This window comes from Triturus cristatus, chromosome 10, assembly GCF_964204655.1.
Source record: "Triturus cristatus chromosome 10, aTriCri1.1, whole genome shotgun sequence".
NCBI classification, from domain to species: domain Eukaryota; kingdom Metazoa; phylum Chordata; class Amphibia; order Caudata; family Salamandridae; genus Triturus; species Triturus cristatus.
Window position 1 is genome coordinate 402,037,403 of NC_140593.1, and position 1,153,433 is coordinate 403,190,835.

General features: G+C 46.4%; 1 protein-coding gene and 1 long non-coding RNA gene across 2 annotated transcripts; one reads left to right on the forward strand and one right to left on the reverse strand.

The window, feature by feature from the left end:
• Nucleotides 1-300,227: 300,227 nt before the first annotated feature.
• Nucleotides 300,228-313,600, reverse strand: LOC146789517 (uncharacterized). The gene is made up of 3 exons (XM_085630105.1): nucleotides 313,358-313,600; nucleotides 305,874-305,933; nucleotides 300,228-300,820 (listed from the first exon to the last, which is right to left on the reverse strand). Exons 1-3 carry the CDS (start codon nucleotides 313,590-313,592, stop codon nucleotides 300,435-300,437), a joined length of 681 nt encoding a protein of 226 aa, XP_085486231.1. The 5' UTR covers nucleotides 313,593-313,600; the 3' UTR covers nucleotides 300,228-300,434.
• A 751,712-nt stretch (nucleotides 313,601-1,065,312) lies between these two features.
• Nucleotides 1,065,313-1,068,513, forward strand: LOC146789518 (uncharacterized). The gene is made up of 5 exons (XR_014970111.1): nucleotides 1,065,313-1,065,375; nucleotides 1,066,758-1,066,871; nucleotides 1,067,658-1,067,829; nucleotides 1,067,911-1,068,022; nucleotides 1,068,381-1,068,513. It is a non-coding gene; the product is annotated as an uncharacterized LOC146789518 (long non-coding RNA).
• The last annotated feature ends 84,920 nt before the right edge of the window (nucleotides 1,068,514-1,153,433 follow it).

Consider the following 1,153,433-nt stretch of genomic DNA (forward strand, 5'->3'; position numbering starts at 1 on the left):
CGACAACATAGTTAAGATCACAAAGTTTGCACTCAATAAAAGGAAACACACAGAGATGCCCCCTCGTCCTACTAGCGCCACAGATGAGCAACCTCTAACACAGCCTAAAATAAGCTCTCAGCAGGCCCTCTATGCCATCTGGGCAAACAAAGTTACAATCTGAGTTTGGAATTCCCTCATATCACTAGGTTTTATTGGTGAATTAAAGTGCGCAGTGCAAAGAGATAGTAAACTTTAACCAATATAGTTTTAGTATCGTACAGGTCACAGCTCTAAAAAACACTTGCCCCAACAACCTTTTGTCTATCATACCACATTGAGCGTACAAAGATGAAAACTGAATATACAACACTGGGCCTAACGTCTGATTTACAAAATATGAATGCGAAATTTAGTTCTCTAAGTAGAGGAGCTGGCAAAGAGGGATGATCCAACGTTTGTGCTGCTTAGCATAGGCAGTACAAAAGAATAAAACATGTTCTTCATTTTCAATTATCGGACATCCCATAGGGCATAAATTATTGCTGGGCATGGCAGAGTTTTTATACCAAGTGCCAGTAACGTCAGCCAGCTGGAGAATTCCAGGTCTGAACTTAATAAACAAACATCTCACCAAAGGGACACTCGTATAGTCCATAAAATCTTCAAAGTAGGTATCACACTTGGTAGATAAATAAAGATCAGAAAAACTACCGACCAGAACAAGGGAAATTCTTTAGCAAAAAACAATGTTCCAATAATATGATTTAACAACTTCCTAGGTGTCCTTAGGCATGGAGGAAGGATTTTGCCAGTATTCAGAAAGGCCAAGCTTGGACAGCCAGGTTTTATTATGGGATACCCAGGGTATCGTAAGTGCCAGGCGATTGTCAACGATCTCCCTGACATAGTCTCTATATGGGGCCAGTCGCTCATTTGCCCAGAGTTTGGTCCAGTATAAGATAGGTTTGAGTCGGCTTTGTTAGCGAGGTATCTGAGGTTTAAGTCAAACCTCAGAGAAAGTGACGGAGTGCTTTTTGGTAATCTAAGAAGTGATTTAATAAAAGTGTTTTCACCAAAATCTAACTGATCAAGATTACAATAACCCCAAAGGTCAGCTCCGTATGGAACTGCACCACAAGCTTCAACCTTATAAGTTCCTACCGCTGGGGAAATTGGATAAGAAGCTGGCTTGTTAATGAATCTTAATATGAGCCAATCTCTAACACCCAGATGATCAAATTCGTCAACCCTTTCTATTTTTACACCCTCCAGAGCCAGGATCCCCCTACCTTTTGTGTGGTGGCTAAATACCACGAACTTGGTTTTATCACTAGTTAGCTCTCAACCATAGTCTTTGCAAAATATATTGAATCTCCCCAACAGGGCGTTCAAGCTAGATAAGGTTTTTAGAAAGTAGGAAAGTATCGTCTGCAAACAGAAGACACAGCACTTAGGTCCCGACCACTTTGGGGGAATCGTTTTGGCAGTTTGCTTTGTAAGGAATACACTCATCAATAAAAAGTAAGAACAATGTAGGGGCCAGTACACACCCTCGGCAAACACCACACTGATTAGGAATATTAGTGGTTATTTTGCCTCCAAGTCCTAGCCAATTTCCCTGAATAAAGGTGTTTGATCAAAGACAATAAATCGTGTGAACCCAAATTTTTCCAAGGACCTCCCATAGTTTTCTCCTGGGGACAAGGTCAAATGCTGCCCGTAGGTCGACAAAAGCTGCAAATAGCGACCCCTGATCAAAGCCAACCGACTTCCACTTAATTGTCAGAAAGCGGAGAACCTGATCCACTGTGTTAATTCCAGACATGAACGATGTGTGCCAGGGCATTATTTGAACGTATCCAGTCCCAAAGCAGTTTGCTGTCAATTGCTTGCACATTATAATACGTATAATTTCAGCCGTGAACTGGGTTGGTAAGGGGAATAAACAACTGAAGGACGTCTGGGGGTTAGAGGGAATGAAAAATGTATTTGTGGTCAAATTCGCATTAGGAAACACTCAAACGTTTCAATACCTTCAGATATGAGCTATTCTCTGGGGGAACAGACCACTCTTAGCTGTTGAGAATAGGATAATAATGGAACCATTGTTAGTAAAAGCTGTGTTAAGGACATATAACATATTAGTCAGTTATAGTCAGTAATGGTCAATAATATGCTGAATGGGCAGGTAGGACTTAAGGCCAAATGGGAATCTGGTCTGGCCAAGTTAAACAATCAGGCATGGGAGGAAGGCCCTACATGTCCCAGGGAATTGGCAATTAGATCAGGGTTCCAAAAGGTTCAATTAAGAATTTTGCACCACATCTACTACTCTTGGTCTAGACTATAAAGCTTTTGGGAGAACTCCTGGTGAAAAATGTCAAAGGATATGTGGATAGGTTGGTTAACTTTCCCATATCATTTGGCAAGATCCCATACTTTTTAATTGTTTTATGATGTGGTGAGCAACGTGGCTACGTTTTTAAATTCCCCTGAAGTGATAGGGTTCAACACAATCCTTTTAGGAATATTAGATGAAAGCTCCCCCCGGTTGTAATACCTTAAGATTTTTAGGGTCATGGTGTAAGGGTACTATGACTCCTTGGCCGTTGTGCTAAAAGAACAAGACAAAGCACTGCCCATAGTGTCTGCACCCATACTGATTCAAGGCAAACCCATAGCACACTTGCATTCAGAGACCTTGCAAGGCACATTTGGGGTCCCCGCTTATGCACTTATGTTCAATCTACCTAGACTGAACCCCATAATGGAAATGGAAGCCCAAACTCACAAAGGAGGGATGGGGGTTTGCAATACGAAAGAAGGATACCAGATACCCTTGTCTAGTTTCTCATAAAATAATCTCAGTATGGAACTTCATGGTGAAGAGACATTGTAGATAAATTCTCCTGATTTCTTGTATCTTATAAGCTGCGACAAGGAATAAGTTTGATAGAGGTGCAAAGGAGACTAAGTACCCTATCCGTCAAAGTAAAGGTCTGTCCGCCTCAATTAGAGTTGGGCGGACCTTAAGTATGTCAACGGCGAACACTACTCTGTCTCTGCTGTCAACAGAGTGAGAGCTGCCAGAGGTTTTTGCCCTTTGTCCGCCGCCCTATTTAGAATGGGCAAACAAATGGCAAGTTTTCCTGGTGGTAAGGGACAGTGAAAACTGCAAAATGTCCCCCACACCATAGGAGAAAACGTCCATGGTGTGGGGTTCATTTCATTTTTCAAGCCGACATCTCTAAATTATCTGGAATGGCAGACATCTCTAAATTCGGTGGGAGGAGCACATGCTGGTAGTAAAATACTCCGCTATGATGATGGTGCATACTCCGTCTGCCAAACTCGAAACAAGGCCCTTAGGTATTTTTTCCTCCACACAACTGACTGTAATAGTAACTACTCGATTGCGTACTTAGAACTCGAAAATAAATTGCAGATCAACTGTGGGAAAACCAAATTAATGTGTTTTGAATGCACTGACCCAAAATTCAATGGGACTTTGGGCACAAAAGGAGAACACTGCCAAGCCGGTGATATACCGATCGCCGCATTACGAGTTTATCGCCGGGCCGGCAGTGTGCCGGTGGCAGTCTTGAGGTACCTGGATGCTTCGGCTTACACAGTGAGCCTGAAGGCAATGCAGCCACACTGCAGCAACTGCACTGTCATGCGCGCACTGTTGCCAGGCACCCTGTTGTTTATTGCATGGAGTGCACGCATGATAGCGCAGGCATAGGAGGGCACAACATGTGACTCAGCCACAATGCCCAATGAGAAAAAGCACCCAGGGGTCCTGTTTGGAGACCCTTCCCAGGTTTTCCGCCAACCTTTTCATGGCGGGGTCCCCACTATGAAAAGGTTGATGGAATTCCATCTCGTTATTGGCATGGCAGTGCCGGCATCGGCACCGCCTCCAATTCCCTCTGCATTCGCCACTGCCGCAGGATCCAGGATCCTGGCAGTGGCAGCGGACTTGTGGCAGTTCGACCTCAATGTTCGTAATCTTTGAGTTTCCGATACTACGGCGGTCCCCGGATCGTCAGAATTAGAATCAGCCCTATTGTTTTGTTGACTGTCTCTCTGCAGAAAAGCATACTCTAAAGGCAATACTTAAAGATGATTGGACTCGAAGTGATAAACACCAAGTATTATATGAACATTACATAGCAACGTTGATGCTAGATAACAAACTTCAACATGATATGAACTTACAAAAATTACCAGATCAGAAAGGAGCCTATTAGTGAAACAGACACTCTAAACTAATAATTTGTTTATGGGACATAAAACAATTATTAGCATATAAAAACTATACTTACACAGCAGCAATATACACAAAGAAGTGACAACCTTACTTAAGTTTTAATATCACTACAGATGTTAAAAAATAATCTTGCTTACAATTTAGACTCTTTTGCGTGATATCATAGCTTGTGCAGGATTGTAACTAAGGAGAACACCCTTTGTTAGTTTTGAAACTCATTGAGTGATACTATGGAGAACATACCCTCTTGTGTTCAAGTTTGCTTTATCTACAGCGAAAATATATGAAACTGAAACTGATTTACCGACTTGGAGATATAAGATCTGTTAATGAGACAATTTTTTTTTCAACGGAATCTCTCCAAAAAGATATGGTCAGGTTACTTTTATTGAACATGGTATTTTGAAATTTACTTACTAACAAGAGCCACTAGTGTCATACTCGACTGCTAGCTTTGGTTCGACCATCGTCACACTGCGGGCCCATCCGCAGTATTACAAATGTGGCCTTCTGACCGCCACAGGACTGCTGTGTCTGCCGAGGATCCAGGATCCTGCAGTGGTCATGCAGCGGACAGGAAAAACAATATGCTGGCGGTGCTGCTGCGGCACGGTCAAGCAGATTATGAGTTGGCTTTTCACTGATACTTCACATGGCGGTGAGCCCTCTATGAAAAGGGTGGCAGAGAGGCTACCAGGGGGGTCCTGACAAGGCCCCATGTCACTCTGGAGCTTGGGGGTGCATGCAGGGGGACACATGTTCTGCCACCCTGGATTTGCACCCCCAGTTCCTGCTTTGTGTGGTATGCATGCCACACTGTGCAGGAACATGCAGTCGGTGCTCTCACGGCAGCGGTCTGCATGTTAGGCTTCCATGAGCCTAACAGACCACCACTGTCATACCATCCCTGCAATGCCCACCCACAATGAATTACAATCATAACCCGGCCGCTGGGCGCACCATGCCCTTGGTGGTTCTCCAACGAACGGCACGGTGGCGGCGCACCTGGAAGACTGACAAAGTCATGAATAGGCCGTAAGTCAAGAGTGAACCTTTCTAATGGCCAAAGAAAACTCAAAAGCTGCGAAATTTACCTCAAGTGTACCATTCCTGCATTTTTTAATCAATCATGCCCTTATTAGAGTAATTTTTACGAGGTGAATTGACTGCTGTGGCTTACACTAATTTCCAGAATTGCTCAAACCAGAATTGCTCAGACAGCGAATCTACTTTTCCTTATCCAAAGAGGAATGAAACTCACCACACATAAATCAATTGGTTGGTGTGATGGAAATGTTGCTGTCATTTGAAATGAGCCATTAAGAGAATGGGGGTGACCCTGTGTCCCTCAGAACCTGGGTATTCATATGACAATCTGCAGATGGTTCTGTCGGATAAAGAAATTACTTTGTAAACCAATAACTAATATATTAAAAAGAACAAACAGAGAGAATATTTCATAGTTCAAATAATTAATGTATTATTCTTTGGATATGCCTGTCACAATAATCTTTTCTTATCAACAGATAAACAAGATGAGATAGAGAAGTGACTTTTCGTGAATATGTGACCAGGTGACAAGGTGATGTCATATGTGAAGAATATGAAAAACAGGGCAAGACATACAATTATGCATTAAAACAATCTCTGTCCCATTTCACTTTTACATTCCTTCATAACCACCATAGTACAAATCCTATGTTAATTACAGGGGCTTGATAATGTAGGACATGATTTTGGTATAGAGCATTGACGTTTCGACCCAAGGTGTGCGTAACAGAACCAACTTTATGGCAGGTCTTCTTCAGGACAGTAAAAACAGAGAAGGACAGCCTACATGGGGCGCAGTAATGGAAAATCATTTAGGTGTGTTCCAAGGACAGGTGGTTTTAATGTACAGGCAAAGGATTTGTGAATAAGGTGGTCAAAATGACCTACCAAGTGTGGTTGTTCTTATTCCCACTTATGAGGTCTCAAAATGCAGTAATCACGTCAAAATTCACCATCTGTTTGAACTCTGCAACAAGGGAATTATGGGTCAAGGATTTATGGCTTCCAAAAGGTTACACATTGCATGTGGCTAAACATGGCCTCAAGGTAGTCCCCGTGGAAGACCGCCGCTGCAAAATGCATGCGTCTTACCTGTTTGCTAAGCACTGTATGTGGGACCCAAAGGGGCTATTCAGTTTGTTATTCAGATACACCATCCAAATGATCTATATGATCTATAAGTTAAATGATATAGAGAAATATTAATTACTAGATTAAAAAAACACCACTGAGTGCAGCACGCTTGTCAACTGTGTTCTATGTGTGCTTACACAAGATTTTTACTGTGAAAACCACCACTTCAAATAGTGCGTGTCTTACATGTTTATTAGGCACTGTATGCGGGACCCAGAGGGGCCATTCAGTGAATTATTCAGATACACCATCCGTTGATATCTAGATAAAAGCAGTTGCTTCAGTAAGTAATAGTTTTTAACGAAAGGGAAAAGATTTTTAAAAAGAAGCAAACGCCAGCGCAGTGGGGCACTCAGGCATCTTACCTTCTTGAGCACTCAATGAATGACACCGCAGAAGGCGTGCAATCAAAATGAAAGGAACTTGAACATGTGTCAATCTGCACTTTTGGCTAATTGACAACGTCAATCTGAGCCAGGCATGCACGTCAAAGGGTGTAATGATGTAAACTCAGCGTTGTCAGGGCTGGTTTCATTTGCACATATAGGATACGGCCAGTAATAGGCAACGCCAGTCAGTGCAAGGCGTGAATGCCGAAGGGCGTCATGATGTTCAATCTATATTGGCAAGGGAACCCTCTGTTTCAATGGGATAACATGTTTATGCAGCGATGTAATTGGACAAATTGCATGCGAATTTCTAACTCAACCACGGTGGCTCTATATCTCATCTTACTCTTTGAGATTTTCAAAATAACTGCCAATCCATTCATTTCTTTTCTCAGTATTGATGAACAGTTATATCTAAGTGTTTTTGATACATACATTACAATTGCTGAGTTGGTGAACCAAAAACAGAGTTTTATATAAACATTTCGGCAAGCTGGCAGATATTCAAACATTGATGAACTGGATAAGTAACAAGAATACGTAGTACAGTCAGCTTCTACACAATTTCATATCGGGCTTAAGTACAAAGTAATCCTTATTATTGGTGTGGTTCTTACTTTTAAATAAACCCTTGAGACCCCGTTGTCTTCATAATTAAACTTCATATGAGACATTTGTATGTGGTACGGTCCACTTTTAACCCGTACTAGGCTTGGATACAAAGTCATTCATATTAGTGGTGTGGCTCTATGAAACTTGATATGGAGAACTCACCCTCAATGTAAATATCGGCAAATAAGCTCCACGAATTTTGAAGTTAGAAACACATCCTTATATGTTTATACATGTTAGCATAATTCATCATTTTGATCAGAATATAAGGTCAAGCGCTAAGGCATGCGTTCTTCCTGGTGCATTGTTTCCCACGGCACCAAAGATATTTCCACTAGTCCTGGGGTCCACATTCCTCACCATTTAAGGTGTGAATATTTTTCTTCCAATTACAGTCGTCAATGTGAGGTAGAAGCCATTATTTGTAGTAAACAGAGTAGCCCTCAGAACACCAGCAAAGAGATCTGAAGTCCATTTTTCAGGGCTTGGATAAAATAAAAAATAAAAAATACTGTGAACAAAAATATTGAATCAAGAATATCGTAATGGCAAAAAATCTAGTGAACGGAAATACTGAAGGTAAGAATATCGATATAAATGTTGTACTTAATACTGTTGTAAAAAATATTGTTCTCAAAGTTATCGTTGAAAATAATATCATTTTTATGGTTATTTTATTATTTTTTGTTTTATTTAATTAGTGTTGTATGTTAATTTATATGTTAATTTTTTGTTTCTAATTCATTTAATACAATTGTTAAATATTTAATAAAAAAATATTATTAATTAGAGTAGTTTTTTTATTTTTAAAAGTCTATAGTTTAATTATGTCATAGGAGCGGGATGTTGGGTTTATAGGGGAAAAGGGTGGGTGGTTTTTAATGTATTTGTGTATTTACCTTTTTGTAAGATCTTCTGGATGAGTGTTAACATTACATTTTTGTAATTTAAATTTAATATTTTTTAACTTATGAGAAAACATTTGCTGAAATTGTATGAGTTGACTTTTAATTCTTTCCCACAAAAATCCCTCACTCTTAGTCAACAGCTATACTTATAAACTGCATCGAGCCCACCAACTCACACTAGATGGAGTGGGGGAGGATCCAGTGATGAAGCATGCCGCAAGTGGTAACTGTGAGTGAGGATCTTACAAAAATATCTAAGATATGTCCCAATCTCACTAATTTATCTGGGTGTAGATCCCATAATTATCTTAAGATAGGTTAGGAAAACACTGATCTTTTGGAATAAAGGGATCACAACAGAAAAGGTTAACCCTCCTTTGTGGAGTTACTTGTCAGAATTTGGGAGGCTGAGGGTTCCCCTTTCACAGTTCTCACTATATAGTCATATATGTTTTTTAATGGTTTAGAAATCATCATTTTGCACTTTTTTAATGAAATAATTTTGGTTTGCGGAAAACCAATATTGATATTTTTAATTTACTTAAATTTTTTGGGTTTTCTGGAGTGTTCCAGAACCCCCCCCCCCCCCCCCCCCCCCACAGTTTTTTACCGTTCCTTATGACTTTGGAATATTTCGCTGGATTTACATTGGACTTTTTCATCTTTGTGCTTTTTTGACCATCTTTTTTTTCAATCTTCCAGCAACATAACTAGATAGTGCTGTTGTGACTGTGTCCATCACCAATACTGATTAGCTCATATTGCTTCCAGTAGTGCCCGCTTCCTTCTGGATGTGGAGGATCATTCATCCAGGTGGCGATGGCCTTCATTCCACTGTGGAAGTTGGTTCTAGTGATTGTGGGTTCGTTGGTGATGGAGTGGATCAGCTGGGTGTCTTTGGCATAGTTTGTGCGTGGCTTCTGACGATGTCTGCGAGCGGGGCCATGTAAACGTTACGAGGTTGGGGCTCAGGGAGGATCCATGGGGCACTCTGCAGCTGGACTCCATAGATTCTGAGAGGAATAGGGGTCGTCTGACTCGATGTGTCCAGCAGGTGAGGAAGGAGTGGATCCAGTCCAGTGCCTTGTCGCGGATACCAGGGTCATGGAGTATCGTGATTAGAGTGTGGTGGGAGACGGTGTCAAAAGCGACCAGGAGGTCCAGTAGGATGAGGGCTGTGGTCTCGCATTGGTCGAGGAGGGAGTGGATGTCATCGGTGGTGGTGAGGAGTGTGGTCTCCGTGCTGTGGTTGCTTCAGAAGCTGAATTGTGAGGTGTCCAGGATGTGGTTTACTTTGATGAACTCGGAGAGTTGGGCGTTGATGGCCTTCTCATTGACCTTGGCTGAGAAGGGGAGGAGGGAGATGGGTCTGAAGTTCTTGAGGTCTGTCGGGTTTGAGGACAGCTTCTTCAGCAGAGCGTTGATCTTGGCATGTTTCCCCTCATCGGGGAAGGTAGCGGTTTTGTTGGAGCAGTTGATGGTGCAGCGAATCAGGGGCCAATGGCAGCATGGAAGATGTGGTACAGGCAAGGATCCAGAGGGGTTTATGAGTGGATGCTCTTCATGGTTTTGTGCGTGTCCTCTGTTGTGAGCAGTGTCCAGTTGAGCATGGTGTGATGGGGTGTGGCATGATTGCGTGTGGTGGTGGCGGGCATTGTGGCAGGGTCTACAGCATTGAAGCTGTCGTAGATCTGCCTGATCTTCCGGTGGAAGAAGGTGCTGAGTTTGTTGCAGAGGTCTTGGGAGGGTGGGACGTCTGTGGTCTCACTGTTGGGCTTGGCAAACTCCTTGACAATGGTGAAGTATTCTTTGTTGTTGTGTGCGTTGGCATTGATTCTGACTTGGAAAGCTGTTTTCTTTGTGTTTTTGAGAAGGAGGTGGTTGCGTCGACAGCAGATTTGAAGGTTGCGTGGATTTCAAGGGTTTTGTTGTTCCTCCATCTATTCTCAAGTCATCAGTTTGTCTGGGAGACAGAGAAAAACACTTTGTGAGACGTGCACTTCCACTGTAGACTTGCTTATGGTTGGAAGACTCCACAAGACCCTGATGACCTAGCAGCCTTGAGCAAAATGCACACTGCACATGCAGTATGCCAAAAATGTGCAGCATACAGTTTTCACTATACATGCCAGCCTGCATACATGCTTTATATGCCCATTGGCCACTTCAATAATGATGCCCGTGCCTGAGGGAGAGCCACCAGTCTAAGATGGATAGTAAGCAAAACGATATTTACCGATGAAAAGTAAGTAAGTAAGTAAGTAAGTAAATAAGTAAAAGGCTTATAATGCGCACAAATGCCGAGGCTTCTTGGTGCTGGAGATAGCAAGAGGTGCAGAAGTCAGGGGGTGCTTGGTCGCTACTGGAACCGCTAGGTGCCTAAGAGGTATGAATCCCTGCCTGTGCTGCACCTGGCAGGGTGGTGTACATGTGGCTGCCTCTTTCTGATAGGGTGTTTAAGGCTTTTTCCTTCTGGACAGGAAAGTTGGTATCATAGTTATTTCCAATTCCCAGTGGAACTATATATTTATTTCAGTGCGAAAAGAAGGTGCACTATTTAGGTAGGTTAAAAAATTGTTTAATTTCATATATTTTCTTCACATTATTGAACGTTTTACAGGTTACATAGTGGAGAGTAACTACCATATAAATTCTATGCAATTTTGTCCAGCTTAGGTGCAGCTAATGGGTGCAAGTGTTTACAAAATGTGTGTGATTTTAATGCCCCATAGCTGTGTAGAGGTATTGAACACATTATACATGTTTGCAATCAAGAGTAACTCTGTGTGCAAGTGACAGGTAACTTGTATTCATCAAAGTCTACACAATGATTTGGTCCTGCAGAAAAAGATTCCTACAGGAGAAAGATTCTATGTAGTACATACTTTTGCAAGCAGCCTAGATGCAAAAAGAACAATTGATAGACAGAATGCAGAACAATGTCATACATTCACCCCAGTACAGAGATCTGGGCCTAAATTCATAGTTTTTTTGCTTACCATGCCATTCCAGTTTGTACCCAGCCATATGCAAATCAGTCCTGACCCTGCTCCCAATGGGATCAGTACAGCCCGAACTGCCAGGCCAGATCCTCCCTGGACTGGACAAGCATCCTAGGACTGGTTTCAGGGTCTAATAAGTTATTAGATAGCATTGCGTCACCCTGATAATCTTTACATAACATGGAAGAGTGAGTGCAGCAGGTACTAACCTATATACACATGCTTATTTTGCTATCTGTAAAGTTTTCAACACAGTATGAAGGGTGCAGGTAGTATGCACTTTAGCACATTCAGATCTCAGCTATTTTTTAGCAAAGTGTGTCTGTTTTGACAACTGCTGCATAAAATGTACACTGTTTTTACTATATTGCTTTGAATACTCTGTGGTGTATTTCATTATTTGCAAACAGTGTGGTACAGAGTAAACTGTCTCCATAGAGTAAACAGTGTTAAAATTACCCATTTTTCTACTTAAATCCACTCATTTTCTCAGTGTAGGTTCAGTGGCCATCAGGGGTTTGATACAGGTAAAGACTGTCCATAATAGGACATTAGTTATGTAACAGAGCTGGAGTATCTGGAGGAACTTGGTCTTATGTGAACAGTTGGATCGAAATTGAACATGGTGTGCAGGATACATTACCCTTTCATCTGTAGTTCATAGTCAACAGGAACTCGGCTACCCCAGAGCAATGTGAACAAAAGAAGTTTGGACGATGTCATCAGTGCCGTCATTAGTGACGTCATACATGAGGTCATAAGCAGTACATGGCAGGGGCGCAAGTTATAGTTAGTGCTGCTAACTATAACTGCTGAATTAATGTGTTTTTTAAAGTTTAAAACATTAATGTTGTCACTGAGAAATTCACCTATGACGTTATTTTAACCTTTGTTTTTTCAGTGATTTTCTAAGGTTAAAAAAAAAAATCCAGATCCTTTTATCATACCTAAGTATAACATTACTGTAACCTTTGCTTTTTCAGTGAATTTCTATTTCAAACGTTAATTATTTTTGTGAGTGTATGTGTATGGTAGAATGACTATATAAAATATGTTGTGTTCCAGAATTATTTTAGTAATTTTGTTTTTATTGGAACGAAACGGGATGTGGGTCACAGTTTGAAAAATCTTTGGAAAATCTGTGAGTAGTAAAAAGATATATATTCAATAGAAACTGTTTATTTGGTCAGATATTATAACTCTGATCTCAAGACATGTCACAGCAATCTTTTTTTGATGTGTCATTACTCTCGTGAGAGGATCGCGAGAAGCACGAGGTTGTAAAGTCCTACATTTCATTGTTGTCTATTGTATATGCTTCTTTATCATGTTTTTATTATTATTTAATGCTAATCTATAATAGAGTAGTGAATAATAGATGATTACGTGTACCATAAACCCCCTTTAGTTGTCTTTCTAAAGCTTTTATTTTAGCTTGATTATTGACATTCACAACCTCTGCTTTATTTTTTATGTGTTCCCTTATGGTTGTTTTAACCACTTAATACCACTTGTATTGTAGTAATATGCACTCTTTTCTCTCCTGGTACAATCGAGCTGCAGAGACTCTCGCAAGATTGGGGAAAGACCACATGGTAGGGTCACTCAATAAATTTACATGTGACTCTCGAGAAAATCTCGCAGGATCGTCCCAAAATTTTAAACTCTGCTATTAGAAAAGCTCATACTGTTTATCAACTAACTGCGCACCGTACAAACAGCAGTTGGTCAGAACTTAGCCTACATTTCTTACTGCAAAAAAGCTAACAACTACATTTATAATTGTGTCACCCTATAATTTTTTCTCTCCTCATATTGCTACCGAAGCTTACTCATTCTGCTGAGCGCTCCTCTTGAGACTGAGATCTCCATACTGCTCCATGGTTCACCTCTGGATTTTGGGACACAGCTGCATTCACTGGGCTAGAGAATATGCCATTAATTGTGGCATTGACAAGAATCTTGGATTTCGAAACGTGGCATAACTTGGATTGGTCATACAGGAATGAAGTGTCATCAATTATTACCAATGGGTGAGAGCATTTTGAATTATGAGCATTCTGCCTGATGATAGTGCGCTGCAGTGGGAATGACCTAGGCACATTCACAGTTGGTGCACTTGAAATCCAAATGAAGGAGACCTTTTCACAATTGATGTCTCTCTTTCCTCACACTCTGAAATGGCCAAAGGTTTTTAGTCCTAAGATTGAGAAATCCCAGAAGCATGTCAATTAAACAGCTTATTCATTTCTTTGTGACCTGGCATGGGCTCTATATATTATAACAACATCCGGTTTGATATGCCAGATGTCTATCAGCAAGATGGAGTGCAATCACTGCAGAAGGGAACAGGATCTTCCTTTATAACATCAAGGAATGTATTCACTTCTATCTGTATCTGAACATTACACACTATAAATAGAAAGGCTCTTGTCAGAGCCACCCAATTGCAATAATATGTGATAATTTCATAGTATAAATCCCTTTTAAAAAAAAATACTGACACCTCCAAGAGTATCATGGGAGCACACAAAAGGCTTCTTTCATTCGTATATTTCTCCGGCTCTTGCAAGCGTCTCACGAGATCAAACATTCAAAATATATTTAATACATAACAGCTCTGTATCATCAGTATTAGACTGTGCAAACACTCAAGTCTCTGTACTGTATCCTTTCTCTTGAGAAAGATTTTTGATAACCCACTACATGTTCTTTTTTTTATAAAATCATACAAGAGTCTCACAAGACCATAAAATGTTTTTTTGGGGGGGGGGTTTACACATTTCTTAATTACAAAACGTATGCTTTATTCTCCCCACTAGTAGCTTGTGGGTAGAAAGTGGCCTCGCCAATGATACCTTTTCACATTATGACAGGAGTGCATAGTGGGGAGCAAGGAAAGACTGAGCTCTTCGGTAACACCTCTACCCAGGGCTACAAGTGTGTATGGTAGGGTGTGGGGAGATACAGTCTCTCCAGTAACACCTTGCATCAAGATTATATATACCCCACTACTGTTTGTTATGATCCTGCAAGTGTCTCACAAAATGATAAACTTTTTTAGAGGAAGAATTTACACTCTTATTCATTAAAGTACTTATGCCTTATAACCCCCATTAGTAGTGTGGGAAGAAAGGAGACTCTTCAATTAGACCTTTTCACAGTATGACAACAGTGCATAGTAGAGTGTAAAGAAACACTGCAATCTCACTGACACCTCTCCACAGTCTAACAACTGTGTACAGTAGCGTACTGGGAGAGTATGCACTCTCCGCTGACATCTTCCATGAAGCTAACAAGTGTGTAGAGTAGGGTGTAAAAACACACTGCCTCTCCACTCACATGTTTACACACGCTCAGCAGTATGCATAGAAGGGTGGGGAAGGTACATACCTCACATGTAAGACCTTACTATTCCATAGCAAGTATAACAAGAACTGGCCTCTCCACTGAGACCTCCCCTCAGAAAAATAACCATATATATTAGGGATACGCAGTGGTGTCTGGGAATGGAGGTTCCTGCCTGCTAACACATCTTACTAGAGTCAAGAGGTGTCTGTAGTAGGCTCCCCATGCTGATAGGTATGCATACTAAACTATAGGTAGGAAGTGCCCTGTTTGCTGACACATCTCTCTTGCATGATAAGTCTGCTTAGTAGTGTTTAGTAGTAGCAGCGCCTCAAGAACCTCATGGGTGTTTTGCAGCGGTTTATAAATATTGATTGATTGGGGAGAGACTTGCCTCTCTCCTGTGAGCTGTGTCTTTGGTGATGGGTGTAAAAATTAGGGGATGAAAAGAGGCTTACCTTTCTTGCCACAGCTCTCCCCAAGATGACATATGTAAAAGTAAGGTGTGGTGATGAAGTGACCTCTATGCTGAGAAGTCTATCTTGCATACAACTATAGGGACTATGATATGGAAACACTTTTTTTACACTCATCAGTAGGCTCCATGGTCTCCCCCCTTTGTAGGTTGAGCAAAGGGTCAGCACATGCGCTGCTCTGCGAGGCATGCTTTAGTCTCTCTTAGGTGTTGGAATACTCCCAGCACTTTTTAATTGGTTGTTTGGTCTGCCTTCACACATTCCAGTGCTTTCTTTGGTTAAAAGTGTACATTTGTCCCACCTCCTGGCTGTTTTGTTAACAACCTGGTTACTGGCTCTGCAACCTGGATCCTTTCATTAGTGTCCATATGTTTTGTTTATGTGCACTACTCTTTCTTTTCACCCTCTCCTCGCAGCTCACTATTCATTTTTTAAGGCACGGAGAGCACCTATGCGAAAGCTTGAACCCTGATTCTCAGTTCCAAAGTCGGTAGCTCTACGTCTTATGCACATTCTGTCGGCATAAGGGTCAGCATTTTTTTGGCCTTTTATCTACATTTCCTGATGCACCCTCCCAGCACACCTACCCCCAACCCTTTTCCACCTTTTGTTCCAATTTGAGACAATGCTCACTGCCACAGTTCTGCGCTGTTTTCATTGCAGCTGTGCAGTGTTTTGAAAGTGAGCAAGAATGGAAGATGGAACGGCATTTTCCATGTGTTGGAGCTTTAGTTGGAGGGAAGGAGAGCCTGAGATGGGGATCAAAGGCCGTGAACCCATTCTCATGCTTGTGTTAATTTCCACCAGCTTTTCTTCTCCTTCTCACCAACAAAAGACTGCAAGCCCCTTCGGGTCGTTCCCACATTTCGTTCTGAAGAGCGATAAGATAAGATCATTTTATTGCACAGTTAATTAAAACTTACAATTTAAGATACACAGCTTTAAAAGAGATACATGTCAAAGGTAAAAAATTATTGTCAGGAGTTAAAAATTATGAAGTTCGTGTTGATAATTTACATTTTTGTTATTGTTCGTTAGAGCTGTGGCCCATAAATTATGCTCAAGGCAATGTCACTCTGTTACTCAGTTTCCTCATTTTGTGTCTCCTTAATTCTCTCCGCCACTGCGTCAAAGTATTTTGTAAATCTGCAGTTTAATTGGGTCTCCTGCGGATTAAAACATAATTTGACTGCATGTCTACAGGTTCTGATGCCCTTCTGGTTCCATATTGCGCGTAATAGGGATCTCCTTTTGTCTATTAAGATTGGGCAGATACATATTATGTGGATTAGATCTTCAGGTCCTGCACTGCAGAGACGGCAAGTTTTCTCTTCCTGATTCCTTTTCCATGGGGCCAGGTGAGGGAGAATTGGTAGTATACCAAGTCGCAGTTTTAAAAATTTCTCTTTAATCTTCTGTTTGAACCCGTGGTCCATATACGCTTGGGTCTTTAATGTTTTATAATCATTTAGGACTGTCCATCCGTGTGCCCTTTTTGCTAGGGTTTCTTTATCCTCTAATAACGATGTTATTTTTGTAACCTTTGTTACTAGTTTTTAAAAACTTTTGTGATCTACTGGGGAGTTCCAGAGGTCAGACAGTTCGAGTGCTTCTAATGATTCAATCAGATACTTCCTTGCGTGTGATCGTTCTCGTCGCTGCAGCTCAATCCAAAGGTGGGCATTTAAGGTGCCTTGCTCTGCATTTCTAATCTTATGCCAGCATTTTATGAAGCTGCCCCTTCTTTCCACTGTCTGTTTTTGAACCCCGAACTCCAAACGGATTTGGGCAGGAGATACACAATTGGGTAGCTGAAAGATGGATCTATAAATTTTGCTGATCACTCTGTCATGGGTAAGAGCATCTTTTCCGAGAGTGGATTCACTCCCGTATGTTAGCGTCGGTTGAAGGCGAGCTCTCAATACTTGTAGAAGCGGGTCAAGCGTATAGTCTGGCAGTATATTCTTCAAGGGGATCATCGCAAGACAAATCATGGTGTCTTTTCGTTGTAACGTTTCTAATTGCAGTTTGGACGAGCCTCTGCTGTCTACTAGGACTCCCAGGTATTTATAGCACGCTACATGGTCCAGTTTATGCCCGTCCAGGTACCAGCAATTTTTCCTGGCCTTCTTATAATTCACAGCCATAGTTTTTGTTTTCTTTAGGTTGATTTTTAATCCATTACGCTGTGAAAATATGCTGGTAGTGTTTAGAAGTTGCTGAAGGCCAATTGGAGTTCGACTTATTAGAACCAGGTCATCAGCATAGAGGAGGTTGGACAGCGTGATGTCCCCCAACCGTGGGGCGTGCGATTTGGTGCTGTCCAGTTCCCCTGGTAGATCTGCCAGGAAAAGATTAAACAAAGTAGGGGCAAGGTCGCACCCTTGCTTCAGTCCTTTAGAGGTGTTGATTCGCCTGGAGAGGTGCGTCCCATCTCCTAGTTTAACTTTAACCCAGGTGTTGGTGTGAAGTAAGATTAGCTGCTTCAGGAGGGGCTTCGGTATCCCCCATTTATCAAGCTTTCCCCAAAGTTTGCCCCGGTCCACATGGTCGAAGGCTGAGCTGTAATCAATAAAACATAGAAACAGCGAATTCTTTCCTACTTTGGCCGCGTCTGCCAGCAGAGTTAGTGCCATAACATTGGCGGTAGTTCCTTGTCCTCTGCAGAACCCTGTTTGATTTGCCGGGATTATGTGCTTTGACGCTGCCCAAGATGTCAATTCGTCCAGCAGAATGCCAGCATAATACTTTGCTTCTATATCAAGTAGAGTGATCAACCGATAACTGCAAGGATCACTCCTATCTCCCTGCTTATAAATTGGGCTTATGGTCGATCCTTGCCAGGATTCTGGGCAGGTTTCTAATTCTTGTATACCCACAAAGAGTGGTACTAGTGTGTTGCTCCAGAATTCGATGTCCAGTTTAAATATCATCGGTGGGATGCCATTTGGGCCTGGAGCTCCTTCCATTTTCCCCTTCTTTATTTGACTTTTTATCCGATCCGCTGTTATGTTGATTTTGTTCTCTATATTGCTTATTAATGTGCTATTGTTCTTTACCCCATCAGTCTTTTTTTGGTCGTGTTTTCCCGTTGTGCTTTCCTTGGTATTCCTGGACCCTTTTTCAATCTTTCCTATTGCATTATCCTTCTGATTGTTATCTGTTTCTTGTATTGTGATTGTGCAGGTAGTCAGCCCAAACTGCCTCTGATATGTAGGAGATTATTCCTTGATGGCCTGGCCGCTGCAAGCTGTGAATTGTTTGCCAAAATTTAGCACTGTTTTTTAGTTTCGAATCATACTTTATTTTTGCCCAGAGTTCATCATTCACCTGTCTTTTGATTTCCCAAGTTGCCTTTCTTAGGCTTGTTTTTAAGCCGCGTAGAGCGTCTTGCAAAGTCCCTTTTTTAGGCTGTATACGGAGTTGGTTTAAAGTTTGCTTTATATTCCGTTTAATTCTTTTTATCTCCAGCGTGTTTGTCTTACTCAATACAGACTTAGGAATTTTGCTTTTGACTGACCTTGGTTTTGTTGCATATTTGGTCCCCAGAGTCTTTGTATACCACTCCCAGGCCTCTATTGGGTTTACAGCCAAATTGCCCTTATGGATAAGCTCCTTCGCGTTTAAACTCAGTTCTTCGATGTTATTTTGTTTATAACTTATGCGTTTAAAATCTGATGTATATTCGGATCTAGCGCATGCCCTGACTTCCGTGGGGTTCTCTCTGGTTATACTTAGAACGATTTCTTGTGGCAAATGGTCACTTTGATCACTAACACCCAACTTAAATGATTTGATGATGTCGAATAGGGGGAGAGTTGCAAATGCGTAGTCTAGGTGGGAGGAAATTGCTGCCGAGTGGTAGGTTGATGCTGGAGGAGTATCTTCTTTATACCGGCCGTTCAATGCCCTTAAGTTTAATTGCTCTAATTCTTTTAACAATTGGTTCGAGTAATTGGTTTGTTTAGTTGGAAGTGGTTGTGCCTGAGTTGGTATTCCCCAGGCTCTGTTGAGTTTGTGTACCAAATCATCATCCATTGCAGTTCCAAAAAGAAAGAGGTTAAAGTCTCCTGCCAAGATTACATTTTCAGCTTCCCCATCATCCATAATTCTTCCTGTCTCTTTGACCAGCTCTCTTGCACCTTTCCGTCTATGCTTCGGATGTATATAAGAGTTAACTATTACCAGGCGATAGACCGGCTTTCTGGTGTTAATTGTTATCTCAGTCGCCTGTATAACGTTAGGAGCTATAGTTTTGATCTTTTTTCCTTCATTGATCCTACTATGAGGATTGAGGCAAAAATCATTAATCCGCCTGAGCTATGGCCAAAGGGTGAGGTCCTGGTAGCTGGGACGATTTGCATCATGTAGCCTTCGAGGGCTATCTCAGCTTCTTCCCAGGTTTCTTGAAGTAGTATCAAGTCAAATGTCCTTAAGTATTTTAGTGTTTCATGACCATTCAATTTGTCAGTCAAGCCATTGAAATTCCAAATACATACTCTAAGGTTATTCAATGTTGTATGTGTTGAAGGCTGCACAGGGGGTCCTTGTCATTGCCCACCTCTGTTTGTTATTGTTCACTGTATTGTGTCCAGATTAGGAGCTGTAGATGTCATTATTACCGTTTTAGTGTTTAAGGACCTTCCTTGGCGGCCTGGCGACTGGCTAAGGGCTCCTTTTAGAATTGATGTAGCTTTGAGCGGGTGTTCTTTTTCGCTCTCCCTTAAAAACGGTGTTGGGTAGGCTGGTCTTATTCCCCATTGAGCAAATTTGTTAAGTTCTCCTAAAATCCGGTCGACCAGATCATTTGACGCACATGTTGTCTTTGTCGTTTCAGGTTTGGACTGGTCGAGTGCAGGTTGGAATTCAATTTGAAGTAAGTCAGTTGTGGTAATGCCTTCTAGACCCTTGATAGATGTAATTAATTTGATTATGTTTCCTCTATTCAAGGTGTCCATTCTGCCCCTAGATTTGTACTCTGGAGCGAATATTAGTATATCTGTCTTATTTGTTATAGTGTCTCTAGATACTCGGGCTGCAATTTGTTCAAGATGATTAGCCCCGGTGGAGGGTTGGTCATTGATGTTATCAGTTTTGGCTGAGGTTGCCCTTATTTTGAGTTGTTCTGATTCCTGCTCCAGGGCCGACTGTTTCACATTTTGTAGCGTGGCCCTTGGCCAGCTATCAGTGTGACTCCTTGCTATGCTGCATGAGTCAGACTCTATTTCGAATCTTTCCTGCTGATGTAAGCGTTGTGCCTTTATAACATTCTCATGCCCAAGGTGTTCTATTGCTGTCTCTAATAGTTCAGTTGATCTCGGGATTTTGAGATTGGTGGGGGTCCTTATGGTTGACAGTTTTTTGCCCAATGGCGGGGTCTGCTCGGCCTGATTTAAACGTCCCGCCGTCTCTTCTTGTTCCTCTTGGCAATTGAATTCCACTGTTTGCCCCTCCTGTTCATGGGCCATGGCTATCATTTTCCTGTTCCTACCCTTCCTTTTTTGTTTCCGGCGGGTTCTTGAGTTTGTAGGCACCTCTGTTGTGGCTATTTCTTGAGGTGAAAGGTTTGGGAGTGCTGATAAGCATAGTATTCCGCCTTCTTCATTGTTAATTAGTAAGCTGCTTTCAATTAATGTCGTAAGATTATTAGCGGTGTGTATATCCACTACTGTAAATGTTGGCGTTTTTTCTGATTCCGGTATTTTTTGTTCATATAATGGTGGGTTTTCTATCTTCCCAGGCTCCAATGGAGTTGGTAGACCTTCTAGGTTTCCGTTGTTTGTGAAAATTGCTGCTCCCAGATGTTTTTAGAATGCAAATTTCGTGTAGATTTTTGGTTGATAAGAGTATGGAGTTTTCCTAGCTGGTTCACCATCAATAGTTATGAGATCTTCGGTTCTTTCTCTTTTCGCTCCTTTTATTAGTTTACTTGGTTTTATTAAATTGCATGGGTCCACTGCGATTTCTAAGTTGTTATCTTTGGTGGCATCCTTGCAGGAGAACCAAAAGCAGCCCATATCATCGCCGATTTCATGGGTGGAGTTGGTATCGTTCGAGTTATCCTTTCCCTTAGTGGTCCTTATTTTACAGAGGTCTTTATCTGTGGGTGATAAAGTGGCTCCAACATCTCTTGTAGCCCCCTTTTTTCGTTTTGATACTGGTTTTGTAATGGTCCTTCTTACTTTTCCAGACCTCATGCTGACCCGGAAGCAGCTTAGCTGGATAGTTAGGTAGCTGGTATCTAATAGCTGCTTGCTAATTGCTAATAGTAAGTTTTTGACTCACAAAGCCACACGACTTGGGTAAGTGAGGACACTGGGGTCGTTGGGGGCCAGCAGAACCAACCAAGCCGAGGAGGGGAGGGTCGGCAACTGCCGCCTGACAGCTATCTCAACCTACTGCCCAGTCCTCAGTCCTCAGTCCCTCTGCTTACTCTGCTTATTCCTCTCCTCTCGACGATGTCACTTGGCCTGCACTGACTGGGTCTGCACTGGGTCTGTACCGGACTGCTGCAGACACAGACGCGGGCGCTGCTCCACTCCTAGCTCCCCCGGGTCACCCCCACACGAGCCTCTGGGCAACAGGAGCTACTGGGGCTCCCGCGACTCCTTAATCCCTGCTAGGTAGTTTTTTGGGGTTCCCCACCGACCAGCTCCGTATGCACCGTATGCTCCGTGTTTACCGTATGCTCCGTGCACTGCCGACCTCCCCCGGCTCTCCGACTTACCGAATAGTCCCGAGTAGTCCTGGCTTGCAGCACCGCGACTCCACGGCTCCTGGTGGTATTATTCTCCTTGCTCTGCGGCTTTCCTGGGGGTAGTATTTCCCCCTGCTGCGGAGTTGTTGTTGTTCTCCCAGCGCTTGGTTCAGCGCTCGGTGCTCACGGCTGCACACAGCTCGCAGCTCGCAGCCCGCCTCCTCTGGTCTCTGGTCTCCTCTGCCCCTCACGAACGGCTAGGCGGACTGCAAAACGTGGACTGGAATCCTCGATCCGAAGCATCCGAACAGGGAGGTTTCCGAATAATCCGTTCTGAAGAGCGGGTGTGCTGGCCTATTTTTTATTATGTAGTGGTCCAAGGAAACTTTGTTAGCACGTGGGAGATGAGAGAGGGGAGGAGCAAATTGAAGCCAGTGAACACAGCCTGGAGGAAAGGGTATGTGAGCAGTGTGCTACGGGTTCATAAGATCAGGTGAATGTTTCACTTTTGTATAATTTTTATATGCTGTATCTCGTGCTTTTGCTTTTTTTTACTCTGATTAGCTGAACATCACTTAGCGCTGCTTTATAATTAGCTGTTGCTGCAGCACTTCTTTCCACTTTATGAAATATTTCCTTTTACACTGTGTTATATTTTGTTGTATTTATTAAGGCATTAGGATTTGTATGTGCTCATTTTCAGACGGAGGCTATGTTATTGATGTAGTGTCTAAGTTCTTTCATGAAATGAAGGAGGAGTTAGCATAGGGGACGAAGAGTTCAAATAGAAAACACACACCCTGCAAAGTTTCTCTGGCAGAATAGGAATGCTCTGAGGTCACACAGCTGCTTCTTCTGCATTTTTATTTGCAAACGTTTGAGAACCTTAGGTTTTTTAAGTGTTTTGGGAGCATGTGCGTACTTTGAAACATATGTTTGTTTTTTTGCTTATAAAGTAGAAGCGCAATGCATTTTAAGCAAATGCAGTGTGCTTCTACCTTTTATGCCAAAAAGTAAATAGGTTGTTAAAGCATTCACACGCCCTTTTTACAGTAAATATTAAAGTTTGCTTCAATGATGTAAATACTGACTGGTTATATTTGCAAAACTTTTGGGTTCAGTATGTTTCCATTTTCTGCTGGATGCTATATTATTGATGTGGTGACCCAGTTTTTTTAAAAATATTGTAGCTAAAGGGTGTGTAATCATGGGAGCGGAATACTTGAAATTAAAAACACCTGTCTTGCGAAGTGTTTGCACCAGTATGGGAAGGATGCTTTTCTATTTACACTTCTCTATATTTAGCTGAAGCTAAATATTGTGAAGCGATTTCAACTCCTATGTTTTTACCCCACTTCTTTTAATGTTAAACCATTACAACATAGGATCAGTTTGGAAATGCTCAGAACTTTTCTGGTGAAAAGCGTCAAAATTATATACTAAACAATTGGACTGAAGGGGAAAAAACCTTCTGGCAGTGTTTTTGAAGTAGTCTGCTTTGAGTGATTGAAGTAAATTAGCATTTCTAAAAGATAGTAATCACAGATGCAAACTGCATTTGCATATGTTATCAACAGGTTGATCTACAGTTAATTGCTATAAATGCCAGGATGTTAACCCACCTACAGAGACAGGACTCTGGCACCAAAGATTCAAAGTCGAATGCAGTAACTATTTCACCACATCTGCTTTTTTTCTTGTGTAGCCTTTAATTTTAAAAATATAACAAACACTTTCTTGGCAATATAAAGCCAAGTTGCAACTAAGGTGTAGGCATGTTTATCCTCTCAAAAGTACTTTATCATTTCACTTTGTTCTATGTCAGCACCACGGTTTCCGTGTTGAACTTTTGCATGACAACTTAATGCTTTCTGGGAACTGCTTTAATTGAGCTGCTTGGATGAACTAATTTTAGAAAAAAAATAAAAGGATTTATAACCAAAAAGCCAAGGGCTACAAAGTATAGTGTTTTGTACATTTGCACTGAGTTAGCAACGATATAGTATTTACATAGCTGCTAAATGACCCAGGCCATGTTGGTCATTTCCTGCAACTCATGACCCATTAGTTAATCAGCACTTTAAAGTCTGCATTTTTTAACACTTTTTCCAGTGTTAAAAGAGAAATTCCAAATCTCAAAGTGAAATTTACCACTGGCTAAAAAGACAGACATAGACATGTAGGTCTCACAAGACATTAGCCTTCTGACGGTCATGTAGTTGGCTGCATAGTAAGTAGGTTGAGTCCCTACTTCATTGAAGTATGTATAATATACAGGGAGTGGAGCAAAATTCTGCCTTTCTGGATTTTCCTCAGATCGTGTAGTCCAGCTTTTTAATCCATTTTCTGTAGAGATTTACGTTTACTTAATACACATTCTATTCAGATTGTGTAAACTCAGCTGTTCATCATTTCCAGGTCAATTAACTGATTACTCTTCAGTTGGATGGTACCATTCACTGCTGCTCTACAACATAGCTTAAAGACATTGCCAAAGTCAATAGCTCTGGCTAAACACTTTTAAAGTCCCAAAAGCAAGACCTATTAGCTATGCCAATGCCTTTGCTTTATTTATCTACTGGATTTTGATTCATGTAGCACTTCTTTTCCAGTCCTTTAGCCACCTTAGCTTCCCAAAGATTCTTCAGTTTCCTTGTATAGATTAGCAGGCTAGGTGGCAAGAATGTTTCAGCAAAACACCATATCTATAAATTACAGTTCACAAAGCCTAGCTCATGCAGTTAGTTTGTGCTGCTGAACTGCACAACTGTTCAGTTACTCCCACATCCTTCCAACCTGAAAACACTGTGCTTCAAGAGGTAGTTATTTCTAAACAGCACAATAATCCTACTTGTGTTAACAAGGCTCTTTTTTGCTACTGATGTGAGCAGATAATGATTTCTTCAAAGACAATTTTCATTTTGCTCCTAAAAAAAGACAAAATAATAAAAAAGATAAAAGTTACATACTCATCAATAATTCCTAAAAGTGATACATAATTATATTGTCTAACCTTTAATACATTTTCTTACCCACAATCACATATTTATATCTAGTGCACCTGTAACTTGTTTTTCCTTTCTCTTGAAAAATACCACACCCTCAGCCAGTATTGTTTCATATTTTTGCAATTAAATTATAACATGCCATGAACTACGCTTCCATTACAGTTTCTGATGTAACACAATCATCTTGACACACCTCTGCTAACACTCACTCACAGTGTTTCACTCTACAAATAGCAATATCTCCACTCAAACATTTCATAGAGCAAAAATATATGTAAAATGAGGTTCATAAGACCAGAAAAGCTTATATTATTACATTCTTTATTTTAAAATTTAAGAAACACTGCTTCATTCACTTAAAAGTATACACTGTTGAAACACTATGTTTTTTTAACACATTCTGCAAACCATGCTCACAACTATTTACATTGTAATGTATACCTCTGAAAGGCTATTTGAACACATCTACACCTCTCCAAACAGCTTTTCACTCTGTAAACATAGTATAGAATAAGTTACCAACATAAGAACACTTATGACACTTCACAACATAGTTATTAAAAATATTATTAAATACCTGAAGTTGGAGTTGTTTCTTAAATGCAGGTGAAAACACCAGTCTCTTTGGGCGCCAAATTAAGTCACATTGGCTGAGCACAACTCAAAGGGACTTCCTTCTCCTCCAAAGCACCAAGGTCAAACTGAGCTATTTATGGTTCTGCAGCCAATCACACCACATCATTTCCTCAACCATGTAATAAGAATGGTAATTATTGGTTGAGATTTGGCAACCCTTTTTTTTTACTTCCTCCAATATGATTTTGTGAGACTCACGCAGGATTGTAAAAATCCTCACGGCAGACCCATTAATTTTCCATGCATGTCTTGTGAGATGCTCAAGTGATCGCAAAACAGCTCACTGCAGGCTCAGCAATTTTCCATCTGGGTCTTGCAAGTGTCTTGCAGGATCTCATAAGCCTCATGCAGCAAGCCTCACTCCCTGAAGCTTGCACTCTCCTCTCACAAAACTCTTGCGGGATTGCAACACAATTGTAGGGAAATAGTATATGGGAAGCACTAGCTTCTCCACTGGGAACCCTCTGTTGGATAATGTGTGTGCATATTGGAGTATGAGGAGGGACTACCCTCTACATTCAAACCTCTCTCTCAAATAATAACTATGCATAATAGATCATGTGCAGGGACTGGTCTGTCCGCTAAGACCCCTCTCTTGCATAACAGGTGTATATAGTAAAGTGAAAGGACTGGCTTCTCCTTTGAGACCTCTCTCTCAGATAACAGATGTGCAGCATAGTAGTGAGTGAGGAGGGATTGGCCTCTCTTTTCAGACCTCTCTCTCAGATGATGGGTGTGTGTAGTAGGGTGTGTAGATGGAAAAACCCTCCTTTGAGACCTCTGTCTCAGATGACAGGTGTCCATAGTAGTGAGTGGGGAGGGCCTGGCCTCTCCTTTGAGACCACTCTCTCATATAGTGGGTGTGTAGACTGCGCCGGATGAGGCCACTTGAGCATACTTGGGAGGGATCTGTGTCTGCACAATGTATTGCGGAGTGCTGGGGGGATCGGGGTCGGAGCGGGAAGTGTACATAGCGGGGGACATGGAGTTCAGGCCCTCTGCGATTATTGCTGATGTCTTTTTCATTGCTTTGGGTTCGGTGGGTTTAGACCTTGGGCTGCCTAATGGCTACATGTAACAGGGGTTTGTGCGGGCACGCTGACAGAGGGGGGGTGGGGGTAGAGAGGGAGGCAGGGGATGGGGTTAGGGTAGTAAAAGTTGAAGAATGGTTTCTCCTGATATGTGCATTGCCGGTTGGGCATCATACACGATGTTACTGTGTGTACCCGTGAATTATTGATGAGACGGTTGGAAAAATCAATTAAAATACTTTAACAAAAAAAAAAAAAATAGTGGGTGTGTGTAGTAGGTTGTTGGACTATAGACTGGGCTCTCTCTCAAATGACTGGTGTATGTAATACGGTGTATGCATGGATAGGCCTCTCCTTTGACACCTCTTTATCAGATGACAGGTGTGCATAGTAGGGGGTGTGCATGGACTGGCCTTTCCTTTAAGACCTCTCTCACAAATGATGGGTGTGCATAGTAGGGTGTGTGCATGGACCAGCTTCTCCTGTCAGACCTCTCCTTCAGATGACGGGTGTGCGTAGTAGGGTGTGTGGAAAGAGACTGGCCTCTTTACTAAGACCTCTCACTCAAATGACAGTTGTGTGTAGTAGTGAGTGAGGAGGGGCTGCCCTTTTCTCTCAGGGCTCTCTCTATTATGACAGATGTGCATGTTAGGGTGCATACACAGATTGGCCTCTCCTCTCAGACCTCTCTCTCAGATGACAGGAGGTGTGCATAAGGGTGTGTGAAGAGAGGCTAGCCTCTAGACTAAAACCGCTCTCTCGTATGATGGGTGTGCATAGTAGTAAATGGAGAGGGACTGCCCTTTCCTCTAGACCTCTCTCTGACATGAAGGGTGTGCATAGCAGGGTATATACACAGAGTGACCTCTCCTGTAATGATGGATGTGCATAGTAGTGAGTGGAGAAGTACTTCCTTTTCAACTCAGACCTCTCTCTGAGATGACAAGTGTGCTTAGTAGTGAATGGAGAGGGACTGCCCTTTCCTCTCAGACCTCTTTCTGACATGACGGGTGTGCATATTAAGGTGTGTACATAGACTAGCCTCTCCTACCAGATTGGTCTCTCCACTGAGACATCTGTCTCAGATGACGGGTGTGAGTAGTAGGGTATGTTTAGGGACTGGCCTCTCATTTTATACCCCTCTCTCAGATGACAGGCGTGTATAGTAGTGTGTGGGGAGGGACTGCACTCTCCTGTCAGACCCTTCTCTCAGATGGCCCTGTGTGTATGGTAGGGTGTATGGATAGAGATTGGCCTCTCTGATGAGACCTCTCTCTCAGATGAGGGGTGTGCATAGTAGAGTGCAGGGAGGACTATCCTCTTCTTTCAGGCCTCTGTCTCAGATGACAGGTTTGCATAGTAAGGTTTGTAGAGCAACTGGCCTCTCTACTGAGACTGCTCCCTGCAATGATTGGTGTGCATAGGAGTGTGCAGAGATGGACTATCCCCTCCTTTCAGACCTCTCTCGCAGATGACGGGTATATGTAGTAGTGTGTGGGGAGGGACTGGCCTCTCTGTTAACACCTCTCTCTCAGATGACAGGTGTGCATAGCAGGGTGTGTGGATGGATTGGCCCTTCTTTTAAGAGCTCTGTCTTAGATGACTGGTGTGTGTAGTAGTGTGTGGAGAATGACAGGCCTGTTCTTTCAGACCTCTCTCTTCGATGACAGGTGTGTGTAGTAGTGTGTGGGGAAAGACTTGCCTCTTTTGCCAGACCTATCTCTCAGATGACAGTTGTGCATAGAAGGTTGTTTTGAGAGAGACTGGCCTCTGTGCTGACATCTGTTTCTCAGCTAACAGGGGGGTGTTCTAGTGAGTGAAGGGGTTCTGTCCTCCCTGCTACTCCCCTTTCTCTGATAATAAGTGTCCAGAGTAGAATGTGGGAAGAGACTCTACTCTACTTACAACTCTTAATTAGCTAATGGGCGTGAGTAGTAGATTCTAATAAACACCATCTCCACTAATACTTCTCCCTACAGTAGCAAGGATGCATACTATAGTCTATTTCAAGACCGCCTGCTCCTTTCTACTTTTCATGATCCCGTGAGAGTCTCACCGGACTGTAAAAATCTTTTCTTTTAAAGAATTAACCTTCTAATCATCACAGACCTTTTCTTACATACTCCCTCTCAAAAACAAGGATCACAATAGGCATTCCTGCTAATAGAGTGTATTGAGAACTTTTCTACTCCTTTTTAGTATTCATGATCCCGCTAGAGTACCGCAAGATCGTAAAAATGAGTTCAAAACAATATACATTTAGTATCTTCACAGTAGGTATCCCTAATTCACCTCCTCTCTAAATCTTGGTTGACAGCATGCCTTTCTGCTGTCCCCTTATATAGCTTTTTTACTTCATTTCCACAACACCTCCAATTTTTCATGGTAAACAGTAATGGCAGCCATTTAATTTCTAACATCTCAATAGCCAGCCAATCAGAGCACTCAAGGGACTCGTGAGGAGCCTCTTGCTCCTGCAAGAGCGTGAAGGCTCATGGGAAAACGGGCCTCTCGACCAATCGCAGGACTCCATTTTTCATTTTGCGCACTTTCAGGACATTCATTGACTCTTGTGAGCCCAACTACCAAAATATACAATTATTTTTCATAGTTAATTTCTCAAAAACTACTGAACAGATTTATACCAAATTACATAAAGCACAATCTGAGGACCAAGATCTAGCTTCCTGCTGAAATTGGTTTAATTCCATTGAGCTGTTTTCGCTGTAGCCCTGCCTAAAGAAGTCTATGGAAAATGCATGGGGAATTAACATTTTGGGGCCCCTTTTTTCTTGGCCCCCACCTGATGGATCACCCCAAAACATTCCATGCACAAACTAGTTACAAAATGGAATCATTTTAGAACATTTTGTGCAGATTTGTCAAACGGTGCCAAAGATATTAGCAAAACAAAAAACGCTTATCCTATTGAACAGATGACCTAACTATAACTACCCAGCGGCAACTGCCACTGCTATATCTATCTATAAAGGGAGACTTAAACTGACTTGTACCCCCCGAGGTAACTGCACAGGAGTGGGGTTCACCAGCCACCAAGGATTGGGGCATCACTTGATGTCTGAGAGGCCCCTCACTGTATGAGCACTAATGAAGGACTTCAACTCCCAGCATGCAGCGGCCTAGGAAGTGGAGTGCGAGATGTCCTGCAACCTCAGAAGGAGAGGAGGGGCAAGTTATCACCTGACTGGGAGTGGCCACAGCAACAGCTATATTCCTCCAGACCACCAGGACATTGTTTTAACCTTTGAAACGGGCACTGATTAAGCTAATTAAGCGAAACGCGTCTGCCAGGCGTTTCAAGGTTGTTGCACACAGAGCGCCTAAAATCATTAAAGTCAGATTGAAGCCTATCCCGGAGCTGTCTCGTACTTTGTCCTTACCTGGAGGAAGCCTGGTGAATGTATATATATATATATATATATATATATATATATGCTTCACAAACGACCAAGATTACCGAAGTCCGTAGCCCATAGACGGGTGGCGAGTCAAACCGGGCAGGTCTCCCGATATATAAATCACGCACAATAATCTTCTTCAAAGAAGGACTCGCACTCAGGACAAAACCAAAGTTTTATTCACCAAGGTAACGCGTTTCGACAGCCAAACTGTCTTGATCACACAAAGTAATACACATTTCTAATGAATCTATATAGGTGCAGATACAAAAGAAGGACTAGTGTTTGTCAAATGATAGTGGCAAACACGGCGGCCATTTCTAAATGTCAGACATATATATCTCTCTGACATATATCAACTCTCCTAGTGTTATGATGTATCTTCTCTATTATTATGATAGACACAGTTGCAAGATTCATATGTTATTTCTCATGTATAACCTCATATTGGCACATGAACATGTTCAAATCATATCGTATATCGTCTGCAATCTAAACACGTGATACGCACACAAGAGCAATGTGAATACAATGCTACCAACATTTGATAAAGTTATTGAAACCATACAATAAGCAATAGTGCCTCCGAATTACTGGCGCGTGACGTGGACATTGAACATGGATATGTTCTGTGTTGCTCTAAGAAACAGCCAATAGTAATATATTTGAGGATCATAATATCTCAAAACATATTTAAGCAATAGTGCTATAATGATCATGATATACATCCAATAATATTGCATGCTGCATCACAGAACTGACTTTATAGCGGCATAGTGCCCCTGTGATAGACTGTATGTATCATTCAACTGTAAATGTACAGTTCAAGAACTTAAAAAATGTGCCTGTCATCTTAATAACTTGCTGTGTCTTAACAACACACTATATAGGGGAGATTAGTACACTGTTTGTTCAGCCGACAGCAATACATTTATCTAGCATCCTTTAACAGATTCATGAAACACAGAAAGAAAGTGAAATATACAATATAACTATTTTAGAAAAATAGAAAGATAATCTTATCTGGGGATGGACCCATAAGACGGGAAGGAAAAGGGTAGGGTGGCCGGAACGGATGAGACAGTCCGCAACTGGGGTAACCCTTCCTTTCTTCCTGTATGAAAAAAATATTAATAAAGAAAATTGTTTAAAATCTAATGGCAACAACTATTAAAGCATAGTTTGTACCTGTAATAAAATTAATACATCAGTAAGAATACATGCAGTTACGACAGGTTATCATCTATCCCAGGCTTAATCACAACGTAAATGAGTACTTAGTTCTTCATCTAGGTTGTGACCCTTCGGGTACTTAGTTTCAAGTTCAATTATCCACCTGGATTCTCTTTTGCGTAAAAATAAAGTTCTGTTACCTCCTCTGGGGCGGATATGAACTTGTTCCAATACAAAGTAGCTAAGTAGCACTCTATTAGACAGATGGAACAGCTCAAAGTGTCTGGCAATGGGATAATGAATATCGTTTTCATTTATGGCTCGCATATGTTCTAGCACTCTCTTTTTAGCCATAAACGTTGTACTGCCCACATACCACATTTGACAAGGACATACCAAGACATATACACAGTATGTGGAACTACATGTTAAGAATTGATTGATATTCTTAGGAGAGCTATGACCAGGAATTGGCACAATTTTTTTCATGCAGCTGTTACGGCAGGCTTTACAATGCCCACAAGGATAAAAACCTTTAAGATTCTGTTCACTTGTAGGTTTGCTAGATGTTATATCATTATGTATTAGGATGTCTCTGATGTTACGACCTTTTCTATAAGTTATTTTAGGTCTGCGCTCCAAAGTTTGGCCAATGATAGAGTCACTGGTCAATATATCCCATTTGTCAGCCAGTATTTTACGTATCTGATTGGAGTTCCCATTATAGGTAAGAATAATTCTACCTGTTTCCTGAGAGGTATTGGTTTTTTCAGTATTTAATTGCACCTGGGGATCCAATATTTGGGTACGGTCAATTAGATCTACTCTCTTGATGGCTCTTTGGATTACCCACTCAGGGTAACCCCTGTCTCTGAATCTTTGGGTCATGATCTCTTTTTCTTTTGTGAATGCAGTGATGGTACTGCAATTTCTTCGCGCTCTAAGCAACTCCCCAAAGGGGATACTCCATTTGAGGGTATCAGGGTGGCCGCTGAGAGCGTGGAGAAGAGTATTGCCGGTTGTAGTTTTCCTAAATAAACTGGTTTGCAGTGTATTTACATGGGGTGTTATAAGTAGATCCAAAAATTCAACAGAGTGTCTGCTCATATTGCTCGTGAGGGCAATATTTTTGTTATTAGTATTAAGTTTGTCTATGAATTCAATGGCTAATTCCTCGGTATCTGACCAAATAAGAAAAAGGTCATCAATATACCGAAGCCAAAGTTTGACTTTGGTGAAATAGGGATGGAGTGTAATATCCTGTCTGATGTCCTCCTCCCACTTGCCCAAAAAGAGATTAGCAAAACTAGGGGCAAAACATGTACCCATAGCAGTACCCCTAATTTGCTTATAAAGAGTACCATTGAACATAAAAATATTGTTGGTAAGACAGAGTGACATCATCTCTAATAGCATATTTGTATGTTCAAGATATTCAATGGGTCTCGCTTTCAAATAGTGATGACACGACTTGACGCCTTCAGTCTGATCTATGATAGTGTAGAGTGAATTGACATCTAACGTTATCATAAGGTCATTGGGTTCCCAGGTGACGTCTTGGAGTTTAACCATAAAATCAGTAGTGTCTTTTACATGAGAAGGGAGTTCCATGACATACTCCCGTAAAAAATTATCCACGTATTTGGATACATTCTCTAGGGCACTCCCTATTGAAGAAACAATAGGCCTACCAGGTGGTACTGTAGGGTGTTTGTGGATTTTTGGCAAAAGATATAGAATGGACAGTTTTGGATAATCGCGTTTTAAAAAGCAGTATTCTTCCCAAGTTATGTAGCCTTTTTCTTCCCATTCTTTAAGTTTATCCCAAATGTCACAAATGCTAACATTGTACATATCCATGTTGGCTTTCATGTAAAAGTGATGGTCATTTAGTTGTCCAATATATACTGGTCTTTTTCCCAAAGGACGATATTTCCTCCTTTGTCCGCCGGGCGGATGACGATGTTAGTGTCATTAGCCAGTGTTTTCAATAGATCTTTTTGTTTACCTGATAGGTTGAACTGAGCATTATTATTCGTTTTATGTTTCAGCTGACCATCACAACCTAGATGAAGAACTAAGTACTCATTTACGTTGTGATTAAGCCTGGGATAGATGATAACCTGTCGTAACTGCATGTATTCTTACTGATGTATTAATTTTATTACAGGTACAAACTATGCTTTAATAGTTGTTGCCATTAGATTTTAAACAATTTTCTTTATTAATATTTTTTTCATACAGGAAGAAAGGAAGGGTTACCCCAGTTGCGGACTGTCTCATCCGTTCCGGCCACCCTACCCTTTTCTTCCCCGTCTTATGGGTCCATCCCCAGATAAGATTATCTTTCTATTTTTCTAAAATTGTTATATTGTATATTTCACTTTCTTTCTGTGTTTCATGAATCTGTTAAAGGATGCTAGATAAATGTATTGCTGTCGGCTGAACAAACAATGTACTAATCTCCCCTATATAGTGTGTTGTTAAGACACAGCAAGTTATTAAGATGACAGGCACATTTTTTAAGTTCTTGAACTGTACATTTACAGTTGAATGATACATACAGTCTATCACAGGGGCACTATGCCGCTATAAAGTCAGTTCTGTGATGCAGCACGCAATATTATTGGATGTATATCATGATCATTATAGCACTATTGCTTAAATATGTTTTGAGATATTATGATCCTCAAATATATTACTATTGGCTGTTTCTTAGAGCAACACAGAACATATCCATGTTCAATGTCCACGTCACACGGCAGTAATTCGGAGGCACTATTGCTTATTGTATGGTTTCAATAACTTTATCAAATGTTGGTAGCATTGTATTCACATTGCTCTTGTGTGCGTATCACGTGTTTAGATTGCAGACGATATGATTTGAACATGTTCATGTGCCAATATGAGGTTATACATGAGAAATAACATATAAATCTTGCAACTGTGTCTATCATAATAATAGAGAAGATACATCATAACACTAGGAGAGTTGATATATGTCAGAGAGATATATATGTCTGACATTTAGAAATGGCCGCCGTGTTTGCCACTATCATTTGACAAACATTAGTCCTTCTTTTGTATCTGCACCTATATAGATTCATTAGAAATGTGTATTACTTTGTGTGATCAAGACAGTTTGGCTGTCGAAACGCGTTACCTTGGTGAATAAACTTTTGGTTTTGTCCTGAATGCGAGTCCTTCTTTGAAGAAGATTATTGTGCGTGATTTAAATATCGGGAGACCTGCCCGGTTTGACTCGCCACCTGTCTATGGGCCACGGACTTCGGTAATCTTGGTCGTTTGTGAAGCATATATATATATATATATATATATATATACATATACATTCACCAGGCTTCCTCCAGGTAAGGACAAAGTACGAGACAGCTCCGGGATAGGCTTCAATCTGACTTTAATGATTTTAGGCGCTCTGTGTGCAACAACCTTGAAACGCCTGGCAGGCGCGTTTCGCTTAATTAGCTTCATCAGTGCCCGTTTCAAACGTTAAAACAATGTCCTGGGGGTCTGGAGGAATTTAGCTGTTGCTGTGGCCACTCCCAGTCAGGTAATTACTTGCCCCTCCTCTCCTTCTGAGGTTGCAGGACATCTCGCACTCCACTTCCTAGGCCGCTGCATGCTGGGAGTTGAAGTCCTTCATTAGTGCTCATACAGTGAGGGGCCTCTCAGACATCAAGTGATGCCCCAATCCTTGTTGGCTGGTGAACCCCACTCCTGTGCAGTTACCTCGGGGGGTACAAGTCAGTTTAAGTCTCCCTTTATAGATAGATTTAGCCCAGTGGCAGTTGCCGCTGGGTAGTTATAGTTAGGTCATCTGTTCAATAGGATAAGCGTTTTTTGTTTTGCTAATATCTTTGGCACCGTTTGACAAATCTGCACAATATGTTCTAAAATGATTCCATTTTGTAACTAGTTTGTGCATGGAATGTTTTGGGGTGATCCATCAGGTGGGGGCCAAGAAAAAAGGGGCCCCAAAATTCCCCATGCATTTTCCATAGACTTCTTTAGGCAGCGCTACAGCAAAAACAGCTCAATGGAATTACACCAAATTCAGCAGGAAGCTAGATCTTGGTCCTCAGATTGTGCTTTATGTAATTTGGTATAAATCTGTTCAGTAGTTTTTGAGAAATTAACTATGAAAAATAATTGTATATTTTGGTAGTTGGGCTCACAAGAGTCAACGAATGTCCTGAAAGTGCGCAAAATGAAAAATTGAGTCCTGTGATTGGTCGAGATGCCCGTTTTCCCATGAGCCTTCACGCTCTTGCTGGAGCAAGAGGTTCCCACGAGTCCCTTGAGTGCTCTGATTGGCTGGCTATTGAGATGTTAGAAATTAAATGGCTGCCATTACTGTTTACCATGAAAAATTGGAGGTGTTGTGGAAATGAAGTAAAAAAGCTATATAAGGGGACAGCAGAAAGGCATGCTATCAACCAAGATTTAGAGAGGAGGTGAATTAGGGATACCTACTGTGAAGATACTAAATGTAGATTGTTTTGAACTAATTTTTACGATCTTGCGGTACTCTAGCGGGATCATGAATACTAAAAAGGAGTAGAAAAGTTCTCAATACACTCTATTAGCAGGAATGCCTATTGTGATCCTTGTTTTTGAGAGGGAGTATGTAAGAAAAGGTCTGTGATGATTAGAAGGTTAATTCTTTAAAAGAAAAGATTTTTACAGTCCGGTGAGACTCTCACAGGATCATGAAAAGTAGAAAGGAGGAGGCGGTCTTTGAATACACTATAGTATGCATCCTTGCTACTGTAGGGAGAAGTATTAGTGGAGATGGTGTTTATTAGAATCTACTACTCACACCCATTAGCTAATTAAGCGTTGTAAGTAGAGTAGAGTCTCTTCCCACATTCTACTCTGGACACCTATTATCAGAGAAAGGGGAGTAGCAGGGAGGACAGAACCCCTTCACTCACTAGAACACCCCCCTGTTAGCTGAGAAACAGATGTCAGCACAGAGGCCAGTCTCTCTCAAAACAACCTTCTATGCACAACTGTCATCTGAGAGATAGGTCTGGCAAAAGAGGCAAGTCTTTCCCCACACACTACTACACACACCTGTCATCGAAGAGAGAGGTCTGAAAGAACAGGCCTGTCATTCTCCACACACTACTACACACACCAGTCATCTAAGACAGAGCTCTTAAAAGAAGGGCCAATCCATCCACACACCCTGCTATGCACACCTGTCATCTGAGAGAGAGGTGTTAACAGAGAGGCCAGTCCCTCCCCACACACTACTACATATACCCGTCATCTGCGAGAGAGGTCTGAAAGGAGGGGATAGTCCATCTCTGCACACTCCTATGCACACCAATCATTGCAGGGAGCAGTCTCAGTAGAGAGGCCAGTTGCTCTACAAACCTTACTATGCAAACCTGTCATCTGAGACAGAGGCCTGAAAGAAGAGGATAGTCCTCCCTGCACTCTACTATGCACACCCCTCATCTGAGAGAGAGGTCTCATCAGAGAGGCCAATCTCTATCCATACACCCTACCATACACACAGGGCCATCTGAGAGAAGGGTCTGACAGGAGAGTGCAGTCCCTCCCCACACACTACTATACACGCCTGTCATCTGAGAGAGGGGTATAAAATGAGAGGCCAGTCCCTAAACATACCCTACTACTCACACCCGTCATCTGAGACAGATGTCTCAGTGGAGAGACCAATCTGGTAGGAGAGGCTAGTCTATGTACACACCTTAATATGCACACCCGTCATGTCAGAAAGAGGTCTGAGAGGAAAGGGCAGTCCCTCTCCATTCACTACTAAGCACACTTGTCATCTCAGAGAGAGGTCTGAGTTGAAAAGGAAGTACTTCTCCACTCACTACTATGCACATCCATCATTACAGGAGAGGTCACTCTGGGTATATACCCTGCTATGCACACCCTTCATGTCAGAGAGAGGTCTAGAGGAAAGGGCAGTCCCTCTCCATTTACTACTATGCACACCCATCATACGAGAGAGCGGTTTTAGTCTAGAGGCTAGCCTCTCTTCACACACCCTTATGCACACCTCCTGTCATCTGAGAGAGAGGTCTGAGAGGAGAGGCCAATCTGTGTATGCACCCTAATATGCACATCTGTCATAATAGAGAGAGCCCTGAGAGAAAAGGGCAGCCCCTCCTCACTCACTACTACACACAACTGTCATTTGAGTGAGAGGTCTTAGTAAAGAGGCCAGTCTCTTTCCACACACCCTACTACGCACACCCGTCATCTGAAGGAGAGGTCTGACAGGAGAAGCTGGTCCATGCACACACCCTACTATGCACACCCATCATTTGTGAGAGAGGTCTTAAAGGAAAGGCCAGTCCATGCACACCCCCTACTAGGCAAGTCTGGTACTCCATCTCGCCCTTCGCAGAGTCAATGACTCCAACACCGCCCCGTCTCCTCCCGAATTTAGTGGCGGGTCTTGGTAAATCCAGTACCCTGGAAACTCGCAGAAGTCTGCAACAGCAGATGCCAGCAGAACCAGGTCCAACTTAACGATGCGGGGGCCTCCGAAGCGCGCTTCTGGCATGCGCGCAAAATATCACCAAAAAGCCCCTCCGAAGAATATATATATATAATATATAGAGGGACATTATCTGATCTAACTAGAACTTACGCTCTTTAGCGCACCCGCAATACACTGCTTGTGATCTAATTTATTTATTATATCACTCATGACATGGTCGGTGACATCAGTAATAATATTTCAAATGACATCACTGATGACACCATGCAGTGATTGTGAGTGTTTTCTAAATGTTTATGATTGTTTAAACATATATAGTAAGCTACTCCAAAAGTTAAGTTAGTATACTTTGTGTACTACCAATGAGTGATACTAATTCTAACAGATAATATGTGAGTGGCTGCGTTACTTTGTGCATCTATGTGTGAGTGGGTGTCTGAGTGACTGTATGGGCATGTGTGTGGATGTATGGGTGTCTATGTGGGTGTGTAAGTAGTGGTATGGGTGAGTGAGTGGCTATGTAAGTAGCTGTATGGGTGAGTGAGGAGCTGTGTGATTGGTGTCTTGGTGAGTAAGTAAATGTGTGATGGGCTGTATGAGTGAGTGGGTGTGTGAGTGGCTGTATGGGTGGGTAAGTGGGTGTGTGAGTGGCTGTATGGGTGATTGAGTGGCTATGTGAGTGGCTGTCACAGAGTGACTAGGTGTACAAGTGCCTATATGGGTGAGTGAGTGGTCAATTGAGTTGATGTGTGAGTAGCTGTATTAGAGAGCGAGTGTCTGTGTGAGTAGCTCTATGGGTGAGTGAGCAGTTGTGTGAGTGGTTGTATAGGTGTGTGAATGGGCATGTAAGTGGTTGTATGGGTGAGTGAGTGGATGTGTTGAGAGGCTGAATGGGTGAGTGAGTGGGTGTGAGAGTGGCTGTGTGAGTGAATAAATGGGTGTTTGAGAAGCTGTATTGGTGAGTAAATGGGTGTGTGCATAGCTGTATGGGTGAGTGAGTGGTTGTGTGAGTGGCTGTATTGATGAGTGAGTGGGTGTATGAAAGGTTGTATGGGGTATGTGTAGTTCTGTGGATGATATAATCAGTGATGTCATTTGAGATTTCATCAGTGGTGTCACTGACCATGTCATAAGGGATGTAATATGTGGGGTAATAAGCAGCGCATTGCGGGGCATAAGGTATAATTAGTTCAGGTAACTATAACTGGTAAATTTCTATGGTTTTGTACGTGTGAAATGTGAGCCCAACTATAACATTCCTTTAACCTTTTCTAAGTGAATTTCTAAGTTTTTTCAAAAAATTCTATTCTCTTACTTTAACACCCTGTAACTTTTGGTTTCTTCAGTAAATTTTTATCATTTTTTATCCATGTAACCTTTGATTTCTTCAGTAAATTTTGAAGGTTTATTAATTTTATTTCCTAACTGTAAACTTTGAGAGAGGGTGTCTGAGTGACTGTATAGGTCCGTGAGTGGGTGTGCGAGTGGCTGCATGGGTCTGTGACTGGATGTGTGACTGTCTGTATGCATATAGAAGGGGGGGTGAGTAGTTGTCAGGGTGTGTGAGAGGCTGTTTGGGTGACTGAGTGGGTGTGTGAGTCACTGTGTTGGTGTATGAGTGAGTTTGTGAGAGGCTGTATGGGTCTGAGGGTGGATGGGTGAGTGGCTGTATGGGTCTGTGAATGGGTGTGTGAGTGGCTCTACTGATCTGTAAGTGGTTGTGTGAGTGGCTGTGTGGTTGTGTGAGTGTTTTTCTGGGTGTGTGAGTGGCTGTATGGGACTGTGAGTCAGTGTGTGGATAGTTATGTGGGTGTGTGAGTATCTGTATGTATCTGTGAGTGGGTATGTGAGTAGGTTTATGGGTATGTGAGTGGGTGTGCAAGTTACTGGGTGTATGAGTGGCTGTATAGGTCTGTGAATTGTTGTGAGAGTGGCTGAATGGGTCTGTGAGTGGGTGTCTGAGTATCTGTGTGGGTGTGTCAGTATATGTGTGAGTGACTGCATCAGAACAGAACCTCACCTGCCCCTTTATCCAAAAAGAGTCCACAGTTTTGCACAAAATGTCTACCCAACTGATGTACTTTCTACTAGAAAGTTCTAGTTCGTTAGGTAAATGCCTACTGATTCTTCTACTCTACAGCTGAATATTGCCATGAGGAATGGTCTCCAGCAATGTTGTGTGCATTTAATTTCAGCATTGTTATTGTTCCATGTGCGCTTTCATCCAGAAATCTGTAATAACATGAATCCTCCTACAGAGAAGGCAACAAGACTACAAAGAGGTAAATCTCTAACAAACAAGGGCCTTCCTCTTAATTATATGAAGTAAGTGCTTATTTGTTTGGTGGGGATGTCCTCATATTCCTGTGCATCAAGAACGTGTCAAGAAAGCGTCACCAAAATCAACGGGAAACGTTCTTGGGGCCTCTGATTAAGCTGTCCATCATCCTGGCAAAAGACAGGATACATGCGATGAGGGTAGGTGATCCACTGCGGTCCCCCTCTGGACATGACACCACATTCTGAGTTGTCTTAGTGATTCACCGTACTGGTAGAGGGGACATTCCCGAAAGAGGGAGGTCATCGAACAGCACTACTGGAGAGTCTTGTTGTAGTGTTTTTCTCTGGTAGTTAGCTATTAGCTGTACCATTGAGTGTAGATATATTTAATGTTCATATATTAGATCCTGAAGAATTGCCACGGTATTGAGCACGGTATTGGACGAGAAACATGTTGACCTCTTGAGATGAGCATAGCTTCAACTGAACCCTCACGACAGGGGAGCTGCCACTCTACATGTTTTTAACAAGGTGGATTACCAACCTGAATAAAAATATTATTTGGAATATCTAACCTTTTTTAATGCACTCACTGCACTTCACTGTATCTACACTTGCATGGGCCACACACCCCCACTTCATCATATGGCAAAGGAACAAAAGAAATCCGAAAAAAAGCCCCTTCGTGGGTGCCCGTTGGGTATTGCACCGCCGACCAGATGAGGAGCAGGTCCATATGATGAAGCATGACACCTAGCTTGCTGGATGTGTGAGGACCCTAGTTCCACCACAGCGGGATCCCCTCCGAATCCCCCTTTCTCCTAGCATCTCCCCCACCACCACCACCTCCTTGTTGGTGGATGGTCCCTTTACTTCTAATAAACTAGGCACCACAACTAGAGGAACAGCATCCACATTTGCTGAAAAAAAAGACAGGACTTCCTTTGCATACTACTAAGGTGGATGTGGCGGGGCCACATGGGCAGAGTTTCCATGTGAATTGCACATTTGCATGCTTGTAGTAGTTTAAAGGGAGAACCATGGACTCTGCTCTCACCAGGAAAGGCCAAGAAATAACCCAATCATCACAATCACTACGGATTGCTCTCCAATTGATGAAGAATGCATTCACCTTCACCAAGGGTTTCAGATTGTTTTTCAATGAGGATTTGCTGTTGCTTTGCCTTCGCCAAGCCCAGGAAATTAGGATCATTTGTTCTTCAGAGAAGTGGAGCTTCAAGTGGGGCACCTGCTATGTTTATATTTGCAAGTGCTTCCCGTTGAGGTTTAATTTCTGTGAAATGAGCATCAGGGCCAGAACAGAATCTCATCTGCCTGTTTATCCAACAAAAGTCCACAGTTTTGCAGAAAAAGGGGCTGCAAGGGGAACCTAATGCCCCCAAGGTCCTTATCGGCTCCCCACCTCCAGCAGGAGTCGGCATTACTCCTGCAAGCTTGACAGCCAGCAGGAAAACAGATGAAAAGTCCACTCCCACTGAGCAGGAGTGGTTTTCCTGCTCCCACCCGCTTGGAGCTGACTTACTGTTTGCTCTCGCTCGGCAGGAGCTGTCAAAGCTCCCGCCAAGCGAGAGCAAACATCTGTGTCCCGGGGGTGGGCTTCAACACCTCACCAGGGGTAAGCACTATATAAATCCAATTACAATTCAATACAATCTGTGTGAGAATATATGCACTATGTGGATCAGTTGTTACAACATTAAATCACATAAAAATGTGCTTTCAAATGTTTTATTGTTTAAACATTTACTTTGATGCTCTACAGTTTTTGAGTTTATATATGCGTTCTTCATTAGCTGCGAGACAGACACAATCCTGTTGCTGCTCGTCCCTCATCCCCTAAGAAATTCAAGGGCCAGTGATTGCCAGTTTGGAGGTGCCTCAGACCCATACTCAAATAATGTCCTTTACATTACTGGATTCTGGAATTATCTGGGCCTCAATTCCCTACAGAGATTAGAAGAAACTCTTGTGGTCATAAATTTGCCTTTCAGGATTTCCATTACATCTGCCAGTCCACTCTTTTTCTGTTTTCTGTACAGGTCACACACCCGCACGAATAAGAGAAAGAATATGGTACAAATATTTTTTGTAATATGGTTGCCATCTAAGAGTCAGGCAAGCTCTGCCCTTTCTTAATTGGTATGTGATCTGCAGTGATTTATACCAGGGTAATTAGGGTTCTGTATCCATGCCATTGCTAGTGTTCAATGTGCAGATAATTTCTTATTAAAGTGAGAAAAGTATGTGTTTCCTTAACTACCTATAGGTTTGAACAAAGATAAGAATTTGCTTTAAAATTAATAATCTGTAGAAGAAAACACAATCAATGATATATTTCTGTACATAGAAAAAAAATATGAATCTACCTCATTCGACAGAGCTTTGTGAAAAAATAGACCTACTGTCCATACACCGGGATCTTCTGTGAATGATCACAACTGAATCTTCAATACTATGAAACAATCCACTGAATTTGCTTTTCAGAACAGAAAAACACTAACATTAATAGTGTTCCATTGAGCTTCTGAGAATGCAAGAAAGCAAATGCACAAAAAGAAAAAGAGAAATCAAAATGTGTACATTTTACTCCACGTTTCATTGTACTTTTGGAAAAATAGCATTGTAATTATTTGAAGTATTGCTCCTAGACCCAAGAAAGGAGTAATCCAAAAATCCATGTTGTCCATTGCATTTGTTAGAAGTGTTCATATAATACAGATCCAACCGCACAGATTTAGGAAACTTTATGTAGGTTAGGCAATTACAGGCTGAGATGTGCAGGTGACTTACACAGAAGGACATTACATAAGAAATAGGATACATATTTCCAAAACAGTGCTGAAGTGTCAACAGTGGGTGCACAATATTAGAGAGCCGTGAGGAGCCATCCATATCTCATACAGAGCCTTAGTCTATATATGCAGAAGGGTCAGGGCAGGAGAGTGATATTATAAAGAGGGAAGGTGGATGGAGAAAAAGATGGGCTAGTGTTGATTGATCCCTTGGGGAGATCGTTTGACAGGCAGGAGGCAAATGAGGAAAAGACCTCCTTATCTTGTTTTCCTTGCCTTGAAGGATCTCCATTATCACCAGGATTTAGTGGGGGGTGGTGCAGTTGCAATCAGGGGATGTCAGTGTTTGGCCTGGCAAATCATGTTTTTGATGTGAATGTAATAGTAAATGATATCAAAGGAATTCAAATGTAATAACTGCCAATAAGGCAAGCCTGTGAAATTCATTGAGTGCAGGGGCTGATGTGATCAAATCACTGCTCGGTTAATTAGCAGGGTTGAAGGTGGAGCCCAAGAGGCTAGTGAGCTGGACATTGTTCTTGACAATATGTGATAAGGCATAAGCATAACAAAGCAGCTACATTTGTGAGCAGAGGAAAGGTTTGATCTCATGAAGAGGAACAATTTGGAACCCAGTCGTCTTTGTTTTTTCTTTCAATCCCTTATGAAGAAGAGGCACACATTGATGTTGACATTTGTCAGGGTGGATGAAAAGCCATTAAGCAGCATGGAATCCAGCCATTCATTGATCATTTGCTGGTCTGTGCCCTTGTATATACATTTTAACTCCAAAGTCATAGGATTAAGATACAATGCAGATTGGATAGTGTCAAGTTAGTGTCTGAGTAATAGTTGTTAGCTGCTGAGGACACCTTATGGCTCAGTTGTTTGTCATTGGAATTCTAGTGCAGGGTGACAAGTTTGACCATGAAGAGCTAGAGGCTACAAGTTGACCATGAAGATCTAGATGTTCCAAGTAGAGATGAGACAGACAGAAATTACACATTGAGGGGCTTCATACTTGAAATTGAAACAGGGAGATTTGGAAGGGTTCATGTACATATACTCATGTTTACTGGGAAAAATAAGAAAGAACAGTGAAAGACTGTCTTGAATGTGTTCATGTAGGTGGAGACACTGCTGCTAAGAGGTCAGTGGGGGGAGCAAATTGGAGCCAAGCGACTTCTGTATTGCAGCTGCGGGACAGATCTGATTGAAGGCATGAGTAACATTCTGCTGGGCTATGTGATCCTGACGTTGCAATGTCACAACACTGTTGCAAACCATAGTGAGAATTATTAGGTGGTATTGGAACAGAAATTGGTGAAGTCATCTGAGTCCAAGTGGGGTTTTAGGAGCAGAGGGAGGACAAGAACAATTTTGAAAATGGATCAGAGGATGCTATTGTACAGAGAAGAGCTCATAATGCAAGGTAGAGAGCATTGGCAGATGTGGTTAATATGTTAAGAAAAGAGGGTAGAATGCTAATGATAAAGGTTATGTCTAGGGGTGTGCGAAATTCGTGTAATTTGACCTTGCGTAATTATGCAAAAATTCAGCATAATTATGGGAAATTATGTATACTTAACTGAAATGAGAATCCAACATTTTGCTTTATATTTTAACGAGAAATGTGTCCTTGCATCAATGTTGCAGCGAGGTAGCATTTAACAAAAGCATTGCAAACAACAGCCTTTTGTATATTGTTGTCCTCGGGCAATCACAGTTAATTTATACTGCTAAAGGTGCGTTTTGCTGTAAATATTTACCACAAAGTGCATAACTATGTGAAGTGGCATAAGTTTGGAAGTTTTGCATAACATGTGTAAAGCGCAATTACCAAAATAATGCGAATTACACCCAGGCTTCGGTGTGTCCTCGGAGGATTGTAGAATACTAAGGAGAATTGGAGAATACTAATGAGGTCATTGATTGATGAGGATTTGTAACAAGTGGTTGGGTTACAGCAAGAAGAATGCCAGGTGTTTCCACAATCCAGTTTGGATGAAAGGATGTCTTGGGTCACCTTTTTTTAACTTCCATAGTGAAAAATCTTAAAGTTTTCAATGTAAGAAAGAAAGTGGCAGCAACCTTTAGCTATAGATAATATATAAATATTAATTAAAGTTGGACACAGTGAGGAAGTTCAGGAGACACCGCAGGGGAGTTCACAATATTGTGAGCCAAAAGGTGGGGAGCCAACTGCTTGCCTTCCATTGGTTGAATAAGATAACATCCAGCAGAAGGCACAACCCACCACCCAAATATCAGGCAAACTGAAGAATGGAGTGGAAGACTGTTTGAAGGGTGCTGACATATTCAGGAGGATAACCAGAGTCCAAAAAAAGCCTGCTGTCACCTACAGCGGCTGCTCAAACAGATTCCATGTCATGTATTTCACAAAACTGAGCAGGACCCAGCAAAGAATGATTTTCCAAGAAAAGTCTAATTTGGTAATTTACATAAGATTCTAACATTTTTGATATGACAGGACGAGGTGAGAAAGGCCTGAATTTAGTACTGAAAGATCAACTGTGGGATATTTTGGGAAGGCCAATTACCATATCCTGTTTTCAGGAAAATGGATCAGAGGCATATTCCATGGGTTTATCTAGAGAAAAAAAATCATTTTCTCATATGAATTAGTGAAAGCATGGTGTCAAGATCGAAAGGAACAAAATAAGATGGAATGGAGGCAGAGTAAATACTTCTAAAAGAAAGAGAATCTCCTATACAAGAGCCACAAAGTTTAGAAATTAAACAATCTCTGTCTTTAATTGTGAAAAAGAACATCAGTTTTGAAAAAGTTTGTAATAAAAGCAGGGACTGTTGGGTGGGGGTGCAGACCTTATATAGTACTAAAAATTATTAAAAGAATGTTATATCTCAGGTCAGTGACGTGCCTTGTCAGTCCAGCTTTGGAAGTATGTCTGGCTTGGTAGGAGCTAGAAAAGGAGCAACATCAGTTCCAATCAGGCCTTTTAAAGATTTCAGATATTTGTTATAGCAAGATTCATTAGAGTGCAAGGTGAAAGAATAAATCTGAGTGAAGGAAATGTGTCTGTTGTATGCAGCCACTAGAAAAGGTATTCTGAAGTGTAGTTAGGGCCCAAAGAGAGCAGAGCAGCTGGGAATAGTGTCGATTCCAATGGAGAGACCGGAGTCAAGGACTCGAATACATTAGGGCCAGATTCTGTAAGAGCCCAGACGTAATTTTTGTTATGCTGGCATTATCCCACATAATCTTCTGAATTTTCCTTAGCAGCAATGACAGATAAAGTCTGAGTTTACGCCGTACACCATGTCACGTAAACAAGATTGCCTATCCGCTAAAATCCTGTTGCGGGTGAATAGAAACAATGCAATCAACACAGATAGGTGCACCAGTTGTTTAATATGATCAATGCTAAAACTTATTCAAAAATGTATTCCAAATTGATTTTTTTTGCAGGGTGGACGTTTGGGTAATTTATTTTCTTAGCATAAAATGCATCAATTTTAAAAGCTTTTTTGTTCTTTACAGGTGAAATGCTATAGGGAACGAGAATACTGTACATACAGTATCAAAATGCTCTACCTGTCCTAATTCTCCTCCCTGATGTTTGTTCAGCCCTTAGGGCCTGATTTAGAATTTAGCGGGACTACCGTTGTCACTCTGCAGCAGTGTTTTTAGGTACTCCATCAAGCTAATGGAATCCCGTCCAACCTATTTAGTTGTATGCAGGCTGAATCTCCGTTCGCGTTGAAAGAGTATTTACCGTCGCGCATCATTGCCGATGTGGCGGAAACCTATGCTGGCGAATAGTACTCCATCACTGTCAGGGTGGCGGGGATGCGCCAAGCCTATTTAGATTTCACAGTTGTGCTGACGGTGTCCTAGCAGAGGTTGGATGGATGCTAGCCCCACACATTTGATGTGTTTTGGCTAATTGTTAACACCTGCATACCACACTATAAAAATACTTCATTTCAGACCATGATTCTTTGCCATTACACTGCGGCACAACATTTAGAATCTGAACTTTTGTCAGTTAAATCAGAGGTCTTGTTTTGTTTTCTCTGTTTCTTCTCCCTTTTTCCTTTTATTTATTTTCTTCTGGGCTATATAATTTATTTCAATTCTGCTAATATAGATAATGACCGGGAAGAAAAAAAACATTTTACAGAGGGAGAATTGTCAGTCATGATGGATGAAATTAATAGAGCACAGACACAATTGTTTGGAGCCCAAGTACAAAATACAACCATATCTGAGAAAAGGCAAATGTTGGCCAGAATAGCTGACAGAGTGAATGCGGTAGCTAACAACCAAACCACACAAGATGATGGACAGAATGTTGCACATTGGCAAAACATTCACCCCCAGGATTCCTAGGATGCGTGTTTCCAGTCCAGGGAGGACCTGGCTTGGCAGTTCGGGCTGGACTGTTCCCATGAGACACAGGGTCAAGACTGATTTGCATATGGCTGGGTTCAAACTGGAATGGCATGGTGAGCAAAAAAACGATGGATTTAGGCCCAGATCTCTGTACTGAGGTGAATGTATGACATTGTTCTGCATTCTGTCCATCAACTGTTGCTTTTGCATTTGTCACCCCGAGTGGGACGGGTATGCCCAGACGTGGGCCCCGTGCTCTCCATGCCACTGGAATCAAGCTATCCTGGCTGAAGAGGGGTGAAACCCCGAAACCGGTCCTAGGATGCTTGGTACCAGTCCAGGGAGGACCTGGCTTGGCAGTTCGGACTGGACTGTTCCCATGAGGCACAGGGTCAAGACTGATTTGCATATGGCTGGGTTCAAACTGGAATGGCATGGTGAGCAAAAAAACGATGGATTTAGGCCCAGATCTCTGAACTGGGGTGAATGTATGACATTGCTCTGCATTCTGTCCATCAACTGTTGTTTTTGCAGTAGCTAACAACCAGCACACACAGGAGGAAATTGAGAAGGGATGCAGGGGAGAGTGCATTCATTGCCTTCCAAGCATCAGCAGAAGGCCAAGAGGACAGCTGGTGGGTCTCCCAGGCCCCCTTACAACCTTTTCCCTAGTAGGAAAATGCCTTGCAGATTCTACATCTGAAGGCTTGACAGGTGGAGTGGAGACTGGTAGGTTATACTATTGAATGTGTCACTAAACCTAAATGTCCTTTAAACTTTTCATTTATCTGTTGCTAATGTGTTGTGCACCTTTTGCAAACATAGAAACCTATATATATTTGTATCTTTCTATTTTTAAGTCTTGTTTGTGTGTTTCAGTGTATTATCTTTTATTTAGGATTACAGGTTTCAACCTCCATTACATTTCCCATGATGTAAAGGTCCTTGTAAATGTTTTTACACCAAATAACATATTTATATATGTGTCTGATATAGTGAAAGTCTGTTTTTTTTTTTACTACATATTTTAACGAGTTATGTTTAACTTTCAATGTTGCAAGTGTTGTTCATATATAATTGAAATGACTACAACTACCATGATGACTTGTTTTGGTCTTTAGAGTGCAGAGGTGGGAACACGAATTCCTTAAGTGGGCGGCGAGTGAAAGTGTGATTAAGCTACGAATGGCGCATAGGTACCAGAAAGAGACGATGTTGGAAGTGGCGCGAGCCTGGGAGGCGCTAGTTGAAGCAATGCACGGGTCTGGCGGAGACCAAGAAGATGAGCCGTCCCACCACTAGATAACGGGTAGTAGAAGGCGCAGGGGAAAACGCAGGGACTGCAAATACAGTCGAAGGAGAGAGCACGGGGTAGCAAGGGGGGAGAGGCCGAGCAACAGCAAAGGCGCATAGTGGGCATATACCTATAGGTCAGGACACATTGAGATTGACAACTGCTGGGGGAGCACACTGGTGGGGAGGGTAGGGATGGGGGGAAGGGATAGTAGTTTTGGTGTTGGGGAAAGCTAGGGGAAGTAGATATTAGGGGGTGCTGAAGGACAAGAGTTTGCGGAGGGTAGGTAACGAGAGTATGGGTAATAATGTAAACTCTTGTGGTTGCACAATATGACAACTATGTATGGGTGAAGGGAAGGGCAAATTATATCTGTGTATTGAATGCAACAAATGTGAGGAAGAAGATGTTGAGATGGAAATGGCAAATAATAAAAAATGTTATTAAAAAAAAAAAATGACTTGTTTTGGTCTTGTTAAAATAAGATTGCCATGTTATCCTGCTCGGTCTCTCTTTTCTACAACATTTGAACATATGTTAAAGTGTAATGTATTTATCAATCAATCTCCCATGCTTAGTTTTGAAATGCTTTAAGGTTTACATGTCCATATTTTCCCATCATTGTTATGCCACAGATTTGATGCCATGTGTTTTACAAAGCAAAGTTTGGTGACTTCAAAATTGCGAGGTATGTAAATTTGTTTTCTGAATATAAGTGTTTTTTTAATTTCACTCTGCAATATTTATATGATGACTAATGCTATACATCATTCTAGGTTGTGTAACAGTCAGATGTTTAACGTGCTTGGCCTTGGAATGGTTTATTTCACATTTCTCCTCTCCATGTGTGGATTTGAATGTTTGATATAATTCATGTACCCTTTCTAATTAATTATTTCTTTTAATTTCAGGACATCTTTTTACATGCTTTTCTGATTTCCTTCTGTGTGTTATTTAAACTATTTATTTTATTGAATATAATGCCACTGGAATGTACAATCCTTTTAGGTTGCTACATTTTTAGCTTCAAACACATTTGATGTATAATCCAGACTTTTAATAATTTATTTTTTCATTCATAATAGATGGTGTGCTACAAGAACTACTTTCTACAATGATGAGACACATCAACAGCTTTATACGCTTACCACAAAAAGACGTTTTTGCCAAAGTAAAGGGAGATTAGTATGCTTTGGCTTGGCTGCCACATATGGTTAGAGTAATGTAAGCAGCACATATTGTCTTGGTATCAACATTTAACAGAAAACAAGTCTAATGCAATCTTCAAAACTTCCATTCAATCACTGTGCAAGTTGTCTTTCTACAAGATATGTACACAAAAAGTCTGTGTGTCTTTCAGTGGATCAACTATGTTCCCTTTGTACTTCCCAACAGCAGCGTATAACAGCAAATGCCACAACTTTGAAATGTGCAAATAAAGATTGAATGGTAAAGGAACCTAAAGCAGAAACAAAAAAAACCTTTAAAATACATTATAAAATAGACACATTACCAATGAGCTATTTTGAGGACATATTTTCCTAGGGCAATCAAAGATAAACAATATAAATGAACACAGGAGTCAATGTGTAAAATCCAATCAACAAACAGCTTTGCCCTGGATTTTCCTTAACTTGCCCTTTATACAAAATGTCCAGCACAATGAAGATGATAGTGGTGAAGAGGAAGGAATTGACATGCGTCAAGATGTTATTGACTACTCCTTCACATGAGCGTGAGTATATATTTACAGTTTAAAAAAAATCATTTGTTAAATCCAACTTAACATGTTTTTTCTAAAACTGTAAATATATACTACTATCATATGAAGGGGTAGTCAATCAATCAATAAAAACTTTATTCAATCTACTTAAGTGACATCGATCATAAAAGCATACAAACTTAAAAAGACAATTTGGGCATCTTTTGTAAAATTAATATAAACAATTAAAAAGACGAAACCATAACAATTTCATTTGAGTAGACATCAAAATCTAATGGGTACATTACTAGGCCATACAGCGATCCGTACCCAGCCCTCTGCCAGTTTGATTACTAAAAACATGAATAGCCAATTTAAAAAAAGTATAGTATCTAGACATATACATTTAAAAATGACAATACGTTTGTCTGTGTTATTAAGATCCACAATGTGAATGGGATAAGTAATTTTCCAATTAACAATGAAAGCTCTAAAAATTGGGATAATTTAAGAACTAGCACACTTCCTCCTTACAAGAGACGTCTTCTACGCATACAAGCCCACAGAAAGGATGTTACACAGAAACAGACATAGGGATCACAAAGCTTCTTCATGAAAAATAATGCAATTCGACATTGGGTAAAATTATGCCGCCTTAAAAGGGGAAGAATAAATCTGGATATCTGGTCCTTGTAATATTTACAAAAGAAGAAGAGATGAAGGTCAGATTGCAGTACAAATTGTCACAGGGACACTGTTCCAAGTCGCTGAAAGAGTATTTTCTGGCTGAAAAGCCCAGCGTCACGGGTATTAAATTGGCAAGGAATCTTAAAAGAATAAATCTGTGCTGTAAATTTTTTATGCCCTTCAGATACACAAATTCACCTTCAGTTATGGGCGATAACTGATGGTAGAGTTTTGCTACTGTTTTTGTTTGTTGAGTAGTCAATAACATCTTTTGACGTAAGTCAATTCCTTCCTCTTCAACACTATCATCTACATTTGGTTTTTCAACATCCTCACCTGGTGGCTTTTCATAGTCTCCCTCCTCTGGGATGTATGGGAAGTTCCGTTGCAGGGCTATGTTGTGCAACATGCATCAGGCCACAGTGATTTGACACACCTTATCAGGTGAGTAGAGGAGGACTCCACCACTCTTATCCAGGCAGTGAAAGCTGGCCATTAGGAGTCCAAAGCCCGCTCCACTGACCTCCATGTTCTTCCATGGGCCTCATTAAAGTGGACTTCACCTGATGTTGTTGGATTCCTCAGTGGTGCCAACAACCATGGCCGGTTAGTATAAGCTGAGTCGCCTATATGACAAAAATAAATAAACTACCACAAAATTACTGTTGTAGTTAAACTTGAAATTAACCAAACAACATATATTGACAGATTGTACTTACCAACAAGCCAGGCCTTCTCAGGTCTAGGTTGTGACATTTGCAGAGGCATGCTGCTGTTCTGTAGTACAAAGGAATCATGGGCTGATTCGGGGAAATACACACAGACACTTGTGGTGTACAAATCAGTTAAGCAGACAACTTGCACATTGATTGGATGGAAGGGCTTCTGATTCCGGTTGATTTGTTCTATGGGATGTGGTGGCACTAAGGCAATATGTGTGCCATTATTGCTCCAACCACATGTGGTATGTAACCCAAAGCATACAATTCTCCCTTCACATTTGCCAAATCCTCATGCTGTAGAAACTGGATGAAGCTGTTGATGTGGCACATCATTGAAGAAAGAACTTCTCTTAGCATACCACTGAATATTGATTGTGACATTTCACCAGAAACTGCCACAGTGTATTGGAATGATCCTATGCCCCCAAAATAAAGTATTGCCATGAGTTTGACAATTGGTGTAATAGATGTGGGATTTCTGTTTGGAGGCAGAAGACCTTGTTCCAGCTGATGACATAAATCCACTACAGCCTATTCAATCTAAAGTTTTTGATAATATCCTATTCTTCCATGGTGGCAAGGTCTGAAACGGTCGGAACACTTGCGGATGTAATCTCCTCACTCTCCCTAGCTTTACATGTCTGCAATAAAAAAACTGTCAATATATAAAAAAAAAATTTAAAGTTTCTTTTTTAATAGAACACACATTTTGGGCTTTATTATGAGGTTGGCGGTCCCCCCGCCGTAGGACAGTGCCCACCCACTCCAGCAGCCCATGACGTTGGCAGTGTAAAAACCACTGTATTACTAGTTGACCAGGGGGCCAGCTGTGTGAACACGGGGATCAGGCAGTGGTGGTGAGTATGTTTCACAAATATGTTGATGCCTTTGTGTGCATTTCGACTGCAGATATGTCAGATGCACACATATGCTAGATATATGTAGAATAATACCTTATACCCATTACTAGGGTTCAGGCAATGGGTATGTTGTTCAAAACTGACTCACTTGAACATAATCGCAAACAGGGTCAAACCTCGGGGTGAGGATCCTGCTGTCAACGGGGGACCTGGAGAAAGGGTTCCACATCGGAAACTGCCTGGAAGAAGAAGATAGGGGCGAGTATGCACCCCAAATCCTTCATCAACACCACCTTGAAGCAGGTGGTAGGACCGCTGCGGTCCTCCCGCGGAACAGGTAACTCATGATACAGATGGCGTGCAGCTCCCCTGTACTGCTCTATGTCGGCTGCCTTTCCCCAACCACAACAAAGGCGGTCTGCTGGCGGTCTCGGCAGTCCAGCATTGGTCTTCCCAAATCTGATCCGCCCAAACTCGTAATTCGGTGGTTAGACAGCCGAGCTCACCGTTCTGAGACCGCCGATATGGCAGTCCACGGGACCACCAAACTCGTAATAAGGCCCTTCATGTTTTGCTACAAATATACGTGGTTTCTTAACATAATTTAACACAACATCTAATATTGACATTTATTTTAAAAAAGAAATACATTTTACCTGTCTATTGATTAAGAATAGAATAATGTGTAAATAATAAATTTTAAATGCATTAATCACACAATCTTTTTTATTTTTTCTAACTAAAATGCCATCAATGGAAGTGTAAACAACACTGCACTACTATCACATTTATCCACAGTAACACTCTACATATAAATGTTTATTTTAAAATTAATGAGTGACATTAGCATTTCGTATATGTAAACAGACTAGCCACCATTTTGAGGGGTGATGACGTACTAAACATTCATAAACACACTTTCTAAAATGGCGGGTGTCTGACCTCACAGTCAGGACATTTGAAATTAGATGGCCACAGTGGAAGTTGACCCGGTAGTGGGTGCGAAACACCACAACAGACATTGCCATAAGCTAATATGTGTGAATGTAATGTACAATAGCTAATGGCTATATCCGTCTCCGTTGACAATCGCGTACGTCATGTACATGTACACTACATTTTGAAAAAAGCTCACTTGCCTCTTAACACTGCAGCCAACAAGACTTCCTCTACTTTTACTGCTGTTGCAGACCTCTTGGAGCCATAATGCCAGGAAGAGCAGGTGACAGGGCCCCAGCCTTCTCACCAGAAGAGTTGGAGTTGCTGGCAACAGAGGTCCTGTCCCTCTACAGCCAGCTATATGGCTCACCAGAGTAACAAGCACATGATTAAAATGTATTAGTAAATCTGTTTTTATTTTAACATAGCTTAGTATGTCCCTTTGAGTTCCTGAGTGAAGTGTAGTGATTGAAGTGAAGTTTCATTTCTTTTTACATTACATAGATCAATGATGGAGTGAATGTTTAAGCACTTCATGATTAGAGCAAACAACAACATTTGTGTGTGTTGTGTGTTTTAAGCCCTATGTCTTATTCGGGGTGTATTTAGAGATATATCTATGTATATGAATGTATCTGGTGGAACTCCCTCCCTCTCCACCTCAGACAGAGGCCATCACTCCCTAAGTTCTTGAAGGACCTCAAGACATGACTCTTTGACGGAGCTCTGTGAACTTCAGGGAGCTGCGCGCCCACCTCCCACCCCCCTCAGCACCTTGAGACCCTCTCGGTGAGTAGCTGCACTTCACAAAGCCTTGAGTGATTGATTGATTGATTGAAATGTAGAAATGTTACATAATGTGAAAAATTATATTTTATTTTCATCTGTACATATATATCTTTTTGTACACACCAAACACAAATAATGGTTGCTATATGTATTATCCCACAAATCACTCAGCCTAGATCAGGTGTCTCCAACCAGTTGATTGGGAGTAACCAGTAGCTGCCAGACAGCTTCAGAGTAGCTTACAGCCTTGAGTTCAACTTCAAATAAGCACAAGCTCATATTTTCATTTCAAAGTTAAGGGAAGGCTTTGTTCTTTTGAAATCATGATCTGTCAGGCTGCAGATAGTAGGGCCTGACAATGAGCAGTCACAGAGGTGAACAGCTGAAGCACTGTGGTTTGTGCATCTTAAAAATAGTTCCTTGCCAACTCAAAATAGAAGTTGTGAACCAAATGATGCTTCAGAATGCTTATAAATGGATGAAAAATAAATTGGAGAAGTACCTTAATTATTGATTTTACACATCATTCTAATTTTCTCCCATTTCACAGTGTTGCATTTTCAAACAGCATGCTCCCAGTGCGCAGTATACACTGTGGCAAAAGTATATAGGAAATATCCAGCCCCTTTTGTTTTTAATTGAGAGAAATTTGAAGTGCAGAAAAATGTTCCATGATATGAAGTGTTTGATATAATTTTTTATCTGACTTTTAATATTTTAAAATTATGAAGAGCATACAATTGTATGTTTGTGTCATTCATGTAATGGTGCCACACATGGCAAAAGGTATGTCCTGTGCTGCAAGTACATATGACACAGGCTCTCAGCGACCCATACAAATATATCCCCTTCATACACACAGATGTTTATGCTTCCCCAAAGACCACACTCTCACGACACACATGGCAGCCCCTTCATGGTGCCCTTAGTCATAGTATTTAGTTCATAACATAGTATCTGCCACTATGGACATTAGGCTTCAAGTCAATGTATGTGTGCATGGGGGTGTCTAGTTACAATGCACAAGTTATTTAGCCTTCAGTAGTTCACAATGATTTTGACTAATCAGAAGTAGCTCTCACTGCAGAAAATGTTGAAGACCCTGGCTTAGATGATGTGACTTGCCTGGATTAGTTAAGTTAGGGCATGAGAAGGAATAAGGGTACTCAACAGGTTACTACAAATGTGCTTTGATTTATTTTATTAGAATGAAAAAACAAAATGTTGTGTTCTAACTTTTGACCAATGTTTGTGGTTATTTTCTGGAAAGTGTGTTACATCAATACAGACAAACAAAAAGTCACAAAATAAATTTTCTTTCATTCATTTTGTATATCCATACAGGTCAACAGCCATCAAAAGAAGACAATTAGCAATTAGCCCGATTTTATTTAACATATACTTGAGCCCACTAATCCAAATGATCAAATCTTATGGAATTGTAGTGACGAATTATGCAGATGATACACAACTCATTTTCTCACTGGAAGGGAATCAATCAGTATAACTTGACAGGTTCTATGAGTGTATGCAAAGAACTGCAAGCTGGTTCAGAGACAACTTCCTACAGTTCAACGGAGATAAGACAGAAATTCTATATTGTACAGCAAATAACGTTCCTCGCCCACTCGCGACCACTAATTCCATCTAAGACAGTGCGCAATCTGGGGGTGATGTTTGATGATAACCTAAGTCTAGATACCCGTGAATAAAACAGTTGGAACCTGTTTTTCTCTTATTAACAGTGGTGGTTTCTCCATTTGGGCGTTGCCCCACTAATAATTATTGCGCATTTCAAGAGCGCGCTGCTTTAAATTATTAATACAATTTCAACTTTCAATGTTGAAATTGTATTAATAATTTAAAGCGGCACGCTCCGTCACGTGGCGGCGTCACGTCACCATCACGTGACAACCAGCCTGGCCTGCACTGTCAAGTGAATCAGCATTGAAGCTGCAAGCATAAACATTGCAATGCAATATTATAACAGTGCGACTGCCCACTGTACATGGCACAGTGCATACTGCGCAAATTGGGTTTGGCCGGCTGCCTTTTTGCGGCCAGGAACCCAACATGCGCACAGTGGCCTTTACAAAGCAAGCACAAGGTGACTGGGGGTTTGCCCAAAACCACAGACCCCAGTGGTTACAAAATGAGCGACGAGTTTGCCTGCTCACTCCAATCCTGAAGCTGCTCTCTTCAGAGAGCAGCTCTCCTCTGAAGAGAGCAGCGTCAGGATTGGCTGCTGCTGATGTATGTAGTACCTGCGCGGTTGCCAGTCTAGTCTCTGAGCAGCAGAGGGATGATTGACTTGGCACCGTGGGGGTGGGAGGGTCCGCTCGGCACGCCCAGCTTCCATCGTAGCAATGCCCAATCACTGTAATGGCTTACTGTTAAGCCATGAAGTGATTGGTCATTCTGCTGTTGCTGGGCAAATTGGGCCAGCCAGTCACCCTTCCTCCTCCTCTGCACAAGAGCTCGTGTAGTCAACTGACTGGACTCAAAGTCGAGATCGTTCGAGAATAGACAGTGACTATGACTGTCAGTGACTAGTGATGAGTAGAAGAGTGTGAGCAGCAAGGTTTGTGTAAGATTTAGTATATATATTGTCAATATAATATTGTTCAGTCCCTCTATGTTAAGTTAAGTGGTGCATTAGAATACTGTGTGTGTTTCACTATTTGTATGACCCCAAGGCTCTTGACTCCTATGGTGCTTCTTCTGAGTCTGATCTGCGTTGACACAAGTCTGTGTTGCTTTAATGGTTAATGCTGCAGCTACGCAGATCAAGTGCTTTTCTTTATCTTTCATTGCAAAATGTTTGTCATCATGCAGTTTTTCCTTATCAAATGAACCTCCATTACTGTGCCACCAGGAAAATGAATGTTAAGAGGTGAAGCAATAGGCCTTAATTAATTTGTACGTTGTTCGAGTCAGTGTATTCCGACATTTTGTTATCCGTCCAGGTGCATCCAGGTTCACCACTCAGGATGTTGACACGGTCCTGGAGCAAGTACAAATGTGCACATGGGTGGGACAGGTTATTGAGGTGAGGTAACGGATGGTAACATTTGCAATGAATGAGTCATGACTGGGCCTAGCCATGCACCTGACTGACTTAAACATCCATGAGTGACCATTAAGCTTCAAAATTAAATGAGCACACAAAACCTGCCTCTGCGTAAATAAACCGCTTCAAGAAGGCCTCACCTCAAAATAAAACACCAACCCCCTAGGGACCCTCCAAAAAGCAAAAGCATACTCCGGCCCTAGCGCTATCCCAAGAGTCCAGTGCAAGCCTCCTCCGAGACAATGGCATGCGTCTTTCACAGCACATGATGGAAGGCATTCTGAGGGCTTTCTGGCATCCTCCTCAAAGCCCCAGGCTTGACAGTGACACAGACAGTTATTTAATTTATCATGAATATATTGCTTTTATTTTCATGTGAAAATTCCACCGTGCCTACTACTGTCCGGAGCTAGTCGCTGGAAAGGTTCACCGTCCTTCTTACCATGTCGGGAGGACACACAGAACCCTCCTTTCTTGCACCGCAACACTTTCTCCTCTCCCAGTGTGACTGGCCATGCTGGGACGCATGAAGATGTAAGTTTTCTTAAGTAGCTACTTCTACTCAGACGGAGGAGTTATGCAAATGACAGCCGACTTAACTACTTTCATCCCAAGTAATCCCTCGTTGTGCTTGACTGTTGTGCCGCTTAGCTTGTATAAATCGGAGTGGAGTTCATAAAACTCTACATTTAAGATGCCGAAATTTGCCCAGTTTCATCCAGGCCTGCTGCTCTGGGGTTCCAGGATTTGGTCCAAGAGGAGAGATTCCACGCCAGATAAACGAGTCTCAGTCTCCTTGGCAGTGCACGTTTGTGTGTGCACACGCTCATGCATGTGTGTGTGTGCTTGTCCACCATTTTAGAGATCCTGGCCTGAACCCGGTCCTCTCTGACTACACTAGACAGAGAAGAACAATCTCACATCAGTGCTGCCGGTCTGGGCTCGCTGTGGAATATTTAGGGGCCCAGGATGCCCAGTTGATAGCAAGCAAGCAGAGCCAGTCCCATCTCGCACTTTATGGGGGCAATATGCCTCCTCTTGGGGTGAGTGTGTGAATCCTCATTGACCCGCATGATATCTATTAGTAATATGGATCTGCAGTCCAAAAGTATGGTGCTTGCCAAATGATTTATGAGTTTCACTGCCTGTTTTGCTATCTGTGCTGTGATTCACTGTTGCACATTCATGTATACGTGTTCACTTACCTTGATATACTTTGCTCACTTGGGTAGGTACTTGATATGCCCCTCGTCAGGGAAGCAAGCAGGACACTGGCAATCGCTTTCAACACCTTGTCTGGGGTACTAAGTGCTATATAAATGCAATGTCATTTAATTTCACAAAAAATGGAATTGCAATTCTAAGTCTGTTATGAAGCTCTGTGGTTGTACCGAATAAGCAGCTACCTATGTTATCTATTTATTAATGTAATAAGGGCACTTTGACAATTGCGTTATTAACCTTCCTGCTTTCTCAAATTTGCTTGAAAATGCACCGTTTGTCCACTCTTTTTTTCAAAATTGTCTCTGGGGGAGAACCCCCCCGCACCCCTCGTAGGTTGGTTGGGCTCGCTCGCTATGCTCGCTCACTGCGGTGGAGTATGACAATAATTTTACGCCGCACCACTTTCAAATGTCACCAGCCGCCACTGCTCATTAGAGCATTACGAAAATACTTCCTATGCTACCAACTTCAGCTAGAGCACTGGCGGTGAGAAGCGCTATCCTGAGTCGGTTAGACTACTGTAACGCTCTGCTGCTGGGTGCTCCGAATTCTTTGATAAAGAAGCTTCAAAGAATCCAGATAATAGCTGTCAAGTTAGCTCAAAAGAGAAAGCGTAGGGCATCTGCTTCTTTGTCCCTTAAAGACCTTCGCTGGCTGCCAATCATGCAAAGAATACAGTTTAAATCCCTCTGCATCGTTTTCAAGGCATTACATGGTATGGGACCTAGGTCACTACAGAGTAAATTTACCTGGTATACCCTGACCTAAAGCCTTCGTTCATCAGCAGCCAAGCTGGTGAACATACCCAGATTCAGAAAGACCAGGCTCAGAGGCAGAGCATTTAGCTCAGTAGCTGTGCGGCTATGGAATGAACTCCAGGCCGATCTTAGACAAATAGAAGATCTTCATTTTAGAAAAATGCTCAAAACTTAGCTCTGTACAACAATTCAGACAACTGTAGATTTTTTGCTATATGACCTTCATCCTCAAGCCATCTGCGGCCTAGTTAAATTTTTGAGCAAAGTCAAAAAAATGCTAAGAGCTGTCACTCCACCGGACATCTCTGGAACTTAAAATTCCATTATTAGATCCCTCCGTATTATAATGTATTAATGCATGAAGCCCTGCCCTACTCATAATAATGTTGGGTGCCACTAAAAGTGCAATTCATCATCTGAAGGCTTAAAATGTGTCCTCAGGGCTTTATGCTATTATCTTAGGAAGACCAGGGTAAAACTGTTTCTATGCGGAACCCTTAAGGGTCAACGCACCAGCACTTAAAACTGTCCTAATATGGGAAGAAATGGTTGACAGTGTTTCCAAATGCACTAATTTACCCAGAGCTCATCTTACTATAGTGACTGAAAACATTTGGGGTAACACATTGACCGAAGTCTGTCTGAACTATTTGTAATAATGAAGAAGTTGTCATTTCGATGGACTTATAATTATGGCACGGCAGCATTTACTACCTTTTTATTTATTAATCATTGCTTTGCGAGATGCATTTTTAAATTTTATGTTATTATTTAACTGAATATTTTATAACCTCCTGGCCACTAGACCTAAGTTGGTGCTTCCTTTTCCACTTAAATGTTTTTATAAATATATTTTGTGCTGGTTTTTATCACAAACTTGCAATGGCTTTCATTAGCTGCGCATGAATAAAATAAACTTGAAACACCACACCCACAAGAATCACCACATCCACAAGTACCACAACCACACCAACCACCTCAACAGCACACTCATCCAAACACACACCTACATGAAAAACAACATCCACCAAACACACACAAACACCTGACCAACATACACCTGCCAAGAAACACACACCCAAATGTACAAAACATACACTAGACCCACATGCAACTGCACAACAGACACACACACACCTCACCCACTCCAGCTCCCTCTGCCTTTAAAACCCAGTTCTTTCCCACCCTCCTACCCTTTATCCTAGTTCTGCTAGTATTTCTGCTCTGACCTTCACCCCTTCCAAATGCAAAACCACCCCTCCCAAACACAAACCAACCCGTCCAAAACCCAAACCCACCCCTCACATACCTACCCTTCCCACACCTCCCAAATGCAAACCCACCGCTCCCAAACCCACCACTTCCAAGAGCAATCATTGAAGTGCCTGTTCTGTGCCCACTAGATGCCCCTTCCTGAAGAGTTTCCCGTTGGCAGTTTTCTAGGAGGCAAGTTTGATGCTACAGCACAATAGTGCAGCTCATGAGCTTTTTGATAAAGTTCCATCATGACAGAAGTATCTCATTTGGGGCCATATGTAGGTAATTTCTATTTACCGATTCCTAAATACCGAATTTTACCGATTCGGTATTTAAGAATTGGTGAATAGAATGTAGGTAAAAAATCGGTCAATTTTACCGATTCGGTAATATTCGTTATTACCGATTCGGTATTTACCGAATCGGTAATAGGGGGAGCATATTTAAGGGTGACTGGGTGTCACATTGACACCCTGTTGCACCCCTGAATCGTGCATGTGTGCACATGTGGCGCACATACATGCCCTAAGGGCATGTATGTCTGCCACATGGCACTTTTAAAAAAGCACAAAATTGCTTTTGAAAAGGTATTCGGTATTTACCATCAACTTGTAGTTGGTGGTAAATAACGAATCCTTAAACCAAAAATGCACTCACATGAGTGCTCCCTACATAGGATTTAAGGATTCGGTAATTTACCGATTCTGTATTTTACCGATTTCTTAAAATACCGAATCGGTAAATTACCGAATCCTTCAATCCAGCCTCCTACATCTCAAAGGGCTGAATACCGGTCGGTAACGGAAAATTTACCGATTTTCGGCCGTTACCGACCGGTATTAGCCGAACTACATATGGCCCTTGGTGAATAAACCAATATTTCCATTTCACCAAGTTTGCCCCTTAATTAATTATCAATTGTTTGGTTCCTAGAAATGTTTATGACTAAAATGTGAAGTACAAATATTTATGTAACATTATGGCAGGAAACACAACAGACTTTTTTACGGTCTACTTTGTGAAGTGCATACATTGCTTAAAATTGTATGTGATGGTCATTTAAATTTAGGTACAAGGATTCATCATGATAATAGACACTTGCACCAACAAATAGTCGTTTGTTTTTAAAGTGTTAATACAGGTGGGTTGGGGGAGGAGCCTAGCGCGCACCCAAGATGGCCGCGTAGGTGCGAGGCTCCCGAGGACCTCCGCGACCTCCTGCATAAATCCTGACCGAATCCTGTCCTAGATGAGGGGACTGTGTTTGTGAACCCGAACTGAGGTGACGCCCGTTTTCCGTTTTCAATTCGGACTTCGGACACCGGCGGGAGCACCGATTAAGGTTTGCGGCCTTCTCCACACCGGCCCCCCGTACTGGAGTTGTGGGGCGATCCGGCGACAAAGTGAATAACAGCGGCGGGCAAGGCTGGGCGACTCGCGCACCCCGCACTTTCACTTTCGCTTTTGCGCCCTCCTTGCTGCCAGGCGAGGTAGGGTCGCGAAGCGGTGTGCGGTGGTGTGGCCTCGTTGGGGTGCCCTGCTGGCCCGCCGGCTGTGGTCCGTCCTGCGGAGCGGTGGTCGCCCCCCCCCAGAGCCCTTGAACGGGATTGTCTACCCCCTTTTTGAGGAGATTGGCTCGATTTGGGGACCGCGACTATGGCCACAAAACAAGATGGCGACCGGGCCAAGGTGAAGTCGACCCGTCGTGGCGCGGCCCATCAATCCAACAACATGGATCGCTACACCCTCCAGAAGGGGTCTCCAGAGGCGCTGCGTAGGTCCCCTACGGGCCCGACTGATGCTCCTGCTCTGCCCACGGACCTGACCCTCCGAGACGTCATGGGCGCCATCGCCGAGATGAAGGCCTCGGTGGACCAGCGCTTTGACACTCTGGCGCAGAAGATCGACTCGGTCCTCGTGGACGTGGGCCTCGTGAGAGCCGATCTGTCAAAAACAAATGACCGGGTCGATTCTTTGGCCCACTCTACCACGGGCCTCACATCTGACGTGGCGGCCCTCCAACAGGAGGTGCGCAGGCTTGGCCAGGCGAGCGCCCTGATGCATCGTCGACTGGAGGATTCCGAGGGTCGGGCCCGGAGAAACAACGTCCGCATTATCGGGGTGCCGGAAGGACGCGAGGCAGAGGCAGCGGATCTGTTTGTGGAGGACTTGGTCCTCACCCATCTCCAGCCTCGGGGGCTGAGTAAATTCTTTGCAGTGGAACGTGCCCACAGGGTCCCCGGGGGTAGGCCTAAGGCCGGAGCCCCTCCGAGGCCTCTCATCGCCCGGATTTTCAATTTTCGGGACAGGGACGCTATCCTGCAGACTTCCAGGCTACAAGGGCCGGTCAGACTTGATAATATGGATATAAATTTCTATCCTGACTTTACTCCGGCGGTCCAAAAGCAGAGATTGAGCTTTCTCGGTGTCAAACGTCGCCTACGGGACCTGAATCTCAAATATGCGATGCTTTTTCCGGCTAAGCTGAGGGTGGAGGTGGATGGCCGCACGCACTTTTTTGATCGTCCCGAAGCGGCCGGGGACTGGCTGGACACTTTGCCCGGAGATCGGGGCCGGGGGGGGGGGGGGAGCGGTTGGTGGGGAGGGCCCGCCGGATCAGGACTAAGGGACTAATGGTAGGCCTTGCTCTGGACTGTGTTATTGTCACCATTGACTGTTAGGGTAAGTTCCCCTCCTGTGGAGGTCGTGTGGGGTCTCTTGGGGGATCTCCCTCCTCCTCTGGGGGACTAGTTAGTTTTCTTTCTATGGGGCGACAGGCACACTGCACTTTGGGGGGGCTGTTTGGGCTCATGCAGGGGTGCAGGGTGGGGGGAGTTCTGTTGGGATGGGTGGGTTGGGGTGGGGTGTGGTTCGTTTCTACCGCAAGGCAAACCCTTCATTGTATTGGTGTTTTTGAGATGCTCTCGGGGGGACAAATGATGGCTTCTGTATGTGATGGGGGGTAGGGACCTGACTTTGTTGTCCTGGAACGTTAACGGACTGGGTGATAGGATTAAGCGGGGTGTGGTCCTGCAATATCTGAAACGGATTTCGCCTGATGTGGTCTTTTTGCAGGAGACGCACCTCATTGGTAACTCCTTTTGTGCCATGAATCGGCGTGGCTATCGTTTGGTGGCCCACTCGGGCTTCACATCAGGCTCACGAGGGGTGGGCATTATGGTCAAGACCTCGCTCCCGCTAGAAATAGACGAGGTGCGCCATGATGAGAGGGGACGCTACACTGTCTTGGTGGGGAGAATGGAGGGCAAAGTAGTCGTCTTTGTCTCAGTGTACGTCCCACCGGGGTTACAGTCCACCACCTTTGCGGACCTGGGACGCCTCCTGCTTGACCTTCCGGGGGGGCTTCTGGTGGTTGGGGGGGACTTCAATGCGGTGGCCTCTGGGACTATGGATCGCTATCCCCCTCGGGACCTCCCCCGGGCACAAGCGTGGCTGTCTGGCCTTTTGGACACACTGGGATTGGTGGACTGTTGGCGTCTAAAGCATCCCACTCAGCTGCAATACACCTTCCATTCGGGGGCCCATGGTAGCCTTTCGCGGCTTGATCATGTCCTTGTCCCTGCGGCCTATGCCGGGAGAGTGGGGGAGGTGCGCCATCTGGCGCGGGGTATCTCGGATCATTCCCCACTCCTGTTGCACTTTGATGTCTTCCCGAGGGGGGAGGGCAGGGTAGCTCCAATCAATGCCTGGTACCTGCGCGACCCCACTATTCGTGCGGACTTGATTAAATCCTTGCAACGGTATTTTGAGGAGAATGTGGGGTCTGTCCCGTCGGCCATCTCCCTGTGGGAGGCTTTCAAGACAGTGCTTAGAGGGGAGGCCCTCTCCTTTATTTCCCATGCCCGGAGGCGCGCACAGGAGGAGGTGACCCGGGTGGAGGCCGAAATTACTGAACTGGAGGGTGATCTGGGGAGTGGGGTGACTGACGCTGCGCTGCACGTTCTACACCTTAAGCAGGCGGCCTATAGGTCCCTCGTCACGGAGGCGGCCAGGGGCCTCAGCAGAGAGCAACAGGGGCGATTGTATGATGTGGGTGATAAGGCTGGCAAGTTGATTGCGTGGTTGGATAAGAAGGAGAGAGCTAGTCGTGTGGTCCCGCTGATTGAGAGAATGGATGGTATACGTGTTACTGAGCCGGAAGGCATTGTCTCTTGCTTCGCAGATTATTTCCGCGAGGTATATTCCCCGGTTTCTCCCTGCCCGGAGGAGGATTCCCATGCCCTGCTGCGTGACATCGCGCTGCCCTCCCTCTCAATGGAGGACAGGGAGTTGATGGATGCCGCCCCTACCTCGGACGAAATTGCCCTCGCCATCCGCTCGGTCGCTTCTGGCAAGGCCATGGGCCCGAACGGCATTCCTATCGAGTTGTATAAACTGCGACCGGATGTACTGGCACCCCACCCCCGCGCAATGTTCCTTGCGGCCCACTCGCGGGGCTCCCTCCCGCCGGACCAGCGTCTGGCTACCATCGTGGTTATCCACAAGGAGGGGAGCCCGCGAGACCGGGTCACATCCTACCGGCCTATCTCGCTCTTGAACGCGGAGCCTAAAATCCTCGCCAAGGTGCTCGCCAACCGGCTGGTCGGCGTGGTGGGCGATTTGGTCCACCAAGACCAGTCCGGCTTTATTCCCCATCGCAATACGGCCCTTAATCTGCGGCGCTTGCATGGGGTGCTCGCGCGTGTTCCGTTCGTGCGGGAGCCGGCCATCTTGGCGTCCTTGGACGCCACCATGGCGTTCGACACGCTCGAATGGCCCTACATCTGGGCGATGCTGTCGAAATTTGGATTTGGCCCGGGATTCATCAGTTGGGTCAAATTGTTGCACTCGGACCCATTGGCACAGGTGGTGGTGAATGGTCGAGTCTCGGCCCCATTCGTGCTGGGACGGGGCACGCGACAGGGTTGTCCCCTGTCGCCGCTCCTTTTTGCACTGGCCTTGGAACCCCTGGCGGAGTGGCTGCGGTGGCACCCTTCTATCCGTGGTCTCCGTTGGACCCCCGAGTATGAGGACCGCGTGTCCCTCTACGCTGACGATATCCTTTTGTACTTAGCCTCCCCGCGCAAGTCACTGATTGTCCTGGTCGATGTTTTGCGCTCCTTTGGCCGTAATTCAGGCCTTGTCATCAACTGGGCTAAATCCTGTGTCTATGTGCTTTCCGGGGAGGCTCCTGTCCTCCCTCGGGGCTGTCCGATCCAGATTGCCTCGCAGGGATTTCGATACCTGGGGGTCTATATTACGCTGGACCCGGTGGCCCGCTACGAGCGAAATTTGCTTCCCCCCCTCCAGCGCTTGAAGGAGGACGTCGCGCGCTGGCGGCGCTTGCCGCTTTCGCCGCTCGGCCGGGCGGCATTGTTCAAGATGATGTCACTGCCGCGCTTTCTGTACGCTCTCCAGAACACTATGGACTTGGTCCCGGCGCGCTACTTCCGTGAGGTGGAAAGCTTACAGCGCCGTCTGTTTTGGGACGGGAGGCCGCGTATAGCTCTGGCAAAATTGACGCTCCCGTGGTACGACGGAGGGATTGCCCTCCCGGATATTAAGCGGTATTACTGGGCCTCCCAGTTAGCTGCAATTAATCACGGTTTCTATGGGCCCGCCCTAAACCCGGCATTTGAAATGGACAAAATGCTCCTGCCCGGTGGCGACTACAACCGAGCGCTCTACACTAGCGTGCCCGATTCCCGCTTGACGGGACCCACGCGTGTCATGGTGCGAGTATGGCACGCGGCTAATGCAGCTATGGGATGGAAGGACCGTTTGACCCGAGCATCACCGTTGTATGCGTCGGAGAGGCTGGGCTCTTTGTGGACCTCGAAGGGCTTTGAGAGGTGGGACATGATAGGCATCAGTACAGTGGGAGATCTCTGGACGAGGGGAGGATTCAAAACATTCGAGACGCTGCAGGCGGAGTTTCAGCTGCAGGGCAGTGAATACTTTCGCTACCTGCAGGTCCGTCACGCACTGGGTTCCGTCTTCCCAGACGTGGCCTCCATCCCGGAGTCCTCCCCCCTGGAGGATAGAGTGCTAGATGGCCACGTTCCGGACAGCACGATCTCCCTCATTTACAAGAAATTGATAAATGACCGCTCGGGCTTACTGACTGGCCTCCGCGAGGCTTGGGTTGCCGATGGGCTGGAGTTGGACGACGAGGACTGGATTTCCGCGGTGGCCTCTCCGAAGGAGGTGGCCATCCCGGCTCGCCTTCGCTTCGTCCAGCTTAAGATACTCCACTGGGTGTATATGACGGGGCCAAGGCTTCTGCGTATGGGCTATGCCGAGGATGGATTGTGTAAGCGTGGGTGTGGTGCTTTGGCGACTTTTTTGCACATTCTGTGGGAATGTCCGAGGGTGGAGCGATTCTGGCGTGGTGTGCATGAGGTCCTGCGAGCGGTTACGCATGTCGCGCTGTTGCCTGAAGCGAGGAGATGCTTGCTGAATGTGTGGGAACCGACCGATTACTCGGTTCCGCAGACGCGATGGGTGACTCTGGGATATATGATAGCTAAACGTGACATTGCTCAACTGTGGGGATCCCAGAGGCCCCCGGCGGTGTCGGCCTGGAAAGAACACATGGATTGGTGCATGTTCCGAGAAAAGGTGGTGTATGTGGCGCGGGGTAAGCCTGGGGCATGGGTGAAGATATGGGGCCCCTGGAACGCCTACCGCGGGGGTATTTGCGAGCCGCCGTTGTTGCCTCCCACTTCACCAGCTCCATCCCCCTAGTTGACCCCCTCCCTTAGCCCCGGGCACATTGTTCTCCCAGTCCCGGATCTGTTTCCCTTCCCCTCTCTGGATTTCTTTGGATGGTTGGGGTCCCCCACTGGAGGAGCACGTGTCGTCATTTTCGATCGCGGGTTGCCTTGCGGGTGTGGTTTTATGTTGTTGTGTTGTATAAAACGAAACCGTATTGTGGGCTCAGAGTCATGTGGCCCACGTTGTTGATACCTCCTGCTTTATCGTCTCTGCAAAGTCGGGTGCCTTATTGTATGTATGTCATTTGCTTCTGTCACTTTAGCGGCCGGCCGGAAGGTTGTAGGCCCATACCTGTATATATTTGAGATTGCAATAAACGGTTTCAACAAAAAAAAAAAAAAAAAAAAAAAAAATACAGGTGGGTTTATTTCAACTTGATAAGTGATAAGAGTAAACACATACGCATTACACCTTAAAAACTTTTGGGACAGTTGAAATATGATAAAACACAGAAATTACACTAGACAAGTGGACATTTTACATGGATTAATGTGTTAACTGATTGAAATTTGGGGCTGACATTGATTGTAAAGATATTCAAAAAGCAAATATTACACCTTGTCTAGTGCAATTTCCACATTATGTTACATTTCACTTCAATTTAGAAAAACAATGTAATCATACAGGTGTGTTTCTTAAAATGTCTTAAACGTCAACATTACACACATATGCATGGCACTTTGTTATTGCTTGAAAGAGAGATTTAAAAATGCACGAATCCAGTGCAAATGCTAGCAGACAAGCCAACAGGTAACCGAGGACCTTACCGTTGATTCTGGTCACAACAGGATTGATCTGCTTTGTGGTCGAACAGCAAAGGCAGGACTTGGAAGATCGGTTCCATGGTGGAAAAGTAAGTGTGAAAGTGAGAAAAGGTGAGTTTCTACTTTATATCCCTTATAATCCACCAACTCAGATGTGGAGGATTTGCCTCCACAGTCACGTCAGCAGTAAAGAACATAGTTATTGGCCCGGCAGACAAACTGTCTCTCTGCCCTCCGACAGCCGCTTTTGCCTTTGGCGCCGTCGAAGCAGGTGAAAATACCTGGTGGAGTCGGCGGCACTCCAACGGTCTTTCATCCATCGACCCGCCAGCATCTAAATGGAGCAGGCGGGCCACCTAGTAGGCAGATGGGGAATCCAATGGAAAAGCAATGGCTGGACCATTACCGCCATGACCCAAATCAGGCCATTAGCCTTTTTGGATTTGGATTCTGGACGGAAAGCAGTACTCATCCTTTGTCTTGAAACTCTGCTGCATCAAACAGCCTTGTAATTTTTACTTTTGGGGATAAATCAAGTAAGATCACTTTAGCACTTTGCACAATGTTTTTGTTAAGGGAGAGGGGGCACCCCTTTTTTGTTTAATTTATATTCCCTTTTTTCAAATTTTGGGGCCCATTACGATGGCGGTCGGAAAACCACTCCAACCGCCATGGTCGCGGAAAACCATGCGCCGGTACCGCGGCAAAACCGGCGGTCCGATTAGGACCAACTGCCCCAAAAAACCCGACCCCGGCGGAAAGAGCCAAACAAAAAACACCTGTAGCGGGTGGAGAGGGTCAAAAGTCGTCCGCGGCGAACGGATTCTCTGCGGAAACACACCAACCCGCCGCCACGATAGCAGAGACACCGCCCGGAAAATTTGGATATCCCTGATGTGCATGCGGTACGTTCCGCTGTTTCTGATTGCCGCAGTCGCAAACAGTGATGAATGGGTGATACGGCGGAAGGGCTGTAGCATAGACACCGCAGCGGACGCTCCGTGAATAAAATGGCAGACAACATGAAAACTCACAACATGGCCACCAAGTGCACACAGCAAACTAGTCCTGCTCCAAAAAACACCTAACACATCCCAAAGACACACATCCATGGCAAATCAGAAAACTACAAATCCCAGGACAACCCACACAACACACCTGACAGCAATAACCCACTTTGACATGCCCATATAGCTGAGTATAAAACCAGCCCCTTTCCTGGCCACAATCCTTTGCAATACTCCAAAACTGAAGGGCCCAACACCACAGCTGAAAGGAGAGGCAAATCATCACTGCACAGCACACAGACATCACCACCACCAACACCACTTCCACACCTGCACCTCTAACCCCTTTGCACATCACACACCATAAACATCACCACCACAACCACCACTCCCACACCTGCACCTCTAACCCCTTGGCACATCACACACCATGGCACCACAGAAAATGCCAACATTGACAGACAGTGAGTTTAAGGTTATGGTAGATGAGATAATCATAGTTAAACCACAAATGTGGGTAAGGATAGTTAATAAGGTCAATGCAGTAGGAACCACCCCGCGCAACAAACAGGAAATCCAAAAGCGGTGGCATGGCCTGAAGACTGTTGTGAAGAAGAAGAGGAGCAAGAACCGTGAGCTGACACAGCTGACTGGCGGTGTCCCACTAAAAACATTCACTTCATGGGAGGAGAAGGTGCTTGCCATACTGAACCCAGAGACTCTCTCAGGGATAGCCGGGAGAGTGCAGGTTGGTAAGTACATACAAATGTACACCATCACACTGCTATGTACTGTCTTGCACAACTACAAAGCTACACCTCCTAGGCCCAAGTCCATTAGTCTCCACCACAATACCCAACACAGGTCTCACAGATGTAAATTCACTCCATCTGAATCACCCCAAAGCAACACAACATTTACAGGGTGGCAAGTGTCCAGGCAAAATCACCACAACTCCCACCATGTTCCCCTGTTCCCCCCCCCCCCCCGGCAGGATGGAGCACTCCCTCCCACCCAGATTCCTTTGGCAGCCATTGTATGGTTCCCCCCTCACGTAACAGGTGGGTAACCATTTTCCCATGGAGGGCAGTTTGGGGGTGGGTGGCCTGCACTACAACTCCAACCATGCACCCTTGTCCCACCTCTGAGCAGGATGGAGTACTCCCTCCCACCCAGATGCATGTGTCAGCCATTGTATCTCACCAACAAAACTCACAGGTAGCCATTTACCAAGGTTGTTCTGTCTGGGGGTGGGAGGCATGTACCACTGCTCCCACCATGCACCCCTGTCCCACCCCTGAGCAGGAAGGAGCACTCCCTCCCACCCAGATGCTTGTGGCAGCCATTGTATCTCACCAACAAAACTCACAGGAATGTAGCCATTTACCAAGGTTGTTCCATCTGGGGGTGGGAGACCTGCACCACCACTCCCACCATGCACCCCTGTCCCACCGCTGAGCAGGATGGAGCACTCCCTCCCACCCAGATGCATGTGGCAGCCATTGTATCTCACCAACAAAACACAGAAGGTAGGTAGCCATTTAACAAGGTTGTTCTGTCTGGGGGTGGGAGGCCTGCACCACTACTCCCACCATGCACCCCAGTCCCACCCCTGAGCAGGATGGAGCACTCCCTCCCACCCAGATGCAAGTGGCAGCCATTGTATGGTTCCCCCTCACCTAACAGGTAGGTAGCCATCTTCCCAGGGAGGGCTGTTTGGGAGTGGGAGGCCTGCACTACAACTCCCACCATGCACCCCTGTCCCATCCCTGAGCAGGATGGAGCACTCCCTCCCACCCAGATGCATGTGGCAGTCATTGTATTTCAACAACAAAACTCACAGGTAGGCAGCCATTTACCAAGGTTGTTCTGAATGCGGGTGGGAGGCCTGTGCCCTCACTCCACCTCAATCCCTGTCCCATCCCTGAGCAGGATGGAGCACCCCCTCCCACCCAGATGCATGTGGCAGCCACAGTATTTCACCAACAAAACTCACAGGTAGATGCCCATTTACCAAGGTTGTTCAGTCTGGGAGTGGGAGGCCTACACCACCACTCCCACCATTTACCCCTGTCCCACCCCTGAGCAGGATGGAGCACTCCCTCCCACCCAGATGCATGTGGCAGCCATTGTATGGTTCCTTCTCACCTAACAGGTAGGTAGCCATCTTCCCAGGGAGGGCAGTTTGGGGGTGGGAGGCATACACTACAACTCCCACCATGCACCCCTGTCCAGACCCTGAGCAGTATGGAGCAGTCCCTCCCACCCAGATGCATGTGAAAGTCATTGTATCTCACCAACAAAACTCACAGGTAGGTAGCCATTTACCAAGGTTGTTCTGTCTGGGGGTGGGAGGCCTGCACCACCACTCCCACCATGTACCCCTGTCCCACCCCTGAGCAGGATGGAGCACTCCCTCCCACCCAGATGCATGTGGCAGCCATTGTATGGTTCCCCCTCACCTAAGAGGTAGGTAGCCATTTACCAGGGTTGTTCTGTCTGGGGGTGGGAGGCCTGCACCACCACTCCCACCATGCACCCCTGTCCCACCCTCAAGCAAGATGGAACACCCCCTCCCACTCAGATGCATGTGGCAACCATTGTATCTAACCAACAAAACTCACAGGTAGGTAGCCATTTACCAAGGTTGTTCCATCTGGGAGTGGGAGGCCTGCACCACCACTCCCACCATGCACCCCTGTCCCACCCCTGAGCAGGATGGAGCACTTCCTCCCACCCAGATGCATGTGGCAGCCATTGTATCTCACCAACAAAACTCACAGGTAGGTAGCCATTTAACAAGGTTGTTCTGTCTGGGGGTGGGAGGCTTGCACCACTACTCCCACCATGCATCCCAGTCCCACCCCTGAGCAGGATGGAGCACTCCCTCCCACCCAGATGCATGTGGCAGCCATTTTAGGTTCCCCCTCACCTAACAAGTAGGTACCATCTTCCCAGGGAGGGCAGTTTGGGGGTGGGAGGCATACACTACAACTACCACCATGCACCCCTGTCTGGACCCTGAGCAGGATGGAGCAGTCCCTCCCACCCAGATGCATGTGAAAGCCATTGTATCTCACCAACAAAACTCACAGGTAGGTAGCCATTTACCAATGTTGTTCTGTCTGGGTGTGGGAGGCCTGCACCACCACTCCCACCATGCACCCCTGTCACACCCCTGAGCAGGATGGAGCACTCCCTCCCACCCAGATGCATGTGGCAGCCTTTGTATGGTTCCCCTCTTACCTAACAGGTAGGTAGCCATTTACCACGGTTGTTCTGTCTGGGGGTGGGAGACCTGCACCACCACTCCCACCATGCACCCCTGTCCCACCCTCAAGCAGGATGGAGCACCCCCTCCCACCCAGATGCATGTGGCAGCCATTGTAGCTCACCAACAAAACTCACAGGTAGGTAGCCATTTACCGAGGTTGTTCTGTCTGGGGGTGGGAGGCCTGCACCACCACTCCCACCATGTATCCCTGTCCCACCCCTGAGCAGGATGGAGCACTCCCTCCCACCCAGATGCATGTGGCAGCCATTGTATCTCACCAACAAACCTCACAGGTAGGTAGCCATTTAACAAGGTTGTTCTGTCTGGGGGTGGGAGGCCTGCACCACTACTCCCACCATGCACCCCTGTCCCACCCCTGAGCAGGATGGAGCACTCCCTCCCACCCAGATGCATGTGGCAGCCATTTTAGGTTCCCCCTCACCTAACAGGTAGGTACCATCTTCCCAGGGAGGGCAGTTTGGGGGTGGGAGGCATACACTACAACTACCACCATGCACCCCTGTCCAGACCCTGAGCAGGATGGAGCAGTCCCTCCCACCCAGATGCATGTGAAAGCCATTGTATCTCACCAACAAAACTCACAGGTAGGTAGCCATTTACCAAGGTTGTTCTGTCTGAGTGCGGGAGGCCTGCACCACCACTCCCACCATGCACCCCTGTCCCACCCCTGAGCAGGATGGAGCACTCCCTCCCACCCAGATGCATGTGGCAGCCATTGTATGGTTCCCCTCTCACCTAACAGGAAGGTAGCCATTTACCAGGGTTTTTCTCTCTGGGGGTGGGAGACCTGCACCACCACTCCCACCATGCACCCCTGTCCCACCCTCAAGCAGGATGGAGCACCCCCTCCCACCCAGATGCATGTGGCAGCCATTGTATCTCACCAACAAAACTCCCAGGTAGGTAGCCATTTACCGAGGTTGTTATGTCTAGGGGTGGGAGGCCTGCACCTCCACTCCCACCATGTACCTCTGTCCCACCCCTGAGCAGGATGGAGCACTCCCTCCCACCCAGATGCATTTGGCAGCCATTGTATGGTTCTCCCTCACCTAACAGGAAGGTAGCCATCTTCCCAGGGAGGGCAGTTTGGGGGTGGGAGGCCTACACTACAACTCCCACCTTGCACCCCTGCCCCACCCCTGAGCAGGATGGAGCAATCCCTCATACCCAGATGCATGTGGCAGCCATTGTATCTCACCAACAAAACTCACAGTTAGGTAGCCATTTACCAAGGTTGTTCTGTCTGGGGGTGTGAGTCCTGTTCCACCACTCCCACCTTGCACCCCTGTCTCACTCCTGAGCAGGATGGAGCACTCCCTCCCACCCAGATGCATGTGGCAGCCATTGTATGATTCCCCCTCACCTAACTGGTAGGTAGCCATCTTCCCAGGGAGGGCTGTTTGGGGGTGGAAGGCCTGCACCTCAACTCCCACCATGCACCTCCGTCCCACCCGAGCAGGATGGAGCATTCCCTCCCACCTAGATGCATGTGGCAGCCATTGTATCTTACCAACAAAACTCACAGGTAGGTAACCATTTACCAAGGTTGTTCTGTCTGTGGGTGGGAGGCCTGCACCACCACTCCCACCATGCACCCCTGTCCCATCCCTATGCAGGATGGAGCACTTCCTCCCACCCAGAAGCATGTGTTAGCCATTGCATTGTACACCTTCACCTAACAGGTAGGTAGCCATCTTATTCTCTTTTGTTCCACCCCTGAGCAGAATATAGCCCTCCACCACACACACAGAGAGATGTGTCACAAATTCCACCCAATTGTCAGATCCGAACAGGTAAGTAGATAGTGCATGCACCCAGCTATTCCTCCCAAAAAGCATGTTGCCATATGACAAGACCAGCACTCTCAACACACCAAAATTCACAGAGATCCTAGTGCCACTTACAGTGTGCAGCCAGCCAAGCGAATGAAACTGTCACAGCAACCAAAGTGTGACTCACCAATTCACATGTTGATGAAAGTTGCTGCACATCAATGCACAGCACCGAATGCCATGTGTAAGTGCCATGGGTCCATGGCATCAATTACCATATGAGTACAAAGAAAGCATGGGCGGCAATATAAATTGAGGTTTGCACATGGCATGACAAAGGGATGCATGAGATAACAATTGCCAGTCCATGCTCAGCTGTAACCTCTGCCAGGCAGAGTGATCAACAAAGATGCTTCACATTAAATTGTTGTGGCGCTAGTCGTCAGATGACAAGATGTCCTTGTAATCACAAAATATGCATGTTGCGCATTGCATGTATTGACATCTCACACCATGTACAAGCAATGCATGTCCTGCCACATCAAGTCAGGATGCACAGTAGTGTGCAGACAAACAATGTGACAACTAGTAAATGGTGTTGTGTATGAACAGTGAATAAGGTACATCAAACACCACACTAGAGGGGTGCACCTCAATGACCATCTCCCCTCTGTCCCACAGGTCACTAAGAACTGACTGCAGAGGACGACAACAGCAACCTGCTGAGCCAGTCTCCCCCCCTGCAACATGGACTCTCGGATGTTGACTCCCTGGATTGTTTGGATGGCGGCCCATCTGGTGTGCCAGGGCGCAACAGGTCCCAGGACCCCATTGTCCCCCCACCACATCTGCTGCAACAACAACATCTCTTCAGCCTCCTGCTGTAACGGCCTGTGCGTCCTCAACAAGCACCACCACCAGTGCTGCCTGCAATACCCTCCCAGCACAAAAGAATTACCACCCCACACCACCAACTAAGGAGTGCAGGGAGAGTATGCGGGTGTCTACAGTGGTGAGGCAACAGGTCCATGGCAGCAGGACAGGTGGAAGGACAAGGGTCAGACATAGACAACCGGACACTGGGACTGACGCCCTGGACAACATCAACAGAGTCATTGGGGCCTATGAACAGGCCTAGGGACGAACCGGCCGGACCGAGGAAGATTCACGTGAGCTCCTCCTGCTGATGAGGTCCATGGACACCGCATGGGACAAATTGAGGACCTCTTGGGCCAGCTAGTGGCGGTACTGAGGGACAGGCCTGCGCCACAACCAAAGCCTCCACCTCACTCTGGTGGGCTGCAGGATGACAGTTCATCATCCTCCCCTGCAGCCACAGAGAGGGGTGAGTCCTCAGACCCCACTGGCCCCGTAGCAGAAGGCCCCCCGCAAAATGAGCAAGGGGCCGTCCAAAGAAATCCCTGGGAGTAACCCGTGGCAAAGCACCTGCCAAACGCCAGTCACGGAGCCAGCCATGATGCCCTCACTCTTCAACACTGCATTGACTTTCTGGACTGTCCTTACCCACACTGCCTTGTGAATGGCATCTGTCTGTTGGACTGGGTCACCACATCGATGTGGTGACTACTTGATTGTCGCATGTACCATAACTGACAACTCACTGCATCAATAATCACCTTATTGTAAATATTCACCCACCCTCACATGTCCCCATTGTAAATAAACACTACTCACACACACATGTTGTTGTGTCAGCTCAGTGTTTATTCCAGGTATTGCAGTCTTCACCATGATTACACTGTACTTGGAGTATGAAATGTGTGTTGGCAAGGAGAGGCTGAAGGGACCTAGGAAAACAGAACAGAACAATATTCACTAGTCAGATGTTGGCATCACAGCCATCACTCAGCACTTGTCATCAAGGTACTCAATTCTGCACACATTACAATGAGCGACAGTGCTGACATGAACACCATGTAGATGTAAAAACGGCTCTCCCAGAAACATTGTCAGCCACCATTGAGTCAACAACCGGCTGCAGTAACAAAGCTGACACACACCTTGCCAACAACAGCGACATCATCACACAATGGGTCCATTGTACATTGTCACTCACCTTCAAGTGAAGTAGCGGTTGATGAGCTGTTGCCACAGGTCAACACCTTCCTCCTCTCCACTATCCTGATCACTGGACATAGGTTGGTTAGCAGATGGGGGCCTCGGCTGCTCATCACCATCCAGGAGCAGGGGGATCTCCTTGCGCAAGGCAAGGTTGTGGAGCATGCAGCATGCTACAACGATCTGGCACACCTTTTGTGGCGAGTACATGAGGGCACCTCCAGTCTTGTCCAGGCAGCGAAATCGTGACTTGAGGGGACCAAAAGTCCGCTCCACCACACGACAGGTCCTCCCATGGGCATTGTTGTAGCGGACTTCGGTGTCTGGGGATTGCGCAGTGGGCTCAGCAACCAAGGACGGGTGGGATATGCAGAGTCACATAGGTGTGAGATAAACAGACCTACTTTGTAAAACAACTTTGGCAGAGGACAGCATGCCACACACACAGCACACTAATTGACTCTACATACTCAGCCACAATCCATGCCCGCTCAGGAAGCAGATTAGCCATCAGCTGGGGCACGATGCTGTTCTGCATGATGTATGAGTCGTAGGCCGAGCTTGGAAATTTGGCACACACGTGCGAGATGATCATATCCACCTGGCACACCACTTGCACATTGATGGAATGGAAATGTTTCTGATTCCTGTAGACGTGCTCACATGCCTGTGGTGGAACCTGCCCGATATGTGTGCAATCAATGGCACCAATAACATGGGGGATGTGCCCAAGGGCAATAAAGTCACCCTTAACATCTGCCAACTCATGTCTCCTGGGGAAATGTATATATCTGTCTTTGTATATCATCATGGCGGATAAGACATCCCGTAGCACCATGCTGAACATCGGTTGTTACATCCCACCTGCGCTGGCCACTGTGTTCTGGAATGATCGAGTCGCAAAAAATGCAAGGCCGCCATCACCTTCGTTGTTGTGGTGAAAGCACCCGGATATGTCCTGCGAGGCTGCAGGTGGGGCTCCAACATAGCACATAGGGTTTGTAGGGTGGCTCTATCCAGACGTAATTTCCGGATGATCTCCTCATTCTCCATGTCTGCCAGCACTGTGTAGGGACGATGCAGATTTGGTCTCCTCCTAGTTGAGATAAAAGGGGACACATGTCAATGCAATACACCATGAGATGTGTACCACATCTTACATTTTGACTGACAGAACGCCAACAAGGACTGTCATCACAGTCGAGTTGCAGACCACCTTACATGTAGTGACACCTTCAGCTATACACACAGCAAATACCTACAAAACAATATCTGACTATAAGAATGCACAAAGATATATGGCCACATCTAGCATGATCAGCCCTGAGAGTATTTCAAACAACATATGTGTGAAACTGCAACACCACTGTCTCATACCTAGCTGCTGTACCTGTCACACCTTCAGCAGTAAGTTGCACAGGGCACACATCGACAACACAATGAGCACAGTCTGTGCGTAAACTACAAGTGTGTGCCTGAGCCAAGAAAAGTAGACAGTCCAATATGCACATTGTTCATTAACAAATACATCACTGGGATTTTATCTGCCCTTTCACACATTGACATGTGTACCTATTGGAAAGTCCATCACAACTCTGCTCTGTGTACATGCCCATCAAAATCACAAGTGACGTGAGTGAGTACATGCCAATGTACTAAATCACATATACAAACATGGCATGTGTAGTCAGCAGTGGTCTAAATGTCAAAATGGCATTGTGTGCACAATGATGTGCCATTAATCATGTGGCCACTGTGCACTGTTGATAACTGGCCATTGGCCATTGACACAGCATGATGTGTCCATAGGTGCTGTCAAACAAAGTGCTCCGCCATCCAAATCACGGTCACTCATTGCAATGTATGGCACCCAAATCGCGGTAGCTACCGCCTGGCACCAGCGGTGTGTCACCGCCAATGCCAAAGCCACACTCGGGGTACTGATAGCATATGAGTCTTGCAAAATGGCGGTTGGCATGTACGCCATACAAATCACAGCCACTCATTGTAGTGTATGGCACCCAAATTGTGGTAGTTACCACCTGGCACCAGCGGTGTGTCACCCTCATGAACCATGCCCTTATAGCCAATGGGAACCGCAATTGCGGAAGCCTAATGCAATTTTGAAAATAATGGTAGGCGTGCTCCGCCACCGCGGGGCAGGTCATTGGATGCAATTCAAAGATGCACCACCGCGGTAGCGCACGCCTGGTCCCTGCGGTGTGTCACCGCCATGGACCATGCCCTTACAGCCAATGGGAACCGCAATTGCGGTAGCCTAATGCAATTTTGAAAATCGCGGTAGGTGTGCTCCGCCACCGCGGGGCTGGTCATTGGATGCAATTAAAAGATGCACCACCACGGTAGCGCCCGCTTGGCCCCTGTGGTGTGTCACCACCATGGACCATACCCTTACAGCCAATGGGAACCGCAATCGCGGTAGCCTAATGCAATTTTTAAAATTGCGGTAAGCGTGCTCCACCACCACAGAGCCGGTCATTGGATGCATTTGAAAAAGGCTGACCTGGAACACCAATTGCAGCAGCTTAGAACCACAGAAACTACCCCAGGGGGCTATATATGTGTGGGAGAGAGCCTCACATTTCCACAGCTTCCAGTGCCTGTTGCCTGAGACTCCTCACCTGCCGCTGCTGCCTCCAGGGACTGCTGCCTGCCACCACCCCTCAACACCAACTGTAGCAGCTGCTGTCACCTGGCCACAGTGATGGCGAGGACTGAGAAGATCCGGGTCAGTCCCTTCACCAGCGAGGAACTGGTGGTCCTGGTGGACGAGGTGCTCACACACTATCCAAGGCTATATGGCACCCTAAATGTTGTGGTAAGTCTTCAACAGTGTGAGTGAGAGTGCAGGGGGGCACACATGAAGTTGAGCTGCTGCAGTATGTGCCTGAGAGTGTGGGGTTTTGTCATGCACTGCCTAGCATGCTTTCTCCAGGGGGAAGGGATGTGTAGCCTATGTCACACATTTCCCTGCCGGCACATCAAGGTTTGAGGGACATGTATTGTCTTGGCAGCCATACAGTGACACAGCAAGTCGGTAATGCAGGAATCAGGACAGGGATTGCTTCTGTGAATGACTGTGTGGGCGCCTGTTGTCCCTCTCAGTGTGAGCCCACCTGGCCTGCACAGTCACCCCCCAATCTGACAAGGACACCACTGAATGTACAGAGTGTGACATGTGTCTTATTTTCCTTACTCTCCATCAATGAGCCGTCTCAGTCCTGTAGATTGCACACGACCGGCCTTGTGAGAAGGGTGTGGGTTTGTGAGATCATGTCCCTTAATGTGACATCCATGACACAGTGAGCCATTCACAGGGCAAGGACATTGAGGGCTGCGCAGTGTTGGACACAATGAGTCTACCCCCAAACATATGTTGATATGTAATGTATGTCTTGCTCTACTTAAAAATGGACTGTAGATGTGGGAAGACTACACATGGCTTTATGTGCTGGCATCCTGCATGTGTATTAGATGGGCAGGTGCTGTGTTCTCCCATGCTGATGTACCATGTGAGATGCCTTCTTTTCTCTGTGAGACATATCTGTGGATTTGTGATGTCAGTATCATGCTACTGTACTGAGGGATATTGGTACATAACACTGTGTCACTGATGTTTTCCCCCTCTTGTCTCCCATGCATGCAGCTCAAAGTACACCAGCTCAAGGGCGTGTGGAGGGCCATTGCATGCAAGGTGCAGACTCTGGGTGTCTCCAACCGATGGCGCAGCCAATGTCACAAGAGGTGGGATGACATCTGCCGGCTGAGCAAGAACGTGGCCAAGATGACACTGGGGCTGATCCCTCGGACTGGCAGGTTGGCACGGCACAGCATGACACCACTAATGGCCCACATCTTGGCCGTGACACAGCCTGAGCTGGATGCACGTTTGAAGGAGCATCAACAGCAAGCTAGGAGTGAGTACTCTTGGAAGGGTGACTTTGGCTGTGAGTGGCTGCATGTGTACACAGCCTGAGCCAGCGCTGGGCTATGGGATGTTGGTAGTGTGATGCACTGGCTTGTAAGTGGCCTCTGTGCTGGGTGCAGCTGTCATGCAGTTCCCCTACCTGTACTTCCTTATGTAATTCGACTACTGGGCATTTACATTGCAATATGAGTCATGGGCTTCAGGTATCGTCTGCTTTGGGTTAGTCTGGTAAATCACATGGAAGGGTACGGCAGTGTGCCTGTTCTAAGCGTGCTTTCATCAATGGGTGCATTGCCTGACCTCAGATTTGTGGAGCTTGGACATCTGACGCAAATGTGCAACAGTAGTTGTGCCCCAAAGTACAACATGGTGGATGGAGGAGCTCATGGCCATTGTGGACTGTTATTTTGGAGTCTGTATCTGAGTTGTCCCCTTCTGCTCCATCCAGATATGACAGTGGAAACATGTTGTGGGGTTCATCCTTGCCCCCTATCAGGGCCCTAGGTGTGCTCAGAGCTATTTGTGTGTCTGCTTAAATGGACCCACCGGCAGGATATTGTGCTGTGTGGTCATCACATGGCTCACTTATGCCTGGTGTGCTTGTTGACACGCACTGTTTGAGTAAAAAATTGAGGTTGCACAATGTCATTGCACAAGGTGGTGTGCAACATGTAGATTTCATCATCTTCAGTGATGGTTTGTTTGCATATGTTTGCTCTATTGATGCCAATGAACTGACCCTACATCTCTCTCTCATGCAGCATCTCACGTGGGCACGGAAGAACAGGGGATGGACATCAGTGGTGAGGCATCAAGCACATCAGCTGCAGTCGAGCACAGTGACACAGATGTGACCAGTGCCTCGGAGGGGGACAGGAGTTTGCTGGAGGAATCACAGCCAGAGACGCAAAGCTCTATGTCATCTGACGACGGCGGTGACGCATCTTTGTTGGCGGGCACAGGGAACGGGGACTCTGCCTCCTTGTCCACCACCCAGCGTACAGTGCCCACCCTCCCAGCTACTTCCACTAGTGCTGCCCCTGTTCGCACCAGTAAGCAGCAGAGTGTCCTTCATCCCAGGCACCGCTGCCCCAGCCCCTGTCCCCCCTGCTGCCATCAGTGCTGAGTCTGTGGACCTATTGTGCCAACTGTGTGTGGGCCAGACAGCTCTCCTCAATGCCTTCATAGACCACGACAAAAAGTTGGCACAGGTGGTTGCTTTCATGGAGGGCATACATTCAGACGTGGGTGGGCTACATCGGACTGTCCAGTCTTTGTCCTCCGCAGTGATGGCAGCCCTTCAACTGGCACAATCTCGGAGTCCAGATCCAGTCCCGTTGTCCACCCCCCTGCCAGTGGCCACATCTGACGATAGTGCCCATGCACAACAGACATCAAGGTCAAGATACAGCACACGCAGCACACAGCAACAACAGCCCAAGCAGTCCAGGACACAGACACCATCCCCACAGAAAACTAAAGCCACCCCAGAAGGCAAAGACAAAAGCCCATCCAGTAACACCAAGAGCCACAAAGCCAAAAAGCAGACCTCAGGGTCACATGCCACAGAGGCATCCCCAGCTAAGGACTCTCCTGTCCCAAAAGCGTCTTGCAGAGACAAGCAGATAGTTTCCGTGCCCACTGGGAAGGTGGTGCCTGCTAAGAGTGCACATAAGAAGAGCTCCAAGGCAGATTCACCCACAACCTCGACTCGCACACCAAGCCCAGTGAAGCGGGGGAAGGAGGGTACTGTAGGAGGAACACCTGGTAAACAGGGGATGGAGGTTCTAAGGCAAGGCCAGGCCAAGCGAACTGAAGGGTCCAGCATGTCCCCAGAGGGTAGGCCACCGTCTGCACCTGATGCAGCTTTGGTGGTGAGTGTGGCTATTGTGTCCACACCACTTCTCATTAATCCCAATACAGGGAAGGCATTTCGAGTTCACAAGAAGTGGAAAGGCACCCCTCCACAATCTCCCACCCACACTGTGTCTCACAGCAGCATTACTCCACCTCCATGTGCCACTACACCACCTGGTCCAAGCAGCCCTCCAGCTTCCCAAGCCACTGATGCCTCTACCTCAGCTGAGCCTCTCTCTCCCCGGGCCAGGCCTCCAACTGTCCCCGACACACAGCCAGCTCCCAGTCCGACTGACAGCCAAGTCTGAGTGGTAGTCCCCCTCACACACCTGTCTCTCCTACAGCGGTGCCTGTACTGCCCATTCTTACCCCCTGACTGTGTTGCTGACCATGGCAGGGTACAGTCGCACACATTCCCTGTGCAGCTTCTCATAGGCTCACTCTGCACTTTGTGCTGGATACTGGCCTTGTTGTTCACTGCTGGTTAACACTTGCCTGTGCAGCTTCTCATGGACTAACTCTGCACATTGGACTGGCCACTGCCCTTGTTGTTCACTGCTGGTTACCCCTTGCCTGTGCAGCTTCTCATGGGCTCACTCTGCCCTTTGTGCTGGCCACTGGCCTTGTTGTTCACTCCTGTTTGTCCGTTGCCTCTGTAGCTTCTCATGGACTAACTCTGCACATTTGACTGGCCACTGGCCTTGTTGTTCACTCCTGTTTGCCCCTTGCCTGTGCAGCTTCTCATGGACTCACTCTTCACATTGGACTGGCCGCTGGCCTTGTTGTTCACTCCTGTTTCCCTCTTGCCTGTGCCGCTTCTCATGTAACTACTATGCACTTTGTGCTGGCCACTGGCCTTGTTGTTCACTGCTGGTTACCCCTTGCCTGTGCAGCTTCTCATGTAACTACTCTGCACTTTGTGCTGGCCACTGGCCTTGGTGTTCACTCCTGTTTGCCCCTTGCCTGTGCAGCTTCTCACGGACTAAGTCTGCACATTGGACTGGCCACTTGCCTTGTTGTTCACTTCTGTTTGCCCCTTGCCTGTACAGCTTCTCATGGACTCACTGTGCAGATTGGACTAGCCACTGGCCTTGTTGTTCACTCCTGTTTGCCCCTTGCCTGTGCAGCTTCTCATGGACTAACTCTGCACATTGGACTGGCCTTGTTGTTCACTCCTGTTTGCCCCTTGCCTGTGCAGCTTCTCATGGACTCACTCTGTACATTGGACTGGCCACTGGCCTTGTTGTTCATTCCTGTTTGCCCCTTGCCTGTGCAGTTTCTCATGTAACTACTCTGCGCTTTGTGCTGGCCACTGGCCTTGTTGTTGTCTAATATTGGTGCCTATCTGTGCAATATGTGAATAAAGAGAGTTGCTCCTGTTGTCTGTTTTGTCAGTGTCCTTACTGATTAAAGTTTTTTCTGTGTGTGTATGGTTTACTGTGCCACATGCTGTGTATGCCACTTAAACATTGCCAATGGCTTGTTTCACTTTTTCTAGTTTTTACAGGGGTGACAGGGACTGCAGTTCTTCCTGACTCTGATACGTGTTGGTGCAATGATGGTGGTTTTATTTGAAATACTGTTGTCATTATCATACTTTGTTCATGTTAGCTATATTGTACACATGTCTGGCTTGGAGGCACTGCCTGTAGAGAGTGGGAATCTATCCACAGGATTGCAGACAGGCTGGCCAGGGTCATCATGTATGTGTGACCTTACTTTATCTGTTCCTCAGCAGTGTAGCTGTAGTCATCTTGGGATGGTCAGTCATCCTAGTCACATGGGTTACTTTCAATGTGTGCACTTGGGTGGTCTAGAAGTGTGCAGTGTGAAGGGGTGGATTTGACAGGCGTGTTGATGTGTGTGTGCTCCTGCAATGTCAACTACACACGTGTCACCCAGTAGTAGAGTGCCTGTTGTGTGATTGTTCAGCCCTGTGCTTGTGATTGTGTGCACATGTGTGTTTTATGTTGTGCACTGTGCAGTGTGTTGTTGTGTCCTTGCAGATCTGGCTGACTCCTACTTGTTGTTATTGGCAATTGTGACTATGCAGAGTATGTGACTGGCAAGTCAGTGTGGTGTTTTGTTGATCATCCATGTGTCTTGATGCTGTTTGTGGTCACTGTGCATACCTGTTCAATCACACTGACATTGTGGGTGTGTTTTCTCATGCATTGCTGTCACATGGGGCTTTATTGCCTCCAGTATGGCATATGGGATGTGGTGTCATACCATCCCCTATCTGTGCTTCAGATGCCTAGCCATTGTGAGTCTGCACTTCATCTATTTGTGTATGGTACATTCCTGCCATGTCCACTACTGACGTACACACCACTGCACTTTCATGTCAGCTGTCCCCTTGGGTTGCCTGTGTGTGTGCCTCCCCATCACTTCATTTTTTTATACTGTACTTTGTGGTACAGATCTTTGCGCAGGAGCAATGTGCCACTCAGGACATTTTGCCACATGGTTATATGTGATTCTCTTGTACTGTTTAGCAGTCATGGTTGTTCATATGCAGTTCAACTGTTTGTGCTGCACAGTACTCTGGTCAGGTTGTTTCCCCTTTGGTGTCCCAAACGTGTGCATCTGTGGGTGTTGGGTTAGGTGTATGTTTGCTGAGGTACTGCTCCACTTCTTGAGTGTGGTGTTGTCTGTGTGCTGTTTTGGTTGTTGTTGTGGGTGTTCATGGTGTGTCACTCATATCTGTGTGTGACTGGTATGTATGGTGTGCACACACTGCTTGGTGTGCATGCAGTGATGTGGGTGTATGTTGCCTTGTCCTTGCCTGGTGTGCATCCCCTGATGTCCTGCTCTGTTTGCAATGTGATTTATTGGCATGTGCATCTGTTGTGGGTTTGATGTGGCTGTGTGCGGTGTTTGGGCTGTGTTGTCTCTTGCATCTGACAGATGCTCTGTGTGTGGTGTACTATTTGCATGTCAGTGTGTGTGTTTTGTTGGTGTGGTGTGTTTCATTCAGATGTGTTATGCCGGTGTGGTGTGCTTTACCTGTGTGTCTGTCACATGAACTAGGATCTATTCTAGTTCCTGTGTTAGATGTATTCTTGGTGTTTTCTCCTCTCATATTTGAGCTGTCTCTTGTCATTCTTGTGCACGTACAGGCATGTGGTACACTATGACACCATGTTGACTTGATGGGTGGTGTGGTATGTCTGTCTGTGTGTCATTGTAGGCCCATTTCTCCCAGTTTGTGTCCATGATTGTTTTGTGATGGTGCACTTCTTTTCTGTGTTGTGGTATGTTGTCTGTGCATTGTTCCTGACTGATGGGGTTGTGCACTCCTGTGCTGTCTGTGCTCCCATTGCCTTTCCACAGTTTTGCTGCACAAGTCATGTCTGGTCTTGTTGTGGTTCTGTGTGTTTTTGTTGCGTTATGTGTTTGGCTGTTGTTTTTGTGCAGACATTGGTTCTGGCATCCCTGTGTGTGTGTGATGTTTGTGGCTACCACACAGGGAGTGTGATTGTTTGTCTGTGTAATGACTGGACATTGTTGACACCCTTCTGTGTGTCTAACACTGGTGTTGTGTGCTGCAGGTGTGATGGGGGATGTGTGCAGATTCCTACATGTGTTTGACAGTCATGGAGTGTTGCAATGGGCCCTGTGTTGTGCTGATGACATACTCCTGTCAAGTAGCTGGATACAGAGATGTTGCTGTTCACAGTTTGACTTCATACCCTTCCTTTCATCCATGTGCCTATACATGGGTTGCCTTGCTGTCTCCCTGAGTTGTTGCACTGAGGTGACTGTGGTTTGACTTCACTCACTGTGCCAGCCATGTTTGATTTGATGGGCTGAGGGTGTTCTTATATGTTTCATGTCTTGCATGTGATGTACACATGTTTGGTATTTAGATCCTTGTCCTTCAATTTGTGTGCACCTCACTTTAGCTTTCCTATACGTTGTACTCCATTGCTGCTGGCATGTCGTCTGTGTACTGGGCTGTGTGTCAGTGTGGGTTATGTCTGTGTGACTTGGCATGCTGTGTGTCCAGTGGAGTGTTGTTCATTATCTGTGTGTGTGTTCATTTTGTGCTTCGACTCAGTTTTCTAGCCATGTGTGTGGTGTTGTTGTGGTGTGTGGGTTGCCCTGGGCCTGTGCTTCTGTGCTGTGTGTTCCTCTGCAGCCACACCTGCTGGGGCTGTCTCCCTAGTTGTTTGGTGTGTGGTGTAGGGTGTTGGTTCACTTTGCTTGTTTTTGGGCATGGGGGAGCACAGGAGGGGCACATGGCATGTCCCTTCATGTTTGAGGGGGGCCTAGTGTGTGGAGGCGTGGCCCCATGACCTTTGTTCACTGCCCATGCCTGGCGCAGGCCCTGCCTTCTGCCCTGCGCTCTGCATTGTGCGCATGTTTTCTTGCGTCTTCACCGCTGCGGAGATGTGACCGGGACATTACATCAATATCGCGGTCGATGGGTGTCCTGGATGCGGAGGGGTGATTTGGTGACAGGTAGGACATGTGTGGGTACACTTGTGGATGTGTTCCTGTCCCCACCAGGGTGTCTGGTGTGGACAGGAACCCTATATCAGCCCATGAGTTGCGTTATTGCGTACCTGCGGTATCGTCTGCGATGGTCCATGAGTTGCTGGTAATGTATCAGATACAGCACCGGGAAGACGTATAGAGCTGGTTCCATTGCGGTCGGCATCGGGTGGAAGGGACCGGGACTCTGGTTTCGCGCTCCGCTGTCGAGCTTCTGCCGTCTCTGGTTGGGGGTTTCTCCGCTGCGGTGCGAAAGGATGTTTGGGGCATCCTGATTTGTACAGCGGACAGGACGTCAATCCGCACGGCGGTAAGTCTCCATTGGCTTCCACCGCCGTGGTGGCGGGCGCACTTTGATGGCGGTTCACAAAGCACCGCGGCGGATGGGAAATGGATTATGTTTGGCCATACTAATATGGCGGCCGTGAGGACCGCTGCTGGCGTGAGAAAAAATATATAAGGAACGGGGTGGATCGTATAGCATCCAGCTAGACAGGGTCAATATTAAGATTCACAAAAGAGAAAAAAGCTAGCTGGACATTCAACCACTATCAATCACTGCAAGACCAAACTGTTAAATATAATGATCCAATGATTTAATCATATTAATATTTAAATATTTTTGTTATCTCCACAAAAAGATTTTTGGTGTTGGATTAGGAACAACAATGCACACTTCTCATTATTTACAAAACATATACAAAACATATTATATTTCATCTACAATTAGATATAAATGAATTTAGACAAAAATCCACATTACACAGAAAAAAACATCCAATGACTGTTCAACATTGACATGTAATCACAAATATATACAAATATACACTGCTACTAGTCGTAAGCAGAGATCAACAACAGCTGCCCAAAGCCTATGGTTCAGGGCAACCACCCAACGGGGATATATTTTATAAGCAACCTATTTTGAATTAATTTCTTAAGTTGCTGCATTATTTCAAACACATAGTCCCCTGTTGGTGAACAAGGTGCCAACGCGTTTCGAAGCCCTTTTAATCAGGGGCTTCTCCTCAGGGCCGTGACTGGAATTCTTTGAGTTCGAAGCTCTTTAGATAAATGAAGGATTGTTGTTCATTTTAACCTCTTCGCTGTGGCGCAAATTCCGCCGCAGCGCTGCCGCAGTGCTGGACATTCCATTCCTGGGCGTGGTCATGACATCTCCCGGCCGTCGTCCGCACACGCCCATCGTGACTCATGACGGCCGGGAGACGTCATGCGCATGGAAGAGGATAAATGTGATTTTTTGGACAATGCACAACCTGCATTGCAGATCGATTACTTGTGCATTGTGCCTTCATATTCCTATTAGTTGGCGAGTGGTTTTCTTTACAATGACCTCCATCATATAAACCAGGTTGAAAGGCGGAAACAGACGATGATTAACAATCGATTTAATCTTTGTTTTCAATTTTAACACTCCTAATGGTGCTCTCAAAACGGGCTTTGTCAGTAACAACACTGGTGAATTCTCTTTCAGGAAGCATTTTCTGCCACCGCCAGCATCGCGGTGGTGCCTCTGACCGCCATGCTAATAGCTAATAGACCCCTTTGTTTGGTAGTTACTGGAGGACTTGGAGTTTGAACTCAGGGGTGTAGGCAGGCCAAAGTGGGATTGGATAGATAATTTAAGAGCAATGGGCATTTTGAGATATTGGAGGACTGGGGCTATACATATTTCCTCCTTTTCCTTGTTTTTGTTTTTACATTTTGTCTGGATCTGTCATTCTACTGAGGTGTTTTACTGTGTCTGGCCTAGTCTGTTGTAGGCCATTGATTCCATGTGTATGTACTTTTCACATTCTCACTTTTGATAGGCTAGATGTATTTTTATTTAAGAGGCTTGAATTCATGTCAAATGTAGGTTATTTTCTGTCTACATGTGCCTTTTGTGTCTAGGACTGGGGGTGGCTCCAGGACTCAGAGGCCAGGCCTATGTAGCCAAACATTTTCCTTTGCTTTCTGCCACATTCTCTCCTGTGTGCTTGCTCACCATTTTGTGTGTTCGTTTCTGTATGTTTAGGCTGGATGATTATTGCATTTCTTTGCAACGTTTAAAAGCTTTTCTTGGGCTGTCTATAATTGGGGAATATTTAAATTGTATTGTAATCTTTTCTGGCACGGTCCATGTTGCTCTTCTGTTATTATATTTTTTTCTGGTTTGATTTCATGGACGTTATTGGTGTTGCTTTATTAGTGGCATGTAAAGTCCCACCTCTGGGACCACTTACACTTTGGGTATATATTTGAGCAATTCTCTCCCTGCAATACGGCAACTTGTAGTTGGTGGAGGAAGAGATTCAAGCCAGGGTATGTCAACCATGTTCCATTTGTTCATCAAGCCTCCTTCTTTGATTATCATGTAGATGACCACCACTTTGTGGAGCCAGTCTGGATGACTGATTATAAATCATTGTATACCACTTTTAAGAGCCTTTTGCCAGGAACACTGATTGTCATGGCCTTTAAGAAGCCCATGTTATTTTGTCCATTTTTATATTTTTATACATATGTATTTCATGTTTTTTTATTCTGTTATTGTTAAATATAACAGTATCATGCACCAGATGCACCAGATGTCTTGCAGTATTAGTTAGAAAGTTAACAAGCAGTGTACCTCCAGTATAAACGAAGGCAAAGGTAGAGATCAATCATATAGCAAAATGCATCAGAATAAGATTTTAATTTTGAAAGTTCGTATTTTGATAAATCAACATTTAGCATTATAACATTATAATATTACAATATTATAATGTGTTTACAAAAAGCAGATAAAAGTTGAACTGAAATCAACAGTGTTAGGATCAATGGATGGAGGGGATTGTTTTGTGATGCAATTTAAAGGGGCGGGGGGACTAGAGCAAAGTGCACAGCTGCATTGTGGAGCAATGTGATTCTGCCAAAGTGCCAAAAGCATCAAGAGGTATCTCTTGCTGGTTTGAGGAAGGGTGGGGGGGCACCATATCATGTTACAGAGTTCCATTTTATCCTGAAGTCGGTACACAATCTGTTCATAAGACGCCGCCTTACACATTTTGGCCAGCCACTCATCCTAGGTAGGTAGTTGTGGTGATCTCCAGTGCCGCAATATGCAGAGCTTAGTAGTGGTTACAGCTGTAATCTACATTTGTGGACTGTGATATCGGTGAGGCTGTGTGTGTCGTGTAGCATGACCAATGTTCTTGGTAATGGAAAGGACAGCACTAAAAAAATGGTAAATGTGTGTCGGGTAGCATGACCAATGCTCTTGGTAATGGAAAGGACAGCACTGAAAAAAGGCTAAATGTGGATCTGTTTTGGGACCGAAGTAGTGAGATGGTAGGGAAGTCGTGAAATATAGGAGTTGTGCCACATTTGATTTGGTTACATCTCCAACATTGCAAATGGTGAAGGAGACATGAAGCTGCCAATTTCTGGGGAGTCCAGTATCAACCCTGTATCGATTTAAAGAGAGGGCATTTCACCCTGGCTTCACGTGCCCCCCTTGTCCAGGTCTTCCATTACTGTTGTCCATTCTTGGTCTGTGTACCTTACTTGCAAATTACTCTGCCATTTAGTACATAGTTGGGTCATCAGGGGGTGTAAGTATAAGTGTTGGACTAGCACATTGTAAAATCCTGACATAACTCTTCAGAATGATCCCCAATGTTTCAGGTACTGCTGGATTGGGAACTTTACGACCTTCACGGTCTGGGGCCTAGAGCTCTGTGGGGGCAGTATTTCACCTGCATATACTTCCAGCTCTGGCATCAGGGCAACTAGAAATCTTCCCCAGGGCATCAAATGATTTCATGCCCCCTGCAGATAAGACTTCGTCTAGTATCATAATGCTCACTGCTTTCCACTCCCTCCACATTATTGGTCTCCCTCCAACCAGGATGCCTGCATAAGTCCAGCGGGGGGCCTATAAGTGTAACTGTGGATTACCTTCTAAATGTTTGTGTGTGTGATTCCAAACCCTCACCATGTTCTGGATAATGGGGCTGGATGTTAATGCCGAAGGCGTTTTATGTCGATAAGGAGTCCTAAGCCTGGACCATTCAAGCAATGTCTTGTTCTAAAAGAACCCAGGAGGGGAGGTTAGTCACCCTTAGCTACATGTACAATATACGTGCCAGATACAGTGCAGTGTAGAAGTGCTCGATGCGAAGCAGAGGAAGTTCACCAACAGAGGGCAAAAGAGCAGCGACCCACCACTTTAAATCACCTTCATTCATCTTAGGTTTAATTAGCATAGTGTAGAGGCCAGGCCTTTGTAGCCTAGGAGAAGGGGTGTGGCGTCACATAATTCTTTACGGCAATGATGCTGTGTAATTGAAGTGCGGATGATGCCTTTTTAACGGCCAGCCTGAGATGCGTACTGTACATCTCTGTAGTTAGGCTTTAAGGAAGAATGGAGGAGTGCAACAATCGCAACCCCCTAGTGTCCAGGTGCCGCTCGCTGCTGCTGACTTTGCCCTTGGAGTCTGTTCTTGTCCTGTTGTTGCTCACTTACCGAGGGGTGGGCTGCGCTGCCTGAGGAGGGGCCGTTGTGAAGCTTGAGAGGCCGGGACTGCGAGGACCAGGGTGCTGCCTGCCTGCCTAACTTCGCACACCTGGAGACTCTTCCCGGCCCTGCCCCCACTGCCTATATTACTCCTCGCGGCCCCCGCTTCGCGGGTGGCGCTCGCTGCTGCTGACTTTGCCCTTGGAGTCTGTTCTTGTCCTGTTGTCGCTCACTTACCGAGGGGTGGGCTGCGCTGCCTGAGGAGGGGCCGTTGTGAAGCTTGAGAGGCCGGGACTGCGAGGACCAGGGTGCTGCCTGCCTGCCTAACTTCGCACACCTGGAGACTCTTCCCGGCCCCGCCCCCACTGCCTATATTACTCCTCGCGGCCCCCGCTTCGCGGGGGCCGCTCGCTGCTGCTGACTTTGCCCTTGGAGTCTGTTCTTGTCCTGTTGTTGCTCACTTACCGAGGGGTGGGCTGCGCTGCCTGAGGAGGGGCCGTTGTGAAGCTTGAGAGGCCGGGACTGCGAGGACCAGGGTGCTGCCTGCCTGCCTAACTTCGCACACCTGGAGACTCTTCCCGGCCCCACCCCCACTGCCTATATTACTCCTCGCGGCCCTCGGTTCGCGGGAGCCGCTCGCTGCTGCTGACTTTGCCCTTGGAGTCTGTTCTTGTCCTGTTGTTGCTCACTTACCGAGGGGTGGGCTGCGCTGCCTGAGGAGGGGCCGTTGTGAAGCTTGAGAGGCCGGGACTGCAAGGACCAGGGTGCTGCCTGCCTGCCTGCCTAACTTCGCACACCTGGAGACTCTTCCCGGCCCCACCCTCCTCTTCGTTCCCTCCCCCGAGATATCTATTCCACCCCACCGCGCCAGCAGTTCGCGCCCGGGGCGAAGAGCGGGCCGTTTGTGGCTGTTCGTGGACGAGCGTGGACGGGACGGGCTTCCCCTCTGATATTACTCATTCTGGACACTCATTTATATGGTACCCGCCACCCTGTATCCTGCTCATGTGTGCCACCTGATAGGTTGTCTACTGTCGGTTGCGTAGTTACATTCTTCTAGTTACTGCTTATTAATTATTCTGTAAAGTTTGTAGATCATTGAGCTATTTGTTGTTTCAAGGTTCACGGTTATTTTACATATCATTCTCCCTGCTCCTGGTCTATCTTCTCCTAAAGATGGCCTCTCTAAGATCAGGTAGAAAGATCATGCAGGGAAACTCGGGGGGTTGTATCTCTGGGACCCTAGATAATTTCATCACCAGAGCTGCCCGGGTCCTTGAACAGGAAATCTCTCTAACTGAAAAGCGCTTGTCACTAGAAAGATCAGCCAAAAGATCGTCACTTGCCAATATTATGCTAGCCACATCTCCCGACTGTAGGATGATACTATTGAGCCTGGACTACTGAATCCCTCTATACGTAACTCACTAGATGATGTTCCCGGTATTGTTGATATTACTGAAGGTACTGAACTACATGTAACTCCCCATGTAATCCCCACCCCTTTTCCCTCCGAGAAGCCTTGGTTAGTTATCCCGTCATTGGTAAACAAGCATAAGCCGGCCGTTAGGAAAAGGAAATTAGTGGGAGCGCCACCTAGAAGTAAACGCAGTAAAGTCTCTCACAAATCCCAGCTAGCAAAGGCTTGTCCCGATTTTCCTTCAGATTTACCTTCTGCTGCTGAGAGTCCTTTATGTTCCCCTTGCCCTGAAACACTATCTAAGTCTAATTCCCAGCTCATTTGCCCTCTTGAACCCATAGAACAATTGCTCAAGTCCTTTTTTTTACCTCTTCATGAGAGAATGAAGAAACTTTCTACCACCATAGGGAAATTAGAGAGTTTGGTCCTAACAAATACGTCGCATCTGGAGAAAATAATCATGTCCCGTGCTGACCCTAAGATCCAATCTAATTCAGATGCTTCTGTTCAAATGGGTCTAGCTCCAACTATCTCTACTCTCATGGTTGAAGACCCCCTCCCCCCACCAAACCACAACGAACTGACTGCGGTAGCAAATCATATATCTACCACCGCTGTCCCGTCCTCCCTACAAGCCAGCAATTATGCTGCTAGTAAAAGCAAGGACAATTATGCCTCTAGACAGCCATTCTCCTTGGGTGAAGACTCGTCTTCAAATCTTCCTTGTATAAATCTTCCTGAAGAGTCTATACCCTATACTGTTATCTTGATAGGTGTCCCTAGGCTTGCCCAGGAAAAGTTTGAGTCACACACCGAGTTGAAGAATAAAGTAACACACTGGCTAAATAATAACAGACCATTACCACCAAGAACCAGTGCAGAAATTTTGACTGTGCGTAGGGTGGGATGGGTGGGTGTCAGGGCAAAAAATGTGGAGGGTGATTGTGTTATTATCAACTTTCGAAATCCTAAGGTGGTGAGCCATATTTGTTCTTTGTCCAGCACTTTGGGTGCTTCTGGTATTTGTTCTGTGGACCTTTCTTATTTCTATCCTTGTGGCTCTCGCACTATACCGAGTTTATCATCCACTAGATGGGAAAGGGTGACTAGGGGTTATAGATTTTCGCCAAGATTACCACCCCACCTCCCTTTGTTTAATCATTTTGCACCCTTAAATTCTTTGGAGGAGGTTGTTTGACTTCCGATTTCCTCAACCCTTATGGACTACGCGTACTCGAACCCAGTGGGCCACGTTAGCTGCCCTAGAGCGGGGCAGGAAGACTGGGGTGGGCACGGGGGGGGGCCCTTGGGGTTTGGATGCTTCCCATACCACCTCCGTTAGTATTTCTCCCAATACACTCTGCAGTAATACCGCCCGCTTATCTCCAGACTTGGATTGCTTGAATATACCCCAAGTCACTGACTCTGTAACTTCCAATCTTCTCCAGCTAGACTTGGTCACCCCCAGCTTACCTGACCCTGTGTGTAGGGATGACGGTCTTACTGAATCCCCTTATGTTGTCCTGGACTCTTCACTTAAGATAGCCCTTGGAATATCGCTGGCCTAAAGGGACGAACATCCTCAGAAGATTGGATAGACTTCATAGATAACTATGATATCTTACTATTCCAAGAGAGTTGGGCCCCAGAACCGATATTTCGGGAAGGCTTTCTTAATTTTTTTAAACCAGCGAAGAAGGGCACTAAGGGCAGAGCTTCTGGGGGCTTAGTAATCTGGGTCAAGCAATCCATCAGTTATACACCAGTGGAAATTCTTGTTAATAACCCCGATCTGTTGGGAATTAAGCTATCAAAGGTGAAACATCGGGAAATTATTGTTATTAACATTTATGCTCAAGGCCTTCCCGGTGGGAGAAGTCCGGTAATTATAGAGGAGATGGATACCTATCTTGACCTTATTGGGAGGGATAAATTTATACTTATTGGGGGGGATCTAAATTGCACATTCGAACCCCTGTTAAGTGAAGGTGAGGATTTGGGGTTTGAGGAGGATGCTGTGTGGAACATTCCATCCCTGTCATTAACTAATATCAAAAAGGCCACTGAAGCGTCCTTACATTGGGCAGGGTTGTGTTTGGAGTGGGGCTTGAGAGCGGCCAATGGTCGTACGATATCCGACAAGGCTGGTAAACCCACATTTGATAATGGGGCTAGCCGAAGTAGAATAGACTACTTTCTGGTTAAATTGGAGTATTGGTCGCTCTTGGAGGACATGGCCGTTATCGACCGTCCCGAGAGTGACCATAACCCCCTGTCCTTAAGCATAAAATTCCCTGATGGACATGATAGATTCCATGTAGCCCCGTGTATTACCGCTGAGGCTTTCTTAACCAACGATAGAAGAAGGGTGAAATGGAGTAGGGTCCTGGAGGACCCCTCCATACTAATTGGCATATCATTAGAAGTGTCATCTACTTTGATCGCCATAGCGAACATATCCTCGAGTGAGGACGGCATCCATCGGATAACCGACTTACACGAGCAGTGTTTCCATAAATTAAAAACCCATCTTACTTTACCACCCAAGACAGGAAAATTGAAAACTCCTAGTCATACTAGGAATTGGTATAATAAAAAATGCAGGGAAGCCCACAGTGAGTTAATCAAAGCCATAAAGTCTCGGGTGTCCACTGACATCAAAATGGCTCGCCAGCGGTACAAAAAGACTCAGTGGGAGGCGAAGAGAGAATGGGACGAAGCCCATTGGTCCAACCTGCTTGAGGCCTGTCAAACGTCCAATCAGACCAAGTTTTGGGAAGTTGTGAAATGGGGTAGAAACCCGGATTCCCAAACACCTGCAAATCATGTATCCGCAGAAGCATGGGTGGATTTTTACTCAACCCAGTTTAGGGACCCAGACTCGAAACCTCCTGATGAGCAAGGGATATACGTACCAGTGTCGCTCTCCCCCAGTCACCCTTTGGTCTTCACGAATGACGATGCCAAGATTGCACTTTATTCGGTCCAAGCTGGGAAAGCCCCTGGGATGGACTGTATCCCAGCAGATCTATTCAAAATCGATCCCCCTCTTTGGATTCCCTATGTTACCCAGCTTGCTAATGCTATTGTTAAGGGGGCTAGGATCCCTGAGTCTTGGATGGGGGCGGAAATTCTTCCAATCTTCAAAAAAGGGGACCGCTCGGCCCCCGGAAATTATCGCCCCATCAGTCTCATTGATTCCCTCCAAAAAATAGTTGCTAGGATGGTTCTCACCAGGGTTCAGGGGTGGATGGAATCGGAGAGTATTCTCTCTCCGATGCAGGGTGGCTTCAGGTCAGGCACCAGCACCATCGACCAGGTCTTCAGATTTATTCTGATATACTGGAAGGTGGTGCTGTTGGGCGGCGGGTCTATCTACGCCGCCTTTGTGGACCTGAAGTCCGCCTTTGGTCTGGTGCCCAGGGCAAAACTGTGGGCAGTCCTGGGCACCTTAGGCATTCCGCAAGAACTCCTTGAGCTCTTGGTGAGACTACACGAGGGCAATTTTGCGAGAGTGAGGTGGGAGGTCAAGGGCAGGTGACAGACAGTTTCCCCGTTACACGGGGTGTCCGACAGGGGTGTGTTTTAGCACCGACCCTTTTTTTACTATTTATTGACCAGGTGGTGAAGTTTTTTGCGGATACCCCTACTGATGCACCAATTTTGGGCGGGACTAAATTTCCCTTGCTCATCTTTGCAGATGATACATTAATCTTATCCAAGACGCGTAAGGGCCTACAAACGGCCTTACATAAATTCGAGGATTTTTGTAAACTTAATGATCTGCAAATTAATGTGAGCAAGACTAAATTCATGGTCTTTTCAAAAAACCGCCCAACAAAGAGTTATGTAAGTATGAATGGAGTGGGCCTGGAACAGGTGGAGGTTATGACATATTTAGGAGTATCCCTGGACTCCCGGTTAAGCTGGAAGCCCCAGATCGACATTCTCCATCTAAAATTTGCACGCCTCATGGGCTGTCTGATCCAGGAGCAAAAAATGTCTCTTACTAAAAGGGTCACGCCAGCACTTAAAATCTATGACGCAAAAATCAGTTCGGCTATTTTGTATGGGGCTGACCTGTGGGGTTTTTTGAATCTATCTCCCCTGGTAACAGTCCAAAACAAATTTTTGCGCCACCTGATAGGACTGCCACAATCCACTCCAATAAAACCTCTTTTGTTGGATATGGGTTGTAAATCAATTAAATACCTGGCACGGTACCAGCTGGTTGCGTTATGGAGACGGATCTGGAAATCTCCGGATCTAAGTCTCTTTGCTACCGAACTTGCGGAAGTAAGAACAATCCTGGGTTCTAGAAATATTCCTTGGTTCCGTGAAGTGAAACAAATTCTGGATGAAATGGGTCTTATCCATTTGTGGGACTCTCCGGGGAGCTCTGTTTTCCCTCCCAAGCAGGCCTTTAAGTCACTATATTGGGCATCAGTTAGATTACAATCCGTTGTGTGCTCAAACGGTGCCTCCCTCACTGGTAGATTTTTGGTGCATAAACTAGATCCCTGTTTAGAGAACTATTGGGATGTGATCACCAAGACTCTGGATAAAAAATTATACCACCAGTTTAGAGTAGGCTGTTTACCAGTAAGGTCTTTCTCTAAAAAATGGGTTGGTAACTTGAATGAGTATTGCCCATGGTGTGTTGACCAAAAAGAGAGTGTTGGTCACTTCTTCTTTGCCTGTCCTGCCTATTATGCACCAAGGAATAAATGGATTAGGCCCATCTTTCAACGGATGAACATTTGAGGAAGTACAGAGGCATTGTGGGCTTTAAGAACCAACACCACAGAACTGGTTGTAATAGGGGTAGCAAAGTACCTAGGGTGGGCCTGGGCTATTAGAGCCAGATATTTTTAAGTATCCCGGTTCCCTCTTTCTTTTAAATATGGGTTTTATTCATTCATACTGTGTCTTTAAATACTGTTTAATCCTCTTTTAAAAATGTGTTTTTTGCTAAATTTTAAAAAGATGTTTTAGATAATAGTTTGTCTGACTGTTTAATTGTAATATTTTATGTATTTGTCTTTTATGATTCAAATATCGAAATAAAGACGTATGAAACTGAAACAGTAGAGAGTTGTGTGAACCTGCCCTTCCAATCACGAAGCTTGTCTTATGCTCTTTCCTGTAGTAAACAGTATTAAAGCAGCATCGGGATTAGTTGAAATACTTCTGTGGTGCGCAGCAATTTCACGCACAATGGAGCAAAACAGCGCAGGGGGCTGTCCTGCATGCTCGTTCCTGGAGTCGGAGTTCCAAATGGATGCAGAATGGTAAGGAAATGCAAGCTGTCCTTACTGTTCTTTAATCTGCGCTGCAGTTGGACCCTGAGTAGGTGTGGAGGTCTCGGCTCTCTCTGCCTGTTACTTCCTGTGATCAGATTATAGTTGTTCAAAGTCGCAGTGCGTTAATATTGTTTTGCAGCTAGAAACAAGTGTGTTCATGTTTTTTGTGAGAGACAATATGCGTAACGGATATTTGCCTTCATAATATCTGTCACTAATTAAATTGTCAGATGGGTATGATTGAAAGCGTACTTGCAAAGGCTAATGTATACATTATTTCTTCAAAAACGAAATTATTTTCTAAATAAGTTATAAAAGATGCATATGTTCATGGGGGCTGTTGATTGCTGATGGCATTTGCTACATTTTACTTAATGTAATTTATTCATTCGTTTCAACCCCAAAATGGTAATTCCTGGGATTTTTATAAACTTGAAAGGACAAGAGAGTTCTCTAATTCAATACCTTTTTGCTGTATTTGGATGACAGACTGGCTCTAATGAGGTGAAATCTATGCAAATCAGTATTAATATGTACAATTGACAAATAATGAAGTAATACTATTAAATGTGCGACATTACATCATATAAATTCCCTTTTCCTGCCACATAATTTGGTCCTCCCCTGTCACATAATTCAGTGGCCCCGCATATATAATGTAAAACATGCAATATATTCGATCTTAGATCTCCAGTTTTTCCTAACTGCAAGATTTGTTAGTCCACACCAAAGACTCTGCCTGGCCACACTGAGGTCCGCAGCCACAAGGGGGTAGTTGCGAACAGTGTAGGAGTTGCAGTGGCATTGGCCATAGGTAGTGAGGGGCATTATGCATCCCGACTGTGGTGTTTTTTAATAGAACAAAGCAGATGGTAGAGGGGGCCCATTTTCCTTGTTAGACCGAGGGATAATGGCACCCTTGCTATGCCACTAGATAGCCACCGCAATCTTTTATTCAGTCACTCTTACTTGCTTCTTGCAAGTCAAGAATATTTTTTACTCCCACCACTTTCAAATTTTACTAGCCACTACTGATGCAGATTATTCCTAGTCTAACGCTTCTCTTGAGAGCAATCCATTTGGAGTAATTTAATTATGGTTTCATATTTCCCTAGATAAAAGACTTGATGTTTTTGTATATGGACCGTAGCATAGGATTTGGGTTTTTGATTAGGATAGACAGCATTCCAAAGACATATGTGAAGAATGAGGCCACACCATTTTGAGAGCTTGGGAATGTCCCCACATCAATAAATTGAGGTGTTTCCACTTCATGTAATCGGTGCTGGTCTTGGCAACTAGCGGGACTAGTTTGTCGGAGATCATCGCCTCTTGGCCCCTATAGATGAGTATACCCAGGAATTTGAGTCTTTGTTGTTTCCACTGAATTGGGTATTCCACACTGTCTACCTTATTCATGGAGCAAAACATGGTTGAGGCCTAACTCTTATCCCAGTTAATTTTATATCCCAAAACAACAGAAAAGGATGATATTAGGGACATCAAGGCCAGGAATGTTATGTATTTCATGTTATATGTATTTGTGCTTGTGGCTGCATTTAGTAGTCTCTAATATAAGTCTGTTGTTTTTAGTTAAATACACAATTGTTGCTTGCTCTGATTCTCATACGGGCTCCATGGGCCCCGTAGGGACTTCCAGTATTTTTATTTAATTTAATAGATTTTTTCCTTTCCCACTTCCTCCTATAGGGGCTTCATGTGCCCTTGAGGGGAACAAGGAATTTATTTATTAACTGAATTAATTTTTGTCTGTCCCTTGACTCCCCTAGGAGACCCATTGGGCCCTTGAGTGACACCAGGAATTTAGTGTGCTATTTTCCTGAATTTAAGGAGCGTCAAGTCTGACAAAAAAAATAGTTTGCATGTTTGTATATCATTATGTTATGACTATGAAGATGATGATGTATTTTAATATATTGAATAGAATGGCCAATTCTCACTGTTTTCTTTCTCATGTTTATTGTCTGCAGGTGCACAAGACGATACAGAGATGGAGAATAGTCTGTGAGTTTGCTGACACCATAATCCAGAGACCTCTCTTGTAAGTGCTAGTGCTTGTGCTGCTTACCAGCAATAGAGGAAATAAACAAGTTGGTCACAAAGAAGGAGGATCTTGCCAAGAAAGTGGCCAATGAGATTTCGTCAGGAAGTTTAGCTTGCTGCAGAACCGGATGTTGTCACTGCTCTTCCATTGGTAACATTGTATTCACGATCTCCTTCCAGGAAAATAAACTGCACATTCCCAATCTTCTCCAAGAGCCAGATGTACAACCCGTTTTTAGGTCTCGCTGAGCCCAGCGCATGCGCTGGCTCGAAGAGACATTTTGTATGTGGGCTCCAAAAAGTGCTACCAGGCCAGCCTAGAGGTACAGTGCATGTGCGCGGGCGCGCGCGCCGCGCTTACTTTCACTTTCGCGGCCGCACGGCCGCTTTGCTGCGCAGACCCAGCCTCCTCTGCCGGCACACCCACAACTGGCAACATTACTTTTATACAGCGCTTCGAAGCCTGAACTGGTCTAGCGCTTGTTTTACTTGTGAAGAGTTTTGTAAGGCGCTGCGTGTTGCCCATTGTACTTCGGAGCGCTAATTGCTGAACATGGCACACGCGAATCTCATTTACTACTGGCAAATGCAGCATTGCACAGAAGAATGTCATTTTGCTGCATAGCGGTGGAGGCTGAGTGTGCAATCGCCTTAACTGCACGCGGTCATTATTGTGCAGGGACACTGGGACCTAAGTGTGCGTGCACGGATGCCGGTGGATTGGCAGCTGGTTGTCGGCAAGTACTACCCGGTACAGGGACAACCAAACCTGATTGTGCACTGGTGTTTTATACATTGGCACTGTGACTGATGCTCGTGCACACAGACCTGCATGCCACCACCCGAATGTGCACATGTAGAGCTGATGACGCAATGTCCAGACAGCATCACTTTTACATAACTGTATATTTAATCGTTTGCTTTCTGGTGTGAAATGTAAGTATCACTTATCCATAGGACTGTCCCCAGTGTACTCAGTGCCCTGTATGGTATTTAAGCATTTTTTTTGCATAGGACTGTCGCCTAAATACTTAATGCCCTGTACAGTATTTCCGTTTGTTTACACGGAGCAGCAAATGTTACGCCAGGCGTGTTGTATTTTACGTATTTGGCTAATTCACAACTGCGTGGTGCGTTGTCTGTGAGTGCATGTTCGACAGCATTGCTTTTTAATTTACTCGTAGATTAGTTCTTCGTGCACGTGTCAACCAGATTTGTCTCCAGGTGTGTTTCTTTGTGTGAGTATTAACACTGCGGGTCTGATACCCGTTGTGAGGCCTGAAGTGCTTACGTAATAGCTACTAATATTAGCTAACACCCTAGTGTCACCCTGAACGACGAAAGGTGAGTCGGTCACCTTCTGAGATAGTTTTTGTTTAGTTTTACAACTGTCATAGGTGATGGACTTGGTGCTCCCTCAAAAGGCAACTATTGTGTGTTTTATGGCATGTTGTGACAGCCAAGCTTTTCCGCTCACCTCAAAAAATGCCTCAAAGTGAGCAAAACCCCCATACTTTTTAATAACTATAGCTACAATACTTAATACACGGAAGGGCTGGCTCTTTTTCTTCATGCTCCCACATTTTGGCAGGTAAGGTAACCAAGACAGTGTGAGCCAACGTTATTTGTCCACGATCACACATACCGTACAGGGAGAAGCTAGGATTGTAAATCAGGCCGCGTGGTTCCAGAGAAGCCTCTAGATTGCATTACCAACCAGAAACCGCGGACAGCCCCTACTAGTGAAGGAACGTTGACCGGCCCAATGAAAAAAACAGATTTCATATAATAGCAACAACAAAACAAGCATTTGCAATGCATTAGGTCTCGCATTTACGCGAGTTTGAGTTATTGACATTGGAAATAACAATGCCTATTGGCATTGTCATTTACAATGCCAATAGCTTTAACTCGTGTAACTGCGAGACCTATTGCATTGCAAATGCTTGTTGCATATGCAAACAGGTTTGTGAACCCGTTTGTGAATGCAAAAACATATTGCGCCATGTACAAATCCTACTTAGCGAGTCGCAATTGTTTTGGTGGTAATGCATTTGCAAATGGGAAGGGGTCCCCAGGGGACCCCTTCCCCTTTGCAAATGCATGCAAAATATGTTTTAAAGGTCAGGCAGTGGTCCCTGAGACCACTGCCTGCCCTTATAAAATGAAACCAAAATTTTCATTTTTTTTTTTTAAATGCATCCCGTTTTCCTTTAAGGAAAACGGGATGCATTTAAAAAAAAAAAAGCTGCTTTATTAACAAGCATTGGCATAGCCAATAGGTCTCACCCATGGGACCTTATAAGTGTTTAGCCATGCAACACTTGATGTTGTTGCACCAAGGATATTGTGCTGGATAACTAAACACTTGTAAGGTCCCAAAGGCGAGACCTATTGGCTATGCCATGCTTGTTGATACATACCACCATCCAGTTTTAAAGTCTTCTTAGAGTTTCTCATTGCTCAAATGGGTTCAATTACTGTTATATATATATATGTTTCCCTCATATTCATTGCTTGAGTTTTGCTCGCAAAAAAGTGTCACTCTTAGGTGCTGATTCCGATCCGGTTCGGAAAGCACTCCGACCGAGCCGGATCCGAAGTCTTTTCCGACCGAGCCAGAGTCCTGCAGTCCGACCGAGCGAGTACGATGCGGCCGTATGCTGCCGGACTCGGTTCGGTCGGACTCCCATAGAAGTCAATGGGAGCTGGTCGTACGACTCGTACATGGGCTCCCATTGACTGAATGGGTACCTCTCGCGCAAGGGCACCCCCTACAGTGGGTACGTGTCGGTGCCATCTGCACCGTACATGCCTGTGTTGGGGGAACCCTTGGGTCTCCCCCTGTGTCCGAGTCGTAGGGCTGCGGGTGACAGGGGGTCCGACACGGACCCCCAAAGGCAACCACCCGGACGTTTTGCGAGCCGGACACTCCGGCTCACACAGGCCGTCCGACGCGTGCATCGTACTGACTCTGGCGTAAATCGCATCCATTGCACGCCACGGTTAGCTTACGACCGAGACGTACGGAGCGGTTCGGACCCGGAAACGACTCGGTCGGTGAATTTCACGTAGCTCGCATCGTACTTGCTCGCTTGTACAGCTGTACGAGTCGGGCAGAAAACACGCATATGGCTCGTAGTTTTTCCGGTCGGATCGCGTTCGGTGCCCTTCCGACCCGGATCGGAATCGGCCCCATAGTTGTTGAAATGTCACTTATAATTACACTTTAAATATGAAAATGTCACACATAGCAGTCTGAAACCTTGGCAGTTATGGGTATCACAAACAAACGCTCACAGCACGTACATCAGGCTGGGGTACAAAGGCATGCAGCAAGGTTACAATGACATTCTGCAGGAGTACACAGCAGGTACTAACCTGCTCTGTTGCGCCTGTGTTGCAAGTCCCTCCAGAACAGCTCCTGATAGCACCGGTTCTTCCTAAGCAGTAAGGAGCTGAGCAGTGAGGAACTCAGTGGCTGCAGATCGGGACCCATTGTGCTGCTCTGCCCAGGCCTAGCTCTAAAGAAGACTGGCGTTCATTGTCCGGATGCGGGCGCCCACTGTTGTATCGGCTGGTAGATTAGTGCCGGTGACATCACTGAGAGGGCCGTGCATCACAGTGCGACTGAGCCTGCCCCCCCCCCGGAAGTGGGAGGAGTGAAGGAAGTCTAGAAACTGCGCGTTGAGAACTGAGGAGCCTCCTCTCTGGTGCACGCGCATCTCACTCTGAATTGAGTTGCCGGTAGAAAGGCCTGGTGCGACAGATGAGAGCGCCAGGGGTTGATAACTGCCTAGAATGGGCGCACATGAGATTCTCCTCATTAACAAAAACCCAGCGGGAGGGATGGATTTGTGTCGACAGAAGAGGCAGCGGTGCATCCAGTGGCAAACTGCTGCGCATACAGAGGGAGGGAGGGTGCACGCAGAGAAATCCATGGTCGGGTATCAGAGTGGAAAAGGCGAGGGAGAAATGAGGGCGGCGCAGGGGGAGATGAGCGGAAGAGAAGCAGAGCTCAGCCTGAACAGTGAGAGGCAGCGTAGAGGTGAGGCGAGTTTAGAGGTTGGGAGGAAAGGCAGGCTTGAAGAGGCACGGGCTGGGAGACAGTGAGATGAAACAAAAAACAGACGTAATTAAAGAGCGAAAGATGGGAATGAAAGCGCACAGATGAGGAAAGAGCCCACAGCTAAAAGTGTAACAGCAGCTGGTTTCAAGAGAGAGAGCCGTGCACGAGGGAATGACTAATGCAGCTGTTTTCAAGCACACTCGTGCTTGTGGCACCATCCGCCTTTGCCGGAGCCAGCAACAGCCAATTAACATGCGCGCGCTGCCTGCTCTCGCAAGGTGGATGCCGCCACAAGCACGAGTGTGTGCTTGAAAATGAGCAGAGTGACAGCTAAAGGCGAGACCTAAAAACGGCACGGCATCGCATAATTCCCGTGGAAAAGTATATAATCAAGACTTGCACTACTGTGAAGAGTTAGCTCTGGAAGACCCGTCAAAACATTCGGAATGCAGTATTATGTACGTGCTTTAAAAATATTTCTGTACAGACACACACCTTGAGAGAATGAGGAAACAAAAAGGATCGCCCCCCCTTACCCAGACAGATTCCAGGCAGTTCTGCAAGCCCGGGCTCGGTTACGGGGCGGCGCAGCAAGCAGTGACGTATGCAGGAGTTATGACGACAGCTTATGACCAAAGGCCAGAGGGCAGCACCGTATGTGTGTACATACACACAAAATAAGAAAATCGCTGTTAATGTAACTAGACAGCTTAAAGACAGAACAAGGTCAGACATAAAAGAGGGCTGGCACCATTACACAGAGATTTTTGGGTAAAATTGAGCCATGTCGCAATCAATTCCGATAGGCGTTTAGAGGTGCAAAGACTCCAGAAGCATTTAATTGCTCACTGCAGGGTCAATTTAATGCACCGGTTTCTAAATTTGATGTCAAAGCCGCATTTTTACTTGTTTTGTCCACACGGTGGCTGACACGCTGCGACTACGAATGAACAATCAAGAACACATCGAGGGCGAGCAACTGCCCTACAGTGGGTAACTGCAACGTTGCACTCCTGATCAAAATAAGGGTGGAGCCAATTTCCATGCCCAACTCCACGTTAAGAAGTTAAACACGTGTTCATGTACTTAGCGAGAAAAATAATTGTTGTGCCAAAAGTTTTATATTACTCAGATTTACTTAAGTATTTAAAGCTTTTTTTGTTAAGCCTTTTCCAAATCATTTCCTCTGCTAGATCAGACATCAACTACGTTTGGGTGAAAGGATTAATCAGAAGTATAAGAGAGGTCCAATATTGTAGACTTAAGAGAAAAACAAGCAGAGATAAAGCCAATAGGTCACGTCTTTGCGAGAGCTATTGACTTTGTCAATGTCTTTGACTCATATTTTACAACAGTATGGCTGCTGGGCAGCATGGTTAAAGTGTTAAAAATCGATGGCCGTGCTATAGCACTTTAAAAAAAAAACCTTGTCCAATAATCAGGTATATTTATTCTACTTTTCACAATTCAGGTTCAAAGTTTGGTAACTTGAAACATGGCTATTATCTCTCATGTACCACAACGTAAAAAAAAAGCGTGCCACCGGCAGATCAAACCATGCTCTAAAACTGTCCGCCCACTCTCGGTGTTTCATCCCCACTTTGCCTCACTTCACAAAACCTCAAGAGCAATTGAGCCATGAGGATAGAAATGCCTGAGCACAGCATTTTTAACAGGCGCACAAAATACTTGTGTGTGTTCATCTAGAAAAGCGGACCCGTGTAGCGCTTTGTATGCAGGTACACGAGCCTTCAGCACCACAGTGTTTACAAAGTCAGGGCATTTGCATTTATTAAAGCGCGAAACTAATTATCTTAAAAAGTTCCATAAAAGCGGGCCAGACCACTGCTCATCTTTATATAAGTACTGATAAATGGGCCGAAGCACTGATTCTGTGCTTTACTCCAGCTATCAATGGTTGGAATCAAGTCACATTGGCAAAAGCATCACTACATATAATACAAGAAAATGTGACCAAGCGTCACTTAAGCAGTTGTAAAAAATAAGCAAACAGATACCAACCTTAAGTAGACTAACAGCCACTGCATGTGAGCACAGAAGAAATTGAAACCTGGAATGGGCACAAAAAAAACAGAAAAAAAGAACAAAGGTAGGCGTGTTTCCCTTACATCGCTACAGGCGCCCTTTTTCTTTTCCTATGGCGGGTGGTGGCGGGCAACATGGACAAGGGGAGGGAGAGTGAGAGGAATGGGCAGTGGGACAGTTAAAAAACAAGGGCTAAACCACAAGCGCGGCTCCGCGACCGCAAAAGTTAATTGTTGTGAGAGAGAGGGAGAGCAAGAGGTGAGCCCACGAGTGGTGCGTGCGTGTGTGCGCAGTCTGCTCATTTTCAAGCACTGCACTCGTGCTTGTGGCGCCCCCCTGCTCGCTCCCAGAAGGTGGATGCCTCCACAGGCACAAGTGTGTGCTTGAAAATGAGCAGAGTGACGGCTAAACGCCCTCCTGCGCAGTGCATGCGCGCTGCGTAGGCGAGGGCGAGACCTAAAAAGCAGTCCCAGACATGGTGGTCTGCTGAGCCCAGCAGGTCACCATCCCTGGGGGGGGCTGGTATTTACAATGGGCTTGCAAATTGCAAGAGGCTCATTAAAATTAATGAGCCTCACAATTTGCGACCCGATTGGGAATCGCAAAACAGTGTAAACACACTTTTGTACATTTCATTTAGCGCCTCGCAATGTGCGGCAAATTGCGAGGCGCTAAATGAAAGGGTCATACATCTGGCCCCAAGTCCCTATCAGATTATCCTGACGTGGATTGGACCCTCGAGCTCTGTCATGGGAGACAAGAGAAAAGGAAGGCACCAGAAGTGGGGAAGATGAACCAATGAGTGTAGATCACTTCTAATCAACCAGCTGTCTGTAACGTAACACTAACAAAACCTGCTTCTATCTTTTTAAGACTTTATTTGGGTGATATTAGGGGGAACTCAGGGAGGATTTTTAGTCTCTCAAAGGCTTCAGCACTTGCGCAGGGCCTCCAATCATGGCCCAGGTGAGACCGTTACCTTTTGAAGACGTTTTAAATTCTATAGGCTGAACGTACCCAGGCAAATGCCAAACTCCTTAATGGCTGTGTGGTCACGGTAGCTCTGCTCCATTACCTCGCCGATACCCGCACTGACAGAAGAAGCTGAAGCGGTTTCTACCGCACATCGCTCAATCAATAATGCCCCGGTTACTTACCGGTAACCTTCATTACTCTGAGTATAGTCTTCCTCGCCACATGACTAACAAAGTGAGCTTCAGCTCCACACCAGAACCCTCCAAAGCAAAAAGTCCCTTCCCAATATGGCTGACCCATTACACCCTGACCTCTATAAGAGGCAGGCCAGCCCAACCCATCAGCCTGAAACTACCAAGCATAAACATGAAGCCGATAGCCAGACAGGCAGGGAGGGATGGGAACTCATGTGGCGAGGAAGACTATACTTGGAGTAATGAAGGTTACCGGTAAGTAACCGGGGCATTACCTCCTCGTTAGTCTTCCTCGCCACATGACTAACAAAGTGAGCACTTCACGGAAACTTACAAGAAACCAATGGACCAGGACGGGACCCCCACGGAAGAGGGCAAAATCCAACAGGCCAGCAAGTAGAAGAACCACCCAAGAGAGAGGCAACCACGAGCAGCAAGAACCAGCTCGGGACAGAACGAGAACCAACCGGACCCCAAAGACACGAAGTGCCTACAGAAAACGTGCCCCAACCAAAAGAACAAGGGAGGACAGAGAAGGCACGGCACCAGACCACACGGAGCCAAAAGGCAACCGTAAACAGGCCCTCAAACAGAAAGCAGCAAGCCGATCCAAAACGCCAAGACCGATCAAAGGACAGCCCAAAGCGAGAGGGGAGCAAAACCCAAACAGCCCATGAGCCACCGGAGCCCCATAGGAATCGAAGAAACAGAGGGCAACCACACCACAGTGACCCAACAAAAAAGACCACAGCAGCAAGAGACCCAGTCCGACCGAAGCCCCTCCACACGCACGGTGGACCACCAACAGCGAGAGAGTCGAACCACCCCTAAACCAAAGACCGAAGAAAACAAAAGCCACCAGATCCGGCGGCAATCAGGGGCAGAAGCAAAAGGAACCAGAGGGAACCCAGACCGGCAGGAGCCGCAAGAACAGACGGAGGCACAGAAAAGGAAACCAGCACCCTACTCGAACAACAAAAATGAAGGGCATCCAAGCCCCACCAGCAAGGAGAGGCAGGTGGGACACGAACCACAGCTACCCAAAGGATCCCCGGATGGGAGCGTGACAGCAACGAGAGAGCCCAGGCCGATGCAAGGCAAAACAGACCCCGGGGGGGCACAGGAAACCACAGCAAAGCGACCCCGTCATCAAGGGCACCGAAGAGGACCAGGACCAAGGCCGCGCCCCAAACAGGAAGGTGAACACCCACCAGGGGACCCATGCACAAGAAAGCACAACGGACCCGGAAGGAAGGGGAATGCAGAACGAAAGAGCAAGACAGCCCAGCGCAGAGGACAAGCAAAATGCCCCCGCAATGCCCCACACGCAACAAATGAGCCGCCGAGGCGAGCACCCAGGAGGCAAAACCAACAAACCTCGGGACACAAACTCATGACCCTAGGAGGAAGAGCCTGCTAACCGAACCACTAGGTCACAGTTACTCATACCAACAACCAGGACCAACCCAGCCAAATAACGGAGATCCGACAGGGACTGGAGTGAACACAGGGGCAAGGCCGCAGGCAGCAAGCCAACAAAGGTGAGAAAGACCGAAGAGCCGGGCGGAACAAGCCCGAGAATGGCCACACCCCCAGGGATAAAACCAGAGCTGGAAGGACCCAGTACCCCCACCAGGGACAAAGAAGAACAGGATCCAATCCGCACAGGGAGCGTCGTGACCCGACCGGGGAAGAGAGCCGGGAAAACCAGCAGCCCCGGACAACCACAAGCATAGCGTGAGCAAAAAGCCCCAAGGGGCAATAAAAAACCGTGGCAGGATACGAAACCCCAGAACCGAGTGAGCCAGCGCCCACAGAGGCACAACACGGACCACTGAGCAAACCCAGAGCCACAATCCGCAGAAGCAGAATCGGGGAGCACCCAGGCGAGCTCCACCAACAGGACAAACAAGCCCAGGCGCGAAGCTGGGAGCCCGAACAAGAAGGCAGGAAAAGCCAGAAACCAGGACACAGACAGAGAGTGACCGAGGCAAGAGCCACAAGAAGCCCCCGCGAGGCAGGGGCAAAAACAAGCCAGGAAACGGCCAACAGAAGGCAGACGAGAAACTGCCAAAAAATGGAACAACCGACCCAACATAGACCCAAGCACGCCCCATAGGTGGAGAGGACGCCAACACCCGGGAAGGGGAGACCAGAACACAAAGACCACCGGCCACACAGGCAGACAGGGCGGAAGGGGAGCCATTTTTAGAGTTAGGGGACACCCGGATCTGAACCAGTGACACCTTGATCTGCAGTCAAATGCTCCACCGGAAGGGACACCCACGGGAACAGGCGAAATCGGGAAACCCCACAGAGCACCGGGACCAACCAGATGGGGAGGACGCCCAACGGACAGATCAGGCAAGCACCGACAGCCACCCAGGCACAAGGAGCCCAAAACCGACCCTACCGAAGGACATCATCAGGGTAGACAACCCAGACATGAACAGCCGGGGGGCCACACAAAACTAGACGAAGGGGGACAGCTACCCAAGGTAGGAGATCAGCCACAGAGCCACAGCACGTGGGACCAGACCCATTCAGCCAGGAATGCAGGAAACCAGTGGCAAGGAGCGCACTGATGACGGACAGAAAGCAGAACAACGAAATACATCCACCCCAGCACAAGAGAACTGGGACCAAATCCACTGGACACTTTTGCACACCATGCCATTCCAGCGAGGAACAGTAAAAATACCACCAGGTAGCACCTGCCACAACTTGTGCATGGGAGCGTGTGGGGAATACAACACCGCACACAACTGGCAAACTGGCATCACCAGAGCCCTCGGAAGGAGTCAGTAGAAGTGAACACGCACCACTTGTACCAGCTGAGAACCGTGATCACACAATGAGGAGGAGGGCGCAAGGGACGCCCACCGGGCCATGGAGCAGGAGGGGACACCACCGCCGTGGCCCATGGAAGACACTCCAAACTGCAACAACAGGAGCAGAAGCCAAAAGACCACCCGGAGACCAGAGAAGCAGCCCGAGAAGGAAGAACAGGATCAAACAGAGGACCGCCCCCATCAGACATGCAGGCGCCCAGAGCCCCCAAAAACCCCGAAGGCCACACCAACCAGGACCGACCAGGTACAACAGTGGAGAGCAGGCGGGGACAGGAGTACACAGGAAGGAAGGACCACCGGACCAAAACCCGGAAGTGAAGCCTGGTAAAGGGAAACACACACCCCACCGGGCCAAAGGCCCAAGAATGCGTGAACAACTAGCACATACAAGGCAAAACACACAGCCCAACAATAGGAACCGAGAACCACTATGTCTACAGCACCTGGTACACCCAGGCGGTCTGCCATCCAGGCACCAACCAGCCCCGAGCACGCTTGACGCCTGAGAACAGACGAGAGCAGGAGCCTACAGGGTGGAATGGCCGCAGGGCCACGGCAGAAAGACAGACCGCCCAGAAGGGCCCAACACCGTGTCAAGTAGTGCATGTAATACGGCATCAAACCTGGGAAGCCGACGAGCACGAACACCCAGAAGGAATCTGGGCACCGAAAAACAGAAGACCACAGAAACCCAAAGGCCCACAAGCAACACCCACAGACTAAAGAAACGCTGAGTGGCGCCAAGAGAAGAGCCCGAGAACCAAGAACACAGGCCTCCACAGCGGAAGGCAGAGAGAGGACACCCCAACAATGACCTACCAAATTGGGAGAATAAGTGAAGCGCACAGAGACACGGAACGTCAAGCGCTGGAACTGAGACTGGAACCCAGTCTCACAGCGACAAGGACACCCAACGCAGTCATCACTTAACAAATGAACGAGGCTCTGTCACTGTAAAGAGTGCAGTTAACCACTTCCGTCTACCAGCGCCAAACAGCGCGAACTGGATCCGAAGGCAACAAAGCGCTTTACACCAGCCCAGGGAGATGCAGTGAGATGCCCAGAAGCACAAGATGACGAGCGACACAACACAATGAACAAAAAGCCTGGAGAGAAAGGAGGAATGAACATAGAACACTCACCAGAGGAAGCGTTCCTGCCGTCCAGCACAGGGCCACAACGACCCTTAAAAGCAACGTAATCGTGGGGCCCCTGCACACCACCACTGCAGCCGCAAATAAGGCAGTCCGGCTGCTGGACCCGCCTCACCTGATGGAAACAGCCCCGAGTGAAGTGCACAGACACGGAAGCCGGGGGAGCTAGGACCCGCCCCTCGGAGGCGGACCAGCAAGGAACGGCCGCTGCCAATGGCCGGACCAGGAGGAGAAGTCAGCAGCCCGGCCCCATCCCACGGAGGCCTCGGGAAATGGCACCCGCCGCGATGCAGAACCCGGCGAAACTCCCGAGCAGACTCCGGAGCGCCGAGGAATGCACCTGCCCCTACACCCAAAGGTAAGCTGTGGAGACAGGGACACGGGGGCGCGGACGCGAAAATTGAGGTGCGCCGCCGCCAACAGGAGGACGGCATGCAAGGGAAAACTCCCCAGGTGACGCCCGGGCCGTAAGTTACAAAGGCTTGCTTGCATCTAAATACAGGGAACCGTATGGCAGTTTAGCTCAGGGAAAGTGCTGGGCTTCCAAGCCTGACAACAGGCAGCAACCCAGCCCGCCAGACTCCAACCGAGAAGGGCCGAGGGGATCAAGAGATGCCAGGGAGAGAAACCCTGAGGGGCAGGCAGGGGCGTCAGACACCCAATCATGCGCCCAACCACAGCAAAGGCGGCAGTAGAAGATAGCACATAATGCCATGTAGAATACCAGGAAGCCCCGCAAGGCATGAAATGCAGGGAAGGGTATGAAGCAAACGCCCACCCGGAGAAGAAGCGAGTCCCAAAGGAAGCTCACAGCCACCCGGGATATGAAAGCACACCCCGCCGGAGCCCGTCAGCCGTCCCACTCGGCGACAGCAGGGCCCAAATAATAAAGCCCGCTAAAGTAGGGCAGAAAGCAAGGAATGGAGGGGGTGCAGGGCAGAACACCCAAGAGCCCGCAAGCACCGGGAGCTCGTTAGAGCAGAGCTGTGAACCCAAAGGGTCAGTGCGAGGGCCAGAAGGCAGGGGAACCAGAGAGCGAGCCCGCTGGAGCAAGGCCTCCCCCCAGGGCACTGGGACCTGCTGGAGCAGGACCTCAGCCCAACTTACCTGATCAGACGCTCTAGAGAATCTGCAGCTCAGAACTAAAAAAACAGGCTGATGGGTTGGGCTGGCCCGCCTCTTATAGACGTCAGGGTGTAATGGATCGGCCATATTGGGAAGGGATGGGAGGCATGGGAGGCTGACTTTTTGCTTTGGAGGGTTCTGGTGTGGAGCTGAAGCTCACTTTGTTAGTCATGTGGTGAGGAAGACTAACGAGGAGGTAATGTACCACTAACTCCGAGTCTGAACCCCGTAGCGCATGCGCTTAAAACTCCAAATGCTTCTCACACCCAGAGACGTTTTAATGCATGGGCCAAGTGGGCTCTGGCCCCAGGCCCCAGCCTTTCAGGGGGCCCCCTGGCAGTCATCTCCATTCTCCAGACTTTTGCCCTCATGACCTTGCAAATTTCTTAAACAGATTGTTTTAAATACTGTTTTCCTTTACTTTATTTTTTATGTAGCTGGTGTGTGAGAGTCTAGTAGAGCCATTTTGCAGAGAAATTTTGTGTTTATGTTTCATGCAATATACATAAAAAAAGTTTCTTTTATATCAAACAAGGCCTAACATATAAGAAATGGGAGGGCATCACAGGGATTATTTGCAGTAATATTGGTGAGCTGCTGGTGTGGTACAATATTTAAAACACACATAACTATCCCTGAATATTGGCTGTAAACACATTTAGGGCCTTATTTATGAGAAGTGATGTATCGCTGTGTGAAAACAGGGATGCGTCAATTCTTAGTGCGCCCTCCTTGCGACATGATGGATGCATCATAGTTACTGTATGACGCATCATGTCGCAAGGAGTTACAGATACGTCAGTATTTCTGACGTATCTGGAAGCGCAACAGTGATGCATTGCTGGGGTGTGTTTGAAAATAGATACAAATCCAGCGATGTGTCTTTTCACATGGGACAGCCCCACGTGAAAGAGAATGCATCAGTCTTACACCTGCCGTGAGGCAGGGGTAAGATATTGACGCAATGGGGTCCAAGAAGCGGCGCACTGAGTTCTCATAGATTTCAATGCGCCACTTCTGCAAGGCTTCTTGCGGGGTAACACCCACCCTGCATACATTATACCTGGCGCAGGTATAATGCGGTGCAGGGGTTTACAAAGTGACGCATCTGCCTAGATGCGTTACTTTGTAAATAGTGTGCAACATGCACATTTTTTACGCTGCCGGTGCGTCACAAAAAGTGACAGTAGGAGGAAAACATTCATGAAAGACCCATCAGTTATTAAAAAGCCAGGTTTTTAAGTTCTTCCTGAAAGAGAGTAGGTCTGTGGTTAGTCTCAGAAACTCAGGGAGTCTTTTCCACAATTTTGCGCCTAGAAAGGCGAGGAATCTGCCTCCAGTGCAGGCATGGCATATTTTAGGCACGATGGCCAGGTTGGCATTGGAAGATCTTAGGGGTCTAGATGTTGTGTAGCGATTAGCGCGCTTATTTAGTTAGCTGGCTCTTAAGCCATGGAAAGCTTTAAAGAAGATGGTCATCGCTATGAAGTCGATCTGTTCTTTATGCGGAGCCAGTGTAGAGACTTAAGAATAGGGGTCATACTAGATCTGGGTTTAGGTCTCAGGATGGCTCTGGCTGCCGCATTTTGTACCACTTGTAGGCGCTGGATTATGGATTTGGGAAGACCGAGGTACAAGCTGATGACATAGTCAAGCTTTGATGTAATCAGAGCCTGCTCCACAATCTTTCTACTCTCAAGCGGTAACAGTGGCAGGAATTTTGTTGGCATCCGGAGCATGCCAAAGCAAGCGCAAGTTTTTGACTTTCTCCTTTTCTGCGGGCGGGGGTGGCTGATCTTTTTGTCACCAAGAGCGTTTCTGGATTACCAAAGAAAACAACTTCAGTTTTGTCAGGATTGCACTTCAGCTGATTGATCTTAAGCCAGTTAAAAACCTTTGTGAGGAAAGTCCTAATCATTGTTGTGAGAAAGTGGCTCTGTATATACTGTTCCCTAATAGGTACAGGGTGTACAGAGTCCACAGTCCCCCAGAGGCTGATAGAGGTCAAAGTTAGGTATGACCTTACTCTCAAAAGTGGTAGCTTGGTCGAGCAGTAAGGCAGTACCAGAGGACAGTGTAAAGCATTTATTGTACACACTCAGTCAGCAAATGGTTTCACACACTCAATAACTGAACTCTAGGCCAATGGTTTATATATATAAAATATATACTTGTTTTATTTTTAGAACCACAAAGGGGGTAAAAATATACTTTCTCAGAATGAGAGGTTGAATATAAATACTTTTGTCTTGAGCAATAAATTTGTGTAAACAGTCACAGTTGGTTGCAATAAACAATCCTATTTTCTAAACATAACAATGCATTGAGCTCAATGGTAAATTCAGGTTATTTGTAATAAATTACTTTTCAGATTACTTTTGGAATTCCAGGTCTGGGTCCTAGATCCAGCCTTGGGTCAGTATTCAGAATCAAGTGATGAAAGTCGACTTAATAACTGTAATGATTTTTAAATAATATTTAGCTATTTCAAAAGTTAGCACTTAGAAAATATTTCAAAGAAAACATTCAATGGATCTCTATGGCAAGAAATTCAAATTGCAGGTAGAGTACTTTATCGTTACTTTAGTAATCCAGGACCGGGTACCTAGACCCAGGACTGGGGTCCTTATCAAAAACAGGTAAGTAATTTCGTTTGCAGAAATGGTACGATTTAAAAGAATATTTCAAATTTGCAAAAATAGACACTTGGAAGAAATTTCACAGAAAAGCAGACAATGGTTTCCTGTGGGAGAAAAATGAGTTAGAGGTAAGTATAGTTGTGAACACTTTTCAGGGTCAGGGCTGGGCACCAAGATCCAGCACTGGGAGCTCACCTAGGAGCAGGTGAGTAAATTCGTTTTTGTCACTTGGCTGATTTTTGGTGAATATTTGCAGTTGAAGAAAAAGCCAGTCAATGTTACCCTATGAGGAAAATGAAGTTAGCGGTTTAAGGGTAAGTACTCGACTGGCAGAGTTGAAATTCCGGGCATGGACTCAGGGGTCCCCCAGTGTCAGGTAGGTACAGTTGGTTCACCCTCAGCGGTTTCAGGACGGCCGGGTGCAGAGAGAGTTAGGCCCAATGTTATCCTATGAGGGATAGGGGGGCCTTGGTTGGTGGCTGCTAACTAGCAGGCCACGCGGCTGTGGGAGCTGGGCTCCTGGTCACTTACTCAGGGCAAGTGGGGAAGTAGATTAGTGTAGAGAGTGCACTGCCAGGGCCACTCGGGCGGCTGGGTGCAGGGTGCTTTTGAGCCTTCGGGCGCTCAATGGAAATCAATGGGAATGTTCCGGTTGGGAAAAAGGCTGCAGGCTCGGGGACGAGAATGTTTCAGGTGCCACCACCACTTCGAGAGGTAAGTTGGGTAGTTGTAGGTTAGGTGGGTTCCCCGGGATTGGGCACAGGGGGCCGCAGGGCGCCGGGTGCAGGGGTGCCTTTTGACGTCGGGAATCTTACCCTCTGGTTGATCGCGGTTGGGGTGGCACTCGGTTCTGAGGCTGCAGGCTTCTTCCGGGATTTCGAGGGGGGTCCTTGGGTTCCGGACTCGGGGTCACAGTCGCCGTGGGGTCGTCCTCAGGGTCTTTGTCCACTCCGGCACTGGCCAGGCTCGGCTGGTGCAGAGTGTGTTGGGTCCGCGGTTCCGGGCTGCTGCCAGGGGTTAAAAATAGGTTTCTTGAGTAGAGCCTCTACTCATGGGTGTCCCAGGGGCTTAGAGCCAAAAGGTAGCCAGGTCCTCCGGGGTTGGTGAGGTTGCTGGCCACGAGAGATGCCGCGCTGGTGCAGGTTCGAGAGTCGACAGGCCGGTAGGGCTGGGGCCAAAGCAATTGGTGTCTTCTTCTCTTTTTAGCAGCTGCAGGGCAGGTCCTTGTTCTTCTTGCTCTTCTTGTAGTTTTCTATCTGGAATCTGAGGAAGGAAGGTTCAGGGTGCCCCTAAATACTAGATTTAGGGGCGTTACATGTAGGTGAAGGCCAGGGACCAATGGGTCCTGGTCCTGGGGTGGGTACACCCCCTATCCTGCCTCTCTCCTGTGGGAGGGGGGCAGTAGCCTAATCCTGATAGGGTAGGGCCTCCCATCTTCAAGATGGCGAGAGCCCGGAGATGTGCTTCACCTCGCCTCCCCCACCTGAGGGGTGGGGTGGGCAGGCTGGCACATCCCCTGTCCTTGTATGGGGTTTCCGGCCAAGCTTCCCGCCAGAGTGGGGGGTTGCAGTGGCATGGGGAAACTCCAAATGGCGGCCTGCCTTTGAAGCTTCCCTTTGCTCATCCTGGGGGAGGAAATTTCTCACCTCACCCAGGATGTGCATTGTTGCAGGCCCGGGAGAGCAGGGGCTCTCCCACCCAGGGGTCCAGCAACGTGTCTGCTGTGTGGCAGCCTGGGCAGCCTCAGAGCAGACGTGGATTGTAAGTTAGCTGTAAGGGGGCATCTCTAAGATGCCCTTTGGGGTGCTTAGTACATTAAATCCTACACTGGCATCAGTGTGGGTTCAATGTGCTGAGAAGTTTGATACCAAACTTCCCAGGCTTCAGTGTTGCCAATATGGTGCTGTGGAGCTTGTGTTTGTCAAGCTCTCAGCACCATGTACTCTTAAATGACAGCACTGCACTTACAGTGCCCAGGAATGGACCCGGGTACTGTAGGGGCACAGGGCTCCTGCTCCTGTGCCCACACCATAGGCGTAATGCACCCAGCTAGAGGGGTGGCTGACATATGCCTTGGCAGTGTAGGTGATGGGCATGATACACCGTGATGTGTGCCATGTCGACTCTTTGTTTTGTCCTGCACCCAGACACTCAGCCTGCAAGGGCAGTGTGTGTGTAAGGGTACAGGGCCTCTGAGGGTGGCACAATGAGTGCTGCAGCCCTTAGAGGCCTTCCCTGGCCACAAGGCCCTGGGTACCTAGGGTACCATTTACTAGGGGCTGACATGTGGCTAGGGTTTGCCAATTTGGAGTTTGTGTGGTTTAAGGAAGAAACATAGGCCCTGGGCACCTGATTGGCAGGAACCCAGGGTACACTCAATCGAAGTACATTCAGCAATTTAGCAAAAAGTGGGGGCATACCATGCAAGAAAGATGGCACTTTCTCACAATTGCCCGTCAAAGTTGGTTCCTTTTTCACATGTAAAACTCAGCTGAGTGTCATCAGCACAGGAAACTATTTTGACGCCCTCTTCCTCTACCAGAAACTCAAGGGGGGATAGATATATATTAAAAAGGGTAGGACTGAGAATGGAGCCCTGAGAGACACCTACATTCATGGCCGGAACCGGGGATAAGAAAGGGGGGAGCCAGATGTCCTGAGATCTATTTGCCAAGAAGGATGACATCCATGTTAAGGCGGTCCCACCGGAATGGGACTCAGGAAGGAGCTTCCCATCTTCAATGTGTTTTTGGAGGGCCTTGTTTACATGCTGCTCTAATACTTTGGAGAGAGCAGGAAGAAGGGAGATTGGCCTGTAGTTGTCAGGGTCCGTCAGTTTGGCGTTAGCCTTTTTTATCAGTATAAGAATCTTAGCATTCTTCCATAATTTCAGCATGTTCCCTGAGGAGAGGGAAGCATTAAAGAGCTGGTTTACCATGGGGTTCATGGTGGGAGCTAATAGGTTCAGGATATTCGCTGGACATGGGTCGATAGGAGAGCCAGACTTAATGCTTTGGAGAAGGGTCAGTGATTCTTCAAGCTGAAACTCAGGGAAAGCTAGTAAAGATGGAGGATCCAAGAGGTGAAATTTGTTATTAGAACTAAGGTAGAAGGTCAGTTCTTCCTCTGAGATGTTAGTGAATGCTTGTTTGATCACGAGAGAGCTTTTTGTGGAAGAATTGAGCTATTTGCTTAGACCATTCTTCTGTGCATGGCCCTTCCTTTGTCCCGGCTTTCGGGGCGGTAAAGGATTTAACTATGCTAAAGATTTCCTTACTCTTATTTTGGGCATTTTCTATCTTGGTTTGAAAGAAGTTTTTCTTGGCTGCCTTCACGAGAATGTAATGAGCTTTTAAGGTGTCTTTATACACCTTCCTGTCCTAAGGTGCATAGGATTTACGCCATTTCCGTTCCATTTTTCTACAATTGTTTTTGCTACATCTAAGGGAACCGTAAAACAATGGAGCTGGTGGGGCCCACCTCTTTGAGGAGTGGGAAACCACCGATACCGCTGCACCGATGTTGGTTCGGAGCCATGAATCTATTGAGAGGGCGTCCGAGTCGGGGCAGCCAGACAGCTCCGGTGAGGAATAACTGAGGGCGTCTGCTAACATTGGGATGGATATTTTATGGAATGTCCTGTAATTAGGGACCCTCTGCCCTGCGTTAGCCCGAGGGGCAGTGGCAGAGTTGGGAATGATGAATTTTAATAGGTGGTGGTCAGACCAGGTAATGAGAAGAAGTAAGCTTACTGATCTGTCAAAGTTGTGAAAAATGTGGTCGAGGGTATGGACCTTCTCATGGGTGGCTGAAGAAATACATGGAAACATGTTGCAGGCCTGCAGCGTCTCCAATAAGGGAGATTGTTTGAGGGTCTTTTCTATTATCCATTTGTATATTGAGATCTCCCACAACAAGGCAGTTGTTGTATTTTAAGGCCAGGGAGGTGGTGGATGTATTAAGCGTAGTAATAAAATTTCCAATTGCACTGGGAGGTCTGTAAATCAGAAAACCAGCTATGCTATGATGGGGGGATAAGGTTGAGCGGAAGCCTAAGGACTCTGCGCCCTCAATGTTTTCCATCGGGATGGGAGAGCAGTCTAGTTTTTTATTGTAAATTATGGGGACACCGCCCCCCTTCCCACTCGGTCGTTCCCTCCTAAGGATTTTATAACCCGTAGGGATGGCGGAGGTGATAGTAGGGTTGGTGGCTTCAGACAGCCAGGTCTCAGTGAGAAATAAGAGATAAGGCTGCTCATCTAAAAGTAGGTCATAAATGTGTGGTTCATGCATTTGCATGGAGCGACAATTTAAAAGTGTGGCCTTTAAGTCCTCTGTTTTCTTATTGTTTTTACACTTATTATTGCGTGGGAGGATCTTGGGTACACGTTTCCTTGGCTGGAGGAGACCAGTTGCACTTATTGCGTTGAAAGTCTACCTCCAAGCTCAGATCAGCCGCTGTACACTGACATAATGGTAGCCGCCTAAGGCTAAGCGGTTTTTCCCTAATGTATTATAGTGGAAGAAACTCACTGGGGGGGAACTGGGCAGCATGGCTGGCGCCGGACGCCTCCAGGATGCTGACGGGCGTCTGTGTGCATCGGGAAAATTTAGGCTAATGCCTATGATGCAAACTGGATCGCTAATGCAGCGGAGGAAGCGGAAACTGTGACGGCGGAAGTGAGGGGCCCAATAGTAGCCCCAGCCCTCCGCTCAATCGGTGTATCAGCCGCGGCGGACAAGGACTGGAGGAAAAGCGAGATGCGAATCGGAGCAGCTAAGGAGGTGTAGGCAAGCAGAATCAAGTAAAGTGCAAGTGCGCATAGGTAGGAGAAATTGTTAAAAAGCACAGAGTAATTCAGCCACATATATACAAGTTAAAAAGTATTAAAAACCTAGTAGCAGGGCAGGGAACACTAAATCCTACCGCTGTCAGCTGCGCGCATCTGTTTACATCGGGGAAAATATAGCCTAATGCCCATGATGCAAACTAGATCGCTAACGCAGCTGAGGAAGCGGAAACTGCGTGGGAAACAGGGGCTCAATTTGTATAATAAATTCAAAGCTGTTCTGCACAGGGGCCCCCAAAATATGTTTGGCCCAGGGCCCCCAAAATCCTTAAGATGTCTCTGCTCACACCCACACTACTGCGTGTGATGCACTCTTTCCCGAAACCCCGTCCACCTGTTGAAAAAGATTTATCAACAGATTGATTCCTGGTAAACGTAGTGAATGCACCCCTTCTTTCTCTACCCCATAGCTTTCTGTACGTCAAACCAGTTAGTAGTGTTGAGAAAACAGCTCAAGAACCACCTGTTTCACTAACGCTCAAAATATGAACAGAGTGTAGAACATCACATACATAAAGCTCTTAGGTTTAGGGTTAAGCGCTAGATAAACATATAGCATGTATAATAAACAGCTTATAAAGATAGATTTGTTATCTGCTAACGTCAAACAACTGTACTGGTAACATCACAATAAACCCAAGAACCAAAACTCCATGTACTGAAGAGTATGGTACAGGAGGAGTCGGGCACAGCACACAAATAATGGTACTGGAAACACATGGGATTAGAGCACATTTGTAGGACTCGTTCATGCGGTGTTTCCATAAAATACATGTCTTCACACCTGCCGATTTTAGAAAAATGTCACCTAAACAGATAATTAAATGAAGCCAAGATTGATAAAGATATCTCAGTGAGGTTAGCTATTAAGCATTGCAACTGTGACATCTACGGCAAAAAATATCCACACAGGCCCTGCAACCTTGATTTGGTGGCGGCAGTACGGGGCTTCCAGTGGCAACAGTATGGGGCTTCCAGAGTGACAGGACATAAAAACACAACACGCATATCTGCAGAGCGAACATGCACCACAACTCTTGGTATTATTCACGGACATTTGTTGTTTAATCTGTTATCAACATGAGCAGGATGAAAGGCCGAGCAGGCCTACTGGAACTCAAAACTCGGATGCTGGGGTCAACCGTAGTCTGCAGCGTTGTATTCACTAGTCTACTGAGCAAATCAGAACACAACTGTGATTTTTGAAAGCATGGCACATGTGAGATGTAAACACGTGCTTTCTGATGTTTCTTACATTCCTTATGAGGGGAAAGGGGGAGGCATTGCTTCCCTTGCTTGTATAGGTAGGTACCGCCCTGGGTTTTGGTGAATACCATTTCAATGCTTCCAGTTATTTCACGGAACACAGGCTTGCACTGGCGTCCCTTGTCCCTCTGCAGAACCCTGTCCACGGAGTGATATCTGGTAATGGAGACAGTAGTGCGCTGTAGTCTTTCACACTGTGCACTCCTCCCCCCTATAACCAGTGTGTACACTAAATAAAATGGCGCACAGCACAGACTGACTGTCAGCACTGTGGTGGATTTTGCAATATTTGCGCTGTAAAATCTTCACGATGCAGTGTACTGCATTTCGCTTTTTAACCACCCTCTCCCTCCTGCAATTTGTATATAAACTCCTTGCCTAATTAACAGCCCTGCCAATGCCCCAATGTAATATTTTAGTCAGCAGTCATTTTAAGTAGCATAACACTAGAGGAAGGCACCCATAAACTGGAGTATAATGAGATGACCTATTTAAACGCGCGTTCATGTAGAATAGTCAACAAGCATTGACATAGCCAATAGGTCTCGCTTTTGGGACCTTATAAGTGTTTAGCCATGCAGCACATTATCCTGGGTGCTGTGCCATTAGGGATTGAAGGACTGTACAATTGTTACACACTGGGTCGTGCAGTTCGATTCAGGAATACATCCTTGCCTCAGGAAACATTTATGGGAAGGCCAGGTCTGATAGACAGAGGTGGGCGAGAAAGGTGGGACAGTGAGAGGGACTGAGTTTTGGAAAACTAAAAGGTGAAATGAGGCCGCAGTGGTGTAGCAGAGGAGCCTACTACACTTGTATGGGGGAGAGGAGGGGTGCACACCCTTCTGTCACTAAAACAGTTTAGCCTAAGGCCTAATAAATCTCCAAGATACACGAGTCTTGGGGGCCCTCGTCCCACTCTGCAGGAAGCCCATTATTTTGCATGACACCACTGCAGAGGGGTTGTGGGGGGAGGTGAGTCAGAAAGCTGGGGGAAGGCAAGTTTGAGAAGTTTATGACATAGACAGGCAGGTGGGTGAGCCAGAAGAGAGAGAGGACATCACAGTGAAAGATGTGTGGGAGAGCAGTAAAAGAGACTTAACAAAGTGAAGGAAACAAGTGGGGAGATAGAAAGAGGGAAGGGAAGCCACAGGGATAAGTGGGAGTGAGAGAAATGTGGAAGAAGCAGCTGTATAATTAGAGGGAGAAACAGCTGACAGAGGAACAAAGCTTGGAGCGAGGGGAAGAGGTGTTGTGGAGCAAGCTGCACAGCAACTCATACAAAAGTGAGGCAGATAGACTGGGAGTTACGGTGGGGAGAAAGCTGTAAGCGAGAAGGGAGGTTGGTGGTTCGATCACACATATAAACAATGAGCGGCAGGTGTACAACGCATCTAAGGCAAGATACGGAGTTTCAAGGATCCAGGTATCTTGCCAAGAGCCTCATGCTGGGACTTGCAGGCCACACTAATAACCTAAAAACTAATAACAAGAAAAGTTAAAAAACAAGTCCCAGAAAAAGAAAACAGATGGCCTGGCCACCCTCATTATGACAGTGGGTATATTGGGAAGGCAAGTGGTCGTAGGGGATAAAAAGTGAGACAGAGACGGGTGGGAGAAAACCTCGCGCTTACAGTTAAAAAAACAAAAAAACAAGCCCTGGAGTTGTGTGCGCGCGCGCTAGAAGCAAGGGGGAGGAGGGGGGCCTGCGCGATATACTTGCGGGAGGCCGGGAGCGATAACTGCAACCATATGGCGGCGCTCGCTCCCATAAGTAAATCAACTCACGTGCACGCGTTGCCACTGACGGCAATGGAACGCGTGCACGTGTTTGGCTGAAAAGCCATGTCGATTAAAACAAGCATTTGCAATGCATTAGGTCTCGCATTTACGCGAGTTTGAGCTATTGACATTGCAAATAACAATGCCTATTGGCATTGTCATTTACAATGCCAATAGCTTTAACTCGTGTAACTGCGAGACCTATTGCATTGCAAATGCTTGTTGTAAATGGAAGAATAAAAAGCTGACGTGGCCACTAGACAGCTCAAACTGGAACATTGAAATTGCCCATCGATTTTCTCAGTAACAGCATTAATTTGTGAGTTATTTTAATGGCAATATCTGGTGGGCAGGATATTGGGTGGTAATGTAGCTTACTGGGTTAAGGCGCCGATTGCTGACATCTGTGTGTATGCAGCGGGTCTAAAGCGGTAAGATAATACTTCTGGTTAATGTGCCTGTTGTGGAGCACTGTGCATAACTGCATGTTATATACTTAAAGAGGTCTTCTTCTGTCTTCAGTTGTCCCCTTTCTCCCACCTTGGCTCGGCTTCCCCATCATTAAGGGTGATTATCATCAGCTGCCATGGCAGGGGAATGGAAGGGTGTGGCAGGGTTTAGGAACAGGGACTGGTGGACTCTTCAGCTAGGGAGATCAATCTATATAAAAAAGTACAACCATTAAACAAGCGAAAAAGAGGAAGAGGGGTTGAGGCCGAGTTAGATAAACAAAGGGGGCCACCTGGTGCCAATGTCTCTGAGTGGGCCTCCATGGCGCGGCTAACACACACTGTAATTTGCACATAAAAAAAGAGACAAAGCCGAACAAAACAAAACTAAAGTGCACTCACCAGTTGGTTTTAAACATAACGTGGAGTGGAATGAAAACAGAGTATTGCTTCAGCCAACAACAAACAAACTTGCGGAGCACAGAAACAAAAAGACACTGGCGGAAAGCAGCTGATAGTGATAGATAGCCCTGTAGCTGGGGGGAGGAGGAGGGAACATGAGAGGATGAGAAACATCAAAGACGCCGACAATCTTAAAACACGTCAGAAAAAAAAAATAAAACATATAAAGGCTATCACAGCACTATGTTGGAAATATTATTGGATGCTCTCTCTATACATGCTCATTGAGGAAGGGACCTTTCTGGGAACAGCTCTGCACAGGCAGAAACTGCAACCACAAACCAGATAAAAACATAGGCTGTAAAACTGACCCTGTGCAGGTATGATGGTAGATATCCTGAAGACAAACAGGAAGTTACTGGCACGGAATGAAAACAGGCGAGGGATAAACGATCAGTTGCTAAGCGGGCACAGACTGCAGTGCAAAGTAGCAATATCAGAGTAAATTTTATCACTGGGGCGAGCATTGATGCAAACCCGTACGCAAATCCACATCACCGTTTCCTCACTCTCCTTTCTACTTTTTTTAATACTGGAAATAAAACAAGATCCAAAAGTTAATTTCAATCCATGCAGATACAATGTAGAAGAGAGGCCGTAAATGGAGGAAGTTTGGACGTATTCAGGGATTCAGTACTGTTTGAGAATAAACGGAGTGCATCAAACAACATGGGTGGGGTATTTGCGGTTGGGAACGTTAGTGAGCAGCAACACAACGGAGACAGGGAGGGAGTTAAAAGCACGTGAGAGACGGAGGGACTAGTGACTGACGTAAACAACGAGCAAAGTGTGGTGGATTGGACTGCCTTGGGAAAATGCGATAATATACGTTGTCCATACCACCGCAAACCTCTAGCAGACGTGTGCGCGTGCACACAACCAAAGCTTCCAGCCAGGATTTAACGGTGCAGGCATTTGTAAAAAGTGTTCAATGTGAATAATAAGTGCGCGATAAAGTGAGCGCTCTCCCACAGCCGAGACAGTGTTCATGCCTGCCGCATCACCACATGGTTTGCTCCAGAAACAAGTAGGTGCGAACGTTACCATTAAAGTGAAAGTAATCATGTCGCGGGCGCTTTGATGTTCGCAGTGGCCGCGCGGCTCACTGAGAACATCAAAGCGCCCGCGACATGTACACACAGGCTGCCAAATGGTGCGCGCGCCCGGCGCACATGCACTGTAGTTGGGGGCCTGAAAAGTACTTGTTTGCACTTCCAGATCCCCGTTTTCTATAGCTCTCGCCAGAGCAGCGCTAAAGCGCTGGCTCTAGCGAGACCTAAAAAGCATGGCTTAGGGTTTAGACAGAGTAGTACCACCGGAGGACAGTTTACCTGTTTGCTAGCGCTAGAGTAGTTGAAATTCGGACCACATATTAGCAAGCACATAATGACACATGCCAGATCACCTGAGGGGAAGTAGAGGTGTTAAAAGCGAGAAGGGACTGTGAATGACACAGAGCAGTTAACATCAATGGTGAAAGTTGTGCGGGTATACATTGTGGAAAGGCAAGATATTAACAAGGAGTGACATTGAACAAATGCTTTTAGGATGATTTTAAAACTGCCGTTAATAGACACGGGGATACGAGTGCACGTAAGAGTTTTGGCATTCTGCTAGAACAGAGAGTAGAGGGATTAGGAGCAGACAAGCAAGATCGGACGTTCTTATTTTACATATGCGTAAAATAGGGATAACAAGGAGGTTAATGTCTTAATTGATTACTATAGATAGGAAACATAGGCGCAGTAGCGAATAATCACATTTCAAAGCTTAATTAACCGGAATATAAAAAACAGATTTGTTCTCAGTTTATGCATTGCATTATAAGTGTTTCATTGAACTTATGGGTTGTAAACAATTTTCTCTTTTAGATACCCCTGATGAAGGGTTGTCCCGAAATGCATTGGGTGTTTTAAATAAATCGTGGCATGTGAAAACATTTGATTCTCCTGTGGTTTTGTGGAAAACCTTGGATGGACAAGAGAATGAGTAAAATGAATTGAAGAAACAAGGGTGAAAAAAATGAAAAAATTAAGTGAAAAGTGGATTAACTGAAGAATCGTATACGAATTTGATTTATTGGATTCATTTGTTGGTAAGGGCAGTGCTGCTTGGAAGGGAACCACGCGGTTCCCTCGTGTCTGTACCCATAAACTCCGCCATGCTGCGGTTGTTGGTGTATTTGCAGAACTCCGAACTCCAACTGGAATGCGGAGTGCCACAACTAAGTCTGGAAGGTGAACTCCGCTCCGCTCACGGACATTGTGGAGTTTTCCTCACAACGCATTACACGGAGCTCGCAGAGTTCATAAAAACTCCACTTCGTGTTGCGGAGAGGAGTTTTTTTCCTCGCTCGCGTTGTTTGATGTCAAGTTGGGGAGCGCAAGCGAGGAAAATCCACTTTTTCCAAGTTCACGGTCGTCAACATCAAGTGGACAAGCGTGGAAAATCAACCTCCTGGTGATATTTCTCAACGCGGTCGGTCAGATTTCTCATTGCGAGTGGTTGCGTATGCTCGCAACCGCTCGCGTTGAGAAACCACCCGCTTGCGTTGAGAAAACTGCCGCTCAAGTAAAAATCTACTCTGGGTCAGAAAAGAAGCAGCACCCTCTTGCCCTGTGCATGATGCCATTCACGATGATTGCACAGTGCAGACAAGCACCTGGCACTGACAATCACCGTGAACTGCAGTTATCTAAAGAAACTCTGCCGTACTCAGAGCTCAGCGTAGTGCGGCAGAGTTTTTTGTGAACTTCATGCGGAACTCTGCAAACTCCGCCCAGGGTTAGTCAAAGCTCAGCAAACTACTGCCCACCCCTACTCCACTCTCTGACTCCTCGCACAACATGCTTTCCTTAACTCTCAAATACTGTTATATTTTCTTCTTCCACAGGCCTTTAATTCTACATGTAACATTCATGGTGGAGCTGCTCTGAATCAGCTCCGTTCCCAAGATGAACAATGACAGAATAATAAAGTTGCACCTGTGGAATATAGTATCTTTACTTTCATCAAAATATTTTTGAACTGTGTGTGTCCTCCCTGCTTTGCATTCTAGCTGAGGACTAACTTATGGGTCTGTGGTCTACTAAAGACTGTGAGTAGCTTAACTATACTTTCAATTTCCTTCCACAACAGATTTGCCATACTCATGGAGTTGCTGAATGCTTTGTTTTCCCTAATTATCTTTCCCAAGTTGTGCCTTCTATTGCATCATTATCTAGTTTTACCTTTGAAAGAACTCACACTTTGTGGGACAGATGTGATGTATGTGACACTAAAGTGTTGCAGGGGGGGCAACAAAACAATTATAAATTTGCTCACCCCATACCCCTTACCCTTACAAGAAGGGGGCATCATAGTGCAGAAAATACATTATCTGAGTAGTTGCCTCACAATCATCAAAGGCTCCAGGAGGTATCCTCGGTGATTCGCACCTCCAGAGCTTCTGAGAAGGATTAGAGACAGATGCAAAAAAACTGGAGGAAGATGTGACAATATCAGAAAAATGTCTCTAGTTGTTTACACATAATCTATTAAAGGAGACTGAGTCGACCTCCTTGAGTCTTTGATGATTGTGAGATGACCACATGGACCCCAGGGTAAAACACTGACAAATATTAGGGTGTCTGCTTTATGCTATCCTGAGGAAGACCCGAATTGATGATTGAGAAAATATCAACAATATATGAATTTGCCTGTACTGCTTAACTGTATTGGGAGGAAGTGAACAGATTCATGTACCTTCCCAACAGAAATACATTTATACATTGTGCAGCCAGCCCTATCTACTGTGACTTATTATCTTTTATTGTACTTTTTTCATGATCATCTGCACCCCACCCAAGCACGTTTGAGAACTTTTAACTGTCATTGAGCAGGGAGCACCCGGTTTGAGCAATATTGCTTATGAAATTATGTAACCTTTTGTAAGTTAACACATACTAGAGATGGAACAACATTTTTTTACGTATGCGTCATTTAATGTATCTATATTCGTTTTGTACCATGATAAGCACAGGTTCAGATGAACACTAACTAGCCCCACCATTGAGTGTTGAGTAGTACAAAAAAGGCAAGCGCTGTCATGTCCTATTCTGAAACAATATTCTGTGCGGTCAAGCTCGAACGCCCCCTATGAGAGCTAGTGCTGCCCCATGCCTCTACAATGACTGGGGCAGGGGAGCAACAAAAATAAAACCAAGCTGTGAGAAAGTCATCCTTTTGGCCCTGATCACCCCCTTTTTTAGATTGGTACTGTTAGTAACTGACTCTGATTGTGCCCTGCGCTCTGCTTGCAGGACCCAGGGCCATTGCTCTGCTTTGAAGGCATATGGTGGTTAGCTGTAATTAAAATTGGCAATGACAGACCCCTGTAAGTCCCTAGTATATAATAAGGCAAGGGGGATTCAAACTCCCTATAAGTCTCTAGTATATAGTAGGGCAAAGAAGTTTAAAATCCCAGTAGAGTTCCTGCACTGAAGTGTGCACTGCTGTGTTGCCTGCTGTCATTTTAAATGCAAAAGAAACAATTGATGGACGGAATGCTGGACAATGCCAACATTCACCCCCCGTCACAAGGATCTGGGTTTAATCCATCATTCCTTTGCTCACCACATCACCTCAGTTTGGACCCAGCCATATGCAAATCAGTCTTGACCTTGTTCCTTGTGGGAACAGTCCAGCCCGAGCTGCCAAGCCAGGTCCTTCCTGGACTGGAAAAAGGCATCCTGGGACCGGTTTCAGGGCATCACCCTTCATCAGCCAGGCTAGCTTTAATCCAGTGCTGTAGTGAGCAGGGACCCACGTCTGGGCATACCCTTCCCACTTAGGGCGACATATGCAAAAGAAACAATTGAGGGACGGAATGCTAGACAATGCAAACTTTCACCCCCGGTCATTTTAAAGGCAGCCCTGCTTTGCAGACTGTCTTTAAAATTAAATTATATACAATTCGACTTTGGAATTAAAGGTACTTCCAAAGTAGTAATCTATGTTATTGTTACATAAACGTCACCCCTAAGGTCTCTCTTAGGGGCCTCAGGGGTAGGGTGCCATATAACTATAAGCAGAGACATTATAAAAGATGTTTTATAAGCCCTGGTGAGGGAAAAACTGCCAATTTCGTTTATTTCACTTTGTTGATAGTGAGCGCCATAGGTTAACATTGGAATATTTTTTTAAAGTATAAATATTGACAGGAGTGAGATAAATATAATTTAAAGGATCCAGATGTTACTTATGATAAATCCAACAACTTTCCACTGTTAGATTTATAATAACTATAACAGATAAGAAGGTATTAAACTTTCTTTCTGTAAGCCAAAACCCAGCCTTCCAGCTGCCCTCTTCTGATTAGCTAACCTCTGACAGGCTGAGCCAGGCTGTCTTAATGAGGTGGGAAGTATCTTGCCTGAGAGACAAAGAATTTCCTGTGAGAGGAGAACTGCAGCTGCAGAAGCTACAGGCAGAAAAGGGCGTGGAGTGGCCAAACTGGTCGTCAAGGGAAGAATGACACTTTAGGCCAGCAAAGGCTCACCTTCAAGAAGGATTAAGGGGTGGACTCCCTGCAAGCTACAGGTTAACTGAGCCTACCTACATCATCTCCACCAAGCAGTCCCCATCCTGGAATGTGTACAGTGGACTTTTAAGGATGTAGCCAGGTGCATTATGGGAATTGTAGTCCCAACATCCCAAGGACCATCTCAGAGATTCTAGACCCCTGTATTAGTGTTGTGAACACTTTGAAACCTAAAGGAGACCTTCTGGAAGCAGATCTAGAAGTATGGTGAAGTCTGGGAACTTTTTGGTAAAAATCTTCACAAGGTGACAGATTCGACATCAAGAGTCAAGCCAGCCACCTTCGACCGCGACCCAGCCTGAATTTCAGGTTCATCTTGCTTAAAGCTCCGGAGCTCCAGACTTCCAGGATTTGACCGGGGCCTCGTAAAAACCTAGCCGATGATGGTGACGCAAATCTGGCCTAAAAAGAAGCCTCTCTCGATGTCGAGAGAAAAAGCTCCAGAAAAACAACTAAGTGCAAAGGTAACATTTTGACCGAGGCCTCCCGCTTAGTGTATCCAACCAGGGCTCCGTCGTAGTCTGCCTCAAAATTTGACTTTGTCCCGGTCAAACACGATCAGATGTTCCAATTTGGCCATAAATGTTTTAAGCACTAGAACATGTTTATTCTTTAAAAATTCATATCACTGATTCCCTACATTTATTTTTTTATAGTTTTGGTGTCTATTTGTTCTTAATCTATTTTTATAAATTGATTTTGGATTTCTATTGTGTGTTGTGTCTTATTTATTAAATATATTGGTACCCACCTGTCTCCTAAGTTACACCTTCCTGCTTGTTGCCAGCTACCAAGGGTTAAGCAAGGGAATAATTTACTTAGACCATAATTGACCCTTTTATTGTGTTTGTGGCCGTACTACTTATTGCTACTAATAGTCCACTTTCCAAGACAAGCCGGGGGAAAATAATGAAAAAGAAAACCGCAGGGAAAGTACACAAATGTTTAAGTAAATTTTGGAAAAATGGTAGAGGTGGGGAAGAAAATGGTCAACGTGGACTGAGATACACAGGGAAATGTTGGGAAACACTGGAGAAGAAGTAGGTTGAAGGCAGGAGCGCCACACTTTAATTAAAATTTCTGTTTGTGTGCATCATGCATCACATGCCTTAAGGCTACATTTTTAGCCTAAAATGCAGGTTTGCTTCATTTTTGTACACCAGGCACCATTATCGAATATTGCGTAATAACACATCATTTTGGATCATTTTGTGTAATTTCTGATAAGGAAAATTGATGGATTATGATCACTTCCAACTATAAACTTGATTCTATTGATATGTTTTCTTGTAGAACTATTGCACAGAATCACGTTTGGGGATAAAGTGAGTCTGACCATCGTAAAGGCCGTTGGGCTTGGCAGGATAGCGCATTGCCTTCTTGATCCGTTCTTCTTTCAGGACTTTTTGGAATTCAGCGAACTATTGTCTAGCTTCATGTACAGATGCTGTAAAATCTAGAACCAGTGAGATCTTGGCTCCCCAGGATAACCCGTTCACATTCACACTTTTCACTATTTGCATTGTGATTATCCCCAAAATATCTTTTGCTCTGCAGTAATGATTACGTTTTGACACATATAAAGTAGGGGTGTGCAAAATGAGCGTAATTTGCTTTTGCATAATTATGCACAATTTTGAGTAAATTATGTGAAATGCAAATCTGCCTGTCCCTTACACCGATTTATAATGCAAAGATGCGTTTTGTGGGGATAAATAGGACAAAAAACACAGTGAATAGGTGCTTGTGTTCTGCTTCTGTCAGTTCGTATTATTATCTGCAACTGCAAACGGCATGTCATTTCGCGAAGTTATATAAGGACGTAATTTCAATGATTTTGGTTAACAAGCAGAACACAAAATTCCTGAAATTAAGCAAAATACGAAAGCATCATTTAAATGTCACCTCATCCTAACAGAAATATGAAACATATCCAGTATATCTTAAAGAACACTATGGGCCTTTTCAGAATCAAATGTGTTAACTAATGCTGTACACCCTTAAGAGAAAGCCTCACATTTGACTTCCTTTTCGGACATAGAACACTGTTAAATTGTAATGTACGTGCCGGTTCCCTTTGTGTTACTGGATCGCCCCGTCACGTGCGATTTGTAACACAGATTCATGGTGGGAGCAGTAGTACAAGAAATAAAACAAGTTTTACAATAATCTGCTGTATGGAAAAATGTTATGTAAACAAATCTGAGAGTTACTATTTTACATAACATTGTGAATTAAAATTGCGGCAAATATCACGTTCAAGTCATGCTGATATTTTTACATACCTCTTTTTCGGAGTCTTTTAACTTTTTGGCCAATCCTATTTTTGTTTCTTCTTTCTTATTCTGCAGCTGTTTAGAAAATCACAACAGAGCTCATTAATAGAACATTCACATATATAATATAATCATTTATTTAAATGGTGTGTTTGTTGTGAAGAGGGCGTAGTGGAAGGAGATTAAGTCATTCGCTTTGAAAGAAACATAGAAAAACCATTATTGCCAAAATACGACAACGTTTTTTTAGATTTATTTATGCAAACACTTGTGGGTTTCTTCAAAACATCCCCGGGCATCTCACCAAAAATTATGCATTTGAAAGGTTTTCAACCAAAGCAGTCTGGATACTTTGATCTGTTGTGCTGCAAAGAAGTCTTTTATGGTACAAAATATATGAATAGGATCGCAGTGACAGGCTCTTTATTTCTCGAGCCCTTTGTATTTCAAACACTGCTTGGATTAAGTGCTGCCCAGTCAAACAGTTTAAGAGCAACAATCACTAGGTGGTTTTAATCTCATAGCAATCATCGATGGTCTCAGATACAGTTGAAAACGAATCCAAATGTTGTTCACCACAAAACTGTCTTCACATGATTGATAAATGATTGTGTTGAAGATATGAATAACAGCAGCGAGTGCTCGAGTTAGGGAACCAAACATTTCACACACCCAAGAAATAAGCTAAAGGAAGTCAACCTACTGCACAGTTATAGTGTTACATATAGCAGAATTTTGAAAAAAACCCCATTAAAGTCGCTGCTTTAGTCATTACACTTTATCATAAGGGCATTTAGATCCGTATGCTCGTTTCGAAAGGGAGCTGTGTTGTGTCTTCAATAGCGCCATGAAACTTCGCTATAAGCGTGCTTTTCAATAATAAATAACGTTACACGGTAGGAACGTTTTAGGAGCTAAATATCTTCTGTTACGTGGATAGTCTCCAGCCATGTGTAGTATAATTGAAAGTACATGGCTTTAATGTGAATTTCCCGTTTGGATTTTTTTAACTCAACAATTTTCTGATGGCCTTTGTTTATTTTTGTTTAACTGTTATTACTGTCTTTACACCACCATTATGTGTGGGTCTAAAGTCTAACAACTCCCTATTCCCTGTCAGCCCTGGAGAAAGCTACATTGGAGTGGATCTTTAATGCTAATTTTCTTCTTACAGAGTCTCTTGAGCATCCACGGATACTCTAGCCCATGCCTGAGACTGAATGGGCAGTCGTGCGTGGGGGGCAAGGGAGGAACATGCAGGTACGCACCGCCCATAGGGCTGAAAGGGCTTCAGCCCCTTCCCCCCAGTCCCCCCACCTGTCGTGTGTCTCAGCCCGGCCTGCTACAGCTCGAGCTGCTGTGTGCTCAACAGGGGATTGTCTGGAGTCTTATCTCCGGCACACCCAAGTTTTTCACAGGTCTTTAAAGACCATTTGCAAATTTACATACCTTTGTAAACTGGTTAACAAGGCTTCATTTTTTTCTGGTTCCAGTACACCCTGGCCCCCCCTCTGCCTATTCCTTACATTTGTATTTAACTTTTACTGCCATAGTGTGAGAATGCATTTCATGAAAAGGAAGGGTGGTGGGTCGGGGGAGGGGAGAAGAGGACTCTAATTTAAAAAAAAAAGACTTACCTTTAACGGTCGGCCAGATACCATCTCCCCCCCATCCTCTTCCTCTTCCTGTCCCGGCTAGCAGCAAGAAGCAACCAGGCACACCGGATCCCCTGAGCAAATCACAATGCTGCAATGCAGTATTGTGATTGGTCTGAGCACAGTGGATCGGCGCTCAGACTGGAACAGGGAGCCTGTGCATGTTCCTCACCAGGCTGTGTAATGCAGCCTGGTAGGAACATGCTAAGTACACATGAATTGTTGGTTGACCCAAGAGGGCCAGCCAAACAGTTCATGCGCTCTTAGGGAGTGCACACCACTACTCCCCTGCTCTGGCCAGCCCCACCTGCCCCACCACTGACTTCAATAGGAAAAATAAAATAACAATACGTTATTATTATTTTATTTTTCCTTTTGAGCAGCGGGTCGACGTTCATCAGCCTTAGGGGAGGAGCCACCACTGCTGCACTCATGTGACACTTTACTCATCTGTCCCCCTCACTGCTCACTCTGCAATCTCACTCAAACAAACCCATCACTAACCATACATTCATTTGTCCCACTCTGCACTTACATCCGCACCCAAATTCATATGGTCACCTCACTCACCCTGCAGTCACTCCTCTCACGCTACTCTAACACTGTTGCATCGCTCACCGTGCACTCACATGGGCACTCCTATCACCCACACAGTGCAGATGGTTAATGTGCCTGCTACAAAGAACGTGTACCATGCAGATCACAGAACTGAGTGTGAGTAAACTACGAGTAGCCCTATAAAAAAATGAAAGGGGCTTTAGAGAGATGAGGTGCATTTTTAGGTCTCGCCTGGCGTAAGACTGCGCAGACATGCGCAGTCTCCCTGGCGAGATTTAGCGTTAACAGGTATTTTCTATACGGGGCATTAAGCCCCGTCCCTCTTTTCCATTGGCTGGCGTCACCGTTTATGGTAAACGGTGGCCAGCCATTGGAAAAGAGGTGTTGGTGACGTATGTGCTTGGCTTTCTGAACCGACCCACTTGGACTGCCTCGCCTGCTTTGCGTTCGTTCGTCGCAAAAGGTTTCTTAAGGAACCCTTTAACAGGCAAGGCCGTCCAAGTGGCTCGGCTGAAAAAGCCAAGCAAATACGTGATGGCGTGCGCTTGTTTTTATTCAAGCTCCGGATTTCCCACTCGGCTCTGCGCCAGTGTCTGGACGAGGGCTTCAAGGCCACATCACTCCTTCAGTGTGATTTTTTGCCTGCTCGGTCCTGTTCCGAAGCACTGGGAACAACTTGCAGCAGCAGGACTCGAGAGAGGAAAGGGGCGCCCAGAAGCTCCTCCGCCTCGCGGGATGGAAAAGAGCGCGGGCGCCCCCGTTCTTCCACCAGACAGCCCAATAAACTGGCACCCTGGAGACCGGAGCCGCCTGTACGGAGGAGGAAGGGGTTGGGAAAGGTAAGGGGGCGGGGCTGGGAGGGGGTGAAGAAGTGGGACTCACGAGGTGGAAGAGGAAAACAGTTCTGTCCTCTCCCATTACAAGATTCTTCCACAAGACCATCCCGTCCTTCTTTCGAGCTTTCATAGACTTCTTAAAAAGTCATGATGTTACATCCATTTGCAATCTCTGCCTTAAGCTGGCGTCCTATTCAAAGCTAAAGGGTTTGTTCCCAGCGATGCGTGTCCGTTCATCGCCTCTACATACACCCTTGGAGAAAGGCACTTTAAACAAAGTCGATGAATAAGTGGTGCATGAACCACAGAGGGAGACGGGGCGTAATGTCTCGGAGGTCAGTGACGCTCTGGCCCATCCTCGCATTCAGCAGAGAGGCCCATCATTTTGTTTTCCGTCGCTGCAGCATAGTTTGGTAGGGAGGGTCTGGGCTTTAGACTAACCAACAATCCCGCTGGGTACCAAACATTAGATAAGAAGCAGGGCAGGAGGGGCATTTAAGGAGCAGTAGGAAGGGAGAGCAGGGCGATTCTGAGCAGCCCGGCCCAGGAGGGAGAGGCATGCAGGGAGCTGAGGGCAGGAACCCGGCCTTTGGGCTGAGGATGGGGAGTAGCTGATTACTGGTCTTGAGGATGCAGAGAGCCGGTGAGTCAGATGGATCGAGAGGCAAGGGAGTAGCTGACACCCTGAGGGAACCAGTAGGGAAGCTCAGTGAGATATACACCTGCATAGATTTTCCATAGAAAAGCCATTTTTTTCATAATAACCATGATGCTGATCGACGAATAGGGTCAAAACATTCCAATAAAGGTACATTGATTTGGGTTTTTCAAGGTAAGTTTAGTGCAGATCTGTCAAGCAGGGCCAAGAAATAGGGGAAAGGGGTCCCAAAAGTGCCACACCCTTTTTAATTCTATGGGGCTCTTTATTCCTCTATACAGTAAACTAATTACACCAAATTTGCCATGAAGGCTGAACTTTACTCAAGGAACTGCCTTTGGTTGGTTTTAGGTAAATCCGTTCAATAGTGTTACAGAAATTAGCGTTTAAAAGGGTGATTGGTTGGGTATGAAGAGGTTGCATTTAAGCAATATCTGACTGTTAATTCATGGATCCTCTGTGGATTTGTGAATCCAGTTCAAAACCTAAATCACCCCATTAGACTAAGGTTCTTTTTCTCCCATCGACCACTGCGGATTCGCATATCCGGCTCCATTTGCAAATTGCCACATTCTAATTGGCTGCTTATCACAGAAGCATTTCTCTTAAGACTGCTATCACCCAACTCAGTGCAGTTAGCACCCTGTTGAGAAAACCTTAAACAACAAGCATTGGCATAGCCAATAGGTCTTGTTTTTGGTAGGCAAGGGGAGATTAAGTGATTTGCCCAGAATCACAGGATGTTGTGGGGATGCCGAGACTCCAACCTAGTTCCCAGCTCCAAAGGCCGCTCTGACCCTTAGACCACATCCTCTCCTTATAGATTGTTTGTTTTCTGTGCCAAAAGTTGGTTTTGTGTTTGTGTCTCTCATAGACAGCTTCTATCCTTTATTTGTTTTTAAATGGCACTACTTACTAGTTTATCATGTGTTTTGCATTGCAATGCAATAGGTCTGGCATTTACGAGACTTTCAACTATTGGCATTGTAAATGACTAGGCCTTTTATTTATGTTTTAAAAACGACTCCTGGGGATTGTAAACATCAAGGGGCCTTCATGTCAAGCTCAAAGACCTCATAATAAATCAGGTCTTATCTCCGGGAAACTCATATCTTAGCTGCCCTCTAGGCAGGGACAGGAAGGCAGGATTACAGTTCCAGCACGAGACAAGCATTTGCAATGCAATGGGCCTCGCATTTACGCGAGTTTAAACTATTGGCATTGTAAATAACAATGCCTTTTATTTCTCTTTTAAAAACAAAAATAAAAGGCATTGCCATTTGCAATGTTAATAGCTCAAACTCTTGTAAATGCGAGACCTATTGCATTTTTAATGCTTGTTGGAGAGTGGTAGTGAGGGAATTCATGGAAAAGGTTGAAATGGGTGAGGGGCGCCATAAAAGACTGTTGCACCGTGCACGACCAGCGCTAGGGCCAGCCCTGGATGGGAATCTCAGCCCCCGCCAAATCTCAGGTCTAACTGCGCCCCTGGGAACAAGTCAAGTTGACAGGAAACATCTCAGTGTACACGGTGGCTGACAGAGAAACAAAGGGTATTATGAGGAGAAATGATAGATGTTAGAGGTCGTGATGTGGGTAGGAGACTATCGTGGGCACTAGGAGGCAAAGAAGAAGACATGGTAGTGAGACATCAGAGAGATGTAGGGTCGGATAAGGAAACGTAAAAGCCAAAGGGGAATTATCAGAGCTGCAGACCAGGAGGGTGAGGAAAATAAAAAGGGAGGCTCATTGGGAAGATATGACTCAATTAACATGTGTAGATGAGTTACAGTGTACTGTTTTACTTCAAAGAGAAGGTTTTGGAGCAAATGAATCATGAGGAGGTGGGTGGATGCCAAGATACTATATGAGCAATGTTGTTAACGCAAAACAGACCAAATGCAGTTAATGAAGAAGAATGAAAGCATCCGATACAAGAAGATAGTGTAATGATCCAGTGATTCAAGATGTTGAAATGATTACTGTTTATTGTCCACCTTTTTGTGGACCCTGTTTTTGCTGGTTTTAGGAGTCTGTAAACTGTGACATTGGCACTCAGTGCCATGGTGCAGATGCTTTGGCCTTAAACTGATACTTTCAAAATTGGTTTCACCCAATTAGTTTATTTATGTTCCTGTAAGGCTGTGGTAGAGGGTGATAAAATGTGACCACTGGCTTGGAAGTTAAACTGCATATGTGGGCTGAGTGTATTTACACCGCCCACATATGACAAAAATGTGTAGCTGCTAGGAGCACCATTGTGCTCTGGCAGAGTTGCAGTTTAAGCACTGAAGTGACAAATGGAAAGAAAAAGTGCCTTTGCCATGCAAAAAAGCATTTTTTAAAATATATATTACTAGTCACTCGTAAAGTGTGCTTTGCATGTCCACAGAGTTGAGGTCCTAATATATACCAAAGAACAGGTCTCGGCTGTAAAAAGCTGAGCTAATGACTTTGCCAATACTTGTTTGCAGTGCCATTACCTAATAATGTCAAGATGGCCACCAATGGGTCAGGACACATTCAAAGGCATGTGCATGCACACACAGCTATTTGGGATGGGTTTTCTATTAAAGAAAAGCCATTGCAAGATAGCTGCAGATACATAGCATGCGCTGTGATGTATGCGTGGACCTGCACTGTGATACTTACAGGACCATGATGCCAGTACACAATGGCTGCCAATGCACAAGCATGTGTGTGTATTCCTAGTGGCCTCTGGAGGTTAAATGAGATCTCACATATTTATTTGGGTGCAGAGACAGAATATCGATGTTGAAATATCAAATTGCATTAATATTGAGTCAGGAATATCAATGGTGTAAACTATTGAGGTAAGTTTTTTCTTAGTTAAAAATATCAGACTTTATGTAATGCAAAAATATCGATTTTGTAAATTTCAATGTGAAAAATATTGTTGTAAATTATATCGATTTTTTTCATTAATGCTAGTATATTATTATTATTTATTTATTGTATGGTTTATAGATTTTAAAATATATGTTAAAAAGTTTGTTTTCTTTTTTTTAATTTAGAATTAAGAGCGGGAAGTTGACTTTATAGAAGATAAGTGAGGGGAGTAATTTAAAAATTTAGGATTAAAATTTAAATATTTTTAAAATTTTGTTATGTTTTAGGAGCGGGATGTTGGGTTTATAGGGAACAAGGGTGGGGACTAATTTAAAATGTAGGATTAAAATGCAAATATCTTTTCAATTTTTGTTAAATTTTAGGAGCGGGATATTGGATGTTTAGGGGATAAGGGTGGGGAGTCATTTAAAAATGTTTTTTTAAATATATTTGTAAAATATTTCAAATATTTACTTGTGGGATGTTGTATTTATAGGAGATACGTATGTGGAGTATTTACATTCCTTTTCTCAAAATAGAAATATTTTGAAAAATATGTAAAGTTTTTGTAGTGGGTTGTGTTTATAGTGAATTAGGGTGGGGAGTACTTTGAAAATATTATTTGTAAATTCTGGAAAATATTTTGAATTTTTTGAGAGAACTTAGTAGTGTGATGTTGATTTTATTCGGGATAAGGGTAGGGAGTAGTTTTTAAATGTTGTTTAAAATAAAAAATTTTGTTAAAAGTAGAAATTGAAAATATAAAAAAAAATTGCATTTGAAAATGTATGTTAAAAAAAATCTAAATATTGAGGTCATATTTATGTTTGAATACATTTTTCTACATTTTTTGTAATTTATTTACAAAAAAGTAATTTGTAGAAAAAAATTAATTTTGTCATTAAAACATTTATTATAAAGATAAATCTGATTTAAAAACAATTATTTTATTGATTATAATTTTAGAGTTATAATAATTATTTCATATATTTTATTCTCCAGCACTTTCTTTGAGTTTTTTTAGTTTTGTAGTTTAAATAGTAATTTATTATGTTCTATTATCCAGCACTTTCTCTGAGTTTATTTTGTTTTGGGGTTGGAATAGTAATTTAATTACGTTTATTAACCAGCACTTTCCCTGAGTATTGTTGGTTTTGGAGTTGGAATAGTAATTTAATTAGGTTTATTATCCAGAACTTTCCCTGACTTATGTTGGTTTTGGAGTTGGAATAGTAATTTAATTAGGTTTATTATCCAGCACTTTCCCTGAGTTTTGTTGGTTTTGGAATAGTAATTTAATTAGTTTTATTATCCAGCACTTTTCCTGAGTTTTGTTGGTTTTGGAGCTGGATTAGTAATTTAATTAGATTTATTATCCAGCATTTTCCCTGAGTTTGTTGGTTTTGGAGTTGGAATAGTAATTTAATTAGGTTTGTTATCCAGCACTTTCCCGGAGTTTAATTTGTTTTCGAGATTGGAACAGTAATTTCATTTGCTTTATTATCCAGTACCTTCCCTGAGTTTTGTTGGTTTTAGAGTTAGGCATAGTAAATGTTTATTTTGTATTTGTTATTTTTTTATTTTATTTTATACTACATTTAAATAAGAAAGGAGATGTATGTAAGTTATTCTGGTAAACATTTTTATTGGTTACACATTTTGTTTATTTTACAGTTTATTTATTCTCACTTTTTTTAACAATATTAAAAACATTATCCAGGTATTTTGATTTTGTTCAAAATTTATTACAAAGTATAATTTATTGTTAATATACATTTTTCATGTAGAATTGGAAAATGAACAATATTTTTAACATACATTTGTTTTTAAACATAATTGATTTTTTTTACTTTTTTAAACTATAGTCATGTAATGGTAAAGTGAATATATATTTATAGTTTATTTATTGTAAATAATTTAAATTTCATTGTTTATTTTTTTTACAAAAAGTAACCATTTGTATTTATTTTTTTAAACAGTTTTTTAATACATTTTATATAATTTTATTTTTAATACAATTATATAATATGTATTTTACATATCTTTTGTATATTTTAACCATTGCCCTGGGAAATGGGACCGCCCGCTAAGGGTGCGGCGGTCCCGCATGGGCAATTAGGATGCACCCGCCACACTGGCGGGCGCATCCCACATTTTTTGCATTGTGGCGGGCGGTGCTGAAAATGCATGTTGTGCATTGGTATGCACAACGTGACAGCGCGGTGCCTGCCACCTTGTGAATGCCAATGTAGGGGGTACCATGGGTACCCCAAAAGTGCAACCCCCACCCCCCACCCCCCGGGGCTCCGCAACGGGCCCCCAAAGTAAACTCTGCATGCCTTTCCATGGTGGAGTCTCCGCCATGGAAAGGCATTCCAACGCACACATCATAATATGGATGGCGGTGCCTGCAAGGCACTGCCACCATATTATGGGCCTTGTCCGCCTGGTAGGCGATTGTGACGATTGCCTGCCGGCGGAAAAGAGGCAGACAGTCTTTCTGTTCGCCGCGGTACCTCCGCCATGCTAATGTGACGGGGTAAATGGCTGTCCATCGGGGAGTTTTGGCGGGCGGATTGCCACCGCCGGTCAGGCGGTGGCGATCTGCCCGCCATGGTAATAGGCCCCTTAGTTTAGGGCTGATATTTGTTCGGGATTGCTCTAGTCTGAGCTCTTGATAGCTTTGTTCTTTTTAATAGCTTCTATAAGTTTATGTTGGGTTGGTTGTCCTCTTCCATTTGTGGCTTGGAAGGCATTGTGCCATCCTTCCACTGCATTGTTTGTTTTTGCTTTTTGAGCTACAGTACTGTCATATACGTTTCACCAAGGTATTTGGAATTTGGGTTGCCTATGGTGCCCTGACCTATGTAATTTTCCCACCCAAGTATCTTCGAGGTAGTCTAGGAAGGAAGTTAGTTTAGTTTCATTTAACTGATATGAGGGGCTTTCAAGAAGTAGGTTGTAATGGTTTGTTACTTCAGTTGTTGGTACGTCGGCCAGGGCTATTAATTTATTTATTTGGTAGGTGAAGTTGCTATTTGTGGTGTAATCTATACTTAAAGTAGATTTTTTTAGGTGCCTCCAGATACTTTGATTAAAGTGGTAGTAGCAACCTTGTATTGTAGTGTGTGGGTATAATTTTAAATTTGATTGAATCATTGATTGTTCAAAATCAATGATGATTTTTTGCGGAAAGTAGTTGTTGGTGTATTGTTTTAATATTGTTAGGAGCTCTATGTATGTGGTGTTCTGTTTATTAGGGAGTAGTGCGTAGATGAAGGGTATGTTAGTATCTTCATATTCGCAGTGGATTGTGTATAATTGAAAAAATGCTTGGGGCAAACATTGAATGTGTCATCCATCATCCACGTTTTGCAGGTTTTAAGTTTTTGTAAGTTGGTAATTGTTGCAAATATGAGAATCCGTATTTCATGACTTTTGTCATCATGGAGAAGCCATTTTTCATCTTTGTGAGTGATGGTATATTCAGGTAATATTTGTGTTTCAGCAAAAGTTTGAGGGGTGTGTGGTGTTTGAGCTGTAGCTCTTTCAGTTCAAGAAATTAATCTCTTCAGAGTGGGAATAGACGATAATTGTCCTGTAACATGCTCAGGTACCCTAGTTAACACATTTTTAAGTATTTGGGTACTTGTTTTTTGTGAGCTGGTACTTGCCTCTCTTATTGTACAAGAACATCTCTAACCTCAATTCCAGTTACATTGGGGGTATGGTTATGTTCTTTGACATTTACTACATTGGTTTCTATTGTAGTGGCTCTACCATAACAAGAGTTAGAGTAATATTTACTGCATTTTCAATGTGTTTTGTTTCCACTCATTTTCTCTTGGGTATAAGTGAATCCCATGTAGCAGAGTAGTTTCCCCTTTTGCGAAGTAATGAATCTTGCTCCCTCTGCCATTTTTGGTTAATCTGTGAATATATGTATATATATTTATTAATTATACGATTTTGAACAATAAACATTTTGTATATTGAATATGTTTGAAAAAAACGTACATGTATTTTGATTTTATTTTCTTGATGGATTTTCTTCTGATTGTTGATGTTTATCCATTTGTTTTTTTCTGTTATTGTTATTAAAGTGTTACATTTTATTGTGTTCTTTTATTTATTTAGCTTCTAATTTTATTTAGTTTATAAAACAAAATACTATTTTTTGTTGATTTTTTTGGAGGATTTTGCTGTAGGTTGTAATTTGTAGAAGCTGGCAAGAGAAACGTATTTGTTAGTTATATTTGCTTTTTAATTTATTAAAATGTTGTCAATTAGTTTGTTGTATTTGTTGGTTAATTTATATACTTACATTTTTTCGAAAATACTGCTTTTGTCACTGTTTTCAAAGTTAATTCTTGCTTTGTGGTTTTAAGGTAGACTTTTATTGAAGTGCAATCTGTGAAATATAAAATAGAAGGTTATAGTTTTAGTTTATTTGTTTAGCTTTTTTAGTCTATTTCTTTTGTCGAAGAAATAAAAATACTTACTGAATGCATTTGGTGAAGTTTCTTTCGTTGATATTGTTTTTTGTAGGATTTTGTAGAAGCTGTTAGGAGAAAAGTATTTGTTAGCAATAATTTGTTTTTTATTAAAATTATCATTTTTTTTAATAGCTAGGTCTAATTGTTGGTTATTTTATATACTTACTTAGCATTATCATTTTCTATTATCCTGATTTTGTATTTTTTTTCAAATGTAATCTTTCTTTTGGGGTCTTTGGGTGGAGTTGTTGTGAATTATAATCAGTGAAAAATAAAACATTGCATTATAATTTTAGTTAATTTGATTAGTTATATTATTATGGGCCATTAGGATGGCGGACGGAAAACCACCCCGACCGCCATGATAGTGCAAATCAACCGCACGCCGGTACCGCGGAAAAACTGGAGGTACAATTAGGATCAACCGCCCAAAAAAAACGACCTCGGTGGAACGAGGCAAAGAAAAAACGCCCGTAGAGGGCAGAGAAGGCTAAAACCCGACCGCGGCGGTCACATTCGCAGCAGAAAATCACCATACCGCCGCAATCACAGCGGAGAAACTGCGCGGAAAATTAGGATATCCCCGATGTGACCGCGGTACATTCCGCTGTCCAAAACTGCCCTTGAGACCTTATTATCCTTTGAACGTGAGGAGCTAGAAATGACAAAGCCAATAGTCAGAGCTAATTATGCCCTGATTAGTTCCCCTGGTCCTGAACCATATCTGATTGTTGTTAATGCCCAATACCATCGGTATCTCCTAATCAGATTTAGGTTTAACCTGGCGCACTTTTCTCTGGCCTTTTTTAAAACCTGGTGCCCTGTGGATCGTGCAGAACCCTGCAAATGTGATAATTGTTCGAGACAGGATACTCTACACTTTTTTATGTTCTGTAGTTTTTACAAGGATTGCAGGAGGAAGTTTTTGCTCCCGATATTGAGGGAGCTGGGTTTTAGACAGGTTAGGCCAGCTCTTGTATATTTACAGCAATTAAGTACCCCACGAATTATGTTTCACGTCGCAAGCTTCTTGGTCGCTGCTATGCGTATTAGGAAAAAACTTGTTTTCCCATTGGAGGTTTTAAATTAGATCATTTTTTAACATTTAACGTACAATTTTTATATTTGTAGTTTTTACACTATTTATATTTGAATATGGAATAGGTCATATTATGATCGGTACTCATTGCATGCACTGTGTGTATTACTCAAAGTTTTTTAATTGTGTTTGTTAGGATTGTATATGTGTCTTTTATGATATTAATTTATCGAATAAAGGAATTTTGACCGACTGACTGACATTCCGCTGTTTCCGACCGCCGCAGTCAGCAACAGTGATGAATGGGAGAGCCAGCGGAAGAGCTGCAGCAAAGCCACTGCTGCGGACGCTCTGTGACAAATATGGTGGTTGACAGAAAAAACTCACAACAAGGCCACAAAGTGCACACAGCAAACTAGACATGCACCCAAAAACACATAACACACCCCAATGACACAACCACATGGCAACTACCAAAATACAAATCCCAGGACAACCCACACAACACACCTGACAGCAATACCCCATTTGGACACACCCACATAGCTGAGTATAAAACAATCCTCTTCCCTGGCCACAATCCTTTGCAATACTCCACAACTGAAGGGCCCAACACCAGAACACAAAGGAGAGGCAAACCAACACACCATTACTACTTACACCACACACAGCACCTCCACCACTTCCACACCTGCACCTCTAACCGCTCCGCACATCACCACCACCCCCACCACTTACACCCCTGCAACACAGAAAATGCCCAAATTCACAGAGAATGAGTTGACAGTAATGGTGGATGAGATAATAAGAGTAGAACCACGAGTATTTGGTACCCTGGTCCAACAGACACCATTAGTCACAAGAGCACAAATGGGGGCAAGGATAGTCGATAAGGTCAATACAGTAGGGACCACCCCAAGAACAAAAAAGGAAATCATGAAGCGGTGGCATGACTTGAAGAGGGTTGTGAAAGAAAAGAGGAGCAAGAAGCGTGATCTGGCTCAGGGGACTGGAGGTTGCCCTCCCATTCCACCAAAAACATTCACTGCATGGGAAGAGAAGGTGCTTGCCATACTGCATCCAGAGAGTCTCACAGGAATACCCCGGGGAGTGCAGGCTGGTAAGTACAAACAAATGTACACCATTAGACTGCTATGTACTGACTTGCATAACTACAAAGCTACACCTCCTAGGCCCAATTCCATCCATCAGCACCACAATACCCAACACAGGTCTCACAGATGTTACTTACACTCCATCTGAATCACTCCAAAGGGAGCCAGCAACATTCCCAGGGTTGCATGTGTACAGGCAGCCAGCACCACAACTCCCACCAGGCCCCCTTATTCCACAGCTCAGCTAGATGGAGTTCTCCCCCCCAGCCAGAAACACGTGGCAGCCATCACATTACCCTCATCAAACTAACAGGTAGGTAGCCATCTTAACAGGGAGGGGTGTCTGTGCGTGGGAGGCCAGCCCTACAACTCCCAACAGGCCCCCATGTCCCACAGTTCAGAAACATGGAACACACACCCCCAGCCAGAAGCATGTGGCAGCCATTGTATCACAACAACCAAACTTACAGGTAGGTAGCCATCTTCCCAGGAAGGGGTGTCTGGGGGTGGGAGGCCTGCAACACAACTCCCACCATGCCTCCTGTCCCACAACTGATCAGGATGGAGCACTACACACCCACCCAGAAGCAGTTGGAAGCCATTAAATGGTTCACACTCACCTAACAGGTAGGTAGCCATCTTCCCAGGGACGGGTGTTTGTGGGTGGGAAGCCTGCCCAACAACTCACACCAGGCCCTCTTGTTTCCAAGCCCATCAAGATGGAGCACTCCCTCCCATCCAGCTGCACGTGTCAGTCATTTGCACTGTCCACTACAAACGAACAGGAAGTCAGACATATTATGCTTTCTTGTCCCAGCCCTGAGCAGGATGGAAGTCTACACCACACACACACAGAGATGTGTCACAAATCCAACCCAAATGTGAAAACATCACAGGTAAGTAGCCAGTACATGCACCCAGCCATTCCTCACAAAAGCATGGTGCCATATGACAACATCAGCCCTCTCATCGCACAAATATACACACAAATACCATTGCCACTCACAGTGTGCAGACAGCTAAGCAAATTAGACTGTCGCAGCAACCAAAGTGTGACACACCAATTAACATGCTGAAGAAAGTCTGTGCACAATCATGCACAGCACTGAATGCCATGTGTAAGTGCCATGGGGCCAGAGCACTAAGGACCATATGAAAACCAAGAAAGCATGGTTGGTGTTACAAATTCAGATATGCACATGACATGACAAAGGTATGCATGAGATGACAATGACCAGTGCATGCCCAGATGTAACTTCTGCCAGGGCAGAGTAATCAACAAAGAAGCTTCACAGAAAATGTTTTTTGCGCTAGTCCCTAGATGGCAACATGTCCCTGTAATCACAAAATATGCACGTGGGGCATGGTATATTTTGATACCTCACACCATGGACAAGTAATGCATGTACCTCAACATCATCTCTAGAGGCACAGAAGTGCGCATACAAACAATGTGATGATTAGTCAACTGTGTGGTGCACAAACAGTGAATAATACACAGCTAACACAAAGCTTGTGGTGTGCAAAACAATGACCATTTCCCATATGACCCACAGGTGACCAAGAACTGACGGCAGAGGACAACACCAGCAACCTGCAGAGCCAGTCTCCCCCCCCTTCCCGGAACATGGACTCTCTGATGTTGACTCCCGGGATTCAGAGGACCAGGAGCTCGGAGCCGGCCCATCTGGTGTGCCAGGACGCAACAGGTCCCAGGACAACATCGTCCCCCCTGCCACATCTGCAGCAACACCAACCTCACTGCAGACCCGTGCTGTTATGGCCTGTGCGTCCTCTGCCACCGCCACCACTACCACCAGTGCTGCCTGCAACACTCTCCCTGTCCCAGAGGATGAGCACCCCACCCCACCAACAGAGGAGGGCAGGGAGAGGATGTGGGTGCCTACAGTGGTGAGGCAACAGGTCCGTGGCAGCAGGGCAGGTAGGAGGGGCAGCGCAGTGTCACTCACAGACAACCAGAACCTGGGACCCAGGCCTGGGTAACATAAACAGAGTAATTGGGGCCTATGAACAGGCCCAGGGATGAATGGGCCGGTCAGAAGAAGTTTTCCGCAAGCTCATCTTGCTGATGAGGTCCATCGACACCCGCATTGGCCAAATTGTGGACCTCTTGGGCCAGCAAGTGGCGGTACTGAGGGACAGGCCTGCGCCACAAACAACACCTCCACCTCCCCCTGGTGGGCTGCAGGATGACAGCTCAACATCCTCCCCTGCGGCCACAGAGAGGGGTAAGTTCTCAGTCAGACCCCACTGGCCCTATAGCAGAGGCCCCCCCCCGCCAAGCGACGAAGGGGCCGTCCCAAGAAATCCCTGGGAGTCTCCCGTGGCAAAGCACCTACCAAAAGTTAGTCAGTCAAAAAAGGCCATGCTGACAACCCACTTCACTACTGCATTGACTTTTTGGACTGTCCTTCCCCAGACTGCCTTGTGAATGACATCTGTCACATCAATGTGGTGACTACTCGATCCTCTCTCATTTACCATAACTGTCAACTCACTGCTTCACTAATCACCTCAATGTAAATGTCCCCCTCACATGTCACCATTGTAAATAAATACTCCATACACACATGTTGTTGTTTCTGCTCCGTCTTTATTCAAGGATGTACAGTCTTCACCATTATTACAATGTACCAGGAGTATGGAATGTATGTAGGCAAGGAGAGGCTGAAGGGACCTAGGAACATAACAGAACAAGATTCACTAGTCTGGGTGTGGCATCACAGACATCACACAACACTTACCATCAAGCTAATCCAACATGCACACATCACAATGAGCAACAAGTGCCAACATACACATCCTGTAGATGTTCCAAACTACCCTGTCCCAGAAACATTGTCAGCCACCACTCAGTCACCAACCGGCTGCAGTCACAAAGCTCACGTACACCTTCACAACAACAGCAACCTCATCAGACAATGGGTCCATTGTACATTGTCACTCACCTTCAAGTGAAGGAGCGGTTGATGAGCTGTTGACGCAGGTCAACACCTTCCTCCTCTCCACTGTCCTCGTCACTGGACGTGGGTTGGTTTGCAGGCGGGGTCCTTGGCTGCTCATCATAATCCAGGATCAGGGGGATCTCCTTGCGAATGGCTACGTTGTGGAGCATGCAGCATGCCACTACAATCTGACACACCTTCCTGGGCGAGTACATCAGTGCACCCCCGGTTCTTGTCCAGGCAGCGAAATCGTGACTTCAGGAGACCAAAAGTACGCTCCACCACACGACGTGTCCTCCCATGGGCATCATTGTAGCGGACATCAGCTGGTGTCCTGGGATTCCGCAGTGGGCTCAGCAACCAAAGACGGTTGGGATATGCAGAGTCACCTAGGTGTGAGGATCACAGAGAAACCTTGTAATGTTACTGTGGCAGCTGACAGCATGTCACATACACAGCATGCTATTTGACTATGCATACTCACCCACAATCCATGCACGCTCAGGAAGCAGATTGGCCATCAGCTGTGGTATAATGCTGTTACGCATGATGTATGAGTCATGGGCTGAGCCTGGAAATTTGGCACACATGTGCGAAATCATCATATCAATCTTGCACATTTATAGAGTGGAAATGTTTACGATTCCTATAGATGTGCTCACGTGCCTGTGGTGGAACAAGCCCAACATGTGTGCAATCAATGGCACCAACAACATGGGGGATGTGTCCAAGGGCATAAAAACCCCTCCCTTCACAGCCGCCAATTCAGGCCCCCTGGGGATATAGATATATCTGTCCTTGTAGATCATCATAGCGGACAGGACATCACGCAGCACCATGCTGAACATCGGTTGCGTCATCCCACCTGCGCTGGACACTGTGTGCTGGAATGACCCAGTGGCAAAAAAATGCAGGGCCGCCATCACCTTAGATGTTGAATATGTTCGGTGAGGCTGCAGGTGGGGCTCCAACATAGCACATAGGTTCTGTAGGGTGGCTCTATCGAGATAAAATTTCTGGATTATCTCCTCATTCTCCATGTCTGCCAGCACTGTGAAGGGACAATAAAGATTGGGTCTCCTCCTAGTTGAGATGAAAGTGGACACATGTCAATGCAATACACCATGAGATGTGCACAACATCTTACGTTTTGACCGACACAACGTTAATAAGGACTGTCATCACAATTGAGTCACAGAGCAGCTTACATGTAGGGACACCTTCAGCTACACTACTCTTACACTTGTCCCCTTTCACACAGCAAGTACCTCCGAAACAACATCTGACTATGAGAATGCACATAGGGATATGGCCACATCTTGCATGCGCACGCATGAGAGTATTTAATCCAGCATATGTTTAAAACTGCAACACTACTGTCTCATACCTAGCTGCTGTACCTGACACACCTTCAGGCGTAAGTTGAACATGGCACACATCAACTACCCAATGAGCACAGGCTGAGTGTAAACAACACGTGTGTGCATGATCCAAGAAAAGAAGATATTCAAATATGCACATTGTTCCAGAAGACATTCATCACTGTGAGTTTCACAGCACTTTCACACATTGACATGTGTGCACATTGGAGAGCCCATAACAACACTGTTCTGTGTACATGCCATCATGTTAATATATGGCACCCAAATCGCGGTAGCTACCGCCTAGCACTAGCGGTGTGTCACTTCCAATGCCTAAGACACACTTGCGGTAGTAATAGGGATATGAGCATTGCCAAATGGTGGTTGGCATGCTCCACACCCCAAATCACGGTCACTCATGTCAATGTATGGCACCCAAATCGTGGTAGCTACCGCCTGGCACCAGCGGTGTGTCACCGCCATGGAACATGCCCTTACAGCCAATGGGAACCGCAATCGCGGTAGCCTAATGCAAGTTTGAAAATCGCGGTAGGCGTGCTCCGCCACCGCAGGGCCGGTCATTCGATGCAATTGAAAGATGCACCACCGCGGTAGCAGCTTAGAACCACAGAAACTCCCCCAGGGGGCTATATATGTGTGGGAGTGTGGGAGAGAGCCTCATATTTCCACAGCTTCCAGGGACTGCTGCCTGCCACCCCTCAACACTAACTGATCCTGCCTCCAGGGACTGTTGTCTGCCACCCCTCAACACCAACTGTTGCAGCTGCTGTCACCTGGTCACAGTGATGGCGAGGACTGAGAAGATCTGGGCCAGTCCCCTCACCAGCGAGGAGCTGGAGGTCCTGGTGGATGAGGTGCTCACACAGTTTCTAAGGCTATATGGTGCCCCAAATGTCGTTGTAAGTCTTCAACAGTATGAGTGAGAGTGCAGGGGGGGCACACATGAAGTTGAGCTGCTGCAGTATGTGCCTGAGAATGTGGGGTTTTGTCATGCACTGCCTAGCATGCTTTCTCCAGGGGGAAGAGGTGTGTAGCCTATGTCACACGTTTCCCTGCCTGCACCTCAATATTTGAGGGACATGTATTGTCTTGTCAGCCAAACAGTGACGCAGCAAGTTGGTAATGCAGGAGTCAGGACAGTGATTTATTGTGTGAATGGCTGTGTGGGTCCCTGTTGTCCTTCTCAGAGTGAGCCCACCTGGCCTGCACAGTCTGCCCAATCTGACAAGGAAACATCACTGAATGTACAGAGTGTGACATGTGTCTTATTTTCCTTACTCTCCATCAAAGAGCCATCTCAGCCCTGTAGATTGCACACGACAGGCCTTGTGAGAAGGGTGTGGGTTTGTGAGATCATGTCCCTCAATGTGACATCCATGACACAGTGAGCTATTCACAGGGAAAGGACATTGAGGGCTGCGCAGTGTTGGACACAGTGAGTCTACCCCCAAACATATGTTGATATGTAATGTATGTCTTGCTCTACTTAAAAATGGACTGTAGATGTGGGCAGACTACACATGGCTTTATGTGCTGGCATCCTGCATGTGTATGAGATGGACAGGTGCTGTGTTCACCCTCACACCTGCATGCATTTACGGGTGGTTTTCCCATGCTCATGTACCATGTGAGATGCATTCTTGTCTCTGTGAGACATATCTGTGGATTTGTGATGAGTCAATATCATGCTACTGCACTGAGAGATATTGGTACATATCACTGTGACACTGATGTTTCCCCCCTCTTGTCTCCCATGCCTGCAGCTCAAAGTACACCAGCGTAAGGCCGTGTGGAGGGCCATTGCATACAAGGTGCGGGCTCTGGGTGTCTCCAACTGACGGCACACCCACTGTCACAACAGGTGGGATGACATCTGCCGGCTGAACAAGAACGTGGGCTGATCCCTCGGACTGGCAGGTTGGCGCGGTGCAGCGTGACACCACTAATGGCCTGCATCGTGGCTGTGACACAGCCTGAGCTGGATGCACATTTTCAGGAGCATCAACAGCAATCTAGGGGTAAGTATTCTGGGAAGGGTGCCTTTGATTGTGAGTGGCTGCATGTGTACACAGCCTGGGCCAGTGCTGGGCTATGTGATGTTGGTAGTGTGATGCAGTGGCTTGTAAGTGGCCTCTGTGCTGAGTGCAGCTGTCATGCATTTGCCCTACCTGTACTTCCTAATGTAATTTGATTACTGGGCCTTTACATTGTATTCTGAGTCGGGGCTTCCGGTTCCGTCTGCATTGGGGTAGTCTGGTAAATCACATGGAAACGAACGGCAGTGTGCCTGTTCTGAGTGTGCTTTAATCAATGCGTGCATTGCCTGACCTCAGATATGTGAGGCTTGGACATGTTATGTTATGTTATGTTAGGGTAGCTTATATAGCGCATGGCTACCCCAGCAACGGGGCATCCCAGCGCTTGCAGACGAGCCAGATACGCAACAACCAGGCCAGGGAAAGAAAACCACAGAGAACCGGGCCTAGAGAGTGGTAAATAGCCAAGTCTTAATTCTCTTTCTGAAAGACAAGTGATTTGTGATAACACGAGCTTCATGCGGGATTGTGTTCCACAATTTCGGGGCCAAATATCTGAAGGATCGTCCTCCTGCTCTGCTTCTCCGAATCTTAGGAATGTGGGCTAGAAACAGATCTGCAGAACGGAGAGCCCGAGTGGGGATATAAAGAGCACTTAGGTTTTGCAGAATTTTGGGGCCCGAGGAATGAAGAATTTTATGAATAAGGCAAAGTGCCTTGAATTGAATGCGCTGCTTTGCAGGCAGCCAATGCAGACGATGAAGGATGGGGGAGATGTGACAATTTTTGGGCAAACCGAACAGCCTACGTGCGGCCGCATTCTGAGCTCTTTGAAGTCTGTAAATCGTAGATTGATTGGAGCCCAGCATAAGGACATTGCAGTAGTCAATGTTCGACAGCACCATGGCCTGAATAATCATCTGGCGGACTTGGGGTTCGAAAAAACCCCAAATGGGTCTCAAAGACCGTAGACGGCCGTAGCACATGCCTGCCACCTTTTTGGCGTGGGAATCAAGATCTAGTCGGTTATCGACCATAATACCCAAGTTTTTAACTTCCTTCTTAGGGGTAGGTGCAGGGCCCAATGCGGGCGGCCACCACTGATCGTCCCATTTTTGAATCTCCTTTCCAACCAGTAGTACCTCCATCTTGGATGAATTAAGCTGGAGACGATTTTCAGTCATCCACTTTGCAATGTCAGATAGATCTTCCTGGAATTTAATTTTGTCAGCATTGGTATCACTGGAGAAGGAGAAGATAAACTGTGTGTCGTCCGCATAAGATGTTAATTTGATGTTACGAGCTCTGGCCAATATGGCCAGGGGGCGGACGTACACATTAAATAAAGTGGGGCTAAGTGCGGACCCCTGGGGAACGCCACAACACAGCGGAAACCTTCCTGATTTATACGGAGGAGCATGGACCTGGAAGGAGCGGTCCGTCAAAAATGAGACGAACCACTCTAGGGCTCCATCTCGGACCCCGATCTCCCACAGTCTTCTTAAGAGGATCTCATGGGAGACCGTATCGAATGCTGCACTCAGGTCCAATAGGACCAGTGCCGCTGTACCACCTTGGTCCTGTACCTCCCTCAGTTGTTCTGTAACGGCTAATAAGGCCGATTCTGTACTATGATTTGCCCGAAAACCGTTTTGGGAGTCGTATAAGATTCCATTGACCTCTAGATAGTTAATCAGAATGGAATTTACATGAGATTCCGCTATCTTGGATAGATAAGGTAGCAGGGATATTGGTCGGAAATTTTCCGGCTTGGAGGGATCCAAAGTGGGTTTTTTTAATAGAGGGACGTCCTTAGCATGCTTCCAAGATCTAGGTATTGTAGATGAGTCCAGGGTTTTATTGATCAGATTCTGACCCTCTAGCAGAATGGGATCCTTATGAAGTCGCGCCATTTCGGGTTTTACAGGATCCTCAGGGGATCCAGATTTAATTTTTACGGTCAACCTATCCATCTGGTACGCTGAAATAGGGGGGAGGATGCAGAGAGAATGTGGAAGATCTTGTAGGGTCTCGAGCATGATTGAATCGGGGCTTGCGTCAGTCGAGGAAAAGGACTTATAAATATCCTTAACTTTATTTATAAATAAGGTGGCAATCTCATTACAGTGAGCATTGGAGGTAATCGTATTACTGGGGCCTTCTGGTAGCTTAGTCATGTCTTTCACCATAGAAAATATGGTTTTAGATTGATTCGCTCTTGACAGGATTATGTCAGTGTAATATCTAGCCTTAGCGTTTTTTATTAGTTTATGATACATTTTGGTTGCAGACCTGAATTTAATTTTGGCTTGGGAGTCATAGGATTTTCTCCAGGCGCATTCAAGCAGCTTGCATTGCTTTTTTTGTTCAGCAAGTGTCTCTGAATACCAGAGATGAGGTTGTCCACGTTTGGACTTGGACAGTGTCACGGGAATCAGTTGGTTAAGAGATTTATTAATCCATTCTCTGTATGCGGCATCTGCTTCCTCCAGATTCACCGACCAGACAGGGCACGTGGTTTTCAGGTTGTCTACAAACAGACTGCGGTCTAGTTTGTGCCATGGGCGCCTTGGGATAGGAGGAGGGGACTGTCTTTTAAAATTATCAGCTACCTTGATGGAAATATGAACCAAATAATGGTCCGACCAGCTGAGAGGACTTGGGAGGAAGGCGATAATGGCCGAAATGTTTGAGAACACTGGGTCCAATAAGTGTCCTGCTGTATGGGAGGGCCCTTTAACAAGCTGTGTGAGTTGGCATGCTTCTAAATCATCTAGGAGACCTCTCACCGTGGGGGTATCACTGCATTCAAAATGAAGGTTTAAGTCTCCCAATAGGCTAAAGTTCGCGGAATTCAGAGTCATAGTGGAGACAGTAGCAACCAGAGATTCCCGAAAGGAATTTACAGGGCCGGGAGGGCGATAAATCAGAAGCCCTGTTAGAGTGAAGGTGTCCATGATCTTGATCTTGAAAAGAGAGCTCTCACAGTCCGCAATATTGGCCGGGGAGAGCGAGCAAGAGAAAAAGGATTTAAAAATCACTGCTAGAGCCCCCCCTCTCTTTACAGGTCTGTTCTGGATTTGTATAAAGTATCCTGGTGGGAGGGACAAGGTCGGAATGGCTAAAGTATCTTTAGTTAGCCATGTCTCCGTAAGAAACAATATGTCAGGGGTCTGGTCAGCTAGAAGGTCGTAAATATCCTCATAGTGACTGACCAGGGACCTACAGTTCAAACTAAACACCTTAAGGTGTGTTAACTTGTCAGGGGGTAAGGAGGTCTCAGTAGTCGCGAAGCCACAGTGAGGGCATTGCACCATAGGAGAACCAGGGTGAAAGAGGTGGGGCGTGCAGACTGATTGAGCCCGATAGGAGAGAAGCCCCTCCCGTGTATATGTTGGCATATTACAAGTAGAAGCACAGGGGGACTGGCAGCATACAGCGGACTTGGCGCAGACGGGCACAGACGAGCTTGCTATTGGCACGCCTTCGGCGCGCCGTCGGCGCGCCGCTGCGCGCGTCTGCGCCCTTAGTCAGGTTAAATAGCGAGGGGGGCGTGTGAGGCGTGCGCAGCTGGAACGCTAACCGGCAATGTCCGGTACAGCCGGAAGTGAGTACTAGCCCCGACGACCCTCCGCTCAATCGGCACCAGCCGTGACGGAACGGGGTCAGGGGCAGCTAAACAGGCGAGGCAGCAGTTAACAGAGGTACAAACAATATGAGGTATTTAAAACGATGTGCAAATATAGTCTTTGTGAAACATGTGCAAACAGGCAAAGTTAAAAGTTCATGAGCAGGAGCAACAATTTTAAAAGAATGCTTTCCGCAGCTAGACTGACCGGAAAAGATATAACACCTAGCAGTGGTCTCGAATACTAAGCAACGCTGCGCGCGTCCGCGCCCTCAGTCAGGTTAAATAGCGAGGGGGGCGTGTGAGGCGTGCGCAGCTGAAACGCTAACCTGCAATGTCCGGTACAGCCGGAAGTGAGTACTAGCCCCGACGACCCTCCGCTCAATCTGCACTAGCCGTGACGGAACGGGGTCAGGGGCAGCTAAACAGGCGAGGCAGCAGTTAACAGAGGTACAAACAATATGAGGTATTTAAAACGATGTGCAAATATAGTCTTTGTGAAACATGTGCAAACAGGCAATGTTAAAAGTTCATGAGCAGGAGCAACAATTTTAAAAGAATGCTTTCCGCAGCTAGACTGACCGGAAAAGATATAACACCTAGCAGTGGTCTCGAATACTAAGCAACGCTGCGCGCGTCCGCGCCCTCAGTCAGGTTAAATAGCGAGGGGGGCGTGTGAGGCGTGCGCAGCTGGAACGCTAACCTGCAATGTCCGGTACAGCCGGAAGTGAGTACTAGCCCCGACGACCATCCACTCAATCGGCACCAGCCGTGACGGAACGGGGTCAGGGGTAGCTAAACAGGCGAGGCAGCAGTTAACAGAGGTACAAACAATATGAGGTATTTAAAACGATCTGCAAATATAGTCTTTGTGAAACATGTGCAAACAGGCAAAGTTAAAAGTTCATGAGCAGGAGCAACAATTTTAAAAGAATGCTTTCCGCAGCTAGACTGACCGGAAAAGATATAACACCTAGCAGTGGTCTCGAATACTAAGCAACGCTGACGCCAATGTGCAACAGTAGTTGTGCCCCAAAGTACAACATGGTGGATGGAATGCGCTCATGGCCATTGTGGACTGTTATGTTGGAGTCTGTATCTGTATTGTCCCTTTCTGCTCCATCCAGATATGGCAGTGGCAACATGTTGTGGGGTTCATCCTTGTCCCCTATCAGGGCCCTAGGTGTGCTCAGAGCTATTTGTGCGTCTGCTTGAACGGAGCCACTGGCAGGATATTGTTCTGTGTGGTCATCAAATGGCTCACTTATGCCTGGTTTGCTTGTTGACATGCTCTATTCGAGTAAAAAATTGAGGTTGCACAATGTTATTGCACAGGATGGTGTGCAACATGTAGATTTCATCATCTTCAGTGATGCTTTGCTTGCATATGTTTGTTCTGTTGATGCCAATGAGCTGACCATCCATCTCTCTCTCATGCAGCATCTCCCGTGGACACGGAAGAACAGGGGATGGACACCAGTGGCGAGGCATCAAGCACATCAGCTGCACACGAGCACAGTGACACAGATGTGACCAGCGCCTCGGAGGGGGACAGGATTCTACTGGAGGAATAACAGCCAGAGACGCAAAGCTCTACGTCAACTGACGATGGCGGTGACGCATCTTTGTTGGCGGGCACAGGGAATGGGGACTCTGCCTCCTCGTCCACCACACAGCGTACAGTGCCCACCCTCCCAGCTACTTTCACTAGTGCTACCTGTGTTCGCACCAGTAAGAAGGGAAGAGTGTTCTTCATCCCAGGCACCGCTGCCCCAGCCCCTGTCCCCCCTGCTGCCATTATTGCTGAGTCTGTGGACCTTTTGCACCAGCTGTGTGTTGGCCAGACAGCTTTCCTCAATGCCTTCATAGACCACGACAAAAAGTTGGCACAGGTGGTTGCTTTCATGGAGGGAATACATTCAGACGTGGGTGGGCTACAGCTGACTGTCCAGGCTTTGTCCTCAGCAGTGATGGCAGCCCTTCAACTGACACAATCTCCAAGTCCAGATCCAGTCCCTTTGTGCACCCCCTGCCAGTGGCCACATCTGACGATAGTGACCACGCACAACAGACATCAAGGTCAAGATACAGCACACGCAGCACACAGCAGCAGCAGCCCAAGCGGTCCAGGGCACAGACACCATCCCCACAGAAAACTAAAGCCACCCCAGAGTGCAAAGACAAAAGCCCATTCAGCAACACCAAGTGCCACAAAGTCAAGAAGCAGACCTCAGGGTCACATGCCTCGGAGGCATCCCCAGCCAAGAACTCTCCTGTCCCAAAAGCGTCTTGCAAAGACAAGCAGACAGTTTCCGTGCCCACTGAGAAGGGGGTGTCTGCTAAGAGTACACATAAGAAGAGCTCCAAGGCAGATTCATCCACAACCTCGACTCCCATCCAGAGCCCAGTGAAGCAGGGGAAGGAGGGCACTGTAGAGGGAACACCTGGTAAACAGGGGATGGAGGTGCAAAGGCAAGGCCAGGCCAAGTGAACTGCAGGATCCAGCATGTCACCAGAGGGTGGGCCACCGTCTGCACCTGATGCAGCTTTGGTTGTGAGTGTGCCTGTTTTGTCCACATCACTTCCCATTAATCCCAAGACAGGGAAGCCATTTTGATTCCCCAAGACGTGGAAAGGCACCCCTCTTCCACCCACACTGTGTCTCACAGCAGCATGACTCCACCTCCACGTGCCACTGCACCACCTGTTCCAAGCAGCCCTGCGGCTTCACAAGCCGCTGATGCCTCTACCTCAGCTGGGCCTCTCTCTCCCCGGTCAAGGACTCCAACTGTCCCTAACAGACAGCCAGCTCCCAGTCCAACTGACAGCCAAGTCTGAGTGGTAGTCACCCTCACACACCTATCTCTTCCACAGCAGTGCCTGTACTGCACATTCTTACCCCCTGGCTGTGTTGCTGACCATGGCAGGGTACAGTCGCACCCATTCCCTGTGCAGCTTCTCATATAAGTACTCTGCCCTTTGGACAGGCCACTGGCCTTGTTGTTCACTGCTGTTTGCCCCTTGCCTGTGCAACTTCTCATGTAACTACTCTGTAATTTGTCCTGTCCATGGCCTTGCTGTTGTCTAATATTGGTGCCTATCTGTGCAATATGTGAATAAAGACAGTTGCTCCTGTTGTCTGTTTTGTCAGTGTCCTTATTGATTAAAGTTTTTTCTGTGTGTGTATGGTTTACTGTGCCACAAGCTCTGTATGCCACTTAAACATTGCTAATGGCTTGTCTCACTTTTTCTAGTTTTTACAGGGGTGACAGGGACTTCAGTTCTTCCTGACTTTGATGCTCGTGGGTGCAATGATGGTGGTTTTATTTGACATACTGTTGTCATTATCATACTTTGTTCATGTTAGCTATATTGTACATGTCAGGTTTGGAGACACTGCCAGCAGACATTGGGATTCTATCCACAGGATTGCAGGCAGGCTGGCCAGGGTCATCATGTATGTGTGATCTTACTTTATGTGTTCCTCAGCAGTGTAGGTTTATAGTCATCTTGTGATGGTCAGTCATCCTAGTCACATGAGCTACTTTCAATGTGTACACTTAGGTGGTCAAGAAGTGTGCAGTGTGAAGGGATGGACTTGTCGGGAGTGTTGATGTGTGTGTGCTCATGAAACGTCAACTACACATGTGTCACCTAGGAGTAGAGAGCCTATTTGTGTGATTGTTCAGCTCTGTGATTGTGATTGTGTGCACATGTGTGTTGTATGTTGTGCACTGTGCAGTGTGTTGTTTTGTCCTTGCAGTTCAGGCTGACTACTACCATCTGCTGTGCTTCAGATGCCTAGCCATTGTGAGTCTGCACTCCATCTATTTGTGTATGGTACACTCCTGTCATGTTCACTACTGACGTACACACCACTTCACTTTTATGTCAGCTGTCCACTTGGTTGCCTGTGTGTGTGCCTCCCCATCACTTCATTTTTGACACTGTGCTTTGTGGTGAAGATCTTTGCGCAGGAGCAATGTGCCACTCAGGACATTTTCCCACATGGTTATATGTGATTCTCTTGTACTGTTTAGCAGTCATGGTTGTTCATATGCAGTTCAACTGTTTGTGCTGCACAGGCCTCTGGTCAGGTTGTTTCCACTTTGGTGTCCCAGACTTGTGCATCTGTGGGTGTTGGGTTAGGTGTATGTGTGTTTGCTGAGGTACTGCTTCACTTCCTGGTCAGGTTGTTTCCACTTTGGTGTCCCAGACTTGTGCATCTGTGGGTGTTGGGTTAGGTGTATGTGTGTTTGCTGAGGTACCGCTTCACTTCCTGAGTGTGATGTTGTCAGTGTGCTGCTTTATTGTTGTGGGTGTTCATGGTGTGTCACTCATATCTGAGTGGGACTGGTATGTTTGGTGTTTGGTGTGCACACACTGCTTGGTGTGCATGCAGTGCTGTGGGTGTATGTTGCCTTGTCCTTGCCTGGTGTGCATCCCCTGATGTCCTGCTGTGTTTGCAATGTGATTTATTGGCACGTGCATCTGTTGTGTGTTTGATGTGGCTGTGTGCAGTGTTTGGGCTGTGTTGTCTGTTGCAGCTGACAGATGCTGTGTGTGTGGTGTTCTATTTGCATGTCACTGTGTGTGTTTTGTTGGTGTGGTGTGTTTCATTCAGATGTGTGTTGCCAGTGTGGTGTGCCTTACTTGTGTGTCTGTCACATGAACTTAGGTCTATTCTAGTTCCTGTGCTTGTGTTAGGTGCGTCCTTGGTGTTTTCTCCTCTCATATTCGAGCTGTCTCTTGTCATTCTTGTGCATGTTCAGGCATGTGGTACACTATGACACCATGTTGACTTGATGGGTGGTGTGGTATGTCTGTCTGTGTGTCACTGTAGGGCCATTCCTCCCAGTTTGTGTCCATGATTGTTTTGTGATGGTACACTTCTTGTCTGTGTTGTGGTATGTTGTCTGTGCATTGTTCCTGACTGATGGGGTTGTGCACTCCTGTTCTGTCTGTGCTCCCATTGGTCATGTCTGGTCTTGTTGTGGTTCTGTGTGTGTTTTTGTTGTGTTATGTGTTTGGCTGTTGTTTTTGTGCAGACCTTGTTCTGGCATCCCTGTGTGTGTATTGTTTGTGGATACCCCCCCCCTCCGGGGAGTGTGATTGTTTGTCTGTTTAATGACTGGACATTGTTGACACCCTTCTGTGTGTCTGACACCGGTGTTGTGTGCTGCAGGTGTGATGGGGTATGTTTGTAGATTCCTACATGTGTTTCGACAGTCATGGAGTGTGTCAATGGGCCCTGTGTGTGCTGCTGACATACTCCTGTCAAGTAGTTGTATACATATGTGTTGCTGTTCACTGTTTGACTTCAGGGCCTTCCTTTCATCCCTGTGCCTATACATGGGTTGCCTTGCTGTCTCCCTGAGTTGTTGCACTGAGGTGACTGTGGTTTGAGTACACTCACTGTGCCAGCCATGTGTAATTTGATGGGCTGAGGGTGTTCTTATATGTTTCTTTTCTTGCATGTGATGTATACATGCTTGGTAGTTAGCTCCTTGGCCTTCAATTTGTGTGCACCTCACTAGCTTTCCTATATGTTATACTCCAATCTTGCTGGCATGTGGTCTGTGTATGTGGCTGTGTGTCAGTGTGGGATATGTCTGAGTGACTTGGCAGGCTGTGTGTCCAGTGGATTGTAGTTCATTATCTGTGTGTGTGTTCATTTTGTGCTTGGACTCAGCTTTCTTGCCATGTGTGTGCTGTTGTTGTGGTGTGTGGGTTGCCCTGGCCCTGTGCTTCTGTGCTGTGTGTTCCTCTGCAGCCATACCTGCTGAGGCTATCTCCCTAGTTGTTTGGTGTGTGGTGCAGGGTGTGGGTTCACCTGGCTTGTTTTAATGCAGGGGAGAGCACAGGAGGGGCACAAGAGGGGAACATGGCATGTCCCTTCATGTTTGAGGGGGGAGCCTAGTGTGTGGAGGATGGAGGTGTGGCCCTATGATCTTTGTTCACTGCCCAGGCCCTGCCGTCTGCTCTGCCTTCTGCATTGTGCTCATGTTTTCCCGCGTCGTCACCGCTGCGGTGACGTGACCGGGACATTGCATCAATATCGTGGTAGATGGGTGACCTGGATGCGAAGGGGTGATTTGGTGACAGGTAGAACATGTGTGGGTACACTTGTGGATGTGTTCCTGTCCCCACCAGGGTGTCTGGTGTGGACAGGAACCCTGTATCAGCCCATGATTTGTGTGTTGTGGATGTGCGCGGAGTTGTGTAATTGCGTACCTGCGTCGTCGTCCGCGACGATGCATGAGTTGGTGGTAATGTATCAGATACAGCACCGGGAAGACGTGTAGAGCTGGTTCCATTGCGGTCAGGACTGGGTGGAAGGAGCCGGGATTCTGGTTTCGCGCTCCGCTGTCGAGCTTCTGCCGTCTCTGGTTGGGCGGTTTCTCCACTGCGGTGCGACTGGCTGTTTGGGGCATCCTGATTTGTACAGCGGATGGGACGTCATTCCGCACGGCGGTGAGTCTCGATTGGCTCCCACCGCCGCAGTGGCGGGCACACTTTGATGGCGGTTCGCGTCGCACCGCGGCGGACGGGAAATGGGCTATGATCGGCCATTGTGGGAGGGCGGGTTTGATAAACAGGCGAGGAGGCTGTATATATCTCCTGAGTTGCGGCCGCTCCCCAGCATCCTCTGGCGGACACCACCAGTCCTCGCACCACCACTCGTCCGGCTCCCCGTCTTCTCCTTCCCGGACATCCTCGTTCCTTGACTCTCCTTCGGTCATCTGCGTAGAGGGTCCGTCTTCTTCCTTCCGATTTCCCGACAGTGTTCCTGCTGCCTTCGCGGCACCGGGCTGAGACGCCTCCTTTTCGATTTCTCCTGCTTTCATTGGGCTTCGGACAGAGTTTCCGGGGTTATCCCCACCCACTTCCGGGTCCCCCTCGACGTCTCGCTGTGGAGAGACAGGATAGGGGCATGGTTTTTGTGGTCCTCCGTAGTCCTGCACCTCCCAAACGTTGAAAGGAGTTTGTGTTCTAAGGGGAAAGTCCTCCCACGGTGACACACCAGTGAGTCCCTCCTGCAATCTCTCACAGCCATACTAATATGGCATCCGTGAGGACCGCTGCTGGCGTGCGGAAAAAAGCATTTTCCGCCTCTGCCAGCACCGAGGTGGTGCCTCCGCCCGCCATGCTAATAGACCCCTAAGTGTTTATTTTTATTTATTTGTAATTAAATAAATATACTTGCTCTTTTTAGTTGATGGAGTGTCCTTGGCAGATGTTCTGGTTTTGTCGATTTTTGCAGAAGCTATTAAAAATAAAAGAACATTTGTTAGCTATGTTTTGCCATTTTATTCAATGTAGTTCTTCTAAATAATTTACATTAGTAGTTGGTGAAGCCATATACTTACTTTGTGTTATATTTTATTGTTGTGTATGTGAATCGTTTTGTTGAATTTTCTAGATGCAATTTTAGTGATGTTGAATCTGTTATATATAAAGGAAATTATGTAATAGTTTACAAGTTTTTAAAATGTATTTAGTTACAAAGTTTTGTGCTTACCTTTATTGCGGGATGTTTGGAATAGTTTTTGGTGTAGTTGTTTTTCGTTTTGTCGTCTCTCTGTCAAAGGTTTGCTCTTCCTCTGTGGTCGTCCATCATACGGTAAATGTTATATTAATTATTTGATTGTTTTTATAGTGTTTGTTTAATTAGTTAGAGTTTTATATCGGTTTGTGTTAGTGTGTTTTAAATTTATTAGTAGAGATAGCTTTTTTGAATTTTTTAGCTGTTACCTTGTAATTTATTTAATGCTTATTATGTTTATTCATTGTTTGTTTCTATTTTGTTTATTGTTGTTATTTAATTTTATACGTAGATAAATGTTTTATATTTTAAATATTGTATATATTTATGTTTAGTTTCGTTACTTTTGATATATTTTTCATGTTATATTGTTTGTTTAATAATTTGTTTTTCTATATTTAATTTATTTGTTTAAATTAATGGACTCTGACAGAAATAAAAAGCTACTAATGCTATTAAGGTACGATGTCGAGCCAGGCTGGAAAATATGTATAGTAAGGCATTATGGGAACTGTGGTTGAAAGGATAGACCACATGACCACTGGGATGCAAGAATATAACTTACCTGTGAACAAGGCGCTGGGCGCCGAAACGAGTAAGGTATTTAAGAGTTGTTTGCTGCCACGTTTTGGGACACAATAAAGATGTCAGCCTTGCTATGACCCCAAAGCTGTGGGCTCTCCTCTTCTTTCGTGTTTAACTGACAGGATTCTCCATTCCTGGTTAATAAGAGGCCGCCCTGCAGACTTTGGGGCCCGGGCAAAGTGGAGGAACGTTTGTGGTATATATATATTTATATATATATATATATATTATCTACTGGCGGTCGCCAGTAGATAGTTATAGTTAGGACCTATTTTCCATAGGAAATCCACAACATTCTATTCCCAATAAGTCTGGCGCCGATTGATGAATCCTCGCGAAATTTTCCAAACTTTTGGCCAGCTCCGTCCGCTCCTACCCTGAAAGTTTCGTGGTGATTCGTAAAGCAAGAGCCGAGAAAAAAGGGGGGTCCCCAAAATGCGTTTTCCCCATGCAATTTCCCATAGGATCTGTTGTCGCAGCTACAGCCCAAACCGCTGAACGGAATGACACCAAATTTGGCAAAGAGGTAGTCCTCAGTTCAGACTCGTGCCTTTTGCATAAATGGTGTGAATCTGTTCATTAGTTCTTGAGAAAATTAGGGTAAAAAAGTTAGTGATATCTCTGGCCGGGGAGGATCCGCGGACCCTACCCGCACTGTAAGCGCACCCTCCCTGAATCGAGCGCGCACCCTCCCGATCGCGCGCTGAATGCTAATTGGCTGTCAAGTGTCTGTCTACATTCGAAACCAGGAACTGTTGGCGGCCATTTTCTGCCTCGGTAGAAGCGAGGCTGAAGAAGCAAGGGGAATAAGTGTGTAAAACATATAAAGGGGGCAGAGTGGAAATACTTTGACCCTCTAGAGGTGCTTAGGGGGTCCCAGAAGGACCCCCTGGGGCCCCATTTAAAAAAAAGAAAAACGGCGAAATGCGCGCAGGGTGCGCGCATCCTATCGCGTTTGGTGCACGGATCATCTCGCTTTGGGTGCGCGGATCCAAGGAAAAAAAAATTGAAAAAAGACAAGAAATAATTGGTTGTATGACAACTTTCTACACTGAAAGGTAGGGTGTATATTTCTGTTTTTTAAATGCATGATTCTTATTGGTTAACAAAAACTGATTGTAAGGAACATTATATATGATAAGCGTAGAGATCGAGAACGGTGCGCATAGGGTGCGCGGATCCAAAAACATGGAAAAAAATATATAAAATAAAGTGTTGAACATATAGTTAAAGAAATATTTTTAAAATTGTAAAAACATATGTTTGAAAACCCAATAAAAACAAATCAGTGATGTCATCAGTGATGTCATTTGAGATGTCTTCAGTGATGTCATCAGTGATGTCACTGACCATGTCATGAGTGATGTACTATGTGACGTCATCAGCAGTGCATTGCGGGGGCGCGAGTTATAGTTAGCTGAACTAACTATAACAGGGGAATTTCTAGGGTTTTGTATGAGGGAAATGTCCAGCTAACTATAATAACGCCCCTGAAACCTATGTTTTTTTTTAGTGAAAATATATATGTGAATATATATATATATATATATATATATATCACAACCTGGTATGTGTCGTTTACTGGCCTGAGAGCGCACGTATCATTGAACTTTGGATATATATATATATATATATATATATATTTACTCCGACTCTCTTGAACAAGAGAAAATAGGGTCGCACTCCGCAATGGTTCAGTTGTATTCTCATTTATTTTAGCCCATATTATGATTTAGGCAATCAATCCAAATTAAATCGACGCGTTTTGGTCTTGCCTCAAGACCTTGGTCACGATATTGTGGCTCAGTTTACTCACTCATTAAGTAACGTTTTTACATCCAATGCCGTGGCCAAACATATCGAAAAATATCACACCAACAATTGGAAATTGCTAAAATTCTTTGGGATTGAATCAATACCATTGTCGATCAGAGGTGGTAATAGAGAAAAAATTCTACGACAAAAAGAATCTCGTTATATTATTAAACTCAGAACATTAACACCGCATGGACTCAATCAAAGTGAGGAAATATACAGCCATCTCTGAATCACTCTGACTTTTATAGGTTCCAGCCTTCAAACTGCCTTAACATACCAAAAATATCTAAACTTTTAAAACTTTTAATTTTTGCATGTCTTTTGGGATCCGAGTGTAGCCTTCTACTGCTTTGAACAAAAATTATGAATGTATCATTTTAAGAGATGTAGATTTGTTCATGGTTTCCTGAATTGTGGAACCGTTTGATTAATATGTGTGCCAAATTGCTTTTCTTCAAGAGATTCAGACATGTTTAAAATTAATGAATATCACACCCCACTGGAGGGGTTCCAATTCACATAACAACAATTGGCAACACGAACTTTTTGATTAACTACTTTATTTAAAGTGAACTTTGTTATTGTGGCATTAGGGTTTGCAGATTTGGTTTACTGAGTGCAAAAAAGCATCACTTATTTGTATATGAAGTGAAATGATGCTGAAAATGGCAAGAGTTGATGTTATTTGATATTGGGAACTGCATTTCCCACAATGCACTTTTAATCACATGACAGGAAGTGCCCTTGAATTTTTTTTTTTTTTTTTTTTGTAAAAACGTTACTTAATGAGTGAGTAAACTGAGCCACAATATCGTGACCAAGGTCTTGAGGCAAGACCGAAACGCGTCGATTTAATTTGGATTGATTGCCTAAATCATAATATGGGCTAAAATAAATGAGAATACAACTGAACCATTGCGGAGTGCGACCCTATTTTCTCTTGTTCAAGAGAGTCGGAGTAATTGTTAACGGTCTGGCTCGACCGTAGGATACCGCACTGGTGTGCAGCACCAACTGTTTCTGACGAAGCGAGCCACTCATGTTGGATATATATATATATATAGATATACATTATCTACTGGCGGTCGCCAGTAGATAGTTATAGTTAGGACCGAGTTCCCATAGGAAATCTGAAAATTCTATTTTGAATAACTTTGGCGCCGGTTGACTAATCCTCGCGAAATTTTCAAAACTAATGGGGTGCTCCGCTCAGCTCCTACCCTGAAAGTCTCGGGGTGATTCGTCAAGCGGGGGCTGAGAAAAAAAGGGGGGTCCCAAAACACGTTTTCCCCATGCATTTTCCCATAGGACCTTTAGTCGAAGGTACAGCCCGAACGGCTGAACAAATTACTTGAAATTTGGCAAACAGGTAGTCCTCAGGTCAGGCATGTGCCTTTTGCATATATGGTGTCAATCTGTTCAGTAGTTCCTGAGAAAATTGCAGTTAAAAGTACATAAATATCTATATGCGCGCACCGTGCGCGCACGGTGCCGTGCGCAAGCGTAATTCTGATTGGTGGTTAGATGTCAGTCAACATTCGAATCGGTCGAAATCAGGAAGTGTCGGACGCCATTTTGTGTGTGGCAGTGAAAAAGAAAGGTGGAGAACGTGAAAAGGGGGCAGGGTAGAGAGTGCCTGATCCCCTAGCCTTTGTCATGGGGTCCCTGAAGGACCCCGAAGGGTGAAAAAAACATTTTATTTTTTTTCAAAAAGTGGCGGGCTGCACGCACGGTGCGCGCACTGTGCGCGCACGGTGAAAAACCCTTTAATAAAAAAAAACATTTTAAATTGTTTATAGAAGATATTAACTATGCTGTTCAACTTTATCCAAATTCAAAATAAAAGAGCTGAGCCATTCCATATTAAAGGATACAGTCAATCTATAACTATATACATAGGTAGTTTATTGTAAAATAAATATATAAAAAATATAATAATACATACATAAATTAGCATTTAAAAAACCTTACAAATTCACTAAAAAAAGCATAGGTTTCACACACGTTATAGTTAGGAATTAGCATTTAAAAAACCTTCAAATTCACTGAAAAAAACATAGGTTTCACACATGTTATAGTTAGCTGGACATTTCACTCGTAAAAAACCAGTGAAATTCCCCCGTTATAGATAGTTCAGAAAACTATAACTCGCGCGACCGCAATCCACTGCTGATGACGTCGCGTATTACATTACTCATGACACGGTCAGTGACATCACTGATGACATCACTGATGACATCTCAAATGACATCACTGATGACATCACTGATGACATCATCCAGTGAATATGTGTCTTTCTGAAAAAAAAATATTTGTTATATATGTATATCTAAAGGTTAATGGAAGAATAAATGGGTAAATAAGTGTCTAAATGGATGGTTTTTTTTTGTAAAATTAATTGTATAACTGACTTTTTAACAGTATCTTAGTGAATACAGTGATGTAATATGCGACGTCATCAGCAGTGGATAGCGGTCGCGCGAGTTATAGTTAGCTGAACTAACTATAACGGGGGAATTTCACTGGTTTTTTATGAGTGAAATGTCCAGCTAACTATAACATGTGTGAAACCTATGGTTTTTTCAGTGAATATATATATATACATATATATATATCCTTAGTTCACAGCTCATATACCGCAATATTTTCTCGGTTCAAGCAGGTGCGGACCACAGGTCGGTGCTTCAATATCTTGGTTTAATAGTCGGCCATTATGTGTTTTGGTCCAGCCGGGCCTTGATCACATGTATTGTGAAATCCTTGGTCCTTCTATTATGTTGATTGTTTTGACAGGTAGCGCGACCCAATGAAATCAAGTGTTATCATAAGGCCAAATGTGGCGAGTAGTTACTGATACAGAAGAAGGCCAGGCGGCTGAAACGTGTTTGTCAGTTTTTCTTTTTCCCGAGGGTCATGGAAAATTAAATTCTTGAAAATATAAAGGAGCCCGAGTTTGCAGCGTTGTTCTTTGAACTGTTGGTATATATATATATATGTATATATATATATATATGTATATATTATCTACTGGCGGTCGCCAGTAGATAGTTATAGTTACAACCTAGTTACAACCTAGTTACAACCTAGTTTCCATAGGAAATCTCAAAATTCTATTTTGAATAACTTTGGCGCAGGTTGACGAATCCTCGCGAAATTTTCAAAACAAATGGGGCTCTCCATTCAGCTCCTACCCTGAAAGTCTCGGGGTGATTCGTCAAGCAGGGGCCGAGAAAAAGGGGGGTCCCAAAACGCGTTTTCCCAAAGCATTTTTCCGTAGGACCTTTAGTTGCAGCTACAGCCCGAACGGCTGAACAGAATTACGTGAAATTTGGCAGAGAGGTAGCCATAAGGTCAAGGAAGTGCCTTTTGCTGGTGTAAATCTGTTCAGTATTTCCTGAGAAAATAGCATTTAAAAGCATTCCAATATCTATACGCGCGCACCGTGCGCGCACGGTGTGCGCACCCTGCCGTGCGCGAGCGCAATTCTGATTGGTTGTTCGATGTCGGTAAACATTCGAATCGGTCGAAACCAGGAAGTGTCGGCCGCCATTTTGTCTCTCGCAGTCTGAGGGGGTGAAAAAAAAAGGTGGAGAACGTGAAAAGGGGGCAGACTGGACAGTTCCTGACCCCCTAGCCTTGGTCAGGGGGTCACAGAAGGACCCCCAAGGGAGAAGAAAACAATGTTTTTTTTTTTCTTTTTAAATCGCATGGCACGCACTGCGATCCATGGGTGCTCGGTGCGTGAAGCGCACCGAACGCCCCCACAGCGCGCGCACGGTGCGCGAAGCGCACGGTGCGCGCTCGGTGAAAAACCTGAAAAAAAAAATAATAATAAAATCGTGGGCGCACGGTGCGCGCACGGTGAAAAACCTGAAAAAAAATAAATAATAAATACATAACTTAGCATTTAAAAAACCGTACAAATTCACTGAAAAAACCATAGGTTTCACACACGTTATAGTTATGAATTAGCATTTAAAAAACCTTGCAAATTCACTTAAAAAACCATAGGTTTCACACATGTTATAGTTAGCTGGACATTTCACTCGTAAAAAACCAATGACATTCCCCCGTTATAGTTAGTGCAGGCAACTATAACTCACGCGACCGCAATCCTCTGCTGATGACGTCAGATGTTACATCACTGATGACATATGTGTCTTTATGAAAAATAAATATTTGTAATATATGTATAGCTAAAGATTAATGGAAGAAGACATGGGTAAATAAGTGTCTAAATACAGTGATGTAATATCTGACGTCATCAGCAGAGGATTGCGGTTGCGTGAGTTATAGTAGGGGGAACCATGGGTACCCCCCAAGTGCAGCCCCCCAATCCCCCGGGAACCCACAACAGGGCCCCCAAAGCAATTCCCGCATGCCTTTCCATGGCGGAGTCTCCACCATGGAAAGGCATAACACCGCCCACATCATAATATGGCACCGCCACCATATTGTAGGCCTTTTCCGCCCGGTAGGCAATCGTGATGATTGCCTACCGGCGGAAAAGCGGCAGACAGTCTTTCCGTCCGCCGCTGTCCGCCCCCATGATAATGTGGCGGGGGTAAAAGGCAGTCCGGCGGGGTGTTTTGGCGGGTGGATCGCCACCGTCGGTCGGGTGGTGGCAATCCGCTCGCCATACTAATAGGGCGCTTTATATTTTTTCTCATTTGGGCAGAATATTCCCCAATCCTCTGAGCAGATATACTTTTAATGTGAATGCAAAACAAGGTGGCATTTGAACTCTCAAAGCCAGAGACATTAACCACAGGACCACATGTACCTCACCATGCCATCCTTCAGATGCTGACTATTCCATGTTAGAAACAGGGACATAGAGTTCTAACAGCGAAATGCCGAAATGTGACAGAATGTAGAAAGCAAACACCAATAACACATTTCAAATTTCACAACATTGTACATCAATACTACAGTCTGTCAGCCTATATTTCATTGCATGTGAAACAGAAGCAAATTGGCTGCTCCTGAGAAGAAAGTACCCAAGGTTACTCCTTCGTACACCTTGGGTGCTGGCAGTTTCACTCAGCCGTTTGGTGGCAAAACTTTCCTGACCCCGCTCCTTTATGGGCACCGTCCTCGCCAGCCTTTCTTGCGGCACCCAACCCTACTGGGTTGGATGTTCTGAAATGACAACAGGGTGCACCCATCATTCATTTTGTTAATTGTGAGGCTAGTATGGTTTGATCAATCTCTTGTACTCACTATTGGAGGGAAAGCTCAGCTACCTCTTTCAATCAGAGTACAGATTCTGCAGTTCTTGCTGCAATTGAACAAACTTGGATTTATATAACCATATCCAGTCTCTTGGAAAATACCTACATCGAAGGATGTTGACAGGAAGCGATTGAGTTGGGTGTAAAAAACAACGGCACAGGAATAAACCACAAGATCGTCACTCCATGAATCCTGTCAAGATTATTCTTTTGTTATTAATCACATTACATTGAAGGGGCAGCCTTCTTTGGGTCAGCCTGCCTGCCGTTTTGTAACCACAGTAGAGCACCATTTCAAACTCAGGCTCGCATTTGAGTCCGGACTAAAAAATTAAATCAATCAATTGATGAAACTGTCCTTTTCAAGCACGACTCATCACCCATGAGGATATGCAGGCATTGGGCTGAGGGTCTAAGTTGAAGAGCCAGGTCTTGAGTCCCTTCCTGAAGTCTGCTAATGAGGGTGATGTTTGAAGGTGGAGGGGAAGGGTGTTCCAGGATTTGGCGGCGAGGTGGTAGAAGGATCGACCTCCGGTGCTGTAGCTGCGGATGCACAGTGTCTGTGCGAGGGTGAGGTGAGCAAAGTGGAGGTTTCTGGATGGTTGGTTGAAGTTCAGGCAGTGGTTCATGTATGTCGGTCCTTGGTCGTGGAGGGCTTTGTAGGCATGGGTCAGGAGCTTGAAGTCTGGGCTTTCTTCACTGAAAAAAAATTAAACCTCTCCTTTTTAAAATGAAAAGTGTACATACCCATGTGGACACGTAACCCATGATTATCAATTTGGAATCAGTGTTTAAACTATACGCCATGTTGGCGCAATGATTGCTATTTATCCTAATACATTTTCTATATTCGAATTAATGGGACTTATAGAACTGAAGTACTACTCATTGACAAGCCATAATAAGCATTGCCAGAACCTACAGTCGGCTGTATTCCTGATCAGCACTTTCACAGAGAAGCGTAGAGAAAATTATTTATTTTTGTTTGATCTGTGTGACTAAGCAGATATTACACCTTTAGAAGTCAATCCTGAGCCCAGATTGAGGTCTGCTGCATTCGTATCTACTAGAGGACATTTACATCTAGATACTCAAGAGTATGCAACTTTGAGCGGGTTCCTGACGAAGGCCTAGCCGAAACGCGTGTCTACAAACCGCCTGTTTTGAAAGATTATCCTGATTTAATCCAGAGAATGTATAATCAAGAAAAAGTTATGTACTCCAACAAATGTATATTTCAATGAATTGTAGTTGATGACATTATCATCTGTATACATTTATATCATGGATCTCTTGGAAGAAAATATTTGTGGATACCAATATTATTTAGTCATTGTTAGTATCAGGTATATTTATATATATTTAATTAAATAAAACAAATCTATTTTTGTATCATAAAAAATATATAAGAATATTAAAGAAATTCACAATTTATATGTTTTCTTTATTGATGTATGTATTTATTGTTGTTGTATTGTTACCAAACTTTTGTTGAGTCTGGAGTCAACATATTAATGACACTGCACCCGGTGTTTTCTATATTTTTCTAACTCAGGAGCTTGAAGTGACATCTGTTCTGGATGGGGAGCCAGTGGAGCTCTCTCAAGTCTGGAAGATATGGTCCCTCAAGACAGGTTGAGGATCAGTATCGCTGCTGGGTTCTGGATCATCTAGGGTCTTCTCATGAGTTCTCCGGAGGTGCCTGCAATAGAGTGTGTTGCCGTAGTCCAGACTGCTGGTGATGAGGGCCTGCGTCACTGTTTTTCCTCGTGCTGTTGGGTAGCCACTTGAAGATTCTGCAGGGCATGCAAAGCGAGTGGAAGCAGGCTGAGGCGACAGTGTTGACTTGTCATTTCATGGAGAATTCGCTGTCAAGGATGATGCTGAGGTAGCAGGCGTGATCTTTCGGAGTGAGGATGGGTTCAAGTTCCGATTGCTACCAGGAGTCGTTCCAGAGGGAGGTGTGGCTGCCGAAAATCAGCACTTTGGTTTTGTCCACGCTGAGCTTCCGGCACTTGTCTCTCATCCCATCCAGGCTGAAACGTTCTTCATGCATTTGTGAAAGTTGGTTTTTGTCATAGTGGGGTCCGCTGAGAGTGAGAAGAAAAGCTGGGTGTCATCAGCGTAGGAGATGATGTTGATGTCTTGGGTTCTGATGATATCTGCTAGCGGCATCATGTAGATGTTGAGGAGGTTGGGACTGATGGATGAGCCTTGCGGGATGCCGCAAATGGTGTGCTTAGACTGTGAGATGAAAGGGAGGGAGACATATCCTGTGTGCGCCCCTTGAGGAAGGATGCCATCCATCTAAGAGTGTGGTCCTTGATGCCAATCTGGTGCAGATAGTTGATTAGTGTGTGGTGGGAGACGGTGTCGAAGGCAGCGGAGAGGTCGAGAAGGATCAGGGCCGCTGCTTCTACTCTGTTGAGAGTACGGGTGTTTGTCCAGGCATTCAGGGCTGTCTTGGTGCTGTTGTTGGCTCTGAATTCAGATTGGGAGGGGTCTAAAAGATTGTTCCTCTCCAGGTGTTTGGTGAGTTGGAGGTGGAGGTTGATGGCCATCTCCAGGAGTTTGGCAGAAAACAGGATCAGCGAGACGGGCGATATGTCTGGAGGTAGTTGGGGTCTGTGGAGGGTTTCTTGAGGAGGAGTGGACCTCTGAGTGTTTCCAGGAGTCCAGGAAGGTGGCTGTGGAGATGGAGAAGTTGAGGATGGTGGTGAGCTGGAGGCTGATATCGTTGCTTCTGAGGTTGAAGAGTTGATGGGTGCATCTGAGTGACTGGAGTTTATTAAGACCTTGGTGTGCACTGTGTTGAGTTGTTCACATGTGATGAGCAGGTGGTGGCAGCTGTCTTCGCGGGAGTGGGGGGCAGCGGAAATGTTGCTAAAGTAAAACAAAACAAAAAAGCAACGCTTTCTCTTTTTAATGTGTGATAATTCTGTAAACTTTTGAACAGGAAATTAGTATATTGGAAGGGTACAACTCAGAAAACAATAAGACTAAAATACTCATGGGTGGGACAGATACAATGATATATAGAAACGCCATTGAATCAAGAGCAGAGTCATGAGATAGGCAACAAAGTCATTCAATCAATGGAAAAAGGATGATCCAAAGTCCAGTCTAAGTGCATGTAGTGTTTTGGAAAAACAGTTCTCCAACAAACAGCCAGGCAAGACTTAAAGATGTGGCATGCAATACATTTAAAATAGTGTGCCCTCAAAGTGAGTGAATGTCTAAAAGCTGTTTCCTCTTAGTAGGTTTAAGCTACATTAACCTACATTAGGCTTCATCAGGGAAAATGCTAGTAAAATATTTCAAGTTACTTTCAATTTATTTTCAAAAGCTAGTTTAATGGTGAAATCCAATTTTGATAACATTAGTGGAAAATTAACTCTATGAAAAAGTACTTTGGAGTGCTTGATCCAAAACTGGCTTAGAACCAGTTTTTCCACTCATCTCACCTCCAAAGGCCAATACACATTCTTGGCTAGAATTAACAACCATGCCTCATAGAAGACAGTAGCCTGGCCTCTTGACCCTAGAAGACAGGGTTATTGTCAACCACTGGTAACTGAAAAAGGATTAGCCATCTGGAAGATGAAAAGGAACCGCAGACAGAACATAGGACAGCTTCAAACAATCTCTTTTTACATGGAAATGGTAAAGGATCGGTTAACATTCATTCTCAGGGCCTTCCTAGTCTTACTGGCTCCCGTTCCAGCAGGGGATAAAACCAGTTCTTGACTCGGACAGAGTAACAAGCCTCATCTCAATAGGAGAGTGGTTTAGGGAGAGTAAGAGACCCTTCTGATGGAAGAAGAGTTAGCAAATTTGAATTTAAGGCTTCTGAGACATTTACAGTAAAGCAAAACGGAAGAGCTACAAAAGGAAGCAAGCAGGGAGCAAGAAACTACACAGGATTGGGTAGGACAATTCACTGATCTCTGGCTAGTTACCGGAATCTCACTTCACCACATCCTCCCATGAACATTCATGCATCTGTGAAGACTGAGCAATGGTTGGCAGCAGCGAGGTGGGGATCTGCTGGGCGGCTGCAAGTGCTTCAATGCAATTACTATGCTGTTGAATGTTGTTGAGAAACCTAATAAAATGATACTACAAAAAAAGACTAGGCCATCGTGGAAAAAGAAGACTCATGCGCTCTTCGCTCCTGCTGCCACCCAAGGCCTGCAAGTGCTCTCCAGGTATCAGGGCAAGATCTCCTGGTTGTAGTCTGCAATAACGAGTAGGGAATATTGTGATATCTTAATATTGTAGCCAAAATATCAAGGGACAAAACATTGAAAGGTAAGTGCATATAAAGAAGCATATTTTTACTATTCTGAACTCCACATATATGTACCTTGCAGAAAAAGATATATTGTCAAGTTACATACGAGTGGCGTTAGATATAGAAAATTTATACGCATTTACCTTTTGATTTTTTGTCCTTAATATTTTGGCTACAATATTAAGGTATAATGATATTTCGTTCTCTATATTCCAGACCCATACTGACCTCCCATTTGCCTGGTCCAGGCACATAAAAAGTAGTAGGACTCCTAACTCCCAAAAGGCTCTGCGGACCACAGAGGACTAGGCCGAGCAAGAGGCCTAGCTGAAGGAAGACCTGGTAGCTAGAAGGAAAGAAAATATTTTTTTAACATCTGGAGGCCTTGACAAGATACTGAGACTTTCCCAGAGAAGTTGCAACCAAGGCAAGCAACCAAAACAGGTTTGTCCCTCAGGTAGTTTCATCCATGCTAAAAATCGTTGGTAAAGGTAATCAGCACTATAGAGTTGGGGTGGGAGAAGTTGCACTATGCGGAATTATGCAGATTTGTATAAAAACTCCAGGAATTCTGCGTAGTTCTGCTCCGCCCTAGTTTGCGAAACGGTCCAGCCTCCAGCTTTTTTTAATATTGTAGTCGAGACTGCACTGCACTGAACCCTTGGCAGCTGGGAAGGTAGGCTGGCTCGAGCTTTCCCCAACGGTTGGTAGGCAGGTCCTGGGGGATCGAGCCCTTCCACGTGCAGCAGCGGTGGACAGGTACCTCAGGCTAAACAAGCTTGGCCTTCTGCACATGCAACAGAAGGTGAACATGCCATACCCCTGTCACCCCCGCAACAAATACATTAATTAACCCTTTGTTGCACCGCCTCCTGCTTTCCAAGTCATGCGGGTACACGAGCCGTGCCCTTACCTTCTGTGTCCCAGAGGGGCTTTCAGTGGCTGGGTCCAGTGCACAGGGAGGTATGGGTTTGGAGTGCTTTAGGTCAGTCCGCTCATGCCACAGCTTCAGGGGCTGCCAGCCCTGCTCAGCTGCAATCCTGCTCGCCTCCTCTCCACAAACATTGCATGACTGGTTGCTGCAGGAGAGGTCTACTCGGTGTTGCCAGTCCAACGCTACGCCGGCTGTACTGGAGCACTTGTGAGCAGCATCTGTCTGGGTGAGACGACCAGATGAAGCGTGGGCACTAGGTTGACTGAGAGCTCGCTGATCAGGAAACATAAAAGGAAGTTAATTTTCACTTTCCCAGACACAAGAAGAAGGCGCCATGGGAAATGTAGCCCGGATGAGGATTACGTGCGCCTACGCATGCACACAGATGGAGAGCAGCAGGCCAGGAGCCCAGTTTAATTGGATTGGTTGGTGCGGCGGTGTCTTGGTGGGTGGCAAACTCCGCTCCATGAGCGAAGGGCGAAGTTTTTTGCCTGAACTCGGTGTTCCAAGCAGAGCAGAGTTCACCGCCCACCCTTACTGTAGAGCCCTTTCTGCTACTGCTTCCTGCCTTGCCCAGCTGGGGTATTTTGAGAACCAAAAAAGGTACTAAGTCCGAAGGCAAAACCTTAGAACCGGGTGAGATGGCAAACTTTTCTCGACGGCAAAACAACCTATGTTACTATGAAATCCAGCTTTACCCACTCTGAGCTTTTAGTGCCAAAGCCAAAGACTTCATCATTAGGTCATCGTTGTATTAGATGTCAAGTAACTCTCACCAGCTTAGCTTTGGACTTTGCCTCACTGGAACATTTTGACATCCAAAAAGAAAACTGAGAGCTATTTTTTTAGACTATGGTGCGTAGCCCTATGTCCATCATAGTAGTGGGTGGCATTTCCTCCACAACCGTGGGTGGTCTACCACCCACCATATTTTGAGATCTCGGTGGCCCTGTGGAGATCTTTGTACCTTCAGAAAAGCCACCTTCAAGGTGGCTCTTCTGATCGCACTCAAAGTTTGGTGAGTGGCCACCATGTTTCAAGCACCCACTCATCAAACTTTTTTGTTTTTTATAAATCAAGCTGCCAAAGCCAAAAAATAAATGAGCTTGGCGCCCTGGGAGTTTTCTTCTAGGAATTGAGGATACTTTTTCAACTTTTTCAGTTTGGGACTGCCAGGGTAAAGTACATCAGACCATCCATTCCAAATAGGGCAGACAGTCTGATGCACATACAGTTAACTCAAAATAGAGTGGACAGACTGTTAGTTTGGTGGCAGAGTACCGTGTATGCCAAACTCAAAATCATGCCCTAACTCAATCAGCAAAAACATTAGGCAGGACAACCCGCTTGGTGTCCCTGATCTCTGCTTTATATGATCAGCCTGCAATTGTGCTCCCGGTCAACAGCAGCTGATATTTCTCAATGGTGCTTTAGTTTTCTAGGTGCTTATTACTTTAAAACAAAAACAAAACAAACCATCACACCTCTGGTTCCACTTATGCAATTTTAATAATGTTGGTATCTATTTGCTTAATAAAAAAACTTTGCTTCTAAATTGTTTGCAGAATTTTATTATGTTGTTTTCTTGACTCACATTTTTCATACTGCTTGAACTTTAGAAGCATTTGTTTGCAGAATTGTCAACTGCTTGTGCAATAGCTATCGGGGTTGAGCAGAAGTTTGTTGAGACTTGTGTTAAGAAGTAATCACATTATGTACATTAAATTGACAAGAGTTCCCCCTCCCCAAATAAATAACCCACTAAAGAACAGGTGGCCAAAACATACCACTGAATCAAGCAGATGCTGTCCACACGGAGGAGTTGTGAGACAGAGTGAGTAGTCACACATTGCAACAACATAATTTCACCAACGGCAATAAAAGGAAAGATTATTGATCCTTGCTTATCTGGAAGACCAGAGATGTGGAATGAAGAAAAAGTTTGAGGGTTTCACACTGATGGTCGGGTATGGACAGTGACATAGAAATGGTGGTGAAATATTGTGGAATATTCCAATTGAGTGATAAAGCATACAAGATAAATGTGCACATGTACAAGACCAGTGTGCAACCACTGACAACTCTGAGCTTTAGTATAAGCAACGGTGCAAGGTTGTTGTTGTTGTGATCAAGGGATCTTAGGGCAGAATATTGAAAAGTGCTGCTGTTAGGGTATTACCATTCTAAGCGACTTTAAGTGGAAATTGTTGATAAGGTAACAAGGCGTCGGATACTTGAGATTTTGGAGCAAATATTCCATGAAGAAGGCTATCATGAAGAGGGAGGAAAGTGAGGACAATAATTATGATGCATAGGAATGTAGATGTGGTTGATATTAATGGCTTAAATATGAGTTCCACCAAACCCGTGGTGGCAGTCCCTGGACACCCGGACTGCCGGTCCATCTGCCATATTACGACTACGGCAATGGGACCACCACAGGACCACTGCTACTGCCGGGATCCTTGATCCTGCGATAGTAGTGCAGCAGTCAGAGGCCATAACATGCTGTGGTGCAGCTGCTGCAGCACCAGGCATGTTACTAGCTTCCTCACTGCCCTCCTTTTCATGGCAGTGAGCCTGCTATGAAATGAGTGGCAGTGAGGAAAGTAAAGGGGCCCTCTGTGCACGGGGTGCATGCAGGGGGGCACATGGTTTTCCCCCTATCTGTATGCACCCCCATGTTCCTGCATGGAACAAAATGCACAACATTGTATATTTCAGTCCATGCAGGAACGTGCTTTGGTGTTCCCATTGCAGAGCCTTTCTAAGCCTCACTGTTTGGGACAGCCAAAGCACCGCCCGCCAGACCAGGAGCAAAAACCTAATCTGGCGGGCAGTCGTTGGACGGCTTTGGTGGTGTGGCAGTGTAATAATGGGGCCCTAAGTATGTAAACGAGTATGGGTAAATAGCAGGCCAGTTTACATTCTTCAATAAATCTACTTTAATATACACTGGGTATGATTATTCACACATCCTGCAAAATAAAATACAACAACCGAAAATTTGCCACACTGGTCTACCAACATGCCCAGATCAAACAGATCTCCCACTGGTCTACCAACATGCCCCACTGGTCTACCAACATGCCCAGATCAAACAGATCAAACAGATCAAACAGATCCCCAAGAGAGGACCTGAAGTCCTACACAGGAAGTCATCTAAGATGGTGGTGGAGGGGTTAGATTCTCTTTCACATAGCTCCAAAGACTCTGGGGAATTTTGAGAATCCCTTTTGGGTACACACCCATCTTGCTGCCATCCATCTACCCCTATTGCAGCCAGCAGCATGGCAAGGACTTATGGAGGAAGATTGATGCCATTTGTTGGGAAACTTGGAAGGCTTTGTGGACCTGCGTAAAATGGAGGCACACAGTGCTACAGGCTGCAGGAAGAAGATCTCTTGGGTTTTCCACGGACATTGTGCTGGTGGTACCTAGCGCCCTTGCTCTCTCAATAACTGATGTGTCTTCATTGCTGCACTCTGTGATGATTGGGCAGGCAGGGCTGTAAATGCTGATGCAGAAGGGTCTCTTGTGTGCCCGTTGTTCATTAATGTGCAATTGCTTTCTATGGTTGCACAAGATTTACCAGTCTCAACAGCCATCTTGATAAATTATGGCCATATAATCCAACAAGTATGGTTAATGGTATCAGGAAGAGAGAGGAGCGTGAAGAGATTAAGGCTGCAGTCGGAGACTCACATTAGGTATGTAAAATGAGCCTAATAGTTAAGAGAAATGAGTCAGTCGTTTTAAGCGAGGGTGGATTACGAGTTGAATTGGGGGATTAAAGAATGCCATTTGTTCTGAGGGTTGTTTAACACGTTGGTCACATTTTATTTTAATAATAAATGTGGTAGTCAGGAGAGAGAGTGGGAGGGATAGTGATGTTTTGAGGTTTGGGAGCACTTTGGGCTTCAATGTATTAGAGATAGAAGGTGAGGGGGAACGAGGGCAGATGGATTAACACAGGAATGTTTTGTTTGGTTTAAGTATTGTTTGTCGGCAGTGAATGGATGGCTGAGATGTGCTTTTTATGTTACAGAGACCCCTGATGAAGAGCCCGTGAGGCTCGAAATGCATTGGGCAGAAGTAATGAGTCATCTTTGCTGCAACGTTTTATCCTGAAGTTTATTTTAACGTGTTACTGTGAAATGCCTAATGAGCACTCAGTGGACATATGAAAAAATGAAATAAAGAAACAGGATTGAATTTCGCTGTCTCTACAGTGGTTTATGAAGTTCGGAAGAGCGATGGAACAATACATTATATAAGTACAATGTCTAAGATGGTCTTAAAAATGGCGTAAATAGTTAACTTCTAAAAGAGAGTTTAAATTTGAGGGAAGTTTCCCACATAGCAGTGCGACATCAGGGTGCGCTAGTCTGTCCCCTATTTTCTTGCTCAGCATAACTGTGACCGGGGCGGTTCACAGAAGTTGTCTGCACGCATCTACACATGTGAATTGTTTGGATAATGAGCTACAAAAGAACACCATAAGGGAAGGTGTGCATTCCTACCAAGTATCTTTTTTCATATAATCCATGTCCTCATTTCTGTGCCATGCTAAGTAATCAGAAACGTGTCACCTAAGCGAATAGATCTTGGATACAGAAAAGCGAAACGTTTTTGAGAAGCTTCACGTAGGCCAGACTTTGCGAGAGACTGCTTAGAGAATCTCAGTCTCTTGAGGAGTTTTCACAGGATCCAGTCCATGAGTATTTGCAGCAGCAAAAGACAAGTAACAACAACTGTGAGTATTATTAAAGTCTTTTAGATAATACAACTATGCATCCATGTCAACGGCTAGAAACTGAAATACAAGTGAACGTTGGAAAAGGACAAGCATCTTAGTGGTGTTTATGGAAGAACCTGTACTGAATCAGTGAGCTACAGCATAGAAAGATTCTGTGTTGCAACAGGTAAGTTACAAGATAAAAGGAAACTATGTTCAAACAAGGAGTTAGAACTGTAAACATGAATGCCCATATTTATGTAGAAGTCATACAAGCAGCACAGCAAGTAAACTTTCTGCGTTGCGTGAAAGAGAGAGAGCAGATTAGCACCATATTAACTAAGATGTGGTGTCATTCTGCTTGCTCCCTGCGAATCAATGACATAATATTGATGCTAACAATATCGATTCACAAAAATATTGGATAATAAATATTGTTCACAAAAATATCGCTTTCCTATACTTAACTAATAAAAACAAAGATATCGATAACCAAAATATCGCTGTTATAAGTACATTTTTTTTTATGACACATTTTATTGCTTTTATGGGTAAGCTTAAAGAACATTGTTAACAAAACTATCAGGAACAAAAATATTGTAACCATTAAATAAGAATATACATTGTCAAAAATATCATAACACGCAATATCAACTACATTAATATAGCCAAAAATAAATCATTTTAATTACAAAACATAAAAATAACAACATTTTGGTGCCGATTCCGATCCTGTAAAACCCGGGTACAAATGGTCGTAAGGAGCGTTTTCTCCGTCCGACTCGTACCCGGGAAAAACACCTTACAAACTCGCAAGTACGATTTGCACAGAAATACCATTTCCGTACGAGTCGTACAAAAGACCGAACGGCAAAAAAATACATACAAATCTGAATCTGGACGGCGCATACGCGACATCCAGACGGAGTCAGGCAGCGTTTTACGGACCAGCAAGTACGATTCGTGCCTACGTCACTCCGCACGTAGCATTTTTTACGGGAGCCAAAAACTGCCAGGAAAATGAGGACGACGCGAAGAAGGAGCACTGGTACGCGACGGACAGCGATGGACCCCAACCTACGCGTCATCCCAGCCCTCATAGCCTACGACCCCGTGTTCAGAAACCGACGCAGATGCCGCAGAAGGTCAGAACAACCCCCAGGGGCAAAGGGGGGGGATTCAAGGGGCAGGAAACATAACCCACACCCCACAAAAAACAAATATATTCTGCACATTAATTACCTACATGGTCTGGTCACTTCGGGGGGCGTGTCCACCAATCCCACGTCCCGCCACAACGGAAGTGGACGCGTACCCGTCACCACCACAATGGTGGTACGGGACGTACCCACGCCCCTCAGAGCGTGGGTACGGTCTGTACCACCATTGCAGTGGTGATGTAGGGGTACGCGTGTACAGACCGTACCCACGCCCCCAGAGCGTGGGTACGGTCCGTACACTCGTACCCCTACATCACCACTACAATGGTGGTACAGCCCGTACCCACGCCCCCCCAGAGCGTGGGTACGGGCCATACCACGCATACCCCTATGTCACCGCCACAATGGTGGTACGGCCCGTACCCATGCCCCCCAGAGCGTGGGTACAGGCCGTACCACGCGTACCCCTACGTCAGCGCCACAATGGTGGTACGGCCCGTACCCACGCTCTGGGGGTCGTGGGTACAGGCCGTACCACGCGTGCCCCTACGTCACAGCCACAATGGTGGTACTGCCCGTACCCACGCTCTGGGGGGCGTGGGTACGGGCCATACAACGCGTACCCCTACATCACCGCCACAATGGTGGTACGGCCCGTACCCACGCCCCCCAGAGCGTGGGTACGGGCCGTACCACGCATACCTCTATGTCACCGCCACTATGGTGGTACGGCCCGTACCCACGCCCCCAGAGCATGGGTACGGGCCGTACCACGCATACCCCTACGGCACCGCCAAAATGGTGGTACGGCCCGTACCCACGCCCCCAGAGCATGGGTACAGGCCGTACCACGTGTACCCCTACGTCACCGTCACAATGGTGGTACGGCCCCTACCCACGCCCCCCAGAGCGTGGGTACGGGCCGTACCACGCATACCCCTACGTCACCGCCACTATGGTGGTACGGCCCGTACCCACGCCCCCAGAGCATGGGTACGGGCCGTACCACGTGTACCCCTACGGCACCGCCACAATGGTGGTACGGCCCGTACCCACGCCCCCGGAGCATGGGTTCGGGCCGTACCACGCGTACCCCTACGCACCGCCATAATGGTGGTACGGCCCGTACCCATGCCCCCAGAGCATGGGTACGGGCCGTACCACCCATACCCCTACAGCCCCATTACATGATGGATACAAGGCATACACATGCCACGGATGTAGGTGCACAGCTTGGTGCAGCACATCATCTGTAAATTGGGGGTGGTGTATGCTCAGGACAGCAGTGTACCACAGCAAGGGCGCAGTGGGTGGGTGGGTGGGTGCAGAGGAATACCAGCAGTGGACAGGAACATGGGGATGGGTGCAGAGGACTCCCAGCAGTGGACAGAGACATGGGGGTGGGTGCAGAGGACTCCCAGCAGTGGACAGAGACATGGGGTGGGTGCAGAGGACTCCCAGCAGTGGACAGAGACATGGGGGTGGGTGCAGAGGAATACCAGCAGTGGACAGGGACATGTGAGGGGTGGGTGCCCATCACTCCCAGCAGTGGACAGAGACATGGGGGTGGGTGCAGAGGAATACCAGCAGTGGACACAGACATGGGGGTGGGTGCAGAGGACTCCCAGCAGTGGACAGAGACATGGGGGTGGGTGCAGAGGACTCCCAGCAGTGGACAGAGACATGGGGGTGGGTGCATATCAACTCCAGCAGTGGACAGAGACATGGGGGTGGGTGCAGAGGACTCCCAGCAGTGGACAGAGACATGGGGGTGGGTGCAGAGGAATACCAGCAGTGGACAGGGACATGTGAGGGGTGGGTGTCCATCACTCCCAGCAGTGGACAGATACATGGGGGTGGGTGCAGAGGACTCCCAGCAGTGGACAGATACATGGGGGTGGGTGCAGAGGACTCCCAGCAGTGGACAGAGACATGGGGGTGGGTGCATATCAACTCCAGCAGTGCACAGAGACATGGGGGTGGGTGCAGAGGACTCCCAGCTGCGGACAGAGACATGGGGGTGGGTACAGAGGACTCCCAGCAGTGGACAGAGACATGGGGGTGGGTGCAGAGGAATACCAGCAGTGGACAGGGACATGTGAGGGGTGGGTGCCCATCACTCCCAGCAGTGGACAGAGACATGGGGGTGGGTGCATAGGACTCCCAGCAGTGGACAGAGACATGGGGGTGGGTGCATATCAACTCCAGCAGTGGACAGAGACATGGGGGTGGGTGCAGAGGACTCCCAGCAGTGGACAGAGACATGGGGGTGGGTGCAGAGGAATACCAGCAGTGGACAGGGACATGTGAGGGGTGGGTGCCCATCACTCCCAGCAGTGGACAGAGACATGGGGGTGGGTGTTAGACCCGGCCCTCGTAACATAGTCAGACCTGACCCCTGCACCTCACACCAGCCCCGAGCCCCTGGCCTGGCCGATCCTTCCCACCAGAACACACACACCCGACCCGGACTTCCCCCGTCCGTAGGCCTTCCCCCCTTCGGCCACCCCGGGCCCGCGTGCCCACTTCATGCACCAAGATGGCCGCCCGGCCCCAGCGCGACCCTAGCCTACAGGCGCCACTCCGGCTGGAGGACATCGCGCTCCCCTTGGGATGAGAAAGGGAGGAGCAGTTTCCATCACACCTCTGCGCTTCCCTGGGAAGGTGGGTTTCGATCGACCCGCCGGCCTCCCCGAGGGCTGGCTCCACGCCTGCTGGGTGTCTGGGGCTCCTCCCGACCCGGCCCTGAAAGGATCAAAGGACAATGGCAGGAAACCCCCAACAAGCGACCCCCAGGTGACAAGACCCCTGCCTGCACAGACTCCGGACATCAAAGGGGAGTCGCCCTATAACAAGGGGTGCCCTGGGACTGTCCGGCAGATTCGCCTTGGAAACACCTGAGCCCTGCTGAGTGACTCGCTGCTCCCTGAAGATCGTAAGACCTCCGAACCTGTGCTTGAGCCCTGCTGAGTGACTCGCGGCTCCCTGAAGATCGTAAGACCTCCGAACCTGTGCTTGAGCCCTGCTGAGTGACTCGCGGCTCCCTGAAGATCGTAAGACCTCCGAACTTGTGCTTGAGCCCTGCTGAGTGACTCGCGGCTCCCTGAAGATCGTAAGACCTCCGAACTTGTACTCGAGCCTGCTGAGTATCTCGCAGCGCCCCCAGACTCCCTTGGTCCCGCCAGACCCCACGACGACAAGCGCATCCCCCAGCTCGAGGATTGTGAGCTGTGCGCCGGATACGCTCCTGCATTTGATCCATTCCCCCAAAGACTGTCCCGCTACCTCCTAACCCCCCTCCAAGACTTTGTGAGCCCGCGCTCTACTTGTATATATATTGCCTTGCTGATCATAAAGATCTTACCACTCCGACCTGATAAAGATTTGTTCTTAAGAACTCTCGGTGTGGTGTCTCTTTGTCGTGTGGTGCCGAGTGTACGATCCTAGATACGAGATTCCTCCCCTGAGGAGTCTCCCGCCAGTGCCCGGCTACGATACCTCGAGGGTTGGTCTCAGGACAGTCAGGGCCCCACTCCGGGCCCCTCTGAGGTCGCCTTCTAACAGTGGGTGCAGAGGAATACCAGCAGTGGACACAGACATGGGGGTGGGTGCATATCAACTCCAGCAGTGGACAGAGACATGGGGGTGGGTGCAGAGGACTCCCAGCAGTGGACAGAGACATGGGGGTGGGTGCATATTAGCTCCAGCAGTGCACAGAGACATGGGGGTGGGTGCAGAGGACTCCCAGCCGCGGACAGAGACATGGGGGTGGGTACAGAGGACTCCCAGCAGTGGACAGAGACATGGGGGTGGGTGCAGAGGAATACCAGCAGTGGACAGGGACATGTGAGGGGTGGGTGCCCATCACTCCCAGCAGTGGACAGAGACATGGGGGTGGGTGCAGAGGACTCCCAGCAGTGGACAGAGACATGGGGGTGGGTGCATATCAACTCCAGCAGTGGACAGAGACATGGGGGTGGGTGCAGAGGACTCCCAGCAGTGGACAGAGACATGGGGGTGGGTGCAGAGGAATACCAGCAGTGGACAGGGACATGTGAGGGGTGGGTGCCCATCACTCCCAGCAGTGGACAGAGACATGGGGGTGGGTGCAGAGGAATACCAGCAGTGGACACAGACATGGGGGTGGGTGCAGAGGACTCCCAGCAGTGGACAGAGACATGGGGGTGGGTGCAGAGGACTCCCAGCAGTGGACAGAGACATGGGGGTGGGTGCAGAGGACTCCCAGCAGTGGACAGAGACATGGGGGTGGGTGCATATCAACTCCAGCAGTGGACAGAGACATGGGGGTGGGTGCAGAGGACTCCCAGCAGTGGACAGAGACATGGGGGTGGGTGCAGAGGAATACCAGCAGTGGACAGGGACATGTGAGGGGTGGGTGCCCATCACTCCCAGCAGTGGACAGAGACATGGGGGTGGGTGCAGAGGACTCCCAGCAGTGGACACAGACATGGGGGTGGGTGCATAACAACTCCAGCAGTGGACAGAGACATGGGGGTGGGTGCAGAGGACTCCCAGCAGTGGACAGAGACATGGGGTGGGTGCATAGGAATACCAGCAGTGGACAGGGACATGTGAGGGGTGGGTGCCCATCACTCCCAGCAGTGGACGGAGACATGGGGGTGGGTGCAGAGGAATACCAGCAGTGGTCACAGACAGGGGGATGGGTGCAGAGGGCTCCCAGCAGTGGACAGAGACATGGGGGTGGGTGCAGAGGACTCCCAGCAGTGGACAGAGACATGGGGGTGGGTGCATATCAACTCCAGCAGTGGACAGAGACATGGGGGTGGGTGCAGAGGACTCCCAGCAGTGGACAGAGACATGGGGGGGGGTGTACATCATTATCAGATGACCACAACTCCATGGGTGTATGTACGCATCCCTAACTTTGGACAATAATGATAGTGACATAACAACACATCACTGACAGCAGTGTCCCACTCCCAGGAGGATGGATGTCTTTCCCCCACTGCATGACACACCACATGTGGGTGTGAGGACAAATAACACATGCATACCCACCCCTGGCAGATGCAGCACAATACACTCACTGAGATCATGCCACAAGACTGTATAGTCATGTCACTGCTTAGTAAACTAAGAGAGCCAAAGAGAACACACACTGTCACGCACATCCCAGGACTGATAGGAATGTTCAGGTGCTGGGCCAGCCACCAAGATGTTGTCTGTCATGGAAGGAATAGGGTGGAATTCCCACAGATACAATGGCCACAATTATGAGTCAGGTGTTCAAATACCCAGCAGAACAAGTACCATATGTGTACTAGGCTGGGATTACACACATGCATTGTGCGGAAAAGGGACAATTTCACCATGAAGCAATGGCAAAATACTCTATACACAAGTACAGTGAGTACCAAGGATGGCACAGACGATGCAGCCGGAGACATTGCTGATCAGGCATGGCCAGAGTTGAAGGGATCCATCACCAACAAAGGAAATGTAGACACAGGGCAACACAACAATTGTGCAACCCTCTGCAGGGGAGATGTCAGGTGCCACAGAGGAAGGAACACTCCTAGGGACAATGTCTCCAAACACAAAGAGCAGACACGACCAAAGATTCTTTGCAGAGACCTTGTAAGGGCACGCAGATACCAGGTTCCACCCCATGAGATGCAGACTACAACATGTCCATGAAACAACACATTCCCACAACCCCAACTCCTGGAGCCTCAGCATCAACATCAATACATGAAATGGAAGACCTTTCAAAACGGAAAACAAAATGCTTTATTCAGCATGAAAAAATAAGATGTAGTAAAGAACACTATGTACAAAGGCCAATGGCCAGTCCAGATATGAAGTCCTTGGGGGGGACACATGGCCACGCGTCTCCCCTAGCTTGCCTGCACATACTAAACCTCTGGTTCAGCGACTGGGGGGGGCATCATATGGGGAAGGACCAGGCACCGCAGGGACAGGATGGGGAAGGGTAGGTGTGGTGGGTGCAGGGACGGACGACTCCACCACAGGGGGTGGGGCAGTGCCAAAGGTGGAGGTGAGCTCGGCGCTGCACACTTCTGCCAGTTCTTCAAGCGTCTCCCCTGCACCCGGAGAAACAACAGGCCCCAAGGAGGGGGGGGGGTGTCGGAGGGATGGGTTGCAGTGCTACTGGGGGAGGTGGTGGACAGGCTGGGGGACTTAACTCCCCTACCCGTGGAGTGCCTTGACCGTTTCCGGCCAGGTGAACTAGTGGGGCTGAGGCCCAGCCCAGCAAAGTAGGCCTCCTTCTCCGAATCTGGGGCAGGGGAGCCAAGGGGAGTGACATCGGAGGGACTGGGGAGTGAGTCATGTGGACGAGGACTGTGGCTGCGTGCCTGCCTGTGTGCCCCAGACCCAGTGGGTGTGCCTGCTTCCCCCTGAGTGTGCGTGTCAGGAGGTGTGCGCTTGCCCTTACGTGGTGGTGTGCTGCTTGTGTCTGGTGGGGTGCGTGTGTGTGGATGTCTTGGTGTGCTTGGGACAGGCATGGGTGTGGGACTTGTGGATGGGGCAGGGGTAGGGGGGGAGGCAGCGCTGCAGATGACTCACTACTGCCGTCAGTGACGAGTCCAGGGACCTCAGCAACATCCGTTGGTCAGACATCGCTGATGACATGCCCTCCATGTACGACACCATCTGGGTCAGCAGTCTGGTGTGGCCATGGAGGACAGTCAGGATCGATGTCTGCCCAACTTGCAACTGCCGCTGAATGTCCACAGACTCGGCAGTGAGGGTAGCAGGGGGGACAGGGGCAGGGGGTGCGGTGCCTGGCACGAAGGGGACACGGTGTGGCCTAGCACGGACAGAAGGGACCCGAGCAAGTGGGAGGGCGGTGATGGAAATGGAGGGGGCGGCGAGAGATGTACTGCTGCTTTCAGCTGTGGGAGCAGCCTCCGCCCCCTCTGAGAGCTCAGCCTCGGACCCGTCTGCCTCGTAGTCTGTGTTGGTACTGGGCAGGTCCTCCGCCTCACTCCCCTCACCCTCCGTGCCACTAGATTCCACTGACTCCTCAGCAGTGGTGGCACCACTGCTCGATCCCTCCTCCACGTTCGTGCCGGTGTCTCCCTCGGTGTCCTTCGATGATGCTGTGGGCAAGGTCAAGAGACAAGAAAAAATCAGTCACCTGTATACATCTGACACATGAGTCCAAATTAAATAGGCAACAGTGCATATCAGGAAAGGCATCATGAGTAACATCTAGGATACTCCCCACATATGTAAGCCCTGCACTCCCCAGTTGGTTGACCCACCATGCGACTTGGAAACAATGAAAATTAGGACACAACAGCAAATAACTTGAAATCACAAGATCATGAGAAGCTAGTGTCTGGGATCAGTTGAGCACGGCAAGACTATGAAGGCATGCCACCTCTTGTTCACTGTGAACCAAACAGTATTGTCGCACCCAAGGCCAAATACCACATGCCAATGCAGAAGGTGTCCCCACACTCAGAGACCTGTGAGTACTTTTGACACCCCAAAGAAATACATTGTGACTCCTGGAGAATCACAACCCTTTACACAATGGACATGTCTAGAATGTGTGAATGTGGCACTCTGTGAACACAACACACATGTGTCTGTATAGCAGAAGTCACACAAGGAGGTGCACACCAAACTACATGTACACAGTCATTGTCTGAGCTGCCAGACTCATTCAAATCAGCCACTGTTAGGCTGAAATGGCGTATCAGTAAGTACATATACATGGCACCACGGTGGTCTGGATGACTTGACACTCGTAAGTTGGTATCAGTAACAACCAAGGACTAACCCAAATGCTACCACACTGTGGGAACATGTATATGTATGAACTCCAAACAAGTTTTGTTCAAACTGTGCCTTACTTTAAAATGTGCCAGCGTGTCCCTGGAAAGTGTAAAGGTGGTGTCTTGTGCACTTCCTTGGGAGACATCTGTCATGCAGGCACATCATTGTCCTTCACAACAAAACAACAAGGTCAAGCATATGAAACATTGAGACATGTTGATAGGTGTAATGAGTGCCAATGGACAATTTCTCTGAGTAACAACTTGAATAATGTCATTTGTCACATGGCTATCTGTCACCTGATCACACAGTTGGCTACACATATGGCCTACTGACTGTCATCTGGAGTGGCACACATGTCCACACCCAGGACAATGCATAAGCTAATGGGCCTGCAATTGTTTAGCAAAAATGCCTAGCTGTACTGTGGGTTCCCCCTCATGGCAAGCCAGAATGTACCCACAGATGTCAGCACACAAAGTCACAACTGTGTAGCATCTGAACCACACACAGGTGCAAAAAATGTACAAGCAGGATTCATGGTTGTCAAAAACTGACACAGGCTATGAAGCACGAACATTAAGCACTGGTCAACATCACGGGGGCACTGCACGATGACTTTCTGTACTGTGAATCATCACACACAAGTCAGAACTGGCAATGAAACATCAGGGTTGAACATGCACGCCCCTCCCGCACACACCCACCCATACCTGAGTCAATGTGACTGATACCGATCAAGAAGTGACACCTCTTATTCAGGGTTACAATAACTGTGCTTGAAAACTAGCTTCATTAACACAACATCACCTTGTAGGGCTGCCAAAACATATTGCTCACAAACAAACATCAACAGATTGTTGTGAATAGCCACACAGGCACTGGACAGTGTGAGTATGCACAAGCAAACTGGTGTATCCCTGTCCAGTGGACAAATGTATCACACATGTGAAAAATACTACCTAGGGCAGGGAACAATGCCACAGAGGCAGAGCCATGCTGAACCCACAGTGAATGTGCACAGTGTTGGATGACACACATGAGTAGGAGGGCAGGCTGTGTCAGGGGACTGTAGTGGGCACACTGCTCCATGGTCCTGGAATGAGCTGACTGTTACAGGAGCAACCGTCCCGGCACTATGCATATATCCCACTCATGCACATCATGTCTGAGGCCTCAACATTGGTAATGCATGCTGAAAGTCTATTCATTTGAACCCTCACACTCCTATGTTGAGACTCAGCATCAGTGCCAACAATTATGCATCCCCAAATGACTGAACAGGACAGGGCACAGGCAGACCACCCCCACACATGATGCTGAAAGCAGTGTGCACCTTGATAAACTGGCAGCCTAGATGACCATGTGCAATAGTGATAACACACAGACCAGGTAACACATGTCAAGGAGGGGAACGGAGGAAGAACAGCACAGGTTGACTTGGGGGAACAGGATATGCACTGCACATATATAGCCTGGCAGTGTATCCAGGCGACTGAGCAGCTACAAAAGCTGGCGACACACAACAAACACACATGTACCTACCCCCTTCCTGCTGCTGTAACTCCTGTATCCGCCTATCCAGGTCAGGGAAGACCACCGCCAGGACACGCTTCATCTGGTGGGTCAGGCGCCGATGCCCGCCATGCTTGCGAGGAGCCTCCTCCTTGAGCATGAACCGGGCGATCCTCCGGGTCCAGCACCGGATGTCCTGACATCTCTTCCTCACTTGTGGCAGGTGCCGACTGCGACCCTCCACCGATTGCACGGCCTTGACGGCATCCTTCCAGATCTTCCCCTTGTGGTAGGCGGTTACCTGTGTGGAAGACAAAGTGGGACAACATCACTACACGTGCACCATGTCACAGAGACACACATTTGAACATCTTTGATTTGTTGTACAGGGCATAGTATGCTGGCAAGTAATAGCACCTTAGTCATAGGGACTTTTTCCACTGGGGACGTACCAATGCACTACATGGCAGAGTAAGTACACAGGTGGCATGAGGGGTGCGAAACAATCCCTGATCATGGCACACACTGTGCATCCCAAGCAACACGAGGCTGATGGACAGCACTGCAAAGCAGTCACATGCCCCAGGCCACCGACGAAACCTCAGCAGAGTACACAGACACACACAGGCACACATCAATCACCTGCCATTGGCAACAGCGGATGCAAACCTCACTCTGCACATGTGCCACTTGCCAGGGGGGGTCACAGGTGTGGGGCTAGATCAGCAAGTCAGACACACAGCACGGCTTACTTCACACATCAGATGGATTGAGCAGTTGCCTCCTCCATGCAGCTGTGGTGCAACACTCCACATAGACACTCACCCACATGACAAGAAACATTCACACACATCAATGTCCAGGGGGCGTACACATCATTTGGACACTCTCACCACTCTCAACACAGCTCCACTCAACTCTCACACACATCTGTGGGTGCAGTCACCTGTCGCACCGGGGCGACTACTGAATCACCGCAGGACAATAGAACAAGAATGCCCAAGAGGATTAGGCTGGCTGAATGTGCCATGCACTATGCAGTGAATGTCACAGTAAGCACAATGCAAGTGAGGAGTAATGTCATGTAATGTAATGTAATGTAATAGAATCTTATAAAGCGCACTGCAACTCGACGAGCATCCTGGCGCTAAAAGAGGGAAAGCAGGGAATTAGAGACAAATATAGAGATATTAAATTTTTAGGAAAGAGCCAAGTTTTAAAAGTAAACGAGAGACCCTAAGATCATTCAGCTGGCGCAACCCCAGGGGGAAGAATAAAGGACTCAGATGTGGAGTGCACACATGAACTACATCAAGCCCTGCATGAGAGACATAAGCCATCCACCCCCCATGGGACCCACTCCAACCAACATTGCATGTCTGTCACACCTGGACACAATGCCAGAAGTGACAGACACAATAAAGGTGCACAGGCAAAGGTAGTGGAGTCAGCACTCACCTGCTCCCCTGGTCGACCATACAGCATGGGGTACCGTGGGAGGATCACATCGAGCAGGGCCTCGTTCTCCTCCAGGGTGAAAGGTTGGGCCCTCGCCACAGTCCTTGACATGGTGCCAGAGGGAGACAAAACAGCAGCAGTGGTATCGACTGACATGTTGCGCAGGCAAGTGCCCTCTCATGGGTTCTGCCTGCCTTATATCTGCCTTGCTGGCCTATTTCATTTACAGGAGTACAGAGTGATTGATCAGACTCATTTGCATCCTACGTTTCCTCCAATCCCTTTAAACATACACCAGTGACAGCCTTAGCATCTTTCGATTTTGCAGCATCATGTCAAGTCAACAACCACTTTGCAACAATGTATAATGTGGCCAACTGCTTTTTCCAGACCACATAATGTAAAATTTTGAACTTGAAACTCGGTATCCATGACAACCAGCATGCATTTAGGCCCTAATACTTGTCCCTCATGTGTCCCCATTGTAATTCTTAAATCCCCACACAGGTACGGTGTGTTTCACACGTACCGCTAGGGCACCATCACTACAGTGATACGGGCCGTACTCACACGTGTACGGCCCGTACACGCCTGAGTACGTGCCTATCACTATAGTTGGGGGTACCGTAGGCCCTAGTGATACGGCACGTACTCACGCGTGTACGGCCCGTACACGCGTGAGTACGTGCCTATCACTATAGTTGGGGGTACGGTAGGGCCTAGTGATACGTCACGTACTCACGCGTGTACGGGCCGTACACGCGTGAGTACGTGTCTATCACTATAGTTGTGTTACTGTAGGTCCGAGTGATAGGCCCGTACTCACGCGTGTACGGCCCGTACACGTGTGAGTACGTGCCGTATCACTAGGGCCTACGGTACCCCCAACTATAGTGATAGGCACATACTCACGCGTGTACGGGCCGTACACGTGTGAGTACGTGCCTATCACTATAGTTGGGGGTACCGTAGGGCCTAGTGAGACGGCACGTACTCACGCGTGTACGGGCCGTACACGCGTGAGTACGTGCCTATCACTATAGTTGTGTTACTGTAGGTCCGAGTGATAGGCACGTACTCGCGTGTGTACGGCACGTACACGTGTGAGTATGTGCCGTATCACTAGGGCCTACGGTACCCCCAACTATAGTGATAGGCACGTACTCACGCGTGTACGGGTCGTACACGCGTGAGTACGTGCCGTATCACTCGGACCTACAGTAACACAACTATAGTGATAGGCACGTACTCACGCGTGTACGGGCCGTACACGCGTGAGTACGTGCCTATTACTCGGACCTACTGTAACACAACTATAGTGATAGGCACGTACTCACGCATGTACGGGCCATACACGCGTGAGTACGTGCCTATCACTAGAGTTGGGGGTACCGTAGGCCCTAGTGATACGGCACGTACTCACGCGTGTATGGCCCGTACACGCGTGAGTACGTGCCTATCACTATAGTTGGGGGTACCGTAGGGCCTAGTGATACGGCACGTACTCACGCGTGTACAGGCCGTACACGCATGAGTACGTGCCTATCAATATAGTTGTGTTACTGTAGGTCCGAGTGATAGGCACATACTCACGCGTGTACGGCCCGTACACGCGTGAGTACGTGCCATATCACTAGGGCCTACGGTACCCCCAACTAGAGTGATAGGCACGTACTCACGCGTGTACGGGCCGTACACGCGTGAGTACGTGCTGTATCACTCGGACCTACAGTAACACAACTATAGTGATAGGCACGTACTCACACGTGTACGGGTCGTACACGCGTGAGTACGTGCCTATCACTCGGACCTACAGTAACACAACTATAGTGATAGGCACGTACTCACGCGTGTACGGGCCGAACACGCGTGAGTACGTGCCTATCACTATAGTTGGGGGTACCGTAGGCCCTAGTGATACGGCACGTACTCATGCGTGTACGGCCCGTACACGCGTGAGTACGTGCCTATCACTATAGTTGGGGGTACTGTAGGCCCTAGTGATACGGCACGTACTCACGCGTGTACGGGCCGTACACGCGTGAGTACGTGCCTATCACTCGGACCTACAGTAACACAACTATAGTGATAGGCATGTACTCACGCGTGTACGGCAGGTACTCACGCGTGAGTACGGCCCGTACACATGCCCTCAGAGCGTGTGTACTGTGTTTCAGAGCTTACACTGGTGATAGGAGGCGCACACGAAAGGAATGGAGGTGTCAGACTCGCACAAGGCTGGACATCAAGTCATTGTCAGTGCAGTCCTTCATGTGCAGGGCCTAGGTGTGTCAGGCAGTGATGTGGCACATGTCTCCTCATGTTGTGGCACAATAGATGTGTGATGAGCTGTTTACACATGTCATGTGTGATGGGGCACTACGTGGCACACTTCCCTTTCACACTTTGCACATGTGTGCATGTAGGACACACGTGTCAAGCACTGCATCACTTGTATGGCACAGTCAGCAACACCCGCAACTGTCCCCTGATGCCAGGTACACGGATAATTACACCTGACATGTGACTACCAGCGTGCCACGATGTGACTATGTCATGTGTGTGTCATGTGTTCCCATGAGCTTGCCGTTGGTGTTCCGTCAACTCCATCTGCTGTTGCAGCATCCAACATGTGTCTGTGTGCATATGTGCATGACACACATATACGCACACCATGCCACATGTGGACTCACACGTTACATGTGTCATGATGGTTCGAAGATGACTTCCTGACATGAGGCAATATCTGCGTTCTCTCAAGTCTGTGTCATCAGTTTTTGACATGTACCCTTTCATGGACATGTGTGTTATCTGTCCTTTTTCAGATGAAATGTGACCTGTGCGTCTAGACTCCCGTCAGTTGTCTGTATGAGATGACATCCTTCAAATGCTGATATGTGGATGTCTGTCACTCATGTAATGTGTCTGGCTTGTCACTTACACTGGCTCACAGCTATTTTAATGGCATGTCACGTCAACATTGCCATGCAACTATTGTGGCTGGCTCTTCGTAGGAGTATCACCTGGCTGGCCTACGTGTCCTGGATGTATTGCACAGCCCAGACTCTGTATTAAGCAGATGTGTATTAGCTGTTGAACATGTGCTCACCTCAGTGACATTGGTGTGGTAATGTACTCACTCTTCGTTATTCCTTCCAAATCTCTGCAGGGCACCGCCTCTCCCCAGATGAATGCCAGACCTGGATGCCGTGCGTGAACATGACTGCATACGCAGATACCTCTTCTCGCAAGAGTTGATAGATGACTTGACCCGCCGGCTTGCACCACACTTCCAACCACAACACAGGTATCCTACAGCTCTGACCCCCAAGATGAAGGTGATGGCAGCCCTACATTTTTTTTGCAACCGGCACGTTTCAATTGACCATAGCTGATGTTGGTGGCATGTCCCAGACTATGTTCAGCCATGTCCTGCATGAAGTTTTAGAAGCCATGTTGGTGGACCTGGAGGAATTCATCCATTTTCCCACTCGTGAGCAGTTGACAGGTGTCAAGGGTGAGTTCTATGACCTGGGAGGGATGCCTCATGTAATTGGGGCCATTGATGGGACACATGTGGCTTTGGTACCACCACAGGCACAGGAGGCAGCCTATAGAAACAGAAAACATTATCACTCCATTAATGCCCTTGTGGTGTGTCTTGCTAACATGCTGATTTCCCATGTCTGTTCCCTTTTTCCAGGGTCCACACACGATGCATACATCATGAGGCGTAGCAGGGTGCCAGAAATGATGCTGCAGCTGCACGCGGAATGAGCATGTCTTGTTGGTGGGTATACTCTGTTAGTCCTGTGTTTAGCGCTATCTTTGTATCTTACGACATCTCCTGACCCACTTCTTCACATGATGTTTCCATGTAGGGGACTCTGGCTATCCCAACATGCCATGGCTGATGACGCCTCTCCGCAACCCCAGAACAGCCGCAGAACACCGGTACAACGACACCCAAGGGCAGACAAGGCGCGTCTTTGAGAGGACGTTTGGACTCCTGAAGAGTAGATTCCGGTGCTTCCACAAGACCGGCGGCGTCCTCCCATATGCCCCGGTGAAGGTCTGCAAAATCTTCATAGTGTGCTGCATGCTGCACAACATGGCAGTGGAGAAGGCCGTGCCACTCATACTTGATCCGGATGAGCAGGATTATCCACCCGTGGAGGATGAAGGGCTTGGGCACGGAGCAAGTGAGGATGAGGATGAGGATGAGGGTGAGGAGGAGGACATCCGGAGTCAGCTTATCCGCAACGTCTTCTCATGATGGTGAGTCCCTGTGTCTGAGTGTGCACGCTTTGAGCCTTGTGTGGCATGTGTTGCAATGTGTGTGTCCAGCTGACTGTGTGCTAAGTGACTTGGAGGTGTGTTCTGATGTGTCATTCAAGTGATGATGTCATTCCACACATTTTAGCTGGGACACTAAATTTATTAAGAGCATGGTGACAACATAATTCCTGTAGAGTACATGTACATGTCTGCGGATTACTAGCTCTTCGCTGACTTGTTGTGTGTCTGTCCTCCCCAGGTTCTTGCGGCTGTTGTCTGCTCATGTCATCATTGCCCTCCTGCTATTCCTCATGAGTATTGCAACGTGTGCTGGATTAGAGTTACATGCACAGACATGGTGAAGAGTCATTTTGGGTAAGGAGTGCAGCAAGGAATTTTGTGGGTGGTACGTGTTTGTGATATGTGGGGACTGCTCCTGTGCATGTAGTGTTACCATGCATACATGTCGACTCACCATGGGCCACATGACGTGTTGCATGGCTCCCATGAATTGATAGTCACCCTTCCTGACAGTCATCTGTAATGGTTTGTGGAGTCTGATGAAGGCATCAATGTGTGTATAACGTCCCTCAGGAACATACGGGATGCTAATGGTGGACATAGTGTGGGACATCCCCATATGAGGCTCAATGGGGAATTGCAGACTCTCCGTGTGCAGCAAGGGTGTTAGGCTCAACCCCTTCACTTGTGTGCCAGCTCAGTAGGATTTACCACATCTGTGTGTTGAAGGGGGTGTCCAGTGTAGGTCACACATGGTCATCCAAATGACCTGTGAGTCTGTTCCAATTGATGGATTTCCCTTAGTGTGAGGCTGAGTAATAAAGGTGTTCGTCACACTCCAAGGTGCCTCATCTCTGTCAATGCAGGTCTCTTGCCACTTTGCATGCGGCATATCTGGCATAGATGTGGAAGATTATGCATAGGAGTCCATGTGTAGTTTAGCAACATGCATGCAGTTGCTTATGGATTAGGCTCCCTATTGGGCATGAAGTACATGGTCGTGTATGTGTTTTTTGGCATGTTGGTCCACACAATGGGCCATCAACAGCTGCTGAGGGTGTGTCTCCTGTGCGCAGGTCGGCCTTCAGTTTCCTGATCCGGTGTCATGCTTCTTTGGTGATTGTGCATGCATTGTCTCTGGGTGTGCCATGTGACACTGGACACTCCTTACTTTACACACACGCCTGTTGCAGTTGTCCTTCTGACATCCTAGTCTTTGTGTGCAAATTCTGGCATTTTGCAAGGAGATGCCACCTGCTGCTGCGGCCCCTGCAGCAAGGGCCCACAGAGTATCCAGATTTGGCAACACACACGCCTCCAAGATGCTCCTCACTTCCTCCCTCCACCCATTCATTTGGCTGTCCTCAGCTTGTCTAAGCCACTGTTGCCGCCACGCGGTGCCAAAGGCTGAACCATCAGCACATGCAAGGTGCATATTGCACCACCATCCTGTCCCTGCATAACCCACATCACACTACAGTCTGATGTAGCAGCCATACTCCGAGCTATGTCCATCCGCACATCTAATGCCTGCTGTCAGACATACCCTGAGCACACACACGACACCTTTGCATGCTGAGTGTGCAACTCCAACTGCCTACACTGTGCTGCCCCGCCTTAAAGGCCCTGTCACACCAACCAGGTCACGTCCCTTATACTCCTCACCGGCTCTGTAGCCCAGCAAGGGCATGGGAGTGGGACTCAAGGCTTCACCATGTAGTATGGTGTCTTCGTCTGGGACATGGCACAGGTATCATCTCTCAGCATGTCAATCTACAGAGTGTCCAGGACCCCCCTCTCCACCATCACATGCGCACAGCACCTCATCATCAGCTCGTATGCCATTGACAGCCAGGTGCTCCTCACTCTCAACAAAGACACAGACATTGGCAGTTCCATCATTCAAGTATGCATGAGATCCATTGATGAATGGCTGAACACGAGCCACCTGAGGCTGGACTTGTACAGGACTGAGGTGATCATCTGAGGATTGTCCCCTTCCAGCTGGGTCAAGTGCTTGTGTCCCACCTTCAAGAGCCCTGCACAAGCACCCAGTGGCCACACACACAAGATGGTGTGCATCATGTTTGGCTCGCTCACATTTGCCATGCTAGTCCACGGCATCTGTACCTCATGCTGCAATGCCCTCTGCATTATGCACATGATCCACAGATAGATCCACTCTAAGAAAATACAGACCATCCCCCAGGTCCATGACAACATCCGTGTCAAATAGTGCCCTGCCCTCTACGGAGCAAGTACATCCAAACTCCCAGGTAACTTGTCCACATCCAGGGTGCATCTGCATACCTCAGCTTCAACACCCTGCGCCCCAGCCACCTCACCGTCCACCATAGATAGCTGCAATGGATCACTGTCTGCTGCAAGATGACCTCCACACTCCCCACCCACACTCAGGAGGCAGTCCACAACCCCGACCCCAAACCAACCTTGTACGTCTGTCATCTCCGTGCATCCAACCTTGCCCTGGCCACCGTTCTTCACATCCACCATACTCCAGCATACAGGACATTGTTCTCCCACCTGGCCACACATACCTGGGACTCCCTCCCCGGGAACCTCCCCATGAGCCATGACCTCTACGCCTTGATAATAATCTCCCAAATAGGTCTGTCCGCACAGTTTAGCAAGCACCCCCTCAGCAGCCAGAGGCCATCACAGGTGAGTGTTGTGCTCCATGCCTACATTGAATGATACCATGTGACGCATGTGTGTCCTGTACCAGACTCTGATCCCAGGGTATGGATGGCTGGAGTTAGTTCAACACTCAGGCATAGTTTGACATTTCCACACACATATGTCGTTGAATAATGCAAAATGACAGGAATGTCTCATGACCAAAGTAATATATTTATTTGCGGTGGGGTACGTGTTTTGGTAGATGAAATTAGGTGCTCTACCGGGGGAATAGAATCCAAAGTTCACAGGGGGAAATGGCATCCTTGGCATTGGAAGTCATCAGAGTCCAGGGCACAGTGTTGGTCATCATTGGTCAGACTGTGACCAGCAAGTCCATGTGGCAGAGAATGTCATTGGATGAGGTGCTGCTGTTGCGCCAGAGGGCCAGGTGCCATGCCAGGTGACCTGGGAGATGTGGATGGTTCGCTGACTCTCATGGTCTTTTCCGTGGACGACCCACCTTCCTCCGGGGACCCTCAGATGCAGGCCTTGACGATGCTTGGGACGCTCTGTCAGACGAATCCTCCTCCTCCTCCTCCTCCTCCTCCCTCTCTGTGTCTGGTGCTGGTCTACGCCTGGTGGCACAGGGAGGGTTGCCCATGCTTTTGGCGATTTGACGGAGGGATTGGCTCATCTCTCTGTGCACCGCCAGGAGCTCAGCCAGTCTTGCCTCCATCCGTCCTTGGTGTTGTTGATGACTGGCATGATGCTCGACCTGCAGGTTCTTTATCTCTGCATCTCTGAGAGTCTCGACACGACCTGGTTGATGCCTCTGGTGTCACGCCGGTATGAGTCCAGGATGTTGCGTATGTGTGACATACCGGTGTCCTGAGCTGGCTGGTCAGGTTCGCGCCTCCGCCTGCCTCCACTCCCACCACCCCTGCCCACTTGAGCCTGGCCTGCCCTTGGGGGCACATCGGGTCTACGGGACCCCTGAGGGATGGCATTTGCAGGGTTGCCTGCCTCCTCCTGGGTGCCCGGAGAACCTTGTCCCTCCTGGTCAGACTGGCTCTGTTGTTCAGTGTGAGCAGGGCTCCTGGGTGTGTCCTGGGATGTGGCAGGAATGAGGGGGGTGGTTGGCACAGATGTACCTGACGCAGGTGCTGCAGGGGCTTGGGCACCAGAGGGTCCAGGTTGGTCGGGGTCATCCACGGAGTGGTGAGAGTCGTCGCTGCCGGTGGGATCATCTTCACGCGGAGCCTGGGACTGTGATTCTTCCCGCCCAGTGTTGGGGGGAGATCGATAACGTTGCCCTGTGTGTGAGAGAGAGACAATGTTAATGGTGTTTCATGCGACATCTATGTTTCATACATATTCAAGTTGACACAGTTCCTCCAGGTAGTTGGTTGTGCCTAGCATTCCTCTCAATGTCCACTTGGGGATGGGTATGTTGCGGGGGACAGATTGGGATGTTCTCCTGAGTGTTTGACCTGTAGATTGTTGGCTCTGATGCTTATTTGGCTATGGATTGGTCTTGTTGTGTCACATGTCCATTGTGGGAGTGAATAAATCCGTTGCCTGCCCCGGGGGTGTGTGCTTGTGTTAGGGGGGGGGGGTTGTGACCGGGCCTGCTGTTGTGTGTAGTGTGAGTTGTCATTGGGTCTCCCAGGTGATGTGTCTGTCCCCTCATGGTGCATGCTGGTATGACAGTGAGTGTGAGTTCCTGTGCTAGATAACTGTGCTTGTGGAGTTGGTGTTTGAGTGTACAGTGGTCCCAGGAGGGCCTTGTGCTGCATACAGCAGGGCCAATTGTGTCAGCTACCTTGTCAGTACTTTGCCAGTCCCTGTGCATTGTGCATGGGTATGTACCTATGCCATATGGGCTGAGGGCATTGGTGTCTGCGTCTCATTTTCACAATGTGTTGTTTGGGGCCCACCCTCCCAGCCTCCCGGACATCCAGCCTTGTGCTTGTGGTTGTTGTAGCCTTGGACATGGCCTTGCCTAGATTGGTGAAGGGTGCATGGAGACGTTAGTGGCATGAGCGTGGTTTTTGAGTGAGGTTGTGTGCGGTGAGTGCTTGGGGGAAGTTGCGTGCATTTGGTGTATATGTGGTGTGGACCCCATTGCCCCCATGTTACGTAAATTGTTTGTGTACTCACCAGGCTCTGCGACTCCTTCGACTCCGTGTACTCCCACCGGCGGTAGCAGGGCCATCACCTTCTCCTCCCAGGGATGGTAGTGTACGGGTCTGCGGAGCGGCCCATCTGCAGTGATGTTACTCTGGGCATATTCTTCGTTCATTTTCCTCTTGACCGCCCTGCGCAGATCGTACCACCTGGCTTGGCATTCATGCCTGGTCCTTCGGATGGGCGCAACAGCATTCACCTTATCGACAATCCTCTGCCACATGGCAGATTTTTCAGCTATGCTGGTCTGTCTGACCAATGTTCCAAACAGCTGTGGCTCGACTCTGATGACTTCGTTGACAAGGAGGTCCAGCTCCGCCGTTGTGAACTTTGGATTCTTGTCTGTGGGCATGGTGTGGGGTGTGGGTGTGGATGTGGATGGTTGTGGGTGTGTGGGTGTGAATGTGACGGTGTCAGGAACTATGTGAACGCCATGACTCTAAGTAATCACTCTCTGAAAAGACATCGAGTCATCGTTAAGCCATCTCTTTGCAACTGTTGGTCTGCTGTTCCTTGTAGGTCGACCGTTACAAGATGGCTGCCTAGTTTACCCCAGTATTGAAGGGAGTTGGAAGTCTCGCGGGAAGTGAGATTTTGCGAAGAACGTTCCACTGCGCACTTCAATTCGCCTAAGTTTGAGAGAGGTTGTGTTTGCGGAAGGCTCTCAGTTATTCCAGTCAGAGCGTCTGTCTTGTACCTTCGTGTGTCACCACGCGGAAGGAACTCTTGTCCCAGACCTACACTCATGAAGTGGGAGGTCGTGAATGAGCACGTCAAAAGAAGAGCGTTTCCAGTCAGAGAAATCTGTTAGCCCTTCTCGAGTCAGAAAGGGTAGCATAATCCAGATACACAGATTATCATCGAGCTACTGAGAACAAGATATCTCGTGTCTCCTTTACTCCGGTAGGCTTACCGTCGAGAGAAGGAGACCGAAGTTTGTCAGCCAACCAGTTGTCACAAGAAGCAAGTAAGCACTAGACTGTTGTTGCAGCGCATGCCTCGTTCTTGACTGAAAGTACTTACGCCTGCAGCACGGAATTCCTTGCCTCCCTTGCGCTTTCCCTATTCTTTCCTTACTGTTTTCCTTCCCTGTCCCTTTTTGCGCGATTTCAAGCCGTGAAGCAGAGCTACAGTGGAGCAGGGATAATCCTTCAAAAGCTAAAGCTCTCCTGAACTAAACTTTCATCTTTTGGACTACACCAAGCATTATCAGAAGGAGGTAACGATAGGAAGATCAGAGAATAGGTAAGAGAGAGGGAAGAGAAGGAAGTATACTGTAAGCAGAGAGCATAAAGATTTAGAATAGGATCACTTAACCTGTATTTATCCCTCTGTGCATTAGGTCATCCACTTAATCTAATCAGAAGTGGACCTCTGATCATAAGAAGAGAAGCAAAACTCCTGCAGACACCTGGTAGGCAAAGGGGGGGGAAGGAAATAAACTGGAACCGTAGTGATTAGGGGGGTAAGTTGAGGCATTAAGTTGAAATGATGTTCCCATCTGTGCATTAGGAATCCTCCGGAAATCGTCACCTGACTGAGGAGGGAGTCCAGGCCAGCACGAGTGTCTCTTCTCTGTCCCAATCCCCTTTCCCCCCATCTGGAGCAGCTGCTCATACGCAGTGTGTTCCGGAGAAGGGGCAAGGGGAGCTAGCATCATTCTGCCTCCGTGAAGATATTGGTGCCGCAGTCTTGACAGTTTGAAGTGCCCTAAAAGAGTGTTCTTCACCCGGGTAGAATGGCGGAGGGGTTTAGTTTAAAAGCTTTGGGAGAAATGTTGGAGGGAATTCAGAGAGATCTAGGGGTCCTGAAGGATGAGAATAAGACCTTAAGACAAGATGTAGTAATGTCTAGACAGAAAACAATTCAATTAGCTCAGAGAGTTAGTGAAATTTCTGCCGGGGCGTCACCTGCTCAAAAACTTTCAAGTAGTTCACTCCCACATCAAGACCCTCACACAGTAGCTCAGGTGGTCCATTCGGTTTCTCCCATTATTCCTTTAGCTCCCCCAGAAAGATACAGTGGAGATCCCCAAAAGGCCCAACTCTTCCTCACTCAGTGTTCTTTACACTTCATGTGTCGAGCAAATCTCTTTCCTGATGCTCAGTCACGGGTTGCGTTTATCTTATCCTACCTGGGAGGGGATGCAGCAAATTGGGCCATGCCCTTAGTTGCCCGAGATGACCCCTTTTTGTATAATTTGGACAATTTTAAAGCAGAATTCCTTAGGATTTTTGATAGACGTAGAGTGTCCCAGGCTACGGACAATGAATTATTAGAATTGCGCCAAGGGAATAGGGATTTAATCACCTATCTAACACAATTCAATAAATTATTAGTAGAGACTAATTGGCCTGAGGAGAAAAGAGCAGCCTTATTTTATCGGGGGTTGAGGGATGATATAAAAGACACCTTGGCACAGATTCCCAATCGACCCACCAACTACTCTGAATTAGTGGATTTGGTTTTAGAGATCGACTTTAGAAGTTCCGAGAGAAGAGGAGAAAAGAAGACCAAGGATTTTCGTTGGAGTTTCCCACGATTCGAGCGAACAAGAGCAGAAGTTGGCAAATCTCCGGGTGGAGGTGCAGAAAGTGAACCAATGCAGATTGGGTCAATTCGTGGGCCCCTCAGCAAAGAAGAGAAAGAACAGAGGTGGTTAAAGAAACTGTGTATGTACTGTGGAGGAGCGGGGCATTTTGTGAGAGAGTGCCCAAAAAGGCCTAAGCTGTCCAATTCGGGAAACTTGTAAAACCATCTGTAGGCAGAGTCGCTCAGGTGGTGAAAGAGGTAGATTCGGCTCCAAAGATTCATCATATCATGAACACCTTGCAGACTCAGACCCCGCATTTGATTTTATCAATGGTTCTTAAGTTTCGAGAAAAGGAGATTACTGGTGTGGCCATTATGATTGATTCTGGAGCCACGGGCAACTTCTGTGATATCAAGTACGCAAATGCGATGGGGATTCAGGCAATTCGCAAGGAATGTAAAGAATCAGTTCGAGCAGTCGATGGAACTAATCTCTCTTCTGGCCCAATTACCCATCACACAGAAGAATTGGAATTAATTCAATCCAATGGTCACCGTGAGACCATTCATTTCAACTTGATTGATGCTCCACAATTTCAGATCATTTTGGGGCTTCCTTGGCTCTCCTTGCATAATCCTACAATCAATTGGGAGGATCGCATTGTGGAGATGGACTCGTCATTCTGTACGGAACACTGTTTCATTGATCCTACTTCTGCCTTGGAGCCTTCTTTATCCACTTTGTTATCGTTTGGTGGAGGAGCTATCGGAGTGGTCAACACCTCGAAGATTCCAATAGAATACCAAGAATTCCAAGAAATTTTCAGTGAGCAAGAGGCAGAGAGGCTCCCACCACACCGTCCCTATGACTGCACCATTGACCTGGAACCAGGGGCCATGCTACCATGTAGTCGGATTTATGCCTTGACTGAAGCCGAGAACAGCTATCTAAAAGAATACCTGGACCGTTACCTGGCTAATGGATTTATCAGACCTTCCCAGTCCCCAGTGTCATCCCCACTTTTTTTCATTCCTAAGAAGGAGGGATCACTGAGGACATGTATTGACTATCGAGCAATCAATCGGGTCACGGTTAAGAACCGTTATCCTCTGCCCTTAATTTCGGACCTTTTAGATCAGCTGAAAGACGCCAAGATCTTCACTAAATTGGACCTTCGTGGTGCTTACCATCTTATTCGCATGAAGAAAGGTCACGAATGGAAGACTGCTTTCAGGACCAAGTATGGGCTCTTTGAGTACCAAGTGATGCCATTTGGTTTATGTAATGCCCCGGCGGCCTTTCAGCACTTTATAAATGACATCATGAATGATTTGGTGGATCGAATTGCTGTAGTGTATTTGGATGACATCTTGATTTATTCTAAGGATCCTCAGGAACATCCTCAGCATGTCAAAACAGTTCTTGAAAGACTACATAAGCACAAACTATATGTAAAACTGGAAAAGTGTGCTTTCAGCGTACAGACTGTGGAATTCTTGGGATTTGTGCTGTCTCCTGGAGGCATTACAATGGAGAAGAAAAAGGTGCAAGCAGTTGCCGATTGGCCTTCCCCCAAAGATATCAAGGAGATTCAACGATTTCTGGGATTCGCTAATTTCTATCGACGATTTATCCAGGGATTTTCTCAGAAAATCATTCCAATTACCAGACTACTCAAGAAAGGAGTGAAGTTCCAGTGGTCAGAAGAGGCTGAACAAGCTTTTCGTTTCCTCAAAAACAGCTTTACTACTGTGCCTATTTTACTCCATGCGGATCCCACTGAACCCTTCTTTGTGGAAGCCGATGCTTCAGATCAAGCAGTTGGGGGGGTCTTGTCCCAACGCCACAAATCAACTGGACAGTTACATCCAGTGGCATATCACTCTCGAAAATTAAATCCTGCTGAGATTAACTATACCATTGCCGAACAAGAACTGTTAGCAGTAAAGGATGCGTTTGGGGAATGGAGGCATCATCTACTGGGGGCGAGACACACTATAACCGTGTATACTGATCATAAAAATCTCCAATTCCTCAAATCTGCAAGAACCTTAACTCCGCGTCAGCTGCGTTGGTCCTTGTACTTCGCAGACTTTGACTTTGTGATTACTTATCGACCTGGAAACAAGAATGGTAAGGCAGATGCCTTGTCCAGGATTCAAACAGAAAGTTCTGAACATTCTGTTACTCCGCAGCCTATTATTCCAGCATCTAAATTTGTGTGCACCTTATCTCTGGCTGAGTTCAAAGAAGAAGTCGGGAAACAGATGTCTGCAGCAGAAATGGCGGAGTGGGTTAGCCAAGAAGAAGGCAGAATCATCAAGGATTCGTTACCGTATCGAAAGGGAGCGCTGTATCTACCAACTACGAAAATTCAAGAACTAGTGTTGAAAGACTGCCATGACCATCCACTAGCAGGCCATAAGGGAATCTCGAAGACTATTGACCTAATTCAGAGATATTTTTGGTGGCCCAACATGAATTCTCAGATCAAAGAGTATGTGGCAGCCTGTGAACTCTGTGCCAGGGGAAAGTCAAATAGGCAGGCTCCTCAAGGGTATTTGCAACCCCTACCCACACCCAATCAACCTTGGCATACTATTACAATGGATTTGATTACCGACCTTCCTTTGAGTAAGGGGTATAACACAGTATTGGTGGTGGTCGACACCTTTACCAAGATGAGTCATTTCATACCTGTAAAAGGGGTTCCTTCAGCTGCCGAGTTAGCCAGACTCATTCGGGAAAACATAGTGAGGATTCATGGTGTCCCAAAGATTGTTATTTCCGACAGAGGTCCCCAATTTGTGTCCCACTTTTGGAAGGCATTTTTGAAAGGATTGGGAGTGGAAGTCAGACATTCTACCAGTTATCACCCCGAAACAGATGGCCAGACGGAGAGGGTGAATCAAGAGTTGGAACAGTATTTACGTCTGTTCCTTCTGGATCGGGGTGGCCAGTGGTCAGAAATGTTATGGATGGCGGAGTTTGCACATAATAATGCAAAAAATGTTTCCACAGGATATTCTCCCTTCTTCCTAAACTATGGGCAGCACCCAAATCCTTTCTGTAGTCAAGGAGATTTTAGGGTTCCAGCAGTCAACAATTTATTGTCAGATTTAAATTCAGCTCGTAAGTCAGCAGAGTCCAATTTATTGAAGGCTAAGGAGGGATACAAGAGACAGGCAGATAAGCACAGGCGAAAGGCACCCCAGTATCAAGTAGGAGATTCCGTATGGTTGTCCTCACAACATCTTAGACTGAAGGGAAATAGAAAATTTCAGCCTCGTTTCATAGGCCCATTTCCAATTGAACAAATACTGGGTCCAGTCACTGTCAAACTGAAATTACCTACTCAGTTAAAGATCCACCCCGTGTTCCATGTGTCCCTTTTGAAGAAAACAGTTCCTAATCTCCGATTACAGAAACCTCCACCCCCTCTGATGTTGGGCGAACATGTAGAGTATGAAGTAAAAGGGGTTCTGGATTCAAAGAAGAGTAGGGGAAAGTTATGGTACTTGATTGACTGGAAAGGTTATGGACCCGAAGAAAGGTCTTGGGAACTAGCTGAGAATGTTCATGCTCCCAAACTGATAAGATGATTCCATATGCAGCATCCTCTAAAACCGAGACCGATGGATCGGTCCTTGAGAGGGGGTACTGTCAGGAACTATGTGAACGCCATGACTCTAAGTAATCACTCTCTGAAAAGACATCGAGTCATCGTTAAGCCATCTCTTTGCAACTGTTGGTCTGCTGTTCCTTGTAGGTCGACTGTTACAAGATGGCCGCCTAGTTTACCCCAGTATTGAAGGGAGTTGGAAGTCTCGCGGGAAGTGAGATTTCGCGCGCCGTGGAAGAACGTTCCACTGCGCACTTCAATTCGCCTAAGTCTGAGAGAGGTTGTGTTTGCGGAAGGCTCTCAGTTATTCCAGTCAGAGCGTCTGTCTTGTACCTTCGTGTGTCACCACGCGGAAGGAACTCTTGTCCCAGACCTACACTCATGAAGTGGGAGGTCATGAATGAGCACGTCAAAAGAAGAGCGTTTCCAGTCAGAGAAATCTGTTAGCCCTTCTCGAGTCAGAAAGGGTAGCAGAATCCAGATACACAGATTATCATCGAGCTACTGAGAACAAGATATCTCGTGTCTCCTTTACTCCGGTAGGCTTACCGTCGAGAGAAGGAGACCGAAGTTTGTCAGCCAACCAGTTGTCACAAGAAGCAAGTAAGCACTAGACTGTTGTTGCAGCGCATGCCTCGTTCTTGACTGAAAGTACTTACGCCTGCAGCACGGAATTCCTTGCCTCCCTTGCGCTTTCCCTATTCTTTCCTTACTGTTTTCCTTCCCTGTCCCTTTTTGCGCGATTTCAAGCCGTGAAGCAGAGCTACAGTGGAGCAGGGATAATCCTTCAAAAGCTAAAGCTCTCCTGAACTAAACTTTCATCTTTTGGACTACACCAAGCATTATCAGAAGGAGGTAACGATAGGAAGATCAGAGAATGGGTAAGAGAGAGGGAAGAGAAGGAAGTATACTGTAAGCAGAGAGCATAGAGATTTAGAATAGGATCACTTAACCTGTATTTATCCCTCTGTGCATTAGGTCATCCACTTAATCTAATCAGAAGTGGACCTCTGATCATAAGAAGAGAAGCAAAACTCCTGCAGACACCTGGTAGGCAAAGGGGGGGAAGGAAATAAACTGGAACCGTAGTGATTAGGGGGTAAGTTGAGGCATTAAGTTGAAATGATGTTCCCATCTGTGCATTAGGAATCCTCCGGAAATCGTCACCTGACTGAGGAGGGAGTCCAGGCCAGCACGAGTGTCTCTTCTCTGTCCCAATCCCCTTTCCCCCCATCTGGAGCAGCTGCTCATACGCAGTGTGTTCCGGAGAAGGGGCAAGGGGAGCTAGCATCATTCTGCCTCCGTGAAGATATTGGTGCCGCAGTCTTGACAGACGGTGTGTGTGTGAATGTGAAGAGGGGGATGTTTGTGAAGGAGGTTGTGTGAAGGTGTGTGAGAGAAGGTGTAGTGAAGGTATGAGTAATGTAGAGTTGTTTCTCTGTGGGGTCTGGCAGCAGTGGGTCTGTTGCAAAGGCTCATGGGTTGTGTGTGTGGGCCCTTTTTATTGGTCCATTTTTGGGTGTGGCTGTGTTTGAATTTTGGTGGGTGTGTTATAAGAGGTGGTTGTTATTTAGGGCCTCTGTTTGCCTGTTTGGATGTGCCAGGTCAGTCATTGAGATGTATTTTGTCATGTAGATGTGTTTTGTGGTGTTGTGCGAGTCGAATTGACCCTCCTTGTGCTGTTTTACAGTGTCCTGGTTCTGTAAGAGTCTTTTTCGCGTAGGTACGATCTGTACATACGCGTTGCTGGGTGAGGGTGCTGGGGTACGGTGTTGGAGTGCGCCGCATACATGCGGTGGGGGTACGGTGCGTACACGTGTGGCCCTGGGGTACGGCACGTACATGCGGAGGTACGGCGCGTACATGGGGGGTAAGGCGTGTACATGCGGTGGGGGTACAGTGCGTACACGTGCGGGCCTGGAGTATGGCGCGTACATGCAGAGGTACGGCGCGTACATGCGGGGGGGTAAGGCGCGTACATGGGGGGAGGTATGGCGCGTACAGGTGCGGGCCTGGGGTATGGCGCATACATGCGGAGGTACGGCGCATACATGCGGGGGTACGGCGCGTACATGGGGGGAAGGCACGTACATGGGGGTACGGCGCGTACAGGTGCGGGACTGGGGTACAGTGCGGACAGGGGGGGTAAGGCACGTACATGGGGGTATGGCACGTACATGGGGGGTACGGCGCGTACAGTTGCGGGGCTGGGGTACAGTGTGGACAGGGTGGTGTACGGTGCTGACATATTTGGGGGTGGGGGGGCTGTACGGCTCGTACACGGGCATAAGTTTACCCGTGTACATGTGTGCTACTGCGTTGGCTCCGTACAGGCCATTTTACGTGCGATTGTGTATTCGGACGGACGGTCGGGATCGTACTTGCGCGCTCGGACTTGTGTTTTACGATTTGCACGTAAAAATGTCAGGCTCACTCTCGTACACTTTTCCCGACGATATTCGGACGTAAAAACTTTCCGACGCACTCTCGTACACTTTTCCCGACGCTATTCGTAGTTATTTTTCACGTACGAATCGTACTTGCCCGTTTGTACGGTACTTGTACGACTCATACGTAAAAAAATACGGATAGGGGTCGTACGCAAATTATTTTTGAAGGATCGGAATCGGCACCTTTATGTTAATCAAAAATTAAAAATAAACATAAAATATAAATAAATATTCTAACAACATTATAACAATGTTAAATTACTTAAATAAATATAAATTATCCCCCGAAAACTTTTTAATACATCAAAATATTAATAGATAAATATATTTCCAACAAGTACCATTACATTAAACAAAAATGATTATACATAGATACCTAAATAATACATCCAAATTAAAACAAAGGGATCAAAATAAACACTAATTAGCGTTCACCAAAAAAGGCAATAACTGGGAAAAAACATTTAAACTAAAAAAACACTAACCAATAAAAGAAATTGTAAACCAAATTAACCAATACAATTATGCAATCAATTAAACTAACAAATAGGCACCCAAAATGTGACTATAATTGCTCCAAAAACTACAAAAGCTACAAGACGACGATACTTTGCTGGATTTTTCAAACACAATCTGAAAACAGAAGTGGAAAAATATATACAACTACCTTCCAAAATAAGTAAAATATTTATTTATACTAAGTTGTAAATTAATGTATAAAAAGTAAAGCGACAAATAACTATAAACCACTCTACCACTTATATGTCTTTAACTATAGGCTAGAGATACTACAAAGAAATTACTACAACATTGAGAATCTACTAAAAAGCATGGCAAGTAAATCAAAATAATACTAAATACCAACTCACCCTAAAATGGTAAAAATACAATTAAATTCCCTCAGACCCCACTAATGACCAACACATTTTAAAAACAAATACAACTAAAGTAGTTTTTTCCCAATAGAAAAGGAGCCACCTGGCCCATACTACAACACCCCCAATTGAAAACCTGAAAATAAAGACTGCAAATTCCAATAGGGACACATATGTAAAAGTAAAATAGGAAAGAGGTAACATAATTATGTATGCCAATAATATATGTATTATACATTTTAAACATTACATTCTTTGAATTATAACACTATTTTCCAGACATAATGACAGAAAGAGCAAGATAGATCACGTCACACAAAGGGAAACAATTACTCTCTCACCGGGGCTACTACATTTACAGCCAAGAAAGTACATGTACGGAAACTATCAATTGGAAAAGTACTAAATATTACTCTAAAGCTATGGGAGGCCCACTAAAAAAGAGAACATTTTTATTAATGTAAGGCCCCTGTAACTTTTTGACCACATAAGGTATCCATGCCAAATTTGCGTCCTTTTCTTCCAACATCATGGGGATTTTAAAGCCACCCGGGGTTTGTTAATTCCCTTGGAGGGGACCCAGAAATTAGCCAAAATACATCAATTTTTTTTGTTGTTGTGAAAAATGGGAAAAAAGTGCTGCAGAAGAAAGCGTCTGTTTTTTTCCCTGCAATTGGTATCCCAAATGGTTTGTGGTGCAGTAATCACCATCTTCCCAGTTTTCAGGGACTTTTGTCAGAAAACCAAAACTTTTTACACAGTTTTGGCATTTTACTGGGACATAGACTATTTTTGCTATTTTGTGTGCTTTCAACCTCCTTCCAGTTAATGGAAGAAATGGGTATGAAAGCAATAATGTATCCTGGAAACCTAAACATTTCAGAAAAGTAGACAAAATTCTAAATTCATCGAGGGGTCATTTGTGTAGATCCTTCAAGGTTTTTTTATAGAAACTGGGAGGCCCATTCGGATGTAGGGCGGATTGCCTCTGCCCGCATTGCGGAGACGATCCGCCCTACATCCTTCCCCGCCCGTCACCCGTTTACCCCCGCCACATTAGTATGGCGTGGGGTACCGTGGCAGATGGGAAGACCGCCTGCCGCTTTTCCGGAAAAGGGTTTAATATGGTGGCGGTGTCTGCTAGACACCGCCATCTATATTAGCATGGGTGCGGAAACATGCCTTTCCGTGGCGGCCACGGAAAGGCATGCGGAATTCTCTTCTGGGGGCTCGTTGCGGGCCCCCAGGGTATTGGGGTTTGGAGGGTGCACAGAGGGGGTACCTATGGTACCACCCTGCATTGTTATGGACATGGTGGCAGGCACCTCGCGGTGCCTGTCACCTTGTGCATGACAATGCATGCAGTGCATTCCCAGCATTGTGGCGGGGGGTGCTCACAGCACTGCCCGCCACAATGCTGGGAATGGAGGATGCCACCGCCACGGTGGCGGTGGCATCCTAATCGCCGATGCGGGACCGCCGCACCATTGGCGGCCGATCCCAGCACCGCTAGGGTGGCGAGCGGACGGAAGTCCGCCCGCCATACTAATGTGCCTTTAACAGTTGAAAATAGGAAAAATTTAAAATGAGTTGAAAAAATTTGCCATTTGTGACAACGTTTTCACTTGTAACGTCTTCTAAGTATGACAGATTTTTTAAAGCAATATACCGTTACATCCGTTGGACCATTCTGGTTGTGGGTATATATAGGACTTGTAGGTTCACCAAGAACCTGACCAACCCAGAGCCAATAACTTAGCAGCGTCTTGCAATCGTTTTTTATTGTGTACCGGGTATATAGCAATTCATTTGGGAACATATTAACAGTGAAAAATTGGTATGAAAGACACCTATGTATTTCTGAAATGGGAACAAAATATAGAGTTTGGAAACAGTAGCTATTTGCACTTCTCCGAAATTGTGGGTTCCCATACTAGCATGTGAATTATAGGACCTTTTTTCAATGTGACTTCTTTGTTACACAGTCTTTCATTTGGAAGACAGAAATGCATTGAAACTCAATAGGTAATAACAGTTGCACTACAATTCTGTGTTGCCCTAAGTCTCTCGATAAACATGGTACGTCATTTGTGTGGGTAGTAGGCCTGTGAGGTAAATTCCGTTCTGCTTGCGGAATTTGTGGAATTTGGGTAATTTCGCGTTCCGTGGCGAACGCGAAATTGCCCAAAATTCTGCATTCCGAGGCTTCGCGGAATTTTTCGCTTGTTCGCGTTCTCAAAATGCGTGTTCGGCGCGATATTTCCCCGGAGTACGCAAACAGCGTTCGCAAACAGGAAAAAAGCATCGCGAACAAGCAATTCCGCGTGTGTGCGGAATTTCTGTGAGTTCGCGGAGATTTGTTACCGTTATGCGGAGCTTTGTGTAGCGCGACTACGCAAATTTTGCCCACCCCTAGTGGGTAGGTCTACTGCCCACTAAAGGAAACGGCCCAAAATGCAAAGTTGACAAATCACATTTTTACAGTGAAAACTCACCCTTTTTTTGCAAAATGCCTAGCTGTAGATTTCCAACCCTAGCTCTGCGGGCACCTAGGTAAATCTAGAAAACCTATAATTTTTTTAAATCTCGACACCCAGGGGAATCTAGGATGGGGTGACTTGTCTGGCTCTCACCAAGTTCTGTTACCCAGAATCCCTTGCAAACTTCAAACTTTGTAACAAAAAAACACATTTTCCTCACATTTCTAGGATGGAAAGTTCTTGAATCTGTGTGGATCCTCAAAATTCCACCCCCCGCATTCCCCAAAGTCTTCCAATAAAAAAGGTACTGCACTTGTGTGAGTAGGCCTAGTGCCCGCGGCAGGAAATGCTCCAAAACACAACGTAAACACACGACATTTTTACAGTGAAAACTGAAAAAAAAATTGCAAAGTGTCTAGCTGTAGATTTTTAACCCTAGCTCTCCCGGCACCTAGGGAAACCTAGAAAACCTATACATTTTTGAAAAAAAGACACCCAGGGTGTTGGACAGGCCACACGAAGGGCTCGCTCCCTCCCCGCATGACAGGGCCCCAGCCCCCACCGGCTCCCCCGGCCGGGTCAAGCCGCCATCTTGGGCCCTGCACCACGAGGCCGCGTGGCCTCCACCCGACCCTAACCCTGGGCCTGGCCGGCCCCGACATCCCGGCACCACCATCCACCCAGGAGGTGAGCGGACCACTTGGCAGGTCGATGGGAGAACGAAGCGTCAAGGACTCTTCCTCCGCCAGGTGCCGATCGCCTCCAGCTCCCCCAGGCGCTGGCTCCACCCCCTGCTGGGTGTCTGGACACCTTCATCCCGGGCCCTCCGACCTCCAAGCGCGAGGGTCCGGACATCAAAGGGCGCCTGCCCTATAACTGGGGCAGCTCCGGAGCAGGAAGGCAGTTGTATCCTGGAGTCGAGAGACACCGAGAGAACTCAGCCTTGACGGACTACTGGCGCTGCCGTAGCCCTATCTTGCGAACTATCGTCCTGCCTGCTGGCGCTGCCGCGGCCTTCTGCAACATCCATCCTCGTCGGGACCTGCTGGCGCTGCCGCGGCCCGTTGTATCGACCATCCTCACCGGGACCTGCTGGCGCTGCCGCGGCCCGTTGTAACGACCATCCTCACCGGGACCTGCTGGCGCTGCCGCGGACCGTGTACCGACCATCTCTACCGGGGCCTGCTGGCGCTGCCGCGGCCCGTACCAGCTAAACCACCAAGCTCGAGGATTGTGAGCTAATCATCATTTCATCCGAACTACCAGACTGGTAAACAGACTGTCCCGCTACCCTTTCCCTATCCTGAGAGACCTAAGTCGAGGGGACCTCTGAGTCCAGACCTCCTTGTACTATTTCATCGTACCTTAAGAAGTGCATATAAAGAACGTTAAATCTTCTCCTTGTGTGGTGTCTGTCTGTGGGGGGGGGAAGTTATTTATCTGTACGATCGCTGGAGACGGCTCTCCCCGGAGACCTCTCCCCTTGTCCTCGGCCGACCCTCCCGGTCCATCTAACATTGGTGGCCAGCGGCGCGATCCGAATCAACGCGTAATCGTACAGAGAGTAGCTCACCCCACGACAAAACCACGATGTCAGCCAAAGATAGCGGTTCCACTGGAAGATTCCAAATGGATAAGTTGGAAGAATACAGCCACCGCGAACTAAAAGAATTCTGCATGGAACTAGGCATTGCTACCACCGGCCTGAGTACAAAAGATGATTTGAAGCGCGCCCTTGAGTCGTGGACAGAAACTGGGATCGCCGGGCCCTCCGACCGAAACAGTGTCGCACCAGAGGGGAACGCCACGGCTCCCGAGGAGCGGGGAACGGGCCTCTCGCAGGAGGAGATCCAGGAAAGAGAAAGAACCAGATTACACGAGTTGGAAATGGCACGACTCAAGATGGACGGTGAACTCAAGTTAGCCGAGCAGAAACTAAATCTAGAGCATATGCGGCTCCGAGAAGAACGAGAAGAAAAGCAGAGACAGAGAGAGCTTGAGGAAAAGAGAATAACACTCGAACACGAGCGCAAACTGGCGGAAATAGAACTTCGGAAACAGAATAAAGAACCGGGGGTGCCTGAGCGACCGCACACCCCGGGGCCAACCGAGAAAAAAGTCCACATCCCCAAGGATGTTGTCCGAGAGTATGTCCGAGAAGACGACATACAACAGTGGTTCAAAGCCTACGAGATCGCCATGACCTCCCACCGGATCGACCGGAGTGATTGGGGAGCCGGACTATGGGGGATGTTCGTCAACGAAGGTCGCGATGCCCTGCTGCAGCTCCCAGATCACCAAATGTCGTCCTACGACCACATGAAGGCTGCCCTCCTCACCCGCTACGGCCTCACACCCGAGATGTACCGCCAGAGGTTCAGAGATTGCACCCGGATCCCGGGTACAACTTGGGTGGAGTACGTTAACTATTTCAGCCGAGCCTTCGAGGGTTGGATCAAGGGGAGCCATGTCACGACCTACGAACAACTCTTTAACCTTATGGTATGGGAGCACCTGTCGAACAACTGTTTCGTCGAGCTCAGGCAGCACCTCCTCGACAGTAAATTGACTGACCCCCGGCAGCTCGCCGCCGAAGCTGACCGATGGGAAAGCACCCGAGTGGGCCGGAGAGGGCCACACGAGCAGAACCGAAGCAACCAAGGCCAGCACCGTCCTCGAGGAGGAGGAGGCCAGGGCCGAGGGAGAGACACCATCCCGGCAACGCCCGTGGCCAGCACCCCGCCCCCGGCCGGCCGGGGCAACCCCCCGATGCGTCCTGGGTTCCGAGCCAACGTCACGTGCCACCGATGCCAGCGAGTCGGCCACTACGCCAATGACCCGGCAGAACCAAACACCAAGGCCCCGCCAGGTAGCTGCCGCCGCCCTGGGGGAAGAATGACTATCAGAGGAACAGGAAGAATATGAGCCGGCCCGGCCAGAGTGGGAACCGGCCGCCATGGTTCTAGCGTGCCTCGGGGGAAAAGACATGGTCCCGCGGGCTCCCCTACCCGCCAACACCCGGAAATACGGTCAGTGGGTGACCATTAATGGGCGTCGGGCCGAGGCCTTACGTGACACGGGCGCCAGTGTGACGGCCGTCCGCTGTCACCTGGTGAAGCCCGAGCAGATCCTGCCGAACATTCTCTGCCCCGTCCGCTCAGCCGACAATTCCGAAAGTCTGTGTCAAATGGCCTGCGTCCCATTCGAATGGGGAGGGGTCTCCGGCCTGTTGAAGGTGGCGGTCCGGGATGATGCCCCCGTGGACTGCCTCCTGGGGAATGACCTCGAGAGTTCCCCGTGGGCCACCGTCGAGAGAAGAGAGCACCTGGGGATGCTGGGCCTCCCGGACTGGGCCTGCATAACCACCCGGTCCATGGCCGCCCGTGCTGTCCCCCGATCAGAAGAACCGGAATGGCCAGCACCTCCACCCCCGGTCGCCCCAGTAGAGGACAACGACGAGGCCAACCCCCCAGAACCAACGGCCGAAGGAGTCGCGCAACCCCAGGACCTTCCCGGCCTGGCTCAGTGGCGTCAAGAAGGGGGGCCCACCCAAGAACAGTTCCGCCAGGAGCAAAAGACCTGCCCCGCCCTCGAGGGACTCCGACAGCAAGCCAGCGCCCAGAGCGCAGGGGACGCCACCGGAACTCATTGGGTCTATTGGGATAACGACCTGCTATACAGCGAACAGAGAATCGCGGAGCTAGGGGCCGGTCGGGTGCTGGTGGTACCTCTCCGCTTCAGAGACTTCCTACTCAACCTGGCCCACGATGTCCCCCTGGCTGGACACCTGGGCCAGGACAAGACTTACAGTCGCCTAGTGACCCACTTTTTCTGGCCGAAAATGAGGAACGACGTCCTGAACCACTGCCGGTCCTGCCCCACGTGCCAAGCCAGCGGGAAGAGTGGCCGTAAGCTGAAAGCCCCTCTGCAACCCTTCCCTGTGGTCACCACCCCGTTCGAGAGGGTAGGAATAGACATTGTGGGGCCCCTGGACCCCCGCACGGCACAAGGACACAGGTTCATCCTGGTACTGGTGGACCACGCCACCCGCTACCCCGAGGCGGTGCCCCTACGAACCGTGACAGCTCCGGTGGTTGGCCGGGCCCTAATGGGGATCTTCTCCCGGGTGGGCTTCCCCCGGGAAGTCGTCAGCGACCGAGGCACGAACTTCATCTCCAAATACATGAAGTCCCTCTGGCAACAATGCGGGGTCACCTACAGATTCACGACCCCCTATCACCCCCAAGGGAACGGACTAGTGGAGCGTTTCAACCGCACTCTCAAGGGGATGATTGGGGGATTGGAAGAGCCCCTCCGTCGCCAGTGGGATGTACTACTCCCGTGCCTCCTCTTCGCCTACCGAGAAGTTCCCCAGAAGTCCCTCGGCTTTAGCCCTTTCGAACTCCTGTACGGGCACCCTGTGCGAGGGCCCCTCAGCCTAGTCAGGGAAGGTTGGGAGTTGGCCCCCCTAAAGACCCCTCCAGACGTCTTCAAATACCTCCTGGCCCTACGCAATCAGACACGGCGCTTCAGGGAGATGGCCAAGGCGAACCTCGAGGCCAGCCAGGAAGACATGAAGAGATGGTATGATCACAATGCCCCCTCCGTCGAGTTCGAGCCTGGTCAACAAGTGTGGGTGATGTCCCCCACCGAACCATGTGCCTTGCAAGATAAGTGGACGGGGCCCTTCAAGGTGGTCGAGCGCAAAAGCCCCGTCACTTACCTCATCGACATGGGGACCTCCCGGAACCCCCTTCGGGTCCTCCACACCAACAGACTCAAACCACACTTTGTGCGCTCAGAACTCAGCCTCCTGATGGCTACGGACAGTGGGGCAGAGGAAGACTCCGAACCCCTCCCGGATCTCCTGAAGACTCAGGAGAATGACGGTTCCGTGGACGGGGTCCGGCTCTCCGATGCCCTCACCCCGGAGCAACGCCAGGGCTGCCGGAACCTCCTGCTGCGGTTCGCTACCCTGTTCTCCCTCACCCCCGGGGTCACCCCTTGGTGTTTGCACGACGTGGACACCGGGGACAGTCCCCCTATCCGACACCGGGCCTACCGCGTACCAGATCGGGTACGGGCCTGCATACAAGAGGAAGTGGCCAAAATGCTCACGATCGGGGTCATCGAGCCCTCGGACAGTCCCTGGGCCAGTCCGGTTGTATTAGTCCCCAAGGCCGCTGCCCCCGGCACCACACCTGAACTGAGATTCTGCGTCGACTACCGGGGCTTGAACGCTGTCACCCGGACCGACGCTCATCCTATCCCCCGAGCGGACGAATTGATCGACCGGCTGGGGGCCGCCCGCTACCTCAGTATCTTCGACCTAACAGCGGGCTACTGGCAGATCGGTCTCACACCCCGGGCTCAGGAACGGTCAGCCTTCTCTACCCCCGATGGCCACTACCAATTCAGGGTCATGCCCTTCGGCATGAAGAACGCCCCCGCCACGTTTCAACGCCTTGTGAACCAGGTCCTGGCGGGGCTCGAAGAGTTCAGCGCTGCCTACCTGGACGATATCGCTGTATACAGCCGCCACTGGTCCGACCACCTCCTCCACCTCCAAGAAGTCCTACAGGCCCTCCAGCGGGCCGGACTCACAATTAAGGCCGGCAAATGCCAAATTGGCCAAGGGTCCGTGACCTACCTTGGGCACCAAGTGGGAAGCGGGCTGGTGGCCCCGCTGCAACTTAAGATTGCTGCCATCCAGTCCTGGCAGCCCCCCGTCACCCAGACCGAGGTCCGAGCCTTCTTAGGGCTCACCGGCTACTACCGGCGGTTCGTGAAGGACTACGGCAGCATCGTGGGGCCCCTCACGGGTCTCACGTCCAAAAACCAACCAAAGCGGATTAACTGGACCCCCGATTGTCAAGCGGCCTTCGAGAAGCTGAAGGCCGCCCTGTGCACCGCCCCTGTGCTCCAGGCCCCCGATTACGGTCGGGAATTCGTGGTGCAGACAGACGCCTCCGACCACGGCATCGGAGCGGTTCTTTCCCAATTGAACCCCGAAGGTCATGACCAGCCGGTGGCCTTCATCAGTCGACGTCTCCTGGCCCGAGAACAGCGCTGGAGCACCATCGAGAGGGAGGCCTTCGCAGTGGTGTGGGCCCTCAAAAAGCTCCGGCCCTATCTCTTCGGTACCCACTTCCGGGTACAAACCGACCATCGACCCCTGCAGTGGCTGATGCAGATGCGGGGGGAGAACCCAAAACTATTGCGCTGGTCCATTTCCCTGCAGGGAATGGACTTCACCGTGGAGCACCGACCGGGCCAAGACCACGCCAACGCAGATGGCCTGTCACGCTTTTTCCGCCTCGACGAGGAGAGTCCCCAAGAAGATGGGTGACTCTCCCCGCCTTCAGCTGGGGGGGACGCATGTTGGACAGGCCACACGAAGGGCTCGCTCCCTCCCCGCATGACAGGGCCCCAGCCCCCACTGGCTCCCCCGGCCGGGTCAAGCCGCCATCTTGGGCCCTGCACCACGAGGCCGCGTGGCCTCCACCCGACCCTAACCCTGGGCCTGGCCGGCCCCGACATCCCGGCACCACCATCCACCCAGGAGGTGAGCGGACCACTTGGCAGGTCGATGGGAGAACGAAGCGTCAAGGACTCTTCCCCCGCCAGGTGCCGATCGCCTCCAGCTCCCCCAGGCGCTGGCTCCACCCCCTGCTGGGTGTCTGGACACCTTCATCCCAGGCCCTCCGACCTCCAAGCGCGAGGGTCCGGACATCAAAGGGCGCCTGCCCTATAACTGGGGCAGCTCCGGAGCAGGAAGGCAGTTGTATCCTGGAGTCGAGAGACACCGAGAGAACTCAGCCTTGACGGACTACTGGCGCTGCCGTAGCCCTATCTTGCGAACTATCGTCCTGCCTGCTGGCGCTGCCGCGGCCTTCTGCAACATCCATCCTCGTCGGGACCTGCTGGCGCTGCCGCGGCCCGTTGTATCGACCATCCTCACCGGGACCTGCTGGCGCTGCCGCGGCCCGTTGTAACGACCATCCTCACCGGGACCTGCTGGCGCTGCCGCGGACCGTGTACCGACCATGTCTACCGGGGCCTGCTGGCGCTGCCGCGGCCCGTACCAGCTAAACCACCAAGCTCGAGGATTGTGAGCTAATCATCATTTCATCCGAACTACCAGACTGGTAAACAGACTGTCCCGCTACCCTTTCCCTATCCTGAGAGACCTAAGTCGAGGGGACCTCTGAGTCCAGACCTCCTTGTACTATTTCATCGTACCTTAAGAAGTGCATATAAAGAACGTTAAATCTTCTCCTTGTGTGGTGTCTGTCTGTGGGGGGGGGAAGTTATTTATCTGTACGATCGCTGGAGACGGCTCTCCCCGGAGACCTCTCCCCTTGTCCTCGGCCGACCCTCCCGGTCCGTCTAACACAGGGTAATCCAGGATGGGGTGACTTGTCTGGCTCTCACCAGGTTCTGTTACCCAGAATCCCTTGCAAACCGCAATGTTTGTGAAAAAAACAGATTTTCCTCACATTTCTGTGATGGAAGGTTCTGGAACGTGCGTGGATCCACAAAAATCCACCCCTCCTGCATTCCCCAAAGTCTTCCGATAAAAATGGTACCTCACTTGTGTGGGTGGGTCAAGTACCTGCGTAAGGCAGAGGCCCAAAATGTATTGTGGAGACTTCAAAATTCAAAATTACTTATCATACTTATCATAAAACAACATGGTTTTGCAGGGGGGTGGGGAACCTGGGTTCAGCCGCCATCTTGGGAAACCTACCAAACCCACACATTTCTGAAAACAAAACACCCTGGGAAGTCCAGTGAGGTATGGCTTGCGTGGTTCCCCCAAACTTTCCCTACCCAGAATCCCCTGCAAACCTCAAATTTATCTGAAAAAAATCACATTTTCCTCACTTTTCTCACTAGAACCAGGTGAGAGCCAGACAAGTCACCCCATCCTGGATTTCCCTGGGTGTCTAGTTTTCAAATATGTATAGGTTTCCCTAGGTACCGGCAGAGCCAGGGTTCAAATTCTACAGCTAGGCACTTTGCAAAAAAAGGGTCAGTTTTCACTGTAAAAATGTGGTGTCCACGTTGCGTTTTGGTCCATTTCCTGTTGCGGGTAGTAGGCCTGCCCAAACAAAGTGAGGTACCATTTTTATCTGGAGACTTTGGGGAATGCTGGGTGGGTGGAAGTTTGTGGATGTGTGCAGATTTCACAACTTTCCATCACAGAAATGCGAGAAAATATTTTGTTGTTTTTTTACAAAGTTTGAGGTTTGCAAGGGATTCTGGATAACAGAACCTAGTGAGAGCCACACAAGTGACCACATCCTGGATTCCCCTGTAGTATAGGTGTGCTAGGTTTCCTTAGGTTCTGGCTATGCTAGGACCTAAAATCCACATGTAGGCACATTCCAAAGAAAAGTTCGTGCCCAGTGGGCTTTCCGTCGCACTGGGAAGGGGGGAATTGGGGGCTATCGCCCGATATGCCCCGAAGAGGGGCAGAAAGACTGTGGCTATTTTTGTGGGGGTGGTGCTATTGGGGTGCCCATTCTGGGCAGCCCCCACCCCTACGTATAAAAAAGCAAGCATAATCGCTGGTGCCTAGTGGGCTCTCTGCCCCACATCCTGGATTACCCTGGGTGTCTAGTTTTCAAATATGTATAGGTTTGCTAGGTTTCCCTATGTGCCGGCATAGCCAGGGTTCAAAATCTACAGCTAGGCACTTTGCAAAAAAAGGGTCAGTTTTCACAGTAAAAATGTGGTGTCCACTTTGCGTTTTGGGCCATTTCCGGTTGCGGGTAGTAGGCCTGCCCAAACAAGTGAGTTACCATTTTTATCAGGAGACTTTGGGGAATGCTGGGTGGGTGGAAGTTTGTGGATGTGGATTTCACAACTTTCCATCACAGAAATGCGAGAAAATATTTTGTTGTTTTTTTACAAAGTTTGAGGTTTGCAAGGGATTCTGGATAACAGAACCTAGTGAGAGCCACACAAGTCACCACATCCTGGATTCCCCTGTAGTATAGGTTTGCTAGGTTTCCTTGGGTGCTGGCTACGCTAGGACCTAAAATCCACAGGTAGGCACATTCCCCCAAAAACGTCAGTGCCTAGTGGGCTTTCCGTTGTACTGGAGAGGGAAATTGGGGGCTATCGCCCGATATGCCCCGGAGGGAGGCAGAAAGACTGTGGCTATTTTGGGGGAGGGAGTGGTGCTATTGGGATGCCCATTCTGGTCAGCCCCCACCCCTACATATAAAAAAAGCCAGCAAAATTGCTAGTGCCTAGTGGGCTCTCTGCCCCCTGGGGGGCAGATCAGGGGTTACTGCCCCATTTGCCTACTGGGGTGGCAGAAATACTGTGGAATTTTTTGGGGGTGGGGGCATTGGCATAGCCATTCTGTGCAGCCCTCACCCCTGAATGTTGAAATAAATGTATCCCTGGTGTCTAGTGGGCCTTCTGCGTCGAGGGGGCAGATAAGGGGCTAAGGCCCTTGCCCAAGGGGCACCTCCCCCCTCCTTGGTGACTAGTGGAGGGATCCCTGCTTTGGGATCACCCTCCAGGTGCGATCCCCAAGCAGGGATCCACTAGGGAAGGGTTCCACTGACAAGGGGAGATTCTCCCCTTTCCAATGATACCTCTCCCAAGTGTTTTGGTGCTCAGGAGGCTGAGATAGCCTCACGAGCAACAAACCATTGAAACTGAAGCTAAGGGGTCGATAAGGATGGCGGTCGGAAAATCTCCCTGACCGCCATGGTAGCGGGAAAATACCACCCGCAAGAACTGCAAAACACACATGATGATGGACGGAATGTTGCACATTGGCAAAACATTCACCCCCAGTCACAGATCTGGGTTTAATCCATCGTTAGTTTGCTCACCATGCCACCCCAGTTCAGACATGGCCAATGCAAATCTGTCTTGACCCTGTGCCTCATGGGAACAGTCCAGCCCGAACTGCCAAGCCATGTCTTCCCTGGACCGGAATCAAGCATCCTAGAACCGGTTTTGGGATTTCACCCCTATTCAGCCAGGATAGCTTGACTCCAGTGGCATAGTGAGCACGGGACCCATGTCTGGACATACCCTTCCCACATAGGGCAAACAGCAAAACACACAAGATGATGGACGGAATGTTGCACATTTGCAAAACATTCACCCCCGTCAGAGATCTGGGTTTAATCCATCGTTATTTTCCTCACCACGCCACCCCAGTTCAGACATGGCCAATGCAAATCTGTCTTGACCCTGTGCCTCATGGGAACAGTCCAGCCCGAACTGCCAAGCCATGTCTTCCCTGGACCAGAATCAAGCATCCTAGGACCGGTTTCGGGGTTTCACCCCTCTTCAGCCAGGATAGCTTGACTCCAGTAGCGTAGTGAGCACGGGACCCACGACTGGGCATACCCTTCCCACATAGGGCGAACAGCAAAACACACAAGATGATGGACGGAATGTTGCACATTGGCAAAACATTCACCCTCAGTCACAGATCTGGGTTTAATCCATCGTTATTTTGCTCACCACGCCACCCCAGTTCAGACATGGCCAATGCAAATGAGTCTTGACCCTGTGCCTCATGGGAACAGTCCAGCCCGAACTGCCAAGCCATGTCTTCCCTGGACCGGAATCAAGCATTCTAGGACCGGTTTCGGGGTTTCACCCCTCTTCAGCCAGGATAGCTTGACTCCAGTGGCATGGAGAGCACGGGACCCACGTCTGGGCATACCCTTCCCACTCGGGGTGACAAATGCAAAAACAACAGTTGATGGACAGAATGTAGAACAATGTCATACATTCACCACAGTACAGAAATCTGGGCCTAAATCCATCGTTTTTTTGTTCACCATGCCGTTCGAGTTTGAACCCAGCCATATGCAAATCAGTCTTGACCCTGTGCCTCATGGGAACAGTCCAGCCCGAACTGGCACCTGAGTGCCTGCCACCTGGTACAGGGACATGGTACCCCCCCAGTGCACCCACACACCCCCAACACATTGGGGGCCGGCAAAGGGCCCCCGGAGACATTCTCCACATGTGTTTCCATGGCAGTTCCACTGCTGTGGAAAGGCTGGCTACCGCCGGCATCATAATCGTGCCGGCAATGCTTGGCCCTGATCCGCAACTATTGTAGCGGTCCAGCTCCGCCCGCCAGGTAAGCGGGCAGACTAAGACCGGTGGAAAAGTGGTGGGCGGAAAATCACACCGCGGCGGTCACAACCGCAATGCTAATCGGACTGGCGGTTTTCCATGTTTCGATGGGTGGCTAACATCCGCCCCCCATTCTAATAGACCCCTAAGTTTCAGTTATATTTTCAATGTAATGATGACAGTGCGCCATGTGCGCGATCGTCATTGCATTGAAAACAAGAAACAGGCCTCAGGAGATTTGGGAAGCTCTTCCCCACCTCTCGAGGCTCCCCCCAAAAAAGAAAATCCCTCTGCTTTTTGCAGCAGAGGGATTTAGTGCGTCTGTGCACATGACGGTATGGTTCCATCATGAGCACAGGAGCACTGATGTTCATGACGGAACCATTCCATCACGAGCACAGGAAGGGTTAAGGGGCTGAATCCTTCATTTCCCTGCGTTGCAACACTCCTTGCTCCTGCTGGTGTGTCATGCTCGTGTAGGTGTCTTTTGCTCCTGCGTTGTGTACTTTTGCTTCCTGCTGGTGCTCTTTTTCTGGTTGGCGCTTCCTGTTCCAGTTTGGATTCCTTGAAGCTTTCTACTCCCGTTGGAATTCTTCACTCTTTATTACCGTGTCTGCCCTTGTTTGTGGGTTTTTCTTCCTTCCAGTTCTTGGAGATTCCACCCTCATCAGAGGTTTTTCCCTAAAGGGTTTTTTCCTCTTGGGACCCCTTCTGGAAGGCACAGTCTGCTCTGGCTTGTCACTGTCGGCAGCACTGTGGCTACTGGAAAGGTTCGCCCTTACCTCGTACAGACCAGGACCTGCAAGAACCTATTTCAGGAACCTCTCCAAAACACCAAAACTGGTAAGAAAAGTTAAAATCGTGGTAGAATGCAATGCTCAAAAACTCGTTCTAATCCTGATACCATGGATCTTCCTCAAGTATCACCTCCTAAAGGATCAATAGAAGCGTCACAGGTGCTAATGCAGACTGTTCAACAGCAAGCCCAAGAATTACAACAATTACATGAGGAAAATGTAGCCTTGCGCCAGGTGTTAGGGGCTGCAACGTCTGATGTGCCCATAGACTCTACCACCACTCCTCATTATTCTGGAGATCCGAATAAGTTGAAAGAATTTCTGGATTCTTTAACAGTGTTTTTTCCTTTCCATCCAACCCAGTTTGCATTGGATAGAACTAAGGTGGGGTATCTAGTTTGCGCCTGTTTGGTCCTGCATTGGCATGGGCAACACCCCTGGTAGCCACAGAAGATCCTAGTTTGTCAAATTATATATCCTTTCGTGCTGCCTTTCAACAAATGTTTGAAAGACCCGGTTTGCAGACCTCAGCAGAAGAGGCCCTGTGAAATATTCAACGGGAGAACCAGGATGTCCTGCAATATACATACGTTTCAGACAACTGGCTGCCGAGAACTCTTGGGTGGAACAAACATTAGTCACGCTTTGTTGCAGAGGTCTGCGAGAAGAAAGTAAAGATGAATTGGTGCATTCGCCTAGCGCAGAATCTATGACTGAGTTAATGGATTTAGCATTGTTAGTTGAACATCATCTCAATGAACGTAGATTGGAGAGATGAAAATCACGTGTCCAGCAACATACAGGAATGACTCGCCCTAGTGCTTGCAGAACACAAGACCCGGTACCAGAAACACTTCCTTCAACAGGATAAGAACCAATGCAAATAAGTCTGACCAGAGGACCACTGTCTGAGGCCAAACGAGACTACAGAAGAAAACAAGGACCATGCCTATATTGTGGTGCTTCAGGTCATATGATTTGTAATTGTCCAACCCGTCCATCGAGGCAGTCGGGAAACACCAGATCCCGTCCTCTATAAGAAGGGAGAAGACAGGATGGTCCGGAATAACTTCAATCTGCACTTTGAAAGAAACCTAAGATTGTCTTTTTCTCCTACCTATGTTTCTACAGGTACCTAATGGTACAAAAGAAAGTGTATTGGCACTGTTAGACTGTGGTGGCAGCGGAATGTATTTGGATGAAAGACACAGAGAGACAAATATGCCATATTCCAAAGGAGACCCCGGAACAAGTACATTCAGTGGATAGAACTCCTCTTGTTTCCAGACCAGTCAAAGAAATGATGCTGTCACTACAGCTGACTTTTGGAAGACACTAAGAGGACTTGTTCTTTGACCTGATTGCCTAACCCAATCACATCATGATTTTAGGAATACTCTGGCTGATCAGACACAATCCTTACATCAACTGGGTATTAGTAACTAGAACTATTTCCTTATTGTTACATTTTTGCCAACAGTTCTTTCATCCAACTGAGGAATACTGGTCCCCAAAAGAGATGCCTATGGTGAGAAAAGATGTGTGTTACTCTGTTAATACAGTCCAAGGTGTATCTAGTCACTATCAGTTATATGCGGATCCTCTTTAGAAACCGAAGACCATGATACTGCCTCCTCATAGGGAGTTTGATTATGTTATTCCTCAAGAATCAGGTGCAACAGTGCCTTTTGCAAGAGTATACTCTCTCACGGAATCTGAGAAAAAGACCCTTAGACAATACCACGAAGAGTGGTTTTATCACTCGGTCCTCATCACCTGCTGGGGCACTCCTCTTCTTCGTGCCAAGGAAGACTAAAGACCTACAGCCATGCATAGACTTCAGGGGTCTGAATAAGGTCACTATAAAGGATCGCTATCCGTTGCCCTTGATTAAGGACATCTTGAAGTCCTTTAGAGGGGCACAAGTATTTACTAAATTAGACCTTCGGGCGCTTATCATCTTCTTCTAATTAAACAAGGTGATGAGTGGAAAACTGCATTCAGGATGCCCTTGGGCCATTTTGAGTATCGAATCATGCCCTTTGGATTGACCAATGCCCCTTCCATATTTCAAAGATCCATGGATAACGTGTTCTCGGAGCTCTTAAACCAGATTGTTGTGATGTATTTAGATGACATTCTGGTTTATTCTGCTGCTCCTACGTTGCATTACGCACACGTTGCTCAAGTCCTGGAAAGACTACGTCAAATCAGTCTTTTCTCTAAACCTGAAAAGTGTGAGTTTGACAAATCTGAGGTGGAATATTTGGGTTGCCGGGTCAACAAGACAGTAATTGCCATGGATCTACAAAAGGTGAAGATATTTGAGATTGGCCATCACCCTCAACCATCAAAGAAACCCAATGTTTCCTAGGTTTGACAAATTTCTATCGCCAATTTATAGATAAATTTGCTCACCGAACAAGCTACATCTCCCAAACCGAAAAAGAAGGAAAATCTCACACAAGGATTCAAATGGACCAAAGCCGCTGAAAGAGCCTTTTAGTCTTTGAAACAGGTATTCACTCAAGCACCTGTTTTGCGTCATCTGGATACTATGAGGATGTATATTGTAGAAACAAACACTTCAGACAGAGCAGTAGGTGCTGTGATCCTCCAACAAAAAGAAGATGATAGGCTAGAACACCCTGTTTTTAATTTTGCACACATCTTGCCAGACTCAGAGAGAAACTACTCTGTTCTTGAGTGAGAGCTATTAGCCATGCAGTTGGGCTGTTGTGAATGGTGACAGATCCTAATGGGTACCAAGTAGCCATTCGAAATCAGAACTGATCATAGGAATCCACAATTTCTTCATAGTTTAGTGTCAGAATAGTCGTCAGGCTCGGTGGGCATGCTGCTTAGCCAATACGACATTACCATTACTTATATATCAGGATCTCAGAACAGTCTGGCAGATGCCTTGTCCTGTCGTTATCCAGAAGGTCCAATGCTCCCACAACACAACATAATTGAGCCACAATGAATCATTGGCACGGTTCAATCATTCCTAGATAGAGTCCAGTCAGAGCGTACATACCTAAACCAAGAAGAGTGGAAGAAGATGAATGACCAGGTTAAGTGACATGATGACAGATAAAATTACTATGGTAGGGCATTATTCTTTCCAACCCAAAGGGTACAACTTGAAGCCTTAGAGATGTGCCATGATTCTCCCGTTGCTGGTCATTGTGGTTTTAAAAATACTCTAGAGTTTTTACTTCGCTCTTTTTGGTGGCAATCAATAAGAAAGGATATGGAGAGCTATGTATCCTCCTGTCCTGTCTGTGCCCAAGCCAAGACACCTCACACTAAACCTGTGGGGTTACTCCAGCCCTTACCTCTCCCACTGGCACCATGGCATACCTTATCCACTGATTTAATTTCCTCTCTACCTCATTCTGCAGGTAACCATGTCATTATGGTGACAGTAGACTCCTTCTCCAAAATGGCACATTTCCCTGCTTTAAGATAACCAACTACAGCAAAAGAACTGGGAAAAATCTTCATACAGAAGATTTATCACCTTCATGGCTTTCCAGGGATCATTGTCTCCAACCGAGGCCCTCAGTATATATCTCGGTTTTGGAAACACTTCTGCAAGTCCCCTCACATTGAAGTAGCTTTATCCTCGGGGTGAAAATCCCCATACAAATGGTCAAAGTGAATGCTTAAATCAGGGGCTGGAACAATACCTCCGTTGCTTTTGCAACTCTACCCAAAGCAATTGGTCCTCATATGTTCCTTTTAGCAGAATATTCCTATAACAACACAGTCCATAGTGCCTCCAAGTCTACCCCATTTTTCTGCTTATATGGTTACCATCCTAGCACCTTTCTGTCAGTTTTACAAGACACTGCTTCAGTTCCAGCAGCTGCCTCTTTTATCCAAGATCTCTGAGTGGTCAGACAAAAAGTGCATATTTATCTTCAGGCAGCCCAAAAAGAAAAGAAAGACTCAGCTGACGTCCTTTGACGTCAGTCTCCATTATTATTTTGAAAAACAGGGGGCCCCTACTAAACAAATATACTTGCCATGCGTAGGGAAAATATAGCTTTTGTGTAAGAGAAACTATGGCAAGCTTCTACATACAAAAAAAGACTCATATGTTCTAGGTGTGAATACAAATCAACTATACAAAATTGTGCAAATCAACCACTACAACTATAAAGAAATATTTTCATTTTATTTATTTTTTAATTTTTTTATTTATTTTTATTGTTACAATCAAAATTTAGCATAATTTGTTCCGTAGACATACAGTAAAAGTGCATTTCAGCATTGAGTATTACTACATCCTTGCGTTTAGCCATTGGCGAGACAACCATAGCATACAATAGCATTGCGTACTTTAATCATATACATCCCCCCCGGACACCTCCCCGACTGCATCCTGGGAGGTTCACAGATGTATCCCCGAAATGCATTCCAGACCCCCCACACTTTATACCATTTATGCGGACAACCTCGATTAGTGTATATTGTTTTTTCAGTTAGCATGGCTGCGTCCATGTCTTTACACCAAGCTTTGATCGTCGGTAGCTTCTCCGAACCCCATCTTTGCGCAATGTTCCCCTTAGCCACCATTATTCTTAGTGTAACCCATTCCTGTGCCTGACGCGTGAGATCATTCGGGTCCCAAATATTTAACAGTCAACTCTTGGGCTCCGGCATAAGTGATTCCCCCTCCACTTGAGATATTGTCCTCATAACCCTGATCCAGTAGTCCACAATTCTGGGACATTCCCATAATGTGTGAAAAAAGGTCCCTTCTTCCCCACAGTGCCTCAAGCAATACGGATTGGAAGCTTTCCCTATTCTGCAGAGGGTGACTCTAGTATAGTAAGTGCGGTGCAATATTTTAAGCTGTACCAACCTAAGCCTCGAGGATATGTCCACCTCCCGCGGGGATGCCGTTGCGTCCTGCCAGTCGGTATCTTCAAGTTCCCCGACGTCTCGGGACCATTTTCCCCTAAGTGCCGTGGTGGGATCTGGTAAGTTGTTGACTAGCTTTCGGTAGGTAAAAGAAGTGGTTCACCTTTGCATATGGTCTGTAAGTAATCAATCTTCTAAGGGGGTGGCCTCCGGGACTCCTGTACCTGTCGGTAGGGCGGCCTGCAGTGCGTGTTTTACCTGTAGGTAGGGGAATATTTCCGAGGGTGCCAGGTCATATTGTTCTTTAAGGCGTTCGAATGTGATTATTTCCCCTTTGCTCCACATGTCGCCCACTGTGGAGCTGCCAATCGCGCCCCATTAAGCAAACCCCTTACTGTTCTTGAGTCGTCCCAACCATTTGGTATCCCACAGTGGAGTAAGTTGGGTTATGACTCCTCGCCAGCCTAATTTAGCATGTGCCTTATGCCATTGAGTGATTGTGTGCTTTGTAGGTCCAAGCAAAGAAGGGGGTCATTTCTCGATGTACAGCGCTGACATCATACCCTCTGCCCCTAATTCGTGTCTATCGGCTTTAAAGGCGGGATCTGTTTGCGGGGCATGTATCCACTGATTGATAATCTTTAATTGTGCTGCCCAATAGTACAACTGTATATTTGGGAGCGCTATTCCCCCGTCATACCACCCTTTTACCAATTTGCCCTGCGCAATTGGCGCTGGTTTGTTTCCCCACAGTAAGCTGGAAACCTGTGCCTCTACCGCTTTGAAGTAGCTTGGGGGTACCATGAATGGTGCATTCTCCAGTGCGTACAGGAATTGAGGAAGCGCCATCATTTTAAAAAGCGCCGCCTTTCCTAGGAGTGTCAACGGCAGTGTTCCCCAGTGTAGCACATCTTGTTTAAGACGCTCTAGAGAAGGCCTGAGATTACAGTTATAGAATTCATCCGAGCATGCATTAATATACAGTCCCAAATATTTAAATGTGCCATCTGCAACCTTTAGTAGGCAATCCTTGGGGAGCTGAGGTGGTCGTCCACACAATATATATTGAACAGATTTGGACCAATTTATGGTGTACCCAGATGCTCAACCAAAAAGCCCACATATATTGAGGAGCGCCTCAATAGAGCGACTGAGAGAGGCCATATATAGTAGCACATCATCCTCGTATAGGGAGAAGCGGTCCTCCCACTCCACCGTCCATCTAAGTCCACGAATCATCGGCTCCCATTTGATCCAAGCCGCCAGCGGCTCCAGTACAAGAGCAAACAGCAGCGGTGACAGCGGGCAGCCTTAACGTGTGCCACGTGAGAGTGGAAAGTCCCTGGAAATATGACCATTAGCCGTTACATGTGCCACCGGGTTAGTGTATAGCAAGTGTATCCACGCACAAAATTTGGGGCCAAAGCCTAAATGAGTAAGCACTGCAAAAAGGAAGGGCCACTCCACCATATCGAACGCCATACGAGCGTCCAGGGAAAGGATAACTGCAGGCTCTTGCAAATACGGTATGCGGGCCATCACTCCATGTAGGCGTCGTAAGTTCAATGCCGTATTTCTGCCCGGCATGAAGCCAGACTGGTCTGGATGTATCAGCTCTCTAGGTGTGGCGTAAGGTGTTGCTAGGATTTTTGCCTCTGCATTGATTAAAGATATGGGACGGTACGAGGTACACTCCTCGGGGGACTACTCAGGATTTGTGATCGCCACTATAGTGACTACCCGCTGATCTAATGGGAGCTCCTCATTTTGTAGGCTATCATGATACATGTTTAGAATGTGTGGGGCCAGTGTTTCAGCTGTTTTTTTGTATATTTCTACAGGTATACCGTTAGGCCCCATTGCCTTCCCAGATTGCAGCGATCTGATTGCTAGTTGCAGCTCTGCAATCGTAAGATCAGCCTCAAGCTCAAGGGCCATTTCTGGTGCGAGTTTGGGCATGGTGATATCTCTAATATAGAAGAGCGCCTCCTCCCTGGTCATAACGGATGTCGATGTGTAAACTTGGTGGAAATGTTGCGCCAGTGTGTGCACTATTGTGCGTGGGTCGGTTACTACTCGGCTATCAAGCGTACGAAGCCGTGCAATACTCTTCTTTCCTACATCACGCTTATCAAGCCATGCCAGAAGTTTCTGGCCTTATCGCCGGTTTCATAAATCTTGTGCTGCGTTGCTGTCATGCATGACCTAACCATGTCTTTGAGATATTCCCTGTGTTCTTGTTGTTTGAGGGACAGCTGTTGTGTTGCAGCTGGGGAGGGGTCGCGGGTGCATTGGGCTTCCGCCTCATGTAGCGCAAGCTCTAGTGTATTCAGTTCCTGTTGTTTATCACGCCTGTAACCGGTGATAGCGGCAATGACTTGACCTCTGAGCACTGTCTTGTAGGCTTCCCAAAGAATGGTAGGGGAGCTGACTGAGGACATATTTTCCTGAAAGTAAGTATGGGTGGTAGTGGTGATAGCCTTCTTGACTTTAGGGATTTGCAGATAACCAGGATATATAGGGTAGATACGCTGCCGTATCTTGTGGCTGCTTGTGCATGTTAAGAGCACTGGAGAGTGATTCGAAATGCCTCTTGGTCTAATTTCTACGGGCGCCACGTTTCTTAGACACTTAGCTGAGGTGAAAAAATAATCGATCCTAGAGAGACTATTGTGGACCCCAGAATGAAAAGTGAATTGTCATGTGTCGGGGTGCTAGTATCTCCATGCGTCAGTAAGCCCCAGCGCCTCTATAAAGCTCCTGGTCTGGGAGACACCACTTGCACGTGGCCTGGTGGGGTATCAATCTAGGGTCCCATCAATGGTATCATTAAAGTCTCCCCCAATCAGTAATTCCCCCTCTGGCAGATCAAGTAGAAAATCACTAAGCGCTGGGAGCGTTACCGCGTGGAGGAATGTAAACCGACACAATATTGATAGGCCTCCCTTCCCATTGACCAGATATTGCCGCAAAACATCCGTATTTATCTGTTTTCGTATGATGTATTATTAGCTGCGACTGTTTTCTGATTAGAATTCCTACCCCTCTTGAGCCGGAGGTGAACTCCGAGTGTGCAATCATTGTGAACCCCCATCGATCCAGAGCCCTGCAAGCATTACCAGTGAGATGCGTCTCCTGCAAGAGAGCCACCGTCGGAGTTCACCTTTTTAAACAATGTAAGACCAAGCCCTGTTTTATTTTGTCTCCCAAACCGTGTACGTTCCATATTACCAGCGTGAGTGGGGCCACCTGCGACATAGGATGCGTCAGAGGCCCCGAGACGGACGGGCTATGCGCTGTCATTTCTGTCATCATGGGGAAGTATTGTCATAGCATCGTAGCCATCGTGCACTTCTTGGCGTAAGCCCGGGACCCTGTATGTCTTGTGTTTGGAACAGATGCAGTCTACTTGTGTCGTGTGCAACAATACAAATCCTAACTTGAACACCCTTAACTGAACCCTACCCCACCCACCTCCCTGCTATTTTCATTTTATTAATTTTATACTTTTTTTTAGAAAAATTCATAAATTGATTAATTATTCATAAAATACTTTTTTTCTCTTTCTTCATATGTTTTTTGGGATATACAGAAAGGAATATATTCATATACATATAGACTTATAGCTAATAACAGAGACAGTTGTATGGCTTTCCAATCAGGATATGCAATGATGGTTACTAGTATGTATTAACATATCTGAAGGATGATGATTTGATGATGGCAAGCGGCAGAATAGAAAACTACGCGCGTTTCGGCACTGCTGCCTTCATCAGGAACACCGTCTATGCACATACATTGATGAAGCACACCTTAGGCTGTCCTATTATTAGTCAGATCTTCATAAATCGTGATTAGAGTCAATATTGTTCTTATACACAAATAAAGGAACTTTTTGTTTTCTCACGCTTTTGATAGGCGTGGTACCAATTCCACCCTGTAGAACAACTCTACCGGACCGCAGTTAAATTACAAGCACTCATCCGGGTATATATAATGGAAACAAGATGTGGATAACTGATAAAGATTCCTCGCAACTTGATTGCAACTACTGCAGTGTTGAATCAATATACACAGCAGCAGAAGGAAAACATGCCTCACGTATTGGCGAGGCATATATCCGACTTCTGCAGGGAATTGGTCGCGTATAAACCGTCGACGTTGCTACTACGCAAACTACGCCCAGGGTTAGAGGATACACTGCGACCCACCAGTGGCTGCCTGAAGAGAATGCACATCCACAGCCCCTGTCACTCCAAAGCCAGACAGTCAATCCACAACCCAGCAGAAGCACACAGGATGGCTAAGCAAGAAAATACCTACTTTAAAAAAGTGGTATTTTCAAACTCAGAACATTAAAACCATCTTTACTAAAAGATGCTTCTACCATCTGAGTTCAGGCATGCTAAACTCCTTTCTCTATCTTGTCCCAATGGGAAGATATACTCATAAAATGTTACAGAGTATTCCCCATTCTATCCTCCGAGATGGATAGCCTTCCAACTGTGAACAACAAATTACACTGTAGTTCACTATCAGGACATGTCTCACACAACAGTACATGTCCTACCTTTCAAATACACAGCACCCTGCCCATAGGGGTAGCGTGGGCCTACCATATGGGTGACTCACATGTACTAAATGGGAAGGTTAGGGCTTGGCAAGTAGATGCATGGCAGTAAAAACTGTGCGCAGACTCTGCAGTGGCAGTTCTGAGAATCCTTTGAAAGGCTGCTCATGTGGGTGGCACAATTAGTGCTGCAGGCCCACTAGCAGCATTTGATTTACAAGTCCTGGCACTCTCAGTGCACTTTACTAGAGACTTACCAGTAAATCAAATATGTTCAATCATGGAAACACCAATCCATAATCAATTTACAATAGGAGCACTTGCACTTTACCACTGAATAGCAGGGAGAAAGTGCGCTGCAACACCAAACCAGCAAAAACAGAGTAAAAACCGGGAGGTCAGAAAGCAAAAATACAGGGAAAACACGCCAAAAGATGGCAGGTCTAACACGGGTACATTCTGTGATGCTTATCTTGAGTTGGACACACTGCAGCTCCACGTGGCCAGACAGGCGAAAAGGAGAAGAACTAGTCATTGATCAGTTTTTGGAGCAAGGGTGCACCAAAGGGTTGTATCATTTTCTCATGACATAGGAGCATGGCGGCAGTGCCATCCCCATTTGGCTGTGTGACGGCACATCCATTACAGAGCAGATCAAATAAAATCTGTGTCCTGACATGCGGGAACAGGACCAGCAGTAAGTTTCCAAAAATGCTTCCAATCAAGGAGTGCATAGAAGGTGGAAGAAGACCTTCTGGAAGGTGCAAACCAAACTGGAGCCAATTGTCTTAAAAAGTATGCTACAGCCGCAGTATTGGAAATGTAAAAAAAAAAAAACAGTGCACAAGCTCCCCAAAATGGTTTCGGAAATTGGTGTGGAGTAACAACTATCTCAGAGGAAGCCCTTGGAACTTGAAGATCAAACAACTTCCTGGAAGATGTTAAGGCCACGTCTTTCTGAACCAAAGAGGCTTTCACTCTGCTTTAAACATCAAAATTCAAATTAGAAACATTAATCAAAGGCCAACTGTCACAACCCTAACTGTACGGGCAGGTGGAAACCGCACTTGTGCACAACCGGTCACGACCGCAGAAACTTTCACCAGATAGGCGATTCCCGGTCTCATCCCACAGCAGCATTGATTGTTCAATATCAAATAGCTACCATTGCAAAGCAATCAGAATGCCGGACGAATCACAGCAGCTGGAGAACCCTTCAGAAAAAACACAAGTTTACCTTGGATGCCTCACATGCATCGTGGAGTGCAACCTCCCTGCAAACTAGAGAATGACCAAAAGTATTTTCGTAGTCTGTACCGCTAAGAAAAATCTCAGTGTCAGCATTCTTACATCTGTATGTGAAAGGCAAGGTCCATGACTCGTGCACCAACCCATCTCCTAGCTCTTCATATCTGCCCATGTAAGGGTGTTGTAAGCAGTACTTAAAGTGAAACATAGAGATTGAAGAGAAATAAACCCATGTATTAACCAATCTACTGATGAAATTTCTGCAACAGTGAATGGCAATTTTTCAACCTTTTCAATGTGCAACATAGGGTATGTCGAGTCTTTCCTAGTGGTCTCTTCCTTAGTTAGATTGTATAGTAAAAACAAGCTACTGGCATTTAGGTGATTCCAAGGGATGCAACCAGTACGTAACATCTGAAGAGTCCAACTAAGTAGCATAATAGACCTACGCGACAATTTCCCATGTTGCAAAGAGGACACATTACTCTGTGTGATGTCAACAGCAGATGACACAATGTTACCTAGAATATATCCTAGTAGAAAAGGTGGTCATACCATTGTCTACTACAGCCAGAGCCTTTTTCATATTTGCTCTGTCAATCTCACGTAGTCTTTCAGCAGCTTCCTGCTGTGAAACTTTCCACACTTCATTGTATATTGCATCCAGAAAGTGCTTTTGACATATTTTTCGAGGACCTAGTAAAAAATACTCTAGACTCATGTCATCAGAAAGAAGGGACAAGTTCTGATTCACCTACAACAACATTGAATGTTTTAGCCATTCTAGGCACAGCTTTCCAAGGCGGTATGTTGTTAACACTCCTGCGTGTTGTGTCTGCAAGTAATGTGGGTCTGGCCTCCTTTTGTGTTGTCAAGAAAACATGCCTGGCATCCGTTAATGTCTAACAACCATACTAACCATCCCTCTTGATCAGAACATGAAGAATTGTATATCCCATTGCTAAGCATGCTATCTAATGTTTCCTCTGTGTAATTTGTGTTCTGTTGCGAATTCTCAAAATGTGCAAATGTGGTACGGTTTGGTGTATTGAAATCCTTTATCTTGAGTAGGCCGAGACAGGACAATTGCTGTATAGTTTTTATTCAGGAAAATAAGTTGGTGTGGTATAAGACATGCTCTCAATAAAGCCTGGTTCACCTGAACCTGCCAATCGTTTGTCCCCATATAGATTTTAAAGCAATAGTGTCTCTCTAAAAGTCATACCTTTGTGTAAACAATTGGAAAATAAAAGATGCTGAATAAATCCACATTGTATCAGTGAGCATAATTGTCTTCACTGGAGAAGGTGTTAATTTTTAATAATACGGCTCTAGGTCTGCTGAATTGTGACCAGAAAAATATGCAAATGTCTTTGCAAATGTTTTTAAACTACACTGTGGTGATGGAGGCAGTGTTCCCATTGTGTATAATGGTGAAAACAGAACATTTTATCATAATTAGATGTACCACCATTCATTTTCTCACTATTGAAAACACATTAATGCTCTTAATCAGCAAGCATTTTATATACTGTGTGAATATCCCAATCATCAGAGATGGTTCAAGGAGTTATAATATAATTCAAAGATATACAAAATACATAAGGTAATTGTAAAGTTTCAGTTGGTCCAAATATATCATATGATATACCTTATCTCAAACAATTCCATTGGGAACCGAAACAGCTGAAATGTTCACCAGGGAAAGATCTCTTCGCACTTTTTGTGATGAAGAATTGGGTTTCAAAACCTTATTTACCAGTTCAACAGTAGAGCATTCTGCGAGATAGTATACGTTCAGAAGCAAGGAAAAGACTGCCACAAACCCAATCCAATGGAAGAGAAAAAGTAAATGTATATCCATGGAAAAAGTATGTCTTTTAAAGCCAAATGTAAAATTCACGTGGTCTCAGGGTCTGATGAATCTGAAGAGAAATCATCAAAGTGGACAAAGTAGCCAGATACTGTTTGTAGAAAGTTGGGAGGCTCGTGTAGCTATGTAGAGCTGGTAGATGACTCTAATGGCAGAACATTGCGGAAGACACCGTCATGGTCTGCTTGCAGATTTGAAACCTGTGTTTCCGTACATGATGATTGTATGACATTTGTTGATGTAATAGGAAGAAGTGATACTTCAGTGGCAGCTGTCTCGAGCTGGGGAGAAGAAGCTTCATTATCTGTCAAAGCTTGTGTAACAGGACTTCCTGTAGGGTAGTGAGAGGAGGCAGGTAACTACTCACGAGCCCTCAAGACCTACTATGTAGAACCGTCCACATTAAGCAGTTTGATGAGGTCAATAGACAAAAAATCTCTTGTGTTTGCTACCAGCAAGGGACAGAAAACGTGCAGTTCTGGTACCTTCAAAGGCTAGGACAGGAACAGGCGCTCTGTAGGATGGCCCGAATTCATTCTTATCCACAATGTTCTCCTGGACCAGATCACTGATCTTTGGAATCCAACCAGAAGTTGTGGTGCTTCCTTCACTTCAACTGTGGTGGAACATTTTTCTTGGATGTTGCTCCGAGCTTCTCTAAACTTGTTCAGGTCCTGTAAAATATCCAAACAATCACTAATATCAAAAAGTGTTTCCGCCGCCACTGTACTGGGACTGTCAAGGTCTGGAACTCACATCTCACCCCCAAACAGTATCTCAGAGGGAATCCGACCACCTAAGGCTTTTCTAGGCAGATTATTTAAGGCTTTCGGGGCCCCACACAGGTGATGAACGACTGTGCAACCTTGAAACTAGTACTGTGGCTGTTAAATACCCTGTAAAGACTACTTTAAGTCCCAGTTCTTCCTCTCCACTGCTGCGTTTCCCTCAGGATGATAAGGGGAGAAGTACTGCACAGCTACACACAGTTTTTCCATGGTGTCTCTGTAAGCCCTGGAAGCAGACGCCAGACCATGGCCCAAATGGAATGTGGACACTGCGCATGTCCCGATAAAGACTTGCAAGTCCTTTATAACAGTTCGAGCATCAGCCAATCACTGTGGCCATACCCATATGAATAGAGAGCAGGAATCCACTGCTACCATGATGCACTTGTAAGACCAGTCTGAGTGTAGCAGTCTGCAGTGGTCCAAACAGACACAAGCCAGAGGCTAGTCAGAGATCAATAGAGGATTCTGTGGTGGGTGGGCTATGGTGGAAACTTTCATTTGCTGGCAGATGATACATTTGAGGACAAAGTCCTTGGTCCGTTTGTATAGACCTGGCCATCAATAGCGTTGCTGTAATAGTGAAATTATAGCTGCCACCCCTGCATGAACAGATGCTAGACCCTCATGGGCTACTAAGATCAGTCCTAACTTGCGATCTTAATCAGGTATTACTCTATCCCCCACTTCGGAAATATGAGCAAATGGAATGTTATGCACACCTAAATGGTAGGAGTATTTAGTTGTAAAGCCATTCCGCAAGAGGGTTCCATCACACTCAGCATTGACAGCCGTCATGACGTCTCCATCTATCCTTGTACTAGAACAAGTTGCAGCGACTGTAGCAGTTTGCACTGTTGCTTTTGCGGTTTTGTCAGCCATTGAATTCCCTGCAACGTGAATACCTACAACCTGATAACTCAAAGTGCAAATCACATGAGTCCATGGCAAACAAGCTTTTAGTTTGGCCACTTATACCCAAAGCATCTGGCGCTTTATTATGAACCCTTTGGAATCTCTGAATCCATTCTGGCTTCAGTGGTGTAAGTGCTCACTGTAAGACTGGACACAATAATTCAAATCAGACACAATTAGTGTTGGGAATCCAGGATCCAGATTTTCAAGTGCCAGAATTAGAGTTTCAGTTCAGCCAGATATGCAGTGCAATCACCAAGTGACTGTGCATAAGTTTTATGATGTTGGAATTCTCCAACTGGCAATCTACCCTTTACTGCTACAGAAGCAGTAGAGTATTGGTGCTTTGGCCCTATTGCAGGCTGAGCAGAACCATCGGTGTTGATTCTGTAATTATACTGATCTAGAGGCAAGACTTAATTGGGCAGAGGATATTTGTGTTCATATTGGAGATATGCTTGTGTTGTAGAGTCAAATATGTAATCTACATCTGTTGCTGTGAGTGGGTTGGTCCATTGAATCCATTGCCGGTGTAAAGCTTTCGAATTTGAAAGGCTGGCCTTTGTTACAGCCTCTATAGGCGGAAATGAAATCACGACAATTATTCGTTTTCTTTGAGCCAATGATCATTCTTTCACTACAGCAGTCTGTACTGTCGGTGTAAAACGCATTTCCGCATTTGTATATAAATGTGATTTATATGCAATAGGTAAACTGTCTCCTTCATTGATTGTGACATAGATGTACCCTGATGTACTCGCAATTATGCGGATCACCAGATTTATGTGTTAACATGTGTGTGTAAGTGTTTGGAAGCTAACATGTCCGCTTGTACTGAATGCAAAATTTGTGTGTGTTCAGCTGTCCAATGTGAACTTGAAAAGTCTGGACGAATAAAGTCATAGAACGGTCTTACCAGTTCTGCATAATCTGATAAGTAAGTTCTGCCAAAATTCAGGAGCCCCAATATTGATTGGAGCTTCTTCAGTGTGGCTGTAACAGCACACACTTCTCTAGGAAATGTGTCGCAAGGCTTCTGCCATCACTTGACAGCTCGTATCCCAAGAATGGGACTCTGAGATAAGCAATTTTTGATTTTCCTAAATTAAATACGTAGCCCATGTGAGCAAATCCCCAAACTACTCCAGCTAAGTGAGTTGACAGGTCATCGGTCAAGAATATGTCATCGACATAGGGCAATGCCAGATCATCAAAGTCTTGTAACAGTTCCGTTACATGTGGTGAAAACAGCCCTGGGCTATTCTTATACCCTTGTGGCAATTGACAGAACTGTTTTTGAGAAACAAGAGCACAGAATGCGGTCAAGTACATGCTTTTAGGCACAATATTTTGGCAGAAAAATCCATTTGATATGTCTAATGCTGTTTTGTATTTTTTATGCACTTAATTGTTCGTTAGTGTAGTGCTATGTATGTTTTGTAAAGCGAATGTGCGTGTAGCAGTATACAAGTGTCTGTAATTAAGACCAAATGATACAAATGGTCAGGTTTCGTTACTGGAAATAAAGGATTATTTATTGGTGAGGTGCAACTTTCTATTACACGTTGGTATCCAAGTTATGTGAGTATTTCTCTCTCTTGTTTTTTAGCCTCATGTTTGATGGGATATTGTAATTGCGGTTGTGGCCTTGACCTCACAGGTATGATGTGATAAGGGGATTCGTCATCCCAACCCTCATGGTTGTGGTATAACGCCAGAGCTTGCTCTAAAGCCCACTCCTTGGCGTGTGTATGTTTAACTTAATCTGGAACAAGGTCGCAAAAGGCAAGCAAAATTACATTTTGTCTGTTGGGGCAATCCATAACAAACTCCGGAAGCCAATGCTTTTCAACCAAGCGAATGTCATAGCCAAAGTTCTCCCAAAAGAGAGCATTTGTGGTACGTGGTATATCCCCCTCCATTTGGAGTTTTAATTCATATAAATGACTAGGGACACTCAGTCTCCAGTAGGGTGTTTTCACCTGGACACAGTCACTCTTTGCTACTGCCGCCTGACACGCCATAAGATTCTGAAAAACTACGGTGACTTCTGCTGCACTGTCCAGCATGGTCGGAGCCCACTCCCCATTCATAAGCAGCGTCCTCAATATCCGTGGCATATTTGACTTTGATGCCATCTACCTTCTTCTTTATGAATTGAGGCTTGGACTGTGTAGGTTTGCCTTCCTTTTTTATTATGAAGTCAGAAGAGCATTGTGAGTCCTTCTTCGGTTTCACGTACTCCTCTGATCTGTGCTCTGATCGTCCTCTTCTCTCCGAGCACTTTTTTTATGACTCCTGAAAGTAACTAGAGCGATGTGTATCAGTATCCTAATACCTAGCAGGCTTTTTCATTGTATCATGGTTGCATAGATTGTAGTGCTTATCTGAGGACTCCTGTCGAGGAGATCCACTCTGTGTTTTAGTCTTTACTTTATTTTTCTTACATTCCTATTTCTTCTTAGAAGACTCTGGAACCTGCTTCATGTTCTCCTTTTCAGGATTACCCTTAGCTTGTGGTTTACTAGGTCTGGCTCCCAAATTATCTCCATATATTGTCGCATAGGTTTCCTCAATATCTTAGGGTAGTTCTTGCTCCTGGTTTCCCAGAGCAACCTGCGAGAGTCACTGGTGTATAGCCAACCCTGCGGCTTCTCCTTTTATATTGCTTAGTATGATTGAGGGTATGGTGGCAAAATTGTCCATAATTTTCATCCCCAAATCCAGGACAGGGGCTGCCCATACTCATTCTGAATCTGTTAAAGCACCTCTGGCAAAGTAGCTAATGAGGGTGTACCGTGTGTTCTGGTATATACTGCAGCAAAGAATGTGCCCCAAGTGGAGCAGTCTTCCATGGGGAAACCATCTCCATTGGCAAGCATATCATGAGAATTCAATGTTTTTCTTGGGGTCCCGTGTGGGAAAATACTGCTTCAAGATGATTTGTTTTTTGAGCAATTCAGAACAGAATCTCTTCCCGTCTGATGGGAACCTTACCCATGACTGCATTGATGGTCACTGGGCTAATTCCAAGCATTGACAATTGTGGTTGTGCAGCTTGACTAGCCCTTGTTGGGTTTATGGTCATTGTTCACATCACATATAGTGACAAGAATTTATAAATTCTGACCAGACCTGTGTACAGTGTACGTAGCTCTGCTGCTCTCAGATTTGCAATATCTGGGTAGGGTGTGTAACCGGCTAAGACTGGCCATGTTGCTCCCTATTTCCTGTATCCTTCGTGGGCCTATACCACAAAGGTGACGTTTCCTTCCATAAGGGGGAGCCCATGTTGTTGTAAAAAGCTTGAACAACCTAGAGCCAATACATAGGGGTTCCCTAGTCAGCCAAGGAGGATTTTCTTTAACACTACAAACGTCTCCAGTAAGTTGGTGGTTAGGAGCTTTGGGCACACATAAGAAAACATCTTGAGCAATCCATTATATAAGAACCCAAGCTAGAACGTTGACTGGGCCATGTCATACGGTTCATAATTTCTCAGTAAAACTGTGCGTTTGTTGGACAACATAAACTTCAAAACTGCACAAGACTGTGTCCACGCACACCATCAGGATATGCTGACCTGAGTCCTGCTAGCTCACAGTCCACCATCTGTACCACTAACCTTGCAAGTTAACAGGTTGAATGTGCAACCTCAGAACATGACAACCCTGACTACATAAAGAAATCATGGAAACGGATCTAGATCCCTTTCGTTTGGTAACTCATGCATACCCAAAGAGATCCACAAGATATACACAACATGGCGTTTCAATATTTATTGAAGCAATGTGATTCTTGTGTAAAATATGTGTGCTGCAATTATTAACAGAAGGAAACATAGCAAAGTAATCAGCATCATGAGAATGGTTAAGAAAATGAACAATTCAACCATTGTGCTGTTACATAGATGATATGCTTGCATATGAGTACTGTTATATTTTGTGCTCCTATCTAGTGCTACCTATCCTAGGGTGCCTAGGGAGGGTGAATCTGCCAGAATCCCTGTAGGGCAGTGGTTCCCAATCTTTTTAGACCAGTGGCTCCCATGGCTCCCCATTAAGTTACTTTTTGAGGGGGGGGGGGTAAGCCCGGCCTCGGGAGACTTCAATTTTTCTCCCTGAAAATGATTGAGATGAAGCAGATGAAGGTATTATAATCGTAGATGTCATCCTATTAGTCGTAGTGTCTGAAAGGGAGGGTAGGTTAGATAGATTGATAGATGGATTTGTGCTCGGCATGGGAATTACAAAGATTTTGTTTGATCATTTACATGTGTTTTTCTGTTGGATTCGGTGAGTCTGACATTTGTATTTGTACATTTGAAAAGTCCTTCTAACAGCCTGTGATAGCTGCTGTGGCGCTATCCACGACTCTGTGTGGAGGGACAATCAAATGCCGCAGGAATAGTGGGACAGCAAGGCGGGCACTCCAAAGTGTGATTTATCTAGACGCGGAGATACCAGTAAGTGGCATGTACAGTGTTCGTCATCTCATGCATCAGTGCAAGACGCGCAATGCCCATTGGGCTCAAAGGGCTTCAGCCTGCCCCCCCATCATGTGTGGTAGCCTGGGCTGAGAAAGCTTTCCGGGCAAACACACAGCCACACCCGAGTACTTCACAGGTCTTTAAAAGACCATTTGCTTTTTAATTAGGCTTAGTTGTGTTTTCACCCCTTCTTAGAGCCCCTGCATCTACACTCTTCCTATTGCTGAAAGAATTAACCCCCCCACCCACCCAAATTTTTGCACCACACCAAAATTTGGCTCTAGTTGCACCTCTGATCAGTGCACACTGTTGATTCCAGGCAAACAGTGTTAGATAACGAGAAATATGTCAAGTACAGATCGCCCGTGGAGCCCCAGAGCGTAAACAGCTCCGCTTTCAAAGTGAAGATAACTTATCCCTGGATGCTCAAAAAGTAAAACTACGGTACTGCGGTACGCTCTATTAGTTATGAGGCATATTTTAAGACCGGCTGCACTGATTGGCTGGAGTTGAGCCATCACTACGTGCTGACGGGAAGTGTAGTTAATGCATTATGTTTGAAGGAGGCACAGCAATATTCCATTCCTTACTTGGGCAAATCACTTAATATCCCCGTGCCTTCGGGTCGAGTTCGCTCTATATAAAATAAAGGCATTTATACTCTGCCTTCCACTGAATTCTAGCACATGTGTGCACCCTCAAGCTTCCTTATTTCTGTTATTGAAGCAAAGGTTCAGTGTCCTATGTTGCACTTTTACCCTACAAGCATTTGTCACTGGGATTTGGATGACCTCGTTGGACGAGTAACTCATGCCTTTTGACATAAAAATTACCCCAGCTAAAAGCTTAAACTGAGCAGCTCTTCCCGCTAGCGAAGGCATCGAAGCAACTACTTTACAGCTGTGGAGAATGTGGCTATGTTCACAGGCTGATTTAGTTTCTTACTTACACTGATGCCTTTGCCAAGGGGCATTTGGCAAGGGTGAGGGTGTCCCTTTCAACTGGCGCTGTGAGAGGAGGGAGCACCTGTGCTTTGCCACCACTGCTGTGGTATCTGCCGTACTGCAGGTTGTCTCCGCAAGTGTATGAGCAGCTTCTATGCATGTGGCCTTGTTGGATGAGCAGATGACTGGGTGAATTTCCTAGTCCTGGAATTCAGAGTATGTTTACCGGCTCCAGGCACTAAGTCCTTTCCTGTGGTCTTATTATGAGTTTTGATTTGCTGGCGTCTCAGAACTGTTGCTGCGCCATTTCATTTCATTCATGCACGCACCTCAATATCTCCTTCAAAGCACTGAATTCCCATTAGTGCTCGCGGCGCCCCAGGCTAGTTTTGATGGCACACCAGGGTGCCGCTGCGCACAGATTGGGAACCACTGCTATAGGGTGATCTAACTCCCCCGATAACTGTGGGTACGTATCATCAGAAAGTCCATCTTGGTGGAGAGCTGGGCATCATCCCTCACTTGAAGTAAACAAGAATCAGCTGGGCTGTAATTCTGTCATGGGGCGACCTCAGCAGTGTCAGCAAAATGCTCCGCTGTCTAACAAAGGAGTGATGTTGTTTATGTAATAAACTTTACTCTTGTAATCGTGCTGAAGCCCCAGTCAGGCCGCTACTGTTGATTCTTTCGTGATAGCTCTGTCGCAGAGCGGACCATAACAAGCAATAGCATTTTGCGCAGTGAACTTAGCCCTTGTGCAAAATGCTCAAAGCACTTGATAATATGCCTACAAAGAAGTGTAAATGTAAGCAAAGCCATTTCAGAGAACAGTGTCCTGCACAGGCACGCAAGCAAATATGTGTCAAATGCCAGCTTTCAAGAAAAGATGGTAACTTTGAATTGTGAGCATGTAAAATTGTGGTGTACTTAATCGGGCCTAATGTGACCACATGACTTCAGTACACACAATTTGTCCGGAAACACGAGGGTGTTGAGCAGCCCCAGGTGGCGAAGCTTCTGTTTAATCACCATGAATGAACCCCGGCATCACTGCACCTCCACCGTGTAATCCAGATATATGTTTACTGTCCCTTTATCAGCCCTCTATGGGTCCTTGGTTCTAGCAACCTGTAGTATATTGTCAGTATCTCAGTAGTTAAATAAACATGCTACCAATGGACTGAGCAGGGTCTCTGTGGGCACTCCCAATTGAGAAAAAGGTAGCACGACACCGTCCAGTACTACGGTCAATAGCCAGTCCTCGAAGAAAAGTTCCAGACTGTGCCGCTCCACTCCCCGAAAAGGCCCACAATGAGAGCCTTATTGTGGCGTAATTGACCTTTCACGTCTCTTGCTTTCACACGCAGGGTGGATACATCACTCTGTAGAGCCTTCAAGTGGGACTGCATTTTCAACACCGAGGGACGCATCACGTTGGTGCCTCCTTTGGGGTGTCTTAGCTTCACCATGCCTTAGGAGTCTCTGTAGGAAGAGGTGCAGATGTGCGTCTAGCAGAGCATCCTCTCAGGAGACCTCCATTTGCCCCCAGACAGTGGAGAGGGGGCAGGACCCCGCACAGGACCCAGGTATCCCCTTCAACACATTCTGTCGACCTTGCAGCGTAATGCAGCTGATGGCCACACAAAGTGGGAGACGTTGTTTTCTTCTTTGAGGCCAATGAGGCTGACAATACAGGCAGGCCCAGTCACACTGTAGCTGTCGGAGAGAGGGTATTTCCGCCTCACTCAACTCCCCGTCAGTATAGGAGGAGGGGGGCACTCCTGGGACTGACGGTGACCTGGACTCACCAGCGTTCGCTGTGCGAACCCCTCATCTCCGGCCTCAGGATCACAAAAGTCGGCAGCACCCAGCAAGCCACCACAGTCATCTGTGGTTAACCAGTATCAGTGAAACCCCGCTGGTCACGGTTGTGGCTCAAAGAATGCAGGAGGGAAAGAATCAGGCCCCATCCAGACTAGGGGTCTACAAGAAGGTTTAAGATGTATTCAGGCAGGTGGTCATCGCGAAGTTTCTCATAGTGCGACTGTCGTAGTCACCATCTTGGCAACACCTCTCTGAATGCATGCATCATAAGCACTACTCTGTCGGATGACAGATGGAACGGAAAGCCAATGTTGAGATTTGTAGAGAAACTCCACAATAGCAGTGCCTGTTTCAGCTGACTTGTGACTTGAACTTTGTTATCTCACAAGCCTTCCATTGCCACCATTGATTATTCAGTTCTTGTTGATAGGGTCTCAACTGGAGCCGGTGGAGGGGTATGAGGCATAGGCAAGCTGACATCAGGCCCAGAAGAGATTTATACTGGCTGGCCATAACTGACTGCTAGGCAAAGAAGGTCTTTGCCATAGGCTGAAGCATAATCGCTCTGACCTCTGAGGGAAATGCCTTTGCCAAGTGCATGTCCAGTATTGTAACAAAGATTTTAAGTTTTGTCACTGGTTCCATAAAGGACTTTCTAATCTTTATTGCCAGTTCTAGCCTCTGAAACAGATTGACGCAGGAGGCTATGGAAGGCTTTGCCTCTTCCTTTGATGGGGCTTGATGAGCCAGTCATCCAAAAACAGGTATACTTGGTGACCATGTCGTTTAAAGAAAGCAGCAACTAGCGCTAAGCACTGGATGAAAATCTGTTGTGCTGATTTGAAGACAAAAGGCAGCACCTTGAATAGATTGTGCTGCCCACCCACTGAAAATCAGAAGCACTTCTTGTGTTTCTGGTGTTTGGGGATGTGGAAACACGCATCCTGAAGATCCAAGGAGGTTAGGTAATCCTCTTTGTGAATCATTAGGAGGAGTTCTTGGAGCATTACCATGCAAAAAGACAGGGTTTTTTTCAAGAAATTGTCCAGCTCTCTGACGCCTCCAATATCCGGTTTTCATTTTAATATTATAAATTCTGGAGTAAACTACCTGTTTTTTCGGAGACCTTGGGACTGTATCTATGGTTCCTTTTAGAAGGAGGAGGAGAATTTCCTATTGTATTTCACTGCCGATGTTACTTACTGAGTGGGCAGACGTGTGGTTTCTGTACAAATTCCAGCTTATATCCCAAGTCTACAATCTGCTGTACCATTTTGTTCGATGTTATGGACTCCATTGCAGGGGCATAAGGGGATATTCTTCTCTGACCTGCTGAGAAGGAGATGGTAGGGGCAGCATCTATGAAAAGTCAAGCTCACTTTTGGTTGTCTTGGAAGTGCGATTAAGAGGAGCTCCACTTCAGTCCTGAAGATCTGCCATATCTTTGCCTTTGGTTCCTGCTGAATGTATACCCATGGTCAAATCTGAACCATAATAGGGGATAATATGGTCAACTCCAGCAGCCATATTGATTGAAACTTCCCCTGTATGCCTAGGATCTTCATAAGAAGTGGCTGGGCCAGGACGTCAATACTGCAGAACTCAAAGGTCTTTCACAATGTCTGTATATGCTTTAATGTTTCGCAGGGCATTGTCCAAGTGTTTACATACAAGGTTGGTCTGTCAAATGGCATATGAAGGACCTTAGCTTGCACCTCTGGATGGAAAGCTGAAGCTCAATGCCATCCTTGCCGCCTTAAAACCAATGTTTGTGCCAACTGGCAGAAGCATGCATTAGATACATTCATTGTCGCATCAGATTGATAACGCATTTGTAGTCTTGAATGATTTTGACGCTACTGAACTAACTATCTGGCCCAAATTATCTATCCGCTAGCTTTCTTTGTCAGGAGGTTCCAATGATGGCATGACTGGCTTCTTAGGTTTGTGTAAGGTTGCAGACACGTTTACAAAGTCTGGCTCTGGATGTCCAGTAAGGTAAGCTTGGGCCAAATCTGGGGCCCTGTACTTCTTTACCAAATGGGGTACCACTTTTGTAACCGTAGTTGGCATCTTCAACAATTTTAGGTCATATGACCATACAAGATCCAGTATGAGTATGGACATTTAAAGTTAGAAAAGGGACATCGCGGCTTCACCAAAGCCATCAAATGATTAAGGGCCATATGTAGAAAGCAAAATTGCGATCGCAAACGCCGAAATTTGCCGAATTTCGGCGTTTGCGATCGCAATTTTGCTAAGTGGTATGTAGGAAGGCAAATCTGCGTACAAAAAAAGGAATCGCTAAATTTGCGATTCCTTATTTTGCAATTGCATTTAAGGAATCGCAAATTTTGCGATTCCTTAAATGCAATGTAAGAAGCACCAAAAAAGTGCAATTTGGCCTTAAGGAATCGCAAATTACCACCAACTACAGGTTGGTGGTAATTTGCGATTTCTTTCAAAAATGCATATTTTTGCATTTTTCAAAGTGGCATGTGGTGCACACACATGTCCTTAGGGCATGTATGTGTGCCACATGTGCACCCATGCTCATTTCAGGGGTGCAACTGCGTGTCGTTTTGACACCCTGGCACACTTGAAATTGCATTCTCAATTTGCGATTCTCTAATTGAGAATCGCAAATTGAGAATGTCTTCCCATTCATTCCTATGGGCGTTCTACCTACATATGGCCCTAAATGTCTTAGCTACCCTCACCATCAGAGTATGAATGCAGACTATGTTGTCCAGACACGATTCTGGTTCAACAGGCGATTTATCACCTTCCTTGGGTAAGATATAGTCATCCCATTTATCATTGCCTCTCTCATTTCATTGTGGAAGTTCACCTTCTTCTTCGAAATCTGAACACACCGGGTCTGTTTAGTCTTTGTCCCCTAAGTCCTTAGGTGTTAGTAGGGACAGTGGGTGTGTGACAGCTGTGGGATGTCCCTTCGGTAGAATAAGAGGTGAAGGAGATTGAAGAGGTGGAGGAGGAGTAGGTGGCAGAGACACTGGCAGAATTGGCATGCTTGGGGCCGAGGACAAGACAGGTGTAGGCTGCCTGTCAGAATGTTGAGGAAGCAATCTATCAAAGAAGTTCATTATCTGCTGCAAAGTTTTCAAAAAATCAATAGGCATCTGCATCACCTCTAGTTCATGCTAGCAACAACTAGGACCATACAGCTGAGGAGGGGTGTCAGCTACTAAGGTCTGTGACTGTTCCTCAAGTCTTGGTAGGCTTCCTCTCCAACTCATAATCTAGAATCTATGTGGATAGGTTTGCTGTTACCTTCATAGGTGGAAACGTAACTGGTGTTGCAAAATCTGTCATCAAAGAGGTAGTACACATCCATTCTGGGTGTGCCGTTGATGACGAAGGAGAGTTTGTCATCGATGGGACCATCATCTACTAGATCATCGTTAATGGTAGAAGGAGAGGCATAATCTTTGATGATGTTTTTGTTGACTATGGTCTTGTTGCTAAAGAAACTGTTGTCGTCAAGAAGGATTGGTCGTTCAAGCCCCTCACTTGGCCAGTGACGGACTTGAACACTGAAAATATTGATGGTCGTTGTAGCTTATAGGAACGTCTTCTATACTCCTTCTTTTTCTCCAGCACAACCACCCATAGAGTGTCGAGTTCTGTCTTCACGCAAGACATCTCATCATCAGCATGAGATCTGAACAATGAGTTCCCTGACAAAGTGAGGTTCAAGATCCAGTGTTGAGCTCCAGGCTTCAGCGCTGTAGTCTGAGCCAGGATGGGAGGTGTAAGCCAAACCAAGATAATATCTGTGAGAAGCTAGGATGGATGTATCTGCTGAAGCACTGATTATCTAGCTGGATACCTTCATACCCTTGCTGATGATTTCTTGGAAATCTTGATGTCTGTCTCTGGGGAGGTCCTCCATGAACTGTTGTAGAGTGTCCCAGTATTTTCAAAGAAGGGCAAATGCACTTGCTCACTTCATAGTCACAGCGGTAACCTGATCTGGTGGCCTGTATTTTTTCTGTAGGTCATAATGGCTGTGGTAGCAGGCAAGCTAATATTCAATATGTTGGCACCCCCAATAAGAACCTCCTGGAATGTATGAATAACATCTACAGGAGACAATGTAGCAAAGTGGAGACCAGAAGACATGGGCATGTGATGTGACCTTAACAACATCGATCAGTATGGAGTATCCCATCGTTATATTGAGCATGACAAACTGGGAGATCTTGATTGGTAATGATGATGGTGAAATCTTGGCCTTCATCTAGCCCTGGAGCGAGGTCTGGTAGGATGTGATCTAGATCTAGAGTGCCTAGATGGAGGTGCCACTGGTGCATGTGACTGTGGTAGTGGAGAAGGCATAGCTGGAGGACTTGCTGGCGGAATTGCAGCTCGATTTACTGGTTGTGGAGGAGGGGAAGTAGACTCCGCAGGCACCTGTTGAGGTGGTGTAGATGGCTTTTGACGTGGGGTATGAAGACTGAAGAAGCCGGTCTACATGGAGAGTAGGCTTTGTAGTATTTGGAATCCAATTCTGATGGGACTCCACGAGATTACGTTGGTGAAAGCTATTCCAAAGTATTCTTCTCTTCGGTGAAATGGTGTCTCAAAGTTGAACCATGTTGCAACGTGGAATTTCTTCTTGTCAACTGCTATCTTGTTGTCGAAGTTCCTCTCAATGCCAACAGTCTCCTCTTGCTCTTTGTCATTCGTGTGTGTCCTCAAAATCAAACCACCCTTCGACGGTAAGCAAGTAGGTGCTGTTTCTCTTCTTGATGTCGATGTCATTGATGTCGAATGAGGAAGTCATGTTTCACCAGATCTTCTCCTTTTGGATCTCCCCCTGCCAAGGTTCTTAGAGGGTGAGATAAGAGCACTGGTAGATGGAGCAGCCTCTCCTCTCCCCTAAGATGTCTCTCCAGCCAGGAAATATTGCATCTGTCTCTGCTCCTCTTTGCTATCCATGCAGGTGAATTTTCTCTCTCTCTCTCTTAAAATGCCTGGAGAGGGTCTTGCAGTGGCATGTCTTGGAATTATGTGAATCTGGCAAACAAAGGATAAAGAGCCTGTGCTGGCCTGTTTTTGCTATTTTCCTACCACGTTCTGGGCATGTTGCAAAAAAGGATTGAATTTAGAGGTAAAATAGAAATATTTCCTGTCAGGAAAGTATCCAAAAATACTCTCCACATTAAAGGACATTGAGTAAACCACTTTAAAAATGGTTTCAGAGAAACTTATCAGTGAAAAAGGGTAAAAAAGGCAGAGCTCTGCTCCATGATCCTGTCGGCACCTGCCATACATGATGGGAAACTGGAGGTCAAGCTGCCTGTCATTCACTTTAAAAGAGAGCAGAAAAAAGGTTTATAAAGGATGTTTTTAACATGTCAAGTAAAGTGCCCTTTTTAAATGGCGAAGATACTACAAAAATGCGACTTTCAGAGAAGTGCTCCAGGGTCCCCACACATGGGTGGGAATATTCATTGCTTATGATTATCACTCTAGATCCCCTGAGAGCGAATGTTTGCTGTTGTAGAGAACTGCCCTTATGTGGCTATGGAATATGTTGCCATTTAAAAAGATTAGAGATAGGAAGCCATGTTTTGAATTGTGCCTATTTTGGATGACTTCAGCTATAGGTAAGAAGGAGATATAAAGGCAATTTTGGGCAATATGCAAGGAAGTTAAAGTGAGTGCTGATCTTAAAACATACAAGGCAAAGTCACAACTAGTGGAAAGTAGAGGGAAACTTCAGCATTTGTTTTTTGTTGGAGATTAGGTGCACATTAAGGAACCCTTTTAAAGGGAAAAGTGGTTGTCTAAGTTTTGAGATCCATGTGAAAGCTTAGGAGGTTAGAGGTAAAATGATGAGGATTCTGGGAGGGCAGGAATCATGGAATGGTAGTTAACATGGAGGAAAAAAGAAGGTGGAGTACTGTGCACGCATGAAAATGGCAGTGCAGCATCTGAAAAGAAGGATGAGCTCAAGAAAAGGCACCCAGGACACCATCATGAAAGTGGCTACCTTTACAAAAGTGATCTCTGGCATAGTTGTCTCACCCGGAGGTGCCACTTGGCTGAAAGTTAATTGTTTTTTGTAATATACCATTATACCATTTTTTATATTTCTTTCCTTTGAGACTGGCACTCTGTAGTGTTTTATTTTCGATCTTATTTTGGCAGGTTATATGGTGTCCTCTCTGTATTTTCCACCATGGAAAACTACTCATGCATAGAACACTCAGCAAAGAGGTATCACATTGTCATTGTCAGCGAACTGGGCCCACCATTAGGTTGCTGTTTCAGGTTGTCTGTGTCTGTTTATACATTAGACAGTTTAAAACATTAACTTTTGATCATTACCAATTCCATCTCGACACAATTTCTAATAGAAAAAGTGCTGAGTAATGGTCACTATGTATTGGAGGTCACTGTTTTAATCAGAGGGAAAACCTGCCGCACAACTGATTTAAAAAAAATAATGAAATTTGAAGGAGGAAATAGATAATCAGACCCAAAGTATGTTTTTAGAGTAGCCCTTATGAATAGATCTTCCTGGACTTACTCTAAATGTTACATATAGTTAACAGGAAAGGAAAATCTAGTGATGCGCACTGAAAGTAGAAATTTCAAGACACATTTGGAATGTAACTGTCAAAGGAAAAACATTGACAGATGAATGGCCTGCAGGTATTGAGACACTTTGTCCCGCTACATATGGCCAGAAGCAAGTGTGGAGACTAATAGCATGAGCAAAGGTAGGGCTTATCGAGCAGTATTTATGTATATGATCAGTTCCTCTACCACTACCTCTAGGAAGCAGCATGTAGGCAAAAATGAAAAGAGCCTACAACTTGATTTAATACTGGCCGATTACTGGAATGCAACCCTGAGAATTGTTCTGATTTTATATTGACATGAGTAATTCAACCCTGAGACTTGGGTGCTGGTATTATTAAGGGGATTTACATAGAGTTGTTCCACATCAAAGAGTCACAAGATCAACTTTCAGGTACTTTTCCATTCTTCAAACAAGCATTAGCAATGCCAGTAGGCCTGGCTTATAACTGAAAGTGCCTCTTTTGTGATTAGTGAGTTAAGCCACTCAATAACTCTTAATACATGCACTCATGCTATCTTCCACTCATCCTTTCACTCATAGACTCATTCCTCCATCCACGGACTCAATATTTAATTCATCCATTTACACCTAAACACATACACACGCACATGCATACACATAGAGGCTCAGCAAGCATATATAACATAAAAAAATTAAAAAAATGCCGCTGCCTAAACGTGGTTGGCATATGCTTACAGTAAGAAAGTAAACAATTAAGCATAGCAGTGGGTGGCCATCGTGGAAGGTTATTTTTTATGCTGTATCATTGTTGTTACCTTTAGAAGCAATATGCTGGCCATCACAGAAGAGTAAAACAATAATACACAGTACCATTCCAAAATGGCTGTCCAGTAAACAGCTCACTCAGCGGCCACCCTGAAATGGTGATGTGCATGGTAGTATATGTCTATTGTATCAATCAAATATGGTCAACATGTTGTTTGTAAGTGTTGAGAACATCATGAAATGTTATAACAATGATACAGCATGGACAGTACTATTCAAAGATGGCTGCCTGGTTTAGTAGCAGAGGCAGATCCAGCGCACTGCAGATGAAATTAACTGTAAGCATGTCACAGCAGCACTATCTGAAGAACTGGCAGGCGCTTTTAAAATGTTAAAGGTGATCTATAAAAAAAGAAAATGGAGCCCCACCAACTCTGGCACTGAAGCTTACTAATCTTTGAACGAGTATACAATTTATCACGCAAAATGCAGTCACTTTCAGGAGAACAGGACCTATGGCTAAAGTGGGCTGAACCACTGCCCTATGAAATGTGTAGTCATGGGTGGAAGACAAATGTTGAACAGACCAATGGCTGAAGAAGGCTGGTCCAAAGACCCCCGATGTATGTATGTATTTTTCTATGCTTTTTTTTTACGCTTCCTTGCAGAGAGTTACAACTATCAGGCCAGACCTAAAAAGTAGATTAACACACACACGCACGCAAGCACACACACACACACACACTCAAACACACACACACACACGCACACACACAGCTGAATACTACAGCTACAATTACAAATATGCGCAAAATGACAGTTGGCTGAACAATTTAAAAGCCATTGTGAGAGGGCTTAAGAGGGATTCATACAGTGCAAATCTTCAACAATGAGGGCTTGCCAGAGGAGAGTAACCAATACCAGAAACCTTGCCTGTAAAAGTAATCTGTACTATTCACACATTAACATACCTTTCTACAAGCTTAACCACTGTGCAATAACAATCCACCCTTACAGTGCTATTGCCTGTAACGTATATTTTTCCCAATCAGTAAGTGAGCCATTCCGAGTTTGGATTAACAATGTATCAATAATTACAGACTCCACAGGGGTCTGTGATTCTGAGTTCCACGTATACCATGCAATTGCATGTTTTTTCTCCCGAAACAGAGAATGACCACAGGGATTGGTGTTTCAAGTACAATTCCCACAGACTCTTCTCAAATTATGGGCTTTTTTCCCCACGTTTCTCCATGTTTTTTTTCTGTTGAAATGTCCAGGGGAATAAATAAAGAACCCTGGTTGTCCCATAAAATGTGTAATTCCTGGTTACCCACTCATTCAGTAATTACTTATAAAGAGGTTCTAAATGTTCTATCCTAGCTAGACATGAGGCTGAATTGCACAGGGTGGAACTCGTTAGAATATGGATATTGCTATTTGCAGCTAATGCAATAGTGATAGTAAAGACAGGCAGTGCTCCCCAAAGATTATACCTAAAGAATGAATGTCAAAAAATCCAAAGTGATGTAACTATGCACCTTGAAATGAAAAAGCGATATGCCTTGAGTTAAGGCAAGGTAAGCAAAGTCAATGTCTATGACTATCTAGAAGTCAGGATTTCTACTATATGTCCTGGAAAACGCAGAACAAAAGGATAACCCATGGACCATTTCAAACTAAATTTCGGTCATTGGAAGGAGAACTTCAAAATTAAAACATCAATAAGAGTTTATAAGACCAAATCTACTGTGAAGGCAATTTAAGGAAAAGCATGGGAACACAGGCTTTCAATTCCATAGTAATATCATGAAAATAAACACATAAAGAGTTTTATGAAACCTGCAGGAAGTCACCAATTTTGATATTTGAAAGTTCACTGGGAGCAGGGTGCTAGTTTTTTTTAATAATAGTTCAGAATTGAGACTAACTCTTAATTGGATAAACATATGGACTAAAAAGAAACCTTTGAACACATCTCCCTTTTTGGAGGAATTATTATATTCATCTAGACTCATTCGAATTCAGTTGTTCCAAATCCTAAACTGACTAAGTAGTAATGACTGATAGAATCGTCTACAGGACGCAATTTGCAGTCCTAAAGACCCAGATTTGAGGTATGTAAAATGCATGCGGGCCATATTAGTATTTCGACTGTAATTACTATGGAGTTGTATCTTGAACCATGCTTGCTAGATAATGACTAAATCAAGTAGTGTGTAGAGAAACTGAACAAAATGTTAAAATAAGAACGTATCCAAATCCAATATATTGAGAGCTATGATCACCTTTTATTCTTCTGGCCTTGGTCTGAAAAGTAAGACCATATTTATTAATTCTTTTGATTGGGAGAGAATTTCTTTTTTTAATTATGTAAGAGGTTCACTATAGCTCCTAACCTCAATACATACACATGGCAGATTATGTTTCGAAAGCTTTCTTAGCTGGACCTTAAGAATAAGGAACTATATAATAAGTGCTACTGCCTGCACTTCTGGGCCAGAACAGTGGTTAATTAACCATGCTTTCAATGATGGGCCTCATCTACAGAAAGGGTCAATAATGAATGGGGAAAATAACAGCCATATATACCGGCAGGTAAATTCAATTAGGTTATTAGCATTTCGTGGAGGTGCAGCAATAATAAAAACAAGCATTGCCATAGCATATAGGTCTCGCCTTTGGGGCCTTATAAGTGTTTAGAGAGAGCTATTGGCTTTGTTAACGTTTTTAATATGTGTTGCAAAGCATTGTGAATGTTGTGCAGCATGTTTAAAAGTTATAAGTTATAATTAAAAAAGTGTTATAAATATTTGTCACCTTTATATAAGCTAGAAAACATTATATAAAACTGAAGTATCCTAATAAAAACCGGAATTAACACCAAAAATGTGTTCTAGTTTTTTTGTTTATGCAAGGAAGGGAGCAGTGGGGGGAGGGGGAGTGGAGGTGTAGGGATGGAGGGGGTGGGGCGAGGGGCAGTGGAGGTGGAGGGAGGGGGTGAGTGAGGGATGTGGAGGGAGTGAGGGGGGAGTGAAGGTGGGAGAGTGGAGGTGGAGGGAGTGGCGGTGGAGGGAGGTGGGAGTTTAAGTGGAGGGAGGGGGAGAGGAGGTGCAGGGAGGGAGAAGGGAGTGGAGGTGGAGATGGGAGTGGAGGTGGAGGGAAGGGAAAGGGGAGTGGAGGTGGAGGGGGTAGAGGAAGAAGGGAGTGGAGGTGGGACTGGAGTGAGGCGGAGAGGAGTTGTATGAAGGGAGAGGGGAGTAGAGGTGCAGAGAGGTGGGAGTAGAGGTGCAGGGAGGGGGTAGAGGGGGTGGTGGAGGGAGGTGGGAGTGGAGGTGCAGGGAGGGGAAGTGGAGCTGGGGGGAGGGCAGAGAGGGGGTGGAGGGAGAGAGGGGGGAGTGGAGATGGAGGGGGAGTGGAGGTGGAGGGATGGGGGGAGTGGAGGTGGGAGTGGTGGTGGAGGTAGAGGAGGGAGTGGAGGTAGGGAGGTGGGAGTGGAGGTGGAGAGAGGGGCGGAGTGGAGGTGGAGGGAGAGAGGGGGAGTGGAGGTGGAGGAAGAGAGGGGGAGTGGAGGGAGGAGTGGAGGAGCAGGAGGGTTGGAGGAGCAGGGGGAATGGAAACTAGTATCACCAAGCATGCTGGGTTAAATCATGTTTATAATGGATAACTTGTTCCTGGCACATTATAATGGTACTGTTGTCTGCCTGTCTGACCAAAAGATCCCTTTAATTAGGTTTTGCCTCCTGATCTAAGTGCGAGACCACAGTCTTCAGCTTTAGGATGCTTAAAGATCTACTGAGCGCATTTGAGGGCTTTACCTTGATGACGTGTGCTACTTTATTTGGGGAGAACAGGGCTGCCCTTAGGGCATACATTGCCTCATTCTTCAGCAATGGTGTCAGTGGCATAATGGACAGAGACACCAAGGCGTAGACTCACACCAAATAGTTGGGTGAGAACAGGTACCAGTGCTACCAAACGTGGCCTCTTCTTGGGAGGAGGCCTCCGTACCTTAGGACCATGTTTGAGAGGGGCACTCATGTGAATGGTGAAATTGAGTGTCTGGCGCAAGAGAGAGGTCGTGCTCTGAACAGCCTTCATCTCCTGGGCATTTGGTGCCACTTTCTTGGTCATCAAAACTTAAAGTTGAAAACGACTATAAGGTAGTGGAACGAGTTTCGTGACCAGATACTTAAACCATGCCTGGGGCAGTGAGAATGACCTCAGGAATGAAAGGTGGACCACTAAGTGACGAACCTTCTCTGATTATAAAAAAGGTTTTTATATTTAAGCCTGCTTTTCGAGGCATCTATAGTTGCACTCTGACTGTGTCTAAAGATGAATTGTAAAGCCTCCTGAAAGTTATGGATGCTGTTAACACAGGTCTTGCAGGAATTTCATATAGCTGGTAACAGACAGAGCAGATGTGTGCATACATGACTTCCCCAAACAGATGATGAAGAGATTATGTGGGTACACATCTGCAAACAGCTTTTGGGAAGGCACGTATTGCCTAAAACTAGAGCTTTGCCAAATGGGCGGGTTACCCAACTTCTGGGAAGATGAAATAAGAGGGTGAGAAAAGAGTAAAAAGAGAAAAATAAGAGATGTGTGACAGCAGGTTCCACAGTTACACTTGGTGAGTATTGATTTTGGGTTTCACTAATCTAATGTAACTTTTTGTGACCGGAGACTTAGCAGTTGTCCAGTCTTGCACACAGAGCCATTGAAACAGAGGGGCAGACTTAGCAATGTTGCTACCTCTTAACAGGGGCCTCAAAAAATATTTGTAAACATATAAGTTCCTTATGTAGAACCAAGTGCAATCCCATATTGTAACACTGGTCATAGGGAAAATGGCTGAGAAATTATAACGACTAGTGAGTAAATGCTATCAAATGCTTGGGGTAGTTTCAAAGTCTCTGCAGTCTTCGGTAACTTTCATAATTCTAGCTGTTTATTTAGTCCATGTCAATAAAATATCTCTGTTAACGATACAGCACTGGCTGGATATTAGGTTTACAGTGCTTAATTTTTTAGTATCATGCTGTAAGCTTTTATCGTTGGACGTCGCTACCCCGGTGCCTAAAGGGAGTATTCAACTGAAGTGCAACTGTATTGTAAGACTGGGACATCAGCGATAAATGACAGCACCAGAACAGGATACTGTTACTGTTAACTGCCCCAGAACCCCCCCAAAAAAACATTCCCCACACTGTGCAATGAGTGATCAACCAGACCTTGATATCTGCTGAGCTCCCAGACACCCTGTAGCATGCTGAACTCTCGGGCACCCTGATATCTTCTGAGCTCCCAGACACCCTGATATCTACTAGGCTCCCAAACATGCTGAGATGCTGAGCTCCCAGGAGCCCTGGCATGTTTAGCTCCCAGACACCCAGAATCTCTCAGCTCCAAGACACCACAACATGCTGAGCTCCCAGACACCCTGACACTCTGATATTCTAGACACCCTGTCATGCTGACCTCCCGTTACCCTGACATGTTCAGCTCCCAGACACCCTACCATGCTGAGCATCCAGACACCCTGATATCTGTGGAGCTACCTGACACCCTGCTGTTTGCTAACAGGAAGAGTTCACACAAAGGTGTGGGTAAATTCAGTAAAACTCTTTCCACCCCACGGCCCTTCGCTACATCACGCATAATAAACAGAATTGTTACAGGGTCATTCCTGGTAACCTTTTATGAGCAGGCCTAATGTTTGTTCTGTAGAGTACAGGAATTCGTGTTATACAAATCTGTTATACTTGTTTTATGAATCCCAGAATAATGAAGGGTTGACTGGGCCCTGTTGATCTCCGGTAATATACGCATTGTGCACACATATCTACAGCACGTGCATTAATCCTCCGATCTATTGTTCGAGCTGTGGCTGACTTGTGTTCCCATCTCATATCAGCAAAAACCTCTTCCATCATGAATCCGCCTGCCGGAGCCCTTAGGAGTGCCCCGGGGGGGGGGGCGACACGCAGGATGAAAGGAGTGGACCCTGGCAGGTGGCCGAGCTCTAGACGTGTCCAACCCTGAACAACCCGCCTTCTCTCCCCCCCCACCCCCTTCACATCTGCACCCATGGGCTACCCTTTGGGCAGTCTGAGGAAGTGTCCCGAATGTAAACACCAATTACAAACTCTACAAATCTATCGACGTGCGAGGATTTCTAAAGCCCCCTCGGCGCACCTGGGGCGTCGCTGCACTATACAATAATTTGTGTGAAACACGAACACAGACACACACCTAATCTATTGAAAGTTACAGACAGCACGCAATAAGATTCACAGCTGGAACATTTAATTTAAGAAAACATTACGAAAATACAGTTCAATTAACCCCTTACATGCTCATGACGGAACGATTCCGTCATGAGCATCGGTTGAGCTGTGCTCATGACGGAACCGTTCCGTCATGGCCCCGCCCGCGCTCGAACCCTTCAGCACCGCGGGGGAATCCGCGCAGCGCTGAAGGGGTTAAATGAATTACACAAGCGTGTGACCAGAAGCAGGATACGTGCAAAAACATAAACATCACAGTCTGAACTGGGCGGACACACTGGAGTTACCCCCTTATCTGCAGCCCTGTATTGGCACCAAGCGTGCACGCATTTTTTGTTTAATCTAAGGCCCGAATCATGGGGTATCCTCAAAAATCTGGCAGGCCCCCTCCTCTCTCCCCTCCCCCTGCAGCAGGGGGAGGGGAGAGAGGAGGGGGCCTGCCAGATTCCCTTACGGGAGCAATAAGGCGCGATAATTGATAACATATGGTGCCAGCTGCTCGCTCCAGCAAGGTAATCGCCAAACGTGCACGCGTTGCCATTGAAGGCAATGGAACGCATGCACGTTTTTGAGCGAAAAAGGGAACCGATGGTTAAACGTCTCTTTCCTATGCAACGCATGTGCGCGGCGTAGGCGAGACCTAAATAGAGTTGCAATGGAGAGGCAGAAGATGCCCCTCACCAGAAGACCTGAAGGGAGCAGTGGATCAGTTACACCATCCTAATAGAGAGGTGTTTGTCCTGTTGTGCGATGGAGTGCCTGCTTTGTTCCTGCTGAAAGAAACAAGACTTAGCAAAGCCAAACGATTTCAGCAATGAAACTGATTGACTTTTTCAATGCTTTTTTTTCTTAGATAGGTGCGTTGAATGTGTGTGCATCAATGCCAGCCATTTTCAAATGAGTTTGTTTACAGATAATAAATGCCTTCAAAGATGGCCACCCTGGATGTGCACACATCCATGGTAGCCAACTTTGAATGCATTTCTAATACTTGAACGAACCCATTCAAAGATGGCCATGGTGGATGCGCACATGCACGGCAATATCTTTGATTAGATTTGATGATATATTACATACCCATATCTAGGTGCCTGCCATGCAGTCGTGCACATGTGAACTCACAATCAGCCATTTTGAAATGAGTAAAAATTATTTTAAGATGGATGCCCGCCAATAACAAAGCGAGCAAAAAAATATGAAAAAAGGAAAATAAAGTTATAGAGGAATGGTGGAAGTGAGAGACAAGTGGGAGATGCTAGTGAGAGGTGAGAAGCAACAAAGTGGCGGGTGAGGGAAATATTGTTTAAAAAACAAGAGGGATGGGGTGGGGGATGGCAACAAACACATAGGAAGAAAGCTGCTCAAGAAGTAACAGTGAGACCGAGGACAAGATACCATGGAGACAAGGGGAAGCAATAAGGAGACTGAGGGGCGGGTGCAAAGTCAAGGGGAAGCAGCTCACGGAACAACACATGCACTTTCATGAAGTTCACAGAGGAGAAGATAAAAGTAGTTAAGTGCATGCTAGCAACATCAGCAGTGGAAGGGTACAAGTTAACCAATAAGAATGCTGTCAAAGCTAAATGCTCCTGAGTAAGACAAAAACAAGAATAGGAAAGAAAGCCGTTGCAGTAAGAGGAGACAACTTAGATAAACAACAAAGTCATCAGATGACTTCAAGGGGCTGACTCAATGTGCACTCTGTGTATGATGGAAACAATAGGCCTGGCCAAACAAACGCTAAAGCAGTCTGTAGCCGAGCTCTATAAATGCTCTCCCAAAACAAGTGTACTGGATCCACCCCCTGCTTCCATGATGGGGAAAACACCTTCACCAACTTCACATGAACAAGCAAATAAAGGGATCACTCTTAACAGAATCTTTTTATGAGAACTTCCCTGAAATGTCAGTTATTTGCCTCAAAGAATGCTTACAGGACAAGAAAATAAATTACCTGCCTGTAAATGTGGTTCTCCAGTATTGGCATCTTTCATAAATTCAAATGCTTGAATCAATCCCCATCGTCGAAATGGGAGTCTCACAGTAAAATTAGAAAGTACAATGTTAAACATAGCCTAGAAAGGCTGTAGAACCATATCTTTGACAACGTATCCCTATCTTTTAAAAGAACCAAACTTCAACCAATGGTGCTGCAGCACCCTCTAGAACACTCCCCTCAGGGGCTTCCTTCCCTCAGATTTTTGAGCACTAGTGTGAACATGAAATAGCATCAATGATAAGGAGGGTGGGTCACATGCGAATCTATGAAGCATTATATACGATATATATATCGTCTTCTCTTTTTCCTCCATGTAACTAATACTTTAGGATCAGAAACAGTAGCACTGTCTTTTAAGATTTGCTAATCTGTTATTTTAATATATTAAGAGCTGTTTTTTTTTTCTCTTCATTTACAGGAGGGAAGGAAGGAGCCCAACCACCAACGAGCACTATCACGGGCATCCTGCCCTTTCCCCCGCTCTTTCACTTTACATGGATGAAGTTCACTTTCTTGGGGTATTGTTATTTGTAACATGTACACTGATGTCAATGTTTTCAGCGGACATCCTGTCTCAATTGGGTATTGGCTTATTGGCACTTGCCATTATTTGTCTTTACGATGTACGGAATATTTCTGTTTTTTCAAATATCTCATGATTATGCCTGCACATTTGCAATGTTCCTACATGTTGGTTCAGCACTCTTGGACATTGAGCACAGGTGATATTTATATTTATTGGCTTTTACACTATTGCCCACATGAGTATACATAGTGACTCTAGACGTATTTACGCTGATTTTGTCCTGTATACTCTTGATTGTGTTGCCATTACAAGATGTCTGTCATGTTGGCTACAGGATCAGTGTAACACAGTATGTTGTCCCTCTTTACTCTTCAACCCAGAAAACTTTATTTACTGTTCACGCACTGTTGTTTCCTTACGTGATCAAGACTCCGTAACTTTCTTGGGGTAATGTTAATTGAAACATGTACACTGATGTCAATGTTTTTAGCGGACATCCTGTCTCTATTGGGCTTACTGGCACTTGCCATTATGTGTTTACGATGTACGGAATATTTCTGTTTTTTCCAATTATCTCAGGATCATGCCTGCACATCTGCAATGTTCCAACATGTTGGTGCAGCACTCTTGGACATTTCCTGTTTATTGATCACAGGTTATATTTATATTTATTCGCTATTACACCTTTGCCCACATGAGTATACGCAGTGACTCTGGACGTAATCACGCTGATTTTGTCCTGTATACCCATGATTGTGTTGCCATTGTAAGATGTCTGCCATGTTGGCTATACGATCAGTGTAACATATTATGTTGTCCCTCCTTACTTTTCACCCCAAAAACTTTATCTACTGTTCACGCACTTCTGCTTCCTTACGTGATCAAGACTCTGCAACGAGTTGAAACGCGTTGTGAGGAATAAACACCTCTTTCGGCACAATCCCGGATTTTGTCTTTTCTTGGTGACTGAGAGCGCATTTACTGGATCTTTGTGGGGACATTTACGAGCCGGCGTGCTCCGCCGGCGTATGCGCCACCTCATTTGGGTCGAGCAGTCCAGAAGGAGCGGAATTTGGTTACATATATATATATTAAATTAAATATTTGACTGTCAGGACACGGAACCCACTGTGGGGAAGTAATTTTCACTGCACAGCAACTACAACTCCCAGAACTCACCTGTTATTACCCACCGGAGGGCAATCAAGCATGATTATATAAAGATGGAGTGTTTTGCGCGCAGCGCTATCCGTGACTTTCAGTTTTCCCTCGGATGAAGGAGCAGCAGCTCCGAAACGCGTCAGGGATGTTTTTTTTTATTTATTTTTTTATAACAAACTTTATTGATGACTGTAGCAAATTTGAAATGTATCAGTCAGTCAACAGTGACAGTCTTTTACTTTTATATGAATAACATTACAGATATGACTTATAGTGGCAATGGGCGGCATTTCGTAAACGATGAAATCGAAGGCGTCAGGGGTGTTAAAGTGTTGGAATGCCAATGTCGGTTTGGAAATAAAGCGTTCAATGTGAACTGTCCTTTGTGGAGTGGCGTCTTCGAACTCAGGGCAATGTTTGAAACATATATATATATATATATATAATTTTTTTTTTTATTATTATTTTTTTTTTGTCCTCCTGTTTCGGGATGCTGCCTCCAAGCTGCCAGAACGCCAGTGGTGCTCGTTTTGCAGAGTTTGTTTTGCAGCGCTGCACCGTGCGCTGTGAATTTATTCAAAACTTCGGTTTCTTGTCCAAAGTTTCAAAGAAACCGCAGCACTCCAGTGCTGGTATGTTCAATGTTTCTTCATTTCCTGGAAGAAGCATCTACACGTTTCGCTGCTCATGCACCTTGGTCACGATGTAGATCATTGCATTCTTTGAGTTTTTGCACTACAAATCACATGATTAACGTTGCATACACATAGAGGAAGGACTGCAGCACTCTTAGTTTTTTGCCCGCCATCTTTAAACATGTCAATACCACACATAGAGTAATTTTAATACTATATCATATTTCTCCTGGTGTTACAAACGTTTACTAGTTCAAATTGATTACTCTTTCAATTAGTTTCTAAACAATATTGTCAGAATCATGCCTTATTTGATTCTACCCAAGTGGGCTTAATATTTCTTCCCAATGCAAACTTAACCCCTTTGCTGCTAGGCCTTTCCCCCCCTGTGCTAAGCCTTTTTTTATGGCTATTTGGGGTAGTTCACGCTTAGACCCCTTTATCTTTTTGACCTCATAAGGTATCCATGCCAAAATTGCGTCCTTTTCTTCCAACGTCATGGGGATTTTAAAGGTACCCAGGGTTTGTTGATTCCCCTGGAGGAGACCCAGAAATTAGCCAAAATACAGCGACATTTCTTTGGGGGGGGGGGGGAATGGAGAAAAACTGCTGCAGAAGAAAGTGTCTGTTTAATTCCCTGCAAAAGGTATCAACAAATGCTTTGGGGTACTGAAATAACCATCTTCCCAGCTTTCAGGAACTGACTGACTTTTGTCAGAAAACCAAAAGTTTTTACACAGTTTTGGCATTTTACTGGGACATAGCCTATTTTTGCTATTTTTTGTGCTTTCAACCTCCTTCCAGTTAATGGTAGAAATGGGTATGAAAGCAATAATGGATCCTGGAAAGCTATACATTTCCGAATCGTAGACAAAATTCTGAATTCAGGAAGTGGTCATTTATGTAGATCCTTCAGGGTGTTTTTTATAGAAACTAACACTTGAAATATGAAAAATTGAAAATAAGTTGAAAAAACTGCCATTTGTGCCAACTTTTTCACCTGTAACTTGTTCTAAGTATGACAGATTTTTTAAAGAAATATACTGTTACAATTGCTGGACCCTTGCGGTTGTGGGCTTGTAGTTTCACCAAGAACCAAAGGAACCCAAGGAACCAAGCCAATAACTGGCTTGTAGGTTCACCAAGAACCCAAGGAACCCACAGCCAACAACTGAGCAACGTCTTGCAATGGTTTTTATTGTGTACCGGGTATTTAGCAATTCATATCAAAATAAAAACAGTGAAAAAAATATAGGGGCATATCAACAACAACCGGCGATAATTATCGCTGAGCGCACTTAGCGCTCGGATAATTATCGCCGGCTAGCGCCGATTTTTATCGCTGAGATAGCGTGCTATTAGCAACGCTTATCTCATCAGCGATAAAATTCCTAGCGCTAACTGGCTAACGTGAGATTATCGCTGGAAACCCAGCGATAATCTCACATTAGCTAGTTGATAGGGACTCACAAACGTAGCCATGATATCCACCTTCCATAGGATATCATGGCTAAGTCAGTCCGGAAGCAGGCGTAAGGAAAGTAGCGATAACAGAGGTTATCGCTACTTTTCCTGACGCTATGCTTCATAGCGTTAGGCTTGCTGATAGGAGAAATGTCGCTTAGCGACATTTCTCCTGTCATGCCAGGTCAGGAAAGCCCACTTTGGATCTCATTAGAGATGCAAAGTTGGGTGTTAGGAATCCTGACGCTAACGCAAGGTTTCACGCGTTAGTGTGACCTTGCTGATTAGGCGATTAAATTATCGCAGCTTTTCGGCCGAAAACGGCCGCAAAAGCAGCGATAATTTTATTGCGCCTGCTTGTTGATATGCCCCATAGAGAGTTTAGAAACAGTAGTTATTTGCACATCTCCGAAATTGTGGGTACCCATAGTAGCATGTGAATTATAGGACATTTTTCAAAGTGACTTCTTTTTTACACATTGTCTTACATTTAGAAGACAGAAATGCATCAAAAGTCAATAGGTAATAACAGTTGCTCTACAATTCTGTGTTCCCCTAAGTCTCCCGATAAAAATGGTACCTCACTTATGTGGGTAGGCCGAGCGCCAGCAACAGGAAACGGACAAAAAAGCAATGTGGACACTCCACATTTTTACAGTGAAAACAGACTCTTTTTTTTGCAAAGTGGCTAGCTGTGGATTTTGAACCCTAGATCAGCCGGCACCTATGGAACCCTAACAAACCTATACATTTTTTTAAACTAGACACTCAGGGGAATCCAGGATGGGGTGACTTGTGTGGCTCTTACCAGGTTCTGTTACCCAGAATCCCTTGCAAACCTCAAACTTTGTAAAAAATAAAATACACATTTTCCCCACATTTCTGTGATGGGAAGTTCTGGAATTTGCGTGGGTCCACAAACTTCCATCCACCCTGCATTCTCCAAAGTCTCCTGATAAAAATGGTACCTCACTCGTGTGGGTGGGTCAAGTACCCGCAACAGGCAAGGGCCCAAAACGTATTGTGGAGACTTCAAAATTACCTATCATAAAACAACCTGTTTTTGCAGGGGGGGCACCTGGGTTTTTGGCCCCGGGTTCAGCGGCCATCTAGGGAAACCTACCAAACCCACACATTTCTGAAAACTAGACACCCTGGGGAGTCCAGTGAGGTATGGCTTGTGTAGATCCCTCAATGTTTCCCTACTCAGAATCCCCTGAAAACCTCAACTTTAGCTGAACAAAATATTTTTTCCACACAGTTTTGTGTTGGATTACTGTGCCAGCACAAATATCTTACCACCCAGCGTTCCCCTTGCTCTCCTAAGTAAAATGGTGGGGACAAAAACATATGGATTAAGGGTATAGCACTGCAAATTGTAAGTGCTACATTTAAAAAAAAATACGTTTTTAGCTGATTCTGCATTGGACAGCCACACAAGTGAGGTATGATTCTACTCCGGAGACCGCTAGGTGTTGGGACATTTGTGCCGGCAAAGTGATCCCACACAAAAATGTCAGGAAAAAGTAATTTTTTCAGCTAAGTTTGAGGTTTGATGGGATCCTGGGTAGGAAAACGTTGGGGGATCCAGGCAAGCCATACCAAACTGGACTCCCCAGGGTGTCTAGTTTTCAGATATGTGTGGGTTTGGTAGGTTACCCTAGATGGCCGCGAGCCCGGGTCCAAGAAACCAGGTGCCCCCCTCTAAAATCAGGTAGTATTATGATAGGTAATTTTGAAGTCTCCACACTACGATTTGGGCCATCTATGCCTACCCACACAAGTGAGGTACCATTTTTATCGGGAGACCTGAGGGAATGCTAGGTGGTAGGTAATTTGTGTCAGCCAAGTGCTCCCACAACTTTCCCACACAGAAAAGTGAGAACATTTGATTTTTTTCAGCTAAATTTGAGGTTTGCAGGGGATTCTGGTTAGGAAAACGTTGGGGGGTCCACGCAATACATACCTCACTGGACTCCCCAGCGTGTCTAGTTTTCAGAAATGTGTGGGTTTGGTAGGTTTCCCTAGATGGCAATGACAATAAGGTTCCTCCCTGAGCACTCAGAATTGTAAATAAAGAGTCCAACAGTAATAAAGTCTCTTATTGTACTTTTGTTCCACTTTTTATTCAGGTACTCAGCGTCCAATATTCAACAGTACATTTTCATTCATTATACAGCTTCCACAGATGTTGATATATGACCAATCTATTTACAGCCAACACATGTTTCGTTGTGTGTATTTACACACAGTGACTTCTTCAGGGCTGTAATTTCAAATATAAGATGTTACCATCAATATTCCTACTTTGGAGACATAGTGACCATAAACACCCTTGTGTCATGCAACAAAGTCTCCATCACCAAAGAAATAACTCACAGTGTAAAAAACATAGTTCCCAGCAGAACCATCTTCCTTGTCCCGTAAGAAGCAAGGAAAAGACTATGAGAGAAAAAAGGGCAGTAGAATTGAAAACTAGGAGAAAGAGGGGGAAAAATATATATCCATTATTGTACGTTGAGGAAAAAAAAAACACTGCCAGCACCCGTGATCAAAGATGGGTACATGCAGCGAAAATATAAGAAAAATAGGGTGTTAAGGGAATTAGAAAGGCTAGAGATAGACGGATTCATATATAATAGTAACCTGACTCTGTGACAAGTTCAAATCCACAATCCATTTGATCCACAAACCACCAGTAATACCTTGCACACTAGTAGCCTGTAAGTACAAATAAAACAAAATTTTAATCTTTCAGGTTGGCGGTAATAGTCAATAACTAAACTAGATAATCCAATAGAAACAATCACCTTATAGGCCCCTCTTTGGAGCATTCCAGGTAAATTTTGAAGTACCAATTGATTCAGATATCTCCAAACGTATTAACGTGAAAAGCTATAGTGAATGAAAAGAAAAAAAACAAGAGCTTGCCATCAGCACTAGGTATTTTATGGTATATAACACAGGTCATAAAAGTTAGTTTAAAATCCCCAGTCCAAAGGTCGACCGCGCTCACCTCAAGCCTCATGTCAGACACTCACTGGGTGCATCCAAAGTAAATAGGATGATCACTTGTTACGTGTGGAGAATAGAAACCACGAGTCCATGATCTAAAAAAGGAGAGAGTAGCACCCTTCAGTAAAATATGTATGCGCACATGGCTCTATAAGTGTTGCCTATTCATGATATGCCGTGTAGTCCCATACATCTATATTCTCCGCCTAGTAGTGTGAAAATACTAAGCAATGGCCTGCACGCCTAAGTAAGCATGCCGGTAGACCCAATCTGGTCTATCCCACGAAGAAAATTACGCTCACATTAGATACAGTAAAAATCCCCTATATTGTATAAGTCAAAAATAGTAGGAAGCACGCCCCAAATAAGCGTGTCGGTAGTCCCATTCTTGATTGTAACCCAAAAGGAAAATGAGCTCACATTCGAAATAGTGAAAATCGCGTATACCGTATCCTAGATCGAATCATGCTGATAACCAAAAAGTATACGCACATATTTAAGCTCTACATACAAGATTTAGAGTGCCAGGCCATGTAACAGCACAAAATTCAACAGGCACAGTCAATACTCTATACGCAATAATTACGCATTTACTTGGCACCCAAATCTGTTATGTACTTACAGTATTAGTGAAAAATCCCGATCCGGAAAGTACTCTGTTCGGCGTGCACCATGGGCACCATGTTTGAATCTGAATAAATACACCATATCCAGGCACATGATCATTCCTCCATGCGAAAAAACGAGTCCGCCGTCGGTGATAAAAAATCAAGGCCAGAAACAACCTCCAAAATACTTCTAAAAACTATATATAATTCCAATAATGTATGCGGATCGAGTTATCCATCATAATAATCAATATTGAATAAAGCTCATCTAGAGCGGACCAGAGTCAAACAAGGAGTCACCTATTTTAAGATCAAACAGGTGAAAGACAGTGGCGCAACAAAACTTGAGGGGGCCCCCCTGCAGGGTGCATAGAGGGGGTCCCTCCGGACTCAATCTGGAGCTCTCTGGACGAACTGCATTGCTGAGGGGGCCCCTGGAGGTTGGTGCCTCCCCCACACTGCAGGGACTGCGGGGCCCTGTGTTATGCCACTGGTGAAAGATCACAAGATGGCCACTGAGCCCAGGGCCAAAAACCCAGGTGCCCCACCTTGCAAAACTAGGTCGTTTTGTGATAGGTAATTTTGATGTCTCCACAATACGTTTCGTGCCCTTGCCTGTCGCGGGTACTTGACCCATCCACACAAGTGAGGTACCACTTTTATCAGGAGACTTTGGAGAATGCGGATGGGTGCAAGTTTTTGTACCCACGCAGATTCCAGAACTTTTCATCACAGAAATGTGGGGAATGTTTTTTTTTTTTGTGGTTTGCAAGGGATTCTGGGTAACAGAACCTGGTGAGAGCCACACTAGTCACCCCATCCTGGATTCCCCTGGGATGGCTAGATTAAAAAAATCTATAGGTTTGTTAGGTACTCCTAGGTTCTGGCAGAGCTAGGGTTCAGAATCTACAGCTAGGCACTTTGCAAAAAAAGAGTCAGTTATCACTGTAAAAATGTAGTGTGTCCACGTTGCGTTTTGAGCTGTTTTCTGTCATGAGTAGTAGGCCTGCCCAAACAAGTGAGGTACCATTTTTATTGGGAGACTTTGGGGAATGCTGGGTGGATGGAAATTTGTGGATCTCTGCAGATTCTAGAACTTTCCATCACAGAAATGTGAGGAGAATGTGTGTTTTTTTTACGTTTTGAGGTTTGCAAGGGATTCTGGGTAATAGAACCTAGTGAGAGCCACTCAAGTCACAACATCCTGGAATTCCCTGGGTGTCTAGTCTTCAAAAATGTATAGGTTTGATGGTTTCCATAGGTTCCAGCTGAGCTAGGGTCCAAAATCCACAGCTAGGCACATTGCCAAAAAAGGGTCAGTTTTCATTGGAAAGATGTGATGTGTCCACGTTGCGTTTTGGGCCATTTCCTGTTGCTGGCACTAGGCCTAGCCACACAAGTTGGGTACCATTTTTGTCGGGAGTCTTCGGGGAATGCTTGGTTAGTGGAAGTGTGTTGCCCCCTTAGATTGCAGAACTTTCCATCACAGAAATGTGAGGAAAATGTGTTTTTTTACAACTAAGTTTGAGATTTGCAAGGGATTCTGGGTAACAGAACCTGGTGAGAGGCACACAAGTCACCCCATCATGGATTTCCCTTAGTGTCTAGTTTTCAAAAATATACAGGTTTACTATGTTTCCCCAGGTGCCGGCTGAGCTAGGACTGAAAATCCACAGGTAGGCACATTAAAAAAAAAAGTCAGTGCCTAGTGGGCTTTTTGCCAACTTGGGGAGGGGGGGAATCGGGGCCTATTGCCCGATATGCCCCCAAGGGGGGCAGAAAGACTGTGGCTATTTTTTTTTGGGAGGGGGGTGGGGGCATTGCCCCCAAATGCCTCATGGGGGGGGGCAGAAAGTCTTTTGCCTTTTTTTTGGGGGGTGGGGTAGAGTGGAGGCATTGGCATGCCCATTCTGGATAGCCCCCACCGCTGGCCTATAAAAAAATAATCCCTGTTGTCTAAAGTGCTTTCTGCCCCCCTGGGGGGGGGACGATTGGGGGCTACTGTCCCCATCTGCCCCCCAAGGGGCATAAAGACTGTCTCTGGCAAAATGTAATGGGGGGAGCAAAGGCCCTTGCCCAAGGGGTCGCACCACCCTCCCCCCTCCCTGGTGGCTAGTAGGTGGATCCCTGCTTGGGTATTGCCCTCCTGGGGCGGTCCCCAAGCAGGGATACAGTAGGGAAGGGTACCATTGGAAAGGGGTTATTCTCCCCTTCCCAACAACACCTCACCCAAGTGTTTTGGTGCTCGGGGGGCTGAGATAGCCACACGAGCACCGAAACATTGAAACTGAAACTGAGTTTCAGTTTTGTTTTCAATGAAATGACAACAGCGCGCCATGCGCACGATCGTCATTACATTGAAAATAAAAAACAGGCCTCAGGAGATTGAGGAAGCTCTTCCCCCATCTCCCAAGGCAGCCCCCAAGAAAAGGAAATCCCTCTGCTGTTTGCAGCAGACGGATTTAGTGTGCCTGTGCACATGAAGGAATGGTTCCGTCATGAGCACAGGAGCACTGGTGTTAATGACTGAACCATTTTGTCATAAGCACCGAAAGGGTTAATTATTCAAACCTTCATAATTCAAGTGATAGTTATTGCATCATCATTATTCATGATCATGAGCCACATAGTTCTGCCCAGGGGGGCAATTCGTTTTTTTTATTGACTGACAGACTCAAAGTGTTTCTCAAAGAGCTATTTGGGGTTTCTCCTCCAATAAAGCATCCTCCTCCTCTCTGGAGGTTAAATGCAGTACTCTCACAGTTAATGAAAAGCCTATCCAAACTCATTCATAAGGCAGAAATTACATTTCTTTCTTGGAAAATGGTACTTTTATTAGAGCTAACATTGGCAAGAAGAGTAAGCAAAACGAAAATTCATTCCGAAGGTACCATCAGAATTTTATTCAAATACACCGATTGTTTTGAAAACATTCTTTACAGATCTAAAAAATTTAGCAGAAAGTACATTAAATTCTTTAGATGTTAAAAGATGTTTGAAGTTTTAACTACACAGAACAAAGTAGTTTCATAAGTCATACCACCTACTAGTGTCATACAGAGCTCCCAGGAAAGGGGTCCCCCTTTCCAAGCAAAGCATAGCATGTTGGATATCTCCAGCTATACATTTCTGTCATCAAATTGTAGGAAGACCATTGCAGAGTAACGTAAGAGCACATTCTGTGAGAAGTGTGTCTACTTCCACAGCTTTGTTCACTGGTGTGTCTATACAGGACATTTGCAGAGCAGCAACATAGAAGAGTAGACACACATTTATGCAGCACTACTGCTCAGATTCTGCAGTGCTCAGTGATGCTGTAGTGGGACAAGCAGTATAATACCATCTATTCCAGTAAAGGTGAGGCCTCGTTATTATTTCTATCCCATCACCCGCTATTATTTTGTGTATGTTTATAATTACACCACTGCTCCTTCCTCATCATTGTGTTGGTATTTGATGTGTAGCTCTGATGGACTATGTGCTACACCAAATGGCCCATCATCATTAAAGTCATCCTCATCAAGAAGATAACTAGGGGGTAGTGATGATATCTTACTTGGAGAAGTATGTTCTGGAACTAACGAAATTGAGAGTTTTTCCATTTCTACCCCTCTTTATTCTTTCATCTATGATGTTGTAGATGATGTCGTCAATGATGTCCTCATAGGTTTTGTCATTGATGGTACTGTTTGTTTAGTCGTTGAAGATGTTACACTTAATGCCATGGGCACGACTTTTACAGTCAACGACATTGTCGCCATCGACTGACTGTAGTTGTTGGCAAACTGATGGTAATTACAGTCATTATTGGCAATGTAGCCAATGTCATTGACGACGAGATTGCCAAATGTGTGCTTATGGACAATTTCTCCGTCGACCGTGCTGAAGGTATTTTGAATTTCAACAGTACCTGAGTAGGTGCTGTGGTAGGTTTAAATTACAACATTTCAGATTTTTCTGAGGAAAATTAATGTTTCTTGTACTTATGAGAATGCTTGTCAGATGGATTTCACTCTTTTGAAAACTCATGGTGTGTCTTTTTCATAGTCTTTTTTGGAGGTTCTTGAGGCAGTTGACCTTGTGGCCTCTCACTCAACTGAAGCTTATTAGTAGGTTGTAGAAGAATCCTCACTATCTTCCTCATACACATGGTTGTCTTTGACTTTTAGCTGTTGAAGTCATAATACCAATCTCCCTTCTCTGTCTTTTAAGGTTTTGGAGGAAAATGTACAGAATATTTTACAATCCTTTACCTTGTGAGATAGGTAGAGACAGTATATGCAATTCTTACGCTGGTCTTCTAAATGTAGTCTCTTTTTCCCACAGGCTCCACATGGCCTAAAAAGTCCCTTTCTATTCAAGTCTGATATTGCAAGCAGTCAGATTTCACCAGCAGGTGTTAGGCTGTTGATAGTACAGACTGTACTATTGGTAATCCTTCTTTATTTTAGCAGCACTCAAGAGAGACTCCCATCACATAACATGTGGGAAGCAAACCTCTGAGGGGAGTATTTTAGAGGGTGCTGCAACCTGATTAGTTGAGTTTGGTTCTTTTAAAAGATAGGGATATGTTGCTTAAGTGAAGGTACTATAGGCTTATTGGGCAATATCTAACATTGTACTGCTTTCTAATGTTACAGTGGGACTCTCATTTTGATAAAGGGGAATGCTTCAAGCATGCAAATCTATGAAGGATCCAATACTGGACAGCAAATAGTTTCCCTCCTCTCTAGATGGAACTATATTTATTTTTTTAGTTTAATCCTTTTTAAGGGCTTAAAGAAGTATCAGAACACTGAAGAACACAACAATTACCACATGTTTAAAACAAGAAGGACAACCAGCATAGACTTCATTGGATAGTACAGGTACACAATCTGGACGTTGCATTCATTTTACCAGTAATGCAGATGAATACTTTTCTTTTTCTAGCTCAGTTTTTGCTTTTTCTAAACCTGCAGAGAGCTACAAGATAAAAAAGAAAAAGACGGGGCATTAGTTTTTGCAATTATTTCAACAGTAATGTATGCATGTCAAAAACTGAAATCAAGCTATACAGACAATGCCATAAGCAAGGACTAGTAAAATTATTCATATTGACCAGGAATCAGCTGAGCGGCATGTTTATCGTACAATGTTTTATCTTATGCTGGAGGACACTTCTTGTATTTGTCAAAAAAAGTGATCAAAGAGTTTAATACAAAAGTACTGGCTACACATGTTGTGAATCGCTAAGTCATTATGAGAATCTCACAGCTGTAGCACCTGTTGGAAATTGTTTTATCTCAGCACATAAGACCATGAAGAGCCACTCAAAGATAATTAATTTGCAGAAAGAGTGAATTGAAAAATAGGGCGAGAAATTTACACCAAAATAAGTTTTGAGATTCCTACCTCAAATACAAACAGTAAAATGAACTTTACTGATAACCACAATGACTTCAGACTACAAGACAAATAGTGTGTTCACAGGAGAAACAGAAGAGACAAATCCAGCTGATCTTTTGAGCTTTTAGGAGTATGCTAACTGTGAGCTCATGCTAATGTGTCACATGCCACAATAAGTATGTGTCGTCATTTTATGATTAACACAAACAAGATTGTGTAACAAATGAACTGGTAACTTACAAAGTGCACAAATCACAAAGGAATAGCAGCGTAGCAACTGCTCAAAGTCTCTGGTTTCTAAACCATGTGATGGAGCTAATATGCAAGCTGACCTGTATGAAAACTTAGATTTATTATAATGCATCTTTGAGTAACAAAACATGTGCTATCAAATCACTTCAAGAACTATGATAGCAACAGCAATACCACAATCCCTTTCAGATGTAACTTTAAATCATTTTATTCTACATATCTGCTATACCTGTACTGTATTTCAAGAACAGTGAATAGGATTGCATTCACTGTTATAATACTGCAGCCAGCTGTTGCTGGAAACACATGGACACTAATAACAAAAGATCAGAAAAACTGAAATTATTTTGATTTTTTTTTGTTTCAAAACAAACCATTGTACACAAAACCAATGAGCTAAGTTTACTCACTAGCTTTTTACCAAGTTCAAAGAGAGATCACTGATTGTAACCACCTAGATCCAATGGCAATGAATGAATAGTTTATGATCAACGTTAGATAAGGTCTACTGAGTATGAAATACATAACATTGTTGACTGTAGTTGAAGGCACAATCTGATTAAGTATAGTAAAGTACTGAAAATCCCTTTCTCTGTGGAATGTGTTCATTACAGAGAAAACACACTGAATGACGTGACGGTCTGAGGCCACAATATGCTGTCATTGCCACTGTGGAATTGCCAAGCATATTACACGTTTCCTCACCACCAGAGTTTTCATGGCAGTGAGCCCGCCATGAAAAGTGTGGCAGTGAGGAAACTAAGGGGATCCTACAGGGTCCTCTGTTGCCTCTGGGCCAAAGGATGCATGCAGGGGGACACATTTCCTGCACGGCAAAGACTTCACAGTCCATGCCATGCAGAAATGTGCTTTGGCAGTCCTATTGCGGTGCCTTTCTAGCAGGCACACCGTGGGTCCACCAAAGCACCGCCCACCTGAACAAGAATGTACCAGTATTCTGGCTGGCAGTGTGCAGACGACTTTGGCGGTGTGTGAGCGGGGCACTGGTGTGGTGGCCTGCTCCCACACTGCCAAACTCCTAATAAGGCCAAAGAGGCTAAAAATGAGTAGAGAGAGCTGAATTTTATGGCTAACTTATTATCACGTGATTAAAAACTGCGGAACTGTGCAATGAAGAACTCCAGTGTTAGAAAAATATGTTCCTGCCCACTGATAAGGCACCTAGAGGTAGGGAGATATTGGTGAGGGCAACTACATCCCATTGATACCTAATGTCCACCCTATTTAAATTCACGTCTGCTGGTCCATCATACAAGGGGCAAGACTACACCTTGCCTGTGTTAGTATAGCCAAACGTGGTCCTCGAGATGTGTTTGGACAAAATATTGATTTAAAAATATCAGTAGTCAGAAATATTGAAAAATAAATATCGTGAGACACAAATACTGTGATGCACAAAAATCATTGACAAGAATATCGTTTTTTGAGGTAAGTTATATAATTCTAATTTAATCAATGTTTGTAATATATATCTTTTTCAATAATATAGTGGATCAAATTATTGTTTTTTAAATTATTTGAATTTTGTTTAGTTGATATATTAAATTATGTGTTACCATTGTTTATATAAAGGTTATTATTTAAATATAGATTGTAATATTTAGTTTTTTTATAGCAATGTATAGTGTTGTAGCAGGTCGTTGGGTTTATAGAGGGATAGGGTGGGAAGTTAATTAGTTCTTAATAATTATGAATGATTTAATACATGTTATTTCATTATATGATTAATATTTATTATGTAAATTATCTAATATTGATTTAGTTTCGTTATATGTCATTTATGAGCTGTTATGTTTAAGGGGAATAAGGTGGGAAGTTAAGTAATAATTAAGAGTTAATTATTATTTGTTAATTAATAATTTAATTGATTTAACTTATTTATTTTACTTATATTTTAGTTGAGGGCTGCTAGGGTTGTAGAGCTACAGGCTGGGAAGGCAATTAATAATTAATGAATTATTATTAGTAAATTAATTATTTAATTGAAATGTAAATATTTAAATTATGGAATATTTTTTATTTTAATTACATTTTAGTTGTGGTATGCTAGGTTTGTAGGAGTCTTGGCTGGAAAGTTAATTAAGTAATATTTAATTACCAATCATTTATTAATTGATAATGAATTATTTAATGATTTTAAATATGTAAATTATGGAATATGTTATGTTATAAATATTTCAATAGCGTATGAATACCTGGAAGTGTCTTGGAGCTACCTCTGCTAAAGAAGCTACTCAAACTTTTTAAAGTTATATCTTTGGTGTAGGCTGCTTGGTCTGTAGGGATTTAGGGTGGGAATTTAATTAATTAAAAAATGAATAACAATTATTTATTAATTGATAATTATTTTATTGCATTGTAATTATGTAAAATGATTTAAAAAAATTACATATATATTTGTTTATGTTAATTAATAATTTCTATACTAAGAGTTTAACATTTTTTCTACATTTATGGTGTTACTTATATATATATGTAATGTGCTTGAAGTGACTTACTGTTGTGCTGTTTGGAGTGGGAACAGCAAATCTCACCCCTCCAAATCCAACGCTTTCCCTACTGTTTCACTGACTGGAGTGGAAATAGTAAACTTCACCCCTCCGAAATCCAAAGTTTTCCGTACTGTTGCTGAGACTTTAGTGGTAATAGTATATTTTACCCTCCTAAACGCCAACACTTTCCTAACTGTTGGCTGACTGGAACGGGAATAGTAAATTTCAACCCTTCGGAATCCACCGCTTTCCCTGCTGTTGCACAGGCTGGAGTGGGGATACAAAATGTTACCCCTCCACAGTCCAACCCTTTCCCTACTGTTGCACTGTGTGGAGTGGGAACAGTAAATTTTGGCCCACTGAAATCCAACGCTTTCCCTTCTGTTGCTGAGACTGGAGCGGGAATAGAATATTTTACCCTTCTAAACTCCAACATTGTCCATACTGTTGGCTGACTGGAATGGGACTAGGAAATTTCAACCCTTTGAAATCCAGCGCTTTCCCTACTGTTGCACACCCTGGAGTGGAGGTACAAATTTTACCCCTCCAAAGTCCAACACTTTCCCTACTGTTGTGCTATTTTGTATTGAAACAGTACATTTCACTGCTAGGTAATCAAATGCATTCCCAACTGTTGCTCAAACTGGATTGAGAATAGTACATTTTATCCCTCCAAAGTCTAACAATGTCCCTTCTGTTGCGCTTACTGGAGTGGTAATAGTACATTTCACACCTCCGAAATCTAACGCTGTCCTTACTGTTGTGCAGATTGGAGTGTCAATAATAAACCTTACGTCTCCTAAGTCCAACGCTTCCCCAATAGTTACACTCTTTAGAGTGGGAATAGTAAATATTATTTCTACATAAACGCTTTCCCTACTGTTGAAAAGACTGTTGTGGAAATAGTAAATTGTACCCCTCCGAAGCCCAATACTTTCTCTAACGTTGCATAAACTAGAGTGGGAATAGAATATTTAATATTTTCAGACTTCAATAATTTTCATAATGCTGGTTAAATAGAGTTTATAGCATCACATTGTTTTATTTTTTCACATTTTTTTTAATTTGGAATTTATTTTAATGTTTAAAATATTTTTTGTAAATGTGTTTTTTGTATTTTTGTATTTTTCATATTTTATTTATTGTTTAGATTAATTTATTTTTTCTTATTCCATTTTTTATATTTGTTATGGTGTTACTGTGTATGTATGTATGTTATATTTAAACAAGTTACTTACCTTTGGTAACTGTCAACTGTCGCCGCTCAATCTCCACGCATGTAGGTGGAGCATAGACAGGTTTGGGTGGCGGACCCTCCCTTGCTGCTGTGACAGAAGATACTCTGACAACCTGATTAGAGGACCAATGGCCATGCTCAACAGCTCGGGATACCAAACCCTCCAAGCCCAGTCCGGAGCCACAAGGATGACTTGGGCCCAGTTGTTTCTGATATTCTTGAAAACTCTGGACAGGAGTGGTATGGGTGGTAAGGCATACAGGAGGCCTGAGCTCCACTCGAGATGAAAAGCACCTCCGAGCTAGAGACACCTTGGAAACTCCAGCATGCAGAACTGCTGACATTGCACGTTCTTTGCGGTGGCGAACAGATGTAACCAAGGCTCTTCCTACTGCTGAAAGAGAACTTACAACACTTCTGGATGGAGATGTCACTCATGATACACTAAGCATCTTCGGCTGAGTTCATCTGCCCTGGCGTTCAGAAGAGCTCGCCAGATGTTAAACCATCAGGGATATGCCCTGATGTTCCAGGCACATTCAGAGACGCAGGGCCTCTTGACAAAGGGGCCCATAACCCCACCCCGCCAGGTTTGTTGCATTAGCACATGGCCATGGTGTCCATGAACACCTGTACTAGCCTGCCCTTGGTGGAGGGTAGAAAGGCTTACAATGCCAGCCGGATCGCCCAGAGCTCAAGAAGGTTGATGTGGAGTCTGAATTCCGAAGAGACCAGAGGGCTTTTTTTCTCCACCTCTCTGTCACAAGTAAGGGTGGCAGGAAACTCTGCTCCGCCTGCGGAATTCACTGAGCTTTTGTCACTCCGCAGTCTGCTTGGAGGGTCAGAGTTTGGCAAAAACTCTGACTATGCCACATAGACGAGTTGAACGGCACCCACCACTACCAGACACCTCAGCTCTCACCGAATTAGCAGCCGGCGTACTCCAGCACTGACTTCTCCATCACAAGGATACGCAGAGGAGGGGCATCTGAGTCAACACTATAGAGAGCGAGGCTGCATGCTAGCAGCAGCAGTGTTCACCAGCTCCTGTGCGTGGCCGTGTCCCTGATTGAGGGGCCATGAGCTATGGTGCCAGATCAACAGCTGCCTAGCTGGGAGTTCCTGTGCGGGCTTTGGAGTGATGTGACCTGCAGTGATGGGGTGACCAGGGGCAGCCTAAATAGTGCACTGGGGCCTGCCTGACTCATGCTGACAGCAGGCGGAGAGTCACAGGGGCTGTAGGCAGCCGGGAAGGACTCTGCCTGGCGTGGGAACACCGCAGTGCTGGAGATCCAGACACAACAAGTTCAAACAATGTTGCCTTGCAGGTGAGTGACCCACCTCATAATTTACTTTGCAATGCCATCGCAGTGGTTAGGCTGACCATGGGCAAGCAACAGAGAGAAAGTGAACTGAGGGCAGAAGGGAGGGCAGCTTGTGTAAGCACGCGCTAAGGAAAGAAAACAACGACTAGGTAGTAGACCTTCTTAGGAGAGAAAAATGTTTTAACCAGTGGGTTCATTGTAACGGATGCACAAAGAAAAAGGGGAGAGTTCGGTTTAATTTTGACGAGGAGCAAAGGGCAACTAGAATTCACACAAACAGGGGAAGAGTAAGCACGTTAGGCCAGAGAATGAAATTACCAAAAACATGTTCATTTTGTGATTCCTCAAAAATGATATCTCACTTCAATGTCTTTTGTTTTAGTGTTTGTGCATCACTGTTGTACGAAATGATGCCGAGGTGGCTGTTTGGGCTGTTATGTTTACAGGGAGCACGACACAGACATTTCCACACATCTGTCACGTCATGTTTGATTTTAAAAAGAATATGCGAGGCAGAATGGGGATATGAAAGCTGTTGACATGTTATTTGCACTGGGAAACGTGCTCTCAATATCTAACAGTGTTGATTTGAATCCCAGGTTCAGTACTTCTGTTGAGCGCCACTCAAACATGTTCCTTTGTTAGAATGTGTCTGAAATCATATAGGAAGCAGCGTCCATAATACATATCTGGAAACTTTAACGTCTAGACCAACAAGTTACTTACCTTCAGTAAGGATATATCTGTAAGAAACATTAGTTAGTGATAGATTCCTTACCTTAGAATTACCCCCAGGTGTCAGACTGGATCCGGATGTTTTCGTCAGCAGTACCCCTGCACGTCGGAAGGTGGCGTTGTGCTGCTCCGCGCCCGTCGTTGGCGTCTTGGTCACCGAGAAAACATCGCGGCAGCTACTTAGACGCCGCCCTTGCATGCTGACGTCAGTTCTGTACAAGACTTTCCGTGCCAGGAACGCAAAGCCATGCAAGATACTGACCACTGGTGCATTGAAACTAGGGCCCTGAAAGGGATGACCTTAACCCTAGAAATCAGTTCGCAGAACAGGGAGGATGGGTGGGGCGGTAAGGAATCTATCGCTAACTAATGTTTCTTACAGATAAATCGTTACCGAAGGTAAGTAACTTGTTCATCTGAAAGAAACACGTAGTGATAGTTTCCTTACCTTAGAATAGATACCCAGCAATACCAACCCCAGTGGTGGGTCTGCGAACCAAGATCACAACAGAAAGTCCCGGAGAACAGAACGGCCAAAGAAGCTGATTCTCCGGACTTGGCTGTCCAGGCAATAGTGCTTAATAAAAGTGTGCAGCGAGGCCCATGTAGCTGCCTGACAGATGTCTTGTAAGTGGACACCACGTCACAGTGCCGTAGTGGCAGCCGTCGCCCTGGTGGAATGGGCGCGCAGCCCCACCGGAGGCTCCTTTTTAGCCAGAGAATAATAGGCTTTAATACACAAGATGACCCATCGGAAGATAGTCCGCTTGTGTATGGCCTGACCTTTCTTGGTGCCAGCATAGCCAACAAAGAGCTGGTCATCCACCCAGAACTGTTGTGTGCGATTCAGGTAAAATGAGAGCGCACATTTTGGGTCCAGACGGTGGAGCCTCTCTTCCTCTCTGGAAGGATGCTGAGGCGGAAAGAAGGTGGGCAAAGTGATGGTCTGCCCGATGTGAAAGGCAGTGACAACCTTTGGCAGAAAGGAAGGACGTGTTCTGAGCACAACCTTGTCCGGATGGACAGATAGAAAAGGAGGTTTACAAGAAAGAGCCTGGAGCTCACTCACTCTCCTGGCAGAGGTGATGGCAACCAGGAAAGCAGTCTTCAAAGTCAGCAGACGAAGAGGACAGTTGTGAAGAGGCTCACAGGGAGCGCACATTAAATATGTAAGAACCAGGTTCAAGTCCCACTGTGGCATTACGAAAGGAATAGGAGAGAAAAGATGAGTAATGTCTTTGAAGAATCTATTTACAACAGGGGACTTGAAAAGAGAGGGCTGATCAGGGAGCCTGAGAAAGGCTGAAATAGCAGAAAGGTAGCCCTTGATAGTTACCAGAGCAAAGCCCTGCTGGGCCAAAGAAAGAAGGAACTGAAGAACTTCTGAGAGAGGGGCAGAAAGGGGATCCACAGCCTTGCTGTGCACCATGCCACAACCATGCTCCACCTGCAAGCGTATACCAACTCAGTTGAGGGATGCCTGGCTGCCGGAATGACATCCGGACACTGAGGCAGCACTTGTGCGACCGTATCCCACACAGAGTGGGAATAACGGCCCAAGAGGCATGCGGTGTTCACAGACAGCAGCCCTGAACTGACGGAAGAATAAATCTTCTTCCCAAACTGTTCCAGTCTCTTGGATTCCTGTCTGGGGGTGCGGTAGGGAATGCGCTCTGGGACGTGGAGGCTTGGACAACCAAGCTCTCAGGGGTGGGGTGTTGGGACAGGAAAAGGGGGTCACCCGGGGCCTTGCGATGGCATCGGGCCATGTTCCTATCCACAGGAGCCCCTGTGTTGGGCCTGGACCAGGTGCCCAAAAGAACATCAGAAAGTGTATCATTAAAAGGCAGCAGTGGCTCCGCAGAGGTAGCTGCCGGCTGAAGCACTTCTGTCAGGTTAGTCCTGACGGCCACTGTAGGGAGTTGGAGGTGGAGAGCCTCGGCCGCCCTACGCAACACCACTGCGTAACTTGCACCCTCTTCCGTAGCCACGGTAGGAGGAGTTAGCATGCCAAGGTCATGAGAGGTGCCAAGACCACTGCCACCCCCCAGCTCCTCTGCCCAGTCCTGGTCATACTCACATTGAGCTGTGAGAGGGTCCTCAGACCCCTCCCAGTCCTCCCCTTCCTCTGAAGGTTGATGTACAGGTCAAAAATAAGGAGGTTGGACATAGGGGTAGAAAGGCCACATCGTCTACGTGTCACGGGGTCGACGTCGGTGAAGGTGTCACAAGGTCAACCGGCGTCGACCGGGATCCAGGCCTGGATCCCTGGGGGCCCTGCGGCACCGGGGCTGGAGCTGACAGCAATGCCGGAGCCGCTGTCAGTAAAGGGCAAGGACCCCCAGTCAGACCCCCGGGACTTGAAGGCGCGCCGGCAGGGCCCGACAGCCCAAAGAGGCGGGCCAAGGCTGACAGAAATTCCTGCAGCTGGGCCGGAATCGCCGACGGACCCGGGAAGGGCGGGTAGGCTGATGGCGACTGCGTAGGCTCCTCCGGAGCCACGGAGGAGGCACCACCCTCAGCCGCGTCGTGCGAGGGGAAGTTGGAGAACGATGACGCTTCTTTGACTTCTTGTGATGCTTCGCCTTACCTGACCCCGAGTGCGAAGACTTCGGTCCCGACGAACGATGGTGATGGCTCCGTGACCGGTCCCTTGACGTCCCACGGGACCAGGACCTTGAGCGGCGCAGAGCTGACTGCCAGACTTCAAGCAACTTTCGGGACCGCTCCCGCAAAGTCTTAGGCGCCATGGCCCAGCAGTCAGGGCACGACTTGGGGTCGTGGTTGCGCTCCAGGCTGTAGAGACACACGCGGTGGTTGTCCTTCACCGACATCATGCGATGAGAGTCCCCGCAAGACTTGAAGCCGGGCATCCCTATGGCACCAGGAGTCGAACGACACAAAAAACAGAGACAAAAAGTCCTCGAAAAACTCAGTCAAAAAAATGACTGCGGGTACCGCTCTCTTTGGATCTGCGCTTGCTGGCGCGGAAAAATAACTGATGTCAGCGCGCAAGGGCGGCATCTAAGTAGTTGCAGCGACGTCATCTCGGCGACTACGACGCCAACGACGGACACGGAGCAGCACGACGCCACCTTCCCACGCACAGGGATACTGCTGATGAAAACTTTCCGGATCCAGTCTGACGCCTGGGGGTAATTCTAAGGTAAGGAATCTATCACTACGTGTTTCTTTCAGATCATTGTTTTTTGTGAGACTGTAATGTAAGGCCCTGATTGATAGATAGTCCAATTTGCGCAGGGGTTAGCATTACGAAAGGAGAATTATTCACAGGGTTGGGCCAGTGGAGCTCCTCAGAATTTAACAGAGTTTTTATGCAACTCCGCGGAATTCCACATAGTGCAACTTCACGAGCTCCGCCCACTCCTAGTCACAAGCAGAGTACATGAGGCCATGAGTCCCAGCAACCTCGGAGTAAATCTCACCAAATCCAGCATAGAGGCTAAAACATCTGTGTCAAAGCCTGAATATCCTGGACTCGCCGTTTGGGAGGATAGGCTAGAAACTGCACCATGTCCAGGACAGCTATGATGAAAGGGAGCATCAGAGCATGAAGTCAGGTGTGACTTTTGCAATGTTGATTGTGAACCCCAGAAAATGCAGGTGGTCCACTGTAGTCTGGGGGTGATAGACAACAGTCTGGAGTGTGCTCGCTTTCAAAAGCCAGTCATAGAGGTAGATTAGGACTGGCACCCCTGATCTCCGCAGATGAGCTGCAACCACCACCATCACCTTGGTGAACTCCCAAAGGGTGCTGGTAAGACTGAAATGGAGCATGTTGGGGTGGTGGACTAGCCTGACCTCTGGCTGCCTGATCCATAATGTCTGTGGGTACCGCATCCTTGTCCACACAGAAGCAACAGGCAGACTGGGGTAGGTGAGGGACCATGGAAAGGCCCAAGGACCTGGCTGTAGATCTGCTGTCCTTGAGGCACTTCAGAGCTGAGTCCTCCTTGTCTCCGAAGAGACGGGAGCCATCAAAGGGCATGTTCATAAGTGATGTTTGGACGTCCCCTGAAGTGTTCTCAGCCAGGCATGGCGTTGCAAAGTCACCGTTGATGAAATTAGTCTGCCTAGCGAGTCGATGGTATCCAGTCCAAATCTGACTGTCAACTTAGCTGCATTCCCCACGTCAGCAGCAGCTTGGGAACGTTTGGTCTGGGCCTCCTCCAGAACCATGACAGCACCTGTGCAATCGAATCCCATAAAGCATGGGAGTAACAGCCCAAAATGCACGCTGTGTTCAAATACCATGGTGCCAGGCTGGTGGAAGAATATTTATAGGTGTCCAGCCTCTTGGATTCCCTATCTGGTGGGGTGGCAGGGAATGTGCAGGATTTACACAGAAGAGAAGTTTGGTCCTCCAAGCTTTTCGGGGTAGGGTGTTGAGTGAGGAAGTTGGGCTGCCCTGTGGTGCGGCGGTGGTGGCGGGCAACCACCGCAAAATGTCCGCAGCCAGATATATATCTATAATTTTGGGGGTAAATTTCTCAAAACCTACTGGATGGATTTGAACCAAATAACAGAAAGTACAATCTGCTTAACAACATCTACCTTCCTGCAAATTTGGTGTAATTCCGTCCAGCGGTTTGGGCTTTAGGTCCGACAATGCATTCCTATGGGAATTAACATTACAAACATACACTTTTTTCGCACCCCTATTGCTCGGGCCCCACTGCACAGATCACTCCCAAACTTTCCATGACACACAGAACCTATTTAGACACTTTATTAGGAAAATGTATATATTTACATCCTCAGAAAACACTCTTAGACACAGCCTGATTCAGAGTGTGACGGACAAGTGTGCACTCCATCAGGGCAACAGAGTAAAGTACTCTGTCATCCTGATTGGAGTCCCCGTCAGCCAAATTTTGAGAGGTCCGCCAATCCAGCGAACATCTCTAGCATTGGCAGGAACAACAGTCACAGTGGTTCCAGTCTACTCATTGTAAGTTTGACATTTGGCTCCGAAAACATGATGGAGTCGCTGAGAAAACGTACAAACTTTTTTTTTATTTTACTAAACAAAAACTCAAAGTAGGAATTTGCTTTGGAAAATAAAAAAATCGATGCCTCGCTCACCCTGGGAGTGTTCTCCCATGACAAGGGAGGTATTTTCACTGCCCGTCATCGCAAGACTTAGAAAATCGACAGCAGTAAGACTAAGTCCACTGGAGTCAGATTTTTGTGATCTCAGGGCGCAGAGTATAAACTGGAAATTTGTTTTTTAAACACAGACTGGGAGTGAAGCCTAGGCTGGAAGAGTTTCAGACTACAGGAGGCTCTACCAAGGCAGACCTCTTTAAAAGATAGACATAATATCTCATCAGTAACGTCTTGTTGAACAAGCAAAGCCTTCAGAAGAGCACAATGACTGGAAAGAATAATCTCTGACAGCGTGAGCCTATGAACCTGAATAATCAGTCTGTTAGGGCGTTAGTGGTTTCACAGAATCACAGGTGTTTCTCTCTGCAGTTGACTCACAATGTTCCCTGGATGTTCACCAAGGTAGCTTACAAGTTGCAAAGTCATATATTTTTTAACCCCAATGGGAGCAAAAATGCCGGAATTTAAAACTTTGTTCCATGGGAGCTCCAGGTATACACCAGAACCATCTCTCTCTCCCTTTATCTGCAACCCCCCTTCTTCCAAAGGTCAGTTGTTCGGGTCAGTCTCTCTTCTGATATTGAGGATTAACCTCAGGGGGAAGAGGTAGAAGATATTGCTTCTGCAGAAGTCCTGGGAATTCAGGTGAGTGCCATAGGTGTGACAATTTTGGAGGGCAATGACTGACAGTTTCAGAGCTGGGATACTAGGACCAGCTTTAGTAACCCATTGTAATTGGTAGCATATTCATTACAGTGGTTGTAGACAATGAAACCAGGTTACCACAGGATGTACCTTTAAGAAGCATTACGTCAGTGTTAGCAAAGAAGGTTGTGTCTCACAGAGAAGTCAACTTCACAACTGCATAAGTAACACGTGGAATGTGTGTAGGGCAGCCTATAAATTCTCCATATTTGTTACCTCCACATCAATTTGCATCTTGAGCAGCTCAAAAAAGACCCTAAACAGTTAGAAAACACAATCTGTAGTGAACTATTTGCTCTCTCTAAGTTAGTCAAGCATATGAAGAATGTTTTCAAGAAACGGGAAATCAAGTAGAAACTGAAGAAACAGTAGTTAATGCAGAAGGAAAATATCAAAAAGACTTTCGACCAGAGCAAGATGTTCAGACTATGAAGCCTGTGAAACTCAAGGCTCAAGGCTCTTCCAGATAAGTGGTCTGACCCTCACTCATACAATCATGTGGGAGGTCATTTAAGGTCAACTACACATTGATTTAAACACACTTAGGCAACCACATTGGCATTTTGTATGGATTGTGTGCTGTGCCTTGAAAATATGCCACATAATTGCTTTTTAAGGAAATTAAATATTAAACCCACTGACCCAGGGAATTTAAACATGTCTCCTGGAATTGGCTACAATCCTCAAGACACAGTTCACTTGTGCCCTTCAGGAGCATCCTGAACAGTTTGACATAGCTAAAAGTATAGGCATTTTCTCTGAGGGATTAATCCACAAGACAAATGTTTTTGACATCTAAAAACACAAAAAAGGCTAGATTGTTGGTTTTCTTAGTAGACCTACAATCAACTTTAAATTCACTTGAGTTTAATTGTTACCTTAGAGGATCATTCTGGAAACTTTTGTAGCATGAAATACATTTAAAAAAATTAAAGGAAAGTGCCATAGCTAGTGAGGCTACTTACAGTACATACAGTATGAACCTCCTCTTTCTGTCCTTAAGACTCCTCCCTATTGTGCAACTTATCATTATGGATCAGGATTCTCGAGGAAAAGCATCACCTTTGTCTGCATGCTGTACTGCATCAACCACCCTTCCAATGTTTACATATTTTTGGGAAAGTCAAGTAAATTCAGTGAAGTACAGCAATCACCGTCATGTTTTAATTTTTTGGGACTTTTTAAAATTATTTTTTTCTAGATGTCCTGAAGTTTGGACAAGGGGACACAGAGCAGGCATTGTGGGGATAAGGGATAAAAGGGCAGTTGACATTTTGGGATGGTGGAGACCTGGGTTTATAGTTTCTCATTTTCCTTGTGTTTTTATCCAGATTGCAAATATACTGTTGTGCTTTACTGGTTGGGGTCTCATCTGCAGCAGGCATTGAAGTTGTTTTCACGCTCTCACTGCTGGTATATGAGGGATAATTTAGGGGGCTGTCGATTCATGACAAATTGTTGTATGCATTTGCCTGCTGGTGACATGGGGGTAGGGTGGTTCCTGGAGTTCAGGCCCATGTTTCCAGAAATGTTATTTTCTTCTCAGCCACATTCTTCTCCATGTGCTTACCCTCTATTGCATGTGTGATGGTTAAATAATATGCATTTTCTTCAATGACTAACCATTTTGACTGGACTAACTGTTGCCTAACACTGTTTGTGTTTGGGGCTACCCTAAAATTTATTTAAAACAGTTTTTCGGTAAGTTTCTATGGGGCAGATTTATGAAGAGTGACGCATCGCTGCCGCACCGCAGCGATGCGTCAATAAACTTGCGGCACCACTGCGACAACGCAAGTCAAAAGACATGCGCCATATCAACAAGGCGTCGGAGCGTGGCGCAACGTGGTAACCTGCATCAGAAAAAATGACGCAGGTGTCGCAAAGGTGCCGCAAGTCAATCCGACGCAACCACGTGAAAAGTCACGCAAGGATGCCTTACGACACGCAACGCCATTCTGAAGAGACTGCGTGGACGCACACTGCGTGAAGCGAGAATAATCGACCCGGAAAGCGACGCAAATCTGCTGAAACACATAACTCAGAACAGAGGAGCCAAAAATGGAAGCTGAAGGTGACACCAGCACCCAGGACCCACACGCAAACCCTGGCAGCAGAAGTCCTGATGGCCAGGCTGAACCAGTGGCCAAACGCAAGCGGAAGTCAAACTTCAGCAATGAAGAGAACGAAATCCTGGTGACGGAGGTCACCAACCACCAGCACCAGCTGTTTGTCAACTCCAAGCTGCCCATTTCAAAAAAAGAGGCAATCTGGCAGCGAATAGTCACAAAAATCAACTGTGTGGGACAGGCGAAGCGGACCGTGCTGGACTGCAAAAAAGGTGGCATGATTACAAGCGGCGCACCAAAGAAAAACTTGCTGCAAACCGCAAGGCCGCACTACAAACCGGAGGAGGCAGCCCAGCACATCAGGAGTCACTTGATGACTTGGAGGAGCGGGTGGCACGAGTCATCCCAGAGGAGATAGTGAGTGGAATCTCTGGACAGGACAGTGCCGCAAGAGAAACAGAACAGCAGACAACTGGTAAGTAACAAAAAATTCACAATAGCAATGAAGGGGTCATGTTGGGCATAGCAGATAGAAATTTCACCGTGCCGTAGTCTGACGTCTGCATATTGTTGACCACATATTACTCCACAAGTACAAACCTCCACAATGTCAGTCCCACACATATGTCAATCACACATTTCTAATGTCAGAAATGCACCACCATGTCCATATCTGATTGAGCACACATACTGGACATCATTTATGTAGGGACTTGCACCACCGGCATCTCACCTTTATGAATATCCAAAGTGAAGATCTTGCAGTGCAAGGAGTACATAAAAGATGTGCACAAGGTCATGCATATGCATACTTGCGTTATGTAGCCAATAAGGTGCAAACATGTGCTACATCTTGCCTGTATGGCCTTGAGGTGTGGGCAGGTTTTGAACTGTGGGTGGAGGACGTGTGCAGCGGGGTCATACAGTGAAAGTGTAGGCGTAGTGCTGTGGCCCAGGGAGTCCATGATAACCGAATAGATGGCCACAACACCTTTGGGATGTGTATCAATGATGGTGGTGCTGTATGCTGGGCATGTTGAACAAGTGACACACACAATGAGGGTTGGTCCACGTCAATATGGTGGTGTGGCTGAAGTTCAATACGTCTACTGTGGAGGAGATGTGCCTGTCAACGTCTTGAGCAATGTTGCTTGGTGTTGGCAATAGCTCTCTCAGTCTGATGGCAGATATTTCACCAAGTAGCCAATGGTGTCCTGGTCACGGGTGTTGTGCATGTGGAACCAGAGTTCCTGAAGTAGGAAAGTGTGGGGGGGAGCCTGGTGTGCAAGGACGTTTACAATGGCATTGTTGAAAGGGTGCACATGTCCCGGGTGGCCTGCAAATGAAGGGGGCAAAGTGAATGTTGCCTTGCCGGGTCTGGCCGTGTTAACGTGATTAGCACCATGGTTAATGCTGGGTCATTTAAGTGCATGTCCATTGTAAGTGTTCACCTTCCTTGTAGGATATGGCAATGCCTCATCTTTGATGGATGTGGTGGACCCTGTGGGAATGAAGTAGCTGTCAATTATGTTGATGGTGATTACAGGTCCACAATGAACGTTGGTGTATGTGTATGTGAAGCAGGTGACATATGAAGAGTCAACAGCAAGGTTGGGTGACATCTCTGTAGTGGGCATGTGTACTGCCAGCAGTGTTTTGAGGATGTATGTGATCTGGTTGTGTGTAGTGGTGTTTTGCTGGGTGGCACACGGCACTGGTGTCCTGATGTATAACAAGGTCCGTCCTGAGATTACACTTGTGCAGGGGCCAAGATAAGCATATTGTAATGCAAGATGGCAGGGGTGGTTGCGTACAGGGTGGATGTCGAGGTGGGTGGCCATGTTCCAGCAGAGGAGTGTAGATGAGGAATTGTCCGAGCTGGTGTGTGTGGTCCTGGGCCAAATGACTGCATATGATTTTAGCCATAGCTACCCTCCCTCATGCTAGATGTACATTACAACACAGTCATCACATTTCAATGTCAATACCAAGTAACCACAGCCTTGCATTTGCCTTCACATGACATGTGATATCAGTGCATTGTGATGCAACAAATGGGAGTTCCATCCATCAAAGCATATGTAAATATTTCCTTCCTGACATAGCAATGTAAGCATAGTATTCTTGAGAAAGAATTATCAATATTGTGATTCATGTTGAGAGAAAAAAGGGACAATAGTCGCTTCTCTATGTGGTCACAAGCTAAACAGGATGCCGTCACTGGCCTGTAAAATTGTAAATCGTGTGTTTTCTGGGGTCAAACATTGCTATCTGTGCGTCGAGTGTGGGGTCCAATTGAAAATATGGGGCTATGGTGGACAGAAAATAGACATATGGTGCCACTTGGGGGCAAGAAATTAATTGTTACACATTGTATTATTTGTGGCGACAAATATACCACAGGCCGACATATTGGGGCTATTCATGACAAAATTGTGTCTGTCGGGGGCAATCCATAACAATAGTGTATTGTATGCACCAAATGTGCTATCTACTGTTAGTGGGGTGGGTCTGAGATGGATCACAGTTACCTTGCGTCATGTGTAACAACTGTCCCTTTGAGGGTTGCAATCACTTCAGTAGATACAGTAATTCACAACGCTATCCTAGCCAGCTCTCAATACACAGTTGTAACATGAGACCCATTGGTATGCATCATAACTGTAAGAAATGAATAGTATGCCATGCAACAAAAGACATCTTGTGTAAGTTCATAACAGGTCTGCATGATGCACAGGGCTGCACAGCATCTGGCACTGACAAATTATGTAGGGGGCACTGGACAGCTGTCTAGAGAACTAATGCAGAAAATACACTGGAGGGGGCATGGATGTGGGGGGGTTGTAAGTGTGTGCCTTACATCACATCACAAATGAAAATGTGTGACAAGGCCTGGCCATGTGTAAACTGTGCACCTGGGACTATGAGTCTGCCTCAAGGGACAGGAACCAGCCTTGCTCCCTCACCTAAGTCAATCACAGGGCTGCAATGTGGTCTTGTGATTGATCATGCGCGCAGGGACAGTGCGTTCTGACAGGGGCTTGATGGGTGGCCATGTACTCAATGCAAGCTTTAATGCTGTCTGCATTGTGAACATGGAAGTGCACATGAATGTCTGTGCCAGACTGAGAGGACAAATGACCAGACATTGTGCACTTCATTAGGCATACTACTGAGTCATGGGCCGAAATCTGACTCAAGCAGACCCAATCTCCCTCACACACAGAAAGGAAATGTAGCAACAGTACTTAGATATTTGACCATCATGGTAGTTGCTTCACTGTTTAGCACCACTCAAAATCATGGACCAAAATCTCAATATCCATAAAGGATATTCCCCCATTGGGTTTCCTGCACCCACAGGCATTACCCCTGCTCACTACCATGTCATGGCCATCCTACACTACACATCACACCCTGCACTCCCTTGGACATCCACACAGTGGTGATACCTGATGCACATTGATAATGTCGGTTAATCAGACAGCAGGATCCTCTGCTAGGTGGACTTACCCAGGCCTGGGTTGAGCATGTCCTGCAAAGACAGCTGGCCAAGGACACAATGACGGGGATGCTACATGCATCCCTCATGTTTGTAACTTGAGTGCCAATGATTCATACGTGAGATTCAGCTCAGGGTCAAAACCCTCCACAGCGTCGGGCCATCGACCCATCCTGTGGCCTAGGGTGCAGATATGCGTTGAACACCATTGCCAATATACCTTGTGTAGCTCAGTGCACTGTTGGGCCATGGTATGCAATGTCTCACACCATCGGTAGTTACCCCTGAGAACAGGTAACATTCACAAATGCATGGGGTTACAGGGTGTCTTCACACACAAGTCTGAAGCATGCCACCATGCAACCATGCTGGCTCCAACAACAGGTACAGGTGACCACCAATGCCTCAATTACCAACAACAGAGCCCACCAAATAGACAGCACCTCCGTAGCCCAGGTTGACTCACTAATAGCAGGCCAGCAATGGCACCATGAGCCATGAAGCCATTGTTGCCTACATGGGTTTGTATGCCATTGTGTAGTACGATTGCCCAATTAGATGTGATGCACAATGGTCGTGCCCATCCAACTGCATGTACTCAGTGGTGTATCCTCATACTTAAGCAGTTTCCCTTGCTTCCTGCATTTGCAAGGCATTTGGCGGGGTGTGTGAGAGTAGGATCTGGTTCACATGGGTACCCCCACTTTTTGCTGGTGTCACACTCTCTCCCCAACCTTAGTCTGGCTGTGTCCCTGATAATCAGGACCAATGCCTAGCTGCGTCCTCTCGCCCCCACGATATGCAATACTATGTACCTAGGGCATAGGTACCTCACAGGCATACCAAGGTCTGAAGCATGTATGATCCCACCCCTGGGAACCATTGACAAATGGCCACACATGTAGGCTACTGCAGTCTGGCTAAGGGTGTGCTTGCACCTCTCATTGTGGTATAGTCTACCTATATAACTACTATTTGACTGACGCATATAAACCTATACGCCACTCCTATGGCAGGACTTGACAATCCTGAAGGTAGAGTGCGTGGTGTAATGTAAGAGGGTGCCCAAGTGTGAGATGAGCCTTCATGCAGCTTGTGGGAATACATCCGTACGGCTGTCATGTGATACAGCCATACCATATACACTTAAGTGCATTATTACCTTGTGGTAAATGCCAACTTTGGAATGTGTGCCTCGAAACATGTTGGGTGTTGTCAACCGCATTGGAATTCTTCTCCCCCTCAAGTACTGTCTGTGGGGGTAGCATTCCACCATTCGAGAGGGAGAGACATGGTCACACTGGGTAAACCTGGTCGGACCTCCCTGAGCCCTGGCATCATAAAACGTAATTCCCAGACACAGACACGGGTCTGCCCTACTCCTGCTGACCAAAAGTCCTGCAGGGGATGGCTGGACAATAGCTTCATTTTGAGGGGAGGAGTGTCCACATCGCCAGACAGGCAGGTGTGTATTGTATCTGAGCGGGACCACTCTCGGGTGCATTGAAGTCCTGGTGTGGGTGCACGTTTGCTGACCATGTGCATAGGCCACTTTTGAACGCTTGCAGGGTTTAACTGCCCCTGCACTTGCATGAAACAGGACTAAGGAAATGTTTGTAACCACCCCTCACTCAAACACCACATATAGGTGGGTCATTACAGTAAGTCCATCCCCTAAAACCACTATAAGTATAGGAATCCTGTCACTAGGACTTGAGATTACCCTTGATGAAAATAGGTTCCATATATCTCCTGTACCTTGGAATTTCTATCACAACTAGAATTCAGAATAAAGACCCCTTGTGGTCAAGGAGTGACTCCCCAGCTCGTCTGCCACCCCAAAAACAAAATAACTGTCTGCTTTGCTGAAGCTCCTGCCAGATGCAAAAGTCAGTGCATCACCAGAGGTGGAATTCCAGACTTCCCCAAGGCTACCCTGAGTCCACAGCAAAGCTGAGGCCCGTGGGTGATGTGAAGCAGTGACCCCTGGACCCCGTCATCTTTTGCAGCAACAGCAACTTCCTGATCCTCCTCGAAGATGTGGTTTGGGCTCCCACTAGCCCCAGCCGTGAGCACCACCTGCAACAAAAGTTGCTGGCCTCCACTCCACGAGGGACCTGTGTGCCAGCTGAAAGTGCGCCTGCTCCATGCACCTTTGCAAACACTAGCCTGTTGGTTAGCAGGTGGCCACAAAGGCAATTCCTCTTCTACTTGGCCTTTCCTGGTTGCCCCAGATGTGCCCTGACTTACCCTTGCTGGGTGAGTCCCTCAGATCTTGCAGGTCTGCACTGCAGTCCCTCCTCTAAATTCCATTGAGTTGCCGGTGACAAGGCTTGTTGGGTTCTCACTCGCCACAAAAAATGCAGCAACCAACAGACTTCGGGGCACATCTCGAATTGCGCACGTGGACTTCTTCAATGCCTCAAGGACATCGCGGATGAAGAGTCAAGACACACATCAACTCACATGAAGCACAACACATAAGTGGTCAGTGTTCCATCTTGTCCTAGGTCACGGGCAAGTGACCAACACTCTGTCCACTATGCTTTCTGGTTCCTTACATCATAGAACCAGGTTTGGATCTCGCAAGACATGTCTCCTCTTCACGGCAGATGAAGTACTTAGCAGCCTCACATTGAAATGGATGCAACAAGCCAACACCAAAAGACACTTGTGCACCCTGATTCCCTGGGTGGGCAAACGCAAGTACCCTGGTGGCCATGTGTGTGCGAGTCCCAGAATATCTGAACTCAAAAAGGCTTTGTTCCGGACTTGACCAGAAGACCCCCTAATCTTCAAATTTACAAACACGACATTGCACATTGAAGATTATGTGAACCTGTGGTTGTGGTCTCACACTGCATACAGTCCCCATGTGTCCCATATGTCACTCTGTTGGGTGGTCCCTTGGGCTCCCAGAGATTATACAGGTTGTGTCTAGTGCAGATGTGATTGAAATATCAATGTATTGGTATATGTATTGGAACTCCCCTAGGGCCAAAACGTGTAATACTGATCTCGCTGGTGATTGTTATCCTGCAACTTAAGTATTTTCACCTCTAGGCCCATAAATAGACTAGAGGGGTGTGCGTAAACCTAAATACATATATTAGAAACATATCCCTGGTGCGTTATTCCTTCCATGTGGAAATTCCAGACATCATACACTGGTTAAAAAATCCTGCTGCACAGTCCTTCTGAAATTCCCATTAAGTCTTCTCTCCATACCTACCACTAGGATAGCTTTCAACAAAGGCTTTCTTCATACTATCATCAGAAGGTGTCTTTCGGAATGGTACAAGCTGCACAGTTCAACTAGTGGACAGCATATATCAGGCCACCGTCTCACCGGGGAACCTTGCAGATTTGATGCCCTGTGAGGTACTGGGCACAGGCTAATACATGTAGCATTATAACCAATGTTAGCTTAATATCCCACATTGTAGGTTGACTCACAGGCCAAGTTACACACAGTTGATGCAAGATTAATTCTCGCTGAATATATTTAGCATTTGCCTATAATCTTTTTACAACTACACTCATTGCTTGCCAATGGTGTGATTAGTAATGATATCGTTGCATGATTCCTGGCAGTCTTTATTGAGGACAACAGCAAATCTTGCCACGTCACACTGTATTGTAAGAGCTGGAGGAACAGTGTGTCCTTAGTGGGTGATAGGCTGACACAAACACAACTCATGCTAACTAGTGTGTGTCGTAGATGGCACACATGGTCCGTAATGTAACAGGAATGTGCAGGGACACATCTCATTTGTTTGTGTTTTGAAAGGAGGACAACACACTTGAATCACATACAAATTTACACTTGCAGTGTTGGCATGAAATGTCAGCTACCACTAATAGTAAGTTTACAATTGTGGTGTAAGTACACAGGTCAGCATCAATGCATATCGATCAACAGCCAGACTAATGTAATGATAAGTGGTGCTTAGTCCATTCAAGTGGCTCTGAGTATGAAGAATATGTGTGCCTAAGGACAGAGATCGCTAGAATGTGCCACAAAGATCACCTTGGAAAAGACACATGTGATGCCTCACACAAAACAGCTAGACAATACAACATGCAAACAGCACTAACAGATTTGCATCTTACTTTTACAGATAATGCTGCTTCCACATCACAACAGGTGGATGACAGCAATCAGTTGGACGACATTGAAGACAACCCTCTCTCCATAGACAATGGCACACTTGAGGAGCCCATTGAAACTCTGCACTCACCTACACCACCTCCAGAGCCTGACAACCGTGGGCTTGCTGATCAAGTGGAAAACCCAGCCCCACCAGATCCTGCACCCCCAAACATAAGCACAGAGTGGGAGGACACCCAGCGTGAATTTCAACAAACTGCTGTCTCTCTACAGCGTGACCTCCTCAATGAGGTACACGTTGGTGTGTTGAGCATGGGTGGCACACTGCAAACAATCCTACAAAGCCTAAATCCAGAGTTGGTGAACATCAGCCCTGAGCAAGGCAGCTCAAACCAAACACCGGGGATTGCACAATCGCTGGCAAACATTTCGAACATTATGAGCCAGAGGCATGTGCAAATAACAACACAAAGTGCCACCAGGGATGTAGCCCAGCACCTCCAAAGTATTGATAACCAAATGAGAGAGATGCACCAACGTCAGGAACAATACATGTCAACACTCACAGCATTTCATGCAGAGTTGCTGACGGTGACTAAAAATCAGCAACTGATGCTGAATGCTCTAACGGTGAGATTTATGTCACCTGAACATGTGTTCCCACACACATCCACTGCCACAGCTGGTGGTAGCAGTGGGACAACATGGCCAGCACTAAACCCAGAAACCAACACACACACTGAAGACTCCGAGGATGAATTTGCAACACATGTACAGAGGAAGACATCCCAATAAATTACTGTAACTCACAGTTGTCGGATGACAACCACCAACCATTCACTGCTATGAGAACAATGTCCGCCACACAAGAGTCTCCAGATAAATATAAAAACTGTGTCATACAACATGTTTTTGTATTACAAAATCTGAATTAAGAAACATTGTGACTATAACAATGTATGAAAATAAAACCAACTTCAAAAATAAGATATCTTGTTCACAACACCCTCAAACATGTCAACTACTGTTGTTTCCACACTTGATTGTCAAGGACAATGGGCCCTTGTGTCCGGTTGGTACCACTCAACATTACCAGTGTGTTTAATGTATGATTGCTAATCCAGACACACGTAGAATAGTGCATAAGTACAAGCTCAAGGTTTGTAAGCATGAGTAATTAGATGGGAAAAGACATACTGTCACATGTAGCAATTATTGAATGTCACTCATCAATGTGCTGCACCGCATCACCACAGTCCCCTCCCTAACACAGAAACCCCACACATAGTCAAAGTACCATCTGCAATCCTGTGCTCTCCCCTGTGCTGGTGCTGAGCCCTCTGCCATGTTCCGGTGTATGCACCCTAGCAGCATGCCTGCGTCATGGTGGGTGAATATTTTGGGCATGAATGTACACCTCTACACACACAATTTATCCCTGAAGGCTTACATCTGAAATGACTGCATGCTGTACACTGCAGCAAAAATTCAACATCACAAAAACTTGGATTCTGTCAAAGCATGGTCATCAATGTGCCACTAACTGCCACACCTAGTGAGGCATAGCATGCGGATGCATTAGCAGGAATAGGAATCCTTGGAACGCTTGAATGCTGTCTCCTTACACTGTTTAGAGTTGTGAACACCAACAGTAACCCGCATGGTACACAACTTTCACAAATACAGCTCATCTACAAAAGTATGGAGTGTAAACTGCAGGATTGGATGAGGTACGTATTTTGACCCTGGTCCCATGTGAACTTTGTGCTGCTTTCGACAGGGTGTCCAAACAGATCTCACTGCTAAGGTTCGAGTAGGCAGACAAAGTGGCCATTGCAATGGACTGGTTCACCTTTGGAGAGGAGCTTCCATGTTAAGAATCCCCCTATCATCTCCATGCCTCACACTAATGAAGAGGGTGTGCCACAGGGGTCAGCTCTGACCCCAACACATCTTGATGCAGTCCTCCAACTGTCACCTGCGCTGTCCATGTGGTGAGAGTTCACAGTAGTGGCACATGCCGATGATATGCACTTGCAAGTTACACTTTGCAATGACTGTGTGCAGGATGTACCCAATTTCGTGATTAAATCAGCAGATGTTGCAGGGTGGATGACTGCAAAGTGCCTCTAGCTCCATGCCAGCAAGTCAGAGGTGTTGCTGGTGATGAAAGATCATAAGCTGTGGAGTGAATGCTGGTGGCCTTCTAAATTTGTGTGTGCACTCACACATAAGCAGGTGCTGAAAGACATGTGTGTCAGTGGAGACTCGGCTGGCATCCTCCAGGCTTAGACTAACAAAGTGGCAGGAATGTGCCTTGGTATATTAAGGGGGTTCAGACTGCTGTTGGTAGTCATTGTTGTCAAGCCATACATTACTCAGGTTATTGTCCATGAATCTATTTTCCAACAAAACCTATTACTGCACCTTTCTGTAGCTGGGGACCAACAATTCTGAGATTGTGAGACTGGCCAGGGTCACAAACACAGCTGCCAGGACTCAAATAGATCCCCATAGAACCAGCTCCAATGTCAGCCCCAGTTCTTGCCATCATTGGCTTGCGTCAGCCAGAGTAGTGAGTACAAGGCTCTCAGATTTGCGTATAACATATTCAAATCATCCCCTCCTGGCATCTTGCCCCACATGCTGTCACAATACACCACCACTTGCAAAATCAGAGCAAAAGGTCAACAGCTAGTGGTTGTCGCATGGGTAAGGAGGGTGTGAGCTTTAGTGTGCAACTCCTTCACAATAGCAGCTCAAGTCTTGAACTTATTCACTACACACATTAACATCATGGAGTATACTCTGGGCTGTTGTGAGGTTTTCAAGATTCACCTCTTCACTTACATCCGGGACTCCTACTGTCACCGGCCACCTGTTGTGTTTCCTACAAGTGCGGGGAGGGACCTTTGCTGGGGAAGGTGTGTGCAACATGAGACATCTACACAGTACAAAACTTAAGCAAGTCTCCACACAGTGGATGGTTGAATCTCTGTCAAAATGGGGCTGAGAAAAGCTCTGCCAGTGTGTCACAAAAACACACTTCCTGGCTGCAAACTATGATTTCGAGACAGCACATCACCATTGATGACGTTGTGTCTAACAATATTGTTGTCCTGCCCCAACTAAATGGCCAGAAATTTTAACCACGTTACTTCATACAACATCCATAAGTCGTAAATACGTCTGTATACAGACAGTGTGTTGTACAGTCATATGAGCTAGCCACTTGTAACACAATGACCACTTGCACATGAACATGGTGTAGCTATTACAACACAGAGGGATCAGATGTGTGGTGAGTAAATTCCGTACATCTGTGTCAGATAAAAGCTGTATTTCACATACATATGTCAACATGGTACCCAGCAGAGACAGAATATTGCTAAATGTTCATGCAGAGGTTGGCAGAAAACTCATGCTTAGAATCCAAAAACGTATGTATGTGTCAGACCAATATTGGCTACCAACAAAAGCAAAGCACAGGTGTTCCATGAACATGTACATCTAGTCAGACATGTAGCACAAACCGACCTGAATGTACTAATATGATGCACTCAAACAGGAACCGGTGGTCACAGTCCATGTGCCCAACAACTCACACATACCACATATGAAATGCGGAATGACATAGAATATAGTCCAATGTATGTTAAGCAAGGTTTATAAAATAAGAATGGTGATCAATATTCACATTACAGAACACACTAACTTATCTAAACAACTAATCTAAAAAGCAAAACCTATCTAAACTAACTAATCTTACACTAACAAACTTAACTCTATTAACCTAACCTAAACTATGATCACGCAGACAAGTAGACATCATCCCCCCACCCCCCCTTAAGACATCAATGCACAATAGACATACACATACTTAAACTACACATTTACTAACTATAACACCATACTAAAACAAATATATATATTTTTTTCAATTTTTTTTTTTTTTTCCATAAACATTAACACACATAACATTACCCCCCACCCCTAAAAGTATTTAAAAAACCCCTATGATAAAAACCTTAAAACTACATCTACATCTAAAAACCTATCTCAACTAACTATGCCTACATATTCTACAATCACTAACAAAATGATACTTACAAAATAATAATATTAACAAACACAATAACTGTAAACCATATTTCAATTAGCCCCTAGATTTGGCTAATCAAATATTCCAGTCTCTGGTGGACCGTGTCCAATTTCTCCTCCAACTTCTCAATTTTCCTGTCCATGGAATCAAGTCTGGACATCAGGGTGTCCATTGCCTGGTCCGGTATGGCCTGTGGAGCAGACGATCCAGAGGCTGCTCCACTGGGGACAACAGCGGCTGATGAGGTCGATGGGGCCACGGGAGTGGGAGGATGCTGTTGTGGCTGCATGCCATCCCTTGAGGCGGGGTCGGTGGTCCACGTGTCGGTAGCCCGCTGCTTCTCATACTGGCGGGAGGTCCAGCGGAAGCCCTTTGCCACGGAGAGGATGTGTAGATATCGGGCCTTCCTTATGCGGAAAGCCCGCTCATCCTCTGCATTCATGTTATCTGTATGAAAAGGTGGACATGTGTCAGTTCAACAGAACATGCCGGACATTAAATCATAGGAAATGCATGCTGTCAGGTGTAATGTAAAACACATTTGGGCAAATCATCTTTTCCATTTGTTGCCCACACACACCAATACATAAGTACTGATTTAGCTCGGCACATACTGTGCAGTCAACTGAATGTCATGGTTGCATGGTAATCCTTGGCACACTTGACATAGTAACTAATTAATGATGAGCCATATGAATTTAAGAACCAGTCAACAGGCATCACGACATGTGATCATTTCCCCACAAAAATGACATCTGGCTCGCCTTGTATCAGGCATGGAGTCATGTGGACATGAATCTGCAATGGACGCTAGGTTCTGACAGTGTCACAGTTTGTCATGGAAGAAGAACTCCTTCCCTTGCATATTTACCACTAGCCCGTTCATTTCACACTCCAACAGAGGAATGCACTGAAGTGGCAATTGCATATTGGAACACAGAGATGTGCTTGCTGTCTACACACCAAGGAGACTCATAATTCATAACAATACTAACATTGGATGGCATGCAGCATGCCATGTAGTACTAGCAGGGTGCAATTAACGTCAGCTTGGCGTTCAGAGCATACATGCTACAAGCACTTACATGTAGCCCATGGTTTTTGTGGGTATTGTCCAATCCCCAAAACACAGTAACAAATCTACCATATCTTGCAGCAACTCAGTCATCATGACAAAGGATCAAGGATGCGTAACAGCATCATGACATAAGTCTTATGTTGTCATGAATGTGAATATAACATTATCAGACAGGATGTGCCACACTTGTGTGTTGAAATACGTTCGTAGTGTCACCTACCCTGTGCACTAAAGCACGTCACAGCAATGTCAACATCATCCCTTATCTGTTCCATGGGAAAAAAGGGACAATCAAGTACTACAGTTCCAAGGGTCACATCAGAAGGACACATGACTAGCTGTTGAAGTGTGTGGACTGCAGAAATGCTCACCTGCAGTCCATGCATTAACTGCCAATGCAACCATGCTGGGCCGGGTCATCCTGGCCATCGGCCATCTCATTGATTGTGCCATACACATCCAATCATCTGTGGGACACACATTGTAAGTCCTGTACCAACATTAATTGTGAAAGTGGGTCTGTGATACGTCTAGACATGAGATGAGGCTGTCAGCAAAATAATCAAATAGGAGGCAGATTCCTGTCCCACAAACAAATGGCTGTGGACTACAAATTTCTAAAAGCCACCCTAGGCTTGAAATATTCCGTGTGGAATTCCATGAGGACTAACCACGCATGGGCTCCCATCTGTTGTGTTACACGTAGGAAAAGTCAATGCATGGACACTACACCCGCTTTGGTACACATATATTGACATCATCCTGGAAAATGATTGGATTGAATAAGCCTTTTCACTACATTATGGAAGACATGCATACTTGACACATAGCTTTGCTCTTATTCTGTGCATATGGTACATAGTGTCATCTATACTCCGTTGTAGGAATATTGCATACCTATCCAAGGTGGGTGGGTCCACGAGCACAATGGAACCACATGAGAAATGTGATGACCGACAGATTGAATGCCAAATACATGACTCACAGACATATTGATGTGCAGCTTGCAAGGCATATCCACAGGAACTTTCCATACATTACAAATTGACCTTTTCATTGACCCAGCACAAGGCGAAACGCATTCAAATACACCATATGCTATACACAGTACGCAAACACCCCATCCAACTCGTGGACACAATCCATACATCTTCCACGGATGTTGCCTTCCTGGGGGAGACATGTCTGAAGGCCTCCTCCATGCCCGACGTTGCCATAGCCATTCTGGACGGCTACAAGAACACTGGCAGGGACCGCAACAATGGAGTAGGAGGTGGGCTTGGCATTGTCATGGTCAACCACAAAACCCTCTGGGCCTCACACATCAATGACCACACCCTCAGCACCGCCAAACTCATGCACTTGAAGAGCCACACATACCACAACCCCATTCTCAGAGGAACCCTCGTCTACAGAACCCCTGGACCCTGGCCTCAATTCTGTGACACCATTGCCAATTGGTTCTGCACGCATGACTACATCCTCCTGGTACACCTGAACCTCCACCTCAAGAACCACAAACACAACAACTCCTCCACCCTGGTAGTCAACCTCGGACTCAGTCAGCTCGTCAAAACGCACACCCACTCCGCCAGACGCACGCTTGACCAAGATCCTCGGCTACCTCCCATGTCCCTTTCAGCCACACCACCAAACTGGACTGGCCATTGGTGCATCCACTACACCTTCAAGACAAATCACCACACCCCAACACATTCAACACATCACATGCAGCAGCCAGATCAAAGACAACAATGAACAGCTTGACAACACCCTTGCCCAGTGCCCACACGCCAACCCAAACTACACTGACTGCGCAACATGCAAATGCAGGCAATTGATCAATGACTGCCACAACACTGTCACCCCGATCACAGAACTCTCCAACAGACACATTGGCAAGAAGGCTGCCTGGTTCACTGTGGACATACGGCCCTCCATACACACATGCCAGAAAGTACATAAAACATTGCACCCCAAACAGACACCAGACAGTATGTGGGCCACAAGAACGGCATCCTCAGACACCATCACCTCATCTGAACTGCTACAAGGGCCACCACCAAGGACTGCATAGACAACAGCGCCCCCAAGAACAATGAGATATTCAACATCATTAAGGTACCCTCCAACCCTGGCTCCAACACCAATGACATCCCACAACTGCAAGACCTGTGATACACCCTTGCCACACTCTTCCATTGCAATATTGCAGACATCCACAACAGCTACCACAACCCGTACACCTTGACAGGCACCAACACCTCAGACACCCCGGCCACCATCCACACTGACCCCCCTGCACACCTGGAGCAATGTGAAGGACAACATCAAAATGAGGTACACCATCCACTCCATCTCACCGTCTGACACATTTGCGCACCACATGTGCAGCAAAGCTAGCCCCACCATTGCAACCCATCTCCTCAAGGCCATCAACATCTCCTTAGAGAGTGCGAGCTTCCCAGCAAATTTTGATGCACGCCGAGATCAACGCCTCACTCCAGGAATCCAAGGTGGGTGCAAGAGGCCTCAAGAACTTCCAGACAATTTCCCTGCTCCCATTCCTGCTAAAGGGCATGCACAAGATTGCAAACAAACAACTGACCGGCTACCTCGAGGAGTACACCATCCTGGACCTGTCACACTCCGACATCTGCAGGAATCCCAGTATTGACAATGGCCTCATTGCCAACACCAATGGCATCTGGACCCCGATGTACAATGATGAAAGTGCGCCACACATCCGCCATGAGCTCTCAGCCGCCTTCAACAATGTCTGTCAACGCACCCTACGCACATGCCTCAAACACGCAGGAATCCAAAGCAAGGCTCTGGAGTGGACCACCTCCTTCCTCTCTGGCAGCAGCCAGAGCCTCCGCCTACCCTCATTCTGCTCCCAAGCCTCAAAGATCATCAGCGGCAGAACACAAAGATCATCCCTCTGCACAACATTGTTCATCATCTCCATGGGCACGCTTGCACACGTTGCACAACTGCACCACCTCCACATCATCTCCTACGCTGACAACACACAGCTGATCCTTTCCCTCACCAAGGACAACCTCAACACCAAAACCAACATCCACAAAGGAATGACTGCCGTTGACGAGTGGATGACGAACAAATGACTGAAGCCAAACTCACCCAAGACGGGGGTCCTCTTCTTTGGATCCACCCCCTCAGCCAGGGACAACTCCTGGTGGACAACTACACTGAGAGCAGCACCGGCAGACACCAACCATGCAAGCAACCTGGGGGTCAACCTCGAATCAACACTCACCATGACCAGGCAGGTCAACGTCGTCTCATCCGCCAGCTACAACACCTTCCGCATGCTCAGCAAGATGTACAAGTGGATCCCCACTGCAACCAGTAGAAGCTTCACCCTTGGCCTCGTCTGCATCAGGCTGCACCATTGACATGTAGACAATGTGGGAGCCACTGCCAAACTCCGTAAACGTCCGCAACACATACAGAACGCTTCTGCACACCTTGTGCACAACTCCTCTTGCCACAGCCACATCACACCCCATCTGGGATCCCTGTATTGGCTCACCGTCAACAAGAGGATCGCCTGCAAGCTTCTCACCCATGCACACAGAGCACTCCCCCACACCGGTCAAACATACCTCAACAGGATAATCACCGTCTACTACCAGAATTGCCAGTGCCCTTTCAGTGACCTTGCCCTTGCCACTGTCCCCCACATCCAAAGACCTACCAGCGGCAGGAGTTTGTACTGCCAACATGCCGCAAAGACCTGGAACACCCTCCTACAGCTGAGCCTGGTCCTCCTTGCCTTCATGAGGGCACTCAAGAACAGGCTGTTCGATCAATAGCAGCACACCTCCCCCCGCGCATTGAGACCCTCACGTGTGAGTAGAGCAATTTACAAAAGTAATGATTGATTGATTGATTAATAAGTCTGACTGCCATTCCTATGGCTCATCCATATACAAATGTTTTGGGGCTAGGGATGTTGATGGTAATTGCACTGACAATGTTTCCATAGCATGATACATTGGCTAATTAATGCAAGGATGACATTAAACTGTCACTACAATATACTTGAACTTCTCCGAATTGTTCACGGACGTGAAGGTTCAAATGTCATTCAGATGCTGTTTCATTAACTTGGCTTTGGCTACTCCAGTCCCAGTGGCAATGGCCACTCCATTTTGCCTTGTGGATAGTGGCAAGGAGTGTCAGACAGTGTTGTGGCTTCTGATCTGTCCACACATGTCCACACGTAGTACAACGGTCACAACATGTTACATCATGTAGTTTGGAATTAGGATGCAAAAGATAAGTTCTGACTGCAGCAGGAAGTTGTGATTGTATCATAGTTGCACTCATACACAGTTTTGCTTCCATCCTCGCACTTGATACACAACAAATTATATGAACATGGATACTCACTGGTGGCATTTGGGTCTTCAAAGCTGTCGACCTCCCCCTGTGTATATGGCCGTGGGCCACCTACAAGAAGAGTAACAGAAGTACAAATTGGTATAGAATCACATCATATGTACATGTCAATTTAGACCAAAACATTATTTAGCGTGACACATGCATGGAAATAACAGGACGTGTCACTCCTTTTACATTGAGTGCAGCCATATTTTTCCTAACACACATGGACAGTGGAAACACTGGATTGCTTCCACATCAATGTTCACACATGTGTGCCATCCCTGTGATTTCGCACATGCATCTACAGATTCAACACACATGCCCTTATGCAGACACTGTTGCTGACTGCTGTACGGATTGCTGTTTCAAAAACGTGTTTATGCACACGCACATGTGTAAGCATTTATTAGCCACAGACACTGACAACGCTTCTTCGACTCTCAACATTCCCACAGCATGTTAAGCTCTATCATGTTCACTGATTGCACACTGATATGATCTTGCAGATGACTGTTGCATAGTGGCTCACACATGACTAGGGTTACATTTGGCTGCCTGCTTCACACTCCGTTCGGGATGCTGATTCACCTGAAGTGCATCCACCATGACGTATACAGCATTCAAGGTGTACATCCATGATACATTCAAGCGAACATGTAGTTTGATGCATGTACACACTGCAGATGCACAGTATCGGACCATCAGCCAAAGCCATCTTTACCCAGCAACAAGCCCAAACTCAATCATTGGACATGCCTCTACACAATCCATCAGCTCAAACTTGGATCACTTTGTATGGACTGTACCAGTGGCAAATCTACACGCTATGCAAATTACACAGCCAGCAACACCCATGGACAGTAATCCAGACTACAATGCACCCTGGCGTACACCACCAAGTACACGCACACTACGTACACACAAAACTACACCAACTCTGGATCATGACATGCATCGCCATCAAAGTGTCCACCCTTTGAAGACTAGCCATGGAGATCTGTATCATCCGCAAAAAGACTAGCAACAGATGGAGCGTTACTCACAGGAATCATGGTAAACGCTACCTTTCCATCCCAAGTTAGCAGATGACTCACCAATCAATCATCCCATTTAATGTAGGCCTGGGCGAAGCACTACGCTACGCTCGCGTAGTTTGCGAAGTTCGCGCTACTTCGCGCTACGCGAACTGCACGTAGCACAGTGCGAACACGCGTAGCGTAGTGTTGCGTAGTGCTGCGGTCATTTTTTGCTTGCTCGCGGTCCTCAACGTCAAGTTGGCGACCGCGAGCAAGCAAAATGACATCCTGGCGAGACTTTTTCCTTGTTCGCGATCGCGAGCATGGAAAATAAACCTCCCGGCGAGATTCCCAACGCGAGAAGGTCAGGTTTCTCATTGCGAGGGGTCACGTATGCTCGCGACCGCTCGCGATGAGAAACTACCAGTTCGCGTTGAGAAAGCTGCAGCTCGAGTAAAAATCTACTCGAGCAGCAGAAAACTACAGCTCGCACTGTGCAAGATGCCATTTTCAATGATTGCACAGTGCCGGTTGCTTGTCCGCACTGTGCAATCATTGAAAACAACATCTTGCACAGTGCGAACATGTTACTTCGCAGTTCGCGAAGTGCTACACGTAGCTCGCGTAGTGCGAACTTCACTTTGCGTAGCTTCGCGAAGTGCTACTTCGCGAACTACGCCCACCCTTAATTTAATGATTAGTCTACAACAACTGTCTGGTGTGTGCACATGCCATTGCACTCAATAGGTACATCTACATCACAAAGTGAAGCACAAGCCATAGCACGCTCAACATCAAACGACTAAGTGCACAGATCCAGGTCAGAACAAGGACAACACCCCTGTGGGAACCTCGTCCAAATACCTACATGCCCCTGAGGTGTGTACACAACCCACATCACATACATCATTGCCCAACATGCATTCGCATACATGTTCCACAGACTTGTGACATAGCTCAACTCACATCTTGACTACAGACATGCCAACAGGTTAGCAAAATTCATTGACAAGCTTGTAGACATCACACAGTAGCAACTGGCCACAAGGCACAGCCACAAGGACGGTGGCAACATCAACACATCCACCACACCAAGACCACATACCCCAATGGCCTGACCGTTCTGACGTACACCTCCTGTCTACCATACAGCTGCATCCATATGAAACAATTAGCACCCCACACAGAAATTACAGATTCTTGACAACTAACAACTATAATGAGCCACAAACCAAAATGCCAACAACACCTTGCACTACACAAGCTTGGTTCTCAATGGACCACACAGATGGTTATCGTAATGTCTAGATGATTTTGCTACAGTCTCCAACACAGACACACAGCAGCACAGGAAGTCAACACGGATCGCATACAGACCACATCATTAGTGAGACACATGCAGACACCATTTTGCAACGATGAAGGACGGGGACGCTAAGACACCATAAATCCCCTTGATAAGGATCCAAAGCAAGGACACCATCTCAACAATCCACACACACATCAAGATTTTACAAGGGCAAATGACTCACCCAATCAATCCTCAGCAACTCCAGAAATGCTACACTAAGAATGCACTTCACGAGTTACATTGGCAGAGCTAGCATTGTGCATGCGGACATGTCCCCCTCACAGGATCACTACAACAAGCGCTGCTCATATTTCCACACAGATGTCATGTGCCTCCAGGATCATTGACATTTTCAGACACAGGTCAATGTAAACATATATCTTCATGCAAAACCTGCTACCCCTCCATCTCATCTTTGACAACATTGAGCACCACAGACAGCGCATCTACCATGATACTCATCCTTTGATGATCACAAATGTACCCCTGTCACCAACCTCTCCTACCAATCTGGCACACACGTCACTCCAGCATTCAGCGTTTACAATGAAGCTGGGTGTGTAATAGTAAACTTATGCACCTTAAGTGGACTAGCACATGCTTACGACCCACATGCAATGAGCTGACAACAAACATCCTGCGCAGACCACACCGTGCACCTCTCCTTTTCAAATGTATGTAACAGACTCTGCAACTGCAGCTGGATTGCGACCCTCACATGTGAGTAGGCTAATCCTGATGATGATGCCTGCTTGATTCATCTATTGATGCCGCATGCTTACATACGCAACCAGAGTCATGTATATGGTGACATATGCACAGGGTATGGACTGAAATACAAGATAGTGCAGGAATGATGCAACCCCAGACCTTTGTCTGCACCACACTGTTTGAAATTCCTAGCAATGGAAAACAACATTGACATTTTAAATATTCCTTGTTCCAACAGTACTTCACTATATTCTACATCCTGGTGGTGCTGATTCATGCTTAACATTGACAATGAACTGCAAATCCAGCAAGCGTGTTTTACCATGCACTTGTGAATATGCAAAATTTGCACTACGTTTTTAAAAGGCTTGCTATGTTGCATGTTGTTAGATGTGGATGTTCACACACAACACCCATAGCCACTGATGCATGGCCAGACTTACAGAGTGGCAATTAACTGGGAAACCATCTGGATGGCACTCCACCCTAAGGCTGGCCTACTGTGTCTCGAAAAAGGGACTATTTAATCATTTCATTTGTCATTGCTCAATGCATGCTGCATTTGATTACACACATTGGAGGAGAGAATCATGACATTAGTGACCTTGGGGTGTGTTGGACCTGTCAGCCCTAGGGTGGTCCCCCCTTCTATTTGTGATCGTGCCTAATTGTTGTCCACCATAATTTTTGTGTTGGAGTAGGTCTCCGGGCGCCTTTTCATTGCCAATCAGTGTTAAGGTGCAGGTGCTCCCTTCTCCCAAGATGGCTGCCACAGACCCCTGCTACTGCAGAGTGGTCTTTCATAGTAGCACCCTAGCTGCCAGGAGCTGGCTGGGACCCCACAACAATGTTGCGACACCAGCCCGCCTTTTGTCCCATGGGTAGAATGGGGAAGCTCATGGAATGTGCTGGAACCTTCTAGGAGGGAGGTGGCGTTTTACTTTAGCCGCCTTGGCTAGAGGTCACCTGACCTAGGGCTACTTAAGTGAGGAAGGGTACTTTTTGTGGTGAGTTGGCCAGTGGGGTACAGCAGAGCTGGAGAATCCACGCAGGAGTGTAGGCGGTTGGGCCTAGCCAGGGACTTATGCCTCTGAGAGTGACAGGATTTAGGTGCTGCCTCTTAAGTGAGTGAGGGACCCTGTGAAACCCTCTGATCTTGCACAGCAGTAGTAGGACCAAAAGAACCTCTGCCCAGCCTGACTAGGAAGGACCTAGTCGTTAACTCCATCCCTACCCCCCTGTAACAGAACCCCCTTAAGGGCGCCAGAGCCATCTGCGCCAACAAGACTTCATCTAACACCTGAGAACAGTAACTGAATGCTGAGACTGCATGTCCTGACTGACCCCCGAAACCCTATGCAAAGCAGATTGAAGAACCACCGGGGATCGACCAGGTACTAGCGCTGTGACCCCTGCGCTCCCTGACCTGGCCTGGGTCCCTCGGCAGCGTGCTCCGCTGAGCGCGGAGCTCCCCTCCTTAATTTCAGCCCCCCCCCCTGTGGCGTGGAAGCAAGCGCGCTCACCGCAGCGGGCGGAAGGCCGGAAGTAGTGCCCTTCAGTGTCACGAGGCCCGTGGAGAAGCCCGGGGACCCGTTGCTGCCGTCGCAGCTGTGCAAGAAGGTGGGCCAGGCCGAGGACCATTGCCCACATCGCCAATGGAGCGGACGCCATCCAACGTCAAGAGCAAGGTAAGCCCGGATGCTGTGATTGACGCCGGTGCGCCCCCTGATGTTTGGGAGCCGCAACACACCCTGAGCCCGGGTTTCCTCTCCGTGGGAGTCCCCCTGGTCACCACGACTGAGAGACCCCGCCAAGGGATCCTTTCCTTGTGCCCCCCGTGACTGTACTGAAGCGTGGTGCCCTACAAACTGCACCGGAGCCCGAGAGACTTGCTCCGCAAGTCCGGTGCGCTCCCTGCTACTGGCTCCGTGTGTAGAGATTCACTGTTACTGCTTACGAGTAGCACTATGCTCTTCATGTTCCGTTCTGAAGTGCTGTATGTCATTGCTTACGAGTTGCACTCTGTTATTCATGTTCCGTTCTGAAGTATTCCTTGCTAATGATTCCGAATGGCGCTTGGTTTTAAATGCTCCAGTCTGAAGTATTCCTTGCAAATGATGATGATAGGGCTCTGTTTCAAATGCTCAGTTATGACAAATGCATGGCTATTGATTACGAGCAGCGCTCTGTGTTAAATGCTCCGTTCCAAAGTGTTCCCTGTTGGCAACTACGAGCAGCGCTCTGGTCTAGATGCCCCGTTCTGAAGTAGTCATTGCCAGTTAATCACGAGTAGCACTCTGTGGAAATCGGCGCTGTTCTGAGGTATTCACCGCTCAGCGCGTAAAGCGCGGGAATCGCCACTGAGGTGCTACAGATAACCAAAGTAGCGGTGTGCCCACGAGTTCTGCCCTGGGTCCCTGCACGCCCTAGGAGTGGCGCTACAGTCCCCAAACCCTACCCTGAGAAGTGAGATACACTAGGGTGGCCTAGAGCCTTTAGAAACCTACTGGTGCATGAGGTGCTGGTGAATATGGGGCGGGTGAATCCACTGCTAATCTAAGTGAAGCTTGCATTGATATCTGAGGAACTGCATTTACATCTCATGAATTGCATTTATATCGCATGAACTTCATTTACATCTCATGAATTGCATTTATATCACATGAACTGCATTTGTCTCGAACTACTTGGATAAACTTGAATTATTTGCATGAACCTTTACAGTGTGGCGTACCTTATTGTGTGTGTTCCCCATTCCATGCGAGGTGCGTGTTGTATGGTTGCTTTACACACAGGCCTTTGGGTGCCCAGCCGCTCGTGTCACGTTACCGCCCTTAGGGACTGGAGACCCCGGTTTCCTACAGGGTGCATGAAGGTGTCCCTTCATGAACAGACACTACTGCCCCACGACGCAGGCAGCCATGTACATGTTAGCAAGTCTGCCTGCACCTGCACATGGTGGCAGTTTGTGTACCAGCACAGGGCTTGGCACCGTGATTACACATCATGGGGCTGATTTATGTTTGACTTGCGCCTCATTGACGCCACCGTTGCGTCACTTTTGTGATGCAGCAGCGGCGCAAATCCTGCGCCATGGTGCGGGGTATTTACAACGTGACGCATCTGGGAGATGCGTCACGTTGTAAAGCCCTGCGCCACATGTAGGCGTTCCAGGGCAGGTGTGGCCGTTCCGGCGCAGGAACGCCTCCTAAAAGTGGCTGAGTGAAATAGACAAGATTTCACTCAGTCACTTTTCCAGCCATGCTGCGTCACATCCCTGCGCCTGCTTGAAGCAGGCGTAAGGATTGACGCAGCATTTTAGGGATAGGGGCACCCAGAGCCTTGCTGGAGCTGCGTCGCGGTTGCACAGCAACTCCAGCAATGCACCATCCATACGACGGCAGATGCGTCACGCATCTGCCCATCCGAGTGCCACGGTGCGCCGCATCATGAATGCGGCGCATCAATGGTGGCGCACAAGTGGGCAGATGCGTGGCAACTCCTCTGGTGCATCTCTGCTGATTAGCAGAGATGCGCCAGACGTCATGAATCTGCCCCTTTGTATCCAAATCATCCTCCCCCTTGTTCACAGCATGACTATGAAAAATCAATTTATTTAACTGGTGCATGTGTCTGTGTGAATAGAGAAAATTTCAATGTCAACATCATATATATTTGGGCCGATTGATGTTTCCTGGCGCATCCCTGCAAATCAGCAAGGATGCGCCAGGAGAGATGGGTCACACAAGTTTACCCTTGCGCCACCCATGATGCGCAGCATTTTCAATGCAGCGCATCATGGCGCAGGAATAAACAGATGCGTGACGCATTCGATGGCGTAAGGTTGCCGCAGTGCTTAAGTTGTGTTGCAAGCGCAACCCAACTCCAGCACTGTTCCAACCAGCCCAGCCCTAACATGGTCTGTCAAGCCTTACGCCTGCTTCAAGCAGGTGCAGGGTTTTGATGCCTCATTGTCGGAAAAGTGAGTCAGTCACATATTATAGATTTGACTTTTCCGAGGGTTATTTCCGCCGTTACACCCACCCTGCGCTACATTAAACATGACGCAGGTTTAATGTAGCGCAGAGCTTTACAGCGTGACACATCTCCATTGATGCGTCACGATGTGAATATGGCGCAAACTGGCGCAGGGTTTACACCACCGCTGCGTCACAAAAGTGACGCTACGGCGGCATCAAAGGGGCACAAGTCCCTCATACATCTGCCCCATGGTTTCCAACATATGTGTCTGTGGCCACAGAACAGTCTTTTGTATTGCATGCGCTCATATGTACATCCATACAGACCATTGCAACGCCAATTGATTGGTCATACGATTTGTGCAGAGGGAGATATGGCATAGATTAGCACCTCTGAAGAGAATATATGAGTGACAAGAAACATTGACTTACCAACTGGACCACCAACTTCCAGGCCAAGATGATCGAGCAGGTCAGCCTCCCTGCTGATGACGTCCTGCCAGCGGTGCTTTATCTGGTGGGTTGTCCGCTGGATCTGGAATAGACGCCCCAGATGTTGCTGCACAGTGGTCCACCGGCGCTTGCGCCCTGCTGTGTCATACCCCTGACTGACCCTGCCCCCCATGCTGATCATCCGGGGCAGGTAGTGGAATATTAGCCATATCATCCCGCCAAACTGTCGATCGGTCAAATTTCGAGACCTTCCAGACATGATTTAGGATGACGTAAAGGAAACTTAATAAATTTGACAAAGGAAACTTATTTAAGATTGACCTAATAAGTACAATAAAATAACCAACCCCTATATAAAGCCTTAAAACTAACTACCCCAATCGACAAACACCCCACAATACTAATGTTACAGACACACACAAGACTCACAAATCACTAAAGACATAAAAACACACCGCAAAAGACACAGGGGACAGACAAAAGACACTTTGAAAGGCAAATCAGGACACCACAGACTCCAAACAACTCCACCAGCAAGCACACACCGAAAGCAAGTAAGGGAAAGTGAAAGTAACTGTGCACTTCCTGGTTTGGGAGGTTCTGGAATCATTGCATCATTTCCTGCTTCGATGCGACACGTTTTTACGTTTTGCGTCACGCTTCCGTTGATGCGTAGATTGTCACTTATTGCATTTAGGCTCAGGTATGCATGCGTGACGCTTATTTGTTTTGCGTGTTGCATCATGAATTAATAATTACGAAGTGTGACGTAAATCACAGTACGTCGCGCATTATTGGGATGCTACTCGTTTGTATGCATTTGCGAGACTTTCCTGTAGAAGCGATACTTTACGTGTAAAAGCGTCACTTTTCATGTTGTAATTGCTGCAGGATGTAAAAATTATCCACGCTTTGCTACTTGCGACACTTTACATTGAGATGCAACACTCTTCTATTGTGTGAGTGACTCAATCATGACTTGCCACTGTATAGATGTGTATGTGTGAGGGCAGAACTACCAGGAACTGTAGCATCGTAGCAGCATTTGCATTTTGCACTCCTGAATGCGCAGGTGTGCCACGTATTCACAGAAATATGTTGCATATCCATGCTTCACCCTGCACTGGTGCAACAACTTGAGGCATGCAGTGGGCCAGGACCCTTGGAGCCTGGTGCATGGATGCGTACGTCACCAGATATTATCTGTGTGCATGCATTATCCCCTTGAAATTAGTGTTGTGGACTGCAGCACAGATATGGAGCGGGATAAGGCACGGCGTACATACAAAGTGGTAAATGTACAATCCCATTACGCCATATTTAGCGCACCGTTACATCACTTTTGTGATGCAGTGGCGGGGCGAAGACAGTGCCATGCTTTTGGCTATTTACAATGTGACACATCTAGTGAGATGTGTCACGTTGTTGAGTCCTGCGCAAGATGTTGGTGATCCTGGCAGGGGGGGTGGGGGGGGGGGTGGCCTTCCAGTGCAGGAACGCCTCAGACAAGTGGCTGAGTGACATGTACAATATTACACTCAGTCACTTTGACGTCCATGCAGCATCAAAAGCCTGCGCCTTCTTGAAGCATGTATAAGTATTAATGCAGCATGTTTGCGATAGGGCCAAGATCATACTTGCTGGACCTACGTTTCATTTGCAACGCTACTCCAGCAATGCACCGCATTTGCACAGGGGGATGCGACACGCATCTGCACATCCATGCGCAACGGTGCACCACATTGTACATGCGGCACATCTGTGTTTGCGCACGGGTGGGCAGATGGCTCGATGCTTCTGGTGCATCCCTGTTGATTGACAGAGATGCACAGGAAGTCCGTAATCTTGCACGGAATGTCTCCTTTTTTGCAAATGATTACGCCACCTCCAGGGTGGTTTAGTATTCAGTTGCATCTCCATGCTTTCACTCATTTGGTCAATCTGGATATGTATCTTGTTCCATGTGTGTTGTGTGTCAACTACCACCGCAACGTACATGGCACTCATAATCTCCGCTAAGTGCTGTGTGTAAAGTGTTTGGGGCAGAATTACAAGCCCCTTGCGTCACTTTTGCACCGTCCTTGCATCACTTTTGTGACGCAGCGGCTGCGTAAAAGTTGCTGCCCATTAACAACGTGACGCATCTAGGGAGATGCGTCACGTTGTGAAGCCCTGCGCCACATTACACCTGCGTCAGGTTTAATGTGTACAGGGTGGGCGTTCTGTCGCAGGAAGCCCCGTATAAGTGACCCAGTGAAATCTACAAGATTTCAATGAGTCACTTTTACATCCATGCTGCGTCAACACCCTGCGCCTGCTTGAAGCAGGCGTTAGTATTGATGCAGCATGTTAGGCATATGGCGGCCCTGGGCATTGCTGGAGTTGCGTCGTGCTTGCGACACGACTCCAGCAATACGTGATTTTTCCGTCAACAGATGCGTCAGAATTTCTGACGCATCTGTCAATCCTTGCGCCATGGTTCGCCGTGCATCCATGGTGAGGCAAGGATTTGGCAAGTAGGTGCAGGGAAAGTGACGCATCTCTACAGATGCGTCACTTTCTTGTAAATCTGCCCCTATGTATTTGGAAGGAGATGTGAAGTCACACAGGGTGGGTTTCCCGCTCCCTGTACATGTGGATGGTCCCCATGCACCACCAGTCCGTCAGACAAAGTGATGTTCTGGTGGCACAGGGGGCTTGTCATTGTAACCCATGTTGTTGTTCGAGGGATGTTTCACATATGGTACATGTGTGTCACCTGTGTCGACATGTTGCCTTATTGCATGTTGACTTGTGTGGCTTCTTCTCACCAACGTTTCCTTCTGTAAGATGATATGTGTGTATATTCGGAGTGAATAAGGATTGATCTGTGAGTGGTACTTCCAACTTGCACAGCAGCTGACTGACATTACATCACACATTGTTGCCAGTGCCTGCATGTCATTGCTTGAGCTGTGACTCTGCTCAGACATGTATGTATTTTTCTTATCCACGGCGGAAATGCTGCATCACTTTTCACATGTCCATATGTGAGACATCAGCATCCCAAGGAGCTTTTGCACAAGTTTTTCCATGCGTGATATTTGTGGCCACTTTCAGCAGCTATGCTTGTCAGGACCACCACACACACATAGCTTACTCAGGGTGCAAGTGTGCATGATTCACTGCATGCCATCTATTCATGCAAAAGAAGGTTGCACACGACTATGAAACATGTTTTTGATAGGATGTTGCTTTCCTGTGCTATGGCAGTGCCACAGCTTGTCACAACCAAGGTCCTTCCACTGCCATGCAGCAGCAGTTTGATGTACATCTGCACATGTATATATCTATGAATTGAACTTGAACGTTAATGGACACATACTTGAGGATGCAACTTGAAATTGTGTAATGTTCTTTATTGTACATTTTACTGACTTCAATTTTCTACATCATGAGAAAAATTGAGTCACTATGTGTGATCGACGTCGTATCCCTGCTGCTGTGTGGTGGATGTCTTGCACTTGGGGTTGCACATGTTCATCATCATCCACCTGTCCAGGCTGCTGGTCCTCCTCCTCCCAGGGCACATTAGTTTTGACACATATGTTGTGGAGTATCGCAAATGTAAGTATTATTTTGCAAACAGTTTCTGGTGAATATAGTAGCCTTCCACCTGATACGTCAAGGCAACGGAACCTTGACTTCAGGATTCCGAAGCTGCGTTCAATAATGTTTCTTGTCCGGCAATGGGCATGGTTGTATGCCTTCTGTTGGTCAGTGCTTGGATTTCCAAATGGTGTCATAACCCAACTCTGGACTCCATATCCTTGATCAGCTGTAATTGGGAGGTAATAGATACGTGTTACTTTAGGCTGACATCAGTATACATGGCATGTGTCCTATGTCTACCTGCGCAAACTTTGAAACTACTCAAGTCCATGTTTATGGTGTTCCTGTGTGTGGTGGGTAGACGGTGTGTGGCCTTGACTGCTCTGATGTGTGCACGCTACGCGGGGGGATGGGCAGTTGCTTTTTGCAACTCATATCATGTAGCAGACAATTGTACAGGGCTCATGCAGAACATGGGTGATTGTTTGCCGGACACTGTGAAACAGGGGCAGAGGGCCCTGCCCTTCAAGGACTCTGGCAAATTGTGCTGTACCTTCATATTCCAACAGGCATCCTCCCAGGGGTACTCAAAACAGCATGCCGTGGTTGGATGGGGGGCTTGACAGGGCCAAACCTTGATGTCCCATATGCACGTGACATCGCAGTATCCATGTGTGAGGTATTAGTTCACTGTGGGACCAGGGGCGACTGTCTGTTTGGCAGACAAAGGGTATGACTGATATTGTGGATTGGTCTAAGGATGGCGTGCTCCTTCCCTTTGCTGACCTACCTGAGCAATGTGGCCCCTGAACAGGTCAGTTTATCAGATGGTGCACCAATACATGCTTACGGTGTGTAATTGCTATGTGCACGTGTATACACATTGTTGCACATTCTAATAGTATTACTTAGCTATTTACATGCATTTCGTACTGCACCTTTCAATGGTTAATTTGAGTTAGATGCCATGGGGCACATTCATGAGGTTTTGCCATAGGGAAGCGCAGCAGGCCTTCCTGCAGCGCTTCCCTACGGCAATTTAAAAGGGCAGGGATGCGCCGTATCTATAACATGAGGCGAATTCCTGTCCTTTTTCCCTGCGCAGGCGCACAATGGGCTGCCTGCGCCAACGCAGGCACCTCTGCACCATGGTGCTAGGGTGGCTGCGTTGCGGGGATGAATATTGTTGTACAGGAAGGGTAACCTTTCTGTTCAACAATAATCACATGAGGTTTTTTCACTTTCTATCTGTGCTGCAGAAGGCAGCACAAATAGAAAAAGCACAAACGAGGAGAAATAAAGAAATTTCTCCCCGTGTTGTTTTTTTTTAAACAAATTATTGATCTGTTTTTGCATATACAGGACCATTGAAGTACAGTATGCATGAAACACAATACTTTTACATATGAACTAACGATATAGCATATATATCCGAGGCAACCTTACACGTCGTGCCACATAGTTGGCAATGCCGACCAAATAAAACATACGAGAGCTTGATAGTACCTCAGTCAAGCACATTACTTTGTATCCAACCATGCCCCTGCGCTACGTTCCCAATATTCAAGATTCGATATCTATGGGGGCTCTGCCTCCCAAACAACCCTCCAACTCCCTACCCACCCCAACCCTCCCAATTAACCCAACACTTGCCACGATTTTCAGTCTGAGGGTCACAGATCCTTGACCTCGGGATGGGAATGGGAGTGGGCGGACCCAGACTTCAAGTGCGGAGTCGGGGAAGGATAGAGGCCGAATACATCGGCCAGAGTGGGGACTGTGATGGTTCCGGACAGGCATAACAGAGGGGGGGAAGGCTTGTATCATCACCCACCAGGATATGGCCTCAGTCAGACAGGAGATTACAACCCTCAGCCCCACTGGACTGGCTCCAGCTACTACCAGACTCAACCGTTGGCATACACCCTGTTTCACGCTGGGGTCCTCCGTGGACTGTGCCCCGCAGCCTCATCACATTCCTCCACCTCACCCTTAAATAGCTCAGTCAGATGTGCCCATTCTAGAGATATGGGACACTTTCGCAGCCCTCGACTCTCTTCACGGTGCAACGCTTCTCACTCCACCACTGACCCCCTCAATACCTCCTCCCCCCACACCTCCACCCGCGGCAGGGCTCACGACTTCCACCGCTGGGTTTTCAGGCGCTTTGCCAGCATTAATGGCAGATTGGCAAAGCGACGCAACTGTTTTGCCTTCAGGGGGAGCGGCAGCAGTGACAATGGGCAAGCTTCTGCTGTGTCCCAGGAGGGGCGTTCAGTAATTATATTTAATACGTGCATTATCCTATCCCAGTATCAAGATATTTCTCCCCGTTGCGCCTCCCTTCTGCCTCCCCTGGGGAGGCGTAGGCTTTTGGCGCTGCCTCAGATTTCCGATTTCTCGAATATCAGAGGCAGTGTCAAAAGGGCATGGATGTTGCTGGTAACGTCCCCAGCAACACCCATTGGACGCCCCTTTTACGCGGAACACTGCGTTGAAGGGACTGATATTTATGATGCAACATTAAGCCGAAAAAAGTGGCTCAGTGCTGCCTGATTAATATCACGCTGGCTTCTGCGCCACGGAACGTCACAAAAAGTTGCGTTCCGATGGTGCTAGGGGCCTCATTAATGAGGCCCCATGTGTGCATATGTTGTCAGTGTGACTTGGTGATCAACAAAGTTTGATGTGTGATATTTCCATGCATTCCTATCAGGTGTCCCTTGGCCCTTTACGTTATGCTGCTATTTGGGTCTGCAGGTTTGTCCAATATGTAGTGTGGTTATAGTGTATATGTGGCAATGCATTTCCACATTGATGCTTTGCATCATTTGGACCTACGGGCATGTCATGTGGATGTAATGTGGCATTGTAGAAGCAGCTGTTGCATAATATATTTTGATATACATTTATTGGTGCTTACCTACAAGAAGTCCGTTGCCATATTGCCCATTTTCAAAACGTTGATTGATTATGCTGTTTCTGAAAATGTAGGCGTCATGCACACTGCCAGGGTATTTCGCCAGGACATTGAGAAATTGTCCCCGATGGTCCACAATGGCCTGGACATTGATTGAGTGTGTGTGTTTTCGGTTGCGGTAAAGGTGTTCCGTAGCTGCAGGTGGTACGAGCTGTACATGCGTGCAGTCCATTGCTCCAAGCACATGAGGGAATCCAGCAATAGCATAGAATCCTTCTTTGATGTCCATCTGCAGCTGCTGTGTGTTGGGAAAATGTATATACTGTGGGGAGAGCTGGAGAATGGCATCCAGGACCGTAGGGAGGAAGCCGGAGTAAGATGACTGCGACACTCCAGCCACTTGTGCAGCTGTTGTTTGGAACGATCCAGAGGCCAACATGTGCAATACCGCCAGTAGCTTTGTCAGGGGTGGGATGTTGTTACCCCTTTCAGTTGGTGCCTGTAGCTGTGGTGAGATCTGCCGCAACAGATTTAGTATGGACGCTTTCCTGATCCGATACAGTTTGATGACTTGTTCGTCCCGGAGTCCAATGAGGGTGGTCCTTGGACGGAAGATGCGCTCCTTTCTCCTGAGCTGCCTTTGTGGTAATGGTGGAGGCTGCGGTAGTGGGATTGGTGGTGGTGGTCTTTGTGCAACTCCCAGCTGGAGGATTAGCAGGTCCATTTTGCTTGATATGCTTCCAAATTGCTATGTGGCACTTTAAATCAAGTTCTGGTGAACTTGCGTCGTTATTTGCGCGTGGGTTTATGGGGCGCAGGTTTTCTGACGCATTCACGCATTTGCGTGACGCATTACGTAGATGCGTCGACGCAGGGAAATGACATAAATATGCCTGCGTCAGTAATACGTTGCTTTTTGTTTGGGAACGCCTACCTTGCATATATTAAAAGTGACGCGACGCAGCCGTTTCTGACTCAAATTAATTCCGTCGCATCTTGGATTACGTGACGCATATCCGTAGATGCGTCACAATATAAATTTTGCGTAAAAAAAAAACTGCCGCAGCGTCACATAAGTGACGCAACGGCGGTGTTAAAGTGGCGCAAGCCCAACATAAATCTGCCCCACAGTTGCTGTTTTTTTTTTTTTATCTTGAATGGTTTTATTACATTTTTGTTGTTGCTTTACTGGGGCTGCAGACCAGTTGATGAGCCCAAGGAATATATGCATGCAATCCTTTCTTGTGATGTGGAAAGTGTTTGTTGGTGGGGAGGGGTTTCTCCAGCCAGTCAGGGCAGGCAGCCATCTTATCTTTGTCCTCTATGTCTCCTACTTGTTTGCCATGTGCTTGTGCACCATTTTGTAAAACCAAAATATGCCTCAAACGTGGCCATTTTATCTCTCCTCTCCATGTCTTCCACCTGACACAGCCTTGTTCTCCTTCATCATTTTGTGAAAGCAGTATGTGCTTCATAGGTGGACATCTTGTCTTTGTTCTCCATGACTTCAGCCTTCCCAAGCTTTGTGTACATCCATTCTTTTGTGAGACCAGTGTGTGTCTTATAGGCAGTCATCTTGTCTTTCTTCTACATGTCTTTATCCTAGCCAAGTAATGTGCTCATTGACCATTTTGTGAAGCCAGTGTGTGCGATCATGGATTACTAACAATTTCATGCAACTTTACTATATCTAGCCGCAGATTCCTTAGGCATTAGACTGGATCCAGAAGATTTTTCCTGAGCAGTACCCCTGCTTGCCGGTAGGGGGCGTCAAAGCCATCAATCAGCTCTGCATGCATCGGCGTCCGTGCTGGAAGTGACATCCGCAGCACCTATATAGGCGCCACCGAGGTGAGCTGACATCAGTTACTTTTCACTACTTTCCATACCCGAAACGTGGAGCCATGAAGAACACTGACACTGGTGTGAATAAACCAGGGCCCTGACCCTAGAAATCTGTCGGCAGAGCAGGGAGGATGGATGGGTCGGTAAGAAATAGGCGGCTAGATATAGTCTCTACCACATAAGGCATTATCAAACGTAAGTGGAGGAGAGGATGTGGCCTAACGGGCCAGGGCGGTCAATCTCAAATCTGGGGAACTGGGTTTGAGTCTTGGGAATGATGCTCAACATCCTGTGACTCTGGGCAAATCACTTAATCTCCCTATGCCTACCAAAAATGAGTGTGTCCTTCTGTAACGTAACTGGTGCTCATTTAGAGCACTCTGATACCTTCGGGTCAAGTTCGCGCTATGTAAAACTCCGGAAGAAGAAGAAGTAACTTGTTCATCTGATTGAGACTTCTAGCCGCAGATTCCTAACCTTTAAATAGATGCCCAGGCAATACCATCCCCAGAGGTGGGTTTGCTGAACAATTTCACACAAGGAAGTTCTGCAGGACCAAATTGGTGAAGTGCCCATGCCTACAGACCTGACTGTCCAGACAGTAATGTTTGGTGAATGTGTGCATGGAAGCCCATGCAGCTACCTGGCAGATGTCCAGGACTGGAACGCCATGTGCTAACGCAATGGTCGCAGATTTAGCTCTGGTGGAATGAGCTCACAAGCCTTCAGGAGGTGGCATCTTGGCCAGTGCATATCAGATTTTGATGCAGAGCATGACCCAGCAAGAGATGGTTTGCTTCTGCACCGCCAGACCTTTCTTTGCACCAACATACCCCACGAAGAGATGGTTGTCCACCCAGAACTCTCATGTTCGTTCAAAGTAGAACAACAATGTTCTTTTTGGGTACAAACGGTGGAGTCGCTCCTCTTTTTAGAGGGGTGTAGAGGAGCATAAAAGGTGGGCAGGTTGATGGACTGCCCTACATGAAATGGAGTCACAACTTTTGGCAAAAAAGGAGGCCCTTGTGCAAAGCCCCACTTTGCCAAGATAAACTGAGAGGTTAAGTGGCTTAGATAATAAGGGCTGCAGCACACTCACAATACGGGCATATGTAATTACCATCAGGAGGGCTGTTCTTAGTGTGAGAAGCCTGAGGGGGCAGTTGTGGAGAGGTTCGAAAGGAGCACACATCAAAATAGTGAGAACCAAATTAAGGTCCCACTGAGGCATAATGAATGCCGAAGGGGGAAAGAGGATCACGAGACCTTTCAAAAACCTATGTACAATAGGGGATTTAAAGAAGGAGGGTTGGTCAGGCAGCCGCAAGAAAGCAGACAAGGCAGAAAGATTTCCGATAATGGTGCACAGAGCAGAGCCCTGCTGGGCAAGGGAAAGACTAAAGAGCAAGACTTCATACACGGGAGCACAAAGGGGATAATGTTTTTTTCTGCACACCATGCCACAGTTTCTCCACCAGCAGGCATATGCTGTCTTTGAAGTACTGGGAATTTAAAGCCCAGCGGTGCAGGGGAACACACCCTAAGACTTCGGGTTCTTTCCTGTTTCAGACCTACAGAAACACAGAGTCTTCTGGGTGAAGTCAGAGATCAGTTTATTGGCTGCAGACCAATTACAGGTATCCGAGAAGTACAACAGCATGTATGTTCTCAGGAGACTGCTTAACATTACAGAAACGGGTTTCTCCTTAAATACAAAATATCATGCTTCAGGCACACACTCCTTGTTTTACGATATGGTCATCTTACATGTATTCATTTCAAACGAAAAGGCAGAGTCATGATGACCATCCCACATTCCAGTTAGGCCAGCCCACAATTATTTACCCAGCAAGGCTCAGATCCCACATCAGATATCAATAGGCCCCAATAAACACGAACATCTCCTGTTTGGAAAACAAGCCATAAAGCAGGAAGAGTCAGGTGCGAAAGAGATTAGCTGGAGGCTTGTGTGGGATGAAAAGGCTTTATGGTGTGTCAAACCCTGATGCTAATCACAGGTGGCCGTAGGACGGGGAGCTCGTGAGACCGGACTGACCTGGGGCAGCGGAGCCAAGCTGCCCAGGTCACAGAGAAGTCAAAGGAAGGCACATATGTTCAAAAGGCCCGTATTTGCTTCATAATATGTAGCCTATGTGAGGGCAACCATAAGATGGCTACCGATGGAACCCACGAAGTTACTGTATCATATCGTATACATAGTGCATTTATAGCTAAAACGTTATACGAAGCACTTGTACATACCGCATGAACCATTCGCGGTTCGTAAATATCGGGATAGACTGGGGTAGGGCCCTGCCTCCTACGCGGTCCCAAATTCTAAAGTACCACAGACCCTCCTTTTGCCCTTACATAGGCAATAACTATACTCACATCAGTCCGAGTCTAGGTCAATATTCACGAAGTCATGGAGATGTTGCTGTAGCATCATCCTATTACTTAGCTCGTCCCTCGATACAGGTTTCCTTACACATAATGTAGCACAGAGGCCACATATCGCGGGAGCACACTGTATGCACAGACAGAACAGGAAAAGGATGGCTAAGATCATTCCAACGACCATCAGAACCTTCCAACCCCAGGCAGATATCAGTTCCCAGAACCACCCCACCAGTGACCAATCTCCTTTATCCACGTGTATGGATTCAGCTATTTTATGCAGTATGGAGATGGCCTGATAAACTGTTGGATCGTTATCTGGTATGAAAATGCAACAGCTAGATTGGATAACCTTACATACCCCACTGCGGTCTGCAAGTAGACGTCTAGAACCATGCGGTTCTGCAAAGTCATGAGGCGATCCGCTTGGAGCTCAGCTGTCAAATTACCAAGGGCACCAGCCGTAACATTAACAGTGGATTCAACCACACGAGTCAGTTGTCTCAGGTTCCTACTATTGACCATCGGTCCCCAAAACGGCAGGAAACCCAAAAAGAAGTCTCCCGCTTCCTGACCGGCAGTATCCTCCTTACTAATCACGCCTCTCACAACTCTGGTCTTGTGATAGTCAGAGGCAGCAGTAAATGTTGGCGGTAGCAAGTTTGCAATATAACATGTGCCCAATAAGTCAGGGGGCAACCATGTATATGCTCGGTCATTGCAGACAAAATATGTACCCTTGGCAGCCAAAAACGCAGGGGAAAACTGCGATGGAAAAGTGTACGTTTCAGTACAGTCACTTCTCCCCAGTTGAGCTCTAGGATTCTGACCATTACCTTGCAAACAGAACCGGCCTATGTGGGGCACGACCCAAACTGGGGATGAAATTTTCCGCTGCCTTTCGCCCAGACTAATACTATACCCCGTCGCGTTCCACCCTACATAAGCTCTCAATTCCTCCTTGGGAATAGATGAGTATGCGTCGATATCTCTGCTCATATCGGCAACTCCTTTCAATAAAGCTTTATTATTTGTGCTAGGTCTGATGGAACGCGGTTGTCGCAGGGAATAGGCATCTAGTGCAAAGAGAAACATGGTCTGGAATGCCCATGACGATCCATTGTAACTAAACGGCAGCACTAGATAAGGAATACCCTTGTTAATGGTATGTGGTATTAAACCACACACCCAGCAATTGGTTGTATTCATGACTAGTTGGTGCTGGTGCAGGAGCTGAATAAACGAGTTGTTTACAAACTCTGATCGTCTGGCTTGTTCATGTTCAGGCAGAGGGTGAAAAGAGTGTGAGGAGACAGTAGGAGGAGGTATAGGCTGTACAGTGGGTGCAATGGGCTCTTGAGAGGAGAAGAATACAAATCCTACGGTAAACACTATCATACTACATAGTATAAACAGACATAAAAATACAAAACGTTTGCTCTTCATTATTTTACACATTCTTGCTTTAAAGTTCATTTCCTCAGCGTGTCTCTCCATCTTGAAAAACTCCATCCTCTAACCGTGCCGCTCGCGGCGGGTGAGTATCTTCTGCTAAGGAGTACGCCTGTCGGTCCAGGGAACGCCCTAGACCAACCAGAACCGTTGACCTAACGTCTTAGGCCTCTACCCCAAAGTCTTGGCACCGCGACCCTGCGGCTGAACCCGGATGGTGGTTCGAAAAACAAAAATCAAGAAAAGTCCTTCAGATGGGAGAGCTATGATATCAAAAACAAAAAGGTGAGGAAAAAGAATATTTATTTGTCCATAGGCCTTGATCTCAAGTTATAGCGGAAACGGCCAGGTACTGTCTGATCTTGAAACAAGAGTTCAGGCTCTGTGGTGTCCAATCGAATTGACGGTGGCACAGCTTCTTGCAAAATGTCGTCACTCTGTTGTGCTGAAGTTGTGCCTCTTACGCGTGCATCACTGAATGGTACAAAACGAGGTACAGTGTCTGTTTCAGAGTCAGCGATACCCTCCTGGACCCACTGGTCATATGGTAGAGGCAAAGGGATCCTTTTGATGTGGGCGCCGTGAATCCAGTTCTTCTTCCCCTTTACTCGAACAGCTGATCTTGTAGACAGAAGTACGAGGTGAGGGCCAATCCAACGGGGCTCATCGTTGCTCTTTCGCTGGAAGTTCTTGATGAGCACCCACGTGCCAGGGTCAATAGGGTGTCCTGGAGCTTCAGAGGCCTGGGGAGAGTATCATGCACCTGTTGGTGTAAAACACGCAATTTAGCCGTCAATTCATACAAGTAATCAAGCAGTACTGGATGTTCGATTTCGCTGAATTTTGTCGGTCTTGGCACACCCCATATATTGGCCGGGCGGCCAAAAATAATCTCATATGGGCTAAATCCCACTCGTGAGTGTACGGTCATTCTGGTGGACAGGAGCGCTAGAGGCAGAGCGTCAGGCCATTTAAAACCGGAGCTCGCCTGGATTTTGGCCAGCTTGAGTTTTAGAGCGCCGTTGTAGCGCTCTACTAATCCAGCTGATTGGGGGTGATTTGCAGCGTGGAACTTCTGCTTAATCCCTAATCCCTCACACACATTCTTCATCACTCGACCCACAAATTCACTCCCATTATCACTCCACATCATTCTTGGCATTCCAAACCTAGGAAAAAATTCCTTCACAAGGGCTTTGGCTGTGGATAAAGCAGTGTTGTCTTTTAGGGGATATGCTTCTATCCATTTTGAAAAAGCGCAAACAACAACCAATACATATTTCAAGTTGTTTCACCTTTCCATGTGGATAAAATCTAGCTGCAAAACTTCAAATGGATATGATGGAGGCGCAAAATGACTAGCTGGAGTTGGGGTTCCCCTACCAGGGTTGTATTTCAAACATACCATACAATTCTTGACCACATTCTCTGCACACTTGGGAATTCCAACATTCTGCCATACTGGGGCCAACAACTTACAGATTCCTTTCATACTGATATGTGCCATTCCATGTGCCATAGTAACCACTGGAAGCACATATGCATCAGGTAATAACCATCGCCGATGTTCTGACAAATCAATCCAACAACCATTCTCATCCAATTTACCCGTACTTTCTCTCCACTTGCTCAACTCTTTCTCTGTGGCTTCAGCTTGAAGGGACTTCACACTCTATTGTGTTTTCACACATTCCAACATCACCAACCCATCTTGCAGGGCCTGCAACATACATTCGAGTCTTCACATCTTTTGCTGTTTCTTTCGCGATTTCATCAGCAAACGCATTACCACGACCGACATCATCAGTGATTTTCTTGTGCGCACTGCATTTCATAATCGCAACTTGTAACGATAGGGTCAGTGACTCAAGGAAATCATTCACCAACTTGCCATTCTGAATTTTAGCTCCATGCGAAGTCAGGAACCCACGTTCCTTCCATAGGCGCCCAAAACTATGAGCCACGCCAAAGGCGTACTGGCTATCCGTATATATGTTCACTTTCATTCCTTCAGACAACACGCATGCTCTTGTAAGGGCAATTAATTCTGCTGCTTGGGCCGAATTATGTGGCACACGTGCAGTTTCAACAATTGTATGCAAAGTCGTGATAGCATATGCAGCAGTCGTATCGCCATTCGGAAGCTTGAAACATGAACCATCCACCCATAAGGTACCATCACACTCAGTCAGGGGAGTATCTTTAAGATCCACTTTCCCCTTCGTCTCTTCTTCTGTTCTGAACAGACAATCATTTTGCTCAATCTCATCTAGGTCTGCTGGAATTGGCAATAATGTAGCTGGATTCAACGTGTTGCATCTCTTTATGTGTATATGATTTGCTAACAGTGTCAACTAATATCCGGATAATCGCGCACTAGTTAAGTGCTGTGTCTTGGTCCTGTTTAACAATGTGTCCACAGCGTGTGGAACCATAACAATCAATGTATTATCCATTACTAGTCCAGCAGACTGTCGAATAGACATAGCTGCGGCGGCTGTAGCTCTCAGACAACTTGCCAATGCCCTCGCTACCGGGTCCAAGGTTGACGAAAAATATGCGCATGGACGCGGTCTGTCGCCAAAAGGCTGTGTCAACACTGATAATGCGCAACCATCTTTTTCATGAACATACAATGTAAAAGGCTTGCTGTAGTCAGGGGTACCCAACACAGGAGCTGAACACAATGCATTACGCAATTCCAAAAAACTTTTCTGACACTCTTCAGACCATGGGATAGGATTCGGTGTGTCTTTACATGTTAATGCTAACAAAGGTTTTGCCAGCAAAGAGAAATTTGGTATCCAGTGCCTACAGTATGAAGTGATGCCCAAGAAAGCACGCACTTCTAGGCACACTCAATTGTGCAATGGCTTGAATTCTTTCTGGGGTCAGTTTCCTTCCCTCCTTCGATAAGAGATGACCTAAGTAGGTCACTTCTTGTCGACAATATTGCATCTTTGAGAGAGACACTTTGTGATGAAAGGCAGACAAATGACGCAACAATGACAATGTAGCTTCTTTACAAATGTTTTCAGTATCCGCAGCGATTAGTAAATCGTCAACGTACTGAATGAGGGTAGCACCACTAGGTAAAACAAGTGCATCAAGCTGCGCTTTTAAAGCTTGGCTGTATATTGATGGACTTTCACAGTAGCCCTGTGGAGCGCGTTTAAAGCGGAAGCTGCGACCTCCTAAACTGAAGCCAAAAATGTCTCTGCTCTCTGGAATCATTGTTAACAAGGCAGTTATATCAGGGACAACTGGAAACTGTGGCACAACAATCTTATTTACCTCTCTAAGATCAATCACAAATCTATAAACAGGTGGCTGTGAAGGGTCCGTTCGTTTTAAGACAGGTAAAATAGGACTATTGCAAACATTGCCTCTTGTCTCTTCAATTACACCCTTTTTAATCAAATCGCTGACAATTGCTAACAACGCTTTCTGACCTTCATTGGAAATCTTATACTGGGGAATGCGTGGCAATCTGACATTGGCTTTTAAAGTGACCACGTATGGCGGTATTTCCAAAAGACCCACATCATTGGGACCAGTAGCCCAAAGGACATCCGGAAGGGATGACAATTCAGGTGGCATTGCATTCTTAGACAAATACATTGGGGAAATCACTTTCTTACCTAATGTAAGTTGTACTCCTGAGGGAGAACAATATAGCGTCGCATGCAATCTTTTTAGCAAATCTAATCCTAGCAGATTTTCACCACAACCTGTCGTTAGGATGAGGGGTGCTTTTAGCTCACAAGGTCCAACAGAAAGTGACATAGGACTAGAAATCGGGTTCCTAACTGGGGCGCCAGAAAAACCTACTGAAACATTCATTTCGCCAGACAAAGGTGCGCCAGGGAGTTTTGAATGCATGATTGAACTCTTTGCAGCACCAGTATCCAGCAGAAAGGGCTCCGTTACATTTGCTGTAGTCACCTTAACATACGGTCCATTCTGATCCACTGGCACTGAAACAACTCCCTCTCTCTGTCTACGGCTGTCCTAGTAATCATTATCTTCTACATTGTCGTCTTCTGCATAATAATCATTATTGTAGTACTGAGCCGTATTACCAGTTGCATTGGCTTGCTGATCAAAGCTATTTATCATATTTTGAGGCGGAAGAGGACGCGCGTTCTGGGGAGCATTTCCACGCCCCCTACCTCTAGGAGCTTGTTGACCACCTCTGCCTCTTGCGCCATACGCATTACTAGTACGCTGCATTAATTTAGGACAACTATACTTAAAATGACCTTCCTCTCGAGACGCGCGAGCGCGCGAATCAAGATGGCCGCCACCCGGTGAGCTCCTCCGCGTTTTCGCCCGTTTTTCCACATAAAACGACGAATGTCTGTCAAAATTTTATTTTAAAGGAGGTCGCTGCTAACATTACAGGCTTACCAGCATTGTGAAGCGGTTTCAGGCCGTTTTCATCGTGGGAAGTCGTGTTTCTGGCTCCCTGGTTCCTGCTCCGAGCTCTGCATTGAGGGTCTGCCTGGTTAGTCTGTCAGGGGGGCGGAGCATACTTCAGGAAAGGGCCTGGCTTGGGCCTAGCCACACCCCTAGTCCAGTTTAGCTGCTGCACCAGTATTTTGGAGGATTGCTTTGCTTCTTTTCGCTTTTTTTACTCATAATCTATTCTTTTTTATTCAGATTTTATTATTTTTTCTCAAAAATGGATAATAAAAATAAAAGAAAACAGCAGATTTCACCGCCCCCAATAAAATCAAAGGTGGTGGAGTCATCTGAACCCTCGCTTTCTTTAATTTTGGAGGAAATTCAGGCTCTTCGTGCTAATACAGAAACTATTGCGTCTGAAATAAAAAATGTACGAAAGGAAATGGCGAGTATGTCGATGAAAATCTCAGACAACTCAATTAAAATACAAGACAATAAAGTTAAAGTCGACGCTTTTACTCCACTTGTGGCGAAAATATCACCTCTGTGCTCACAACTTTTGGACATGGAAAATCGCAATAGACAATACAACCTTCGCATATTTAATTTACCAGAAGAGGTTGAGGGATCTAACTGTCGACTATACTTAGAGAACTTACTTCCTGGTCTTTTAAATGTCAAATTTCCAGAAAAATTTGAAATCGATAAAGCTCATAGAATTCCTTCACGTCGCAATCCTCAACATAGCAAGCCTAGACAAATGATATTTAAAGTTCTCCGTCACCATCATTTGGTTCTGATCAGAAAAGCAGCTAGAGAAATTCCTTCATTGTTAGTCAATGGTCACAAAATCTTTATTCATCAAGATTTTGCCAAGGAAACTGTTGCAACACGTAAGGGATTTACTGATCTTCGTCCACGATTGAGAAGCCTTGGATACCAATATGGCCTTTTTGACCCTTCAACTATGCGCATTTGGAAAGATAATTTTTCAAAATCCTTTCAGCGTCCTGAAGATCTACGACAATATCTGGATCAGCAAGTACAGCAAACTATGGACACTCAGGGTCCTACCACTTGATTCTTTCATGTATGATCTTCTTTGACAGATTTATATAACTCATAATATTCTGGGCTCCAGCGGTTTCTGGCCATGCTTGTAGAGTGTGTGTGCGTCCCAATCTTCATATTTATGTGTTTTGTTTGTCTTTTTTGCTATGTTTTATTTCTTCCATTCCCTTTTGTGTGTTTTAGAGCTACTTTCTCCTACCACTTGATTCTTTCATGTATGATCTTCTTTGACAGATTTATATAACTCATAATATTCTGGGCTCCAGCGGTTTCTGGCCATGCTTGTAGAGCGTGTGTGCGTCCCAATCTTCATATTTATGTGTTTTGTTTGTCTTTTTTGCTATGTTTTATTTCTTCCATTCCCTTTTGTGTGTTTTAGAGCTACTTTCTTCTTAACATTTGTGTCTTTTTCTGACCTTCTTCTTTCTAACCCTTCTCTCTTTTTATTTTGTCATGGCTAATATTAAAGTAGTGTCACTGAATGTTAAAGGTTTACGCCATCCTGTGAAACGTACAAAAATTTTGGATTATTTGGGTAGTTGCAAAGCTGATTTTTGTTTTTTACAAGAAACTCATATAGATGATAAAATTTTAAACTATATGAAGAAAAAATGGGTTGCTAATATTGTTTCTTCTCCTGCTAATGGCAAGAAAAATGGTGTAGCTATATTATGTGCGAAAAAAGCACATTGCCAAGTTTTGAGCAAAATTACAGATACGGATGGGAGATATTTAATTGTTAAGGTTAAAGTTCATGATTCTATCTTATTTTTATTAAATGTTTATGGCCCTACTGCAGATGACCCTGTTTTTTGGGCTACTCTTTCAACGGAGGTTGTAAAAATTGGTAATGTACCTTTAATTGTTGCAGGTGATTTTAATGTCATATCTGATCCTTTATTAGATAGAATATCTCGTACTAAATTCCACCCCCCTAAGGTTTATTTTGCTTTTAAATTATTTCTTCAAACCACTAAGTTAGTTGATATTTGGCGTTTGCACTTCCCTACAGAAAAATGTTTTACTTTTTTTTCTAACCCACATAATTCTCATTCTAGGATCGATTATATATTAGTTTCGAAACAGCTGATCAACTGTGTTAGTAACCCCAGGATTGGCAACATTGATGTCTCTGACCATGCTATGGTTTCTTGTATTTTAAATTTAAATTCAACCTTTACTAACCAGCCTAGATGGAGAATGAATTCTGGTATAGCTCTCAATGAACTTAATAAACCAAAACTCCTCTCTGCCATTCATGATTTTTTTCAATTTAACCCTAAAGGTACTACTTCATTGGTTAATAGATGGGATGCTTTTAAAGCTTATATTAGAGGGGTTACTATTTCTATTATGGCTCACGAAAATAAGACCTTTAATGCAAATATTAAAAAGCTAGAAAAGCAAATAGCGGAATATGAACGACTTTTTATCTCGTCTAATGACCCTCAATATAGAAGTAAGTTGCAAAAGCTTCGATATGAATTTAATACAATTCTTAGTAATAGAGCTGGTGTTCAGATTTCTAAGGCCAAAGCTAAATTTAGTTTTAATGCAAACAGATCTGGAAGATTGTTAGCGAATTACTTACGTATCAAAAAGGATAAAACTCAAATTACTTCTATTCATGGATCCAATGGTAAAATTGCTTTATCTCATAAAGATATTGTGAATGAATTTTTGGATTTTTACTCTAAGTTATATGATAAACCTGAGTTTCATAATGAATCTTTAGTTGATTCTTTTTTATCTTCATGTGGTCTAACTAAAATTTCTCCATCAGATAAAATGGGGCTTGACTCTCCAATTACTAAGGAGGAAATTTTAACCGCTATAAAATCTCTTAAAAAAAATAAATCTCCGGGTCCTGATGGTATCCCGGCGGAGTTTTATAAAGAGTTTCAATCCCATCTTTTACCCTTATTATTTCAACTTTTCACAACATTTGGCTCTACGGGAATTACTTCAGGATTCTTTACTGAAGCTTTAATTATCGTTCTTCCCAAACCTGATAAAGACCCCACCCTTGTATCTAATTATCGCCCTATCTCTTTAATTAATCAAGACTGTAAATTATATGCCAAAATATTAGCCACACGATTATCCCCTGTACTAGACTCTATTATACATTCGGATCAATCTGGTTTTATGAAGAATAGACACTCTGCAAATAATACAAGAACTTTATTTCATGTCATTGAACAGGGTCTTACGTTAACTACTCCTTCAGGAATTATGGCTTTGGATGCTGAAAAAGCCTTTGATAAATTGCATTGGCAATTTTTATTCCATGCTTTATCATCTTTTAACTTTGGCGATAATTTTATTCGTATGATTTCAGCTCTATATTGTTCTCCTACTGCTCGTCTATTAATGGCCAAATTTCAAATCAATTTTCCCTTTTTAGAGGTACTAGACAAGGATGTCCCCTTTCCCCGCTACTGTTTTTAATTGGAATTGAACCTTTCCTTACATCTATAAGAAAATGTGATAACATTAAAGGAATTATTATTAATGAGATTATTATTAAAACTTTAGCGTATGCTGATGATGTACTTTTATTTATTAGTGACCCCTTATCCTCATTTCCTTCTTTATTAGAGATTATAACAAAATATTCTATGGTGTCTGGCTATAAACTAAACACTAATAAAACTGAATTTTTCCCTTTAAACATTTATTGTACTCCTGATATGATACCTATGAATGAAATTGTTTGGCAAAAGACTAAATTAAAATATCTTGGTATTTTATTTTCCTCATCTATAAAATCTACAATGACTTTAAACTGTAATTTTGTCTTAGATTATATTAAAGATAAAACGTCTAAATGGGCATCGCTGCATCTCTCATGGTGGGGTAGACTGGAATCTATTAAATGAATATTGCTCCAAAAATATTTTATACTCTTTCCATGATTCCCACTCAGTTCCCATTAAAATTTTATAAAGATATTGATAAACTTCTCTCCAAATTTCTTTGGAATAACAAATCACCTCGCATTAGTTATAAAAAATTAAAAATGTCTAAATGTAATGCTGGATTTGGTATTCCAGATTTTTTTCTTTATCACAAAGCTTTTATTTTAAAACAAAGTGCCATATGGTTTAGTCATTTCCCTTTACATAATCCACCTTCTTGGCTCCTAATTGAAAAATCTATGGTGAAGCCGTTCCCATTACCAACGCTGTTAACTATGTCTAACACCTCCTCAGTTTTTCATAAATCTATCGTTCTCAAATCCACTAAAATGGTTTTTAATGATTTAGATTCTATTTTTCTATACCCCATGTATAACACTGTTGAATTATCATTATGGTATAGCAATATCATTAAACTAAATAGGAACATTAGATTTTGGTTTTCGTGGATCAAAGCGGGTATTTTTTATCTTAAAGACATTTATTCCAACAATACCTTTATACCGTTTGAGGATCTACAAACAAGGTTTGGTTTAACCCAATCTGATCGTATTAAATATGAATATTTAATTAATTCAATTTTAGATTCCTTTCCGCAAGCTATTTCGACTAGTGTTACAGCTGATCTTTCTGTGTATATCCAAACTATATCGCTGAAAGCTAATGGTGTTTCCATTTTATATAAAAAATTATCTAACACGTTAGGAAGTAACATAACGATGATTGCAACCTTCTGGAATAATGAACTTTCACTTACATTGTCTAATGATTCATGGGAAATTATATGGATTAGAAGTATTTCTGGTTGGTTACCTGTCTCACTTTATCAAACCAATTCCTATATTTTATTTAATTCTTTATGGACTCCATTACGTTTATTCCAGGCTAAACTCCTTCAGTCTGACACTTGTTGGCATTGTAAATTGCATCCTGGTTCGTTACGACATATGCTTTTTGATTGCCCTTTAATTGCAAAATTCTGGACAGAAGTTTGGGATTTTATTAAGAAATTGTTAAATATACATGAAGACTTATCATATAAAATGTTAATTTGCAAATCAGTTACATTATCACAATCTCTAAGTTCTCTTGAATGTAGGCTTTTTGATTTTTTGATTTCTGCTGCGTTAAAATCTATTACCTTTTGTTGGAAAGATGTTTCTAAGTTATCAGTTCATGCTTGGTGGTCTTGGGTTATCTTTACAAGAAGAGGTGCTCAATTATCTTTGTCTGGGGTTAATCATAATCCTATTTCCTATCACTCTTTTTGGATTCCTGTTGATTTATATTTTGCATCTTAGGGGTATGTTTATGTATTGTAATGCTTTTTACGATTTTTATACTATTTAATATGTCATAGTAGCTCTATTTATTGCTTACTCAATAATTTGTTATTAGATGTTTCCCTTCCCCCCCTCCTTTTAAGTTTATAAGAATATGACCACTTTCTTTTCTATTGGAATGAATTTGATAATTTTTGTATGTCTATGTTGTTGCTGTTCATTATAAAATTTCAATAAAATATTTTGAACTTAAAAAAAAAATGACCTTCCTCTCTGCAGTATGAACATTGATTGGGACCTACAGGGCTGCGTGGTTGATAATACCCATTCATTTGCTGGTTATTCTGAAATTGTTGGGGCTGCTGATAGATACCTTGGGTTTGCCTATAATTATTCTGTCCTCCACGTGGCGGATAAGCCTGCTGCAAGAGGACCTTTGTTTTCAGTTCTTTCGTTTTCTTATCTGTTCTATCCTTCTCATCTTTGTCTCTATTTTCATAATACTGTGCAGTAGCCAGTATTTGCGCTGAAGAGGAAACAGCCCAAGAATTTTCTGAATCTTTTAATTTCTTACACAACTCGGGAAGTAGATTCTGCACAAATTTATCAACAAATAACCGTTGGCCACCTTCAGTACTCATGTCTTGACCACTGTGGTCGATAAACGTTTCTTCAAACCTGGTAAAGAAATCGGACACTGTCTCATCTTTCTTCTGCTTGCATGCGGACAGTTTATCCCAATTTACGCGCATCGTGGGCATTATAGTCTTCATGTATGTAATAATTCTACCAGGGAGTTCTGCTACCAAAGGGTCAGGTTTCGCGCCACCAACTTGGCCAGCATCTGCAGCAATGATATTAGCCCATGTGTTACCCAATTCTGCAGCGTGATCTACATTACGAATGGATACCCACAAAGGCTGTGGAACCACATTCCCAAACAACATATCTATGTCAGCCAGATTCATTACACACGATTCTGCAGTTTGTGATAACTCCTTATAATATCCTGTAGGGTATTTACGGGGGTCAGGCAATGTCTGCTTAAGTGCTAACACCTCAAATCGCTTCCAAGGGACATGCACCCAAACACGCTGAAAATATGGCTGAACAGGTGGGTTAGCAGCCAAATCACCAGGTCTCCAAACTGGAGGAACCTCACGCATTGGATATTGGCGTGCTTTTACCTTCTTCCCCACAGGGAAATCCTGCTCAAACAACGATTGCTGGCAATCATCATTTCTGAAGGACAGTAAAATCGCAACTGCTTTATCTACATTGGGACCCACAATTGTACCTGCTTCAAAATCAAATCGCACTCGACACAATTCCTGCGGGATTGTGTTTGAACCATGATCCTCCAATTCCTCATAGAGGCATTCACACATTTTGTCAAAGACATATCTCTGTTTTGGGGCATCCCATTGGTGAAAAACGTTAACAACTGATTCCACATTATAGAGTGAAGGGAAACCAATCCACCTACGCGCCAGATGATCTAACACCTCTTTCTCGTCAGGACCAGGTAACTGACTACCCAATTGTTTACGTTGTAAACCAGGAGTCACACTAGATGACCCAAAGAGAGGCGACATTAAACTAGTAACTACATTAGCTAGTCGTTGTCGTGCTGAAGGAGAAGTTGAGGCGAAAACGGGGGGATAGACAGAGGGAAGAAAAAGGGAGTCAGATACAGGTACCGGGGTAGTGCAAGAAGGAGCGCCAGGGGAGGCAGCTGATGTGCTAGGCAAAGTCGCAGGAAGCGCGGGGGCAACAGGTAACACAACTGGCGGCCCTTGAGAGGGCTGTACTGTAGGGTTAGGAGCCAGCTGAGGAGGAGCTGGCGGCTGTGGGAAGGCTTGCGGCATATTTACTGGGGGCTGCACATTTACAAGCTGTGGAGGTGCTGTGGCATTTTGCACATACGGGGGTGGCGAACTTAGCAAATGGGACATTAAGGAATCTTTCTCTTTCTCTTTTGTCTCATCTTGCACAAGGGGTGACAAAACAGGGTAACATTTATCGATCCCTAGTTTGCGCTGTCTATGTAGTTGTTCATTTATTTGTTCCTCCTCATTATCTTTAAATTGCACAGCTGCTTGCATCATTGACATACCTCTTTCTCTCTTATTCCTTTTTGCTAGCTTAATTTCCTTCTGTTTGGCTTCCTTTCGCCATAGGCGGAAAGAATCAAACATCGCCGGCCGGGCTTTCTTTTTAAACAATTTCACTTCCAAATTATCTAAGATATCTGTATCGAAACTACCATTTTGGGGCCATTTTAAAACACCGTCCTTTCTGGTGTATCGGATCCATACTTCATTATATGCAATGGGGCCCACACCATGTTTTATATAAAGCTCATAAGTTGGAGTTCCAATTGGAGGAACCGGACATGAATCCTCTAACTGGAAATCCCTTCCACAACCCAAACAAAACAATCTTCCATATACACTCGCACCAGGCATCTTCGCTCACTAGTCTAGTTTCAAACTTCAAAGGACTATCGATTACGATAGTCACGTGAATACACGAGTCCTCTGGCTTTGGGACTTGCAAGCTCCAAATCGAAATGATCCCGAAGGATACCAAAAATCCAGAAGGATACCAAACAAACTGGGAGACGCTCCACCTATACTTAACTGAATATCGATGATCAATGGCGTCACCAGAAGACTCTCTCGATTGTTTCGCTCTACCAAAATCGTCAAGGGTCCAAAACAGGGCGATTAATCAGGGCAGCAGTCCTTCGTAGCCGTCGGGACACGGAGAACCTCGCAGAAAAGACTTTCGGACCACGTCGACATGCAGGGGTCGATGAAGTGGCGGCCTTCCTCCGGAATTTCCACACGAAGCTCCTCACGAACCTCTGGCTTGGACTGGTACTGCTGAAATCGTCCCGAGTTGGGCACCAACTGAAGTACTGGGAATTTAAAGCCCAGCGGTGCAGGGGAACACACCTTAAGACTTCGGGTTCTTTCCTGTTTCAGACCTACAGAAACACAGAGTCTTCTGGGTGAAGTCAGAGATCAGTTTATTGGCTGCAGACCAATTACAGGTATCCGAGAAGTACAACAGCATGTATGTTCTCAGGAGACTGCTTAACATTACAGAAACGGGCTTCTCCTTAAATACAAAATATCATGCTTCAGGCACACATTCCTTGTTTTACGATATGGTCATCTTACATGTATTCATTTCAAACGGAAAGGCAGAGTCATGATGACCATCCCACATTTCAGTTAGGCCAGCCCACAATTATTTACCCAGCAAGGCTCAGATCCCACATCAGATATCAATAGGCCCCAATAAACACGAACATCTCCTGTTTGGAAAACAAGCCATAAAGCAGGAAGAGTCAGGTGCGAAAGAGATTAGCTGGAGGCTTGTGTGGGATGAAAAGGGTTTATGGTGTGTCAAACCCTGATGCTAATCACAGGTGGCCGTAGGACGGGGAGCTCGGGAGACCGGACTGACCTGGGGCAGCGGAGCCAAGCTGCCCAGGTCACAGAGAAGTCAAAGGAAGGCACATGTGTTCAAAAGGCCCGTATTTGCTTCATAATATGTAGCCTATGTGAGGGCAACCATAAGATGGCTACCGATGAAACCCACGAAGTTACTGTATCATATCGTATACATAGTGCATTTATAGCTAAAACGTTATACGAAGCACTTGTACATACCGCATGAACCATTCGCGGTTCGTAAATACAGGGATAGACAGGGGTAGGGCCCTGCCTCCTACGCGGTCCCAAATTCTAAAGTACCACATCTTAGTGGAGGGAAACCTGGGGACTAGAATGACATTACAGACTTTGGGAAGAAGGTCAAAAGCTGCCAACTGCCATTGCTCAATTTCCACGCAAGAAAGTGGAGAGAAGACAGGTTAGAGTGGAGGACCATCCCCGCTGCTGCGATAGAAGGTTATCCCGAAGGGGCAGCCTGATCGGAGAATCGATGACCATGCTCAGAAGCTCCAGATGCCTGACTCTCCGTGCCCAGTCCAGAGCTAAAAGAATGGCTTGGGCCCGGTCGTTCCTGATCTTCCTTAGAACCTGTATAGGAGTGGTATGGGTAGAAAGGTGTACAGGAGGCCTGAGCTCCACTCAAGAAGCAAGCGCCAGCTTGGAAACTCCAGCGTGCAAAACTGATGAAATTGCGTGTTCTCGACTGAGTCAAACAGATCTAACTAAGGCTGTCACCACCGCTGGAAGAGACCTTGCGCCACACCTCTAGATCGAGATGCCATTTGTGATCTGCTAGGCATCGACAGCTGAGTTTGTCTGCCATGGCATTCAGTGAACCTGCCAGGTGTTGAACCACAGAGGATATGGCGTGCTGTTCCAGCCATGTTCAGAGACGCAGGGCTTCTTGACAGATGGTCCACAAACCCACCCGCCCTGTTTGTTGCAGTACCACATGGCGGTGGTGTTGTTCGTGAACACCTGTACCAGCATGCCTTTGATGGAGGGTAGAAAGGCTTTCAATGCCAGTTGGATTGCACGTAGCTCCTGCAAATTGATGTGGAGTTCGGTTTTCGCCAAAGACCAGAGTTGTCTGATCTCCACCTCTCCCAGATGGCCGCCCGATCCCAGGAGTGGTGCATCTGTCACTACTGTGAGATCTGGTTGGGGACGGGAAACCCAATTGCGGTTCATGAGCCACCACTGCAGATCTTTCGTAGTTCCCTCTGAGATCTGGGCCATGTCGGAGAGATTCCCCTGATGCTGTGCCCATTTAAACTTCAAGTCCCACTGCCTTTACCTGCATATGCCATCGGGCATGTGTCACAACCAGGATGTAGGAGGCCATGAGTCCCAGCAGCTTCAAAATCTGCCTCACCGAAATCCAGGATAGAGGCTGAAATATTGGTATCAAAGTGTGAATATCCTAGACTCGTCGCTCAGGAGGATAAGCCCGAAACTGCGCTTTGTCGAGAACAGCCCAGATGAAAGGGAGCGTCTGAGAGGGAGTAAGGTGTGACTCTGGCACTTTGATAGTGAACCCCAGTGAGTGCATGAGGTTCGACGTAGTCTGGAGGTGGGAGACCACAACCTAGGGCAAGCCTGCCTTCACACGCAATGGCAGCGGGCAATTATCCTATTTACAGGAGCCCCTCTGTTGGGTTTGGACCAGGTCCTGAAGAGGATGCCAGTGATGGCATCATTGAATGGGAGTGGGAGTTCAGATGTGGAAACTCCTGGCTGTAGCACCTCTATCAAGATGTTGGTCTTGATTGCCACATGAAAGCCTGTGTAACGTCCGGACAAAAGTAAGTGAGTGGGATGAAAGGTAAGTGAAAGTTTTCAATTATTTTGATCAAGTCAACATATTTTAAAAAACTGCTTTGCTGACTTGCAAAAGTACGTGGTGGAAATCAAGTTGACAAAAACCCAATGTCTTTCACAAGCAGCTGCCAGGCATTTCAACAAAATGTTACCAAAGGATTCCCCCTAAGGGGCCAGCACAAGAAAGTCCAGGGTCCCAAACAGTCAGTCTGAGCAGCATCCACGGCACTTACTCCCCAAAAAGGTCTTCGAAATTAAGGAAAGTGTGATGGGATCAATCAACAATTTGAGAGGAAAAAAAAGGGACAGTAACCAAGGAATGATAGGATTGTTCAGATATTGTAATGAAGATCTTCAAGCAGCAGTGTGGCTATTCTGGACTTTAGGGCATCCATTGACCCAGTGGGACCAGGGACGAAAGAATGGGTTAAAGCTAGACCCTGAAATCCTAGATACGCCCTCAGAAAACACTCACAGACGAGGGTGTACTCCATCAGGGCAACAGAGTTAAGTACCCTGTCATCCTTGCGGAGTCCCCGTCAGCCAAATTCGGAGAGTCCCACCAGCCCAGCGAACATCTCTTGCATTGGTAGGAACCACTGTCACAGTGGTTCCAGTCAATGCATTGTAAGTTTGACATATGGCTCAGAAAACATGATGGAGTCGCTTAGCAAACTTACAAACTTTTTTTTCATTTTACTAAACAAAAACTCAAAGTTGGATTTTGCTTTGGAAAATAAAAAAATCGATGCCTCCCCCACCATGGGAGTTTTCTCCCATAACAAGGGAGGTATTTTGCCGTTTTCACTTCCCGTCATCGCAAGGCTTGGAAAATCGTCAGCAGTAAGGGTAAATGCACAGGACTCAGGACTCACAGGACTCAGATTTTTGTGGTCTCAGGGCAGAGAGTATAAACTGGAAATGTATTTTCCAAACTCAGACTGGGAGTGAAGCCTAGGCTGGAAGAGTTGCAGGAGGCTCTACCAAGGCAGTCCTCTTTAAAAGCTAGATAGAATATCTCATCAGTAACGTCTTGTTGATAAAAGCAAAGCCTTTGGAAGAGCATAATAACTGGAAAGAATAATCTCTCACAGTGTGAATCTATGAATCCTAATCAGTCTGTTAGGACGTTAGTGGTTTCATAGAATCACAGGAGTTTCTTTCTGCAGTTGACTCACAATGTTCCGGATGTTCACCAAGGTAGCTTACACGTTGCAGTCATATTTTTCTGAATCCCAATGGGAGCAAAAATGCAGGAATTTAAAACTTTGTGCCTGACATGGTGCGTGAGTTGAAAGCCTAACAAAACTAGCAATCATCAGTAATAGCACAAATACCTGTTTGGGCCCTAGGGGCGTACCAAACCATATACCAAAAAAGTGGTATAAGTGTGAACCTATGAACCCTAATCAGTCTGTTAGGACGTTAGTGGTTTCATAGAATCACAGGAGTTTCTTTCTGCAGTTGACTCACAATGTTCCGGATGTTCACCAAGGTAGCTTACACGTTGCAGTCATATTTTTCTGAATCCCAATGGGAGCAAAAATGCAGGAATTTAAAACTTTGTGCCTGACATGGTGCGTGACTTGAAAGCCTAACAAAACCTCCACTGTTGCAACTGTCAGAGGTGAAGATGCCATTTGTCTCATACCCCGGTCTGCTTTTGCTGTATATTGCCAGTTTTCATCTCTATTTTCCAATTAGGCAGATGCCATGTATGCTGCTATGTACTTTATTAAAGAACACTTATTCAAATACATGATTACAATGAAAGTACAAGTTGATCAGTGACAGCAACAAGAACCGCCCTACACGGTAGGTGATTTAGTCTGGTTGGCTACCACAATTCTTTACTTAGAAGGATCGTAAAAACTCCAACCCTGTTATGTAGGTCCCTACCCAATTTCATAAATTATTCATCCTGTAACCATAAAACACACCTTGCCCCACAATTACCAAATCCATCCTGTCTTTAATGTGTCTCTTCTCAAACCCTATCGATCAGGTCCTCATACTGAATCACCTCCCCTGTGATGGTTGCTAACCATATTTAATAAGAAGTCAATAACATTTTGGACTCTAAATAAGATGAGGGGAAATAGTATTATCTCATTGATTCAAAAGATTAACACCAGGAAGACAGGTCCTCTTAACCAACTGCACACGTCCATGCCCCCTGTCTGGTACCACCTTTCATGCTCAGCATCCAGATAAATCACATCCAGTTAGTTGGCCTTTAGGGGGAGAACTGTCATACCCAGTATGCCTGTGCTGCATGTTCCCTGTTGTCATCACTTTTTTCCCCAATTAGGCAGGTGCCATGTGCTCTGCAATATACTTTGTTTTGCATGATCTGCTGAGTTTTTCCAAATGTTCTGCCACATGGATTTAGCCCTTCAGACCATGGTTATTATTATTTTTTATTAATTTAATGCATGCTTGCCAGGAGTCTGGATACACAACTATATGTATTATTTAAGTAGCTTTTCAATGACTGATGTCTAACTAGTGCCTAATATACCAAAAACAATTATTGTAAACATAGGTATATTATTGCTATGAGGATTAACTTGAATTGCCAAGTTTGTCTTCTTTATTAGTTTTTACCTGCGAGTGGAGCCTAAGATGGAGATGGAGAGAGGTGTGTGAATTAGCTCCCACAGCAGTCCAGAGACCTCTCTGCTAAGTAGAACTGTTCATGTTGATCAACAAGAAGTGAACACTTAGGCAGAAGAGACAGGCACCTCATAAGAAAGGGACCTGGGAGGGGAAGAAGTCTGTTGCTACCACCGGCATCAAACTCCCTTTATTTTTCCTCTAAGGTTTATGACACAGAGTACCTGCAGCACCCTCTCTGGGCTGAAATATTATTGGAGGATCATCCCTGGATCAACAATAGTACCACTACCACCAGAAGCAAAGCAAATGTTTTTCAGAGCTGCAGTGAATGCCTTCATGGCTGAGACCAGTGAAATCGGTGAGACTGAAATGGAATTGTTCCATCAAACTTAATCTTCCCCAAAAAATACAACAGGAGTTAGATGCAAAGAAAGAAGTAGAGCTTGCTACACAGCAGGATGCTGTGGCTGCTTTTAATTCAGACAATCATATGTAGTTGGTTTCCTGTAGGGATAAACTAATTAGCAACAATGATCCAATGACTTTTCAATTGCCATTGTGAATGCTATTTCAATCAGCGATAACAAGTCAATACTTTGTTTATTATGCCCTCATCTCCTCATCCTCCACTGAGTATCTATACACTTTGTATGTCAGTATATTAAAATATTTCACACTAACACATATCTACAGGACGTATTTGCACAAATTAGAAAAACATTTACACAAAAATCCTGGCAACAAAAGTTTCTTTACACATGTCCAAGTTTCCTCAAGTAACTTATATTGTACACGTAAGAGATAGTCCATAATATAAAGTGGTAGGAGGGATCAAAGTCCTTTTGTCACCCTTCAAGTCACCACTTTATGCACAGTCCCTTGTTCAAAGCTGTACTTCTCCGTCTCATGGTGTCATGGTAGATGTGTCAGTATGAAATATTTTATATAGGTATACAAGATATCGCAACAAGGAGCAATGGGTCTTGGGCTCCCCTCTTTAAACCGATTTGGCAGACTGAGTTTGTGTGCTCTAGGTCTGCTTCCTTGGAACTGGTTTGGATCGGTTCCTTTCAGGGTGCTGGCCAGCCACCTTCCAGGCCTGGCCTTTTTCTGCCATTATGTTCTGCCCAGCAAGACAGTCTCCGAGTGGAATGCCCACCACAGAAGTACAAAGAGGTGTGAGCGGGCTGCAACCACCTATTTATGAATCCCCCTCACAGAGATCAGGAAGAGAGACAAGAATCTGTGCTCTTCCCCATACAACAGACACTGCAGACCTCTCCACGAACAACCCTGCCTTCTCTTAACAGGAGCTGTTGTCAGAGTCATTTACAGTCCAATGTATCAAGAAGGACCATGACAGTTCCAAAGAAAGTCTATCTCCTCTTTTCTCCTTGTAGTGTCTGGTGTTCCCTCTTCCCAGCTAGGAGATGCAATAGACATATCATTTCTAGGAAAAAGCAACCTCTACACCATAATGTAATGAGTTCAAGCCTGTGGGATTCAAAAGGGGACCCGCAAGCCTGTATTACTTGTGAACAGCACACTATCAGTCTTAGAACAGGCTCACATTTACAACCCATGGGATGTTAGCATTCAGGGTTTCAGCTTCATCGAGAACAGTGGAACTTAAGATGAATTGGGCCTATAAGGGTGAATTCATATCTTATAAGTAGAAAGTCGATTACTATAATTCATTAAATATGTTATGCTGCTGCCACTACATTCCACAAATGAAACCTGAGATAAGGACAGAAATCCACTCTCACTACGAAGCCGGGATTGGTGTGCCCCTATCTGTTCAGAACAAGTTCCAGAACTGATCATTGTCAACAACTGGTCCTAGGTGAAAGTATGCAAATGGGATTAGTGAATGGCATGACTAAAAGATCAAAAATCATAATCACAGGTATGCGCAGCTCAGACAGGCAGGGTAAGGGTCACCACTGTACATCATACAGGTGACATTTCCATCCCAACACAGCCCTGCCACTCAATAGTGTACTCATTACCAGCAGCAACCTCAGATTGGAACAAGGAAAAGTGGGATTCAACGGTCACCCCAAAGGATCCAAGAAGCCTACCTCAACGGAGATCACTTGAGACTGCATCTTCAAAAAAATATATACAACCCACTATTAAGGTTAAGTTCCTCGAGTATTCAACAAACCAATGAAACAATCAGTTTGTCCATTATACAATGGAAACTTGCCAAAATGGCATTGTATAATGTATTTGTCAACTGCTGCTGTGCAACAGCTGCACTATCTAGTGCTATGATTGGCTGCTGACGCAATGAATGAGTGCTGTGCTATCCATCCATGCCCCTACAGATATGTGGACCAGTTGTCAAGCTGCAGACTACATGTGCATCACTGCACACTGGGTCTTCTTCAAGGGGTTAGGCAAAGGCTAGCCACTGGTGCTATTATTACTTATGCTTTCTGAGGCATTCATTGACATGCAACAGTTTCAATATTCTCCAAGGAGAAAGCACACATTGCTTCCAACATCTTAGAAGAATTCTGTACTAACCCAGAGGTCTCAGAACTGGATTTGTTACCACTGAAAATGGTAGTAATATTGTCAAAGCTATGGCATATGGAGGATACTTCAAAGTATATGTTTAGTTCACTGCACCAACCTAATTGTGCAGGATTTCCGAAAAAAAAAGCATAGTAGTCCACAACATACTGGTTACCTGTCACGTTATTTGCACACATTTCATTAATTCCTTCAAGCTCAGAAGCAGTTGACGATCATTCAGAATGCGAACAGAGTCTCTGTGAAAGCCTTTGTACAGGAGATACCAATCCCTTGGAACGCTGCCTTGTACATGCTGCAATGCCGGTTTGAGCAGTGCAGGTCTATAAATAATTATGTGCTACAAAGGAAAGGGGCAAAAACTTCCAAAGCCATGACAGTGGGGGTTGACAATTGAGGCTAATACATTACATGATCAAAATGCAAGGTCTTTTGACATTTTTGACACATGAATTCAGAAAGGAAGACATGTCTCAAGCCATCTCACTGTTTTATTTGCTGCAGGACCATTTGTGTGAGGTTGTTGAAATATATACAAATATCAACGAAGAAGTAGGTGGTTTAGTCAACTGTGTAATCCTTCCTCTGAATACAAATATCAGGCTGCAATAAGGGATAGTATTCTCTGAAGAGTACATCTATGCTACTATACCGGATCTATGGTACAAGTAAGGGCTATCTACTTTATTATGCCAGGGCCTTATATATAACTATTCATTGTTTAAATTGTTGTACTAATATTGCTCACATTTTGGGAGATTCAGACATGGCCTGATGTCTTAGTTTGCTGGTGCATGAGTAGTTTAATAGTTCAACCCTTGACTTACAACAGCGGTCTCCAACTCCACGCCTTGTTCTTCTTCAGGTCGACTGGATCTTTGCCACCGTTTTAGAATGGAGCATAAATCAATATTAAATTTCACACTACTTTTTATGTTCAGAGACTAATAAGAGTTTAGATGCATTTAGAATGCTTTATTTATCTTTTTAAGTTTAGTGGTTTGAGTTTTAATCTCTTTATTCAAGTTCAAATTAGTTAAATCTGTTTACAGATCCTAATACATCCTCACCTATCAGAACCCATGAAGTGTCTTTAGAAAAGAGTGAAAATTTTAAGGAGCCTTTAGAAATAGCATTCAGAAATTAGGTGAACCTCTCATGAAGAGTAGTTCTGGAAAACTCGTCCTAGTCTTCGCTCAATCAGGAGTAAGTCACAGCAGTAGCTTTAGTCTGAAAGCAAATTTAAAAGGCACCATCTGCAGTAGCTCACAGTGTAAAGAGGCAGGAGCTTAGTCACGGAGCAATTAGCCTGGACCAGTCTGATCAGCATAGAGCTCTGAGCGTGTATCTAAGGAAAGGGTGGTGGAAGAGATTTTGAAGTCCTCTAACTAGGAACATGTATAAGAAAAACAAAAAATATGCATCCATCTTCTTCGGTGCTATGTCATCTTCAACCAATGGTGGAAGGATCATCCGATGGTCTTTTGCATCCTTCTTCATTCCCACGGTAATATACGAGAACGGCTAACATTATCTGCAAACGGCATACTAAGTTGCAATTGCCTATGTACATTCGTTTTCACATTGAGTTCCCACGAGAACCTTGCAGCTTACTCTATTAGCTATTCAGAACTCCACAGCATGACAATGAACTACTCGAAAGCAAAAACATTCTAGTTGCAACTTCTACATATTTGCACCATTGGCTTCACATTTCTCTGCACATACTTTGTGTTTGAATATACTGTTAATTATTCATCATTAAGAACAAGTGGCAACTAAAATCTATCCAAGAGCAATGAGAACATGTAGCTTAGGAAGCACAAAAAACATTTATCTGAATCAGCACATTATATGAGGATGACATGTTTTCTAAGGCTAACGTGAATTATTTATTTAATACTGCACCGAGCTACATTCTGCTAAACGCGTATTTATTTAAGATCGTTAAAATAAAGGAAATACAGAGAATAGAGAATGAATGATGCATAGCTTAACTTGACAAAGAAATTACAATAGAAATGGATGCTTACTACAAAAAGAAAATCAGGCTAAACATCTTACATGTTAATAATATGCACATTTAGAGAAATGCAAAACAAGGTGGTATGCTGTTCCTACTGTGTATTACAGGTCAATGTGTGTGTAGAGAGCACAGGGCTGCTCACTCAGGCAGGATAAGATTTCCTTCTTTCAGAAAAAGACCCTCAAACACCCAGCCAGCTAGATGTCTTGCTTCATCATTGGGTCTGCTCCTTATCGGGTCGGTGCTGCAATACCCGATCGGCACCCATGATGGGGCCTTCTTGAGGGAGATCTTTTTTGTTTATGCCATTGGATGCAGTGCGTGTGAGGGCCCTAGAGTGTTGATGTATAAATGTGAAACGAGTGGGGCTAAAACAGGAAATAGTGGTCCACCCAAAACAACTTTAATGAATGTGGTCACTATCCTGATTAAAAACAATGATGCGCGCACACCTGCTCTAAGGTTGTAGGGTTATGCGCTAGAAAATTAGGCCAACATGTTTCTTGCCTTAGGTCAATGTTGACGGCAATTCTTCAGGACTGATGTGAGATCTATCAACACTTTTTGGTGGTGGTCTGTTATAGTGAAACAATTAATGACCACCCATACAGCAACCTAAAAAGTGGTACCTGTAGATCTACAACATTACCTGTAAAAAGAAAGGTTCATAAAAGTTAATGAGTCATTAATCAATAGTCTACAATTCAACAATGATGGTGCAGCACTGCAATTAAAAAGTGTGCAAAATGCATGCTTCACACTCAAGTGTCTGTGACCATGTGTAAGGTGATTTAAAATTTATTTAGTAACAGTAGCAGTCAAAAACACAATGTGCCCGGGGCACGCAACCAAACTCACCCAGTTCGGGTCAGCAATTTGTAACAATATGTACCGGCAGGTGTGGACACTGTAAGGTGCAGTGTCCTAATGGATGAAGAGATTAAAAAAGGAATAGAAAGTCAGTACGCAGGTAAAGTTGACTGCAGGCAGTTACTAGTCAATGGTTGAAAACAACAATAAAGGACCGGGTTGGTGTAGGTCCCCTTGCAGCAAATCATAGCCATGATTCTGAGTCACTGTGCTACCTGGGTGTTGTCGGTAAGAGAATCCACTAGGGTCTCCCTGCAGCACGTCCCAAGGATCCACTCGGCATCCAAGCTGGGATGCCAAGTAGGTCAATGCTGCACGCCGCCGGTCCTCCCCCGGGATCGCCACCAGGCAACAGACTCAGGGTAATTTACATATAGAGCTGGCGTTATTAAAGCGTGCCCTTCAGCCAGGCGGCACATTCAAGTCACATCCTCTCACTCTCCTGCTAACCATAGCAGTAATCATTCTCCGGGGGGCCGTCTTCCGGACCTGAGCAGGGTCGGAGTTATGAGGAACCTACCAAGTGGCAAAATCGGGCGTGTACTCCAATATACCGTAAAGTTTAGGGTACTGTCACCGGAGGCCTCAAGCAAGGTTACCGCACCCCAGATGTAATGCCTGTACGTCTGTTACTCACGTTTTGAAATCTGTCTGTCTGCGGTCCACCTACCCCTCACTCTGCCAGTCTCGGGAGGTGTCAGTTCACATCAGTATTCAACTGATATACCTCCGTTCGGCTAGTAGTGGGCGCGGACTTCCGTTTGCAAACGTGAGGGAGAGACGCTAGAGCGCCAACCCGGAATCCAAGGGTGCCATGTTGGGATTTCCGCCATGTGAATAGGTCACTGTTTACCATATGGAAAGGTTTGGGCTAATGTTTAAGGCAGTGAGCTTATTAAAAAATATCATCCGAGTCAGTGTTGAACTCAAATTAGACAAGGATGTCTGAATGTCTAGTAGTACCTGGAGAAGAGACATATGCGTGTATGGAAAACTCCCTCTTTGGTAACTGGAAATGAGCATGATGTTAAGATGTGTGGAGACATGCGCATTTGCTCAGTTGTTAAGATGCTGATTATCTCAATCAAATACCTAGTGTGGCAGATCAATAACGTAATGGTAGCTCTAGTTAGACAAGGGGGGGGGGGGCATGTTCCACTGTTCACAAGAGATTACATCTAGTGGTATATCCTATCCCACCACTGTCTATCTGTCCCTAGAAGGCAGTTATGTAGGGGAATGTATATGAGTGTTGTAGCCCAGATGGGTCTAGTGGATTATATCCTCCACCGTTGACTTTTAACCCAAACACAGTGGGTCTCAAAAGGAGAATGGAAGCGGCACAATTGGATGTCCTCATTCAAACCATCCTTGTCTGAGGAAAGCCTCAGAATCCATCTTTGTTCTATACGGAACAGCGTGTTCTTGTTCATGCCAGGGTGTGCTTCCAGCACGACCCACCTGAGGGAATCAGGTGAGTGTTTATGGTGCTCGAAATGTGTAGTCATTTTGGTATTGGTTTTATGACACCTGAAGTTACTCCTGTGTTCTGTAATCCGGGTTTTCACGGTTCGTTCTCATGGTCATTCCTACATATAGGAGTCTGCACGGACAGGTCAGTACATAGATACTATTAGTTGTGTTACAATTGGTGTGTTTCTTGAGAATCCATTTGACCCCGTTGGTGAACGTTATCTCTTTCGTAGCTTTGGTGAAGGGGCAAACCGAACATGACCCGCAAGAGTAATGTCCCACTACGGGTGGTAAATCCCCTAATCTCCTTTATACATTGGTCTGTTCAGTTTTGGGTCTGGTATGTATGAGCATATCTTTCAGATTGCTTGTGCGTTTCAACGCGAATCTAGGTACAGGGAGATCAAGCGTTCCTGTGTTCAAAATACCCCAGTGTTTTCTGATGATGTTTCTCACTCGGTTGGAGTCAGGGGTGAAGGTGGTCACACAAGTAATTGAGTTGTCAGGTTCTCTTTGTTTGTTTTCTAGCAGACTTTCCCGGTTGCTATTTCTGGCCCTTTTGCGAGAGAGTGAAACAGTGCGTTGAGGATAATCTCTCTGTCGTAGGTCTTTTGCTAATGTGTCGCACTCCTTTAAGTAGTCTGTCAATGAACTACACTTCCTTCTAATCCGGAGGAACTGTCCGAATGGTAGATTTTGGTTTAAGGCTCTTGGATGATGGCTACTGAATAGCAGCAAACTGTTCTTATCAGTTGGTTTGCAATAGAGTGTGGTAGTGATAAGACCTCTCTCTAGTCTTACCAGCAGATCTAGGAAGGGTATGCTGGTTTCTGAGATGGTGCTCGTCAATTTCAAAAAGGGGTTTAAAGAAATGCACATTATAGTTTTTCTGTTTCTTTAAGCATACTCGTGTTAATGTTTTACAAGCTAGCTGCATTATTCAAGCTAGATTTTCTTGCTTTATCAAGGTTAAGTAAGCTGATGAAGCAATGTCAATTCCTTCAGAAATTATGAAAAAAAATGAATAAATCAAATTATCTGACTGACTGAGCAGAGCTCAAGGTGACTCCATTCACACACGACGTGCAGTAGAAATCTGAAATATGGTGGCCCAGGGGGGGAAAGGTGTAGGCTGTGATTTGCTCTGATTTCCTGAGTTTTGGATCTTTTATAATGATGTAAATAGGCTACTCTTGTGATCATGTTAAAGCTTTCTGTGCATGAGTAACACTCTACTGCTCACTAGGTCTACCAGTTCTACGACAGGGATGATTCAATAATGTAAATCTATTAAAGATCCAATATTTGAGAATTATATACCCTTCATGCTTTTGAGATCTACAACATATCGCAGATGAAAATACCCAATACCTAGTAATTGCCGGGCACAATCACAAGCCAGGTCCACCTTGGATGAGGGCAAGGTGTACTGCATGGAAAGTGGAATTTAGGCCAAATCAATTACCAAGAGCAAGCTGGACACATTATTAGGCTGTGCCCTGCATGGTCACGGGGAAAGTGGCCTGGGCATAAAGAATAGCACAAAATCACAATGGATGGTTTCAGTTCCTTCAAGGAAAGGGGTTTACAGCAGGCAGGTAAGCTGTAAAAATAGGGAATGCCTCCATAGGATAGGTGAGTGTGCAGAGAGGAGAGAGAGTACTCCTTTGTATGTTACGTGGTGCCCTCACACACCCTTGCGAGTGTATAGCATCATCATTGGGCAAGGTTACTCCTCGTGGGGGTGGTGCTGCAGTCCCTCACGGGCCCTGTTAGGGGCTCTCTGGCGGAGATCTTTTTAGGAGTTGCCGCATTTGTGTCTGAGGGTATGTGGGTTGGGGAGTGATAGTGAGTGAAAGTTAAAATGAGCCAGGAGGCCCTAGTTAATTTATTCAGAGGACCCCTGGTTCAGAGTAAAAAATCCACGGGGATGGAGATGCACTATAGTGCCATTTGGAGAGGGGAAACAAGACCAAATAGAATCCCACTTCTCTCAACCCGTGTAGTGTGTGACTGAAGTGATTTTTAGAAGAGGGTCGACATGTTTCGCGCTATAAAGTGGTCCCTAGTGGATCCCAGAGCGCTTCATCAGGACCATATAGAAAATAGAGAAACGGGAATCAAGACAAGGCAACCTATATTCCCGTATATATCCTAAATCAGGTTAGTTTGACAATTATTGTTTAAGGACACGTTATTGTACGTAAATCCTGTACACAACCTAAAAGGAGACAAAAATGGGGGGGGGGGGGAGAGAAAAAAAACAAGAAAAAGAAAGCATAGTAACATATCAATTGTATATGGTACTCATAGGCAAGAATGGAATCACATGTGCACATTATGTGCCCAGGTGCCAGGTGCATGAAACATACAACGGACGTGTGCACGCCTCTTTATCCATGCATCTCAATAGTGGTGCTGTAGGTGGCCCTACACAAAGGTGAAACGGAGCGGTGGTGAACAACATGTCCTACCGTCAACAAGGAAACTCATGGGGTATAGTACCACCGCGATGTAAAAATGGCAAAAGAGATGGTGCGGTTGGTTAATATCCAGAATCACTGCAAATAGTGCATATATGTGATGGGGGATGCAATGCCAAGTGGACGTGCCAAAAGTAAATGGTGGTCGAGGTGGATGTGGATGACAGCCAATCATTGGGATTTAATGTCATATCACTAAAAGGGGACCCCGACCTGTAAGGGTGGCGGTACGTCAGGGAATATGCTGGTAATGACGCCTCCCCTAGCAGGAGTAGAAGTGGGAGATGCACACGCTGGGTGGAAGACATGTAAAAAGTGCGACTGCAACGCATCTCAAAAGGTGGAGGGATACTGTAAGCACCCCTAGGTGTTATATACATGCCATACCAAATATAACGTAAAGGCGAAGAAAAGGGAGAGAGCCTACCCTCCCTGGATCGAAGAAGGGCTCCGTCTGCAGTACCGCGGAGTGAGGCTAAATATTCAAAAAAAGGGGGATGTGAAAAAGAAACATTAGCGATGCCGTCAGAAAGTGCTTTCTGGAGCGATGCGGTCAGAGGGAGGGGAGTTACTTACTAGAATTCCTGCCTCTCGTCACGGGAGACCTACCCGTACTGCCGGTGACATTACTGACAGGAAAGGTGCTGGATTACATACCGTTGCCAGGTGGATCGCAGGCAGCGGGTGATGGCGTCATCCCGCTGCGTGTAGGGGAGAAGCAATCAACTCTGCGGAAAATGAAGCGGCCATATTGGAATGGTCATAGGGGTAAAGAGCTGGGAGAAGAGCAATACAGAATAACTGTATCGCAGTGCTTGTCCACAGAGGGATAAAGCAGTAATCAATGAGTAACTAAAATAAATACTCCTAGAGTATGATAGATCAAGGATAATAATACCCTCTTTCTGAAAATACTGTCATATAGTCAACATCCTAAATGCTGTAAAAGATGTGACAAGTCACGGGATCGGCTGGTAGTAAAAGTGGAGCAGATGTCGCTTTTCTGAGTGTAAGGTGGTCACAAGAAAGGGGGGGAAAACTCCCCAACTGAGGTGTGCTGAGGGTAGTGTCACGGAGAACGAAAATTCATCTTCTCTACCAAATCAGCTCCTAAGTGATTCTTAGAAGCCAGCACATACCAAAGACTAAAAGGGGGGGTGGGGGGGGGGGTTGTCTTCTCAACCACGTCATTGTGGGGTTCGATCGTAGTTGATAGAGAGATGTCTTATGATAACAGGGTCAGGTACCGAAAACACAACTGTATACAGGTATCACTAGAAGTATAGTGTAATGTTATACATTCTTACTCTGGAGTGGTATACGGGAGATGACCGGGCTGGTGATGTTCGCGTGGTCTGCTGTATTCAGAGTAAAAAGGTGGAGAACCAAGAGTGGTTCCTAGTGTGGTATATAACAAGTTGTACTAGGATGTATTTACATGGTGCAGCATTAATGAGATAGGTCGACCCAGGGTATATCATCATTGAGTCCACATTTATTACTTCTGAGTTTGAACACCCATCGTTGTTCCTGTTTAAATAGTGTAGAGGCTGTCCAATGCGGATTGGATTCTATGATAGTCCATCGCAAGCTTTCTGGAGGATGATTCATTTCCAGGAAATGGCTTTGCAATCTCGTTGCCGTGCGTTTGCAACGGATAGTACTCTTGTGCTCCCCAATCCGGACCTTCACTGGTCTGGCTGTCATGCCAGTGTATTGTAAACCGCAGGGACAGGTAATCAAATACACGCAATTCTTCGTATTACAATTAGTGTGACGTGTCTGCTTCCAGAGTCTGGGGAGTCCCAGGTCAAGTTCCTTGGTCGCACTTGTCTGGGGACATGCTGCACATGAACCACATGGGTAAACACCTACTACTGGTGGTAAGTTCCATAGTGTGGGTTGAGTCCGGACAGTGTTCTTCGGGCGTGTATGCACTAACATATCTCTAAGATTCTGTGTTCTCTTGAAAGCAAAGAGAGGTTTGGGACCTGGTCGAAACTCCCCGGTTTCAAGGATCTTCCAATTTTTTTTAATGATTTTCTGGATCTTATTAGAATTGGGAGTGTAAGATGTCACGCAGGTTAGTATATCTGTGGTAGTTTTTTCTTTTGTTTCCAGTAGAGCTTCTCTGTGGTTGTTCCTAGCTCGTTTGCGGGCCTGTCTCACGATTCTTTTGGGATATTCTCTCTTTATCAAATTCTCAGTTAGAGTATCTGCCTCTTTTTCGAATTCTGTGATGGTATTACAGTTACGTCGTAGGCGGAGGAACTGGCCCACCGGTAAGTTGTTTCTTAAGGACTTAGGGTGATGACTTTGGAACAAAAGGAGACTATTCCTGTCAGTCGGTTTTTTGTAATTAGTGGTCATGAGAGATCCGTCTTTAATGCATATCAGGAGATCGAGAAATGGAATGCACTCAGATGACAGAGTACGTACAAATTGTAGGAATGGGTTTAAGATGTTAATCCAGGTGAAGAAAGCTCGACATATCTCTTCGTCCCCTTTCCAGAAGATGATGATATCGTCGATATACCTTCGCCATAATAGAATATTGTTCGTGCATGGATTGGTATCTGTCAAGATATGTTCCTCTTCAAAATTCGCCATGTACAGACAGGCCAGACTCGGCGCGAAGGTGCTCCCCATGCTGGTGCCCTGTACTTGATGGTAAAGCTTGTCCTCGAAGGCAAAGTAGTTCTCTTTCAGTGCTATTGTCGCACAATCGCAGATGAAGGTGACAGGTGTCATGGAGGGCCATGGATTAATGTTACGCAGAACCTTATCCAAGACTGCAAGTGTGGCATCTTGGGGAATGTTCGTATATAGAGCTTCCACGTCTCAGGTGACCAAAAGGGTTATAGACTCTGGTGCTCCAAATTGTTCAATTAGGTTAAGAACTTCCGTTGTGTCTCTCAGGTACGTGGGGGTCTTGATTACCAACGGGTGTAGGAACACATCGCAGAATTTACTCAAGGGTTCCAGTAGGGAATCAATCCCGGACACTATAGGCCTTCCAGGTGGAGGGGTGATCCCCTTGTGAATTTTCGGTAGGCAGTAGAAATACGGGGTGCGGGGGTTCTTATTCATAAGGAATGAAGCCTCATCCTCAGTTATCCACCCTTCTGCCTCTGCTTCCAATGTCAATTGCTGTATCGTGGTTGAGAGACGTGTAGTAGGATCTTCCTCAATGGGTTCGTAATACCTAGTGTTCGACAATTGTCGTAGGCATTCAGCATCATAGGTAATCTTATCCTGAATGACAATGGCACCTCCTTTGACCGCGGGTTTCAGAATAATGGTGCCATCCTCTGTCAAATTTTTAAGAAGTAGTCTTTCGTCTTTTGAAAGATTATTGAAGGGGCGAGTTGTGGTAATGTTCCCTACCTCTTTCAAGACGGCTTGTTCAAAAGTCAGTACCTCATTTAAAGTCATTGCTGAGGTGGGGGTGAACCTAGATTTATTCTTGAGACCTGAGCCGACAGGTGGAGTCTCGGGTGTGTCTTGAAAGAAAGCTCTTAGGCGGACTTTACGAAAAAATTGATGGAGTTCTTGATGTAGGATAAAGTCGTCTTCCTTAGGTGTTGGGACAAATCCTAAACCTTTCTCCAAAAGTCTATCCTCACCTTCAGTCATAGGTCTGGAGGATAGGTTCACCACTAGGGTCTTGCTGTCTTGCTTCGTAGGACCATCGGTTCTGGATCCTGCCAATGGACGGTCTTGGTTCCTCCTCTTCTTTTGCCACTTCCTCTGCCCCTCCCTCTGTTGAAAAAAGGGGGGTTCGCATACTGTTGGTCTTTCCCCCCCCCTCCCCCCATTTTTGTCTCCTTTTAGGTTGTGTACAGGATTTACATACAATAACGTGTCCTTAGACAATAATTGTCAAACTAACCTGATTTAGGATATATACGGGAATATAGGTTGCCTTGTCCTGATTCCCGTTTCTCTGTTTTCTATATGGTCCTGATGAAGCGCTCTGGGATCCACTAGGGACCACTTTATAGCGCGAAACATGTCGACCCTCTTCTAAAAATCACTTCAGTCACACACTACACGGGTTGAGAGAAGTGGGATTCTATTTGGTCTTGTTTCCCCTCTCCAAATGGCACTATAGTGCATCTCCATCCCCGTGGATGTTTTACTCTGAACCAGGGGTCCTCTGAATAAATTAACTAGGGCCTCCTGGCTCATTTTAACTTTCACTCACTATCACTCCCCAACCCACATAACCTCAGACACAAATGCGGCAACTCCTAAAAAGATCTCCGCCAGAGAGCCCCTAACAGGGCCCGTGAGGGACTGCAGCGCCACCCCCACGAGGAGCAACCTTGCCCAATAATGATGCTATACACTCGCAAGGGTGTGTGAGGGCACCACGTAACATACAAAGGATTACTCTCTCTCCTCTCTGCACACTCACCTATCCTATGGAGGCATTCCCTATTTTTACAGCTTACCTGCCTGCTGTACACCCCTTTCTCTGAAGGAACTGAAACCATCCATTGTGATTTTGTACTAATCTTAGGAGCATTGGTTCAGGACCTCTTTCTAATTAGCTCCTTGTCCCCCTTCTGTTTTTTGATTTGACATAAAGAATAGCAGACAGCAACACCCTGCACCTAGAGTACTCTGGGAATGTCCATGTAGAGGGGTCTGGGTGAAGGGATGTCCTGTGCCCGCAGCCCGGTGGGAATTTCTGAAGGCCTGTGCTATAGGTTAAAATTGAGCGCTCAAACTAACCTAATTTACAGTCCTCGCGGGCCCAAGAACATCTTCAGTTCTTTGGTGACCCGTTGGCTTCTTATGCCCTCAAATTTTACTATTTTTTTCTTGAATAATTACATTTCCACCATGACAACTAGAAAGACTTCACAAGTCCAAAGTTACACAAAGTCACTGGTCCCAACCACAATGCTGATCACACTCTTGATCATATATTCACCAATATTAAATTGATGAGGATTGATTCTAGTGAACCCCTTCTAGGGTCCTACCACTTTCTAATGCAATGTTCTGTTACATTTGATGTTAGTCTCTCAACTCTCTCTAACCCAGCATGATCTAAATTTAGAGCTTGGGAAAGATTTAACTGCAGGGGTTGAACTAACCATCTACAGTTACCAGATATAAAATACTCAGAAGGTATCAACATGGCAGTCGCCCAGTTTGACACCGCCGTTACTGAGATGTTAAGTATTATAGCCCCCCTGAAACTTCTAAACTAGCAAAGCAGACAGAAGCAGCAAAGTGATACACTCATGATTTACAGGAAAGCAAACACGAGTGGAAACGCCTTGAACACTGCTGGCATCACACTAAGTTAGAATCGGATTAAGCTGCCTGCAAACAGTGGGGTAACGAAAGATTAGGGGCCCCCCCTGCCACGTACACGGAGGAGCCCCCACTGCCGGTTTTATCCGGAATTCTTGGGCCTGATTATCGTGCTGAGGGGGCCCCCTGCAGCTCGAGGGCCCCCCCGCACTGCGGGGGCTGCGGGGGCCTGTGTTACACCCCTGCCTGCAAATCTCAATTCAATGTTGATCACAAAAAGATCTGCTCAGACACCTTGCCTCCTGCATTGAGCTAAACAAACATACATCAACAGAAATCTTTAAAATTGTTAAAGAATTAGCCATCCATCTGCTTCTGCTCAGATGATTATGCGGTTTATCATTTGATCCTCACTGTCAACTTATTTTAAAGAGGAAATAGAAAAGCTATTCTAAATCTGATATTCAACCCACTCTCGAGTGTCTCCAAATCAATTTAGATGAGCCTTTTCTTAACTTTGACAGAAGTCTATCTTTGTTTGATGCAATTACCATCGAACATGTCATGCAAGGTATCATATCCAGTCCCCCCGAAGATTCTTTCCCTTACCATAGCGAAATTACTCGTGAAATGCGTCCATACACTGCTCTGCAACCATGTTGAAAACTTTCAGCTCCTCCACCTTTACCAGCACTGAATCAGCTCTAACCCACATAGTTGATGACGCCTTGAGATCCCTTGATCAAAATTTCCCATCTTCTGATCCTGCTTGACTTGTCGTCAGCATTTGACACTATTAAACATGAAAACCTGATAGCTATTCTTCAATACAGGATGGGATTATCGGGCCCTGTCTTAAATTGGTTTGCTTCTTTCTTACATAACCGTACCCAAAGAATCAAAGTTAACCAATCACTTGCGGCCAATACCCCGGTCACGATTGGAGTACCTCAAGGTTCTGCACTCTCTCCCACACTCTTCAACCTTTTTATGGAACCTCTTTCCAATATTCTGAACGAATCCAACATTCAATACCAAATGTATGCTGATGACGTGCATCTTTGTCCAAAGATCTCCTCTCCTGAAGATATAAAAACTCTTAATGATGCGCTTTGGAAAAGACAACAGTGGCTAACACATAATTATCTGTTGCTAAACTCCCTGAAAACAGAATTCCTTCTGATTTACCCCCGCAACCACTTGGCTCCTACCCAAGATTGTATCAAACAACTCTCTGATCTCAACTGCTCCCCGCATGTTGTTGACTCTGCTAGATCTTTAGGCATCACCCTGGACAAACACCTAAACATGCAAGCTCGCATTAGTGCCACTGTTAGGGGTGCCAATCATCAGCTCAATACCTTAAAGAAAGTCAAGCTATTCTTGCCTCCGGAGGACTTCCAGACAGCTGTCCAATCCCTAGTTATCTCACGCTTGGAATATGGGTTGGTAACACTTGCAGGCCTTCCGAAAGTGAGTCTGGCTCCGCTTAAAACCACCCTTAACGTTTCGGCCAGACTCATCACGGGTTCTAGAAAACATGACCACATCACCCAACACTTAATTTAGCTTAACTGGCTATCCATTGAAGCAAGGATTTGCTTCAAGATTGCTTGCCTAACTCACAAAGCGATTCACTACAACACCCCCATCTACATAACAAAAAAAAGTTTAGTGTGGCCGAAGACTTCAGCCATCTTAAAAATGCCCACAGTCAGTAGGGTTAGCCCCGGGAAACTTCACCCTATAGGTTAGGGCATCACCAAGTGTCATTCCCAACCACTAGCTCGTGTCAGGCATTAATGTGGCATCACCAGGCACCCACTTCAGAATATTCTGGGAACTGTGAAAGATCAGAAGAGGACTGAACCTGCTGTCTGAGGCCTGGGAACAGCCTAGAAGGCTGGACCTGCTCTTCCTCTTGTACTCAGGACAAATAGGTGGACTTCAAGGATACTTAGGCTGACCTCCTGTTCAAGCTACAGGGACACAATAAGCTACAAGAGGCTGTTTACTGCAACAGCCCAGATGACCAGTGGCAAATGTACCTGGACAGGACTCTCCTTTTGTCTTCTGCCCGCCACCCTATGAGTCTCTAAGAGTCTTCCCTGAGGTCCTGGGGGTGGGAGGGGGGGGGCTGGAGCGGCTTTAGATTTACCCTCCTATAGTGGATTGGGACTTCAATCAACCAATCAATCAAATGTATTCAGCTGGTAAACCAGCCATTAAAGCACAAGTTATAAAACATACAATTAAATACAATTTTGTTACTGAAAACATCTATATACACATACAAAATAAATACTAAAAAGATACAATGCACAATTATAGAGACCAGAAGAATGGTCCTCGGCCATACACAGGGCACACCCGCAAAATGTAACATTCTTTTTGTGTATAAAGCTAGCCCATGCCTCTGCCTAGTGACTAAAGCACTTTTAATAAAGTTAAACACTGCATATAAAATTTGAGGGATATCTAATTTCTGCAGAAGAACAAGGGCTGTCTTATAATGTCTACAGTTAGCAGCGAGGAGTACTTGGACCAGAAAGCGCTTCCTGTGTGTACTGTATAAAGAACAGAACAACAAAGTGCAGAGTGCTTTGTTTTGTTTCATAATCATAATGACAATTCAGGAGGTTGGGAAACCAAGTACCCAGAATGGGGGATGCTACAAGGAAATGAATAATATTAAAACATGACCTGGTGAGATAACACCTATTGATGGAGCAAGGACTTGTTTACGTGAGACTAGCTCGGACTTAATTCACTCATTTTAATTTATTAACATGAATTATTAATTGTGTTTTGAGATTAATCCTTGCACATCACATTCACATAAATAAGACAGAGAAGCTTGCCTATGTGTTGTCTAACCAGTAATACGGATAGTGGACTAAAAGCGCGGCTCTAACAGGGAAAACTTTACTGCGCATGCGTCTACGTAATATGACGTTTAACAGCTTTGGAGGGAATCTCTCGCGCATGAGCTGAATGCATTAACATGGCATCTTCGAGACCCACATGCATGGCACCTGCTTTGCTATTTAGAAAACGCTTTATTTACTAAGAGCTAATGCAGGGAAAGTACTAATAAATAAAGGAAAATAGAGTAGAGATAGGTGGTATACAGTGAAATAATTTATTTCTTGAATTAATATTTTCTCTTTTGACCTTTTGTTAGTTGGTATTTTGGGCCTTCTTGCCATTACCCGAGTGATTGAGTGAAAGCCTTCTGCGCATGTGTGACCACTACTTTCCCTGGAAGAATGATCCCATGATTGAACCACATCCAAGGCCACCGATCGGCTAAACCCTGAGAACCCAGATGTCAGAAGGGCAGTGACTGAAGTCATATGAACATTATTGATAAAAATATTTTACATGTGAATAAACTCGAATGGGAATAAAGTAAAATGTATATTAATAAGGGGAAGGGTTTGGGAACAAAGAAAAGTGCTATGCCATTATGGTGTGATGACCAAACGCTCCTTGCCTGTAGATTGCAACTTTAGGGGGTGGTACATGAACCCCAAAAAGGTATAATTAAGGTAGTTTAGTTAGTTGGTGTGTGTGATCCCGAACTAATGCTGAGAGGGGAGATGCTGTCAGAGTTATCAATGAATGCTGATGCTGGGAGATGCTGAAGAAGATTCAAATAGAGAATTACCTATCTAATGCAATTGATTAGAAGAAGATCGCAGAAGAATCTCGAGGAGGAAGAGAGTGTCAGAGAGGGGTGCGATGTGCTCGGCTGTCTAGAGAGGTTCACTGTCCTGTCCTGACTCCTGTCCTGAAGTCTTTGTCCCTGATCTTTCCCGGGGACCCTTACCAGTCCTTTGGCCAGGGGGTTGGTCTTCACACCATCTGTGGTAATTATAAATTTCGTACATTTCCTGATGCACTGCTGTCTCTATCCTCTCCTTTCTGATCAACGTCAATCTATTGAATTTGTGAGAGTATTTCAATTGATTGAATCTTCCTCCCTAATGATTGATGGTGTCCGTGGTGTATTTGAATGGTTCACTCACATTTAAATTTTAGATAAAGGTTTTGAAAACTTCCTGAGTTTGTGTTTATTATTATAGATTAATTATTTGCAAGAGAGGTTATGTGCATCGTCACCATCAACTAGTTCCAACTAATTTGGTTCATCGACCAAATGGAAAGAACTTATTGATCAGTGATAATAATTAGGAAGAAATACGAATTACTGCAGTATTGATCAATTCATGAAATAAACAAACTTCCCCCCAGTGGCTAACCAGGTGAATTTGAGTGTATGTGTGATTTATGGGCCCAGGTGAATATATGATATTGGAGTATCTGTTGTTGGTGCGCCGCTGGATCCGTTTTCTGGTAGCAGAGGATGGTTATTATTGACTAGTTTGGTAATGAGTATTGATTATCGATTATTGATTTATGTTTTAACAAATCCGTTCGCATTGCGTTTTATGTTGTCTGGAAACACAGGTACAGTGATACCTGGAACTCCCGGGAAGGAATAGCGGGTGGTAAATGGAAGCCACACTGCTTTGAGGTTACTCGTCTGTTGGAATAGCACTGGGAAGCTATGCAGGGCTGGCAATGTTAAAATAGGGACTATTCCTTATAAAAGTGAGAGTAATTGAAAGCAGAGAGTTCACTGGTGAAACTTTGGTGTTATATCACCTAGAAAGAGTAACACTGAAGGAGTAGCAGGTTCTTCCAAGCTAGAGTGACGGCAAAAGAGTTCGCTGGTGAAACTTTGGTCTTATGTAACCTAGAAAGAGTAACACTGAAGGAGTAGCAGGTTCTTCCGAGCTAGAGTGACAGCAAAAGAGTTCGCTGGTGAAACTTTGGTCTTATGTATCCTAGAAAGGGTAACACTGAAGGAGTAGCAGGTTCTTCTGAGCTTGAGGGAAGAGTAACCGGAAGCTCTTATTCAATGACGAGTAAGCGGAATGTGTTACTTGCAGTGAGCAAAATAAATCTATCCTTTATTTAGTGGAACAGGCAGAGACGCAAATGTTTTATGTCGTTACTAACGAAGAAATGTAATGAAAAGTATTGAGAAAAGTTATCGCATTACCTTGTGAAGGGAGGGTCAGTCGCCGGAGTTAGACTAACGTCACAGTGTGCCGCGCTGGGATTGGTGGAAACAGCGGGCGTGTGTGAAAAACGCAGATTTTAAAGGAGGGGTCAGTAATAAGGAGTGATACTGACGTAACAAGAGGCCGCGCCGGGATTAGTCCAACCAAGAGCTTGAGCCCAAGTTTGATTGGTTGGGAAAATAGAAGCTACTTTAGGATTGGACAAAGGAAAAATTGTATGCGAAATTGGGAAAAGGCTATTGTAGGGAATCGCCCGGATAGAAGATTTTTAGGATTTGCAGAACACAATTTTATACATCGATACTTACCTAAAATGTATAGAGAAGAGAGAAAATGGTCATTAATACAAATAATTAAGAATTTCTTTAAGAAAGACAAGCCCGTATTGACTAGAGAGGGGATTCCTATCCCTCCACAAAAAACACCTGCTTCATTTATGATGATGGTGAGAGGTTATCATACCTGTTTATGGTTGGAGAATTGGGTAAATTACACCACAGGTGATGGAGTGTTAGCTTTCCCAGAATATGGTACATTCAATGGGAGAGTTCTTCAGAATTTGAGAATGAGAATGAATGATTTAGAACCAAGACCTAGATTAACTCAGTATGAGGCTTTAGAAGAATGGGAGACTGAGTCATATGAGAGAGAGAAGCGCGGAAGAGGGAGAATGAAGGGATTTTTTCCAAGATATATGAATGGATCACGAGAAGATCAGATGAAACAATGGAGAAGAGCTATGGTATCAGTAGGGTTATATCCAGTGTTGATGGCTGACGAACAGACAGGAAGCAAGTGTAAAGAGAAAACAAAGCACATGAATGTGACCTGGTATGGTGAATCAGAGGCTGAATTTTTAGAGATATTTTAATTACAAACCCTCCCCCATATCAGGAATGACTTAATAGAGTAGTCACTCCAAGTGCCCTAGTATTAGGAACTCCTTTAGTTCCACACATTTTGCATGATAATTCAATAAATAGAGTACTCCAAGAAAAGGAAATTGAGGCTCTGAACAAAAATAGAGAAGAATTGATACAGAAAATAAATCAACTGAATTTGCCTGCAGATGCCCTGACCGTACCTGTAACTATAGGTCCTGTTATACCATTATTCGGGAATAAAGCAAATGTTCAAAATTTATCAAACTGTACCTGCCCCAACGAGCAACCCCAGGACAGAAAAAATAATAACGGAAGATCAAGACAGTGAGTGCAGTTCAGTCATTTCATTAATGGATCTCCCTATAGGAGAGCCAGTAATTGGAACTCCAAAAAGAAGTTCATCTGATCATGGGAGGGAAAGAGGGACAGTGGCACCTCCAATAACTAAAAGAAGAACAGCGCTTACCCCAGAAGATTTGGAAAGGTGGTCACAGGGAATAGAAAGACGTAGTTCCGTCCCAAAGATTTTAGACATTTATAAATTGAAAGTGGAGTTAGAGGAAATGATTGCTGGAAATGCGGGATTAGGGAGATTGAATGATTACAATGAAGAAGAATTGTTGTTTGTATGTAGGAGTATTACGCGCAATGTAAAGGTGTATCATGAAAAATTGATGGAAATGGCTGCAGAAATTGGAGTAGACATAGGGAAGTCTAAGCCCTATCGAGTGGAATTCACAGACAAGGATTTGGAAAACATGAATGTGTTGGGTAGAAAATTACAAGTAAATGAGCTAATGAACATTTTGCAGAAGTGGAGAGATATGGACAAGTGGAAAGCTAGGAGGACAAAAAACAGAAGGAGGAAGCAAAGGCTGGGGAAGCGTCAACATCTGCTTTCTTATTGAAAGACACAGAAAAGGTAGAGAGGTTGTGTCCCATGAGAGAGGTACCTGGTGGGGGATATGTTCATGTCCCATGGAGCAGACAGAATATTTTGTCATTTACAAATGATTTACCGAAATCGAGAGAGAAACCTATGGAGTGGTACAAGCGGGTTGAGAGGTTTGTGAAGGTTTCAAAGGTTTTGTTGAAGGACCTGGATGGTTTGTTTGACATTGTGGTACCTGCAGATTTGTGGACAGAGTGTAAAAGCACAGTTGATTGGCCAAGTGAGGAGTATCCAAGAAATGCTTAAGCAGGAGCACCCTCAGATGAAGTGATGAAAAAGTATCACCAAGTGATTACTTTCTTAAAAGGGAAAATTCCCCCAAAAGAGACAGATTGGGTAAAGATAGACAGGACAACTCAAGAATCAAATGAATCTGTACATGCCTATTATGAGAAGCTGTTACAGGTGTTCAAGCAGTACAGCGGTTTTGAGAATATTGGTGATAAGGACATGGGACATTTTGTGTATCGATTTTTGTATGGATTGAAACTAGAGATTAGTCGGATGATTCAGCAGCATATGCTTTGCTGGCAAAGCAAAAGCATTGATGATATTTTAAAGTACGCCAAATATTGTGGCAAGGATATTGAGGCCAGACTTAAAAAGTTAAAAGAGAAAATGATGTGGGCACAAGTGAAATTGGCATAACAGCAGGAATTACAATTAAATGCAGAGACTGACAAAGAGTTGGACCAGAGTGATCAGGGAATGAATGGTGGTAAACTGAGAGACGAATGAATAGAGAGGATGCGAAAAAGAAGATTCCATGTCACGGACGCGGAAAGCTTGGACATTGGAGAAATGAGTGTAAGAATATTCAGAATAATAATGGGCCAAATCAAAATGTAAACACACAGACGCAGACTGAAAGGGTTGTGAATCAGCCACAGCAGGTAGTCAATCCACAGTATCAGGTACCTCCAGCTCCTATGCCAAACTTTGTGAACCCTCAAAAACACAGTACAGACGCCGGATTTCCAGGAGGAAGTGGTAAGAAAAGTTATCTGATTTCACAATATGTTTTGAAAAGTAATGACAGTGAAATAGATGATTGTCGGTGCCTGAGAGGGGAGGAAGAGGAGTGCGTACTTAGCGCATCCTTGCCGGTAGATCAGTCAGGTCCATTTATTGATGGGAAAATGGAAGGTAATGATATCACTTTTCTATCAGATACTGGTGCTACCCGTTCTACTGTGAGAACAGAAGACATCCCAAACCTACCCCTCTCCAGAGCCAGCATCCAAGTCGTTGGTGTTTCAACCCAACAAATTAAAACCCCACTTACAAGGCCAATGGAGGTGCATATTGGTAATTTCAAAGATATGCATCAATTTATTGTTTGTGATTCCAGACTTGTAAATTTATTAGGTAGAGACCTGCTGTGCAAAATGAATTGCACAATCTATTGCACACGGATGGTGTTGCTTTTCAAACCCCTGATGAAGATCTTATCTATAAAGTCATGTTTGCCAAACAAGGTACCGAAGTAAATTAATTGTTTTCTTTGATGACCCCAAATGAATTACCAGAAGAATTGAGAACCACAGTGAACCCAGAAGTATGGGATTTTACAGGAAAAGAAATTGGATTAATGGCAAACGTAGATCCAGTAAAAGTGACAGTGAAAGTAGGTGCAGTTTATCCAAACACTAGACAATACAAGCTGAGTCGAGAAGTAAAAGCAGGAGTTGCTTTAGAAATTAAGCGGATGATTGAACAAGGCATTTTAAAGGAAATAATGAGCAGTCCTTGTAATTCGCCTATAATAGGACTTAAAAAGCCTAGTGGAAAGTACAGAGTAGTCCAGGATTTGAGAAAAATAAATAGAATTGTGGTGCCTTGTTGTCCAGTAGTGCCAAATCCTGCAGTGATTTTATATCAAATACCCTGGAATGCAGGCTGGTTTACAGTAATTGATTTATGCCAAGCTTTTGTCTCTATTCTTTTGCATCCAGATAGTCATTATCTCTTTGCCTTTAAGTTTGACGACCGTGTCTTGGCATGGTGCCGAGTTCCTCAAGGGTATACTGAGAGCCCCTCAATCTTTAACCAGATCCTGAAAAAGTGTCTGGAAACACTAGTCATGCCCCGAAAGTCAGTCCTGGTGCAATATATTGATGACCTGCTGGTCGCATCAAGGACTCGCGAAGACTGTATCACTGACTCAATTGCATTATTAAACCATTTGGCAGAAGGAGGACACAAAGTATCTCCTGAAAAATTGCAGTTTTGTAAACAAGGAGTAAAATACTTAGGCCACACCTTAGAATGTGGAGTCAGAAAAGTAACTACAGAAAGAATAAAATAATAAAAACAAATGTCATTGCCTCACACTCAAAGAGAAATGAGAATGTTTCTGGGAGTAGTTGGATATTGTAGACAGTGGATTATGGGATTTCCTTGTTGGCAAAACCATTCATCCAAATGACCCGAAAATGTGCAAATGACCCAATTGTTTGGACTGATGAATGTGTTGAAGCATTTATGAGATTACGAGACTGTCTGTGTGAGGCCCCTGCTTTAGGCATGACTGACTACATAAAAGAATTTGCATTGTTCTGTTGTGAAAGAGAAAATTGTGCACTTTCAGTTTTGACTCAAAGGCATGGATTGAGCAGACACCCTGTAGCTTATTTTTCTGCTACTTTAGACCCTCTAGCTTCAGCTCTACCTGGCTGCTTAAAGGCAGTTGCTGCTACTTGTATGAGCTTAGAACAAAGTGAACCTATTGTAATGGGACACACAGTCAAAGTTTTCATCCCACAGTCAGCTGAGATTCTTCTAAGCAGAACTCGAACTCAGCACCTTACTCCCAGTCAGATGACTAAATACGAAAGAGTGATTCTGGGAGCAGAAAACGTGACAGTAGTCAGATGTACAGTATTAAACCCTGCAACTCTACTGCCAGATCCCTTTCTGATTGCTTAGATATAACAGAGCTGTGTAAAAAGCCCCAACCTCACATTAAGGAAGAGCCCCTGAAAGACCCAGATCACGAGCTATGGCTCTTGTCTGAGAATTGAGGGAGGAGAACTTAATGCTGCTTATGCAGTTTGCAAAATTTCAGGTGTAATTGAAGCATCCCATTTACCTGGAGTAAAGTCTGCACAAGTAGCTGAATTGATGACTTTGATTAAAGCATACAAATTTGGGAGAAATTTGAGGATAACCATATTTACTGACAGTCAATATGGTTTCGGGATTGTGCACAACTATTGCCAGATTCTGCTGCAAAGGTGATTTCTGACTTCTTCAGGATCTCCAATAAGAAATGGGAAAATTGTGAAAGAACTATTGGAAGCAATTCAGTTGCCAAAAGAAGTAGCAGTGGTCAAGTGTGCTGCTCACCAGTCAGGAAATTACTATGTGACGGCCAGTAACCAATATGCTGACCACATTGCTAAATATTATGCAAAATTGAAACAAGTGAAAACAGATGCCAACTTATGTTTTTCTCAGCTCCAGAAACATGGGAAGAGGTGAGGCAGTTACAGGATGAGGTAGAGGTGAGCGAGAAGGAAATCTGGTTAAGGGCAGGTTGCACCAGAAGAGCATAAGATGAGGTATGGCTATACGCCTTCTGCGCTTGTGTGACTGCTACTTCCCTTGGAAGAATGATACCATGATTGGACCAAATCCAAGGCCACCGATTGGCTAAATCATGGGAACCTAGATGTCAGAAGTGCAGTGACTGAAGTCATATGAACATTATTGATAAAAATGTTTCAAATGTGAATAAACTCGGGTGGGAAAAAAGTTAAATGCATATTAATAAGGGGATGGGTTTGGGAGCAAAGAAAAGTGCTATGCCATCATGGTGTGATGACCAAACGCTCCTTGCCTGTTCAATCAGAATTCGTATTTTTACGAGATTGCAAGTTTGGGGTGGTACATGAATCCCAAAAAGGTATAATTAAGGGAGTTTAGTTAGTTGGTGTGTGTGATCCCGAACGAATGCTGAGAGGGGAGATGCTGTCAGAGCTATCGATGAATGCTGATGCTGGGAGATGCTGAAGAAGATTGAAATAGAGAATTACCTATCTAATGCAATTGATTAGAAGAAGATCGCGGAAGAATCTCGAGGAGGAAGAGAGTGTCAGAGAGGGGTGCGACATGTTTGGCGGTCTAGAGAGGTTCCCTGTCCTGTCCTAACTCCTATCCTGAAGACTTTGCCCCTGATCTTTCCCGGGGACCCTTACCAGCCCTTTGGCCAGGGAGTTGGTCTTCACACCATCTGTGGTAATTACAAATTTCGTATATTTCCTGATGAACTGCTGTCTCTATCCTCTCCTTTCTGAGCAACGTCAATCTATTGAATTTGTGAGAGTATTTGAATTGATTGAATCTTCCTCCCTCATGATTGATGGTGTCCGTGGTGTATTTGAATGGTTTACTCACATTTAAATTTTAGATAAAGGTTTTGAAAACTTCCTGAGTTTGTGTTTATTATTATAGATTAATTATTTGCAAGAGAGGTTATGTGCATCGTCACCATCAACTAGTTCCAACTATTTTGGTTCATCAACCAAATGGAAAGAACTTATTGATCAGTGATAATAATTAGGAAGAATTATTAATTACTGCAGTACTGATCAATTCATGAAATAAACAAACTTCCCACCCAGTGGCTAACCAGGTGAATTTGAGTGTATGTGTGATTGATGGGCCCAGGTAAATATATATGGTATTGGAGTATCTGTTGTTGGTGCGCCGCTGGATCACTATCCCTCTTATTTTGTATCAGAGGCAAGTAGTACTCCAGACCTACTGAAGGATTTAATAGATACATAGTTTAAAACTGTGTGTGGTTGATAAAAATCCCTCAGGTGGCTCTCTTCTTTTCATTTAGAGAAATATTCTTTAACCAATAATTTAGTACCACCTGTGATACTGTCAGGATTTATAAAATACTCAAAGTGTCAAAGATTTAACATACCTCAGCCAGGAGATTGACCCAACATTACCCAAACAGAGACAATCTCGGATCGCCTCCCTGGTGATACTGGCTTCTGGTATTATCCAAATCCTTAGCTAGAGGAGTAAGGGACTGAGTTTAATTCTGCCGTCTAAAAAATGTACATCAAGCTTCAGATGACATTCAAAAGTGGACATGGATTGTGCTACAGACATCAATCTATACAAAAACGTATTTTCCAATTTCTGAAGCTTGTCCTCATTTTTTAAGCCCCACACCCCTTCTCCATAGGAGGCAATCGCAACACATTTAGTATTGTAAATTGCGATAAGTTCCTTCAGTGGTTTGTGGACCAATTTTCTTGCAAAATGAAATAAAGAATCAATATATCTCTCAAACTGTAGTGTGCATAATCTAAATAGGCATTCACGCCTCATCCGTCAATCAAACTCAATCCCTAAATATGTCAAGTTTTTTCACTTTGACAATCTTGGTACACCCTAATTGGAATTTCATAGATTTGGTACCTTAAGGCCACACAATCATAATAAAAGATGTATTAAGATTTGCTTTCAAGCCTAACAAATCCACAAAAATGTTAAACCCAACCAGGAGAATTTGCGGCCTGCTGGCCGTTCTTGCAGTCAGCATAGCGTCATCTGCATAAAGCAGAACTAGGATTGAGGTATCCTTTTTCTGGGGCATGTCTTTCCCTACATAATTTAAGGATCCCTCTAGGCCATTGATATAAATTAAAAAGAGTAGGGGGGCCATCACACAGCCTTGACGTACACCTATCCTGGACCCAGTGTGCGGTGAAAGCTTCCCATTTATCCCATAACATATTTTCACCAACATGTCTGAAAGCATCCTGTACAACAGGTTAATCAGTGATTTGTCAAACTCTTGTTTTTCCATAATAGACCACAATATGGGATGGTTTACCATGTCAATTATACTAGGGAGTTCCATAGATGCAAGATGTATGGATCCCCCTTAGCACTGACAGATATACCTAGAATAAGCTAGAGGTTTAGGCATTGCTCAATAGTGCCAAAACCTTTACAGAACCCATATTGCGCCCTAGAGAGTATCTGCTTCTCCTCTAACCAGGCCTCCAATTTGCAGGCAATAACTCTATCCAAGATCTTACATGATCGGTCTAGTAAGGAGATTAGGAGGTGACAACTGGGTAACTTTTTATTCCCTTTGGAACCACCACTGCCTCCTTCCAGGATGGGATTAGATTGGGACTTAAAGGACTATAATCAGAAGGTAAAATCTTTGTGGAGGACGAACCTGGTTAGCTTATCAGACCAGCGCTCCATCACGCTCAGTGCCACATTGCGCTTAGGCCCTGTTCTGCCATGATCATTGACTGTTATTGGCATTTGTGATTCTTGGCATTATTCCTACTTAAAACTTTATAAATTATTATCTCAGTTTCCTCCTATGGGATATTTGTCATTTAGTGCGATCTTGTTTATTAAAATGTACTCTATGTTTGTAACTTGATTTGGGATTTTTATTGTTTTGCATTTTTACTTTATTACTTTTTTAGTACTGCATAACATGCTGCCTCTACATTAGGCCTGTCTTCTTATTGCCGTAGCTACCAGTGGGTTGAGGTCAGGTTAACTTAGTGACTTTAACAGTTCACTCCAACAAGGACTACGATTATTACTTGAGGTAGGCCCTCACCTCTCCTCAACTAATAACCAAGGGCCAGATGTACGACGGTTTTTAGCGTGTGCACACGGGTTTTAGACCCATTGGCGCACGCTAAAAACCTTGGGCCCATGTACAAAACCTATTTTAATCAGTTAGCGACTGCTGCGACTCGCTAAATAGCGACTCATTTGGCATAAGGCATGTATGAATGTTTTGCAATTGCGGTCTCAAAACACTCGCAAATTACCACCTACTTCAATCGCAAATGGAAAGGGGTCCCCAGGGGACCCCTTCCTCTTTGCAAATGCATGCAAAAATATTTTTTAAGGGAAGGCAGTTGTCCCAGGGACCACTGCCTGCCCTTAAAAACTGAAACGAAAATGTTTCATTTTAATTATTTTAAATGCATCCCGTTTTCCTTTAAGGAAAACGGGCTGCATTTTTTAAAAAACTGCTTTATTTAAAAGCCGTCTCAGACATGGTGGTCAGCTGCGCCCAGCAGGCCACCATCCCTGAGAGGGCCAGCCATTCCCAATGAGGTCGCAAAATGCTAGTGCCTCATTAATATTAATGAGCCTCGCATTTTGCGACCCCATTGGGAATCGCAACCAGTGTTTCTGACACTGTAGTGCATAGTAAATTGCGACTCGCAATAGAGTGCAAATTGTGAGTCGCAATTTACTATGGTCGTACATCTGGCCCAAGATGTGTTTTTGCAGTATCAATCAGAAATATAAGTTAAAATGAAAAATCTCATTGTAATCTCACATCAAAATTGACTTTTATTTTTCAAATTGACCTTAGGTTTTTGATTGGCCAATTTTTTTTATTTCCCAAAATGTAATTCTTATCTTCTGGCTTTTTGTGCTTGTGATTTTTGAGAGAATGGAAGTGGATCTGAGTAACACTGACAGCCTCAACATGACAGACATGAAGAAGCTGCGCATCCCACCTAGGTGTGATGACTGTCACCAGTCAGGGCATAAAAAGTGGGACTCTAGCTTTCCCAAGAAACCACCCTCAGGTTGGCACTCCAAAGGGGTGGCCAATGTGGCTTTGGGGGGATGCTGTCCCCAGGAGGAGAGGGCAGAGCATGCCCTAATGTCCCTTAGTTGGGAGGTGGACCCAAAGGTAAGTTGATGGTCCCAGAGGGTGGGAGTCATCACTTCCTGTGCCAGCAAGAACGTGGTGGTGGAAAAACTGTTCTCTCCAGAGCTGTATCTGCCAGGACAGGAATGTACAGTAACCCAGGCCCATGGGCAGGACTTTTTCTGCCCTATGGCCTAGTATCCCTGGAATAGGGGATGGGGTCAGTGGTCCACAGGAGGGTTAGTGTCAGTCACCGGATGCCCACTGATGGATTCTTGGCAATGAGCTTCCACCATTGAGAAAAGAACAAGTTACATTTGGTAATGCCTTATCTGGTAGAGATTATCTAGCCGCAGATTCCTTACCTTAAAATATTTCCCAGGCATCAGACTGGATCAGGAAACTTTTCACATGCAGTGACCCAGCAAGCTATTAGGTGGTGTCATTCGGCTACTTGTGACGTTGGTGTCGTCCACGCTGCAAATGACGTGCACGGTGCCTATATAGGTGATACCCCAGTGCACTGATGTCAGTTTCTTTTTGTGCCTCTCCAAGCCAGAAGCGCGGAGCCATGAGGAACACTGACCATTGGTGTGCGAAGTTAGGGCCCTCAAAAGGGTTAACCCTTTACATTATAAACTGTTCGCAGAGCGGGGAGGATGAGAGGGTCGGTAAGAAATCTGCGGCTAGATAAAGTCTATACCAGATAAGGCATTACCGAAGGTAAGTAACTTGTTGATCTGATAGACTTCTAGCCGCAGATTCCTTACCTCAGTATAGATACCAAAACAATAATCCCCAGAAGTGGGCACTGCAATATGATTAGACAAAAAAAATCTGTAGGACCAAACTGGCAAAGTGACCATCATGCCGGACCTAACTGTCCCAGCAGTGGTATTTCATAAACGTGTGTAAGGAAGCCCACCTTGCTGCCTCACACATATCCAGCACACGAACTCCGTGAGCTAACGCAGTGGTCGTAGCCTTGGCTTTGGTACAGTGAACATGCAAACCCACCCAGGGTTGCTATATGGCCAATGTGTAGCAGATTTTGATGCACTGCACTATCCAATACGAGATTTTCCGCTTCATCCTTCCCTTTCCTTTCTTGGACCCGACATACCCCAAGAAGAGTTGAATGTCCACCCAGAACTCACGAGTACGATCAAGGTAGAACGACAAAGCTCTTTTTGGGTCCAGCCGGTGGAGTCTCTCCTCTTCTTTAGAGGGATAAGGCAGGGCGTATAAGGTAGGCCTACGTGGAAAGGAGTTACAACTTTTGGTAAAAAGAATGCTCAAGTCCGAATGACCAGTTTGTTTGGGTAGAAGGTAAGGTATGGAGGATTTGCTGACAGCGCCTATAACTCACTGAACCTCGTGGCAGATGTTGTCACCACTAGAAAGGCTGTTTTGATGGTGAGAAGTCTGAGTGGACAGTTGTGGAGTGGCTCAAAGGGAGCGCACATCAGAAATGTAAGAACCAGATTCAGATCCCATTGGGGTATAATAAAAGGCGCTGGTGGGAATATGTGTTGGAGAACTTTCAGGAACCCATTTACAATAGGGGATTTGAAAAGGGATGACTGGCCTGGCAACCACAGCAATGCCGAAATGACAGAAACAAACTTTTTTTTTCAAAACAAATTTTATTTAATCTCTACAATCCTGTTGTCCAGTGGACTACATCTTTACTTGTGGGTATATACACATAGTGTCATATCATATAATTATATCATTGCAACTTTACAACAATTCAACCCCAATGCACCATATCAGTGGCATAGAATATGTCTAGATAGAGACCATTGTCAAGTGATCGTGTCTCACAATGCGTATCACATCTGTGCATCATATGTCTGAATTTCAGAGTCAATTGAATCTGACAACGTTAACTGCTGTGGTAAGGTGAGACCTCGGTAATCCGCCCATCTCAGCCAGATTTTAGAGTGTTTCTGTAGGCAACGGCATTCCAGGAAAACTGGTATCTCTAGCCCCATGCAGAAGTCCAGTCCGTTTTTACATGCCCTGACAGTGGGGGGTATTACGGATTTCCATAGCCTAGCTATGTCTCGTTTAGCGAGGGTGATGCCGAGCCATAGGAGATGACGTTTGTACCTGTTGCAGCCATTCTAATCCGTTATATGAAGCATTGTGAGTCTAGGGGATTTGGAAAGTTCCCACTCAAGGATTTCCGTTGGACCCGCCAGTAAATCGGACCAGAACCTATCCAAGGCTATGCATGACCAGACTGTGCAAGAATGTAACCTCGCTGTTCTGGAATCGTAAGCATATTGGTGAGTCAATCAAGCCGGCTCTCCATAATCTATGGCATTTATAATACACCCTATGAAGGTACTTAAATTGGATGAGTCATAGGTGTGAGGAGATGGCGGCTCCACGGGGGACTCCAAAGCCTCAGTCCAATCATCCATCTCTATGGGGCCTATGTCCGTTTGCCAAGTATCTTTAAGTGCCTCAAGTGTTGTGGCGCTGTTTCTAATGAGGGATTGGTAGATTTTGGAAAACTTATGTTCACCTAGGTCCCCCATTAGGAGTTTGCCCTCCAGCGGACTGAATAATTCTGGGAGTGACTCCAGCTTGTGGGGTGATAGCATGACGGAGCTACAGGTACTTATAAAACTGGGAGTTGTGCATGGAGAATTCGTCTTGTAGGTCCTGAAGTGATTTAAGAATGGTGCCGCGCATGACATCCCCAACAGTAGAGATTCCTATATTGTCCTATACGCGGAAGCCCTGAAGCTCTGTGAGCTGGGGCAATAATTTGTTGAGGCATAACGGTGTTTCACGGGTGATATACCCTCACCTACCCATTCTTCGGAGAGATTGCCGTCAGGAAAGAATTACCACTCTGGTGGCAGGTGGCAAGGAGTGGAGATTCGATCTGCTGTATAGATAGAATGTAAGGGCCAGATCATTCCTTATCCAGCGTTCCACTGCATAGGCCGGATCTCTGCTGGAGCCATATCACCAGTCATTTAATATCTGAAGGTGTGATGCCGAGTAGTAGGCCTGCACATCAGCGGCCACAATCCCACCGCAGTACGTTGACTGGAAGCAGGTACGAAGTGCAACCCGGGATGCGCCCCCTCCCCATAGAAATTGCCCCAACAGAGTTAATGTGCAGGAACCAGGATGATGGGATTGGATGTGGGTGATTCTGCAAATGGTATAGTAATTGAGGGAGGGATACCATCTTGAAAATCGCAGTCCTCCCATATAGACATAATGGTAGTCATGCCCAGAGTTGCATGCTGGTTCGCACCCTCTCGGTGACTGCCCCTAGATTCCGATCCCATGAGGTCTTGGAGTTCTCTGACAAAAATACACCTAGGTATAGCAGCCCCTCCGTGGCTTGTGTCAAGTCCTTGGTCCAGTTATTGCATCATAGGGTGCCCCGTAATGGCCAGACGATTGACTTCCAGGGATTCATATAAATACCCGATATTTCCACAGAAATTTGCATTATCTGCAGGATTTTATAGCCAGTTTTATGTGGATCTGTAAGGAAGAATAGTATATCATCTGCGTATAGTGCTATACGATCTGAGATATCTATTGTCCATTCAAGGCCACTGATCAGCGCATCTTTTCGGACCCATATGGCTAAAGGCTCAATGGCCAGTGCAGAGAGGAGGGGCGACAGGGGGCAACCCTGCCGCATCCCGCGCCCGAAGGGGAAGGGAGACGGTGTACTATTTGCGACTCGAACTGCAGCAGCCAAATCGGTATATAGGAGCTTGATATATGCTATGAACTGTGGACCAAAGTTATAGCATGGTAAAAGAGCGAATAAGTAGGTCCAGCTAATGGAATCAAAGGCTTTATCCATGTCTGCCAATAACAGGGCAGCAGGTCTGTCTAGGCGGTCTACTGCAGTTATCGCGTTGCAAGCTCGTCTGATATTATGGCCGGTGGAGCAGTGAGGCATAAAACCCACTTGATCTAAGTGGACTATTTCTGACATGTGTGGTATTAGTCTGTTCGCAAGAATTTTGGCAAGTATTTTCACCTCAATATTTAGAAGAGATATCAGGCGGGAAGAGGTTTAATATTCAGGTGGCCTACCGGGTTTAGGAAACACCACTATTTCAGTGTGTTGCTAATCTGGTGGCAGCCACGCTATTTCAGTTGTCTTCTGAATTGGGTTGAGAAGATGGAGACCTAATTGGGCTATGAACGCATTGTAGAATTTGCTGGGGTAGCCATTGGGGCTGGGGGCCCAGCCCGTCCGCAACTCAGATACAGATATTGTTAATTCTTCTAATGTAATGGGCAAATCTAAAAATTCCCTTACATAGAACACTAAAGTGGTAGGCGGGGGTGGCCCCCCTACGCCACAAGCCACACCCGACTAGTCCGGTCGCTTCCGTGAGCGCAGGACGACACCCCCACCCCTATTGGGCAACCTCCTTCTGCTGCACCCCCGTCCCGATGGACGATACCCCAACGGGGGGACGTTGATCTCAAGCCAGCTCCCTGGTGGGCCGGGGGAAGACTCACTGTATACCGCTATGTCTTTCACCGCTGCAGGGATGTGTCCCGCCGGACCCAACACGGGAGGTCCCCACGTTACAGATGCTTCAATTCTGAGCGGTTTGTCCCCACTTCCAAAGGGTGTGAGCAGGTCTCTCGCGCACAGCCAAAGCAAGAGTGGTTTTTGGCAGTAAGGAACAGATGCTAGTTTACAGGCCACTTGCCTAGCTCCGCACACTGCCCCAGTTTTATGCTTTCAACACCAGAGACTGTATTATAGCACACGTGGAGGCAGCGCGAACCAACGGTGTTCCTTAAAAGTCCTACGTAATAATGTCTGTTGATGTAGGCACTGTTTCCCCTAGAGTAGTAGATTTAGTCTGGGACTCCCAGTGAACCCCACCCGATGTGGGCGCACCCGGTGTTGTTGCCCACCTCAATTGGGGTCCAGATCCACAGCGGCAGGTCTCGCTCACCGCGTGCCCCAAGGCCCAGTCACAAGTGGACGTCCCAGCCTGTCTGAGGCCTCCACGCGCTGCTGCAATGAGTCCTCCCTCGGAGTCCCTCTCACCTTCGATCTGTGACTGTAGTTGTTCTCTGGTCTCTAGTCTCCCAGTCCGACACCGTCTCTTGGCCTGCCACAACTCGTGTCCGCACTCTGGCCAAGCTCTAAATCACAGCTTGCATTTACCCTGTGACCACGCCCGGGCCGCCAATCACAGGCACTGTCTCTCTTGCTGTATTAGGCTCTGGGGTACCGACGCAGCGCCACACAAAGCATTGATAAGCCCACCTTCGTTGCTGCAGCTCCTGCAGGAACAATGTATTATGTTTTGGCAGCTGCTAACTCCGTTTCAGCCAGATTATGCGTCGGGCTGGCAGAGCAGGTCTAAAGTACATCCATCATGTTGGACCACTTGGCCACGCCCCAGAAACATAAACGTTTACTGTGCCCAAAGCAGAGCCCAGCTGGGCCAGGGAAAAAACAAACTGAAGAACCTGGGAAAGGGGTGTAGATAGAGGATCAACATGCCAATCTGTGCACCATGCCACAAACTTGCACCAACATCAGGCGTATACTGTCTTGGTGGAGGGACATAACATTGCAGACTTTGGACGGAAGGTCAAAAGCTGGCAACAGTTGCGGTTCTATCTCCACGCATGAAGGCAAGGTGTTTTCAGGTTCAAGTGCAGAAACCTGCCCTGTTGATGTGAAAGAAGATCTTCCCAAAGAAGCAGCCTGATTGGAAGACTGATGTTCATGCTCAACAGCTTGGATAGCAGTTTCCCATTCTCCAATCTGGAGCCACAAGAATGACTTCGGCCCGGTCATTCCTGATCTGCTTGAGAACTCTTGGCAAGAGTGGAATTGGCGGAAAGGCGTGCAGAAGGCTGGAACTCCACTCAAGAACAAAAGCATCTCAGAGAGAGCTATCTTTGAAACTCCAGTGTGTGAAACTGCTGATATTGTTTGTTCTTGGCTGTGGCAAACAGATCTAACCAAGACTCTCCCAACTCTTGAAAGAGACCTCTGCCAACTTCAGATGAAGACGCCATTTGCGATCCGTGAGGCATCAACAACTGAGTTTGTATGCTATGGCATTCACGGAGCCCGCAAGGTGTTGAACCACTATGGATATACTGTGGTGTTCCAGCCACGTTCAGAGGTGCAGTACCTCTTGACAAAGGGTCCACGACCACCCCCCACCCTCATTGTTGCAGTACCACATGGTGGTGGTGTTGTCTGTGAACACCTGTACCCAACTTCCCCTGACTCATGGAAGAAAGGCTTTCAATTCCAAGCAGATCGCACGAAGCTTCAACAAGTTGATATGATTCCACCACCGAAGAGTCCTCTGAGCTCCACCTCTCCCAGATGGCTGCCCCAGTCCTGGAGTGGTGCATCTGTCACTACAGTCAGCTCTGGTTGGGGAAGGGAGACGGGTCTGCCGCTGACCCTTTCGCAGTTCATCAGCCACCACTGGTCTTTTGCAGTTCCCTCTGAGTGCAGGACTCTGTCAGAGAAATTCCACTGATGCAGCGCCCACTGGAACTTCAGGTTCCACTGCATAGCCAACATATGGACAAGCGTCACACGCAGGATGCAGAAGGCCATGAGGCCCAGCAGACTCAGAGTCAGTCTCACGAAAATCCAGGATAGAGGATTAAACATCAATATCATTGCCTGTATACCATGGACTCGCTGCTCTACACGACAGGCCCAAAACTGCACTGTGTCCAGAACAGCTCCAATGAAGGGGAGCATCTGAGAAGGAGTCCGGTGTGACTTTGGCACATTGATAATGAACCCCAGCGAGTGCATGAGGTCCACTGTAGCCCAGATGTGGGAGACGACTGCCTGTGGTAAGCTTGCCTTTAAAAACCAATCGTCGAGATAAGGGAACACTGGCATCTCTGATCTCCGCAGATGTGCTGCAACCACCAACATCTCCGTGGTGAATACCCGAGGGGCACTGTTAAGGTCAAAGGGGAACACAGCAAACTGGAAGCATTCTTTTCCCACTGTGTACCGCAGGTAACGTCTGTGGGCAGGCAGGACAGGAATATAAAAATATGCATCCTGCAAGTCCAGTGCTACTATCCAGTCACCTGGGCCCAGGACACAAAGAAATTGAGTGAGCGTGACCATTCTAAATGTATCCTTCTTGAGGAAGAGATTGAGATGGCACAGGTCTAAAATAGGACGGAGGCCTCCATCCTTCTTTAGCACCAGAAAATAGCAAGAATAGCAACCATGAAGTACTTCTGATGTCAGTACCCTCTATATGGCTCCCTTCACTAAGAAAGCCAACACTTCTTGACAGATTAATGAGAGATGACCCTCTGTCAGCCTGTCATAAGTGGATGGCATGGGTGCAGTAGTGGTCACAAAGAGCAGGTAATAACCTCTTTGGACAATCTACAACACCCAATGGTCCAATGTTACGCATATGTAATTGATACGCGTCCAAAGCGCAGAGATACTCCTCGGAGTCGATTCTGGCGCTATACAAAACCAAAAATAAATAAATTACTGATCTCCAGTAGTGCACGTGATGGTAGATCCTGCCCTCCACTGGATGCCCATGGTGGTTGGAGGGCAAACTAAAGGGGTTTGGAGGCTGGAGGTGCCGGGGGTGGTGGACTGGCCCAACATCTAACTACCTGTCCCACATAGTCTATGGGAACCACATCCTCTGCCACAAGAAGGTTGGGAAACTTGTTGGCTATGGAGGCTGGGAGGGTAGAGGCACAGTTGAAAACCCCCATCCATGGACACAAAAGGGGCGGAAGGTGGACCTGGGTTGGTGAGAGGCCATGGAAAGGCCTAACGACTTAGCTGTAGCTCTGCTGTCCTTAAAGTGCTACAGCGCTGAGTCTGCCTTTTCTTCAAACAAATGGAAGCCATCAAAGGGCATGTCCATGAGCGAGGTCTGAACATCCCCTGAAAAGTTAATAGTTCTTAACCAGGTGTGGCACCTAAGGGTCACCGACGATGAGATCTCTCTGCCCAGAGAGTCTGTCGTGTCCAGCCCACATTGTATGGAAAACTCGGCGGCATCGCTCCCGTCAGCAATTGCTTGAGAGAGTATAGCTCGTGCATCCTCCGAGACTATAGGCAGCACTTGCGCAACCAAGTCCCAGATAGTATGGGAGTATTGGCCCAAGAGGCATGCAGTATTCACCGACCGCAGTGCTAGACTGGAAGCAAAGAACATAATTTTTCCAAAGTTATCCAGCCTCTTGGATTCCCTATCCAGTGGGGTGGTAGGCAATGTGCTGAGATTGACTTTGGAGGTAGAAGCCTGGACCACCCAGCTCTCAGGGGTGGGGTGCTGGGGGAGGAAACTCGGGTCTCCTGGGGCGAGGCAAGGGGGAGGGCAATTGTCCTGTGTGCAGGAGCCCCAGTGAAGGGCTTGGTCTAGGCCCCAAGCAGGACATTGGTGAGGGATTCATTGAAATGGAGAAGTGGTTCAGATGGGGTGATTACCTTATGAAGCACCTCCGTAAAGATATTCCTATTGACTGCCAATGAGGGCAACTGAACGTCCAAGACCTCAACTGGCCTCCTCACCACCATAGCGAACAAAGCACCGTCCTCCATAGCCACAGTAGGGGGAAGAGACCAGTCCAGTGTCTGGTGAGGTTTCCAGCCCAGTGGCATCTGTGAGATCTTCATACTAAGTATCCTCTTGGTCTTCTAAGGGCTGGTAACCATAAGGGTCCTCAGAACCTCCCACTAATCAACATATCCAGACCTATCGAAAGAAGGCACTGGCTCTGACATGAGGGGGTCTGCCCATGGTCGGCACTAGAAACGGCATCAGACGACACCCATCCGGCTCTGTGCCACCGATGGGCATTGGTGATGTCGCACTGGAGTGGGCGCTGGGGAAGGTCGAGGCCGCTAAATCTGCACAGCTCCAAGTCTGTCACTGGACACCACACGGAGTTGAACGATGCCACATACCAGTACGCAGGTGTACTGCTCATCAAAGGTTTCCGAATCCAGTCTGTCACTTGGGTAATATTATAAGGTAAGGGATCTGCAGCTATAAGTCTCTATCAGATAAGCTGGGTACGGCGGTCGCCGAGGGCGCTCCAAGAAGACAGAACTCTGGAGGTAATGCTTCCAAACAGAGAGTACAGTGGCCAAATGGACATTAAGAGGTTGGAGGTGGAGGCCGTCAACAGTGGGAGGACAAATAGGTCAGGGGTTACCTGCTTTGAGAGACAGCACACCAATATAGACCTTGGTAAGTCTCCTCCTGACCTGAAGGTGCTGCTTGTGCTTTGATAGAGAGAGAGGACAGGAGACCTACCCTAGTCAGACCCTGACATGACAGAGTGTGTCTCCCTTGATGGGGGCTGTGGTTCTCCCCTGGAAGTCCTGGACTGCGAGGCACTTGTTCAGCCTCAGAGTACAGACAATGGGCTGAAAAACCAGTCTCAGGGTATCACCAATGAGATGGCAGGAGTGAGAGTGGAAGAGGGTGTCCATCACTTGAGGGTGTAGCTCCTACTCTGAGAAACGTAATAGGCGGAGAAACTTCAGGAGCAAGTGGGGGCTCCTTGCCAGCCCAAGGCCGGAAGGGAGGCCTGCCAAGACCTCTGATTTGACCCTCCAACTTGGCACTGCATGTCTAGGGGCCTGGCTCTTGACTCTGACAACTATCAGTGGCCGTTGCTGGCTATTTGTCTTGTGGACAGAGTTTTCCCTGGTTTGGAGCAGATGTCTGACCGAGGGGTCAGAATGGGTCACATCACCTTGTTGACCATGGTAGTACTGTCTGCCTGCTGGGGTGCATTGTTGACAAAGATAAGGATAGGAGTTTCACAGATAGGGGCCTGTAGATGAGGGGAAGGGTTCCCCCTGGTCCAGTACATTGGCCCCAGAGGATGGTGACAGAGGAGTACAGATAGGTTCAGAGAGACAGAGAACAAACAAGTGCCACTACAGGAGAGGCAGTTTGTCCATGTTCCATCACCTAAGCAGTGATAGTCTACTCTAGATTTTTGTCGGTGGGGGGGGAGTTCTGTTGGACATTTCCCCTTTCGGCAAGGTTATCTTAATTTTTGTGTCTTTTTAATGAACCCAATTTTTGCTGGTTATAGAAATCTGTGCACTTCATCCCTGCTAACCATTGGTAAAGTCCTAGTGCTCCTCCTTTCATCATGATCAAACTTACATACCAAGGAGGAAATATCACCCTTTATCCCCTACCAGCATTACAACACCATGTTTACAATGACGTCACTCTCTTACACAACATGCTATTTGACCTCTTCAAAAGCTAGCTAATGCAAACTATCTACAAAGCATTTTCATCCCTACTACCTCAGATTACCAGGATAGATTACACAAACCTCAGGACTTGCAAAAAAAACAGAAATAAGGGTACTATCAGTGCCGGCTTAAGGGCAGTGCAACTGGTGCTGTTGCACTGGTTGCTGATCTCAGGGGGCGCTGCATTCTAAAATATCTTATGGGTTTAAATGTGCCTGCTCCAGAGTTCTTTGTGTGCCTAGAATTTTTAAAGCAATTATAAACATGTCAAGATAACTCTGGTGAATACTGTACCTTCTAGAGAGCTACGAGTTTTGTCTAACAGCAGTTTTGACTCATCATAAAATAGTGCAGGGGAGTAGTGCAGATGCTTAATGTGCCTGCTGCAAATAACGAGTAACATGCAGGTCACAAAATTGTATTGTATGTCAATACCTCAGTGGGTTACTGCTTTTTTCACAGAGATACTTTTACACTTGCAGTTCATAAGTTACAATCATTCTGATATAGCACAGTGAGCTATGAACTGGCATCAAAGAGCTGCATCCAAACTGCATGGCATAGGTTTAGAACCTTATGTTTTTCCCCCAGTATTTCGCTATCCTGACATTGCTAAAAAGGGTTGTTTAGGTAAAAATTAATTCGTTTTAGGAAAGCCAACGCCAAGCGCTGTGTTACTTCAGATCAAGCACTCCTAAAATATACTGCCTATCAATATGGGTGACACATGACTCCTACACCATGTAGTCCTCATTGGTTAATCTAACGTTTCCTATAAATTAATTCACAGGCCTGTCTGATTCATTATCTCTGTATAATGAGTGTGGGATGTAAAGTGCTGTGACACCCTCCATTGGTTTGAGTAGTGCTATAAAGGAAATTAAATATACGTAAGACAGTGAGAGAGGTGATATGGAGATATCAATCAATCAATTAATCAGGGCTTATAAAGCGCGCTACTCACCCGCTAGGGTCTCAAGGCGCTAGGGGGAGGGGGGTGGTAGGCAGCTCTGGATCAGTCGAAGAGCAAGGTCTTGAGGTTCTTCCTGAAGATGTGCAGGTTGGGGGATCGTCTGATGTTGAACGGGAGTTTGTTCCAGGCTTTGGCTGCAAGGTAGGAGAAGGCCCTTCCTCCTGTTCTGCTTCTGCTGATGCGGGGTGTCTCTGCTAGGGCGAGGTCTGCCGATCGAAGAGTTCTTTTGGGTGCGTGGAAACTGACTCTAACGTTGAGGTATTTGGGTCTGATGCTGTGGAGGGATTTGTAGGAGTGGGTGAGAAGCTTGTAGGTTATTCTCTTCTCGACTGGGAGCCAGTGAAGGTCTCGAAGGTGTTGTGTCATGCGTTCATGCTGTAGGGTCAGAGGACGAGCCTGGCCGCTGCGTTCTGGATGGTTTGGAGCGTGTGTAGCAGGGTCCTGTTTATGCCGGCGTAGAGGGTGTTTCCGTAGTCCAGTCTGCTGGTTATGAGTATGTGGTTGATGGTTTTTCTGTGTTCAGGGGGGATCCATTTGAAGGCCTTTCGGAGGATGCGGAGGCAGTTGAAGCTGGTGGAGGCAACGGCATTGATCTGGCGTGTCATGGTGAGGGAGGAGTCAAGGATGATTCCGAGGTTCTGGGCGTGGTCTGTCGGGTGGGAGGGTCCCCGAGGGCGGAGGGCCACCACGTGTTGTCCCAGGCGGAGGTCGAAGGTCCCAGGATGAGGACCTCAGTCTTCTCCGTGTTGAGCTTCCGGCAGCTTTCTTTCATCCGTGTCGGGCCGTCCTTCATTCCTTCCTGGAAACCGAGCCTGGTGTTTTTGGGATCCTTCGTGAGGGAGAGGACGAGATGGGCGTCATCGGCATAAGATACTATGTTGAGCCCATGCTCTCTGACGATAGCGGCAAGGGGGGCCGCCTGGGAGGGTGGCAGGCGAGGAATCCAGAGCGAAGGATGCCATTGAGCGCGCCAACAAAGATTGTCGCACCGGGCACCACCAGCACTAAAACCAGCCCTGGGTACTATCATGTAAATGGTATAAAACACTGCGGGTAATGCAGGAATTGATATAAGGCACTGGGCCTTGCTGATGGCAGTATTCTGTACCCAGGACACACAAAGCATTATTAAAATACAATATACATGTTCTATTGCTGGCAATAGTAATACTGGCTCGCAGATACATAATGGCATCAATAATGGCATGGCCAATGACATTACTGATGATACAGACCATAGCTATTAAGGACTTAACCGACTATGTGAAGTCAGACACCTGAACAGGATAAGAAGCTCATTGTTTGTATCTTATTCAGCATCCAAAACCGCTGCCTGTTTCCACAATATGGTGGCACATGCCCGATTGTTCATAATAAAAAAGAATTACACATAAGAAGTAACTGCAGATTACTGTGATAGACGTAGTTTTCTTGCAAGTATAGACCCATGACAATTTATAGATATTGGAATGTTATATGTCACAAAATAAAAACCCTACCAAAGAGTGAACTACGTGTTATATTGTAAATTGGTAACATCATTTTAACATCAATATTATTTAAAAATCTTACAACAGTAGAGCAAGGCAGTGGACCGTAGATAGCTGCACCTCTCCCGTGTTCCAGTGAAAATAAGTATCAACAGTTCAATTCATAACAGTATGAATTCACTATAAGCACTTGCTGCCAAGGTGCAACCTTTTGGTCAAAACATAGAATGATACAAATAGATGTGCATCGCAATCAATATTTGCATATGAAAAAGGCCTGTTCAAATTCCAGAATATTTCAGTTTTTTACTTTTAGTCCTTAGGTTACAAACTGAACGTCAAATGTTACAGTGAAAACAGCCAACGCATTTCGTCCATATAAATAGATTTCTTCAAGGCTGTAATACAATAGATACAAACAATATATAAATCTAAATATACTGACAGAATGTGAACAAAGACATCCAACAAGCACATAAACAACACCTAACTGCACAAAAAACGGCAATACAAATGACATATTCGGCAAGGACAGGAAATAGCTGCCGAAAGTGATTTGTAACTAGAAGTTACAAACATTAAAAACAACATACATTCTAAAAACTAATGTACAGAAGATGCAGTTTGTCTTAAAAGAGAATCAGCACATTACCAATAACCACTTAATAATAAAGAGACTTTCAGAAACCTATGACACAAGCTTATTGATCATCAACTTATCATAATTTATCATGCATGATGCATTTCTTATTACATCAAAGTAAATGTCAGCAGTGAAATGGTAAGAAAAAATGTGCATCCTATTTATTTTGCCGTTCAATGAGTCATTATCAATAGCAACAATAAAGTAATGTGGAGGGAAGGAAAATCATTAAGACTCGTCGTCATATATTCATATTATAGGCTGTCCTACCTGTGTCCCACAAGATGGCAAAAAAAGGAAACCTAAGTGCCTAAGGGGACATCGCATTATGCCTAAAAAGGCAGTAAGATATACATAAACCAATACATATCATATTCTATGAGAATATCTAATCCTCTAGAATAAGTAAATCTATCACCATCCACTCGCAAAACTGTACATTAGTCTTTTAGAATGTATGCTGTTTTTAATGTTTGTGACTTTTCTAGTTACAAATCACTATTGGCAGCTATATCCTGTCCTTGGGGAATATGTCATTTGTATTGCCGTGTTTTGTGCAATTATGTGTTGTTTATGTGCTTGTTGTATGTCTTTGTTCACATTGTGTCAGTATATTTAGATTTATATATTGTTTGTATCTATTGTATTACAGCCCTGAAGAAGTCCATTAATATTGGCGAAACGCGTTGGCTGTCTTCGCTGCAACATTTGACGTCCGGTTTTTAACAGAGAATAAAGTGAAGAACTGACATATTCTGGAATGTGAATGGATCTTTTTGCATATGAAAATATTAATTGCGGTGAACCTCTATTTGTATAATTATATTATTTTAAAATGTATCCAAGAGAAGCATCCACTTTTTCATGTTTTTGCTCTGCCTTCAAAATTTAACTGTTTTATATTGTTTAGAACAAGATATTACATCCCAAAAATGCATTCTATCTTGCTGTTCACCTGTGCTAGGCTTTTTTCCTGTCTTAGCTCCACCACCACACATCCTGTTTGCAGCCCCTTGTGCTGCAACACAGCCAGACACCAGTACCTTGACAACTATAGCAGTTTTCCTTCGCATTCCCTCTGTGATAGCATTAAAGCATTGTTCTGTAACACTGCACTGGTAGAGGCTGGCATGGGATTTCTCGCCAGTGCCTGCGCAATTAGTAGCAATTTAAATCGACTGCTCAGAGTGTGATAAGGTCTACAAATGAGCAATATATTATATCCCCTTCTAGAATGGTAACTCAAATTACCACCGATGTCTTAATCCGCTGCAGGGTACAAAAGAAAAATATAATAAACGTAATGGGACTTGTAGCTTTTCAAAATGCATTCACAGATTCATTTAACCCAACTGTTCACGGACTTTGAAACCTAGTGAGGAGGCCATGGTCCGAGGGCAATGAAGGAAAACGGGTTCCGGTGCCACTCTACCTGCTGTACTAATGACATAGATGTTCCCCTGCATGACGGCATAACAACGTTTCAACTGGTAAAATAACACAAGAATAAAACAATTAACAGAACAAACCATTTCAGATCACAGAGAGCAGTTAGTGGTGTTTTTGTTGTTGGCGGAGTGAGCAAGGTCAACAGTGGTAGGAGGTCGTTTGAAAAAAATAGTTTAGTCACTGTGATGTGTTGCATATCACTTTCACATGTTTGTGAAACAGAAAAAAACTATTTGTTACAGTTTGTCACTCAAGCGTCTTCGCCACTGTTATAAATACAAGAGAGTGTAGCCGAGAGTAAGTAAAAATAGGAAATGTAAATGGGATGCGCTAAACATCTAATAACAGCTTTGCCCTTTGTTCCATGCCTTAGGAGCGCTGGGGTTGTACACTGAACTGAGATGAGAAAGTCATCAGTGTGCTTTGGAAGGTCATTATTTAACGTCAAACATCAGAGTACCTTCTCAATGGTCTTCTGGTCCATTTCGATTTTCTCTTTCATATGTCTCACGTCCATTTCTGAAAGCAGAACAAAAGAAAAGCAGAGCATGAAATGGCGGGCCTCCCCTCGTGCATTCATGTGGGGCGCGCGGGTCAGCCGCAGAGCACGGCGGAATGCGCAGTGGATGGGAGTCCGGGCCAGGCTGCGACCTTCACGGCCGCCCTTGGCATTCAAGGCCCTCACCCCGCTGTTAAGCCGGCTGGTCAGGTCCAGACGGAGACCTAAGTTCAACATTCAAGTGTGGTATAGAGTGACCACGGCTTTTCAACAATGCCATCGCTGGCCATTCTCACTGTTAGTCACAGCCAATACAAAGTGCTTTAGCAGGTGGCTCTTTATGGCTAAAAAACATATTGTACTCGTCGATGAGGCTCACCAATGAATCAAATGACATCCTGTCAGTAGGGCTATCGCTCGAGGTCAGGTTCGTTTATTTTCGTATTTAAGAACCACGGGCATAGCACTTTGTAGCACAGAATAACACACCATAGCTTGTGGTTTGGATGTCCTGTGACCCTAGTCCAGTTTCTAAAACATACTATAATATGGTGTGATTTCACAACTGTTGTGACAAAAAAAAAACATGTTGTAGAATTTAAAGAACCAGTAAATACACCCGAAATCCCATGCGACAGAAACACAGGTACTTCACATGAGAGTAACGGCAGTTTTTAGCAATCAAAGAACTTATGCATATGGTTTTGCTCAAGGTACAACGCCAAACTGTCTTGAGCAAATCCTCAAGCTAAAAGCAAAAAGCAACATACCATTTCATTCATAATTAGTTCCTGAGCTGCAGCTAATCTGTCCACAGGTTTCATGTCCAGCAGTCCGTTTCCTACCCTATGCTGATACATCTTCAAGTATTACTCCCTGTCTTCTCAGAGAACAATACTTCTTGCTCTACTGACTAATGAACACCTCGAACCAGATAATGGAAGTCTAACTTCTGTAATACTTACTGTGCAGGGACATATTTTCCACCTGCACATTCTAAAGGGGGCATACTCATTTGCATATGGGTGGGACTCCATACAAACGAGAGACTGCATTTGCCTTACGCTATGGGCCTAATTATGAGCCTTGCGACCCAAGGACCGCCAGACTCGTGCCGGCACAGCGGTGGCGGTCTACCGAGCGCCGCACCGGCAGTCTGATCATTCCATTACAACTTTGGCAGTTGGACTGCCATTGTACTGTCACAACTGCCATGGAAACGCCGTTCCCTTCCCTGGCAGTGGCACATCGGTCAGGGGCTCAGCAATATGCTGGTGGTGCCACTACGTCACCACCATGCATATTACGAGTTTCAGGACCGCCAGCGGTGTCATGGAGGTCTTTATTCCATGAAAAGGCTGGTGGTCTTGAAACAAAGAGGAGACCTGTTGCCCATGTGCATTGGGATGCATGCATGGGCGCACAATACCTACCCTCCTGTGAGCATGTACCCCAGTTCCTGCACAGCATGGACTTTAAAGTCCATGCCGTGCAGAAACTGTTTTTGATGTTCCCATTGCGATGCCCATTGTCAGAGGCACTGCCGTGGGACTGCCAAAAAAACCAGCCAGACATGAGGAAACTCGTAATCTGGTGGGTGGTGCACATACTGGCTTGGCAGTGCGGGTGCGGGCTGCCAGCGTGGTGGTCCTCTCCCGCACCGTCAAACTCATAATCAGGCCCTATGCACCTTACAGAAGTAGGCATAGGGGCAAACAGGTCTCTGGAGGCGCACAAATTGGACACCACCTAGTAAATGGCACATAGCTAGTATGCACCTGAGGGGAGTCATTTGTGAGAGGAAATGGGAGGTCACAGGGATGCCCACATATACCTTCATAAATGGGGTTACAGCTCAAACTGCACATCTTGTGGGGGGGGCGGGGGGGGGGGGGGACGAGGCTATTCAGTTTCAAAAGTCATTTCAGATCACCTGCGGCGAAAGGCAAAAGGCAACTTGAAACCAATATCCCATCTTTCACTGATGTGCTCCCCCATAGCAGGTGTAACTTCTCTAACTTCAAGAGTGTACTGGGGACAGCGGCGTTTTTTTGTAATTAGGCGCTGCCACATCGGTCTTCTCTCGGCACACCCAGAATGAGAGCATTCATTCGATTACTGTAATATGGCATTCAATGCATCCTGGTAGCAGTAATGCACCTAAACCATAGGAGAGCTACCAAGGATAAACTCATAGTGAAACAACACTGACAACAAAAGGGATGTGTAGTCACTCGTTTATGTACAAATGCAACTTTCTCTCATTCTGCTGTCTGCACTTGTAACTTCAAACAAAACATCAATCATCATGTGTTTCAATGATGGTATAATAAGGGCATCAATAATGACATTAATCATGTTGACACAAGTTGCTAAGTATATGACATTTCAGAACTATTTCATTTCAGAAACACAGTTATATAAAATGGAAGTACACTTTCATAAGAAAAAGTGCATCGACAGCATAGAATACAAACCAAATATCTTAAAGTGACTTTAATGTATTTATTATAAGAATGGTTTTATCACATCGACCTACAATAACACATCTTTAAGATGTCAAACCCCTATGCCCTGTTACAAAACTATATGCCCCGTTAACATTTATACTGACAAAGTTTTGTTCAATTATCTATTCACTTCATCTGTGACTCAGTGGATTTTCTGAATCGTTTAAGCTCTCATATATAAAACCATAGGTTATGTAACTCACTCTCTTATTCACACTTCATGATAGGAGAGAAAGTACAAGATGCCCCATTACAATCTCAAAAGAACATTCACTAAAAATTTCGCAGTACCCAGAGGTTTATGTACGGTTTTACTTGCAAGCAATCTCGTGATAAACGATTTTACCCTTTGCTGTGTTTTTTGTAAATTTCATATTTGTGGTAGGATCATTGAATTTAACAATAAACATTAGTGCCGATGCACTTTAGAAAACCTTTATAGTTTGATATTTGTTCACTGCATCACTAGATCTGTAAAGCGTGAAGCATTCTACGTAATGGTTGTGTAGGAGGGAACACCACAATCTGCATCACTTTTACAGTAGGTGCACCACTTTTTTTAATTATGTACATTGAATTGATGTTATTTGCAACTGACGGACCAAACGCAAACCACCTCATTACTCCTGGAATTTGGGTTGGATTTAAAAAAACAAAACTGAATGGTGGTACCACATACACGACTATCAATCATTTGCTTATATTTTGAAGTAATGTGTGAAGTCTCCAGAGCATGCCTTGTGGTTCCCTACAAAGACACACGGGAGTGACGGGACAAACACAGGAAGGCTGCACTCTTACAGTGTGAGAGTACATGCTATCTTTCATGTTGACACACCATTAAACCAGATTTTCTTCGACTTCAAATTGAACTGTTACGGTTCTTTAGGAAAATACGCCTACAGGCATTTTTTCATGACAAAGCATATACCCCCTCTTAAGCCTTCACAGCATTTCGTCCACCATCTACCTTCTCTCCTCCACAACACAATATACCTGCAGAGATCCTGACATTAGAAAAACAAGTACTCAAAGACATTTTTGCCCAGGAACAATCACGGAGATACCCTCACACTCCCTGAGAAAACTGCTCTACATGAACTGAAACAGATTGATAATCTAATTATCAAACCTGCTGATAAAGGTGGAGGTATTGTTCTCCAGCAGACTGACACATACACCCAGGAAATACTTAGACAACTATCGAGACCTGACTATTATCGTAAACTTTCATCAGACCCCACTAAGGAGATTCAAAAACTAATTCTTGACATTACTGAGGAAGGTTCAACTCAAGTTTTCCTAACCAAAAATGAATTCCTGTACCTTAACACAAAATCGCCCCGTACACCTGTGATATACACTCTACCAAAAATACACAAAAATGCCACGACACCACCTGGGCGGCCCATCGTATCTGGATGTGGCTCAATTCTTGAGCCATTAGGCAGATACACTGATCACTTTATCAAAGACGTTGTACCAAACACCCTTTGATCCCCATCAATGCCTCCTTTGTACTCTTGACATGGAATCTTTGTACACGAACATCCCCCAAGACGAAGGAATTGATGTTATCGAGTTGATCCTTAATTCCAGACCCCAACCGCACCCAGTCCCCACCTCCTTTCTTCTCTATTTACTGAAAATATGCCTCACTCGTAATTTTTTCCTTTTCAATGGTAACTTCTGCCAGCAGGTCAAGGGTACGAGTATGGGCGCAGTTTTCGCTCCAAATTTTGCCATACTGTATATGGACTGGCTCGAGACACAGAGAATACTATCCCCCCTCAATCCGTTCAGAACAAATATTCTGGAATGGAAACGCTATATAGATGATATCTTCCGCATTTGGAGTGGCACAGATGATAATCTACTGGAATTTAAGGACTGGTTCAACACACATTGCAATGGCCTGAACTTTACCATGACCAGAAGAAAACAGGAGATCGCTTTCCTTGATTTGATGATTATAGCACATAACGGAACCCTCTACACTACACTATACCGCAAACCAACTGAGACAAACACACTATTGTCATATAGCAGTCATCACCCGAGAGCATTACGGGACTCTCTTCCATACTCACAATTCCTCCGCATACGTCGCAACTGCCAACGTAAGGAGGATTACTTCTTGGAAGCCAGAATCTTGTCGAAAAAATTGACAACCAGAGTCTACCCACACAGACTTGTGAAAACAGCCCTGAAACGTGCCTGGTATTGCCCTAGGGATACTCTTCTGAGCCCTAAAGAAAGCACCATGGTGACAAATTGGTATGTGTGACAACATTCTCTCCTGTCTCCAACTCAGTTTGGAAATGTATCCTCAAACACTGGCCCACACTCAATGCAGGTAGCCTTAACTTTGAACGCCCCCTATTTGTCTTCAAAAAGAGCAAACGTATAAAAGATCATCTAGTAAGGGCAGGCATCTCAAGCACTAAAAACAATCCCACACTAAGAGAGGTCTGGGGTTTACCGCCAGTAGTAGGCCATTTCAAATGTGGTGGATGTAGCGTTAGTCTTCTGACTGCGGACACTAAGAAATTTGTGCATGAGAATATTGACGTCACTCTATCTAACTTTTCAAACTGTAACACTGTCATTGTTATATGTGAAACTTTTTGCCCATGTAATCTAATTTATGTTGGTCAAACGACACAAAAGATCAGGATTCGGATATGCCAACACAGAAGCCGGATACGATGTAGAACACCTAATGCACCCCTCGTTGAACATTTTTCAGCCCTCAACCACACCGAAGATGAAATGAGGTGGCAGGTGATAACAGTAGTCCATCAACCCTCAAGAAATACTAACATTGCAGGCATTCTTAACAAAGAGGAGTTAAAATGGATTATACGAACAGACAGTCTCCATACAGGACTTAATGGCCATGAGGACTGGTCCAACCTGCTCTAATCAAACCAGACATACTACGTCCCTTTGCTCCTTGCACAATTTGAACTTTGACTCTGCACTGACTCTCCTCTCTGGTTTTACATACTTCTTACCCGCTTATTGCATCTGTTCATTGACAACAAAATTGTAATTTTTGCTAAATGATTAACTATATGTGTGCCTTTTTGATTATATGGGTTTGCTAATCCTTTCCCTCTCACTCCGCTACCTTGCCATTTATCATTTTTAACCGGGATTCCCTTTCCCGCTTCTTTTACCCCTTCCTCGTAATTGACTTAATTTTACTGCTTTGCTTGTATACCTTCACCATACTTGCGCGTAGCTACCCTTATTGGTAATGGCCCTATGACCCCTTCTGCTACCACATACTGTTGTGCTCTGTACATGAAGACACTGGTATCTATGTTGTAAGTTTCTAAGTCTTCTTTATTGGTTCCAGTTCCAAACAGTATCAGTCTTAGTTCAGCCATGTACCAGCTCCTACACCAGCCCCACCAGGAGCAGCCTGCCTAGCTGCTCAGTCCATCTCCAACTGTCACCACTCATCCACAAAGGCACCCAGGCATTCCATTCATCACAATCACACCAACATTCCGTTACCATCTCTCACTCTGGCTGAGCAGCTAGGAGGACCTAGGCTGATTATATGTAAATATAAAACTTAGGATATAACACATACCTTCTGCACTCCCCACTCCCCCACTCTCTCTGCCCCTTCATCTCTCCCAGTGTGCCTGCACCCCGTGCCTTTCAGGTTCCTCCAGCCATCCATGCCCAATTCTGGGCTTGACTCCCTTCCAAGATGGCCGCCCTGCTGTTCATCACCTGCCTCTACCATCGGCACACACCCTCCCTCCCTTCGTCACTTCCGCTCGCCGGTTATTCCTTAAGAGTCCCACCGCTTGTGCTCTCATCCATACACCCTGTCCCAGTCTGATCGCACGACTGCTGCGGCATATCCCTGCATGTAATCATGGCATTCTGAAAGCTATACAACTTCAGGTAAGCGGTTCATGCGCTCAACTAAATAGACCCCTGATCTGGGCGCTGTTCCATGCAATTTAGTGCGTCCCCTAACTCAGCCCTTTCTTCTTTCCAGACCTTCATCACGTATTCCGGTTTGGTGATTACCAGACCTCCGCCCATTATCGCGTTCCGCAGCGTTTTTTGGATCACGCGTTCAACAGGTTTCCGGACGGGAATCTCACATTGATCTACTGTCCCTCACAGAGGTCCAGGCTTCCCCCTTGCCTACTATTCTGGTAAGAAATACACCGCCCGACATAGCGCCATGCACAGCGCTTCTTCTTTTCTTGGCACCTCCTCCTTAACTTCTCAACCCCTTCATTCTAGATTCATTGCTCGACTAACTACGCAGCTCTTCCATTCCTATGGATACCTTTACGGATCTACTCTCCCTGACCGAGTCAGTGTGTTTTCCTTACTGGTTAGTAATAACATCTTGGTACCTCTGCACCACTCCTCCATCACCTCTATTTAGAAAAGACCCCTCATTTGGTTGTCCTCCTACCCCTCCCTTGCTATACTGGTAACGGCCCTCTATCTCTCCTCTTAGTATGTAGCCTCACTATTAATGTGCACTGTTCTCTGTCCTTGGTATACTGATTCAGGTTCAGGTCTTCCCCTCACTGTATGTAGCTTATCCATTGTCAACGTGCACTGCTCACCATCACTTTCCTTGTTCGCTCCCGCGGCATTATCTGATTTATCCTACTAATAATTTAATATCATACTATTTCCGTTTTCTCCTCCATCCCTTTCTCCTTTAAACCCCACCCTCCTTTCCCTCTATTCTAATTTTACATTTTACCCTTAACTGATTATTTTAACTCTCCCTTCCTTCTCCCTCTTCCCCTTCCCTTTCACTTATCCAGGCAACTTTCCAGGCATCTGTTCTATCAGTTAGTCCTGATGAGATCCCAATATTTTTACAGGGATTGAAACGTCGTTGACATATACATCTTCAACTCTATACCAAAATTTGTATCTGATTGTGGAGTATGAGATGTAATACTGATTGTGACTTTTTGCTTATTTATATGCACACTTATTGAAAAGTCACCTTTTTAAGTCACTTGCCTCTGGTAAGGAAATCGGCTGATTTCCCTCTCCCCTGTCACGGTTTGCTCACTCACTCTTCTTGTATCTTTTGCGTTCAATTTAATTGTTTATTAAATCTTATTTTTCCATTGATATATTTATACTTTCCAATTTTTATTACTAAAATTGTGATATTGCTTCTTATCAAATTGCATAGGACCTTTGTTTTCCTTAGCATATCTTTCATGTTGAAGCAGTATCTTGGCACTCTAGCTCGGGCAAGTAAACCCATGAAGTGCTAAGGGGTTTGCCCTACTTACTCAATGCTGGGTCAATTGTTGAATGTTCTGGCATTGACGCCGTCAAATCTCGCCATTCTGTTTTTAAAGACTAATAGCTAAACATATTTTATACTGGCGCCAAGATGATGATCACTTTGGCACAAAGGTTTGGGGCGTCCTTTAGATCTAGTTTTATGAGGAACAAAAGTAGAAACGGTGGTCTGTGGACTACAACTGCATCTTTAAACACTAGCTGATACAACGTATGCATTTAGAAGACAGTGGGACCAATTTACAAAGCCATTTTTGATCATAAAAGTACTTTTATCAAGAAAGAGTGAGTTTACTTCAGCCGCGCATTCAGAAAAGATAATCTTACAGGGGCAGGTCCAGTCACTTCAGTGTAATTATACCATTCACAGGCGTAAATTATACAGGTGGAGGATTTGCAGATCAAGGCATGGGTTGCTTTGTAAGTTTGTGAACACCCACAACCAACTATCTTTGCGAGCATTCACAGACTCCTCTTAGGCCTTTTCCAGTTCTGAAAATGACCAGTCAGGAGCTGGAGTATATCCCTTTGCTGCGCATTAAGGGGAACAGAATACCCAGAAGCTTGTTGGTAAGGAAGGGATAAGAGTTTTTACAAATATTTCACCTATACAGAAAAAAAGAAAACAAAGACAACTGTTCAACAGTGCTTGCCTTTTCCCAAGTGCAAAATTGTACTATGGGTAGAATGTCATATTGAAGAAACGCTAAACACAAAATAGCCACACGATGTTCCCAGGAATGTGGCTGGAAACCTGCAGCTTACGCACCTTGCAGTAATAGTATTGGAATGTTTTGTGAATGCCACAAAAACGTAAAAGTAAATTCAAGCATCAGAGAAAATCTCTGAATGTACATGCATTGTTTTTGTGACTGGGCCATCTTGTATTTAACATCAAAATGGTTAATAACTGTATGTTATACAAACAGGACTGTAATGTTAAGGTAATGAGGGCGCATATAAATATCTAGAACAATATCACATAGTTAACGCTGTAAGTGCTCATTTAAGACAAATTCTCTCCCACAGTTTTAAGCAAGCTAGTGTCCTAAATCGATGAAAAGCTGGATGATTTTACCACCTTACATAGTGGTAAATGGTTGTTTGTCACATAACTTTAAAGGCATGTGCTGCTTGTGGATGGAAATATAGCAGCATTTGTCGACACATTTAAAGTAAGCAACAAAACACAACACAATAAATTAACACCACAATTAAAATATAACAGGGCATAACACAACAAAACAGTCAAAACAAAACATCCAAATTACAACCCAAATACACATTGAAAAATGGAGCACAAAAGCAAAGCAACATAAGAACACCGGAACACATCATAATACAAGTAAATGCCATACAACAAATATGCAAGAACATTCTTGTCACATTTTACCATTGTGTGAGAAACTGGGTTTTTGAGTGAGGGGGATGAAAACCCTTCTCAAGCAACAACCACAATCGTTGTCAGGGTGAACCACAAAAGTCACAAAACAAATCTGTACTTAAACCTCTAGTAGCTACGCACGCAAGCAGTCAGGCTTAACCTAGAGACACTGTGTTAATGTTATATATGCAAAATCCCAAATAGATTTAGAAAAATAGAAACAGCTTTAATAACTAAATGATACCAAAATGACAAAATTCCAATCAGTAGACTCAGAGATATGCAATTTTAAAGGTTTAAATAAAAATAGTGCCAAGAAGCAGAAAGGGGTAACTGTGGGTATCTGGTCGTGCTAGACCGGTACAAAGTACAAGTTCAGGCCAAGCGTGATGGAGTGCGGGTGGGATGCAGAGACCAGGATAGCCCCGGTGAAAATGTTACCTTCTTAAAGTCTGGTGCTCAGAGTTCAAATCTTCAGGAGTTTACAGGAGGAGCTCCACTGATGCCAGCCAATGGTCCAGGACCTGGGGAGGCACCTCTTGTGGATCAGGAACTCACTCCAGCAGAGGCCAGGAGGGCTCAAGCAGGTCGAGTTGCAGGTCCAGTTGAAGCAGATCAGCTTGGTAATTGCAGGGAGACCTCAGGAGGTTGTTGTGCCCTTTGCAGTTTGGAACAGGATGTCAGTCAACTGGCCCTTGGAGTCACTCTGGTAATCCTGTTCCTGGGTTCAGGGAGATGGGCCTTTCTTCTTCAAGCAGGAAGGTAGGCATCAAGCAGCAGGGTCGTTCTCAAAAGAACAAAACAGGCCTCAAGCAGTAGGACAGTCCCCTGGTAGAAGCAGGATAGTCCTATGAGAAACAAGACAGTCCTCAAGCAACAGGACAGTCCTTGGAGTGTCAGGCTGTCCTGTATTCTTCCACAGGTCCAGGAGTGTACTGAAGAGTAGGTCAGAGGGTCCACACTATATACACCAAGTGCCAGCTTTGAAGTGGAAAAAACTCCTGGAATTTTCCCCCTACAGATGGTTCTGGAATTTCCTTCCTTCCGCCTGGGTCTAAGATGTCTGGGGTGACAAAAGACTGGTGTCAAGTTCTTTGGGAGTGTGCTGAGGCAGCTCCATTGAAATGTGAGACAGGGAACAGTTCTGTCCCTCTCCCAGGTAGACCCAGATCCTTTTGCTCAGTGTCTGGGCCCAAAACACAATCCTGATTGGGAGCAATTAACAGGACCAGACAGCTGGAAACGCCTAGAAGGCCTTCGAATGTTTAGGGCAGGAAAATGCCAACTTTCTAAAAGTACTAACAACAATAGGGGTTAAACCCAAAGGACCGGGGCCAGGTAGGGCTATTCAAAATTCAAAAGATAACACAAGCACCTGGCTCCGTACAAACCTACACTCCTACTATTTATGGAGTAACGGGCAGACTATTCTTTTATCTGTCCGAGTAGAATTTTTATTAAATAGTCTTTGAATTGATCCAAAACAATTTTTTCAAAAAGACTGAAAACGAAACACATTTCACAAATTGACACAGAAACCATCACATATAAATGACACAATTCACAGTCATGTTCAATTTGTTTTTGACTGTGAATTGTGTCATTTATATATGATGGTTTCTGTGTCAATTTGAGAAATATGTGTTTCTTTTTCAGCCTTTTTGAAAAAATTGTTTTGGATTAATTCAAAGACTATTTAATAAAAATTCTACTCGGACAGATAAAAGAATAGTCTGCCCGTTACTCCATAAATAGTAGGAGTGTAGGTTTGTACGGAGCCAGGTGCTTGTGTTGTGTTTTGAACTTTCTAAAAGTGGCATTTTCAAAATTGTAATCTAAAGTTCGACTTTACCATTAAAGAGGATTTTAAATTACATTTCATTTGAGTCCAAACAGGACATTACTACCTGCTCCGAATCAAATGTTAGCACTTATTAAATGTAATAAGGTAACCCAATGTTATCCAATGGGAGAGGTGGACCTTACAGTAGAGAAAAACAAATTTAGAGTTTTTCACTACCAGCAGATGTGAAACTTAAAACTACATGCCCAAAGGTTTAAATTCAATGCACCCTCCCATATGGGCTGTTTAAGGCCTACTTTTGGAGTGGCTTATATGTATTAAAAAAGAAGGGTTTAAGCCTGGCAAACGTTTTGTTATGTTCCATATAGGTACCCGGGTAATATCATAAACCTTCACCTACATTATCTCCCTTATACTACACAGTAATGAGCCTTTAGGATTGAACCTTTACCTAGTTCTAGTCCTTGGCGCAGAAGGAGGGTTTTTCCTGAACAATAGCGTCCTATAACTTCATCAATGGATGCATACAGTATGAATGAATATTCATGAGGGTTCTTGGAAACCAGGCAGGGGCTATACCACCATATCTACGTACAAGGTTCATCTCATACGTCATCCTCAAATTCAACAATGGCTAATACAAGAAACAAGGGACAAAGAAAGCCTTGATACTTTTTATATAAATACAGCACATCTTGCTAGGGTTAGTAGAGAGAACCGAGACTTGCAGGCCGACACACTGACCAGAGACGCTGAGGGTCCTGCATGCAGACGCTCCAGCTGACAGTGGTCTAACACATCCCTTTTGGGGTGTCAAATTCGAGACCAGGACGGGGTCCCACACTCTCTCACTTCAGGTAATGGTGTTCAACTAAATCCTAGAGGGATTCTTGGCTTCACACCTACTCACATGCTAGGTACACTTAGGTACATCTAGATAGGCATCGTAGGAGTACGCGCACTTTTATCTTACATTTTATATTCATGTATGTATTCATGATTATTGCAAGATGGTAGAGCTTTACTATCCTTTTATCTTCACTGTACTGCTAATCATATATATCTGCTACTTTCTAACGGTTGTTGCAGTACATCTTTTTTACACTAAAAGAACAACTGTGCAATAAATTCTTATTGTAACACGCCCAACTGTTTCTTCTGTGTAACTCTCTGAGACCGAATAAGTGAGCACGAGTGACTGAGCGAAAAGTAGTACATTGTTTCCACGATCCTGGGGGATCAGGGTTGTCATGTTCTGAGGTTGCCAGAAACGATTCTCTCCCCGATAAGAGGAGATTCTAGTGGCACTGTGAGCAAGCGAAATCGGAAAGGCTAACATTCTCGGTGGGGTGCTCAGAGTCAGTCTGCCACCAATCCCACTGTTTATGTTATCCAAATGCGCAGGTCCGGTATGGGTAATATAGGAACTACACGACATGGCGCCCAACGTGGGACGCCATGTCGTGTAGTTCCTATATTATCCATACAGGACCTGCACGTGGATAACATTCTTAGTGGGGGTGCTCAGAATCAATCTGCCAACAATCCCACAGTTTATGTTATCCAAACACGCAGGTCCTGTATGGGTAATATAGGAACTACACAACAGTTTATTTTGCCAGGTCGAATATGCATGAGGCATGCTTTAAAGGGCTACTTAATGGGTGGTACAATAAGTGCTGCAGGCTCCTTGTAGCATTTAATTTATAGGAGTTTTTCACTACCAGCACATGTAAAACTTAAAACTTCAGATCCAAAGGTTTAAATATAATGCACCCTCCTTTATGGGCTGTTTAAGGGCAACTTTAGGAGTGGCTTATATGTATTAAAAATGAAGGCTTAGACCTGGCAAATGTTTATTTTGCCAGGTCGAATAGGCTTATGGCATGCTTTAAAGGGCTACTTAAATGAGTGGCACAATAAGTGCTGCTGGCTTCTAGTAGCATTTAATTTATAGGCTATGGGTACATATAGTACCATTGTTCTAGGGACCTGTAAGTAAATTTAATTTAAATGGGTGTAAGCCAATTTTAACATGTTTTAAGGAGTGAGCACTAGTAACTTAGCACTGGTTAGCAGTGGTAAAGTGCACAGAGTCCAAAAAGCCAACAACAAACGTTTCAGAAAACAGTAATGGTAAAGGCAAAAGGTTTGGGGTTCGCCCTGCAGAGAGAGCCAAGTCCAACACACCGCCAGAAACCTGCTTTCATAATTTAGTAGAAAATGGTGCTTGCACCAATCTCTGCCCTATTTTACCACCAATTACATGGAATAGCAGCATTCAATACAGCTTTGTCATCCAGCTCAATGTGGGCGAAAACTGACTGGGGTTAGCATAACTTATAATAGTGTGCAAGATGGCATTGTTTTCACTATCTTGCTAATAGTATGAAAAGCAGAAATATGTTTACCTGGATTTCTTTGCACATTGTAAGAGTTTATGTATTTATGTATGTGCTTGTTAGTTCAATAGTATGAATTAGACTTTAGACTAGGCCCCATCACCCAAACTTGTTCTACCTGATTAAGAGCCAGGTTCAGCCAGTGATCCTAACATCTACTGGCATAATCCCTGCCTCTACCTATGCTAGTGGGCTGGCAGGCATCCACCATGTCTGAGTCAGTTTGAGGTGCCTGCTGTCCAGTTCAGATGTTGTCAACCAGGGAAGGATGGTGGAAAAGGGGTGGCGGATTATTCCATCAGCTTAAAGTTGGTGGTAAATATTTTGATACTCTCTGTGACTCACAAGGAGCACTGGAGATTGCTCTGGCAGCCTGCTGCACATGTACAGCAGGTTCTGTGGGCCACAGTGGACACCCCAAGTGTGGAAGAATAGGACAAGTGTCCATGTTACACTTGTTCCCAGGAGGCATGAGTTATCTTCCTCTGGGTGTGTATTTACCTCATCCCAGAATTTCTCATGCCTAAAGTGGATATGATATTTACTTTAGGTCAACAGCCTCAATATATACTAGTTGGCACTAATTAGGCTTTCTGTGATATAGGAAAAAGAACATGAAGCTGATGTGGAGGAGGCCTATCCGTGGCTTATAAGGAGCTGATGAGTACCTGGGAAACTGTCGGCCTTTAAAAACAGGTCCGTGGCCCTACACTCATAGCTGGCCATACTTTGGACCTCATTTTCTCCCCAGACGGTCTCATTTCTGTTGGGGAAACTAGACCCCTTTGCTGGACCGATCACTCACTGATCATTTTCTACCTGCATGTGGGTAAGAACGGTTCCCCTGGAAAGACAGTTGTACACTCAGTAGAAAGCAGCGCATGATACAAACTCTCAGAAATTCAAACCCTTAGCTAACAAAGCACACTTCTTTCTGGTAGAGTCTATAGAAGTGAACTATCAAAAATTTGAAAGACAAATCTTAAAAACCTTAGATGAAATTGTACCCCTGACTACGTCAAATCCCCGAAGGAAGGTATGAGCCCCATGGTACGATCTTAGTCGAAAAGAAACCAAACTAAATGTAGACAAATGGAGGGGAAATGGAGGTTCCACTATCTTAAGGAAGATAAGATCAATCTAAAAGCTGCATTAAATGAATATAAAAATAAGTTAAGAAAAGCGAAAACTAACTGCTACTGCGAGAGGATCACTGCAGCCCCTAAATAAGCAAAAAAAATTATGAAATACTTAAAGATTTCACTAATCCATCCCGTTTTAAGTGAGAAATAACACCCTTGTAGAAACTATGTGATGATCTGTCAGAATACTTTGAAAACAAGATCAAAACACTTTTAGATGGGATTTATAAACCTACTCTATTAAAACACTCTATTTTACACACCAATAGTCCCACTCAATCTGGGCCGCCTCTCCTTTCAGATTTTACTTCCGCGACATTGACTAGGCTGGATCCTATCTCTGTTGGGGCTTTTAAAACTTTGTATCAGGGTCTCCGTTGAACCCTTTTCCATCAAAGCAATGGCTAAAATGGGAAGATGAACTGGCAGGCCCTATCCTACAACTTTGTATCCATTACCTGGAAAAAGAGAATGTGTCAGACTGTTGGAAAAAAGCTATAGTTAAGCCACTACTGAAAAAAAGCCATGTCTGACCCTTCAGACCTAGCTAATTTCAGACATATCTCCCTTCGTCCCTTTCCAATAAAATTTTTAGGACACCATGTAAGTTCAACGCTGTCGCAATTTGGTTTTCATCCTGGTCATGGAACTAAGACTGCCCTGATTTGCGCTACTGATGAAATACGGAGGATAACAGACAATGGACAATCTTGATACTGGTCCTCCTGGATCTGTCAGCTGCGTTTGACACGGTGGACCACCACACTCTTCTGTCCAGGATTACGGCAGTGGGTGTGGGGGGCCCGATGTTGAACTGGTTAAAATCCTATCTGTTAGGCCACTGTCAGGCGGTATCTCCCCCCCTTTTCTATCCAAATTTAGAATGACATCAAATGGCATTCCCCAGGGCTCTTCCCTTAGCCCTATTTTATTCAATATTGATATCAAACCCCTCATTTCTCTTATTAAGTGCCATAAGATGAAGCTGATTAATTATGCAGATGATACGGGCCCTTAAGAAGCTATTCCCTCTGCTCGACCTGCCAGCCAGAACACAGATCTGCAGAGGTATAATACTAAGTAGGCTGGACCACTGCAATGCTCTTTTATTAGGTGCTCCCAGCTATTTATTAAAGAAGCTGGAATGCATCCAGATAATTACAGTAAAGTTAACACTGAACAGACCTCGACACCCTTCTGCCACAAAGGCTCTGGAAGACCTCCACTAGCTGCCCATCAAACAGAGGATCATTTTTAAATCTCTTTGTATTGTACATAAGGCACTACACAACAAAGAACCAAAACCCTTACAAGCCAAACTAATAAAATATACTCCTCGCAGACACCTCCAATCGGCCACTGGCAAGTATGTCCAAGAAGTCAGATTAAAAAAAGTCCGACAAGGAGGTCGTGCTTTTACCACAAATGCAGCTCAGATGTGGAACAAATTACCAGCTCCATTAAGATCTCACTCTGACTTATTAAAATTCAGAAGATCACTGAAAACCTGGATGTTTCCTCATTAATAGCCAGTTTTAGCTTCAGATCTCCATCGGTTGTTTTTCTTACATAGTGTTAATAGCTAGCACCAGGATACCATTCTTGGTCATAGTACGCTTTCTAAGTACTACCTACAATACAATATAATGTGCTCTTCCACCCAGGTGACTCCTAAATAGGAAAGCAAAAACACGAGTGAATGTGGAAGGAAGATGGTGACACCGTGGTGGAGAACAGCTCAAATCAGAGGTTCAATTTCAAATGATTCAGATGAAAGTTGTCAAAGTGGAGTAGAGTATTTGTAAAGCGTATCTCAAGGTTCAACACAATACTTGGGAATAGATCCTGAGAAGTCGAAATGGATTCCATCACTAAAGCTGGTACCTTCTGTCCCAAACACTGTCCAGCCACACATTTGTCAACTCCACAAGATGAAGAGAGAACTGACCAATGCAGGAAAGGGAAATAGGACAAATGAAGGACCATGGAATCTTCTGTGATTCTAATGACTTGACTCGCTCCTATCCCAAATAATAGGGTTAATTATTGATGCATACTACAATATTAAATATTACTGTAGTACTGATATTATTAGTCTTCTGTTATCTGGGACTTTTTCCTCAACAATTCCTGTAACTGTAATTAAAATCCAAATTGAGCAATCATATCAAGATTACTCTGTGGTTCAATCTCACAGTGCTACAGAAATATATACCTGTAGGTTTGGTGAATGTTCATGAAAAATTACCTTCAAACTTTAGCCCAACACGTGTTTTGGCAAATGGATGACGGCAAAGATAAAGCATTTAACATTAATGCAATATTGAGCAACTAGATATGTCATGATGTTGTCTTTTAACTGTGTGTTACCACCTACAAGAAACAATCTGGTCACCAATTGCACTATAATCCTAAAGTTTTCCCTTGAAGAAAGCTTATACAGTATTTACACCACTGTTTTCAGCAGTGCCACTCAAAGGAATAATGGGACCGTTTCCCACAAATCCCATATCTCAACACTGTAAACACATTTTGTAAAGTTCAATTTTAGGTTTTCATAATTTGTGTGTTTTTTTAGTTAGGCTAGGTGGCTCCACACACAGTAAGACCCAAATCTAGATCCTTATCTAAGGACACACCAAAACATAGAGAAAAGTTAAAAACTTCAGATGTCAGAAGATTAGGTGCAGAAATAATCACATCCAAGTGTGGGGCAAATCAGGAAAAAATCAACCTTATCCAGTTACAAGGCAACTTGGGAGTAAGCACTCTTTGACTGAAGCCAGCTTGGAGAGTGGCAAGCAGGAACTCAGAGCATAGAGTTTAATTTTGATGACAAGCAGGTATCTGCCACTTCTTGGCTCCCTTAATTGGTCTTACTTCCTCAACTACAGTGCTCCAGCTGGAACTTGAAATGCAGAAGTCTCTACCACGTCTCCCTCTTGGACAGCGCAATCCTAGCGAGGATTGTCACAGTATTACTGTAAGTCTGTTTATATATGTCTGTAAAAAGTAGTCCATCTTTCAATGTTATCTGTAACTGGTCCATGTATTGTACGTCTCGAGGCTGAACTTCAGGTGTTTACTGTCTGCCTCCAATGCGTTTTGAAGCCATCTAACCCTTCTGAATTGACTCTCAAATAAAATAAAAAAAACACTGTTTAGTAGTAAATGTAATCATTGGAAATGCCAATAAAATGATTAATTAAAACATGCTGTCTAAATCGTTTTCATATAGTTAATACGTGTTAATATATATCTATAGATAGATAGATAACAGCTGAGTTGATAGCTTTCTTCTCAAATGGCTCGACAAACAGTTTATATTTGCACATATACAAGTTTTTTTTTCCATATAAAATAGTTATGGGTGGTGGCGCTAGAGAGCAGGAGTGCAAAATGGTCGCATTGTGGTGAGGCTTTTGCAGTCAGGGCCGAATATCCACCATAATCTGCTGAATATAGCCTCACATAGAGCTCAGATTCTTCTGGACCTGGCAAAGGTAAAAGATCCTCTATAATGACAAGCCCCTATTAGCATGGCCAAACAAATACGAGCAGAGAACGATCACCAGCGCTCAACGGGCCACAAGCTCTTCAAGATATCAACCCTGAGCCTATAAGCAAAAGGGGGTTGAGCTGCCTGGCCCAGGCTGTCGGAGAGGTACCCAGACGCAGTTGCGCCATAGCCCACAGTGGCGGGCAGAACTGAGGGAGCTGAATGTGGGCGAGGTAGCCAGCGCAGGGGTGACCTGGCGAGTGCACTTGGGGGAGCCCACGCAGGTGGAGGCAGTGTTGTTCTGTGCTGGTTTCGAGCCAGACAGCTGCTCTGCCAGGTGCCACGAGCAGGGCATCCCTGAAGTGGTGGAGCCTGCAGGTGAACTGACGGATGCGGCTCAACAACGCTGGTGACAGACCATGAGAGGCCCCCCTGACCTCTGTCCAACAAGCACCATAGTAACTCACCTGGTGGGTGCAAACTGGAAGACCCTACCATAATCATGGACGCTTTAGCCCGGCCACCTTCAGCGGTCCATGGGGACTGGTGAGACCGCCTTGTGTCTCCCCATTGTACTGTACAGCACGGAGACAGTACGGGGGAAGGCGGGGTAGAGATCTTGCTCGAGGAGCTCAGAGTGAAACACAGCTGCACAATGAAGGATATTGCATGAAAAAAATCCTGAAACTCGGGCCACACCTGGGAAACACTAATGCGGAGTCTCCCTTTGGCACACAATAGGACACTGCAAACTGAGCCGGCAAAGTTCTAGGGCTGCATGTGAAGGGCCTCCCCTCCTTGTCACTCAGTAAGACATCGGGCTTCTGGGTAACTGGTTACAGTGAATGATCAGGCAGTCCAACGAGCATACCAGTAGCAACCCCCCATGCCCAGATACGATCGACTGCAGATGGCGAGACCAACTAATGCCACCTCACTTGTTTTCATTGTGGGTTCAAGCCCTCATTACAAATGCACAGTGGGAGTTCAACCTGTGAGATTAAAAGTGTCAACAAGAAATCAGTAGCACCCTGCAGCCTAATAAGGCGACAATTCCAACTGGAGCCCGGAAGAAAAGATACTCCCAAAACAAGCATACGTAGCACCAATGAATCATTGGAGGCCATTAGTTACCACTGCAACTACGGTAGAATCATGAAAATCACCATAAACCTCACAGATTTGGAACAAAATGCCAATGCGGAATGGCCTCCCTGCTGGGACTACCCTGCAGGCATTGCAGAACACTCACCACTTCATTATGGGAAAAACGGATGCCTGCCAATCCAAACTACTATGTAATGCAAAAGTGGCTCAAAGGGGCCTGGTGGCTGTGATCGCTCCATGGACCACATCTTACCACATAAAGAGGGTGGGGAAAATGTGCACCTCCTTCTTCAGGCGATGCAGGACAGCCTACGATCCATCGACTTCAAAATGGACACCCTCAATACCTGCATGGACACCATAGCACGAAAAATAACTGACCCGCATGATGGATGCCTGAAGGAAACAGAGCAGAGGATCTCTCAAATGGAAGGTGGCATAAAGTAGGACAGAGCTACTATCTGCACCATGGAAAAAGTCCTCCAATTATTGCGGCCAAAAATGAAGATTTAGAGACCCACTCTCACCGAACCAATCTCTGCATCCTTGGAGTACCAGAATCGCCAACTCATGGAAAATGGAGGATTATATAGAGTGCATGCTGACTACACTGTTTGGTTCTGAGGCATACTCAAAACTACTGATAGTGGAGAGATCACACAGGGCCTGGGGAGCGAGGCCCATCATAGCATGCCTTCTCAGTTTCTCCAACAGGAATACAGCACTCCAGCTGGCGCAAGAGCAGCGTGAACCGTCAGTCAAAGGACATTGCTTATCACTCTTCCTAGATTTTACAATTGCTGTACAAGAAGCGCTATGGAAATATCCACAGATCCAACAACATTTTATCAAAGATAAAATCCAATATACTAGACTCTATCCAGCCTGGCTAAATATCACAAGCGGAGGGAAACAGTGCGTCTTCCAAAGCCAGCAACAGAAGGCAGACTAGTTTATGAAATACAACAGAGGGAGCCACAAGAGAAAAGAGCAGAATGACACATCATCTCAATGGTCCACACACAATGATTTGGACTGAACGATAGACCGCACCAAACCCATAAAAGCGTCATTAGAAATCATTGCAGCCTACCAAATCCTACTGAAAATCCCGCCTCAGCTTGGTAGAGATGGGACACACCTGATTGGATCCCTGTTGAGTATAAATTGACTTCTTTTTCGATCCGAATAACATGGGCTATTGCAAACCCCCTCATGTTATAAAGAGAGTGGGTATTTGAGCCAGCCCACTGGCTACCCCTCTCGGGTTTCACCCCAAGGTTTACTTTCTTAAGGCAGATATTGAACATTTCAATTGCATGTTTCTATTTTGGTTTCCAGTTATGGATGGGAGTGGCTGATGCCCTTTAGCACCAGTGTGGGGGAGAGAAAGTTGGGGTCAGTCCTCAGGTTCACAACATGACTCACAGACAACACATATAACAGCTGTTTCACCAGATTGAAAACTCCCCTCGCTGGGCAACCATGTACAACTTCCCATCCAGGCCTGCAAACACTATTCTTATAGACCTCCATGAGCACAGATAGAGCTGAACTTGGCTGTCTCAAGTGGAATGTGAGAGACCTTATTAACCCACCATAAGGCTTGCCAGATCCTTGCATTTCTCAACAGACATCACATTCATATAGCCCTGCTACAAAAAAAAAATCTGAACCCTAAGACACCACTTCACTTTGCTGGGTGCTGGCCAGACCAAGGAATGACTTCCTCCTTCTCCTGTCATTATACTAATCAAAACGGTTACCAATGTTCACCTTCACCTTCACAGCTCCATAACTGATGATCAAGGCAGACTTGCCCTGCTCTGTGCCGACTGGGACTCACATGGATCACAAGAGTGAACTGCTATTGTCCCAATATAGAGGACCCTGACTTCTACACCACCCTTTGGGACACGATTGCCAGCACTCACCTGCAGTCACTGAAATGGGGTGGGGATTTTAATAGTATTCTTAATGGAACCCTGGACAGACACCCAACAGCCCCCAGGTCCAACATATGGACGCAAGACAGAGAGCAAAAGCTTATAGATGCATGGAGACACTAACATCCTTTAGATAAGGAAGGCACATTTTACTCATCTATCCATAACATGTGTTCCAGAATAGACTTTTGGCTGATCACTTAAATGACCAACAGGGTGGTCTAGATGAGACACCTGGCTCACACTCTCTAAGAATACTCACCTGTATTAATAATACACCGCCTGTCAGACCCTATATGATTCGAGGGACAATGGCAGCTCAACCCGGAACTCTTGATGGACCAGGTGTTCTATGAGGAGGTGCGTTGGGTATTCTAGAGTACTTCAGGCATAACTTTGGCATGGTGGAGCATTCAAGGCTACACTAAGAGGACCTTGCATAGCAAAGCAGTATGGGTTACATAAAACACTTCAGCAACAACTTGACAGGTTAGAATGCAAAGTTAAAACCCTGGAGGATTAACTAAGGGCCCCAAACCTAAAGAAGCACTGGCAAAGATCTGCCCCTCAATTTCAGTTTACAATGGCTTAGCGGAGAAAGAATGTAATTTTATGGGCAAATATGGCAAAGCCCACTCCTTTTGTGAAGGTGAAACACCAAGGAAATCACTAGCGTTCATGTTGAAATGCCCCATGACTGCAAATGATATCTTGGGGATTGAAGACGAAGCAGGCAAAATATCGATCACATAATAGCAGTGTTTACTGGATATAATGCTTATTTATACTCCTCACAACGCCCTACCTCCCCCACACAAGAGGCAGACTATCTTGAACACACTCCCATAGCATGGCTAGGAGACAAATGGAGAACTTTTCTTGTGAAGCTAGTCGAACACAATGAAATCCGGGCTGCAATAATGAGCCTGCAGACTGGTAGGGCCTCCGTGGCCCAATGGCTTCCTGGCTGAATTCTAAAAGAGATACATAGGTATACTAAACCAGTATTTACTGGACATATATGAAGAAGCCCACATATGGAAAATACTACTACCGTCCATGGGAAGAAGTATCCATAACAACTTTACTGAAACCAGGGAAGCCCCCTCTTCAATGTGAATCCTACAGCCAACTTTCCCTGACCAAATGAGGCACCAACATTTTAGTCAACCTTGGTGCCAATTGCCTTACCTTGCTACTACCTGAATTGCTCCAAGCAGACCAGTCTGGACTCATCCCCGTCCGCCCCCACATCACACAACTTACGCACTCTGTTCGCACTACTCCAAGACCTGAACACTAGTATTCCCATCATGGCTGTCTTCATAGACTAGACACTTCAAAGGCATTTGATTCCCTGAAATGGTGATACCTGTTCACGGTCCTTGCTCACAGGGTACAGGCCAGTACCTTTCTTGACCGGATCAGGCTACTATATCCCGCCACAACATCTTGCTTGCAAAGTAACAACGTCACTACCCCGCCCTTACCTTAGCCCGGGGCACTCCCCAGGGGTGCCAACTATCTCTGATACTTTTTGCTCTTGCTCTTGAACCCCTTTCAGCAAAACTTATACAACACTAAAGTGTCTAACCATTGTTATCACAACCAACACAAACTTATATCCCTATATGCCAGAGGTCTTCAAACTTTTTTACTCTGAGCCCCCCCTAAGCAAAATGCTTTGAGGTCGGGCCCCCCTCCAAAACTTTATGGCAAGGATTGGGGGAGTGGAAGGGACATGGCTGCGTGTAGGAAGCGGGGCTTATGAGATTATTTCAGGAATACTTTTTCTATAGCTTATGAACCGCACCAAATATGAGATTTATAAAACAGCAAATAAATCAAATAAAAACAGATATCCCAAACAAACTGCTCCCCATAATTGGGGTGTTGTGAGCCCCTCATACTCTTTGACCCCAATGCAACTATACCTGCTGCACTAATAATAACTGCTGTCCTGAGTAGCAGGCTATCTCCTCTGCCTCTTTTACCTCTTCCCCACCAAGACGGATCATCACCTCTGTCCTAATGCTTGAAAGGACAATAAGCTCTGATGCCCCTTTTTTTAAAGGTAGACAGTCATAATTGTGATGCAGTGGGCCCCCCAAATCCCTGGGCCCCAGTCCCGCTGCATCTGCTCCTTTATGATAACCAGCAGTGACCACTTACACACTTGGCAGCAGTACCAGCTTCACTAATTAATGTCCCTTTAAAAAAAACAAAAACACTTATATTGTCCCCTTCTTTGGGGTATCTCTCTGAAGAAGTGGTCTCTGGCCATTTGTAAACATAAAAATGAGTCCGCATACAGTGCTCCCTATTCTGGGCCTTCTCTTTGACAATATCTATGAATCTCACTCCTTTCCTCTGTCTCCTAGACCATTACTGTGAGGCACCAGGGATCGAGAGGAATAGGGCTATGGATCTGAATGCAACCCTGCTGGCCTTCTACCTGCCACCCCATGGACTCAGCTTTCACAAAAAAACTGCCCCTGTATGGTTAATACTGACTTTGAGATGCCTCTGCCTGAAATCGAAGTGTGGGGTGGTAGTGCTGTAGCAGGGTGCATCAGCCTTATAAAAATGGTTATACTGCCCAAATTGCCATATCTCTTCAGTAACATGCCTCTCATGCTTAACAAAGCCTTTTCCCAAACATTAAAACTGATATTCCTAGTATGGGCGGGTAAGCAAGCAAGAGCGACCTGGGACCAATCAATCAATCAATCAGGTTTTGTGTAAAGGGCGACTACTCACCAATTAGGGTCTCAAGGTGCTGAGTGGGGTGGTGTGTGGTGGGTGGTTAGGGTGGATCTGCAGTTCAGTTGAAGTGCCAGGTCTTGAGGTCCTTCCTGAATTGAGGCAGCAACAGTGGTTGCCTGAGATGAAGAGGCAGGGAGCAGGGACACGCTTATACTTCTGTACCATTTTGGTGGGTTTGAAGCACCACATCAAGAATTATACCATTTGAGTGCCCAGGTCAACTTTGCACCCTGCTTGCATCATGCCACCCTGTATGTAGCACATGTGGCAGTTGCGGCGGATCGAGCCAGTCCAACTCCGCTTACCTTACTAATAGTAAAACCTACTATACAACTCCCCGATAAATATTCTACAGCGGCCTGCACTGTAAAGGTCTGGGAGGGAATACAGAAGCGAACCGCACATAATATCATGTAATCACCACAGTGCTCACCGCTCTTAACAGCGACACAGGAACCTAAAGCATGGATAGAATTCTGTAGATTGGGACTTACATAAAAGGGTGATCTATAAAAAAATGAGATATTCCTGACACTCGCAGTTTTTGGCAGCCCACCTAGCTCTTAGATATATTCTAATAATTCTTGATTGAGCAAGTCGTCTAACTGACCCTGGATTACCTTTCGAGCCGTAGTCCCTCCCAGCATTAGATACACTATGTATCAATACTTCCACTAAACATTTATTAACATATTTATACCGAGCTATGTTTGAGGACCTTCTGAAAAACAGCAGTCAGCAAAGATAGGCTAAGGCTGAAATGGGAATGGAAATCTCCCAGAATGATTGAAAATGCTGCTGTACACAAACGAGCATGAAATCTTCCAGCAATAGACTGAAGATTTTTCATTTTAAATTTGGACTCCGGGCATATTACACTGATTCGGTCTCCGAGCAGATTCCAACTTTCTAATGTGTTGTATACCAGAGGCGAACGTCTTACACCAGGTGTGGTCTTGCCCGTGTGGTACTGGCCTATTGGAATCAGATAATTACCACATTGAAGATAATGCTTATTTGTCATATCCCACTGGATTCCAAAGTGGCCCTGCTTGGCTGCACTGAGAAAACCACTATGACCCATAAAAAACTACTCACACTGGCATTACTGCTGGCCAAGCATTTAGTAATTTGCTACTGGGGAACGGGCCGCTGCCCGAAATTTAAACAATGGTTACAAGCAATGACCTACTGTAATGAACAACTCAATATGTATATAGAACTACTCCCCCCGCCTCCCAACCCAGAGATATATGGGACCCATTTAAACTGTACCTAATACGATCTCAGATAGAAGATGAGGACATGCCTGAGATACTGGCCTGTCTGTCACCCCTTTGGAGGGATCTTGAGAGACATGACGGGGGCAATCAGTGAGTGTCAATGGATTGTTGGGAGGTAAGGATGGGTGGAAACCTAGGAACGCCCTATTGCAGCCATTACACTGAACTTAATATTCAGAATTGGTAACCTTGGTGAGAATTAAGATACTTAGTGGGGAAATAGTCCCATGGGGAATACTAATATGTACCTGTGGGTTTACTGTTTTGCATTACCTTTCCATGATTATCGCAGATTTGGCACTATGCTGTCAGAATGCAATGATGTTTTATTTAGCTTTGTACGTTGTAGTTACATATAATGTAGTTTATCATTGCATGAAATCAATCAATCAATAAATAATTAAAAATAGTTATGCATGAATGTACCTTTTGCACATTCTGTGATAAACTCATTTGTAACCCAATGTGGGTGTGTTATGGTCTTAAGAAAGCAAAACACACAAGATGATGGACGGAATGTTGCACATTGGCAAAACATTCACCCATAGTCACAGATCTGGGTTTAATCCATCATTATTTTGCTCATCACGCCATCCCAGTTCAGACATGGCCATATGCAAATCAGTCTTGACCCTGATCCTCATGAGAACAGTCCAGCCCGAACTGCCAAGCCATGTCTTCCCTGGACCAGAATCAAGCATCCTGGGACCGGTTTCGGGGTTTCACCCCTCTTTAGCCAGGATAGCTTGACTCCAGTGGCGTAGTGAACACGGGACCCACGTCTGGGCATACCCTTCCCACATAGGGCGAACAGCAAAACACACAAGAGGATGGACGGAATGTTGCACATTGGGAAAACATTCACCCCCAGTCACAGATCTGGGTTTAATCCATCGTTATTTTGCTCACCACGCCACCCCAGTTCAGACATGGCCATATGCAAATCAGTCTTGACCCTGTGCCTAATGGGAACAGTCCAGCCCGAACTGCCAAGCCATGTCTTCCCTGGACCGGAATCAAGCATCCTAGGACCGGTTTCGGGGTTTCACCCCTCTTCAGCCAGGATAGCTTGACTCCAGTGGCGTAGTGAGCACGGGACCCACGTCTGGGCATACCCTTCCCACATAGGGCGAACAGCAAAACACACAAGATGATGGACAGAATGTTGCACATTGGCAAAACATTCCCCTCCAGTCACAGATCTGGGTTTAATCCATCGTTAATTTGCTCACCACGCCACCCCAGTTCAGACATGGCCATATGCAAATCAGTCTTGACCCTGTGCCTCATGGGAACAGTCCAGCCCGAACTGCCAAGCCATGTCTTCCCTGGACCGGAATCAAGCATCCTAGGACCGGTTTCGGGGTTTCACCCCTCTTCAGCCAGGATAGCTTGACTCCAGTGGCGTAGTGAGCATGGGACCCACGTCGGGGCTTACCCTTCCCACACAGGGCGAACAGCAAAACACACAAGATGATGGACGGAATGTTGCACATTGGCAAAACATTCCGGACGGCAATATTAAAGTTAACTTTAATGCAGAAATAGTCACCCCGCAATATGCAACAGAGGGATAACATGACATGTTAAATAGATCACACATGTTGCGTCTTTCTAAAAACATCCCAACATTACTAGACGTAACTACAGAAGACATCCTGGGGTCGAATTTAAACTCCTGGCAAACAGCAAGAATTTAAGAGAATCCACTATACTAATGATGAAACGTTTCCCAATAGCAGCAGAGATTTTGTCCAAAAATTCTATCTTCGAAGGCTGGAGCATTTCAATTATGAAATTAGATCACACCCAATTATACGCATTTACTAAAGGATCAAGGAGAGCCATCTAGACAACAAAATCGCCCAAACAGCATTATGAGAGTGGCAGAGCACTCAAAATGTAACTTGCGGTACAAAAAGTTGCACCTTTCACTTCACAATACTATACTAATAGATCCGGTCCACTAAGGAGAGTAGCTCTGGAGTCTGAAGTGAAACAACCAAGGAATAGACTGTTGCTGGTTGTTGTGTACCCTTTGGAGTGAAACTTGAAACTATTCCTAGCGTGAGCGGACAATTATTCGAGAAAAGCTTAAGGGACTTCAAAACATAAATATAATATCATGGAACGTGACTGGGCTGTCCAAATTGCTTAAGTCTCAATCCACAAAATCACTTATAAAGAACACAGACTTATTATGCTTTTAGGAGACCTGGTCAACAAATCCCATAACAATCCCCAGATTCTAAGAAGTCCATAAAGCTGCAACAAAAAAATAACATTTTCGTTAGACCATCAGGTGGCCTTTTAATATATGCAAGCATGGGCCTAGCATTGAATTTAAGGAAGGTTGATGCATTTGATGAAAGGATTCAACTTGCCACCCTGGAAAGACTTAAAATAAATGAGCAGTCAACAAAAATATTAATAGCCAATGTCTACTTCAACTGTTTTGAGTCGGGACGAGCTGCAAGATTGACTCAACTGAGCGGGTCCTTAAAATCCATGCTCGGTGAATATTCGAAGTAGGAAGCCATACTATGTGGCGACTTTAACTAGCAACATTTGGGATGGCACTGATGGGGTCCACTTTGTTGGGCCATGATAAAAACCTGCTATATTCCCTTCTTGCAAATTACAATCTTAAATCCATCCAGCACATATTATAAGCAAAGCCCTCGGTTCCAAAATTTCAAAATAGTTTAAAAGGAATAAGCACCTTTGACTATGTGTTTGTCACGGACTTCGTCTTAAAGGCCTTAGAGATATTTGAAATAACCATTCACAACAAGAGTGACCACCTCCCCCTGCGTACCACCATAAATGCAAGTATCAGCAAACGAAAAGAGCTGAAGGCAGTGGGTGATTCACTTGGAGATGAGAGTTGGCAGTTAACCAGGAGAGTGAAATGGTGCTTTGTTTGTCTGCAAAAATGAATTTCTAGGAAACTAACAAGAGGCTTACATCTTAAGAATCAAACTGATAAACATCTCCTGGAAAATTAGGACAAAATCAACATGAAATCCACCAGGCACTTTTAATAGTCAACGAATACTCAACGGCCCCAACAGATGCCTATAGAGCCTCCACCCAAAAAAGGCCTTACAATCTTAAACTGGAAAATCCCAGAAAGTAAATGGAACGTAAGGAATTCTTCAAAAATGGTACCAACAATCAGCCAAAGCAGAACAAAAGACAAGTTAAATAAACAACAAACATCTAAAACATGAACAAATGGATAAAGAGGAGATACCCTACTAGGCAAACAAAATCAACCTGACTTATGGATGTACATCAGACAGAACATATACCCATAACTAGACAAAGTCAATACCACTGATGAATATCAGTGGACACTACAAGTAAAAAACCTATCCACAGACATTATGGCAGGTAAGGAGGAAACTGGCCTGCTAGGCACCATACTGGAATCTCCAAACTTAGAGGTGTCATTAATCACTGAAGGATTATGTAAAATCCTAAGGAAAATCATACCTTCCAGTGCTCCTGGCTCTAATGGCATTCCAACACAGCTCATTAAAGATGATACTGACCTGTGGTTAGCAATGTTACTGCCACTGTAACAATCCTGCCTATCTTCTCAGCTGGTCAGACAGAGTTGGAGTGGTTTGATTCTACATCCTATATTTAAGATGGGCGAGAAACAGGATCATCAAATTATTGTTTCATCACCCTCCTGGACATCGAAGCAAAGGCATATGCGTCCACTCCCCTGAAAGAACTGGAGCACTGGGTTGAGGCAAACGAAAGAATCCCACTTTATCAGACCGGATTTAGAGTAAAATCATCAATTTTCGATAACATAGTGGCCCTCTCCTATTAAATCTATCAAGCCACCATTCAGAGACAACCCCCCACTTTGTGTGTTTTGTTGACTATTGTTAGAAATGGCCCTTTTTGCAGGGTTATCCCTAAACCTTTTGCTTTTTCTTCCTATTTTTTCCTGACCTGTTTGTGTTGGTTTTAGGACTCTGGGCACTTTACCTGCTAATCAGTGCTAAAGTGCATATGGTCTCTGTGTAAACTGTGTTATGGATTGGTGTTTCCATGATTGGCCTATTTGATTTATGTGTCAGTCCCTAGTAGAGTGACAGGTCCTGTAAATCAAATGCTGTTGGTGGACTGCAGCACTGGATTGTGCCACCGATGCAAACAGCCCGTTAAGTGTAACTCTGGCCTGCCATTGCAGGGCCTGTGTGCAGCCTAGGGCTGCCATGTCACCTTGGCAAGTGCACACACTTGCCAACCCGTAAACATTCCCTTTTCTACGTGTGAGTCGCCCCTAAGGTAGGCCCAAGGTACCCCCCTGGCAGGGTGCATTGTATGTGAAAGGTAGGACATGCCCTGGGTGTGTGGCATGTCCTGACAGTGAATTACAGCCTACTTCGTCTTTCACTATTGCAAGGCTACCTGTTCCCCATAGGCCAGAGTGGGCAGTTTGATTACAACATTCTATAATCCTAACTGACCCAGGATACATGGTAGAAATTCGAGTTTAGTATGTGTGAACTCAGAATGATAAAATATGTCTTTTAGTGAAGATGGTTGTAACATTCTGTGTTGCACGATGCACCGCCCTCATCCCGCACCGCAGCCTTGGCCTACCGATGCCAGTGCCATCGACTCCAGTTTGTCAGCCGACGACAGCGCTCCAGCAACGACGACGCCGCTGCTGCACCGTGACCTGCCAGCACCGTGACGAGCACCGCCTTCATCTCACACCGCTACCTTGGTCTCACCGACGAAGGCCTTCTGATGCCGCCACCGAGCCGCTTCTCGCACCACGACCTCAGTGCACCGCACGCTGCACCGCTGCACTTCGCACCGCAGAACTTGATGCCTGCCGATGCCAGCGCTCCTGATTCCATCAGAGAGGAGATCGACCTGCAACGTGTGTGACAACGAGAGGTCATCGACAACCTGCATTTCTGAAAGGTACTGTTCACGGGTCTTTCCGACACCGTAGTTGGCCCGCGACGCTGTGGTCAGCCAGAACTGTTTGGATTTGTTTGCTCACGACGCCGTGATAGCTCCGGGTAGAGCTATCGACATCAAGTAACTGTTTTTCAAGGATACTGTGATAACTGAAGATTTTTTAAGTACTGTACTGTGTATTTTTATTGTTTTGTTCTTGTCTTAAGTATATAAAAATATTGGATATTTTTCTAAACTGGTGTGGTGTCCGTTTGTAGGGCTTAAACTGTATTACTGTTGTTTATATGCAAATGCTTTGCACACTGCCTCTAAGATAAGCATGACTGCTCGTGCCAAGCTACCAAGGGGGTGAGCAGGGGTTATTTTAGGAGTGTAACTCCCCTACCCTGACTAGGAAGAAGGGTCCCTATTTGGGCAAAGGTGCAAGCCCTTGCCAACTAGAGACCCCCATTTCTAACAACTATACTACAGTGTTTGATTCAGTTGACCGGAACATCTTGTGAAACAAACTCAGAGGGTGGGGTATTCCAAATGCTCTACCACAAGCAATTATATCATTATACATCACCACCTGGGTTAGGGTTAAGTTATCGCAGACCCTGGTAATGGGACAAATTTATACAAATAATGGTGTGTGTGCTTGCACCCTTGTTATTTAATCTCTACACTGCTCATATGGGTCCCACCCTGAAGACTAACCTAATACCGCCAAAAATTGGAGCCCACAAAGTTACTATTCTATAACATGCAGATGATATCAGCCTGTTGGATCATTCTAAATTAGGGATCCAGAAAGCACTAAACACCCTTCACAAGTATAATATGGTCAACAACATGGTCGCCAATTGTTCCAAGACTAAAGTAGTAATCTTTGGTAGGCCTCAACAGAAAACGAGTCATGTTTGGAGTCTGGGACCACTTAAGATCAAACGTGCTGAATCATACAACTACATAGGAGTTTGGCTATTGTCAAAGAGGAAAGCTAAAGAACACCTGAGGCACTTAGAGACAAAGGCGGAATCTGTGATCTTTAGAATGTGCCAACTAAATAATTCTCTTGAAAGCCCCTCCACCAAGACAATAAGACGGGTTATTGGCGCAACACTCCTCCCGATGATTCACTATGGCCACAAACCCTCTCCTGGTCAACTTGTCAAAGTCTTGGAAAAATATCAGCTCAAGGCCTATAAAATGTTTTTAAGACTAGCCTCATGTATTTGCCGGAGCCTGATCATGCTGGAATTTTGGCTAGAGGGTCAAGCCTGGGCCAGCCTGACAGCGTTTGTAAAGTATTACTATAGGATCATGAAAGCCCCCTAACTCGCTGAAAGCTGTCCTTCAGATCATATTCGAGGCGGGAAAAAATCCATGGTCAATCTACCTTCAAAGAACAATTATTTATCTCCTAATCGATGAAATGGAGTTAAAAAGGCTCCACCTCTCACATGTAGAACTAAAAACAATTGTAAAAAAGAAGACGAGGATACTTTTGAAAACAAGTGACCTCGGAAAACTTAAGGACTTTTGGCCATTATGGGCCCTGGAAAAATCATATGTTGACACAAAAAGGCAGTGATACCTCCTCTGCCCACTCTGTAAAACCTGCCTTAAACAAATAATAGTGTGATGGGACTACAGATAAAAGAACTGAATCCTAAATGGACCTCTCTTTCCAAAATTGCAAGTTGCAGACTTTACACCTATAATTATGAGTCTTTTAGCCATCTTCTTCGTTGCTGCCTGGCACTTTTGCAATTACAATGTACTTTGTTAAAACCTCTGGGGATTATTCATGAGCACATTGCGTGACGCACCGGTGGCTTTACCTGCTGCATGAAATTCACAAGCACGCGTAAAGCCACCCTGCGTGGCTTTACCTGTGCTCGTAAATATCGCCCCATTTCACGCAACACGTTGCGTGTTTGGGGCATGACATGGGTGTTCCCACGCAACACCCATGTCCACTGATCTGTCAGAATGCTACAGGTGGCGTAGCGAGGTGCAACGAGGAGAAATGTTTTCTTTTCTCCTCGTTTTTTCCTCTTTCAATGCGTGCTCCATTCTACAGCATGCATTGAAAGAGGATATCACCTCAAGTGATTGTTTTTGTGCAGGTAGGTGCCCCTTCCTGCACAAAAACAATCTCCCCACGACTCAGGCATCCTTGCACCATGGCAGCAGTTTATACACCAGTATAGGGAAAGGCACAGAGATGCAACTTGTTGCTGTAAATATGTTGCATCCCTGTGCCTTGATACTAACGCAGCGTGGCGCAGCAAATTAACTTGCGGCACCACTGCATTAGTTTCTAATAAATAAGCCCCTCTGTATTATGTGCATGGGATTCACACCTGCAAGGATGCAAGGAACTTGGTGTTCTCTATCACCAAGCCCAGCGAGTTGACCAAATTTGGTAAATTTATCAGCCTCATACAAAAACATCTAAAATAGGTAAATAAGGTTTGACAGGCTGCAAGTGTAGAATGGATAACATTAGGACTAGACCGACTATCCTGTCATCCGGTGGGGATCGAGGCTGTACAAGTACAGTGGGTGTAGTATGTTTTCTTTGGGATGGATAACCTACATGTAGGCTCTCTCTGGGCAGAGATGATTCAAAGGTTGCCGAATGATGATACCAGCTGTTAGGCTACTATGCATGGAATGGGTGATGCTTAGATGTTCAATTAGTCTACTATATTTACCCTCGGAGAGGTATTAATTTTGCTAGATACTTTCCTTACACTTTATTCGCCGCAGTAGCACTTTATTATCTATAAACACGCCGCTAATATTATAGACTGTATTTTACAAATAATTATGTAATTTACGGTAAACTGTGGAATTACAAGGTTGAAATTAATGTTGCTAACAAATAATGGCGGAGTTCAACATGAAGCATTTCTCTATTTTAGTTGATTGTATAAATTGTTTTATTATTTGACCATGCAGAATTGTCGGCCTAATTGTATTTTAATATATTGCTTTCCAGTAGTCAAAATATGGTATAAGTTTTTAACTAATCATACAATAAAGAAATAGTAACCTGCAGTGAAAGTTAATGATGATCAACAGACACGTAAAATACCAAAAAGATAGACTGCAAAAAAAGTCCGAATAATGTTTCTTTCAAAACCACAAAGCACTGCTACATAGAAAGAAGAGCGTTGAAATAAAACCAAAAACATAGAAAATACAAAAGACCATTTTAAATGTAGCTGTTATAAGACAAATGTCATATCTTTATATTTAATATTTACAAGACCTCAAAATTTTGTGAGCATCTGCCTTCTTATATTATTGTTCGCCGTGTATGGTAGGGCATTTTAAAACAAGCCCCGACAATATACCAAACATGTCACTTTTCTACATATCACCAGAGACTTGTTTGTCAATAAATATTTTTCACTGCTCTAAAGAAGTAATGAATTTTAGAATTTTTAAAGTGTTAATGTTGTTTTTATTCGTCGTGCATCTGTAAACAAATAAGAAATGAAAAAATAAATCACTTGTATTTGCAGCCCTATATTCAGAGTATAACAGTGCAGTAGCATATTGCGTGAATAAAGTTCTACCCACAATTCATTTAGCTATGTTCAGGCATAAAACCATTTACCTAATGCACGGGTTTCCTTTCTTTTCATTGCCAGTTGGTCTTCCAGGCTCACAATGCTATTCTTCATGATTTTAATTTTCTCTTTGAATTTTGTATTTTCGTCTAGCATTAGATCTTTTTCTAGGTCATATTGCGGTTCATAAATAATCTGAAAGATTAAACCCAACCGTTATTGAAAAGCTATGAACAAAAGTGGCACGTATGCCAAGTAGGCACATCATTTTACACAGCACAGCGATCATATAATTTCCTATATATTTAAAATATGAATAGAACGCGGGAAGGGGGTATCCAAAGGAGGGAGCAGCAAGAAAGGCGGCAGTACACTATACACAAAGGCCATAACACATTGAGACATTTTTGACAGGGATAATACATATCACACCGTTTGTGTAGGCCCTCGTCTTTCAGGTCAAGTTATTATGGAAACTGTGCTGGGGGGAGCAGCTGCGGCCTATCTACCCACTTTTCCCTCTGTTTGTTAAGAAATGGCTGTCCGTAACTAAGCAGGCGAGGGAGGTTGAGGATGGTCAGCACCAGGGGGTTGCAAAGTGCATGGCTGAGGAGGGGGTGTGCGGCCATTGTGCCATTTTTCAGTGACAGTACTGCCGGTGCCATGAGGAGCACATCACACGTCAAAAGAGGTGAAGTTTCCAGGCTGGAAGCCGCATGGTGTCCATCAGGCTCTCTGATACCAGCACAGTTGGCTTTCTCCTTCCAGCCGCAGCCACCCGGAGGCAATTCATATTCTGAACATTAAAATGGCTTTGCATGCCTGTCACATAGAGACTGTGCCGAAGTTTAATACTATTGAACACACCACTACAAATCTCTATGCAAACAGCGATTAACTTGTAATGCGATTTCAGGATAACGTCCAACAAAAGACTTTCACGTTACAGCGTTAGTAAAGCAAGCTAATTTTAATTTGTTGTATGTTCCTTCTCCTTTCGGCTCTTTAACTCATCATATTAGACAAAACTCTTTCTCCTCATCTATTGAATTTATTAGCAACAAATAATTTTGGAAGCCAACAAAAGTTGTGTTCCCCCAACGTACAATAGCTGTTATTAACCGTATATAATTTGTATCTTTTTAATTTAGCATGTTCTATTTATTTACGTTCAAGGAAAAATAAATATAGTTTCTTCACTATGAGAGACTCGTTAATAAATCATGGATTCCGATTTTAATTACAATTAGGAAGATACTTGCAATCAAAGTAATGATCTATGATATTTAAAAAAAAGATTTTCAAAAGCCACGAGCAAATATATTTTGAAAAAATGCAGCTGTTCTACAAGTAGGGCCTTGATTTATACTAATATGAAATTCATCAGAGCGAATACTATTTTGAGAAAATGTATACTTTCTACACATGCTAGACTATTTTATTGGGCCTTAGCACTTATAGAATTATTTTAACAGCTACAAACTGCAGATGATTTAAAAAGGGGCAGGTTTGAAATATGGCAAAATCTTCTCTTAGCATTGCTCCTTCAATTGCTACACATTTCTTGGGGTCCACAAACAATTGCAGCAGTACTCCATAGGGGCTACGAAAGTGTTAGTTTTAGACGACTAGTAAAAAACATAACATTTATTATTGGCTAATTCCATCAGATGGAAATTTGCATATTCAGAAATATGGCGCACTGTGCATTTGCATCATATTTGTCCCTCAGAGAATGCCAATCCGCTTACACCCTGATTAAAAAAGCAGTGGCAAAGCCAATAGGCCTGACTTTGGCTGACAGCCTTCTGGCAATTGTTATTTTGGTTTGCATTGGTTTTTGAAAAAAATGTATTGTTTGGGAATACGGTGGGCCCTCATCAAGCTAAAAAAAAACAGGCAAAAAAGTTTTTGGGGTCTAGGCAAAATCACACATTACCGTGTACACAGGTCCCACATCTGGGCATATCCACCCACTTGGGCCGACACATTGAAGTATAAAAAAAAATGATGGATGGAATGCTTGAATTGATCTCAGCCACTGGTAATCACTTGGGGCCACATCCTAGTCCATCACTATTTTGCACACCATGCCACCTCAATTTGATGGGGATGGGTGTGTCCAGACGTGGATCCCATGCATAATGTGTCATGGGAACCAAGTTATTCCTGGCTGATGAGCCCTAATCAGGGCAAAACTGGTCCTAGGTTGCTTGTGTTCCGGGTCAGGGATGACCTGGCATGTCACTTTGGGCTGTACTGTTCCTATTGAAGAAGGGTCGAGACTGATGTGCAAAAAAACAATGGACTTGGATGCGGCCCAAGTAATTAACATTAGCTGAGATTAATTCAAGCTTTCTATCTATCACTTTTCTATGGACTTTAGTGAAGTACCAGCAGTCAGAAAAGCAAAACAGTCCAAAAGGAATTTACAACAGCACTGGCAGGAGACATGATCGGATAAAGATGGAATGTGCATCAGTAGCGTTCTGGGATCACATCAGGCTCTAAACACAAATGAAACATTAAGATATTAATAAAGTAAAAACAAAAACACTGACCCTGAAAGAAACTAGCTTGTATTTGGATGAGCTCTTTGTGAGAGATCAAACTGCAGTCACTCAAAGTGAAGTGAACAAGTGGCCTAAGTAGGCTGACCCAGTGCCCCATGCTATATGCTGTAGTGGGCGGAAGCAACATGTGAATGACACAACAGGCCAATGGATGAAGAGAGGTGGCTGAAAGCACCTAAATGTATATCATACATATTCTGGTGTATTCATAAATGCCATTTGTGAGGGAAACATCCTGAAAATGATGAAGCTGTAAATCATTAAAATTAATTTTCCTTAAAGGTCAAGTTACTTACCTTCAGTAATGGCTTATCTGGTAGAGACTCTATGTAGCCACAGATTCCTTATCTTAAAATTATCCCCAAGTGTCGGATTGGATCCGGAATTTTTTTGTGAGCAGTACCCCTGTGCGCCAGTAGGTGGTGTCATTCAGCTGTGCATGGTGTCGTTTGTGCCAGAAGTGACCTGCGTGGTGCCAATATAGGCACAACCCCAGCGTGGTGACGTCAGTTTCTTTTCGCAACTTTCCATGCCAGAAGTGTGGAGTCATGTAGAGTACTGACCCATGGTGTGTGAAACTAGGGCCCTGAAAGGAGAGCAGCCCTGAATCTAAAAATCAGTTTGCAGAGCGAGGAGACTGGGTGAGACGGTAAGGAATCTGTGGCTAGAGGTAAGTAACTTATTCATCTGATGGAGACTTCTAGCTGCAGATTCCTTAGATGGGTCTGCAAAACAAATTCACACTAGAAAGTCTTGCAGAACCAAATGGGCAAAGTGCCCGTCTCTATTGACCTGACTGTCCAGGTATTAGTACTTGGTAAAAGTGTGCAGAGACGCCCACATTGCTGCCTGGCAGATGCCCAGGACTGGAACTCTGCACGCTAATGCAGTGGTTGCAGTCTTGGCTCTGGTGTAATGAGTACACAAGCCCTCAAGAGGTTGCTTCTTGGCCAGCGCAAAATAGATTTTGATACAGAGCACGATCCTTCATGAGATGATTCATTTCTGTACTACCTTCCCTTCTTGTGCTCCAACATACCCCATGAAGAGTTGGTCATCCATCCAGACCTCTTTTGTGCTGTCAAGGTAGAATGCAACACTCTTTTTGGGTCCAGTCGGTGAAGTTGCTCCTCTTCTTTAGAGGGATAATGCAGAGTATATATGTAAGCAGGGTGATAGGCTGGCCTACATGGAACAGGGTCACCACCTTCGGTAAGAAGGACACTCAAGTCCGAAGGGCCAGCTTGTCCGGGTAGAATGTGACATGAGGAAGGTTTGCCAATAGTATCTGTCAATAACGAACACTCCTGGCATTATTACTGGCACATGAAAGTCTGTCCTAATAGTAAGTAGTCTGATTAGACAGTTATGGAGCGGTCCAAAGGGAGCGCACATCAGAAAGCTAAGAACCAGGTTGAGGTGCCACTGAGGTACAATGAAGAGGCCTCGGGTAAACATATGTAGAAGACCTTTCAGAGAACTATTTACAATAAAGGACTTGAAAAAAGAAAGTTGATCTGGGACTCACAGGAATGCTGGTATGACAGACAAATAACTCTTCAATGTGCCCAACGTAGATCGCTGGTGGACCAAGGTGAGAATAAACAAGAGAACTTGTGAAAGAGTAGCCGTATACGGGGTCAGCCTATTTTTCTGCACACCATGCCACAAACTTGCACCAATGGCAGGCGTACACCGTCTTGGTGGAGGGACACCTGGCTGCCATAATGACATTGCAGACTTCAGGTGGAAGGTCATAGGCTGTCAACTATTGCTGCTCATTCTCCATGCATGAAGGTGTAGCATTGACAGGTTTGGGTGCAGGACCCTCCCCTGCTTCTGCGACAGAAGATCGTCCCGAAGAGGCAGCCTGATTGGAGGACTGATGGACATGCTCAACAGCATGGGAAACCAGACTCTCCGTACCCAATTTGGAGTCACAAGAATGACTTTAGGCCAGCCATTCCTGATCTTTTTGAGAACTCTGGGCAGGAGTGGTTTTGGTGGAAAGGCATACAGGAGGCCTAAGCTCCACTTGAGACAAAAGTGTCGTTGAGCAAGAGCTGCCTTGGAAACTCCAGTGCGCATAACTGCTGCCATTGTGCATTTTTTGGCAGTGGTGAACAGATCTAACCAAGGCTCTCCCCACTCTTGGAAGAGGCCTTGCACAACCTCCAGATGGAGACACTACTCTTGATGCGTTAGACATTGATGGCTGAGTTAATCCTCCCTGGTGTTCAGAAAGCCCGCCAGGTGTTGACCACCAGGGAAATGCCCTGACGTTCCAACCATGTCCAGAGAAGGAGGGCCTCTTGACTGAGGGTCCATGACCCCATCCCGCCCTGTTTGTTGCAGTACAACATATTTTTGGTGTTGCCCATGAACACCTGCACTAGCCTCCCCTTGATGGATGGTAGAAAGGCTTTCAATGGCAATCTGATCGCTCGCAGCTCCAAAAGGTTGATAAGGAGTCTGGATTCCACTGGAGGCCAGAAGCCTCTGATCTCCACTTCTCCCAGATGGCCTCCCCAGCCCAGGAGTGATGCGTCTGTCACTACAGTTAGAGCTGGTTGGGAAGGGTGAGGGGATTGTTCCCATGGGCAACAGGGTCAAGACTGATTTGCATATGGCTGGTCTAAACTGGAATTGCATGGCATGCAAAAAAAAATGGATTTAACCCAATTCTGTGACTATTGGTGAATGTTTGATTAAATAAGCATTACGTCCAACATCTGTTCTTTTTGCTTTTGTCACCCTAAGTGGGAAGGAGATACCCAGAAGGGGGTCCTGTGCTCGCTACACCTTCAGATTCAAGCTAGCCTGGCTGATTAGGGATGTTACCCCGAAACTGGTCCCAGAATGCTTGTTTCTGGTCCAGGGAGGACCTGGCCTGGCAGTCCGGGCTGGAATGTTCCCATGCCATGCAGGCCACGCCCCCTTTCTCCACTACTCTGCAAACACGCCTCCTGGTGCACTCTTGGTTGGGGGATGAAATCCCCTTCCCTCTTGAGGATCCTTAGGGGCCAACTAGCCCACCTGTTACCTCCAGTAAGCCCCTCATAGTGGGAGTGCAGAGGGGTGGTCGGAAGCCACTCCCCTTTTCCCACCACTCTGCAAACGCACTTGTCAGCACACTGCTGGTGGGGCTATGAGGTCCCTTTACGTCCTGAGGGCCTCAGGACTAAAGTGGCAGGACTAAAGTGGACTTCATCCCTTGAGTAGCAGTGTACCAGGAGGCATGTTTGCAGAGTGGAGAAAGGGAGTGTGGCCCCTGACCACCTCTCAGCAATCCAGCTGTGTGGGGCTTACTAGAGGTAACAGTAGGGCTAGTTGGCCCCCAGGGACCAAGGGCACTTCATCCCCCAACTGAGAGCACACCAAGAGGAGCGTTTGCAGAGTGGTGGAGAAAAGGGCGTGGCCTGCGACTACCTCTCAGCAATCCCACTGTGATATCATCAGTGATGTCATTTGAGATGTCATCAATGATGTCATCGGTGATGCCACTGACTATGTCATGAGTGATGTAATATGTGACGTCATCAGCAGTGCAATGTGGGGGTGCGAGTTATAGTTCGCTCAGCTAACTATAATGGCTGAATTTCTCTGGTTTTGTATGAGTGAAATGTCAGCCTAACTATAACGTCTTTGTAACCTTTGTTTTTTTACGTGAATTTCTAAGGTTTTTAAAATGCTAATTCCTAACTATAATTTCCCTGAAACCTGTGTTTTTTTGATAGATAGATAGATAGATAGATAGATAGATAGATAGATAGATAGATAGATAGATAGATAGATAGATAGATAGATAGATAGATAGATAGATAGATAGATAGATAGATAGATAGATAGATAGATAGATAGATAGATAGATAGATAGATAGATAGATAGATAGATAGATAGATAGATAGATAGATAGATATTACCTAGTGGAGGTTGCCGGTAGGAGGCTATAATTTGGTCTGCTTTTCCATAGAGAGAGTGTTTATTGGTTTGCTAATAATTTTGGCCCCGTTTGACAAATCTTTACAAAACTTTACAAAAAAAAGTGCATCCACCTCTGCTCCTTCTTGGAAGGTTTCGGGTCATCCATCAAGCAGGGGCCGAGAAAAAAGAGGGGCCCGAAATGCAAAATCCCCATGCATTTTTCATAGACTTCTTTGGACAAGCCTTCAGCAAAAACTGCTGAATGGAATGACACCAAATCTGATAGGAAGCTAGATCTTTTTGTGATTTGGTGTAAATCAGTTCAGCAGTTTTTGAAATATTAAGGCTAACAAATAATTGCATATCTGGACAGTTGGTGTCAACCTGAACAATATGTTTGGCAGCCATTACAAGATTCAGGGACTTGGTCCCTGTGCCTGATAATGAATAAAAAATATATTTAAGGGTCATGGTGAGCACACCCAGACACCAACAGGCATGGAGGTACCCCCCCTCCTTTATTGGCTGGCCACAACATGAACAATATGCTGTGGGAGCATTTACAGGACTCTGGGACATGGTCCACATTGAAATGCATTGTGGGGAATGGCTGGTTTTCAGGGCCTCAAAAAGAAGCATGTATACAGGGTGATAACAGATTTTATTAACAATATTAATCATAGTTGGTGGTACCATACTCATTTTAGGAATTGAGGTGTGTTCTAAGGTGATGTTAACCTGTGGAAAATGCTGACCCTCTGCTAAGAATTCATGAAACATGTTTGAGAGATAATTGTTTCTCTCATGATTTTCTTATAGAGGTTATGGAAGGTCCCCAAGATGTTAAAATTAGAACATATTTTCTGTAAATTTACACTATCTTACTCACCCATGTGAAAATTAAGTCTGACATTCTCAGTAAAACATGTAATTCCAGCAGCAGCAGCAGGTTTCAGTTGATTCCCCCTGAGTTCTACTGCAGCCTCCCAGACAGTGTTGTCATATTTTGAGACATGTCCTAAGCCCAAAGCCGTCAAAGTAATAGCACAATGCAGACCAGTGTCAACCCAAAAAGCAGACCAAAGCTCCAACTCTCAAATAACACATAAATAGCCTTCAGGAAACATGGTCCTTTCTGAGTCGATACACAAAGCTGACATGAATATATAAGTCTAAGGGCCAAGATGCCATAATGATGCAATGTGTTAGTCGTGCAATCTATTCACAGTGCATTTTACCTCTTTATGCGCAGTGTCTTTTCAATGTATGTAGATCGCAAGGTAGATAAACCGCTGGTCCCATTAGCATGGCGGTGACGACCGCAGCAGTGAGATTTTCCGCTCGCCACTTTTCCGCCGGTAGCAGTCCGCACTCTTGCCTGGCGTGCGGAGCTGGACCGCTGAAATGGGGCCGGTGCAGGGCCAGGCTCCGCCGGCATGATTATGATGCTGGCGGTAGCCAGCCTTTCCGCGGCGGTGGAACCGCCATGGAAAGGCACGCGGAGAATGTCTCCGGTGGCCCATTGTGGGCCCCCAATGTGTTTGGGAGGGTGTGGGTGCAATGGGTACATGTCCCTGTACCAGGTGGCAGGCACTGTGCAGTGCAGGGATATGCTGGACATGCCTTTTTGGACATCGCGGTGGTGCTGCTAACAGCAGCAACCACTGCAATGTTAAAAGCCGCGATCGTACAGCCGCAGTCGAATTTCGACTGCGGAGCATACTAATTGGACCGGCGGTTATGCCGCTGTCCTAGCGGGCGGTATTTTTCCGCTACCATGGCGGTCGGAGTGCTTTTCCGACTGCCATCCTAATAGACCCCATAGTTGTAAAAAATATTGTTTTTATAAAAAAAATACATTTACTTAACATATATTACGTATCAAAAACATTACGAATTAAAAATATTATAATTTTAACTTGAAAAAACATAATGATATAAAATAAATTATAAAAAACTAAACAAAAAAATTCCACGAATAAAACATATAGTATAACCACTCCAATTTATAAAACAGTACAAAAAAATGTAAGCCAGGAAAAGTAGAAATTACTATTCCCACTACAATAAATGCAACAGTAGGGAAAGCGTTGAATTGCACAGGAGTAAAATTTGCTCTTCCCACTCCACTCAGTGCAACAGTAGAGAAAGTGTTGGATTGCAGAGAGTTCAAATTGACTATTCTCTTTTTTTTGTGTCGGGGAGGAGCAAGATGGCGGATTGACGCTGTCTTTTGAGAAACCTGCACCGCGATGTGGCTGCTGAGAAGTTTGTGATTCCTGTGCTTTCACTATTTCACCAAATGTGAGAGTAACGCCACTGCTAATGCTAACGGAGCTAACGCTGTGAGAAAGGGAAAGCACCGACAACGGGAAACCGGAAAGCTGAACATTGGAGTGTGGTGGGAGCTTACCTGCTAAGCCGAACTCACCTTACGAGAAACGAGAAAATTCAGGGTCGACTCGACTCGATTGGACTTACCTGAAGGCGGCCCCGCTAACAGCTTACAGCGCCAGATGCAGATGCTGGCAAAGATCGGAATGAGCTGTACGCCTCGCTTGCTGCTCACTTACAAGGCAGCTCGCCTTGCAGCTCGGCGCATCTCGAGCTGCATTAACTTAGGGTTAGCTATGCGGGTACGGGCATCCCCTTTGCTGCTTGAGATGGCCCCACAGAAGAACCCAGCTAGAGGGACTCGTGCTACGAGTCGTTTGCTGGTGAGTGTGGAGATGCGGGGGGTGTAAACAGGAAGCAAGGAAGGTTGATGCTGCTGGGACAGAGAACGTGAAACAAGCGGCGAACCTAGGGAAGCCGGTCCAGTGTTACCTGCAGTCAAAGAAGTCAGCTGAGCTGCTAGAAGCAGAAAACGACGCAGATTCAATAACTAGTAATAAGTTAGTTGAAATAATCACCAACTCAATCAGTTTGGAGCAAGCAAACAATGATAGCACCTATGGGGGTTTTAGTCAAGAAGCGGCGCATCAGAAGGCTTTTGGGGGCTTGGAACTGATAATGCCTACTGTGATTGAAGTCGACCTAGGGGGGGGCAGAGAACTTGGATAGTGTTGACGCACGGGGAATATTAAGGGGGACCGAGAACGACAACTTAGAGCATCCCAGTGCGAAAGGCGAATCAATGATAATAATTAAGCCTGCAGAGCTACAGAAAGCAATTCTACCTTTAAATGTTGTAATAAATGGGCACACTACCGCAACTAACCAGTACGGTGATGAGTTGGAGAAGGCGTTTGGTGAGGCGAACTGTTGCAGCACGCTATCTGTAGAGCATACAGCTTTGGAGCATTCCATCTTAGCTGTGGATTCTGAAGAGGCAGTTCGTACTGCTGCTTTAGCTAAGATTGCGACTGTCATAGCAGCTGCAGCTCCCACAACGGCCAACCGCTTGGGACATTACTGTGGTGTAATTCGAGGCGAGGGAGACCATGAAAATCAGGTCTCTGATGACGGTGGTGCAGGGCAGCAACTCTACACAAATATAAGGGCAGAGCAAACGGTCTCCCCGGTATTATTAGTAAAAAAAAAGAAGAAAGATACAAATAGGAGTCAGAGCTTATCCAGCGTTGGGTCTGCCAGTAGGAAAAAGGCACAAATTAAGGGACTGCCTGCTAACAGCCCAATGCGGACATGGGTTCAATCAAAAGGAGGGATAAAAACTGTTATGTCAAGGCTATCTGATGTAGGGGTGATGGATAAAGCTATAGATGTCATCAGTGTTGCTGAGTCTGGTGTGACAGTAGGAGGAGTAAGTTGTTCAGAAAATGACCTGGATTCAGAGCCCTGCACAACACCTGAGAGAGATGGAGACTCAGGCCAAAATGAACCACTCACGGTACCTGGTTCACACGGCTCCCGTGGCTCACTTCAGTTGCCTTACTTATCAAGTCTGGGGGAGGACTTGCAAAAAAGACTTTCCGAGGAAAACGATACCTCAATACTCTCCCTGATATTACAAGCCTTAAAAGAACAGAGGGAAGAGACAAGAGAGCTTTTCGCCCAGATTAGGGCAGATAATCTCAGTATCCAACTATCCCTGAAGGAAGTAACAGGGAAAGTTGATGATATGACCGACGAGATAACAGAGCTACAGCAGAGAGTGGTCACTACTGAGGAGGTCATTGCCAAAGTGGTAAACTTAACACAGCAACATGATGATCAGATAGCAAGCTTGGAACTCAAACTTGAAGAGTTGGAAAATAGGCAAAGGAGGCAAAACCTAAAATTATTTGGTATTCCTGAAGGGCAAGAGGGCTCAGACTCTAGAACATTCATCGTGCAAGTGATGCAGAAGGCCTTTCCGGATCTGGTGGACTGGGATTGCCAGATCCAGAGGGCTCACAGACCCCCACTGGTGCAACGCCGAAAGGATGATCACTATTCAAGGCCGTTTTTGATATATTTTGGGAACTATTTGTTGAGACAAGCAGTCTCTTTAAAAGTGAGCCCGCGAACACCGATAGCCGCTGGGTCTTACTCGATCTTTTTTCGCTCTGACTTCTGCAAGGCAACCATGGACAGGCATAGGCGCTTGAGACAGTTAATTGATCCCCTAGAAGCTACAGGGGCGCAAGATTTTTTACAGGAACCAGCCCGCCTGATGATCATCAGGAACGGTCAAACGCTCTCTTTTACATCTGAACTTGAGGCTAAGGAAGTATTATTAAAATGGCAGAAAGAGGGAACTGTTTAAGACCGAGGTGCCAATTCCGATCCTGGAAAAACCGGGTACGAACCGTCGGTCGGAGCGTTTTCTCCGTCCGACTCGTACCCAGTTGTAAAACTTTACAAACATGCAAGTACGATTCGCACGGAAACACCATTTCCGTACGAGTCGTACAAAACACCGATTGACGAAAATATACATACAAATGTGATCCGGGAAAGCGCCGACGTGATGTCGGGACGCTGTCAGGCAGCGTTTCACGAACCAGGAAGTACGATTCGAACCGACAGCAGTCCGGACGGCAATATTTCTACGGCACCCAAAAAGTGCCAGAAAAGCGAAGTACGCTGCGAAACGAGCCGATTAGGGGGCCCGCTACGCGCCGTACCCCCCCAGCCCCCGTGAGTACGCGCCGTACCCCCCCAGCCCCCGTGAGTATGCGCCGTACCCCCCCAGCCCCCGTGAGTACGCGCCGACCCCCCCGTGTATGTACACCCGTGTACATACGAGTCAAACCCCCCCGTGTATGTACACCCGTGTATGTACGAGTCGAACCCCCCGTGTATGTAACCCATGTACGTACGAGTCGTACCCCCACCCGTGTATGTACACCCGTGTACGTACGAGTCGAACCCCCCCGTGTATGTACACCCGTGTACGTACGAGTCGTACCCCCACCCGTGTATGTGTGGTGCGTACCCCCATGCGAATCGTACTTGGCAGTTTGTACGGCACTTGTACGATTCGTACGGTAAAAAGACCGGATACGAGTCGTACGGGGAAATTTTTTCCAGGATCGGAATCGGCACCCGAGTAGGGACTAATGTTAAGGCTTCAAATTGGTTAAAAAGGATGGGCCCTCTTTCTCTCACCCGTGGCTCTTTATCTTAATCATCTTTTTTTGTGCTAAATTGCTTTTCTTTTTTCTTATTTTTTTCTGTCGTTCTGATTGATGAAAACTTCTTAGTGAGCTATCCTCTCTGGTTAATTGAATTTTGGGGATTGAGATTACTTGGTGGCCATTGTGGATGCAGGTTTCCAGTTTTGCTGCCACATCATCGGCAGCAGTAAGAAGGGGATGATTCCTCCTTTAGAATACAGGTGGGGGTAGGAAGTTCGGGGTGAAGGTGGTGGAGGGGGGTGTGAAAAAGTAGAAAAAGTCAACACTATTGAAGGGATAAAAGAAAAAAGTAAATACACATCTAAGAGGGAAAGAAAGCAGCAAGGTAATCAAAAGCTAATGGAGGTAGATAACAGAAAAGGCAGGGAAGAAGTAATATTGGGATGGCAATGATAAAGTGCTTAGCTTGGAATGTGGCTGGTCTCAACAGCAAGATTTAGAGGCAGCTAGTAGTGGAAGAACTAAAAATGTATAACCCTCAGATTGTTATGTTGTCAGAAACACATCTTTCTTACAAAGATAGAGGCTTCCTGAGACATTTAGGTTTTGAGGTGATAGTTAGTTCGGCGCAAACTGTGTCTATTTGGGGTGTAGCTATCTTAAGGAGCAAAAGATTTGGAGTGGAAATTTGTAGGACATCGTCCGATAATGGGGGTAGATGGGCTATCGCTCAAGTGAAAATAACTGGTAAAAAATATGTTTTTTGCTCACTATATGGCCCTAATACAGACGATCCTACTATAATAGAGGCAGTGACTCTGGAATTATTAAATTGGGAGGGGGAGCGGTTGGTGATGGGGGATTTTAATTGTATAATGGATTATGGAGTAGATACTACATGGAGGGGGGCTTATCAAAGGATGCGGAAGACACGGGCAGCCATATGGGAGCGGGGGCGCTTGCAGATAATTAAGGATGTTTGGAGGACTCTTTATCCCAATATAGCAGGTTATACATACTACTCTGCCCCTCACAAGCTTTATTCAAGAATTGATATGGGTTGGGCATCAGATAACATCTTATGGTCAAGTAGCATGGAAATATGCCCGAGGGTCACGTCAGACCACAATCCTGTTCTTCTTACATTTAAGATCTCCCCTGAATATAAAAGTCCCCGATCTTTCTCCTTTCCCAGATATCTGCTGACAGATGAAGAATTTGTGACTCAGACTAGGGCACATCTTAAGGAGTTTTTTTTAAACAAAACATAGGGACAGTCTCTCCCATAGTAGTATGGGATACATTTAAAACAATAACTAGAGGATGTGCGCAGCAATTTATTTTGAGACAAAACAAAGAGCAGAAAACTAAAATGGAAGCTACTATATCAGCTATACAGCAGATAGAAAATGAGCACATCGAGGCAGTCACTAGAGGTCTTCAAAATGTAGATGAGTTGGGGTACAACCAAGTGGATCTTAGATCAGCACTGAAAAAAACATTCAGGGAGAGGAGTATAGCGAAACTAAATAAGTATCGTCTGGCGCAGTATGAGTCTGGGGAGAAAATAGGTAAGATCTTAGCATTTAGAGTAGGAGATGACAGGGCCAAGACAATTATAAAGAAGATTAAGGGGATTGACAATAAATTATACGAACGCCCAAATCAAATATTGGAACAATTTGTGGCTTACTATCAAGTCCTATATACTCCGGAACATCAGCCTAAGCAAGACAAAATATTTAATTACATACAAGATATATCCTTGTTAAGTATGGAGAATGAAACATCAAATTTTTTAGCTAGAGATATAACAATGGAAGAAATAAAATTAGCAATTACCTCCCTTCCATCGTGTAAAGCAGCGGGAGATGATACCATTCCCTTGTAATTTTATAAGCGGTTTATGGAGGAACTTTTGATACCACTCAGTCAGGTTATAAGATTTATTGGTGAAGAGGGCAGGGCTCCTGACTCATGGAAAACAACGCAAATACATTTTTTTCTAAAAAAAAGTAAACCGGCAGAGGAGTGTGGGTCGTATCATCGGCCGATCTCGCTCATCAACGCCGACGCACATTTTTTTGCAAAGATCCTTACGAACCGTCTATCTCCCGTGCTACCTAGCTTGGTGTCGCCTTACCAGCATGGCTTCATCCAAGGGAGAGACACAACTGCACATGTGAACATGGCTGTCTCTGCTTTTGATGCAGCAAAAACACAGTCGACCCCACTCGGTATGATATTGTTGAATGCTGAGAAAGCATTCAACCGAGTGGGGTGGGACTTTTTGAGGGCCACACTCGTCGCCTTTGGCATCAAAGGGCAATATCTTACGTGGATAAAAGCTTTATATGACAAACCTAGCGCCAAGATAATGTATGCGGGTTTACAATCAATCGCTTTTCCGATTCTTCGGTGCACCCGGCAAGGGTGCCCCCTATCGCCACTTTTATTTGCTCTTTATATAGAGTCTTTTGTCTCGACCCTTCAAAATCAGCAGCAATTTGTCCCTATATGCTTGGGGACAATTCTCTTAAAGTCACAGCATACGCTGATGATATAGCGGTGTTCTCAACGGACCCGGGGGGGCTATACAAGTGATTACAGATGAAGCGCGAGAGTTCGGTTTTATATCTGGGTACAAACTGAATATCAATAAAACTCAGATCCTGCTGAATTATAAATCTGTGCTCCCAACACAGGGGTGTGTTCGACTGACACATATTTGGGAATCAAGATGGTGGCACAGATCGAAAGAATAATCCCTTTATATTACGAGACCCTGCTGAAAGAGACGGCTAAATCACTTAAGAGCTGGCACAGGCTACCTATTGGTATTATTGGGCGTATAAACATTGTAAAAATGAAGATCTTGTCAACATTTTTGCATTTGTTTAGATCTATCCCGTTGCGATTGACCATGTCTTTTTTTAAACGATTAGATGGGATTTTTGGCAGTTTCATCTGGGGCTATAAAAATGCGAGAAAAGCCCTGGAACTGTTAAAACTTCCCTTTAGCCATGGAGGCGTAGACTTCCCGGATTTTAGAACTTATTTTTGGTCTGCTTTTTTTGGTCGCCTCCGCAGCTTTATTCATACTGAGAAGAGTAGTTATTATCATAAATGTATGTTGGCAGTAGAGAGCAATTTGTTTTTGTTGAGAACTAATGACCCGAATTATTACAAAAGGGTTAAATGTAAGACTGTCCTAGATTGCATAACTATATGGCGTGCTATCTCTCTCAAGTATGGCTTGACACTGATGAATGGCAAATTTCCTCTCTGGGGCAATCCAGGGTTGCCAAGCATTTTTCATGACCCGGCGGGGAAACGCTGGATCAACTATGGGGTAACATGTCTAGGGGACCTATATGATCATGGTGGCTTTATGGATTGCAGTAAAATGCAGAATGTGTACAAATTGACAGACAATATGCAGTTTAAATATGTACGGATTCGCGATTATTTTGTTAAGTATCTTAAATTGATGAACTTATTTCACTCAGATATATGGGATTGTCTATATGACTCTAATGATAAATCTCTGATTAGTAGAGCATATAAAAGCTTATGTGGTCACAGATCGGAGGATAGCCCCAGAATAGCTGCTCGTTGGACTAGAATTATGGGCACACCAGTTTCAGCTAAAGATATATCACATGCACTTAGTAAAAATGTTGGGTTAGTTAATTCATCCAATCTGCGAATGCAACAGTTTCGTACAATCTGTTTACTATATTATACGCCGGATCGAATAGCAAAATGGTCACTTAACAATCAGGCAAATGATAGGACAAAATGCCCCAGGTGCGAACTATATGAGGCAGACATACAACATATGTGTGTCACATGCCCAGAACTCTCGCTATTTTGGCAAAAGGTGGAACATATTCTGCTGCAAAAATTGGGGATTAAAACACCACTAACGGTCATGGAAATATTCATGGGGGGAAGGGATCTGAGATCTGATAATGAAGATCTTTTAACTATTTTGCTTGTCTGCACAAGATTGACAATAGCACGGGTCTGGATATCGCCAAAAGCGACCACAGTAATGGATTGGTGGGTATTAGTCAGGCAAATACATGATATGGAGGAAGAATTAGCTAGATCGAAAGGTGCTCAACCCAGGCGCAAATTTATTTTGATCTGGGGGTCATTGTTTTAAAAAAAGGCACATTATAATACTCAAAATGTATATATAAATGGGTTTCTTATTTACTCTGCTATCTGGTACAAGGAAAATTCATGCAACAATATAATTGATTGCTCTTTGTCTTTTTCTTTCTTTTTCTTTAACGCAATGTAAAAGATCGGATTATTATGATTACGTTTGCGATTATGATTCAGATTGTACAAATTGGCTTTATACTTTACTTTTGTGTTGACAATAAAAAAAAAAGAAAAAAAAAAAAAAGAAAACAAATTGACTATTCTCACTTCACTAAGTGCAACAGTAGGGAAAGTGTTGGATTGCAGAGTGGTAAAATTTACAATTCCGACTCCAGTCAGAGGATCAGTAGGAGAAGTGTAGGATTACGGAGGTGTCAAATGTACTATTCCCACTCCAGTCAGTGCAACAGTAGGGAAAATGTTGGGCAGGGGAGGGTTTAAAATTACCATTCCCACTCCAGACATAACGGTAGGGAAAGTGTTGGATGGTGGAGAGGTAAAATGTACTATTCACACTCCAATCAGTTCAACAGTAGGGAAAGTGTTGAATTGCTGAAGGGCAAAAGTTACCATTCCCACTCGAGTCAGTGCAACAGAACAGAAAGTGTTGTGCAAAGGGGTAAAATTTACTGTTCTCACTCCAGTCAATGCAACAGTAGGGAAAGTGTTGGATTTCTGAGAAGTTACAATTACTATTCCAACTCTAATCAGTGCAAGAGTAGGGAAAGTGTTGGATTGTGGAGGGGTGAAATGTACTATTCCCACTCCAGACAGTACACCAGTAGGGAAAGTGTTGGATTTCGAAGTGGTGAATTTCACTATTCCCACTCCAGTCACTCTTAGCAACATTGTATACACAGTAGTTCACTTTAAAAAACTAAATAATGTAAAAAGATTCTCGAATAACATCATTTTTAAATAATTAAATAGAAAATCTATAAATATTATTATATTGAAAAAATACATTACATATTTACCACAATCTTTAATACATATTATAAAAGAATACAAATATTATAATTATATTTAAAGTACCAACCTATATTCTCAAAATATTAACAAATAAATATAATACTTTTTCAATAAAAAAGCACAACATAATTAACACATAACATAATAAAAACACAATTTTCTAAAAATATTTAAATATTATTACTTAAGAAACTTCCTACCCCATACCTATAAAAACTGCACAACACACACCTAAAATATGTTCATTAAATTATAATATTTACACATTTTTACATATATTAATAATAATGATCTAATAGTAAATTACTAATATTTATTATAATTATTTACCAATTAAAATAATAATTATCTAATAGTAAATGAACTATATTTATTTCCCTTCCCACCCTTTTACCTTAGAAAACAAGCAACCCGTACCTAATATATACATTAACAAAAATGTTAGTTTCATAATTTACATAATTATCAATCAATTAATAATGAACTAATAACAAATTCATTATATTTAATTAACTCCCGACCCTCTACCCCTATAAATATAACTGACACCTAATATCTAACACAAACAGTATCTTAATTGCACAATTTACAAAATTAATTAGAAACTAAATAATCTTTATGTATTAACATTATTTAAATACTATAATTAATTTCCTGACACCCTTTACCCTTACAAAAACAACAAAATTAGTACCCAACTAACATAATTAAGTATCAATTGATAAAGTAATTATAGTATTAAATAATTATTAAATCATTATAATAAATGTAATTTCCCCCCTGTACCACTAAAAAACCCACAACCTTCAACTAAAACCTAAATGTAACAAAAACAACTATAATTAACATTAAAAATGGTCAATTAAATAATTAATATGAATTAAAAAGTCATTAATAATTAATTATAATTAATTTACTTCCCACCTTTTACGCCTAAAAAACACACAACCCACACCTAAATTTGAATGAAAAAACTACACATTTAACATTCATATTTATCAATTAAATAATTAATATTCCTAAAAAAATATAATTATAAATGTATTATAATTAATTTACTTCCCACCCTCTACCCCTACAAAACCTACAACCCACACCTAAAAGTTAAAAAAAAAAAGTATTCTACATTAAAGATAAATAATTATAAATTAAATAATTAATTAAAAGTTAATTATTAATGATGAATTTATTTCCCACCCTGTACCCCTAAAGACCTCACAACCCACTATGGTACTAAAAATGAGAAAAGACATAAATTAAATTTAAAAAGTACTAAAAATCCACAAACTATATTAAAAACATTAACAAGATTTCTACAAACAATATATAACATATGCAATTAAAAAATATGTAGTAAAAAACAAAAAATTCTCAAAAATCGATATTAACAATATTTTTAACATCGATATTAACAACATAGATATTCCTGTAATCGATATTAACACTTTTTATATTTCTAACTTCGATATTACTTACCTTAAAAGGTTAGAAGCAGAGGGAAGAAAAAACGGGAAATAGAAGAAGGGAACAGGAGAAAGAAGAGGGAGAAGAAAGAGAAGGAAGGAACTGTTGATGGGGAAAGGGGTATGTGAGAGTGAAAACGGGAGAATGTGAGACGAAAAGAGAGACCAGGACATGCATAAAGGGAATGGGAGGCACTGGAGAGAGGAAAGAAAGGAATGTTAGAGCCAAGGAGGGAGGACAGAAGGCATGAGGGATCAAGACGGACTAGGGAGGAACAGAAGATAGAGCAATGGACGAAAGATGCAAGATGAAATAGAACAGGCAAGGAGGGAACAGAACAGAAAGAGAGAACAGTGGCAGAACAGAGGAACAAGAGAACAAAAGGAATGACCAGTAGAGGAAATAAAGGTGGAGGAAATAGTATAGTCAGGGACTGAGAACAGGGAAGGAATTAACTGGAGTGGGAAAGATGGTGGGAGGGTAGAAGGGAACAGGAGAGGGATTGATGGAACAGATGAGGGGGCTGGGCAACCCGAGAGAAGGAGGAGGGATCAGAAAAGAGGATAGGAGGGAAGAGGATTGGTATGGTCATGGCAGATGGGTGGAATAGGAAACATAATGGAAGTATGCGTGAAGGAGGGAACATGAAACAGAAACAGGGGGATAAAAGAGGGAATAAGTGAGCGAGGGAGGGCAAAATTATCCAAATCTGGTGTTCAGGTGAATGATAACTTTTCTAGGCATTGCCCATCCTTTAGATGTGGTAACGTGTTTTCATGCTGTCGTGTTTTTATTGCCACCTAACACAGCGAGGAAGGTACGCCTTACATGCAGAGCCAGTGGCAGAAAAACTGCAGTGAAAGAGACCCTTTCCAAAGCTGCATCTTGCACGCTGATTAGTAAAGCAGTCACAGGCTCTTCTACTGAAATATGGCTGCAGTTCGGAGATCCAGAAACGGCTCCGGGAGTTAGCCCTTCCAACGCAGTACCGAATAAAACAAGCAACACGAAGGGCACAGCAGCTCTGGCTGTTACGCCACATCCTCTCCCCTCATGGGAGGAATACCGCTTATATCGACAAAATGACACTTCGAAGCACAGAGAGGCAGCAGGTGTTGAAGGAGGGAACATGACAGGGAATGAGGAGATGGAGGAGCAAGGAATGGACTGTAGAGGTTAGAAGCGGAGGGAAGAAAAAACGTGAAAGGGAAGAAGGGGACAGGCGAAAGAAGAGGGAGAAGAAAGAGAAGGAAGGAACTGTTGATGGGGAAAGGGATATGTGAGACAAAAAGAGAGACCAGGACATGCATAAAGGGAATGGGAGGCACAGGAGAGAGGAAAGGAGGGAATGTTAGAGCCAAGGATGGAGGACAGAAGGTATGAGGGATCAAGAGAGACTAGGGAGGAACAGAAAACAGAGCAATGGTTAAAAGGAGCAAGATGGAATAGAACAGGCAAGGAGTTAACAAAACGGAAAGAGAGAACAGTGGCGGAACAGGGGAACGAGAGAACAAAAGGAATGACCAGTAGAGGAAATAAAGGTGGAGGAAATAGGACAGTCAGGGACTGAGGACAGGGAAGGAATTAACTGGAGTGGGAAAGATGACGTCCTGTTCAAAAAGCGCTTATACCAGTGCCAAATATTTAGCAAATGTGACAAATGGCTGTTGGTAAAATTTAAACAAGCGTTATGAATTATTGTGATGGGAGAGTGCATATACTTTTAAAACGCATTTCTTTAAAATGCAGAGCGCTTTTAACTTCCGCACAAATGAAACAAGCAGCAGCTATTTTCAAGCACACTCGTGCTTGTGCTGGCCTCCGCCTTGTGGGAGCGAGCAGCGGCCAATTAACACGTGCGCTGCTGCTCGCTTCCGTAAGGTGGATGCCACCACAAGCACAAGTGCAGTGCTTGAAAAGGAGCAGACCGATAGCTAAAGGCCCTCCTAGGGCAGCGCATGTGCGCTGCCTAGGCGAGACCTAAAAATGCTTAGTATATCAGGTCCATAATTCCAGCTCCATATTAACAAGGGAAGCAATGAGACGTTGTTTGACAAACAGCAGACATAATTGCTTTCCAATATCTATGCTGTGCAACAGTGTGAGCTCCCTCTAATAAATGTCTTGTGAACAATGAGAAGTCAGTTGTGTGCGTTTCCTCCAGCTCTGCATTGTACACTTGTCCAGAAAGCAGCAGAAGAGCTGCTTTACGATCTAAAATGTCCAGACAACACCCTCACTCACCGACTCTCAGCCTCCTTCAACAGTTCTCATGAGCCTGGAAAGGCTTTGAAAAACTTGAGCAGAATTTCCAGAACTGAATCAGGATGGGGGACACAAATCTTGCATCTCACCAGCACACTTTCAGGTTGCAGTGCTAGTCTACTAATCTATGACGAGTACAACAACACATATTTTTATGTTGATACATTTTACAAGGACGCCCAGACTTGCTTGCAGAAAATAGGCATCCTGGGCACAAAACACTCAAGACAATGGCAGCAGATTTCAAGAGATTAGCGCACAAAGGTTTGGGTGTTTTTACAGAAATCTAACATTTGCTAGACACACAAGTATATGTCCATACATGCTTGAACATGTATTGTTATGTATGCCGGCCTCCTTCTGCACACACTCACACACATACAACCCAATTTCATGTATTAATATACATGCAAATACAAAAATGTCCCTTCTAAATCGTGCATATATTTGACATCTTCCTAGACTCAGTCAGGTCTCATTTCTTTGTAATATTGCTATCTGTGTGCCACTGAAAAAGACTGTAAGAAATGGCACACTAAAGCAACTATTGAACTGATTTAAATAAACTGGAAGCTTGAGGAAGGTGGGAGGAAACACACGACTTGTGTCTGCCCACCACCCCAAGGCAGGCAGGCAGTCCCATACCATACAGATTAGGGCAGCAATAGAAAAACATCACCCCAGACATTTTCCATCAGACAACAGCTCTATTTTTCTTCCTTCATAAGCATTTTGCATTGTGCTGTGGAACGTACCCACATAATAAGAATATGAGTATCTGAGGGTATGATAAATCTACTGTCCATGACCTGTTACTCCAAATCCAGAGAGTCTTTCCTATTCCCAACACCAGTGAAAACTCCTCGAGGGAGTGCTGCTGGGCGGTGGGTGGGGTGGGGTAGGAGCAGGGTGGGGGTAGTAAACTCCGGCATACGGCTGAGCGGAGTTACGTAAATAAATAAGTAAATAAAACAAATTACTTTGCGCGTGCTGCAACGCCGAATGGCGATGCAGCACGCGCAAAGGCCTGATCATCCTCAAAAGGATGAACGCAAGTGATGGCCCATTGGAAATTGAATGGAATGGAACTGGAACTGACACTAAGGTCTTTGTGGTAGGCCAGTAATACACTCTGTTGTATACATAGAGACCGAAACTGCTAGGCTACATTGCGCACAGACTCAAAATGTGGTTGCACAAACTTAAATCACCGCCAAAGCTCAACGCTTACCGGAAAAAAATTCCACAGAAGGTTCCATATGAACCAAAGCTTCATTTTGTTTCACAAAGCACAGAAAGAAGCCAGTAGGATTCTATACCCAGCAGCAAATAACCTCCAGTTGGCTCAGTCCAACACCCTCTGCAAGCGTGGACGACCTAGCTTCTAGAGGCGATCCACATTAAAGTGTATGCCACACGAAAGTGCACCGTGCCACTTTGTGCATCTGCATCCCTGCATACAGTACCAATACCTGGTAATTAACCCAACATATACTAAAAAATAATAACCCTTGAAGTTCTTTTGGCCGAGGGACACTGTATCCAACACTGTGCTGGACACATGTATGTCACTGCAGCACTGTCCAGATGATCACCCAGTATCTGCTACAGATGGGGTCTCTACAGCTGGCTGACTGTGGAGCACAGCACCTCCCTGACTCATCCTGGAACTAACTGTTAGACTTGGATCAAAGAAGTGGTGAGGCCGTAGCATCTGGACCAAAAGAAGCTCTCATGTGCAAAAAATAAAAACACAATACCATCATGCTCTACATTCCGTCGGCCCGAAGGGTGTTATCAGTGGTCGAAGTGGGGGAAAAAAAGTAGGGGAGCTATGGGTGTATAATCAGAAGGCGGGAATAACCTGACGATTGGTTCAGTGGGCAGAGTCATAGGTGTGGTCAGAAAGAGCAAAACAACCCAATTATTAGTGTGTGTTTGGCATGACCAATTACAGCTTATTACATTGTTTGAAACAATCAATGGATACACATTCTTATTTAAAGTTTAATATGATTTATTGATACTAAAATACATTCACAACTCCCTTTTTCCACAAGAGCACGAGGAAAGCTCTGACGACCCTACACTGGCTGCCCATTGAAAAGAGAATTCTGTTCAAGGCTATGTGCTATGTACACCGTATTCTGACAGGTAAAAGCCCCCTCTACCTCAAATCATTGGTGTCAAGATACACCCCTGTTCGGGATTTACAATCCAGGGATATGGCCTTACTGAATATCCCGAGAATTTTCAGAGCCAGAATGGGAGCTCGCTCCTTCAGGTACCTAGCTGCAAAACTATGGAACACGTTACCAATAACAATGAGAACCGAGCCTAGCGAACACGTTTTTTGCAGACAACTAAAGACATGGTTATTTCTGAATAATAACCTATGAGCAATTGTTCAGTCTCTTCTTTGATCTACTCGTCTCGATGTCTCAGCGCGGGGACACACCGTTAGGTATAACCATGCGCTCTACAAATGAATAAATAAATAAACGTGAATGGCAAAATATCCCAGTTTGCAAATGTTTTAAACATAATTATGGCTCTGCCATATTTGCCACATAATACATCATCTGTGCATATTCTGATAATTTTAATAAAAAAATGTGACTTGTGTTACTGCGAAGTAGAAGGCCCTTTGCAAAGATTGACTGATCACCTTTCTAAATTCTGCATTTGTATGTTACACTGGTGTTAATGAGGCAAAATTATTGCAGAGACTGTTAGTATGTGTAAAAATGTCAAAATAATGAAGTATCAGAAAATGTACCACATTACACTGCAGCCTTTTTTTGCTGCATAAATTAGTCAACACTTCAACATAATTTTGTCCTCCATTGCTGCATAATCCAGTGGCCCCAATGCAGACAGTACATATTAAAAGTGCTTGTGGCTGAAGCTTAGAGACCGTGAAGCTTGCAAACTTAGTTTGGTGTGCACGCAAATTCTGGTGAGATGCACTACTACTGCTAAAAAAAGGCTAATGGAGGTACCAATGGGTGAGGTGGACTGGCCTTAAAGGTCCTGTAACCTCAGTGACAGTCATTGTTGCACTAGGGTGTGCTGCTTCATAGGCCGGCCCCAAGACTGTGGTGGACAGGTATTCAGGGTTAACCCACACTTGACAGCACTACAGTCTACCTGCTGGTGCTAAGACACCAGGGCTTCTAAGGTCTAGAGGGGCATTCTAAGGTCTAGCATGGGAATATACTCCCTCAGGAGAGTGGTCTGGTAGACTGGTCATGAAGGCTGAAACTGGTTCCCCAGTTCCAAATTTGGCAGCTCTGGCCATAGTGCCACATCCTCTCCCCCACTGAACACCATACTGCCCCACTGAGAGAAACTCGCACTGCCTTCAGCTACAACCCAATTGTGCCCCACTATAAACACCTGGATGCTACTCAATTCAAATTACAAGCACAAGTAATATGCTGCCTGAAAACAAAAGTAACAACATCCTGGAAAAAGTAAAACTCATAGGGAATGCAAGATTAAGGGCCCCATTATAATGCGGTTAGGAAAGCATTCTCACCTAGGGCCCGATTACGATGCTGTTAGGAAGGCCTCCTAATGGCATTTGCTCCTTCTGAATCAGATCGGGAACGTGTCTTCCTGACCGAGTGCCCGATTACGATGGGGTTAGGAACATGGGCTCCCATTGAAGTCAATGGGAGTCCAACCAAATCGTATCTGGAAGCATCTGGATGCATCGTACTCGGTCGGTGGGACTCTCCCGATCCGAGTGGGTCAAAAACCATTTCCAAACCAATGTGGTTGGGAAGATTTCCTATCTGCATCATAATCGGGCCCTAAGTATGTGAAATGTTAGCAGGAACAACATGGTTACCTCAACGCTTGTACACTCTTTATTCAGAAATCAATGAGTATTTTTGCCTGAAGGGTTAAGGACATGACTCAGGGCCCAGAAGGGACCAGCTTCAATCTCCATTGCCTATATCCTTACAAAACTTAATCAGTATGGTTTAAAAAGACCACATCCGTCATCACAGAGCCGCGGTACACATTTTATAATCTAAAATAAGGAAATTACCTGATAAGGATCACATTAACGTTTACCACTTCACGCATCAACCAGGTATTGCAGTACCTCTAGGATTGGTGCAATTCCCCACCCTGGGAAAAAAATGCTGTTCAAAGACAGACAAGAAAACAAGAGTAGCGCTTCACTGGCAAACTCTGTAAAATGGCATTAATGTGTTTGGGTGTGAATGAAACGAATCTGGCCACATTGCAACCACTCTGTCTTGATTTATACAGTTATTTATTTTTCATATTTTGAACCTTTTTTTTCTCTCCGTCCTGACGCTTCACATTGGAATAGAAATATGTCAGAAAACGATGACATTTCTAGCAAAAGTGTTTCTTTTTTTTTGATCCAGGGGAACAAATGAAGCAAAGGAGAGGAAAGAGAGTCTAAGACCCAGTTCTTGAAGCCATGGTTTTCATTCAGCAAGTGAGGAGGGGCGAGACTGAGACAGAAAGAGAGGGATTAAGAGGAAGAAAGAGAGAGAGGGGGCAGCTGACCATGGCAGAGCAGGAGAAGCAAACACGGTCCTTGTGTTCTCTGGGCAAGAAGGAAGAGACGGAGTCCTTTTCCTTCTCTGCCCACCCTGCCCATCCCCAAATGGCCATGAATGGCAGAGCCTTATCTATAGGCCTTGGCTATTTCTGCCATCATGGGACGCATTTTTTAAATAAAAAAGCAGGGGAACGGATTCAATTCAATTTAAAAAGTTGGAGCACGCCATGCCCTGTCAATCCTGCCCACTTCAACCACTGGGTGTTATGCACCCACCTGTAGGCAGTTTCTTGCAAACTCTGGGACTCACCCACCAGTGTTGTGTGTCGATTTAGATCCCGTATATAGGTTTCCCGATTTATGTCCTTATATAGGCACAATTCGCATTGCCTATATTTAGGCATAGATATCCTACCCTTATTTAGGCATTATCCATGCTAACCAAATACAGGCATGGCCACCTACATCCATTCATCTATGTCACAACGAGTTCTTGGAAAACCAGACTCTTAAGTAAGGGTGGGCAACAATTTCCGTTCCGCTCGAGGAAATTGCGAAAATTCGTCATTTTCGCGTTCTGCGAAAAACGCGAAAATGTCTAAAGTTCCACGATCCGCGAGGGAACGAAAATTGCTGCTCACCCTTAGTCCTGACGTCAAAGGTACTCATTATATTGACCTCAAAATTTTAATTTGTAAGGCACTCTCTGCAGGTGACACCTTTGACAACCACCTAGAACTGAACTGTCTTTGAGTTAAAGTTCTAGGAGTTATTATAACCTAGCAACTAAAACTCCACCCCATTTCATGTTCATTCTCCCAGGTTAGGCCTAGTCTGTTGGTCACTTATGGAGCAACTTGCATGGACAAGCCCACAATGCAGTCACATGCTCTGCGTGAAAAGTACACTAAGAGGCCACGTAATAGGCTGGCATAGGCTACGTAAAAACACGTCACATGTCCCTTACATGTCAAAAGTATAATCCTCAGAAATATGGAGTCTGACCCTGAGGTAAAACCTGCAGGCACTCAACGCCCGCAGCTGCCGACCCTCATGACAATACATGATTCTTTTTCGACAAATAATGAATGGTATATTTGGGAGGCAAAGTCTGGGTTAGAACCCAACTCTTCTTTGAGACGTTCCGCGCCATTCATCTCCTCCCAGTCGCAGAGGCCCACCTGTTTGCGCGGCTCGATCCCCTCTTCCGTCACTGCTCTGCATCCAGCCAGCTCTAAACACCGCACGGTCTCGCGCCTCATGATTCATCCGCTCTTAATTAAGAAAGTCCGCTTCCCGGAATCGTTTCCCCTGCACAGCAATAAGATAACGTCCTCTGCCTTAGACGCCAGTACTTGGAAAGCTAAAGAGCCGACAGCTAAACAGAGCGGAAACAACATCCTATACACAATATTGGGTTCAGCTCATGTCTAGTTATGGGGCATTGTTCTTAGGCTGCACTGGAGGAGAGGTGTGGGTCAGAGGCAGGGTGAGCGAGCAGAGTATATTCCTCAGCAAGCAGGAAGTGTTACAATCACATGTTATTATATACACCACATACGAAGGGGAAAATGGATATGTTTAAGAATAGTGCATATTGAGACTGTACAATTGTTTTTTTCTAGATTCGTGAGTTTTCCAGAATTACTGTTCTTACCAGTAATTGTAAAAAAAAAAATCTGCAAATGCTGCAATGCAAATTGTGCATTGTTTCTATTTTGTATACCACCAGTATATTCACATTAATGTCCCGGACCCTAACGGAAGCAAGGAAAGCGTCCCCCCTTCACTGCGTTAGGTATTAATTAAAAAAAAGGCACTCATTGGGGTGACATGGGCACCCTCACACTTCTGGGCCCCGGTGCCTCGGAGGAACTTTACTGGGCAGGCGCGTTGGTGCTTATCCTTTCTTCGCGCCCCTCATTTGCTAAAACGACACCGAAAGAGAAATTAACACTGGAGATTAGTTGAGTAGAGGTATTGCACAAAACGGTGGCATCTTCTTGAATAAATATGCAGGGCAGGATTCATTCTAGCACGATGCTCCTGTCACACAAATAAAACCTCAACAGGAAGCACTTACTTATACTGAATTTGACCTTCAACTCGGGCACCTGCTTTATTTATATCTGTAAGTCTTACAGATATAAATAAAGCAGGTGCCCGAGTTGAAGTTCAAATTCAGTAACGCATTAATCAGCACAAAATCTCCGCGATCACGCAAAATTTTGCTTGATCGCGGAGTTTTTTGCCGTTTCGTGATATTTTGCGAAAGGCACTTTCGCAAATTCCGCCCACCTTTACTCTTAAGCCTTTAGGACTTCCCCTTGCTTGGATATTGATTTCTCCAAGAACTCATTTATTATGCATGAATATCTATTCCTTAGGGGTTCATTCATGACGTTCTTCTGCCCGACTTTTACATCAATACTGGCATTCTTAAACACCTTCAAGGTAGAAATATACCTTCACTTACCATGGCAAGCCACGGTTCGGCTGCCTACTTGCACGACACGGCTCGCCACGGCAAGTTCAGAAGGAAGTCGAAGTCCCCGCCTGACGCACTGAACAGACGCTGTCATCCTCCTCGCAGAGAATCTAGCTCCAGTGTTTCTGACTCCCCTTGACGGGTTTTAGAGATCGAGACTCGGAAAGAGATTCCAACCTCACTCATTCTAAGGTATGGAGTGGTCTAGAACCTAGAGGGACTTTTGGCAAATCTTGGCAACTATAGCTAAACTAGACTATAAACAAACAGCACCTACTTCTTACCTTGTACTACACTTAGGTTAGGTACACTGGGGTAGAACTAGCTAGAAGCATCAGATGAGTATTAACATTTTAGCCTGTGTTATTTATGTATGTATTTTTATGAATATCTGTCATAGCTACAAACCATGCTATTGCAGTATTATTTTATCTTACTACTAGCGCTGTACATATTATACCTCGCATTCTGTCTTACGATTGTAGCAGTTCATCTCTCTTGCACAAGAAATATGACTGTTCAATAAACCCTTTTTATTGAAATGCCCATCTATTTATTTCTGTGTAACTCTGTAGAAACGAAGCATGCACGATTGACTGAGTGAAACTGTTATCTATTGTTTCCACGATTCTGAGATTGTTCCGATTCTAAGGGAAACAAAGTTGTCATGTTTATGCGGTTATCAGAAACTAATCCCTTCTTATTTATTCGAGAAGTTTTCTAGTGATCTCTGAGTTAGCTGGCACACACAAGTAATTAAGTTTAATGTACTCGAAAGAGACATACTGACCTCAGTCCTATGTCAAAACTATAGTGTATATTATTCCAATGCACAGAGCCTATCAGGGATATAGGAACTACACTACATGGCGCCCAACGGTTTGGTAAGGCACTAATTTAACGCTGGATACCGAAGTAACTCAGTCGTGCTTTTCTCAGAGACCCCTACTCCTAATACTCTATAAGACGTCTGGAGTGGGTAGGGATAATATCCGCCATAGCTGAGTAGGACAAAAATCCTATGTATTAGCTGTTTGGTTTGTTCAACGTTGAAGGATACAGTGTTCCAAAATATTGTGCACCTTATCTTTGTTCCCTTGAAACTTGCTCTGCAATTTTCATTAAACAATGTCCCTAAACGGGGATAATAACACCGGAACCGGTGGAGCTGTACCCGACGATGTCGCAGCAGCTTTTTATTATACAGATTTTAATGAAACCAATGAAAATGCGAAAATCATCGCTCCTAATTTAAGGAGAGCCATCACTCTAAAACTTATAAAACATGGCCTAACACCAAGAGGTGGTAGAGCAGTTTTTGTGATAGAGGCACATGAATCTCACCAGACAGAGGTATTCTATTCATGGATAGAATTCCCAGAATCAAATCCAGTAACTAAAACGTTTCACTTCTACAAAGAAGATGAACCACCTGAGGAATATATTCCTTTCGAGGATATTGAAATTCCACTCACATACCAGGAGCATGATCTCTGGTTTAAAGGCGCCCTAAAACATTACAATCACATTACCAGGCTCGGTCGACTAGGTAGACCAGGAGCAACATGGCTGATGTTAGCCGGCTATACACCTCATCCTGACATTGAAGCAATTTCAGACATAGAATTACTTGCTCAACTCAAGGAGTTAATCAAAATATATAGACAATTGGTTTAATATGTCATGCGGCCTTTCCAGTCCAACCAACAATAGCCATTCCAAGACAAACCTCTCACCAGGGGAATGCGCTAAAAATCACACCACAGACTTTATATGCAGTCATGGGTAAAGTGCTCACAAAACGTGAACAAATTCCGTTCTGGATAGCTCAAAAAATTACTCAAATCAAAGAGGTATTTCCTAATACCAGCCCTTATGAGAAACATAGAATTCTAACAATCTGTTTACCAATGGGGATAACACCACATCTGGAAGACTGCACCACTTGGGGCAGTCTTTGCTGCTATCTACACTACAACACATGGTGTTCCATCTATGGCGGTAATCCCTGATGTCCTGAAACAAATTCAAAATGAATACAGGGCAGAGCCTGCTCTGAATTTAGGTATGAAGTTACAGCTGTCTGAAAGTCCTGAAAAGGCCTTTACTAAAAACAATCCTACCTCTTCTAAAAAGAAGTGGGAAAATAACAAACAGCTTTCAAAAGAGAAAGATTCTCAATCCCGAGGTAGGTCTCCTCAAAAGGAGCCCTCTGAAAGGAGGTATAACCTCAGGAATAGGGATAATTTGAGAAAATCTGACAGGTATCAAGATACTGATACACGTTCCTCTCGTACCTTTCAGATATCATCACAGACTTCCGAAAGAAGAGGACGGTCAGATCAAAAAGAAGAACGCGTGAAGTCCAAAAACGATCAACACGTTCAGAAAAACAAACCAAAACCTCAATTCTCCAAGAAGAAAGTAGCAGGTCTGAAGATTAGACATGCCGAGGATTCTGAGAACACAACTCAAGAACGGAGAATGGGCTAAGACAATGTTGGACAGCGCAGCAGAAGTATCAATAGCTCGTCAGAACCTGAAGGCACTTTTGGAGACAGTGGACCTGAATGAAGACATTCAAGTTGAGACTGCAGACACCAGGGTTAGTTCTCCACAAAGGTTATATGAAATAACACTCCGGATGCAGGGAGACATACCAAGAAAAGTGAAAGCACTCTTTTGGGAGCGACTTTCAAAGGGTTATGATATACTTCTAGCAGAACGGGACTGGCCACCAGAATTTGTCAGAGAGTGCCCACATGGCGAAGACATCATTATGCCAGCCTTCTCTAACCATGCTCCAGTACATTTAAAATATACTTATGCCAGGAAATGGGCAGTGGCCCAAGCCCCAGTATTATACAAAAATCATGTAGGATGGGATGAGGACTCACCTCACCATAAGATCCAGTTAAAAAATCACCCAACTGCACAAAGTCAGTATCCAATTAAGCAAGAAGCTAAAAACAGGTCAGGGAGATCTTAGATCAACTTGAATACCAAGGGGTGATTGAAACATGCACCTCATCAATGAACAATCCTTTGTTTCCTGTTCCCAAACCAGACAATACATATCGTCTAGTTTTGGATTACAGACACCTAAACTCTTGTTGTAAAACATTTGCAGTGCAAAATGCACATAGTACAGCATTAATAAATTACATTGTGCGTAAAAAATATAAAACCACATTAGATATTTCTAATGGTTTCTTTTGTCAAAACATAGCACCTGAAAGTAGGTATTTGACAGCTTTCTCAATAATGGGGATCCAGCGTCAATTCTGTCGTCTTCCTCAGGGATTCAAGAATAGTCCAGGGTTATTCTCAGCAAGGGTAACAGAGTTACTACAAATTTATGAGGATGAGACATTGTCATATGTCGATGATATCTATCTGACAGACGATGACCTGAACAGGCACTTGAACGGGGTGAATACCATTATACTGGGCTTCACCTCTGAAGGTTATAAATTCAATTAAAAAAAAATCAAGAATTGCACATCTCAAAGTCCTTTTCCTAGGATATGAACTATCAAGTGAAGGCAAAAGCCTGGCAGCCAACTTTTTAGAAAAGTGTGCGCTGCTCCAACCTCCAAAAACAATGAAAAACTTACTAGGTTTCCTAAATTATGGAAGAACATACATTCTAAACTACGCAGAAAGGGTTAAACCTCTCTACAAATTAATCAAACCTGATTTTAAAATCACACATTGGACACAGGCACACACAGATATCCTGCGTTCACTTCGAACTGACATGTTAGACACAAAACACAAACACGCGTAAACATACGCAACTTAGTGATCCGAATCATTCCGTGTCAATGCGGATTCACGTACTTAACTTTTAATGAAGGTGAAAAAGTACCAATTGCATACAAATCACATTTCTATACGCAAGCAGAAATTAAATTTACATTGCCAGAAAAAATTCTGACAGCCGTTCAAACCGCTGTAGCAGGGGAAACGCATTATGGTCGTAACCCCTGTACCAGCCTTAGAGGCAGTTACAAAAGCAAGTATTCCGAATGCAAAAACTTTACATCCAAGATGGATACAATGGGTTAATTCTCTTGTTGCAACTGATGTTGAATATGTTTTTGATCCTTATTTAAAAACATAAGCATTCCTGCAATACGAACACAAATTTCGTCTGCCTACTGAAATTCTCCCTCTTGACCAGAACAAATTTATAATTTATACTGACGATCTGCACAACCTGCTACGGGGGGGGAAAGCAAGCTTATAGTGCAGCATGCGCGATTGTTAAAGGTCGTATGCTCAATGGCAAATTTAGACCAATGGTCACAAAAACGCAATCTCTAGGAGATTGTACAGCTCAGCGAGCTGAACTACAAGCATTTAAAATGGCACTTGAAAATGAGGATCGCGAATTCCCTACACTCAGAGTGTGCGATTCTTTTTATTGTGTTCAATCAGACAATGAATATTTACAGAACTGGCTTCAAAATGGTTTCAAAGATGCAAAAGGTGGCACAATCAAGCATAAAACGCTTTGGGAACAAGTAGTTCATTTGCGAAACGGACTACACAACACTCACGTGATACACATGCTGAGTCATCAACGTGATGGCGTTCATGTTGAAGGGAATTCATTGGCTGATAAAGCCGCAAAAGGGGCTGTGCAAACGGCTTCCGTAGCTGCAATCACTCGTTCAAAAACAAAAATAGACAGTGAAATAATACTGGCTGTCAATGCTTCAAGCAAAGGCAGCGGTGCAGCGTTACCTAAAAGGTTTCCACTCAAATACTCATATATAATCGATGTGAACAATGTTCCGTTTGCTTGAATCCCTGGAGTGGGGGATAGGGAAATACCAAACATGGAACATAGATTAGGACTAATCCTAGCAGCACATGAATTGATCGCCTCTGCCCATGCAGGTGTTTCCACCACAGTATCATTATTAAAACAGAGATACTGGTGGCTAGGCATTATGAAACAGACCAAGAATTATGTTTTGGACTGCGAAATATGCCAGAAGATGAAAGTCTCTACTGTGAAACGTCCCGTGCAGATGCCCCTGTTAATTTCAGAAAACCCATTAGCATGTGTTTACCTGGACCACTGCGGTCCCTTACAAAGGGATGGTAACCATAAATATATCATGGTCGCAGTGGATTCGTGTTCAAGGTTCCTTTGGATGGGGCCTGAGCACTCAGCTGATGCTCAAACTGTTATAAAAGAGTTGCAAGTCTTTATCGGCACATACGCAATTGGCACACTACATTCTGACCAGGGTCCTGCATTTAGCTCTTGAGCTTACGAAGAAACCAAGGCCAGTTTGGGCGTAGCATTGCGGTATTCTTCTCCATTCCATCCTGAGGGAAATTCTGTTGTGGAAAGAAAAAACCGGGACATAAAGCAGTCTAGGGTAATAGGTTCGGGTGATGGGTGGGTCAAACATCTTTATGGGGTCCAACGCTCATTAAACAATTTGCCAAGAAGTTCTCTAGGGGGTGTCACTCCATATGAAGTCCTATTTGGAACTAGAATGTTGATTCCGTACCTTAACATGAAAGGCGCAGTGGTGGAAAATAAAAAGTTTGATATCAAAGATCGTTTGGCTGTTTTACAGGACTTTTATGAACTAAGATCGAAACAAAGCAACGTGTTCCTGAAGCCAACCACCACTGGGGAAAAACTAACCGTCCCAGCAAGGCCTGTCTGGATCCCAAAGCTTGGCGATCTAGTCAGAGAAAAGATCGCAGACAAGAAGGAATTTGGGCCTTCTTACAGCCAACCAGTACCTGTCCTAGCAATCCACGGATCGAGAACAGTACTACTGCCGCCCCTTGCTGATAAAAAGGAGAAAATATTTGTGTCCATCGACCTGATCAAACCACACTATGTGGCCGATACTAAGCAGTAGGCCAAGTGGACTCCAACAATGTTGCAGACACACTCCGCTAGCTACTATCCAAGAGGTTCAAACTGAGAGACTCATCACCTTTGAAGATTCTACAGTGAGAAATGAAGGACTAAGCAACGAAGCTATGGAACTCGTCTCTCTTGAGACCCAAATAACAGTTCGTCCTGATACACCTGTCTACAATGAAGTAACAAGTGATCAACTGGTTCCAGCGATTTCAACGAATCCTGATGCAATTCCAACCATTGACAGAACTGCCTCTGGCTATTTCATTAACTTTGATACTTTTTCTTAGGATCCCAGCGAACCCGAAACAACGCCAGCACAAAGAACTTTCAAAGAACAAGCAACAGACCTTTTTCATCTCCTGAAAAAGACTTATCTGGTTTCACCATGGATTGAACTATGGATTGTTTTGGGAATATTTTTCTGTCTACTTTGGTTAGCTCTGGTAATAACTCTGGGTATGCTGATAAATGGAAGATATATTCAAATGGACACAGCAAGTAAAAGAGTGAAATTACTTCTCCATCCACACAAATCATCCCATCGTGAAGCAAGAGACTTGTCAGCAGTGAACATCACAGCCGTTCCTATACCAGATGGTATAGTTTGGGACAGAACTGAATATGACATTTTTGGCCCGTCGGAACATTTGAAGATTCCACACTTATTTAAAATTTCATTAAGTGACTTTATTACCTCTAGTACCTTTTCTAATGATTGGGACTTCGAGACTGTTAATAACATGATGTCTGATCTAGAAATGTCTGCAGTATTCACAAATCATGAATATTTAGAGGGTTCATCAGACTATGAACACATTTAGTGTTATACCCACTATGGTTATCATTTCTTGCATAAAACTGCATCACCTAGAAATGCATTTATGGATAACCAATGGGAACATTGTTCTACACCTCCAAAGTGTAGCTCAAAAACTTTTGCAATGAAATTTCCATATTTTTCACGGTTCAATTTATCAAATCCAGAAGCGTTTTATTTTAAAAATATGAACAAGACAGGAACGAAAAATATGTTAACCAGTATGAAACAGATTTATTCTGCAGCCTTTATTGCCCAACTGTCTAGACAGGGGTTCGACTTTTGGAAAGACAACATTGAGACAAAATCTGTCTGGGGTTTAAAAGATTGGCATGTGCAGGGGGTAGAAGCTTTGTTTAGAGCCTGTATCATCCCTGAGCAAATTATGTTTTTGAATGACACTGTCCAACAAACATCTTGCCTTGGGTTAGCTAAAATCAAAGACATGAACACACTGACCATACCTATACCTGCAAGTAATAGCACTACACGGGGGGAGGTCGACGTACATAATATTTTGCATCACAACAGATCAGATCCAGAATGGAAAAAATGGTTGCTCTGGCCCACAGACACAAACAACTGTCAAGATCGATTCCTGAACAAAACACAGGGTTTCACTATCAATAGGCCAGACCCACGCTATGTTCATCAGACAGCATCCAGGGGTAGTAACAACATACAGTGTAGGGAAACTCTACCTAGATTGGCTACAGAAAGCTACACTGCAGGATGTAAAACAACACTTATCTTTACTTAAAGAAGGTGCAGACCTTAGGGAACTCTTGCTAGGACCAAGAAAACAGCATCAAAAACGTTTCATATATGCCGGTATCTACGCTGCTTATAATGAAATATGGAAGATTACCCAAGCAAAGACTGCAGAATGAATACGAGAAATTTCTCGTATTAATTTAGAGAAATCTCTCTCAGAAGTAGACAATGGGTTAACGACTCTGTGGTCCAGGATATATTAATTGGACAGCATTGTGTCTTCTGCCAGTCATCATGGAACAAGACTTGGTCATGCTGCAACATGGTCAGTCTCAATTACGTTCTATAATGCTATTAGACTGGACGCAACAAAACTTGCGCTCAGGCTATGTGCCTTGGCGTTTAATCAACACTACGTCACTGTTTTCAGAATTCAATCTCACTGATAAACAGATCAAACTGGCACAAAGGGGAGCAGACTATACGGTGCTAAGCATTGACAAACTGGAAAAATTACCATTCACGGTGGCAGAAAAAACAGCTACTGAGTGCATCATACATGGTAAAATTCCATTTTCAAAATTGCCTAAAACATATACCAGCAGGCAAATATGAAAGGTTGGGTAAAGAATACATCAAGACATCTTGGGATTTACCTTACACACATAGATGTTGGATTGGGTGGTGTGAAGTGTTTCTTAGCGGTACAAACTGTGAAAACGCACTAAGCGGTTCTCTCCTTTGTCAGGGTATTAATTTACACGGGGACTGCGATGGTTCCACTACAAACTTATCCTGTCACCTGCAAGGTTCATCAGCTGCAGTGATTAATCCAATTTTTGGACTACTTTCAAATAGAAGTTACCTCATGTTGAATGATCACAGCTTCTATGGCATGTTGCCAGGTATCCCATATCTAGTAACGGTTACATCCAGGGTCACTTGCTGTATGCAAGTCTTGTTTCCACAAATATAGACAGTCAGGGCGTTGCCTCTATGGCCTTCACTGAACATCTCTTCTATACGATTTGATACTCTAAGCAGAATGAAAGCCATTATTTTACAACAAACTGTGCCACTGACCTCGGCCAAAGAAACCTATGATTTACAAGTCGCAAGGACTTCTGCCGAGATACAAGCCCTTTTGAATACAAACTGCCCTATACATTTCTCAGAAATGTTAGAACGTATCTTAAACATGTCTGATACGAGCGGTATTGTACATGTATTTAAGACCGTGTGCTCAGGACTGTTAGCACCTTTTCAAGCAGTCCTCGGAATAATTTCCAACTTCGTGCACTCTGTGTTTGGCGGACTGCCACTACTTTTTGGACTTGTTGCAGGGATCCTATTTTTGCTTCTACTGCTCCAATATGGCAAGCCAAATCACCAGCGTCACTCCAAGCACCATAGAGAGAGCTCTATTGGAGAGGAAGTGTCGTGAGCGCGTTGTCCAAATTTTAGGCTTACCTCGTCTACGAGAATTAAATACCACATGGTTTCTGTCATTCAGACCAATCTGGCAATATTACATCTTACCTGTTTGTACACTGCCTGCTTTGCGGTGAAGAATGCGTGCTAGACATCTGTCTAACACTCCCATCAGTCATGCCTACGGATATCGACGCTCTGCTGGACCCGATAACGGCCCATGCTGTGTGTAGTCCCCAGCGGCTACCAATTCTGATGAAGGCATTCATTGAGATCTCACAGACGCAAATTGCTACTGCTGAGGTACGAGAGGAAACAACAGGCACGCAGGTAACATCCGATACAAACATTGCTGATGCAACCAATGCTGGTGGCGATACTTCTCATCTGTGTGCGGTTAGTCTTCTAAACAAGGTAATCCAACATTCACCTACAACGGTAGATGACTTTTTGTCTACAGGATTAGAAGATTTCATGTTTTCTCCATCCCCATACACTGACTTTTGATTCAGCACACAGTATACCGGGAAGACTCTGAATTTGGCCTTCATTTTTCAAAACAAAGACTGAACATGGAACTTTTTCCTATGATAATTTTTTTTTCCATATTTGAATTTTTCTTTTTATGGCACAATAATCTGCTTATAGTAGAACTATTCATAGAGAACAGAATTCTTTGATACACTTTCAGAGACAATATGTCACCTTGTCAATAACAATTGATTTATGTAACTTGACATGAAATGGTTTCTGCCTTTTTTCTTCTGTATTTATGAGCCATTTCATAATGTGTATATATATGTATGTTCATTCATTTAGCATTCAATGTAAATATATGCTTAGAATGAAACATTGCTTTAATTTGTACAGCACCAATGCATTTTTATGCATGGCAACAGTTTTTATGTATTTTAGGATATATTTTTATACATGTTCTTAGCCATCCATATTTAGCTATATTTTAGATATGTTTAGCATGTTTAGAATTGAGTAATGTCATTCATACGAAAGTGGAGTGGGTGTTGTGTGTCAATTTAGATACCATATATAGGTTTCCCGATTTATGTCCTTATATAGGCACAATTCGCATTGCCTATATTTAGGCATAGATATCCTGCCCTTATTTAGGCATTATCCATGCTAACCAAATACAGGCATGGCCACCTACATCCGTTCATCTACGTCACAACGAGTTCTTGGAAAACCAGACTCTTAAGCCTTTAGGACTTCCCCTTGCTTGGATATTGATTTCTCCAAGAACTCATTTATTATGCATGAACATCTATTCCTTAGGGGTTCATTCATGACATTCTTCTGCCCCACTTTTACGTCAATACTGGCATTCCTAAACACCTTCAAGGTATAAATATACCCTCACTTACCATGGCAAACCACGGTTCGGCTGCCTACATGCATGACGCGGCTCGCCACGGCAAGTTCGGAAGGAAGTCAAGTCCCCGCCTGACGCACTGACCAGATGCTGTCATCCTCCTCGCAGAAAATCCAGCTCCAGTGTTTCTGACTCCCCTTGCGGGGTGTTAGAGATCGAGAATTGGAAAGAGATTCCAACCTCACTCATTCTAAGGTATGGAGCGGACTAGAACCTAGAAGGACTTTTGGCAAATCTTGGCAACTACAGCTAAACTAGACTATAGACAAACAGCACCTACTTCTTACCTTGTACTACACTTAGGTTAGGTACACTGGGGTAGAACTAGCTAGAAGCATCAGATGAGTATTAACATTTTAGCCTGTGTTATTTATGTATGTATTTTTATGAATATCTGTCATAGCTACAAACCATGGTATTGCTGTATTATTTTACCTTACTGCTAACGCTGTACGTATTATACTTCGCATTCTGTCTTACGATTGTAGCAGTTCATATCTCTTGCACGCGAAATAAGACTGTTCAATAAACCCTTTTTATTGAAACGCCCGTCTATCTATTTCTGTGTAACTCTGTACAAACGAAGCATGCACGATTGACTGAGTAAAACTGTTATCTATTGTTTCCACGATTCTGAGATTGTTCCGATTCTAAGGGAAACAAAGTTGTCATGTTTATGTGGTTGTCAGAAACGAATCCCTTCTTGTTTATTCGAGAAGTTTTCTAGCGACCTCTGAGTTAAGTGGCACACACAAGTAATTAAGTTTAATGTACTCGATAGAGACATACTGCCTATGTCAAAACTATAGTGTATATTATTCCAATGCGCAGAGCCTATCGGGGATATAGGAACTACACTACACCAGGCCATAGTCCTCTTGGTCAGTAGCAGGCAGGAGCATGATCATCGGCATTGGTAGATCATCCTCCCAAGTTGTGTAGACCTTTCTGTTTCTCCATCCGATGCAAATGGAAATAATAGCATAGACCCTGCATGAACATGGTGTGGCACAGGAAATGAATGAATGAAGAATTTGTAGAGCGCTGGAATTACCCCCGGAGAGGTATCTCAGCGCTAACAGCAGAAGGAACAAAGGCGGGAGGGGCACTCAGTTATTGAAAAGTTCAGTTTTCAGTAGTTTCCTGAACTTAGGAAAATGAGAGCACTTGCGTAATGAGAAGAGAGTTCCAAAAACTCAGGGCAAGGTAGGCAAAAGATTTGCCACCAGCTTGTAGTTTATTAAACTGAGGGACCTTTAGCAGAGCCTTCTCTCCAGAGCACCGAGATCTACTAGGAAGGAAGTGGACGGGTTTTTCGGCTAAATATCTGGGCCCCATATTAATTGTTTTATGAACCAAGCGCAAATCTTAAACTTGATTCTGTCACAGATGGGGAGCCAGTGGAGGCGTCTCAATAACGGCAGGGATGCTGATCTAGGAGGCATATTAAGAGCCAGCCGCACTGCTGTGTTCTAGACCACTTGCAACCTGTTTAACACAGCTCCAAGATCTGGGATGAACGAACTGACAGACTAGCAGCAGTTATCACCTAATTCAAGCTGGTCTGACCCATTCTCTTTTAGCGCAACTTCGAGCACAGGACTCAAGCTTCAGCTGGTCAGCAGCACTTTTCTCCTGTTTAGACATGCCCACCATTGCAAACACTTTCTCGCACTCTAATATATTGACGCCCCTGCAGACAAACACCACTGTGGGGCACTGTCAATACTGACACAAATAGTTAGCACAACGCACGTTCCATCATGCCTTAAAGTAACTATTTGTATCATTTGTGTGTGTGTTAGCCTGCTGCCTCATCAGAGAGGGTGGGGGCTGACCTGGGGGAGGCTGGGAGAGGCAGGTTAAGAAGAGCCTGAGTTTGCTCATGAAAAATAAGCCAGCCAGCGAAATGATGCATACACCTTGGAGGCAATTAGAGGCATTAAAATGGGTGCTGTCTCCCTTTAAGGAAAATACGCCCACAGGGCCAAGTCCAGCCCAAAAATAAGTCACCCGCCACCTTGGTTTTTTTCCCCGCACAAATGGGAAAATGTCACCCATTTGTGCAGGGAAATAGCCCAATCTGGCAACACTGCTCACAAAGTGTTCTAAAGAATAACTAGAGCTCTAACAGTCTTACTTATGACAAGAGTGTGGCACACTTGAAGCCATCTGGATTGAATCAAACCCGTAAATTAGAAAAGAACAAAGTGAGGGGGTTTATTTTTGTCATAGAAATTATGGTTTGTGCTGTAGAAAGCAACATTTGGATACATTTTAAATGAGTTCACAAATATCTTACTCTTCTATTTCATTAAAACATTCTGACATATAGACTGAAACATGCACTTTCATCACCAGCAGCACACTGTCAGTTAACTCCCAGATGATCTGCAGCTTTACCACAGTGTTCTACTGAGCAACTAGAGTGCCAACATTCTGAATTTATATAAAGAATGTGGCACATGTTAACGCCATCTAGTTGGAATCGAAGTGAAAAACTGAAAAGATTTTCTATTGAGGATACTGCAGTAAATGTGGAAATTAGGGAGCTACATAATAAAAGTCTCCCAAGATGGCCACCAGAGAAAAAAGCATAAATATCACTTAAATGTCGCCCAATGACAAAATTGGGCAAAACACGTAATTTCTTCCTTTTTTTTGCAGTTTTAAATAGTGCGGACTCGACCCAAAGGTATTGGAGTGCTTTCAATGAGAATCAGTTACATTACACAAGGATTTTTTTTTTTGTTTTTTTTTTTGTTTAAACATTTTTTATTGTTTTCTTACCAACATACCAATACAATTCCCACAAGAGCATCAGCAACTCACCAGAGAATATTACAGATGACATTTCAACCAGTTATGCATTGGAGAAGTTACCCTCCCCGCTTGGGCCCCCCCCCCTCCCACTCCCTCCCGCAACCCTTGTCAGTGTGCCCCCGTCTTCCTATCCTCCCACTGATGTGACCCTCCCTATTACTATGCATGCATGTAGGGGTATTCAATCCTGTCTCTGTCCGCTTGGGCATTCCCCTGGGTTCAGCCGCGTTGAATGTGTCCACCTACCATAGTGACTCCCCTCCTACTCCCCGCTTATCTCATCCCCATGTCGGTTGGGTATGCCCCCCCTCTCCCATGTTTTCTGACATCAGCCCCTGAAGTTCAACCACCAGTGACTCCCATGCACGGGCCGTCGCTAATGCCTTTTCGTTGTTCCTCCTATGCGCTAATTGCAGGCGAAGTGTGCCCTCCGCGCCTGCCCATTTCGCGAAGGCCGTCCTCACCTCAGAAAGCTAGGCCCCACCCTTGACTTCCAATGCATGGTTAGCTCCCTCTTGGCCATGATCAACCCTAAGTCACAGAACTTGCTAGTAACCTTCGTGCGGCGGGTGTGGGGGAACCAAAGCAACAGGCAGGCCCCCATCTCAAAATCGATGTTACGATCTGTCACTTGGTTCAGGCATTCCGTGACGTCTTCCCAGTAACTACCCAGCGCCGCGCAAGACCAAAACATATGGCGAAAATCAGCCCCATCTCCCCTACACCACGGGCACTGAGAATGTGTGCCCCCAAAATATTGCAATATCTTAACTGGCGTCAGGTATGCCCTGTGCAGTGTAAAAAACAGTACTAGCTGAAACCGGGCATTACGCGTACCCTTCCAGGCCCGCCGCACCAACGCTGGCCATGTCGACTCGGGGATGGGCTTCCCAAGGTCAGCTTCCCATTTATCTTTCAACGTGACTAGGGGCAGCAAGCGCTCCGTCGACAGCCGCAATATAGGCAGGTAATAGCCCCGAACGTACCCGCGACCATAACCACATATTGGCAGCCCGCGGCGACTGGCGGCTCCGAGAGCCCCGCATTCCAGTGCCCCTGGAGGCCCGCTGTGAGAGCAGCGTGAAGTAAATATTCTCCCCGTGGGAGCCCATAGGAGTCCTGCAGTTCCTGGAAGGGTAAGTGCACCCCCTCCCTATATAAGTCGCCCACCACTTGTATGCCAAGGTCCTCCCAAGCGGCTAGTCCCGACCAATCACCCCTGTGTGGGAGCGCCGTGCACATGCCAAGGGGGATCTCCGGGGCATAAGGGTGGATAATGGCGGCCCTCCTCTGACATCGGTTCCAGCACAACCTAAGGGTGCGTTCCTCAAGAGTGAGCTGGGCTAGGTCCATCCGCTGTTGGAGGATTATGAAAGAAAGCACATGGCGAGGAATTAACCTGCCCCGTGGGCCCTCTGGGCCTTTAAACTCCCTTGCCACCGCCTGTGTGAGCCATTGTAATTGTGCCGCCAGATAATACCACTCGAAGTCCGGGACCGCCAGGCCCCCCTCCGCTCTTGGCCGCCGTAGTGTGGTCAAAGCTACCCGCCGCCTACCCGAGCCCCATATGAAGCCCGTGGACAGTGCTCAAAGCCGCTCAAAAAACGATGCCGGTATCCATATGGGCAATGTACGAAAAAAATACAGTAGGCGCGGCAGCGCTACCATCTTCAGCAGCGCTACTCGCCCAGCACTCGATAGTGGGAGCGTGCTCCAGAAACCTATGCTGCCACTCAAGCCCCGGATTGCTCTACCCACGTTCCCTTCCAGCAAATCAAGCTGGGTATGATAGATATTGACTCCCAGATACCGCAGACAGCGATCCTCCCATCGTATCACTCCCAGCGATTGGGGGGCCTGTCCATTAGGCGACAACGGGAACAAGCATGTTTTGCCCCAGTTTACTTTGAGCCCCGACAGGCGACCAAAGACATCCAACAAGGCGGTCTCTCCGTGCAGTGCGCCTTCTGCGTCTGCCAAAAACATCAGCAGATCATCCGCATAAAGGGATATATAGTGGGCCTCCCCCCTTAGCCACAACCCAGCATATGAGTGTCCCTGTCGGGCATGAGCCGCCAGCAGCTCAATGGCCAAGGCGAACAACAATGGGGACAGCGAACAGCCCTGTCTTGTCCCCGTCGCACCCGGTAGGGAGCTGAGATGGTAGCTCCCGTCTTCACGCGGGCTGTGGAGTCAGTATATAACAAGGTGGTCCAGCGTACAAAGCCATCCCCTAGGCCAAATTCCTGCAACACTCTAAATAGGTATGGCCATTCTACGCTATCAAAGGCTTTTTCTATGTCGACAGAAAGCGTTAGGGCCTCTGGGTACTCTTCTCGATCCACCCCCATTACCCGCAGTAGGCGTCGAACGGAAGTTGCCGTGCTACGTCGAGGAATAAAGCCTGCTTGATCCGGGTGGATCAGGGCGGTCATGTGGGTCAACAGGCGTGTTGCTAATATTTTACTCAGAATTTTGTAGTCCACCGTTAACATGGAGAGCGGGCGATATGCTGCCCGAGCACTAGCATCTACTCCTGCTTTCAGCAGGGGCACTACCACCGCTTCTCGTGCGGAGGTGGGCAGGCGCCCAACTCTCCAGGCTTCACTATACAGGACTTTCAGCTGCGGGGCCAGCAACTCCACATATGCCGCGTAAAACTCGACGGGCAGCCCGTCCGTACCTGGGGTCTTCCTTCGAGCCATATGTTTAATCACGGCGCGGATCTCGCCCAGTGATATGGCGTCCCCTAAATCTTTCTCCTGCTCCGGGTCCAATCGGGGTAGCCGAGCCACCAATAAAAACTCATCCAACTCTCCGGGTGCATCCTGCATTGTGCTGTCATACAACCCCTCATAATAACTGAGAAACTGCCTATTCATCTCTTTCTGGGAGTAGACCGGAGTCCCCCCTGCCACGGCTAAGGAAAGTATGGGCATGAGCCCGGGTAAGGTATTCCTTATGATCAAAGCAGCGAAGCCTCTCCACTCGTGCGGCTACTCCCTCACGTGCCGTAACAACCGCATCTAACATTTCCTCCCCTGCCTGATGCGCGCATTCGGCCGTGCGCAGTTGGGCCTCTGCTCCCTCTATGTCCCTCAGCAACGTCTTCCGAACCCCAGTGGTGGATGATATGCATACCCCCCTAATGACCGCCTTAAACGCGTCCCATTCCAATGCCCTACTTGACGCTGTTCCTGTGTTATCCGCAAAATACTGTTCTATGCAACCGCTGACCTCGGTCCGGAATACCTGACCCTCCAGTAGCAAGGGGTTTAGGCGCCAAGTAGGAATCGCCTGCCGCTGCCTGGTCCATTGTAGCGTCACTAGGCAAGGGTTATGGCCTGAAATAGTTTTCGCCAGATATTCACTGTGACGCATCAATGCCTGGGCATCCGGAGAACACAATATACTATCCAGCCGTACATGTAACTCATGCGGGGCCGAGTAGAAAGAATAGTCCCTATCTGTTGGATGGTGGGTCCGCCAAGTGTCTACCAACCCCCAGGTGTCCTGCCAGGCCCGTCTACTTTTAGCCACCCTACGGACAACTGACTGAGCAAGGGGCGGGTGGGACCTATCCAAACTGACGTCAGTTACCGAATTGAAGTCACCACCCAAAACAACCGTACTCGTCAAATATGATGCTAGCTTCTCCGACAGTCGTGAAAAGAAGGCGGCCTGTTCTATGTTAGGGGCATAGACACTGCATAATGCCACGTCCCTCCCGTCCAGTCGCCCTTGCACCGCTACGAACCTCCCCTCCGGGTCCACCAGCGTTGTCAATGGTTGGAAAGGGACCCCCGCCTCACCCAGATCAGGGCCCCTCGTGCAAACTTCGAAAAGGTAGTGTAAAACAATTGGCCCCTCCAGCGCCGATGTAATGCCCGCCCTTCCGCCTGATCTAAGTGGGTTTCTTGTAGGAAGGCCACCTGTATCCCCCTCCGCACCAGATATGCATGGACTTTATATCTCTTTGCCATAGAGGTGAGCCCCCGCACATTCTAAGTTAGATATCTTAATTCAGGTGGGGTCCCCATCGAGTAGCCTGACAAAGATCCGCATTTACTGGCCTTCCTAGGCACACTGACATTACCCACAAACCTTGTAACTACCCAACTCCCCTTACTCCCTCCCTCCCCCAGAACAGGTGCTAAACCGCAGTTACCCATCCAAATACCACCCCAATTAACCAAACACTCTGGTAGCCACCAGGGTCTCACAACGTCCGTGAGGGTGAGGTGGCGGCTCTGTGCCAGACGGGCTTGTCGACAGTTCCCAGTGTGCATCCATGCCCAGTTTCTGTGAAACGGCCCCCGGTGTCCCTTGCCCCTCAGGCCGCCCGCCCCAGCATCCAGACCCCCCTAACAAACAACACCCTCATTCTGCTGCTATCTGCTTACAGCACCCCGTTTAGCACAGGGTGAAACCCCCCTCCCCGGGTGTCTCCCGCCCTGTTCTTGCCCTCCTTACGGTACACAGGCGGAGCCCAGAAGTGTCAAGTGTCCAACATTTCATCCGCTGTCCCTGGAGTAACAGCAGGCAACAACGCCGTGTCCTTCTCAGTTCCATCGGAAAGGGAGGTCTCAGATCCCTTCTGGGACCCCGAATCCTCGCTAGGCCTGAAAACTGCTGTACCAGAAATGATAGATACTGCCCGCAACGCTGCCCGTCGCTCCAGCGCCGTCTGGGATGATATCGGGGATCGGATCCCCGCAGTCCGTTTCCTGGTACCCCGGCTGCGGCGGGGCCTCGCCGGGGTCCCTGACGATTCCCCTTTGTCAGTGTGGGTTGCAGCTCCAGTGCGGTATGACTCCAACCAACTCCGGGCTGCCTCGGGATCATTGAAAAAGGATGTTTTGCCGTCCAGCACGACTCGGAGACGGGCCGGGAACAGCAACGAGTACTGCAGGCCCTCTTCTCGTAATGTTTTTTTCACCGCCTGAAATGAGGAGCGCCTGCGCTGGACTTCAAAGGAATAGTCTGGGTAGATGGAGACTGAGACATTCTCAACTTGGTATGGACCCATTGTTCTAGCCTTCTGGAGGATAATATCTCGGTCTTTGTAATGTAGAAGGCGTGCCACCACTGGTCGGGGGGGCTGACCCGGATCCGGAGGGCGAGCCGGAACCCTATGCGCCCGCTCCAAGGTGTAGAACTGCGTGAGCCCCTCCGGCGCCACCACCTCTCGCAGCCAGGCTTCCAGATAGGCAAGCATGTCCCCCCCTTCAACCTTCTCGGGTAGACCCACCACTCGGATGTTGTTGCGGCGGTTACGCCCTTCTGCGTCTTCAGCCCTCTTTTCCAGGAGCTATACTCTCCGCAATAGGTCCGCTGTCATGGCCTCCGACAATTTCTGTGCAGGAATCACATGTTCCAGAGTGTCCTCCGCCTGCTTAACCCTGTCTGTCAAATTCCGATGGTCCGCCCGGAGCAATCCCAAATCCGTGGACACCTGCGCAATATCGTTCTGCAATGCAGCTCTCGTGTCCGAAATGGCCTGCAGAATTTGATCTAGCTGGCGTTGCTGGAGGCCAGCTGCAGGTTCACTACGTGTCTCCCCCTCCTGGCCGCCAGTAGGGTCGTCTACGGGGTCCGCCGGGTTCACCCCCGGCTTAGGTCGTGCTTTGCCCATGATTCCAGGCGAAGATACGCACAAGGAGGTCGCAATTCGGCTGTCCCCCAGGGCAACCCCTCGTGGTATCTGCTGCTGTGGGGTACCGAGGCCCGCCTCACCGCAAGCAGGGCCCGACTCGCCCCCTGCCACTGGTCTATGACGGCGTCGGTGCTCCGTGGCCTCCTCACTCCCCGGGGCCCCAGTCAATGAAGACCCACTCCTCCAGGCGATGATAACCCACGAGGCTCAGGTGGTGTGGGGACAAGCAGCCCCACCTCGGATCGCTGTTCCCCCTCCGTCTCCGCGCCACCTGCGCAGTCGCCGCCTGCCAGAGGTCCGCGGTGAGCCGCCGCTCCCTGCCGAGTGATCCGTCCCAGGGAACTAAGGAAGTGCAGGCCAGTGGGCTGGGTCCCGGCAGAGCCCACGTCACCTGTTGCTCCGAGATAGCGGTTCGTCCTCCCGCCGGCCACAGTCCGGTGTTCTGGGGGTCACAGCATGCTCCACGCCCCAGGTTCCTCCGCCCGCAATACCTCTGACCACACTCGTCCGCCGGGCCAGCAACGCCTTAGACCCACGCTCCACACCTCCGGGTGCACATCGATGGGAGCCACCACTGGCCGGCAGTCCGTGGGGGTCACTGTGGCACGGGTCCGCTGCGATCCCGTATGGGTCCGCGACGTTCCGGCTCTGCTCACGGGGGGCCGACACTTCCGGTTTCCCCCGCCGCACGGGTCTCACTTCCTGGCGGTTGCCGAGTCACTGCAGGCCGTGGTTGCGCTGTGTCGCGCAGGCCCCGCAAGATGGCCTGCGCTGATTTGAGCCGTGTCCAGCCCACGACCCCGGCGCGGTCCTCTGCTGCTCCACGTCGCGCAGCCGCGCCTACTCTGGGGTCCGTGCTGGGCTCGGATGCCCTCCGGGGTTCCTCTTGACACCGGGGCTTCGTGCAATCAGGATTACAGCTGGGCTGGATGCGGAGCTCGTCGCTCACGCGTCCATGCCCGTCGGCTTCCAAGCCACGCCCCCTACATTACACAAGGATACATTCATTTTGGTTTTAGGCATGGGGAGGTTAAGTGATTTGCCTAAACCACAGGAAGTTGAGCCAACGTCGAAACTCGAACTTGGTTCCCCAGTTGCAAAGTCGGCTGCTCTGGTCGTAACGCCACATCCTCTCCCCTAAGTGCAAGAAATAATCAAGTGATCAACTGGCAGAAAAAACATAAAGATAACAAATAATTTAATAGCGCTTTGTCATTATTAGAGAGCTCAGAAAATGTGTCCTCATTTTAGTTTTTTAGAGCACTAACCACAATTTCTATAGGAAAAGACACCCTAATTTCTATAATTCTAAAGGAAATACATTAGGTTTTACAGTTTTGATTACATCAAGATGACTTCAGGTATGCCACACTTTTGTAATAAATATAAAATGTTAGCGATCTAGTTGTTCATTAGAATACAGTGGGGAAGCAGAGGTCAGGTGCATGGACTCGGACAATGGAGGACAGGGAGGAGGGGGCAGAGCCAGCAAGTTGACCAAGCTGGGCAGGAAGGAGGGGCAGTGGTAGCACAACAGACCATGGACAGCAGGGGAAAGAGGGGCAGGGTCTACAAAGCAACTATGCAGGACAGGCAGAAGAGGCTGTGTCAATGCAACAGACCATTGAGGGCAGAAGGGAGAGGCAACAGTAGTACAACTGGGCCACCTCTTGCCATTGGTTATCCGATGGGTCTTTTTGTGCGACTGAGAGTCTGGGAGTTAGCGCTTGGTTAAACACATATAATTAACAATCTAGCCAATTTGGCTACACAAAAAGGACCAGGCATCAGTAAATAACGTCAAGAAGTTTTATTATAAGTTAGCAGTCAGTTTAATGTAAATCAATCTCAACACCATGCTTTAAAGAAACAGAATAACAACTAGATAGACAAACCTCCTAAAGAGATTCAGGCTCATTAGTATGAGACAAATGAGAAGTCAGTCCCAGCATTGCAAAGAATTAAAAGCAGAATCTGGTGCTCAGAGAAGAGTGTTCGCTCATCTCTCCTAAACATGAGCAATGTCTAAAGTCCCCTAATTTAGCATCTAAAACTAATGAGAATGGTAAGTCTAAAAGGATCTCAGAAACTTGGGAAGTATACAGGAAGTAGTTGGATGGTGTCAGCATTTCATAAACTCAATCAATAGTCTTCTAGGGATATGGTAATAAGTGTTAGCCAAAGCCACACTCGGCAAAGAATCAAAGGGGTAAGCATAGAGGTGTGTACCTCTCAAAGTACAAAGAACAAGTGCCCAACATCAACCTGTTAGAACACTAGTTAATACCAGAAGAATCATCTGGGTAACACCATTAGGGGTTTCATTGTCCTTTCCATTCCTTTGTTGTGAACTGCAGCATAAGCAAACTCTCCCATGTCAGTTCTGAGAAGGACATCGTCCATGGGTACCTGCAGCTTCTCGCAACATTAGTGAATAGAGACTGTCAGTCCACGCTCTGTATCACCATGTCTTTTGTCAAGGTCTTCTTTATCACTAGTACAGAGTCATATCTATTATCAAAGTAACTAACTAACATAACCATGTGAACGTACCTGCAAAGAAAAGACACGCAAGTAGAAATGGAAAAACAGTATTTCATGCAGAAAGAAATACAGGCCTAGTTAAGTCAAGGAAGCCTCTTTTTCAATAGTGTGCATTAATACATGTTGTTTGTGCACATAAAACTACAAATTAATAACATGTAAGTTAATATAGATTCGCGTTGCACTTTATGTAAATGTAAAGTAACTTTGAAAGCACAAATACAATTGTATCTAAGAACTACATTATGAAAGCCAACGTGAAAACATTAGTGCACATGTTTACATGCATTTCTTTGGTTTCTAATGTAAATACATTTCAATAGTGTGAAGATGGTTTGTCACATCTCTAAAACCTATATTTCATTTTAATAAAGTTAAGGCACACACTGTATATGATTCTCTAGTTCTTCAGTGAATGCACTTCAGTACTGAATTTAAGTGTGACTCTTTACATTAATAACATTAGGACACACAAGTATGCAGTGCTAGGTGCACATATATATTGTGTATATGGGACGTGTAAGGGTTAAGTCAAAATTACACTGCTCCAATCCCTCCTCTGGTGGCAAATCAAGCCATCATATAATGATAATAATCTCTTATCAGATGGCCCATTTAAAATCTCATGGGGTTCATACATTTTCATCAGGATTCTTCCAGCTGTTTCATCTCATCATAGTATATCTGCTCTGACTGTCTTCTAGTTCTATATCTTCTCTTTTTCCTTTTGTTCCCTTCTTCACTTGGGCCCATTTGTATCCCTTATAGATTGCACACAGGAATAACCCACAGAGAGCAATTATCACAAAGGGCTTCAAGATACTTCCAAGAATTTCACTTCCTAGGTTTGAAAACCGTCTACCTATAGCAGAAAATCAATTTCCGACTGCTTCCCAAGCACCTGTTGCTTCTAACTTCTTCAAATCTCCTGTCAAGTCAGTAATGTTTTTGATAAACTAATTCAAGTCCTGACTTTTGTCAGGGATCTAAGTACAACATTGTTGAACTTTAATCATCTGACAGACTCCGCCCTCTTTTGCAAGAAGGCTGCCTAACTGTCAGGAAATCCCTGTCCTGTCTGGTCTGTCAGCACCCTCAGAGGTCTCTGATTGCTCACATTCATGTTCTTCAAGTTATTTATGTTTTTAGTTTCTTTCTGTTCTATCATTTGATGTTATTATCATTTGTCTTCCCTCTTCCTTGTGGGTACCACTTCTTGTTTCTTTTTAGGTTTGTTGTTGGCAATGCTTGTTCTGTGCTTGGCTGAAACGGTGTCTCATTGCTGAGAAAGTAACGGTTGCTAGACAACAGTCATGCTTGTGGGCGTGATTAGCCTTGTGTGGACTAACTGCCACCGATTGGCTATACAAGACCAAGCCTCACACATGGTCTTGGCTTAGTTCCTGTGCTTGGTTTAGTCCCTGGTTCTTTTTTGCGGCTGGAGTCTTCTGGCACCTCTTCTCTTCAGGAGTCTTCCACAGGGAAATCCCTTTCATCTGAGGCATCGGACAGGAGAACGCAGCGGACGGGAACTTCCTTTTCAAAGGACACTTTGGATTCTGTCAGCTAAGTGCAGCGCGCTTTTAGGCTGAGTGTGTGATATGAAAGGCTGCGTGACTTTCTGCATTTTGTTTCACACTGAAAACATTTATGATTGGCATACAAGTCAGAACTCTTGTACTTTGCACAATTGGCATACGAGTCAGTACTCTTGTACTTTGCATATTTGTTATCGCAGTCAGTGCTTGGGTTAATTTTCTTTAGAAACTAATTACCGGCTTCCGGAGAGCATTTCCTATGGACCTAAGGAACTAACGGCATGAGTACTGTTGTGCTATGCTCATAGAGCGATTTCTATTTAAAGCAATATTTGCATAATTATTGTTGCGCTCAGCACATTAAAGGACTCTGTGTACTGTTCTCCTGATTGCTGCATTTGATGCATGAAACCTTTGTAGATGTGTATGTACGCTGGTTTAATTAGACCATAGGGGTTTGTGTATAGATGTGAATATCTGATAATGTGCGTATTACAAGCTGAACAACTCAAAAACACTTTTGTGCAGAAAAGAATTGCCAAGGTACCAATCCCAGATATATTTGTTTAACTGGCTTTTGATGACGATTAATCATGAGCCTTTTGACATCATTGGTATTTTAGTATACGATTGTTAGGGTCTTGCACATATGTTACCTAAAGCACAAGATGTGATGATCTTTTTGGAATCCAGTGAACAGGAATAAGAGAGTACAACTAACCCTCTTGAGAACCAGGTGATTCACGTAACCCATATGTAAAGTGTGTGTTTTATGTTGAGTGTGGATGGGTGGCCCAAAGGTGTCCCTGTACCCATCTGTTGCAATTTTTATTCTCATAGATAAGCCAAGTCCTCAAGAAAACAACACTACTCTACAGACAGATTCCCTCGAGGGGGCCGGGCTGGACCAGGTTGTGTGAAGTAGCAGTTTTTCTCGTCCCATGCCCCTTCCCTTTTGGGACACCTGCCGGGACTCCTGCAGTCAATCAGTAGGGCCCAGAGGTTTTCTAGAAGGAGAGAGAAACATTCACCGCTCCTGCAGACAACTTTGGACTTCAGGTGAGTAGTCGCCCCACAGTCTTACACTAACGCAAGACGTTTCTGTAAAACCATGGATCTCACAGCTACAATTTCAGTATCTACAACTGATAAAGCACCCACTGTACTGGTAGACAACTTATTTATTATTGTGGACAATTCTCAAATATTTATGTCATTCAAAATCACAGCAGGGTCAAGACTGATTTGCATATAGTTGGGTCTAAACTAAGGTGGCATGGTGTGAAAAATAACGATGAATTGGGATGCAGCCCCAAATAATTACAAGTGGCTAAGATTAATTTAAGCATTCCATCCATCACTGTTTGTATAGTTATTGTTGTGCCCTAAGTACGACATGAATACTCAGACATGGGCCCCATGCACACTGTGTCACTGGACCCAAGCAGTACCCGACTGATGAGCCCATGACTAATGCTAAACCAGTCCTGGGTTGCTTGTGCTCTGGTTCAGGGAGGACCTGACGTGGCAGTTCAGGCCGGACTGTTCTTATTGGAGGATGGTCAAGACTGATTTGCATATAACTGGGTCCAAACTGAGGTGGCATGGTGTGCAAAATAACAATGAATTGGGATGTGGCACCGAGTGATTACCAGTTGCTGAGATTAAATCAAGCATTCCATCCATCACTTTGTTGTATATGTATTGGACAGGCGGAATGGGCACTGGAAGCATAACACACCATGGAGGGCAACAGGGAGACTATAATGGCAGTCACACACACCACGAGGGGAACGTGGGAGGGTCTGGGGCAGGAAACTGACCACAATGGGCAGGTGGGAGGGGCAGAGGCAGCACAAAAGGCCATGCATGGTAAGCAGGAGAGTTAGTGGCAGCACAACAACCATGGTGGGCATGGAGGAGGGGAAACGGGCATGCACAAAGGAACATGGAGAGCTAAAGGGAGGAGTAGGGGCTGGGAAAAGATAAAAGAGGGCCGGGGCTCCACAACAGACCATGCAGGAAGAGCAGGAGGAGCAGTTGCAGCACGAAAGAGCATGGAGGGCAGAAGGGAGTGGTATAAAAATGGAGCATGGAGGAAAGGAGAAGGGGCTAGGGGCATGGAACTCGGAAAATGGAAAGCAGGGTGGAGGTGGAGGGGGAAGGGACAGGCGGCAGCCATCTGACCATGCTGGGGAGCGGCAGTGCCAGCTCAACAGAACCCTCGGAGTAGACCGAAAGGGCAGGAGCAGGTCAATGGAACATGGTGGGCAAAAATGGAGGGAGCTGGGGCATGCACACAGACATCAGAGGGAAGGAGGGTAGGGGCATCAAGCTAAGCACCGAGGCTAAGCAGGAGGGCAATGATAGGGATATGGACTTGGGCAACAAATGGCAGGAGGAATGGGCAGGGATATCAAGCTAACTGGAGGGCAGTGCCAATACATCGGGCCATGCAGGGCAGGAGGGAGGTGGCAGATGCATGGTCACGGACGACAGAGGGCAGGGAGGAGGTGGGTAGGGGCAGCAATTAACTGTGCAGGACAGGAAGGGAAGTGGCAGAAAAACAATCACACAGGGCTGGATGAGGGGGCAAGGGTATGGACTTGGACAGTGGAGGGCATGGAGGAAGGGGCTAGGGGCAGCAAGTTTGGATGGGGTGGGACAAGAGACAATGCCAGGCTAGACCCTGCATCAAGCCCCCCGCTGGGCATTACAATGAACATCTTGCTTTACGTTAAAAAAACTAGAAATGTACTGAAAAATGCAAATGTTAAAGTGACGTTAGTCAGGAATCGTAAGAATATCTAACTTTCCATTAACAAAAACCTTAGAAATGCCCTGAAAAAACAAAGAAGAAATGGATGTTATAGTTAGGTGAAAATGTCACATAAAACATATAATTTGCAACTAACAAAACCATTGAAATTCACCAGTTATGATTATCTTGAGTAACTATAACTCATACCCTAAAGAAATTATGACTTGCGCCCTTGTCATGCACTGCTTTTACCCTTGCATATTATATCACACAGGACATATTCATAGACTACATGTATTACTCCCATTTTTAACAGCCAGGCCCTGTTGCCAACCACTGCTCTGCAAGGCCAAAGGTCACATGCAGTTTGAGGTTGGCTGCCTGTGTGGGGGGGGGGGGGTAGCCGCAGGGCCAGCCCATCCCCGGCTGCACACCAAAGAAGGGGGTTGGCTTGACATATGGGTATTAAATATTGCTTTAGTTTTAAAAGAAATAGAAATTCACTGAAAAAAACAAATTATAAAGTAGCATTATAGTTGGATGTGATAAAAAAGATCTGTTTTTGGTTTTTTTAAACTTAGAAATTCACTGATAAAAACAAAAGTAATGTTATAGTTTGGTGATTTTGTCACTGACAACATTAACATTTTGAACTAAAAAAACACAGAAATTCACCAGCTAGAAGAAGCAGAGCTAACTATAACTTGTGCCCCACCATGCACTGCTTATGACCTCACACACTAGCTCGCTCATGAAATGTTCTATGACATAATTTATGACATCATGATTAAATCACTGACGACATCATTTAATAAGGGTGTTAATATGTTTTATAATTTACATAGTGGCAGGTAACTACCGTATTACTTTTCTACCTAATTTTGTACAGCCTGTGTCTAGCTAATATGTATAATTGTTTACAAAACGCATGTGCTCCTAATGCACCATAGGTGTGTAGAGGTATTGAACACATTATAAATCTTTGTATTGAAGAGTATCTCTGTGTGCAGGTAACAATTGACTTGTGTTCATTATGTTCCACACATGTATTTCAATACTGGAGAAATGGTTTACAGCAGGACACAGTTTCTCTGCACTACATAGTAAGTATTGTAAGCAGTCTTGAGTTATTAGACAGAATCGCCTCAGTATGACAATTTTTACTTAACATAGACGACTGTGCGCGCTAGGTACTAACCTTTATACATGTACTTGTTTTGCTTCAAAAGATGGCCTATCTATAAAGGTTTGACCACAGTATGAAGGCTGCAGGTAGTACGAACTTTAGCACCTTCATACCTTGGTTATTTTAAGTGAATAGTCGCTCTCTGGGAAAGTTTTGCATACGTTGCATACTGTTCTTGGTAGATACTCTTTAATACTCTGTGGTGTATTTCTCATTAGAGTTCCATTCTGTCGGCAGTCAAACTGATACAGCGAAACTCTCTCCGTGGAGTAAACAGTGTCAACAGCACCCACTTTTCTACTTATATCCACTTCTTTTCTCAAAGTAGATTCAGTGACTGGCACTGGTTTTATACAGGTAAAAACTGTCCATAGTAGGCAATTAGTAATGTATCAGGGCTTCAGTGTCTGGGGAACTTGGTTTTCCCTGAACAACCCTATACAGATTACATACTGTGTGCAGGATAGGTTACCCTTTCATCTGTGGTTCATAGTCGACATGAACTCAGCTACCCATGATGTGTATGGTATAGAGTCAATGTTGCATATAGCACCAGTTTACTTTACCTATGGGGGTTGTATGTATGTTAGCAGTATTGATGCTTCAAATTATTGTGAGCTAATTTCAACTGACATTCATAGCTTTAATGGTATATTTTTTATTTTATTTATTTTAGCACTTGTAGAGCGCCTGGTGACCCGAGGGCATCCCCGCGCTGTGAAGATTAAAACCTGCTGAGGGGGATAAGGGCGAAGGGTTTATTTAGGAAACAGGAGGGTTTTAAGTTTTTTCCTGAACGTCAGGTAGTTGGGCTCCAGTCTGAGGGAGCGTGGGAGGGAGTTCCAACCAGTGGACGCTTTTACAGAGAAACGTCGGCCTCCGGTACGTGTTCTCTTGAATTTGGGGATGTTGGCCAGGTGCTCGTTCTCAGACCGTAGAGCTCTCGGTGCTATGTAGGGGGTGACCAAGCCGCTGAGAATCGCAGGTCCCGATCCATTGATTAGTTTATGGGCCGTGCACATGGCTTTAAATTCCACCCTTTGGCGGACTGGGAGCCAGTGCAGAGCCTTAATAGCGGGTTTGGCGGATACTCTGGGAGGTACGCTCATGATTAGGCGAGCTGCTGCGTTCTGGGCTCTTTGCAGTCTCGCTAAGGTAGCTTCCGGCGCACCTAGGTAGACCATATTGCTGTAGTCTAACCGCGACATTATGAGGCCCTGAACTAGTAGTTTCCTGGACACGGGCGGTAGGAGGGGGAAGATTTTGCGGATAGTCCGCAGAAGCCCAAGACAGGTCCCGGCCGTTTTGGCCGCTTGGGTCTTCATTGAGAGGTCGGGTTCTAGCCAGACTCCGAGGGTCTTGATTTCGTGTTTCGGGGAGGGGATTTCCCCGAACACGTCTGGCCAGATCGCCGGGGGGATGGTCGCCCATTGTTTGCCCATGAGCATCACTTCGGTTTTGGAACCGTTGAGTTTCAATGACGATTCGCACATCCACCCGTGAATTTCGGTGAGACAGTTTGGTAATTTGTCTGGGTGGTCGTCTAGTTGGGATAGGGAGACGACCAATTGTGTGTCGTCAGCGTAGCTCACGATTTTTATCCCGAATGGTGATACCACATCTTCCAAAGGGGCCATATACACATTAAAAAGTGTGGGGCTCAGGGAGGAGCCCTGAGGAGCCCCGCTGGTAAGTGGAAGTGTGGACGAGTGGAATTCCCCGTCCCAGACCTGGAACGTGCGTCCAGTAAGAAAGGACTCTATCCAGCTGAGTGCCATCCCGGTGAGCCCTGCTGTCGCCAATCGATGAAGAAGGACACGGTGGTTGACCGTGTCGAAGGCGGCACTCAGATCCAGAAGGATCACTGCCACTGATCCTCCTGAGTCTAGAATGCGCCTTGCTTCCTCGATGACGGCAAGCAGGGCGGTGTCTGTACCGTGTCCCGGACGGAACCCGGTTTGGGATTGCCGTAGGATGTTATTTGTCTCGAGAAATCGGGAGAGTTGACTATTCACCAGTTTCTCGGTGATCTTGCTAATCCCCGGGAGGAGGGATATGGGTCGGTAGTTTGCCATATCAGTTGGATCGAGCTGGGGTTTTTTAAGGAGTGCCTTCACCACTGCACTTTTCCAGCTGTCGGGAACTGATCCTTGTGCAAGTGAGCAGTTGATAAGCTCTGTGAGTGTAGGGGTGATAGCGGGGGCCACGTTTTTGAGAAATCTCAAGGGTGCAGGGTCTAAAGGAGATCCGCTTTTTATTTTATTCAGGGTAGCGTCCACCTCGTTATGCGTTACTGGCCTGAATGTCTCGAGTTGGGGACGTATTCCCGTCTGATCGGGGGGCTGAGTAATGTTTCTGCGGGTGGGGAGGCTGGGGGGAGGGAGGGATGTGAGGATACGGGCGATTTTATTGTTGAAATATGCGGCTAGGTCATTGCTTCTGTCTACCTGGGGGGTGGTGGGCAAGGGAGGGATGGGAACTTTTAATAGCTCCTTCACGATGAGGTAGGATTCCCTAGAGGAATTTGAGGCTTCCTTTATCCGGGTGTCATAGTGGGAGGCTTTGGAGAGCTTAATTGCAGTTTTATAGATTTTGACTGAGGAGTGGTAGGCCTCTTTGCTGGCATTATGCCAGTCTTTTCTCCAAAGCCGTTCGGCTCTTTTACAGTTTTTGCGGAGCTGACGAAGTTCTGGGGTGTACCACGGTGCAGAGCCCGTGTTGTTGGTTTTGTCTTCGCGCATTCTGAGTGGGAGCACAGAGTCAAGGGAGGTCGTGATACAATTTCTGAAGTTGCTATCGGCGTTGTCCGGGATATCTTCATGAGTCGGGGTAGTAGATATCAGGGTATTGGCCCATTCTTCAATGGGGAGTTTGGACCAAGTCCTGCCTCTAGTGAAGGTGGGCAGTTTCTGAGGTTTCCTAAGGGATCCTGGAAGTTGGAATAGGACCAAGAAGTGGTCCGTCCAAGGAAGGGGGATGGAGTCTATTGCTTGCATCGCGGGGGTGCTGGTGAACACTGGGTCTAGCAGGTGGCCGTTGATGTGAGTGGCTCCTGAGTTAAGGAGACGGAGGTCCGAGGTCGCTAGTTCAGTGATCAGGTCGACTACTCCAGAATCTGAAGTGTCTTCGAAGTGGATGTTCAAGTCTCCCACTAAGATAAAATTCGTGACGGAGTGAGCCTGTGTTGCTACAGTGTCTAGGAGGGCATTGGGAAAGGAGCCGGGGTGGCCGGGGGGACGGTAGACTAGAATCCCTGAGAGGGAATTCGTAGGGTCTAGTTTGATTGAGAATTGGAGGCTTTCAGAGTCTGAGATTTGTGCGTCGCTGGAGTTACAGGTGAAAGAGTCTCGGTAGATGATAGCAATGCCTCCACCTCTGCCTAGTGGTCGAGGGAGAGACTGGATGAGGAATCCCGGTGGAGTGGCTAACACTATGTCCGAGTCAGAGTGTGGAGTAAGCCACGTTTCCATTAGGAAGAGAATGTCAATCTCGTAGTCTTCTATTAAGTGGTGGATTGGTGTCGCATGTTTAGGGAGGGAGCGACAGTTCAGCGAGGCAAGTTTGAGGGTTGCGGGCTTCAGCACTCGTGTGGGGAGTTTAAGCTGGGCTGGCTGGCAGTTCGTGCAGCTGACAAAGGGTCCATTCATATCATGGATATATCTGCATGAGGAGGCGATAGAAGGTCTGAGGCTTAGGAGGTCACGACGGGAGTATGTGGTTTTGGTGGAGGCTCTGGGTGCCAGGGGGTCTGGCCCTAGGCCCGGTCGTGCGCGGACGGGCGCAGACGGGCTTGCCTTAGGCGCGCCTTCGGCGCGCAAACGGCGCTCCCGCTGCGCTCGTCCGCTGCACTGGAATGGCCGACACATTTGTAGTAGGTATTATGGGCGTGGCCTCGCAGTGGGCGTGGCTTCGCCTTTGACCGCGCTGGCGGTGTGGGCGTTTTCCCCCTCTGACAGCGGGGACTCGCTGTGTTTGGAGGGTCTGGGCGGGCAGGCTGAGCGCGTGAGGACGGCGCTTTTGCTCAGGTGAGCTTCGTGGTCAATTGCAGTTGTTTTTTAAAATCAGCAGTAAGTGAAGACAATCGTGACAAAGTTAAAAATACAATTTCAGGTGCAGCGTGCTAACCTATTGCTCCTATAGAGCAATGTTTACAAAATAATCTTGGGTGATGTTATCAGTAATGTCATCAATTATGTCATTTGGGATGTCATGAGTGATCTAATAAATTATGTCACAAGCAGTGCATGGTGGGGTGCAAGTTATAGATAGGTCTGCTAACTATAACTAGTGAATTTTTATGGGTTTTTTAAAAGTTCAAAACGTTAATGTTGTCATTGACAAATTCATCTAACTATAAGAAAACAAGTTACTTACCTGTAACTACAGTTATCCAGTATTGGTAGCTTTCATAGATTCACATGCCTGAATCATTCCCCGTCGCCGAGGCGGGCGTCCCGGTAAATAAAAAAGTAGTGCCAAAAAGAATTAGTAGTAGTAGTAGGCCAAAAGAAAAGGCCCTAAGGCCTATATCTTAGAAGCCTATCTACCTCGTTATGTAAAATAACCCAAGAATTGGTAACAACCAATCAGACATCAGCACCCTTCTAGAACCCTCTCAGCAGAGCCAGCTCTCCTCAGATTTTCCTAGCGCGAGTGGGAAGCACATGTCCCAAACATAGAGAACTGACTCTGCGGGGAGGAGGGTGGGTGCATGTGAATCTATGAAAGATACCAATACTGGATAACTGTAGTTACAGGTAAGTAACTTGTTTTCTTATCCAGTATTGGGGTATCTTTCATAGATTCACATGCCTGAATCAGAGTAGCAAGCAGTATGCCAAGCATACAGTCGTTTGCGGACGGTGGGAGACTATTGCTGATACACTCCCAATTACGCCCGCAATTTGATAACCAGAAGGTATAAGATGTCCACTCTTAAAATCCAAACATGTAACTTACACAAGGAAATGAAATATGGAGCTTAAGAAATAGCAATTATAAACAGCAAATTGAATATGCATAAATATACACAACTCATGAAATCGCTCAGAATAAGTAAAACATATATCTGACCTCAGTTTAAAAGATGTTGAAGTACGGCTTGTCCTACAGCTGTATCTTCCTGCAGAGTAGATTGCAGACAGTAGTGCTTTGTGAATGTGTGGACATTCCTCCACGTTGCAGCACGACAAATATTTTCCAAGGATACTCCTGCGAACAATGCAGTAGATGCTGCCATAGTTCTAGTAGAATGTGCCCTGACCTTCCTTTGTAAAGGTTTGCTGGCTTTATCATGACAGAAATGAATTATAGAAGCCAACCATCTGGCTATAGTCGCTTTAGTCACAGCAGACCCAAGTGTAGCTTGACCATAGGCTATTAGCAATTGATTGGACCGCCTGATGTCCTTAGTCCTTTGCAAGTAAAATTTCAGACAACGTTTTACATCAAGCGAATGTAATGCTCGCTCAGATGGTGTGGCTGGATTTGGAAAGAAAACTTTCAGTTTCACTGGTTCATTTACCTGGAAATGAGTCGGAACTTTAGGGATGAATCGTGGATTTGTCCTGAGAGTAACATAATCTTTAGAGAACTGCAAAAAGGGCTCTGAGATGGTGAAAGCTTGGATCTCGCTGACCCTTCGAGCCGATGTAAGAGCCAAAAGAATAGCAACTTTCCATGTTAAAAATTTAAGCTCAGCCTTGTGGATAGGTTCAAACGGTCTTTTCATTAATTGAGCTAGTAGTGTGTTCAACTCCCACTCTGGAGGAGGTGCACGAATTGGGGGAAAAACTCGGAATAGCCCCTTCATAAATTGTTTTATTAATGAAGAGGAACAGAGCGAAGGTTTAGAAGTACTCTTCCTGAATCTTGAGAGAGCAGCAAGATTAACTTTTATTGATGAGAATGCAAGCCCAGATTTGGCCAAGGATAACAAATAAGGAAGGATTTGTTCTACGGGAGCTTGTAAAGGATGGACATCCTTCCCCTCACACCAATGACAAAATCGTTTCCATTTTAAACGATCTTTGTATTCTAAGAAATCAGGAGCCATGCGTGCAAGTGCAGCGACTGTGGATCTGGATGGAGTATTTGACCCCTCTCCCTTGTCAACATCGTGATTGTTGGCACTAGACGGATGGAGCTGTGAGCTAGAAGAAGCAGCTCCTGGAACCAATATTGCCTTGGCCAACGGGGTGCAATCAGGATGAGACGGCAACCTTCCATCTTCACTTTGCGTATCACCTTCGCAATTAGTGGTATCGGGGGAAAAGCGTACGCACAAAGCCCTGACCATCTCAAGGACAGGGCATTTCCTCTTGATCCCTGTTGAGGGAATCTGCTGGCGTAATAGCGGCATTTCTTGTTTTATTTTGTCGCAAACAAATCCAGGGCTGGTTTGCCCCACATTTGAAAAATGTCGTCTAGCTGCTTCTGCTCTATCTCCCATTCGTGACAGCCTGCCAGAGATCTGCTTAGGTTGTCGGCCAAAGTGTTGTGAAGGCCTTTGACGTGCTCCGCTCTTAAGGTTATCTTGTGTGTTGTAAGCCACTCCCATAGCTCCTGAGCTTCCTGCGAAAGGGACAGTGACCTCGTTCCTCCCTGCTTGTTGATGTAATACATGCTGGTCGTATTGTCCGTCCGGACCAGCACTGAGGCCCCTGCAATTCTTGGGAGGAACGCTTGCAGAGTGAGAAAAATGGCGCGAAGCTCTAATCTGTTGATATGCTGTTGGCGGTATTCTTGGTACCATCGTCCCTGAATCTGTAAATCTTGGCGATGTCCTCCCCACCCCTCCATGGAAGCGTCTGTTGTTACCACGAATTCTGGAGGAGATGTTAGAAAAGAAAGACCCGGAGCCAGGTTTTTCATCTGAGACCACCAATGCAGAGAGACTATCATGTGTGGTGTTATCATGATGGAGTCGTTGAACGACCCTACGGCCTGTTTCCATTGCAGATGTAACTGCTCCTGCAGAGGTCTCATTCGGAGCCGTGCTAAAGGTACAAGATTTATTGTTGATGAACACATCCCCAGAAGAGACGCAAACATCCGGACAGAAACTGACTTTCTTCTTGCGATTGATAGTGCTAGCTTTTGTAAACGAAGCTGACGTTCCTTTGACAAGAATGCCTTGCATTGTCTGGTGTCTAGCATCGCTCCCAGAAACTGAATCCTTTGAAGAGGAAGCAGTTGAGATTTGCTTTTGTTGAGAGTGAGGCCTAAGTTTGAGAATAGACCTAGGCATGCTGAAACTGCCTCTACGGTAGTCTGCTTCGAAGGGCCTTTGAGCAACCAGTCATCCAAATACGGAAATACTTGTATTCCCTGAGATCTTAGAGTCACTGCTACTGGTGCGAGACACTTTGTAAAAATTCTTGGAGCAGATTTCAGCCCAAACGGGAGGACTTTGAACCGATAGTGGACGCCAGCCACTACAAATCGCAGGTACTTGCGGTGCTTGGGATGGATAGGAATGTGGAAGTACGCATCCTCCAGGTCCAGAGAAGCCATAAAATCCCCTTTGTTCAGGCAGCTCAAAACTTCAGGCAGCGTAACCATCCGAAAACTCTGCTTCTTTAGAAATTTGTTGAGCTTGCGGAGATCCAGAATCGGGCGCCACTCCCCTGACTTTTTCTTTATGAGGAAAAATCGAGAATAGAACCCGGTTCCCTTCTGGGACGAAGGAACCTTCTCTATTGCGTTCTTGTGGAGCATTTTTAAGGCTTCTTTGAACAATAAGTGAAGACGAGGGGGACCCTTGGGCAGGGCAGTAGGAGGTTGTTTTAAGAACTCCAGGGTGTGACCGTTTCTGACTAGGTCGATGACCCAACGATCCGAGGTGATCTCTTCCCAATTGTGTGCAAAAGTTGATATCTTTGCTCCCACTGGGAGGGAAGGAGGGATGACTGGCGTCCAGCGTAAATCATTGCTTCTTGTTGGCGTTGCGACCTTGATTGTTCGATCGCCTTCTTCCTCCCTGGCGACAGAAACTATTCGAGGAAGATTGCCTGTATGATGATCGTCCATAAGGCTGTCTATATTGAGATTGATATTGTCTGTTTTGCTGACTTTGATAATTTCCCCTTGATACAAAGCCTTGTCCTCTTGCACCACGGAAAGATCCCCGTTTGTATTGGAGAGCAGCTAGTGACTTAGCTGTATCCGTATCGGTCTTGATCGCTAGGAGGGCCTCGTCTATATGTTCCCAAATAAGGACTCTCCATCATAGGCCATATCAATGATTTTTGCTTGAACCTCTGGCCTAAAAGATGTTGCCTTAAGCCATCCTTGACGCCTAAGAACTGCAGCCCCTGCAAGTTGTCTAAAGTTGGTATTAGCAATATCCAGAGCACGGTCTATGATCTCTGATGCGGCTCGTTCTCCCTCTAGAAGTATCTTCCTTGCCTCTTGTTGACGAGCTTCAGGAATGAGGTCTATAAATTCCGATAATTCTGACCACATCTGGCGGTCATAGCGGCCAAGTATGGCCAAAGAGTTTGTAGCTTTGATAGAAGTTGCCGCCATAGTAGAGAACTTCTTACCGATAAGATCCAATCTTCGTCCTTCCCTATCCGGCGGCGTTGATATCGGTATAGCTGGATTTTTGGACTTTTGTTGAGCAGCCTGCGATATAACGGAATCTGGTCGGGGATGACCGATTAGACAAGATGGCGTTTCTGGAGGAGCACGATATTTCTTGTCAATACGAGGGAGGACCGCAGGTACGGAAGCAGGTGTCTTCATAATTTTTAACCCCTCATTCCATATAAAATCAATGATGGGAATCGCTCTGGTAATTTTCCTTTGCTCCTCTTTAAAATCATGGAGGAAACAATCCGTATGCTCCACAATGACTGGTAGTTGAAATCTGACTGCGGCACGTTGCATTAAATTGTGAAAGCCGCCTATATCCTCTGGAGGAGAATCCGATGGCTGAGGAATGGGTGGAGAAGGCATGGGAATAATGTAGTCATCCCAAGGATCCAGACTGGTGTCCTTATCAGGCACCTCACCTTCTTCGATCTCTTCCTCATCAGAGGAAATGGTATCATGGTGTGATTGCGGCCCAGAACCAGTAGGGTGAAGCGGCGAATTTGGAATGTCCGTATGTGACTCTTCAGCCGGTTGCAAATCAGGAAGAGGTTGTTGTGGAGGAAAGCGCTGGCGGTAATCCGCCAGCATGGCCTGAAGATCTTGTATCAGTGTAGGCGGGAGATGACTCGTTTCTCTACGATACAACACTGTGTAATCCCCGTGCACTCAGAAATATGTGAATGGTTCAAGATAATAATTTCGGCGCTCCTTGTGTCACACGGAGTCCCAACGTGTCTTACAAATGAAAATATATTGTGAGGAGAAACGTCTTCTCACTGACAAGGGCGCACTTAATATACGATGAAACACACGGGTTTCTTCACCAATTTTCATTTATTGATCGAAACACAAATTATTTGATTCCATACGATGAGTTTCAAATGTTCATCAATTCATGTGGAAAATCATGTTCATACTTCATTTCCAATAAAGTAAAATATTCTCTTTCATGACAACCTTAGATGTCCACCCAATGCATTTCGGGTCAATAACATCTGACCCTTTTTCAGGGGTCTAAAAATAAATGAGACAGGACCATTAAGTTCACTATGAACATTAAACTAAATGCATAAACAAAAAATCAATAACGAGTGCTAAATCATGTCAAAAATCAAATCATAAATGATCATACACTCTGATGCTAAAAATTAAACAACCTAAAAGGTGCCTAAAAACTAGAGAAATGTGCAGCGCAAAAAACGGAAAGTGACATAAGCTATGGGAAACATGCACATGATCTGAAGAACGGTGAACTCAAATCTACTGAAAGATGATCTGTCCATGAGCGTATAAAAAGTGAAAAACAATCAAAAAGATCGCATAAAAATTATAACTATCACGGTGTAGACTTACTGGGGACTAAGCGGTCTCCGTGGCTGTCAGGTTTCTGAACTCGACGGACGGCGTTCGTGCCAAAACAGGTAACGAGTCAAAGTGAAACATGATGGGTCAGGATTAGTAGACCAAATCACGTGGTATGAGACTGAACTAAAAACTACACTATGAATGGCTCTTGGGGGAACCAGTGAAAATAAGTGGCTGCGGGTGAACCAATCATTACGAGCGAAAGAAAAATAGAGCTGCGGATCAGCTGAAGGAATAGGCTAAATGTTCTGCGCTTACAAAAAGCAAACAAACGTCAGAGAATGTATGTGAGGAGTGTTCAATTAAGGTAACAACACAAAAAAGAAACAATGTATATATATGGAAAAATGTAAATATATAGAAAAATGATGAAAAATGATCTTAGGACCACATGATGCCTTATGACAATGCTGAATTATTGCAATGAAAATTATAGGAAACATGCATATTCTATGCGATCATTAATCCCAAAAGGGTGGGAACAGTTCAATTTCTTGATCCAATAATATTCAGTTCTTAGTCTTTGTTTTGTAGGATCCATGTCGCGGCGTTGTGAGATCGTTTCCAGTATGGTAAAACGCAGTTGGGATATTTGATGGCCAGCTTCCATCCAATTACATGCTACAGATGATTTCAAATTCTTCATCCTAATGTTACTCTTATGTTCAGTAATGCGAACTTTCACTTTCCGCTCTGTTTCAATTCTAAAGAAACAAAGAAAACAGTATGTGTGTTAAAATATTCCACTGAGTCACACAAAATTCAGAAAACGATAAACAAGCACTGGAGAATTATACAAATGGAACCTGATTTAAATAACCTATATGAAGATAAAATCACTTTTGCTTTTCAACGTTCTAAAAATCTTAAAGAAATGTTGAACACTCCCAAGAAATCGACACAGAAATGGCGCGGCATGCTTCAATGCCAAAACTGTACTCATTGTGGGAATGTAATAATTGGCAATAAATTCACTCATCCTACCAAGGGTTACGCTATAGCCCTCAATCATACCAGTACTTGCGACACAGCCAATTGCATCTACGCCATTAAATGCCCCTGTGGCAAAGTATATGTTGGACAAACAGAGCGGAAAGTGAAAGTTCGCATTACTGAAATTTGCTATATACTGTAATTCTCTTCACATCTCCTTTATTAATTTTTTCTTGCTTTAAGTATCATTTTTACTATTGTCATTTTCTTTTTCTAACTTTTTTTCCCATCTTTTTCCTGTTTACTATTTCTTGCTATTGTGTTACGATACATTGAATGACCATTATTGTTTACGTTAACGCTGTTCGTTTTTCCTTGAATTTGTTGCTTTGGTTACACTACATGCACGTTAGTCTTTCTTTACTTTCATTAAGTCACATGACACGCTTTCGAGCTTCACCGTGTTTACCTCTTCCGGGTTTGTTAGATATATTTCCGCTGTTTACTTTGCATGTTTCACATCCACTTCGACGAGGCTTTACACACCGTGTTCCGGCGTTTTTCAGGTACTTTAGACCTTTTGAGCTTCTTTTCTACATTCCTGTGCACTTTAGCATAATCCCGAGCACTTTTGTTTTAATGGTCCCGTGTTTGAAAATAGGAATGTATCGGGTTTATTTTCTCTACTAACACGTTAACGACTTGAGCCACTTTTTTACGCGTTTTTTAACGTGAGCATATGTGCTCCCTTTACCCCTTGACCTTATCGGCTGCACTCACCAGTTTGAGTCACTTCTCTAAATTTCGTGCACTTAGTTATAAGTGTGAGCACCTTTTCCCACATGGTCCCGTAACTTTGAAATTATATTGTATCGGTTTTATTTATTTTCCCGTTAACATGTCTACTACTTCAGGACTATACATTCACACCAAATGTTTTTTTGATGAGAACATATGTGTTCCTTGTTTGCACGTGTTTAACATGAGCACTATTGGTATTTTTCATAGAAACGATACTCACCACGCGTTAACCATAACCTACACTAGCCATTATAGCCAGGCATCCTGGACCTTTGCCTATTGTCCTCCTTTATTTCTTTTGTAGAATCCCCCTGACGAAGGGCAAGTCCCGAAATGCATCGGGGGCATCTGAAAAAATCTGGGGCTAAAGAATGAACACGACTTTGTGAACCTTTCGTTTGAACCATTTTTTGAAAGTATGAGCAGTATCATACGTCCGAAAAGTTACATGAAATAAACAAGTTACAATCAAATTACACCGCCTGTACCTTCTTCGAAAGCGGGTCTCCCGCATTGTGAGTGCTATAGTGAGGACGTCTTTCACTGAGACGCAACTTGACGTCTATATGTCTTAGACATTGCCCTCTTTCTCTCATGTTTCTGCTATTGTTTTCATCCTCTTATAAACATCTACAACTATCCTGGTCCTCTTTGATTTACACACTATCCCTTTCTCTCCTATCTGTATCTTTTCCCTCAATTTTAATGCTTCTCTTACTAGTTTGCTCCCGTCATAGGTGTTGTCCGTTTTTCTGTTCTGTCTGCTTATCTTTCTATTCGCCTTTAATAACAGTGGCGGCTGCTATGGAATGGGGTGGCGGGGGGAGAGGGGAGGATAAAAAAAAATGTTCACTTATCTGTATTGGGACGCCGCCTCTCTTCTGTCCTCTGTCTCTTCCTGACTCCGAGTCCCGGAAGCATACAGGCTCCCAGAATCCCCTAGCTATTCACTACGCTGCTCTCACCAGCATGACAGCAGCGTTGTGATTGGTCTGAGCGCAGTGGTTCAGCGCTCAGATGGGGACTGTGAACCTGTGCATGTTCTCCACCAGGCCTTGCAATACAGCCGGGTGGAGAACGTGTTAAGGGCACATGATGGTTTGCCTGGCCCAAGATGGCCGGCCATGTCACTCCAGGGCCGGACTGGGAATGCAAACTGGTCCTGGCAATTGAGTAGGACGGCCGCGGGGGGCGGGATTTGCATGTGGAACTGCAACTGCTTTTGTTACATGGGGCCGATATTGAAGCTATGCTGCAAAACAGGCCCCCGGTAACAAAAACGGCCCCCAAACTCTATGGTCTTCTCGAGTGGAGCAGGAGAAAAATATAACCCTGGGGGGGGGACCTCCGCTCCGCCCGCGGAGTGTGCAGAGATTTGACTTTTCCGCGTTCCACGGAGAAGGCAAATCTCTGCACACTCCGCAGCGGAGCGGAGTTGGCTAGCCCCCGCCTCCATCCCCACTATTACAAGTAAGTAAACATTAATTAAAAATACATTTAACACCACTTACCTCTGTACTGCGGTGTCCCCGGGCTGCAGTCCTCCTCTTCCTCGCCGTATTGGCAATCCTGGTGAAAACTGCGCATGCGCGCGTGCCCGTGCATTTCTCGCTAGAAATGCGCATGCGCAGGCGTGCGCACACACACAGTTTTCATCAGAATTACCAATACGGCGAACAGTTAGTGGTTTATACAGTGGACGAGCCGATGTCGGAAGTGCCCGCTAACGAACAAAGGCAAGCAGCGCGAGGGCAGGCCAAGCGATAGAAGCGCGAGCCCAAAGCATATGCTGACCACTGAAAAGGGGGCACAAGAGCAGGTAGTGCAAGCGGGATGCGCGTGAAGCAGGACGTTTGGCTTGACCACTGGCAATGAAAAGAATAACAAAGTCTAATCGGAGAATGATCTGGGCAACACAAAAATGTTGAAGTAGCAATCTATGCGCATACAATCCTACTGCACCAGTCACAGCAGTGAAGAAATTGAAGACTGGGCACATGGTTCCTTTCCTCGGGGCCCACTTCACTGGAAAAGATGACTGGCACAATGGTGTCTGGCACATCCCATCCTCGTCACCAAAATGTGGTAGTCACGTACATCCAAGAACAACGCTGAAACAGGAACTATAGATCTTCATCCTTATTGGAGCATAGGAACCCCGTGCCTGAGGAACCAGACACCAACAGTCTGCACAAACTCAACTGATAAAGAACCCCAGTATGTCATCAACCCCACATTCCACTACAGACGTGACACAGAAGGTGAAGGGTGAAGAAAGACTAAGATACAATATAACAATTATATAACTCCAGCCTTCGAAAACCCCCATGAGAACCACATGGGAGGAAACATGTACTGGCTTTCGGTGCATATCGATGGTGATGTCAATGCTCACTAAGTTTAGACTGTGGCTGAAGGTACAACACCTACCTGTTGAAGAATAAACAATAACATTACCACTGCAAATAAATGTAATTATTACTGTTGATATGTTTCTATTATACAGGATTGAATGTAACTGAGAGATTTTCACTTGATAATTTTGGTGCCTGCATTCTCCAATTTGCTGCTCAAATCTTACCTGGACTTTGAATGATTAAAAACTGTCCAGGTCTAATAAAAGGAGCTTCATAAACGTAATGTGGAATTAACTGTGGCTCACATCAGGGCAGCCCTATCACTCTCTGATAACAATAAAAGGATCCTTTTCAGCCTATTTACAGCTGTCAATATGGCTCAGTGACTTACTGCTGACATCTTCAGTGGTTTGGTGATTTGATAATAATCAGTGTGCATGTTAGTATGGGACACTCAGCTTTCCATCCTACCAACATAAGTAAATTGAGTGCCATTAAATGAGGTAACATTAACATCTGCTATTTACAGTATTTGCAAATAGCAAAAGTGTGGATGAAGCACTTTAAAATACAAGTTAATTCAATATGTGGTTCTAGTGACATGTCTGTACGCATAAGATGTGATTATTAAGCCATGTAGAAACTGGCAGAGAATCTCTAAACTAGAGAGGAGGCTATATTACAGTGTGGGTGTTGGAAATGTGCCCTTTCACCATGGCCACCACAGATTTTTGCCTTCTGTTGTTAAACTTGTTTTTTGTTGGCCAGAGGACTCTGATAACCATCAGTAAAGTGCTTGTGTTCTTCTCTATAAACATGTTCAAATTGGTATACACCTGATTGCCACATTTAATTTACATATCTATCCACAGTATCTGTTACTACATGTACCCAGGGCCTGTAAACTAAATGCTGCTAGTGGGCTGCAACACTCATTAAAGTAGCACTATAAATCATGTCTCCAGGCCTACCCCTGCAGCCTAATTTTGCAGTTTAAATTGCTATTTTGACTGGCAAAATAAACGTTTTGCCAGGCCTAAACCTTTCTTTTTAATACTTAAGTCACCCCAAAGGTAGGCCCTACGTTTCCATAGGGCTGGGTGCATGATATTTTACAAGTGGGACATGTATATTTATTATTTTACATACCCTGGCATTGAAAAACCTTTAAAGTCGTTTTTCACTGTGGGTGGCAAGGCTGGCTCTCCCAAAGGAAAACTCTGGATTACAATATAACAATTTATATTGATATATTCACTATGGGAGTAGATAGAAACATGATTTAAGGACTAATTTATTAGTAATTTAAAATCAAATTTTAAAGTATGATTTTGTACTACTATTTTAAAAATGCACTCTTTGAAAGTTGTAATTTTTCTGCCTGAGCCAAAAGGGCCTGCCGGAGCTACAGCCGTCGACACCTAATTGCCGGTCGGCCTTAGCTTACTGGATTGTTCCACTGAAGAACATCTGACTTCCTGAAACGTTTCTAAGTGCGAAAGTATAGGGCTTCATTGGGACCGATGCCAAGCAGCAACCTCTTGACATTAAGGCTTTCTTATGCACAGACTTTGGCCACCCGAAGCTTTCCCATAATTGTCGATGACCGCACCAGGACCCCACTCTTCAGCAACCTGCTGCTGTCGAGCCCGGCTTCGGATCCACTTTGCAACGTGCCTTGCTAACGACTCATTGACTACCACTTTTTCCATTAAAAGTTTCTAAATACACAGGTAAAGTTTCCACCGGGATGAACCTGGTCTCTTTATCCAACCTGCGCTCCATAGAGGTTAGCCTTAACTTTTTACTTTGACATGATTTAGCACAACCAGATAACTGTGGTTCGCTGTTTATGCTTTTTGGTGCTATATTTATTTCAAACTTTAAAAATTAATATCTTTTGTACAACCTATTACAGTTTTGTCATTTTTGTGTCATTTTAATTATTAAATTTCACTCTATTTTTCTAAATTGGTTTGGGATTTTTATTCCTACTTAACGACTTCTTGAGTGCTTCATAAATTCTTTACACATTATCTCTAAGTTAAGCTTGACTGTTTAGTGCCAAGCTACCAGAGGCTGGCACAGGCTTATTTATTGACTTTTGTGGTTCACCCAGACAAGGATAGTGGTTTTTATTCGAGGTGGGTTCTCAATCTCCCTCAAATAATACTCCAATTTCCTACAGCGAGGAAGTAGGGTGGCAGCAAACTGTCATCCATGTGTAGTCATTTTGATCCCAATCGTAGTGTTGAGATGTAGAACGGACAGACATCCCATATGATATGTGATTTTGGGGATGATTCTGTGTATGCAATTTAACAAAAAAATCATTCTTTCAAAAGGAACGTACATTGATATGCAATTGGGGATATTGTCAGCGTTTGGGAGACAGCCACAAGAACGTTTCATAAATTATTTTATTTTCTTGGAATCTTTTTTTTTAATAATTCTTTTTATTTAGTACAACACCATAATAATACGACAGAATTATACATCATTATACTGAGCATGACCATCATTGCAATACAATCTTCGCACCCACCCCCGTTTCATTTTGCCCTAACCATTCTTTGGCATCCCTCTTATTCTACTATTGGAGTCATGTGATGAGATGCATGTCAAGGTTCACAGATATTTCCCCTACACTCATTCCATCCGTCCCATATTTGTGTCCATTTTCTTGAGCATCCCCTTGATTCATACACTGTTTGTTTCATTAATATGCACCAGTCAAGGTCTCTTTTCCATGCTGTATTCATTGGTGTCTATCGCGCTCCCCACAACCTTGCAATGTTGCGTTTTGCTACCAACATCCCCAGTGCTACCCAGGCCTTTTCTGTGCTAACGAGGTCTGTGGGTCCCCAGATGTTCAGGAGGCATAACTTTATCCCATGTTTAACTTGGGAGCCCAGGACTTCTCCCATGCATCGGGGCACCGCAGACCAATAACGCTGTATATGCGCACATTCCCAGATGACGTGAACAAATGTGCCCTCCCTGCTGCATTCTCTGCACAATGAGAGTCCTGCTTATACCCCATTTTTACGAGGGCAGGGCGTGATAAATATATCCTGTGCAGTACCTTAATTTTTACAAGTTTTAATCTAGAGGAGATCGGCGCCTCCCGGGGGGAAGCTAAGGCTTCCTGCGAATCCTCATCATCAGTTTCTCCCACATCAGTCACCCAGTGTTCGCGCAGCCGCAGGAGGGGGTCAGTTATGTTGTTAATTCATTTCTGATTAAGTCAGTAATATAGCTTTTCTGGGCATATGGCCGTCTAGGGTTCTGTCTTCAAGCGGGGGGGATTCTACAAGGGATTCCCCTTTTGGAATGATTGATCTTAAAGCATGTCTTATTTGAAGGTATCTGAAGTATTCTTTATCAGCTAATTCGAACTCTGTCTGTAGCTGCGCAAAGAGGACTACATCTTCTCTTTTCCATAAGTCTCCCACACTTGATATCCCAATCATGTCCCATTTGTCAAAGCCCTTGGTATTTCTCAACGTGCCGAATCTATCAGAGTCCCACAGCGGGGTCATCTGCGTGGTTATCTGTCCTGATACGCACCCTTATCTCCCAGATGCCTCAAACTTAGGGAGTAACAATAGGGTAATAGGCGGGGTTTCGCCGGTCCACCATACAAGGGATAATAATGCTCTAGCCACAAATGTTAATAAGCTCAAGGCTATCTTGCTTAATGTTAGATCTGTTAGCAAATATAAGTTGGAGATTGAATGCCTGCTTCAAACTACTAGCTCTGATTTAATCTTTCTCACAGAAACGTGGGCTACCCCCACCTCTGAACCTGACTGGGTGGCGGCATTGCCTTCGGGCTATTCCCTTGCCTCGGTCCCCAGAGTGGACAAAATAGGTTGAGGAATAGCAATAATCTATAGGACAGAATACAAATTGAAATTTGAGTCAATACCCCTGATCGGCGCTGAAGCCATGTCATTTAACATCAAAATTAATAATAAGGTCAATTTTACTGGACTGCTTCTCTATAGACAACCAGGTCCCAAACTTCCATTCTTACAAGGTCTTTTTGATTTTATGGAGTCCTGTACAGACACCCCCTCCTTTACTGTACTCAGGGATTTTAATGTTCACCTTGAACTCCTCATTGATTCTATGAGCATGTCATTATTAGATAGATTTGAAGCTCTTGGTTTATCTCAGCAAGTAGTTGGACCCACCCATAATGCATTACACACATTGGATAGAATTGTTACTAATTATCCCGCAATTCAGATCGATAAGATTGTGCCATTGACCTGGACAGACCATAGGACAAACATTTTTAATCTCCTTGTTGAAACCACCTCTCTCTCTCCACTGCACAACGTCCACCTACAACGTTTGCACGGTCTTGGCGTAATTTTAATCATGAGACCTTCACTGAGAGGCCAACTAATACCGTTCCCCTGCTCATTTCTAATTCTAATTTGGATGCAATTAATTACGACAATTGGATTAGAGAAGCAATAGTCCAACTTGCTTAAGATCAGTTTCCCAATGCAGACACAAACCTACTGCCCCCTGTTATACTGCGGAGCTGAAAGACTTGAAATCAAAATACAGGCGCACCGAACGTGAATGGAGGGCACATTATACCACAGAAGGCAAGTTTAGTTATAATAAGTCTCTTACAGAGTACAAAGAAGCTATTTGTAGAGCTTGTAGAGCGGAGTTTTATACTGGCAAGATAGAGAAGGCAAATAATTCTACCAGAGAAGTCTTTAAGACTGTTTCCTCCCTATCCAAGCTCCAACAAGGAAACTTGTTTTACCCCGACCAAAATGTATGTGACCAAATGGCAGGGTTCTTCCAGTCAAAGTGCAAACAATGTACAATGAACTGGAGGGATCGGATTCTGGCCCCTATAATCCACCCGCTCAGGATGGTGAGGAGGGGTCAGTAATTTCTAACCATTTATTAGGTCGAGCATTCGAGACCTCTTGTATATACTTTAGTATATACTTATATGTGGGCTTACAGTCAGCCCACTGCTTTCATTTGTCTGTTTCAGTGTCCTTTAAAAATACTTGCTTGCTAGTGGTCAATTCTTCCTCTTGTCCCTCCTTTCTTCTTTTGATTCCTCCCACAGCAACATAGATCAACTACTGTATAGTTACGTTCATTTGGGGACTATTTTCTTTCTGTTTCCTGCTCTCCTGTCCCCTATCCCTCCCGCCAAGTCTCCCACCTCCTCCCATGTGCTGCATGCCTGCCCCCACCTAATCCACCTTTGCTGTTTGTTTAGTCCATACAATTCATATTTATCTCATCTTCCCGGGCTCCTCGTCTTTTCACCAGAACCAAATACTGTTCCACTGAATTGAGGAAATTGTACTTCGTTTTGGCTTTAAAATGCTGTAAGCGCAGCAATATCACAAGTTCCAGGGACTATATGTCCCTTCATGCTAAGCGCTTTCTCACCACATTGATGTCATCACCATGGGAGGAGGGTCACAGAGGAGGCGGCTGGGACCTCGGAGTAGCAGCAGCGTAAAACCGGCTCCTGACCCTCGCTTCAACAGTCGCTTCCTCCCTCCCTCCTGCTGCTGCTCTAATGAGATCAAATGAAACTGAAATCGAATTAGAATAGTGCGGCGGCAATAAAAAGTTTGAACGAAAGGCATGGAGATGAGAAGCAATTTTACAAGGGAATTAGCTACGATAAAGAATAAAATAAAATGCTGGTGGCATATACTGAGACCAACGGTTACATTCACATGTTTAAAGCTTTTCCTAATGGAGCACCCTTGCCTCGTCGTGCTGTCTTTTTTTCGGTGAAGAATGAATCGTCATCACCTAATTTCTGTCCAAGCACAGTCGTCTGTGGTGTTGTCCGGGGGCAGTTGCAATGGGCCTCTATTACACAGGCCACTGCACATGGACAATAATGCACTGGACACCAAGATGTGCTTGCTCCGTCACTGCTGCCGTGGCCCTTCTGCCCACGTGCACGCGTGACGTCATATTTATTAGGGATGCATACACGTGACCGGACGCGCACGCCATTGCGTGTCACGTCAGTACTAGTATCGCGACATTACATTCCTCCCCAACACACGAAAACAATAACAACAACCCAAAACATGTGACTGCATTTTAAACACGAACTGCAGGTACCTTTGTAGTCATCAGCTCTGCGCTAGACATTTGCAATTCTAACCCCCTCAAACAAAAACCAAAACAGTCTTACTTGACGTAGTCTCGTAAGCGACAGGAGGGCTCAGGGTGCGGCCTCAGGTCATATCGCGATCCCCCACAGTCCGGCACGATACCCCGGCCCCTATTCACAGAGTCACCATCCGCGCCACCATCTCCAGCCTCTGGCGCACCAGCTTCCTCGGGTGGCGTAACTTCTGGCTGGTGGCCTCGCTGCGGTGCGGCAACTCCATGACTCAGGGAGTCCGCTCCTCCGCTCGCATGGTCCGCATGCTCAGCAGGTTCTAAGAATCTCTCCTCTCGCGGCGTGTGCCTCGGGGGACCGTCTTGGCGTCTTTCATCCGTTCCAGGGGGCACTGGGATTTTCTTGAAATATGAAATGTTCCTCGTTATCTTCTCGGTACCTTTCCTGGCTGTCACGCACGTGCCCATGACCTTCTCCACTGTCCATGGTTGTGGTTCAAAGTTCAAACGAAACTTGCCCCCTGGCATCCGATTTCGGATCAGTACACTGTCACCTGGGGCTAGGTGTGAGGTCACAGCCCGCCGTCGGGCATCAACTTGAGCAAATGCTCCACGTCGGTGCTCATCAATGGCACTGTCGTTGGGAGTTTCGGGCCTCCATTCTGGGTGGTGTGGTATGGTGTCGGTGACAACCCGCCCCATCAGCAGATGTGCAGGTGCCACTCCCGTGGTAGAGTGGGGCGTCTGGTGATAGCTGCGGAGAAATGTAAAGATTGCGAGTTCCACAGATTGGTTCTTCTCGTGGGCAATCCGTATCACCTTGTTGAGTGTCCTCATGAAGCGTTCAGCCTCTCCGTTCGCTTGAGGCCATCGGGGGGTGACTCGCCGGTGATGAACTCCTAGAGCCTGTAGGTATGCCGCGAAGTCCTGGCTCTGAAATGGTGACCCATTGTCGGTTCTGATCTCCTTGACTATGCCGTGTGTTGCCATGATCTTCTCGAGCTTGGGGATTACTTCCTGGGCACTCAAAACAGTCAGTATTTCCACTTCGGGATACTTGGAGTGATCGTCTATGGCAACCAGAGTGTGCCGTCCGTCCGGCAGGCTGCCAAAATCGACACTTATCTTCGACCAGGGCCTTCTGGGTCGAGGCTCCACCACGACAGGGGCTGGCCGTGGCGCTTCCCCCGTTACCTGACAAGCATGGCATTCTCGAACGGTGGCCTCTACTATCTCGTCCATGAGAGGGAACCACACTTTGGTTCGGAGCCTTGACTTGGTCTTGACCATACCTTGGTGACGAATGTGGGCCAAGTCCACCACTCTCTGGGTTAGGGACGCCGGGATGACCAACCTGTGGCCTCTCAACAAACATCCTGTGTCGTCTTCCGTCAGCTCAGTTCTTACATTGTACAGGCTCTCCATTATTTGTTTCGCCCGAGGCGTCAAACTTTTCCACTCCTCTCTGGCCCGGTTCCAGCTGTTGTTTTGGACCGCCACTCTCGCTCTTTGTAGGCACTCATCTTCGCTGGTGGCCTGCGACAGGTTGGTCATGGACACTGGCCTGGGACACGATCGCGCAGTGATGCAGCGGACGTACTCTTCTGTTTCTGCCGCCTCCTTCATCTCTTGTGGAGTTGCTTTGCGAGGTTGGCGAGATAGGTAGTCTGCCGGGTTCCGGGCGCCCGGTTGGTACTCGATCTTGCAGTTATAATTTTGCAGTTGCAACATCTATTTTTCGATTCTTGGCGGCGGCTTGGTGGACGTGCCTGCGAACAAGGATACCAGTGGCTTGTGGTCAGTGGTCACAACAAATGGTTTGCCGTAGACGTACAGGTGGAAGTGATGACACCCCCAATGAATGGCGATCGCCTCTTTTTCTATTTGTGAGTATCTCTGCTCAGTCTCTGTAAGTGACCGGCTGGCAAATGCCACCGGGGCCCATTCCTCGGCACTTGTCTTCCGTTGTAGCAGGACTGCGCCCAAACCGACTGGACCGGCGTCGACGGCAATTTGTGTCAGCTTGGCCGGATCGAAGAATGCCAACGTCGTGGCTTCTGAGAGCGCCTGTTTGATTTCCTCGAACGCTCGATCCTGGTCACTGTTCCATGTCCAGGGGGTGGACTCTTTGGTGAGCTCTCTTAGTGGCGCCGTGAGGTTCGCCAGGTCCTTGATGAACCTGCCACAGTAGTTCACCATCCCTAAAAAGCTCCGCACCTCCGTGATGTTTGTGGGAGCGGCCGCTTCCTTGATGTCCTTTACCTTATCCGGATCCGGGTTGACACCATCTGCCGAGAAGGTGTAGCCGAAGAATTGGATCTTCCTGCACAGAAATTCGCACTTCTCCCGATGCAGTGTAAGGCCTGCGTCTCGTATGCGTCGTAGCACCTGCACCAGCCTCTCATTGTGTTCCGCCACGGTCGTGGCGTGTACCATGATGTCATCGCTGACGTTGATCGCTCCGGGGATTCCTGCGATGAGTTCTTGTATCACGTTCTGGAACACCTCAGCAGCGCTCGACACTCCGAAGCTCAGCCGCGTGTACCGCCTTAGACCTACATGCGTGGAGAACATGGTGATGTTCCGGGACGCCTCGTCCAGTACTAGTTGGTGATACCCAGAGCGTAAGTCCAATTTTGAGAACCATTTGGCGCCTGCCATTTCCCCGACGATGTCATCGATGGTCGGAGTGATGTGTCGCTCCCTTTTGATGGCAGCGTTGGGGAGCCGCATGTCCACGCATATTCTGACAGCGCCTGGTTGCTTGGGTTTCTTCGCTACAACGATTGGCGACACCCACGGGGTCGGTCCGGACACTTTCTCGATGATTCCCGCCGCCTCTAGCTTCTTCAGCTCGGCTTCCACCAGTGGCCTGAGGTGAAATGCTACGCGGCGATGCCGGAGTGCTATCGGCTGAACAGTGGGGTCGATGTGTAGGTGGACCTCTTTGCCTCGGAACCTGCCTATTCCGTGAAAGATTTCCTCAAACTCCTCCAAGGTGTGGTGTATTGACTCTTGGTGTACCCCAAATGCGAACGTTACCACTCCCAGATCTTCTGCCGCTCTGCAGCCCAGGAGCATGCCTTGCCCGTCTTCGGTAACATAGACATTTGACGTGATTGACCGCGTCCCATGGGATATCACAGTCCTGAACTTTCCCCGTACTTTTAACGGTTCCTCCTGTCCGTATGCGAACACCGTGATCGTCGATGGATGGAGTGCTGGCTGTGGGTGCATGGACCTGTGCATCGCAGCGGCCATATTGATGCTGGCTCCTGTGTCCATGACCGTTGTGACTTCTTGCGACCCTACTCGGATGCTGCATTGCGGCAACCTCCTAGTCCTGCGTACCGCCGTGCCTATCATGTGTACTCTGTGTATTACCTTTTCTTCCTCTTCACCATCATCCATGTCACTGGCCACCGGGCCTCCTTCCTCAACCGTGTTTACGGCTTGGCGGGGCTTTCGGAATTTCTTTGACCGGCACACTATCTCAAAGTGGTTGAAACGTCCACATCCCATGCACTTCCTCCCTCGTGCTGGGCACTCTGCTGAGGCGTGGGGCGAGCCACCGCAATACCCACAGGACTTGGGTTGTTCTTGAGCGGCCAGGCCTGGTCCCCGTCGGGGCCATCTCTGTTTTGGCTTGACTGCCACTGCGTTGACTGGCTCGGTTTTCACTGGCGCTTGTAGGGCTGCTTCCATGTGCGCAGCGCGCGCTTTAGATAGTTCCTTCGTTCGGCCCATTGTCAATATATCTGCCAGGGGCTTACCGGATTCCTCTAAGATCCTTTCCCTCAGCTTGACGGACGTGCACCCTTGTATTATCTGGCCTCTTATCTCCTCCGTCTCATCCCGAAACCCGCAGGTGGCCGCTAGGTTCTTGAGACGAGCGTAGAATTTGTCGAGCGACTCCTCCGGCAATTGGCGTGCTTGGCGGAATATGAAACGTTCATAATCGCGGTTTGCCATTGGATCGAAGTACTCGTTGAGCGCCGCTATTAACGTCGTGTGCGTCTTGGGGGTGTTTTCCGCAAGCGTCTTCACTATGTTGTGAATCTCCTTTCCGCCAAGGTGGATTATCATTGCGCGTTTTTGGTCTCTTTGGACCTTCGTGGCCTCAAAGAAAATGCGCACTCTATCTTCCCAGTCTCTCCATCGGGCTGCTACCGCTGATGGGGACCCCTCGACGGAGAATGGCTCAATTGGCGGGATGTTTGCCATGTCGCATGTGCGCGGCTTGCGCCGGGCGAGACCTCCTCCTCACGTGCGCTGCTTGCGCCGGGCGAGACCTCCTCCAACCCTTGACTGTGATGGCTCCCAGATATGGCTCCCACGTGGGTGGCAGGGTCTTCTCCCAGGCTGGGTGTGACCTTCCCCTGGTGCTCCCCGGTATGTCAGGGATACGAGGATCTTTCAACGCTCTGCCCTCTGCCCTCATTAACCTCGAGCCTCTCATACAGGCTGGGTGTGGCGACCTTCTTTTCCCCTCAGGCAGCACTCGAATCAGGCCATTCACGCGACCACACGACTTACTGGCGTCGAGAAGTAAGGCCCACCAGCATTCCAGGCAGCCTCAGGCAGGAGGCAGGGCGTTGAGAGCGCTCCGCGCGCTACGGGCCGGCGGGGGCGGGGCGCACGTGTTCTCAGTAGCGCGCTGGGGCGCCGATGCAGCAGACGTCCCCCACGCGTTCACACTGCCAACCGGGAGCGCTCCGATGCCGCCGCGCTCTTCCGCCACAGGTCAGGGGGCGCAGGGACAGCAGCGCGTTTCAGCGGGGCACGAGCACCGCGAGCGGGGACCGCTCACCGGCCGCCACACCTACTGAACGCAGGTAGCACAGAGCGAGGGCACGCCCACCCTCGTCGCCACTTTGTGGTGTTGTCCGGGGGCAGTTGCAATGGGCCTCTATTACACAGGCCCCTGCACGTGGACAATAATGCACTGGACACCAAGATGTGCTTGCTCCGTCACTGCTGCCGTGGCCCTTCTGCCCACGTGCACGCGTGACGTCATATTTATTAGGGATGCATACACGTGACCGGACGCGCACGCCATTGCGTGTCACGTCAGTACTGGTATCGCGACATTACAGTCGTCTCCCTTGCCTAAACTTTTCTTCCAATCTGTTTCTGATGCATGCACTAAATACATAGGGGCAGATTTACAAGCCCCTTGCGCCACTTTTGCGTCACTTATAAAATGGGAAAAGTGACGCAAAAGTGGCGCAAGGGGCTTTTAAACCTGCCCCATAATATACAAGTAACGTTTTGGCATGTAAAATAAGTGTACATTCTCACGTTAATGGAATGAGAAAAGCGCTATATGTTAGTCATGAAGACTGACCGGCTTTAAACACCTGGTACCTATGATGAAAAGCAGCACTGCCTCGGCGCAGAGCCTATCACTTACGATTAGAAAGGGCATGCTGAGCGCACTATCTGTGGCCCCCTTAACATTAATTTTGATCGCCGCAAAAAATCCCCAAACAGGGGTATTTTTTTAAGTAGCAAAATAAAAATCAATGGCCCCGGTGCACAAGGATTTTCGATCAGCACGGGAGCCATTGATAACTTCCTTTGCCGGGTCCTTCATGCCGTTCCTATCAGACATGGGCAGGGAAAATCTGCATGAGGCACCCTCCCCTAAATATTTTACCATTCCAAGAAAATTATAGATCACAAATAAACTAAACGAAAGGAAACAAGCATTGACAAAACCTTCATTGCAGGCAAGGGCAATTGTACACAGGAAATGCAAAGGTATAAACACTTTTAGTACTCGCAATTAGGGCCTCATGTAGGTAGCCAAATACCGGTCGGTAACGGCCGATTTTCGGTAAATATGCCGTTACCGACCGGTATTCAGACAAGTGAGATGTAGGAGTCCAAAAACCACTTTCCGGTAAATATGAGGCGGTAAATACCGATTCATATTTACCGAATTCCAAAATACCGAATCAGAGTTACCGAATACATAATTAACGAATCGGTAAATATGAAGTGGTAAATATGAAGTGGTAAAAATGAAAATGACATGTAGGAGCACTCGGTAATTAAGAAATCCAAGAAAATCGGTAAATAAGAGTCGGTAATTAACACGGATTGAAAGCAGGTGGTAACCATCAACAGTGCAGATAAGCAATCCCAAAATGCAACAGCGTGGACAACATGCCCGCTATGTACGTCATTGCAAGGCGCCTACATCTACAGGCAGCAGGACTGAGGGTTTGGCGACGGGAGGAACGCATCTACAGACAGCGCATCACACTATTCCAGCTGACTGATGCAGAGATACATGAGAGGTACAGGCTACACCCCGAAACCATCATGGCCTTAATCAGGGACCTGCACCCACTCCTGGACCAGCCAATAAGAAGGGCGCACGCCATACCCCCACATGTGCAGGTGCTCTGCAGCCCACATCTGTTGGCATCCGGCAGTTATCAGGTGGTGACAGCTGCGGTGGGTGGTGTATCCCAGAGTTGCCTGTCCCGTTCCTTCAGGAATTTCCTGGATGCCATGATGCAGAGAATGCACCACTACATCAGCTTCCACAACACACAGGCTGCACTGCAGTAAACAAAAACAGACATTTCTCACATGGCACAGTTCCCCCATTCCATTGGCTGCATTGATGGTACACACATCCCAATCTGTCCACCAGCTGACACAGAGCACATCTACAGGATCAGGAAGTCCACCCACTCCATCAATGTGCATACCGAATAGAATGATTTTGTGAATGGTCCTGTGGGTGGCACAACCAAAAGGTGGGCGTATGCTATTTACAACGAAGTCTGCAAGTTGTCGCACAGTGAGGCGGCTTCCAGATTGAGAGCTATTGACCAAGCAAACATGGAGAAGGCTGTAGCCGTTATAGATAATAGCTTTAGCACTCTCTCTTCTAGGATTCATACATGAGACAATAGGCACATGCAAGTACACGGCGCATGCAATGTACAAGCCCCGAATTTGGCGTGCGTCCTACGAGGTATCCCAGTGCCTGTGATTACACCTCCTTTCACTCTGCTTGCAAACGGTATTTATATAATGTTGAATAATGAAGCTTGCTGCGGGATGTGAGTGGGAATCCCGTACATAACTGTCTCGCATAAAGTTGTCTGCTGCAATACTGTTCTTCTTCCACCCCCGCATGTGCGGCTGGATGTTTCCATCTGGCCTTCGATTCCAACCTTGAAAGCAGAGTTCAACAAGTTGAGCAGAATAGAGCGCTATTGTCCCACAAAGAGGTGCCTTTGACTTCCTCTCGTGAAACATTTGTCCTTCACGTTGCTAATACGCGCACTGAGGTACAGGCGCCTCTGAATACTGACCTCCCCCTGCATTTCGGCTCTTTGATCCAAACTATTTTCAATGCCTCGTCCACGACCGGCCTGGCTCATTTTTTTACACATGTGGGCTCGGGTCTCGTGACCTCTTTCCAACCTATTTTTGGTGTAATTCCTGCATTTGTTCATTCACTGTTCTCGAGCATCTTTGGAGGTGTCCCGCTGCTCCTGGCGCTAGTGGCAGGTGTGCTGCTTTTCCTTTTCATACTCCGGAATGGCTGCTCCTTCTGTGCCACACGAGCACCTGTCCCGTCTGCATCTTCTTCGGGATCGGATGCTTGACTTTTATGGTACTCTGCCATTGGCGACTTTGAGCCTGGCTTATGGATTATCCTTCAGGTATTCCTACTTCACCTGCGTACAACCTGTATTACACTGCCTGGATTGTCCCTTTGAATGGCCTCTGGATTTGTGCTTGACCAACATGGTGTCTCCGGTGCCGGATTTCGATCGACTGATGAGGCCCTTAGTGTCTCACGAGTTGTCCTGTTCTGGTGTCCGGATCATGGCGTGTGGTGCGGCGCATGGTATCCTGGGTAATTGGGACATCTCAGCGGCAGCCTACGACTTCTTGTCCATGAGCTATTTGGAGGAACATTCCGGGTGCCCTCTGATTGTGCTAGAGGCTCCGTTGGTTGGAGAACACGTATGTTCCTTTTCTTTACTTAATTGGATGGCTGAGACTTTTAGTGGCCCTGCAAACGATTTTTTGTTGGAAGCCGTGGCCACATATGCTGCCTATACATTCATGGATTAACTGGATTGTCGTCCATTGCGCCTGTGCTACTGGACAGCACCCTGGCGCAACATTTATTTCTTTTATTTCTCTTTTTTCTCTTCCTGATGGTCGGCTTGAGTTTTTTACTATACTTGCATTGTGTTTTTTGGAATTTTATGCTGCAATTAATTGGACTTTAGGACTTTGGCGCTGCATTGGTTACGCCTTGTTCTGCTCTGACGAAACTGAACTCTGCGTTCTCTCTTTTCTTGCCTATTAAATATTGCTTCGCTCAAGGGGGCGTGTAGTGAGTTCTCCCTGAATACGTACATACATTGTTCAGTTAGCATAACCACGTTGAATGTTATGTAGCCATCTTTTTGTCTTTGCACACGACACTGCGTTTACATGTTCTTTCTTGAATAAACTGCTGACTCGAGACTTCCTTCAGACGAGTGCATTCTGTTGTTCCCATCCCAAGCTCTGCGCAGCGACCTTGGTCTGTACATGCTGTGACACACAGTCTGGAATTTTACACAATGCATGTTTTCCACTCTAGGTTGTTCGACCCACTATTTAGCCATGACACACGCGCAGCTGCAAATACCTGACAGTTGGTGCTTTTCATATCACAGACATCATGTTTATTATTCAGACCGAAGACGAGCCTTCCTGCGAGACGGCTCCTGATGCGCCTGTGATGTGATTTCACTGAGCTGATTTTTGAGGTATGGGGTCCCCTATTCAAGCCTAAGAGACCTTCTATTATAACATAATTATGATATTAGCTACTTAGTTAAGGGAAGGTGGTAGTATCCTCGGTATTTTCCGAATCGCTAACTACCACCTCGGTATTTTCCGATTCGGTAAATACCACCTCGGTATTTACCGATTCGGTGAATTCCGATTCGTGATTACCGAATGTTACCGAATCGGTAACTGTTACCGAATTTTTACCTACATATAACTTAACGATTCTAATTTAACGATTCGGTACGGCTCGGTATTTAAGCAACGGTAAAATTTATTTACCTACATGAGGCCCTTAGAGTGTTTTGGTAACAGCAAATATTACAGTTGTGGAATTTCCACTTATTTATTCTCTTGCCACCTATTGAAAGTGATGCACAATTTATGAACCTATCCTTAAAATTTATGCTAGAATCCAGTGCAAACTGTTTGCAGGTGTTTGAGGTAAAGGTGACCAAGTGAATTTTATTGCACTGATTGAGAGTCGTGGCCATTCGCAGGAAAAGTTGAGGACCTGGGATCCAACTTTGAGTATTTTGTGATTTCTTGCGAAAAACTAAAATCGACCTAGCCAAGCTGCATTAAAAAAAGTCGTTGAGGAGCATTTGACATTGATCTTTTGTCATTTTTCAAAAAGGTTTGGCTCACTCGGACAACAGGCTGCCTGTGTGGTGGGTATACATATACATATCCATTTTGATATCGCACTGTCTCATGAAACCCTCAAGTTAGGTGCTGATGGACATCTGTAAAGAAGTTGTTTCAAAGGACAGCTTTAGAGCACACCAGGCATTAATTTGTGGTGTTTAGTAAATTGCAGGTTTGTTAGGCAGAAAATATTGCACTTTTGTGTTGCTGTCTTGCTTCATTGTAGAACATTGTCATATTCTCCCATTATTGTTTTTTTGTCAGGAATCCTTAAACTGTAAAAAGTTATAGGCATAAAATATGCTGGCTTACGGGAGAGATGTTATATTTTAGTTAATTGCTCATGCATGCCTTATTCAAGAGGAGCTAACCCAAGCTGTCCACTAGGGTCCAAGGAAAATGACAGCTTCCTCAAAGGGTGTATCTCAGGTGCAGGAAAGAATCCAGTTCACAAACAGTACCATGCTCAAGCATGCAACTTTTAAAGCATTCAATAAAAGAATCATGTCCTGCACCCACGCATACTGTTCCAACTAGTAATGCTGAACCTTTGAAAGAAGAAAGGCAAAGAGGGAGTACTTAGCGTTCTCGCTGACTTTTTTTAGCATTTCTTTTTCCCCGATGTTTAGAAAGCCAGCTCCTTATATGTGGCATGCCAAAAAGAGGTATACCATGCAGAGTCCAGGTATATCCTTACTAGTGATCAGGGCCTTGCTCTAGAAATCCCAAGATGCTCTTCTAGGGGGTAGTGTGGCCCAGCAGCCTTAGGCTTATCAGAGAGAAGTGTTAGACATCTGCACTCACACAAAGAGGAGCTCACGTGTATCGTATGCAGCACATTCATAATCATGCGGAAAACGCTGCAGCCGCAGAATTGCATCATTCAGGGAAAGTAAATGTTCTGATATTACCTTTTTGTAATTACTAATATCTTTTTTATAGACAAGACTCCCCCACCATCCTCACCAATAACATTTTCAAGTTGCACTCCAACCATGCCACATAATTCCAATCAGCATAATTTCACTCAATGCCACACACTTCCACACCACACAATTCAACTGTACACATTTCCATTTCCACGCTACATAATTCAACAACAAACCACATAATTCAACTCAACAACAGAATTAGACAACACACCACATACATCCAACCAGCACCACAGAATTACACATCAAGCCACAAAATTCAACTCAACAACAGAATTACACAACACACCACATACATCCAACCAGCACCACAAAATTACACATCAAGCCACAAAATTCAAAACAACCATATAATAAAACTCCACTACATACCACTATGAAACACAAAATACCATTCCACATAATTACACTTCATGACACACAGTCTCACTCAACATAATTCCAGCACACTCAACACCACATATTTACTATCCACATAATGCCACAGCACACCATGCCACATAATTCCACTCCAAACCACACAATTCCACCACACACAATTCCACAACTAACAATTTCAATCCAACCCACAAAATTCCTTCCCACACCACATATATCCATTCCACTCCATAACGAACACATGGGTAAAAGACATTGCCATTTACAATGCCAATAGCTCTAACTCTCACAAATGCGAGACCTATTGCTTTGCAAATACTTGTCTAGTTTCTCCCTAGTTACACAGGACTCGGTAAATGATCTCATATTATCCATCAAGTCTGGCTCACCAGAGGACCCCTGCCCACCGAATATAATTCATGAGGCCTCTAGACTAACAAGCTTGCTCCTGACCCCCCTTTTAAACACCATTGTAGGATCTGGAGATTTTCCTACAGCTTCGAAGAAAGCTTGCATTAGGCCCATTTTAAAGAAACCCTCCATGGACCCTATGGATGTTAAGAGCTATTGACCTATTTCCTGCCTTCCTTTGGCGGCCAAGGTTCTGGAGAAAGCCATTTACCAGGAACTAAATGACTTCCTCATCTCCAATAATACTCTGGACACCTCACAATATGGTTTCCGTGCAGACCACTCTACAGAGTCCGCACTTGTTATGGCCACGGAAGAACTTCGCATGCAAATTGATAATGGTGGAAGGGCAGTCCTGATCCTACTTGACCTGTCGGCTGCGTTTGACTCAGTTAATCATCTAATTCTTACGCAACAGCTGAAGGCAAGTGGGATCAGGTACAAGACACTGGCTCTCCTTTCACCATTCCTGACAAACAGAGAACATAAGGTTTGTTGGGACAATCTCAAATCGGACATATTCCATCTCCCTTGTGGAGTCCCACAAGCGTCGGCGCTTTCACCCACCATTTTCAATATTTATGTTACTCTATTGGCCAAACTAGTTAGAGACTTTGGTTTTTCTCTTGTGTCATATGCCGACGACACTCCAATCATAGTTTCAATATCTTCAGTTAATGAGGTGCCGTCTGCAAGGTTTCATAGTTGTCTTGATCGCATCATACAATGGATGTACACCAAAAATTTGAAACTAAATACACAGAAGACCGAAATCATGGAGTTTGGAAATGGCCCTCCAATTTGGCATATTGCCTGGTGGCCAAGGGGGGCAGGAGAGTGTCCGTCATCAGTGGACAAGATGAGAAATCTGGGTGTGGTCTGGGACACACAGCTTAATTTCTCTGCTCAGATTAATCAAGTCACTTCAGCCTGTTATTTTACGCTAAAGATCCTACGGAAGATCCTACCATTTCTTCCAATGGAACTGAGAAATACTGTGGTGGTTGCTCTTGTATTGTCTCGCATCGATTATTGTAATGCCCTCTACTTAGGGGTTGACGAACGGCAGCTAACTAAACTGCAATCCTTTCAGAATACTGCTGCTTGGACATTACTCAACATACCTAAATTCAATCATATTTCCGGGTCATTAGGAGTCTTCATTGGCTCCCTGTTAAGCAGCGTATTGAATTTAAGGATCTTTGCCTGGTCCACAAAGCCCCGTATGGTGGCGGTCCTTTGGTGTACCGCAACTCATTTCGATGGTACTGCCCAGGGCGTTCACTACGGTCTGCCAATCAGGCCTTGGCTAAAATCCCTAAATGGAAGATGGGGTGGTAGATGCCTTTCAAACTTGGCTCCCAAACTCTGGAATAGGCTGCCTTAGGATATCAGATCTCAACCAGTTCTTTCCAAATTCTGTGGCCTATTAAAAACCTGGCTCTTCCAGGTCTAGCAGTGGATCTTATACCTGTGGACTTACCCTTCTTTCTATGTTCTCCAGCGCCAAGACGCCTCGGCAATCGAACGCTATATAAAACCCCTACTTACTTACTTCCCCCAAAACTTTTATTTGCTGTGTGCCATATATGGACAGCATGGTCAGTGGGGCCTGTCAGGCGCAGTTTCGCTGGGATTAAATATAGCACTCTTGTATAGTCACCACCTGGGAGGAGCCAACGATCCATATTATACCCAGGGTCATCACGGGGTCTATACTAGGCCTGGGCCAAAATTCCGTTCCGTTCGCGGAAATTACGATATTTTGGCATTTTCGCGTTCCGCGGAAAGCGCGAAAATGTCAAAATTTCCGCATTCCGCAGCTTAGCGATAATTTCTTTCTTGCTCGTGCTGTAAAATAATACATTCTCGCGCGCGCGCGATCGCCTTACCTGAATCTCTGCGTTCTCCGACAAGTTTTCTTGACCCGGTCGCGTTCTCCACGAGATGTTGGATTTTGGTAGCCATTTTGCGCTGTCTCACGAGAGTTCGCGGCCGCATTAACGTCATTTTTCACGCGATCACGTCATTTGTCGTGCGATCACGTCTTTCTTCTCGCGATCATGCACCGCGCGAGTATGAGAAGATTGAGATCTCGAACATGTCATTCTACATCGCGAGCCAGAGGATGAGGACGCGGGCACGTGAAATCGAACGCGAACAGGAGAAAGAGACCTCGAACACGTCATATCCAACGCGACAGGGACAAAGAAGAGAACGCGATCATATCGTTTTCGACACGCCGGCGGAAGTAATGTGAAGCTCGAGAACTCAACAACGTAAAATTTACAATTTGGAGAGGAATATCGGCTCTAGCAGCATGAAACCATCTGGAAATACTGATTTTGGATGAAAAGAACTCCTTACATTGACATTTGGCTTTCCTTTTTTGTGCAAGGAGTCATTTTTTTACAAGGTGGAGAGAGGGAGGAAGTGACACAGAATCTCCAACTTCCTGTTCCTGTCCAGCAGGCTCCTCCCAGTGCTTTGTCCATCTCCTGCTCATTCTGCCTTTGGATTTGGAGCTGGAAAGATCACTGTTTTTGTCTGCTGCATCATTGCAATTGGTTTTCAGGATTTTTGGAATAGGGTATTTTACAAGTAAGTGGTTGTTGTGTTTGATTGTGGGCATTGCAGTTGTTGTGTGACTACAATTTATTTTTGATAATTAATTAATTATCATCATTCCTTTTTTTTTTTTTTTTTAATTTTGTGGGTTGTAGTAGTAGGCCCGAGCTAGCCATGGGCATGGCCTCATGGGTGTGTGTGTGCATGATGAAGCAACTGTTCCTTTTGTTTTTTGAATATATTTCATTTTCAAGCACATTTAGGGCATGGATGGCATTGGATTGAGTTGGGGAAGTGTGTTTTTTGGTGTGACCTTTGTGATGTTGTTGGGCCTGGCCATGTGGCTGGTGGCCATTTTGAGGCCTAGGCCTGCTAGCTTGCCTGGCCTTGTCTGCCAACAGGCCTGCTTTCATCCACTAGGACCAGAGCAGGTAGCCACAGCTTTATTAATCTACTGTTTTCTGTGTGCTCTGTTGAATTTAGACATCATTTAGGGCATGGATGGCATTGGATTGAGTTGGGGAAGTGTGTTGTTTGGGGTGGCCTTGCTGATGTTGTTGGGCCCTCTCCATGTGGCTGGTGGTCATTTTGAGGCCTAGGCCTGCAAGCTTGCCTGGCCTTGTCTGCCAACAGGCCTGCTTTCATCCACTAGGACCAGAGCAGGTAGCCACAGCTTTATTAATCTACTGTTTTCTGTGTGCTCTGTTGAATTTAGACATCATTTAGGGCATGGATGGCATTGGATTGAGTTGGGGAAGTGTGTTTTTTGGGGTGGCCTTGCTGATGTTGTTGGGCCTGGCCATGTGGCTGGTGGCCATTTTGAGGCCTAGGCCTGCAAGCTTGCCTGGCCTTGTCTGCCAACAGGCCTGCTTTCATCCACTAGGACCAGAGCAGGTAGCCACAGCTTTATTAATCTACTGTTTTCCGTGTGCTCTGTTGAATTTAGACATCATTTAGGGCATGGATGGCATTGGATTGAGTTGGGGAAGTGTGTTTTTTGGGGTGGCCTTGCTGATGTTGTTGGGCCTGGCCATGTGGCTGGTGGCCATTTTGAGGCCTAGGCCTGCAAGCTTGCCTGGCCTTGTCTGCCAACAGGCCTGCTTTCATCCACTAGGACCAGAGCAGGTAGCCACAGCTTTATTAATCTATTATTTTCTGTGTGCTCTGTTGAATTTAGACATCATTTAGGGCATGGATGGCATTGGACTGAGTTGGGGAAGTGTGTTTTTTGGGGTGGCCTTGCTGATGTTGTTGGGCCTGGCCATGTGGCTGGTGGCCATTTTGAGGCCAAGGCCTGCAAGCTTGCCTGGCCTTGTCTGCCAACAGGCCTGCTTTCATCCACTAGGACCAGAGCAGGTAGCCACAGCCTTATTAATCTACTGTTTTCTGTGTGCTCTGTTGAATTTAGACATCATTTAGGGCATGGATGGCATTGGATTGAGTCGGGGAAGTGTGTTTTTTGGGGTGGCCTTGCTGATGTTGTTGGGCCTGGCCATGTGGCTGGTGGCCATTTTGAGGCCTAGGCCTGCAAGCTTGCCTGGCCTTGTCTGCCAACAGGCCTGCTTTCATCCACTAGGACCAGAGCAGGTAGCCACAGCTTTAGTAATCTACTGTTTTCTGTGTGCTCTGTTGAATTTAGACATCATTTAGGGCATGGATGGCATTGGATTGAGTTGGGGAAGTGTGTTTTTTGGGGTGGCCTTGCTGATGTTGTTGGGCCTGGCCATGTGGCTGGTGGCCATTTTGAGGCCTAGGCCTGCAAGCTTGCCTGGCCTTGTCTGCCAACAGGCCTGCTTTCATCCACTAGGACCAGAGCAGGTAGCCACAGCTTTATTAATCTACTGTTTTCCGTGTGCTCTGTTGAATTTAGACATCATTTAGGGCATGGATGGCATTGGATTGAGTTGGGGAAGTGTGTTTTTTGGGGTGGCCTTGCTGATGTTGTTGGGCCTGGCCATGTGGCTGGTGGCCATTTTGAGGCCTAGGCCTGCAAGCTTGCCTGGCCTTGTCTGCCAACAGGCCTGCTTTCATCCACTAGGACCAGAGCAGGTAGCCACAGCTTTATTAATCTATTGTTTTCTGTGTGCTCTGTTGAATTTAGACATCATTTAGGGCATGGATGGCATTGGATTGAGTTGGGGAAGTGTGTTGTTTGGGGTGGCCTTGCTGATGTTGTTGGGCCCTCTCCATGTGGCTGGTGGTCATTTTGAGGCCTAGGCCTGCAAGCTTGCCTGGCCTTGTCTGCCAACAGGCCTGCTTTCATCCACTAGGACCAGAGCAGGTAGCCACAGCTTTATTAATCTACTGTTTTCTGTGTGCTCTGTTGAATTTAGACATCATTTAGGGCATGGATGGCATTGGATTGAGTTGGGGAAGTGTGTTGTTTGGGGTGGCCTTGCTGATGTTGTTGGGCCCTCTCCATGTGGCTGGTGGTCATTTTGAGGCCTAGGCCTGCAAGCTTGCCTGGCCTTGTCTGCCAACAGGCCTGCTTTCATCCACTAGGACCAGAGCAGGTAGCCACAGCTTTATTAATCTACTGTTTTCTGTGTGCTCTGTTGAATTTAGACATCATTTAGGGCATGGATGGCATTGGATTGAGTTGGGGAAGTGTGTTTTTTGGGGTGGCCTTGCTGATGTTGTTGGGCCTGGCCATGTGGCTGGTGGCCATTTTGAGGCCTAGGCCTGCAAGCTTGCCTGGCCTTGTCTGCCAACAGGCCTGCTTTCATCCACTAGGACCAGAGCAGGTAGCCACAGCTTTATTAATCTACTGTTTTCCGTGTGCTCTGTTGAATTTAGACATCATTTAGGGCATGGATGGCATTGGATTGAGTTGGGGAAGTGTGTTTTTTGGGGTGGCCTTGCTGATGTTGTTGGGCCTGGCCATGTGGCTGGTGGCCATTTTGAGGCCTAGGCCTGCAAGCTTGCCTGGCCTTGTCTGCCAACAGGCCTGCTTTCATCCACTAGGACCAGAGCAGGTAGCCACAGCTTTATTAATCTATTGTTTTCTGTGTGCTCTGTTGAATTTAGACATCATTTAGGGCATGGATGGCATTGGACTGAGTTGGGGAAGTGTGTTTTTTGGGGTGGCCTTGCTGATGTTGTTGGGCCTGGCCATGTGGCTGGTGGCCATTTTGAGGCCTAGGCCTGCAAGCTTGCCTGGCCTTGTCTGCCAACAGGCCTGCTTTCATCCACTAGGACCAGAGCAGGTAGCCACAGCCTTATTAATCTACTGTTTTCTGTGTGCTCTGTTGAATTTAGACATCATTTAGGGCATGGATGGCATTGGATTGAGTCGGGGAAGTGTGTTTTTTGGGGTGGCCTTGCTGATGTTGTTGGGCCTGGCCATGTGGCTGGTGGCCATTTTGAGGCCTAGGCCTGCAAGCTTGCCTGGCCTTGTCTGCCAACAGGCCTGCTTTCATCCACTAGGACCAGAGCAGGTAGCCACAGCTTTAGTAATCTACTGTTTTCTGTGTGCTCTGTTGAATTTAGACATCATTTAGGGCATGGATGGCATTGGATTGAGTTGGGGAAGTGTGTTTTTTGGGGTGGCCTTGCTGATGTTGTTGGGCCTGGCCATGTGGCTGGTGGCCATTTTGAGGCCTAGGCCTGCAAGCTTGCCTGGCCTTGTCTGCCAACAGGCCTGCTTTCATCCACTAGGACCAGAGCAGGTAGCCACAGCTTTAGTAATCTACTGTTTTCTGTGTGCTCTGTTGAATTTAGACATCATTTAGGGCATGGATGGCATTGGATTGAGTTGGGGAAGTGTGTTTTTTGGGGTGGCCTTGCTGATGTTGTTGGGCCTGGCCATGTGGCTGGTGGCCATTTTGAGGCCTAGGCCTGCAAGCTTGCCTGGCCTTGTCTGCCAACAGGCCTGCTTTCATCCACTAGGACCAGAGCAGGTAGCCACAGCTTTAGTAATCTACTGTTTTCTGTGTGCTCTGTTGAATTTAGACATCATTTAGGGCATGGATGGCATTGGATTGAGTTGGGGAAGTGTGTTTTTTGGGGTGGCCTTGCTGATGTTGTTGGGCCTGGCCATGTGGCTGGTGGCCATTTTGAGGCCTAGGCCTGCAAGCTTGCCTGGCCTTGTCTGCCAACAGGCCTGCTTTCATCCACTAGGACCAGAGCAGGTAGCCACAGCTTTAGTAATCTACTGTTTTCTGTGTGCTCTGTTGAATTTAGACATCATTTAGGGCATGGATGGCATTGGATTGAGTTGGGGAAGTGTGTTTTTTGGGGTGGCCTTGCTGATGTTGTTGGGCCTGGCCATGTGGCTGGTGGCCATTTTGAGGCCTAGGCCTGCTAGCTTGCCTGGCCTTGTCTGCCAACAGGCCTGCTTTCATCCACTAGGACCAGAGCAGGTAGCCACAGCTTTAGTAATCTACTGTTTTCTGTGTGCTCTGTTGAATTTAGACATCATTTAGGGCATGGATGGCATTGGATTGAGTTGGGGAAGTGTGTTTTTTGGGGTGGCCTTGCTGATGTTGTTGGGCCTGGCCATGTGGCTGGTGGCCATTTTGAGGGCTAGGCCTGCAAGCTTGCCTGGCCTTGTCTGCCAACAGGCCTGCTTTCATCCACTAGGACCAGAGCAGGTAGCCACAGCTTTAGTAATCTACTGTTTTCTGTGTGCTCTGTTGAATTTAGACATCATTTAGGGCATGGATGGCATTGGATTGAGTTGGGGACATGTGTTTTTTTGGGATGGGCTTTCTGATGTTGGTTGTCTTAAAGACATGCTTTTGTTGTGTGTGTCTGGTGAGTGTTGGTGTGCGATGCATGCTCCCTGCAGACCTTTTTGGGGCCTGTGAATGTTCGTATTTGCATTTCGTTGCATTAAAAAGGCAGAGCAGTGTGCTTTAGCATGCATCCTTTGCCTGGCTTTTATAGGCCTTTTGTCAGCCCCAGGTGTTTCCCAGGCCCCCTGCTTGTTTGTGATTTGTGAGTGTCCATGTGGCTGGTGGCCTTTTTTTGTGTTGGGAGTTATTAGTGTCCTGCTTTTGCCATATAGGCCTGCATGGTTTTCCTATTGGCTTACTGCTTCCATCCATCCACCCCCTTTGCCAGCAGCAGCTCCATGGATTCTGAGATGCTCAAATAATGCAATGGTCCACCCCACTTCCATTAGTTTTTTTTGTTGTTGTTTATTATTAACTTTCCTATCCTTCCTGAGAGTGTAGTGTGTGACTGTACACAGTACTAGTAGTATAACATAGCTCTAGTTAAAAAAAATAGTCATAAATGGCTAGACTATCTTTTGTTTGCACTAGTACAGTACTAAGTAACTGAACCACAAAAACAAATGCAACATTTCACTGATGTTCTTCTCCTGTCTTCTTTGCTTTTAGGTGCACAAAAGACAGAGTAGGAGGTGTCATCGGCATCACCTGGCTACCCGTTGTACTGCCAGCTAGACAGAAGTCCTGCTGCGCATCACGCCCACGTGTGACCAGAACTTGTTGTGCATCTGCCTCCTGCCTGACATCTGAAGAAGATGGCCCCAAAGAAAGGTACCAGGTCCAGTACCAAGAAAGTTGCCGGTGAGAAGAAGGAACAGAAAAAGGAAGTGCCATTAACCACGACTGGTGGTGTGCCGGCCAATGTTTTTTTTGGCACCAAAGCGTTGTCCGGGAACCAAGCTGGGAGCAGCACAGCGGTCCAACCCCACCAACCTAGGCCCAAGGGCTTTAGTGTCGCAGAGGTAGCCAGTCTACTAACGAGCAGCGATGTTGAAGAAATGTCATTACCGCAAAGTAGTACACAATCAAGTTCAACGCAGGCGCAAACTCAGCAGATCAGTGTCAAGCCGCCGCAACCAGAACAGCAGCAGCCGCCGCAACCAAAACAGCAGCAGCCGCCGCAACCAGAACAGCAGCAGCCGCCGCAACCAGAACAGCAGCAGCCGCCACAATCAGAACAGCAGCAGCCGCCGCAACCAGAACAGCAGCAGCCGCCGCAACAGCCCACCATAGTAGTTGTTGCTCCTGACGTAGGGGCATTTCAGGAAATCGAGCTTCCTGCAGACAAAGTGGAGCGAAGTCAAACCACTGTTTCAGAAGATCAATTGTCTTCCAGACCACCAGCAAGGAAAAGGAGGCTTAGTCCATCATCTTATTCTTCAAGCCCCGCTTCTGATGATCGTGATGACACTTGGGTCCCACCAGCTCAGTCTGAGAGTGAAGTACGCCACAAGACATTGCTTCTGAAAAGGAAGGTCCCAGAAAAACTTAGAGTTATGGAGGTAGATGTAGAAGAGGGGGGTGATGATGTTGATGAAGACGAGCCAGTCATCACGCACATTACTCCCGCCCCAAAGGGATTGGAGACCGACATTCTCACCCTATCCAGAAAGGCTGCTACTGAGCGGGATGTAGCACGGATCTCACCAACACAGGTTACACCACCACTACCTCCAGCTGCCATATTTTCCAAGGCCCGGCAGGGACCTACATCCAGCTCAACCATCTCAGTAGGAAGTGGTAGTAAAAGTCACAGTGTAGGTGGACGGGGTCACATATTTTCAAGCACCCCCTCAAGTTCATCTGGTGTTGAAAGTGGCACATCCAGCAGTGCCAGAAAGTTCTCCTCCCCAGTTTGGGACTTCTTTTCTGTTAGCGCCAAGGAGGAGAACGTTGCTATATGCTCAATTTGTCGGCAAGGTGTTCGGCGTGGTAAGCTTGGTACAAACTATGGTACCGGAGGACAAGCAAGTCATCTCAGAATACACCACAATATCGTGTGGGAGGATCACCTACTTAAGTTAAAAGAAAGTAGAAAAACTAAACCCTTTGAAGTTGGTCAGGAATCAGGGAGCGATATTATTGTGGTGGCAGGTGAAGAACAGGGAGGCATTTCTAGCCCTGTCTCCAGTAGTGCACTCACTGCAGTAGTAACGCCCACATCCTCCTCAGTAACATCAGAGTGGCACTGCAGTAAGAGCCATACTCAGAGTGTGGGTGAGACACCAAGGCGACCGGCGAGTACCTTAATGAGACAATCTGTGTCGTTGAGCCTTAGTGGGTTAATGAAAACAGCACCACTAAGGAAAGTAAGCCAGCCTACCATTGACAGCATGTTTAGGTTGGAGGGGCAGTTCCAACGCAACCACCCAACGGCACGATTGTACAATGCGAAGCTGGCTAAAATGTTAGCGCTGGACCTTCTTCCTTTTTCATTTGTGGCAGGGGTGGGTTTCCTTGAATTTGTGTCTGCCATCTGCCCGAAATGGAAAGTTCCCAGCCGGTCCTATTTCGCAAGAATTGCTGTTCCGGCACTACATCATGAGGTGCTGAAATTGGTTGGTCAAGGTTTGCGGCAGAATGCTGTGCACAATATCCACCTGACAACAGACATGTGGAGCAGTTGCCAAGCCACAGATTACATGTGCATCACTGCACACTGGATCTCTTTTGTGGGGGTTAGAGATCAACTATCTGCACGAGGTGTTGTTGACACAGCTGTGATTTTTTAAGGTACTCGGAAACATGCAACTGTAGCCATGTTCGCCATGGAGAAATCTCATACGGCTGAAAACATTTTAGAAGAGTTTCGCACCAAGGTTTTGGAATGGCTGCGGCCCAGAGGGCTTGGTATTGGCTTTGTTGCCACAGACAATGGCAGTAATGTACTGAAGGCCATGGAACTTGGTTCCTATTTCAGGGTTCCGTGTTTGGCACACTGCATAAACATTATAGTGCAAGACTTTCTGAAAAAAAGAACCCATAGTAAGCAATTTACTGGCCATCTGCCGAAGAATATGCACTCATTTCAGCCATTCTTTTAAAGCTCGGAAGCAGCTGAGGATCATCCAACGTGATCTTAGGATGCCAGTCAAGGCACTCATCCAGGAGGTGGCAACACGTTGGAACTCAACGTATTACATGCTTGATCGTCTGTACGAACAGCACAGGTCACTCAATGAATATGTCTGGTACAGAAGCAGTGATGCTAGTGTTAAAGGCATGACCCTTCAGAGGGAGCAATGGACCCTAATTAAATGCCTGACTGAGATGCTGTATCCTTTTGAGGTCTTCACACTTGAAGTCAGCAAGGAGGACTGTACAATGGGCCAAGCTATCCCATTGTTGCAAATGCTAGAGCATGAGCTAAATAATGTGTCTGAATCCTACAAAGGTGTAGAGGACAGAAGGCAAGCCCATGACTTGGTGGAGAGCTTATCCGGGCGCTTATCAGAAAATGTAAGGATACAAAATAAAATGTTGTCACAAGAACATTACATTTGTGCAACAATTGTGGATCCACGTGCAAAATTAGGACTATTCCTTTCTTTTTCTGACAATGATGTTGCCCGCTACAAAAGTTGTATAGCTGAAGCAGCCATCAAGTTTGAAAACGAAGGGCTGCTAATTAAAAGCCCGCCACATCAACCCACAACAAGTACTGATACTGAAGCAGGCCATGCAGAATCAAGTGCAACTTCGTCGGCTGAGGGCAGTGCGGTTGGCTCACAATCGCAACACTCGCCATCACCATCGACTACAAAAACAATAACTGGATCATTCGGCCGAGTACAATCATTATCAGATTGGTATGTAAAGATGGGCCTTAAGCACAGTACTGATGCACAGAAAAAACAGCACAAAAGCTTACCAGCAGCAACCCTGAACATTGAGCGGATGGTCCAGGCCTATCTGGACGACCCAACAGAGGTGTACGTTGAGCAAAACCCAGTGCAGTATTGGTATAGGAAAAGGTCTGAATGGCCACAGCTCAGCAGGCTGGCGATAAGCTATCTGGCTTGCCCTGTCGCAAGTGTCTCTTCCGAACGTGTTTTCAGTGCTGCTGGTTCCATTGTAACCTTGAGAAGGACCAGTCTATCTCCAAAAAACGTGGAGAGGTTAACAATGATCAAAATGAATCAGCACTTCATACCACCGAATTACACAATGCATGAATCAACAGAGGAAGATGAGGACAGCGGCTCAGGTGACGGAAGTATTGTGTCAGATGATTACCTACTACTGGAAGATCCCCCAGAGTTTGAGGACGAGCTATACTTCCCTGACAATTAGGCTCGCACTTACTGTCTTCCTCCCTTTATTCCCCCTTTGTTTGTGTCTGTCGTTCCGGTTATAAACTTGTGAATCGCAACAAATGCATTATCACCGTCTTCTACTCTTCTAATTTAAGATACAAGTTTCAGGTGTCTGCCATTTGACACTACAGTCCTCAGAATCCAGCTCCTCCGCTCGATCATACTGCATCTCCTGGTCAATTCCATTTCCCTCATGAATGATGATTGGATGATGGTAACAACAAATTCAAACTTTCCTCGTCCTTCCAAAACAAGTGGACCATGAATCTGATGACTTCTATAGCTATCCTCCTTCAGAGCCGAGAGAGACTGGCCATTAACTGAAAATACGATGCAACAGGTAATGATTGATGCCATGCATTGGCCGCAGAATGGCAGACTGAATGATGTAGATTTTGTTGTGTGTGTTGCGCATGAATTGATGTAATTGTGCACTGCCACTAATCAACTTTCTACAGAACACACTAATTTTCCCCTTCTTGCAAACAAGAAATGTGTACTTCTCCTGCATCTTGGTGATACATTGCTTTTAATTCAATACAGGAAGGGGACTCACTCAATCTGCGCAATGCAAATGACTGTGACTTAACAGCACCGTCCATCATGATGATGGCGAAAGAGACGGCCTGCAGCGTTAACGAGATGAGATGCAACAGGTAATGATTGATGCCATGCATTGGCCGCAGAATGGCAGACTGAATGATGTAGATTTTGTTGTGTGTGTTGCGCATGAATTGATGTAATTGTGCACTGCCACTAATTAACTTTCTACAGAACACACTAATTTTCCCCTTCTTGCAAACAAGAAATGTGTACTTCTCCTGCATCTTGGTGATACATTGCTTTTAATTCAATACAGGAAGGGGACTCACTCAATCTGCGCAATGCAAATGACTGTGACTTAACAGCACCGTCCCTCATGATGATGGCGAAAGAGACGGCCCGTTAACTTAAGATGAGAAGGAACAGGTAATGAATGATGACAATTAATGGCATGCATTGGACACCTGACTCTGAGCTATTGGTCTTTGTGTTTGCGTTGTTTGTTGTGCACAAAGTGATGTCAAAGTGTACTAGTAGTAATCTATCTTTCTGTACACAATAAAGAATGACTCAAGTCAGTAATATTTATATTTCTACTCTGGGTGATTCATAAAAATTATACTTATACTGCAGGCCGATCTTCAGTCAGTAAAAGTATCAGAGATGATGATGAAGTCAGGAGGAGGATGTTTCAGGAGTGGCATAAAACGGAAAAGCCTAAAGGTAAACACGTCAACAACAACCACAGCAGACCCAAATGTCTGTGTAGAAGTTGAATAGAGTGTAGCGGTGGGATGACTGCAGTGCATTGATTTTACTAACTTTAACTGTAAAATGCTATGTTTGGAATGGATAATGTGCTTTGCGTTTGTCCAACTCTTTGAGAGAAAAAAAAGGACTCTAAAGTGTTAACGTAGGATGTGCTAATGGTAAGCACTGTGGGCCTGATCTCTCCTGTTACTGTTGAAGGTCAATGCTGGAAACGGACTAGAGTAGAGATGATGCATATGCATACATGCCACCTCGGAAAGTGTTCTTGTTGCACTACACCATCACTTGTGCATTTGTTTTCACTTTCTTTCTCAATATCCCCTTTGGTTTTCAATCTAAAATTGCAGGCCGGGCCTTGGCCAAAACTTTGTAAAACATTACAATGCATATTAATTACCTTACCAATCAATCACCTTTTTTTTCCAGCCGGGCAGTGGCGAGTGGCGAGGCGACACACCCAAGATTGATGGACGAGAGGAGCAAGAGGAATGCCGAGATGCAAAAAACCAGTCCACATTTTTGACCAGGATAAGACAGTAACAGTATCCACTTTTAACTTCTTTTAAATAATTTGATTAATATTTTGTATACAATCTTTACAACAGTGTGTTCTTGGAGTTGTTATTATCAATCATCATTACGTTTGCTCTGTGTTTACGATTCTACACTACCAATATTTAAAATTTCTATTTGCTATCTGTTAAAGTATTAAGGCCGGAACAGAACAAGAAATAGAAGTGTATGTAATCCGGGTCTCATCATCATGCATGCATTGCCTTTTTCTCCCTTAACATATGGAATGGATATGGTATGGTAGTCTTCAATGATTGTCGTTTGTTTGTCTATGTATGCATACTGTTTTTCTATGTCAAACCTTTCCCAAAATCCCCCTTCCCATCCATTCAACAAACCCTAACCCTCTTCCCCCGGGCTGTGTGACTTATTGTCGAGGTGTAACTAAATTAAATGTACACCAATACTTAATCACACACTTGCTGGGGCGGATGTGGTGAAAGCAACACTACTTCAATTTCAATGCAGAGCGATGATCTTCTTCTGCTTGCCCACCCATGAGTAGGATATTTCAGAGGTTATTTTATTTAACAAAGGAACATATACCTCAGCATGAATTGCCGGCATTGATTGGATTTGTTTGTTGTCATTCCTCATATACAGCACTAACTGTTAGACTGTAGGCATAGTCAAGTGACTCGAGTCGACAAAACTATAGTTTGTAACTCTGTCTAGTAGGCTATCCTTATAATAACCACCATTCAGTTTTTTTGTCAAATATTTGAGCATATAATTGTTGCTCGGTAAATTCTGTGATGTACTTCATTCAACTACTCCTCTAACAGTCTCTCAAAGGCGATTGACTATCTCCTTTTCTTTTTTTGGAAATGCTGCCACCCTGCCAGTGTATACTACTACTACTATACTACCACCACCACCACCCCAATCATGGCATGTATGAAAAAGGAAACCATCTTCACCATGCAGCCAGTGCTGTACCACAGTTGGACATAAACATCAAGCACCGGTAAGAGAGAAGTTTGGGGGAGGCAGAATTAATAATGGACATGTTGTCAATGATTTCATTTTCAAACACCACTCCAAACAATGCATAGACTAGAGGACAGACTGAAAGTACTAGAAGGACCAGTCAATGAGTGAGGTGTGTCGCATCTATCTGTTTGTGTCTTATACAGTCAGCAAATTATTGAAATCAAACACAGGCTATGGGCGGTGTTACATTCCATGTTATAGTTTTAATGCATTTAGATAATGGTGTTTATGTCTTTAAGTGCATGCGACTTGTATATCTTTGCTTGGCATTCTAAGTTCTTTCAGAGCTTTCTTGTGGTATCATTCTATCTGGTTAAGGCAGTTGTTCCTGTCCTTCAACCTGTATGGATGCATGGAGCCGTGTTGAAATAAAGACTCAAGTTTGAGAAATTCATTACTTTCTTTGGATTTAATATTGGCGACGACTATTACTCCTGCCTTCTTACAACATATCAACACGGGAGCGGAGTGTAACCCACGAGAGGATTTTATGAAGTGAAGATTAATTTCGGCTCAAGGATAAAAGCGGAGCCTCGTCTATCTTTTAATCTTTGTGAACTGTTCGCATCGATGCGGTGTGCGCTGTGTCAAGATTGGACTTCGAGCTGATCAACCAATATGCAGTAGCGGTGAGTTCAAATATATCAGAATTTCGGGATTCATTTGAAAGCTTCGTGTAAATTCTCTCACCTGGCAAGGAATTCTCCCAATCCAACCTTCTACTGCTCGGAATGTCTCCTATGACGGCGATGAGCATTGACGATTAGCGTTTGACATCATCACGCTAACGCAATCGCGAGCAACGCACAGCGGCCATTTTGTGTTGGCATAGCAACCATCACTTTGTTATCGGAAATACTTTTACAACGAGAACGCGTGTACAGTTTCTAACGCGCAACGGAGTAAACTCATCGGAAGCCATCAGGCGCAAGTTACGATTGGTATTTCTTATTTAATAATACAATATTCATCTAAAACACGATCTGACTTATTTTTTTTGCTCTGTTCAAATGTGATTTTTAACGCTGCTTTCTGTTAATGCATTTGGGTTATTGACACTGTATCACCACATAAGACAACATGCAGTTTGAAGCACCAGAAAAAATTTTACAAAAGAAAGGTGATCCTCCTATTCCTTGGCCAAGATGGAAAGAGGAGTTTTTTACATACATGAAAGCTATTGATGGGGAGCGTATGGGTGCTGAGAGGAAAAAGAGCATCTTACTACACTGCTTGGGTTCCGAAGGTCAAGAAATTTTTAGAGCACTACCTCAGATAATACCACAATTGGGGGAAGGTGACAATATGAATACATATGTTGAAGCCCTAGCTAGATTGGAGAAAAGATTTAAACCTACGTCAAATATCGCTGTAAACCGATTTAAATTTTATACAAGGTCACAAAAGGATTCTGAGTCTTTTGATGATTTTTTAACGTCATTGAGGTCGTTGAGTTTACATTGTAATTTTGGAAATATGACGGATGAAATGATTCGCGATCAAATTATTGTACATGTCAAGAACAAAAAAACTCAAGAGAAGTTATGGGTAATGGGTAATCCCAATCTGGATGAAGCGATCGCTGTAGCGAAATCTACTGAGCTTTCAGAAAAATGGATGGTGGTGGTTAGTTCAAGTGTTAATAAACAAGCCACCGAGGAGGACATTTGTGTGGTCAAGCAAAAAAATGAACCTAAACTTGATATACAACAAGGGAAATTTCAATCTAAGTTTAGTGTTGGTAAAAAATATGAACCATCGTCTAATGTCATTGCATGTTATAGATGTGGAAGCAGAGCTCATGTTGCTTCTTTCCAGGGATGTCCTGCGATAGGTAGGGAATGTAAAATTTGTGGCAGAAAGGGTCATTTCAGCAGTGTGTGCAGAGACAGACGTTATGGTAATCAAGCACGCATTTCGACTTCCAGCAGTTCAGACAATTACAAAGTTACCAGTGTAAATGATGTTCAGGAATCCAACAGAGGACATGTGGTGTCTATACTACAGTATGGTACAGAAAATGAAAAATCCATGAGTTCTCCTAAATGTTTATTCAAAATTTGTGGAGTGGATGTAGATCTCATGGTGGACTCAGGTTCGCCGTGGACTATCATAACCGCACAATATTACAATGAAAGGTTGCAAGATGTGTGTAATTACAATGAATTACAACAATCTGATGTATATGCTGAAAGTTTTGATGGATCAAAGATTGAAATGGAAGGTTTTTTCAGGGTTCCACTGCATTTTGGGGGAAGAAGTTCATTTATCAAATTGTATATTGCTTTAAAAGGGGTGAATGTTCTTGGGTGGCGTGACCAGTGGAAGTTGGGTGTGACTCTTAATCCACGTGCAGAAAATCCAGTATCTTTGTGTGACGATTCGCTAATGGGTAAAGTAGCCACACTTAACATTGACATGGAAAATATAGAGAGGGAAAACAGATTAGTTAAAAAATATGACAAAGTGTTCTGTGATAAGTTGGGAAAACTGAGGAATTTCACTCATAAAATAGTGTTGAAAGATAACGCACTGCCAGTTAAGCAAAAGTTAAGGGGTGTTCCCATCAATGTCAGGGACGAACTCAAAGAGATGCTTAAAGACTTGTTGGAGGAAAACATTATTGAACCGATTGAATCGTCCGAGTGGGTTTCTCCCATAGTTTTGGTGAGGAAACCTGATCAAAAGTTGCGTGTGTGCGTGGATTTAAGAGCATTAAACTCTAACATTGTCATAGATTGCCATCCTCTACCTAACATTAATGAGTTAGTTTCACTGTTTGACGGTGCACAAGTATTTTCTACGTTAGATTTAAGATCGGCTTACCACCAAATTGAGCTGGCAGAAGAATCTAAAAAACTTACTGCTTTCATTACCCCAGTAGGGCTGTACCAATATAGGAGAATGCCTTTTGGTTTGGCGTCGGCGGCCTCTGTTTTTCAAAGAGTAATGTTTCAGATCTTCAGGGACATTGATACTTATGTCAAATGTTTTCAGGATGACATATTGATTTTTTCTAAGAATGTAGTAGAGCATGATACACATCTTAATGAGGTGTGCAAAAGACTTGAGAGTAATGGTTTTACTCTTAAGGCGCACAAGTGCAATCTTTTCAAATCGTCGGTTGAGTATCTGGGACATACTTTATCAGGTGAAGGTTTAATACCAAAAAAGTCAAATGTAGAGGCCATTTTAAATGCCCCTGCTCCCACAAACAGAGATCAATTATTATCATTTTCAGGTATGTGTGAATATTACAGCAAGTTTGTTGAAAATTTTGCCACTAAAATGGAGCCTTTGAGAATGTTGTTAAGACAGAGGGCTAACTATGAATGGAAAGAGGAACAACAAAAAGCGTTTGCAGAAATTAAAAATGACATTATTAATGCTCCCACTCTAAAGCCGTTTCGCACAAGGAAGGAATGCATTATAACGGTTGATGCCAGCTTATATGGTTTGGGCGCTGTACTATCCCAAAGTGATGGCAAATATGAATGGAATGTAGCATTTGCTTCAAAAACCTTGAATGAAACTGAACGCAGGTATGCAGTTATTGAGCGTGAACTACTTGCATGTGTCTGGGGTGTGGAGCATTATAGGATTTACGTTTGGGGCAGCAAATTTGTTTTGAGAACAGATCATAAACCACTTGTTAATATTTTGTCAACAGGGGGTGGATGGAACTCTACAGCTAGAATTGCTCGGTTATCTTCAAAACTTCAGGAATACAATTTTAGCGTTGAGTATGTTCCGGGGAAAAAAAATGTAACGGCGGATTGTCTGTCACGTCTGCCGTGTAAAGAGGAGGTTAGTAAAGTAAAAATGCTCAAGGAGTGCGACTTTGTTCTGGGTGTTAATGATGTAGTTCCTCCACAATATCATGACATCACTGAACAAAATTGGAAAGAGTCTCAGATCAAGGATGATAGGTGGGAAAGCCTTATGAAACGTGTGAATGAAGGTTGGCCTATTAAAAGCAAAGTGAGTCCAGATTTATTGCCTTTTTACAATGTGGCAGATGAATTGTTCTGTGAAGGAGAGTTTGTATTTAAAGCGGGCAAGTGTATTCCGCCAAAAGGAATGCAGGAATTGATTCTCAAGTTGGCACATAAGACACATCCTGGCATTTCATCTATGAAAAGGTTAATTAGAACATACTTTTGGTGGCCTGGGATGGACAGGTTTATTGATCGGATTGTCAGGGAATGTCAGGACTGTTGTTCTAGTGACAAAATGTTAAAAACACAGGTACCACCATTAAAAATGGTAGATTGGCCTACTGAACCGTGGCAAAAGGTAGCCTTTGATATTTCAGGTCCTTTTAATATGTTACCTGAAAATTCCCGGTTTGCGTTGGTTATTATTGATTACCATTCTAAGTGGCCTGAAGTAAAATTTGTCCCACAGGCGAATACCAATGCAGTTATAAATTTCTTCAAGGAGATTTTTTCAAGAGAAGGGTGTCCTTCTATGTTGATCTCAGACAATGGGGTGCAACTTGTTTCGAATGAAATGGAGAGTTTTCTTAAAGCTTGTAACATTACCCACAAGTTGACCTCATTGTATGAACCACATGAAAATGGCCAAGTTGAACGTTTTAATCGTGTACTAAAAGGATTTGTCATGGAAGCTGTAAAACAAAAGGGTGATTGGTTAAGTGTGGTCAGAGAACACTTATGGGTTTATCGCATCACGCCACACTCTACGACGGAGATCAGTCCTTTCAAATTGCTGAAAGGAAGAAATCCTGCTTCGATTGTTTGTCCGTGGTGGTTCAGAGGGAAGTGTAAAGATTTGTTTGAAAGAGATGAAGGTGTGCATGTTACTGCAAAGAGAGTGGAGTGTAAGCAAAACAAAACAAAGTTGTGGTACGATAATAAATGGAGAACCAGGGAACATTCTTTCAGACCTGGGGATTGGGTAAGAATATTAAGGCCAGGCATGTTAGGCAAAAGTGTGAGCAAATATGGCAGGCCAATTAAAATAAAGAAAACCTTTAAAAATAGTGTGTTAACGCAAGATGGGAAGGTTTGGAACACTAGAAGAGTTGCTAAATGTCCTGTACAGTTATCTTCTGGTGAAGGTACACATGAGGATTGTGTTTACGAGTGTGATGATCAAATAAATAAGCGCACTTGTGAATCTGTGGCGTCAAGGGTTAAGTCTGATACACGTATCAGAAATGCTCCTGCTTGGCGTGATGATTTTGTGTAATGCTGTTTTGTTTATTTAATATGGGGGATGTGTTACATTCCATGTTATAGTTTTAATGCATTTAGATAATGGTGTTTATGTCTTTAAGTGCATGCGACTTGTATATCTTTGCTTGGCATTCTAAGTTCTTTCAGAGCTTTCTTGTGGTATCATTCTATCTGGTTAAGGCAGTTGTTCCTGTCCTTCAACCTGTATGGATGCAGTGAGCCGTGTTGAAATAAAGACTCAAGTTTGAGAAATTCATTACTTTCTTTGGATTTAATAGGCGGCCATGCACCAGCAAGGAAACAGTGTGATGTAAAACAGTTACCCCACCTACAAAACATTAACAACATTGCATGTAACATAGAAAAATATATTTAATTTACCCTAACAAATAAACTAAACCCACAAAAGCTGACCCACCCACCTCCCTAACCCCAACCACTGTCCACAGTAGAAAAAAGTCAAACGCCAAACGAGTAAAGAACATGAATTAAAAAAGGGGCAGTGACAGGGACTAACTGGTGGGGCGGGACTGGAGGAGGACACGCATCTGGCGCATCTCGTCCTCTAAATGGGCGACGCGGCGTCTAAGGCCGCGGCAGTTGCAGCCACAGTGGGGGGGGGGCACCGGAGATGACACGGTGGCGCAATGCTAAAATGTTGTGCTGCTTTTCCAAGCACAACATGACGGGCCCCGCACGGAGCCTGTCACGTTTTGCTTTGAAAGTCGGGGGGGTACCATAGCATCGGTAGGTACCCTCCATGGGGGCCCCCAAGCATACTCTGCAATGTGTGCATGCCTTTCCGTGGCGGACGGCAATGCCGCCACGCAAAGGCATTCCAAAATGCAGATTATATGGCTGGCGGTGTGGTGAGAGAGACACCACCGCCATATTGAACCCTTTTCCGCCTGGACATGTCTGAATATTTTCTACAGGGATGGCGGGAGGTTTGCCCCTGCGGTGACGGCAGTGAATTCCAGCCGGCCCGGCGGGGGCAATACGCCCACCATCCTAATGGGGGCCCTAAGTCACAACTGTACAGTATACATATACATACAGTACACCCTTGCAGTGAGTGTGCTGTCAAGTTCAACAATAGTTAAAGATTATGAATCTAACTTACCACCGCCTGCCACTGGTGCTGCCACTCCCCCTACCGCTCTGTTGCTATCTGCAACTGCCGCATCCTCGCCCTCGGCGTCGCCTTCGCTGGCCCCAGCAATGGTGGTCGGTAGTGCGCCTAGAAAACATTACACATTTATTAGGCGTCATATACACCTCCCCCCTATTGATCAGTAGCAAGGTTGAAAAATGAGTTAATACTAACATACATCACTAGTACAAATCAGGTAGTAGTAGAGTAGACACTAATAGTTATATGATCATTGTAGCCTTTGCTTGATTAGCCCTAGCCATGCACATGTGACGTTACCTTTACCTTGCAGCTTCTTAAGACACCTTTGAGCCCACATGACCTGCCTCACACTGCTACTGTCTAGTCTACGCGCTGCGTACAAGCGGTCAACAAACATTAACAAGCCACTTTTTTAGGAAGAACTGGTGTACTACTGTTACTGTTAGTCCATATTGCTTATCCATAGATGCTACACTTTTTGGCACGGCTGAGAAATGCTTGCAAGTTGCAACATACTAACGCACACCATTTCTTTTTTCGCATTACAGACGCAAGATTCCCTTCTACGAACCAGAGCTTCTGAACGATGCACCAACTACCAGTACTAGGTTCTTCTGAGGTGAGGGGTCCATTCACTCACATCTTCATTTATAAATGTATATAAACTAAATTGCTATGGGATGGTGGTGCTGCCTTCCACCACTGTTCAATTATCATGATTTAATTCCCAACTGTATAAGTGTAACAATGTATATTGTTTTAATGTTATTGATTTGCCGGTTGGTGCTGCTAAGAAAACAGTGTACAGACCTTCTCAAATTGAAATAAACATTTTAAACTTACATAGACTTCGTGGTATTTGGTGTGGAGTGGACTAAGTTACACGAGTGAGCAAATTAAAGTAAGGTTGTGCATGTGAATTGCTTCCACGACAGAGGTTGGGTGTGTTATGTTCTGGGTTGTCTACTTGTTGGGTATCTTGGGGGGAGGGTTCCGAGACCTAATAGGTATGACAAGACAGTACTATAGTCAAGCAGTGGAATTGTGGTGGGTGCGAAATTTCTGATTGAGGTGTGCAAGGAAGGTCCAACCTACCATCACCAACATCCTATTTTCTGGTGCAAATGTATGTGCAAGATCCCTACAACAGTGGTATGTCCTATAGGGTATCATATCAAAATATTAAGAAATCTGGTAGGGCTGTTGCTGTGAATTTTCAAAGCCTCAACATCAATAAGAGTAAAAGTAGTACAAGACAACGACCCAACAGATTGTACGCACTACTGGTGAATATGAGTTTTATATTACAACCTTTCACAAAGAGTGGCACTGGCCAACTGGGCAAGACTAGCTACTACAGTACAGACAGATTGATAGGATGTAGTAGTACTAAGAGTCATCATAGCGGAGGCAGGGATAAGATTTTTGAAACCGTACAGATCGAAGGATAATTGGTGGTAAAAAAATAGCATTTGGAAACACACTATAGTTCGGGAGAAATGGGGCAGTAAAAGTTATGGAATAAGAAATATTATTAAAAACAAGAAGACTTACTGGGGCCAGCAGAGGAGCCCTCAGCGGTGTCCTCCTGGTGGTGTTCCTGTCCCGCCGACTGCCCAGTCCCTGTCGGTCTGCCCCTGGGTGCTGATGGACAGGAAAGATATAAGAAAGAGACAAACATTGATGGATGGTGTCAAACAAATACAATATTTTTCAATAACGGTCAAAAAACACTTATGTAAACAACAATTGCAATAACTACATTGACCGATCTCATCTGGTCAACATGTAATATCGGGGGATTCGCAGTTCGACTACTTAAGTTACTATTTATCAACAGTAATCCAGTCTTCCATTCTGATTACAAAAACTACCCAACCTAGCCCACCTATTCCAGGCATGCCAATTGTACATTAAGTATGCATTTCCACTGTATTCCTCAACAATGCGTATGGTCCAATCATGGAGGACACATGAACATGACTACATTTTTTGTATACACCAAATTTTGGTTTGATTGATGCTGATCTGCTACTGCTAAGGAACTGCTAAGCCTACCTCCACTCATTGAACAAACTAGAAAAGGTTCTAAAGACTGCCGTTCTAGCAGCACGTCACGTAATTGAGTGAGGGGGGGCATCACGCATACCACTAACCAATTAGAAGGTCCTTACAAAGTACCTAAACCTAAGTATCAATCCGCCCCTATCTATTAATGACAGGACAAAGTAAGGAGTGGACGTGAGTCACTGTAGCATTACGTAACTTAATTTCTCTAAAATAAACTCGTAAAGAATCACGCTAAGCAAGAGCAAACGCAAAGCTGCAAACAAGTAAGATTAGTAGTAGCGCAGAAGAGCACCTGTGTCATAATCACAGAAGACTTTTAAACGTTTTTAACCTGGAATGTATTGTAAGCAGCAACATTCTAGCTGGTTGGAAGGAAAAAAAGATATTCGCAATATATAACATAGAGCAGAAGAACAGACACAAAGTTGTAATAATTAGATAGGTACTCACCAAGCCCCGGGACCTCCACTCCTAGCAGGTCCAGCAGGTCCTGCTCACGGTCCAGGATGTCGGACCACCGGTGCGTCAGCTGTGCCTCGGTGCGCCGGACCCCAGAGATGCGCGACACTGCCCGGCGCACCTTCCCCCACCGCTGCCGACGCTCCCGGAGGCCGTACCCGGACCCAGGCCTGCCACCTGCTGCCAGGGTTGAGGGGAGGTGGCGCTGCACAAAGAAAATGAGTGCAGCCAACTCCACCTCCCCAAATAAGGCCCGTGCCTGCACCCCTTGTGGGCGCCGCCTTCCACATGGAAGGCGGTCGCGGCTCTGGCTGCGGCGAGCCCTACCCTTTGACATGGTTCTGGGGATGAGAGACGGGGTTGGAAAGAAAAGGTAATAAAATTAAAAAAGTAAGTAAAGGAAATAAATAGGCAATAGAAAGAGTGAAAAAGTAGCTAAAAAACAAAAAAAAAGTAGACAAAAACCAAAAATATAGAAGCAGGAAAATAGTTAGAGAAATAATAAGTAATAAAGATCCAAAAAAAGTGGCTATAAACAAAGGATTGAAAAGATTTAGGGAGGATTGAAAATCAGGCCCCAGAACCATGCAATAGAGGGAAAAACAAGATGGCCGCGCCCATTGCGACCACGTGCGCAAGTTCGCGCGATATTTTCTCCCCGAGCAAGCATAAAGCAACGCGATCAAGTAAAAGCGGTCGCGAACAGGAAATATCGACCGCGAACAGGCGCGAACATGCATTGCGCGACCCGGAACAGGAAGTAAGCATCGCGAGAGGGCGGGACAAGTGAAAACAAGATGGCCGCGCCCGTGAGCAACCGCATGGGTAAGTTGGCGACCAGCGATCACGCAAAAAATACAGCGAACAGGCGGCAAAAAAACTTCCGCGTCTTCGCGATATTTCCGGCGTGTTTGCGGAGATGTTCTGCATTTTCGCGATAATTTGCGGAAGTTAATTTCGCAAATTCCGCCCACCCCTAGTCTATACATGCCCTGGTCTATGGCTGCAAGTTGCTCTGCCACATAGTACCTGTGCACGTCCAGCAGTCCTATATAACAATCGTACCAGCCCCTTATCAATTTCTGTGTTGCAATACGGGGCAGTTTCCCTTCCCACAGGAGTTCTCTCTGCTCTTCTTCGATGACCCTGAAATAGTTAGTTGGGATCGGGTGTGGCGGGTTTTGCAATATATATATAAAACGCGGCAGAGACATCATTTTAAATAAGGCAGCTCGGCCCAGCAGGGACAAGGGAAGGGTTTTCCAATGCCTGACGTCGCTTTTTAGTCGCTGCAGAGGGGGTCGGAGATTCCGTTTGTAGTATAGCGTAGGATCTTTGGTGACATACACCCCCAGGTATCTGCATCCACCCAGCGCCTCCTCTAACTGACGGTTGTGAGGCAGGGAGGGGAACGTCCTTCTCAGCACATAAATGACTGATTTCCCCCAATTTATGGTGTATCCAGAGTAGTTACCAAAATTTGAGAAGATATGGTGTGCTCTATTTAGTGAGGCCCTCGGTGAGGCTAAATACAAAGTATGTCATCGGCATACAATGAGATGTGTTCTTCCCAGTCTTCTGACCATCTTAGGCCCCTTATGATGGGGTCCCTTCGTATCCACCACGTTAGCGGCTCAAGCATCAGAGCGAAAAGCCACGGGGACAGTGGACAGCCCTGTCTGGCTCCCCTTTCAAGAGTGAACGTCGATGATTTTTGGTTATTTACTACCACTTGAGCGAGTGGCTCAACATGAAGAAGTTGGATCCAGCCTAAAAATCGGGAACCAAATCCCATTTTTTGAAGTAACGCATTCATATACGGCCACTCAATGGTATTGAACGCAATAGTGGCGTCCAACGATACCACCACTGCATCTTCTTGTATAGTATAGGTCCTACTCAGTACGCCGTGCAGTCGTCGGAGATTGAGTGAGGTATTCCCTCCCGGCATAAATCCGGACTGATCCGCATGCACAAGCTTGGTGATCACTTGGAGCAGTCGAGTGGCCAGTAATTTTGCCAATATCTTAACTTCGGCTTTAAGTAGCGATAATGGTCTGTAAGAGGCACATTTATTTTTAGGTTTACCACTCTTGTGGATGACCACAATAGTAGCCAGCCACTGGTCTGCCGGGAGCTTCCCTTGTTCTCAGCTCTCCTGAAACATCTTGGCGAGGTAGGGAACTATTTTACTAGGGGCAAGTTTGTACAACTCTATAGACAAGCCATTAGGGCCCATTGCCTTTCCAGGTTGTAGGTCTCTTATTGCCCGCTCAACCTCTGCAGTGGTAAGCTCACTAGCTAGTGTCTCAATATCTTCTGGCGAGAGGGTTGGTAGGGGCGTGTCCGACAGCAGGGATGCTGAGTCTTCCTCTGTGGAAACTACATGGGACTTGTAAATCTGCTTGAAGTGGCGCGCGAATTCGTTAAGCCATCTCCTGGCTGTCTCTGATATGTCTATTCAAATCATCGATTAGTTAGACTACAAGCCTGTTAGCTTGTTCTCTGCAATCCAGCCAGGCCAATAGCTTCCCTGCTTTCGTGAATTTGGCAGCATGTGGCTCTAAATTGGGCCCTTGCTGCATCTGCGGCTAGATCTTTATATCCCTTTCTCTTTAGCTTAAGCAAGTGTTCGTCTCCCTCTATGTTCCCCCCCTCAACCCCTTTTCCAGTTCTAGGATGTCAGATTCTTGTCTGGTGAGCTGTGCATGTTTTTCCTTTCGAGTACCCGCGATTAGGAAGACCACTTGCCCTCTAGCTACTGTTTTAAACGCCTCCCATAACGTCAGCGCGGAGTCCACCGAGCCCTTGTTTTCTTAAAAGTAATGTTCCATTTCCTGCGTCAGTTTTGTCTTGATGGCAGCATTTTTGAGGTACCACAGATTTATTGGAGCAAGACATCCCAGCTGTTGCTTACCCGTACTCAGTATGGCCCATAATGGGGAGTGGTCCGATATGCCCCGTGCAATGTGGCGCGCTTCTTTAATCTGCCCCACCTCCCCTGCTGGCACCATGATGTAGTCGATTCTAGAGAGGGAATTATCGCCCCAGAATGAAAGGTGAGTTGTCTCTCTAAAGGGTGTAGCATACGTCAGGCGTCCGTCAGGCCCATCGATCCTAGGAAGTATTTTCTTGGAATTTAAATTATTTTCATTCACAGGTTAAATGTTTGTGGCAGTGCAGGTGCCTCAGAGAAAACACATAAATCAGGTCAAATTCACCTTAAATGAGGATCTTTTCATAGCATTCTCATATTTTTTTGGTATTAAATAAAGCTTCCTAAGGAAATATAACAAGCCCTGGCAAAACCAATGGGTGTGTCTTGCATTTTGAGTCCACACTAAAACATTTAAAGAGCATACTGCTGTGAAAATAAAAACTAAAAAAATATTTTCTGTATATAATGAATCTATGAGAAACACGTGTTATTATTCAATGTACTTTTGTGCTGTAAAATAGTCCCTCATGCACTGAAATGCAAGAAATTCATAGGAGGCGCAATAATACACCCCATCAGCCAATAGCATGAGGCGATAATATTCCTTTTGGTGAAGCCTAAACCTGCTCTATGTATATTTTTAAGGACTTCTGACAATTGGTGTGCAGACAGATGTGCTGTCAAGCCAGACCTTTTCCTGAAACCAGATTTTTTTGTGGGTTTAAAAGAGATATTATTTTTTGTTAACTAATTCCTGGCAAATAATTACCATAAAATATGTAAACTGCCGCATATACAACAATAATGTTTTCTTCAAAAATATTGAAATTCGCTTAAGAAATTTAAGTTTCTTTCCATCTCAAAATTGTTGTTTTGTGGTGACATTTTCAGAAAAATAAATGTTTTATACTTTTAACAAATCCCAACTTTTATCACGTTTGCATTTATTGGAATAATGTGGAAAACCCACAAATCCCGGAATCCAATATAACTTGAACTTTATTATAAAACCAAAGATTTTAAAAAAAATTATTATTACAAAAAAAACAAAGACGTAGGTGTGAATGTGAACATTGGAAAATATTTAAAAAGGATTGCAAAGCGGTTAGACTGGGATAGAGCTCTGATTGAATTACTGAAATGAGATAGAGCTCCATGAATTTACAAGTCAATACACAAAACACTGATCGGAATTACAAACTGCAGCTATGTGGATAATGAGTTAATGTGGCTCTGCAAGTCTTGAACTCGCAAAAACCCAACACGCTATTTAAAGTGAATACATGGCATTTGGAGGATTAGTTGGTAGTTTTGTTTGACCTTGTCGAATGTAATTCAATTGAACAAGGCATCTACCATTTCAAAGGGTCCTTTAAAAATCTGTAACAGACATTAATAGGATTGGGCGTTAGTTGGTTTTTCACTGGCAGAATTTCAAAATGACTTGCTGAGTATATATTGCGCATCCTTTAATATACGCCAGCTTGTAATGGTTGGAATGTGAAACAAGGTCACGATATATATGCGGTTATTTTAAAATTGTATAATTTTTGAATCGGAACTCTTGGAAAAGCAATTCATGAAACAGAGCACAATAGCTTCTTCGCAGTAAATGTGTCTGCGGGAGCTTTGTGCAGCAATGCTTAAGCGATAGCTCCACCATCTGTTGCAAACAAGAAATGCAAATGACTGAATATTCGCCATTCTGCTGCAAGGAGAACACTCATTAGCAGGACGGACAAAGGGGCACTTCTCCACTCCTCTGCAGCTACAGTCATCTGTTAAAATTTGAGTGGCAGGTTTTGTAGCAATGTTCTCTTAACCATCTGCCCACTGGAGTGAATGCTGGCGTGCGTAAACCATTGCTGTATGAACTGAAAGCGACGAAGAAGAAAGTGAACGCCTACTGCAATAATTTAAGTTTTTATATAAAATGGGACTTTCGATAATTTGGAAACTGATAGTTCCTCTTGTCAGTTTACCATGTCGTCAATAAAATAGCGTTTTCTTATGAGATTGGTATGTCAAAGGTTTTTTCAGTATAAAGAATAACTTTAAAAAAAAATCAGGCTGCAAATACGTGATCACGCCAGGACCTGCCTGATTGAGAGTTATTTGAGGTGCAAGGTAGTGTGAGTTGCTCACACTTACTTTTGGTAGGTCAGAAAGGTGTTCAGACTATATTCCTTTCCAATCCCTAGCTTCTCCGCACAGCAAATAGAGAAATAGTCACTCATCTGTCAATTGCAGTTAACAGTTTATGTAAATGGAGGTATATACAGTTTTTAAAATATTGTCCGAAAATGGAAAATACAATGATGTGCTTACAGGTGAGGGGAGAGGGGAGAGAGGAGAGAGCGAGAGAGAGAGAGAGAGAGAGAGAGAGAGAGAGAGAAAGAGGTGTGAAGGGAAGGTGATGCAAGGAGGTACTTGCAGGAAGCCAGAGTGAAAAAACAGTGTTGAAGAGGAAGGAGATGACGTGTCAGCTCTGTAGATGAAGGATTTCAGAAAGATATGAGAGAAAAAGGGGTGATGTAAAGGGCAGAACAGGAGTGACTAGACACTCCGAAAATCACTAAACCCTTCTCAACCCTTGGTAATGTTTAATTCACAGCCTCATATTTTCAGATTTGAAATATTTTTGATTCTATGTATGCATAACATTTCCATTGTTATCACTCATTTACCTGATACTGTTAACAAGTACTCGTAAATTCAATAAGTCTGGCTGGTTTTAGGTGTATGTTTGCTGCTGAGTGATATACCTGGATGCAATAACAGAAAGCTCACAAAAGGTTCACAAATAGTGGTCAGGTGGCAGGCTTCGTCAAGCACAGGATTATACTTCAAATACTTCAAATGTTTCATGCTGCACCCTTAGCTACATTGGCCCTTTCTCTTGGAAAGTATCCTTAGATTTACTTCTTTGGCCATGCCCCTTTCAGAAACCTCCAGCTTTTTTCATCCCATTTAAGTGACTCTTAAGTATATCAATCTAACTTCTTGATCAGGCGCATTAGAGTTCCTTTCGCCTGCAAAAAGCTGTTGATCGCCTCAGCTTCTTCAAACAAGACACCCTTTGAGCACATCACATTTGTCCCCCTTGCATTTAAAGGCGAGTCACACAATAGTGTTTCACAGAATGAACCCAGATCAGTTGCAGCACCTTCAGAAGGTCCTAGCTGTTCATCTAGCACGACGTTGTATTTGCACCCTGGGGATGATTCCCTGGATTTTTATCAGTGTGAGTACACACTTAAAAATCGCAACTGCCAGATGTTTTTGTCTAAAAAGATAAGAATGAATGAAATGGACACAAACGACACAGGACCATGTGTTGCCTTTACTAGAGGAACCTAACATTAACATTGCCTTTAGTCTGTGTAAATCACACTAGAAAGTCGTTTTTGTATCCTGACTACACGAACTCACTACTTATAATAACTTTTTTAGGTCTCGCTGAGTCAGCGCACATGCGCTGCTCGGAGAGACTTTAGTAGGTGACTTTTCAAAGTGCTGCTGGCTGGCGGCAAGCTTGCGTTCAAGCGAGCGTGCACGCGCGAACCACCAGCCTTCAGCAGCACTTTGAAAACTCACCTACTAAAGTCTCTCCGAGCAGCGCATGCGCGCTGACTCAGCGAGCCGCTCTCCTATTGCTCCCCTCTCCCGTGGCGTTTGTAATCCTGCCCCCTGCGTTGCACCCCCCCACACATGGTACACCCATACGCACGCGCACACCCATTTTTCACCTTCTCCATCATGGTTTCCATGGTGGTAAACAGGTGTCCAGTGTTCCCTCGCCAGCGGCCTTTTCCTTGTAATTTTAGCAGTTTTGCTCAAATAAACAGGCATTGTAGCACTGTGTTGTTCAAAACATGAATCGCAGTAAACTCCGACACCGCCCTTCATGTTTCGAACAGCACGGTGCTAACAATGATTGTTACTCCAGTTTTTATTTTCTGTTCGTCAGACTGCGCACTGGTGTGCTAGAGGTGTAGTTTCATGGCTTCCCGCAGGTGCTCTTCGGTCCGTACCGTTCCTCCGCTGTCGTTGACGACAGTTGACTGGAACCAAGAGCAGAAGCGTCGTGATTCCACCCCCAGCCAGGCACCAACATATTTTTCTTTGTTACATTTTTTTCTGCAGGTAGCCTGTTTAAATTATGCGCTAATGCGCAGGCCAGAGATTTTGCAGCAGTTTTGTATTTTTGCCCCAAATGTCTGCTTTTCGCACAGAACACTGTATTCTTATGCTTTTGCAAAGAAAAATGAAGATTCTGCTCAATTTATGCAACAAAAGACCGTGCGTAATTTTCGTGCCTCTCCTGGAAATAGCACGCAAAAGTTAATTCTGTCACATAGTGCACTTTTGGCTTGAATGCTGTGTGCAGAAGTATTTGGTGGGGGGTGCACTGACTGAGAATAGGTTTTTATTCTTGTACATGTAGTATTTAAAGGGAAGCAGTCTCTGGCCTCTTCTGTGAGGCTGAACTGGTAGAAGTGTCGCTTGTGCTTGTTGTATTGAGATTTATTGTTAGTAGACGCTACTATTGAAATTGCTGTGTATCATCTTGACTGACAGAATTAAAAGAAGGACAATTTATTTGTCTTTTGCCGTTTCCAATACGCTGAAGATTACAGCTATTTATTAGTGCAGATAGCCCTGTTGAATGACGCACAACCAGTTTATCGACATATGAAGGCGAAAGACTGCAGTTGGCCCTGCGCGCTTAGGAAATTAGGAACAGCAGGCCCCCACATATGCCAGAAGCATAGTTGACACATTTATGCGCGTTATGGTCCTGAAATAAGCGTTAGAACAGCATATTACTATAGAAACTTTGTATACTCTTTCCAGATTTGTTAGAAATCAGAGCGTGGTTTGGTGTTAAAGCTGCAATGACTCCCAGAAGGGCACACATAACTATTAGTGCTATTAAATACGTAAGACCCGTATCTTTGAGAGTTCTTAGACATAGGCATGCTGGCAGTACAGCCTCTCGCATTCCGGCTTAATAGTCTTAGATGTTCGTTAGCACAAGGTAAAGCTGATTTCTAGACTGTATTTCTTTCAGATGTTGTAGGTGAGGAGACTGTTTGTCATCTCTCTTTATCCGTAGCCATTCGCATTCTGAAGCCTGCCTTTGATGTGCTGCTGTGTACGGTGGATGGTTGCTGAAACCACTTTTTAGGCAGCATTTCTTACAGATGCCCCACACTGGAGGCAATCCCATATGCGTGTTTTTAATAAAGTGTTCCTGTTTTCTATTCATGCTTTTACGTTTTTGATTTTTGAGGCACCTCCATCTATTATACAGCGGAAGCTTTAGAAAGTGTGATATAATTTGTTCATTCATTTGTTTCAAGATCACAAAATGTGACTGCACCCACAACCGATGGGTCAGCAATTGTCTGGTTGCCATGAGTCAGTACACCAGGCCCTATTCACAAACAGTTAGCTGTGACTTACTCTTGGAGTACTCCTGTATTATTACTCCTAGGCCATCATTACAAGGGAGAGGTGTGGCGCAGCCGACTCTGGAGCGTGGGTCCACGGTTCGATCGGTATCTCAGCTCAGCATAATAGTGACTCTGGGTAATAGCTCACTTAATCTCGCCGATGGCACCCAGTGCCTTGAAACCTTAAGGGGTGATATGTTGGTGCTTTACAAATATGGATTATTAAATAGTGGTTAGTTGTACATGGTGTATAGTTGACCATTGAATTACCAGGTAAGATCGTACCATTCGTTACATTTCTGCAGGTCATGCGGATTTTAGTGCAAAAGCACTCAAATTCTTGTTATTTCCTGAAAACTCAGAATATGCTGTAATTATCACATTCAATACAATACTAACATGCCAGTGTCAGATTTTATCCATGCAATAGTTATTTTATCAAAATACAGGGCCACTCGCAGTGAGAGGCCTAGAAGGTTTCTAGAATTTAGGAGTTTGCCAAGAACGCTGAAAGAGTAAGTCACACAACATCAGGGCAAAGCATTTTTGAATCGGACCCAGTGTCTTTCTAGACAATGTATTGAGGCTTTCTTTTAATTTTGTTAACACATTTATTATAGTGTTAGCTTTATACGAGTTGGCTGGTATTTAGATGCGATAATGCCTCTCCACTGTACTCCACTCGGCAACACACCTCTCTGTGACCCTCCACTCTATGACTCTCTACGACACACCACTCCATTCTACGACACTCCACTCCACTCTCCAACATTTCACTCCACTCTGCGACACTCCATGTCAGTCCACTCTATGCCCCCACTCTTTGACACAGCTCTCCACTCTATGACACCACTCACTCTTCAACATGCCACTCCACTCTATGTCCCTGCACTCTCAGACAGTCTAAGTCATGCCACTCTATGGTACACCATTCCACACCATTCCACTCTACTCTACCATACGCTACTCCACTCTACTCTATGCCACTGCACTCTACTCTATGCCACTCCACTCTATGCCACTCTACTCTACTACAGTCCAATCTCCAACAGTCCGCTCTATAACACTCCACTCTAAGACACTCCACTCCACTCTACAACACTCCTCGCCATGTCACTCAACTCTTTTTCACTCCACTTTATGCCCCTCCACTCTATGACATTCCACTCTATGCCTCACCACTTCACTCTCACTCTACACCACTCCCCTCTATTCTATGCCACTCTACTCTACCCCACTCCTCTCTATGCCACTCCAGTCTATGCCACTCCACTCTACTATCCTCCACTCTATACCCCATTACTCTATGCAACAACACTATATGGTCCTGCACTCTACGAAACTCCACACCACTCCATTCACAACACTCTACTCTACTCTACACCACTCCACTCTACTTCACTCCATAATACCTTACTCCAATTTACGACATATCTATACGCCACTTCACTCCACTCCACTCAACTGTGCGACAATCTAATTCTCTCTACAAATCTCCAGGCCCCCCTCCATTCTGTGACACTCTACTCCACTCTATGCCACTCCACTCTACAACACTGTATGACACGCTATGCCACTCTATGCCACTCCACTCTACAACACTCTATGACACTCTACTCAACTCCACACCATGCCACTTCACTTTACTCTACTCTATGACACACTACTCCACTACAGCACTTTACTTTACACCACTCTATGTCACTCCACTCTACTCCACACTATGCCACTCCACTTTCCAACTCTCTACTCCACTCTGTGACAGTCCACTCCACTCAAATCTACAGCACTCCACTCTATGCCACTCCACTCCACTCTACGACACTCTACTCCAGTCTATGTAGTCCACTCTACCACAATCTACTCCACTTTACTCTACAACATGCCACTCCACAACACTCTACTCCACTCTGTGCCACTCAGTGATACGCTATGACCCTCCATAACACTCCACTCAGCACCACCCCACTCTACACCGCTCCACTATACTCCAACCTACGACACGTTACTCACTCCACTCCACGACACTCCACACCACTGTATGCAACTCTACCCCACCCCACGACACTTGACGGCACTGCACAACACTCCACTCTACTCTGCTCTGCTCTGCTGTACTCCAGTTCACGACACTCTATGCCACTCCACTACACTCTATGCCACTCCGTTGTATGAGACTCTGCTCTACTCTATGCTATCTCCACTCTATGCCAATTTGTTCGACTCTACGCCACAACACTCTACTTAACTGTACGCTTCTCCATATACGGCACTCCATGCCACCTTTCTCGACTCTATGCCACTCCGCTATACTCTATGACACTCTACTCCCCTCTATGCCACTCCATTCTGTGACACTCTGCAACACTCTATGACACTGTACGGCACTCCTCTGTACAATACTTTAACACTCTATGTCCCTCCAATCTTGGCTTTTCCACCCTACTCCACTAAGCTCTACTGCCTCATGCCACTCCACACCACTACATGATACTCCACTCCCCTCTACGCATCTATACAATACTCTTTGCCATTGTATGACATTCTTTGCCACAACACTACACTCTACTTCACTCTAATCTACTTCACGCTACTTTACTACAATCTATGCCACACGTCACCACTAAATGACATTCCAAGACTCTCCTCCATGCCACTAACATTTAGCCATACTGAACAGCAATCATGCTAGCGTACAACATGGCTAAAACACATTGTCAAAGACAATAGCTCTTGCATAGGCGGGACCTATTGGCTTTGCCAATGCTTGCTTTACAAATTAAGCACTGATGCAGATGTGGTTTCTAAGCTTGCATTACTTGGACGTTCTAGTGGAACCTCATCTCTTTCCTTCTGAAAATAAGCCTCTGTCTTTAATTTCTAGTACATTGTCACTGCTCCTTCCTGCAGGGAGCCATTTTGTCTTATGTAATTCCCAGTTTCATTTTCTAAGGGGCCTGGGTCGCATCAGGGCAGTTCAGCTTCAGGTATGTGCAGGACACTGCTCCAAGGTGTCTGTATGGTTATGCAGAGTACTTTGAAGAAGAAAGTGCAGGGAATCGGGAGCGGTGGCCGGTTTCCCTCCAAGGGCGGAGCATCATTATTGCAGCTTGCGCGGCGATACAAGAGCCCATATGTGTTGGTGGCCAACTTCACTCTCCAAATAGTGTCTGTCTTCACTTCTAAACCAGGGGATGTGTCCCCAATTTCCTTGATTGTAATAGGGCCTTTGGTTCTCTTGCTACGCCAGTTGCCTGATTTCAGACATGAGGTCTAGCACGCTTCCACATGTAGTTTATTTTTCATATTAATATAACAGGACTGACTACAGGGACCAGAATTCAAAGTGATGGATTTTACATAGTAATAGCAACTGAACATCCTGCTTCTCACTTGAAGCAATTTGAGTGATGTACATTGCTGCCTTTAAGCAATCCGTGCACCCACTCCATGTGATTAGCACTTATAGCACTTATCCACCCCAGGACACTGACTGCCTCTTTGTAGTTGCCTCACAACCCCTAGAAGGGCTACTGTATCATCCAAGTTGCTACAAGACTCTTATGATTATGGCAGTCTCATGTCAACCCTATCTCATTAATGTTTTCAAATGAAAGGCGGTTGGTGGATAGTATTTGGTACTCCTTTTTAGGTCTCGCCTGACCCAGCGCATGTGCTGGTCTAGCAAGACTTTTAGTGAGGGCTCAAAAAATGCTACCATGGCCAGCCTAGAGCTACAGTGCATGTGCGCGGGCGCGCGCTTAGGAGCAGAGGCACCATATGGCAAACCTCGTCATGCTCATTAAGCGCCCGCGATCACTTTCACTTTCGCCCGCAATCACTTTCGCGGCGCCCCTTGGATGTTCTCGTTCAAAGAACATCAAACATCAAAGAACATGTTGTTGTGTTAATGCTTTGCTGCGCCCGTTTGACTTACAATGTGCTTTCTCTTTCCACAAACTCGATGTTTGTGTTCCTTTATTTTGAGATGCTTTTAGTATTACTGTTTTGTGACTTAAAGAACATTAAGGAAATGTTACTGTGAATCTGGACAAAGTTCACAGTGTTTATTTCTGATCACAGCGGCTACTTCATGTCCGTTGCACCATTCAGGGAGTCCTTTCGTTGGTGCTTTCATGAGGACATGATAAGGAAGCTGGAAACTTTTGGCACATTCTCTTTAAAAGCACAGCATGTTGGTGACTGGTTAGTCGATTAGACCTATGTAGCGCTTTAGATCTCAAAGCGCTATGGTGGGTGCAACAGTTATAACTCATGAAATATGGGGTGCAACTCACAAGGAGGGGGCAGGTTTGAGTGCACATTGACTGCAATCGAACTCTTACGATGATGGGCTGTGTGTATCCATTATCAGCACTCAGTCTTCGCTAAGTGATCTTGTTTTGTTGTTGTGTCAATGCTTTGCTGCGCCCGTTTGACTTACAACGTGCTTTCTCTTTCCACAAACTCGATGTTTGTGTTCCTTTATTTTGAGAAGCTTTTAGTATTACTGTTTTGTGACTTGACTTAAGGAACATTAAGGAAATGTTACCGTGAAACTGGACAACAAGTTCACAGTGTTTATTTCTGATCGCAGCGGCTGCTTCATGTCCGTTGCATCATTCAGGGAGTCCTTTCGTTGGTGCTTTCATGAGGACATGATGAGGAAGATGGAAACTTTTGGTACATTCTCTTTAAAAGCACAGCATGTTGGTGACTGGTTAGTCGATTAGACCTATGTAGCGCTTTAGATCTCAAAACGCTAGGGTCGGTGCAACAGTTATAACTCATGAAATATGGGGTGCAACTCACAAGGAGGGGGCAGGATTGAGTGCACATTGACTGTAATCGAACTCTTACGATGATGGGCTGTGTGTATCCATTATCAGCACTCAGTCTTCGCTAAGTGATCTTGTTTTGTTGTTGTGTCAAGGCTTTGCTGCGCCCGTTTGACTTACAATGTGCTTTCTCTTTCCACAAACTGGATGTTTGTGTTCCTTTATTTTGAGATGCTTTCAGTATTACTGTCACACACACAACCACACACACAACCACACACACAACCACATGCACAATCACACACACAACCACACATACACACACGCACAACCACACATACAACCACACACAAACACAACCCCACACACACACACAACCACACACACACACACACACAACCACACCCTCAACCACACACACAACAACCACACACAGACAACCACACACACACAACCACACACACAACCCCACACACACACCCACACACACAACCACCCACACACAACCACACACACAACCACGCACACAACCACACCCACAACCACACGCACAAGCACACAAGCACACACACAACCATACACCCAACCACACACACACACAACCACACACACACACAACCACCCTCACACAACCACAGCCACACACACACACAACCACACACACCACCACAACCACCCACACACACACAACCAAACACACACACAAACCACCACACACACAACCACACACACAACCACACACACAACCACACACACACAACCACACACACAACCACACACAACCACACACACCCAACCACACACAACTTCACATCGACACACACACAACCACACCCGCACCCACAACCACACCCACACACAACCACACACACAACCACAACCACGCACACAACCACGCACACAACCACACAGAACCATACACACAACCACCAGTAGCGGTCCGTGGAGGGAGTTCCATGGGGCGGTGAGGTGGGGCGGGGAAATGTAAACACCGGAATATGGATGAACGGAGGTAAGTACACATTTAAATAAATAAATCGAATTTCGTTGCGCGCGCTGCATCGCATTTTGCGATACAGCGCGCGCAAAGGAATTAGTTTTATTTATTTAAATGTGTACTTACCTCCGTTCATCCATATTCCGGTGTTTACATTTCCCCACACTGCCCCTCCCCCGCCCTGCCTCACCGCCCCATGGAACTCCCTCCACGGACCGCTACTGACAACCACACACACACACAACCACAGACAACCGCACACACACAACCACACACACAACCGCACACACAACCGCACACAAACAGAACCACAACCACACACACACAACCACACACACAACAAACACAAACACAACCACAACCACACACACACAACCACACACACACAACCACAACCACACACAACCACACACACACAACCACAACCACACACAAAACCACACACTCAACCACACACACAACCACACACACAACCACACACACCCACAACTACACCCACAACCACACACACCCACAGACACACACACCCACAACCACACACACAACCACACACACCCACAACCACATCCACAACCACACCCACAACCACACACACAACCACACAACCACACACACAACCACACACACATAACCACACACAACCACACACACACATAACCAAGCACACACAACCACACACAACCACACACACACAACCACACACACACAACCACACACACAACCACACCCAACCACACATCCACACACACCCACAACCGCACCCACAACCGCACCCGCACCCACAACCACACACACAACCACACACACACACACAACCACACACACACAACCACACACACACAACCACACACACACACACAACCACACACACACAACCACACACACACAAACAACCACACACAACCACACCAAGCATTGGCATAGCCAATAGGTCTCACCTTTGGGACCTTATAAGTGTTTAGCTACGCAACAGTTGATGTGGTTGCACCAAGGATATTGTGCTGCATAACTAAATACTTAGAAGGTCCCAAAAGCGAGACCTATTGGATATGCCAATGCTTGTTAATATTGTTGCTGGAGTCTGGGATATTAATTTCACCGCATAATTCACAAAATATGTGTTGTTTTTGCTACTTATTTGGTTTTTACTAGTACCCAATTCACCTGTCGCTGCTTTTAATTTTTATAGGCATGCTAGCCACCATTAACCAGTTGCTTTCACTGCTGACTCTTTCAGTGCGGACTCTTTCAGACCAAACATGCTCGGAACTGCAGAGTTTCTTTTGCCGTTTAAAAAAAGAATGTGGTTAGCTCAGTTCATTTGCTTATGCAGATATTCCAGGGATGCCACTGATCACATGTATCATAAACATTGGATATATCGTGTCTCCCATTATGCATTTAGTTTAGGGAACTCGTCATTGTGGCATGTCCATTTCTGTCTGACACTCAGACTTCATTGAACACCTCAAATTAAGGCAGATGAAAACATACCTAAAAATCCTTGAACATCTTTTATTGTGGTCGGTCCACAACGATAACTAGGCAAATAAATGTTTGAACCCTACACAGGCCACCCACAAGCATCCCACCGCACTTTAGTTGCCAGTTTATACTTCTGTGCCAGCCTTGTGACATTTTGCACCAATATTTAAAAAATGTTGCACTCATGCCAGGCAAGTTTAAGCCAGCCTTCAACAAAACAATTCCATTGGCCAGCTGGTAAAAAATGTCATTTTTAGGTCACGCTAGAGCCAGCGCATGCGCTGCTCTGCGAGACATTTAGGAGGGGCTTTAAAAAGTGCTGCCACAAGCTGCTTTGGCTGGCCTAGTGATTGCATTCAAGCGAGCGTGCACGCGCGCAGCCGCCAGCATGCAGTGCCCAGGCGCCATCTGGAGCGCGATCACTTTAACTTCTGCACTTTCACTTTCTCACGTGTGCGCGCACGCACTCAACTCCCGGTCGCGGCTGCACGCGCGATCACTTTGAATGCTTCATTGACAGGTGGTGGATGTGGAGAAGTCATCTTACCATTTCTTGGCTGCACAGCTTAAAGAAGGGAACCAGCGGGAAATAGAAATACTCTATTTTTAGCTGCTTCATGGCTGCCACTGTCATGCATTCTAACCGAGCTCATTTCCCTCATGTGTCGGAAAAAGCAAGCAGCATTACGCTTATTCACAATTGCCAGCCAGCCAGCTCGGATGCCTCTTCATATGGTAGCTAGGGAGTTCTGCGTGCGAATTTTAAGGGATTTCCCCTTCATTTTCCGTTCTTGGTACAGGCGGTGATACCCTTGATAAAATGGAATATGCGTCTCTGTTTGAGCCCATGCGGAATACTGCTTCCTGCCACGCAAATTAATCACCCATTCTTCAAGTCCTATTCTATGCATGTGTAGCAAACAAAAAAGAAGTAATTTAGGGCCAGAAGTACTAAAAGAAAAGTCTCAAACAGTGGTTGCAATCTGCACACTGGTTTTTTGTGACCTGTCTTCAACAAGTTCACAGTGTTTATTTCTGATCGCAGCGGCTGCTTCATGTCCGTTGCATCATTCAGGGAGTCCTTTCGTTGGTGCTTTCATGAGGACATGATGAGGAAGATGGAAACTTTTGGTACATTCTCTTTAAAAGCACAGCATGTTGGTGACTGGTTAGTCGATTAGACCTATGTAGCGCTTTAGATCTCAAAACGCTAGGGTCGGTGCAACAGTTATAACTCATGAAATATGGGGTGCAACTCACAAGGAGGGGGCAGGATTGAGTGCACATTGACTGTAATCGAACTCTTACGATGATGGGCTGTGTGTATCCATTATCAGCACTCAGTCTTCGCTAAGTGATCTTGTTTTGTTGTTGTGTCAAGGCTTTGCTGCGCCCGTTTGACTTACAATGTGCTTTCTCTTTCCACAAACTGGATGTTTGTGTTCCTTTATTTTGAGATGCTTTCAGTATTACTGTCACACACACAACCACACACACAACCACACACACAACCACATGCACAATCACACACACAACCACACATACACACACGCACAACCACACATACAAACACACACAAACACAACCCCACACACACACACAACCACACACACACACACACACAACCACACCCTCAACCACACACACAACAACCACACACAGACAACCACACACACAACCACACACACAACCCCACACACAACCACACACACACCCACACACACAACCACCCACACAAAACCACACACACAACCACGCACACAACCACACCCACAACCACACGCACAAGCACACAAGCACACACACAACCATACACCCAACCACACACACACACAACCACACACACACACAACCACCCACACACAACCACAGCCACACACACACACAACCACACACACCACCACAACCACCCACACACACACAACCAAACACACACACACACCCCCACACACACAACCACACACACAACCACACACACAACCACACACACACAACCACACACAACTTCACATCGACACACACACAACCACACCCGCACCCACAACCACACCCACACACAACCACACACACAACCACAACCACGCACACAACCACGCACACAACCACACAGAACCATACACACAACCACCAGTAGCGGTCCATGGAGGGAGTTCCATGGGGCGGTGAGGTGGGGCGGGGAAATGTAAACACCGGAATATGGATGAACGGAGGTAAGTACACATTTAAATAAATAAATCGAATTTCGTTGCGCGCGCTGCATCGCATTTTGCGATACAGCGTGCGCAAAGGAATTCATTTTATTTATTTAAATGTGTACTTACCTCCGTTCATCCATATTCCGGTGTTTACATTTCCCCACACTGCCCCTCCCCCGCCCCGCCTCACCGCCCCATGGAACTCCCTCCACGGACCGCTACTGACAACCACACACACACACAACCACAGACAACCGCACACACACAACCACACACACAACTGCACACACAACCGCACACAAACAGAACCACAACCACACACACACAACCACACACACAACAAACACAAACACAACCACAACCACACACACACAACCACACACACACAACCACAACCACACACAACCACACACAACCACAACCACACACAAAACCACACACTCAACCACACACACAACCACACACACAACCACACACACCCACAACTACACCCACAACCACACACACCCACAGACACACACACCCACAACCACACACACAACCACACACACCCACAACCACATCCACAACCACACCCACAACCACACACACAACCACACAACCACACACACAACCACACACACATAACCACACACAACCACACACACACATAACCAAGCACACACAACCACACACAACCACACACACACAACCACACACACAACCACACCCAACCACACATTCACACACACCCACAACCGCACCCACAACCGCACCCGCACCCACAACCACACACACAACCACACACACACACACAACCACACACACACAACCACACACACACACACACACACAACCACACACACACAACCACACACACACAAACAACCACACACAACCACACCAAGCATTGGCATAGCCAATAGGTCTCACCTTTGGGACCTTATAAGTGTTTAGCCACGCAACAGTTGATGTGGTTGCACCAAGGATATTGTGCTGCATAACTAAATACTTAGAAGGTCCCAAAAGCGAGACCTATTGGATATGCCAATGCTTGTTAATATTGTTGCTGGAGTCTGGGATATTAATTTCACCGCATAATTCACAAAATATGTGTTGTTTTTGCTACTTATTTGGTTTTTACTAGTACCCAATTCACCTGTCGCTGCTTTTAATTTTTATAGGCATGCTAGCCACCATTAACCAGTTGCTTTCACTGCTGACTCTTTCAGTGCGGACTCTTTCAGACCAAACATGCTCGGAACTGCAGAGTTTCTTTTGCCGTTTAAAAAAAGAATGTGGTTAGCTCAGTTCATTTGCTTATGCAGATATTCCAGGGATGCCACTGATCACATGTATCATAAACATTGGATATATCGTGTCTCCCATTATGCATTTAGTTTAGGGAACTCGTCATTGTGGCATGTCCATTTCTGTCTGACACTCAGACTTCATTGAACACCTCAAATTAAGGCAGATGAAAACATACCTAAAAATCCTTGAACATCTTTTATTGTGGTCGGTCCACAACGATAACTAGGCAAATAAATGTTTGAACCCTACACAGGCCACCCACAAGCATCCCACCGCACTTTAGTTGCCAGTTTATACTTCTGTGCCAGCCTTGTGACATTTTGCACCAATATTTAAAAAATGTTGCACTCATGCCAGGCAAGTTTAAGCCAGCCTTCAACAAAACAATTCCATTGGCCAGCTGGTAAAAAATGTCATTTTTAGGTCACGCTAGAGCCAGCGCATGCGCTGCTCTGCGAGACATTTAGGAGGGGCTTTAAAAAGTGCTGCCACAAGCTGCTTTGGCTGGCCTAGTGATTGCATTCAAGCGAGCGTGCACGCGCGCAGCCGCCAGCATGCAGTGCCCAGGCGCCATCTGGAGCGCGATCACTTTAACTTCTGCACTTTCACTTTCTCACGTGTGCGCGCACGCACTCAACTCCCGGTCGCGGCTGCACGCGCGATCACTTTGAATGCTTCATTGACAGGTGGTGGATGTGGAGAAGTCATCTTACCATTTCTTGGCTGCACAGCTTAAAGAAGGGAACCAGCGGGAAATAGAAATACTCTATTTTTAGCTGCTTCATGGCTGCCACTGTCATGCATTCTAACCGAGCTCATTTCCCTCATGTGTCGGAAAAAGCAAGCAGCATTACGCTTATTCACAATTGCCAGCCAGCCAGCTCGGATGCCTCTTCATATGGTAGCTAGGGAGTTCTGCGTGCGAATTTTAAGGGATTTCCCCTTCATTTTCCGTTCTTGGTACAGGCGGTGATACCCTTGATAAAATGGAATATGCGTCTCTGTTTGAGCCCATGCGGAATACTGCTTCCTGCCACGCAAATTAATCACCCATTCTTCAAGTCCTGTTCTATGCATGTGTAGCAAACAAAAAAGAAGTAATTTAGGGCCAGAAGTACTAAAAGAAAAGTCTCAAACAGTGGTTGCAATCTGCACACTGGTTTTTTGTGACCTGTCTTCAACAAGTTCACAGTGTTTATTTCTGATCGCAGCGGCTGCTTCATGTCCGTTGCATCATTCAGGGAGTCCTTTCGTTGGTGCTTTCATGAGGACATGATGAGGAAGATGGAAACTTTTGGTACATTCTCTTTAAAAGCACAGCATGTTGGTGACTGGTTAGTCGATTAGACCTATGTAGCGCTTTAGATCTCAAAACGCTAGGGTCGGTGCAACAGTTATAACTCATGAAATATGGGGTGCAACTCACAAGGAGGGGGCAGGATTGAGTGCACATTGACTGTAATCGAACTCTTACGATGATGGGCTGTGTGTATCCATTATCAGCACTCAGTCTTCGCTAAGTGATCTTGTTTTGTTGTTGTGTCAAGGCTTTGCTGCGCCCGTTTGACTTACAATGTGCTTTCTCTTTCCACAAACTGGATGTTTGTGTTCCTTTATTTCGAGATGCTTTCAGTATTACTGTCACACACACAACCACACACACAACCACACACACAACCACATGCACAATCACACACACAACCACACATACACACACACACAACCACACATACAACCACACACAAACACAACCCCACACACACACACAACCACACACACACACACACACAACCACACCCTCAACCACACACACAACAACCACACACAGACAACCACACACACACAACCACACACACAACCCCACACACAACCACACACACACCCACACACACACACACCCACACACAACCACACACACAACCACGCACACAACCACACCCACAACCACACGCACAAGCACACAAGCACACACACAACCATACACCCAACCACACACACACACAACCACACAAACACACAACCACCCACACACAACCACAGCCACACACACACACAACCACACACACCACCACAACCACCCACACACACACAACCAAACACACACACACACCACCACACACACAACCACACACACAACCACACACACAACCACACACACACAACCACACATACAACCACACACACCCAACCACACACAACTTCACATCGACACATACACAACCACACCCGCACCCACAACCACACCCACACACAACCACATACACAACCACGCACACAACCACGCACACAACCACACAGAACCATACACACAACCACCAGTAGCGGTCCGTGGAGGGAGTTCCATGGGGCGGTGAGGTGGGGCGGGGAAATGTAAACACCGGAATATGGATGAACGGAGGTAAGTACACATTTAAATAAATAAATCGAATTTCGTTGCGCGCGCTGCATCGCATTTTGCGATACAGCGCACGCAAAGGAATTAGTTTTATTTATTTAAATGTGTACTTACCTCCGTTCATCCATATTCCGGTGTTTACATTTCCCCACACTGCCCCTCCCCCGCCCCGCCTCACCGCCCCATGGAACTCCCTCCACGGACCGCTACTGACAACCACACACACACACAACCACAGACAACCGCACACACACAACCACACACACAACCGCACACACAACCGCACACAAACAGAACCACAACCACACACACACAACCACACACACAACAAACACAAACACAACCACAACCACACACACACAACCACACACACACAACCACAACCACACACAACCACACACACACAACCACAACCACACACAAAACCACACACTCAACCACACACACAACCACACACACAACCACACACACCCACAACTACACCCACAACCACACACACCCACAGACACACACACCCACAACCACACACACAACCACACACACCCACAACCACATCCACAACCACACCCACAACCACACACACAACCACACAACCACACACACAACCACACACACATAACCACACACAACCACACACACACATAACCAAGCACACACAACCACACACAACCACACACACACAACCACACACACACAACCACACACACAACCACACCCAACCACACATCCACACACACCCACAACCGCACCCACAACCGCACCCGCACCCACAACCACACACACAACCACACACACACACACAACCACACACACACACACACAACCACACACACACAACCACACACACACACACAACCACACACACACAACCACACACACACAAACAACCACACACAACCACACCAAGCATTGGCATAGCCAATAGGTCTCACCTTTGGGACCTTATAAGTGTTTAGCCACGCAACAGTTGATGTGGTTGCACCAAGGATATTGTGCTGCATAACTAAATACTTAGAAGGTCCCAAAAGCGAGACCTATTGGATATGCCAATGCTTGTTAATATTGTTGCTGGAGTCTGGGATATTAATTTCACCGCATAATTCACAAAATATGTGTTGTTTTTGCTACTTATTTGGTTTTTACTAGTACCCAATTCACCTGTCGCTGCTTTTAATTTTTATAGGCATGCTAGCCACCATTAACCAGTTGCTTTCACTGCTGACTCTTTCAGTGCGGACTCTTTCAGACCAAACATGCTCGGAACTGCAGAGTTTCTTTTGCCGTTTAAAAAAAGAATGTGGTTAGCTCAGTTCATTTGCTTATGCAGATATTCCAGGGATGCCACTGATCACATGTATCATAAACATTGGATATATCGTGTCTCCCATTATGCATTTAGTTTAGGGAACTCGTCATTGTGGCATGTCCATTTCTGTCTGACACTCAGACTTCATTGAACACCTCAAATTAAGGCAGATGAAAACATACCTAAAAATCCTTGAACATCTTTTATTGTGGTCGGTCCACAACGATAACTAGGCAAATAAATGTTTGAACCCTACACAGGCCACCCACAAGCATCCCACCGCACTTTAGTTGCCAGTTTATACTTCTGTGCCAGCCTTGTGACATTTTGCACCAATATTTAAAAAATGTTGCACTCATGCCAGGCAAGTTTAAGCCAGCCTTCAACAAAACAATTCCATTGGCCAGCTGGTAAAAAATGTCATTTTTAGGTCACGCTAGAGCCAGCGCATGCGCTGCTCTGCCAGACATTTAGGAGGGGCTTTAAAAAGTGCTGCCACAAGCTGCTTTGGCTGGCCTAGTGATTGCATTCAAGCGAGCGTGCACGCGCGCAGCCGCCAGCATGCAGTGCCCAGGCGCCATCTGGAGCGCGATCACTTTAACTTCTGCACTTTCACTTTCTCACGTGTGCGCGCACGCACTCAACTCCCGGTCGCGGCTGCACGCGCGATCACTTTGAATGCTTCATTGACAGGTGGTGGATGTGGAGAAGTCATCTTACCATTTCTTGGCTGCACAGCTTAAAGAAGGGAACCAGCGGGAAATAGAAATACTCTATTTTTAGCTGCTTCATGGCTGCCACTGTCATGCATTCTAACCGAGCTCATTTCCCTCATGTGTCGGAAAAAGCAAGCAGCATTACGCTTATTCACAATTGCCAGCCAGCCAGCTCGGATGCCTCTTCATATGGTAGCTAGGGAGTTCTGCGTGCGAATTTTAAGGGATTTCCCCTTCATTTTCCGTTCTTGGTACAGGCGGTGATACCCTTGATAAAATGGAATATGCGTCTCTGTTTGAGCCCATGCGGAATACTGCTTCCTGCCACGCAAATTAATCACCCATTCTTCAAGTCCTATTCTATGCATGTGTAGCAAACAAAAAAGAAGTAATTTAGGGCCAGAAGTACTAAAAGAAAAGTCTCAAACAGTGGTTGCAATCTGCACACTGGTTTTTTGTGACCTGTCTTCAACAAGTTCACAGTGTTTATTTCTGATCGCAGCGGCTGCTTCATGTCCGTTGCATCATTCAGGGAGTCCTTTCGTTGGTGCTTTCATGAGGACATGATGAGGAAGATGGAAACTTTTGGTACATTCTCTTTAAAAGCACAGCATGTTGGTGACTGGTTAGTCGATTAGACCTATGTAGCGCTTTAGATCTCAAAACGCTAGGGTCGGTGCAACATTTATAACTCATGAAATATGGGGTGCAACTCACAAGGAGGGGGCAGGATTGAGTGCACATTGACTGTAATCGAACTCTTACGATGATGGGCTGTGTGTATCCATTATCAGCACTCAGTCTTCGCTAAGTGATCTTGTTTTGTTGTTGTGTCAAGGCTTTGCTGCGCCCGTTTGACTTACAATGTGCTTTCTCTTTCCACAAACTGGATGTTTGTGTTCCTTTATTTTGAGATGCTTTCAGTATTACTGTCACACACACAACCACACACACAACCACATGCACAATCACACACACAACCACACATACACACACGCACAACCACACATACAACCACACACAAACACAACCCCACACACACACACAACCACACACACACACACACACAACCACACCCTCAACCACACACACAACAACCACACACAGACAACCACACACACAACCACACACACAACCCCACACACAACCACACACACACCCACACACACAACCACCCACACAAAACCACACACACAACCACGCACACAACCACACCCACAACCACACGCACAAGCACACAAGCACACACACAACCATACACCCAACCACACACACACACAACCACACACACACACAACCACCCACACACAACCACAGCCACACACACACACAACCACACACACCACCACAACCACCCACACACACACAACCAAACACACACACACACCACCACACACACAACCACACACACAACCACACACACAACCACACACACACAACCACACACACAACCACACACAACCACACACACCCAACCACACACAACTTCACATCGACACATACACAACCACACCCGCACCCACAACCACACCCACACACAACCACACACACAACCACGCACACAACCACGCACACAACCACACAGAACCATACACACAACCACCAGTAGCGGTCCGTGGAGGGATTTCCATGGGGCGGTGAGGTGGGGCGGGGAAATGTAAACACCGGAATATGGATGAACGGAGGTAAGTACACATTTAAATAAATAAATCGAATTTCGTTGCGCGCGCTGCATCGCATTTTGCGATACAGCGCGCGCAAAGGAATTAGTTTTATTTATTTAAATGTGTACTTACCTCCGTTCATCCATATTCCGGTGTTTACATTTCCCCACACTGCCCCTCCCCCGCCCCGCCTCACCGCCCCATGGAACTCCCTCCACGGACCGCTACTGACAACCACACACACACACAACCACAGACAACCGCACACACACAACCACACACACAACCGCACACACAACCGCACACAAACAGAACCACAACCACACACACACAACCACACACACAACAAACACAAACACAACCACAACCACACACACACAACCACACACACACAACCACAACCACACACAACCACACACACACAACCACAACCACACACAAAACCACACACTCAACCACACACACAACCACACACACAACCACACACACCCACAACTACACCCACAACCACACACACCCACAGACACACACACCCACAACCACACACACAACCACACACACCCACAACCACATCCACAACCACACCCACAACCACACACACAACCACACAACCACACACACAACCACACACACATAACCACACACAACCACACACACACATAACCAAGCACACACAACCACACACAACCACACACACACAACCACACACACACAACCACACACACACAACCACACCCAACCACACATCCACACACACCCACAACCGCACCCAAAACCGCACCCGCACCCACAACCACACACACAACCACACACACACACACAACCACACACACACACACACAACCACACACACACAACCACACACACACACACAACCACACACACACAACCACACACACACAAACAACCACACACAACCACACCAAGCATTGGCATAGCCAATAGGTCTCACCTTTGGGACCTTATAAGTGTTTAGCCACGCAACAGTTGATGTGGTTGCACCAAGGATATTGTGCTGCATAACTAAATACTTAGAAGGTCCCAAAAGCGAGACCTATTGGATATGCCAATGCTTGTTAATATTGTTGCTGGAGTCTGGGATATTAATTTCACCGCATAATTCACAAAATATGTGTTGTTTTTGCTACTTATTTGGTTTTTACTAGTACCCAATTCACCTGTCGCTGCTTTTAATTTTTATAGGCATGCTAGCCACCATTAACCAGTTGCTTTCACTGCTGACTCTTTCAGTGCGGACTCTTTCAGACCAAACATGCTCGGAACTGCAGAGTTTCTTTTGCCGTTTAAAAAAAGAATGTGGTTAGCTCAGTTCATTTGCTTATGCAGATATTCCAGGGATGCCACTGATCACATGTATCATAAACATTGGATATATCGTGTCTCCCATTATGCATTTAGTTTAGGGAACTCGTCATTGTGGCATGTCCATTTCTGTCTGACACTCAGACTTCATTGAACACCTCAAATTAAGGCAGATGAAAACATACCTAAAAATCCTTGAACATCTTTTATTGTGGTCGGTCCACAACGATAACTAGGCAAATAAATGTTTGAACCCTACACAGGCCACCCACAAGCATCCCACCGCACTTTAGTTGCCAGTTTATACTTCTGTGCCAGCCTTGTGACATTTTGCACCAATATTTAAAAAATGTTGCACTCATGCCAGGCAAGTTTAAGCCAGCCTTCAACAAAACAATTCCATTGGCCAGCTGGTAAAAAATGTCATTTTTAGGTCACGCTAGAGCCAGCGCATGCGCTGCTCTGCGAGACATTTAGGAGGGGCTTTAAAAAGTGCTGCCACAAGCTGCTTTGGCTGGCCTAGTGATTGCATTCAAGCGAGCGTGCACGCGCGCAGCCGCCAGCATGCAGTGCCCAGGCGCCATCTGGAGCGCGATCACTTTAACTTCTGCACTTTCACTTTCTCACGTGTGCGCGCACGCACTCGACTCCCGGTCGCGGCTGCACGCGCGATCACTTTGAATGCTTCATTGACAGGTGGTGGATGTGGAGAAGTCATCTTACCATTTCTTGGCTGCACAGCTTAAAGAAGGGAACCAGCTGGAAATAGAAATACTCTATTTTTAGCTGCTTCATGGCTGCCACTGTCATGCATTCTAACCGAGCTCATTTCCCTCATGTGTCGGAAAAAGCAAGCAGCATTACGCTTATTCACAATTGCCAGCCAGCCAGCTCGGATGCCTCTTCATATGGTAGCTAGGGAGTTCTGCGTGCGAATTTTAAGGGATTTCCCCTTCATTTTCCGTTCTTGGTACAGGCGGTGATACCCTTGATAAAATGGAATATGCGTCTCTGTTTGAGCCCATGCGGAATACTGCTTCCTGCCACGCAAATTAATCACCCATTCTTCAAGTCCTATTCTATGCATGTGTAGCAAACAAAAAAGAAGTAATTTAGGGCCAGAAGTACTAAAAGAAAAGTCTCAAACAGTGGTTGCAATCTGCACACTGGTTTTTTGTGACCTGTCTTCAACAAGTTCACAGTGTTTATTTCTGATCGCAGCGGCTGCTTCATGTACGTTGCATCATTCAGGGAGTCCTTTCGTTGGTGCTTTCATGAGGACATGATGAGGAAGATGGAAACTTTTGGTACATTCTCTTTAAAAGCACAGCATGTTGGTGACTGGTTAGTCGATTAGACCTATGTAGCGCTTTAGATCTCAAAACGCTAGGGTCGGTGCAACAGTTATAACTCATGAAATATGGGGTGCAACTCACAAGGAGGGGGCAGGATTGAGTGCACATTGACTGTAATCGAACTCTTACGATGATGGGCTGTGTGTATCCATTATCAGCACTCAGTCTTCGCTAAGTGATCTTGTTTTGTTGTTGTGTCAAGGCTTTGCTGCGCCCGTTTGACTTACAATGTGCTTTCTCTTTCCACAAACTGGATGTTTGTGTTCCTTTATTTTGAGATGCTTTCAGTATTACTGTCACACACACAACCACACACACAACCACACACACAACCACATGCACAATCACACACACAACCACACATACACACACGCACAACCACACATACAACCACACACAAACACAACCCCACACACACACACAACCACACACACACACACACACAACCACACCCTCAACCACACACACAACAACCACACACAGACAACCACACACACAACCACACACACAACCCCACACACAACCACACACACACCCACACACACAACCACCCACACAAAACCACACACACAACCACGCACACAACCACACCCACAACCACACGCACAAGCACACAAGCACACACACAACCATACACCCAACCACACACACACACAACCACACACACACACAACCACCCACACACAACCACAGCCACACACACACACAACCACACACACCACCACAACCACCCACACACACACAACCAAACACACACACACACCACCACACACACAACCACACACACAACCACACACACACAACCACACACACAACCACACACAACCACACACACCCAACCACACACAACTTCACATCGACACACACACAACCACACCCGCACCCACAACCACACCCACACACAACCACACACACAACCACAACCACGCACACAACCACGCACACAACCACACAGAACCATACACACAACCACCAGTAGCGGTCCATGGAGGGAGTTCCATGGGGCAGTGAGGTGGGGCGGGGAAATGTAAACACCGGAATATGGATGAACGGAGGTAAGTACACATTTAAATAAATAAATCGAATTTCGTTGCGCGCGCTGCATCGCATTTTGCGATACAGCGCGCGCAAAGGAATTAGTTTTATTTATTTAAATGTGTACTTACCTCCGTTCATCCATATTCCGGTGTTTACATTTCCCCACACTGCCCCTCCCCCGCCCCGCCTCACCGCCCCATGGAACTCCCTCCACGGACCGCTACTGACAACCACACACACACACAACCACAGACAACCGCACACACACAACCACACACACAACCGCACACACAACCGCACACAAACAGAACCACAACCACACACACACAACCACACACACAACAAACACAAACACAACCACAACCACACACACACAACCACACACACACAACCACAACCACACACAACCACACACACACAACCACAACCACACACAAAACCACACACTCAACCACACACACAACCACACACACAACCACACACACCCACAACTACACCCACAACCACACACACCCACAGACACACACACCCACAACCACACACACAACCACACACACCCACAACCACATCCACAACCACACCCACAACCACACACACAACCACACAACCACACACACAACCACACACACATAACCACACACAACCACACACACACATAACCAAGCACACACAACCACACACAACCACACACACACAACCACACACACAACCACACCCAACCACACATTCACACACACCCACAACCGCACCCACAACCGCACCCGCACCCACAACCACACACACAACCACACACACACACACAACCACACACACACACACACAACCACACACACACAACCACACACACACACAACCACACACACACAACCACACACACACAAACAACCACACACAACTACACCAAGCATTGGCATAGCCAATAGGTCTCACCTTTGGGACCTTATAAGTGTTTAGCCACGCAACAGTTGATGTGGTTGCACCAAGGATATTGTGCTGCATAACTAAATACTTAGAAGGTCCCAAAAGCGAGACCTATTGGATATGCCAATGCTTGTTAATATTGTTGCTGGAGTCTGGGATATTAATTTCACCGCATAATTCACAAAATATGTGTTGTTTTTGCTACTTATTTGGTTTTTACTAGTACCCAATTCACCTGTCGCTGCTTTTAATTTTTATAGGCATGCTAGCCACCATTAACCAGTTGCTTTCACTGCTGACTCTTTCAGTGCGGACTCTTTCAGACCAAACATGCTCGGAACTGCAGAGTTTCTTTTGCCGTTTAAAAAACGAATGTGGTTAGCTCAGTTCATTTGCTTATGCAGATATTCCAGGGATGCCACTGATCACATGTATCATAAACATTGGATATATCGTGTCTCCCATTATGCATTTAGTTTAGGGAACTCGTCATTGTGGCATGTCCATTTCTGTCTGACACTCAGACTTCATTGAACACCTCAAATTAAGGCAGATGAAAACATACCTAAAAATCCTTGAACATCTTTTATTGTGGTCGGTCCACAACGATAACTAGGCAAATAAATGTTTGAACCCTACACAGGCCACCCACAAGCATCCCACCGCACTTTAGTTGCCAGTTTATACTTCTGTGCCAGCCTTGTGACATTTTGCACCAATATTTAAAAAATGTTGCACTCATGCCAGGCAAGTTTAAGCCAGCCTTCAACAAAACAATTCCATTGGCCAGCTGGTAAAAAATGTCATTTTTAGGTCACGCTAGAGCCAGCGCATGCGCTGCTCTGCGAGACATTTAGGAGGGGCTTTAAAAAGTGCTGCCACAAGCTGCTTTGGCTGGCCTAGTGATTGCATTCAAGCGAGCGTGCACGCGCGCAGCCGCCAGCATGCAGTGCCCAGGCGCCATCTGGAGCGCGATCACTTTAACTTCTGCACTTTCACTTTCTCACGTGTGCGCGCACGCACTCAACTCCCGGTCGCGGCTGCACGCGCGATCACTTTGAATGCTTCATTGACAGGTGGTGGATGTGGAGAAGTCATCTTACCATTTCTTGGCTGCACAGCTTAAAGAAGGGAACCAGCGGGAAATAGAAATACTCTATTTTTAGCTGCTTCATGGCTGCCACTGTCATGCATTCTAACCGAGCTCATTTCCCTCATGTGTCGGAAAAAGCAAGCAGCATTACGCTTATTCACAATTGCCAGCCAGCCAGCTCGGATGCCTCTTCATATGGTAGCTAGGGAGTTCTGCATGCGAATTTTAAGGGATTTCCCCTTCATTTTCCGTTCTTGGTACAGGCGGTGATACCCTTGATAAAATGGAATATGCGTCTCTGTTTGAGCCCATGCGGAATACTGCTTCCTGCCACGCAAATTAATCACCCATTCTTCAAGTCCTATTCTATGCATGTGTAGCAAACAAAAAAGAAGTAATTTAGGGCCAGAAGTACTAAAAGAAAAGTCTCAAACAGTGGTTGCAATCTGCACACTGGTTTTTTGTGACCTGTCTTCAACAAGTTCACAGTGTTTATTTCTGATCGCAGCGGCTGCTTCATGTCCGTTGCATCATTCAGGGAGTCCTTTCGTTGGTGCTTTCATGAGGACATGATGAGGAAGATGGAAACTTTTGGTACATTCTCTTTAAAAGCACAGCATGTTGGTGACTGGTTAGTCGATTAGACCTATGTAGCGCTTTAGATCTCAAAACGCTAGGGTCGGTGCAACAGTTATAACTCATGAAATATGGGGTGCAACTCACAAGGAGGGGGCAGGATTGAGTGCACATTGACTGTAATCGAACTCTTACGATGATGGGCTGTGTGTATCCATTATCAGCACTCAGTCTTCGCTAAGTGATCTTGTTTTGTTGTTGTGTCAAGGCTTTGCTGCGCCCGTTTGACTTACAATGTGCTTTCTCATTCCACAAACTGGATGTTTGTGTTCCTTTATTTTGAGATGCTTTCAGTATTACTGTCACACACACAACCACACACACAACCACACACACAACCACATGCACAATCACACACACAACCACACATACACACACACACAACCACACATACAACCACACACAAACACAACCCCACACACACACACAACCACACACACACACACACACAACCACACCCTCAACCACACACACAACAACAACACACAGACAACCACACACACACAACCACACACAACCCCACACACAACCACACACACACCCACACACACAACCACCCACACACAACCACACACACAACCACGCACACAACCACACCCACAACCACACGCACAAGCACACAAGCACACACACAACCATACACCCAACCACACACACACACAACCACACACACACACAACCACCCACACACAACCACAGCCACACACACACACAACCACACACACCACCACAACCACCCACACACACACAACCAAACACACACACACACCACCACACACACAACCACACACACAACCACACACACAACCACACACACACAACCACACACACAACCACACACAACCACACACACCCAACCACACACAACTTCACATCGACACATACACAACCACACCCGCACCCACAACCACACCCACACACAACCACACACACAACCACGCACACAACCACGCACACAACCACACAGAACCATACACACAACCACCAGTAGCGGTCCGTGGAGGGAGTTCCATGGGGCGGTGAGGTGGGGCGGGGAAATGTAAACACCGGAATATGGATGAACGGAGGTAAGTACACATTTAAATAAATAAATCGAATTTCGTTGCGCGCGCTGCATCGCATTTTGCGATACAGCGCGCGCAAAGGAATTAGTTTTATTTATTTAAATGTGTACTTACCTCCGTTCATCCATATTCCGGTGTTTACATTTCCCCACACTGCCCCTCCCCCGCCCCGCCTCACCGCCCCATGGAACTCCCTCCACGGACCGCTACTGACAACCACACACACACACAACCACAGACAACCGCACACACACAACCACACACACAACCGCACACACAACCGCACACAAACAGAACCACAACCACACACACAACCACACACACAACAAACACAAACACAACCACAACCACACACACACAACCACACACACACAACCACAACCACACACAACCACACACACACAACCACAACCACACACAAAACCACACACTCAACCACACACACAACCACACACACAACTACACACACCCACAACTACACCCACAACCACACACACCCACAGACACACACACCCACAACCACACACACAACCACACACACCCACAACCACATCCACAACCACACCCACAACCACACACACAACCACACAACCACACACACAACCACACACACATAACCACACACAACCACACACACACATAACCAAGCACACACAACCACACACAACCACACACACACAACCACACACACACAACCACACACACAACCACACCCAACCACACATCCACACACACCCACAACCGCACCCACAACCGCACCCGCACCCACAACCACACACACAACCACACACACACACACACAACCACACACACACACACACAACCACACACACACAACCACACACACACACACAACCACACACACACAACCACACACACACAAACAACCACACACAACTACACCAAGCATTGGCATAGCCAATAGGTCTCACCTTTGGGACCTTATAAGTGTTTAGCCACGCAACAGTTGATGTGGTTGCACCAAGGATATTGTGCTGCATAACTAAATACTTAGAAGGTCCCAAAAGCGAGACCTATTGGATATGCCAATGCTTGTTAATATTGTTGCTGGAGTCTGGGATATTAATTTCACCGCATAATTCACAAAATATGTGTTGTTTTTGCTACTTATTTGGTTTTTACTAGTACCCAATTCACCTGTCGCTGCTTTTAATTTTTATAGGCATGCCAGCCACCATTAACCAGTTGCTTTCACTGCTGACTCTTTCAGTGCGGACTCTTTCAGACCAAACATGCTCGGAACTGCAGAGTTTCTTTTGCCGTTTAAAAAACGAATGTGGTTAGCTCAGTTCATTTGCTTATGCAGATATTCCAGGGATGCCACTGATCACATGTATCATAAACATTGGATATATCGTGTCTCCCATTATGCATTTAGTTTAGGGAACTCGTCATTGTGGCATGTCCATTTCTGTCTGACACTCAGACTTCATTGAACACCTCAAATTAAGGCAGATGAAAACATACCTAAAAATCCTTGAACATCTTTTATTGTGGTCGGTCCACAACGATAACTAGGCAAATAAATGTTTGAACCCTACACAGGCCACCCACAAGCATCCCACCGCACTTTAGTTGCCAGTTTATACTTCTGTGCCAGCCTTGTGACATTTTGCACCAATATTTAAAAAATGTTGCACTCATGCCAGGCAAGTTTAAGCCAGCCTTCAACAAAACAATTCCATTGGCCAGCTGGTAAAAAGTGTCATTTTTAGGTCACGCTAGAGCCAGCGCATGCGCTGCTCTGCGAGACATTTAGGAGGGGCTTTAAAAAGTGCTGCCACAAGCTGCTTTGGCTGGCCTAGTGATTGCATTCAAGCGAGCGTGCACGCGCGCAGCCGCCAGCATGCAGTGCCCAGGCGCCATCTGGAGCGCGATCACTTTAACTTCTGCACTTTCACTTTCTCACGTGTGCGCGCACGCACTCAACTCCCGGTCGCGGCTGCACGCGCGATCACTTTGAATGCTTCATTGACAGGTGGTGGATGTGGAGAAGTCATCTTACCATTTCTTGGCTGCACAGCTTAAAGAAGGGAACCAGCGGGAAATAGAAATACTCTATTTTTAGCTGCTTCATGGCTGCCACTGTCATGCATTCTAACCGAGCTCATTTCCCTCATGTGTCGGAAAAAGCAAGCAGCATTACGCTTATTCACAATTGCCAGCCAGCCAGCTCGGATGCCTCTTCATATGGTAGCTAGGGAGTTCTGCGTGCGAATTTTAAGGGATTTCCCCTTCATTTTCCGTTCTTGGTACAGGCGGTGATACCCTTGATAAAATGGAATATGCGTCTCTTTTTGAGCCCATGCGGAATACTGCTTCCTGCCACGCAAATTAATCACCCATTCTTCAAGTCCTATTCTATGCATGTGTAGCAAACAAAAAAGAAGTAATTTAGGGCCAGAAGTACTAAAAGAAAAGTCTCAAACAGTGGTTGCAATCTGCACACTGGTTTTTTGTGACCTGTCTTCAACAAGTTCACAGTGTTTATTTCTGATCGCAGCGGCTGCTTCATGTCCGTTGCATCATTCAGGGAGTCCTTTCGTTGGTGCTTTCATGAGGACATGATGAGGAAGATGGAAACTTTTGGTACATTCTCTTTAAAAGCACAGCATGTTGGTGACTGGTTAGTCGATTAGACCTATGTAGCGCTTTAGATCTCAAAACGCTAGGGTCGGTGCAACAGTTATAACTCATGAAATATGGGGTGCAACTCACAAGGAGGGGGCAGGATTGAGTGCACATTGACTGTAATCGAACTCTTACGATGATGGGCTGTGTGTATCCATTATCAGCACTCAGTCTTCGCTAAGTGATCTTGTTTTGTTGTTGTGTCAAGGCTTTGCTGCGCCCGTTTGACTTACAATGTGCTTTCTCTTTCCACAAACTGGATGTTTGTGTTCCTTTATTTTGAGATGCTTTCAGTATTACTGTCACACACACAACCACACACACAACCACACACACAACCACATGCACAATCACACACACAACCACACATACACACACGTACAACCACACATACAACCACACACAAACACAACCCCACACACACACAACCACACACACACACACACAACCACACCCTCAACCACACACACAACAACCACACACAGACAACCACACACACACAACCACACACACAACCCCACACACAACCACACACACACCCACACACACAACCACCCACACACAACCACACACACAACCACGCACACAACCACACCCACAACCACACGCACAAGCACACAAGCACACACACAACCATACACCCAACCACACACACACACAACCACACACACACACACAACCACCCACACACAACCACAGCCACACACACACACAACCACACACACCACCACAACCACCCACACACACACAACCAAACACACACACACACCACCACACACACAACCACACACACAACCACACACACAACCACACACACACAACCACACACACAACCACACACAACCACACACACCCAACCACACACAACTTCACATCGACACACACACAACCACACCCGCACCCACAACCACACCCACACACAACCACACACACAACCACAACCACGCACACAACCACGCACACAACCACACAGAACCATGCACACAACCACCAGTAGCGGTCCGTGGAGGGAGTTCCATGGGGCGGTGAGGTGGGGCGGGGAAATGTAAACACCGGAATATGGATGAACGGAGGTAAGTACACATTTAAATAAATAAATCGAATTTCGTTGCGCGCGCTGCATCGCATTTTGCGATACAGCGCGCGCAAAGGAATTAGTTTTATTTATTTAAATGTGTACTTACCTCCGTTCATCCATATTCCGGTGTTTACATTTCCCCACACTGCCCCTCCCCCGCCCCGCCTCACCGCCCCATGGAACTCCCTCCACGGACCGCTACTGACAACCACACACACACACAACCACAGACAACCGCACACACACAACCACACACACAACCGCACACACAACCGCACACAAACAGAACCACAACCACACACACACAACCACACACACAACAAACACAAACACAACCACAACCACACACACACAACCACACACACACAACCACAACCACACACAACCACACACACACAACCACAACCACACACAAAACCACACACTCAACCACACACACAACCACACACACAACCACACACACCCACAACTACACCCACAACCACACACACCCACAGACACACACACCCGCAACCACACACACAACCACACACACCCACAACCACATCCACAACCACACCCACAACCACACACACAACCACACAACCACACACACAACCACACACACATAACCACACACAACCACACACACACATAACCAAGCACACACAACCACACACAACCACACACACACAACCACACACACAACCACACCCAACCACACATTCACACACACCCACAACCGCACCCACAACCGCACCCGCACCCACAACCACACACACAACCACACACACACACACAACCACACACACACACACAACCACACACACACAACCACACACACACACACAACCACACACACATAACCACACACACACAAACAACCACACACAACCACACCAAGCATTGGCATAGCCAATAGGTCTCACCTTTGGGACCTTATAAGTGTTTAGCCACGCAACAGTTGATGTGGTTGCACCAAGGATATTGTGCTGCATAACTAAATACTTAGAAGGTCCCAAAAGCGAGACCTATTGGATATGCCAATGCTTGTTAATATTGTTGCTGGAGTCTGGGATATTAATTTCACCGCATAATTCACAAAATATGTGTTGTTTTTGCTACTTATTTGGTTTTTACTAGTACCCAATTCACCTGTTGCTGCTTTTAATTTTTATAGGCATGCTAGCCACCATTAACCAGTTGCTTTCACTGCTGACTCTTTCAGTGCGGACTCTTTCAGACCAAACATGCTCGGAACTGCAGAGTTTCTTTTGCCGTTTAAAAAAAGAATGTGGTTAGCTCAGTTCATTTGCTTATGCAGATATTCCAGGGATGCCACTGATCACATGTATCATAAACATTGGATATATCGTGTCTCCCATTATGCATTTAGTTTAGGGAACTCGTCATTGTGGCATGTCCATTTCTGTCTGACACTCAGACTTCATTGAACACCTCAAATTAAGGCAGATGAAAACATACCTAAAAATCCTTGAACATCTTTTATTGTGGTCGGTCCACAACGATAACTAGGCAAATAAATGTTTGAACCCTACACAGGCCACCCACAAGCATCCCACCGCACTTTAGTTGCCAGTTTATACTTCTGTGCCAGCCTTGTGACATTTTGCACCAATATTTAAAAAATGTTGCACTCATGCCAGGCAAGTTTAAGCCAGCCTTCAACAAAACAATTCCATTGGCCAGCTGGTAAAAAATGTCATTTTTAGGTCACGCTAGAGCCAGCGCATGCGCTGCTCTGCGAGACATTTAGGAGGGGCTTTAAAAAGTGCTGCCACAAGCTGCTTTGGCTGGCCTAGTGATTGCATTCAAGCGAGCGTGCACGCGCGCAGCCGCCAGCATGCAGTGCCCAGGCGCCATCTGGAGCGCGATCACTTTAACTTCTGCACTTTCACTTTCTCACGTGTGCGCGCACGCACTCAACTCCCGGTCGCGGCTGCACGCGCGATCACTTTGAATGCTTCATTGACAGGTGGTGGATGTGGAGAAGTCATCTTACCATTTCTTGGCTGCACAGCTTAAAGAAGGGAACCAGCGGGAAATAGAAATACTCTATTTTTAGCTGCTTCATGGCTGCCACTGTCATGCATTCTAACCGAGCTCATTTCCCTCATGTGTCGGAAAAAGCAAGCAGCATTACGCTTATTCACAATTGCCAGCCAGCCAGCTCGGATGCCTCTTCATATGGTAGCTAGGGAGTTCTGCGTGCGAATTTTAAGGGATTTCCCCTTCATTTTCCGTTCTTGGTACAGGCGGTGATACCCTTGATAAAATGGAATATGCGTCTCTGTTTGAGCCCATGCGGAATACTGCTTCCTGCCACGCAAATTAATCACCCATTCTTCAAGTCCTATTCTATGCATGTGTAGCAAACAAAAAAGAAGTAATTTAGGGCCAGAAGTACTAAAAGAAAAGTCTCAAACAGTGGTTGCAATCTGCACACTGGTTTTTTGTGACCTGTCTTCAACTTTGCAAAGTGACCTATGTACTGATAGGTCGCATTATGATATTTCCATGCTATGGTCATTAATTTATTGATGTTTTTGTTGTTTTTTTATGATTGCTGATGGTCATCGAAATTAAGAGCTTATAAATGAATTCATGGATGTCTCCAGTCCTGGGGGCCACAGAACGACCTGCCTAATTGATATAATTAGGCAAGCTGCTGCTTCTGATGCTCTGCTGTTGGTTACAAATACAGTGATGGCGGCCTGCAAGAAACAACAACCAGCATCCACTCGTTTGCATTTCTTTCCATACGGGAACCTTTGTTTTATTTCTTAAAGGAACACATGTTCCTTAAAAGAATATGTGTTTTTTTTTTCCTTAAATCTTTCAACTTTGAAAAACTAGTAGTCGTGCCCACTAATGTCTTTGCATGTCTCAGTGTACCCTTTGCAAACATTTAGGAATCGCTAGGCAAAGAGGGCATTAATGGTTGCCACACCTTCCAATGATTTATCATGGCAGGGGCTGCAATAAACAAGCATTGGCATATCCAATAGGTCTCGCCTTTGGGACCTTATAAGTATTTAGTTAGGCAGCACAATATCCTTACTGCAAAAACATTAACTGTTGCATGGCTCAACACTTATAAGGTCCCAAAGGCGAGACCTATTGGCTATGCCAATGCTTGTTTCTAATTGTTTTTAAATTATGTTCTCTATTTTCTTCTTTCACCTCTTCGTTGGTGACTTCTGAATTTGCGTGACGTCAGAGACTGCGGCTGGTGCCAATGTTTTCACCTTAAAGCAAATTACTGAAAAATCTAGAACATGTTCTTAGGTTTTTTTTATTACATTTTTCTTAGCATTGTACAAACAAAGTGCACAGTATCACATTGCATCAGCGGTTATATAGCCTGAGTATAAATGCATAACACCTGATTGGTGGTTGACATAATTCAGTCAAGTAGTCTACAACCATTGGCCTCAAGTGAGAGTTCATCGTAGGGTACCTACACACAGGAGTCCAGGGAGCGGGGTGGGGAATCAGGACCAAAACGGAGTAAGTAGGTGCAAAATCAGTCCCAAATGTCTCTCCCGAGCTGAAGGATGAACTCCCTCTGCATAGCGTTCCATCATGTTGTTACAATATGACGTCTTTAAACCATTGAGCTGTCATGGGCGATCCTATCTGCATCCATAATGCAACCATCTTTTAGCTAGCCCCAGTGCCACCAAAGCCAGTCTAAGAGTAGCAGTAGAAACACCAGGCATGTCTCCCAGAGAAGCAATTAGAGTAGAATGGACATTATGGGTTACCAGCGGGTCTCTCAGTATAGCAATTCCAACTCCAACACATGCATACAGTTATCCCGCCGTTCGGGAGTGTAATAATATTTAAGCACATATTTAACATTTATCAATTTATGTTTGTAGGTGAATGGTGTGTCCCTTACTTGCCCACAGCTGGAGGTCCAGAATTTATCAAAGATTTGGTGGCCCTAAGGAGTCTTCAGATCTACGCCTAGCACCTGAAGAGTATTAACCGTACTTAACAAAACCGTGGAGTATAAATAGGAAAATGAATGGCCTATGTAAGTTCGGAGTATATAGGCAGTTAATAGGGGAAGTTCGGGAGGCGTATTGGGGAAGGTGGCAAACCCTGCCCTGGCAGACAAGAGCAATCTTTGATAGCTCAGCAACACCTGTGGTGCATTGCCTCCTCTTTCTCAAAACCTATGCAGTGAGAGGGAGGAGACCCCAACAAAGAGGTCTCCCAACGTTGTCAATCCCAAATTGAATAGCGTTTTTTTTACTAGGAGGGAGATGGGAGTTATCTGTAAGAGGTAGAAGAGGAGAGTATGGCACATTGAGTGCCATTTGCAATGCCAAATCCCACCAGGCCCAACAGGTCATGGCCACAATGCCCACATTTTCCAGCACCAAATGTGGCTGGAGACACACGTTCACTAACAGTGACTTGGAGTGGCTAACTGCACATTAGACTCTGACATGCACAGCAGTTGCCTGAGGTGTGGTCCAACATTTTAGATAGTGTGCATGAGCCAGTAGATAATGTAAGTCCGCATCTGGGACACAAGCCCTCTTTCTCTCAGGGGTTAGGTAAGGACCTCCTAACACACTCTTGGTTGACCAATGCCCCATATAAACCACAGTAGAATCTGTCGTACCTGTGTGAAGAACATCATGGGAAGGCAGAGTGGAATGTTAGCGAAATATATAAGAATTTGGTGAGTACTACCATCTTAATAAATTATATTCACCCCATAATGGGGGGAGAATGATCCATCAGCACAGGTCTTCAGCTGCTCCAGTACTGGACCAAAATGACCCCTTTTAAACTCTTCCCAGTCTTTGGTAACCCAGACGCCTAAGTATCTGACTCCCTACAGGCTCTATTTTAAAGGATAATCCAACACGGGAGCCCCTGAAAAGTCAGTAAGGGTTAATACTTCAGATTTGGACCACTTGATTCACAATCCTAAAAACCCACCAAAACACAAACTTCTCGAATAATGGGAACTAAGTTATCTTCAAGTCACTGGATGTACAGAATCACGTTATCCTTCTATAGTGAAATATTTCATTAACTACTCCCACAGCCGCAGGCCTCGGTGTCCCAGCACAAAGCATGCCAAGTGACTTAATGACAAGAGCAAAGATCAATGTGGATAGGGGCACACTTGTCAGGCCCCCATGCCCAACCAGAAGGGATCTGAGTGCAATTTGCTAATCCCAATTCATTGCCATATGGGAAGTGTACAAAAGATTAATCAGTGCCAGGAATTAATATCCTACTCCAAGACAACATAGTACCTCCCTCACAAATGGCTATCATAGTATATCGAATGCTTTTTCAGTGTCCAGAAGCATCGCTGCTGTGAGATGGCCTAGATCCACTCTATGGAGGACTGCCATCAGCAGTGTTAGATTAAGTGTTGTGAACTTCTGGGGGATAAAACAGTCTTGCTTTGGCAGGACTAGAAAGTGCATGTGTGGCTGGAGGCATTGCGACAATACTTCGGCAATGATTTTATTATCTGTATTTAATAGTGATAATGGCCTCTTAGAGAACAAAGTATGGGATCTCTGTTTGGTTTTAACAGTACACGTATTACCACCTACGTTGCGGTGGGGGTAGAGAACCTTTAGTTAGTGCAGCTTGGAAAATGTCTAAAATCTGGGGTTCCAGCAGGTAATATATGTTTTGTAAAAGTCTACTGGGAGTCCATCACCTCTTGGCACCTTCCCGCTAGGGATACTCTTTATCACTCATCTTATATCTTTGAGTGTGAGTGGGGAGTTTAACAGCTTCCTATCATCCAGCCAGGCCAGCACCTATACGAGCCTGACCCTGGAGTATATAGCCGAGCACAAAACTGCCAGAACTCAGCCAGAATATTGCTGAGCTGTAAAGGGTTCTGCCCTGTCACAAATTATACTGGTAACTCCCTGGTGTGAGGGAGTAGATCTAGTCACTCCACAAAGTGTTTTGCCGGGCTTATCACCATCCCCATAGCGTTGGCTGTGTGCCCCTTGACCTAAAGAGGACCTCACCTCCATCTCCTCTTTGAATTCAGACTGAACCTCTTGAATCTTGACTAGGATCACGTTATTATTGGTACTTGTTTAAGTATTTTCCAACAATTTGAGTTCAGATTCAAGACGATCCAATCAATTACAAATCGACTTGAGAACTCCAGTGCTTTTAGATATACGCATTCCCCTAATGTGTGCGTTAAAAGCTTCCCAAAGAGTACCTAGGTCTGCAACAGTGCCCTCATTTAGGTTACAGGAGTCTGTTATGGCGCCTCTAATTTCAGACCTGAATACCGCAGCAAAGAGCTTAGTGACCTTTAGAAGCTAACTGTAGAACTGTGGTGGGTGGGGCAGTCTAATAGCATCGCCATTGGGAAGTGATCAGATAAGGTACAAGGGAGTATTTCAACCTTACTGACCATGCACACTAGAGCCCGAGATACCAGCCACCTGTCAATACGAGAGGACATGTTGCATTGGAGAGTAAAACGTACGCTTTGAGGCATTGGGGTGTAAAGTCCACGCAGCATCCACGAAGTCTTATAACTGTATTATTTGGGTAAGTATCATGCAGGCTTGTTAGAGGTAGGGAGTTGGATTTTCTAAGATGCTCTGTTCAATAGTATAGAAAATGACAAAATATAATCTCCACCTGATAGCATCGGCCAATCCCTGTATTTGTAGCACAACTGCATTGATTTATCAAAAAAGTAAGGGAAGCCAGAGTTGTCGTCCATCTAGAGTGCAGGCCACGATAACCACCCTACCCGCAGTGTCCTTAATACACTTCACCAGCGTAAAATTTACGGTTTTTCTAATCAGAGTGACCATTCCTAGAGAGTAAGTGGAATGTAAGGAAAAATACCAATGCGGGCCCAGAAGGTAGCAAATGTGTACTGACTCATCGGGGAGCGGTGCATTTCCTGTAGCATAGCAACATTCACACTGTGTCTATCCAAGTAAGCTAATACCTGCCGTGCCTTACAGGGGTTATTCCCTTCTCGGGAATACCAGGTGGCCACTTTCACCATCGAAGCCCAGATGGGAGTTATCTGAGAAGAGCCGCATCAAACAGTATGAGGACAAACCAACAAGCCATTTTAAGAAGAGAGGCATTGTGATGGTATCCATCAGAGTTGCTGTGCAAAGATGAAAAAGGAAGAAAGAAATATTTAAATCGAACAAACCATCCCACTTACCCCTTCCAATCGGCCTTAATCGTCGGCGAGTACCCTAACCTTAATACCCATAAAGAGAACAACCATCATAAAATAGGTGTGTGCTTCATGCATTGGAGGGGACCAGGGAGCATGGCTAGGCTCAGGTAGGGCTCACAGACCTGGATTAACATGTAGTCTATTCGACCTATCACCACAGAACAAGCAAGTGGACTGACCATTTCTCATGATAACCAGAGAGTATACGTGAGGGTAACAGCATTATCATACTATACAATCAATTACAACATTTAATATCCAGTAATTACATAGGAGATTTGTAAGCATATTTCAAATGATACTACCAACATCTGGGGTACATGAGTATACCAAGCATCATGCAAAATTCAGAAGTGCAATATAGCGAAAAACATTGTTTGCAGATTAATCATTGTCGCTGACAGCTAAGGTGCAGCTAAGTGCCGTCTGCCACCCCTGGAGGAAGCAGGTCTAGCACGGTTGGATGACAGCCCCCCTCCCCGGAGCCATCTGGTGTTCAATAAATACAAGTGCCTCAGAAGGGGAGGCCCTGCCACAAGAGGAAACACCTGCGCCCACCTCAGTCCCTGCAACAGCGGATCCAACAGCCCCCTGCAGTTGTACACATTCACCCGGACCAGCAAAAGAGGATGGCAAGACCTCCACCATCACCAGCAAGAGTCGCAGAACTTAACTTTCTCCAGTGTGTGACTACCATTCACTCTGTGGGCAATTTTCTAGATACATTTACCTTTCTGATGCCAGTTGTATTTCGCACATTGGCCTTCAAACAACGTAGGGGTTATCAGTGAAGAAGGACGGTGAGGAGGAGGCAGCCACAGCAGTTAAGTGCCTTTTGTAATTACTTTATAATTACTTTGGGAGGGTGGAGGGGCCAGATAACTACGCTCTGCCATGGAGTCATAGTTTTGCCTAAACTCCACCTTAGCAATGGAACGCAGAGTAGGCAAAACTATGTAAACTATGTTGGTGGATCGTAGTTACCCACCTGGGCTTACTCAGTCTCAACCCACCTATGTAATTTCTTTGCCTAACAGGGCAAAGATCCAATGCAATGCGCTTCATGTAGGCTCATATTCCTTAAAAACATGAATGGCAAAATATTTACCGCCATTCTGGCTCGCCATCTTGGGCCTTATATGCAAGAACTAGTGGACCTGTATCAAACTGGCATTATCCTGGAGAGCGACAACACAAACGGAATACTATACATCCTTGATAAGGCCGCTGGCATACACAGAAACAAACATTTTTGCTTTCTATTGATGCTGAGAAGGCCTTTGAACATGTCAATTGACCTTTTACAGGGAATTATGAGCAAACTAGGCATGTGCTCCAAATTTAAGAGCGGTATATTATGCGGCTACTCACAGCAAAATGTAGGGTCAGTAGAATATTATCTCCCTCCTTTAATGTAAGCAGAGGTGCAAGGCTGCCCATTGTCCCTCCTCGTTTTTTTGCATTGTACATGGAATCCCTGGTTGAAATCGTAAGATCAAACCCTCTAATAACTGAATTAAATAAAGGAATCCATTAGCATAAGTTGGTCCTTTACGTGGATGATGTTCCTAAATGAGCTTGACTAATTCATCCAAGTACTAGGTTTTAAACTAAACACAAAGAAATCAAAGTTCTTTCTCAAGTCTCAACATTTCACATGACGCTAGGATTGGACCGGCCTATGAGACAATCAGGCAGTGCCCGAGGGAGTGGTCTGATAGATCAGTGTGTGGACCATTTCTTTTTTAGGTTTGTGGGCCTGTTTTATGGTCTGGTGGGACGGTTTTTGCTGTTTATGTTCCTGATATTACCACATGCACTGCTGGTAGCAAGCAAAAATGTATGCAGTCTTCCATACCTTGCAGAACATCTATACCACGTTTCTTTACAAGTTCAAAACTACCCTATTTGGAAATGAGGGCTACTTTCTTAGCTATCTGATTCGCTAATGAGGGCCAATTTTTTATTTTGGTGTGCCCAGACCCTTTTTTAGATCTCGCCTAGCATTGCAGCACGCATGCGCTGCTCGCTCTGAGAGACATATTGTGGTAGAGGAGATTTCAGAAGGGGACTTGAAGCCCCGCCCTTCATTTTCATTGGCTGGTGTCATCGTTTATGGTAAACGGTGGCCTCCGATTGAAAATGAGGTTTCTTTGTTACCGCTCTGTCTCCTTTTCAGTCGGCCCATCCGAACTGGATCATTTGCTTGACGGCTGTCGTGGGGGTATTTCTTATCTAACAGAGGCCGTAATGACGGACCATGTTTCTGAAGTCTTTTTTCAGCTTTCACCGTGCTTGTTTATTTAATTATTTTACCCCCGATTTGCTTTCACTGCGCTTGTTTATTGAATTATTTTGCCCCTCGATTTGCATTCACCGCACTTGTTTATTTAATGATTTTGCCCCGTGTTTTGCTTTCGCCACGCTTATTTAATTATTTTGCCCCCGATTTGCTTTTACCGCACTTCTTTATTTAATTATTTTGCCGCCCAATTTGCTTTCACTTTTGCAGCCGCGCTTGTTGCTCTGTCAGGTTGTCAAGCTGTTCTCCCACTACTTACGTTTCTCCGGTGTAACTGCGTACCACTAGGCACCATCCCTGGTTTATAAACTGTATGCCTATTGCTCTTAACACTAACTTCCCCTCCTACTACAACTCTAATTTTGCAAATGAGGCATTAGTTTACTCATTTGACGTTGACTCCTGCTTTGTGAATATTTAAATCTTACAAGTTTCACCGTCTGCCTTTATCCCACACTGAATGCATTTCATTACTTATAAGGGGGATTTCAAAAGAGCCTTTGCTTCAGAGTGTCGGTTGTCGGTTGTGCACAAATGCATACAGCCTAGGAGCAGCCAGGGAGTGGACCATTTGCACTAACTGCACCGACTGCCTGTTTGTTCAGTGCTCACGTGCATGCATTGAGTGCATACAGGACACACGCATTCAGGTAATGAATCGTTTGCACTAACTGCACCAATTGCCTGTTTGTTCGGTGCACATGTGAGTGAGTGCAGCCGGGGAGCGGACCCTTTGCACTAACTGCACTGACTGCCTGTTTGTTTGGTGCACACGCGCATGCAGTGAGTGCAGGCAGAGCACACGCAGCCAGAGAGCAGGCAGACCTTGCATGGCACTGCACAGAGAGAGCACTCTTTAGTTATTTTAGCACCGCACACACGGACGGCCGCTGAGCCCCACGGTGGTAGCAGACTGAGGCAGACGGGGAAGGCTTCGGACACAGTTCGGGGAGACTGGCTGCGGGTGATCCAAGATCCTGGGCAGACAGCTGTAGGTTGCCCCGTTAGTGCTTTCAGCCGATCCTCGCCCCTCCAACCCCTCTCTTCTGGTTCAGCAAGCACTCGTGCTTTCAGCTGAACCTCGCCCCTCCGACCCCTCTCTCCTGGTTCAGCAAGCACTCCACGGTGCTTTCAGCCGATCCTCGCCCCTCTGACCCCTCTCTCCTGGTTCAGCAAGCACTCGACGGTGCTTTCAGCCAATCCTCGCCCCTCCGACCACTCTCTACTGGTGATAGGCATCACTGCAAATACATGTGCTAAGATACACTTCCTTCAGAGCCGAGGACACTACCAGCTGCCTGCTACCCGGAACTAAGTGTGGAACATCAGCTCTATCCAGCCACAGCCTCCCTATCCTACTTTATGGTTCACTATGTTGTGGAATACTATTGTGTGTTATGGTATAGTATATGGTACTATACGTTGTGTTCTGTCACAACTATGTGCGTTCCGTGTGCCCTGCCAGGTGCATGGATTCTTGGCTGTCCAAATTTAAACAAGAGATATGCTGCTACCTCCGACCGATTGACGGATGGAATTGGACATGAGCTTCAGAGACCACACAGGCCCCTCTTCGCCTGGAGGGTGTGAGCGGCCTGCCAGGGAAGTAAAGAAACAGAGGCCTGCCAGAGGAATGAAGAGAGAGAACCCTGGCAGAGCACACACAACGGCTTGTGTTTAGCCCTCACGCGTACACGGGCACAAGATGGCCCAGGGCCTGCAGACAGCAGTAAAGCCTCATCGGAACTGGCTTCAAGAACAGCTCTAAGGTGCGCACCGCTTGCCATTTCAGTCCAGGACTATGGTGACTGTTTCATGAAGTACTCTTGGACAGTAAATGGAAACTTTGAATTTTTCATGTGTGCTCCTTTCCTATTGTGGCTCCTGTCATGAGTTTGCAGCTGGCCCTTCTGTGTTCATGTCATGCCTTTTGTATGGAGGTATGACTGCACATGGCCCCAGTGAAAGAAAGCTTTTGATTGGAAGTGAATTAATTTAACATGCTTATGGGTGGAATACGTTAGTGTACATGCGTTTGGTACTATGTTCCAGTTGGTTGCAGCAGTAGCCCGGGGAACATACCACCCCAACTGAGCCCATGTGGCCCAGTGTTCATGCACCTGGAGTTACCAGATGGCGCAAATACCAGGAGCGCTACGTGCATTGGGTTCAACGGCTTCAGCCCTTCCCAACCTGTGTGTCAGCCCGGGCTGAAACAGCTTCCCGGGCACACACACAGACAGTTTTTGAGCAGCCAGTTGCACCCGAGTACTTCACAGGTCTTTAAAAGACCATTCACTTGTTAACAAAGCTTTGTTGTTTTTTGACCCCTTCTTAGAGCCCCTGCATCTCCACTCTGCCAATAGCTGGAAGAATCACCACCCCAACCAATAAACAACTGTGCGAAAACAAACTATTATTTCAAACACTGCACAGCTCTACAAGTAAATCTAAAAACAGGAACTTCACTATACACCACATACACTCTATAACACATGGATAAAAGACATTGTCATTTACAACGCCATTTAACTTAAGCAATTGTGAGACCTATTACATTTCCAATGCTTGTTTTATGTCCCTGTACGACCCTGCATTACGCTAGGGACTCCCAGCAGAGGCTCTTTCCATTCGACTGGGCTCAACATCATGTGCAGCATTTGGGGATACATATTTCTCCCATTCTCAAGACAGTCTTACAGAATTACAGTGACCTCCTAACTACAGCCTGCAAAGACTTGCAAAATTGGCAGATAGGAGGATTGTCCTGGTTGGGTTGGGTCACCACTATTTAAATTATGCTTTTGCTCAAAATATTATACATGATACAGATTATACCACTGCTGCTGTCCCCTAACTTAACTGAAAAAACATCAAAATTATTGGAAGTTTTCATTTGGGAAGGCAGAGAGGCCTGAACAGCAAAGAAACATGTTTATCTGGATTGGGGATACCCCTTCTTATGAACCACTATTTAGCTTCACAACTTGGGTACCTTGTGGAATGGAACCAACCGGTTTCATAGAAACATTGATGTTTCATGGACCAACACATACTTGACATCCACATTTGGAAAGTCCCTTTGACAGTTAAGAATGATTGACCATAGGGAGTGCACTCCTGTTTGGTCACCAGAGACACACTAGAGGCATGGGACAGGGTTGCCACTTCAAAGGGCCTCACCTTCATACAAACCATTCTGATGTCTCTTATTGGCAAACAAGAGTCTGTCAGCCAAGGAAGGAGCTGGCTACACAGAGTGGCAGTTGACAAATTGCAAATGTGTTGGAGACTTTTACAACACTGAGGGTCTCAAATCATTTGAACAACTGAAATTAGACTATGGTATTGCTATGAGAGTGCAGGCAATATTTACATATTAGGCATTGGGTATCATACCCTACCATTAAGCCTCATGCGAATTGACTGCTCCCGCCCTTTGAAAAACGTCATAAAGTGACGTAACAAACATATACAGCAAACCTTTAAGCAAAGGGCTAAGACAGAGCCATCCAAGCCCAGCTGAAAAATTACAAAAGCATTTTACTACTCCAGGCACAGTATTACAGCTTTGGATTGATAAAATGCCATACAAAAAATGCCATCCAAGCCAACATGGAATGAATAAAAGCGACCCCTGAAACATGCTTCTCATTTTGCATAATGTAACCGGCACTTTAAGCCTGAAAGGGTATTGTCTTTATATATATACATACACATATTCACTGAAAAACCCAAAGATTACAGGGATGTTATAGTTAGCCTCAGATCTTACTCGTGCAACACCAGTGAAATTCCTAAGTTATAGTTACCTGAGTTAACTATAACTTACGCAACTGCAATGCACTGCTTATGGCCACACAAATTACATCATTCATGATATGGTCGGTGGAATCACTGATAACATCTCAAATGGCATCACTGATGACATCATACAGTAAGTGTAAGTGTATAGTAAATGTTTCTGAGACTTAGATATGTGCTAAGCTACAGCATATGTTCATTTCCTATTCTTTCTGTACTATGTGTTATACTGTTTCTACCATATGTCACCTTAATGGCTTTTTGACTGTATCAGTATGTGAGTGGGTGTGTGAGTGAATGTATGTGTGGGTGAGTGGGTGTGTGAGTGGCTGTATGGGTGACTGAGTGGCTATGTGAGTGGCTGTATGGGTGAGTCACCTGCTGCGTATGTGGCTGTATGGGTGAGTGAGTGACTGTTTGAGTAGGTGTTTGGTTAACTGAGTTGGTGTGTGAGTGGCTGTATTGGAAAATGAATGTCTGTGTGAGTGGCTTTATGGATGTGTAAATGGGTATGTAAGTGGTTGTGTGGGTGTGTGAGTGGGTGCATAAATGGTTGTATGGGTAAGTGAGTGGCTCTGTTAAGAGGCTGTATGGGTGAATGAGTAGGGGTGTGGGTGGGTATATGGGTGAATAAGTGGGTGTATGATTAGCTGTATAACTGAGTGGCTGTGTGAGTGACTGGACGGGTGAGTGAGTGGCTATATGAGTGGGTGTATGTGAAGTAAGTGGCAGTGTGAGTGACCGTATGGTTTTTGTGAGTGGCACTATGGATGAGTGAGTAGATGTCTGAGTGGTTGTATGGGTGTGTGAGTGGGTATGTCGATCATATCATCAGTGATATCAATTGAGATGTCATCAGTGATGTCACTGATCATGTAATGAGTGATGTATTATGTGAGGTCATAAGCAGTGCACTGCGGGAACATAAGATATAGTTAGCTCAGGTAACTATAACTGCTGAATTTCACTGGTTTTGTATGAGTGAAACCTGATCATAATTATAACGTTCTTGCAACCTTGAGTTTTTTCAGTGAATTTCTAAGGTTTTTTTAATTACTATTTCCTAACTATCACATTCCTGTAACTTTTGAGTTTTTTCAGTGCACTTCTAAGGTTTTTTAAAACTCTATTTCCTAATTATAATGTCCTCGTCAACGTTGGCTTTATCAGTGAATTCTATGTTTTTTAAATGGTATTTCCTAACTATAACGTCCCTGTAACCTTTGTTTTTTTGTTTGTTGAATTTCTAAAGTTTTATAATTGTATTTCCTACCTGTGACCTTTGAGAGTGACTGTGTGAGTGGCTGTATAGGTTGGTGAGTGGGTGTGTGAGTGGCTGTATGGGTCTGTGAGTGGGTGTGTGAGTGGTTTGGTGGGTGTGTGAGTGGTTTTGTAGGTGTGTGAGTGGGTTTGAGAGTGGCTGTATAGGTGTGTGAGTGGTTGCATGGGTCTGTGAGTTGGTGTGTGAGCAGCTGTATGGGTTTATGACTGGGTGTATGAGTGGATATGGGTATATGAGTGGGTACACGAATAGCTGTGTGGGTGTGTGACCAGTTTTGTGTGTGGTTGTATGGGTCTGTGAGTGGTTCTGTGATCGGCTGTTTGGGTCTGTGAATGGGTGTGTGAGTGGCTGTAAGGATCTGTTGGTGGGTGGGTGTATGGATCTGTAAGTTGGTGTGTGAGTGGCTCTATGGGTGTGTGAATAGTTTTCTGGGTATGGGAGTGGCTGTATGGATCTATGTGTGGATGTATGAGTGATTACATGGGTATGTCAGTATGTGTATGAGTAACTGTATGGGTCTGTGAGTAGGCAAATTAATAGTTTTCTTGGTGTGTGAGTGGCTGTATGGGTCTGTGAGTGGATGTGTGAGTAGTTATATGGGTGTGTGATTAGCTGTATGGTTGTGCATGCAGGTATGTTAGTGGTTTTGTGGGTCTGTGAGTGTATGTGAGAGTGGCTGAATGGGTGTGTGAGTGGGTGTCTGAGTGTCTGTGTGGATATGTCAGTAGCTGTGTGAGTGACTGGGCCAGAACAGAACCTCACCTGCCTCTTCACCCAGCATCAGTCCACAGTTTTGCACGAAATCTCCACCCAACTGGAATACTTTCTACTGCGTAATTAGTAAGTGCTATCTTGTTGGGTAATAACTAGCACATATTCTACACTACAGCTACGTAATGTACCACAAGGAAATGTGTCCAGTGACCTTGTGTGCATGTAATTTCAGCAATGTACTTGGCATATCTTTTCAGCAATGTGATTGTTCCTCGAGAATCTTGATCCATAAATCTGTGATAACATCAACCCTTGTCTAGAGAGCAGGACAAGACTACAAAGAGGGGAATCTCCACCAAACAAGGACACTTCCTCCGAACTATATGAACTACGTGCTTCTTTCTTTGGTAGAGATGTCCTTAAAATCCCTCTGCATCATGAACGCTTCACCAAAATCTGTGTGAAAAGGCACTCAGAGGCATTTTGGTAAGCTGTCCATCAAAGTGGGAAAAGGCAGGAAGACTTCTGCATACTACTAAGGAAAATATGGCGGAGCCAAACTGCCAGACCTTCCAGATGATTTAGAGTAGTTGCATGCTCGATGTAATTAAAAGGAACAACCATGGACTCTGCTCTCAAGACATGAAAGAAACCACTTGTCACAGTCACTACAGGTCAGAATGTGCTTCAATTGATGAATGATGCATTCACTTCCATTAAGGATTTTAGATTGTTTTTCAACCTGAAACATGAGAGGAAATACACTTGCTCTGCTTTCGCCAAGCCGAAGAAGTTAGAATCATCTGTGCTTTACAGAAATGGAGCCTCAATTGAGGCACCTGCTGTGTTTATATCTGTAAGTGCTTCCCATTGAGGTTTTATTTCCATGAAATATGAGCATCAGGGCCAGAATGGAGCCTCATTATTTGCAAGAAGAGTCCACAGATTTGCCAAAAATGTCTAACCAACTGGAGTTCTTTCTATTGGTAAATTAGTAAGTGCTACCTCTTTGGGTAAATGTATAGTGCATAATCTACACTACAGCTGCGTAAAGGACCACGAGGTAATGTTTTCAGTGACCTTGTGTGCATGTATTTTCTGCAATCTGATTGGTCCTACGGCGTCTTCCTCCACAAATCTATGATAACATGCATCGTCATCAAGAGAAGACAACAAGACTAAAAATAGGTGAATCTCCACAGAAAAGTGTACTTCCTCCAAAATATATGAAGTAAGTGCTTGTTTGTTTGGTGGAGATGTCCTTGTATTCCTCTACATTAAGAACACGTCACTTAAATCGTAAGAAAACAGGCTTGGTGCCCTTTTAGTAAACTGTCCATCAATGTGGGAAAAGGCAGGAACCTTTACTTACTACGATGAGAAACAGGGCAGGGCCAAACAAATGGAGCTGGCAGATAATTTTTACATAATGCTTTTGAAATGATAATACAAGGAGATGAGGGCTGTGCGGCCCCGGGGGCCCTATCCTCTGGGGCACAGCCAAACCTTAATGTGGGAGGGAGGCCACGGCTGTGTCGATTTTGGCCCCTGGGACCCCATCCCCTGGGCCAAGCCTCTTCATCCTGGGTGCCCTGTAGCCCAACCAGTTCATCCAGTGTACAACGTTGGGTACGGCGGGGGGAGCCTCAATGCCCCTGCCGTCTCTGCTGGATCCCCACCTCGATCAGGAGCAGGTATTGCTTCCCAAAAATGATACTCCCTGCGTGTGGGAGCACTTTTTCATCTGTTTTCCTGCCCAAAAATAGATGAAAAGTCTGCTCCCATTGAGCGGGAGCAGTTTTTCTGCTTCCACCCACTGGGAGCGGACTTTCAGCTTTCTCTCCCTTGATTTGAGCTGTCATAGCTCCCACCAAGCAAAAGAAAATGGCTAACTCTGGGGGTGGCAGGCACCAGGGCCATTAGCGGCTTCACGAGGGGGGCTGCGTTGCCCAGCTCCTTTCTGTTTGAATGGGCCACTTATAATGTAGCCATACCCCAGGAAGGTGATGGTCCCCGGGCCTGAATATGACTTGGGAGGAGGGCCATGCAGAACCCCCTCCCCCATTTTCTGTAATTCCGTGCCCTGGGTAGGTGGCAGCAACCAGGCCAATTTTAAATAAAGGAGGATGGTCCAAAGACCTCCCCTCTTATTTCTCTCTCAAGCTCAGCGGAGGTGGTGGTTCCCGGGTCTTTTAGGGCTCCAGGCTGTTTGGAAAATTGATTCTACTTGTGATTAAAGGAAGTCATCCTATGGAATTCAACTGTCTTAGGGGGTGTGGAATTCCTATAGCCCGAATCCCAGGACATATTGTTTGGAGTCCATGTCAACAGGTTTGTATATTTATTTTGTCCTTGGGACAAGTGGGCCCAACCCCCTGCAGCACAAATCATTTGGCTGTCAGTCTAGAGTAACACATTATGGATCAGGGGAGGGCATTGTCTGCTATTAAAGTAATGTTTTTTATCCATCTGTTAATGCTATTCGAACTTGCATTAATGATTCATTAATGCAAAGCTTTTATTATTAGGGTGAGCGCTCTAATGATATGTTGTAAGCTCGAACTGTACTATTGACAGTGGCTTTAGTATAAAAATGTGCACAGAATTTAACAATATGAGGCTATGTATAATGCTCCCAGAATGCTCTCAGATTAGATGCAAATGTTTGCAGAAGTTTGAAACCAAGATTGTTGATTCTTTGCTTTCAAATTTAAATGTTCACAAACAAATGCAACTAGGAAAAAAAACCTTTTGCTAACATTTTTGTTACCATTTCTTTGAAGCATGTTTTAGTAAAATGTGTTGATACATGCCAGTATTTCCAATAAATATTCATAATGGCAAATCAGTGTAACCAGTTTCAACAAGATTATAGAAAACATGAAAATAAACAAGCATTGGCAAAGTCAATAAGTCTGACTTTGGTGGTCAGCCTTTTGGTTTTGTCAATTCGCGTCTTGTTTTGACATAGTTTTTGCAAAACGTTATTGTTGTGGGAGTTGTCAGGTTCTCGCTATTATAACAAACATTGGCAAAAAGCAAAACTATTTTTTGGTCTCAAAAAGCACATATTGCAACAGTTCCTGGAAAAACAAGTTACTTACCTATACCCTGTGGTTCTCCAGTATTGGTATCTTTTAGAAATTCACATGCTTGAATCTTTCCCGTCATCATGGAGGGAGTCCCACGGTAACAGTAAAATTGCAGTAGAAAGCTAAAAGGACAATCTCTCTTGAGAATCAACAGTATTTAGTAACCAGTTAACCTCATTAAAGAACATCCAAACTCCAGCCAATCACATTGTAGACCCCTGAGTATCCATCCTGTGCAGAGCCCCCATACCTCAGATTTCGAGCACAAGTGTAGTTAGTCAAATAAAAGAGGTATGGAAGGGTGTACCTCAGTATTGTATCTTTTATAGATTCACATGCTTGAATCAAACTAGTAAGCAGTACATAATAGCCATCAGAGGTGGAAAAGACAGGTAAACCATCCCACTATGCGACAAAATGCCGTCACCTGAAGTGAACCAAGCAACTTAACTTCCACAGTTATAAAATACACATATATCTATATATATTTATACATATATATGATGTGGCAGAGATAATAATAATAACCAAAATATTAATAACCAAAATATTAATAAACACAATAATGATAATAAGAATTCTTAAGTAACTGAGGCCTACCTTAAGCAAACAGAAAACGAAGAGCCGCTTGGCCAACTGCAGCATCCATCTTTCGCAAAGTATCCAAGCAGTAGAGCCTTGTAAAGGTATGGCCACATGTCCATGTCGCTGCCCTGCAAATGTCTGGTATGTACACGCCGGAAAAGAGAGCCGAGGATGTTGCCATCTTCCTCGTGGAAGGAGCAGTCACTTTGGAAACAAAGGTTATAGTAGAAGAAACCCAGCGAGCAATCAAAGCTCTAGTCAAAGCCTGACTCTTCCTAGGGGCAGAGAAGGTGATGAGCAATTGAGTAGATTTGCGGAAAAATGTTGTCCTTTGAAGGTAACATTTTAAACATCGTTTGATGTCCAAGGTGCTGCTGGTGTAGAAGAGCAGAAAAGAATGAAGGCAGGACCACAGGTTCATTCAGATGGAACGTGGTAGGTACTTTGGGTATGAACGAGGGATTAGTGCATAGCACCACTCTATCCTGCTGGAATTGAAGATAAGATTCTGTAATTGTGAAAGCTTGAATTTCCCTGATACATATAGACGACGTGATGGCTAGGAGAAAAGCACCTTCCAAGATAGAAATTTTATGTCACACTTGTGAATCGGCTCGAAAGGCGCTTTCATGAGATGAGACAACTCAATATTCACTTGCCAGAGAACCGGAGCACGCTAAACCGGCCGATAGGCTCTGAAAAGGCCTTTCATGAATTCTTTCCCCAACCTTCAGGACCATAGAGATGATTGGTTTGAACGCCTTCTATACTTTTAAATTGCGGCCTAATGGACTTTTGCCGAGGAATGAGAGAGGCCAGCTTTTGCCAGCGACAAGAGATATGGCAAAACCCCCTCCGGAGATGAAGAGAGCGGATGGCATAAATGATTTTCACACCAGGAGCAGAATCTTCTCAATTTGGCTGAGTTACACTTGACCGTGGAGGGAGTACGGGCCTTGTTAAGAATGAAACAGCACTCCTCAGAAATATCTATGTCCTCAAACTCAGTGTGATGAGGTGCCAGGCCGACAAGTGAAGAGATTGAATTTGCGGTTGAATCACCTGGCCTTAGTCCATAGAAAGTAGACATTCTGAAGGATGAAGACGAACTGGAGAGACGGCTCTGTGAACCAGTATTGCCTTACCCACGCCGGGGCAATGAGAATGATGCAGCAAGGTTCTCGTTTCCTTTTTTGCAGGACATTGGGTATCATTGGGAACAGAGGGAACGTGTAGGCAAATGTCCCTTCCCAGGAGAAATGGAAGGCGTTCCCTAGGGAACCTGGTTGAGGGAATCTGCTGGCGTAGAACTCACATTTTTTGTTGAGAAATGTAGCGAACAGATCCAGGGTTGGTGATCCCCAACACTGAAAAATTATTTTGAGTTGAACGGCATCCAATTCCCATTCGTGACACTGCTTGGAATCTCTGCTGAGCGAATCGGCCCATTCGTTGAGCACCCCTGGAATGTGTTGGACCTGTAATTAGATATTGTGGTGAATCAACCAATTCCAAATTTGTTGCGCCAGACTTGAGTGCCGGCGATCTCGTCCCTCCATGTTTCTGTAGATAAAACATTGTGGTTGTGTTGTCCGTGCGGACAAGGATTAAAGAACCTTTTATCCTTGGAAGGAAGGAACATAGCCCTAGAAATACTGCCTTCAGCTCCAACAGGTTGATGTGGCAAAGAGATTCCTGATCTGACCACCTCCATTGAACCTGAAGCTCCTGGAGGTGAGCATCCCATCCCTCCATGGAGGCATCCGTTGTCATGACCATCAGAGGCTCTGGTGGAAGGAAGGGTAGGCCTTGTGAAAGAGTGCTTTTGACTTTCCACTAGGACATCGCCCTGATCATCTGAGGTGTGACTGAAATGATGTCCTTGAAGTAGCCTTGGGCTTGAACCCATTGGGCGTCGAGGTGCTCCTGGAGAGGCCTCATCTGCAACCGACAGTGAGGAATCAGTGGAATGCAAGATGACATCATCCCCAACATCGATTTGTAAATCCTCAGGGAAACCAAAAATTTTGAAGAAAGGGACTGAGCCATCTTTAGAAGACGAGAATTTATTTCTTCTGTGGGAAAGGCTATTGAGAGGTCGGTGTCTAATCTGGCTCCCAGAAACACCAGAGACCTGGAAGGAAGGAGCGAAGACTTCTCCTCGTTAAGATTGAGACCCAGAGAGCAAAAAAGGTGAAGCCAGGCGCTCATGAACTTTTTTGCACCCTGAAATGTGGGAGCCTTGATTAACCAATCGTCCAGGTAGGGAAGGACCTGGTGACTGGAACGCTGGAGAAAGGCTGCTACTGGCACTAAGCATTTGGAGAATACCCTGGGTGCAGACTTTAGCCCAAAGGGCAGCACCTTGAACTGGTAGTGGCACCCTGCCACTTGGAACCTGAGATAACGACAGTGCTTTGAATGAATAGGAATGTGAAAATACGCATCCAGAAGATCCAGAGAGGTCATGTAATCCCCTGAATCCAAGAGAAGGAGAATCTCTTGGAAGAGCCGCTTGGCCAAGTGCAGCATCCATCTTTCGTAAAGTATCCAAGCAGTGGTTCCTTGTAAATGGTTTTCATGAACTTGTTCAACAACCTGAGGTCCAAGACCTGCCTCCATTTTCCAGTTCTTTTCTTTATTTGAAAAAAGTGGGAGTAGAATCCCAAGTTGGGCTGACTGTGCGGCACTATCTCGATTGCCTGCTTGTCGAGAAGGAGTTTTATTTCCCTTTTTAGACGTGCCAGATGGCGGTGAGAAGTCCTTCTTTGGGGGTAATCTGGAGGTTGTTGAAGAAATTCTAGGCTGTGACCATGATTGAAAACGCCTGACACCCATTTGTCGGAAGAAATGGAGTTCCATTGTAGAAACAATTTGAAGCAGTCTTGAGCCGATTAAAGTGGGACTGGGGTGGCGGGTGCCTAATGAGTCTCATTGTCTCCTGCCTGCGTCATATGATTTACCTCCCGAAGCGGGACTCTTCGAGTTGGAACTCTGGAGTACGTTGATGCAGGCGTCTGCCGAAAGGACTGAGTGGAGTACTGAGGATGGAAACCTTGATGGTAATTGGGTTGAAAAGCTGTAGAGGCTGAGTCCGAGCTGTAAACTGGCCTCTTCATCTACCCCGAAAACGAATAGAACCTTCTCTGTTGTAAATAGGCTAAGGATTTAGCCGTATCCATGTAGGATTTGATAGCCTGGAGTGCCTCATCAACAACCGTCGCCTGGACTTCCGGGCAAAAAGTTGCAGCTTTCAGCCAACTCTGCCTGCACAACACTGAGGCACCCGCCATCTGCCTAAAGGCGGTGGAGGCAATGTCCATAGCCTCATCAATGGCTTCAGATGAAGCTCTCTCACCCACTGAAAGGGTTTCCTTTGCCTCATTTTGATCTTCCCACAGGAATTCTAAAATAGGCGCGATGTCTGACTACATCTGCCTATGGTACCTTCCAAGAATAGCCATTGCATTGGAGGCTCTGATGGCTGTAGCAGCCAGTGCGGAGGATCTCTTTCCAATATTGTCCAACCTACGCCTCTCTTTGTCCAGCCGGGTGGTACATGGAGAAGCAGGGTTTTTAGATCTTCTCTGAGCAGCCTGCATTATTACTGAATCAGGCTTCGGATGGCCAATGAGACATGTCGGAGAGTCTTCTAGCACCCGGTACTTCTTATCCAGCTTTGGAATGACTGCTGGCACAGACGCTGGATTTTTCATTAGCTTGATACCTTCCTGCCACAAGAAGTCGATAATAGGGACTGCCCTAGCTGAATGTTGAGTGGAAGCCTTCCGCTTGCTTGACGGGCATAGGAAGGTCAAAGCGTGTTTAAAGCACATCATGGAGCCGCCGATGTCTGCAGGAGAAGAGTCAGCCACTGGCAGTGTGGGAGAAGGCGGTGTATGTGCTAGGTAATCCATCCACTCGTCATGGACATCAGTGTCCACTTGTATCTCTCCCTCTTCCAGTAGATGGTCTCCACTGTCCGATGCCCTAGTTGAGATCTGCAGAGGAGGTAAGGACTTCTTTTTCAGTGGAGCGGGTGTGGTTTCCTGAACTGGAGTCATAGCAGGCTCCTCCTGGAAAGAAACTGTTTTTTGGGCCACTTTGGCTTCAGGGAATCACTTGTAGTAGTCATCCAGCATGACACGTAAGTCTCTGACTAGTGACATTGGCACATTAATGGAGGGTCCTTGACGATCTTCTTCCTCCTGTTCATAATATGGGTAATGCTCCTGGAAGGTATCCAGGCGTTGTGCACCGAGCGCCTCTCTGAAAAGGAATAGTCACCCTCAAAGTATGTCGAAGCATTATCTGGCTGATCCTCTTCAACAGATTCCTGGCACTTCACTCTCAGTTGAGAGGGGCTGTAGGCAGAGCTGAACGGACCTTCATCCTCTGATTTCCGAAAATCCAGGAGGCGAGAAGGAGGCAGAGGAGATATTTTTTAAAAGTCTCACAATAGAGATTTTGAGACTGGCATGTCCATTTTTCTTCTTGACGGGATCGTCGACGGGAACGTTGCCGGAATCGTCACCAGGGAATGTGACGATGGTGTGGAAGTATCCGTCGATGGGGCGGAGATGCTTGTCGACGGTGCAGCATCCAAGTGGACCGTTGACTGTGAAGCTCTCGTCGACGACAAACTCCTTACCGAAGCCGCCGACGACATCACTACTTCTGTCTTCTTCAACGAGATAGCCTTTGTCATCTTCAACATTGATGTCGTCGATGTCGCTGACGACACCGTCGACGGAGTCTTCCTTCAACGGTCTTAGGTGGAGAATGCCTCGTCCACAGGTTAACGACGGGCGTATTTTATGTGAGGGAGTAAGTGGTGCAGAAGGAGGGGCAGAGCCAGATCTTTTTTGGGTCTGAAAAGAGCCAGGTTGCTCTTTTTTACCTATCTTTTCCACTGAAGACTCCTTGCTCATTGATCTTTGTTTTTCGTATCTCTCTGACCAGAAGAAGGATCTTCTTCCTTCCTTTTCCTTGAGGAAGAATGAAGCCTCTCCTCACTCTCCGAGTCAGAATCCCTCATAGATTTTTTCTTCTCAAGCCAAATAAGAAGCCTTCCCTCACGGTCTTTGAGGGTTTTTGAAGAAAAAGTCTGACAGTGCTTACAGTCTTTATGCTTGTGCTCTGGATAAAGGCAATATAAGCACTCCTTATGAGAATCCTCTGAAAAAAGCCTGGACTTTCCACAAGTCTTGCAGGGCCTGAACAGCCCTTTTTTAGACTCTGACATTCTGTAAGAAATATATAAAAAAAAAGCAGCAAACTCACTTTCTAGCAGCACCTCATTTGAAGAGAAGGTTGAGGAAAGAGAACTGGTAGTTGAAAGTTGAAGAGTTCAATGTAGAAACACCGTGATTGAGCAGAGCTCAGGGAGGCTCCCTAACACACCACGTATGGTAAGATATCTGAGGTATGGTAGCTCTGCAGGGGATGGATACTCAGGGGTCTGAAATGTGATTGGCTGGAGTTTGGATGTTCTTTAATGAGGTTAACTGGTTACTAAATACTGTTGATTCTCAAGGTAGATTGTCTATACTGCTATTTTACTGTTACCGTGGGACTCCCACCAAGACGACAGGGAACATTCAAGCATGTGACTCTATAAAAGATACAATACTGGAGAACTAAACAATCTGCGGGCTGATATGCTCTCTGTGAAAGAGAAGAATACTGTCACAGTGAAGCCAGCTGATAGATAGAGAAAGAGATACACTTTTAATTAAAGCAGAAGATCTTGGTTCACACCAGACATAATTGGATGCCCAATTCTTAAAGAAAGTAAAAAAGGTGCATCCATGGGATATGCCCTTGCATTAGTGCAGATTTACAGCTTTCATTAATTCACAAGAATTTACAGAAGTAGGCCAGGAAATGATACTCCTTGAAAATATTTGCAACTCCTTTTTAGCTTGTGCAAATATGCATGTGTAGATTTGCTCATGCGAAAATCTGTTGAGTGTTTACAAGTTCACTTTCCCTCCAACCACTTGTTTCCAACCCTGGAAGAAATTTTACTTCTGCCTTTGTCAAGGAGTACATTTCCAACCTTACTCAGTATGGGAAAAGATTTTAGAAGAGCTGGTGAAAACCCCTAAAACATGCAAGTTAGTAGGTTTGCACATACTCAAATGGTATTCCAACCCTGAAACTATTGCTTACCGCTACCTCCGGTTCTAGTAAACAGATCTGTGGAAAGGTGACAAAATAAGGGGATTGCTAATATTCACACCTTGAGCCCTGGCACTATCAGAAAGGCTATTATCAGAGCTCCTGTATAATGAGATTGTTACCATAATTTGTTGCCGCACTACATGGAACCAAAGGGACAAGCAGATTTTGTTACAAGACAGGTAGATTTAAGAAGCAACCTGTCCCATGGACAAGTAGATATTTTATTAAATTCCATGCCCCTGTGTCTGACATTTCTTCTTCTTAGTACATTTTCTGTTTGTATTATACCTACCAACACTGGTGGAGTACCAGGGTACTGAGAGATATTGACCGGGCATTATTTATGATACCCACTTAGGTTTAGATTTCTCTGATACAAAACCAGTGAAATTCAGCAGTTATAGTTACCTTAGCAAACTATAACTTATGCCCACGCAATGCACTGCTTATGACCTCACATATTACATCACTCATGACATGTTCAGTGACATCACCCATGACATCACTGATTATCTCAAATCACATCACTGATGATATCATCCACAGAACCACTCACACATACACTCACACACCCACACAATCACTCATACATACACTCACGCACCCATACAACCTCTCGCACATCCACTCAATCTATATATAGAGCCACTCACACACCCACTCACTCACCACACAGCCACGCACTTCCCATACACCTACTCACACAGCCACTCAGTCACCTATAGTCACTCACACACTTACTCACCCTTACAGCTACTCAAAAATTCACTTATTCAACCATTCAACCGATCACACACCCAGTCACTCACCCCTACAGCCTCTCAACAGAGCCACTCACACACCCATACAAGCACTCACATGTGTATTCACTCACCCATACAGCCACTGACATAGACACTCACTCTCCAATACAGCCACTTATACAATCAGTTGACCCAGGGTTCTCCAAAGTCAGTCCTGGAGGGCTGGATCCAAGGCAGATTTTTAAGATAACTACTTTATCTAAATGGGGATATGCTAAAATTCTGGCATGGATTCTGCCCTCCAGGACCAACTTTGGAGATCCCTGGGTTAACCAAACACCCACTCAAATACCCGTACAGCCACTTACACACCCAGTCATTCACTGTACTGTCACTCACACAGCCACTCATATATCCAATCATAGAGCCATTCAGCCACTCACACAGCCACTCACTCATATAGCAACTCACACTTCCAATTACTCACCAATACAGCCAGTCACAGAGCCACTCCCACATCCATACAGTTACTCACACACCCATCTATTAACCCATACAGCCACTCACACACCTTTACTGCCACTCAGAAATCCACTTACACATGAATATACCCAAAGTCACAAAGCCACTCACATAATATATGTTAGAAATAGTATCACTAATAGATAGTACACGAAAAAGTATAGCAATTTAACTTTTGTATTACCTTAGTATATATGGTTAACATTCATAAACGTTTAGAAAACACTCACAATCACTGGATGATGTCATGAGTGATGCCACTGACCATGTCATGAGTGATGTAATATGTGAGGTCATAAGCAGTGCATTACGTGGGCATAAGTTATAGTTAGCTCAGGTAACTACATCTTCTGAATTTCACTGATTCTGTAGGAGTGAAACCTAAGCCCAACTATAATGTCCAGGAAACCTTTGTTTTTTTCAGTGAATTTCTATAGGTTTTCTTATTTCTATGTACTAACTATATGCTGCAACTGCTCCTCCTGCTTGGTCTGTTGTGAAGCCCCTTCCCTCTCTTGTCTGTGCTCAGCCCCATCCCTCCCTTCTGCCCTCCATGGCCCTTTGTGCATGCCCTTGCCCCCTCCCTCTTGCCCACCATGGCCTGGGTGCTGCCGCTGACTCTCCCGCTTGCCATGCATGGTCTTCTGTGCTGTCACAGCACCTCCCACTTGCCTTTTGTGGTCAGCATGCTGCCCATGATCCCCTCCCACCTTACCTCCATTGTCTGTGTGTTTGCCATTATAGTCTCACTGTTGCTCTCCATGATGTGTTGGCTTCCAGTGCCCATTTCACCTGCCCTCCATGGTTAGCTCACTGCTCCTGCTCTGCCCCCGTCCTCCGCTTTACATGGTCAGACCCCTACCCCCTCCCTCTTGCCTTGTCTGGTCTGTTGCCTTTCCCCTTTCCCTTCCCTCCTGCCCTTCACGGTCCGTTACGCTGCAAATGCCCCTCCTGTCTGTCTGGTATGGTCAGCTTGTTGCCCTTGCCTCTTCCCCTCTGCTCTCTGTAGTCCAGGTGCATGGCCCTGTCCCTTCGCTATTGCTTTCCATGGTGCGGCACTGCCATCTCACTAGTCCTGTGTGGTGCATCATGCTGCTGCAACCTCTGAAGCCTGCTTGTAGGGTCCGTTTGGTGACCCTGAACATTTCCTTCCCGCCCTCTGTTATCCGAGTTTATGTCCCTACCCCATCCGTGATCCAATGTACCATACTTGCCAACATTTCGATCTTGGTAAGAGGAGATTTTCTTTTTTTTAAACTGGGAAATTGATTTTCCTCCCTGACTTACACTGAAAAAGAGGAGACTTGAGATAGATCACATGAAGCCCTTCTGGGCTTAAAACCATATGTAGTCTCCTGCCTAAATTGGGTCTGTTGGTACGTAAGGGTGTACTGCCACTGCCTCTTTCTTCTCCTCTCAATGGTCAGTTATATTGGCACAGCCTCTCTTGCTTGTCCTGCATGGTTGGTTAGTTGGCCCTGCCCCCTTTTGCCTTGCTTTTCATGGTCCCTTGTGCTGCCATTGCCTGTCCCGCCTGTCCAGCATGGTCAACTTGTTGCCTCTGCATTCTCCTCCCTGCCCTCAATTATCCAATTCTGTGCCCCTGACCTCTGCCTCCCAACAGAATTCTAATGAACAATTAGATTGCGAACATTCACAATTTATTGCAAAAGTGTGGCAATGCCTGGCGTCATCTTGATGTAATCAAAACTGTCATACCTAAATGATTTCCTTTAGATATTGTAAAATTGTGACAGTCTGATTCCCACAGAAAGTATGGTTAGTGCTCTAAAAAACTAAAATGAGGAAGTATTATCTGAGTTCTCAAATAGCAGCAAAGCACTTTTAAAGGATTTGGTTTTTTTTTTATATCCAGTTCGTCACTTGAATTTATCCTACCCTTAGGAGAGAGGATGTGGCGTTATGGCCTAAGCTGCAGGCTTTGCAACTGGGGCACCAGGTTCGAATTTCCGCGTCAGCTCGACATCCTGTGATTCTGGGCAAATCAGAAAAGTATGAAAATTTACAAAATGTGGTAAAATAAAATTGCTAGTGAAATCACTCGGCTTACTTTTTTGTGTGTAACAGGTTCTGTTTGAAGGCCAACTCACCCTTGATGCCCTGTAGCCTCTAGTTCCCCACCGTGGATATTTTCCATAGTTTTTGTGATTTGATATCTGTACCACTTGCCAGTCTCCAGGTTCTAGGAATATTTGGGGGTATTCTTGTTTTGTATTTGCTTTTGTTTTGTATTATTTTTCTAACATACGAAAACTATATTTCTAACATACAAAAACTGATAAAAAGGATTGATCGATAAAAGAACTTATAGCGCATGAACCTACCTACATTCAATAAAGAGCTGTGCAGGAGTTTCTACTTCAAACAAAAATAAAACCGGCAAGTACATAAACGAGTTTTTTGGAGTAGGTGTGCAATATAGGAGGAGACACAACGGAGAGATGTTGCTTGAAAAATTAGAATTTAAAGTTTCTTAAGGGAGTGCAGGAGGTAAGGAGCTAGTAGAATCTGAATAGAGATGGAGTTCCACATACTTGTAGAGTAGCAAAATAAGAACAGACCTCTTGTCTTCTTCATTCTGCACTACACTCTCTATTTAAAGATGTTTCATCTGTGTGTTTTTAATAATCCACTGGTGCTTTCGTCTCAGAGTTTATGCCACCAGTTTATGGATAGAAGCTTGCCCTGGCTGACAGTATCCTGACGCGCTGGAATCTATATTTACAATAGGAATTGAACCATTGTAAAATTATGTTTTCCAGGCCCATTCTAGAAAAGAGCAGGGCATTCGTTGCTCATGATCTTTTTTTTTTTTTTACTTGTGGCTATAGCCTTTCATTGACAGCCTTTCATTGAAATTGCCCAGGAAAAGCAGGCCAACGGTAGGAGTTAGTTTGCAAGACCATCTTTTTCAAAGATGTAAAACAATGGACCAGCAGGTTTGCATTGATGTCAGATTTTCATGATATTCAGTTAATTTATTTCCAATTGATCTAAAGTTTACAAAGCCTGTGGTTATCCTGAAAATATGGCGCGGATCTGTTTACACGGAACCAATGTAGCATCCTCCTCCTCTAGTTCTAGATTGCTCTTCTGCAGGAATAGTAGGATCTGTCCTTGTCTTGAGTAAGCCTGGGCAAAGCACTACGCTATGCTCGCGTAGTTTGCGAAGTTTGCACTACTGCGCACTACGCAAATTGCACGTAGCACAGTGCAAACATGCGTAGCGTAGTGTTGCGTAGTGCAGCGGTAATTTTTTGCTTGCTCGCGGTCCTCAACGTCAAGTTGGCGACCGCAAGCAAGCAAAATGACATCCCGGCGAGACTTTTTCCTCGTTCGCGATCAGCAACATCAAGTTGGCGATCGCGAGCATGAAAAATAAACCTCCCGGCGAGATTCTCAACGCGGGGAGGTCAGGTTTCTCATTGCGAGTGGTTGCGCATGCTCGCGATGAGAAACTACCAGTCCGCGTTGAGAAAGCTGCCGCTTGAGAAAAAACTACTTGAGCGGCTGAAAACTACAGCTCGCACTGTGCAAGATGCCGTTTTCAATGATTGCACAGTGCCCGTTGCTTGTCCGCACTGTGCAATCATTGAAAACGACATCTTGCACAGTGCGAACAGGATACTATGCAGTTCGCGAAGTGCTACACGTAGCTCGCATAGTGCGAAGTGCACTTTGCGTAGCTACGCGTAGCGCTACTTCGCAAACTACGCCCAGGGTTAGACTTGAGCACCTAGATAGATATTTTAGGTCAGGGAGACATTAGTCACATAAAGCAGTTGTCTCGCCAGTGCTACACATGAATATGCACTCTGAGATGATGTCACCCTCATAGAATCTGATCTTCTACAAGATGGGACGACTTGAAAGGGAACAACAGAGCTTGCTGAAGTGAGTTCATTTGGGTCTCCGTGAGGATATTGGTATCGAGTCTATTTCCTTTGCATGCTGAACTGCTTTGTGGGTACTGATAGAATGAAGTGCATTCTGTGGGTGGGTCGGATGTCGAAGAGGTTGTTCGGACTGGCTATGTGAGTTTGGTTGGAGGAATTGCTGTGTTTGCAGACTCATGAGTGTTGTCAGGGTGTACTCCATCCAAGCCTATCGACGAGACATGAGGGAAACATATCTGGGAAATTCCTGCTCCTTCATATATCCAGATGTAAGTGAGACAAAACAGGAGTTAGAGCATTTTGGAAATGCCCAACAAAAACAGAATACATATTTTGGTCTTCTATTCAACCAGGCAGACAGAGGGATAAGAAACAATTAAACACATTTCATGAGGTTTCTAAAATGATAAAACATACTGTGTGTACAGGGCAAGGTAGAAGTTTTAAATGTAGGAAACATGTCATAGTTATAGAATGTTTGGAGTTGGGACGGGCAAACAACATGAAAGATTAAATAACACACCTGTGTTGGATATTCCCTTTCGTCACACCCCAAAAGCTGAGCTTCTAAAGAGCTAATCTTCTGTTCTTTTAAACGGAGTGTGCTGAGCAGCGACTGGAGCTTAGCAGCTAGATCTTCTTTTGTGTCAGATGAGAAATCCTCTTTATCATCGTCTCTTTTGGTGGTGACTGAATAATATTTCTGTTAGAATTAAAGTTAGGTTTAATACGGTGCCAAAAATAACACATCGTTTTGATATGTACAATTGTATTCACTTTAAAGTAGCAAAACGTATGTAATGTTTATAATGTTACCCATACGGATGATTACTGTATAGTAAAAATAAAGTATGGCATTGAAGAATAGTGGCCACCAATGTATTGATTTCTTTGTTATGGTAAATATAAAATGGCATTTGAATTTTTGGTTACAGAAAGTACCCAATGATGAGTTCCAACACTACCTATCAGAAATTCTGCAATGGGGAAATCAAATACATCAACAAAAACAATTAATAAGGATTCACAACTGCTACCCCTAACAAATCTAGAATCCAGGACTCATTTCCACAAGTGTTCATTGGTATTAGAAGAAAAGTCTTCGAGAGTGGCAAGACAGAGAGTTATTATATTTAAACAGTCAATGTCTGTGCTGGAAAGCTAACATTTGCTCTGACGTAAATCCAGTAGTTATTGTTGTAAATAACACATCCCACTTTCCCCTACATATATCATGGGCAAATCTCTAAAGCTGACTAGTACCAATGGCTTGAGCATACTATGCCCAGACGTGGCGCCCTTGCTTACTTTGCCAGAGGATTCAAGCTAGCATGGCTGATGAGGGGTGTTACCCCGCAACTGGCTCCAGGATGCTTGTTTCCGGTTCAGGGAAGACCTGGCTTGGCAGTTCGGGCTGGACTGTTCCCATGAGGCACAGGGTCAAGACTGATTTGCATATAGCTGGGTCTGAACTGAGGTAGCGAAGTGAGCTAAAGAACAATGATGGATTCAACCCAGATCTGTGACTGGGGGTGAGTGTCTGAAAAGTTTCAGCACTCCGTCCATCATCTCCTTGTGTTTGCTTTGATCATACTTGAGCAACTCGTCAAACTGACTGATACAGTGTGATCTGTGGCTATTTACATGGAAGAGAACCCAATTCGGGGTAGCAACAGTTCCCACAACCCAAGCCATGTCCAGCACTCCCACTCGCCATTAGCTCAGCAGCAGTGGGCAACAATACCCGAGGCAGCACAAGGCGGCAGTGAAACATCTGAGGATGAGAAGAAGTTTCAGGCGCAGGAAAGGCTAAAGACGAGGGTGGGTGTGTGGTGGGTTCAACCAGGGAGCATTAAGTACGGTAGTATTTTTCCCTGCCCTGCATGCCTTTTTGAAGAAGCCTGGTTAAGTGCAGCATGGGTGTAGACTAACTGAAAAAGGTTAGAGGTCCTCTATAAACACTCCACCATCCTTAACCACTGAAGAGGAAAGGCGATGTTGACATTTCTTGTAATTTGGGAGCTGCCAAGATGACATCACTGCTTAAGTTCCCCAAGGTCATTTGAAACCATTCTGATCAGAAAGCACCTTAGAACTGCTATTCAAGCCCTCGAATACTCACATATGGATGGTCGGAATGCACAGTTCCATGACCTTCCTGACTATACACTGGCATCTTGCTAAGTACATCCTACAAGCTGCAGGACATCTCATTCAGGACCTGTAGAAATATGATCTCATCTACACCATACTTGTGAAACTCCACTGGGCTCCTTTGTCAGCATACCCCATCTTCATCAACAGCTGTACCATTTAGAAATAATTCACAAGCTGTACCCTAAGCCTATCTTGCTGACAAGCTCGCCATCTCTGGAGGCTCTCACCTTACCCACGGCCAGGTCGCCATCAGACTGGAAACAAATGTGTAAAAAACCAAGCAAAACATGGCAACAGTCTTTTTCTATCTATTCAAACTACATAATATCCCCATATATATCAAGACTGCCCCAATCCTGCTTCAGTTCAGAAAATAGTTGGAGACTGCCAGACCCCTTTACAGATTAATAAATCATGATCCAGTGGCAGACCACAAACTAGCTACCCTCAGTGGCGGCCGGTACGGGGGAGGTGGTGTGGGGGTAGGCGGGGAGTGGGACTGGTAAGCACCCAGCTAATCACAATGCAGCAATGTAGCGTTGTGATTGGTCTGAGTACCGTGGTTCAGCACTCAGACAGGGGCTGGGGGCCTGGGCATGTTCTCCACCGGGAGACCATGTAAAGTGCGCATGGCGCTTTAGCCGGCCCAGGACGGCCCGCAAAAAGCACCATGTGCACTTTAGAGTGCAGCAACCACTCCTCCTCCCAGACATCAGGGGAGCCAAGCCCTGCCCTGCCGGTGATGATACTAAAAATAAAATGATAATAACTTCAGTTATCATCATTTTCTTTTTTTCTTTTACACTGCTCCGCGGGTAGTGGGTGGCACTCCTCCGCTTTAGGGGAAGAGCCACCACTGAGCTATCTCTTCAATCATATTTTGACTGCATCCTTGCCTTTTTACACTGCACAGTGCTCCTCTACCTTTTGCTAGGTTTGCGCCACACATATACAACATACATGCATACACAGACTAGAGCATGCAGACTGACAGATATCACACATCTTCAATGCTGTCTTCTCTTGCACAACCCGTTCTTTAATTGAATTCATTTTAATTCTCCCCATTGTTTTCTTTCCTACTCTACACTACAAAAAGGTATACGTGTCCAGAGAGAGAGAGAGACAAAGACAGACAGACTCAGAAGTAAAACACATTTTAACAAGCATTGAAAATGCAATAGGTCTCGCCCTCGTTTAAGTTAAAGCAATTCTGCTTGTAATTAGATGGCTGTTTAGCTTTGCTTTTATTAGTGTCTTTCAAACTTTCATGTACATTATATTTGTATTTATACAGATATGCAGATGTATATATAGGTTTATATATGTATGTATAGATATACACATACATATATACATATATAAATGCATCTGCATTATATATATATATATATATATATATATATATATATATATATATATATATATATATATATATATATATATATATATATATATATAATCGCTGCACGCCTCCTCTCCACTTCAGAAAAGACACAGCACTCGTGGGGGAGAGTCAATAGATTTATTTTGACCCTCAACGCACCTGACGCGTTTCGGCAGTTGCCTTCCTCGATAGTATGAGGGCGTGCCAAAAACGGCCATATTTTATGTTTACATGTGACCACATTTCCTGTTATCAACATAGACAAAGGACCAATTCATTCATGTTACTACTAGCGCCCTATTTAAATGTCCTATAAATCATAACATTGACGATTTACAGAAAATTGCCACAGGTAGATTACCCGATATCGGCATAGTCAAATGGCTGTTTGCACATAAACAATTGGTTGTAATAGTAATTCATCTAAATAGATACAAACAGTCACCACATCACGCCCTAGATGGGCCAATGGTCCCGCATGTTTTAATACTCCTGCGCGAAACTATCTGGACACATCTGTTATCAAACCAATTCAGCCCTAAATGGGCTCAAGCGCTATTAACCAATTAACATGTATTGTCCTTCTCTAAACCCCGCAAAAGTGAAAATTAAACATCAATTAGACTATACTATATCCCTTGGTGATAAACACAGGAAGAAATTACTATATACACAAAGGAGTTACATTCCTCATATCTCTCAAATCCTCATCAGTTATATTTAAACATCAAATTATAGCATACTAATCTGAATTCATTTATAAGATATATCCATATCTACAAATATGATAGAGTAACAAACCCCAGGGGTAAATGCTTCTTAAGGGGAGAGAGCCCTCTACCCTAGATGTACTGTAAGTTCCCCATTACTATTAAGCCCACCGGGGGTCTTTGTACCAAGATCTATAATGTACCTCGACTCCAGCCTTCTTAACTTAGGTACTCTATCTCCTCCTCTTAAATTGACAGGAACATGGTCCAGCACAAAGAAGGTCAATACGTTACTGTTACAATTATGATGTGCTTGAAAATGTCTTGCAACGGGATACGTTACATCCCGATTTCTTATGGCTCGTGTGTGTTCTAAAATGTGTATTTTTGTTTGATGGATAGTACTCCCGATATATCTAAGCCCACTTGGACATACCAGGCAGTATACCGTAAATGGGGTACTGCATGTTAAGAACTTTCTGATCCACCTGGGTTTCTCCGTCCCTAATGCTTCATATGACAGAACCTTCTTACTGTTCTTACAAGATTTGCACCTACCACAAGGGTAGAGGCCATGGGGTGCCTCACCAAATGGTATGGGAACTGTTCGTACAAAATGACTTTTTGTAAGAGTGTCTCTCAGAGCTCTAGCTCTTCTAAAAGTAAGCATTGGGCGTCTAGGTATATCCATCCCAATAATAGGATCCGTTCTTAGCAAATTCCAATTTTTCTTTAGTACTGTTCTCAACTCCCCTGCCCCACTCGAGAAGGTTGTTATCATTCTAAAATTGTCTTTTTTCTCTACAACTTTTTTTTGTTTTAAAAGATCTTGTCTAGACTTTACCTTCACTCTAGAGAGGGACTCCATCAATGACTTTTCACCATATCCTCGTGCCTTAAACCTCCTTATACTGGCTTCTGCACTGGCATCAAAGTCTTCCTCATTGGTACAGTTTCTCTTGATCCTGAGAAATTCCCCATAGGGAATATCCAGGACCAATCTAGGGGGATGACTACTTGTCGAATGCAAAATAGAATTTCCAGCAGTAGGCTTTCTATATATTCGTGATTTTACCCGCATCAATAAAAACCTCCAAATCAAGGAAATTCACACTTTTCGAGCTTATTTCAGCTGTAAAAAGCAAGTTATTCTCATTTGCATTTAAAATCTCAGTAAACATAGAAGCTGATTCCTGTGATCCTCTCCAAACTAGAAAAATATCGTCTATATACCTGTACCAGGCCACTATTTTCTGTGTCCATTCCCCATTGGTAGAGGCCCAGGCCACCCGCTCCTCCCACCAGCCCACGAAAAGATTTGCGTAGCTGGGAGCGAAGCAGGTGCCCATGGCCGTACCCCTGAGTTGTTTATAGTACTGGTACTGGTACAGAAAAATGTTGTTTTCAAGACAAAAGGTTAGAATTTCTAACAGCATGGAGCTATGCTCTGTGAATTTCACAGAGCGTGTATCTAAAAAGGACTTCACAGCTTTTATACCATCGGGATGTGAGATATTGGTATATAAGCTAGCTATATCCATAACTAGCATACAATCACCCTCCTGCCAATCAATTTGTTTGACATGTCCCAAAAAATCCTTCGTATCTCTGATATAGCTACGCAGATTTTTCACAAAGTCAGTAAAAAAATAGGCAATATATACAGACATATGCTCTAGCAGACTTCCTTGTGAGCTAACTATAGATCTCCCTGGAGGTTTGGTGCTGTCCTTATGTACTTTCGGTAGATGATAAAAGCTAGGAATCATCGGATTCAAACACCTCAAGTACAGATATTCTTCGGATTCCACCAAGCCTTTCTCATACCATTTCCTAAGTAGTTGATGGCAGTTCGTTATACTATCCAGGTAGACTTTTTTGTCAATTTTCTCGTGACAACAGGAGTCCGATAATTGTCGTAGTGCCTCCTCGTTGTAAGCCTCATAGGTTTGGAGCACTACATTCCCCCCTTGTCCGAAGGTTTCACAATTATATTGGTGTCTGCTTTGATGTTTTCTATGGTCTTAATCTGCTCTTGAGTCAGATTCGATTTTTTATCCATAAATCTTGTTCTCCGCTTCATCAGTTCTTTTGATGCTATATCTCCAAACATATCAATATTGTCACTAGGCATATTGGGTAAGAAGGTTGACACCGGTGTAAACGGACTCTCACCTCCCGATTAGTTCTATTCCCGTTATTGCAGAGATGTCAATCGCATGTATATCCTCATTCTCCATCCCCAGGTCTTTCAGGGCCTGTAATGCTGGCAAATCACGTCCAATTAGAATGTCCGTGTTCAACTCTGCTTTATTTTTTACTGTGTGTTTCTTTGGCCGTAGCTTATAAAATTTATGTAGCTTCAATTTGCGTGAAAATTTAAACAAATCGATTCTCGTCTGCGTATACTCTAAATGTTTCTGGGGACAAAAGGATAGTCCTAATTTCAATACCGATTCTTCATCACTCATTAGCGTTTTGGGGTCAGATTTATAATGGTCATATTATTGTCCATCTCTAAATTCATTTTCGTTTGTTGTATCGTTTGCTCCTGGTTACAGGTGGCAAGAATTTGCTTTTTGCGCCACTCCCCTCCCCTCCGCGTTGGTCGCCTCTTTGATTCTCCGGTGGTTTGCCTCTTGTTCCCTTTTGCCACGTTTGCCTTATTATTTGAAATTCCTCGTGAAAAGGGGTCTTCCTTATTGTTGTGGGACCTGGAGCACCTCCCTTACTGGACAATAACTGTTCCGTTTCTGATAACTCTGACTCAGTTGTATCCCCCTGATCGCTCACTGATGGAAAACTTTTTTTTATTCTCCAATGCTTGTCTTGATGCTTCATACCTCTTAGTGGAAGTAAGTACCCTTCCCATTTCATAATCGCGTTCATCGCGCTCAAACTTTTCTTGCTTTCGCTGTCTTATTTTGCCTTCATATGCTTTTAGTCTTTTCACCATTAGTGCTCTTAATTCCTCCTGTTTCTTTTTATCACCATCCTTCTCAATTTCTTTCTCCAATACATCAATAGCCTTGCGAGCTTGTTCATGATCACTACATGCAAACTTAATTAAAATCATCAACATCCGTTTGCACGAACCTGACGTGTACCCTGCCCATTCCTCTAAGAGCTGGGGATCGGGATTTTCATATGCAGGGACCGTATATATGCAGAGGTCCCTAGGAACCCTGTTGACCTCCACATAATTCTATAAGGAAGTGGCTTCCCACCACTTCCGTACTTCGCATTCATGCAGTCTCTCAAGGCTCGTGAATTGTGCATTAAGTGTTGTCACTCCTTTGGAATCACTAAATTTGCTTGTTGCTCCACTTCGTGGTCATTTCTTAAATACTTCTAAGGCCGCATCATGACGATCAATATCGTATACATCGTATAGCGTTGCCCAGTTCGCGATCCCCAGGGTCCCAATGGAACCCCTGAGTACCCCCTCGTTCTACCGTCAGACTCTCGTAAATCACCGCTGTCCCCAAACTGCATATGAAAATCCCGACCCACAGCTCTTAGAGGAATGGGCAGAGTACACGGCAGGTTCGTGCAAAGGGATGTTGATGATGTTAATTAAGTTCGCATGGAGTGATCATGAAAAGGCTTGCAAGGCTATTGATGAATTGGAGAAAGAAATTGAGAAGGATGGTGATAAAAAGAAACAGGAGGAATGAAGAGCACTAATGGTGAAAAGACTAAAAGCATATGAAGGCAAAATAAGACCGCGAAAGCAAGAAAAGTTTGAGCGTGATCAACGCGATTATGAAATGGGAAGGGTACTTACTTTCGCTAAGAGGTATGAAGCATCAAGACAAGCATTGGAGAATAAAAAAAGTTTACCATCAGTGAGCGATCAGGGGGATACAACTGAGTCAGAGTTATCAGAAACGGAACAGTTATTGTCCAGTAAGGGAGGTGCTCCAGGTCCCGCAACAATAAGGAAGACCCCTTTTCCCGAGGAATTTCAAATAATAAGGCAAACGTGGCAAAAGGGAACAAGAGGCAAACCACCGGAGAATCAAAGAGGCGACCAACGCGGAGGGGAGTGGTGCAAAAAGCAAATTCTCGCCACCCGTAACCAGGAGCAAACGATACAACAAACGGAAATGAATTTAGAGATGGACAATAATCTGACCATTATAAATCTGACCCCCAAAATGCTAACGAGTAATGAAGAATCTGTATTGAAATTAGGACTATCCTTTTGTCCCCAGAAACATTTAGAGTATACGCAGACGAGAATCGATTTGTTTAAATTTTCACGCAAATTGAAGCTACATAAATTCTTTAAGCTACGGCCAAAGAAACACACAGTAAAAAATAAAGCAGAGATGAACACGGACATTCTAATTGGACGCGATTTGCCGGAATTACAGGCCCTGAAAGAACTGGGGATGGAGAATGAGGATATACATGCGATTGACATCTCTGCAATAACGGGAATAGAACAAATTGGCGGTGAGAGTCCCTTTAAACCGGTGTCAACCTTTTTACCCCAGATGCCTAGTGACAATATTGATATGTTTGTAGATATAGTATCAAAAGAACTGATGAAGCGGAGAACAAGATTTATGGATAACAAATAGGGGTGGGCGGAATTTGCGTAATCGCGTTACGCAAATCTCCGCGAAACGGTAAAAAATCTCCGCGAACATGCAGAAATTCCGCGAACACGCGGAATTGCTTGTTCGCGATGCTTTTTTCCTGTTCAGAGTTGCTGTTTGCGTGCTCGGGGAGAAATATCTTGCGAACACGAATATTGATAAAGCGAACAAGAAAAAATTTCGCGAAGTCGCGGAAAGCAGAATTCTGGGCAATTTCGCATTCTCCGCGGAACGCGAAATTACCGAAATTCCGCAAATTCTGCGAGCGGAACGGAATTTACCGCCCAGGCCTAATAACAAACCGAATCTGACTCGAGCAGATTAAGGCCATAGAAAACATCAAAGCAGACACCAATATAATTGTGAAACCTTCGGACAAGGGGGGGAACGTAGTGCTCCAAACCTATGAGGCTTACAACGAGGAGGCACGACGACAATTATCGGACCCCTGTTCTTGCAAGAAAATTGACAAAAAAGTCTACCTGGATAGTATAACGAACTGACATCAACTACTTAGGAAATGGTATGAGATGGGCTTGGTGGAATCCGAAGCATATCTGTACTTGAGGTGTTTGAATCCGATGATTCCTAGCTTTTATCATCTATCGAAAGTACATAAGGACAGCACCAAACCTCCAGGGAGCTCACAGGGAAGTCTGCTAGAGCATATGTCTGTATATATTGACTATTTTTTTACTGACTTTGTGAAAAACCTGCGTAGCTATATCAGAGATACAAAGGATTTCTTGGGACATGTCAAACAAATTGATTGGCAGGAGGGTGATTGCATGCTAGTTATGGATATAGCTAGCTTATATACCAATATATCACATCCCGATGGTATAAAAGCTGTGAAGCCCTTTTTAGATACACGCTCTGTGAAATTCACAGAGCATAGCTCCATGCTGTTAGAATTTCTAACCTTTTGCCTTGAAAACAACATCTTTCTGTACCAGGACCAGTACTATAAACAACTCACAGGTACGGCCAGGGGCACCTGCTTCGCCCCCAGCTAGGCAAATCTTTTCGTGGGCTGGTGGGAAGAGCGGGTGGCCTGGGCCTCTACCAATGGGGAATGGACACAGAAAATAGTGGCCTGGTACAGGTATATTGACGATCTTTTTCTAGTTTGGAGAGGATCACAGGAATTAGATTCTATGTTTACTGAGATTTTAAATGCAAATGAGAATAACTTGCGTTTTAAAGCTGAAATAAGCTCGAAAAGTGTGAATTTCCTTGATTTGGAGGTTTTTATTGATGCGGGTAAAATCAACACACGATCATATCGAAAGCCTACTGCTGGAAATTCTATTTTGCATTCGACAAGTAGTCATCCCCCTAGATTGGTCCTGAGTATTCCCTATGGGGAATTTCTTAGGATCAAGAGAAACTGTACCAATGAGGAAGACTTTAATGCCAGTGCAGAAGCCAGTATAAGGAGGTTTAAGGCACGATGATATGGTGAAAAGTCATTGATGGAGTCCCTCTCTAGAGTGAAGGTAAAGTCTAGACAAGATCTTTTAAAAGAAAAAAAGGTTGTAGAGAAAAAAGACCATTTTGGAATGATAACAACCTTCTCGAGTGGGGCAGGGGATTTGAGAACAGTACTAAAGAAAAATTGGAATTTGCTAAGAACGGATTCTATTATTGGGATGGATATATCGAGACGCCCAATGCTTACTTTTAGAAGAGCTAGAGCTCTAAGAGGCACTCTAACAAAAAGTCATTTTGTACGAACAGTTCCCAGACCATTTGGGGAGGCACCCCATGGCTCCTACCCTTGTGGTAGGTGCAAATCATGTTAGAACAGTAAGAAGGTTCTGTCATATGAAGCATTAGGGACGGAGAAACCAAGGTGGATCAGAAAGTTCTTAACATGCAGTACCCCATTTACGGTATACTGCCTGGTATGTCCATGTGGGCTTAGATATATCGGGAGTACTATCCATCAAACAAAAATACGCATTTTAGAACACACACGAGCCATAAGAAATCGGGATGTAACGTATCCCGTTGCAAGACATTTTCAAGCGCATCATAATTGTAACAGTGACTTATTGACCTTCTTTGCGCTGGACCATGTTCCTGTGAATTTAAGAGGAGGAGATAGAGTAACTAAGTTAAGAAGGCTGGAGTCGGGGCATTATAGATCTTGGTACAAAGACCCCCGGTGGGCTTAATAGTAATGAGGAACTTACAGTACATCTAGGGTAGAGGGCTCACTCCCCTTAAGAAGCAGTTACCCCTGGGGTTTGTTACTCTATCATATTTGTAGATATGGAGATATCTTATAAGTGAATTCAGATTAGTATGCTATAATTTGATGTTTAAATATAACTGATGAGGAGTTGAGAGATATGAGGAATTGAACTCCTTTGTGTATATAGTAATTTCTTCCTGTGTTTATCACCAAGGGATATAGTATAGTCTAATTGATGTTTAATTTTCTCTTTTGCGGGGTTTAGAGAAGGACAATACATGTTAATTGGTTAATAGCGCTTGAGCCCATTTAGGGCTGAATTGGTTTGATAACAGATGTGTCCAGATAGTTTCGCGCAGGAGTATTAAAACATGCGGGACCATTGGCCCATCTAGGGCGTGATGTGGTGACTGTTTGTATCTATTTAGATGAATTACTATTCCAACCAATTGTTTATGTGCAAACAGCCGTTGGACTATGCCGATATCGGGTAATCTACCTGTGGCAATTTTCTGTAAATCGCCAATGTTATGATTTATAGGGCATCTAAATATGGCGCTAGTAGTAACATGAATGAATTGGTCCTTTGTCTATGTTGATAACAGGAAATGTGGTCACATGTAAACATAAAATATGGTCGTTTTTGGCGCGCCCTCATACCATCGAGGAAGGCGACTGCCGAAACGCGTCTGGTGTGCTGAGGGTCAAAATAAATCTATTGACTCTCCCCCATGAGTGTTGTGTCTTTTCTGAAGTGGAGAGGAGGCGTGCAGCGATAATATTGGCGGGATCACCCCCCGCCGTACAGCACCCGTTCTTGAGTGCGAGAGTTTGGTGCAAGTGGAGCGACTACATATATATATATATATGCGCATATGTGTGCGCGTAGAGAGGTAGAGAAGTAGAGGTAGAGAGGTAGAGAGGTAGAGAATAGTAGAGAGAGGCAGAGAGAAGGCGGTCGAGTGAGAGGTAGAGCAAGAGGTAGAGGTAGAGAGGTAGCGAGTAGAGAGGTAGAGAGTAGAGAGTAGAGAGTAGGGAGGTAGAGAGTAGAGCGGTAGAGAGGTAGAGGTTGAGAGGTAGAGGTAGAGAGGTAGAGGTAGAGAGGTAGAGGTAGAGAGTAGAGAGGTAGAGATGTAGAGAGGTAGAGGTAGAGAGGTAGAGAGGTAGAGAGTAGAGAGGTAGAGGGTAGAGAGGTAGAAAGTAGAGAGGTAGAGAGGTAGAGAGGTAGAGGTAGAGAAGTAGAGGTAGAGGTACAGAGGTAGAGAGAGAGGTAGAGAGGTAGAGGTAGAGAGGTAGAGAGGTAGAGAGTAGTAGAGAGAGAAGCTGAGAGAGAGGTAGAGCGAGAGGTAGCGTGAGAGGTAGAGAGAGGTAAGAGAGTGAGAGGGAGGAGGTAGAGAGTAGAGAGTGAGTAGTAGAGAGTGAGTACTAGAGAGTGAGTAGTAGAGAGTAGAGAGTGAGTAGTAGAGAGTGAGTAGTAGAGAGTAGTTGAGAGTGTGTAGTAGAGAGTAGTCAAGAGTAGTAGAGAGTAGTAGAGAGTGAGTAGTAGAGAGTGATTAGTAGAGTAGTGAGTAGTAGAGGGTGAGTAGTAGAGAGTAGTAGAGTAGTAGAGAGTAGTAATAGAGATAGTAGTAGAGAGTGAGTAGTAGAGAATGAGTGGAGAGTAGAGTAGTAGAGAGTAGTGGAGAGTGAGTAGTAGAGAATGAGTAGTAGAGAGTGATTAGAAGAGAGTAGTGAGTAGTTGAGAGTGGGTAGTTGAGAGTGAGTAGTATGTATGTATGTATGTATGTATGGATGTATGTGCGGTCTTATATAGCGCTCAATTTACCCTTGGGCATCTCGGCGCTTGCATTGGGAACCTATCCTGGTTTTTCCCTGTGAGATAACCCGTACTGGGCATCCCCAAGGTGAAAGCCAGGCATCCCGCCGCGGGGGGCCGTTGTGGAGATTAAGCAAGCTTGTTGCCCAGAGCTGCATAGTGTGAACTCGTGCTTAGAGTAGGCACCGAAGCGAGAATTATCAAGTCCGTGGACAATTGGGCTCCAGACCCTGCCGCGTCGGGAATCGAACCCTGGTCCCGGGTCTGACCGCTGCTTCAGGGTATGCCTCCTCTAACCAGTGAGCTACACTTCTCCACTAGTAGAGAGTGAGTAGAGAGTTGTAGAGAGTGAGTAGTAGAGTAGTAGTGAGTGAGTAGTAGAGACTGATTAGTAGAGTAGAGAGTAGTAGAGAGTGAGTGGTAGAGAGTAGTAGAGAGTGAGTAGTAGAGAGTAGTCGAGATTGAGTATTAGAGAGTAGTCGAGTAGTAGTGAGTAGTAGAGAGTGAGTAGTAGAGAGTGAGTAGCAGAGAGTGAGTAGTTGAGTAGTAGAGAGTAGTATAGTGTGAGTAGTAGAGAGTAGTAGAGAGTGAGTAGTAGAGTAGTAGAGTATTAGAGAGTGAGTAGTAGAGAGTGATTAGTAGAGAGTTGAGAGTAGTAGAGAGTGAGTAGTAGAGAGTGAGTAGTAGAGAGTGAGTAGAGAGTAGTAGAGAGTGAGTAGTGGAGAGTAGGAGAGAGTGAGTAGTAGAGAGTGAGCAGTAGAGAGTAGTAGAGAGTGATTAGTAGAGAGTAGAGAGTAGTAGAGAGTGAGTAGTAGAGAGTGAGTAGAGAGTGAGTAGAAAGTAGTAGAGAGTGAGTAGTGGAGAGTAGGAGAGAGTGAGTAGTAGAGTGTGAGTAGTAGAGAGAAGTAGAGAATGAGTAGTAGAGAGTGATTAGTAGAGAGTAGAGAGTAGTAGAGAGTGAGTAGTAGATAGTGAGTAGAGAGTGAGTATAGAGTAGTAGAGATTGAGTAGTGGATAGTAGGAGAGAGTGAGAAGTAGAGAGTGAGTAGTAGAGAGTGAGTAGTAGAGAGTGAGTAGTAGAGAGTGAGTAGTAGAGAGTGAGTAGTAGAGAGTAGTACAGAGTGAGTAGTTTAGAGTGATTAGAGAGTGAGTAGAGAGTAGTAGAGAGTGAGTAGTAGAGAGTAGGCGAGAGTGAGTAGTAGAGAATGAGTAGTAGAGAGTAGTAGAGAATGAGTAGAGTAGTAGAGAGTGAGTAGTAGAGAGTGAGTAGTAGAGACTAGTAGAGAGTGAGTAGTACAAAGTAGTACAGAGTGAGTAGTAGAGAGTGAGTAGAGAGTGATTAATAGAGAGTAGAGAGAACCTTAATAAAAGTGGGCCGTACCGTATTTAACTCCCCAGTAAAAAAACACTGCCCGGGCTGAGGTATGCATCGTGTATGATTAATACCTCCTATTCCAAGTTTTTGATTTGGAAATTAGTCTTCACACTCCGAATCGGTGTTTAAAGTGCGAAATTCCATTTGTTTTATATTTTTTTCAAGGCCTTTTCCCCTGTTAAAACCCATCTGATTAGACATGAGAGAGAGTGATTAGTAGAGTAGAGAGTAGTAGAGAGTGAGTAGTAGAGAGTGAGTAGTAGAGTAGTAGAGAGTAGTAGAGCGTGAGTAGTAGAGAGTAGTAATAGAGATAGTAGTAGAGAGTGAGTAGTAGAGAATGAGTAGAGAGTAGAGTAGTAGAGAGTTTTAGAGAGTGAGTAGTAGAGAGTGAGTAGTAGAAAGTGAGTAGTAGAGAGTGATTAGTAGAGAGTAGAGAGTAGTAGAGAGTGAGTAGTAGATAGTGAGTAGAGAGTGAGTATAGAGTAGTAGAGATTGAGTAGTGGATAGTAGGAGAGAGTGAGTAGTAGAGAGTGAGTAGTAGAGAGTGAGTAGTAGAGAGTAGTACAGAGTGAGTAGTTTAGAGTGATTAGAGAGTGAGTAGAGAGTAGTAGAGAGTGAGTAGTAGAGAGTAGGCGAGAGTGAGTAGTAGAGAATGAGTAGTAGAGAGTAGTAGAGAATGAGTAGAGTAGTAGAGAGTGAGTAGTAGAGACTAGTAGAGAGTGAGTAGTACAAAGTAGTACAGAGTGAGTAGTAGAGAGTGAGTAGAGAGTGATTAATAGAGAGTAGAGAGAACCTTAATAAAAGTGGGCCGTACCGTATTTAACTCCCCAGTAAAAAAACACTGCCCAGGCTGAGGTATGCATCGTGTATGATTAATACCTCCTATTCCAAGTTTTTGATTTGGAAATTAGTCTTCACACTCCGAATCGGTGTTTAAAGTGCGAAATTCCATTTGTTTTATATTTTTTTCAAGGCCTTTTCCCCTGTTAAAACCCATCCGATTAGACATGAGAGAGAGTGATTAGTAGAGTAGAGAGTAGTAGAGAGTGAGTAGTAGAGAGTGAGTAGTAGAGTAGTAGAGAGTAGTAGAGCGTGAGTAGTAGAGAGTAGTAATAGAGATAATAGTAGAGAGTGAGTAGTAGAGAATGAGTAGAGAGTAGAGTAGTAGAGAGTTTTAGAGAGTGAGTAGTAGAGAGTGAGTAGTAGAGAGTGAGTAGTAGAGAGTGATTAGTAGAGAGTAGAGAGTAGTAGAGAGTGAGTAGTTGAGAATGAGTAGTAGAGAGTGAGTAGTAGAGAGTAGTCGAGAGTAGTAAATAGTGAGTAGTAGAGAGTAGTAGAGAGAGTAGAGAGTAGTAGAGAGTGAGTTGTAGAGTAGTAGAGAGTAGTAGAGTGAGTAGTAGAGAGTAGTAGAGAGTGAGTAGTAGAGTAGTAGAGAGTATTAGAGAGTGAGTAGTAGAGATTAGTAGAGAGTAGTAGAGAGTGAGTAGTAGAGAGTGAGAAGTAGAAGTAGAGAGTGAGTAGAGAGTAGAGTAGTAGGGAGTGAGTAGTAGAGAGTAGTACAGAGTGAGTAGTAGAGAGTGAATAGAGAGTGATTAGTAGAGAGTAGAGAGAACCTTAATAGAAGTGGGCCGTACCGTATTTACCTCCCCAGTAAAAAAACACTGCCCGGGCTGAGGTATGCATTGTGTATGATTAATACCTCCTATTCCAAGTTTTTGATTTGGAAATGAGTCTTCACACTCCGAATCGGTGTTTAAAGTGCGAAATTCCATTTGTTTTGTAGTTTTTTTCAAGGCCTTTCCCCCTGTGAAATTCCATCAGATTAGACATGCTGAAATCTGCCAGGGTAAAACATCTGGAGTGGGATCATCATCGCACAGCTATGCACTACAATCCCTGCGCAAACTCCTGATCGCAGAATTAAACCTGAGTTTGTCATCAGGGCATTAATCCTGGCATTTAAATAATGTCTAAGCCCTTCCAATTCAGATCGATTACAGAAATGAGGTTCAGAAAGGTAGAGTTAATGGCAGAGGATCACGCCATGTGGACAAGTGAGGTGAGGGGAGGAATATAGTAAAATCCAGGTCAGACCAGAGCAATCAAGTCACTGGACCATGTCAGATCCCAATTTGGGACTCCCTGCACTTTTGTCATAAAAGACTTTTTCAACACGCCAATCTCTCGTGTGTACTGAGGTTTTATTTAACTGCGCTGATGTAACACCTCCTACTCTGGCTCAGCTGTGTTCTATACGGTACATGTAAATCCACTGATTTCTTTCTTAAACTATGCCCAAATGAAGGCATGAGCGACATGTTAATCCTGGCATTTAAATAATGTCTAAGCCCTTCCAATTCAGATCTTCCGTGGCACCGACATGGCAGAGAGGAGGCCTGTGGCATCGGGCGGCAACACGCAGCTACAGATAAAGAGACACAGGGGTCGCAATGTGTGACCGTCCCACGCACAGACATCACAACTCAGATATTGACACCAACTCACACACACGCACTGGCATCATCTCACACCAGCACACTAGCACATACATACACACTCAGTAAGAGAACACATGTAACGCCACGTACTTTCCCCACATGTCCATTAATCATATATTTTTTTAATACAAGTCTGATACACTAATTTAGTAAAAAATGCTAGAATAAAAAATATGTGCTAGGTCACGTTTCATAATTTGGTGACATTCGCAGGTTTGACGTGTTTTTGTGCGCATTGCCAAATGCCATGGGGCCTGAACAGTTCTGTTTGCCTAGGCTCCCCCTAACATCGAAATCATTTTTCCTGTCCGCTAATTCCGTACGAGTTTCAAGTAACTTTGCAGCATAACTTTAGCATGTGAAACGATGTAGACATTGTCTCTACTCCTTTGTTGGTGAGGGCTGGAAAAGCTCCTTCAGTTTTCTGTTAACTACAGCGCTTTCCAGTACCAAGCTCTTACTTTCCCCCAGTTTCCAGGCCACCTTCACTGAGTAGGGGCAAGACGTTTTCCTGCTGGTTGCGTCGGAAAAGTCCCGGACATGGTGACCGAGGAGATGCAACCCCTGCCCGCGTCCCCAGCTGCAGAATGAGTTTTGGTCATTGATAATAAACACAGATCATGTGTGTTACATGACTTAGGCCTGTCTCGTGGCAATGTGTCCCACTTGGACCAGGAGGAGTTCTCCAGGCGCTACCCTTGTAGAGTTAGAGGACCTCTTCCCTTATGAGTGCTTAATTAATCAAATCAGAATAAATGCCTGGGCGCGCGTTAGGAGGCCACTGCAGCTTGCCGCACACTTTGTCCCTGCCAGCACTGCCAATGGAAGTATCAACACAATTACTAGCCATCACACTCTACAAGTGTGACAATTCGGACTTCTTTGGGCCCCCAAAGATATAAGAATGGCTTGTGTGGCAGGTAATAGTAATTTTTAAAATACATTGAATTAATAATTAACTGTTGTTGTGGTCATCTGTAAATTAGCCATACAGCGCCACCATGTGGCAGACTGTCACAAGCCCCGGTGTTGACGATTAAGTGCTGGTTCAGAGCACCAGAAACCACCGGCTCAAATTAAGCACTGCTGGGAGTTAAGGATCACTGGTGTGAACTGGCCCCTTCATCTGTGTCACAGACGTGGTGCCTCCTCCTGGCCCTCTCATGTAAAGTTCCACTGCTGTGCATATAACTCGCCGTTGGCCTATATGGTGACTGTGTCTAGCGGCGCTGTGGGCAGCACGTCATACCCGTGTGTGTGCAGGGTTATACTTTCCTGTGCATGGTACATAACCTGGAGGTCTGCAGGTTCCATTTTGGGAGCCAGGGGCCTGGAAAGGCTGATGCAGATAGGGACTACCGCTGCGGCAGATAGCCCCTTTAGACCAAGTTGAGGGAACTTTAAAGGACTTGACACCCACACCCCGAATTTATAGGACCAGACACTTATGTAGGTGCGTCTTTAGAGACTGCTCTGTGGCGCATTCAAAGCCCATTCACAGGCAGAAAACCATCTTATGTTCTTTATCATAAGGGAAGAACACACACAGGCCAGCAGGCTCACAATCCAAGCCGAATTATGCACCTTTTATGTATAGCGCCAATGCCCTGTGTTAATTTAAGTACCTGGGGCCTGCGGTAAATTCAGTGGATGGCTGCTATTACGGTGTACATGTAAACAGAAAGGGTACCTGAGACAACCCCACTATATCGATCCTGCAAGCTTCTGTCACACAGTCATTTAAAACTTTTCACACAGACAGCGTGAAGGATTTTGCCATTGCAAGAAAAGGAAGTGAAAAATGAGCATGCCCTCTATCTAGGAAAGAAGGGTATGCCGTTCCTCCTGGTCAGGGGAGTTAGTGTGAAATGTACACTCTACTCCAAGATAGAGACAAAGTGAGGGATAATGTCTAGACAGCCTAGGGACTTATAGCATGTGATGGGTAGGGGAACCCACACTGGTGGAACTAAAACCCTCACACACCCAGCAAGCTAGGTGTCATGCTTCATCATCTGGGTTTTGCTCCTCGTTGGGTCGGCGCTGCAATTCCCAACGGGCACCCAAAGATGGGGCTCTTTAACGGAGATCTTTTGTTCCTCGCCGAAGGTTGAGTGAAAGTGAGGGCCAGGTAAGTGTAGACGTTAGTGAGTGTATTTTAAAACAGGGTCGGTTAGTCTTAATAATAAGTTTATTGGGTCAGTAAACCACCCTATTAAAAACAATATGAGTGGCGGTAGTCTGGACACAATGAGTCAAAGACTACTCCGCTCTACTCAGATGGTCAACATGTTTCTCGCCTCATGGTCAGGGGGATCCAGCGGCAATTCATCAGGACCAATGAAATGTGAACTATCTACAAAACGTGAGGGTGTAAGACAGGATATTGAAGTATTGTGTTAGTGCCTGGATAAAACTACCCTATGGAAGTGTGGAGAAAACTTAACACTTCCGCATGGGAATGGCCTAAAAGAAAAGGAGAAAAGAAGCAAAACAGGCCAACACAGAACATTAAAATACACTTAGTCGTTCATATACATAGTAATCTGGAGCCAAGGACTCCTCGTGTGCATGTCCAATACACAAAGCAATTGCGCTCGAAAGGAGTGATCATGCATAAGTGGATGCAGTGTAAAACACGTGTCAAGTGATCCAAAAGACAAAAATCCAAAACAATCTGAATTATCGTCACGAGGTCTGACAACGCTCACCTAAGGTTTGAGCTAGTGCCGCTCCAATCGGTGCGTGGCGAGCCTCTTGGGATGGCGTGGTAGCCTGCTATAGTTTGTATCTAAAACAAGAGACTCAACTAGGTAGGTGTATACATACACTACACCTGCTTGGTGCTAGGTGTTGTCAAAGGAACTGGTAAGCAAGGTCCCCCGGAACCCCGGTCACCGGGAACCACCGCTCGAGGAGCGAGCCAACCCCAAGCCTGAAGCCCCGCCCACGGTGGTCCGCGGTACATGGCAGCGTTGGGGTCGGCCAGTCACAAAAGCAGCGGTCAGCCGTCCACCGGCGTCTAGGGAATCCCAGACCGTTCGATCATAGTGATGCTAACCAGGTGGTAGTTACTTACGGTTCTGTTGCCCAAGGGTGGTTTGCAAACCTACCCCGCTCCGCCGAAACCGGGAAGTGTGATTCACTTTCCAATGCTCCAATAAGACCTGGTCCGGTCAAGTGAAGGCGAGCTCTGATTGGGCGTCTAATGTCAGATGACTGGTGTCGGAAATCCCACCCAAGTAGAGTGACTATGGGCGCCATCTTGGAATGGGGCGCTGCTACAGCATCAGGTCGTGATTGGTGTCTCTCAGTGGCTAGAGGAGGACCCCAAGAGGAATAATGATATCCATTTCGCTCTGGTCCTATATTATGTAGTTAATCGGGTAAATGTCTGCTTGACAGAGTATATAACTGGGTTGTATGCATCGTGCAAAGGATCAGGTAATGCGAGTTGAACCAAACTACCCACGGGGTTATTGTTGTATTGGTCACGTGTCAGTAGGGTCCAGATAATGGTGTAAAATATTCGGGGATCACTGCCGTATCAGTGAGTAACTGAGTCCGCCCCTTGTCTATCAGGGGTGGTAAGGTCATTGACGGGGTTACTGTTGTATAGGTCATGTATCAGGGGATTCCAGAAAATGGTGTAAGATATACGGGGATCACTGCCGTATCAATAAGTAACTGAGTCCGCCCCTGGTCTATCAGGGGTGGTAAGGTCATTGACAATATAGGGGAAGAGTGTAAAAATATAGAAATGTCAGTGTGTTAGTGTACCCCACGGTATATCGTCATTCAAACCTCTCGTATCAGATGAGAGTCTGTGCACCCATCTTTGTTCGAGTCTGAACAAAGCTTGTGTTGTAATTCTTGGATGTGACTCCAAAACGACCCATCTCAGGGAGTCTGGTGTATGGTGAAGACTCTTGAAGTGTGAATACAGTTTTGTGGTCTCCTTCAAGCATCTTATGTTACTTTTATGTTCAGTGATGCGTGTTTTAATAGCCCGTGTCGTCATCCCTATGTAGTTTAATGTACAGGGGCACTGTAATAGATAAATGCAGTTGGTAGAATTGCAATTAGTGTGGCGTGCCAGTGACCAAGTTAGGGTGTCGGACAAAACCACCTCCTTGGTAGTAATCGTCTGTTTACAGGACGTGCAATTACCACAGGGAAAATATCCAACAACTGGTGGAAGCCCCCATAGAGTACCCTGGGGGTTCTGTGTTTCTTTTCTGGCAGGTCTGGTATGAATCAATATGTCTTTCAGATTCTGAGTCCTCTTAAAGGCGAATCTGGGTTGAGGTAAAGAGAGGTTGCCAGAAGCTAGGATACCCCAATGTTTTTTGATCACCTTTTTCATTGTGTTTGAAGAGGGGGTGAACGAGGTAACACAGGTCAGGATGTCAGTTTGTTCCCTGGTCCTGGTCTCAAGTAATGCCTCTCTGGGGTTATTCCTTGCGCGTTTCATAGCTTTTGTAATAGTGTTGGTCGGATACCCTCTTTCCTTTAGATTGTTTGCTAGGATATCAGCCTCTTTTTTGTAGTCCACCACTGAGCTACAATTTCTCCTCACACGGAGAAACTGACCGAAAGGTAAGTTATCCCTCAATGCCTTGGGATGGTGACTGCTGTAAAGCAAGAGGCTGTTCCTGTCGGTTGGTTTTTAGTATAGGCTGGTTGACAAAGCCCCAGAAGCCAATCTAATGTCAAGGTCCAGAAATGCTATGTGTGACGTGGAGATGTGATTGGTAAATTTTAAATAAGCGTTCTGTACATTAATCCATTGACAGAACTCTTCACATTTACTCCATGGTCCTTTCCAAAGGATGAGGACATCATCTATAAAGCGTCTCCACATGATCAGGTTATCGCCATACGGATTGGTGGGGCTCTGGATGATCTCCTTTTCGAAAGCTGCCATGTAAAGGCAGGCCAGACTGGGGGCAAATTTACTACCCATTGAAGTCCCTTGGCATTGGTGGAACAGTTCATTCCGGAATTCAAAGAAATTCTCCGTTAATGCCAGGGACGCTAGGTCCATGATGAAAGACACAGGTGTAGGTGATGTCCATTCCTCATTGCGAAGGGCCGCTTCGATCACTGTGAGGGTTGCTTGTTGTGGGATATTAGTGTACAATGCCTCCACATCTAAAGTGACCAGGAGGGTAATCTCCCCATTCGGTTCAAACTCTTCAATATTTCTGAGGATGTCACTTGTGTCTTTGATGTAAGACGGTATTCTTTGGACCAGGGGTTGTAAGAAGTGATCTACAAATCTGGACAGCGGCTCAAGAACAGAGCCAATCCCGGACACGATAGGCCTGCCTGGGGTCGGTGAGGTTCCTTTGTGGACCTTGGGCAATGTGTAGAAATATGGTATTACAGGATCACGAACATTAAGATAGTCTGCTTCTTTCTTGGTAATCCAACCATTAGTCTCTGCCTCAAGGGTAAGGCTATTGATAGCGTTCTTCAGTCTTGGCGTAGGATCTAACGTGATTGGTGTATAGTATTTCCGAACACATAGTTGCCGTCGACATTCTCTCTCGTAGTCAGAGGTGGACTGGATGACTGTAGCACCACCTTTGTCTGCTTGTTTAATTGTGATCGAGTCGTCATAAGCCAGAGCCCTGGCTGCATCCATTTCTTGTTTAGAGAGGTTGTAAAAAGTTGACCTATCTTGTGCCATAGCTAGATCTTTAAGAATGGCCTTTTCAAAGGTCAAGACCTCAGGGGGAACCATGCCCGCACTGGGGGTGAAAGTGGAAGGTCTATGTAGCCCAGTGTCAGGATTGTCTGCATCTAAAGAAGATTCGTTGTGGAAAAAGGCCTTTAGGCGAATCTTTCTAAAGAAACTGTGAAGTTCGCATGCTTCCCTGAATTTGTCTACCCTGGGGGTGGGTACAAAACCCAGTCCTTTGCGAATTACTCGTAGCTCAATGCTATTGAGTGGTCTGTCCGACAGATTGATGACTAAGTCCTTTTGCCCCTGCGTTGGCTCCAGGTCTCCATCGGGGGCTGGGACTGGTCCTGCCACTGTACATGCTGTGTTCCTCGTCTTCGCCCTCTTCCTCTGCCCCAGCCTCTGCCTAAAAAAGGTTGGGGGTTAGCCCCTGGGTAGAATTGGGGAGGGCACGGAGGAAACAATGGATATTGCCAAAACTGGGGTTGTGGTGGTCCAGGGAACATTGATCCCCCTCGATTATGGAAAGTCCAGTTGTTCTTTCTTCTCTGGTTAGGGGTGTCCCAACTACCAGAACTCGAGTTACTGTTGTTGGAGTCCCTCCTGCTGTTGTTACTCGATTCATCGTCACTGGAGTAGTTACTCCTACTAGGTGCGAAATCAGGTTTCAGGTAGGGGAAGATTTTTTCTTTGTCAAACCTCGAGATATCTTTCTGCAGTTTGGCAATCTTTTGTTTTAGAAGGTACTCTCTATTTTCTGCTATTTCTGAGTTAATCTCTGCCAACTTGGTTTTGAAGGTACTATTATGTACTGTAGACTTCATGGATGCCTCAGCGGCTTGTATACGTATTAACAGGGCATCAGCAAGTCTCTTGGCAGTATTGATTATCAAAACCAGGAGATCTCGGGTACACTTCCAAGAAACTGAGGACCAATCCTTCTTAAATGGGGGATCCTCCAGAAATAATCTGGGGAAAATATTGACAATCAGGCCATTAGGGGCGATGTTAGCCCTGAGGTACTCAGTCATTACTGCTCCATGCATTGTTATTCTGAGCCATTCTTTCTTGAGGGAGACTAAGTTGGACCAGTCATCCGAATAGGACACGCTTGCTGTATTCCCGTCTGCTCCAAGGAGTGACGGTGTTCTGAGAATGTCAGTAACTGCATCTTCGCCATAACTAATCCCTAGTTCTCCATCCATTTTATGGAGTATAGGGAAAATGGCCACTAACCCAGGTTTTAGTGATTAGTGTGTATAGGAGTGGGCCTACCAGTGTCTATTGATACTGTAGGTAACCTCAATACGTTCCTGCGGTTGTCAGCCGCGCTATAAATCACAATCAAGAGAAGGAAATAAAACCGGGTGGGCTATGTTTAACGAGGTCCAGCATACAAGCCCTGAGGTAATTAGGAAAGAAGGGTATGCCGTTCCTCCTGGTCAGGGGAGTTAGTGTGAACTGTACACTCTACTCCAAGATAGAGACAAAGTGAGGGATAATGTCTAGACAGCCTAGGGACTTATAGCATGTGATGGGTAGGGGAACCCACACTGGTGGAACTAAATCCCTCACACACCCAGCAAGCTAGGTGTCATGCTTCATCATCTGGGTTTTGCTCCTCGTCGGGTCGGCGCTGCAATTCCCAACGGGCACCCAAACATGGGGCTCTTTAACGGAGATCTTTTGTTCCTCGCCGAAGGTTGAGTGCAAGTGAGGGCCAGGTAAGTGTAGACGTTAGTGAGTGTATTTTAAAACAGGGTCGGTTAGTCTGAATAATACGTTTATTGGGTCAGTAACCCACCCTATTAAAAACAATATGAGTGGCGGTAGTCTGGACACAATGAGTCAAAGACTACTCCGCTCTACTCAGATGGTCAACATGTTTCTCGCCTCATGGTCAGGGGGATCCAGCGGCAATTCATCAGGACCAATGAAATGTGAACTATCTACAAAACGTGAGGGTGTAAGACAGGATATTGAAGTATTGTGTTAGTGCCTGGATAAAACTACCCTATGGAAGTGTGGAGAAAACTTAACACTTCCGCATGGGAATGGCCTAAAAGAAAAGGAGAAAAGAAGCAAAACAGGCCAACACAGAACATTAAAATACACTTAGTCGTTCATAGACATAGTAATCTGGAGCCAAGGACTCCTCGTGTGCATGTCCAATACACAAAGCAATTGCGCTCGAAAGGAGTGATCATGCATAAGTGGATGTAGTGTAAAACACGTGTCAAGTGATCCAAAAGACAAAAATCCAAAACAATCTGAATTATCGTCACGAGGTCTGACAACGCTCACCTAAGGTTTGAGCTAGTGCCGCTCCAATCGGTGCGTGGCGAGCCTCTTGGGATGGCGTGGTAGCCTGCTATAGTTTGTATCTAAAACAAGAGACTCAACTAGGTAGGTGTATACATACACTACACCTGCTTGGTGCTAGGTGTTGTCAAAGGAACTGGTAAGCAAGGTCCCCCGGAACCCCGGTCACCGGGAACCACCGCTCGAGGAGCGAGCCAACCCCAAGCCTGAAGCACCGCCCACGGTGGTCCGCGGTACATGGCAGCGTTGGGGTCGGCCAGTCACAAAAGCAGCGGTCAGCCGTCCACCGGCGTCTAGGGAATCCCAGACCGTTCGATCATAGTGATGCTAACCAGGTGGTAGTTACTTACGGTTCTGTTGCCCAAGGGTGGTTTGCAAACCTACCCCGCTCCGCCGAAACCGGGAAGTGTGATTCACTTTCCAATGCTCCAATAAGACCTGGTCCGGTCAAGTGAAGGCGAGCTCTGATTGGGCGTCTAATGTCAGATGATTCGTGTCGGAAATCCCACCCAAGTAGAGTGACTATGGGCGCCATCTTGGGATGGGGTGCTGCTACAGCATCAGGTCGTGATTGGTGTCTCTCAGTGGCTAGAGGAGGACCCCAAGAGGAATAATGATATCCATTTCGCTCTGGTCCTATATTATGTAGTTAATCGGGTAAATGTCTGCTTGACAGAGTATATAACTGGGTTGTATGCATCGTGCAAAGGATCAGGTAATGCGAGTTGAACCAAACTACCCACGGGGTTATTGTTGTATTGGTCACGTGTCAGTAGGCTCCAGATAATGGTGTAAAATATTCGGGGATCACTGCCGTATCAGTGAGTAACTGAGTCCGCCCCTTGTCTATCAGGGGTGGTAAGGTCATTGACGGGGTTACTGTTGTATAGGTCATGTATCAGGGGATTCCAGAAAATGGTGTAAGATATACGGGGATCACTGCCGTATCAATAAGTAACTGAGTCCGCCCTTGGTCTATCAGGGGTGGTAAGGTCATTGACAATATAGGGGAAGAGTGTAAAAATATAGAAATGTCAGTGTGTTAGTGTACCCCATGGTATATCGTCATTCAAACCTCTCGTATCAGATGAGAGTCTGTGCACCCATCTTTGTTCGAGTCTGAACAAAGCTTGTGTTGTAATTCTTGGATGTGACTCCAAAACGACCCATCTCAGGGAGTCTGGTGTATGGTGAAGACTCTTGAAGTGTGAATACAGTTTTGTGGTCTCCTTCAAGCATCTTATGTTACTTTTATGTTCAGTGATGCGTGTTTTAATAGCCCGTGTCGTCATCCCTATGTAGTTTAATGTACAGGGGCACTGTAATAGATAAATGCAGTTGGTAGAATTGCAATTAGTGTGGCGTGCCAGTGACCAAGTTAGGGTGTCGGACAAAACCACCTCCTTGGTAGTAATCGTCTGTTTACAGGACGTGCAATTACCACAGGGAAAATGTCCAACAACTGGTGGAAGCCCCCATAGAGTACCCTGGGGGTTCTGTGTTTCTTTTCTGGCAGGTCTGGTATGAATCAATATGTCTTTCAGATTCTGAGTCCTCTTAAAGGCGAATCTGGGTTGAGGTAAAGAGAGGTTGCCAGAAGCTAGGATACCCCAATGTTTTTTGATCACCTTTTTCATTGTGTTTGAAGAGGGGGTGAACGAGGTAACACAGGTCAGGATGTCAGTTTGTTCCCTGGTCCTGGTCTCAAGTAATGCCTCTCTGGGGTTATTCCTTGCGCGTTTCATAGCTTTTGTAATAGTGTTGGTCGGATACCCTCTTTCCTTTAGATTGTTTGCTAGGATATCAGCCTCTTTTTTGTAGTCCACCACTGAGCTACAATTTCTCCTCACACGGAGAAACTGACCGAAAGGTAAGTTATCCCTCAATGCCTTGGGATGGTGTCTGCTGTAAAGCAAGAGGCTGTTCCTGTCGGTTGGTTTTTTGTATAGGCTGGTTGACAAAGCCCCAGAAGCCAATCTAATGTCAAGGTCCAGAAATGCTATGTGTGACGTGGAGATGTGATTGGTAAATTTTAAATAAGGGTTCTGTACATTAATCCATTGACAGAACTCTTCACATTTACTCCATGGTCCTTTCCAAAGGATGAGGACATCATCTATAAAGCGTCTCCACATGATCAGGTTATCGCCATACGGATTGGTGGGGCTCTGGATGATCTCCTTTTCGAAAGCTGCCCTCTATCTCACACATGCACTCAAACACACCCTGGCAGAAAAACAGATTGGCCAGGCAGCCGCTGTAAACAAGCAGCTGTGTCTCAGAGAGACAGACGGAAGGGGAAACAAATAGTGCTTCCCCAGTAAATAAACGCCGCGGGTAAATGATCCAATCCCGCAGGGCGTAGATAAAAGGAGACGGTGTGGCAACAATAAGGGAGAGACATGCCTGCAGTGCAATCATTGCACTGCCTTTGGCATAATTTGTGATGCAAAACAACGCGCACAAATCAAAAGTTAAGGCAGAGTTGGGAGGAGGCTTCTGCAATCGTATCGATTCCAAGAAGCCTCGTATGACGAGGCAGCGCATGCGCTGCCTACGTCAGGCCGAGACCTAAAAAGTGCTTGGCTGGGGTGTAGCCATGACAGCGGAGGAGTAGAATGGATTTCACTGCAAACGTTTTCAGCCTTCTCCTTAATGGATCGCTGCACTTCCTGATGCAACTTTTTATCGGCACTGCCTAATGAATCCCTCACTAATAAAGAAACGTAATGGAGGCAAATAAAGCAATGCCCAGGTCCAGCAGGGAGGCAGTGGCGTAATGAAGCTTAATGGGCCCCCACTGCAAAGTACATTAGGGGGGCACGCTCTGGACTCAGTCAGGATCTCCCACACCAGGGGAACGGTGCCAATACACAGTGCCGGAGAGTGCTCTGCACTGCGGGGGCTATTAGTACACCACTGGATAAGGCAGATAAAGCAATGCCCATGCCCGAGAAGTAAACAAGATGGGGCCCATAGCGTGAGAGGTGGATTGAGGCAGCCTGGAGGCATGGCAGAGACTCTTCCAGGCAGGTGCCGCACGCCCATAAACTGGCGAAGTGTCAGTCTACTGGCCTTGATGGAGGCAGAGGAGCAGCCCCAGAGGATTAGAAACACTGTCTTGTCCTTGGTGGGGCCTAACTCCGACACACAGAGGAAGAGCCAGCAATGATCCAGGATACAGAGCTCCAGCAATGGGGTAGGAAGAAGTACCTCCACCTAGGACAGTGTGCACGGGGGGTGTATGGCAGCTCTGCAGCCTTCGGGTAAGGGTGTGAGGGCATGGGCTGCTGGTTGCCATCTGGATCACAGCACTTCCAAGGAGGCGGGCCACCGGGAAGGGGTGCCTGAAAGATTCATACTCAGGCAGGGAAGCTCCTCAGCAAGAAACTATGTAGAAGGGAGAATATTTAGCACCGAAAGTTGGAAGAATTAACAAGATAAAAGCAGCACAGGGTATAGCAACAAAGTCCAATGTTAATTAAGCCCTAGAGGCCAGAGGAGGGAGTGCATATGTGAATGTATTGACTTCTGGAATGCAATAAGGTTGACACTCATATGGTGCAATAAGATCAGAGCACCGATCCTCCTTTGAGGATCTTTCTGTAAGAAACACAGCATTTCTCCCTTTGGAATGTGGATAACACAGCTATTCAGCATATGCACTTTGACTCCGTGAAGAACCCTACAGTATGAACATGTTGGAATCCATTTAAAAAGCTTATATAGAGCCCAGTAACACACACAAGCACAAGGCCGAACGTCCATATCCCTGTGCCTTTGTGCTCCTATTGAACTTTGTAAGCAGGTCAGTGCCCATACCCAATAATCCAAAAGAAGTCAGGAAACACAAGAAAGACATTACTCTCAAAGGTATACTCTATGAGCTTGCGCTAAGTAAGGCAGAATATGCCCAGTGACCAGCTCACACTCGAACAAGTGATTCAGCAGACCAACCTAAAACTTTATCTTCCCCAAACGCTGGAGCTTTATGGAGGACCTGTTCTGTAGTCAAGGAAAATATATCTCAGCATTGAAAAATGAGCTGACAGAAGATCTACATGTAGTCAAACAAGATTTTTCAGTAAGGGAGAACAGGGTTTCCACGTTGGAGGACTCAGGAGATTCCCATGAAGGGTAGCTGGAAGCCATAAAACAGGAACTATAAATCTGCAAGGACTTATAAACTGCTCAAGAAGAAATATAGTTAGAAGTTGGGCTGAACACTCAAATGCCAAAGGAAAAGACATTGAGGGGTACATGAAGTGGCTGCTCCACTACATCCATTAGTCCATCGAAAAAGGAGGCATGTGCCTCAACCCATCCCATAGTGTGAGGGCAAGACCAGATAAATGCAGAAGACCGAAAGACATTCTAAAATGCGTCTACAACTTAAACTGACGGTAGAGATAATGGTAGTGGCCTGATGCAAGGGATCTGTTGTGTTTAAGGGACACTAGTTACTGTTACACCAATACCTCTCCCAGATCACCATGCAAACACTCTGTGGTTTCTGCCACACCACAGACTTCCTAAGCGCTAGGGACATTAGATATAAATGGGACATCCTGTTGACTGATTTTTCGGTGGGTGTACAGTTATACCAGTAGAGATCTTTGCATGCATATGATCTTCGAAGAAGAGGAGGCTGCTTTCTCACCTCAATGAAACATTCGTTAAGACTTAAGGAGTAGATGATGAAGGAAAGTATCATACAAAAAGAAGTAATTCAAATGCAAATCAGACACTATAGTGCAAGAAAAGAAAAGCTCAAGGAAGACAACAGCAACAACTGCTTAAGGAGGTCAGACTACAAGTGGAGAAAAGTATTTGGAATGAGAGCTACTGGAGCTACCAGTTCATATATGCTCTAATTATCTGGCAATGGGAGCAGTGTCTTATGGTCTGCCATTGAAGTAATTGTATTTCCTTGCAGGACAGTTATCCTTGTGGGTCAGTAAAAGGTGCACCATCAATCTCAGGGACAGGATCCAGATCAGCCACCCTCAGTCTCATGTATGGAGGTGAAACGAGAGAGCACCATTTGGCACACTCACAAGGTCAGGGATCAGAGAAGTTCAAGGTCAGTGCTGGGATGGTCGCCACTAGGGTGCCGGAATGGCTGGCGATGGAGCCAGTCATGCTTGGACCACTACCACCATGCAGATCATGCAGTAAAACATACTTTAGTAGAATCTATTGCCTGTAGGCTGGCAATAAAGGCTTTACAAATGGCATTCAAAACCAGAAAGGAAGGGGGTCCATTTCCTATTTCAAATATGTCCTGGATCACAGAACCTATCTGATGCACTGGTGATGGGACCAAAGTGACACCAAGACCTGACTCTTAACATTCAGAATAAGAGTAAGAGACCCTAAACACTAGGCCACAAACACTGATTTATTAAGTGAAAACGCATCTATGTCAAGTGATTTAAAAATGGATTTCAACGGATTTCCATAACTGATTAAAAGGTAACAACTCCTTAATTTCAAGAATATGAGATAGGGAGTGAAAAGGAGAAATACTTGTACACCATTAAAATATTTTTCCTAATCCTAATTTTCTGCCATTAAAAAACAGAACAAGCATCAGCAAAGCCAATAGGCCCCTCCTTTTTGACCGATTGGCTTTGTCAAAGCATTATACTTATGGAGTGCACCATCTGCAAAAAAAAAGAAGCTATATGATGAAATTGCATACATGATGGGAGGAAGGAGAAACATGGAGTGTATGGGCTGGGAGGTGGATATTTAACAGGAGAAGCAACACTTAAGGGAGAGAGCAAGAAAACACATTCACAAATAAAATTAGTTCCCTGAATATGAGCAGTTGAAGGATACAAGTCATCCAATTAAAGGGATGGTTAACAAATTATGCTCCAGAGGAGGGACAAATACAAGAAAACAAAGAAAACCCATAGAATATGAAGTAAGTAAACAAGATTGATAAGAAAGCCAACTAATGGAAATCAATGGTCGGGCTGTGAGCCCACTGCAAGTTTTTTGTATGGTCCAAAAGCAGTCTTCTGAAAACAGCTAAAAGTTGCCGGTATTCGAGGTGTAAAAATTGGAGGTATTTCTGGAATGCAAAAAGCAGTACATTTCCAATCATGTAGAAAGTCATTAAAACGTATTGTACTTGAATACACAAAGATGATAGATCTATCTAGAAGCAGACAATCTAGAAGGTAAACTTAACGATTCTCCATTTGAGAAAATAGATGCATTTTCTACCCCTAACAAAAACCTGGTTAAATTTTTTGCAATAGGAAAGCTAATGACCTTTCAGTTATTAGACATGTTGTGAAACGAAAGACCTTCAAGTATACACACGGCCACATCATCACATGAACCTCAACCCTTTAAATGCCAGCCCCCCACCGTGCTAAGCATTTTTTTGACTATTTGGGGTAGTTTGCGCTTATACCCCTGTAACCTTTTGTCCACATAAGATATCCATGCCAAATGTGAGTCCTTTTCTTCCAACATCATGGGGATTTTAAAGGTACCCAGGGTTTGTAGATTCCCCTGGTGGGGACTCAGAAATTAGCCAAAATGCAGCTAAGCTTTGTTTTGGGGGGGGGGGGGAAATGGGGGAAAAGTGCTGCAGAAGAAAGTGTTTGGTTCTTTCCCTGCAAGTATATAGCATCAACAAAGGGTTTGTGGTGCAGAAATTACCATCTTCTCAGCATTCAGGGACAGGCAGACTTTAATCATAAAAACAAAATTTTCTATACAGTTTTGGCATTTTACTGGGATATAGCCTATTTTTCCTATTTTTTGGGCTTTCAACCTCCGTCCAGTTAGTGGTAGAAATGGGTGTGAAACCACTAATGGATCACAAAAAGCTATATATTTCTGAAAACTAGACAAAATTCTGAATTCTGAGAGGGGTCATTTGTGTAAATCCTTCAAGGTTTTTTTTTTAGAAACTAACAGTTGAAAATAGAAAATATTGAAATTGAGTTGAAAAAAACAGCCATTTGTGCCAACGTTTTCACCTGTAACTTCTTCTAACTATGACAGATTTTTTAAAGCAATATACCGTTACATCTGCTAAATCCTTCAGGTTATGGGGATATATAGCACTTGTAGGTGCACCAAGAACCCGAGGAACCCAGAGACAATAACTGAGCTGCATCATGCAATGGTTTTTCATTGTGTACCAGGTATATCGCAATTCATTTGGTAAAATATAAAGAGTGAAAAATAGATACCAAGAAAACCAATATATTTCCGAAATGGGAACAAAATATAGAGTTTATAAGCAGTGGTACTCATACAAGCATGAGAATTAGGGGACATTTTTAAAAATTATTTCTTTTTTACAAATTGTCTTCTATTTGGAAGGCAGAAATGCAAAGAAAGTCAATTAGTATTAACATTTGTTCTACTATTCTGTGTTCCCTTAAGTATCTGTAGACAAGCGTGGTCAAGGAAACACTCACTGCATCAAATAGTTTCTTTATATGTGCTTTTTATTGGTAGGACTGGGTCTCACTGTAATTTGTTCTTCTCTTTCTTGCGTTCTTTCTTTCTTTCTTTCCCACAGGGTCTTCCACTTTGATCCCTCTGGTGAGCCCCGACCGACATCGTCCCTCAGACAGAAGGAAAAGTCTCAGGTAAGTGTTTTTGTTATTGCGTTTTGCTTAAGGGGGTATGTGAGGGTTAAATAAAAATCACGTACAAATGTGAAGGGAGGGGGTGGAGGTTGGAGTAACCCAAAAAAACAAAAAAAGGATAGACGGAGCTTGCTCCCCTTGGCTTTTCTTTCCGTCTCACTTGTTTCCTTCTTCTTGGGTCCTTTTCACCTCTCTAACTCCCCTCTCGTCCCTCTCTGTCTCAACCCCTTTCCAAACACCCCGTAAACGCCCTCGCACCTGGGAAAGCCACGTCTCTCCAGGGCCGTGGCACGGTGACTCCGCGTCCTTCGGTGAAGTCTGGTTTCCCGCTGCTTCGGATTTTTCTTCCTCCGGGTGTGAGCACTCCACTCGCGGACAGGTTGTGACCGTCCCTGGGCTCCGGCTTTCTCTCTTGGAGGACTGTTGGGTCTTCTTTTCATTTTTGGTCTTCTTCGCTGGTTTCTCCGCCTCGCGTTCCCGTCTCGCGTATAGCTGACCGACTCGACGCGCTCTCTGCCCTGCCTTCTTGAAGCGTGTCGTCGTTCCTGATGTCTGTCCTCAGCTCTGTCTTAAAGGGGCCACCTGCCAGTTTCCCTCTCTCCACTTCTTGTTGACAGCAATGCGGCCAGCTGGTAAAAGGGGACTGGGAATACAGGAGGGGAGAAATGTATGAAGGGGTGACGTCACATTCCTTCTCCTACATCCCATTGTCTGATACAGGGGTTACCTGACACACCCCACCCCCAGACGTTTCCCGATCGGGGAAATGAGAGATGCGTGAAAGAAAGTCGGCATTGCCGTTTTCAGACCCTTTTCTATGATAGACCTCAAACAAGCAGGGTTGCAAGGCCAAAAACCACCTGAGAACATGGGGGTTATTTCCTTTATTGCGGCTCATCCACAAGTTGGGGGGCGTGGTCAGTATACAGGATAAAAGGAGATCCCTCTAGATAGTAGTGTAACTTCTCTACAACCCACTTGATAGCTAAGCACTCTTTCTCAACCGTAAAATATTTTTTCTCCCTCGGAAATAATTTACGGCTGATAAAGAGGACCGGGCGCTCAAGGCCTTCTTCTGTTTGTTGGGAAAGAACGGCCCCCAGACCCATATCCGAGGCATCAGTTTGTAGCCTAAAATGTTCCCTGAAGTTGGGTGAAATAGGGATAGGGCTGGAAGTTAAGGCTTGCTTAAGCTCATGGAATGCCGTGCTGACAGCAGGGGGGGATTTACTAGGTCTTTGTTCCTTTTCTCTTTCTTCAACAGGTCGGTTAGTGGGGCTGCTATTTCAGAATAATTGGGTATAAACCGGCGGTAGTAGCCTAGTAAGCCCAAAAAGGATCTAATGCCTTTTTTGGTGGTAGGGAAGGGAGTGTCTAAGACTGCTCTCACTTTCTCCTGTTGGGGAGCGATAACCCCATCCCCAACAAATAACCCAAATATTTGACTTTGGTGAAGCCTATTCTGGACCTTTTGGAGTTCACATGGAGCCCTGCGGTCCTAAGCGCTTGGAATACCTTCCTACAATGGATGAGATGTTGTTCCCAGTTAGGGCTAAAGATTATGATATCGTCTATGTAGGCTGAGGAGTACTCTTGATGTTGGGAGATAACTTTGTTCATAAGCCTTTGGAACGTCGCTGGTGCTCCATGTAACCCAAAAGGTAGGACAGTAAACTTGTATAACCCATTAGGAGTGCAAAAGGCGTTTTTTTCTTGGTCTTCCTGTTTTAGTGGTACCTGCCAGTAGCCTTTCGTAAGATCGAGTGTGGATGTGTATCGGGCTTCGCCTAACTTCTCATTGACTCGCGGTAATGGGTATGAGTCAAATTTCGAGATGGCATTGACCGCTCGGACGTCTATACAAAAACGAATTGAACTATCTGGTTTTGGAACTATGACAATGGGGGAAGACCAGTTACTACTGGAATGTTTTATGACCCCTAATTGTAACATGCTTTCTATTTCGGCAGCAACTGCAGCTCGCCTAGCAGCTGGCATCCTGTAGGGACGTTGTTTTATTACTTTGTATGGTGGGGTAACAATGGCATGCTAAACTATTGATGTTTTTCCCGGAAGAACGGAAAAGATGGGGGAGAAGGACTCTAAGAGGGCCTGAAGGGACGCCTTTTGTTCCTCTGTTAGCTGTTCGTTTATGGGCAACTGAGTCACAGTTGAAGGAGCTGATTTTGAGTCAGACAAACGTAATGGGTGTCTTTGGGGAGGGGTCACAACCATTTCTTTAATAGGTTAATATGGCATATTTGGGTTTTGGTTGAGAGAAGGCTTAGCCGGTAAGTAGTGAGGCCTATCTTTTCAACAACCTCATATGGTCCTTTCCACTCTGCCCGTTTATGGGGTATGGAGGAAGGTAGGAGTAAGAGCACCCAATCATGAACCTGTAACTGTCGCCACTTCTTCCCTTCATTGTAAGACAGCTGCTGGCTTCTTTGAGCGTTTTCTACATTGTCGTGAGCAAAATCTCGTAGTTTTCGTATGCGGTTTCTCAGGTTTTGGGTATAGTCTAGAAGATTTTGTGTGTCTTCTTGTTTCTCTTGTTCCCACGCTTCTCTTGTCATTTTTAGCAAGGTTGGTGGCTGTCTCCCGTACAAAGGTTCAAAGGGAGAACAACCCAAGCTTCTCTGAACCTGGCTTCTGATCACAAAGAGAGCGAGGGGCAACAACATGTCCCAATCCTTCCCTTCGGAGGTTAGCATCTTTTTTAGGGTTAACTTTAAGGTGGCGTTGTATCGCTCGCATAGACCATCTGTTTGAGGGTGATAGGCCGAGGTTCTTATTTGGGTTATATTCAAGATTTTACAGACTTGTTTCATTAAGCAAGAAACAAAGGGGGTGCCCTGGTCTGTCAAGATTTCTCGGGGAAATTCTACCCTCGAAAACAGTTCGAGCAACTTTTCGCTGATGTTTTTTGTGCTGGGTGTTCGTAGGGGAAAGGCTTCTGGATATCGAGTTGCGTAGTCGACAATAACAAGAATATAAATAAATACTTTTTTTGATTTTAGGAGTGGACCTACTCAATCCATACTTATCCTCTCAAAAGGGTTATTAGTAATTGGTAGGGGTTGTAAGGGAACGGGAGGGGGTTTGTAGGGGTTCTTCTTCTGACATATTTCCCACTCCCTGCAGTGTTTGTCTACATTAGCCGAAAATCCCTGGCCAGTAAAAATATCTCAACACGGTCTGGGTTGCTTTTTCCGGCCCGCTATGACCTGCTAGAAGGTGGGAATGGGCAAAAAATAATACTTGATTGCGAAATCTCTGGGAGACCACTAACTGTGGGGATTCGTCTTGTTTTCCTAGCTGGTATAGTAAATTGTTTTTGATGATGAATGAGGGGAACGTGGATGGTGTTACTGGGTTCTTTTCTTGGTGCCAGGCATTCTGGAGTGGTGGGTCTTGGACTTGAGCGTACTGAAAAGACCAGTCCGATAGGCAGGGGTATTGTGTGAGGAGCGTGCAAGGGGTTGTAGGTGTCTCACTCAGTGTCTTTTTAAGTAAGGAGAGGAATTCTGGGTTGTCTGTGCCCAAAATGAGTTGTTCGGGTAAGTTGTCTAATACTCCCACCCTTACTAGCAGTGAATTGGCATTGGGTAACTTGATGGGGACTTCGGCTATTGGATATGTTCTGATGACCCCATGAACACAGCGAATGGGGGTCTTTTTCTCTGGGCAGATCTGAAAGTCTTTCACCAATGCACTCTGTACGACGGACTGCCTACAGCCCGAATCCAACAAGGCTGTTACATTTTTACCATTGAGTATAAGACTTACATAGTAGCCGGAACCCATTTCTTCTGTGTACAGGATAGTTTTGGGTATACAACTGACATCCATTGGCTCTTCCGTTGACTTCTTTTGGGGACAGTTCCTTGCTATATGACCACACTCCCCACACTCGTAGCATTGGGGTCCCCTGAACGAAACAGCGTCGCCTCTAGAGGGTTTCTCTTTCAGGGGCTCCTGGGGTGGCCTGACGGTTTTCTTCTCATTCCGGATACGTTCTATGGTATGCCGTGAGGATCTATCGGGTTCAAAATCTAGTGTCTTTGGTTGGGCCTGAGCAAAGGACGTTGCCATCCCTATGGCTTGGTCCACAGAGAGATATGGCTGTTGACGTAACCAAATCTGGGTAGATGTTGGTAGGGCCTCAAGAAACTGCTCTAGATAAATGAGAGCCATTATGTGTTCCTTGCTGCTCTCTTGGGGTCGTAACCATTTATCCGCAGCTGCTTTTAACTTAAAAAACAATGTCTTAGGGGTATCTCCAGGGTTACCTCGCTCCTTTCTGAATCTTGCCCGATACGCTTCGGGATCCATTCCCAAATGGTCCAATATGACGGTCTTAATATCCTTGTAAGGAGTGTCTCCTGTGGGGTTAGCCACTTGGTACGCAGCCTGGGCCTCCTCGGTCAGCAGCGATGCTAAAAAGAAAGCCCACTTTGTCTCCTGCCATCCACAGGCTTGGGCAGCACTTTCGAAGTTCGTAAGGAAGGCAGCCGGGTCCTCACCCGGTTGATACTTCTGGAGGGATATGTGGGGGTGCCCTGCATGTACACCTTGGTGGCTCTGTAGGCTCGTGGTTGAGTGTGTTTGACCTTCAGCAACCTTGTGTATGCATTCAACCTGCTGGGTGAGCGAAGCCTTAAACATCTCTCTGTCCGCTTGGGCCGCCGTCATCTGTCTCTCTATGGCCCATTCTAATTTTTATGACCACAAATTAGTTGTTGTATTGGGCCTTCCATTATTCCGGACTAATGGACTTTTATGCCTGCATTCTCCACCATTTATGTAGACAAGCGTGGTCAAGGAAACACTCATGGCATCGGATAATTTCTTTATATGTGCTTTTTATTGGTAGGACAGGGTATCACAGTAATCTATTCTTCTCTTAATTGCATTCTTTCTTTCTTTCTTTCTTTCTTTCTTTCTTTCTTTCTTTCTTTCTTTCTTTCTCACAGGGTCTTCCACTTTAATCCCTCTGGTGAGCCCCGACTGCCGCCGTCCCTCGGACAGAAGGAAAAGGCTCAGGTAAGTGTTTTTGTTATTGCGGTTTGCTTAAGGGGGTATGTGAGGGTTAAATAAAAATCACGTAAACATGTAAAGGGAGGGGGTGGAGGTTGGAGTAGCCCAAAAAAACAAAAAAAGGATAGACGGAGCTTGCTCCCCTTGACTTTTCTTTCCATCTCACTTGTTTCCTTCTTCTTGCGTCCCTTTCACCCCTCTACCTCCCCTCCCGTCCCTCTCTGTCTCAACCCCTTTCCAAACACACCGTAAACGCCCACGCACCTGGGAAAGCCACGTCCCTCCAGGGCCGTGGTGTGGTGACTCCGTGTCCTTCGGTAAAGTCTGGTTTCCCGCTGCTTCGGCTTTTCTTCCTCCTCCGGGTGTGGGCACTCCACTCGCCAACAGGTTGTGACCGTCCCTAGGCACCAGTTTTCTCTCTTAGAGGACTGGTGGGTCTTCTTTTCTCTTTTGGTCTTCTTCGCTGGTTTCTCCACCTCGCGTTCCCGTCTCGCGTATAGCTGGACCAGCTACTGACCGACCCAACGCTCTCTCTGCCCCACCTTCTTGAAGCGTGCCGTTGTTCCTGATGTCTGTCCTCAGCTCCATCTTAAAAGGGCCGCCTGCCATTTCCCCTCTCTCCATTTCTTGTTGACAGCAAAGCGGCCAGTTGGTAAAAGGGGACTTTGAATACAGGAGGGGAGAAATGTATGAAAGGATGACGTTGCATTCCTTCTCCTCCATCCCATTGTCTGATACAGGGGCTACCTGACAGTATCCCAATAAAAATGGTACCTCATGTGTGTGGGTAGGCTTAGTACCCGCAACAGGAAACAGCCCCCTACACAACGTGGACACATTACATTTTTCCAGTGAAAACTCTCCTTTTTTTGTGCAAATTGCCTAGCTGTGGATTTTGAACCCTAGCTCAGCTGGCACCTAAGGAAACCTAGCAAGCCTATACATTTTTGAAAACTAGACACCCAGGGGAATCTAGGATGGGGTGACTTGTGTGGCTCTCACCAGGTTCCGTTACCCAGAATCCCTTGCATATCTCAAACTTTGTAAAAAAGAACACATTTTCCTCACATTTCGGTGATGGAAAGTTCTGGAATCTGCATGCATACACAAACTTCCACCCACCCGCGCATTCTCCAAAGTCTCCTGATAAAAATGGTATCTCCCTTGTGTGGGTGGGCCACGTACCCGCGGCAGGGAAGGGCCCACGACGTATTGTGGAGACATCAAAATTTCCTTTCACAAAACGACCTGGTTTTGCAAGTGGGGTACCTGGGTTTTTGGCCTCGGGTTGGGCAACCATCTAGGGAAACCTACCAAATCCCCACATTTCTGAAAACTAGACTCCCGGGGGAATCTAGGAAGGTATGGCTTGCATGGACGCCCCCCCCCCCACGTTTTCCTACCCAGAATCCCCTGCAAACCTCAAATTTAGCTGAAGAAATCTAATTTTTCTCAAATTTGTGTGTGGGAAAGTTGTGGGATCACTGGGTTGACACAGATTTCCTACCACCCAGGGCTCCCCCAGGTCTCTTGATAAAATTGGTACCTCACTCGTGTGGGTGGGCCAAGTGCCCGCAACAGGCAAGGGCCCAAAACTATTGTGGAGGCATCAAAATTAGCTACCACAAAACAACCTGGTTTTGCAAGGGGGGCACCTGGGGTTTTGGTCCCGGGCTCGGCATCCATCTAGGAAAACCTACCGAACCCACACATTGCTGATACCAGGGAGGTATGGTTTGCATGGACCCTCCAACGTACACAGAATCCCCTGCAAACCTCAAATTATCTTAAAAAACATTTCCACATATTTCTGTGTGGGATCACCTTGCTGGCCCAAATGTCCTGACCCGGGGACACAGAGACATATTGCTACATCGAGCAGCTCTGTATATTCGCAAGGGATCTGAATAAACAATCATGGAATAAGATGCATTACATTTAGTACCATGAGTGAAACCTGAGGATGAGATTGACATGCCCAGGGAATCACCAGGTGTAATGTATGGTCAATTTTAACCACTTTTTCTTTCCTTTACTGTTGAAGCAGAGTGACAGTCTCTCTCTGGTCCTGATGAATACCCATGAACTTATACAGTCAGCTAGGGGCAGACACATGTTGACCCTTTTGAGATAGGGTGGTTGTTATCCCCTGTCTTCACTGTTTTTAAATATACCCGAAGGGGGCACCAGAATAAAATATTGTTGCCCACCGGGAGGTAGTTTTAATCACTATCCCACTTTTTGCACTCTGCCCCTCACTCACCACCATTACCATCTTGCTCATCAAAAACACCTCAGCTCCTCCCAATATTGATGGGAGTTGTAGCCCACACAAGAGACCTAGCGGTCCTTATGTGAGGAGGGAACCCAATGATGAAACATGTCACCTTCGGATGAGTGAGGGTTCTCGTCCTTAATGCTTTGATGCCCATCCTCAAGGCTACCCTAGGTACATATTGTGTATATATGAATGTGTCACCACACAGCATTCCCCTCAATCTCCCGAGTAAAATGATACCCCACTTGTGTAGGTGGGGCAAGGGCCTGTGACTGGGAAGGGCCAAAAACATATGGGTTAAGGGTTTTTACAAAAATACGTTTTTAGCCGATTCTGCATTGGACACCCACATAAGTGAAGTATAATTTTACTCGGGAGAGCTAGGGGAACGCTGGGTGGTAGGATATTTGTGCTGGCACGGTGATGCCACAAAGAAATGTGAGGAAAATGTGATTTTTTCAGATGCATTTTAGGTTTACAGGGGTTTCTGGATAGGAAAACGTTAGTGGATCCATGTAAGCCATACCTCCCTGGACTCCCCTGGTGTCTAGTTTTCAGAAATGCCTAGGTTTCCTAGGTTTCCCCAGATGGCCGCCGAGCCCGGGGCCAAAAACGCAGGTTCCCCCCTCGCAAAACCAGGTCGTTTTGCATTAGGTAATGTTGATGTCTCCATAATAAGTTTTGGGCCCTTGCCTGTTGCGGATTCTTGGCCCACCCACACAAGTGAGGTAACATTTATATCGGGAGACCTGGGGGAGTGCTGGGTGGTGGGAAATTTGTGTCAGCCCAGTGATCCACACACAAATTTGATAAAAATTTGATTTATTTCAGCAAAATTTGAGGTTTGCAGGGGTTCTGGGTAGGAAAGCGTTGGGGGATCCACGCAAGCCATACCTCCCTGGACTCCCCCAGGTGCCTAATTTTCAGGAATATGTGGATTTGGTAGGTTTCCCAAGATGGCCGCCGAGCCCAGGGCCAAAAATGCACGTGCCCCCTTGCAAAACCAGGTCCTTTTGTAATTGGAAATTTTGATGTATCTACAATATGTTTTGGGTCCTTGCCTGTCGCGGGTACTTGGCCCACCCACACAAGTGAGGTACTATTTTTATTGGTAGACCTGGGGGAACGCAGGGTGGTGGGAAATTCGTGTCGGCCCAGTGATCTCACAACTTTCCCACACAGAAAAGTGAGAAAAATGTGATTCTTTCAGCTAAATTTGAGCTTTGCAGGGGATTCTGGGTAGGAAAACATTGGGGGTCCATGCAAGACATACCTCCCTGGACTCCCCTGGGTGTCTAGTTTTTAGAAATGTCTTGGTTTGGTAGGTTTCACCAGATGGCTGATACCGGGCTCGCAGACATCTAGGGGAACCTAAAAAACCCAGACATCTCTGAGAACTAGACACCCGTGGGAGTCCAGGTATGTGTGGCTTGCATTGATCCCCCAACATTTTCCTTCAAAGAATCCGCTGCAAACCTCAAATTTAGCTAAAAAGTCAAATTTTCCTCTAATCTATGTGAGAAAGTTGTGGGATCATTGCACGGCACAAATTTCCTACCACTCAGGGTTCCCCTTAGTCTCAGGATAAAAATAATACCTTACTTGTGTGGATGGGCCAAGTGCCAAAAACATTTAGAGATCGAGGGGGGCCCAAAGCTGGTCCAAAAGGGCAGTTTGTTTATACGTTGTTAGGCTGATGCTACTTTGGGCACTCACGAAAGTGAGGTCTAATTTTTCCCGGGAGACCAAGGGGAATGCTGGGTAGTAGGAAATTTGTGCCTGCACGGTAATCCAGAGAAATGTGAGAAAAATGTGACTTTGTAAGTAAATTTGAGGTTTGTGGGAGATTCTGAAAACACTGGGGGATTCATGCAAGCCACACCACCAGCCATGAGTCAGTACACGCACACCACCATACACGCACACCACCACCCAAGTGCCATACACGCACACCGCCAGCCAAGTGCCATCCACGCACACCGCCAACTAACGGCCATCCATGCACACCGCCAGCTAAGCGCCATCCACATACACCGTCAGCCAAATGCTATCCATGCACACAGTCAGCCAAGCAATATCCACGCACACCATCAGTCAAGCGCCAACCACGCACTCTACCAGGCCAAGCACCATCCGCGCACACCACCAACCAAGCAGAGCCGGACTGGAAACAGAACCAGCCCTGGCAGATTGCTGCTCAACCGGCTCTGGGACGGAGGGCATGCTAGTAAAAAGTACCATTACCGCTTTTGTTACTGGGGCCTGATATTGCAGCACTGCTGCAAAACCGGCCCCAGTGACAAAACCGCCCTCCACGGCCAGAAAAATGGCCCCACCCCTCCGGCCCACTGGAGAAATGACTGGTGCCCGCTACGGCCACTCCGGCCCTGCAGCCAAGTACCATCCATGCACACAGCCAGCCAAGCACCAGTCCAAGTACACCGCTAGCCGAGCGCCATTTGATGCACATCACCAGGCAAGCACCAATCTACACACACCGTCATCAAACGCGAGTCAACCCACACCATTAGCCAAGTGCAGGTCCACACACACCGCCAACAAAATGCCAGCCAAAGGTCAATTCAAGCAGACTGTCAGCAATACTCAGTTTACACACACACACACACACACACACAAACTCTCCCTGGTTCATAGTGGTATTCTGCCCCTGCTTGGGAGCAGATGAGACTGAAAATATCACTGAAACAGCTAAAATGTGTGCCTAGAAAAAGGGAGCAACCCGTGCCTATGGGACTTTTCACTGACATGCCCATAAACATATCCCTTGGACCAAGTGGGTTTTCTGCGCCCCCCCAAGGGGGGGCAGATAAGGGGCTATTGCCCCGATTTGCCTTCTGGGGGGGCAGAAAAACTTCTGAGGGGGTAGGGGCATTAGCATGGTCAATCTTGGCAGCCCCAACCCCTACTTATAAAAAAATATTTTAAAAAATCCCTGGTGCCTAGTGGGCTTTCTGACCCCCCCCCCCCCCCACACACACACACAAACAGGCAAGCCAGGGGCTATTGCCCCCATCTGCCTCCTGGGGGGAGAAAGACTGTGGAATTTCTATGGGGGGTCAGGGCAGTGGCATGCCCGTTTAGGGCAGTCCCCACCCCGATAACATAAAAAAATCCCTGGTGCCTAGTGTGCTTTCTGCCCCACACCCCACCCGGGGGGCACATCGGGGGCTATTACAGGGAGGCAGAAAGGCTGTGGCAATTTGTTTTGGGGGGTGGGGGCATTTGCATGTCCATTTTAGGCAGCCCCCACCCCTACGTATGAAAAAACAATCCCTGGTGCCTAGTGGGCTTTCTGCCCCGGGGGGTGGGGACAGATCAGGGGCTATTGCCCTGATCTGCCTCCCAGGGAAGGCAGAAAGGCTGTGGCAATTTATAGGGGGTGGAGGCATTAGCATGCCCATTTTGGGCAGCCCCCACCCCTATATACATTTAAAAAATCCATGGTGCCTAGTGTGCTTTCTGTCCCCCGCGGCGGACAGATTGGGGACTATTGCCCCCATCTGCCTCCCAGGGGAGGCAGAAAGGCTGTGTCAATTTTTTTGGGGGGTGGGGGCATTGGAATGCCCATCTCAGGCAGCCCCCACCCTAAATACAATAAAAAAGGAATCTGTGGCATCTAGTGGGGTTTCCGCCCACCCAGGAGGGCATATTGGGGGCTACTGCCCCAACTGCCTCCCAGGGGGGGCAGAAAGACTGTGGAATTTTGCGGGTTGGGGGCATTAGACTGCCCATCTCAGGCAGCCCCCCCCCCCCTCTAAATACAATAACAAAATAATCCCTGGCATCTAGTGGGCTTTCTGCCCCCTGTGGGGCAGAAAGACTGAATAGCACCAAAAACAATTGGGGGGAGCAAAGACCTTCCCCAATGGACCGTTCCCCCTCCCTGCTTGGAGATCATCCTCCTGGAGTGATACCCAAGCAGGGATCCACTAGGGAGGGACGGGTACCATTTGAAAGGGGAGATTATCCCCTTTCCAATTATACCTCTCTTGTCTCTTTACGTGCTCGGGGGGCTGAGATAGCCCTTTGGCCCCTCTACAAAGTCCCTGGATTCCATGTATTATTGGACTTACTATCACTTTAATTTTGGTAGCATGGCTCCTCTCATCTGGATTCTGCTCACTGATCACTGCACAGTGCAGTGAAGTGGCTAGCAGGTTTGCAGATGAACTATGAGCTGGGTCTAAGTTCAGGGCAAAAGCAGCACTTTGTAGTCATCCCCCTTCAATGAAAATGGGGTACAGCTTTGATTTATTAGAGTTCAAGTTTTAAGAGCGTGTTAACAAAGATCACCATATCTATGGATGCCTCTAAAATTATGTTCTCCATTTTAGCACTGTAACCAACACCCCTGTTCATGGTTTTGCTTTGTGATGGTCGGTAAAGTATGCCTATGTAACCCGCATGCCCTCATACAAAAGACAAGGACCAAGTCATGAACATCTTCAGCAACCATTCACAGCCCCAGAAACTGGTTTTGCTGTACTTGTGCTGCCTACTATAAACATTAACTCTATGAGAAAGTATGTGAGCTGCAGTCATAGTATGAGACGCACAGATAAATGACCTAAGGCATCCTGCAGTTAAAGTTTCTTTACTACCTCAACTGCCTCTTCATATAGCAGCAGAGTTTGCTGCCACCAAACTCCCTTTAGCTAATAGTATGCATGTAAATACCTTAGTAGATGTCTCCCCTTTAACCAGGTAGATCAGGAATAAGCCCAGAATAGACATTAATACTACATGTATGAGCCCAGTTGTTTATTAGTCTCTTGAGACAAAGAATACAATAGTATGACACAGGATTCGAATGACAGAGCACCGAGCACCCATAAAACATATTGAATGTCCCATGTAGAAAATCTTTGTTCAGTCAATCTTCCTCATTTATCTGAAGAACAGAGCTGTAGGAAAGTGTGCTAAATGCTCACCACTAGCCTTTTATGTGCTGCAATCCAATCTTAATGAGTAGCAAACATATCCACATTCATGCACATCTTGAACATGGAGTAAGAATGAACTGCTGGAAAGTGGAGCTTGGGAGTTGGGAAATGAGACTGACAGAGACAGGAATTAGGAATAGAAAAGAAAGAAGAAAAAAAGGGAATTAGTAATAACCGAGATAAGGAAGGACATACAAGCCAAACTCTTCATAAGCACTGGAAAAACACCATCCCATTTGAAAAGCCAGGTCTTCAGCTTCTTACGAAACTCAAGATGTGAGAAGGAAACTGGCATTTTGAGGCAAGTCCTGCCATGTTTTGTGTGTGATGTAGGAGAAAGAGTGACCTCCTGCCTTACTTTGCGCATGCGTGGAGTGTGTACATGTTAGAGTGAGGCAGAGCACAGAAGTCTGGCGGGCTGGTAAATGTGCCTGCAGCTGTTCAAGTGTTCTGGTACTGTTATGTAGGGCTTTGTCTGTGTGTGTGAGAAGTTTGAATTGGCTGCGCTTGTGAGGAGTCAGTGAAACTTCCTGAGGTGCGCTGTGATGTGGGTGCGGTGTGTGAGTTCAAGTAGGAGTCTTGCAGTGGCATTCAGGATGATCTGGAGTCTGTGTAAGAGTTGTTTGGAGATTCCGGTATGGAGAGTGTTGCAGTAGTCCAGCCTGCTGGTGATGAGTGCTTACATGACTGTCCATCTGGTGTGCTGTGGCAGCCATTTGACAATCTTTCGCTGCATGCGTAGAATGTGGAAGCGAGAGGTGCTCACTGCTAGGGGCGGCTCCTCCATTAAGGCAGAGATCTCGCCCCACAAACCAAATTGCCCCAGATATGGAAAAATAAAAATGGTAATAAAGTTTATTTATTACCATTTTAACTTTCACAACTCTATCCCGAGCCAAGCGCCAGGCCAGGGGCGGGGTTTTCTGGTTTCTGCTGCTGCCAGCCAGGCAGCAGCAGAAAGCAGTGATGGGCAGGGCACTTTAGGTGTAAATTGCGTATGTCTTTTTGACCGGCCATCTTGAGATGGCCAGCCAGATATGCGCAGTTTAAACCTCTCTAAACCAGCTGTCTAAGACAGCTGGGTTGGAGACAGCATAGGGCTCCAGTGTCCAGGAAAGCGCAGGAGGAGGTCACTCCCTCTAATCCTGCCGCTTCTTTCATGCTGCACGAAAGCAGCTCCAAGATTGGTTATTCCGGTTTCCTGGGCCTGCGTTGAAGCCTGCCTGGAGAAGACCAGAGCCAGGAGGATGTTGCACCAGGATTAAAGGTAAGTGTAATCATTTTTTAAATGTATTTATACCTTTAAATTTTTTCCCTCCGGCCGCACCACCCTCCTTATATGCCAGCCACCACTGCCACTGTGTTGGCCTGTGCCATCATGTTGAGCTTGTCATCTAGGATGATCCTTAGATTTCTTCCATGATCTGTGGGATTGGTTGTTGGTCCTTTCACCGAAGGCCACCAGGTGAGTCCCATGAGGAGGTCTTATTTCCAAAGATCAGTGCTTTCGTCATGTCATAATTGAGCTTCAGGTAGTTGGTTTGCATCCAGTCTGCTAACATGTCATGCAGTTGGTGAAGTTTGTTCTATAAGTGGTTGTCTTGTCCATCACAGAGAGGATGAGTTGGGTGTCATTGGCGTAGGAGATCACAGTGATGTCTTGTTATCGAATGATGTTGGCAAGTGATGTCAAGCATATGTTGAAAAGGATGGGACTGAGGGACGATCCCTATGGGACTCCACATAACAGGTTCTTGGTCTCTGATGTGAAAGGTGACAGCCTGACCCTTTGGGATCATCCCCTGAGGAAGGAGCATATTCATTTGAGTGCAGATCCTTTTATACTAATCTTGTGAAGTCTTCTGATGAGGGTATTGTGGCAGATGTGCCTAATGCCAACATTATTCTCTACCTGAGGAATTTAAAACTGGGTGGACCATAGTTTGACCACGGCAGACACTACTCCGTCTCCGTCGTGGCTATACTGCTCCAACTGTGTCATGGATTAAGGGCCATCAGAGAATTGGCTATATGTCTGTGTGGTCAATTAGGATGGGCGGATATATAGCTATTCTTTACAGCCAGTTTCTTGATGCGCCTTGTGTTAGAAAAGGAATTAGAGAGGACACATGACTATGAGACCTGTGGGATTTGACCATTAACTTTTTGGCTGACAGTCAGCAACCTTAACCATTCGGTTCAAGCTTGGCAATAACATACCTTTGACAAACAACTGAAAAGTAAAATTCAATAAGGCTCCATAGATGGATTCAAGTTAACTCTTTTTCCAGTACCAAAAAAGGGAGAGGAGGGAGAAAGGAGGTATGAAATAGAAGACAGAAAGCTAATAATAGAAAAGGAGGGTATTGTACATAATATGCTAAGAAATTCGAACCCTGATTGATTATAATCATGAAAAGTTAGATGGAATAAATTATGGAACAAACAAATATATTGGGAATCACTAAAATAATACACACTTATAATGATAAATTTGATAAATAAATAAATAGATAGATATATAAATATATAGATATATAAGTAGATAAATAAATAGCTAAATAAATAAATAATTGGAAAAATATTTGAAACAAGTAGATAAAAGAAAAAATAAAAGAAATAGAGAGGTGAGAAGAAAGGAAAACAATCTCCTTACCCGGAAAGAAAAGGATAAAGATAAGGGAAAATAAAGAAAGGACAAGAGAGAATGGGAAAGGGAAGGGGGAAGCAAGCAAACAATGCGGTAAGAGGGAAAAATTCAAGAGTCTCAGAGAAAAGAAATCCAAACTTGTTGAAATATTTCTTTTTGATCCTGTCATTTATATATTACGCGTTCATGTGATGCTGTTTGAATCATTGCAACCGTCCAATCCTTTTTGAAGGGAGGGTTTGGTGATTGTCACAATCTAAGGATACATATTTTGGCTATAGAGATTGCAGTATGTAAGAGTTGACTGAGGACGTGTGATAGCAGGTAAGCTTCCAAGATCATGCAATAAAGTATTAGTAGACGTAAGGAGGAGACGAAGAGGAATAGATTCCTTTAGCGTATCTCCTACTTGGGTCCAGAAAAGTTGTATAGATGGACATTCACAGATTATATGGAGAAGATAACAATTAACTCCGGAACATCTCCAACATTTAGAGTGTGATAACAATCCTGCTTGTTGCAATTTCGATGGTACCAGTACCAGTCATGTAAAATTTTAAAAAGACAAAATTTCAGGCGAGCTTAACGAGTACCCTTGTGCAGAGCTTCCAATATATCTGGCCAGGTATCTTCGTCTATGGTAAGATGTAGGTGCTCTTGCCATTTCTCGTGAAGAACTTTAATAACGTGGTTGTGAGTACAGATGATTGATTAGAGTGCAACAAAGTCCAGACATTACTCCCTTATGTCGACCCCAGGTGTGAAGATAATCCAATATCGGTGACGATTCTAATGTCCAGGAAAAAGAACCAAGACATCTTCTCAGGCAATGCTGTAATTGCAAATGCCTTGAAGCCTGATGTAAAGGAAGATCAAATTCTTCACGAAGAAGATCAAAGGATATCAATTCACCATTTATTATAATCTGGTACTAGTGTCTGAATTCCTCTCGAACTCCAATCGTTTCAGAAGAGTGCCCGACCATTGATACGGACACATTCATTCCTCCATATTGGGGCATTAGAGTGCAGACGATGAGCCATTCCTAGAAGGCGATGTGCTTGTTGCCATGCTTGATATGTAGCATGAAGTATAGGATGCGAAGGGGAAGTACGAGGTTTACGAGTACTGTATAAGAAGTTAAGAACATCGTCACACTCAAGTATTGAGTGTTCTGTTGTGACCAATTGTGGAAGGTCAGTCACACCTGGGAGTAAATAAGCCAATTGTGAGAGATGTAAGGCTAGAGAATAATGCTCCAGTGATGGTAAACCTAAACCCCCATGGGAGCGACGAGCCATTAACTTAGCAGCAGATAGACGAGGACGCATAGTTCCCCATACAAAGGTCCGTATTTGGGAATCTATGCGACGAAGAGTGGCAAAGATACCACAATTGGAAGCATTCCCAGAGCATAAGTAAAGCGAGGTAGAGTAACCATTCTTACCGCTTGTATTCTTCCCAAATGGAGAAGCTCAAAAGCAACCATTTAGCAAAGTCAGCTTCCATTTGTGCTATAATAGGAGAGGGGTTGTCTGAAACCATCCCCTCTAGCCCACGAATAATCAGGATTCCTAAATATTTTAATTGGGACGATTGCCAGCAAATGGGATATCCATCAGTTGAAGCTTTTGTGGTACCGGAAGAGAGAGGTAGAGCCTCACTTTTGTCCCAATTCACCTTATAGCAGAGAGGGCTGAGATCTCATTAATAGTTTTGAGTAAAGTTGGTAAAGAATGGGAGAGATTCTTAAGAGTAAGAAGAATGTCATCAGCGTATAAATATAGCTTTGCTACTCTTCCCACTGTAGGTATACCCTGAATTTGCGAAGAGTGACGAATGTGTGAGGCTAGGGGTTCCATCGCTAATAGTAATAAAAGGGGGAATAGGGGGCAGCCTTAGCGGGTACCTCTTTGGATTGAAAAGGGGTCAGAGAGAAAACCCACACAGTTAACCTGGGCTGTGGGATTGTCATATAGTAAGAGAACCATAGAAATAAACTTATCTCCTAGACCAAAACGTTTCATGGTGGCAAAAATACAGACCCAATCAATATGATAAAATGCTTTCTCTGCGTCCAGGGAAAGAGTGACTGCATCTTCCATCCTTTCCCTTGCAGACCATAAAGTATGGGAGGTGGTTTCTAGATGAACAACCTGGGACAAAGCAAACCTGTGAATAGTGCATGAGAGAAGGAATGACTTTACGAAGTCGAGCCGCAAGAATACTTGCCAAACTTTTAACATCACTGTTTATTAAGGAAATGGGCGATAGCTACCAAAAGTGAGTGGATCCCTGCCCGGCTTGGGAATTACCGCAATTAATGCCTTGTTAGAGATAGGACCAAGAGAAGATGTCTGGACAGCTTCATGAAACGCAGAATGAAGAGTATAAATTGTTTCTTGCCAGACCATTTACAATATTATGCAGGGAATCCGTCTTCACCAAGATATTTGTGATAAGGTAATTTGGAGATGACTGCAGCTTCTTCTTATTTCGTGATGTCACCACTAAGTAAATGTCTGCCCTCATCTGTAAGAAATGGAAGATAAATATTTGCGAGATATGTAGTTATTTGATCTTCAGTTGTCAGATTTACAGGAGTGTAAAGCTCTTTATAAAAGGATGCAAAAGTATTTCCTATGACTTGCGGTTTAGTGACAATTTAACCTGATTCTGTTCGTATTACAGATATAGCCATTGTTTAAGTTGTGCTGCAAGTAATTGACCTGCTTTATCACCTTGTTCATAATGTCTACCTTTTAGACGCTGAAGAGCATACTCTACTTTAGAGGTATATACATTATTAAGTGCCATTTTAGCTAATTCTAGGTTTTTGCGGTTGGTTACAGTAGGACAAGAAGTATACAGGCGAGTAAGAGAAATAATTTGAGCCTCAAGTTCAATACGAAGCAAAGATGTTGATTTATTGGCCGCAGCTGCATCTCTCATTAACTGTCCACAAATAGTTGCTTTTGCAGCTGCCTAAACTGTTCTAGAAGTAGTAACTGATGATTTGTTATTGATTAGATATTCAGAGAGATGGGAACATAATTGGGTTTTACCCAGAGGTGAACAGTATCTTTGTATGTTCATGCGTCATGGTTTTTGACCTGGAGAGGTTAAGCCTACGTCTAGAGCAAGAAGAACTGGAGAATGATCAGAAACAGAGGCTTCTAAAATGTGATTCATTAGTGATTGCAACTAGTAAATGGGAAATAAGAAAATAATCTATCCTAGAATGTGTGCCATGAACAGAGGAAAGAAATGTATATTCTTGATCTGAGGGATGACAGAGGTGCCAGTGATCTACTAGGCCATGGTCCGTTGTTATATCGCCCAGTAAAGCTCTGTCACCAGCATTACATCTATCCAAGGGCCCTGTTCTATCTAAATCCGTGTCACAGGCTAAATTCCAGTCACCACCAATAATATAACTGGATGCACCAATCTCCACGAGTAAGTGGTTCAGGTTGAGGAAATAAGAGCCCTTAGCACCTGTTGGAGCATATACTGAACCAAAACAGAAGATCTTTTTTCCGATTTTCAACGTAGCCATCAGGATCAATCCAGGTTTTAACAATTGAGATAGGTAGGGATTTGTGTAAAAGGATGGCCACACCGCATTTCCATGGTCGGTTCATCTCAGAAGGGGATTGTGTTGTCAATCCGCAATTAATAACTTACCCCACTCATTCACGCTGTAACTTAGATGACGCCAGAGCATCAAGGCGTGTCTCTTGTAAGAGAGCAATATCAGTTATTTTCTTTTTTAGGTAAGAGAGTACTATTTTGCGTTTAATGAAATGTGTGAGGCCATTAACATTCCATGAAATTATGCGTAATGGATGAGAAGAAGGTGTGTTCCCTGCAATATGTACATTAGAAGTATTGAGAGGTTAATTTAAAGAGTTTAATAAAAGTTATTTAAATAGAGACTGGGAAAGTATTAGAGAAAAATCACCGGAGAGAGGAAAAATAAGAGATGAAATAAGCTAAGAGAAATGACTATGCGAGGGGAGGAGTAGAGAAAATGAAGGAAAAAGGTGAAGAAATTAAATAAATTCCGGGTAAGGAGAAAGTTAAAGGATGAATAATCTTCTAGGAAATATAAGGAAGTTAAAAGGTAGTGAAAGAGTCAATTATATTTTATATAGAAAAAGTAAGCAATAGTAATAAACAGCGAAATAGAATATAAGGGGAAAAAGTGGTAGATATACTGCGTGGGGATATCACAGCACCAATGGGATGGAACTGTTTACTGCAGGTCTAGGCTTACGGGCTATTTGCACCGGGGGAGCCCCATGCGGCAGCAAAGTCAGTGACGGGCAATATATCTATATAGTAACATTGACAATATTCTTACAATAATATAGAATTCGGAATTAAGGTTGAAGAGAGAGGGGAAAGATGGACATCTTGAGAGGAGATGAGAAAATCAAAGAGGAAGGAGGAGGGAAGAAGATGAATGAAGAAGAGAGAGAGATCAACTTAGTTTGAAGTTATCAAATGTATGGTACATTGAAATAAACTTTGCATAATATAATAATAACAATAATAAATATTAACATAGACAATTATTATCACAGTTAAATATAATACTATCTAAATAATAACACTTTATATTTAAAAAATATCATGGTTAATTATTAAAACAGTTATATATTTAGTATTATGTATAAATAATATCATAGGCACTAGTTAGACAAAGGAAGGGAGGATAAAAGATGAGTACAGGGGATTGACAGAGGAGGTGAAGGTAAAGAGATACTAACATATAATATAAAAGAAAAAGTCGATCAGTCAAACTTTCCATAGGGTATCAATAATAGTAATTAATATTAAATCATTTCTAAATAGCTATTATAACAATTATGTAGTACTATACTAAAGTACTAACATAGCATAACTAGATATCATTACAATTAAATATTAAGACAATTAAATATTAAATATTTAAATACTTAATTAACAACATATTTATTGGATAAAGAAGAGAGAAGGAGAAAAAATATGTGAAAAGGGATTAAGAAAGAAAGAGCATAATTGTATTTATAATTCATAAGAGTGAATAAATATATAGTCAGTAATCCTAGTTCTATGTTTTGAAACAAAAAGGGTATAAAAGAGATTCTGAGGACCAAAAAGATGTTAACATATGTATATAATGGAAGATGTTGGAAGAAGAGGTAGGAAAAAAGAAAAAAATATAAACAATATATATATAATTTATAGTAGAAAAAGGCAAAAGTTCAGGTACTCATCTATTCGTCGTATTCAAAAGGCAAATGAAGGGAGAAGGTAGCAAATGTTCATCAAATCATCGATTTAGAAAGATAAATTATAAAGCAGGAGTTCAAGAGACATTAGAGCATAGATTGACATTTTCTCTTTTCTGTGCAGAGGGCATCATTGTCGGATGATCTGAAGAACATATATTAGATCTATTTTTCAATGGCGTCTTCTTCTTCAATGGACATCAAGACAGCAAATCTTAACACAGTTCAGGTCGCATTTCCCTCTGATGAAGGAGACTTTAGAGGAGAGCGTGATTTGTCCCTGTCTCTTTCCTGTGTGAGGGCAGCAACTGCCTGAAGGGCCTGAGCTCGGTCTCCTAAAGGACGGACAGGACAGTCTAAATCACAGCCCCGGCTCTGAGATCGGCCTTGATTATGTCGAAATCCGCTCACAGGTGTCATAAGATTTGTTGATGAGAGTAGGGATCCAAGTTCTTGTGAGGTCGTAGTATATTCCATGCTCTGAGTAGAAAGATTGTCTAAAAAATTACGAAAGTCTTCTGGGTTAGAGAATTCCTTGGAGATCCCAGCTTAGGTAATCCGCAATGTGCGGGCTCAAAGAGGCCATATTTGACATCAAGCTGTCGTAGGCGGGGTCTAAGAGAAAGGAAAGATTTGCGACGATCATTGGTTTCTTTTGAGAAGTCCGCAGCTATACTGATCTCATGACCTCCGAATGTATATTGGCCATGAGTTGGAGCCACTATGATCAGTTGACAAGCCTGTTCATGTCATAAGAAGCATACAATGAGTGGACGTGGTCACATATTTTTCCGTCTATTAGGTGGACCAATACAATGTGCTCTCTGCATTTCCAGTGGTTGATCAAAGGTAAGACCTGTGAGCTTTGGATGAGTTTCTTTGAGGAAGGATTTGGCATCTGATCCTTCAGACTTTTCTGGAAAACCAAAAAGACGGACATTGCTTCGGCAGCTTCTATCTTCCAAATCTACTACTTTACTTCTTTGTCACGGTCCGGCACTGAGTCGAGACGGCTTTCTACTGCAACCATCCGTATAGTGAGGCCGTCCATCCGGGTTTGGAATCCAACTATATCTGAGCGGATGGATTTGGTCTCGGTTGTGAGGGTAGATATGGAGATCTCCATACCATCTAATCGTCAGCCCACAGCAGAAATTTCCTGTAGAATCCGCTCCATAGTGGAGTGTGGTGAGGCTGTTATCATGGGATTAGGTGATTTCTGAGTCAAGGTGGTGACACTATTTGTATCTGGGTTGGAGTGACCTTGGTATCGAACTTCTGAGAAAATAAGTTGTTTAACGGGTTTTCCAGAAGGCATCCCCAGATCTGTTTGCTCTAAACAAACAATTATCTAATTCTAGAAGACCAAATACTGTCCGGGACCTGTTAAGGAAAAGTAGGCCAGCATGTACAGTAGTTCAAATGTACTAGTAGTTTATATGTTTTAAACCTATAATAGTCTAAGTCCAGTAGATGGCGCTGTATTACAAAAAATGCTGACATGATTGCGAGAACGTTCTTCACTGAAATTCACGCCAGACCCTCTTCCTTGCCTCCACAGCAGGGAGCCTTTTGGAGTCTTTCTGGGAAAAACTGGCCGAGAAGAAACCGTGCAGAGTTTGGCCTGGCTTTTCACCAGTGTCTCCGCTCGACGTTCCGAACAGCTGGCAAAGTGTTCATAGGTCAGAAAAAGAATTTCCTTATTTATATATTTTCAAAGTGGGTTTCTCTTTAGGAGGCCGCTACTGCTGCAGTCACCCCCCACACTGAAGAATGACCGGGAGGGTACACCAGAAATGATGACACTTCCCCACTCAAGGACAGTGCTGAACCACGTCGCAGCCAGGCAGCTCCTCTTACAATTATGTCACTGGGCTCAAGAAACAAGCAGTGACTGGAATGAGGTCACGCTTCAAAACACGGCGAACACTGTCTGCCTTTTTCTCGACAAGGCGCCAGAGTAACAACCAGTTGACGAAGCGCGACACTCCCTATTGTTCTTGAAACAGTTTTAGTATGGAGGCTTTGTTGGTAATGATGTAGTTTATTATTAATGGCCGCCATCTTGTCTTACCTCAGAAGTCCCATAAAACACCATAAATGCAAAGACACCTCTCAGAGCCACTGATTACTTCATGAAATGCAGAAAGTGTCGTATAGGAGAGGCGGGGCATGTATAATGAGCAGCAGCGACACAACAAGGCAGATGCGCGCACCTCACCGGTCAAAATCGCAATGCCATCGTCGGGCCGCCATTTTCCAGTACGTAATCCTCTGCACTTCTTTCACCAAAAACAGCGCTCGAGGGAGGTATCGGAGAGCAAGCCCTGCATCACTCCAATCCTGGCTGTCTCAGCCGAAAATACCGCAAGACCCAGGACTGGACCAGCACCAGAGAGCTATAAAGCCACCGTCCGGGGCTCCCCACAGTGCGGAGACCCGGATTCAAGCGGCCATCATTCTTCGCGGCCAGACCACGCCCTGACCTATATTAAATTCTATTCATCTTAGATGCTGACAGACAGTAGGTATTATTTGTATATTATTTGTTTTAGGCTTCTACAAAGGCACCACCTATTGGTGCGTGGAGCACTACTGGAAAATTCTCCAGCTCCTGTCTGGTGCCAGGGACTTCAATAAAGTGAGTCAATTTGTGGTTAGAAGTACCCTTCAGAATGAAATTATTTTTTTTGTAATGTGAAAAATATTGCCTTTTCATTTACTGAAGAGATCCTTCAAACACCTAACAAGATAACAGACCTTTAAGTTTTCGGAAAAACATGGCAGCAGCAGGAGTTGAACCCTTCATTTTCACGGTTATATATGAGAAATGTAAACCACTAGGCCACTAGTAAGTTCCTTTAAGCTGGATGAACACATACTTATGAAATATGATTCAAAAATGGTATTGAGAACAGAAAGAGAGTTAGAAAAAGTCAGGCGTTATTTTGTACTTTAGGAATGGTGTATTAAAAAACATTCTGAAAAAATAACAAAGTATTTCTATATAATTCGAAATATTGTTTACCTAATCCTGCTCTTCTCCTAATAACACACAGAAAATTTGGACATATTGTTCAAATTTGAAAGCCTGATCTCTTTCATTTTTGATGAAACTTAGAGCACATTTTGTGGAACAGTCTTTTAAGGTAATAAAGCACGAAGGAGAAAAGTACTTGGACCCTTGACTTTAGGGATGAAAGTAGGTGAACTTAACCAATAGACCACAAATGGCTTACTGTCAAATGTGCTGAAAGTATACCTATGACATAGGATCAGAAACTGAATTCAATATGGGTCCCTAGGTGACTGCCAACAATGTGATTATAGCTATGCAATGCGAAAATTGTTGACTCTTCATTTAGTGGACATATTATTTATACACCATGCCGTAGAACAGACCTTCAAGAAAGCAAATGGCAAAGGCCATTAGGGTGAGGATGTGGCTAGGGCTGTCGTCCTCAAATTTGGGGATCCGGGTTCAAGTCTCGGCAACAACACTCAACATCCTGTGATTCTGGGCAAATCCCTCAATCTTCCTGTTCATAACAAAAAAAGAAATGTGTCCTTGTGTAACACAACTGGTGCTTGTGTAAAGCCCTCTGATACCTGATACCTTCGGGTCAAGTTCGCGCTTTAAAAAACTCTGAAAGAAAAAAAAGGCACTAATGAGATTTTAACCCTTGGCTAACAGTAACCACTAGGCCATGGGTGTTATGCTATGTGGCCAGTTCAAAGTATACAATTACATACAAACTGAAAATGGAATTCAAAGTGACTCCACAGCTTTCTGATAACTAGATAATAAGACTACGGTAGACAGAGAGGGCCAAAAGAAGAAGGTATTTTGTAGTTGTATTTTGCAATTTTGGGAATGGTATATTTCACAAATATATTTCCTAAGATAACACTTATTTTCATATCATTAAAAAGATTTTTATGCAATCTTCCAAACAAAGATCAAAAAGTGCACATATTGTTGCAATATGAAAGATCTTACATTTTTAAGAGATCCTTGAAACACCTTCATGTTGCAGAGCATAAAGATGACACCAGAGCATGAAGCCTGTTGGTTCAGTCTCAGCATTAGTAACCTCATGCATTAGGCCCAAGAGACAATCTATTGAGGTGTGAAAACACACCTAAGATACGATCTGCAAACGGATTTCAATAATGTGTCACTGGAGACTGTGCTAAAACGTTTCACTCATTACCAAGATTGTGCCTTTGCAATATTGAACTGCAGGATTTTAACCTATTCAGTGTGAGTCGAAGTCAAAACCCTCTAAGAAAAATGTGACTTTCAAAACTTAGGGGCTCATTAGGATGGCGGTCGGAAAAGCACCTCGACCGCCATACAAGCGGAAAACAACCGCCCGCCGGCACCGTGGAAAAACCAGCGGCCAAATTAGGAACAACCGCCAAAAAACACCGACAGCGGCGGACAGGGCCAAGAAAAAACGCCCGTAGTGGGCAGAGATGGCCAAAATCCATCCGCGGCGGCCGGATTTGCAGCAGAAAAACACCAACCCGCCACAAGTATAGCAGAGACACCGCACGGGAAATTAGATATCCCCGACGGTCCCGCGGTACGTACCGCTGACTCCAACCGCCGCGGTCGCACAATGGGATGAATGGGAGCGCCAGTGGAAGAGCTGAAGCATAGCCATCCGCTGCGGACGATCCGTAAAAAATATGGCGGACGAAGCAAAGAACCCACAATAAGGCCAAAAAGTGCACACAGCAAACTAGCCATGACCCCCATATACACAAAACATACCCCACTGATACAACCACATGGAAAAAAGAAACATACAAATCCCAGGAAAACACACCTGAAAGCAATACCCCAATTGGACACACGCACATAGCTGAGTATAAAACCAGCCCCTTCCCTGACCACAATCCTTTGCAAAACTCCATGAGAGAAGGGAGACACACCCCAGCTGACAGGAGAGACAAAGAACACATCACTAGCCACACCACACACAGCCCCACCACCACTTCCACACCTGCACAACTAACCCCCTGCACAACACACACCATACACATCACAACCACACCCACCACTCACACTCCTGCACCCACAACCACTTTGCACACCACATGCCATGGCCACACAGAAAATGCCCAAATTCACAAAGAGTGAGTTGACAGTCATGGTAGATGAGATAGTCAGAGTGGAACCACAGCTTTTTGGTAGCCTGGTCCAACAGACACCATTAGCCACAAGGACACAAATGTGGGCAAGGATAGTCCAAAGGGTCAATGCAGTAAGGACCACCCCAAGATCAACCAAGCATTGGCATAGCCAATAGGTCTCGCTTTTGGGACCTTATAAGTGTTTAGCCATGCAACACTTGATGTTGTTTAATCAAGGATATTGTGCTGGATAACTAAACACTTATAATGTCCCAAAGGCGAGACTTATTGGCTATGCATTGGGGGGACTTATAAGTGTTTCGATAGAGCTATTGAGTTTGCCAATGCTTCTAAGCTGTGCTGTAGAGAAGTGTGGCTGTAGTGCAGCATGCTGAGAAGTTGTAATTAAAAAGTGTAAGAAGCACTGAGTGATGCTGTGGTGTTGTTGAGTGATGCAGTGCTGGCCCTGAGTTATGCTTTGGTGGCATTAAGTGATGCTGTGCTGGCCTTGAGTGATGCTGCGGTGGCCCAGAGTGATGCTGTGATGGCATTGAGTGATGCTGTGCTGGCCCTGAGTGATGCTGTGGTGGCGCTGAGTGGTGCTGTGGTTGTGCTGAGTGATGTTGTGGTGATGTTGAGTGATGCTGTGGTGGTGCTGAATGATGCTGTGGTCGTGCTGAGCGATGCTGTGGTGGTGCTGAGTAATGCTGTGGTGGCCCTGAGTGATGCTGTGGTCATGCTGAGTGACGCTGTGGTGGCCCTTATTGATGTTGTAGTGGTGTTGAGTGATGCTGTGGTAGTGCTGAGTGATGCTGTGGTGGTGCTGAGTATTGCTGTGGTGCTGCTGAGTGATGCTGTGGTGGTGTTGAGTGATGCTGTGCTGGCCCTGAGTGATGCTGTGTTGGCCCTGAGTGATGCTGTGGTGCTGCTGAGTGATGCTGTGGTGGTGCTGAGTGATACTGTGGTGGTGCTGAGTTATGCTGTGGTGGCACTGAGTGATGCTGTGGTTGTGCTGAGTGATGCTATGGTGCTGCTGAGTGATGCTGTGGTGATGCAGCGTGTTGCTGTGTTGGCGTAGTGCGATGCTGTGGTGGTGCTGAGTGATGCTGTGGTGGTGCTGAGTGATGCTGTGGTGGCCCTGAGTGATGCTGTGGTGGCCCTGAGTGATGCTGTGGTGATGCTGAGTGATGTTGTGGTGGTGCTGAGTGGTGCTGTGGTGCTGCTGAGTGATGCTGTGGTGATGCAGCATGTTGCTGTGGTGCTGTAGTGCGATGCTGTGGTGGTGCTGAGTGTTGCTGTGGTGGTGTCGAGTGATCCTGTGGTGGCCCTGAGTGATGCTGTGGTGCTGCTGAGTGATGCTGTGGTGGTGCTGAGTGATGCTGGTGGCGCTGAGTGATGCTGTGGTGGGGCTGAATGATGCTGTGGTGGCCCTGAGTGATGCTGTGGTGGTGCTGAGTGATGCTGTGGTGGCCCTGAGTGATGCTGTGGTGGTGCTGAGTGATGTTGTGGTGGTGCTGAGTGATGCTGTGGTGGTGCTGAGTGATGCTGTGGTGGCGCTGGGTGATGCTGTGGTGGCGCTGAGTGGTGCTGTAGTTGTGCTGAGTGATGTTGTGGTGGTGTTGAGTGATGCTGGGGTGGTGCTGAATGATGCTGTGGTCGTGCTGAGCGATGTTGTGGTGGTGCTGAGTAATGCTGTGGTGGCCCTGAGTGATGCTGTTGGTATGCTGAGTGATGCTGTGGTGGTGTTGAGTGATGCTGTGCTGGCCCTGAGTGATGCTGTGTTGGCCCTGAGTGATGCTGTGGTGGTGCTGAGTGATGCTGTGGTGGTGCTGAGTGATGCTGTGGTGTTGTTGAGTGATACTGTGGTTGCGCTGAGTAATGCTGTGGTGGCGCTGAGTGATGCTGTGGTGGCGCTGAGTATTGCTGTGGTGCTGCTGAGTGATGCTGCGCTGGCCCTGACTGATGCTGTCCTGGCCCTGAGTGATGCTGTGCTGGCCCTGAGTGATGCTGTGATGGTGCTGAGTGATGCTGTGGTGCTGCTGAGTGATGCTGTTGTGGTGCTGAGTGATACTGTGGTGGTGCTGAGTGATGCTGTGGTGGTGCTGAGTGATGCTGTGGTTGTGCTGAGTGATGCTGTGGTGCTGCTGAGTGATGCTGTGGTGATGCAGCGTGTTGCTTGGTGGCATAGTGTGATGCTGTGGTGGCGCTGAGTGATGCTGTGTTGGCGCTGAGTGATGCTGTGGTAGTTCTGAGTGATGCTGTGGTAGTGCTGAGTGATGCTGTGGTGGTGCTGAGTATTGCTGTGGTACTGCTGAGTGATGCTGTGGTGGTGTTGAGTGATGCTGTGCTGGCCCTGAGTGATGCTGTGTTGGCCCTGAGTGATGCTGTGGTGATGCTGAGTGATGTTGTGGTGGTGCAGCATGTTGCTGTGGTGCTGTAGTGCGATGCTGTGGTAGTGTTGCTGTGGTGGTGCCGAGTGATGCTGTGGTGGCCCTGAGTGATGCTGTGGTGGTACTGAGTGATGCTGTGGGGGTGCTGAGTGATGTTGTTGTGGCGCTGAGGGAAGATGTGGTGGCACTGAGTGATGTTGTGGTGTGCTGAGTGATACTGGTGGCGCTGAGTGATGCTGTTGTGGTGCTGAGTGATGCTGTGGTGGCCCTGAGTGATGCTGTGGTGGTGCTGAGTGATGTTGTGGTGGCGCTGAGTGATCCTGTGGTGGCGCTGAGTGATGCTGTGTTGGCGCTGAGTGGTGCTGTAGTTGTGCTGAGTGATGTGGTGGTGTTGAGTGATGCTCTGGTGGTGCTGAGTGATGCTGTGGTCGTGCTGAGTGATGCTGTGGTGGTGCTGAGTAATGCTGTGGTAGCCCTGAGTGATGCTGTTTTGGTGCCACTGCTGAGTGATGCTGTGGTGGCCCTTATTGATGTTGTGGTGGTGTTGAGTGATGCTGTGGTAGTGCTTAGTGATGCTGTGATGGTGCTGAGTGATGCTGTGGTGGCCCTGAGTGATGCTATGGCGGTGCTGAGTGATGCTGTGGTGGCTCTGAGTGATGTTGTGGTGGTGCTGAGTGATGCTGTGGTGGCGCTGAGTGTTGCTGTAGTTTTGCTGAGTGATGCTGTGGTGGTGTTGAGTGATAATAATGTTAATCACAGACGCTGAGAATTTTACAGAAACTGATGTCTGCTCATCTCATCCATGTCAGTTATCAATGGATGTGCGGATTACTTTCTCACACCCAAGCAGAACTGTACCTTCCAAAGAATCTGCATGAAGTACTTACTGTGGTGGTGCTGAGTGATGCTGTGGTGGTGCTGATTGATGCTGTGGTTGTGCTGAGTGATGCTGTGGTGCTGCTGAGTGATGCTGTGGTGATGCAGCGTGTTGCTGTGGTGGCGTAGTGCGATGCTGTGGTGGCGCTGAGTGATGCTGTGGTGACGCTGAGTGATGCTGTGGTAGTGCTGAGTGATGCTGTGGTGGTGCTGAGTATTGCTGTGGTGCTGCTGAGTGATGCTGTGGTGGTGTTGAGTGATGCTGTGCTGGCCCTGAGTGATGCTGTGTTGGCCCTGAGTGATGCTGTGGTGATGCTGAGTGATGTTGTGGTGGTGCTGAGTGATGCTGCGGTGCTGCTGCGGTGCTGCTGAGTGATGCTGTGCTGATGCAGCATGTTGCTGTGGTGCTGTAGTGCAATGCTGTGGTAGTGTTGCTGTGGTGGTGCCGAGTGATGCTGTGGTGGCCGTGAGTGATGCTGTGGTGGTGCTGAGTGATGCTGTGGGGGTGCAGAGTGATGTTGTGGTGTGCTGAGTGATGCTGGTGGCGCTGAGTGAGCTGTGGTGGTGCTGAGTGATGCTGTGGTGGTGCTGAGTGATGCTGTGGTGGCCCTGAGTGATGCTGTGGTGGTGCTGAGTGATGCTGTGGTGGCCCTGAGTGATGCTGTGGTGGTGCTGAGTGATGTTGTGGTGGCGCTGAGTGATGCTGTGGTGGCGCTGAGTGATGCTGTGGTGGCGCTGAGTGGTGCTGTAGTTGTGCTGAGTGATGTGGTGGTGTTGAGTGATGCTGTGGTGGTGCTGAGTGATGCTGTGGTCGTGCTGAGTGATGCTGTGGTGGTGCTGAGTAATGCTGTGGTGGCCCTGAGTGATGCTGTTGTGGTGCTGAGTGATGCTGTGGTGGCCCTTATTGATGTTGGGGTGGTGTTGAGTGATGCTGTGGTAGTGATGCTGTGGTGGTACTGAGTGATGCTGTGGTGGCCCTGAGTGATGCTATGGTGGTGCTGAGTGATGCTGTGGTGGCTCTGAGTGATGTTGTGGTGGTGCTGAGTGATGCTGTGGTGGCGCTGAGTGATGCTGTGGTGGCGCTGAGTGTTGCTGTAGTTTTGCTGAGTGATGTTGTGGTGGTGTTGAGTGATAATAATGTTCATCACAGACGCTGAGAATTTTACAGAAACTGATGTCTGCTCATCTCATGCATGTCAGTTATCAATGGATGTGCGGATTACTTTCTCACACCCAAGCAGAACTGTACCTTCCAAAGAATCTGCATGAAGTACTTACCATCTTCTGGAGCTCCTCACATGACTCTTGTACTCACTCTCGGTCATTGCTATCCACTACGAAGATAAGACCCTGGAGACAAAGAACCATCTGAGAGAAAGCCAAACATTTTCTAAAACGGAAACATTGCCCTCAGATGTTTAGTTTCTTTAAGTATGTGAAATGTGTAACACTAAGTGAGAAAAGTATGCAATTTAGAGAGGTAAGTTGGTGGGAGTGTACATTCCATTAATTTAACCGGCGATCTTATTTTCAGAAAAGATGTTAAAATTCAGGGCTGAAATTTTGCCCAGCGGCACCTTATGAAAAAGATGTTTGCTAGGTGCACGTGGACACTAGTTCTTGGTTTTTAAAGACGCTTGTCAAATGGCTGCGATAGCCCATGTTCTCATACTTGTTAGAGTCCTGGGCTCAACAGACACCCTTTAGTTCACTCCACATTTTGTAGACAGTTGAGGTTGACGGACGCTATATGACTGGGGAAGGAGAAGTAGTGCTTACAGCAAACCAGAAGAAAATATGTATTACAATAATCCAGCTAGCAGCAGGGATACGCTATTTCATAAAAGAAGCCAGAACTCATTCCAGATAAGAAGAATATTCCAAAAAAAGAAATTGTTCTCTTCCGCCTTCCCAGGGGCTACAATAAATGCTCCAATGTATAGCACACAAAGGAAGAAAATCACCGCCAGCCTGCAAACCTTGCACAGTTTGAATACATGCTAATGAGTCGTACATATGCACAGTTCATTCTCTCAGCTCGTGCTCTCCAACTGCATGTAAACACGTACATGATTTTTCCATCATATCAATACAAGCGCGCACCCCACACCCCCTTCAAATGAGAAAGCTCCCAGTGTCGCCATCCTAAAAGCATAAAGAGGTAACACTGCTGTATGCCGCATTCCTTGTAATACACCATGTTTCAAGTGCTTCCTTGGTCTCACATGTATTTACTGATCGCTCAACGAGTGTGTCAAAAATCAGTCTTGAAAGCATGCACATTCCCTTTGTGGGATCCATAGAGGACTGCAGGTTGGATACCATGAGGGTGCTGTACTTTTATGTAACTAGAATGCACTAACAGGGTTTCTGAGGAAAGAGGGTTACTACTATTTTACAAAAAAGAAAAGTGACATACTAAGCCATACTGACACCAGTCAATGTTAAAATGGATTCACGCAGATTTGTAAAACATTAATAACAATGTAATGTTCCTGGAAACATTAAAAGGTCATGCGACCACTAACCTTAGAAAAGCTTATAAGATATAACAAGTATTACATTTCACATACTTTACAACACCGGTCTTTAAGTGGGCCGGGTCCTGCTGGTGCTTAGCACCAGTAGCAGTAAAAAGCAGGTGCTGAGACGGGTCTCTATAGGTGTCTGCATTTTTTCCCTCAGGTAAAAAAAAATCTGAAACCTGACGCAAGACCACCCTTCACTGCCTTTGAGGTAACTTCAAAGACACTCGTTATAGTTTTTTCACTGTCATCATTTCAGAATCGAAGAATTTAAAATATTCTGTACAACAAAGCCATAGTTGTTGCTTAATCTTACACAATTAACAAGCATTGGCAAAGCCAACAGCCCTGACTTGTGGGTGTAATGTTACTTGTTGTATTATATAGTTGGATGCAATAACAGAAGCAGCAACTCCAAGCGGGCAGCACACTATGGTAAGCACAGATTTTTAGCTGGTGTATTTTTAAGCCACTGCCTTAATTATTGTCTACGCCCCTTTGAGAGACCCCATAGATTTTTAATTCCACTTAATGCCCTGTTACAACGTCTCTTGAAATGCTATGGCTCTTAACTTTTCTATTGTGAATGGTTTAGTTTGAAAAGAACAGCGTAGTGAAAGAGTGTATATTAAACTTAATAAACGTACTGCTTGAAGCGCTCATGCATGGGTCTTGCATATCATTTACCTAAGGTGCTGTCAATTTGATGCTCTGCAACACATGTGTAAAACTAGAGGACTGCTAGACTTTAGCACAAGAATAGTATAACAAGACGTGTGGCCGAGTGGTGCGTGTGCATGCGAGGGTCAAAAGCAGACATGGCAGGAGCCACAAGCCAAAGAGTGAGTTGACAGTCATGGTAGATGAGATAGTCAGAGTGGAACCACAGCTTTTTGGTAGCCTGGTCCAACAGACACCATTAGCCACAAGGACACAAATGTGGGCAAGGATAGTCCATAGGGTCAATGCAGTAGGGACCGCCCCAAGATCAACCAAGCATTGGCATAGCCAATAGGTCTTGCTTTTGGGACCTTATAAGTGTTTAACCATGCAACACTTGATGTTGTTTAATCAAGGATATTGTGCTGGATAACTAAACACTTATAATGTCCCAAAGGCGAGACTTATTGGCTATGCATTGGGGGGACTTATAAGTGTTTCGATAGAGCTATTGAGTTTGCCAATGCTTCTAAGCTGTGCTGTAGAGAAGTGTGGCTGCTGTGCAGCATGCTGAGAAGTTGTAATTAAAAAGTGTAAGAAGCACTGAGTGATACTGTGGTGTTGTTGAGTGATGCAGTGCTGGCCCTGAGTCATGCTTTGGTGGCAATGAGTGATGCTGTGCTGGCCTTGAGTGATGCTGCGGTGGCCCTGAGTGATGTTGTGGTGGCACTGAGTGATGCTGTGATGGCATTGAGTGGTTCTGTGCTGGCCCTGAGTGATGCTGTGCTGGCCCTGAGTGATGCTGTGGTGGTGCTGAGTGATGCTGTGGTCTTACTGAGTGATGCTGTGGTGGTGCTGAGTGATGCTGTGGTGGTGCTGAGTAATGTTGTGGGGCTGCTGAGTGATGCTGTGGTGGTGTTGAGTGATGCTGTGCTGGCCCTGAGTGATGCTGTGTTGGCCCTGAGTGATGCTGTGGTGATGCTGAGTGATGCTGTGGTGCTGCTGAGTGACGCTGTGGTGGTGTTGAGGGATGCTGTGCTGGCCCTGAGTGATGCTGTGTTGGCCCTGAGTGATGCTGTGGTGGTGCTGAGTGATGCTGTGGTGGTGCTGAGTGATGCTGTGGTGTTGTTGAGTGATACTGTGGTGGCGCTGAGTAATGTTGTGGTGGCGCTGAGTGATGCTGTGGTGGCGCTGAGTATTGCTGTGGTGCTGCTGAGTGATGCTGTGCTGGCCCTGACTGATGCTGTGCTGGCTCTGAGTGATGCTGTGCTGGCCCTGAGTGATGCTGTGATGGTGCTGAGTGATGCTGTGGTACTGCTGAGTGATGCTTTGGTGGTGCTGAGTGATACTGTGGTGGTGCTGAGTGATGCTGTGGTGGTGCTGAGTGATGCTTTGGTTGTGCTGAGTGATGCTGTGGTGCTGCTGAGTGATGCTGTGGTGATTCAGCGTGTTGCTGTGGTGGCGTAGTGCGATGCTGTGGTGGCGCTGAGTGATGCTGTGGTAGTGCTGAGTGATGCTGTGGTGGTGCTGAGTATTGCTGTGGTGCTGCTGAGTGATGCTGTGGTGGTGTTGAGTGATGCTGTGCTGGCCCTGAGTGATGCTGTGTTGGCCCTGAGTGATGCTGTGGTGATGCTGAGTGATGTTGTTTTGGTGCTGAGTGATGCTGTGGTGCTGCTGAGTGATGCTGTGGCGATGCAGCATGTTGCTGTGGTGCTGTAGTGCGATGCTGTGGTGGTGCTGAGTGTTGCTGTGGTGGTGCCGAGTGATGCTGTGGTGGCCCTGAGTGATGCTGTGGTGGTGCTGAGTGATGCTGTGGGGGTGCTGAGTGATGTTGTGGTGGCGCTGAGTGAAGATGTGGTGGTGCTTAGTGATGTTGTGGTGGTGCTGAGTGATGCTGGTGGCGCTGAGTGATGCTGTGGTGGTGCTGAGTGATGCTGTGGTGGCCCTGAGTGATGCTGTGGTGGTGCTGAGTGATGCTGTGGTGGCCCTGAGTGATGCTGTGGTGGTGCTGAGTGATGTTGTGGTGGTGCTGAGTGATGCTGTGGTGGCGCTGAGTGATGCTGTGGTGGCGCTGAGTGGTGCTGTAGTTGTGCTGAGTGATGTGGTGGTGTTAAGTGATGCTGTGGTGGTGCTGAGTGATGCTGTGGTTGTGCTGAGTGATGCTGTGGAGGTGCTGAGTAATGCTGTGGTGGCACTGAGTGATGCTGTTGTGGTGCTGAGTGATGATGTGGTGGCCCCTATTGATGTTGTGGTGGTGTTGAGTGCTGCTGTGGTAGTGCTGAGTGATGCTGTGGTGGTGCTGAGTGATGCTGTGGTGGCCCTGAGTGATGCTATGGTGGTGCTGAGTAGGCCTGGGCTAAAATTTCGTTCCGTTCGCGGAAATTGCGATAATTTGACATTTTTGCGTTCCGCGGAAAGCGCGAAAGTGTCAAAATTTCCGCATTCCGCAGCTTTGCGATAATTTGGTTCTTGCTCGCGCTGTAAAATAATACATTCTCGAGCGCGCGCGATCGCCTTACCTGAATCCCTGCGTTCGCCGACAAGTTTTCTTGATCCGGTCGCGTTCTCCATGAGATGTTGTATTGTTTTTAGCCATTTGCGCTGTCTCGCGACAGTTCGCGCCCGCAGTGACGTCATGCGTCGCGCGATCACGTCTTTCTTCTCGCGATCCTGCACCGCGAGACAACTGAAAACAAGATGGCCGCGCCCGCGAGCAACCACATGGGTAAGTTGGCGAGCCGCAACCATGCAGAAAATCTCGCGAACATGCGGGAAAAAAACTTCCGCATCTTCGCGATATTTCCGCATGTTTGCGATAATTTTTAACATTTTCGCGATAATTTGCGTAAGTGGATTTCGCAAATTCCGCCCACCCCCAGTGCTGAGTGATGCTGTGGTGGCTCTGAGTGATGTTGTGGTGGTGCTGAGTGATGCTGTGGTGGCGCTGAGTGATGCTGTGGTGGCGCTGAGTGTTGCTGTAGTTTTGCTGAGTGATGTTGTGGTGGTGTTGAGTGATAATAATGTTCATCACAGACGCTGAGAATTTTACAGAAACTGATGTCTGCTCATCTCATGCATGTCAGTTATCAATGGATGTGCGGATTACTTTCTCACACCCAAGCAGAACTGTACCTTCCAAAGAATCTGCATGAAGTACTTACCATCTTCTGGAGCTCCTCACTTGACTCTTGCACTCACTCTCGGTCATTGCTATCCACTAGGAAGATAAGACCCTGGAGACAAAGAACCATCTGAGAGAAAGCCAAACATTTTCTAAAACGGAAACATTGCCCTCAGATGTTTAGTTTCTTTAAGTATGTGAAATGTGCAACACTAAGTGAGAAAAGTATGCAATTTAGAGAGGTAAGTTGGTGGGAGTGTACATTCCATTAATTTAACCGGCGATCTTATTTTCAGAAAAGATGTTAAAATTCAGGGCTGAAATTTTGCCCAGCGGCACCTTATGAAAAAGATGTTTGCCAGGTGCACGTGGACACTTGTTCTTGGTTTTTAAAGACGCTTGTCAAATGGCTGCGATAGCCCATGTTCTCGTTCTTGTTAGAGTCCTGGGCTCAACAGACACCCTTTAGTTCACTCCACATTTTGTAGACAGTTGAGGTTGAGCGCTCCGGCGCTTCCGCGCACCTCCCCCGCAGACTCGTAACGCGGGGACAGCAGCGCGCTCCGGCGGGGCACGAGCACCGCTAACGGCCGCCACACCAACCGGACGCGCGGATCGGGAGCGAGGGCACGCCCACCCTCGTCGCCACTTTGTTGTGTCGCTGGGGGCTCGTGCTATGGACCCCCCACTGCGTAGGCCTAACCCACGTGGTGAAATCAGGACACGAGACAGTGAGGTAGGTGTGCTCTCCGTCTCCGCTGCCGTGGCGCTTCTGCCTACGTGCATGCGTGACGTAGTATTTATTCGGCGTTACAACTACGTGCCCTGACGTGCACGCCATCGCGTGTCACGTCAGGGATCATATCGCGACACTACAGACGCTATATGACTGGGGAAGGAGAAGTAGTGCTTACAGCAAACCAGAAGAAAATGTGTATTACAATAATCCAGCTAGCAGCAGGGATACGCTATTTCATAAAAGAAGCCAGAACTCATTCCAGATAAGAAGAATATTCCAAAAAAAGCAATTGTTCTCTTCCGCCTTCCCAGGGGCTACAATAAATGCTCCAATGTATAGCACACAAAGGAAGAAAATCACCGCCTGCCTGCAAACCTTGCACAGTTTGAATACATGCTAATGAGTCGTACATATGCACAGTTCATCCTCTCAGCTCGTGCTCTCCAACTGCATGCAAACACGTACATGATTTTTCCATCATATCAATACAAGCGCGCACCCCACACCCCCTTCAAATGAGAAAGCTCCCAGTGTCGCCATCCTAAAAGCATAAAGAGGTAACACTGCTGTATGCCGCATTCCTTGTAATACACCATGTTTCAAGTGCTTGCTTGGTCTCACATGTATTTACTGATCGCTCAACGAGTGTGTCAAAAGTCAGTCTTGAAAGCATGCACATTCCCTTTGTGGGATCCATAGAGGACTGCAGGTTGGATACCATGAGGGTGCTGTACTTGTATGTAACTAGGATGCACTAACAGGGTTTCTGAGGAAAGAGGGTTACTACTATTTTACAAAAAAGAAAAGTGACATACTATGCCATACTGACACCAGTCAATGTTAAAATGGATTGACGCAGATTTGTAAAACATTAATAACAATGTTATGTTCCTGGAACCATTAAAAGGTCATGCGACCACTAAACTTAGAAAAGCTTATAAGATATAACAAGTATTACATTTCACATACTTTACAACACCGGTCTTTAAGTGGGTCGGGTCCTGCTGGTGCTTAGCACCAGTAGCAGTAAAAAGCAGGTGCTGAGACGGGTCTCTATAGGTGTCTGCATTTTTTCCCTTAGGTAAAAAAAAATCTGAAACCTGACGCAAGACCAACCTTCACTGCCTTTGAGGTAACTTCAAAGACACTCGTTATAGTTTTTTCACTGTCATCATTTCAGAATCGAAGAATTTAAAATATTCTGTACAACAAAGCCATAGTTGTTGCTTAATCTTACACAACTAACAAGCATTGGCAAAGCCAACAGCCCTGACTTGTGGGTGTAATGTTACTTGGTGTATTATATAGTTGGATGCAATGACAGAAGCAGCAAAATCCAGGCGGGCAGCACACTATGGTAAGCACAGATTTTTAGCTGGTGTATTTTTTAGCCACAGCCTTAATTATTGTCTTCGCCTCTTTGAGAGACCCCATAGATTTTTAATTCCACTTAATGCCCTGTTACAATGTATCTTGAAATGCTATGGCTCTTAACTTTTCTATTGTGAATGGTTTAGTTTGAAAAGAACAGCGTAGTGAAAGAGTGTATATTAAACTTAATAAACGTACTGCTTGAAGCGCTCATGCATGGGTCTTGCATATCATTTACCTAAGGTGCTGTCAATTTGATGCTCTGCAACACATGTGTAAAACTAGAGGACAGCTAGACTTTAGCACAAGAATAGTATAACAAGACGTGCGGCCGAATTGTGCGTGCGCATGCGAGGGTCAAAAGGAGACATGGCAGGAGCCACAAGCCAAAGAGTGAGTTGACAGTCATGGTAGATGAGATAGTCAGAGTGGAACCACAGCGTTTTGGTAGCCTGGTCCAACAGACACCATTAGCCACAAGGACACAAATGTGGGCAAGGATAGTCCAAAGGGTCAATGCAGTAGGGACCACCCCAAGATCAACTAAGCATTGGCATAGCCAATAGGTCTCGCTTTTTGGCCCTTATAAGTGTTTAGCCATGCAACACTTGATGTTGTTTAATCAAGGATATTGTGCTGGATAACTAAACACTTATAATGTCCCAAAGGCGAGACTTATTGGCTATGCATTGGGGGGACTTATAAGTGTTTCGATAGAGCTATTGAGTTTGCCAATGCTTCTAAGCTGTGCTGTAGAGAAGTGTGGCTGCTGTGCAGCATGCTGAGAAGTTGTAATTAAAAAGTGTAAGAAGCACTGAGTGATGCTGTGGTGTTGTTGAGTGATGCAGTGCTGGCCCTGAGTTATGCTTTGGTGGCATTGAGTGATGCTGTGCTGGCCTTGAGTGATGCTGCGGTGGCCCTGAGTGATGTTGTGGTGGCACTGAGTGATGCTGTGATGGCATTGAGTGATTCTGTTGTGGTAAATATTTCATTACCAGTACTATTTTTTATGCGGTAAAGTCTAGTAAGAATAACTCAGTAAATATAAGAGGCAGAATCCGTGGTATTAGAGGTTCTAAAAGGCTTTATTCCTCTACAAAGGAATTACAGTTCGAACTGCAGGCTTCAAATTCCATCACCACGAAGGTTCAGGAAGGGAAGGCAATACATTATTGACAAGTAATGGTATTTATATGGAAAGCATTACATTAAGACAGATGCAAGAGGCGTAACAGCTGATAATACAGATATGATACACATACGTAATAAAAAAAGGCGTAAACATAGGCGTAACTAAATACGTCATTAAACATGATGTCACAAGTGGGTGGATCCATAAGAGAATCCTGCAATGTCAGCAGAAATATTTGGCAGAGATGCGCGCGCAGCCGCATGACGTGTGATTGACGTGCAACTAGAGGGTGAAGGGGACTTGACATTTAGCTCTACATGTGGAGACAGAAGTCTGGGGGGTCATGTCAACCTAATCCCAAATCATATCTAATATCTTATGTTTAAAGAACTGTATTATCCAAAAGGAAAGGTCTCTAGGATGAAATCTATTCTATACTGACTGTTAGTGCGTGTACAAGCGTCTAAGTGTCTACATGAGATGCGAGGGGGCAGGAATCTTCCATGGTAACAGGGGCTATGAATTACTTGCATGAGGACAGCGAGGCCTGGCCCTTAGCACGGTAGCTGGAAGAATGTTTACCTAAACTACTAGACAGGAATGCATCGGATGAGGAGCGGAGCAGATAATCTTGAAGGTGAAATACAGTTTTTGGCAGGCAACAGGCTGGATCAGGCACCGTTAGCCGCGCAGGGAGTAGGACAAAGTTCATGGATACAGATGCAGGCTCGGACTGGAGCTTTCAGAGGCAGAAGGCAGAAAAAGGCTTGATGGCAGAATTCAGGGCCTACTCGCCTGAATCTGTAAAATGTGGAAAGTGAACCACATAAAGTCGGTGGCCTTTCACACTTAGGAATGGAATATCTGACCCATTCATGGCGGATCTGAAAGAGGACATGTTGACGGTGGACGCACATGTATTTGCGTCTTCATAGCTGGAACTGGAGGGAACATAAATGTACTTATAGCATGCACATGGAGCCGTTGGGGTCTACGATAGGGGACATAACTGATCACAAAATTCATATTTCCTCATTCCCTCCTTGTCCCCTACGGACCCTCAGGAGATATTGATCTTCATCAATCCATCGATCTGTTCATATAGCATCATTTGTTCTTCTTTCTTCTTCCGGGATCTTGAACGAAAACTTGGATGCGGGATACACGATGTGGCACACAGGCCGCAAATCGCTGGCCCACATTGTAGACATAAGCAGCAACTGAATAGTATGAGAAAGCCAATACCTAGGAAGGATAGGATCCTCCATCCCCAGGCTGACAACACGCTCCAGAACCAACCGGACCAAGTCCAGGTGCCTGGACTCTGGTGTATCTGGCTTATAATCTTATGAAGGCGAGTTATGGCTTTATATACTGACGGCGAGTTTTCTGGTATGAAAACACAGCAACTTGATCCGATGACCCTACAAGCTCCACCCCTATCGGCCAGGATGACGTCAAGGACAAGACGATTTTGAAGCACAACAATCCGCATAGCAGACTGCTCTTCTGTCAAATTGCCTAAGGCGGAAGTAGTCTCGTTTACTACTGCTTCAAGGGTTCTAGTTAATCTACGTATCAGTTTACTATTAGTGACTGTTCCTATATAGGGAAAGAAACCTTTATTGAAATCTGTGTATTGCTCCCATGCCGTTTCAGTGTAATCGACAATCGGGAGATCTCTCTGCTGTCTATTGTGTACTAAATGGGTATTTCTGTGATAGTCAGGAGGGGCTAGGAAAACAGGTGGCAGAAGGAATGCTATGTAACAGGTACCATCCCAGTCTAGAGGTAGACGTATATATGCGGTCTGGCCACATATGAAGTAAGAATGACGGGAAGCTCTAAATGTAGATTTGCCTTGATCACTGAATTTCATTACAGTGGTGCATTTACTATGGCCCATGTGTATGGAACCATTCTTTCTTACACATAATTCCCCTTTAACTGGGAATACTGACATAGCGGGCAAAATTGGTGTAGCTTCAGATTCAACATTCAGAATCATGAGGTTAAGTGTAAAATTACCTAATCCATATACTTCATTTTCTAGATCAGTTCCTGTTCTTTTGGGAAGTCCCTCCTTGTTAGGGTAGCAGACTTTAAGCAAAACTAAGTTCAGGTTTCCCCATACCCAGTTGTCTTGATAAACTACTGAATTTGAATCTAGGGAATTAATCAAACTAAACCATGCTCCACAGGAGCCATTGTGTGTGAACGGATACGGAAAGAGGGGCAAAACTCCCTTATAGTTCTGATAGGGAGGGAGTCGGCCACATATCCAACAATTTGTAGCATTGCTGGTCTGATGGGAGTGATGTAACATACTAATAAAAGTGTTGTTGCGCAGCGCAAATCTATAGGACAACTCATGCGGAGGTAATTCGCTAAAAGAATGTTCACTGTAACATTGTAAGCATGCTTAGAAATAGGGTAATACATATGAAGCAATACACTAGTTATGATGATCAGAAGACTTAGAAGAAACAAAATTAATAATGTTACTGTGCAATGACTACGAAGTGATTTACAATACGCATGCTTTTTAAGCTGCATCTGTCGATTTCTTTCTCTATTTCGGTCTAGAGGATACATGTCAGAGACAAATTCAACCGATTCACCTTGGAGAGGACTTAAACAATCAAATTGTCTGACTTGCTAGACCTTAATTTTAGTTTATAAAGTTCAGTTTCCGTTGGTTCAACCAAGGGGAGCTTTGAATCAGTCTGTGAGGGAATACAGGGCTGAGTGTTCACATCGGACGGTAGTCCATAAAATTTCTTGATATGACTCGAGTGCAACCACCCTTTACGTCCCTCGATCTTCACGGCTGTCCTTGTTGTTAGCAGAACGAGTTTGGGCGACTTCCACCTAGGCTCCAGTTGGGTCTTCCGGTCGAAATTCCGCACCAGAACCAGGTCACCTGGAACCACGTCATGGGGCTTTACCTCAGTGTTATCGGGAAAAGCTGCAGCTACCTGTGAACGACAAGATTGTAGTGCAGACATCAAGGAAGCCAGGTAATCTGTCAGCATATTACAGTCAACATCAGTGATTTTGCGAGGTATAGGCGTCCCCCACATATTTGGTGGTCTACCGAAGATCACCTCGTACGGGGATAGCCCTGTTCGAGAATGTGCTACCATTCTCATATAAAAGAGCGCAACTGGTAAGGCTACTATCCAATCGACACCTTTTTCTCTACATATTTTGGACAATCTGATTTTCAGGGTTTGATTATGACATTCCACGAGACCTGCTGCCTCGGGATGTCGGACACAGTGGAATTTCCATTGGTAACCTAACAAAAGTGAAACGTGTTTCATTAGATCAGATGAGAATGGCTGGCCGTTATCTGAGTATACAACACGTGGCAAACCGAATCGTGGGAAGAATTCTCGAACTAGCTGTTTGGCAGTAGTCGGGGCAGTGTAATCTGAAACCGGGTAGGCTTCTGTCCAACGGGAAAGAGCACAAACAACTACGAGAACATATTTGAATCCTCGACATCGTTCCATCTGGATATAATCCATCTGGAGGACTTCAAAAGCATGATCGGGAGGTTGAAATCCACCCTGCTCTACGGGAATGCTTTTACCTGGATTAAACTGACAACATATCATACAGGTACGTACTTTCTGTTTGGCTGCTGCTCGCAAGTGTTTGTTGAACCAAATGTGTTGAATACTGTCTAGCATAGCTTTTTCTCCTAGGTGCGCTGGACTATGTATTGTGTTAATGATGACTTGAACCATGGAGTCGGGAAGAAACCATATAGATTTTTCCTTCGTCATCCATCCTTGATCCGTTTGGATCCCTCCTAATTCAGTCCATTTCTTTATTTCTTCTGGTGTAGCATGTGTCTGTATGTCAATTACATCAAGGGCGGGATCCTTAACTGTCATGCAATGTGTTGGTGTCGGAACTATTGTCTTTGTCGCGTCAGTTGTATGAGTCTGGTTCTGAGCAGTCTGTTTAGCTGTTCTGTCAGCTAGGTCATTACCCTGAGAAATGCTATCGGTAACTTTTGTATGGGCTTTGCATTTCATAATCGATATTGCAGTAGGTAGATGAATCGCGTCTAATAGGGCTTGAATGAGGGGTCCGTGTTGGATGTGGGCACCGTGAGAAGTTAAATAACCTCTCTCTCGCCACAGTACGCCGAAGTCATGGACGACTCCGAATGCATAACGTGAATCTGTGTATATGTTGACTTTCTTATTTTTGGCTTGAATACAGGCTTGTGTCAGAGCGATGAGCTCTGCTGCTTGAGCTGACAAAGTGTTAATACAATTTGTTTCAATGACTTCAGTGTCTGTTGTGACTGCGTAAGCGGCCACTAACTCTCCTGTACTTGTTCTCATACATGAACCATCTACATACAATGTCAGGTCTGGATCTGATAAAGGGATGTCTGTCAAGTCTTGTCTGGGTTTCGTCGTGATAGTAATGACTTCAATACAATCATGTGCTAATGGATCTGTTCCGTTTACTGGCAAAAGTGTGGCAGGATTTAATGTATTACAACGTCTGATTTCTATGTGTGGTTGGAACAATGTTAATTCATAACCGGTGAGTCTCGCTATAGTCAAGTGTTGTGTTTGTGTGCGGTTCAAGAGAACCTCTACTGCGTGTGGTACTTGTACTGTCAATTGATGTCCTAACACTATGGCATCGCTTTGTCTGATTGCTAAAGCTGTTGCTGCCACCGATTTCAGGCACGCAGGAAGAGCCTGAGCTACTGGATCTAATGTACTAGAGAAATAAGCACATGGTTTGTGTGATCCTGCTTGTTCCTGAGTGAGTACTGACAAGGCAGTACCTTCGCGTTCTGTAACAAAGAGTGTAAACTGTTTACTGTAACATGGTGTTGCTAAAACAGGTGCTTGGCATAAAGCTTTCTTTAAGCTTTCAAAGGCATGTGTATGTTCTTGAGTCCAAGGGAGGACAGTCGATGTGGCTGCCTCCTGTGTTGTCAACTGGATGAGTGGTTTTGCTAGAAATGCATATTGAGGGATCCACTGCCTACAGTATGAAGTGAGACCTATAAAAGCCCGCACCTCCTTTTGTGTCTTGGGTGGTGACATGTTAGCAATTAACTGGATGCGATCAGGTGTAAGCTGTCTTCCCTCCTTGGACAGCGAGTGCCCAAGGTAAACAACTCGCTGGACACAGAATTGCAGCTTAGAAGGGGACACCTTGTGCCCCTTGTCGGCCAGAAATTTTAAAACCGTCAGTGACGCTGTTTCACATTCAGGTTCGCTTCGGGCGGTGATCAGCAGATCATCGACATATTGAAGCAAGGCAGTGTTAACTGGCATGGGGATACTGTCAAGTTCTCGTTTCAGTGCTTGGCTATAGATGCTGGGGCTTTCTGTGAATCCTTGAGGAGCGCGTGTGAATTTAAAACTTCGTCCATTTAAACTGAATCCGAACAAATATTGACTTTCCGGATCTATTGGGACGCTAAAGAAAGCATTCTTGAGATCAATTACAGTGAAGAACGTTGCTTCTGAGTCAATAGCTGTTAGTAATGCAGAGATATCTGGGACCACAGGGTATTGTGGTACAATACATTTATTTAATTCGCGCAGATCAATAACTAATCGATATACTGGTGGTGCTTTTGGATCCGTTCTTTTAAGAATCGGAATTATCGGGGAATTACATACATTGGAGTCGGTTTCCACAACCACTCCTTGTGAAATGAGCTCGTCAATGATTTGCAGTAAAGCCACAACAGCATCTGGTGGTAACTTGTATTGTCGCATTCGTGGTAGTACTACCCCTGTTTTTAGTGTGACTCGATATGGTGTAATGTTCATGCAACCAACATCAGTGGGGCCTTGTGCCCATAAATGTGTAGGTAAATTCTGCAGCCGGTGATCCATGTCTCTGGACACGTAGTGACCTTTGAAGTCACGTAAAAATAATCGTACTCCTTCCGGAGAACAACATATTATAGCTCCTAGAGCTTTCAATGTTTTTATACCTAACAAGTTTTCTGGACATGATTTAGTAAGCAATAAATCTGTAGTTCGTGTCAATGGACCAACCGTAAGTGGAAGAGGTTGCGTAACTTCATTAATGATAGGCTTTCCTGAGAATCCAAGGGAAATATTCTGTGAGCCTGAGAGGGGTGCCCCTGGAACTTCACTGCGTCGTATAGTTGTTCTGCTTGCCCCTGTATCAAGTAAAAACTTTCTGTCTTCCCCTAATAGTTCACTATGCACATAAGGTCCCTCTTGATCGACAGGAACCTCGATAAGGGGTAAGCCAACTTCCCTCTCTAGGCTATTTCATGTGTATCGCTGATAATCGGGATAGTCATTTTGTGCATACTGGTACATCTGTTGCGTTGTTGCTTGTGTGGCAGCAATAGGCTGCACTTGTGGTGGTGCTACGGTCTGTTGTGGAGCTGCCTGTTGCGGAGCTAGTTGTTGCGGAGCTGACCTATGTTGTGCATGCTGAGGTATTTGTTGTTGATTCTGATCCTGTCTAGGTGGACGTGGTCTTTCCTGGGTTCTACCTGTGGCAATATTATGTTTCAGGACTGGACAATCGTGTATATAATGACCTTGTTGTTTACAATAGTTGCATGTCCCTTTCACCGGACCTGTGGCATCACCCTTTTTATGACCATCAGCTGGAACTGACTGGGCAACAAGCATTTTCATTTTCGTATCTTTCATACGTCTTTGTTCATGTTCTTGTTCTTCTCTAATTCTATTGTGGTGATATTGTAACATCTGTAACATCTGTGACGGTGTGTTACCTTGCCAGGTACTCTCAAATTTCAATACTCTATTCTTAACTTGCGGCAGGGAATTTTCAACTAATTTTGTCACAAACAGATGTGGATATGACTCGCTACTTGCTTTTATGCCACTATTAATACCAAAACATTTTTCAAATCGGGAATAGAAATCACTAGTGTCTTCATCTTGCTTTTGTTTACAGGCTGAGATTGCACCCCAGTCTTCCTTTTTCGTAGTTAATAAACGTGGCAGTACCTGCACTAGTAATCCTGGTAGTGCTGTAGTCTTTTCCCCAAGCCCTGAACCTGCAGCTCGGGCTTTTTCTTCGTTTTCTAATGCTGTCCAATCTATCTTTTGGTCTCCCACCTCCCATTCCTTTTCTTTGAGTTTCTCGTAAACACCGGCAGGCATTAACACTTTCAATATTTTCATAATGTCGGGGTAGGTATACTCTCCCATGAGTAACATGTCTTTTATCTCACGGTGGAAACCTGCTGGATCCTTGTCATGGCTGGGTACTACTTTCTTCATTTCTAATAATTCAATTTTAGTTATAGGCGTGTACACAAACACGCGTGTAAAGTTATTATCTTCACCTCTGATTGGGTGTACTTCGCGTAACGGATTCTGTCTATCTATGTGATACATTTTTCTTCCCATAGTGGGAATTGGAACGTGTTCTGGGCATACGAAAATTATATACTGGTTTCGAAATTCTAGAATTTCTTTAATTAAATCAGTACCTGACCCTCTCCATTTATTCGTGAGTAATTCGGTCAATATGTCAGGTAAGGGTCCAGGATCGGAGTGTTGGCTTTTATATAATATAAGGAGGTGTTGAATCATGTATATACTAGCTAAACGCTGTTCGTCGGGGGCAAGATTCAGAAACGTGTGTGCTAGTGCATCATCACTGTATTTGCTGGGACTGTCAGCCCATTGTACTGCTGACCTGGCTAATTCTTGTTCGTCCATGGAATCGAGCATATGGTACCCCCTTCGATCTCGGAGTAATTTATCAGCGGCTTGGAATAGGTGTTCAGGGGACCTTGTATTTAACATAGGTGTTTGAAAATGTCTGTTACATTCTGGACGTATCGGACGTATCGGATCATTAAAGCCTCTAGTATCATTATGGGGTCTTCCCCTACCTACGTAAGCTATCGTATCTAATTGTTCTGATTCTTGCTCCTCCTCTCCCTCTGACTCAATTCTGTCTGCTTCTCGTCTTTCTTTATGTATTCGTTCTACTTCCTTGCGGACCTTTCGATACATGGCGATTATACACGCCTGTCTATCATGTTTCTCGTCTGATATGTTCTGACCCCATTTGGCAAGTTTTTGCATGGTATCATGATCTGCCTCAGGCCTGTCTTGGTTCCTGATCACGCAGTTTATGAAAAAACGTAGTAGTTGTCTTTGTACATCCACTTTCTGGTATTCCATAGCTTCGTTAATACTTTCTGGGCCTCGCCCTGTTTGGACAAAGTGATATATATTGTCTAGGTGTTCAACCATTCCTGGTATCGTCATTAAATACAATGTAGCTCGTCGTATACGTAGTGATGATAGTAGCAGTCTGTCCTGCTTACCCGGCACTGGATCGTATCTACAATCCACAAGATGTTCTTTAAACATGTCGGATGTCGCTAGTTGGGGTGTACGTTGAAGTGCTAAATCTCTAAGGGTCTGTTTATTTCGCGGCGGCGTGGCAAACATGTCTGTCGTACCTCCTGTAGCACCGTCTGAGGTGCTAGGCACGAAAGGATTCGTTGGACGTAAGATAGAAATTGTAGATGCGTGAAAAACAGTAGAAACGGACGGACCTGTGGGAATGGGCGTAGGAGTTTGTTGTTGCGGGGATACAGACGGATGATCTTGACGTTGAACACCATCGTCATGCGGTGTGTGTGGCGGAGCATTAGCATACTCGGGAGCTACGTCATCTAAATAGGAGGAAAGGAAAACATCTTTTGCTGTTTTGGGATGTGCTTTTATCGGGAGTAATGGGGGTGTCAAGTTTTTCGGTATTTCCGGGGTGGCCTGAGGTAACCCTTCGGCCAGAAGAGGATACATACCATTCATAAGAGTGTTTCGTTGTCTATCTACTTGTTCTGCTTTTACTCGGGTACCTTCCTCAATTAATAAATTTTCTCGGGTTTTATTCGAATTCTCCCTACCTTTCTCTTCCTGTCTGAGCGCTTTTTCTGTACGTCTATATGATTCTTTACGCCATAATTCAATGGCATCTTTCTGTGACTGTCTGGCTTTCTTTTTCCATAATTCTTCTTCTACTCTCATGATGCAATCTGCATCCCAGGTCCCCGCTGCGGGCCATCTCTGACTCTCTGGTAACTCTTTGGTGTAGTCCACCCATAAATCAAGAAATAACACGGCATCTAGGCCATGCTTATGATACATAAAGTACCCTGGAGTGTCCCTAGGTGGGATGGGAACAGCTTCTTCGAGTACACCTTTTCTGGTTTTGATCTGTCTTAATTTCGAAAAGAGCGGCATTTTTAGATCTGGTTACTTAATCGTGAACACACTTAATACAATAAACACAATAATGACCAATCATTCACACCACAATGTATAGAACGTACTTAAAACATTTAACATTTAACAGTTTAACGAACGATGATAACTAATAGAAAACTAGTTACTGACATAATACTAACACTAAATAATACTTAATTATATGCAAGACATACTAGATATACTGCTAAACAGTACAGATACACTGCTGAAACAGTGCAGACCGGATTTGTGTACCCAAACCCGTCTTGACCGGCACAGACTATGTGCACGTTTAAATGCCTCCCCGGCAATGGTACTCACCGGGTAGCACGGAACGGAAGGCCTCGGAACTGAACTGAAACTGGACCGGACTGGACTCGACTCGACTGGACTCGGAACTTCGGAACCTGGTGGGCCTCTGTATACCTCGGATCTTGCTCTCTCAGCTAGGCTCTGGTCGGGATACTTCGCACTTCTCACCGCCTCGTCTGGGTGTTGATCGCAGCCTCAGTCGCCCCCGCTTGGCCGGAGGGAGATACAGGAAATCCTGCAGGTACGCGTTTTTGTCCGTTCAGCTGTGGCAGGAGACCGGGCCTGCAACGCACCTCCGGCGCGTGAGATGAGAAAGTGTCCCTGTTCGGGCGCCAATTTATGTGGTAAATATTTCATTACCGGTACTATTTTTTATGCGGTAAAGTCTAGTAAGAATAACTCAGTAAATATAAGAGGCAGAATCCGTGGTATTAGAGGTTCTAAAAGGCTTTATTCCTCTACAAAGGAATTACAGTTCGAACTGCAGGCTTCAAATTCCATCACCACGAAGGTTCAGGAAGGGAAGGCAATACATTATTGACAAGTAATGGTATTTATATGGAAAGCATTACATTAAGACAGATGCAAGAGGCGTAACAGCTGATAATACAGATATGATACACATACGTAATAAAAAAAGGCGTAAACATAGGCGTAACTAAATACGTCATTAAACATGATGTCACAAGTGGGTGGATCCATAAGAGAATCCTGCAATGTCAGCAGAAATATTTGGCAGAGATGCGCGCGCAGCCGCATGACGTGTGATTGACGTGCAACTAGAGGGTGAAGGGGACTTGACATTTAGCTCTACATGTGGAGACAGAAGTCTGGGGGGTCATGTCAACCTAATCCCAAATCATATCTAATATCTTATGTTTAAAGAACTGTATTATCCAAAAGGAAAGGTCTCTAGGATGAAATCTATTCTATACTGACTGTTAGTGCGTGTACAAGCGTCTAAGTGTCTACATGAGATGCGAGGGGGCAGGAATCTTCCATGGTAACAGGGGCTATGAATTACTTGCATGAGGACAGCGAGGCCTGGCCCTTAGCACGGTAGCTGGAAGAATGTTTACCTAAACTACTAGACAGGAATGCATCGGATGAGGAGCGGAGCAGATAATCTTGAAGGTGAAATACAGTTTTTGGCAGGCAACAGGCTGGATCAGGCACCGTTAGCCGCGCAGGGAGTAGGACAAAGTTCATGGATACAGATGCAGGCTCGGACTGGAGCTTTCAGAGGCAGAAGGCAGAAAAAGGCTTGATGGCAGAATTCAGGGCCTACTCGCCTGAATCTGTAAAATGTGGAAAGTGAACCACATAAAGTCGGTGGCCTTTCATACTTAGGAATGGAATATCTGACCCATTCATGGCGGATCTGAAAGAGGACATGTTGACGGTGGACGCACATGTATTTGCGTCTTCATAGCTGGAACTGGAGGGAACATACATGTACTTATAGCATGCACATGGAGCCGTTGGGGTCTACGATAGGGGACATAACTGATCACAAAATTCATATTTCCTCACTGTGCTGGCCCTGAGTGATGCTGTGCTGGCCCTTAGTGATAATGTGGTGGTGCTGAGTGATGCTGTGGTGGCCCTGAGTGATGCTGTGGTGGTGCTGTGGTGGTGCTGAGTAATGCTGTGGTGTTGTTGAGTGATGCTGTGGTGGTGCTGAGTAATGTTGTGGTGGTGCTGAGTGATGCTGTGGTGGTGCTGAGTATTGCTGTGGTGCTGCTGAGTGATGCTGTGGTGGTGTTGAGAGATGCTGTGCTGGCCATGAGTGATGCTGTGTTGGCCCTGAGTGATGCTGTGGTGGTGCTGAGTGATGCTGTGGTGGTGCTGAGTGAGGGTGTGGTGTTGTTGAGTGACACTGTGGTGGCGCTGAGTAATGTTGTGGTGGCGCTGAGTGATGCTGTGGTGGCGCTGAGTGTTGCTGTGGTGGTGCCGAGTGATGCTGTGGTGGTGCTGAGTATTGCTGTGGTGCTGCTGAGTGATGCTGTGGTGGTGTTGAGTGATGCTGTGCTGGCCATGAGTGATGCTGTGTTGGCCCTGAGTGATGCTGTGGTGGTGCTGAGTGATGCTGTGGTGGTGCTGAGTGAGGGTGTGGTGTTGTTGAGTGACACTGTGGTGGCGCTGAGTAATGTTGTGGTGGCGCTGAGTGATGCTGTGGTGGCGCTGAGTATTGCTGTGGTGCTGCTGAGTGATGCTGTGCTGGCCCTGACTGATGCTGTGCTGGCCCTGAGTGATGCTGTGCTGGCCCTGAGTGATTCTGTGATGGTGCTGAGTGATGCTGTGGTGCTGCTGAGTGATGCTGTGGTGGTGCTGAGAGATACTGTGGTGGTGCTGAGTGATGCTGTGGTGGTGCTGAGTGATGCTGTGGATGTGCTGAGTGATGCTGTGGTGCTGCTGAGTGATGCTGTGGTGATGCAGCATGTTGCTGTGGTGGCGTAGTGCGATGCTGTGGTGGCGCTGAGTGATGCTGTGGTGGCGCTGAGTGATGCTGTGGTAGTGCTGAGTGATGCTGTGGTGGTGCTGAGTATTGCTGTGGTGCTGCTGAGTGATGCTGTGGTGATGTTGAGTGATGCTGTGCTGGCCCTGAGTGATGCTGTGTTGGCTCTGAGTGATGCTGTGGTGATGCTGAGTGATGTTGTGGTGGTGCTGAGTGATGCTGTGGTGCTGTGGCGATGCAGCATGTTCCTGTGGTGCTGTAGTGCGATGCTGTGGTGGTGCTGAGTGTTGCTGTGGTGGTGCCGAGTGATGCTGTGGTGGCCCTGAGTGAGGCTGTGATGGTGCTGAGTGATGCTGTGGGAGTGCTGAGTGATGTTGTTGTGGCGCTGAGTGAAGATGTGGTGGCGCTGAGTGATGCTGGTGGTGCTGAGTGATGCTGTGGTGGTGCTGAGTGATGCTGTGGTGGCCCTGAGTGATGCTGTGGTGGTGTTGAGTGATGCTGTGGTGGCCCTGAGTGATGCTGTGGTGGTGCTGAGTGATGTTGTGGGGGTGCTGAGTGATGCTGTGGTGGCGCTGAGTGATGCTGTGGTGGTGCTGAGTGGTGCTGTAGTTGTGCTGAGTGATGCTGTGGTGCTGCTGAGTGATGCTGTGGTGATGCAGCATGTTGCTGTGGTGACGTAGTGCGATGCTGTGGTTGTGCTGAGTGGTGCTGCTGAGTGATGCTGTGGTGATGCAGCATGTTGCTGTGGTGGCGTAGTGCGATGCTGTGGTTGCGCTGAGTGATGCTGTGGTGGCGCTGAGTGATGCTGTGGTAGTTCTGAGTGATGCTGTGGTGGTGCTGAGTATTGCTGTGGTGCTGCTGAGTGATGCTGTGGTGGTGTTGAGTGATGCTGTGCTGGCCCTGAGTGATGCTGTGTTGGCCCTGAGTGATGCTGTGGTGATGCTGAGTGATTTTGTGGTGGTGCTGAGTGATGCTGTGGTGCTGCTGAGTGATGATGTGGCGATGCAGCATGTTGCTGTGGTGCTGTAGTGCGATGCTGTGGTGGTGCTGAGTGTTGCTGTGGTGGTGCTGAGTGATGCTGTGGTGGCCCTGAGTGATGCTGTGGTGGTGCTGAGTGATGCTGTGGGGGTGCTGAGTGATGTTGTTGTGGCGCTGAGTGAAGATGTGGTGGCGCTGAGTGATGCTGGTGGCGCTGAGTGATGCTGTGGTGGTGCTGAGTGATGCTGTGCTGGCCCTGAGTGATGCTGTGGTGGCGTTGAGTGATGCTGTGGTGGCCCTGAGTGATGCTGTGGTGGTGCTGAGTGATGCTGTGGTGGCGCTGAGTGATGCTGTGGTAGCGCTGAGTGGTGCTGTAGTTGTACTGAGTGATGTGGTGGTGTTGAGTGATGCTGTGTGGTGCTGAGTGATGCTGTGGTCGTGCTGAGTGATGCTGTGGTGGTGCTGAGTAATGCTGTGGTGGCCCTGAGTGATGCTGTTGTGGTGCTGAGTGATGCTGTGGTGTCCCCTATTGATGTGGTGGTGTTGAGTGATGCTGTGGTAGTGCTGAGTGATGCTGTGGTGGTGCTGAGTGATGCTGTGGTGGCCCTGAGTGATGCTATGGTGGTGCTGAGGGATGCTGTGGTGGCTCTGAGTGATGTTGTGGTGGTGCTGAGTGATGCTGTGGTGGCGCTGAGTGATGCTGTGGTGGCGCTGAGTGTTGCTGTAGTTGTGCTGAGTGATGCTGTGCTGGTGTTGAGTGATAATAATGTTAATCACAGAGGCTGAGAATTTTACAGAAACTGATGTCTGCTCATCTCATGCATGTCAGTTATCAATGGCTGTGCGGATTACTTTCTCACACCCAAGCAGAACTGTACCTTCCAAACAATCTTCATGAAGTACTTACCATCTTCTGGAGCTCCTCACATGACTCTTGCACTCACTCTCAGTCATTGCTATCCACTACGAAGATAAGACCCTGGAGACAAAGAACCATCTGAGAGAAAGCCAAACATTTTCTAAAACGGAAACATTGCCCTCAGATGTTTAGTTTCTTTTAGTATGTGAAAAGTGCAACACTAAGTGAGAAAAGTATGCAATTTAGAGAGGTAAGTTGGTGGGAGTGTACATTCCATTGATTTAACCGGCGATCTTATTTTCAGAAAAGATGTTAAAATTCAGGGCTGAAATTATGCCCAGCGGCACCTTATGAAAAAGATGTTTGCCAGGTGCACGTGGACACTAGTTCTAGGTTTTTAAAGACGCTTGTCAAATGGCTGCGATAGCCCATGTTCTCATTCTTGTTAGAGTCCTGGGCTCAACAGACACCCTTTAGTTCACTCCACATTTTGTAGACAGTTGAGGTTGACGGACGCTATATGACTGGGGAAGGAGAAGTAGTGCTTACAGCAAACCAGAAGAAAATGTGTATTACAATAATCCAGCTAGCAGCAGGGATACGCTATTTCATAAAAGAAGCCAGAACTCATTCCAGATAAGAAGAATATTCCAAAAAAAGCAATTGTTCTCTTCCGCCTTCCCAGGGGCTACAATAAATGCTCCAATGTATAGCACACAAAGGAAGAAAATCACCGCCAGCCTGCAAACCTTGCACAGTTTGAATACATGCTAATGAGTCGAACATATGCACAGTTCATCCTCTCAGCTCGTGCTCTCCAACTGCATGTAAACACGTACATGATTTTTCCATCATATCAATACAAGCGCGCACCCCACACCCCCTTCAAATGAGAAAGCTCCCAGTGTCGCCATCCTAAAAGCATAAAGAGGTAACGCTGCTGTATGCCGCATTCCTTGTAATTCACCATGTTTCAATTGCTTCCTTGGTCTCACATGTATTTACTGATCGCTCAACGAGTGTGTCAAAAATCAGTCTTGAAAGCATGCACATTCCCTTTGTGGGATCCATAGAGGACTGCAGGTTGGATACCATGAGGGTGCTGTACTTGTATGTAACTAGGATGCACTAACAGGGTTTCTGAGGAAAGAGGGTTACTACTATTTTACAAAAAAGAAAAGTGACATACTATGCCATACTGACACCAGTCAATGTTAAAATGGATTGACGCAGATTTGTAAAAGATTAATAACAATGTTATGTTCCCGGAAACATTAAAAGGCCATGCGACCACTAACCTTAGAAAAGCTTATAAGATATAACAAGTATTACATTTCACATACTTTACAACACCGGGCTTTAAGTGGGCCAGGTCCTGCTGGTGCTAAGCACCGGTAGCAGTAAAAAGCAGGTGCTGAGACGGGTCTCTATAGGTGTCTGCATTTTTTCCCTCAGGTAAAAAAAATCTGAAACCTGACGCAAGACCACCCTTCACTGCCTTTGAGGTAACTTCAAAGACACTCGTTATAGTTTTTTCACTGTCATCATTTCAGAATCGAAGAATTTAAAATATTCTGTACAACAAAGCCATAGTTGTTGCTTAATCTTACACAACTAACAAGCATTGGCAAAGCCAACAGGCCTGACTTGTGGCTGTAATGTTACTTGTTGTATTATATAGTTGGATGCAATGACAGAAGCAGCAAAATCCAGGCGGGCAGCACACTATGGTAAGCACAGATTTTTAGCTGGTGTATTTTTAAGCCACAGCCTTAATTATTGTCTACGCCCCTTTGAGAGACCCCATAGATTTTTAATTCCACTTAATGCCCTGTTACAATGTATCTTGAAATGCTATGGCTCTTAACATTTCTATTGTGAATGGTTTAGTTTGAAAAGAACAGCGTAGTGAAAGAGTGTATATTAAACTTAATAAACGTACTGCTTGAAGCGCTCATGCATGGGTCATGCATATCATTTACCTAAGGTGCTGTCAATTTGATGCTCTGCAACATAAGTGTAAAACTAGAGGACTGCTAGGCTTTAGCACAAGAATAGTATAACAAGACGTGCGGCCGAGTGGTGTGCGCGCATGCGAGGGTCAAAAGCAGACATGGCAGGAGCCACAAGACGTGCATTCGAGTGGTGCGCGCGCGCGAGGGTCAAAAGCAGACATGGCAGGAGCCACAAGACGTGCGGCCGAGTGGCGCTAATGACCCGCGAAAGACAGATGGCGGCTGCACGCGTGCACGCTCGCGTGAACGCAAGCGCTAGGCCAGCCAGTAGCACTTTGAAAACTCACCTACTAAAAGTCTCGCCAGTCCAGCGCTTGCGCTGGGTCAGGCGAGACCTAAAAAGGAGATCATGAAGCGGTGGCATGATCTGAAGAGGGTGATCAAGGAGAGGAGGAGCAAGAACCATGAGCTGGCTCAGAGGACTGGCGGTGACCCTCCCATTCCACAAAAAACATTCACACCATGGGAGGAGAAGGTGCTTGCCATACTGCATCCAGAGAGTCTCACAGGAGTAGCCGGGGAAGTGGAGGCAGGTAAGTACAAACAAATGACTACCACCACTCTGCTATGTACAGTCCCGCACAACTACAAAGCTACACCACCTAGGACAAATTCCATCCATCTGCACCACACAAAAACATGTCTCACAGATCCAACATTCACCCACTCCCATTCACCCCAAACGTAGCTACCAACATTACCATGGGGGCATGTGTACAGGCAGACAGCACTACAACTCCCACCAGGCCCCCTTGCCCCACAGCATTGGCAAGACGGAGCCCTCCCCCCACCCCACCCAGAAGCATGTGTCAGGCATTACATCACCCTCATCAAACTTACAGGTAGGTAGCCATCTTCCCTGGGAGGGTGTTTGGGGTGGGAGGCCTGCACTACCACTCCCACCATGCCCCCCTGCCCCCCACCTTAGAAGGATGGAGCCCTCCCCCACCCCACCCAGAAGCAGTTGGAAGCCATTCCAGTACACCAAACAAACTTACAGGTATGTTGCCATCTTCACAATGAGGGTGTTTGGGGGTAGGAGGCCTGCACTACCACTCCCACCATACCCCCTGCCCCCCACCTCAGCAGGATGGAGCCCTCCCCCACCCCACCCAGAAGCAGTTGGGAACCATTGCAGTACACCAAACAAACTTACAGGTAGGTAGCCATCTTTATAATGAGGGTGTTTGGGGATGGGAGGCCTGCACTACCACTCGCACCATGCCCCCTGGCCCCCACCTCAGCGGGATGGAGCCCTCCCCCCACCCCACCAGAAGCAGTTGGAAGCCATTGCAGTACACCAAACAAACGTACAGGTAGGTAGCCATCTTCACAATGAGGGTATTTGGAGGTGGGAGGCCTGTACCACTCCTCCCACCATGCACCCTGCCCCCCACCTCAGCACGATGGAGCCCGCCCCCCACCCCACCCAGAAGCATGTGTCAGCCATTGCAGTACACCAAACAAACTTACAGGAAGGTAGACATATGATTCTGTCCTGTGACCCCACTGAGCAAGATGTAAGCTGCCACCACGCACACACACGTGTGACATAACAAACCCAAATGTGGGCACATTACAGGTAAGTAGCCAGTACGTCCACCCACCCATTCGTCACAAATTAAATGGTGCCATATGACAACACCAGCCCTCTCATTGCACAAAGAGGCACACTTACCCCATTGCCAAGCACAGTGTGCACACAGGTAAGCTAAGGAAACTCTCACAGCTACCAAAGTGTGACACACCAATGCACAAGTAGAAGAAAGTCAGGGCACAATCATGCACAGCACCTATTTACATGTGCATCGCCATGGGGCAAGTGCAACAAGGACCATTCGAAAAATACGAAAGCATGTGTGGTGGTACGAATCAAGATATGCACATGACAGGACAAAGGTATGCAGGAGATGACAATGGGCAGTCCATGGCCAGATGTGACGCCTGCCAGGTCAGACAAATTAACAATGAGTCCTCAATTAAAAACATGTTGTGCCAGGCCCTAGATGGCAACAAGTCCCTGTAATCATTAATTGTGCACGGGTCGCATGGTATGCCTTGACACCTCACACCATGGACAAGTAATGCATGTACCACTGCATCATGTCAGGAAGCACAGTAGTGCACATAGTAAACAATGTGATGATCTGTCAATTGTGCAGTGTACAAAAAGTGAATGACACACAGCTAACACAAAGCTTGCCGGGTGCACTACAATTACCATGCCCCATCTGACCCACAAGTGACCAAGAACTCACTGCAGATGATAACACCATCAACCTGCAGAGCCAGTCTCCCCCTGGTACATGGACTCTCGGATGTTGACTCCCAGGATTCCATGGACGATAAGCTCAAAGCCAGCCCATCTGGTGTGCCAGGGAGCAACAGGTCCCAGGACCCCATCATCCCCCCCACCACATCTGCGGCAACAACAACTTCACAGGAGGCCCCTGATGTCACAGCCTGTGCAGCCACCACCACCACCACCACCAGTGCTGCCTGCAACACCCTCCCTGTCCCAGAGGATGACCAGCACACACCACCGACGGAGGAGTGCAGGGAGAGGATGCGGGTGCCCACAGTGGTGAGGCAACAGGTCCTTGGCAGCAGGGCAGGTGGGAGGGGCAGGGTCACCCACGGACACCAGGAGGCAGGGACCCAATCCCTGGAACACATCACCAGAGTCCTTGGCGCATACGAACAGGCCCAGGGGTGAAAGGCTGGTTGGATGAACTGTTGCACAAGGTCATCCTGCTGATGAGGTCCATTGACACCCGCATGGGACAAATCGTGGACCTCTTGGGCCAGCAAGTGGCGGTACTGAGGGATAGGCCGGCACCACAAACAACACCTCCACCTCCCTCTGGTGGGCCCCACAGAGAGTGGTGAGTCCTCAGACCCCACTGGCCCTGCAGCAGGGCCCCTCCTGCTAAACGACCAAGGGGCCGTCCTAAGAAGACCCTGGGAGTATCTGGAGGCAATGCACCTGCCAGACGCCAGTCACGGAGCCAGCCATGATGGCAACCCTCTCCGCCACTGCATTGACTTTTTGGACTGTCCTTCCCTACACTGCCTTGTGAATGGCATCTGTCTGTTGAACTGGGTCACCACATCAATGTGGTGACTACTCGATTATCTCATCTACCACAACTGTCAACTCACTGCTCCACCCCCCCAATGGAAATGTACACCCCCCTCGCATCTCACCATTGCAAATAAAATATCCTTACACACATGTGGTCGTGTCTGCTCCGTCTTTATTGCAGGATGTACAGTCTTCAACATGATCACAATGTACCAGGAGCATGGGCTGCATGTAGGCAAGGAGAAGTTGAAGGCACCTAGGGAAACACAACAGAACTACTTTCACTGGTCTAGGTGTGGCATCACAGACATCACACAACCCCTACCATGAGGATAACCCAGCATGTACACGTCACAATGGGCAACAAGTGTCAACATACACGTCCTGTAGATGTTCCCAAATGTCCTGTCCCAGAAGCATTGCCAACCACCGCTGAGTCTTCAACTGGCTGCTGTTACAATTCTCACATGCCCCTTCACGTCAACAGCAATATCAGCAGACAATGGGTATGTTGCACATTGTCACCCACCTTCAAGTGAAATAGCGTGTGATGAGCTGTTCATACAGGTCAACACCTTCCTCCTCTCCACTTTCCTCAACACTGGGCACAGGTTGGTTTGCAGGCTGGGGCCTTGGGTCCTCGCCATCATCCAGGAGCAGGGGAATCTCCTTGCGAATGGCTAGGTTGTGGAGCATGCAGCATGCCACTACAATCTGACACACCTTCCTGGGCGAGTATGCCAGTGCACCTCCGGTCTTGTCCAGGCAGCGGAAACGTGACTTGAGCAGACCAAAAGAAGTGTCCTCCCATGTGCCTCACTGTAGCGGACGTCAGCTGGGGTCCTGGGATTCCTCAATGGGCTCAGCAACCAGGCACGGTTGGGATATGCAGAGTCACCTAGGTATGACAAACACAAATAGACATTGCAATGTCGCTGAGGCTGAGGGCAGCAGGTCACACACCCAGCACGCCATACGACTAGGCATACTCACCCACAATCCATGCACACTCGGGAAACAGATTAGCCATCAGCTGGGGCACAATGCTGTTACGCAGGATGTAGGAGTCATGGACAGAGCCTGGGAATTTGGCACACACGTGGGAGATGATCATATCTGTCAGGCACACCACCTGCACATTTATAGAGTGGTAATGCTTGCGATTCCTGTAAATGTGCTCAATTGCCTGTGGTGGCACAAGCCCAACATGGGTGCAATCAATGGCACCAACAGCATTGGGGATGTGTCCAAGGGGATAGAAGTCTTCCTTCACAGCTGGCAATTCAGCACCCCTGGGGAAATGGATGTATCTGTCCTTGCATATCATCATGGCGGAAAGTACATCACTCAGCACCATGCTGAACATCGGTTGTGACATCCCACCAGCGGAGGCCACTGTCTCTTGGAATGATCCAGTGGCAAAAAAATGCAGGGCCGCCAACACCTTATAAGTAGGGGTGAAAGCTGTTGGATATGTCCGGCAAGGCTGCAGGTGGGACTCCAACAGATCACAAAGGGTTTTCAGGGTGGCTCTCTCCAGACAGAATTTCCGTATGATCGCAACATCCTCCATGTCCTCCAGCACCGTCAAGTGACGAATCAAATTTGGCCTCCTCCTATTTGAGATGATAGTGGACACATGTCAATGCAATACATCATGAGATGTGCACACCATATCACGTTCTGGATGACACATCGACAACTATGACTGACATCAATATTGACCAGCTTACATGTAGGGGCACCTTCAGCTACACAAAGGGCACACCTGTCAACTTACACAAGACAAGTACCTCAAACACCACCTTGGTCAATGTGAATGCACATAGGGAGATGGCCACATTTCACATGAGCACGCCTGGGAGTATAGCATCCAGTATATGTGCAACAAATCAAACCCACTGTCTCATACCTAGCTGCTTTACCTGACACACCTTAATGCGTCATTACAACCTGGCACACAGCCACCACACAATGACCACAGTCGGCGCAGGAATGACGAATGTGTGCATGAGCAGACATGAGAGGCAATGCAAAATAGATCATCATTCATTGAGACGAGTATTGCTGTGATTGTCACTGCACCTCAACACATTGACATGTGCACACATTGTAGAGTCCAGAACAACACTGTCCTGTCTACCCAACCATCAAATTCAAAAGGGACATGTGAGTGAGTACAGGCCAATCTACGAAATCACACACACAAACATGGCATGTGTAGCCATCAGTGGAGTAAATGGAACATTGACATTGTGTGCACAATGATGTGCCATTGACCATGTGGGCACTGTGCACTGTTGATGTTTGCCAGATGGCCATTGAGATTGTATGACACCCAAATCGCGGTAGCTACCGCCTGGCCCCAGTGGGGTGTCACCAGCACCCCCATTCACACATGTGCGGTAGTGATAGGCATGGAGACATGTGGAAATGGCGGTTGGCATGCTCCGCCACCTGAATGGGGGGCCTCGTGTCAATGTATGGCACCCATATCGCAGTAGCTACTGCCTGGCCCCGGCGGTGTGTCACCAGCACCCCCAATTACACATGTGCGGTAGTGATAGGCATGGAGACATGTGGAAATGGTGGTTGGCATGCTCCGCTGCCTGAATGGCGGTGCCTCGTGTCAATGTATGGCACCCATATCATGGTAGCTACCGCCTGGCCCTGGCAGTGTGTCACCAGCACCCCCATTCACACATGTGCAGTAGTGATAGGCATGGAGATATGTGGAAATGGCGGTTGGCATGCTCCGCCGCCTGAATGGCGGTGCTTCATGTCAATGCATGGCACCCATATTGTGGTAGCTACCGCCTTTCCCCGGCGGTGTGTCATCAGCACCCCCATTCACACATGTGCGCTAGTGATAGGCATGGAGACATGTGGAAATGGCGGTTGGCATGCTCCGCCACCTGAATGGCGGTGCCTCGTGTCAATGTATGGCACCCATATCGCGGTAGCTACTGCCTGGCCCCGGCGGTGTGTCACCAGCACCTCCATTCACACATGTGCGGAAGTGATAGGCATGAAGACATGGGGAGATGGCAGTTGGCATGCTCCGCCGCAAAAATCGTGGTTGCGCACAGTGGGCGCTGCAGTGTGTTACCGCCATGGAGCTTGCCCTAGAGCCAATGGGAAGCTCGATAGCGGTGGCATGATGCACTTTTGAAGATCTCGGTAGGCGTGCTCCTCCACCGCGGAGGCGGTCATTGGCTGCATTTGAAATATGCACCATCGCGCTAGCGCACCCCGGGCCCCTGCGGGTTGTCACCACCATGGAGGTTGCCCTAGAGCCAATGGAAAGTTCGATAGCGGTGGCATGATGCAATTTTGAAAATCGCGGTAGGCGTGCTCCACCACCGCGGGGGCGGTCATTGGATGCATTTGAAAGAGGCAGACCTGAACCACCAATTGCTGCAGCTTGGCACCTTTGAAACAACCCCAGGGGGCTATATATGTGTGGAAGTGAGCCTCACATTTCCACTGCTCCCAGAGCCTGCTGCCAGAGACCCCTCACCTGCTGCTGCCTCCAGGGCCTGCTGCCTGAGACCCCTCACCTGCTGCTGCCTCCAGGGACTGCTGCCTGAGACCCCTCGCCTGCTGTTGCCTCCAGGGACTGCTGCCTGAGACCACTCACCACCCAATTCCACCGATGTTGTCTCATGTCCACAGTGATGGCAAGGACAGAGAAGATCTGTGCCAATCCCTTCACAAGCGAGGAGCTGGAGGTTCTGGTGGATGAGGTGCTCACACAGTACCCAAGGCTATATGGTGCCCCAAATGTCGTGGTAAGTCATCAGCAGTGGGGAGGTAGGGCAGGGGGGCCACACATGTAGTTGGACTGATGCAGTATGTGCCTGGGAGTGTGGGGTAGTGTCATGCACTGCCTGACATGCTGTCTCAAGGGGGAGGGTGTGTGTACCCAATACCACAGGTTTGCCTCCCTGCACATGTATGTATGAGTGACCTGTGTTGTGTTGTCAGCCATACAGTGACACAGAAGGTTGTTCATGATGTAGTCAGGACAGTGATTACTTGGGTGGATGGCTGTGTGTGCCCCTGTAGTCAATCTCAGTGTGAGCCCGGATGGGCAGCACAGTCCCCGTCTACAAAGACAAGGACACATCACTTCACTTACAGAGTATGACATCAGTCTTTTCACATTGCACTCCAGCTATGGGCCATCTCAGCACTGTAGATTGCACACAACCACCCTCGTGAAGGGCATTTTGTATTTGTGAGATCATGTCCCTCAATGTTACATCCATGACACAGTTATCTATTCACAGGGCAGGGACATTGAGGCTGCGCAGTCTTGGACACAGTGGGTCACCCCACCAAACACAGGTTGATATGTGATGTATGTGTTGCTCAACCCAACAATGGACTAGAGATGTGGGCAGGCTATATAGGGGTTTCAGTGCTGGCATCCTGCATATGTGTGAGATGTGCAGGGACTGTGTTCCCCCTCACACCTGCATGCATTCACATCTGCTTTTCCCATGCAGATGTACCATGTGAGATGTATTATAGTCTCTGATCGACATTTCGTTGGATTTGTGATGAGTCTGTATCTTGCTGTGTTAGACGGCGACCTCAGAGGAGCCCGGAAAGGGGTCCTGACTACCCTGAGACCCACCCTCAAAGTATCGTAGCCGGGCACTGGCGGGAGATTCCCCAGGGGGAGGAATCTCGCAACTAGGATCGTACTCCTGGCACCACACGACACAGAGTGACCACACTGGGTATTCTCAGAAAACAAGCTTTATCAAATAGTTATCACTGCAAATATGTACAAGGTGAGCACGGGCTCGAGAGTCTCGGAAAGGTAGGGGGTAGCGGGACAGTCTCTGGTAACGGTTCAAAGCGGGGACGTATCCGGCGCACAGCTCACAATCCTCGAGCTGGGGGATACGTGGACGGAGTCGGGGTCCGGCGGGACCGTGAGAGGCTGGGGGAGCCGCGAGTCACTCAGCGGGCTCAGGTACAAGTTCGGAGGTCTTACGATCTTCAAGGAGCCGCGAGTCACTCAGCAGGGCTCAGGTACAAGTTCGGAGGTCTTACGATCTTCAGGGAGCCGCGAGTCACTCAGCAGGGCTCAGGTACAAGTTCGGAGGTCTTACGATCTTCAGGGAGCCGCGAGTCACTCAGCAGGGCTCAGGTACAAGTTCGGAGGTCTTACGATCTTCAGGGAGCCGCGAGTCACTCAGCAGGGCTCAGGTACAAGTTCGGAGGTCTTACGATCTTCAGGGAGCCGCGAGTCACTCAGCAGGGCTCAGGTGGGTTCAGGTTCCAGGAGCCGCGACCACGTCGGCAGGCTCTCGTTGTTCCAGCGTCGATTCTGCCGGACAGTCTCAGAGCACCCCTTGTTATAGGTCGACCCCTCTTTGATGTCCGGAGTCTGTGCAGGCAGGGGTCTTGTCACCTGGGGCCCGCTCATCGGGGTTTCCTGCCATTGTCTTTTGATCCTTTCAGGGCCGGGTCGGGAGGAGTCCCAGACACCCAGCAGGCACGGAGCCAGCCCGCAGGGAGGCCGGAGGGCCGATCGAAACCCATCGTCCCAGGGGAGTTCAGAGGTGCGATATAACTGCTCTTCCCTCTCGCATCCCCTGGAAGCGTGATGTCCTCCAGCCGGAGTGGCGCCTCGAGCCCCGGGTCGCGCTGGGGCCGGCCGGCCATCTTGTTGCATGGAGTGGGCACGCGGGCCCGGGGTGGCCGAAAGGAGGGAGGCCATGGACGGGGATGTCCGGGGTTGGTGCTGGTGTCCGGGTGGGAAGGGTCGGCTGGGCCGTGTGCTTGGGCTGCAGGTACCAGGTTTCGGTGGTGCGGGGGCACGGAGGGCCATTCTACGAGGCCGGGTCCAACACGCGTCCCCCCCAGCTGAAAGCCGGAGAGAACTGCCCATCACCTTGGGGGGTTCTCTTCGCTGAGGCGGAAGAACCGGGAGAGGCCGTCCGCGTTGGCGTGGTCCGTACCAGGGGGGTGTTCTACTGTGAAGTCCATTCCCTGGAGGGAGATTGACCACCGCAGTAGCTTGGGGTTTTCTCCTCGCATCTGCATGAGCCATTGCAAGGGCCGATGGTCAGTTTGGACTCTGAAATGAGTGCCGAACAGGTAGGGTCGTAGTTTTTTGAGTGCCCAGACCACGGCAAAGGCTTCGCGCTCTATGGTGCTCCACCTCTGTTCTCGGGGCAGCAGCCGCCGACTGAGGAAGGCGACGGGCTGGTCTAGGCCTTGATCATTCACTTGGGACAAGACGGCCCCAATACCATGCTCGGAGGCATCGGTCTGGACTATGAACTCCTTGGTGTAGTCGGGAGCCTGGAGGACGGGGGCAGTGCACATGGCCTTTTTCAGAGCATCGAAAGCTTCCTGGCAGGCAGCCGTCCACTGCACCTTCTTTGGCTGCTTTTTAGACGTGAGTTCAGTGAGAGGGCCGACCAGGCTGCCATACCCCCGAATGAATCGGCGGTAGTAGCCCGTGAGCCCCAGAAAGGCTCGGACCTCCGTTTGGGTGATGGGTGGTTCCCATGCCAGGATGGCGTCGATCTTTGGCTGTAGAGGGGCGACCTGGCCACTCCCGACTTGATGCCCCAGGTAGACTACGGATCCTTGCCCGATCTGGCACTTGCTGGCTTTTACGGTGAGGCCTGCCTGGCGCAGGGCTGTTAGCACCCTCCCGAGGTGCTGGAGGTGCTCACTCCACTCTGAACTGAAGACAGCGATGTCGTCCAGATAGGCCGCGCTGAACAGTTCTAGCCCGGCCAGGACCCTATTCACCAGTCTCTGGAAAGTGGCCGGGGCATTTTTCATCCCGAAGGGCATCACGCGGAAGCGGTAGTGCCCATCGGGGGTGGAGAAAGCAGACCGCTCCTTGGCCCCTTCGGTGAGCGCAATCTGCCAGTATCCGCAGGTGAGGTCGAAAGTGCTGAGGAACCGGGCGGCCCCTAGGCGGTCAATGAGTTCGTCTGCTCGGGGAATGGGGTGGGCATCGGCTCGGGTAATGTCATTGAGCCCCCGGTAATCCACGCAGAACCGGAGCTCGGGGGCGACACCGGGGGCCGCTGCCTTCGGAACTAGGACCACGGGGCTGGCCCAGGGACTGTCAGAGGGCTCGATCCCCCCCAGGGTTAACATCTTCGAGACTTCAGCTTGAATGCAGGACCGGACCCGGTCAGGAACCCGGTAGGCTCGGTGTCTCACCGGCGGGCTGTCCCCTGTGTCCACATCGTGAACACACCAGTTGGTGACCCGGGGGGTCAGGGAGAAGAGGTCGGAAAATTGTCTGAGGAGCTGGCGGCAGTCCGCTTGTTGCTGGGTAGTGAGGGCTGGGGAGAGGTTCACCCCCTCCACGGAGCCATCCTGCTCCTTGACACACAGGAGGTCCGGGAGGGGATCCGACTCATCTTCGGCCCCGTCATCGGTGGCCAGCAGGAGGCTCAGTTCTGTCCGCACGAAGTGAGGCTTGAGGCGGTTCACGTGCAGGACCCGGAGGGGATCCCGAGGCGACTGGACGTCCACCAAGTAGGTGACTTGACTCTTCCTCTCAACCACTTTGTAGGGCCCAGTCCATCGGTCCTGGAGGGCGCCAGGCTTCACGGGGGCCATGACCCACACCTGCTGGCCCGGCTGGAACTCGACCAGAGTAGCATTCTGGTCGTACCAGCGCTTCATTTCTTCTTGACTCGCCTCCAGGTTGGCCTCGGCCAGTTCTCGGAACCTCCTGGTCTGGTTCCGGAGGGCCAGGACATATTGGAACACATCTCGGGGGGTGGTCTGGGGCGCTGCCTCCCACCCTTCCTTAACCAAACTGAGGGGACCTCGGACGGGGTGCCCATAGAGTAATTCAAAGGGGCTGAACCCTAAGGACTTCTGGGGGACCTCCCGGTAAGCGAACAAGAGGCAGGGGAGCAGGACGTCCCACTTACGCCGGAGGGGCTCTTCTAGGCCAGCGATCATCCCTTTCAAAGTCCTATTAAACCTTTCTACTAGGCCGTTCCCTTGGGGATGGTACGGGGTGGTGAACTTATAGGACACCCCACATTGTTGCCACAGGGACGTCATATACCTTGATATAAAATTAGTGCGGCGATCGCTCACGACCTCGCGGGGGAAACCCACCCTGGAAAAGATCCCCATCAGGGCCCGGCCCACCACGGGGGCCGTAATGGTGCGTAGGGGAATAGCCTCCGGATAGCGGGTGGCGTGGTCTACTAGGACCAAGATGAAACGGTGACCTTGGGAGGTGGGGGGGTCCAGTGGCCCCACGATGTCGATTCCGACTCGTTCGAAGGGGGTACTGACGACCGGGAAGGGTTGGAGGGGAGCCTTGCGCTTCCCCCCACTCTTCCCACTGGCCTGGCACGTGGGGCAGGACTTGCAGTGTGCCTCTACCGCTGCTTTCATCTTAGGCCAATAAAAATGGGTCACGAGACGGCTGTAGGTCTTGTCCTGACCCAGGTGGCCGGCGAGGGGGACGTCGTGGGCTAAGCCCAGGAGGAAATCTCGGAAGCGGAGGGGTACCACCAGTACCCGTCCGGACCCCAGCTCCACCGACTTCTGCTCACTATACAGGATGTTATTCTCCCAATAGATTCGGTGCGTTCCGGTCTGATCACCTGCGGCTTGGCCCTCGGCCTGGCTCCGCAGCCCGACCAGGGAAGGACAGGTGGCTTGCTCCTGGCAAAATTCTTCCCGGGTGGGCCCGCCCTCGTGGCGCCAATGGGCCAACTCGGGTAGATCCCCCAACTCGGGGACCGGGGCGGGGTCGGATGGTGCGGGTTCGTCGCCGGCGACGGACCCTTCCGATGGGGGAACGGGAGGACCCTCGGCGGAGACGGTACTGGTTTCTTCGACCGGGGGGTTCTCGACTTCTCTCCGGGGAGTGAGTCGGGCTGTCATAGATCGGGTGGTGGCACACACCCACTCGGGGAGTCCCATCATTCCTAGGTGGGCCTTGCGCTCTACGTGCTTCCAGGGAGAACTCTCCAGGTCGTTTCCTAGGAGGCAGTCGACCGGCTGGGAGGTTCTTACGGCCACCTTGAGTTTACCTATCACCCCTCCCCACTCAAATGGCACCAGGGCTACCTGACACATACTTTCCCTATTGTCTGCGGATATTACGGGGCAAAAGACATTGGGGAGGATCTGCTCCTCGGGGACTAGGTGCCTGAGGACACCGGTGATACTGGCCCCGGTGTCCCGCAGGGCCTCTACCTGGTGGCCATTGATCTTGACGAGCTGCCCATATTTCTGTGTGTTGGAGGGTAGGAGGCTACCAGGGATCATTTCCCTATCTCCCAGGGATACTAGGGCCATCGCGGCGGGTTCCCACTCCTCGGCTTCCCCCACCTCCTCCCCCAGGGCTACGTTTGCTATCTGCCTTGCAGGGGGGACTTGGGTGGCCATGGGACACTCTGGGTCATTGGCGTAGTGCCCGGGTTTCTGGCAACGGAAGCATGTGACGGTCACCCGGTGTCCCCGTCTCCCAGGGGGCCCGGTCACTGGTGGAGGGGGCACCGGGAAAGGTGGAGGTGGTGTCTTCGGGGGGCTAGGCTGGGACTCTCTCGGCCCTCCCTGGTTCCCTCCTCCTCTCTGGCGGGGTGGTCCCTGACTGGCTCGGGGGTACTCTCCTACCATGCCCCGGGAGACCCGGGTGTTGGTCCAGCGGTCGGCCTCCACAGCCAGCTTCCGGGGATCTGTGAGCTTGCTATCCAGCAGATGTTGACGTAGCTCTATGAAGCAGTTCGCAGCCAGATGTTCCCATAACATGAGATCAGTGAGTTCGGCAAGGGTAGTGACTTTGCTGCCCTTGACCCACCCATCGAAGGCCCGACTAAAAAAGTTTACATACTCCACCCAGGTGGTGCCCGGGATCTTCCTGCAGTCCCGGAACCGTTGGCGGTACATTTCTGGGGTGAGGCCGTATCTTGTGAGGAGAGCCTCTTTCATGTGGCTGTAGGAGGTCTGGAGGGAGAGGGGTAGGTCGAGCAGGGTGTCCCTTCCTTCGCTCAGAAACCGCCCCCACAACCCCGCCCCCCAGTCCTTCTGTGGGATCCGATGGGAGGTCATGGCGACCTCGTAGGCCCGAAACCATTGCTGAATGTCATCGTTTTTATAATATTCCTTGACCACATCCTTGGGGATGTGGACCTTCTGTTCCGCTGGGGGGGCCGTCTCTCGGTTTCCCGAGGGCCTCCCGTCCTCATTTCGGGCCTTGAGCTCGAGTTCCTTTAAGCTGCGTTCGTGCTCCAGTTGGAGCTTCCTTCCTTCGTGCTCCCGTTGGAGCTTCTTTTCTTCCAGTTCGCCTTGTACGCGCATTTGCTCTACCGCTAGCTTTTTCTCCGCTAGCTTCAATTCGCCCTCGATTTTGAGTTTGGCTAACTCGAGTTCATGACTGCGGCTTCTCTCTCTGTCCGCGAGTTCTTCCGGGGATAGGCCCCCGTCTGGTACTATGCCTCGCACCTGATTGTCGTTGCTTTCACTTGGAGGGGGTTCGGCTTCGTCGGGGCGCTCTCCCGTGCCTTCCGGGCGGGAGGCCCCGGTCTCTACCCAAGTTTTCAGTGCTTTCTGCAAGTCTTCCTTAGTGTTGAGGCCAGTGGTAGCGATTTTAAGTTCTTTGCAAAATTGCTTTAGCTCTTTGTGTGTGTATTCTTCCAGATGCTCCACCTGGAACGCTCTGTTGGCGTTGGTTTCTGCGGAGCTCGTGGCGCTTCCTTCTGCCATCTTTGTTGGTCGTGCGTCCGTTGTTCACTGTACGATCTCTAGGTGATGGGCCCGAATCCCGTCGCTTGCCACCAATGTTAGACGGCGACCTCAGAGGAGCCCGGAAAGGGGTCCTGACTACCCTGAGACCCACCCTCAAAGTATCGTAGCCGGGCACTGGCGGGAGATTCCCCAGGGGGAGGAATCTCGCAACTAGGATCGTACTCCTGGCACCACACGACACAGAGTGACCACACTGGGTATTCTCAGAAAACAAGCTTTATCAAATAGTTATCACTGCAAATATGTACAAGGTGAGCATGGGCTCGAGAGTCTCGGAAAGGTAGGGGGTAGCGGGACAGTCTCTGGTAACGGTTCAAAGCGGGGACGTATCCGGTGCACAGCTCACAATCCTCGAGCTGGACGGAGTCGGGGTCCGGCGGGACCGTGAGAGGCTGGGGGAGCCGCGAGTCACTCAGCGGACTCAGGTACAAGTTCGGAGGTCTTACGATCTTCAAGGAGCCGCGAGTCACTCAGCAGGGCTCAGGTACAAGTTCGGAGGTCTTACGATCTTCAGGGAGCCGCGAGTCACTCAGCAGGGCTCAGGTACAAGTTCGGAGGTCTTACGATCTTCAGGGAGCCGCGAGTCACTCAGCAGGGCTCAGGTACAAGTTCGGAGGTCTTACGATCTTCAGGGAGCCGCGAGTCACTCAGCAGGGCTCAGGTACAAGTTCGGAGGTCTTACGATCTTCAGGGAGCCGCGAGTCACTCAGCAGGGCTCAGGTGGGTTCAGGTTCCAGGAGCCGCGACCACGTCGGCAGGCTCTCGTTGTTCCAGCGTCGATTCTGCCGGACAGTCTCAGAGCACCCCTTGTTATAGGTCGACCCCTCTTTGATGTCCGGAGTCTGTGCAGGCAGGGGTCTTGTCACCTGGGGCCCGCTCGTCGGGGTTTCCTGCCATTGTCTTTTGATCCTTTCAGGGCCGGGTCGGGAGGAGTCCTAGACACCCAGCAGGCACGGAGCCAGCCCGCAGGGAGGCCGGAGGGCCGATCGAAACCCATCGTCCCAGGGGAGTTCAGAGGTGCGATAGAAACTGCTCTTCCCTCTCGCATCCCCTGGAAGCGTGATGTCCTCCAGCCGGAGTGGCGCCTCGAGGCCCGGGTCGCGCTGGGGCCGGCCGGCCATCTTGTTGCATGGAGTGGGCACGCGGGCCCGGGGTGGCCGAAAGGAGGGAGGCCATGGACGGGGATGTCCGGGGTTGGTGCTGGTGTCCGGGTGGGAAGGGTCAGCTGGGCCGTGTGCTTGGGCTGCAGGTACCAGGTTTCGGTGGTGCGGGGGCACGGAGGGCCATTCTACGAGGCCGGGTCCAACATGCTGCTATACTGAGAGATGTCGGTACATAACACTGTGTCACTGATCATTTCCCCCTCTTGTCTCCCATGCCTGCAGCTCAAGGGACACCAGCGTAAGGCCGTGTGGAGGGCCATTGCAGTGAAGGTTCGAGCTCTGGGGGTCTCAAACCAATGGCGCACCCACTGTCACAAGAGGTGGGACGACATCAGCCGGCTGGCAAAGAACGTGGCGGAGATGACCTTGGGGCTGCTTCCTCGCACTGGGCGTTTGGCATGGCGCAGCATGACACCACTAAGGGGCCGCATCTTGGTGCTGACACAGCCTGAGCTGGATGCACGTTTGAAGGAGCATCAGCAGCAAGCCAGGAGTGAGCATTTGGGGAGGGTGACTTTGGCTGGAGGTGGCTGCATGTGTACAGAGCCTGTGCCAGCGCTGGCCTATGTGATGTTGGTAGTGTGATGCTGTGGCATGTAAGTGGCTGCTGGGCTGGGTGCCGGTGGCATGCATTTGCCCTACCTGTACTTACAACGGTGATTTGGATGCTGTGCATTCACATTACATTCTGAGTTGTGCTATTCAGGTTTCTTCTGCATTGGGGTAGTTTTGGGAATCCCATGGGAGGGAACGGCAGTGTGCCCGATCTGATTGTGCCTTCATCAATGCGTCCATTGCATGCACCCAGATTGGGGAGGCCTACACATCTGACAACAATGTGCACAATTCTATTGTCCACAAAGTACAACATGGTGCGTGGCATGGGCTAATGTCCATTGTGGACTGTCAAGTTGTAGTCTGGGTCTGTGTTGTCCCCTCCTGTTCATCCAGATCTGTCATTGGCAACAAGTAGTGTGCCCCCATCATGTCCCTAGGTGTGCTCAGAGCTAGTTGTGTGTCTGGTTGAACAGAGCCACAAGCAGGGTGTTGTCCTGTGTGGTCATCAAATGGCTCACTCATGCCTGTGTTTCCATTTTCCACGCACTGCTTGAGTCTATATAGTGAGTTGGTACGATGTGATTGCACAGGGTGGTGTGCAACATGTCAATTTGGTCATCTTTTGCAATGCATTGCTTGCATATGTTTGTTCTGTTGCTGTCACTGACCTGACCCTACATCTCTCTCTCTCATGCAGCATCTCCTGTGGTCACGGAGGGACAGGAGACGGACACCAGTGGGGGTAAAACTAGCACAACAGCTGCACAGGAGCCCAGTGACACAGATGTCACCAGCGCCTCAGAGGGGCACAGGAGTTTGCTGGAAGAATCCCAGCCTGAGACGCAAAGCACCACATCATCTGATGCCAGTGGGGATGTATCCATGTTGGAGGGCACAGGGAATGGGGACTCAGCATCGTCTTCCACCACACAACGGCCAGTGCTCACCCTCCCAGTCACTTCCTTTGGTGCTGCCCGTGTCCGCCTCAGTAAGAGGGGAATAGTGTTGTTCACCCCTGGCACCTCTGCCCCTGCCCCTGTCCCCCCTACTGCCATCAGTGCTGAGTCTGTGGACCTTTTGCGCCAGCTGTGTGTAGGCCAGACAGCTCTCCTCAATGCCTTCACTGACCGCGACAAGAAATTGGCCCAGGTGGTTGCTTTCATGGAGGGGATACATTCAGACGTGGGTGGGCTGCGCCAGGCAGTCCAGGCTTTGTCATCAACAGTGATGTCTGCCCTTCAACAGGCACATACTCACAGTCCAGCTCCGGTCCCTTTGTCCACCCCCTGGCAGTGGCCACGTCTGACGATAGTGACCATAGTCCAAAGTCACGATACAGCACACAAAGCACACAGCAGCAGCAACCCAAGCGGTCCCGGCCGCAGACACCATCCCCACAGAAGACCAAAGCCACCCCAGAGCGCAGGGAGAAAAGCCAGTCAGGCGACACCAGTGGACAAAAAGCAAAGCAGCAGACGTCAGGCAAACATGCCTCAGAGGCATCCCCATTCAAGGACTCTCCTGCCCCTAAAGCATTGTGCAAAGAGAAGCATACAGTGTCTATGACCACCAAGGAGGTGGTGCATGCCAAGGGTACACCTAGGAAGGGCTCCAAGGCAGATTCACCCACCACCTTGACTCCCATTCCAAGCCCAGTGAAGTAGGGGCCGGAGGGCACTGCAGGGGTAACACCTAGTAAACAGGGGAAGGGGGGCAGAGGTGAAGCCAGGCAAAGCGTTCCGCTGAGTCCAGCACATCACCAGAGGGGGTGCCAGCACCTGCACCTGATGCAGCTTTGGTGGTGAGTGTGCCTGTTGTGCCCACACCACTTCCCGTTGATCCAAAGTCAGGCAAGCCATTTAGAATCCCCAAGAAGTGGAAAGGCACCCCTCCACAATCTCCCAGCCACACCGTGTCTCCCATCTGCATGACTTCACCTCCACGTGCCACTACACCACCTGGTCCAAGGAGCCCTCCGGCTTGCCAAGCCACTTATAGCTCTACCTCAGCTGTTATGCTCTCTCCCCGGTCAAGTGCCCCGACAGTCCCCGAGACACAGCCAGTTCCCAGTCCGCCTGACAGCCAAGTCTGAGTGTTAGTCACCCTCACACACCTGTCTCTCACATAGGTGGGCCTGTACTGCAGAATGTTACCCCGACTGTATTGCTGACCATGGAAAGGTACAGTCGCACACATTCCCTGTGCAGCTTCTCATGGACATACTCTGCACTCTACCCTGGCCACTGGACTTGCTGTCTTGCCCTTGCCTGTGCAGATTCTCATGGACATACTGTGCACCCTGAACTGGCCACTGGACTTGCTGTTATGCCCTTGCCTGTGCAGCTTCTCATGCACATACTCTGCACCCTGAACTGGCCACTGGCCTTGCTGTTCTGCCCCTGCCTGTGCAGTTTCTCATAGACTCACTCTGCACTTTATCCTGCCCACTGACCTTGACGTTCACTGCTGTGTGCCCCCTGCCTGTGCAGCTTCTCATGGACTCACTCTGCACCTTGGACTGGCCACTGGCCTTGTGCTGTGCCCCCTGCCTGTGCAACTTCTCATGGACTCACTCTGCACTTTGTCCTGCCCACTGGCCTTGTCGTTCACTTGTGTGTGCCCCCTGCCGGTGCAGCTTCTCATGGACTCACTCTGCACCTTGGGCTGGCCACTGGCCTTGCTGTGTGCCGCCTGCCTGTGCAGCTTCTCATAGACTCACTCTGCACTTTGTCCTGCCCACTGACCTTGACGTTCACTGCTGTGTGCCCCCTGCCTGTGCAGCTTCTCATGGACTCACTCTGCACCTTGCACTGGCCACTGGCCTTGTGTTTTGCCCCCTGCCTGTGCAACTTCTCATGGACATGCTCTGCACTCTGCCCTGGCCACTGGACTTGTCGTTCACTGCTGTTTTGGCCTTGCCTGTGCAGCTTCTCCTGGACATGCTCTGCATTTTGTGCCTTGCTCTTCTCTTGTCATGGTGCCTATCTGTGCAATATGTGAAGAAAAAAAAACAGATGCTCCTGTTGTCTATTTTGTCAGTGTCCTTACTGAAAAAAGTAATTTTGCTGTGTATATATGGTTTACTGTGCAACATGCTCTGCATGCCACTTCAACATGGTCAATGTTTGAGCTCACTTACGAATCAGTTTTCTGGGGTGACAGGGTCTTCAGTTCTTCCTGAACCCGATGCTTGTGGGGGCAATGGTGTAATTTTACAATGTGCAGCAGTTGTCATTTACTTAATTAGTTCATGTTGGCTATATTGTACACATGTCAGGTTGGGGGGCACTGCCGGCACAGAGTGGGTTTCTGCACACAGTTTTGCAGGCAGGCTGTCCAGGGTCATCATGTATGTGTGTTCTTCCTTTATGTGTGCCCAGTGGTGTATGTGTGTGGTCATCTTGTGATGGCCAGTCATCCTAGTCCCATGGCTTACTTTCCATATGTGCTCTTCGATGGTCAGGTGGTGTGCAGTGTGAAGGGGGTGAGTTTGTGGGAAGTGTTGATGTGTGCATGCCCCTGCATTGTGAACTACACACATGTGTCACCCAGGAGTTGTATGCCTGTTGTTTTGATTGTTCAGCCCGGTGGATGTGGTTGTATGCACATGTGTGAGTTATATGTAGTGCAATGTGCAGTGTTTTGGTGTGTTCTTGCAGTTCTGTCTGACTCCTACTTGTTGTTTGGGTCACTTGTGAGTACGCAGAGTGTGTGACTGGCGAGTCAGTGTTGTGTTTTGTTGCATATCCATGTGTCTGGTGACTGTTTGTGGGGACTGTGCAGACCTGCTGTTCCACACTGCCATTGTGGTTGTGTTTTCTCATGTCTTGCTGTCACATGGTGCCTTCTTGCCTCCAGTGTGGCATGTTGTGTGTGTTGTCATACCATCCCCTATCGGTGCTTCAGATGCCTACCCATTGTGGGTCTGCACTCCCTCTCTTTGTGTATGGTAGACTCCTGCCATGTCCACTACTGACATGCAGTACACTTCAATTTGGTGTCAGCTGTCCCCTTAGTTTCCATGTGTGTGTGCCTCCCCATCACTTCATTTGTGACACTGTGCTTTGAGGTGCAGTTCTTTGTACAGGGTCAATGTGTCACTCAGGGCATTTCCCAAATGGGTTGTATGTGATGTGCTGGTGCTGTATGGCAGTTATGGGTACTCCTATGCAGCCCAACTGTGTGTGCTGCCCAGTCCTCTGGTCAAGTTGTTTCCACCTTTGTGTCCCGGACTTGTGCATCTGTTGGTGTTGTGTTGGATGTATGTGTGTTTTCTGTGTTATTGCTTCACTTCCTGTGTGTGCTGTTGGCTTTGTGCTGTGCTGTATGGTGTTGTGTGGGTTGCTGTTCTGTCACTGATGTCTTTGTGTGGCTGGTATGCTTGGTGTGCACACACTGCTTGTTGTAGTGCTGTGTGTGTCTGTTGCCTTGTCATTGCCTGGTGTGCATCCCCTGATGTCCTGCTGTGTTGGCTGTCTGATTTGTGTGCCTGTGCATCTGTTGTTTGTTTGATGTGGCTGTGTTGTTCTGTGATGGTGCACTTCTTGTGTGTGTTGTGGTATGTTGTCTGTGCATTGTTCCTGAGTGATGATGTTGTGCCCTCCTGTTGTGTCTGTGCTCCCATTTCCTTTACCCAGTTTAGCTGCACAGGGCATGCCTGTTCTGGTTGTGGTTCTGTGTGTGTTTCTGTTGGGTTATGTGTTTGGGTGTTGTTTTTGTGCTGACATCTGTTGTGGCATCCCAGTGTGTGTGTGAGGTTTGTGGCTACCCGCAGAGTGTGTGATTGTTTGTGTGTGTGTTGCCTGGCAAGTATTGCCAGACTTCAGTGTGTTTGACACTGGTGTTGTGTGCTGCTGGTGTGAGGGGGTATGTGTGTAGATTCCTACTGGTGTGTGTCAGTCATGGGGTGTGTCAATGGGCCCTGTGTGTGGTGCTGCTGGCGTACTCCTGCAAAGTAGTTGTATAGATATGTGTGGCTTTTCACAGTTTGACTTCATAGCCTTCCTTTCATCCTTGTGGATCTACATGGTTTGCCTTGCTGTCTCCCTGTGTTGTTGCACTGTGATGTCTGTGGTTTGTCCTCACTGACTGTACCAGCCATGTGTGCTTTGATGGTCTGAGGGTGTTGTTCTCTGTTCCTTGTCTTGCATGTGATGTACACATGCTTGTTGTGTGTCTCCATGGCCTTCTATTTGTGTGCAGCCCACTTTGGTTTTCCTATTTGTTGTGCTCCATTGCTGTTGGCATGTGGAGTGTGTATGTGTCTGTGTGTCAGTCTGTGGTATGTATGTGTGACTATGCAGGCTGTGTGTCCATTTGGATGTTAGTTCCTTGCATGTGTTCATTTGGTACTTGTCCTCATTTTAGTTTCCCTTAGTGTGGTGGTGTGTGTGTTTCCCTGGCCCTGTGCTACTGTGCTGCCACTCCTGCAGTGTCTGTCTCCCTGGTTGTTTGTTGTGTGGCGCAGGGTGTGTATTGACCTGGCTTGTTGTTGTGCATAGGGTGCACAGAAGAGGCACATGGCATGTGCCTTCATGGGGTGTGCTAGTGTGTGGTAGGAGGGGATGTGGCCCTGTCGTCTTTGTGCCCTGCGCATGCCTCGCACTGGTCCTGCCTTCTCCATTGTGCACATGTATTTCCTTGTGTTCACCGCTGCGGTGATGTGACCGGGACATTACTGCATGGTCGCGGAAGATGTGTGTCCAGGATGCAGAGGGGTTACTTGGTGGCAGGTGGGTGATGTGTGGGTGCCCTTGTGGATGTGACCCTGTCCCCACCAGGGTTTCTGATGTGGTTTTGGACCCTGTGTCAGCCCATGTGTTGTGTGTTGTGTTTGTGTTATTGCGTACCTGTGGCGGCGTCCGCGGCGGTCCATGAGTTCCTGGTGATGTAGCAGGTACAGCACCGGAAAGACGTGTAGAGCTGGGTCCATGGCGGTCGTAACCGGGTGGTGTGGACCGGGACTTTGGTTTCGCGCTCTGCTGTAGTGCTTCCGCCGTCTCAGGTTGGGCGGTATCTCCGCTGCGGTGCGTCTGCTTGTTTGGGTCATCCTAATTTGTGGAACGGGGCAGACGTCATTCCGCACGGCGGAGAGTCTCCATTGGCTCTCACCGCCACAGTGGCGGGCGCACTTTGATGGTGGTGCGCGTCACACCGCGGCAGTCGGGAAATGGGCTAATTTTGGGCTATACTAATATGGCGGACGTGAGGACCGCTGCTCGCGGGCGGAAAAAAACATTTTTCGCACCGCCGGCACCACGGTGGTGCCACCGCCCGACATCCTAATGGACCCCTTAGTTTTGTAAAAAAATATTGATGGCATACGAGCCAGTTTCAACTACTAGGCCTCATTGAATATCTCCTTTGGTGCAAATGAGGAATTCAATGAGGCCCAATAGGTGACTGCAATCCACCTCTTCTTTCATTATTCAAAAAGTGGTTACATTTTGGCAAATTCAAGGTATTAAGTTTTCAAAAACTGGAGAAATTCTCAAAACACCTTGTCCTAGAACAGGCCTTGGGGTAAACAAAAACGTATTGGGTGGGGGGGGAGTGCTTAAATTAATAACTAATAACAAGCACTGGTGTTTATTCTGGGTCGCATTCCAGTCCGTTCTTCTTTTGCTAAATATGCCAGGAGCAGGACCAAGGCTGATTTGCATATGACTGGTTCCTATATGAGGAGGCTTGTTGGGCAAAAAACACGATTAACAGGATCACAGCCCTAAGCAATTATCTATGGCTTAGATAGAGAAATGTACCCCTGTCTTTTTTGCACAGAGGCACTAATGGCAAAGGGTATGCCCAGACATGGGTCTGGTACTTTGCCATAGGTTTCAATATGCATCCTACTGACAAGGTCCAGCTAGACCGAAATCGGCCTCGTGTTGCTAGTGTTTCATCTCAGAATGGACTAGTGTAGCAGGTCGGGCTGGACTGTTGCTATTGGAGCAGGACAAAGGCTGACTTGCATATGGTTGGCTCCTGTTTCACCAGAGGCGATTCTAAACAACTATTATCAGCCACTAAAAAGCCTACCACAAGATGAAAAGTGCACCTGTATAACTCCTGTAAGGATAAACGCTTCAATATGATTACTTATTAACAGGTGGAAGAGGAGTCAAAAGAAGTTTCAGAAATCAAGTTCGCAACAGATGACTCCTATGGACGTACGGACAACAATGAAGTGGATTAAGAAGAATTTACTTCTTTCTTCCCATCAGCCGCAGCCTAAGTAGGCCTCACCCTCAATCACAGGGACAGTTTATAAAAGATTTTGAGAGATGTTCTAAGTATGATTTTAACCAAGAATGTCCATTTTCACTGACAAGTACTTGTTGAGTTATTTGTGCCCCCTGGGAATACAAGCACATACCTCCTGGGAGGTGCGCTTCACCGTTTGAAGACCTCTGGCGTAGAGACTGAAAAAGAGAGTGCTAGAGACAAATAGGTAAAGAGAGAGAGAGTTTAAAAGAGAGAGATGTAGAGACAATGAGAGCAAGAAAGAGGTAGAAAGAAAGAGGCAACAAGGTAGCGAGAGAGAAAAATAGAGACAGAGAAAGGATATTCTATTGTTTGGGGCAACATATCTTTTGAGATAATGGCAACAAAAATATTGCTATATCATTGAAAATATATTTCCTCTAATTCGACTCTTCTCCAATTAGCAAACACATCATTTGGACATATTGATCTAATATGCACAATATTTACATATCAAATTTTGAATAAATCCATGAAACACTATTGCCATTCAACAGACCTTCAAGGAAATGTAGAATTAATGTGACAGTGTGACTTGAAGGCCCTTATTACGCGTGGTCCAGAACATTCCTCTAAGTGTGGTAATTACCATTCCCGTACATATTATAATTATGAGTTTGGCTGCTTCCTTGCAGTTTTCTCTGGATAAATTTCGTACAAACCTGGTAAAAGTTATCAGAGAGAAAAATGTCCGATAAGTACTGGGACATACAGAATTTGGGCGATAGTCATCAAAAACCGCAGGTTATTCCCCATTATCGGGAAAACACTCATAACTTGGCGATATTTATTGTACCTGATAAATTCTGACTCAGTAGAGACAGTTTTTTTGGGGGGATGCAATAAATATCACACCATTTACTGGCAAACTCGTAATTAGAGCCTTAATCTTTAGGCGGAGACACAGAGGGGCATATGTAGAAGGAGTTAACGCCGCCGTAGCATCATTATTCCGACGCTACGGCGGCTTTTTTTATCGCCATATTTACAAGTTTCCAATAACCGCAGTTAGCAGCAGTGTTCATGTGCAACCGTGCGTTTTTCAGATCGCCACTTCTGTTAGCGGGACTTAACAAAAATGAGATGCAAGGTGGGCGTTCCCGTGAAAAAATTGGCGCTAACCCCACTTTGCGATATTTACAATGATTTATCGGTCTGGCGATACTTTAAAAAAAAATGCCGCTAAGGCCAGGTAGAGGCTGTTTTTTAAGCCCAGAAAAAAGCTGGTCTAAAAAATAGTGCAAAAATGCACGTGAAAAAATTGGCGCTAACCCTACTTTGCGATATTTACAATGATTTATCGGTCCGGCGATACTTTAAAAAAAAAATGCCTCTAAGGCCAGGTAGAGGCTGTTTTTTAAGCCCAGAAAAAAGCTGGTCTAGAACATAGTGCAAAAATGCAGTACATAAGGGAAACAATCCCAGAGCCTCATTTCCTCAACTAATTAAGCCATGGAGGTACTACTCTTGCAGCTTGCAGCCCCAAGAAGATCACAACCACCACCACCACTGCCACCACCACAAGGACCCCCACAGAGGCAGCACCAAAGAAGAGAGCGGGTCTACCGCCAATGCATCACCCTGATAGACCTCCGGACAGAGGCTTAAAAGGACCTCTATCTTCCGCATACTCACACATATAGCACCAAGGCTGCAGGCACCCTACCAGCGCTGCACAAACATCCCTCCGCAGACAAAGCTACTTGCAGTACTGCACATGTTGGCCTCTGGTACCTTTCAACCAACCACTGCCAGAGTGGGTGGAGTCTCACAGTCATCCTTCTCCAGGTTCCTACCCAAAGTCTTGGATGCCATTATCAGCCTGACGCCACAGCATCTAATTTTCCCCAACACTGCACAGGAACAACTTGACAGCAAACAAGGCTTCTATAACATTGCTGGTTTTCTGCATGCGTTGGGGGCAATTGACTGCACCCATGTTCTGCTTGTGCCTCCTGCAGACACTGCACACATTTACAGGAGAAGCACACACACTCCATTAACGTTCAGGCAATTGTGGACCACCTTGGCCTGTTCATTAATGTTGTTGCTAAGTTCCCTGGAAGTGTGCATGACTCATTTACTTAATTAGTTCATGTTGGCTATATTGTACACATGTCAGGTTGGGGGGCACTGCCGGCACAGAGTGGGTTTCTGCACACAGTTTTGCAGGCAGGCTGTCCAGGGTCATCATGTATGTGTGTTCTTCCTTTATGTGTGCCCAGTGGTGTATGTGTGTGGTCATCTTGTGATGGCCAGTCATCCTAGTCCCATGGCTTACTTTCCATGTGTGCTCTTCGATGGTCAGGTGGTGTGCAGTGTGAAGGGGGTGAGTTTGTGGGAAGTGTTGATGTGTGCATGCCCCTGCATTGTGAACTACACACATGTGTCACCCAGGAGTTGTATGCCTGTTGTTTTGATTGTTCAGCCCGGTGGATGTGGTTGTATGCACATGTGTGAGTTATATGTAGTGCAATGTGCAGTGTTTTGGTGTGTTCTTGCAGTTCTGTCTGACTCCTACTTGTTGTTTGGGTCACTTGTGAGTACGCAGAGTGTGTGACTGGCGAGTCAGTGTTGTGTTTTGTTGCATATCCATGTGTCTGGTGACTGTTTGTGGGGACTGTGCAGACCTGCTGTTCCACACTGCCATTGTGGTTGTATTTTCTCATGTCTTGCTGTCACATGGTGCCTTCTTGCCTCCAGTGTGGCATGTTGTGTGTGTTGTCATACCATCCCCTATCGGTGCTTCAGATGCCTACCCATTGTGGGTCTGCACTCCCTCTCTTTGTGTATGGTAGACTCCTGCCATGTCCACTACTGACATGCAGTACACTTCAATTTGGTGTCAGCTGTCCCCTTAGTTTCCATGTGTGTGTGCCTCCCCATCACTTCATTTGTGACACTGTGCTTTGAGGTGCAGTTCTTTGTACAGGGTCAATGTGTCACTCAGGGCATTTCCCAAATGGGTTGTATGTGATGTGCTGGTGCTGTATGGCAGTTATGGGTACTCCTATGCAGCCCAACTGTGTGTGCTGCCCAGTCCTCTGGTCAAGTTGTTTCCACCTTTGTGTCCCGGACTTGTGCATCTGTTGGTGTTGTGTTGGATGTATGTGTGTTTTCTGTGTTATTGCTTCACTTCCTGGGTGTGCTGTTGGCTTTGTGCTGTGCTGTATGGTGTTGTGTGGGTTGCTGTTCTGTCACTGATGTCTTTGTGTGGCTGGTATGCTTGGTGTGCACACACTGCTTGTTGTAGTGCTGTGTGTGTCTGTTGCCTTGTCATTGCCTGGTGTGCATCCCCTGATGTCCTGCTGTGTTTGCTGTCTGATTTGTGTGCCTGTGCATCTGTTGTTTGTTTGATGTGGCTGTGTTGTTCTGTGATGGTGCACTTCTTGTGTGTGTTGTGGTATGTTGTCTGTGCATTGTTCCTGAGTGATGATGTTGTGCCCTCCTGTTGTGTCTGTGCTCCCATTTCCTTTACCCAGTTTAGCTGCACAGGGCATGCCTGTTCTGGTTGTGGTTCTGTGTGTGTTTCTGTTGGGTTATGTGTTTGGGTGTTGTTTTTGTGCTGACATCTGTTGTGGCATCCCAGTGTGTGTGTGAGGTTTGTGGCTACCCGCAGAGTGTGTGATTGTTTGTGTGTGTGTTGCCTGGCAAGTATTGCCAGACTTCAGTGTGTTTGACACTGGTGTTGTGTGCTGCTGGTGTGAGGGGGTATGTGTGTAGATTCCTACTGGTGTGTGTCAGTCATGGGGTGTGTCAATGGGCCCTGTGTGTGGTGCTGCTGGCGTACTCCTGCAAAGTAGTTGTATAGATATGTGTGGCTTTTCACAGTTTGACTTCATAGCCTTCCTTTCATCCTTGTGGATCTACATGGTTTGCCTTGCTGTCTCCCTGTGTTGTTGCACTGTGATGTCTGTGGTTTGTCCTCACTGACTGTACCAGCCATGTGTGCTTTGATGGTCTGAGGGTGTTGTTCTCTGTTCCTTGTCTTGCATGTGATGTACACATGCTTGTTGTGTGTCTCCATGGCCTTCTATTTGTGTGCAGCCCACTTTGGTTTTCCTATTTGTTGTGCTCCATTGCTGTTGGCATGTGGAGTGTGTATGTGTCTGTGTGTCAGTCTGTGGTATGTATGTGTGACTATGCAGGCTGTGTGTCCATTTGGATGTTAGTTCCTTGCATGTGTTCATTTGGTACTTGTCCTCATTTTAGTTTCCCTTAGTGTGGTGGTGTGTGTGTTTCCCTGGCCCTGTGCTACTGTGCTGCCACTCCTGCAGTGTCTGTCTCCCTGGTTGTTTGTTGTGTGGCGCAGGGTGTGTATTGACCTGGCTTGTTGTTGTGCATAGGGTGCACAGAAGAGGCACATGGCATGTGCCTTCATGGGGTGTGCTAGTGTGTGGTAGGAGGGGATGTGGCCCTGTCGTCTTTGTGCCCTGCGCATGCCTCGCACTGGTCCTGCCTTCTCCATTGTGCACATGTATTTCCTTGTGTTCACCGCTGCGGTGATGTGACCGGGACATTACTGCATGGTCGCGGAAGATGTGTGTCCAGGATGCAGAGGGGTTACTTGGTGGCAGGTGGGTGATGTGTGGGTGCCCTTGTGGATGTGACCCTGTCCCCACCAGGGTTTCTGATGTGGTTTTGGACCCTGTGTCAGCCCATGTGTTGTGTGTTGTGTTTGTGTTATTGCGTACCTGTGGCGGCGTCCGCGGCGGTCCATGAGTTCCTGGTGATGTAGCAGGTACAGCACCGGAAAGACGTGTAGAGCTGGGTCCATGGCGGTCGTAACCGGGTGGTGTGGACCGGGACTTTGGTTTCGCGCTCTGCTGTAGTGCTTCCGCCGTCTCAGGTTGGGCGGTATCTCCGCTGCGGTGCGTCTGCTTGTTTGGGTCATCCTAATTTGTGGAACGGGGCAGACGTCATTCCGCACGGCGGAGAGTCTCCATTGGCTCTCACCGCCACAGTGGCGGGCGCACTTTGATGGTGGTGCGCGTCACACCGCGGCAGTCGGGAAATGGGCTAATTTTGGGCTATACTAATATGGCGGACGTGAGGACCGTTGCTCGCGGGCGGAAAAAAACATTTTTCGCACCGCCGGCACCACGGTGGTGCCACCGCCCGACATCCTAATGGACCCCTTAGTTTTGTAAAAAAATATTGATGGCATACGAGCCAGTTTCAACTACTAGGCCTCATTGAATATCTCCTGGTGCAAATGAGGAATTCAATGAGGCCCAATAGGTGACTGCAATCCACCTCTTCTTTCATTATTCAAAAAGTGGTTACATTTTGGCAAATTCAAGGTATTAAGTTTTCAAAAACTGGAGAAATTCTCAAAACACCTTGTCCTAGAACAGGCCTTGAGGTAAACAAAAACGTATTGGGTGGGGGGGGAGTGCTTAAATTAATAACTAATAACAAGCACTGGTGTTTATTCTGGGTCGCATTCCAGTCCGTTCTTCTTTTGCTAAATATGCCAGGAGCAGGACCAAGGCTGATTTGCATATGACTGGTTCCTATATGAGGAGGCTTGTTGGGAAAAAAACACGATTAACAGGATCACAGCCCTAAGCAATTATCTATGGCTTAGATAGAGAAATGTACCCCTGTCTTTTTTGCACAGAGGCACTAATGGCAAAGGGTATGCCCAGACATGGGTCTGGTACTTTGCCATAGGTTTCAATATGCATCCTACTGACAAGGTCCAGCTAGACCGAAATCGGCCTCGTGTTGCTAGTGTTTCATCTCAGAATGGACTAGTGTAGCAGGTCGGGCTGGACTGTTGCTATTGGAGCAGGACAAAGGCTGACTTGCATATGGTTGGCTCCTGTTTCACCAGAGGCGATTCTAAACAACTATTATCAGCCACTAAAAAGCCTACCACAAGATGAAAAGTGCACCTGTATAACTCCTGTAAGGATAAACGCTTCAATATGATTACTTATTAACAGGTGGAAGAGGAGTCAAAAGAAGATTCAGAAATCAAGTTCGCAACAGATGACTCCTATGGACGTACGGACAACAATGAAGTGGATTAAGAAGAATTTACTTCTTTCTTCCCATTAGCCGCAGCCTAAGTAGGCCTCACCCTCAATCACAGGGACAGTTTATAAAAGATTTTGAGAGATGTTCTAAGTATGATTTTAACCAAGAATGTCCATTTTCACTGACAAGTACTTGTTGAGTTATTTGTGCCCCCTGGGAATACAAGCACATACCTCCTGGGAGGTGCGCTTCACCGTTTGAAGACCTCTGGCGTAGAGACTGAAAAAGAGAGTGCTAGAGACAAATAGGTAAAGAGAGAGAGAGTTTAAAAGAGAGAGATGTAGAGACAATGAGAGCAAGAAAGAGGTAGAAAGAAAGAGGCAACAAGGTAGCGAGAGAGAAAAATAGAGACAGAGAAAGGATATTCTATTGTTTGGGGCAACATATCTTTTGAGATAATGGCAACAAAAATATTGCTATATCATTGAAAATATATTTCCTCTAATTCGACTCTTCTCCAATTAGCAAACACATCATTTGGACATATTGATCTAATATGCACAATATTTACATATCAAATTTTGAATAAATCCATGAAACACTATTGCCATTCAACAGACCTTCAAGGAAATGTAGAATTAATGTGACAGTGTGACTTGAAGGCCCTTATTACGCGTGGTCCAGAACATTCCTCTAAGTGTGGTAATTACCATTCCCGTACATATTATAATTATGAGTTTGGCTGCTTCCTTGCAGTTTTCTCTGGATAAATTTCGTACAAACCTGGTAAAAGTTATCAGAGAGAAAAATGTCCGATAAGTACTGGGACATACAGAATTTGGGCGATAGTCATCAAAAACCGCAGGTTATTCCCCATTATCGGGAAAACACTCATAACTTGGCGATATTTATTGTACCTGATAAATTCTGACTCAGTAGAGACAGTTTTTTTGGGGGGATGCAATAAATATCACACCATTTACTGGCAAACTCGTAATTAGAGCCTTAATCTTTAGGCGGAGACACAGAGGGGCATATGTAGAAGGAGTTAACGCCGCCGTAGCATCATTATTCCGACGCTACGGCGGCTTTTTTTATCGCCATATTTACAAGTTTCCAATAACCGCAGTTAGCAGCAGTGTTCATGTGCAACCGTGCGTTTTTCAGATCGCCACTTCTGTTAGCGGGACTTAACAAAAATGAGATGCAAGGTGGGCGTTCCCGTGAAAAAATTGGCGCTAACCCCACTTTGCGATATTTACAATGATTTATCGGTCTGGCGATACTTTAAAAAAAAATGCCGCTAAGGCCAGGTAGAGGCTGTTTTTTAAGCCCAGAAAAAAGCTGGTCTAAAAAATAGTGCAAAAATGCACGTGAAAAAATTGGCGCTAACCCTACTTTGCGATATTTACAATGATTTATCGGTCCGGCGATACTTTAAAAAAAAAATGCCTCTAAGGCCAGGTAGAGGCTGTTTTTTAAGCCCAGAAAAAAGCTGGTCTAGAACATAGTGCAAAAATGCAGTACATAAGGGAAACAATCCCAGAGCCTCATTTCCTCAACTAATTAAGCCATGGAGGTACTACTCTTGCAGCTTGCAGCCCCAAGAAGATCACAACCACCACCACCACTGCCACCACCACAAGGACCCCCACAGAGGCAGCACCAAAGAAGAGAGCGGGTCTACCGCCAATGCATCACCCTGATAGACCTCCGGACAGAGGCTTAAAAGGACCTCTATCTTCCGCATACTCACACATATAGCACCAAGGCTGCAGGCACCCTACCAGCGCTGCACAAACATCCCTCCGCAGACAAAGCTACTTGCAGTACTGCACATGTTGGCCTCTGGTACCTTTCAACCAACCACTGCCAGAGTGGGTGGAGTCTCACAGTCATCCTTCTCCAGGTTCCTACCCAAAGTCTTGGATGCCATTATCAGCCTGACGCCACAGCATCTAATTTTCCCCAACACAGCACAGGAACAACTTGACAGCAAACAAGGCTTCTATAACATTGCTGGTTTTCTGCATGCGTTGGGGGCAATTGACTGCACCCATGTTCTGCTTGTGCCTCCTGCAGACACTGCACACATTTACAGGAGAAGCACACACACTCCATTAACGTTCAGGCAATTGTGGACCACCTTGGCCTGTTCATTAATGTTGTTGCTAAGTTCCCTGGAAGTGTGCATGACTCATACATATTTCGCCAATTGGTCATCTACCAGCGGTTTGAGAATGCCACTTATGGAAATGGACTGCTCGTTGGTAAGTACACATTGAACACACCACACACCTCAAGTACACAAGCATGTACCTCAACTATGAGACAATGTACAGGTAGCCAATGTAATCTGACATACCTTGGAACATGTCCAAACAATGTACACAACCACACAATGCAAATCAATAAAGACATTTGAAAGACAACCCACAAGGGAAGAGTCATGAAAATCTCACACAAACCACTATGGCATTCTTGTAACATAGATTTTGCCTAACTCATCATGCAAAAAAATCAATGCAGTACATTACACAGAACATATGATTCTGCTGTGCCACAAACATGCTGAAATCAACACATGCACCATATGTACAAATAGATGACAGATCACCCTGCTCTAACTTGTGAAGGTGCACAATTTGCTGACATGCAAAAACACAGTCAGCCATGCACCATGTAGTGGATGTACCTGCATCATGACTCTGCAAGTAGTGCCGCATGAAGGGAGCACTAACTGTCCACAAATAAAATCAAAAGTTGCTTTGAACATCAGTCTGTGTTGTTGCTGAATTGAGCATGCATAGGAAGAGCATACAAACTATACAAATCACATTCTCAACACATGTTGTGCATCCATGTGTCTCCCCTGGTGAAGTGTAGCAATCTGAGGCACAAAATCAGAAATCAGAATATATGTTAATTGGGAACAGACAAACACATAGGTACATTGATGTGTCGTACCACATCATGAATACATGCAGAATCTAAGTCAACCCATGCACAAGGACATCAATGCATATGTATGTTGTCTACAAATGTCCCAGTAAGTCAAGTGCACTAGGTAGTAGTGCCACGGTTACCTAGACACTGACCCACATTTGTGGCAAGGAGGATGTTAAGAGTCCCCCATGAGTCCAACGTCTAGCAGACAAGATTTTTCACTCTCAGTCACCCTCAGCACAATGACTAACAATAAGGTACCCAGATGATGTCACAACATCGTAGTCATCAAAAAGTCAAGGTGGATGCCTAACATGGCACACGTGCCAATGTTGCACCCACCACAATATGTGCACAGGAGATGTCCGGTTTGTGCACCGGGCCTGTAAAGAAACTATCATGTTCTTTTACATTGACCCATACATACTGACAGTCACAACATGGAGGCAATACACAGGACACAGACAATGACAACATGGTGATGTGAAGTCTGTCAAGTTTAGTCAAGTTAATTACACAGATGCTGGTAAATTGTAGGGAAATCAAAATGTCAAACCAGAAAGTACAAAGGTCCACAATGCACACACACCTAAAAAGGCACTCTGCAAACACAGCAGGCACATATACTAATGGCCACATATCTCTTTAATCTGTTTCAGGTGATCAAGGATATGCACTTATGCCATGGCTGATGACACCCCTCGAGTGACACACACACAGGCCCAGAGAGACTACAATGTTGCACTGGGACTCACAAGAAATATAGTTGAACGGACATTTGGAGTCCTCAAATCCAGGTTCCGGTGCCTAGATGTATTGGGTGCAGACTCCGGTACAGTCCTGAACTTGTTTGCAAGATATTAATCGCCTGTTGCATTCTGCACAATATATGTGTGAGCACAAACACGCCATTGGATGAAGAGCAGGACAAGCAGGACAACACATCTGATGGCCAGGATGAAGAGGCAGATGCTAGACACACACTAGCTTCTGCTGCTGGAACAGCAAGAAGAGCAAATAATCTCTAATATTTTTTTACCTAATTACAGGACCAAAATATCACATCACAAATATATATTCCTTCCAAAAATGTAAAAATTGTAACTTTGTCAAATAAAATATCACCACACAAAATCTCTGTATGCTTGTTTTATCACTTCACAAGTACATATATCTGTCATATAAAAGCTAATTTAAAAAAATGTGCAACACACCTATCACATATAGCAGTGGACTGAAATTCAATCATCCATTTAAATACAATAGACAACAAAGTGATCACCAACATGTGTTGATGATAGGATGCAAAAAGTTTGCCTTTTGAATGGCAACATGTGCATGCAGATCACATGTCCCATATCGTTCATGGGAAAACGTTAGGCACAAGCAGGCTTTTTCCTGGATATTCTTCTGATACAACCCCTGGTCCTCCTCTCCTTCACTCACAACCATTACTAACAACTCAATACTACAGCAGGCATCAATATAAAACACTCTCTCTGACTCACTGACTCAGCAAGCATAATCTTTTGTTAGCACAGATAATAAAGTACAGGGTACAGCATGGAATGCAAACTATGCAATGCAAAATACTGATGCAGGGGATACTATTGGGCACTCTAATGTACCTCATCACATGTCCCCTGCATCACAAGTCTTGCAGAGCAGATGGTCCTCCTCCTCAACAGTGACCGGCTAGCAACATACTCTTTCTTATATACGTTAAGAGGGCCTTCAAAAAGATAGGATCTCAACCCTGCAACATCAGTGTACTCATCGTGTATGTCTGCAATGCACACTAACATTTGTACATTACCAGTAGCAGCATTCAATTATGATCATAACAAAGTGGCAACATACATACTTCACATGTGAGTGATGTTAAAACAAGAACATGACAAGACTTGACATCAGGTAATGTTCACTGTTCATGCAATAGGTTCAAGAAAATGGGGCCGCTACATTATGCACAACACACGTATTGTCATCCCAGTCACTCTGCTGTAACTCAGCAGCATCTGTGTCTAGACACCGGGGTCTCATACAAAGGCACAGTATGATCCACAGTCCATGTGGACTGCTTGTGCTAACAGACATTGTCACTTTTCCTTTTGCAAGGACTGTGACATGCAAAGTGCAGCCTTGCCATTCCAAAGTACCAATGACATGTTCACATATGGAGCTGGGTCTTCAACATGCTTCATCATGGTTCCGTGTGTCATGTAGAGCTATGATTACATTTGAGGAGTGAGCTCCCTTATGCTATCTGTTACACACATTTAAGTATACATTATCTGAGCTGTATCTGTAGGATATTGTAGTCCATTGGGTACTAACAAGATGTGTAGACACAACACAAAAACTAACTTACAATGTTATCTGTGCATTCAATACTTATTGTAACATACCAGATACCAGTAGCTCATTGCTGACATCCATGCCTTTTCTTGTGATATTGCGTGCATAAGAACATATCCACACCATGTAATGTCTTGCCTAGCATTTTAGCTAATGTTTACAAAGGAGATGGTCATTGCACACCGACTAGAGACCATGTAATGCCTAGCAATGCATGAAATGTACAGACATATCTAGTGAAAAGGAAGCCATGAGTGCCGTACCACAGACTGTCTTCAATGTCCCCCTCTGTGTCTACAGCTATTCATACACTTCAATATGAATGTGCAGCTAGTGCTGTGCATTGCATGCGGCTTTGCAAATTTCATAGACAAGTAGTGACTGGCTGTTGATCAAGTATATTTGTGTAGCAAAACCATCAGACTGGCACAAACATCACAGCAATATGTGATGTTAGAGACTCACATGTAGTGACACATCCCACCAATGCCAACTGTAATGTGTGACACCGTGGCAAGGGATCTACGTACACACATGTCCAGTCCGGAACAGACACCAATGTGAGAAAATAGTGCCTCTTAATGGCTCAGGACCACTCAAACATGTACAGAACAGATACACCACACAAAAGAAAAACACACAGATCACATCACTAATACATATTATACTGTTAGTACAGACAAATTGCATGAAATTGTACATATATTGATCATGTATCAATTAGTGATAAAAAAAGCGCAATTACACCTTTGCGTCAATATTTTTTATTTCCTGGACGAAAAATAATCGCTAAATACATATATACATGAAATCTTCCCGCTCTGCCCTAGGCGTGTGAAATTTCATCACAAAATGAAAAAAACGGGCCGCAAACTGACAGGAAATGATGTCACATGGAGGAGTACAGTACACTTTCTCTTTCAGCCACACTGTTACTGTCTTTTGTGAGTTGTGGACGTTTTGGAAGGTGTCTGCTGGTCTTGGTGAGTGTGAGAGAGTTCTGTATGTTGTTTACTGTCCATACTGTCCTTCTTAGGTCGTGTGTCTCTATCCCTACCTATTAATTGCGACTGTCTGATTGTTTTTTTGGGTGTGCGTCTCTGGGGTATCTTTTTATAGTTAAGTAGTTATTAGGGGTTGCCTGAGGGTTTCTTTTGGTTTGCCTGGGGGAAATATTGTATTTAGGTATGTTGTGGCAGGGTAGGGAGGGCAGGATGTCAGAGGGGGCCGTGGGGACCTTCCTCTGGCTCATCAAATTTTACCTGTCCAGGATTGTAGAGGCTGGGTGACGCATCTTACAGGGGTAGGATGTAAAAGTACGGAAAGTGAGATGGGAGCACATCCGTGAAAAGATGCTGAACATGTTTGGTGTGGACAGGACTGTCCAGCAGTGGAAGCACCGGTGGCAGGACTGTGTTGGCTGTGAAAAGGGTGGGCAGTGAGTGTTGCAGTGGGCGTTCAGTGCAACACCCATTCGTTATGACTCAGCCCCCTATGTGCAAGGGCAGCGTACATAGGAGGCAGCGCATACATTAATACCAGGGAAAACCTGCTCCTAACTTTGCAAAAAATATGAGAAATGCATCATTCCTCCACGTTTCAGCTTTTTCCATGTGTACTGCCTTGTGCAGCACACATGGAAAATGCAAACTGCCATGGATTGTTTATGTACAGGAAGGTGTACCTTCCTGTACATAAACAATCTGTAAAAACAATTCCATTTTGTGACTTTTATGTGTTCTGCAAGAAGCAGCACACATAAAAGTAAAAAAATGGCATTTTAGTATTGTGTATACGTGTCGTACCACCGTGTATGTACACCCCAGTACGTTCAAGTCGTACCCCCACCCCTGTACGTGTCGTACCCCCGTGTATGTACACCCCAGTACGTTCGAGCCGTACCCCCACCCCTGTACGTGTCCTACCCCGTGTATGTACACCCCTGTACATGTCCTACCCCCGTGTATGTACACCCCTGTACGTTCGCGTCGTACCCCCACCCCTGTACGTGTCGTACCCCCGTGTATGTACACCCCAGTACGTTCGAGTCGTACCCCCACCCCTGTACGTGTCGTACCCCGTGTATGTACACCCCAGTACATTCGAGTCGTACCCCCACCCCTGTACGTGTCCTACCCCCGTGTATGTACACCCCTGTACATGTCCTACCCCCGTGTATGTACACCCCTGTACATTCGCGTCGTACCCCCACCCCTGTACGTGTCCTACCCCCGTGTATGTACACCCCTGTACGTTAGAGTCGTACCCCCACCCGTGTACGTGTCGTACCCCTGTGTATGTACACCCCTGTACGTTCGCGTCGTACCCCCACCCCTGTACGTGTCGTACCACCGTGTATGTACACCCCAGTACGTTCGAGTCGTACCCCCACCCCTGTACGTGTCGTACTACCGTGCATGTACACCCCTGTACGTTCGAGTCGTACCCCCACCCCTGTACGTGTCGTACTACCGTGCATGTACACCCCTGTACGTTCGAGTCATACCCCCACCCCTGTACGTGTCCTACCCCCGTGTATGTACACCCCTGTACGTGTCCTACCCCCGTGTATGTACACCCCTGTACGTTCGCGTCGTACCCCCACCCCTGTACGTGTCGTACCACCGTGTATGTACACCCCAGTACGTTCAAGTCATACCCCCACCCCTGTACGTGTCCTACCCCCGTGTATGTACACCCCTGTATGTTAGAGTCGTACCCCCACCCATGTACGTGTCGTACCCCTGTGTATGTACACCCCTGTACGTTCGCGTCGTACCCCCACCCCTGTACGTGTCGTACCACCGTGTATGTACACCCCAGTACGTTCGAGTCGTACCCCCACCCCTGTACGTGTCGTACTACCGTGCATGTACACCCCTGTACGTTCGAGTCGTACCCCCACCCCTGTACGTGTCGTACTACCGTGCATGTACACCCCTGTACGTTCGAGTCGTACCCCCACCCCTGTATGTGTCCTACCCCCGTGTATGTACACCCCTGTACGTTAGAGTCGTACCCCCACCCCTGTACGTGTCCTACCCCCGTGTATGTACACCCCAGTACGTGTCGTACCCCCCTGTATGTACACCCGTGTACGTCAGAGTCGCACCCCCACCACAACCTCCTAAGTACGGAGCGCACCCCAGGCCCCAACATCACAACCGCATGTACGAGTCGTACCAAGCCACACACAAGGACAGCACCGTACAACCAAATGGCCCATGTACACACCGTACACACGCTAAAAACGCACGTACACAACCAGGACAAAACAAAACAACACAAGAATACACCATTCGAATGGCACAAAGCCACTAAACATGTCCAACAAACACTAAAAAAACACATTCACTGACCTGCAACTGCCAAAAACAAACAGAGGCCCAAAACACCACCACTCCTTATAACACACCCACCCAAACTTCAAACACAGCCACACCCACCAATGGACCAATAAAAAGGGCCCACACACACAAACCATGAGCCTTTGCAACAGACTCACTGCTGCCAGACACCACATACAACCTACAGCACCATACTACAAGCTTCACCACACCTTACACTTGCACACCTTCACACAACCACCTTCACAAACACCCCCTCATCACATTCACACACACACACACCTGCACAACCACACCCACACACCCACAACCATCCACACCCCCCCCCACCATCCACACCCACACCCCTCACCATGCCCACTAACAAGAATCCAAAGTTCAGTAACCGAGAGTTGGAGGTCCTTGTCGATGAAATCCTCAGAGTCGAGCCACAGCTCTTTGGAACATTGGTCAGACAGACCAGCATTGCAGCAAAAACAGCCATGTGGCAGACCATCGTCGATGCTGTGAATGCTGTTGCGGATACCAGAAGGACCAGGCATGAATGCCAAGCCAGGTGGTACGATCTGCGGTGGAGGGTCCGAGCCAAGATGCTGGAGGAACACAACCAGGCCAACGCCACTGGAGGAGGGCCCTCCCGCAGACCCGTACACTACCAGCCCTGGGAGGAGAGGGTGATGGCCATACAGCCGGTGGAGGCAGTCGAAGGATTAGGAGGACTCCGAGACCCGGGTGAGTACACAAACAACGCACCTCACATGGGGGGAACGTCATCCACAACCAAAATCACTAACAGGCACGCAACCACCCCAAGCTATCGCATGACTCAACCACACTCCATGAACACGCACATGCCACTGGCGCCACCATGCCCCATGCACCCAGCTGGACAATGTCAAGTCACAGGCCACAGAAGACACCAACACATGACACGGTAACCCGGATGGCGGGAGGGTGGGCCCCAAAATTCACATAGTGCAACTCAGAAGCAGACAACAATGCCCTCTGCCCATATGGCCTAGGTCACAGCCATACAAACACTGTGTCCCCACACAGGAAAGACTCACCAGCAAATGGCGGATGCCTTGCATCAACACATGGGGGTGAAGGCACTGTTTTGCACATGACAGCAGCTAATGAACAGCCAACATTGTGAAAGAGTGGCAGCACACACCACCACAGCAGCAGCGCAGAGACAGACACTACACCCAATGGGTGCCTGGAGATCAGAAACAAACTCACATCAACAAGCCAAGGGCCATTCAAAGATCTGCTAACAGTGTGTGCCCAGGAAGCTGGGCTGAGGTGACAGAGGGTGACACACAGAGGGAGAGGGGGACACAGAGGGAGGGAGAGGGGGACAGAGAGGGAGGGAGAGGGGGACAGAGAGGGAGGGAGACACAGGGAGACGGACAGAGGGAGGAGGCTGACACACGGAGGGAGGGAGAGGGGGACAGAGAGGGAGGGAGACACAGGGACACGGACAGAGGGAGGAGGCTGACACACGGAGGGAGGGAGAGGGGGACAGAGAGGGAGGGAGACACAGGGACACGGACAGAGGGAGGAGGCTGACACACGGAGGGAGGGAGAGGGGGACAGAGAGGGAGGGAGACACAGGGACACAGACAGAGGGAGGAGGCTGACACACGGAGGGAGGGAGAGGGGGACAGAGAGGGAGGGAGACACAGGGAGAGCAAATCAGCCGTGTGGTGTGTGGGAATGTCTGCTCGTCAGCAGGTAGACTGCGTGCATGTAGCCAAGGGTGGCCAGTGCCAGAACCCCCCCTCTTCCCCATGGCAAAACACAGGGCCATGTCACAACCTGTTCACGAGCACAACGACAGCTACCTGCATTATATAAGTGTGTGGATCCACTCCATGTGCACATGTACAGTGCTACACGGAAGGCACCAATGCATGGCTCGCCACACCTGCCCACTCCACTGCTGACTGCAGTCACACTTGACGCAGCAAGTAAGACTGTGCCACACATAGTTAAAGGGGCCAAAGTGGTGCCCAAGGGACACACCCATGCACAAGTGCACTGTGAGTGGAATGCAAGACAGATCCTAATTGCAAGAGGAAATGTGCCAACGTTGAAACTGATGAAACATGGATGTTGCATGGACCAAAATTAACATTGTCTCTCTCACACACAGGTCAACGTCGTGGTTCACCCCCCAACACTGGGGGGAAGACTCACAGGACCCGGATCTGTGGGAGCCCGATCCCACCGGCAGCGACGACTCGCACCACTCTGTGGACGACCCCGACCAACCTGGCACCTCTGGTGTCCAACCACCTGCAGCACCTGCGTCAGGTACAACGGGGCCAACCACCACCCCCACTCCTGCCACATCCCAGGAGACACCCAGGATCCCTGCCCCACCACCACAAAGCAGCCAGGCTGGCCAGGAGGGACACGGTGTCCCGGGCACCCAGGAGGAGGCAGGCGACAACGCCAATGCCACCCCTCAGGGGTCCCGGAGACTCGATGTGCCCACAAGGGCAGGCCAGGTGCAAGTGGGCAGGGGTGGTGGGAGTGGAGGACGGCGGAGGCGCCAGCCTGACCAGTTGGCTGGGGAACCGGTATATTCCCATGTCCGTAACATCCTGGACTCATACCGGCAGGACACCACGGGCATGGCCCAGGTTGTGTCCACCCTCAATGAGATCAAGGGGACCCTCGATGAGATAAAGACCCAGCAGGCCCAGCAACATGCCTGTCTACTGCAACACCAACGGAGGATGGAGGACAGACAGGCTGAGCAAGTGACGGTGTTCCAGGGAATTCACGATACACTCCGTCGGATGGCCGACAACATGGGCAACCCTCCCTGTGCCAGAAGGCGTAGAACATCACCAGCCACAGGGAGGGATCAGGAGGAGGAGGAAACATCCGATGGAGCATCCCAAACATCGTCACAGCCTGCTTCTGAGGGTCCCCGCAGGAGGCCGGGTCGTCCACGGAAAGGACCGTGAGGGTCGGCGCTACATCACCATCTCCCAGGACACCTGGCCTGGCACCTGGCCCACTGGAGCAACAGCATCACAGCATCACGAGACATTCTCTGCCACATGGCCTTGCTGGTCACTGTCTGACCAATGTGGACAAAGACTGTGGCATGGACTCTGAGGATTTCCAATGGCAAGGACACCAACTCCCCTACTGAACTTTGGATTCCAAACTCCCGGAAAGCCCCTCACGTCATACCCCACCCCCACCCCCCACAAAAATAAAAATTCACACCATTAAGAGAAGATGCCTGCTGGTTGCATTATTACCTTACATGTGTCTTGTAAAGTCTAAACATGCCTGAGTTCTCTTTTGACTTCAACCATCCACACCCTGGGGCCTAAGTCTGGCACAGGACACACGGGCCACAGTGTATTAGGCAAGACAGACATGGAGCACCATACACACCCGTGATGGGCCCAACCAGCTGAGGGGGTGGCCGCACAACCGTGCTGACAGACACATTGAGTACAGCAACAGTCATGCGCAGAGGTCAGGGATCCAGTCCAGTGTCCTGGGGGGCACCCAGGTATGTGTAGACAGGTGGCAGAACCATGTCCTGCAAGCTTGAGTCCGGTGGATGCAGAGAATGGGGGCCTGGCCAACGTTGGATGCATGGGGATGACACATGTGACAATACCCACACAGTCATGGACATCATGCATAATACACAGTCTCAGCCCACACACACAGCTTGCATCTTGCTACTCGACACATAGACACATAGCCACTATCAGGGGAAACCCTGCCAGACATGCTGGATGCACCGTGGCAACACACCAGCATTGACTGAGAAGAGGCACCTTGGAGGCATAGGGACACCTTTATTAGTCATGTATTCGGGATTGCAGAGGCAACTTGAAGTACACATGAACACCTCATGTGGAGTAACATGTGGGTCCAACACTGGCACCCCCCTTCTGCAGCACAAATGCGTGATAGCCATGGAACTGGCACACAATTGTCGGCCAACAGCTAAACACCCACAGCTGCTCACGGAGAGACTGCCATACACCATTGATCCGCTGATGTAGAAGTCCCACACCATGTCAAGCCAATGCAAACCGTATGTGTCAGAGGGCAGTGTTACACACATTGATGCCATCATCACAATCCACTATCCCATCACTGATGACTGTCAACCAGTCAGACCATCTATTCAGGTGTACACAGCTGCATGTCGTGTCCCATGGTGATGCTACATGGCTGCAGAGGAACCAAACATCGACAGGGGCAGTGTGCATACATCGTGAACAACTGCCACACCCAATACACCCCTGATGCATCCCTTACCCTAAGGAGACTTCCAAACTTGTCCGTGCGTGTAACGCTGAGTCAGCACACGATGACGTGTCCATGAGGAATAGCAGTGCCACAACAATGCAACCAGCAGACGGCATGCGCAAGTACCTGGGGATGAGAGACACACAAGAAGTCAGCCACAAAAAGCACAGCCACTTGCATGTGCATGTACTCGACACATGTATGGATGACAACATGCTAGGTCACAATTATGACTGTGGAAATACAACCATCACTGCCACCATCACTCCAGTGACACACCCACACACACATCTGACTCACGTGCCATACATGCAGGTGGAGACACACATCACAACACATGCCACACGTGGAGCAATGTGTGCACACTCAGACACTGGTACTCACCACTAAGCAAAGAAGTCGCGTATGAGCCGAGTCCGGATGTCCTCTTGCGGCTCCACATCCTCCACATCACTAGCCCCATTGCCAAGCCCTTCGTCCTCCACGGGTGGATGGTCCTCGTCATGTTGATCCAGGATGAGTGGCACAGCTTTCTCAACTGCCATGTTGTGCAGCATGCAGCAGACCATGAAGATTTTGCAGACCTTCGCAGGGGCATATGGGAGCGCGCCGCCGGTCTTGTGGAGGCACCGAAATCGCCTCTTCAGCAGGCCAAACGTCCTCTCTATCACTCGCCTTGTCCGGCCATGGGCGGTGTTGTAGCGGAGCTGGGCCGGCGTGATGGGGTTGCGGAGAGGTGTGAGGAGCCATGGCATGTTGGGATAGCCAGCGTCCCCTACATGGGAAGCACATGGACATCGTTAGAAGTGGTGAAGCGGTCGTGCTGGTAGGCTATGCAAAATACAGGACAGACAGACTGTACCCACCAACAACACATGCTCGTTCGTTGCGCAGCTGCATCATCATTTCAGGCATCCTGCTACGCCTCATGATGTAGGCATCGTGTGCTGATCCTGGAAAACAAGCACAGACATGTGAAATCACCATGTTGGACAGACACACCACAAGGGCATTGATGGAGTGGTAGTGCTTCCGATTGCGGTACGCTACCTCCCGTGCGTGTGGTGGTACCAAAGCTACATGTGTCCCATCTATGGACCCAATGACATGGGGCATCCCTCCCAGGGCATAGAATCCACGCTTGACCCCAGTCAACTGTTCAGGGGTTGGGAACTTGATGAAGTCATCCAGGTGAATCAACATGGCCTCTAAGAAATCATGCAGCACACGGCAGAACATGCTCTGAGACATGCCACCAACATGAGCTATGGTATTTTGAAAGGTACCCGTGGCTAGAAAATGTAGGGCTGCCATTACCTTCAGCTTGGGTGTCAGTGCCGTAGGATACCTGTGCAGCGGTTGCAGGTGTGGTGCCAGTCTCGCCGTCAACTCCAGAATCAACCGTCGTGGGAAGCGGTAGCACCGGATCCGATCATTCTCCCGCATGGCAGCCAAGTCCGGCATTGCTCGGGGAAGAGGCGGCGCTCTGCAGTAATTTGGAAGTGACAAGGAAGAGTGAGTGCACCACAACAACAAATCATTTGTACTGAGCACATGTTAATCTGTCTATACACATATGCTACATACGGAGTGAGGTATGTGCCACATGCCCTGGACACGTATGGCTGCCAGGTGACACACCTACCAAGACCCAGCTACACACGGAGATTGAGAACCTCCCCATGCCATGCCATGGGATTAGCTGTGTCCCAGTGCAAGTGAACAGCCAGACGCAAGACAGGAGTGACATACACCCACACATCAGCAGAAGTAGGAGGCCGATTGCAGAGACTGGTAGCGGAACACTAGAGCCACAGGTCACATGACATTACACTAGGACAGCCCACACACCTTGCCATGAAGGTGCACATGTCATGACTCACCACACATTCATTGAGAGGATGCAGACATGTCCTTGTCACGCTACTCCGTGTCCCATGCATACATGCGCACCTCACATCCGAAACCACATGTGGCATGGTGTGCGGAACAGTGTGCAATGTCAATCTACACACAGACACATGTTGGTTGCTGCAACAGCTGCAGCTTTTGAGGGTGCTCCAACATCAACCAAATGGGAAGCCCCCACACATACATGACATAGTCACATCGTGCACCGTGGGTAGTGACAAGTCAGGTGTGGTAACCCCTGTACCGGGCATCAGGGGACACTTCCGTGTGTTGGTGTCCGTGCCATGCCAGTGTCGGTCATCCCAAGTGTGCAGTACGACATGCACACATGTCCAAGGAGTCAAGGGCATGCCTGGCACACATTGCACCGTCACACATTACATCTGTACACATCTCATCATACATCTGGTGCCTTCTCGACTCAGGAGTAATGTGCCACATCACAGCCTGTGCCCTACACATGTAGTAATGCACAGACAATGCCTTGATGTCCATTCATGGACAAGTATGTCCATCCATGGACAAGTATGTCTGCCCTATTCCTTCCTGTGTGCTGCCTGTCACCACTGTGATGTGTGAAAACCGCCGTACTGCTGCTAAGAGGGCCTGTGTACGTTCCCATATCACTATGGGAGTGCTGCCGTATGTGTACCCATCGTGATGGCGAGCGTACAGGCATGTGTACGGTCCGTACCACTACGAGTACGCATACGCAAGAACACCCATAGTGGTACGGGCCGTACACACGCCTGTACGCTCCCTATCACTATGGGTGTCCTCGCGTATGTGTACTCGTAGTGGTACGGGCCGTATACACGCCTGTACTCTCCCTATCACTATGGGTGTCCTCGCGTATGCGTACTCGTAGTGGTACGGGCCGTACACACGCCTGTACTCTCCCTATCACTATGGGTGTCCTCGCATATGCGTACACGTAGTGGTACGGGCCGTACACACGCCTGTACTCTCCCTATCACTATGGGTGTCCTCGCGTATGCGTACACGTAGTGATAGTGAGCGTACAGGCGTGTGTACGGCCCGTACCACTACGAGTACGCATACGCGAGGACACCCATAGTGATAGGGAGCGTACAGGCGTGTGTACGGCCCGTACCACTACGAGTACGCATACGCGAGGACATCCATAGTGATAGTGAATGTAGGCACGCGTGTACGGTCCGTTGCTATGCATTTGGGGTGCCCTAGGGCCCCGGAACGCACCGTACCTGTGTGTGAAGCTCCAAATTACATAGGGGACACATGAGGGACAAGTATTAAGGCCTACATGCATGCTGGTTGTCATGGAGACCAAGTTCACATTTTGAATTTGTTCAGGAAGGTGCACAGCAGAAGTCAGTTGGAATGAATCTACTTTGTTGCAATGTGTTTGTGGGGCTGACATCATGCAGGAGAAAAAAACAGATTGAGAACCCACAGACTGCTAGGTTTGAAGGGATTGGAGGAAACATAGGATGCAAATGTCAGTGACCAATCACTCTGTACTCCTGTGCATGAGATGGGCCAGCAAGGCAAATATAAGGCAGCCAGGTCCCATGAGGGAGCACTTGCCTGCACATCTCTGTATTCCACGACCCAGCTGCTGCTACTGATTCCCTGGAACCATGTCAAGGGCTGTGGAGAGGTCACAGCCATTCACCCTGGAGGAGAACATGGCTTTGGTGGATGTGATCCTCCCACGGTACCCCATGCTGTATGGGCGACCAGGTAATCAGGTGAGTTCAGTGTCCACTGGCACAGACTGTGTCCCTTTTTTGTGACTGTGACTTCTGCCATTGTGTCCAGGTGTGACACACATGCTATGTACTGTAGGGGGGGTCCCGGGGGGAATGCCTGATGTCTCCCAGCAGTGCCCTGAGACAGGAGGGGTGGGTGCCTAACACTCCCAGCAGTGCCCTGAGACAGGAGGGGTGGGGGCCTATCACTCCCAGCAGTGCCCAGAGACAGGAGGGGTGGGTGCAGAGTCCTCCCAGCAGTGCCCTGAGACAGGAGGGGTGGGTTCCTATCACTCCCAGCAGTGCCCAGACGCAGGAGGGGTGGGTTCCTATCACTCCCAGCAGTGCCCAGAGACAGGAGGGGTGGGTGCAGAGTCCTCCCAGCAGTGCCCTGAGACAGGAGGGGTGGGTTCCTATCACTCCCAGCAGTGCCCTGAGACAGGAGGGGTGGGTACAGAGTCCTCCCAGCAGTGCCCAGAGACAGGAGGGGTGGGTGCAGAGTCCTCCCAGCAGTGCCCTGAGACAGGAGGGGTGGGTGTGATGCACAGTGTGAGCCTGGCTCATTGATTGTGTAGTTGCCCTCATTCCACCTGTGTCCTTTCAATGGCACGTACTGCTTTTGGCCTTCCCCCAGAGAATCATGTCCCTATGACAAAGGTGCAATGCGTTGGATGCACACTGTGCCTTGTTGTAAACAGCAAATGTGTTCTAATCTGTGTCCCTGTGACATGTGCCAGGTGTATTGATGTAGTGTCACTTGTTTATCCTCACAGGTAGACACCTCTGCCAAGGAGCAGATATGGCTGGACGCCGTCAGCGCCGTGAGGAGTGCGGATGGTCGGAGGCGGCACCTGTCCCAGATGAGGAAACGCTGGCAGGATATCCGGTGCTGGACGCGGAGGATTGCACGGGTCCTGCTGGGGGACTCACCTGAGAGCCATAAGAAACGCGGGCGCCGCCGTCTCTCCCACATCCAGAAACGTGTGTTGGCGGTGGTCTTTCCAGACTTGGACAGGCGTCTACAGGAGATGCAGCAGCCGGAAGGGGGTAGGTACATGTGTGTGTTTGTTGGGTTTCACCAGCATTTGTAAGTGCACTGTTCCATGGATACACTTCCAGGGTTTATGGTGCTGTGCAGATCCTGTTCCCCACAGTATTGCAGTGCTCTCCTGCCTCCCTTCCCCTCCTTGCAATGTGTTCCCTGGTCTGTGTGTAGTCACTCCATCACAAGGTTATGTGGCCTGACACCTTCTACAAGTGTACAATGCCTGCAGCATCATGTGTGGGGGTGGTGTGTAACAGGTTTTGTGACCCTGCCTGTGCCCTGTCCAGTTCTGGACTTGTGGGTTCCATGTCAGTTGGCACTAATGCTGAGTCCAGACATGGGAGTTAATCTCTCGAGTGGCAGGCCTTCCAGCAGGCATGTCCCATGTGGTGGCCTGTGACATGATGTGCATGAGTGTGCGTTACGCATAGTGCAGGGATGTTAGCGTGTGTTGCAGTCATTCCCATTCAGGAGCATGGAGTTGTGTGGCCACTACTGTCCCCAGGGGCATCTTTTCCTAGGTATCATGTGTGTAATCCGAGAATGTCGACAATCTCTGTGTCTACAGCATAGGTTGTGCTCTGTGCCATTGTCCCCTGGCACCATGTTTATTGACGTGAGATGTATTACAAGTGTCCACTGTCCAGTCTGACCTGATTTTCCAAGTACATACTCACGGTGGCCATTGCCTGTGTGTCTTGTAGCAATCATCTGATGATGCCCATTTGTACATGATTATTTGGACAGGCGCACCTTGGGTATTTGGTGTGCAATCTTGAATTATTGCATCCCATGTGTATTTCACCCAGACTAAGAGATGTAAGTGCTTCCTGTGTCTCCACAGATTTGTCTCATGTAGGGGGTGGGTGGTGCGGACATGGCCTACATGTCAAGACCTGTAATCTCCTTGCTCGGACTGGCCAGTGTGTGATGTTTGTCTGGACATACACTCAAGGTGCAGTGTGCCAGTCAGGGTGGGCATGTTATCAGTATTACCTATGCTGCATGTGCCTCTAGTTCCTGGATATGGTCCCTGCTCATCCCAATTTCCTGCCACGCTGTGTGGTGCAGATGCAGTGCTGTATTGTCCCCAGGGCCTTGCTCCTCAGTCAAAATTCCATGTCATCTCATTTGCTATTGTGTCATGCTCTCCATAGTTTTTCCATGGCATGGTGGGTCACACAACTGTGTCTTGCAGGGCCTACATATGTACCTTGTTTTGTAGTTGTAACTCTTCCTTTGTTTCAGGCTATGCACTGTAACCTAAGTAGATTTGACTCATGTGACATATGTATACAGGTGTATGATTAATTTCTGTCTCTTCACTCTGCCCACAGCATCGTCGGGGGACACGGAGGGAGACATGGACACAGACGGCGCGGAGGGACCGAGCACCAGTGCCAGCGGTGACATCGGGGCTGGCACTTCGAGTGGGACTGAGGCGGAGGAGAGTGAACCCGGGGACCTGTCGACTGGCACAACAGAGTATGAAGCTGACGGGTCCGAGGATGATCTCTCTGAGTGGGCGGTGGCTGCACCACCATCTGACAGCAGCACTACATCTGGCACCGCCCCCTCCATTGGCATCAGCCACCTCCCACGTGCTCGTGTCCCTTCCCAACGTGCCCGGTCACCACATGTCTCCTTCCTGCCAGGCACCGCACCCCCTGCCCCTGTCTCCACTGCTGCCGCCAATGCTGAGTCTGTGGACATCCAGCGGCAGTTGCAGATTGGTCAGACTGCGATTCTTAATGTCCTCCATGCCCACAGCCAGGTCCTCAACAACATGGAGGCATACTTGGAGGGCATTCATTCATCGCAGGCTGACCAACGCAACTTGCTGAGGTCCATAGACTCCACACTGACTGCAGCAGTGGGTCTCCTGCAGCGCTACGTCCCACCCCCTACCCCTGCTCCTTCCACACTTCCCACTCCCATGCCTGTCCCACATACACCCAGACGTAAGCATGCACCCACCACAACAGACACAGGCACCACACCAGCAGGGAAGGTCCGCCGCACACCTCCTGACACGCACACACAGGGTGAAGTAGGCACACCCACTGGGTCGGGGGGCAAACGTGTGACACGCAGCCAGAGTGGGAGTCCGCATTCCACCCAATCCACTCCCTCCAAATCCCCTCCCCTCAGCTCTCCTGGCCACATCTCCCCCAAAGACTCCTTCATGGCCGCCCTGTCCCTGAGCCCCACAGTGACACCACCCCGCAAGCGGTCAAGGAAGTCCACGGTCAGGGTGCTTGAGTCCCCCCCCTGTCCACACCCTCCCCCAGTGGTGCTGCGACCCATCCCTCTGACCCCCCCCCTCCTTGGGGCCTGTGGTTCCTTCGGGTGCAGGGGAGTCCCTGGAGGACCTTGCAGAGGTGTGCAGCGCGCTCCTAGAATCCACCTTTGGCCCTGCCCCACCCCCTGTGGTGGAGTCCTCCATCCCTGCACCCACGTCGCCTACCCTTCACCCTCCTGTCCCTGCGGTGCCTGTTCCTTCCCCCCAACATGATGCCCTGACCCCTGTGGAAGACAACGGCTTGTAACTGTGCAGGCAAGCTAGGGGACACGCATCCCACTGTGTCCCCCATCCAGCTGGGACTCCTGGACTGCCCTATGGGCTTTGTTAATATTGGACTTACTTCATACTAGTTTTTTGCTCATGCTGAATAAAGCTATTTATTTTTTGCCCTTGGAACACTCCTGCTTTGCTGGCATTGCTGTTGGTGGGGCTGCTACATGGTTGTGGGTGTTGGTCATTTGTTGGGTGTGTGGGAAATGTAGTAGTGTGCTGCTCATAGGGGGGACCCTGGGATCTGTGTGCCATCACACGGTGTTAGCTACCTTTCTCCATTCATGTAAGCAGTTGCTGCATGTTGCAATTGTCCCAAGGTGTATTCCTTCCTCTGTGTACCCTGACTTCTTCCCTGCAGGGTGTCCCCTGACTTTAGCGCAGAGCTGTGTGTCCATTAGCTGGGTGTGTGACGTAGTCCTTCACCTTTGCACATGCATGCTGAGCCATTCTCCACCTGCATCATTCGTGGCATCCTTGGTAGTCATTGTACTTGTATATGTGGACTATTGACATGACTTCATGTGGACATGTTTTCTTTTTGGCCCTATGCATGCGTATACTCCCAGCCTCGCACACATGTGGTACATGTACTGCAGGGTCTTTGTGCACCTGACTGACATTTGTGGGCATGGTATCTGTGGCTACTCCACCCTTTGCGTTCCATGGGCACTGCTGGGAGTGATGGGCACCCACCCCTCCTGTCTCTGGGCACTGATGGGAGGACTCTGCACCCACCCCTCCTGTGTCTGGGCACTGCTGGGAGGACTCTGCACACACCCCTCCTGTCTCTGGGCACTGCTGGGAGTGATAGGCACCCACCCCTCCTGTCTCTGGGCACTGCTGGGAGGACTCTGCACACACCCCTCCTGTCTCTGGGCACTGCTGGGAGTGATGGGCACCCACCCCTCCTGTGTCTGGGCACTGCTGGGAGGACTCTGCACACACCCCTCCTGTGTCTGGGCACTGCTGGGAGTGATAGGCACCCACCCCTCCTGTGCCTGGGCACTGCTGGGAGGACTCTGCACACACCCCTCCTGTCTCTGGGCACTGCTGGGAGGACTCTGCACACACCCCTCCTGTCTCTGGGCACTGCTGGGAGTGATAGGCACCCACCCCTCCTGTGTCTGGGCACTGCTGGGAGGACTCTGCACACACCCCTCCTGTCTCAGGGCACTGCTGGGAGTGATAGGCACCCACCCCTCCTGTCTCTGGGCACTGCTGGGAGGGCTCTGCACCCACCCCTCCTGTGTCTGGGCACTGCTGGGAGGACTCTGCACACACCCCTCCTGTGTCTGGGCACTGCTGGGAGGACTCTGCACACACCCCTCCTGTCTCAGGGCACTGCTGGGAGTGATAGGCACCCACCCCTCCTGTCTCTGGGCACTGCTGGGAGGACTCTGCACACACCCCTCCTGTCTCTGGGCACTGCTGGGAGTGATAGGCACCCACCCCTCCTGTGTCTGGGCACTGCTGGGAGGACTCTGCACACACCCCTCCTGTCTCAGGGCACTGCTGGGAGTGATAGGCACCCACCCCTCCTGTCTCTGGGCACTGCTGGGAGGACTCTGCACACACCCCTCCTGTCTCTGGGCACTGCTGGGAGTGATAGGCACCCACCCCTCCTGTGTCTGGGCACTGCTGGGAGGACTCTGCACACACCCCTCCTGTCTCAGGGCACTGCTGGGAGTGATAGGCACCCACCCCTCCTGTGTCTGGGCACTGCTGGGAGGACTCTGCACACACCCCTCCTGTCTCAGGGCACTGCTGGGAGTGATAGGCACCCACCCCTCCTGTCTCTGGGCACTGCTGGGAGGACTCTGCACACACCCCTCCTGTCTCTGGGCACTGCTGGGAGTGATAGGCACCCACCCCTCCTGTCTCTGGGCACTGCTGGGAGGACTCTGCACACACCCCTCCTGTCTCTGGGCACTGCTGGGAGGACTCTGCACACACCCCTCCTGTCTCTGGGCACTGCTGGGAGTGATAGGCACCCACCCCTCCTGTGTCTGGGCACTGCTGGGAGGACTCTGCACACACCCCTCCTGTGTCTGGGCACTGCTGGGAGGACTCTGCACACACCCCTCCTGTCTCAGGGCACTGCTGGGAGTGATAGGCACCCACCCCTCCTGTCTCTGGGCACTGCTGGGAGGACTCTGCACACACCCCTCCTGTGTCTGGGCACTGCTGGGAGGACTCTGCACACACCCCTCCTGTCTCTGGGCACTGCTGGGAGTGATAGGCACCCACCCCTCTTGTCTCTGGGCACTGCTGGGAGGACTCTGCACCCACCCCTCCTGTGTCTGGGCACTGCTGGGAGGACTCTGCACACACCCCTCCTGTCTCTGGGCACTGCTGGGAGTGATAGGCACCCACCCCTCCTGTGTCTGGGCACTGCTGGGAGGACTCTGCACACACCCCTCCTGTCTCTGGGCACTGCTGGGAGGACTCTGCACACACCCCTCCTGTCTCTGGGCACTGCTGGGAGTGATAGGCACCCACCCCTCCTGTGTCTGGGGACTGCTGGGAGGACTCTGCACACACCCCTCCTGTGTCTGGGCACTGCTGGGAGGACTCTGCACACATCCCTCCTGTCTCTGGGCACTGCTGGGAGGACTCTGCACCCACCCCTCCTGTGTCTGGGAACTGCTGGGAGGACTCTGCACACACCCCTCCTGTCTCTGGGCACTGCTGGGAGTGATAGGCACCCACCCCTCCTGTGTCTGGGCACTGTGCTGGGAGGACTCTGCACACACCCCTCCTGTCTCTGGGCACTGCTGGGAGGACTCTGCACACACCCCTCCTGTCTCTGGGCACTGCTGGGAGTGATAGGCACCCACCCCTCCTGTGTCTGGGCACTGCTGGGAGGACTCTGCACACACCCCTCCTGTGTCTGGGCACTGCTGGGAGGACTCTGCACACACCCCTCCTGTCTCTGGGCACTGCTGGGAGGACTCTGCACACACCTCTCCTATTTCACAATATGTATGCTCATTACATACACGGATGTGGGTACGCTCCATGCATTCGAGGTGGGGGTATGTGTCGTACTTACACTGTTGGGGTGGGGGGTACTCTCCATGCCTTCGAGGTGAGGGTACTTGTCGTACTTACACTGTTGGGGTGGGGGTACGCTCCATTCGTCCGCAGGTGAGGCCACGGGTCGTCCTAACACTGTTGGGGTGGGGGTACGCTCCATACGTCCGCGGGTGGGGGTACGGGTCGTACTTACACTGTTGGGGTGGGGGGTACGCTCCATGCCTTCGAGGTGAGGGTACGTGTCGTACTTACACTGTTGGGGTGGGGGTACGCTCCATGCCTTCGAGGTGAGGGTACGTGTCGTACTTACACTGTTGGGGTGGGGGTATGCTCCATTGGTCCGCGGGTGAGGCCACGGGTCGTACTTACACTGTTGGGGTGGGGGTACGCTCCATACGTCTGCGGGTGGGGGTACGGGTCGTACTTACACTGTTGGGGTGGGGGTACGCTCCATACGTCCGCGGGTGGGGGTACGGGTCGTACTTACACTGTTGGGGTGGGGGTACGCTCCATTCGTCTGTGGGTGAGGCCACGGGTCGTACTTACACTGTTGGGGTGGGGGTATGCTCCATACGTCCGCGGGTGGGGGTACGGGTCGTACTTACACTGTTGGGGTGGGGGTATGCTCCATACATCCGCGGGTGGGGGTACGGGTCGTACTTACACTGTTGGGGTGGGGGTACGCTCCATACGTCCGCGGGTGGGGGTACGTGTCGTACTTGCACTGTTGGGGTTGGGGGTCCGCTCCATGCATACGGGGTGGGAGTACGTGTCGTACTTACACTGTTGGGGTGGGGGGTACGCTCCATGCCTTCGAGGTGAGGGTACTTGTCGTACTTACACTGTTGGGGTGGGGGTACGCTCCATTCGTCCGCGGGTGAGGCCACGGGTCGTACTTACACTGTTGGGGTGGGGGTACGCTCCATACGTCCGCGGGTGGGGGTACGGGTCGTACTTACACTGTTGGGGTGGGGGGTACGCTCCATGCCTTCGAGGTGAGGGTACGTGTCGTACTTACACTGTTGGGTTGGGGGTACGCTCCATTGGTCCGCGGGTGAGGCCACGGGTCGTACTTACACTGTTGGGGTGGGGGTACTGCTGGGAGGACTCTGCACACACCTCTCCTATTTCACAATATGTATGCTCATTACATACACGGATGTGGGTACGCTCCATGCATTCGAGGTGGGGGTACGTGTCGTACTTACACTGTTGGGGTGGGGGGTACGCTCCATGCCTTCGAGGTGAGGGTACTTGTCGTACTTACACTGTTGGGGTGGGGGTACGCTCCATTTGTCCGCGGGTGAGGCCACGGGTCGTACTTACACTGTTGGGGTGGGGGTACGCTCCATACGTCCGCGGGTGGGGGTACGGGTCGTACTTACACTGTTGGGGTGGGGGGTACGCTCCATGCCTTCGAGGTGAGGGTACGTGTCGTACTTACACTATTGGGGTGGGGGGTACGCTCCATGCCTTCGAGGTGAGGGTACGTGTCGTACTTACACTGTTGGGGTGGGGGTACGCTCCATTGGTCCGCGGGTGAGGCCACGGGTCATACTTACACTGTTGGGGTGGGGGTACGCTCCATACGTCTGCGGGTGGGGGTACGGGTCGTACTTACACTGTTGGGGTGGGGGTACGCTCCATACGTACGCGGGTGGGGGTACGGGTCATACTTACACTGTTGGGGTGGGGGTACGCTCCATTCGTCTGTGGGTGAGGCCACGGGTCGTACTTACACTGTTGGGGTGGGGGTACGCTCCATACGTCCACGGGTGGGGGTACGGGTCGTACTTGCACTGTTGGGGTGGGGGTACGCTCCATACGTCCGCGGGTGGGGGTACGTGTCGTACTTGCACTGTTGGGGTTGGGGGTCCACTCCATGCATACGGGGTGGGGGTACGGTCCGTACATATCCGTCCCCACGCTATGTGATGCTTGTGCGGGGCGTCCCCAGGCCTTTGCCACGTGGGTACGAGCCGTCCCGCCATTGTTGGGGTGACGTAGGTGTGGGCGTGGTACGACTCGTACCCACGCTCTTAAGGCGTAGGTACGGGACGTACCTGTCTGGTTGTGTTGCAGGGTCGCGTCATCAAGGACTTCCGTTGTGGCGGTCGCTGGCTTGGCTGGACACGGCCCCACCCCCTCATAGTGACCAGGGCCTGGGAGTCAGGTATGTCCAGGGCATGTGTGCTGTGTGACTATGGTGGGGGTTTTGTGGCCTGCCCCTGGTCCTGCCCCCCCCCTTTCCCCCCCTTTCCCCCCTCCCTTAGTTGTTCTGACCTTCTGCGGCATCTGCGTCGTAACCTGTAGAGGAGGTCGACTGCTATGAGGGCCGGGATGACACGTAGGTTTGGGTCCATGTCTGTCCGTCGCGTACGGCTACTCCTTGTTCGCGTCGTCCTGTCTGTCCGTCGCGTACTGGTACTCCTTGTTCGCGTCGTCCTGTCTGTCCGTCGCGTACTGGTACTCCTTGTTCGCGTCGTCCTGTACTCCTTGTTCGCGTCGTCCTGTCTGTCCGTCGCGTACTGGTACTCCTTGTTCGCGTCGTCCTGATTTCCCGGCAGTTTTTGGCAGCCGGAAAATATTCACCGTGCGGGATGACGTCGGTGCGAATCGTAATTCCTGGTTCGTGAATGGCAGGCTGCGAGCGTCCCGACGTCAGGTCGGCGCTTTCCCGGATCGCATTTGTATATTTATTTTGTTCGGTTGGGGTTTTTTACGATTCGTACAGAAATGGTGTTTCCGTGCGAATCGTAATTCCATGTTGGTAGATTTTGACGACCGGGTACGCGTCGGACGGAGAATATGCTCCGTCCGACGGTTCGTACCCGGTTTTTACAGGATCGTGATCGGCGCCAATATCTTGTTAGACCCTCCGAGTCTGTGGTTCCCATGAATGTATACTTGTAAATAATGGTAAATATATTGTACATATTGAGTAAAAAAGGTTTATTTAATTTTTTTAGGTTGAATCATGAATTTGCACATTCAACTGCCCTAGTCCTGAAGAGGCCTGAAATATTTAAGGCTGAAACGCGTCGACATATATTTTGAAGACACCCATATGAATTTAAATATGACCAAATAGATATAAAGAATACTCTATGATTACATGGTTAAATAGATAAACCCTTGAGTTTCTCTAAGAGAGTGATCTTCAAAAAAGGAATGCTAGTGTGATAAAGTATTGAGAGCATCCTGTGTAATTAGTAGGGCAAAAAGAAATGGTGTAAAATGTAAATGTGAAATATAAATATGTGTATATATATGTAAAACTTGTCTATATATATTGCGAAAAATAAAATAGTAATGATTGTTTTTTGACATTTATTAGTCAAGCGTATATATTTTGGTGCTGATCTACCTTTGACTTAGGATTGAAATATTTTGATTCATCTATAAAAATAATCTATATAAGAAGAGATAACTAATCTACCTCTTCATTTAATAGTAGTGTGGATCAATCCCGAGGCATTATTTTCTTTTACGACTTGTTTAATCACCCAGATGCCAAAGGGTTAATTGGGTAAACCCCTTTATTTCTTAAAAAGCTATTGACAACAGGAGGCAGCTAAGATCACCTAGGCCTGGGTAAACTGGAGGAGATCATAAGAGGAGCCAGGTCAGCGGGACAAGGCCTGCGGTGGGATCCATAAGTAGCGAGGCCTACTAGGACTACCTGATCGACTACACTTTAGAGCTGACAAATTCCACAGCCTTGGAGTGATCTGGGTGTTACACGGTCTATACAGGTCGCAGCCATCAAAATGACATCCACCCGCACTAAGAAAGAGACCAACATTGAGGATCTCCTGCAGAAACCGGGGGGCAAGTGGTTGGATGGACAAGCCATGAAGTTGCCAACATCTCAGTCCTGGTATTGGGACCTGGGTCACGCTGAACAGGGAAAAGAAGAGCCAATCATGCGGCGCTTCATGGAACAACTGTTCAACTCGCTGCAGGCCGACTTTCCAGCATAGCGCCAGGATGTTCCCATGGATCTGAAACAAGTCAGAACAGATATCACGGAGCTGGGAGACCGTGTGGATACCTTGGAAAGGGCGGCGACGGTAGAGAGAAAGAACTTCACATGCATGCACAGGGGTTGGTAGACCTATGCCTCGAAGACTTGGAAAATAGATCCTGGCGCTTGAACATACGTATTAAGGGAGTCCCTCTCCGCACAGATGCAGGGAAACTGGAGGAGTTCGTGACCCGGCTTTTTCGGTATGCAGCCCCGGCATTGGGAGATCAAGAGATTGTTTTGGATCGCACGCATAGGGTAGGCGGTCCGGCAAAGAACCCAGGACAGCCCCAGGAAATTCTCGCGTGCCTCCACTCCTATCGCCAAAAAGAAATTATTATGGGGGCCACCCAGGACAAGGCGACCATCCAATTCGAAGGCCTGCAGGTGGGCATTTACCAGGATCTCCAGCGTTCCAGCGTCGTAGAGCCCTCAGTTAACGTTCCAGCGTCACGGAGCCCTGCGCCCTGTCACCACTCTCCCGCACGATCATGATATACGCTACAGGTGGGGACATCCTTTCAAATTGCTCTTAGTGTGGGACAAAGAAACACACACAGTGAGGTCTCTTCAAGAGGCGTTGAATGCACTGGGAGTGGACTTTGTGGCAGGCGAGTCAGAGGACCAACAGCAGAGTGCGGACGGAGCCGAGCAAGCAGTGAAATGGAAAGAAGGGAACACCGTTTCAGGAAGATTTCCCACACAAGGCCCTCAGAAAAAGAAAGCCAGAAGGAAAGAGCGGCACTTCTCAAACAACTGCAGGCTGGAGATGGTGGAGGAGATAAAGTAGCAGAATGAGGTAGCCTCCGGGATGTCTACCAGCTCTCATAATTATGCCGGTTAGCGGTGGACCCAGGGCAAAGGAGCGGAATGGCCGTCGCGGGCGGAGCCCGCTCTCCCCCCATCGTAAAATTGCATGGTGCTGCACTGCCATTGGCCAGATGGATCCAGGCGCCAAGGCGTTTTCGATGCCCAAGGCAAGGCAGTTCTTTGGTCGATATCACGTTCTAAATTTCTCCCTTGTAGTCGTTTCCTTCTTTTCCTCTTTCTTTGGCGTCTCTTTGGCGGAACTCTTCTCCAGCCAGGAATTGAGAATGAATAGGTACCTCATACCGGGGTCTGCTGCGAGGGCGCGGGGAGAACAAGTCTGAAGCTACTAAGGGATCTCTGGCTACATAGTATTCAGGGTCACTCTACAAGTCCTACCCGTTATGAGACCGGAGGGATTGGGCGAGGGAAGGCTATTTTACCATGGAGGGGCTAATTCATCCAGGGACGGGACGGGGGCTTACTACTCCTTACGCACCGCAAGAGGAGAGGAGGGGAGAATATAACTTTGTCCCATGGCTGGGATCCACCCAACTAGAAAGATTCAGGCTACACGCTCTACCAGGAGGCCACCAGGCGGAAGGGACTAGAGAATGTCGGGAGGGAGGGGACACCTGACCTGCAGCACACGTGCTTTCAAAACATCCATGGTGCCTTCTAGCACTTTAATAGTAAGTCTCAATGTACCGTGCCTTAACTCCTCAGCAAAACAGAAGGCACTCCTGTTATACCTCAAAGAAATTAAATGTGATGTCTGCCTTCTGCAAGAGACTGACCTGAGGCGTGTATATTGGACGCGCCTCCCGTCACGCTGGTTTGACCGCCAATTTTTTCATCCATGCCAGGGAAGAAGGAAGGGTAGCAGTGCTATTTGCAACACACTTCCCCGGTAAGATACTAGGGATGCAAGCAGACATACCGGGACGAGTCCTGGCACTTCAGGTGGGTATGGGAGGCCACACTTATACACTGGCATCACTCTATGGGCCCAACAAAGGACAGGAGGGGTTCCTTAGGGATGGAATTGGCTTGATTCTCGAGGATTCAGTTGAGAATCTCATTATAGGGGGAGACTATAACATAGTACACGACCCTGCTCCTGGCAGAACTACGCAATGGGCGGGCCACCTGGTGTGTTAGCGGCATCCATGCAGCATTGGCTGATGGACGTGGGGCCTACGGATGCCTGGCGGTGACATAACCCTACGGCCCGTGCTTACACCTTCTTTTCATCAGTCTTACGCTTGACTGTATTTCTTTTTAACCACTCCACGAGTTACCCTGGGGATATTGGACACCACTATAGGCACGGCTTCACTTTCAGACCATGCACCCATTAGCCTTTCATGGCGCCCTGAGGGGGACTATCAGAGACATAGGATATGGAGACTTAACCACAAATTACTTACGTACAAGGATAACATTAAAGAGGTTCAAGAGGCCATACAAACCTTTTTAGATAGCAATGATGACAGTCACACACACATACATTTACTATGGGACAAACTGAAAGCGGTCATCTGGGGAAGGTTTCTTGCGGTAGCGGCCAGACTGAATAGGGACAGGAGTGCAAAAAGGGACTGACTAGAGGGGAAGGTTAAAGAACTGGAGATGGAGCATCGTAATACGGGAGCAGTTCGGGTGTACCGTCAGCTTACCACTGCTCGCAAGCAGCTGAAGGCACTGGATCTCGATAGGGCTGAATACTATCTCGCCCGCTCTAGGCAACGCTTCTATGAAGGAGGGAATAAGGTCGGGAAGCTGCTGGCGTGCCACAAACGATCCAAGCACTCCAACGCTATATAGCTGAGATAGAGACTGCACAAGGACACACAGTACCAGGGGATGACCTAATAGCCCTTGAATTTGAAAACTTCTACACAGCACTCTACACCACGGACCCCTCTGAGAAAACAGCAGCGGCAGCATATGTTGCTCAAGCGCCGGTCACTTCTCTCCCGATCATAGATGCAGACCAACTAGATACGGATATCATGCCAGACGAGGTGCTGTGAGCGATTCAAGGCCTGGTGTCAGGCAACGCCCCAGGGAAAGATGGGTTTTCTTTAGACTTTTATAAGATCCTGGCCCGAGCTTACTTCTGATGCTCACGTGACTCTTTAATTCCTTCAGCACTGAAGAAGAGATACCCGCTTCTATGTGCATAGCTACGGTGGTGGTCTTGCCTAAGCCAGGTAAGGACCCGAAGAAATGCACATCATATCGCCCCATCTCGCTGCTGAATGTGGATCTCAAAATTGTCACCAGTATTTTGGCAGCTCACTCGGCACCACACATGCAGGCACTGGTGGACCCTGATCAGTCAGGATTTATACCTGAGAGAGGCTGTGGCGACGGCTCCAGACGATTGTGTCATCTTATTGATAAGACCCAATGTTCTCAGAAGCCGACCTTGCTTCTATCAGTAGATCCGAGAAGGCCTTTGACCGGGTCCAGTGGCCCTATCTGCGCCTGGTCTTGGCGAGATTCAGCCTCGTATCACGGTTCCTGCAGTGGGTCAACAGCACATATAAGGCTCCTGTAGCAAGAATTCATGTGAATGGGATTAGGTCTCAACCCTTTAAAATCGGGAGAGGCACCCACCAGGGGTGTCCTCTATCACCCCTCCTATTTTCTCTATACATGGAGTCTTTTGCAGAGTGCATCCGTCAGCACGCAGCATTCACTGGAATTTATATGGGGGACAAGGAACACAAGATCTCCCTCTATGCGGATGATGTGGTGCTCTTTCTAACCCAACCAGACACCTCCATACACCCACTCATGCGAGAATTTGCTAACTTTGGCCGGGTCTCAGGCTTTAAAATAAACATCCACAAAACATAAGCTCTCAGCCTCACCATACCCTGTGCTGACCTAGAGAGATTAAAAACGTACTTTTCTTTTGGATGGGCTCGGGTGTTCCTTATTTGGGCCTCCAAATATTCTCTACACCTGAGCATATGGTGCGCGAGAACTATGACACCCTACTGATCAACACTCGGGCCACTCCCCAACGTTAGAGATCACTCACACTGTCATGGCTGGGCCGGCTAGCTGTCGTCAAGATGACTATATTGCCCTGCATACTGTATGTTATGCAAACCCACCCGCTACAACCCCCCCAGTATCTTTCCAAACTGCAGCACCTCTTAGTGGACTTTGTCTGGGGTGGGAAGAAAGCTCGCATGGTGCGCCAACAAACCTATTTGAAACAGGCGGATGGGGGCCTGGGGTTTCCCCACTTAGCGCATTACTATCAAGCGGCCCAGTTACGGTATATGGTCGAGTGGTACAGGCCAATGTCTGAGAAGCACTGGTGCTTCATAGATAGGGCAATAGCAGGCATACACATGTGGAAGGTCCCATGGCTGCCCAGGCGCTACCGCCCGGCTGGGGTATACGGTGTTGAGAGCAACGATGACCGTTTGGAGCAGGGATCAGTTGGCACAGGGTCTCTCCACTCCCACATCCCCGTTGACCCCTTTCATAGGCCACCCGGAGTTTCCCCCGGCGCAACACGCACAAAGCTACCTCACATGGCAGGAGGCCAACTGTAAGAGGGTGGGAGATCTCTTTGATGAGAATGGGATAATGGATTTTCCCCAGCTGTCAGCGGGACATGGCCTCCCTAAAACAACATATTGGCTATACCTTGCCTTAAGACACTGGGTTACACAACCGAATATTAGTACACACGCAGGACGTTCCTTAACGAAATTTGAGAAATGGCTGATCACTAGGACCTTGGACAAACGCTTGCTATCAGACATATAGGCCTTTTTTATTACACCCACACAGCGAAATAAGACACCAGCGCAGGGCAGGTGGGAGACGGAATGCCTGCTGGAATTTTCCCCAAAAGAATGGTGTTAGACGGCGACCTCAGAGGAGCCCGGAAAGGGGTCCTGACTTCCCTGAGTCCCACCCGTGTTGTATTGTAGCCGGGCACTGGCGAGAGATTCCCCAGGGGGAGGAATCTCGCAACTAGGATCTTACTTCTGGCACCACACGACACAGAGAGACCACACTGGGTATTCTCAGAAACAAGCTTTATCAAATAGGTATCACTGCAAATATGTACAAGATGAGCACGGGCTCAAGAGTCTCGGAAAGGTAGGGGGTAGCGGGACTGTCTCTGGTAACGGTTCCAAGCAGGGACGTATCCGGCGCACCGCTCACAATCCTCGAGCAGGGGGATACGTGGTCGGAGTCGGGGTCCGGCGGGACCGTGAGAGTCTGGGGGAGCCGCGAGTCACTCAGCGGGCTCAGGTACAGGTTCGGAGGTCTTACGATCTTCAGGGAGCCGCGAGTCACTCAGCAGGGCTCAGGTACAAGTTCGGAGGTCTTACGATCTTCAGGGAGCCGCGAGTCACTCAGCAGGGCTCAGGTACAAGTTCGGAGGTCTTACGATCTTCAGGGAGCCGCGAGTCACTCAGCAGGGCTCAGGTACAAGTTCGGAGGTCTTACGATCTTCAGGGAGCCGCGAGTCACTCAGCAGGGCTCAGGTACAAGTTCGGAGGTCTTACGATCTTCAGGGAGCCGCGAGTCACTCAGCAGGGCTCAGGTGGGGTCCAGTTCCAGGAGCCGCGACCACGTCAGCAGGCTCTCGTTGTTCCAGCGTCGAATCTGCCGGACAGTCTCAGAGCACCCCTTGTTATAGGTCGACCCCGCTTTGATGTCCGGAGTCTGCGCAGGCAGGGGTCTTGTCACCTGGGGGCCGCTTGTCGGGGTTTCCTGCTATTGTCTTTTGATCCTTTCAGGGCCGGGTCGGGAGGAGTCCCAGACACCCAGCAGGCACGGAGCCAGCCCGCAGGGAGGCCGGAGGGCCGATCGAAACCCATCGTCCCAGGGGAGTTCAGAGGTGCGATAGAAACTGCTCCTCCCTCTCTCATCCCCTGGAAGCGTGATGTCCTCCAGCCGGAGTGGCGCCTTGAGGCCCGGGTCGCGCTGGAGCCGGGCGGCCATCTTGTTGCAGGGAGTGGGCACGGGGGCCCGGGGTGGCCGAAAGGAGAGAGGCCATGGACGGGGATGTCCGGGGTTGGTGCAGGTGTCCTGGTGGGAAAGGTCGGCTGGGCCGCGTGCTTGGGCTGCAGGCACCAGGTTTCGGTGGTGCGGGGGCACGGAGGGCCATTCTACGAGGTCGGGTCCAACACGCGTCCCCCCCAGCTGAAAGCCGGAGAGAACTGCCCATCACCTTGGGGGGTTCTCGTCGCTGAGGCGGAAGAACCGGGAGAGGCCGTCAGCGTTGGCGTGGTCCGTACCAGGGCGGTGTTCTACGGTGAAGTCCATTCCTTGGAGGGAGATTGACCACCGCAGTAGCTTGGGGTTTTCTCCTCGCATCTGCATGAGCCATCGCAAGGGCCGATGGTCAGTTTGGACCCTGAAATGAGTGCCGAACAGGTAGGGTCGTAGTTTCTTGAGTGCCCAGACCACGGCAAAGGCTTCGCGCTCTATGGTGCTCCACTTCTGTTCTCGGGGTAGCAGCCGCCGACTGAGGAAGGCGACGGGCTGGTCTAGGCCTTGATCATTCACTTGGGACAGGACGGCCCCAATGCCATGCTCGGAGGCATCGGTCTGGACTATGAACTCCTTGGTGTAGTCGGGAGCCTGGAGGACGGGGGCCGTGCACATGGCCTTTTTTAGAGCATCGAAAGCTTCCTGGCAGGCAGCCGTCCATTGCACCTTCTTTGGCTGTTTTTTAGACGTGAGTTCCGTGAGAGGGCCGACCAGGCTGCCATACCCCTGAATGAATCGGCGGTAGTAGCCCGTGAGTCCCAGAAAGGCTCGGACTTCCGTTTGGGTGATGGGTGGGTCCCAGGCCAGGATGGCGTCGATCTTTGGCTGTAGAGGAGCGACCTGGCCACTCCCGACTTGGTGCCCCAGGTAGACTACGGATCCTTGCCCGATCTGGCACTTGCTGGCTTTTATGGTGAGGCCTGCCTGGCGCAGGGCGGTTAGCACTCTCCGGAGGTGCTGGAGGTGCTCACTCCACTCTGAACTGAAGACAGCGATGTCGTCCAGATAGGCCGCGCTGAACTGTTCTAGCCCGGCCAGGACCCTATTTACCAGTCTCTGGAAAGTGGCCGGGGCATTTTTCATCCCGAAGGGCATCACGCGGAAGCGGTAGTGCCCATCGGGGGTGGAGAAAGCAGACCTCTCCTTGGCCCCTTCGGTGAGCGCAATCTGCCAGTAGCCGCAGGTGAGGTCGAAAGTGCTGAGGAACCGGGCGGCCCCTAGTCGGTCAATGAGCTCGTCGGCTCGTGGAATGGGGTGGGCATCGGCTCGGGTAACGTCATTGAGCCCCCGGTAATCCACGCAGAACCGGAGCTCGGGGGCGACACCGGGGGCTGCTGCCTTCGGAACCAGGACCACGGGGCTGGCCCAGGGACTGTCAGAGGGCTCGATCACCCCCAGGGTCAACATCTTCGAGACTTCGGCTTGAATACAGGACCGGACCCGGTCAGGAACCCGGTAGGCTCGGTGTCTCACCGGCGGGCTGTCCCCGGTGTCCACATCGTGAACACACCAGTTGGTGACCCGGGGGGTCAGGGAGAAGAGGTCAGAAAATTGTCTGAGGAGCTGGCGGCAGTCCGCTTGTTGCTGGGCAGTGAGGGCTGGGGAGAGGTTCACTCCCTCCACGGAGCCATCCTGCTCCTTGACACACAGGAGGTCCGGGAGGGGATCCGACTCATCTTCGGCCCCGTCATCGGTGGCCAGCAGGAGGCTCAGTTCTGTCCGCACGAAGTGAGGCTTGAGGCGGTTCACGTGCAGGACCCGGAGGGGATCCCGAGGCGACTGGACGTCCACCAAGTAGGTGACTTGGCTCTTCCTCTCAACCACTTTGTAGGGCCCAGTCCATCGGTCCTGGAGAGCGCCAGGCTTCACGGGGGCCATGACCCACACCTGCTGGCCCGGCTGGAACTCGACCAGAGTAGCATTCTGGTCGTACCAGCGCTTCATTTCTTCTTGACTTGCCTCCAGGTTGGCTTCGGCCAGTTCTCGGAACCTCCTGGTCTGGTTCCGGAGGGCCAGGACATATTGGAACACATCTCGGGGGGTGGTCTGGGGTGCTGCCTCCCACCCTTCCTTAACCAAACTGAGGGGACCTCGGACGGGGTGTCCATAGAGTAATTCAAACGGGCTGAACCCTAAGGACTTCTGGGGGACCTCCCGGTAAGCGAACAAGAGGCAGGGGAGCAGGACGTCCCACTTACGCCGGAGGGGCTCTTCTAGGCCAGCGATCATCCCTTTCAAAGTCCTATTAAACCTCTCTACTAGGCCGTTCCCTTGGGGATGGTACGGGGTGGTGAACTTATAGGACACCCCACATTGTTGCCACAGTGACGTCATATACCTTGATATAAAATTAGTGTCGCGATCGCTCACGACCTCGCGGGGGAAACCCACCCTGGAAAAGATCCCCATCAGGGCCCGGCCCACCACGGGGGCCGTAATGGTGCGCAGGGGAATAGCCTCTGGATAGCGGGTGGCGTGGTCTACTAGGACCAAGATGAAACGGTGACCTTGGGAGGTGGGGGGGTCCAGTGGCCCCACGATGTCGATTCCGACTCGTTCGAAGGGGGTATTGACGACCGGGAAGGGTTGGAGGGGAGCCTTGCGCTTCCCCCCACTCTTCCCACTGGCTTGGCACGTGGGGCAGGACTTGCAGTGTGCCTCTACCGCTGCTTTCATCTTAGGCCAATAAAAATGGGTCACGAGACGGCTGTAGGTCTTGTCCTGACCCAGGTGACCGGCGAGGGGGACATCGTGGGCTAAGCCCAGGAGGAAATCCCGGAAGCGGAGGGGTACCACCAGTACCCGTCCGGATCCCAGCTCCACTGATTTCTGCTCACTATACAGGATGTTATTTTCCCAATAGATTCGGTGCGTTCCGGTCTGGTCACCTGCGGCTTGGCCCTCGGCCTGGCGCCGCAGCCCGACCAGGGAAGGACAGGTGGCTTGCTCCCGGCAAAATTCTTCCCGGGTGGGCCCGCCCTCGTGGCGCCAATGGGCCAACTCGGGTAGATCCCCCAACTCGGGGACCGGGGCGGGGTCGGATGGTGCGGGTTCGTCGCTGGCGACGGACCCTTCCGATGGGGGAACGGGAGGACCCTCGGCGGGGACGGTACGGGCTTCTTTGACCGGGATGCTCTCGACTTCTCTCCGGGGAGTGAGTCGGGCTGTCATAGATCGGGTGGTGGCACACACCCACTCGGGGAGTCCCATCATTCCTAGGTGGGCCTTGCGCTCTACGTGCTTCCAGGGAGAACTCTCCAGGTCGTTCCCTAAGAGGCAGTCGACCGGCTGGGAGGTTCTTACGGCCACCTTGAGTTTACCTATCACCCCTCCCCACTCAAATGGCACCAGGGCTACCTGACACATACTTTCCCTATTGTCTGCAGAGATTACGGGGCAAAAGACATTAGGGAGGATCAGCTCCTCGGGAACTAGGTGCCTGAGGACACCGGTGATACTGGCCCCGGTGTCCCGCAGGGCCTCTACCTGGTGGCCATTGATCTTGACGAGCTGCCCATATTTCTGTGTGTTGGACGGTAGGAGGCTACCAGGGATCATTTCCCTATCTCCCAGGGATACTAGGGCCATAGCGGCGGGTTCCCACTCCTCGGCTTCCTCAAGCTCCTCCCCCAGGGCCACGTTGGCTATCTGTCTCGCAGGGGTGACTTGGGTGGCCATGGGGCACTCTGGGTCATTGGCGTAGTGCCCGGGTTTCTGGCAACGAAAACATGTGACGGTCACCCGGTGTCCTCGTCTCCCAGGGGGCCCTGTTACTGGCGGGGGGGGCGCCGGGAAAGGTGGAGGTGGTGTCTTCGGGGGGCTAGGCTGGGACTCTCTCGGCCCTCCCTGGTTCCCTCCCCCTCTCTGGCGGGGTGGTCCCTGACTGGTTCGGGGGTACTCTCCTACCATGCCCCGGGAGACCCGGGTGTTGGCCCAGCGGTCGGCCTCCACAGCCAGCTTCCGGGGATCTGTGAGCTTGCTATCCAGCAGATGTTGACGTAGCTCTACGAAGCAGTTCGCAGCCAGATGTTCCCATAACATGAGGTCAGTGAGTTCGGCAAGGGTGGTGACCTTGCTGCCCTTGACCCACCCATCGAAGGCCCGACTAAAAAAGTTTACATACTCCACCCAGGTGGTGCCCGGGATCTTCCTGCAGTCCCGGAACCGTTGGCGGTACATTTCTGGGGTGAGGCCGTATCTTGTGAGGAGAGCCTCTTTCATGTGGCTGTAGGAGGTCTGTAGGGAGAGGGGTAGGTCGAGCAGGGTGTCCCTTCCTTCGCTCAGAAACCGCCCCCACAACCCCGCCCCCCAGTCCTTCTGTGGAATCCGATGGGAGGTCATGGCGACCTCGTAGGCCCGAAACCATTGCTGAATGTCATCGTTTTTATAATATTCTTTGACCACATCCTTGGGGATGTGGACCTTCTGTTCCGCTGGGGGGGCCGTCTCTCGGTTCCCCGAGGGCCTCCCGTCCTCATTTCGGGCCTTGAGCTCGAGTTCTTTTAAGCTGCGTTCGTGCTCTAGTTGGAGCTTTCTTCCTTCGTGCTCCCGTTGGAGCTTCTTTTCTTCCAGTTCGCCTTGTACGCGCATTTGCTCTACCGCTAGCTTTTTCTCCGCTAACTTCAATTCGCCCTCGATTTTGAGTTTGGCTAACTCGAGTTCATGACTGCGGCTTCTCTCTCTGTCCGCGAGTTCTCCCGGGGATAGGCCCCCGTCTGGTACAATGCCTTGCACCTGATTGTCGCTGCTTTCACTTGGAGGGGGTTCGGCTTCGTCGGGGCGCTCCCCCGTGCCTTCCGGGCGGGATGCCCCGGTCTCCACCCAAGTTTTCAGTGCTTTCTGCAAGTCTTCCTTAGTGTTGAGGCCAGTGGTAGCTATTTTAAGTTCTTTGCAAAATTGTTTTAGCTCTTTGTGTGTGTATTCTTCCAGATGCTCCACCTGGAACACTCTGTTGGCGTTGGTTTCTGCGGAGCTCATGGCGCTTCCTTCTGCCATCTTTGTTGGTCGTGCGTCCGTTGTTCACTGTACGATCTCTAGGTGATGGGCCCGAATCCCGTCGCTTGCCACCAATGTTAGACGGCGACCTCAGAGGAGCCCGGAAAGGGGTCCTGACTTCCCTGAGTCCCACCCGTGTTGTATTGTAGCCGGGCACTGGCGAGAGATTCCCCAGGGGGAGGAATCTCGCAACTAGGATCTTACTTCTGGCACCACACGACACAGAGAGACCACACTGGGTATTCTCAGAAACAAGCTTTATTAAATAGGTATCACTGCAAATATGTACAAGATGAGCACGGGCTCAAGAGTCTCGGAAAGGTAGGGGGTAGCGGGACTGTCTCTGGTAACGGTTCCAAGCAGGGACGTATCCGGCGCACCGCTCACAATCCTCGAGCAGGGGGATACGTGGTCGGAGTCGGGGTCCGGCGGGACCGTGAGAGTCTGGGGGAGCCGCGAGTCACTCAGCGGGCTCAGGTACAGGTTCGGAGGTCTTACGATCTTCAGGGAGCCGCGAGTCACTCAGCAGGGCTCAGGTACAAGTTCGGAGGTCTTACGATCTTCAGGGAGCCGCGAGTCACTCAGCAGGGCTCAGGTACAAGTTCGGAGGTCTTACGATCTTCAGGGAGCCGCGAGTCACTCAGCAGGGCTCAGGTACAAGTTCGGAGGTCTTACGATCTTCAGGGAGCCGCGAGTCACTCAGCAGGGCTCAGGTACAAGTTCGGAGGTCTTACGATCTTCAGGGAGCCGCGAGTCACTCAGCAGGGCTCAGGTGGGGTCCAGTTCCAGGAGCCGCGACCACGTCAGCAGGCTCTCGTTGTTCCAGTGTCGAATCTGCCGGACAGTCTCAGAGCACCCCTTGTTATAGGTCGACCCCGCTTTGATGTCCGGAGTCTGCGCAGGCAGGGGTCTTGTCACCTCGGGGCCGCTTGTCGGGGTTTCCTGCTATTGTCTTTTGATCCTTTCAGGGCCGGGTCGGGAGGAGTCCCAGACACCCAGCAGGCACGGAGCCAGCCCGCAGGGAGGCCGGAAGGCCGATCGAAACCCATCGTCCCGGGGGAGTTCAGAGGTGCGATAGAAACTGCTCCTCCCTCTCTCATACCCTGGAAGCGTGATGTCCTCCAGCCGGAGTGGCGCCTTGAGGCCCGGGTCGCGCTGGAGCCGGGCGGCCATCTTGTTGCAGGGAGTGGGCACGCGGGCCCGGGGTGGCCGAAAGGAGAGAGGCCATGGACGGGGATGTCCGGGGTTGGTGCAGGTGTCCTGGTGGGAAAGGTCGGCTGGGCCGCGTGCTTGGGCTGCAGGCACCAGGTTTCGGTGGTGCGGGGGCACGGAGGGCCATTCTACGAGGCCGGGTCCAACAAATGGCAAGACAGCATACACAGAGCCAGAACCTCCTCCTGTAGCACAGCAGGCAAGGAGATGTTCCTCATAATAAGACATTATTGGTACTATACCCCAGACAGGGTGGCGCGTTGGAAACCAGGGGCGGACGCTCATTGCTGGCGCCACTGTGGCCAAATAGGCACCTTGACCCATCTGCTGTGGGAATGCCCAAAGATACAGGCCTTTTGGAACGCCATACTACTTGACATCAACACTACATATAGCACCGACCTGCCACGATTCCCAAGGTACATATTACTAGGCCTTCCAAATGCCTTAACATATCCCTTTCAATCATGCCGGGGATGAGCTATTACGCTGGCTTTGGGGGTGGCTAAGCAAGTGCTGCAGGCCAGGTGGGGTAGGGAAGACGTCCCAACCAGGTTAGTTTGGCTACATAAGTTATGGGAAGTGGTGGTAATGGAAAAGATAATGGCTAGCATATCACAAAGACTCCCCCGCTTTGATAAAACCTGGAAATCCACATTGAAATTCTTATTCACTGAATTTAACAAGCTTATATGCCCCATGTATCTCCGTGTGTTTGGACTTACCAGAGATCCCACCAAAGACTCGAAAACATCCCCGCAGCAGGAACACAAGCCACAAGTAGAAGCCCATTAGAGACATACGATAATAGCTGATGCTGGTCCCCTTGCCCTCCCCTCTTTCTTCCTCTCTCTTTCCTTCCTAGTCTATCCTCTCTCTTTAATGTCTTACTCTATGATGTGTTCCCACCGGCCGGTTGGTTGTAGGTGGTGATTTTTGTTCTGAAATACAATAAACAGATGTTAGCCATAAAAGATGCAGACTGGTGTGGGGAAGATGGCTGAGTTGGTGTAATCGACAGCCATGACACAGGAATCCCATGGACTCAGGAATCATTCATATTATGAATTTCTTATCAAAACTAGCTCACCCAGGCATGGCCTACCGGTCAGTTAATACTGTTAGGTCGGCAACATAGGCAGGGCACCTTCCAGTGGATGGCCAACCTGTGGGGGAACACCCTCTAGTCTGGAAGCTGTTAAGAGGTATTTGACTGTCTCTCCCACCAAAAACACAGTACTCAATCCAATGGGATGTCAATCTTGTTCTTAACCTATTTTTGTCTTGGCCTCAAAACAAGTATCTGAATAGGAAGGAACTTTCAGGAAAACTGTTGATGTTTGGTGTCTTGCAGGTGAGTATCAGATGTTAGAGCTCTTGGCTTGTCAGGTAGGATATACACCTCTGACCTATTGAATAATGTGTGGTCAACAATGTTGGTACACTTTCGCCTCTAAGGCTAAGCCTGTTTAAAGGATGCAAGACCTTCACCCACCTGAGTGCCATGATTCATCATCAGGTCTGCTCCTTATCCAAGCTTACTTAACAGTAGTCTGGATAGGCTCAAGCAATAGGAGTCCTTATTGAAGATCTTTCTGTTAATATATTTTAAATAATTATGAGGATATGCACAACTAACAGTTACTATAGTTATCTATGGGAAAACTGAGAGGATAGTAGGGTGTTTTAGGGTAGTAATTAATCCTCTCATCCCTTGGTCAACTTGTTTCAGCTACTGTTTAAAAGCCTTTGTAAGCCATTGGCACTCTACAGGACCTGAAAACCTAACTGAATTATCCTTATCTAAGAAAAGATCCATATAAATATGATGAAATGGGATGTATGTGCTATAAACACACACAAAAATAATTAAATTTGGTATACATGTGGTTCACTTTAACCAGAATTGAGTTTTCACCAGTTAAATAGAGATCAAAGCCAGAAGCATGTGGAGGATATATATGGAAAGTCAACATTATCACATTAACATGTTCTATACAGCAATATGTGTAGGTCAAGATTGTATACACCCCACAGAAATCCATGCACCTACCACTTCCAAATCATTTTCCTTAAAAACCTATAAATGATGTGCAAGAGTATTCCTTGTTCAAATATATATAAATATGAATGGGCTTACCCTATACTGATCGGATATTGGGCACCATGGAGTGGGCACTGTGACAATACTCTGTAGTTAATCACTAAATAAATCAATATGGAACCCTATAATGAAAAGAAGATAGAGTTAAACACCTTCCTCAGAAGAAGGGGGGCGAGTAATGAGGAATCTGTGGGAAAATGGAATATCTACTAGAACCAGCGTTATTGGCAGTATTAACGTAATCGTCTACTGGATACTTCTTCCTGCAGATTGCTCATTTTTGCAGGAATCCAGTAATAATGTTTGAGCAGAAGGTGGCTTTATAGAAACAGAGTCAGACCCAAAAATTATGGAGCACATATTTGGTAAAATGGCAATGAACCCTTGGTTAGAAAGTCTTCTTAGATTAGATGTACTTACAATTGCCTAGGGTGCAGAGTCTCAAAAATTGGGCATGGGAACCATCTCCCAGCTTCCATGTGAGAGATGAATGAGAGCATCAACCCTCATCCTGAGGGAGTCTGATAGGTTAGCTGCTATCAAGAAGATTTACCATCGCTGTGATCACCTTGACAGGTATATAGATGTGTTCATACAATGGACGGTAATGGTGTCCGACAGAATCTGGACATTGCTTCCTCAAATTGAAAGACCATCAGGGTGGTGCAGACTACCTGCAGCAAGAGCATATTTATGTGGAGGGCTGCTTTGAAATAAAACAAAAGCTCAACACCATCATATCATCCAGGTGAGCATACCAGCCCACCGAGGAGGCGTCCGTGACCACAGTTGCCTGAGTTTGCGGGATGAATGCCAAACCTTTATAAGGTTAGAGGGACTCCCACATCAGTGCAAATCTTGCTGCACCTAAGGCAAAGACTTCCTTGTTGTTGCAACCACTACCTTCTCAGACACCATTGGAGGGATCTCATCTGCCATCTAGTGTCAGGCACCAGCAGGATGCATGAGGCCATGATGCACAAGTCCAGATGAACGACGACCCAAGCTTGAGTTAGGCACAGTGGAATCGTTGCACAAATAGCAGCAATTCTCTGAGTAGGAGGGGAGGTTTTTATAAGACACAAGGGTGATTACTCAAGCTCACCATTATTCATTGGCCAAGCCTGACCTTGATAAGCTCCACAGGCATCCAATAGCACAAACAATCTATTTCAAGGCTTTATGGACTGTATAGAAATGTCTCAATGGACTTGCCCCAATTTACTCAGTTCCACATTTCGCTAAATGTCCCCACCACACTGTGCACTCTTCTAACACTAATCTTTGTGCAAATGTGCATTAATTCATCCTAACAAGGAGGCAAATCTTTTGCAGTGTTAGCTACCAATCTTTGACACAACTTTTCTTTCCCTGTAAAAAATAAAGGCGGTTACTTACCTCACTATCATGAAAAGTCCTGAAACCGGGGCGGCATGGCCAGCCAAGATGGCCGTTCGGATGTAATACAGAACGGCTCCGCTGCCACGGGTCTAAAGCGAGGGGGTATCACTACAATCCGAACACCACCCCAGAGGAAAATTGAAGATTCATGCTGGGGGGGGCGAGGAGCCTTAATTCCAGGGGTTGCAGAGTCTCAGGAATGCAGAGATGGGCATAGATGGAACTGTGGCCTGTTAAGTAGCAAAGACCGGAGTCCTCGCAGCAGCGGGACTGAACAACCAAGAGTCCAGCAGAGGACAACGAGGACTTACCGGGACTGAGGGAGGCCCGCGCTGATGCAGAGGTGAGGCGGATGCAGTACGTGCTGTCCCACTGCAAACCTATGCACTAGGACAATCAGAAGTGGACGGAGACAAGGTCCACGAGGAGCGGCTCCTTCCGGTATGGCTCTTGAGGATGCGCTGCACTCGGCGGACACCGACTGGTGGACCCCCCAGGACAGAAGTCATCGCCAGACTTCCCAAGAGGGATAGGCGGGGGAGTGTGGTGCTCATCTCAGCGGTGAGACTCAGATGGCAGCACCGGGGACTCGCCTTACCCCAAGATGGATGCCGGAAGCCCTCGCAGACAATGGCGAGTGCTGAGGGCTGATGCGGGGAGGTTGGCACACATCTGGGGAAAACCTAAGGCACGATTAGAACAAGGGAATGAGCCAGTACCGGTGGAAGTCCTAAAAGAAGGAATCTACAAGAGGAGATCACTGATGCCTGACCTTAACATGGTGGCCACAGGTAGGCACCACATGTATAGCAAAGACCACAATATCAAACGCACCTTAATTTAGAATATAGGAGCAGAAAGGGGACCATGCATCTACCACCAGGAAATGGGGTGGAAACCTCAGAAGAGCCCAGAGTGTATAGACCTGCCACACCTGGAGAGTAACCCCCCTTTCTGGCCCAGAGATAAGAGGGGCTACACAGGACACCTCCTCTGGGAATTTAGCTCTTTGATACTGAAGGCAGGGTAAGAGAGCCTCCATATGCCGCCACAGAAACAGCAACAAACCAGAGTATCTATATAGACTCGGTGGGCAGCATGGTGATAGATCTGGAGACAAAAACAATGGAGCTAAAACGCTGCACCACGCAGCTAAAGACTACTACGCAAGTGCTCCAGATGCAACTTCAGTCAGCCCTGCTAAAAAATGAAGACATGATAAATAGGACTCAGAAGGAAAACATCCATGTTCGGAATCTGGAGGAAGGTGCAGAGGGCCCAGACTTAGAGGCTTTCATAGTGGGACTTTTCAGTGAAATACTGGGACCCAACTCAAGCAAAATTAAAATCGACCGAGTACACAGTATGGGGTAACCACTAACAGGGGACAAACAACGGCCACGCGACATATTGGTAAAACTGCACTCCTTTAAAGTAAAAGAGGCCATCCTTCAAGCTGCAAGAAAAGCTGACAAGGTGGCGTTGCAAGGGTATTCATGCACTCTGTTCCAAGATATTGCGCCAGCGACATTGACACGCCGCCAACAGTTTTGACCGGCCACAGACAAGCTTTGTCAAGGAGGGGGTCCGATACCGATGGACTAATAACTTTGGGCTTGCATTTGACTACTACAACAAGACACAGCATATCACAGAGTTAGAGGAAGCCCTGACTATCCTTGGTTTGGAAGAAGGGGAAGGGCATCGAACAGCCGACCACCCCAATCCCTTGAGAATGAGACCGGGAGAAGTGGAGAAAACCCGCCCTTCTTTCTCAACATCCAGCATCTCCTCTCACAGGTCTCAGAGAATTCAAGGCTGCTTAAATTCAGGAAGCATGCAAGCCGACAAGGAAAAGACAGACGATCGATAAACCTAAAGACTCCTCAGACAAAATGAACATGCAGCAGTAATAGGGGTAGACACTCATTTGCCACTATCACGCTGATAAATGAGCAGCCGGGAAGAAGCCTGCAGCATCGACTGTGAGCGATCAAATGCCCTACCTCTCGCAAGCATAATAAGCCAAGGCAGCGATGCTGGACTGATTCCCCCTAAATGACCTTAATGCAGAAGTATACTAGTTTATCATCAGGACCTGTTGTCCCAAAAGGTTTGGATTGGGAGTTTTGTTCTTTTTTTTCCTTTCTAGTTACTCACAGTATTAAAAGTCACAGGAATTGGGGACTATGTAAAATATTCACAGATGCTGAGCTACAGGGTGAAGTGGGGGGAGGCGGGGCAACAGGGTGGCTGGAGAGGGGTACAGTAATGGGACACAAAACGGGGGAGGGCTGGGGCAGTGCCCACACATGAGGATGGTGGTTACAGCCCTAAAGTGGAATGTGAGAGCGCTTAATGCCCCAGCCAAGAGGCACAGAGTGTGGAAATATCTGACAGATGACCACTATCATAACATGACATTGCCAGAAACTCATCCTAAACAATCCGAAGACCATAGAAAAACATAAAACATACCCTCTAATATATAAATCCTCTAGTCTCTCGAAGCACAATGGTGTGGCACTGTTGTTTCATGCTACATTGAAATTCCAACCTGAGGGCCTCAAGACTGATAAAGAAGGAAGTGTGGTTATGGTGAATGGATGAATTAGTGGGAAAATATGCACAATAATAGTGATCTATGCCCCAAACAATAATTAAGCAGCATGTATCACCAAAACACTGTCACTCACGGGGGGGGGGGGTTGCAGAAAAGGGAGATTCTCCTTATGGGTGATTTCAACCTTACCTGGCACTCGGGCACCGACAGCACACACCCACACAGATCCCTCATGGGCAGCTTCCCAAAGGCAGTGAAACAGGCAATACAGGACCTGGGTTTGGTTGGTGTCTGGAGGGAGGCTCACCCAACGGCTAGAGACTACACCTTGTTTCGCACATACACCACTGCTATTAGAGATTAGATTACGTGTTCATGAGTCGTACCCTAATGGGAGAGGTCTGTAAAAATGAGATCGGCCCAATTATTATTTGAGATCATGCACCAGTTGTAGTCTCTCTTGGGTGGAGGGACCCTGCGCCACAATTCTCCCGATGGTTCTTCCCACACCCATTGCAGCGCGACAGACTAGCAAGGGATAAACTGCAGAAAACTATAACAGAAGACTTTCATTTGAACAATCCCCACGATACATCTCCCTCTAACACCTGGGATGCGTTCAATGTGATTTTGAGGGTTCATTGTATAGCACAAACAGACCCTAACTCTAGCTCTTCAGCATAAGGTGACGGCTGAGAAGGGGAAATTAAATGCAATCTATGCCAATAGAGCCGAGCTGACACTTTTAAGGTTGAAACAAACATCCTAAACATTACGCAACAAGGTAGAAGCCCACTTAGTGCGTCAACTATGGGTCAGCCAGGAAAAAGAATACATTGGGTATATTCGAGGCCCAACGGGAGACCTGGAGACATCGGAACTGGGGAAGGCAAATATTTCTGGAGACTTCTATAAATCGCTCTATACTGGTGTGCCCACAAACGCCCAAGCTGAACTAGATTGCCTTGATAAGGTGGGCCTACCCAAAATTACAGCAGTTCAAAATGAGCGACCAGCAGGCCCCATCGGGGAGGAGGATGTACAGTGAGCCATAAGCTCTGTAAAGCTTTTTAAATCCCCTGGTCTGGATGGGCTGACGGCACGCTTCTACAAAACATTCAGCGTAGAACTGGTCCCACACTTAACCTCTCATTTCAATCACATAGCAGAAGTAGGATGGGTAACAGCATCCATGAGTGAGGCCATAACCAGCCATCCCTAAAACAGGGAAAGATCCAACACTTTGCAGTGCCGACCACCCCACAGCCCTTCCAAATCTGGATGCAAAGCTGTACTCTAGGATCTTGGCCTCCCGGTTAGAAGACATTATGCCTGAATTAATACACCCGGACCAATCAGGGTTTATGAAGGGGAGACAAACCCATGACAATGTAAGAAGAATCATCCACCTAATAGAGAACGTCACAAAAAAAGACATCCCAGCGGTCATGCTCGGCCTGGACGTGGAGAAAGCGTTCAACCGTGTAGACTGGGCACTTCTTTTCACCACCCTGAGGCGAATTGGCTTCTGTACGACCTTTCTCACCATGATCCGGGCAAATATGCCGAGCCTAGCTCAAGGGTCTTGGTAATGGAGTGAGTGCAAAACCCCTTAGATTGGAAAGAGGAACTAAACAACACTGTCTGCTTTCACACCTTCTCTTTGCTTCAAGTATTGAACCCCTCCCGGCAACGGTTCGAGCTAATCAGCTAATCAAGGTGATTACTTTTGGAACATAGGACCACAAGATCTCTTTATTCGCAGATGATATTTTGCTTCTCCTGACGGATCCACAAAACTCATTAGATGCCCTACAATATGAATTTTAAATATTCAAAGAGGTAGCTGGCTTTCGTATGAATATTGCAAAGTCCTCCCTGCTCAATTTAACACTACCAGATAGAGAAATGGAGGCTCTAATCTCAACAATGCCATTCCAATGGGCAAAGAGGTGCCTCACTTATTTCGGCATCAAACTAACACCTAAGATCTCATAGCCCTTCCAAGCTAAATATCTACCACTCCTACACAGATTTAAAGAGATGGGCCCCAATTTATCTATTGTGGCTCAGAAGGATCCATGCAGTCAAGATGGTGGTACTGCCTAGGTTCCTCCACTTATTTCAGAGTTTGCCCATAGAGAAAGAGACCGAATACCAGAGGGGGCTCAAAACTACACACAATGCATTTATTTGGCAAAACAAACGTGCTCGGCTCCCCTTTAAATTACTCCGAAGATGCAGGTCAGAGGGAGGGCTAGGACTCCCAGACTTTGATCCATACCATAAAGTGGCACAACTCAGAGTCATCACTGAATGATCCCAGGGAGAGTCAGATAAGCACTGGCTACACATGGATAGTGCAATCGCAGATAGAGTCATATGGGACCTCTTGTGGAAACTGAAAAAGGACAGGCCCCTCAAAGCATACCTTAGCACTCCAACAGGGACTACCCTTACAATATGGGACGAGGTCCTTCGGAAGACAGCTTCGACCATGTTCCCCTCCCCCTTTACCCCGATTCGTTATAACCCGGCATTCCCCCCAGCATCATGTCCGGGAGACTTTGAGGCATGGAGGGAGAGGGGGTGTTTAACATTAACACACCTCTTTCACAACTCAGATATACTCACCTTTGAGCACTGTCAGCGGGACTTCAATCTCACGGAAGGGGAATACTTCCGCTACCACCAACTGCACCATTGGGCACTGCAACCAGACACACGGGTAGCAGCCACGAGGGAACTCCCCACACTAGAAAACTTTGTATAAAAGACCACTGGTACTAAGGGTATCATAGCATTTTTATACGATCTCCTCCGCACAATGCACACACAACTGCCCCGCCATATGACGTTTTGGGAACAAACACTAGGTCACGATATCACAAAAGAAGAATGGCGGGAGCTGTGGCAGGACATTCACAGGCAGAACCACTCACTAAGCCTCCGGGAAACACATTACAAAATCCTATATGACTGGTACCTATAACTGACAAAATTGAAGAAATGCTTTCCAAACACGTCCGACAGACGCTGAAGGGGATGCGGCCGCTGGGCTATTTCCGCCACATCTGGTGAAATTGCCAGAGGATTCGCCCTTTCTGGGTCAAAATCTTAGCACAAATTCAAGAAATCTTGGGATACCCAATTCCAGTCACACCGACTTTTGCAGTGCTGGGGCTTACACCTACATCACTGAAATATCTAACAAATGCAGATAAAAGTATACTCTGGCTATGCTTGGGGGCAGCAAGGACAGCGGTGGCGGGCGCGTGGAAGAAACCCGACTCCCCAACTCTGACCCAAGGGCATGCTTGACTCTGGCAGGCAGTAGCAATGTAACGGATCAGTGATATCTTCAGAGACGGCTTCCAAAATTTTGAGTATACATAGGGACCCCTAATAAGTTACTTCTCAAAAGGTCTACCACTGCTTACCTGTCCATCACAAACTCGAGCATTGCACCTCTATCACTTCTAACCACCCCCTTATTCAGAACCCACTCAATCCCCGAAGCACAGTAGACCTGCAGCCTTGTCAGATCCAGTACCAATCCTGTTGGCCAACAACACAGCCAAATACTTTTGAGTACCTAGTTTCATTTCTGTTACTTACCCAAGTTACTTATTGTCTAGATAAGAGGGGGAGGGGGGAGGGGTGTTATGGGGTTTGCTGACACAATATCCTTGGTGCAACAACATCAACTGTTGCATGGTTAAACACTTAAAAGGTCCCAAAGGCGAGACCTATTGGCAATGCCAATGCTTGTTTCTGTATGTGGACTGCACTTCCTTTTTGATTTTACTTCAGTTGGGCTTTCACAGGGCCATGAACCTCCACGTCAACCGTGTGGTATGAGGTTTCTTTGGTTCCGCATGAGAAAATGTGCAGTAGTGAAGCGCAACTAGTATTCGTTAATAAGAGTTTAAAAATACCAACAGATAATCTACTATTTTAATCTGCAATGTATTGAATATTTTTGCTTTTTCATAATACATTCATGGCAACATCTAGAAACAGGAAAGATTGGTTTATTATTATTTTTTTTTTAATCAGGGTTCATTATTTTCCCACCTGACTACTACCCATGTAGACAAGTTCTTCAGCCCCTTCCCCCACCCCACATGCGTAGTAAGCGCTATATGAATGTTACCATACAGTGGAACGTTTATGTACATGTTTCATACTTGGTCACAAGTGTCACTCTCAATAGGATTTAGCGAGCTCTTCATTTCAGGAGATCTAGGAGGAGGGATAGCTCAAGGAGTCAGAGCTGCCAGAAATATGCAGATAAAGAGTTCCGGTACCAGTGACTTAAACTAAGTGAGTTTGCTTTATGTAGGCCGCGTTTGGTCAGCTCTATCACTTGCAGTTTTCCCAGTATACTCTTAATTACCCATAACTAGAGCATGGTTGAATTAAAAAGTCCCAACATGCACCGTGTACTTGTATAGAAAGACAAGTGGTAATGGTGACACAAGTGATGCAGGCTGCTTTACATCTGCGGGTTAATGCACACGCTGCAGAGATCTGGGAATAGCCTGCACGCAAAGTATTTAAATCCAGATAGGGGCATTTCAGTCTTTTGTTCTTCTCAAATAGGTAAAAAAGAATAGATATTTTCGTGGTGTTCCCTTAAGTGCAATGGAGCACAGTGACACTACTGGTTGATAATAATACTAAGTAAGAACACAATGAAATTCTCGGCCAGATCAGCGCATGTGCTGGATCAGGCGAGACCTAAAAAGGGGACAGCTGAAATGTTAGGAAAACTGTATTTTGCAACAGCAATGTAAGGTGAAATGTGTGTTCTCGTGTTATGAATGTATTTCAAGCCTCATTGAAAATTTCACAATAGAAAGAAGTTTGACAAAAATAGTCCCAAAACCAACTTCTTCACCTTGTAAGGCAATTTCCCAGTTCTTTCCTTGGTGCTAAGACACCTACAGGTGTATGTTGAGCTCTAGAAATGTATCTAACATAACATAGCATAAGGGCTGAGTTGAGCCCTGCCCTAATAATAGTCAGTGGCTGTATGGGACTGAATTGAGACTTCTGGATGTTGATGGAAAAGCCCAGGTTGTAGGAGAAATTCATTGTCTTCTGCAGACTTCGCTGGATCAGCATCAGGGCCTCTGCTTTCACCAGCAACTTGCCCCAAAACAAAAATGCTACCACAACAACCAGTACCTTTATAAAGACATGTGATGGTGTCATCAGTCCAAAACAGAAGGACCACAAACTGACAGTGTAGGGGTCCCATGTGAACCTCAAGTAGCTCATGTGGCTAGGGAGAATCAGAAGATCGAAGTAAGGAGTCCTGGAGTCACAGGGACACCAATCAATCTTTTGTGTTCAAGGCCGACAGGATTTGGCTCTGGGACAGCATCTTGAACCTGTTCTGCTTGATAAACAGATGTAGAAGGCGAAGATTCACAATAGACCTCAGGCCTCCATCCTTCTTGAGGACCTCATGGGGTGGATACGAATTAGAAAGGTGCAGCCCGGTGGATCAGCCAGATCACAAAGAAGTCAGTCATGATCATTTTTCATTAAGTGACGAAATGGAAGACCTTCCCCTACTATAAAATGGTGTTGTGAGAGGACAGTCAGAAAAGGCTTGAGGTAACACAGCCCACAGAGGATAATAGGGACTGGATCTGCTGCTGGTAGCACCCCCTAGATCCACCCCAAACATAAAAGTAGTAATATATTTGTTGTGCTGTTTGAACAGGCTGAAACAACTGCCATTGCTGGTACTGCACAGCCTTGGAGTAACTTCCAAACTTCCAATTCTGTTGATGAAACTGCAGTGAATGGGAGGTGAACTTAAGGTGTGATCTGTACCTATGCTATTCTTGAGATGTTCTAAGGAGGAGTTGCCTGCTCTCTGTCAAAGAGAATGTACGCATGTGCAGCCTTGACATCCAGTGAAAATCCTGTGGAACACATCCAAGAATGTTGATGTTGTGCAACAGCCGTACCCACTGCATGGGCAGCAGTGTCCCTAGCAGCAAAACCCCAGTTCAGGATCTGTTTTGATGCATCCAATCATTACTCACCATATCTCAGAATGCCTTCTTTATCTGTTTTAGCAGCCTGACAATTATAAGTTTTAGCAGTTACCACAGGGTAAGGTAATTTTAGACTAAAACGGTGGTGGTATTAGCCGCGTGGAGCAGCAAGCAGTTGTTTTGGATTCACTGTCCAGGGGAGCCATAAGGAAGACATTGTGGTTCTGTTTTAAAGAAGACGCCTGAACCACCAGACTCTCCCTGATTGTGATTCACCAGAAGAAAGAATATGGAGTCTAGCAATCTGCTGGGCCCGGAAATGGTGTTGTCCAAGAAGCCAAGGGAACCTCTTGTAATGGAAGCATGGGCCCTGCCGAACATGTGGAGGATTGCAATAATTCTATCAACGTATTAGATTTCATTTACACAGAAGGCAAAGTTCGTTCCAAGGCATCGGCCCTCTCCCAAATAACTGCTGTAAAAGATGAGAACTTCTCTGAGTCAAGGTCATAAGAGTAGGAAATGTCCCCTTCTGAATAAGTATCTATGCTACTGCCATTTTGCATGTGCAGAGTAAACACTAGGGGTGGGCGGAATTTGCGGAATTAACCTTCGCAAATTATCGCGAGAATGTTTAAAATTATCGCAAACAAGCAGAAATATCGCGAAGATGCGGAAGTTTTTTTCCGGCATGTTCGCGAGATTTTCTGCATGGTTGCGGGTCGCCAACTTACCCATGTGGTTGCTTGCGGGCGCGGCCATCTTGTTTTGAGTTGTTCTCGCGGTGCATGATCGCGAGAAGAAAGACGTGATCGCGCGACGCATGACGTCACTGCGGGCGCGAACTGTCGCGAGACAGCGCAAATGGCTAAAAATAATACAACATCTCATGGAGAACGCGACCGGATCAAGAAAACTTGTCGGCGAACGCAGGGATTCAGGTAAGGCGATCGCGCGCGCGCGAGAATGTATCATTTTACAGCGCGAGCAAGAAACAAATTATCGCCAAGCTGCGGAAACCGGAATTTTTGACATTTTCGCGCTCTCCGCGGAACGCAAAAATGTCAAATTATCGCAATTTCCGCGAACGGAACGAAATTTTTGCCCAGGCCTAGTAAACACCAGCAACAGTATTGAAAGTGGCAGGGATGATCAACTTCTGAATCGTCACCCTTCAAGCGGCTATATTCCTTCTCCATAATCAAGGCATTTGATCTGAAAATCTTCAACAAGCAAACTAACCTTTAGGGGATGGGTAGATATCACAATGTGGTTCATCATTAAAATTCAATTTGTCCTTCCTCTCTGCCACACAGATGATTCTGTACCCTATCTGCCCCTTGGCTGGTGCCAGCTCCATATGTGTTGCTCATATCTACATTGAAAGCAGTGCCACAGAACAGCCCCAACAAATGTTGATGGCATCCTAACCATTTTCGTATTTCCTTTAGGAACCAGGTACATAACATGTGAAGGCTGGATTGCAAGACATCTGGGTCATAGCCACTAAGAGTTCTCAAGCATTCAGGATGGACCAGATCAGTAGGCAGAAGGCCTTGACCTGTGCAGGGGTCAGCAGGGAGACCGTAAACTCTGGTCATATATTCTTAGGCACCAGAAGTTTCCCTAATTTCACGGAAAAGTCTGGCTTCTTACCTGGAATATCTTTAAAAACCTTCCCTTACTTTTGGGAGAGGACATCCACTTGGACTCCTCCTCCTAGATGGCCTACGGGTGCCTTGAGGCACAAGAGTCATAGGCTGAGGTGTAATGCCCAGACAATCACATACAGTCATCATGGAGGTCTAGAAAGTATTTTTTTTTGGCACCATCTGTAATGCATGAAGCCTGAAACCTCTAACCTAGTCATTGTTTAACAGTTGAGGACATATTTGGTTAAACACCAAGAGAAAGCTCTGGACCCCCTAAATGAGCCATTGGACAACAGATATAATGTCAGTGCACACATTTCTGTGTAATATACGCTTTCACGTTCAGAAGGTCTTTTGAGGCTGAAACAGTGTGGCACCACCAGGATAGGTCCTTATAACAACTCTATTTTCTCGAAGACTGTATGTGGTTCTTTCCAGTACAATGCCTGAATCTCACTAACCCTGTGGGCAGACGATGTGGCCATTGGAAAAGCTGTCTTGCAGGACACATGATGTAAAGTAGGTTTGTAATTAAGTTCAAATGGTGGAAACATTAAGCAAAGGTCTCCTAAAGGATGGAACAACTTTCTTCATTCCTTCTAAAAATCAATTTATAACTGGGATTTAAAAAAAAAATGGTTTGTGAAAGATGTGAGAAGTTACCCTGATATATGATGTCACTAGTTCTAGTGTACACCCTGTATCAGTCCAAACAACCCTTATGGTGATTAGTTGTAAAGTCAACCTTATAGACCAGCTATCTATCCTAGTGGTAGCATGGACAAGAGCAGTCTTAGGCTAAACTCTGTATGGCATGTGAAGCCAGCTGTTATACCATTTGCAACCCCTTGAATACCAAATGAAAGGACACCACAACAGATATATTATAAAAATAGAATGTATTTATTCTAGTCAAAAAACCCTCAGCACTCCTTATGAGATTCGAGGTAAGTACAACACAATCTTATTTAAGCATACATAAGTCACACAGGTAAGTAATACAGTTAGGCCCTAGGGGCCACGCAAACCATATACTAAGGAAATGGTATAAGAACCACTGTCACGAACACAGGTTAGGCCTAGGCCTAGGGAATCGCTGGGGCTACACTATCCTATCAGTTGCTAGGGAGTGGGAGGCCCACGGGATTCAGGTGCTGAGTGGAAACACTCACGCGTAATGCGTTAAAGTCGATAGAAATAGTAATATTTAGAAATTAAGAGTTTTAGGACACTTCGGAAGGAACTAGGAGTTAGAGACTTGGAAACTAGACACTAGGATAGTCAATACCCTTGTGAGCACCGGAGTACTCAAGTTACCTAGCCCACGGGCTGCGGGTGCATAGGTGTGAACTTGCGTCGGGTTTCGTCGTCGACTCCTATGGATGCCTGAAGAAAAGATGCTGACAGGCAGTCAGTGAAGAGTGTCCGGTGGATTCCAAGGATGGAATCAAGAAGGAAGATACCTGCAAGCAGAGGGGACAGAGTCTAGGTCGCCAGCCAGGAGCCGGGAAGGAACCAGGAAGGAACCAGGCGATGACGTGAAGATGCAGGTGAAGGGGGTGAAGCTTGTCGCAGCAGCCACGGGTACCAGGAGGCGTCGAGGACAACCAGAACCAGGAGGCGAGCTGTCCCACGAGGGCTCTTGCTGTCGATGTCGAGTTTGGAAACAACAAGCCTTGGCAAGCGCAACCCACGCAGAATGAAGGATTCGCTTCTGTTGCAGGCCAGGAAGGCCTGAGGTGCTTCTCTTTCACAGGGAAGCAAGGGCCAGTCTGGAGGAGCCAAACCAGCGGTGGAAAGTCAAAGGTTTGTCGTCGCAGAGGTCACTAGCCAACGGGCAAGCAACCGGACAGACACTTTGAGCAGGAAAATGCAGAAGGGCCCCACGCAGAACTCGTGGAGTGTGGAGGGCTGATCTTCGGTGCAGATGGAGCTCGGGGTTGGGGCTTCTCAATCCCCAGAGCACAACTTCGAGGGTGCCTCAGAAGCTGCGCTGGAAGCAAGTAGCCAATTTTCCCAGGTAGCCGGTCCCACATCTCTCGTCGCCTCCACGGATCTCAGCTTTGCTGTGGATGTGGATCAGGGGCGGAGAAGTCTGGAAGTTAAGGCGCTGGTCGGGCTCTGCAGTCGGTTCCTCGTAGAACTTAGGCAAAGCAAACGGCAGGTTGCTTGATGGTGCCTGTTTGCACAGGGTGGTCACTCCTTGGCCACAAGGGAGATTCTTCAGTCTTCTTCCGTAGTCGAATGTCGAAGGTCCAAAGTTTCTGTTCAAGTTTCAGTTATCAGGATAATCCAATCAATCAATCAATCAATCATAGGCATTTATAAAGCGCACTACCCACCCGGAGGGTCTTAAGGCGCTAGGGGGGGGGGGGTCCGCTACTGCTCGAACAACCAGGTCTTGAGCTTCTTCCTGAAGGAGAGGTGGTCTTGGGTCAGGCGTAGGTCGGTCGGGAGGGCGTTCCAAGTCTTGGCGGCCAGGTGGGAGAAGGATCTTCCTCCTGTTGTCGCTCTGTGGATGCGGGGGACGGCTGCGAGGGCGTGACTGGTCGAGCGGAGGTGGCGTTTGGGAGCGTAGAAGTTGAGGCGGCTGTTGAGGTAGGTCGGGCCTCGGTTGTGTAGGGCTTTGTGTGCGTGGGTGAGGAGCCGGAAGGTGATTCTTTTGTTGATCGGGAGCCAGTGCAGGTCTCTCAGGTGTCTGGAGATGTGAGTTCGTCTGGGGACGTCGAGGATGAGTCTCGCCGAGGCGTTCTGGATCCGCTGGAGTCTCTTCTGGAGCTTGGCGGTGGTCCCGGCGTAGAGGGCGTTGCCGTAGTCCAATCGACTGGTGACGAGGGCCTGGGTGACCGTCTTCCTGGTCTCGGTGGGGATCCACCGGAAGATCTTACGTAGCATGCGCAGGATGTTGAAACAGGACGAGGAGACGGCGTTGACTTGTCTGGTCATGGAGAGGGAGGAGTCCAGGATGAAGCCCAGGTTGCGTGCGTGGTCTGTCGGTTTGGGTGCGTTGCCCAGGGCGGGGGGCCACCAGGAGTCGTCCCAGGCGGAGGGTGAGGAGCCCAGGATGAGGACTTCCGTCTTGTCTGTGTTCAGTTTCAGGCGGCTGGTCGTCATCCACTCGGCCACGTTTTTCATCCCTTCGTGTAGGTTGGCTCTGGCGGTGGCGGGGTCGTTGGTCAGGGAGAGGATCAGCTGGGTGTCATCGGCGTAGGAGATGATGTTCAGGTTGTGTTGGCGTGCGATGGCCGCGAGGGGGCTCATGTAGACATTGAAGAGGGTGGGGCTGAGCGAGGAGCCCTGAGGGACGCCGCAGATGACTTCCGTGGCTTCTGATCTGAACGGGGACAGGCGGACTCTCTGTGTCCTTCCGGTGAGGAAGGAGATGATCCAATCCAGTGCCTTCTCCTGGATTCCGACGTTGTTGAGGCGCTGCACTAGGGTGCGGTGGCAGACAGTGTTGAATGCCGCGGAGAGGTCTAGGAGGATGAGGGCCGCTGTTTCTCCGTTGTCCAGCAGGGTTCGGATGTCGTCGGTGGCAGCGATGAGGGCGGTCTCGGTGCTGTGGTTGGCCCGGAAGCCTGACTGGGAAGGGTCGAGGGAACCGGTCGTCTCGAGGAAGGCTGCCAGTTGCTTGTTGATGGTCTTCTCGATGACTTTGGCTGGAAACGGGAGGAGCGAGATGGGGCGGTAGTTCTTGAGTTCGGTGGGGTCCGCCGTTGGTTTCTTTAGTAGAGCGTTGAGTTCGGCGTGCTTCCAGCTCTCAGGGAAGGTGGCGGTGTCGAGGGAGGTGTTGATGATGTCCCGCAGGTGGGGTGCGATGACAGCGTCGGCCTTGTTGAAGATGTGGTGAGGGCAGGGGTCGGTTGGGGATCCGGAGTGGATGGAGTTCATCGTGCTGATGGTGTCTTCGAGGTTGATCGGTGTCCAGGCGTTGAGGGTGGTGGTGGGGGGCGTTGGTTTGGTCATGGGGAGCGTTGGTTGTGTTCTGAAGCTGTTGTGTATGTCAGCGATCTTGTTGTGGAAGTAGGAGGCGAGGGAGTTGCAGAGGTCTTGCGATGGGGTGATGTCGTTGGTTCCGGCGTTGGGGTTGGAGAGCTCTCTGACGATGTTGAAGAGTTCCTTGCTGTTGTGTGCGTTGTTGTCCAGCCGGTCCTTGAATGCTGTTTTCTTGGTGGCGTGGATCAGTTGATGGTGCTTTCGGGTGGCGAGCTTGAGGGTAGTCATGTTGTCCGGCGTTGGGTCTCTTCTCCAGGCTTTCTCGAGGGCTCGGCAGTTCTTCTTGGACCTCTTGAGTTCGTCGGTGAACCACGGGGCCTTCTTGCTTCTGGGTCTGCTGGGCGGGGTCCTCAGAGGGGTGAGCTCGTCCGCGCAGGTGGAGATCCATTTCGTGAGGTTGTCGGCGGCTTGGCTGGGGTTCGGTGAGCTGGCGGGAGGGTGCTGGCTCAGGGATGCGGCGAGTTGTTCGGCTGTGATCTTGTTCCAGCTTCTTCGTGCAGCCTGTTGCTGGTGGTGGTGGACCGTGGTTCTTTTGAAGGTGAAGTGGATGCAGCTGTGGTCCGTCCAGTGGAGTCCAGTGGCGTGGCTGAAGGAGATGTCTTTGCTGGACGAGAAGACGGCGTCGAGTGTGTGTCCGGCGAGGTGGGTGGGGGTGGTCACCAGCTGCTTGAGTCCGAGGGTGGCGAGGTTGTCAAGCAGGGTGGTGGTGTTGCGGTCGTTGTTGTTCTCCAGGTGGAAGTTGATGTCCCCGAGGAGGATGTAGTCAGCAGAGGGGAGGGCGTGCGGGCTGATGAAGTCGGCGATGTCTTCGCTGAATTGAGTGCGTGGTCCCGGGGGTCGGTAGATCAGGGTGCCTCTGAGGGTGGTCTTGGGGTCGGTGTGGATCTGGAAGTGCAGGTGTTCGGCGGTTGTCAGGGTGTTGTCGGCGTTGGTCGAGATACGGATGGTGTCCCTGTGGATGATGGCGATGCCTCCTCCAGTCTGGTTGTCGCGGTCTCTCCGGATGATCTTGTAGCCCTCTGGGATGGCGATGGCGATGTCGGGCGCTGAGGAGTCGTTCATCCAGGTTTCCGTGAGGAAGGCAACGTCAGGAGCTGTGGTGTCGAGGAGGTTCCAGAGTTGAACGGCGTGTCTGTGGACGGAGCGGGTGTTGAGCAGGATGCACTTGAGGTGGTTGCTGCTGGTGTTCGGCTTGGCGGGTGCTGGTGTGGGGCGGGTCCGGATGCAGGTGAACTTGCAGGTGCGGCAGCTGAAGGGTCCGTGGGTGCGTCTCGGAGTGGCTCGGTAGCAGCCGGGGGTTCGGCCGGTGTTGAGTGCGTTGAGGGTGGTGGCATCGTAAGTCCGGTGGGGGGGTTGGCCTCTGCGGGGGCCAGGGGTTCTGGTGCTGGGTGCGGTCCAGGCGCGGACGGGTGCAGACGGGCTTACCTTTGGCGCACCTTCGGCGCTCATTCGGTGCTCCCGCTGCGCGCGTCCGCTGCGCGGTCACTGAGGGGTCGACATAAGAGGGGAGTCGGGAGGGCGGGTCAGCTGGGAGGCGGGGTCGCGTCCACCAATGGACTGGCGAGGGGGCGGGGCCGCAGTCAGGAAGCGGCGGGAAACTGGATCGGGTTGGGCGGGCGGCCCTGCGGCGGCTGGGGCGCCACTCTCGGCGTCAAAGGAGACTGGAGCAGCAAGGGTCTCAGGAGCAGGATCGAGGAGCAGCGAGGGGGCAACCAGGCCGGAGGCGCAGTGGTCGCTGACCAGGTGCGTGCGGGTTCCCCTTAAGAGGGGAGTCGGGAGGGCGGGTCAGCTGGGAGGCAGGGTCGCGTCCACCAATGGACTGGCGAGGGGGCGGGGCCGCGGTCAGGAAGCGGCGGGAAACTGGATCGGGTTGGGCGGGCGGCCCTGCGGCGGCTGGGGCGCCGCTCTCGGCGTCGAAGGAGACTGGAGCAGCAAGGGTCTCAGGAGCAGGATCGAGGAGCAGCGAGGGGGCAACCAGGCCAGAGGCGCAGTGGTCGCTGACCAGGTGCGTGCGGGTTCCCCTTAAGAGGGGAGTCGGGAGGGCGGGTCAGCTGGGAGGAGGGGTCGCGTCCACCAATGGACTGGCGAGGGGGCGGGGCCGCGGTCAGGAAGCGGCGGGAAACTGTCCAAAGTCCTAGGGACTCAGCTCCCACTCTTAAACTAATCTGGGGGGCTGGGTTACCTGCTAGATCCCCCCTATGGGTGGGACCAGGGAGGGGGGTGGTTACACCCCCTTCCCTTTGTCCAGTTTCGCGCCAGGACTGGGGCTGTAGGGCCCCAGCACCGGTTTGAACTGGACTACGCATGGGACACCTTGTGTGCCCCAGGCAGTGTCTCGTTCCATTCATCCCTCCCTGCCCCAATACACTAAGGCCTGTCTAGGGTGGTGCTAGCACCTCCCAAGGCAGGAAACCTATTGTCCAAGCCTCCCTCACTGGAAGGACTCCCAGCAGCAGGAGGTCAGACTTGTGTCTGTGGCAGCAGCATCCATTTTTTGATGCTGGGGCTCTGGTTAACTTTAACCGGGTAGTAGGTCTTTAACATGTCTTCTCCCTTTAGAAGGGAGGAATACTATCCTCATCGCCAGAAATGGTGTGGGGGTAGTATTCCAAAGTGTTAGACACCTTACACGACATGTTTTGATAAAGCCAAACCATAGTTACCATAACCGCGAGGATTATAAGGCACTTTAGGAGTATATGGTAGGCGATATCATAGAACAGCTATAAGGCCATGGTTCCGAAAGCTGCAGACAGGCTCAGCTCATGCTAGAGCACCATCTCACATGTTACCAAACACTCTGCCTTCAGGATTGTTAAGGCCTGCCATAGGAGTGACTGATAGGTTACCCATGTGTCTATATATGAGGTAGGTATAGGAATACTACACCTAAGCAAGGGGTGATTACACGACCATGCCCCAGCTGAGTGATCAGCCAGTTGTGTCATAATGGAAGGCCAGCCAGGGGTGGCATAATACATGCTGCAGCCCCTGGTAGGCCTAGGGTACACCTATGCCTTGGGTACCTAAGGTACACTGTACAGGGCCCTAGAAGGTGATCCTTACCAATTGGGTTATGTACCTAAAGTACATAGTGTGAATTTAGAGAGAGAACAGCTGGGCTGTGGGTCTGATTAGCAGGCCCACAGCCACATCTAAGTCGAAAACCAGTGAAGCAAAAGCAAAAAGTGGGGGTGAACATAGAAAGCAGACCCTACTCTCCTACACAACCCCCCCCCCAAACTTAGGGACATTAAACTAACCAGTTGAGTCTTCATGTTCTAAGTGGAAATATCTGGAGAGTCCATCTGCATTGGCATGGTCAGTCCCAGGTCTATGTTCCACTGTGAAGTCCATCCCCTGTAGGGAAATGGACCACCTAAGAAGTTTGGGATTTTCACCCTTCATCTGATTTAGCCACAAGAGGGGCTTATGGTCTGTCTGAATCTTGAAGTGAGTGCCTAACAGGTATGGCCTCAGCTTCTTTAGGGCCCAAACCACAGCAAAGGCCTCCCTCTCAATAGCTGACCAACGTTTCCCTCTAGGGGTCAGCCTTCTACTAATAAAAGCAATGGGCTGGTCTTGACCATCTATATTCAGTTGTGAAAGAACAGCTCCCACACCCAACTCAGAAGCATCTGTCTTGACAATGAACTCTTTGGAGTAGTCTAGACTTTTCAGAATAGGGGCAGTGCACATGGCCTGCTTCAGGTCATCAAATGCCTTCTGACAGCTTACTGTCCACTGAACTTTCTTTGGCATCTTCTTAGAGGTCAAGTCATTAAGTGGTGTCACAAAGGACCCATAGTTCTTAACAAACTTTCTGTAGTACCCAGTCAGGCCCAAGAAAGCTCTGACCTGAGTCTGGGTAATTGGAGGAGTCCAGTTCTTTATGGTCTGGATCTTGCTCTCCAGTGGTTGAACCTGACCCCCACCTACTAGGTGGCCCAGGTACACAACCTTGCTCTGCCCTATCTGGCACTTAGTGGCCTTGATAGTGAGGCTTGCCTTTTGCAGGGCCTCTAAAACATTCCTCAGGTGGACCAGGTGATCCTCCCATGTGGAGCTAAAGACAGCAATATCATCAAGATAAGCTGCACAGTAGTCATCCACGCCTGTAAGGACTTGATTCACCAACCTTTGGAAAGTGGCAGGTGCATTCTTCAAGCCAAAGGGCATTACCACAAATTGATAATGTCCTCCTGGGGTTGAGAAAGCAGTTTTGGCCTTTGCATCCTCAGCTATTCTGATTTGCCAGAAGCATCCTGTCAGGTCAAATGTACTCAAAAACTTGGCAGCTGCCAATCTGTCAATGAGCTCATCTGCCCTAGGTATTGGGTGGGCATCTGTCCTAGTGACAGCATTGAGACCTCTGTAATCCACGCAAAACCTCATCTCTCTCTTACCATCTTGGGTGTGAGGTTTTGGCACAAGAACTACAGGACTAGCCCAAGGGCTCTCTGAAGGTTCAATGATTCCCAGCTCCAACATCTTTTGTACCTCAATCTTTATGCAGTCCCTGACATGGTCAGGTTGCCTGTAGATTTTACTCTTCACAGGCAGACTGTCACCAGTGTCCACCTCATGGGTGCACCAGTTTGTCTGACTTGGGGTTAGAGAGAACATATGTCTGTAGGCCTGTAGAACTTGTCTGCAGTCCTGTTGCTGATGGTCAGTGAGGCTGTCAGAAAAGACCACACCATCAACTGAACCTTCATCAGGGTTCTGAGTCAGCAGGTCTGGGAGAGGGTCACTCTCTTCCTCCTGCCCCTCATCTGTAGCCATGAGTAAGCCCATGTCTGCCCTGTCAACATATGCCTTCAACTTGTTGACATGAAGCACCCTATGGGGGCTTCTGGGAGTCCCAAGGTCCACCAAGTAGGTGACTTCTCCCTTTTGTTCAACAATAGTGTGGGGTCCAGACCATTTGTCCTGGAGTGCTGCTGGGGCCACTGGCTCCAACACCCACACTTTCTGCCCTGGCTGGTATACAGTCAGCACAGCCTTTTGGTCATGTCAAGCTTTTTGGAGTTCTTGGCTTGCCTCAAGGTTTTTAGAAGCCTTCTTCATATACTCTGCCATCCTGGAGCGGAGGCCAAGTACATAATCCACTATGTCCAGTTTGGGTTGTCTGAGAGGTCTCTCCCATCCTTCCCTTACTAGACACAGGGGTCCCCTTACAGGATGCCCAAACAAAAGCTCAAAAGGGCTGTAGCCAACCCCCTTTTGTGGGACCTCTCTGTAAGCAAACAGAAGGCAGGGTAAAAGGGTGTCCCATCTTCGCCTAAGCTTGTCTGGTAAACCTTTTATCATCCCTTTTAGGGTCTTGTTGAATCTTTCCACAAGCCCATTGCATTCTGGGTGATAGGGTGTAGTGAATTTGTAGTTTACACCACACTCCTTCCACATTGTAGTTAAAATATCCTGACATGAAGTTGGCACCTCTGTCAGAGACGACCTCCTTTGGAAAACCCACTCTGGAGAATACTCCAAGTAGGGCCCTTGCCACAACAGGAGCTGTTGTGGTCCTTAGGGGTATAGCTTCTGGATACCTGGTGGCATGGTCCACTATCACCAGTACGAATCTGTGCCCAGATGCTGTTTGGGGGTCCATTGGTCCTACAATGTCTATCCCCACTCTCTCAAAGGGAACCCCCACCACAGGTGTGAGGGGGGCCTTTGTGGTGCCACCTGATTTGCCACTGGCTTGGCAGGTGACACAGGAGTGACAAAACTCCTTGGTATCTTGTGACATGTGAGGCTAGTGAAAGTGAGGGACAAGTCTGTCCCAGGTCTTATTCTGGCCTAAGTGTCCTGCAAGGGGAATATCATGGGCCAAGGTAAGAAGGAAGCCTCTGAAACTCAATGGTATGACCAACCTCCTGGACGCACCAGGCTTGGGGTCTCTAGCCTCTGAGTACAGCAGTCCTTCATCCCAATACACTCTATGGGTACCTTGAGCATTCCCTGCAGCTTCAACAGCAGCCTGCTGTCTGAGGGGTTCAAGAGAAGGACAGTCTAATTGTGCCTGCCTCAGATCTGCCCTTGAAGGTCCACCTGTCCCAAGAAACTCAACCTGGTCAGGTTCCAGTTCTTCTAGGACAGTTCCTTCAGGGATCTCAGAATCATCCTCCTGTGAGGGCTGACTCTCTACCTGAGGCAGGGGGAAGGCACAGCCTTAACCCTACTGCTCTTTCTCTTGGGTTGTGTCTGGTCCATTGTCCCAGGATCCAGCACTTGTTTAGTTTTGCACTTTTTGGCCTGTGACCTAGTCATAGCAAGGACATGTGCATCTATTCCCAGCATTTCTGCATGGGTCCTATACTCCACTTCAGCCCACACTGAAGTTTCAAGGTCATTTCCCAACAGACACTCTACAGGGAGATCTGAACTCACCACAACTTTCTTGAGGCCAGTTACCCCTCCCCTGGAGAAGTTAACAATTGCCACACTATGGGAGGTAGTGGCATTGCTAGCGTTGGTCATTAGGTAATTCTCACCTAGCATGATCAGTCCAGGGTCCACAAAGGCAGGTGTCACCATTGTGACACTAGCACCTGTGTCCCTGTAGGCCTGAGTCATTCTCTGGTTGATCAAAGGAGTCTGTCTGTACTTGCCCAGGTTACTGGGACCCACAGTAGAGGACAAAGCTATGTCCCCATCACAGATCAGAACAGCCTGAGTGGGTATTCTGACTAGGCCAGAATCCACTTCAGTTCCCAGGGTTAACCCTATTACACCCTTTTGCTGGGAACCACCACTTACAGCTGGACTTGGGGGTACAGTTGCCTTAGGGGCAATGGTGGTTGGGGGCTTGTCCTTTTTGGTGCACTCACTAAACCAATGGGAATAGGACTTACGGTAGTTACACCAAGGTTTCTTTTGACCATCTTTCTTTTTATCCTTTTTGGGACCACCCTCCCCCTGAGCCTTTTGGGGGCCTGGTGAAGACTTCTGGTCTTTTGATTTCTGCTCATTACCCTTCTGGTCTGCCTTTTTCTGATCACCGCCCTGGTTCTGGTTTTTCTGCTTAACTCTAGTCCTGACCCACCTATCTGCCTTCTTTCCCAATTCCTGGGGAGAAGTTAGGTCAGAGTCAACCAAGTGTTGATGCAGCAGCTGGTTTTGACAGTTGTTAAGGATTTGTTCTCTCATGATCAAATTATACAATCCTGTATAGTCCTTAACCTTACTACCCAATAACCAGCCTTCCAAAGCCTTAGTGGCACAATCTACAAAGTCAGTCCAGTCCTGAGTCTGTGTCTTCTGGGTATCCCTGAACAACAACCTGTATTGTTCAGTGGTTAGGCCAAACCCATCAATCAGAGCACTCTTCAGGACAGTGTAATTGTCAGCATCCTCATCACTAACTGTGAGGAGCTTGTCTCTTCCTTTCTCAGAGAAGGAGAGCCACAAGATAGCTGCCCACTGACTTTGGGGTACCTGCTGTACTTTGCAAGCCCTCTCCAAAGCAGTTATCCATTTGTGGATGTCAGTCCCACACTTGTAGGGAGGGACAATCTTGCTCAGGTTTCTATTATCATAGGCCCTGTGTCTATCCTTAGGGATATTGCTGCCTCCAGTGGGTCCTAACCCACTTAACTTTTGCTCTCTGGCCAGAGCAAGTCTCTCTTTGGCAAGGGCAAGTTCTTCCCTTTCAATCCTCAGATTGACTTCCCTCATTCTGGCCTGATGCTCTTTTCTCTGTGGAGAAGTCATTCCCCTGTGAGAAGAGGCATTGGAGCTATTAGAGACATGGGAGTGGATAGATTCCCTGGAAGGGGATCTTCCTCTCCTGCTTCTCTGGTTAAGTCCACTTGAGGGTCTGAATGGGGGGACCCCATTCAGACTCCCATGTAGGCTTAAGTTAGCCTGGCTAAGTCTCCTAACTTGGACCTGGCTGTCTACCTCATCTTCTGAAGTCCCTGCTGACTCATCTTGATCAGTATTGTGAGGGGAGTCTTCTGTGGAGGGTAGACCCTCATTGGTACCTAAGGCCCCATCCTGGGAGGCTCTCTGAGCATCATACTCTTCTAAGATCTCCACTAGATAAATGAGGGTAGGGTTTGAACCCTGTTTTAACTTTCTGGAGGTACACAATTGTCTCATCTCCTGGAAAGTTAGGGTATCATATCTAGAGGGTATCTTTCTAGGATATCCCCCTCCTGAGAGAGAATCAACTTGATCTCCTCTCAGAGACATGATCTAGTGAGGGTGTGGTGTGTGCACCTACCTACACTACTTGTATCTACTAAAACCTCTCTAGTAATTGTAGTCAGGGTGTGCTAGGCCCTTCAACCTACAACAACTAAGTTCAGTAGAACTTAAGTATTTATAAGCTATGTTATACGTACCTTACAAATATCCTTGTGATCTTTCAATTTGATATCTCAAGATTGCAATGGTATCACAACAGCAAGCTCAGATCCCAACCGCTGCTCACCAATGTGAGAAGTTGGCCTGATATATGATGTCACTAGTTCTAGTGTACACCCTGTATCAGTCCAAACAACCCTTATGGTGATTGGTTGTAAAGTCAACCTTATAGACCAGCTATCCTAGTGGTAGCATGGACAAGAGCAGTCTTAGGCTAAACTCTGTATGGCATGTGAAGCCAGCTGTTATACCATTTGCAACCCCTTGAATACCAAATGAAAGGACACCACAACAGATATATTATAAAAATAGAATGTATTTATTCTAGTCAAAATACCCTCAGCACTCTTTATGAGATTCGAGGTAAGTACAACACAATCTTATTTAAGCATACATAAGTCACACAGGTAAGTAATACAGTTAGGCCCTAGGGGCCACGCAAACCATATACTAAGTAAGTGGTATAAGAACCACTGTCACAAACACAGGTTAGGCCTAGGCCTAGGGAATCGCTGGGGCTACACTATCCTATCAGTTGCTAGGCAGTGGGAGGCCCACGGGATTCAGGTGCAGAGTGGAAACACTCACGCGTAATGCGTTAAAGTCGATAGAAATAGTAATATTTAGAAATTAAGAGTTTTAGGACACTCCGGAAGGAACTAGGAGTTAGAGACTTGGAAACTAGACACTAGGATAGTCAATACCCTTGTGAGCACCGGAGTACTCAAGTTACCTAGCCCACGGGCTGCGGGTGCATAGGTGTGAACTTGCGTCGGGTTTCGTCGTCGACTCCTATGGATGCCTGAAGAAAAGATGCTGAGAGGCAGTCAGTGAAGAGTGTCCGGTGGATTCCAAGGATGGAATCAAGAAGGAGGATACCTGCAAGCAGAGGGGACAGAGTATAGGTCGCCAGCCAGGAGCCGGGAAGGAACCAGGAAGGAACCAGGCGATGTCGTGAAGATGCAGGTGAAGAAGTGAAGCTTGTCGCGGCAGCCACGGGTACCAGGTGGTGTCAAGGACAACCAGAACCAGGAGGCGAGCTGTCCCACGAGGGCTCTTGCTGTCAGCGGCGTCGATGTCGAGTTTGGACACAACAAGCCTTGGCAAGCGCAACCCACGCAGAATGAAGGATTCGCTTCTGTTGCAGGCCAGGAAGGCCTGAGGTGCTTCTCTTTCACAGTGAAGCAAGGGCCAGTCTGGAGGAGCCAAACCAGTGGTGGAAAGTCAAAGGTTCATCGTAGCAGAGGTCACTAGCCAACGGGTAAGCAACCGGACAGATGCGTCGAGCAGGAAAATGCAGAAGGGCCCCACGCAGAACTCGTGGAGTGTGGAGGGCTGATCTTCGGTGCAGATGGAGCTCGGGGTTGGGGCTTCTCAATCCCCAGAGCACAATTTCGAGGGGGCCTCAGAAGCTGCGCTGGAAGCAAGTAGCCAATTTTCCCAGGTAGCCGGTCCCACGTCTCTCGTCGCCTCCACGGATCTCAGCTTTGCTGTGGATGTGGATCAGGGTCGGCGAAGTCTGGAAGTCAAGGCGCTGGTCAGGCTCTGCAGTCGGTTCCTCGTAGAACTTAGGCAAAGCAAACGGCAGGTCGCTTGATGGTGCCTGTTTGCACAGGGTGGTCACTCCTTGGCCACAAGGGAGATTCTTCAGTCTTCTTCCGTAGTCGAATGTCGAAGGTCCAGAGTTTCTGTTCAAGTTTCAGTTATCAGGATAATCCAAAGTCCTAGGGACTCAGCTCCCACTCTTATACTAATCTGGGGGGCTGGGTTACCTGCTAGATCCCTCCTATGGGTGGGACCAGGGAGGGGGGTGGTTACCCCCCCTTCCCTTTGTCCAGTTTCGCGCCAGGACTGGGGCTGGAGGGCCGCAGCACCGGTTTGAACTGGACTACGCATGGGACACCTTGTGTGCCCCAGGCAGTGTCTGGTTTCATTCATCCCTCCCTGCCCCAATACACTAAGGCCTGTCTAGGGTGGTGCTAGCACCTCCCAAGGCAGGAAACCTATTGTCCAAGCCTCCCTCCCTGGAAGGACTCCCAGCAGCAGGAGGTCAGACTTGTGTCTGTGGCAGCAGCATCCATTTTGTGATGCTGGGGCTCTGGTTAACTTTAACCGGGTAGTAGGTCTTCAACATGTCTTCTCCCTCTAGAAGGGAGTAATACTATCCTCATTGCCAGAAATGGTGTGGGGGTAGTATTCCAAAGTGTTAGACACCTTACACGACATGTTTTGATAAAGCCAAACCATAGTTACCATAACCCCGAGGATTATAAGGCACTTTAAGAGTATATGGTAGGCGATATCATAGAACAGCTATAAGGACATGGTTCCGAAAGCTGCAGACAGGCTCAGCTCATGCTAGAGCACCATCTCACATGTTACCAAACACTCTGCCTTCAGGATTGTTAAGGCCTGCCATAGGAGTGACTGATAGGTTACCCATGTGTCTATATATAAGGTAGGTATAGGAATACTACACCTAAGCAAGGGGTGATTACACGACCTTGCCCCAGCTGAGTGATCAGCCAGTTGTGTCATAATGGAAGGCCAGCCAGGAGTGGAATAATACATGCTGCAGCCCCTGGTAGGCCTAGGGTACACCTATGCCCTGGGTACCTAAGGTACACTGTACAGGGCCCTAGAAGGTGATCCTTACCAATTGGGTTATGTACCTAAAGTACATAGTGTGAATTTAGAGAGAGAACAGCTGGGCTGTGGGTCTGATTAGCAGGCCCACAGCCACATCTAATTCGAAAACCAGTGAAGCAAAAGCAAAAGCAAAAAGTGGGGGTGAACATAGAAAGCAGACCCTACTGTCCTACAAAAGACTCTTTCTATAGCAGCAAAGCGAGATAGATATAGTTTTACTGACGAAAACTGTGACCCAGCTATTGACAAATAAGGAGGATATGAGAGTACCGCTTCCTCTTGACATCTTGACATCTGGTTGGATAGATGTATTTTTGATTATAACAGATGTAGAACGTCTTTCATCTGAAAGAGTAATATAGTCTAGAGTATGGGCGTCTTGCTTCTTTCAAAATGCTTATGCAATCTAACGCAAGATTTCAATGTTCATACTGCAACAGTGCAGGAGCAAACTGCAAAGTCTATGATGGAATGTTGAGATACAGGATCTGGTCACTGAACTTGAACAGAAATCCTATTTGCACAGCAGTTTCCTGCTACTCAAGAGCGATGAGAATCCTCCTCACTCTGTCTTTCTTTAGTTAGATGATTACAGATGGAATCAACAGGATTAGAGGGAATATGAACAAAAACTTATTTCACAAACTGATCAGAAGAGTATTCCTCAGAGTGCCTGACTGGTAAAACCCAGATGCATAACATGGGCATTTCTAGTTTTCTGTGTTTTTTAAATAAGTTTATTTGTGGAATTCACCATTCACAAAAGATGCGTGCAGTCGTGCACATAAAACCTTTTGCTATTCTCTTTAATTGCTGTTCTGAGAGAATCAACTTCTGCATTTTGGACAACACCAAAATGTGATGTACACAATTCTTGTATTCAACAATTTTTAAATTGCCTGCATTTATAGAAAAAGAGTTCTGGATCTTAAGCCTCCCTGCTTGTTGATGTAATGCATCATCCTTGTACTTTGTTTGAACAAGCAGGGATATTATTTTTAATCTAAGTAGAAAAGGGCCAGATGAACTATCATCAACTCCAGCAGGTTGATGTGATACAACTTCTCCTCTTGTCAGCTTATCAATCAAATAAGGATGCATAATGACTTGGGACGACGGGGGGTTGTTCAAATACAAAGGAACACCATTTAGGAGATTAGTTGTTCTACACCACCAAGAAAGACAGTTGATTTCAGCTTGCGAAAGAGTGATTTTGTTTTCCCAACTGTCTTAGAGCTGGAACCACTGATCTTCAAGACACTGCTTTCACAATCTCATCTATTACCATGCACTCAGTACCAAAAAAATGTAGGATGTTATTGAGACCAGAAGGGAGTACATTTGGCAGCCCTTCGGATCTCTAATCCCTAGACGTTTCTAATGCTTCAAAAGTATAGAAGACAGTCTCTCCTCTGAAGGATACGCTCTTGCCTATTTTTGTGCATCAACAGGTGATGAATGGACTGAACTGAGACTACCGTGGACTTGAAAGGATTTACTCTGAGATCTAACTGCTGAAGTACAGAGACTGTTATGTTTTAATGATGCTGGGTCTCCTGAGATGTCAACGCTTTTACAAGCTAATGGTCTAAGGAAGGATACACCAAAAATGTAATTGCCCTGAGGTGTGCAGCGACTACTGCCATGCACTTTGAAAATGTTTTTGGATCCGACTGGAAACCAAAAAGGACAAGAGTGCAGTATGACCAACAGAAAACAGGGAAATCTGTTATTTTTTTATAAAATCGGATATATAAATAGGCCTCCTGAAGATCCAGGCAGCTTCCTGAGATTAATTTCCAGTGACACGACGGGAAAGAGAACTCGTAGGCATTAATTAACCTGAAATCAGTTATGAAAGCTTTGCCTGGAGGCGATCGCCCCGGCAATGTGTGCCCATTTGAGATGCATTGAAAAATTACAGAAGACCCTGAGCGCCAGACGCCGGAGAGTTGCAGGCACGCTGTGCCATTGAACCTTAATACAATTAGCTGATAAGGAGAGCTTTTTTGATTCAGGTCAATCATATACAGTCTGTTCAATCTGTGGTGCTGACAGTACCTATACTCTGATATCCAGGTGGAATCTTTATTCAAGGTCATACACAGACTCTACATATAGTCCTGAGGAAGACCCCCCTTTTGACGATCAATTTATCGCAATATTATCTGGGGTCGAAACGTCAACGCATTCTTTCAAGTGCTATTGATCACCCATAACAATCGAGAAGAACCAGGTCGATTAGAAGTCGAGTTGAATCAGAATTTCATTTTTTCTCACACTGTATCTAAATGTTTTGTCTTGACTATATGTTCATTTGTTATGTATATATTGTGTTGTGATGTGTAAATAGGTTTATTTTCACTTCACGTTATGTTCCAATAGGTGTGAATACACATCATATGTCTGTGTGTGTGTGTATATATATATATATATGTCCTGTTCTTAATGCTTAGTTTTCACCAAATTGGTTATAAAATCACGTAAAAATTCAGACGTACATGAGTTTCTGTTTTTTGGGCGTTATTTTGATTTCTTGCATTAAATGTTAGTCTCATCCGAGAAGAGGGACAAATTGAGTAAATAAGTTGAACGCTTTTTATAAGCTGATAGGTGGCAGAACCACTGTTGGCTTAATGTCCTGAAGATCTACGGCTCACATCCAATCACCTTGATGGTGATTATGTTAGATTTTAGGAAGTACCAACATGCAAAGCTTCTCTTTAGTTGTATATTTGTTTGTTCATCTCTGGTTGAGAATGAGACAATATTCTTGCTTTGGCCCGTCTTTAGAACCAGAAGTCATGGGTGTAAATTCCCTTTTCTTTTTGGAATGAGGAAGTTTTTCCACTGCCATTTTGATCAGAAAGGTGCTGATCTGCAGCTGGAGAAACTCTTGATAGTTTTGAAATGTTTTATTTGGAGGGGTGAATGGAGAACGAAGCCTCAGAAAATAGCCATTTAGCATGACAGTTAACACTCATCTTTATTTTGATATTTTTTTCCAGATAGTTGCTGCTGCTTCCTCCACATTGAAGTGGCGCACATAAGAGTGGGAAGTGGTAGCAGGATTTTCTGTGGCAGCCTTTGTTTGATGGCCACCTCTCACTTTTGCAGACATCTGAGGCTGGTAGTACTGCTGATATTACTGATACTGTTGTGGCCACTGAGGGACTTGAACCCTCACTTGGTGGAAATGCCTACTGTACAGTTTTGGCTGGTGTTTCATGTACTCTTTTTTTCTTGAGATCAACTGACTCAGAAACCATCATCTCCTCTTGTAACACCTCTGAAAAGCCCGTCAATAAAGTGGTTTCTCCTGGAAACGTTGAAGATTCTCCCAGAGGTAACTATCCTAATGTCGGAGTAGGGCAGTAGTAGTCACCATCTTCATGGCAGTTGCAGATGTGTAGCTGAACTTTTTCCTTTTGCATCCCTTTCATTACTCTTTTCAGGAGATCATACTATGTCGCAGCAGACACGATCACAGAATCTGAAGGATGCTCTGCCTGTAGGACCAACAGATCCTGTTCAGGCTGCTTGTATTATGTCTGCAAGCACAGGCATGGAACATTTCAGGAACAGCTCCATAATAGGCTCTAATGGCCTGGAACCAAAGAAAGCAAAAGTTATGTAGACAAATGGCAATGCAGGCTTTCAGTGATCATTGAAGTCTTTGGCTGAAATGTTGGTATAGGTATGGTGAATTTTGCAGCAACCCTTACCAAGTCGTGACATTGCTATAGGAGAAACCCTCTCTGTAGTTGAATAAGAACTGGAGAATACTGCCTGACTAAAAAGAATGAAAAAGGGAAGAGTAGGGAAGGTGTAATCAAGAGCGATGAATGGATCTAGAGCATTACGTGGCTCTCAATAGTTGAGTAGATTTTGAAGGGTGTGCTCTAGAATGTGGATGAGGAGAGGAGTGACATCTTGAGGCCTTTCACCAGTCATGTCTCCTACAGTGAGAATTAGGACTCCTGGAACGTCTCCTCAGAGTTCTTGACCTCCTTCAACAAAGGCGACTTGGGACTGAATGTTTAAGAAGAAGAAAAGTAGCCTACTATTTGGTCACTTGAATGGATACCTGGCTTAGATGATCAATGTGGGATTTCTGGGTTATCTTGCATGATTCAGTGGAGAGACTGAGAAAGAGTATTGGAGTCTGCACTGTGGTATCCTCCAGGACTGTGAGAAGGCTGGTGAGGAAAAAATGGGCTCAAGATGTTGTATTCCTAAAGGAAGTGTCAGGGTTTGGATATAAACATATTTTTGGGGACTTTCAAAGAGATGTCAGTGATGGAATGATGATTACCAGTGAGGTGGGATATAATGAGAGTTTTGTTAAGGGTACATTGTGAAGATTACCTGTTTTACAGTTCATGGAACTGACCTTTACAAGAGAGCTTTATTTATTACCTACATTAAAATAAAGGTGCAGGAATAAGTAAAGTCTGGGGTAGGGATGAAAAGCATCTCTCAGGGTTTGGAACATAATGGTGCTACGAATAAGTGGAGTAACACTCTGTTTGGGTTACAGGGTGAAGCAGGTGAAGCAGTAGCACTGGAGAGGAAGGTGGGGGGAACTGTAGATGACAAGGAGTGTATGGGGTAGAGCTAGGCAGAAGGCAATAAATAGTGTTTTTATTGTATTTGATCAGAGTTAAAAAACATTGGTTGTTGATGTTGTCCCATGACTTTTCAAGCAGAGATAGGGACTCAATGATGGGCTCGAGAAAACTACGTCTATGTAAGAGATTTATAAAGCGTGAGTGTTACTCCAAAGAGTGTCCTGGTGCTGCAGCATGAGAACCGTCGGTGGGTAAAGAGAAGGAGAGAGACTATGTATAAGTGAAAAGCCAAGATTTACGTTTTTTCAGGAACATTGGCGTCACCTTAATGCACCTTGGAGTCAATGGAAGCTTGTTTCAAAGAGAAGGGCCGAGGAAGGAGAGAGATCTGTCCCCTGCTCTCGCCTTTCAAAGAAAACTTCAGATGAAAAAGCCCCCTTGTTACAGGGGCAGGAGGAACTCTGGCATTCTTCAAAGAGGGATATTATACAATCTGTCTCACCGAGAGCGATCTTGGCTTTGGCAGAGGCAGAACTGGTTTAATGCATGGTGACCTCAAGAGCACAGCATTGTTTGTGGTACATAAAGTCAGGCTTAACCAAAGCAGGTTGTGAAGGTTGGTCTTACCTCTCCGTAGGGAGAATAATGTCAGTCACCTTTGTTGGGAGGTTGCTGAGATTGCACTACTGGCTCAATTTAAAGTTAGTCTCTATCTTTCTCACTAATTCCAAAATGTCTGCAAGCATTCACTTTTTATACCATCCACACACAACATGTATTAATGTATTCGAAACTATCCAGACCCACACTTATTTAAATGGCTCTTAGCAATTAATATAATTTTTTACAATTTAGATATTTTACACAATAATGGCATGTATATGTGTGTGTCTAGCAGAAAACAGTTGGCAGACAATGGCAGATATTCATTTATTTTAAGAGAAGTTTCCAAATTGTTTTACAATAACCCTGTGAATTACTGAGTTTGGAATGCAGTGGTTTCCCTAAAGAAGGGTTATTATAATTAAGTGAGCAACCTCATCAACTGGCATATATATATTTTCATTTTCACACACATTTATATAAACATGACAATATTTGAAACCTACCTCATAAGTTGCATGGATTCGTGCAAGAGCATCAGCTAACTGTTGCCTGAAGCTTTGTCTCATCATAATAAGTTTCTAAAAAATAATTTGGAAATAAATAAGCATCAAAGTACAGTCGAGAAATAGATTGCAACAAATGAAAACTGAATAAATGTGATTAAAAGCTGTGGGGATGACAATATGAATGAAATTGCCTTTTGTGCCATTGATGGGTTTAAGCACCCAATAAGTCTTCATATATGCACTCTGTGACTCAAGCTTCTTGCATTCACCCTTTGACAGAACTACAATGAAACAAACACAAACTCAACAAGATTTTCGAGATAAGTTAAAAGAATACACATAAAAAAGAAAACATGCTGCCATCCAAACACAGAGGGCATATACTTGCAATAATGAAACTAAACACAGCAGTGGTTGTCCATCTTGATAAGGTATTGTAAATAATCTATAATTGTGTAAAGGACACAAGGATGACCGCTACATTTAGAACCAACATGTGGACTTTCTTGGAATGGTAAAAACGATGATACACTATAGACAACAGCATTCCGAAATGGCCTCTTGGTTTAGAGGACTGCAGCTGAAATGAGTAGCAAGAAAGTTACCAGTTAGCACTGGCTGGAGAGCTGCAGTATCCTCTTAAACATTAAGAAGCAAAGAAATGAAAGAAGAACATTCTAAACTAAAAGACTGGCCAACCAGCTCTGACACTGATCGACACTCATTTTCAGGTGGATGGACACATGTGACTGGGAAATGCTGTAATTCACAGGGCAAGAGAGCCAGTGACAGATGTGGAGTGAGCCTTTACCCCATGAAGTTCAGTGTCATGGATTGAAGCACAGTGTAAATGACACTCAGACAAACCAGTGGCAGACCATTGCTGATCCAAAGGCCCTCTACATATTTATGTGGATATAAATTTACACAAACAAATGTATATATTATTTAATTTAATTCTTTTTTATTACAAGATCCTGGCAGACAACTAGGAGGAGAATCTAGCAAGAATTATTGCAGTGGAAATCTTGCACCCCAGGGCTTGGCAGAGTCAGTAACCAACATCAAATCATTCCCTACTAAGCCAATCTGTGACATTTCATGTAACAAAATACCTATTGAAGGCTTTAATGCAAAGTAATAACAATTAACCCTTAAATGCCTAATGATTTTAACATACGTTTTTCACAAACAATGTCAGAACCACTACCTCGAATGTAAATGTTCATAATAAACATTAAAACATATAGCCTTTATCATTGGCATGACACCATAAGTAAATCAAGCCCATTGTACTGAGTGTAGGTTTCCCACAAGGGAAACATCTGGCATACATTCATAAATATACAAATGTATACATAATTACAACTGGCAAAGTACTATCTCTCCTAAAAGAGCCTAAAAAGGATTATTGTAGTGTGTGTCTTCTATCCCCATAGTTTGTTTGGGTTAATCACCAAATTCAAAACCCTTCCATACTATAGTAATCTGTGAAATTCCAGGTGACAAAATACCTGTCTGCAGGTTTTAGCACAGTGTAATAACAATCCATCTATAACAGCCTATCATCTTTAATGTATGCTTTCTACAAAAGTAGGTCAGATCTGCTGGCTTTGCTATACCGCTTGATAATAAACCTATGAAATCTGGCATGACTTCTCCCAATAAACTGATAAAGCCTTTATGTACCCTTTAGCATTGGCTTTACACTTTACCCAAAACCAGACTATTCAAGTGCTCATAAACTGGCAGCCATCATGCATACAGTTATCAAATTACGAATACATAGAAAAATACAGCTTGTAAACAATATAGAAGACATCTCAACAGGGTCCAACAAGAATCATGACGGTGAAAACCCCACAGGGCTTGTCACAGTGGATAGCCAACATCAAAACCCCTTGCCACTACCGTAATTAGTGAGAGTAGATGTAACAAAATGCAGGTCTATGGCCTGTAACACAATTTGATAACAACCAACTATGGAAGGCTATATGGTTTTAAAATATGCTTTTCAGAATTAAGACCAGAGTGATGCCATCAGACATAACATTTAGAGTGGACCAAATGGGCATATAGATTGTCACCATAACCAACTTAGACCTACAGCTTTGAGTGTATGCTTTTCACAACGTAACCATCAGACCCACAATAACAGAATTAGAAAGGTATAGAAAATTACAATTGGCTAATCAAAATACTATGCCTCCTAAGATGGCCTTGGCTGCCCAAATATGAGGTGCATGGCCTCAAAACTTACAAATTAGGGTGGGGGTTGCTCCAGCTCCCAGTAACTCGGGTAAGCACGAGGTTGGCTCATACGCAGGCTCAAGGGCAGAGCCGGCCTCAAATAATAATGCTCCCTTGTCTCAGATAACTTTGACAGACAGGGCAAAGTCAAAGACCTCTTCGACTTCTTACTTTTCTTTTTCCTGTGGGACTTACCCAAGGGCGACACCGAGTGTGACAAGGATCTTGGGCTCTGCCACTGATTCCAGGACCTTCAAATCGACCAGGATCAAGACCGTCGAGGCGTCGCACATTGACGGTTAAGAAGCTTGAAGGAATGCTCCCTCAAGGCCTTAGGGTGCATGGTGCAGCAGTTGACACAGTTCTTTGCATTGTGGTCGTGCTCGAGGTTCCAGAAGCAAAACACGTGAGGGTTCGTATCGACATCTGTCGGTGACAGGTACCACAGGGCTTGATTCCTATTTTCCATTTAACATCCTGCCTTACGAGGAGAAGATTCCCAAAAAAAAGTCAAAAAAGATCAGTCAAAAAATGACTTGGGGTAGTACTCTCTGGACTTGAGCTGACTGGCGTGGAAAGAAAATAACTGACGTCAATGCGCTGGGGTGGCGGGGCGCCTATATAGGCACCGCGCATGTCACTTCCAGCAAAGACGACACCGATGCCACCTGAAGCAGAACGACGCCACTTACCAGCGCGCAGGGGAACTGCCCATGAAAACATTTCCGGCTCCAGTCTGTTGCCTGGAAAACATTCTAAGGTAGAAGTCTCCATCAGATTCAGAACTCAAATAGTCAAGGAACAGACACAAAAAGCAACGCATCCTGGTGTTTTTCTTTATAAAAACAGAAGTGCATTAATCACACACAGACACATAATACTACACATAAGAAATGCTAATTAGCTATATAGTTCTAAGACTGGTGCTAAGGTGTTTTAAACACACAGAAAACGTCAGGTGTAAATCTAGCACAGGTGTGAGTTCACTGTAATATGGTGTAGGCAGCTTCCATGGTTCTAGTTCCAGTAGGCAAGTTTATATATGTTTCACTACCAAGGTTTTTTTTATGGTGATTCACTCCCACTGGGTTAAATAACCAGTGTCAGCAGCAAGAAACACAGTCAATGTTCAAGTTCATGTGGCTCAAGTTGAATCGTGGTTTGGGTGCTTGCAACACTCAAGCATACAGCGCCTGGTAATCTCAGCACAGGAGAGAGGTCCCACATTCTTCAATCCTTAGTGCTAGTGCCTGTGTATGGTGGCTACATGCTGGTGCAGCACAGGTTCAGCAGTAGCACAAGGTCCCTCACTAACAGGTCTCCTCCTATTGGGCTAGTCTAGGGTCCGCGAACGCCAGGCTTGATGGCAGGGAATTGGCAGCACCATTTCTTAAGATTCTGGTAGGTGACAGGCACATCACACTGGCTGCCATGTAATGGGGTTGTTGGCGTATTGCAGGAACATATAGAATGGCCAGGAGGCCCTGTCAAAACTCTGGTGGACACCGGTTACTCTCCCAAGTTCAGTCTACTTCTTCTGGGAATCCATATAACCCAGGTGTGCACAGCTACGTCTCCTTCTCTGGAAGTCTCTTCTACAAGGTAAGGTGCTCCTTCCCCCTCTTAGTAGGCCACGCCACAGGCAGTCCACTGCTCCCCAGAAAATTGCACAGACATCTGGCGAAGCCCACTCATTTCTGGGAGACCGGCTATCAATGATACCTGCCCATGATCTCAGCAATTCTTTAAGTATTGTGTGGAGCACTCCCTTCTATTGTAAATGAAGAACTTGGAAATGGAACCAAGAGGGATCATTTGGGTCCCACTTGTATATGCATTTTCCAGATAGAGAATGTTGATCTCACTGTCAATGTCCATGAACCAGTTTGGAGCGGTTACTAGTCATAATATATATTTTTCCTCCTACAGAACAGACACATCCTTTGTCAAAGGTGATGGATCTCCCAGCATGTAGTGCCAAGCCTGGTTCATACTAAAACACTCAATATATGAGCAAAATGAAATGTGAAGACTCTGCACCTGGCTGTCAACCTCCTGGATTAGCACACAGGGGAAAAACGAAGTGGAAGGCCTTGACTATAAGATTCCCTCTCCTTTCCAATAGAATCTGCTTAGTCCTCATTCCTTCTCTACCGTCAAGCCAAATGACAGGGCTCAGGAAGAGATAATCATGAGACTCTTCCCATTAGGTCATAACTAAATAACAAGGGCAACCCTGTCTTCGTCTTTCCACATTTAATTGTCTTGGGCTACACCCTCTAGCTCAGGAATGCAGGAAATATATTTCCACTATTTATCCAGGCTGTACTTAAACCTCCCTCTTGTCCTATGTTGTATTAGGGGGTATCCCAAATGGATACTACTTGTCTCTACAATATACTACACCCTCACAAACAATATAAAGCTATGCCACAAGTCACCTACCATGCAAACAAAAGTCACACATGGATATCAATGCATGGTCTAGGCATCACGTTCAAGTGGAAGTTTACACAGGTGGTGCCTGTGGCCACAACATATCCCTGAACAGAAATAAGGGCTGGTCAACACTATAAATAAGAAAAAAAGTAAAATACACCTTTAGTTTTTAAGAAGGAACAAGGGTGTTTTTCAGACTGATGGCTGAGAAGTCAGAAAGGGGTCCTTGATGAACAGAAGTAGGCTACAGACTAACAGTAACGCAGTCATCATAAAAGTCACTTTATCCCACTTGTAGGTTCTAGCTCTTCCGCATTTTCACTTTTTTACAGCTCTACAGCAACTGAGAAAGGGGCAAAGAAGGATGCAAAAGACATCACTTGGCAGATTAATCCTATGCAAAGATGTTTCTTATAAGGACCTGAACAAATATATCATCAGTTTGAGAGAAAGCCAAAAGACTGTGATCCGCAGATTGTGAGTGAGGTAGTCAACTACTGAGATTTATTCACGCATTCCATTCATCATCTTGTTGTTGTAGCAAGTGGTGCCCCAAGTGTGCCATCTATGCCCAGGTGTGGATCTCCTGCTTACTATGCCACTAGAACCAAGGTATACCTGACTGATGAGCCCTAATCAGGACAATACAGGTCTTGGGTTGCTTGTGTTCTGGTTCAGGGAGGAGCTGGCCTGACTGTTCCTACTAGAGCAGGGTCAGGACTGATTGCATATGGCTGGGACCAAACTAAGGTGGCATGGTGAATGAAAAACGATGGACTCGGATGTGGCCTGAGCGACTCCCAGTGGGTAAGATTAATTCAAGAATTACATCCATCACCTTGTTCTTGTAGTAGCCAACTACCCTGCGATGTCCTGCTCCTCTCAAATGCCTCAATGGTGACTTTACATGGTGAAGCGTGTCTGACCATATTGTGCTGTAGGGATCCATGGAGAGTAAACCAATGGGTGATCCATGACGTTATGTTTATTTGAAGATCTCTGCATTCTCTAGTTTCAACACACTTGAGCTTATGACGCATGAATTGCTGTGAGCCAATAAGCCTACCATAACAATTTAGAATAATATCTGAACAGGTCACACACTTTTTGGCAAATATTGATTCTTTCTTTATTAATTTTTTTCGATTTCAACCCTTCTTTCAATATTAAATCAATAACCACAGTTTTGATATTTTTATGATACCATGCATGATTTTTAGCCAACTCTACGCGTTTTGGGAATCAATGTTTACTTTCATCAGGAGAGCTTATCTCTGACGTTGCCCATTAGCAATGGTGACCTTAGCAACTTTTCGGCCACCATCATTGTCCCCAAATGTCACAAAACATTGATCATCAAAGGCAGGTCACTAGTTGAATCCAGATAGAAGCTTAAGGAATGCTTAAGGAATGCTTAAATTGTGTATATTCGCACTTCAAGCAGGTAGACAAGGGGATATGAAAAAGAGTTGCAAGAATGATCTCTATACCCATACTGAGCTCAAACAGCCCTCTTTGAATAAAGGAAGGGTGCCTGGAGAAAAACGTATCCCTATTTAACATTATGAAGATCTTTGAGGCGCAAAGCTCTTATAGCTCATTTATATAACTGACAGATTATACAGCCACCAAAAGGACAATCTTCCTTGACAGTGTATGTTGTTGAATGAATTTGTGTCAAAAGACTTGAGCATCAATCTGACCAGAACTAGATTCAGGTCCCCAATATGGTAGGGAAGCCTTTGACACCAAAAAGACTGCATTCAACTGTAACATATTTATGTGCATGCAGGCATTTGATATGTTCCACATGGCACTGAGAGTTTCCAGAAAAATGCCCGACCAATACTCTGAAAGGAATAACTAAGCAAAAATGATCACTTTAAAATTTTGTAGGGTGAGGAATTAGTTTATATCATAAAGATCCAAGATGAGGGTCAGCACTCCAAGCATTTTTCTTACTAGAAAATAGTAAGAGTAGCACCCTTTGCTTCTAAAATAAGGAGCCTCTTTCTCGCCAAAAGTTTTTTGGATGTTGAATAAGGTGACCTGGATAGTGATAGCGCAGTGGCAGTTGTGTAGTATGGTCATTCCTTGACAATGAAAGAACCCATGTGTCTTTTGTTCTTTGGATCCAGTGGTGATAGTGGAAAGAAAGCCTTTCATTCAACTGAGTTGAGTGGGTCTCCTGAAGCAGATCTGTGGGGAAGTCTGTGTGCTTTTTAGCCTCATCTGAGGCAAGAGTAATACGCTTGTTGTCCTGTCTAAAGCATTTCTTTTTAATGTGCCTGCTCTTTAATGAAGAGTAGGGTCTAGCCAGGGTTTAGTATGAAAAGACTGCATAGACTTAAAAATGGAAGGCTATGACAGCTTCAAAAGAGGAGGTGGTTTTGACAGTGCTGCTTAGGAGCTATTTGGCTATAGCTATACCCAATTTATACTGGTGTGGGATCACAAAGGGTACAACAAGCTTTTTTTTCTTCCATAAAAACAGTTGAATACATTTATCTCAGCCACTAGTTTCAAGTCAGATTACTTGAGCCATAAAAGTTGATGCATGGATATAATTTTGTTTTCATGCACTCTTTTCAAAGGCTGGGGATGACATTGTATTCCTCTTGGATGTAGTGAGAGAGCAAGGGGGTGTACCACTCAACATTAAACAGAGTTGGAGCCATGGCTGGCCCTGATAGCATCTGTATTAGCCTGCTCAAAGTAGAGGCTAATGGGTTGGAAAGGGAGCGACAAATGGACTGGCACAACTTTTTTACCACTGTCTTCAGACACTTAGGGCCTCATTGTGAATGCCCTGGTAATCCTCCCAGTAACCCTGCCTCCCAATGTTATCAGTACTAGGACACCAGTAACGCTTGGTGATGGTGAAGAGTTACCAGATGATTACAATTAGAAATTAAGCATTATTGGGAAAACTAGTAACTCAAAATCCGATTGCCATGGTAAGTCCCTATTTTTCTACAGAGGTCTAACAATATATTTTGGCTGTTTTCAGAAATTATTCCTTGCACAACTTTCCCTCAAGCACCAGGTAGCATGTGACAGCCACACCACTGATCCATAGAGGCTCCATAGTTGATGACATCACTGCCATTATAAATACATCACACAGTCCTGGTGGCACCATTTATTTATATTTTCTATATCCAACAAAGAAAAGGAAATCATATAGTCTTCACATGAAGAGGAGACAGCCTCACAGAATCTGTGGGATTACCAAGGTTAAGTAACTTTTTCTTCTAATGGACACCCTCCTGATGGGAACCACTCTCAAAGCAGTACGCAAAGGACCAGGGTGAGTCAAGCACTAGAACTACACCAGGAAGCTTTGAAGTACAGCCTTCCACCATTGCCAATCCTACATTAATTTAGCATTCCAACAAGAGAAAACAAGAACTATGGGTAACAGATTGATAAATCAATGTCAATGTAACTCCACACCATAAGGCAGAAGACACAACTTCCACTCTAGCCAAGAGGGCTTTAAAGGCCATAGGAGGTTCTGCACCAGATAACTCATTGAACAATCTCCAGGCCGAGGCTATCCATCTTGGGATAGGATGTTTCCGCTCAAATATACTGCACCTGTTGCCACGAATCTTCAAGCCATTCTGAACTATTTAGTCTAGAAGAGACTGCTCCAATCTCTTACCAGATTAAATCTAGACAGCCTTTCCTTCACCCTGGCCAAATGAGAATAAAATGAAGGTGATCACTCAATGTGAAATGAAACTCTAAAACTACCTTCAGGAAACAGGAAAATTGATTTATAACAGAAACTCAAGCCTTGAGGAAAACAAGCAAAAGAGACGAAGCAGATGCCTGCATAACATTGACCCTTCTGAGGTTATAGCAGTCAGAAATGCAGTCTTGAACGACAAAACTTCATATCACAAAAAAGGCGAAACAGGAAGCCCCATCAGAAAAATAAGAATTACGTTCAAATCTCACTTTTTAACCATAAAATGGATAAGAAGAATTTAGGATTTATGGAATGATGTTGTTGTTGCAAACCTTGTGACTATCAAATTAACAAAGTTTGAACTTTACATTTTGCAATGTACTAACTACTTTTGCAATTTAGAAATCCATTTCTGAAGGGACACCAACTGAATTCGAAACTCATTTAGGAAGACGACCCCCCTCCTAATTGGAGTGAGATGTATAAATGGTTTGTGACAGCAATTGCGATGTGTTGCAAAACAGGAAACTATGTATTTATGTTTTTTAAAGCAGCATTGGTTCCTTTAAGGAACACAGGCTGCTTTGAAAGAAAAAACCCATTTGAAACTGCAAATGTAGGTTACGGTCGCCTGCTGCACTTGCAGGCCAACATCCCAGTGTTTGTAGCCAAACACAGGGGGTCACAAACAGGTGGTTCTGCGACCCAGTGCGGCTTAACATTTTGAAACAGAACTTATTAGTACATAGGTCGCATTGCAAAATTACAGACGGGTCACAAAACATTCCTGCTCAGTTTGTAACCTTTCTGTACATTTCTATAGCACTTACTACTCCTGACGAGACATTAAAGTGGTCCCTTGTCTTTAGTTAGACATCTATCTTGGCAGTTTCCTTTAGGTTGGATGTCTTTATTATACCTGCTTTTTGTCCTATTCTTTGTTGTAGGAGTTCCATTACCCCCATGTTCATGTGTCTTTATCATTCTTACCTTGCCTGAAGCAGGGCCCAGTTTCTTTTCTCCTCACTCTTAAGTGTAGGCGGGCTCTTCTGCCTCTCTCTGCGGGTTAATGGCGTCAAAATTTGAGATTGGATGTATAAAATGCCACAATATCTTATTAATTTTTATTTTATTTTGTGTTTTGGACCACAATTTGTAAGTTGTGAGAACTTGTTCAAGTTGATCGTAAGGACCCTCCTACTTTTTATTTTTACCTGCCCTGTTTTACAGATTGCCTTGCACAACGTTCATTTGTTTTAGTTGTTCACGTTAGCTGGCACTTTAAGCCCGCTTGTTTCCCAGCTCCCACTTTGCATTAGTCAGAGCGGTGCCGATTTGCCCTTGTACTACCAGCAGACCCTTCCAGCTCCCAATAGTAGCAGCCAAAGCACGTATAAGTCAGCCGCAACAGGTGTGCAGCAGGTGTGCAGGTGGTGTGCAAAGGCAAGATCTTGTTCTTTTCAACCTTATAAAACATAAGAAGCAGACATTTTTCAGAGAAATTTAAATTAAAGCTTCATGATACTGGCCTGATGAATCTTTCACCACATTATACAAATAGGTATTGAGAAACAAGAGGATACCTTCCCCCAACAAACTGGGTATGTTTTAGTGTGTTATACCACCTCAACGGCAAGGTGTTTTATCAGGACTTCGATATGCGCTTGTAAATGCACTATCATCCTTCAGTAGGAGTCTCTCCTTCATATCGCACTGTTCGGTCTTAGAGTCCATAGTTAAGTTGGGCGGTGAACTCCGCTCTGCTCGCAGAGTTTGATGAGTTTTCCACACTCCACGTTATGCGGAGCTCGTGGAGTTCCCAAAAACTCAGAGTCCTTTTCCTCGCTCACATTCGTCAATGTCAAGTTGGCGAGCGCGAGCAAGGAAAATTGACCTCCCGGTGAGATTTTTCCTTGTTCATGATCATCAATGTCAAGTTGACGAGGGCGAGCGTGGAAACCAGATTTCTCAATGCGGGTGGTCGCATTTCTCATTGCGAGTGGTCGCGTATGCTCACGACGCTTGTGTTGAGAAACCATACGCTCGCATTGAGAAAGCTGCTGCTCGAGTAAAAAATTTACTTGAGTGGCAGAAAGGAAGCAGCACCCGTTTGCGCAGTGCATGGTGCCGTTTGCGATGATTGCACAGTGCGCACAAACACCTGACACTGAAAATCACTGCGAACGACATTTATCTAATACACTCCGCTGCTTACGAGTGCTACGCGGAACTCCGCAAACTCCACACAGGCTTATCCATACTATGCAATTGCTTACTTTACATTACTTCCATGATTAGCTACATTTTGGGCTACCTCCTGTGTTACTGGCAGAAAGGGAACCATAGTTCAATAAATGCAAACAACACTCAAATAACTCTTGCATGAAATAGCGCCAATCAGTTTTTTAAACTACACTCACAACCAGTTACCACCTGTTTTAATACTCTTGATGCACACTGTAGTGTTCAGAGCGAAGAGGTCATAGTAAAAACTGATTTAGCCCAAAACTTGCAGTCTAGAAGTAAAAAGCTTGTGGTGCAGATACTATGATTGCGCAAGGAGAATTCTAGGGTTACTGGGCCGCCTCAATTGTATTAAATGAGGTTATTTACCGCTGGCTAGCAGTGGTCCCTGTACTATTGTCACCCCAAATTTAAGACCAGACACACAACCTTTCAAGGTAGAAATAGCAGAGGAATCCATGTCTCCCTCAGGCAGGTATTGTGGGTTGAAACTTAGGAACCGAGTAACACACACATTAATCAGTGGTGGCAGCTCCGCTGAGGCGGAGGAGCGTCGCCCCACTGCCTTTCACAGTAAAAAATAAAAGAAAAATAAATTGATAACTCTACTTTATTATAATTGTATTTGCAGCATTGTGATTGGCTATGGGGAGCCTAGAAGCCCGGGTGTTTCCTGTTTCCACAGAAGAAGCCAGTAAGAGAACCGAGAGGACAGCTCGCCGGTCGGCACATTAGTCATTTTATTTTCTTTCTTTTCAACCCTCTTCCCCCTCCCTGCCCAAATGCCGGTTCCCGGGAGCAGCCATCACTGACATTAATACCCAATAACTGATTGTCCAGCCAGTGGTTTTGCATTTAAGAAGAAATCGTACTTTATTGCACTCTGATAATAAATACTATAAACCTGACCCACAAAGGTAAGGTTACACTTTTGTGTAAGGTTATAATTGTTTGCTATTCACAAAGATATTTTATGAGTAGTATCTTTACGCTGCAGTTTCTTCACATGTAAAAAGTTGGGAAAGTCCTCTCTTAAAATGTCCAGAGACTCCACATTCGTAAAGATACTACTCATAAAATACCTTTGTGTGAATAGCAAACAATTGTAAAAAGTGTAAGTTTACCTTTCTGAATCTGGCCCTATGCCTAGAATCACAAATACGCATACACCAAATATAGTTAGTAAAATGGCAGACCAAACAGTAATCACATTGACAAGGAGTACTGTACTTTAAAATACCTCCAACACAGACCTCTTCACCGGGGTCACCACAGGCCTATTGGTCGGACATATGAGGAAGCAAGATCGAGTACCGTCCCTTCAGTCACCAGGCCAAAGGCAACCACCACATTTGGGGTACCGGAACAGAAGGCTGATCCAACTTATAGGTCACTCAACATACATTCCTGGGTAGCCCCACCTCCAGGAACCACCCTTGACATACTGACCTGCTTCTCCTCTAAGAGAGCAGCATCCAGTGCCCCTGACCAAGATGTAAAACCAAGGTCAATCACCATACAGGCAGTGTTAGGGGGGTTGATCTCTCCTAGTTGGAGACCATTGAGCAAACTTTCCTAGGTAACCCCAACCTCCAGGAACCATGCCTGTGTCATCAGTGTCTAGAACCCCAACCTCAGCAATCAGGCTAAGGTCAGGCCTCTAAAAGTCTTTAAAATGTTACCAGACCTGCAAGTCTAGTGACTCTACTCGACCTAATTGTAATGCTCTTGACCTATAAACTAGTCTCAAACTGCAAGATCCTGGGCAGAAATTTTAATTCAACAAGCCATATTTTTCTTCATAATCACATATGAATCACAAATACGCATACACCAAATATAGTTAGTAAAATGGCAGACCAAACAGTAATCACAAGGAGTACTGTACTTTAAAATACCTCCAACACAGACCTCTTCACCGGGGTCACCACTGGCCTATTGGTCGGACATATGAGGAAGCAAGATCGAGTACCGTCCCTTCAGTCACCAGGCCAAAGGCAACCACCACATTTGGGGTGCCGGAACAGAAGGCTGATCCAACTGATAGGTCACTCAACATACATTCCTGGGTAGCCCCACCTCCAGGAACCACCCTTGACATACTGACCTGCTTCTCCTCTAAGTGAGCAGCATCCAGTGCCCCTGACCAAGATGTAAAACCAAGGTCAATCACCACACAGGCAGTGTTAGGGGGTTGATCTCTCCTAGTTGGAGACCATTGAGCAAACTTTCCTAGGTAACCCCAACCTCCAGGAACCATGCCTGTGTCATCAGTGTCCAGAACCCCAACCTCAGCAATCAGGCTAAGGTCAGGCCTCTAAAAATCTTTAAAATGTTACCAGACCTGCAAGTCTAGTGACTCTACTCGACCTAATTGTAATGCTCTTGACCTATAAACTAGTCTCAAACTGCAAGATCCTGGGTAGAAATTTTAATTCAACAAGCCATATTTTTCTTCATAATCACATATGAATCACAAATACGCATACACCAAATATAGTTAGTAAAATGGCAGACCAAACAGTAATCACAATGACAAGGAGTACTGTACTTTAAAATACCTCCAACACAGACCTCTTCACCGGGGTCACCACAGGCCTATTGGTCGGACATATGAGGAAGCAAGATCGAGTACCGTCCCTTCAGTCACCAGGCCAAAGGCAACCACCACATTTGGGGTGCCGGAACAGAAGGCTGATCCAACTTATAGGTCACTCAACATACATTCCTGGGTAGCCCCACCTCCAGGAACCACCCTTGACATACTGACCTGCTTCTCCTCTAAGAGAGCTGCATCCAGTGCCCCTGACCAAGATGTAAAACCAAGGTCAATCACCACACAGGCAGTGTTAGGGGGGTTGATCTCTCCTAGTTGGAGACCATTGAGCAAACTTTCCTAGGTAACCCCAACCTCCAGGAACCATGCCTGTGTCATCAGTGTCCAGAACCCCAACCTCAGCAATCAGGCTAAGGTCAGGCCTCTAAAAATCTTTAAAATGTTACCAGACCTGCAAGTCTAGTGACTCTACTCGATATAATTGTAATGCTCTTGACCTATAAACTAGTCTCAAACTGCAAGATCCTGGGCAGAAATTTTAATTCAACAAGCCATATTTTTCTTCATAATCACATATGAATCACAAATACGCATACACCAAATATAGTTAGTAAAATGGCAGACCAAACAGTAATCACAATGACAAGGAGTACTGTACTTTAAAATACCTCCAACACAGACCTCTTCACCGGGGTCACCACAGGCCTATTGGTCGGACATATGAGGAAGCAAGATCGAGTACCGTCCCTTCAGTCACCAGGCCAAAGGCAACCACCACATTTGGGGTGCCGGAACAGAAGGCTGATCCAACTTATAGGTCACTCAACATACATTCCTGGGTAGCCCCACCTCCAGGAACCACCCTTGACATACTGACCTGCTTCTCCTCTAAGAGAGCAGCATCCAGTGCCCCTGACCAAGATGTAAAACCAAGGTCAATCACCACACAGGCAGTGTTAGGGGGGTTGATCTCTCCTAGTTGGAGACCATTGATCAAACTTTCCTAGGTAACCCCAACCTCCAGGAACCATGCCTGTGTCATCAGTGTCCAGAACCCCAACCTCAGCAATCAGGCTAAGGTCAGGCCTCTAAAAATCTTTAAAATGTTACCAGACCTGCAAGTCTAGTAACTCTACTCGACCTAATTGTAATGCTCTTGACCTATAAACTAGTCTCAAACTGCAAGATCCTGGGCAGAAATTTTAATTCAACAAGCCATATTTTTCTTCATAATCACATATGAATCACAAATACGCATACACCAAATATAGTTAGTAAAATGGCAGACCAAACAGTAATCACAATGACAAGGAGTACTGTACTTTAAAATACCTCCAACACAGACCTCTTCACCGGGGTCACCACAGGCCTATTGGTCGGACATATGAGGAAGCAAGATCGAGTACCGTCCCTTCAGTCACCAGGCCAAAGGCAACCACCACATTTGGGGTGCCGGAACAGAAGGCTGATCCAACTTATAGGTCACTCAACATACATTCCTGGGTAGCCCCACCTCCAGGAACCACCCTTGACATACTGACCTGCTTCTCCTCTAAGAGAGCAGCATCCAGTGCCCCTGACCAAGATGTAAAACCAAGGTCAATCACCACACAGGCAGTGTTAGGGGGGTTGATCTCTCCTAGTTGGAGACCATTGATCAAACTTTCCTAGGTAACCCCAACCTCCAGGAACCATGCCTGTGTCATCAGTGTCCAGAACCCCAACCTCAGCAATCAGGCTAAGGTCAGGCCTCTAAAAATCTTTAAAATGTTACCAGACCTGCAAGTCTAGTGACTCTACTCGACCTAATTGTAATGCTCTTGACCTATAAACTAGTCTCAAACTGCAAGATCCTGGGCAGAAATTTTAATTCAACAAGCCATATTTTTCTTCATAATCACATATGAATCACAAATACGCATACACCAAATATAGTTAGTAAAATGGCAGACCAAACAGTAATCACAATGACAAGGAGTACTGTACTTTAAAATACCTCCAACACAGACCTCTTCACCGGGGTCACCACAGGCCTATTGGTCGGACATATGAGGAAGCAAGATCGAGTACCGTCCCTTCAGTCACCAGGCCAAAGGCAACCACCCACATTTGGGGTGCCGGAACAGAAGGCTGATCCAACTTATAGGTCACTCAACATACATTCCTGGGTAGCCCCACCTCCAGGAACCACCCTTGACATACTGACCTGCTTCTCCTCTAAGAGAGCAGCATCCAGTGCCCCTGACCAAGATGTAAAACCAAGGTCAATCACCACACAGGCAGTGTTAGGGGGGTTGATCTCTCCTAGTTGGAGACCATTGATCAAACTTTCCTAGGTAACCCCAACCTCCAGGAACCATGCCTGTGTCATCAGTGTCCAGAACCCCAACCTCAGCAATCAGGCTAAGGTCAGGCCTCTAAAAATCTTTAAAATGTTACCAGACCTGCAAGTCTAGTGACTCTACTCGACCTAATTGTAATGCTCTTGACCTATAAACTAGTCTCAAACTGCAAGATCCTGGGCAGAAATTTTAATTCAACAAGCCATATTTTTCTTCATAATCACATATGAATCACAAATACGCATACACCAAATATAGTTAGTAAAATGGCAGACCAAACAGTAATCACAATGACAAGGAGTACTGTACTTTAAAATACCTCCAACACAGACCTCTTCACCGGGGTCACCACAGGCCTATTGGTCGGACATATGAGGAAGCAAGATCGAGTACCGTCCCTTCAGTCACCAGGCCAAAGGCAACCACCACATTTGGGGTGCCGGAACAGAAGGCTGATCCAACTTATAGGTCACTCAACATACATTCCTGGGTAGCCCCACCTCCAGGAACCACCCTTGACATACTGACCTGCTTCTCCTCTAAGAGAGCAGCATCCAGTGCCCCTGACCAAGATGTAAAACCAAGGTCAATCACCACACAGGCAGTGTTAGGGGGGTTGATCTCTCCTAGTTGGAGACCATTGATCAAACTTTCCTAGGTAACCCCAACCTCCAGGAACCATGCCTGTGTCATCAGTGTCCAGAACCCCAACCTCAGCAATCAGGCTAAGGTCAGGCCTCTAAAAATCTTTAAAATGTTACCAGACCTGCAAGTCTAGTGACTCTACTCGACCTAATTGTAATGCTCTTGACCTATAAACTAGTCTCAAACTGCAAGATCCTGGGCAGAAATTTTAATTCAACAAGCCATATTTTTCTTCATAATCACATATGAATCACAAATACGCATACACCAAATATAGTTAGTAAAATGGCAGACCAAACAGTAATCACAATGACAAGGAGTACTGTACTTTAAAATACCTCCAACACAGACCTCTTCACCGGGGTCACCACAGGCCTATTGGTCGGACATATGAGGAAGCAAGATCGAGTACCGTCCCTTCAGTCACCAGGCCAAAGGCAACCACCACATTTGGGGTGCCGGAACAGAAGGCTGATCCAACTTATAGGTCACTCAACATACATTCCTGGGTAGCCCCACCTCCAGGAACCACCCTTGACATACTGACCTGCTTCTCCTCTAAGAGAGCAGCATCCAGTGCCCCTGACCAAGATGTAAAACCAAGGTCAATCACCACACAGGCAGTGTTAGGGGGGTTGATCTCTCCTAGTTGGAGACCATTGATCAAACTTTCCTAGGTAACCCCAACCTCCAGGAACCATGCCTGTGTCATCAGTGTCCAGAACCCCAACCTCAGCAATCAGGCTAAGGTCAGGCCTCTAAAAATCTTTAAAATGTTACCAGACCTGCAAGTCTAGTGACTCTACTCGACCTAATTGTAATGCTCTTGACCTATAAACTAGTCTCAAACTGCAAGATCCTGGGCAGAAATTTTAATTCAACAAGCCATATTTTTCTTCATAATCACATATGAATCACAAATACGCATACACCAAATATAGTTAGTAAAATGGCAGACCAAACAGTAATCACAATGACAAGGAGTACTGTACTTTAAAATACCTCCAACACAGACCTCTTCACCGGGGTCACCACAGGCCTATTGGTCGGACATATGTGGAAGCAAGATCGAGTACCGTCCCTTCAGTCACCAGGCCAAAGGCAACCACCACATTTGGGGTGCCGGAACAAAAGGCTGATCCAACTTATAGGTCACTCAACATACATTCCTGGGTAGCCCCACCTCCAGGAACCACCCTTGACATACTGACCTGCTTCTCCTCTAAGAGAGCAGCATCCAGTGCCCCTAACCGAGATGTAAAACCTATAAACTAGTCTCAAACTGCAAGATCCTGAGCAGAAATTTTTATTCAACAAGCCATATTTTTCTTCATAATCACATATGAACGCACCTCCCAAAAAGTTAGTTCAGTATGTCTCTGTACAAAAAACATTTTTTTTTATTAGACAAAATTTTTGCTCCATGCATAAGAAGAACCTAGCCCACACAAAGGGGACACATGACTCTTGGCTTACCTCTTAGTTCACTAATAGCATTATCATCAGGGGGTGGGAAGGAATGTTTCTCAGTTTGTAATTAAAAACTAACTTTTAATAAATCTATGAACAAAGCCTGACGCAGTAGCGCATTGTCATTTACAGACATCACATTTTCCATTGAAATGGCCACAACATTTCCTGCTGAAATGCAGTTTTACTGATAAAATTACAAAGCTTACAAATTATATTTAGAAATCGGGTTTCAGTACATATTTATCATTTGCACATCACCAAGTAAAGTGTTCTGATCCCATTAAAATCTTTGTCTTCACACTTCTGAACTACAAAAAAAAGTGCTTCCCTAGCTGCTGCTATATGTAGAACTATGTGTACTGATCATTGACAAGCTACTTAAATGCTGTGTGTTAGGAAAAAGCTGACACCCTACAGCCTTTTGTTTTACACTTCCTGTGGGCTTCGAGACAGGTTAGTTATAGATTCCGTACCTTAGAATTACCCCCAGGTGTCTCGCAGGATCCGGTTAATTATTTCGTAGCAGTTCCCCGACACGTCGGTAGGTGTCGTCGGTCGACTCCGCGTCCGTCGTCGGCGTCATGGTTGCCAGGATGGTGTTGTGGTGTCTTCTTAGATGCCACCTCTGCGCCCTGACATCAGTTCTGAAACGAAGTGTGCATAGATGCCCAGGTTGCCACCTGGCAGATGTCAATGAGCAGGACTCCGCTTGACAATGCAGTAGTTACTGCTGTGGCCCTAGTGGAATGAGCACACAGCCTCACTGGAGGTTCCTTTTTCGCTAAAGCGCAACAAATCTTTATACAAAGTACAACCCATAGGGAGATTGTATGCTTTTGAACAGCCCGATCTTTCCTGGCATCTACATAGCCAACGAAGAGTTGATCACCCACCCGAAAAGCTTTAGTGTGGTCGAGATAGAAATATAGCCCACGTTTTGGGTCCAGACGGTCTCTCCACCTCCCTGGAAGGGTGCGCAGGTGGGAAAGAGGTGGGTAGAGTAATAGTTTTCCCTATGTGAAAAGGTGTAACTCCTTTAGGAAGGAACGCGGGTCCCGTCCTAAGCACCACTTTGTCCAGATGCACAGTGAGAAAAGGGTGCTAAAAGAAAGAGCCTGAAGCTCACTCACTCTGTGAGCAGATGTGATGGCAACATGAAAGGCAGTTTCCAGAGTGAGGAGCCTGAGAAGACAGTTGTGAAGAGGCTCGAAGGGAGAGCACATAAGGTAAGTCAAGACAAGATTTAAGTCCCACTGGGACATTATGAAAGGAGATAGAGGAAAAAGATGAATAATATCTTTAAAGAATCTATTTACAATAGGGGACTTGAAGAAATATGGCTGATCTTGCAGCTGAAGGAAAGCGGAAATGGCTGCTAGGTAGCCTTTTAGAGTGCCCAGAGCAGAGCCCTGCTGGGCCAAAGAAAGAATGAACAAAAGAACCTCAGAAAGAGGGGCAGAAAGGGGATCCACAGCTTTTGCTGTGCACCATGCCACAAACGTATTCCATCAACAGGCATATACCATTTTCGTAGAGGGCGCCTGGCTGCCAAGATAATGTTACAGACTTCCAACGGAAGGTCAAAAGCTGTCAACTGTCATGGCTCAATCCCCACGCAAGGAGGTAGAGGCCAGACCGGTTCGGGTGGAGGACCGTCCACTGCTGCTGTGACAGAAGATCCTCCCGAAGGGACAGTCTGATCGGAGGATCGATCGCCATGCTCAGGAGTTTGGGGTACCAGACTCTTATTGCCCAGTCCTGAGCCACAAGAAGACTTGGGCCAGGTTGCACTTGATCTTTTTCAGCACTCGGAGCAGAAGTGGTACATGCGCAAAGGCATAAAGGAGGCCGCAGTTCCTATCACGACGAAAAGCGGCACCGAGTGAGTGCCGCCTTGAAAACTCCAACGCGCAGAAGTGCTGACATCGCGCGTTCTCTTCGGTGGCAAACAGATCTAACCAAGGCTCTCCCCACTGCTGAAAGAAACCTTGTACCACCTTCAAGTGAAGATGCCATTCGTGATCCAACAGGCACCAACGACTGAGTTTGTTCACCCTGGTGTTCAGAGAACCTGCCAGGTGTTGAACCACCAGGATCATCCCCTGATGTTCCAGCCATGTCCAAAGGCGAAGAGCCTCTTGACATAGGGTCCACAACCCCACCCCACCCTGTTTGTTGCAGTACCACATGGTGGTGGTGTTGTCTGTGAGCGCCTGCACTACTTCCCCCCTGAGGTAGGGAAGGAATGCCTTCAGTGCCAGGCGGATCGCCCGAAGCTCCAACAGGTTGATATGGAGCTCAACTCTGCCGGAGACCAGACTCCTCTGGTCTCTGCCTCTCCCAGATGGCCACCCATCCAAGAAGTGATCCATCGGTCTCCACTGTTAGTTCTGGTTGGTGAAGGGAGAGGGATCTGCTGCTGACCCAATCCTGGTTAGTTAACCACCACTGCAGTTGTTGTGCAGTTCCCTCCGAGATCTGGAATTAGTCGGAAAGATTTCCCTGATGTTGTGCCCACTGGAGCTTCAGATCCCACTGCAGAGCCCGCTTATGCCACCTGGCATGATCCATCAACAGGATGCAGGAGGCCATGAGGTCCAGCAGCCTCAGGGTCATTCTCACCTAAATCCGGGATAGAGGCTGAAACATCGGTATCAAAGCCCAAATATCCCGTGCTCGCTGCTCGGGAGGATAGGCCCGAAACTGAACTGTGTCCAGAACAGCTCCGATTAATGGGAGCGTCTGAGAGGGAGTTAGGTGTGACTTCGGCACATTTATAGTGACCCCACCGAGTGCAGGAGGACCACCATAGTCTGGAGGAGGGAGACGACAGCCTGAGGCAAGCCCGCCTTCAACAGCCAGTCGTCGAGATAGGGGAAGACTGTAACTCCTGAACTGCGCAGATGTACTGCGACAACCACCATCACTTTCAAGAACACCCTAGGGGCACTGGCAAGGCCAAAGGAGAGCACGGTGAACTGAAAATGCTTGTGGCCTACCATGACCACAGGTAGCGCCTGTGGGCTGGCAGAACGGGGATATGAAAATAGGTGTCCTGCAAGTCCAGCGCCACCATCCAGTCTCCAAGGTCGAGGGCAGACAGAACCTGAACCAACATGAGCATTTTAAACTTCTCCTTCCAGAGGAAGCGGTTGAGGGCCTGGAGGTCTAAGATAGGATGCAGGCCTTTGTCCTTCTTGAGCACCAGAAAGAAGCGGAAGTAGCAACCATAACCTACTTCTGACATCGGTACCCTCTCTATTGCTCCTTTGGCCAAAAGAGCAGAGACTTCCTGATGGAGAAGTGCCAAATGATCCTCCGGCATGCGGTCGAAAGACGGTGGCATGGAGGGAGGGGCAGTTTCGAAGAGGAGGGAGTAGCCCCTTCAGACTATCCACAAAACCCACCTGCCTGACGTGATGGAATGCCAGTGGGGAACGTGATGGTGAATCCTGCCGCTCACTGGACGTTGATGGTCCTGAAATGTCAGACTAGGAGGGTTTGGAGGTTGCTGCAGTGAGAGCAAGGGTGGACTGGCCCGTCTGCAGGCTCTCAGACCCACAAGATCGCTGGGTCCCATGTCCACGCCGCGTAGTGGCTGGGCAGCTTTCACGAGCTGGTGGCTAGACTGGGCCGGACATGGTGGGGGCCCCTTCCGCAGCCACGAAAGGGGTGAAAGGCAGACTGCGGTGGACGGTCCAAGAATCTGGCCGTAGCTTCAGAATGCTTGAAGCGCTCCAGTGCCGAGTCTGCCTTGTCACTGAAAAGGTGATGGCCATCGAAGAGCATGTCCAGCAGAGGTACCTAGACATCCCCCGAAAAGCAAGACGTTCTCAACCAGGTGTAGCGACGAAGGGCTACCGACGTGACAATCATTCTGCCCAGTGAATCGGTGGTATCCAGTCCACATCAAATTGTGAATTTTGCTGCACCTCTCCTGTAGGAGAGTAGGATCTGCACTTATGTTGCCCCCACTTTCTTTCTGATGTAGACACTGGTTTCTGGCTATGGTCAGGCTGGGTCCCTGCTAATCAGGGCCCCAATCTCTCTGTTCTCTCTAAACAACTTTGAGTGCATACTAGATGCACTAGTGATTGGATACTGGGGTACCTTATGAGCCCCTAGTATATGGTACCCTAGGTACCAAGGGCATAGGTACTTCACAGGACTACCAGGGGCTGAAACATGTATTATGCCACCCCTGGGAAGCAGACTAAATCTGACACCACAGGCCTGCTACTGCAGCCTGGGTGAGGTAGTGTTAGCACTCCTCACTGAGGTATAGGTTTCTATATCTCACCATGTACACACATATAAAGCTATCAGTCACCCCTATGGCAGGCCCTATCAATCCTGAGGGCAGGGTGCTTGGTTTACAATGTGAGGGGGTGCCTCTGCCTGAGCAGGGCCCCTCTGCAGCTGGCAGGGTCTATTCCTTGTGGCTGTTTGTGGATGCGGTTAAACCATATACTCTTAAGTGCATTATAACCTCCCGGTTAATGTTAACTTTGGAATGACTGCATCAAAACATGTTGTGTTTGGTGGCAAACATCTTGGAATCATACCCCCACACCAGTAACTGGTGTTGGAGTATGATCCCACCCTTCTAGAGGGGACAACATGTACCTACTGTGGTAACACGGTAGAAATCTGAAAGAGCCCTGGCATCACAAAATGGATGCCACCAGCACAGACACTGGGCTGCCCTCCTGCTGCTGACTGATACTCGCAGTGGAGGAGGCCCAACAATAGGCCTCCTGTCTAAGGGAGGTGTCACTACCTTCCAGACAGGATTTAGTGTATTGGGGCTGGGTGGGTGCACTTCTAGAGTGCTTGGAAGTCCTGCACTGGGGGAGCAGTAGGCTCCTCTGTGCATATGCCAGCTCAAACCGGTTCAGGGGCTACCTGTCCCTGCTCTGGCGCGAAACTGGACAAAGGGAAGTGGGTGTAACCACCCCCTACCCTGACCCTCCCAGAGGAGTGGTCATAGAGCTAGTTCCTCCCCTATCTTCAGTATAAGATAGCAAACCTTGCCATTGCAAAGTAGATAACCCTGGATGACGCTCTACAAAGAAGAATCCTGGCCCTTCGACGTTCCACTACCTTTGGAAGACAGAAGAATCTCCCTTGGAGTCAAGGAGTGACTCCCCTCCTTGGCAGGCACCAAAAACTTGAATCAACGGTCGCAAACTTTCCCGCTCCTGCCGGAGTCCGAAGTCCCTGCAGCCCCAGAAGTAAATTTCCTGACTTCTCGACGGCCATTGTGAGTCCCCAGCAGGGCTGAGGCGAGTGGACTGCACGAGTGACGAGGAACAGCAATACTCGGGTACGGTGCACTACTGTCAAGTGCAACCCCTTCACGACATTCTATGAACTTGTGCTTTGGGCCACTTATGGCTGAAGCCTCTAGCAGGTTTTGCAGCAAAAATCAGAGGCCTACCCCGCCTCGAGTGACCGTGGGCTCCTGTGAAGCATTTCCTCAAGAGGCATCTTTGCGATCCCTTGCCCATTGGCTTGTGGGTCCCCCGAAGACTTTCTTATCAACTGCAAGGGCTCTCCTGGTTGCTCCAGGCCTGCCCTCACTCACCCTTGCTGGGTGAGTCCCTCAGACCTTGTTGGTCTGCACCATCAACTTTCTTCACTCTTCACAAGATTTGCTGTTGCCAAGGCTTGTTGGGTCCAATCTGGTTGACAACACTGCAGTCACCTGCAGACGTTGTGGGACACTCCGAATCCAGCTGCTGGTCATCATCGATCTCTCCTGGACCTCGTGGGCAAAGAGTCCAAACACCCTTGATCACCTGAAATCCCCCGACATCCGTGGGCATCCATCTTCCTGGCCCCGGGTCACTGGCAAGTGACTGTGAACACTGTCCCTTCAATTTTCAGGTCATCTGCATCTCGAATCCAGCCTTGGATTCCACCGGACACTTCTTCAGTCGCCACAAGCAGCAAATCTTCTTTGGTCTCCATAGAAAACAGCGACGCGACCCGACACCAAAAGACACCTATGCACCCGGTTTCCCTGGGTGAGGTAACTCGTGCACTCCGGTGTCCTAGTGTGTGTTGGCTCTCGAATTACTTAGCTTGTAAGTGGCTTGCCTGTAGACTTCCTCGAAGTACCCTAAAACTTTAAAAATCAAACCGCGACATGCTCTATTGTGATCAATAGGGAACCTGCGGCTGTGTTCCCACACTGCATGCGTCTCCCGTGGGTCCGTTACTTACCTGCTTTCACTGCAGTAGTGAAGCCCCAGCGATTCTACAGGCCTTAGGCCTTTTAATTCTGCAAGTCGACTTTCCTAAACCTCTTTTTTAGTATATGGTCTGGTACGCCCCTAGGGCTCCAGCCATATTTGTGCTTAACTCATTGTGAAACATTGATATTTGAATGTGTTTCTGACTTCTAATCTCATAAAGAGATTAGTAGCGTGTGTATAGAAGAAAAAACATATACATTTGATATATATACCTGTGTGGTGTCCTTTCATTTGGTAATTCAAGAGATTATAAGGTAAAACAAGCTGCTTTACATTCCTCAGAGACTTAGCCTGAAGGCTGCTTAACATTCCTCAGAGACTTAGCCTGAAGGCTGCTCTCCACAGCTACAACTAGGCTAGCTTTCTTTAATAGGTTGTCTTAACCATAAGAGTCGAATTGGACTGGTGCAAGGTGGCCACTATAACTAGTGACCAGCATATGCCAGGCCAACTATTCACATCTCTCATTTGCCACCACTTGGGAAAGAATGTCCCGGGCCTCCTCCGGGCACTGACGCAGCACTTGTACAACCGTATCCCATATTGTATGGGTATATTGGCCCAAGAGGCACGCGATATTCACGGAGTGCCAAGCTGAAGGAGGAGGACATGCACTTCCTAAGATGGTCCAGCTTCTTGGATTCCTGTCTGGGGGAGCAAAAGTAAGATCGACAGGTGTCGATCCGGATCCAGGCCTGGATCCATGGGGGCCCGCCGGAGCCGCCGGTATCAAAGGCCCAGGACCCCCGACCAGCTACGTGGGGCCTGAAGGCACGCCGGCAGAGTCGGGCTGCTGAAAGATACCATGGAGGGCTTCATAGAACGTACGAAGTTGGGCAGGGGATGCCCCGGCTCCCAGAAACAGGGGGAGCTGCAGAGTTGTCCCTGAGTCAGGCACCGGAGACAGAGCCTTGTAGCAATGATACTCCGGGTCCCACGTCGCATCAGCGGACCAACGGGGAGAAGGCAAAGAGCGCGGGTGTTTCTTCGCCTACTTCTTGTGCTTTGACTTGCCTGAAGACTTTGAGGACTTAAAGTGCAATGAGGTGTGGGGGCTCCGCAACCAGTCTTGAGACTTTCCCCTCAAACGAGACCATGCAGAGCCGACCACCGGGCTGCCAAGAGCTTTCGGGACCGCTCCCGCAAAGATTTAGGATTCATGGCTCGGCAGTCGGAGCACGACTTCGGGTCATGGTCGCGCTCCAGACACCAAAGGCACACGAGGTGCGGGTCCGTCACCGACATCAACCTGTGACAGGCCCCCCAAGGCTTGAAGCCAATTCGACAATAGGACATCCCTCACGCACCAGGATTTGAAGACTCAAAAAAGAGGTTGACAAAACATAGAAAAAGTTTACTCAAAAAGTGACCGAAGGGGTAGCTCTCTCCGGATCTGCGCTAGGCTGGCGCAGAAAAAGAAGGAACTGATGTCAGCGTGCAGGGGCAGTGTCTAAGTAGACACCCAACTTCATCCCACTGACCACAACGCCAATGACGAACGTGGAGTCGACCGACGCCACCAACCGATGCGCAGGGGTACTACTAAGAAAAAAATCTCCGGATCCAGCCTGACGCCCTGGGGGTAATTCTAAGGTAGGGAATCTATAACTGTCTCTTTCAGAACCATAGTACAATTGTCAGACAGTTCACTTTACAAAATCCTCTAACCTTGCAGTCAGATAAAAAAAAGTAAGCACCATTTTCTGGATAAAACAAGCAGCAAGTTTTAAGAAGACTTAAGCTGACATTTGACCACAGCCTTTGAACACCCATCAAATATGACAAGATATTAGCAAGATTTAAAGGTATCTTTATTGCTCATTCACTTTCTAAATGAACAGAACACCTATTGTTTTCCAGCTCAAGCTCTCTCGCTAAAACAGGGTAGAATGTCCTAAAATAGCTCACCCTGATAACATCTGGCTCGCCATATCGAGTGGGCTACTAGATTTTTTGAGGCCTGAAGGAGAAACACCACAGACACATTGTAAGGTGGACTGGCATCTCCCACTTGGTGAACTTTAAGCACACTCTCAAGGGTAGCCCCGCCTCCTCAAACCACCTTTGGGCCACAAGCCCATCATCCACTATAATGCTAGGCCTCAGGAACCCCAATATAGTACTGGTAAACCCATCTAGGTCAACTGGGAGCTATTGTGGTCACAGTGTAGGCCATGCCTAACAAATCCCATTCTTCAACAGCTCAAGCTAAAGAATCTGCATGAACCCTACCAATTCATCCATGAATTTGACAGTTCCTCCTGCTCCTCATGCTGCAGTGACACTTTGTCCCCTTCCTCTACCACCTTCTCAGAGTATGACCCTGGAGCAAACTAGGCATCTGTCAGGGGCTCTCACAGCACACTTTCTCTAGGATAGCACAGTCACTACACAGTAGGGAGGACCGGCTAGGGCAGATTGTACTGCAGCCTGTTTCCTAGAACTCAATAGATAGCCGTGTCAAACAAAAAAATAATCAGCAGTGTCCAGACCAAGGTCTTCACCTCTAAAACAGTCAATACCATGTCCACTGACTGTGTCGCTGCAGGCCTTGCATGCCTCCAATGTCATCTCTTTCTTTGGGCCCTGTGACCACTAAGGCAATGGTCAACACCATTTAGGACCAACTGATAGGCCATCTTGCTGTGAACTACCACAGCCTCCACCTCAGGGGTTAGGAACCAAGTGTCAAGGGTGGCATTGCTCAGTCTCACTCAACAGTTGCCTACCCTGTCTTACATCTCAAGATCCAAGACTAACCTATTACCAGAATCTAGGGAACCCACTACCCCATCTCCAATCTCTTTAAAGTCAGTCTGCAGTCCATTAGGAAACTAGGGCACTCCTGTATCCTCATGGGCTACAACTACTCTTGCTACCACCTTATCAGTCATCCTCTTTCTCGGGGTCCCACTACCATGAGTATTCCCCTGCCAATTACTAACCCTAGTTGCTAATAGTTGTGGACCTTTAACAATCTACTTTTACTCACATTCATTGTCTGGTCAGATATCTCATGGCCCATTCCACTTCCAGGTGTTTCCATGCACCCACCAGCACTCTTCGGTCCCACTGGGTCACCCCACTCTGTGACCAAGGCTTATGCCATGGGCGGGAGATTTTATGCAAAAACAATACTCACTGTAAGCTCCATACTTCAAATTCACACACGATTTTACGCCTCCCCTCCCCATCATCAACTGCCAGCTAACATGGTCCAACCCAACTTCTCAACCACGATATGAATACATTTTAAAGTCCCTAAACCTATATAGAAGAGCCTTTCTCATGTGAGTGTAGCATATGTTGTGTTCAGGTTTAAATAAAATAGCCTTGGGTCCCTCTAAAGGAAATAGTTCCTCTAATTTCTTCCACTTCGTCTCTCTCCGCACCAATACAAACAGATGCGTAGCTCTAACTCTTTAAACTACGCAACTATGAATCCATCAATGGCAAAATTCTTGAGAAAGTCCCTATCTTTAATATTTAGTTCTCTCAAACAATATCTATCAACGACTTTGGTTTTGGAGCCTACAGAGCAATTTGATCATTTATGAGGAGGCTATGCATGACAAAACTAGACCTAATAAATGTTATTAGTGTGACATAAATCTGGAATCCTGTGATCAACCACAGTGGGAATAGATGTGTGAGCTTTTGGGGGGATCCATGAGCATCTAGGAGTTGGTTAACTTCATCTGTATCATTTAAGGCTGTTTACCACTGGAGACAAGGGGTCCCGAAACTGAAAGCAAGTACACCACTTGACACTTAAGGCAGCGAGAGCAGGGCAATCCAAGGTTCACTTAGGGAGGTGATGTGGGTGGAAACCCAGAACTAATTCAATACCCTAGAACACATAAAGTCACATCTTTACAGAGACATGTGGAGAGGTTCTGTGGGGTGCCTGTACTGTTCCTGGCAGACTCTGAAAACTTTAAACACGTTTGGGGTACCCCTGCCTTTATAGGGGCCATCACAACAAGGGATGTACACATTTAAAAAAAGGGCCACTGTGCCTTATATTGCAACACAACAGCACTTAGATCCCCAAAATGAACCCATCACCTAACAGTACTAGGTGTGTAAAATAAATCAGCTTGGTCTTTAATCACACAGTGGGTGCCTTTAGGAAGGTGCCCCTTTTTGCATGGTTCCCCCACTTTTTGCCTAATGTTGATGTACTTTGACTATGTGTACCCTGGGTTCCTGCCAACAGCTTACCCATGGCCTATGTTCTGTCACCAAACTGTACTGTTGCAAAACCCAATTAGCAAATCTCTGGCCACATGTAAGTACCTTGTAAAAGGTACCCCTGGTACCAAGGGCACTGTGACAACTTAATATGCCACCCTAAAATGCCCTGTACGTCGGCACACACACATTGCCATTGCAGGCTGGGTGTTTTGGAGCAGAACAAAGTGAAGAGTGGACATGGCACCCATCCCCGAGTGCCATGCCTACAATCCACTGCCCTGGCCTAGGTAAGCCACCCCTCTAGTTGAGTACACTATACCAGTGGTGAGGGTATAGTTGCATGAGCCCTGTACCCCTACAGTGTCTAAGTCCATTCTTAGATAAGTAAGTCTAGTAATAACATAAAGAGTATATGGTCTGGGTGTTTGTCATTACGAACTCCACAGTACCATGGTGGGTTTACTAAAAACTGGGAAGTTTGGTATCAAACGTCTCAGCACATAAAACCCACAATGATGCCAGTGTGGGATTTAATGAAAAATGCACTCAGAGGAAATGTTACAGATGCCCCCTTGAGAAATAAACAAACTCTAGTGTCCTGGCTGAGTGGCTGCTAACAGACTGCCACCACCAGGCATGTTTCTGGTCCCCTGGGTCGAGAGCCTGCCACTCTCTGTGTCCTGAAACAAAACACATCCTGGGACGAGGTGCTAAGCCTCCTCCCCCAGGATGGGCAGAGTCCAAGATGGGGAAGCTTCAAAGGCTTGCCGCCTTTGTGAGCTATTCCAGCCATTTTCTGCTCCCAGCAACTGGCCCTCACAAGTTCGGACCCCCACTATGGGTGGGAGAATCAGTGGGAAAACCAAGTTTGGAGGAGAGGTGTGCCCACCTTTGTCAACCCCACCCCGCAGGTGGGGGAGGCGAGGTGAAGCACAACTCTCAGTCCCCACCATCTTGAAGATGGGGGGGCCTAACCAACCAGAATGAGGCTTATGCCCCCCTCCCACTGGAGGGTGGCATAATAGGGGGTGTACCCACATCAGGGAAGGGACCCATTGGTCTTGACCTCTACCTACCTGTAATGCCCCTAAATTTAGTATTTAGGGGCAACCCGGAACCTTGCCTCCTCAGACAAGAAGAAATAGGAAGAAGGACCGAAGAGCCATGCTGAGGAAGAAGAGGAGGACACCAACTGACTTGGCCCCAGTCCTACCGGCCTGTCCCAACATCGACAAACTACAGTGAAATCCCGATGTGTCCTGCAGCCAGCAGCCCCCAAGAACCCGGAGGACCAAAGACTTTGTCTCCCGTGAGCATCGGACTTGCTCAAGACCAAAAGACTTTCATTTCGGATGACTCCATGAGTCTCCCACCACTCAGCACCTGGCACCTTGAGCCCGAAACCAAGTGGCCCAACACACTAAGGAGATCCCCCTGCGATCCTACAATGGATTTCAGTGACCCCTGAACCCCCACAAGCTTCTAACCCGAGCCTGCAGCCCTTCCCTGGGTGGCCCCTACAACCGCAACCGAAGGCGACACCCCGACCGACTCTCTGACCGAGGCAGTCCAAACAGCGCAACTGCCCGACCGACTCCATCTGTGAGCCCTTGCAGTCCCAAGGTTGCCAATAACACATTTGCTGCCCCGGTCACTGACCCCCTCTCAGAAATCTCCTAACCACTCTGCTGCTTGGACCAAGACCAACAGTCTGCACTAAGAAACCCTGGGACTCCCAACGACTGCATGCTACACCCGGCCGCCCCAGTGCCGCTGGTGTTGTAGGGCTTGTGCTGGCCATTGGGCCCTTCAGTGCTAACCTCAACACCAGGCGATTTTGGTTCTATCAACCAGGTGGCCTGCCCTTCAGCAGTCCCTAAACCAACGACCGTGCTTCGCCCCTTGGCTAACGTATTGTCCCAGAACTCTGAACTTGTCCGCCTCTGAGCCGCTGGCAGTGCGAACTGAGTGCCCACTTGACCGAATCCTAATCATAGACCGTTCACTCACTTTTGTTCTTGCAGGACTAAGAGGGTCTTGTGAGTAATTTTGCAAAACTGTTCACTGTATTACAAAACGCATTAACTTCTTTCTCTTCCCTTAGGAAATGTACCAGTCTGGTATCTAGAGATGCCTCACTGAGTAAGCAATTATAAAGTAATTTCAACTGCTTATTGCCAAAGTATACAAACCTGTAACAAAAGCTAAGCCAATGTCAAATGCATATTCCTAATACTGTGTCTTTGAGAGTACAATTTTGCCTATGATTTGGTTCTAGTAATAAAATAACACTAAATAATATTTTTATACAAATCAACTGGTCTGGGTTCAGTCTTTGAGTGAGTGACATCATTTCTTTCCTGAGTGTGTACAACAAATGCTTAACACTACACTCTGATAAAGCCTTACTGCTCGCCCACACTACCACAAATAGAGAGTATGGTGTTATCTACTTTAACCTCTTCCTACCTTGGGAGCCCACTGGACTCTGTGCACACTATACCTTACTTTGGTATAGTATATACAGAGCTATCTCCCTACATTGGTGGACCAGGGGAGGGATATACAACGTTGCATTTGTTGGACTGACTTGGTCAACACCTGATCACACAACAGAACTCTTAAATTGAATTTAGAATTCTGAATTTTTGAATTGACAATTTTTTCCAAATTACTTAAAATCTTGTTAGGGTCTTGTTTAAGTCCCTTTAGAATTTTAGAAAAGCTCACTGTAGTTAGGGGTAAGTGGCTAAGAAACTTTTTGTAGAATGTCTCTTAACAAGAACCCAGCTATTAGTGAAAATATCACCAATGACAGAGAATCTGGTTGAGGAGCTCGACCTCACCCCCTTATCTCCACTTAGAATTTAGGGAGTTAAGGTCTCTATGTAAACCTAAAAACATTACCATGGGGTCCCATCCCTCCAAACAAAAGCTCCAGGAGCTGTTGGCAGGGTATGCTAAGGACCATCCCTCTGATCAAGGTGAAGACCTCTCAGAAGGGGAAGAGGAAGGAGGGGATGAGGAGAACTTCCATTACTCCCCACTTGCTAGGGAGAACAGGTCCTGTCGTACTTTAATCTCTGGGACCGCGTAGGGGACAGGGCCCCACCCCTGTCTATCCTGGTATTAGCGAACCGCAAATGGTTAATGCGGTATGTACAAGTGCTTTGTATAACGTTCTAGCTATGAATGCACTGCGTACACGTTATTCTGCATCACTACGCGGGTTCCATTTTGGAAGCGGTGGCCATCTTGTGATTGCCCTCACATAGGCTATAATGAAGCAAATACGGGCCTCACAGCACATTTGCCTTTCCATGACTCTTCCATGACCTGGGCAGCTTGGCTCTGCTCTCCCAGGTCAAACTGGTCTCACGAGCTCCCCTTCCTCCGGCCACCTGTGATTAGCATCAGGGCTTGACACGCCATAAAGTCCTTTCATCCCACACAAGCCTCCGGCTAATCTCTTTCACACCTGACTGTTCCTGCTTTATGACTTGTTTCTATCAACAGGAGCTGCCCGTGTTTTATTGGGGCCTATCGATATCTGATGTGGGATCTGAACCTTGCTGTGTAAATAATTGTGGGCTGGCTTAACTGGAATGCGGGATGGTCATCATGACTCTGCTCTTTCGTTTGAAATGTACACTTGTATATTGCCGTATCATAAACCTAGGAATGTATGCCTGAAGCAGGAAAAAGTGTATTTAAGAAGAAGTCCGTTTCTATGATTTTCAGCAGTCTCCTGAGAACATACACGCTGTTGTACTTCTAGGATACCTGTAATTGGTCTGCAGCCAATAAATGAATCTTTGACTTCACCCAGAAGACTCTGTGTTTCTGTAGGTCTGGAACAGGGAGAACCCAGAAGTCATAGGGTGTGTGCCCCTGCACCGCTGGGTTTAAAATACCCAGTACTTCAGTTTGGCGCCCAACTCGGGACGATTTCAGCGGTACCAGTCCAAGCCAGAGGTTCGTGAGGAGCTTTGTGTGGAAATTCCGGAGGAAGGCCGCCACTTCATCGACCCCTGCATGTCGACGTGGTCCGAAAGTCTTTTCTGCGAGGTTCTCCGCGTCCCGACGGCTACGAAGGACTGCTGCCCTGATTAATCGACCTGTTTTGGACCCTTGACGAGTTTTGATAGAGCGAAACAATCGAGAGAGTCTTCTGGTGACGCCATCGATCATCAATATTCAGTTAAGTATAAGTGGAGCGTCTCCCATTTGTTTGGTATCCCTCGGGATCGTTTTGATTTGGAAATTTGAAGTTTGCAAACGCCAAAGCCAGAGGACTCGTGTATTCACGAGACTATCGTAATCGATAATCCTTTGACGTTTGGATCTAGACTAGTGAGCGAAGATGCCTGGTTCTAGAATATTTGGTAGATTGTTTTGTTTGGGTTGTGGAAGAGATTTCCAGCTGGAGGAATCATGTCCGGTTCCTCCGGTTGGAACTCCAACTTATGAGCTCTATGTTAAACATGGCGTAGGCCCCATTGCATATAACGAAGTATGGATCCACTACACCAGAAAAGACGGTGTTTTAAAATGGCCCCAAAATGGTAGTTTCGATACCGATATTTTAGATAATTTGGAAATTAAATTGTTTAAAAAGAAAGCCCGGCCGGCGATGTTTGATTCTTTCCGCTTATGGCGGAAGGAAGCCAAACAGAAGGAAATTAAGCTAGCGAAAAAGAATAAGAGAGAGAAAGGTATGACGGTAATGCAAGCAGCTGTACAATTCAAGGACAATGAGGAGGAACAGATGAATGAGCAATTGCACAGACAGCGTAAGTTAGGGATCGACAAATGTTACCCAGCTTTACCGCACTCTAAACAGAATGAGTCTGAAGAAAAAGAGAAAGATCCCCTGATGTCGCATTTGTTGAGTTCGCCACCCCCGTATGCTCAAAATGCCACGGCGCCTCCCCAGCTTGTGAATATGCCACCTCCAGTTAATATACTGCAAGCCTTGCCGCTACCGCCAGCTGCTTCGCAGCCGGCTTCTATCCCTATAGCGCAGCCCTCTCAAGGGCCGCCAGTTGTGTTTCCAACTGCCCCCGCGCTTCCTGCGACTTTGTCTAATTCAGCAGCTGCCTCCCCTGACACTCTTCCTTGCACCACTCCAGTACCTGTTTCTGCATCCTCTTTTCTCCCCTCTGTTTATCCTCCTGTTTTCGCCTCAACTTCTCCTTCAGCGCGACAGCGTTTAGCTAATGTGGTTACTACGTTAATGTCGCCTCTCTTTGAGTCATCCGGTGCGACTCCTGGCTTACAGCGTAAGCAATTGCGCAGTCAATTGCCTAACCCCGATGAGAAAAAGGTAATAGATCGCATGGCGCGTAGATGGATTGTTTTCCCTTCACTATATGATGTGGAATCAGTTGTCAACGTTTTCCATCAATGGGATGCCCCAAAACAGAGGTATGTCTTTGAGAAAATGTGCGAAATTCTCTGTGAGGAATTGGATGATAGTGGTAAAGACCCAAGCCCGCAGGAGTTGTGTCGAGTGAGATTTGATTTTGGAACTGGTACCATTGTGGATCGCGATGTAGATAAAGCAGTTGCGGTTGTATTATCCTTCAGGAATGATGATTGTCAACAGTCATTGTTTGAACCTGATGTCCTTGTGGGAAAAAGGGTAAAAGCACGCCAATATCCGATGCGTGAGGTTCCCCCGGTTTGGAGACCTGCTGATCCAAATGCTAACCCACCTGTCCTAGCACATTTTCAGCGTATCTGGGTACATGTTCCATGGAAAAGATCTGAGGTGTTAGCACTTAAGCAGACATTGCCTGATCCCCGCTAAAACCCTACCGGTTATTATAAGGAGTTGTCACAAACTGCAGAATCCTGTGTAATGAATCTGGCTGACATAGATATGCTGTTTGGGAATGTGGTTCCACAGCCTTTGTGGGGATCCATTCGTAATACGGATCATGCTGCAGAACTAGGGGACACATGGGCTAACATCATCGCTGCTGACGCTAGACAGATTGGTGGCGCGAAACCAGAGCCTTTAATAGCAGAACTCCCTGGTAGAATCATCACGTATATGAAGACAATAATGCCCGCGATGCGCGTAAATTGGGACAAGCTATCTGCATGCAAGCAGAAGAAAGATGAGACAGTGTCAGACTTCTTTACCAGGTTTGAAGAAACGTTTATTGACCACAGTGGGCAAGATATGAGTACTGAGGGTGGCCAACGGTTATTTGTGGATACATTTGTGCAGAATTTACTTCCTGACCTGTGTAAAAAGTTAAAAGATTCAGAAAGTTCTTGGGCTGTTTCCTCTTCAGCGCAAATACTGGCTACTGCACAGTATTATGAAAACAGAGATAAAGACGAGAAAGATAGAACAGAAAAGAAAACGAAAGAACTAAAAACAAAGGTCCTTTTACAGCAGGCCTATCCGCCACGTGGAGGTCAGAATAATTATAGGCAACCCCAAGGTGTCTATCACCAACCCCAACAGTTTCAGAACCATCAGCAAATGAATGGGTATTATCAACCACGTGTCCCTGTAGGTCCCAACCAATGTTCATACTGCAAAGAGGAAGGTCATTTTAAATATAGTTGCCCTAAATTGATGCAGCGTAACGGCAATATGTATGGCGCAAGAGGGAGGGGTGGTCAGCAAGCTCCTAGAGGCAGAGGGCGTGGAAATGTTCCCCAGAATGCGCGTCCTCTTCCGCCTCAAAATACCATCAATAGCTTTGATCAGCAAGCCAACGCAACTAGTAATAAAACTCAGTACTACAATAATGATTATGCAGAGGACGGCGATGCAGAAAATAATGATTACTAGGACAGCCGTAGACAGAGAGAGGGGGTTGTTTCAGTGCCAGTGGATCAGAGCGGACCGTATGTTGAGGTGACTACAGCAAATGTAACGGAGCCCTTTCTGCTAGACACTGGTGCTGCAAAGAGTTCAATTATGCATTCAAAACTCCCTGGCGCACCTTTGTCTGGCGACATAAATGTTTCAGTAGGTTTTTCTGGCGCCCCAGTTAGAAACCCGATTTCTAGTCCCATGTCACTTTCTATTGGGCCTTGCGAGCTGAAAGCACCCCTGATTCTAACAACAGGTTGTGGTGAAAATTTGCTAGGGTTAGATTTGTTAAAAAGATTGCATGCTACACTGTATTGTTCTCCTTCAGGAGTACAACTTACATTAGGCAAGAAAGTGATTTCCCCAATGTATTTGTCTAAAAATGCAATGCCACCTGAATTGTCATCCCTTCCGGATGTCCTTTGGGCTACTGGTCCCAATGATGTGGGTCTCTTGGAAATACCACCATATGTGGTCACTTTAAAAGCCAATGTCAGATTGCCACGTATTCCCCAGTACAAGATCTCTAATGAAGGCCAGAAAGAATTGTTAGACATTGTCAGCGACTTGATTAATAAGGATGTAATTGAAGAGACAAGAGGCAACGTTTGCAATAGTCCGATTTTACCTGTCTTAAAACGAACGGACCCTTCACAGCCACCTGTTTACAGATTTGTGATTGATCTTAGAGAGGTTAATAAGATTGTTGTGCCACAGTTTCCAGTTGTCCCTGATATAACTGCCTTGTTAACGATGATTCCAGCCTCTGCTGCATGGTTTTCAGTGATCGATTTAAAGAATGCCTTCTTTAGCATCCCAATTGCAGAGGAGAGCAGAGACATTTTTGGCTTCAGTCTGGGAGGTGGAAGCTTTCGCTTCAAACGCGCTCCCCAGGGCTACTGTGAAAGTCCATCAATATACAGCCAAGCTTTAAAAGCGCAGCTTGATGCACTTGTTTTACCTAGTGGCGCTATCCTGATTCAGTACGTTGACGATTTACTAATTGCCGCGGATACTGAGAAGATCTGCAAAGAAGCCACATTATCATTGTTGCGTCATTTATCTGCTTTCCATCACAAAGTGTCTCTCTCAAAGCTGCAATATTGGCGACAAGAAGTGACCTACTTAGGTCATCTCTTGTCGAAGGAGGGAAGGAAGCTGACCCCAGAAAGAATTCAAGCCATTGCACAGTTGAGTGTGCCAAGAACACAGAGAGAAGTGCGTGCTTTCTTGGGCATTACCTCATACTGTAGGCACTGGATCCCAAATTTTTCCCTGTTGGCAAAACCTTTGTTAGCATTAACATGCAAAGATACACCGAGTCCTATCCCATGGTCTGAAGAGTGGCAGAAAAGTTTTGTGGAATTGCGCAATGCATTATGTTCAGCTCCTGTGTTGGGTACCCCTGACTACAGCAAGCCTTTTACATTGTATGTTCACGAGAAAGATGGTTGTGCGTTATCAGTGTTAACACAGCCTTTTGGCGACAGACCGCGCCCATGCGCATATTTTTCATCAACCTTGGACCCTGTAGCGAGGGCATTGCCAAGCTGTCTGAGAGCGACAGCTGCTGCAGCTATGTCTATCCGACAATCTGCTGGTCTGGTAATGGACAACACATTGATCGTTATGGTTCCACATGCTGTAGACACATTATTAAACAGGACCAAGACACAACACTTGACTAGTGCGCGATTATCAGGCTATGAGCTCACACTGTTAGCAAATCACATACACATAAAGAGATGCAACAGGCTGAATCCAGCTACGTTATTGCCAAATCCAGCAGACCTAGATGAGATTGAGCAACATGACTGTCTGTTCAGAACAGAGGAAGAGACGAAAGGGAGAGTAGATCTAAAAGATACTCTCCTGACTGAGTGTGATGGTACTTTATGGGTGGATGGTTCGTGTTTCAAGCTCCCTAATGGTGACACAACTGCTGCATATGCTATCACGACTTTACACACGGTTGTGGAAACTGCACGAGTGCCACATAATTCGGCCCAAGCAGCAGAATTAATCGCCCTCACAAGAGCATGCGTGTTGTCTGAAGGAATGAGAGTGAATATATACACCGATAGCCAGTACGCCTTTGGCGTGGCTCACAGTTTTGGGCGATTGTGGAAAGAACGTGGGTTCCTGACGTCGCATGGAGCTAAAATTCAGAATGGCAAGTTGGTGAATGATCTCCTTGAGTCACTGACCCTACCGTTGCAAGTTGCGATCATGAAATGCAGTGCGCACAGGAAAATCACAGATGATGTTGGACGTGGGAATGCGTTTGCTGATGAGATCGCGAAAGAAACAGCACAGAATGTAAAGACTAGAATGTATGTTGCAGGCCCCGCAAGATGGGTTGATGATGTTGGAATGTGTGAAAACACGATAGAGAGTGTGAAGTCGCTTCAAGCTGAAGCTACAGAGAAAGAATTAAGCAAGTGGAGAGAAAGTGTGGGTAAGTTGGATGAGAATGGTTGTTGGACTGATCTGACAGAACATAGGCGATGGTTGTTGCCTGATGCACATGTGCTTCCAGTAGTTACAATGGCACATGGAATGGCACATATCAGTACGAAAGGAATTTGTAAGTTGTTGGCTCCAGTATGGCAGAATGCTGGAATTCCCAAGTGTGCAGAGAATGTGGTCAGGAATTGCATGGTATGCTTGAAATATAACCCTGGTAGGGGAACCCCAACTCCAGCTGGTCATTTTGCACCCCCATCATACCCATTTGAAGTTTTGCAGCTGGACTTTATCCACATGGAAAGGTGCAACAACCTGAAATATGTATTGGTGGTTGTCTGCGCTTTTTCAAAATGGGTAGAGGCCTATCCTCTAAAGGATAACACTGCCCTATCCACAGCCAAAGCCCTTGTGAAAGAATTCTTCCCTAGGTTTGGAATGCCAAGAATGGTGTGGTGTGATAATGGAAGTGAGTTTGTGGGTAAAGTGATGAAGAATGTGTGTGAGGGGCTAGGTATTAAGCAGAAGTTCCACGCTGCAAATCACCCCCAATCAGCTGGATTAGTAGAGCGCTACAACGGCGCTCTAAAACTTAAACTGGCCAAAATCCAGGCGAGCACCGGTCTTAAATGGCCTGATGCTCTGCCTTTAGCACTCCTGTCCACCAGAATGACCGTACACTCACGAGTGGGACTTAGTCCTTACAAAGTGGTTTTTGGCCGCCCGGCCAACGTATGGGGTGTACCAAGGCCTACGAAATTCAGTGAGATCGAGCATCCAGTACTACTCGATTACTTGTATGATTTGACTGTTAAACTACGTGTTTTACATCAACAGGTGCATGATACTCTTCCCCAAGCTTCTGAAACTCCTGGACACCCTATCGACCCTGGCACATGGGTGCTGATTAGAAATTTCCAGCGCAAGAGCAACGACGAGCCTCGTTGGATCGGTCCCCACCTTGTACTTCTGTCAACGAGATCAGCGGTTGGAGTGAAAGGGAGAAAGAATTGGGTCCATGGCACCCACTGCAAGGTAGTCCCCTTGCCCCTGCCATATGACCAGTGGGTCCAGGAGGGTATCGCCGACTCTGAAACAGACACTGTACCTCGTTTTGTACCATTCAGTGATGCACGCATAAAAGCCACAGTTTCAGACCAAGAGAGTAACGATATTTTGCAAGAAGCTGTGCCATCGTCAAATCGATTGGACACCACAGAGCCTGAACTCTTGTTTCAAGATCAAACAGCACCTGGCCGTCTCCGCTATAATTTGAGACCAAGGCCTATGGACAAATAAAGATTTCCTTACTATTTTCTTTTTTCGACATTATGGGCTCTCCCATCTGAAGGACTTTCTTGATTTTTGTTTTTTGAACCACCATCCGGGTTCAGCCGCAGGGTCGCGGTGCCAAGACTTTGGGGTACAGGCCGAAGACGTTAGGTCAACGGTTCTGGTTGGTCTAGGGCGTTTCCCTGGACTGACAGGCGTACTCCTTAGCAGAAGAAACTCATCCGCCGCGAGCGGCCCGATTAGAGGATGGAGTTTTTTAAGATGGAGAGACCCGTTGAGGAAATGAACTTTAAAGCAAGGATGTGTAAAATTATCAAGAGTAAATGTTTTGTATTTTTGTGCCTATTTATACTATGTAGTATAATAATGTTCATCGTTGGATTTGTATTTTTCTCCTCTCAAAAGCCCATTGCACCCACTGTACAGCCTATACCTCTTTCTACTGCCTCCTCACACTCTTTTCACCCTCTGCCTGAGCACGAACAAACCAGACGATCAGAATTTGTAAATAACTTGTTTATTCAGCTCTTGCACCAGCACCAACTAGTAATGAATACAACCAATTGCTGGGTGTGTGGGTTAATGCCACATACCATCAATAAGGGTATTCCCTATCTAGTGTTGCCGTATGGTTACAATGGATCGTCATGGGCATTCCAGACCATGTTTCTCTATGCTCTAGATACGTACTCCCCTCGACAGCCGCGTTCCATCAGACCTATCACCAATAATAAGGCTTTGATGAAAGGAGTTGCCGATATGAGCAGAGATATCGATGCATACTCGTCCATACCCAAGGAAGAATTGAGACCTTATGTAGGATGGAACGCAACGGGGTATAGTATTAGTCTGGGTGAAAGACAGCGAAAAATCTCATCCCCAATTTGGGTCGTACCCCACATAGGTCGGTTCTGCTTACAAGGTAATGGTCAGAATCCTAGAGCTCAACTGGGGGAAAGTGACTGTACTGAAACGTACACTTTCCCATCACAGTTTTCTCCTGCGTTTTTGGCTGCCAAGGGCACATATTTCATCTGCAAAGATCGAGCATATACATGGTTGCCCCCTGATTTCTCGGGCACATGTTATATTGCAAATCTGCTACCGCCAACATTTACTGCCGCCTCTGACTATCACAAGACGAGAGTTGTGAGGGGCGTCATTAATAAGGAGGATACTGCCGGTCAGGAAGCGGGAGACTTCTTCTTGGGTTTCCTGCCGTTTTGGGGACCTATGGTAAATAGTAGGAACCTGAGACAACTGACTCGTGTGGTTGAATCCACTGTCAATGTAACGGCTGGTGCCCTCGGTAATTTGACAGCTGAGCTCCAAGCGGATCGCCTCATGACTTTGCAGAACCGCATGGTTCTAGACGTTATTCTTGCGGACCGCGGTGGGGTATGTAAGGTTATCCAATCCAGTTTTTGCATTTTCATACCAGATAACGCTCCAACAGTCTATCAAGCCATCTCCAGACTCCATAAAATATCTGAATCCATACACGTGGATAAAGGAGATTGGTCACTGGTGGGGTGGTTCTGGGAACTGATATCTGCCTGGGGTTGGAAAGTTCTGATGGTCATTGGAATGATCTTAGCGATTCTTTTCCTGTTCTGTCTGTGCATACAGTGTGCTCCTGCGATATGTGGCCTCTGTGCTACATTATGTGTAAGGAAACCTGTATCGAGGGACGAGCTAAGTAATAGGATGATGCTACAGCAACATCTCCATGACTTTGTGAACATTGACCTAGACTCGGATTAAGATGAGTATAGTGATTGCCTATGTAAGGGCAAAAGGAGGGTCTGTCGTACTTTAATCCCTGGGACCGCGTAGGGGACAGGGCCCCACCCCTGTCTATCCTGGTATTAGCGAACCGCAAATGGTTAATGCGGTATGTACAAGTGCTTTGTATAACGTTCTAGCTATGAATGCACTGCGTACACGTTATTCTGCATCACTACGCGGGTTCCATTTTGGAAGCGGTGGCCATCTTGTGATTGCCCTCACATAGGCTATAATGAAGCAAATACGGGCGTCACAGCACATTTGCCTTTCCATGACTCTTCCATGACCTGGGCAGCTTGGCTCTGCTCTCCCAGGTCAAACTGGTCTCACGAGCTCCCCTTCCTCCGGCCACCTGTGATTAGCATCAGGGCTTGACACGCCATAAAGTCCTTTCATCCCACACAAGCCTCCGGCTAATCTCTTTCACACCTGACTGTTCCTGCTTTATGACTTGTTTCTATCAACAGGAGCTGCCCGTGTTTTATTGGGGCCTATCGATATCTGATGTGGGATCTGAACCTTGCTGTGTAAATAATTGTGGGCTGGCTTAACTGGAATGCGGGATGGTCATCATGACTCTGCTCTTTCCTTTGAAATGTACACTTGTATATTGCCGTATCATAAACCTAGGAATGTATGCCTGAAGCAGGAAAAAGTGTATTTAAGAAGAAGTCCGTTTCTATGATTTTCAGCAGTCTCCTGAGAACATACACGCTGTTGTACTTCTAGGATACCTGTAATTGGTCTGCAGCCAATAAATGAATCTTTGACTTCACCCAGAAGACTCTGTGTTTCTGTAGGTCTGAAACAGGGAGAACCCAGAAGTCATAGGGTGTGTGCCCCTGCACCTCTGGGTTTAAAATACCCAGTACTTCAGTCCCTGTGCCCCTGACTTCAAGAATACAACTCACAGCACCTAAATTACACACAGGTGGGTCCATTGAGAACAGCGTCAATGAGGAGACCGGCCTCTTAGTAAGGCTGACCAACAGATTAGATCTAGAGACCAGACTCATAGCTCTAGAGAAGGAAAGAGCAGAGATGGGCTTAGCTCCCAACAATGGTGGCAGTAACATACTAAATAGTAGGCCTGGGCTAAAATTTCGTTCCGTTCGTGGAAATTGCGATAATTTGAAATTTTCGCGTTCCGCGGAAAGCGCGAAAATGTCAAAATTTCCGCATTCCGCAGCTTTGCGATAATTTGGTTCTTGCTCGCGCTGTAAAATAATACATTCTCGCGCGCGCACGATCGCCTTACCTGAATCCCTGCGTTCGCCGACAAGTTTTCTTGATCCGGTCGTGTTCTCCATGAGATGTTGTATTGTTTTTAGCCATTTGCGCTGTCTCGCGACATCATGCGTCGCGCGATCACGTCTTTCTTCTCGCGATCATGCACCGCGAGACAACTGAAAACTAGATGGCCGCGCCCGCGAGCAACCGCAAGGATAAGTTGGCGAGCCGCAACCATGCAGAAAATCTCACGAACATGCGGGAAAAAAAGTTCCGCATCTTCACGATATTTCCGCGTGTTTGCGATAATTTTTAACATTTTTGCGATAATTTGCACAAGTGGATTTCGCAAATTCCGCCCACCCCTACTAAATAGGGACAGAGAGCAATCTTATGATCCCAAAATCCCCAAAGGGATTGTCCCCAAATTTGAGGAAGGTGGTGACAGCACCAAATGGTTCACACCTTTTGAGAGGGCTTGTGAAAGAGTGTGGGGTGCAGTACAATTTTACTACACCCTATCATCCACAAACCACTGGTCTTATTGAAAGGTTCAACAAGAAATTGAAGGACATGATCATGGGGCTCCCTGAAAAACTCAAAAGGAGATGGGATGTCCTCTTGCCATGCTTGCTTTTTGCCTACAGGGAGGTGCCTCGGAAGGGAGTAGGGTTTTCCCCCTTTGGAGTTCTGTTTGGCCATCCTGTTAGGGGACCACACTGTCTTGTTAAAGAGGGTTGGGAGAAGCCTCTCCAAGAACCCAAACAGGATATTATGGACTATGTACTAGGCCTAAGTGTAGGAAGCTGGCTCTGTATATACTATACCAAAATGAGGTTTAGTGTGCACAGAGTCCCGTGGAACCCCAAAGGTAGGCAGAGGTAAAAGTAGATAGCACCTTACTCTCTATTTGTGGTAGTGTGGGAGTGCAGTAAGGCTTTATCAGAGAGCAGTGTAAGCATTTGTTGTACACACTCAATCAGCAAATGATGTCACACTCAAAGATTGAACTCAGACCAATTTTGTTTGTATAAAAATATTGTTATTTTATATCTGGAACCAAGCCAAGCCTGGCACAGGTAAGTGAAATAAATGCTTTGCTAAATATTATGCAGTGTTTACTGTACAGATTATTTTTTAGTTACTTTTTAGATTACTTTTTAAGTTACTTTTTCTACTCAGTGTGATATACCTAGATATCCCCCTGGAACATTTCCTTGAGTAAAGGTACGTAAAATCAGTTTTGCACAATTGCAATTTTTCAGGTTTCCATACAAATCAACTCCAGACTTAACTCCTTAACCGCGGCGCAAATTCCGCCGCGGTGAGGGAGTTTTATTGAGTGGGTGGGGCCGCGTCGGCCAATGGACGTGCGCAGCACTACTGAGGTAGTGCTCGTGACGGCCGTTGGCTGACGCGCGCACGCAACGGGTTAAAAACTTTTCAGAGAAAAACAGTCAATGGATTCCTATGAAGAGAAATGAAGTTATTGGTTACCAGGTAAGTACTCGGTTTTGGGGTTGTGTTTCTGGAGTTAGAACAAGGGTTCCCCCAGGGTCAAGTATGCACTCTTGTTACACCCTCAGTGGCACTAGGGCGGCCGGGTGCAGAGTGCTGAGGCCCAATGTTGTTCAGTGGGGGGTAGGTGGCCTCCGGTTGGTGACTACTTATTGACTGACGCGAATAAGGCGTTTGATCATGTGCACTGGCCCTTTCTCCTGCTCGTGCTGATTAAGGCGTGGCCTGGGCACCCATTTTCAGAAATTGATATGGTGCAGCACACAAAGCCAAGAACCAAAGTAAGGGTTAACGTACTGACATCACAACCATTTAATATAGCAAGAGGAACAAGACACGGATGCCGCCTTGTCACCACTCTCATTCGCTCTCTATATGAAACCCATTAGCTGAATGGATCCGCATTAACCTCGTAATCACAGACATCACCATGGGCCACCAGGAACATAAATTTGCACTATAAGCGAATGACCTCATGATTGCACTAGCACAGCCCTGCACCTCCCTATCATGACTCCTGCAGGAACTTGAAGCCTTTGGCAGAGTCTCTGGCTTCAAAGTTAACATACAGAAATCCCAGGCCTTCAACCTCACTATCCCCCAGAGCGATAGAAATCAGATGGAATGCCTCTTCCCTTACCTGTGGGCAACTCAAGGGGTACCATACTTGGGCCTCAAAATATACTCCACAGTAGAGAAGATGGTGGAAAGCAACTACGCTGCCCTGCTGGTGTCCACCCACTCCAAAGTTACAGTCCTAGAGGGGCCAACCCATTGCTTGGCAGGGTAGGATAGTGACGATCAAGCTAAACCTTCTTTCAAAGATTCTGCATAGTGCAAACCCTTCCCCTACAGCTCCCCGCACACATACTTGGGAATCTGCAGCATCTGATTGAAAACTATATATGGGATGGCAAGAAGGCACGTATGGCCAAGAAACAAGCCTACTTGTCCGTAGCGGCGGGAGGCCCAGGCGGCCCAATTGAGATATATAGTGGAATGGAATCGGTCTTTTATTCAGAGACGAGGCAGACGGGGAAAACTCAGCGGAACCCGCGGTTACCATTTTGATCCCTACATGAAGGTGGATCTGACCACGTGCCATCCATGATATGATCATTTAAATAAGTATATATATATTGAAACACTGCCCTGAGTTCGCTTGGACACATTTCGTTGGATCAATATTTAAAATAACACATATGATCTAGCTGAGGACCTGATATGTTAACATAACTCCATTAAGAGTGGAATTCAGGGACCACGTTATTTCATTTGGAAAACATTCAGAACAGGGGTTAGCTACAAGGCCACCCCCCTTGATTTTATTTAAACCATAGAAGGGATTTTTACATTTTCATGAAAGACGGAGAGAGTATATTATTATTCTTGTCCTGATGAAGGTGGGATTCCAATAAGTATCCACCACCGAAACGCGAGGAACTACCTCATGTCGAAATCTACTAGGAAATAATAGACTGATGGTTCAATATATATTGATTCTCACTGGAAATAACCATTCTTCGATGACTGTAATGATTTCACGCAATGTTTTTGTTCTCAAGTCCTTCTTCTTTTTAACACACACTTTTGTATGTATTTTATCATTGAGATTGTATGATCCTGTTGATAATTGTCTATGTGATTATATAATTTTTAATAAATTGTGTATACATTATATCATTTTAAGTTCTTATCATTTTGTTACATGTGGTTGTTCGTTGGGGTTCACACTGAAGCTTGAGTTTGGATTCATAATGTGGTGCCTTCAGCTCTGGTTAGGAAGAATGGTGATTGATGTGTGTACGATATAATAGTATATATTTGAAGAAAGGTGGTCTTTATAGATACCCAAGAGAATATCTTTTTCTTACGTACTTGAGGTGCCCTGTCTCTTGGGCTGTGGGCTCGCTCCCTAGTCTTTATATATGAATGGAATAGGACACACATAGAAAAGCACTGGTGCTTCATTGATCAAGCGGTCACCGGGATTGGTAAATGTAAAATCCCTTAGCTGACTAAAAAAGCTCCCTCACAAGGGGGGTATATTTCACCAGTCATAAGGGCGACAATTGGGACACGGGATAGAGTTCAATTGGCCAAGAAACTCTCCACACACATTTCAGCGCAAACACCCTGACTTCCCTCCCACTATGCAGGGTACGGCGTCTCCACCCCCAATGCTAAGAAGCCTATTGTAAAAGAATAGGGAATTTATCTTGTTAACCATGGCCTTCTGGACTTTCCACAAATCCGGTCAAGCTACGGAGTGCCAGACAGCGAGTGCCATCAGACACAGGGTGACACACCCACAAGTGTACCCACATATTAGTAGACCCCTCTGAACCCTTCGTAAAATGGCTCCTCTCTCACCACAATGATAAGGGCCTCCTCTGTGATGTTTATGTCTTCCTAAACACACCCACAACTTCTAATAAATCTCCGACCCAGAAGAGCGCGAGCGCTCCTTCACCCCCAAGGAATGGTCAGGCATTTTACATAGATCCCACACCTCTGCCTGTAGTGCCTCCAGGAAGGAGACCTTACTTAAATTGACGCACTATTGGCACTACACCCCAGCCAGAATGGCTAAATGGAAACACAACAATAGTTGTTGACGCAAATGTGCCAACCCAGGTACACTGACCCACCTTCTTTGGCGTTGCCCTAAACTACAAGGATATTGGACAAATTTGCTGACAGACATTAACAACCTGTGTGGGACAGACGTACTCTAATTTCCTAGTTACATACTGTTAAAGCTCCCCAATGCTCTGACTTACCCATTGTGCTGGGCGACAGTGAGGGCAATTACCCTAATGGTTTGTGCGGCCAAACAAGTAAAATTGTCCAAATGCGGCACAGAGATGACAGCGACCCATGCTGCCTGGCTACATAAGCTTTGGGACCTATTAGGGGTAGAAGAATTGACAGCATCCGTAGAACACAAACTCCCACAATTTGATAAGATATGGGGCCCATGCTTACAATTCCTTGGACATGACTTTTGGGAGTCGTCCTGCCCGGAATACATGCGAGTGCTTCAACTCACGAGCAGGAAGAGCAATGCTAATTGAACTGTGAGAATGAACCATGGACACCAGCGTTCACTCCGAGACCCTCTTAGTACTACTGCTTACCCACAGCAGCAGGAATAGCCGAGCAGTACCCTCTCCTCCCAACCCAGACTTTTCGGTCCCCTGCTTCCCCCCTCGGATAGTTGAACTAAATTTAACCACTCTACCTCCCCTAAGTTCCCTTCCCCTAGTTTGTCTACTTCCTTCCGTTCATTATTCACCTCACCGGCCAGTGAATGTATGTGAGGTTAAAGTTTTGAACTTTTTTTTCTGAAACCAACAAAATAGATGTAAACCTAAAAAAGATTAATTCTGAACTAAGCTGGTTGTCCCAAAGTAACTTAGGGCACTAGGAGGGATGGTAGCAACTGTACTAAGACAGTATAGAAAAATGGCTTTTTCACTCACTGTCAATACTGGTTGTACACAAAAGATGATGGTTCAAAATCCTATTCTCCTAATCATCTTTATTTTTAGACCCAGAGTAGAGCTACACAAATGTTACAGATGGCAGATGCAGTGGCATGAAAGTCATCTGCACAGCTGTCTGTTTGTCAGCCTTCTCCAACATTTGTGGATTTGCACCCTCAGGGCCTATACAAAATGGGATGATTTAGCGCCATCTTCATCCTCCCCAGTATGACGACACTGACGAAATTAACCTAGCCACTTCAATAAGCATGTTTTCTTTTCTACAGTTGGTATATAAAACAGACAATCACCCGTTATCCCAAACAGTCAATAAATAGATAAACTAAGAGCTCTTTTCGGTGCAAGTTAACAAAGCAATAGCTAAAAAACCCACAAAAACTATTTTCATCTAGTCCCCAAAGTGGGAACTCGTCCATCAATCCTATACCAATCGACATTTGTTAATTGCTATAGGCAAAACAGATAGATCCCAAGCAGCTACAGTGTTCAAATATATTGCTAGCAATCCAAACTGTTTAAATACATAAACATTTATGGTCGTACCTAGCGCAAACATAACATAGTAATAATCCCTTATAAATATGAAAACCTATAAATAGCTCATATTTACAATGCAACGTGAACCATGCCATTAAAGGGCTAATAGGCAGTTAAAACAGTAAATAAAATACAGCCCCAATCTAGTCCAATATAAATAGAAAGGTCTACCAACACAGTCTGTGTAGATTATTTATGAAAACCTGCAGCACGAAAACAAGAAAGACCCAACAAAAGTAACAAAGTGCAAATGCAAAAAACATCGACCCCCCCCCCTTTTCTTAAACTCATTGCCCCCCCCCCCCCCCTCCTCTGGAGGGAGAAAAGTTCCACAGCTGCTCAAATTTGGCAATTTGATTATTCCTCTTGCCATATGTATAGTCCAATCGCCATATCTTGTTCATTTTAGTTTGCCATTGATCAAATGATGGACATCTACACATCTAGGATCTCCCAACACTGTAAAATGTGTGATCTAGCAATTGAGACTGCTAAAAATATAAACATTTGCTCCGATCTCGGTAAAGTCTCGTTATTTTTCAGCACCCCAAAAAGAACTTCTAATAAACCTGGTTAAACCCTTTTAGATCATTGTTGAGATAACAACATACAAATCTGTTGCCAAAACACCTGCAAAACTGGGCAAGTGAAAAAGATGTGTGCCCAGTCTCCCAGTACCGTGATTGTGCATCTAATACATGTATTTGAGACACTTGTGAAACATTTACTTATAAAGTGTTCAAAGAGGCAGGGGTATTAGCTGCCTTATATCAGTAGTCTAAACTAAAGGTTCTTTTTAAAGGTCACTCCAATGAGTATGGACACTTCTCTCACTACTTGGCAAATGTCGACACACAATCCATTGATAATGCTACGACTGCATGTTTTGCATCGTACTTGTTGGGTCAAAATGGTAGTTAGACACATCACCAGGCCCGGTTCTAGAGGGTGGGCCAGGTGGGCCTTTCACAAGCAGAAACCATCGGCTCTTTTTCTTAATCCAGAAATCATAAGGGCCTGCAGGCTCGCAATCAAAGCCTAACTTTCATTATAACTTTTATTTATAAGCCAATTCCTTGAGCTACTTTAAGTGCCTGGGGACTGGGGCGAGGTCATGGGGGATAGCTGCTATTTCTGTGCACGTGTAAATAGAAGGGGTGCCTGAGTCCCCCACTATATCTGGACCGCAAGCTGCCGCCACACAGTAATGAAGCGATGAAAACAGTTTTATTGTAGAAACAGTGTGAAGGATGTTGCCATTGCAAAAAAAGTAAGTGAAAATAAACATACACTCAGGATATACATCTAAGAAGTGGTGTGTTATGTTTTCTTTGTGCTAGGCATTATTCCTACCCTTTGTCCAGGGCCACTGCACTTACGCAGCTGGGGTAAACCAAATTATGTGGCAGGGTTGACTAAATTATGTGGCAAAATAAAACAAAATACTCAGTGCAATGTGGCACATTTTGTGAAAGTTCAAATTCATTATTTGTACATTTTTACGCATTAACACCGTCTTGGAAAAGGTTACATCTAGTTAGGACTACTTTAACACCGAAATACAACAATAGTCTACCATAAGATGACCAGTCTACCTTTATGAAAGACTTTCCAAGTTGCTGCGTTTTCAGCACGTTTTGATCCCTTTGAGCTAGAAACAACATTTCGTTTTGTTAAAATCTGCAAATTATGCAGAAGATGATGATTATGTGACAAATGTGGCAAATATATAATTATATGGAATACGCTACAGCCTCAGAAACATATCATTCCAGTGGTTCTACTTATGGCACTCCATTAAGCAAAAAAAAACACAGATAATGGCAAAGTTTTGACAGTTCTTAATTGAAAATACTTGTTAAGTTATACAAAGAAAAGCACTGGCAACAATTCCATGGCAGCACTGGCAACATGTGCTGTTCTGCCCTTCCTACTCGCAGTGTCTCGATGTTATCACAAAAGGAGGAGACAGCTAATATAAATTAGAAGGAATTTAGAGAACAGACACCTAACTTTGGGCAGCGATAACTGTGCATTTGTCCTCTCCCCCCAAATTCTCTCACTGTGTCACATAAATAGAAATCGATTACAGTTAGGGCCTCTGGAATTATGCGACTCATGGGTGATCTCAGCAGTGAAGGTGAGGCTAACAGAAGAGAGTGAGGTAGAGAGGGAGGAGGGTGAAGTGAAGAGAGGGAACGGTGAAGCAGGAATGGGAGTCTAATAAGGGGGCAGCTGAGGTACGAGGGATGACGGTGAGGGTAAAAAGGAGGATTCAAAGGGTAGAGGTGGTGAGTCAGAAGGACAGAGGAGGGCAAGCAAGAAAGAGAGGAGGGCGAGAAAGAGAGAGAAGGGCGAGGAAGATGGAAAAGGGCGAGGAAGAGAGAGAAAGGTAAGGTGGAGAGAGGAGGGTGAAGTGGAAATAGAAGGGTGAAGTGGATGGAGTTAGAGTAAGTTGATGCACAGTGAGAGGATGGCGAGGTCAGGAGAGAATTGAGTAGGATAAGGCAGAGAAATCAGAGGATGATGGCAGAGTTTTATGAGGGTGATATGGAGAAAGAAGGGTGCTGCAGGGAAACAGGTAGATAGGAAATAAAGTAGGAGGACAAAAGACTGAGATGGGAGGAAGGAGAGAGCGGGTGAGCAGGACAGTAGAGTGAAGAAGAGAGAAAGGAAAGTAAAGTCAGGAGAGGGAAGGGACGGACAAAGAAGGGTGAGGTGGAAAAGCAGATGAGATACAGTCCGTAACTTTTACACCTCTACAAATGAAAGGTTAAAATGAGTGGACATAAGCCGGCAGAAGATATGGTATGCAGCCCACAAGACCACCCGCCATGCCAAGACCCAGCTCTGAGAAACCACACCTGGAAGACTCTGGGCAAACCCATTTAGCTTTATGGCCCACCCAAGCTTCCCCATGGCCATCCCAGTTCCCAAGTCCTGTAACCGGGCCTGCACATCACTTTGATATATAAGTGAAATATTCCATCAGCTGACATTCAAAATGTGATGTGTGCATGGAGTGATATGTGCCAGCATCCAGAAGGCATGGGACCTCTTTGCTAAACGAAAGCAATATCAATCGCAGCAGCTGCAGGTCCAGCCCTCTGTCCTCAGCCATGGAAGCACTGAATACATCTTCTCCATCACCACTTCGATTTACAGTATCCACCTTGACCCATAAGCTCTGTCACTGAGAAAGTCACACACAGAATCGAATACAATGCCTCTGCAGTACAGATGACCCTACTCACTGCAACTAATAGTGAAAATGTACTTCTACAACTCAAAGTTTTGGAGATTCAATATATTTAGTAAAAACTTTCAAGCATGCACAAATGTAGGTTCTATGGTGATAACCCCCAAAAGGAAAGTAAAATAAGGCATTCATTTTGTTTTTGGCCATGGGTGTCCAGAACACAAGAGGCATCATTGGAAAGGGGACGGTTTCCTATTTCCAATGAGTGCCCCAATACCATGGGTACCTGCTGGGGGACTGTGGCAGGGACTGCAATCCACAACCAGGGATCCCACTAGGCACAAGGAAAACGTGTTTTGGAGTGGCAGGTTCAGCCCTTTTGCATAAAGTGATCGTCCTCCCCCAGTCCTGCACCCCCCAGAAATGAAAATATGGCAACCATGTTCTTCAGTACCAAGGCTGCGTGAGGCCTTTCTGTGGACAGAAGCATTGAAGAAGAGGATCATGGAGCAGAATCTGGAGCTGATTTTCAGCCAAGGCAGTCCACTAGGTGATGACTTCCAGTGATTTTGTGGAGCATGCCATGCTCACTGCGCCACTGGATTCAAGCTAGCCTGGCTCACGAGGGCTGACACCTCAAAACTGGCCCCAGGATTCTTGTTTCCAGTCCAGGGAGGGCCTGGCTTGGCAGTTCGGGCTGGACTGTTCCCATAAGGAGCAGGGTCAAGAATGATTTGCATATGGCTGGATCCAAACTGAGGTGGCGTGGTGAGCAAAAGAATGGCTGATTAAACCCAGATCTTTGTGAATGGGGGTAAATGTTTGCATTGTTCAGGTTTCTGTCCATCATTTGTATCTTTTGCTTACGTCATGCATGGCAGCCATGATGTTCTTTTGAAAGCAGAATCTGTGCAGCTGAGAGACAGTGGCATTGTAGATGAAACTGAAGTGCAGGCAGATACCGTGCTGAGCACAGGGAGATTGCTCACTTAGCAACCCCAACTTAGTTCAGCCACAAATTTTCCCATTCACTACAAATGCTTAATGTAAAGTTAGTACTGAAAATTGTTTGCCTTATGACTACTTCCATCTTTGTCTGGAGGATTGCTTTCTTGAAGAAATTGTGCACCAAGCTAATTTGCACGCTTAATCATTTCTGAGGGAGCATTGAGGTTCTCTGGATCCCTTTCTAGGTACACCTATAGACTCTCACTTTGCTTGAGGAGTTGAAAACACTTCTGGCCCTACGCTGAACAAGGGAATAGTGCATAAACCAACTGTACAGTTCAATTGGTCTACTCGTGTGGTTTGAGCAACACCCAGCTTCACTCTGGGCATGAGCAGAGAGAGATTTATGATTTTGCACTGTATACTGCATTTCAATGACAATTCTGCGGCACGGACCGTGGACAATCCAAACCATGACAGGCTGTTAAAAATTCGACCTGTCATGGAACATCTGTGTGCCAAGTTTACAGAGATTTATATTCCTAGGAAGAATATGGGGGTTGACGAGTCTTTGATCCTAAACAAAGAGTGGCTGTTATTCAAGCAGTATACAGTAAGGAAAAAAGAATGTTACAGCAGAAAGATATACATGTTGCTAAAGAGATCCATTGTTTATGTATACTACCTGAGAGTATATACAGGGAATGACTACACAGTAAATCCTGCAGGTAGCCCACACTCATTAGGAATTAGTGAGATAATTGTATGGAGCTTGAACAATCACTCCTTCATAATGGTTATAAGCTTATGTGGATGTCTATACAGGAATCCAGCTGCTCAGCGAGCTGTACAAAGCTAGCACTGTGGCTTGTGGTAATGCAACGATTCCCTCCAGAGATTTGTTTGTAAGAATTTCCAAAAAGGCCAGAGCAAATCATTGCATTACAACAAGCTGCTCAATATCAAGTTCTAAGATAGCTGGGAAGTATTTGTGCTCACTACTCTTCAGTATAAGAGCACTTCACCAGTTACAATCTGGGTCAGACGGTCAGTTGACAGAAGTCCACAAGCCCACTTATCTACTTAATTAGAACAAGTGCATAGGATAGTAGATCAAACTTAAAAGGTACATTGTAAGTCGTAATAAATGGTATCAGAAGTTGGCTAGCCACTTGAAATAGCTGACAACATACAACACGTATGCTGTCCTTCATAAGGCCGCCCCCGGGAAATTAATGTCCTTCCTTGACTTTCAGTTAGCCATTATGGAAAGTCCTACTGCTTTGGAAGCAGTAATCTCTACTTTATCAGTTGTGGAAGACATTGCAATGCTGCAGGATCAGTACTTTAAAGATCGCATTCCTTCGACGCAGAGAAGGGGTTGACCATATCACTGATGCAAAGTTTGCTCTTGGCAAGGAAAGGATACAGCAGATGTGGTATTACTGTCCCATGTGTCTATCTTAACCAGGCATGTGTGTTCCAACCTTCTTCGCTTTGCACCACACAAAAGTGAGGTCCTGGGAAAATGACTAAAGTCAGATTAGTAGTTAGTACATAATGCTAATACAGCTGTGCATGGATATATACCTTCCATGGCCAATTACTTGACAAGCTGTGTATCATTTCAAATTATTTCATTTAATTTGGAAAGAAGTACCAGAATTCAAAATGTTTTCATCCTCAATTAGATTAGATCTAATATGTCTTTACTGCCTCCAATAAAAAGGTACGCATTGGTCTTGCTTGCGGCCTGCTTACCACCTTCATCCTCTGTCGAAATGCAGCAGATGTTCTGCCCGCCATCTTACAAGTGCATAACAGTCAATACACTACACATATCAGTAGATGGGACATATACGCCATGTTTTGATTGCGTTCCTTGTGCGCCAAACCATAAGGCTATTAGTTTTTCTGGTAATGCTTTTTAGGGAACGTTGGAGAGTCTGCCTTAGCATGTTTACCCCAGTTTTCAAATGTAGTTATGCTCACACTGTCTGAGGAATGGGTGAGCAAATGTGCCCTCAAACAGCCCCAACTTTCTTCCACACAATGGAAGGAGTAGGATTTAGCATAGAGAGTGCACTAAAGGAGCAGTGAAGACATGTTTTTCTGTGCCTAAGCAGGCTGCCACAGGGAGGGGTTCATTGAGTTTCATCTGGCACAAGCATGGTAATAGTATGGACTCACAGAAAAACACAGACATGAAGAAGCAGTCAAAGTTTAGGCTATGCATTCTTAGGGAGCCTGTGTAAGTAAAAGGCAGATGGTCAAGGTAGGAGTGACCCAAATCAGTAAATCAATCAGTGCTCACACAGGTCATACTTGTGGCCTGTTTGTCACCTTCATCTTCTTTCAGAACATGGCAGATGTTTCACTCGCCATATTACAAATGAATTACTGTCAATGCACTGCACATACCGGTGGACGAGACTTGCACTGTTTTGACGCAGTAATGTGTCCGTCAAACCTTAAGACCCTTAGTCATTCTGAAGGTACTACTCAGGGAGCTTAGAAAAGTCTGGCCTAGCATGTTTACCCCAGTTTTCAAATGTAGTTATGTTCAAACTGTTTTTTAATAACAAACGTTATCAAATGTTTGGCATGGTAAAACAACAAATCAGAGCACCTCACCCAACCCCATCCAATGGGGCCCAGCATATCAACCCACAGAACAATAAGACAGAACAAACCCATTATTGTCCATAATCTACAAATCATAAATCATAAAGTCACTCACCCACCTACAACCCCGAATAGTCCCACCAGGCCTCAAGATCTTCACGTGTTTACGAGGACAGCCCCTTGCTCGGTAGATCAACTTCTCCCCTCCACTCCGAGTGTGTGGGCGGGTGTTTAAGTGACCAGTGGCGGGCAATGTCTCTTTTAGCCAGAACTGTAGTCAGTCCTACTAGAGTGCTCTCCGCTCACGTGGACTCCATATCATCCACGATACCCAGAATAGACACCCTGGGAGTTACATCAAGAGGGGCCTCGAGAACCCCAGCAACCTCTTGTTCAATAGATTGCCAATTAGGCACAATTTCCTGTCAGGACCATACTACATGAAAGAAGTCAGTATCCGGGGCGGCCCATCGATGACAGCTGGGAGATAAATTGTGTGCATGCCAAAGCCTGCGGGGGTGTAATATGTAGTGTAGAGGTAGTCCAGTTTTATGACACAAGTAGGAAATGGCTAGGGTTCAGGCGCCATCTGGGCATCTCTCCAGTCCGCATCATCCAGGGCTCCCACCCACCTGTTCCACTTTAGTTTATGGAGGAAAAATCTGTCAGGTGACTTAAGGATCATGGATTTGTGCATTTGGGAGATCCCTCTCTCCCCAGTGGGCCCAGTAGGAGCTTGGCCTCTAAAGGGTTGAAGTCTGGAAGATCCTGTAGAAGGGGGTGTGAACGGCCAGGGCATGCCACAGTTAGAGGTATTTATGAAATTGTGTTTTAGATTTGGAGAAAATCGATTGCAAATCCTGAATGGATGTAATTGCTGAATCCTCCAACAGTGATATCCCAGTCAAGTCCCATCTGGCAAACCACTCCAGCCTGGTGGCCTGACATAGCCATGTGCCTCTCCAGAGCTGCGTCAGCCGGGTGGAGTCCCATACTGACTCATCGACCAAGTCGCCGTCCTCCATGTCTGGAGGACCACTCTGGTCAGAGAGGGAGATATTTTGGGATCGGTCCTCTGTATAGCAAATTCATGATGCTGTCTAAGTCCAAGAGTGAGAGCTCGACTCCATAGGCTAGATCTCCCTGGCCCCGTTAATCCAGTCATTAATCACTAATAGTTGGGCAACCCAGAAGTATAACTTACTATCAGTCATGCCAGCACCCATCGTAGATGGCCTGATAGCACTTATTAAAAGCTATGCAGGGGTGACTATTTACCCATCGAAAGGCCCGTATGGTTGCGGTGAATCTGTGGAACCAGGCGGATGGAATGGGTAGGGGAAAATATTCATAGAGCTTATAAGCGAGGGAGAATGTTCATCTTAAATAAAGCAACTCGCCCAAGAAGCCCCATCGGGAGGGTTGCCTAAACAATAAAAATCCTCTTTTGTGTTCACCACCGATGGTTTCAAATTTAGGTTCCAGATTAGAGTGGGCTCCTCATTTAAAAAAACTCCCAGATAGCAGAAACTGAGTTGCCTCATAGGGATGGTGGCCCACCAGGAATCCACCTCTGCACCTTCTTCCTCAGGGATTAAAAAGTCATTTGGCTCAGTTGGGTCGAAGACTAGAAGCAACCCCAAATAAATCAAGGAGACGGAGTGCTTGGGGGCCTGACTCCTGGGGGGGAGTAAGGTAGAGGAGGGCATCGTCCGCATATGAGGTTATCTGCTCTACACGTCCCGTCCCCCAGCTCCAGCCCCATAGCTCAGCATCACAGAAGACAAGGCAGGCCAGAGGCTCAGTGTCCAAGGAAAAGAGAAGGGCAGAAAGGGGGCAGCCCTATGCCGTTGCACTTTGAATTAGAAAGGGTTGCAACACCACCACATTGGAGCTGACATGGGGGCAGTGGAGGAGTACAGGATACCTATGAAGCATCAAAAACACAGACCAAATCCCATTTTTAACAGCACAGCATCTAGGTAAGACCAGTCAACAGCATCAAATGCTCTCTCAAAGTTGACCAAGAGCAACACCCCTGACCCCGAAAGCTTATGTTGGCGGCCCAACGGCAAGTGTAGATGTCGAATACAGTGGCGGGTGCTACGACATGGAATAAAGCTGCACTGGTCCGCATGGACCAGGGTTGGGAGTACGGTAAGAAGCCAACGGGCAAGGATCTTAGTGTAGAGTTTCACCCCAGTACTGATTAAAGACATGGGTCTATAGGTGGAGCATCAGTCACTTGGCCTCCCTGGTTTATGGATTCTAACTGTTGTGATTAGGGCCACCTCTGCTGGAAACTTGCCCCTGGTCAGTGCCTTTGAAAACAGGTTTTGCAGGTGGGGAATCAACACCTCAAGAAATGTGCAGTAGAATCCCGCCAGGAATCCATCCGGGCCCTGCGTTTTCCTAGTATTCATGTCTGAGAGGGCATTGACAACCTCCTCCAGGGTCAGCTGAGCTTCCACTTCAGCCTGTTGAACCCCCTCAATCCTGGGTTTGGGGGTGTTGGAGAGTATCGGGTGTAGTCGCTCTACAGGGGATCTAGGGGCATAGGCACATAGAAGCGATAGTGAGAAGCAAACATCACTGTGATATTTACCGCCAAGGTCTGTTGTTGTCCTGTGTCATCCACTATTTCAGTAATAATCCTGGATGGCAACTCTGAGCTGGCCAGCCAGAAAATAATTTTGCCTGATTTGTCCCCATGTTCCTACACTCATTCGGTAGTTGCCTTCCAACATTGACATGCTTCCTCAATCACAGTTGTTAGAGAGAGCTTTTATGCCGCTCTACTTGGTGGGACACATTTGGGGCAAGATCAAGGGCATATTTTCTCCCGAGTGAAAGGATTTATGTCTCAAGACAAGTACCAGTCTTGCAATGCTCGTTCTTTACCACAGATGTGGGCTTTCGCTAGGCTCCTAACAGTTGCTCTTCCAGACTGCCACAGTGTGACAGTGGAGGCCACAGTGCCCAAGTTATGTTTGCAGTAGGCTTCAAGTTCTGAGGCTAGGAAGTCCATGCATCTAGAGCGTGTCAGATACCAGGCGTTCAGGCGCCACATTGGCTGTCGGGCCACGGAGGGTGACCCCAGGCAAAGGTGGACAGGCAAATGGTTGGAGATACCTCAGAGAAGGATATTTACACTTGTGACGTAAGGTGTCCAGGGCCAGTAGGAGTAACAGGTTGATATGAGAGTGGGTCTAGTGGGCAGTAGAGATGTGCGTCTATTACCTAGCACTAGGGTGCCAGCCCATCCATACGTCTTAGAGTTCCAGCGTCTCGATCCAAGCCTGGAACTATTTTGTGGATTGCAATCTGTGGGGCGTCGGTTTTGCCGTCGTATCTAGGTGCACTAAAGGAACTGGGTTAAAATCCCCAGCAACGGCCATAATACTCCGAGCGCACCCCACCAGTATCGCACAGACCTCCTCCAGTGCACTTTGAGGGGCTTTCGGCGGCACATAGAGAGTGAGAAGGTCATGCTGTGTACCCTCCAGCTGTCCTTTCAATCCCTCATACCTACCCGGAGGGTCTTGGTGCATTGTGGTGATCATCAGGGGGAGGTTCTTCAGTAGAAGAATGGCTACTCATCTCGAGCCTTGTGTGAAGCTGGCATGATAGAATAGCAATAGCAGCCCAAGAATGAGCAGAGGGTTCCCAAGAGGCGAGCTTCTTAGAGCAAAAGCACCGCTGGTGCCTCTCTTTTGCCATTCCAAAGGACTGCAGTCTGCTTAATGTGGTCCTGGTGTCTGTTGACATTCCAAGAGAGAAATATAATATCAATCATAGGGTGGGGTTGGGGGGTCAGCAGAGACCCTGCCCTTAAGGACCAGGTCATGCATGTGTAGGATTGCTCAAAGAGAGCTTCCGGGACCAGGGAAAGGTGGGTAGATTATGGTAGTGTAGGTGTGAAATCACATGCCACAAAGAAAGAACAATAACAGAACATGTGAAGCAAAAATTCAAACAACAGCAATAAAACCCAGTTGCCCCCCAACTCACCTACCACATACTTTCCTCCCAGAAGCATCTGTTGCCCGTGAAAACCTTCAAAGTCAACTGAAAAAGCATTGTAACAGATAGGGGTGTGTTCTGTGGTCTCCAACTAGTTGAGGATGATGGTGTCTGAGTCACCACCAAGAGGAGACCCAGGTCGACATAGGCTATCTGCTCAAGGCACAGGTTCAACCCCAGCAAACATTGTCCTTTAGCCATTGGAAACATCAAAACGCTGGAAGATGTGGCTTCTTATGGCTCTAGACCTTCCCTTGGTCCATGTATAGCACTTTGTTGTTTTTGTCTAAAGCGGGGGGTCAGTCATGGGGCTCTCAGGTCTGTGTTGGAGGTGTCTGAGGACTGAGCGTAACACCTTTGGATCTTCCTGGATCAGGTCCTCCAAACGAGGATGGTCCGGGGGTGGTCCCGCACCCACCAGGCGAGAAGCCACTGGCTGGTCTCGGGATAGGAGCTTCTGTTCCATCGCCCACTGATATGCTTCATCCAGAGATTCAAAGAAGTAAGAACGGGAGTCTTGCATCAATTTTAATGTGGCTGGGAAAATCAGCCTAAATCAATATTGAGCACTCCAAGTTGTTGCTTTACCTCAGTAAATCATTGACGTTTAGTCTGTACCGCTTTAGTGTCGTCCGGAAATATCACGATCTGGGAACCATCAGAGGGGAGATTTCAGAGTCTCTGGGCCTCGTGGAGGATTGCATCTCTGTAGTTCATGAATCAGGTTTACTAGGCGGAGCCCCCTCGCCTGTTGGGGGCCTGGTATCTATGAGCGCACTCAAGGACAAACCACTGGGACAAGACCCTCGCCAGGACCTAGGTACTAATCCAGTTTTCCAGAAATCTCTCGGTGTCACCTGCTTCAGCTCCTTGTGGGAAGCCCACGAATTGTCAATTGTTTCGTCTTAATCTGTACTCAGCATTCCTCAGTGTGTGACTCCAGGTACTTAGTAGCAGAGAGGATTCTAGATACGGAGGATTTAAGCATGTGGACCTCATCCTCTAGCGTGGAGGCCCAGGACTCCGACTCGCAGATCCGGTTGGCCACATTACATCGATCTTGGTGAAGCAGGGTAACATCGATGTGCACTTCACCTTCGGGATTCAACCACCTCCTGAGATGCCTGGATGGCCTGTAGAATTGCTGCAATATCTGGGGATCTTTTGATTTCAGCATCAGAGCGGCACCCATGACCGACGTGGTAAAGTTGTTCAACATGGTTTTTGCCGCTGGGCCCTTGTCTTTACCTATGAGGTCTTCTGGGCCTGTGCAAACACAACAAGGAGATGGATGGAGTGGTGAAACCTTTCAACCACTCACCCCAGTCAAGAGATCTGGGTTTAATCCATTGTTCTTTTGCTCACTATGCCACCCCAGTTCAGACCCAGCCATATGCAAATAAGTCTTGACCCTGTTCCTCGTGGGAACAGTCCAGCCCGAACTGCCCAGACAGGTCTTCCCTGGACAGGAAACAAACATCCTGGGACTAGTTTCTGGGTATCACCCCTCATCAGCCAGGATAGTTTGAATCCAGTGGCACAGAAGCAAGGGACACACGTCCGGGCATACCCTTGGACACCTAGGGCAAACATAGCAAACACAACAAGATGTTGGACGGAGTGCTGAAACTCTTCAACCACTCTCTCACAGTCAAGAGATCTGGGTTTAATCCATTGTTCTTTTGCTCACTATACCACCCCAGTTTGGACCCAGAAATGTGCTAATCAGTCTTGACCTTGCTCATTTTGGGAACAGTCCAGCCTGAACTGCCATACTAGGCCCTCCCTGGACTGGAAACAAGCAGCCAGGTACCAGTTTCAGGGTATCACCCTTCATCACCCAGGCTAGCTTGAATATAGTGGCAGAGCCAGCAAGGGAACCACGTCTGGGCAAACCCTTGGCCCCTTAGGGAAAACATAACAAATACAACAAGAAGCTGGATGGAGTGCTGAAACTTTTCAACCACTCACACCCAGTCAAGCCAGGCTAGCTGGAATCCAATGGCATCCAGTCTTCTGGGCCTTTGCCAGGTGAATATGACGCTGGAGGGCAAAAAGTTAGGTGGTCAAATCCTTCCAAACTTGACTTGCTTGCCCCCACCTCTACAGTTCAGGGAGGAGGGGGTCAGCATAAGCAGCCAGGAGAGCCCTCATGATAGAGTAGGTCAGGCTGTGGTGGTGGCCGTCAGAAGATAGGGTGCCGGCCATCTTGCCCCCTTAGATGCCCCATATGTTGCAGAGATGAGAAGGCAGGAGCCCAGAAGATGGGGACAGCATGAGCAGCCGGCAGGTGTATGCTCAGGCAAGGGCCCCCTCCTATGCTGCGCCATCTCTAGGTCAAATCTTGATAGCTTTGTTGGCTAGGCCTGAGTGACTGCACATCTATTACGAATTATAGGTGTCCAATAGGAAGTACAATATATATGGATAGGAAATGTTCAGGTGGTGCTATCATGCTAAGCACCCAGTCACCAGAGGTGCTAGTTAAACAGACCCTACAGGATATGTTTACAATATACAAAGCGAAAGAACAAGCAAACAAGCACACACTAGTCCTGGTATTTTTAGAGTCCAACTCGTATTGAGTCCATAGGCTGTTGGTAATAAATCAATTCAATCCACTGAAGTTTGTGTTCCTCTTTTACTTCACACTCAAAGTCACAGGTATAGAAATCCAAAACACTGCAGCCGACCCGTGTTTCATCCCTGCTGACTTTTTCAAGGCTCAAGGACAATGATAAACCCTGTGAGAAGTAGGTTTGTCTCACAGATGCCGTAATACAACAGCAAGGTATGTGTAAAGACCTTTTCAAAATGTCCCTCTTGCGGACAGTGTAGGCAACAATCCTCTACTTCTTTCTATTTCCCTTAATGACAGGAAACATGATGTGCAGATGGGACCTTGAAAGTCCACTTATAACTGAATTAAAAATTTGCGAGCATTCGTGACAAGAATTTTCAATTCTATTAAGGACAACGGAGGCGAGGATTATGCTTCTCATTCTTTGCTTTACTACAAACAGCAGCCAATAAAAACATCTTTTTTTATTCCAAACTACAAATCCCATGAATCCAATGCATCACAATACCATAGAGACTATCACTATATAAAGACCAGCTGAGGCAAACACCTCCTCTTTCTTTGCATGACCGTTAACTGTTAAGTCCAGAATTTGAAACAAATTAGTCCTTCTTGAACTGAGATCTTGAACCACTGTCAATGTAAACCAAACATCCGAAAAAACAATAGGCGAACTTCGGCTCCGAGGAACGAATCCCTGACGTCCAAAGCAGGCGAGCGAGCCTCACATCGTGAAGGGGGAAGCCATTCCCAACGATATCTTGAACAGAAAGCACTTTTCACTTGCCACTGGAATCTGAAACAAAGATAAAATTCCGTAATAACGGTAATCCCCAAACCATGTTCCAACTTCAAATGTTATAAAAACAAAAAAGGGGGGGACAAAAGAGAAAAAAGGAAGCAAGTATAATGCAGACTAAAAACCACAGTAAATTGATTTACATATACATTCATGTAACCATATAAATTCTGGGTGGGATAATCCTCGCCTCCGTTGTCCTTAATAGAATTGAAAATTCTTGTCACAAATGCTCGCAAATTTTTAATTCTATGTCAGGACCGGAGGCTCCGATTATGCTTCTTTAAAGCCTAGCCACCACCACTGATGCAATATCTGTTATAGGTTTGTAATAGAACGATTTAAAGGTAGATTCATTTGACCAATCTGCAGTATTCATGATGTCGGATAGGCTTACACCTAAGGAAAAGAACTTAGACGCCACTGCGCCACGCACAGATTGTGCACCAAACTGAGACACATCACTGCCTGCCTCATTCATGAGCCAACGCACCCACCTCGCCAAAGTAGCTGAAGACACTGGGTGAAAGGGTTTCTGCAATGCAATAAACAGTTGACCCTGCATGTCAGAACGGAACCTAGATGTACTCACCTCGTACGCTTTGACACATTGCACCACACATAAGTTGGGATAATCCGGAAAAACCAGATAAGACTCTGAAGTGGAATTGCTTTTGGTCCGTCTGGAGATAGTAAAAGTCACCCCTTCTGGGGAGAATCGACGACCCGCATTATCCAAAGTTCGAATATCAGAAACTCTCTTGCAAGAGACCAAACATAATAACATCGCCAGTTTGGCTGAAAGCTGTTTCCGGGACAGGTGCTCGTTAGGTGGCCAAGCATCAAAAAAGCGAAGCACCACCATAACGTCCCACAAAAAGGAGTACTTTGGACACGGAGGCCTGACCATCCGGATGCCCCTAAGTAATTTACACACCAGAGGGTGTTCTCCCACCGGCTTGCCCTCTAAAGGAGCATGCCCAGCCGAAATAGCGGACCTGAAATTGTTTACTGTCCTATACGCAAAACCCGATGATGCCAATGAAGCAAGGAAATTCATGACCATGGAGACATTAGCTGTAGTGGGATCGACGTCCCGTTGAACACACCAGCTACACCACTTGTTCCATGCTGATGAATACCGCTTATGGGTATTATCTGACCATGCTTGCTTGACGAAAGCGGAAGCATCTGTCGAAAGACCTGGGACCTGCCATCTGTCCCTGAAACTCGCCACGCTACAAGAGGTAGCTGACCTGCGTCCATTAACGGATGAGGGGCCTTGAGAGGGTCCAGCAACAGGTTCCATCTCTGGGGGAGGAGAATTGGTACAGCACAAGACATTTCCAGGACTATCGGGAACCAAGCTTGGGCTCTTCACAAAGGTATAACCAACACCATCTCTGTCCTCTGGCGTCTGGCTTGCGCCAGGACCCTGGAAATCATGACAAATGACGGGAAGGCATAACAAAGGACTGGTGGCCAGGTTTGAAGAAACGCATCCGAGCCAGAGTCTCCGGATCAGGGCGCCAGCTGTAGAAATCCGGAAGTTGCTTGTTCAGCCGTGACGCGAACGAATCCAACTGGCAAGGACCCCATAGGAGGTTCAGCATCCGGAAGACTCGAGGGTGTAATCGCCAATCGCTGTAATCCCGTAGGTACCGGGAATGCCAATCGGCCACTTTGTTCTTCCGGCCCGGGAGGTATTCCGCCACTATTGACAGATTGTACTGAAGGCAGTAATGCCAAAAATCTTTGGCAATTTCCGCCAGAATGCGAGATCGTGTACCCCCAAGTTTGTTCACGTACCGGACCGCTGATATATTGTCCATTCTTAGAAGAATGCAACAGTTCGTCTTCTGCGGGAGAGGCTGCGAATTGCGAACGATCCCGCTAACAACTCTAGACAATTGATGTGAAGGGAAAGTTCCTCCGGAGACCAACGACCCCCCGTTGAGATCGGACCACAGCGAGCTCCCCAGCCCCAACGACTGGCATCCGATTTGATCACTACTTCCGGTTTGGACCCAAAAATGATTCCATGTGGTCGAGCCACCACAACATTTCCCACCTCGCTTCCTCTGACAGAGGAATCTGTTCGGCATATCTGAGGCCTTTGCGGAGATGTTGAAACTTTAATCGTTGGAGAGCACAGTAGTGAAGAGGGCCTGGAAAGATGGCCTGGATCGAGGAGGCCAACAAGCCCACTACTCGGGCTATGGATCTCAAGCACACAGTCTGCTTGTTCACTATCGACCTCAATTCTTTCTTGATCGTTCTGATCTTGGTCGTGGGCAGCAGAAGCTGGCAGCTGCGAGACTCCACCTGAAAACCCAGAAACTCTATAGATTGCGTGGGCATCAGAACGGACTTCTGAGAATTCACAATGAAGCCCAGGGTTTGAAGCAGGTGAATGGACCATTCCAGATGTGTCGTCACTAAACGCGGACACTGCGCCATGATAATGACGCCGTCCAGATAGACGATCAGCCTCACCCGTAATGACTCCATCACCGGACGAAGGAGTTTCGTGAAGCACCATGGTGCTGACGAAAGTCCGAAGGGAAGAACCGCGTACTCGTAATAGACGCCTTGCCAAAGGAACTGAAGAAAACGGCGATGAGGAGCGTATATGGGCACGGACAAGTAGGCGTCTTTCAGGTCCAGCCGGACCATCCAATCGCCTTCCTGCAGCAGATCGCGCAGTAAGTGGACGCCCTCCATTTTGAAATGGCGGTAAACGATCCATCCATTGAATTCCTTGAGGTTCAGAACCAACTGGGACCCGCCCCCTTTCCTCTCGACAAGGAACACATTGCTGAGAAAACCTCGAGGATGGGGTTGAGACTCGACCACTGACCCTTTCTGTAGGAGGGATTGTATTTTGTCCGTGATAAAACTCTGATCGAGCTGGGAAAAATGGATGGGAGGGGGAGGGGAACGCTGGACAGGGGTGCTGTACATCTCCAATTTGTAACCCCGTACCATTTCCAGGATCCAGGGATCCTGCGAGAGCGTTTGCCAAGTATGCAGGAAATACTGAATGCGACCCCCCAACTTTACTTCTGAACAAATGATAAGTCTCACCTGCTGATCCGGAATCCTGGTGGTTTCCCTGGTTGCCACCGAACCTGCCTCTGTGGAAACGGTTCTGCACCCGTCTGGAGGGGTAGAAGTTAGAGTTCCCTGAAGAGTTATCTTGGTAACTTCCTCTGTGGTGTTGTTGACCATGCAGGGCGCCTTGGGGATGACCTCGGCCGAACGACCACCCTCGATTTCGTCCGGCCCTGGCAAAAACCGGTCGGAAGGCACGTCGTAGCGACTCCTGCGCCTTATCTACGCCACTGAAAGTAGCCACGAATTTGGTGAGCTCTTTCAGAAAGGATTGCCCAGAAAAGGAGACCCTGGGCTACTGGACCTGCCTCCGAGGAAGATAACTCCGCCAGTTTAGGGTCTCACTTCAGAAGGATAGACCTCCTCCTTTCGCTAGACATAGCGCAGTTGGCATTGCCCAACAAGCATACCGCACGCTGCGCCCAACCAATGAGGTCGTCGGAATCCACTGGAGACCTGGACTCCTTTGCCTGGAGACCCATCTCGAGAATTTTTGCCAAAGGCCCTGACAAATCTAGAAGCTTATCTTGGCATGACCGCCAGGCGCGGTCAATGCCCTTTTTTGGGTCCTTAGAGTATTTCTTAAGATATGTCAGCATGGTTGGGTCCACTTCAGGGGTCTCCGCCACGCGGGCTACCAGGTCAGGTCTGGGGCACTCAGACTTAAGGCGTGCCCTGACGTCCTTTTCGAAAGGGCGTCGGAGGCTTGATTGGAGATAGTCTGCCACTTCTTGCAAGGGCAACCATGCCGTAGAATTGGGGTGAATGATATCCGTCGGGTCGAAGGTCAGATGTTTAGGTGGTGGAGTGGGCTCCACATGATGTTTCTTCCTAGACTTTTTAGCAGGCTGAGCGAATTCCTCCTGATCGGACTCGCCGTCAGCCGAGGAATCTCCCTTGTCTTTGTGAGAAGACTCAGTTCAGTCAGTTTGCGCCAAATAAGCGTGGTCATTCGCTAGGGCCCTGGATAGCTGAGCGAAGTCCTCTGAGTGAGGGTTAGAAGCCTTCTTACCTGTTGGCTTGGGGCGGGTATTCGCGGCCGGAAGCCAGCCCTGCTGCAGCGCGTAATTATTCAGATGCCGCTTAAGGGGTGCAATCGCACTCACAAGCGCTGAGCTTACAGAATGCTGCACTCCAGCATCTAGGGCTTCAACGAGCTCTTGCTCAAACGAACCCGAAGGCTCTGAATCAAAAAACTCCTCCTCGTAAGAATAGTCAGCCATGGTGCAAGCAGTAGTTGTCACCTTTATAGCACAACGATGGTGCGAAGGGAGGAGCAAATCAGGGGGAGAGGAACAACCCCAGGCAGGCCAGGCAAACAAGCCTCAAAATAACAATGTTAACAGTGGAGGGAGGGCCTGCTAACCTCTCTCGGCAGAGCCTATGCAGTTATTATACAGCCCTCAGCCAAAATCCAGCGTTGGGCGTCAGTGGGGCAAAATACGGGCTTTCTGTTTTTAATAACGAGCGTTTCCCGCTCTGAAACGAAACTCCGATGGAAAACCAAGTCTGAAAATGGCCGCCGCGCATGCACGGTAACGGCCGCCCGTAACAGCAGAAAGAGGAGGCGCGCGAGTGCAGACGCGCTGTCCTCAGGCCCCCATACACTTCCGCTCCACTCCGATACAAGGCCACGGGCGCAGAGCGCCCGGCCGGGGAGGCCGAAGCGCTCCCAGACCACTAGACACGCACGCGATCGATCCGCTGGGCACAAGCTGCGCCAAACCCAAAAGGAAAGAAGCGCTAGCGCCTACACCATCAAACAAGACAAAGACGAGCCAACGCTAGTAAGTGGGCAAGACGCTTTGGTAACGCTAGTCAAGCACCAAGACATTCACTAGATTACGTAAATAATTAGCAGAAATAGTGCGCACCAGACCCATACACCACAATCATAATAAAAGCAGTAAGGGGGAGGCACTTAACTGGCTGCGGCGCAGCAAAGAAAGAGGAGGTGTTTGCCTCAGCTGGTCTTTATATAGTGATAGTCTCTATGGTATTGTGATGGATTGGATTCATGGGATTTGTAGTTTGGAATAAAAAAAGATGTTTTTTATTGGCTGCTGTTTGTATTAAAGCAAAGAATGAGAAGCATAATCGGAGCTTCCGGTCCTGACATAGAATTCCCGGCACCGTCCAGGCATCGTGTCAGCTGCGGATCCACTCACCACCCAGGGTAAGCACCTTCTACATAGTAGCAGCTGCTATCGAATAGGTGTGGGGGTGGGAGGGGGAAGTGGAACGGGAGCGGAGGGGGAGAGGGAATTAAAAATACACATTTTTAAAAACCACTTACCTAGTTGCTGCCGGTCTCCGCCTTTCCTCCATCCTCGCCGTCCTTGTGCTGGATTCTGTGGAAGCAGGAAGCACCCAGGTTTTGGCGTCAAGACAGGGAATGGGACCCTGGGCATGTTCTCCACCCAGGCTGTAATGCAGCCTGGGTGGAGAACATGGAAAGTGCACGTGACATTTTGGCTGGCCAGAGATGGCTATCCTTTTTAACTGATTTAGCAAAGATTCAGCCAATTTTATTGTGGGAATAAGATCTGGGCCACTGAACAAACTATCCTCAATCGTGAGATTATTAGGGATTGTCCCAAATCTCAATTTGCTTTACAAATACCGTGGCAAAACTATATACATTTTATTATGAGAGATATGGCTATGGGGCATCCAGAGTTTTTTGATCAGCCCGAATCCCTACAATACATAAGTAGAAATAATTTTAAAATTGATTGTTTATCATTAATGGAGGTATTAAGACTGTCACTGGAACTGATGAAGCCAATCGTTGGTAATAATCAAATGGCGCTGGTCATCTTTCTATCTGATATGCAACCGTATTTAAAAGATTTTGACAATATTCAAGGCAGAATTGTTTTAACGTGTTTCAGGCTTGATATATTCCGCCGCCTGGTCAGTTTTCCAGTGATGATGTGTCACAACAGGCAACAATGCACACCGTTTTATTCTGTAAATTTGATACAGAGAAAGTGATGGATTTTACTGATATTGAGGTTCTATGGTTTTAGACATTGTCGATCTGTTTTTCTATTTTTACTGACCTTACCTAGACAATGTCGATCTGTTTTTCTATTTTCACTGACCTTACCTTCTGATTATATTTGCTATATTATGATGAGTTTTTAAGAACTGTGATTAGATGCAGAAAGTCTCTCATAATAGGAGCATTCAACGGTGTTATAAAAAAGTGCCTGTTGTTTTTTATCTCTGACATATATATTGTTTTCAACTTTTTAATATGTTCTATCTGTGTTTTGTATATGCTTTTATGGTTTTCTATGAAGAAATTGAATAAAGCATGTTTTGAATTTGAATAAAACTGGTAGTATGAATGGCTTTCTGTTTGGAGCAAGACAAACATAAAAATAGCAAGTAGAGTAGTTAGTGTCTTGAGGTGCTTTACTGCTCACTATCAGTACCTAATGGCTTCAGTATATTCTGATTCTATTTTTAGTATTTGCTCTTTGAACCTGTCACTACTGGTTGTGCTAAAACCAACAGGTATGTATCTGTTCTCATTCCACAGTTACCCACATTGCCAAGAAAGAGTATTTTTCATGTAAAAAATCTGATGTCTCAACATCTCATTTTGGGGCAATTTCTGTTGTGGTTGCTAAGCCCTCCCACACAAGTAGGGTATCGTTTTTATCTGAAGTGTGGGAACTCTGGATCGAATGAATGTAGTGTCTCCCCAGTTTTCTGAACTTTCCCTCAGACATCAGAGCCAAATGAATGATTTTAGCCAAAGTTTTAGGTTTACACAGCATTCTCGCTGAGAAACTAAAGTGGGATCCACACAAATCAAACCACCCTAGACTCCCTCAGGTGTCTAGTTTCGAGAAATGTCTGGGTTTGGTAGGGTTCCTTGGGTGGTGACCAAGCCCAGGCCTTATTCAGTAGCTACCCACAGCACCAAAAAGGGTCATTTTTCATCTCCACACCATATTTTGGGGCATTTCCTATCACAGATGATTGCCACACAAACACACGTTTTTAATTGGGAGACGTGAACACAGATTAGCACAACATTTGGTATTACTAATTAGATTTCTCTCAATTTTTGGCTATCAAATAGAATTCAGAGTGTAAGAAAGAACACATTTGGTAAAATACACTATGAATCACATGAAAGTTTGAGTAATCCCAATTTCAGAGATGTCCAAATACCAACTATTTCTAAACTCGGTATCTTGTGTGCGTTCCAAAAATACAAAGATTTTCTTCAAACCGATTTTTCATTTATTAGATTTTACCACATGACCTGCTGCATGGTTGGTACACACTGGAAAATCACTATAAACTGCAGCTCTGGGTTTTGTGTGTTTTTGGACAATCAACGAACACTACATATCCCTGTGAATGGAAGGGTCAGACAGATGGTAAACCTCATTGTAGGTATAGTTTAGGTTCAACCATAATGACAAGAGATCTTCAAATATTCCACTAAGACGGCATTGACCACAAAATGTCTCGGAAACAACTGGAGGTCGCACTGAACATAATATTGAAACAGGAACACAACTCAGTCACCTTATGAACATAATGCACTGGATGAGAACGAGTGCTGAACAAACTGTGAAATCTCAGACTACGTCAGATACACATTAGTGGCCGGCACGGATCAGGGGTGGCGGGGCAAAGAAAAAAAGAAAAAGAATCTCCTGGCCGCTCTTCCGCTTTCTCTCATAGTACCCCCAGGGGCACCCCGCTTTCCCCCCTCCCCCAAATTAGGTTACCCAAAGAAGACACAAGAAACAGTTGTAACTGGGTAACAAATGCTGCAGGATTTATTACATAATTCCAGGATATGTAATAGGTGGGTTATCTTACGGGCGATCCAAGGGCAGGCGGCCATCTACTTCACCTGCCCCGCCTGATGAGCCGGGCAGCACGGGAACGACCCGCAAGTGCTGCCCCCCAAGTGATTCTTTTTTCGATCACGTGCCGTTGAGATTCTACTCACACCCCCCCTCTCGGGGCGGAGCGTCGCATAGCAAGCCCCCGGTTGTTCAGGCCCACAACCGCCCACAGGCCTAGCGGGGCGCCGACCGGCTTCCGGGACCTCTCTGGAGGCTCCTCGTTTTGGCTCAGGCACCACGTGGTGCCGCGCAGAGGTACCCTTTGTACCGGCCTGCTTCCAGATCGCCCTGTAACTCCGCCTGCAACGAAAAGAAAACATTAAAACGTTCAGCCAAAAACCCCACCCCACCACACCACGCCGGGTAAGCGGTAGGGAGGGTAAAAAGGCGAGGTGGGCGACAGAGGTCGCCAGTGAGGGTGGGGGAAGGCTAAATAGCCTTCCCCTCACACCTGGGCCCGGAAGTGACGCGCCTTTCGCGTCACTTCCGGCCCTCGACACGGAGGGGGGCAACAATCGGGATCCCCGCCCCCGCCCCCCCCCGAATGAGGGAGTGGGGAGGGGTGACCGGGGCCCCGGGGCCACTAAGGCGCCGACCGCCGAGTGGCCCCCTGCGGGGGCCGCGGTCAGCGGCATAGTACCCCCAGGGGCACCCCGCTTTCCCCCCTCCCCCAAATTAGGTTACCCAAAGAAGACACAAGAAACAGTTGTAACTGGGTAACAAATGCTGCAGGATTTATTACATAATTCCAGGATATGTAATAGGTGGGTTATCTTACGGGCGATCCAAGGGCAGGCGGCCATCTACTTCACCTGCCCCGCCTGATGAGCCGGGCAGCACGGGAACGACCCGCAAGTGCTGCCCCCCAAGTGATTCTTTTTTCGATCACGTGCCGTTGAGATTCTACTCCCCCCCCCCCCCCTCCTCTCGGGGCGGAGCGTCGCATAGCAAGCCCCCGGTTGTTCAGGCCCACAACCGCCCACAGGCCTAGCGGGGCGCCGACCGGCTTCCGGGACCTCTCTGGAGGCTCCTCGTTTTGGCTCAGGCACCACGTGGTGCCGCGCAGAGGTACCCTTTGTACCGGCCTGCTTCCAGATCGCCCTGTAACTCCGCCACAGCCCTGGAGGCGGCTAACCGTCGCAGCCAGGGCCCCCCACCAACCTAGCTCTTTACCTGCACCCTCTATTCACCAATGCTTCGCTTAAATCCAATAAAACAGGTCCATGCCTCTTTGGGAGAGGTGTACTCCATCCAAGTCGAAGTACCCCTTTACATTCCCCCGGATCATCTCATGGCGAATAAAGCCCAAACCCCTTTGGGCGGGACTCAAACCCTGTGAGATCCCTTATAACCACAGGCCCAAGACATACCAGTGAGCTATAGCTCCTGGATTGTAGATGGCCCCATCTATGTCCCCAATCCCTAGACGCTATCCCAATCGGATGGGGTCTGTTGAAATAGAGGGGCCTGTGAAGATGTGCGATAACTATTCGCCCCCCAGCGGGAAGGTTACACCTATTCACAATCCTGGGCCTGCCCGCTTTGACTATTATGACGAGAAGGGTTACTTAACATTTGTACAGTCCCCTCAGATAGTTAACCTGGGGCACAGGAGTGCACCTCACTGCCAGCGCGTGACCATGGGCAAGGGGCGACTCTTGCCCCTGCCCACCATCCCTTATACCTTATAGGAATTATGCCCCTACGGATCCCTCAGTGATGATCCCTTAGGCATACCAGCTTCGGGAATCTGTTTGGCTTAAGCGTTGCGCGCTGTCATAATGTCCCCTTGTATTTGCCCCGCTGACACCCCAGATATTGGGACAGCAGCACCAGTCTCCTGCAGCTGCCGTACGCGACCAGTGATTCCGGTGGGGGGGTGCCACCAACCGCAATGGTCCTCCAAGCATTACGGAAAGCCCCTTTTACCTGGGCCTCTCTTCAATTGATGGTGATTACACCCAGCTGAAGGCCAGAGGCCCGCCTAAGGAGCCTATTCACTTGTTTTGCTACCCGGCTCCCTTGTGGGAGGGCCACAGAGTTAGGGCAACGCGTGTGCTCCCAGGGCACGGAGCTGCTGGAAAGCAGATATCTGATACTCACACGCTGGTATCTTATCTGTTGCTAAATGCCCTACTGCAGGAAGTTTCCCAAGAACCGTAGACTTCGCGGTCCCACCTAACTTGATCCCATCACCTGGGGGGAACCCAGTGGTGGCAGGACCTGCATGGTAACTCCATCCCGGCGTAGCTATTGCTTATTTGTGCCGCCGAAGCAGGCAATACCCCCTTAGTCTCAAGTTCTACCCCTAGAGGATAACCTTGGGAGCAGACAAGTCTGTGGGAACCAACCGGAGACTTTGGTGCAAATACCGGCCCTATTCTGAACGTAGCGAGTGCTGCACGGTCAAAAATGCCCTGATGCCCTGGGGCTCTACGTGGTCTTTACCAAACTTTGAACGACCGCACACTTGCTATATAACAACCATACCACCCACCAGCCGGGTGGAAGGTCTTCATTGCGCAACCCGAAATCTGTCTTTGGTTGCAGGGGAATGCCCTCCAAAGTACATCTGGACCTATTCCTATATGGTTCCTTCAGCTAATCCTCCTGCAGGCTTAACTCTTGGTTATGGTGCCCAGCTCAGTGTTCTGCAGGCCAAACGGCTTAACCATGAACTATCGGTCGATTTGAGACAGAGGAAAACCACGGGTTGCAATCCGCTCGCGAGCGGCGCACCCGCAACCACTTGGACAATCACGCCGGTAACCTTGCCGTGATTTAGGCCCTAGTGATGCGCTATGTGGTGACCACTTATTCTTTTGCCGCTATGCCAGTGCGTCCCCGAATTCAATGGGATTGGGGCGCTGAGCTGCACCCATATCTACACCATCTAGTGGCTCAATCCAGACTTCCTTTAGCATTAGATAATAACTACCATTCTATCTCGGTTGCGTTGCCCTGCCCGACTAGGCACCCACCCGGGTGTCTAGGTTACAGTTAGATATGTGTGAGTTCCCCATATCAGTGACCGTTGAAGGCGGCCCACATAAGCAACCCGAACTCTGTCTTTGGTTGCAGTGGAATATGTGTCTGCATTATAGGAAATCAGCAATACATGCTGCATATTTATCTAGCGTGAACTCGACCCGAAGGTATCAGAGCAAAGACTTGTGAACGATGCCTGCACTTTTATCAAGTATCTGCCTTATAGCAAGCCAGCACATACCTGTTGCATATTGTATAGCGCGAACTCGCCGCCAAAGGTATTGCACCGCTTCACATGAGCACTGCATTTACGTTACACGTACAGGCACGGGGAGCGTGAGAAATTCGTACCACAGAACACGAAACCCATTCCAGGTCACGCGAACACCGCACCCGATTAACCCTTGCGGTGCGTGGAGGGATTAGTAAACCCGTAATCGCATGCTGTGAACAGTGCATGTACTGGTATCATGTATCTGCCTTATCGGAAGCCTTCAATTACATGGTGCATATTTATATAGTGCGGACTCGACCGGAAGGCATTTGGAGCACTTTACATGAGCACCGTATTTACAATACATCTTTACGCAAGGGGTGCTTAAGAAATTCGTACCATATTACCCGCTCCCCAACCGGATCACGCGAGCACCGCACCAGATTTTCATTGAGGTGCCGGGGGTTTAATAATGCCCATAATCGCGTATGTGAACAATGCACGCACTTGTGTCATTTAACTGCCCTATAGGAAATCAGCAATACATGTTGCAGAATTATATAGCGCGAACTCGACCTGAAGGTGTTGGAGCGCTTTACCTGAGCACCTTATTTACATAACACATTCAAGCGCGGGGGCTTACCAGATTCGTGTCATACTAAACGATCCCCGAGCCAGGTCCATTACGCCTGCCGCACGCAGCCCACTGCATGCCCCCCCCACCCTCGACGGCAGCGTAGCCGACTGGAGGGGGGGCGATAACCTTAACCTTAACCAGGGAGAGCCACAGGGGTTGCACTTACCGCGATCAGCGGGGACCCAGGCAGCTCCCAGCCTTGCAGTGCTGGTGCCTTGGGGCTGTGAACCCACACTAGTCTCCTACCGGCTCCCACGGCACAGGGTATGCGGCTTCAAGCCGGCCGCACCCCCGTTAATTTACTTCGCTCGCGAGGGCGACCGCCATTGTGAAGTATGCCCCGCGGGCGATCACTAACCTGTGTGCTCTACCGGACCAAACGAAAGGTACGCCAACCGATACAGAATCAATGTAACCTGAACCTGTAACTTTGCGAGCAAGCGTCCCAAGGCAAAGGACCCACGCACGCTCATGCCCGCTCCCACCGTGCGCCGGGTGCGCGGGTTATTGGCTGTCCGCTCCCATACCAACTAACGTGCACGAGGCCCACCGCCAGCAAGCAATCTAGTCCCATTCCCTCATTCAAAACCGGCGATAAACACATCACAGGCAACGTGGGGAGAGCCCACCTAGTGTTCCAATTGTGCATGTTTCAACAGCGCAAAGGTATCGGTAATTTGCCCCCTGCGCCACTTACACCCTTGTCCTGTCACCAGCGGGTTCCGTCGGTCAACCGGACACCAAGCACGATCTAGGAGAGAGAATTGAAAGGTGAGCGCAATTGAACAAGGTATAGGAGGCGCTCGACCAGGTTCTGTCAAGCATGTGACGTAATGTCCCGGGGACCAAATACGCCTTGTATGACAATGGCTATTTTGTACTTTTGCCCCCGCATCTTGGGGTCACTTGTATCATTGTCAGGGCCAAGCACCATTCAAGTGTTATTTATTTAATGTAGATTTATATAGCGCTAAGGTATTAGAGCGCTTTACATGAGCACCGCTTACATTCAGGCACGGGGGGATTAAGTGATTCGCCCGGAATCCCAGGATGTGGCGTCGACCCCGAGACTCGAACCTTGCTTCCCTGCCCCTAAGTTGGAAATCTCTGCATATCTTCTTTATCCTGCGCGACTCGACCCGAAGGTATTGGAGCGTGAAGCACCGCATTTACATACATATTTAGGCACGGGGGCGTTAAGATTAAGTGATGTGCCCCGAATCACAGAATGCGGCCCCGAGACTCGAAACACCAACCAGATTGAGATTGATGACCTGAGCCTCGGTTCTTGTATACGTTTCGCTCTTTATGCATATATCCCGTAGCACCGTATTTACATACACATTGAGGCACGGAGTGATTAAGTGATTAGCCCCGAATCACAGAATGTGGACGCGACCTCGCGGCTCGCCCCTGGTTAAGTACCCTGTATCGTTGTCAGGGCCAAGGGCCATTCGCTATTCAAATCACAACCCAACTATAGTTGTACATCGCGAAGGTCTGAAAGCGCTGTACCCGAGCACCGATGTAAAAGCCGACAAACGCATTTGCTCCCTACGAGTGGAATCAGGGAGGCCTATCGACTCGCGATGCGGACGCGGCTCCGAAGCTCTAAGACCTCGCACCCCCAGAGTCAGTGCGGCGGGGGTGAGGAGATGCCACGACAGGCGGACAAGGCCCCGTACAGGAGGACACACCATGGGACAGGGATGCTCCCACCGCTCCCGTCCATACGCCCGGCCTCAGAAACCGGCACCGCTCCCCACTCTCCCTTGGGCCATATCCGTTCGCTGGGGATGAAGGTGTCTGCCGAACCAGATTCGGACCTTGAAGCCATGAGGCGTGGTTCATGTCTCGATTATGCTTTTATGCATATTTTATGAATCGTCTCCGCATTCAATATAAAAGACAATACCGACTCTCGCACCCTGGTCCCCCGCTCCGAGGTTGCTTGTTTCTTGTTGGGCACGGGGAGATTAAGTGAATTGCCCCGAATCACGGGATGTTTTGCCGACGCCGAGGCTCGAACCTGGTTCCTATTTACAATGTCGGCAGCTCTGGCCGTTCCGCCACAACCTCTTTTCTCACGCTGATATTGGTGAAAAGACACCGTTTTAAAGATTAGGGTCCCGCACAGGAGGACACACCATGGGACTGGGATGCTCCCACCGCTCCCGTCCATTCTCCGAGCCTCAGTGAACTGGCACCGCTCCTAGCGGACCTTGAGGACATGAGCCTCGGTTCATGTATAGGTTACGCCTTTACGCGTATTGTAGATAGCGCGAGCTCGACCCGAAGGCATTGAAAATATTTGCCGAGTTTTATATAGCGCGAACTTGACCCGAAACCAATTAAGTATTACAGCGCCTTACATAGCCCCCGTTCCGTTACATGAGGACCCACATTCACGTTTTGTAAGGCACGGGGAGATCAAGTGTTTTGCCCCGAATCACAGGAAGTTCATCGGCATTACCGAGACTCGAACCTAGTTCCCGAGGTCCGAGGTCGAGCGCCCTGGCCGTTAGGCCACCTCATCGTAGCGAACGCTCTACATAGAACCATAATTAAATTCATGTTTACGTACATATAATTAGGCACGGGGAATTGAGTGAATTAGTGATTAAGTGACTCACAGAATGTGGACGCGACCTCGCGTCTCGCCCCCTCTTCATTACTGCACCAGAGGCGGCGCGCAGCCGACGGACCACAACCCTTTCCCCTTTGTTTCCGGCAATACAGTCGTCGGTATCGCGAGCCTCAACAGCTCATTGGACGCCACCCCCACCGGTGGGCGGCGCCGCCCTCGCGAGGGCAGCCCTGCACTACTCGCCCCGTTTCCCCCGATGCAACGAAATGACGCGGCCCGAGGCCCGCCCCAGGCTCTTCAACGCCCGGGAGCAGGCAGGCTGCAGGGCACAACCATCGACACAAGGGGACGGGGCCGCAGCTCAATGGCATCAGCCATGCGTGGCCCGCACTCCCCAACTTCCGCAACGGTCACCTTTGCCCCAAGCTTTGAAAATCACACGCACGCGCTCCACTTGAAGTCTATTCCACACGAGCTCATAAACAAACCAGATTTTACCAAGAATTGTATATGTCACTTTTACATAATTAATAGTATTACAGAAAACACGACCGGATCTCAGCATCACTTCCGGCTTCTATGTAAAACTTCTCTGGCTTGGAGGGGCCCTACGAAAGCCGAATTACTATTTAAATCACTAAACATGCTTAGAAAACAGTTCTCAAACAAGCTGCAGACATGTGTGTACCCGGGGTAAAACCAAGCTTACAAAATCTCGGCTGCGCCCCTCCTTTCACCCTTCCAAGTTTGATAAAAAATGAAAGCCACGGTGGTGGTTAATGGCAGAGCCTGTGATTTTAGAGCTACAAGCACGCACTGCTGGGGCACTGGAAGCAAGCGCTACACACATCGCATCGGTATTCATAGCTCCATTTGACGGACTTTTCTGGCCCCACAGCTGAATTAAATCACCTTTATGGTAACTCCCTTACTCCTAGAGCGTAGACTTTCCCGTGATCAACACTGGGGGTATTCAGCCGACACGTGGATGGGCCGGAAGTGCTTCAAAAGCTAGTAAATCAGAGCTTAGTGGGCCGGATGCGGCCACCTGGCTTCGCACACCCATTTTCTGCACTTCATCACGCCTTCGGCACTTCCCTTCGGGCCACACAGGTTGTGGCCGTTACGCCACAACCTCTTTTCTCGCGCTGATATTGATGAAAAGACACCGTTTTAGAGATTAGGGTCGTTTTAATCTTTAATTAAAATAATGCTTACAATATGCAATATGAACGTCAGGAGAGCACAAGGTAAAGCCCCCTGACACTGCGGCCGCCCGGTATCAGAGGACCTGGACAAACAGGGCGAACTAGGCTGGCTCCCTCTCGCATACCTCTGCACGCATACCCGGTAAGCGCTGCCTGCCTCCCGGTTCTGTCGTGCACCACAATCACGCCCAGCGCGCTCAGCCCCCGTGGACCTCAGGCGAGCAGCCGAATTATGGCCGTGGAGGGAGGGGGGGGGGGATCTTGTTTTATGATGCAGGGTACCCCCAGAACGCCAACCCGTATCCGAGGTTCGAACCCGGTTCCCGAAGCTCCAAGGACGGGCGCAGATCCCCCACACCCCCCCCCCCCCCACCAGCCGTGAGCACCAGGTGAGGCAGAGTGTCCGCGCGAAACCGCGCGTTAGCCGACAGCCTCCTAGATCCCACAATGGGCAGTGCAGCCATCCCGTCCACAGCGCATCGTGCGAGGGGTGGGGGGGAGTTACGCGCACGCAACCGGACTTGCCACTCACACCGCATCCCTAACGAGGCCCCGCGCCCTCTTGGCCCAACTTGCGCCCTCCCCGCCCGTGGCCATCCGGGCCACAGGGCCCCGTCACCCTGGTACTGCCCAGGGACGGGGCCGGGGCGGGAAGGGTAAAGCAAGACTCACCGTAGTGCAAACGCATGATGGCGATGGGGCCCGCGAGGCGATGACGACGGCAACGACCCCGAGACAGCGACCGAGCAAAAGGCGAGGTGGGCGACAGAGGTCGCCAGTGAGGGTGGGGGAAGGCTAAATAGCCTTCCCCTCACACCTGGGCCCGGAAGTGACGCGCCTTTCGCGTCACTTCCGGCCCTCGACACGGAGGGGGGCAACAATCGGGATCCCCGCCCCCCCCCGAATGAGGGAGTGGGGAGGGGTGACCGGGGCCCCGGGGCCACTAAGGCGCCGACCGCCGAGTGGCCCCCTGCGGGGGCCGCGGTCAGCGGCACATCCTCAGTATTTCCAGGGCCGGAACAAGAAAAAGCCAGGCCCCACCCCCCTAAGCCAATCACAACGCAGCAATAAAGCGTTGCGATTGGTCTGAGTGCCGTGGTATGGCGCTCAGCCAGGGAATGGGGACCTGGGCATGTTCTCCACTCAGGCTGTAAAGCAGCCTGCACATAGAACATGCAAAGTGTGCATGACTGCTTGACCGGCCTGAGAGGACAGGCCAAACAGTCATTGCACACTTGGAGTGGGCAAACCACTCCTCTCCTGCTCTAAGAGCAGAGCAGTCCCCCCCTCCACCCCCGCAAAGCTGCACACCAGGAACAAAACAATGATAATAACCTTGAGTTATTATCATTGTATTTGTTCTTTCTTTCAATGCTTTGCAGTAGTGGGGAGATGCGCCTCCGCCTTAGTGTAAGAGACGCCACTGCAGATACACTGTCAGAAGTACTAACTTGAGACGTAGGTCCTTCCACTGCAATAACAGTACAAAGTATTTTATTTACTGACATCATTGGTGCTATTGGGATTGTTCTGGCAAACACATACACATTGGCAGATGAAACAGTGAGAAATGTAATTTAACCATTCATGTACATCAAGCTGAAAGTCCGTACATATTAGTAAGGTGGCAGTTTTCACTCTTCTGTATTGTAATTTTCTGTGCACTTTTCTTTTTTCCAATTCCTTCTCTTTGCCCGCCAAACTGTTTATAAATCACAATTACTTTTAATTTGTTTTTTGTAGGCTGGCCAATTCTTTGCTAATATCAATGTTTCAATCAGAAACATTGCAAACATTTAACAAGAAAACCATAAAACAGATGGCAATGAAAGGGTAACTCTTAGAAGAGCCTCAACGTTTGATGGAGAGATATAAAAGTGGTGTTTACTACGTAACATTTCTTGCAGCAGTTTTCAGATTAAGCAAAAAGACAGCATGACAGCATCATTAAGGTGGATACTGTGAAACAGATATAGACTGTTGTAGCTTACACTGCCACGCCAAATACAGCCATTCTGGAAATTTCCAAAATGTGCAGGCATGACACGAGTGTGACTGCGATAGGCATGCTTGATATTTGGGTTGTGTTCAGTAGTAAAGAGACAGTAGTAAAGAGACACTTTTAAAGTTAAGCAATGCCCGTTAACAGTGCTCATTAGGATACTAGGCATTTATAGAGGCAAGGACTTCTATCAGTTCCAAACAAAGGTGTGAAAGGTTTTAACTCCTACATATAAATGACGAGGCATGTCCAGCAATGTAGGTATTCAGCCTTTCCCATGCACGCTTTACAAGGCATGACTTTAACCATGCGCTCTTAAACGCAGGTAAGTATATATTATAGTATTTTACCTTAACCAAGCAGTATTTTACTATACAGTTACGTTTTATTTTGAAATAAAGGGATTATGTTTTTTTTAAAGGGTTTTTAAAGGGTTAGGTGTGGGTGAAGGTAAAGGGAGGTAAGGGATCATTTATGGGTTTTAGGTTGAGTAGAGGTAAAGGCAAAGTGGATTTTTGGGTTTAGGGGTGGGTAAAGGAATTTAAGGTGTTTTAGGATTTAAAGGTGGATAGAGGCAAAAATTATTTTAGAATTAGAGGCGGCACGGGGTAAAGGGAGGAAGGGGCAACATAGGGTTTAAGGAAAAAGAGGTACCACTGGGTATTTATTGTTAGGTCTGTCTTTCCATAGGAAATGGCTTTTTGGGTTTGCTAATAACTTTGGCGTTGTTTGACGAATCTTCACAAAACTTGCCAAAAAGTGCTCTTTTTAGGTCTCACCTACGCAGCGCGCATGCGTTGCATAGAAAAAAGACCTTTTGTAATAGATTCGCTTTTGAGGCCAAAAACATGCACGCGTTGCATTGCTTTCAATGGCAACGTGTGCACGTCTTGAGATTCACTTGCGGGAGCGAGCTTTGGCGCCACGTGTTAACAATTATCGCTCCTGGCGCTGCTCGCTCCTGCAAGGGAAACGCTTTCACTTTTGCCGCCACTTGTTTTGTTTTTTACATTCAGACCAAGCACTTCCATTCACGGCCGCCATGCTGCAATTTAATTAGGCACTTCCCTCAAGTGTATTTTGTGGCACTCACTTCAACGATGCTGAGCTTCGCGCGATGTTCTTTTAATTTATGCTTTTAGGGGCCCGAGCACTACGCCGATACTGGAATCTAGTTCACGAGTTCCAAATTCGGCAGCACTGGCTTTCTGCAAGTCTTTCTGTGATCCTCAGTCCATAAAAAATTGTAGCCCTGCGTCTAGTTTGTATAATGCCCATGTTTTGTTTTGTTTTCTAAAGCTGCCCACCCACGCGTAGAAGCATTACTCTCACCGCCACCTGTATCCAACTTTTAAAAGTTCTATTGTGGCTATGGCCTGCAACGTGATAGCCTTCCACAAGACACGTTAATTCTTAAGAATCATCAAAATTAGAAGTTACTGACTTTCTAAAAGCCGTTAACTTAGGAGCCGTATCGGAATTGCACGAATACAAGACTGTACTCGATGCGAATGTGTGTCCCTGAAATGTCCCCCCTGAGACAGGATGTGTGAAAGTGCGTGCGCGTGATCGATCGCCGTGACGTGCAGAGTCATTAGAAACACGCTGCTCACCTGAGACTACGCACCGGGTGGTTCCTCTTCCACGGCTCCAGCTCGCTCAGTGAAAACATCGCCGGCCAGCCCAGCAACAGCTCCCCTCCACCCCAGGTGAGGCCAGTCCCTCTACCCCAGTTGAGGCCAGTCCCGCCACACCTCGAGTCAAATCCGTCCACCACCTTCCATGAGTGAGGAGTTCCGGCATCCGCCGCTTTTTTCTCAAACTCGGCGCAAGTGTGCGCACGGTGAGGAGGTCCGCCCCGGCACCAGAGAGGCTTCTCTCGACTCATGCCTTCTTCCCTCCACGTGCCACCTCCCCTCCTCTGCAGGGATAGGCTTTCAGCTACTCCTATGCCCGCTCCCCGCCGAAATCTGTCCTCCTGCATAGTTCCTACACTTTCTTGCTACAGCAGAGACGATTCACACTGCTTGCTACCCTACCTACTTCCGCAGGGTAGTCCTCCCCCTCACCACAACAGGCAATGAATGCACAATGTGTTGCTCCGTCTTCCAAAACCACCCACACCCATCTCTACTTTCTCGCACCCACAAAATACTTCTCCTCGCCCCTGTGAATTCTTTACCACCATTTGATGGCACCCTGCCTCCTATGTGGTCTGTCCTCTCCACTTGGAAATATCTGGCTACTGTTTTCGGGGGGGGGTGTCTCTTTTTATTGTCCGTAGAAGAAATAAGGAAGGGGGGTGATTGTGTCTGCTGTAAATAATAGTAATTTGAGATTCTTTAGGAGAGTATAAAGACAATTGCAGTGAACGTCTGTTTCGGGATAAACACTGTATGCTGAATGTGATGTGGCATGCCATGGGATTTATTACAGAAGCAGGTAGTGTTGGTGGGGTCCAGTTGAACAACCGATAGTGCGGATAAACGGGCTGTAGGAAGGGTGGTAACTTGTTTAGGTGTTTGCAGGAGGTCTGAAGGCAAGGGTAATTATGGCATGAGGTTATTTTTCCTATATGAAGAAAGATGTGTGTGGGGCAGAGGGATATTCGAACTAAATCACTCCCTTAATATTCACAGCTTGCCACCAACACTTCATCACACAAACCTTTTACCGATGCCCACTAGCGTGCTACACTTGTGTGGTAGTTCTAGCGGGCACAAATACATCTAGTATCTGTGGGACTGTGCCAACTCGACAGGGTACGGATGCTAAATGTGCTTTAAAAGCCTCCATAACCAGCTCTGTGACTATTTTCATTTAGCTCGCTCTTGTTCTGCGTCGTCTTAGTCCAAGTTAACTTATGATTTCATTGTTTTGAAATAATACATTTTTACTTTGTTCCCGTTCCAGTTAGCAATTCCTGGAACACAGAAGCCTTTTCAAATTGTTGGATACAAATGGAATATTTTTCCAGTGGGGGGTGGTTACCGTCCGATTTGAAAGACATTATTAGAATTTGAAAATGATCTATTCTAGACAGATGACAGTGTAATCACTGCTACCATTTCTGGTTTATATTCAAGTGGGTTATTGTAGTATCATCTGTATGTAAACATTAACTCTAATGTAAATAAGTTCTATGCATTGTTTGGTGCGTGGTCTCTTGTTTATTTCCACCATGTTGGTGAGCGTGTGGAACCTCATGCTCACCATGGAATATACATCGGGGATTCGTCAGTTGGGAAAAGAGACTGTTACGAATCACTGTATGTGTGACTGAGGTAGTGAACAAACCCGCCTCAGCTATTCCTGTGCCCTGTCATTCCTACACGGGAAATTTGGTGATGAAGATGGCGATATCTTGCAGTAATGACAATTATGAGTGTAAACTGGTCAACTCGTGTATGCATTCTTACCGTGTGGCAGGGCTTTACAATGGAACACTCAGCGGGTCCATCCTGCTAGTCACATTCCGAAGACCTAATGAGGAGCCTGTGTAACAATTTCCCCACCTGCGCCTGCTTACTACGTGTGGGGCTGTCCTGCCGAAATACTGCAGTTCTCGCAGTGGAAGGTGCCTTGTTTTCCTGTCAGCAGCATGTAACCCCCCTGCAGCCAGATGCTAATTACCCCGCCCAGCTTATGAGACGCATCCCATATCCTTTACTCACCATGGAGAGTTGCTATTTGAATTTGCTGATTCCTTCACTATTCCGTTGTTCACCACGGAGAGTGATTTGAATGTACTGGTTCTTTCACAATTATTCAAACCAAGAAAGTAAAACAACTAAAAAATAATATCAAAGAAGTAAGGACGTTGTCCTCTCATCGACCTACTTTGAGGCACTGTTCCTAGTTATTGGCTTCTTTTACGCCAATCTCTATTATCAGTAGTAAATAAGTTGTGGTAGACACATCACAATGGCTGGAATGATGTATGCCATTTCCATGCCGACACATTTTGTGGATGTAACCTGGAGTGCCCATAGAATGGTGGGGACAGAGCATAGGAAGCTTTGAAATGCATTTGGTAGGTTTGATGGGCTACAATTGAGCTCAGAGCACAAAACTGCATTGTACACAGCAGTCTGGGAATGGAGGGCAGGTGTATTTTTGATATTTTAAGACTTGCTGTAGAACCAGAAGGATAATGAGACTTGGACACATACATAGAAACAAAGAAGAAAATGCAAGACTACTGTGATACAACTATAAGCATCATAATGGAGAGGCATAGCTTTTTATTATAGATACCAGGCACATAGTGAATCAGTAGAATCGCACGCAGCTATGTTACGCATGCTCGCTTCGTCCTGTGCTTTCCGAAATCCTACTGAAGTGATCCGCGATCAATTAATTATGTGCACTACATGCACCAAGGCACAGGAGAACTTGTTGTGTCATAAAAATCCTATATTGTCTGTTGGAATGAGTTCCGCCATTGATAACACTCATACATGAATGATAAAGTATTAGTCATAACGCCTTAGAAGAAAGCCAACAAAGTTAAGATAGCCTGAAGGAAAAACCAATAGCTGGTCTACAGCCAGGCAGTAATGACAATTTTAAAATAAAAACAGTCCTTTTAAAAAAGGGACATGTGGTTGGCCTTGTTTAGCAGTGAACTGCAGAGATTAAAACATCAGATGGCCATAACAAAACTCAGCAAACATATGAATTCCCATACATCTGCATACTCTTACAAAATTGTGACCCCCAACATGTTGCTGCAATTGCTGTTTTATCATGCACACACCATTTATTTACTGACATCACAGTAAACTTTCTTACTGGCCTAAGGCATTCCCCTTAGTCATAACCGTCACTGATACTTTCTCCACCTCAACATGTGCTGAGGTGCACCCTGTAAGAAAATGCTGAGAAGGTTGAAAGTCTCACTCCAATAATAAACACAATTCTTGTCAGCATAAACCACAAGAGTTACTAAATAACCCTGTGCTTAACCCTCTGGCTTGGCACATAAGCAGTAACGCTTAATCTAGTAGCAATGTGCAAAGTATTTAAGCAGCACTCAAACAGTAATAAGAAAAACACAACACAACACATCCCAAACCAATTTAGAAAATGCAGTAAAATGTAATAAATTAAATTGACTCCAAAACAACAACAAGCATTGGCATCTAGTGACAATGTGCAAAGTATTTAAGCAGCGCTCAAACAGTAATAAGAAAAACACAACACAACACAAATCCCAAACCAATTTAGAAAATGTAGTAAAATGTAATAAACTAAAATGACTTCAAAACAACATCAAGCATTGGCATAGCCAATAGGTCTCACCTTAGGGACCTCATAAGTATGTAATTATGCAGCACAATATCCTTGGTGCAACATCAACTGTTGCATGGGTAAACACTTTTAATCTCCCAAAGCTTGTTTGCTTAGTTTCTTCATGGAACGTTTTGGGGTGATCTGTCAAGTGGGGGCTGAAAAAAAAGGGGGCTCAAAATAAAAAATTTCCATGCAATTTCCATAGGGATTTTTGAAAGGGGCAACAGTTAAAATGCTTAAAACTGAATGACACCAAATTTGGCAGAAGCTAGATCTTGGTCCAGAAAGCGTACTCTTGTAACTTGGTGTAAAATGGTTCAGTAGTTTAGGAGAAATTAAGTGAATATTTGCATATCAAGACGGTTGGGTTTCAGGGACTTTTGCAAGATCAACTTAAGAAAATAGAGTGTTCTGAGTTGCTGAGGGGACTTTTTATTCCCCCGTAGGCTCTCTCGCTCCTACGGGAGGGAGCACTCTGAATGGCTGTCTGCAACATGAATGAAATGTTGCGATGGCCATTACAGGACTTGAGGACTTAGGGCCTGATTTAGATCTTGGCGGGACTTCTGTCATTCCTCCGTGGTGGCGGTTACAAGTACTCCCTCAAGCTGACTAAGTCCCACCTGCCATATTTAGAAGTGAGCTGGCTGAACCGCCATCCGATTTGACAGAATGTTGACCATCGCCCAAGCGGTGCACCTCCATCAACATGGTGGACTCCGGTTAGATTTCCCTGTTGTGCTGGTGTTGTCCTAGCAGCGGTTTTCTGATGGAGTGAGTCCATGGTGGAGTGGAGACTGGTAAGTACCACTTTTATAATGTATCTCAACACAAATAGGTTGTGTTTGGTTTAAAAATATACGCAGGTAATGTATCAAGCCACTTGTTGTACATATGGCCATACAGCCATTCTTATCATGCTAGACTTGTCAGCGGCCTTCGATACCGTCCACCACGAGTTGTTGTTGGATCGTCTAGTGAAGGCCGGGGTCCAGGGCTCTGCCTGGAACCTATTGAAATCATTCCAGACAGACAGAATACAAATGGTGGACCTGGATGGGGATAGATCTAAACCATTTGCTCTTCCCTGTGGAGTCCCACAGGGATCTTCCCTTAGCCCAACGCTTTTTAATATGTATGTGAAACCCCTGGCTGCCCTTATACGTTCTTTCGGCCTACTTCTAACCTCCTATGTGGATGATACGCAGATCGTGCTATCTCTTCAGAGAGGGAAAGAAGCGGAAATGGCCACTAGTTGTCAGGACTGCATGGCGGCCATCACAGGATGGATGTCTGCTAATTGTCTAAAGCTGAACTCAGGCAAGACAGAGGTGATCATTTTTGGGAATAATCCTAACCTCTGGACCCCGGCCTGGTGGCCCAGTGAGATGGGCCCCTGCAGGCACCCGCACTCAAGGTAAAAAACTTGGGTGTGATTGTGGATAATACCCTTTCATTTGGGGACCAGGTCAGCAGAGTGGTATCAGCATGCTTTTTCATCCTAAGAACTTTGAAAAAAATCAAACCTCTTCTTATGGATGAAAGCTTTAGATCTGTAGTATCTGCTCTAATCCTATCCCGTCTGGATTATTGCAACAGTCTGTATTTGACGATTAACAATAAACATCTTAACAGACTCCAGATGGTTCAGAATGCGGCAGCTATGCTGCTTACAGGCACTCCTAGGTCTGTATCAATCAGGAAAGGTCTTACTGACCTTCACTGGCTCCCAATCAAAAAACTGGCCCAATTTAAGGCTCTTTGTACGGTTTTCAAATCCCTGCAGGAAACCGGACCAAAGACCTAAGAGAACGTATCCAATGGTACGTCCCTGGGAGACCACTGCGCTCAATGGAAGCTAAACTGGTAGCCGTTTCCAGGGTAAAAAAGGCCAACTGGGGTGGAAAGAGCATTGTGCTCAGAGCCACCACTGCCTGGAACGAGCTTCCGTTTTATTTAAGGTCTGCCACGGAACTTTTAACGTTCCGAAAAAATCTGAAGACCTGGCTATTCTCAGCCTAGTATCCGACAAGGCTCCTGTGGGTGAGTTTTTTTTCCAGGTAAACAGTGTGCAGCGCCAGGACACCTTTGGGTAACAGTGCGCTTTATAAATCTATATAACATAACATAACATAACACACATACAACATACACACACTATTGAATGTACACCAACATGCACCCCAAACACAACACCACAACAATAAATAAAATGCTTCAATACAGGTGTGATCATTTTAAGATGATAAATTGTAAAATGGACACTAATGCATTACACAGAAGAATACAATTGCATGTAAGGGCAATGTAAAAATGCACAAAGCTAAAGGAAATGTTAACACACAATTCATAATAAGAGATGTGCAAAATATTTACCTTTGATCCCGGTGACAACGGAGATTATGAGTGTCATGGTAAAGTTGTAGCAGCAAAGGACAGACCTGGACAATTGGGTTCAAGACATAAACGGAGGTCGAAAAGAGTAAAAAAGGTATGTTTTTACCTCATTTCCTTCAAATCCACCAACTCAAGTATGGAGGTATCCCCGCCCCAATTGTCCTGACAGAAAGGCACATTGTGATTAGGCCGGCGGTAATCCTGGCTGCACTCCCTCGAACAGCCGCTTTTGCCTATGGCTTGGTCAGCTAGGAAGAGAAATCCTTGACGGAGTGGGCGGCACTTGGTAGGTTTTTAGTTCATGGACATGCCAAGATCTAAATCGAGTTGGCGGACAGCCAAGTAGGCTGTCAGTGAAATTGTCGAAAAAGTGACGGTAGGGTTAGATCTGCCAAGATCTAAATAAAGCCCTTATTCCGCAGTCAGAAACATTTGTATTAGTCCCCTTTTCCTTCTGGGGGGATTCCCTAAGGAACCCTGGGACCAGAATGTAAAAATATCCCTGCAATCTCACAGTACTACCGCTGGATCAGAGGTAAAAAAAAAAAAATGGCGGCTGCTGTTTTTGAAAAGAATAAATATAACTGTTCGGGTGGGCCAGGGCCTGGGAGTGGCAGAGGTGTAAAAGCCAAGCTCTGGCATGCCATGATTCCATGAGGACAATTATCCCAACCTAAATGCCCCTAAGCCGGGATTACTAGCTCGGCGCACAAGAGAGGGCGCCCCTCATCCACAACAGCTGAGATAGCTGCCAGCCGAACAGTGGATCTGAAAGAGACGTTTTCACTGCCGCAACCTGAGCACCCAACATGGCGCCGCAGCTCCAGTGAGCATAGCAGGAGAGAGAACGGCATGGACGGGCGCAAGTCCCAAGATAGTGCTGGTAGACCCGCACCCTTAAGGACAATGCAAGAGTGAAGTGCTGCAGCTCTGGAGAAAGGGAGAGCTGTGGAATAGAGATTAGCGTAAGTGCAACCAAGCCCCGAAATGGTGTTGGAGGTCTCGTGTCTTTGAAGACGACATCAGAGTGTGGCACCAACGGAGACTGAGACCTGCCTCCTCCTCCCCCTTCCATAGGAACCAAGAGTGGTGGGCAACGCTGTGGTAAGGCCGGGAAGCCCTGGGGGGAAGCAGCTAACTCTGCTGTGGAAGAGCGGCATAGACAGGAAGAGACACCTCGGGCAGGTCCTAGGGGAACAGCAACAAAAGAAAAGTCGAATGAGGGCCAAAAAGTAGGTCTACTCGAGGCAGCCAGTGGGGTGTGTCCTGCTTGCCCCCCAAACGCTTCCCCCCTGTATTGCTGGCTATGCATAGATTATTTTATAATCAGAAGCTGGAAAAAGATAACTTGGTCTAACAACCCCGGGAGTCGGAGGGCAGCCTCCATAGTGGGGGCCTGAACTATTACTGGACAAGGTGCTTTTGAGAACTGAAGGAGGGAGAGTGGGACTGTACTCCTGAATATGATTTACTTTCCCCACCAGTGTTAAAATGCTGGAGCCTCGCAGACAGCCCCCTGACTCTCTGGCCTTCAGAGAGCCCAGGAGGAGAATAATTTTGGGGGAGCAAACAAAGTCACTGACGACGAAGCACAAGAGATATGTCCAGTGGCCCTAAACCCTAGCACATGTGAACTCCTTCCACTGGGAAGCACAGAGGATAGTGGATACCCAGAAAGCTGGCGGATTAGAGAGGGACAAGTAACACTGGGCTTACAAACAACATCAGAGGCAAATCTCGAACATAGAAGAAGAAAATCCACACAAGGTTCTATTACTGAATAAGGAACTGTACAGTGTTCGTGGTGGGATGCTCGTGCCTGAGGATCAGTTGTGGAAAGTGAAACCAAAGACAGGCCCCCTGTAACAACACCACAGCCCTGCCAGAGGTGGCTCTAGAACCACAAGACCCCTGCTAGTCAGCTAAAGGTGGTGGAATAACTTCAGTGCACAGTGAATATTGGCCATAGTTAAAGAACATATATAAAATTGAGGGTCTCACAGCAGGGGGCAAGCAGCAATATGGTTTACACAAAAACGTCACATCAAACATGAGGGGAGGCTGAAAAGGTAAACGGGGAAGAGGCACCTCGCCCCCACTACCGATAGCAGACAAGGGCTAGAGTCACATACAGCAATATTCTGGCAGCCATCAAAGACACTAAAGAGGTACTGGAACAGAAGATTAAGACAATAGCGCTCAATGTGAACCTCTTACCAGAAAACCATAAGAAATTGGTAGACAGAGTGGCGGACACTGAATCAACACTGGCGCAAAATAGATCAACAGTACTGTCTTATGGAAACTGTCTGTCCCAACTAGAAAAGAAAATGGCATTACTGCAAAGGAAGATGGATGATGGGGAAGTTCTATCACAGAGGAATAAATTCAGAGTGGTGAGTCTCCCGGAAAGAGTGGGAAACCATCGATGAGACTGTGTATGGAGAACTAGTTCGCCAAAGTGGTGTTAGAGGTGAAACCCTCTAAATGGTTTACAGTCAAGCCGGCACATCGAATACCAGGTAAATACCCGCAACCAGGGACCACAACTAGGGACCCCTCCCAGAGCAACTGTGGTTCGGCTCCTGAACTCCAGAGATAGAGATGCGATATTACAGAAAAGCCCAATCCCATGGACCCTGGCAGGTGGAAAGAGCCTCAGTATTTCTCTATCCATATTACACAGTGACAGTGCAAAGACAGAGAGCAACATTTCTAACAGTAAAGAGACACTTATGAATGTTAAACATACGGTATGCCATGTATTTCACAGCAAGACTTTGCATCATCCTGGAAGTAGACATACCTTTTTTTGAATCCACAGAGATATGGGAATATCTTGAGGGCCGTGGTTGCCCACCCCCACAAGGCAACCAGAAGGAACAATCCATGTCTAAGGGGCATGAGGCAAAGGGACAATACAAATCGCACAGGAGACTTGCCCAGACACCCTCCTGAGAACAAGTAGAGCCTGAAAAAGCAAGAGTGGTGGAGGTGTTACGCCAACAGCAGACAACCCCGGAAGGCACGAGATGGACTCTTCAGTGGAGTGGGGATAGACTTGGAGGATGGGAGATCGAGATCCTCAGGGGGAGAGATCCCACCATCAGTAGTGACACCAATGATCTCAGGAGAAATAATTTAGGTGATACCTGGGGATCAGATGGGTTTTAAAGGCTCGGAGGAGACATTTGTATTCGACACAAATCACACCATGCTGCCTCAGGCATTCGACTATAGGCAAGTTATGCAGTTTACTGTTACTATAAGACTCAAGGGGAGGTCACCGAGCATAAATTGAGAGGTGAGAAGGATCAGATGGGGCAAGACACCTTAACAAGACTACTAAAAGTGTAGCAGTACTAACATGGAATCTGAACGGGTTAGGTCAGAAAATCAAGCAGCGTTTGGTGGCAAAAGCTCTCTCAAGGTATGCTGTGGTTATAGTGTTTTTGCAGGAAACCCACATGAGAGGAACTCTTAGACCACCGTTGGGCAGAGGGAAAAAGAAAGTGGCGGAGCATGCAGGATACCCAACAGGATCTAGGGGGATAGCTTTTTTGGTTAAGAAATCCCTCCCCTTTGAAACAACCAGAGTATGGAATGACACTTTTGGCCCATATATAGCTATACTGGGAAACTTGGAGGGAGAAATGTTAGCACTAGTTAACATATATGTACTACCAGGGCTTCAGATTGAAACATTACAGGTGTTAAGCCCGATTATAACGCAAATCCCACAGGCCACAACAATTATGGTGGGTGATTTTAATATGCTTATGGAGCCTACCCTGGATAGGACATAAAATAAAAACAGTATAATTAGCTGACAAGGGGAGACTTAGTAGGTTTATATGGCACTGGGTATGGTAGATGTGTGGTGATCCCTCCAGGGCTGGCACTAGGGTGGTGCGACTGGTGCCACCGCACCGGGTGCTGTCTTCCGGGGGGTGCCGTGTTTGCAAGTTTATTACTAATTTCAAAAACCCACTGCTGTGTTCGTTTCCTCCAGCAATTTCCGGGCAACAAAAAAATGTCAGTATAAATCCTGTTATTAATGTTCTTCCTGAGGAGAAATTAGAGTTTTCTTTAATTGTGTTTTGACTCACTATAAAGTAGTGCAGAGGGTTAATACACCTGTTGCAGAAAGCAAATACCAAGCAGATTACAAAGTGCATAGAATGTAAATAGGTCAGTGGGTTACTGCTTTTAAAAGAGACATAATTTTGTTACTTGCAATTTGTGAGTTAAAATCCTAATATAGGATTTGAACTTATAAATTGCAAGTATCAAAATGATATCTCTTTTAACAGCAGTAACCCATTGACCTTTTTACATTCTATGCACTTTGTAATTGTACTGAACTATTAACTTTTATCAAAGAACTGCATGCACGCTGCAAAGTATAGATTTGAGCCAATAGTAATGTTGAGAAAAGGATTCATTTGGGCAGAAATCTATTCTCATTATTAAAGAGAACACCCAGCTATGGTGTTCCTTTTTAAATTCTGAGTTTGTGCTCCTCTGTCTTATGGAACATTTCCTATACACTGAGTTACACACGTATGATTGATTGTTTTTGTTTAATGTGTGTGTGATGCAATGTGCTCTGACACCCTACACTGGTATGAGTGGCGCTATATATGCATCTGAGAGTGCTATATATGCATCTGAAAGAGAGTGGTTACGGGAGACTTGGGCACTGTTAAAGGGTGGTGGTGAGGGAATCCATGGGGGGGTGGTCATTGGGGGGCGCCAACAAACATTGTCGCACCGAACGCCACCAGCTCTAAAGCCGGCCCTGGCTTCCTCCATGAACAAGATAAGGCTTATTCTCATTACTCCGGAGCTTACAATATACACTCCCATATAGATTATATATTTACACCCAAAGGTGCACAGACACAACATTTAGAGCATGGGATATATCAAATCACCCCCCTCCCCCCCTGGAAATTACAATACAGACCCAGAGAATGAGAGGGTTGAGCAAATGACGGATGGTGGCATGGCATTTAACCTCGGCAGACCAGTATTTTAAGAAAAATGAGGCAACGGCTAAAGACAGACGGGATTATCCTAAGGGAGGCGTAAAAGGCTACTATAAGGGGGAGATACTCGCAGGTGAAGTAGCAGATAAAAGGAAGAGGGATAGAGAATGCAAAGACCTAGAATGAGAGATCAGACAATTAGAGGATAGACAGGCTCAATCACAAACAGATGAGATAACTCGCCACCTGGATCAGCGGAGAGCAGAGTATAAAGAGGTAGCAACAAATGAGGTTAAGCTTCTATACCAAGCCAGACAGCGGAGGATGCATGAAGGAGGGGATGAGGCAGCGAAACTCAGAATGACTAGCAACCACGGAAGTGGCAATATCACACATACTGAACTGGTGGACCCGCAGTGGAATAGAGTGCGGGGAAGTGAGCCTATAGCAGGATACTTATGGGTGTTTTATAGGAGAAACCACATGAAAGAAGGCTTTTTTTAGGGATTGCCCCTGTAGAAAACTGGGTAAGGAGAAAGTACTGTAGCTAGAAGCAGATTCGACAGAATAGGACACCAGTGTATCAGTCCCCCAGCTACAAACATGGAAGGCACTAGGTACAAAGGGCCTACTGGTAGAGTTTCTTCGTCAATTATTCGCAAAAGTTGTGCCTCCCCTACATAAAATGTTTATCAAAGCTTATGAAAGGGGTGAACTCCCTAGGGATCTGCAGACAGCAAGGGTGGTGCCTATCCTAAAACCAAGGAAACCTGCAGATAGATGGGACTCATATAGACCCATCTCACTTTTGCATGGAGATGCAAACATATTGGCAAAGCCCTAGCAAATAGGTTGAGGGGAGTTATACTAGAGTTGATCCACCCAGATCAAAATGGGTTTATGCCACACAGGTCCACACAGTTCAATCTTAGGAGATTACACAATAATATAGCAGGCGCTGCAGGTTTGCATTTACCACTGGCGGGGGCCTCCCTAGATGCCCACAAAGCATTTGACAGTGGAATGGCATTATATGTCTGCAGTTTAAGAAAAAATGGGGTTTAGACCAAAATTTCTGAAATGGGTTCAATTACGATATACACAATCTAAAGCAAGATTTACAGTATCTGGGAATATAGGTATCTCGAACTACCACCTCACATTACAAGGATAGTCTTATACCCTTGCTGCGGAACCTGAAAATGAATGTGAGACACTGGGTAGGATTGCCTCTCTCCTTAAAGGGAAGGTGGAATTGTTTAAAATGGTGGCCATCCCATGCTTCATTTATGTATTTCAAAACAGCTCTTACAAGATATTGAGACAGTTTTTCAAGGAAGAAGATAAGATAATTCTGAACCTTTTGTGGCGGGGGAAACCCCAAGAATAGCACTCTCTACACTACAATGATCCATGGAGTGAGGGATAGCCATGCCCAATAAACAACGATATTACGAAGTGGCACACCTCAGCATAATTAATAATTGGGCTTATGCACCAATGAACCACCCAACATTCCAATGGCTAGGGAGATGATGGGTGAGAAACGATATTTACATGTTCTCTATGAGGGGGAAATAAAAAAAGGAGGCGTCCCCCGCCACAAAGGTGATAGTAGCGCTATGGCATGAGCTCCACTGAGTAATAGGATGGAAATGGTGACTTACCCCAGGGACTCCACTATGGGTGGGTAAAAGGGTAAAGGAAGTTGCTAATCTTGAGGGTTTCTGACAATGGGATTTGATAGAACTCAGCACCCTGGAGAATGTCTGGGATGCTAACAGGATGGCGTCCTTCACCTGCTTTCAAACAGAGTATGAGATGTCATCTCCCAAATGTTCATGTATCTGCAATCATTTCACATGGTGAAGGCAAGGATTACATCAAGGGAGAAAATTATGGAGGCCTCCCCACTGGAATACAGATTAGTGGTAGGGCCACTACATACAAAATTGATTTCTCTCACCTACAAAACCCAATTCAGAAATACCCAGAGAGACCTTGCATCATTAAGTGGTAGATAGCAGAGTTTCATTGGAGACCTAGAGGATGAAGACTTGGGAGATGTTCTACAGTTTCCCAGACAGGTGGTGAGTAGGGCCCAGGACAAATTAATACAGTTAAAAGGTTTACATACAGTCTATTACACTAGGATCCACTTATATAAAATAGGGAATGTATTAGAGGATTCCTCCTTAAGAAGGGGTGGACAAAAGGGGCCTTTCTCCATATAATTTGAGACTTCCCAGCTCTAATTGTATTCTGGGAGGGAGTGACATAGACTTTAGACAGCAACTGAAATCAGAATATTGATGAGCGCCCCACTTGCCCTATTAGGGATTTGGAGAGAATCGGGCTCAACCTTATACCAATGCACACTAATAAATCTAGGGTTCCTGTTCTCAAAAAGAGAAATAGCATGTAATTGGGGATCCCCAGTGATAGAGGACTGAGAGAGGGACACAAGTCATGCATGGGTAAAAATGATCTATGACAGGAGAGGGTGTCCAAAGAAATTTGAGAAGATTTGGAAGGAATGTAAAAGTATGAGTGAATTATTCGAGATGTCGAGACCTTGGAGGGTGGAAAGGGTGGGGGGAGGGAGAGGGGAATAAGTGGGTTACTAAATATATGTTGTATGGTTTAGAAAATCAATTAAATACTTCACAAAACAACACAAAAAAAAGTCATTTAACATGTCATCAGTGATGTCATAAATTATGTCATAGCAGGTCATGAGGGATGTAATATGTGAGGTCATAAGCAGTGCATGATGGTTAGGTCTGCTAACTATAACTACTGAATTTCTGTGCTTTTTTGTAGTTCAAAACATTAATGTTGTCACTGACATATTCACTTAAATATAACATCACTTCAAGATTTTTGTTAATCACACCTACCTAGAACATTAGTTTAACCTTTTTTTAATTTCAGTAAATTTCTAAGTTTCTTTAATGTAAAGTAATTTTTTTATTACCAAATGTAACGCCAACCCCGCTGTGCTTTGGCCACAGGAAATGTCCAGCAGCCATGCCCGGCTGCCAACCCCCTCGCCAAGCCTTCTTGGGCCCCAGAAACCCCATCCCTAGGGGCCAAAATCTACAGGAAGGTAGGCCCCCCTCCCTGAGCCTTAATAGACCCTGGGGACCCCATCCCCAGGGGCCAAATACAAAACAATAACAGTGGAGATGCAAGGCCCCCCTTCCCAAGCCTTCTTGGGCCCCAGGGACCCATCCTCTGAGACTAATATCTATGGGGATGCTCTGAACCTGGGACCTTTGTGGGAACGTGGTCTTGTAGTCACACTTACTCCAAAGCACCACCGATAGCCGTTTCCGCACGCAAGTCCTCCGCCGACGGCTATCGGTGGTGCTTTGGAGTAAGTGTGACTACAAGACCACGTTCCCACAAAGGTCCCGGGTTCAGAGCAGTACTTGTGAACTCTTTAAAAGGATTCCTCTCGGAAATTACCGGAGAGCGAGAAAATTGGAAATTTCCTTCGTTTTTGAGTGAGGTAAGCAACCGAATCTGGGCGAAGACCAAGAAATTAGGGATCCATACCCTGATGAATGCCAGAGTGACCCGGCTGGGCACGCAACACTGGCAGAAACATGTTGGTATCTGCAGTATGGATTTAGGGGTCTTTACCTACCCTGAATATCCCACCTTTCAGGTTTTAATCCTACCAAGGGGTACATGAATAAAGGGAGACGGTTGTTTCCCCTTAGGTAGTTTTAATTTTATGCATCTGCACTATTTGGTCCCTTCTTGAGGGAATAATCTTTCCTATATATATTTTGTGTTTTTTCTTGTGTGTTTTGTTCCTTCACGTTTTCTCTAACCTCACCACTAGTCTTCATACATACAAAACAAATTGCGCTCCGTCCAGTGTGCTGGTCTGCACCTGGACGTCTGATGCGGCCCTATGATGAAGCATGACACTGCAAAGTGTGTGAGGGCAGTATTAAGACAAGTAATGTCTTTCCCGTCTCTTTGTTGCCCTCTTTTTGTTTAATTGTATAATCCACCCATTTGAGGGTTAGTGCAGCATATTACTTTCTGGTCCTTCTTTCGGGTCAAGCAGTTTGTCAATAGTAGCACTTCTCTGTTGAGTGAGTTTTCAGTTTCGGTAGGGGAGTAAGAAAAGGCGTATTCCCTTGTCTCTTCTTTTTTGTGAGATGTAATAAATATATATTACCTACTGGCGGTTGCCAGTAGGTAGCTATAGTTAGGAACTAGTTTCCAGAGCAAAAGCGTTTTTTCGTTTGCCAATATCTGCAAAAAGAACAATTGATGGACAGAATGCTGCACAATGTCAAACATTCACCCCAGTACTGAGATCTGGGACTAAATCCATCTTTTGTTGCTCCCCATGCCATTCCAGTTAAGAAACAGCCATATGCAAATCAGTCTTGACCCTGTTGCCCATGGGAACAGTCCAGCCTAGACTGCCAGGCCAGGTCCTCCCTGGACTGGAAACAAGCATCCTGGGACCGGTTACAGGGCATCACCCCTCATCAGCCAGGCTAGCTTTACTCCAGTGGCATGGAGAGCACAGGACCCACGTCTGGGCATACCTGTCGCTCTCAGGTGACAAATACAAAAAGAACAATTGATGGACAGAATGCTGCACAACATCAAACATTCACCCCAGTACAGAGATCTGTGACTAAATCCATCTTTTTTTGCTCCCCATGCCATTCCAGTTCAGAAACAGCCATATGCAAATCAGTCTTAACCCTGTTCCCCATGGGAACAGTCCAGCCTGGACAGCCAGGCCAGGTCCTCCCTGGACTGGAACAAGCATCCTGAGACTGGTTTCCGGTTATCATCCCTCATCAGCCAGGCTAGCTTGACTCCAGTGGCATGGACAGCACGGTACCCACGTCTGGGCATACACGTCCCACTTGGGGTGACAAATGTAAAAAGAACAATGATGAACAGAATGCTGCACAATGTCAAACATTCACTCCAGTACTGAGATCTGGGACGAAATCCATGTTTTTTGCTCCCCATGCCATTCCAGTTCAGACCCAGCCATATGCAAACCCAGCCCGAACTGCCGCTAACTTTGGCGCCTTTTGACAAATCTTCGCAAATTTTTCAAAGTTATATGACGTTCAGTTCAGCTGCTCTGTTGAGAGTTTCAAGGATGATCTGTCAAGCGGGGCCCAAGAAAAAGCAGGGTCCTAAAATATGTTTTTGCCCATGTTAATTCCCATAGAGATTTTAGACAGCTACAGCCCGAACCGCTGAACGGAATTGCACCAAATTTGTCAGAAAGGTAGCTCTTGGTCCAAAAAGCAACCTTTTGTGAATTAGTGTAATTTGTTCATTAGATTTTGTAACATTAAGGAAAAAACTAATTTGCATACATAGGGACGCCGATCCTCCGCGGATCCCCCTCAGATTTGCCAATCCACACACCAACAGGAATGCCATGATTGGCTGGCTGCAACCTGAGAGGAAAGTAGTGGCCACCATTTTGTTCTTTGGGTCTCGGTTCCCAGCAGGGAAAATAAAAGATAAAAAGTGATAGAAGGGGTCAGGATAAAGGTACCCTGAGCCGAATGGACTAATGGAGGGTCTGTGAGTAACCCCTCAAGGGCAAAAAATGTCCAAAAACCTTTTTTTAACCACACGCGGAGCTGTGGATCCTACCTGACCCTCAATAAAAAAAATACCCCTACTCACGGTTTCACACAGCTACTCAAACACTCACGCATCCACTTACATACCCACACTAGTCACACACCAACTCACACACCCATGTAGTCACTCACACACCCACTCAGAACCACACAGCTTTCACACACCCACACAATCACTCACAAACCCATACAGCCACTCAGACTCACACAGCTTGCACACACCCACTCACACACCCACACAATCACTCACATACCCCCTCACACACCCTCTCACACACCTAGGTTGCAGAGACATTATAGTTAGAAAATAGCATAAAAAACTATGGAAAGTCACTGAAAAAACTAAAGTATACAGGGACGTTCTAGTTAGGAATTACATTTTAAAAGACCTTTACAAATTCATGGAAAAAATCAAAGGTTACAGGGACATTATAGAGAGGTTCAGATATTACACACACATAAAATCTAGCTTTAGAAACACCAACTAGTTTCCACATCTCACTGGCTACCTCTGCTATCTTTGCTGGAGACATTCAGGGAGGCTGAACCTGTCCCAACCTAGCATGCTTCTCAAAGGCACTGACCTGTAGTGATCTCAGTAGCTGTCAGCTGAGTCTCCTCCAGTTCTACCTTCCTTTCAGCATCACTGGTCTACCTCAAAGTCTACTCACTAGACACAAATACTATGTTCAATGGCAGGGTATGTTGTGTCACTACTTTCCATGTGTATATCACAGCGATCTCTGTGAAGGACTGACGTTTAGCGGCGGCGCTAGAGGGTTTCCTCCCTATACTCATTCCGTTCACTCTGAAGAATAACCCCCAGGAATAACACAGTTTATTTTCCTTGCCCTTTTAATCACTGGCCTCTCAAAATACTAACACCTGTGGTGGTGAGATTGGGACCCAGTCTCCACACCCAATCTATCCAGGGCCCCTCACTGAACGATCACTTTAAGTGCTCATGCTAGGGACCAGTTTCAATGCCCATTCAGCCCCTGGTGTCCATTTTATGACATCTCCTCTGTAGTTGCCATTTTTCAGTGTAAGAGTGCAGACAGGATAGAAAGTTTTGTGGGGTTGGGGTACGAACCTGTTGGCAGTCTCAAAATCAGACCCACCTGTTAGGACTTCCTTTTCACAGGCTCTTGTTTATAGCCTGGATATGGTCAGATGGGGTGCCTGCGATAGCTTAAAACCTGACCTGAAGAGACCTTAATTAAGTTCATAAAAACATCAAGATTTTTAAAACAGAACTATTGACCATGTCAACAAAGCAATTAGTTCAAAGCAGTGACCATCATCTAGACACATTGCGCACAGTGATAAAAAAACAGATAAGCCTTCTGATTACATGTTAGTTTGCTTAGTTCAGAGTTACCCAACTACCTTTTTTGTTCTAAATATAGTTTAAGAATGCTAAGACTTTTTGATTCTAATGAAAAAAAGAAATATATATATATATATACATACAGACACCCACTTGCCAATGTATACATCTACTCACACACCCACTCACTGGGTCATACAACCACTCACACGCCTACTCACAAACCCACACAGCCACTCACACACCCACTCACAGACCCATAAAGCCACTCTCACACCTACTTACACACCCACAAAATCACTCACAGACCCACACAGCCACTCACACACCCACTCACATACCCATACAGCCACTCACACACTCTCACATACCCATATAACCACTCTCACACCTACTCAAAGACACAAAGCTACTCACTCCAACTCACAGATCCACACAGCAACTCAGACACCCATTCACAGACCCTCAACATCACTCACATACCCCCAAAACACTCACAGATCTATACAGGCACTCACACAACTACTCACAGACCCATACAGCCACTCACAACCCATAGAGTCACTCACACCTCCACTCACAAACCCATACTGCCACTTCCACACCCACTCACAAAGTACATTACAATTTATATTTAAAAAAATAAAGGTTACAGGGACGTTATAGTGCGAAATTAGTTTGGAAAACCATAGAAACTCACTGAAAAAAAAAGATTACAGGCACATTATAGTTAAGACATACTGCCACTTCCACACCCACTCACAAAGTACATTACAATTTATATTTAAAAAAATAAAGATTACAGGGACGTTATAGTGTGAAATTAGTTTGGAAAACCATAGAAACTCACTGGAAAAAAAAGATTACAGGCACATTATAGTTAAGACATACTGCCACTTCCACACCCACTCACAAAGTACATTACAATTTATATTTAAAAAAATAAAGATTACAGGGACGTTATAGTGTGAAATTAGTTTGGAAAACCATAGAAACTCACTGGAAAAAAAAGATTACAGGCACATTATAGTTAAGACATTGAATCAAATAAACCTTAGAAACTCACTGAAAAAACCCAAAGGTTACAGGGACGTTATAGTTAGGCTCAGATTTTACACGCAAAACACCATAGAAATTCATCAGTTACAGTCACCTGAGATAACTATAAGTCATACACTTACAATGCACTGCTTATTACCTCACATATTACATCACTCATGACATGGTCAGTGACATCACTGATTACATCATCCAGTGAGTGTGAGTGTTTTGTAAAAGTTCTTCACACTGACAAATATATACTGAGGCACTGTGTAGTAAATTTATACTTTTTCTGTGGTACTAATGAGTTTTAGCAATTTTGACTTATAGTATATTAAGTATAATTCTGCTTTTAAAGTAGGTGTACTAATTATCAGTGGACTAGTCTGTACACTGACATGTGTCCACTGGCGATCTTTGTCTATGGTACTGCTTTGTGACAGTCTAATCTGTTCATTAAGACTTCATGCTATTGTGGTGGCTTAGAATAGTGCCGTTATATGACATACTGACCAGTCTCCTTAGACCTTTTTCCTTTGTGAGGAATGCCTGTACTAGCAGTTTATTCAAAATTAATGTCTTTTATATTTAATAAGACATTTCTGTAGGGTGGTGGCTCAATGTAGTAGACTTTGTAACAGACTTATCTGTCTGCTCACACCTTGCTCTAGGATCAAAAATTATTTTACTAGTGCTTTGTGACATAGTCCACTAAGACCTCTGTACTGGGTGTGTGTTGTAGTGCTATGTGCAAAACTGACATATCCACTAAAACCTCTTTCCAGGTTGCTGAATGGTTCTGGTTTGCGATAGACCAACTTGTATGGTTTGATTTGTTACTTTTGTGATTAGTTATTAGAGCAATGAATTTAAAGAGGTAGAACTATCCACAAAAGCTCTCTCCTGGGTAATAGCTGAGAGTGGCATTTAAGCATACAGCGACCCCCGTGCTGTATGTCTGTCATCCTTCTTTCTTTCAATATTTAAAAAAAGTTAATGACATTTTATAAAGTATTTTGAAGTTTATGTTGGTGAATAAAGTGATCATTGACGTCACTGACCTTGTCAGGAGTGATGTGATATGAGAAGTCATAAGCAGTTCATTGCAGGGGTGTAAGTTGTAGTTAGCTCATATAGCTATAACTGCTGAATTTCTATGGTTTTGTGTGTATAACATCTGAGCCTATCTATTATGTCCCTGTAACCTTTGTTTTTTTCAAAGAAATTTCTAAGGTGTTTTAGTGTTATTACCTATTTTCTAACTATAGCGACCATGCAACCTTGTTTTTTTAGAGAATGAATATATATATGTACATATACATATATTTAAACATGCAATCCATGCATGTACAAGAAAGGCGCAACAAATAAAAGCTGCAGTACATCTATGTAACCAGGATGCGTTGGTTGCATTGTTTCAAGCCTTGCAAAGTTGGTGGAGTACGGAAGACGGACAGGTTACTACAAATCCCATGAGTCCTTCATGATATGATGTCGTCTACGTACGGAGCACAGCGGAAATGCAATTAAAGACCCCTTCCATGGTAAACGTGGGGCAGATTATTCATTTGTCGAGCCAAGTTCCATCTCTTGGATGAAGCTGCGGGTGGTATCTTGGTATGGGTGCAAGCGCACCGATCCTCTGTTTTCGTTTTGCTGATCTCTTCGTGAAGGGGAAAGTATTGCCTTCATTTAATGTTATTTTTGGCTGTTCTCCATTAGCACTACCATACTGAGAATAATCCTTCCGGCAAACATTTCATTCGTACCCGATATCAGGGGTGCATTTTCTTTGTTTATTCTTGTCTGTGATAGCTTCGCTATTCCACGTATCTGTGAGAACGTGTATATACAAACAAGACAATCAATGCTGGTATAACCTACAGTTGCTACGCTCAGGCTAATACTTTGCCCTCCAGTTTTGATCGTGGTTTAACAGTTATGTGAAGTAAAACAAATATTATTATTAAGGAGGATCTGTGAATTCATGTGGTGTTCTATGGATTAAGACTATGTTTCAAGAAAACTTACTGTGTCAAATATATCATTAAGTTTGGATTTTGGAATATGGAGAAATACTTTTGACATGACAAGATGTTAAGGCCATGTATGCTCATTATTATTTAATTATGTTTTCTAACAGGGGTATATGAGTCCTGGAAATTGGTTCATACCCTGTGAGGCCGGATGCATGATATCTTTTGGTAGGTGCTATAGATATATTCAATGAAAGAAGTTCAATTTCATCTTTCAGCTTCTACCCAAAGAAAGACACCATATTATTCCACTATACAGATATGCCAAATAATATCTAGAAGTTATCCCAGGGTGATGTTATTTTCTTTAACAGGTAATGGAAGAATTAGCTGGAGATTATTAATCTAAATTATGTAACCTTGAGTTAAAGCATAAGCTGTTTCTTATTGCAGGTCTCTCTAATTAAGCGGTCACGAGGTGGACAAAATGAGCATCGAACCAACTCTGAGGAAAATCGATCAAATGATCGCAATATATATTTATCTTGGGGCACGAGTTATTTGAGATAAATCTAACTGCTGATTTTCTATGATATATATATATATATATATATATATATATATATATATATATATATATATATATATATATATCCAACAACTTTCGCCCAACATGGAGAGTCCCAACCAGGTTTGCGATCTGCCAAAACTTTATTGGAAGCAGGTTGAGGCGTGCAAGCAGGAAAGGAAACTTCACATCCAAATAAAACATCCAGCCCGACGCGTTTCGTGCAGGACAGCACTTCATCATGGGCTCAGGGCTTTTAGCTAAAGAACTCAGGCAGTTTGCAAGCTATTAAAAGTCATGATTCACGCCCCACTGGGCGTGGCCACACTGTGGCCTCATGGTACTTGTAGTGCCAATATAACCTCAAGTGAGTTACCAAGTTCAATGCCAATCGCTAAAAAGTAATTCCCAAGTGGGTGAGTGTTGTCCCAGTCTTCCCTCACACCTCACTTAGTACACTGCATCACTGGCTCCCCATTCCTTGTGCCGTAGCGAATTTCAGCACCACAGCGGGACAGCAACAGCAGCTGGGCTCTCTCCGTGGCCCAGGCGTGACCGCTATGTATCCAACAACTTTCGCCCAACATGGAGACAGGTTTGCGATCTGTCAAAACTTTAGTGGAAGAAGGTTCAGGCGTAAAGGTAGGAAAGGAAACTTCACATCCAAATAAAACGTCCAACCCGATGCATTTCGTGCAGGACAGCATTTTCATCATGGACTCAGGGCTTTTAGCTAAAGAACTCAGGCAGTTTGCAAGCTATTAATAGTCACGATTTACGTCCCACTAATAACCATAAAGTGCCTGTAACCTTTGTTTTTGTGTGACATATACATACATATATATATATACACACACACACACACACACATATATACATATTTATACATACATATACATATACGTACATACATATATACATACTACCCTCATGCGGCAGGGCTTCTCACATGAGTACCGGAATTCTGAGGTATAAGGGCGCCTTATTTTGATACGCCTCAGATATCTGTGCCAGCAGTGCCTAGCTGTAGCTAACTCCATAGGAAGGACTGGATTCCGGATCGGGAGTCTTAAAGTGAGCTGGGATAGTAGCCTCAGGGTCATCTAGTCTTCACCCGTTTCCTCCATTCCCCTTAAGCGCCTCGCCGCCCATTTTGTGAGCCATTGAAACTTTGCTGCCATGTAATAACCCTCAAAGTCAAGCACCGCCCAGCCCCCTTCCGCTCTCGGTCTCATTAGCACGTTAAGTGCCACTCTCCGCCTACCTGTTCCCATAAAAACCCCCATAACCATTAATCTGAGTTGGGTGAAGTAGCGTTAGAGGTATCCAAACTGGTAGGGTGCCAAAGTAATATAGTAGCCTTGGCAGGGTCACCATAATAAGTAGGGCTACTCTGCCGGCTATTGAGAATGGCAACCTACTCCAACAGTCAAAGTTGCTTTTTGTTCCTATTATGGCCCTTCCTATGTTGCCCTACAGGAGATCTCCCTGAGCGTGATATATTTGGGTGCCCAGGTACGTGAGGCATCTATCTTCCCATCTTACTGCCTCAGTTTCCTGTGGGCCCACTCTGCCATCTGTCGTCGGGAATAAACAAGATTTTGCCCAGTTCACTTTTAACCCTGCCGCTTCCCCCAGGCCCTGGAGTAATTCTTTTGCTCCCCCTAGTCTGCCAGGAACATCAGAAGGTCGTCGGCATACAACACAATGTGGTGCATCCGCCCATCAACTTCAAGGCCCTGGAAGCACTGTCCTGTTCTAGCTCGGGTGGCGAGTGGCTCAACCGCCAGGGGGAACAGTAGGGGGGAGAGGGGACATCCCTGTCCTGTTCCCCTCGCCACCCCACAGGCATCTGATATTAGGCCACCCGTTTTTACTCAAGCAGTGGAGCCAGAGTATAGGAGAGCGGCCCAGTCCACAAACTTGTCTCTCAGCCCAAATCACCTCATCACTTGGAACAGATACGGCCATTCTAGGCTATCAAATGCCTTTTCTGTCCACCGCAAAGACTGTCGCCAAGTCCTTCCCATAGGTGTCTGCCCCCAGCACCCGCAGAAGTCGACGGACATTAAGCGCTGTATTTCTGGAGGGAATAAACCCCGATTGGTCCTTGTGGATCAGCTTTGACATGTGCGGGAGTAACCGAGTAGCTAGTATACGACTAAGGATTTTGTAGTCCAGATTGAGCATAGAAATTGGGCAATATGCCGCTTTTTCCCACGGTAGCTTCCCCGGCTTAAGCAGGGGTATGATGATTGCTTCTCTAGTTGAAACGGGCAGGTGTCCCAATTGTTTTGCCTCATTGTATACCTGTACCAGTCTGGGAGCTAATAGATCAATATATTTGTGGTAAAATTCAATTGGTAGCCAATCTGTACCTGGGGTTTTCTTTCTTGCCATATTCTTAATGGCCCCTCTCACTTCTCCAATTTCCACATCGCGACCCAGTGCATCTGCTAATTCTTCATCCAAAACTGGTAATTCCAGGTCTCTCATGAACCTGTCCATGTCCTCTTCTACTAGGATCACCCTGCTGCTATACAACTCAGTGTAGTATTCTAAGAACAAATCATTTATGCCTTGTTGATCATATCTTGCTTCACCATCTTGGTATCTGATCTCTAATATGATCGTACCTTTCCTAGCTGGATTGGCCAACCAAGCCAGTAGGGCTCCCGATTTATCCCTCACGGAATGGGCCCACGTCATGTATTTTTTATAGTCAAAGCAGCGAAGGTGTTCCACCTGCACTGCAACTGCTTCCCTAGCTTCCAAGAGTTCTCCCTGCTTGTCTGCATTCTCTGGCTTTCTTGTTCTAGTTCCCTTAGGCGATAGTCTGCCCTTTGTACGTCTTGGAGGAGAACCATCCAGGTCCCCATGATTTCTGATATACAGCTCCCCCTGATGACTCCCGCCCTCACCCAGATCAGGGTCCCTCGCGCAAACGCCGAGAAATTGGTATAGAATGCCTGCCCTCGCCATCTACACTGCACCGCCATTCCCTCCTTCGCAATGATGTGGGTCTCTTGGAGTAGTGCAATCTGAACCCCCCTGCGGACTAAATATGCATGTATTTTATACCTTCGCATCATTGTGTGCATCCCTCTCCACAAGATAAATTTTAGGTCTAGTGAGGATCCCATTGGAGTAGCGAAACCATTTCCCCATTAAAGTCCGCCCTAGTGGCACGCCTGCCCCAACATACCCTTCTATGAACCGAATAAAACCCACAACTGCCCCTCCCCAGGACAAGTACCTGTAAACTAGTCCCCATCCAAACACTATCTGTGTAAACATCCACTAGTGGTTAGAGGGGTGATCAGCTGACAGTTATGGTCCCGAACCCCCTCCCCGCCGCCCCCAATATCTGTACCAATTGGATCGACCCAGACCAGCAATCTGCAGTCTCTTGCTTCCATGCCTTCATAAGCCGGGAACAGTACTTGCCCCTTCAGTCACATAGCGCCCCAGGAGTTTGTCGACTGGACAGTCAGGAACCAATTCTCAAACAATTTCATCTGCCGTTTGAGGAGTTACTTTTGGAAGTTCTGTTTCGGAAGTACCATTTTCACTGGAAGCCGGCAAACCTGCTGATCGTTCTCCATTCACTCATCTTTTACTGGATGTAGGGCTGGAGCTGCTGTGGCTGTGTCTTGCTACTTCCTGCAACACTCTCCTCCGCTCTAGGCTAAGCTCCCTGGGAGATAGGGCTCTGGGCCCCGACTTATTGCTGCAGGGACTGTTGTGAGTCGATTCCGCTGTGGAGTCACACCGCTCAGGAAGTCGTCGCATATCCAACCAGTCCCAGGCCTCTTGGGGTGTGTTGAAGAACCGCGGCCCCGCCGGGTCTGCTACTCTGAGCTGCACAAGAAAGAGCATTGCGTACGGTAATTGCAACTGGTGAATCTTCTTTTTAACAGCCAAGGAGGATGCTCTATTGCCCTCGACTTCCCTGGTAAAGTCTGGAAAGACAATATCTGCGCTATTGCCAATTTTTATTCCTCGCTTTTGGCAGACCTGCTGTAGAATATGGTCTCTATCCCTGTAATGTAACAGGCGTGCCACTATTGGTCTAGGAGGAGCCCCAGGCCTGGGGGGTCGTGCTTGAACTCTATGGGCCCTTTCCAGAGCATAGAAGCAGGACAACCCATCCAGAGCCACTTCTGCTCGCAGCCATTCCTCCAGAAATCGAACCATGCTCACGCCCTCAGCTTTTTCAGGCACTCCGATCAGTCTAATATTGTTTCTTCGGGACCGTCCTTCACTGTCTTTAGCCCGAACCTCCAGCACTTTGACTTTTGTTTCTAGTTCTGAGAGCGTCTTCTGCATCTCGGACATCTGCGCTGCGAGGCCCCCCAGATCCTTCTCATTAGTTAGCACGTTTTCTTTGAGCTTCCGATGGTCATCCTTTAGGAGGATCGGATCCGTGCCTATTGCATCGATTTTTCCCTCCAGAGCCTCTCTTGAGGCCGTGATCGCTTGCATGATTTCGTAAAACGTCGGTTTCCTGGGATTAGACACTTTGCTCGCTTCCAACACCGCCTCCTCATCGTCAGTCTGGGCCCTGGGGGCATCTATACTAAGGGCCACTAAATCCTCGCTTCTTCTGGGTTCGCCCCATTTTCTGGGCAATCACTGGATCTGTTCCTCTGCGCCCGGGCAGTTCTGGAAGGGAGGAGGGCGTTCCGTGCTATAGCGTTTGCTTTCCTGTCTTGGTGTATAGTAATTCGTCGCGGGTCGTCAGCACCCTTGTGGCCTGAGTGATCTCTCCAGGAAGATATCCCCTTCTTAGGGCCCACTTTAGCCACCCCTAGACGTACGCAGCTCCTGGTCAGGGTTTTCGCTTTGTAGGAATGCCTGTCAGCAGAGGGGACTCAACAGAGCGCCACAACACGCCCCTTCTTCGGTCTGCTCATAAAATCTAGCTTTAGAAACACCAACTAGTTTCCACATCTCACTGGCTACCTCTGCTATCTTTGCTGGAGACATTCAGGGAGGCTGAACCTGTCCCAACCTAGCATGCTTCTCAAAGGCACTGACCTGTAGTGATCTCAGTAGCTGTCAGCTGAGTCTCCCCCAGTTCTACCTTCCTTTCAGCATCACTGGTCTACCTCAAAGTCTACTCACTAGACACAAATACTATGTTCAATGGCAGGGTATGTTGTGTCACTACTTTCCATGTGTATATCACAGCGATCTCTGTGAAGGACTGACGTTTAGCGGCGGCGCTAGAGGGTTTCCTCCCTATACTCATTCCGTTCATTCTGAAGAATAACCCCCAGGAATAACACAGTTTATTCTCCTTGCCCTTTTAATCACTGGCCTCTCAAAATACTAACACCTGTGGTGGTGAGATTGGGACCCAGTCTCCACACCCAATCTATCCAGGGCCCCTCACTGAACGATCACTTTAAGTGCTCATGCTAGGGACCAGTTTCAATGCCCATTCAGCCCCTGGTGTCCATTTTATGACATCTCCTCTGTAGTTGCCATTTTTCAGTGTAAGAGTGCAGACAGGATAGAAAGTTTTGTGGGGTTGGGGTACGAACCTGTTGGCAGTCTCAAAATCAGACCCACCTGTTAGGACTTCCTTTTCACAGGCTCTTGTTTATAGCCTGGATATGGTCAGATGGGGTGCCTGCGATAGCTTAAAACCTGACCTGAAGAGACCTTAATTAAGTTCATAAAAACATCTAGATTTTTAAAACAGAACTATTGACCATGTCAACAAAGCAATTAGTTCAAAGCAGTGACCATCATCTAGACACATTGCGCACAGTGATAAAAAAACAGATAAGCCTTCTGATTACATGTTAGTTTGCTTAGTTCAGAGTTACCCAACTACCTTTTTTGTTCTAAATATAGTTTAAGAATGCTAAGACTTTTTGATTCTAATGAAAAAAAGAAATATATATATATATATATACATACAGACACCCACTTGCCAATGTATACATCTACTCACACACCCACTCACTGGGTCATACAACCACTCACACGCCTACTCACAAACCCACACAGCCACTCACACACCCACTCACAGACCCATAAAGCCACTCTCACACCTACTTACACACCCACAAAATCACTCACAGACCCACACAGCCACTCACACACCCACTCACATACCCATACAGCCACTCACACACTCTCACATACCCATATAACCACTCTCACACCTACTCAAAGACACAAAGCTACTCACTCCAACTCACAGATCCACACAGCCACTCAGACACCCATTCACAGACCCTCAACATCACTCACATACCCCCAAAACACTCACAGATCTATACAGGCACTCACACAACTACTCACAGACCCATACAGCCACTCACAACCCATAGAGTCACTCACACCTCCACTCACAAACCCATACTGCCACTTCCACACCCACTCACAAAGTACATTACAATTTATATTTAAAAAAATAAAGGTTACAGGGACGTTATAGTGCGAAATTTGTTTGGAAAACCATAGAAACTCACTGGAAAAAAAAGATTACAGGCACATTATAGTTAAGACATACTGCCACTTCCACACCCACTCACAAAGTACATTACAATTTATATTTAAAAAAATAAAGATTACAGGGACGTTATAGTGTGAAATTAGTTTGGAAAACCATAGAAACTCACTGGAAAAAAAAGATTACAGGCACATTATAGTTAAGACATACTGCCACTTCCACACCCACTCACAAAGTACATTACAATTTATATTTAAAAAAATAAAGATTACAGGGACGTTATAGTGTGAAATTAGTTTGGAAAACCATAGAAACTCACTGGAAAAAAAAGATTACAGGCACATTATAGTTAAGACATTGAATCAAAAAAACCTTAGAAATTCACTGAAAAAACCCAAAGGTTACAGGGACGTTATAGTTAGGCTCAGATTTTACACGCAAAACACCATAGAAATTCATCAGTTACAGTCACCTGAGATAACTATAACTCATCCACTTACAATGCACTGCTTATTACCTCACATATTACATCACTCATGACATGGTCAGTGACATCACTGATTACATCATCCAGTGAGTGTGAGTGTTTTGTAAAAGTTCTTCACACTGACAAATATATACTGAGGCACTGTGTAGTAAATTTATACTTTTTCTGTGGTACTAATGAGTTTTAGCATTTTTGACTTATAGTATATTAAGTATAATTCTGCTTTTGAAGTAGGTGTACTAATTATCAGTGGACTAGTCTGTACACTGACATGTGTCCACTGGCGATCTTTGTCTATGGTACTGCTTTGTGACAGTCTAATCTGTTCATTAAGACTTCATGCTATTGTGGTGGCTTAGAATAGTGCCGTTATATGACATACTGACCAGTCTCCTTAGACCTTTTTCCTTTGTGAGGAATGCCTGTACTAGTAGTTTATTCAAAATTAATGTCTTTTATATTTAATAAGACATTTCTGTAGGGTGGTGGCTCAATGTAGTAGACTTTGTAACAGACTTATCTGTCTGCTCACACCTTGCTCTAGGATCAAAAATGATTTTACTAGTGCTTTGTGACATAGTCCACTAAGACCTCTGTACTGGGTGTGTGTTGTAGTGCTATGTGCAAAACTGACATATCCACTAAAACCTCTTTCCAGGTTGCTGAATGGTTCTGGTTTGCGATAGACCAACTTGTATGGTTTGATTTGTTACTTTTGTGATTAGTTATTAGAGCAATGAATTTAAAGAGGTAGAACTATCCACAAAAGCTCTCTCCTGGGTAATAGCTGAGAGTGGCATTTAAGCATACAGCGACCCCCGTGCTGTATGTCTGTCATCCTTCTTTCTTTCAATATTTAAAAAAAAGTTAATGACATTTTATAAAGTATTTTGAAGTTTATGTTGGTGAATAAAGTGATCATTGACGTCACTGACCTTGTCAGGAGTGATGTGATATGAGAAGTCATAAGCAGTTCATTGCAGGGGTGTAAGTTGTAGTTAGCTCATATAGCTATAACTGCTGAATTTCTATGGTTTTGTGTGTATAAAATCTGAGCCTATCTATTATGTCCCTGTAACCTTTGTTTTTTTCAAAGAAATTTCTAAGGTGTTTTAGTGTTATTACCTATTTTCTAACTATAGCGACCATGCAACCTTGTTTTTTTAGAGAATGAATATATATATGTACATATACATATATTTAAACATGCAATCCATGCATGTACAAGAAAGGCGCAACAAATAAAAGCTGCAGTACATCTATGTAACCAGGATGCGTTGGTTGCATTGTTTCAAGCCTTGCAAAGTTGGTGGAGTACGGAAGACGGACAGGTTACTACAAATCCCATGAGTCCTTCATGATATGATGTCGTCTACGTACGGAGCACAGCGGAAATGCAATTAAAGACCCCTTCCATGGTAAACGTGGGGCAGATTATTCATTTGTCGAGCCAAGTTCCATCTCTTGGATGAAGCTGCGGGTGGTATCTTGGTATGGGTGCAAGCGGACCGATCCTCTGTTTTCGTTTTGCTGATCTCTTCGTGAAGGGGAAAGTATTGCCTTCATTTAATGTTATTTTTGGCTGTTCTCCATTAGCACTACCATACTGAGAATAATCCTTCCGGCAAACATTTCATTCGTACCCGATATCAGGGGTGCATTTTCTTTGTTTATTCTTGTCTGTGATAGCTTCGCTATTCCACGTATCTGTGAGAACGTGTATATACAAACAAGACAATCAATGCTGGTATAACCTACAGTTGCTACGCTCAGGCTAATACTTTGCCCTCCAGTTTTGATCGTGGTTTAACAGTTATGTGAAGTAAAACAAATATTATTATTAAGGAGGATCTGTGAATTCATGTGGTGTTCTATGGATTAAGACTATGTTTCAAGAAAACTTACTGTGTCAAATATATCATTAAGTTTGGATTTTGGAATATGGAGAAATACTTTTGACATGACAAGATGTTAAGGCCATGTATGCTCATTATTATTTAATTATGTTTTCTAACAGGGGTATATGAGTCCTGGAAATTGGTTCATACCCTGTGAGGCCGGATGCATGATATCTTTTGGTAGGTGCTATAGATATATTCAATGAAAGAAGTTCAATTTCATCTTTCAGCTTCTACCCAAAGAAAGACACCATATTATTCCACTATACAGATATGCCAAATAATATCTAGAAGTTATCCCAGGGTGTTGTTATTTTCTTTAACAGGTAATGGAAGAATTAGCTAGAGATTATTAATCTAAATTATGTAACCTTGAGTTAAAGCATATGCTGTTTCTTATTGCAGGTCTCTCTAATTAAGCGGTCACGAGGTGGACAAAATGAGCATCGAACCAACTCTGAGGAAAATCGATCAAATGATCGCAATATATATTTATCTTGGGGCACGAGTTATTTGAGATAAATCTAACTGCTGATTTTCTATGATATATATATATATATATATGTAAAAATGCATGGGAAAAACGCGTTTTGGGACCCCCCTTTTATCTCAGCCCCCGCTTGACGAATCCCCCCGAGACTTTCAGGGTAGGAGCGGAGCGTAGCGCCCCACCTATTTTGAAATATTCGCGAGGATTCGTCGACCGGCGCCAAAGTTATTCAACATAGAATGTTGCGGATTTCCTATGGAAACAGGGTCCTAACTATAACTACCTACTGGCGACCGCCAGTAGGTAATATATATATATATATATATATATATATATATATATATATATATATATATATATATATATCCAACAACTTTTTCCCAACATGGAGAGGCCCAACCAGGTTTGCGATCTGCCAAAACTTTATTGGAAGCAGGTTGAGGCGTGCAAGCAGGAAAGGAAACTTCACATCCAAATAAAACGTCCAGCCCGACGCGTTTCGTGCAGGACAGCACTTCACCATGGGCTCAGGGCTTTTAGCTAAAGAACTCAGGCAGTTTGCAAGCTATTAAAAGTCATGATTCACGCCCCACTGGGCGTGGCCACACTGTGGCCTCATGGTACTTGTAGTGCCAATATAACCTCAAGTGAGTTACCAAGTTCAATGCCAATCGCTAAAAAGTAATTCCCAAGTGGGTGAGTGTTGTCCCAGTCTTCCCTCACACCTCACTTAGTACACTGCATCACTGGCTCCCCATTCCTTGTGCCGTAGCGAATTTCAGCACCACAGCGGGACAGCAACAGCAGCTGGGCTCTCTCCGTGGCCCATGGGGTGACCGCTATGTATCCAACAACTTTCGCCCAACATGGAGACAGGTTTGCGATCTGCCAAAACTTTATTGGAAGAAGGTTCAGGCGTAAAGGTAGGAAAGGAAACTTCACATCCAAATAAAACGTCCAACCCGATGCATTTCGTGCAGGACAGCATTTTCATCATGGACTCAGGGCTTTTAGCTAAAGAACTCAGGCAGTTTGCAAGCTATTAATAGTCACGATTTACGTCCCACTAATAACCATAAAGTGCCTGTAACCTTTGTTTTTGTGTGACATATACATACATATATATATATACACACACACACACACACACACATATATACATATTTATACATACATATACATATACGTACATACATATATACATACTACCCTCATGCGGCAGGGCTTCTCACATGAGTACCGGAATTCTGAGGTATAAGGGCGCCTTATTTTGATACGCCTCAGATATCTGTGCCAGCAGTGCCTAGCTGTAGCTAACTCCATAGGAAGGACTGGATTCCGGATCGGGAGTCTTAAAGTGAGCTGGGATAGTAGCCTCAGGGTCATCTAGTCTTCACCCGTTTCCTCCATTCCCCTTAAGCGCCTCGCCGCCCATTTTGTGAGCCATTGAAACTTTGCTGCCATGTAATAACCCTCAAAGTCAAGCACCGCCCAGCCCCCTTCCGCTCTCGGTCTCATTAGCACGTTAAGTGCCACTCTCCGCCTACCTGTTCCCATAAAAACCCCCATAACCATTAATCTGAGTTGGGTGAAGTAGCGTTAGAGGTATCCAAACTGGTAGGGTGCCAAAGTAATATAGTAGCCTTGGCAGGGTCACCATGATAAGTAGGGCTACTCTGCCGGCTATTGAGAATGGCAACCTACTCCAAAAGTCAAAGTTGCTTTTTGTTCCTATTATGGCCCTTCCTATGTTGCCCTACAGGAGATCTCCCTGAGCGTGATATATTTGGGTGCCCAGGTACGTGAGGCATCTATCTTCCCATCTTACTGCCTCAGTTTCCTGTGGGCCCACACTGCCATCTGTCGTCGGGAATAAACAAGATTTTGCCCAGTTCACTTTTAACCCTGCCGCTTCCCCCAGGCCCTGGAGTAATTCTTTTGCTCCCCCTAGTCTGCCAGGAACATCAGAAGGTCGTCGGCATACAACACAATGTGGTGCATCCGCCCATCAACTTCAAGGCCCCGGAAGCACTGTCCTGTTCTAGCTCGGGCGGCGAGTGGCTCAACCGCCAGGGGGAACAGTAGGGGGGAGAGGGGACATCCCTGTCCTGTTCCCCTCGCCACCCCACAGGCATCTGATATTAGGCCACCCGTTTTTACTCAAGCAGTGGAGCCAGAGTATAGGAGAGCGGCCCAGTCCACAAACTTGTCTCCCAGCCCAAATCACCTCATCACTTGGAACAGATACGGCCATTCTAGGCTATCAAATGCCTTTTCTGTCCACCGCAAAGACTGTCGCCAAGTCCTTCCCATAGGTGTCTGCCCCCAGCACCCGCAGAAGTCGACGGACATTAAGCGCTGTATTTCTGGAGGGAATAAACCCCGATTGGTCCTTGTGGATCAGCTTTGACATGTGCGGGAGTAACCGAGTAGCTAGTATACGACTAAGGATTTTGTAGTCCAGATTGAGCATAGAAATTGGGCAATATGCCGCTTTTTCCCACGGTAGCTTCCCCGGCTTAAGCAGGGGTATGATGATTGCCTCTCTAGTTGAAACGGGCAGGTGTCCCAATTGTTTTGCCTCATTGTATACCTGTACCAGTCTGGGAGCTAATAGATCAATATATTTGTGGTAAAATTCAATTGGTAGCCAATCTGTACCTGGGGTTTTCTTTCTTGCCATATTCTTAATGGCCCCTCTCACTTCTCCAATTTCCACATCGCGACCCAGTGCACCTGCTAATTCTTCATCCAAAACTGGTAATTCCAGGTCTCTCATGAACCTGTCCATGTCCTCTTCTACTAGGATCACCCTGCTGCTATACAACTCAGTGTAGTATTCTAAGAACAAATCATTTATGCCTTGTTGATCATATCTTGCTTCACCATCTTGGTATCTGATCTCTAATATGATCGTACCTTCCCTAGCTTGGCCAACCAAGCCAGTAGGGCTCCCGATTTATCCCTCACGGAATGGGCCCACGTCAGGTATTTTTTATAGTCAAAGCAGCGAAGGTGTTCCACCTGCACTGCAACTGCTTCCCTAGCTTCCAAGAGTTCTCCCTGCTTGTCTGCATTCTCTGGCTTTCTTGTTCTAGTTCCCTTAGGCGATAGTCTGCCCTTTGTACGTCTTGGAGGAGAACCATCCAGGTCCCCATGATTTCTGATATACAGCTCCCCCTGATGACGGCTTTAAACGCATCCCACTCTATCAATGAGTCCATAGCTGTGTTAGCATTTTCGTGGAAATATTGGTCGATAGCCGTACCTATCGTGGCATGGAACACTTGATCCTCTAGGACCTCAGGCCGCAAATGACACATGGGTATTCTGGGCCTTGCTTGGGACCAATTCAGACATATCAACTCCGGATTGTGGTCGGAGATTGTCCGAGTGAGGTATTCACTGCTGCGTACTCCTTGATGTACATCAGGGTAAAACAGAATGGCATCTAAGCGCACATGTAGTTCGAGTATCGCCCAGAAGAAGGAATAATTTGAGTGCCAGGGTGCTGAGCTCTCCAGGAATCTACTAACCCCCACTTCTGCTGCCAGTTCCGCCGTACTTCTGCTATTTTATGTGTGGGCGCATCAAGGAGCGGGGGGTGTGAACGGTCAAGGGCTACATCCGGTATGTAATTAAAGTCTCCCCCAATAAAACCGAACCCGTGAGTACACAGGCTAGTTTCCTAGATAGGTGTGACAAGAAGTTGGACTGGTCTGAATTGGGTGCATAAATACTTCCCAGAACTATATCCCGACCATCTAGCCTCCCAGAGACTATCACATACCTGCCATCTGGGTCTATGATTTGTTGTGTGCACTGGAAAGGTCCTCCCGCCCTCACCCAGATCAGGGTCCCTCGCGCAAACGCCGAGAAATTGGTATAGAATGCCTGCCCTCGCCATCTACACTGCACCGCCATTCCCTCCTTCGCAATGATGTGGGTCTCTTGGAGTAGTGCAATCTGAACCCCCCTGCGGACTAAATATGCATGTATTTTATACCTTCGCATCATTGTGTGCATCCCTCTCCACAAGATAAATTTTAGGTCTAGTGAGGATCCCATTGGAGTAGCGAAACCATTTCCCCATTAAAGTCCGCCCTAGTGGCACGCCTGCCCCAACATACCCTTCTATGAACCGAATAAAACCCACAACTGCCCCTCCCCAGGACAAGTACCTGTAAACTAGTCCCCATCCAAACACTATCTGTGTAAACATCCACTAGTGGTTAGCGGGGTGATCAGCTGACAGTTATGGTCCCGAACCCCCTCCCCGCCGCCCCCAATATCTGTACCAATTGGATCGACCCAGACCAGCAATCTGCAGTCTCTTGCTTCCCTGCCTTCATAAGCCGGGAACAGTACTTGCCCCTTCAGTCACATAGCGCCCCAGGAGTTTGTCGACTGGACAGTCAGGAACCAATTCTCAAACAATTTCATCTGCCGTTTGAGGAGTTACTTTTGGAAGTTCTGTTTCGGAAGTACTATTTTCACTGGAAGCCGGCAAACCTTCTGATCGTTCTCCATTCACTCATCTTTTACTGGATGTAGGGCTGGAGCTGCTGTGGCTGTGTCTTGCTACTTCCTGCAACACTCTCCTCCGCTCTAGGCTAAGCTCCCTGGGAGATAGGGCTCTGGGCCCCGACTTATTGCTGCAGGGACTGTTGTGAGGCGATTCCGCTGTGGAGTCACACCGCTCAGGAAGTCGTCGCATATCCAACCAGTCCCAGGCCTCTTGGGGTGTGTTGAAGAACCGCGGCCCCGCCGGGTCTGCTACTCTGAGCTGCACAAGAAAGAGCATTGCGTACGGTAATTGCAACTGGTGAATCTTCTTTTTAACAGCCAAGGAGGATGCTCTATTGCCCTCGACTTCCCTGGTAAAGTCTGGAAAGACAATATCTGCGCTATGGCCAATTTTTATTCCTCGCTTTTGGCAGACCTGCTGTAGAATATGGTCTCTATCCCTGTAATGTAACAGGCGTGCCACTATTGGTCTAGGAGGAGCCCCAGGCCTGGGTGGTCGTGCTCGAACTCTATGGGCCCTTTCCAGAGCATAGAAGCAGGACAACCCATCCAGAGCCACTTCTGCTCGCAGCCATTCCTCCAGAAATCGAACCATGCTCACGCCCTCAGCTTTTTCAGGCACTCCGATCAGTCTAATACTGTTTCTTCGGGACCGTCCTTCACTGTCTTTAGCCCGAACCTCCAGCACTTTGACTTTTGTTTCTAGTTCTGAGAGCGTCTTCTGCATCTCGGACATCTGCGCTGCGAGGCCCCCCAGATCCTTCTCATTAGTTAGCACGTTTTCTTTGAGCTTCCGATGGTCATCCTTTAGGAGGATCGGATCCGTGCCTATTGCATCGATTTTTCCCTCCAGAGCCTCTCTTGAGGCCGTGATCGCTTGCATGATTTCGTAAAACGTCGGTTTCCTGGGATTAGACACTTTGCTCGCTTCCAACACCGCCTCCTCATCGTCAGTCTGGGCCCTGGGGGCATCTATACTAAGGGCCACTAAATCCTCGCTTCTTCTGGGTTCGCCCCATTTTCTGGGCAATCACTGGATCTGTTCCTCTGCGCCCGGGCAGTTCTGGAAGGGAGGAGGGCGTTCCGTGCTATTGCGTTTGCTTTCCTGTCTTGGTGTATAGTAATTCGTCGCGGTTCCTCAGCACCCTTGTGGCCTGAGTGATCTCTCCAGGAAGATATCCCCTCCTTAGGGCCCACTTTAGCCACCCCTAGACGTACGTAGCTCCTGGTCAGGGTTTTCGCTTCATAGGAATGCCTGTCAGCAGAGGGGACTCAACAGAGCGCCACAACACGCCCCTTCTTCGGTCTGCTCAGAGTACGTATTCGTCTTGGGTGACTGTAGGCCCCTCCTTTCCCCAAGCTGTGTCTCACCTACTGATCTGCTATTACTCAGTACATTAGAAGCACCGTAAGGTATCTCAGTAACCACCAGGATGCTGTGCTGCTGCGCATGGCTACTCACGAGGGTAGTCTCCAGGCCCCCTTCTGCATAACAGCTTCCCTGCACTATGTTGCCATAGGTTTCAGTTAATGAGACGCTCCCCCTTAGCAATTGAGAGGGCACCTGGAGTCCTCCTGCAGCGTGTCTCTACAGGGTCTGGGTCTATTCCTTCAGCCTGCCTGTGCTTCACTTTGGCACGGCGCCATCTTGCTGTCTGCACAACCGCATTGTTGGCTCTCAAATACAGATAAGTGGGGCTGCGTCTTGATGGAGCAGGGCATCCAGTCTAGTACCTCATGTTCCTGGAACCCTAGTGGTCTCCCAATGTATCTATGGATCAGCGAAAGAGTGGCCAGCTACCAGACCACAATGTCCGATTGATGGGCTACCTTAGTGACGCTGAGTATATTGCAGTGTGGGACCGCTGTCTCCTTTCTAGGGGTGGTGTGCAATGATGGCGGATCCAGGGTTTGGATTTGTCCCCTGTATGCGCCTCTGCCGCCCTCTTCTCTTGGGAAATTCCCCTGGTTCTGCGCACTAAGACGAATTGCAGCCGTTTTTCAGCCCCAAATGTGCACTGGGCGCTGCTATGTTCCAACTGCTTGCCGTTGTGGCCTCTGCCAGGTTATTTGGCCTGTGGCCGCCATGCATGCTTTATAATCGCGTTAGTGGAACCCTGATCCAGGGACTGGGGGCGGTTCTCCGATAGCTTTGGTGCTTTGCACTCCTCTATTGTGTCAAGTAGCCCCCTGTAGGCCGCGGCGATCTTCTCCCACAGACGCCGTTTCCTGCCTGATGGTCTGTCCCTGCAACGCTGGGCCTTCTCCTTTGCGGGCATCTACCAGGGTTTTTCGCACAGGGGCCTGCCCGCCCATAAATACAGTGCTCAGGGGATCTCTCTGGGGCAGTTCAGGCACTGCCCTTATGTAATTAGTCTCCCCAGCCACCTACAGGCACTTACTGTGACCCAGGTAAGGTGCACTGCTCCGCCGGGTTCCGTCTCCTCACCAGCGCCCGAGTCAGTTACTCAGGTCTCTCTATGGCGCAGGCACCATTTTAGCTCCTCTCCTGCTGTATCATGCACGCCCCACAGCGGGGCCTCCGTATGCTCCGTTGGACAACCCAGTCCTCGTTGCCTCGCTCGCCGCGCCCGGGGACTCTATGCAAGGTGGGCTGTGTTTTGCTCCCGGGCTCTTACTTCCCTTCAGCGGTCCGTGGCAGTTGCTCGCTGCAGTTCACGGCGCTGGTGCTATCTTGTTGCTGCCTCCGCCGAGCTTTCTGACTCTTGTTTCAGCAGTAAAGTGATGTTCTAGGGCAATATGGGGATCACCTCCGCCGCTCACAGACTCTAGGGTTCCCCGGTCCATAATTCGGTGCCCCCAGCTGCGTCCGGGATACAGGATAACTGATTATGGGGGAAGCGGCGGCGGAGCTCCTCAGCTTGTGTCCGTTCCCATCGCCTGCAAGCCACGCCCCCCTCAACTACCCCTCCTGTTACCTCCAGTAAGTTCCACATAGTTGGATTACTAAGAGGTGTTCGGAGGCCATGCCCCCTTTCACCACCACTCTGCAAATGCGGCTCCTGGCGCACTACTGGTAGGAGGATGAAGTCAACTTTACTCCTGAGGGACCTTGGGGGCCAAGAAGCCCTACTAGCACTTCCTGTAAGACCTACACAGTGGAATTCCTGAGAGTTGGTCAGAGTCCCTGCCCCCTTTCTCCACCACTCTGCAAATGTGACTACTACTTTAAAAACCACAGAAATTCACAGAAAAAAACAAAGGTTACAGGGACGTTATAGTTAGGCTGACATTTCATACATACAAAACCAGAGAAATTCAGCAGTTATAGTTAGCTAAGCTAACTATAACTTGCACCGCAATACACTGCTTATAACCTAACATATTACATCATTCATGACATGGCAATGACATCACTGAAAATATAATTGATGGCATCTCAAATGTCCTCACAGATGACATCATCCACAAAATCTCTGCTGCAGCTACTCACACCCCAATATAACCTTTCATACACCCACTCGAACTTTCACACTACCATTCTCAAAACCATTGACAGATCCATACCCGTACTTACACACCGACTCACTGATTCATAGGTCTACACACACATCCACTCAGTCACCCATACAGCCACACATACACCAACTCACTCATTAATACAGCCACTGATACATCCATTCATACACCCATAAAGCTACTCACACACCTAGTCACTCACCCACAGTCAATTACACAGTCACCTACCTATACAGTTAGACACACACCCACTCACTTATTCATACAGATACTAACACATACTCACCTCTGCAGTCACTGACACAAGTACACGCTTTCTCATACAGCCACTCATCACCAACTCACTGACCAATACAGCCACTGATATATGCACTCATACACCCATACAGCCACTCACACATGGTCAGTCACACATAAAGCTACTCATGCATCTAGTCACACACCCATAGAGTCAATTACATAGCCACATATTCACCTATACAGTTATACACACACCAACTCACTGATTCATACAGATACTAACACATACTCACTCACCTATACAGACACTGACACAAGCCACTCTCGCAATCACTCAGTCACACATACAGTCACTCATATAATCCAACACTCACCTATACTGCCTTTCACATATGCAGTTACTAATCCATATATCACTGCCACATCCATTCACTCACCGACACATCCATTCACTCACCGACAAATCCATTCACTCACTGACACATCCATATACACACTCAGTCACCCATACAGCCTCTCCCAAGTACACTCAGTAGCCCATAAAGCCACTGACTCTCCCACTCACTCACCCATGAAGGCAGTCACATACCCCTTCACCCAACTAAACAGATACTAATAAAGGTACTCGGACACCAATCACCCATACAGCCACTCACATACCCACTTACCAACCCTAACAGTCATTTAGATACCAACAGACTGATATAAACATTCCCACAACCTAGTCACTCACCCATACATTCACAGAGACACCCAATCACTCGCTTATACAGTCAGTCACGCATCCCACGCATCCAAAGAATCATTCATAGAGGTTTTTACACACCAACATACCTTGGTATGTGTATATATGTGTATATATATATATATGTATATATATATATATATATTTTTTTTTTTTTTTTTTTTTTAAATATTTTTTTTTCGCTACCAACTCCTTGTCTTACACCAGGAAATCAGCACTCACGGGGTCCAATTGCAGCAAATATCCTTTATTTAAAACGCACAGCAAACAAACGTGTTTCGGAACTTGTCCTTCGTCAGTGTTTGTGATTGACAACTCCCTCCGACATGTTTATATTCGTCATGGTTCTAGTCATAGAAACAGAAAAGGGGTGATGCTCGTGAAGATACAAGCGCCATTTTGTAATGGTATTACAATAGCAGTATTTATGTCTATAATTATATATTCGACAGTTTATGGTGTATACAACACATTACCTTGTCATAATGATATTGCATGAACATGATTGATATGCCATTCAAAATCACATAATCTCGCCGTGCATCGGCCTTTGGCCTTCGCTTTCACATGATTGCCAGATCTCCTCTGTAAGACTATGCCAAATACCAACCTATTTACAAATGTACAAGTCGTAACACAAATGAAAATTACATCGTCGAACCAAATATTTAGTATCATACGATTAGTTTGAAATCTATTCATAGTACTGATCATACAGGGAGAGGAGTGATAACGCTCGTGAAAATACGAGTGCCATTTTGTATTGATATTATCATGGCAGTGTTAATGTTTTTTGCTTATTTATTTAACGAATCATGTTATATGCTACAAATTTCTTTGTCGTGATAATACCATAAAAATCAGATAATCTTGCCGTGTATCGGCCTAAGGCAATCACTTTCTTGTGATTGCCAAAAACCCCTCTATAAATTAATGCCAGATGTCAATCTTTTTTGTTATGTGCATATCATAACACGAGTAGAAATTCTGTCAATGAATCAAAAAATGTTTAGAATCATACAATTAATTAAAATCTATAAGTCATCTCACTGTCTAGGTTCCCAGGTGTACTGTCAATTCTTCCCCACTATTTAACCCAAAAGGGGTCTTTGTTTGGAGATCGATAATGTAGCGTGACTCTAATCTTCTTAGCTTTAACACCCTGTCTCCCCCCTCTGATGTTTATTGGGACACAATCAATGCTAAAAAACTGTAATAGATCCCTATTACTTTTGTGTTTGATGGCGAAGTGCCTAGCAACTGGATAATTAAAATCCTTTTTTGCTATGGCACGCATATGCTCTAAAACCCGTACTTTCACACAGTGTATAGTGCTGCCTATATACCTAAGGCCACATGGGCACTTTAGGCAATAGACAGCATGGGTGGTTTGGCAGGTCATGAATTTGTTAATTCTTTTCCCTGTTCTCAGTCCTTGTACTTCATAAGTAAGTACTCGTTTGCTGAAGGCACATACCTTGCACTTGCCACAGGGGAAAAACCCTCTCGCATCATTTAGTGTTCCCTTACGTGCAGGTAGATTTTCTAGATGGCTATGAACCAGATTATCTTTTAGTGAGCGAGCCCTCTTAAAAGTAATCAACAGAATTCTCGGAATATCTCCTCCGATTATTGTATCAGTTTTTAATACATGCCAATTCCGTTTCATGATCTTTTTAAGACTATTTGCATCTTCTGAGTAGGTTGTCACCATACGGAATTTGCCTTTGTCTTGTTTAATTCGTCCTGCCTTGTTAAACAAACCCTCCCTTGGTAATTGTTTTACTTTCTTTAGGGTATTTTCCAAGATGTCCCTCTGATATCCTCTAACTAGAAATCGGTTAAGGCTTTCTTCTGCTGCTGAGTTGAAATCGCACTCTCTTGAGCAATTACGTTTCAACCTAAGAAATTCCCCATATGGGATGCTATTTTTAAGTTTCGGCGGGTGGCTACTTGTAGCATGCAAAATACTATTGCCTGCTGTGGGCTTTCTGTAGAGGGCTGTTGTCAGTTTCCCTTCCTGTATTGTCACCCTGAGGTCCAGATAGTTCACTGCCACTGAACTTATCTCACCTGTAAACTGTAGATTGACATTGTTGCTGTTAAGATGTATCCAAAAAATGAACAGGGGGGGCGTAAAGGCGCTCAAAGAAAAGGTCCAGCTATGTGTGCCCTCCGAAAGTACAACAAAAATGACAGAGCTGTTCCTGTAGGTGGAAGGGAAAGGAAGAGGGAAGGAATTGTGTTCACGGACAATTGAAATATTGGATATTGAGGCCCTCACACAAACTAAAGGGTATCGTGATTCACGTACCCCTTCGGATGTATCGCATCATCATCGGGCTGCTCCTGCGTCGAGTCGGCTGGTGCCACCCAGTCCTGGTAGAACGGGGTAGGTGTGTACAAAGACACGGACTCGGCGTGTCAAACGCGAGGAACTCCTTGCGTTTATCTACCAGGAACTGCAGTGGACTATCCTTAGGAATTCTTAGGGTAGACCGAGCTGCAGGTAACACTACAACTGTGACTTAGAATGCTCACTGTTTATTAAGATTTTATGTTGAATTTCAGATGTAGATAGAGAACATCTTTTGGTCCTGAGGAATCGCCAGAGTATTTCTCTAATGGAGCGAGAAACATGTCGACCTGACTGAGGCAGTGTAGATAACCTAGTCTATAACCCTAAGTTAGCAACACTCAACCTCAGAGTTTTTTAATTAGGGGAGAAGGCTTCCTAATAAATTGGTTGAGTAAGCACTTCGACCCCTATTTTTAATAATCAATACACTTCATCTACATCACCCTAGAGCCCCACACACCCATGCAACTACCGGCTTCATTGGATAAAAAAGATCTCCATAAAAGTGCTCCTTAAGAAAGAGCCCGTCGGGTATTGCACCAGCCGACTCGACGCAGGAGCAGCCCGATGATAATGCGATACATCCGAAGGGGTACGTGAATCACGATACCCTTTAGTTTGTGTGAGGGCCTCAATATCCAATATTTCAATTGTCCGTGAACACAATTCCTTCCCTCTTCCTTTCCCTTCCACCTACAGGAACAGCTCTGTCATTTTTGTTGTGCTGTTCAGATGTGTCACAAATTCTTCTGCTTTGGTTTGCAACCCCTTCCACATATTACATCACTCATGACATGGTCAGTGGCATCACTCATGCCATCATCCTTGTGATAGAGTGGCGGTCGCGCGAGTTATAGTTATCTGAACTAACTATAACGGGGGAATTTCAATGTTTTTTTACGAGTGAAATGTCCAGCTAACTATAACATGTGTGAAACCTATGGTTTTTTAAGTGAATTTGCAATGTTTTTTAAATGCTAATTCCTAACTATAACGTGTGTGAAACCTATGGTTTTTTAAGTGAATTTGTAAGGTTTTTTAAATGCTAAGTTATGTATGGATTATTATATTTTTTATATATTTATTTTACAATAAGCTACCTATGTCTATAGTTATAGATTGACTGTATCCTGTAATATGGAATGGCTTGTTTAAAATGTTTTTTTGGTTTTTTTAAGGTTTTTCACCGTGCGCGCACGGTGCGCGCACCCCGCGATTTTTTGAAAAAAAAAAAAAATGTTTTTTTCACCCTTCGGGGTCCTTCAGGGACCCCCTGACAAAGGCTTGGGGGTCAGGAACTCTCTACCCTGCCCCCTTTTCACGTTCTCCACCTTTCTTTTTCACTGTCACACACAAAACACACAAAATGGCGGCCGACACTTCCTGATTTCGACCGATTCGAATGTTGACTGGCATGTAACCACCAATCAGAATTACGCTCGTGCACGTTATGGTGCGCGCACCGTGCGCACACGGTGCGCACGGTGCGCACTTATAGATATTTATGTACTTTTAACTGCAATTTTCTCAGGAACTACTGAACAGATTGACACCATATATGCAAAAGGCACATGCCTGACCTGAGGACTACCTCTTTGCCAAATTTCAAGTAATTCTGTTCAGCCGTTCGGGCTGTACCTTCGACTAAAGGTCCTATGGGAAAATGCATGGGGAAAACGCCTTTTGGGACCCCCCTTTTTTCTCAGCCCCTGCTTGACGAATCACCCCGAGACTTTCAGGGTAGGAGCTGAGCGGAGCGCCCCATTAGTTTTGAAAATTTCGCAAGGATTCGTAAACCGGCGCCAAAGTTATTCAAAATAGAATTTTCAGATTTCCTATGGAAACTCGTCCTAACTATAACTATATACTGGCGACCGCCAGTAGATAATATATATATATAAAATACATTTATCAGTGTTAAGTATATATTACCTACTGGCAGTCGCCAGTAGGTAGTTGTAGTTAGGACTTAGTTTCCATAGAAAAAACGTGTTTTGATTTGCCAATATCTTCTTTGGCGTCATTTGACAAATCTTCACGAAATTCTGAAAACGAATGGGGCAGTCAGGTCAGCTGCTGTGTTGAAAGTTTTGCGTCTGATTCGTCAGGCGGGGGCCAAGAAAAAGGGGGGATTCCAAAACACTTTTTCTCCATGTTAATTTCCATAGGAAACTGTTGACGCAGCTACAGCCCGAACTGCTGAATGGAATTACACCAAATTTGGCAGAAAGGTAGCTCTTGGTCCAGAGTGCACTCTTTTTGTTAAATGGTGTAAATCCGTTCAGTAGTTCCTGAGAAATTTAAAGATTTCTCAGATATACACGTACAGCCGCAGAGGATCCGCAAACCCTCCCAAACTCGAGCCTGCGATCTGGTTGGCTGCCAACACTTCAAACCAGGTAAAGGTAAAAAAAAAAGTAAAGAATTAAGAACTGGGGTCAGGGTAGAAACACTCTGACCCCCCAGGCTCCCACTGGGACCCCTAGGCCAAAAAAAGCATTTTCAAAAAAGATAATTAGGCAGGATTGTGTTGGATCCATGAATCCGGATGAAAATGTTTATAAAATGCCCACGCTTTGTTTTCTTTAAGCCCCTGGGTGGGCCAGGTACTGGGGGCAATGATTACAATAGATGCGAGGGCCCCCACAGCTCCAGGGACCACCACCTCCCTGGGGCAAAGTATATTAAATGGGGGCCCCCCACAGCCTCAGGGACCACCACCTCCCCAGTGCTTTATTTTTAAAGTAAATGTGTCGAGGGCTCCTGCCCCCCACGCAGCCGCGGGCACTGCCACCTCCCCAGGGATAATTATGTTAAATGTGGGGGAGCCATGTGCCCCCCGCAGCCCCGGAACCGCCATCTCCCGGGGGTAAATTAAAAAGATGTGTGGTGGGCCGGAGCTGGTTTGTTGGAGGGGACCCATGTGGCCCCCCTCATGGAGCTGCAAGTAGCCTTGGGGACCACCACCCCCCAGGGCTGGCTCCAGCAAAGTCCCAGCGTGCTCACCCCCGGGACAATGCAGTTTGCTATGGCATGGTGGGAGCAGTGCTCCTGCCATGCCATAGCAAACTCTGCATCGCTTCATGGAAGCAAGAGCATTGAAAACACCCCCTTTACCACCACTCTGCAAACGCACCTGTTGGCACACTACTGGTTGGAGGATAAAGTCCACTTTACTCCAGAGGGACCTTGGGGGCCAAGAAGCCCTCCTGGTACTTCCTCTAAGTCCTATGCATCGGAATTCCTGAGAGCTGGTCGGAGGCGCAGACCCCTTTCTCGACCACTCTGCAAGCGTGACTGCTAGTTAAAAAACCTTAGAAATTCACCGAAAAAAAGTTCAAGTTTCAGGGACGTTGTAGTTAGAAATTAGCATTTTAAAAACCTTAGACAATCACTGAAATTACCATGTATAAAACCTTCCAAATTCACAGAAAAAAACCACAGGTTTCAGGGACATTATAGATAGAAATTAGCATTTAAAAAACCTTAAAAAATCACGCAAAAAAACAAAGGTTAGAGGGACTTTATAGTTAGTCTGACATTTCACTCGTACAAAACCAGAGAAATTCAGCCATTATAGTTTGCGGCCCCGCAATGCACTGCTTATGACCTCATATATTACATCACTCATGACATGGTCAGCGACATCACTGATGACATCTCAAATGACATTACTGATGACATCAGTGATGACATCATCCACAGCATCTGACGCCCCCACTCACACCCCTGTAGACTCTTTTATACACCCACTGCCACTCCCACACAATCATTCACAAGCCGATTCACAGAGCCATACCAGTAATCACACACCCACTCACTGATTAATTAATCTATACACACATCCACTCGCTCACCCATACTGCCACTCATAGACCCACACACTCACTAATACATCCACTGACATATTCACTCATACAGCCGTACAGGCATTCACACACTGAGTGAGTCACCCATAAAACTACTCACACACCTAGACACTCACCCATACAGTCAATCATATAGCCACTTACTCACCCAGTTACACAACCACCCACTTACTTACTCTTACAAATTGTAACACATACTCATTCAGCTATACAGTCACTGACAGTAGCATGCACTCATCTATCTAGCCACTCTCACATTCACTCACTCACGCATACAGTCACTCATATAACCTGTCACTCACATATACTGCCTTTCACATACTCAGTTATTCACCCATACTGACATGCACTCAATCATCGACACAGCCATACAGACACTCACTCACCCATACAACTTCTCACACATGCAACAATACCCCGTACAGCCACTGACTAACCCACTCACTGATCCATACAGGCAGTTACCTCCACACCCACAGACACCTAGACCACCAAAGACGTAGTCAGACAATCAATCAAGCACCCATATAGCCATTCACAAACCCACTAACACTCATACACCCACTTAGACATCAACTGACAGACAGATACTACATTCACACAACTAGTCACTCACCCATACATTCACTGAGACACCTAATCACTCACTTATACAGTCAGTCACGTACCCACTGAGCCATCCATACAGTCACTCATACACCCACTGATTCACCAATACACCTTGGTGTCTGTATTTAACACTCAAACTTTAAAAAAACACTCACAGTCACTGGATGATGTCATCAGTGATGGCATTTGAGATGTCATCAGTGATGTCACTGACCATTTCATGAGTGATGTAATATGTGAGGTCATAAGCAGTGCATTGCGAGGGCGCGAGTTATAGTTAGCTCAGCTAACTATAACTGCTGAATTTGTCTGGTTTTGTATGTTTGAAATGTCAGCCTAACCATAACGTCCCTGTAACCTTTGTTTTTTTCAGTGAATTTCTAATGTTTTTTATTTGCTAATTCCTAACTTTACCATCCCTGTAACCTTTGGTTTTTTAAGTGAATATATGTATATAAAGCAAAGGCTACAGGGATGCTATGGTCAGGTTCAGATTACCACACACAAAGCCATAGAAATTCAGCAGTTATAGTTGTCTCAAGTAACTATAATTTGTGTCCCACAGTAACTATTACTCGTGCCCCCGCTGTGCACAATATTTTCATCAATAATTTCACTGCAAATGTTGCACTGATATTATAAATGTATTAGAAGATGTCATGAGTGAATGATCTGCATTTAGAAGTATCCATCAGAGAAGAATGTATTACCTTCTGCAGCATTCTTTCCAGTGGATTCTCTATCTAACTGTGGCTGGATGCAGATGTGGCAGCCTGGTAGACGTCCGGCATCCAAAATTACACCCATCACCATAATGGTGGTCTTGGCACTGATGAATGAGCCTGAAGGCCTTCAGGAAGCTCCTTCTAGGACTGGACATCACACATTTATGTGCACAGGACAATCCATCTAGGCAAGGTTTGTTTCGGAACTGTCCTTCATTTCTTTGCCCTGGTGAATCCAACACAAAGTTGGTCATACACATGGCGAGATAAGCCAAGCTAATGGCCCTCCTTCCCTCCAACCATTTAAGTCTACCCAGTGTGATAGACTGTACCATTTTGAAGGAAACACCACTTTTAGCAGAAAAGTCAGAAGCAGTAATTTGTCAGGGAAAAAGGTGGTATATGGTAGTTATAGTGACAGCACCTGTAGCTCACTGGCACATGTGCAGAAGTAACATCTATGAGAAAGACAGTCTTAACAATTTCAAGCAACAGTCGAAGCATAGATACAAAAGCCAAGCAACACAAAGAACGCAAGTAAGTTAAGGTCCAACAGTAAGATAATAAAAGGTGCAGGAAGAAACATCTAAATAAGCCCTTTAAAAAACTGCATGACAATCGGTGACTTAAACATTGATTGTAGGTCAGACTAATTTAGGCAGACCAATAGGGCCTACAAATAACGTTTGATGGTGCCCACAGCAAAGTCTTGCAGGCCAGTGACAAACCAAACAACAGAACATAAGATACCTTGAAGTGAAGAGGCTGAGCCTAACAATCATTGCATCAGCCATGCATTTTACTGAATTACCAGAATAAATGGACTTGGATTGTAGGCACAGAGCCACCAGGATAATATCCACTACTTCAGAGGGGAGATCAATCCCTCCTCGGTAGGAGCCACTCTACCTTCTTGCAGCGGCGCTTCCTCCATTAGGAGTGCAGCAGAAATTAAAAATAAAATGGCAATAAAAATAATTTATTACTATTTTATTTTTCATGCTGGCAGCCAAGTCAGAGAGCAGGGCCATTGCTGCTGATTGGCAGCAGGCAGGAGTCATGTGGAGTGCACTTTAGTTTAAAGTGTGCGTGTCACTTTGGACGGTTGTCTTGCGATGGCCAAAGTGACATGCGTACTTTAAACCTCTCCAACACAAGCTGTCTTAGACAGGGAGCGTCAAGCCAGCCCACCCTGGTGCTTCTCTCATCAGTGGTGTAATGAAAGTTGAAGGGGCCCCCCTGCAAGGTACACAGAGGGGCCCCTGGTCCGGATTTAATCCGGAGCTCTCCGGGGTGAGTACAGTGATGAGGGGGCCCCCTGCAGCTCGGGGCCCACCTCCGCACTGCAGAGGATGCGGGGGCCTGTGTTACGCCCCTGTCTCTCATGCTGATTGAGCAACAGGAGAGCTGCGTCTGGATTGGTAGAGGGGAGTTGGCTGAGGCTTGAACTGTCGAGACAGAGAGGAGCATTGAGGCAGTGGGAAAATGAATGTTTTTATTTTTTATTTAAACCTAATTTAACCTACTGGCAGGCACTGTGAGAAACGTGCAGGGCCTTCATCCTCAACTCAAGAGCATCCAACAGTTTAGAATGGACCACGATTTATATCTTTGACATTAAGCCTAATGGCGCTGCAAGTTTTCATCAGTGCCTGTCAGTGGGTCAAATGTTTGCTACTCCAGTTTTAATTGTTAGCAGCCGCCACTGCCTCCATGTATGAAGGTGTGGGTTGTAGAGGTTCAGGTGCAAATCCCTGCCCAGTTGTTGAGACAGTAGTTTCTACCGATGAAGTAGATTAAACGGGAGGCAGATGCTCAGGCGCTATGTGTCAGAAAAGTACAAAGGTTAACACCCCCTGCCTTTCTGTACTTCTGGAACCCTCATTATGGTTAGGGGTGGGCGGAATTTGCAAAATTCACTTTCGCAAACTATCGCGAAAATGTTGAAAATCTCCGCAAACACGCCGGAAATATCGCGAAGACGCAGAAGTTTTTTTCCCGCCCGTTCGTGGTATTTTCTGCGTGATCGCGGCTCGCCAACTTACCCATGCAGTTGCTCACAGGCGTGACCATCTTGTTGTCCCGCCCACCCGCGATGCTTACTTCCTGCTCCGGGTCGCGCAATGCATGCTCACGCCCGTTCGCGGTACGTATTTCCTGTTCGGGAACGCTTTTACTTTTTCGCGTTGCTTTTTGCGTGCTCGGGGAGAAAATATCGCGCGAACTTGCGCACGTGGTCGCAATGGGCGCGGCCATCTTGTTTTTCACTCTATTGCATGGTTGTGGGGCCTGATTTTCAATCCTCCCTGTATCTTTCCAATCCTTTGTTTGAAGCCACTTTTTTTTAATCTTTTTTATTTATTATTTCTCTAACTATTTTCCTGCTTCTATATTTTTGGTTTTTGTCTACTTTTTTTTTGCTTTTTAGCTACTTTTTCACTCTTTCTATTGCCTGCTATTTATTTCCTTTACTTACTTTTTTAATTGTATTACCTTTTCTTTCCCGCCCCGTCTCTCATCCCCAGAACCATGTCAAAGGGTAGGGCTCGCCGCAGCCAGAGCCGTGACCGCCTTCCTTGTGAAAGGCGTCGTCCACAAAGGGTGCAGGCACGGGCCTTATTTGGGGAGGTGGAGTTGGCTGCACTCATCTTCTTTGTGCAGCGCCACCTCACCTCAACCCTGGCAGCAGGTGGCAGGCCTGGGTCCAGGTACGGGCTCCGGGAGCGTTGACAGCGGTGGGGGAAGGTGCGCCGGGCAGTGTTGCGCTGCTCTGGGGTCCGGCGCACCCAGGCGCAGTTGACGCACCGGTGGTCCGACATCCTGGACCGTGAGCAGGACCTGCTGGACCTGTTAGGAGTGGAGGTCCCGGGTCTTGGTGAGTAACTATTTAATTATTACTACTTTGTTCTGTTCTTCTGCTCTGTGTTATATATTGCGAATATCTTTTTTTCTTCCAACAAGATAGAATGTTGCTGCTTACATTCCAGGTTAATTACGTTTAAAAGTCTTCTGTGATTGTTATGACACAGGTGCTCCTCTGCGCTACTACTAATCTTACTTGTTTGCAACTTTGCGTTTGCACTCGCTTAGCGTGATAATGTAAGAGTTTATTTTAGAGAAATTAAGTTACGTAATGCTATAGTGACTCTACTCCTTACTTTGTCCTGTCACTAAGAGATAGGGGCGGATTGATACTTAGGTATCGTTACTTTGTATGAGTTTGTAATTTTTTAGTGGTATGTGTGATGCCCCCTCAGTTACGTCACGTGCTGCTAGTACGCCAGTCTTTATTAGAACCTTTTCTAGTTTGTTCAATGAGTGGTGGTAATAGGCTTAGCACTAGCAGAACATCAGCATCAATCAATCAACCCAAAATTTGGTGTATACAAAAAATGTAGCCATTTGACCATATGCATTGTTGAGGACTAAAATAAGTGGAATTGCATACTTAATGTACAATTGGCACGCCTGGATTAGGTGGTCTAGGTCAGGTGGTACGTCGTACTTAGGCTTAGTTAGTATTCTGGAATCAGAATGGAAGACTGGATTACTGTTGGTAAATAGTAAGTAGTCGATCTGTGAATCCCCCGATACTACTTGTTGACCAGATGAGATCGGTCAATTTAGTTATTGCAACTGTTGTTTACATAAGTGTTTTTTGACCGGTCTTTAAAAATATTTTATTTGTTTGACACGATCCATGAATGTTTGTCTCTTTCTTATTCAGCACCCAGGGGCAGGCAGACAGGGAGTGGGCAGTTGGCGGGAGAACAACACCACCAGGAGGACACCAACGAGGGCTCCTCTGCTGGCCCAAGTAAGTCTTCTTGTTTTTAATAAAAATTCTTATTCCATAACTTTTACTGCACCATATTTTTCCCGAACTATTGTTTCCGTTTCCCAATGCTATTTTTTACCAACAATTATCCTTCGATCTGTACGGTTTCAAAAATCTTGTTATCCCTGCCTCTGCTATGATGACTCTCTGTACTACTACTACTATCAGTCTGTTTGTACTGTAGTAGCTAAGCTTGCCCAGTTGGCCAATCTTTATTTGAAAGGTGGTAAATAAAACTCAGATTCACCAGTAGCTCTAGCCATTGAGTCCAGTCCTTTGGGTCGTCCTCTTGTACTACTTCTAGTCTTATTGATCTTGAGTCATTGTTAATCTTGAGGCTTTGACAATTCACACCAACAAATGCCCAACCAGATTTATTACTATTTTGATATGATAGGACATACTACTACTGTTGTAGGGATTTTGCACATACAGACCTTTGCACAAGAAAATAGGATGTTGGTGATCGTAGGTTGGACCTTCCTCACACACCTCAATCAGAAATTCAGAACCCACCACAATCCCCTGCCCGACTAGTTATAGTAGTGTCTTGTCGTAACTATTAAGTCTCCGAACCCTCCCCCCAAGATACCCAACAAGTAGACAACCTAGAACATAACACACCCAACCTCTCAGTCGTGGAAGCAATGCACATGCACACACTTCCTTTAATTTGCTCACTCGTGTAAGTCCACACCAAATACCACCAAGTCTATGTAAGTTCAAAATGTTTATTTTGAATTGAGAAGCTCTGTACGTTGTTCTATTATAATGCAGCACCAACAGGAAAATCAATAACATTAAAACAATAAACATTGTTACACTTCCTTACAGTTGGGATTTAAATCATGATAACTGAACAGTGGTGGAAGCACCACCATCCCCTAGGAATTTAGTTTATATAAATTTATAAATGAAGATCTCTTTAAGGAAAACTTGTGGGTCAGCTTGAAAAAACTTAATAATAATAAAAGTGGAAAGAAGGGATGGTTCGACCAAGAGTGTACCATGGCACACACTAAACTTAAATTGGCTCTGAAGGGGCATGTTAGAGATAAGAAGCAGATTAGGGAACTTCGGAAATCCTACAAATTGGCAATTAAGAACAAGAGGGCCAGAATTAAGAGGGAAGCATGGGAGGATTTATTAGATGCTTCTGAGCAAAGAGATATGACAGCCTTTTGGAGGGCAGTCAACGCACCCTATTTTAAAGATGACACTAAGGCGCGGATTGAGATTGCTATCGATGAGGAAGAATGGGTAAGCTATTTTGAGTCCCTTTATAATCCTGCTGCCCCTTCGAGTGAACTGAATAAGCAGGATACGCCCAAGATGACCACAAACTTTAAGAGCTTGAATCTCTCTTTCACTCTGTGTGAGGTACTGAAGGGTATTAGCTTGAGTCAGGGGGATAAGGCACCGGGTCCAGACGGTGTACCGGTTGATGTCTTTAAAAATAACTTAACATTATGTGCCCCCCTACTAACTAGATTTTTAAATGCTGCCTTTAAATTTGGCCTTCCTAATACCTGGTACGAATCAATAATAGTACCTATCCATAAAAAGGGTGATAGAGCAAGTTGTAAATGCTACCGTCCAATATGCCTACTCGACTCAACTGTCAAAATCGTGGGTAGGGTTATTTTAGATAGGTTGCAGTCATGGGCAGATGAGCACAAAATCATTAGCGACCTGCAATATGGTTTTAGAGAAGGGGTAGGAACTGTAGATCAAGGATTGAACTTATCTATTTTATTGGAAAAGTGTACCAAGGCTAAGGGTGGTAGATTGTTTTTAACTTTTGTGGACTTAACTTCCGCTTTCGACTGCGTAAATCACAGTAAACTATGGGTAATTTGAACACGATTGGGAGTTGAGGACAATATCATTAGTTTTTTAAGGGAACTGTATAATGGGGCTAGGGCTACAATTAGATATGGTTTAAAAGGTGAATGCACTAGAATGTTCAATATTGCAAGGGGAGTAAGACAAGGTTGTGTCCTTGCCCCGTTCTTATTTCTAATCTATATTAATGAACTTGAGGATGTCCTGTTGAGGGATTGCATAGATATGCCTACAGCATCACAACGTCATATTCCGGCATTAATTTATGCCGATGATGCCGTTTTGATGGCAAGGACTAGGCCTGGGCGGTAAATTCCGTTCCGTTCGCGGAATTTGGGTAATTTGGGTAATTTGGCGTTCCGCGGAGAACGCGAAATTGCCCAAAAATCTGCGTTCCGCGACTTCGCGAAATTTTTTGCTTGTTCGCGTTCTCAATATGCGTGTTCGCGAGATATTTCACCCCAAGCACGCAAACAGCGATCGCGAACAGGAAAAAAGTATCGCGAACAAGCAATCCCGCGTGTTCGCGGAATTTCTGCGTGTTCGCGGAGATTTTTTACCGTTTCGCGGAGATTTGCGTAACGCGATTACGCAAATTCCGCCCACCCCTAGCAAGGACCCCTATTGCCATGCAAACCATGATCACTTCCTTTTGCACCTTTATGACCAGTTTAGACCTAAAGGTGAATTGTTCTAAAACCTTTTCCATGAATTGTGGCACCAAAACAAAACAGAGGAAAAAAGTTATGTTTATAGACTCTAAACCATTAGATTATACCTCTACCTTTCCTTATTTAGGAATTTTGTTTGACTGCTCAGGTCAGTGGAATTCGGCAGTTAAGGTGAGGAATATGTTATTTACTAAGTCTATAATGGCCCTTAAACTTTTTAGCAAAAAGATGGGCAAGAAACCAGTCAACGAGTTACTGCGTATTTATAAATCTAGCTGTGTGGCTGTGGCAACTTATGGTGCGGGAATATGGGGAATATCAAATGTAACTAGTTTACAGTTGACAGAGAATAGTTTTTTGAAATTTCACTTAACTACGCCAGAGAGCACCTCCACTTATAATATCCATGCTGAGCTCGGTATGTTATACATTGAGGACATTATTAGAACTCAGCCAGTCCTTTTGTGGTACAGGGTATGGACCGTAAATGAGTGCCATTTGAATCGTCTTATATTGAGGGACGTTTTGAAATTGGAGGGTGTGCACCGAGTGAAATGGCTGAAGTACATAAAAAGTTTCTGTGACCTTATTAACCATCCATAATTTTATCTTGACCCTGAGTCTATGGTAAAGATCACAAGAAAAGATCTGAAAAGTCTTTGTATTACGTGCCTTGTGAAATTAAGAGAGTATACTGAACTGTCAAAAAAACAGTGATGTCCCATCAATTGACTTTAACCTCGCAGGCTATTCAACCATATTTAACCCTGAGGCTGAAGGAGCATGAAAAGTTTCTATTGATATGTTTTAGACTCAGGTTTCTTTTTAGGTCTGTGAGTTTTCCCGTTAATAATGACTGGTCAGCTGGAATAAGTAAATGCCCCTGTGACAACATATCCACCCAATCGGATATTCATATTTTATTTTTCTGTAAATATTATACTTTACCTAGGGAAAGGTGGATTAAGCCAATTTTAAAGTATTTGAAACTCAGACAGTGCCGACCTGCCTTTCTGATTATTAGGAAACTAGAAGATATATTTACGGTGGCATCTGTCTCTGTATTTCTTAGAAATGTTTTTTACCTAAGAAAATCGATTATGTTTTAATGTTTTGAGCCTATGTGTTTTTTTTTAACTTATATTTATTTTACATACTTGAAATCGTCTGAAACGTGTAATAATATGTTGTATGTACTTTTATGGTTATCATTGTTTTATAACCGAATAAAGTCTTTTGATTGATTGAGTGAAGGGACCCCCCACCTTAGAAGAACCTAGTACTGGTAGTTGTTGCATCATAAGCTCTGCAAAGCTCTGGTTCGTAGAAGGGAATCTTCCGTCTGTAATGCGTAAAATGAAATGGTGCGCGTTAGTATATTGCAACTTGCAAGCATTTCTCAGCCGTGCCAAAAAGTGTAGCATTTATGGATAAGCAATATGGACTAACAGTACACCAGTACTTCATAAAAGAGTGGCTTGTTAATGTTTTGGTTGACCGCTTGTACGCAGCGCGTAGACAGTAGCAGTGTGAGGTCATGTGGGCTCAAAGTTGTCTTATACAACAAGCTGCAAGGTAACGTCACATGTGCAAAAATAAAAGACACAAAGGTAAAATGGTTGCATGGCTCGGGCTAACTAAGCAAAGGCTAGAATGACCCTAGGGGGGACCATATATAACTACTAGTGTCTACTCTACTACTGCCTGATTTGTACTAGTGATGTTTGTTATATACTATTAACTCATTTTTAAATCTTGCTACTGACCAATAGGGGGAGTTGTATATGACGCCTAAAAATGTGTAATGTTTTCTAGGCGCACTACCCACCACGACCACCACTGCCGGGGCCAGCGAAGGCGACGCGGAGGGAGAGGATGCGGCAGTTGCCGATACCGACGATGGAGCGGTAGGGGGAGTGCCAGCACCAGTGGCGGGCGGTGGTAAGTTAGATTCATAATCCTCAACTATTGTTGACACTACACTCACTGCAAGGGTGTACTGTATGTATACTGTACTGTTGAGACTTAGGGCCCCATTGGGATGGCGGGTGGATTACCCCCGCCGGGCCGACGATAGTCACCGCGGACCCCGCAGGGGCAAACTTCCGGCCATCCCTGTAGAAAAGACCCCCGCCCCATAGATATTACAATGGCTGGGGGGTCCGCGGCGGATAGAAACCATCCGCTGATTTTCCGCACAGTCGACATGTCGACCGGGCGGAAAAGGGTTCAATATGGTGGCGGTGTCTGAACACACCGCCAGCCATATAATCTGCATTTTGGAATGCCTTTCCGTGGCGGCATTGCCACCACGGAAAGGCATGCGGAGTATGCTTGGGGGCCCCAATGGAGGGTACCTATGCTAAGGTACCCCCCTATCTTTCAGAGCAGAACGTGGCAGGCTCCGCGCGGGGCCTGTCACGTCTTGCTTGGAAAAGCACAACATGTATTTTTAGCATTGCTTTCGGCACCGCCCACCAAAATGTAAACGGGATGCGCCTGCCACTGTGGTGGGCGCATCCTAATTGTCCCCACGGGACCCCCACCCTTTTTAGCGTGAGGATGGTGGGCGGACAAAGTCCACCCGCCATCCGATGTCCTAAGTAAGTAAGAGTTGGTGTGAACGTTTGAAGAGTGAAGACACCCTTTAATTGGCATAGGGGCGGGAGTATTGAGTAACCAATGGCCTCATCTATCTGATTTCAACTCCGCTTTGAAAGTTTTATGGAGTAGACTAAAAGTCAGATCAGATCAACTGGTGTTCAACTAAAAAGTGAAAGACGGGTGGAAGGAAGAAGGACGGGCGAGATTTATTAAATGTTATGTACTGTGCTTTATGGTGCTACCATGCCACTATGTGTATAATTAACTTGTCTTACTGTTTTTCTAAGAGTATATTTTACAATTGTCTTGTTTTTTTTCTTTTTGATACACAGCTACTCCTTCCAAAGTTAATCGGAAGGAGTTGGCCGCCAAGGCACGGCGCCGGAAGCTGGAGGCAATCCAGCAGGAATATCGGTGGCTGGTGGTCTTGGCAGAGGAGGAGGAGGAGACTGCAGCTCTTCAAGCCTCCTCTTGTGCCCCGGGCCCCAGCCACCGCCCTCCAGCCGTACGGCGTCACCGTCTGGCGGCTGCCCGCCGCCGCCGCAATACCATCTCTGGTGCCCCCCCCCCCCCCCACTGTGGCTGCAACTGCCGCGCTCTCAGGTGCCGCGTCGCCCGTCTAGAGGAGCAGATGCGTGTCGTCCTGCAATCCTGCCCCACACCTTAGTCCCTGTCTTCTGCCCCTTTTTTATTTCTTGTTTGGGTGGGTGGCAATTGGGCGTTAGGGTTTTGGACTATTTTCTGGACTTTCTTACGGACATTGGTTGGGGTTAGGGAGGGGGGTGGGGCAGCTTTTGTGGGTTTTTAGTTTATTTTTGTTAGGGTACATTAAATCTATATTTCTACGTTACATGCAATGTTGTTAATGTTTTGTAGGTGGGGTTACTGTTTTACATCACACCGTTTTCTTGCTGGTGCAGGTCCACCCATAGCCAGTGTTTGATTTAAATAATTGGCTGACTGTGTAAGACACAAACCAGATAGATGCGACACCCCTCACTGATTGAGTTGTCCTACTAGTACTTTCAGTCTCTCTTCTAGTCTATGCATTCTTTACCTGGACTCAAAGGGGTGTGTGAAATTGAATTAATTGAAAACATGTCCATTATTAATTATGCCTCCCCCAAACTTCTCTTACCTTTGCTTGATGTTTAACTTAGGCACAGTGATGGCTGCATGGTGAAGATGGTTTCCTTTTTCTAACATGCCATGATTGGGGTGGTGGTGGTAGTATAATAGTAGTAGTAGACACTGGCAGGGCAGCAGCATTTGCAAAAAAAGAAAATGAGACAGTCAGTCGCCTTTGAGAGACTGTTCGAGGAGTAGTAGAATGAAGTACAGTACAGAACTTACAGAGCAACAATAATATGCTAAAATATTTTACAACAAAACATAATGGTGGTGGTGGGTGCGTGGCCAAGCGCGGATCGAAAATGGCCGCGTAGTGTATTTGCTCCAGTGACTGTCCCTGCCCCACGTCTATCCTGTGGCTACATCCGTGGCATCCATCTAAGGCTCACGGCACAGGAGCGGTAGCGGTTCCCATCCCGCTTACCCCGGTCTTCTGCGCGGCTCAGAGGGGCGAGTTCTCGGCCCCGGAGTGTCGGGCCTGTGGAGGGCACAGGAGCCGGGACCCACGGTGGTGACGGGTGCCAGGGCGGAGCTCCGAAGGGTCCGACAGCATTGAGCGGTGGCGCCGTGCTTTGGAGGTGCCGCCGCGCTAACTGAAGGCGGAACTGCAGGGAGATTTTCAAGTCCCGCGGAGACCGTCTAAAGGGCCTGAATCAGCAGTAACGACGTGGAGCTGGTTAATGGTGGTGGTGCGCTCCTAATGGTGAGAGCCTCCCGGTAGCCTGTCCCTTCGATGCAGCTGTAAGTGGGAAGCCTGGAGGGTTGCTGTCTGCTGGGCATTTCCCCACAAATAAGGGCGTTGGCGCATCCGCCCTCCCCCCCCTCGAGGGAGAGACGTCGGGGGAGGGCGCTGTTAGAATGACCGGTAATGCACATTGAGACCCGGTTTCTTGGTGATACAGATTTCGCCCATAGCGGTACAATGGAGAGGCTGTGGTGAAGCTCCCCCAAACCTGGAGTGTGGTGAGAGGGAGGGGCGCAATCAGCGAGGGGGTCCTGGGGGGTGCTTGCCGTGAATTGGTAATGGAGGCAGGTGACTCTTGAGGTAATGACTCCTGCTGCCCGCCTCGTCAGCGCAAATACTGGCATATGCCCGGAAGGGGCTGCGGCAGATCTCCTAAGAGGATCAGCCCCTGAGCAGAAGATAGACGATTCCTTTTTGGGCCGGGGTCAAACCTACCAGTGGGGCCCTGAGAGTGTTTCGCTGCTCAACACTGACTGAGGGAATCCCCCCAGGGGAAAGAAAGACTTAAGCTTAGCTCTCACAAGCCCGCACCCTGGCTCTCTGTGCCCTGCTTGGCTGACCTCTCTGGTGGGCGCGGAGGGGTTGGTGCTTGCCTGCAGCGAATACCCCAGTTCAATCGGAAGTATACTCCGGGTAGCAGGATGGATTGCGCCAAGGGCCTCGGGTCGCGTGGTGCGAAGCTGGTCCAGACTAACAAACTGGTCCGGGACACAGTTACTAAGGACGCTCAGCGGAACCGACTGTCCGAAATGCAGCACAGGGGAACCCAGAGGAAGAGGAACAGGAGCTGTCACTCAAGGATGTTATGGAGGCTATCACAGGTGTCAAAACTTCACTGGAACACAAAATGGACACCATGGCGATCGACATCAACCTCATTAGGACCGACCTAGGAAAACTTAACGAAAAAGTCAAACAAGTGGAAATCATGACCTCCAGTCTTGTTGGAGATGTCACGCAACTGCAGAGGGAAGTACATGAGCTCCAGGACTCCCGTAAGTACATGGACCTCAAGCTGGATGACTATGAAGGCCGGCTCCGGCGCACTAATCTCTGCATCCTAGGAGTTCCGGAGAAATCGGAAGGGCAATCTCCAGACCTGTTCGTTGAAGATTTAATTCTTAACCACCTGCAGCCCAAGGGCCTTAGCAAATTCTTTGTGATTGAACGCGCCAATAGGGTCCCGGGCGGCCGTCCCAAGCCGGGTGCTCCCCCGCGGCCCATGCTGGCTCGGGTCTTGAACTATCGGGACAGAGATGTTATATTGCAGAACTCCAGAGCGGGGCCCCCTCTTCGCTATGAAAATGCTGACATATCCTTCTTTACGGACTTCACACAGAGGGTGCAGAAACAAAGGAGGTCCTTCCTATCTGTGAAGCGTGACTTGAGAGAGAAGGGCCTGAAATACTCAATGTTGTTCCCGGCACGTCTTCGGGTGGAAGCGGATGGAAGAGCGTGGTTCTTTGACCAGCCTGAAACAGTGGCAGAGTGGATCAAATATCATGGTGCAAAGAACCAGACAGATCAAGGTGCCGGAGTACAAGCGTACCCCCGACCTGATTGAAATAGAACTCGTGGGATGACAGCCTTGAACTGAGTAACAGGCTCTTTGATGTGGGGGGGGCCTGGGTGGGTGGGGTATCTATGCTACACTGCGGGAACTAGTGATGCTATATTTGCCTTAAGTCATTTTAGCTAAGGGGTGTCACATTTTGCATGGTCAGGGGCGGGGGCACGGAGCACACTATTCCCCCTTCTTTTCTTTCTTTGAACTTCTCTTTAGGGCGACAGGCACTCTGCAGTTTTTCAATGGGCAGTTCTAAGCCCAGAGTGCAGGTTAGCGGGGTGGAGGGTTGTTGGGTGGGGTCATTTTGTTTATTTGTTAATTGTTACGTTTGTTTCATCGGTGCAATATCTGAGTACACCTGCAGGGGAGTTACGGGGAGAGTCGGCAAAGTATATAATTATACCTACAGCAGAACTATTGGAAACATGAGAGCGGAGGGTTGTTGGCATGTCCATTTTTATACCAATGGTGATGGGGGATAAGGATGTTAAAGTTCTGAGCTGGAACATTAACGGGTTAGGGGACAAAATTAAAAGAAGTATAGTCCTCCAGCATATTAAGAGACACTCTCCGGATGTGATTCTATTACAGGAGATGCATCTAGTTGGAAATATGTGCAAGGCAATGCACAGGGGGATATAAAATGATTGCACATGCGGGATTCACATCGGGGTCCAGGGGCGTGGGTATTATGATGAAAACACATTCACTCTAGCAGTGAGTTCCACATGGATGGATGATCGAGGCAGATATGCTGGAGTCACTGGTATGTGGGAGGGCTGCTTAATCACTTTTGTGTCCGTCTATGTTCCCCCAGGCCTACAGGGTACCACCTTTGCCGATCTGGGTGTGGTCCTACTCACGGTTCCTGAGGGGCTTCTGATGCTCGGGGGTGACTTTAACGCAGTCGTCTCCGGTACCTTAGATAGGTTTCCGCCCCGGGAGGTGGGGCGGGCTGCCTGTTGGCTATCTGATTTCTTAGAAGCTAAGGGCCTGGTCGACAGCTGGAGGCTCTACCATCCAGATCAGATGCAATACACTTTTCATTCTGGAGCTCACCACAGTCTCTCCAGGCTAGACTACTGCCTTGTACCTGCTGCACAAGCCACCTACATAAATAACATTAAACAGTTAGCCAGAGGTATCTCTGATCACTCTCCACTTTGGATTCAACTCCTTCTGGGCCCGGGAACGACGGAGAGACTGGCCCCAATAAACCCCTGGCACCTGCGAAACCCTAAGATCCGTAAAGATCTTCTTAAGACTATAGACAAATATTTCTTTAACAACGTGGGATCAGTGACCTCCTCCCAGTCTCTGTGGGAAGCGTTTAAGACGGTAATCCGGGGACAGGCTTTGTCACTAATATCTGGCTCTAAGAAAGATAAGCAGAAAGAAGTTGTAGAACTTGAGGCAGAGGTCTATAGGCTGGAGGGCGACCTGGAGGGCGACCTGGAGGGAAAGCAACATGACTACAAAACGCTGGTCGCTGATAGGGCCAAGGCTCTTAGTAGGGAGCAACAGGGTAGGCTTTATGATCTGGGAGATAAAGCCAGGAAGCTAATCGCATGGTTGGACAGAAAGGAATGGGCGAGCCGCCTTGTGCCGGAACTTCAAACAGAGGGAGACGTCCCAATCACGGAGCCACAAGAGATAGTGGACAGATTTGCCAAGCACTTTCAAGCAGTCTACACGTCAATATCTCCCCACTCGGAGGCAGATTCGCAGGCACTGCTCCGTGATATCAACCTCCCTAGTCTCTCCCCTGATGACCGAAAGTATGTGGATAGTCCCCTCACAACAGACGAGATCGCACAAGCAATTCGCTCACTAAAATCAGGGAAAGCACTGGGCCCAAACGGGCTCCCCATTGAGCTTTACAAGCTGAGGCCGGATAAACTTGCCCCCCCACTTGAAATCAATGTTTGAGGAGTCTAGGGAGGCAGGGTTGTTGCCCCAGGAGCAGAGGATAGCTACCATAGTCACCATCCACAAAGAGGGAAAGGTCAAGACAGACTGTACCTCGTATAGGCCCATCTCTCTTTTGAACGCAGAGCCCAAAATATTGGCTAAACTACTGGCTAACCGATTGGTAAAAGTGATTACCAACCTAATACATCCCGATCAATCTGGCTTTATGCCCCATAGAAACACAGCTCTCAACCTACGCAGAGTACACAGGGTGATAGATAGAGCCCACACTCTTCGAGAACTAGCTGTGATTTTGTCATTGGATGCGACTATGGCCTTTGACACGGTGGAGTGGCACTATTTGTGGGCAGTCCTAGCCAAGTTTGGGTTTGGTCCAGAGTTCATCCAGTGGGTAAGCCTGCTATATTCGGCACCTCTGGCAGGAGTGGTGGTAAACAATAAAGCAGCAGCTTCATTCCCGCTTAGTCGCGGAACGCGTCAAGGCTGCCCGCTATCCCCACTTCTCTTTTCCCTGGCATTGGAACCTCTTGCTGCGTGGATTCGTCAGGATCCAGTGATAGGAGGACTGAAGTGGTCCCCTGGGTGGGAGGACCGTATATCTCTGTACGCCGATGATATTTTACTTTATATGGCTTCCCCCCGAAAATCACTTATTGTCATTCTTGATATTTTGGCAATCTTTGGGAGGTTCTCAGGCCTCTCCATTAACTGGGGGAAATCCCTGCTGTTTGTCCTGAGTGGGAACCCTCCAATTCTTCCCCGAAACTGCCAAATACAAATTAACACCGTTGGTTTTAAGTATTTGGGGATCGTTATTTCCCTCAACCCTTCAGTTAGGTATACTCGTAACCTTCTTACCCCCTTCAAAAATTCAAAAGTGACATTGCCACCTGGAGGAGGCTCCCCATTTCACTCCTGGGCAGAGCCGCCCTCTTCAAAATGATGTCCCTGCCAAGATTCCTTTACGTCTTGCAAAATACGTTAGATATAGTTCCAGCATCCTACTTCAGGGAAATTGAGGGCCTACAAAGAGACCTGCTATGGGATGGCAGGCCGTGTACCGCATTAAACAAGCTAACGTTAAACTGGTACGAGGGCGGCATTAGTCTCCCAGATATCAGGAAGTACTACTGGGCCTCCCAATTAGCGGCAATCAACCATGGCACGTTCGGTCATGCAGATGACCCGGGCTACGCCATGGATAGGTGGCTCCTACCGGGTGGGAACTACAATTGTGCTCTTTATTCCCGACCCAAGCGATTTTCACTATCGGGCCCCGCAAAACACTCAGTCCAAATTTGGCATGACGCCACTAGCTCCCTGGGATGGAGAAACAAACTAACTTTAGCCACCCCCTTTGGGACTCGGAGAAGCTAGGCGATCTCAGGAAAACAAAGGGCTTCGACAGGTGGGATCTTATTGGAATTTCAGCGATCAAGGATATGTGGGGGAAGGGAGAGGTCAAGACCTATGAGGCGCTTCAAATTGAATACGAGCTGGCGGATGCGGAATATTTCCGCTACATGCAGGTTCGACATTCGGTCCAGTCCGCATTGACCAAAGGGACTGATCCCCCGGAGGCGTCCCCGCTGGAGGACAGGGTTTTGGATGGTTACCTTCCTGAGAAAACGATCTCCCTAATATTTAAAAAGTTGATCAACCACATGGCAGACCCTCTTCAATTACTGAGAGACAAGTGGGTACAAGACGGGTTAGAATTGGATGATGAAGACTGGCAGTTGGTGGTGTCCTCTCCCAGAGTGGTGACTATCCCAGCACGCTTGAGGCTGGTTCAATTAAAAATTCTTCACAGAATTTACAGAATTTACATGACGGGGCCCCGTTAGTGAGCATGGGGTGGGCCGACACGGGAGCATGTAAAAGGCAATGTGGCCTTTCCGGTACATACATGCACATTATCTGGGAATGTCCACATATTAGCTCTTATTGGCTCCAAATACACGACATAATCAGCAGGTTGTTACACATCACTCTCCGTCCGGAGGCAAGGAGATGCCTTCTACATATATGGGAACCAACGGATTTGAACGCCTTGCAGACTCAATGGGCAACTTTGGGGTTCATGTTAGCTAAAAGAAATATCGCTCAACAATGGGGAGCGGTACTTCCGCCCACCCTGGAGGCCTGGGAAAGGAATCGGTGCATGTTCAGAGAAAAAACGGTATATCTGGCAAGGGGGTGCCCCAAGAAGTGGTCGCACATCTGGGGCCCGTGGAATAGCTACAGGGGAGAGATCTGTACACCACTATGTAGCAATGACCAAGAAGACCTTGTCTCCCCGTAATATTTCACTCTATTGAAATGTATGCATACCCTTCCACCCATGTGTATTGAGACAGCTGACTTACCTGATCCTCTGTATGGTATAATTTGCCGAATATTGTTAATAAAAAGAGTTAATAAAAAATAAAAAAATAAAAAACATAATGGTGGTGGGGATAGCCTACTAGACAGAGTTACAAACTATAGTTGTGTCGAGTCACTTGACTAGGCCTACAGCGTAACAGTTAGTGCTGTGTATGAGGAATGACAACATATCCAATCAATGCCGTCAATTAATGCTGAGGTATATGTTCCTTTGTTAAATAAAAATCACCTCTAAAATATACTGCTCATGGGTGGGCAAGCAGAAGAAGATCATCGCTCTGCCTTGAAATTGAAGTACTGTTGCTTTTGCCACATCCGCCCCAGCAAGCGTGTGATTAAGTATTGGTGTACATTTAATTTAGTCACACCTCGACAATAAGTCACACAGCCCGGGGGAAGAGGGTTAGGGTTTGTTGAATGGATGGGAAGGGGGTTTGGGGAAAGGTTTGACAGTGAAAAACAGTACGCATGGACAAACAAACGACAATCTTTGAAGACTATCATATCCATATCAATACGTTAAGGGAGAAAAAGGAAATGCATGCATGCTGATGATTGATAAGGAGACCCGGATTACATACACTTCTTGTTCTGTTGTTCCGGCCTTAATACTTTTACAGATAGCAAATAGAAATTTTAAATATTGGTAGGGATGTATCATAAACAGAGAGCAAACCTAATGATGATAAGAACAACAAGAAGAAGAACACACTGTTGTAAAGATTGTAGACAAAAAATGAATCAAATTATTTAAAAGAAGATGAAAGTTGATACTGTTACTTTGTTATCCTGGTCAAAAATGTGGACTGGATTTGCATCTCGGCATTCCTCTTGGTCCTCTCGTCCATCAATCTTGGGTGTCGCCACTGCCACTGCCCGGCTGGAAAAAAATGTAGATTTATTAGTAAGGTAAGTGTGCATTGTAATGTTTTCCCAAGTATAGGGCAAGGCCCGTCCTGTAATTGTAGATGGAAAAACAAAGGGGATATTGAGAAACAAAGTTGAAACAAATGCACAAGTTATGGTGTAGTGCAACAAGAACACTTCTGAGGCGGCATGCATGCATCATCTCTACTCTAGTCTGTTTCCAGCATTGACCTTCAACAACAACAGGACAGAGCAGGCCCACAGTGACAGGCCTGACGGCACGTTGCTTAGCACATCCTCCGTTTAGAGTACTTTTTTTTTTTTTAAAGAGTTGGACAAAGGCAAAGCACATATCCATTCCAAATATAGCATTTTACAATTTAAGTTAGTAAATCAATGGACCGCAGTTATCCCACCGCTACACTCGACTCCACTTCTACACAGACATTTGGGTCTGCTGTGGTTGTTGTTGACGTGTTTACCTTTAGGCTTTTATGCCACTCATGAAACGTCCTCCTGACTTGTTATTATTCCATCAATCATCTCAGATACTTGTACTGACTGACTGTAAATATCGGCCTGCAGTAGAAGTAAAATTTTGTTATTACACAACAAGAGTAGAAATATTATTGACTTGATTCACTCTTTAGTGTATACAGTAAGACTACTAGTACACTTTGACTTCACTTTGTGCGCAACAAACAAACAACAAAAACACAAACACCAATTGCTGAGAGTCAGGTGTCCAATGCATGCCATTAATTGTCATTACCTGTTCCTTTTCATCTTAAGTTAACGGGCCGTCTTTTTCGCCATCATCATCATGGACGGTGCTGTTGTCAATCATACTCAGTGCGCAGGTTGAGTCCCCTTCCTGTATTCAATCAAAAGCAATGTATCAAGTTGCAGGAGAAGTACAAATTTCTTATTTGCAAGAAGGGGAAAATTCACCTTGAGTTACGTTTAGTGTGTACTGTAGAAAGATGATTAGTGCACAATTACATAACTTCATGCACAACAAACAACAACAAAATCACTCAGTCTGCGACTCTGCGTCCAATGCCTGGCATCAATCATTACCTGTTCCATCTCATTTTCAGTTAATGGGCAGTCTCTCTCGGCTCTGAAAGGAGGATAGCTATAGTAGTCATCTGATTCATGCTCCACTTCTTTTGGCGGGACTAGGAAAGTTTTTATTTTTTCTTCTATTTTCCATCATCCAATCATCATTCATGAGGGCAATGGATTTAGGCGGGAGATTTAGTATGATGGAGCGGAGGAGCTGGATTCGGAGGACTGTACTGTCAAATTGCAGACACCTGAAACTTGTATATTAAATAAGAAGAGTAGAAGACGGTGGTAATGGATTTGTTGTGATTCACAAGTTTGTAACCGGAACGGCAGACACACAAATAAAGGGGGAAAAAAGGGAGGAAGACAGTAAGTGCAAGCCTAATTGTCAGGGAAGTATAGCTCGTCCTCAAACTCTAGGGGTTCAGCCAGTAGTAGGTAATCTTGTGACACACTACTTCCGTCACCTGAGCCACTGTCCTCATCTTCCTCCCTTGCTTCATGTATTGTGTAATTCGGTGGTATGAAGTGCTGATTCATTTTGATCATTGTTAACCTCTCCACGTTTTTGGGCGAGAGACTAGTCCTTCTCACTGTTACAATGGAACCAGAAGCACTGAAAACACGTTCGGAAGAGACACTTGCGACAGGGCAAGCTAGATAGCTTATCGCCAGCCTGCTGAGCAGTGGCGATTCAGACCTTTTCCTATTCCAATACTGCAATGGGTTTTGATCAATGTATACCTCTGTTTGGTCGTCCAGATAGCCCTGGACCATCCGCTCAATGTTCAGGGGTGCTGCTGCTAAGCTTTCGGGCTCTTTTCTCTGTGCATCAGCACTGTGCTTATTAATGCCTAACTGTACATACCAATCGTCTAACGATTCTACTGGGCCTAATGATCCAGTTATTGTTGCTGTTGTCGATAGTGATGGTGAGTGTTGTGATCCAAACGCACTGCCCTCAGCCTCCGAAGTTGCACTTGATGCTGCATGCCCTGCTGCAGTACTTCTTGTGGGTTGATCTTGCGGGCTTTTAATTAGCAGCCGTTCATTTTCCAACTTACACGCTGCCTCAGCTATCCAAGTTTTGTAGCGGGCAACATCAATCTCTGAAAAAGGAAAGAATGTCTTCAGTCCAATTTTTGCCCGTGGATCCAGAATTGTGGCACAAATGTAATGGTCTTGTGACAAAATTTTATTTTCTATGCTTGTATTTTCAGCTAAGCGACGGGCTAAGCTCTCCTCTAAGTCATAGGCTCCCTTTTTGTCCTCTACACCTTTGTATGACTCAGACACCTTCTTCGGCTGATGCTCTAGCATTTGCAATAATGGGATAGCTTGGCCCATTGTACAGTCCTCCTTGCTGACTTCACGTCTGAAGACTTCAAAAGGACGAAGCATCTCAGTCAGACATTTAACTAGGCCCCATTGCTCCATCTGAAGGTTCATGCCTTTCACAATAGCATCCCCTCTTTGCCAGACATATTCATTGAGTGGCCTGTACTGCTCAAACAGACGATCAAGCATGTAATACGTTGAGTTCCAATGTGTTGCCACCTCCTGGATGAGTGCTTTGACTGGCATCCTATATTCACGTTGAATGATTCTCAGCTGCTTCCGAGCTTTAAAAGAATGGCTGAAATGAGTGCATATTCTTCGGCAGATGGCCAGTAAGTTGCTGACTATGGGTTCTTTTTTTAGAAAGTCTTGAACTATAATGTTTATGCAGTGCACCAAACACAGAACCCTGAACTAGGAACCAAGATCCATGGCCTTAAGTACATTACTGCCATTGTCTGTGGCAACAAAACAAATACTAAGCCCTCTTGGGCGCAGCCATTCAAAAACCTTGCTGCAAAACTCTTGCAAAATGTTTACAGCAGTATGAGATTTCTCCATGGCGAACATGGCTACAGTTGCATGTTTCCGAGTACCTTTAAAAATCACAGCTGTGTCAACAGCACCTCGTTCAGATAGCTTATCTCTAACCCCCACAAAAGAGACCCAGTGTGCAGTGATGCACATGTAATCTGTGGCTTGGCAACTGGTCCAAATGTCTGTTTTCAGGTGGATATTGTGAACAGCACTTGTCAAACCAATTCCAGCACATCATGATGTAGTGCCGGAAGAGCAATTCTTGCGAAATAGGACCGGCTGGGAACCTTCCATTTAGGGCAGATGGCAGACACAAATTCAAGGAAACCGACCACTTCCACAAATGAAAAAGGAGGAAGGTCCAGTGCTAACATTTTAGCCAGCTTCGCATTGTACAACCGTGCCGTTGGGTGGTTGCGTTGGAACTGCCCCTCCAACCTAAGCATGCTCTCAATGGTAGACTGAATTACTTTCCTTTGTGGTGCTGTTGTTTACATTAACCCACTTAGGCTCAACAACGCAGTTTGTCTCATTGCGGTACTCGGTCGTCTTGGTGTCTCAGCCTGACTCTGAGTATGGCTCTTACTGCGGTGCCACTCAGATGTTACTGAGGAGGATGTGGGCGGTACCACTACACTACTGGGGACCGGGCTAGAAATGCCTCCCTCTTCTTCACCCTCCACCGAAATAATATCGCCCCCTGATTCTTCCTGACCAACTTCAATGGGTTGAGTTTTAACTGAAGTAGGTGATTCTCCCACACGATAGTGTGGTGTATTCTAAGATGACTTGCTTGGCCTCCGGTACAATAGTTTGTACCAAGCTTACCCCGCCGAACACCTTGTCGACAAATTGAGCATATAGCAACGTTCTCCTCCTTGGTGCTAACAGAAAAGAAGTCCCAAACTGGGGAGGAGAACTTTCTGGCACTGCTGGATGTGCCACTTTCAATACCAGATGAACTGGAGGGTGTGCTTGGAATGTGACCCTGTGCAGCTGCACTGTGACTTTTACTACCACTACCTACTCAGATGGTTGAGCTGGATGTAGGTCCCTGCCGGGCCTTGGAAAATATGGCAGCTGGAGGTAGTGGTGGTGTAACTTGTGTTGGTGATATCCGTGCTACAGCCCGCTCAGTAGCAGCCTTTCTGGATAGGGTGAGAATGTTGGTCTCCAATCCCTTTGGGGCAGGAGAGATGTGCGTGATGACTGACACGTCTTCATAAACATCACCCCCCTCTTCTACATCTACCTCCATAACTCTAAGTTTTTCTGGGACCTTCCTTTTCAGAAGCATTGTCTTGTGGCGTGCATCACACTCAGACTGAGCTGGTGGCTGCCAAGTGGCATCACGATCATCAGATGCGGGGCTTGAAGAAGAAGATGATGGACTAAGCCTCCTTTTCCTTGCTGGTGGTCTGGAAGACAATAGATCTTCCGAAACAGTGGTTTGCTCCACTTTGTCTGCAGGAAGCTCGATTTCCTGAAATGCCCCTACATCAGGAGTAACAACTACTATGGTGGGCTGTTGTTGGGCTGCTACTGTTCTTGTTGCGGCTGCTGCTGTTCTTGTTGCGGCTGCTGTAGTTCTTGTTGCGGCTGCACACTTATCTGCTGAGTTTCCGCATGCGTTGATTGTGTACTACTGTGCGATAATGACATTTCAACATCGCTGCTCGTTAGTAGACTGGCTACCTCTGCGACACTCAAGGCCTTGGGCCTAGGTTGGTGGGGTTGGACCGCTGGTGCTGAGGTGCTGCTCCCAGCTTGGTTCCCGGACAACGCTGCTGCAGGCATAAACTTTTTTGGTGCCAAAATAAATATTGGCCGGCACACCAGTCGTGATTAAGGGCACTTCCTTTTTCTGTTCCTTCTTCTCAGCGGCAACTTTCTTGGTACTGGACCTGGTACCTTTCTTAGGGGCCATCTTCTTCAGATGTCAGGCAGGACGCAGATGCACAACAAGTTCTGGTCACACGTGGACGTGATGCGTAGCAGGACTTCTGTCTGGCTGGCAGTACAACGGGTGATGATGATGACACCTCCTCCTCTGGCTTTTTGTGCACCTAAAAGCAAATAAGCCAGGAGAAGAACATCAGTGAAATGTTGCATTTGTTGTTGTGGTTCAGTTACTTACTACTGGACTAATGCAAACAAAAGATAGAGTCTAGCCATTTCTGACTTTTTTTTCAACAAGGGCTATGTTATACTACTGTGTACACACACTACACTCTCAGGAAGGATAGGAAAGATAATAAGAACCACCAAAATAAAAATGTAATGGAAGTGGGGTGGACCCTATTTGCCATTAAATTATTTGAGCATCTCATCATCCATGGAGCTGCTGCTGGCAAAGGGGGTAGATGGATGGAAGCAGTAAGCCAATAGGAAAACCATGCAGGCCTATATGGCAAAAGAAGGACACTAATAACTCCCAACACAAAAAAAGGCCACCAGCCACATGGACACTCACAAATCACAAACAAGCAGGGGGCCTGGGAAACACCAGGGGCTGACAAAAGGCCTATAAAAGCCAGGCAAAGGATGCATGCTAAAGCACACTGCTCTGCCTTTTTAATGCAACAAAATGCAAATACGAAAATTCACAGGCCCCAAAAAGGTCTGCAGGGTGCATGCATTGCACACCAACACACACCAGACACACACAACAAAAGCATGTCTTTAAGACAACCAACATCAGAAACCCCATGCCAAAACAACACACTTGCCAACTCAATCCAATGCCATCCATGCCCTAAATGATGTCTAAATTCAACAGACCATACAGAAACACTTGATTAATACAGCTGTGGCTACCTGCTCTGATCCTACTGGATGAAAGCAGGCCTGTTGGCAGACAAGGCTAGACAAGCTTGCAGGCCTAGGCTTCAAAATGGCCACCAACCACATGGCCAGGCCCAACAACATCAGAAAGCCCACCCCAAAAAAACACACTTCCCAACTCAATCCAATGCCATACATGCCCTAAATGATGTCTAAATTCAACAGACCATACAGAAACACTTGATTAATACAGCTGTGGCTACCTGCTCTGATCCTACTGGATGAAAGCCGGCCTGTTGGCAGACAAGGCTAGACAAGCTTGCAGGCCTAGGCTTCAAAATGGCCACCAACCACATGGCCAGGCCCAACAACATCAGAAAGCCCACCCCAAAAAAACACACTTCCCAACTCAATCCAATGCCATCCATGCCCTAAATGATGTCTAAATTCAACAGACCATACAGAAACACTTGATTAATACAGCTGTGGCTACCTGCTCTGATCCTACTGGATGAAAGCAGGCCTGTTGGCAGACAAGGCTAGACAAGCTTGCAGGCCTAGGCTTCAAAATGGCCACCAACCACATGGCCAGGCCCAACAACATCAGAAAGCCCACCCCAAAAAAACACACTTCCCAACTCAATCCAATGCCATCCATGCCCTAAATGATGTCTAAATTCAACAGACCACACAGAAACACTTGATTAATACAGCTGTGGCTACCTGTTCTGATCCTACTGGATGAAAGCAGGCCTGTTGGCAGACAAGGCCAGACAAGCTTGCAGGCCTAGGCTTCAAAATGGCCACCAGCCACATGGGCAGGCCCAACAACATCAGAAAGCCCACCCCAAAAAAACACACTTCCCAACTCAATACAATGGCCATCCATGCCCTAAATGATGTCTAAATTCAACAGACCACACAGAAACACTTGATTAATACAGCTGTGGCTACCTGCTCTGAGCCTACTGGATGAAAGCAGGCCTGTTGGCAGACAAGGCCAGACAAGCTTGCAGGCCTAGGCTTCAAAATGGCCACCAGCCACATGGCCAGGCCCAACAACATCAGAAAGCCCACCCCAAAAAAACACACTTCCCAACTCAATCCATGCCCTAAATGATGTCTAAATTCAACAGACCTCACAGAAACACTTGATTAATAAAGCTGAGGCTACCTGCTCTGATCCTATTGGATGAAAGCAGGCATGTTGGCAGACAAGGCCAGACAAGCTTGCAGGCCCAGGCTTCAAAATGGCCACCAGCCACATGGGCAGGCCCAACAACATCAGAAAGTCCACCCCCAAAAAACACACTTACCAACTCAATCCAATGCCATCCATGCCCTAAATGATGTCTAAATTTAACAGACAACACAGAAACACTTGATTAATAAAGCTGTGGCCACCTGCTCTGATCCTACTGGATGAAAGCAGGACTGTTGGCAGACTAGGCCAGACAAGCTTGCAGGCCTAGGCTTCAAAATGGCCACCAGACACATGGCCAGGCCCAACAACATCAGAAAGCCCACCCCAAAAAAACAGACTTCCCAACTCAATCCAATGCCATCCATGCCCTAAATGATGTCTAAATTCAACAGACCACACAGAAACACTTGATTAATACTGCTGTGGCTACCTGCTCTGATCCTACTGGATGAAAGCAGGCCTGTTGGCAGACAAGGCTAGACAAGCTTGCAGGCGTAGGCTTCAAAATGGCCATCAGCCACATGGCCAGGCCCAACAACATCAGAAAGCCCACCCCAAAAAAACACACTTCCCAACTCAATCCAATGCCATCCATGCCCTAAATAATATCTAAATTCAACAGACCACACAGAAACACTTGATTAATACAGCTGTGGCTACCTGCTCTGATACTACTGGATGAAAGCAGGCCTGTTGGCAGACAAGGCCAGACAAGCTTCAGGCCTAGGCTTCTAACTGGCCACCAGCCACAAGGCCAGGCCCAACAACCGAAAGCCCACCCCAAAAAAACACATTTCCCAACTCAATCCAATGTCATCCAGGCCCTAAATGATGCTTGAAAATGAAATACATTCAAAAAACACTAAAGGAACAGTTGCTTCATCATACACACGCCCATGAGACCATGACTAGCTCGGGCCTACTACTGACTACTACTACCCACAACATTTTTTAAAAAAGGAATGATAGTTACCAAAAATAAATTGTAGTTCCAACAACTGCAATGCCCCCAATCAAACAGCCACAACAACCACTTACTTGTAAAATATCCAATCAAAAAATCCTCAAATCCAATTGCAATGATGCAGCAGACAAAAAGAGTGATCTTTCCACCTCAAAATCCAAAGGCAGAATGAGCAGGAGATGGACAGAGCACTGGGAGGAGCCTGCTGGAAAGGAACAGGAAGTTGGAGGTTCTGTGGCACTTCCTCCCTCTCCCCACCTTTTTAAAAAAGGACTCCTTGCACAAAAAAGGATAGTCAAATGTCAATCTAAGGAGTTGTTTTCATCCAAATCATCATTTGCAGAAGGTTTCATGCTGCTAGAGCTGATATTCTTCTCCAAATTGAAAATTTGAAAAGTTCTTGAGCTTCATATTACTTCCGCAGGATGTCGATGGCGTGTCCAAAATGTCTTGATCGCATTCTCTCGCTCCCTGTCGCTTTGGATATGACGTGTTCGGGGTCTCTTGCTCCTTTTCGCGTTCGATATGACGTGCCCGCGTCCTCAGGCTCTCGCTCGCGGTGGAGAATGACGTGTTCGAGATCTCCATCTTCTCATACTCTCGCCGTGCATGATCGGTAGAAGAAAGACCTGATCGCGCGACGAATGACGTGATCGCGCGACAAATGACGTTAATGCGGGCGCGAACTGTCACGAGACAGCGCAAATGGCTACCAAAAATCCAACATTCCGTGGAGAGCGCGACCGGATCGGAAAAACTTGTCGGCGAACGCGGGGATTCAGGTAAGGCGATCGCGCGCACGCGAGGATGTATGTTTTTTACAGCGCGAGCAAGAAAAAAATTTCCGGTAAGATGCGGATTGCGGAAATTTTGACATTTGAAAATGTCAAATTATCGCAATTTCCGCGAGCGGAACGGAATTTTAGCCCAGGCCTAATTATGGTTCCCCCGGCCAACAGTGACTCAACTTCCTGGTCAAGGATGGTGGCATGGCCTGCTGATGTTTGCAAAAAAAGACAGGACAAACAGGAGGGGGTGGACACAAGAGTGAGTAATCAATTGAAAAAACCTGCAGTACCCATTAGTCTGAGGTAACTGCTTAGCATCCACGCAAATTGAATCAAATTCTGTGTCCTATTGGCTGCATGTGACTATGAGAGGAGGAATAAAAGTTGCCTGGTTGCAGTTCCAGTGGATGACGAGGAGTAAGAGAATTGCTGTACTTGCAGATGGCCATGGCTTCTGCCACCACCATGTCTTTTGATGACAAAAAGGGCTGTAGGGGCTGCGAGAGCTACCTTTGATGATAGACTAGACCCCAAGAATATCCTCCGAAATTGGTAGACTGGAGATAGTAAGCCCAGAGAACAGGATGTAGCATGGATGTCTTTGAAGCACTCCACCACAATCAGTTTTTCTCCAAAAAGCCTGGAGCTGTCACATGGCATATCCATAAGGAATGTATGTGAAAATGTTGGAATTCACACCAAACTATTGTTGACCAGCCCTTTAAAGTAATGCTCTATGGCAAAATTTTGCGTGCTGACATGTTTGTGCTCTGCCCCAAACAGCACATAGTATTAGTTGCAAAACAAAATGGAGCATAAATGTGCTCCATTTACATGTCGCACAACGAGAAAAGCGCAGTGAAATCGATTATTCATCAAATATTCCATTTATACCATTGTTCATCCAAGTTTTATTCCCAAATTTGTCAGGAAGTTTTCATTCTTCTGTTTAAGACAACACGAATCCCATCTTTTTATTGCTGGTGACATGCCAATCCAGGCCTTAATCAACAGCACGCGGGGTTCCGCAGCCCCAAGCAACCCCATTTAAATACGGGCTCACAAACAGCCCTTCCTCAGGGGTAGCTGCAAAGTTTAAAAATAAATATCAGTGTGATCTACAGTCTACAGCAACTATATATATGATCACTACACTTCGTGTCCCACCATGCTCTGTCTTTATCCCACTTAACTATCCCTCTGTTACCATGTCCCACCCTGTGAACCAAAACATAAAAAAACATAAAGGCACTGCATTCCTTAATAAAAATGTGCCTCCCATTTGTCCAAACTACAAGTACACTTTAAAAACGCTGCCAAAATTAAATATCAAAACATACGACCATTTGCCCCTCTTTACATAAACCATATTCCCCAAGTGTCACTATACCTGCTGATTTCAACACAAGTACTCGGCAGAGCCTTCCTCTCCCTTCGATTTTACAGCATGTCTGTGATTCAACTGATTGCTCGAAATCCAACCGTTTCAACCCCCCCAAGTGTCACATCTATTTCAACACTCCTTAGTGGTTTTAAGTCCCCCACGAGATCGTAAAGCTTTTCAAAAACCATCAACTTAGAAAGTGTTTCCCATGTCTTTAAATGAAATTGCCCTTCATGTAAAAAAAATACCACTCATAACTTCCTACTTTACAAAACCGTAACAAAGCAAAAAGCATTCAATTTAACACAAAAACTGTGCATTTCACCAAAAGACTGATGATTTTATAATTACAAGTCCGTTGGTGGGATTGCTGTTGTTCCACTGTAGTTGCACGAAATCTATAAATCCATGATATTTTTTCAAGCTGCCTCGGGCTGAATACTATAGACTGATTTAATGTTTAAACCAAATATCCATAAGGAATGCCTGAACGGTCCCAGAAAATCCGGTGTCATGCGTCCATGCATGCAGGTGGATCACATACTGGTGACAATTATGTGAGCCAGGAGTCTGTTGTGTACGCCTACCTCGCAATATGTACTTAGCCACATCCTGTCCATTATGGATCGTTTTCACAAATGTATTTCAGAACTTTTCAGGAATGGTCTGCATAATCTCAGCGTGTAGTGCCCTAGCAGACAGTCAGTGTTCAGGGACCTCAGTGGCAAACTCTGAAAAATCAGGTGTTGAGTCCGAAATATAGGGTTCCCAGGGGCAGGCCTATGGTGCCTTGTTATAGGACAACCAACATGTGCAGACAAGCATAGAGCAGACCAGGTCTCAGTCAAAACATTGGTTAAAGGCTCATTAAAAAGCAGCAAAGCCCGGACTACAAGATCTCTATCAATAGATTTGCCTTGGTTTCTATTGTGGGCAACTGAAGGTCAAGCACTTCTGCGTCTCATACTACTACCACAAAAGAGGCACTCTCCTCTGTTGGAAAGTCCAACTCTGTCCAAGGAGGGATTTCCAGGTCATTAGTGTTTTGTAAGTCCAAATTCATACCTACATCAGTGTAATGAGGGTTTAGGAAATTACACACCAGCCACAAAGTAAGCTATGAACACTTTTAAGTAGTGAATGTTTGGATCCCCTACATCCCAACATTATCACTGTTGGGATGGGCTTTTTTTCCTTTTGAGGGATCTTGGGCAACTTTTATGGGGGGTAAAATTTCCTTGGAGAAAAATACATAATAATTCATTGTGTTTTTTCCGACAGACAAGATTAAAAGCAATATTTGAGGATGGAAAGGGAAATTATCATCCTGCCATCCTTCATTACTGGGTCACAAGGCTTTCATCAGGACTGTGCTATCCCTATTTGCTTACTGGTCACTGTCAGTAATATTTGTTTTCCGGTTAACATATATAACACAATATCAATAGGAAAAGACAAAACATGCAAGATACTCACTAAGTATCTGGTGGCAACAATATTCCTATGGAGTAAGCACAAACACACACAACATTAAATACATTTTCAGAAACCTATAAAGGTTTTACTTGATTTTTCCACATGCAAAAGTAATTGGTGTCACACTGCACACTTTGTGCTAGCACCGTACTCCTGTGAAAAGGTAGATGTAAATAGATTCCTCATGCTTGATAATTCATAACTCACCTGCTTTAGAGTCTACTGGCATCAGAGTATGGAGAGAGAAATTGTTTCTGTAGTTCAACACTACATGATTAAGTAAAACTTTTGAAGGTCCTTTTTAAAGATGATTACAATCTTTCGAGATTAACCTCTTGTTAGCATGTTTTGAGCACACAGCACCCCTCCTATTCTTTGTCAAGGGACTGAAGTCACTTATATCGGTTTCCCTTCATTCTCTGGTTGATGGAGAAGTGCAAGTGATGTATAATGTGTTGCGTCATGATATTAAACATGACGCATTCTGTCAGTACAATGGTGCGTTCATTCGAGCTGTGCGCGATAACCATACAGATGCTTCAAATGCTCAAGCATCCCAGGCCATAGCCTCATTGGGTGGTGGGCTCATTTGAAGACTGGAACAGCTCATATTAATCTTTGATCCCAGCCCCCCAAAATACCCGAGGCAGCAGTACTTATCAAACAAATTGCATTCATGTGTGAATGCATGCAGTATAATTGAGAAAAAAGCATGCTTGAGTTCGAAAGGTGAACAAGCAATAAAAATACCTTTTTATGTTTCGCCTGCACAGCACTTGTGCTGTGCTTGTGAAATATATTGTATTCGATGTATCTTAAAAGGGATTTACAGCCTGCCTTCGCTTCTTATTGGTCCTTGTCCCTTTATTTTTCTCTTTTCTATTGGTTGTAGGGTTCTATTTCCTGTCCTTCTGTGTGTGCTTCTCTTATCAATTTCCCATCGGCAAAGTACTGTGTTCATGTGCTTTGGTGGAACTTCTTTTAAGGTATCAAGCAACCAGGAAAACAAAATGAAGCCTAAAAAGGCAACGTTATTGCTTTAAAGTTACAGCACAGCCCGAGTGCCATGGGCTCAGTGCACTGTTATTAACTGGTGGAGATCCTCTGAGCTGCCTTTTATTTCTTTACTGTGCTCTGGAGGAAGCAAGCACTACCTAGTTCCCCCGGCATCCACTTCACTCCTTGTTTGTTTAGCTAACTGCACACAATTGAGGCGTGCTTATCGTCTGAATACACAAAATGGTAACAGTTCCTATGGTGGGCAGTCCCAAAGCGGTACACTGCCTGGGGGGTTGGGAAGATAAAAGTGATTGGAAAGGTTCGCGGTGATGTCTAAAGTGTAGGCCAGATACTCCTGGGTGGTTTTCCAAGTGCCCTCACACACCCTTGCGGGTGCAAAGCATCATCATCGGGCGTTGCTCCTCGTGGGGGTGGCGCTGCAGTCCCTCACGGGCCCTTCAGGAGGGCTCTCCTTCGGAGATCTTTTTATTGGAGTAGCCGTAGTTGTGCGTGCGGGTGTGTGGGGATAGTGGGTGATGTGGTGAGACTAAAAAGACCTGTAGGGACCCCAAACGGTTTATTAATGAGTCCTACGGGTCTGGTTAAAATCTAACGGGGAGTGGTGCCTAAGTATCACTCTAAAAAAGTAGGGGAAAGGTAGATAGTTCTGCTACTCTCGACCCGTATGTGATAAAGTTAGAGTGAGAGTGAGAACGTGAGGTGGGTGGTCAACATGTTTCGCGCTTCCCAGCGGTCCCTAACGGATCCGTAGCGCTTCGTCAGGACCAAAAGAAAAACAGTAACGAAAATAGGTATAGGTGCGAATGTATCCTATATGTCCATAGTCTAGGGATCACGTTTTATTCGAGTCCCTAAGAGCGAACCTAAAAGGGGAGGGAGGAGAAAAAAAGGGGACAGGGAGACAAAAAGAGGCAAACTGTAGTGGTCAGCAACATATCCAGGGGGCGTAAAACATGTCCCCGGTGTCACAACAAATCGGTGCGGAGATATACTCGCATAATGGTTGTGCCACATGCCAGGGGAGGGTGGGCGGGTGCAAGAAAGACTTGTGGCTCTATCGACTCTGTGGGTGTTCTGGTCACGCAAGCTAGATCAGTGCGGGACACATGCATTTGTAGACAGCTCCACAGTGCTAGGTGCATGCACGGTTTCAGAGGGAGTCATGACTGCACTTCTTGAGCTGGTGTCTAAAAGTCGACTAGTGACGACTGAGACTACTAATTAACGACATGCCTCGCGGTCTACCATAGTAAATAGTGAGTCATGCAGGGTTTCAGAGGAAGTCATGACTGTTATTGTTGAACTGGTGTCTAAAAATCGACTTGTGTCGAGTGAGATAGCTTATTAACGACATGTCTAGAGGTCTAAATGGTGAGTCAGGATAAAAGAGCCGGTGAGGTTACTCAGCAGTATCCCGTGCTCGAGACTATTCTACATAGTGGTGGTGTGGCGTTATAATGTTTGTAGAAAGACTGGTAAACCTACCCAAAGTTAAATGGGTCCAGGCTATACCGGATAGAGATCAGCTGGGGCGGGGGGCGCCAGCTAAAAAAGAGACAGCCAGCGTTGGTTGACAACTTACACTTCGAGGGGAGAGAAAAATTATTACAAAAACACCAGTAGGACTAACTGGGCAGAGTAGTGATAATTCAAACAGAACTCAGTAAGGCGGCACAGACAAGTACTTACTTACGCCCCGGGTATTCTGCTCTGAACACCTAAGTGCCTCCAGGATCGCCGGTAGTTGACACGGTTTGAAGGCACAATATATGTCCGAAGATGATTGGGTGCTCAACCCGGAACATCTGCGAGTCTCGTGGAAACAGAAGGGGGACTGAATTTCCGCGAAGCTGTAAATGGCGGCCATGTTGGAATGGTCCGTGACTCGAAAAAGTAAGTAAAAGGTGTTATGGTGTAAGAGTCTCCGTATCGGGGATTATTTTGGGGGGGACACATGAGGGTGTTTCGAGGGTTGTGCGTGGAGTGAGGACCCATATAGAAGTGCCTCTGGATCGTGCAGTGAGATGGTTGGCTGGTAGCACCAATAGCCTCTGTGGGTAGAACGTCGGCCATATTGGAACGGGTCTGTGGTTATACCAGTGTGTGTATGTTATTAAAAGGTAAGGTGGTCTTTGTTCAGGCACATGACTTATGGATGGCGGATATATTTCAGGAGGGTCCGTGCCTTACTCAAGGGTGTCATCGTATGGGTGTCTCTGTGTCAAGGGTCTGGGACGACACGTGGGGAGTATAGACAGGGTGATGCATCTATTCAGCATCCGTGTGGTGGTCCCTAAATGTCGGGCAGTGAAGTGAAGTACTAATATCCCATTAGCTTCTGGGATGGGAGCGTCGGCCATAGTGGGTCCGAGATATTGTTCATGTGTGTGTGTCAGCAGAATGACTGGTTGTGTTTGGTCATACACAGGTATGGTGGTATCTGAATGTGATTGACCTGAGAGGTACAAGTGATCTGACATTCAAGGCTGAAGGTGGAGATACACATTTAGTGAGGGTCCATTGGCTACAGGTGTCAGTACACAAAAACTCTCATGTGTCCATACCATTAGAAGCTGCAATAATCTATATGCAAAAGATAAGAGAATCGCAGTTATAGTCAGGAGATAGATACACATATAGTGAAGGTGTCTGCACACAAACCCTTTCATGTGTCCACACAATTTATAGCTGCAAAAACCTATATGCAGATGATCAGGGAACCGCAGTAATAGTCAGGGGATAGAACACAGGGATGGAGCTACAATCAAAGCAGATGAAGGTGTCGGGTCTGCAGTGGATGGTAGAGTGGGGCTATGATGGCCGATATTATGGATTGAGGGAACTCCATGGGATGTCGTCGTTGAGACCTGTGACATCAGAGCGGAGTCTAAGGACAGGTCTCAACGACGACATCCCATGGAGTTCCCTCAATCCATAATATCGGCCATCATAGCCCCACTCTACCATCCACTGCAGACCCGACACCTTCATCTGCTTTGATTGTAGCTCCATCCCTGTGTTCTATCCCCTGACTATTACTGCGGTTCCCTGATCATCTGCATATAGGTTTTTGCAGCTTTAAATTGTGTGGACACATGAAAGGGTTTGTGTGCAGACACCTTCACTATATGTGTATCTATCTCCTGACTATAACTGCGATTCTCTTATCTTTTGCATATAGATTATTGCAGCTTCTAATGGTATGGACACATGAGAGTTTTTGTGTACTGACACCTGTAGCCAATGGACCCTCACTAAATGTGTATCTCCACCTTCAGCCTTGAATGTCAGATCACTTGTACCTCTCAGGTCAATCACATTCAGATACCACCATACCCGTGTATGACCAAACACAACCAGTCATTCTGCTGACACACACACATGAACAATATCTCGGACCCACTATGGCCGACGCTCCCATCCCAGAAGCTAATGGGATATTAGTACTTCACTTCACTGCCCGACATTTAGGGACCACCACACGGATGCTGAATAGATGCATCACCCTGTCTATACTCCCCACGTGTCGTCCCAGACCCTTGACACAGAGACACCCATACGATGACACCCTTGAGTCAGGCACGGACCCTCCTGAAATATATCCGCCATCCATAAGTCATGTGCCTGAACAAAGACCACCTTACCTTTTAATAACATACACACACTGGTATAACCACAGACCCGTTCCAATATGGCCGACGTTCTACCCACAGAGGCTATTGGTGCTACCAGCCAACCATCTCACTGCACGATCCAGAGGCACTTCTATATGGGTCCTCACTCCACGCACAACCCTCGAAACACCCTCATGTGTCCCCCCCAAAATAATCCCCGATCGGAGACTCTTACACCATAACATCTTTTACTTACTTTTTCGAGTCACGGACCATTCCAACATGGCCGCCATTTACAGCTTCGAGGAAGTTCAGTCCCCCTTCTGTTTCCACGAGACTCGCAGATGTTCCGGGTTGAGCACCCAATCATCTTCGGACATATATTGTGCCTTCAAACCGTGTCAACTACCGGCGATCCTGGAGGCACTTAGGTGTTCAGAGCAGAATACCCGGGGCGTAAGTAAGTACTTGTCTGTGCCGCCTTACTGAGTTCTGTTTGAATTATCACTACTCTGCCCAGTTAGTCCTACTGGTGTTTTTGTAATAATTTTTCTCTCCCCTCGAAGTGTAAGTTGTCAACCAACGCTGGCTGTCTCTTTTTTAGCTGGCGCCCCCCGCCCCAGCTGATCTCTATCCGGTATAGCCTGGACCCATTTAACTTTGGGTAGGTTTACCAGTCTTTCTACAAACATTATAACGCCACACCACCACTATGTAGAATAGTCTCGAGCACGGGATACTGCTGAGTAACCTCACTGGCTCTTTTATCCTGACTCACCATTTAGACCTCTAGACATGTCGTTAATAAGCTATCTCACTCGACACAAGTCGATTTTTAGACACCAGTTCAACAATAACAGTCATGACTTCCTCTGAAACCCTGCATGACTCACTATTTACTATGGTAGACCGCGAGGCATGTCGTTAATTAGTAGTCTCACTCGTCACTAGTCGACTTTTAGACACCAGCTCAATAAGTGCATGCATGACTCCCTCTGAAACCGTGCATGCACCTAGCACTGTGGAGCTGTCTACAAATGCATGTGTCCCGCACTGATCTAGCTTGCGTGACCAGAACACCCACAGAGTCGATAGAGCCACAAGTCTTTCTTGCACCCGCCCACCCTCCCCTGGCATGTGGCACAACCATTATGCGAGTATATCTCCGCACCGATTTGTTGTGACACCGGGGACATGTTTTACGCCCCCTGGATATGTTGCTGACCACTACAGTTTGCCTCTTTTTGTCTCCCTGTCCCCTTTTTTTCTCCTCCCTCCCCTTTTAGGTTCGCTCTTAGGGACTCGAATAAAACGTGATCCCTAGACTATGGACATATAGGATACATTCGCACCTATATCTATTTTCGTTACTGTTTTTCTTTTGGTCCTGACGAAGCGCTACGGATCCGTTAGGGACCGCTGGGAAGCGCGAAACATGTTGACCACCCACCTCACGTTCTCACTCTCACTCTAACTTTATCACATACGGGTCGAGAGTAGCAGAACTATCTACCTTTCCCCTACTTTTTAGGTCTCGCCTGAGCCAGCGCTTTAGCGCTGCTCTGGCGAGAGCTAAAGAAAACGGGGATTTCGAAGTGCAAACGAGTGCTTTCCAGGCCCCCAACTACAGTGCATGTGCTCCGGGCGCGCGCACCATTTGGCAGCCTTCGTGTACATTTCGCGGGCGCTTTGATGTTCTCAGTGAGCCGCGCGGCCACTGAGAACATCAAAGCGCCCGCGAAATTGCTCACCATATGCCAGCCCCTCGTCAAGGCAGGAGTGCGGGGAGGTGGATTCCTTAGAGCGAAATGGTCCTTCACTGCGACTTTTATATTCCTGATTTTCACTTTTAATTTGCTTTTAATATTTATTTTATTTCCACGCTTAATGTATAGTGACTCGTTTTATGCTTTCAATACAGCGCTGGTGTGGTTGTGGAAGTCTTAATTGTTTTTAACGGTGACATATCGTCGTGAACACACTCTGTCCGTGATGGGGAGACATGGGGTTACGGGGGAGCCCCCTTCACATATAAACCATCTATCTGCTGCCTGAACTTTTGGGGTCAACAAAGGCTTGAAGCTTAACGTAGGCAACGGCCAGACAAAACGTACCCTTATTTGTAGCACTTTGTTGAGGACGGTGTTCTTGGTCAATTGTATCAGTGTTGTGATAGTTCTATTGTCTAGGTACAAGGGATGTGTTTGGGGATTACATCTCTTCTCACTACCCTATACTGCTATCAGACATAGCCCCCCACCCTGTTTGCCCTTGAACGATGTTTATGTTCTTCGCATCACAATGACAGGAACCCCCCCCCCTCCTTCTTTAGGAGAACTGGGCCTCGAGGGGGTGTGAATCTTTACAAAACAGGTAATCTAGTTTGGAGCGGCGATAAGACTTCAAACACCCCTGTGCCTCCGCCCATCTCTTCTGTTTCATGTCTAGTGCTACCCTTTGTCCTTGCCGCCCCTCCCTCCTCTTTGTTTCCGACGCCCCCTCCTCACGGGGTACCCTTGTCCTCCCTGTTCCAATCCCTGATCCGGCTGGCAGGGGGTCCTCTTACAGTTTCACTTGCTGGTTTGTTCCAGCGACCCCTACTAACCCCTCCTTTAGTGCAAAATTCAGCGACCAGTTGCACGTGTGTGTTTTTTTTCACCACTGTTTTAATTGGACGAAAAGGGTGTTTATGGTAGGAATCTTGTACAAGAGACTTGACTAATTTAGAGAATGGCTTAAACCATGTCAACTAAAATCCTGACCAGTATTTCAATGCATCGTTGTGACCTTTCCCTTACTGCTGCCAGACATATCACACTACAGCAACCCTATGCCTGAAACAATCCAGACCCATTGGCTTTGCCAGTTCTTGTAAGATGTATCAGGTAAATGAATAACCAGAGTGATTATGTTGTGAATACTTATCATTGAAAGTGTTTAAATTCTGCAAATGAGACCTTGTATTAAACTTCGCTCAGGTCTGTGAAAAGGGTGGTGGCATTTGGGGTGGTGCACACGCCCCGGCTCTCCCTATTGCACCACTTGTCTTCTTCAGTGTCTCACCCTGTTAGACATGTGTACCTGTTTTTTTCGTACATCTTTCTGCTTGTTTCTCATTTCCCCACAAATACGATTGGCACATAGGCAGCCATCACAGATTGAATGAGCATATAGTTTGCACAGCTGTATTATATTAAGCACTGTGGGAAACGTGCGCTGCTTTCTGCCTCCGCTCCCAGAGCTCCCCATCCTGGCCTGTGAACGCCCACCTACCACCTAAATTCACTCAGACACCAAAAGGCGATTCAGTTCAAAGTATGTATGTACTGAAAGAGTCATATGTTTAGTGAACAACAATACAGGAAGGCAACCTTTTGTAAAACAGCAAATACTCCAGGACAATGCAAGATTAAGTAAAATATAAACGGGGATTGCATTGCTGTAATCAAATTAAACATGATTTGTAAAGCGCGGCTAATCACCCGTGGGTGTCTCCAGGCGCTGTATTAAATACCTTAAGGGTTTTCAGTCAATAGTTGGGAAAAGGATCAGTGCTTTTCTTAGTAAAGTTAGAGGTGTGGGTGTGTATATAGAGCTCCAGGGAATCGTTGTCTGTTTTTAATTATTGCCAGGTGTGAAACCCTACAGGACCCGCCCCACCTAAAACATGCTGTTTGGAGGTAAACTCAGAAGTGATGGGTGTGATCTTTTCAAACGTCTCAGCCATTCCAGGCTGTATTCCGGCCCAGTGTCTCTCACCCACCATGACATGTCAGACACAGACCCCCATATGCAAATCTTGAGCAACTTTTAACATGAAGAGATCTGGTCTGCAAACAAACATTCAGTGTATTGTTAGTGTTTTTGTCCTCAGTCGGTTTCATTACACGTGCCGTTTTTTAGGTCTCGCCTGAGCCAGCGCTTTAGCGCTGCTCTGGCGAGAGCTATAGAAAACGGGGATTTGGAAGTGCAAACGAGTGCTTTTCAGGCCCCCAACTACAGTGCATGTGCGCCGGGCGTGCGCACCATTTGGCAGCCTGCGTGTACATTTCGCGAGCGCTTTGATGTTCTCAGTGAGCCGCGCGGCCACTGAGAACATCAAAGCGCCCGCGAAAGTGCTCACCATATGCCAGCCCCTCCCTTATCCCACTTCCTGCTTGTTTAGCGAGCAGTAAGTCGAAGGCCGTTTTAGAGGTAAGGAATTTTAGGAATGAGATCAGCAAACAACATTTCTCTACTCAGGCCACTGTCCACTTTCCTTAGTGAAATTGACAGAGTGTCTGTCTGATCTCTCTACAACATGTAGCTGATTAGTGTTAATAGACTAACATCGCAACGTCTTTTCAACAAACAGTTTAAAGTATGACAGTGTTAAAAATGCATCTAGAATGTTTTCAGTTTGTTGTAATATTTTTTAAGCATAGCTTTCCAGTTACTCTCACTGTGAAAGTATGACCTTTATTTGTTATGCCAAAAGAAAACAGTGTGTCCGTGGCATTTACAAAGTATTTTTAATACTTGGTTCTGCAGACCAATCGCCATGGCTTGTGTGGTTTTTAGCCTTGAATTTTTAGTCGACAGGCCTAAGCCCATGTCTTGTATACCTGTACGTGCATTTATATTTTTAAACGTCCCCGCATGCTTAGCGATGACTGTAGAGAATTAAATAAATGTTTTTTCTCCAGGGGCAAACACTACAGGCCTTGATTTGCGTAGCAGGCATCTATTTCAGAAGTGTGTTGTTATGGACAACGATCAAAACAATTTGTATTCCATAATTCTGAAATATACAACATGTCCGTCACATTACCTGCCCTGCGAGCGCATATTTGGCAAAAGCAGATAAGTGTGTAGTGAATCATTTTTTTTTGTAACGGAGTTTTATATAGCGCGAACTTGATCCGGTATCGGAGCGCTTAACATAACACCAGTTGCGTTACATGAGGACACATTCATTTTTCTGTTCGGCACGGGGAGATTAGGTGATTTGCCCAGAATCACAGGATGTTCAGCGTCGTTGCCGCAACTCAAACCCGGTTCCCCAGATTCGCGGTCGACCGCCCTAGCCTCTCTTCATGTCGGGGGCACAGCAAAGAGTTACATTTCAAAGATTCTTTGTACACACATCTGCTAACAGTAGGCAAATTTGTTCCATCCAAATAGAAAGCAGAACATGACAGAGCAAGAATTACATGGAATTGTATGTTTCTTTGGAAGGACTGAATTTAGGGATCCAACTGAGCATGTTCTTGAACTTTGTATTCTGCTGTCACAGCGGATGACTGGCAGACAGTTTTTCCAACGTTTCTAATTAAAAAAAACATTTGCAATGCAACAGGTCTCACATTTCTGCGAGTTTGAGCTATTGGCATTGTAAATGACAATGCCTTTCATTTATGTTTTGGTTTTTTGAAACATAAATAAAACGCATTGTCATTTACAATGCCAATAGCTTAAACTTGCGTAAATGCGAGACCTATTGCATTGCAAATGCTTGTTTAGAGTGCTACTTAGGCACCACTCCCCGTTAGATTTTAACCAGACCCGTAGGACTCATTAATAAACCGTTTGGGGCCCCTACAGGTCTTTTTAGTCTCACCACATCACCCACTATCCCCACACACCCGCACGCACAACTACGGCTACTCCAATAAAAAGATCTCCGACAGAGAGCCCTCCTGAAGGGCCCGTGAGGGACTGCAGCGCCACCCCCACGAGGAGCAACGCCCGATGATGATGCTTTGCACCCGCAAGGGTGTGTGAGGGCACTTGGAAAACCACCCAGGAGTATCTGGCCTACACTTTAGACATCACCGCGAACCTTTCCAATCACTTTTATCTTCCCAACCCCCCAGGCAGTGTACCGCTTTGGGACTGCCCACCATAGGAACTGTTACCATTTTGTGTATTTAGCTATCTTAGGAGCGCTGGTACAGGACCTCCTCTTTAACTCTTGCTCCTGGTCCCCCTCTCAGTGTGTTTACGTGCTTATCGTCTGCCCAGGTTGCTGTGGTGAGGGTCTCGAAATGCCGCCCCCTCGCTGTGAAGCCCGCTTGAGGCTGGCCTGTGCTTTATGTGGTGCTGCGGACAACGCTTCACCAGGTAGGGAGGGTTTAGGTAGGGAGTTTTATGTTTATTGTGTAGTTTATTCTCTATCATGAGCTTGAGTCGGTGAGGCATGGGGCGTGTAGTGAGCCACTTGGCCACTGATATACATTGTATCTGCATGCACCCGAGGAGCAGGGCATGGACAAGAGGGAATAAATAAAGGTGTGCGGACCGCTTGTGATTCCTGCACGTAACTACAGAGCTGTGTCTGGTGTGAATTTTTTGCATGCTGTATAGTGGGCCTTTGTAGAGGACTACACATGAGAGGGTAGCGTACACAACACTGGCGACAAGGGTGGACTTACCGCGCGGCTCGAGCACTGTGGAGCTGGGCTGCCTGCGGTTTGTAGTGAGGCAGTACAGTCCCCAAGAGAAGGAGCAGCCCAGCCGCAGTGACATCTAGCACCGCTGAGGAAAGAAGCTGAGAGCCCTTGATTAGAGCAGCTGAGAAAGACGCAGTGGTTGCGACTCCCTGATCAGAGAGGCAGGGGACGGCAAGCCGGCCGCTTGGAGAGGGTGGCTGCATGTGGTAGCAGCAACCTGGCAGCATCGCAGAGAGGCAATTGGGCGTGCCACGGCCTGAGTTCCAGCAGAGCAGAGAGGTGAGCAGGGAGAGGCTGCGTGCGGCCTTGTGAGGAAATGAGAGCCAGAGCAGTACCACGTGGCAGTCAGAGCAGAGGCCCGCTCCAGATCAGAGTGAAAGTTCAGGCACCCAGGGAGGAGAGACTAAGGAGAAGACAGGGGCATTTTGAAGCTTGGATTACTACACCAACAGGATATCAAAAACAATATATATATTTGTTAACATAAAGGAAAAAGAAAAGTAGACAAAGGTGCAGTAGAACGCAACTACATTGTGACTGTGGGAAAAAGCATAATTGAACAATTTTGCCTGGGGAAAAGGCAGAGAGGCAGAGAGCAGGAGGAGTAGGACGCACTAGTAGTCAAAAACAAGGAGAATTCTTCACATAATGTCAGTGCAGGCCTGTGAGGAACATGACCCCCCCCCCACCAATGAGCGCCATGCACACTCATCGCTGCTGGCGGCATTGCCACCCTTCAAGTCATTTGGCTGGCCCTGCCACAGCGGTGCCAAGATGGAGGAAGTGGATAGGGCGGCTAGAAAATTACTTTTGTGCTTTGCGTGAAACAGACGGTGCTGTATGGGAGGGGATGAGCTGTATGAACTATTTCTGGATTACCCAATACTGGTGCAGATGATGATTTTGACATAGTGGTGACTACGCTGAACAGGTATTTTGATCTGTAGTTAAATCCATAATATGAAGATTTTAAACTGAGACAGACCTGCCAATAAGAAGGTGAGATGGTGGACATGTTCTTTGCATGCCTGTGCATATGACCCAGCACGTGCACAGGAATTGACAAGCATAAGGCGATAAGGGCGCAACTAATTAAAGATTACCGATCCGCCAATTTAAGAAAATTGACCCTAGATCAACCAGGTATATCACTCGATGAGATTCTTATATTGGGCAGATCTCAGTAACTGGCAGATGCTAGGGCTGGAGAGATGGTATTGGCTCTGGCTTGAACAGCAGTTGCGTCATCACCCTCTGTCCAGTTGAAGGTCAAGGAGGAACATGTTGACATCATCCAAAAATGGTCTAGCAGAGTAGGGGGAGGGGTCCAGACTCCCCCAAGTGAGAAGTCATGCGTGAGCTGTGGACTCCCCAGTCATCCCTTGAGAGGTTGCCCGGCAATAAGGAGAACATGCCTGAAGTGTGGGAAACCAGATCATTTTGTAAAAACATGCCATGGGGCATCAAGACAGTCGAGTAACGGGAGAACAAGAAGTTCGTAAAAGTCAAGCTTGTATCTGAAGAGGAGGAAGGACAGATTGAGGCGCAAGTGGTGCCAACAAATGCAAATCGTTGAAGATGAAAAGGATGATGAGGGAGAAGTATTTACAGTTTCCTTCACAGGGCGCAAAAACCAAAAGAAGAGACCACCACCGATGTGTAGGGTTAACTTTGGCAGTACATCAATAACAGCTATCATTGATTCAGGGGCATCAGTGAACATTCTTGAAGCAGAGTAATATCAGCAACTACTAACTAAGGGGGCGCCACTTCCATACCTCTGCAATGAGTTATATAAGTGGAAGTAAGTCATGGAAAACGGACATCGCAAACAAAATTTCCCGTCATACAGGAGCATGCCGAGAAACTTGCTGGGTTGTCATATAACAGAGGACTTGGGGTTGGTATTATTCGCAAAGCAAGTACCCCTATCACATGCAGAAGGCATCATGGCTGAATTTCCGGAACGGTTTGAACGGCTAGGATGCCTAAGGGACGTTAAAGTGAAGTTACACACTGACAGAACTGTCAAGCCGGTGGCCTTGCAACATCAGCATGTGCCTTTCCACCTTCACCTCGCTAGTAGAAGCGGAGCTGGACAGGCTGAAAAGGTAGAAGTGAATGAAAAAGGGTCTGGTCCCACTCCATGGGTGTCACCCCTAGTAATTGCTCAAAAACCGAAACAGCCAGGGCAATAAGGTTGTGTGTGGACATGCGATTACCAAACAAGGCCATCAAGCGGGAAAGACATATCACTCCGACAGTCAATGAAATAGCGGCGGACATAAATAGAGCCAAATGGTTCTGCAAAGTGGACCTTAACTCGGGGTACCACCAACTGTGAAAATTCACAGGCCCCAAAAAGGTCTGCAGGGTGCATGCATTGCACACCAACACACACCAGACACACACAACAAAAGCATGTCTTTAAGACAACCAACATTATAAACCCCATGCCAAAAAAACACACTTGCCAACTCAATCCAATGCCATCCATGCCCTAAATGATGTCTAAATTCAACAGACCGCACAGAAACACTTGATTAATACAGCTGTGGCTACCTGCTCTGATCCTACAGCATGAAAGCAGGCCTGTTGGCAGACAAGGCCAGACAAGCTTGCAAGCCTAGGCTTCAAAATGGCCACCAGCCACATGGGCAGGCCCAACAACATCAGAAAGCCCACCCCAAAAAACACACTTCCCAACTCAATCCAATGGCCATCCATGCCCTAAATGATGTCTAAATTCAACAGACCACACAGAAACACTTGATTAATACAGCTGTGGCTACCTGCTCTGAGCATACTGGATGAAAGCAGGCCTGTTGGTAGACAAGGCCAGACAAGCTTGCAGGCCTAGGCTTCAAAATGGTCACCAGCCACATGGCCAGGCCCAACAACATCAGAAAGCCCACCCCAAAAAAACACACTTCCCAACTCAATCCAATGCCATACATGCCCTAAATGATGTCTAAATTCAACAGACCATACAGAAACACTTGATTAATACAGCTGTGGCTACCTGCTCTGATCCTACTGGATGAAAGCAGGCCTGTTGGCAGACAAGGCTAGACAAGCTTGCAGGCCTAGGCTTCAAAATGGCCACCAACCACATGGCCAGGCCCAACAACATCAGAAAGCCCACCCCAAAAAAACACACTTCCCAACTCAATCCAATGCCATCCATGCCCTAAATGATGTCTAAATTCAACAGACCACACAGAAACACTTGATTAATACAGCTGTGGCTACCTGTTCTGATCCTACTGGATGAAAGCAGGCCTGTTGGCAGACAAGGCCAGACAAGCTTGCAGGCCTAGGCTTCAAAATGGCCACCAGCCACATGGGCAGGCCCAACAACATCAGAAAGCCCACCCCAAAAAAACACACTTCCCAACTCAATCCAATGGCCATCCATGCCCTAAATGATGTCTAAATTCAACAGACCACACAGAAACACTTGATTAATACAGCTGTGGCTACCTGCTCTGAGCCTACTGGATGAAAGCAGGCCTGTTGGCAGACAAGGCCAGACAAGCTTGCAGGCCTAGGCTTCAAAATGGCCAACAGCCACATGGGCAGGCCCAACAACATCAGAAAGCCCACCCCAAAAAAACACACTTCCCAACTCAATCCAATGGCCATCCATGCCCTAAATGATGTCTAAATTCAACAGACCACACAGAAACACTTGATTAATACAGCTGTGGCTACCTGCTCTGAGCCTACTGGATGAAAGCAGGCCTGTTGGCAGACAAGGCCAGACAAGCTTGCAGGCCTAGGCTTCAAAATGGCCACCAGCCACATGGCCAGGCCCAACAACATCAGAAAGCCCACCCCAAAAAAACACACTTCCTAACTCAATCCAATGCCATCCATGCCCTAAATGATGTCTAAATTCAACAGACCTCACAGAAACACTTGATTAATAAAGCTGAAGCTACCTGCTCTGATCCTACCGGATGAAAGCAGGCATGTTGGCAGACAAGGCCAGACAAGCTTGCAGGCCTAGGCTTCAAAATGGCCACCAGCCACATGGGCAGGCCCAACAACATCAGAAAGTCCACCCCCAAAAAACACACTTTCCAACTCAATCCAATGCCATCCATGCCCTAAATGATGTCTAAATTTAACAGACAACACAGAAACACTTGATTAATACTGCTGTGGCTACCTGCTCTGATCCTACTGGATGAAAGCAGGCCTGTTGGCAGACAAGGCTAGACAAGCTTGCAGGCGTAGGCTTCAAAATGGCCATCAGCCACATGGCCAGGCCCAACAACATCAGAAAGCCCACCCCAAAAAAACACACTTCCCAACTCAATCCAATGCCATCCATGCCCTAAATGATGTCTAAATTCAACAGACCACACAGAAACACTTGATTAATACTGCTGTGGCTACCTGCTCTGATCCTACTGGATGAAAGCAGGCCTGTTGGCAGACAAGGCTAGACAAGCTTGCATGCGTAGGCTTTAAAATGGCCATCAGCCACATGGCCAGGCCCAACATCAGAAAGCCCACCCCAAAAAAACACACTTCCCAACTCAATGCAATGCCATCCATGCCCTAAATGATATCTAAATTCAACAGACCACACAGAAACACTTGATTAATACAGCTGTGGCTACCTGCTCTGATCCTACTGGATGAAAGCAGGCCTGTTGGCAGACAAGGCCAGACAAGCTTAAGGCCTAGGCTTCTAACTGGCCACCAGCCACAAGGCCAGGCCCAACAACCGAAAGCCCACCCCAAAAAAACACATTTCCCAACTCAATCCAATGCCATCCAGGCCCTAAATGATGCTTGAAAATGAAATACATTCAAAAAACACCAAAGGAACAGTTGCTTCATCATGCACACGCCCATGAGACCATGACTAGCTCGGGCCTACTACTGACTACTACTACCCACAACATTTTAAAAAAAAGGAATGATAGTTACCAAAAATAAATTGTAGTTCCAACAACGGCAATGCCCCCAATCAAACAGCCACAACAACCACTTACTTGTAAAATATCCAATCAAAAAATCCTCAAATCCAATTGCAATGATGCAGCAGACAAAAAGTGTGATCTTTCCAGCTCAAAATCCAAAGGCAGAATGAGCAGGAGATGGACAGAGCACTGGGAGGAGCCTGCTGGAAAGGAACAGGAAGTTGGAGGTTCTGTGGCACTTCCTCCCTCTCCCCACCTTTTTAAAAAAGAACTCCTTGCACAAAAAAGGACAGTCGATTGTCAATCTGAGGAGTTGTTTTCATCCAAATCATCATTTGCAGAAGGTTTCATGCTGCTAGAGCTGATATTCTTCTCCAAATTGAAAATTTGAAAAGTTCTTGAGCTTCACATTACTTTCGCCGGATGTCGATGGCGTGTCCAAAGTGTCTTGATCGCATTCTCTCGCTCCCTGTCGTGTTGGATATGACGTGTTCGGGGTCTCTTGCTCCTTTTCGCGTTCGATATGACGTGCCCGCGTCCTCACGCTCTCGCTCGCGGTGGAGAATGACGTATTCGAGATCTCCATCTTCTCATACTCTCGCCGTGCATGATCGGTAGAAGAAAGACGTGATCGCGCGACGAATGACGTGATCGCACTACAAATGACGTTAATGCGGGCGCGAACTGTCACGAGACAGAGTAAATGGCTACCAACAATCCAACATTCCGTGGAGAGCGCGACCGGATCGGAAAAACTTGTCGGCGAACGCGGGGATTCAGGTAAGGCGATCGCGCGCACGCGAGAATGTATTTTTTTACAGCGCGAGCAAGAAAAAAATTTCCGGTAAGATGCGGATTGTGGAAATTTTGACATTTGAAAATGTCAAATTATCGCAATTTCCGCGAGCGGAACGGAATTTTAGCCCAGGCCTAATTATGGTTCCCCCGGCCAACAGTGACTCAACTTCCTGGTCAAGGATGATGGCATGGCCTGCTGATGTTTGCAAAAAAAGACAGGATAAACAGGAGGGGGTGGACACAAAAGTGAGTGAGTAATCAATTGAAAAAACCTGCAGTACCCATTAGTCTGAGGTAACTGCTTAGCATCCACGCAAATTGAATCAAATTCTGTGTCCTATTGGCTGCATGTGACTATGAGAGAAGGAATAAAAGTTGCCTGGTGGCAGTTCCAGTGGATGACGAGGAGTAAGAGAATTGCTGTACTTGCAGATGGCCATGGCTTCTGCCACCACCATGTCTTTTGATGACAAAAAGGGCTGTAGGGGCTGCGAGAGCTACCTTTGATGATAGACAAGACCCCAAGAATATCCTCCGAAATTGGTAGACTGGAGATAGTAAGCCCAGAGAACAGGATGTAGCATGGATGTCTTTGAAGCACTCCACCACAATCAGTTTTTCTCCAAAAAGCCTGGAGCTGTCACATGGCATATCCATAAGGAATGTATGTGAAAATGTTGGAATTCACACCAAACTATTGTTGACCAGCCCTTTAAAGTAATGCTCTATGGCAAAATTTTGCGTGCTGACATGTTTGTGCTCTGCCCCAAACAGCACATAGTATTAGTTGCAAAACAAAATGGAGCATAAATGTGCTCCATTTACATGTCGCACAGCGAGAAAAGCGCAGTGAAATCGATTATTCATCAAATATTCCATTTATACCATTGTTCATCCAAGTTTTATTCCCAAATTTGTCAGGAAGTTTTCATTCTTCTGTTTAAGACAACACGAATCCCATCTTTTTATTGCTGGTGACATGCCAATCCAGGCCTTAATCAACAGCACGCGGGGTTCCGCAGCCCCAAGCAACCCCATTTAAATACGGGCTCACAAACAGCCCTTCCTCAGGGGTAGCTGCAAAGTTTAAAAATAAATATCAGTGTGATCTACAGTCTACAGCAACTATATATATGATCACTACACTTCGTGTCCCACCATGCTCTGTCTTTATCCCACTTAACTATCCCTCTGTTACCATGTCCCACCCTGTGAACCAAAACATAAAAAAACATAAAGGCACTGCATTCCTTAATAAAAATGTGCCTCCCATTTGTCCAAACTACAAGTACACTTTAAAAACGCTGCCAAAATTAAATATCAAAACATACGACCATTTGCCCCTCTTTACATAAACCATATTCCCCAAGTGTCACTATACCTGCTGATTTCAACACAAGTACTCGGCAGAGCCTTCCTCTCCCTTCGATTTTACAGCATGTCTGTGATTCAACTGATTGCTCGAAATCCAACCGTTTCAACCCCCCCAAGTGTCACATCTATTTCAACACTCCTTAGTGGTTTTAAGTCCCCCACGAGATCGTAAAGCTTTTCAAAAACCATCAACTTAGAAAGTGTTTCCCATGTCTTTAAATGAAATTGCCCTTCATGTAAAAAAAATACCACTCATAACTTCCTACTTTACAAAACCGTAACAAAGCAAAAAGCATTCAATTTAACACAAAAACTGTGCATTTCACCAAAAGACTGATGATTTTATAATTACAAGTCCGTTGGTGGGATTGCTGTTGTTCCACTGTAGTTGCACGAAATCTATAAATCCATGATATTTTTTCAAGCTGCCTCGGGCTGAATACTATAGACTGATTTAATGTTTAAACCAAATATCCATAAGGAATGCCTGAACGGTCCCAGAAAATCCGGTGTCATGCGTCCATGCATGCAGGTGGATCACATACTGGTGACAATTATGTGAGCCAGGAGTCTGTTGTGTACGCCTACCTCGCAATATGTACTTAGCCACATCCTGTCCATTATGGATCGTTTTCACACATGTATTTCAGAACTTTTCAGGAATGGTCTGCATAATCTCAGCGTGTAGTGCCCTAGCAGACAGTCAGTGTTCAGGGACCTCAGTGGCAAACTCTGAAAATCAGGTGTTGAGTCCGAAATATAGGGTTCCCAGGGGCAGGCCTATGGTGCCTTGTTATAGGACAACCAACATGTGCAGACAAGCATAGAGCAGACCAGGTCTCAGTCAAAACATTGGTTAAAGGCTCATTAAAAAGCAGCAAAGCCCGGACTACAAGATCTCTATCAATAGATTTGCCTTGGTTTCTATTGTGGGCAACTGAAGGTCAAGCACTTCTGCGTCTCATACTACTACCACAAAAGAGGCACTCTCCTCTGTTGGAAAGTCCAACTCTGTCCAAGGAGGGATTTCCAGGTCATTAGTGTTTTGTAAGTCCAAATTCATACCTACATCAGTGTAATGAGGGTTTAGGAAATTACACACCAGCCACAAAGTAAGCTATGAACACTTTTAAGTAGTGAATGTTTGGATCCCCTACAACCCAACATTATCACTGTTGGGATGGGCTTTTTTTCCTTTTGAGGGATCTTGGGCAACTTTTATGGGGGGTAAAATTTCCTTGGAGAAAAATACATAATAATTCATTGTGTTTTTTCCTACAGACAAAATTAAAAGCAATATTTGAGGATGGAAAGGGAAATTATCATCCTGCCATCCTTCATTACTGGGTCACAAGGCTTTCATCAGGACTGTGCTATCCCTATTTGCTTACTGGTCACTGTCAGTAATATTTGTTTTCCGGTTAACATATATAACACAATATCAATAGGAAAAGACAAAACATGCAAGATACTCACTAAGTATCTGGTGGCAACAAAATTCCTATGGAGTAAGCACAACCACACACAACATTAAATACATTTTCAGAAACCTATAAAGGTTTTACTTGATTTTTCCACATGCAAAAGTAATTGGTGTCACACTGCACACTTTGTGCTAGCACCGTACTCCTGTGAAAAGGTAGATGTAAATAGATTCCTCATGCTTGATAATTCATAACTCACCTGCTTTAGAGTCTACTGGCATCAGAGTATGGAGAGAGAAATTGTTTCTGTAGTTCAACACTACATGATTAAGTAAAACTTTTGAAGGTCCTTTTTAAAGATGATTACAATCTTTCGAGATTAACCTCTTGTTAGCATGTTTTGAGCACACAGCACCCCTCCTATTCTTTGTCAAGGGACTGAAGTCACTTATATCGGTTTCCCTTCATTCTCTGGTTGATGGAGAAGTGCAAGTGATGTATAATGTGTTGCGTCATGATATTAAACATGACGCATTCTGTCAGTACAATGGTGCGTTCATTCGAGCTGTGCGCGATAACCATACAGATGCTTCAAATGCTCAAGCATCCCAGGCCATAGCCTCTTTGGGTGGTGGGCTCATTTGAAGACTGGATCAGCTCATATTAATCTTTGATCCCAGCCCCCCAAAATACCCGAGGCAGCAGTACTTATCAAACAAATTGCATTCATGTGTGAATGCATGCAGTATAATTGAGAAAAAAGCATGCTTGAGTTCGAAAGGTGAACAAGCAATAAAAATACCTTTTTATGTTTCGCCTGCACAGCACTTGTGCTGTGCTTGTGAAATATATTGTATTCGATGTATCTTAAAAGGGATTTACAGCCTGCCTTCGCTTCTTATTGGTCCTTGTCCCTTTATTTTTCTCTTTTCTATTGGTTGTAGGGTTCTATTTCCTGTTCTTCTGTGTGTGCTTCTCTTATCAATTTCCCATCGGCAAAGTACTGTGTTCATGTGCTTTGGTGGAACTTCTTTTAAGGTATCAAGCAACCAGGAAAACAAAATGAAGCCTAAAAAGGCAACGTTATTGCTTTAAAGTTACAGCACAGCCCGAGTGCCATGGGCTCAGTGCACTGTTATTAACTGGTGGAGATCCTCTGAGCTGCCTTTTATTTCTTTACTGTGCTCTGGAGGAAGCAAGCACTACCTAGTTCCCCCGGCATCCACTTCACTCCTTGTTTGTTTAGCTAACTGCACACAATTGAGGCGTGCTTATCGTCTGCCCAGGTTGCTGTGGTGAGGGTCTCGAAATGCCGCCCCCTCGCTGTGAAGCCCGCTTGAGGCTGCCTGTGCTTTATGTGGTGCTGCGGACAACGCTTCACCAGGTAGGGAGGGTTTAGGTAGGGAGTTTTATGTTTATTGTGTAGTTTATTCTCTATCATGAGCTTGAGTCGGTGAGGCATGGGGCGTGTAGTGAGCCACTTGGCCACTGATATACATTGTATCTGCATGCACCCGAGGAGCAGGGCACGGACCAGAGGGAATAAATAAAGGTGTGTGGATCGCTTGTGATTCCTGCACGTAACTACAGAGCTGTGTCTGGTGTGAATTTTTTGCATGCTGTATAGTGGGCCTTTGTAGAGGACTACACATGAGAGGGTAGCGTACACAACACTGGTGACAAGGGTGGACTTACCGCGCGGCTCGAGCACTGTGGAGCTGGGCTGCCTGCGGTTTGTAGTGCGGCAGTACAGTCCCCAAGAGAAGGAGCAGCCCAGCCGCAGTGACATCTAGCACCGCTGAGGAAAGAAGCTGAGAGCCCTTGATTAGAGCAGCTGAGGAAGACGCAGTGGTTGCGACTCCCTGATCAGAGAGGCAGGGGACGGCAAGCCGGCCGCTTGGAGAGGGTGGCTGCATGTGGTAGCAGCAACCTGGCGGCATCGCAGAGAGGCAATTGGGCGTGCCACGGCCTGAGTTCCAGCAGAGCAGAGAGGTGAGCAGGGAGAGGCTGCGTGCGGCCTTGTGAGGAAATGAGAGCCAGAGCAGTACCACGTGGCAGTCAGAGCAGAGGCCCGCTCCAGATCAGAGTGAAAGTACAGGCACCCAGGGAGGAGAGACTAAGGAGAAGACAGGGGCATTTTGAAGCTTGGATTACTACACCAACAGGATATCAAAAACAATATATATATTTGTTAACATAAAGGAAAAAGAAAAGTAGACAAAGGTGCAGTAGAACGCAACTACATTGTGACTGTGGGAAAAAGCATAATTGAACAATTTTGCCTGGGGAAAAGGCAGAGAGGCAGAGAGCAGGAGGAGTAGGACGCACTAGTAGTCAAAAACAAGGAGAATTCTTTGCATAATGTCAGTGCAGGCCTGTGAGGAACATGGCCCCCCCACCAATGAGCGCCATGCACACTCATCGCTGCTGGCGGCATTGCCACCCTTCAAGTCAATTGGCTGGCCCTGCCACAGCGGTGCCAAGATGGAGGAAGTGGATAGGGCGGCTAGAAAATTACTTTTGTGCTTTGCGTGAAACAGACGGTGCTGTATGGGAGGGGATGAGCTGTATGAACTATTTCTGGATTACCCAATGCTGGTGCAGATGATGATTTTGACATAGTGGTGACTACGCTGAACAGGTATTTTGATCTGTAGTTAAATCCATAATATGAAGATTTTAAACTGAGACAGACCTGCCAACAAGAAGGTGAGATGGTGGACATGTTCTTTGCATGCCTGTGCATATGACCCAGCACGTGCACAGGAATTGACAAGCATAAGGCGATAAGGGCGCAACTAATTAAAGATTACCGATCCGCCAATTTAAGAAAATTGACCCTAGATCAACCAGGTATATTACTCGATGAGATTCTTATATTGGGTAGATCTCAGTAACTGGCAGATGCTAGGGCTGGAGAGATGGTATTGGCTCTGGCTTGAACAGCAGTTGCGTCATCACCCTCTGTCCAGTTGAAGGTCAAGGAGGAACATGTTGACATCATCCAAAAATGGTCTAGCAGAGAAGGGGGAGGGGTCCAGACTCCCCCAAGTGAGAAGTCATGCGTGAGCTGTGGACTCCCCAGTCATCCCTTGAGAGGTTGTCCGGCAATAAGGAGAACATGCCTGAAGTGTGGGAAACCAGATCATTTTGTAAAAACATGCCATGGGGCATCAAGACAGTCGAGTAACGGGAGAACAAGAAGTTCGTAAAAGTCAAGCTTGTATCTGAAGAGGAGGAAGGACAGATTGAGGCGCAAGTGGTGCCAACAAATGCAAATCGTTGAAGATGAAAAGGATGATGAGGGAGAAGTATTTACAGTTTCCTTCACAGGGCGCAAAAACCAAAAGAAGAGACCACCACCGATGTGTAGGGTTAACTTTGGCAGTACATCAATAACAGCTATCATTGATTCAGGGGCATCAGTGAACATTCTTGAAGCAGAGCAATATCAGCAACTACTAACTAAGGGGGCGCCACTCCCATACCTCTGCAATGAGTTATATAAGTGGAAGTAAGTCATGGAAAACGGACATCGCAAACAAAATTTCCCGTCATACAGGAGAGTGCAAAGAAACTTGCTGGGTTGTCATATAGCAGAGGACTTGGGGTTGGTATTATTCGCAAAGCAAGTACCCCTGTCACATGCAGAAGGCATCATAGCTGAATTTCCGGAACGGTTTGAACGGCTAGGATGCCTAAGGGACGTTAAAGTGAAGTTACACACTGACAGAACTGTCAAGCCGGTGGCCTTGCAACATCAGCATGTGCCTTTCCACCTTCACCTCGCTAGTAGAAGCGGAGCTGGACAGGCTGAAAAGGCAGAAGTGAATGAAAAAGGGTCTGGTCCCACTCCATGGGTGTCACCTCTAGTAATTGCTCAAAAACCGAAACAGCCAGGGCAATAAGGTTGTGTGTGGACATGCGATTACCAAACAAGGCCATCAAGCGGGAAAGACATATCACTCCGACAGTCAATGAAATAGCGGCGGACATAAACAGAGCCAAATGGTTCTGCAAAGTGGACCTTAACTCGGGGTACCACCAACTGATGAGGCCAGTTGATACATAACCATGTTTGTGATCCATGTGGGGTTGAGGATATTCAGAGGCTAAGTTTTGGAGTCTCCTCTGTACCAGGATGCAATAAGGCAGGCGTTATCAGGACTGGTCGGCATTATCAATGTCTGTGATGATGTCCTGATCTTTCTGAATATAGTGGAGGAGCATCATGCCGGGTGGGAGCTACCTTGTAGCGATTCATCAAACAAGGACTAACATTCAACAAGAGTGAATGCTCATTCTACACGAATGAAGTAGAATTCTTTCGCTATAGATTCTCGAAAGAAGGGCTTCAAATGGACCCTGTGAAAGTAGAAGCCATCAAGGCAGCAGCAATTCCCCAGAACCCCACGGAGATGCGTTATTTCCTGGGTATGGTTAATTGCGGCAGGAGGTTCACCCCCCAACTGGCAACCATAGCAGAACCTTTGAAGTCGTTAACCAAGAAGGATATGCCGTGGAAGTGGACGAGTGCAGCTTTGCAGGCATTCAGAGACGTGAAAACAACACTGCTACAGGGAGAAACAATGGCCTACTTCAGACCAGGAGGTGAGACAGAGCTGATTGCAGATGCCAGCCCTGTAGGGCTCGGAGCACTGCTGTTACAGCTAAATACCTCCGAGGATTGGGTACCTAACATTTATGCCAGTCGGGCACTATCAGCTGTAGAAAACAGCTATACCCAAATTGAGAGGGAAACACTTGCTATCCAGTGGGCATGTCGGCACTTTCACATTTACCTTTGTTGACATCAATTTTATGTCATCGAGGATCACAAACCCCTGGTGCCATTATTCAGCGGGATGGCAAGGAACGGGTCACAAAGGATTGAGAGATGGTGGTGCAGCATCAACAGTACAATTTTGACATCTTATATCGATCTGGAGTGAAATTTGCAGCAGATTACCTGTCACACCACCCCCTACCAGCTGATCCAAGGACACAGAGAGAAACTGATGGAGGGGTTGAAGAATTTATACTTCTCATTACTGAGACAGCATGTCCCTGAGTGCTGTCCATAGAGGAGCTCGTGGAAGCTACCAAAGTGGATACCTGAATTATAAAGGCGAATGAGGACCTGAAGGCGCACGTGTAAAGAATTTCTTGCAGGAGTAAGCAGCCTCATTGATCAATCAATCAATCAATCAATCAATCAATCAATCAATCAGGGGGTTGTGAAGTGCGCTACTCACCTGTGAGGGTCTCAAGGCGCTGGTGGCGGGGGGTGCAGCTCCGAGTTAGCTAAAAAGCCAGGTCATGAGGCTCTTCCTGAAGATGTGCAGAGTAGGGGAGAGTCTGATGTTGACCTGGAGCTTGTTCCAGGCCTTGGCTGCGACATAGAAGAAGGCTCTTCCTCTAGTTCTGGTTCTGCGGATGAGTGGGGTTTCTGCTAGGGTGAGGTCGGCGGAGCGGAGTTGTCTTTTGGGTACGTGTAAGGAGACTCTTTCGTTGAGGTATTTGGGTCCAGTGTTGTGGAGAGATTTGTAGGCATGGGTGAGTAGCTTGAAGGTTAGTCTCCTCTCGACGGGGAGCTAGTGGAGGTCTCGCAGGTGTTGGGTGATGTGCTCATGTCGTGGGATGCCCAGGATGAGTCTGGCAACGGTGTTCTGGATGGTCTAGAGTTTGCGTAGCAGGGATTTGTTGACTCCAGCATACAGGGCGTTCCCGTAGTCCAGTCTGCTAGTTATGAGTGCCTGGGTGACGGTTTTTCTGGCTTTGGGGGCGATCCACTTGATAGTCTTGCGAAGGATGCGGAGGGTGTGGAAGCAGGTGGAGGTGACGGCGTTGATCTGGCAGAACATGGTAAGGGAGGAGTTGAGTATGATACCGAGGTTCCGGGCGTGGTCCTTGTGGGTGGGGGGGTTGCAGAGGGCGGTGGGCCACCAAGTGTTGTTGCAGGCTGAGGGGGTGTGTCCAGGGTTGAGGACTTCTGTCTTCTGAGTATGAGGATAAAGAAGTTAGAACTGGTATGTGATGCGGCTGTGATAAACTAAGTGAGAGTTCTGAGTGGCACCTGCTAAGGGGGAAACAAATTCTAGTGCCGCAGAGTCTGTGAAGGCGCACTATAGAACTGGCCCATCAAGGGTACCAGGGTTTGGCTAAAACCAAAGCATGCTTACTCACTAAAATTTGGTTCCTGGGAATGGATCGGATAGTGGAAGAGGTAATACGGGGTGTTATTTCTGTTTGATCACTGGGGCTGAACCACCTTGTAGCGATTCATCAAACAAGGACTAACATTCAACAAGAGTGAATGCTCATTCTACACGAATGAAGTAGAATTCTTTGGCTATAGATTCTCGAAAGAAGGGCTTCAAATGGACCCTGTGAAAGTAGAAGCCATCAAGGCAGCAGCAATTCCCCAGAACCCCACGGAGATGCGTTATTTCCTGGGTATGGTTAATTGCGGCGGGAGGTTCACCCCCAACTGGCAACCATAGCAGAACCTTTGAAGTCGTTAACCAAGAAGGATATGCCGTGGAAGTGGACGAGTGCAGCTTTGCAGGCATTCAGAGACGTGAAAACAACACTGCTACAGGGAGAAACAATGGCCTACTTCAGACCAGGAGGTGAGACAGAGCTGATTGCAGATGCCAGCCCTGTAGGGCTCGGAGCACTGATGTTACAGCGAAATACCTCCGAGGATTGGGTACCTAACATTTATGCCAGTCGGGCACTATCAGCTGTAGAAAACAGCTATACCCAAATTGAGAGGGAAACACTTGCTATCCAGTGGGCATGTCGGCACTTTCACATTTACCTTTGTTGACATCAATTTTATGTCATCGAGGATCACAAACCCCTGGTGCCATTATTCAGTGGGATGGCAAGGAACGAGTCACAAAGGATTGAGAGATGGTGGTGCAGCATCAACAGTACAATTTTGACATCTTATATCGATCTGGAGTGAAATTTGCAGCAGATTACCTGTCACACCACCCCCTACCAGCTGATCCAAGGACACAGAGAGAAACTGATGGAGGGGTCGAAGAATTTATACTTCTCATCACTGAGACAGCATGTCCCTGAGTGCTGTCCATAGAGGAGCTCGTGGAAGCTACCAAAGTGGATACCTGAATTATAAAGGCGAATGAGGACCTGAAGGCGCACGTGTAAAGAATTTCTTGCAGGAGTAAGCAGCCTCATTGATCAATCAATCAATCAATCAATCAATCAGGGGATTGTGAAGTGCGCTACTCACCTGTGAGGGTCTCAAGGCGCTGGTGGCGGGGGGTGCAGCTCCGAGTTAGCTAAAAAGCCAGGTCATGAGGCTCTTCCTGAAGATGTGCAGAGTAGGGGAGAGTCTGATGTTGACCTGGAGCTTGTTCCAGGCCTTGGCTGCGACATAGAAGAAGGCTCTTCCTCTAGTTCTGGTTCTGCGGATGAGTGGGGTTTCTGCTAGGGTGAGGTCGGCGGAGCGGAGTTGTCTTTTGGGTACGTGTAAGGAGACTCTTTCGTTGAGGTATTTGGGTCCAGTGTTGTGGAGAGATTTGTAGGCATGGGTGAGTAGCTTGAAGGTTAGTCTCCTCTCGACGGGGAGCTAGTGGAGGTCTCGCAGGTGTTGGGTGATGTGCTCATGTCGTGGGATGCCCAGGATGAGTCTGGCAACGGTGTTCTGGATGGTCTAGAGTTTGCGTAGCAGGGATTTGTTGACTCCAGCATACAGGGCGTTCCCGTAGTCCAGTCTGCTAGTTATGAGTGCCTGGGTGACGGTTTTTCTGGCTTTGGGGGCGATCCACTTGATAGTCTTGCGAAGGATGCGGAGGGTGTGGAAGCAGGTGGAGGTGACGGCGTTGATCTGGCAGAACATGGTAAGGGAGGAGTTGAGTATGATACCGAGGTTCCGGGCGTGGTCCTTGTGGGTGGGGGGGTTGCAGAGGGCGGTGGGCCACCAAGTGTTGTTGCAGGCTGAGGGGGTGTGTCCAGGGTTGAGGACTTCTGTCTTCTGAGTATGAGGATAAAGAAGTTAGAACTGGTATGTGATGCGGCTGTGATAAACTAAGTGAGAGTTCTGAGTGGCACCTGCTAAGGGGGAAACAAATTCTAGTGCCGCAGAGTCTGTGAAGGCGCACTATAGAACTGGCCCATCAAGGGTACCAGGGTTTGGCTAAAACCAAAGCATGCTTACTCACTAAAATTTGGTTCCTGGGAATGGATCGGATAGTGGAAGAGGTAATACGGGGTGTTATTTCTGTTTGATCACTGGGGCTGAACCACCTTGTAGCGATTCATCAAACAAGGACTAACATTCAACAAGAGTGAATGCTCATTCTACACGAATGAAGTAGAATTCTTTGGCTATAGATTCTCGAAAGAAGGGCTTCAAATGGACCCTGTGAAAGTAGAAGCCATCAAGGCAGCAGCAATTCCCCAGAACCCCACGGAGATGCGTTATTTCCTGGGTATGGTTAATTGCGGCAGGAGGTTCACCCCCAACTGGCAACCATAGCAGAACCTTTGAAGTCGTTAACCAAGAAGGATATGCCGTGGAAGTGGACGAGTGCAGCTTTGCAGGCATTCAGAGACGTGAAAACAACACTGCTACAGGGAGAAACAATGGCCTACTTCAGACCAGGAGGTGAGACAGAGCTGATTGCAGATGCCAGCCCTGTAGGGCTCGGAGCACTGATGTTACAGCGAAATACCTCCGAGGATTGGGTACCTAACATTTATGCCAGTCGGGCACTATCAGCTGTAGAAAACAGCTATACCCAAATTGAGAGGGAAACACTTGCTATCCAGTGGGCATGTCGGCACTTTCACATTTACCTTTGTTGACATCAATTTTATGTCATCGAGGATCACAAACCCCTGGTGCCATTATTCAGTGGGATGGCAAGGAACGAGTCACAAAGGATTGAGAGATGGTGGTGCAGCATCAACAGTACAATTTTGACATCTTATATCGATCTGGAGTGAAATTTGCAGCAGATTACCTGTCACACCACCCCCTACCAGCTGATCCAAGGACACAGAGAGAAACTGATGGAGGGGTCGAAGAATTTATACTTCTCATCACTGAGACAGCATGTCCCTGAGTGCTGTCCATAGAGGAGCTCGTGGAAGCTACCAAAGTGGATACCTGAATTATAAAGGCGAATGAGGACCTGAAGGCGCACTTGTAAAGAATTTCTTGCAGGAGTAAGCAGCCTCATTGATCAATCAATCAATCAATCAATCAATCAATCAATCAATCAGGGGATTGTGAAGTGCGCTACTCACCTGTGAGGGTCTCAAGGCGCTGGTGGCGGGGGGTGCAGCTCCGAGTTAGCTAAAAAGCCAGGTCATGAGGCTCTTCCTGAAGATGTGCAGAGTAGGGGACCGTCTGATGTTGACCTGGAGCTTGTTCCAGGCCTTGGCTGCGACATAGAAGAAGGCTCTTCCTCTAGCTCTGGTTCTGCGGATGAGTGGGGATTCTGCTAGGGTGAGGTCGGCGGAGCGGAGTTGTCTTTTGGGTACGTGTAAGGAGACTCTTTCGTTGAGGTATTTGGGTCCAGTGTTGTGGAGAGATTTGTAGGCGTGGGTGAGTAGCTTGAAGGTTAGTCTCCTCTCGACGGGGAGCTAGTGGAGGTCTCGCAGGTGTTGGGTGATGTGCTCATGTCGTGGGATGCCCAGGATGAGTCTGGCAACGGTGTTCTGTATGGTCTAGGGTTGAGGACGTCTGTCTTCTGAGTATGAGGATAAAGAAGTTAGAACTGGTATGTGATGCAGCTGTGATAAACTAAGTGAGAGTTCTGAGTGGCACCTGCTAAGGGGGAAACAAATTCTAGTGCCGCAGAGTCTGTGAAGGCGCACTATAGAACTGGCCCATCAAGGATACCAGGGTTTGGCTAAAACCAAAGCATGCTTACTCACTAAAATTTGGTTCCTGGGAATGGATCGGGTAGTGGAAGAGGTAATACGGGGTGTTATTTCTGTTTGATCACTAGGGCTGAACCATCGGCAACACCAATAATCACCAAAGATCCTTGCCATAGGCCGTGGCCAACAGTAAACATGGACGGAAGTCGGAAGTTTTTCAGATGGTTGGATCACACTTGTGATGGCAGGCAGAAGCACCAAATTCATGACAGTGGAATTCATCAGGCCAACAGTCTGTTATTTTTCATCTCATTTTGGTTTGATCTAGATTTTTGCCTTAAAGATTATGAGGGATGTAGTGAGCCACTCGGCCACTACTATACATTGCATCTGCATGCACCCAAGGGGCCGGGCACAGACCAGAGGGAATATATTAAGTTGCACGGATTGCTTGTGATCCACGCACGTAACTACAGAGCGGAGTCTGGTGTGAATTTACTGCATGCAGTATAGTGGGTCTTTGCAGAGCGCTACATATGCAAGGGTAGTTCACATATGAGGGCAGGGCTGGGGTAGGATGTAAGACTTAAGGGACAGGAGGGCGGTATAGTCCATAGAACGAGAATGCTGTAGTGTGTTTGTATTTTGCAACCACAGTTGTGGCAGAATCCAGTTACAAAGTATTGCCTAACACAGTTCCATGATAGAGACAGTGTGTGCACTAAAAAGTTTATTTTATTCTTGAAATGCGTTCTTTAAATTAAAATTTTACAAGCTGAAAAAAATATATAAATTAAATCACTAAAACACTTTGCTTTTGCCTCATAGCGCAAGTCTGCACTTTGGATTCAACACATATTTACCATTACTAAAATGGACAACTCAATCGCCTGACCATGGCCGAGGTCCTTCATCCTTTCTTTATGTCGTGTACCTATTCTCAGCGAGTTACTCAGACTGTTGGTGCTGACTCTGTCCTGATCTGCTTCGGAAGCGCTCTCTATGTAGCTATCTCGCCTTGTTTCTTGTGCATCTGCATATTTTTGCAGACGAGCCACAGGCCATCTTTGCACGGGAGTCGCCTATAGCTGCAATCATTTGCCACAACCAGGTGGCTATGATAGTGGCCATGTTGGAATTGGATTAAAAACACTTGCTGTTTATATCAACCTTTTAAACAAGCATTTGCAATGCAATAGGTCTCCCATTCACACAAGTTTGAGCTTTTGGCTTTGTAAATCACAATACCTTTTATTCATGTTTTGGGTTTTAAAACATAAATAAAAGGTATTGTGATTTACAATACTACTAGCTTAAACTCTCGCAAATGCAAGACCTATTGCATTGCAATAAAGGTTCCTCTCGATCTCTTGTTAGATTGTAAATATCAGGGGAAGAGACCAGCCTGCGACGTCTTCACAGTAGTGATAAATAGTGCAGTCAAGAAGATGTGCAAGTGTTGTAAATTACACAGACACAAAGTTTGAAGTGAGAGTTACATATGATCCGAGCTATAAACACCAAGAAAACGCTCCAACACCTTTCGCTCTGTGATTACACTGTTGCGGCTCAGGAGGAAGAGCCTGAGGGGGGAGCAATTTTCAGACCTCTCTGTGATTTGAGTGTGCAGTGTGGCATTGCATAATGTCATTGGCCTAATAAAAAATCCTCTATCTGTAGTAAGGCACTGGCTTCACCTCCTGTTGTTGGCAGGTGGTGCTTAATGGCCAGCATGGAGGAATGGTCTCGGCTGCAGCTCCGGCCTCGCACACTGCCCCTGCTATTACTAGTGAGCGAGAGGCGCTGAGGTGGTGGTATTGGCATTGGTGGTGGTGGTATTGGTGGTGGTGGAATTGGTGTTGCTGGTATTGGTGGTGATGGTGGCATTGGTGGTATTGGTGGTGGTACTGGTATTGGTGGTGTTGGTATTGGTGGTGGTATTGGTGGTGGTACTGGTATTGGTGGTGGTACTTGTAGTGGTGGTATTGGTGGCGGTGGTGGTATTGGTGGTGGTGGTATTGGTGGTGGTGGTATTGGTGGTGGTATTGGTGGTGGTGGTATTGGTGGTGGTGGAATTGGTGGTGGTGGTATTGGTACTGGTGGTGGTGGTATTGGTATTGGTGGTGGTATTGGTATTGGGTGTGGTATTGATGGTGGTGGTGGTATCGGTGGTGGTGGCGTTATATGGCCGATAGGGTCATTGTTGACATTGCTAAGTTAGCATGAGCTTTGCTGCCATGATGTTGCTTTTGCACACGTTACTACAAGACTTTCTTTTGCAAGACTCTGTTTGTGCCTTTCAAATGAGAACTGTCTGCTTTCTGCGTTCTCTGCCTGTTCATGGAGTTTAGTCTGAACACGATGGGCAAGGTCGATAAACAATGCCCTTGTTATTCTGTTCTGGTCAGTCCCTAGCACCTAGACAAAACATGCTAACACAGCTGCGCTGCTGGAAACTCTTGCTTTGATATTATGGGGATGCATGTTGTTCTAAAACACACTTGGAGAGAGACCTTTCCAGGGAGAAGAGCTATGCTGTTCCTATGATGTAAAACTACCATCTAGGCACTAAGGTATAGGGTCTGCTGACAGAACCCAGAGATCTTCCTTTATATAATAAAACCTCTCCTTACCAAGGGGAGGGTGGTTAGGCCTAATAGTCCTTTATCCACTGTCTGTATACAATGACATCCCCCTTTATAATCTATGGAATTGCAACAATGCTAACTGTTTTAGGTTTATTGGTTATGCTGCTGGTAGTTGCTCGTATACTGCATTATAGAGCACGATAGTTAAAATAAACATTTTGAACTATAGCAGTGACTCTGTAAATTCTTATTGTGGACAAGTACGAGTGAGTGAGAGAAAGGGTGTGTCTTGCTACTGCGATTTCTGAGAGTCAAGAGTGTTGTGTCCTGGGTTGTCTAATCATTTGTAGCTTTAGCATTATGTAGGAGAACGAATCAGACACTATAGCTAGTCGGTTTTGGGATTTTGGGTACTAAGGTGGTAGGAAGGTTCCGCCCTTATACACCAAGGTCCTGTTTTCCTGCGCATAGTTCTGTGTATGTGCAGAATGCCAGCAACAGTGGTATTGGTGGTGGTATTGGTGGTGGTGGTATTGGTGGTGGGGGTATTGGGGGTGCTGGTATTGGTGTCAGTGGTATTGGTGTCGGTGGTATTGGTGGTGGTGGTATTGGTGGTGGTATTGGTGGCCGTGTTGGCAGTATTGGTGGTGGTGTTGGTGGTATTGGTGGTATTGCTGGTGGTGGCAGAGCAAGCAGCGCAAGTGCGCTGCCGCTAGGCTCGACCTAAAAATTACAAGAATTTTTTGCTAGTTGGCATTCGCTTTAGGATTGCTTCTCTTGGATGTTGTTGCTAAAAATTGTTTATTGTGTTTGTACTTGCTGGGGCAAATCAGTTTGTAATTTAGTTGCGACAGTGGGCTGGTCCAATAAATTTAACCCAGGCTTATTTTCCCTTTGAAGACTGAATAAAAATGAATTTTTATCGACCACCATCTTGCCATTTCTGTAGTGGTGGCATTATTCTTGGCAGCATTTTTCTAACGAGCCACAGCACCCTCTGGAGACCGGGTGAGTCTGGAGGCTGCTTCTAGCCTGCACAGTGAAATGGACGAGCAATACTGCTTTAACCCTAAAAATTACCAAATGCCCAAACAACCTGGCGATGAAAACAAACATTCCCAGGTGGCTTCAATAGCACCCACTAGGGCTGGAGCTTTCAGGTTCTCCCTTGTCAAACATGAGTGTCCTATCCAGCTGTGGTCTCTGGGGGGGGTTGGAATTGATACCTAGACTCCTACATTTATCATGGGAAAATAACACTATAAGAACCAGCGTGCAAAAAAGGAAAAACATTAAATGATCAACTGACTCATCTTTAGAGCTGGGCGGGTCTGTCCTGGAACAGCCTTAAAGCAGCCCATGAAAATGTTCTAACTCCAACCCAGCATTGGCACCAGAACATTCTAAGGGGTTTGGTTTAACACAGGACAAGTCTGTGAGTTTAAGCAGAGTTATACTGCACCATTTCTCCTCAGAAATAAAAAGAAAGCGTGTGTGTGTAAGTTGGGGATGAGGGCATGGGACATTTCTTTTTTTTTCCGATTAAGGTCTGTCTCCCTTTTCTTTAAGCAAAATGTTTCACCTCTGTTTATCACTTTGTTATGTCACTTTATGATATGTTATTAGCATTTATCTAGTGTTTTTTACAATATGTGACCCCATGGCACCTTGAAGTCTGGGTACTAATACCATACAGTTTTGGTATTTCTGTTTGGCCAAGTTGGCGGGTGGCATTCAGGGTTTTAAGTGGGATGCAAAAAGTGTGGGAGGGGTCTCTCAAAAGGGAGTGACTTGTGTAATATAGTGTGTGGCTTATGTAAACTTATTTTCTGTAATTCCAGCAGAGTGCCACCCAAGCATATTTTGATTACTCTACAACCTTTCTGTTATATTATCCATATATAAAACACAACTGAAATTCGTACAGTGCTCCTGCTATTACTAGTGAGTGATAGGCGCTGAGGTGCTGTTATTTGCATCGGTGGTATTGGTGGTGGTATTGGTGTTGCTGGTATTGGTGGTGGTGTTATTGGTGGTGGTGGCATTGGTATTGGTGATGGTGGTACTGGTATTGGTGGTAGTGGTGGTATTGGTTGTGGTGCTGGTATTGGTTGTGGAGGTTTTGGTGGTGGTATTGGTACTGGTGGTGATGGTATTGGTGGTGGTATTGGTGGTGGTGGTATTGGTATTTGTCCTTTTGGTGGAGGTATTGGTACTGGTGGTGGTGGTATTGGTAGTGGTATTGATGGTGGGGGTATTATTGGTGGTGGTGTTATTGGTGGTGGTATTAGTATTGGTGGTGGTATTGGTGGTGGTGGTGGCGGCATTGGTGGTGTTGGTGGTATTGGTAGTGGTTTTGGTATTGGTGGTGATGGTATTGGTGGTGATGGTATTGGTGGTGGTGGTATTGGTGGTGGTATTTGTGGTGGAGTGGTATTGGAGTTAGGCCTGGGCAGTAAATTCTGTTCCGCTCACGGAATTTGCGGAATTTGGGTCATTTCGCGTTCTGCGGAGAACGCGGAATTGGCACAAATTCCGCGATCCGCAGCTTCGCAGAACTTTTTGCTTGTTCGCGCTTTCAAAATGCGTGTTCGCGAGATATTTCCCCTCGAGCACGCAAACATCATTCGCGAACAGGAAAAAAGCATCGCTAACGGGCGGAACAAGCAATTCTGGGTGTTCGCGAAACTATCTGTGCTCGCGGAGATTTTTTACCGTTTCGCGGAGCATTGCGTAGTGCGACTACGCAAACTCCACCCACCCCTAATTGGTGATGGTGATATTGGTGGTGGTACTGGTAGTGGTGGTATTGGTGGGGGTGGTGGTATTGGTGGTGGTGGTGGTATTGGTGGTGGTGGTATTGTGTTGGTGGAGGTTGTGGTATTGTGGTGGTGGTGGTATTTGTGGTGGTATTGGTATTGCTGGTGGTGGCTTTGGTGGTGGTGGTATTGGTGGTGGTAGTGGTATTGGTGGTGGTATTGGTGGTGTTGGTGGTGGTGTTGGTGGTATTGGTATTGGTGGTGGTATTGGTGGTGGTGGTGGTATTGGTGGGGGTAGTATTGATGGTGGTGGCATTGGTCGTGGTGGCATTGGTGGTGGTATTGGTGGTGGTAGTGGTATTGGTGGTGGTAGTGGTAGTGGCATTGGTGGTGGTATTGGTGGTGTTGATGGTGGTGGTGGTATTGATGGAGGCATTGGTGATGATGGTATTGGTGGTGGTGTTATTGGTGGAGGTGGTGGTATTGATAATGGTGGTATTGGTGGTGGTATTGATGATGGGGTGGTAGTGAAGGTATTGGTGGTGGTGGTGGTGTTGTTGTTAATAAACAGCGCATGTCTGGCCTGCAGTAAGAGAAACGTAATAAAGTAAATAGTGCTTACAGACTAAATAACAGGTCCCATGTAATAACTGAAGAAAAAAGGCCAGTCTCAATGGGAGGGTACAATTGAAGACGGGGCCGTACTAAGGAGGGACTAACAAGCCTATTAATGAATCTGAAAGCAGCATTTACGAAAGACAATGACACAAGCCAATGAAAAATATGGGAGGAGAGTGGGCGCGGCTTCTCTCCCATACTCTACTACAGCAGTTTCGCAGAGTGAGCAGTGCATGCGCGCTGCCGCAAGGCTCTACCTAAAAATTCCATGAGCTCGCCGCTAGTTGGCATTAGTTTTAGGATTGCTTCTCTTGGATTTTGTTGCTAAAAATAGTTTATTGTGTTCGTACTTACTGGGGAAAATTAGTTTGTATCTTGGTTGTTACGGTGCCCTGGTCCAATAAATTTAACCCGGAATTATTTTCCCTTTGAAGACTAAATAAAAACAAAGTGTTATCGACCACCATCCTGCCATTTCTGTAGCGGAGGCCTTATTCTTGACAGCATTTTGGTAACTAGTCACAGCACCCTCTGGAGACTGGGTGAGTCTGGAGGCTGCCGCTAGCCTGCACAGTGAAATGAAGGAACAATGCTGCTTAAACCCTAAAAACTACGAAATGCCTAAATCCCCTGGCGGGGAAAATAAAAATTCCCAGGTAGCTTCAATAGCACCCACTAGGGCAGGAGCTTTCAGGTTTTCCCATGTCAAACCTGAATGTCCTTCCAGCCGTTGTCTATGGTATTTTTTTTTTGGGAGGGGGGGTTGGAATTGATACCTAGACTCCTACATTTATCATGGGAAAATAACACTATAAGAACCAGTGTGCAAAAAAAGAAAAACATTAAATGATCAACTGATTCATCTTTAGAGCTGCGCGGGTCTGTCCTGGAACAGCCTTAAAGCAGCCCATGAAAATGTTGTAACTCCAACCCAGCATTGGCAGCAGGACATTCCAAGGGGTTTGGTTTAACACAGGACAAGTCGGTGAGTTTAAGCAGACTTATACTGCACCATTTCGCCTCAGAAATAAATAAAAAGTGTGTGTAAGTTGGGGATGAGGGCCTGGGACATTCTTTTTTTTACCGATGAATGTCTGTCTCCCTGTTCTTTAAGCAAAATGTTTCACCTCTGTTTATCACTTTGTTATGTCACTTTATGATATGTTATTAGCATTTATCTAGTGTTTTTTACAATATGTGACCCCATGGCACCTTGAAGTCTGGGTACTAATACCATACAGTTTTGGTATTTCTGTTTGGCCAAGTTGGCGGGTGGCATTCAGGGTTTTAAGTGGGATGCAAAAAGTGTGGGAGGGGTCTCTCAAAAGAGAGTGACTTGTGTAATATAGTGTGTGGCTTATGTAAACTTATTTTCTGTAATTCCAGCAGAGTGCCACCCAAGCATATTTTGATTACTCTACAACCTTTCTGTTATATTATCCATATATAAAACACAACTGAAATTCGTACAGTGCTCCTGCTATTACTAGTGAGTGATAGGCGCTGAGGTGCTGTTATTTGCATCGGTGGTATTGGTGGTGGTATTGGTGTTGCTGGTATTGGTGGTGGTGTTATTGGTGGTGGTGGCATTGGTATTGGTGATGGTGGTACTGGTATTGGTGGTAGTGGTGGTATTGGTTGTGGTGCTGGTATTGGTTGTGGAGGTTTTGGTGGTGGTATTGGTACTGGTGGTGATGGTATTGGTGGTGGTATTGGTGGTGGTGGTATTGGTATTTGTCCTTTTGGTGGAGGTATTGGTACTGGTGGTGGTGGTATTGGTAGTGGTATTGATGGTGGGGGTATTATTGGTGGTGGTGTTATTGGTGGTGGTATTAGTATTGGTGGTGGTATTGGTGGTGGTGGTGGCGGCATTGGTGGTGTTGGTGGTATTGGTAGTGGTTTTGGTATTGGTGGTGATGGTATTGGTGGTGATGGTATTGGTGGTGGTGGTATTGGTGGTGGTATTTGTGGTGGAGTGGTATTGGAGTTAGGCCTGGGCAGTAAATTCTGTTCCGCTCACGGAATTTGCGGAATTTGGGTCATTTCGCGTTCTGCGGAGAACGCGGAATTGGCACAAATTCCGCGATCCGCAGCTTCGCAGAACTTTTTGCTTGTTCGCGCTTTCAAAATGCGTGTTCGCGAGATATTTCCCCTCGAGCACGCAAACATCATTCGCGAACAGGAAAAAAGCATCGCTAACGGGCGGAACAAGCAATTCTGGGTGTTCGCGAAACTATCTGTGCTCGCGGAGATTTTTTACCGTTTCGCGGAGCATTGCGTAGTGCGACTACACAAACTCCACCCACCCCTAATTGGTGATGGTGATATTGGTGGTGGTACTGGTAGTGGTGGTATTGGTGGGGGTGGTGGTATTGGTGGTGGTGGTGGTATTGGTGGTGGTGGTATTGTGTTGGTGGAGGTTGTGGTATTGTGGTGGTGGTGGTATTTGTGGTGGTATTGGTATTGCTGGTGGTGGCTTTGGTGGTGGTGGTATTGGTGGTGGTAGTGGTATTGGTGGTGGTATTGGTGGTGTTGGTGGTGGTGTTGGTGGTATTGGTATTGGTGGTGGTATTGGTGGTGGTGGTGGTATTGGTGGGGGTAGTATTGATGGTGGTGGCATTGGTCGTGGTGGCATTGGTGGTGGTATTGGTGGTGGTAGTGGTATTGGTGGTGGTAGTGGTAGTGGCATTGGTGGTGGTATTGGTGGTGTTGATGGTGGTGGTGGTATTGATGGAGGCATTGGTGATGATGGTATTGGTGGTGGTGTTATTGGTGGAGGTGGTGGTATTGATAATGGTGGTATTGGTGGTGGTATTGATGATGGGGTGGTAGTGAAGGTATTGGTGGTGGTGGTGGTGTTGTTGTTAATAAACAGCGCATGTCTGGCCTGCAGTAAGAGAAACGCAATAAAGTAAATAGTGCTTACAGACTAAATAACAGGTCCCATGTAATAACTGAAGAAAAAAGGCCAGTCTCAATGGGAGGGTACAATTGAAGACGAGGCCGTACTAAGGAGGGACTAACAAGCCTATTAACGAATCTGAAAGCAGCATTTACGAAAGACAATGACACAAGCCAATGAAAAATATGGGAGGAGAGTGGGCGCGGCTTCTCTCCCATACTCTACTACAGCAGTTTCGCAGAGTGAGCAGTGCATGCGCGCTGCCGCAAGGCTCTACCTAAAAATTCCATGAGCTCGCCGCTAGTTGGCATTAGTTTTAGGATTGCTTCTCTTGGATTTTGTTGCTAAAAATAGTTTATTGTGTTCGTACTTACTGGGGAAAATTAGTTTGTATCTTGGTTGTTACGGTGCCCTGGTCCAATAAATTTAACCCGGAATTATTTTCCCTTTGAAGACTAAATAAAAACAAAGTGTTATCGACCACCATCCTGCCATTTCTGTAGCGGAGGCCTTATTCTTGACAGCATTTTGGTAACTAGTCACAGCACCCTCTGGAGACTGGGTGAGTCTGGAGGCTGCCGCTAGCCTGCACAGTGAAATGAAGGAACAATGCTGCTTAAACCCTAAAAACTACGAAATGCCTAAATCCCCTGGCGGGGAAAATAAAAATTCCCAGGTAGCTTCAATAGCACCCACTAGGGCAGGAGCTTTCAGGTTTTCCCATGTCAAACCTGAATGTCCTTCCAGCCGTTGTCTATGGTATTTTTTTTTTGGGAGGGGGGGTTGGAATTGATACCTAGACTCCTACATTTATCATGGGAAAATAACACTATAAGAACCAGTGTGCAAAAAAAGAAAAACATTAAATGATCAACTGATTCATCTTTAGAGCTGCGCGGGTCTGTCCTGGAACAGCCTTAAAGCAGCCCATGAAAATGTTGTAACTCCAACCCAGCATTGGCAGCAGGACATTCCAAGGGGTTTGGTTTAACACAGGACAAGTCGGTGAGTTTAAGCAGACTTATACTGCACCATTTCGCCTCAGAAATAAATAAAAAGTGTGTGTAAGTTGGGGATGAGGGCCTGGGACATTCTTTTTTTTACCGATGAATGTCTGTCTCCCTGTTCTTTAAGCAAAATGTTTCACCTCTGTTTATCACTTTGTTATGTCACTTTATGATATGTTATTAGCATTTATCTAGTGTTTTTTACAATATGTGACCCCATGGCACCTTGAAGTCTGGGTACTAATACCATACAGTTTTGGTATTTCTGTTTGGCCAAGTTGGCGGGTGGCATTCAGGGTTTTAAGTGGGATGCAAAAAGTGTGGGAGGGGTCTCTCAAAAGAGAGTGACTTGTGTAATATAGTGTGTGGCTTATGTAAACTTATTTTCTGTAATTCCAGCAGAGTGCCACCCAAGCATATTTTGATTACTCTACAACCTTTCTGTTATATTATCCATATATAAAACACAACTGAAATTCGTACAGTGCTCCTGCTATTACTAGTGAGTGATAGGCGCTGAGGTGCTGTTATTTGCATCGGTGGTATTGGTGGTGGTATTGGTGTTGCTGGTATTGGTGGTGGTGTTATTGGTGGTGGTGGCATTGGTATTGGTGATGGTGGTACTGGTATTGGTGGTAGTGGTGGTATTGGTTGTGGTGCTGGTATTGGTTGTGGAGGTTTTGGTGGTGGTATTGGTACTGGTGGTGATGGTATTGGTGGTGGTATTGGTGGTGGTGGTATTGGTATTTGTCCTTTTGGTGGAGGTATTGGTACTGGTGGTGGTGGTATTGGTAGTGGTATTGATGGTGGGGGTATTATTGGTGGTGGTGTTATTGGTGGTGGTATTAGTATTGGTGGTGGTATTGGTGGTGGTGGTGGCGGCATTGGTGGTGTTGGTGGTATTGGTAGTGGTTTTGGTATTGGTGGTGATGGTATTGGTGGTGATGGTATTGGTGGTGGTGGTATTGGTGGTGGTATTTGTGGTGGAGTGGTATTGGAGTTAGGCCTGGGCAGTAAATTCCGTTCCGCTCACGGAATTTGCGGAATTTGGGTCATTTCGCGTTCTGCGGAGAACGCGGAATTGGCACAAATTCCGCGATCCGCAGCTTCGCAGAACTTTTTGCTTGTTCGCGCTTTCAAAATGCGTGTTCGCGAGATATTTCCCCTCGAGCACGCAAACATCATTCGCGAACAGGAAAAAAGCATCGCTAACGGGCGGAACAAGCAATTCTGGGTGTTCGCGAAACTATCTGTGCTCGCGGAGATTTTTTACCGTTTCGCGGAGCATTGCGTAGTGCGACTACACAAACTCCACCCACCCCTAATTGGTGATGGTGATATTGGTGGTGGTACTGGTAGTGGTGGTATTGGTGGGGGTGGTGGTATTGGTGGTGGTGGTGGTATTGGTGGTGGTGGTATTGTGTTGGTGGAGGTTGTGGTATTGTGGTGGTGGTGGTATTTGTGGTGGTATTGGTATTGCTGGTGGTGGCTTTGGTGGTGGTGGTATTGGTGGTGGTAGTGGTATTGGTGGTGGTATTGGTGGTGTTGGTGGTGGTGTTGGTGGTATTGGTATTGGTGGTGGTATTGGTGGTGGTGGTGGTATTGGTGGGGGTAGTATTGATGGTGGTGGCATTGGTCGTGGTGGCATTGGTGGTGGTATTGGTGGTGGTAGTGGTATTGGTGGTGGTAGTGGTAGTGGCATTGGTGGTGGTATTGGTGGTGTTGATGGTGGTGGTGGTATTGATGGAGGCATTGGTGATGATGGTATTGGTGGTGGTGTTATTGGTGGAGGTGGTGGTATTGATAATGGTGGTATTGGTGGTGGTATTGATGATGGGGTGGTAGTGAAGGTATTGGTGGTGGTGGTGGTGTTGTTGTTAATAAACAGCGCATGTCTGGCCTGCAGTAAGAGAAACGCAATAAAGTAAATAGTGCTTACAGACTAAATAACAGGTCCCATGTAATAACTGAAGAAAAAAGGCCAGTCTCAATGGGAGGGTACAATTGAAGACGGGGCCGTACTAAGGAGGGACTAACAAGCCTATTAACGAATCTGAAAGCAGCATTTACGAAAGACAATGACACAAGCCAATGAAAAATATGGGAGGAGAGTGGGCGCGGCTTCTCTCCCATACTCTACTACAGCAGTTTCGCAGAGTGAGCAGTGCATGCGCGCTGCCGCAAGGCTCTACCTAAAAATTCCATGAGCTCGCCGCTAGTTGGCATTAGTTTTAGGATTGCTTCTCTTGGATTTTGTTGCTAAAAATAGTTTATTGTGTTCGTACTTACTGGGGAAAATTAGTTTGTATCTTGGTTGTTACGGTGCCCTGGTCCAATAAATTTAACCCGGAATTATTTTCCCTTTGAAGACTAAATAAAAACAAAGTGTTATCGACCACCATCCTGCCATTTCTGTAGCGGAGGCCTTATTCTTGACAGCATTTTGGTAACTAGTCACAGCACCCTCTGGAGACTGGGTGAGTCTGGAGGCTGCCGCTAGCCTGCACAGTGAAATGAAGGAACAATGCTGCTTAAACCCTAAAAACTACGAAATGCCTAAATCCCCTGGCGGGGAAAATAAAAATTCCCAGGTAGCTTCAATAGCACCCACTAGGGCAGGAGCTTTCAGGTTTTCCCATGTCAAACCTGAATGTCCTTCCAGCCGTTGTCTATGGTATTTTTTTTTGGGAGGGGGGGTTGGAATTGATACCTAGACTCCTACATTTATCATGGGAAAATAACACTATAAGAACCAGTGTGCAAAAAAAGAAAAACATTAAATGATCAACTGATTCATCTTTAGAGCTGCGCGGGTCTGTCCTGGAACAGCCTTAAAGCAGCCCATGAAAATGTTGTAACTCCAACCCAGCATTGGCAGCAGGACATTCCAAGGGGTTTGGTTTAACACAGGACAAGTCGGTGAGTTTAAGCAGACTTATACTGCACCATTTCGCCTCAGAAATAAATAAAAAGTGTGTGTAAGTTGGGGATGAGGGCCTGGGACATTCTTTTTTTTACCGATGAATGTCTGTCTCCCTGTTCTTTAAGCAAAATGTTTCACCTCTGTTTATCACATTGTTATGTTACTTTATGTTATATTATTCGCATTTATCTAGCGTATTTACAATATGTGACCCCGTGGCACCTTGAAGTCTGGGTACAAATACCATACAGTTTTAGTATTTTTGTTTGGCCAAGTTGGTTGGCGGCATTCAGGGCTTTAAGTGGGATGTACAAAGTGTGGGAGGGGTCTCTAAAAAGGGAATGACCTGTGTAATTAAGGGTGTGACTTAAACATGTAAACTTAATTTCTGTGATTCCAACAGTGTGCCACCCAAGCATATTTTGATTACTCTACAAGCTTTCTGTTATTGTATCCACATATAAAACACAACTGATATTCACCTAAAACCAGCAAGGATTATTGGCTTTGTCAATGGTTGTTAGCTGTTTAAGATAAATAAGTAACAACGATTTGCTTGTAAATAAGATTGAACATTTTTCAATTCTAATGTTGCGGGATTGTGAATTAAACATTTGTGAGGCTCGTGGAAGGGATAGTGGTCAAACGTTATGTTCATTCTTTGTTAGCCACGTCTTAACCATCTGCATATCTCGCAACCCCATCTCTCTCAAGCATGCACCACATATAGGGAATCTGGACCCACCTGTTCTCCTCAGAGGTATGTTATTAACTAGGACCCTGTAGTGGCTTGACCTGCCTCGCGCTGCCTGAGCGCGAGGCGTACATTCAGCGTCTCGCGCTGCCTGCGATGACGTAGGGGTTAATGACAGTTGGAGAACGTGCGTTGTTGATAGCCACAGGCAAGAGAGTCGTGCCCGTGGGAGTTCGTGAATAAAGACTTGCTGTTCTACACATCTGACTCCGTCCAGTCATTACATAAGAAAGTGGCGACGAGGACGACTCCCACAGAACCCACAGAAGACTACGGTGAAAGGTACCTGATTAATCGAGGAATCGGACGCCCTGCGCATTCCTCACGTAATGGTCGGTATCGATCCACTGCCACAGCCTTACACGGAAAAGCGAGCGTCTGTTTCCTGATGTTAGAGCATGTCTCCTGGTGATCGGTTCGGATAAGCCTGAGGTGAGGAAACTTGTGACGCCCTGCGTTAGGCGCGCAGACTTCGCTGTTTGTCCCTCCCTTTCTGCCTTCTGACACACGATCTTCCCCGCCCAGCTCTTAAAGAGGCAGCCTCGTTTATGTCACTTTCAGTGCATATGGTCTGCTGCGCAAGGCTTATCATCGAATATTGCTGGGGCTTGGAAAAAATTGGACTGGTGTGTTCTTGGCAGTGTCTACAAGTGTGAAGAAAAACCCATTAAGACAAAAAGGGTTACTTACTCTGCACTTGGCAAATAGGACATGACGTGGGCACGATCTTGAAAAAAAAAAGGAAAAAACATACAATTCTTCTCGTGGTCTCTCTTGTTGGAGTAATAGAGGCTGTTTCAAACGTTGTGGCTCATCAAGAATACTGGCTTTGATGTAATTTCGTACTGACTCTTGGGATTGCTACTGTTAACCACTAATAAGTAGGAACAATAAATATATATATATTTCCTCATTCTCACTTTTGAAGAAAACCTTATATGATGCAGTCTATTCTTCCTCCACCTCCTTTCCTGGACACACCTGGTGAACCTCCTGTGCCTTGGAGAAAGTGGTTCGATGCGTTTGAAAATTACCTGGGTGCAATAGGAGCACATAGGTTCAGGGCAGAAAGGAAAAAGTTTTTACTACTTCATTCTCTGGGGTTTGAAGGGAGAGAAACCCTTAAACATTTACCTGATGTAGTGGGTGAAGGAGAAGAAGATACGGATGAATACAAAGACACAGTGAAGAAATTAAAAGTCAGATTTGATAAGCAACCCAGTGTGGTGGTGTCTAGGCATAAATTCTTCAAAAGAGTGCAGAAAACCGAGGAAGATGTAGACACATACATTACTGCTTTGAGGAAGTTGGTGGCAGAATGTGATTTTGAAAATTTCAGTGAACAATTGATTCGTGACCAGTTCATAGGAAAATGTCTGGACAAAACCATAAGACAAAAGCTCTTATCCTTGGAAAATCCCTCCCTTGATGAATCTATTCGCATAGCGAAAAGTATTGAAACTTCACAATCTTCAATAAAGGAACTGGAAAGTAAAAGTGTTGAAGTTGTTACCCCTGTCCGTTTTAAAAGGTATGAAAGGAAAAAAGATTATCAGCCAAGTAATTTTTTCAAAAGGACTGATATCTGTTACAGATGTGGATATTCCTCCCATGTGAAAAGTGGTAGACCGTGTCCTGCGAGAAATGCAACCTGTCGCAAATGTGGAAAATTGGGACATTTTGACAAAGTATGCCAAAGCCAAAAATATAAGAAAGAACAGGTAGCATGTGCCATGGATGCAAGCGGTAGTGACAGCGACGACACTCTTTGCGAACTCAAGGACATGGTTGTAGTTGTCAGCGAAGGGAACATAAGAAGTGGTAATCCTGATGACTGTATAGATCCCTATGCCATCATTGGAGTAGGTGAAGAAAGTTTGAGACTGCTTGTAGACTCTGGTGCAAGGATCACAATGATCAGTGAATCTTTGTTCAGGAAAAAATGGGGTAACAGACCTCTGCAACCGCCTGACCGTGAACCTGTATCCTATGAAGGGAGAAGTATAGAACTGATGGGGTACTTTGAGGACATCTTGATTTTCAAGAACAGACACATTTATGGAAAAGTATACGTCGCTGTCAATGGATTAGACATATTGGGATGGTTCCACCAAGGTTTGTTCAGTATGATGCTGTGCCCTGGAGCAAAGGAACAGATTCTGGTTGTTCGGGACCAAACACATGTTGAGGAACTACTCAATAAATATCCTAGAGTGTTTTCAGGCGAATTGGGGAAAATCAAAGGATTCAAACACAAGATCAAGATAAAGAGTGATGCGGAACCGGTAAAACACAAAATAAGGAGTATTCCTTTCAGCATCAGAGAAGACTTGGAAAAAGAACTTTTGTCCATGCAAAAAAGAGGGGTTATTGAACCCATAGAATCGTCTGATTGGTCTTCAGCATTGGTCGTGGCAAGGAAGAAAAATAATGATCTCAGAATCTGCATTGATTTGCGCAATCTAAACAAGGTCATCTGGGTGGATTCGCATCCTCTACCGAATATATCAGAAATGCTGGGTGTAGTCGAAGGTGCCAAGGTCTTCACCAAATTAGATCTGGCCTCGGCATATCACCAAATTGAACTGGACAAGGATTCACGCCATTTCACTGCGTTCAACTCTCCTGCAGGTTTGTTCCAATTTTGTCGAATGCCTTTTGGGTTGGCCTCAGCAAAAATGGAGGGAGGCGTTGGCTGGTGATGAAGTTTCCAAAAAAGTGATGAAATATATTTCCCAAGGGTGGCCCAGGGAAAGGAATGTGGATGTTAATTTGCAACCCTATGTCAAGGTGTGTGATGAACTTTCGATTGAGGATGGTCTAGTTTTCAGGTTAGAAAAACTTGTTCCACCGGTGGACATCAGATCCACTCTTCTGACCAAAGCACATGATGGGCACCTAGATGCCACATTAACCAAGCGTAGAGTAAGAGAGTACTTTTGGTGGCCTAAAATGGAGAGAGATATTGAGGAAATGGTGCAAGAGTGCACTGTTTGTTCGTCTAGTGACAAAAGTCTTCACATTAGTAGTCCCCCTCTTACACCAATTCCCCTCCCGGGTGGACCGTGGGAAAAACTTGGCATAGATGTTCTAGGACCCTTTCACAGTTTACCCCAACAATGCAGATTTGCAATTGTCATGGTGGACTATTACACAAAATGGCCCGAGGCCAAGTTTGTCTCTAAGGTCGATTCCCAAGAAATCATCGACTTCTTAAGGGAAACATTTATGAGAGAAGGGTTCCCCCAATCTATAATATCAGACAACGGAGTACAATTTGTATCATCTGAAGTGGAAGAGTTTCTTAGAGAATCTGCCATTACTCATCACCGAAGTTCTCTCTATCATCCTCAAACTAACGGCTTGGTAGAGAGACTTAATAGAGTCATAGGTGATTGTGTTAAGTGGGCTCTTGCCCACCACAAAGCTGTTCCCCAAAGTGTCAGGACAATGTTGTGGTTTTATAGAACCACTCCTCATTCTTCCACTGGTGTGTCCCCCTTTGAACTACTGAGAGGTAGGAAACCATGTACCGAGTTTAGACCGGCTTGGATGTCTAAATGGAATAAATCCAATTCTACTCCCCAAGAAATGGATGAGAAAGTGAGGTCCAAGTCTGCTGAGGTCCAGGTCAAACAAAAAGAGTACTTTGATGAAAGGAAGCGTGTTAAGATCAGAGAATTTGCGGTGGGAGACAGGATCAGAATTAGGAAACCAGGTTTTGTAAGAAAAGGAGAAGCTAAGTATGGGGAAATTGTGGTGGTGGATAAAGTGTGTGGAAATGCGGTTCGAGTCAATGGAAAAGACTGGTGGAATAGTAACAAGGTGGTGAAAGTCAAAAATGTGCTCAATGACGTCAAGTGTCCCATGTTGAAAAGTGAGGTCTCTCATAGGATCTCTCAAGGTAAACTTGATGTCCAGAGTTCTTCTCCCAGCCACGCCGCTGTCAGGAGGAGTACCAGAACAGTTAATATTCCTGTTAGGTACCGCCAATGATTTTCTGTGTTTCTTTATGCCACTGTTGTGTTTCTCCTGCACATGCTTTCTTTTTCTTTCTCTCTCTCTCTCTCTCTCTCTCTCTCTCTCTCTCTCTCTCTCTCTCTCTCTCTCTCTCTCTTTCTCTCTCTCGTTTGTTCTTTCTTTCTTCCTTCCTTTTCTCTTGCTCTCCCCTTCGCTGCTTTCTCTATTTCTCTGTTCTCTAAGAAAAGGAGATATGTAGTGGCTTGACCTGCCTCGCGCTGCCTGAGCGCGAGGCGTACATTCAGCGTCTCGCGCTGCCTGCGATGACGTAGGGGTTAATGACAGTTGGAGAACGTGCGTTGTTGATAGCCACAGGCAAGAGAGTCGTGCCCGTGGGAGTTCGTGAATAAAGACTTGCTGTTCTACACATCTGACTCCGTCCAGTCATTACAGACCCCTAACAGGAATGCACAACTCTTAAGTTACCCAGTCCTATGCATATGTAGTTTGTCATGTATGGATTTTATGATGCACGCTGCGATTCGTAGTCCGCTTAACTCGTATCAACCCAAACTTTTTTTCTACTATGGTATCTCTAATTCCTTTCTAGAGACTGTTCCCTCCTCCATCTCTCCCTTTTCTCATACAAAACCTCATCTTACAACTATGATCTCCCAAATAACACTTTCTAGACTCCTCCCTCTTTTACCCCTTCATTATCCTATTCAATCCAACTAATAAACTCACACGTCCACCACTCAAATGAACTCATATTCACCTATGCTAATCCACCACTATTCCTTTTGGGTTCCAGAGTCGTGTGCTACTCGCCAAAAAACGCTTTGACGCCTCATCAGGGGTAGTAAGGTCTAAATAAACACTATTACAAATGCCAAAGTATTGAGCTAAGCATACTGTAAAGGGTCTAATAGAAGCCCAGTTTTTGGATAATGCTTTTTAACCATGCACGGGTGAGGCTAGCCATTCGGCTTAAAGGCTTCATTGTGAATACCAACATACACGGTGTCCATGTTAATGATCTTGCTAATTACTGTCGCATTTATCATCTGCGCAAATACTCTATATATATTCTCAATATTTGTCCTAAACTTTTCAATTACACACTGATCTTCTCACACAGCTCTACTCCGGGGTAAAGAGCAGCGGCTAGGCGAGCTGGTCATAAAGGATTGCAGTTTGCCTTTATTTTAATAGCTCCATCAGTCTGAGTTATAGGAAGGGGATAAAATGGCAACCTCTGCACCCAGCCCATGTTGCAAGGGTTGAAAGGTTGCAACAAGAAAAGGATCTCAACATTCAGATAAACATATAACATGCTTATTACATTTTGTCCTCCATCTTTTACCTAATCTCATTGTGGCTGCACGCATTTCAAACGTGCTTGCCCCCTGCATTTGTTTTTCTTTCTTTGTCCTTCACCCTTTATGTAATCTCCTGCATTATATTATCACCAGTTACTGTTTAATATATTGGCTTTCTCAATAAACAAGTCATAACACTTTTATGTAGTTTTGGTAACTTACATTGCACAAATTCTTACCAAGCTGAAACTTACAAAAACCCAACATTATTAATCACATAGGCGAAACATAATGCATTTACCAATGCTTGTTTATCTTGATACATTTGCTAAAGCATTGTCAAAGACAGAAGTTAAATGTCAGGCTATGTCTTATGTGAAATTGCTGCTTATTCTTTTAATGTTTAAATGTTGTTTACGTTTCTTTCTCTGACTGCAAAGTGAAAGGATATTATAAAGTGAACTATGTGACAATCTCTGTGGTTCTGGTATAGCCACTGGAATTATGCATCAGGGGAGTTCGGAATTATGTGACAATGTTGGCAACATTACGTCAAAAAACTCTTATGCTTCTTAATGCATCGCATTTTGTGATACTACTACTTAATTGTTTTGTCATTAGGTTTTGCCTGCACAGCGCTGTGGTTGTGATTATGTTTTGCATGCAAAGCACTTGCGCTGTGCTTGTGAAATCTCTTGTATTTAATATATTTTAAAAGGGGCCTCTTATTATTTCATTTTTTTAGTTTCAAATAGCCAAACCCGACCCGTAGGTATCAGAGCGCTTTACTTGAGCACCAGTTGCGTTACAATAGCCGAATTACTGTGTTCATTCGCTTTTGTGTGGAACCTTTTTGTTTTTGTTAACTTCCCCTGGCTGCACACATTTATGATAGTTCGACTAAAGCTGATCACACTGTTTATGCTGCATTCACTGTCATGATAAGATCTCTTCCCATGGAAAAGGCAGACAGCATCTAACAGTATGTTGGAATGCTTGCTTTTTATTACTTAGTTATGTAAAGCAGATTGTATAGCCTTAGAACGTTTGTGGCATTTCCTATTCATGCCTCAGTGCCTTTCTTTGCACTTTGAAGGCATATCAGCTTGATTTTATCAACTTAATCTATTTGATCATTATCATCAAATTCAAAATGTTTTTATAAACATTGCACGTAAAAATTAAGTTAATATACAAGAGCTATGCCATATTTTACTACTAAACAGGCAGCCACAAGTGCCGTTACCTTGCAGACAACAGGGTGATGATTTAAATGGTGCAGCAGGTGCAGTTGCACCAGGCCCAACATTTGTCAAAACTCCTCTAAACACATAATATTGCTATATTTGACAACTAACCAGGCAGTCACAATTTCAGTTACCTTGTAGTTAAAATGGACTTGATTCCAATGGTGTAGCAGGTGCAGTGGCACTGGGCCAAAAGCTCTAGGGATCCCACTAAATCCACATTATTGCTAAAATGTAAAACTAAACAGGCTGTCACAAGTGCAGTTAGTTACCTTGCAGACAACAGGTCATAATTTCAATGATGCTGCAGGTGCAGTGACACCAGGACTAAAAGCTCTAAGTATCCCACTAAACATCTAAAATTGCTAAATTGTACTACTAAACAGGCAGTCGCAAGTGCAGTTGCCCTGCAGACAACAGGGTCATGATTTGAGTAGTGCAGCAGGTGAATTGGAGCCAGGACCAAAAGTTGTCAAAACTCCTTTCTTAACACCTAATATAGCTATATTTTACTAATATACAGGCAGTCGCAAGTGCAGTTACCTTGCAGGCAACAGGGTTAATATTTGAATGGTGGTAATGGTGCATTGCTCGGTAAGAGCAATCATGTTTAAAATCCATGGGGATAGGTACCTTACCTGCGAATCGTATTGTCACTGAATTGTTATCTATTAAAAACACAATTTTTATCCTTAAAAAATGCTGACCTGACAGGCTCTGAAGGTGGTGCTCCAATTAATGGAGCGGGCTAGATGCGCGGGGAAAAAGAATACTGGCCAAGACTAAATGGTATCGAAAGAGAATTGCTATTCTTCTGTGCAAATACTAAAGTATTTTAAATAGACATGTACTTTTAAGCTTTTATCTTTTTAGCAATGGTTTGATGGTTTTATCAACTGACAGTTCCAGCTCTACATAGATCCCTCATTGAACCTCCTTTAGAAATACTTTATTTCTATTAGTCCTTGTACCATCCCGGACACAAATTAATTCATGCCGATGTTTAAACATAATGGTATATTATAATAATTGCGATGTTGCACACTGATTGCACATACACTTTTTTTTGTATATTGTAATAATTGCGACATTGCACATTGACTGTACATGCACTTTTCTAGAAAGCGATATTGATACAGAACATATAGTATTTTGCTGTTCATACATTTCACAGGCACTATATAGATGAACAAGATACTAGGGCAACCTCTAGATTGTCAAGACCAACTCGTGGGATTTTTCCAAACTCGAAAACAGATGTATATGGATGCGATGAAGTGAGCAATGGATGAGTGTATTTTAAAAGAATTGTTTATATATGTTTTGAATTTTGTTTTCTTACTTTTATGGCCTTACAAGCCGAAATAAAGTATTTCGATGATGATGAATGGTGCAGCAGATGCAGTGGCAATGGGGTGAAAAGCTCTAGGGACGCCACTAAATCCAGATTATTGCTAAATTTTGCTACTAAACAAGACAGTCACAAGTGTGTTTATCTAGCAGGCAATAGGGTCATGATTTGAATGGTGCAGCTGGTGCAGTGGCACCAGGACCAAAAGCTCTAGGCACCCCACTAAAGACCTAATATTCCTATATTTTACTACTAAACAGGCAGTTGCAAGTACAGTTACCTTGCAGACAACAGGGTCATGATTTGAATGGTGCAGCAGGTGCAGTGGCACCGTGCCCAAACATTGTCAGAACTCCTCTAAACACTTAATATTGCTATATTTTACTTCTATACGGGCAGACAATTGCAGTCATCTTTCATTTAAAACGGTATTGATTTGAATGGTGCTGCAGGTGCAGATACACCGGGGCTAACAGCTCTAGACCTCCACCAAACCAGAATATTGATACATTTTACAACTAAACAGCCAGTCACAATTGCAGTTATCTAGCAGGCACTAGGACCATGTTTTCAATGGTGCTGCAGGTTCAGTGGCACCAGGGCCAAAGGTTGTTAGAACTCCTCTAAACACCAAATATTGCTATATGTAACGTTGCCAGAACTCTTCTGAACACAAAATATTGGTATTACATCAATGAATTCTATTATTTACCCTCTTTCATTTTTCAAAATTGTGCTAAAACGTACGCTCATTAACCCACTAGATAACAGCACACTAGATTACCTATTTGTACATAAACAAGTCATATCACTTTAACAGACTTTCTGTAACTTATATTGCACAACTACACAGCAAGCTACAACTTAAAACACAAAACAGCTTATTATTAATCACATAGGTAAAACCTAATGCATTTCCCAATGCTTGTTTTTACAAACTAGAACTGTCTGGACAACAGGTTTTACCTCATTGGTACCAGTTCCGCACCCAAAAACAGATATAAGAAGCTGAAATTTGACCATTCAACCTCCGCGAAGGACCGTCCACTATGTGGCAGCACAAGTTGCAGTGTTTCTAATAACTTTTGATCCATTTGAGCCACAAATGTTTTTTGTTCAAATCTGCAGATTATGCCACAAACGATGGATTATGTAGAAAATTCATAATTATGCAGAAGGGGCCACGGACGCAGAACCACATAATTCCAGTGGTCTTGAGCACAGAGTGCAAAAAAACTAGGATGTCAATTTATTTGTAATACACAAAAAAATGGAAATACCTGTAAATGAAATGTACAAATATTTCAACATGTATTCGCAGTTATGAAAGCACAAATGAAGCACATTTTGGTTTGTATTTCATAAGTGTAATGGAAACAAACATTTTAATAGGAACAAGACAAATCTTATTGATGTGCAAATCTTCAATATCATATTATGTTGCTGCATTCGTATAGCTCTTACTACCCCAATGTGTGTCACTGAAGCACTTACGTACACGGGCAGCAGGCTATACCATATAGAGTGGTGTGTGGTTGGAAGGGTGTTGTCCTTGTTTTGTGATCCTATGTTGGAAGTGTTTCCATGTTGTGAGGGATAGCAAATGAAGTGTGGTTATTGTGTAATGAGACAAAGCGCATAGCAGTGGTGGATGATGAGGTATGAGAGGCACAGGTGGGCACTTTATGGTTTTTCACTAAGGTGGCAGCTTTGAACAGCTCTGCAGGTCCCTTTATGGTATTTGTTATGATTATAGTCTGCTTAGCTGGTTACTGCAGTGGGTTGCCCAATCAGAAATGTAGTGTATGGGCCTCAGCTGGCATGGTTGGAGGCAGAGAGCAGTGAAGGATATTTGGGACCTGCAGTCATGTACTAGATTAAAGTCCTCCAATGGGCCTGCAATTTGTGACAGATCTCTTCAGTTATTCAATGCATGTTACTTTACTGAATGCTCACTGGTAGTGAGTTCCTGAACGTGGCTGATTGTACGAAGAAAGCAGTGTCTTCTATATATTTCTAATGATAAGGTGGTATGATGATAGGTGGCATAAACCTTGAGGGTAGTGTCCTGGTTTTGTTTGTATTGCTTGGATTTAGCTTGCGGGTTCAGTGATCCTATTAAATGGAGGCTCTGTGGACAATGCAAGCCACCTTGAACATTGCCCTTCTTGCTACAAGTAGCTAGTGAAGTGATTGCAAGACTGGAGTCGTGTACGTTTAGGCGAAGGCAGAGAATAAGTCTTGCAGCAGCATTTTGGATGAGTTGTAGGATGAATGTGGGTGTTCCAAGGTATAAGTTGTGGGCATAGTCAAGCTTGGAGATTACAAGTATGAGGATGGCTTGAAGATTCTCTTGGTAATCAAGGTATCGAAGAATGCAATGTAGGGTTTTCAGTGAGTAGAAGGCAATCTGACGTTATTAACATGATATCAAACATGGGTACGAATCCATGGTTACCCGTAGGTTTCTGACTCCTCTTGATATTGTTGAACGAGCCTCATATTACTTAGGCCATATCATGGTAGGCTGGTATTTATGCCATTGTCTGCAAGACATAATCTATGTCTGTAGCTTTAGATGGTTATTCATCATCCATGTGTTTTTAGCCTGAAGAGAGTCATCAAGATATAACTAGTAGGGTTTTTCCAGACCATCAATTTTTAACATGATTTGGGTATCATCTACATAGTTGTAACAGGTGAGGTTGGATTAATTAATCAGGTTTGGTAAAGTTGTTAGGTAAACGCTGAATAATAAAGGGGATATGCTGGACCCTGGAAGACTCCACAGTGTTGTGTGTGAGAAGCTGATGTGAATGGTGATACCAACACTAGTTCACCGTCGAGATGTCAAGAATTCAATGGAGAGTAGTTGAACTACCTACTCACCTTTCACAAATCGTATGTCACACAAGAATTTGCTTTGTGAAAAGATTGCACATCTCTAGAGGACATTGAGGCAACATTCATGACCTTTCCTAGTCCTGATACATAAGTGGTTGTCACTAACTAAACCTACCGGCCATTCAGAAGCAGTGGCCAATAAGGAAACTCCAGATTCCAATATGGCATAATGCTTTGGCTAGCCTATAGAGATGGGGCAAAGTTATCACAAGTCAGGTGCGATTAACATTTTACTGACATTGCACTAACCTAGAGTGAAGTATAGCCTATTGAGATCATTTATCTGCTTAGTGACTTTTATTTTGTTTGCAGGAGCCAGATAGTTTGTTAGGTGAATGTGGCTGGTGCAGATGGCTCCAAATAACCTAGTAGTAGTGTGAATCTGAAGTGTCCAAATAAAGTCTGCCATGCCACAAAGAGCTGCTGTAACAGACTATCTTTCAATTACAAAATGGTTTATTATCTAGAAAACCACTTATGGGTCAACATGCTGAGGATCAATCTCCATGAACGATATATTGTGGAAACCAGTATCAGGGCATCAGATTTTTATTAATTGTCATTTAAGATCTGTTTAGTATCAATCTGCCGTTTGAAATTTATTGACTCTTTAAAATTCTGCTATATCGTTATCTAGCTTTTGGTCATAGCAAATTAATTGTAATGAGGTCTTATGTAATTAATGTACTAAATGCATAATACTTGGTGAACATTAGGAGTAACGTTTTTATCAGGGAGATGTGTGGGGGCTGGGTGGGAGGGATTTTATGGATCCTCACAGATTACGGAATTTTTCTTCACAGAAATATGAGAAACATCTGTGATTTAGTTGAAGTTTGTTGTTTTCATGGCATTCTGGATAAGAAAAAATATTGGGATCTATGCAAGGCACACCACATTTGACTACTCTAGGAGCCTTGTTTTTAGAAATGTCTGAGACTAGCAGGTTTCCCTGGGTGCCAACCGGGCCCTGGCCTAAATACCGCAGCTACCTCCATCGTCAGAATAGGTACATTTGCAAGGGAAAATATTGATGCTTCCTTGGGTCTTAAGGGACTTAGGACCAGATGTACATAGCTTTTAGCAACCACAATTTTTTCATGTACAAAGCTCTATTTTGTGATTCAGTAACCTAATACCGTATCACAAAAAGGGTTTGCGATTCGGTATTAGGAACGTGCTAAGGACATTTCTTCCAAATAGTGACTTGCATTGGTATGTGTGAATTCTTTGCGACGAAAATGCTGTTGCAAAACATTCGCATTTTTACGGCCAAATTCAAGTTGGTGGTAACCCATCTGCAAAAGGGAACGGGTCACCACGGACCACTGCCTACTCATAGAAAATTAAAAGAAAACTTTTCATTTTTATTTTTGAAAAGCATCCCGTTTTCCATTACGGATAATGGGCTGCATTAAAAAAAAAACAGAGACATGGTGGTCTGCCGACCCTTGTAGGCCACCATTCCTGTGATTTTTGCGATCCCCAATGGGTCACGAACCAAGACCTACCTCATGAATATTAATGATGTAAGTCTATTTGCGACCCATTGGGAATTGCAAAATGTGTCAACTACACATTAGTACATGAGTGTTCACGATTCCCAAATAGCGAATCGCAAAAATGTGCTTTTTTGGCAATCGCAAAGCCAAAACTATGTATATCTGGCCTTTAGAGGGCCTTTCCTTTCACAGGCGATAGCCCATTCATACAATTGGGGTAATATTTTAATCAGAAGTGTAGGAACGCTGTATGGTAGGACATCTGTGTATCTCATCAGATTCCAATATCAAAGTCTGCTTGCACTTTTGTATTGCTGTGTAACATCAGCACATCCAGAGTGCAGCACGATACAGCAAAACATAAAATCCAACTTGTGGGAGGCATCTTTCTCGTGTCCCAACTTTGAAATTAGAAAAGAAAATATTTCTGGTGTTCTTGCCCAAAACATTTTCTTTTCCAGTACTGTGTATGACTCCTTTAAGTCCACCGTACTGTGAAGTTAGTGTGGTGGATGTTAGTGAGTCATGGTCTGTCCTAAAGCAGTTACAATCTACCAAATTCATGCAGTCCGGTGTCCTGTCCAACCAGAACTGGCAACAAGAAGCAGGTAAATGAATGCAACATTGCACTAACACTTTGTTCCATGATTTTATAGGACTTCTCCAGGACATATCAGCTAATCCTGAGATCATGAACACTTCTGGCAGTGTCACAGGAACTATCCAAAGGGTAGGGTTTTCCCTAAGGTGACAAAGTTGAACTGTCAAAGAGCACGAGGTTTTTCTAGTCTGTTTTCCAGTGGGACATCTGTCTCAAGGTTACAGTTCCTGGGAAAGATATGTAGGCCTGGAAGGCCTAATTCTTAGTTTTAAATAGTGTGTGTAAATTTCAGGTAATGCATCCAATTGTTAATCCATACCAAAAATGAGTGTGTAGTGTGACATAAATCAATTTTGCATGTGGAAACAAAGTGAAACTTTATATGTTTCTGAAAATGCATTTAATGTTCTGTGGGTTTGTGCTTACTCCATAGGAATAACCTTGCTACCAGATACTAAGCAAGTATCTTGCATGTTTTGTTTTGTCGATATTGTGTATATATATATATTATATGTGTTGACTGGAACTCAAACATTACCAACAGTGACACGTAAACAACTAGGGATCGCACTGTCCTAATAAAAACCTTGTCATTTTTTGTAATTTATTTACTTATTGTTTCAGCTGACATCCTTACAATATTTTAAGAACATACAATATAAAAACAACACAATAAAAGTGTGTGCACATCAATCTATTCATAAATTCATTAGAAACATTAGAATGCAAGTACAATAAAGAGTTAAAAATACGCCTTTTCATTGAAGGCGTACAGCCTGAGAGAAAGCGCATGTACTTTATTTTTTTCAAACTTATTTCTATTACAGCACTGCATTATTGACACAATACTTTGCACTTCTTACAATTCTCATTGTCTGCCCATAGGGCCATTAGCGAGGTTTACATCTCGACATGGGTAGTACACCAAGGTTTAATCATCCAGGCGCTATTTGTGTGCGGTAATGTTCATTACAATCAGAATGCAGTAGTTACAAGAGGAAGAGATATAAAAAACCAACAACAACTCGTAGCAGTGACTAGCGATGGTATTATCTAAAAACATGATTACCATATATTTGTTCAATATTTGGGGCAGAGTACCAATTGACCATTCGAGATCTGTTGGTCAGTAGAAGGGGGACCCTCACTTCTCAGTGATAACTGTCTTTCCTATGTGTGGGGGGCTAGAACCGTCTACAGACTCCATGTTTGGCAAGGGTGTGTTAGGTTGTGTTGTCTGTGTTTTTTCCAAGTCTAATTCTTGTTGGGTGTCTGGTCTTTGCAGCCCTTTCAGCATGTGTCCCCAGTCCTCTAGCACTCGTCCTGCATTCTCGTCTGTGAGTACTGCTTTCAGGCGGCCCTCTTCGGCCACGCCCAATTCTCGCATGTTCGACTGCCATTTGTCCATTTTGGGTTGGAGGGTTTTGATTCCAATGTATAGCAATGCGTCATTTTTCTAAGACCAGGCCTAGGAGTGCAAATTTGTGTCATGTACGCGTTCCCTTTTTTGGTGTAGGGAGTACTCCAGCAGGCAATGTTTGATAGTCACTTCCATTTTAACGGCTGTGGCCGCGCAGAGAATCAGGATTAACTGATGCCAGTACCGTTGTAGGCGGATACATGTCCAAGTCATGTGAAGGAAAGTAGCGGGGTCTGTGCCACATCGGGGACAATGTGAGGGGCGTTCTGGGTTAAAACGGGCCAATCTCTGGGGTGTCAGATAAGTGCGATGTAAATAGTGGAACTGAATAAGTTTGAACCTGGCATTGCTGGCTACCTCCCGCACCTGCGCAAATGCATTTTTCCATTTCCCTTCTGTGAGTGGAACTGTTAAGTCCTCAGACCACAGGCCTTTTATCAGGGAAGTCTCAACTGCGCGGTCTTCCTTGAGGGCCTTATATATGCTGGAAATTAGACCTCTTATAGACCCCGGATTAAGCAGCAATGCTAGTGTGTGCGACTCAGCCGGCTCGTCTGGAAAAGAGGCCAATATTTTGCGGACTGTATGTGATATTTTGGTATATTGTAGAAAGTGACCTTCAGGGATTTGGAGCTATTCCATTGCTTCATTATACGTCATAAATATCCCATTCATATATAAATCTCCAGCTGTGGTGCATCCCCCTTCGTGCCATTTGGAGATATCCATGACTGATTGGATTTGGTGGAATCCCTGTAGCCATTGTAGAGGGATTAAGTTGTGTATAGTGCCCTGTGGATAACCAGAGAAACAGCCTGCTCCCAGACTGCCGTCCCCTGTCGCATTTCAAATGGGCATGTATTGGGGACCCTTGTGCCCATCATCAGGAATCTTGGTAGGTCTGTACCTCTGTTCCAGTCTGCTAGCAGTGCCTTCTCCATGTTGTGACCTTCCATGCACCACTGTGCAGTATACTGCACCAATCCGGCAAAATAATAAAGCCTAAAGTCTGTGAGTCCTAGCCCCCCAGAATCCTTGTCTAATTTGAGTACGTCCAATTTCACCCTACTGCGTCCTCCAGCCCATACTAGTGAGACCAATAATTTGTTTAATGTGACAAACATTGAGTTCAGGATGCAACAGAATGTGTTTTGGAGTGCATAAAGGCACCGAGGTAGCATGACCATTCTTGCCAGTGCCACTCGGCCCATAATGGAGAGGGGGAGCCTACTCCAGAAATTAATTAATTCCCTCAATTTCATGATGACCGCTCCTATGCTGAGTGCATATTGGGCTACAGGTCAGTGTGTTACCTGCATGCCCAGATATCGGAAATGGTCGGTCTCCCAGATGAACTCCACCTCTAGGAGGTCCTGCACGTCTACCTGTGTTAGAGCGGCCAGGGGGAAGATGACCGATTTACGATGGTTGATGCGGAGGCCTGATGTCTTTTCAAAAGAGTGTAATACTTCCAGTAAAGCCAGTATCGCCTCTTCCGGCTAGGGGACATACAGGAGTGCATCATCTGCATATAGGGATACCACATGGGTACGACCATCAATGGTAACTCCCCATCTGTTCATATCTCTCCTTAGTCGAATTGCCAATGGCTCCATCGCCAAGGTGAATAATAACGGGGAGAGGGGGACACCCCTGCTGTGTGCCTCTCTCAATAGCCATGCTCTCCGATATTTGGTCACCTGTGTGCGCATGAGCACTCAGTTTCTGGTAAAGTAGCCGGACCTGGGTAATGAATACGCAGCCCATTCCCATTTTACTGAGAACCTCCCACAAATATTCCCACCGTAGGCTGTCAAAATACTTTCTCAATGTCTAGAGAGTTGCTGTCGGCCACCAAGTGTAGCACATGCGAGAGGCAGCGGATGTTCATGTGTGTTTCCCTTCCCGGTATAAACCCACACTGGTCTTCATGGACCAGCTGGGTTACCATCTACTGCGGCGTGTCGCGAGAATATTGGCTAGTATCTTTGCGTCGACTCTGAGCATTGACAGGGGCCTGTCCGATCCCAGGTTCCGTTTGTCTCTACCCAGTTTCGGGAGCATAGCTATTCATGCCTCCCTCATAGACTGTGGTAGGATTCCTATTTTCTTTGCCTCTTGTAGGGTCTCTACTAGTCGAGGGAGTATTAGGTCACATTATCTGTGATAAAATTCTAACAGGAGGCTGTGAGGGCCTGGGGCTTTGCATCTGGCCATACTCTGCACTGCCTCTCGTAGTTCATCTAACTAGATTGCTGCGTCTAGAACCAATGTCTGTTCCTCTGTGATTTGTGGAACTGGTATATCATTTAGGAAGTTTGAGTTGGTAGCCTGCACAATATCCGGGGTTTCGGGGTATACTGTGGCTAGGTGGTCATGCAAGCACTTGTTAATTCCTACTTGTATGTTAACCGTGGTCCCGTCTGGGTGTGCTAGCATCAGTATTAGTGGGGGCGGGGGGTTCCCTTTTCAGTAACCATGCTTGGAGTCTTCCCAATTTATCAACTTCTCTATGTAATAGCTGGCGTTATTCCCGCCTGATAAGACAGTCGAGTCTGTCCCATATTTCGCTCACATGGCAGTGGGCTCGCAGCAGGGAGTCATTATGGGGTGTCGGTGGTTGCACTCCATGCTGTAACCAGGAAAGCTTGTCTTCAGCTTCTGTCAGTTCCCGTTCTAGTCCCCTCAACTTTAGAAAGGCACTCACCCCGGATCACTACCTTAAGCGTGTCCCATTCTATTCCTCTGCAGCTGGCGGTTGACCAATTTGTGTCAAAGAATCCTGCATATGCTTCTCTGAGCTCCACACAGAACATAGTGTCCCGAAGGGCATCAGGGCTAAAACACCAAATGGGTAGTTTCATTCTGGTACGCACATGTCCCCACTCAAGCAGGACCGGGGCGTGGTCAGACAGAAATCGTGCGAGTATGCGGGTCTGTACTGCGGCTGTTACGGCCTCTACCGAGGGAAGGAATCTGTCTAATCTACTGGATACATCCCGGGCTGGCGTGTAGCACGTGTATCCCGTTAGGTCTGGGTGAGTTTCTCACCAAATATCTACGCATAGCAAACTGTGCATAACTTCTTGTAGACCTGAGGTCATGTTGGGCTTGGTATGTAATTTTGAGGGGGTCTGTTGAGGTCGCCATCCAGTATGAAGTTAAAGTATCCCGCCGATATAAGGTTGACTCCTGCGTATGGTATGAGCAATCTTTCCAGTTCAAAAAATAAATTGGCATCATCTTTGTTCGGGGCATAGGCGTTTACCAGGCATACCTCTATTCCGTCTAATGTGCTGTGTATTACCATGTACCTGCCTTCTATCTCTGCTGTGTAGTTATGCATTTGAAATGGGACTTGTGGTGCTGTCCACACTACTACACCTCTCGCTTATGTGGAGGCGTATAGTAATCCTCTCCATTTCTTATGTAGGTTTTGAATTTTGGGGTCTGATAGGTGGGTTTCCTGCAGCATTACTATTTGTGCTCCCTGCCTACATAGGTAGGTCTGTACTCTATATAGTTTCGTGAATGAATTAAGCCCCCTCACGTTCCATGTTATAAACTTAAATTGTCCTATCTGTCTGTTTATTTGCAATCAGCCCCCGCCCTTCCTGCTCTGTGTTCCGTCACTGTCACTGCTCTACAGAAATTTAGAAATCCCTCACAATGTTTGGCTTATCTATATCAACAATTCGTGCATTCCCAATTGTTTTAACCCCCCCTTATTCCCCCCAGTGTTGTCAGACCCCAATCATTATTCAAAATCATTGAAAAAACATTAGCTTCAGTGCTATATAATCAATAATGCATGGTCTCTGAGCAAACAGTCATGATCTAGATATAATCTGACCACATGTATGACACCAGTGCTTACTCAAATCTAAATGCCCATACACTGCACACCCAGTCATCCAATGCGAAATCTAGAGCCAGAGTGGTTTGATATGCATCAAGTCACAACTATGGATCTATCAGCTATCTTACCTCAACTCTCGGCCTCCATGCATACAATTGGGCTCTCACCACTCATCTATGAATCCATTCACACCACACATATGTTCTAAAAGATACCACTAGTTAAAACTTAGTGGTTTAGAAAAAAGGGAGGGATAAAAGACTAAGGGTGGGATATAGGACAGCAGAGGGAGGAGAAAGAGTAAAGAGTTAGGTGAAGTAAGAAGGGTGGGGTTGGACCGCCCATCATGTAATAGCATCCAGCTCAGCTGCCCACATACACCGGCAAGTAATACAGACCACTATTGGCACCCAGCTTCCGCTATGGTCTCAATCACACTGCTCTCACTCCAGATGTCCCTTGTACACAGGTTCCCTACTTGGGGCTGTGCTTATATTATCTCGAATGGTAGCAATTCAGTGTTCATCAGGTTGTGGTGTATCTTCTATCACTTCTGCCGTGCTGGCATCTGAGCTGAATGTGACTACCTCCACCAAAGCTCTTGCAGCTTCTCATTCAGCTTGTTGCAGAAGGGGGATCCATACGGGGTGTCCTCTGGTCGTCGCCACCAATGATGTGTTCCAAGTCTAGGAAGCCATCCTGGCGGACCACCACCCGTGGAGTTGAGTGCGATGTCCTTCTGGATTTCTTCCCTCAGCCGCTAGCACTCTTCAACTTTTTGGTGCCAGGCACTTTCAAACTCTCTTTCCCTCTGTGGACAGTCCTGGCCTCTCCCCGTACTTCCAGCCAGTCCCATGCGGCCCAAGGTGTGGTGAAAAAATGTGCCCGCATGTGCCCGCTCATTATGCATGACCTTTAGTTTAGCTGAGTATAGTAGCGCGTACTGAAGATTCAATGCCCTGAGCTCCTGCTTCACCTTGTTGTTGGATCATGCATGTGTAGTCTGGAAAGATGCGGATTACATGATTCTCATAGGTAGGGTCACCCTTCTGGCGTGTCACTCTTAGTGTGCAGTCTGGGTCTCTATAGTTAAGAACTTTGGCAATAGGGGTCCTGGGGAATGCGCCCACTGGAGGTTTTGGTTAAAGTGCTCGGTGTGCCCTCTCAATCACAAAAATGGTGGACAATTATGCTGTGGGTATGGTATCTTTGACCCATTGATCCAGGAAATGGTGCGGGGTCTACCTTCGGCACCTTTCGGGAATCCCAAATGTCTGAGATTGCTTCTCCGCGATCGTCCCTTGGCGTCTTCTGCTCTGAGTTCTAGGGCGGCTGATTTAGAACCTAAGTCTGTAAGGGCTGTTTTTAGTGTGGAGACTTCATTTTCCATTTTTGCTAAGTTCTGCTCTGTGGCCAGGGATATCTCTGCAACCGTGTGGAGGTCAACCCTTAGCAGTCCGATATCCAGGGTCATTGCATCAATTTTGTCCTGTACTGCCATGCTTGAGGCTTCTGTGGCTGCAAGGATTTGGGCCCCCATGGGTTCTAGATGTAGATTTACATGCTCTGACCCTGTGGGGGATCTGGTTTTGATGTGCCCCCTTGTGCAGTGAATTGATCCATCTTAGTTGGTTGTGTCCCTCTTTGCGGCCTGTATTTGCCCATATTCATTGTATCTGGGTATCCCAGAGGGGTGCAGATGTGTTCGCAGTTTGTTGCAGTATGGAATAACAGCATGGATGGCTCCTTGCGATGGTGCGTCAGGCTTCAGAGCATCAGGAGGGTCCTTCTTAGTGTGTCCATGTTTGGTGGACTAGTCTGGGCCTCGCCTCATGTGGTGCATCTGCAGTGGCGCCTGACCCCGTGTGTAGGTGGGGAATAGGGACGGCTGTGGTTTTGGTGCAGTGATTGTTTAGGGTCACAGGTGCCCCAGGGCCAGAGGTGTGGGGCTCTGTGCTTCTGGTCAGAGGAGGTCGTCAAGTAGGATCCTTTTGTGCTCCCTATACAGTATGCACTGTGGGTCCAGATGTCACTCAAAAAAAGTTTACAGAACGGCACCGGAGTGCACATCCCCTTCATTCCCGTACTTAAGGCTGGTCGGTCTAGAAGTTACTGCAGGGTCCCTCGTCCGGTGGCACCCACTGACCTGTGATAAAGTTACTGGGGGATGCGTCACTCACCGCATTTGCTGCCTCGCATCAAGAGCAGATTTGTGGTGCCTCAGTAGGTCAGCACATGTGTCATGGGCCTCCCATCAGCCGTTCGCCACTGCACTTGAGAATGTTGATTTTTTGGTGGTCCTACAATGGGAGAACCATCTTACCATGGGGCTTGCACAGGCGTCTTTCGTTCACGACGAGGCCCTCTTGCTGCATTGCCCTCAGGAGCGGGCCTCGCTTCCATGGATACCACCCTATGCAGTGCCGGGATTTCTCTGTTTGTCCAGATCGGGGGTTCAGAATTTCATGCACAGGAGGCCGGGTGTCTGTCTTGCCCGTGTTGGTCTTGCCTTCAGTGCACCCCAGCAGTCCTGCCACCCCACCAGGGGGGAGAGGGCAGAGAGGGAAGCAGCAGGGCGAGTTCTTGTCATCTGTGGTATCCGGGGCTGGCCTTCGGTCACCGTTAGCAGCAGACAGTCACCCATGTTAGCGCAACAGATCGTGTTGTCGGCCACAGGTTGTGAGGTAGGCCTCTTCCTTGGGCTCCGTCTCGTGGCCAAGTTTATTTGTGGAACACAGAGGCCCCCGTGTCCGCCTCTTCTGCGTCGGCTCCACCTCCAACAACCTCCAGCGAGCCCTTTACTTCATCGGGGGAGCCACACTGGACATGGCACGATGTGGCCCTGACTCTGGGTACATCCAGGGCAAGTCACCAGCCCGAGCGCGTAGCGAGCTGCCCCCAGCGTCTGAACGCCAGGCCACGGTGTCTGCTGCAGTTCGAGGAACAGGCCACTCCCGTGAGTGTGCCCTCTCAGCTCTTTCTGTCTGCGGATTGTCGGGTTTTCTTCAGCGGTTTTGCTCTGACTCATGGCCCGGGCGGCAGCTGGGCCAGGGGCAATCATCCCGGTGTGTGGCAGCTGAGCGGGTAGGGTAATTGTAGGAGTATTAGACCGGAAGGTCACGGAGCTCTTCAAGCTGCGTCCGCTCCGGCCACAATCTTGGCCACGCCCTGCATGTATAAATATTTAGTATATACAGTAAAGTGCAAGTGCAATGAAAAAGGTGCCCATTACCCTCAGGGGCAACATCCTGAAGAGAAAAACATATGCATCACTATCAATTTAAAAAGGATAAGAACATTTGGGAATTATCTTCATTTCAGATGTAAACAATCTGCCAACCCACCTAGGGAGTAAAAGTGCAGTGAATAAAAATAGTGCAAAATTGTGCAATTTATGCATAAATTAGCAGCGTGCTCCATCATGGAAAACCACCAGGTTCATGGGGCCTACCTACTTAAACATAATCCTAAAGTGGAGGGCAACTCTCTCACGCAGTGCCACCTAACCCATAAATATGACACTATGGAGGTGACCACATAAAAATCATCTGGTTTACTACATAACGCCATTGCTGGTTTACCACATCTGAAGCCACAGTATTTAAAAAAGGGGAAGCCACCTCCACCAGGGAGCTACATATTTTGTACAAAATGGAATAAAATGGGTTAGATTGTCCAGACCACCGGCGCTACAATCACAGCAGTCATATCTACCTACAAGTGTATGTATACGTATGAGAAAATCCCAGGTCGGTAGGATACCTAGCCGGAATTTTAAGTACAATGTTTTCTTCAATTCAGGGTATAGTATGTCTAAATATTCTAGACACGAGAGGCCACAGATGTAACTGAAATAATTCCTTGTAAGAGATCCTGGCTTCAACTCCCAGCATTTTATTATCTGTGTGTATTCATGACACCGTTCTTTAATCAGACCTACAGTATCCGGTCTAATACTACCAGAAGCTTCCCACAGAGACACCAACTGTAGCTCCTTTTAAAAAAATTGCACATGTTACGACCAGGTACGTCCTCGGCAGGAGCAGATAGCTGTGACTTCTTCTAGGGTTTCTAAGTAAATTGCAGCCTTAGGGTTTCTTACCAGTCTAACCTAGTAAAGAATTGGCCTGAGAGCGATGATTTCTGATATAGGGGTAAAATTAAGTTTTGCATACAGTGCCGCTAGAGGGGTACCTGGCCAAGCCCCAGCAAAGTTCGGAGGGCAGATATTCCGAAACCCCCATAGTTCCGCGCCATACAGTGCAGTCGCCACTGCCCTTTGCCTGTATATTTGCAAAATAACACTGATACTTCTGTCACCAGCCTTATGCATAAACATTAAAACTGCTCCAGCAATTGTCTCAAAGCTAGCGTAGCCTTCTGTATTTGACTGCCCTATCACAAATTCTCTGAAAATTGAAGTCCCAAATAGTCAAACTGCTTAACAGTATCCAGGAGTATACCTTCAACCGAAGGCTTTCGCTTAAGACAGGGGGAGGGCTTGAATACCATACAATTTGTTTTGCTACCATTAATGTTAACCATCAATGGTTAACAACTTCTTGTCGCAGTACTCCACAAAGCATGTTAGTAACCTATGAGCTGCATTTTCTGTTTGTGTCAGCAATACTGCTTCATCTGCGTATAATAACATTGGCACCGGCTTCCCGGCTACAGTTAGAATATAAATGTAACATAACGATTGGTCCTTGTTCATCATCATTCTGTGTAGGTTTATCTACTTCTAGGGCGGTAATGTTAATGGCATTGTTTGCTCTTAAAGGGGACAGTTAGATATTGGTTCTTGAGCAGTCACACTCAACGTTGTTTTTTTTACTAACCAGGCTCTCGCGTGGGGCCTGGACTATCATACGTCCCTTGCTTTTGGAGAAAAGCCACTTTAATGAATAGACCAGGAAAGCAGGATCAGTCCTATTCTTTCTTTTTGGTTTACCTATTTCCTCCCCCCTCTTCGCCGATTTCACAGTGGGACTAAAGTTTGCATCATTCAAAATTTGTGGACCGTAGCGCTCTGGGGTACGTGACGATTGGTCGAAGCTTCCCACTGCAGTTACTACTGGCACAGCTTTGCTGTCCCCCACAACATGAGTGGAGGTAAGTTCACTTCTTTGGCACCTAAGGGCATTAGCAGGACTGTCAGGAAAAGAGCTAAGTTTTGATTCCTCCTCTGGTTTAAATATCAGGGGGGCATGCTGCTTGATTATGTATTTGCACGTTGGGCTATTTATAGCCATACTTCCAGATTGAATCGTGGAGATTACTTTTTGGTCTATTAGATTTCCAATCACACTTGGCTAGCCCATCTGTGGTACTTTGTCATTGATATTAGCTGTTTTTTGGGTACTCAAATTTCCTGTCACACTTGAAAGTTCTGTCTGCGAGGCTTCATCGTATTTCATACCCGCAGGCATAAGGGCACAAAGAATCAAAGTTAATAATGATTCTATATGGTCGGATCCCCGTAGAGTCTTCTCTAGGAGCTAAAGAATTGAAGATAAAACCCTCTTAAGGGCATTCATTGCTTCAGAGATTACAAAGCCTTGTGCAGCCTCCAAGTTCATCAGGGTGCTTCCAGAAGACTGGTTTACAGGGATGCTCTGGTAGATTAAGTTGTTGAAATGGGAGGCCCCCTCCCACTGCGTGGAGGCTCTGCTGCTCTTCTGGGGGACTCCAATCTCTGCCTCCGCCTGTGCTTCCGCCTGTGCCACCTCAGTATTGTCTAGAATGATAATTGGATCATCAAAGTTTCTGCCCCCCCCCCCCCAGTGCGCACCTTCTCTCGCACTGTGGCATTCATAGGCACATCAGGCAGAGTATAGTCCAGAAACATCAAAGCGCTAGTACTCAAGGACTCGTTACCAGAACATTTATCTTCCAACTGGTCCATTGAAGCTTTGGGTTACTACCTCATGTGTGAGGCATGCCAATATCCCAGTGGATGGGGGGTTGATATCTTTAACCAGTTTTTCTACCAGTACTACGGAGTTGCTCATCTGTGGCAGAGGCCCTAGACTTTGCGTACCTTTTGTTCTTCCTTCTATTGCATCATAAGGCATATGGTTATATTACTCCTGTGCCAGTGACTGGGCATTTAGCCTGCTTGAAGCAGCATTACCATACTCAGACTTAGACTTAAGGGCACACCTTAAAAGTTTCATTCCCGATACCAGGCTTTTCCACACTGGTAGGAGCCTGCTCACCTTTGAGAGTAGGCTCCCCCTGCATTATTGATGTGACCCGCTGGTTGTCCTTTACAGTCTCCTGGCTCACCACTGTCCTGGCGGCAGGCGTAGTCTCCATTTCTTAATGATCTTTTGATAGAAGCTTGTAATCAGCTTTAAGGTAGGTCTGCCCCTGGATCTATTCACAACGCCATTCAAAGGGGAGGTATGTTGTAATTGTGATTGTGCCCCAGAAGACTCTGTTTGCTGGATCACAGCTGCGGGATCCGATGAACTGGCGCTTACCCTTCAATTGCTTTCCTTCCTCTTTGGGTATGTTGCAAGCAACTTATTGAAAACTCTTAGGGAGTGCCATGGGGCCACCTGTTTAGCACATCTGTTTGCCAAAGTCACGATTCTAAGACTAAAAGGGCAAAGAGTTCTAGTTAAAAATGTTGTCTGCCACACGCATTTATTGTAGCACTCCCCAAGCACTCACACCCAACTTTCAAAGTTCCTCAAATTGGGTTGATCTTTCTGGTGACGCAACTCCTTCCACTCTTTCTAGGTTTTCAGGCTCAAGGGCTCTTCAGGAGGGTACTAAAAAGACCATTTGGAACTCGAGATCCAAAATAGGTATTTGAATATGACAGACAGTGGTGAGTGGGGAGAAGCAGGGCAGCAAGTCGCACCGCAACCTAAAGGGCCCGCTTCCGCTACTCGCCGCTTCCTCCCTTCTAGCCGCAGCAGCTCTAACGGAAGCCGTGCTAGGAAGTTTGTCAACCCAATTAGCCGCCTACGCCGGTCTCAAAAAATTCAATCCTTGACACAGGCTTTGTTCCCTCCAGAATACTTCTTTAATTGCTCAGGGCTTGCTGGCACTCATTCAATTCTTCGCTCACAGTCGCTTTGAGCACCTGCCCAAACCCCCTAAATGTACACTCACCGCCTGCTGCTCTTGGCTATCTTCATGAGTCTTTCCTCAGGGGCTGGGTCTAGGGCATGGGTTGAGGCCTCTCCTGCACCCAGCGGACCGGCTGGAGCCCGGTTGTTCCAATGTCTCACTAACTCAGCTTCTGGGCTGGGTAGGTGAGAAAGGGGAGAAATTAAGAGCTCTGCGCCTCATATACCGTGCACGCTAATAAACACGGGACAGGGACAAATGGTAGCTGGCAACAGCCACAACCCCCTGATTCAACCGGTGGGTGGGGGCAAGTCGATCCTAACGCCCCCAGATTGGTTTGGCACCTCTAGGCCAGCAGCGTCTACATCTCCTCACGGCATCTGCGTCTACCTTCCTACCAGGGATCCGGAGCTCAAGTGAGTGGCCAGGGCTTCGGGGCTGTGGTTGACCCCCAGGTGCTGGCTTTATCTTCTGGGGACCAGTGAGGAGAGCTTTCCACACCTTCAGCTTTGATTCCAGATGCTCCACAGATGCTCGTTAGAGATGCTGGAATGCATGAGATGGCAGGATGAAGGTCTCCGGGCAGCAGGAGGAGCGGGCGTGCAATGTTTTTTTTTCCTCGCAGTAGTGCGCCTCAACATGGGATCAGAAGCATCTTTACCCGGCCTTCCGCGCTCTCCATAGCCTATCCTGGGGCGCCGTGCAGCTCAGCACCTCAGGCTCTGCTTGGCCCTGCTCCGCCTCACACAGTACTTGGCTCAAGGCTCGATTGGAATCAACTTGCTCAGACTCAATGAAACGCTCAGACTCCTCCATGAAATGCTCAGACTCCTCGAAACTCTTGTGATCTATGGGCAGTAATAAATCCTCAAGCACGTCTGGAGCAAATCAGAATACAATATGTTATTGAGTATTTTTGTCCAAGGCAACTTGACTCTTATAAAAATCACTCTAGATCCTGCAAAAGCAAAAAAAGTAAACAATATAAGTGCTCCCACAACTGTGGTAGAGCAATTCTCGACAGTAATAATGTTGTAATGTGGAGCCCCATGATGAAGCATTCCATTAATTGTAGGTAAGGGTTATTTTCTTTAAACAAAAATGTTTTGACCTAGTAGATAGAAACATACACTACTTAAAAATGTGTATAGCTTACTATATGGCTGGTATTGTAATTATTGTTAAGGGAAGATGTATTAGTAAGCTTCTCTCCTCTCTCCCTTCCCTGTGTATGTATGAGTTAGTAAACTATCGACTTGCTTGTAATCATCTTCATCACATGGAATGTTTTGAACGGCCTGGACAAAGTTTCAATCTAAATAGAGTCTGTAACCTCCAGTAGTAATGGATCAAGGTGGTGACACTGTCAGGGGGTCCTTCCAGACTATAGATTGTGTTTTAGTTATTTCATAACAATACAGTCGTGGGGCTTTGGATGAAGTTGGCTCCCTTGGATCAGAAGCTGATGTTGGAGCGGTAAGAACCGACTTGGCCTTCGGTGATGGTGTGGATATATGATCAGACAGGGATCCATGCAGGAACCCAACAGAGTCAATCAGCTCCAGGGTAGGCCTCACCGGTGGAAGTCCAACTTGCAGCCTCAGCAAATCCATGAGGTCCTAAAAGCTCCAGCAGAAGCAATCATGAGAAAGAGTTGCAACATGGTCTCCTTGTAAGCCCGTACCTGCTTGGGGCACGTCCGACCAGCCTAGAGATAGTCTTCTAATCAGACGATGCAGGCGGAGTTGGATCCTATGGGTAATTACTGCATGTCTTCTCCCCAGAGTGGGGTTGGAAGGAGAGAATAATCCCACTTGGACTTGTAATTCTTATGGTCAGACTTGCATTTTTACTTTGTTTTCAAATTACTTCAGGTGGAGACTTGGAGCGGGACCGGTACCTGCACCGGGATTGGCCCTGGGGCTTGAAATGAGCTTGGGCATAGATTCTGACCTGCCTTGCTTCTTGTGCTTGACTTTGTAGAGCTTTCCTCGTGAAGCACTTGTCGCAAGTCTTCAAATCAAGCATGGACCCTAGACACAACAACTAGATGGTGTGGGTCTGTAATCGTTCTCTGTTTCTGCAGTTGTGGCACAGTTTAAAGTCTGTGGTCTTCAGGGTAGAGATCATCCTAGCACATTCCTTGAAAAAGGTGTTGCAGATCAGTAAGACACCAACAAATGTTTGACAGCGGAGATCTAGACTCGCATCAAAGGGCACGCAAAGAAAGGTTCAGGTGTTACAGCACAGGGTGGCATTCATAAACAGCAGTGTTCTGCTGCTTGAAGGGAAATGCGAAGCTGCTGCAGAATGAGATGATATCAGGTACCAGTGTATGGCAGCAATTCCTGGGAGAGTTTCAGATCTAGTCTGGAGGCTGAGGGAATTCAAAAGGTGAGGAAAATGTAGTTATAAGCATCCATCAGAAATATGCCATCTCCTCCTAGACTACGTTATCAGTTTTGACATTTATATTGTCTTCCATCCCCTTCAGAGAGCCTCTAAGGTTCAATGTTAGCCAGCCTGGTTTTCTTCTATCAGCGAAGCTCACTGCATGCTTTTTATCTTGGTGTTCACATCAATTACTTGCCTTGATGAAATTCTCTCATGCCACTTGCTTTCCTGACCTATGTGCTCTTCTACCATCTGTGCCTCACTATTTTTAATCCACCGGCACCCAATCTTGTTATTTATTGCTCATTCTACGTACTTAACCTGACCTACTCTCCTACAATCCTCTCATAGCTGCTTTCTTCACCCTAACCCTTCAGAAATGTTTTGTCACCCATGAGTACAATGTACAATATCTAGTATATGTGTCCCAAAAACATTTTACGTCCTGCATTATATCCTCTGTTCAGGTTCAAAAACGTCAATGTTTAAAGGCTTTAGGTAACCACGTAAGCAATACTGCTCATGCAATGCAACATGGGAGAAGTTTCCAGGCTTACAGAAGGAAAGGAAAATAATGGCATGTTTAAACAAAACCATGAAACAGTTACAATCAAAAGTGTGTAAAAGTATGAGTTCACAAACAAGTCTCTAACTCCTCCGCGAAATTAAGAGATGGAGACATATTCCAGCAGCCGATGTAATGTGGACTTGTTCAATAGCCTAAAATTCCATTGGATTAAGAACCCTTACGCTACACACCAGCAGACACAGAAGAGGAAACCAAGCCCTCTGATGATCCAGAGCCAAAATGTCCAGTTAGCAGTGTTAGACGTTGTTTTAAGTTTATAATTTTGTATTACAATTAATATTGGGTGTTAATCATTTTTAGGATGCATTCAATACACAGTGCAGAATTGATAATATTGCAGTAAAAACAGGTTTAATATGGCTTACAGAAGTATTATTATTAATGTGATTTAGTTGTGCCATATTTTCACAAAACGCCATAATAGTTAACAAGGAAACTCTCCTGATGTTGTTCATTTCACTCCTGCTCATTCCCCTTCCATCTTGTCCACCTGCGCATCGTCTGGATCCCCACAGGCTCTGCAAAGCAAAAACAGCTCATGCATAGGAATTTTCCTAATGTGCATGTATTGTGAATGAACTTCCTTGTGTTTCCAATGTAACTTATTTTCAAGATCCTTCCACTGTAGTTCATTGCTTGGCTTAGCAATATTCACTTGTGTATGCATTGTTGTTTGTAATGTTTAATATTATTGTGCACATCTCTGGATAGCAGTAGCATAGAAGCTGATTGATGTTTTTCTGAAAAGTGTGTTGGTGTTATGAGCCTTTTAATGACACCTCAAATTCAGATTTGTCCAATATTTATTACTTTTGATCATGCCAACATGAGACTGTTTTCTTATTTGTTATGCAAGCATTGTGTTACAGACCCCCTCGGTTTTGGGAGTGAGCCAGAAGACTTTCCCATTACACTAGAGATTCTTTCTGATTTCTTACTGATTTAGAACCGCCTAAGGTAATTTTCGGGTGATTTGAATTTTGAGGTGTCCCACATCTCAATCTATGTGGGATCAAGGGCATGTAGAACTAGACACACTGAGCACCAGTCAATGAATCCTCGCACTGGAAACTACTGGAGCATCACAATAGCACTGGCCGTCTGAAGGGGTGTAACAAGACCTAGACAAATGCAGAAGTCTACTTGGCGGGATAAGGAAGCCCAGAAGAGAAGAGGGCTTCAGCCTCCTTTGGTATAATGGTAAATGTCACACGGCTGAATGTGAGTCAGATTGACTTCCAGTTTTCCACTGTTCATGAGACTTACATACAAGCATGCCAGGTTGCCACTCCATCACCAGCTCCTCGTTGTCAGGTGATCACCTTCGCTACATGTCCACCACACACCTGTGCCATGAGGTGAGGCACCCTGAACAGAATGTTTGGATAATCCCTTCGATATAAACAGTTTGCTAATAACTATACGTATAAATATTTTTCCACTAGAATATTCATTTTACCATCCTCTGTCATGGATGAGTGGCTGGATGGATGTTTTTTTTCCAAAAGTTGAATCCTGAGAAAACAGAGTTGGGTGTAAGCTTGTAAATGTGAGGCTTCTTACTTCGATAAAACTAAGGAGCTCAGAGAATTTTTCATCTCAAAATGTCACATTTGTTGATGGAGAGAGAAGTGTAAACAAGTATTATGAACTGATGAAAAGTCTACCATTTGGAAGATCTGTAGTAAACGCTAAAATGGCTTAACTGCATGAACACCAAAGTTCTGTGATGTCTACATAAACGGTGGGGTAAACGTTATTTGGAAACGTAATTGGCACATATAACAGAAAGAATACATAGTCTTTGTACAAAGTTTGCAGGAAACAGGATATGTTGATAAGATGCATTGGTATAATGGTACAAAAACAGTGTGTTTACCACCTTTTTGTGAACTGTTTCAAGATCACGCACTGTGCCGTTCATTCTCAAATAGAGGTGCAATCCCTGTTCTTTGATTTCTTCTTCATAGTATGCTTGAAGTGCAGTTTTGTGAAAAAGTATATCTCTCTTAAGTAGGTCAAACGACTAGAAATAAAAGGTATGAGAATATCATAACAAGCACAAAAACAAATTAAATTCTCCAAATTTACACACCTACTAGATATATTTTGATGTTCATTTTCATTCAGGACAATTACATTGAGTAATGGACTCAATTAACAAATGTTAAGACATTCTTTAAACTAGTGTCTTGTGTGGATGTAAGCACATTTTGTGAGAAGATACTAAGCAGAAATCATACTTCAAATGGAATGGAGACCTGAAAAAAGGTCAAACTAAAAAGACAGGACTTTGGCTTCACACAATTGCTCTGACTACTGTAACTTGTATCTCATTTGCTGAAGGTCACAAGTATATGTGATTGTATTAATGTGTAGAAATTGGATCACCACACATTTAACCGAATTTTTAGGTTACATTATATTATTATTACAAATCTTTAGTACAACAAAATGCTGGTGCTAACTTTATAAATTTAAATAAGGAAATAGTTTACACATGTTGTTCACAAATTAAAGCTAAATTTGCAGTAATGCATGGAATACAAGATGAATTACTGATTTGTAGTATTACCAATTTTTTTATGGCCATCTCTAAATTTGGGTCCATATGTCAGTCAGTCAGTCAGTCAGAAAAGCTTTATTATCGGTTAAAAACCATAAAAGCACATATATATATACACAACAACTAAAATATGGACATGACAATATACAACAAAGTTCCACTTCTGGGGACTCCGGATACAAATAATATTCCTCAAGTAGATTTAAAATACAATATTAAAAGCAGTAAAAATCCTATAAAAAAGAGAAGAAAAAAAAAACTATAATACTGGATCAATCCCTAGGCTGTATACTCGTGGGGGTGCCTTCTAAAATTAAATGATTAAGATAGCACAATTTTAGGCAATTTTATTATTATTTTTGATTTTAGCGCCTCTTGCGCACCACAGAGAAAAAAGATATCTGGAGGTAACAAACACAATCAAAAAGGTGGCATCAAATTTTAATATTCTAAATACCTCCCTATAATCCCTGAGACCCCTGGATTTGCATAGTGGGACGATCCATTTAGCTCTAGCCCTAGAGTAGAACGGGCAAAAGAGCAAAACGTGCTGGTCCATCTTTTCAACGCTTTCACAACCAGGACATAAGCTTGAAACATTGGGAACATTAAACCACTTGTTTGTCACAGCCCGCACTGGAAGAGTTCCATGTCTAAATTGGACATATAACTTCTTTGCCAGTGAGGGCTGGATATCGTTCAAGAATTTCTCAAAATAATAATTATCCTTGGCCTCCAAAAATCGATTGGTCAACCTACCCAATGATAGATTTGATATAGTAAGATCCCACCGATATTGCTTGAGTACGACGACCAACGCCCTTTTAGTAATCAGGGGACAAGTTTCCTCAGGGAATAGCCACATATCTCCCCTACCCAGTGCATAGCAAAGCTGTTTGACATGTTTTAACCAGGGTATTTTACCCGAGCCCCTTATAGTCAGAAAGTCTCTCAAGTCCTCACTATAGCTTTGGAGCTCTGGAGTAGACCAGAGTTTCCTCCAGTATAACAATGGACGATTAAGGATAACCTCCTGTATCAGGGCCAGCCCAATATCTAATCGTAGAGTAATCAGGGGTGTACTCTGGGGAAGTCTCAATAAGCGTCTAATAAAACTATTCTCGGTAGTAGACAAAGAGGTTGCATTAGCATGACCCCATAACTCTACTCCGTAAAGCGCCCCACCTCTAGCCTGGGCCTTGTAGATTTCCACTGGCGGACCCAGAGATTTAAATGCACACTCATTAAAAACCTTAAGTATACCGCCAGAGGATTGGGCCAACTTCATGTTAGCCCTAGCCATATGGGACCCCCAATCCATCCTATCATTTAGTGTTATCCCTAGATAGTCGAAAGTGGAGACTCTTTCCAACACAGAGCCCTCCAAATGAGGCTGGGGATAATTTGATGGTCTTGCATTAAAAACCATATATTTGGTTTTAGAAATATTAATCTCCAGATTTCTAGATCTACAGAAAGAACAAAACGTCTCTAATGTTCGCTGGATACCCATAGGAGATTTTGATAACAAAAGGGTGTCATCAGCGAACATCAGGGCTGGTATCTTACGGGCTGCTAGACTAGGAGAATCTAAATCCCTCACTCCCATTAAGTGTTCAATCAAACCATTGATGAACAAGGAAAATAGGGTAGGGGCCAAAACACACCCCTGCCTAACACCCCTTTCCACCACAAAGGGAGCGGAAAGCTCCCCGTTCCACCCATACCTCACCCTTACAAAAGTGCCTTAATGCAAAAGTTCGAATAAGTGGCAGAGGTATACCGGAACACCCATCTCTAGCAGTATTGCCCAGAGCTTGTCCCTCTGAACCAGGTCAAACGCGGATCGGAGATCCACAAAGATCAGGTATAGGCTACCAGCCCCCATGGTCACCGTTTTCCAGTAAACCAACTGAAGTCTAAACAATTGGTCAATTGTAGAAACCTTGGCACGAAAGCCCGCTTGGAGGGGAGTTAGGATGTGATGTTCGTCTATCCAACTCTGTAACCTAGTTAAAAGAAGGCGAGCAAACAATTTCTGCAGGACATCAATGAGGCTAATGGGGCGGTAATTGGCCGGATCGAGTGGGGAAGCCTTCTTATGAATGGGAATAATCTCGGCACCCCGCCAGGTTAGGGGGATCTCCATGCCATGAAAAATAGCATTAAAGTATAGCAAAATATAGGGAGCCCAAACCTTCTGTTCACTCATGAATAGATCGCCCGGGATCCTGTCCAGACTGGGAGCCTTCCCAGAGGAAAGGCTTCTAAGAGCCGCCTGGATTTCAGGGATATTACAAAGTTGATAATCAGAGACCCTTACAACTAGTGGCGCTGAAGCAGATATACCCATCAATGGGGAGGCCAGGTCTGCTGGAGATACAGAATCCAAATGGGTGAATAGAGGCTTGAAATGGGCTATCCAAACCTCCTCACTCAAGTTAGGTATTATAGCGGAGGGCCCCTCTAGCATGCCTGATGTAACTAGGTTCCAGAAGGCCCTGTAATCGCGACCTTCCAGGACATCTTTGATACTAGCCCATCTCGAGGCCTCCCATTCAGACTTGGACTCCATAGTAATACGTTTATAAGTGTGTCTAACTTCCCTAATACTCAACAGGGAACCAGTTTTAACCTCCCTCACAAGAGCCCGTTTGGCCGCCCTACAGTTATTGTTAAACCAGTGGGCCTGATTTTTATCCCGTAGCTTAGTGTTGACTGAAGTGTAAAAATAATCGGCCAAAGTAGAAAGAAGCTTAGAGTGAATATTCTCCAGCTCCTGGAAATAGGTGAGATCGTATTTATCAACCGGGAGTTGAAAAGCCTCTGCTAGAGAGGTGGCCACATGTTGATACAGATGAGCTATTTTATCAGGAGCTAACACAAACTTAGCCCACCTGATGCGCCTACCCCCCGCCACTAGGGTTAAGTTCGAGTCAGGGAATATCTCCAATGCCCCCAGTTTGTATTGATGTCCCAATGTATGTGTTAGTTCAAGTGATAAGAGATTATGATCACTGGCTACCCTATTAATTACAGTAAAAGCCCTCAGTTGGGGCCAGAATTCCACATTGACCATAATATAGTCAATGGTTGTACTTTTTCCCACTCTGTTATATGTACACCTCCCAGGGGCATCGGGAGGGAGTCTCCCATTACAAGCTCTGAGAAAGTGTGTTACTAGGAGCTTATTAATCTGTAGGGCCAACGGTGTTAGACGCTTTACCGAATACATAGAGCACTCCTGGATGTGCCAAATAGAATCCTCATCTAAGGTTACAGAGGGGATCCCTGCCAAAGGTTCGAAATGACAATTAAAATCACCCCCGATAACTCTATGTGATGGTGAAGGAAAGATAGAAAGAAGTTCATCAAGAGCCTCTAGAGTAGATAACCCCAACCGGATGGGAATAGGGCGCAAGTAAACATTAATGACTGCCACCGACGAACCATCCAAGTATTTAAGTATAATACAGAGGATGTCCTGGGATTGAGAATCTATTACTTTAACTGAACACCCCAAATGTGTGGCTACCCCAATACATAATCCCCCCGAAGGACGTCCCCAGGGTCCCTGCACAGCCGGGATATCATATGTTGCAAAGCCTACCCTTATCGGGGGAGTCTCTTGGAACAAACACAAGTCATATTTGTCCACCAACTCACCCCACTCTGGATTGTATAACTTAGATCCAAGCCCTGCTACGTTCCAGGACTCAATTAAAGATCTACTGGAATCTGCCCTTACGGGACTAGATATGGTAGACTCTAGCACATTAAAAGGGGGTGATCCTAGAGAGGTCTCCAGAACCAGACCATCTCCCAAATGGCTACTATTAAGACATGGGCTGTGTGTGGACGTTGTTCCGGCTTGCTTCTCCCCTAAAGCCCGCTGGGGAGAACTCTCCTCAACACTCCCACTCTCCACCACACGACAATCGGCCACATTGGGGGACATTACGGTAGGCCACGATCGAGGACATAGTCAGTCCACACTATTCAAGACACTAAAAGTGTTAGCTACGGGTACATTATATTCCACTACCTGTGGCCCGTGATAGAAATAAGTTGATACGGGCCCACCCGGTAGTAAAACCCGTGAATAGAAATACCCCAAGGGGACAGGATTGATTGAATCCAGATTACACGGGCCTCCCCACTCAAGGATATGGTTGAACACTCCGGGATCCCTAAAATTAACAATCACACAATCCCCACCGATATCCTTGGGTTTGTTCCCCAACCAGCTAACTTCTAGCAAATAGAATTTCCCCCTGGCCCGAACTCAACAATGGTCTGTGTCTATTCAACCAAAAGATAACTTTGTTCTTCAACTCGGGGAAAGTTTCTCCACGCTCACCTGACAACGAAGGAACCCCTGATAAAACCACCACGTACGGAGAAACCTCAGGTGGTAACTGGGGACAAAGTGGAAGTTGTTGGGATACATTACCAAAATTTTTCGAAGCAGAGCCTTAGAGCGCCGAACCCCGACACGCCTGCTGCTTACTAGTGTCTTTAAGGTGGGAGATGGATTACGAGGAATCGGGCTACCTGTAACTGGAGGCACCCTAGGTGGAATAACAGGGCCAGAGACATTAGTATCTGGGCTTCGTTTGCTCGTATTAATTGAGACCTATCCCTGAACCAGATTGTCTAAACAAGAACCTCTCTTTGAGCTATGGCCTTGTGAGGCCTGCTTGGTGTTACCTGGAGCTACTTTCACAATAGTATTCCCAGTTGAAATAGGAGGCAGATCTCGTCCTCCATTTTCAATGTTTATCAATGAAACTACTTTATCAATTCTACTCATCAAAATGTTAAAATGGTAATTGATGAGTTGTTCAGGTTGGGCTTGAAAATCAATTAGTAAATGAGTAGCCCATACCGGTGGAGATAAACTTGAAAAAGATGGAGCAGAGTCTGCCTCTAGGTCATCTATAATAGGTATATTACTCTTAGCTAACTTATTAGTAGGTTTCGACTTTTTAGTTCTGCAGCGAGGCTTTAGTGTCTTTCTAGCTCCTGAGGGACTGAAGGGACTGCAGAATTGGTAGGAGGGGTAACAACCGGATCAGTCTGCGCACATGGAAGCTCAACATAAGAGGACGCTAGCGTAGAATCCGGAGAATTAACAGTGGATACAGATATGTTCCCAATTAGCGAGGGGGGTAATAAACCAGGTGTGAGAGAGAGACATCTTTCGGTATTCTCTATAGCCGACGCAACCACCCCTATGGTTTTTTGTAACATTTTGTCTATAGCAGTTAAAGTCGGCAATGGGGTGGTTGAGGCTGTTTGTCTTGTGCATGGGCGAGAATTAGGGAAAATGGTTTTGCCCATGATACTTCAATGTGAAGTTCACAAATCACAGTTCACGGTAAAACAGTGATAGAAGACACTCAGAAATAGTAAAACCCCCAATAAATTGGACCAAAAGATAAAATATTAATAACACATAACAACAAAACTTAGGCTAAATGATACGTAATAACTAGGACAAGGCGGACCAACCCTGAATCAGGCCAGCCACAGGGGGTTGCCCTGCCCGGCCCCCTTCGGCCCCTAACGGCCATAAACGGCCCACCTTTACCCGGGCTTGGCCCGGCGACCCCCCGTCTGCGGGGGGTCGATATCTTGCCGGTAGTGGGAGGGGCCGATAGAATGCAGCTGGCGAGGCCCCTTGAGATCCTGGGACCTGTAGTCCTCTGACGCCAACAAATGCCCCCTGCAAAGTTTCCTGGACGAAGCGTCACTTTGTTTGAACAAGGCAGGGGACTGTCCAACCTAAATAGATTGAGTGGAAGGGAACCAAATAAAGAGTAACTTAAAGTCTCTTCCTTTCGGGTTGGTAAGTCGACGTTTCCACGTTTCCACTTCATGCTTGAGGGGAAAGATCACTTGTTCATACTCCAGGAGGATAGGGGAGATGGTGAAAGACAGCGGTGGTCACGTGGGGTCGGCAGAAGGAAAAAAAACAAGAACCATGTGAAGTACCCTTTTCACATATACGAAGCACGTAATTGAGGGAAGGGAGTGGAGGAACACTGGCATCAAATCATCCAACACCTTGAATAATCCAGGTATGTCAGAGGACCGTGGTTTAGTGAGGGACAGACACTAAATGAATCATTGGCAAAGGGAGAGGAGACACGGGAGGGTTCAGATGCTAGGTACCCCCACCCGTGCTTCAGAGTCTCCCCGGGTAGCGTTCCCCCAAACGGCCCCCAGTACCCCTCGTACCTTGGTCAGCCACGCCCCTCCAGGGACGTGGCCGGCTTGCAGGTGGTGCCGGATAAGGTTCGGCTCCCTTCTTTCCTCCTGGTCGTCGTCGGGCAGATGGAACTATACTAAGCGCGCCGGGCTCCTTCTGGGATCTCCTCCCGGTGGCGCGACCCTCGTTGAAGACAGACCTCGGGCCGCGCTCTCGCTCTCCCCTTCCTTCCCTTGGTAACAGGAAGTGGCGGTGATAGACTTCCTGTCGAAGATCCTATTCTCCTGACTGTGTCCTGCCTGAAGAACCCCACACCACAATCCACACCGCCGCTGTCTTGGGTCTATATGTAATATTTGGTGATGCAAAGTAGTTTACGGAAAATGATTAACAATGAGACACGATGAGGATGATTTTCTGCAAATGTCATGCTATGTGCAATTTTTATACTCGAGAAGGTAGTTTAGGCAAGTAAGGTGCCACTTTTATAAGGAGAAGTGCAGGAATGCTGTGTAATAGCAATTTTGTGGATCCCCATATCTTTCTGAAGTTTACCTCATACAAATGCAAGGAATATGTGTGAATGTAGTTAAAGTTTGCGGTTTGCATGGTATTCTGGATAAGAAAGCCTAATTGGATCCATGCAGTCACAACACCCTGGAATTGGGGGGCGTGGCTTGGAGCCTCAAGATGGTGGTCGCACTTTGAGAGTGCTCTGGACCCCTCCGTCATCCGCTCTGCCATCTGTCGCCATCCGTGCCCATCCTCTTCCCTAACCCACTGCCAGCGATTAAGCAACCTCCCAGCGACCTGCTGATAATGGGGACCACAGCGGCACTCACCGGAGTGGCAGATTTGGTACTTGCTTCCTGCATGGCCCGAGTCAAAATGGCGGCACCCACCAAGATATGATTGGACCCTAAGCGTTGGTGCCTACGGCCAGCGTATCTCCCTGCCGAGACGCACCCCGCCACGGCTGAGCCCGGTGGCCATGCTGGCGGCTCGGCAGCTGTGTTGAGGCGGCTGAAGACTGCTGAGCGAGGACGAGGGGAGGTTGGCGTCCAGTGCCGTGGGCCCGCTGGACAGCCCGCGCTCTTCACAGCTGGCTGCCCAGAGACTCGCGGGTAACGCCCTGAACTGATTCTTACGGCCTAGTGTGCTGGCCCAGTTCTGAGGGGTACAAGCTGCGGGTGGCGGCCCCCGGGAAGATGGTTGCAGCCCAATCGGTGGAGGGCCTCCCTTGAAAACTCTGCTAAAGAGGCCCTGTGGACTGAGGATGTCCTTCCGGCCCTGAGGGCCCTGTGGGAGGGCGAGACGTCGGCTCGGCCTCTGCGGGCGCCCACCGTCCTAGCGGGGGACCCTGTCCAGCTGCCAAAACAGGCTGGAGAAGCCCGCCTGCTGGGCCTCCACAGACCGGCACACTGTGTCACACAAAGGTGAGGAAGCCTGCCCTCCTTGCGGCCACCAATGCAACGGAGGGCGGGGCAGAGGCCCGATAGCCAAGAGGCGCCTCCGGTGGGGGAGATCGGCTGTTGTGATCGGGCAACGGAGACCCCGCTGGGGGTTTCCCTCCCCACGCTCTCTCTCTTCAATTCCTGCCCCTACGAGGGTGTTGGCCCCCGGAGCACACTATCCTGCACGCTTCTGCTTTGGCTGGCACTGGAGCGACGCTGTGGTGGCCCGTGAGAGAGAACCCATCCAGCGGATGAAGCAGACATGAGGTACCTGCCTGCTGAGCCTCAACAGACCCGGTGTGTCCGGCAAACTGCAACACGCAGGGGTGGGGAGGCCCGCTCTCCTCGCAGCTTCCCAATCCTAGTGTGAGCACAGTAAAGGCCCGGTAGCCCTGCGACAACCTGCTGCACCTCCTGCGGGGGAGACCGGCTGTCATGACCTGGCAGCGGAGACCCCGTGGGGGTTTCCCTCCCCCCGCTCTCTCTTCAACTCCGGCCCCACGGCGCCACAGTCCCTGCCAGGGTATCGGCCCCAGGAAATCACAGCCCTGCATGCTCCTTCTCCTGCTGGCACTGGAGGGACGCCACGACGGCCCATGCCCTGGGCCTTGCCCCCAATCCTCACTGATGAGAGACATCGACTTTGCCACCTCCGAGGGGGTGGTGGTGCCTGGGCGGCTGTGGTGAGACCCACCGCGGGACCTTGTGGTGATCTGGGAGATCTCCCTCAGCCCTGTTGAACCGCCCGCCCTCCAGACAGAGACTGGAAGACCCCAACCCTTGGTGAAGCCACGGGACCACAGAAGAGTGTGTATCAAATCCGAGGCGTACTCCCGCTAGTTAGCCCCACTCGACCCACCCCGCACGGGAGGTCGGTGCAGGCCAAGCCCGACCAGAAACCTCAGCAGACTGGCTGGGCCTAGAGTGAAGTCCACCGGCCCAACGTGATTCCACATGGGAGTGGCTGCGGGCTCTGAGAAGGACGAGTGCACGTCCCAACTACAACCTGTTGGGGTGAGGAGCTTGAGGGCCTGTTTGCTCCTGGGCGGTGGGGGAGTTCGGCTGTCAGTCGGGCGGCAGGGAGGTCCCCCCACCGCCCGCCTGGTCCTCAGGTATCCTGCTTTCCGCTCCTTTAGCTGGCGGCAGGGGCCCCACACTGTGGACATTGACCGGGGCGGCCCTTTGACCCGTCACGCTCCCCACTGCGCTGGTGGTGTGTTGGGGGCACCTCGGCCGTGGAGTCGAGCGGCGGTGCTGTGTGAAAAGACTGCAACCTACTTGTGGGTCACGTGTACCTGGCGAGTGGAGCCTCCCGGGAGTCTCGGCCATCACATCGCGTGGCGGGTGGCAGGAGATTCTTTCATTCTCCACCTCCTCTCCTGGTTGCTCGGCTCCCTGCACGTCTGGCAGGCTGCGCCCTGCTCCTCTTACTCATTGGCCTTGTGTTCTGCCTTCGGGCTGGCCCTGGTCGGTACGTCTGCATGATCCCACATGTCTGCACCCCTCCTGGGAAACGAGAGGGGGCCTCAGGAAAGAAATTTCAGCCATCAATCGGACGGCAGGGTTCGGAGTGGAGGGGCTCTCTCCTCTCACCCTCATCATTCCATTCTCCCTCCTCCCGTCTGTGCACCAGAATTCCTGCCTTCCTGGACGAAGGTCATGGGTAGGGATAAAGCACCAAAGACCCCCGCCACCCAGAAAAAGATGGACTGGTTTGCTACTGCAGACTCTGGGGCGGTTGGGGGTACTGCAGACAAGGAAGCCCCTTCTTCTACAGACTTGTCCACTATCCTTCAGGCTATCCATGCCTCACAAACCTCGATGGAGGGAAAGATTGCTGAAGTCCGGGTTGACACGACCCTCATCCGCCAAGACCTTCGCAACGCGACGGCCCGATTAAAGAAGCCAAATCCAGTATCTCCACCGTGGATGATGAGGTCCAACAGCTTAAAGACCAGGTTGTCCGCCTCCGATCACACACCCAGGAGCTGCACCGGCGGGCAGAGGACGCTGAAAACAGGTCCCGCCGCAACAACCTTCACTTGGTGGGTTTTCCGGAGGGTGTGGAGCAGGGCCGGGCGGCAGAATTTGTGGAACGCTGGTTGCGCTCCTGGATGCCCGAGGGTTCCCTCTCCCCATAGTTGGTAATCGAGCGAGCACACCGATCGCTCACGCCCCAGCCGCCGCCAGGTGCGGCCCACAGACCGATAATACTGAGTACACTCAACTTCAAAGTTAGAGACTCTGTGCTGACCGAATCCCACAAGCAACAACATCTCAAGTACGAAAACCAGTCGATCATGATCTTCCTTGACTATACTTACGAGGTGCAGGGCCAACGCTGCTCCTTTGGGGACGTAAAGCAGAAGTTGCGCGCTGTTAACATACAATATAGGGTCCTCTTCCCAGCTCGCTTACGGATTGTGTTCCAAAGCAGAACTCTTTTCTTCGAATCCCCTGAAGAAGCCTGGACATGGGTGACAGAAGAACGCCCCTTAAAACCCAATGCACGTGACCCGTCTCCCGTACCCAGTGCTGGAAGTGCCAGTCGGAGTACCCCAGCCCCTCGGCCACAGCATAACCGCTCCCGCAGGCGGCTGGGCCAGAGACGAGCCCGTTCAGATTCGCTGTTGTGCCCTGCTCACCAGTCGACGTCTGAGGCGCCGTAAGGTGGTCTCCTTGCGCTGCAGCGATCTGGGTGCTCGGGCCACTCAGATCCCGGAGGTGTCTCACCTTGCCCATCACTGTTGGATCTACCTGACACTAATCTCTCTCGCAGCCTGACGCTCCTCCTGGGTCCTGCTTAAAACAATCAAAGCAGCCGACGCGTTTCGTCCAACTTGGGACTTCTTCAGGGCTGCAAAATGTATATATAAAACAATATATAAATACCACAAATAACCACATCTAATATATACAAACCCAACAAACATAATTTGTGACATAAGACAAGTTCAAAAGCGTGTTACAAAAAGAAAAAACTTTACTTTTAACAATACACAGAAGACATAAACAAGCTAAAAACAGGATTGTCAATGAATTAACAGTTGTTATAAATTCATATTCGTCATTTTTCAGATAAGAACAACCTATCAACAAATTAACATGATTCTGGTTAAGTAACAGTTTAAGAGCGTATATTTATAGAGTGCAGTTGGTTTCTTAACCCTAGTCTCATTCCTCAGCCAAATTTGCATTGACCGTTTTTGATTTGTTATGAGTTTGTAAACATCATCGTGTTGTAACCTTAACTGACTCAATAAAGTTTTAAAAGGAAGGCAACAAAAGAAAGAAGAGACCCAAGGGTGTACCCACCGTAAAAAACAGTAAATCGGTGTATGTTTGTTTTCTGGAAATTTCTAGAGCATCAGTCAACGTCACTAGAGGAAGTCAAAGTGAGAGGGCATTAAGCAGAGGAATTTCCTAATGACTTTAAATATCAAATTAACGTTAATACGTCATTTGTTGTGATAACCTTAGTCCTGACCGGAACAAGTTAACAAGGAAATAAGCGTAAAAGAAGCGTAGAAAATGGTTTCATAGTACGCATTAGTAAGCGTATTTGGCCTAAGCAGGTATTCCATATAAATCCCCCACAAAACGTTTTTATAAAAAAGAGAAGAGAGAGGGAGAGCTCCCCCTGGGGGTATGTGTACTTACATTCATGAGATAGAGAATATGTTGATTAGGGTACAGGTATATGTCAGACAAATGGCAATCACTGGTCCCGTCTTTTTAATATAGCACCGAGTCAAAAGGTTATCCAATAATAAGGATAAAAGTCAAAGTCTTTAAAATGCCTAAAAATAAAGACACAACAGTCTAATAATACCCTTCCAACATGGCAACCGAGTTTACCTCAGTTTCTTACCGACTATGTTATGATGTCAATTCCCGGCAGCGAGGCATGCGACTCAGGTGTTTTGAGTTCACAACCCCTGGGTCAAACACTATTTAAACACGCGAGCGCAATTCGTGTTTGTTACAGACCGCTGACGGATTGGGTCCCGTCCCGGATTTTGAACATGTGGAATCGGGTAGGTTCTGAAAGAACTTTGTTTGTGTTTTACTCCCTGGAATTGAGCTGACCTAACTTTTCTTTTCTACTTTAATAAATTTATACCTTTATTGAGCTAATACTTAAGGGCTTGTGGTATTTGAGTAATATGTCTGGATGTCAAAGCGACATCACCCAGAATCTCTATGTTAGCACTAGGACTCACTTGCATACATAACCTCAAATCTTAAACATTAGGGATGGTGATAATGGGACCATTCCATTTTATACTGTTAGTTTGGTTGTAACTATGTTGACCAGATACCTCTTTTGACTTATTAGGCTATTCTTTTTAGTTTATAATACGAGTTTACCAACACATAACGAATGAGTGAGTGTGTCTAAATAACTTAACATACTTTGATTCATTTTGGATTATTAGACTGTTGTGTCTTTATTTTTAGGCATTTTAAAGACTTTGACTTTTATCCTTATCATTGGATAACCTTTTGACTCGGTGCTATATTAAAAAGACGGGACCAGTGATTGCCATTTGTCTGACATATACCTGTACCCTAATCAACATATTCTCTATCTCATGAATGTAAGTACACATACCCCCAGGGGGAGCTCTCCCTCTCTCTTCTCTTTTTTATAAAAACGTTTTGTGGGGGATTTATATGGAATACCTGCTTAGGCCAAATACGCTTACTAATGCGTACTATGAAACCATTTTCTACGCTTCTTTTACGCTTATTTCCTTGTTAACTTCTTCCGGTCAGGACTAAGGTTATCACAACAAATGACGTATTAACGTTAATTTGATATTTAAAGTCATTAGGAAATTCCTCTGCTTAATGCCCTCTCACTTTGACTTCCTCTAGTGACGTTGACTGATGCTCTAGAAATTTCCAGAAAACAAACATACACCGATTTACTGTTTTTTATGGTGGGTACACCCTTGGGTCTCTTCTTTCTCTTGTTGCCTTCCTTTTAAAACTTTATTGAGTCAGTTAAGGTTACAACAAGATGATGTTTACAAACTCATAACAAATCAAAAACGGTCAATGCAAATTTGGCTGAGGAATGAGACTAGGGTTAAGAAACCAACTGCACTCTATAAATATACGCTCTTAAACTGTTACTTAACCAGAATCATGTTAATTTGTTGATAGGTTGTTCTTATCTGAAAAATGACGAATATGAATTTATAACAACTGTTAATTCATTGACAATCCTGTTTTTAGCTTGTTTATGTCTTCTGTGTATTGTTAAAAGTAACGTTTTTTCTTTTTGTAACACGCTTTTGAACTTGTCTTATGTCACAAATTATGTTTGTTGGGTTTGTATATATTAGATGTGGTTATTTGTGGTATTTATATATTGTTTTATATATACATTTTGCAGCCCTGAAGAAGTCCCAAGTTGGACGAAACGCGTCGGCTGCTTTGGCTGTTCTTAAATGTCACTTTAACAAATGAACAATAAAGAAGAACTTTTGAAAAAGAAAACATATTATGTACATGGACTAATTTGATATTACTTACATTTGTGGAAGTGGTGCGCCTTTTGCTGTTTATTTCTCATTTTGCCCCAGTATCTGGGGAAGTATTGTGTCAGCGGGTACTACTCAAGAGCGCACACACAGGGTGAATTTGAATTATCACCAACTAATTTAATGGGTTAATTGATAATCCGGTGCTGTCCTAGAGGGATACCGCTGGCTTTGCCCTGCTTAAAACAATCTTCGCCTTCCAGATGCACTTTAAGCAGCCGATGGGTGCTGCACTTTCATTAACTATTAACTTTTGCTCCCGATGGACATTACCACAAACATCCTACTGAGATGAGGGGTCCTCCACGATTCCCCATTCCCAAGCGTTTTAGTTTGGTCTTCTAGTTTGTTCACTGTTAGGGCGACAGATGCTTCCGTTCTCGATAGATAGGGTGGGGGGGGGAATTGGGTTGGGGAGGGGGGACTGTTGTCTCGATATGTTTTTGTTGTTTTGTTTGTTTATTGTACCAGCATGCATTTCCAGCTACATGACAGGCACGCAAGGCCCCACTCTGTAGAATTGCACCCACTAATCCGTGTACCCGGGTTACTCTGCCCTCACTAGCCACTCGTGCTAGGTGTCCTGCCCTATGCTTGGCATCCGACAGCTCGACGCTACACCCACACGTCAGCTTCCCATCACACACACGTGCAACTAGACTATATCCTTCTGCCGGTTCTGGACTGTAGAACGGTTCGAGATGTTGCCATCCTCCCCAGAGGTTTATCGGACCACTCCCCAGTAGCACTGCGGGTGGGCAGTCTCCCGATGTTCTCGTGCCCGATCTGGCAGCTGAATGCCTGGTTCCTTCAAGACAAGGACTTTAGAGACCAAGTGGGAGATACTTTACCATCAATCATGGAACGGTTTCCTCTCCTGGCAGCCTATGGGAAGCCGGTAAGGCCACCATCCTAAGCTTTGCCAAGGGCCAACTCAAACTTAAACGTACGAAACAGGACTCTCACCTCACACTCCTGGAGGCCCAGGCAGCTCTAATTGATGCTCAGCCTCCAGAGGAGAGATCAGACGCCCAGTACAGGAGACTGGCGTTTCTGAGAGACGAGATCAAGCAGACCTCCTTGGAGGTGGCCAAACTGCTGTGGAGGTCCTCAGTGGCGCGAGTATATGGATGGGGAGACAAAAAATGGAAAACTCCTTCACCGCCTGGCTATTTACCCAATGGCCAACCGTATCATCCCTGAGGTGATCAACTCAGGTGGAGTGACCCAGCGTGCCCCCGCTGCTGTGGCCCAAAGCTTTGCCGCTTATTACGGGACTCTCTATGCAGCGCAGCCTCCTACTCTTTCGCTCCCGGAACTCCTCCGACGTGAACGATTTTCCCTCCCGCGACTTAGCGAGTCTGAGGCAGAGGCGCTGGACCTCCTGGTTGCCCCAGAGGAGATCAACGATGCCATATCACGTATGGCTGCGGGCAAGACACCAGGGCCAGACAAACTTCCCCAGGAGTTCTACGCGTCCTATAGAGATACGCTGATCCCTTGTCAAGAATTCCTGTCATGCGAGGGGAGGAAAACGGTAACCAGCGAAAACGGACTACATCTCCCAGGATGCTTAGTGGTTGAGAGGTTATGTAAACAGGAGAGCTGTTACATAACTCAAGGAAAACACGCCCTTATGTAAACAGGAGAGCTGTTACATAACTCAAGGAAAACACGCCCTTATGTAAACAGGAGAGCTGTTACATAACTCAAGGAAAACACGCCCTATAAAGGGAGGAACCGGGAGGTACAACGCTGTCGGATATTGTGTTTACACCGACGTACCTGCTTAGTGAAGAGCAGTGTTCCGGAGTGGTGCTCCAGTAAGGCAAGAACGGAGGTAGGTCGAGTCGTTACTCCCTGGGCCGTGTCTTGCCCCATCGTCACCTGTGAAGGACCCGGAAGCTCTACCGGATAACCATTGAGCTTCGCTTTTTGACTCGGCTGAGTCAAAGCGCAGTGGCGCTTTTGCTGGTTGGAGTCGTAACTCCCAGCCCGACCAGAGATACAGGGACTGCCAGCTGTAACGCACACCAGGAGGTGTTTGCCGCGTTACAGACTCGGAAGTCCACAGGATCGATCGAGCGGCTGCTCTCGGGTCAGTCTTCTTTGCTTGTGATTGGGGTATCGGTGACGCATCACCAGGAGGTGACTCCGCGTCCCGGTGCAGTCTGAGGAAGAGGTTGAGCGGCTGCTCCCTTCAGGTAGAGACCCCGGCTGGGTGTTTCCCTGACTCCTCGATTCTCCCCAACACTCTTCGTGCCCCTCACAGCCTACCGATTGGCATTGTCGGCCATTTCATTTCTGCCCTCTGTTGGCATACGCCGGGATCGGCGTATATGCAGAGGACGGTTAGGACCATCCGTGCTGTGGGCTGGTAACGTTCTTAGCCTGGAGGATTCCAGTGACTATAACCTTTGTTTATTCCCTGTATTATTTTTGCCTTCATTAAAATAACTAAACCTTCACAAGTGGTTGCGTTCTCATTATCGTGTCTGTTAAACGATCCTGAGACGTTCAGGGCGTTACAAAATATCCGACCTTAATAACACTAACTGTCTCCCGGTCGATAACAGACATGGCAACACTTGACGATGTGCTGGCTGCTTTAGCGACCGTGCAAATTGAATTGGCTGCCTCCAGGCAAGAAACAGCCGATGTAAAAGCCAGACTGGATGCTATCCAATTGGACCCGCTCACGCCCAGCACCTCCCTCACGAACCAGACCCCTGCGGTAGTAGTGGAAATGCCGGTAGCCGTCCCCTTGGCAACACCAGAGAGGTACAGTGGGGATCCTAACACAGTGCAGGTATTCCTCACACAAGTGGCGCTACATTTATCGTGCAAACCAAGGGCGTTCCCCACGAGTCAGGCTCGTGTGGCTTTCCTTATATCCTATTTGGCTGGAAACGCGGCACAATGGGCCGTACCTCTGGTGAGCAGGGACGACCCCATCTTATGTGATTGGGGTGCTTTTCGCGAGGAATTCCTGAAAGTCTTCGACAGAAGGGCTGACTCGTACACGGCGGACCGTGAAATGCTTGAGTTGAGACAGGGATCCAACGACCTGGTGCAGTATCTCAACGCGTTCCGAAGGCTGGTTGCGGAAACCAAGTGGCCTGTTGCTAAACAGACGGCGCTCTTCCATCACGGGCTGTGCGATGAGCTCAAGGACGCCGTGGCTCATATTGACCCACAACCCAAGACATGTGAGGGCCTTATCAACCTGGTATTACGGCTGGAACATAGGCTAAGTGAAAGAAAGGGGGATCATGGGAGAAAAGGAAACTCCCTTCCATCCTATGTGACAGTGGGAAGTCCTGAAACTTCCACCGCATCCAAGGGAGAACCCATGGACATCGGCGCAATACGAGCGAGCCTCACAGCCACGGAGAAAGAGTCACGCCGTAAACAAGGATTGTGCCTATATTGTGGCAAAAAAGGCCACTACGTACGTGAATGCCCTGCCAAACCGAAGACGTCACGTTATCGGGCCAACCGGTCGGTAACAGCCGTGGTGGATGTACCGGCGGAAAACTAGAGGACTCCCAGACCAAAGAAGGGGCATCTCGGAGTCACTCATCCATCCCTTCACTTTCCAACTCGGTCACTAAGGGACAACGACACCTGTTTCTCACGGTGCACGTGGGAGTGCATGACCAGTGGATACCCGTTGTGGCCATGGTGGATTCAGGGGCCACTGGCATGTTTATGGACCACAACGAGGCATGCAGGCTAGGGCTAGTGCTTCTTCCCAAAGCTGTACCCGAAGACGTCTATGCTGTAGACGGAAGGCGATTGGTGACGGGGCCCATCGGGCAGCACACGGGGGTCCTTCCGATGAGATGTGGGAGGAACCATTTGGAACAAATCGATTTTAACATCATCCGAGCGCCCCAATATGGCGTCATATTGGGATTGCCGTGGCTACAGAAACACAACCCCTCTGTGGATTGGCCAACACATCGCATCGAACTGACGTCACCGTATTGCATCCTGCATTGTGGAATAAGAACGGAATCCCTTGACGCAGATGAGAGCGGGAGTCAGACGGTGGCTACAGCGGCAGAAAAAGATGTGGCTCTCCCCCAGGCTTATCACAGTTTTGAGGATGTATTTGATGAGGTGAAGGCGGAAGTGCTACCACCACATAGACAGTTTGACTGCCAGATCGACCTGGTGCCAGGGGCCAGCGTTCCCAGCGGCAGGCTGTATGCCCTGAGGGAGCCTGAAAACGTGCATCTCCGGGGGTACCTGGATAAACTCCTCAAGCTAGGATTCATCCGCCCGTCCAAGTCTCCGGCCGCCTCGCCACTCTTCTTCATCCCGAAGGCTAATGGGGAGCTGAGAGCCTGTGTGGACTTTAGGGCATTGAATGTGATAACCGTAAAGAATCGGTACCCCTTGCCTCTCATCAGTGTACTTCTGGAACAGGTCAAGAAAGCTCGTATCTACACCAAGTCGGATTTGAAAGGGGCATACCATCTGGTGCGCATGAGGGACGGAGACGAGTGGAAGACCGCCTTTAAGACCAGGTTCGGCCTTTTTGAGTACCTCGTCATGCCGTTCGGTCTGTGCAACGCCCCGGCAGCCTTTCAGTACTTTTTGAATGAGGTATTCAGAGAGGAGTTGGATATCTACGTGGTCGTATATATCGACGACATCCTCATCTATTCGTCCAGTGTGGAGGAGCACGTACACCACGTCAAAGCTGTGCTCCAAAAGCTGAGGGAAAACATGCTGTTTTGTAAACTCAGCAAGTGTGACTTCCACGTCACATCCGTGGAATTCCTCGGAGTGATGCTGAGTCCAGAGGGACAGGAGATGGCAGAACGAAAGATCAAGGCGGTGAAAGAATGGCCGGTGCCCCAAAGCGTGAAGGACGTCCAAAGTTTCATTGGCTTCGCCAACTTTTACAGGCGGTTTATAGATGGATTTTCAGGATTGGTGGCCCCAATCACACAGCTACTGAGGAAGTCCAAGGAGTTTGTCTCGTCCCCTGAAGCGAACAAAGCCTTTGAGGCCCTGAAAAGCGCCTTTGGTAAGGCGCCTTTGGTAAGGCGCCGGTGTTGGCTCACCCCGATCCGGATCTCCCCTACGTGGTGGAAGCGGACGCATCGGATGTGGCGCTGGGGGCTATCTTGTCCCAACGCAACCACGACACAGGGGTGCTTCATCCCGTTGCGTACATGTCCCGCAAACTCAACGACGCCGAACGCAACTACCATATTGCGGAGAAGGAGCTTCTCGCAATCAAGGACGCCTTCACCGAATGGAGGCATTGGTTGATGGGGGCAAGACATGTGGTATCGGTGTACACGGACCATCGGAACCTACAGTTCATGACGGCCACAAGACACCTTTCTCCCAGACAGCTGCGGTGGATGATCTTCTTTGCGGGGTTCAACTTCCGCATCACATATAGGCCGGGGACGGAAAACCGGAAGGCGGACGCCCTGTCCCGTCAATCTGCAGTTAAGGAACCATTGCCTGCGACCGAGCATTCCATCATTTCCCCGAGGATGGTATTGGGGGTTATCCAACCGGATACTTTCCTGAGGGGAATAAAGAGAGGGATCAGGTCATTCGCATGGCGGAGGTGGCTCCTCAGTCACAGAGAATGGCAGCTGAAGGACGGGATACCCCTGAAGGGCAGGTGCCTATTGATACCCACGCCTAGGCTAAGGAAACAAGCATTCATCTGGTGCCATGACTCTCCATGCGCAGGTCATTTGGGCTTTGAAAAAACGGTGGCTAGCATGGGACGGCATTTCTGGTGGCCAACCATGAGAGTGGATGTCAGGAGGTGGGGACAGGAGTGTCCTACGTGTGCTACCATGAAGGCCGACCATGGCCGAACCCAAGGGCTCTTACATCCACTTCCGACCCCGGATAGACCATGGGATAGCATATCACTGGACTTCGTGGTGGGCCTACCGGTAGACCAGGGGATGACGGCAATACTGGTGGTGGTGGATTACTTGACGAAAATGGGGCACTTCATCCCCTGCAAGAGAGTCCCTACGGCCGGGGAATTGGCGTCACTACTCCTAAAGAATGTGGTACGACTGCATGGATTACCTGGGGTGATCGTGTCGGACCGGGGGTCGCAGTTTACTGCGCAATTCTGGAAGACTTGGTGCACTGCGCTGCATGTTAAGACCGCCCTGTCCACCAGCTACCACCCTCAAACGGACGGCCAAACCGAGCGCCTGAACCAAACGCTCAAACAGTATCTGCGATGTTTTGTGGACCAGGGCAGGGAAGAATGGGTCGACTTGCTATGGGTTGCAGAGATAGCCTATAACAACGCCACTCACAGCTCCACACAGTCATCTCCGTTCTATAGCAACTATGGCCAACATCCCAGGTTCTTGCCATTTCTACATCCGTTCAGAGAGGACAGGATTCCCGCCACAGCGGACAGGGTGGCACACATAAAAGACACGTTGATGCGCTCAAGGGCTGTCCTAATAGAGGCCAAGAGAAGATACAAGGCTGCGGCAGACAGGAAGAGAAGGCCCGGGCCACTGTACCGCACTGGAGACTACGTCTGGATATCCACAAGAAACATGAGGTTTCGAAAGAACAGTGTGTTCCATCCCAAGTACATGGGCCCCTATCGAATTACCAAGTGTATGGGTCCCGTGAACGTGAAGGTGTGCTTGCCCCAGTCATTGCGGATACACCCTGTCTTTCATGTATCATTGCTCAAACCAGCACCCTCCAAGCCGTCTGGGACACCTAGGCCGGAATGCGTGGAGTCGGAGGTGGAGTATGAAGTGTCGGGCATACGGGCGTCCAAATGGCGCAGGGGGAAGCTGTGGTACCTGGTTGCGTGGAAAGGCTATGGCCCGGAGGAGCAGTCATGGGAACCGGCTGAAGGGGTTCATGCTCCGCGCTTGGTCACCTTGTTCCATCGGCGTTTTCCTGCCAGCGCTGGACCCGTGGGGAGCCGCTGAGAGGGAGGATGTACTGTCAAGAATTCCTGTCATGCGAGGGGAGGAAAACGGTAACCAGCGAAAACGGACTACATCTCCCAGGATGCTTAGCGGTTGAGAGGTTATGTAAACAGGAGAGCTGTTACATAACTCAAGGAAAACACGCCCTTATGTAAACAGGAGAGCTGTTACATAACTCAAGGAAAACACGCCCTTATGTAAACAGGAGAGCTGTTACATAACTCAAGGAAAACACGCCCTATAAAGGGAGGAACCGGGAGGTACAACGCTGTCGGATATTGTGTTTACACCGACGTACCTGCTTAGTGAAGAGCAGTGTTCCGGAGTGGTGCTCCAGTAAGGCAAGAACGGAGGTAGGTCGAGTCGTTACTCCCTGGGCCGTGTCTTGCCCCATCGTCACCTGTGAAGGACCCGGAAGCTCTACCGGATAACCATTGAGCTTCGCTTTTTGACTCGGCTGAGTCAAAGCGCAGTGGCGCTTTTGCTGGTTGGAGTCGTAACTCCCAGCCCGACCAGAGATACAGGGACTGCCAGCTGTAACGCACACCAGGAGGTGTTTGCCGCGTTACAGACTCGGAAGTCCACAGGATCGATCGAGCGGCTGCTCTCGGTTCAGTCTTCTTTGCTTGTGATTGGGGTATCGGTGACGCATCACCAGGAGGTGACTCCGCGTCCCGGTGCAGTCTGAGGAAGAGGTTGAGCGGCTGCTCCCTTCAGGTAGAGACCCCGGCTGGGTGTTTCCCTGACTCCTCGATTCTCCCCAACACTCTTCGTGCCCCTCACAGCCTACCGATTGGCATTGTCGGCCATTTCATTTCTGCCCTCTGTTGGCATACGCCGGGATCGGCGTATATGCAGAGGACGGTTAGGACCATCCGTGCTGTGGGCTGGTAACGTACTTAGCCTGGAGGATTCCAGTGACTATAACCTTTGTTTATTCCCTGTATTATTTTTGCCTTCATTAAAATAACTAAACCTTCACAAGTGGTTGCGTTCTCATTATCGTGTCTGTTAAACGATCCTGAGATGTTCAGGGCGTTACATCCCTCACCTCTTGGAGGTGTATCAGGAGGCGTCTGAGCAGGGATCATTCCATCTTGAGATGGATATGGCCACTATTGTGGTGATCCAGAAATCTCAGCCCCCCTCGAGGCACTGCACCGATTACCGCCCTATCTCCCTTATTAACTTGGAGCTCAAAATATTCGCCTCGGTCCTAGCCCATCGTATACGGCCGTATCTGGCAAAACTGGTCTACCCCGACCAGTGCGGGTATATGCCCTCTCGAGGCATAGGTTTTCTTCATATCAATTTTTCTTTCTTTTCATTTTACCATATGATTAGCTGCATCATCAGTAATCAATGAAAAATTATCAGCCGCGACTTCGTTGTTAGCTCAGGAGACTGTGTTTTTGGACAAACGCTACATAGTCCCAGAAGTGTCTTACAGATGTAACAGGATTTCACTTATGTAAGCCGGCTATCATGAGAAAAATACAGACGTAAACAGCACTAAATTGATATTTTTTTCTCACAAATGTTCATTATTTTTGTTATTAGAACGATTAGTTTCTTTGAAACCCATGAGAAATGTACATGAATAACTCTTAGCTGAATTCCGAATGTTGTCTAACTTTTAGAAATGTATAGCTTCCTGGGATCACTCTTGGAGTTCACACCTATTTCTACCACAAAATGCAAGTATGTTAAACAACAAAAATAGGTAAATGGACTACAAATTATCAAAAATAAAGAAAACTGTGGCAAAGAAATTGTTTCCTTTTACAACTCTTTTTGTTGCTGAAATCTGGGAAGATAGTAATATTAGTATAGAAGTCCTTTTGTTGATGTGAGTTTTAGAAAAAAATAATTCTTTCTTGCCGATAACTTTTTCCACCATTTTCTGAAACAAAAATCAAAATTTTGCTATATTTTGGTTATTTTCTCACTTCCCTATAGGTGAATCCACAAACCCCTGGGTACCTTTAGACTCCCTAAAGGACAATTAGACTTGGGTACATTTTATGGAAAGAGGCTTAAGCGCAAAGTGCCCAAACATCAAATGAAAGGCTCAGTACTAGCGTAGAAAAGGGTCAGTAACTAGAGTGGTTAATTAAAAAGATAAATAGTTAATATAAATAACATCTTAGAAAACAGAAACATATCAGCGGCTTAAAAATTATAAAGCAAATCAAATATGCTCTGAGCGAGCAATAAGAAAAGTTATTCATGTTTCTGGTAAACCAGGAAAATTTGGAAAAATGTCAAAGTTCCTTCACTGAAAAATACCCAAGAACTAGGGACCCTGTAAAGATGACCCGTGTGCACTCGGCCATAAAAATTGAGGTGACTCAATTTAAAGAAGTAGAACTCCAACTAGCTGGATGAAACTGATGACTATATCTATGATGGCCTTTAGCACGTTGGATACGATGAGCCGGAGCCTTATGTGACCAGGCCTTTAGTATAAAACGCTTTCAGTAGGACCAATATAATTTCAATGGCCATAACATGATGTGAGGACATTGGGTGCAAGATTAACCTTAATTGGCTTTATTTTGTTGCCATGTTCCTGGAGCTTTCTTTGAGAAAACGGCTCAAGCTTCTGGATAGGATCTACCAAGGTTAGCTTGAAGCTGCATACCTTTCATGCTGCACTAAGGGACCTTTTTGGGGTTCAAGTAGCTTAGAGCAGGATAATATGGACAAAGTTGCGCCTTGTTCCAAAAGAAGCTCCTGGTTGCTCTAAGTCTTTTGAAACCCACATAAAAAGTTCTCTCATCCCACGGAATGGTCCAGCAAAATAGATTTTGAGCAGTTTCTTGGTGTAGCTGTCTTCAGAAATGGTTAAAGTGGATCAAGTCATGTTTTGGAAGAATATAGCAACCTCCTCTCACAAGCAGAACAGACCCTCACAAGTTTCTAATTGAAAAGTTCCCAACTGGTCAGTGGCTGCATTTGGTTCATGACTTTCTGAGCTGAGGCTATGCTAGGCCTCAGAAACAAGCAAAGATGTACATTGCGAATGTAGACTCCAAATTTCTGGGACTCTCTCCAGGAAAACTGTCTCTCAAAATACTGAATGAATTAATGAATAAGAATAACTTTTGCTGAATGGAGCTGTCATTCCTACGTAGTTATGCTTATGGATTTTGTGAATTTGACATGCACTGGGAAGGTAAGGAAAGTGTGCAGTGTAGCTAAGTGTGTGAGGCCTTGGGCCCTACAGATGTCTGCTATTGTACAAACATTCTCTGAAAGGGTTTGGTCCAACAATAACAACGGCATGATTCAACAAATATAAGTCATGCGTGGTAGCAGACATTGATTCATGATAGTAATATAATTTGCTGCAGAGCAAGTGATACACACCAACAGTTCACCATTTTTTGGTAACTATGAGAGTTCCACTCTCAGAATATGGCCTTTGCATAGAAACAGCAGGAAGGAATAGTTGCTTACCTGTAATACGTGTTCTCTTTCATGGGTAAATCCACTGAAATCATAAGCACTGAAACTTGCAGGACTCCAGATCACTTGTTCAAAGAAAATATTTATTGGGCATTCATGTTTCCGCAGAAAAGGTCATATCTTCATGTTTGAAAATAAATGATTTAGCAGCCTATAAAATAGGCTACTTAGGGCAACTGAATTTATTTACTTTAAAAATGTAACTGATAATAAAAAAATATGCAGGTGTCACCAGGGATTCAAGTGACATAGAAAAAAAACTCTTTCACAAACCTTTTTTTTTAAAGAAAATGAAGGGAAGAAAACAAGGACAATGTTGCCATACAGGCTGTAGTCATGCCTGGCTGAAAACTGGCTGCTGCTTTAAGAGCTTCCAGTCCTCCAGTATTCCATAATGATATATCATTGGCAGTTGCTCCAGTCCAGGCATCTCCAAGGGGTAGCTCATGAGGTATTGGTGGCTCAACAGCTACCTGTAAATAGCTCTCAAGTGTGCAGCTAAGCCTGGAAAATTAGAAGTTCTTGGTAGGCTGAATTAATCCATGTAGAAGAAAATTGAGTGTGTGTATTCAGGACAGAAATGTGTGCATTTTCAGAACTCATAAGCTGAACTTCAGAGAAAAACGGCTCAATTTCTAAAATATATTCAAAGCTAACATTTGACTGATAAAACACGTGGCATTGGACAGGCTTATTATTAATGCCATAACTTTGGTTTAAGGGGCATAGGATTACGTATAACCCATGTAGAGGCATTTGAAATGGACAAAACATATTCACATTACTGCTGGAATTCCTGCCTAATGCAATGAAGTGATCTCTGCTAGTAATGAGTCATATGGTGGCCACTAATGTAATCTTGTCTAGTGTGGTCACCATGTCAACACTAATATTAGTATTTCTTGATGAATTTCACTAAACAGGAGTAGCTCTTGTTTCAAAAAAAGTTGGAGACCTTGGAGTCAAATCAAATCAAACAAAGCTTTATTTCGATTGTATTGTAACAATCATAAAAAGCACAGATAAAATACATCACAAATTTAAAAATAAATACACATTTTTGTCTGATAGAAAAAGTACATTTCATGTATATTTAAATCACATAATCACAAGTACGATAAAAAGAATAAAAACAATACATCTAAAATGAGTCGCCTCCTCATTACTAGATTGCAATACTCTTTGTTTGATGCAATATTTATTTTAAGAACATAGACATCCTCCAAGCTACATTCTCATTTTCTAAAAGCTGAAGCTTAATGAACGCAGGGCGTCATTGTCTCAAGTCATAGTTCTGTAAAATTGGGACTATCCAAGTCTTTCTTAACTCCTTATAGAGTTTACAGAATAAAACAAGATGTAGAGAGGATTGATTTGACAAACAGGACATAGTTGTAACTCCCTGGCCCAGTCGTTCATATTGGGAAAAGAGACTTGTCTATGTATTGTCCCCAATCTAAATCTTATTAATAAAAACTCTGGGAACAAATACTAAATATGGCTGCAGATTAAAAGTTGCAAGTGCCATCTGATGCTGTAGGACACTGGGCTTAATGATTTCCCCCGGCAGTCGTAGTGTGTCCAGGAAAGTCAGGATCTTTTTTCCTAGATACCAAAGTGATGGTGCAAGGGTTGGTAAAATATTCAGGATTACCCATATCTTTAGTAAAATCTCAAATATACTTAATCCATGGTATGCTTTGGGCACCGTCCAACCTAAGACTATCTTGTAATAGGTCCCTATTAAATTAAGTCTCTTCCTTAAACCAGATCCTATGCCAAAGCAGAATTGGCTCAAGTTTTATGAGGTCGGATATATACGGGTGACCCAGCTCCGTATGACAGACATAGGTGGATGTACTAGTGGATGCAGACAGAACATATCTTAAAAAAGAGTTCTCAACCAGTTGAATTAAGTTAGTGTCAGCAAACCCCCAAATCCCAGCTCCATAGAGAACAGTTGAGACACATTTGGCTTTGTAGATCTTCAGAAGTTCCAGCGGGGGTTTACGTCCCAGTTTTCATGCAAAGCTAACAAGAGCAGATGTTGTTCTGATTAATGCTAGCTTTTTGGCTGTAACGGCTTTTGACCATGTGTCATTATGGCTAAAGAAGATGCCTAAATATGAAAAACTGTTGGTTGGAGTTATTGGAGTTCCCTCCTGTTAGACCTGTCAGCCCTTTGGGTGGTCCCTCCTCATCATTATTTATTTTGTCCCCCTTTCTGCCTCAAACCCTGTTGTAATTTTTCCTTTTTGGGAACCACCAGACTTTTTAGTGTTGATGCAGGGTCGGGGAGCCATATTCCCTACCCCTGGAACTTCTGTCTGAGGGCCTGAGACACAAAATGGTGGCCCCCCATTGTCACCTGAGAAATAGCCAGAACACACTAGAGGTTTCTAGAACCTTCTGCAACATTCTAGAACCCTGGGACAGAGGGAGGCAGTTTAGAATGTTGGGAAGCCATCTCAGGGAGGCAGTTGGCAGTTGGCAGTTGGCACCTGACTGGAGAAGAGAGAGGACAGAGATTCAGAAGGAGGAAGGAGTGAGGCAGCAGGGGTGGAAACCAGTGCTTGGAGTGGGGTCCAGAAACCCACCCTTGATGCTAGTCCCTACTGACCAAGCCCAGCCTAGAGCCCTGTGTGGGACCAAGACCAGAAAAACCATCTTAAGGACCTGAACATTTGGAACAGGCCTTACAAAGGAAGACAGCAAGTTCCTGACCTGTTTAGCGGTGTCCTCCTGGAGTTCTGACGTCGAGAAGCCTGGAGACCTGGAGCCCGAGGTGGAGAAGCGGCGCTGACAGAAAGCAGACGTCGTACCCGGAGCCGCCAGAGGTCGAGAGAGGGCGCCGACGGAGGTCGTGGAGAGTCACCGGAGGTCGAGTAGGAAGTCACCTGAGGTCGAGGTGAGGCGTCGACGGGGGAGTGAAGTCCGCCCTCCGGAGTCGCCGGAAACCAAGGTGAAGCGCGCAGGAGGTCGGGAGTGGAGGTCACACTCCGGAGTCGCCTGAGGTCGAGGTGAAGCGCGCAGGAGGTCGGGAGTGGAGATCGCACTCCGGAGTCGCCTGAGGTCGAGGTGAACCGCGCAGGAGGTCGGGAGTGGAGATCGCACTCCGGAGTCGCCGGAACCCGAGGTGGAGCCGACGGAGGTCGGGAGTGGAGGTCGCACTCCGGAGACACCCGGAAGCGGGGAGACCGTGACCCTGTGACGCCGGAACACGACATCGAGCCAAGGCCGCCCAGCGACATCGATCCGGAGCCGCCTCACGGCACCGACCCGGCATCAGGTAAAGCAGATCGACGCGACATCGAACCGAGGCCGCCCAGCGACATCGAACCGGAACCGTCTCACGGCGTCGACTCGGCGCCAGCGGAGCCGATATTCGCAGAAGGGACAGTAAGTGGTAGAAAGGGCATGTGAGGCCCTGTGGAGCCCTAACAGACCATTCTAGGGGCTAGAGGGGTGTTAGGACCAGCCTGGGAGTGCTAGGGGGTGAAATGAGACTGGTGCAGGGACCTGTGTGAGGGACTGTGTAGTTGGGAGAGCCAGAACCTTAGGTTACCCTCATTCTACCTCAGCTTAGGCCCCAGCCTTGACCACTCTAGGTGGGACATCCCCAGGCCACCCCAGTGACCACAAGCTGTACTTGGGCATAGTAAAACCAAACTACCTCATAAATGTGATCTGATTTGCAATTGTTATTGATTGCTTATATTATTTATTGAAGGCGTTTTATTTATTGTCTGACTGTATTTATTCCTGCATTGTATTTATTGTCTGACAGTATTTATTAGCCATTTGTATTTATTGCACCCCTATTTATTCCTTGCTTATTTATGACCTGATCCTATTTATTGAAACCCCACTGTGGTATTATTTATTTGACCTGCCCTTTTAAAGGAGAATCTTATTGTATTGTATTTATTTTATGAACCCTGCAACTAAGAGAAAATAAGATAAAGACAAACTACTTTCTTTCATAATTTTTACGGTGTAGTGTCGTTTTTGGAACGGATGAACGCATGGTTTTTGTGAGGGTGTGACGTACGTTTAACACGGTGCCTGTACCCCAACCGCTCGAGCCAAGCTACCGTTGTGCTGGGAACCTGGTGACTGCTAACCCGGTTGCCCGGTTTCCAACATAAAATTGGTGTTCAGTGGTGGGATAGAGCTGTGCTTGCGTCCACTCGACAATAACTGTGGGTAGTCCATAGGCCTACACCGGGAGTTTTCTCCAAGCGGACTTCCTAATTTTGAGTTTTGTTTTTTCCAAATTTACTTCTGGTGGTGGGAGGAGGAGCATAGCTTCTGTAAGCAACTGTCTTCTATCCTGAGTGGGCAAAATGGAGTTTGTGTTGGAGGATGTGGAAACTTACACTGTGGCCCAACTCAGAGAGTTTTGTCAGCGAGAGGGGGTGTATTGTCCCCCAGGTGCAAAGAAGGGTGAGCTCCAAACCAGCTTGAGGGCTTGGGGGGAGGCACGACGAGAAAGTAAGGCTGAACAGGAGGACAGGGATGGAGAGACTGACCACGAGGGGGCTGGTTTGTACCAACCTGAGGTGGGGAACCTAGTAGAGGGGCCCAGAACACTTTCAAGGAAGGGCAGCAGTGTCTCTAAAGGCGGCTTATCAGAAGTAGAATTAACTGACCGGAGGGAGAAAAGACAGCTCACATGGAAGTTGGCGGAGCTGGAGAAAGAGAAGGAGGAACGGAGGATGGCTCACGAGTTGAGGCTCAAGGAGATGGATCTCCAGATCCTACGAGTCGGGGCACAAACTGTTCCTAATGGTGGCAGCAAAGACAGAGAAATCACCAGGGAACCCAAACCCTATCTGCCAAAAGACATAGTAGCTAGCTATAGTGCAGGGGATGATATCGCCAAGTGGCTAGCGGCCTATGAGGTCTCTCTAAGAGCCCATGGGGTTCCAGAGAAATATTGGGGAGGGGGATTGTATAAATACATGCCTCCAGCTGGCAGGGATACATTATTGGCCCTGGAGCAGGATGAGCAGACCCACTACCCCACCATGAAAGTGGCGCTCGTAAGAAAGTTTGGACTAACACCCGAGAAGTACAGACAGAAGTTCCGGGGTAGCCACAAACTGGGCACACAGAATTGGGTGGATTTCCTGGACTATGCAAAGAAGGCATTAGAGGGTTGGATACAGGGCAGCGAGGTGAGGGACTACGAGGGGTTGTTTGATTTGATGTTGAAGGAACACCTGCTCGAAAAATGTTTCCCCGAACTGCGTCAACACCTGGTGGATAGCAAGCTGACCAAACCCCGGAAGCTTGCTGAGGAGGCGGACATTTGGGCTAGTACCCGGGTGTCCACAAGGGGGACTGGAGGGGACTCTCAAAAGACCGGACAGGGCGCCCCCCAGAAGAAAGAGGGAGGGGAAAAGAAAACAGAGTTCTCTAAAGGCCCCCAAAATAATTTTCAAGGGAAAGGAACAGGATTCACCCCTAGGGCTAACCCACCCAGAAACCCTAATCCTAGCCAGAGTCAGCAGCCAAGGGTTGTCCATTGCTACGAGTGCGGTGGTGTCGGACACTATAAAGGAGATGTGAAGTGCCCGAAAAGACCACCCCCTCCCATCGGAGGAAAGGCCCCCGGAGTAGCTAGTGTAGTGCTCGGGGAGGAGATGCCCTTAGATAAGGGAAGGGAGTGGGCGGGTGTCACTTTAGTGTCCCTGGGAGAACGGGAGATGGTTCCTAAGATCCAGGTGCCCGCAAATACCACAAAGTATGGGCAGTGGGTCACCATCAACGGCCAAAGAGGGGAGGCTCTGAGAGACACAGGAGCCAGTATGACTATGGTACGTAGCCAACTGGTGTCTCCAGAGCAGGTGATTCCCAATGTACTCCACCCTGCCGTGATGGCTGACGGCAGAATGGGCCACTATCCGGTGGCCGAGGTTCCATTTGAATGGGAAGGGGTTGCAGGTTCCCTTCGAGTTGCCGTAAGCCCTGCCGTGCCTGTCGATTGTCTGCTGGGGAATGACATGGAGCATAATGCTTGGAAGGAGGTGGAATACCGGACTCATGCTGAGATGCTGGGTACACCTGACTGGGCCTGTGTAAGCACAAGGTCTGCGACTACCCGGAGGGGGAGTTCGTTTAGGCGGGAGCTTGGAACAAAGGCACCGCCGGCTGCCGACCAAGGGAAGAACCGAGGACAGGAGGAGCCTGCCTCGGCATCCGCGCCCCGTGTGACGGATAGGCCACCGGAGGTGGTGGACCAGGAGTCCGCAGAGGGGGATGTTACCAACCTGGAGAACCTACCCATCCCGGCCGAGTGGCACGTGGAGGGAGGGCCGACCAGGGAGGAATTCTGCATGGGCCAGAGGGAGTGTCCTACCCTTGAGGGACTGAGGTGACAGGCCGAAGCCCAGGCAGCAGGGAACGTTGAGGGGAACTACAATATTTACTGGGAGGATGGCCTCCTCTACAGTGAACCCAAGGCACCCATGCACGGATCGTCACAGGCCTTGGTTGTCCCTCAACGCTACCGAGCCTTCCTTCTGGAATTGGCTCATGAAATCCCCTTGGCAGGACACCTGGGGCAAGACAAGACCTTTGCCCGGCTTGTCCCACACTTTTATTGGCCTCAGATGAAAGTGTCGTCCGACACCTACTGCCGGACGTGTGTGTCTTGTCAAGCCAGTGGGAAAACAGGGGTGAAGCTGAAAGCTCCCCTGGAACCACTTCCTGTCGTTAGCACCCCCTTTGAAAGGGTGGGCATCGACATTGTGGCTCCATTAGATCCGCCTACTACAGCTGGTCACAGGTTTATCCTGGTTCTGGTGGATCATGCCACGCGGTACCCAGAGGCCATACCTCTGAGGACCATTACTGCACCTGTTGTGACTAGGGCCCTGATGGGAATCTTTACCCGAGTGGGTTTTCCCAAGGAAGTTGTGTCCGACAGGGGGACCAACTTCATGTCAGCCTACATGCGGGCGATGTGGAAGAAGTGTGGAGTGACCTACCGGTTCACCACTCCTTATCACCCCCAGACCAATGGTCTGGTGGAGAGGTTCAATAAAACCTTGAAAGGCATGATCAGAAGTCTGCCTGAAAGCCTGCGGAGGAAATGGGACGTCCTCCTACCCTGTCTATTGTTTTCCTACAGGGAAGTGCCACAGAAGGGAGTGGGCTTCAGCCCCTTCGAGCTTTTGTATGGGCACCCTGTGCGTGGACCTCTCAGCCTGGTGAGAGACGGATGGGAAAGAACTCCCAGAAAGCTTCCCCAGGACGTGGTGAGCTACATGCTGGTCTTCCGGAGCCAAATGGCTAAGTTGTGGAAGCAAGCTTCTGACAACTTGGAAGCCAGCCAAGCAGTGATGAAGGCGTGGTATGACCACAATGCTCACCCGGTGGAGTTGGAGCCTGGCCAGAAGGTGTGGGTGATCGAACCAGGAGAGCTTAGCGCCCTCCAGGATCGCTGGTCAGGACCCTTTGAGGTGTTGGAGAAGAAGGGTAAGGCTACCTACTTGGTGGACCTGAAGACCCCTCGTCAGCCCCTACGGGTGCTGCATGCCAACCGCCTCAAACCCCACCATGAGAGGCCCGAAGTCATATTGCTGATGGTGACTGACGGAGCAGAGGACGTGGAAAGCAAGCCTCTCCCCGACTTATTTGCGTCTCAAGAAAAGGATGGGTCGGTGGAGGGAGTGATTCTTTCCCCCTCCCTAACTCCTGAACAGCAGGAGGACTGCCGCCAGGTCCTGGGGCAGTACTCTTCGTTGTTCTCCCTTGTTCTGGGTAGGACTCACCTGTGCATCCATGACGTGGACACAGGAGACAGCCCACCTGTGAAGTCAAAGATCTACCGGATGACAGACAAGGTGAAGGCCAGCATTCACAGTGAAGTCACTAAGATGCTGGAGCTAGGAGTGATTGAACCTTCCAGCAGCCCCTGGTCCAGTCCGGTGGTATTAGTACCAAAAACTGTACCACCGGGGGCCCAGCCGGAACTGAGGTTCTGTGTGGACTACCGGGGACTGAACTCAGTAACCAAGACTGATGCTCATCCGATCCCGAGGGCGGATGAACTGATTGACCGGCTGGGAGCTGCCCAATATTTGAGTACCTTTGACCTTACTTCTGGGTACTGGCAGATCTCTCTGACTGATGGAGCTAAGGAAAGGTCAGCCTTCTCCACGCCCACGGGCCACTACCAGTTCTGCGTGATGCCCTTTGGGCTCAAGAACGCACCTGCCACGTTTCAGCGTCTGGTGAACCAGATCCTCGCCGGAATGGAGAGTTTCTCTGCTGCTTATCTGGACGACATTGCCATCTTCAGTAACAGCTGGGAGGATCACTTGCGTCACCTGCAAGCTGTTCTCCAGGCCCTGAAACAAGCTGGATTAACGATCAAGGCCAGTAAATGTCAGATCGGGCAGGGGTCGGTAGTGTACCTTGGACACTTGGTGGGTAGGGGAGCGGTGCAACCCCTCCAGGCGAAAATCGAGGCCATTATGGCCTGGGAACCCCCCAAGACTCAGACTGAGGTCCGAGCTTTTCTGGGCCTCACAGGATACTACCGCCGCTTCGTGAAGGGGTACGGGACCATTGTGGCCCCCCTCACGGAGCTTACGTCCAAGAAGCAACCTCGACGGGTAGTCTGGACGGAGGCTTGCCAGCAGGCCTTTGTGAAGCTGAAGCAAGCCATGTGCGAGGCCCCGGTCTTAAGGGCCCCAGACTTTTCCAAGGAGTTCATTGTCCAGACGGATGCATCGGAACATGGCATTGGGGCAGTGTTATCGCAACTCAATGAAGAGGGTCTGGATCAACCCGTGGTCTTCCTATCCCGGAGACTACTTCCCAGGGAACAGAAGTGGAGTGCAATAGAGCGTGAAGCCTTTGCGGTGGTATGGGCTCTGAAGAAGTTGCGGCCATACCTGTTTGGCTCGCACTTCCTAGTTCAGACCGACCACAGACCCCTTCGTTGGCTGATGCAGATGAAGGGGGAGAATCCCAAGTTGCTAAGGTGGTCTATCTCCCTACAGGGAATGGACTTTCAGGTGGAACATCGGCCTGGAGTGGACCACGCCAATGCAGACGGTCTCTCAAGGTATTTCCGCCTTAGTGATGAGAACTCCCAAGGGGTTGGGTAGCTCTCCCCACTTTCAGCTGGGGGGGACGCGTGTTAGACCTGTCAGCCCTTTGGGTGGTCCCTCCTCATCATTATTTATTTTGTCCCCCTTTCTGCCTCAAACCCTGTTGTAATTTTTCCTTTTTGGGAACCACCAGACTTTTTAGTGTTGATGCAGGGTCGGGGAGCCATTTTCCCTACCCCTGGAACTTCTGTCTGAGGGCCTGAGACACAAAATGGTGGGCCCCCATTGTCACCTGAGAAATAGCCAGAACACACTAGAGGTTTCTAGAACCTTCTGCAACATTCTAGAACCCTGGGACAGAGGGAGGCAGTTTAGAATGTTGGGAAGCCATCTCAGGGAGGCAGTTGGCAGCTGGCAGTTGGCACCTGACTGGAGAAGAGAGAGGACAGAGATTCAGAAGGAGGAAGGAGTGAGGCAGCAGGGGTGGAAACCAGTGCTTGGAGTGGGGTCCAGAAACCCACCCTTGATGCTAGTCCCTACTGACCAAGCCCAGCCTAGAGCCCTGTGTGGGACCAAGACCAGAAAAACCATCTTAAGGACCTGAACATTTGGAACAGGCCTTACAAAGGAAGACAGCAAGTTCCTGACCTGTTTAGCGGTGTCCTCCTGGAGTCCTGACGTCGAGAAGCCTGGAGACCTGGAGCCCGAGGTGGAGAAGCGGCGCTGACAGAAAGCAGACGTCGTACCCGGAGCCGCCAGAGGTCGAGAGAGGGTGCCGACGGAGGTCGTGGAGAGTCACCGGAGGTCGAGTAGGAAGTCACCTGAGGTCGAGGTGAGGCGTCGACGGGGGAGTGAAGTCCGCCTTCCGGAGTCGCCGGAAACCAAGGTGAAGCGCGCAGGAGGTCGGGAGTGGAGGTCGCACTCCGGAGTCGCCTGAGGTCGAGGTGAAGCGCGCAGGAGGTCGGGAGTGGAGATCGCACTCCGGAGTCGCCTGAGGTCGAGGTGAAGCGCGCAGGAGGTCGGGAGTGGAGATCGCACTCCGGAGTCGCCGGAACCCGAGGTGGAGCCGACGGAGGTCGGGAGTGGAGGTCGCACTCCGGAGACACCCGGAAGCGGGGAGACCGTGACCCTGTGACGCCGGAACACGACATCGAGCCAAGGCCGCCCAGCGACATCGATCCGGAGCCGCCTCACGGCACCGACCCGGCGTCAGGTAAAGCAGATCGACGCGACATCGAACCGAGGCCGCCCAGCGACATCAAACCGGAACCGTCTCACGGCGTCGACTCGGCGCCAGCGGAGCCGATATTCGCAGAAGGGACAGTAAGTGGTAGAAAGGGCATCTGAGGCCCTGTGGAGCCCTAAAAGACCATTCTAGGGGCTAGAGGGGTGTTAGGACCAGCCTGGGAGTGCTAGGGGGTGAACTGAGACTGGTGCAGGGACCTGTGTGAGGGACTGTGTAGTTGGGAGAGCCAGAACCTTAGGTTACCCTCATTCTACCTCAGCTTAGGCCCCAGCCTTGACCACTCTAGGTGGGACATCCCCAGGCCACCCCAGTGACCACAAGCTGTACTTGGGCATAGTAAAACCAAACTACCTCATAAATGTGATCTGATTTGCAATTGTTATTGATTGCTTATATTATTTATTGAAGGCGTTTTATTTATTGTCTGACTGTATTTATTCCTGTATTTTATTTATTGTCTGACAGTATTTATTAGCCATTTGTATTTATTGCACCCCTATTTATTCCTTGCTTATTTATGACCTGATCCTATTTATTGAAACCCCACTGTGGTATTATTTATTTGACCTGCCCTTTTAAAGGAGAATCTTATTGTATTGTATTTATTTTATGAACCCTGCAACTAAGAGAAAATAAGATAAAGACAAACTACTTTCTTTCATAATTTTTACGGTGTAGTGTCGTTTTTGGAACGGATAAACGCATGGTTTTTGTGAGGGTGTGACGTACGTTTAACACGGTGCCTGTACCCCAACCGCTCGAGCCAAGCTACCGTTGTGCTGGGAACCTGGTGACTGCTAACCCGGTTGCCCGGTTTCCAACACCTCCACAAATATGTCCTTACGTTTCTGGATCCCATGACCGCATCTCATTATAAAAGTTTTTGGAGATATTAATTTTGAGATCCAGATCCTTCATAAAGTTAAAAAAAATATTTAGGGTCTTTTGTAGGCCAGTCTGGGTGCAAGACATAATCACAGCATCGTCCGCATATAACAATGTTGGAATGGTGCGATTACCTATTTGTGGGAAGTCTTGAGCGTCTTTAAGGAGTGCCTGCCATAAACCATTAATATAAAGATTCAAAAGGAAGGGGGCTAGGACACAGCCCTGCCTAACCCCCCTCCTAATAGGGAAAGAGGCGGTACACTCTCCTCCCAGGCCAAATCGCACACGTGTTTGAGCTCCCTTATAAAGGTGGCAAATAAAGTAAATTATATTTTTGTCAATCTCCATTGCTTCTAAAATCTCCCAAAACTTTGAATGCCTCACACAATCAAAAGCGGCCGTGAGGTCAATAAAAACTAGATACAGGTTTCCCTTTTTGGCCCTGATATACTTCCCCATGAGAATAGACAAATTTAGACTCTGCTCCACAGTCCCCAGACCTTCATGGAAACCATATTGGATGTCAGATAAAATTTGTTTTTTTTCTGCCCAGAGCTGGAGGCGTTCCAGGATGATGCGACCCACTACCTTAGCCATTGAATCTAATAAGAAGATAGGCCTATAGCATGAGGGGTCTTGGCGGTTCCCCTATTTAAAAATTGGCACTATAATAGAGTCCACCCAGGTTGATGGGAAGGCAACCTCACAACTAGCATTAATTATTTACGTGATTATGGGTGTCCAGAGAGTAACATTGGACTTATAGAGATCCACTGGGATCTCATCTGGACCCGAAGCCTTCCCACCAGCACTTAGGGAGAGTGCCCTGCTTACTTCATCAACCTAGAAGTGTAAATCTGGTAACTGCATATTAGCTCCGGATTGTTCACAATCGAGGGCCTGAGCATTGGGGTTGCTATCATATATCCTGGAAAAATGTTCAATCCATTGAACCTCTGTGATGGACACTTTGATTGTTGGGCCCCCAGCCGAAGACAGAAATGGAGTTCTAACCGCTTTCCAAAAAGCAGCACCATCTTTCATTTGTGAGGCTGAGGTAAGCAGCTCCCATGCTTCATCTCTGAGGGCATTTTTCCTCTCAGAAAGGGTCAGTTTATAGTTTTTTCTGGCCTGTCTGATTTTGACAATGTCCTTTGGACTCTTATGCAACTCATGCTTCAAGGTGGAATATGCACGAGTGCAGTTGGAGTCAAACCACCTCTGAGAGGGCTAACCTTTTTCCGCCTTGTTTAAACATTACTACCATTACCGCTGCCACTACCTCTTAAAATGATGATAAAATGCTCTCAGGGGATGCTAATTCATTCAGGCACTTGTCAAAGGCCGATCTACACCTTGTAAGTAGTTGTTTAGTTCCTACTTCGGGATCCAGCATATTCCAACAAAGGGTATATCCATTCGCTTTAGCAAGTTTTAAATTAGCTAAGGCCTCATCTGCAACCTGATTGTCTCCACCTTGTCTCCTCGTAGGGAGAGTGACAGTAATACATAGAGGGAAGTGATCGCTAACTGCGTTCGTACCCACTGAGAAGGTAAGGAGTCTGGAAGCAGAAATATTTGAAAACAAAATATAATCTATAGTGGAGCCAAAACCCCTACAATTAAAAGTCTGTGGCATCACAGCAGGGATAGTACATAGATCATTTGCAAAGCCTAAGGGCCTCATGTAGGTGGCATACACTTTACCGATTCTAAAATACCGAATCATACCGAATCGGTATTTTAGAATCGGTAAAGTGTATGTAGGTAAAAATTCGGTAAATGTTACCGAATCGGAGTGAGTCGGTAATTACCGAATCGGTATTTACCGATTCGGTAATGAGGCATACCTTCCCATTGATGGGAAGGTATGCCTCATTACCGAATCGGTAAATACCGATTCGGTAATGCGGGGAACACATGCAAGGGTGGCAGGGTGTCACATTGACACCCTGTTGCACCCCTGAAACGGCCATGTGTGCACATGTGGCACACATACATGCCCTAAGGGCATGTATGTCTGCCACATTGCACACGTCTAGGCGCTCTGAAATGCATTTCCACATCCATAAATTATTTACCACCAACTATTAGTTGGTGGTAAATACCGACTCCAAACAACACCCACACACTCCCCCTACATCTCATTTCTGTATTCGGAATTTACCGAATCAGTAAAATTACCGATTCGGTAATTTTACCGAATCGGTAAATTACCGAATGCAGAAATGAGCCCCCTACATGTCACAAGCCTAAATACCGGTCGGTAACGGTAAAATTACCGAAAATCGGCCGTTACCGACCGGTATTCGGCTACGTACATGAGGCCCTAAGTCAAGATTAAGCACAAGTTCATTAAAAGATTCCCCTGTTTTTGAGTGGCTAAAGTGGGTATTACTTACACCTTCTTCTACGTTAAAACCACATACCCTGCCATCATCAATGGGGCACAGAGCACAATTGAAATCCCCACAGATAATAAGCATACTCTCCATGCTGTTTACTTCATAGATGGTTCTTAGTTCATTGTACAATGTATTAACCACCTTAGAGATACAATCAGCTGGAATGTTGTTATAGAAGTTGACCAGTATCATAGAATAGGAGGCAGTCAGAGCCAAAATTAGCAATTGATAATAAGGGGATTCAAGATGGGACTCGATATTAATGAGATATAACTTGTTCGATACATATATGCAGAGTCCACCTTTAGGTCTACCATGAGAAACCCCTACAGCTTGAGTGTTAAAAGTTCTGTATCCGTTTATGTGGATTACATCCTTCAACCATGTCTCCTGTAGACAAATAATTTCATAATTTAATATATATTCAGACCACTGGGGATTGCCAATCTTGGTTCGTAATCCAGATATGTTCCATGGTATAAGACTACATCCAATTTTCACGTTAATAGAGGATGGGCTATCTACCCCCGAGAAAAGAGTATTTCTAGGAACATAACTTCTCTGCTGCCATATTTCAGACTGTTCATTAGAGGGTACTTCAGGTAACTTCTGAGCCTTAGGCGCTAATCCAGTAACATGGGACACATCCCCTGCACTATATACAGTTGACTCATCCAAAGATGGAATCATAGGCCAGCAATAGGGCCGGTGGACCTTAACTTCGGCAGTTTTAAGTTCCTTGGACAATATTAGATTTAAGTCCTCGGCTGGAGGTTGTAGTATATTTACTTGCGTTAAGGTTCTAAATCCCTGCTGACCATCCTGCCCATCAACAAGTCTACAATGTTTTACATCGTGTGGCAGTCAGTCTATATCCTCCAGAGTGTTAAAGATTTCAAAGTGATTGTTAGTTGGAATTGTGTATCTGGGCTGGGTGCCGTGAATAAACCCTCTTTCCGTAAGGGCCGTTCGTAATAGGGTAGGAGGCGGGTAAAAGTACCTTGGAGTCAAAGAACACTTATCCAAAGGAATATTACCTTTCTTTATCTCTTCCACCAGAGAAGTGGGTGGGTTGCTTATGGTTTCAATGGCGATTCCCCTGAAGGAGATCCAGGATTAAAGGTAAGCATTCATTCCATCTTCTTCAGGAGATCTCCATTGATAATCATAAGCAATGAACAGAATAGCAGGTCAATTCCTTATTAAAGTAGGGAAGGAGAAAAAACTAGAAAAAATAATGAAAAAATGTCTTTCATGGTCTGCCGTACCTGGGTGTCTGTTCTAGAATCTGAACAATGACAACTGTGTCTTTTAACAGTGTGTACCAACCTTCAGGTGGCTGCTTTACAAATCTGTATTATGAGAACATTTCTTGGAAAAGGCTACAGTAATTGCGTTACTTCTGGTAGAGTGATCCTTTGGTTTGCCAGAAAGCTTCTAAGTTGCTATCTCCAAGCATAATAGGATATAAAAAAGTATTCTTGTAGATAATGAATGCTTAAAAGTGGCCACACCTGTGTGTAATGGGCCATAGTTCACAAATAATTATTTAGACTTACTTATATCTTGTTTTATCTACATAAAATGTATGCACTCTCCTGAAATGTAATGTATGGAGATATCTCTCTGCTGGGTATTTAGGATTCTGAAAGAACATTGGCAAGGATATAGGGGCTAGTTTAGAGTTTGACGGAGAAGGTACAACCTCTACGCCAAACTGATGGTCCCCCGGCTGATTTACAGACAGGCGGACCTTAAGTCTATGGCGTACTCCTCCAACGGCACGACTAAGTATGGGCCGTCCAAGGTTTGGCAATGAGCTGCCTACCCAAATTAGAGTAGGTGGTCGAATGGCCAGTTTTCACTGCCCCTTACCGCTGGGGGAAAACTGCAGAATGACCCCTATACCATGGGTTCATCAGTTTTTGTATGTTCAAAAACAAAATCCCTCTTTGGGATTTTTGTTTCTGAAAATACAAAAATATGTTACAAGTTTGATGGACAGTGCCATTATTTTGGCTGTACGATCGGTCAAACTTTTAGTACATATGGACAAAGTAAATACCGTACTGCAAAGTATAAACCAAAGCCATTGTTTGACTTTCACAAAAATTACCATATGGAGAAACTTTGGATGTATGTAGATAACAACTTTCTCCTAATGGAACTCTGTGCTTGATTCATGGGAGCACAATGCAAGAATGTTGCTAACTATGGCTGCGTTGCTACGTGCAAAGGAGCTCTATACGAAAGATGTGGCAGCAAAGCCTTATATATGAATAGGTTCCAAGGCAGAGCCTATGAGTCTCATGAGCACAGTATTTAATTCACATGGAGGAGAGGGTCTTCTTCCTGAAGGAAAGCCTTTCTTTAAAGCCCGCAAGGAAGTACTTAACCACATGAAACTTGTAAAAGAGGTTTGTGAAGGGAAGTTTCTGTAGGCAATAATAGCTGCCTTGGCTATAAGGCAAGGTAACAGTACTCCTTCTTGACAGGTAGTAGGATTAAAGTTGAGTTGTCAAAATCAGATGTAGAATCTCTGCTTGAGATTATGAAGACTTTGTGGATGGTTGTTTGGCTTCCTTCAGAAGGTCCATGCACTCCTGTGGGAGGTGCAAATGCAACATTGTTGGAGACACGTTGAGGATGTTTTTCTGCAAATGCCATGCTATGTGCAATTTTTATAATCGAGAGGTAGTTTAGGCAAGTAAGGTACCATTTTTATCAGGAGAAGTGCAGGAATGCTGGGTAGTAGCAATTTTGTGGATCCCCATATCTTTCTGAAGTTTACCTCATACAAATGCAAGGAATATGTGTGAATGTATGCAAAGTTTGAGGTTTGCATGGTATTCTGGATACGAAAACCTAAATGGATCCATGCAGTCACAACATCCTGTATTTCTTTGCATTTATAGGTTTCAGAAATGCTGGGTTTGCAGGTTTCCCTGGATGACACTGAGCCCAGACCAAAATATCGCAGCCACCTACATTGCCAAAAAGAGTAATTACTCATGTAGAAAATTTGATATCTCAACTTCAAGTTTTGAGGTCTTTAATGCTGTGGATCCTAGGCCCATCCTCACAAGTGGGGTACCGTTTTTAATTGGGAACAGTGGGGGATCACGGTAGCAGCAATGTGAAGAGAATGCAGGAGTTCAGCCATAGTTTGAGGTTTGTAGGGCGCTGTGGGTAAGATGGGTCCACGTAAGTCAGACTACTCTGGACTCCCATTGATAACTCATTTTAAGAAATGTCTCAATTTGGTAGGGTTCCCCGGGTGGCAGCCGAGCCAGGGCCCAAATTACGCAGCTACCCACATCATCAAAAAGGGTAATTCTAGATGCCAAAAATCTGATATCTCCATGTCACATTTAGGGGCATTTCTTGTCACAATTGCTAGACCCAGCCACACAAACAGTGCACCGACTTGACTGGGAGAAGTGTGGGAACACTGGGTGGTAGGAACTTTATGGATCCCTCAGACTCCAGTACCTTTCCTCAGAGAAATGTGAGGAAAATTGATTAATTGAGCCAGTTTCGGGTCGAGTCACACCATCCTGGACTCCCTTGGGAGTCTAGTTTTCAGAAATGTTTGGGTTTGGTATGATTTCCTTGGTGGTGGTCCAGGATCTTTTTCTCGATGGTGATAGGCCAACCCAAACAAAAGGGGTACTTTTTTATCAAGAAAATTTTGTTAATAAACAATAGTGCAACATTTCTTCTTAACAACTGGATTTGATTCCATTATTGGCTTCCAAATGTAAGCCAGTGTGCAAGAAAGAACACATTTTGTAAAATGCCCTCTGAATCACAGGATAGTATGATTAACTCCAAATTCAAAGGAGTATAGATACCCACTATTCCTAAAGTCAGTATATTGTGCACATTTAAAAAATACATAGGTTTTCTTCATACCAATTTTTAATTCTTTTAATTTTACCATATGATTAGCTGCATCATCAGTAAACAATGAAAAATTATTATCAGAAGCAACTCAGTTGTTAGCTCAGGGGATCACTCTTGGAGTTCACACCTGTTTCTACCACAAAATACCAGTAGATTAAACCACACAAATAGGAAAATGGAGTACCAATTATAAAAATAAAGAAAACTGTGGCAAATTTTTTTCTTTTACAACTTTTTTTGTTGATGGAAGATGGTAATATTAGCAGAGAAGGAAATAAATTACTTACCTGTAACTACGGTTATCCAGTATTGGTATCTTTCATAGATTCACATGCCTGAATCATTCCCCGTTGTCGAGATGGGTGTCCCATGGTAAAATATACAAGCAGTGCCATAAATAATACATATGCAAAAGAAACAATTGATGGACGGAATGTTTGACAATGCAAACATTCACCCCCAGTCAAAAAGATCTGAGTTAAATCCAACATTCTTTTGCTCACCACACCACCCCAGTTAGGACCCAGCTATATGCAAATCAGTCTTGACCCTGTCCCTTGTGGGAACAGTCCAGCCCGAACTGCCAAGCATCCTGGGACCGGTTTAAGGGCATCACCCTTCATCAGCCAGGTTAGCTTGAATCCAGTGGTGTAGTTAGCACGGGACCCACGTCTGGGCATACCCTTCCCACTTAGGGTGACATATGCAAAAGAAACAATTGATGGACGGAATGTTTGACAATGCAAACATTCACCCCCAGTCACAAAGATCTGGGTTAAATCCATCATTCTTTTGCTCACCACACCACCCCAGTTTGGAGTAAATAATAAATAGGCTAAAATGGCCTAAGGCCAGCTAATAGTAACCTATCTGTGTCATTTTATTTAAAAAGGACCAAATCTTGGCTTCAGCCAATCAGCTGTTAGCACCCTCTAGAACACTCCCAGCAGAGGCAAGTTCTCTTCAGATATTCTAAGCACAAGTGGGAAGCAAGGATCCCAATATCAATGAGAACTGACTCCACGGGGAGGAGGGTGGGTTGCATGTGAATCCATGAAAGATGCCAATACTGGATAACCATAGTTACAGGTAAGTAACTTATTTTCTTATCCAGTATTGGGGTATCTTTCATAGATTCACATGCCTGAATCAGAATAACAGTCTCCTAATGGAGAGTGATTCGCTTATAGATTCAAGAGGCTGGAATCGATAATGAATTTCTGAAATTAAGAATACCTCTTGAACCTTAGTTTCTGTGTATTTTTAAACAGGCAGGAGCTACAAAATTCTCTGTCTTCTGGTTCAGCTAATGAACATTCTTTACTGGGGTTATAACTTTAGTAGAACTAATGTTTCCTGTGCCCTAATACATGTGTAAGCTCTACTGATTTTAATCAACATAATACTCATGAGCCAGGTATTTAAATTGAAATTATATCTTTTTCTTTTTTTTTTAGATTTCTAATCTTGTTTTCTCATTAAGATGAAGTGATAATGTACATATTTACATAAACCTTTGTACTTTACCAACACAGAAAAGTCAACTAAAGAAAATTAGAGAGACAAAAGGTAACACTATATTTTAAACATAGACATTTTATGCATAATTTACACGCAAGTGTCCAACTAAGAATGAATGTTGGGACCTATTTTCCTTGTAACCTCATACATTTTTCATAATACAGTAAGGTCAGAGCAAAGCTAGTTTTTGTTGTTGTTATCTGAGCACCTTCAGTTGTGCATTAGTTTATAGTGCCTTTTGTGCTCCGATCGCTTATGCTAACAGCTCTTGGCCTCAGTTTATAATGTGCCAACGCGTTTTGACCTTTTTGGCTGGACCTAAGGCGATTTTAGATTGAAGGTCTTCCTCAGGGTAGTATATGTTCTTTGGAGGACACTGAATATATTAAAGAACAAAGTTGGAAAAGGCCTTTATCACTCATGTTTGTTGTTTTTTATAAAAATGAGAAATTTTTCTCGCGGTATCTCCTTTTGACATACTGTGGTTGTGTTGTTTATAGACCTGCTGTCTTCTAAAGAATGTCCAAGAACCCGTCACAGAAGGAGTCTTCCATGAGTGGTGGTAGGTCTCGCGCCTTGTACTCTTCGGTTTATTTAGCCTGTGGGTTAACTAGGGAGCAGGGTATTACCTAATTAATGTTTTACATATATTGGCATGCATGCTCGTAAATGCCAAAGTGTCTTGGTGCTCATGCTGGGGACATGGCTGGTGCCGATGGTGGAGCTACTAGGTGCTAGTTTGTGAAGGATCGGCACTATTGCAATGTGATGGTGATCGCTGTGTGCCAGTGAATTAAACTACTCGGTGCTATACAGGATGCACAGTGTGTTGTTCTTATGGTACCAGCAAGGTGCCAAGGACCGCGCCAATACTTCGTTGTGCGTGTGCCTTTTTTGGTTGGTTAGTACGGTTCTAAAAAGGAATTACAGGGGCTACACAAGGTGCGTAATGTATTCTTACTTTGTTGATGGCAAAGTTCCAGTGGACATCTGCATGCTCAGTTTACCGAGTGCCTTTTAGTAGTTGATATGGTGCGGATCTCTCAGATATTGGGAACTCATGCAGCCAATGGGAGACCTATAAACATCCCTCCCACTGGGCCCCTTCTTACTTGGACCGATGGTTGTCAGGGGTTGCCTCGTGTGTGAGGCTTCTTCCAAATGGTGCCGGGGGGGGGCTGCTTCTCCCTTTAGCGACTTCAAAGTTCTTCTCCCTCCTTGCAATCCGCAACGGTGCCTGGGTTGCTCGTTTCCCTGCAGCAGTACTCGCACCTTTTTAGGTCTCGTATAGAGCAGCGCATGCGCTGCCTCTACGAGGCATCAAGTAATTAGCTTTACTAGTCAAACTCCGCCCATTGCATTTCTCTTTGCTTAGCCACTTACCATTGGTTAAATCTGTGATTGCTCTTCTTAACGTGCTCTTTGTTGGCTGGTGGTCCGTCACGTCATTTCCGTTTTTTTCGTTTCTGCCAGGAAGCAGCATGGATGAACTACTGTTTACTTGCGCTGCAGGGCGGCATCTTTTAATGTAGGAACTACTTTTTTTTTTTTTTTCCATGGCGCCTGGTTCGCGCCCCTCGCTCCTTGTTCTCTGTAGGCTGAGGTCTTCCAGCCAGTATGTACAGGGAGCCCCGCCGGCTCTGCTGCTCCAGCCGCCTACCCTTGTTGTTACACAGCCAGTCGCCATGACCCCTCCCACTCCTTAAGCAAGGAGGTGGATACGGGAGGCCGCGTGCCTTTAATATTTTCTGCACAGCTGTGCTTGATTACTTTGAGCCGCTTCTACATTATGCCCTGAGGGTGGATTCTGCTGTGTTGCGATTCCCGTCGAGGAGGTGCCCGTCAGAATCGTAGATCCCACTCTCCCGGTAACTGAAGGAGACTCTTCCCCTATCAATTGTGCTGCCACTCCGATCCAGGCATGCTGGACCGGCATTACAGTGCAGTGGAAATAATCACTATTTAGATAATTTAATGTATATCCCGGAGGTGGTGCCAAATTTCTTAAGGGCCGAGGCTTTCTGTGTGTGATTTCCCTCAATGTCTCTGTTATATACCACAATGTCTTCAGCATGTAATGTCATTGTCTGACTTATGTCAGCTAGTCCTTCAGAAGCTGGCTTTATTTTTCACGCCTCCAAAGCGGGTGGGATCGGGGGTCTTTCAAAACGGCGAAGGAGCCCCTGGCGTTTCTGCGCGTCCTAGATTGGGTACGTTTCTTAACTGAATGTGTTTTTAAACAACCACTAAAATCCCCAACGTGTTGTTACGGACCAAATGTAGGAGGCAGTGATGGCAATGGCCGTGGACTGGCTGTTTTCCAAACCCTTTGCACAGTGTTTTGTGTACCATTTGCTCAGAAATATGGCCGGAAGAAAATGTGCGCGCGTGCAGCCAAAATGATGAGTGATAAAACATAAGACTGCCGAAGGCACTTTGGGCGCCTAGATCCGCTAGCCGTTATTAATGGCTGAGGCACTGTTGATTACCGCGTTGTAATTGTCGCTCAGAAGGCACCTGGGGTCTATTTTCAGACACTTACGTAGCAGGGGAGCTTTAAAAAGCTCGCGCCTTGTGTATGTGGGATTGGGGAGGGCTCTAAATGGCTTGTTCACGGCGGGGCTTTGACAATTAAATGTTCCCTCACTTTGAAGAGGTGACACCTTTGGCTTCAGTGCAATGCCTGGCAAGGTACCATCCTTACGGAGCGAAATGTCAGCTCTGTATTTGCCCGGGAATAAAAGAGGAGGGAAAGGGACTTTTCAAACGTGCCTTTCAGGGATGTGGTGTAAACAAAAACAGTCCAGGCCATGTGGTAACGCTGATGTTTTCTGCACCGATGCACACAGAATCTTATTTGGGAAAGTGAGGGCGTTCTTGCATCTCTTCGCGTGCATTAACCACATGAATGAGATGGGAACGGAAATACATCAAACATTAAGCGTTTGTGTCGCTTATAGTCGTAGGCAGCATGATTCATCTTAAATATTGCAATTCCTTCATGTGTGCTGGTTTGTTACATATCTCGAGGGTTTTCATCTGTCTGGGTCGATGCAGATGGACATACATAGCCAGGCAGACCCAGACAGATGAAAAACCTCTATTGTGTGTTCTCAATTAGCCACTAAAACACCCTTCTTTTGGTTTCTGTACCTCAAGCTGCGCCTTTAGCCCTCCCTTACGGCTTCAATGACCATTACAAACAGCAAGACTAAAAGGCGCCTTTAGCGCATCTACCAGTTACATTTCCTGTTTGACATTTTCACAAAACTTGTGAAACGTTTAACATCAGTGCCAAAACAATACAACAAATAATCTTACAATACATTCTATTACTGTAGCAAGAGCCATCTTATACTAGTCACAAAGCTAGAATTACCATTTTGTCAGTGGACATCACCCTGTGCAGCAGCACTAGCCTTATGCCAATACGTTAATGCACCTTTCATTTTGCCTTTAAATACTAATTATTTCATCCACCCTTTGCACAAGCTACACACGTTTTTCAGCACTTTCCACACTAATTCCCAAGAACATTTATAACACTACTCAAAAGACAGTTCACCCATTGCTTCCATACTCGCCCCCTCTCGCCGTCCCTGTCCCTCTGCCCCGCACTCAGTCCTGCCACCTAATATCATGTTCTTGCCTCATCGTGACCGTCATTTGCTCCGCACTATGTCCTAACAGTTATGCTTAGGTTTTTCACTCACCGTCCCTCTCCCTCTGCCCTACACTCTGTCGTACCACTTAGCTTCATGCTTTTCACTCCCTGTGCCTCTCGCTCTGCTCTGCACTCTGCCCTCACAGTTAGCCTCATTTTCTTCACTCCCTGTGCCTCTCCCTCTGCTCTGCACTCTGCCCTCACAGTTAGCCTCATTTTCTTCACTCCCTGTGCCTCTCCCTCTGCTCTGCACTCTGCCCTCAGTTAGCCTCATTTTCTTCACTCCCTGTGCCTCTCCCTCTGCTCTGCACTCTGCCCTCACAGTTAGCCTCATTGTCTTCACTCCCTGTGCCTCTCCCTCTGCTCTGCACTCTGCCCTCACAGTTAGCCTCATTTTCTTCACTCACTGTGCTTGTCCCTCTGCCTTGCACTCTGTCTTGCCACCTACCCTTATATTATTGCCTCGCCCTGCCATTTACTTTGCCCTGCGCTCTGTTCTCCTACCTATACTCATCTTCTTGCTTTGCCCTGCCCTTTCTGCTTGTCCCTCTGCCCTCTCTCCTGCCACCTAAACATATGCACGCACTCCACCTTTGCCTGCACCTGATTGCTCGCTCCCTTTTTTTCTTTATTAAGTCCTTCGTGTTTAATTTTTTGCCACATAGTATTTACTTTTCTTTTCTTCGCTTTTCTTGTCTCGGCACACAACAGTACCGTATTCTGTTCCCTTTCACCTGCACTCTCTCCTGCCACTGTTTATATGCTATGACAAAATGTCTAATAAACAATATTGTACAACGACAATTGACCTGCATAAGTTCATGTACTATATACCAACTAATTCAAGACAACGCCAATAAACAACACAAATATACTAATCCAATAACTCTAACTCAACCTAATGCGAGACCTGTTGCATTGCAAATGCTTGTTTTGTTTCCGGATTCCCTCGATATACGTCGAGCGTGATGGCATGGATGGGGGGGCGTGGCTTCCGGGTTAGATTTCATTCCCTGTAGGTTGCCTAACTTCCTGTGTTGATATGATTCTTTTGGTTCCCTAGGAGATTCGCGCAGCGTCGTCTTTGCCCACCGGTCCTCTTGTTTAGTGGGTAAATGTAACCGTTTGAGGTGTTGTATCGGTTGTTGTTACGGAACAGTTTGGATGAGTTGCAGATTTATTTAACATAAATATTTTTGCACCTTCACTGTACTAGGGCTGATCTTTCTTATATTGCAATTGATTTTGCACCTGCACGTCATGGTGGCTCAATGGTAACATATCCTGGTTCCGTTTACACTGTTTACTCAAAAGCAGTGCATTATTTCACTCATTTCCTTGAGGCCATTCTCTGTTGTCCCCAGTTGTAAAATGGTTTTAGCTTCAAACCTCGATAGTATGGAGTCTGAGCATCTTCCTCTTATGTGTTTGAGGACAGTCCATTTTATATCTAGTGGTCCATGACCTTTTTCCTCACAGTGTTGGACCATAGGTGCATTCTGGACTTTGCACTTTATTCTGGATCAATGTTGTGTGATCCTCTTTTTTACAGCTTGAGTTGTTTTTCCAACATATGCAAGTTGGCATGGGCACACCACACAATAAATGACATTTGTCGTATTGCCGTTTGTTAATTCTTCATGCATAATAGTTTTGCTTCTGTATTTACATTTTTCACCTTCGATGGTGCTCATGCAGGATGTGCAGTTTCCACACCCTCGGTGTCCTTTGATGGGGGTAGACCTAACATGGTCTGTATCGATGCTTTAGGTCTTGTGAGTTAAATATTGGCACATACCAGTATGTCTTTAAAATGTTTGTTCCTTTTTAACGCAAATACTGGTATTTCTTTGAATTCCTCAAGGCCTTTTACGGTATTCCAATTTTTCTTGATTATTTTCTTGACCTCGTTGGTAATACTAGAGAAGGTGGTTACGCATACCTGTGGTGTGGCTTTCTCATGTTCCTTTGGTGTCATTAACATTTCCCTCGGGGTGTACCAAGCCCGCCTAACAGATCTCTTAAGGAGTTTTTTTTCGGATAGTTTCTTTCTAGAAGTTTATTAAGGAGTATTTTTGCATTGTTGAAATAGTCCTCTTAAATATATTGTCTGTGTTGCTTTTCTTTATTACAATGCACTATTTTGACGGTGCCACTCCCAACCTGTCCGCATTTTTATATTTAACACAGATTATATAACAGATGACTCTGAAATTAGTGCCACCTCTTATGTTGGTTGGCATTGGACCTGGTGACCTTGGCGTTTTACTTATGTTTTTACATTTCTTATCTTGTCTCAATTCACTTTAGAAAATACTTTATTATCGCCAATATTTGCGTATAAAAATACACCTCAAGTGTCTCCGGACATGGAGTTTATGTCGGTCAATACGAATTAAATGAACCTTTCCAATACGGCCGACATCAGATTATAGAATACCAGCTTTAGATCTAGTCTTTCAGGGTGACCTGTTCTGTTTCTTTTTCGCTCAGCTCCGGTTCCAGGAACATCATGGATTTAAAATCAGTGTCCAAATGCCTCTCTCGTTACATGCGATACAGACGTACTAGGGTCCATGATTACAGACGGTGTGTCCTAATAGTGAGGTGAGTGTTGAGCAATATTTCTGGTTTCTGGTTTTTATGTACGTTTTCGTTTCTGACTTACTCTATGCTTATATGATATATTTAACTGTTGACAGCAGTGGTTTCTGTCGCGCCAACGACAACTAGTCCACGTAGAGAGATAAAAATTGGTATTTTCTATCCTAACTACAGGGTCTTTTATGTCTCTATGTGTTTTCGTTGTTTTTGTTACTTTTTGTACTATATTTACATAAAGGAGTGACATAGAGTCAGATGACTCTGTAACACATTATTATGCCGTAATGACTATTGTCGTTTTAAAATATGGACTACTGATGAAGTGTTTATTGGACATTTTAGGGGTTTATTATAGCTCTTCAAGATGACAACAGAGATCGCTGTTGTCCCAATGGTGGTTAGCCTACTTATAGAGATAAAACTTGGTATTCTCTATTTTAACTACGGGGTCTCTTCATGTCCCTATTTGTTTCAGTTGTTTTGGTTTACACAAAGGAGGGACACAGGGTTAGATGACTTTGTACTATACAACTATGCCATGATGATTGATGTTGATTCAAAATATGGACACTAATGGAGTGTATTTTGGACTTTTTAGGGGCTTATTACAGCTCTTCTAGATAGCCGTGTGTTACTACAAATATGGCTCTTCACTGAATTGTTCACCACTAACGCTTATGGCACCTAAGTGTTTGCTCTTATACAGTTCACGTGGGTAGGGGTTGTCCACCACCTATCTAATAGTGAATGGATCTTTAATATAATATCCCTTTCTCTTTCATTCATTAGGGGCTTATAATAGTCCGTCAGCAGTCATCTACAAATTTGAATTTTGGCCACCACCTGTTTGTTACTAAATCCATTCTGGTACCAGATGTGAATTCCATCTTAAAGGCCTAATTGACCACATTATCCGCAATTTGGTTCCGGTCACTCAAGATCTCCAAGATGGTATTTGGAAGTAAGCATAGAATGCAGTGACTTTAAAACATCCAGACACACAAATCTATTACTGTACTAATTTAGTCTGTTCTTATTCTAGCTTTCAGAACTTACTTTGAATCTGAATTTACAATCCTACTACGTGAAATTATTGGCGAACTACCATCACCTCATAGTATAACAATCTCTTCAGTGGTCAGAATTCGCAATAGGTCAGTTTTTATAACTCTTCCGCCGCTTCTTAAAATTTCAATACTGAGCGACACTTTTTCTTTCTCTTTTTGAAGTATCACTGTGCATGAAGGTTCTTGACCCCTTTTTGTAGTTTCTTTCTTTCCTTGTAGAAAGGTTTTTATTTCTTTTCCTTCATATATAATCTTGCTCATGGCACAATATGTCTTTTTTCACTTGAGCTAAACACTTCATCTTGTCGCACGGTTGCTGGACCTTCTTCTTCTTTTCCTAAAAATCCTTACTTATGTATCCCTCGGTCTTGAGAAGACAAGATGTGTTATGTAATGTAAGATTAAAACTAACAGAATGTATATGTCCATATTATTGTCTTTACAGCCTTGAGGAAGTCATGGATGTGACGAAACACGTGTTGACTGTACTCGTGTTCTGTTATAAGGACTGGATCACGTTATCACAATTTAAGAACCCTAATTTTGTAATCATTTGTCTGAATCTTTAGTGTTCTTAGTCCTGTTAAATATTGTCAAAAAACACTTTTAGCTAATTTAGAATTTTGTATGGAATAAATCTATGAACATTTAGATAAGTAAATCTCTGGTGTTTTCCTGTGTTCAAGCAGACTTTTGTCTCATTAGTCCTGACCAAATAATGTCATATATTTGAAATCTAAACATTAGGAGTGCCGGGGTATATCTTATTGTATACACATAAATTAAGGTTCAAAAGGTATTCTTAATTTCAGAAACTGAATCAGAATAGCAAGCAGTACCATAACTGTACTGTCGTTAGCGGAAGGTGGGAGACATGTAATTTTAAACTCCCAATAATTATCCAGTATCCTTTACACAATGCATGTGCTAAATGTTACAGTATATTGAAATATCAAAACCACAATCCATATTATGGTACAAATTGTCAAATACAGTTAAATAATCATTTACTTTGATTAAAATAACTAAATAAAGAATTCCTCTTATGTAAAATAAAGAGGCTGACCTTAGTTAAAGAGGTGACGCAGTACAGCTTGGCCAACCGCTGCATCCTCTCGTTGTGTAGATTGCAGGCAGTAGAGCTTCGTAAACGTGTGGACATTCTTCCATGTCGCAGCACGGCATATCTAGTCTAATGTCACTCCTGCAAACAAGGTTGCAGATGCAGAGACTGTTCTTGTGGAGTGTACTTTAGCCCTTACTGTCAGAGGCTTGTTAGCCTTTTCGTGGCAGAATTGTATTGCGGATGCAACCCATTTGGCGATCGTGGCCTTCATTACTGCTGTTCCTTGCTTTCCTTGTACGTAAGCTGCCAGGAGCGGATCCATTTTTCTTATTTTCTTTGTCTTGTGAAGATAAAATTTCAAACATCTTTTGATATCCAACGAATGCAAAGCCCGTTCTGCTGGACTAGATGGGTTTGGAAAGAAAGATTGTAATATCACCGGCTCGTTGAGGTGAAATTGCGTTGGTACTTTTGGAGTGAACGTTGGGTTCGTCCGTAGAGTTACATAATTTTCAGTGAAATATAGAAAAGGTTCTTTGACTGTAAAGGCTTGTATCTCACTCACTCTTCTTGCAGAAGTAAGAGCTAGCAAGAGGGATACTTTTCATGTGAGAAATGTAAGTTCCGCTTTGTAAATTGGTTCAAACGGTTGTCTCATCAACTGCGCCAGGACCACACTGAGTTTCCACTCAGTGTGCTCCTGGGGAAAAGCACTGGGGGAAAAGCGCGGAAAAGACCTCTAATGAACCGCTTTACGAGACTAGATGCACAGAGAGAAGGAATCTGAGGAGATTTCCTGTACCGGGAAATTGCAGCCAGGTGAACCTTTAACAGAAGAGAAAGTGAGACCTGATTTGGCCAGAGAGGAGATACAGCAAAATCTGTTCCGCAGGAGCTTGGACTGGGTGAACGTTATTCCTTTAGCACCAGAAACAGAATCGTCTCTATTTCAAACAATATACTTTGATAGTGCTTTCAGCACGGGATTTGGCAATGATTTCTCTGCATTCTTGTGGTACGTTTAAGTCCTTAAATTCAAGGAATTCAGGAGCCATGTGTTCAAATGAGTCGAGTGAGGTCTGGATGGTTCACTTGGCCTTTGTCTCTCGATAACATCGTTGAGGATGGCACCAGGCGAATGGGTTTTGACTCCGATAGTAAAAGCAGTTCTGGGAACCAGTATTGTCTGGGCCAACGTGGTGCTATCAGGATCAGGTGACAGCCTTCTGATTTCCTCTTGGTTAGTACCATGGGAATTAATGGAATGGGGGGAAAAGTGTAGGCATAAATCCCTGACAATCACATTAAAAGGGCATTCCGCCTTGACCCTGGTAGAGGGAATCTGCTGGCATAGTACTAGCATTTGGCATTCTCCTGCGTTGCGAAGAGGTCCATCGCTGGTTTCACCCATATTTTAAATATCTTGTCCAGCTGAATTTGCTCGAGTTACCATTCGTGACAGCTGGTTTGGGACCTGCTTAATGTGTTTGCTAGGGTATTGTGCAGACCTCTGACATGCTCGGCCTTTAACGAGATCCCATGGTGTGTTTTCCACTCCCATAATTCTTGTGCTTCCTGGGATAGTGTAAAGGATCTTGTTCCTCCTTGTTTGTTGACATAGTACATGCTGGTTGTATTGTCTGTACGAACCAAAACGGAGGAGCCTGCTATCCTTGGTAGGAAAGCTTGAAGGGAAAGGAGTATGGCTTTGAGCTCCAAGCTGTTGATGTGCTACTTCTTTCTCATGGAAGACCATTTGCCCTGGATCTGTAAATCCTGTAGATGACCTCTCCAGCCTTCCATGGATGCGTCCATTGTTAAAATGAAATCTTGGGTGCTCTCTAAGAAAGTCAGGCCCTGAACAAGATTTGTTGCCTGACACCACCACAGTAGAGCTTTCACCATCAGTGCAGTTATTTGAATTACATCTTTGAAGGACCCCACGGCTTGTTGCCATTGTTTCTGCAATTCCTCCTGAAGAGGCCTCATTTTCAGTCTGGCTAGAGGCACCAGATTTATCGCTGACGAACACATTCCCAGGAGCGATTTGTACCTCCTTACAGAAACTGACTTTTCTTGAAATGGCCTTTGCAAGCCTTTGTAGACGTATCTGTCTTTCCTGAGACAAGAACGCTTTGCAATGAATGGTGTCTAAGGATGTTCCCAGGAAAGATATTACTTGACTTGGATGTAAGATCGATTTTTCCCAACGTATTGAACAAATTAAGGCAGACATTCGTTGCTCTGTTGGCCTCCTGTCCAGTTGCTGCTTTGAGCAGCCAGTCGTCGAGGTATGGAAATACTTAGAACCCCTGGGACCGCAGGGTCGCCGCCACTGGTGCCAGGCATTTGGTGAAAATCTATGGTGCCGATTTGAGTCCAAACGGGAGCGCTTTGAATTGATAGTGGGTACCAGCCACTGTGAACCTTAGGAATTTCCAATGTTTCGGATGGATTGGGATATGGAAATATGAGTCTTCCATATCGAGCGAAGTCATGAGATATCCTCAGTTTAAGCAGCCCAGGATATCAGAGAGTGTTACCATCTTGAAAGTCTGCTTCTTGAGAAACCTATTGAGATTCCTTAAGTCCAGAATTGGTCTCCATTCTCCTGATTTCTTTTTTATTAGGAAAAAACTAGAATAAAAACCTTTCCCCTTCTGAGTGAATGGCACTTTTTCTATTGCCTCTTTGAGAAGCATGGTCAAGGCATCTTTCCGTAATAAGTGAAGACGAGGGTGAGGGGGACCCCTGGGTGGAGTGGTTGGTGATCGCTGGAGAAACTCCAAAGTGTGACCATTAGTGACTAGGTCCAACACCTAGCAATCTGATGTTATTTTGTGCCACCGTTGAACATGATTGAAATTTTCGCACCCACAGGTAGGGAGGGAAGATGAGCTGGTACCCTGCCATGCTCATTGCTCTCTGCCTGAGTCGCGGCCTTGTTGGGATGCTTGCTTGCGGCCTCCTTGGTGAGAGAAACCAGCTGTGATGGTTGGCGATAAGATGAGGTGTTATAAGAATGCCGATATTGGGTTTGATATGGCTGATATTGTTGAGCCCTAGGGTATCCTCCTTTGTAATTGGTGAATCCTCACTCTCTTGCACCTCTGAATGGTGTTCTTTTGTACTATAGAGAGCCCTATGAATTTGCAGTATCAGTATCGTTTTTAATTGCCAAGAGGACGTCATCAATGTGCTTTCCAAAGAGTGACTTACTGTCAAAAACCATATCTAGAACATTTGCTTATACTTCAGGTCTAAAGGTAGTCACTCTTAGCCTTCCCTGACGTTAAGGTACAGCCGCTCCAGCTAACTGTCTAAAACCAGATTTAGCCACATCAATGGCACAGTCAATTGTTTCAGAAGCTGCACACTCACCCTCCAGCAGTATCTTGCGTGCATCCTCTCTGCTTTCCTCCGGGATGAGGTCTATTAGCCCTGCCATGTCTGGCGGTCATAACTTTTGCCAAGAATGTTTATTCTACGCCCTTCCTCATCAGGAGGGGTGGTAACCGGGGTAGCCGGGTTTTTTTAGATCATCTTTGTGCAGCCTGAGAGAGGCCCGAGTCTGCGTTAGGATGTCTGATAAGGCAAGACGGAGAATCATCCGGAGCTCTATACTTCTTTTCCACATGAGGTAGTACTGGTGGAATGGACGCTGGTGTCTTCATAATCCTTATGCCCTCCTGCCATATATGGTCAATGATAGGTATGGAGCGTACCACTTTCCTTGTGTCCTCCTTGAAATCGTATTGGAAGCACTCAGTTTGCTTCACAGTCATGGGCAGATGAAACCTGTTGGTTGCCCTCTGCATTAAATTGTGAAACCCCCCTATATCCTCTGGAGGAGAGTCTGACGGAAGGTGTGGAGGAGGGGATGGTGTAGGAATCACATAGTCATCCCAAGGATCAGAAGCAGATATTGGATCTGGCAGTTCACCTTCCTCTACCTCTTCTTCAGAGGTAGAAGTGTTGTGTGCTCCGGGGTCGACTGCCCCCGAGCCCGGTAAATTCACAGGTGTGCTAGGCATTTGAGGACCTGGTGTTCCTGTAGGTTCTTCCACTTGAGGAACCTGATTCCCTGACTAATGTTGCGTGGGAGGGAGTCTTTGTTTATAATTCGCCAGCAGGGCTTGAAGGTCTTCAATTAATGGTGGCGGTAAATGGGCCGTGTCCCTGGGAAACGGTTCTGGTCGGAAATTAATTTGGTAACTATGACGTGGCATATACCCTTGTTGATAATACTGTGCCTCTTCTTGAAAATCTTCATCCTCCTCGTCATCCTCCTGGCACTTCACATGAAGCTCAGATGGGCTGTACGCTATACCATATAGGCCATCATCGTCCTCATCATCGTCATCCTCTACCTCTACATACTCTTCCAATAGATGTGATGGAAGTAAAGGCGATTCTTTGCTATAGTTCTGCATAGACGGGTGTAAGAATGTCTTTGTCACTCTAGTGACCTGAGTGATCCTTGTCGACGGAGGCGTCGACAGTGCAGAAATCACTGGAAAATGTATTTCCTTAGTCGACGGTTCAGTCGTCGACGGAGCTGGTATCAACGATATCTTCGTCAACAGTGTCTCTGTCGCCAATGATGTCTTCGTCGATGGTGTCTTCGTCGACTGTACCTTCATCGACGAGGTCTCTGCCGTCGACGGTATCTTCATCGACGGACAAACAGTGGACGAATCTTTCGCTACAGGGATCTTCGTTGACGGCGTCTCAGCCGACGGAGAGACGCGGCGGTATTAGACGACGATGAAGCCTTCGTCGTCAATGTGAAAACTTTGACAGAAAGAATAGGAGACTGGATCGCCGTCGTCGTTACCGCTGCTGTCAACGAGAGAGATTGTCATCGGCGATGGCTTTTTAAAAAAAGTTTTCTTACTCACAAGATCAGAAGAGGAGGTTCTAGGGCGATCTCTTTCTTTCCTGACAGGTGTAGAGGGCACAGACAACGCCGGTTCAGAGGTGTGTTTAGCCTCCTTCTCCTTACTTGAAACCCTTTCCTGGGAAGTTTTAAGGTGTTTTCACCCCTCACCTGAGGAACTGTTCTTGGACCTAACCCTCTTCTGGGATGATGAAGCTCTGCCCTCTTCTTCATCCGAGGAATGAGATTGTTGTTATGTGGTCTGGAGCCACAATAACAGTCTTCCCTCTCTGTCCTTGAGGGGCTTATTTGAGAAGGTGCAACAGATTTTACAATCTCTCACCTCATGCCTAGGATATAGGCAAAAAATACATTCCTTGTGTAGATCATCTACATCTACCCTTTTCTTCCCACAGGTATTACAAGGGCGGAAAAGGCCTTTTTTGTCTGACATAATGTCCAGATTTGTTGAAGAGAAGAAACTGAGTAGCACTCAGGGAGACTCCCTTCCATTCAACGTGCGGTCAAAATCTGAAGAGAACTTGCGTCTTCTGGGAGTGTTCTAGAGGATGCTAACAGCTGTTTGGGTGAAGCCAACATTTGGTCCTTTTTTAAAAAAAGGACATAGATAGACTAAAATGGCCCAAGGCCATCTAATAGTAGCCTATGTATTAATTATGGCACTGCTTGTATATTTTACCGACGACGGGGATTCTCGACGACGGGGAATGATTCAGGCATGTGAATCTATAAAAGATACTCTAATACTGGATAAGTTCTTTTGTTGATGTCCGTTTTAGAAAACAAATATGCTTTCTTGCATAGAGCTTTTTTCCCCATTTTCTGTAACAAAAATCTAAAATTTGCTATATTTTGGTTATTTTCTCACTTCCCTATAGGTGAATCTACAAACCCCTGGGGACCTTTAGACTCACCCAAAGAAAAATTAGACCTGGGTACATTTTATGGAAAAGGACTCAAGTGTGAAGTGCCCAAACATCATATGAAAGGCTCCGCACTAGTTCAGGAGCCAGGCTGCTAAATTCAAAGATGTTTGGCAGGGAGAATCTGGCCCCAAACTTGTAAGGAGATCTTGCCTGCATGGCAGCCTCCTGTGGCCACCCAAACAGATGAAGGTCAGTGAACCGCCACTGTCAGGACAACTCTGGAATTATCAGAATCATTATGGCCCTCGAGTAAGTTATTTTGTGGATAACCACTAGTATCAGTAGAAAAGAGTAAAGAAATTTCCTGTAACAATCAATTTATTACGGACTTCTCTTTGTCCAAGACGGGCGAAGTCTGGGCATTTTTGTTGTCTGCACTTGAGAAGAGATATGACTGAGGGAAACCTGGCACCAATAGTCTTCAAGACATTGTTATAATGGCCTCATGTGAGACAGGTGTTTGGCACCAGAAAAATGAATGACACCATAGAGTCCAAAAGTTGTGAGATTTGTTTTGCTCCTCAGATGGATCATTTTCAGAGGATTGTGACTCTTCAAATGTTTAAATAATAGTCTCTCCTCCAAGGGATACACTGTTAGCTTTAAAGTATCCAGTACTACTACCAACTAGTGCAAAGATTGCACTACGATTGACATTGATTTCTCTCAATTGACATGCAATCCCAGTCACTGAGAGTAGAGACTGTGTGTTGGGAATGCTGAAGAGCTAGTCATCTAGATACAGTTATACAAACATCTTATGTTTCATGACATGGTCTGCAACAATAGTCATGTCCTTTGAGAAGGTCCTCTGTGATGACTTGAGGCCGATTGGAAGGTCATTGTATTAGTTATAATTGTTTCCTACTGCTCTCAGAAATCGCTGATGTTTCTTTACGTGAGATCCTAGTAGCAATTTGGATAGAATTGCTATTAGGAACTCACCATTCCTAAATGCTATACATATGGCCTTTATAAGTTTCCGCAATTTTCATTTTTTGCAGCAATTAATATTAAATCGGCAGCACACACAACTGCAAACCTAGAAATTGCTGTACTCTGGTACAATTTTTACCAAGTTAAAAGTAGTGACGCCAAGTTGTATTGCTTCAAATAGATGTGTAACTATCTCAATTTTCTCTAATGTGGCTTCTGATGTGGGCTTGTAATAAAGCTGCAAAAAATGCAAGTATGGTCGATACCAGGTATCAGGTATATGTTTGAACTTGATTTAATACTTCTGTGAAACAAAATAGGGAATAAGGTGCACAACTATTTTTTGTGCACATTATTACGCTTACCGCTGTTTTGCAAGGGAAATTTACTCGATGTACGGCACAGTTATAACCGTGCATTCAAAACTTAGGATGGAGCTACTTTGGCTATCATCAATTAAAGGGTGCAACTGCAAAATGGAACACAAAAATGTTTAGGATCTTGGAACGTTTTATATCTATGAAGGAAACGGTTTTCAAGAGTTGAGGAAAGTTTGATTAACTGATTGCTTCTTTACATTATACATTTGCTAATAATATCAATAAAGTTGATTATTGCCTCATTGGTGCTTTTGTACCGAAAAACAAGTTACTTACCTTTGGTAACGTTCTTTCTGGTCGATACTTTAACTGCAGATTCCTCACCTATAAAATATCCCAAAATACCAGACTGGATCCAGAACATTTTTAACAGCATTGCTTCTGTGCACCCGTAGATGGAGTCATGTTGCTCTACACTGACTTCGATCCACCCCGGGAACACAGCGGTATGTGACCACCACCGCTACACACTAATACATGGCCAAACTGGCTACCGGGCTTTCCTTAATAAACAATGCAAAACAAATGTTTTAAAAAGTACGTCTTAAAGCTATTTGTTTTGCATTGTTCATTTAGAAGTGCCAGCAGCACACCAGCAACAAAATCAGCCCCTCCGCAGTAAACCTGGACCCCATCCTGCCACCCCAGAAAAAAACGCCCGGTAGCAAGTCCGGCTCTGCACTGATATCAGTTCCTTTCCTAACCCTGTACGCGTCGTCCTCGAAACCCAAAAATAATCAGCGATACCATTGTGCAGATCCCTAAATTGGGATGGAAAAGAGATCATTCCACAGAATGGCGAGGAGGGAGGGCGGAGAGGAATCAGAAACAGCATTACCGAAAGTAAGTAATTTGTTTGTTTGATAGATACTGCTAATCCCAGATTCTGCGCCTTTAGAATAGATACCAAAGGAGTGCCTGTCAAGGGGGCGGGTCTGTAGAATGACTTGGATCAAAACATCCTGCAGAACAAAACAGGTGAAATGCGCTTCCCCTCAGACCTAGTTGTCAAGGCAGTAGTGCTTCGCTAACGTGTACTGAAGTCTATGTTGCAGCCTGACAGATGTCAAGTATAGGAACCCCGCGTGAAAATGTAATGGTAGCAGCCTTGGCCCTGGTGGAATCGGCCCTCAACCCCTCCGGAGGCTACTTTCTAGCCAGTGTGTAGCAGATTTTGATGCAGAGGCCAATCAACAAAGTTATTTTCCACACTTGATTGCCTTTTGTGCCCCAGGAAACCTTATAAAGAGCTGATCATCCACCTGATGGTCTTCGGTGCAATCGATGTAGAAACTCAAAGGCCTTTTAGGGTCCAGCCCAAGGAGTCTCTCCTTTTTAGATGGGCAAGGGGTGGCAAAGAACAATGTAAGATTGATGGATAGTTCAATATGAAAAGCAATTACAACTTTAGGCAAAAAAATGCCTTGGTGCGCAGTATCACTTTGTCTGGAAAAAAGGTGGAAAAAGGTGGGTGTGCCAAGAGAGCTTCAAGTTGGCTCACAAGATGAACTGAGGTCCCCACAACCACAGTTTTCAGAGTCAGGAGACATGATGGACAGCTGGCATGAATGGCATGCCCATAAGGAAAGCAAGGACCAAATTAAGACCCCACTGTGGCATCACAAAGTTTGGGTGGAAACAGATGAGTCAATCCTTTTAAAAACCTCATCACAATAGGTGATTTGAACAAGGATGGCTGGTCGGGGAAGCGTAAAAAGGCCAAAAAAACCTTTAATGGTGCCCACAGCAAGTTCTTGATGGGCCTGGAATAATGCAAAAAACAACACATCTGACAGCTTGGCATGTAATGGGTCAGTATTGCAGGTGCCACACCAGACTACAAACTTGGACCAGGACCTGGCACAGACCGAATTTGTAAGGGGGTGCCGTGGAGCAAGGATGACATCCACAAAGTCAGAAAGAACACAGTATGCAGTTAACTGCCACTGCTCAATCTCTGTGCATGGGGGTGTAAATTGACGGGCTCAGGTGCAGGACCATGCCCTGCTGCTGCGACAGGAGATGCTCCCAAAGCACTAGCTTGATCAGAGAACCTATTCTCATTCCAAGAAGTTCCTAGTATCACACTCTGCTGGCCCAGTACTCAGCAACTAGGATGACTTGGGCCTGGTTGTTCTTGATCCCCATCAGAACTTGGGGCAGGAGAGGCAGCAGTGGAAAGCTGTACAGGAGTCCTATTGTCTATCTATCCGGAATGTGTCTCTGAAAGACAGCCTTCTTGGAAACAATGTGCATTCTCTGCAGTGGTGAGAAGATCTGGCCAGGTTTCTCCTCAGTGTGTAACCGCCATTTGTGATCAGTCAGGCGATGTTGGCAGAACTCATCAGCCCTAGCATTTAAAGATTATGCAACATGGCTCACAACAAGGAAATGCCCTTGCGATCAAGTCAAACCCAGAGAAAAAGTTCCCTCCTCCAAAACCCCACCTCACCCTGCATCCACCAGGTGACTTGCCCATAACTCCAACAGGTTGATGGAGGCAAAGCTCTACCGGAGAGCAGAGTCCTCTGCTCTCACCTCTCTTAGATTACCTCTCCACCCCAGCAGTGACACATGTCTCCATCATCAGCTCAGGCTGGGTCAGTGAGGGGGGTCACCACTGCAGGCATTTTGCAATGTTTATAATTTTCCCTGCACATTTTTCTCCAGATAAAATATGGTGGAATTTGTGCATTGTATGGCTCCAGCTCCAAATGGTAAAATATACAGTCTTTAAATGTTATAGCCTCATTCCAATGAGTGGAACTTGGAATAATTGTTTCCACAACTTAAAGGAAGTTTTGTGACCCATATTGATTCCCAATTAGGAACAAGTGTAAATGGGGCTTTCTTTCCAAACTGCAAATCAGTATGTTATGAATATATAGCTTGCAACTACAATTCCAGTCACAAACGATTAAACAGTTGCAGACATCTTGAGGCAGTAACTGATTCATAAAGGCTAAAGAGCACCCTTGGAACCCTTTCACCTTTGGGAAACATGTTGGAAGCCTCAGGGAGCAGCTAGAGGTACATGGGATCACTGCTTGCGCCCACTGATGTTTTTTTGGACTGACAACTTTGATTTATTTTTATATTTCTTCCAGCAGAGTCTGTCCATTATCCTTCTTCTGGATACTTCTAACTGCAGATTCTTCACTTTTTGATAAGAGAGCAATACCTCTCAAAAGGGGTAGGATTTGAAGAGAGGACTACGAACAAGGAAATCCTGCAGGACCGAGAGGGCAAAATGATTCTCTCTGTTAACCAAGACAGTAATGCCTGGTGAAAGTGTGGACAGATTCCCTTGTAGCCATCTGGCAGATGTCCAGTACTGTAACACCCCTGGCTAAGGGCATAGTGCCATCCTTTGATATAGCAAAATTAGCTCAAAGTCCCTCAGGAGGCTTCTTCTTTCCCAAGACATTGCACATTTTTAAGCGGAGACAATCCACTAGGATAAGGACCGTTTATGGATGGCTTTCCCCTTCTTTGCACCAGCAACCACGCAAACAGTTGATTATCTGTTGTTGTAGTAACTTTATTCGATATAAAAAGATATCATAAAAGTATATTACAGTGCATAAAAACAATTTAAAACCCACTACAACAATAGCTTTATTCTTTGTACAGATAAAACAGTAAAAAAGATATATATATATATGTGTATATATTTACAACATTTTCCCACTCCTCCATTGCATGGTGTGAATAAGCAATAGTGTTCGTGCAGGGTCAAGAAGGTGGATGATTACACTTGTGGTTGATACGCCTTAAGGAGCTTGCGTCTTATCTTCCAGGCCCAGCCCAGGTATTTGGCAGTCCCACAGATAACACTGGGGACTGATGTTTCATAGGTCAGGATACGCAGCGCCATCCTGGACGACCTAGTGCCCAGATTAATGCAAACCGGTTTCAGCCATCTTGATCTTGGCTGCCTGTACGCCTGACAAGCAAACATAAAATGGCCAATGGACTCTGTGGGCGAGGCACAGCCTGGGCAGCCTTTGGGGGTCTCAGTTAACTTACTCCAACCAGACTGAAACTCATGAAGTGGGAGGGTACCATATCTCATTTTTAGGTATAGTAACCTGTCTCCAGGAGATTCAATCAGGTCCATAAGGGGTTCCATACTGGGAACAGGTTTCACGTCTAGAAAATTCCCAGTTAGGACGCCCCTCTGATTTCTTAGAGTATTGGTCATGACCCATTCCCAATAGATCTTTTTTATCGTTGATTTGGGTGGGGGAAACTGACTCTCCCAGGCCTCTTCCAGACCTATCATCTGCAACTGTTTTTTCAGATTCCGCACCCAAGGAATCTTGTACTCTGCTCCAAGTTTTAACAGCTCGTCCAGGGCAGAAGCATAATGATGAAGTGCAGGGGACCTTCTAAGCCTAGTCCAATATAATATCGGGCGCAACCGAGCCACATTGCTGATGTTATGTCTACCCAAATCACTGTGAAGCGGAACTAGCGGGGTGGACAGAGGAAGCAAGACTAGGTCCCTAAATAACTTATTCTCAGATTTGAGCAGCTCTGTTAGATTGTCAAATCCCCACAATTCCGCCCCGTAGAGGGCCGCTGACATGGCCTTCCCCTCATAGACCTTGACTGCCGCAGCTATTGGCCTGCTATATGAGAGCCTCTGATGTTTCGCTATTGCCCCTGAGGCTTTTTGGACAAGTGGGGAGCCCATTTAAGCTTATTATTGACCCTCACTCCCAGATAATCAAAAGCCTCCACTAGCTCTAGTGTAGTGTTGTTTAGCTTGATGTTGTTCCTAAAGCTTTTTGAGGGTGACAGCGTCATCAGCTTGGTTTTTGTTGTATTTATTTTCAAGCCCCTGGTGTCACAAAACTGGGAGAAACGGGACAACAATCTTTGTAAGCCCATAGGGCTTTTTGAAATCAACAGAGTGTCATCAGCGAAGAGCAGGGTAGGTATTTTTTCCCCACACAGGGTTGGGGCATCGGCCATGTCGTCTCTCAAATGGTCTGCTACCCCATTTATGAAGAGAGAGAACAGGGTCGGGGCTAACACGCAACCCTGGCGGACCCCTTTCTCAACAGCTATCCTCTCTGTGAGCTGGCCCTGATGTCCCCACCTGACTTTTGCGAAATTGCCTTCGTGAAGGCGTTTGAGGAGGTCCAGGATTAGAGGAGGGATGCCCAGATCACAGACCACCTGCCACAGTTTTAATCGTGGGACCAGGTCGAAGGCCGTTTTTAAATCAATGAACGCCAAATAAAGGCTGCCTTTTTCAATAATAACAGATTTCCAATGTATTGTACAGAATCTGAAGACCTGGTCAATGGTTCCTACTCCCTCCCTAAATCCTGCTTGAAAATGGCTCAAAATACCCTCCTCATCCACCCAAGCCTTGATCCTGGTCAGGAGGACTCTGCCAACAACTTTTTGTATCACATCCGCAATGGAGCGCACACCGCTAGCTCCTCCTCCGGGTTGCCCCGTGGGAAGCTGGCACATGAAGTTCTTGAGTGGTTCACCCCAGTGGGTGCAAGTAAGTACTTGTTAAACAGATAATCTCTAGACCCGATACATGTCCCGGGTTTTAAAATATCGCCCGAGACATGGCTTGGGTTTCGGGATAACTTCCCTCCTCAGTAGAGAAAATAGTTAGGGGTGGAAGAGAGGGCCGCCAAGCAACCGTCAAGGGCCTCAGTGCCCGCACAGGCACGCAGGTGCGTCGTCCAGGAGCTCGTCAGCTCAAAGCTCAAGGGAGCCATTTATATAAACATCCGCAATGGAGCACACACCGCTAGCTCCTCCTCCGGGTTGCCCCATGGGAAGCTGGTACATGAAGTTCTTGAGTGGTTCACCCCAGTGGGTGCAAGTAAGTACTTGTTGAACAGATATTCTCTAGACCCGATACATGTCCCGGGTTTTAAAATATCGCCCGAGACATGGCTCGGGTTTCGGGATAACTTCCCTCCTCAGTAGAGAAAATAGTTAGGGGTGGAAGAGAGGGCCGCCAAGCAACCGTCATGGGCCTCAGTGCCCGCACAGGCACGCAGGTGCGTCGTCCAGGAGCTCGTCAGCTCAAAGCTCAAGGGAGCCATTTATATAAACATCCGCAATGGAGCGCACACCGCTAGCTCCTCCTCCGGGTTGCCCCATGGGAAGCTGGTACATGAAGTTCTTGAGTGGTTCACCCCAGTGGGTGCAAGTAAGTACTTGTTAAACAGATAATCTCTAGACCCGATACATGTCCCGGGTTTTAAAATATCGCCCGAGACATGGCTCGGGTTTCGGAATAACTTCCCTCCTCAGTAGAGAAAATAGTTAGGGGTGGAAGAGAGGGCCGCCAAGCAACCAGCAAGGGCCTCAGTGCCCGCACAGGCACGCAGGTGCGTCGTCCAGGAGCTCGTCAGCTCAAAGCTTAAGGGAGCCATTTATATAAACATCCGCAATGGAGCGCACACCGCTAGCTCCTCCTCCGGGTTGCCCCATGGGAAGCTGGTACATGAAGTTCTTGAGTGGTTCACCCCAGTGGGTGCAAGTAAGTACTTGTTAAACAGATAATCTCTAGACCCGATACATGTCCCGGGTTTTAGAATATCGCCCGAGACATGGCTCGGGTTTCGGGATAACTTCCCTCCTCAGTAGAGAAAATAGTTAGGGGTGGAAGAGAGGGCCGCCAAGCAACCATCAAGGGCCTCAGTGCCCGCACAGGCACGCAGGTGCGTCGTCCAGGAGCTCGTCAGCTCAAAGCTCAAGGGAGCCATTTATATAAACATCCGCAATGGAGCGCACACCGCTAGCTCCTCCTCTGGGTTGCCCCATGGGAAGCTGGTACATGAAGTTCTTGAGTGGTTCACCCCAGTGGGTGCAAGTAAGTACTTGTTAAACAGATAATCTCTAGACCCGATACATGTCCCGGGTTTTAAAATATCGCCCGAGACATGGCTCGGGTTTCGGGATAACTTCCCTCCTCAGTAGAGAAAATAGTTAGGGGTGGAAGAGAGGGCCGCCAAGCAACCATCAAGGGCCTCAGTGCCCGCACAGGCACGCAGGTGCGTCGTCCAGGAGCTCGTCAGCTCAAAGCTCAAGGGAGCCATTTATATAAACATCCGCAATGGAGCGCACACCGCTAGCTCCTCCTCCGGGTTGCCCCATGGGAAGCTGGTACATGAAGTTCTTGAGTGGTTCACCCCAGTGGGTGTAAGTAAGAACTTGTTAAACAGATAATCTCTAGACCCCATACATGTCCCGGGTTTTAAAATATCGCCCGAGACATGGCTCGGGTTTCGGGATAACATTGCGGATGTTTATTTAAATGGCTCCCTTGAGCTTTGAGCTGACGAGCTCCTGGACGACGCACCTGCGTGCCTGTGCGGGCACTGAGGCCCTTGACGGTTGCTTGGCGGCCCTCTCTTCCACCCCTAACTATATTCTCTACTGAGGAGGGAAGTTATCCCGAAACCCGAGCCATGTCTCGGGCGATATTTTAAAACCCGGGACATGTATCGGGTCTAGAGATTAGCTGTTTAACAAGTACTAAATTGCACCCACTGGGGTGAACCACTCAAGAACTTCATGTACAGGCTTCCCATGGGGCAACCCGGAGGAGGAGCCAGCGGTGTGCGCTCCATTGCGGATGTTTATATAAATGGCTCCCTTGAGCTTTGAGCTGACGAGCTCCTGGACGACGCACCTGCGTGCCTGTGCGGGCACTGAGGCCCTTGACGGTTGCTTGGCGGCCCTCTCTTCCACCCCTAGCTATTTTCTCTACTGAGGAGGGAAGTTATCCCGAAACCCGAGCCATGTCTCGGGCGATATTTTAAAACCCGGGACATGTATCGGGTCTAGAGATTATCTGTTTAACAAGTACTTACTTGCACCCACTGGGGTGAACCACTCAAGAACTTCATGTACCAGCTTCCCATGGGGCAACCGGGAGGAGGAGCTAGCGGTGTGCGCTCCATTGCGGATGTTTATATAAATGGCTCCGTTGAACTTTGAGCTGACGAGCTCCTGGACGACGCACCTGCATGCCTGTGCGGGCACTGAGGCCCTTGACGGTTGCTTGGCGGCCCTCTCTTCCACCCCTAACTATTTTCTCTACTGAGGAGGGAAGTTATCCCGAAACCCGAGCCATGTCTCGGGCGATATTTTAAAACCCGGGACATGTATCGGGTCTAGAGATTATCTGTTTAACAAGTACTTACGTGCACCCACTGGGGTGAGCCACTCAAGAACTTTATGTACCAGCTTCCCATGGGGCAACCCGGAGGAGGAGCTAGCGGTGTGTGCTCCATTGCGGATGTTTATATAAATGGCTCCCTTGAGCTTTGAGCTGACGAGCTCCTGGACGACGCACCTGCGTGCCTGTGCGGGCACTGAGGCCCTTGACGGTTGCTTGGCGACCCTCTCTTCCACCCCTAACTATTTTCTCTACTGAGGAGGGAAGTTATCCCGAAACCCGAGCCATGTCTCGGGCGATATTTTAAAACCCGGGACATGTATCGGGTCTAGAGATTATCTGTTTAACAAGTACTTACTTGCACCCACTGGGGTGAACCACTCAAGAACTTCATGTACCAGCTTCCCATGGGGCAACCCGGAGGAGGAGCTAGCGGTGTGCGCTCCATTGCGGATGTTTATATAAATGGCTCCCTTGAGCTTTGAGCTGACGAGCTCCTGGACGACGCACCTGCGTGCCTGTGCGGGCACTGAGGCCCTTGACGGTTGCTTGGCGGCCCTCTCTTCCACCCCTAACTATTTTCTCTACTGAGGAGGGAAGTTATCCCGAAACCCGAGCCATGTCTCGGGTGATATTTTAAAACCCGGGACATGTATCGGGTCTAGAGATTATCTGTTTAACAAGTACTTACTTGCACCCACTGGGGTGAACCACACAAGAACTTCATGTACCAGCTTCCCATGGGGCAACCGGGAGGAGGAGCTAGCGGTGTGCGCTCCATTGCGGATGTTTATATAAATGGCTCCCTTGAACTTTGAGCTGACGAGCTCCTGGACGACGCACCTTCGTGCCTGTGCGGGCACTGAGGCCCTTGACGGTTGCTTGGCGGCCCTCTCTTCCACCCCTAACTATTTTCTCTACTGAGGAGGGAAGTTATCCCGAAACCCGAGCCATGTCTCGGGCGATATTTTAAAACCCGGGACATGTATCGGGTCTAGAGATTATCTGTTTAACAAGTACTTACTTGCACCCACTGGGGTGAACCACTCAAGAACTTTATGTACCAGCTTCCCATGGGGCAACCCGGAGGAGGAGCTAGCGGTGTGTGCTCCATTGCGGATGTTTATATAAATGGCTCCCTTGAGCTTTGAGCTGACGAGCTCCTGGACGACGCACCTGCGTGCCTGTGCGGGCACTGAGGCCCTTGACGGTTGCTTGGCGACACTCTCTTCCACCCCTAACTATTTTCTCTACTGAGGAGGGAAGTTATCCCGAAACCCGAGCCATGTCTCGGGCGATATTTTAAAACCCGGGACATGTATCGGGTCTAGAGATTATCTGTTTAACAAGTACTTACTTGCACCCACTGGGGTGAACCACTCAAGAACTTCATGTACCAGCTTCCCATGGGGCAACCCGGAGGAGGAGCTAGCGGTGTGCGCTCCATTGCGGATGTTTATATAAATGGCTCCCTTGAGCTTTGAGCTGACGAGCTCCTGGACGACGCACCTGCGTGCCTGTGCGGGCACAGAGGCCCTTGATGTTGCTTGGCGGCCCTCTCTTCCACCCCTAACTATTTTCTCTACTGAGGAGGGAAGTTGTCCCGAAACCCCAGCCATGTCTCGGGCGATATTTTAAAACCCGGGACATGTATCGGGTCTAGAGATTATCTGTTTAACAAGTACTTACTTGCACCCACTGGGGTGAACCACTCAAGAACTTCATGTACCAGCTTCCCATGGGGCAACCCGGAGGAGGAGCTAGCGGTGTGCGCTCCATTGCGGATGTTTATATAAATGGCTCCCTTGAGCTTTGAGCTGACGAGCTCCTGGACGACGCACCTGCGTGCCTGTGCGGGCACTGAGGCCCTTGATGGTTGCTTGGCGGCCCTCTCTTCCACCCCTAACTATTTTCTCTACTGAGGAGGGAAGTTATCCCGAAACCCGAGCCATGTCTCGGGCGATATTTTAAAACCCGGGACATGTATCGGGTCTAGAGATTATCTGTTTAACAAGTACTTACTTGCACCCACTGGGGTGAACCACTCAAGAACTTCATGTACCAGCTTCCCACGGGGCAACCCGGAGGAGGAGCTAGCGGTGTGCGCTCCATTGCGGATGTTTATATAAATGGCTCCCTTGAGCTTTGAGCTGACGAGCTCCTGGACGACGCACCTGCGTGCCTGTGTGGGCACTGAGGCCCTTGATGGTTGCTTGGCGGCCCTCTCTTCCACCCCTAACTATTTTCTCTACTGAGGAGAGAAGTTATCCCGAAACCCGAGCCATGTCTCGGGCGATATTTTAAAACCCGGGACATGTATCGGGTCTAGAGATTATCTGTTTAACAAGTACTTACTTGCACCCACTGGGGTGAACCACTCAAGAACTTCATGTACCAGCTTCCCATGGGGCAACCCGGAGGAGGAGCTAGCGGTGTGCGCTCCATTGCGGATGTTTATATAAATGGCTCCCTTGAGCTTTGAGCTGACGAGCTCCTGGATGACGCACCTTTGTGCCTGTGTGGGCACTGAGGCCCTTGATGGTTGCTTGGCGGCCCTCTCTTCCACCCCTAACTATTTTCTCTACTGAGGAGGGAAGTTATCCCGAAACCCAAGCCATGTCTCGGGCGATATTTTAAAACCCGGGACATGTATCTGGTCTAGAGATTATCTGTTTAACAAGTACTTACTTGCAACCACTGGGGTGAACCACTCAAGAACTTCATGTACCAGCTTCCCATGGGGCAACCCGGAGGAGGAGCTAGCGGTGTGCGCTCCATTGCGGATGTTTATATAAATGGCTCCCTTGAGCTTTGAGCTGAGGAGCTCCTGGACGACGCACCTGCGTGCCTGTGCGGGCACTGAGGCCCTTGATGGTTGCTTGGCGGCCCTCTCTTCCACCCCTAACTATTTTCTCTACTGAGGAGGAAAGTTGTCCCGAAACCCGAGCCATGTCTCGGGCGATATTTTAAAACCCGGGACATGTATCGGGTCTAGAGATTATCTGTTTAATAAGTACTTACTTGCACCCACTGGGGTGAACCACTCAAGAACTTCATGTACCAGCTTCCCACGGGGCAACCCGGAGGAGGAGCTAGCGGTGTGCGCTCCATTGCAGATGTTTATTTAAATGGCTCCCTTGAGCTTTGAGCTGACGAGCTCCTGGACGACGCACCTGCGTGCCTGTGTGGGCACTGAGGCCCTTGATGGTTGCTTGGCGGCCCTCTCTTCCACCCCTAACTATTTTCTCTACTGAGGAGAGAAGTTATCCCGAAACCCGAGCCATGTCTTGGGCGATATTTTAAAACCCGGGACATGTATCGGGTCTAGAGATTATCTGTTTAACAAGTACTTACTTGCACCCACTGGGGTGAACCACTCAAGAACTTCATGTACCAGCTTCCCATGGGGAAACCCGGAGGAGGAGCTAGCGGTGTGCGCTCCATTGCGTATGTTTATATAAATGGCTCCCTTGAGCTTTGAGCTGACGAGCTCCTGGATGACGCACCTTTGTGCCTGTGCGGGCACTGAAGCCCTTGATGGTTGCTTGGCGGCCCTCTCTTCCACCCCTAACTATTTTCTCTACTGAGGAGGGAAGTTGTCCCGAAACCCAAGCCATGTCTCGGGCGATATTTTAAAACCCGGGACATGTATCGGGTCTAGTGATTATCTGTTTAACAAGTACTTACTTTCACCCACTGGGGTGAACCACTCAAGAACTTCATGTACCAGCTTCCCATGGGGCAACCCGGAGGAGGAGCTAGCGGTGTGCGCTCCATTGCGGATGTTTATATAAATGGCTCCCTTGAGCTTTGAGCTGACGAGCTCCTGGACGACGCACCTGCGTGCCTGTGCGGGTACTGAGGCCCTTGATGGTTGCTTGGCGGCCCTCTCTTCCACCCCTAACTATTTTCTCTACTGAGGAGGGAAGTTATCCCGAAACCCGAGCCATGTCTCGGGCGATATTTTAAAACCCGGGACATGTATCGGGTCTAGAGATTATCTGTTTAACAAGTACTTACTTGCACCCACTGGGGTAAACCACTCAAGAACTTCATGTACCAGCTTCCCATGGGGCAACCCGGAGGAGGAGCTAGCGGTGTGCGCTCCATTGCGGATGTTTATATAAATGGCTCCCTTGAGCTTTGAGCTGACGAGCTCCTGGACGACGCACCTGCGTGCCTGTGCGGGCACTGAGGCCCTTGATGGGTGCTTGGCGGCCCTCTCTTCCACCCCTAACTATTTTCTCTACTGAGGAGGGAAGTTATCCCGAAACCCGAGCCATGTCTCGGGCGATATTTTAAAACCCGGGACATGTATCGGGTCTAGAGATTATCTGTTTAACAAGTACTTACTTGCACCCACTGGGGTGAACCACTCAAGAACTTCATGTACCAGCTTCCCATGGGGCAACCCGGAGGAGGAGCTAGCGGTGTGCGCTCCATTGCAGATGTTTATATAAATGGCTCCCTTGAGCTTTGAGCTGACGAGCTCCTGGACGACGCACCTGCGTGCCTGTGCGGGCACTGAGGCCCTTGATGGTTGCTTGGTGGCCCTCTCTTCCACCCCTAACTATTTTCTCTACTGAGGAGGGAAGTTATCCCGAAACCCGAGCCATGTCTCGGGCGATATTTTAAAACCCGGGACATGTATCGGGTCTAAGATTATCTGTTTAACAAGTACTTACTTGCACCCACTAGGGTGAACCACTCAAGAACTTCATGTACCAGCTTCCCATGGGGCAACCCGGAGGAGGAGCTAGCGGTGTGCGCTCCATTACGGATGTTTATATAAATGGCTCCCTTGAGCTTTGAGCTGACGAGCTCCTGGACGACGCACCTGCGTGCCTGTGCGGGCACTGAGGCCCTTGATGGGTGCTTGGCGGCCCTCTCTTCCACCCCTAACTATTTTCTCTACTGAGGAGGGAAGTTATCCCGAAACCCGAGCCATGTCTCGGGCGATATTTTAAAACCCGGGACATGTATCGGGTCTAGAGATTATCTGTTTAACAAGTACTTACTTGCACCCACTGGGGTGAACCACTCAAGAACTTCATGTACCAGCTTCCCATGGGGCAACCCGGAGGAGGAGCTAGCGGTGTGCGCTCCATTGCGGATGTTTATATAAATGGCTCCCTTGAGCTTTGAGCTGACGAGCTCCTGGACGACGCACCTGCGTGCCTGTGCGGGCACTGAGGCCCTTGATGGTTGCTTGGTGGCCCTCTCTTCCACCCCTAACTATTTTTTCTACTGAGGAGGGAAGTTATCCCGAAACCCGAGCCATGTCTCGGGCGATATTTTAAAACCCGGGACATGTATCGGGTCTAGAGATTATCTGTTTAACAAGTACTTACTTGCACCCACTGGGGTGAACCACTCAAGAACTTCATGTACCAGCTTCCCACGGGGCAACCCGGAGGAGGAGCTAGCGGTGTGCGCTCCATTGCAGATGTTTATTTAAATGGCTCCCTTGAGCTTTGAGCTGACGAGCTCCTGGACGACGCACCTGCGTGCCTGTGTGGGCACTGAGGCCCTTGATGGTTGCTTGGCGGCCCTCTCTTCCACCCCTAACTATTTTCTCTACTGAGGAGAGAAGTTATCCCGAAACCCGAGCCATGTCTCGGGCGATATTTTAAAACCCGGGACATGTATCGGGTCTAGAGATTATCTGTTTAACAAGTACTTACTTGCACCCACTGGGGTGAACCACTCAAGAACTTCATGTACCAGCTTCCCATGGGGCAAACCGGAGGAGGAGCTAGCGGTGTGCGCTCCATTGCGTATGTTTATATAAATGGCTCCCTTGAGCTTTGAGCTGACGAGCTCCTGGATGACGCACCTTTGTGCCTGTGCGGGCACTGAGGCCCTTGATGGTTGCTTGGCGGCCCTCTCTTCCACCCCTAACTATTTTCTCTACTGAGGAGGGAAGTTATCCCGAAATCCAAGCCATGTCTCGGGCGATATTTTAAAACCCGGGACATGTATCTGGTCTAGAGATTATCTGTTTAACAAGTACTTACTTGCACCCACTGGGGTGAACCACTCAAGAACTTCATGTACCAGCTTCCCATGGGGCAACCCGGAGGAGGAGCTAGCGGTGTGCGCTCCATTGCGGATGTTTATATAAATGGCTCCCTTGAGCTTTGAGCTGACGAGCTCCTGGACGACGCACCTGCGTGCCTGTGCGGGCACTGAGGCCCTTGATGGTTGCTTGGCGGCCCTCTCTTCCACCCCTAACTATTTTCTCTACTGAGGAGGAAAGTTGTCCCGAAACCCAAGCCATGTCTCGGGCGATATTTTAAAACCCGGGACATGTATCGGGTCTAGTGATTATCTGTTTAACAAGTACTTACTTTCACCCACTGGGGTGAACCACTCAAGAACTTCATGTACCAGCTTCCCATGGGGCAACCCGGAGGAGGAGCTAGCGGTGTGCGCTCCATTGCGGATGTTTATATAAATGGCTCCCTTGAGCTTTGAGCTGACGAGCTCCTGGACGACGCACCTGCGTGCCTGTGCGGGTACTGAGGCCCTTGATGGTTGCTTGGCGGCCCTCTCTTCCACCCCTAACTATTTTCTCTACTGAGGAGGGAAGTTATCCCGAAACCCGAGCCATGTATCGGGCGATATTTTAAAACCCGGGACATGTATCGGGTCTAGAGATTATCTGTTTAACAAGTACTTACTTGCACCCACTGGGGTAAACCACTCAAGAACTTCATGTACCAGCTTCCCATGGGGCAACCCGGAGGAGGAGCTAGCGGTGTGCGCTCCATTGCGGATGTTTATATAAATGGCTCCCTTGAGCTTTGAGCTGACGAGCTCCTGGACGACGCACCTGCGTGCCTGTGCGGGCACTGAGGCCCTTGATGGGTGCTTGGCGGCCCTCTCTTCCACCCCTAACTATTTTCTCTACTGAGGAGGGAAGTTATCCCGAAACCCGAGCCATGTCTCGGGCGATATTTTAAAACCCGGGACATGTATCGGGTCTAGAGATTATCTGTTTAACAAGTACTTACTTGCACCCACTGGGGTGAACCACTCAAGAACTTCATGTACCAGCTTCCCATGGGGCAACCCGGAGGAGGAGCTAGCGGTGTGCGCTCCATTGCGGATGTTTATATAAATGGCTCCCTTGAGCTTTGAGCTGACGAGCTCCTGGACGACGCACCTGCGTGCCTGTGCGGGCACTGAGGCCCTTGATGGTTGCTTGGTGGCCCTCTCTTCCACCCCTAACTATTTTCTCTACTGAGGAGGGAAGTTATCCCGAAACCCGAGCCATGTCTCGGGCGATATTTTAAAACCCGGGACATGTATCGGGTCTAAGATTATCTGTTTAACAAGTACTTACTTGCACCCACTAGGGTGAACCACTCAAGAACTTCATGTACCAGCTTCCCATGGGGAGGAGCTAGCGGTGTGCGCTCCATTACGGATGTTTATATAAATGGCTCCCTTGAGCTTTGAGCTGACGAGCTCCTGGACGACGCACCTGCGTGCCTGTGCGGGCACTGAGGCCCTTGATGGGTGCTTGGCGGCCCTCTCTTCCACCCCTAACTATTTTCTCTACTGAGGAGGGAAGTTATCCCGAAACCCGAGCCATGTCTCGGGCGATATTTTAAAACCCGGGACATGTATCGGGTCTAGAGATTATCTGTTTAACAAGTACTTACTTGCACCCACTGGGGTGAACCACTCAAGAACTTCATGTACCAGCTTCCCATGGGGCAACCCGGAGGAGGAGCTAGCGGTGTGCGCTCCATTGCGGATGTTTATATAAATGGCTCCCTTAAGCTTTGAGCTGACGAGCTCCTGGACGACGCACCTGCGTGCCTGTGCGGGCACTGAGGCCCTTGATGGTTGCTTGGTGGCCCTCTCTTCCACCCCTAACTATTTTCTCTACTGAGGAGGAAAGTTGTCCCGAAACCCAAGCCATGTCTCGGGCGATATTTTAAAACCCGGGACATGTATCGGGTCTAGAGATTATCTGTTTAACAAGTACTTACTTGCACCCACTGGGGTGAACCACTCAAGAACTTCATGTACCAGCTTCCCATGGGGCAACCCGGAGGAGGAGCTAGCGGTGTGCGCTCCATTGCGGATGTTTATATAAATGGCTCCCTTGAGCTTTGAGCTGACGAGCTCCTGGACGACGCACCTGCGTGCCTGTGCGGGCACTGAGGCCCTTGATGGTTGCTTGGCGGCCCTCTCTTCCACCCCTAACTATTTTCTCTACTGAGGAGGAAAGTTGTCCCGAAACCCAAGCCATGTCTCGGGCGATATTTTAAAACCCGGGACATGTATCGGGTCTAGTGATTATCTGTTTAACAAGTACTTACTTTCACCCACTGGGGTGAACCACTCAAGAACTTCATGTACCAGCTTCCCATGGGGCAACCCGGAGGAGGAGCTAGCGGTGTGCGCTCCATTGCGGATGTTTATATAAATGGCTCCCTTGAGCTTTGAGCTGACGAGCTCCTGGACGACGCACCTGCGTGCCTGTGCGGGTACTGAGGCCCTTGATGGTTGCTTGGCGGCCCTCTCTTCCACCCCTAACTATTTTCTCTACTGAGGAGGGAAGTTATCCCGAAACCCGAGCCATGTCTCGGGCGATATTTTAAAACCCGGGACATGTATCGGGTCTAGAGATTATCTGTTTAACAAGTACTTACTTGCACCCACTGGGGTAAACCACTCAAGAACTTCATGTACCAGCTTCCCATGGGGCAACCCGGAGGAGGAGCTAGCGGTGTGCGCTCCATTGCGGATGTTTATATAAATGGCTCCCTTGAGCTTTGAGCTGACGAGCTCCTGGACGACGCACCTGCGTGCCTGTGCGGGCACTGAGGCCCTTGATGGGTGCTTGGCGGCCCTCTCTTCCACCCCTAACTATTTTCTCTACTGAGGAGGGAAGTTATCCCGAAACCCGAGCCATGTCTCGGGCGATATTTTAAAACCCGGGACATGTATCGGGTCTAGAGATTATCTGTTTAACAAGTACTTACTTGCACCCACTGGGGTGAACCACTCAAGAACTTCATGTACCAGCTTCCCATGGGGCAACCCGGAGGAGGAGCTAGCGGTGTGCGCTCCATTGCGGATGTTTATATAAATGGCTCCCTTGAGCTTTGAGCTGACGAGCTCCTGGACGACGCACCTGCGTGCCTGTGCGGGCACTGAGGCCCTTGATGGTTGCTTGGTGGCCCTCTCTTCCACCCCTAACTATTTTCTCTACTGAGGAGGGAAGTTATCCCGAAACCCGAGCCATGTCTCGGGCGATATTTTAAAACCCGGGACATGTATCGGGTCTAAGATTATCTGTTTAACAAGTACTTACTTGCACCCACTAGGGTGAACCACTCAAGAACTTCATGTACCAGCTTCCCATGGGGCAACCCGGAGGAGGAGCTAGCGGTGTGCGCTCCATTACGGATGTTTATATAAATGGCTCCCTTGAGCTTTGAGCTGACGAGCTCCTGGACGACGCACCTGCGTGCCTGTGCGGGCACTGAGGCCCTTGATGGGTGCTTGGCGGCCCTCTCTTCCACCCCTAACTATTTTCTCTACTGAGGAGGGAAGTTATCCCGAAACCCGAGCCATGTCTCGGGCGATATTTTAAAACCCGGGACATGTATCGGGTCTAGAGATTATCTGTTTAACAAGTACTTACTTGCACCCACTGGGGTGAACCACTCAAGAACTTCATGTACCAGCTTCCCATGGGGCAACCCGGAGGAGGAGCTAGCGGTGTGCGCTCCATTGCGGATGTTTATATAAATGGCTCCCTTGAGCTTTGAGCTGACGAGCTCCTGGACGATGCACCTGCGTGCCTGTGCGGGCACTGAGGCCCTTGATGGTTGCTTGGTGGCCCTCTCTTCCACCCCTAACTATTTTTTCTACTGAGGAGGGAAGTTATCCCGAAACCCGAGCCATGTCTCGGGCGATATTTTAAAACCCGGGACATGTATCGGGTCTAAGATTATCTGTTTAACAAGTACTTACTTGCACCCACTAGGGTGAACCACTCAAGAACTTCATGTACCAGCTTCCCATGGGGCAACCCGGAGGAGGAGCTAGCGGTGTGCGCTCCATTGCGGATGTTTATATAAATGGCTCCCTTGAGCTTTGAGCTGACGAGCTCCTGGACGACGCACCTGCGTGCCTGTGCGGGTACTGAGGCCCTTGATGGTTGCTTGGCGGCCCTCTCTTCCACCCCTAACTATTTTCTCTACTGAGGAGGGAAGTTATCCCGAAACCCGAGCCATGTCTCGGGCGATATTTTAAAACCCGGGACATGTATCGGGTCTAGAGATTATCTGTTTAACAAGTACTTACTTGCACCCACTGGGGTGAACCACTCAAGAACTTCATGTACCAGCTTCCCATGGGGCAACCCGGAGGAGGAGCTAGCGGTGTGCGCTCCATTGCGGATGTTTATACTTTTTGTATCACCTCGATTAAACTAATCGGTCTGTAGTTGGCATGGTCCTCCCTATCCCCTTTCTTATAAATGGCCACCACCTCCGCCCCTTTCCACGAATCCGGGACTGGGTATCCTGAAGCTAGTTTATTTAGAGTCCGGAGGATGAACTCTGCCCAAAGATCTTTTTCATGGAGGAGAAGGTCACCAGGGAGACCGTCAGGGCCAGCAGCCTTCCCCGGAGCGATCATATTGATCGCAGAGAGAACCTCTATTAGCCCAAACTGGGTCCCTGTCTCCAAGGATAAAGGATACTCTGCCACCGGAGTCTGCTCTTCTAAAACCACACTATCCCTGTGTGAGTAGAGATCAGAGAAATGTAGGTGCCATTGACTCCCCGTAATATGATTCGGGATTGGGTCCGCCCCTCCCCTATCGCTATTGTTAATAAGATTCCAAAAGGGGGTTGAATCTTTCAATAAGGCTGCAGCCTTTAGATCCTGCCAGTGGGTTTCATCCCACAATCGCTTCGCCTTCCTTATAGCTTTATAGTAGATTTTCAGGGCATTGGCAATGGATGGCTGTTCCTTGGATTTTATAGCTTGAGATAAAATCCGTCTCTTCTCCCTGCAATCAGGTGAAAACCATGGGTTCTCTGTCTTTGGAGGGGGTTGCTCATGAACCCCCTTATCGTGCAACTCGAAGAAGTTCCGGACCCTTGCCACGGTCTGTTGATATGCTTCTAGAAAATCATTAGAAGAAAGGGCCTGTGACAAACAACTTATGGGCGTGTCCAATGCTACGGTACCTTCTATCACTATCCTTTTGATTTTACTCAGGTCCATCTCTCGCTTAACTACCCTAGGCCACTTGAGGCGTCTTTTACAGTTAGTCGGGAGAATCTCTCTTGCCCCAGGCCTCTGCTTATTTGAGGGCTCAATAGAAGTAGTGACCGGCCTGCTCCTGAGTTGCATGGACAGCGGGTTGTGGTCGCTCTCACACCGAGGGATAACTTCCATGTCGATAAGATCCGGCCACAACTCGGTGTCCAACAGGATGTAATCAATGCGCGAGGGGCCACCAGTTCTTATGAAGGTAGGGGCTCCCAAACCATCTGAACGAGTTCGCCCATTTGTCGCCCTCAGATTGAACTCCAGGGTTAACGCATTGAGTTGGACAGCTCTTTTAGTCCATTTCTTTATTGGTGGGAGAGTGAGTTGGGGTATACCTTGCTTAGACTCAACATCTCCAATGCCCAGGATGTCATCGCTGCTCAGGGGCTCAAAAGTACAATTGAGATCCCCGGCAACGATGACATCCGCCTGAGTGGTAATGGCTGCAAGTTCAGACTCAAGAGCTGATACGGTAGGGCTTACTTGTGCACCGGGGGTCCCTCTAGCATAGATATTAAATATTTCAAGGGGAGATTGATGGACATCCCCATTAATGGATATATGCAGGAGGTCAGAAGATGTGCTTATGGGCTCTTGACTGTCCAGTTCAAGCTAATATGACCCAGATTAAAAGACCCCCCGAGGGTCGTCCTCGTATTGCCCTAACTGCGGGGATGGAAAAGGTAATGAACCCTGATCTGTGTAGGGGGACCAGGCTCCAAGTTTCCTGGAAGAGGATTACATTGAATTCATCGATGAAATCCCTCCAAACAGGATCTATAAGATTCCTATTTAACCCCGCAATGTTCCACGATAAAAACTTGATAGCTCCCGGGGGAATGATCATTGTAGGAGTCCCCACATCCACCACCCTGCTATTTTGACATCCTTCATCAACTACCATGGTCTCGACAATTTCGCCCAGACCATTTAAAGACATGTTGGAAGGAGAAGTAATGTTCAGAGCTGGCCCTTCATTTGCATGGGATACAAGCAAATATGAAGGGGGCATTGTTCGAGAATTAGATAGTCAGTCCACTTGTCGTAGACCAGAATCCTCTCCCTCCCTCGAGCAAGTCCAAGCAGGAAACCTGCGGATCTGAATTGAAGAGTTAGCAGGGGGATTATCTACTCCATGCTCCTCCTCAACGTAAAAGCTAAGTTTTCTCTTGGGGTCCAGTCAATGAAGCCTCTCTTCCTCCTCCTCCTTTAAGAGATAAGGCAGAGAGAAAAAGACAGGAAGAGTGATAAACTGTCTTGTATAGATGATCAACACCAGCGTTGCTAGATAGGATCTCCGGCTCTGAAGTAACTTTTCCAGAAAGAAGGTTTTACAATGCCTCCAGGTTACTGACATGGACCACAGAAGTAATCGCAATGAGGAAGAAAGTCTTAAGGGTCTGTAGTCTCAATGAACAGCTTTGCATAGGCTTAAAAGGCATGCACTTTAAGAAAGTTAGAACCAAGTTAAGGTCCCACGTGCAAGAGGAGACATTTGCATGACACAAACACTTCAAAACTGGTGACTCAAAATGGAGTGATGATCAGGCGAACATAGAAAGGGTAAGAGGGTTGACAAATGAACTTTAACAGTGCCAATGGCAAGGCCTTTCTGGGCCAAGGACAGAAAAGTTAAACTTGACATGGATCAATCAGACAGTCAGCCCACAAGGCTACAAAATTTGCCCAATGTTCAGAGTAGATAAACTTTATGGATGGACGTCCCACCACCACGGTAACTTCCACCTCCCATATGCGCAGCTCAAAACCACATAACTTGTGCTGTTCAATCTCCATGATGAGGGTTTAGGTTGTGGAGATTCGGATGAAGAACCCTGCCCTGTTACAAGGACCCCATTACAAAAATGGGGTTTTCCCAAGGAAGTCAAGGACCTGGGAATCGAATTAGTACAACAGACAATGGTCCTGACTCAAAACTTTACGAATCAGCAGTATGTCATCCAGTTCATTATTTGTTAAGCTAAGAGCTAAATACCATTTCGTAGAGCTCAAAAAACTCAATTTGTTACAAGGACAACAGGTTCTCCAGCAGAGGTAGATGGAGGTAGACTGACCAGAGGGCAAATGCACAGGTTCAGCAACTCGGAGTAGCACACTTTTTGAACTCAGTGTGGGGCTCTCAGTATGATCAGAGCCCAGACTCCTCTGACCTTCAGCACTGGGACTTCAGGGAAGAAGTTGCAGAGGATAGGAACACAAGTAGGAGACTGGAGTCCCACAAAGAGAAAATACATCTCAAGGGAGGCATATTGAGATGGAAATTCTAGAACCCAAAAGGCCCAACAGTGAGCGCTCTTGGCGGTAGGGAAAAGATGTACCTAAGGCCTGCCCGACTGGGCAAAGATGTCTTGAACAACCCCCGGGTGCAGATGCCACTTGTGGTCAGCTAGATGACGTATGCTGAGCATGTCTGCCCTGGTATGAAGGGATTCTGCCAGATGGTTGACAGCCAGCAAGAGCCCCTGAAGGGCCAAATAGAGCCACACGTTCAGTGCCTACTGATAGAGCACGCACAATCCTATCCTGCCTGGCTTGTTGCAGTCCCATGTGGCAGTTGTGTTAACTATCAAAACTAGCAAAGGGCTGTCCTTGATAGAAGAAAGAAAGACCTTTACACTCAGCCAGATGGAACACAGCACCGAAAGGTGGTTGTGATGCCTCTGCTCAGTGCCCAGGGGCCCCTAATCTCCAACTAAATTTAAACATTGGACCCTCAGACCAACTCTTCAGTTCACGCCTGGACCTCCGAAGCACACTCAGAAGCCCTGCTTTGTATTTCAAAGGACTGCCTGCTGCTAGACGCCTGCTTTGCACCTCAGTGGACTGCCTGCTGATTCTAGATGACTGCCCTGCTGCTGGAAGCCTGCTTTGTACCCTCAGAGGACTGCCCTGCCACTTGAGGCCTTCTTTGCTGATTGAATCTATGGCTACCACAGTGACTCTAGGGGCTGATTAGCTGGCCTCCTATTTTGAGCTACAGGGACACAAAAAGCTCCAACAACTTGCATCCTGTACCTGGACCCTGCCGGAAGTGAGTGTTGCCCTCCAAGTGGTGCCCACCCAGACCTGGACACTTAGAAGTGGTGCTAAAGGTGCCAAAACAGCCCAAGTCCAAAACTTGAAACATTTCCACTAAAAAGTGGTCTGAGAACAGACAGGAGACCGCAACCTACCTGCTCTTGGATTCGCCAATGGTGCATTGCTGGTCAGCCTTACTTTGCGGTAGCTCCCATTGCATTCTTCGCAGCAGCAGCAAATGCTGCTCAGAGGCTCGTCTCTGGACAAGTATCTGCCCTCGTGGAGCCCATGTCAGCTAATACCTACAGTTTTGTCATGCTGGAGAGTTTTGACTTCCAGAAAAGTAACAACGTTCGAATGTAGGAATGTTCTCCACGACTTCATCCAATGGCTCCCCAACGACGACGCCTCCTCCTCTTCAGACACCGCTGACTGCCTTGCACTGCTGGGCCTTACATTCTCAGAAATCTTTTCTTCAAAACATTTTCAAAGTCTGAAGGTAGGCCGAGACCGGGTACAATCCACTTCTTGTATCCGAACAATGCTCCATTGCAGTCGGCCATAACTTTCAAATTTGCCTCGGTCTCGCACAACTAGATGTACGTGGGTGATGCTTTCATCCATTAGAGGCTAAATTTCACTAAAAACTTTACAAATTCATACCTTCGGTTCTTTTGTTGTTCTAGTGTAAATTATTGATGAACTTTTACTCTATTTTTCTAAATTGGTGTAGGATTTTTCTTGTGCTGTGCTTTCACTTTATTTCTGTTTGTGTGCTGCATACATTCTTAACAAAGTGAATCCGAGTTAAGCTTGACTGCTTTTGTGTCATGCTACCAGAGAGTTAAGCACAGGTTAATTTGGAGACTTTTGTGTTTCACCCTGACAAGGACTGTGGTTGTTGCTTGAGAATGGTTAACTGCCTCTCAATCAAAAACCCAACTTCTAACAACATTCTATTAAACTGCTGCACATGCCCATGGTGTAGACAGTGTATCCATCTCATGTCGCAAATAGCTTAACATCAGAAATATAGTCCAACATTTTATCATTTATGCCTAGCGTACTGCTTTAGCCTGTGCATTCCACTGAAAAAATACATATAATAATTAGACCTTCTTATGTCATTTAGCAATTTGTCCAAAACATATGGCAAGAAAATCTAACTTTAACAATCAGCATGGCTATTAATAAAAACTTTGTTTCTTCCTCACGTAATTTAGCATGTCTGTCCAGCAATCAATAAAATGGAATTAATTTAGCGTATAGTCATGCTATATCAATAACTGTACCAACAAACATGAACCTTAGTATTACAACTGTAAAGCAACTGTAAATTCTATAAAGTGTTTGTACTGGTGAAACTTAGATGGAGTATAATACATCCTGGTTTGTACCTCAAGCTTACATCAATTTAAACTGCGAGCGGATAAAAATGTTGTTGCCATGTTCGCATTACCTCTCCATTTGCCTATTGTATGACCAAAGTGTCTTTTGCAGTCTGCTTTGCTTTGTTCAGGATGAATGAAAAATGTCCTAGCTATCATAACAGTAAGTTTTTAATTCTATTAAGGACACCGAGGCGAGGATTAGGCTTCTCTTTCTTCGCTTTTATTCACAGCAACCTTTTTTCAAACAACAAGGCATTGAAACAAAACTACATTTCCCATAGCACATTTGGAAAACCAAAGAGAAAGCAGTCTACCCAATCAGGATGCCCTTGCGTGCATAACAGTCCCTGCCAACGCTCCCTCTTCCTCTTTCTTCCTGCGAACACAGCTTCTCCATTTGCAGATTACTACTGTTTATTGGGCTCCGATCCTGGAAAGATTCATAAAGAGAAATTTGAGATACTCTCTGCTATGTGTGCCAGTCCGTCACTTCAATTACAGAACATCATAATCATTGCAAGAATAATCATTCGATAATATTAATGCAAACATTAACAACCAGGATGATTAAAGTCAAGTTACGCGTAATCATTCTTGCACCATTATAACCTTCAGATCCAGCTCTTACTGTGGGTGGGAGCCAGTCCTTGGCTGTACGGGTGGGTTAATCCTTGACTCCGTGTCCGTAATAGAATTGAAACTTTCCGTTACGATAGCTAGGACATTTTTCATTCTATGGCAGGACCCGTTGGTGAGGATCAGGCTAGTTTAAAGCTGTTTCACCACTATGGTTGCCAGAGATGATACCTGTTTCAAATAAAACAGTTTATAAGTAGAATCGGATGACCAGTCTGCTGCATTGAGGATATCCTCTAAACGTGCTCCCAGGAAGAAGGCTTTAGAAGCCATGGCTCCTCTGCCTAAGTGGGCGCCAAACTGAGAGGTATTAATCCCCACTTCCTGCATTACCCATTTAATCCATCTGGCAATCGTAGGGGAGGAAACTGCTCAGAGAGGTTTGGTCAAAGCAATCAACAGTTGTCTTTCCCCATGAGGGCAAAGCTCGTCCGTGACCGCTTCATACATTTTAAGGGTCCTGACCACACATAATTTTGGTACTCCCTGATATTCTGGGTAGGACACCAATTTGGAGTTGCATTTTGTTCTGTGAGAAATATGAAATGTTACCCCTTCTGGAGTAAAACTCCTACCTGTAATGTCCATAGCCCGCACGTCAGAGACCCTGCAACAGGATATGAGGCAAAGCAACATCACCAGTTTCACTGACAGTTGTCTTCTAGACAAGTACCTATTGGAAGGCCAGGATGTTAATAGATTAAGGAACTTATTCACATCCCATAGCAAGGAGTATCTAGGTTCCGAAGGGAGAGAAAATCTAATACCCCTTAGGACTTTCCATACAAAGGTTGTTCCACTACCAGGGTGGCCCTCTATGGGAAGGTGTCCCGCCGAGATTGTGATCTGAAGGTGTTAATAGATCTGTAGGCTAAGCTCTGTGAGGCCATAATCGCCCAAAAATTCAGGATATGTACAACCTCTGTCCCCACGGGATCCATTTGGCATTGGAGACACCAGCAAACCCATCTAGACCAAGCCGATCTGTATCATCTGGTGGTGCTAACTGCCCAAGCCTTGAGGAGGAGTGCAGCAGCCTGCGCTGAAATTCCCTGGTAATTCCATGGATCATTCCTGGTAATGCTCCATGCCATTAGCCAGAGGGAACCCACCAGTATCAAGGGATGAGGATTGCCCTCGGGATCCCTCAGGAGATCTGGATCTAGGGGGAGAGGGATTGGAAAATCCCAGGAAAGTTCCATCATTACTGGATACCAGGCTTGCGAACTCCAGACTGGAGTGATCATGACCATATCCGCCACCTGCCTGCGCACCTCGGCAGACAGCTGCGTGATCATCACAAATGGAGGGAAAGCATAAGCCTGTTCCAGGCTCTAGTCTTGGAGTAAGCCAGCTGTCACCACTGCCAAGGGATCTGGTCTCCAGCTACAGAACCTCTCCACATGAAAGTCTAGGCGGGAGGCAAAGAGATCCATTGAAAATGGGCCCCAGAGTTCCTGAAGCCGATTGAAGATCAAGGGGTTCAATTTCCACAGACGACGTCTCTCCAGTGACGAAAGTGCCAATCCACTATCTGATTGGCCTAGCCTGGGAGGTGTTCCACCGTCAGAGATATGTGATTGGTTAAGCGATACACCCACAGAGTCCAGGCAAGGTCCGACAGGGCCTTTGAGCGAGTGCCCCCGAGGTGACTGACGTAAACGACCGCCGCTACATTGTCCATCTTCAGTAGGACTGTGCATTGAACCTTGTTCTTCGTCCAGCACCGGAGTGCGAACGAGCCTGCCATCAACTCTAGGCAGTTGATATGAAGAACTTGTTCATTGGAAGACCATTTTATTCCGGTAGAGAAATCGCCCGGCGACTGCCCCACCCCTGAGCCACTGGCGTCGGATTCAATCACCAGGTCCGGCTGGGAAGCCGAACCTTGCCCTGCCATTCGATGCCTCCATATGGGAGGTTCACCACCTGATCTCGTTTTTTGGTCTCTGCTGAGAGTGTGACCAGTTGGATGTAGGAGAGGCCTTTCCGGAGATGCATTATTTTTAAGGGCAGTAGAGCCTGGTCATGGATGGGTCCCGGAAATATCGCTTGAATGGAAGCCGAGAGCAGCCCCACTATGCGGGCCAGTTGCTGTAGGGCAGAGTTATTCAATCTGTGGGGCACGCCCCCCCAGGGGGGCGCGACACCATCTCAGGGGGGGCACACACTGCACACTAAGATTTTACCTTTGTTGGTCCTTTACTGTCCGGAGGCGTCGCAAGTCTTCACCCATTTCAAATGGGAATTTTTTTATTGGCGAGCTCCAGTAACAGAGGGTTGGAGGGGGGAGGGAGGGGAAATAGATAAGGCACGACTTGCGCTTTTGTCCTGTAAAGAGCTAACAGTTAACCTTCCCAGGAGGAGGTTAATTAGTAGAGCTGAAATACTTGGGTTGCAGTGGGAGGCAGTGTCTCCTCTGCTAAAACTGAAAGCAAACGAACAGACAGTCCTGTTCTTTCGCGTTCGATTTCACAGCAGAGGAGCCTTCTTGCCTCCCACTGCAGCTGAAATGACTACCTGTTACTTTCTTTCAGTTTTAGCAAAGGAGACATCCTGCCTCCCACTGCAGCTGAAGCATTTCAGCTCTACGAGTTTAACCCCGTCCTGGGAGGGTTAGCTCTTAGCAGAAAGGAGACAAAGTTTGTTTTAAATTTACACAGGCAGGCGCCGCAACACCCACAGGGCTTCAAGTTACCAACAGAAAAATGCCAGCCAGCCATGTGTTTTTTAAACAGCCTGCAAATTGCTTGTCTTGACACTAAATATGCTTATAAATAAATAAGTATATATACATTTGAAATGTAACTTTTCTGTCTTTGTTCCATTTTATTATCAGTCATGGACCATTCAGGCCACCGAAGAACACAATTAAAAGTGCTACTATTTATATTTGCTGTTCAAAGTATGCACAGACAAGTGCTGACAATGCAGCTTTAGGTGACTGTTTATTTTTGTACTGCCTGGGACATCAAAATAATGAGCTGGCAACCCTAATAATAAAACTTGAAATTTGTTGCAAGATCAGCACATTTATTTCCTCCACCCTGATCCCTGGTTAATGCCATAATAGCAATAGTTTAACATATCTGAAACCCTACGCTGCCATCAATAACCTGCTGAGTTACTTCAAGTGTCTGGGAATGCACCCTGCGTTCAGACAACTCGCTCCTCATTGTCGCCCTTCACTTTCATGCTCACCCTACACTCACAGCGCACAATACACTCACACTGATCACTATGCACTCACAGGGCCGGCTTTAGCGCTGGTGGTGCCCGGTGCGACAATCACTTTTGGCGCCCCCACTTCCCATGAGCGCTTCCTCGGATTCTCTCCTTACCACCTGCAAAAGTGCCCCTCATCTCTCATATCCTAAGGTATTGCTAAACACAGCACCCCCCTGAGGTCACAGTGCCCCCTCCACAGGTCAGCGACCAGTGCAGCCGCACCAGTTGCACTGCCCTAAAGCCGGCCCTGTGCACTCACACTGATCACCCGCTCACCCTGAACTCAGTAATCACTCTGCACTCACAATGCACTTGTGCTGTTCACACTGTACCTCACCCTGCAGTCACACGAGCACACTACTCACCCCGCACTCATGCAACACTTCACTTACATGTCCCCCTTACTGCTCAATGTGCAACACACTCAAATAAGACCATCACTAACCATACATTAATTTGTCCCACTGTGCACTTACATCCGCACCCAAATTCATATGGTCACCTCACTCACCCTGCACTCGATCCTCTTACCCTACTCTCACACTGTTGCATGGCTCACCCTGCACTCACAGGGGCATTCCTGCCACCCACACAGCGCAGAGGTGAAATGTGCCTGCTACAAAGAACGTGTACCATCCAGATCAAAGAACTGAGTGTGGGTAAATGTTAGAACCGGCGGTCTCTAGTTGGCAGAGGTATACACTTCTGACAAATAGGGACCTACCAACTCTAGTCAGGGCAAGGGGATTACACACTCAGATAACCCCTGCTACCCCCTTGGTAGCTTAGCAGAGCAGACAGGCTTATCTCAGAGGCAGTGTGTTAAGCATTTATGACCACATACAGTAATAAAGTGAATACACTACAAATGGACACAACACAGAATTTATTATAAAAATAGTATTTTTATATAAGGCTTAGCACAAGACCAAATAACGACAAAAATATACCACAATCTTAATAAATACACTTTGGAAGGAAAAATAATAGTTCAGGTAAAGTTTCTTCTTAGGAAATAGTTCTTTAGCAACAAAAGTAAGTATTCTTCTGAAACACAGTTCTTGGCAACAATGTGACCCCCACCGGAGTCACATGACGTCGAGTTTACGATATTCCCAAGGTTCGGCGTCGACCGCGAGGAGCGCTACGTCGAGCCTGGAGTTGCAACAGAACCCACAAACACAGTACCTTTGGAAATGAAGAAAACGATGATCCACGGCGTCGAGATGTCGGCGTCGATCGTGCCTCGGATTCGGGTCGATCCGCAGCGGCGTCGAGAGGTGTCGGGCCGGAGCAGCGCTCACGGCGTCAAGAAGGGCGTCACGTCGATGCGATCAGCAGCGGCGTCGAGACGGGGTCGCTTGGAGCTGGAGCCGAACTCACTACTCACTGGCGTTGGTACCGGCGTCAAGACGGGGTCACTTGGAGCTGGAGCCGAACTCACTACTCACTGGCGTCGCTACTGGCGTCGATCGGGCCCGGCGGCCGGCGTCGAAGGCTCGTAACACTGGAGCCGTTACTCACGATGTCGAGCTGGATTCGGCGGTGTCCGGCGACGTAGAGACTGCAGATTTCCCCTGTGTACTGGAAACAACACTTTCCAGCAACCAGCAATTCAGTAGAGGGTGAAGTCCTTTGGCCCTGTGACTTCAACAGGAGGCTGCCACTCTTCCAGCCCTTGGAGATTTTCTTGCAAGCTTGAGAGTACACACCAAGTTCCTCTCTCCTTGTCCCTTGGCAAAAAATAAAGAAGCAGCTTCAGGTTCCCCCCAGCAAACAGCACACTGGTAGAAGGGGGAGGCAAGTCCTTGGATCAGCAGGCTTCTTGTCCTTGGTAGAGGTTTCCTTGTCAGAAGTGATCTGAGTTCTTTGGTTCAGGGGTCCTTCTTTTATACCCCTTTTCTGCTTTGTTCCCTTTGTCCAAGCAGGGAAATTCCCCCCATCTCAGGTTTGTTGTGGGTGTTGCCAGGCAGAGGCACCTGGCCTATTCACTGAGCAGGGCAGGGTCCTCAGCCGCCCAGCAGGAGGCGGAGCCAGTATTGTCACTGGCAGGAGCAGGGCTATCAGTCGCCCGGCAGGAGGTGGAGCCAGCATTGTGTCAGGCATGGCAGGCTATCAGGGACTACTCTTCCCCCACTCTAAGTGTAGATGCCTCATTCACCCCACACTGACTCATTCAGACCTCTGGAGCCACCCAGCCCCTGACACACACACCAAACCAGCAGAGACCGGTGGATAGTTGGACAAGAAAATAGCCACTTTCTAAAAGGGCTATTTTCAAACACAGAATTTAAAAACCATCCATCCTAAAGGGTGTGTTATTAAATTCTGAGTTCAGGGATACTAAACTCGACCTGCTACCATGCTCCCTGAGTCAGTTAGATTATAATGGACTTAATAATCAGTCTGCCCAGTCTGGCCTATTGGAGGCAGGTAGCCCTTCAATAGTGAAAAACGAAAATGGCTGTAATTCACTATTAGGTCATGCCACACACATCAGGGCATGACCTACCTTTTACCCACAATGCACCCAGCCCTAGGGCCTACCATAGAGGTGTCTGAAATGTGGCAAAGTGAAGGTTTTAGAGACTGGCAAGTAGGTTTCCTTGCCAAGTCGACATGGCAGTCAGGGACTGCACACAGGCTCTGCGATGGCAGGCCTGAGACACATTTTACACGCTGCTTCTGTGGGTGGCACAACCAGTGCTGCAAGCCCACCAGCAGCAGTTAACTTACATGCCCTTGGCAAACGCGGTGCACTAGACTAGGGTCTGAACAGTAAGTCAACCAAGCCAATCATGGTAACACCAATCAATGTATCAATTTAACATAGGGAGCACTTGCACTGTGGCACTGATCAGCAGTGGCACAGTGCCCAAAGCAATATTCCAGCAAAAACATCGTAAACAGAGGAGGCAAACGGAAAAAAATGGAGGAGAGACTCATGCCAATGATGCCAGGTCTAACACGTGTCCCCTCCAGCTGAAATGTGGGGAGAACTACCCTTCACGGGGGGCGCTAGAGGGCGCGCACGCAGTATGGCCGCGCTTCGGTGAGGCTCCTGCTGCCTGGACACGAAATCCTACAATTATCCTGCTTTCCCGATCGCCTGCCGGACCGTGACCGGGTGTACATGTGGCTGCTGGGCCCTGGCGGCCCCGGCTGAAGTTTTGAAGCCGAGAGCCCATCGAGGACGTAGGGAGACGTGTTGAAAGTTCCACCGGGCCGGTGACTGAGGCGAGGTGGTGCCGGCGGCTGGATTCTGAAGCCACGCGAGCCCGGTGCTGTGCACGAGGCAGGTGGGCCCCGGCCTGCCCCCTGGCTGCTGAAGCGACCGTTGCTGCGGTGAGCGTGGGGATTGTAGGAGGTGCGGAGGCGGCGAGGTGTGGAGGTGCGCTGGAATCTTCCTGTGCCTGGATTGCCCCCCCCAGCTGCCGTGTGGATTGCCTGGGCCCTGTGGCGGAGAGCGGAAATCCTCCGATTTGAGATCGGGCGGTGCTGGTGGCTGGCGGGGGCTCCCTGCGTGGCGCCGGAGGTGTACCGGCCCCCCCCCCCCATCCGGGACTGGAGAGACTGCATTGCTTGGCGGTTGGGGGCCCCCCCTCCCCCCCCCTGCTCTGCCTGGGCGCTGCTGTCCCGCCGCCGGAGTTGCTCTGGACGCCCCCCCGTCCCTCCTGCTACAGTCACTGCGACTGGACTCTCTGGCCTACCGGAGGCGGCGCTGGGCCGCGACTTTGACGGTGCCGCTGGTGGAAGAGTGATATGCCGCGCTGGCCTGGCGCTTCACGGACTGAGCTTGCACTACTGCTGGGGACCCCTGGGGCCTGCTCCTTGACGACTCCCCCTGCCTCCCCTCGCTGTGGCCTGGAGGCCCCCCTGCTGGCGCTACTCTGGGGTCCCAGGTGAGAGGGCTTCTCTGCGTGGGCTTGCATCCTCCCAGTACGCGAGCGGCCGGGGCCCACGTCGGAGTACGGGCTGAGCTCGCCCTTGTGGCGGTGTGGACTGTCGGGACGCTTGCCTCCTTTGCTGCTCCGGCGGTGCTGGGCTGGGACGGCGTCCGCACCGGCGCCTACCGGGGCTGAACCGCCCTTTGCTAGCCCCTGTTCCCGACCTGCTGGCGGCGGGGACGGCCTCGGCTGCTCTGGGGTGTGGGCCGGCCCCCCACAACGAGCCCGCGATGGGCAAGCATGACGCTAAGCAGGCGAAGCTGTCGTTTACTGCCCCAGCTGCGAAGCCGGGGCTGCGGAGTGCGCCGGATGATGGAGGCGCACGGGCCCCCCCGGGGTTGGACGCGGACACGGCCCCGCCTCCAATAGATATGCAGCAAATGATACGGGAGATGCGGCAGGGCTTCGCCACGGTGGTGGATAAGGTGGACCGCCTTACATCCCGAATGGATGCGTACGCGCAGAAAATCGATGCCCATGAGGAGCGCCTTGCTGAGGCTGAACGGCGGATCTCGGAGAACGAAGATGCGACCGCATCCCACTCTACACAGCTCAATAAAATGGACAATGTCCTGCGCATCATAGCTGCTAAAAATGAGGAGTTGGAAGCCCGCAGCCGCCGTAATAACATCCGCGTGGTGGGTGTGCCGGAGTCCACCAACACGGGGCGCATGGAGGATTATGTGGAGAAGATCCTCATTGCCTCTATTGGCGCGGACGCCTTCTCCAAACAGTTCATCGTGGAGAGGGCTCACCGGTCACTTGGCCCGCGACCGCGTCCCGGCGCCCCACCCCGGCCCATCATCGCGCGGCTCCTGAACTACCGCGACCGAGATGCTGCGCTGCGGGCTGCGCGGGCGAACCAGAATTTGTCCTTTGAGGGTGTCAACTTCACCGTCTTCCCAGATTTCACGCCTGTTGTGCAGGACCAGCGTCGCAAATTTGTTGATGTTAAGAAAAAGCTGAGAGCCCTCCAAATCGACTATGCATTGCTTTACCCGGCGAAGCTACGTGTCACCCATCAAGCGAAGCAACATTTCTTCACGAATCCGCAGCAGGTGGAGGACTTTTTGAAATCTCTACGGAAAGCGCGTCGTAACCGGCCTGATGAAGAAGATGTGGCCCCAGAGAACGAACATTGACTGCCAACCTGGGAGTTAACGTGCTTCCTTCCCTGCATTACTGTGCCACTTCTCTGTGCCTTTCCTGTTTGCCTGCCCCTGTGAACCACCTGATGGGCTATGTACTGACTGAGTGACGGAGGCCCGGTTACGTGCTGGACAGGGATCGGTAATGTATGTCCCCTGTAGGGTGTACCCCCTGGACTCTATTGACTGAGTTGCTCCTGTTGAGCTTACTGGGGTTTCTGCTGGGTAGGAGGAGGGTAGACATTTCTGGCGAGTTGGGGTTGCTTCAGTGGGTGGGGGGCGGGGTGGTGGGACGCGGGGTTTTTTGGGTAGTCTTGCCTAAGTTGAGATGTGGGTCTGTTTTAGGGGCGGTAGGGTGGGACCTAAGGTCACGGTGCTGGAGGACTGAGTACCTCGCTTCCCCCTGTTGCCCAGCACTGGAGCCTGGTGCTGGAAATCTGCTAGAGCAGGCAACTGGGCTGGGTTCGGGACCCTGGATGGTTCTTGATGTTGTTGTTATGTTTGATACAGCTGTGTTCGGGACGCTGCCGTTCAGGGCATCAGTCCACGCTTTTGATGCTTCTTCGCGGCGTGGTCCCCTGTGGGGGTGTGGTGATTACCCATTTGCTAAGGATGGATTCGACCTCGGCTTGACTGGTGATGTGGACGGTGGAGCGCTTGTGGTTTGGTGCGTGGTGTGTAGAGCAAATCGCGCGTGCAACAGATGGGGGATGACTGAAATAGGCCCCCCCGACCGCTGCACTTTCTACCTGTTTTGAGTCGACCTAGCTATGGGGGGACACTGATTTGAATATACTCACGTGGAATGTCAGAGGCCTGGGGGACCCTAGGAAACGAAGAAACGTCCTCTCCTACTTAGATCGCCACGCTATACACATTGCGTTCCTTCAAGAGACCCATTTCCGTGCGCAGGCTGCCCCTACCTTTGCTAGCAGGTGGGCGAAGTGCTCTGCCTTTTCGTCCTATTCCTCGTATTCCCGTGGTGTTGCTATATTAGTTAAACGGACTACCCCCTTCGTGCTGGCGGGTATGAAAAGCGATGCCCAAGGCCGATACTGCCTGATGTGGGGGAGACTGGGCCATAGAATGGTTACTCTGGCCTGCTGCTATGGTCCCAATGTAGACAACCCTGCCGCCTTCGCGGACCTCGGTGCGGATATAATAGGTGTGGGTACGCAGCACCTCATACTGGGGGGAGATTTTAACGTCACGCTTGCCCCGGCGCTAGACAAGTCCCACCCGGCCCCGCATCATTACACACGGTCTCGTGAGACACTTCTGGGCATCATAGCGGAACACAGGCTGATTGACGCGTGGAGACACCTCCATGCGGACGCCCACGAGGGTACTCACTTCACGGCGCAGGCGCGCTCCTGGGCCAGGCTCGATTACGTCCTCCTGACCCCACAATTTCATGCGGCGCTGATTGGAGCGCAACACCTTCCGCGTACATTCTCGGACCATGCGCCAGTGCGAGTCACGCTGCGGGCGGCGGAACTAGGCCCCCCTCTGGCGGCCTGGCGTCTGCAGCCCATGATACTTCTCGATGCCCTTTTTCAAGAGGAGCTGCGGGAGGAGTGCTTGGCTTTCTTTAAGCGCAACAAGGACTCTGTGCAAGATGTTGAGACTATATGGGATGCTTTCAATGTGACCCTTCGGGGTCTTTGCATTGCCAAAGGATCAGGGGTACTGAAGAGCATTATGGCACGCCTGCGCTCCTTGGAGCATGACCTTCGGGCGCTGGAGACGTCGCTTGCGACCAACCCTGACGATGCCGGGCTGGCGAGCATTCGGGACAAAATTTCTGAGTATACCGCGGAGGCCACCCGGGAAGCTAACTTTCGAGGCAAATACTGGGTTGCCCGGAGTTACGGTGAGGGGGAGAGGCCGGGGAAAGCCCTGGCTGCAACGATGCGGCTAGCACGGCCGCCCAATACGATCATGGAGATTGTAGGGGTGGATGGCACAAGATACAGTGAGACCGCACATATCCTCAACGCATTTGTAGCCCACTATAGTGTGCTCTATGCGTCCACTAGAGTTGGAGAGCTCCAGCTGCATGATTACCTTGACGACGTGTCCCTGGGGTGGCTAAGCAATGCGCAACGGGAGTTTTTGAGCTCCCCTTTTGTGCTAGACGAGGTGAGAGAGGCCATTATGCAGATGAGGTCAGGTAAAACCGCCGGACTCGACGGGATACCCATTGAATTTTACAAAACCTATATTGACTTTATGGCCCCAGTGTTGAGAGAAGTCTACGAAGATGCATTGGAGGTGGGGCATCTCCCCCCATCGATGCGCATGGCCCTCATTACATCGCTCCTTAAACCAGGGAAGGAGGCTAGCGACTGTGACTCCTACAGGCCTCTCTCCCTCCTCAACTGTGATGTGAAAATTCTAGCCAAGCTCATCGCCAATCGAATCAATCTATTGCTCCCCAACCTGATACTGCCTGACCAGGCCGGTTTTGTGCCAGGTAGGGCCACGACGCATAACTTGCGCACTTTCTTTTCGATCCTTAATTCTGTGCATGAAGATCTGCCCATGGCCGCCGTGTTCCTGGATGCCACGAAAGCCTTCGACTCCCTCGAGTGGGACTACCTGTTCCAAGTTCTGGGGCGCATGGGCTTCCCGGCTATATTCATCTCGTGGATTAAATTATTGTATACTGCCCCTAGGGCCAAAGTCTTAGTGAATGGGAGGCTGTCCTCTGACTTCCCCATTACCAGGGGCACCAGGCAGGGCTGCCCCCTTTCGCCTCTATTATTTGCTTTGGCCATGGAGCCTCTGGCGGCCAAACTGCGGCAACACCATCGTGACAAAGCACTTCGGTGCTTCCAGAGGCATATACTTGTATCCATGTATGCCGATGATATCACCCTCTATGTACGGGAGCCGAAGGAAAATCTCAACCCGATCCTCCGCGAATTCATTCGGTTTGGCGTGATTTCCGGCATCCAGATCAACTGGAGCAAATCTTGTATATTTCCCCTGACTGCCTCCACTGGCAGATTTGTGCCCGACTTCCCCCTTGCCTGGTGTGACGGGGACTTTAAGTACCTAGGCATCCGCATTGAAAAAGACAGAGAGGAACTTATGAGGGCTAACTATGGGACGGACATGTCCCGCATTACAGATTCCATCACTCAGTGGATCACCCTGCCCCTTTCAATGGCTGGCAGGTCCTCACTGATTAAGATGGTGATCTTGCCGCAGCTACTGTATCTTTTCTTGAATATTCCCTTCTATCCTGGTGCTTTTTTCTTTCGACAACTCCGCTCGGAGCTTACCAGACTAGTGTGGGGCGGTAAGTCCCCCCGGCTCCAGTGGGACGTCCTGATCAGGCCCTTTGAGCAGGGTGGCTTTGGCATTCCCAACTTTGAGCTCTACTATCAGGCAGCCCAGGCGCACTACGCTTACTACTGGATGCGGCAGCCCCGATATATGCCCCAACTAGCGGCTGAACATTGGTTGGCCCACCCTATTCCCATAGAAGGCGCGCTGTACATACCGGTGACAGGCAGAGATAAGACGCCCACGACATTGATCAGTACGGTGACTGCGTGGACCAGGCTAGCTACCGCTCTAGAGCTAGACATTGTGTACACGCCGCTCCTGCCTCTTGTTTATCATCCCAACATGCCCCTGCTGCAGGAGGCGGGTTTCCGAAAATTGCTTCAATCTATTCACGTGAAGACGTGGGGCGACCTGTATCACGGCGGCACGTTCCGGTCCATGGAGCACATGTATGCCACCATTCAGCCTACTCCCCTCGATGTCTTCTTCTACCTACGCCTGCGGCAGGGGCTGAGGGCCCTCATGCGCTGCTTCCCCCAGGAACCCCCGCATCTGGCTCCGCTGCATCGTATACTAAGCGATGACACTCCAGCTAAGCTTGTCTCCAAAATATACCGATCGGTCCACTCCTCCATGCAGGCGCCTAGGTTAGCAGCCAGGGAGAGATGGGACCTGGAGCTAAGTGTCCCGTTGACGGATAAACAGTGGCAATTCTGCCTGATGCAGACGGACCGCGTATCCTCCAGTGGCCGCCTCAGGATTATCCATTATAAATACCTTCATAGGCTCTACTTCACGCCCGCCAGACTTCACAGATATCGGCTTCGCGACAATGATAATTGCGACAGATGCCGGGCTCCGGGTGCGGACTTTCTTCACCTGGCGTGGACGTGTGATGCAGTTCACCGCTATTGGGGCCGGGTGTTTGAGGCGCTCTCCAAGATGATCGATACAGTATTGCGGCCCTCCCCTCTCCTGGCCCTGCTGGGTTATGTAGAGCCTATACAGGCGGCGCACCGTAAATTCATCGCGCTGGCCTTTCTGCTTGCTAAAAGGAGAGTGGCGTGTCGCTGGGGAAGAGGCAGAGCCCCAAAATTTAAGGATTGGTTGAGAGATCTCGTTTACTGTCAAGATCAGATCCGCACATACTCTGAGCTCATGCCGCCCAGGTCGCGGCCCGCTGATATATGGGCCCCATTACAATGTTATCTCCTTGCTGGGGCGACGGCCTCGGATAGCAGCCAGGATGCTGAATGAGCTCGTACTGAGGGGTGCGGCGACTGAGGATGCTTGCTCGAGATTGGGTCTGAGATTTGCTGGCATTGGTCGCGCTTGTGGCGTGGGTCTCTTCTCTGTTCTATGGGAAGAATGTGTCGCTGTGGAAGGTGTGGTGTGGGTGCCCCCCTCCCCTCCCCCAGAGGGGTATATACTCCTTGCAATGATCTCTTGGGTTCCGCACTTTAGCTAATGTTTTACAATGAGGTCTGTATTGCTGTTCGCGTCACCACCGCACAGAATATGTCTCCGCTACATCTTTCTGGCCTTCTCTGTGTCGCCCATATTGTGATGTGTGCGCATTGGCGCTCCTTGTAACACAGCTGTATGTTTACTTTTGTCTTAAACTATCAAAATAAAATTAAAAAAAAAAAGAACTACCCTTCACCCAGGGAGTCCTCATCACTAAGGCGGAAAAATCTGGACAGACCATCAGCATTGGCGTGATCTGTACCAGGGCGGTGTTCCACCGTAAAGTCCATCCCCTGTAGGGAAATGGACTACCTCAACAGTTTTGGGTTTTCACCCCTCATCTGCATTAACCATCTGAGGGGCCTGTGGTCTGTCTGAACCCGGAAGTGAGTCCCAAACAGGTAGGGCCTTAGCTTCTTCAGCGCCCAGACCACAGCAAATGCCTCACGCTCTATCGAACTCCACCTCTGTTCCCTGGGAAGTAACCTCCGGCTGATGAAGGCTACAGGTAAGTCTCGGCCCTCCTCATTTATCTGTGCTAGAACAGCCCCCACACCATGCTCTGAAGCGTCTGTCTGGACAATGAACTCTTTTGAATAGTCGGGTGCCTGGAGGACCGGTGCTGTACACATTGCAGTTTTCAGGGTGTCAAAGGCTTTCTGTCAGCGAGGTCAAGGGGTGCACAATGTTGCCATACCCCTTGACAAACCTCCTGTAGTAACCCGTGAGACCCAAGAAGGCTCTCACCTGAGTCTGGGTTTTGGGCGGTTCCCACGCCAGGATGGTATCTATCTTGGGTTGCAGGGGGGCCACCTTGCCGCTCCCTACTTGGTGCCCCAAGTACACCACTGAACCCTGCCCAATCTGGCACTTACTGGCCTTGATTGTGAGGCCTGCTCTGCGCAGGGCCAACAACACTTCCTGGAGGTGGCGCAAGTGTTCCTCCCAGCTGGCGCTGAACACTGCTATGTCGTCCAGGTAGGCGGCGCTGAACTCCTCCAGTCCAGCCAATACCTGGTTGACCAACTTCTGGAATGTGGCAGGGGCATTCTTCATCCCAAAGGGCATAACCCGGAAGTGGTAGTGCCCATCTGGTGTGGAGAATGCAGACCTCTCTTTTGCCCCATCGGTCAAGGCGATCTGCCAGTACCCAGACGTTAGATCAAACGTACTAAGGTACCAGGCAGCCTCTAACCGATCTATGAGCTCATCTGCTCTGGGGATGGGGTGCGCGTCAGTCTTGGTGACCGATTTGAGTCCTCGGTAATCCACACAGAACCGAAATTCTGGTGAAGCACCAGGCGCTGCAGCCTTTGGGACCAAGACCACTGGGCTGGCCCAAGGACTGCTAGAGGACTCAACCACCCCTAAGGCAAACATCTTGGAGACCTCCTCCTTGATGTATGCTCTGACCTTGTCAGTCACCCTGTAGGCCTTGTGCCTCACAGGAGTGCTGTCCCCGGTGTCCACATCGTGGACACACCACTGAGTGACACCAGGTATTAAGGAGAACAGATCAGGGAATTGTCCCAGCAGATGGCGACAATCTTGCTGCTGCTCAAGGGTCAGTGTGTCAGAGAGGACAACACCATCCACTGACCCATCTTGCTCTTTTGCACACAGGAGGTCAGGAAGAGGCTCACTCTCCTCCTCCATTCCAGCATCTGTGGCTAGGAGCATGCCCACTTCGGACCTTTTATAAGTGGGGCTTTAACCGGTTGACATGCAGGACCCTCAAGGGGTTCCTGGGAGACTTCAAGTCCACCAAGTAGGTGACATCGCTCTTTTTCTCCACAACCTCAAACGGTCCAGTCCACCTGTCCTTGAGCGCACAAGGTTCTACAGGGGCCATGACCCAAACTTTCTGACCAGGTTGAAGCTCAACCAGAGTGGCATTCTGGTCGTACCACCGCTTCATCTCTTCCTGGCTGGCCTCCAGATTTGCCTGAGCAAGATCTCTGAAGCGCCGAGTCTGGTTCCTAAAGGCCAGCATGTAACTGTATATATCCAGGGGAGGTTTCCTGGGAGATTGCTCCCAGCCTTCTTTGACCAGACTCAAAGGCCCTCTTACCGGGTGTCCATACAAAAGCTCAAAGGGACTGAACCCAAGAGACTTTTGTGGCACCTCACGGTAAGCAAACAGCAGGCATGGTAAGAGGACGTCCCATTTACGCCTCATTGGTTCTTCAAGACCCATAATCATGCCTTTTAGGGTCCGGTTGAATCTCTCAACCAGCCCATTACCTTGAGGGTGGTAAGGAGTGGTAAACTTGTAGGTTACCCCACACTCCTTCCACAGAGACTTCATATAATTAGAAATGAAGTTGGTGCCCCGGTCTGACACCACCTCTCTGGGGAACCCCATGCGGGAGAAAACACCCATCAGTGCCCGTCCCACCACGGGGGACGTCACTGTGCGGAGAGGGATGGCTTCCGGGTACCGGGTGGCATGGTCCACCAAGACCAGGATAAACCTGTTGCCTATGGCTGTCTTGGGGTCCAGTGGCCCCACAATGTCAATCCCCACTCGCTCAAAGGGGGTACTGACCACGGGAAAAGGTTGGAGGGGAGCCTTCTGCTTCCGCCCACTTTTCCCACTTGCCTGGCAAGTTTGGCAGGTCCTACAATGGATGTCTGAATCCCTTCTCATCTGGGGCCAATAGAAATGGGTGACAAGCCTGTCATAGGTCTTGTCCTGCCCCAGATGTCCAGCTAACGGAACGTCATGAGCCAACCCCAGTAGGAAGGCTCTGAAGCGCTGGGGTACCACCAGCACACGGGCTGACCCAGGCTCAGCAGCCTTAGGCTCGCTATACAGGAGATCGTTCTCCCAGTAAATCCAATGTGACCCTGACTGATCACCTGTCGTTTGGGCTGAGGCCTGCTGCCTCATACCCACAAGAGAAGGGCACACTTTCTGTTCAGCACAAAATTCCTCCCTGGAGGGACCACCATCCTGCTGCCAATGGGTCAGCTCGGGCAGGTCTCCCAGTTCAGCCACTTGTTCCCCTGTAGGTTCCAGGGCATCCCCCTCAGGGTCTGCTCCCTCCTGGACCGTGGGAACGATGGGGGACGGTTTCCCGCGCTCCCTGCCTCTTCTCTTCATGGTTGGATCCTGGGCCATACTTTCAGGCTCCGGGACCCCATCAACACCCTTACTAGCTGACATGGACCGGGTGGTCGCACACACCCACTCCGGCAGACCCAACATTTCCAAATGCGCTTTTCGCTCCACCTTAGCCCAAGGGGAGTCCTCCAAATCATTGCCCAGGAGACAATCAACAGGCATGGCGGGCCTCACAGCAACCTGAAGAGTACCTGAGACCCCCCCCGCCCACTCAAAAGGAACTTGAGCTACCTCACACTTACTCTGTGAGTTGTCAGCAGCTACAACGGGGTAGAATGCATGAGGGACCACCTGCTCTCTGGACACCAAGTGACACTTGACAGCTGTCACACTTGCTCCGGTGTCTCTGAGAGCTTCCACCCTGTGGCCATTAATGGTCACCCACTGCCTATATTTCTTAGTGTTACTAGGCAGAGGGGTTGGAGGGACCATTTCCACGTCTCCTAAAGAGACCAGGGACATTTCTGCGGGACCCCACCCACCGGGGGCACCCATCTCACTCCCTCCCAGGGCTACATTCACTACCTGACGGGGGTGCACGCGGCGGTGCATTCAAATCCTTCATGGGACACTGGGGATCATAATAACGGTGTCCCACCTGCTTACAAACGTAGCAGGTCATTGGGCCCCTGGAAACAGGTTTACCTGTCGGGACCTCTGGCTTCTTTACAGGGGGAGGCTGGGAACCCTTCCCTTGGTTCCCTTGGGGATTACTTTGGGGCCCTTTCTGAAACTCCCTCTGTTTACCCCTGTCCCCCCCACTCTTCTGCTGGGGACCCTGCCCACCTTTGGCTGAGTCTCCCACTGGACCCTTGTGGACCCTGGTACTGACCCAGCGGTCCGCCTCCTCAGCAAGTTTTCTAGGGTTAGATATCTTGCTATCAATAAGGTGCTGGCGTAGCTCTGGAAAACAGTTATTAGACAAGTGCTCCCATGCAAACAAATCATAAAGAGCATCATAACTATCCACCTTGCTACCCTTTACCCAACCATCCATGGCTCTGCAAAAGCAGGACACATATTCAACCCACGTAGTACCAGGCAACTTCTTACATTCTCTAAAGGCTTGTCAGTACTTTTCTGGAGTTAAGCCATACCTCAACATTAAAGCATCTTTCATATGAGTATAAGACATCCTATCCTCAGCAGGCATGTCCAACAAGGTATCTCTCCCTTCATTGACAAAGCGACCCCACAACCCCGCTCCCCAATCTTTCTCAGGGACCCGGTGGGCCAACAATGCTAACTCATATGCTTTAAACCATTGACCAATATCCTCATTTCTACTGTGATCTTTTATCACATCTTTGGGAAAATAAAACCTACTTTCTGCAGGCACAGATGGAGTGCTGCCACCAGAGGGATTCAACTCTAAACTTTTAGTTTTCAGCTCCATCTCCCTCAACATCTTCTCACGTTCAAACGCTAATTTCTCTCTTTCAAAATCTAATCTTTTGCTCTTCATTTCAGCTTCCCTTTTGCTTCTTGCATTCTCTAATTCCAACTGCCCTCCTAATTTAAGTTTTGCCATCTCTAACTTGTATTCCCTCTCCTTCTCCCTGTCTTCCAACTCTTCAGGAGAAAGGCTCTTAGAGGACACACTGCTGCCGGGAGATGCCACGTGCCCATTCATGGGCTCTTCCTCTTCCGGTACCACCCCCGGATCAGAGGGATTTCTGGCCTCTAACCAGGCCTTCAGTGCTTTGAGGAAGTCGTCTCTCAATCTGAGACCTGTGGTAGGAACTTTAAACTGCTTGCAATATTGCTGTAGCTCCTTTAACTTGTACTGATTTATCAATTTCTTATCAAATTCCTCCACAACAATAAGAGAAGGGGTAGCAGCTCCGGCATCCTCCATGGTCAAAACTGGCAGTGTTTAAAAAATAGGCTCCAGGAAAGCGGAGAACAAAAATAGAATATCCTACCAAAACAGATTGTGGCTGCGCTATGGTCTGCTTTCACTATGTAGTGTACACTAATCACTGCACATGAGTCATAAATGCAAAGTTCAATCCTCACCGCTGACCACCAATGTTAGAACCGGCGGTCTCTAGTTGGCAGAGGTATACACTTCTGACAAATAGGGACCTACCAACTCTAGTCAGGGCAAGGGGATTACACACTCAGATAACCCCTGCTACCCCCTTGGTAGCTTGGCAGAGCAGACAGGCTTATCTCAGAGGCAGTGTGTTAAGCATTTATGACCACATACAGTAATAAAGTGAATACACTACAAATGGACACAACACAGGATTTATTATAAAAATAGTATTTTTATATAAGGCTTAGCACAAGACCAAAGAACGACAAAAATATACCACAATCTTAATAAATACTCTTTGGAAGGAAAAATAATAGTTCAGGTAAAGTTTCTTCTTAGGAAATAGTTCTTTAGCAACAAAAGTAAGTATTCTTCTGAAACACAGTTCTTGGCAACAATGTGACCCCCACTGGAGTCACATGACGTCGAGTTTACGATATTCCCAAGGTTCGGCGTCGACCGCGAGGAGTGCTACGTCGAGCCTGGAGTTGCAACAGAACCCACAAACACAGTACCTTTGGAAATGAAGAAAACGATGATCCACGGCGTCGAGATGTCGGCGTCGAGGTCGGCGTCGATCGTGCCTCGGATTCGGGTCGATCCGCAGCGGCGTCGAGAGGTGTCGGGCCGGAGCAGCGCTCACAGCGTCGAGAAGGGCGTCGCGTCGATGCGATCAGCAGCGGCGTCGAGACGGGGTCGCTTGGAGCTGGAGCCGAACTCACTACTCACTGGCGTTGGTACCGGCGTCAAGACGGGGTCACTTGGAGCTGGAGCCGAACTCACTACTCACTGGTGTCACTACTGGCGTGGATCGGGCCCGGTGGCCAGCGTCAAAGGTTCATAACACTGGAGCCGTTACTCACGATGTCGAGCTGGATTCGGCGGCGTCCGGCGACGTCGAGACTGCAGATTTCCCCTGTGTACTGGAAACAACACTTTCCAGCAACCAGCAATTCAGTAGAGCGTGAAGTCCTTTGGCCCTGTGACTTCAACAGGAGGCTGGCACTCTTCCAGCCCTTGGAGATTTTCTTGCAAGCTTGAGAGTACACACCAAGTTCCTCTCTCCTTGTCCCTTGGCAAAAAATAAAGAAGCAGCTTCAGGTTCCCCCCAGCAAACAGCACACTGGCAGAAGGGGGAGGCAAGTCCTTGGATCAGCAGGCTTCTTGTCCTTGGTAGAGGTTTCCTTGTCAGAAGTGATCTGAGTTCTTTGGTTCAGGGGTCCTTCTTTTATACCCCTTTTCTGCTTTGTTCCCTTTGTCCAAGCAGGGAAATTCCCCCCATCTCAGGTTTGTTGTGGGTGTTGCCAGGCAGAGGCACCTGGCCTATTCACTGAGCAGGGCAGGGTCCTCAGCCGCCCAGCAGGAGGTGCAGCCAGTATTGTCACTGGCAGGAGCAGGGCTATCAGTCGCCCGGCAGGAGGTGGAGACAGCATTGTGTCAGGCAGGGCAGGCTATCAGGGACTACTCTTCCCCCACTCTAAGTGTAGATGCATCATTCACCCCACACTGACTCATTCAGACCTCTGGAGCCACCCAGCCCCTGACACACACACCAAACCAGCAGAGACCGGTGGATAGTTGGACAAGAAAATAGCCACTTTCTAAAAGGGCTATTTTCAAACACAGAATTTAAAAACCATCCATCCTAAAGGGTGTGTTATTAAATTCTGAGTTCAGGGATACTAAACTCGACCTGCTACCATGCTCCCTGAGTCAGTTAGATTATAATGGACTTAATAATCAGTCTGCCCAGTCTGGCCTATTGGAGGCAGGTAGCCCTTCAATAGTGAAAAACGAAAATGGCTGTAATTCACTATTAGGTCATGCCACACACATCAGGGCATGACCTACCTTTTACCCACAATGCACCCAGCCCTAGGGCCTACCATAGAGGTGTCTGAAATGTGGCAAAGTGAAGGTTTTAGAGACTGGCAAGTAGGTTTCCTTACCAAGTCGACATGGCAGTCAGGGACTGCACACAGGCTCTGCGATGGAAGGCCTGAGACACATTTTACACGCTGCTTCTGTGGGTGGCACAACCAGTGCTGCAAGCCCACCAGCAGCAGTTAACTTACATGCCCTTGGCACACGCGGTGCACTAGACTAGGGTCTGAACAGTAAGTCAACCAAGCCAATCATGGTAACACCAATCAATGTATCAATTTAACATAGGGAGCACTTGCACTGTGGCACTGATCAGCAGTGGCACAGTGCCCAAAGCAATATTCCAGCAAAAACATCGTAAACAGAGGAGGCAAACGGAAAAAAATGGAGGAGAGACTCATGCCAATGATGCCAGGTCTAACAGTAAACTATGAGTAGCGCTATAAAAAAAATGAAATGTTTGCCAGAAAGGTGCTATAGCGAGATGGGGTGCACTGCAGGTGAGTGGTAGTGAGGAAATTCATGGAAAAGGAGGAAATGAGGGAGGGGGCGCCAAAACAGACCGTTGCACCGTGTGCGACCAGTGGTAGGGCCAGCCCTGGATGGGAGTGTTAGAGCCCCCCCCCCGAAGTTCGGGTCTAGTTGCGCCCCTGTACACAAGTATGGGCATGTCGTGCCCCATCAAGGTTTTTGTCCTAATTTACAAAAGGACAAATTTACATGCACTGCAATCCAGCCTTTCAGGGGGTTCCTTGATAGAGGCAGCTCTGTTTTTGCCCTGATGGGCTGGAATAATTCCTAAACAGATTCTTGTAAATACTGTTTTGTTTAATTTCTTTTTAATGTGATTGATGTGAGAGAGTCTATTACTATTTGCAGAGAAATGTTTTTGTTTCAATCAACAACCATAAAAAAGTTTATTATAGATCAAAACGGGTCCTCACATATGAGAAATTGGAGCATATCCCAGATATTCGCTGTAAAATTAGTGGGCTGCTGCTATGTTACAACAGTGAAAACACACATCACTATCTCTGAATATTAGATGTAAACGCTTTTAGAATTTCGACCATAGCGCCTGTGCACCGTTAGTAGCCTGGCTAAAGAGGATATGGCAGAGCTGAAAGTGAATCATTTAATCTCAAAGCTGTTCTGAATAGGGGCCCCCAAAATAGTATTGGCCCAGGGCACACAAACTCCTTAACATGTCCCTGCCACCACAAAGTCTGTCAGACAACATTGCCCTGAAGTAAAATAGGCAACATCATTAATGTATTATCAGTTCTATTTTTTTTAAACATAAGCCCAACATGTCCTAATCCCCCAGGCAAGCAACTTATCGTACCACTAAGGAATTCTCAATTAGGTGTTCTTTCAGCGCCCTCTCTGTGGACTTTCACCTTTCTCTTCGGATCCATAACTGGTTGGTGGGCAATTATCCCATTATAATGCTGCCTAAAACATTTGTTAATGGTTTCTAGAGACAAATTGTTTCTCGTGTACCAACTCTGAGCTAGGGAGTGCTCATAAAATCTGATAACACTGTCTCCCTTACAATCACTGTTTTGGTTGAAAATGTCTGCAGAATATTCAGCTTTGAGAGAAACTGCTATCAAAACTCTCTTCCCTTTCAGCTCGTCCTATTTAAGTGAGATTGGGTTCTCAGCACTTGCGGTATTAAAGACTAAGTCCCGTTCAAGACTGGATGTGGAGCACAACCGGAGAATGGCAGTAGCAAAAATCCATCCAGAGATTGACAGTCTATGTGGCTAGAAACCGGCACACCCGTCACATTTATGTTGGTGGTGGTATTATTAATATATGTCCTGTATAAATTTATTTTGAAAAATTGTGTTTTGAGCTGTGTAATAAGCCTCTGTCATTTCACCACACCCATTCACAAACCTGCAGTTTACTAAACACTCTTATTGTGTTGAACATTACTTGCCGGATATGGCCCGTGATATGCGCGTGGCAGTCGATTATGTAGTGTACCAGATTCCAGATATTTCTGTCAGGTGGTGGGGGGGCCCAACATCTAAAAAAATTCAGCTGGGGGGGCTCAACCTACAAAAGTGTGAAGACCTCTGCCGTAGGGTGAGCTGAGGTTTGGGCAGGGTCCTTCGTAGTTCGTTTATGATCTTGGACAACTTTTGAGGAGGAAGACTGAGGGACGCCTCTACCGAGTTGATTAGGAACCCCAGAAATTGAATGGATTGAGCAGGGTTAGAGTGCACTTGTGCGTATTGATCACGAAGCCCAACGACTCCAATAGGTCTATGGCCCTCTGCAATTGGAGGGACAGAGCTCGAGGGCATGGAGTCATGAGAAGAATATAGTCGAGATAGACTATCAGTAGTATGCCTCATGCCTGCAGGAATTCTGCCACGGGTCTCATCAACTTGGTAAAACACCAAGGGTCGGCCAAGAGTCTGAAAGGTAGGGAGGTGAATTCAAACACCTGAGATTTCCACTGGAATTGAAGAAAACGTCTGTGAGGAGTTAAAATCGGCATTGCCAGACAGGCATCCTTCAAATCTAAACAGACTATCCAGTCCGACCTCCACAGAAGATCTTTGAGGAGATGAATGCCTTCCATTTTGAAGTGACGATATAGGAGCCATCCATTGAACTCCTTTAGGTTGATCACCGGACGTTGGCCTCCATCACTGTTCTCTACCAAGAAGAGAGTCCTGAGGAACCCGTTGGGGTGGGTGGACTTGGGGACAATAGCTCCCTTTTCCAAGAGATTCGCTATCTCTAAATCAATTAGAGTTTGCTGATTCCGTGAGAAGACCAGAGGTCTGGGGCTGTGGGGGCTCCACAGAACTCTATGTGAAACCCCTGGACCATTTGAAGGACCCAAGCGTCTGAAGACAGGGATTCTCAGTGCTGCAAGAATGATGCCAAATGACCCCCAAGCTGGAGGTCTTCTACACTTTGAGTTCTCACCTTGTGTATTATCGTAGTTGTGGTGGCCCCTGTGGCCGCCTCTGGCACCTCTGCGACGGGAGTAGGTTCTTGTCTGGTAGAAGTTCCTGAATTTACTGGATTCTTGATATTGGTAAAAACACGGGGGTTAAAGATTGTTTTATGGAGGTTTGGGCCTCATCTAGTAAATTGAACATTTTCCCCACTTTCTGAATAAACATGTCTCCTAAAAGGTTGCCCTGGGCGACTGTGCCTGCATCCAAGGGGGAGAGATCCACTAGTTGGGGTCGATTTTGATTAGAATGGATCTGCACCGTTGGGTAGAAATCACGCAGTTGGCGTTCTCCAAAAAGATTATTGCCCGCTGAGACCAGCTGGACAAGGCTTTGGGGCAGATCAGTGCACTGGAGGCCTTCACATCCTCCACAATATCCATTATTTTGGCTAAGGGTCCTGCATATGTCCAATAGTTTATCTTGACAGGACCGCCATGACCTGTCAATGCCCTTTTTGGGGTCGTGGATGAATTTGGCGAGGAAGGTGGCCATTTTCGCATCTATCTCTGGGGTTAGAGCCACCTTCCCCTCCAAAGACAGCTGTGGACATTCAGCCTTGAGACAGTTCTTCACCTCCTTGTCTAAGGGCTTCCTAAGCCTGCTAACCATATAGGATGTAACTTTGGGGGCTGGGAACCATTCCGCGCAGTGCGGGTGCAGTAGATCATTCTGGATCTAATAGGTCTGCTGCCGCGACCAGATTTGAGCTTGATGGTTCTGAGTCTGGTAGGGGAGACGGGCTGGGAAGCCAGGGTCTGGATTATTCCCCGTCACAGTCTGAAGTATTTGGGAAGTCGTCCCTGTCCCCTGGGATATCTTGCGGGGAAATTGGTGGGGGTGCCCCAGAAGCGCCCTGACCTGAAAGTTCTTGGATGGGTTGGGCATTAATAAACGCTTTCTTTAGACGCTCAAAAGCGTCAAGATCTACCCCTGACCCCTCTGTGCGTTTACGCTTGTCTGGGTTGGACTTGGTAGAGTTCCTGTAGGTAAAGGGGCTCGAGACCCCGCGGCGTCTTCCCTCTGGTTGAGGGTTTTTTGGCATTGGGCTTGCAATGCCATAAGTTTCTTCTCCAGGGGAGCCACTACCTGTGATACTGCTTTAATGATGGAGGCATTCATTACCTCGCAGAAATGATCATCAATAGGGAGGTAAGTAACCTCCGCCTCCTCCATATACTCCTCTCCCTCAAAGCTTACCATTGCTATATTTTGAAGAAGGTGGGGCAATCTCACCAGGTGAAACACCTAACTCTCTGTCCCTATGACAGGGTTTACTCCCCCTTGATGGTAGGTGTATAGGGGTGCAGTTGTGGGACTTTCTTCCTGTTATTTACTAAGGAAGTCTGTAGTATGCCTTGGGCTGTCCCACCGAATGTGTGCCAATTCTCTTACCCGTATACGCGTACCTGTCTTCAGGTAGAGGCTCGCTTTTCAAGCGTCAAAAACGGTAGTCAAATAACACTAGTGAAAGGGCAATGACCTCACTAAAACCTCCCCCGTGTCAATTACCTAAGCCGGCCACGCTTCACTGAACACAGTTAAAGAGACGCACGCTGGGAGAGCGGGGTAGAAATGCACTGGGCGAGTTGCCAGTAATGAGGGGGGTCCCTAGTGGTCAGCTGACCGCACCGCGTGCGTGAGCAAATACCAGTGAATGACCGTGTAGGAGCAGTGGAGGCTCCCGCGGTCACTGAAAAAGAAAAACGCGTTAAGCAGGCAATTTTACACTCTCACTGAAGGCACAATATGTGGAAACAAGCGAGGTAAAGGAGAGAGGTTTACAGTACATGTTAAGTACCAGGAAATTTTCACATAAACATTGTACAATAAGAGAACAGAGCGGAACTTATCTGAATGCTGCTGGAGCAGCGAAGAAAGAGGAAGAGGGAGCGTCTGCAGGGACAGTTATGCACGCAGGGGCATCCTGATTGGATAGTCTTTTCTCTTTGGTTTTCCCAATGTGCCATCGAAAATGTCATTTTGTTTCAATGCCTTGTTGCTTGATTAAAGGCTGCTGTGAGTAAAAGTGAAGAAAGAAAAGCCTAATCCTCGCCTCCGGGTCCTGCCATAGGATTATTTATTTCATGCTACAATTCTGTGTAATAATGCAACAGGTTTTCTGCACCTCTTTGAATGTAATATTCTACCAACATTCTTTTTAGAAATTTACAGTTTAACAGATAATTTCCATACAAAATATTGATTCCCATCAACCTTACACTGCATTTCATTTCACTCACAAATTTACCAGAGGTATTTTAAGTGTATAAACAAGCTATTCGAACAGGGTTGTATTGTTTAGCCCAGGCTCATAATACACATCAAATCAAATCCAGTTCATGTTTGGCAATGTTACTGGTTAGTAGAAGGGAGTCAAAAACATTTATTTAAAGAAATTCCTTTTTACATGGACGGGGATATTCAACTATGGGAATTGTTATAGGATTATCATCACAGCTAGCAAGAGTGCCATCTGTTGATACTGTGAATTATAGCCAAATGTTGACTGTATACAACAATCTCTTAATATTTTTCCTGACAGTGGTTACAATGGTCTCTTGGACTGTTCTGAAAACGTAAAACTTTAAAATAAATAAGCTGACTGTGTAAATTTGTTTCCATAGCGAGTCTAGGTCTCACCCATATACCATATTTTCTGGCACCTTGCTTCAAACTGAATGCAGCATTTTCTATTCCTGTATTTATGTGTTGAGTTTGAAAAGATGCTTATGTCCCGATCTGAATCTGATTAAGTTCTTTCTGATATAACTTTGAATACCCATTCCTGCAGGGAAGCAGCCCTCACTCACAAATGTTCTACCACCAATTAACCCATCTCTAAAAACAAGTTTATGGTTCAAATCTATTTTATTAAGTTTACAAACTAGAATGACAAACAAAGCATAAACAGGGCCAAGCCACTGTGGAGCTGGCCAGCGATACCTTGTTGCATGAGTGATCAGAGAAAAAAAAGGATACACAAGGACCTCGACACCTTCCCACTCAAACTCACTCCTGAGTAAGTCCCAGGACATCCCAGCCATGACCAGACAACCCCCCGCGTGTTCTAGTGCCGGCCTGTTATTGATTTGGCGTAGCTGGAGCTGTTAGGCTCATTAGTCAATTATATTGAGGGCAAGTCAATTTGCGGAATTCAGCTGAAAGCAGTGCTATGAATGGTGCCCATATCTCCTGAAACGAGTCTGTGTTATGGGTCGTGGAGAAGGTCATCCTCTCCATGCATAGAATGTGCCATAGTCTATCCAGCGAGGTCATGTGTGTGGGTACTTTGTCAGTACCCTACTGTGAGAGAATGGATTGTAAGGCTGCACCAAGGGCAAGACTAATATGCTTACCTCGCCGCGATTTAAAGGGATACATCAGAGCATTGGGGAGCCCCAATATGATGTAGTCTGGGAAGCGCGGTAACTGTGTTTCACAATACAAATCGATAAATGCTAATATCATGTCCCAGTATGCTGTCAGGTTCGGACAAGCCCAAAGAAAGTGCAGAAGAGTACCCGGTGTCCTGAAACCCCTCCTGCAGTCCTCACTGTGAGTTGGGTTACCTCTGTGGAGTCTGACTGGTATGAGATGCCAATATGTCACGATTTTGGAGGCCCCTTCCATACTCGAGGAGTTACTAGCCATGTGGCGGACGCAGTGATATGTGTCTTTCCACTCCTTATGTGTGAGTGAGTGTCCTAGCTCCTGTTCCTACTGTTTCTGTCTTGCCGATTTCTCCTGAGCTGGTGGACAGGTAAGGAAAGTGTAAAGTTCACTGATTATACGTCTGTTGTTGTTTTTGAGAAGGAGCCATTTCTCAAACTTAGTGAGTGCTCTCCCTGCTTCCTCCTGTATCCCGGGTTGGGTAACCCAGTTTCAGATCTGCAGGTAGTGTAGGCACTCCAATTTGGTGATGCTATTCATGCTTTCCAGTTGTTCTAAGGGAATGGGTCTGTCTGTGTCAAAGAAATGCCCAATGCCCCTACAGCGAGCCTATTGCCATGCCCGGAAGGCATGGCAAGTAAAGTCCGGGTTGTCTATAACAGAAATGAGCAGCAAGGAGGAGGAAATAAAGCCTTGCTGCGGAGCTACACAATCCCATAATGCAAGAGTTGCCCTGGTGATTGGTGTAGAGTACAACCCCCATGCCCTGTGCTTCCGCTGTAACAAGGGTACCTTCAATAAGTGGTCTCCAGCCACTGTTCGGTCCATGAAGCACCAATGCATCTCGGTATCTAGTCGGTTTCACTCAACCAGGAAGCAAAGCTGTGCTGCACTATAGTAATGTAGAAAACCAGGGACCCACAAGCCTCCCTCTCCTGCAGAATGGCAAAGTACATCATGGCGCATACAAAGGTGTTTGTTTCCCCGAAGCAATTCAGCTCTGCCAAAATGGATTCAAGCAGTCCCGCTGTCGGTGCTACTGAATGGATTTTGAACATGACCAGGGCCTTATGGAGAAGAGTCATTTTTGAGGTGGCTTTGCGCCCGAGCTAGGAAAGGCTGTAGTGTCTCCACTGTGCAGGATCTCTTCTGATCTGTTGAATCAGAGCGCTATACTCAAGACAGGCTGTATCCCAAAACGTGGAGGCAATCAGGATCCCCAAATATTAGATTGAAGGCATGGCACAGAGAGACCGAGGACCTGAGATGTCTGTAATTTGATGCTAAAGTCTGCCGCTTTGATGATCCTGTCTAGTTTCCCTAGAAGGACCAGTAAGGGGTGCTGCTGGGCATCGAGCACAACTATAACATCATCAGCATATAGGCTCATGTTGTGCGTATCATCCCCGAATGTAACACCTCTGGTCCCGGGCAGGGGTGTGCAGGCCTAGGCCTAACAGCAGAGTACACACAAGGAACATCCACACGGATGCTCGGTCCGTGCTGTCAGCCATGTGCGCTGACGTCATCCTTTATTAAGTACTCCCTGGTCCTCGCCCAGCCCAGGGAGGTGCATGCAAACATTGTATTGTAGCGGCCGGGTGGCTCACCACATCCCATCCAACCTGGCAATCTGAAAACAGAATGTTCAGACAGTAACACAGCCGGTCATATGGCAACGTCTGGGTAGGAACACCTGTGTCTCTCATCCGGCATTACACTTGACCAGCCTCCCTCCAATGAGTCTTACCGCACAAAGTCCTGCAGCCTGGTGTTTGGCACTGGGTTGTTGCAGAAGTCATAACGATGGTGTTGGCTCCTCCCTTTTCCACACTCGGCCCCCTACTGAGAGCTGTCACCTTGAGGCACAGCTTCACTTGTTTCGGCCATCTCGTCAGGTCTTTCTGGGATTGCTCCCATTTGTCTGGTTTCTGCCCCCCCCCCCCACTTCAGCATCCTCCTCTCTCCACATTTCCACCTCGGGTTCCGTCGCAGGCGCACTCGGCCTGGGGACCTTCTTGAACTAGGAGACGTTGCGGGTTATACGTTGGTGTCCCTTTTCGGCCACTACTAGAGTCCCTTGGACCTGCACCACTCACTACGTGTCAGGCTCAAAGGGTGTGCGGAACTTAGACCCCGGGTGTCGATCTTTTCCCACCACATAATCCCGACCTGAATGTCGACCGGTCGGGCCCCTCTTTTCTGGCTGGCCCGGTCATTGTTGTTTTTGCGGGGGACCTGGGATCGTTCCACGACTATAACACCGGGGTCCATGATTTACTGCATCCCTCACCGCTCTCTTTAGCAGGAGGTCATGGGGAGCACATTTCATTGTGCAATGAGGTGTTTGGCGGTAGGCTCTCAGGAACTGATGTAAACAGGTTTCTAGATTGACACCCTGAGCTACCCCGATCCATAGGGCCTTGTTCAGTGTCCTCATAAACCTTTCTACATCCCCATTGGCCTGCAGCCACAGTGGCGTTATTTTACGGTATCAGATGCCATGTTGTCCGACGAATTCATGAAAATTTTGCCCTAGGAACGGCGGTCCATTATCTGTACGGATCTCCACCGGCAGCCCCAGCAATGCAAATGTCTTCTCCAGTGCAGGCTGTAAACATTCAAATGCCGTCGAGGCCACCAACTCCACTATCGGGAACTTCGAATGGCTGTCAACCAACACTGCAATTTTCCGGCCATCATCGAAACTCCCAAAATCCAAACTCACTCGTTCCCATGGTGACAAGCTGGGCCCTTCAGTGACAATGGGAGCTTCCGGAGGATCAGCCCCCGTTATGATGCATGCATGGCATCACCGGACCTTGTCTTCCACCATTCGATCCACACCCGGGAACCATACCTTTGTCCTCAGACGAGCCTTGGTCTTCTCGATTCCCTGGTGTCCCTGGTGCATTAACTCGATCGTGCGCTCTCGGAGAATGACAGGTATTACGATCCGCGAACCCCGCAGGATTATTCCGTTTCCTGCCACTCTCAGCTCTCCTCGACACCTCCACATGCTCTCCCAGTATTCCTTCTCATCGGCCGACCTTCGCTCATTCCCGCTAAGGAACAACTTCCATTGGTGATCTTGTAGCATGCGCCCCACCATCTGTAGGCATTCATTTTCAGCCGACACCTTCCGGATATCTTCCAATAGCAACGCTTGTGGACGAGCATCTTCCAGCAGTTGCTTCACGTAGATTTCAGCACCCTCGCCCACCTCTGGCCCTTGTGCTCCACTTGGGGCCAGCGGGTGTCTCGACAGATAATCTGCGGGGTTGCCTGCTCCTGGACGGTAGACCACCTCAAACTGATACTGCTGGATCTGGACGGCCCACCTTTCAATTTGCGCGGGACGCATCGTGCCGTTCCCGCGAAGAGGGGTACCAGCGATTTGTGGTCAGTCACAACGGTGAAACGGTCCCCTCAGAGGTATAAGTGAAAGTGTTGACACGCCCACCGGATGGCTAGTGCTTCTCTCTCTATCTGCGCATATCTAGTCTCCACCGCCGTGAGTGACTGACTGGCATAGACAATGGGTACCCACTTATCCTGGTCTGACTTCTGCAGGAGCACGGCCCCCAACCCTACGGGGCTGGCAATTATTATCACTTCTGTGGCCGTTCCCGGACGAAAATATGCCACTGTGGCCCCTTTTAGTAGGGCTTTCTTCACATCAGCAAATGCTTGGGCCTCCTTGTCCGTCCACTGCCAGGTAGTGTCTTTTTTGGTTAGTTGCCGCAAAGGTTCCGAAAGGGTGGCCAGTCGTGGAATGAATCAGCCGCAGTAGTTGGCCATCCCCAAGAAGCTTCTCACTTCCGACGGCGTCTGAGGTATAGCCGCCGTTCTAATGGCTTCTACCTTGGAAGGATCCACCTGTAATTCTTCGGCCGAGAATCGTTATCCGAAGATTTCAACTTCAGTGGCATAGAATTCGCACTTTGCTTGATGCAGCGTTAGGCCTTGTTCCACCAGACGCCTCAGAGAGGCTCTCAACCTCACGTGGTGCTACTCCAGCAACTTCGAGAAGACCAGGATATCATCGCTCACATTGATAACTCCTACTAAACCGGACAGCGCTTCTCTCACAGCCTCTTGGAACACCTTGGCCGCCGAGGACACCCCAAAGCTCAGTCTCTTGAAACGGCGCAGTCCTATATGGGTGGAAAATGTCGTGATGTACCTGCTTTCTTTCGCCAAAATCAGTTGATGGTACCCCGAGTTCAAGTCTACCTTCGAAAACCACTGCGCCCCATTCAAATCAGTCACAATCTCATCAATAGTTGGAGTGATGTGCCTCACACGGCAAAGGGCTTTGTTCGGCAGCCACATATCCACGCACAGCCGGATGGCCCCTGGCTGTTTCGGTTTGGGAGCTATCACCAAGGGGGACACGCACGGCGTGGGTTCCTACACCTTTTCGATGACTCCTTCCCTCTCCAAATGATCTAAATCCGTTTCCACCAAGGGTCTGAGATGGAACGGTACCCTCCGGTGATGAAGCGCTACAGGCTGGACCGACTCGTCAATGTGGAGTTGGACCTCCACTCCTTTCAGGCATCCAAGTCCCCTGAACAGCTCGGGAATTCTTCCAGGATTTGGTCTGTCTGGGATTGATGTATGTGTTTCGCGAATGTCACTAGTCCCAGATCTTCGGCGGTGTGGCAACTTAATAACGACCCTGCTCTGTCACAGGTAACATAGAACCGGGTTGCCGTGACTCTGTCTTTGTATTTTACTTCTGCGTCAACTACTCCTTGTAGCGAAATTGGTGTATCTCCTCCATATGTCAAAATCTGGGCTGCCGTCGGCATCAGTTGGGGTCTCGGCTTGAGTCTCTTATACTGATCCGCATCCAGTATGTTGACCGACGCCCCTGTGTCAATCAGCGCCATTATGCAGGATTCTTCAATCCATACTTGGCAGGTAGGGGGTGGTCTCTTAGTGGTGTTTACTCCTCAGATATGGGAAATCACGAACACGTTGTCCTCCTCATCCTCCGTCGTTGACGACTGCTGCCCCCTACTGTCCACCTCTCCTTCATCCTGCACCTTCTTGGCTGACCTGGTGGGCCTCGACTCCTGAGGTCTGCTGTCGCCCTGTGATTTACCCCTCTGGCATACTTTAGTGAAATGTCCATACTTGTTACAATTAAGACACTGCCTCCCTTGTGCAGGGCATACTCTTGGAGCGTGCGACTCCATGCCGCAGTTTCGGCACTCGCGCCTCCGCCGCCTCTCCTCCGTCTTGGCCCCATTTCCGGCCCAACGGCCATACGCCTTCTTCAGCGCCTCGACCCTTTCTTCCTTGATAGGAGTTGGATATACAGGCTGACCCCCAAACGATTTCTTTGCAAGCGCCATTTCCATTTCACCTGCGCGTGCGTCTGCCAGTTCATGTGATCCTCCCAGCATCAGTATTTCTTCCAACGTAATCCCCGGCTGGCGGAGAATCAGCTTTCGCAGTTCCGGTGACTTGCCTCCTTTGATCAGTTGGGCCCTCGTCTCGAAGGCTCGATCGACCCCACTACAGGTGCTGACCAGTTTTCCTAACCTTGCATAGTACATGTCGATCAACTCTTCCCCCCGTTATTTGGCTTGGCGCAACTTGAAATGTTCAAAATCGGGGTTTACTTGCGGATCAAAGTACCGGTTTAAGGCCTGCACCGCTTTGTCATAATCTCCCCTGTCTCCGGTATCAGGCAGATCCTGGAACAGCTCATATAGTTCATCGCCACCCATTTAGTAGTATCAACGACCAATTCACCGTGTCGTCCGTCTCTCGGGTAGCAACAAAGTAGTTTTCCAACTGCCCCAGCCATTTCTACCATCGCGGTGCTGCTGTCGCGGGGTCTGTCAGCTGACTAAATTCCGGGAGAGTTTCTCAGGCCGCGCGGCTCGGCCACCCTCCAGCCACCCCCGATGCAGCCGTTCTTTCCCGTGAATCAGGCATGGCCGCCTCGGTTCACACCCCACACTTCATCTCTCAGTGGGATGCCCACGTCGCCCACCGTGCTTCAGCCGCTCGCTTGCTTATCCGGAGACTGATCCCGCCTCGTCACCAATGCAACACCTTTGGTCCCGGGCAGGGGTGCGCAGGCCTAGTCCTAACAGCAGAGCACACACAAGGAACATCAACGGGAATACTCGGTCCGTGCCATCTTCCACGTGCGCTGATGTCACCCTTTATTAAGTACTCCCTGGTCCACGCCCAGCACAGGGAGGTGCATGCAAACATTATATTGTAGCGGCCGGGTGGCTCACCACACCGAACCTCTTCTGGTGCTTTGAGGGTTATCTCAGACTTTCTGGACCATTGGCTCCATATAAAAGGCAAAAAATTGGGGGGAACAGATGGCATCCCAGGATGCGGATCGGAAGGGCTGACCACTGACCTGAATCGTTGCAGTGGGGCTGCTAGAGCAACTAAGAACATATCTTCATAACCAGGCACTCAAGCCAAAGTGGACGAGCATAGCCTCTAAATACGGCCTTGTCAAACACTTTCTCTGTGTCTATAGCGAGGACTATTACTTTCCTGCGAATGCGCACAGCCTTGTCTACTACATGTAGTATTATCTTGGTGTGATCCCGCATTGCTAATGTGGAATTATTCTAGATTGGTCAGAATCCACCGAGCCTTCCCAGTGACTGTGTGCACTGCACTGCAGGTCGCAGCCTCCACCAGCCGGAGCTTGCCTCCTCCTCCATCTTCCGCTCCGAGTCCTCTGCAGGCTCCACTCTGAATTCGTAAGTCTCATCTCTCTCGCCTCTGGAGCAGGCAGCACTCCTGAGTCATGATGACGCAATGTGTGGGCCGGATGGCTTTCGTTCACTATTGCGATTCACAAGACGCTGAAAACCACAAGAAATTGTCGTCGGGTGCCCCCAACCCTGCAGGGGGCCTCAGCCTGCCTTAGTTTGAACCTCAATCCTATGACTAAGGCGTGACTGCCGAAATGAGTCAGGAAATAAAAGATTTTAAACTGCAGCCACTCTTCACTTGGAGAATAAACATTGTGGTTTTGTCGTGAATTGGTCTCAGCAATTTCTTTGTATGCATTAAGTACAAGGATGTTTCGTCCCTGACAGCGGAGGCCACCCTGAAGGGTCGGGCCCCCGACGACGAAGAGTTTCTTGTGGTGTTTAATGGGGGGCATGACTCTCTTGCCTCCATGTACAAGAATGGAATTTGCCAGTCACAACAAGTATAGGAGGTGAGAAAGGGAGAAGGGAGAGGTGTTCTCTCCCCGGCAATTCCGGTTTCCACATGTTTTATGAGACACTGTACTCGATGTGTGGAACAGTTTGAAAAAGGAGTTTTGTCTGGGGAAATTTGGAACATTTTACATGATGCACTTGGCCCTTTATTTTGACAGAATACAGTGTTAACAGTAAGTTGGCACGCTATGCCGAGACGTGGGTCCCTTGCTCACTTTGCCACTGGATTCAAGCTCACCTGGCTCATGAGGGCTGTTAGCCCGAAACCGGTCCCAGGAAGCTTGTTTCCGGTACAGGGAAGACATGGCTTGGCAGTTCGGGCGGGACTATTCCCATGAGGCACAGGGTCAAGACTGATTTGCATATAGCTGTGTCTGAACTGGGGTGGCAAAGTGAGCTAAAGAAAGATGAAGGATTCAACCCAGATCTGTGACTGGGGGTGAGTGTTTGAAAAGTTTCTGCACTCCGCCCATTATCTCCTTGTGTTTGCACTGTTAAATAACAACCTCACTGCTGTTAGTTAAAGAAACCACATGATGTGTTTATAGGTAGGAGAGATTATGTGTCAGAAAATATCCCTCCCCGTATCTATTTAGTCTACGGTTTTGGTTCTCTACTGGAGCTCAGATGCATATCCCTACATTGTTCCTTAGTGAGGATTAATGAACCCACTTTATTCCATTCAAGCAGGTCATTCAAGCCTGTTGTCGGGCTTCTTCCTATAAATACATCTGGCTTCCTTATGGTAGAGGATTTTCTTAACACTGTGTTTCTTAGTATTGATACATTCAAGATAGTGCAATCAAAATCAGTAGTCCTGTGATTTTTATCCTTAAAGTGTAATGCCTGTTTTGTTGTCCATTTACAGCTTTTGATGGTACTCATATGCTCCTGAATGCATATCTTGATTTTTCTTGTCATTTGTCCTACATAATATAGGCCACATTTGCATTTAAGTCTGTAGCCTGCATAAGTTGTATTGCAATTGATTAAGACCTCTGTGCCCATAGTTCAATCTGTTTTCTTGCCTCTGTTATATGCAAACCTTGCAATCTCCACATAGGAAGTGGTAAGAATCCTGATTGCTGAATCTCCCTTTCCTTGCGTCTGGTGTGCACACCAGTTGGTCTTTAACATTTTGGGCCCCTTTATATGCAAATCGTGAGGTTGTAAATTGCCTCCTACATTTAAGATACCCCAGTAGTTACCTAATAACATTCCATATCTGGCTTGACATGACTACTGTGATGTGGTCCCATTGTTATTTTTCTCAATTCTTGGAGCATTCAGTGTCCTTTTATAAGCTTGCATTCAGTGTTGTTTGGGATATGCCCTATGCAGCAGTAGTTTTTCAAGATCTACTGCTTGTTTAATATACTTTGCTATATTGGAACAGTCACGCCGATATCAGAGAAAAGGGCCTACAGGTAGGCAGTCCCGAATGCTCTCGTGTGGTGAGAGGTATAGTGTAGCAGTGAATTTCAATAAGTAGGTTTCTGATGACCCACCGTGGTTAATGTGACACCATCTACAATGATGTTAAGACCAAGGTAGCTAATTCTACTCCCATTTGCTGTCCAGGTGAAATGCAAATGTGAATCTAACTGGTTAATCCAAATTACAAATTGTTTCAGTTCTTGTTCTGTGCCTGTCCATATACATAGAACATAGTCTATGTATCTCTTCTATAGCGTCATATTGTGTTGGTATGTGTTCGATTTGTGATATATGTAGTCACTTTCAAACATACCTATATAAATGCAAGGCAGACTGATTGTAAAAATGCCTCTAATTGATGCCCCTGATAAATGTAAATAAAGGTTTGTCTTCAAACTGAAAAATTCCCAGTGAGCACGAGCTCTATGCAGTGTAGGACAAAGGTTTATGAAGTGTCACAAAACCACTTTTCACTGGGAAGTTATCTTGCTACTGTTTCAAACTTTGCCTTCTGGAGAATCTTAATCTCTGAAGTATGTCTAAAGAATCTTTGACGTATGCTGGATGCTCTATAATGTTTTCTCTAATGAAGGAGTCTGCATAATTGGAATTGGTTCCAATATAGATTCACTCCCCGCGACTATTGGTCTGCTAGGTGGTGGGCACTGTGGTTTGTGTATTTCGATAATATATAGATGGCTGATGTACTTGGATAGATATTGAGTAAAAGGTCTATGTCTCTCTGTGATCAAATACTTGCTCTCAACCTCCTGTATCATACTTGTCACAGACACACAAACTGAACAAATTCTGTCTCTCTTCAACCCCCACGGGTGCCAGATGCTCCTTTATCTGTCATAGTCCCTGCAATAGAGGAAAGGCAGAACCTATCATATTTTCTGAATAAACATTTACTCCACACACAACATGGCAGACAAGAGCGCCACTCTAGTTTTTGTAAACCATCAGAATGGATGTGGCACCTGCCTTGGTGATTTTAATAGCGGACGATTCAACTACCACATGCCAGATGATAAACTTTTATGGAAGGCTGTTAAGCACAGGGACTCTATGCCACCGCTCATGGCAGTGGTGAAAGTCACTGATTGGTATGCTACCCCTCTGGAGTGTCATGGTTTTTGGTGACAGTAAATTAATGTTGGCCCTCAGACACTGATGAAGTTGACAAACTTCACAGTAATGAAGCATGCAGGCCAGCCACCCCAGTACTTCAGTGAAAATATATACCATATGTAGTGGATTGCAGCTTAAATATATCTGAAAACTTAGGGGTCTATTAGGATGGCGGTAGTCATCCGTCCGCGTTCGCAACCCAGAAAACAGCCGGTCCCATTAGCATGGCGGTGATGACCGCCACGGTGAGATTTTCCGCCTGCCACTTTTCCGCCGGTAGCAGTCCGAACGCTTGCCTGGCGGGCGTAGCTGGACCGCTAAAATGGGGCCGGTGCAGGGCCAGGCTCCGCCGGCATGATTATGATGCCAGCCTTTCCGCAGTGGTGGAACCGCCATGGAAAGGCATGCGGAGAATGTCTCCGGGGGCCCATTGCGGGCCCCCAATGTGTTTGGGGGGGTGTGGGTGCACTGGGGGGTACTCATGGTATCTCATGGTACCCCCCTACATGACCCTGTACCAGGTGGCAGGCGCTGTGCAGTGCCTGCCACGCAGTGCAGGGATATGCTGGACATGCTTTTTTGGACATCGCGGCGGTGCTGCTGGCAGCAGCAACCGCCGCAATGTTAAATACCGCGATCGTACCGCCGCGGTCGGATTTCGACTGCGGAGCATACTAATTGGACCGGGTGGTGTTTTCCCGCTACCATGGCAGTCGGAGTGATTTTCCGACCGCTATCCTAACAGACCCCTTATCTCTTTATGGAAGAAATCATAAGTGACATAGCCACTACCAAACAATTGGCTGGTGTTAAAGATGGAGCAAATTGTGATACATTACTATAGTTCACAGGTCTTGTCAGTTGGTTGGATAGACACGAGGCATCATTTTGACAGAGATTAAGCCTAAAATTCCACACTTTTATATTTTGTCCAAGATTCACAAGAACAAGTCACATCCACCTGGCCGTTTATTTGTTTCACACATAGGATCTGTGCTTGATTGTATGCCATTGTTCATTAATTAGCACTGTTAAATATGTGAGGGATAGTACTGATAGCCTTACTTTCTTTAAAAAAGTAGAATCTGGTCACACTCAACACGTATTGGTAGCACTTGATATCGAAGCATTGTACACCAACATTCCCTCAATGGCTACTCTTAAAGTTGTTGAACTGGCCTTATCTAGATGAGAGTGGCTTTATGACAACACCAACACTTTTTGTTACAATGCACTGAATTCACTCTTACGCTGAGCTATTTCAAATTCGAACAATAGCTCTTTCGTGATATATCAGAAGCTTCAATGGGAGCAACAGCAGCCATAATGCTCGAAAACAAAAACAATTAAAAAATCTCGAGTCGGATTGTCGATGAAGTGATGAGTATTTGGCAAGGTGTCTAATCTCCTTTGGATGATTTTCTGATATGGCTGAAGTCTCGAGACACCCACCTTTTCTGTACTTGGTCTATCAGCAATGAATGTGTCACATTCCCACATCTTAGCATTGAAACCTTTAGTATTGATTTAAAAACAAATGTAGAAAATAAGGCCACAGAATAAATTCATTTCTTCTCTTACCAGTCTTACCATCCCATAACACTGTGGGATATCTTCTATATTTATTTATTTATTTATAAAGTTTTATATAGCGCGAACAAGATCCCAAGGGATATCAGAGCGCTTTACAATCAAACTAGAACTGAAAGGCTAATAAAGTAACAATCACAAGTTAAATACACAAATGAATCATAAAGTGCACGAAAATTCACATGGAAGATATGTTAAACAAAGTACAGTGTAACGACAAGGAAGTTTTAGACGGAACAGTAGAGATACAATAGACTTTACTCAACTGTCTGCTAAACTGAAAGGCCAACTAGTGAACCTAGATGCAGGATTAAGCAAGCTTTCAAATGGGATTGGAAATCACCAGAGAAGCCTTACTAGAAACCAACCCCAAAGTAAATCATGACATTTCACAGTAGTTACCAATTTATGATCCATTGTTCAATCAGATATGGCAATCTAATACGTAAACACTTCAAGATTCTTGAAACTTGCACAGATAAGATCCTGGCCCTACATTTTGGCTTCAAAAGAACATCGAATATAGGTGATAAGTATATATATTTACCAGACCTAAGATGATTCACGAATTTTTGAACACTTTACAAGGACCTCTCCGTCACAGGACTCCACCACTGTGGTTCCAGTAACATGCATGCTTAAACCCAACAAAGTAGACAATTCATTTTGCACAATGGCTCCTCTTGCGAAATAAAAAAATATATTAATTGCAATATCATCCAAGAAGTATACCGGGTTGACACACACCTGTCAACTGATACATATACAGGAATGACTTGCAGGAAAGTTGAAATTAGAATCGAAAAGGATGTAAAAAACCAAATGAGGAAACTCACAACCAAGCTGTTTAACTCCTTTTCTGAGGCACAGTACTCCCCGACGAACACTTTCCATTGGATAGTACTTGAACATACAACAGGCCTGATGCAAGATGCAGAAGGTATACTGCTCCACAAAGAACAGGGGCAGATATCCTAAAACTTAATAAAAATACTGACTGGCATAGAGTTCGCTCTAAAGATATCTTGTCTAGTTCTGCAATTCTTATGTTTTGAATCTCCCTAATGTGAAATTGGTGGTTAGCGTGATTGTTTACTCAGCTCTATTACCAAAAGCTGATCCTGGATCCCTATGTGAATGAATTACATATCGGTGAAATGCTGTACTCCTGCTCACCTTGCATGCTTACTATAATTAGGCACCGGCCTTCTTTTGTGGCCATCATTGCCTCTTTGTACCATATGTTTGGTGATTTATATGCCATTTTGCAATAGCTACCTTCTAACCATGACATGATTCCCTGTTCTTTCAATATATATTACAAAGCACGACAAGCTTTTATGTATATTACTTTCAAGATGGAACTTAATTAACACTCCCAATATGGAGCCTGATATTCACTTTGTTACCTATGTTGATAAACATGGTGCCCATTAGCTATCCCGATTACTATGTCGAGGGGCACACATTTTCCCAACTTGATAGGATATTTTTAATTATGTTTAAACTCTACATTTAAAAATTCTACATTTAAAAGAAGATACTCACGTCTAACAATCTTTTTAAAATATTTTTGTTCTTTAGAAGGTCATGCAACTAATACAGTGAATTATTTCCGTTTTAGGAGTGTGAACGTGTGAAATATTCAATTTTGTAAGTAACTTGAGAACTCCTAATGATTTTATGACCTTATGAATCTACTGAAATATTATAAAGGAAGCAAAACGCCGCAATTTCCTCGAAAAAACCTCCTTGATAGGATTTTTAATGTTTGTGCAAGCACACTGTAACTAAAGTTATGCTTTTGATTGCCTGACAGTTTTTTAGACCTCAGGATAACTACCTGATGGACTCTAAGTGGCACCTAACGTTAGTTTACGCTTTGCACCTCTCGAGAGGTTTCGAATAAAAGGGAGCAATACTACCGATCACCAATGTCACCGATTACTTGTGAAGCAGGGACAGTAATGGGAGCAAGAAAAAGGGAAAAATCAGGCCACACAAGTACAGTCCCTCAATATTAATTTGTATATTTGTATTCCCCAAACCTCCCTCCCTCGTCTCCTGAGCAACCATGTACTCTCTTCCTTCAACTCTGCTCTCGGTTTTGCAAAGCATATTCATGAAGTTTTGCATTCTAAGTTCCTCCAGAATATGTCGGACACAACTTTCCCAATATTCAATAGACCAAATACTCTATATGGCTAGTGTTCCAAATCCATTATATCTTTCTTCGGCAGTGTCCATGGAAAGTTTGCATTATTAAAAAAATGTCTTGTACATATCCAGTTTGACTTCAGCTCATCCTCGTTTTTTTTTCTATTGCATTAATAATCTCTACTAATTCACAAGTATTGAGGGACGTGGCTTGGCGCGTCAAGATGGCGGTCGCACTCTAAGAGTGCTCCGGACCCCTCTGTCATCCGCGCCACGATCCACCGCCATCATCCCCACAACGGCCCTCTCCTCTGCTACCGTGGCCTCCGCCTTGATCTGCACTGTCCGGCGAGGTGCCTGACGCTGTCTTGCCTCCATGCAGAGGCAAATTCTACACATTGGACTGTGGCGTGCCTCCGCCTAAGATGGCGGTGACTATCCCCCGAGTCCTCTTTGCACACTGGCGCCTGGTGACAGGGCGTAGCCCGGCTGGAGTCGAGAGCCTTTTTGGTCTGTCCGGGCTCCTCTGCTGATCCCCCGATGCCGTGGAGGCGGAGTGCCGGATTCTCCAGTGTGGGCCCAGAGAGAGGATCTTCCTCCCCTGCCCATCCAGGCCTGCCGACGACGCTGGCCTACCTTGCGACGCCGGAGGAGGAGACCTTTAAAGGGGCGCCTAACTGAACAACAATTTGGCCGCCGGTTCGGGCAGCGGAGTCCCGGAGCCTGCCTCTTCACCCGTGAGCGATCCGGTGCCTGTGCCCTGGGGCCCCGCCTGGCCGCTGCTGAGGGTCTTGGGTGCCTCCATTATTTCTGGGCCGGTCGAGTGATCTCTGGGGCCCAACTGAGGACCAGGCCTTCCTACAACTGTAGATTTGGCCTGCTGGGCGGCCGGGCCCGATCCTTGCTGTTGACTGGGCCGCCATTGCGGCCACATTTACTGAGCCCCAACTCCCCTCCCCCCTTGGAGGTGAGCAGATAATCTGGGCCCCCACGACAGTACCGGTCCGTGGCCAGACCCCGCGGTGCCTCCTGGGGGCTCTGTACCTGTTGGAGGCCTCGGGCCTGGCTGCTGGCTCACCTGGATCATTGGAGGCGGCCCCCCCCTGCTGAGGCTGTACTGGAAGAACCTGTTGTCCCTGTCGGGGCTGCCGCACCTCCAGCGCTCTACTGCCTGTGCCGGCGGTGTGCTGCTGAGGCCTGCCTGCGGAGGCCGGCACGGACGAGAGCTGCGGGTGGCAGGTCGCTCTTCCTGAACCTGGCCTGCGGCCTTGAATGGTGATCGGTGACCCTGCACGGAGGTGGGTGCTTGACCACTTATGCGATCGGGGAGCGCGGGGGGGCTCTCAACGTCATTCATATGCCCACCCCCCCACCTGCTCTACACCACGACCCTTGAGGGCTTGGGACCTGGCCTGCGGCTTCACTCTCTTCTCGTGCCTGGGGGTGTCTTCATCGCCCACCATCATGCTCCTGACCGACACTTGCGGGGTCTGGCTGCTCGGAACCGTGCTGTTGGCTTTGCAGTCTGAGGCGGGACAGCACATCAGGGGCTGGGGGCTTCTAACGAGGAGGTGGTCTTCGCCGCACTTATCCAGTGGCATGGGGTCCCGGATGTGGGCCCCCTCCGCAGCTCCCTGTCCTGTGTCCCGGCCCTAGATTACCCCAGGGACTGACAGTCACCATCCGGGGGGTGGAATCGGCCACGCTTGTCGAGGGCATGAGGCCCTGTGTGTGGGCCCTCCACCGCCCCCTATCTTCGCACCCGGTTCTTTGGTGCCCCCGGACTCTCCGCGGGTCTCCACCGCCGGGTCCTCAATGGCCAGTTCTCTGATTCCACCCTTGACAGCGCTCCCACCACCGTCGGCGATAGGGATAATATCGGCCGCATGCATCAAGTAGCATAGGGTCCTCAACACCGGCCCCCCTCCGCGAACCTGTCGCCCCGGCATTTCACCTGGAGAGTCCGGCCCGGCCCTGTTGGCCGGTCGCCTGGTCCCCCGCTTCTGACCCAAGAGTGCTGTCCTAGAGGTTGCCTACATCTTGCGAGGATCCCATGGGGAGAGGTGGAATCGGCTGCATCCATCGAGCGGCAGGGAGCCCGAAGACCAGGCCCCTCCGCCGTCCCCCTCACCTCCCTTTGGCCTTGCGGTGCCCACTCCGGGTTGGGAGAGGTAGTGTTCCTCCTGGTTCGGCCGTCACCTCAGGCGACTGAGGACGGGGTCTCCGGATTTTCTTTGGCTGGTCCCTCGGAGTTGGGGAGCTTGTGCAGGGGTGGATTCGGTGCCCGGGCCTGAGCATCGATGGCTTGGGTACTGGACCCCTCCCGCCGGGGGTCGTCTGCTCGTGAGCCTACCCCCCCACCCAACTGGACGTTCAGGTCCTGCACCCTAGGCCGAGATGGGTAGAGACCGTGCCCGGAAGACACCTGCTCCACAGACTCAAACTAAAATGGACCAATACACTACCACTGAACGGAATTCAGCGGCGGGGGCATCTGGTGGCTCCTCCCTTGCCGGAGGAGACCTTTCGACCATCCTGCAGGCGATCGGCACCTCTCAGGTCTTGGTGGAGCGTAAGAACGGCGAGGTACGGGTGGACATGGCCCTTATCCGCCAGGACCTACACAACGCCACGGCGAGAATTTCAGAGGCCCGCCTGCAGACTCAAACCTCGGAACTACACCGTCGGGCTGAAGATGCGGAAAACTGCTAGTGGCGGAACAACCTGCGCCTCATAGGTTTCCCCGAGGGAGTCGAGCAGGGACAGGCAGACACCTTCGTGGAGACTTGGGTGAAGTCATGGATACCCAAAGACGCTCTCTCTATGTGGTTCGCAATCGAACACCCTCATCGCTCCCTGGCGCCTAAGCCTCCCCCCGGGGCTCCCTCTTGTCCTGTCATCATTAGGATCCTCATCTTCCGGGACAGGGATGCTATCCTTAGAGAGGCACGTGCCCACGGTCTCCTGAGATAGCAAAACAATACAATAATGCTTTTCCCAGACTATACGAGAGAGGTACAGGCCCAACGTCGTACGTATGCGGACGTCAAACATAAGCTCCGCAATTTGGGACTGCGTTACGGTCTCCTCTTCCTGGCCCGTCTCAGAGTCGCCTACCAGGGCAAAACATTTTTTTCTACACACCGCAGGCGGCCTGGACTTGGCCCACGGAGGAGCGACCTCTGCGGACCTGGCCTGCTTCCCCTCCCGCCTTGTCTGAGCCTCCACGGGCACATTCGTCTCCTCCCAAGCCACAGCAGAGGCACAATCGGTCCCGCAAGAGAGGAGACCGGCGGGGAGGGACATCACGGTCGCCGGGCACTAGGTCCCAGTTGCTGATCTCTTCTGAGGCTCCTCCGGCTCTTGACAACCACAGTCGAGCCAGTTCACTGATTGATCTAAGCCAAGGCCCAGACCCATCTGAGACATTGCGCCCCGCCTTGTCAGACTCCGATATATCTAGAAGTCCCGCATTCCGGGGATCCGGTGACAACACAGGAATCTGCTTGTGGAGGCCCACGGGGCTAAAACTGAGGCAGAACTCTTAGGTTATCTTATGTTATTAAACAGCTGATGACACCATGACATCCGTCTATATGGAGGGGTCCATCATTGCCACGTACTGCCCTGCTAAAAGTTTTAGCTTAGCTCTTTGTTATTGTTAATTTCCTTATTCAGGGCGACAGACGCTTCAGTTTCGGAAGTATAGGGAGGGGGGTATTGGAAGGGGTTGGGGGGGAGGCCGCTGTCCTCCTAATTCTTTTTGTTTTGGCTTCGTTTGAGCCATTGTTTCATGTTTTCAATGACAGCCTACCACTTGCACACACCATCGCCACCGACAGACGGCGTACCACCTTGCATATGCCACATCTTTCTATCCTAGCCGCGATGCATCACTTACCCTGGGATCCGGGTTCCTTTGGTCCTACATGCACCCACATCAGTTACTACCCAGATGCCCACTCACAGTAGATCTCTCCATGTTCTGTCGTGGAACGTGAAAGGCTTGCTGGACCGCATCAAACTTGTGGCGGTCCTCAAGTACGCCCAATGCCACGTGCCTGACGTGCTCTTCCTTCAGGAGACTCATCTCCTGGGAACCCACTCCTCCTTTCTAGCAAGATACGGGTTTGACAGGGTGTGGCACTCCGGTTTCGCGTGGGACTCTCGAGGGGTAGCCATATGTTCTGCTTGGGTTTTTAGATCGGGTGGAACCTGCTCTACAGAGCCCTTCTAACCCAAATGCAGAACGTTACCCCCTCCCTAGGGCCTTTTTACACCTAAATAACCACATATATGCGTACCACCTAAGGACAGGGAATTCCTATTATAATTATATATGGAGGCCTCACAACCTCGCAATCTCAGACCCAAAATCTCCTACCCATTCGGCAGCGACACCCACAGTCTCGCGGCCCTTGTTAGACCCAGAACCTCCTACCCATTCGGCAGCGACACTCAAAGTCTCGCGGCCTGTGTTAGACCCAGAACCTCCTACCCATTCGGCAGCGACACTCAAAGTCTCGCGGTCCTTGTTAGACCCAGAACCTCCTACCCATTCGGCAGCGACACTCAAAGTCTCGCGGCCTGTGTTAGACCCAGAACCTCCTACCCATTCGGCAGCGACACTCAAAGTCTCGCGGCCTTTGTTAGACCCAGAACCTCCTACCCATTCGGCAGCGACACTCAAAGTCTCGCGGCCTGTGTTAGACCCAGAACCTCCTACCCATTCGGCAGCGACACTCAAAGTCTCGCGGCCTTTGTTAGACCCAGAACCTCCTACCCATTCGGCAGCGACACTCAAAGTCTCGCGGCCTTTGTTAGACCCAGAACCTCCTACCCATTCGGCAGCGACACTCAAAGTCTCGCGGCCTTTGTTAGACCCAGAATCTCCTACCCATTCGGCAGCGACACTCAAAGTCTCGCGGCCTTTGTTAGACCCAGAACCTCCTACCCATTCGGCAGCGACACTCAAAGTCTCGCGGCCGTTGTTAGACCCAGAATCTCCTACCCATTCGGCAGCCTTAGCACGAGCTTATCCTATTATAATTATAGTACACGACAGGGGAGTTAGGATTACCACATATCCGATCACACAAAGACTACCAGTTGAGCACAACCTGTTCTCTTAGTTCGAGGGGCTTGTCCTTCCCCTCATCCAGTTACCCCTTACCTGATCAGGATTAGTCTCTGTTCACTTTGAAGTAACTCCGACTAAAGAATAGACTGTTCTCCTATACAAAAGTACACAACACATGCTAACGTACAACAAGCTAAATACTTTATTCAAATGGCACATGCATAGTTATAGAACATACCATACATATGGAACCTGCAAGGAAAGTGAAAGGTTAAGTTATATACTTCAAAGAAGAAAAAGGGATCGACTGCACCTTATATCTGTGTAGGCTGTGCTCGATGGACATCTGGGTTCCCTTCTCGTCTATGCCTCGGTTTAGCCTGGAAGTTACCCCTCGGCAGTTGTGGGTCTGCTTCCTTCTCCCTCTCCGAGTCACTAGAACCTTGTCCTCCTTGACTACTCCCTTCTCTTTGGATTTGAGTTTGCCATCAGTCTTCCCTGAAATAAGCAATAGCTTTTCTGCTAACGGCCAGATGCCGCCTACGGTCTAGAAGCAAGTGCCTTATCTCACTCAGACTTTCACTAATATGGACGTGCATTCCCTCATGGAAATTTCCAGCTCAAGACCTGCCGCCCACCAAATTCCTGTACCTCCCCGTACCAAGGACACTTTCCCAGCCGGCCGGCCTGTTGTAGTGTCTTCGGCATGAAGAAAAATACAATCCTTCGATAAGGGCCGGCCCGAACCAGTTCTCTCCGAGCGAATAACACTTCATAACTAAAACATCCCCCTCCCTCTGGGAAGGTCCCGGGCTGCCGGAGCAGAAAGAAAGATGGAGTCTCTCCCGTTTGAGGCCTACCAGGCCTGGATTCAGTACAACTCTACGAAATACCCTCACCATAGGGCAAGTTATCCTCAATACTAACGAATCTATCCCCTAGGCTATGTGTATAGGCCCTAGGCTATGGGTAGAAGCACGGAATTGTGTCAAAGTGTCTAACAAACAGGCTCTACTCACTACTCCAGACTTGAGACTTAGATGGAAATAGACTGAAGTCATATGGACTGCCCTGCAGCACCAGAAAGCCGGAAAAATCAAGCAGTACATTCCACCCTTGACTTTAGTCTATTTACATATACTAAACGGAGCTAACATCTGTGGAAGAGTAATAAGAAACAAAACTAACCGATCTGTGTCTAGTACCAGATGTGCAGAATTGAAGCAGTGAAGGAATACATTGAATAAGACAACAGATAGAAATCAAAACAGCAATAGTAATCAAAATGCCACCTAATGCTTGACGTAGCATCTTCAGGTCTGGCAACCAGTTGAAGAGCCAGTCAAACCAACCCTGATCAATGTGTTTCTTAACTTCGTTAGTTAGATCATGCAATTTATCTATGTGTGCACGAATGGATTGTGTATGATCAGATAAGTTAAAACAACAGAGGCCTTCAAAATCTGAACAGCCATGTCCATGCTTAAGTAAAAGATAATCAATGGCTGCTCTGTTTTGCAAGATAGCCCTACGTTCACCCTGGGCATCCAATAGTAAGTCAGATAGGACTGTGGAAGTATGATTAATAGACTTAACCATCCAGCAAGCCATTTTTCCAATGGATTTAGCATTATAAACCGCCAAAGCAGGGACACCAATAATTGAGACAGCTAGACTAAGGTATTCAGACTTAGAATATAAATGCAGCGATGAGTCACAATCCTCTTGTAACATAACTGCATCTCGGAGCACACGAGAGTTGGCATTCGGGTGTGAGGAAAACATAAGCAGACTAAGTCTAGTAATGGCACACGGACCTCCGGAAATATTTGCAGGGACATAGGGCCAGGAAGTATTACCACATGAGAAAAGCCATCCGGCAGGTAGCAACATTGCGCGATAGTGACTAGGAGTAACTACCAAACTATTACAAGTCATATTATTTTGTATGGAAGCACATGAGGTCGGTGTCCTCTGGAGGCACAAAGTTCGCTCATGGGGTGTGAATGAAACAGCACCTCTTAACTTGAGACGTAGACATTCAGAGATTGCATTTGGATTACATGTGAGGAAAAAGCACAGGTCACCCTGTGTGATGTTATACGTAGTTATTTGGGATTGGATGGGAAGTTGTTCATTCGGCAGTTCAGTACATAAAGGACAATATGCATGGGTAGCAAAATCACCCAGAATAATATTCGGACGAGCTTTTGAAACGTTAAAAATGCTCGTTAATGTTTCCAGCGAAGCGGGGACAGCAACTAGGCATGTCGCCAGAATGTCATGTACAGATCTCATCGGTGTCAAACAGAAGTGAGGGGCATCAGTCACTCTTTTCGCCAGCAGTGTCCAAAAGTTCGATGACGAGTCCCACGCATTGAAGGAACGCAACACTCTGGTTCCCACTTCATCCCGGGTTAATGGGATCCCTCCTTTCTCTCCGAAGTAGACCGAAGGGTGTCCAGTACCGACACATCCCGCAGCAACAATCCAAAGAATGATCTGAAAAAGAACCAAACACAGGCATTAATCATTCTCGTAAATAACACTTATCAGCTGGGACAGCTTCCCAGCTATCTTTCCCTGGCCTCATAACCAAAATGGTGTTATCCTGACCGGTGGCAATAACCTCTGCTTGTTCAGGGGGATTCTTAGGCGATTGCACCCAAATCTTGGCTCCAGGATTATCCGTAGAGCCAAAGCCTTTCTGGCCTCGTACAGTTAGCAAAGTTGGGGCAGTGCCTTTTATTATTCCACCACTGAAAACAGGCATAATGAGTAATTGAGCCACTCGGTCGGTGCGGTGTACCAGTAGGTCATCCTCACTGCTATTTAGCAGAAGTATTTTTATTTCTCCCTGATAATCACTATCAATTACACCTCCAAGTACCTGGATGCCTTTTACAGCCAACCCCGATCTAGGGGCGATCAATCCAAAATTTCCCGGTGGTATATGAATACCAACACCGGTAGCAATGATGACCCGATTTTTGCTTTTTAAAACGGTGTCATCCATAGCATGCAAGTCCAAGCCTGCCGACCCTGGGGTCGCTCTGCATGGAGCTAGAGCTCCGGAAGTAATTTCCCAATACATCACAGTTTCATTTATTATATTAGGCATTGTTTCAACCTGTGGGGGGAACAAACGCATAAGTGGAGATTCAGCATTTAAAAAAGGACGATTATTCAAGATCAATAATGCTTGAGGTAAAAAATCTCGCCAATTTTTATACTTGTCATCTGTTAGTTTACGCAACTGGTCCTTTAGCAGACCATTCAATCTTTCCACCAGGCCTGAGGCCTGCGGGTAATAGGGTATATGAAAGATCCACTCAATGTGATGTTCCACACAGAATTCCTGTACCAATCTTCCACGAAAATGGGATGCATTATCAGATTGAATTTGGAATGGCACACCATAATACATCATAATTAATTCCAATGTTTTTATGGTGTTCAATTGGGTGGCTTGCTTGCATGGAAAAGCTACCAGCAACCCACTATATGTATCGACAATTGTGCAAACATATTGACAATTTCTACTCATGGGAAGGGGTCCGATGTAATCAATCTGCCAGATTTGAGCGGGCAATTTCCCGCGATGTAAATGGCCTCTAACAATTTGGGGTACTTTACGCTGCCTGATATGTTGACAGACGGGACAATGTAGAATAACATCTTTAATTAGATCTAGGGGAATATAAATTCCTCTGTCAGCAGCCCACCTGCTAGTGGCCTTCTCTCCAAAGTGTCCTGCCTTCTGGTGTGCCCATTTCGCCAATCCCGCAATGTCAGGATCTTGTCTGTCCACCACTGCCTCGGCAATTTTAGATTTCTCATCTGCAATGTTATGAAAAAATTTGTCAAGGGAGTCTATCGGGGTGTGAGCATCCACATGGAAGATGGTAACAGTACTCTGTGGGAGCATTTCCCAAATTTCTTGCCATAACTCCTTTCCCCATAACTCTTTAGAGTGTAATTTCCAATTACGAGAATGCCAGGTTGGTAACCAAACAGCCAGTCCATTTGCAGTAGACCAGGAGTCAGTGAAAATATGGCATACGCCAGGTAACTCCTGTTTCAGGACTTGATAAACAGCATATAGCTCTGCGAATTGACTACTCTTTCCTTCACCAGTTGTGCTCAATAGTCTCTGTGTGATCGGATTATAAGACACCGCCTTCCAGTGCCGTGTATTTCCAATAAATTTTGCTGACCCATCTGTGAACCACACATGGTTCCTGTCCTCGACGGACAAATCATCAAAAGGTTTACCCCACTTGACAGGAGACTCCTGTTCTAAAGGTACAGAACACTCACTCTCAGTCTCAGTCGATGGTACTTGCGCCACCTGCTCATGTAAGGACGCAACTCCTTTCGGACCCACACGTGCCCTGTCTTGTATGTACCATTTCCATTTAATCACACTCGCCTCCTGAGCATGCCCAATTCGATGAGTTTTTGGTGAACTCAAAACCCACTGCATAATAGGAATTTCAGGACGCAAGAATATGTCATGTCCCAATGTTAATTGCTCGGTATCCACCAAAGCCCAATAACAAGCAAGTAGCTGTTTCTCAAAAGGTGTGTAACGCTCACCAGCATCAGGTAGCTTTTTGGTCCAGAATCCTAATGGTACTTTACACCTACCCTGTTTCTGCCACAGACTCCAGTTTGCATAAGGGCCTTGCACAGACACATTCAAATCCACATCACCATCACATACAGGCCAAAGATCCATAGCATGTTGAATCGCCTCTTTTGCTAGACTAAATGCATCTTGCTGTTGTTTACCCCATTCGAATGCATTCTTCTTACGTGTAACACGATACAATGGGGCCAATATTTGACTCAGATGAGGAATATGCTGGCGCCAAAAACCAAATAAACCAATAAAGCTTTGGGCTTCCTTCCTATTCCTCGGAACCGAAAAATCAAGAATCTTCTGTTTTACCTGAGGGATCACCTCACGGTGTCCCTCATGCCAATTAATACCTAAAAATTTTACAGCTTGGGATGGACCCTGTAATTTGTCCGGATTGATCTCCCAACCTTTCTCACGCAGACATTCAATGACTTTATCTAATTGTATCTGAACATCCTCTTGTGTTTCGCCTTGAATCAGCACATCATCAATATAATGACATATCTGAATTTTGGGATGAACTGGTACCTCAGTCAAGTGTTCTGCCACCAGCCGGTGACAGATCGTAGGGCTATGCACATAGCCCTGAGGAAGACTTCTGAACGTCATTTGACGCCCGTTCCACGTAAAACTGAACTGTTCCTGACACTCAGGGGCAATTGGAATAGAAAAGAAAGCGTTAGCAATATCAAGGGACGCATACCATGTACCTGGGTGTGTTTGGATTCTTTCAATCAGAGTAATAACATCCGGTACTGCAGCCGTCAAAGAGGGCGTGTGTTTGTTCAATTCTCGATAATCAACAGTCATGCGCCAAGAATTATCACTTTTACGCACCGGCCAAACAGGATTATTCCAAGCAGAAGTAACTGGAGTTATAACACCTGCATTAACCAACTCCTGAATGGTGGTACTAATCTCTTCATGACCACCCGGAATACGATACTGCTTCTGACAAACCACCTTTGCCGCCTGGGGAACTTGTATAGGGGGCATCCTTAAACGACCAACCCGTATAGGTCTGGACGAGATATAATGCGTCGTTCCAAATTGGTAACACCCATCATCAAGATGCAACGTCATTCCTTTCAAAATATCAATTCCAATTATGAATTCTAGGAGTGGCACCACTAATACAGAATATTCCTTTCTAGGAATTCTACCTATTCTCATTTCAAGCAAAGTTTGAACTGCGGGGGTTTCTTTTCCTCCTAATCCAGTAATAGTAAAAGGCTGCCCTGTAAATTTCTTCGATTTTCCATGAATAAGAGTGGCCTCCGCTCCTGTATCAACTAATGCTCGGGCCCTTTGGATATTACGATGTCTCCAATAAATTTCAATATCTACATAGGGTCTATTATCTCTGTGAGCCCATCTGTGTACCGGAGCTTGACCTATTTCCTAGTCATTCTTATTGCATTCTGTGTACCAGGACAAATCAGGATAAAGACTCTCACGTTTTTTAGGTATCAGTGCTTCCTGTTCATATCCATCTCTATTGCGAAATGGATTCCTGTCCTCTGCACTGCACTGCAAATTTCGATCGTTAAAACTGTGTCTATCCTCCCTTCTTCTCAGCTCAGGGGAGTGATCCCTATCATCTCTACGTCTGTTGTAGGCATAATCATTTCTCCCCCTTTCCCTTTCCCCCTCTCTCTCCCTGTCCCGCTCTCGACGGGGGGACAGATCACGTACAGGACGCCGATCATCACGATGATCAGAGCGCCCACGGCGATCATCATCACCGCTACCATCAGAACAACCACGATCACACTCAGTCGTTCGAACACGCCGGGCACCCTCCTTCCGATCCAAGCCCCGTTTGCGAAACATCTCCCACAAACGGGCAGTAGTCTCACCATCAATGTTTTCCCGACGCACACCATCAGCCAAAAGACCAGTAAAGATGTCACGTCTAGTAAATTTATATTCACCAGGAGTACGAGTGTCAGGCCGGGACTGACGTTCAGGTTTAAACCACTCACCCAACTCACCGAGTTGGCGTACCGACTCCAACACCGTAGATAGAACATTACCAGTCTGGTTAATCAACAAAGTCATCATGACCTGCTTGTAGGCAACAGGAGAAGAGCGAATGATACGATTCCGCACAGAAGAAGTCAACATCCCATCAAGCAACCTGTCAGCAGTGCCCAGAAAAATAGCCGTTTTCATCACCTCCTCCTTAAGACGTTGCGCAGCATCACGCAGGGTATACCACGGCTTGTCATTGACAGGCCAGTCAGATTCAGTAGGATACTTCAAATTACAGCCCTCAGTCGCCAATTGGAGCAAAGAAATCTGACCACCACCATTATAGTTACGAAAATGATCTTGTACAGAAGAATCTAAACTCAAAGAACAAAACTTCAAACAATCGCCAGTATCCAACATAATACCAGCAGCGCCTAGTTCATAAAGGCGCACCATCCAAGTGAGCAAAGCCTCACCAGTCCGCTGCCGAAAGCGCTGCAAAATATCACTAATTTCTTGTTGGGTAAAATCCTCCAAGCAGTCTAAAGAAACACCCTGCGGAGCATTGGGAGACTGCTGCAACTTCCGACGAAAAACCGGATGCGCAGCAACCACAGGACGAGCATCAGAAGGAGCCCGAGTAGTACTAGTAGAGGGACAATCAGTGTAAGAAGCATCGATGCCGCCCGAAGGACGAGCGCAATCACGGGGTGCACCATCAGAGGTGCGGGAAGTAGACTTACTGTCATGACGGGAACGAGAAAACTCATGCACAGCACAGTCCTCACCCGAGGAACAAGACGTAGCCGAGTCCCAGATATTACCATCCCATTCATCAGGATTCCAATCCAGCCCAGCCTTTGCCACGGCCAGACGCACCTTACGCGACGAAACTCGACCACGCCTGTGTTTGTATTTGTAACGAGCAATCCGCACAGCCGCCCGTTCAGCAACCGTTTGGTAAGTGTCAATTTTGTCGGAAAGCAACTTG

Excerpts from the sequence above, each read along its gene's own strand:
- LOC146789517 (XM_085630105.1), bottom strand. The coding sequence starts at position 313,592 with ATGATATGGCTAATATTCCACTACCTGCCCCGGATGATCAGCATGGGG. Across the intron at positions 305,934-313,357 it reads GGAAGTTGGTGGTCCAGTTG|GTGGCCCACGGCCATATACA; the intron begins GTAAGTCAATGT and ends CTCTTCTTGTAG. Across the intron at positions 300,821-305,873 it reads TGAAGACCCAAATGCCACCA|ATAACATGAATGCAGAGGAT; the intron begins GTGAGTATCCAT and ends CTTTTCATACAG.